The 823237-nt window shown below is 39.0% G+C and overlaps 40 protein-coding genes, 1 non-coding gene and 2 pseudogenes across 115 annotated transcripts in view; 25 read left to right on the forward strand and 18 right to left on the reverse strand.

Moving 5' to 3' along the window:
- LOC143908279 (sodium channel protein 60E) overlaps window positions 1-93616 on the reverse strand; it is a 93695-nt gene extending 79 nt beyond the window's left edge. The window contains exons 1-21 of one of the 3 annotated variants that reach the window (XM_077425798.1): window positions 89805-93610; window positions 38924-39132; window positions 34025-34245; window positions 30687-30867; window positions 27764-27841; window positions 25871-26012; window positions 25185-25319; window positions 24722-24936; window positions 22347-22813; window positions 21651-21739; window positions 19768-21125; window positions 19218-19533; window positions 17713-17829; window positions 17440-17598; window positions 16751-17047; window positions 16199-16353; window positions 13272-13758; window positions 12673-12992; window positions 12129-12488; window positions 11534-11902; window positions 1-10197 (exon numbers count right to left, since the gene is read on the reverse strand). The exon at window positions 1-10197 is cut by the window's left edge and continues 79 nt beyond it. In XM_077425798.1, the coding sequence (XP_077281924.1) occupies window positions 9819-10197; window positions 11534-11902; window positions 12129-12488; window positions 12673-12992; window positions 13272-13758; window positions 16199-16353; window positions 16751-17047; window positions 17440-17598; window positions 17713-17829; window positions 19218-19533; window positions 19768-21125; window positions 21651-21739; window positions 22347-22813; window positions 24722-24936; window positions 25185-25319; window positions 25871-26012; window positions 27764-27841; window positions 30687-30867; window positions 34025-34245; window positions 38924-39132; window positions 89805-91205 (7455 nt within the window). In that variant the 5' untranslated portion in view covers window positions 91206-93610 and the 3' untranslated portion in view covers window positions 1-9818. Of the gene's footprint in view, window positions 10198-11533; window positions 11903-12128; window positions 12489-12672; window positions 12993-13271; window positions 13759-16198; window positions 16354-16750; window positions 17048-17439; window positions 17599-17712; window positions 17830-19217; window positions 19534-19767; window positions 21126-21650; window positions 21740-22346; window positions 22814-24721; window positions 24937-25184; window positions 25320-25870; window positions 26013-27763; window positions 27842-30686; window positions 30868-34024; window positions 34246-38923; window positions 39133-66932; window positions 67407-89804 lie in introns of those variants that run through there. The other 2 variants (XM_077425807.1, XR_013260095.1) reach the window with 2 other exon arrangements.
- Window positions 41243-130814, forward strand: Pyd (zonula occludens-like protein polychaetoid). Of its 8 annotated transcripts, XM_077425838.1 has the most exons (20): window positions 41244-41604; window positions 48267-48439; window positions 68857-69015; window positions 88101-88166; window positions 121176-121345; window positions 121726-121928; window positions 122199-122627; window positions 123007-123073; window positions 123152-123302; window positions 123657-123808; window positions 124245-124539; window positions 124731-124902; window positions 125004-125229; window positions 125301-125475; window positions 126881-127090; window positions 127241-127588; window positions 127671-127912; window positions 128163-128364; window positions 128531-128952; window positions 129261-130814. In XM_077425838.1, the coding sequence occupies exons 2-20, from the start codon at window positions 48377-48379 to the stop codon at window positions 129262-129264; spliced, it is 3756 nt and encodes a 1251-aa protein (XP_077281964.1). In that variant the 5' UTR covers window positions 41244-41604; window positions 48267-48376; the 3' UTR covers window positions 129265-130814. The 8 variants fall into 8 exon arrangements, with proteins under 8 accessions (XP_077281953.1, XP_077281964.1, XP_077281983.1 ...); XM_077425827.1 differs by lacking the exon at window positions 48267-48439 and having other exon boundaries at window positions 41243-41604; XM_077425857.1 differs by lacking the exons at window positions 41244-41604; window positions 48267-48439 and adding an exon at window positions 52731-52885.
- LOC143908298 (trehalose transporter 1-like protein) lies at window positions 98092-104114 on the reverse strand. Its single transcript, XM_077425914.1, has 3 exons — window positions 103354-104114; window positions 100170-101046; window positions 98092-99829 (listed from the first exon to the last, which is right to left on the reverse strand). The coding sequence occupies exons 1-3, from the start codon at window positions 103520-103522 to the stop codon at window positions 99358-99360; spliced, it is 1518 nt and encodes a 505-aa protein (XP_077282040.1). The 5' UTR covers window positions 103523-104114; the 3' UTR covers window positions 98092-99357.
- Window positions 130815-131181: 367 nt separating the features above from the next.
- On the reverse strand, window positions 131182-140309 carry LOC143908324 (mitochondrial glutamate carrier 1). The gene is made up of 8 exons (XM_077425954.1): window positions 140071-140309; window positions 136953-137031; window positions 136559-136693; window positions 136067-136216; window positions 133136-133272; window positions 132574-132759; window positions 132338-132488; window positions 131182-132172 (listed from the first exon to the last, which is right to left on the reverse strand). Exons 2-8 carry the CDS (start codon window positions 137003-137005, stop codon window positions 132034-132036), a joined length of 951 nt encoding a protein of 316 aa, XP_077282080.1. The 5' UTR covers window positions 137006-137031; window positions 140071-140309; the 3' UTR covers window positions 131182-132033.
- Window positions 140310-145536: 5227 nt separating this feature from the next.
- LOC143906239 (putative sodium-dependent multivitamin transporter) lies at window positions 145537-151530 on the forward strand. 4 transcript variants are annotated; one of them, XM_077422190.1, is made up of 9 exons: window positions 145537-145686; window positions 147892-148016; window positions 148139-148360; window positions 148448-148788; window positions 148878-148997; window positions 149268-149485; window positions 149699-149916; window positions 149987-150237; window positions 150313-151530. In XM_077422190.1, exons 2-9 carry the CDS (start codon window positions 147897-147899, stop codon window positions 150620-150622), a joined length of 1800 nt encoding a protein of 599 aa, XP_077278316.1. In that variant the 5' UTR covers window positions 145537-145686; window positions 147892-147896; the 3' UTR covers window positions 150623-151530. The 4 variants fall into 4 exon arrangements, with proteins under 4 accessions (XP_077278316.1, XP_077278307.1, XP_077278297.1 ...); XM_077422181.1 differs by lacking the exon at window positions 145537-145686 and adding an exon at window positions 145715-146478 and having other exon boundaries at window positions 150316-151530; XM_077422171.1 differs by lacking the exon at window positions 145537-145686 and adding an exon at window positions 145717-146478.
- Window positions 151531-156585: 5055 nt separating this feature from the next.
- On the forward strand, window positions 156586-164725 carry LOC143905378 (sodium-coupled monocarboxylate transporter 1). Its single transcript, XM_077420794.1, has 9 exons — window positions 156586-156998; window positions 159717-160062; window positions 160222-160447; window positions 161034-161101; window positions 161266-161561; window positions 161806-162024; window positions 162127-162310; window positions 162588-162875; window positions 163262-164725. The coding sequence occupies exons 2-9, from the start codon at window positions 159730-159732 to the stop codon at window positions 163511-163513; spliced, it is 1866 nt and encodes a 621-aa protein (XP_077276920.1). The 5' UTR covers window positions 156586-156998; window positions 159717-159729; the 3' UTR covers window positions 163514-164725.
- Window positions 164726-165377: 652 nt separating this feature from the next.
- On the forward strand, window positions 165378-169770 carry Myd (stromal cell derived factor mayday). 2 transcript variants are annotated; one of them, XM_077420843.1, is made up of 5 exons: window positions 165378-165922; window positions 166528-167017; window positions 167617-167901; window positions 167979-168160; window positions 168522-169770. In XM_077420843.1, the coding sequence occupies exons 1-5, from the start codon at window positions 165794-165796 to the stop codon at window positions 168696-168698; spliced, it is 1263 nt and encodes a 420-aa protein (XP_077276969.1). In that variant the 5' UTR covers window positions 165378-165793; the 3' UTR covers window positions 168699-169770. The 2 variants fall into 2 exon arrangements, with proteins under 2 accessions (XP_077276969.1, XP_077276973.1); XM_077420847.1 differs by having other exon boundaries at window positions 165379-165922; window positions 167617-167880.
- Window positions 169771-170939: 1169 nt separating this feature from the next.
- Pdfr (Pigment-dispersing factor receptor) lies at window positions 170940-191220 on the reverse strand. Of its 6 annotated transcripts, none has more exons than XM_077420813.1 (16): window positions 188204-191219; window positions 188096-188137; window positions 187084-187171; window positions 183770-184728; window positions 181364-181527; window positions 179893-179996; window positions 179294-179438; window positions 178274-178376; window positions 177854-177974; window positions 177353-177431; window positions 176920-177005; window positions 176245-176425; window positions 175570-175684; window positions 173795-173888; window positions 173669-173715; window positions 170940-172599 (listed from the first exon to the last, which is right to left on the reverse strand). In XM_077420813.1, the coding sequence occupies exons 4-16, from the start codon at window positions 184008-184010 to the stop codon at window positions 172427-172429; spliced, it is 1653 nt and encodes a 550-aa protein (XP_077276939.1). In that variant the 5' UTR covers window positions 184011-184728; window positions 187084-187171; window positions 188096-188137; window positions 188204-191219; the 3' UTR covers window positions 170940-172426. The 6 variants fall into 6 exon arrangements, 5 of the variants coding, with proteins under 5 accessions (XP_077276939.1, XP_077276946.1, XP_077276929.1 ...); XM_077420820.1 differs by having other exon boundaries at window positions 183770-183877; window positions 184553-184728; window positions 188096-191184; XR_013259186.1 differs by adding an exon at window positions 173146-173238 and having other exon boundaries at window positions 172461-172599; window positions 188096-191220.
- Window positions 191221-199420: 8200 nt separating this feature from the next.
- On the forward strand, window positions 199421-203517 carry Arp8 (Actin-related protein 8). 2 transcript variants are annotated; one of them, XM_077426080.1, is made up of 8 exons: window positions 199421-200306; window positions 200892-201059; window positions 201123-201620; window positions 201757-202101; window positions 202190-202336; window positions 202425-202644; window positions 202728-202856; window positions 202954-203517. In XM_077426080.1, the coding sequence occupies exons 2-8, from the start codon at window positions 200934-200936 to the stop codon at window positions 203124-203126; spliced, it is 1638 nt and encodes a 545-aa protein (XP_077282206.1). In that variant the 5' UTR covers window positions 199421-200306; window positions 200892-200933; the 3' UTR covers window positions 203127-203517. The 2 variants fall into 2 exon arrangements, with proteins under 2 accessions (XP_077282206.1, XP_077282202.1); XM_077426076.1 differs by having other exon boundaries at window positions 199421-200286.
- LOC143908435 (uncharacterized) lies at window positions 203285-204648 on the reverse strand. 2 transcript variants are annotated; one of them, XM_077426099.1, is made up of 5 exons: window positions 204462-204648; window positions 203904-204286; window positions 203685-203820; window positions 203524-203580; window positions 203285-203437 (listed from the first exon to the last, which is right to left on the reverse strand). In XM_077426099.1, the coding sequence occupies exons 2-5, from the start codon at window positions 204239-204241 to the stop codon at window positions 203285-203287; spliced, it is 684 nt and encodes a 227-aa protein (XP_077282225.1). In that variant the 5' UTR covers window positions 204242-204286; window positions 204462-204648. The 2 variants fall into 2 exon arrangements, with proteins under 2 accessions (XP_077282225.1, XP_077282229.1); XM_077426103.1 differs by having other exon boundaries at window positions 204458-204648.
- A 223-nt stretch (window positions 204649-204871) lies between these two features.
- Window positions 204872-206468, forward strand: Mrps22 (mitochondrial ribosomal protein S22). Its single transcript, XM_077426092.1, has 3 exons — window positions 204872-205013; window positions 205343-205818; window positions 205946-206468. Exons 1-3 carry the CDS (start codon window positions 204920-204922, stop codon window positions 206426-206428), a joined length of 1053 nt encoding a protein of 350 aa, XP_077282218.1. The 5' UTR covers window positions 204872-204919; the 3' UTR covers window positions 206429-206468.
- Window positions 206469-206879: 411 nt separating this feature from the next.
- Window positions 206880-451814, reverse strand: LOC143908376 (uncharacterized). 2 transcript variants are annotated; one of them, XM_077426027.1, is made up of 24 exons: window positions 450223-451814; window positions 449974-450020; window positions 388045-393662; window positions 318744-318791; window positions 297517-297860; window positions 292249-292275; window positions 291338-291509; window positions 290716-290914; window positions 290200-290395; window positions 247701-247860; window positions 244979-245104; window positions 242562-242733; window positions 241363-241506; window positions 236952-237097; window positions 235273-235326; window positions 234949-235017; window positions 234056-234145; window positions 232577-232639; window positions 229105-229330; window positions 228566-228685; window positions 228376-228483; window positions 227967-228149; window positions 227470-227566; window positions 206880-212764 (listed from the first exon to the last, which is right to left on the reverse strand). In XM_077426027.1, the coding sequence occupies exons 3-24, from the start codon at window positions 393623-393625 to the stop codon at window positions 211328-211330; spliced, it is 9762 nt and encodes a 3253-aa protein (XP_077282153.1). In that variant the 5' UTR covers window positions 393626-393662; window positions 449974-450020; window positions 450223-451814; the 3' UTR covers window positions 206880-211327. The 2 variants fall into 2 exon arrangements, with proteins under 2 accessions (XP_077282153.1, XP_077282160.1); XM_077426034.1 differs by lacking the exon at window positions 244979-245104 and having other exon boundaries at window positions 450223-451813.
- On the forward strand, window positions 249235-254785 carry LOC143908452 (uncharacterized). Its single transcript, XM_077426119.1, has 4 exons — window positions 249235-250793; window positions 252222-252327; window positions 253527-253735; window positions 253949-254785. The coding sequence occupies exons 1-4, from the start codon at window positions 250617-250619 to the stop codon at window positions 254618-254620; spliced, it is 1164 nt and encodes a 387-aa protein (XP_077282245.1). The 5' UTR covers window positions 249235-250616; the 3' UTR covers window positions 254621-254785.
- Window positions 270071-290181, forward strand: B6 (pentraxin-related protein b6). The gene is made up of 8 exons (XM_077426088.1): window positions 270071-270362; window positions 273236-273522; window positions 278555-278660; window positions 280947-281161; window positions 286224-286323; window positions 286520-286734; window positions 287076-287423; window positions 288115-290181. The coding sequence occupies exons 2-8, from the start codon at window positions 273265-273267 to the stop codon at window positions 288490-288492; spliced, it is 1620 nt and encodes a 539-aa protein (XP_077282214.1). The 5' UTR covers window positions 270071-270362; window positions 273236-273264; the 3' UTR covers window positions 288493-290181.
- LOC143905756 (uncharacterized) lies at window positions 324566-344659 on the reverse strand (annotated as a pseudogene).
- Window positions 415560-423348, forward strand: LOC143906025 (uncharacterized). The gene is made up of 5 exons (XM_077421771.1): window positions 415560-415797; window positions 421730-421916; window positions 422060-422214; window positions 422300-422419; window positions 422595-423348. Exons 1-5 carry the CDS (start codon window positions 415778-415780, stop codon window positions 422788-422790), a joined length of 678 nt encoding a protein of 225 aa, XP_077277897.1. The 5' UTR covers window positions 415560-415777; the 3' UTR covers window positions 422791-423348.
- On the forward strand, window positions 437147-449358 carry LOC143906902 (uncharacterized). Of its 2 annotated transcripts, XM_077423270.1 has the most exons (10): window positions 437147-437801; window positions 442819-442949; window positions 443182-443533; window positions 443907-444105; window positions 444430-444467; window positions 444558-444752; window positions 444952-445252; window positions 445639-446180; window positions 446302-446926; window positions 447913-449358. In XM_077423270.1, the coding sequence occupies exons 1-10, from the start codon at window positions 437779-437781 to the stop codon at window positions 448285-448287; spliced, it is 2781 nt and encodes a 926-aa protein (XP_077279396.1). In that variant the 5' UTR covers window positions 437147-437778; the 3' UTR covers window positions 448288-449358. The 2 variants fall into 2 exon arrangements, with proteins under 2 accessions (XP_077279396.1, XP_077279387.1); XM_077423261.1 differs by having other exon boundaries at window positions 444430-444752.
- A 130-nt stretch (window positions 451815-451944) lies between the features above and the next one.
- Window positions 451945-458145, forward strand: Atg9 (autophagy-related protein 9). 3 transcript variants are annotated; one of them, XM_077426064.1, is made up of 8 exons: window positions 451945-452279; window positions 453337-453450; window positions 453615-453934; window positions 454023-454483; window positions 454566-454750; window positions 454844-455782; window positions 455880-456248; window positions 456373-458145. In XM_077426064.1, exons 2-8 carry the CDS (start codon window positions 453397-453399, stop codon window positions 456523-456525), a joined length of 2481 nt encoding a protein of 826 aa, XP_077282190.1. In that variant the 5' UTR covers window positions 451945-452279; window positions 453337-453396; the 3' UTR covers window positions 456526-458145. The 3 variants fall into 3 exon arrangements, with proteins under 3 accessions (XP_077282190.1, XP_077282174.1, XP_077282181.1); XM_077426048.1 differs by having other exon boundaries at window positions 451945-452145; XM_077426055.1 differs by having other exon boundaries at window positions 451960-452663.
- An 87-nt stretch (window positions 458146-458232) lies between these two features.
- LOC143908441 (uncharacterized) lies at window positions 458233-461723 on the forward strand. The gene is made up of 3 exons (XM_077426115.1): window positions 458233-458582; window positions 458732-458866; window positions 460406-461723. Exons 1-3 carry the CDS (start codon window positions 458433-458435, stop codon window positions 460604-460606), a joined length of 486 nt encoding a protein of 161 aa, XP_077282241.1. The 5' UTR covers window positions 458233-458432; the 3' UTR covers window positions 460607-461723.
- Window positions 461724-461836: 113 nt separating this feature from the next.
- LOC143906104 (trissin receptor-like) lies at window positions 461837-521324 on the forward strand. Of its 6 annotated transcripts, none has more exons than XM_077421908.1 (5): window positions 461837-462267; window positions 462553-462637; window positions 489678-489853; window positions 514623-515283; window positions 515817-521324. In XM_077421908.1, the coding sequence occupies exons 1-5, from the start codon at window positions 462159-462161 to the stop codon at window positions 516226-516228; spliced, it is 1443 nt and encodes a 480-aa protein (XP_077278034.1). In that variant the 5' UTR covers window positions 461837-462158; the 3' UTR covers window positions 516229-521324. The 6 variants fall into 6 exon arrangements, with proteins under 6 accessions (XP_077278034.1, XP_077278069.1, XP_077278060.1 ...); XM_077421943.1 differs by having other exon boundaries at window positions 461838-462230; XM_077421934.1 differs by lacking the exons at window positions 461837-462267; window positions 462553-462637 and adding exons at window positions 472946-473038; window positions 474305-475185 and having other exon boundaries at window positions 515817-521323.
- On the reverse strand, window positions 462945-471962 carry LOC143906029 (sodium-independent sulfate anion transporter). 17 transcript variants are annotated; one of them, XM_077421857.1, is made up of 14 exons: window positions 471850-471962; window positions 471554-471647; window positions 471133-471199; window positions 470150-470503; window positions 469267-469451; window positions 468643-468838; window positions 468298-468518; window positions 467995-468139; window positions 467221-467385; window positions 466651-466812; window positions 466189-466329; window positions 465391-465536; window positions 464382-464543; window positions 462945-463364 (listed from the first exon to the last, which is right to left on the reverse strand). In XM_077421857.1, exons 4-14 carry the CDS (start codon window positions 470151-470153, stop codon window positions 463221-463223), a joined length of 1671 nt encoding a protein of 556 aa, XP_077277983.1. In that variant the 5' UTR covers window positions 470154-470503; window positions 471133-471199; window positions 471554-471647; window positions 471850-471962; the 3' UTR covers window positions 462945-463220. The 17 variants fall into 17 exon arrangements, 15 of the variants coding, with proteins under 15 accessions (XP_077277983.1, XP_077277960.1, XP_077277919.1 ...); XM_077421834.1 differs by having other exon boundaries at window positions 471133-471397; XM_077421793.1 differs by having other exon boundaries at window positions 471133-471697.
- Window positions 521325-541382: 20058 nt separating the features above from the next.
- On the forward strand, window positions 541383-551186 carry LOC143908610 (hydroxypyruvate reductase). Its single transcript, XM_077426341.1, has 7 exons — window positions 541383-541541; window positions 543706-543846; window positions 547809-547960; window positions 548571-548923; window positions 549350-549568; window positions 549798-550229; window positions 550566-551186. The coding sequence occupies exons 2-7, from the start codon at window positions 543712-543714 to the stop codon at window positions 550808-550810; spliced, it is 1536 nt and encodes a 511-aa protein (XP_077282467.1). The 5' UTR covers window positions 541383-541541; window positions 543706-543711; the 3' UTR covers window positions 550811-551186.
- Window positions 551187-551814: 628 nt separating this feature from the next.
- On the reverse strand, window positions 551815-553505 carry LOC143908611 (uncharacterized). The gene is made up of 5 exons (XM_077426342.1): window positions 553289-553505; window positions 552788-552884; window positions 552450-552662; window positions 552171-552377; window positions 551815-552088 (listed from the first exon to the last, which is right to left on the reverse strand). The coding sequence occupies exons 1-5, from the start codon at window positions 553435-553437 to the stop codon at window positions 552032-552034; spliced, it is 723 nt and encodes a 240-aa protein (XP_077282468.1). The 5' UTR covers window positions 553438-553505; the 3' UTR covers window positions 551815-552031.
- A 657-nt stretch (window positions 553506-554162) lies between these two features.
- On the forward strand, window positions 554163-568055 carry LOC143908609 (uncharacterized). 7 transcript variants are annotated; one of them, XM_077426338.1, is made up of 9 exons: window positions 554163-554440; window positions 556541-556658; window positions 560277-560609; window positions 561306-561389; window positions 562495-563836; window positions 565818-565913; window positions 566003-566355; window positions 566472-566797; window positions 566956-568055. In XM_077426338.1, the coding sequence occupies exons 3-9, from the start codon at window positions 560323-560325 to the stop codon at window positions 567270-567272; spliced, it is 2805 nt and encodes a 934-aa protein (XP_077282464.1). In that variant the 5' UTR covers window positions 554163-554440; window positions 556541-556658; window positions 560277-560322; the 3' UTR covers window positions 567273-568055. The 7 variants fall into 7 exon arrangements, with proteins under 7 accessions (XP_077282464.1, XP_077282461.1, XP_077282459.1 ...); XM_077426333.1 differs by lacking the exons at window positions 554163-554440; window positions 556541-556658 and adding exons at window positions 554840-555118; window positions 555283-555396; XM_077426339.1 differs by lacking the exons at window positions 554163-554440; window positions 556541-556658 and adding exons at window positions 554841-555118; window positions 555283-555396 and having other exon boundaries at window positions 562495-563323.
- Window positions 568056-595076: 27021 nt separating this feature from the next.
- Ets97d (DNA-binding protein Ets97D) lies at window positions 595077-598443 on the reverse strand. Of its 2 annotated transcripts, none has more exons than XM_077423965.1 (6): window positions 598225-598443; window positions 597822-598122; window positions 597338-597488; window positions 597191-597267; window positions 596618-596852; window positions 595077-596505 (listed from the first exon to the last, which is right to left on the reverse strand). In XM_077423965.1, the coding sequence occupies exons 1-6, from the start codon at window positions 598260-598262 to the stop codon at window positions 595988-595990; spliced, it is 1320 nt and encodes a 439-aa protein (XP_077280091.1). In that variant the 5' UTR covers window positions 598263-598443; the 3' UTR covers window positions 595077-595987. The 2 variants fall into 2 exon arrangements, with proteins under 2 accessions (XP_077280091.1, XP_077280101.1); XM_077423975.1 differs by having other exon boundaries at window positions 598191-598443.
- Window positions 598444-599119: 676 nt separating this feature from the next.
- Window positions 599120-603651, forward strand: LOC143907273 (uncharacterized). Of its 3 annotated transcripts, none has more exons than XM_077423958.1 (9): window positions 599120-599670; window positions 600678-600840; window positions 600917-601077; window positions 601175-601348; window positions 601450-601641; window positions 601776-601903; window positions 601975-602200; window positions 602293-602681; window positions 602778-603651. In XM_077423958.1, the coding sequence occupies exons 2-9, from the start codon at window positions 600690-600692 to the stop codon at window positions 602860-602862; spliced, it is 1506 nt and encodes a 501-aa protein (XP_077280084.1). In that variant the 5' UTR covers window positions 599120-599670; window positions 600678-600689; the 3' UTR covers window positions 602863-603651. The 3 variants fall into 3 exon arrangements, with proteins under 3 accessions (XP_077280084.1, XP_077280066.1, XP_077280074.1); XM_077423940.1 differs by having other exon boundaries at window positions 599127-599670; window positions 601151-601348; XM_077423948.1 differs by lacking the exon at window positions 599120-599670 and having other exon boundaries at window positions 600659-600840; window positions 601151-601348.
- Window positions 603652-603850: 199 nt separating this feature from the next.
- LOC143907297 (uncharacterized) lies at window positions 603851-607651 on the forward strand. Of its 2 annotated transcripts, none has more exons than XM_077423983.1 (7): window positions 603851-604716; window positions 605204-605330; window positions 605420-605548; window positions 605710-605883; window positions 606243-606496; window positions 606634-606856; window positions 606989-607651. In XM_077423983.1, exons 2-7 carry the CDS (start codon window positions 605228-605230, stop codon window positions 607351-607353), a joined length of 1248 nt encoding a protein of 415 aa, XP_077280109.1. In that variant the 5' UTR covers window positions 603851-604716; window positions 605204-605227; the 3' UTR covers window positions 607354-607651. The 2 variants fall into 2 exon arrangements, with proteins under 2 accessions (XP_077280109.1, XP_077280115.1); XM_077423989.1 differs by having other exon boundaries at window positions 603851-604701.
- Window positions 607652-607805: 154 nt separating this feature from the next.
- On the reverse strand, window positions 607806-612234 carry Hsepi (D-glucuronyl C5-epimerase). 2 transcript variants are annotated; one of them, XM_077423914.1, is made up of 7 exons: window positions 612032-612234; window positions 611160-611492; window positions 610908-611040; window positions 610648-610776; window positions 609856-610569; window positions 609550-609764; window positions 607806-609235 (listed from the first exon to the last, which is right to left on the reverse strand). In XM_077423914.1, exons 3-7 carry the CDS (start codon window positions 611031-611033, stop codon window positions 608704-608706), a joined length of 1716 nt encoding a protein of 571 aa, XP_077280040.1. In that variant the 5' UTR covers window positions 611034-611040; window positions 611160-611492; window positions 612032-612234; the 3' UTR covers window positions 607806-608703. The 2 variants fall into 2 exon arrangements, with proteins under 2 accessions (XP_077280040.1, XP_077280041.1); XM_077423915.1 differs by having other exon boundaries at window positions 609577-609764; window positions 612032-612230.
- Window positions 612235-612287: 53 nt separating this feature from the next.
- Window positions 612288-614359, forward strand: L(2)k09848 (WD repeat domain 74 lethal (2) k09848). The gene is made up of 7 exons (XM_077423997.1): window positions 612288-612542; window positions 612633-612783; window positions 613092-613187; window positions 613279-613588; window positions 613686-613783; window positions 613906-614107; window positions 614183-614359. The coding sequence occupies exons 1-7, from the start codon at window positions 612488-612490 to the stop codon at window positions 614267-614269; spliced, it is 999 nt and encodes a 332-aa protein (XP_077280123.1). The 5' UTR covers window positions 612288-612487; the 3' UTR covers window positions 614270-614359.
- A 575-nt stretch (window positions 614360-614934) lies between these two features.
- Window positions 614935-663693, reverse strand: Snf4agamma (SNF4/AMP-activated protein kinase gamma subunit). The gene is made up of 16 exons (XM_077423902.1): window positions 663242-663693; window positions 654544-655272; window positions 653275-653888; window positions 647768-647855; window positions 647132-647472; window positions 646651-646872; window positions 642793-642829; window positions 628536-628669; window positions 623455-623503; window positions 619375-619512; window positions 619144-619296; window positions 618819-618997; window positions 618535-618738; window positions 618302-618448; window positions 618123-618216; window positions 614935-617830 (listed from the first exon to the last, which is right to left on the reverse strand). Exons 2-16 carry the CDS (start codon window positions 655262-655264, stop codon window positions 617526-617528), a joined length of 3426 nt encoding a protein of 1141 aa, XP_077280028.1. The 5' UTR covers window positions 655265-655272; window positions 663242-663693; the 3' UTR covers window positions 614935-617525.
- Window positions 663694-664684: 991 nt separating this feature from the next.
- Window positions 664685-667934, forward strand: Asns (asparagine synthetase). Its single transcript, XM_077423925.1, has 10 exons — window positions 664685-664999; window positions 665078-665339; window positions 665440-665565; window positions 665641-665877; window positions 665966-666140; window positions 666277-666506; window positions 666586-666713; window positions 666919-667208; window positions 667344-667578; window positions 667670-667934. Exons 2-10 carry the CDS (start codon window positions 665214-665216, stop codon window positions 667815-667817), a joined length of 1695 nt encoding a protein of 564 aa, XP_077280051.1. The 5' UTR covers window positions 664685-664999; window positions 665078-665213; the 3' UTR covers window positions 667818-667934.
- A 1171-nt stretch (window positions 667935-669105) lies between these two features.
- Trnar-ccu (transfer RNA arginine (anticodon CCU)) lies at window positions 669106-669178 on the reverse strand. Its single transcript has one exon. It is a non-coding gene; the product is annotated as a tRNA-Arg (tRNA).
- Window positions 669179-669490: 312 nt separating this feature from the next.
- LOC143906495 (putative oligoribonuclease) lies at window positions 669491-671150 on the forward strand. Its single transcript, XM_077422635.1, has 5 exons — window positions 669491-669979; window positions 670278-670354; window positions 670426-670587; window positions 670666-670886; window positions 670991-671150. Exons 1-5 carry the CDS (start codon window positions 669910-669912, stop codon window positions 671112-671114), a joined length of 654 nt encoding a protein of 217 aa, XP_077278761.1. The 5' UTR covers window positions 669491-669909; the 3' UTR covers window positions 671115-671150.
- Window positions 671151-671291: 141 nt separating this feature from the next.
- Window positions 671292-699736, forward strand: LOC143906443 (uncharacterized). 4 transcript variants are annotated; one of them, XM_077422562.1, is made up of 6 exons: window positions 671292-671920; window positions 672838-672963; window positions 673076-675067; window positions 675188-675353; window positions 675877-675939; window positions 699603-699736. In XM_077422562.1, exons 1-6 carry the CDS (start codon window positions 671855-671857, stop codon window positions 699611-699613), a joined length of 2424 nt encoding a protein of 807 aa, XP_077278688.1. In that variant the 5' UTR covers window positions 671292-671854; the 3' UTR covers window positions 699614-699736. The 4 variants fall into 4 exon arrangements, with proteins under 4 accessions (XP_077278688.1, XP_077278673.1, XP_077278678.1 ...); XM_077422547.1 differs by lacking the exon at window positions 699603-699736 and having other exon boundaries at window positions 675877-682922; XM_077422552.1 differs by lacking the exons at window positions 671292-671920; window positions 699603-699736 and adding an exon at window positions 672039-672241 and having other exon boundaries at window positions 675877-682922.
- LOC143906409 (A disintegrin and metalloproteinase with thrombospondin motifs 9) lies at window positions 691560-728598 on the reverse strand. Of its 6 annotated transcripts, none has more exons than XM_077422517.1 (29): window positions 728246-728598; window positions 724171-725318; window positions 716223-716354; window positions 715806-715966; window positions 715450-715575; window positions 708401-708593; window positions 707196-707409; window positions 706361-706568; window positions 705056-705270; window positions 704487-704639; window positions 704049-704198; window positions 702965-703116; window positions 702320-702659; window positions 702042-702130; window positions 701553-701900; window positions 701139-701305; window positions 700786-701036; window positions 700221-700599; window positions 699797-699958; window positions 699582-699722; window positions 699119-699250; window positions 698865-699035; window positions 698465-698680; window positions 697754-697945; window positions 696425-696613; window positions 695967-696292; window positions 695722-695858; window positions 695383-695576; window positions 691560-695001 (listed from the first exon to the last, which is right to left on the reverse strand). In XM_077422517.1, exons 2-29 carry the CDS (start codon window positions 724427-724429, stop codon window positions 694912-694914), a joined length of 5487 nt encoding a protein of 1828 aa, XP_077278643.1. In that variant the 5' UTR covers window positions 724430-725318; window positions 728246-728598; the 3' UTR covers window positions 691560-694911. The 6 variants fall into 6 exon arrangements, with proteins under 6 accessions (XP_077278643.1, XP_077278652.1, XP_077278621.1 ...); XM_077422526.1 differs by having other exon boundaries at window positions 702320-702663; window positions 702975-703116; window positions 728239-728598; XM_077422495.1 differs by having other exon boundaries at window positions 728239-728598.
- Window positions 728599-730238: 1640 nt separating this feature from the next.
- Bruce (BIR repeat containing ubiquitin-conjugating enzyme) lies at window positions 730239-758328 on the reverse strand. 3 transcript variants are annotated; one of them, XM_077422479.1, is made up of 51 exons: window positions 757871-758328; window positions 756437-756756; window positions 755722-755966; window positions 755222-755561; window positions 753605-755132; window positions 753308-753482; window positions 752919-753137; window positions 752248-752668; window positions 752000-752147; window positions 751579-751729; window positions 751275-751499; window positions 750937-751191; window positions 750569-750854; window positions 750320-750487; window positions 749657-749959; window positions 748282-748578; window positions 747755-747969; window positions 747449-747605; window positions 747137-747328; window positions 746750-746970; window positions 746300-746547; window positions 745914-746089; window positions 745532-745722; window positions 745273-745417; window positions 744675-744834; window positions 744142-744514; window positions 743676-743802; window positions 743315-743473; window positions 742757-742914; window positions 742441-742651; window positions 742018-742318; window positions 741580-741755; window positions 741219-741417; window positions 740904-741131; window positions 740251-740766; window positions 739700-739970; window positions 739313-739572; window positions 738543-738825; window positions 737902-738281; window positions 737544-737693; window positions 737174-737351; window positions 736810-736955; window positions 736439-736681; window positions 736061-736282; window positions 735678-735902; window positions 734155-735531; window positions 733622-733842; window positions 732865-733104; window positions 732545-732733; window positions 732115-732249; window positions 730239-732013 (listed from the first exon to the last, which is right to left on the reverse strand). In XM_077422479.1, the coding sequence occupies exons 1-51, from the start codon at window positions 758046-758048 to the stop codon at window positions 731720-731722; spliced, it is 14226 nt and encodes a 4741-aa protein (XP_077278605.1). In that variant the 5' UTR covers window positions 758049-758328; the 3' UTR covers window positions 730239-731719. The 3 variants fall into 3 exon arrangements, with proteins under 3 accessions (XP_077278605.1, XP_077278597.1, XP_077278611.1); XM_077422471.1 differs by having other exon boundaries at window positions 752239-752668; XM_077422485.1 differs by lacking the exon at window positions 749657-749959 and having other exon boundaries at window positions 752239-752668.
- Window positions 758329-759570: 1242 nt separating this feature from the next.
- LOC143906462 (PHAF1 protein CG7083) lies at window positions 759571-764604 on the forward strand. Of its 3 annotated transcripts, none has more exons than XM_077422567.1 (8): window positions 759571-760000; window positions 760673-760755; window positions 760942-761169; window positions 761280-761489; window positions 761583-761732; window positions 761973-762137; window positions 762503-762679; window positions 762760-764604. In XM_077422567.1, the coding sequence occupies exons 1-8, from the start codon at window positions 759937-759939 to the stop codon at window positions 762955-762957; spliced, it is 1275 nt and encodes a 424-aa protein (XP_077278693.1). In that variant the 5' UTR covers window positions 759571-759936; the 3' UTR covers window positions 762958-764604. The 3 variants fall into 3 exon arrangements, with proteins under 3 accessions (XP_077278693.1, XP_077278705.1, XP_077278710.1); XM_077422579.1 differs by lacking the exon at window positions 759571-760000 and adding an exon at window positions 760092-760466; XM_077422584.1 differs by lacking the exon at window positions 759571-760000 and adding an exon at window positions 760092-760430.
- A 147-nt stretch (window positions 764605-764751) lies between these two features.
- Window positions 764752-767139, forward strand: LOC143906478 (S-adenosylmethionine mitochondrial carrier protein homolog). The gene is made up of 6 exons (XM_077422619.1): window positions 764752-765142; window positions 765545-765701; window positions 765807-765916; window positions 766259-766499; window positions 766614-766752; window positions 766882-767139. Exons 1-6 carry the CDS (start codon window positions 765077-765079, stop codon window positions 766997-766999), a joined length of 831 nt encoding a protein of 276 aa, XP_077278745.1. The 5' UTR covers window positions 764752-765076; the 3' UTR covers window positions 767000-767139.
- Window positions 767140-767262: 123 nt separating this feature from the next.
- On the reverse strand, window positions 767263-770464 carry Hsdl2 (Hydroxysteroid dehydrogenase like 2). Its single transcript, XM_077422591.1, has 8 exons — window positions 770214-770464; window positions 769487-769650; window positions 768951-769164; window positions 768577-768782; window positions 768279-768476; window positions 768024-768194; window positions 767815-767943; window positions 767263-767642 (listed from the first exon to the last, which is right to left on the reverse strand). The coding sequence occupies exons 1-8, from the start codon at window positions 770225-770227 to the stop codon at window positions 767530-767532; spliced, it is 1209 nt and encodes a 402-aa protein (XP_077278717.1). The 5' UTR covers window positions 770228-770464; the 3' UTR covers window positions 767263-767529.
- Window positions 770465-771483: 1019 nt separating this feature from the next.
- LOC143906473 (uncharacterized) lies at window positions 771484-774456 on the reverse strand (annotated as a pseudogene). Its single transcript, XR_013259535.1, has 2 exons — window positions 772876-774456; window positions 771484-772205 (listed from the first exon to the last, which is right to left on the reverse strand). The product of XR_013259535.1 is annotated as an uncharacterized LOC143906473 (transcript).
- An 805-nt stretch (window positions 774457-775261) lies between these two features.
- Window positions 775262-780922, reverse strand: LOC143906505 (cyclin-dependent kinases regulatory subunit). Of its 6 annotated transcripts, XR_013259546.1 has the most exons (6): window positions 780670-780754; window positions 777427-777537; window positions 776731-776858; window positions 776503-776634; window positions 776056-776261; window positions 775262-775466 (listed from the first exon to the last, which is right to left on the reverse strand). XR_013259546.1 is itself a non-coding variant. In XM_077422644.1 (4 exons), the coding sequence occupies exons 2-4, from the start codon at window positions 777483-777485 to the stop codon at window positions 776534-776536; spliced, it is 288 nt and encodes a 95-aa protein (XP_077278770.1). In that variant the 5' UTR covers window positions 777486-777537; window positions 780670-780754; the 3' UTR covers window positions 776336-776533. The 6 variants fall into 6 exon arrangements, 4 of the variants coding, with proteins under 4 accessions (XP_077278770.1, XP_077278785.1, XP_077278793.1 ...); XR_013259551.1 differs by lacking the exons at window positions 775262-775466; window positions 776056-776261 and adding an exon at window positions 780843-780912 and having other exon boundaries at window positions 776531-776634; window positions 776731-777254; window positions 780670-780761; XM_077422644.1 differs by lacking the exons at window positions 775262-775466; window positions 776056-776261 and having other exon boundaries at window positions 776336-776634.
- A 787-nt stretch (window positions 780923-781709) lies between these two features.
- On the forward strand, window positions 781710-783394 carry LOC143906485 (uncharacterized). The gene is made up of 3 exons (XM_077422629.1): window positions 781710-781950; window positions 782040-782123; window positions 782214-783394. Exons 1-3 carry the CDS (start codon window positions 781797-781799, stop codon window positions 782678-782680), a joined length of 705 nt encoding a protein of 234 aa, XP_077278755.1. The 5' UTR covers window positions 781710-781796; the 3' UTR covers window positions 782681-783394.
- A 331-nt stretch (window positions 783395-783725) lies between these two features.
- On the forward strand, window positions 783726-813471 carry Rat1 (5'-3' exoribonuclease 2 Rat1). Its single transcript, XM_077422540.1, has 17 exons — window positions 783726-783974; window positions 784824-784951; window positions 785084-785195; window positions 785274-785447; window positions 785675-785837; window positions 785927-786387; window positions 786862-787068; window positions 787273-787413; window positions 787537-787700; window positions 787829-787997; window positions 788073-788162; window positions 788424-788580; window positions 789441-789669; window positions 789781-789987; window positions 790452-790528; window positions 811292-811536; window positions 811931-813471. The coding sequence occupies exons 1-17, from the start codon at window positions 783900-783902 to the stop codon at window positions 811994-811996; spliced, it is 2865 nt and encodes a 954-aa protein (XP_077278666.1). The 5' UTR covers window positions 783726-783899; the 3' UTR covers window positions 811997-813471.
- Window positions 813472-823237: the final 9766 nt, after the last annotated feature.

Consider the following 823237-nt stretch of genomic DNA (forward strand, 5'->3'; position numbering starts at 1 on the left):
GAATACATGAAATAAATTTATTTACATTTCGGCATGTATGTTACATTTTTGTTTCTGGTTAATATAATAAGTAATATCGCGAGTATTTTTGAATCTACGCGATTATTTGAGTATTGAGGAAGATCATGGGCGGAAACGGTGACATATGTTTCAGCGAAGACAACAACAGCCCGATAACATTTTAACATTTCTAATTATATTTCGTTTTGTATTATTATTTATAATTATATACTACAATATTGTTAACAACGTTGTGTATTGACGAGTTTGCGCGCCTTCGAGTCAGGCGGAGCGAAATGAGAAGTATCGTACAGTACGCATTCGAATTCAAGACTGACCTAAAATTATCGAAGATCATGTTAAAACGTCTCGGTATCGCATCGAAAAATGCGAATCTCCCTTCGAGCCCGTTGCATCGATGCATTCTGATTTTGCATTCTCGCTATGGTCAACTAAGTCTTCCTTCTCTAAAGGACATATTGCAATTATCACCGTTCCTTCCAGCCAATTGTGCTGGACATAAAATTGAAGAAAAAAAATGCTCAGTGTTTAGTATGCATTGACGCAGCAATAGTCAACGTTAGAAGTTGAAAAACCGGCGACGAATTATACTTTAGATGTATATCAGGATAATGGAATAAGAGGATTAATTTCGCAGACGAAGCTCAAAAGAGATTATATTCGAATATCAATCGCCAAGATGTTTTATGTAAAAATTTTTCGGAATTTCCTCGCTATTATCGGCGATCGCTTTTATATCGAAACATTGTCGTAATCTGGAAAGGAACAGGAAATTGCTGTATTAGTTGACCGAGGCTGTTGCTGCAAACGAACCCTCAATTATTTATAATTAAGACGTAAAGCGAAGGAAAAAATGTGCGCAATCGTATCTCATGAGAGCGGAATATGAGAAATGGCCTACGATGTTATTATCGCATAGAAAAGTATAGGGTGGCAAGAGAAAAATTATAAGGGAAAAACAAGTTGTTGCTGTTAAAGCGGAGAGAATCTCCAAGAGAAACAGTTATACACCGTTTAAATCGTGTAAAACGGCATCTGCTGTTAATCTTCCCCCCTCAAATATTTTGCCCTGCGAAAAGTAGGGTAAATTAGAGGAAATATCGTCAATGAGATTCATTTGGAGAAATTTAATTCTAAATCACTAATTTAGAGAATCGAATTCTCAGCTGAATTTCCTCTAATTGACTCAATTTTTTTTTTGCAGTGAAGAGCAATGGTCACTCTGTTCTTTCACGAAGCGCGAGTAAGAGACATTGTTTTAATACGAAACCACGATATCGTCGTCGATATTATTAGCTAAGATATTTTAGGTTCATTAAGCTCAATATAAGTCGACGTGTACTAAAGTTCGCCTCGTGCGGATTTTTTTTCTATCGTGCCTCTCGTAAAACAATTTTTTTTTTATTACGAGTTTCTTTCACGCGGAATAATTTTTTTAAATTCTTTTTTTTATTCACGCGAAAATTATGCGAATCAAAACGAATTGGTGTGGAAAATACTCTCGTTTTTCATTTAATTACAATCGTTAGATATAATTATAATTTATGAGTACGATGATTATACAAATAGTTACATATTAATCCCATTTAACTACTTTTTTTGTATCGAATCCTTTTTAACAAAATATAATTCCGATTAAGGCGTCAGAAAATTAGCCATTCTCCCGATTGCTCTCTCGAGCATCGAGGCTTTTGCATAGAAATCGGAAAATATTACAAAGAGCTTCAGCAAGAATTTTGAAACTATAATGTCAGTTTTTCTATATGTCGAAGATGAAAAGTCCAAGTTCGCGCACGTAAATCCCGGTCCTTCCTTTAGATTCGCCTAACACTATTCCTCGAAGACGACATCGGGAACCTGCGATCCAGAGCAACGGATTAACAACGGGTGTGTATCTAATATAAATAACGTTTCAGTGTTTCGAAGCAGCCGCTTTATCGAGCAGCTTTTCCTCACTTTTTCCCCCCAGAGAGACCTCGCGCTTACGCGTCCCAATCATCAGATACTTTTAAAGACACTAACGGCTTATATGTATATACCCTATGTAATTTGCCCTGTGCAATTATATTATCTGAATATACAATTTTTTGTCTATACGTATCTTGCGACAGAGAGATCATCCCCTTGTCTCGCGATTTTGGAGCTCGGCGCGGCAGGCGAAGGTCATCCCCCTGATCAAAACGACCGGGGTTCTCGATCTCAAGCAGGAAGTAAGCGAGGGAGGAACCGATTCGAGAAAAAACACACATAGCAAAACTTCCATTCCCTGCGAATCCTCTCTTTTTCTCTCGCGCCCGTGATCCTAAAAACTACTATAGCGATATTGTAACAGCGATACAAACCGCCATCTCGCACTTTATATGCATATGTATATATTTATACATGTATAATAATTGTCATATGCGTGTGGTATGTTTTATATACACATGTAATATATATACACATATTATATATAAATTATGTATATGTTATATATGTGTATATATATAAAATATATATTAATCGTTCGATAAGCAATATGTTACATTTTTTTTAAGATTTTGAAGAACAAATTCTATTAATTTAATTTAATACAAAATGTAATACCTATACATGGTTTCACTACACTTTGTCTGCTACTTTGAAGCTAATTTTTCAACTCTATTTCGACATGTTAGAATACATCTAATATAAACAAAGTAAATACAATATATTACTTATCGAATGACTTAATATATATATATATATATATATATATATACATATATAATATATACATGTATGTATATATGTTAGTGAGTATGTAAATATATGCAGGCTTTTGAGCGTAACGTGATTATTCATTCGCGCACACGGAGGCGCGATATCGAAAAGGCTAGTCGTAGGGTTCTAATATGCGGGGCATGATCTCTCCTGCACCAGGGCGAAGCCACCCCCGCATGATTGTACGGTTCGCCGTAGGAGACGCGGCTGATATACGTCCGGTCTGTTCTGTTGTTCCGCCACCGGACATATCTCGCAGTTTTCCTCGTTCTGTTTTCTCTACCTATGTATATATTATATATATACAAGCGCGTATGCGGGTCACATACGGGGCGAGAGTCGCAGTTTACCGCGTGAAATGAAGAATTTGCAAGCACGCGATGGCATTTTTTCTTCCTCCTCTTTAGACAATTATTTGTCGCTATCAAGACAGAACGCCGTTATTAAAACTGCATTCCGACTACATCGGATTTTCCCTTTTTTTTTCGCTCGCACGCGCGCTCTCTCCCGTATGTGTGTATATATAATTTGTAATTGACGTATGTTTTCATCGTGTATATATGCCTCGTGAAAACCAGCTCCCGAGGATCCCGGAGCCGTTCGGCGAATCTCCGCAAATTTGCCGAACCTCCGAATCGCCAGATTCCATTTGCTTCCTTTTCCTCTTGTCTTTCTCGCGCGAATAAAATTGTTAAGCTCGCCAAAAGTGCTACGGTCTGATTAACGTCGGATACAGCAATACGTCGTAATGAAACGCTACGCTGGCCTAATTAATTCTACGCAATCGCGAGTCGCCGTCCGCCGCAGCGCAGATATCCGAGGGGTACGCGTGGATGTTCTGTCCATTGATTCTTATGATTCTTTCATTTGATACGAATACAATTTTACACGTAACATTTCGAGATTCACGAATGTACTTTCTTTCAACTTTCCAACTCGTAATTATTTTCCAAACAGTCATCGAGATCGCGTGAAAATATACCTGCAAGCGATTTTCGATCAAATTCCAATTAACTTGATCGGCAATTAATTTAACTAACAGAATCATAGAATTATTTGCAACAAAATTCTTAATATAATTCGTCTCTAATTTAATCCTTCATTTTGTATTTTAATCTTTATTAAACGAAAAATTAAAATTACATGAGCATCACTAGTTAATTGCCGATTAAGTTAATTAGAATGGCTCACAGTAAAAATTTCAGTGTATCATATAACTCATTATTTAATTTTCTTTTCATGTATTAAACATCATAAAATTATTAATTCTATGTTAAAAATATTATAGACATTATATTCGATAAGTCGATTAATTAACAAAATTTTACAGATAGATTACTTGATTAGTTAATCGCTGATTAAATTAAGGGGAGGGTGACTTTGACCATATTCCCGTCAACTTAAAACAAGCGAGTCGCTCGCGGCAAAATTTCTAACTATGCAATTTGCCGTTTCCAATCTAATATTTGTCTTTCCATGTGTCGAACAATGAAAAATTAACATTTCATTTGTGTTAACGAAGCAGTACAGATATTACTTAAAGCTAATAAATCATCGATAATGAAATTTTTAATTTCCGTTTTTCTGAAAAAATCCCCTCCCTCGCCATTTCATCGGATAATGTCCTTTCGTCAGTAAGCGAAACGGAAATCGCGCTGGATATCGCGATCGAGACGTCGAATGTCCAAGGGATATCGATCAGAGATCTGCGCTGTGCGAGCCGCGGAATTCCGGCAGTCCGATGCCCGATCGTTCGGTGTTCGGCTAATCGATAATAGGCACTATAGGTCAACGTGAGGTCGTGAGATCTCGGCAGCGACGTTCCGCCTCACGAAGGGGGAGAACGTCGAAGGGGACGTGTGGGGTCCGGTTCCCCCATCCCGGAATGACGAGAAATTTCCCGAAGGGTTCAAAACACAATTCGGAAAACATAATGTCTGTTTAGGATAAAAATGCGGCGTGACCCTCTTAAAATAATTCGTTGTCCATGGAAATTCGAGAACGTGCGTCCTTCCTTCCTTCCCTCCCCCTTCTTCGCGTTCGTCCGACAGATCTCTAATGAAATGTAGCGAAAAGTCCTCACGTGCTTTTTCCTTCGCGAGAGATATTTAGTGTTAGATAACAAAAAAGAGTAGTCGCGGCTGTGTTAATAAAAAAAATTATGATAAGAGCATTTTCCAAGAGTGGGGCATTTCACGATTGGCCGTTTCGTTCCTCCGCGCGAAAGAAGAATATTTAATTAAACTAATTTAATTGCAGAAATATAAGAAACAAACGAGAGAAAATAATAATATAAAAATATAAGGAAAATATCGATATAAAGATAGTTTCTCTTGATAGCGTTTGTTGAGGACATGTTCCTTTTATAAAGTATGTATAATATTTATAGAGGATAATGCAAGCTCAGGAAAGAAGTTTATGCAAAGCGTAGATGTCATGGACAATTACAAAAAGAATTCTTCGGAGAAATCTATGAAAACGAGAGATTTATGACGACAAAAAGATTTTTCCGAAGGGATCTATATATGATTTGTTTAAATTGAGGATGACGTCAATAAAATTTAAGAAGATAAACCTGGTGGAACCGTCCGTGTGAGAAATCTTGAACATATCAAGTTACGTTTTTGACAAGAAATTTTTGGGACAAAAATTTAAGAATCGCGGCGAATTTTAGGTGATCTTTTGCTACTGTAAAAAAGCGGATTCAATTTTGCGAATTATTAACAATTTGAAATCTCTGTGCAATCTGTTTTCACGCTATTAGGCAGGTATGATCACACATCGAAAATCGAGATTACATATTCGATCGAGACAAAGAGATCTCTACTCCTCTTAATTAGACCTGCAATCGATATATAATCGGATAGTATTAAAAGATTGTTATTAACATTCGACAAAATTCGATTACTAAAAATCTCTATAAAAGCCGCAGATTCGGTTTTATAAAGAATTTGAGATTGAGAGTACGCGCTATGTGCTCGCTGTTCTTAGAAAGTTCTTAGAAAGTTTATAGAAATCGCATGTAAAGTCGGATATATTATATATCAGTTATTTTTGAAGCTATCTATTTAAGAGGTTTAGCAAAAATATCAATAAAGTTAAATCAAGCGTCTAGTTAAAAATTTGTTTCTTAAAAGTGATTCCCGACAGTAAAATCCCGTTGAAAAATATCTTATTTTTTTACTTGAAAATATGCAGAATAGAACAGAAATTTTTTAATTTCACTTATTCAGCGCTGATTAGATTAATAAAATTTAATTAATTTTCTTTAGGTAAATAATTCTCTAGGGAGTAGAGTTTTTGGGTCTTTAGAATATTGTTTGTGTTAAATCAACCCACAGTTACAAGTCTATCGAGTGTCAAAGTTATACAACAAGTTATTTGTCACGGCATTTTGCGCAATATTTGGATATCTTTTAGTTCTAACGATGCGGGCAATCAACAGAGTCGAAAGAGATAAAAGCCAATTAAAATCTGAGCGTATACGAATGTTGATTTTAGCGTTTAACGTAACGATCTCATATGTACAACGAAAACATACCTAATCAATTGAACAACGGCAGTACGGTGTCGCAAATGCATACAGGATATTCGAGAATTAAAAGTGATTAATACATAACATTCTCTTTTTACGTAATCACTATGTATAATACTAAGTGAGTGAGTAATTCTTATCTCGTAAAAAATAAAGAGTCAATTTTTCCTCAATAAAAAAAAATTTAGATTTATGTCCTCCAATTTAGTATAAAAATCAAACAAGAACTGTGAACATCTTACTTCAAATGTATAGTAACAAATGTTTGTGTGTGTGTGTCGTTTCTTCGCGTCTTTGACGTTTAATTCGCGAAAAAGCTCTTTGTTTTCTACAATTTTTTATTTAAGAACAATGTTTTTAAGTAAAAATTATTCAGATTTCAAAAGCTATAACGCTATTTGCTTTTTTTCCGAGATCTTGCTACTATCATGAGGAAAAAGAAACAGAAACGGAGTACTTTGGTTACGATAATAATCGCCGAAGGAAGCCACATTATTTCCGTCTGTTTGGTTCATCTTTTTTTTTTTTTAATTTTTTTCGATCCTCCTCACCGTTAGTGACGCGATTAATTTATCCTAAGATTTGAGGCAGTACTCTTTTTGTATACCGATAAAATTCGTTCTTCGTAGCAAACTCCGGGCGGCCTGCGTTATCTACGTGCTAAACAATCTAGGTTTTCCTACTTCCTTTTTCTGTGAAGAGAAAACCGTAAACAACAGAGTCGAATGTGCCCAGATTTGGTCCGACCACCCTTAATTACGATGCAAGAGACAAGGATCACGACGTATATAAATGTAGAGTTTTAGTAAAAAGGTTCCGTTAGACGCGCGCTAACTGAGAAACGTCTCTATATGTGCACACGCGAGTCCAAATATCGCTCTCAATTATTGAAGCCACGTTAAATCAGTATTAAAAGCTATCCGGCGACGTTTGAGGATTTAATGAAGTTCAATAGAGAAGCGCTGAAACGCTATTTCCAAACATTAATCAAGTCATTGCAATCGATTTTGCGGCTTATTAGATAATTGGAAATTTTACAACTTTTTCCGATAATTACAGCCTGAAATGTTATTACTAAACATTCCAATTATCTATAAAAATCTTGGTTTAGTATTTTAATATATTCGAAAAGTTTCAATGTTTCCAAAATTCTCAAGTTTGAAATTTCAGTGTTGGGCATATACGCATGATCTAACGATAAGTATAGAATTCCAAAATTATCTTTTCGCAAGCAGTCTAAATAAATAAATAAATAAATAAATAGCGAAATTAATAATTTTTTGTTTAATCCACCTGAAGAACCAAACGATGATAATTATAAATCCAAAGCATGCTCTTACCAGGGTAGCGTAACTTACTAGAAATAGTCGCTATTTTAGAAGAAAGTTTATACCACGTTGACGGTTTGGGCTTATTTGAAAATAATTAATTAGTTGGTTATTGAATAATGCAGTAAGTTCGAATGCACTCGTCAAACCGTTGACTGGCGTTAATCATTTTACGTGAATTGTTTAGCTTAATGCACTTATAATGATGCTTCTTACTCTTTCCTTGCGATTAATGCAGTATTTTTTTGCCGATAAAACTACTAATTAAGATATTGTATTTGTGACTTACATTTAATATTAATTATGTATAGCATAGACAAAATTGCTAATGTATAAACTAACACCGCGAACAATTTGTACATATCAGTATGATCAAAAGGCGTCGGAAATACGCAGTTAAAATGTATTAAGATTTATATCTTAAAATGTTCTTAGAAAGCGTTAAATTGTCCTTAGAATTTACGATAATATTAATAATGATTTGCCAATTGCGTCAATATGGATCTTTTTACGTAGCAAAATTGATGATGTAATAAATTGTTCGTTATTTATGCTAAATATACTGACGCCTAATATTACGAATCAATTCTTTTACTGATATATTAGTGTGGTAATAATCATTGACCAAAGCAATCGCCGAAGTCGATTTATCATCGATAACAGTTCAGTGCTCGAAGTGAAAGAAATAATGTAAATATCGATGTTAAAATAACATTTGTTTAATTTCAGAGATTTATATTTCTTTTCAAGTTTAAATAACGGTTTTGATATTGATTATTATATTTTCAAGTACTTTGAAATCTTCTTGGACGAGAAAATTTTTCACAAATAAATATATGCGCTGAACAGGCTTTTAGCGAGTTTATATATTCTTATAATTAGCGGGTCACGATCCCACGAATTTGGAATTCATAATATGAAGTCTGTGGTGTTCTAAGTTGAGGATTGAGCGCTAGGCTAATAACTTGCCCTGTCAAAATTATTGTTAAGAAACATGAAGAAGAGCTTCGGATGGAATGGTCGCAGCGACTGATCGTGATTCTTCAGACGCTAAACTTCAAGAGACCTTCGACTATAATGTTATCGAAAAAAAAAGTATATTTTTACTGAGTAAATAAATTATTTTCTCATTGGCGAAGGTAAATACAATATTCCTATTTTAATTAAGAAATTGTACGCGTGCTTATATAAATCTCGAAAATGAGAAACCAAAATCATCATTTCGATTCACTTCGAGAACTGACGTGTCCCAACAAATTACATTTCTGTTTCGAATACGGCTACATCTGGTATTTCCGCTACGCTGGTAATTCATCGTCGTTACGGGGGAACCCATCAGCATTATAGTGCATGCATTTTTATCAAAAAGCAAGCTGAGTCAACATGATATCCTGGTTCCTCCAACGATGATATTTCATCCATGCTTGCAACGGAAAAGTTGTTGAAAATTTCTTTTCAACTTCGTCCTTGTCCCTTTCTTCGTCTCTTAATGCAATGGCTCTCAATCTTACTCTTTTCTCATGATATTAAAACAAAAAGTTGAGCAATAAATTTTTTGTAGCTATTTTATCACACGAAATCTTTAAGATAATAAAAATTTTATTTTTGTTAGAAATGAGATGTTTTTTTCTCTCCTAAATATCGCAGTAAGATTGCACTAAAGCGTAAAATTAGCATCTTTTATAATATGTTTAATACCAATAATAATACGAATATATGTTCAATGACAATTAGGAAGCATTCTCATAATAATTATGCTGTGTTTAATCCTAGTTACATTTCTAATCGAGAACATCACAGATTCAATAAAATGATACTACCACAAAATGATTCCTAAGAGAATGGTCATCTGAGTATAAGCAGTTATAAAATCAACGAGGATCCTACCGGTCACCCTTAAATTCTCTTTTTGAATCGGCCGAGAACCATCGCTACGTACAATGTCTCATCCGACACTTCGACGACGCATACGCACTCACATACACACTCACACACGCAACATACGCACGTGTCGCTCTCCGTCTCGAGGAGATTCGCCCCGAAGAAGCCGTGCGGATTATCGCCTTATCTAGAATTAGACCTGCGCTGTGTGTGAAAAGTCTAAATATATGTATATAATATATAGTTCTACATATGTATTATCACTGAGTCGCGCCGCTGTCACTATCCGGCGTGGTGGCCGTCGACTAGGATCAGCTGTCGTCCGACGTGTCCTGGTACTCCTCGCTCTCCCTGTGCACCAGCACGTGCACCACCGTCGCCTCCGACTGCTGCCTGATTAGCGGCGGCCTCGAGGGCGGTGCCGTGTTCTCCGGACTCGGCTCCGTCACCAGGATACTCACGTCGCTACTCTCGACCGGAAGCTGCACCGGCTCCGGCGGCGGCGCCCGACGTCTCAGGCTGCCACATCGTCGGTTGAACGCCTCTTTGATGTCCCGCTGTAGCGCGTTCAGCGAGAGAGTGGTGCCGCTCGGCCGCAGGGAGCTGCGCTTCGAGGTCGGTGGACTGAGCATGTCCTCCTCCGAATACTTCTCCACTGCATCCTGCCGGCCCAGCGTGGGGCCCAGCGATCTGTAGATAAAAAACGAACCGCTGTTAACGTTCTCAGTTTTTGTACAGTGATGTACTATACTGTTTCTTGGTGATATATTTGCAGGATATACTCAAGTGTATTGTCTACGAACAATTTGTCTCGAACGTTACAATAAGATATTTGTAGGACGAAACAAATAATTAAAAATACTGTTGAATGTGTATTTTATGAAGAAAACTTCTGCACGTATGCCTGCAACTTTTAGAAAGCAATGTACGATAAATAAAACAGCAACGACATACCTCTTGCAGCAATATCAATAAAACGTTTCTTCATTTATACAAAATTAGACTTTTTTTACTACGGGATTGTTACAGATACATGTAACACATGCTAAATATTCGATTGCACATCCCGACTAGAGAAAATGTTTTCTTTGAAGCCCGCTAGACTGAAGTATGACATAATGCTGATAAAATTACGCTAATGATGTATCTAAATACTATTAATGTGCTGCAATATAATGAATGTAGTAACAATAATACCAAACTCTTTTGTCCAACTACAATTACGATAAGTCGATAAGCATGATAATGAATTATAATCGTGTAATGAGCTATTACGAGAATGTAGATTATGTGCAACGAGTTTCTATTATCTTCTAATCTCTGCTAACGTATTTACTAATTCGTTGAAATGTTTGCGTTGTACTTTCGCATTTACAATGTTATACTTTGTAGCGTACTAATTTTATGGCTATGAATTAAGTGACAAACAAATCTATTTATTTCCTGACGATAAATATACGCAATACTTCAACCGCTAATTAATTAAAATCTCAAAATTCTCATCTCATATAACAACCATACAAATCGAACGCTAAAATTTGAAGAATTCTAAGTATATATGTTCAGCTTTACCTGCTCGTTTTCTTGCCTGAGGAGTTTTGAAGAGGAAAAGAAACTAGATTAATTTTATAGGCACAGAGTATGGCATGTTGTGTAAGAATTAATTATACGACACGTATCTCGGCAATTCACACAACTTAACAACTGCTAATAAGCACAAACTCCTCAGGCTAATACGATCATATGCGTATATTATCCTCCGCAATTAGTCGAAATCAAATTTAAAAGAAATATTTTCAACAGCAATTGTTTCTTCATTATTTTATATTTCAAAAAAATTTTCGCGAGATCATACATTTGACTTATTTAATTAATTGAGAAAGCATTTAACATAGTTTGTCTCAATCAGCAATTGATCAATCTTAATTAATTTAATGTGACAAAATATAATCATTTAAAAGAGTGAGAAAAGATTCTTGAATAATTCCAAGAATATTATTTTGCTACAACGTGAGAATAAACCAACCTGACGGTAGCGTGGGAGTCCGAGCCGGAGCTGGAGGCAGCAGAGGGTTGATCGGTGGTTGGTGAGGGACGGGACACGGTCAGCGCCGGGGGTTGCAGGTCCTCATGGGTTCCAGTGGCGCCGGAGAGTAACAGCAGAGGAAGATTCGGGAACAGCCACGCCGAAGCGGTGCCGAGTTCGCTGAGATCGCTGGCGTCGCTGGCCCTGGAGGACTTGCGGCTACTGGCCCGGCTCCCCCGGTGCACGTGCAGCAGAGCTGACAGCTTACCGCTCCATCCACCCCCGCCCCTACCGTCCATACCACTCGGACTTGAAGTCTGCGTCTGCGAGTCCACCTCCTGAGCAATTCTTTCGCGCTCCTTCTTCATTCTGCGCGTACGTCGAGATTATGTAACATATTGACAGATGAGATAAAATTTTCATATTATAAATGTTATTACTAATGAATATTATTATTTGTAATATTACCGTTTTGAATTTTAGCTTTGCTATTATAGATTGAAATTAACTAAAGAATAATCGTCTCTTTATATGAGAAGCTACTTAATTTCTACAAAAAATATCATGTATCCAATAAAAAGGTAGTCATACTCACGCAATGTACTCCCTTATGGTGCGCTGAATTAACCTGGCAGCTTTGTCTTGCCGCTTCCAAATTCTCGTGGAAGACACTATCTCCAACTCTTTTCTGGTCGGAAACTGCTTCTTGAACTTGACGTCCATTTGCTCCTGCAGCTTCCTGAAGTCGTCTGATTCCTCGACGTGTCCAAGAACGTGCTTGACGAGCGCGTGTAGGATGTCCAGACAATGAATCTTGTTACCCCTTGCGATGGGAAGATTAAAGCTGACCAACGCTACTACGTTAGGCTTTGATATCCCCAGCGGTGGGTCCAGGCTCGCTATAAAGTCGCTCAACTGCGAGAAGCTGATAAATTGCGTTGCATGCGGATCATACCTAGAAAAATAAAATTTTAATTCAGTTGCGGCGAGATTGTCATCGTAATACCATTTAATTTCTATCACTTTTCTATTAAATTAGCATTTTTCAAGACATATGGTTGAATAATTTCGAATACTTTATATACGACTTATCGAATAAAGAATTCTTCTTCAGAACAGTAAGGAGAATAATATCTTACTTCGACCATCGGATGTAAAACATCTCTAAGTCATCCTCGACGATGCCAATCTCCTCCTCTTGATGAGCTTGATTGAAATTCTCTAAGATGATGGCAATGTACATGTTAATGACTATCATATAGCTGATAATGATGAATGACGTGAAGTACGTGATCGCTAGCAAGGGATATCCGCAATCTCCGTTCATCTGTCGGCTGTTCGGAGTGGGATCGCATTCAGGTGGTTGCACCATCAGCGATTCCAACACGTCGTTCCATCCAGCCGAAGTCATCAAACGGAACAGCAGCTGCATACTTCTACCAAAGGTTTCGAAGTTCACCTATGAAGCAAGATATTAAGTTTCACAAATTATTATTAGAATAATAAACTAAAAATATTTTTTTCCTAAGTCCTACGAATATATAAATTGAAGTAAATCGAAAAGATCTTTCTCTATACCTCAGAATGCACAAATATAATCTTATTGAAAAAAAAAAGACATAATAAGATTAATGACAATAACATAAAATAATATAAATAAAAATAACATAATAAAAACTCTACGTTATTTAAGACTTAATATTAAGCAAGTAAGTATTCTATAACTGTCCATACTGACCATATCGTCCAATGCGCCTTGTTTCCTGACATGCCCGAAAACAGACATGCCGATGATAGCATAGATAAACGTGATCAGAGCCAGTAGGGCCCCAATGTTGAAGAGCGCTGGAAGACTGACGACAAGGGCGAAGAGCAACTTGCGGATACCTTTCGCAGCTTTAATGAGCCTCAAGATTCTGCCGATTCTGAACACCCTCACGACTCGCAAGAGCGTCGGGGACACAGGGAAGTCTATCATGATGTCTTCCATCAGAATACCCAGGATGGACGCCAACACAAGCACGAAGTCGAACAGATTCCACGGCACGGTGAAGTAATGATAACGTAGACCTACTATTTTGACGATCGCCTCCAGGCCGAAAACAGTCGTGAAAAACGCGTTCGACACTTCGAGGACGAAGAAGATGGGATGTGGCTGATTGTAATGCTCGATCCCCATCGTCAGCATGTTGAGAAATATCAAAACGAAGATAGCTATTTCGAATCTGGAAAGTCATACAAAAGATCAGATCGTATTCCCTCTTGCGATAAATTTGCAGATCGCTCAACAATTAATTGTTATTCTTCTTGCAGTGTCAAAGCAGCGCATGCACGTTTAACATTTGTGCGGTGAAAGTGACGTAAATAGTGTCCGCTGGCGGAACAAATATGATATTTAACTTTAGCATTCATTCGTTTTCCTTAAATAGTCGAAACAGAATAGTCTCTCGGAAAAGGGGCAGCGACATAAATAATCTTAATTGTGTCAAATATGTCAATCTTAAATCACAAATCTCAACTGCAAATCGTGTCAGTTGTCTATTTAAATCGTGACAAAAATATGTGTTATATGTAACGGCATGTCTATAAACGTACAACCGTAAAAGCTTGATTAAAGTAGTGGGATTTTTACTCGTAATTCACGAGACTATTGTAATAATTCTATATTCCGCTACTGTGCAGCTAATTTTACATTTGCATGGATTTTACGAGAAGAGAAAGTATATCTAAACCCCGCGTGTGCAGAATTATAAAGTTACGACGTTTAGGTAAGCTCCCACAGCTTATCTCGTCTATTATGCACAATTGTATCACTATATATCGACATTGTGTATCTACAATTTAGAGAGGCGGCGGGCGTTAATGTCCTGTGGGTATTGATTTCCCATTACTCCGAGAAACGGATTGTAGAGTCGCGACATTTATCTTCCGCGGTGTCTTGCCTCCCCTGGAAACTGAAAAGAAAATTCACGCACTGTGTCACGGCGATTTGTATACATATTACAAGATGCTCGCACAGGTTCGAGCAGAAAAATGTTACTGTACGAAAAATAGATATATGTAAACTATCTACTATTGAATCGGCAAATCTGGTAACTAAGAATATAGAAAAGAAAAGATTTTGATCTGCGTTATAATATAATTCATTGATCTTAAAAAATTATATGTAATATTATTTAGAGATTTTTTATTTTTGGACATTTTTACATATGTTAGTAAATAAAAAATAATCTGGATTGTACAAAAATAAAACTTTCTACGAATTAATATATAGTTGATAAGAAAATTATACGCGTAGTATATATAAAGCTGTTGAAAAAATAGGTCGATTAAATTAAAAAACTTTCAAAATGCAGAAAAATACATTTCTTTTTACCTCAACTTTTTGCGATCTAAAGTTGTCTTCTTATTGTTGATGAATAAAGACAAAGATATTAATAGATTTTGTAGATCGCTTCTAATATAGAAAACTGATCAATGTTTAAACGCTTCTTCTTTCGTCAGTTTTCTTGTTTATTATTTGAAAGTTGTTGACCACCGGTGATAATAACGGTAGCAATCTGCGAGAACCTATCTATACGATCTTGATTGCAAATCTCAATAAAATACAATAAATACATGGATGGGAATCCTGTGAAACACGCATCCAAGCACAGCGGCGTGAGCAACGAAGAGGTGCACAGTCGTAGCTTTGAAACTACTCTATTAATAACAATTTGCGGCACAGACATCTGCTCGTGTTAAACCGTTAACAACCACGCGAATTGCCGTGAAGCAGTTTGATATACTTGGCAAGGCCATATTTATTGTTGGAGACAACAAATATTTACTTATTAATATGAAATATTAATTAATATACCAAAAATGAAGAGTAAAGAATCGCTTGCTTGCTAATGATTTAATTTGAGATATCTGTAAATTGCAAGGGAAATATACACCTGCCGCATTGCTCGCGATGCACTGCGATCGAACGCGTGCTGCACAGTACGACCGCCATATCAAACTCGCATGATACCCTTTTACGTCATTTCGACCACACCATTTCTATACATTCATTACGTTATATTGCAACGAATAACACACACGTGCATTTAATTGCGTAAAAAAAAGCCAGATTAATACTTTGGCACCAAACAATTGCCTCGAATTAGATGGAAAAAGTTAATACGCAAGATTCTAAACAATGTGTACATATACAACTGTTAAGCTACATCGCAATGATGATAATTTTATAAATATATTCTTACTATATAAATCAAAAATTTTATTAGATAACAAAATTTCTTATAGAGAAAAATGAGTTGAATAATTTTAATAAAAAAATGACTTTATAAAGAAATCGATATCGTAGTAGAGAAATAATACCTATAAAAATTATAAATATGTTACATAAAATTAAAAAAAACTATACTTAAAAAGATAAAGATAAAGTTATTTCCCGATTAAAATAATTGAGTTACGGTTTAACTATAATAATGCTTTTTGCAAAGAAAACTTGCAAAGATTTTTAACTGTCACAAGATTTATAAAGAATAAAGTTGGTTGCTAAAGTGTTATTAATAACATCAATTTGTATGACCATCAACATAAACAATTATAAGCAACACAATTCTTTGCTCAAAGTGTCAGTGTGCTTCTTTTTGCCACATAGAATCATACAATTACCTGCGAGAATTGGACAGGTCGTAGAACATTGCGAGAAATTGGTTCAGCGGACGTTTTATAACTTTTTGTGGCTTTTTACGGCCGAGTTTTTTCATGGCAGTGTAGTAGTGTTTTTGACTTTCGGTCAAAAACATTTCTAACACCCCACCTTCGTACTGAAAGAAAAATCGTTGTTCCATTATTCTAGAATTCAATCACAAAAATCTTATAAGAATCCGTAAAAAAAACATACGCATATTGCTACGTATATTAAGAAATAATATACTTAATAATAAGTTTAAATACTTTTATCAATCATTAAATATCAAGTGTTAAATAAGATTTAGTATCAAAGATACGTTTCTTTAAAATTGTTAAGAAATAATTTCGCATGAACATTTTAAGCTAATAAAGTTATATCTATTAACAAATCATTTTCTTTATTTTATATATCAAACTTTTTGTGATTATATAACGCAAATAATTACTCTTGTTTTGATAAAATGGACTATCTCTCACGCGACGAAGAATAGAATATTTTAAAGATTAAGATTTCACCAGACCATCGCTCACCTTTTTCTTCAGCATGTTGAAATTGTCTATGATCACTCCAATGAAGAGATTGAGCGTGAAGAATGAACCGCAGACGATAAATATGACGAAATAGATATAGGCCCAGAGATTCGCCTCTCTCTGCGGTTGCAGATCCACCCCCCTCGCGTCCACAGCGTCTTCCATCACTTCCATCCATCCCTCGAAGGTTGCCACTTGAAACAAAGCCAGGTAGGCGAGGCCAACGTGATCGAAACTGATCTTACTATTCTCCCAAGAGTAGTTCTTGTTGAAACACTCCTCCTTAGTGTTCACTATCTAAAATTGAAATAATTGTGTCAGAAAAATGATTAATCCTGAATTAATATTGAATAATGATTAAATTGATATATTAACTTGTATCGTTCATGAAAAATATTATTATTGCCAAAATTTGATTGTCATAATTAAAACAAACAATGTGCATAATTTATATAATGAAATTGATACTGGAACATCATTACTGGATAATGAAACTGATGTTGCTTCATAAAAGCCAATGTAATACGTACGACTACTAATTTCCAATCTAAATATTTTAATGTTATTATCTAATTAAAAAATTATATTATAGTTGATTATAATAAATTTAGATCTGTGTCTGAATATAGTTTACTCTCTCCCTCGTACCGTCCTCCTTGATAATCGGATCTGAATAAAGTGACACTCACCGAAATATCCAGCATTTCTCCGTACTCGTCGATGCACTTGAAGAACTTGCCGCCGAAGAACTGGACGCCCATTATCGAAAAAATAAGCCAGAACACGAGACAGACGAGGAGCACGTTGAATATACTAGGTATCGCATACATCAACGCGTTCACTACGATCTGTGAGCCGGGAAGAAAAATCCTCTCAATGATACGCAACAATCGCGTTCACATATTGTGTCGTTCGTGTTTCAAACGTACTTTCGTAGATTTTTTTGTCTACGCAATATTTACCCTCATGCCTTGCCATCTCGAGATCGCCCTCAGCGGCCTCAGGGCGCGTAGTGTCCTCAGTGATCGTAATACTTTAAGGTTCTCATTTTCTTCTATCAAAAGGCTAAACATAGATACCTGTTCGAGAAAAAGCGTAATTTATTTACAATATATCTTATTAAACGCACGTGAAGAAATTCATGCAATTAGATTCTTAAATTCTGACAAACAAAATTTTAAATAATGTCTTTGCATTTAATATTTGCGTACAATAATGTACGAGTTTTAAGAGTAGTCTAATAATTATTATAAACATAATTGTGCTCGAGCGTTTTAAAAAATATATCAAGAGTGAAGATATATGTACGCATGTAGAAAATTAAAATAAAATAAAGTTTGTCACATTTGACTTTTAATTGAAATAATCCGAAAATTTCTATTTGTATATTGTATTTATTGTGCAGTTGAGAGAATTACAAATAAATATTTAATTAATGAAATTCTTATGCAAAGAGAGTAACGAATAAATTGTGCAGGAAATTAAATTTACAAGCTACACTGAGCAAGCAAACACGCAAACTACATATGCATGAAAAGAATTAAGACATTCATTCTTTTTATGTTTCTGAAGGCACTGCATGTAATTCTTGTATTATAATGCATACAGCGACATATCTTAAAATCATAATATATATAAGTAAACGTCAGCTTATATTTGTTAATATATAACACATATATAACACATATTATTTTTAAGACTTTCTTTACAAATGCAAACACTAATTTATCAGAGATCAGAAAATATTTTATTAATGTAGTCATGTTTTAACAGATTCCTCTTATTTGACTGACTTGTTAATTATTTTTTTCATGCATATGTGAGTTTAATTAATAATGCAAACATTATTCATCTGGTAATCCATGTATAATTAATAAAAAAGTAATATACGTGTATAACATGCGTTTGCGGTAAATATAAATATATTTTAAATTAATGCGATACAAATGGAAGCGTATACATGTAACTTTCAACATACCTGGATCCACGGGACCACACATAAAACACATAAAAAGGGAACACGGAAACAACGTTCAAACAATTATCACGCGTGTTTCATCCAATATGATTTCAATAATTTTATCTTATCATATTCACAAGTTGAACCATCTAAGTTTGCGGCATAAAATAATTATTACAATGTTCATTATCAGCATAAACTTAAGAAGTTGCTGAATAAAAAACTTACAAATCATTAAAAGTTTCGAAAAGAATGCGCATATTAACTTGATTTATATTTTGCACCATTTAACGACGTACAACAAACATTTTATAATTCTCGTTAACAATAAAAATTGCAAGTTTTTATAAAGTTATTTATAAAGTTAGATGGCTCATCCTGAATACAAATACATAATATTTGGAGGCAAGCAAAGGAATCGACAAACACATTTCATGCCACACGTATGCGATCGCACACAGTTTTGCATTTTACATCGACTGGGCGCAAGACTCTGATCGTACTTACGAAAACGATTATAAAATCCAGGATTGTCCAGAAACTGGTGAAGTATTTACAGAAGCCTAGGGCTAGCCATTTCAGGAGCATCTCGACGCTGAAAAGTGCGCAGAAGCCAAGATTGGTCCAATAGAGAAGCTTCTTCAAAAAAGGATTGTCGTCTAAGTAGATGTCCTCGAAGCACAGCGTTATGGAAGATGCGAAAATTAAAACTAGGATCATCCATTCGAAAGCGGGCGTGTCCACGACCGACAGGACGACCGTACGAACTCTTATCCACTTCTTGCCGAGATCCGTGGCGAGGCAACGATTGATACAGCTACACCTAAACAATCATATCGAGCATTATTCCAATTGTAATCTAAATATTTAATGAAACCAAATAAGCAAACAACTAATCAACTAAGAATCCTGAATTCGTATTCTTATGAAGTGGGAGTTCTTAAAATATAATTTTCGATCTGATTTTGATTTTCGTCATAAATAATTAAAGTGGATATGCAACGTACGTCTTCATTTTATATGTTAAAATGCCGATAAAACTAGAAATGCATCTTACTTCTGGTAGCAGTGCTGGGGAAGGCAATCAAGCGGCTCCTTGTGCGGCTTGTTCCTGCCGAACCCGGGAAACGAGCCCATCCCGTCGATATATCTTCCCTTACTGTCTCTTCTACCTCCGACCGTGAGTTCGTCCACGTAACTCACGAGGGCATGCCAGGGCCTTTTCGCTATGTTCTCGTCGTTTTGAATGATCGGCTTCTCCTCCGGCAGCATGGCTACTTCCTCGTCCGGGTTAACGTCCTTCAGCACTTCCAGCTCTATACTCTCCTCCGGATTGGTCTCGTTGCTGTTGCCCTTCTCGGTCAGCTTCTTGTTCTCCTTGACCGTCTCCTGACTGCTCTGACTACAGTAGGTGGTGAGAGTAGCCTGACGATAGATCGGGTCGTACGTGAAGACCGGCTGATTGAGACTCTCCTGATACGATTTATTATAAATATTGTCTTTGGGAAGGCTCAGCACGGTTTCCTTTATCGCGTACTTCTCCTTGTCGGACTTATCCATCACCTCGCGCACGATCTGCTCCAGCCGGATATTTTTCTCGTTCTCGGAATTCTCCTTCTGATGCTTCTGCTTACGCACGATCGACCGTATGCGGTCAAACGAACGCGCGAGCTTCGACTCATCGCGGACCTCCTCTTTCTTCTGCTTCAGCTCCTCGGAATTGAAGCTGTTGAGCAACAACGCCAAGAAGAGGTTGAGGACCATAAAGTTGCCCATTACCAGAGCCGGCAGGAATATCGCGAAGCACGTACCCGGCCCGTCGTCCCTTTCCGCACGCATGCAGTCCCACAGCGGCTCGATCCACTCGCCGCATAGAATGCGGAATATCATCATAAACGAATGGAAGAAATCGTTGAAGTTCCATCGCGGCACCGGATCCGGATAGAACTTGTCCAGGGTGTAATCTTTGCTAAACAACTGCATCCCGATCACAGCGAATATGTAGATCACGATCAGCAGCACGAAGGTCAGATTACCGAGCGCGCCTATCGTAGAGATGATGATGCTGAGGAGGACCTTCATCGTCGTCCAGGATTGCGCGAGCTTTAGAACGCGTAACAATCTGAGACCACGTATCACCGATAGACCGTCCACTAGCTCGAACGTTAAATCGATAAGCGACGCAGAAACGATGATCAAGTCGAAGTTGTTCCAGCCATTGTTGAAAAAGTCCTTACTCAACGCCAGGAGCTTCAGGAAGCATTCGAACGTAAAGATACTGGTGAACACCTTGTTGCCGATGTTGAGCGCCTGCCGTATTGACTCGCTCATGCCATGATGCTCCATCGCCAGAAAGCCGGTGTTCAAGACGATGCAGAGGGTGATCATTAGTTCAAACAGGGGATCTCTCACCACCTTAACGTAAATTATATATATTCTGCGATTTGTTTTCATGTCACAAAACAAGATTACGGAAAGATAGTTTTTCAATTTATGTGCAAACAATTTGATTCCTTATTAACTTAATATTAAGAATTTCTCTTTTTACAAATTAGAAATTTATTATATAATATATTATATATAAATATAAAAGTAATTTATTACTATACAATTTTTATTCTTTTTAAATTAAAGTAAAAAAAAAAAAAAAAAAATTAAGTAAAAATAATAAATGTCCAGATATTGCTATCACGTTTGGAAATAACGTTCTGTAATCCTAAAAATTGAATTAGTGAAACGTGACGAAGGACGAAGTAAATCCTAATATGATTACGCGCCTCGAAAAACTATCTCGTGTGGGTAGAACCAGGTCAACGTTAAGTATGTTTTACTTTGGTCCGATGCTAATTAGTGGTCGTTTATTTAGGCCAATCACACCTAATTTGTAACTAACCCGGATCAATTTTAAGATTTTAGAAAAGCGGGTATCAATAAATTTACCTTATACAGACAGTTCTGAAATCTCAGCCATCCTTCATAATCAACGCAGCATTGAATACACTTATCGCAGTTTCTATCTGGAAGATCATCTGTAATTACATAATACGTTATTTTATCTTTAACGTACATTTAACAAATCTAGATATTTTTAATTTAATAAAATAATATACTAAAAATAAAATTATAATGCCTCATTCGCGGAATATACAAATAGTGTACTATAATACAGCTAATTTTGGATAAATAATGCAGTCCATGCGCTATTATTATCTATTGCAAGCTTTGAATATTAAGTATTTTAATGAATTACAGAATTATATGTAATTTTAAAAAACAAATATTAATTGATTTTAATTAAAAATATATTGCACACAGTTTGTATATATGGTTAAACAAAACATGGCGTTAAATTAATTAGAGGACAAATTTTAATCCGCCAATTCAGTTATATAAAATAACTCGTGCAACAAATATCTATCGTAACTTTGAAACATTCAACATTGAGAATCATGAATTTTAATCAAATCACAATAACAATATTGGAAAAGAGAGGTTGACAAATTTTTCCACAGTATCTCTATTGGGGAAAAATCAACTTCAAAAATTGATCCAAAAATATTTCAAGCTGTTAATTCAATTACTAGTAATATTATTTCAATAAACAAACGCTGTCAGCATGCCGTAGTTCTCGCTCACCTAAAACTACAATATGCGACAGGTACTCTGGCGGCAGCGCGTACATATGTTTCTTGGTTTTGACCCCGTTGCACTTGAGCACTCGAATCTCCCGATTGCCAGTCCTCACCGACACGGTGACCGGCGCCGGTGGGCAATCCGGGCGCATTTGTTGGGCTGGTTGGACCCTGCCGTGTTCCCTCGGGGATTTCTCCTGCGACTTCTCGACGCGATGTTCCCGCTTGTCATGTTCCTCGGCGGACGTGACATCGTCGCCGTCGTGGTCATCCACCACCCCGGAGTCATCCAAAGACGACTGTTGATTGCTATTGTTGCTGGCTTGCCTGGAGTGCAACATACCCCGATTCGGCGCCAGCCGGTGAACCGTATTGGGTTCCGGCGGTCTGGGACTAATGTTCTGAAGCGGCAAATGGCAAGGCCGTACACTGGAGTGCCTGGGACTTGGACTCGGACTAGGTGTAATGGATCTGCAATAGAATTCAACGTTATACTTCTGAAGAAATTTAATGTTTAAATTCAATGTATATATATATATATATAAAACACTATCCTATCCTGTACAAAGATATCTAAGCGAGAAATATTGAGTTTTAAGAATGCATATATATAGCTAATATTATTTTTATATTTAATATTTGACAGCAGCTTTTTCTTTAATTTTTCATGTTACAGAATATCCAGAGAAATATTATTCAACTGAGATTATTTTGAGATTATTTTCTTCTATTTCTATATCATTCTATATATAATTTTCATAACTACTTAATTCACAGTGTGATAGACGTTTAAGTTCCTAATCGCTACGCGATCTAGCAAACTGCAATTTTAAAGGGCTAGGATCGTACCGGACGAATCAACGATTATTCGAAGCATTAGACTAATTAGACTAATTAGACTCGGGACTGTATGGAGTTGCAGCTAGGTTCTACGCGCGATCGATGCTTATAATAATGACATTAACTCTGGGAATACCCAGGCACTTCCTGATTGTATGTATTACTAAATCAGGTCATTCCAGGTAGTGTTAAAATTTAATAACTCAAAGAAAGTTTGTAATTTATTGTTAAAATTTGTTGATCGATGTATTAGAAACTTATAAAAAATATAATGCAAGATAAAAAAAGATTTAAATAAAATTAATTTTTTATAATAAGATTGTTACAATTACCTATAAATTATAAAAGAAAATAGTTTTGTGTCATTCAGGAAGTAAAGCCCTTTTTGATTTATGTGACAATTAATTTCTTCAAATTAATAATAAACAATCGTTATTCTTTTTTTCTAGTTTCTTTAATCAAGATGGAGTCTAGTTTCTGTCAAAACAAAAAATCGGAGTACCAACAATTCAAATCAATAATTATAAACAATTTTAATTATAAGCAATTAAAATAAAAAATTAATGCATTAATTTTTACAGGTGCAAATAAATAACAAAATTTTATCCTCTAATTCATTTTAAATAAACTTTAATTTAACAATATTATAATATATTGGAAAATTAGCTACAAGTAATTAAATAAAAAGCGTTCGAATCGATAAAAGAAACCGTAGATGAGAAGACAGTAGCGATAATTCTGAGATAAATTGTACAAAGTTCGTTGGCATATGAATTCTATATTGTATGGCCTACCATTGTGAGATTGCAAGGCAAGCACATTTCCCTTCTTTTCTTTTATTACAGTTTCTTGGAAATGAGAGCGTTTACGATGTTTCTTTCTTTCTTTCTGTCTTTCCAGAACCAGCTTGCTGCAGTTTAACGACTTCGCAGCAAGCTGCATTATATATATAAAAACGTATATATACATACGTATATATGTATACGGGTGTTTTAGATATTACTTTAACCTCCCGTATACGATAAATGCACGAAAGCACTGAATACTTTTAGCGCGGAGATGCTGACAGGATTAAGACCGCTTTCGTTACACTTACTACAACTTTTTACTTAAAAAGCAAATATGCACATGACAATATATTTTAATTTTTCCACTCATAGTTTTGCTACAAAGCGTTATTTTCTTCGAATAAAAGTAAAAACAAAAAATGTCTCCTTAATTTCTTCATTTATAAAAGCTTTATACGTGAATCAACATTTAAACATTTTCATTTATATTTTTTCAAGCATTAAAAAAAGCTAAAAGCATTTCTTTTATATAATTCTCAGTAATTTCTTTTTTTAAAGAAAAAATGTTTTAATTTTAAACATAAACAACTTTGGATGTGGTTTGTATTTAGCATTTTCTCAGTTAAACAAGACTAAAAAACCCTATTTTATTCATATGACTCAGTAAATGTGCACGACATGCGTGTCTGATAACAACGGTCGTGACAAATCGAGCCGTAAAAAAGTCGGTCGTAAATACGGATATAGAAACCTGCTGCGTGCACCACCGTTTTTCTCCTGACCGGCGCTGCTCCTCCCGCGTTTTCTTCTACGCGTCTTCTTCCTCGTATAACTGCTGAGCAAGACTCCTTTACGGGCGTCTATCCTTTTCTGTTTATCTTTCGTCAGTGTCTTAATGTTAATTTTCGACGGATCGAAACTGAACGTCGAATCCTCACGATGATCCGTCAAGTCTTTCCTTCGTTCCTGCACACGAAAATACTCGGCTACATGTAGACAGGGTCATAAAAGGCGTGATAAAAATGATAAACGATCGACATATATTATTGTTGTGCATTATTAGTTTAGTGCATTATAGAAGTCAACATAACTCTGTTTTACTTATTTTTCGAGTGGTGTTCTCGAATTAATATTTCGCAGTAGTATTTCGAAATTCAGCTTTAAAGTATAAAATATGGGTGTACATACATAAAAATTCGAAATGGATAGCATACCTCGTTCGTAATCTCGGCTTCTTCTTCATAACTCAACGCCACGACGGCCAGCATCAAGTTTAGCAGATAAAATGATCCAAAGAAAACGACGACTGTGAAGAACGTGACGCTAATAGGTCCGCATGCCGACAACACCTGTTTCCGCGAAACTTTATTTATCATTTTTATAACGAATGGCCCTATGAAATATTTATGACAACAAATATGACATACGCTGAAATATTTCTGATATAATATTTTTCTGGATGATGCAACTATCTCAATTTCACTCGCAAAAAATATAAATTTCAATTTATGTATGTGATATCCGATAACCACTGTTCAACAAAAAATTAAATTTTTTTTAACATTCTTTTTGCAACTTTTCTAAAATTCTGACATAGTAGAGCAATTTGGTAAACAGTAATTATATTCAAAACCCGGGAAACGATTATCTTCATTTTCGTGCATTTTTTTATTAAACAGTTTTTTATTAAACGTTAAATTCGCTCCTCCACTAATTTCCTTGAATTGTTCGTTTAATATAAATTCAGAGAAAACCAGGTCAAAACGAATAGCGAATTTTATGTAATTTTGTGTGAAAGACACATTGTAGAAATTTGGAAGCACGAAAAAGCGTACGACTGTTGCTACAATTCCCAATTTATGCCGCGAGACGAACAAAGAAAAATCTTTCAGACGGCGACCTTGTTGTAGACGTCCTCCCAGTAATCCAAGGTAATCAGTTGAAAGGTTGTGAGCATCGACCACAGGAAATTATCGAAGTTGGTGTAACCGTGGTTTGGATTAGGGCCAACGCAGAGACAAGTGTAGCTCTCGTTGCAGTGTCTGGAAAATAGGTAAGACCCACATTGCCGACGCTGCAATATCCGTGATAGCCGTGAGAACGTTTCAAGTGTCCGCAGTATATCATCTAGTGTGGAAATATTACTCGCTTCTAGCCTTTACCGCGTTAGTATTCACGCCCAGTCCGTGCAATTATCAACTACCCTGCATTTGTTGGGCAAGTATAATTAACGCCTCATTATTTTGAAAAATTGACATTGTAAAATCACAACTGTTCAACTCTTGTCATCATGTTCTGCAACGTTTTCACAATCAGACAAAAAATATGTATTTATCGTCTTGGCCTCATTATTCATTCATTCTTTTTTCACGCAACGTTCTTTACATGATTAAAAGATAATAATAATTATCGAAATCTGGATGTTTTAAAATATTTGGATTTCAAATATGAAAAAAGGCAAAATTCGACGTAAAACATCCATGAAAAATTGTCATAAGCGTAGTATTTCCTCGGTCGGCCGAGTTCTTTCCAGGAATGTCATCGAAATAAGTGCAAAGAAACCGTTAGCCCGGACGTATCGATCGAATGAAAAGCCTACTTTCCGCGGGACACCGCACCGACACCGAAAGAGCGCTGTAAAGTTCGTGAGCCGCCGTAAAGCAGTAAGGCTTTTGCAAACTTATTTATATGAGCCAAACGAATTCCGTCGCGCATACGTGCGCCCGGTGTAATCATTTGGGGAATGGATGCTCGCCGAAAATCGATGAATATAGATATGCTCTCGCGCACGTTCGCTAGAGTGCACGAAATAAACCGATCGGACGAATGGCACGCTCGCGAGATCGAGTATAACCGGATATTATAATGGAAATATCCTTACGTCGCTCGTGATTAACTGGCAGCTATGAGAAATGATCGTGTAATATCGTCGGTGATTATCTGTAACAGCTCCCTGACGATTTTACATAATCGCCGATAATCAACGGGTGATTTATGTCTTATCGAGAACGAGCAGTATTATGTTTCTGGAACTCGACGTTGGACGCAATTCGCCGAATACACGTTTTGCAGCGCGTGATGAAACACGTTACGAAAGCGGAATCATTTTTATGGACAAACCAATCCCCATTTAAACGTAATTCTCTATTTAAATATCTAAATTGTGTGGTGCGAAAGGATAACTATAAAATTCTCAAAACTACACGATCTATATTTTTCAACAGCATTAGCGATCTATTTCACAATAATTCTGTTACTTTAATAATGAGACAAACAGGTTTATTAAAACAAGAGAATTACGTATTAATACTGTTATTGAATCAACAATACTATTTTCAATTAAATTACTGCCAGTTATTTCTATTAATATATTTTGTTTTCGTTTGTTTTTCTTGTTTTCGTCCATTAATTTTCTTTCCAAGAAGCCGTGAAATTTCTGTGACTGAAAACTAGTTCTCTTTGCAAACGCTTTACTTGACGTCGGGCAAATCTTTCCACAGCGTGGGATAAAATTTCCGTCGGGGTGTCGAAAACTTCTTCGACTGCTCCAGTACCGAGAAGAATGAACGTGACGTTGAGAGATTTCGCTATAGGACAGACGTATATCGGCACGAAGAGGCATCCTCGCAATTTGCCATTTTCCTCGCCTCCCTCGCAATCTCCTCGCGAGGTGGAAATCGAATGGCACTTGTCAGAGAGAGGAGATGTTGACGCGAGAGGTAACGCGACCCTCGCGTCTCTCGAATTAGCTTATCTGAAGTGGGATCGGGGATAAGCAGGGAGAGACACCAACCTGGCGCCGGTTACGTTGCCGCAGATAATCGGCTCCTCGTCTTCGTCGAACGCCCAATTGGATGAGTTCCAAGTCCACCTGTTGGCGACACGAAAATTCCGTTAGCGTTCCTGTGTCAGGTCCCGCAAGGCTTCGCGATCTCCGGAGATTTAAAGCGAGAGAATTATATATCCTGCCGCCTTTCTATGTGCCTTCGCGCGGCAGTCAATTTATCAGATCAATTTTCCTCAATTTGCTGCTGTCCAATACGGCGCGAACGAATCGAATCAGCTTCGAGTAAAATCCGATAAAAAAAACGTGACAATGTAGAAGACAGATGTGTTAGGATAGCGCGTTTACAACTGGTTACAAACATACATTTTTTTTTTTTTACCAGAATATACTGTAAATCACGATTATTTTATGACAGAATGCATAATTTCCACACGTATAACGTTTCTCTTTTTATTCAGAAACCATGTTATTAATTACTTTAAATTATTGATAACAGAGGTGAGCGTCGCGTCAGTGTTTAAATCAACACAGAGTAAGATTAATTTCTAGGCTCGTTTTCATTTAACGCTGCATTTGGCTTTAGACCACAGCTTCAATTACCTAAATGATATACGAAATGAGAATCGTGTGGCTGCATTCGCCGAGAATTAATACGGCGAGAATACGCGTATTATTTGCTTATATGGGCTTTCGCCTGCGGCCGCATTTCCCCCGTCATGACGAGCAGCAAGATCATCGTATCGTACAGCGATACCTATCCGCGATAGAAATGCAACGCTACCGACCATTCAGTTTAATCGATGTGAAGCGGTATATCCGAGCGGAACAAATTGCCACATAGTGCTTCACTGCCATTTGATACAGAGTTACAGATGCGATCTGTTTCTTTAACAAAAAGTGAACTTGAACTATATTTCCATCCTTCATTATTAATATTATTAATATTTGCTTTAATTTGAACATGAAAAATTATATAAATTTACCTAGAGTAAGTTTTGCAAAATTTAAATTTAACCCCTGAGGGAAATCTTATTCGAGATAAGTTTTAAAATCGCAGAAATCTAAATCAGAAATCGAAAGCTGTTCGCACTCTATTGTTTCTGCCATCAGCCAATATTTTATAACTCGAATTTATATAATATCACAATAATTTATGATATATATAATTTACAATAATTCTTATCGCATGCGAATCGTAAGGTTCTCTTCTTATGGAATCGAGTTCATAAATAATGCAACGTTCCTGTTTTTTGCAAATATCCGCACTTTTTTCCACCTCGAGCCGCGCGCGTATCCTCTCGCATAAATCACCCCCCGTGTACTTGACTCTCGTAGAAAAAGAGCGGTGCTTTTCGAGAGTGCCTCTTAGTTTTCGCGTAACGGCGCATCCGTGCGTCTCCGCGAAGAGCGTCACGTCACGCGTCACGATCCGACGGAACGTGCACCGAACGCGGATCGATGCTGTCGGGGCTCGGGAAGCGCGGACAATGAGATCCGCCGACGGATAGCCTTCCTAAGCACGCGGCGAGCGGCCCGTTTGGCATCGCGACCGGAAACCTGATAACGATGCTCGTAAACGCGCGCCGCGCTCGCGCCGAGAATGCGGAAACGAATAATGCTCGTTGGGACGCGGTGCGCCACACCGGCCGCGAGTGACGGATTACGACACGAACATATTCCCCCGAGATGTGCTTTGTTTTCATATTTATCGTTCTGATCTATCTGGCCTAATCAAAACTTGCTCTTTCTTTCGACTACTCTTTTCGAAAAGTAATAACAATACAAAATACTCAAGACAGCTTTGATATGTCACGGATTTGCACGATATTTTATTCACACTAATTTCATGTTGTTTTATCGATTTATAAAAGAAATTGAATGATAGCTACTTAGGATATAGCACCAGGACCACCAGGGAAATGATTTCTCGCGGCGCAAGTAGTTATGGTCGACGAAGCAGTCAGCCGCGCAGAGTGTGCCCGAGCGCAGGGTGTTTTCGCAAGAATATATCTTATTTCGGTTAGCAACAATAATTGCTCAGAGGCAAAACACTCTCTGTGTATTCGTTAAAAGATTGAGCATGCATTTGCTACAGGGGTTTACTAGACTCCTCGTTAATTCCGTTGGTCTTAGGCCACCAGACTGTTTGGATTTACCACTACGCTTGCGGAAACCGTGTCGTTGATTATGATCGGACTACAGCGACGATTAAGCGCTGCTTTAAACAATCCTGCACGATTTACATATCTACGACGATGCACAGGACGTTTATCTTGATTACTCGTAATGATCCTTTGTTGTCCTCGTGTTTAAGCGAACATTTCCTCCTTCACGATCCGTTTTACGATACGAATAAGTGTCTTAATGTATATCATTTATCAATTAGTTTCGTATTGGACATCACCAAATCGTGATTTATGAAAATTTAGGGATTCATTGCATTCCCTTCGTTAACAATTTTGCTATAAGAAAAATCGTAATAAATGTATACTACTTTTTCGTTAAAAAGTCGATACAATTTTTGTGTAGGATAATATTTTAATTAAGAAGCACGTTTGTATTTGAAAATACGCGAAAATAACGCGAGAGTCTCTGCATTGGAATATCAAACAGTTTCGGCTACGTTATGTAATATATCTCTCTAGCAAATTTTGCGGAATCATATTTTCACCTACCGGTTTAATATAATACTTCGCAGTTCTCCTATATACAATTCTCTGTGATTTAGAGAAATGTCAGAAATATCCAAAAGTAATTACTTTTTTCGAGTTTAAATTATCTGCAACTATTTCGGTTTCACGATAAAAATCCTCGAAGTATGAACAAAAAACTGACAGTGCTAATATGAAATCCAATATTTTGTGAAATAACTAAATGTCAATCTATCAGTTATTTAGAATTGTATACTTAATTCATGAAAATAACTTACTCCCTCCAGTCGATTTGTGTGGCATTCGGCTCTTGATGCTTCACACACTTATTCCTAAGTTCGCCCATATAAACTTGCAAGGCGAACAGTGCAAAAACCATCAGACAGAAAATTGTCAGCGTCATTACTTCGGCAAGTTGCTTGAAGCTGTGTAACAGCGCGTTGATGATAGTTTTTAGACCTGCAACATACATCACAATTCACGTAATTTTCTTTAATATCATAAATGTACAATATATGCTTGTGTGTAGATTATTTTAATAGAATTCTTCTTAACAGCTAGGGATGACTTCGACCAAATTCTGATTAACTTAATCAGCAATTAGCTTATCAAATACTTTTGTTAACATGGATAGATAAATTTCTTGTTGTTTATTACATAGCAAAAAGATTAGATTAAAAACAACGCATAATGTAGTTGAAAATTTTGCTTTAAGCAATTCTGCCGGTTGAATTAATCGCCGATGGAGTTGATCGAAGTTTGATCGAACCCGACCTAAGTGGCCTAAGTTACTTAATATTAATAGTTAAAAGTTTTCGCGCGCGGCAAGTAATATTCTCACATTTTCTAATTTATTAAACAATTTAATCTTCGTACGTGTCTTAGATTATTAACGTCCGTCGTTAGTCTCGCAAAGTCATAGCCGATTTTTCCGAGCAGCTTTACTTGAGAGACATCCTATTGACCTACTGCCGAAGATGCGTCATTCACTCTATCGTCGTATCGTTAGCAAGGCATTCATTTCATCGATCTTTAAGAATCTCGCGAAGCACGAGTAAGCTATCCCGCGGTCTTCGATTGTTCTCAAAAACGCCGTGCTATATAGAAATGCACTTCGATTTCTTATCTTATCAGGTCGTATGCGCTCGACCCGTATAACTTAGACGGGTAGAATTTTCAAGATTACCAAAGAGAATCTTAGGGGGATCGAAGATCCTTAATTTGCAGCGTTAATCATGCATGTTTGTTTTTACGAATTTATGCTAGTTTGTTTTTACCAAGGTTTTTACTCCGATATTGGAACGCACTGGGCAAAAGGCTTTTTCCAGTCGAATCGATAAATCATGTTCGGTATGAATAGCCGTGTACATTCGCGCACTTTTTCGATTTGCACACGCGGCATTTGAAATCGATATCAGACGGACCGTCAAGATAAATCACGGTCCCTTTCATCGGACGTATACGATAGATGCAAAACGGAACGGTTTCGATAATATCAGGAATAATCTCCGTGGCTGTCCATGCGGGATCACCAAGAGACGACATTCACCGCATTCGAGTTTCCTGCGAACTTCGGTCAAAGTTCGCCGTTCTCTGTACACCAGGTCAACCCGTCATCTCTTCACCGTGGAGACTTAAATCCGCTTCCGCCATCCTGGGGCCGCAGCCGCTTTGTGTTTTTCGTTCGAGTAGCCAGAGACGGACTGCCGCTTTATGATCTCCCATTATACCTTTTGATCTCTGTAATTTGGAGACCGAGAATTACCTTAGCCATCCGTTTCCTTGCCTTTCGTCCTCTCGCTTTGTTATTTCGTCCTGAAGTTTCGACGTACTCGGTCTAAAGCCGCTCGGCGTGTTGTGCCACTATTATCGTTTCGCCGTGCGCGTCTTGCCAGATAATTTTCACCCATCACTTTTATTTCCCGTGAATAAATATAGAACGGCCGGTATCTAAACGCACGATTTTTGTAAATCGTACGACGATTTCGATAACACAAGCTGGAAGAATTAAGAAAAAAAATAAACAAAAAGTTTAATTAAATGGAATTGTAGAGAAATGTTGACGCATATTCAAGGAATTATAATAAGTTAAAGTAAACCTGAAGTTTAACTTGAGTTTATAAGATATACTTGGTATCTTGACTTGAAAAGCGACACAAAAGTGCAGATGATAATGCAACATTGTCGTAAATATGCAAACTACCTTCGCACGTTTATGATAATGTGGCATTATCATTCGAGAGATTTTCAGCGATCCCGCAGACACCAAACATTTTCGGGTAATTTTCAATTCTAAGAATTGCGTTCTCGGGAAAATGCGGGATAATGATAGATAAATAAACCTTTCTTCATAAATTTGATCGTACCCATAAATTCCTCGGGTCGGTAAATCAAAGATAAAAATCGGATCGCCCTTTGCCTCTCGTTTTGTACGCATCACCGTAAACTGCCTATCGACGATTCCATATCGCAAATGTCAAATCCATCGTTGCCCATTGCGAACATACTTGGCCGTGACACATAACCGATCAAGGATCGCAAATCTCTCTCTCGATAGTCTCGATTCGAGCGCGCGATGTAGCCACGTGACGCGAAAGCTCGGCAATTCCTTTTAACACACTGTCGCAAATTTACAAACGTGCAGTCCCACCATCAAGTGGATCTTCGGTGCCGGATAATGCGAGAGGTTGCAGGGAAAACGATTACGCGATAAATGCGAGCGATTCGCGAACGGAACCAACGTCCCGCTAAACGTTCTCATGCATATATTAATACGCAATCATACGCGACCGCAAAAAATAGACGTATACGTGCCGCGAACGTTTAGTTATGTATGCGGAACATTGCGTTGAATTCTGATGTGGAATATTGTAATTTCGATCAAGCCATTAATGCACGATATTGTAAAGATGATGATAATAATAATAATAATAATGGGTGTCAAAAAAGATACGTATAAATATCTGAATAATATACGCAAGCCCGCAACTGTGCATGTATTACGAATTCTGCCGCGATACGTCATTCGGTTTCTGTCATGCGAATGGATTAAAGCGACAAATCACGCTGCATATTACGCTGGCACGCAAAAGCAAGCGATTTTTAGCTATTCGGAGCAATTGTTTATGCTCATTTCAGCGAAAGGTACATAAATGCGGGCTTGATTTAAAGCCAGAATTAATACAAGAAGCGGCCAGTTTATCCGCAGCTAATTAATACGTGTCTATAATACTGTTATTGATCGCGCGCAATTAATCGCTACAGCGTAAACCGATGTTTAATATTTTGTCAACTGTAATCAATACACATCGATGTTCCAGTTGTTTCATTCGCAATATTCGTAAATATTTTAACTCACAATCAAAGAGAAAAGAAATATATATATAATCGCTGTATTATGTTTAATTGCGTAAAGTAATCGCTTCGCAAAAATTGTGTACTAAACCTAAATTTCTCAATTTAACTGGTTTCGATGTTTTCTTCTCATTAAGTTTTCAAAAGATTGAACTAGAGATCGTCGTTGCAACTTTTTAATAGAGGGAACTCTGTTCAGCACTCCCGTTCTCGATCGAATCAAACGCGGCGAGAAATACGTGCCACATATTCGCTATATTACCTGGCATAATGGATACAGTCTTGAGTGCTCTCAACACCCTGAACGTCCTGAGACCGGCCAGATTCCCGACTTCCATCCCGATAGTAGCGTATCCGCTGGTAATCACCACGAAGTCCAACCAATTCCAGGGATTCCGTAGATAAGTGTACTTGTTCAGTATAAATCCCTTCGCGATTGATTTTATCACCATTTCCGCCGTGTATATAAGTAGGAAGATATATCTGTAACATCGGAGAAACATCGGACATCAGATCGACTATCCGCTGCCGTTCGTTATCGGAACATGTTTACGGGAAAGTCAAAATGTTATGTAGAACATGTCCGAACTATACCGCAGTTTCCTGTAACCAGCTTCGACAAATTTATTCCATGACGAAGTTGGAACTGTAAGTCATCTTTCCCTACAGTTTTATGATTTTTAAGAAATGTAAGGCATCTTATTTAAGATTGTCTCAAACTTTGTTTTGCATATAAAAACTATTATATTATGAAACATAATGAAACTTAACTACTTAGATAATATTTAGAAGTGAAAAGTTTGATTTTCTATTACAAGAATCGTATAAAAAATACAATAACAAATCTAACAAGTTCTTTTTCTTTACATTAAATTTAAATATATTCTAGGTCTCTTATAAAAAGAGATTAATTAATACAGAATAAATAAAGTACATATTAATTACAATTATTAGATATATACTTTTTTTATTCTGATGCATTAATCAATAACACCCGTATAATAATATTTTTATGCATAATTTTATAAGCACGTAAACTTTACATTTCAAATTGAGATTAGATGCAGATCTAGACTTACATTCGTATAAATCATCTTGTTCTATAAACACCTGTACTGAATCAATCATCTCAAGCAGTATTACAAGCACAGATTTGCTAGCAATCAATTTAACTTTCTCAACAATACAAATACATCGTGCTTATGGAACGGCCGTCTCATGAAAAATCTTTATATCGCTTTACGCTGTCATATACACGTTGAAACATTACGTAAACCGTTACGGAACAGCCACAAGGGCGATAGAAATTCTGGTCGCATTTCTGGAAGCATTAGAGCCACTTATTTGCAATTTACGAAAATTTTGTTTATATATTATTTCCGACGAAATCGACGACGTCGAGAATTTTTCTCACGAACCTTTTCCCTCGGTTTCGACTCTCGCTGGTGCCGTGCACAGCGGCACTGAATTTCGACCCAATTCGACGACACCGGCGAGAGAGCGGATCTTTAAAGCTTCCATTCGCGTCTCGGACGTCGCGCCCTGCGGCATTCTCCGCGCGGAGATGCATTGGCGCTGCACCACATCCGCTGCATCCCCCGGACCCACATTCCGCGCCGAGGGTACGGAATAACCAGCGGCGCGTCCGCCTTTGTTTCCGCTTTTGTGCGGCGTGATGAGGTGCTCTCCTCGATCGCATAGCGACGCGAACGTTCCTAATGAACATTTTGCGCGATTCCACACGAGCGTGGGATCATCGAAATTGCGTTCAAATTATAGAAAATAGCATGAAAAGCATCGAAATATCGATGCTCTGTCGTGGATATCGAGCAGCTTAGCATCACAATATTAATTAATTATGCTTAGGCACATCAGTTATATTTATTTTATTCTACAGAGATAGCTTATATATATATATATATATATATATATATATATATAGATAACTTAAATAAAGCGACAATTTTAAGCAGAGCTCTCCCTTCAGCTCCCTTGAGAGTTATTAATAAAAAATTAATATTTTCCAATAGATGCTAAACTGTGTGCGCTTGAAACGTCTATAAGTTCCTCATTATATTAAGCGAGTTAGGCCAATTAACTTCCCGAAAGGAACTCTGAAAAGATCGCTTATTCACCATCCTGAAAGCCTCGTTAATCCGGCACGCCTTCGCTCAGACTGCAGTTGCGGAAAATTACCGCGAGACATATTCGGCGGAAGCACGTTAAACGAATTGCTATCCGCAGTCGGCGAGAACTGTCGCGAGTTACTCGCTGGAGGATACTTAGCTTAAGAGGATTACATGCTGAGCGAACACATATGAAATGAACGCCAGTTGTGCATGTTTAAAGAGAACGCGTCAGGCCTGTCTTTAACTCCCAGAATGCCGCACGGATTTCGATTAACTGACAAAAGCCTAATTAAATCCTAACGCAAGTCTAGTCTAAGAGGGCGTGCACAATGTGCTAAATGATAGATAAATTCCAAGATGAATTTTCAAGATAATGGGCAAGGCAAACGAATTGGCTTTTTGTAACGGAATCACTCAATAAATGTAAATCTCAATAAAAAATACTTGTTTATTAGAAAAATAAAACAAATATTTCTGGAAATATTTAAAAGAAATTGCAAAAATATTTACAGAATTATAAAGAAAATATTGGTGTATGAGAGAAGAGAAAAAAGAAAGGTATCGACTCCATTAAATCAGTCTTATAGTTCAGAGACTGCGATAAAACAATGTCTGAAGATATTAACTCCACTAAACGTTTATAATGCGGATATTAAAAAGTTTTTATGGGTTTATACTTTACGATCTGACGTTTGCCCAAAGAAATCAGCGCGTCAGAAAGATTTGATCTCGGCTATAATAAAACAACTCTAGTATAATTTCTTTTAATAGTTATGCACCATTTTTCGGAAAAATAGCTTATTAGATCACTTTAAGGGGGTCATCCCGTGTGACGGCTTCAAAAAATCGATTTTTTTTTTGCATAAATCTAATCTAGAGCATGCATAGAATATACTGGCAAAGTAATTTTCCGAAATTCGAAGTCATTGAAAAGTTACAGCAGTGAGAAGGTAAGGTGTTTAAGCACGCAGTTGAGCGCTCGGCGCTTTCAAACGCGTTTTTCTCAAAACTGTATTTTTTAAACTGGTGTCCATGATTTCTCGAAAACGGTTCAATGGATTTAAATAAAATTTGAATGGTAGATTCAGCACATGTGTGGCTATCGCGGGAACTAGAATTTTTAAAAAATATTGAACCGTTTTCTGTCCGCATAAAAAAATAGTCGCAAAAAATCATGTTATTTTGAGTTATAATTTTTAAAAGCATGCAAAAAATTGAATTTTTAATATTTTCAAATAATCCTAGTTCCCGATAGCCATTTATCTATAGATTAAAATGCAATTTGGCTTTTTTATTTCAGATAAACCAGTCTGGAATCGTGGACACCGTTTGTCTGCTTTTTTTTTACATGAATGCCATTCCAGTGATGTAACTCGCCATCGACGCTATATTTTCAAATAAAAAAATTTACACATATAGTTTTAGATGTAATAAATATATAGTAAAAATTTAGAAGCTCTGTATTTTTTCATTTTGCCGCAAAAAAATGCAAAAAAACCTTAAAAAAAACGGTCATCACACGGGATGACCCCCTTAATGGTGATTTATTCCGATTATTGACATTTTTAATTTTTTCTGCTTCGCGTGATAACGAGAGCCACGCAGTATTATATTTTGTACTCTCTGGAATTGAACAAAAATAATAGCATTAAAAACAGAATAAAATAGGCGAGATTATTAGTGATTGACTTTGTAGTAAACAGATCGATCACAAAGTTCAAAAACAAGAGATAACTGCGTTCTCGAGTTAATTAGTGACCTGCAATCGAATCAGAAATTTGCTCTTCCAATCGTTATTATATAACACACTGTGATAAAAAATATTAAGTAAAAAAAGTGTACAAATAATGAAAAATATCCGATAAAATTCGCGAGCACTATAGCCAAAACATATTCGAATTGAGAAGTCGGCAACTTTGATTGATTCTGAAAGCGAGCGGCTTCCAAAATGCGATGAAAAAAATGCGAATGAAAAAAATGTAATCGTGTCTTTGCACCGAAAGCGGAGGGCTCGGAATTATATTTTTGATTAGCAAACAATTTTATAGCTTTCCGGATTTTTTAAAATCTCGAGAACAAAGCTACAGCGGCTGTCAAAATCGTAAGAAAACATGCATATTATACGTTCGTGTGCTTTCTGAGAAAGTATTTTACGTAACGCGACCGCTGGTAATTACTTGCCTTTATTGTTTCTGAATTGTCTTTAGAACGTTTTAATGCACATTTATCATATCTTCGCACATTTATATAAGTCAATAAAGGAACAAGAGAACAAAGAAAACATAATTACGACTGCCAGTATTAATATAAAGAATGCCTTTCCCGCAAAATGACAATATCAGACTCTTATTATTCCGCAGATATTACTTGTAGACATGATTAATTAGCAAATTAATAACTAATTCGAATGCGGAGTTACCTTATATTGTAAAATATAAAAGGATTAAACAGATTCTATGCCCAATACAAAGACGAATTTTCCTTAACAAAATCGCAAAATATTAAAGGCTTTAATCTTCAATTGGTTTTACAAGCACGTGGAAATAAAACATTTTTTCTTTACAACTTTCTTTACTGAATTTTTAAAGCGGATTTTGCTATACTAAATTTTTAATAATATATAGCCTTGTATAAATTATGCGATACATTAATGTTTTATGATTTTATTTATTAAATATTTAATGATGATATATATATATATATATATATATATATTATGATATATATATTAATTATTAATAACCAAAATATTTAATATTAAAAATTAAAAAATAAAACAAAAAATGTAGGTTTAATTAAATTTTTGCTAAGAAACAATTGATTCAAAATTAGTTAATGCGTTACTGAATTTTTAAATTCTGTGTTTAAATATTTTATAATGACTATAAATAGCACTGCGACCGTTATTTTTAGAGAAGTACGATTATTTTATTTTATAACGGCAACACAAGTAAGCGCACAGTTTCAATTATTGACGATCGACTATATAGTCGCTGCTACTGCATAAGCATGAGGCACCAGTCTATACTTACTCGGCTTCCTCGACGGTTTCGGTCATGGCCAGGAAGACGCAGTTAAGAAGGATAGTAGCCATGACCACGTAATCGAAGTACTGATTCGTACTTAGGAAGATACAGCACCGCCGAATAGGATTCCACGGGGAGAATATGAACCAACTGTTGGTCGCCGTAAATCTATGAATATAGTTCTTGCGGAACCTCTTGGATACCACGCAGAACGTCTGAAACACAAGAATAAACCAGCTCTTATTGTCTTATTGCCGATGAATTTCCGAATCTGAATGCGGGTCGGGATGGAAGGAGATTTAAAATAGATTACCGCGATATCCTGATTCTCAGACAGCATACGTGATATCATGTACATGCAGATATTGTTACAGATTACAAATTATAAACATTTCGCTCTGTTGCATAATCTTGTTATTGTTATAATCATTTTCGTTGCGCTAATCCGCCAAGAAAATTTTCAAGATAATTTTCAATGTTGAATACCTTCGTAATGTCGTCACACAAAACAGATTTTACAACTCGAATTTGTACTAATTAAAGCAGCATTTAGAGAGATTTTCTCCACTTTACTGAAATAGATTTCTTTGGTAAAAATTCAACAATTTTTCTCCATTCTTAATAAAGATTCCCGACTCGTCAACGTCCTTATTCAAAAGATTAATTTATCTGATTTATCAGGTCGTTAAATTACTAGAATACATACGTTTAACGTATGTATTCTCTTATTTTAAATTAAATTTCACTTGATAAATAAAAATTTTAGAAATTTTACTTGTCGGAATTTCTGCAGTGCTCAATAACTCCACGATTAGATTTTAATCCGTCAAAAAAAAGATTTTACATTCATGCGTATAGAGAATATTGATATATTTTGTGATTGATGATTATTTTTTTCGATACACCCTCTATTTGAATACCACTACCCTGATTTCAGTTCGAAAATAAAATAGGGAGATGTACAAGTGAATTTTTTAAGCAATCTGGAGCTGTCTAGTTAAACTGTCTTTAAAAAATTGAAACTAATTATAAATTCTATTATGAAAAGGAGAATTTACATTTTTTATCCATACTTGACGAATTGTAACACAACGTTTCACCTCATTCGTTGAATGTAATGCTTAAGCAACGTGCTAAAACAGCGCAGACTCCAAAAGCGGCAGTAGGTCAACGCGTAATTATTAATAAGTCGCTTCAGCATTCAGATAACCGTCGGCGAGGTACCAATCCAGTGGATGGCCCGCGTGGTGGTTTTAAAGCCGGCGCGGGCGGAAAGATTATTTTCTGTTCGATTATATTTCCCGTACAAAAGTACTGATTTGTTAATCATTTCCTCGATGAAATATCGATCTTGGTACGTTTTTGCGTCGATATGTTTCAATTTCGGCACGAAATAAACAAATTTATCAAATGAATCTTTTTTATCTCAATCATATCTCGATGTATCATCGACTTTTAAGCTATTTCATAAATTAAAATACCGGTTTTATATTTCTAGCTTCGTGTGGTAACAACCGTCAGTTATATTTCCATCATAAATTTTCGACAGAGCGAAGCTAAGTCGTTCGTGTCAACTTATTATCGTGTTTATTATTTCCAATGCCCCTTCGCGAACTCTCACAATTGGAATCTCTCGTTAGTCATTAGAGTCATGTTAGCTAGTTCGAGTAAATCAAGCAGGTACACGAAACATTAGTGTTAAAATGTGGGACCTAAATATAAGATTACTTTTAACGATACTTATAATTTATGCTGTTAATATACTTCTATATTGATACATTTTTATATTTCGCCACAAAATAAGCAAAATTCATTAAACAAATATCTTTATCTTAATTATATTTCAATGTACACTCGATTTTTAATCTATATGCAATAAAATATCTGCTTTATATTTTTAATCGCAAACATTGCTCGTGTAACAAACGTTAATTATATTTCCACCACAAATCTGTTTCGAATTTATGAAGGACAATTATATTCGTGTTGATTTGTATAAAGGCCCGGGCACAGGCTTACGTCTTACTGTTGATGTTTTTCTATGTGCCTGGGCCTTTATAACCTTCCTCTTCATAACATTCCTCTTTGCGAGCTCTCTCAATGTCTCGATGCTTTTGGACGTTTGCAAGTCGTATCAGTAGCACGACAAGTTCGGGTAAATTCAAGGTACAGAAAATAGTGATATTAAAATGTGTAAAATTATAGATCTTCTTATGGTGTTCGTTATAATTATAATTGTGTTACTATTTAATGATATTTTAGCAAAAGCTTTTGTCGACTTACTTATGTCATCATATAATCATTTAGTCGTGTATATTTCCTTGAATGTAGCGATACTGTTCTTGATACTGATACTATACATATGTAATTTTCGTTTATTGTGTTTTTATTTATTCCACATGTATATTGAGCAACGTGATCAAAATAATTAAAAACAAGTTAGAAAAATGCAATAAAGATCGATGCAGTCATTTCCATTTCGCTAAACGAATTCGTGTATTTCCACTCGAGATAAATGAAACATATGACACATCGCGTCGTGAGTGCAAGGGTACGCGATATATACTTGACGAAAGTTAATGGACCACAACTGAATGTTGTGGGAGATGCTGGATATATGCAGTTTTGGATGCATCGTTCTGTCAATGGATTTCGGAAAGCATCAAGAAACTTATCAGAGCGTAACAGTTAGTATAAATTTCAAGTTATTTATGGTGCATTTGATGTGTAATATTTACGGAGTCAATAAAATGTGGGTTGTAAGAAGAAAAGAATAATACAATTATTAGATCATTAAATTTTCGATTAAATAACTTATCGTGTAAAGGAGAGCTGCTAAAATCACAGACTACTTAAGATATTTTATGTCATATCCCTTATTTGATACTAATTTGAAAATTAATATTTAAAGTTGTAGTTCGATGTTCAAGACACCCACAGTTACACAACTTTTTGCCAGAACAAATTAATTGATTATATAAGTCATTCATGACATAGTGCAAAAGATACAATTTTAAACAATTCGTCTCTAAATTATATTTATCGGCTCTTTAAAATGTAGCTCCTTTAAAAATAGTAAATTTGCGAATAAAAATAATAAAAAATATGGTTGAGAAGGTTTATACTATACATTGATAGATCAAAAAATATCCAACACATAATAAGGATTTGAGACTTCCCTTTACTTCTCACAAAAATATGTATAGCAAAGCATCTATATCGCTAGTACTTGGATCATAATTATATAGATATTGCCATATACGATGGAGAGAGATAGTTGTATGTGTGTGTGCATATAAAGGGTAACTGTTGATTGCTCGGTCTAGCGCCTTTAACCCTTTACTCGACCTTGCATTAATCGTGCCCGGTGTAATCAGCCATTAACCTATCTACCGTATTAGATTAGGCTGTATCTGTGTTCAGATTGTATCTAAATAGGTATCATGCCGCTCATTTCCATATTTTTAGAAATAGCATGAGAAACTTATGTTTTTCGCACGCGAAACATTGAACGTTTGAAATATTCTTCTCATTTCTCCGAAAAAAAAAAACGAAAAGAATACACGAAAGTGGTATGCTCACGTAATAATATTCAACTAATTATGACAAAAGATGATTAAAATTGTTAAAGAGTGTCTTAGAACTGTAAATATCTGTAATAAGAGAATTATTTTGTTGCGTTTTGTTTCACGTTTAATAAACATTCATACTGAACGTAAAATGTTCATATCAAAGTATCGATACTTTTCTTTAGATATTAAATACTCTACTATCGCGCGCGCGCGCGCGCGCGCGATCTTGAGCTTCGACTTAAAAGAGTTACACTCAAAATGTGGAATGCGTCACATTTCTATGCAACATATCGATACATCTCTATTTCGGCACAAAATAAATTTAAGTGATTTTTATCTTCATTATATTTCAACGTATATATATATATTACTCATAAACAATTTAATAATCTATAATAAAATAAAAGACTTTATATTTCCTGAAATATCGTACCAATCGTCAGTTATATTTCCACAACAAGTATGTTTTAAATTTGCGGAGAAAAAAATCGTTTACTGATGTGTATTTATCATTGTTCCCAAGGTCTTATCGCGAATTCTCTAAAGTGAAATCTCATTAGACGTTCACGAGTCGTATCGGTATAACAGATTAAAGTGATTTAAGATTATTAAAATGGGTATATTTGTGTTTGTACTAGTGTCACTTGCAGTTATATATATTTATTCCAATGACTATTTTAAAGTAGAAGAAATATTACGGATACTGTGTATTATAACGTGCATGTTCGTAATTCCGTACTTTCGGGGAAAAATCGTGCATGTTATCGAAACATGGTTGATGCGAAAATTTGGAATATATAAATCTAAATTGGAGAATATACAGGAATTTCTTCTTTCATTAACGCAACAAAAATGGATACATATTTTTTTTTTAATTTTTATTGTTTTTTCGTTTACTTTTCCTTTCTTTATTCTTTTTTACTGGTATTATACTACTATTATACTTGTTATTATACTGTCTTTGTTTATTATGTATTCTTGTAATAATTAAAAATGCAATTCTCACCCAAAAGATGAATTCTAATACACTCTCATTGCAAGTATTAATTTAATTAAATTGATTTTAAATTGAAAACATGATACGTGCTGTGCGGCTCAAATTAGTAGTAATTTTTAATTCGCGCTAAGAAACATTTTGTCTCAAGATAAATTTTCGTTTAATGTCACTATTAACCGTTAAATGGGTTCCAAGTAAAAATGTGTAAATTTACTTGACGAAGATCGGTAGATCGAAGATGAATATTTCTACATGAGATTCAGAACGCAGTTCTGAACGCATCGTCCGATGTTATCAACGGATTTCGAATTATTTCAGAGCAACTTCAATGTGTAATGTTGAAAATAATGGTGAGAAAGTTATTCATGTAATATTTGATAATATATATATGTAGTATTCATAATATTCGTATAGTATATCCGTAAATCGCGCATTGGCTCTTATTGCGAGGAAGATAGAGCTTTTACCTGTTTTTACTTTTATTAACTTTTAGCTTTAAATTTTTTAATTCATGATTATATTGGACAAATTTTGTCGCATTACTCAACTCCTAAACACTAAAGAAATTCAACGACAAATTGAACATTTTTGGAACATTTTTCTCATTTCTCCGGAAAAGGCGACAAGAGTATACGAAAGTTACCTGTTTATGTAATAATATATATTCAATTTATTATGATAAAAAATGATTAAAATTGTGAGCGTCTTAGAACTGTAAATATCTCTAATGAGAGAATTATTATGCGTTTTGGTTGACGTTTGATAAACGTTCAATAAAATACTGAACGTAAAATGTTCGTATCAAATATCGATCGATATTTTCTTTAGACATTAAAAAAATATTCTATCGATATTATATATATATAAAAGCTCCGACTTAAAGAGTTACGCTCGAAAAGTGGAATGCGTCACATCTTTATGCTTAACATATTTCTATATTAGCACATCTCTATGTTGGTACGAAATAAACAAATTTGTTAGACAAATGTTTTTTATTTTAATTATATTTCGACGTGTATTAAATTTTTAAATAATTTTTAATAATTTTTATAATATAATATCTACTTTATTTTCCTGAAATATTCGTTAACAATCGTCAGTTATACTTCCACAACAAATAGGTTTTGAAAATTTGCGGAGCAAAGTCATTCGTGTTGATCTGTATCTATCATAATATCCCTATATCTCCAAGATGTTTTCGCGAATTCTTCAAAGTGGAATCCCATTAGACGTTTGCGAGTCGTGGTATAAATTCATAATTTTTTAAATTAAATATTTATTATAAATCATGGATTTGATAATTTACGAATAATGAAAAATAAAAGATTCTGGATTCACACACACATACACACACACACACACACACACATTCGATGAAGAATACCGAATAAGTAAAAATTGAAATAAACTATGTAATTGATGACTTAATTAAAAAAAAAATTCACCTCACGCTCAAACAATACAATTACACACAATGACGCTTGTTTTATATTTATTCTTTATTTTAACTAATTATTCGAATATACGATCGAGAACCAAGGTAACTTGCTAATATCAAATAAATATCACAAAGTTGAAATAATGGCAAGAACATTTCTTTCTTACGAAAGAAATATGTATATTTAATTATATATGTGTCTTTAAATATAATATTTAAATATATTTAAATATATACTCTCCAGATAAAATAGAAAAAATGTAATAATTATTCTATAACAAAACTGCATTAGTAAGCGTAATTAATTCGTTTTCGCTCTTTCAATTGATCTAAACCTAAATCAAGATTGTAAGTCGCAAACCAAGCTTAAGTGTAACGTTTCCTTCTCGATTAATTAATCTTCGTTAACTCAGCAAAACAGTTTATCGACACCTCTTGCTATCCGTCCCAATACGATCGGTGTGTAAGCGGAAAATTCTCTCTAAAACACAAATAACATGGGGGATCGATAACCGAGTTTTTAGGGCTTTTACTGAAACTTTCGCAAATCGATTAACCACCTCGTTTTGCGGGTGTGAACTTTATTTAAGACTTGATATGCGGCGTTCAAACTCAAGGTGTTGGAAAAGTTTCGAGAAAATAAGCTTAACTAGAATTTTTATATTTCACATGTTTCCATCCTGATCGTTTATCTCGGCACGAAATATACAAAATTATTGCAAATATTAATTTATATCTTACATTCCAAATTATACATACACTTAAACTTTTAAATTTTTTACATATACAATTTACGTTTCTAACAAATAATATTTGCTGGAAACATAAGTTATATAAAACAGATTATTTGTGTAACAGCTGTGTTAGTTATATTTTCATAATAAATTTGTTTACGTTTTGTGCTTATGGAACAAGTTGATTTCTAAGATTTCATTGGAATCTCTCAGTGGAAATTCTGTTGCGAAGCGGATCGGTATAGCGAGTTCAAGTAATTTAAGAAACAAGAAACGCGCAGTAATATCAAAATGAATAGAATACAAAAACTTATTTTAATTTACTTAATAAATATAGGTATATTATGCGTTAAATTTGCGCGTATTGTGCTTTTAAGTATTTATTATGCTTTTATTATTGTGCTTTTATCCGCATTTATAATATTTGTAGAGTGCTTCTTTGCATTCTTGCAATTCTGGAATAATAATCGAAGACTCGTAGTCATAGTTTAAGAAATATGATCAAGATCAATGCATTATATCGTTTTAAATTCGTAATTTCAAGATATTGTTCAATATTTAAAACATTCAGTATTTATACTACTTTTTTACACAGCTTTATTGTTTTTAATTTCGTATAATTTTAAATTTAAATTCGTGATATATACAGTGTAACACAAAAACTGATATTTCCGTTTTTTTAAATTATTATTAAACAAATTTGTGTATCTTAACTCGAAATAAATATATCCGTTTAACGCTACTGAAACGTTAAATATCACGTCGCGAGTGCAAGTATGCGTGAAGTCCTCTGACGAAAGTTGATGATCAAAATGGAGTATTGCATGGAATGCAATATGCCAGATACTTATAATTTTGTATGCATTGATTTCTATCTAATAGACTTCGGAATCTCGAAAGAATTTAGCTCTTAATGGTTAGTATAAAAAATTTAAATTATTTACGACATATTTGGTAATGTTCGCAAGACTGACTGTCAGGATGCAATCTCTCTGCACGCAATACACGTTAAATAAATGCTTATTAACTTATTTATTCCCCAAATTGTAGTTGATTCTCGAATTATTTGCAAATGTTCGTTGCCTGCTAGAGAGAATACTTTTAGTTTGAAATATTGTTTGGATACCAATCGTTAGTTATTTTTATTATACATCTGTTTTGTTTTGTGTCCGTGAAATAAAGTCATTTCAAGGATCTCTTCACGATCTTTCTCAATTTAAATTCTGTTAGACGTTCGCAAGTTTAGTCAGTAGTGAATTCAAGATATAGAAGACAGTGATATCAAAATGCTGTGAACGATTATAGGCTTTTGTGTGCTACTGGTTATAATTATGCTCGTGATGTGTAATTATGTTTTAGACGAGCAATTTTGTATGCATATATTGTATATACAAGTACTGTGTTAATGATATGGGCCTTTCGTTCCACTATGTGATTGAAAACGTGATTAAAAGGATGTGACGAAAATTGACTGTTATACAATATTTTAAACATTTATGCTTTTAATATAATGTATATCTTAATTTCGTATAGTTAAAAATTTTTGATACATGTAATGTGTGGCAGAAAACTAACATCTTCTTCTCACTTTTAATCATTGCTAAATTTGCAAATTCATGTATTTTAATTCGATATAAATATTTGTTTAATGCCGGTAAAACGTTGAAATGATGAAACGTTATGTCGCGAGTGCAAATGTGCGTGAAGATCTCTGACGAGAGTTGATTGATCCAGACGGAGTACTAACAATAAGTGAACAGAAAGTCTCGAAAGAATTTAGCGCGTAATGGTTGATGTAACAATTTCAAATTATTTATGGTGTACTGGATAATACATAGAATTCGCAGTATCAATTATCTAAGATATAACTATTTCAGTACGTAATGTACAAAATAAATGAGTTCAATTTTACGCAAAATTCTAGAAATTTTCAAATTATTTGCTCGTTACATGACAACAAGATAATATCTTATATAAGACTGAAATATCGTTTATGTAACAATCTTCAATTACATCTCATAAATCTGTATTATTTGGTATCCACAGAACAAAGTCAAAATTTCCCAGAATCACTCATCAATTTCTCTCAATTCGAATTATTAGACATTTACAAGGCTCATCAGTAGCGAATCTAAGCTCAGAAAAATTAAAATGTTTCCAACCATATGCTTTCTTGCGCTACTTGCTATAATTATGCTTATAACAATGTACAATAGTACTTTAGCCGTGCATTTTGCATGCTATGTAGTATTAGTGCTCCTGCCAATAGTGTTAATGTATTACTGTGAATGGTTTTAATTAAAAACTATATAGAAAAACTATATAGAAAAAACTATATAAAAAAATGCGACGAAGATTGAGACAAATGATTCCAAAGTCTATTGACATAATTTAAAGGTTATTTTATATTATAATGTTTTGAGCATTTCATATTTTTGTACTACTCTCTTTTAATAGTTTCAATGTAGTCATACTTTTGCATAGTATAGTTTTATATTCAAATTCGTGATACACGTAGTGTATGACACAGACTGACAGATTTTTTTTTCATTTTCAATCATCGCTAAAAAATTCATATACTTTAACTCAAGATAAATATTTGTTTAAGGTTGCTGAAATATTGAATATCGTGTGACAACTGTACGTAAAGTTCTTTGACGAAAATTGATAGATAAAATTGGAGTATTGTAATGAGATGCTGGATACTTATAATTTTGGATGCATCAATGGTTTTATCAATGGACCTTGGAGACTCTCGAGAGATTTCAGCGAGATACTGTGGTTAGTATAGAAATTTCAAGTTATTCATTTGTATTTAATAACGCAAGAGTAGATTTTATGATATTAGTGAATTGTGCATTGCAAAAATATATAACAATTATTATATTGTTAAATTAGCGATTGTACACTTTGCTTTCGCCTTCAACATTTTTCAAATTTCGTTGCAAATTTAATTGGTGCCCGAATAATATAGAAATCCGCCGAGATAAACGTGTATGAAAATCGCGTTTGTATCTAAAAATTCCAAAGATTCCCTGAAAAGCTGATAAACGCATAGAAGCGATGTACGAAGAAAGAAGTCTTTTGTTTTATAAACGGGATGTTCATACTTAGAGTATTGCATAATATAATTTGATATTTGATATGGAACCCTCGTGCGTGTCTAATATTGGTTATAATAAATTGTAAATTTAGTAATCCATTTTAGAAACATTTCATTCGTTGAACGAAAGAAAATTACTTTTTATAAAACTCCTACACGGATATTTTAAATATTTGAAACGTTTGAATGATTATGCGATTGAGATTTTTCTGTCTGTTTTGCAACTGGCAAAAACCATTTCAAAAATAAGTTATATACGCGATTGTTTCGGTATTATTAAACAATTGAATATCGCAGATTTTAAAAATCGTAAATTCTTCTCCGTATATAGATGACACAAAAACATCGACGCAATTGCTGCCAATTATCGCAGCATTATCGTTCGCATTTAGGACGATCGCGCGCTATTTTTATTTGTATTTCTATTTTAGTAACACGCTGTGTCGCTCGGCATTATGTAGCGAATTTGTAAGCATCGCCCGAATGCATCACGTACATTCGTGCGGCGGTCGCAAAACATACGCATCGCGGTGCCTGAACGTATTCAGCATAAACTGCGGTCAAATTACGAGTCCGCTTCGAGCACAATTTAGAGAGCTAAAATGTTATTAATCAGCATCATACAGGATCGGGAATTGACCGGAGCTAATCCATTAGATTAGGCGCGATCCTTGTTTAAATTATAACTAAATAGGTATATCGTGTGATTCTATTCGTGATGCTATTATTATCAAATTTTTTGCTGTATAAAATATATTTTTGTGAAAAAACATCAAAAGGGGACAGGAATTGATGAATTCATGTTATTATATTAATCTGTATCTTGTATCTTATTTTTATCTTCATGATGTACAATAATTAGATATGAGCCTTCTTCAACTGCACACGATATATTTTTTCTTTTTTTTTTCATCCGCATATATTGAATCTTTATTTTCACGGGTTTTGCCTACAAATGTTAATATGTATAAACTAACTCGATCAATAATTTATTTTTAAAATTAAGGTCTGATTCTGGGTAATGATTCCGGGATACCCTACATACCTATACGTTAATAGTATCGCAAATTTGTCCTCGATTGATTTTATCAGCCGAATAATTAAAACGATGCATGGAAATAACGTGCACGGCGACCAGCGGAAAAGCGTTTTCCGCACGCTTTTCCGTATGCCCCTCTCTTTCGTTCTCTCATTCACACTCTATATCCACCAGTCCTCGTTCAACCATCTGGTGTCGATAGCTCTCGGATATGGTGTCGAAACTGTGTAGCCGATTTGAATTCGTGCCGGACAATTTCCGAAATGTTGAGGTGTTCGTTTCCTCTTCTTCGCCATCGTTTCCTGTTCTTTTTTATTCTTAAAGTCTACTCGCAGACTTTGAACGTGGACTGGCGACGCGGCAATTGTCGCCAGCGGGAACCGGCGTGTTTGCGCGCTGCCGCGACTAATATCGATCCTCTCCCTGAGTGCTCCGCATGAGAAACGCGTGCACCAACCAACCGACCGACCAGTGGCCGACCAGTCAAGCAACCGCATGTCAACGTCGAGCACGAAGTGTCATTTGGCACTCGTTCCAGATAAATAATACATGCGTTTCCGCCGGAAACGCGTTACTGCGCGCGGTCAAGTCGGTTGGGATGACTTCGTCGGACAACGTCGATGACACCCTTCGGGAAAACGAAAACCAAATCGGACAAGCAAACTTATGTCACTATAAATGCCACCACGCGTCGACGCGACGGTTACATTTATCAGCTATAGCGATACTTGATGATTGTTTAATGAGATATGGATTTAGAGTTTGCCTATTACGTTAAAATATATATATTAACTAAATTGCATTATAATGACAATAAGTTAATAATTAAAAAACTTTGAGTCATAATTCAAGATGAGAACAAAATTTGCAATAATAGGCACACATATGCAACAAAAATTTTAATTTGCTCAGATGTTAATAAAATATTCAAATATTTTATGTATTATCATTTTAAAATTGAGAAATATTATATTAATAACATTGAAATACTGATGAGAATTGGGAGTGTAAGCACGCAGTGAAGTGCCGTGACGAGGATCAATGGATCGCGTAATTAAATATCGCGTGAGATTCCGGATACATGCAATTTTAAATGCATCGCCGGATTCTGTCAATAAAACCTCGATATCGAATATCCAATGCATAATGCTGAATACAGAAATATCAAATTGTTTACTTTACTTTACAATATATTTGACAAAACGTAGTATTCACATCAACTTATACTTATCTCTCAAATTATAGTCGATTTGTAAATTATTTGAAAATGCTCGTTTTTTATACCTTTAGTTTGAAACTTCATCCGTGTAACCGTGTAATTCTGATATTCGCATTGAGCATTTGTTTTGTGTCGGAGCAAAGTCATTCGTGTTGACTTGTTCGAGGACTTGTTATTACCTTAACGTTTCCAGAACCTAGGCTCTTCATAATCTCTCTCAGTTCGAACTTGATTATTATAGACGTCGAGTCACTAGTGGAATAAAGTAATTCGAAAGACAGTGAAAATGAAAGTTGTTATTTTGGTGGAATGTATGCTCGTTTACTGGGTGTCGGAATATCTTTTGCCATATCTTCTTCCATCAAATATGATATATGTAATTCCGCGCTTGAAAGAATATATATTCGTATCCATGATTTTCGCGACAATAGAATTATATTGTGAAATACTTTGTGCTTTGGTGCACCAAGTAATAATTGAATTAAGACGCTTAACGAATATAATAAATGTTGGTATAGTTCTTATTATTTCATTACATTATAGGTTGAATGATTTGAATGCGTCAAATAATAATTAATATTTCACGCTACTTTCTTTCATGTAATTTCAGTATAAATTTAATTTAACATAGTTTTAATTTAAATTTGAAATTACACGCGTATGAAAAAAATTGTTTATTTCGCATCCAATCTTTGTGAATCATATTCGTCTTAAGATAAATATTTGTTTATCGCTAAAACATTAAATGTGATATCACGAGTGCAAAAGAGCAAGTCTTGACAAAGGTCAATGAATCAAAATTAAATGAGATTCTGGAGACATTTAAAATTTTGGATACATCGTTCGATTTTGTCAATGGTCTTCGATAAAGCTCGAGATTTTAGCAGATAATGGTGAGAACAGAAATTTTAAATCATTAATAGATATATTTTCTGATACGTATTTGTACCGACTGTCAGAGAATAATGTAGCTATCACGGTATACGCAATACACAAAATTCGCATCAACTTATTTATCTCCCAAATTATAGTCAATTTTCAAATTATTTGAAAATGTTCGTTTTATTTGCCTTTAGTATCATCCGTGTAATTGTTCATTAGATTCACATTGAAAATTTGTTTTGTGTCGGAGCAAAGTCATTCGTGTTGACTTGTTATCCTAACGCGTTTCCAGAACCTTTTCATATCAGAATCTCTCTCAGTTCGAACTTGGTTAGACGTCGAGTCACTAGTGGAATAAAGTAATTCGAAAGACAGTGAAAATGAAAGTTGTTATTTTGGTGGAATGTATGTTCGTTTACTGGGTGTCGGAATATCTTTTGCCATATCTTCTTCCAAATATGATATATATAATTCCGCGCTTGAAAGAATATCTATTCGTATTCATGATTTTGGCGACAATGGATTTATATTGTGAAATACTTTGTGCTTTGGTGCACCAAATAATAATTGAATTAAGACGCTTAACGAATATAATAAATGTTGGTATAGTTCTTATTATTTCATTACATTATAGGTTGAATGATTTGAATGCGTCAAATAATAATTAATTTTTCACGCTACTTTCTTTCATGTAATTTCAGTATAAATTTAATTTAACATAGTTTTAATTTAAATTTAAAATTACACGCGTATGAAAAAAATTGTTTATTTCGCTTCCAATCTTTGTGAATTATATTCGTCTTAAGATAAATATTTGTTTATCGCTAAAACATTAAATGTGATATCACGAGTGCAAAAGAGCAAGTCTTGACAAAGGTCGATGAATCAAAATTAAATGAGATTCTGGAGACATTTAAAATTTTGGATACATCGTTCGATTTTGTCAATGGTCTTCGATAAAGCTCGAGATTTTAGCAGATAATGGTGAGAACAGAAATTTTAAATCATTAATAGATATATTTTCTGATACGTATTTGTACCGACTGTCAGAGAATAATGTAGCTATCACGGTATACGCAATACACAAAATTCGCATCAACTTATTTATCTCCCAAATTATAGTCAATTTTCAAATTATTTGAAAATGTTCGTTTTATTTGCCTTTAGTATCATCCGTGTAATTGTTCATTAGATTCACATTGAAAATTTGTTTTGTGTCGGAGCAAAGTCATTCGTGTTGACTTGTTATCCTAACGCGTTTCCAGAACCTTTTCATATCAGAATCTCTCTCAGTTCGAACTTGGTTAGACGTCGAGTCACAGTGGATTAAAGTAATGCAAAGGACAGTGAAAATAAAGAATTTGACACGCTGTATACTCGTTTACTGTGCGTGGACATATTTTTTCCCACATATTTTTGAAGCAGATATGTTTCCGTTCAAAGAATTTATATTTGCAAGTATTCCAAAAAAATCTCGCATTATCTTTGTATCAATCCGCGTACTATATTGTTCGATATATTATGCAGTGCATTCGTGTATGTACGTCGCTCAAATGTGGTCGCAAATGCCGCTGAGTGTATTTAGCATAAACTGTGGTCAAATTACCGCGATGTTGCGAACACAGTTTGGAGAGCTAAAGCATTATGCATCGGACACGATCAGGCATTAATGTCGCGCCGAAGACAGCCCTGGTCGAAGTAGTAAGAGGAGTAGAATGCATCTCGACAGTGTATATTCCCTTATCAAGTTACCTCAAAATCCGCGCAGCTTCAATTTCGATGGATTGTTCGATCTTTTAGACTAAAAAATTTCTCAGAGAAATTTCTTTTAGGAATTTTCGCGATCAATCTTGTATATCTAAATGGTTCTACAGATGCCTCAATAATAACACTTTGTAGATGACATCTATAACTTCTAACTTAACAAACAAGTTTTTGCTTGACGGTTTGACTGTTGCTTCAAATGTCTGATGTATGTTTACAGAAAACTTGCGAATGTTCTAACCGGGACAAAAGAACGAAAACTATTATCATTATTAATATAAATATTAATCGATCAAGCGTGATGTTATAAAAGATTGCAATAATTCTATTTATTTCGAATATCTCGGAATATTATTTACGTATTCATTTTTATCTGACGTAATTTTGTCTTTCGATTCGACAAACTTCATGCCTTTCGTAAATTTTGAATGTCATATTAAGTAGTCGCATATGAATATTAAGCCGGATTCAGATAAAGCGAGCGCAAACGAACACGAATGAATAATGTTTTAATAATGAATATGTTTTAATAAGTGTCGCTGTGCTGGCTCCGATTTTAGACCTGTGTCTTTTCTTTCGAAATATTCAATACCTATCGTTGCCATATCAATTCCATTAAAAATTCAAAACATAGCTTTTAAAAATTATTGAAAAATAAAATTGACCTTGTCTATGTACGGTAAAAATAATATTAACATATATTTAGAATCAATTAAAGTTTTAAAAATCTAAAAGAATTAATAAAACGACGTAATTAAAAAAAAAAGAATAAATATGTATTCGTATATGAAAGAAAACGTATTCACATTACAATGAAATATTGCGTTTATTTTTAAGCAAGATATTTTATGTAAAATTTTTATAGAATGGGGAGTAACTGAATTTTTTTTTAATACGTCAATTTTACCTTTATTCGCAAGTATTTCTTGTCAAACGCGAAGCGTGAAAAGAACGAGTATTATTCTCTTCGACGTATAGAAGGGGACTCAATTCAAAACCAACTACTCATAAAAATATCGTCGCAGCCCGTTTGCAAGTCCGGCGGAAAAACTGCTGTTATCAGAATCGTTCGCCCCGAACTTTTTGCAGCCACGTATCCCGTTGAGATTAAAAATTCTGGAGAGAGCAAAAAAAGAACTCACTATCCCTGTATATGGAAATCGCGAAATGTCCTCGGGTCATCGTCAAAACGGAGCAACTGCGCTTATCGCCCCGTCAAAACGATGCTAGCTCATCGTGTAAATCACTTACGAGTACCCTGCATGTGAATTTACGTGAATTTACCTCATTTTAAATTAGAGATTAAAAATCTTATTTTATCAAGGGAAAAATATGAAAAGTGATATATATCGAAAGCAAAGATTTCGATTTTAAATGGTTGATTTAAGATGGATATTAATGTTTTAGAAGGATAAAGAAAATCTCTAAATAATCATATATACAAACAGAACACCATATTTGTGAACAATCGTATGCAATTATTGTGTATAAACAGCTCCTGAAATATCCTGGAATATTCTTTTCAAGCCTTTTTTACAAACGAAAATTTAAACTTTCTTGTTTTATTTTATTTAGAGTATCTTCCCCTATGTTACATAAAGTTATGATTTATAAAGTTTACAATATAGGAAAACATATGCCAATAAAACAACTAATTATTAATCACTAACGTAGTTAGTCATTAACAAGATTTACATTTGTATCACGCTTTTGTTTTATTCATAAATTTTATATTTTCTTGCAAACGATTGCTGAATATTTCATAATTACACCGTAAATCATCAGAAATATTTTATTTGAAAAAATTAAACAACATATAATGTTGGTTTTTGGTTCACGTTTAGCGTTACTTTTAAAAGAGAAGGCGTTCCTCCGACGCGGTTTTGCTTTGAATGATTCATCCGGGATGATCAGCAACCGTGTGAATCCGGCGGCTTGAACATAGAACGCGAGCGTCCGATGATCGATCTCGTCGCGGAACAACTCGACTAATAAAAAAACTCGCGTAAAGTAAATGATTTTTCGGTTCAATCGCTACAAACGGCTGATCGCTTATGCCTATGATAAGCTTGATGCTCCATATGTATAACGATAACTCCGCAGTAAAATTTCCTTTAGATCCAGACTCATGATTGAGACAAAATAGAGAATAAACTGTTTATTTCCAAGTCAAATTTTTTGCGTCTATTCTTGCGTCAAATCTAAACAAAAAGGTTTTGATAAAACTATTAAAATTGTCAAATTTTGAAACCAATTTCTATTGTATTTCACATTTCTATAAAAAACTGAATTAAAAATAAACAAGTACGAGGCGTTTCAGTACAATCCTGACTCACGCAGATATGTAGTTAAATATATATGTAAAATCCTATTTGGCATTTTTAGAGAGAAAACTTTAATTTATTTTGTAAACATTATCCGGACAAACACAGAAATGGAAATACATTATTAAAAAGTAAAGCTCAATTTTAATAATTAACTAATAGAGTGAAGTTTAACTTAATGTAACGTTATTTATGCATATTTGTAAGATCATTTATTCCTCGTCTACAATTTATCTGATCCACAAAAAAAGCTGGATTGATTCTCTCAAAGAGAACATTTTGAAAAACAACATTAATTACCATTTGTCCGAAAAATGTATTTTACCGAAAATTTAAACAAAGCCAAACAAACGCATATGTTATGTCACGCATAGATGTCACATTTTATCATATATATTCACATGTGTTCCATTATATCTTTTTATATATAATTATGTTAAGAATATTGTTTCAATCGTCAGTTATAAAAATTGATATTTAAAAAAAGCGATTTTTTATCACGAATTAGTGCGAATATTCATACTCTTAAGAAACATAAAAAAAATGTAAAAAAGAACATTCTTCGTGCTAACCAAGATGTTCACACGCACACACACACGCACACACACACACGTGCGAAGGATATAAAAACTTCGAGAGTTTTACCGCACGCAAGTCAAAGTGCATGTATCTAGTCAAAGTTGTCAAGTGCATACATTCTTGACCCGAAACCCCGGAAGAACTTTGCGAACGTTGGGTATTTTACGTTCGTATTTTCTGTTATCTTTTATCTTTAACTTAATATTGTATTTTTATTTCTGTCGGGACCCTTTATATGTCTGCGGTTTAAATTATTCAAAAACCGCGCGTTCTTCATCCGAAACCCTGGAAGAATTTCGCGAACGCACTGTATATATTTTATTTTTCTATTTCCTGTTATCATTTATTTTCAACATGACAATGCATTTTTATTTCTTTGTCCGTATGCTTCATGCTATGAATATGAATATCACGCAAATCATATCGCACTTTAACTGAATCCGAATGCCGCGCGATTCTAAATTATATAACCGATTGTAAATTTTTAATTTTTATTATTGATATAGAGCCGCGCTCTCGCGCCGCTAAGCCTTTAATACCTTTTTGCCTGCGATATGACCACGAGGGTGTATCCGCTGTAATATTTTTAGATTAGTGTTGGAGTTTTTATGTATTGCCAGCGGAGGTAATATTTTATCGATTTTATTATCCGACTCGAGGGAAAGCGAGTCTATATACCAATCTTTATTTCTAAGCTGCTCATCTCGCGTTCACATTCATCGGAGTGGAACTATTGCTTCTATGCGGACATTTAAGTCTGGTACGTTTTTTTATTTGCATCCAGAAAAAGAAATTACTCGAGAAATATTTATCAAAATAAAGAGAATAATGTGTATTCACAGTACATTGGCAACGTGTGTATAATTGTTTTGAATATATCAACAAAAGTTCTTTTAGTTGGTTTATATTAGGGCCTTTTGTGATGCAAAACCTTTAGCAAAGACTGAGGCTTTTTATTAAGATATAGAGAATTCTTACCGCGAGTTTTTTTGCTTATTATTTGTAATTTAAAGTGTTATAGCGTTACGTAAAGAATTGCCTAATGTGTAGATACAATTTAGAAAAAAAGTTAAACATATAATTGTAGGTGTCTTAAAATATTAAATTATAATTTCCAATTTTAATCCGGGTATAAATTAGTACCAAAATATAACATAAAATATTTTAAATAATACGATTTTGGCAACTTTTTCCTACATTATTACACGTTAATTTTACGTGGAACTTAAAAACAAATAAAAATAATATAATTATTCTTTACTAAATTATATTATTTTATATTACGATATATTCTTGTATAAAAACGTAATTGTGTGAAAATGAGAGAAGATTCACTTTAATTATATTTAAAAAACAGAAATCTTTGTAATTTTTTGTGTATATGCGTGTAATTGGGTAAGAGAAATAACGTTACTATTATTATCGTTATATACTTTTGAAGAGAATATGTTTAATAAAAATTAATTTTTAACGTTGAAGATAAAAAAAATGCCTATAGATAACTATTTTAAGCCTTATGAGATTATAACTGACTCGGGAGCGAGCAATAACGTGCATAATACAGTATCTCAGCTGGGACAACTATACATAACTAATTGTAAGTGTGTGGGTAATACATTTAATAATAGCTATTTAATAATAACTAATAACAGGCTAAAAATAAACCAGACGCCTAAGATTGACGCAGCAAAATCAGAAATAAAGCATAAAAAGAAGTAAACTTGTACTTAGAGTAACACATATAGACTCGATGCAAAATGTATTTTAATCGAGTCTAATCTGTGTGATGTATAGAACTAAAGTAGGTATACGTTAAAGCTGCATTTGCGCGAAAACTGCTAAAGCACATAAAATAATTGAAAATAATTCCGTTATCTACATGAGCGCAAAAGTTCTTTCCAACGTGGTACCTATATATAAAAAATGTTTTATGCATAAGTTTCATTGAGAGGTATTTATCGGTGCACACATTTCCAAAGCGATAAGAGTTATATGATCCAAGCTACATCCACAATTCTATAAAGCATAGAAGCACGCATAAGGAAGCTCGCGGAAAGAGCTTTTATTCGTGTATCGTGAGTTTGTCAGAGATATTTGCGAAAATGTAATAATAACAGACAGAATAAAAATAGACGAACAGACGTAAATAGAGTAAGGTAATAAGAAATCGCAAACTATCGATGTAGATATGACATACGTGGAGCGGATGAACGATTCATTTCCGATAAAAGTTTCGATAAATGACAATTCGTTTCTTATGTCTTATTAGAAATATAGAGGATCCTTCGCCCTCTTCGCGCGGATAATATAATTTATGATCGGCAAAATGTGCGCCGAACGGGCGTACCATTTGCGGTCTCAATTTCGCGTTCACCGATGATAAATTTCATCGCTAATTGTAAGATCGATGTAGCGTAAAGACAAGCAACGGCGGTCGGGGGGTAACGTTTGGACTTGATGAGGGCAGTATATCGATCCGGCTGATGGGCACTGAATCATGCGATTGTCGCCGCCGCCGCTTACGGGGGCGCAAAAAGCGAACGGCCACGCGACGATCCAATCGCAGAAGTTTAATCGAGCGCGATGCAAGTCGTCGGGCAAAAAGTCTTATCTTAAAAGTCAAGTCCGAGACCGCAGCGTCACTCTGAAAATAGATTCCTGCAGAGCCAGGTGTGAGGGAAGTGCTTCACCTTTACGTATACCTCGAGGTTGTCGACTTGAGAAAACTTGTGCGATTTAATGCACGAGACTCACTTGCTGTCAAAAAGAGTTTATAAATTTAAGAACTTTTAACTGTTCTCATCAATCAATTTCATTTTTTTCTAACAAAATCGAAAAAAATGTCATCTGTAACGTGAAATACTATCCGGTTATTTGCGTCACATTTTAACTTCCGCGGCTCATTATTGCTTTGACTTATTATTAGTATTAATTATAACTATCCAAGTCTTTTTATCTGTACACTTTTTTTTCAAGGTATACTTCGCTATCGCAATATAATTATGTGCAATTTTGCAATTTTGCAATTTTGCAGTAAAAAAGCTTATTATGCCTGTGATCAGCAAAACTCCACAAAATAATATTATACAATACAATGTTCGTAATTATTGTGAAAATCGTATACTCGAAAACGGAGTGAGGCACGAGGATGAAAACAATGCGGCGTGATACCTGGCCGAGTACGGTTGAGAAAGTTTAAAAGCGGGTTTATGTTACGCAGGCGGAATTATACATTCCATCGGATGGCCACATAGGGTTGAAGATAAAATAGGTCGCGGTCGAAACACCCTCCGCGTCTCCATAAATGTGCCATCCCGTTACTGCACTATTTATATACGCATGCAGGTGCTACCTGAGCTGTTGGAAAGGGGAGGGGGAGAGGGAGGAGAAGAGGGTGCACGAAAGAGGATGCGGAGGTAGGGACAGAGGAGTAAGCGAGACAGGGCGGCTATATAGGGATGAATGCGCGGTGCGGTAACGGTAGGCGGAGCATGCGATTCTTTTACATTCTTTTTACTGTGCGCAATTTCAGCGCAATGCACCAACCGGCCAGATCGGGTGGGCTCGTAAGATTGCCGCGCGTGCCCTAAATAATACAAGGTATCAAGAACACGGTTTTCGCCCTAGATTTCGCAGCCGCGCGCCTCACAAAAGAGGAACACACGCGCGCGTTTCTTTTTTCCCCGCTCGCACCGACATATCACCGGAACAGCCGCTGTCACTCCCGAGAGAGGAGCGAACTGTTGCTCGTTATTCCCGGCGCGTAATCGGAGAAACGGAGAAAATTCCGCGCAGGATTTAAAAATTCAAATTACTGATATTTGAGCGTAATCCTTTTTACCGCGTGGGGTTTGTTTGGACCAATTTAATTCCCCGCTACACTCCGAAACCGCCCGTTTTTATACGCTTTTACCACCCGAAATTATTCGTTGCCGTGATATACAGAGTGTGCGATATAAAAAAAGCGGGAATCTGTAGCACAGCTTTCTGCTCCTGAGCGAAATTGTTCCAATCAATATTTCTAGTGACATCTATAAAATATTACTGCAGAATTATTTAATATCAAATTGATCTTATTAGTTTTTCGTTGCAATCTTAAGATTTTATAAATATCAGAAGTTCCAAAATGATCAATTTTATTTACAGAAAATATAATAAATGCAAAAAATATATTATTCACTCAATACATAATTCTTCTTATAACTTCTTTGAGAAAAACGCAAATGTGGGAATTAAAAAAATTGAAGTTAAGATTGGGTAAATCGCCGTTTACGAATTTATCATAAATAAAAATACGTATTTTAAATATCTTACGTAACTCGACGCAAAACGACTTTGACAAGTTAAGAAAACATTATTCAAAATAAACTCGTGCAATATATATTTGTTATTAACAACCTAATTCTTTCAGTATCATATCTATATTCGTATATCGGCAAAGTATGAACCACACGTGAACGACGCGTATTGTGTCCTCTATAGTGCTGTAAAGTTTCTACCGCAGGAATTTACGATGGGAATTACGGTTTAGCATGTCGGCGTCCGTGATGAACATATCCACCTTCGCGTAACTTTCGGCAAATGAGGTTTAAAGTCAGAAGTCACGCGCCGTGCAAGCGCATACGCCTTATTATTTCTTCGTTACCGTTTGTTAAACGCGGACATGAGAAGTCGCCCACCGTGCTCCAGGAGCGACAACAAGTTGTTGCTTACACAACTGCTAATAATTACGAAACGAGAATATGCAAACAATGTAACGTCAATTGAAATCATAGCTCTTTAATGCGATAAAATTCATTCGTGAAAATGTCACTTGCAATTTTATTAGCGTGTATTCGCAATTAAGCCCTATAATGATACGCTTAACCTTCGGTGTATAGAAATGTCAAAATGCAGGTCACACGCGCTTAAAATTCATTTAGCTCGGGTGGGAATAAATCGTATCGACGCAATATCGTTGTCATGCGAGGTTTATCACCGCGACGTGCGATCCACAACGTGGAATTCGTAGACTGGACTGGCGTAGACAATTTCATAAAATACATGCGATACACAGATGAGCTGCAAATAAACTTCGCGAGAAAAACAGGAGGAACTTTCGGTAATAACTCGGCGTGGCCGCGCGTGGTCAGGATCGACTTCCCTATATATTTGTTTATTTCAAACTCTCCAAGCGCTTCTATCTCGTTGCATGTCCCGCAAAAACTTGTTTTCAAGCAAGCGTATGTATTATACAGAGAAAGCAATGTAATGTGATAGATAGACTTTTCAATAGAACATACTCTCCCGCGAACAAAAAATTAAGTGACGCCAACCGAAACCAATAAAACAAATTTATTATTTAATTTCGTAAAATTAAAAAATTATGCCGAAAGAGACGTAATCAACTTTGCATTTCACGAGATTAAATCTGTTTTTTTTTTTTTGGAAGATAATAACTTTCTGCAATAGCGTTTCGTTGATAGTTACTTGAATAACCAATTAAACAATAATTAAAATCCATCTCTTAGGTTAAGAACTTTTCAATAAAAATATTTAAGTCAAATTCTAAGAAAGTAAGCTCTGTAAGTTTTCTTATAGCTCTTTCGAACAAAAGTAACCAAAAGGATTTGCAGAGTAAATGGAAATGTTTTCGAACTCGGCAAGTATCAGCAGTATATGCTCCGGAAAGATCCCATCGGGGAAGATCTAGATTAGCTTAATGATTAACTAACAGATTCCTGTTTTAGAAAGTTAGATTCGGAATCTACCGTCGAAGTCAAACCTCGGAAAGATAATAAAATTGTAATCAGATATTGGTGAAAAGTTACCAAATAAAATTAGATCGTATAGGAATATAATGTTCGACAATGAGATCTTTTTAGGTTTAAAAATAAACGTATCGTTTAAAAATAAACATATCTTGATTGCAGAAGTTCAAGATTATGAAAGTCGTAATCTTTTTCAACATTTTCATAATAACTTGCGACAGAGATAAGCTCTACAGTGATTTTATTTACGTCACGAAACACGAATATCTCTTAGAAAAAATATGATTAAATAAAAAATTGAGTCGTGTTTCGCTATTGTGTGTGTTTCTGTTGATCTTTTCGATGTACTTACATTATACTAAAAATGAAAAAAAAAATGAAATATTGTTTTTCCATATTTGATTTGAGACCATTAGTCATCTCATTGTGCAACGTCGACGCGAATTTTTATCTCAATTGTAAGCGAACTAAATGTTATCGCAAATATTCAAGAGCTGGAACATATTTATCGACAGGAGAATTTGGTTTCCTAATAAGTTCCTGAATTTATTTCTCTCGTTATTCTCCCTGAGAGGTTGGTTTTCCGAGGGAACGAAATTTTCTTACATCGTTCCCCTGAAAAATGACGCTCTAGCTCACACATGATCCGGTGACTTTTTGGCGCGACACCGAATCTCGCGATCGGAGTACATTATGCGCGCATACGTGACGCCGTATATATGTATATATATATATGTATATTTCCCCTCGGTAAAATTCTCCCTCGGCAGTTAGGTCGCTCCACGTGAGGGAAAATAATAATTTATATAATTTAATTTATAAAATAATTTAATTTAGAAATTACATCAACCGACCAAAACCATGGTCAAAATTAATGATGTCTCGATATTGATCTGAAGAAAGTGCTGCGTGAATCCGACAAACCAAGTTGGCTCACAGTTTTTCAATGTTCATATCGGTAAAGACGTTATATATTGCCAGTTACGGTCGATTTAAATTCCTTTAATTGTTATTCTATTCACTGGCAAAATAAAATTTATTATTCCGTTGAAAATAATAACCTCGGTGCACGCAGCTATGTGAGACTGAACGGCGGCTCGCGCATCGACCAGCGATGCAACCGCGTTCCACATACCTTCGCGATTTTTACCCGCGCCTGCCTTCCGCCCTCCTCAATCGAATCCATAACATAGTAACGGGCTCTTGTGCGAAATGTAAAATAAATGGAATAGCAGCTCTTGTGCGAAATGTAAAAAAAAGTACGGAAGTATCACGGGATAAGATCTTCGACGTACATATAAATGATAGCTCTTACAACTGGCATTCTTTAAGTATTTAATTAAATAAAATAAAATAAAATAAAAGTTTAGTTGGCATCTAGCAACAAGTCCCAGTAGCGCCTTTGTGGTCAGTGGATCAGCACTATCAACATTTTTTTAAACGTTTGTGAAAAAATAACCACCTATATAATTAGATAATTTCAAATGATATCTAGATAAAGCTAGATACAGTAAAAAGTGCATTCTATACAGTATTTATGAAGAGTCTCATTTTAATCATATTACAAAATATTTTATCGTGCGTATGCTTATGAATGAAAATTCACACGAAACTTGATGAGCGGGCAACGTGTTAACGAAAACTTTGGACAAGCATATAAAAAGTATTCCGAACCTGTAATGTAAAAGAAGGGGGATGGAGACTTATCTTTCGCGTTTCGTTCGGTATGAACGAGCGTTTTTATTTGAGCGTTACACTGAGAAATAGCTTGTTGACGATGTTTTCACCGATATTTCGTCGAGACAGCACGTATTCGCCATTGTGAACGCTCATCGAGCTCTGTGCGCATTGCGTCGAATAAATTCTCGCCGAAACTTTCCATTCGGTCGTTATTACGACCGATAACATCTTTCGCGGCTTTGGCCAGGAAAGCAATAAGTTCGTTGTATTTACAATGAAACAACGATTCCGAGTAAATTTCATCATTTTCAAATCAACGAATCTGCGACGATGCAGAAAAATCAATACAGAATATCCGCATAGGGGAATAAAACAATGATCAAGTTCGACGGAGGATTGCTAGCGAATTAATTCTCGACGGTATAGAATCCCCTTCTACACTTTTTACGCTCAGCGATTTGTCGAAGTTTAATCAACGTGAGATCTAACTCTGTCCTTTTACAACGGTCTCGTTAAATCGCGCAAGAAATAAGATGAAGATAAAAGACGCATTGAGGTACGAAGACGCGTCGAATATAAAAAGTGCAAACACGCGATCGGATAAATTTCTCTATCGTAATTTTAAAGAATATTAGTTCGCAATGTTTTTAACTCACCTCGCGTCGCACAAGCGCGACTCTCTTTGTGCAATCGACACATCACTTTATATTCCATCGTGTTTCATGGTCTCTTGTTCTCAGACAAAACGGAAAATTTCTATGTGATACGTATGACGACGTATTTATTAGCCGACACAACAAAATTGCGCCGGAATCCGTAGGATCGCGAGTAAAATGTTGAATTTCTCTACCCTTCGCGAGAGAAGTGGAAAGACTTGCCTTTAAATAATTGCACTTTCGATACACATTTGTGTTCCCGAATGACCAAGAAAAAAAAAAGTAAAGCTCTGAGTTGCGTTAACTCGTAATCGTAAGCGATGAATTCGTTTACGGGGGTCGCCGCTGAAATGAGGGGAAAATAACGCGTGGATTTATTTCGAAATGCGAAATTTCGGGATTTCGTGCAAAATACGCATTTACTTCTCTAATAAGTTATTCGGTATCGCGCGAAATAAATTTGCCCGCGGCGACGGGTTCAAGTCTCCTCCGTCCCGTTCGTCGCTGCTTAATGAGGCGACTCGTTTCGTGCGTGCAAACACTTTCCGTGTAATCGCAGTACATTTCTCGGGCCACCACGCTATCGATCTTCTCTCAGCGGTGCAACGCGTTACGTGAATTTAGATCGGCTGGTAGAACGCGGTAGAAATGCACGTAGTACGGAATATGACGGTACATATCGAGCGCGGTTGAAGAGACGTTTTACGGGCGACTCGATACTTATACAAGCGAATGTAATTTCTCGTATTTCGAGCGAAAGAAAAAAAAAACAGTTCTTCAGGTCAGATCTGTTTAAATTTATCGCAAATCGAAGAAGCAAGGTGGCACCTACATTTTCGCGATCGCCCGAAACGTCGTTAGAAATAATTGATCGAAGCGATGCGTATACACTCGTCGCCAGGAAAAAACATAAAATGCGAAATTATATACGCGAGCACAAGATCTAAAACTGGTATAACGATACACTCGTAACGATATCATTCGATCGAGACGGAAGAAGCTCGAATAGAACCGAGATTCTCGGGTGATATCCGCGATTCAGTCGGGGAGTTTCGTTTCGCGAGAAACGTGAGAGAAAATTGCGAAGAAATCGCGTATTTGTTTTCCGAGATGAGGGTCGCGTCCAACGATGCACCGCTCCGCGATGCTCCATTTGTTATACTTTTAACGTATAAAATTAAAAGAAATCGAGACAATGTATTATATATACCGTAATTATTCTCTCTTTTTCAAGATTAAGATGTACGGAATGTATAATGGAGTATCAAGTTACGGGTTACGGTATATAATAAAATCGTCAGAATTATTTTAAATTGTAAAGAAACTGGCTTTCGCGTAGGCGTAAAATTCTTCCGCGCGCGAACATTCGTTCCATTGTAAATTAAACGTATATTTATCGAATATATTTGCGGTGCTTTTTGTATTTGTACTTTTTGTTTTATATTATCGCGTATGAATCGTTCGTCAATTTCATCGTAGCCAAAAACGAAATTATCAACGTTCAATTGTTCATTAGTCATAATTAAATAAAATCGTTAAAATTTCCCCTTTTCTTTCTAGCTTAAATTTTGAAATATATATATTAAAATATGTAAGAAGCATCGGGGGAATCTCACAGTATATTGAAAACCGTAAAAATGTAAGCTTCAAGAAAGTTGATTTGCGCTCGCGTATAATTCCTTCTCAATAATTTCCGACAAACATTTCTCTCTCTCTCTCTCTCTCTCTCTCTCTCTCTCTCTCTCTCTCTCTCTCTCTCTCTCTCTCTCTCTCTCCGCGAATCGAACGTAATACCAAATGTCGAATGCACGTATGCGCGTTTCTCACTTATCGTTATCGCGAGAGAACAATTATTCCCGCTTGTTAAACGCGCACGTATACACAACGTATCGATAATACATTTCACGCGTGTTCTTTCCCATTCGATAATATAATATAATTCGGTTTTAACATAAACGTTTTTTTATTAAGCGGTCTGAGATAGATCATGGCATACTTTCTTTGTAAACTTTTTGAATTTTTGCAATATCTTCAAAATTGAGGAAAGTATGGTACACGAAAATGTGCTGTGACGTCACACCTTATATGCGAAATCTTTTGAAGGTGCCGTCATCAAAGAAACTTTAGCAAGCTATAACTTTCTCAAATTTAGGATTTTTTTTTTTAAATTCATAAAGCACTAAAAATCGGCTTAGATTCTCTACATTAATTATGGATACCGCTTAATAAAAAAAAAAAATGTTAAAGCCGAATTTCGAATTATGAAAAGTATACTTACGCCGCGTTGTTCCGCGAAGAGCGTCGTTCGGTCATATCGACAAAGGAGAAAGTAGGAAGTAAAAAAACCTCGTCGCTCCGAGCACGGGCCAATTCTCGGAACAGTTTGGCTCACCCCCCTCGTACGCCGAGCGGCGCGGCGGCCCAACGGTAATCGGATCGGAGAAGGACGAGAGACAAACAACCCCACCCCACCCCACCGACTCGCGACACCCGCGACGGGGTATGTGGTAGTGGTATATGTACGTACGCATAACATATACGCGGTCGGAGACGCACTCGATGACTCGATCGCGCATTAGATAGACACTCACACACTCACGTCCCGCGATATATCTAGTCGCTTGCGTTCGATGCCCTCGGCGGCCGCGAATTCTCGAGTTCTCGACACACGCGACCAACGCTAATGCGACCATATTACAGTGGCTCGGTGCTATTAAGATCGATCGTTTCCGATTCTTCTCTTCCGGAGTCGCTGGCGTCGCTGCTCTCGTCAACCGTCGCGTCTCGCTCGCGGCGCTCGCGGCTCGCGCGCGACTTCACGCAGTTCACGGTTCACGCAGGCAGATTTGAATCTTAACCGGTACCGCTCGCGCGCGACTTCACGCAAGTCCTTGGCGACAAGCCGCGCGCACCGCTCGCAGCTCGCACCTCGGCCCGTCCCGCACTTTGCTCGCGCGCGATTTCACGCTGGTTCTTCTTGCTGTTCTTGGTGTGCGACAAGTGTACCGTACGTGCCTTTCTAATCCTGTCGGTCGATCGCTTCCGTCGACGACCGACGTGGAAATCGGCGAGTCGATCACAAATGCAGGTTAGTAGGAGCTACCCTTTTGCCTTCTCGCGACAAGATTCGATAGATCCGCGAGCTCGGAAGGTACGTCGGTACGTGTCTTTCACCTTCCTTTCGCGCCGCGATAAAAGAGAGCTTCGCTCGTTTATTTGCCGAGTGCCTCGTGAGCTCGTGACGTTTCCGCGTCTCTCGTCAACCGACGTTCCAACCATATTTTTCTCTCGCTCTGCCTGCTGCCTGCTGACGTAAACCGCGTAACGTCGCGCGCGGCTGAAAGATCGATGGCGCGGGTTGAGAGATGAGAGAGATGCGTTCCGCGCGGGAAACACACTCGCGCGGAACAATGGCCGTAAAGCCGTAAAGGAACCACGAACGAGACGGAGTTGAACCTGCCGTGCGAATTCGCTTCGCGCGGCACCTGATACTTGGAAAAGAAAAAGAAAAAGAAAGGAACGTTCTCTCTACGTGCGTGCAATTCAAAGTTTCGGAAGAAATTTTCGCGCGTTACTTCCCTTGGTTTAACAGCAATTTCGGTAAACGAGAAGCGAAGTTTATTTCATTGCGAGAGCTCGCCTCACGCGACTCCGAGTATTTAACACGTTGACTGCTAATTCTACGGAGTTAACTCCGCGTTGTTGCAATCCATATACAGATTAGACGCCAGTTTTGTATCTTTTGGACGAGGAAGCAAAAATTTTACTGTCAGTTTTGACGAATAATTAATCAATTTAATTTATATAGCGCTTATGAAGAAAAAATATAAAAATATAATTAAATAGCATATTAGGATAATACGCTGGTATAAAAATGGCACTGGGACAAAGTTATAGCTAATCGTGCGGTGGCAATCAGCATTATTTTTTTTATATGCTTTATTTTATAATCTGTATATATTTTTTTCAAGAGCAGCGCACTTATTTGAGCCTCTCACAGGACTCGAGAACGAAATGAGCTTGGCAGTCAGTGTTAAAGAATAAAATTTAACACGCAATCCACGCGTTGCTTCCCTTTATTTTAAATTCCCATGAACGAATTTGATTATTTGCTGGCGATTTATTTTTTTTTTTTTTTTTTTTTTTAATTATTCGTACGATTATCACGTGTGCCACTATATACGGTTGTTCTTCTGCTATAGAGATCTCGACTGACGACCACCGGCAGCTTGCACTATAATGTTACACTGACTATACGCATACGACGAGTCGTTCGCACGACGATGAAATCAAGTACGGAACGGACGTCCGTAGGATTGACGACGCGACCGCCGGTAACGAGACGACGCTGCTCGCCGGAGGTAAGTGCCAATTCGGTTAATTAGAAACGGCGGAGAGCCTCGCGCGGCTTCTTCTTCCCCAGGAGCGTTCGCCGGAAGCTGAATTCGCGCCCGAGATTCCCCGAGAGTGAAATCGGGACACGCGGCGCGTTTTTCCTCGCCTCGAAAGATCGAGCGGCCGTATAAGTGGGATATTTGTTTCTTTTTTTTTCCCTTCTCATCGACAGCTGCCAGCTGCCCGTTACCGGGCTCTTGGGAATGGCGCGCGTCGCCGCGCCGCCGCGCCGGCGAACAACACGCACGCAATAATTGGAGAAACGTGTCAAAAGTTGCGCCGACACGCTTCACGCGAGTGTAACATGCGATTCTTTGATATTGCTTCGCGACCGCCACCGGCGAACTGCCACTTCGCTCCGCTCCGTTCCGCTTTGACGTCTAAATAACGCGTGGAAAATATCCGCGGTATCTTCGACGCGCGACGTGCGCAACGATAAACGTCGATGGCACGTATATATCGCGTAAAAATTTCAAGCAGACGCGTGTAACGTTTGCTGCTGATTTTTGACGATAATTCGTGGTAGCCGGAAGCGGATGTGTTTTTATATACACATACCGACGTAATATCGCTAGAACGACGTAGGACGAGTGTCCCGCGCGATTAAGCACGTATATTTTTATATTTTCACAAGCACATATTTTATTCCGTCCCCAAAGACAACGAGCGGCGATGTTTGTCCGACTTTCGAGAGCGCAAAATATTATCGCGATAAAAATAACTGTTTTTATTCCGATATTGCTTTTAATTTGTGCATATTTACTAAAATTAAATGGCCGCAAATGTACTAACAAGTGGAGTATTTTATTTTTATGTTTTATTCGCACGCAATATTAAAACTCGAAACTCATTTTATTATTCATATCTTATGGTATCTTATGATGCTGTACCGCTGTGCAGATGAAAGAGATATCCTCTGTTGGGGAAATTAAATTTCGAACGCGGAAATCATGTTTTACCGCTTATTGTAAAATATATGCAGTTGAATAACGTAACGTTTTGCGTATAATTCTTTTTGTCGTTTGCTTTACAGTCCGCATTGCCCCGCGAAGAACTATCAAAACTGTGGGAATAATAAAAAAATGTTTTTTCGCGTGAAAAATTCTTTCCTTTCATTTAGTCGTAAATAACGCGGAAACTTTTATAAACCGGACACAGTTACGTTCCGCGGAGCAAAGGTGAATTGAATTTTGCGATTTTTCGCGCGAAGTTACTATATGTATGAATAAAAAGCGGAGGAAATTACTTCCGTTTACTTATGATACCTATATATATTTCTCATTTTCTCATTGGTTGACATGTTTATTAGAATACTTGTTTGAAGAAGAATATGAGTTTTTTAACGAGTTTCAACGAAATCAGTTTATAGATATCAGTGGTTCGATACACGAGTATATTCCTACAAATATTGGATGATAATAATGACCATCGTCGCGTACGGTATCGTTATATATAAATAACAAATTAAATAACAAATAATTTTAATGTAAACGTGGAAAATATTAACAGATAAACAGAAATAATTAACGGTCTCGTATCAATATTTCGATGTTTTTTAGCTAACTTGAAAATTACGAAAACGTTATACGTGGCCGTGCACTTACGAACGTGAAGCCGGAACGTACATGCACATATTTTCGAACAGCGCGAAACAAAACAAAATGCAATAATTATCATGCTGCGATCGAGCTGCATACGACATTAACGTCCAAAGTAGAAAAACGCGTCGGGAAGTAGCCGGGGATAAAAAACAAGCGCTTTGTTTAAGCTCTCTTCCTAGATTTTCCATTTACGTACGTCGCGCGTGTGGTAAAATGCTGACCTACTCGTGAGCTCGGTCCTGACACTAATTAATACCATGGGCCGCCACAGGCTCGTACGTACGCAAAAGCAAAATAGGAAAAAGTACAGGAGTTGTACGGGGTATAATTCGTCGAGCAAATTTATTTCGTAAACGTGGACGTGACATCCGTAATTGTTACGATACATTCGACGTTGGACATTCGCTTTTGCACGTGAAAATTGGTTGCAAAAAATGAGAGAGAATTTTGTTAAAAGAATAGAGAACGGGAGGTCAACCGCGATATGCATACATACATATAATGTATGGAACGTGTAAAGTACATAGGTATAAAAATGATTATTTGGCAATTTTTAAATTATAACGTGAATAAAAAAAAACAGTAATGATTAATATTAAATTATAAAGAAGAGAAAAACTAATCGGTTTTATATAAAATATCATCTGATTGATTTTGAGCATATTTACCATAAAAGTTAATACAGATTTTTATAATATAAATATACATAACTTTTATAATATAATACGTTGTAATTTTAAAATTCTAATTGTAACAATTTCTATTTTATATATATTTCTTATATATATATTTATGTTAAGAATATGACACGTTGCGCATGTAGTAAGCGCGTGTAATGGATTGTGGATTTTATAAAATTTTCATAAACACGCAATAATATACCGTTTTTATTAAATTTATTTGAATGGAACAGAATAAAATGACTTTACTGGCTTGTATCGTAAAGAAAGTATTTTATCAAATGCGGTAAAAAATTGAATTTAAGGTGCTAGGAAATTGATCGTCTCGAGAAGACGTTTTCATAAAACTGAAATTTTTATAAAAACTGACATTTTCATAAAATATCCTTAATTCAGAAATAACGTCCAATTTAAAGCTCCGATTTTAAACTTTACATTAAAATTTTTCTTTTGCATAATTACAAGAAGAATATAATTTTTTTTTATAACGCATGCATTATAGTTATATACGATTGTTGAAACTACATTTAGCGATAAAATATAGCAATCGATAATGCCACGCTTCAGAAGTTAAAACTTCTCAATAAATAGGTTAAAATAAAAATATGGACGCTTAAAATGGAATGTGCAATATAATGGTGACAACGTATGTATTCGTGTCATGTCCGTTATTTATGCTCGTCGGTTATAGCCATTAGCATTTCAATCTTTCAAGCTGTAACGCACGGACTCGTATGTCCGATTACAAGACGATATTAACTACTGCGCGCGTGGGCGACGCGAACGTCTATTTTTCCACTGCGCAGCAGTATGACGGCATTATCGGTCATAACATGAATCTTGACTAAGAAAACTAATACTCAGGCAGATGCTGCATAAAAGTCGTCCGCAAATACGTTTGTATAGATATCAATGCCGCGAAAGCATACACCAGTGAAAATCGAAGATTCTCGTCCACGTTCATGTGTAATCCCGTGGCACGTGAAATGGCTTAGGTCGTGGAATAGCATGCGTTGCGTCACGTATAGATGCCGATAGAAGCGGTCGCTTTGTGTTGCGACAAAATGATTAAAACTGCACATTATAAACATTGTTCATTGCGGTTCAATGCAGCACATGCGATATAAATGCATAATATACGAATAACTTTTTTTTCCCTTGCATTTTCAATAAGAAGTAAAAGAGCCGCTTTCGACTTTGCTCGATGAAAGCTTAATCTCATCTAGGTTTTATCGATTGTTTATTCATTGACCGTTAATTAACATTCTTAATTCATGTAGCGCATACTGTGGCACTTTTCCGCAAGCTAACAACCGTTAGTTGTCAACTTACGTCAAAAGTACCTCAGGTAAAGAACTTTCGACGTTCACGCATTTATTAATTAATCAAGCATTTCTTGACTTCTCGTCTTTAAGTTAATATAACATGTATTTGATACAGCTAGAAGGCTGACAGCTTTACACGTTATATATTCGTGACAATGTGAGAGTTCTTTTGTTACCATAATCTATCAAACTTGCGAGAAAATCTAAGTGAAAAAAGTATCAATTAGTATTTTATAAGTAGGTGGTCAACTATAATTGGAAGGAGTTTTGAGTTTTCCGAAAAACAACCCGCATTGCACACGCGAGAGAGAAAGAGAGAGATGTTATTTTCTTTCTGGATATATATATATATTCTCTATTTATCTTATATTTACATACAAGTCTCATACACGTTACGAAACCATGCATCGTGGAAGCTTACCAAACTCGTAGCGAAACTTGTCCAGCAATTGTTGTAACTCTCGCAAGTAGATCCTAACATGTTACTATACACTCCAAAGCCACACACTAAGCCATGTCATCGTTTTGAGGATTCTATATATCAAATATCTCCTAGCTTCCCTATAGAGCTTGAATTTATCTTTTGTTTATCTTTATCATTTGTCGCACTTTTATCACACGTATCTCGAATCAAATGAGAGAAGGAAAACAGATGCGAGTTTTTAATTAAAATAGTATAATTGAATGCAAGCATATCGTCAATCCTACACTTGATTATACAAATTGCACGTATTGTTCGCTGAATTGCAAATTATAAAATCATGACCGATCCTAATCTTGCTCTCGTAATCTCAATAGAGTATACCCTGAACTTTTAGATTGCGTCGTATGGACGAATCTTGCCCAATTCTTTACTTAAAATCGCGGATAGTACTTTGATGCAATGTACTATAATTTAGAATATCGATATCCGCGCCATTCCGGGAAATCAGATGATTGAGATCACATTTGAAATCACATTTGAGATTGTCTGGATTCCCTTGGTCTTTCGTGACGTTGAAAATTCTTTTGGCGGAAAACTGTCCGGAAGAAAGAAGCAGCCGTGCGATATGAATTTATTATAAAGGTCGCGCTTTCTTATTCTTCCGGCACAAATATCCAATGTCTTTCGTTGCGGGTCAACCCGATAGGCGAACCCATCGGTTTAGTTCGAAAGGAATTTATGCTGAAGCCATAAGGAAATGACGCGATATTGGTCCATGGCAAGATAATAAAAAGATATATTTCGTAAATCTTCGCGTAAAAATTTATTTGCTGAAATATATATTGTACACATATATATGCATGTAAGACAAGATGGTATCCAACATAAAGGATATATCATTAATTTTTCGGGATTTTTGGAAAAAAAGAATTATTTGTTACAATTACTGATATTACTTGTGTACATACTTTACAATATTACTCATAATACGCTTAATTTATATATTAACAACATATATAGCGACAGTGAACTTCCATTAAACAATTTATTGATATCATAAATAATTGCATTTATATACGCTTACGTGATACTGTTATTTCAATAACATTATTTCAATTGATAACATTTTTATATCTTTGCACACCATCAGCGGAAATTGATAAATCAACTGACACAAGTCGATAAACTAAACGTTTATGTCGTGTTCCATGATGAAATTTTTCGATGTAGCATTAGTACAATGGAAAATTTGTTTTTAACACGTTGATTTAACATTTTAACATGCTTTCAATATATTTCACGATGAGTATTGAATATGAAACATTAAATTCAATTTTGTATACGTAAAATGCTGATTCGTAATTGGTGTTCATTCATTCGTAAATTTTAATAGATTTCGTCTTTTCATATTATAACGGATGATAAATAAACTTTATGTAAAACACAAAGTATTGTTAACAGTTTCGACGTCATTTTATCTTTTTGAGAATGTCGCGTTTTTGCGCAGAAATCTTTCGATTGTTTAATAGAGAATAAAACTTCTTGCAATACTACGATCGTGATCGACGTGATCAATTGGAAATTGGTAACTATCTCGCATAAAGTATCGATCTCATCAAAGTCGAAGTTAGAAACTTCGGCAAAGCGAGCGTCGATTTTAGCAAAAGTACGACGAAAACTTTGTTCCTTCCTTATTTCAAATATATTCGACATTAGTTTCGTCGGTACACGGAATGCAAAAGTTCGCTGTCTCGAATATATACAAAAGCAGAAACTTTAAAACAAATCCACCACCGCTTTGATTGATGCTACGTGCGGCACTGAGGTTTATAGATCTGGTTACGCGACGTCGACCACAAGCCACGTGCAATAACTGTTTGGACGGGGAAACGTGAAATTATATTTCGGTAGTCCCGACCATCTGTATTTTCACCTTCCTGTATACATATTTCGAAGCCAATAACGCTGTTATAATTATATATTGTATACAATTGCACACGAGTCAATATTTAAAAAAATTTGACTTACCTACACTACTATGGTTTTTACCCCTCATAATTAGAGCGACAATATTAACTTTCATCAGCACGATATAATATGCTGTAGGTATTTATAACGCTAAACATAAAATACTTCAAATATCTCTTTTAAAACAAATAAAACTTAGATACTCATTTATTAAATTTTTTGTTCCGATCGTTTGCGAAGAAAAATTTAATACAAATTACCACGGAATATTATTTATATAAAAAATAGTATAGGTGTAAAAAGGTTACTTTGATTAAGGTTACAGATGTTGCAGATATCTTGACACGCGTTATCTCGAACAAAAAGATCGCTCGAAAAAAAAATAGAAAGGTCCGTCTTTTGCCGATTAGTTTTTCCTCTCTTTGGAGAATCTCGGAATTTGCTCGCCACGGAGTTATCTCCGGTGTATCGTGTGCAAAATCTCGTCCGAAAGCATGCAACACATTCTTCCTCAACGTTTTTCGCTACTCGGCACGGATATATCGTTATAACGCTTCACCGTCTACATACGCGTACGCGCGAAACGGATCCCAGTTATCCCATTGTGAGGAGATTTCCAATAGACCTCGTCAGCGTTCCTTTCACACCAGACTTCACAACGGCTGCTTGCGTTCGGTTGTGTGCCGTGAGGCTACAATGTAACATCGTGAGACTGCGTTGTGTGCCGTCGAATCGTATCACGCGTTTACGCGACTCTCGGCGTCGCAATAAAAATTCCGCCGACCGGAGCGCGCCCGCGTTCCGTTGTACTATAAATATAATGATTTAATTAAATCAGATTTAATTAAATCAGAGGTGCCATCGTTGATCGTCGCCGTGGCCTTCGATTGTACGATTTTTGACGTGCGTTCCGGAGTTCGCGGTGTTATTGCGACCGCGTCACGTCTACAATGACGTACATAAACGATTTTACTTCCCTAACAAGTTTAGCGTATACATTGCTTAAGAATATGTGTATCTAATTAATTAAAAACTAAAATTATTAATGCCAATATATCTTCTGTGATATGACGTACACGTACGCATCAGTTTATGCAAAATATCATGAAATTACTAGCCTCTATATTTAATTATGTATAAAATATGTAATATGTGAATCGGAAATTTAGATGACAACCGATAAGCTGATGAGAATCGAGTTTAACGTGTAAGGAAAAGTATAATTCGAACCCTACTTCCATTGGCAAGATTTATTTCGGTTTTTTTTTGCAAACTCTTCAAATAAAGAATTTATCCGTATACAACGACGGTATGACTGTCGTAACACGCGAAATGGCTTGTATCGAAGGCTATATATTTTTTCCGGCATTTGCATTTTAAATAGAAAACTGTGGGATAAAAATAATAAACTTTGTAGGAAAACGGCATAAAACTTGACATTCTTAAGGAACATAAATTTCTCGTATAGCGAATTGAAAAAATATATAGCACATTATGCGTGTATTGCCTTAGCAGTAAGTCTTTCGAGGCTTACTGTTAAAAGGGTATTCTGTAGCGACTGTGTTTATACGGACTTGTGGAACGACTTATTGTTCGATGCGAAAGATGTATACGGAGTGGCGGACATAAAACCGGCCCCAAACGCAAGATACAATTGCAAGATACAGTTTGGGGCCGGTTTTATGAGTGCCACTCTGTAGAATAAAGAGAAAGTCTTATCGCGCGCGTCCTGCCTTGAGATAAGAATATTTTATTGCGGTAGAATAAAACATTTGCTCGCAATATCGTTATTCGATTGCATATACGTATAAAGTTAAACGATCGATAGGTGCCTAATAAAAGGAAATCGTCTTATCGCCGTGGCCCGATTGAAAATAATCTTTGAATCTAACAAAAAGGGAGAAAATATAGGCTGATCCGTATTTAGAACACGCCTGCAAGATCGCTGGTAGATATAAGCCGCCTTTATAGTCGATCGATTCCGATGGTTGCCCATTTTACATTAGCGCCGCGACATCAGAAAAGCTCTTGTTTTCGAAAGGATCTAAATGGAAACGCGGGTCGCAAAAATATTTTATCACCGTAGATGTGTGTCAGAAAAATTTGATTTGTCTAATAATTTTTTATTTTGACTAGATTATATGAACTGTGTGACAAAATAGATTTGGTTATTTATTCTTCGACAGTTTCTCGCTATACCTATATATAACTTTATAAAATAATAAAGAACAAAAATATTATATTTCTGAAACATTACAGTGTTTCATATTAATTCGTTATGCACATTTACTTGGAAAGCTGTGTAAGCTAAAAATTCTGCACAAACATTTTAGAAAGAGTGGCTGTATGTTTGGTACAGCATGCAAATAATTAATTGGATTAGAGGGAGATGCGTATATTCTCTTATTCTCCGTAATAAAAAAATTTTTTTATAACAATGCGCAATACAAGAAATGTATTTTTAAAATAATTAATGTTTTTAAATTTCTTTAATTAATTTTATTTATGAATCACACACACACACACACACACACACACACACAAATCACAGATTACCTTTTAAAAAACACCATTAAAAAAGAAATTATTTTTTTGATATTTTTACATATATTTTTATATTGTAATCTGTATGAGAAAAAATAAATAATATTTTTATATACAGATATCTCCTTTTGATTGGAAGTATAAAATGGAAAGAAATTAATTTAAATTAAACAGATCAGTTTTTACACACAAATATGTAGGTCATAAACTTTTTTTCTCGTTGATGACTTGAATCACATCAATTTACTTGAGAGTTTGTTTCCGGTACTGCAGCACCATCATCTATTATTTCGATTGAACTGCCCGGCCTAAATCATACGCCCTATTTGCTAAATGCGTTATATTATCAATTGGAACTAGCGTCATAAAGTACGCTTCCGTGGTTGACGCAATTTAATCAGACCAGTGAGCCGCGCGTAGCCGTGCCATTCATCAATTCAAATAAGCTGCAATCAAAGTTGGTTGCACGATGCAGTGCCTGTCAGTTGTATTCGGCGCCGGCCGGTGTGAGGTTCGTATAGCGCAGCAAGGGAAACGATAACAAGCCTCTCGCCGCGCTTCCATGTCAATGCGATTTTGCTCTATCTGGCATCGCGATTCGCGTATCTGCAAACTCAAAACGGAACGTCGTTTCGACCGCGATCGCGGAACCCCTTTCGATGCAATTCAATCGTACGAACCTAAAACTGCTGCCATCCATGAATATCTGCGTAAACTCATCCCAGCAATTCTTCACTTCGAATACTAAACCAATTTTTATTTTAAGATATATTTAATTTAACGCTCAAATATTTCGTATATTTAGTTCAATTTTCATTTTTTTATGACTTTACATTCATTTATAAACTACAAAGAACGTAGTGTAATTATAAGAATACAATTTATGTTTACAGAAATAATGTTATTTTTGTATTTACATTTGTTTTCTTTCATTTAAATTAAAATTACATATAAATTAAAATTATATTTTTGTATAGTTATTTCGTTGTAATTTTTAATTTAAATTTTCGTTGTCTGCTCCAGTTTTAGCTATTAAATCTGTATTATATGTCTTTCTCTATTTCTCAAGCTAATCGAGCGTATATCAAGTTTATTAAAATTAGAATAAAAGTTTTGAACGTTGCACAGGTTAATTGATCGAGTCTTGGATTCATAAATGTGATTCTTTTGTTTGCAATAGTTTGTAAGTTTTACGAAGTTTCGCGCGATGAGACATATCTGCGTTAAACGATTTATTATTGCTTCGTGAGACCGAGTTAAATTGACCGTGTATATTATAAAATAACTAACGGTGCTTGTGCCTGCAATCATCGTCGATTGAAGTTAATTTCATTGGCGGACGGCATCGGAGGGAGAACTGGGACGAGCCTTCATGGCCATCTCGATTTTTTTATTGCACGAAACATGTCGAATTTTTATTGGGAATCGCGCGTATCCGAACACGAAGCGGAGCTTTTCGCGTTTTCGTCCAATTGCTTGTGCAAGAAATAATAATTTCTTCTCGAAAATCAATTGCGATCGATTAATGTAACGTTGTCTGTTATGTTTACGATGGCCCGATTACAGACAACAACGTAGCACTAACGATGCCGCACGAGATAATGCATTGTGCTATATATTGAGCCGCGCTGCTATGCATATTAACATCCGACTGTATAATTACTTTCATTATAATTAAAATAGAGACGATCGGATTATTTCACTCGTTTCTGCATTTTATTTTGCTGCTTCGTGTGTGTGATATATCTTACTAAGACATTCTAATCTGCATTTGTGGAAGCTTTCGGTTTGTGGGACGATTTTCCATTAGGTCATAAAACGGAGCGCGGAGTGAATAAAGATACAAGTATTCGAATGGCGGGCTACTTATGAAGCTCGTTTCCACCGTTTACGACCTGTATTGTGTCACTTCGTGCAGAAATACGGAAATTTTACAACGAAAAAGCTCGAGAATGCATTCATGATCGTATCTATATAAATAACATTCCATAAAATAAAGTATTCGAATCGCATGCTATCCCGTTTTTCTCTTAAGAAACACATTCAAGTCGCGTTCGAATGGTAAAGAATCTCACCATTTGCGAAGCAGTAACAAGAGCAATAATCAAAAACATAAAGAAATTACGACCGTGAAGCTATTGCTGGCTTCCCTCATAATTCGCGATATACTTCCGACATGCCGACAGCCTAATGGCTGAATAATGAGAGGCTATTACGACTACTGCGTGAAAAAGCAGTCTGCAGTTCGCGGATTTAATGCGGGCATAATAGTAAATGCAAAAAGTTAGAAATCGAATATCGTGTACATTCTAAACTATTTTTTATTGTTCATTGATGAGAAAAAAATTTGTTTTGAAATCTGTCTTTCGACAATGTTTATTGAAAATTATTGTATTAATTGAAATGATTAGAATAGCTATAAGTGGATATTTAGAAATTTTATAAAATGCGCGATAGTATAAAAATTGATTAGTCAAGTAAACTTTTGATTGCTTAGCATAAAAGCCGAATATTAAGCAGCTTAATATTTCTCGCTTTTTTTTCTCAATTAGATGAATTTACAATTAGCGTTCATAAGAGATCTTGGTTGGTTAGCACGTGAAAACAGAAGAATCTCGCGGAGGGAAAACCAGAGGTGAAGAAATCTTGGATTTTGGCGAGTTAATACAAACTCGTATATAATTTTTGTCATTTCATTTTACGTCATAATCTTAAGCTATTTATAATACCGCGCCAAAAGATAGCGAAAACTATAACACAGGATACGTTGAATCTCATTCCGAATAATAACGAATTATCGTCATGTATCTCGATCTTCCGGCATCAGAGTACAGGTTTTTATTCCCCTTCTGTTATTTTCTTTTTTCGCATTTCCCTTCGCAGAAGCTACATCGCGATAAATTTCTTACGCAGCGCGGCATGCAGCCGTGCTCGGTCAGCGCCTGTTCAATATTTGTATTGCTACTGATTTTGTTTGGAGTCATAACATTTGGTATTTCATATGCCATATTTAGATGAAGCAACTATAATCGAAGATATACCGCTTGCAATATATATAGAACGGCGTAGCTCTCTATTTTTTAGACGAGAAATATACTTTATTGTTAGCAAGATCGATGACAAAATTTCCATTAATTTTTTCTTAACTTTCGAGAACAAGTCTATTTTCACGGATCTCTTTAATCCAATGATGCAAAACAGAAAAAAATTCTTTTAATTTGGCAATCGGAAATAAAGGTCCATATAAAATGTTTAAAAGATGCTAATGTATTAATCTTTATTATTTGATTTGTTGATAATAAATGGAAATAACGTGTCTTTGCGGAAGCTAAGATATTAATATGATATAATCTTATTCGTTTTTCTTTCATTTCTTTTATGAGAGTATCATTTAAATATTCAAATCCGCGGACAATTATTATGTTATTGTATTTTTATCATATTAATTACAAGTGTATAAATCGAGAGTTATAGCTGACTGCGATAATATTAAATGCTCACTCTACAATTTACAGTTTAACATAATTGACAGATTTAATCTGATGGATATTACTGCTCACGGGATGATTAATGCCACTCAAAAATGATCGACGTTTCTTCCGCTCATTGACGTTCACTAGTGTTATTATTTATGGTGTTATTAGTCACGTAATTTAACTGCAATCCTTCATTACCCGAACAACTTAATTAATGCACAACAAATCATAAATATATTACGGTGAGAATACGATCGATTCAGTAATTCAGAATATTTCTCAATATCTCTCTTAATTCTAAAGACGGAGGACATGCGTTATAATCACTTATTTTCCTCGAAATTTGCTTTTTTAAATCAAATTTGATTACAAAAATAAATTTATCGCTTATCATATTAGTTTTTATGCTTTGCAAATTACTTTCGATCGTCGAATCTTTTCCACGTTATTTCACAATAGGATAATGAAGATTACGAGGCGAGGAAATAATAGATTGTGCCCGAGTGGTCGAATAATTCGATTTTCGGAGTTTACGGCAATATTTTAAACGCCATTTTACACGAGAACTATTCCTTACAGCCTCTTCTGTTATCGCGTCGGCGTGGTGAATTATACGTTCCGAAGAGAGAAAAACAGGCGGAGAGAGAAGAAAGAAAAAGGAACAAAAGAATGAATGGAAGTTTCTGTTCTTGCCATATTCCTCCTTTTTGTTTTTCACGGAGAAAGGAAAAGAGAGTCTATGCTTTTTTGTATGCTCCTTCTCTTTATTTTCCTTTTTCTTACTAACCCATCTTAAATATTCACGTTTGAACTTATCTCGGATGAATTTATTTCAGGTAGAAATCATGTAATGCTAGCCATTTGAAAATATCTCTTAATTAGAAAAATTTCTGCAAAAATCTCTTGTTTTAGAACATTTGTTTTAAAATTTTATTTCATTGAATATATACATATAATCAAATTTTAATAGAATCTTTTCGATAAAGTTTACTAAAATACGTGATTTTAAAACTTAAGAAATGCAGGAAAGTGGTATGCAATCATTAAATAAAGAAAAAATACGTCTAATCGTATCTAATATCTTATAGGTTTATTTATATAAAAAAATTTCATAAATAGTGAAATGCGATAGAAATACGACATATATTATTCACAGCGAAATTATGTTAACACTATAATGTTTCTTCTGAATTGTAGATCGCGATTGAAAATTTAAAGGCGCCTTACGTGTTAAATTTCTAAATACGAAAATGCAGTGCAAAAGTTTCTTTTTTATTTAATTTTTTAATGAACTTTATTGGTGCAACTATCAACTGCTGTTATCACATGTAATTTATAATAAAGTACGTGGACTGTATGAATATAAATCATACTGTAGACAGCTATGAGGTTATAATGGCTTCATTCTACATTATATTCTTCCGCAGTTGTCAACTCGAAGAAACTTAGCAGACGGGTGTTGCTCATAAAATTAATAGCGGCAAATCGAAGAAACTTTCCTTCCATGCATCATAGAGAACACCGAGTTAGAAACGCGAGCGCACGATATTTTTATGAAGATTCATTATTAATATTGTTTTATGACTTTTGATAAAAGATATATCACTCCGCTAGACTCACGGTATGTATCCGAGTGTCTCGTTACTCTAACAACATAACAGAAAACAACAATCTAACAACAAGCATCAAACAGAGATTTTCATCCATCGTAGAAAAGTTTCGTGCCACTTGAAAATATAAGAAATAATCTCAAGTCACAGAAATTCGATATGTTACAACGGGTACCTATTTTTATAAGATTTAATCGCCGAAATGTTTACAGCTATATCATACATATAATAAATTAAAATTCAGACAAGGACCTTTTTTTGATAATATTTTTTATCAAAATTACGTTATCTTGATATAACCGTCTGGTCTTCTGTAATATTTTGAGCAAATATTCTACATATTATGAACAAATTCTCAAAAAGTGTATTATAATTGAACAAGCAAATAATCTACTTTCTTATAGAAATAGAAAGAGAGAAAAGAAGAGAAATATTTCTGTTTAATCTATTAGCTTCGTTAATAACTATGCTTAAAACACAAATTCTATTAGGTTGTTAATAAACAATATTTTTAGACTGACATCGATAAAAATTATGAGAAGTACCATTCACGCGCGATGGTCGCGTACGGGAAAATGCCACGAAATTACAACTTTTGTTTTATATCACGTTAACCGCATATTTCTATGACACACTTTTTCGTGGCATGTGGATAAATTATCGATAGTTTGTATCGCGTGCATCAGATGCCGCGCTAGTGATAAATTCCGCTATACTAATTTTGTGCATCATCGGTGACGCATTTTGCAGCGAAAATGTCGAACTTCTTTACAGTCGCGTCGCGTCGCTGCGCTACGCTAAGCGCTTAAATGTCTTCGGGAGTGCTATTTATCGATTTCTGAAAGATGGAACGCGATGATGATGGTATAAATTATGCATGAAATAATAGTGCGCGCGAATCTATCGCTGTCGTAATTCGTTTTGCGTTATATAAAAGTTATAAAAGGTGCCCCCCTTTTCGCGACATGTTGATGAATTTAAAGTTCGTAAGATCCTTTTCTGTTTTTAGTATTAAATATTTTTAGTAATAAGACCATCTCGTATTGGTCTCTTTATGCCAAAAAGTTAATTTTACTTACGTAAAATTAACTGACACGGTCTTTCTGAAATTGAATTCGCGAGTGCTTATTGATTTACACCGTTAAATATATTTTTATCATTTAAAATTCGCTGAAAATTCTCGCTGAAGAAGTTCGTCGAAAAATTCGTTACTAAACTGATAAACATATATTATGCCATATGGGAATTTGCGGATATAATCCAATAAAATGTGTGAACCAGTAATATTATTATATATATAAAAATAATTTTTATATATAATCTTTAAATAATAATTTATGATATTATGGCAAAGTAAGTTTTGTAATATAATGGAGAATGTTAAAATACCTTAGATATGGATCTGTTGCAATATGACGTTATCGGTCGATGTAATAATGTATGTAGTGTTCAAAGAATAAAATAATAACCCTTCCCATTTATATCCAAGGCAATGATATTTGGAGCTTGCTCATACACGGCGAGCCACCAGCCAAATGTCAGGTGTCATGAACAGTTAACCGTGATGTAAAACGAAGTTCATACTGCAGCCGATTAATTTTAATTTAAACGGAAATGCGGCCTACTTTAATTGTCCGGCGAGTTGACCTGGCGGTATTCATTTCGCGGATTGTTATGTCTGGAAATATATCGGCTCTGAGCCCAAGAATATCTGTGACAAAGATAAATATGGCTGAAGCGATTGGATCTAACATTAACGGAAATATGATGAACGATAGTTTATCGCTGGAGAAAGAAATTATCCGAAGCGTGTTTAACTTTATCGTGGTTCAGCCAGATTAAAGAGATTTCTATCGGTTCTCTTTAGCATGCCATAAAATTCTATTGATTTTCACCGGGAAATTATTACAGTGAAATAAATATGATGCCGCTGTAACGTACATTAAATGAAGTAAGTTAAATTAATTGCTATAAAACCATCCAAAACTTATCCACATTCATTATTGATTGGAAATCAAGTAAATAATTATAGTAAACAAGTAATTTATAGTAACAGGTCCAAATTAATTTTATTCTTAATTATAGATTAATTAATCGAAAATTTAATAATTAATGCTCTTGACCTGATATTTTTAATGTATCAACCGATGAAACACAAAGAAAATGTAAAGAAAAAGAATAAAATTTTAGATATAGGAAAAAATTCGATGTTGTTTTCAAAGTCAATTTATTGAGTCATTTTTTTTTATTGTGAATGAAGGATTATCTATTATATTTAGTATTTAATCTAAATCTCTGCCTCTAGTATTACTATTTAATTATAAGTAATTATAAACTGTTCATTTGAAAAATCTTTTAAGTCGCAAATAAAACAATTATGTATAAGAATGTGATATTAAAGCACTTCGAATTTTCGCTTAGTTAGTAAGTTGATTAGCTCTTTTTCAGTTTCTATCAGCGAATGCTTCGGTTAACGAACGACTCCGAGTTTTCTTATCGTTCGCTAGGATCGGCATGTTTCCCTTTCGTATACGGCACGTTTTTAAAAAGGGGGATGGAGAGGAACAATTAAAATGACCGAATCACTTTCCTCGCAACAATATCGTTATGGGACTTGTACGAATTTCTCTGCCGCTTAAGGTGAGGTTGCTCCAAAGGGCTCGCGTGATCACGTGTCTCGTGGAAATTAAATGTAGCGACGGGGAAAACGGACGGCGGGTATCGTAGCTTTCGTAGGTTTGAACGACCTTGATGTTTTACTTATCATCGATATTTTACGCAGCTCTGCGTCGCGGGATATCTCGCTTGGTGTACAACATTCGATATACTGATTCGATTCCGAGCGATCATTAATATGTAAAATGACGGTGTATATAAACGAAAAAAAATGACTTTTTTATAAAAGAAATCTTTTAATATTTAAATTCATACAAATGTAGATTTAGATTTTCTGATTAATGGAAAAGATAATGTCTGATGTTTTGTAAGTTGCGGGAATAAATTTTTAAATGGATAATAAAATCTTTCTTGATTTTGAACAGATTCTATATAGACTCTACTTTGACAGAAATTTTGAGATAATCGCGGGTAGTCACGCACAATTTAGCATTAAAAATTGAAAAATTTTGCTTTATATAAAAAGCCTATTACTTTCAAGATATTGTAAAACCAATTTTCTATATATATCTAGCAAGATTAATTCGAATAATGACTTTGATAAAAATCGAGCGAGAAGCTATCGTCACTTCCGTATGCATATTTTTGTTTCAAAATTTTCGCAGTACTCCATTATTTTCCTTCCTGCCGAACGTGTTATATTTCGAGGATGTATCGGATTTGGCCGAGCTCTGTTTCAGGGTAGAATTATTTATCGCGCAGTAAATCAAAAATAATTCAGTGAAAGTTAATCCAGCAGCGCGAAATTAGTAAAAATTCGTGAAAATTGTGTCGCAGGCACCGCGAATTGACGACGGTAGCAATAGATTTCCGATTTCTGATAGAACTCCGTATAAGAAGTCCGTAAGAAATGGGTCAAAATAACTTTGAAAGGAAACAGAAAAGGAAACTACGTGACGTATCTTCATCAATGCCATTCAGCAATTTTCTTTAGTTGTTAGCTTGACCTAGAAGTCATGTACCATCAGGTAAATTATAGATTTTTGTCGAGTTTCGAATTAATTTTTTCTTTTTTTTATTGAAGGCCGCTTCGTCGTTTCATCGCTTTATTGTTTTACACAAGCTTTTAACTCGCGACATTAAATGTCCAACTATACCCCTAAGCACCAAAATAAAACTTTATTATAATATTATAATGAAGTCCATCTTAAATTAGTCGGAAGGTAAGCAAATTGTATAATGGAAATTATGAGGCGCGTTTTTGCGATCCGGTATACACAACGGTTGTATATGTCAAACAACGGAAAATGCTGACGGGAGTATCAACAGAATTACCGCAAACTAGTTTACCATACTCGTGTCATAGAGAAGCGGTCGGGGTGGAATCTGATAATGATGATGATACCGGCCGATCTGGGGAAAAAAAACTATAGGATTTTCCTCGCCGCGGAGATCGCGACGCCAAAAAGCGCAATAAACTCTTTAAGGGTAGCGAAGCGTTGCATCCGATATAAATAATGCTTTTCCATTCTTGCCGAACGTTCTATCCTCTCGAACCCGCGCTTCGTGATATTAAAGATACATTAACTCGCCCGATGAACCGGTAGTTTTTGCTCTGGTTGCGACGGGAATAGCGCGAAAGAAATATGACGCTCGCTTCTTTTCATTTTGAAAAAGCGAGCGTAAGAGGAGAGCAATAACAACTCGCCGGTCGTTGAAGAAAGATTCATTGCTCTCTCGTATAAAGAAACTAACGAGTTTACTGAGGCTTAAAAGGTCTTTCTTCTTGGTCACGCTGATGTCGGTATTGAACTGGTACTCGAGCACTGTGGGATAAACGGATACAAACCGTGTCCGTTACGATGATTTACGAGTGCAAAGTTTAATTGAAATTATGTTAACGTAATTCTTATATGTTGCGGTATTTTGTCGTCTGTTTGTAATCTTGAAAGAGAAATCTTCCAACAATTGTCTTCGTAATTAAATCTCTAGATGAGTTATCTTTGTAGTACAAGAACATTTTATAATTTTATTTTACATCCAATAGCTTATACAGAAAAAGAAAAACTGAAATATTATGTACTGTATATTAATTTCATTACGCGTCTCTCTTATCATTTTATTCAAGTAATAACTGTATTACTTTTAGAAAGGATTAGTTATAACGTTGGAATTTAATGGAATGTATTTTGTATCTTTTGGAAAAAAAGGATTTTGGAGTAGTATTTTTTCTAAAATTAACTCACACTATCAACGTCATATTTTTAAACAAAAATTAAAAGAATATTTACAGTATGTTTAGTGATATATATTCATACCAATCATACTACTATATAAAGGGAATTTAACAAGATTAATGAAGTTTGAAGTTTTTCTTTCTGCCTGTGTTGACGCTGCTATTGACCCACTACTTCAGCATCATAAATAAAATTCAATACGCTTGTGCGCGTACACTCTATTACAAATTATGATCAGGCGTGTAATGGAAGTTGCATTAATACGATTTTTACGTTATTCCGATAGACAAATTGCAAAAGTTTCCTCTTGCCAGATCACTACGAGAAAAATATAAAGGTTTGTTTCTCTTTCTGCCGCGGTAATTTTTACTTTGCTGAAAAATCCAAGGAATATAAATTATAAAACTAATAGCCAGTTTCTTTTTTTTTGTTCAATTGCCAAGCCGAATTCGTATCTATTAACCTTTAAACTATGAACTTGCAAATTGTATCCTCCATTTACAACAATACGGTAAATTCTGCGTGAAATGCGGGACTGTAATTTTCATCTAACAATTCTCTTTGTTTCAGATCGCTACAGGATTCCAGGATGACGCACAGGACGAAGGATCCTCGGATACAGACATTGCACGAGAGGTAAGTACCATTCTCTTTATGCGCATCCCTTTTTAGAGATTACTTGTTGTAAATGTTGTACAATACACGCTTTATCTTCGTGATTGTTTAATCGAGCTTGATCAAAAGATTAAGATGTTATCGAAGGTGCGAACATTGCATACCGACACATTAAGCGAGCATTACCGACAATTAAGTTCACATTTCACGTCTGAATGGCTCAATAACGTGAGGCGTTCTCACCGACTGGTTCCCAGCGCGAAAGGTCTGAATATAAAATACTTCGAGAGCTCTGGAGAGTCGTTCGATAAAATTCCGAACATTTTGCGAAATATGTAGATTCACAGTTTTTTTTTTCCTCAATGAATGTGTCTCGCCAATAGCGAAGGGAAACTGAAAGAGGGAGTAATTAAAGGAATCCGACGTGTTGTGACCCACATAATCTCCCGACAGATCCAACAGGGGTTCCTTACTTGAGAACAGGTCACGAATAGTCGCGGTCGATCGATTTTTAATATATAAATAGATGTGCAGCGCGCACGGACACGCGCGCGAATTCGCTTAATCTTTTCCGTTGCCTTCTTCGCGCCGAACCTTCTCGCTTCTCTTCCTTGTTTTCTCTCACTTCATATTTCCTCCTGATGGTGAGATCCCCCCCATTTCTCTCTTTTTCTCTCATCGCCACTTTACTCTTTCAGTACCGCCGACCTCTCACCATCCACCCTCTTGTCTCTCTCGCAATTCTTTCCTCCACCTAGCTCTGTTTTAAGTCCCTTTCGTCTGCTCCGCGCACACACGTACATTTCTCCTTCCTCCCTAACCCGGCAGATTCTCTTTTCTTCTTTCGTATTTCTTTTTTACCGTCATGCACCTACCGTTTTCCCGCCACCTTTGTTTCACTCGCTTTAAGGCCTTCCCACACGAATCGACGGAAGACGTAAGACGTAAATTGTAAGGAAATCCACCAATCATAGTCGACTATTCCCCTTTTTAAGAGGGAAGAAGAGTGGAATAGTCGACTCTGATGATTAGTGGATTTCCTTACGATTTACGTCTTACGTCGTTCCGTCGATTCGTGTGTCCAGGCCTTTACGGTCGAAGAAATTTATTTACAGAAACGAAAGTCGCGCACGTTCGCCTGATATTTGCTCTCGGGCTCCTGGCAACACTCGGCGATATAAACTGGAAATACGCGATGGTTGAAATTGCATCGCGGCGTCGTGTTATAACGATCCTCGCTCGCGTGGTCCTTTAACATTTCCGAGGCTTTGTGAATTTAAGATATGACTATGATAAGTTGGCAGCTATTATACCCTAACTGAAATCGCGCTCTGGTTTCGCTGAAGCTCAATATGTAAAATTTCTTTTTATAGTTTAAAGAAATTAACACTGAATAACTCTCACAAGGGACATGTTACAACTAAACTGATTTTAATTTTTTCTTTTAATATGTTAAGCATAAAAATTTAAGAAAAAAAACATTTTAAAAAGAATCAAATCGGATCCAGGCATGCAGTTGTAACGGTCCTCTGTCAATCTATATTGCAAATATATTAGACGATTTAAAAAGTAAACTATTATCTGTAAATAATTTCATTCGACGATGAGTTAAAGACGAAGAAATAAAGATGGAATATATCCACGAGATTGCAAACTCACCTCGTCGTAGATGAAATTGTCGATCTCTTCCAATGGCCTGCCATAGAGATCGTTTGGGAACGGTTCGAATTTGTTTGGCAGGCGCGCGCCATCCTCCACCGACATCTTTCTCTTCGGTTGAAAACCATATTCGCGCACTAATTGCACACTCTTGTTCTCCAATCTGCTTTCCTTCGTGAACGGCTTGACCGTTTGCTTGCCGCTCTTGCTGCCGGGGGTTCTCGCACCGGACGACCTGCTCTCGAGCTTGGATTCTCTGGCGTCGGGAACGTCGCCCGACGCGGCCTGCGGCGTCACGACGTCCGCCTGAATCTCCGCGCTTCCGGAATCGCCGGTGCCGGAATCGGCGGAGGTACCGGCGGTTCCGGCCAACGGTGGCCGCAGTCTCGTGCTGTCCTGCGTTCTGGAACCAACTCTCTTCATCGGCGGGGATTCGCTCTTCTTGGACTCCGGTGAGGTCAGCTTTTCCGTCCCCGACGGACTCGTAACTCCATCCGCCTTGTCGACGTCGACGTCAGTGCGCGAATCCGATGATTTAGCGACCGCTTGCGGATACTCCTTGCTCTCTTCCGACAACGGCGAGCTCGGACGTTCGTACGGCAACGAACTTGGATGTTCTTCGTCATCGACTTGGTAGACTCTCGTCGCAGTCTTGGGGCAAATCTTCGATGGCCGCGTACTCGGCTCCTCGTACTCGGTATACTTAGGCGGACTTAGACCCGCGTACGGTGGCGGCGATTGCCCCTGGTCCCCGCTGGGTCCCGTCGACGAAGAGATGCGGGGCGAGGGTGCTTCGGGGCGTCTCGGAACTTCCCCGAAACGGCGCGGCCCAGCCGCTACCCTGGAATCCTCGCCGGCAATCCGCACGTCGATGGAACTTCCTCTGGGCGATGCACTTACGCTAGTTCGTACGAACGATTCTCTCGAGCCGGCAGGAAACTCGGTGGATCCACGGGCAGACGATCTCTCCGGCGAAGCCTGCACAGGACGATCCTCCGGTCGCCTCGACCAACCTCTTTCCATCGGGAGCGAGCCATGATGTTCCCTCCGTGCTAAATCCGATAATCCGGCAGATTCTCGATATCTGCCTGCGACGCCGGATCTTCTGAATGGCTGGGGTGTTCTGGAAGTCGCTCCTCTGAGGTAATCGTCCGAGTCCCTGCTGCTTCCCGGAATATCGAGGCTCCTCTGGCTACCGCCGTCTCTCGGTCGGTCGTTCGGATTCCCGGTGGGCCCGTAAATTCCCTCCTTGGCCAACTCATCCAACTCCTCTCTGCTCAAGTTCTTCACGTAGAGCCCGGCCACCCGGGGTCGGTTCGTGAAGCCATTGTCCTCCGAACCGCTGCTCGGAGGGCTGGGAGGACTTTTATACCCCTCGCTCCCGCCCCGCCGAGATGTCATTGGGACCTTTGCTCGATCATCCCTTTCGATCCTGTACCACTTTCGTCGGCCTCATGCTATCGCTAGATCGCCTTCGGTGCTCTATTGCTGATGTCGATCGATATCGACCACGCTGTTATTGATCGACCAAACAGCAGGATTTTGGAACGTTAAGGATTACGCGATATATCGTGCCAACCAACGCTTCCGGGCTGCCGATTTGTCTTTACTTATCTCGTCGATTTGTACGACGCTTCGATCACTGCGATTGCATCTGGGCTATTTTGGAGCGCTGGCTCAACTTCTGCCGCAACGCCAGCGAAAGTTCGCGTGAGACATCTTTTTCAAACTGTACTTCACACGTTCGACTACACCTTCGTCAGTTAACACTCGTGAAATATTTTTTTGAATACAGAAATCGTGTTTTTTTTTTTTTTTTCAAATGTGTAGAATCACGCGAGCCGCAAGGTCGGAAGTTCACAATATAAAAGATAGCAGCTTCGTAGATTCATATATCGATGCACTGTGCTGCAAAACTCCACACTACGCGATGGTTTATTTTTCCGGTATCTTAGCTTAGAGGGTGACTTGCTGAGATTACAGATAAGTAGGCAATATCCGATACATTTATTATTGACGACCAATAGCAGGAGAACGCCGGAGAGCGTTCGCGTGTGATGGATGACGGCGGGGACTTCTTGACCTGCTCGCCACCTGCTGTTTCCCGCACTTTGAAGTTTCTAGTGATGCCGCTTGAAAACAACGACGCGTATCATTGCGTGTCTTGACAGATCACGACAAATCACGGAGAAGGTTTCGATCGCCAGCCCCCTCAAGTTATACCGTCGCTCAACGAGCCTCTACCCTCGCCGCATCGTCGAGAGCGGTTTACACATACTCGCGTGGTATACTCCTCGTGTCGTGTCGCGACTTTAAGAGGTCAAGGAGTCCGTGCCTTGCACATAGCTCACTCCGAATGTTGACGGCTTCCGAGTGTCATGGTACTACTTGCTATATAAGCGATCGACCAGCCCGCGGAGCTCTCCGAGCCGTTTCGCCGACAGTCCGGGTGAATTTAATCGTAAATATATGCGTGTGGTAGCGAGTGAAAGTCGACCACGTGAGCCTTCGCGACTCGCGCCGTCATCGATCATCAACTACGTCACTGTGGCACGTAAACCGTCATGTAAATCGTATATTGCAGCGTGTAGTGTGTCGTGCGCTGACGAGAGCGTCCTGCGAATCGATCGCGGTCCCTCGATCGATGGCTTGATCAACAGTTCGGAAGCGCGGAAACGCGTCCCTGATAGGTTTTTATTCCTGATGGTCGTTCGCGGGCTCTCGTTTTTACTTCCGCTTCGCGCGAGGGTGAAATTTGAATACGAGTGCACGAATCGGAAACACACGAGACGTCGTCGTCTGGCCCGATCCTCTCAACGTTCATTCGCGTACCGGCGGGATCGCGCGAGGAGGACCCCGAGGGCAAACGGTCGGCGACTAAGCGGGACGCGATTAGTTAAGCTGTTCGTATACACCGGCCGAACTGGGAGGGAAGGCGCGTCCGCCCACACACAATCGCGCTCTCGCAGAACAGCGTGGTCGGCTCGTATCAGCGTACCACTATCATCACCAGCACCCACCACCACGAGGCGTCGGAAACGGTGGCGAGACCAAACGCGGTCGACTCCGCGGTATCCCCCACGGTCAGCACTCACTCGTCACTCGTCATCCGGCGAGGTACGGCGGTCGTCGCGACGCGAATGATAACGGCCGGGCGAGGGGTACACATCGACGGTGAAGACGAAGAGAAAAGCCGGAAGCGAGAAAGAGGGACATCCGCGGTGAAGAGAGAAGACGTTCGAGAGAAGAGGGAAGGATCGAGCGAGAGAAAGATAGAAGGACAGAGATAGGGGGAAAGAAAGAAAGAGAAAAGAGAGAGAGAAAAAGAGAGAGAGAGAGCCGTGGTGCACCCTCGTCGTATAGTCCGGTAAATTCTGCTCGAGCGGGGGTGCAAAATCACGGGCGTCTCTTCCGAGAGCTGTGGCGGCACTGTCGGCACCGAACCCCCATCGGTACCGTGCGCGCGCGCGCGTATCGAACCACCCCGAGCCGGAGAACCCCGCCGGCCGCACGGAATCTTCGTCGACGTAGCCCCGCGTACGTATACGTATACAGGTAAACGCCGGGGCCTCGAGGCACATACACGCGCGAGAACGCGGTGAGAGAACGAGGGCGGGGGGGAGGGGGTGGCAAGGGACGGTCGCGGAAATGGTGATGGTGTTAGTGGTCGCTACTGCTGGTGCTGGTGCTGGTGTGGTGGTGACGGCGGCGATGGTCGTGGGGGGTACCGCGTACCTGGACCTGCACGAACACCCACTGCTGCCGCTGACGCTAACCCCCACCCCGTGGATTCACAACGAGCGCAGCCAACCCCCCTGCAAGTGGTGGCGGTGACGGTAGTGGCGCCGGTCGGCGGTGGTGGAGGTCGTCGTGGCGAGTGGCGAGCAGGATACGGCAAACAGGCGGACCGACCGGGCGAACGGTACCCCCGTTCCGCATCAGGACACGCGCTGTAATTAATCCGCCAATCGACACCAGATTCCGCCGGATGAGAGCCGCGGGTTAATGCGCGAAAACGGTGAAAACGGCTCTCTCTTCTGCCGCGGGCGACATATAATTCTCGTCCTTATACGCGATTATCATTCTTACGGGTATAACGGAGGGATTTCGTGATAACGACGAACGCTATCGAGCGGCGAAGGCGAACGCTATCGGGCATAACGGATTTTCCGTTAGCGAAATCGGTAGAATCAACGATTTAGCTGGCGGCTGTGGTGATCGGCTTGCGGGCGATTAAGTTTAAGCGGCCCTCTTATCGCGGAGCGTATACCAAGCAAATCGTGACATGGATTCTTCGCGGCGTAACATGATAATGTTATCAAGAGATTTTCGAGCAAATTTCTTCTTATAAATTATGAAAGCCGCGGTACTTTGAACTAAAAGTTCGTCGCTTCAACTTTCTCGTGGTATAAATTTAAGCAGGATTCTTATTATACACACCGATAATGAAAATAATAGAAACTTCATTGTGCAACGTCGTCGATTTCTTATCTAACGCGATGTATAATATAAGGGTCGAGCATCAAGGTGAAAATTTCGGCATAAAGACTTTTACTTACGGCAATCTAAGTAGTTACAATCTTATCATAAGCTGTGCACCGAGAAAATCAGAGAACGTTTACTTTTTCAACTTTACATAATAGCCGTAATAAAACCTCAGATAAAGTGGGATTTAGTAACCATGATTAATTTAAGTGACGTTGTTACGTCGACATTATTACGATTTTATCTCGACGGAAAGTTGAATAGGAGTATAATTAAATAAAGTACGTCAGTACATTAGTGAGCCGTATCATTATGCCGCAATATAAAAGCATCGTCAATGTAACGGACTTTTATGGAATCTGTTACATTGTAAAACGTAAAAACTCTAGAAATAGAGATGCGAAACTTAATAAATTGTAGAAAAAAATTTCTTAGCAGAAACTTAAGCAGACGCACGATTATCAAGTTAGTAAATAAAATTAAATGTTCGAAGATCTTTATTAATTAAGTTTTTGGAAGGCGTTACTAATTAGCGTTAATGCTCGGTGTGTGTTGTTAATTATTTGAAATTTAATGAAAATTTGAGGATTGTAAGGAGATGAACTCATGTTCCAGTTTTTTTTGAAAATATATTTTCTCTATCAATATCCATATTTTTACGGCGACCCAATAATCGATGTTAAAAGTATTAATCAAGATGAAGAATACAGACGATCTCTAGGTTTTCTTTTCCCCTTTTGGGAACTATATTTTTTTCTTTTATTAAATAATTATTCTTCTCTTTTTTGAATATTAAAACGGAGATAATCGGTCCGCGGAGTATAAATCCGGCGGCTAAAGTGACACTAATAGGTGAAGTATGACCTATGCAGGGAGAATCTTAAGCGCGCCGATAATATATGAGACGTTATTTTGCACTGGCCTCCACCTGGTCTCTCAAGCTAAACGTGATTTTCCCATCTAGTCGGATTTCCGTTGTCCAACGATATATAATTCAGGGCGGAAAATCCATGTCGCATATTTCATTATTGCGATATTGGCGATGCTTCTCGTTTCGCCGTTTACCTCTCGGACAATATTGCGATTTGGAAACCGCGCTCGATCTCAAAGGTAACGTGTGTGGTAACGATGATAATTATGCAGATGAGTGAAACGTGGTACTCTCTTTGTACGGCGTGGCTAATAACGTTTCTGATTCGCAAACGTATGGATTTCGATATACGTTTCTCTCAGACTTACGCCACGCGAATTTCAATACTTATTGGATACTACATTACTCTCGGAAAGTATCTTAATGTAGACATTCCCACGAGTATAAGGTGAAGGTATTTTTGTTGCGCGAGAGTAATCCTGTTATAAGTTTCTCATCCAGCTTGAGGGCCAAGATGATTGAAATTGGGTTGGATAAATGCAATAAATTCTGGATAAGATTCTCACAATAAAATTTATTGAATAGTTTATTCAATTGTGTCAAATTGTTTATAATAATTAACAGGTAGTCGTTAAAGGATTTGCAATTACTGTGACGTTGAAATATCATCGCGCGCGTCGGCTAGTTTTCTATTTCTTACATAAAAATAGCGTAATACACCGCCGAAGTAGGTGACGCATAACAAGGAAGTAATTCGCAATTATTACGAACTCCCGCAATCAAATACAGCTGCTGCGCTGCAAGCAATTAGTGCGCGATCATTTTCATGGTATGCCATATCCATTTGTGTATATAATTTCTCTGTGAATGTTCCAATTCTCATCAAAGATATCTCGAAATGTCAATTTATCTTTGGTTTAATTTGCAGGAAAGCAATTTACAATTTTTATAGTATAACCTCGTGTGTAGTAAAATTAGAATCTTTGCGATATTCAAAATGCAATACTTTTTATTATTTTTTAGTCTGGGGGGGGAGGAGGGGATCGTCGAGATGTAGATCAAAGAAAATCTCAGTTTCCTCTTGATACTAGAAGATTATATACAACAGCTGCGTCTGAACATACATCTTGATACATGGTTCCTACAAAACCTTGTCCCACGGCATGATGCTTCGTAATATTTCTTGTAAGATAAGCTACTGATGTAAGATAAGCCACGATGCAATGCATCGCCTTCGTATGTGTGATCAACATTGTTTACGGTTTTCCATTCGTGTGGCATGTAGTTGCAACCGCGCTGAATTGTGAAATATATCTTGTCCTTGATTTAGTATTCAAAGGGATTTAGCTCGAGGACAAAACGCTATCCCGTGTTTATGAACACAGAATAGCAGACCACTTTCGTGGATTAATCGCGACGTAAATATTACATATCTCTATTTTATTCCGTTAACTTAGAATATAACATATTGATTAATTTTATAAAATATTTACACATGACTTAGATGCATCGCGCAATGATCATAAGTAGAATTTTTACAAGCGTGAAAGTATTGAAGTTCTACTAAACCAAAAGTTGTTAATAATGTAAGAAATCTATATTACATATATTTTATAGAAACGAGAGATATATATATACCCCGAAAAATATATTTCATATACAGTTCGCTGATTTTCAAGGAAAGAAAGAAACATTCGAAATATTCTTTACGTAAATCAGAACGTTCCTTAGAAAATTATAGGTATATAAAAGAGCTTTGACAAATCACGCGTACCCTTTTCTCAATAAATATATTCCGAAATGATTGAAGCATTTTTATAACAACAATAAAGAGCATTGTCATTAAACGCGTGGAGAGACGGATGTGCCGGATATTGCTTTCCACATCCATTCTTACGTGTCCAACCATCCTTACAGCGTGTGATTACAACTTCTCTTTCATCCACCTCTCGCGTGTCCTCCCGCACCATAATAGTCTTGAGAGACAGCGGAAAAGGGACGACGAAACTCCACAATGTGGAACGTCATCAGCGGGACTTATGAAGGATAAGTTGTTCAAACCCCCGGAAACCGAGTCCTACTTAGGATTTATAGCACCGCGAACTTCTCATCTCCCGGCAAGTGCTGATGCCTGCTCATTTATTTATGCCTTCATGAGGGATTCCGTATTCTTTTCAACAGAAGCGTGGCGGCTATTAATCTTACGTAATGCACAGAATTATTAACGTCATCTTTTTTTATTGATTATTGCGCGAAAATATACATGCCTATGATTGATAAAATAGGAATATTTAATGCGATAATATATAATTCCTTGTTGAAAAACAGAATTATCTATAAAGATTTTTATCTGCATGTCTCTTTCTCTAGTCTTTGAAGTTTGAATATTAAACATCTTGATAACGGAGCTTCCAAGTCGAGATTCTGTTAAAATAGAGTCTGGAATTCAAAGCGTCGAAGTCAGAATTCTGGTGTTAAAATAAAAATAGGGTTTTATTTAAGCAGGATTTTAATGTGCAACGTTATCACGATATTCAGTAACAAAAATTAAGGAGTTGTAAGAGGAATATTGCGTGACGAAATTTCGTTAAGAAAATATTCACTTTTGATCTGATTAAGAAGTCTGTAAATTTTTCATGTGCGATTTTTTAATGCGCTGCATGGATTTTAAAAAGATTATGATTTGCTTCGTTTCACGATCACCCGCGTAATAACGTTAATATGCAAATATATACAGAAACGAGGATTTGCATCAAGGTAACGCGATGTAATCGCGTTAAAACCGAGTACAAAGCATGTGCTATTGCGAAAAGTACCTCTCGCAAACGGCACTTCACTATTGTAAGTACGTCCGATACACGCGGAGAATAAGGCTCCTTTAGCCTCATCATATATATACCAACTTGATCCCTAACTCGAATCAAACTCTCCATTGTAATCTCCCCATTGTGAAACTTGGCGTAATATCTCTGCCGGTGACCGAATTGCCTTATCAGTTGAAAATTACGCGATATTACGCGGCTTATATGCGTGTTCTACCGTTGCAACAAGTAGTGACCGCAGAAGACAAGTGGATTTAATAAAAATCGATAAGAATTTATTTGGCGACGTTAATGTCTCGGGAATTCTTTTCACAATTGCATATCAGAGAAATAAAGAATTACCAGTTCATAAATTAATTTAAAAAAAGGGTCAGAAAAGGGTTAAAAAGGGGATCGTCTTACTTGATGCAAACCTCGTTTCTGTATTTGTATATTTTATTATGCGGTGATCGTGAAACGAATCATAATCTTTTTAAAATTTATGCAGCGCGTTGAAAAATTGCATATGCAGACGTCGGAATAGTTGAGCGCTTTTAAAATAAGTTACAGAGCTAAACATATATAAAAGTTTAGTTAGATTAAAATTTGCATATAAAGTAACATAAATGCCTAATGAAATCAAGCAATAACGTTCTACAGCATTATACCCCTTTGAGTTCCAAGAGATGCAAGTATTTGTTCATTTCTGTTACCGTGACTCGATAAGAAAGATAAGTGCTGTTGAGAGCATCACGAAAAAGGTTTTTCGCATTATCATTTGTTGCATTATTATTTAGCAACATTAGCTAGAAGGTAGAAAACAATTGCAATATTGTTCTGTGCGCAGTTTGCGATTGGCGCGTGAAGAAATATGTTTCTATTTCCATCTCTACTTATTTCTCATGTCAGCACATTTATATTTCTCGTGATAAACGTGTAGCGCGTGACATCCAGTGGATGGAATTCACTTTAACTCGGACATTGGTTTGTCGATAACATCGTTTGCAACGCAAAATTTTGTTAATTCAATGAAGAAACATAACATTATTATCTTCCGTATAAAATACATAGAATATTTTTCAAAACAACAAGATTATTCAACATATAAAAGAATTGTAACGTCTAGGTGGTGTTTACAACACTTGAAAGTCGTTCATCATACAATAATTGCGCAGAAAAGATAAGAAACTCTGCAAATTGGGTCAGTTACGATAAATACGTTCTTGTAAAAAAGAAAAAATAAAGTGTAAGACACGTGTGTGTGTGTGTCTTTCTCTCTTTCTTTCTTTCTCTCCCTCATCAGCCATCAGGACTTTAGCGTTTCGACCTCCAGCGACCATTCCTTAATCTCAGCACTGCAAAAGTGCGACAAGGTGAACGCAGGACGCCGGTAGTTTCAGACCGGTTCGACCTGACACTCCGTTTTCGACTTTTGCCCTCGTTTGAGCTTGCTCTGTATCTCCTGCAACGTCTTGCCCTTCGTTTCCGGCACTACGAAGTACGCGAAGAACACGGATACGGCGGTGAAGCACGAGAACGTCCAGAAGGTCGCGGCCTGGCCCATCCTGTCCTCCATGGTCGGGAACAGCTTGGTGACGGCGAACACCAAGCACCAGTGCACCACGATAGACAGGCTGCTGGCAACACCCTTGGTTTCCGGCGGAAATATCTCGCTTATTACCGTGAACGGCACGGATCCGTAACCAATTGAGAAGACAACGTTGAAGAGAGCGAGGCTGGTCAGCGGCAGCCAGCCGAAGCTGCTCACGTCACTTCCTTCATCCTTGAGCTTGAAATAGTAACCCAGGACGCTCAGACAAAGGGTCATCATCGTGCCGGATATTACCAGGAGCGGCTTTCGGCCGAATCTGAAAAAAGTAGAGACGGGATCGATTGTACTGTTCGTATGGCTATATTACATTAATTCCAAGATATTTGAAGAAATTCAATTAATTGTTTTCGTTCGTTCTTTAAAAATCGAAGTTTATGAAATCGAATAAATTCAACAGAATTAACTCGCCACTCTCTCTACATAATATAATAAGAAGAAAAGAAGAAACTTATAGATAACGGAAGATAATCGCCGAACATTCCATTATAACTCTAACGACTGCTACATATTAACTTCAAGAAATATGAAGAAGTTCTATTCATGAGAATTCTACATCAATTCGCGAGAGATATATCTGAGATTTATCACGCGCTAACCTGTCAATTACGATAGCGACGAATATCGTCATTACGACTTCGGTGAATCCGATGACGATGGTCGCCAGGAAGGGATCGATTGTACTGTTCGCCGCCTGAAAGATGCTGACCGTGTAGAATAGAATCGCGTCTACGCCGGACAATTGTTGAAAGAACATGAGTCCTATGCAGGTGACAGCGGCTCTACGTCCAGCTTTAGTCCCGGCGAGATCTTTGAGGCCGCCCGATGCGTTCGCCATTCTGTCAACGTCATCCTGGAGAACGGCTATCTCCCCCGGGACGTCATAATGCGATCCCCGTAAAATCGTCAGCACTTTGGCGGCCTGGACCTTACGACCCTTCTGTACCAGCCACAACGGCGACTCCGGCATAAAGGGCACGCCCAGGACGAAAGGCACCAGGATGGCGCAGCAGGCGATGTTGAAGGCCACGTAGGAGCAGTACGCGCCCGCCACATATGAGAACATGATCCCCGAGGAGAAGAGCAGAGGGAAGAAGGCGCCCAGGGCGCCGCGAATCGATGCCTGGGCGATTTCGCCGACGTAGACCGGTACGAGGACGCAAGCCGCTCCGGCGCCGATTCCGCCGATGAACCGAGCGACATATATACTGACGATGTTCCCGGCCGTGACCAAGGTGAGCCAGCACGTGGTGAACGGCACAGCTGTCAAGAGGATGGCCCATTTCCGACCGATTCGATCGGCGATTTTGCCGGCCGGCACCGCGCCCACAATGGCACCCAGCGCCAGCAGGGATGTTATCCACGAGATCTGATCCTCGGACAGTTCCGGAAGGAAGGATTCCGCCGATGTGAGATACGGCAGGATCGGTGACGTCCAACCGAGCGTTATGCCGGCCTGCATACCGCCCAGCGCAGCTGGAAACGGACAGCACACGCTCATCGTCAGAAGAAAGATTTTCTTAATTTGAAAGAATTGTTGCTCGAAGTATGCGAGATTTTGTCGCATTAAAAGGGAGATGATGTCGAGAATGGTTGAAAATTATTCAATATCTCTAAACAATGCTCTAAAAAACATTATTTTGTTTATTTATTTTATTAAATTGACAGATCTATGCTTTAGTCGTTAAAACGAAATATCGAATACATGCTGAATAATTTTGTCAACTGAAAAAAATATATTTTGTACGTTATCTAGTAATAGTATATGTCTGTATAGACAAAAGACGCAAGACTTTCGTCATTCATCATTATCTACAATGCAACAAAGTCTACAAAAATAAGATGACCTGCATTGCACTTGAGGATCACGTGCGCGCACACACACAACGTTTCTCGTGATAAATGTTGTAGACATAGATAAGTCGCTGATTTAGTCATAGGTAGGTCTGAAGAAGTCGATCACTTTAGATGATATCGATATCGTACCCCACGAGACAATCTGTCGGCTACGTTACACATGTATATTATGCAACATGAGAGACGTAGTACATTGATCTTGATTAAACGCGATCAAGTTTCTTCTGATATTCATACATGAGAAGAAGCTAAAATTTATATTCTTCACATAATTTCTTACTTTATAACATGCATAAAAAATATATCAGTGAAATTTCGTTATACTTTATTTTTTATTAAGTGATTTTAATTTAATTTAATTTTTATTACGTTTTTCTTGGTTTCATCGAATACAGTGATACGTATAATCTAGTTCCGAAAAAATTTGAGAGACGCGAAATTTATATCTATAGATATGTATATTCCGAAAATTTTGCAGTTAAATACTTAAAAAATGTTTCCGCTTATCGGTAGCATAAAATATTTATTGCATGAGACAAAGATTAATAAGTCGAAACACGCGACACTGTGATACTTCTATGAATCTCTGATAATGAGATTATGATATTATTGTAACAACATTTATTATATATTATACGAATTTTTAAATATTTCTTTAACACGATAGAATGCGTAACTTATAAAAATAACAATTAATTACAGAAGATGCTATTTTTGGTTGGGCTGAATTTTTGTAACTTAATAATAATATTTTCTTATGAATTTTGTAACTCGGTTTTTCTAACTCACAATCAGTAAACTGCGCGCCCATTATTTGTCAGTTCGCAATAAATTCTTTACAGTGATTTAAAAAAAGCTTATTAACATCAAAAGTTAAATCAATTAAATCGATTTAAGAATGTGGATTTACTGTCCCAACAAAAAATTGTGTTTAACCGACAAATAATCGGCGCGCAGTTATTATTTACTTGTGAGTGGGAAAAATATACAAAATTCCCACAGAAATATTATTATTAAGCTACCAAAATACAGGCCAGCAGAAAATGGCATCTTCTCTTATTTGTAAGATTTATATCGATCCTGTTTCACTTGTTATTGTTTATAATCTCGTCAAATTTGACTCGCAACCACTTAAAATTATTGTGTGAGGAGGTTCCATGATAAGAAAACGTTATCTTATACGTAATACAGTGTACTGATTCTTTGAACACAATATAATATCCAATTATTAATATTGGATGCATTAAAATTACACTTTATATAATAAAGAAGTAAAGCAAAAGCTGTGTTCAGTTTTGAAATTAAAGAATTGGACAGACATTATGATATTTAGTCCAAAGTTATAACGTGAATCATATAGCGGAAAAAAACGTTATCTCCTATCAAATTAAGTTCCGCATATATTCCGTGATAAAAAAATTAATGGTAATATTTATACACTGTTGACAAGATAAAGCACTAATTTCTCAGATCTTGCGCAATTTTTATTTCAGGAAGGACATCGAGTTCCAGTAATTGACTTTCGCGCACATGATTAATCTCTTTTAAATAAAGCCCTAATTTGATGGCTAGAATGAACTTTATTACGAGTATAATGGAGTATAATCCATATTACTTATAAAAAAAGGTAGAGTTACCTTTCCATTCTTCAGCACAGACAGCTTTATCATCATTATGCTCATGTCCATAATTCACGCTATTTAATTCAAGCTTTACTTGTCACAGTTCATCTTTTTTAATTTAAGACATACGAAGGAGTGGTCGGACCTTTATTAGAACATTTCATGACCGTGATCTTGAATATATTAGTCGAAAGGCCCAGAATTATGTTAGCAGAGTGTTAGAAATACGTGCCAGTACATAAATACGTGCCGATATCCAACAGTTAAGGACGTTTTATAAACGAATTCACCTCTTTTTACTCACCGCACAAAGTGACTAGAAACTGAAAGCGCTTTTTTCCTTTGCTGAAAGAGCCGGGATTATTCGACACTTGTAACACGTAGTGCTGTTTTTCTTTATCCGGTAAGGTAACCAAGAGTTTCGACGTCGCGTCATCATTGACGTGTGCCGTCATGGTGGTGCTCATTGTCATTGTGGTACGATTTGAGGGATCGATTTGGAAGATAAAGAGGAAAGGAAAGATCCTCGTCGCGGAGGAATCACTAACTCGTATTTACCACGAACAAGGGTGCTAGTAAACTACGAAGTAAATCAAACGCAAAAAGATGCGTCGTTTCACACTGCGCCACGTCGCGTCGCGCGTTCTTTAGCCTGCTCACGTTATACCGATGCGTGTTATATATCGCGCCGATTTTTTTTATCTCGAACGAACGCTTATCATTGTACCCAGAAAAGTGTCTGATACCATCCGCGTGTCATTGGTACCACCTGTGACTGCGTTTTAAGGATTTCGCTTTATCTGTCGCGTGAAAGATGCCCGCTCAATGTTAGTACTACTTATGACTCATAAGATCGGGCTCAAGGATGCGAAATTGTGAGATAAATCGCAAAGGATATGCTTTTTTAATTGAATCCGGTGTTAAGCTTTGTTTCTCTTTGCAGTCTTCGTGTATACGGCATTTAAACGTATATTTATCCTAGTAAACATGTTTATTTTAAGCAGCAGTTATCTTTTGTATGAATTTTATGGCTCCGTTGTTCAGCTTCGGAGTAATAATGGAAAAAAAATTTATTTTACATTTTAGAATTATGCATACTTTTATGATTTATTATTGTCATTTTTATATTTTTTCATTAAGAAAGTGTTTGCTTTTTGTATAAATGTAGGTTGTTTTCAAATTAGTATATAATATAGTTGAAAAGAACGATTACTAATGAAAAAATTAATCGAAAATAAAGTAAACGAATTAGTAAAAGAATTTTACGCTATCAGAATTATTTCAAGTTAAAAATATATTCCTGTTTAACTTAAATTGTTTTGAATCTTGGGAAAATGTTTGCGCGCGGGGATAGAAGTGAAATTAGAGACATTCCTTACCCGCGAGAGGTCAAAAGAGAAACATGTGAGTGAAAAACAAATCTCACTTGTCTAGAAAGTCACTGTTCAAGAGTTTAAAGAGCTCTTTTGTTTCTTTCGAGTTTTCGTTTCGTTAAATTAGAGTATACGTGACTTCAAGTTTACGAGAGGGGATATTTCACGTTCCTCGTATTATATTAAATTTTGTTTGTCCGCCGTTATATATTTGGTTCGTGTAGAATTTTTATCTTTAAATTATATTCGTAAATATCGGACTGACGCACGCGAAGTGTATTTGTTATCTTGCATATTTAGCGACAAACGAATACATGTTACACGCGCGAAGTAATAAATAAGCCGAAAGCTATATATGGAGACGCAGACATTAGGAATCGCGACAGTCCGCTTTCGCAAAACAAAGCTTTGCTAAAGAAAACGAAGATGTATGTACATTATTCTTGCGAGTATTGTCAGTATTGATCGTGTTTTAACTACATACATACTCCGTTTGGCGTTTTATCTTAACACAAAAAAAGTACAGCAATATTTATATTAACTTTAGCATTATACATTAAGAAGATAATCTACACTAGATAATAAAAAATTGCGTTTATTACTGCAATAATATATACTTTATCCAACAAAATTCATTGACGTAATTTTTTATCTCATTTATCAGTTTTATAATCAAGTTTTATTGTACATGTATTTCCGCAGTTCTTTTTTTATCATATGTTACCGTTTTGCAAGGCGGTAAAAAGTGCTTAGTGCGAAGAAAAATTCACAAGGTAAGCGTATAAAGGTGTACGCAACCGGCAACGAGAATAAGTCTCTTTATGTGTTGTGCCAATGTATGTAATAACAAATGTGTCGATATATACTTCTGATGGGCGTTGTCGGCGATGAGATATCGCATCATTATCTCATTACATTATAGACGGTCCATATTTGTCGCCATTGACGCACAGACTGGCGGTATGCAAATGATGCAATAGCGTACTTACATCTCGCGCGTTAAAAATAGAAATCGTTATTCAATTATCCTTTGTCCATCAATCCTGTCTCCATATGCGGAGTCCCAGTATTTCTGAGAAATGTAAGCTTGGAATCAATTCAGGCAACTGTATTGAGACACATAGTTTTCGAGCTGTGGTAAAAGAGAATAAAAAAAAAAAAAAAAAGATTTTTTTGAGGTTCTAAAGTAAAAAACAGAATAATGTCATTACCGTTTAATTCGAAGAAGATCTACTTTGATAGCATATCAGTTTGAATCTTAGCTATTAAAATTGCCAGGAGAAATTAACGAAAGGAGAAATTAACGAGACTTTGAATTTAATGATTGACGGGATTTATTCTCGTTGCGTAAACATTTTATCTCATGAATTTTTCTTCGTGAAATGAAAATGTATGATAAAAAGAACAATGGGAGTACAACCATGCATTCATATGTAAAACATAGTTATTATACGTGAAAAACGAACATTACACATTCGTTTTTCACGTCAATTCTGAGATGTTATAAAAATGCATGTTTTTTCTTTTGTAATGTTTCGAGCGTATATTGTTCAGAGTGTCACGGCTGCACAAACACATCCCGTTGTTCTTATCTATCTTTAAGTTAACACACCTCGTTGCTTACACACGTATTCAGTTGTAACCGTCTAAAGTCTAAAACCACCGAAAATCGGAATTTATTGAGCTTATCATTAACGTAAAAGAACAAAGGTTGAATTACGTAGAAAAACCGATTACAGATAATGCGTTGCAGTATATAAAGCAAAGTTTACTACAATCTGAAGTTCATAATTTTCATTAAAATAAATGCTATTAAACTTAAACCGAGTTTATTATTCGATGATGTCTTCGACAGAAAAGTCAACTTATATTATTCCTTTATTTTTCCTCAAAGTGTGATTTTTTGTAATGAATCAAAGAAACGTAAAAAGTTTCGTGATGTACATAATATAGATTGCATTTAGACATATTTAAAAATGTCATTATGTTTGTAGAAATAAACAAGCAGGGATAATATTGGTAGATACTCATAGAAAAATATTTAACGGAACAATGAAGTATCACGCGTTTGAAGTATCAAATAGCGCATATAACTAATATCATCAAAAAGTTAGAAAGAAGATTATAATAAATCTATCATACAAATTCTTTTAAGAAAAATATGGATCGTAAAATAAGGGACAAGATCAGACATATCGTATATGAAAATCTACGATCAATTGTACATCAATCGTGTGACTGATTACTAGATCTTAACGTAATCAACAAACGTAGAGTAGGCTACGTGCAGAATGATTAAAATGATACAATTTATGATAGTCGCCATTCGTGTTCTCGTTAGATTGCAATGCTTGAGTAGCAACAAAAATGATGTATATCAATATGGATTTAAATCTGTGAGGTTTTCACACTTCAAGCTCCTTGACGATAACGCTACCACTTCATTTAATTAATTATTTAACGTTTGTTACCAAAAAATTTGTTGACGTTATTAACGTATAATTTGGCTGCGTTATTAATCCAACTTATCACTACATGAATAATTTGTTATTCTTAACCGTGATAATATGATGCCATCAGAAAACCCGAGAAGCTGTGCTTATCTAAAACAACAAATCGTATTTTTTCCAAGTTGAACGAAGAGAAAGCCAAAGTTAAAAATTGAATCGGCCTCGCGAAGTTGACATTTTCGGTAGTTTCAGTTCCGGAGGAAGTACTTTGTCTGATGCATTCCTCGTGTATGCAGAATTCAATTTAACAGCAGTGCATCCGGTGCAACTGATATTAATGCGGTGAGAAGTGTGATGACCTCATTAATCGAGAATCAAGGTAAACACAATCTTTTGTCTCGCGTAAAAGGCCTTCGAAGATATCTAAGCTGTGAAAGAGATAAATAGAAGAGAGGAGAGCGCGAGAGAAGAAAATAATTATTTATAGCATAAAAAAATAATTTTCAAGTTACAGAAAATAATATACAGACCGTATATATGTATGCAAAATAGGATATTGTTTTTGCGATATTCCGCTGTACGTAGGACAATAATTTTCAAAGGGCGCAAGTTTAACTCTTAGACAAATGCAATATCTTGAACGCTTTAAGGCTGCTCAGAACATGCGTATTATAAGAAACGCAACTTGCCGTTACCGTGTTTTCTGATAATAAGGAGTCACTGAAATAATATCTGCTGCGGAATATCGCGTGCGGGAACTGCGCGTTGCACGTTGAAGCGAACGAAGAGCCAGGCAGAGATTATCCGGCCGTGAAACTCAATTTGCCAACCGGCGCGAGCGGCGGGACTTACGCCGAGTGTTCGCGGACTCTTTCCGCGTTACGGAAGCGCGACGTAAGTATGTACATACGTGCCGTGTGGGGCTTCGCGCGATCGATCGGTCGAACGTCATGCGGCCGGGTCGCGGAGGAAATCACGGGAGAATTCTGAACGCGTTGTCGATCTGGCCGGAGTGCTGCGTGTCGATAAGCCATGAACCGCCCCCGTGGCACATGGCGCATCGCGATGAGTAACGCCATGGGCTTTCGCGTAAACGCGTCGGCGGCGGCGACGGCGGCGGCGACGGTGGTTTAGTGATTTGTCGCGCATTGTTCGAGGGCATCGAACATTCGCCGCTCCCGGGCGTAGTTTTCACACGAATCCATCAATTATCCTCGATCGCGAGGCGATCAGGATCCTCCGGCGCGCGATCGAACCTTACGCAATCAGTAACGAGTTGGATAATTGGTCCTCGATGGTGATTGTCATTTCGTCGGCGTTGCATTCGAGTAAAGTCCGCTCGCGCGGTCCATCGAGTCAACATGAAGATCTTCCGCAGGATCTTTCGAGGTGAAAAGAAGAAGCACATTGTGAACAAGAAGAGACGAGCCACGTCGAAGGCGAGGAATACGAGCAGGACGCGCGACGCGCACTTGTTGAAAGACGATTTCCTCTTCGGCGCCGGTACGCGCCGCTCGAAACTGCATCGACGTAAACACAAGGCAAGTATGCGATGCGAAGAATCGAGGACCGAGTATCGGTGTCAGGCGCTCAAGTCAGCGCGTTAGTTACGCCGGCGGTATGTAAACGACGTTCATCCGGTCTTGAGACATTGCGAGCTGCTGAGAGAGGGATATGCATTTCCTCGACGAGATAAAAGCATTTCCTCGGACTGGATTCAAGCACCGCTCTCTCGAAACACTATTATAGGGCGCGTGTTGTATCCCCTTGCGAACAGGCGTTGAAAACTTTTAAAATTCCTCCGTGTAAAATCTATTACGTCTTTGCGGTAAACCGAAGCGTCCGAGAAACGGTCGCGGTTTTGCGCGACAACGTCGACGCATCTATGTCGCAATGTATGTGGCGTGCGTAGCGTTGCGTGAACCGGGGATTGTCCAGCTATATTTATCCGGCGGCGTTCCCTATTCTCTTCCGTTATTTCCGCCGTTCGCGCTGCCGTTATTGAGAGTAACGTGCCTTCTCCATTGATATATACGCACCCACTTGCGATACATTTATTAATCATATTCTTAATAACTCAGTTCGAAGTTGACCCTCCCCAAGAGTCAACCATTATACGTTCTGATGTTTAGCGGCGTGCGTTTTCAACTAAATACGATAATCCGTTAGCTTCGCAACACGAAGAGGATATTTATCGCGAAAACGAGATGTGGGGAGGATGAGACAGCTACATATACGTTTAATGTTAAATGTGCGGCGAAAATACGAGTCGCGCTGTGTTTGCGCGTGTCAGAGTGGACTCTCGCGGCTATAATTTCACGGCAAGTGACCGCATAAACTGACACACGCGAGTACTTAGACATGCGTATTCGCATGTTGGATTGCACGGTGCAATTATCATTCGCTGGTTTTATTCGCCCCTTTTTTTTTTTTTTATAGAGTAGTCCAAAACATGTTGTAGGTATATATTTGCATAAAGAGGGCAGGAAATCCAAAAAAGAGCACACGTGTTTAATTATGGTGATCTGCTCTGTTCGTTTCCGTTATGGGATTCATCGCGTAAGTCCGAGTTTAAATGAGCGCCTAACTTGCTTTAACGTGTCTTTTTAATCAGGGACCTTCGTTTCTACATATTTTTAAATATGAAAAATTGACAAAAGGAGTATCGCAAAAAAAATGTTGAGAACAACAAGAGAGCTACCGCGCTTTAACGAACGCGGCATAAATAGACCTGAATAGAACCGCGCTCCGTGTTGGATTTTGGTTTAATTATGTAGGTATAATCCCATAAAAGCAGCTAAAAAAAGAAGGTGAAAGAATGAAAGCGTAATGTCGTAGGCAGAATGTTTCTAACAAGTTTTGACAAGTGTCGACAGGTGTGTGAAATATGCATTCTATATCTCGCGATTTTCCAACGACGCCGCAATAATTACTGCGCTTTTACTTTACCTTGTTAACACTTTCAACGCCGCTTCTTTTCACTATCAAAAATTTGTATATTCGATGTCGCGAAAAGAAATTCTTGGCAGCATTCATTAAAGTGAGTAAGAAACGCTTGATTGAAGATCGAAAAATCTGTCTCAAATCCTGCAATTAAATCTGTAACTAATTAAATCTGTAATTAAATCTATAAATAATTTTGTATCAGGAAAAAGGTATTTGCATAGATATTTGTTTCGAGTGCGGCATGCCAACAAAGTATATTAGTACTTAAATTTTTATGCCTATGAGAAAATCTCAAATAATTCTCTAGTCTCACGTACGCTTTCGGAAGTTTCAAAATCAGGGTTGGGTAGTGTCTAGTTAAAAAGATAAAAGTTGAGTTAAAAAGTTAAAAAGTTAAATATTTTTAACTTAACTTAGTTACATTTTTTAGACTCTTAACTTTTAACTTAACTTATAGTTACATTTTATCAATAGTTACCGATAAAATGTAACTATAAGTTAAGTTAAAAGTTAAGAGTCTAAAAAATGTAACTAAGTTAAGTTAAAAATTTTAAGTTAAGTTAAAAAAGTTAAAAACTTTTAATTTAACTTTTTTAATACGGCTCTGTGATTGTGATTCATAACATCTTAAGATTGTACTTAAGATCCGACTATGAATACTGGTCTTAAGCCCGGTGTCCACGATGCAAGAACTGTGTCCAAGTTTCGATTTAAGCCAATCAACTTGGAGCTCTTTACAGAAAAGTAGCAGTTTCATTGGCTTAAACCGAAACTTGGACACAGTTCTATAGCATCGTTGACACCGGGCTTAACAGTATAAGGCCTTGATTCTCGAACTCAACTGTGAATTTGTTTACATACAAAACGAGCCATATTCCGTGTAGTGTGATTGGTTGTATGCTTCTAGAATTTAAGAATTGACCAATCACAAAGCTCAGAATGGCCCATTTCGTATTAGGCTAGTCCGGCTAGTCGCAGCACTATTATCTCCGTGAACGCACTAAACGCAGTATAGTCGATCTGGCTTCCATCTCTTTACAGTTTACGCCAAACGCTGATTGTGAAATTCACGCAATTTACGCGTGGTCGCAGTCATTGCGAGTGATCGCGAGTCTCTGAGATTTTGTGTTAAAACACTAAAAACTAAAAACGCAATTACTGCAATGAGTGATGACGAATCTAATTCGTCTACGTCGAACGAAAAAGTCGCAATCCACGCGTCGATCGCGAAAGCATGCCATTCTTCTTCTACCATCGCGATTCTTTTGACGTCGATATTCATGATAAAATAACCGGAAAATTGTCATTTCAGTGTTCGTTATGTATAGGTATCCCAAGAAAAAATACATATCGGCATCAGTGTCTTCAAACTCGAATTTGAAAACGCACATCAAGGTGAATTATTAATTATAATAATATGTAAAGTATGTTGTTTCACTTTTTTCTCTCTCTCTCTCTCTCTCTCTCTCTCTCTCTCTCTCTCTCTCTCTTTTCAAAAGTATATAATAAATAAAGTGACGTTTGTTATTTCCGTTATTTGTAAGACTGTGAAACCCATTAGAAATCACGAAATTAAAAAATTAAAACTTTTAACTTGTTAATTACTTTTTATTATTAACTTAACTTTTAATTTAATTAATTTCATTATGGGTTAACTTGTATCTTAACTAAGTTAAATTTTCAAGGCTGTTAACTTTAACTTAACTTGGTTAAAAAAAAAAGTAACTTACCCAACCTCCTGTTCAAAATAGATCGAAATAAAAATATATCAAGAATAAGGTATGAGAGGGATTCTATTGACGTGTCATCCCTACTTATCTTGTAGCACAATGACCGCGGTCGTGTTGGCTAGCATACGCTGCCAATCGCATTAAATGCACAGGTAAACGAACGGACAAGTGAAAATGCGGGGAGGTCAACGTGACAGCTGTACAACGTGTCCTAGAATCTCCGATCTCGAGGAAAACTCGACATCGTTCAGAAAGAACCAACTCAATGCTAAGCTGCGCAGCTTAGATTTAAATGCTATTTTATGGTTAGCCCGATTTTATTCTCGAGAAATGCTATACGGTTATTTCATTAGTTGGGTGGAATCTTAAGACTGCCTAAGATCGAGTTTACAAACTATTTACAACGATCTTAAATACGAAATCCGACTGTGAATATCGTTCTCTACGAATATCATTATATTTTATTATTTCTTCTAGAAAACGAGATGAAGAACACATAACATAATACTAATATATGGGATACACTTCTTTAAATTTATAAATTTATAAATTTATAAATTTATATTTATTATACGCTATCTCGTTATTACAATTCGGTCTTTTCTGTTAAAAGTGTGGTAACTAGATTGATTTAATTTTGTCACACATATTACAGTTCGTCCAATAAGTTTCGATATTCTTTTTTTACATCATTTACAGAGAGAGAGTGGGATTTATGTAATTCGTGTTTAGATTAGATTATTCAGCAAGTAAAACTCTAATCTAATATATGCGAACATAGCAGACGCAAGGCGCGAAATTGCGCGTCTAATTACAAGTCAAGACGCAATCAGCGGGTTATTATCCCCCCCTCTTCTATGTTCCTTCACATTATTAGAATATAATAATCCAGTAGAGGCCGAACACCCGGTATAAGACGAGAGATCTTCAAATACGCACCACGCCCTCGTGTCGCCTTATCTTCCGTCCGGCTGCTAAGGTTGAAGCCGGCTACCTGCCGCCCGCGGCAGGTACCTAGGTCTACCTGAATCGCGCGCATTCCACAGGAAATGTCCTCAAGATTGGTCGGGGGCCGAAGTTGGCGATAGGTTTTTGCCCGCAAAGGGAGTTGACGAAAGATTTTCTTTCTCGCTCTTGTGAATGACGTTGCTCCTTGGCAAATCGAGCGTGCCCGGTCGTCTCGCCGCGACTTTCATCGCTCCTTCGCATTTCACGCGCTCTCGCGTGCATGTGTTGTTCGCTCGCGAGCGGAATGCCGCAATAGATTAACGCTGCTGGATAGTCACCGATTTTCGAATTACGTCGCGCGTTACGTTACGTCGGCATTTTTACGTCTCTTGCATCGTATACAGCGGAATTGACGGTGATTGGACGACACGACGTCGGCATAATATATCTAGCGATTATTCTAAAGCGATCGGTAACGATTCTGGGATCCGGTTTTCCTTCTGCGGCACGACGCGCGGCAGAATTTTTCTGGATGCTTGAATCATGCGCTGGTCGTGTATATACGTATCCACGAACGTTTTACATTCCTAAACATTTGCTCGGCGCGACTGCAAGGTTGCTTGCCTGCACGCTTACGTTACGTGTACTTCATATATTTAATCCCATAATTCAAGGTCTATACTCATACTCGCAAGTTGCCACTTTAAATATCTTCATTGTCCAGATAACTGAGTTATCTTGGTGTTGCGATTTTATACAGAATAATCCACTTAACGTTATCATCGCGATCATTTTTCGATACGACTTCAGAGAGAAGAGAGTTTCTTTGTCAAATCTTGCGTGCGTTATGTATAAAAATTCTTAGTTTCGTGTAATCTTCCTTTGTGCGCTTCTGCTTTCGGTGGAAATGCATTGTGAGATAATGGATATTTCATGAGAAAAATCTGCCGTTTCATCGGAAATTCTTTCGAAACGGCTTGAATCGCGGCGCAAAAAAAGACGTACTTACAAACGAGTGGTAACCGTCTTCGCATTCCTCGTTTCACACGCGGCGCGATTCATATTCTCGTCTCGACACGGTCGAAAAGTAGTACGGGCAGCCCCCTCTCTCTCTCGTCGGATTTTCCCTTTCAAATCCGTTATCCGTTCGTCCGGATTCAGCGCGATGGTTAATCAGATTCATACGTAATGAGGCGCGCAGTGTAGGAAGCGAGCGCGATTTTTCTCATCGGTATATAAAGCGCGCGAGGCGTAATCTACACCGATCGCGACGGAACGATACCGCGCCGCGATTTGTTTCACCGCGTGATCTCGCTCTGAGAGCGTTGTTATATACGAGTTTACGAAAGTTTATGAATCATCGGGCAGCCGTCGTTTCCGATCGCGCCGAATGGGAGCTGCATTAGAACGACTTTCTTTCTGGAAACGCGCGCCGGAAACCCGCGGCTCCGCTTCGGCGGAGAGAACGAGAGTGAATTCAAGATATATAACATTTAAATAGCGAAGTATATTGCAAGTTTACGCGCATACGCATACACATTCACACGCTCCTCGCAAATATGTGCTCCACAAATCTGACCTGTAGAAGGATAGAAGAAAATGTTACGAGCGACGTATTACGAAGAATTTATCGGCGCGGGTCTTTAAAAATTCTGATGTTTCGAGATTGCGACAGTTTTATCAGACCTTGAACAGTAGTTTCTTGCGTGGATGATATATCGTAGGAAAGTAAATAGCGTCACACACACAGTCCCGATCTCTCACGCGGTAAGGAAATAACGTTATTAATCTCGTAAATCTATCGGTCCCACTGTGCTTAGGATCTTGCACTTGCCGGTCTTTGAACCGGCCATATGGCGTCAGAACACACATTTCTTCCATCATACGTTTTTCTGACCGTTCAAGGTCAACTTTCATTCCGTTTATGGAATCATAAGGTCCGCTCTTTTCAGCTGCACCTCTTTAGGCTTTCTATATTTAACGAAGCGGCTAAGTATTCAGATACCGCTAGTCAAAGAGGAGAAACAAGAGGAAAAAGAAAAGAGATAGCATTAAGATGTAGAAAGTCCAAAGTAATTTCCTGCAAATTACTGCTCCAGTTTAATGCAAAAATATTAATTAGAGAATTCCTTGAAAAAATAATTTCGATGCTACTAATATGAAATAACGTTCGAAAGTGAAGTACCAGTAATGAGATCTCTATATCGTTAATGAATTCAAAATGCATTTTTATTATACCGAGATTTTAATTGGCGATTCTTTAAAGTAAGATTTTCTCGAACATATCAATAGCGTTCTAATTCCTCGAGGGCTAAATATTTTTATACGTTTGATCCATCGGTCTGCTATCGGGCAAAAGATTCAAATGGAACGGGTCTGTGTCGTCCGTGGGTCTTTTCAGCTGCATTTCCCATTCCACCTCCGCGCCGTTCTCCCTTCCGCCAAATTCCGAATGTATATACGTGTCCGTTTTAATTGAAACGCGGAAAGCGCAATTAAATACGGCCGAAACGTGACGGCGGCGCGGCGGGTCTCATGTCTCGTATCGCGCTCGTCTGGAACTCGGCGGCGATTTTGCCCGGATGATCCCGCCCGGTCGCGCGATGGCTCGAGGACAAAGAATAGAGAAACGGAAAGCGGATACCCCTGGGCCGCGACAAGCAGAATTCCAGCTGGTGTAAGGTGTGTCATATTCCAGTTAATGTCTCATAGCCGGGGCCCCGCGTGCGTACACGCTCGTACACACGCGCCCACACGCTCACCCACGGGCGCACAACGCTCGTGTCCACACAATACCCACAAACACACGCGTACACGCATACCCACACACACGCACACACACATACAAAAGGGTAAGATGTTGAAGCCGACCTCTACCTGTAGTCTTGCCAACTAAGCGAACCGACCAGGCAAAACCGGTGTCGGCACGCTCTCGAACCCAATCCTCCTCTCTTCGCCCTTCTCTCCTCTCTCTTTCCACCCTCCTCTTCCATCTCCCCCTTTTTCCCACTCTCTTTCTCTCTCCATCTCTCGCACCACTCTTGTGTGTTAAACACCGCCGTCTCTCCTCCGTCACCGCTCCGTCCTTCTGCGTCCCTGCAGTCCTCGGCCGATTCTACCTCGGCCAGTCGACCTGGCGATAGAGAAACCGAACGCGTTCGTCGCCAGGACTCTCTTTCTCTTTCTTTTCCTTTTTCGCACCTGGCAAAAGGACCCCCGTGTCCATCGGTTCTAGTTCCCGAAAATCCGGTCTCTCAGTCGAGATCTCAGACAGTAGCGAGAGGTAAAGGACGATCTTGGGAAGGGTTCGCAGAGGCGGCTACCGCCGCGTTGGATGTTGGATCGTCGCGTACGCACGCGAAGGCCGTGTGCACGCGCGTGCGGCACACGAGAACGTGCATCTGCATCCGTGGAACGTGATGCAGTGGTGAAGCGTGTATACGTGCGTGTGCAATTGCGCGGTGTGGACAGTGTGCCAGATATATATATATATATCGGTATCGCGGACGTGAAATCAATGAAGGATCACCGGAGCACGTTACTCGTCGTGATCGATTCAGCATGCATTTTCGTTACGGTCGGCCTGTCGCGTATACTTGATTCACAAGAGGAGAACGGTACGCGATCCGCGCTCTAAACGCGAAACGCTGGATGAGGTGCGAAACCGATTTGCGATCTCGAGAGAGCTGGATACGTGGGTCTCGAGAGGAGCCGAGAGTGTCTCGCAACTCCGGATTCGAGTTTCGCATCCTCGTGTGATTTTCGACGAATTCGGACGGCGAATTTGAGTCGCGCCTTTCCAAGGCCGGCGAGACATATATATCGGGCGCGTCTCGACGGTGATGCGATCGCGATCGAGCAGATCGGCGAGCCTAGGCGAGGACGAACCGAGATCGTCCCGGTTCGGCATCGGCGATTTAAATCGCGGTCCGGTTTAGGCGGTTTCGTTTCGGGCAACCGTGGGGCGGCGCGGGTAGCCGCTCGGCCGGGAACCTGTTTTTGTGTCGACGGCCTTCAGCGAGTTTTTGGAAATGCGCTTCCGGTCGGCAGTGGCGACGGCGGCGGTGACGGCGGCGGCGCGGGGCGCGGTGTATTTCTGTGCCGCGTGAGGGAGAAGCGAAAGAGAGAAGTTCCTCGAGACGAGGGATTCCTCGGGAAAGGGCCGTATCGTCGTCATAATTATATATACGCCGTTCGAAGCCGCTCTCGTTACCGAAATCGAATTTCCTTGCGTTACTTTGACGTATATCAGGATGGATGTTCGCCGATACGATTTTATTCAGTTATATTTATCATCGAAACGTCGATTTTTCTCTCTGCCTGTCTCTTTTACACGAAATTATTCCTGCCGTTTCGTAATATCGGCAAGAATTCGCAGCACGACGAAGAAGAATTCCATAATTATACGAAATTCGCAGAACTCGCAGAGTGACGATGATTTTCGGCACGACGCCGACGCACCGAGTGTCTCTCCGTAATTACGCCAAGTAGAGGAGTACATTCTTCGGCCAAACAATCGTTTTCGATCGATAAGATTCTTCTTCGAAAAAGAAATCTCCGTGAATAAAGAAAGGAACGTTATTCCGAATCGTGGGAATAGAGGCGAAATAATTGACTTGAGAAGCGTCTTGCGATTGGAATGTGCATCATTCAATGCGGTCGATGGTTTCCTTCCTTCGATCGAGGACAAGAATGATCAATGAAATAAAGGACGGAGAGCATTCTGAATCTTAAAGAGCTAGTAGAAGCAACAAGTCACTGTCAAAACATCACGTGAAATAAATTTTTATTAAAATTATATAGAAAGAAACGTGAACAAAGTACGTAGCTCAGAATATTCCTGTATAATCAAAGTATTCGAAAAATACTTTGATTTGTCCAAACGTTCTTTGTTGCTTATGGGATTCCACACGTTTCTTTTTCTTTATTTCAGAGTCACTCTTTAAGCGGGAAAATTGTTAATAGAGAACGGATAATTTTTCCGAGATAAATTTACGCGCCGCGTGTATTTGTACGTTTCGTCGATTAAGACCGGAGCGAATCCGCGAGAGAAAATCGCAATTTCAGTTCGCGGAAGGGCTAGAAATATCAGTGGGAGCGGCAGGAAATTTAGCTTCGAATTTAGCTCCGAATTCGCTGGAAGTAAATCTCACTTGGGGCAGCAACCGGAGTCTCCGGGATTCGATTCTCTCGAGATCGAGGCGTACGAGGGGCCGCCGCGGCGGTCCGCGTGGTCTCTCCGAACGAAATCGAGCGCTTCGCGCTACGTCGCGCGTCCGAAGCCCGGCGTGCGAGGGAAGAAAAAGAGGCGTGCACGAACGAGAAACGACGAGGTTGCTGCCGCGTCGTGAAGCCGTGGCTGCGTGACCGAGCAAGGCGAACGGGAGCGAGTGTCGAGTCTCGCGCGCGGAGAACGGCGCGAACGAAGAAAGGAAAATCGCGACGAGCGACGAGAGAAAAACGGGTCAGTCGCGAATCTCGGACCACGAGGTTCTCCGCCGTCCGCGACCGCGATGAGATTCGTCCCGATCGTGATTCGCGAGCGAGGACCTCTCGGACGCGAGTGCAAGTGCGCGACTTCGCGTCGAGGATAAGCCGCGCGTTTCTTCGATTTCTTCGATCGGCATCGAGGTGATCTCAAATGAAGCCTGAGAAAGAGAGAGGCGTGCATGGCATTCGGAGAAATCGCCCAAGTATTTGCATATCCATAAGTTGCGGAGTCAGTTCTAAAAATTAACGTCTGCTTGAATTAACCTCGGCTCGAAGCGATACGTATTAAGGGCGTTTTCTCTCGCGAGCCAAGACTTGGTCTATTTAGTCCACGTATTTAAAACGCCTTTACTTGTTTGCTTTGCGAGTTTTGCGGATTTTATTGTATATAATAAAGCGGGATTCTTCTCCTCTACGCGCTACACACTTGACACTCGTGCGTCGTGCGTCATCGTCGTCGGGTCTTGTCAATATTGCAAAACGGTGCAAATAGTCGCGTTGAGAAGAAGGGGAGGCGGAGGGAAAGTCGATGTTTCTCAGAGACGAAGCTCGAACAATAACGAAATCTAGGAGACGGCGAACGTCTATTTTGATTGTTGGTCATTAGTGTTGCACAACGTCGAACGCAGCGCGCAAATTGATCTCTGCAGATTCCGGAGCAACGATCCTTCGAGATATTACTTTCTACAAAGATATCGAGAGACATCAAGAGGCATCGCTATTCACATCGAATATTCGAGCGTCAAACGCGGTCTCTCCTTTCCAACGGAAAACATCGATGACGAAAGGACCGTAACGTTGATATGATCGCCGCACAATTACATTTTTCTGTTTAACGCGCAGAAAAACGCGCAGCGGTCGCCTTTGCGCAAGAGTCGCGCCAGCCAGTCGATCGGCGATCGCGTCGTGCGCAACGATGCGATCGCGACGGAGTTGTCCGCGACGCGAATACCATTCCACATCGATCCCACGTGGTTCCACGTGAAAGCGCGAAACGTCCGAGGGAGGAGATGCTTGAGGGATCGCGAATGATCGGCGGAAGTGCGCGAGGGAGCGGCCCGTGAGAGAATCGTCCTGGTGGTGCGCGAGGAGGATAGGGAACGTCTTTTACGCAAGAGGATGGACAGGGGCGATAACAACGTCGTCGGGGTCGTCGGCGGCGGAAGTGGCGGAAGTGGCAGCGGCGGAGGAGGCGGCGGCGTGGGCTGTCACGTGGGAAATTCCGGATCGCCGCCGAATTCGACCTCGTCGACCCACGGCACGATGCAGAACTCCTCCGGCGGGTTCGACGGCCAGGTAGCGCATCCCCCGAGATCTTTAAACCCGATACGGAAAGGCTGTGTAAACATTCGCACGGTCGTATCTCCGTCCTCGAATTATTCTTGGCGAATTCGAATGAGATTCTGCCCCGCGATCCCCGATCGAAGTCGCTCGATATTGTCGCGCGATGTCCATCTCGTCGCGCGACATGTGTGCCGAGAGCAAATTAACGTTTGGGCTCGATATTTTGGAGCGATCCGATCGGGCGTCGCGGATCGATCCTCTGAGGATTCGATTTGCATCGGTAACCATTTGTAAGACGCTGCGCGTATCTTTACATGCAAATTTATGAACGAGGGAGAATCGAGGTATGCCTGAAAGTCGTGAGTGATCGACGCAATGCATCGCGATTTGGTTTTATTGGTGTCATGATATTGCGATGCATAACGGGAATGTTTATTAAGATCTGTTCTCTCTCTCTCTCTCTTTTTCTTTCTGTGTTTCTCTCTTTTTCCCATTATTACTTCCATTCAAGCCTATCCTGCACGAGATACACCGTATCCGATTGAATACGGGATTAGAAATATCTTCGCTATATACGTGTCGCGATAGAGTCCGCGAGGGCGATAACTCTGCCATTTGATACGTGGTATTGGATTATCCCGTCGATCGCTTTCCCGCGCGCAGGAGAAGATCTCCCTGTAACACGTGCTTCGTCGAGTGATTCACAAGTCTGTCCAGGGCTAAATTTATCGCGGCGAATTGCGGGACTCGGGCCGTAGTTTTAACGGCGCGAAACGCGCCGGGTCACGCACGACTCATTGTTACCGCCTCGCCGAAATAATTAATCTAATTATCGTGCCTCGCAGCTCGATGCCCGATGATGGTTATCGTTTAATTTAGCCGGCCGTGTAATTTCGACGAAAACACGCCGCGGAGCTAGGAATACACGCGGGCCCCCGCGGTATGCGTATAATTGCACCATTGTGTCGCTTCCACGTGCGTGGAAAATGAATTTATGGCCTTCAATTAGGCGATCCTGTCGTCTTCTAACCGCTGGTTAAACGTTATCTCATTGTGTGCATAGAAAAAAAATGTTAATTTGTTTAATATATTATAAATTGTGTGGAATACCGTTAAATTTTGTAACTTTTATCTTTATTTCGACGCAATTAAGAGAGGCTCGGTGAATGTAATTTTGTGAAATCTATAGCGATTTCAGACTTTTCGTTAATATTCTTGCTTATGGCGCAGAAATAAAAAGATTTTACGCTATGATATATCTTCACGTACAGTTATCGGGACACGATGATTTAAGGTGCCGCGTGACACGACAGTGTCTTGGTATTTGCACGATATTATCTTATTTAAATATACGATTCATAACTGTGCTTATCTCTATTTGGCATTGTTAAAAGATGATGTAAGACCGTGAAAGCATGCCTTTCGGCATAATATTGTTGTGATCGTTTAATGATAGTATGTCGACTGACCGTAGCGATCATATCACTAGACGTATCTGCAAAGAAGATGTTTATATCACAGCGTTAGCAAGGAACACGTTGTCGGTAGTGTAATATATGTATGATACTGGCCGCTTCAAGATTATCGCGCATACGTAAATAAAACATCGTTAACTTACAAAGAGTATATAAGAATTAGTCAGAGAAATATTCGATCAGTTTTGAACGAATTAAAGCAACTAGATACTAGTCGCTTATTTGAAATTGTTATAAAAGAATAATGATAGCTTCTAACACGTTTATTGTTCTACATCTACATAATAAAATAAAAGTAAGACATTGTTTAGGGGAGATTAGGGGGGGGGGGAGAGATAGGAAAGATAGGGAAGATTATATTCTAAGATCACCAAACAACTTTTCTTATTATTGGCAATTTTTTAATATTATGTTTTTTTTTTAATTTTAGACTGGTGACAGAGGATGGGAGATTCACCACGTTAAGGTGACCAGAGTTTCCGGTTATGGCTTTGGGATAGCTGTGTCAGGAGGTCGCGATAATCCTCATTTCAATAATGGCGATACGGCAATTGCGATCTCCGATGTGCTCAAACCCGGTCCAGCTGAAGGAAAATTACAGTAAGTTCACTGATAATTTATCACAGCAAATGGCAGTCAATTCTTGTTAATACATTTTAAATTTTTGTACGTATGGAAATGTTTCTCTTTTTTAGTTCATAAAATTTATTATAGTCTCTTATTTTTAGTATCTTATAACATCCATATTTATTGATATTTACTCGTTGTCACATTAATAATTAATTTGTATAAAAACTTTTTAATTGTAATTGCTTATAAAGTGAAAATTGATTTACCGCAAAGTGACTCAAGAATACATCCTTAGTCTTTGGGTCACTTTTTTTTAGTAAAATTTTATATTCGCCGGTTTTAATTTTAATTTGGTATAATCTCCACGCTTAACAAGATCATTATTTGAGGGTGTATACATCGTTTTATAGAGTGAACGACCGTATCATCTCCGCCAATGGAATATCGTTAGAAGGCGCCGATTACGGGGCTGCCGTGCGGATTCTGCGGGAATCCGGTTCTACCGTTTTATTGGTTGTTAAACGAAGAGCTTCCTCGAATTCACCCGGTTGTTTAGGCAGCGGAGTACCCCAGAGTCATCGGCTCACACTCACGCGAAATAATAAAAAGGATGGTACGTAATTAGACGGCGTGTAACAATCGCGCGATGACTCCAGGATCTCAGAACAATATTGTATACGTTTGGCAATCGAATCTTTGTCAACTTCCCAATCAAAGCAATTAATCTAATCTAATTTCATTTGATTTTACGAGTTAATGTTTGACCCAATTTCTCACTTAATTTTCAAGCTTTTCATCGAGCTCTTTATTGTAATCTTTATCTTCGTTTGTCTTCGCAACTTGCGTGAGGCAAGACGTAGTAATTTGCCGTCTCGATTTCTAGACTTCGGCATAGTACTGGGATGCCGATTATACGTAAAGGAGGTTACGCGAGAGAATATCGGAGTGAAAACCGGGGACGTGTTAACCCGAATAGGCAGCGTCGCCGCCGACAATATGAGTCTGAAGGAAGCTAGAAAGCTGATGGACCAGTGCAAAGACAGACTCTCGATCGTAATTACGCGGGATAGCTCGTGTTGCCATGTACAGCAGCAAGGTAAAGGGGAAAGCGGTGAATACCTGTCGGGCGCGAGTTACAGTAGTCAGAACTTATACGTTCCGCCACCCACGAGGCAGCCCTTGGAGGACAAGAGTAACCTCGTGCCGAGAGGTCGCTCGCGGGGTCCGCTGATGGACGTGTCTCTGAGCCAGCTAGATCTGCCAGCTACGCCTACCGTAGATCCACCCAGACCACCTCCGCCGAGACCGGAAGGTATATGCGTTGTGATACAAGCATATCTCAATCATTTCCTATTCGAATATGGTTCTAAATAAAGTTTTAATAAATACAGATCTATATTATTATTTTTTGATCGATCTCAAATTTATTTATTTTTTATCGAAAATTTTTGGATATCTGATGTCAATCTTTTTTTAAACTTCTAATGCTATTTTAATAATGAAATATATATCTTGACTTATGATTTTCTCTGAGATATATACTATATATGTATAGTCTACTTGAAATTGCATAAATAAAATGCTTCCGAAATTAACGTCATATTAATAATAAGGATTATTATTTTTTTAAATTTTATTTTATCAAGTGTATTCTGCGAAGTTTTACTAACGTGCTATTTTTCTTCTTATAGATTATTATAGTACACGTAGACAATTGTACGATGAAGACTCGGTTTCGCCTCGGACGAAACAACCCATGTAAGTAGATAAAGTTTTATTCAATGTCTTGTGCGGCCAATCAACACAAACGTTCATTTTGTTATTACGTACGTATAGGCCAGATCCTCGATTTATCACATTCCAAAAGGAAGGATCCGTAGGCGTGCGATTAAGCGGTGGCAACGAAACCGGTGTCTTCGTCACTGCAGTTCAAGCGGGAAGTCCTGCGTCGCTTCAGGGTCTTCAGCCGGGGGATAAAATTCTAAAGGTCAGTTACATAATATATACATATCACCACTTATTTTACATTTAAACAAAATAGATTCATATTTTCAAGATCCTAAAGATCTCTAAAGATGACGAAATGAATAAAAGCAAAGTCAATACTAACAACTACCAACAATAGATCTAACAATATTTTTGTATTGAAAGAATTTTTTGTTGGGATAGTAATTCTAATCTTAAATTTTATTGAAACAAAGTGTAGAGAATATACATTTGGATAACATTTTGCTCTAAAGACTTTACAAAGACCTTTTAAAGATCTTTAAAAGAGATTAAGATTTTCGAATAAATTCTGTATCTGAGTAATAAAAATTTGCAAAAAAAATTTTTGCGACAGATAAATGATATGGATATGAAGGAGGTAACGAGGGAAGAAGCCGTACTGTTTCTTCTTAGCTTGCAAGAACAAATCGATCTTATCGTGCAACATCGTCGTCAGGAATACGACCAAATCGTTGCGTCCGGAAGAGGCGACTCTTTTCACATAAAGTAAGTGACATATAAGTGTATAACAAGTTTGATCTTGTTATGTTAATAAAGATGAAAATTATCTCAAGATGAATGATAAATGTATACAAAGTGAATATTAATTTATTCTAGAATAGGATCACCGACTTTTGTGGGAAATAATTATCAATTTATTATTTTATAATTTTTTTATATGATGTAAAAAACGAAGTTTAAAATGCAAAAGTAAACAAAACAAAGACGTATTATTGATCGTCAATAATTAAATTATGTAATTTTATTTATATATATTTATTAACTATACAATGAAAAAATATGATGATAACAATATAAAAATAGAAAAAAATTTTAATTGCAATCAAAACAGTATTATTAATATAATTCCAGTTCGAGTTCTAATTTTATTAGTTGATCGAAGATGATTACAGCTGACGGTATATTTTTGTAAAATCCGTAGAACTCACTTTCACTATGAGCAACCGCAAAAAGGAGAGATGAGTTTTCGCAGCGGCGACGTTTTTCACGTGGTAGACACCCTTCACAATGGCGTCGTAGGATCTTGGCAGGTTTTCCGAATTGGGCGAAACAATCAAGAAGTACAGAAAGGAATTATACCTAATAAGGCTCGGGCTGAGGAGCTAGCAACCGCTCAATTCAACGCGACGAAGAAAGAAATGAGCGCCAGCGAGAGCAGAGGTAGCTTCTTCAGGAGGAGAAGAAACAGTCACAGACGCTCGAAATCGTTAGGGAGGGTACGAATGCAACAAATTCTTTTTCTATTTATATATGTATACATTTTATATAATCTAATATATGTTTCTTATATTATATATTTTGTTTGTTGGTTTGTTTTTTGATGCCATAAGCATTAGACCGAAAAGATTAACTTGTACGTATATTAATATTTGATTTAGATTAATTTTCATGCTCCTATATTTTTTAGGATCATTGGGACGATGTAGTGTTTTCCGATAGCGTCAGCAAATTTCCCGCTTACGAACGCGTGATTTTAAGACATCCCGGATTTGTCAGACCCGTCGTTCTTTTTGGGCCCGTGGCCGATCTTGCCAGGGAAAAACTTCTAAAGGATTTCCCTGATAAGTTTACTTCTCCACGTAAGTAAAGGATACATTCTGTATTAGTTCTTTTATTGAAAAAACTTTTACGTGAATATGATACTTTTGAAGTAGTTTGCTGAAAATTGAATATTTTGTAGAAATGGAAAGTCAAATGGAGGATGGTAGTGGAAAGAATACCAAAACATCCGGCATTATTCGCCTAAGTGCCATCAGAGAAGTGATGGACAGGGGCAAGCATGCGTTGCTCGACATTACTCCGAATGCTGTGGATCGCTTAAATTACGCCCAATTTTATCCGATTGTCATTTTCCTGAAGGCCGAGACGAAGCAAATCATCAAAGAGATGAGAGCCGGCATACCAAAGTAAGAAAGGCAGCGAGATGAGATCTAGATTTCGTCATTCGCCAAATTCTATATGCCACGTATGATTACAGATCAGCCCACAAAAGCAGTAAAAAGCTTTTGGAGCAGTGTCAAAAACTCGACAAGATCTGGGGACACGTATTTAGCGCGGTAATCACTCTCAATGCACCGGAAGCTTGGTACCGGAAACTGAGAGAGCTTATCGATCGCCAGCAGCAAGGTTCACTATGGATGAGTCAAACTAAGGTAAAGCAACTCGATTCAAGGTACAAATTGTGTTGCTGAATGCGTGTGCTGTTTTCGTTTTACTTCAAGTAAAATGTTGGAACAAAGAACTGCCAGAGAGAGATACAGCTATATGTTGGGGTGGTTTTTGACTTCTCTTTTTCTCTTCTCGTTCTCTGTTTTCACTTTTCACATGGATATCACGATCTTTCTTCGTTGCTCATATAGATACTCCACGGCGATCTTCGTCATAATTTGGGTCTGTTTATTATAGCCAATATATAGCCGATACACGGTGTGGGACCTATCGCATCCGTCTATACACGCTCCTACTCCACTTCCCGCTCTCCCACCTCCTCCGCTTCCTAATGATAACGTGTATTATGACGAGAATAAGAATCACGATGTGTCTCTGTTGCATCATCAGTCATCAATATTATCTTTTATGGAAAAATTCCCGCCACTTCCGCAGCCACCTTCGAACTCGGGCGTCATCCGTGAGCAATTTTTCGGCTATATATAAATCCTGCTTGCTTTAACCCTTTAACTGCGACATTCAGAATATTTTGTTAATATATATGTGGAATATTGTAATATCTTAGCACTCAACGCGCTTTTTGTCTTCAAGGTAAATCAATGTCGCAATATTTTATATAGATATGCGATATATGTCAATTAATTACTAGAGAAGCAATTACATTAATTAGACTATGCAAACACATGTCGATGGCAGTAACAATTAAGTCAATAGGTGAGCATATTCGTTTGGAACAGTTAAAGGGTTAATCCTGCATGCTTTTTGTATGCATTTCTCTATTCTGCATGACTGTATGATCTATTTTCTTTTTTTTAAATTATCAACTTATTGAAACTCTCAATATTAGTCGTTGAGAGAAGTCGCTCGAGAAAATAAAGTATTTTTGCAGTTTTAATTATAAAGCAGTTGAAAAAGCAAAGATTTAATAATATAATTTAAAGATGAGTCCAAAGTTATTTTGTTAATTAATTTGCTAATTAACAACATAACTTTAAAAAGTTATTTATAAAATTGCCATAATTTTTCCTTTTTTCCCTTCATCGTGATTAACATTTATAAATACTTTATTTTTTAATGCAAGCTTGTTGAAAAAGATACAATCTTTTCTACATATGTTTTGCATGCCTGAGAATGCGCGCTTTATTATGCTATTATTTTTCTACTTTACTACTGTTTTACGTTCCAACTGTTGCTTCTAAGAAAACATACTACAAATTTAATTTCAATGCGATACTCATACAAAATACTCATACAAATATAATAATTCATTCATTGTACTTTATTGGCCGTAATATATCTGAACAACTTCAGTGTGTCATCTGATTATTAATACACGTACCATACATGTACCGTTTGCCTAACGTGATGTCCTGTGGTCTGCGATCGTAGCCGGAAGAAGCCCTCTCGGATGACTTCCTATTCCCGATGACTTCTCGCCTCTCCTACGCTTCCTCTCCGGAGAGCGATCTGGAGCTCAGCCCAGCGCCCGTTATCCCCGGCACTTTGGGCCCACCGTCGCGGCTAAAGAGTAGTTCCGATCCGAGCATTGCTACTCAAGACGATACCACTGCGCCGCCACCGTACTCGACAAATTATCAGGTAATGTGTAAGATTCTCGGTAAATTTCTAAACTAGATCTAAGCTACAAGCTTTTCGGAAAATTAAAATTTAGCGAGTCAATGAATTAATTTTGTACGAGTAAACGATTTTGGTCGTCCACAATTAATTAATGAATATGTTCGTTCCTAGCAATCGTTCGAGCAGCAGAAGAGAAGGTCCCAAGGCGGAATGGGGGACAGCAAGTACGGCTTCTCTTTGTCCGGTCAAAGGAGCAATCAGTCCGGTTCGCCGGAATATCTGGGCAGCTCCTTCGAGCCTAGATCTCCTCATCATAGTCCACCGGATCTTCCACCCCGAGTTGATCGAAATGCGAAGCCGATTATTAATCATACGCCACGGGGAACGATAGGGCGATCCGCTCAGGAACGTCTAGGAGTGAATAAAACCGACTCAATTCTAGATATGGGGAATTACATCAATGCAACCCCCCACAAAGCAAATGCCACATCATCCCTCGAACGAGCACAGCCAAAAGCGGTAAGCGATATTTCTTTTTTGAGATGCGTAATTTAAAGGCGCGCTGTTTGACCATAAGATATATTTATGTTTTCTTACATAGGGAAGTTACGACAGCATGTCTTCATACGATTCGTACAACAATACTAATGGGAACGTGAACTATGGAATGGCGAATTTGAACGCGTCGACAGGTCGTTTGGGTCCGAATGTACCTGATGATCTCAAAAGCAGTAATATACCGAGCGCAACGAGAGCGCACGATCCGTACAGATTCACTAGATCTGCAGCTCAACCCATTTCCACGCATGACGCTCAAACGCGAACCGATTATGCCAAATACAGGTGTGTATTTAATACACCTAACAAATTAAAATATATTTCCTGTTTACATCTTTTTCTTTTTGAACTACTTAATACATTATATCTTTCTTTATAAAATAAGGATATTTTAATGAATTTTTTTCCTTGCAATCTTTTATTGATATAATTTATTTCAAATCTTTTTTATTTTTTTTTTCATCAAACTTTTTTGTGTGATCAGTGTGTCTAAATGAGAGCTAATTCGAGATTATCATTTTTTTCTGTTACACAGCCGATCTACCGACTACAAGTCGATACCAATTTCACAAAATAAACCAGCAGGCACTTATAAACCGATTCCGCCTCCGAAGCCGAAGAATTACAGACCACCACAAACGTCACTTGGACAAACGGAGAACAACGGAAATGATGCGAGTAATTCGTACCAACACTCGAAGAGTTATTCCATCGCTACGTCGCATGTGCATAATGGGGTAATTATTTTATAAATTGTAATAATTTTGCAAAGATGATTATTTTTTCTTTACATTATTATCAATGTCTGCGATGATTCATAATTTAATGAGGATCAAAACGCGATAATATCGATCAGTCGCGATATCTTTGTGAGATCTTACGCGAATTTTTATCTTCATTTAGGTAGAAAGCAACAGCAACGTTCAGCGCAACAGCGGTCAATATTACTACAACATCCCGCCGCCCGGCCGTCACAATGAGGGCAATATCGTGAATTCGCATCACAATCTAAGTCATCTCACGTCGCCGACGCACAGCCACAGCCTCAGTCACACACATTCTCATTCGAGCCCGCCAGTGACTACCACGCATTCCCATAGCAATAGCACCGGCCAAATCAGTCTCGGTCTAACGCATAACCGGAACAGCACGAATCACAATGGATATATGCACAGTAATAACCACGCTCCCGCAAGCTCGCTCTATCCCTCCGCTAATCCTGGACACAATAGGGAACCCAGCGGTCTGGACCTGGCTGGTAGTCGAGAGCAAAGAGGAAGCGCTTTCGAGCTCTACCGAAAGCCGGTTCATCATTACAATATGAGGTGAGTAGAGGCGAAGAATTCGTCTAGAAGAGAAAACCGAAGGATCCAGCGGTGACCTAACTCGTATTTTAAGAACGTGAGACGATTAATCTTGTCCCTTGCACACGGGCATTGATATTTTTAAAAGCACAAAATGAATCTTGGAACATGGAGAAACTAAACGAAATTCTTCTGTTAATTAAAAATACAATATGTTAATTATAAATTGTTCTTTCTTATTTTTGTAATATCTTGAGTGTACGTGTCGAATGTCCCTTTTCTCAATTCCAACGAAAGTAGCTCAGTAGGAATATTGTTGTATGTTGCAGTTAACGTGTATCCTGATGCAAGACTTAATATATTAGGATGAATTAACGAATCTATCGGAGTTGCGCAGAGGAGTGAATCGTGCAATGTCGTAGACGTAGATAAAAAAAAAACAAATGAAATTACGTTAGCTAATATCACAAAAGATCGGCAAAAAAATGTAACCTTCGATTTGTGTAGAAATCCTGGAGGTACCAATGGACGAAGCGTTTTTTAACCCTATGAAGAAGTACTTAAATATTTTATACACAAACAACCAATTTTGTATCACGAAACATTTTTTTTTATTACATGACAAAAAAGATAATGTTGAAGATTATCTTTTTCGATATGTACGTAAGAAATCTTACCATATCTTTATGTATCATCTTTCGTGATACATAAATTACGTGTACGTTTGATAAAAATAATGTTAGTTAAGAACGATTCTTAAATACAGATAAGTTGTAAGTGCAATGTAACGTAACAATACTCAGTCGACTATACACCTGATAAAATTTGTACAGTTATTAATTATATTTTCGCGCTTTTTTGCTGGAAAGATGAATAACACCATGATGTAGTAGGAGAGAGAAAGAGAAAGCAATCTTATAAAGTTGTTGCGAAAAACGTTAACATAAATATCATAGCGAGTATTCAACAGTTTACAATACTTACCGCTTATTTTTTAAGCAGATAATAGAAAACGCTTTTAATTTGTGCGATAATTATATCTACATTATTGACGTATGTGATAATGATTAATAAAATTTTTATTGTTATTAAACAAGTGCATGGGGTGTGCTTGACTTCAAATTTTTTAAGGAAATGATTATTATACGAGAAATTAATAATTATAATATACTTGATAATATCTGCTTTTATTATGTTACATGTAATAATAACACAATTATTATCATTAATATTATTATTTTTATAAAAATATAGTCAATATAAATGAAATATTTAAGAAACTACAATTCTTACTATACTCTATAAATAATCAGAAATTCTAAAGAAAGAAAATTTTAAGAGAAATATTCTTTTTTTTTTAGTCAGGCACGCCCATGATTATTTATTATGAACTGTATTATGCGTCATTAGTAGTAAACCAAATGGTCTTTTTAGAATTAGGGTGAGGCATCATAAAGAGCTTATATTAATAATTAGCGTTGTTAGATCACAAACAATCTGTGTCATCGTGTAACAATACACCCTTACATCACAAATTAAAGCGTAAACAAATTATATTGTTGTTAACAAAGTACGACAGAGAGTAACGTTACATATACTTGATATACGTTAAACGAAAGTAGTATAAGTTTAATTACTATTGACGCGATCATTATGCATGAGTGTTAAATTTAAACGTATGCGATTCACCTCGCGCTACCGTAGCGAGGTTGTAGGATTTATTAATAAGGACCAATGTGATGTCCGTATGACAGTTATGAGAAACTCGAGCAAATAATAGACATTTGAACACAAATCTTGCTTTTTTATCAAAGAATGAACGAAATGTACGATTGAGGCAAAACATGTATAGTAATTCTTACATGATTAATGAACGTTTGAAACTTAATAATTTATTTTAATTTGTACCTTTTATATCTCATTATGTATATTTTCCTCAATAACGAACACACATAGACTTTTGCTATTACTATATTTTTAACCCTTCCCAACAGGGAACAGGCTTTTCTTTAATATGTAAAAGTAAGAGATGAAAATTAGAAATGAATTGTTTTTTATGGAATATAATATCAAAGAGCAGATATATTTTATATGTTGATCTTAATGCGCCTGCATTTATTTCAATAATTACTTTTTATAAATCACACAATGTAGTAGCTCGAAAAAAATTGCCGCAACCCAAGATTAAAGAACGATGTCAAAAAGTGAAAAAAAATAAAGGGATAAAAGAAATAAATGAAAAGAAGCACATCAGCTGCAGTTGCTTAAAAGATTCTGTAATTTTCTGTTTATATTACATGTGACCATAAAGTCTTTTTCTTGACATAAGATAAAAATTAAGAAAATTAAGAAAACTATAGTAACGAATGTGAGCTTTAACAAAATATTATGCCAAAATATTCTATTACGTCTAACGAAAAACGTCCGTTTAAAAAATATCACGTCGAATCTGCTTAATGTCTTTAATGTACATGTATAATTGACTATAATTATGGCTAGTCTGGTAGATATAACAACGAAGATCCCGATATACATCTATTAACGAGCATAATTCGTGGGCAGGATCTCGCATATAATTTACAGAGTTTATAAAGTAGGGGGAAGAGATGGAGAAGCGCTATTATTACATGGAAAAATGCATGAACGACCTAAATATAATTGTAATTGAATAACATGTAATTGCGGTACGGCTGCGAAATATTTGTAATTCCATATGTTTTCCTAATAATTCGATGTTTCAATACATCAACGCAGCGATATAATTTTATGAGTACGTTACAAGAACGCAATATGTTAGTAGACGAACGTATATTGATTCCGTTGTTTGATTAGTAATTTTAATGCACTTTGCGAATATGGACTTAAAAGATAGGGATATATTTCATTCAATTATATATGGATTCGTTATAATTCGCGACCTGCGGGAATTACGATAGTTCCAATTTCTTACTTTCTTTTACATATTAGCGATTCCGTTTAAATAACATTCTTATTGCGACGACGGAGAGCAAAATTCTCAAGCAAAAATACAACTACCTTCTACAACGATTATTGTCGGTTTCCCAGAGCATTTGAACGGCACGAATCGGCGATATGGCGATTTCACTTCAATCCCAGCAGCCACTCAGCTACGCCGAGATAATAGACGGTTTGTGCAATTCCGAATAACGGCGCTATGACTATCATTCGGCAAGCGCCGCCTTTGAAGAACGCCGTAGGTCCCTCGTTTTTAAATGTCTTCCTACAAGCCGGAAATAATTATTATAAAGCCTTTGTATTATCCATACTCTGATTTCAGATCTAAGCGCGCATGAATTCATAGATTTATATGTAATTTCGTGCAGAAACTTATTGTTATAGTAATGACTGAACGATGACTGAATAAGCGAATATTCAAGAGACTCACAGTATACAGTCTAACACTCCGTTGTACGTTGGATCACCAGGTGCTTTTTTGATAACTTGCAGTCTAGTTTTGATTACGTCGAATGGATTCACCATTAATGCGGCCGTCGAGCCGGCGGCGCATCCGGCAAGGAATGAACACCAGAATACAGCTAATATGAAACGATATTGTTACCGTTAATATAATCTTCGTTTAGGATCGTGTATATAACAGCGCAATTATATACTGGTACTTACAGGAACCGTCTTCTCGCTTTGGCCCGAGATCATTCAGTCTGGCGAACAGCGGGAAGTAAATGACGGAAAACGTGACGTCTCTGAGTGCCGTGGCGCCGGTTCCTTGGTACAGCCCCAGTATACCTCGCTTCCTAAGTAGATCTACCGTTAATGACCAAGCGGATACCTTTGGCACTGCTTTACCCGCTGCAACAGTAATGCGTTATGCAATGTATTGTTATAGGCACGGGCAGGCGTAATAATTCTAAAACGGATACAGTTGTACACATTTCCACGTTTTAGAAACTGTTCCAATATGCGTTACATTTCTATATCGTATAAACATGTGTAAAACTTCTAATTTTACAAAATATGTAGTCGTCCATGGCAATTAATCAACATCATAAAAGATACAACAAATAAAGAAGCGTCCGTTCGAAATTGCGAAATTATTAACAATGTAACAGCAATAAGAAACTTAGAGATATGTGAATAGCGCGCGATACCCGCGAATAATCTCGCTGCAAAATTCGACGAGACGCGAAAGGAATATCTTGAGAAGTTTATTGATTGCTTTTATCACCTTCCTTAGCTGCCATGGCGACTCTGCCAGCGTCTTGCATTTGTATTTTAAGCAGTTCCATCGGAGTGGTAACGACTATTTGGCATGCTCCCGCCAAGCCGCCGGCGAGCATTTCACGTTCTATTGGCAATTGTTGTCTGGACAACAGATTAAAAGAGTCCTGGGATCACGGCATATTGCAAAAAATCTTAATACATGAAGACTGGCACACGACACACGACTGATCTTCGAAAAAAAATGTTTTAGGTTCTCGAAAAATCGCTTTTCGCGATTGATTAGTACGTTTAGCAATAGGTAAATTTTACCGAACTCAACTTTTCCAATTAAAAGTAAGGCCAATCCATGGTTTTAAAACCGATTTTCGATTATCATTTCGGTTGTTCATCATTATAATATAATGGCTATGCGATTCAATTGTGTATTAATTAAATATTCAAAGATTAATTTAAAAAAATCAGTTTCTCGAATTTATCAAAGTTTTTTGAGGATATAAAATGTGATTGTCTAAAATTCCAATTGATTTTCTTTCGGAAATAATTGTCAGGGGGCCAGTCTTGGTGTAAGGGAGATCATTCAACGCTAGTGGCATGATAAACAATATATAAAACATCTTAATGGACCACAGAGCATCAAAATACATTGGCAAAAACGTAAACGAAGCAAACTTAACTTTATGATTTGCAATTTATTTGTAATTCCAATAGCATGACGTGACACTAATGAGAGCTCTTTATGAATAGACGAAATTATTCGGTATATTAAAAAGCAACTTTTAATGAAGCAAACGAGATGAGTTACAATTTATAATTGTAAGCTAAAATAAAAACTTGACAGTTACATTGCGTTATAGTGCTAGCTGACATTTAACAAATTCTCAGCAACTCTATCAGACTATTTCTGACTAAAGTTTGTATAATTTCTAGTATGTCATTACTCTTGGATTTTGGATTGTTCCGAATAAAGTATTTCGTAAGGAAGAAAGGGGGAAAGCAAAAATTACCCTGCTCTCGTCGATTGCTTGCGACTTGGTTAGCTAGTTATGGTTGCTCGCACCGTTTGCCAGGTCATTTAACTCGGAAATTACATTCAAACAGGTAGCTTCAGTTGTCTAGAATTACAGAATAATATACTTCAATATATTTTACAACAATATAAGATTCTGGCATAATAGCGCGAGCCCAACTTTGTTTTTTGCCTTTCTCGAGAAGTAAAGAATGAGCCATGCTCGTCATCTTAAAATTTAATAACACGTACCTTAACCAACTTAGAATAGAACTAAAGAGTTACAATATCTATAAAAAGAATAAATGGAAACTGAAAATAGTCTGTCAATTTTTACTAAGAAAATTAATTCCAGAAGTATATATGTATATATTGTATAGAATATGCAATAATTCTGCAAATTTATTCAGCAAAAATCGGCACTATAAATTCTAAATTAAAAAAAAAAAGAGAAATGCAATGCCATTTATATGTTCTTGAACATTAAATCATTCTCATTGAATATTGACTGTTTTCAAGTATCGCTGGACCCACAGTTATAATAAAATTATTTTTTTCTAGTTACTAATAATTTGTTGACATTAAACAGATATACGCTTTGTGTGTAATTTACTTGGAAGGTAGTGTCGATGTTAAGTGCAAGCAGTTATTGAACAAATTAATAACAGTGGTTAGCAACAAGAATAAATATACTCTAAGGTATTCTAAATGCTATGATGCTCTAATGACAAAGTGCTATGATGCTCTATGATGCTCCGCTGATCAAACGATACAGCACTACATTACTAATTTTTGGGGCTTTCCAATTATGCTTTTTTTTTAAATAAACTGTTATATTTTCCGAAATGAACTAAACAATATAAATAAGTATCATATTAACTAATGCTTTTGATGGTAGCAATATTTTTCGGCATTTGATAACATTTAAAATAATTTATTGCTACTATGAAAACCCGATTGACGAAATAAATGCAAATTTTGTATATTAAAGAAGAATTGTAATATATTACAGAAAATATATGTGTAATTTTATTAAAACAAAGAAACCAAAGAGATCTAACATTTTCAAACTTTTATTCTAATAATTTTCATACCTATATGTATATCGTCTACTGTGCATGCAACTTGGTCTAATCGATACTCTTTGGCTTCTCACTTTGTTATTGACGTCATTTAAACTTCATGGCTTCATAGATACACTCGCTCGTATCCTTCATTAATTAAATTAAAAAGAGGAAATATTCAATTAAAAAAGTTAATGTTGATTACAGTGTTTGTAACAGTTTACCAACGCTTGCGCGTCATTTCAATTTAATACATGATGATTTAATAAACATTTCCCTTCATTATATAAAATTAGCCAAGGGATTAAATTAATTTGATAAAAAAACTAATTGGAAAGCCCGAGTTTTCAACAAATTTTACATAATTAATTTAATAGAAATTTTATCATCCGAAATATATTTTATGCTGATCCACTTGCCATAAACTTTGAATAAACCCCTTTAAAATACATAAGTATTAAATACAGTGAAAAAATGATTGCTACAGAAAATTAGAGTTTTAAATGGAAAGGAAAAGATGACGCGCGCGTAAGAAAAGAAGTTATAAATTATCTAAAAAATAAAAAGATGTTAAGTATTACATAGGATGTTAAATATTTAAGTCCGTTTAAAATTAAATTATAGAATTTGAGAAAATAAATTGTTAATGAGTACTAGGCAGTACTAGGCACTCACTATGAATACCTAATGACTGTCTTTAAAAATATTTTAGCACAATCCGACTAAACAACTCCCATGCCACTTCTCACGGGTTAACTTGCTCTGGCAATGTTACACACAGGAAGGAGCACATATACCACAAGCTCTTATATGTCTGATAATTAACATGAAAAATATATTACACAATATATTATTTGCAACATACCCAGGTCCGAGGGAAAGATAATGCCTAAATGTATCATTGGCAGTAAGTTTGATCGCTTTCTCGGGTGTGATCAATAATATATTTACAGCGGATCCCTTATACATTCCAAAATAACCCTCTGCCTTGTACGTCTTTTTAAAACAATCAAACCTGGAAAAAAAATGAATACATTCGTTTATGATAAATCTCTTTGTGTTTTGTGTTCTTTTGAATTTTATCTCTTGTTTCCTTAAAAAAACCTGGACATTTATTTACTTTATATTTAAAGAAGAAAATACAAGAAAGTGTAAGTGAAATAAAAACGCTTATTATACGATATAATATAACAATTTCTTTGTATATAATTTGATTATCAATAGACTAAGAATAATAATAATATACAAATTAATATTTCGAAGCTGCTTTTTAGTATAATAATTAGGGCATTATTTTTTTATTTGCGATGCGAATTACGTATAACAGCTACTATAATTTCTGAAATAAAATACTTGCATTGACTTATACATGCGTTCGCCACTCGGACCGATAACTTGATTCTGTAATCTTGTTTTAACCAAATCGAGCGGAAACACCACGGACACTCCAATAATTCCGGCAATGCCGCCATTTATGATTTTTGGTATAAGTCTGAAAAACAGATACAAGGTTATATATATATATTACACGCTTATATTTATATTCTTCCACATTAAACTATTATGTCTATAAAGAGAAAACATCCGTTATTTTATTTCTTAGTAACTTTTTATCTTTTCATTTATAATTCAAATAAAATTGTAACGCTTCTAAATCAGCATGTTCCGGTTTCAGACGTTTTCAAAATCGTCGTTTTACAAGATGTTATTATTTTGCAAGTATAAGATTTTTTTATAGAAGAAAGACGTACTTGAATTGCTCCGCAGGTTTCGGAGCTGGAGGTTTCGGACTGTCCTGTGCCATTGTTAATGTTAATTAGGGTCCCGTACCTGTCGAAGAAATTGATAGAATTAATAAAAAAAACTATATCGGTGATCAATGTCAAATTGCCGGTACGAAAGAAGACGTAATCTTTTCTTCGCGCGCATAATAGCAATCGTTTTAATTCCACAAATATGAGCGTTGCGCAAAATTTTCAATTCAAATTCGTAGTGGAAAAGCCTCGCAGTGTTGCGGAGGTATATTCGTCTGCAAAAATGATGGTAATTTGCCAGTGTGGCGTCAGTTAAGCCACAGGCATCAACTGTGACAGTGACACTGCGAGGACGCTCTAAACAGTAGTCAAAATATTGTGCCAAGCCAAAACTCGAAGGCCGCTCCATCACATAAAAGCGCTTTATTTCGCGGCGCGCCTGCCGGACAAATTGCACTTTCCGGGCAAAGATTAATGTTCATCATATATATTTGTTGTCATCAGTTTTTGACGATAAGACATAACGCAATCGATATATTACACGAAGAGGTACGGGAATTTAAAAGATCTCGCATGAAAGAGCACAAAATCTAATATTATATCTTCTTCCTGCGCTATATCTTTATTTCGTGATAATGAAAACTATAAGTATTCTTTTCTCTTGGCACCTGCAGGCTCTCGTCAGCTGGTCAACCTATATATATTCTATAATATTTCCATGCGTAATTTCTATTTTCGTCCTTTGTTTATTTTCGATATTGTAGGTAGGACTCCCGCACGGACGATAATCGACATTCTCGCTAAACGGGAATAGTTTTTATTTACAGTCGCTTGACACAGTGACTCACGCCTTTTCCGGAGCTCGTTTAATTAGTATTTTGATACCCTATAGTCGCGGGGGATATCGCTTTGGAAATATATTCTGTCTAAAGGTCACGCGATTCGTCCGTTGATTCGATCGCGTGCGTTACCATCGAGCTCACTCGTTTCGTAACACAGAACGGGCATCGACATCCTACAATAGCGTAATCAACGCGACGTCAGGCGAACAGAGAAATTGCTATCGGCCCGTATCGAAGACGTATATACGCGCGTGCATCACGTATATACGCGAACGGAAACCAATCGGCGATCCGCCGATTGTGGACCGCGCAAATTGATTTCGTTTTATCTACCTCCCCGGATCTCTTACATAACGCTTCGGCGGTAGACCGAGTCGATATTACCCTAGAGCGAGTTTGTAATTCGTTCCGAGCGTCCGAATCCTGTTCCGTCGAACAGAGAGAAAGGGAATTTAACTTGGAGGCAATTTCTCCATATCTCTCGCGGAGCTGGCGCAGGCAGGTTTCTATACGAAAAACAAGATGCCGAATGAAAGGCTGAAGCGCACTTTGCGGAAAGTTGAGCACGGGAATAATTATGTCGTTGTCCGACCGTCTAATTCTTGCGTTTAATTAAACGTGGATAAAACACTTCTTACTGCATTTACGCCAAAGGCACACTCTTATTTGCGTCGTTTTAAATAAGTCGAGAAATGTGTGTTTCACTCTTTTCACGTGATCTCGTTCGATGAGATTCAAGGGACATATTTTTCCGAACCCGAAAGAGCAAGGGGATCTTGGAAGTTATCGAGATTGTTATATTGTTATCTTATCCGCTCCAGTAGCTTGTTGCAATACAGATAAAAGCGGGAGTATTCCTGAGTCGCAGTCCATTTAACGTAACGGTAAATGACACAAAGAAAGTGATGATCGTCGCAACATAATTTTATAAAGATAAAATTGACACGACGCGGCATTAAAACTCAAGTCGAAAGCTTTATGGCGTGCAGTAATTATATTATTATCTCTTGAAATAATTACAATTATGCTAAATTATATCATTGTAATTGCGTATGATAAATAATTATATGTATACCTACAATTATAAAACTGTATAATTATAATTTAATAAATAATATGAATTAATTTGATAGAAACTGCAGATATCGCGTAAAATGAAAGATTTATATTGATCTAAAACAAATTCGCGTACAAATGACTGATGATAATCTGTACAAACGTCGATAGTATATTTCGTTTAATTTCGAATCGATTTTCATTTCCCATCCCAGACACATCGCAGGTGAAATCTTATTGTGTCAAGTTACGTTTGCGGACAGATTCGGGAAATCGGATTTTTTCTCGCGTATCGAAACAATATACAGAGGACGAATTCCTCTATGTCAGAGGATTGCATAGGAGATGTCCTAGATTCCATTCTATCAGTTTCCAAATTTTGTTGCGAGCAAATCTTCACAGATGCGAATAGATAAAATTTTATTGTTTTCCACTAAATATCAAGTAAGTAAATAAATATAATAAATTAACATTTTTTAATATATATATTACAAGTGACACATATTTTGTCTATCACAATTATTGTTATATTTCATAAATCGATTACGCTCGGTATGCATGTAATACACGACAAAACATATTTACATGTATTTCAAACACATATAATAAATATATAAGTATTATACATGCTGTAAATAAAATTAGAAAAATTAAAAATCACAGTCGCAAAGACATTTATAACGAAAACTAATAAATTTCGCGGTCAACGATCGTTTACCCTGCCCTGAGAAAAAAATTCACGCGCGCGACCAAAGATGATCGCCAAACGTTAATCGGCCTGTCAGGGCATCGCGTGCGCGGGGTCCACGCAGGTTATGTCAAAAGCCAGGAGGCCGCGCGAGGAGCGACGATCAGCTGATCGGCCGACCGTGCCCGTGCCGTCGACGCATTGTTCGACGAAATCCCCCGCGAACGAAATCCCGCGGAGGAATTGAAAATAACCCGTCGCGCGTCCCGTTGCGACGGTAACGCGTTCGACCGCCAGCGTCACGCACGTATCAAAATTCTATTATTAATAACATGTTCAGCCTCTCCGGAGCGCGTTCGGAGCGAAGATCGAACGCGCTACGCGGTCGTTCGACGTTCGACTCGAGCCTCGGACACTCCTCTCGACCCCTCTTTATATTTTCTCACGGTGCGCCGGGCCTTCTTCCGTGAATGAAAAAAAAGAGAGATTCGGCTCCCCCATAATCGCGAAATCGACGGGTCCAACTTACCGGTCGGACGAATCCGATGTGCACAAAGTGGTCGTCCCGTCGCTCCCGATATTCCGACGATCGAGCCGATCGTGAGATTGGAGAGACCCGGAACGGCTCCGATATTAGCCGCGGACCACCGGGAGACTCGTTTCCTTCGCGTCGGCCGACGGCGATTTCGCGAGCAGCATCAGCGACGCTCCGTCGACGGCGCTTTTGACAGGCGCTCCGTGGGCTCCGAGCTCCGACTCCGACTGTGCCCTCGCCGAGGCGCTCATGCGCGCGCGCACGCGGATCCCGCGGGCAGGGTCTGTAAACGCGAAGACTCGAAAGTCCCTCACCTCGATTTATCCTGCAGCTGTTATCTTCCCTAGACCCTAGACCTCTGGTGCTCGGCTGCTCGGCCGACCGCCGACCGACCAACAGCGGAGAGAAGCCTACTGAGAATAAACTGATGCCCGGCGTTTTTAAATAAAACACACTTCTATAACGCTCTAAACTGGTCGCTTTGCCGATATTTTTGATCCCGAGGATAGGGAATGCCATTAAAATGTATCGGACACATGCTCCACATATGTATGAAACCGCGTGGTCAGGCAACTCTTGAACTCAGGCATGCGGTACGGAGTCACGTGGTAAACCAGAATACATACACGATACATGCAATGGCGGCTCGGTTTCACTTCCGAAACTTTATTTCTATCGCATGCGAGGTGATCATAGGGAGCCGTCTAGTTGCAGAAGTCTGCGAGAAACATATGCACGTTTATCAGCGCCTCTACATGTATGCGCAAAACGTGTATATATATATGTATATATCTTGAAATTACGTATAGTCGGTGTGATATGAATATTTCTAACAAGTATACTTTACGCGTATACCTATTTCCTCTCGTCGAATATACTTTCCTAGTAATTTTAACTATTTTTCTGACAATTATTGAGACTCGTATTCGAATTTCTCTAATTCGTTCGTATTTTTTTATTGAAATAAAATCTTCTAACAACTTTGACGATTTTTTGCCGTATCTTGAATGCGTTATCTCTATCGTCTAATTATAGTCCAATATTCTAATTAAATTTTAATTATATTATTTAATAACAATTAAATAACTTGCAAGCACAGAATGTAGAAATATATATACCTTCTACAGGGAAGAACAACGCGATAGCCTTTTGACTTTTCGCATGTGCGTTGTTTAGCGGAATTTACAATTTGATTATTTTTGTATCGTACACGTTGCGGCTCGATTATTTCTATAAAAAAATTTTATGAAATATATCCTCTACTTAATCTCTGTTCGAGAAACTTCTGTTTTATAAAAATGTAACGAGTATTTCTTAAATCTAAATCTGTTCAGTTAGAAAAATACAACTTGAATTTTATTCCAGTAATATATAGTTATGATTTAATAGAACAGCTAACATATAAATTTGAAAATATTAATTGCACGTATATATTGTATTCCCATAAATAACAGATGCATAACTTAAATTAATTTACAACAATGGGAAATATTATTCGACTCTATACTGGCCGTTATAATCGCCAAGACGACCATCGTATTGTCTTGGCGATTATAATGGCCATGCAGTAGAGTCGATTAATATTTCCATTGTTGTTTATTATTTGACTGGCGAAATAAAAGTAATTTATTCTATTTAAATTAATTTAATTAAAACTGATTAGAGAATTATACGTATATTCTCGAATACTCGAAGAAGGAATCTTTATTAAATACACATAACATTTCTGAACTTAGATTATTAAGGTTGAAAAATGCGACCTACTTATTCACATGAAAAATGATTTTAACATTTATTTAATTTATTATGCAAAATTTTATACGCAATATAAAATATTTTAAACAATGAAGCGAAAAAACGCTATATGTGAGCGATAATTTTTTACTTCTTGTCCAAAATAATTTACATACGTATCCATATTTACTCCACTAACGTTTTACTCGGTTTTACTCCTTCATGAGAATCACCTTGACAAAGGCTCAGCAATTTAGCTACTAAGATTCTCATTCATATATGCAATTATGCCTCAGCGACGAAAAATTATATGCGCTCTTCAAGATATTTTTTCGCGGCGGAAACCGCATAAACAGGCAATAACTTTATATTTCAAATTATTCTGCGGACTCTAAATGGATGTAACTTATCTTCGTGCGTTTGAGATGCGCAAGTTATTCTTTGAAATAACCGCAACTGCGCATATGCCAGCTTTAGATAATTCAGACATTAGCGATAAAGGAAAACGCCATAAAGCAATAAAGCAATTACAACGAGGATGGCGGAAAAAGATTTAGATAATACATTTTGAAAGATAAAAAGTAGTAAAATAATTTTTTTTTTAACTTTTAATAAGTTTTACTTTAATAATTTAACTTTTAATATAAGTTTCCTAGAAAAAGTCTTTTTATTTAATTTGCACTTCGAAATGTATTACAATTAGAATAAGTTATAATATTATTATAATCGAAGATATAATTTAAATTTTTCGGAATTACGTTAGACCAAGGAAATGCCTTTAATTCAACGGAAAAGTTTCAAGTGTAAATCGCAACGTAGTCCACGTGTTACGCACAATGCAATTATTTATGATAAAATAACACAGGATATATATAAAACATTCACGTGTGGGTGAAAGCTTATTTTAAATTACAATTTGCCCTGATGTTTTTCAAGAACCTTTGCCGCCCCCTCGCGCAACCTGATTATCTTAACGAAGCGACCTTTGATCCTTTCATCGAGCATCGCCCTACGTGTTTTTGTATGAATTAATTATATGCATACGAGCGCGAGCTAATTATTCCCTTTAGAGGCATTGAAAATAAGATTTCTCCATACTAATTCTCAATACTAGTTCTCAAGGTGCGTCTGGATGTGTAATCGCGTGGACTTTTCGCGTAAACTTCGCGTAGCTTTATATTGCAAATAGTAATCTTACGCAATCATAATCGTGTCACAGCATCACACGTGACGCTGTTACTCGATAATACAACCGATAATCATATATGTCGCATTACTCAACAGCATGCCGGAACGTTTACGGAAAAGATTGTATTTTGAAGTGCGTCGATAAAGAATGTGCTATAATTACTATTACTAATCACAACGGCGCCGCGGCGACGGCGCGCGTAGCTAGAATTTTTGTAACAAAATTATAGAAATCGTATTATATATGTTCAAAACAATTTATATCTCTTTCCTTCAAGATGTTTTTCCTTTTTACAGTTTCCAAAGTCGCGTACTTATTCTTTTCTTAACACAATTTATACATGTTTTCTCTTTAATTGTGATGCCATTACCGTAAGGCTCGGAGTACGTGACAATGGCTTTGTCTTGCTATCGCCTAGCAGTTAACACATTTCGTTTCGTGTATAGTTGAACGGATTTTTCAAATATTTTACATATTTTGTCAACTTTTTTTCTGTCAAACCTTCCGTCATCCGTCGAACATTTATAATAATGGAACCAGATCGCACATTTAAAATGCTACAGTAGCTATAATCTTTTTTTTCCGTGATACTTTTCAAATGTCCCATGGTTTCGCATGATTTTATAGTCCAGTACTTTTCTAGAGTAGCCAATAATTCTTTATAAAGAACTAAAGCCTCTTTTCATCTAGGTACCGTTACGCGAGGCAAGAAGTCTCTCGACTTGCCTGTTTTCCAGTTGCTGTTAATTGTTCCTCTTTAACGCTCCTCTTCAAAGAGTCTTTACATACTACGCGACGTTACAGATGTTTGTCGTAATAGGAAAGTAAAAAAAAATAAAAAATATATAAGTCGAAGTAAATTCAGCGCAAAGTTCTTCGGCATCATGCAAATCAATTCTCAACTTTCCTAATTAATGCAAATATAAAATCTGTCATTTATTTCATATTCATTGGACATCACACAATAGATGGGAATTTATTGCTTTCTTCCGCGACAAAACACACACAATGCGATAAAATTTTAAATCTAATTTTAAATCCATGGCCACGTTTGCAGGCAATTTTAAAATTAATGTTACGAGTCTCATTTTACATATATATTTACTTATTGCCGTGTGAAGACCGTCAAAAAAATTCAATATTCTATAATTTATGAAGGTATCTGAACTAACAAATATTTATCGCCACTTTTCAATTTTTTTTTGCTCACGTACTTACGCTTTTGTTCTCCGGCCGACAGTTTTTGGATTCAATGAATACCGTCTTTTCATTCGATATCATAACTATTTCAGCGTTTTTTCTGTCCATATTTCGTGTAATCACAAGAAAAAGAAACAATTTTTACGCGTTCGGATGTTATTCTATATTATTCTATAATATGCAACTGCGTATACGCAACTGATAAAGTTATAACTCTTCGACTATAGGTAGCAGGTAGTTCTATATGTGTAAGTAGGTTCTATATGTATAAGTATATCTGCCGGAATCAATTTGGACACCAACATGAGATGTTAAGATTATAAATGTTTGTACAAGGTCGACGCAGGTAAAAAAAAAAAAAAATTCCATCTCAATAATTCACTTCAATCTACTGAGTGGCGCACTCAAGTTACCTGCGCACCCTTGACGCACGTTGAAAATAACTTTGCTATTTTTTCTTAAATTAAAGTAAAATTTTAAGAATATATATATATTTTTCAATAGCCGAATTTTCAGACAAAATAAAAAAATCAATTTTTTTTCCGAGACTCATATTATTCATGGTATATTGCTCTTTAAAAATTGACGCTTCCTTTTCTTCTACCATATTTTTCAATATATTGTGTATATTATTCCTACAAATTAAAATTACGTATATATGATGCAGCTTATAAATATATCGTCTTTAAAAGTTGTCGGTTTAGAGAAGTTTGTTAGTCGAATTCCAGTCCACGATACGAGCTCCTGGACTCGAGATTATTAAATTCTACAGGACCTCTTGAAAAGCGGGCGTGACTAGAATTGAATGGAACTTATTCTGCGATATTAAATTTCTCACATTAATATCAAGATTTAATTAAAAAACAAAGTTGAGTATATATCATATTACACTAAAGATTGTCTCTTGCAGATTTTCATTGCTATGTGAAAATATGACTTTATTTTATTTTCTTTTTTTGCTACTTTACGCTACAAATTTATTCCTTCGATAATTCTCGCTGTTTATTAAGTTACATCCAACGTTGGGCGGCAAATCCGCATCCACGAAATAGAAAATCTCTTCAATATTATACGTAAATAGCTGTAAACGAGTTTGAGAAATTTCTGGAGCACTTGGAGCGACACACGCACGTGACAATATTTCAACGCCAATTCCGATTCGTAATTAATCACAGGTTGAAATCGAAGAAATTAAACTGCAAACTTGGCGGGCCTCGCGCGCGTCGTCCACACGCGCGTCCGTTCCTGATGTGTACATTGTGTACGGAAGAACCGGTCGCTGGTTACGGAATTTCAGAGTCCCGGGACGACAATGGACAGAGGCGGAAACGATCGAACCGGTCATGTTGGAGCGTGCGCGAGGGGTCGTCGGGCCGCTGAGAAGGAAGAAATAAAGGCTCCGTCTCCTGCCTGCCGTCCGCAATTCCCCATTTGCCCGGCGGCAGTCGGACGGATTTGTCGCCCACGGACTCCGGACTCCGAATCAGGCAAGTCATCGAGGCAGACTGTTGCGTTTAAAACCCCCCGTGCGAGAACGTAACCACGTGTGTGCGTCACACGTATATAGACACATATACAATATAGGTATATGTATGTACATATACGACGTGTCGAGACGTCGCGCGTCGGGGCGCTATCGCAAACGTTTCTCTCGCCTCGCGAAACCGGTCACTGATAGTTTTACGTAATCGCTCGGCGCGTTTGAATGGAGCGTTAGACGGACGTACGGCGTGGACCGGAGGCGTGGAACGACCGTGTTTCTTTCGCGTTTTATCTCATGAAATATGCGTGCCACGTGGCCGCCGTCGTCGTCATCGCCGATTGATCGCCGCGTCTCCGCCGAGCTCGGAGTAGGAGAGACAGGCGTGATCGGCACGTGCGCGGAACGAGAGAGAGCTGATTATACTGATATCGGCGAAATCGGATCGCTCCGTTCATCGCTACTCTCCGCCACGCCGGCGAATCTTGAAGACGAAAGAATGCGCACCGCGTGAAAAGGGCGAAGAGAGAGGAGAATGGACTCACACGTCGATTGACGTCAATAATGACGAAATCAATAGCCGAGCGAGACAAATCGCCTTGATTGCCGCTTATCTGCGTAAATCCGATAAAATTTATTTCGTGTCGTCAACGTGCATCCAAGGTCGGTTAAGTCGTGAGACATCAACTATAAGGATCATAAATGCAAAATTGCATTTTAAAACGTCTCCGTGATAAATGAATCATGCGTGCGCTAGCTTCTGAACAATATTCAGCTTTTAAGCATTATTTTGATATAGGTATGTGAATTTGATTGGAGGGACATGGTGCAATGTGTGGAAGTGAAAAAGCAAGTGTCCGAATTTTGATATTTAAATGTTTTCGCTATTTTTTCCCCTCTTTTGTGTCGTATGTTGCAAAATATTGTACGTCGAAATAACATTGAGTTTAAATAGTTTTATTACATGAAGTAATTAAAAGTATTGCAAAAGTTTAAAAATTAAAAGAATGCTATCTCTATAAGACTCACGGACATTACATAATAATTGATTATTGTTTACTGAATTGATCTTTGTTTTATTGCACATTTAAATAAGAGAAAATATATTGTCCCCTTTATGTTTTAAAGTTTTAAAGTTTTTAAGTTTAAATTCTCATTTTATAAAGCAGCGAATAATTTCTAAAACTTTTTGATTAAATAACAATAAGTGAATATATACCGTTTATGTGAATAACACAAGCAATAGAAATGCGTCTTATACGGATGGGCTGGATCTCTGCGTCTAATAATAATATTTTTGCATACCTATATCTATTTTTCCAGCTGTGCAAACTCTGCACGCCGAGTGCCGATGAGCTTGAAACGCAGTCTCAAGTTGAAGCCGAAATAATACACAGAATTAAAAAAAAATTAATAATTATAATTTAATAATATAATGCTAAATAAGCATGTTTTGAAAACAAATTGCAAAGAATTTATCGCGAACAATTACTTCAGCCAGGATTCGAACCTATAGAACTTTCTAACATCTAGAACGAATGTCTTTTTATCAATTCGACCATTGAGGCACATATTTATCGCGATAAACATTAAATGATAAGTAAAACCGTCATTTTAGACGACGTGCATTAGTAAGTTAATAAGTAAACTTGACCGTTTTATGTTTCCAGACCGCGACATTAACTCGCCGCCGCGCAGTTTGCTGAGCTGGAAAAAAATGTATACGTAAAAATATTTATTGGACACAAAAATCTATAGCTCATTTGTATATATAAGGCATATTTCTATTACTTTTTAACTAAAGTTTCTTTAGCCTTCAAATCTACCTGATTCATAATATTCAATCACCGTTTGACAGCCGAATGGTTGTCATTTGGAATCGGGACTGTCTTTTAAGTGCAACATTGTCTCAATTGTCCTCTACTTACGAATTGTATTACTTCTACGTTTTTTACCGCGAACGTGAGATTATTTTGATTTAATTGTTACCGCATTGCTGATGATGGCTCAAAGCAGAACCGAAACGTCCAATTTATAATTATGTATTCTATTAGTTATTAAGGATTTATATATAATGTTAATTACGTACCCATAAATCGTGTTGAACTCGCAAAATTCTTTTCTACTTGTGTTACTTTTTAATTTATTTAAATATATTTTATTTCTTTTTCTAAAATTGAATACAACATTAATTATTTTGATTTGATTTCAGACGAAATGGCAGAAGTAAATACCTTAGGATGGATCGACTATCTGGTTATAGCGGTGATGCTGTGCATAAGTGCTGGAATTGGTATTTATTATAGATTTAGCGGAGGACGGCAAAAAACTATGGAGGTAATTATTATTATTAGATTTTTTTGTTAAAAAAAATTTCTTAAAACAAGGTTACTTTTTTCTTCAACGCCTTTCTGTAATGGGCAACGTGTTTGTAATGAAGGGTAACGTGTGTTTCACAGGAGTACTTCATTGCGAGTCGTTCAATGAGCATCGTACCAGTTGCAATCGCTTTGATGGTCTCCTTCATGTCTGCCGTTACGCTGCTCGGTGTGTCAGCTGAGAATTATACATACGGGACGCAATTTGTTGTGATAAACTTATCGTATTTGATAGGTACACCGATCGTATGCTACGGATTTCTTCCAGTATTCTTCAAGTTGCAGGCGACAAGCGCCTACGAGGTGAGTTCTCGACGAAATTTAATTTCGCTCCGAGAAGGCGTTTCCGATAGCACATATATATTTAAAAGTGTATTACTTCTTTTTTAGTATTTAGAAAAGCGTTTCGGAGTGAGAGCTAGGATGATGGCTAGTTTTGTTTATTGGATTCAACTGCTCTTGTACTCAGGAGTGGTGCTTTATGCCCCTTCTCTAGCCTTGGAAGCGACCACAGGAATCTCTAAGACTGCCAGCATCATTATTATTGGCCTCGTGTGCGCCTTCTATTCGAGTATAGGAGGCATTAAGGCCGTGCTGATAACCGATGTATTTCAAGGTTTACTTATGTTCGCCTCAGTGTTTTTGATTATTGGCACAGCCGCGGGTGATGTTGGAGGATTGGGACAGATCTGGGAAATCGCGAAGCAGGGGCAACGGCTCGAGTTTGATAGGTATCATTAATATGTTTATATGCAACTGCAATAAACTCGACGAATCATAAACACGTAACGCACTAATTGATACTTTATTTTTGTTACAGCATTGATCCGGATCCAACGGTAAGACATACCTGGTGGTCTCTTACGTTCGGCGGTTTATGTACCTTTTTATCACTTTATGGAGTGAATCAAGTACAAATACAGCGTACGCTGACTCTGAAGTAGGTTTCATAATATGGTATATAGTCTTACTAGCCCCGGATAAGATTAATAATTGTATCAAATATGTTAAAGCATTGCTATTGTTCTACTTATTGTGTGTAAAACAAAAGTCAATCAAATAATTTTAATCTTTTTCACGTTATTAAGTATTATTTTCTTACATCATGTTTACTGATTGAATTGCGTTTGAAAAATTGGAGAGAAAGAAAGAGAGAGAGAGAGAGAGAGAGAGAGAGAGCTGCATTATATATAAATAAATTTCATTTTAGAAATATGCGATCTTCGCAAACGGCCATGTGGTTGTCCTGGCCGATTCTGACACTTCTTTCGATCACAACTTGCTTCTCAGGATTGGCAATATACAGCAGATATTACAATTGCGATCCATTTCTCCAGAAAAGAATTTCTTCGCCTGATATGCTCATGCCACTATACGTTATGGACACAATGTCCCAAATACCTGGCTTAGCAGGTCTCTTCGTTGCGGGTAATGCTTTTATCGCAAATTAACTCTGGTCTTGGTTTACTTTACTTTATAGAAATTACGTATTACAGATTATGAAAATAAAAATATCGGAGAGTACAAATGCTCGAAATTTGATTTTACGCATAACTTCAATATATTTTTAAAACGAAAGCGCGCATCACACAGAGTGGATATTGCAATACTAATCTTAGACCGTCATCTGTGTGTTTCCAGGTATTTTTAGCGCAGGCCTCAGCACAATCTCTGCGGCGCTGAATTCTCTAGCGGCAGTAACGTTAGAGGATTATATAAAACCCGTACGTAGAAAGTGCATCAGGCATGAATTCTCCCCTACAGAGTCAGCTTCGGTCGCTAAAGTGCTCGCTTTCACGTACGGTATGATCTCCATTGCGCTGGCATTTTTAGCGCAATTTTTGGGCGGGCTACTTCAGGTAATGCAACTTTATTTTCCCTAAACGTAAGATCGAGGACGATAAGATATAAATTTCTCTTTTATCGTAGGCTTCCTTAACTATTTTCGGAGTAGTCGGCGGTCCGTTGTTAGGCATTTTCACGCTCGGCATGGGCACGGAATCGGCGACGGAAGGCGGTGCGATAGCCGGTGTTCTCACGGCGTTCTCATTTTTATTCTGGATCGTATTCGGTGGGCCGCGTCCGATCCCACCTAAATTGCCGACGACTATCGAGGGCTGTAATAATAATGCTGCAAACATAACGATGTCCGTTCTGCAGAACGTTACGAGCTTCTCCAAGTAAGTGCATGATTCGTCGAATATCAGCTATTTGCACGTATCATCTAAATCTAATGGATCGTATCTCCTTTTCAGAAGCACCGGCGACAGTTCGTACTTCTATTTATATCGCATTTCGTACATGTGGTACTCTCCTCTCGGATTCTTAATAACGGTCGTGATTGGACTGCTCGTCAGCCATCTGTCTCGTTTGTTTATCAAAAATCAAAACGACAATTTAGACACTAATCTATTCTTTCCCATAATAGCGCGGCGTATTATACGGAAAAGGCGACGTAACGACATAGAGAATGAAGAAGATCCTGCGTTAGATAGAAAGTATTCTTTCAGCGACATAATCCGCGGGAAAGACAGTGCCACCGATAAGATATGTACAAAACTTTAATAGTTTAATTGTTATTTGAAATTAATAGGTGGACATTCCGTACTTATAATCGGAGGAAATTTACGTTCGAGCCAAAATCGTAAGGAGAAAAATATTTCTCATTCCTCGGGACCTAAATGAAAATAGTGACAATTTTGAGAAAACCGCGGGTTTAGCAAATTGTATCAATGACTTACAATTAGTGTAAGAATAGAACTCGTATTTGTAAGAATAACTTTATGCACAGGTACATAATTTTTTTATTAATATTTTTTTAGATAGTTTTGTTTTAATACGTAAAGTTAGGCAATTGTGAATTGCAACACAATGTCTTCCACGCTGCGTTTGGCACTGCCAATTTATACCGCACTGAGAAAAAAATTTTCTGCGTTTTAATAAATATTGGTTTGTATACAACTGTGACTTTATTTACTAAAATGCAGAAAGTTTTTTTTTCAGTGCGTGTGTATAAGTAAAAATCTCTTACAAACACAACGATGTTTGTAAGAGCTATGCGTATTTTGTGTAAAAACTTTTACAGTGGAACATATCTTTATATAGGTACGTAATAACTTCAGTTCCTGTTACGTACATAATTTTCGTAGATGTACTTGAAGGGAATCTACCTCTTAGAAAATCTTGACAATATTTAACAATGTAAGATGACAGGGAAAATGTAAGCTTTAAGGCATTACGCTTGTAACGTCTGTATAGAGATTCTGTAATAACTGTCCCCGATGATAAAGAATCGAAATAAGTTATGTAGCCTATACGTGGTTACTTCTCGTTGACAAACATTTGCGTAAGATACGCAGTTGTCCGATCATTTAGGAAGACTTACTATTTTCTATAGATTGATTTAATCGCGACAGCAATATCTGCAGATTTTGTTGGTGAGGTTTGATAGTTAAGAGAGAGCTTGAATATGATTGTGTGAGAAAAAGGATATATATACACATCGTTCATAAACGATGTGTATATTCTTAAAATTTTGATTTAAAAATGTACACCTGAATAACAATACTGTGCCGTATTTAACATTAAATATTAATATATTTAATGTAAAATTTTATAGAAGTGTTTAGTAATGATGTTAATATTTAAGAAACCAACAAATCATGTTTAACAGCATGTATTGAGAGTTCAGTATTTGTTTAAAGTTTAAATAAATATTTTTTTGTGCTAAAAATATGAGTGTTTTGTAATTATTGTATACTCTCAATTTAGACGACAAACTTGTAATTTTATATTAAAATTGATTGAATCGCGTGAACAATTTGAAAAATTACTTTACATAACATATGTAATTCTACCGGAAAACATATATTTAAGTATGGTAATTATTGCTAGCAATTAGGAAGAATCGTCTAAATAGCCAATTATACTTACATAATAATTTCAACGATTAATAGCAAACTCCTTCAGATTTATAAGTTTATTTTTACATTATTCTGTACGTAAAGGCCCCCGCACAATGAAAAATATAAGAAACCAGAAACAGATATTAGCGATTAGGACTAACAAATCAGGAATAAAGCTGAATGCACAATAAAAAACACAGGCAATAGATTTTTAACTATTTCTATTGGAAGCCGTGTATCAATGATGCTATACCAGATTGATTCCTGATTTCTTATTTCTAATATCTGTTCCTTATATTTTGATTGTGCGGGGGCTTTTAGAAGTAAATCTCATCAAGTAGTCGGTTGTGCCAATACAATCTAATAACATAACTTCGTCATTAGATAGCTAAAACAATACTCGATAATTTCAGGATGTGGAAGCGCAAAAACTTTCCTGTTTCTCACCTGGTTTTCAAGTCGCGGCTTTTCTGCACAGTTTTATCTATACGTGTACCAACTTTTGGCTTCCTCGAAATCCCTGCGGTATGGAGCGCGCAAAAAGAAAAAGAAAAAGAAAAAAAAAGGTCTCGGAGTTTATGCAAAAACATGTCACCACCATTGCACAACGGATGGAGGGGAAAAAGCCAAGGTGGCAGCGGAAAGATTCTGGTTCGTTCGGATTGACACGCGCCAGATTGAACCAACGCCGGGCAGTTGAAACCAGTTTCAATTTATGCGACTCCGCCGGGCCGCCGATCGGGACTCTCAATGGGCCCTTTTTAATTATTTTTCCACTGTAATGCGTCGCGGGAGGCGGGGGAGGGAAGGGGAGGCTATAAAACAACCCGGTGTCTAAGTTTTCTTCCTGGTCCGGGTGACCGTTTGTTAATGACCAATTAAGTCATCAGCGTAACAGAAGCGGGTTGGCCTCATCTTCGTCATCAGAGATGTCAAATATCTCGATGACCTTCCTTTGCGCGGGAATCGATTTCCTTGACGTGTGCTCCCGACGTTGACTCTTGGCCACATTTAATTTACCACTTTTTGCTTTGTTTTGTTAATTTATAAACGAGCAAAGACGAGAGACCCACGCGGAATTAGCGGCATTCGAGCTTTGTATCAAACACTCTCATCTATCGTTTTAGAAAAATTAGTAGTTTGAGAAACTAAAGAAGGTATATTTTTTCAATTCAGATTTTTCGGTTATTATCTTATCGAGAATTCGCGCGAAACAAAAACAATTATAATTTATGTTTCTTTAATTCAGATTTTAATTATCAATTATCCTGTCCGACAATCTGCATGAAATAAAAGCAATATTATAATTCAATATAAGTTATACCTTAATTTTATATAAATTAATATTATTTAAGTAATTACAACATAATGTTGTACAAATTTTATGTGACAACATATCGCCATGTGGAATTTATCATGATTTTCTCTGCAATTGGCAACATTTTAATACAATATCCACGTTACGTGTCACGTAGCATTGCTTAAAAATCGTATGGACGTATCATTTAGATATTATTTCTTCAATTTTATTTCTTATTTATATATATATATATATATATATATATATATATATATATATATTGTTTTATAGAGTAATAGGAGTTTGTAACTCTCTTCATTCCCGCGTTCTCGTTGTATTGTTTTTGACAACACATTTAGATTATCTTTGACTTTTGATGTCAACATGTATCTGTACGTGTAACGCCTTGGATTTTAGCCTCGTAGGAGTAAAGTCTCTATTTCGAGTGCTCAATCGTGTCCCAGAGTGATATGTGATAATAATATAGTTCGTTTGTTTTCAGTTTAACGATGTATACGCGTTTCTATGTGTAATCTGTCAATTTTAGAATCAAAACGTACGCATAAATAATCTGGTCAATGTAACATGACTTGTCACGACATTTTCGACCGCGATCTGACATTTTATGAATAGTTTAACGATCTTATGAGAGGCATCTGTAGGATTTTCTACGACTAAAGTTTGATGAAGGGTGAGTAGTAGTCATTGAAATTTGGCGAAAATTGTCTTGGTAGCGACACATTTTTGTGAGACGGATTTTTTAATAAGTTCACACTTGACACAATTTTTTAAAGAAATTTTAAGGAATTTTTAAGGATAGGTGATGGTTATTAAGAGTTTTGCTTCTCAATTTAGTTTCTGCGATCGAAATCCCATCCTGTCCATTAATACCAAGAGTTTAATATTTCAATACGATTACAAACGCACGTGTGTAAACAATTTGACAGTTATAACGCGACTTATACACCGCGCAATTAGCGCACATATTTTGCAGTTTGCGTCACTCACATCCGAGGAATATCGTGATTAGCGCGGATAGAAATGATAGAAATAAGATAAAAACTGTTCATCAACTATCGCCCTTCGTCGATTTTATTCGGAATTATCTGGTTAGATCTGAACACGACTGCGTCCACAGAGTGTCCTAGAAATTCTTCGTTCTCTCGAGACGCAGGTATTAGAGAAACAATATCGGGAAGCTGTTGATATAAAAAATTCTCAATATAAAAAAACCGATATCTTCGTGGAAGGTCGATAAAAATGTGATTTTTTAACATTTGCTCAATGAAGAAAAATGAGCAAATAATTTGCAATGCGTGTTTTGGTATCAAAATTTTGACTTAAATTTGAGTTATTTCCTTTTTCTCTTATACAAGGTTAATAAATATTTTCGTTTAAAGAAATCGCCCGCCGTTTGTTATAAAGTCGAGATTATGATTTTAATTAAATGCATGATTTATGCGATTTTAATTTCAATTGACGCACATCGGTGCATAGTCCTGCAACTGTTAGAAATTCCCGTCTACCTAGTTTGTTTATCATCCTGTAAACCATAACCGGTTAAATGTGGACTTAGCTGGATTCGCGCGGCGGCGTGGTTTTCGCGCGTGCTGCGACTTCTTATAAGTTGGACATGCGACATTGGCTTCTTGTCTTAGCTCGTATATCGGCTAATCGACCATCGACCCTAAAATGTTACGCAAATCGTCATTCAAAATTATATATACATCGTCCTGCGTAATTAAGCAGGAAGAAGAACTCCAATAAAAAGTATATGTATTAAAACGAAGCATTCTCGGAGAAGCGAGAGAGGGAAGAAAACAATAGAAAATTATGTTTCGAATAAATTTATAAACATTACAACAACTTTTTGAACATTTATGTGAACCATTTCGAAAGTAAAGTCATCGAATAAGTGTAATTTAAATTAAACGATGAAGTTAAATGAATGCTTTTGCGCCGATATGTTTTTCGTACGTTTATTATGACGAATATTCAATTATTCATGTAAACTAATCGGAACAGATTGATGTGTATCAGAGAGAGAAAGATGCAAAAGAATTAAAAAAATAATAATAAAATATATTAAAAAAGTAAATACGTTAACACACAGTCGATTCTTCTGTCAAAAACTGTTTTTATATTCAAACGTTTTAAAAGAAATTATCCCTTTCTATATATTGATGCAACAAACAAAATGAGAATAAAAAATTAATAACGTACTAAAATAATATAATAATGAAAAAATATCAAAATAGAAAACACATTAAAATTTTTTTAGTAAAATATATTATTTTATTTCTCTTCTCTTCTCTCTCTCTCTCTCTCTCTCTCTCTCTCTCTCTTTTTCTCTCTCCCCCCCCTTTGATTATTTTTTCAGTATTCTTCTACATTCACACATAAATTGAGAGTTATTAATTATGTCTGGTAACGTAATTTATTAGTGAGTTTGAATACGATAGAAAATAATACGTGTAGAACACCATAATGAAGACATGTGTTCTCTTCTTTTGTACCTCCTGCATTGTTCTCGTCACACAAAATAAATCACGTGGAATAAACTTATAGAATCAGATATTTGACGAACAAACGTCGACCTTATTTAAACACATATTTTTTAGCAGATATATTCACCACTTGGTCATGTATCTCGCTACGCTATACCAGTTTTGTATGCACCAGTTCAAATAATTTTCAATGTGAATCCCCAGTGTCGACTATTATCTACTGTAATAATACATTAACCTTGGAACATATAAATCTTGAAAAAGAAAAAAATTGAACACGATATTGTTTTCGTTGAGCCAGCTTAATAATTAAGCCAATCATTGTTTTTATATGTTTTTTTTTATGTATCTCGTTTTACATGCAAAGTGATATGATCTTTCCTTTTACAAAGATGCGGCGTATTTGTGCAGCACAGTACAGAACAAAAGCGTTTCATCAATTTGCCTTCAATATCGTTTAATCATTCGTAAAAATTAAGTTTTACGCCATGTTGCATTTTTATTTTCAGATGCATTATTATTTTTAAGGCGAAAATTTTGTTACCCTTGAAATTATTATGTTTAAACTGGCAGAATGCAAATCGAGAAAGCAAAGAAAGCGCGTAATTTGTATAAATATGCGTAATTGCAAAGCCGCAGATAAATCATGGAAGCGATGTAAGGATCAATTACATATGCTTTATCGATTTGTTATCGATGCGGTGCGGTGATGACTAGATGATTGTTACTGTTTCGGCGAGTTTCACGCTGAAACCCGCGCGTCGCATGTAGTAGTAGGGAGATGATGAGACAGTCCGTATAAAGGCGCACACGTGACAATTAAAACGAACAGTCTCGATTCCGTTCTCCGTTTAATCCGTCGTTCCTGCGTGCCATTATATATCGCGAAAATCGCGGACTAGGTGGGGCGCGAGGGCAGAAATCGGATCGGAAATCCGGAAGGATTTTGCAAATACTTGGCGATTCTTCGTCTGCGAGTCTCTTCCCAGGCGAAACGAGCAAACTCGCGTGTAAGAGCGCGAGATTTCGATCGAGGGAAGCTCATCAGCCGATCATATATGCGTTACATTAGGAAAACGAGCAAAATCATTCAGCTGCAATTTCGCACGTTCCTATTACCAGAAATTGGCACGCGCGACTAAGCGCGATCCAGGCGCACGAATTTTTCATCTTGCGCGTATAGATTTCGGGTGATCCGTCCCACGACTTGAAAGAAGCGATATCGAGGGGTAAGATCTACAAACCTCTTTTTTTTAACGTTTCTTAATTAAAGCCGAAAAAAATTTGTTTCTGCGAGTATATAAACTTTCAAATTGACGATTGCTCGCTTTCTCCATTAACATTCTTGATGCAATCGTGTAACGGTGGAAAGTGCAGCGTTTACAGAAATTTATTTTATTTTTGTTTCTCGTAGCTTCTGCACAGATGTAATGTGCGAATTCAGCTTATGTACTTTTATCGGTGATTTAAAAATTAAAGTATCTTAGAAATGGACTCCCTTGCTTTTCGAAAAAATATTTCTTACAAAATTCTTTTGCTTTATGTAGAACCTACTTGTTATATATTACTTGTACAATTGTTCTTGACGCACTTTTACTGCATGATAAAATACTAACAAGTACATTTCAGTACTTTGTCGTTTCACGCATGAAAATACTGTGTCGGATTAAACTTTAGATACGTGATTATAATATTTCTCGAGTTTCTACGAGAAATAAACACCGTGGTTTTGTAAAGATAAAGGCAAGAAAATAATTTGTTACAATAATAATCACTGTATAATAATTGATTCGTACTGTCAATCATTTTTAAACAGTTCTGCACGTTCTCGTTAGATCAGATAGGTATACGTAAAACAGAAACTACGGTCAGATATTATAAAATAATTTTGTAAGTGGATTAAAATGTATTTTCCCTAGCTTTACATGTTAAATTTAGATATATATCGATAATAGAGTTATTTAGTGGCGTAACAACGGATATTAGTTTTAAATTATCTCATTACTACAATAACTGAGCAAATATTTTGATACTGATAACTTAGTTATTATTTTACGAAACAGTCTATAAGATAAGAAAAATTCGAAGAGATAAGAAAAAGTGTAATATTATTAAATTTTAAAAGTTCGTAAAACCATATATATATATATATATATATTTACGATTTTCATTATTAATTAATTTCAATAAACTATTTTCTGACATTTTCTTATATAAATTTTTTAAATGTTAGAACTCCAATTATTTCAATCTCAGAACGTGTTTTAACTTTAATCGAAAATAGAGTATATTGTGAGATATATTATATTTTTCAATTAATTTAAATTAATTTTTGAAAAATATAATATATTTTTTGTTTCCAACTTTTAGTTATATTTATTAGTTTTATTACCTAGATTATATTTCGATATTGAAATAACCGGTTCCAACCAGTGAGTTATGAGTCCAACCGGTTCAAACACATATTTGAATAATGATCGAGAAATAGTTAATAACAATGCTGATGATAGTTATTAGCAATTATTTCAACAGCTATGTGCAAATTATTAAACTAGAATTACGTCAATTGCTATACCTCACTTTGATTTTATTACGCAATCATCAATAGGTCAACAAATGATGTGTTTCTCTTGATAAGAATCTATGCTTCGCAAGAAATGTAGATTGGCTTGATTATTTAGTCTTTCATGTTGATTCACGCAATGGACATTTAATGAGATTGATTTATGCTTGCTTTTGTTATTTATGCTTATGTTTTAAAAATGTGACATAAAGTGGATAAACAGTGTCATTTCTTGCAAAATTTGCAAAATATGAATAATATAAATTGTATCCAACATCTTAGCATTCCATAAATTTTCCACACCTACGACTAACACCATATTGACGCGTTGATTTGAGTTAATTGATATTTTGATCAAAGTGGTATCGATGACGTTTGAATCAAGACGATATATCTTTGACATGATCGATAAGATTTAAGGTGAATGGTGTCAAACGAAAGAACCAATTGAGACTGTCTCGTATATCAATTTATCTGAGCGTTGTTAAAGCATCATTAAAATTATTGTTGAACAATTTTCTGAAACTTGCTGTGTCGCTTGGCGAATATTTTTATATTAATTTCTGTTGCCAGATAGTTTTTTAAAAAGTTAATTAATATTTTGACACACTTAAAATTAGACTTGACACGTGCGTAAAAATCACTTTGTTGGTACGCAGTCATGTCGCAAGACATCGGCTTATACAGCCAGCTTATGAAGTGAATCATAATTGACTGATAATTCACGCAGCATGCAGATGCAGATGACTGATAAATTAATAATGATGTAATTAAAATTGTCAGTTGTGATAAGTGTACTTTCCGAATAAACTGATAACTTACAGATTTCTGAATAAACATTATGTCTTATATTACTTAATTTCTTAATTCGCATTTTTCTATGGAGAGTTAAATTCCAAACTTACTAAAAATTATGTTTTTGAAGTATTTTTTGGTCTATTCGGCTATGTATAAAAATAATCATTAAATATGTTAAAAATATAATTATCTTATATTAAATGAGAGAAAAAGAGGCAAAACAGGAAATAAATATCAAAAACGTAATCTTTAACGACTTTAGAATTGGTCTCGGCAAAGATTTGATAAAACGTTATTTTTTAATTATTTTTCCATATCTTTAACACGAAATTTCCTTCGTATAAGTAAACCTCAAATTAAATTCAAGTAAAACTTACTGGAAATTAAATATAAAATAAGATTTTGCTTAAACTCATAAAAACGTGTCATTTTTATCGCATTCAATTAAAAAACCTACAACATCTCTAACGACAAATAAACTGTTTCTTTAGATTTATCAATTAATTCTCAACTTTGTAAATTTTTTTTTCTCAACTCTGTATAGAATTATAAAAATACAGTGTGTAAAATAAAAAACGATCGTCAGGTACTTCTAGAAAATGCGGCCGCATCTTCTCGTTCTGTTCTTCTTCCTGTCGGCGTCATCGGCGGAGCAGCGGCGCGCAAGAAGCGTCGAGGAGGAATGCCGCGCGGAACATCCCACCTTGCTCTATTATTTCTCATGGGCGGATTATACGGTGTTCGCCACAATGCTGCTGGTGTCGTGCCTGATTGGCACCTTCTACGGCTTTTTCGCCAAGAAGCAGGAGACCAGTCAGGATTTTCTGCTGGGCGGCTCCAGCATGAGCACGTTCCCCATGGCGATGTCATTGACCGCCAGCTTCATCACGGCCATCGAACTCCTGGGGAATCCTGCGGAGATGTACCAACAGGTACGGAAGTTTAAAACAATATAAATTGTCAAACTCTATTACAATCGGAGACGATCGAAAAAGAACCTGAGAATTTGCGAAAGAAAGTTTCTCAAGTTTAGTTATTAATAGAATCTTCTTTAAAGATCATCTCCGAAAATGTCGCCGTTTCCGTTGCAGGGAACTCAATTCTGGATGACTTGCATCTCTTTCATACTCGTGGTGCCGATCACCTCCTGCCTGTACCTGCCGGTGTTTATGAAATTGAAGCTGACATCGAGCTACGAATACCTGAATTTGCGCTTCGACCGGCATTGCCGATTGCTCGCGAGCGTGTTGTATATGTTGCAAATGGTGCTGTACACGTCGGTAGCTGTGTACGCACCTGCATTAGCGTTAAGTCACGGTAAGTGATAACGGACGATCCTTTAACCTGGACTTATATCGCTGGACTCTTGTCCTCCAAAATGACATAATTGAAATTAAGTTATAAGCACTTTTATAATAAATATCGCTTTTTGCCTTTGCTTCAAATCACAGTTGAAGAGCTATATTTGTAATTTTATTACCATTAAGTTCATAGCTAAAGCAACAAGGATTTATTTGCAAGATAACTTGCAATCCGGTTACAATATAATAAAATAATGCAGATAATTGTGAGAGTTACAAAGTTTGGCACAAGCTCTATTCGATGTAATATAAAGCATATTAAAAATCTTGAAGTTTAACCGCTCCGTTCGAGGCGCTAGTTTGCAAAAAATAACTTTGAAAAGAAAAAAGAAAACTTTTACACTCCTAAAACTCGCTCAGAATGATTCCCGTTATTGATCTTCTTATAATCGCATTTCACTGAATTGGTCTGGATAGTTTCCGCCACAACTTTAGAAGTATCTGATAACATTTTGACAATTGACCCGTCCGTATCTCACAATTCTCACAATTCACAAAATTCAGCAACTTTAAAATTACAAACAATTTTCTTTAATTTGCAGTAACGGGCCTGAATACTTACATAGCCGTCACTCTAGTCTACGTTGTCTGCATTTTCTACGCCTCACAGGTTTGCATTATTTTCGCGTAAATTGTAGACATAAATAATCGAACAATATTGCATGTATTTCGCGCTAATTATCGCAAAAGATATAATTTTCTTTAACACACACGTACAATAATATTTGTATCTCTTGCGCAATCTTAATTCATTTGCTGTTACATTCTCGACAGGGTGGTATGAAAGCCGTGATAATGGCCGATACCTTCCAAGCCGCCGTACTTATTGGTTCGTTGTTCCTCATCTTGGGCTACGGACTGTCCTGGGCGGGTGGAACTGCCCGTGTTTGGCAGGAGAACGCGAATTCCGGCAGGATGGAATTCTTCAATATGGATCCTAGTCCTACGGTACGGCACAGCTTCTGGAGTGTTGCGATCGGTGGTACTTTCTACTGGACCACCATGTTCTGCAGCAACCAAGCGTCCGTCCAAAAGTATCTCAGTGTCGAGAGCATCTCGCAAGTAAGAATGTAAGTTTCTCAGACCGTAAAGAAGTTTTAGTTAACAAGCTGCAGCAAGCTGTAAGTTTTTAAGCGGCAATTCTATACGAGCAATATAATTTATTGTATTCGATCATCGTTATACTTTATTGGCGCTTGATCGAGATACAGTTCAATGAAAAATTTGAGTTTTTATTATAAAAAAAATTATATGAGTTATTATATTATTAAAAATGTATCATCGCTCATATTAATTAATTATTGTTTTTTACAGAGCGTTGTGGGTGTCTGCGTTTGGCATGATTGTAATTTATAGTGTGAACTTTCTGACTGGAATGGTGCTGTACAGCGCTTACAAAGACTGCGATCCTTTGACAGCCGGATATATAAGCGGCCAGGATCAAATACTTCCGCTGTATGTGATGAATTTCTTGGGAAGCCTTCGTGGAATGCCCGGATTCTTCGTGGCTGGTATCTTCGCCGCGTCTCTCGGGTTCGTAGAGAACGTCTGAAGAAAAAATTATATAACATATCTAATAAGAAAGAAATTTATCATTTATTTAACATCTTGAACTGGTATATATATATTTTACAGAACTGTGGCGAGTGCTCTGAACTCGTTGGCAGCGATAACCTGCGAGGACATTTTTCGTGGACTTCTCCAGATAGACTTGCCGGCGAGCAAAGGCGCCATTTACGCCAGATGGATCAGCATATTTTTCGGAGCCCTCAGTTTCGCGCTGGTTTTCGTCGTCGAGCGTCTCGGTAGCGTTCTGCAGGTAGCTTACATATTTCACTTGCGTCCTTTGCGAATTCGCGGAATATGAGACTTGAAGAAAAATAATAAACATTCTTCACGTATACCTTCCTACGTTATTATTATCTTGCGACGCAATGCCGTGGTACAGTCCAGCTTTTTGTAAAACAGTTTAGCTGTCTCATTTTTTCTTTCCTATATATATATATATATATATATATATATATATATATATCGCGCTGTAAGTTAACATTCTGGTCTATCGAAAGGCATTATCAAGGAAATCATTGTTTCTATAGGTTGCGCTGTCTTTCAATGGCATGGTTGGCGGTGTGACTTTAGGCTTATTCTCCTTGGGCATGTTTGTGCCATGGGCTAATGCCAAAGGAGCAATAGTAGGTGCTATCACGAGTTTGGTAGTCGTGCTGTGGATCGGATTAGGCGCCCAAGTTGCGGCTGTAAACGGACAGATTCATTTGGAAAGCAAACCCACGTCGATTGCAGGTTGCCCCTGCATAAATGAGACCACAATCGTGATCGATCAAATCGAGCACAACTCCGCTGATGAAGTCTGGTCTATATACAAGGTAAGATTTGTCTTCGCGAAAGCATATGGTTCGCAATTACGTAATGTAACTATGCCTCCTAGCGTTTCAATTCGTTACAAAGTTGCATACTATTTCTGCAATTAAACGCCTATTAGTAAACTGTAAAACGTTTAAGTTTTTAACTTATTTTTTTATAATTAATTAATTTAATTTATATATAGATTTGTTAGACCCCGCGCAATTATATGGTCATAAACTCGTTCATTTTAAGTTTTGATTCTTCTCGCCATGTATTTGCTTTTTTTTCGCATAATGATTTGTTTCGCGATTGTATAGTTTCTGTGAAAAGAGGAATTTATTCAAGGTCTCGTATACGACAAGTACATTGACAAATGAAGATAAGTCTTACGCGATATGATTTGCAGACCAGTTACCTGTGGTACAGCGCGATCGGTTGCACGTTGACCATGCTGGTGGGCCTGGCGGTGAGCTTCGCGACGGGCGCGCAAAATCCCGCCGACGTCGATCAGGATTTCCTGAGTCCGCCGATCGCGGCCATGTTCCGCATGCAGACGAAGCCTCGCGCCTCCACAAATGTCCAGGGCATCGCGAACTTCGGCCTCGAGCTGGAGGATGAAAAGCCGCGGCAAGCGGACGTTTGCAAGAGCCCGAAGTGATCTTCTCGCGAGAGGGATCATCGATGAAGATCAAACACGCCTGGGGAACGTAGACGCCGAGAGCGAGAGAGCAATCTAATTCACTAAACATTTCGTCGGATGATTTATCCAGATGACCGAAGAGTTGCACGCGGCGGGATATTCATCCTCCGAGGGTTCGCTTTGAGAGAGAGCGTAAAATCCATTTCCCAGACGGCGCAGAAATTTGACAAACACCTGTTAGATTTAGAAAAAGTTCTGATCGTTTAATCTGGACTTGAATGGAATAAAATGTTTCATCGTAATTCCACAGTACTTTCTTGCCAATATTAGTTTCGAGGGACAACTCGTGGGCCTGTTGAGAATGAAACCCAGAGTTCTGCGATTCGTACATCGTATACCACGAGGATTAATTTAATTAATCGCAATGAATAATCAATACAAAGGTATAGTTTGAAAATAATTACAGAGAGTCTTATTTCCTCTAACATTCGTACGTTTTTTCTTCCTGCGCAAAGTGATCCGAGAGTATGTGACTGACAAAATATATAGTAGACGTTGCAGCAGCGCTACGGAATTTATTCCCAAAGATATATTACCACGACGGAACAGGACGGATGAGGGAGAATTATGAGTTTTTTTGTTATCGAGTTTGCTTGAAAACGACGCCGTATAATTTATAAAAGAAACATCGCGCACGTCTGCATTGTTTAAGAGCATTTCTTTATAACATTCTGAATAATGCGATTTGACTTGCCTAGCTAGACTTTCCCATGTAAACGGGATAACAAAAAATTTAGATTATATATTCTACGTATAATTTATATACAATTTATATACTATAACCGCGTCATTAAATAACCATAATTTATTATTAAATATTACCAGTAAATCAGAAGAAGATTACTTAAGTCTTTCTTTTCTTTTATTTGACGCACGACCGATTTTACTTCCAGAATTATTTTATCAGTTTATACCTTGCGCATTTTGCTTCGCGTTAGGAATTCTTATATCTTACGGAAACAGGTATACTTATCTCACAGCACGCACTAAAGATATTTGACTGTATCATTATGTACTTTTATCTTTTTGCTTTCGCATAATTTATTAACGAGACAGCGAATATTGTAGGATAGCAGATTGAAATAGATATTAAAATATTATTATTATACTTATTTCTGTGTAAATATATTTTTGTGGAACAAATAAATATTTAATGATATGGAACAATAATTACAAGTTTAAAGAAGGACCGATTTTAATGATTATATTAATAAAATAATCGATTAATCGCCAATTGCACAAAGCTAAATACTTCCTTATATGAGTAAAAACAATTTTAACAATAAAAATCTTTCTTTAAACAAATATCTAGAGCTCACACAATTAATAAATCAAAAAAGGAGCTTAGAGCTGTAACAGCTAGGGTGTCCTTTCCTTAAAGTCTCTTTCAGCTAGTAATTAATTTCCAAACGTTAAGTTATTGAAACTAATTAGTAATTTTTTCGTATTAATCTGAGCAATTCTTTGAAAATAAAAACAATTGCAGTTTCTTGCCCAAAGCTCTTCGTAACTTATGGCCCAGTCAGTCAAACTCTTATTCTACCTGATGCAATTGCGGTAGCGAAATAAAAAGTCTCCCTTAGGTAATATTTTAGAAGAAGATATATTAATAAATGCGCGGTATCCACTACCGACCAAGCGCACAAGCATCGGTATTCACGTTAAATATCTAAGTACGCTCACCGCGTACGTTAACACCCGTTTGTGTTATTGTCGGAGGGAGGAGAGAAGGAGAACGAGACAGAGTGAAAGTGGATCAATACGGAGTACACGGTGAGCGTTGCGGCCTGCATGGCAGCGTGCGGCTGTTTCTCCTGCGAGGCCGCCCGTTCGCGCTCGCGGCTCGCAAGGCACGATCACCGCCACGCAGTTGACGGATCAGATCCCGTCGTCTTTGACAGTCGTGCACGTCGTCGACTTTATCTCGCGAATTTCATCCGCGGGATTGACAGAGGGGGATGCGCGGGGCTGGCGATCGGGTCGACGGTGTTCCATCGAGGGTGTTCGACTTGGCGCGTTAGGCGTTTCATCGGGATTTGATTCCTCGGGACGATTAAGAAGATTGATAGTCTCTCTCGCCGGGAGAGACTGATGTCACCTCGTCCTCCGATCTTCGATTACTCCCACCGCTGTCCGTTTATCACTGACAATCGTATATAGGGTGTCGTATATAGGGTCGCGTGTTCGATTATGCAGGCGCGGTAGTGACGGACGAGCGACAGATCGATCTTTCGCCGCATGGGAGTCGGGAAGATTGGAAACTTGGCCGGTTTGTGGTTGACGGGGAAAACGAAGAGGGAATTAGAAAGCGGCTCTCGCGGGTCACCGTGTACATGTTACGTCGCCGAGATGTACCTGTCTCATCTTGTGAGTAAGAACAAAAGTCACCGGCGCATTTTATCGGGATATCTAATATTACATAAAATCCGCTTTTGCTCCTTGATTCATAAGTTACACGTTGATTACGTTATTTATTTTGCGTAACACGTTTTACTCGTACCGCTGTATCTATATATAGTGCACCGAAACTTTTTAAAGTTCTAAAGCTTAGTTGAAGCGTCATTTATTTTACAAAAAGGTATAAGAGGATTCTCAAAGTTGTTTGCTACGTTATTGAGCACAAAAAGTAAACCTAAGCAATAAATATATAGATTAATTTTATATTTATTGTATTGTTGACTAATGGAAATGTATTTGTAAATTACAACAAAACGAAATAAGTGATTTGCAAATATTATCTATATTTTTTATTTAAGTTTTTATCTATATTTTTTGTATTATGGATTTCTATATATCATTCTATATTTTCCAAACCAATTTTTTCGCTGATATATTTTATTCAAATACCTCCTTCTTCTTTATCCATAAATAAATTATCCATGTTCGCAACTTTATTTCTATCGACTCATATTTTTTTCTTAATAACATAAACTTGTCAGAAATAGTTGACGAAGATTAAATCTCCTCAAAAGGTACGAAGGGCGACCTGCAGGCAGGAACTGACTTGCCTGCGATTTCTGCGTTGGACCGTCCTGGTGCCGCTCGTGATTTATATATCGCTCCTATTCGTCAAGTACAATAAAAGCGTGCCTCTGAAAAGTTTATCGACCCCATCGAGCGACAGGGACAAAGAGGGTGTCGCGATGGACAGCTTGTTCTTCGAATTGGAGGCCGTGACGGCGGACAAGAAGAGCTTGGCGGGTTACAAGGAGACGGGAGACGTCGTCAATCGGCTAGGTGACGAGGAGAGCGTACGGCGGAAGGTCGCGGAGGCGGAAGATCGTCAGGATCCGAGGAGCCTTCTCGAGGACATTTTCCGGAGGGCCGACACCGACGAGAACCAATTGCTGGATATCCAGGAACTGGCCAAGTGGATCCACGCGAAGATCACCGAGCATATCACGCGCGCCATGCGCGAGAACGTCGGCCTGTTCACCGCCATCGACAACAATCCTAGAAACGGTAGGTGTCGGATATTATTGCGTTTTGCTGATTGCGGTGCGGTCGATACGAGCGTTAAATTAAAATCAATCGGGTGCTCGGCCAACGCCAGCGTTAATTAACGTTAATTAACGCCATCTACGCGAATGGCTTTATTTCACGTTGATCATCGTTTTCGAGTCGAGTCGGATTTCGGTCGTGATTGCACGTGAATAATTGACGAGTGGTTTCTATACTCTGTTACGATTCTATATTGATGTCAAATAATTAAATATTAATGTAGAATATCAAAGAGAAAACCCACATTCTCGCCACAATACACGCGCACGTTTAAGCATGGTTTGTTTTGCTATTCTGAAACTATTACGACAATGGAACAACGGAGCTAAAAATCTCCTTTATTAATTCATTAATTGATGAATAAGTCAACTACAATTGATAATACATAATTAATATATATATTTAATTAATTTATTAATTGTTTAGTTTAAAAACATAACGTTTTGGGAAGAAATTCTTGTGACGTGTATAGTCTTAGAAAAATCGAAACAGAGCTAAAGTAAATTAAGTTTGATAATATGAACTAACGTTATTAATAATTTCTTAATATTTGGTCACAGGTGAGGTATCGTGGGACGAATATCACGCTTATTTCCTGAGGACCCACGGTTTCTCCGAGACCTACGTAAATTCCCACAACAAGAAGCACAGCGAGATGCCGAGGGCGCTGAAGGAGAGCATAATGAGGGATCGTGCGCGGTGGGCCGAGGCAGCTAGGAACGATCCCGAGAAGTTGGCGCTGGACGAATTTCTAGCTTTCACACATCCCGAGAGCAGTCACCGAGCTCTTCTGCAAATGGTGGAGGACCTCTTTGAAAAATTCGGTCGGGCATCATCAGAGTCCTGTATACCTACTTTTTACTTTAGTTTCGACCAACGCAAATTCGCGTTAACCGCAGCCCGCGTTCGTGTACTCTTCCAGATCGGGACGGTGACGAGCAGCTAACGGAAGACGAATTCTCGGATTTGCCGTCGGAAGGGATCGGTCTGGATTTACGCGAAGATCGACAGCAGTCGATAGGAGGCAGCGAAGACAGGCGTAAGGAGTTCCGACATCTGATTGACAAGAATAAAAACGGGAAAGCGGATCGAACCGAACTGCTGGTGAATAATAGAATATGTAAAGAGACGTAAATAAGTTAATAAGAGACACGGAGACTCCGCGATTCAACGAACGAACAGTAGATGAACAATATTATTTATTGCAAGCGATATTTTGCAGCGTCTTTCCCTTAAATATGACGCAATGTAAGAAACGCTTGAAAGAGACAATTTTTGCGAAATATTTTTGCAAAATTTTAACTTTGAACACATTGTGACTGTGTATTAAAATTAAATATCTCACGAGATTGGCATAATGAAATATTCTTTTGTACATCTTTACGAATCGCTATACGCATAGACGTGTACAAAAGTTTCTTTGTTTTTTTTCGACTTTATGATAAAACCGAAACTTTTCTTTTAGATGTACATCGATCCACGAAATCCCAGACATGCTATCCAAGAGGCCCAACACTTGATCACTCTGTCGGACACGAATTTGGACGGGAAAGTGGATCTTCCGGAGATTCTGAGCAAGATGGACCTATTTCTCGACAGCAAGATGGTAGACACCGAGAAAAGTTTTCACGATGAATTTTGATAATTTCCGCGTGTAAACGAATGTAATTATAAACATTGGAAATTGAAGAAGAAGGTTCCTTCGCGCGAGATACTGAGAGGTTTTAGACAATATGATTTTTCCATCGATGGTCAATGAAGGAAGACCAATAATATATAGTTAATTAATCGATTTGTGCAGGGTACACATTAGCAAACTTTAACGGAGTTTCTTTACGAACGTTCATCGACTTATCGCGCAAATAGAAATTGTATAGGTTTTTAGAACGTATCTGTGATAGTCTTTACGACGTAGATTGAATATCGTTTAAGTAGGCACAATTATTGAAGTATTTGAAGTTATGACTATAATGGCGGATAAGCGGTACGTTAATTTGTGATAAACAAGGAAATGATTCAATCAGATCGTTCACCCTTAGGATGATCAATAATTAATTGGATGAACGACGATAATGAATAGGTCGTAAACTATATCTAGAAGACTTATTTAGATTCCAGATACAGAGATTAAAAAAAAATTCTCCGTTTTGAATTATCGGTGTAAAGATATCGTTTGAATCGTGCAAGAAGAAAATAGCAGAGATAATAAATAACATAATATAACAATTTAATTTGTGATATTAATGAGATAATTAATATTAATATATACAACAATATGTTCGTACGTTATATATATATGATAAAATGATAATATAATGCTACGATATTATGTAATGTAATATTATATATTTAACATGAAACATATGTCACACACACACACATATACACTGAATGTCTTTGAAGGCGAGAAACTGCAAAAAGTTTGCGAAATTGAAAAGCGGGAAATGTCTGAAGATGTTATGACCAAAATATGAAACATAATAAGCCCGCTTTGACGAAGGCCTCTGACAACTTGGAGAACTGAAATGCAACTCGTTGCTCACTATCGACGAAAAATGTATATATATGTGACGACTTAATGTAATCTCATTTTAAGGCAAAAATTTCGTATTACATACATTTTAAAGAGAAAAATCGATGTTCCCTCGTAGAAAGATTTGCTAGCGCGTTTTTCTATATTGTGATCTGGCACAATAAAACTTATTTAGAAACAAGCCGCCTGTGTGTTGCTGCATCTCATCCTTTCGTTTTGACAACTTCGAACGCAATATACCTGTTAAATATCTCAAAGTTCTTTTTATTTGCAATCTTCGACACTTGTATATCTTTTTGTTAAAATATATTAAATTTAAAGTTTTATAAAGTAATTAATATTACAAAAGAATTAAATATTAATAAGTTGTAACAATTTGTTACATTTTATATAACATTAATTGTAAAAAATGTTGTATTTTCTTACGTACAAAATGTTTTCTTTTCATTTTTAGATTCCTAAGAAAGATAGTGAATTTATCGATTAATGAAATATGATCGTTGAAATAAGCTTTATAAATAATCTATGCTGCTATGCACGATGTAAAGTCACCTCTACTACGTTGGAAATTATAACGTTACGTTATTGGGTAAACTTTGGTGTAAAACTTTCGTATTTCGTTTACCTTACTTTTGCGACGTAAAAGTCATTTATAAACTTTCCTACGTTAAAGTATATCTAATCCTGTGATTGAAAAAAAATTATACAAAAAATTGTGATTAGTCCAATCACTATAAATTACAGGCATAAAATACAAAGTGATAAAAACTTATTAAAAGTACCTTTGCGTGTCACGTTAGATCGAATTTAACTAAATTTCCACACAGTAATTAAATTAATATAGTTTGATATAGTAATATCAATTTGCGAAATACAAAAGTTTCCTAAGAGACCCTCGCTTCGTCTGTTAACATTCAATTACGTTCTTATTTATGTACTATCATAAATGTACTATCACAATGAACACAAAGTAGTTGGATTTATATTGGATTTATTCTCTGAGAATACAATACGTATTTTCAAAGAAAAACTTAGCTCCACCAAAGAATTAATAGAGCTTTGTAAGTTTTATAACTCGCTCCAGGCGATTGTCTTGATTTTGTGGCATAATTTACAAAGGATATCTTGAAAATTGGTTTCTCGACTAACTCAAATTGGACAAATTATTAAAGCGAAATCCATTTTATATACCTGAAAAGATTTTACGATTATTTTAACGCTATAAGATGGACAGAGAAGGAAAATAACGTTATTATATGGGTAGATAGATGTGCAATCGTAACATAACATTAATATGATACATACAAGAATGAGCAAATAATTTCTTTTATGATACAAAACTTCATCTGCAATTTTAATAATTTATTTGATAATAACAGGTACATTATATACAAACATCCTGTAAATTAATTTAACGGCAATTGGGAAAACCGTTGAAGGATTTAGAATCGTCGACAAACTCAATTGTTCAGTTATTCGTTCATTTTTTTGCAGAGAGAATCTACGCGGCAAGAAAATGAGTAGTATATTGGCGTCATTGCCTTTCGCGAAACCGGAGATAGGCTCGGCGATTCTCGAACTCGCACTTGAGTATCATACACATTTAATATGTATGGGTAGGAAATAAAATTTATTTAAAAGTCTCGCGATGTGAACATATATACGAAAAAACAACAGCTGGAATGCTAGACAGGATAAAAAGTCGAAACTCTAAATTTTTTATTTTTAGCGATATATTTAGACCAAAATTAACCGTAGTATTACCAGTTCTTCTATCGCAGAGCCTCTTAATAGCGCTTCGCGACCTTCAAACTTTGCCCGTTTAGCTGCTCGTGCATGTTGAAACGTTTGATCCGCGCCCACTAATTATGAGTGTTAAAGAGCAGGATTTTGCCGGATAATGAGCGGGCAATTTTAGCCGGCGAAGGGCATCTGGATAGCTTCCTTTGACGTAGGGACTAATCTTTCGCGATTAGTAAGCCAGATTTCCATTTCTTGTGAACCACTCGACGATCGATTTTCTCGCTTCAAGTTTTTTTTTATTAAAAAGACGAATTGCTCCTTATCGTTAGACCATTCTCGATTAAAGCAAACTGAGTGGTTAATAAAGGCAATCAAGCATTTATTAAACAGAGCCATTGATTATTATTACTGAAGAGATAAATTCTACGACAAATTTACAGGCGCTTTGTTTTAACAAAAATTTCTTCAGAAACTGATACTTATATTTTTTTATTTGCACTAAAAAACAAATAAAATATCTTCGCATCAGTTTTGTCATTAAAATAATTGCAATTTTTTTAATTTTTTTGCTAAAATCTAAATAATCAAAAAATGGTTTTAAACTGATCTAATTTACAAAACAATCTTTAAAATCGCATTATTTCATGTAGCCTCAGTATAATTATTTAACAAATAGATTATATCAGTGATGTCCGAAGTATATGATTCATATTATAATTGTCTCTACGATACAGTTGCAATTCCAACATTGTCAAAATTCAATAAGTTATAGCAATATAATTTCAGCTAAAAAGAGATGTAAAAGTGATCTAGAATATTTTAACAATAATATAATTAAGCCAATAAGATGATATAATAGATATTATAATGTTTCATTTAAAACCATTTTAAAACCATTTTAAAACCATTTTAAAACCATTTTAAAACGTCGCTTTATTTCAGTCACGACGGGGAAAAAATTTTTGAAATATACAATCTATTTAGAAAAATTTGGACGTCACTAATTTACATAAATTACAAGAGAAAATGTGGTTCGCATCACGGGACTTGAAGGTTCAGCTTGACGTACGGTCAGACCCTAATGAGAAATTCTCTCACTGTGACGTGACACATACTGTGCGGATCTGCGTCAAAGGGAAATCCGTCTCCTTTGATCGGAAGTCCGAATGCACCATCGGCAGCTCCACGATCCAAGGAATTATTTTGCTTCGAGGCTGGCTGCCGGACGTTGAAAAACTCACGCATTTGCTACGATTAGACTGCCGTTCTGAAACGTGGAGTAACGACGCTCTTTGTAGGAATTATCCAAGTTTCCTGGCTAGGAAAATTGCATAAAGTTGCAAAACACATGTAAAGAATGTATAATAATTTCAAACGAAATTATATTACAAATCATAGGGCTGCCTTTGATCAACTTCTGAAAAATTAAATAGATATAGATAAACTTTCGAAAACGTTTCTTTCTGAATCGATCAATTCGGTTAATCGAAGAATTAATCGAAAATTCGATTGTTCCTCCAGATTAATTATACCAAAGTGAAATTTGATTTGAGCAAATTTAACTTTTAATATTTTAATTCCGTAACTTAGCGATTCTAATTATAAAGCGAGGGATGAAGTAATCTGCTTGGATTATATGCTTATATAAATCCTGTTATTCCGTGGGGAAACATCAAGATACTGTGTGTGTGTGTGTGTGTGTGTGTGTGTGTGTGTGTGTGTGTGTGTGTGTGTGTGTGTGTGTGTGTGTGTGTGTGTGTGAGAGGGAGAGAACAAAACGGAAGATAAAAAGCGGCGGACCAAAAGCTATTACATCAAAAGTATCTATAGGCTGGATGCGTGATCTCGAGAATTCTAATACATTGTCATTTCCTTTCGCCATTTCCTGCGCCGGAACTTCCTCGCTCTGTAAAGTGAGACACAAAGGACAAAAGACAGATTTGTTTCGTATCGGTACAAAAATATTTGTTCGTTAAGCAGAAACATTTTCCGTGTAAATAATATCAGATTAAGTAATATGTAAATGTCTCGGCTCTTGAATTATTCAGTTATGTAGAAACACATGCAATTAGCGTTTACTAATCACGTTTTTTTTAATTGCATGCATATTTATTTTATGAATAAAACAATATTTTAATCCCTCAGTATTAAATTAAATCAAAGTCGTCAAATTTTAAAAAATAAGAAACAGATAGATGAAAAATGCAAACAATATTAAAGTTGCATTTATAATAAATGGTGCGTTAACAAATAATAATTAATAAATCAGAGCGATTAGCAACAAAAGCAATTATATTCTCTGTACAACATTAATACATTGGAATGCAGCTAGATACCTCGAGAAAGTGCGCATTCACCCTTCTCGTCTCTCTGTTCCTGTATTCTATAACACAATGTGGAACGATATAAGATTGGGGAACAGATCGGCGGATCGCCGCCGGCCTTTCTCAATTATTACTCACTCGACAGACTGACTCGGTGGCGGGATATTTCCGCCGCGAAAGCACAGCTGCAACAACTTGGTAGGTCTCGTTTCCTCCTCCTCCACCTCGATCACTACATACGAACGACAAACATTGGAAAAACGCTCTTATTCATATTTTACAGCAAAGCTAAATTTTCTACGAAATTTAAGAAAATAATTTCAAGAAAGAGTCCATAAATGCAGAAAAGATTTTATCGCCGGTATACATAAGTTCTCCGTGTCGATGTTTCAAAAAGGAATGAATTCAATTTATTATAATATTATAATAATGTAATAACGCTCAAATACGGTTATCTGCTCCACTGATCTGATAGATTTAACGGTATTATGAGGAAGATGTATTTTCGGGTGGAATCGTCCCTAAGAATTACTATCATTATATTAATGCTTTAAATAATAAATCACAAAATTGCACTTTTTAATGTGTACAAAAAATATTTAACTTAAGAAACTTGGCGCTAAAGCTTAAAATATATAATATCCATAATCATATTATAAGATATTTTAAGAATTAAGTTAAATATTTTTTTATACATCAAAAAATACAATTTTGTGATAAGTATTTTTTTTTTTAATATTAAAGATACTATCACTTAAATTGAAGCAGGAAGATTCTTGAGTGGAAATATGAAGATATCACTTAAGCTATAATTTTTTTTCGCGATCAATTGGTGAGGGTACTTGGTCTTTTTTATTTTTTTCAGAAAAAAATTTATTAACGCTGTAAATAATAAACTATGTCAATCCATTAACAGGAAATAGAAATCCAATCAAAAGATTGATGTCAATGCTCGATTACTGCGACCATTATGTAAAGATACAGGTGTTAATTATTCTCAAAAATTTCAAGAACTAATTTATCATTGTTTTTTGTAAAAAATAATTCAGTCATCGGTCATCTTTTTCAAAATATAACTTATAAAGAGTTTACGTGTGCAATCAATTAATGAGAATTAATTAATATTAAAGAACGCGTATCACATCTCGAGCGCCAGGAGGAGAACGCACGCTCGTCCCAGCTGTATTTAATCATCTCATTAGTAGATTAATAGCACTGATCAATCAGCAATATTATAGAGGAATATTTTTCAATAAGAATATATTATCGCATATACTTCATAATCCGAGATTACAGATTTTCAATTTCCACGACGATAATAATAAGCTGCGATCGGTTATCTCGTTGCATTAATGCGAATTTGTATAATAGTAACTGTTACACATTTGTAATCGCCTTTATATCTCGTAAATACAGTAGTTCCGATAACACAACTGTTAATATACTAAAAAGTTTATTTTTCGTATAATAAAATTTTAATAAAAAGAATAAACATTTTCAGTACGTGATAATACGTGTCGAATAAAACAGCAATTGTTTACCAAAATTATTTTATTTCGTATATATTTTAATAAAGAATTTTAATTTACTAAAGTTACATTTCGTCGTTACAGATCACATTGCAAATGTGAGTATTTTACAAATACCAATTAGACCGTTTACATCATTTCTTCGGTTAACCCAGGGCAAAATTTATACATTTTTTCTACGGAATTTGTTCAATGGAATATATTTTTCTACGGAAACATGTCTTCGAGAGATAATAATGCAATATCGATTTTTAAGAGGCTCGAGATATGGTTCTCGTTGGAGAAGAAATTGCCTGCTGTCTGAATGTTTTCGTCACTGATGTAGTATGCATTTTCAAGGAAATATTTGTGTGTCTAAATTAGTAGATTAATTTTCACACTTACCCGAAGTTACTCGCTGGGGTTGGCAGCCGATAAATGTTGACTGTCTTCTAGTCTGCAAGTCGCCTCCTCTCAGAGAAAAATAAACGGCAATAGTTTTATCCAAGGCCAGTCTTACCTAAGTGAAAGAGAGATATAAAACTCTCTCATGTGTCTCTCTTCCTATTTCTTTATAATAATATAAATTATTATCTAATAATTAATCTCATAAAAAAATAAACCTTTATATCTTTCTTATTATGCTACAATAAAATGAAAGTAATACAAACGGGTTGTCTTGGATCGCTCGTGCTTTCCGTTTATTAGTTATCTAGGCTTTAATTGTTAATTTTTTAGATTCTTCGATTTAATTTGATTTTATCATAAAAACTTGGTGAATAAGTAAAATTATAATTTGCAGTTATTTATTTTACTTATTTTCGAAAACTGAGTTGGTAGATAAGTTAAAAAATTTTTAAAGAAGTTATTGTTTATAAGTAATTACTTATAAGTCATTATCTTTTCTAAATTTAATAATTTTTTGATTTAATAAACATTAACTATAAAAACAAGTGGAAAATAATCTTATATATTGGTTATCGAGTAGTATATCAGCTAGTAAATCTAAATTGGATTGATTATAAAATAATATAATAATTTCAATTGCGATAGAGATGCCTTTAGACGAAATCGACTCACTTCGCCGTTAAGAAAGCAGTAAAGCATCGCGATGAAGAGACCCTGAAACGATCGCAGAAAATGCGTGGAGTAAGACCACACAGCGAATTTGTTTACATTATCCAACGGGGCTTCGATCATGAACAGCACGTTAGTGATGCCCAATAATGGTAATAGTACCACGGCTGCCCTCACGGCTTTCCTACGTGCAGCAAAAAGATTATTTTAAATCGGAATTGCTTTTCCTGTAACGACGTGACGCACGCTCGTCAGTTGCCAGTCATGTCAGTCATTTGTGCAAAAGAAATCAAACACGAAATGTTCGTAAAATTTGAACTAAATTAAAAGTAACGAGAGTAACGCGGGTGTTCAACTCTGAATTGTTTAATTAAATAAAAAGATTAATTAAAACGGAATGAGAATAATCGAACGTGAATAATCGAAGCGGAATATACTAAACGCGACTAATCAATAAATCTTTTATATATGACGCAGAAATGTTTATATTTATTAAATAAAATAAAGAATAATTTTGTTAATGCGAAAAAATTTAAACGAGATAGCTGATTAACTGGGAACACTTTGAGAAACACGCGAGAAATATTATAAACTCCGAGATTCGAAAACATGTCTGAAATTCTTGGCACTTGATCCTTAAGCAGAAATCCTAATTTGCTGTTTGCGTAATATACTTACAAAACTTGTTCAATCTCGCTTGTATGACTTTGACGTAGCTTTATCACGAGCACTCTTATAATGTTTAGCAAGAACAAAAAGTTGAGCTGAAAGAAAATAACGAGAAGAAATACAATGAAATAGAGTAACTTATTGATAATTTTTAATTGATTATTAGATACAATGTCAATTATGTGTTTTTTAATCGCCGAAAAATAATCGCCTGATAGCTTCTTTCAAGGAACCAATTATTACGTATATGCTACAATTTCATTATTTATCTCGCATATGATAGAAAAATTATTAATATAAAAATAATTGCAGTTACCTATGAGTCTTCAAGTTCACGGATATTTTTATATGTATATTGATATAATATAATTTAAAATATGCGTAATCAATTTCATCTTCTTTAATCGGTTATTAAAATTTTGTAACTGTAAGTTTTTCTCACCAATATCACTGCGAATCTGGGTCCCTCAAGGATCCAAAAGTAGGACGATAAATTGTACCCCAACCAGCATCTGAGAAACCTAATATATTTCGATATATATAATATATTTATCCATAAAGTATACGACGTATGTATACTTGAATATATTCACTGAATTTAACTTATCAAAAATGTTAACTGTTATTTCAGACAAAACAAATTTTTTTTAACAGAGATTCCATATAATTGTCAAAGAAATCATACTTGTGAAATATTCTCGGAGTGGTATTTAAATAAATAATCACAGAGAGATAATTAATGTTCTTTAATTCGATACGCACACGAATTTAGGTTAATAGAATTTTATTTCAATATTGCTTTGAGTTACGAAGTTATAGACTTTTTGGAAAACAAAGGTTTTTTTTATCAATATATTAAGATTAAATGACACGTAATTAAAACATGTTAGATAGTGATAGTACACACACTGGTACCACATGCTCTCTGTAATCAAAAACTCACTTTGATTTTGGATGATAATAAAACGCCATAACGAGAGCCCAAGCTGAGGTCATCAGCACTGGACATCCCCATCCAACAAATCGGTACATTCGGTAATAAGACGTCTCTTGAAAAATCGTCACTGAAAAATCACAATTCTTGAAATGCGAAATTACGAATATGATAGATCGTTAAATTAAAATCCGAATTAAAGTGTTTTTTTTTTTACAGCTAGTTTCTGTCGACAATATTTTCTTCACCAGTTCCCAGTTCCTATGATGGAAGTTGTGCTAAAAATCACAGCCAACTTGTTCTTTTAATTTTCTTCTCAAGTGACGTTCTTTTCCACACATCTTTTCTTTCATGTCACGCTTTTAACGCTCTTAACGCGCCTTTTGTGCAATATATATGTAAAGTGCGTTCTGTTTCCGAGGTACATACCAGTCACTATGTTGTGTAGAAATAGACCCTCTATAAACATCCACATGAACATTGCGGTCTTAACGTATTCCAGCAGCACATAACTAGCCTCGCACAGCACCGGCTATAAAGGAGGCGGAAAATGTATAATCTGCGTTTCGCGCAGAGTGAGCTCATATAAGCCATTTCTGTATGCGCGAGGAAACACGACGCAGAATAATTGATGTTTGAATTTAATCTAGCGAATTTAATCTAGGTCTAAGTCTTTGGCTTTGATAAAATCGCATCTCCACTCGTTTTCGGGCTTTGCGGAGAGGCTGTGTCTTAAAATGCGTAATATATATTTATCGAGATCGCTCTCGTCTCGTATTAAGGAACAATGCGGCGAAAACAAAAAATAAAAACGTAAAAATATATGTGTACACTCATCCCTTGATGATTTATACGTGGTGCTTTTTACACGCGGTTTTTTTACGCAGTAAATAATCCCTCCGTTTACGCGATACTTTTTATACGCGGTCAGAAAATATGTCTTTCTATATGGTATTTATTGAACTTATTATATATCCAAGTAAGTCAATAGTATATGTTTGTAAAGGGTTGGGAACGTCCCTTTAAAACGCCTTGCAACACTGAGGGGAGTTAATAAACAATACATACATACATAAGTCAATAGTAAGCCAAAAGTTCTCACTTGATAATTGTACTTATTCTCACAAGTAATAATTTACTTTTCTTGCACTTCGTGCTAAATAAAGCAAAGTAAATGTGAAATAAATGCTCTTACAACACACACTGGCTTTTCTTTTACATATTTGGTTTTTGTACTGGCAGACTTCGACTGCGCATTCCGATATATTGTTATTTACACGATTTTCTGTCGCGTAAAAAGAAATCACGTGAAACGAATAATCTGTATAAATCGAGGAACGAGTGTATAATAATATTATATCTTCGCGAGGAAGATCGGAAAAATAATTCCGCTAACCTTCTTTCTTTCGCACAGTTATAAAAATATAGAGTAATCCCATTGTGTCTTACGGTATTTCCTATTCCTCGTTGCGCGCCGTGCGGCTTCCTACGATAGATCGCGAAGTCTATGTACAACATTAATCTGATTAGCACTTGTACCACCATGGCGACGAAAAGATTCTTGTGAATCCTGGTCCTCGTATTTCGCAACGATCTATAAAATACGGCGCAAAAATTGCTTAGCATTAATTTCAATCGCTCTGTTCTTTAAAATGTAAATTTATGCAAATTAACAGCAGCTTCATAACCGTATAAACCAAATATAAGTTTGCGCAAATATATTTTACTGGATTAATGATCTCTAAATGTATAATTAATAATTGTATATTATACTACAATATATAAACATGAAACTGTACTTTTATTGAAATCCTGTCGAACTCCTTTTGAAGAAATATCGATAGTTGTTTCTATATAAATAATTGTTTCTATATACGGAAAAACCAGAATAAGATTTCGTCGCGAACGCTTTGAGTTCTGTAGTGTTAAAAATCGAATTGAAAATCGAGTTGTTTTTCTTTAGAGAAAAGATGTAAGGGCTGTATTATTTCAACAGAATTTCTTTACACAACTAAAATGCGCGAAATATTGCTTTTTGAAATAATCACCTAAATCGACAGAAGATCACCAGGGATGCAAGCAAAGCCACCAGAGATATGCTCAGTCCAACAAACTCCAGAGTACGGGTTTTCTCGGCTATTTCCATTTTCATCTGGGAAAGACACAAAGCAGTCGAATATGATGAAACTTTGTCTGTGTTTCGACATAATGAAAAAATATTTGCATCCCATCGATATATTCTATCGCTGCAGAGATTCGCAGAATTCTTCACAAGAGATGCGAGTTATTAGCAAATCGATTTTCATATGACGATGACATTCTATAAATATATATATATATGTATCTATTTCAAAACGGAAAAGTAAAAAATACTAAGTATATATGTACAAAGACAGGTACAGGTGCAGCAAAATACAAAACAATATGCGAAAATATTCATACCTTCGGAAAAGAGAATGGCTCTATTCCCATATTCACTGTCAAAATTGAAAATTTATAGTATACGTGATGTGAACTATAGATTTTCAGTACTGGCAGTGAATATGGAAACATAGCTATAAACAACATGAAATGCAAAACCCGAGTTGCGTAGAACTATCACGTTTCAAATAAAAAGGAAAGAACTGGTTAAATAAGAGAAAGAGACAGAGAAAAAGAGAGAAAGATTGAGGCAATGTGATCACAATTTGCATTATCGTTACGTCGACAAAGAAACACAGTCTTTGAAATCAAAATAGTACATGTAAATAAATTAATACTTATTAATAATTAAAATTTAAAAGCTGAATAAATAATAATATTTATTAATTTTTTTAGAAAATATATAATTTTTATTTTTATTAATTTTTAGTAAATAAAATAAACTAATTGTTAGTAATTTAAAAAAACTGAATTAAAATCAATTCTGATTAAAGCACGAGCTTATATTGCGCGCGTATTGTTTCTATACATAAAAATAAATCATATTTTAATATTTTGTTAAAAATAATAATTAACTCTCTCAATGTTGTTCCACCATTTAAATTATTATTATTTCTATGTTCTTTCTTTTTTAATATTTATGAATAAAAAGAAATTTGTTGCTTTTTCAAATTTTTGACGAACGACGTTTTTAAATAAAGTTTCTTGTTAAACGCTACATTGAGTAACTCAATTTGCTGCTTTTTCAAATTCCTGACAAACCACGTTTTTAAATAAAGTTTCTTGTTAAATGCTACTCATAAAAATTTTTGAAATTTTTTGTAATGTAGCATTTAACAAGAAACTTTATTTAAAAACGTGGTTTGTCAGGAATTTGAAAAAGCAGCAAATTTCTTTTTATTCAGGAATATTAGAAAAAAAAGAGCGAAGAAATAATAATAATTTGAATGGTGGAACAACATTGAGAGAGTTAATTACTATTTAAAAAATAATGTTTATACATAATTACACATATATAACTGTTTAAATTTAGCTTAATTTAGAGATTGGCACATTGTAGCTCGTTAACTTAAATGCAACGTCTGCGATAAAACTTACTTCGCCCTCAACATTATTGTTATAGACTCTGTAGTGGAGCCACAGCATTTCTGGCGTTAAACAAGTAGTATAGTTTGCCCAGCCGATAAACAAATCCTCGTTCATGTTTGTGCCATTCTGTGCCTCCCAACGTCCATTGTAACCGCATTTCTTCTCCACGGATTCTACAAAAATATACGCAAAATACACAAAGGCATGGAAATCCGATCAAAATGCTACCCGCTGGAAATGTCAATCCCATCTTCACTTGATTGGCCAAAACAGCATCTCACATTTTTATTCCAACATTATGGTTGTTTTACTGGATTGTAACAATGTTAAACAATTGACACGTGCTCAAGTTTGCAATAATATATAATTTGAGTATGCTTGTACGGTATACTGCATAATTGTTGAAGATATCAGATAATTATCGGTCAGTCGTTGAATTTATAAACTTTATTCGGAGTATTCCTATTGTTTTCCGCTCCCCTGTTTTTTGGATAACGTATATTTTCACCGACTTCACCCTTGATAAAAGCGTTACGTCCGATTTACTCCAAAGCTGAAAATATCTTATTTTGCATTTTACGTTAAAATACGACGAAATCCTGGTGGATTAAAAAATCGAGTTATATACGAATCTAATATTTTTTACATTAAACTTTCATGTTAGAGAACACACTGTAATATGAACGGAAAAACGCATTCGATAGATGTTCTGCGAGATTAAAGAAAGTATAGAGAAGATTCCGACGTAGTCTCTCTGTCCGCTATCGTCTTAAAGATTTCCTTAAAGCTTGGCAAATTGAAGGGCAATCGACGGCCGTTTTCCATACTTGGAACACTCATACCATTCAATACGTTGTGCACATATACATGCGAAATGTATGACTATATCTTTCATTCCTGTTCAACTTGGTTCCTTCAAAACGAAACACGATGAAAGTTAAAAAATAAAAGATGCCAAAGTAAGCTTTGTGATGTACGTAACGGGAAGAGAGAAAGAAACCGTAGTAATATATCGACAATTAAAAAATTCATCTTACGACGCATTTGCAGCACCGTCACGCTATATCGAATGCAATCAAAGTGCGATCGAAGTGGTTCAAGAGAGGACGCTTTAAGCCTTGTGTCCACGATGCTAGAAATCGCCCCGAGATTTCGGACGGAGAAAGAATTGACCAATCCTATTTGAACAATTCGGCCAATTGACCAATGCGATTGGTCAATTCTTTCTCCGTCCGAGATCTCGGGGCGATTTTTAGCATCGTGGACAGGCTTTAAACGTGCCGAGATGCACGGAGAAAACTTCTTTGCACTTATCCCTGCTACGTCGAAAATGCAGATAAATACCTCTGGTCGCGTTCAGTGCAAAATGTTTCGAATAAGTATCGATGCTTCCGATATTTTTAACTAAAAACTTGTACCGCCTAAATAAAATATTAATATAATAATATCGGAACTTGTGTAAAGTCAGTAATCATTACTCTTTCAACGATATAAAATAAAATAAACAAAAATAATAAACAAAAATTTTTAAAAATAAACTAAAAAAATTAACACACAAAGATTTTTATAAAATCTGCTTAAAATCCACGAAATATCTTGATACATATATTTTCCAATGCTCGATATTTCCGAACAATATAACGCGCAAAGGTCTTTAAAAAGTTTTCGTGACAAGTGGTCTTCGATAAAATATATCTGCTTGTTTTGGAAATGCATCTATATTTCATAACTAATCGTCGCTGTTACAAATTCATTTTATTTACTAGAAAACGCGAATCATATACTAAAAACACGATTTTTCAAGATTTTACTTAAAATTAATAATCGCTCAATACCTAATCGCAACAGGATCTACAGTGCATAATATTGCAGCGACGGCAAAATCCCTTCAAGTGCAGATTACGCGATGTACTTATTTAGCTGTCATTCATTGCCGTATCATGTCTGGTTTTGGTCTCATGCTTATTTAACAATTTTATCGTATCTTTTATTTGTAAACTAATTTAGATCGTTATAATTTGTTCCTAACAAACGGCATAATTAATTCTGCAGGCAATATATAATTTTATTACAAAATAGAAGTAAAACACAGAACATGTGCATTTCATGACCTTTTTACATAAATTACTGTGGCGTAATAAATTTGTTAACATAAAACGGTTTATAATAATGATTAAAATTTAACCGAGTAAAATGTTTGTATAAATATGTTACGTTAAATTCACCTTGTTTTTCATTAAAGGCAGGTATGGTGCCCCGGGTATGGGGCACCTTGGGTCATTTCTCAAAAAATGTGTTTTAATTTTTTTCTCAAAAACTAATTCCGCAATCACCTATTGTCGATTTAGGCAACGCTATGGACTATCAGGAAGATTGAGACCTAAATTTTGTGTGGGAGAAAATTCATTTACTTACTGGTCGTATCGAATCCATCCACGAAAGGGCATCGCTGCTTCGTCGTGGTAGAGGCTTTCGTTGGCGGCCAACAGAGATACGAATCCCATACTGGATTACAATAGAGCTCTGAAAAATAGAGAAAAATAGAGCAGCGGAATGTTCTCCGCAACACGGAGACGACAATGTTACAGCTGATATTAAGTTGCATACAAATTAGTAGGCAGATATCAAAGAAAGAAAGATTTTTTACAAACTGCATTTAGAAAAGGTAAATAAATAATTGAATTTTATTAAAAAAAATAATTTTAAATTTAAAAAATGTAATATTTATTTATATTTATATTTTATGTTATATAAAATTAATTTCGTTCAATTAAATAATGATGAAAAAATTATTTCAATACTTGTCAGCAATATATATTACTCCATTACCTATTTGTTTCATGTAACGGCCGATTATGAAAATTAATATTTTACAAAATGTTCTTTCATATATGCATGCGTATGTAATGTATTAGATTCTTTATAAAATTGTTTCAATTCCCGAGAAGTGCATTTGACATTATATATAAAAATTCCAAATTTGTGTGACAAAAAAGATAATAAAATAAGTTGTTTTTTTTATAAATAATTAATCTTTCCTTTATGTATGTGTGCACGCGCGAAAGTAAATTTTATTATAAATAAAAACAAGTTCCATTGAATTACGGTTGAAGAACGCAACAAATTAAAAATGCATTTGTTTTTAAAGTGATGTAAAATGATGTGAACGTGAAGAATAAGGCCTGTCAAAGATCGTACCTCCGAACGGTGCCACGAAATGTTTGTATAACTGAATATTGCAGAATTCCCGAGTGTTGTTGCCGTTGGAATTTAGGCTGTCCATCTTTCCTCTAATAGGATTCCCATTTTTTGCTCGGTATCTCTACATTTTTGTTCCAGTGCTTACCGTGGAGTTGACAGAAACGTGGAGCGCTCTGTAAATAAGCTCTTTTTCCTGTATTCTCTTTCTTCCTCTCCTAACATTATTTCTACTTCTTTATCTTAATCCTTAGCTGGCACTGTGGGGTATTAAACGCCCCAGCCCAGTTCAGGTCTAATTTAAGCCCCCCTACAGTACGCAAATGGTACTAAAAAATGGAAGTTATGAATCTTTGAGTAAAAATAGTAATTTTTTCGTTTCTTTTTACGTTCTCCAATTTTTCCATACTTAATATTACATTTTATCAAAATAACCTATGACATCTGTTAAAACAACAATAAAAGACTATCTTGGAATTTTTTTAAGTACAAAAAATCAATAGTTTTCTCGCAGCAAGCATTTTAGTGGTGGGGTCTGAAACGGCCCCAGTGTACCAGCTATGTGATTCTGGTGAAGTGTACCAGCTAAGGATTAAATAAAGGAGGAAGATTCAGGAGTAAATTGTGGATTATTTTCGCTCTTTTTACTGCAAAAATGTGTTGGGATTGTTTGAATTCGTATCATCTTTCATTGGAGAGCAGTCCACAGGTACAAAATTGCTTCGTAAAAGTACAATGCAGAACTCCGCGTTAAAACGAGATGTTAATGGTGCTGCCGGTGCATTAATATAATGCACTTTTTTATAAAAAAAAGACAAGGAAATGGAGTTGTTAAATAAAATTACGTAATCTATGCGATGCATTTCTTCCTTTTAGCAAACCCTCTCTCTTTCTCTCTCTCAACTTTAGCTTTAAAAGGATAGATTTAATTTTATATAAAAGTTCTTTTTATATTCGTCGCAGTTTTTATAACTTTCAAAGAATTTATTTATTCATTATTTATATATTATTTTTTTACAAAATGTTGCGTTCAATCTAATGTAAGTTAAGTATTTAATAAAATTGTATTGAGTTTTCTCTATAATTTATATCCCATATGTATTAGAAATAGCAATTATTAATATAAATATACTTTTTTAAGTTTATTAAATTAATTTTCAACATTTTAAATACGTAAAAACCCGCGTATGTGTTCATTTCAGCGTGCCGATGTTCACGGCCTTATTAAGCTTTCAAGTGAAAGAGGTCAAGCTGAGAATCAACACGTTTTCCGATAAAGTAGCTTAAAAAATTTGAATTCTGTTTCAAAAATCTGTCATGTAATCTTATTACTTTTTTAAAGATTCTTCATGAAAAATTAGTTCTTAGAATATCTCAGTAATATAGTCAATAAATTATGTGTTAAAGAATATTATTATTGTTAAAAAGATTTTGAAAATAGCTTGATTACTAGATATTAAGTATACTTCCGGCAACTAATTTAGCTCTGATCATTCTATATTAAATTTTAGCGATTAATTGAGTTTTCACAATCTCTTCACTTTTTATAATCTATACCAATGTCTAATTATAATTTTAAAAATCATAGATGTTATTCAAATTTACGTTCGAGATTTTTCATAGAAATAGGACAATCGATAGCGGCGAGCAGGCTTAAAGCCGCAAACTAGGTCCACATTTTTTCTAATGGACCTAAATCTTTTATGTATGACGGTAGGTATATTAAAATGAGGAAGCATCCTTGTCCACAAACTGTGGAAAATTAGAAAATTTTTGCTTCATAATAAAAACTTTAACCTGATAAAAAAATAACCCGATCTCAAACTTATAAGCAATTATCTTTAATTTTGTTTGCAAACAAGTTGGTTGACATTCTATTATTTAAAAAAATAAAAATGTATAATTAATTAAGTACTGCAAGTAATTACGAGCATACTTCATATATTAATAAACTTATAAGAAAAAAGACAAAATATTATTATTAGTAAACGTATATAAGAAAAATAAGGCAATTTAAAATATCTTCTTGCTTCAGTAAATCCTTTATTGTTTGACCATTGTTTGACGAGTACTTAGATTCATGGTACGAACCGATCGAAAACTTTTCTATTACCGTGTGAAGAGCGAAAGTTTAAAGATAAATAAAGTAAAAATAAAAGCGCTTTCAGATATATAGAATAAAAAAAGTAATTAAGGCTCCTGTACATCTATTTTTGATTTTAGTTTTGAGTAAAAATATTTTTGGTACTTCGAAATTATTGTCAATGCAGAAAAAATTTATACGATATTTCAATAAATTGAAAATAAAAATATATTTAACTGAGCAGTTGGTAGCTCCTTGATGAATAAAAATTTCTTATTTATATATACATGTATAAAAAGTCTGCGCATCGATAAAATAACAGTTATTAAATTATAATAAATTTTAATAAATTTTAATAATTAATAGTTGACAACGTAATCTCATTACTAATCTCTTTTGGACTTATTATTTAATAGTTAATTTCATAACAGTGCACTATAAATCTTACCGATATCTTTCCGTTCGTTTTCCCGTTAGTAGTTCAAGCTCGGACTAGTCAGCCTTGCCTGCGTAATTTTTTTCCATTCTTCGAAACTCTTCAAGAGACGCAAAGTACAAATATTAAGATTATATGATCAATATCATAAAATAAAACGTGTATGAAACGATAATTGAAAAAGAATGGCTTTATATTCTTATTCAATGATCTCTTAATTTCTTTTGCAAAGAATATGATAATATGTAAAATATTTTTAACAAAATTTCACACAACTATCAAATGATTATTTTATCATAGATACGTTGTATTGTACAAAAATGTCAAACTAGATTCTAAAAAATAAATTATATGAAAAAATCACATTCGAAGTGCACTCATCCCTCGATTTACGCGGCACATTTTTTACGCGGTTTTATGTAATCTCTCCGCTTACGCGATCTCATTTTACGCGGTCAAAAAACATACACATCTTTTTATGGTATTCATTAAAATTATTATATCAATGAGCTCTAAAGGTTCTTACTTGATTGTACTTATGACATTATTTCGACCTTTTTTAGTTGACTTGTAAAGAGCACATTAAACTTATCCACACAAGTCCATAAAAACTTTTAACATTTACTTTTCTGCACTTCGTGCAAATAAATCACAACGGGACAGTACAAACTGCTCGTAGAGAGACACTATATAGCTAAGTTAACCATTAACTAGTCCAAAGTAATATATAAACAAAAAAGGTGCAGGTGTCAGAAACTAAAAACCAAAATTGCAATCGCAAAAATATCAGAATTAAAACAAAACTAAAATCAAATATGTGAAATAAATATTTTTATAATGTAAGTACTCGAGCTTCTCTCTGACCGGGTATTTCTTTTTTTTTATTGGCAGACTCCATTAACGCAATTCTCAACGAGTAAAAAAAAAAACACCATGCTGCGTGGAACGAATACTTCGCGTAAATCGAGGAACGAGTGTAACGATTAACACTGTTTTTTTAATTAGAGAAATACAGAGTACATACACTATATCAAATTTTACTATTGTGACAGTAACATTATTTATGCTGGAAATAATAATTTCGATTTTAAAAGCGTGCGAATGTGATTTCAGCCGTGATCAAAATACGAACTTCAAAATTTAAAGGGACGATCGAGAGATCACGCAATACATCATGTAATGATGATTATTCTTTCGGATCAAAAATCTCGCGAGTTCTCGGAGATCCGAAGATACGCGAACGTCTCGAAGGACGCGTGCCGACTGTTTCGCACTTGCGTATCTTAACCCGCGATCACTCGATCACCAAGGCGCAGCATCCCTCGTCATTGGTCCAGCCGCTTGCCAATCCCGTATTACTACCCCTATCGCCGCTTCTTTCGCTCGGGATTCTTATCAAAGGCGTATATAAACTTTTTTCAACACACTATGCCTTCGAGTGTTTTATTTCGACAGAAATCTATACCATTATTTTAAGCAACAGGGTTTGCATTTTTTTGTCCGCTATGATCTCGGAAACCAATGGACTGAATTTTTACCAAACGTATATGAAATAGGGGTAAAATTTCCCGGGGAGTGCTATAGGGTGTATAGTTTTTTGTTACCGATCTTCTGGAAACCGGCTTTTCTAATTTTTTCAATTTTTCAGGAAATAATTGGCCGAATCTCAAAGAATTATAGATTAAGCAGGGGCAGGATTTTTCGGAGAGTGCTATCAAGTGTATAATTTTTCGTTACCGATCTTTTTGGAAACCGGTACGGAAATTTTTTCAATTTTTCGGGAAATAATAAGGGGGTAGGGGGAGGAGGGAGGGAAAGAAAAAGAGACTATTTGCGTGTCTTAATACACATGTTCTCCGGGGCGAAGCCCGGCGAGGCATGCTAGTGGCTTTATATTCGATAATCTATTAACCCTATCGCATACAAAACAATCGATGTGATATTACATCAGCGAAAATTCATTTTTCTCATATATCACAAAAAGAGATCTTGCCTGCAATTTTTCGCTTTCAATCACGACTTTACGACAGCCAACACAAACTTTTTAGCAATATTGTATAACATTCCAGTTATATTGCAAGAACTTACATACTTACAATTTGTTTTATACAATTATTTTCAATTTTGTCTATTATACTTTATCATATTTTTATTATTTTATTGTGATCCATATTTTCTTCCATTTTCGGTGTTACAAAATCTTTTCGAAAACCCCGCACGCCCGCCGGGGACATTCAAAGCGAGAAACAATATACACACATAATCGAGCCGTGAAATTGGAGGGCAGCCCCGTGTTGCCGCCAGGCGTTACGTAACGCGAAGGACACGCCCGGTGCTGCCCGACGCTTTCATTCGGGCATTGTTAATTAAATAAAATGCGCATAGGGACGTCGATTACAAGTCGTTAATTAATATTCGCAGGATATAATCGCCCAGCTGCGTCAGCAATTGCAAACTGCGTGTTTTCGCTTACGTAACGTAGGACAAGACGCGAGCTAGAGCACGTGGACCGTCGCGGCCACGTGATCGGCGTCACATGCCAAGAATGTTCCCTTCCGTTCGTCCGGCCACGTGATCATCCGTTTTTCTCTTCACCGCGAGATAGATGGAACGTGGTGGATGGGATTACGTAATATCCCGCACAAATTATCTTACCTTAATGTCTCCGCAAAGGAGATAAGAGATAATCTTGCGGATCCTTGCTCCTTGATGTATTATATAGGTCATGGCAATTATACGCGCCAATTATGCGAAATGTGAACGTGATGTAACGTGCCGATGTACTCCCCGAAGGAACCAGATAATGCACGGAATAATATTATACACGCTTGAGAAAGAAGTTAATTACTTGCGAATAAAATTCTCGAAACGACTTTTGAGTTACTATTATAATTAAAGTGAAAGTTTCTATGTGCGATTTCTTTTCGCCTACTTGCTTTTCTAATGTCTGGTTCGACTAGAAGAAATCTTTTTTATTTAATTCAATTGTATTCAATTTTATTCAATTTAAATTGTAGAAGCTGTAATATATGTACGCGAGGAGGGACTCAAAAATAACCGGAATTGTTTTAAAAAAAAATGTTTTATTAATTTTTATTAATCTGTTACTCTAGTCTCTTTCAAAGTACTCTCCTCTTGATTCAATGCACTTGTTTCAACGTTTTTTTCACTGCTCGACACGTTTCTGAAACTTTTCAGTGCAGACATTCGTTATGGTTAAAGCCCGAAACACACACGCGGTCAATCCTAGGATTGACTAACCAATTCTGCCGAACGGCCAAGCGTCTTGGTCAAAGTTTTGTAGTAATTTGTTAATATGCGTGTATAGACAGTACACAAATAGGCGGGGGAGGAACTCCGCCGCAGCCCCTTCCCCCGCATAATAAAACTAATCAAACTTCCAGCCTGATACGAGTGATACCTATAATAACTGCTTTAATCAAGAAACTTGGTTATTCCTCATCAGGTTTGACCAGTCAGTGCTAGAAATGCCTGCGTTTCGGGCTTTGACCATAACATATATTGCAGTTCAAAGCCTCCAGCGATTTTTGTTTCACTTCGTCGATGTTAACAAAATATTTCCCTTTTAGATCACGTTTTATACGAGGGGGAAAAAAAAGTGATATATGAAACGAGATCGGGTGGATGGGAAACGAAACAATACCACAGAAAACAAATCTTAGTCAATCGCGCGAGAACTACGCCATGTGGCAGAGTGATTCACAATAATCACAATAGTGTCAACTTATGATAGAGGTGTACTTTACAATTAGCAACGCAATGTGCAATTTGTGCAACGCAACAACGTACGTCTCGCACACCACATTCGAAATTCCGGTTATTTTTGGGTCCCCCCTCATATCTCGTATGTGAAAAATTAGCTCAATATATCGATCGAAAAATTTATAATGTGCGCAAAATTTATGAATTATTTATGTAGCCAAAATATTAATCTATACATTTACAAAAAATTTTTTGTAAACATTCAAAATTCTACAAAATATTGTATGATTATTAATGTAAAATAATTTTATAACTAATAACATATACAATTTGCAATTTCTTTTTTGCAATGTCTGATGTATAAAGAAGCTTAAGCACAAAGTGTAGTAAAATTTTTAAAATAGAAAAAGGAACGTACGCGCGCGCAAATTATGATTTGCCACAAAATTGAGAAATTGAATGAACTTACCGTGAAGTTCGATTACAATTTATATCCTGTCTCATTCGGATTATTTCAATGTTATTGTTTAAATAAGCGACATTCTCGAGAAAGTCATTACACAGAAACTATAACACCATTGCCTATACTTAACTCAAAGTATAGACATCTTGTGCATTGAAGTGACACCGCGTCCGGCGTTCGACCGATAAATCCTCCATAACTAGAGCCAGCAAGGAACACAGGCGACACTGCGTGGCACAGTGTCAGCAGAGAGAAGAATGAGAGTGGTCATGCCCGCGTTTTAGGTGGTCCCCGTCCACGAGCGCCTCTATGTGCACAAAACGTGCACATTGAACTACGTAGCCATGTCCACGAAAATTTCTGATGGGTAACGCGTTATGTGCACGCTCTATTGGTTCTGATCCGTGCTATGTGCACGATCTTTTGGTTCTGTTCCGTGCTATGTCCAAAGCGTCGGTAATGCATGATAATGCATGACACTTACCCGTAAAGCGGGTAGCGCACACTTCTGCATAACGCATAATACGTAAGCGTAAGAAAATTGATTGGTCCATACACATGTGCATAAGGAAATAGACTAATCAGTTTTCTTTCTTATGCTTACGTATTATGCGTTATGCAAAAAGTGTGTGCTCCCCGCTTAACCGCACATGGTTTGCGTCCGTGCTAATGGTTCGTGTCCGAACTGGCCAGCTGGAGGAGATATTCTGGCCGCTGCGGCCGCGCTCGGCCAGCCCGGCCCGGCGCTCGGCAAGCTTCGAGCGAGGAGAGATGAATATATATATATACAAATTGCAAATATAATTAAATAAATATTAATAAACATAAAATTTAAAATTTGTAAGGATAATATATAAATATTTAAGTAGCACCTATGCGTTTCAAATGTCCACTCGAGAAACGTTAAAGTAAATGTTTAATTATTTTCGGGTTCGGAGAATCTATAATAGATTCTCAAATGTGAAATTTGACCAGAGACAGTACATAAAGTCTTACGGCAAAAATTTGTCACTCGCTGTTCTATACATCATTGCAAGCCACATAAAAAATAAATAAATAAATGAATAATAAATATTGAAGTGAAATGAACTTTTAGTGAAGTAAACTAATTATTTAGTCGAAGAGCTGACGACACTTTTGGCCAAGTAATTTTGTAAAATATCCTGAGTGACCAATTAATTATTATCAATATCCGATAAAAATTGAAACTTATACTATGACTTGAAAATCTGTTTTTTTTTTCACCCGCGTACTTCAAATGAACGATTCGATTAAGTAAAGACAGAAGAGTTGTCTAACGAGTGACAACAGGATTTCTTACACGCTTAGCCCTCTAAGGGCGGTATTCATAGTCGGATCTTAATTTAAGATCGTCTCAAGTACGATTTTAAGATGTTATGAACCAATCACAGAGCCGTATTAGCATCTTAAGATATTACTTAAGACGGTCTTGAAATAAGATCTGATTATGAATACCGGCCTAAGCGTGGCCTTTTTTTTTTTTTTTTTTTTTTTTTTAGGAAAAACTCATCATGAGTACCGCCGCCCCCCAGGAGGTGCAGACGGGTATGCCGGACTCCTACCGGCTAAAAAACCTACACGGTCACGAGTGACCGAAGGATTTATGGTTACACGACAGATTCCCGAAAAGTAGAGGGGATAATGTTGGTACCAACGAAAATCCCTAAAAGCGTCGTAATAATTTCTACGGGTTAGCAACACTGTTGAAGTAGTATAGCTGTCAGTTTGCGTAACTTTTTTGACATTTTGACATATAATGTGCACGCGTGTATAATAAATATGTTACGACTGTAATAGTTTATAAATGTAAATGTAAAATACATTGTGGCACTTAAATAAAATAAAATTAAATAAAAATAACAAAAAACAAAGTGCATAGAGGATAAAAACGAGGTAAAAAATTATAAATAAATTATTATTATTATTATTATTAGTAATTAATATTTTTTAATTTTTTCAATGTTTTTCGATAAATATATATATATCACTCATATAGTTGTAGCATCGTTCTTCGCACTCTGGAATCAGTTTGCCATTATCTTCAACTGCCGAATCAGCCCCCACTAAGCGTGATGTCTGACAAATGACAGGCAAATTTATTACACGCTTGACCCCCATCAAGCGTGGTGTCTGACGAATGACAAGTCGATTTATTACACGTTTAGCCCCCACTAAGCGTGATGTCTGACGAGTGACAGGTAGATTTATTACACGCTTGACCCCCATCAAGCGTGGTGTCTGACGAATGACAAGTCGATTTATTACACGTTTAGCCCCCACTAAGCGTGATGTCTGACGAGTGACAGGTAGATTTATTACACGCTTGGCCCCCACCAAGCGTGATGTCTGACGAGTGACAGGTAGATTTATTACACGCTTGGCCATTCGGCAGTTGAAGATAATGGCAAACTGATTCCAGAGTGCGAAGAACGATGCTACAACTATATGAGTGATATATTTATCGAAAAACATTGAAAAAATTAAAAAATATTAATTACTAATAATAATAATAATAATAATAATTTATTTATAATTTTTTACCTCGTGTGTTTATCCTCTATGCACTTTTTGTTTTTTGTTATTTTTATTAAATTTTATTTTATTTAAGTGCCACAATGTATTTTACATTTACATTTATAAACTATTACAGTCGTAACATATTTATTATACACGCGTGCACATTATATGTCAAAATGTCAAAAAAATTACGCAAACTGACAGCTATACTACTTCAACAGTGTTGCTAACCCGTAGAAATTATTACGACGCCCTTAGGGATTTTCGTTGGTACCAACATTATCCCCTTTACTTTTCGGAAAACTGTCGTGTAACCGGATTTATTACACGCTTGGCCCTCACCAAGCGTGATGTCTGACAAATGACAGGCAGATTTATTACACGCTTGACCCCCATCAAGCGTGGTGTCTGACGAATGACAAGTCGATTTATTACACGCTTAGCCCCCACTAAGCGTGATGTCTGACGAGTGACAGGTAGATTTATTACACGCTTGGCCCCCACCAAGCGTGATGTCTGACGAGTGACAGGTAGATTTATTACACGCTTAGCCCCCACTAAGCGTGGTGTCTGACGAATGACAAGTCGATTTATTACACGCTTAGCCCCCACTAAGCGTGATGTCTGACGAGTGACAGGTAGATTTATTACACGCTTGGCCCCCACCAAGCGTGATGTCTGACAAATGACAGGCAGACGCGATTTCTTTAACGCCTAACTTCTTTTCTATCGCGGTGCGGTGTGCCCCGTTCCGATGGGACAACGCGACGCGATTTCTTTAACGTCTAACTTTTTTTCTATCGCGGTGCGGTGTGTCCCGTTCCGAAGAGACAACGCGACGCGATTTTTTAAACGCCTCACTTTTTTATTTAAAAAAAAAAGAAGGTATTCCCGAAAACACTACGATTTTGAACGGCACTTTCGAAAGCGCGACGCGACAAGCCGTTTTTATACGATCGGCAGCGAAGTGCAATGGGTTCCCTTTGGCTTCCCCGTCGTCAGAGTGCAGAGTTCTTATTATGAAACTTTTCGGAATGAATTCCGATCGGAATTCATTTTGAAAAGTTCCATAATATGTACCCTTAACACCTCGAGGTACTGAACCTTTCCACCATCGGCAAGGTCGTACCCAGTGGGAGAGGATTTTATATCATTGCAAAGGCCGTGTATTTTTCGGTAATCAAGATTACCGAATGCACGTACATGAGGCGCCGCTGTTATAAGACAATTATCGTTCGAAAATTATACATCGCTACGGAAAGACAATTTCCGCGCGATATTTAATACGACAAGCGTGTAAAAAGTTTGTAAAAAAATTTTATTTTGCGTTCTATGAATATTGCGTTATACATATAAATATCTCAATGATATCTCGCGAAAAATTAAAATTTATAATGTAGACGAAATTAAAAAATGAATAATGACAAATTTCTCAAAAAACCGACCGCGAAAACACAAAGATGCGTTATTATGCATGTTGTTCATGCGGTACGCATCTCGAAAATATATCAAGTAAGATACAGAATAAAATGACGTGAGATCCGAGAAAAAAGAAACTTCCCGTACAATTAATATTATAATTAAATATTATAATTAATCAATAACCGCATTGTTATAATTAAATAATATATGCAAATCTTTATTTTACGATTATCGATATAAATGTATATTTTTCACTTTCTATCAAAATTATTTTGATACATTATATATATTAATAATATATAATGTAGTCATATATTATTGCAAAACTGAATAAGTGTACTATATCATATCAATTCTAAAATAATTTAAAAATTTTTAACGTTTCTCGACAGAATATTTAGAATCTCACGTCATGCTACTTGACTTTATCTAGCATAAATTTTTCAATAAAAAATAGATGGATAGGCTACAAAAAATTAGGGTATAATCGATGTTATGTTCAAGTAAATTTTAGTAATAAATAATTGTCACATTTTCTACTCTCTAAATTTCTTGGAGTGGCAGTATTCCCACTCCAAGAAATTTAGAGAGTATCAAATAAATTCTAAAGATATCTATATATATTGCTTCTTTGCATCGATTTACATAATATTTGATCTTGGTTAAATATATATAGGTATGGAAAGAAATATATATAATAAATATATATATATATATATATATATATATATAATATATATATATAAATGGATATATATATAAAAATAAAACACATCCTAAAACTATAACTCGTAATTTGTTCCTATCTACAAATATTTCTTTCTTATAACATCTAACACAATATTTTACTTATTCTTATCTCTTTTATATGAAAAAGTGTTACGAAAATGATTCTTTAAAAAATCTAAAAAAAATTTTGTATTTAAAAAATCATTACTTTTATATTATTAGAATATTATTTTACTTTTTCTTTTGTGTCTAAAATATTACTAACTCTAGTTTTAAGTAAAATTGATATCAATATACTAAAATTTCCAAAATTTAATTTATTATGTAAATTTTATTTAAACAATTTTATTTAAAAGTCATTTATATAGAAAACAGTTTTGTTAACATAATTTGACGAGCTCTTCGCGAGCTCGGTGCGTGCGAAGTGTGCGAGTATTTCCGCAAGCACACTGGCACAATAAATCAATAACAATCAGTAAATACAACAATAAACAAAAATGATACCAAGATTAAATATATGCCATAATCAGTTTTAGCCCGTCCATTTTAAGGCAATGAATCTACGAAATGTAATATTTTCACACTATAAATTATTGTATGTATACGTTGACACGTACCGAGATATATTTTTGCTCTATATTTAATTATTCGTAGATTCGTTACCTCAATAAAAAAAATGTCTCATTGACTCACCGATTCGATGCGCAACGGGCGGAGTTATGCAGCCACGTAGCTACGGCAATACTATAACATACAAACGAAAGATTTAAATTAAAAAAGCGCTCAAAATTATTAACATTTGAAAAGTTAATTCTTACGCGTCTCTAAATTCGTCTTTCAATAAAATATTTAACAGTACAATTATCTGTTTATCGAAACAGATCTTTACGGGAATAAAATTTTAGATAACAAATTCTCTTTCTTTAATTACTTTTAACTTAAATACTTTTAACATTAAATTAAACACGTCGATTAAATGGAAACACATTATTAATTTTATGTAGCTAAAAGATGATACTTACCCCAAGGTTGCTCCGCCGGTGCCCGATGCCTCTCTCAGGCTTCCTCCTCCTCTCAGGACGTCAGGCTTTCTCTTTCCTTTCCTCCTTCTCCTCTCAATGCACAGGACACTCGCGAGAAACACTCGCGGATAATAAACTACACGCGCGCGCGGACTACGTATCAATAAAAGCCTTTTTCGCGCGATACTTTTACGGCACTCCCGTTTAGAAAAGTCCTTTAGTCCGCGTACCGTTCGGCACTCCCGAAGCAAACTCGACGAACCGGCTGCGGTTCGTTTATTCAATTAAATCGGCGAACGCGAGGGTACGTTAGCTTCCCCGTCTTTAGATTTTTATCCAAGCGGAACAAGTGTTTTGCTTGGGTAAAATCCTCGTACTGGGTAATGAGCATTCCCACCTCGCCAAGGTCGTACCCATGGGAAGGAAGTATACTTTACTTTGTAATATAAAAGCAGGCTAGGTAACAATTTTTCGTGCAAATTTGAAGGATTCGCGACGCCGCGGCCGCGTGCCCCGCGTCGTACCGCGTATTCATCGCCGCGCGGCGCGTTACGTTAATGCGACACGAAATGTTCCGAGGTGTGTCGGCAACTTGACGCGATACTACGTCGAGCGGACGGTTAATAAAGACACGCACTTGGTTAATCGAAGATACATACGCTATTGAAATTAAATATTGCACGCACAAAATCTCGCGAAAGCAAAACTGCGTTATCGATATGTATGACGACGAAGAATCGTGACTGCCGAGCGTTAAACGCGACGCGAGATATACGGAGATTATGAACGGGCACTCACGTTCCGTTGCTCGAATCCCTCGATACGGACACTATCGCTCACTACACTCAGCTCTCTTTTTCCCTACGAAGAGAATCATATCGGAGACAAATCACACGACGGTCGACGCGACAATTTCCGGCACAGCGTTCAAAGCGCGACACGAGATACACATTCGCGATTCGCGAGTCCCAGATATGGCGGGACGAGCGATTATCACCCGCGAATATCACAGCGAAACTGCGTCGTTCACAATTGCCGTACATACCTTCGCCTCGACGTCTCGAGCGAGCACGTCGCGCGACGCGTTCATTTCGACGAACACTTGATATGCGCACTTGTAAATTGTTGAACACGCACAGCGCGTACTCGCGGCCCGCGGAACGAGGAAGCAGGAATGCCAATCACCGAAACGAGCGCGTTCAGAAAACAGCACGAATAAGCACAGTGACGTCGGTGACGAGCGCGCGCGGAGGGAGCACAAACATTTCCTACCTGTGCGAACGTTCTCGAAAGAATGATAATAACAGTCACTCGCGCAGGTAACGCTACTCCGAGCGTTGACGGAAACAAGTGACAAGTCCGCTCGTCGTCAAAAACAACGTCGAAAACGCGCCGATCTTCGAGGTACGGAGCTATCGAGTTCAACGGTCGCGCCGCTAGTACAGTTTGGTACGGACTGCGCGCGCGGTGCGCGGTGCCTACGCCGTATCGATCCGCCGCGCCGCGCCGGCGTATGACGTCACGGCCTCCCCTCCTACGCGGCACGACGCGGCACGGGCACGACGCGCGCGGCCGCGGCCGGTTAAAAAATACCGAAAACTTTCAACGAACGATAAAAGATCAACGTATGCCGAATTTTTCGTTAACTTTCACAGGTTTAACTGGCTGTATTCTACGTTCTGTCTCGGTGCGACGCGACGGTGGCTGTTTAATCGCAACAGATATTTTTGCGCGATTTATCTATATTTAAGAAATATAATATTGTAATTGTACAAATATAAAAGAGTTTTATCTATAATTTTACATACGTATTTCCAATATATGTATAAATTTTAATATATATTTCATATACATGCATATTCGGGAATCGAGGAATGGAACGTACAATTCTAACCATCATTTTTTGCCGCGATATATATTTCGTACAAAATCTTTCGTTAAAGTTGCTTAAATTTTTAGTACAGATATGTATAGAATTTTGTGGCGGAATTTGGGATAGAGTTCTGTTTATAATTTTGTGTACCGTATATTGCGAGAGAAATTTATATAAACTTCAAATATATACCTATATCTATATTAAAATACACACGCACATTGGAGTACGCATGAAAATTCCTCTTTCTTGATTAAAAAAGCAATTTTTGTAAATTAATATTAATTGATACTAATACAAATTTTAATTTTTATATATATTAGTATCAATTAATATATTATTTAATTTAATATTTTTATATATTATATTTAAATAAAAAATAAACTTATAGGTATTATTTAAGTTATTATATATTTTATTATAAAATATTATAATTTATAAATTATTTATAAATTAATTTTATAGAATTATTCCTTGGTAGATTTTTTCCAAATGAAACAAGCTGGGCAACTGTCACGCGTAGCCGACCAATCAAAAGCGTTCTGTACAATTTGTGTAAGGAGGTGGAAGTCTCTGGTGTCAGTTGTCAGTCCATGTCAGTCAGACACAGTAATGCTTTCCAACAACGACACGGCGAAGCACATCTCGACACAGCATCGGTGTAGAGCAGGGTTGGGAATTGCGCCTCTCATCCTTCTCTCTGACTGTAGCATTGGAACGCAGCCCTAGACGGTCCTTTACACCCGCAACTTTCGGATGTAAACAATGGAAAACATAACCTAATAACATATTTCACAGGCTGAAATATCTCGCGAAAACAGATTTGTTTAAAAGAAACTGGAACAACCAGTTGGAGACACGATGATAAGTGATAAGTTTAATTTTATCCCGAACATTTAAAAGACTAATTTATCGTGCGTTCTTTAGTTAAAGAACATTAGTGTGAAACCTCTAAAAAGTTAACCTAAAAGCCGGACTTTTCAATAAGAGAAATGGGCATAAACAATAGAATAAAGACTATTAAAGAGTAATATAAATGCAATTAGAAAAAGAAAGCACACGAAGTCATTAGTAAGAAAAGAACAAAGAACTGGATGTGCCAAAAGCCGAAGAACACGTATTCGGTATTGATGGAACGTTAAAAGATATTCCCATTAAAAAAAATCCATCTCTCGAACGTCATCGATGATGTTTCCTGAAAGGATGTTAATATTTCGCACGCGATGTGAAATATCCGCCATGGGCTGAGTAACACTTTCTGAAATTTTCCGCAAGAAAACTGAAGTAGAACAGAGGAAGGTACGAAGAGAAAAATATACTAACACACATGTACCGGACCTAAAAGGGAATAGCTTCATCCAAGGAATAAAAGTAAAGCGAGGGAACTTTGATTATTATTGCAATATCGAATGTCAACCAAGATGCCAGTTTATCAAGAGGCTGAAGTAATTACTTTTGTTTTTAAGTAAATATACACAAGTAGATATACGTTGGGAGCTTTCCAGCAATCGACGCAAGTCGACACAAGTATCGTTCTATCTTTATTACTCATTGCCAAAAAAGAAAGATAGAACGATGTTTGTGTTGACTTGTGTCACCTGCTGGAAAACTCCCATAATTGTTCCTTTATGAGGTTACAAAGCTTATCTTGGTTTGTACGAACAACCGTACAGACCAAACATAAGAATATAATAAGACAAATCTTAATCTTGACCTAATTTAATTAATTTGTGCCAAAACAAAAGAGATAAGAGGGCCAAGCCGGATGCTTAGCCACTCAATTTTATCTTAAGAGAGTTCGGCTAGAGACTGGTCCTCTTATCTTCTCTTTGTTTTGATTTTTTTGAACCTTGAATTGTTATGTTTACTTTATGCCTATACCTAATCTTTCTCCTCTAGCTACATTATACTTGTTATTAGTATCAATGTGAATGTCGTATGGGAAGGATATTCAAGAATCATTTTCATCTGTTATGCGATTACTTTTTTGTTGCCTGTGTTAAAGCAATAAAAAATATTCATAATAAAATTGATGGAACCGATGTTGCAGCAAATCCAAGCGCAGACGATTATTGTTATTCACCCGGGCTCGATGTATCTTCGTATGGGCCGTGCTTCTGACTTGAAGCCCATTACGTTGCTACACGCCGTCGCAAGGAGACGTTTGTCGAATGGAACAAAATACAAGGATAGTCTCTTACCACCAACCGTGACACTGGTAAGTAAATGTGCAACGGGATCGTGTTGCTATCATATTTCTATTTGTCATTGTCTTTGGCAGACAAAGGAGCTTACACAAGCGATGGAAGAGTCTCGGTTGCAAGTGTCTCATACGCTGCAGTCGTGCTTGCAGTCCGACGGTAGTCGAAGATATGCTACACCGCCGCAGCAAATAGCCGCTTTCAATCGCAGATCTAGTCCAGAAATCTCCTCTCCCGGTAACATGAAGTGGACAACGACCGATCGTGATATAGTTGTCGGTGACGACATTCTGTCGTTAGATCCAGAGGAGGAGTGCAAGTTTAACGTCCATTTTCCATACAGAAGAGGGGAGCTTAATATACATTCGAGTACGGGTGGCAGCATAACGGCTGTCATGGCAGATTTAAAGACCATCTGGGAATATGTACTAGCTGAGAAGTTGGATATACCTTTGAAAGATTTAAAGCACTATCGCGCGGTGCTTGTTATACCTGATATTTATCATCGACCATATCTAAAGGAATTAACAACACTGTTGTTGGACGAGATTGGTTTTGGACGCTGTATTTTATTGCAAGTTAGTTTGCCTGTATCACACATACTCTTCTCAATAAGAGAATTCTTGTTTTTGCGACGAAACAACTTACTACTCGTATAATAGCCAATAGCTTAGGCAAGTTGGAATTCAAATTGTCTCGTTTTCTTATTGACAGGATCATGTAGGCGCGATGTTTGGAGCGGGTTTGGGCTACGCATGTATAGTAGATGTTGGGGCTCAGAAGATATCGGTATCCTGCGTGGAGGATGCGATCTCTCATAAGGATACGCGTGTGCGTATGGATTACGGCGGCGCAGATGTCACACAGACGTTTTTCTGGCTCTTACAGAAATCCGCATTTCCGTACAAATCGTGCGATTCTATCAACAAGTTGGACGCGCTGCTCTTGGAGCAGCTAAAGATAGATTTTTGTCACGTGGATTTAAATGTGTGTGGGTCACAGGAGAAAACCTTCGTTGTCAGAAAGCCGAAACAACAAACGGAAACGTATACCATGCAGGTGTTATATATCTTTCTTAAATTTATTCTTTAAAAAGTGAAAAATTATTTTTTTAATATTGAACTTAATACGCTGAAACTTGTTACAGGTTGGTGATGAATGTTTAATAGCACCTTTGAGCTTGTTTCAACCTGAACTGTTCAGAGTTACTGGAACGCATAATGTTCATGTTCAAAAACGATCATTAGGAGACCCGGAAGACCCTTACGATGAGAATTATTTAAGAGAAACAAGTGTGAGAGTGGCCGCTATTTCTTAAGCTTCGTCAACGTTATCCGTTTTTCTTTTAGCACATATCCAAATTCGATCGCTTTCCATTTCAGAGACGTGGGATGAAAGAAACACTGGATCATTCGTCAGAAATGCAAGAGGAGGCGGCGGCTATACCTGCAGCCGTAGGCGACGATGAAGTTGTAGTTGACGCCGTTGGTGATCCTGTACCTAGTTTGTTAAATCGCGACTTAGACGCTCCCCGAGATTTCGTGATCCCGCAACAACTGTTGGGTCTTGATCAAGCCATATTGCAGAGTATCGAGCGATGTCGTGAGCATAACAATATTTATCAAACTATAGACTATAATTAAATAAACGGGTACACAGCTAATTCTCGTTTCTTTATATAACAGCCAACGAAGATCTCAAAAGAAAAATGTACAGTTGTGTGTTAGTCGTGGGATCGGGCTTGAAATTTAAAGGTATCGGCATGTGGCTTCGCAACCGAATATCTCTTCAAATTCCTTACATGTATAGGCCTGGTAAGTATATCCTTCAAGGCTCCTGATCAATCAGTTGCAATGCTATCTCGCATTACGGAGAACAAAAAATTATATTGCTGCTTGATGTTTCTTGCAGAACAACTAGATATTATAACACAGCCGAAGGACATGGATCCCGGTATGACAACATGGAAAGGCGCGGGGATCTTAAGCTGTTTGGAATCTGCTCAGGAATTGTGGATCACTCGAACCGAGTGGCATCGCTGGGGCGTTAGAATATTAAGAGAAAGATCTCCTTTCTTGTGGTAGAAAATATTTTCTATATCACTTGTGGTATATTTGTGGTATTTATAAGTGAGCATTTTTCTATTTCTGACTTGATATCACATTTGTCAATTATTATTTTATGTTACGCTGCATCACGGTTGTAGCACGAGGTTTGTAAACTATTAGATAATTATCGAATATCATAACAACTCGGTCATTCTGATTTTAGTCCTATCGTTACGATGGTATTGTATTATATCAGCTTCCAGTAGAAAATTTATATAATCTACAACATTCGGCGTGACATCTACATAGATGTCATCTCCTCCTTTCATATAAGCTGACGTTAGTGCCTGTAATCATTATTTTGTACATCAGAGCACAATTGATCAATTGTGTAGAAGAAAATATAGAGTGCAATGTGTAAAAATGATCATACCGCTAATAATTCTTTAAAGCCATTGTTGTTCGGAATAATGGTATCTACCACAGTGTACTACAAAAAACAAGTTTCCAGTTATCAATATTTCCTTCCGTGTAAAGGTCACGGGATTTAAAGCATCGTGCGCGATAAGTCACACACAATTTTGCTATACGTACCAGATCATTTTTTACTTGCTGAAATATACGTTTTGTTAGGATATGTTCCTCTTCGTATGTCTTGTTTGCGAAGGTCTCCGTGATATCCAGATAAGCTTCCCGCATTTTACCCAGTCCATTTTTCTTATCTCTCAAACTGCAACAAACGCGATGAAGATGAAGAAACTACAGAAGGAAAACTAATGAGGATGACTCTTCAATATTGATTGCTGTACTTACTATGCGATGTCTTCCTGGATCTCGGAAAGCTTTCGTTGTAGACTATTGAAGAGCTCTTGCATGTCGTGAATCTCTGCCTCCATCTCGGTCATCACTTGTACGCGCAAGTCAGATGTTCTCAGAATCGGATAATCCTCAGGTTCCACCAGTTCGACTTCCTTTCGCAAGCTCTTGTGCAATCTGTCCTGTTTCATTTTCACGTCCTCCAGCGAACTGGATGGTTTCAGAGCGAAAATCTTGTTGTTCGATATCTGGCTTATCAGATCTTCGATATTTTTCTCCACTTCCGCCTTCTTATCCTTCAGCGTCTCGAAAGCGTCCTCCAACGTATATTCCATGTTATTGTTTTAAAATATATATTAAAATTCACTGGTCGTTTAACGCTGCAAATAAAATTCGACATGTTATTCATGGGGGGGGGAGAGGGGAATATTGATTCGCTTATAATCAAAATTTCAATGGACACGATGAAATAGGTATGTCAAGCAAATAAGGGAATAGTTAATGAATGTTAGCCGAGTGTTTTTATTTTACAATTTTTAACAAATACATACGTACAGAATAAACAACACTTGAATAGGTTACACCTGCAATATCCTACTACTCCACACTGGTTTCTTCGCGTAATTGGAAATAAATTAGAAATTAAATTAAAAATAATAAAAAAAGAGGCGGCGTACGTCACGTCGCCATGCGTCTAAAACAAAATAAATATGTTAAATGTTTATAAACAGACATTCCTTCACTCGTCAGCTACAAAAGTCCGCTCTTTGCAACTGAACTTTTTACACTCATTTACATCTTTCTTCTTCTTCTCTCCAACGCCTACTTTACATATCTATTTCTTTTCAAGTGTAGAAAGTGTAACGCAGTGCAGAACGAGGGAAGCCTCTTAGCTGAGGTTAGGTTAGGGCTTCGGAGTGGAGTAGTGGAGCGTGGAGCTGGAGCTGGCGCGAGGCGCGGTTTAAAGCCGACCGAGAGGAATATTGTCATTTGCTGCTCGTTAATAAATCATCATGCTTTCGCGTCACGCGAGTAAACTTTTGCGCCATTCACATTCACGTGCCATCTCGAATTGCCGTAGCTTCGCCTCGGCGAATGTTGAAACAGGTATCGTTTACTGGGATACAATTTTTAGGTTATCTTTTTATTGCTATGCCGCAAGGTAGAAAAGTTGACAGCAATGTATCGATATATTGCTGCAGTATAATTATAACTGTGTGGTGTAATAGCTTCTCTTCACTTGATTCTTATATGTGCTGGGATTTAGTTTTTATACTATAATTTATTTCTTATTCCCCGACATTGAAACGCCGCATGCGAATTATTTAATATTATTCCGTCATTAATGCGGAGTGTGTTAACTGTTTTACTGCCTCTTTCGCACGAAAGTTAAGACGGATTTATTTAATCTTTGTGGCCCGCGCCAATTTTCACAGATCCCGTAGAAAGAGATCCGGCGCCGTTCTTTTTCAACGAAGAAGTTCAAGCGTGTCTCAGAACATTGACGGCAGTGGACTATAGTAAAGTCCTCCGGACTCGCAGAGATGGACACAAGCTCAAACCGCCGGAGTATAAGTTCCTGACCGACGAAGAGCTCGAGGAAGCTACGAAAGCGGCGAGACGTAGGGCGGAGAAATTTTTGCAAATGCCGCCAGTTGTGAAACAGAGATTAGATCCGTCCGCGCCGTTATGCGAGGACCCTGCGTTACAGAGTCACGATAGCGTTAAATACGTGTTCACTGATATCACGTTCGGTCTTCGGGATAGAGAAAGATTCATAGTAATTAGAGAACCGGACGGAACATTGAGACACGCCAGTTGGAAAGAGCGAGACAGATTGGTGCAATCCTTTTACCCGAAGCCAGAAAGGCAAATACAAAAACCAAAAATGTTCGAAGGCGAATACTTGCAGGTACGTACATTACTTCTACTTTTTGTATTTAGTTCGCTGATATTTAAGTGTTTGAGAGTATAGGAAAGAAAGAAAGGAGGAATGCTCGCTTGAAGTAAACGCTAATAAATCGCGGCTTTCCTTACAGGACTTGTTAAATCGCAAAGAATACGAGTTCATTCTGGATCGCGCGTGCGTGCAATTCGAGCCGGACAATCCGGATTACCAAGCGGTCACCCGGGAAGTCTACGAGCGCATAAACGCCGAGAAACATTTCGATATTTTAAGATCTACGCGTCACTTCGGGCCGATGGTGTTTCACCTGGTATGGACGAGCAACATCGACAACCTGCTTCTCGAGATGATCGAGACCGGTCGGGTTAAAGATGCCGCGCTGCTGATACGTCTGTATCATATGATTCATCCTACAACCAAGTCGGCGGTTGAGCGGTGCGAGCACACGGACGATGCGGAATTTATTGTGCATTACGCGCGCCTCGAGTCGACGAGGAAAGACAAGATCCAGAAGCTCTTGCAGTCGTACAAGGAGTTGCAGCAAGAACGTGAAATCGTTGCGGAGGGTATCAAGCTGGCGCACGGCATTTCTTCGGAAATAACGGATAAGGTGTAAATATAAATCAATAAATATCTAGTATCTTTTCTTGTTATAATTAATATAATTAGTAATCATTTCTCCATTTTTCGATCCATCAAACGTGGGATAGCTGACAATAGAAAACTCGATTAGGTCGAGTATCTTGATGACATTTTCTACCTTTAAAAGAAAGGCTTCTTAGGGGAAATATAGTTATTTAAAAAATAATATGTCTTGCTTAAAAGTGTCGTTTAGAGGATTACAAAAGTACGCCGTGAATTGAACTGACAACAGATAAATTGCGGGAAGACGTTTAATGGAAGAACACAGACGATCCGGATTCGGAGATCATTTATCCATATTCTGTCCGATATAATTGAGTCAGTTCTGATCTTCGCTAAGGAAGCACGCGATGGATTCTTCTCCGAGATTCAGTCCGCTACGCTTCTTTTATGGGACACCCTATAGAATAAGAGTGAGACTGTGCTGCAGTATGTCATGATTTGCTTTATTCGTTGTTCGTAAGGTTGAATTAAAATCGATTGGATAACAGACACACGGTGGTCGTCAGGGCAATTCGATGATTATTACTCGATTATTTTATTACGTACGGTAGTACTTACAAACATTTACAAATGTAACAAGTCAATTCGATTTGGCGTACAGGATCGTCAGAAAACATTACACTAATGACCTTTCGCTAATTCGCGTTACGGAGAAGAAACGGAGAGAAAAAAAGAAACGCAAAATCACAATCGAACGATCGGACTGCGCGCTTGGTTCTCGCATGGATTCGAACAGCGCGCGTCTCCCGCGAAACGCTTTGTTTTCGTTTCGATTGAGGGGATAGATGAGGGTGGGAACGAGGAGATCGATTGATACCTAGCGATTAAACGTATTCGGTAAACGAATATAACAGCTCTACCCGATACCCGGGGTATCGCCGCGAACGAAAATGCACCGTTCAAAGTAGCTTTATACAAATGCAACGTTACGGTTGTGGCGACACGCTGTAAGTACCCTACAATCGTGGAACGATGTTATCGTACAAACCCGACTGTTTGCGCGGGGAAAAAAAAATCAAACGGAACGAAGAACGAGAGATTTTCGCTTTTTTAATATTTTCTTTTTTTTCCCTTCCATCTCCAAACCTTCCCCCGCTGGGGCGGGGGGAGGGAATGTTTTTTCGCGTCGTTATCATTATAATACTTGATAAGCACTCGCAAATCGTAATGTTCGTTATCAATCATTATCATTCGCCTTATCCTTAGTATACTCTTACTGCGTAGGTAATTATTATTTCCCTATAAAGACGTGCTCCGGATTGCGTGTATGTATGTGTCGTGTATGTGTGACAGCGGAAAATAAATTAAGGTATATGGTTTTTCGCCGTGCGTTTTCAACCCCCGGACGCGATTCGACCGCGCGCAGACCGGCACGTCGGCTGCGACGAGCGGCTGTGCGCGGTCGGCCCTCTCTCGTTTCTCTTTTCGCAATATAAATATTAATCGATCGTGACAATGGACATTCACGTCGCTTATTACCCGAATATTGCTTACCAGCAAATCATAAGATTAACGAGCTTCCGATCGCGAGATACGCCAGTATCGCAATTCTAGCCAGTATCCCGCTTTCCTAAAGTAAGACGCGAGCGCGTGTATATACTCTATATATATATATATCGACGCAATTATCAATTCGCGATCTTATGTCGTAGCCATGCACATAATCCATTCTCCTAATAATCCTAATAACAATTTCCAATAATTCTCTAATTACTTACTAAACTATCAACTAGCTAACTTAACGAAAGGAATTAATATTTAATCTACGAATTAGAAAACAGTCAAATATAGAACATCGATTCTCGTCGTCGATTCTGCCATTGTTGATTGGCGAATTTTATTATGCAACTTGTCGATCGGTAATCGGCAATATGCCGTTCGCTTCGAAGATACGATTCGCTGGATGTGAGAGAAGAAATACAATGTGTTCTCCGCGGCGGTCTCTTGGCGATCTCGTCCATCCATCGAAGTGGAATCCGCAAACGCATCCGAGGGTTGATACGAGAGCCTCGTCGAATCGGTCTGCGAACGCAGACCAGGCTAACGGAAAAAAAGGGGTAGAAGCGTATAAAATAAATAAATACGTATATATGCGAATGTGTCAGCTGTTAGGCCCTTCTCGAAGCAAGGTACGCGACTGCGTCGGGCGCCGATGGTCCAAACAACGCGAACAGAATCCGAAGGACCTCTGGGAGTCTTCCTGAGACGAGAGCGACGCTTCGCTCTCATCGCTTGCATCCCGGGGGAAATTCAGACATTTGCGTTGTCCGGGAAGCGCGACGACGAGCTCGTACGGTATAAACTGCGATAAAATAGCGCAAAACCGGCGATCGCACTCGAGAAGCGATCAAGGTGGCGCATAAAACCTTCGCGTCAGTTTTTTTCAAGATTCTAGTTGCATTTGTGCACGAGTTTCTTTAACTGGCCCTTCTTTCGCCGGTCCGATCGCGTTAAAAACTTAATTGTTAGCGAATGTCAATGACAACAGTTTCGATCCGCGAAACGCCGATCCGTCACCTTGATCGCAAAACGATCTCAATCCTATGGCAATCGCGACAATGGAGAGACGATGAAGCGCGATGACTCGACGATCGTCATCCTGTGACGGTGGGGCGCACGGTGATAATTAGCTAATGATTGCGATCGTCCAAATAATCCGACGCGGGATGCACGTTGCGCGGCGTTAATTGCGAGATGTACATACCTACATATGTAGCGGAGCTGTTGCGTTCGGGTTGGCAATTATTGAGCAATATCCTTCCTAACGTACACTTTTGGCCGCCGAAAAAGTTTCGCCGACAGGTCTTTCGCGCGTCTTGCCGTGTCTCTCGATCATTATCGGCCACTATTGTGTTCCGGACCGGAGTCTAGTTACACCGACATTAAATTAGCGCCAATTCCGGATCAATTAATTCTCTCTCTCTCTCTCCGTAAACATTAGAATTCAGAAAGAAATGGATTTTTCAAATAAATATTTTTATTTGACAAAGTCCGAAAAGTAAATGTGAAGTCCTGCCTACAGTATATCTAAAATTTCAGATTCTCTTTCTTCTATCTGCTTCTATTCCTAGAGAAGTGTCTATTAAATTCTAATAATTTTTTAACAATGGTCCTGCATGTCGAAGTGGAAGTAGAAAAGTTGTAATTCGAAGAGAGATGACGATTCAATTGATTCGAACTGTCGGTGCAACTCAATCACGCAACTGGAGATGAGACATTTACCCTCACAATAAGGAATATTCTACGCCACCTGATTTTTTAATGACCCCGAACTGCACGATCTTATCGCTAATGCATCAGATGGACTCAAGGGGTTGTTCCTCGCGTTTGCATCCTATTGCAGCTTTCCGGGTCCTTCCCGGCTCCTTTTGACGACCATCTCGTATTGTGCCAACTTCTCACCTCCGCTGTACCGTGTCCTTTCGTACTTCCCGAATAGATCGTGTATTTCTCGCAGTGCCACCCGTAAATCCCTTATCGGTAATGAGAGTAATCGCGTGGAGATCGCGTATCGCTATACGCATTCACGTAAATGCGGCTGGATGTGTGTACATTTTATACACGTACGGTAGCAATTGTTCTAAAGCTTTTTCCTGATAAAAGTCACGTCTGCGCACATTAGGACCGTCGTCATCGTGTACAAAACGCGTTTTCTGTACGTGCCATTTCGCCGTCGTCCGAAAAAAAAAAGAAAAACGCGAACGTTCCGCAGCCTCGTCCGCGGCGTTAACGACGCACACGAGCCGTGTATATGCGTACGATTGCGGTATATTTCGCATATATGAAATATACAATTTCATATATTATATATACTTATTAGCTCTCTCTACCTACCTATCTCCACTTACGTGTATATATATTTATATAAATCTCCTGCCCGCCCGCGCGTACATGTGTAGCGTGTATGTATATATTTATATATATAATACGTATGTATATATGTGTATAATATTTATATACGATGATTCACCTACGTAGAACCTTACGCTCGCCCTACTACGATGAAGAAAGAACGAATAGCCGGATATAATTACGGGTGTGTATAATTGCCTTAGTAAAAAATGTACGCGAGTACCGTGGTTTCTTCTTTTCGTTCTCGTATTATTTGGCACACCAGACGTTGCGAGGGGTACGGACGCGCGGACGTGTATGAGCCAGGGTCGACTTTGAGAACTCGGCACATTTCCGAAGAGGGGGTATAGAGATCGAGAGACCGAGAGCAAGACGCGAGAAACCGGGGGGGGGGGGGGGGGACCCGCCTGCCCGCCTTGAATATGTTACGTGATACGAGATTCGCGTCGCTATTTCTTATTTCCTGCTTTTTCTCCTTTTTCCAGTTCGGACGTCGACGTCGCGCGTCCGCGTATCCGAAAGTTTCCTCGCGCCGCGCGATTTTTTCTTTTTTTTCAATCATTAATACTATATTAATCATAGCGATTGGCGCGCTATTTTTACGCGCGCCTCTTGCGCTGAATCCCTACGCCGTACCCTACTTTCCAAGAGACGTTCCAAACGCCCGCGTACGACGGTGCCTTCGTCGTTCAGGATGTCTGTTCTTCCTATTCTCTTCGGTTCGCGTTCCTTCCTGTCTGTAAGCCAATTTGGTCTTCTTAATACTAGCAATTCCTTGTTGTCGAACTCGAACCCGAATCTTCCGCGACCGTTTCTTTTCAACTGTCCGTTTCCGTATTTCATTCTCCTCTTCTTGCTCGTCTCACTTGACGGACAACCTGCCCGGGGATTGTCGTCCGAGGACCATGGACCACGCGGTAGAAGCCTCGCGATCCCGCCGGCCGCCGTGTTAACTCGCCAGCGCGATTTCAGTGGCGACCTTGACGGTCGAGCAGCCGATCAGCGAGCGGCTTCTCGGTCACAGAATGTCCGTCTCGTAGACCTTGCTGGTGGTCGTGGTGGACGTGGTGGTGACGATAGTGGCCGAGCCGGTGGTCGTCGTACCCGATACCACCGTTGTGGACATGGTACCGGGAACCTGGCCGTTGGTCGTCGCCGCCGCGGCGGTCGGAATCGCTTGCCCGTTGATGATCTCGACCTTGGCTATCTGGTTACCACCGTCAACCGCGGCCTCTTGCGAGACCTGGGGCTTGATGCTGAGACTGGTGAGGGACCCGGAACTTGCCGCGCTCAAGCCGAGGCCCATCTTCGCCAGGAGGTTGCTCTCGGAGCCGGTCTTCTTCAGAAGATCGGGCGGTGCCGGCGGCACGGTGGTGAGACCGGCCGCGTTCCTCTGCAGCTGCTGCAGCCTGGCGTACTGTTCCTGCAGGGCCTTCTGCTTCCTGAGTAGCTCCTGATGCCGTTGCTCCAGCTGTTCCTGCCGGCCGCGTTTACTCTGCAGCCCCTCCTGCGAGTTGACGCTCTCGCAGGAGCTGGAGTTGCTGGTCGACAGCACCGCGGAGGATTGCGAGGACGACGAGTTGTGCGGCGGGGCGACGCCCGGCGCGGTCGGCGCCAACGTGGATCCGGCGACCTGGTCCACGGTTGATAGGATGGCGTTCGACGGTAGGGCCATCGGCGGCTTCCCCTCCTTGCCAACGAGACTGTTGTTGCGCGAAGGTCGGCGTAAGGTTGCGTTGCCGCTTTGCAGATTACACGGATGATTCCTGGGTGGCAGCTGCGGGCTGGTAGGGCTCGCCAGGGGCGATCGGGAGCTGGTGCGCGGCGGCGGTGGCGGCGGTACCCTCCTGGTGCTCGCCAGCTGCAGCAGCTCGGCGTTCCGTTCCGGTACCGGCGGCTTCTGACCGGGCAGAAAGCTCTGCGGCAGCACCGGCATCCCCGGCTGGGATTGCTGCTGCACCTGTTGATCCAGCGACAGCGCCTGCAGCCTAGCGATGGGCGGCGAGGTGTCGGTGTCCGAGCTCGAGGGGTACGAGTGCAAGCGACGCAGGGTGCCGCCCGGCGCCATCCCGGGCAGGCCCATCAGGCCGACGGTGGGGGGCGCGGTCAGGGTACCGCTGGAGGAGTCCACGCTGCCCTTCCGACCGATATCGCTGATGTTAGGCGCGCGTCCGCCGCTGCCAGTGATCGTGACGCTCGTTGACTCTCGGAGGCTGGATGCGCGGCCGATGTCGGCCAGGAGGGTGTTCGAGCCCGGATGCACCGACAGGCCGCCCGACACGTGGCCCATCTGCGATCCTGGTCGGGAGAAGGTTTGCAGCTCGTCTAGCAGAGCGTCGAGTGCGTTCTCCGGACGCTGCTGATGGTCGGCGGATGACTCGTGAGGGTGGCCCCCTCCCCCGAGGACGCTCGCTGCCCCCACGACAGTGCGTTCCGCTGGCACAGGGGTAGCTGCCTGTTCGTTCAGACACGTGGAATCAACGCTCGGGGGCCAAGAACGTCGCGCCGGCCCGGCTTTTGCCTCGCGGCGCGGCGTCGCGCCAGCGTCCCCCCTGGGGGACGCGGGACCGTCGGGCGTCCTTCCGCGTGCTGGCGCGACGCATCTTGGCATCGTGGGGGTGGGGGATGATCGTGCTTTTTGTTTTTTTTTTTCTACGCGCTCTCGTTGAGAAGAAGCATCCCGCGCGATCGTCCAGTAGGGTGTCTCCCGTTCCGGTACCTCGTGCGAGGTGCCGCGCAAGTTTTCGAATGTGAACGTGTATAAAGTACACAACGACACATACAGATACTTACGCGCTTGTAGACACGACGAACATATACACAGACACATATAGACATGTATAAGGGTGTAGAGAACGATAATATGTAAGAGCTTCGAAAATTGCACATCGACTTATGTACATTTGATCGTATATGTACTCGTATGTACAGAGATACACATTTTGAAATTTGTTTTTTGGTGCTTGGTGCAGAGACCCGGAGGTAGTCCGGTACCGGATGATTGAACGTGTCGTGATACATTTTCTCGTTTATAGTATGCCGTCGCTGCGGATGCTTTTTCTGGACAACGAGAGCGGTGTGATCGTAGAAAGTGGCGTCTCGATGCGAAGATCCGAATAATGAAATTGAAGAAAGGATGATTTGCGAAAGAGAGAGATAACAGAGTGATATGATATACTCGTAAAACACACAGATCACGCAAAGTCCGATGCTGCCTTACGATTGATTGTTCGTTGTACCGTCGTATTTAGCATTAGTGTAGCATTACTTTAATCTTCCAGCAAGGTTTTTACTAGGGCCGAAAGGTGTCCAATAATTTTTGCGCTATTCGGAGACTCTGAAATATATCAGATTATAATTACTAAGATTATAATTACTTACTGATTACGTATGTGCACAGTTAACGCTATTAATTATTAATTAACAGTTAGATTGATTAATTTTATCAAATTTAAGTACTCAATTTGACACACATCCGGACTCTGCGTTTCGTGTCGTTGAATCGCGTGAATAATTAGCGACGAAGACGCCCTTCGACACACCACGATCGTACGATCGGAAGATCGCGAGTCGAATTTCGTCTTTTTCTTTTTTTCTATGTCATGCGTATATATGTGCGAATAATGTGCATGCGTAATAAGAATGTGACAGAAGTGAAGAGCATGACTGTGAAACGGTGAATGATACGAGACGTAATGAGCGTAAAATCATTGAAATGCAGAATGTATGGTGAACACGACAAAAGTAAAGTGAAAGAGAAGAAACGCGCGAGAGAGAGAGATGGATGAAAGAGAAAGAGAGAGAGATAGAGAGCGATAGAAAGAGGCAGAAAGATAGATAGAAAAAGAGAGAAATAGAAAGAGAGAGAGAGAAAAAAAGAGAAAGAGAGAGAGAGAGAGCGCAATGATGAGTCGTGAATCGCAATAAGTGAACGAAAAAAGAAGGCACACAATCCGTAGGACATAATACGTAAATATGATTAATTCCGTTAGATAGATAATTACCTGCGGGTCGGTTATACGTTTTGTGCGTGCGTTGTGCGTGTTACAAGTCAGTACTCGTTTGGGGCTCTTTTACATTTGGCATCGATTGCTGTCCGGTATTAGTCAACTTAAAAAAAAAAACAGAGAAACCAAAAATCAAAAATCCGAGGTCAGAGGTCAACATCGTCGTGGACCGCGCGCGGGAGAGAAAAGAAAAGCGCGAGAAAAAGAACGCGAGATCCGTTTCGCTCCTCCGCGAAAACGTCGTTCGTTTCACGCGGACCGGACGCGCGAAAAGTCCGCGGGGGGGAGGGGGGGGAGGTGAATCGCGCGAAGGTCCGTGAAACACGTTGAAGGGCTGTCAAGGCAAACCGGGGGACGTCTTCCATGGAGATCCTCGCGTCGTTTCTCGGACGTTTCGCGTCGTGGGATATACAGCACGAGATTATCCGGAAGGAGAATTCTAGCGATCGTTACGTCCCCTCGTTCAATGATTTTGATAAAATTGTCAAAATATTAATATTAAAAATATAATATTCGATCAAATTAACGATGAAAAATATAATCGTTATTATTGTCACGTTGTAAATTGCTCTTGATATGACACGGTCGCGACAGTGCAATCTCGTGTTGTCGGATTTGTTTCACCCCCTCCCCCCCCGCCGAATTCTTTATCGAATCCCCCGTATGATATTCCGCCCGTCGTCCATACGATCGACATCCGATCTCGCGCAGGAAAGAGCCGGGAACGCGCGGCGCATCATCGGCTCGAGCATCGACCTCTGTCGTTTTTCCAGATTGACTCCGGATGCATCTTTCGTCCGGCCGCCTCGCGCCTCGCGCCGATCGGATCGAGAATAGCGAGAGGAAACGGTTGTGAGTAAATAAAAAATCGCGCGAGACCAAATACAAATCTCTCGAACGCGCGGCTTAAATCGCGATACTATTATACCCGCGGTGAATCCGCGAGCGAAAAGACGACGAAAAAGAAACGACGCGTGGGATTTAAATACAGAAAAAAAGTCGTCGTCACATCTTTATAATCTTGATAATCGGGCGGAGTAGCGTAAACGAAGGTAAGTGCGTACGCGGCCGTTCGGTAATTGGCACATTGCTGGCGAACGTGCGGCGACCCGGCGACGTTGTTTGTTTGAAAACTATGCGTGATTAATTAATTTCTTTCACTAAGGCTAAGTTCAACGCTATAAATTTAATCCCTCGCAACTTTCGAGGTCTCGACATGGTGCTCAAGCAAACTCCGTTTATAACATTTACTCGGAAAAGCAGCACTTTGTCATCCACTTCCCGAAGAGTACCACCAGACATTTCTACTTTTGTCTAATCGTGAAATCGACGTCTTTATATATAAAAAAAAAAAAAAAAAAAAAAAAAAAAAAAAATAAAAAAAAAATCATTTTCGGTTCTCGACAAAGGACATCGCCAAAACGTGCGCCAGAGGCCAATCACCCTGATTTGTACCCCGTTCACACGGATTCTCCTGTTTAAAGTAAAAAAAAAAATAAAACCATATCGTATGAAGATTGTTGTGCCCATGCCGATGATCGAGGTGCACAGAGATGTAGATCGCAGTTACATTGAAAGAGAAGCAGAGTCGTTTTTTTCTTACCGAGTTCGCCGTTTACGAATTAGCACGTGAGTACGCTCGTATTGTCGATGCCCGCACAAATGACGCCGACCTTCCGGGTTACGAGGCAACGGAAGACTCTTATAATAGCATGCACCTCTCGAAGGCGCGGATACGAAAGAAAAAAATAAAACGAAAAAAGTGAAAGAGAGAGAGAGAGAGAGAGAGAAAAAGAGAGAGAACGGGGATGCCTTCTCCCATGCGAAACTGCATGCGCGTCTACGCAAGATTACACACGTATGTATTTTATGCGTGACAGCATGCATACACACGCGCGCGCACACACACACACACACGTACACATACATTCATGCCGCATGCCGCACACGTACGTACGAAACGTGCCTAATAATTAAGTAATAATACTTTGACTAGTTGTAAAACGAACAAAAATCGAAACGAACAGGTAGGGTGATTATATTATAAATCAAAAAAAGGCCAATCAAAAAAATACACAGAGAAAACCTTCAGTCCAATCCTTATAGTAAGGCAATATAGTATATAGTACGGACTCAGACTCATATAGATAGATAGAGATATATAGAGAAAGAGATAGAGAAATGAGATGGACAGAGATAGACAGAGAAGGGGAGGAAGAGAAAAGAGAAAAGGAGAATATATAAATATATATAAAATATATGTATATATCGATTCTCAAAGTGTGTCTTCCATGGATGGGTATGTACATATACACAATAGATTGAGAGAAAAAGAGATATAGAACAAGAGAGAAAAAGAGAGAGAGAGAGAGAGAAAGTGAATGTGATGGAGAGAAGAATGATGAATCTTGCACGAGGGTGAAGCACGCATATGGAACGTGATGTGAGACGCGACAGTAAACGGTCGATCGGTATCGGTGAAGTCGAAAGAGGTGATTACGTGGCGGCGAATCGTCGACAAGGAGCAAGTACGACACAGCGTAGAGAAACCAGACATATAAGAAGCCCAAGTATCGTACAAATCATATAAGTGAGGTAACTAATTAAGACCTCTGGTGATGCTACACGTCAGCGTGTAGACCGGGGTGACCGTAAACTCGCGCACTCTCTCTTATCCCGTAGGCGTAGTGAGACTTCTTTCAATTCAATGCACCACTACTTTTTATGATAGTTTGCCTAAGTGACAATTGAGGTTTCGTTTGAAAATTCTATCCTTCAACATTTTCCATTTTTTTAACTGAAAAATGTGGAAATCAACTCCGATTTGATCAAGAGATTTCACTGTATGCGCGAATTTATAGCCACTCCGTGTAGACAGGTGCACGAGTTGCAATTGGCAGTATAATAGTTTTCGCGACGTACAATACCGGCACCTCGGAACTAAAACAATTAACATCATTCTCCGCGGCTGGAAGCTATTATTAGCGACATATTTTCCTCGACATGTATAACATATTCTCTCTTTTTCGTTTCTGAGTCGTACACTGATGTTGGTTGTTTCGATTCCGAGGTGCCGGGGTGCTCTACGGCCTCGTCATTGCGCATTTAATTGATTACGATTGCATTCGTGGAGATCGAGACTCGTCAAAATTTGTCTTTTCTTGATCAGCAACATTAAAAAAGATTTAACGAAAGGTATCTCAGTTTTTTAGGCGTCCTTTAGATATCTTCCTTTTATAAACATTCTTTTGAACAACACGACTCGTCACAAAGAGTCTTCACGGCGCAAGTTCTTCGCTTATGATCTCCGAAACAACACGAGAAATTCGCAGAGGAATCTGAAGGATGTCTGAAAATTAGAACTTCTTCAAAGGCCTCTCATCCGAAGCTTTGCCCGAGAGATCATAATCGGGAAACTCATCGTGTTAAACTCTTTCGCAAGTTGCCCCGATATTGTGTCAACGAATCGCGATTGATCGATTTTGGGAATTAATTTCCAGGAATAAAGATGCCGAAGGAATTTAACGAATCTTGATTCGTTCCCGCTTGCATCATTTGCACACGTGCGCGTGAACACGAGGAAATACTTGTAACGTAAGTGCGTGTGAGTACGTCAAATAAGCTTTATTAGTATGTAACGAAAAAAAAACCGAAGAAAATTAGAATTATATAAAATAAAGTTTAGTTGCCTATAGTTTATACTTTATATTTGCTTGTAACATCACTAAATCGAATTAGTTTTTATCTAGCAATTAAGGCTAGAAAACTGTTTCAGTTGATTCAATTTCGATAAAAGAGTAATGAAGCTATAATAATTTCAATGTGCCCAGTTATTTGTACTGTCTTCAAGTATTGTACGCATTTAGATGTAAATGATTATCACCCCATCGATCATTGCCGATTGTATAGCAGAGGAAATATGATGATGGATACGTGATGTATGTTAGCAAGTGAAATAAATGTAGCAATAACTTTTTTTTTTTTTTTTTCAGTAAAATTTTGAGATCAATGAAACATTGGGAGATTTCCAGCAAGCGACACAAGTCGACACAAACGTCGTTCTATCTTTCTTTTTCGGCTGAGTAATAAAGACAAAACGACACTTATGTCGACTTGTGCTTGCTGAAAAACTCCCATTATTAGAAGAAATCAAGTGAAATCTCTACGTTGTTTTACAGATCCTTTTTATTTTATCTAATCTGCATTTTGCGCGTGTAAGATATTTCTATTTCGCGACTTAAATAAATTAGATTCATTTAATCTTAAGTACGTCTTTAACGAAAATTTAATACAAATTATTTGAAAGATATCGATGGTGTCTTAAAAACATAGAAAAACGATCAATCTCTATCTCGATCGCGATGAGCTTTTGCTCAATATTGTTGTGCAGTTATACCACTTTATTCCACTGGGCATGCCCGTATGTTCGCGCGCACGTATATACTGCAGAGGCACACGTACGAATATTTCTTCGCAGCCGTAGCGAGAAGGTAGAACCACTTCTCGAATTTCGTACGCGGCGCGTGCGGTGACGAGCCGGCACACCGGTACGATTCCATCGCGACGATTAACGTCATCGGATCATATAAAATATACATTTGTTATATACATATATGTACACGCTGCCGAGAGCGGCGAGCAATTTGGGTGATTTGATCTATTTCAAACAAGAATCTCGACGTTCGGACAGAATGTAAGGGTCAGACGCGTCGTCATGCGTCGAGTGGACCTCTCGTCGTCCCGTGAAGACTGGCGGGGTGAGATAGACTGTGACGGGGTGAAATAGAGAGAGAACAAGACAAAGAGAGAAAGAGAGAAAGAGAGAGAAAGAGAGAGAAAAAGAGAGAGAAAAAGAGGGAGCCGGGGGAAAAAAAGACTAGCACAGCAATACAGGGGAGAATCTCTGTGAGATGCACTTGCGCGCGCGGGTGGTGCGTGCCATCGTCGTGGTACGTCACGCAAACGGGAAATCCAATGTAAACCTTGAAAAAACGTACGAAGATGGTACAGACGACGGTTAAGGGGACGGAGGGGGTCGTGGTGGCGGGCAAAGGGTGCGGGGGTGAGACCTTACTATAAGAAGTGGATTGGAGCGAGTGTGTATGTGTGTCTGACAAGGTCGGGCCGCTCACTACTGCCGCGTTTCTACGTCGTGTCGTGACGTGATCGCCGTGACTGTCTTGCATCGTCGATCTCGATCTCCGGGATCGAAACACCGTAAAATTTCGACGGGCAATAACCCTCGAACCGATTTGAGATGCAAGGATATATCCTGGTATCCTTAACATTTACATTTTTATAGAATAAATGTAGCCGTTTCTTCGGATCCGTCGAAACGCGAACTTCTCGGGATCACGTATTCCGGATATATTTTACAGCAAATGTAACAAATACGTTTTAATTCGATTTTAACACATATGGACAGATGTGTATATTGTTTCATATTTCGCGATAAAAGGAGATACATCTTTAGTGAAGAGCGTAAACGAGAATTTTTTAACTACTCAGAATAACTCGAATGAATCTTATATCGTTGACGATGCCAGACAATTCTCGACGTTTGCCGATGCTCGATGAGCGAAAGCGCTCTCCTCTCTTCGTCTTTCGCGTCGAATCGGCATGGGCGTCTCGGTGAGGACTTAGCTTGGATGTGCTCGCGCGGATGCTCGACAGAAACCAAGGAGGAAACGTGTGGTGTGTGTGTATTGTAAATACATATTATATAAATAGGTATATATCTTGCGAAAAAGGCGAAGTGAGAGCGCTAAAATCAAAGACGTATAGCACGTAGCACAGCAGAGTCTTAATGAAAGTTTGCTCGTTTTTCAAAACTGGCTAATTGTAAGTGACACTAGCCAACACATGTCTGCGTAACTCTGATGTATGTGTGTATGTGTGAGAGTGTGTGTGTGTGTGTGTGTTTATAACTGGATAATTTTGGACAATTGGTGTGCCACATAAACGTTTTCTCGCGAGAATTTCGTACCGAGTCGCAGTACCGCGGAAGCGCCGCAGGACAAAGGCTTTTCTCCCCTTGTCATATTTGTATCGAACGCAGGCACTAGCAGAATATTCGAACGGTCTCAAGCAGAAAAGAAGTGTGAAGCTGTAGGAAGTCCAAGTAGAGTGCAAAATAATTTCAGAACAGCGAGAAATCGCGCGGCGTTTCTTGCGCCTCGGATGTCACGATTCTCCTTTGTGCTCCATGAAAAACGTGCAGTAGATACAAGCGGACTTGATAGATCCAAGGAGTGACATTCCTGAAGTATCGCATTTTCATGTACTCAAAAGATAATGTCAGAAGATATAAATTATTAGCAATTATAGAGATTTAAAGCATCGATCTGTATAGGCATGTGTGCTTACGTAATATTAAAGATTATGAAGATTAATATTTAAGAGTTAAAATTTAAATAATTTAAAGAATTATAATAAACGCTGAGGTGCGCATTTCGCATACTAAACTTACGTTTAATTAATTGCGCGGTACTATTGTCACTGTATTGCATATCGTAATGATAATTATTATAATTATAAATACTAAAAAATGTGTGTTTAAAATCTATTCGCTACGGAATCGCGATAAAGCTTTATTCAATATTAAGCCTTACGTTGTAAAAAAAGCGTATAAGAAGTAGTATAGAAATAGTTGCTGTATTAGTTGCTGTATTTTTGATCAATATAGAATTATTAATAAATCACGATGACTGAGAAAAATACAATATAATTTTGAAAGATCCTGCAAGAATACATTGCGATGATGCAAGCAACTTATACTTCTGGTCGTTCAAAGCTGCGTATATCTATTGCACATTTTAGGTTTATTTCATTGCATTTACAAAAAAGTATTTCTCGATCCTTAAACAACCAATACAAACACGATGCCAATCAATCAGTCGCCCGTGCGCTTTTCGATATTCCCAATGAAATATCTTGACAAAAGGAAAAGCATCTGTCGCTGTTGACACTTTTATTCGTACAGCACAAAGTGATGGAAAACGCGAACGTAGAAAAATTGATAGTCAAGAAGTCGGACAAAAAGATTCGTCTCAGAGCAAGCATATGGTATCAAGATTGTGACTGAGAGGTAAAATGTCAAATGACTGATGTAGCACGTGTATGGCGATAGGAGAATTAGACTCGCTGAATTAACTCCGAAGAATTCCGCTAAACTGCTATAGATGTTCGATTTTATCATAAATCTCAAGCAGAAAAATTGAAAATTCTGCACACACACATATACACACACACACAACATATAATATATAATATATAAATATATACATTTTATTATTTTATTTACTCACACACGTGAGAATAAACTTCTCAATTTGTTTCCTAATTTGTATCTCTTGTCGAGACCAATATTTCACAATAGTGACGGTATCTGTTCTACAAATCTGTGTGTGTGTGTGTGTAGTGAAGTCTGCAAATTACGTTACACAAATTATGGGAAATTTGTACAATGGTTTTGGAACGTTACGTGAATCGTGAACTATGGGATTTACGAGACAGAGAAAAAGCTTTTACTTTCACTTTACATCCCAACAGAATGACAAAATGGATTGCAGGATCTGGCGGAATGCTCCGGAGTGCCGTGAAATAGGATAACAGTTATCGACAGTATGATGATTGTGCTGCAGACATACCGAATAAAAAAGAATATGAATATAAATATATATTCCGTGTGTTTGATATATATGTATATGCGTGTATATATAATATATATAAAAACAGTACAGAATAATAATTATAATAATAATAACGATAATAATAATAATAATAATAGAATAATAAACGGTAATCTTTTATAATAGTAATAATAATTATAATTTATAAGTATGAATAAGTAAAAATTTACTCGTGACTGGTCTGTATGGCCTCCTTGAAGTTAGTACTCCACTTCCAGCCATACTAAAAAATTAATATTATTTTCACTATCTGTTAAATTGTAACATCTGTTTTCTTATTTGTCTCTTTTTTATTAATTTTTACTTTTTCTTTTCTAGTCTCTCTAGTTAGTACACAGAACTTTCGTGTACGAAATATAGCTTGCGATAACCCGCGTCGCTCGCGATTCTTTTGTAAAAAAAAAAAAAAAAATACAAATGCGGAGAGAAAGAGAGAGCTTCGGCAAGCGGGGAGCCTCTCTCCCGCTTCGCTTATTATCAGAGACGAGATATATCTGCTCGTCATCAGCAAACGAACAGCCGCGTCTTGACGAATTATCTTGCGATGTCCGTAGAAAAAAAAAAGAAAAAAAAAGAGAGAGAGGGAAAGAAGACTCGTCGCGACGCAGATTTTCCGTCGTTATACCACAACTAACACTCATGAATGATCTGACAAAACATCGTGATCGGCGTCGTCGAAGAAGAGGATCGTAAAAGCGACCTGCGCTCTATATGCCATCGAGGCGATCTTGCGGCTCTTCATCTTGCGCTTTGCGCGTAAACTCTGTATATAATTCTTGTTTCTGTTTCTACAATTATTTATTTCCATATCGCTGATCAGAGAGTTACAAGAAGCGAAACGCAGAGCGCAAGATGCGAGGCTGCGAAGTCGCTTTTATGGGATAGTGAGGCAATATTCGCTATAATCTCGAAGGTAGTTAAAGCAACGCGACGTTTAGGCGAACGTTGCATTGCCACTCTTCAAGCAATCTTCGAATCGCTCTCGAAACGAGTGAATGACGATGAGAAAGAGAGAGAAAAAGAGAAAGAGAGAGAGAGAGAAAGATAGAGAGGTAGAAAGAGAGAAAGAGTGAGTGGGAGAGAAAGAGGGGGAGAGAAAGAGAAGCTCGAGACAGCCGATCCGAGCGATTCGATTCTTCCGATACTCATGAACGATAAGCATCGACGGCTACGAATGTTTTGTCACACCATGCGCTAAATGTATAAAAGATATCTATACTATCGGGACACAGCAAACATTGAAGATATTGGTTTTGTGGGTAAGGACGGAGGGGTCCATATCACAGAGACAGAGAGAGATAGAGAAAGAGATAGAGAGAGAATAAAAAAAGAATGAGAGAGAGAGAGAAAGAGAAACAAGTTTTAGGAGAATTGCACATTTTATTTCCGACGAATGCTTTCGTGCGATGTTGAATTGTTGGCTCGAAAAAAGACGAATCTTCGGAGAAAGGAGACAGATAAAGACGCACGAGCTCGCGAAAAAAGAGAGAGGTAGAGGAAAAAAAAACAAAAGAGAAAGAGAGACAGAGATAGAGACAGAAAAAAAGAGAGAAAGAGAGCCATCATCGTATTCGTATATGCGGTTAATATTTTTATTTTACTCCCCGGAGAATCGTTAAAGACCTTATCAAAGAAGATGGCAAGAGAGAGTCGATAGTGTTTCACACGTGACCGAGGAGAAATGAAGATATGTTGGGCGGAGAGATAAGCGGCGTCGGCCGCTGCGAGACGTTCGCTAATGGATCTCCACGTCGCAACGCGTAGCAGCGACCCTTGAAGATTCGACAGTCCGTGTGCAACGCGACTGATCTTCGCGGTTCGATCGCGACAGCGAGATGCGATTGAAAGCAGATCGAGGTAGAGAATTAATTTCGACGTGGGAGAAGAAGTGATTTAACTTTGAGGAAACGCGTTTTTTTTCCAGGAAGTTAAGTGCCTTATCATCTAAATCAAAACTAGTCCCAAGATCGTTTGTACACGATAGAGCTGTCTGATAGCTGATACTTATCTGGGACAGGTGATATCTTTTAGCACCAAGGCGAATTGTGACGTGCTACTGTTACCTAAGTAGCACTAAAAATATATAGCACCGTTATATATATTATATATTTTTTTAAAGCATATTACGACAGGTATTGACACTCGTGAAATCAGTTTCTAGTTACTCCGGTGCTGCCCGGTCGTCGGATTCTATTTCTCCCGAATGACCCATCATTTTTTTGTCCATGTTAAGATATATACATCTCACGCGAGTGACAGATTTCTCAAGATACGTATCGTACAAGTGTACCGTTGTACGACGTATGCAAAGGGGCAAAGGCGATCGTTTGGTTTTTAATGAGAAGGTTTACATCAAATTTCGTATTGTCAACGATGGTGATGCGGAATAAGCGAGCGATAGCCGAGGAACAGCGAAAGGCTTTTGCAGCAGTTGGCAATAATTCACTTTCAAATTTTTCAAATTGTATAGAAAAATGTATAATTTTGAAGTTGCATTTGATTGGAAGAAAATTCAATTTTTATTGTCGCGTTTATCCGATTTTGAAGGAGCACGATAATAACAGGACCCGACAAAATTTTGCAACTGTTATATATTTTATTTGCCATGCTATCTATGGGGACAGATTGTACAATCTGATTGCAAGTAGGCATTTCGTCAGTGATATTATTTGGAATCAAAGTTAGAATTTTTAGTTTCACGATATCATGATATCAACGTAGCAGCACATTGGAAACATAAGCGTTGCAAAACTTTGAGATGTGTTAACAATATGGCTATTCATATTGTTGAATAACAATTAATGAATTTCTCGTTATTAATTTCGCGTAGCTCACGTGTGCCAACTTCTCGTCGTAAATATATTTTTGCCGATTCGATAGTTTGTCTGTCTGACTATGCCGTCATTGTTCTACTTATGGCTTTAAAACTACAGATGAAATGTCACTTTAAATTAATCCTACATCTTCATTCGCCAAATATAACGCAACTCAGTTTCAGTTTATTAATGTTAATTATTTAGAAATACATATTTTCAATACGCTGCTTCTTGAATAATGTAATCGACTAGTGTAATTAAGCAAATTCAAGTTCAACAATATTAAAAATTGACGGAAATGTACATCTCGAGTAAAATTAAACTGTAAATTCAATCATTTATAGTTTATCGATAATTTTATTACTGGTGATAGCAGAGTTTATGCATGTTAAAATTTCATCGCCCGGCATTTTGATGGGAATAATACGTTAGGACGATCCATATATCTAGAATAATATTGCACATGCGATGACACACGTCCAAAATTCAATTAATAATCAGGCACAGTCAGACGGACGTTGTATATATAATAATAATGCCTACTTTCGATGGTCTCGCGCATCGCAGCGATTTATGTATGTGTATCAATGACATTTGATCGGCGCGTCACAAAAGTTGTGCGCGTTAGAACAAACATTATTGTACGGTATATATACAATATGACGCATATGACGTATACGGCGTATGCATGTATGTATATACGTAGAAAGAGAGGCGAGTATTTTACGTATTGTGATTATAGACATATTTATATATTATGTACCAGAACAAAACTCTATATCACTCGTCACATGCGCTTGTTAGCATAATGAGGATACGGGGTAAGCAGTGGTCGGATAGTACACGTCTCTTTGCAAAATACCATACCGGCTTACTTATGTGGGACAAGAAAGATCTACGAAGCGTGGAGAGTGGTCTCATCGACGCTCTACTTTGTTGACAGGTAGCAGATTGTAAATATTGCCGCTGTGTGAGACAGTGTTCGGTGAGACGAGTTCGCAGAGGTGAATAAGAAGCTGCGATGGGCACAATCAGGGTGTTCCGTAATCTTTTTGCAAGTTTCGAACTCTCATTGAACACGTTTACGCGTTTTCTTATATTATGCTTTGTGTAAAAAAAATAGTAAGCTAAAATTTTACAATATATTGAAATCAAAGAATTAGCTTATTACAATTAGTTTACTGCAATCGTTTCTCTTTTTTTAAAACAATTACATGATAAATTATTATCTCATATTTTATGTAGAAACTTAGTAATATAAAATGTGAACATTCCAGAAGAAATGCCTTATTTTCCAAGAGAGACTTTTTAAAAAGGTTTGAAATTAAATTTAGTATAACAAAAATGCGCGTATATGCGCATCATATACTAAAAGTTAACGTTTCATATAAATATGAATATGGATTAGATAAAGTAAGAACTTTTGCGATCAATAATATTATATAGAATGTTCTGTTGAAGATATAACAAAACAATGATGGCACCTCGTGACATTTGAAGTTTATTTTATCTTTGCGAGAACGCCAAAGCGTTATTTGTCAAACTATAACGGTTTAAAATAATTAAATCTTATAAAAGAGTAAAAATTCTGTAAAAAATAAATAATAAAAAATCCGTCTCAAGCTATACACGAGCAATATGCTCGTGCTTGAATCGTTCATTTTTTAATGGCATATAATTCGAAAACTAATAGAATAATTTTTCTAAGAAGAAAAACAGGAAATAAATGAGTTACGCATGGTGACGCCTGGTTTACTCATTTTTCAGGTATACTTAATAATGTTATACTAATTGCTAACTATACTCGTTCGACATCGTGGCAAATACGATGCATTCCTTCTGGAACACGTCGCGCCCATAATTAGAGTAGTTAAATCCGACGTGCCCATCTCCTAACGAAAGCCATATATTTCGATCATCACACGTACCAGAGTGTGCGTGTGCCGTGCCACTCGCGACAAAGTGTGCCGTGCCACACGACATAATGTGCACGTAACGAGAAGGAGGGATTGTATGCACGTAGGAAACTTATAGGATCTCTCATTTTCCGCATTCGATCGCGTTGGAAGGCGCGGACCTCTCGAACGTTTCTCGTGGCAGGACCAGCCTCTAAATGAAATCCGCGTCGTCCCGCGACAAATCGTATCTCGATTACGCGCACTCTCTACGGAAAAGGATCCTCGCATCCAGGACGACGACATGAGAAACATCTCTCGTCCGAGACCGTCCCCGAGACTCTAATCGAGAATTAGCGATTCGCGGATTTCCGCGACGAACCCCCATCTTCCCGCGATGTCTTCCCGATTCTTCTTTTTCTTCTTCCTCGAGGGAGAGGAGGCCGGGATGGAAGAACATGGATATGGATGTTCAAGCGTGACACGAGGATTGATCGAGGAGAATTCGAGGGGATATTTCATGCAACGGGTGCGCAGTACTTTCCGGTATCAGGGAAAGGTGCGTTTTACGGGGATCGCGACGGCGAAGAAAAAACTGGAGCGGAAAATCGGTGGGAGGATTAGGTCTCGATAGAAGGTAGAGATAGATAGATAGAGAGATAGAGAGAGATAGAGAGATAGAGAGAGAGAGAGAGAAAGAGAGAAGAGAGCGAGCGAGCGAGCGAGCGAGCGGGACCAATGGAGCGGTTACCTTAGAATGCTGTGCCGTCGTCGGTGTTATAGGCGGCGTGTCCTCGGCGTCTACGCTCGCTGCGTTTGGTAATCGCTGCTCTTGCACCGACGCCAAGCTAAGCCGGGAACAGAAACCGAGTTTCATCAGTAGAGAAGAAAATCTAGCGTTATGGATTCTAATTTATTTATTTTTCAGAATCTGTTATACCTATATCGATTGCTAGTCGCAGGAAGAACGTACATTGAAATCTTGGGACTGGCTAAAGAACTATCGTTAAGAGATTTAATTAGAATTTAAAGTAGATGCGCACTTCAAAGTTTGTTGAATTGATTTCAGGAAATTTAAAACCAGCTTTTGATAAGATATACCTGTTCTTCATTTTGATAAGCTTTTAGCGTTGTAAACGAAACGTAAGAATTTTCGATCGCGCTTGCAAGCGCGATCGAAAAACTCGGCAGTCTTGTCGAGCTGGAATTAGCGCCATGATACCATTCCAATAAAATAAAAACCCGTACCGTTTGAGCGTCACGAGGGTGCCGGTGAGTTTCTTGCAACGCCTCAACGCGGACTCCAGTCGTTCAGGTTCTTCCTTCAGGAACTTCTCCTCGCGCACCACTTTTTCCATCTCGGAGCTCAGCAGGCCCTTCATACCCTCTTGCAAACTCGGGAACCGTACTTTCAGATCGGCCACAGTTTTGCTGGAAATCAAAATGATTCCGCAAAATTATATCCTGTATATCTGCGCCGTCGTATTTAGCGCTAAATATTGCCGGTTCTTTCTTCCGAATTTTCTCATCACCGACAGAAAGAGGAGACGTTCACGTATCATTTGTAAAATTCTACCCATGCATTTAGCGTCAACGTTACGCGACGGCAATGATGACGCTCTCTGCTCAAGTGGGATCGAACGCGCGCGTGGCTTACCTGGATTTACTCAATATCAAAGCCATGTTCTCCACATCCGACATATTGACACGCGTCTTTCTATTGATCACGTTACCGCGAAGCTCCTCCACGGTGCTCTCGAGCTCGCTGAAATTCGCAAACGTTTCGTTAACGTTTTTTTGTGCGGCGTGTCTTTTAGCGTCGTCTCTAAAGAATCGGCGACACTCACGTGAGATCTTTTTCCAGCCTTATCATTTCTTGCTTGTAGAGATCTTCCTCGCGGCTCAGTCGAATCTTCTCCGTGTCCCCGGCCGTCCAAGCTGCGTCCCCTCCCGATAGTAGCATGGCCCTGAAACAACAATCGTTTGAAGTCATCGAGCCCGCAGTATTTCCTTTATTAAAACACACATTGTCGAAAGCGTGTTTTAATTTCATTATACATTATATCAAAATTATTAAAGCGCAAATATGCATTTGTAATATTTGTATTATTAAATATTATCGTAATATTTGTATAAAGCTGTATTGACGTCAAACATTTCTTTATTTATTCATATCTTTTTGTAATACACAATGTTTATCTGCAATATTGGTATTAAATACTGCAGTAATTATATGGAAAAATACTGCATGTTAGACTATTTACTTTATCTCATCTCTTTTATATCCTTGGACCAGAAGTTCTTGGACTTACATGAATTCTGATGCTTTTTACATTTGCAATTATAATCATTCATTCGATCGATTGCGAGTCATATGCGTTTATACCTAATCGTGATGAATGTGTCCTTAATGGTCTCGCGCACCGTGTGGGCCTGGGCCTGCGACATGCGCCTCAAATTTCTCACTTCTTGCCTGAGGTCCTTCGCCTTCTTCTGCAAACCCCTCAGCTGGTTGTACATCTCCGGCGTGAGCGCCAGGTCCCTGTACACGTACTGACCGGCCACCAGCGCGGCCGGTTTCGGCGGTGGTGTCGGCTTGTGCCTGTCTCTCTCTGAAATCGTTCGTTCGACGCGTAAGAATAAGTGTCTCCCGCGTGATCACCCGCGTATTGCGCGAACACTTAAAGGATTTAAGCTCGCACGGCCGCCGCTCTTTCTCCCGTGCGAAAGGAATAAGCTTCGAATTCCGAGTGGCGAACGACCGGAACCAGACGTTTTGCTTACGTTGTTTACGTTTGCCTACGAGTACTAGTTGAGTACTCTTTCGCAAATAACGCAGAGAACATTCGAAAGAATAATTAACTTATTAAATATTGAATAATTATAAATGGGGTGAATCGTCGTACAGTTTATTTCATTTCATTTCTAGCTTCCAAACGTGATTAATTGTAAAAATATTAATCGGGCCGACAGAATTTGTCTTTCCTCGATTTCTCTTGGCCCGGGGGAGCATCCCACATTTTACCATGCAGAGTTTGCGAAGGGCGAAACGGCTCTGCCGTCGCTGATTGCCGTCGCGTCGTGGCAAATAAACGATTCGTCGTCGGCGTTTCGAGTGCACGGCCGGTTCCTCAATCAGCTGATTAAATTTGACGTTCGCCACTCGACTGCGTCGTTGATCGACGCCTCGTCATAACGGGCTTCGCACGATAGAAGAGCGGGGCCCCGGTAATGAGAGGATAGGAACGGTTAAACGGGTCGGCGACACAACACAATTTTACTGTCACGTTTATTGCCGCGGTTTTATTGGACAGATAACGAAATGCACGACAGCGGAAGAAGGAGACAACGGATGACCTAACTGGCGGATCGTAAGTGTCCGCTGGTATTTCCAAGCGGAAGGACCGTGTGCGTGTTTATGTATATGCGTGTGATATATACCCTTCGTGACGTATCTCACTGTGTGTGCACTGCGTTCCTCTACAATAACATAATTATTTCCACGGGGGTGTCGCTCTCGCTGATCGCAGTGATATTTCCATCGGCGATCAGGTCGCGATAAACGCGCGCGATCGAAAATCAATTTCCTCAATGTGCTCGCGAAGTGTGCAAGCGTTTTAATCAAATTTCCCAACATTACCCGACAAACATAAAACAGGTGCATGCCGGTTTCTGTGAAAATGATAAAATTACAGCACGGATACCTTTTTTATTTATAAACAACTAGCGATAAGTATTCTTTTATAAATAAAATAAATTGCGATAATACACCGTCAACTTTTAAATATTTGTAAAGTAAGGTAGAAGCCTTCACGTGACATTTTACTGCAAAAACACGCTTTGGGTGTCTTTGCCAAAACGGTGCGCAAAAGGAACAAAAGTATTTAATAATCTTCATCAACTGCTGCGGTCACCAGGCGCACCTGCTTCATGCAAGGACGAGAAAAGAAAATTCGCGCGCGCGATTTTACATCTGACAATCCGTGAGACAATCCCAAATGACTCGATCCCATGATGAGCGACGTTGCGCGTCCCCGCGGGCAAATAAAAGTACGCCCCCAACAAGATGAATAAAGAATGAATTTACGAGCAAGGGCTCGGCAGGATGGAAAGGGGTGGACTGATAAGACGGATGTATTGTGATGTTTCCGAGTGATCGGCGGCGGCAGATATGCAGCCGTGACATATCGCTCGGCCTGGAAAACAGAGAAAGGGAGAGAGAGATAGAGAGAAAGAAAGGAACGAGACGCGCGCGGCACGCGAGCGTCGAGCGCGACGCGAAGAATAGTTATATTTGTGCAACAAGTGCTGTAAGATGAAAATTCCCGGGTGCGGAGTTGACGCACGAGCCGCACCCGGGAATTTTCATCTTTACGCATGACTTGCACACTCTATTTTATGTTGCAAGTGCGTGGAAAGTGGTCTATCACGCACGCGTAGCGTGCGCAATGAGGCACTTTCCATGCACGTGTTATATAAATGCATTTGTCGCGAGTGTCCTGTAAAATAATACGAAGGTACGAATTGCCTCCCGTCCCGCGCACGGACGCCCACGCGGCCGCGAAGCGTTCGTCAACGCGATGATATATGAAGGGCACCTAGAAAAGGGCATAATCGTGCATCCTTGACATGGTCGGGCGATATGTGGCTCCAAAGTAACGCTTCGAAATGGGAGAGACATGTGAATTTCTCATCCGAATGTAAGGCGCGGATAATCTCGAAGAGAGAGAAACTGGAGAGAATCCCGTTCTCGGGAAGAGAGAGAGAGAGAGAGAAAGAGAGAGAGAAAAAGAGAGAGAGAAAGAGAGAGAGAGAGAGAGAGAGAGAGAGAGAGAGAGAGAGAGAGAGAGAGAGATACTGCTTCAGAGTTACTGAATGTGATTGATATGAAATGCGAAATGTTTTTCAAAGTAACTTCTAACGGGGCTTCACGTGTGTTCCCGATGAGTTTCACATGAAAACATACGGACAGTTTGTTTGCACGTACGTGGCTTGATTTACTTTTAGTTTATTTTTTCGCTCTCGCCTGGAACCAGCAGGTTGCCTTTCCTCGCATATGACACACTTTGAAAATCGATTTACATAGAAATGAACATATTAATTCGTTTAAAAATCCAGCAACGTCGACGTGCAGTAGCGCGCTCGTCTCAGTCTTTTACCGAGAGGTGGACTTACAATTTTCCGGTGCCCTCCATACAGTGTCGTCCCAGGAGGCGAGGAACGAAAATGAAAATAAAAGAGGAAAAGAAAGAGCTCGTAACGACGGAACGGCGGAAACAGATTGTATCAAAGATTTGGAACGAACGCCCATTATGTGAACAACAAATAAATATGATAGACACAGCGTGACACATAGGGAAAAAGCATAGACACTTAGGACTGGAACTATTCGGATAATGCAATATATCTGATTATTTCGAGATTATCGCAATCATTGAATAAATAATGAATCATCTGGAATATTTAAATATCTACGAGAGCATTCATTCTGATCTCAACATGGAACTTTTCGATGGAATATCGAACGATGTGAATCTCCGTTAGAATAACGATCTAATTTTGGAAATGTACCTAAATATCGCTTAATATTAAAAAAGTATTAATAGAATTGAATAGAAAATTTAATAGAAAAAATATTGACAGAAAGATACTTATTACTGAGAAGATAATATTTCAAGAAAAATATTTTTGGTGAATTTATTAGTAATATGACTTTTCATATTACTACACTTCAATTTTAGTAACATGACTTTTGTTTGAGTTTCGTTCATGTTGATAAAGATATTGGATTTCTCTTAAATACGTAATAAAAATTGCCGAATAGTTCCACCCCTAACAGAAAGACGGGAAAGTTTTACCTTGCGACGACATCCTCGGCAACGTGGAGGATTTGATTGCCGGTTTCGTAGGTTTTGTGTCCGCTAGTCGTGGTAGGCATTGCAGAATCGAATACGAGAAGGCGTTAGAGATTATTGCGTTAGTATCCGCGTCAGAATCGTTTTTTTTTTCCAATAAATATAGTTTTCTTTTGTGCGAAACCCTCTTACGATTAAATCGCTCTTATGACTAATACCGCACTCACTGAATACGATTTTTCGTTATTGGGTAATTGTAGGAAGTGGCAAAAACGAATCATCGTATTTTATGTGTAAAATACCTTTTTCTAATTATTATCAGTCATAATCAAGAGCTGTTGGCGCAATATATAGAAGACCACAAGTCGCTGGGCGAAATAATGACACAAGAAATTACAGTTTATCATATTCCAATCTTTATGCATAAATATATTGAAACGATATTTTAGATAAATGTTTGCTTTTTCTTCTTATGAAATCGAAAAAATTGAACATTAGAGAAATGTTATTAATTCTTCCGTTATTTTTCTCAAAATGGAAAAAGTATTACATTGTTTCGCTCAACGAAATTGTGGGGATAGAAAAAAGTAAAATATACGTATATTTAATATCATCGCAAATCGTGTAATTGTCGCAATAATTGTTATAAAAATCTCCTTTGCGTTATTTCTAAAGAATACTGTTAGCGTTCGAAGATCGATATTGGAAAAGACACAAGAAAATGTGTTGTAGATTCATCGCTGTGTTTAGCGTTGTTAATTATGAATCTATTATGTAAACGTGTATGGAGAAAAGGATTACTAAACGCGACCGAGCCATTATTCGCGTTAATCGATCGAATTGAAGTCAAGCATGAATCACACGAAAACTACACAAGATTTTGAAAGTAAGAATACAGATTATAGGTCTTCGCTACTTGTGGCAATCTTCAATCGAACTTCAATCGAAATCAGACACTCTTCAATATTATCCCTTGGCGCAAAATTGCATCCAATTCCTGCTCGTTGCAAAACAGCCAATCACGACCCAAAGTCTAGTTGTATAGTTCTTAAATTGCTACCCGAGTTTCTGTTATTTCGGCAAGAAAAGATCGATGTTGTCATCGCGCGACAAATTTCAATTGTAAGTAATTGGATCTCCAATATTTGCAACGCAAAAGGGAGAAAGTGTTTCATTTATTCTATTATATTCCAGTAGAACCTGGAGGATTAGAAGAATAGAAACTTTAAATATTAGGACTTTAAAATTTACGCGTGTATATCTGGCGATTGTTGCAAAACGAGAATTCTCTCTTGCGAATTGTTCTGCGATCTGAGGCACGCTGCAACGTTAGCGTTTAGACGAACGTCTACCACTTCCTCAACAAAAATGATCCGACCAATGGTGGATTTGGATATTCTGGCCTTTACAGCGTGCTTAGCATACATTTTGCAAGTTTGTTTCTTTTTTCTTTTCTTTTACGTGACGTGCATTAGCCGTTACCTGCATGTTGCGGGGAATGTTGTTTGGGAGAGTTCATGTCTGGTGGCTCGTCACTGAAGGACACTGACTTTTCAAACGACACCGACTTGTCTGCAATAGATGTTGATCAGCATATTTGCGCGTATGTGTATGTGCGTGAGAAGCGTAAGAAGCGTGTATACGTGAAAGTGCAGCATTCGGCCGGAGCGGACCTCGGCAATGAATGGGGGATGAAACCAGCGCGGGCTTTCGGAATATATACCTTTCTCGTTCGATTGAGAGAGATACTTGCCATAAAATACTAATTAAGTTAAAAGCGCAACTTCGCACTCTCCTTCAGTTTGCTTGAATCGATTTTCTTTATCTAAACTAATTTACGAGTACTTTAATTAATGCAATTCTGACGTTTCGCGATCTCCATTTCTGAGAAGCTCTCCGAGCAGCTGCTCTCGCGAATCATCCCTAAAGCCTGATGCTGAGTAAAACGATCATGAAAGTGTCGAGAAACGTTTCGGCGCGTGCACCATGCAAACGAACATCGTGGATGATTGCAAAAGAACATAATGCGTTATAAATTGGACAACGGTATTCTTTTTGTAAAAATTTTAACTCACGAGAAAACAAAATTAACAAAACGATCGCGCGATTTGAATATAGACAAACATAATGCAAAATGTTAGAAAAAGAGAACAATCACGGATGAGCAGATTAAACGAAAATGTTGATGCTGTCGAGTTGGTGAAATTTGCACCAAATCAAGATCGTACGAGCAAGAAGATGAAACAAGGTACGAATATGTTATATGAGAAGGACGTGCAACGACGACAACGCAAAAGATATAGGAGGCGACAATGCAGCGAGCATTCGCAAAAGTGCATATTATATAAAAGAAACATATATATATTGAAGCGCACCTTTGCCTAATTTTGGCGGTTTAACGTCAGTCCTTAAGTACGAGTCATCTGTAACGGCAGGTTGAGACACTTGAATTTTAAAGGACACGCGTTTTATTAACAGCAATAAAAGTAGAGACAACGTTAAATATATATATGATATATAAATATGTATAGAAAAATGTATAGAAAAATATATATGTAAAAGGTAAAAGTAGATAAAAATTGTAATATATCTGCATATTGCATATATATATATGTATATATATGTATATATATATATAAGTAGCGGTTATACAGTGATTCGGAGGTGAATAGAAAGATAGAAGAAGATGAGAGACACACCTGGCAGTGAGGCAGAGCTGGAGCTAGAGTGTTTGTCGAACTCGTCCCCGGCGCCTGGTGTGTGCGTTAGTTCAGAATAACAAAGCAGTTGTACAGCAGGGTTTCAGGAGAGTTCAGTCCGTGAGACTACACCGCTACGGGCAACTATATGCCGTCGAATTCAACTAGATTCAATGCTCGCGGAAGCGGCTTCCCGAGGTTGTTACGCGAATATATTTGCCATAATGTGCGTATTTAAGCTCGAAACAAAGCTCGCTGACAAAATTAATCACGTTCACGATCGCGTCTCGTTCAATCGGCAAAATTGTTTGACAAAATTCCGACGTGCTTGTTAATTCGAGATTATTTCTCGCAGGATTCTCTGTACGTTTCCGTCCATCAAAAAATTGAGAAGCAGCGTTAACTCTAAAAATTTTTATCGAGAGGATTTACATGAAACTACTATTTTATTTGATAAGTTATTTGCAAAAAATTTTTATCATGAATGTTATTTATTTCGTTACTTTTTGCAAGAGCGGTTTTTTGTTTTATATTTATTCTAATAAAGTTACACAGTGTTAAGCAATGATATTACACACATCGCGTATTGAAAATATTGCTAAATAATTCGAATATTCTTTAGCGTTAATTTAATTCGTTTCCGAAACATGCTGGGTATAAATAATGGCATATTGTTACTGGCGCGTAGCTCACGGCATAAATTCTTCCAATATATATGTATATCTGCATGTATGTGCGCAACACATATGTATACGTATGCACGTTCGTATCTAAAGTTGTGTCGTTTCAGCGAATCTCAACTTATCTAAAAGGCGACCACGACGTTTATCACGAATTATAAACCGGAAATACAAAATGACATTAACGTCAAACACTCTTTCCTATTTTTTATATAAATATTGGATATTTCTAATATTCCGTATTTATTTCTAGCTCTATTTTCCGTTTCGTTTTTATTTCTATACGGTTCTAATAGTACGAGAATTCGTTTTTTTTTCTCAAAATTATATTCTTGATACTATTCATCAATTGGTTAGATTATATTTTGAAAGTTAGCCGTGTGTTGCAAACAAATCGGCGTAGCCGCCTTTTCTCAACATCTAGCTATCGACTATTGATTCCGACGCATTTGCGCCATGACAATGTTACTAAGAACCGTGGATTACGAGATGTCAGAGTGGTCGAAAGTTGATGAAGATGAATAGATGAACAGGCACAGATGAAACGAACAAGATGAATGTTAGTAGAGACTATTTTATGTGAGGTGTCTAGCAGTCTCGTATGCTTCTTAGCTGAAACTATCTTAGTGAATTAAGTGAATACGTTCTAAAACTTTTTTGTAAAATATAAGCACTGAAAGGGGATAAATGAAGTGGCATCGCTAAACAGCTAAATCGATCGTCTTTTATTCCGAACAAAGATTTCCCAAGATTGCTATAACGGCATTTTTATACGCGGCTCGTCTCAGAAGTAACAAAAACAATTATAATTTGCAATTTTATATCAAAATAAAAAAATTTTAATAAATTCTCGCTGCGTTTGAGACGAGCCTGTCTTCTTAGAGCGATACGTTATCGAAAACCGTGGTAAAACGACGGTTTATCGTGAAAGCGAAATCGAAGATAAGGAAAAAAAAACCTAGAGAGGAAACGAAATCGCGAGTTTTACGGGACACGTACCTGCTGCTCTCGCGTAAGGATCACGTCCCGGTGGGACCTGCAAGTACTCTCGCGGCGAAGGACTGGTGTGCGGCGCGTGTGTCAGTGCTTTCTGCACGAGCCCGGTTAGATTGGCCAGTTGTCTTTCCATGTGCTCCACCCTTATCCTGCGACAGATAATTCTCAGTGTCAGGAACGACACGGTTAACGCTTATCCGTCGCTCTAAAAGAAAAAAAAAGATGGAACAGCTCCGAAAATTTATACGCTAGGCGTTCGGCGAACACGAGACGCTTGGATGCTGCAAGAATCATGGTTGCTTTAAACAGACATTACGTTATCTCTTCAGACAGTTTCATGCGCTAAACGACAAATAATCCATCAGATACAGAACAAAAGAAATCCTTTTACCATACTATAGACGTTACTCGGTCAATTAGAGATAAAATGGCATGTTCGATAAAACGAAAAATCGTTAACACAATTGTAAAAATATTAGATTTGATTTTCTTCTAATTTTTTAAGTTCTTATCTGCTTCGACTCGTCTCAATTTGCACATGTGTGTGACGTTTCCTTGAACTCGATTTCTATTAGTTCCGTTATCAAATGAGATTTTATCTTAACCACATTATTCATAATGCTATCGTGCTAATAATGAAGATGATAATGATAAGCTGAATGTCGTACAAAACATGATAAGGCGACGATGTAGCTGATCAATGTTAGGGAAAAAGCAAAATGACGATATCGATGAGGACACTCTTTAATAAAAAATCTATCTTTTATTTTGCTGAGCGGAATACTTATCATTATAATCTAACATTTTGGCATTCGATCTATTGTAAGAGATCGAGAGACTTTACGTCACAACATACTAACAATAGAAACTGATAGAGACTTTACGTATATCCGTTTTCACCTGAAGGACATGAAATTTGCTTGCGACGAGAGAGATCCTCTCTTCACGTACGAGCGATACATGGGAAATCTTCACTTCTGAATATATACTTCCTGTCAGTGAAAACGGATATGAGTTATATATGTATAACACGATGCTAATCGCACGTGCATCTATCGCTTCGCATGACAACTGACAGCAGTGCCCAATCTACGTCACGTGTGACAGTACATAAAATGATATACAGGGTGATATATGTGACACGCGGCGGATCGCGTTAATACAACTTTTGCAAAAGTCGCGCGAGAGTAAAGTGAGTTTGGGCGATCGACAAGTATCCGATTCAGTTGCCCAATATACACTTATCGCTCAGCCGCGGCGTAGCGTCAATTCTCTGTCTAGAAAGTTTTTATACGAGAACCGAATGCTCTCGCGACAGCTTCCGAGCTTATCTACGTGGCTAACGAGAGATTTGTCACAGATGTGGATTTTTAAGCGAGAGCAATTATGTAATGCTTTTAAGATCGGGTAAGTATCGTTATCGATGCGTTTTGCAGGAAGAAATATATCTTCCGTTGAAATTGGATGAAGTTGTCAAAGAGTGCAAGTTTCTTATACAAAATTATCTCTCTCTTTATGCAAAAGCAAAATAAAGTAACAGTGGGACACTACGTAAAAAATTAATAATTATAATAAAACATAATATTACTATTTATAGTGATTTCTATATGGATTACTGTGGAAAGTGCAGAAATAAGAGACAAATAGTTGATTGTCGTGTCAGCTTCATCATAGCGGGGTGAATATTGCAGAAAATTTCGTGAACCGTCTGTTATGCTATTCATTAAATTTACTCCGAGGCACGTTAATAAATTTATAACACGTGATTGTGTGTATTCGATTTTTTTCCCGTGTTTTTTTTTTTACGTGCAAAACACCCTGTATATGCCCAATGCATTCTCGTCTACGATCGCTAGTCGGCATGCTGCATTCCACCGAGTTGCAAGTTATACTTCTATATGTATCATATTTATTCTTCGAATCACATTAATTATGGCATATTTACACATATAATACACACACACACACACACACACACATACACACACATCTTGTTTTTTGAGCAACAGAGAGCGTAATTAATTAGGTACTTTGCAAATAATGTATGTAGAGCATCCCGTAAACTGACATACAGTGTATAGCATGCATTAACAATCATATCCATTTCGTCGTTAGTTTCTTTGCGTAATTAAAAGTCAAGTAAAATTTCGATCGGGAGATTTATACTAAAATTATATTGAAAAAGTACTTGTCTGTAGAGTACTTCTATTAATTTATATTTTCATATAGAATTCTGATTAAATTAATAAATTTAAATATTAAATAACCTTCTAATTAAAGTAGAATTTAATTCAAAAAATGAATTAAAAATTAATTAAAAAGGTAATTTATATTTCTATATTATCCGTGACACGCGTATACACTGTATATGTATGCAACTTATCGTTTGTGCAGTACCGTATAAAACTTGAATTTCGCATAAAAGAAGAAATTTGTCCGTTTTTTGTTGTTTTTAATATTATTATTACCACTTTTTTAAAATAAAATAATTTTTAATATAAAAAAATTTGAAAAAAGAATCATTTTCGTGATAAATACGGTCGAAACTTTCGTGCAAAAAATAATATATATTTTTAATATTTAATTAAGTATTAATTTAAAAAATAGAACTTGTTTACATCAATCAATTACAATGAATTAATTTCGAAGTTCAATATTATGTCATTTATACAAATATTTGGCCTAATTATAACGATGTAATTAATATAATTAAAATAATAAGAACTTCGCTTCCGCACCTTTCAAGTACATATTCATTAGAACCGTGCCACTGATCGATCAAACTTTGCCTCGCGCAAGAGATGTAATCCGACGAAATTGGCAATGACATATCTTTCTTTCTCTCTCTTTCTCTCTCTCTGTCTTTCTCTCTCATGATCACTCAATTAAGATATCCGACGTACTCTACAACATGCACTTGCAGACGATTCGTTAAGGACAGAGCTCTTGCTTCGCGTGACGAAGGGAGTAGTAGCGTTAAAAAGGGAACACGTAGCTCTCGGTAAAGAGAGACTCGTAATAAAGTTCCTATAAATTCCTGAACTCGGTAGAAAAACAATAAACGTTTTACGGGCGGAAATCATTGGCGTTCAGATCAATCAAACCGATATTTCACGAATGCGAATGTTACATTTGTATAATGATCGGGTTAATTCCGGAATGACACATTTCCCAGTTCGATAGACGATTCTTTTTCCGAGATTCCAAAAGTTCCTCATTAAAACAGCTTATTTTGATAAAATGAAATCCATTGAATGATAAAACGCGAAATATCAGTGTAAAATTTGCGAATGCTTTTTATTGGACAGAAATAATGGAAACGTATGAAGAAATAAAAGTGAACAATTAACCAACGCTACCACTCCCTATGAGCAGCAATGGATACTGATCAATATTGCAATTTAATTGCTAGACTCTGAGTAATAATTAAATGGCCGGAAATATTTTATTTCTCCATGCATGAGATGAGTTATGTGGAAAAAATCTCATCAATTAATGGACATTTTTTTTTAAAACGATATTATATACAATAAAATCTATATACAATATATAAACACATCTATTACTAATTGGATTGTGTCTCTAAACAAAGAAAATATAATTGGCAATAATTCTATATTTATAAATAATTCGAATTGTAAGGAAAAGGATGTTTTTTCATAACAAGCTTTTAATTATCAATGCCACAAATGTGCAAATTACCCAAATTTTATATATACATTCTCATATAAAAAAAATTTGTTCATATTAAGAAGTTTATGACAGAATTTAATTACATCAACGTTATGTAAATAACGATTTTATATTCATGAAATCTAAAAAATGTCAAAATATCAAGTAACATCAGACATTCTGATTTCTGGTTAATTCAATATAAAAAAGATTTGGAGAACTTTTCGACGTTTAACTATGTGTGATAAAACAACAACGAACCTATCCATTTTTGTTTTTCAGTGATGAATTCGGGTATCAAACAAAGAGAGCAATCATTGAAGTTTCTGGCCAATAGCTATGCTTGTAAAAATTATGTAGGACAATTTCCGGGATTAAGAGAGACTTTTGCCAACAAGAGTTGCATCCGGATGCCCAACCGCTCCGCTTTCGGGGGGCAGTTCGTTCGAAACACTCATGCAACAACTCGTATTCATTCGCAAGCAGCCAGCCAGCCAGCCAGCTAGCTAACCAGCCAGCCAGCCAGCCAGTCGTGGCACGAATCTCGCATGGTTTCAATTCTCTTTTTTTTTTCATTCCCACTTTCTTTCTCTTTTCTCTCATTTCTCTGCCCCTCTCTCTCTCTCTCTCTCATTCTCTCTCTTTTTATTCATTTCCTTTTATTCCGCGCACACAGGCAGGCAGATTTCTACGCAAGACAAACACGCAGGCGACAGAGTGTGCGTGACGTGGGGTGCAGTACCGAGTAGCGTCGTAGGCCTGTCCGCCGGGTGGCAGGGGGGGTGGCGCCCCCGGAGGAAACGGGGATCGCGGGGGACCAGACGGCGGACGCCCCGGTGGTTTCACGCCGTAAAGGCTGTACGATTCCTCCAACAGTTCCGTATCGCTGCACCACCCACAACAAACATACACATCCGCGCTATCAAACATCCGTGGATGGAGGAGGTCGCGGTACGGGGACCAGCGTCGGTGGAGACAAGGAGGAGGGGGGGGGAGGAGAGTTTCGGTCATTCAGGATGGGACCGGAGACGACGTTTTTCTGGTAAAGTGGTCACGAACAGAAGGACGGGTGGATAGGGGTTTCCGGGTGAATGGATTTTATTCATACGGATACCAGCGTCGTATTTACACGGATAGAGATGTGCTGGATCCTGGATCTGTTATTAAAGACGCTATATGTAACAAATTAACTCGTGCATTTATGCTCAGTCAATATAATTCGTCGGAGTGAAAAACACATTGTCCGCAATTGGACCTTCGTGCGGCAATAACATTGTAACCGCTTATTTAATAAAGTCAACCAGTTCCGAGATATTTAAGCAGAGAGAGAGTAAAAATATATTCTGCGTGAATGAAATATTGAATGGAACGTTTATAGAGCGAATGAGAAATGAATCTCGATGTAATGAAGTAGCGAACGTTCTACCATCGCGTTCAAATAGTTATTCTTTTTCCTATTAAAAAACTCATATGTGTAGAGTACTCTAAACTGTGTACATTTTCTTTTCGTTAATTAATTCGTCCACTAATTTACAAATTAATTCAATTTTAGTTTGATCAACAGCAGCGCAACCTCTCGCTCTTTTAAACTTAGCAAAATCTCAAATAAAAGTTTTACCGAAAGCGTAAAAAAATCAATGTATAATTGTTAAATAAAGAATAAAGTTTGTCTATCTATTTGTATTATTAAAATTTAATTAATAAAGATCTCGAAGCTTCAAATTGTTCGTAGCTCAACGAATTGTCGATGTAATTTTGGCGAGAGACAAATAAGTTTAAAGCCGATCGTCAGGGAAATTCGCGGATAAAAGAAAACGTGGAAAATTCCGGGACAGATTGAGAAAATCTTTCGAATGCAGAATTTCGCGAGTTACAATCGTATCACCGTGCCTTTTTAGCGAATGCGATCGCGAGTCGTCTTTACTTTGGAACTCCGGTTACCTGGCTTCTTCGTCGATAACGGGTGTCACAGTCCCCGAGTACTGCGAATAATACGGATCCTCGTAGCTGCTGCCGGCGCTGTAAGGTCCGGGTGGATATCTTCCGCTTCCGGAACCAACGCCGCCGCCGCGCTCGGGGCTGCTCATGTATCCGCTCTCTCCGTGTAACCGATCTGCAGAGATTTAGTGATTTGTATATTAGCGAGATCAAAGTGAAGAACACCATCAAAGTTCGCTTTCCCTGCAGCATTGCGTTGGATCTTTACATTAGACTGGGAAATAATGAACGGTTGCTATGTACAGGGAGACTTATAATGATATTCACGTAATATCATTAAAAGTCATATAATAGTATGTACAAATAAACGACAGCAAAATATTAGTTTGTAATAAACAATACCTACGTGAAACGAAAAACCAAAAATTCTGCTTGCAATAAACGATTAGTAAACAGATCGAAATCATCAGTTTTACTAACAACTTGATATGATAATGAATTCATCGCGCAACGTTTGTTCTACTTGTTCCTTTTGTACAACGTCTCTTGTGTCTTCCAGAGAAATTTCATGATTGCTATCATCTATTTGTGGCTCGATACCTCCGTCGAGTACGAGTTTCGTGTTGCGCGAAATGTGCAAATTAAATTACAATCAGGGGATATGGATACCGTATCGACGAAAGAAACTTCGTTTATAATAGTCATCGTGATATGGAGAGGATGAGAAAAAAGACCTTTGACGATCGTGCTTTTTACGGGAGGGCACACAATCTACGGTTCTCGAGTGACAGCGGGAGCGGATGAAAAATGGGATGAAAGAGAATGCTGTTTTTCGTACATTATGATGATATCACATGGCGTTGTACGGGGAAGACGATGTACGCAGGATATTTCTAGAGGTTCTTGAAGGATGTTGCTTCAGTGTTGGGAATATATTGAACTACGATAACTTTATTATAATAATTTTGTAGTTGTTCCGCACTTTCTACTCTTTGTTATCATAATCAATAATTTACGCGAGCGAGATTGCTAGAAGATGATACTGATAATTAACACAAATTTCTTTTAGATCCTAGATCTGCATTAAATCAGAAAATATCTCAAGAGTTTGTCGTCACAAATAACATTAGAAAATGAATAATTAGAACGCTACGTCAAATATTTCTGATTAATTTACTATGGCTAACAAAAGTAAGAGAATAACTCGTTGCATAAGTTTTTACTCTTTCAGATCAATTTTCGAGGAAGTTGCAGTTTTACATTACTCATAAGAAAGTTTTTCCTTTCTTCGCGCGACGCGTCAACGGCATCTGGACTTTACCGGCGTGAATTCAAAACATTTCGATTTCATTCCTATTTATTCCCAACACTATTACCACGGTCTCGAGGTCGTTTAATTAAAACTTGGTTCGACCCGGCTTGGCTAATCGCGCGACTGCCAATTTCAAGCAGTTTTCCTGCAGTTACTGCATTTCAAACAGCCAACCGCCCTCGTGGTTCAACTTCTCCTTATTACGAATACGCCACATTGTTTCATTTTTGGCATATACGTGGTTTGCGTAAAATTTATTAGTCTTTTGCTCATAACTTGTACCATTACTCTTCGTCCACAATGACCCTCTTCCGTTTAAAAGATATAAAAAGATCTCTCTTTCACGACGTACATTTCGGACGGGCAAAAATTAGCTCGCGTCTTATAAGGATTTAACTTGCAGAGAATTTATCTATCGCTTGGATTATATACATACCGCTGTGGAAACGATAAATAACCGCTATTTTTTGCAAGTAACTGGGTCTTATTTTGCGTTACAACCGGCTTCTATTTCACTTCACACACGCAACTGATTGCGCCGTAGTGCTGTTACAAAATTTACAAAGCGTATACGATATTTCGCTGCGTAGCGAGATAAATAACGTTACAAAAACCGGAAACTGTATAAAACGTGCGCGCTATGAATTGTTAAGGATGTTTCGTAAGCTTTATGTTGCACGTAATCCAAAAAAGTTTGCTTACTTCTTCAGCTTTCGTTAACCGTGCCTTTTTAGTAATTAGTTGTAAGTCGTGTGTAATTGTTATTTGCTACAATGCTGTTAGTAATATTAGCAATCAGCAGTTTGTTCAGTAATACATTTCATGGCGATTCTAGATAAAAAATATTCAGCTTTCGTCTGTACTCTGATGTATAAAATTTATTCTACGGACATTTTATTTGTTTTTCAAGGCACACACACACACCTGCGGTAGTTTTTATTGCAGTTATATAGCTCGAAGGAGGCGTTATTGCTTGGCTCGCAAGCTTCAGGCATCAAAGATCAGTCGAGCTTTCCGGTAAAGCACGTGTTATTGATCGGCGATCGTCCCGCGGTCCGTCGCGGAAGGATCGAGCTGTGTCTGACGAATGTTTAAGGATACTACTGACCTGGTATACTATAGAGGGAGACCGAGCTGTCTCTAGAGAAGCGCGCCGAGCCCCCGAGGCTTCCAAGGGGACTCTTACCACACTGGTAGCTGCGAAGCGGCTTGGCCGGCGGCACCCCGCCAACACCTATCCAACCATCCAAAAAACCAAACAAAAAACCAATATACCCAGGTGCTCCGATGCACGTATCTCCTGTTCTTCCGCCACCCTCGCTAAGCCGTTCGACGTTCAGTGCACATGCAGAAGTGAACAAGACGGGAGTACCGCGCGATCGAGCCATTTCTCATGTCTCTCCGCGAACTTCTCGCGCGAGATCCGATTGAAATTCATGTAGCGCGTCTCTCCACAGACGTTCGATATTTCCGAAACATGGGCGTACAACTCGATTGGGGCCGCGATAAACGTTCCCGAGCAGCGATCTCGGGCGATTTGTCAAACGGAGCGAGATTGCGAGCCTCGGACAAGTGAAAAGGCGCGATGATATGGAATTAACAGTCATCTCTCAGGAAAAGTTTCAACGATTATTACGTACCCAGATTCGCATTGCGAGCTTATAACCGCGCGATTATGAATGTCGTTAAAATTTTGACGTAACAGCTTGTCGACTTTTACATATATGCACTTCTCGACCGCGTCTGCACGATAATCGTAGCGTCAAGAGAAATGTCTTCCTTAGAAAATTCTTTCGTTTAATAAGTTGACTTTTTTTTTCTTGGTTGACAGCGTTCGGAAGACGCTCGCGCGTTTTGCCATACAAAATAGATTTGCCTCGTCATAGCGGTTGATGCGATTAATCACGATCGATCTACGTGAGATTAGGCTATTCACGCATCCTGAATCCGTTCCTCTCGGTGGCTCCGGTATATCTCCGTGTAAAACGTTTCTCTCGACAACAAGGAGAACGCTCGTAGCGGTCAGAAATGAGGTCATCCTTTCCCCTTGGACTAAACAGCCTATTAAGTGTTTTTGAGTAGTTCCGAATAGCGCTCGGCCAACGCCGACGGTCGTAACGATCTCCGTTGAACGACTAAGAATCGAAACGACCTTGCAACCGTCGATCGGGAGCATGAAGAATGGAGAGCGATTGCGAGTGTGTGCGTCTGTGTGCGGATGTATGCGTTTAAGCTCAAAGCACGAGATACGCATTGAGAAAAATTGGTCGAGTTTCAGAAAAAAATGCGCTTAATTGCGAACAATGTTTAATCGTCTCTTTGTTAGCGGCCTTTCTTTGCCAGCCAATTAAATCGCGAAGACAACGTTCTCGAGAAATATAATTTGGAATACTAGAATGAATTATGTAACTAATTGTAACTGATAATCCGTGTGAATTATGTAACTTTATGACCTGGAATAATATTTGCAGCCTAAAGGTAAGAAACTGAAAAACAATTGTTATATAAACCTAAATAAATACAACTATATCCATAAGATTATTAATAATTTGTGCCGTTTGTTTTAACGAAATGATACAATTAGATTTTCGGCTGTATGAAAATATAAAAGTTATTCCAGATTATAAAATCCGGCGACCCATCATCGCTAACAAATTGCTTCCTATTTTCAAATGCACTATAAATTGCAACATACATTAATTATTTCAATCGTTTCAGTCGATTGAATAGTCGATTCGACCAATTTTCAGCAAAACGGTAAAAGAGATTCATATTTCTTTGGATATCGTGTACAGATATTGGAATCGACGGATATTTTAAGCGTATTGTATAAAAGGCGACCAGAATTTTACAATGTCAATATAGAATCAATCTACCGTGTATTCGAATAAAATGTAGTTGTTTTAAATAAGAAAAGTTACTTCACTGTCGATATCTAGTTTCGCAATTCCTTGTATTATGATTCCTTCTTACCGAAAGAGATCCTTTTGAAGAAATCCAATTTGATATCAAATTCTTACTCCAATTCGCTGAAATTTTGCAAAACCTCTCAGTTTTATAATTTAAAAAATAGGACATAATACATATATACCATGTTTGGATTGCATCGATTTCTCGAGATCAAAGGAGGTCAAAGAAAATTTTGGAATTTTATATTTGTGATGTTTTAAAAGGTGGGGCTTCACGTTTCTGGTCACCTTAGGTGAGACATCTGAGGGATTGAGAAATTATGCGGGTGTGCGCGTTGTATAATATGTTTGCATAAATCTCAGAAGGAGAATGGTATACTACAGAGAACATCGGTGCAGGCATGAAGGAAATGCAGCGCACGAAGCGGTAAATTCCCATTGAGCGGCCCAAAGTTGTCGCTCTATAATCTCTTTAGAAGTACGTGCTACATCCTGCTTATTACTTATAGCAGCTTTATCATATAACTCCACAGAGAATTTATTTTACAAATTAAATCAATTTCTATCTAATTCTACACGTACAAATATCGTAGTGGTCGATCATAAATCTATTTATGAAGAAGTTATGAAATGCTAAACATAATTCCAATCGAGTGCAATAAATTGTCAAGCGTTCACTCTAAATTTAATGCGAGGGATTTTCCGGTTTATATTTATGGACGATAAATTTTATGTATTGACATACAATACAATGTTGGAAATTTAGCGCGAAAATGATCACTCGAGCATTGTTGGGCCGCTCGTTTGATGAATCGTGTCAATAAGGGTCTCGAGAACGAGACTTGTCTATGTACAACGTGCGTGCACGATGACACGCACGTAGAAACAAGGAAAAACGAGGAAACGCGGGCATTCGTATACCTGGTGTGGTGAGAGTCTTGGGCTGCGTCGGGGTCGCACTTGGACCCCCGACGACGCTCGACGCCGCCGGGCTGTACGCCCTTAGAAGGGACCCACCGCGCGGCAGAGTGCTGCTTCCGCCCACGTAGTATCCGCTGCCGGACGTTGAGTTCTTGGCCGTCTGTAATCAGAAAGAAAGATCTGGGTCACGCGCCGATAATTCGAAGGCCGAGGGAATCGCGATTTTTCACGTCGATCAAGATTTGCAGCAATCTAATTGACGCGTGGCGCAATAATGTCGGATGCTATTGTCGATTAAAGGACGACACGGTAATTGTGGTAATCAGGGAGACATGCTAATTACGTTTGAGTTGCGAGATTCTCGTATATATAATTAACTGCCAATTCTTTAGGTTTAGGTTCAGGTATATCATAACATTTGCAAACGACCGGATCTTTTAAAGCGATTGTTATCTCGCCGGGATAGAGTCTTGTCCATGTATACGAGCATCTTCCGGCTATAGCACTTTCGCAACAGGTTTCAAGACTCGTGCCATTAACGCGCGTTAGCTTTCCAGCACGAATTTCCAATGTTTTACGATCACTTTAACGCACACTATTCAAATACGTGTATCGATTTCTTCACACAAACAAACTTTTTATTAGGCCTGATAAATGGCGGATTTAACTTACGGTGTTAAGTTACTAAAGAGTAGATAAATCTTTAAATTGGAAAAAAAAAATTTGTAGATTTCTTTCATTTTTTAGACAAATATTTTTGAATGCGAGGTCGCACGATGCAGGGCCTTGAACCTCCTCGTTTAGCTTTCCAGCGGGACGGCACTCTGAATTGCTTATACGCGCAATAAAGCGTTTGTAATTCCGCTACCGCTTGCAACATGGAATGCCTAAGTTATTCGCCGTATCATCCCGTTTGTTTCGCGCTGCTTGTCTCGCCAACTTTCCACGAAAGATTAACTTTCCCATATCGATCACACAGTAGACTGCACAACACGTACGGAATAACACTTAACGAGCCCGCATAAGGTTCTAAAATGGTTAATAAGTGAAGCTGTTTCTCTCGCATATTACATCGAGGTTGGCGTGGCGAAACATAGTCAATAAAGTCTTTAACGCGATCGCAGTTTATTCGTGTTACGAGTGTATTAAATTGTTTAAAAAAAAAACCGGAAATGTATAACGTTCTTTCTTTAATAAACTGAAATGTTTCAGAAGCTCTATTTCAGAAGCAAAAAGTAGCTATGTTTAGTTGAAAGTATATTTCTTCACATTTGTTCATTCTCCGCAATTTGTTGTCGCATTGGCAATTTTTCTTTGTTTTCACTGTCCCACCCGTATTAGAAATCGATTGTGACAAACGCGGTGGTAAATACGTGGCGAATAGGTCCGATGCAGAGACATACATCTGGAAAAGGAGAAATGGTCGTGCGCGCATTCCCGATGTTCTGATATGGGCGTTCGATCCGTGGGCGATCTCCATCTTCATAGTCCAACCTTGTTTGTACAGGAACGAAAATTACACGTCGTGCTCGGTGACTAAACTGGGCCGCTTTAACCTGTGCGGCCGCCACGAAAAGTCTCTCCCTCTTACCGATTCTTACTCGCGCGCTCGCACTCAGCCAATTCACATCGATTTCGCTTTAGTCGTTGTTTACCGTCGCCACGAGTTCAGCTGGCCGCTTCAGAGCGCCGGGCGAATCGGCCAGAACGGAAGAAGAGAAGAAACCTATCGATATAGAAGAAAATTAATGAGAGGTGACAGTCTTTTTCAAAGATTAATTGTATCTAAAAATTTACAAAAAATAAAAAAATTGAAAAGAAGCAGAAAGAACTAAAATTTTCCTCTCTAAAGAGGATTATTTAATTTTGTGGTGAGACTCACGTGTATACCTTTCTTTGTGGCAAACACGAGAGACAACTCAGGAATAATAAGAGGAAAGAAAAATAACAGCTTGTGCAGAAGTTAACCATATACGTCGAATGACGAGAAGGAAAACAAATATTCTTTCACTCGCCTTTTGTACATCTACGGGAGATTCGAGAAAAGAAGTCCACGGTTGCTGAAAGCTCTTTTCACTTGGCGTGCTTTTAATTATAAAGATCATCAAGTAAGGACCAAGAGAGTGTTGTTGAGGCTTTCGATAGAACGAGAAAGAAAAGAAGGTCGCTGGAGTTTTGTGCTTTTAGCCGCGAAAGTTGTCACGCGTCGAGCAAAGAGAGTCGGCAGCAAGATATCTTCGAGTTTCTCGGCAATCGTGTACCGGGAAAATATACACGACGAGGAGTTTAGTTTCTTTCGTCGCGTCGGCAGGCGCGAATGAAAAAGTACGGCGTACAGAGAATCCAAAAACAAAGTCTGCTATTGAAGGACGGAAAATCCTTAGGTGTCGTTGTCCTGATCGCGGAAAATGTCACTTGGCGAGTGACAAGTGAGATAAGTCGCGAAAAAGTCGCGAAAAAGAGTTTGCGAAGACGCCGAGTGAAGAGTAAAAAATCGACAAGCGACAAGCGTGGAGGAAGATCGGCGAACGAGGGGGAGATGCCAGGTAGTTTTCTGCAGTTTGACCGGGAGGGTGGACGGGAGGACGAAGGAACTTGCAGCGTCGCGTGTTGCAGCGGCTGAAAAAGAGATACCGGCAGGCAAGATTGGCAAGAAGAGTTCAGCGGACAACGTCGGAGGGACAATTCTCTTTTCGTGAGCGCGATCAGATAGACGCGGGATAAGATTAAACGGAGGGAAGGCCGGAGCGGGCCAAGAAGACGAAAAGGGAGAGAGAGAGAAATCTCTCTCTTGAGAATAATATACGAATAAGAAGAAGACGAAGCAGCAGGCGTAAGAAGCAAACGGTGAACTTTCGCCGCGAAGCGATTGAAGAAACAGCAATTAGATGCAACGAGGGCGATGATCAGATAAGAATGAAGAAATTCGTGACGAACTTCGGAATTAGCATTCTCCCTTCCTCGTCCTTGATCCTTCTGGGCTTGCTCATCGTGGCGGTTTCGAGAATATCGACTGAGCTCGTTGGTACCGAGAGGAATGTCCGTGGCACGCCGATGCACAGCGTGCAGTTAACGCAAAAGGGCTATATTCAGGTGAGAATCACAGTGCAATGCAGTGGTAAGATGTAATTCGAGAATAGCCGAATTTTCAGTTTAATTTGCGTTAAAGAAAAAACTATATCTTGCAAATGAGAATTAGTACGAGGATCAAGTATTTCGTCCTTCATCTAATCAGCTTGTCTAACATAAATCCAAGAATTTTTATTACTTAAGTGAATTTATGGAGATTCCCCAAAGATGTAATTCGCCGATTATAATCGTTTATAGATTCAAATGTTTGAAGAATTATGTGATAGGCTACCACAGCGCATTATGTTGAGTCCAACTCAGCACAAGACTGCAAAGGATTAATATAATAAACTATTTAGTAACTAAATGTATTTAGTATGTAGAAGAGAAAGCAGAGAAAGAGAAAGATAAAAGATGAAATAGAGTAGAAATTTCAGATGCCACAGCCAGACCATGACCAGAGACCATGGCACTAAATTACGGAATGATTTGTGTAATTTTACATTGCTGAAAGCTACTAAAAATGCAGAAAATAAGTATAATTTGTAAATAAAATTAAGCGTTCAATTTCAAGTGTCAGAAGTGTATCGGATGACTCATATATCTGTTTCAGATAATAACAAATCTCAAAATTAATTCAATTGTTCAACCTGTTAGTAACATAAAAATTTTTAACATTCGTGATATTGCGCAGTCCTATAGGAATTCTCTAATTTCGTTGAAACGTTCGAGTAAGCGATTAGTCAAATTGGCTACAGAGATTGCGCAGCAAAACATTCCGTAATACCCCGTATCTAGATTTAGATATATCGAGAGTGAAAAGCTAACACAAAACAGTGGGAACAAATAATGATAAATCGCCATGTTGTCGGAAATAAAAGATACACATATTCCAACAAAACGTGGAAACTGGCGAGATTTCTATCGATTACGTGAGGGCAGTTCCATTGCACGTGAAAAAAAGAGTCGATTTCACACTGATTGCTTAATCTTCATCGTTCACTCTAAGAAACGTTGATCGTGGTCTACATACCCATTTCTACACCTGCAATGTGTCCTAGATTATATCTACACTTTCTTCTACTTACAAAAATTCTTTAACTAACTCGGAATAATTTTTTTTCTTCGGTAAAAATTCTTCTCTATGACTTCATCAACGTTCAACTTTGCGTTTTGTAAAACTAAAAAAAAATTCTCAGAGATTTCAATTTTGTTAAAACAAAGTTCACTGAAAATTTAAAAAATTTTTAAATTAAAGAGATTTCTAGTTTTTTTTTAGAGATTTAAAAAAGATTTTATACAAGTTTAATATAGATATATTTGAAAATTCTCCTCGTAAGAAAAATGTAACTTAAAAAATGATCAAAGAATCATCATCGTAGACATAAAGACAAGTCACATAGCATCCCCACAAATGAACGATATGTTGTTTAACTCATCTTTACTTTTCAGTTCCTTAGATGGCAACTGCCGGTGCCGGAAATTCATGAATTTACATTCTGCCTTTGGGTGAAGTCGACCGATCTCACGTATCCCCACTCGATCCTTTCCTACTCAAGTGAGTATTCTCAATGAAATCGCGACTTGATATTGCACATACGCATACCATTAAAAAATTTCTTCTCTTTATATTTATGTGCGTACTACGTCAGTTTTTCTGTGCTAACTACAAATCGATATACGTGTTCAATTCGACAAGTTTCAGAAAACACGAACAAACCACTTATTTTTCCATTGTTCTGAATAAAAAAGCGTTCTAGCGTGTCCTTCTCCCCTCTACATTTTCGTCGGAATGATAACCACTTCGGAAATAGGAACGAGAGCTGTTGTTTTACATGGCGCAGCGCTATTATCCACTCAGGCATTCACCGAGTAATTGCGTAAAAGTTCGCGGAAAGTATCTTCATTTATGGAAAACGATCCGTATCTTCGCTCGTGCGTGCAACTATTTCATTGCACTTTAGTAACATGTCAAGTGAACGCATTGCCCCATATGGCGTTATCCTTTTTACGTGTGAGAATTAGCGCTACCGATCCCGCTGGCGAAACGCTAATTGCACGAATTACGAAATCTCACGGGATTGAACTACTCTCCGATAGAACCGGCATAAACAAAATTTGAATATTTATGACGGAGTGCCTGCGGGCTGTTGCTGTTGCACCCATCGCGGAATGTTACTTTATATTAGTTAATCCGTTAAAATCTTAATTGCCTTATATAATCGTCTTTTCGTCTAGGAGAATCAGCAATTCAAAATCAAACGCTGAACGTGTCGCAAGAAATTAAAAGGAAAGCAGATAATTCCTCTGCTTTCCTTTTATATATAGTATACGTATAAGTAATGTTTATGATGGAGTCCCCGTGGTAGATTACATGCAACCACATATATCTTATATAAAATAATTTTGCAACAATCTGTTCAAGCATGAGTGATTTAAACTGTACTCGAGTAAATAAAACGAAGATCGTAGATCGGAGATTTTGTGTCACGCGTCCCCTTCCGGGTCAAATGCTTCTAACTTACGCTGCATATGCATAAACAAGAAAGAGATGCCATTGTCGTTTGCCCAATGAAAAAATAATCGTGTTTCATACACGCGGGGATGGTCAACGAGAAAGACACGGGCCACGCAGAGCGCACGGGGGGGGGGGGACACGCCAGGTTGCATAAATTCTAGCTTCGCGGTGTATCTCTCGCCGTGCCTCGACCGAGAGGGAACAATGCACAAAAACATAAACCTCTTTCGCTGTCAAAGGGAACGAGCGGGAACGTTTGATTCGATCCTGGATATCATCGCGCGGAAGAAGCATTCACCTGGAAATCGACGGCGTGGAGGTATCCCGAAGGCCGGTTCGCATACGCGAGCACCGCTGGTATCACATATGTCAAAGCTGGGAGAACCGGGTCGGCCGTTACGCTCTATGGCTCGACGGACATCTGGCGTCGCAAGGTCGCTCGCAAGAGGTAAATTCGATTATCCGGCTTCGGAAATTCACCTTTAAACGCAGAATTCAAGCGCGGAGGAATTCGGACCGGATTCGCAACAAGACGCGAATCTCTCCACTGTCAATTCCCGCCGAACCGTTCTGTTTTTCACCAAATTCGTTCTACCTTCTCCAAATTTGTTCTCCGTGATGCGACGCATCTTTTTATTAACGGCAGAATCGCTTCTTGCAGATGATCGGTCACGTGATCCCGGCAGGCGGCGATATCGTTCTGGGTCAAGAATATACGGACTTCGATAAGGGGCTCGAGGAGGGCATCGAGGGCTCGGTTTTGGGCTTCAATCTTCTCCTGGCCTCGGCGTTCAATTCCCTCGATAGCGGCCTTCATCAAAGGTCTTTATTCCGGTCGGCCAATGGAGCTACCGATTTAACCGAGGAGATTCCCCTCGCCGCGTCAGAAACCCGGACGAGAATAACGAGGCGCGATTCGGATCTCGCAGAGACACGTGCCCTCGACAAGCTCGTTTCGCTGCTATTCGCGCTCAACCCTAATTGGTCCCGTAGAATTTCTCAAACGAACGACGCGGCGGAGGATTCCGCAACCTTGCCGCCCCCGCTAAGTATCGTCAATGACACACGGAGGGAAGAGACCCCGTCGATTCGCAAGCACGCGATCACTTTCGGTACCGACGACTGGACCGGAGAAATCGACCTGCTTGGGGAATCGTCGGATGTCCCCCTAGGTTTGCAATTAGTGAAATTGTCTTATGTCCGTTGTCAGCTGGGCAGGGGTAGTCCGTTCATAGGCGGTCCGCTGATGTTGATTTCCTGGAGCAGGACACCCGTGAGAGTGTTCGGCGGTGCCATTATAAAGAATGTCGGTAACGAGTGTGGCAAATTCTGAGAGATTTCCCTAGAGTTAATAAAGAGAGAAACGTGCAATGTGTGTGTGTATGTGTGTGTGTGAAAATTGCGGAGAAAGAATATAACAAAAGTCAAAGACGAGATTCTTAGAAAATTGAGAATTGCAATTATATTAAGCTTGAAATTTATTTATTTCTATTTCTGCGTGAAGAAGATTCATCCAGCTTCTTAAAAGAAAAGTATTTATGACATAAGATAACAGTATTTAAATAGTAATTTAATAAATTTGCATTAGATATGATTCCACACAATAGTTTTATATTTTTAATATTTATTTTTGCAAAATTGGGGAGATTTTCCTTTGTTCTGTTTTGTAACAAGCTAAATATAATTTTTTGTAAAAAAAAAAAATACGATAAAGCACGTTCCACTCATGCCTTCAATTGCATCTGCTCCAGAAGAATCGATTTCGGACTCTTTATTCCGTAAAATACTGATTGCCATTAACGCTACTTTTGTTGAGAAGACATTTTCTATTCTTCCTTTAGTTTATTTCACTAAAAATTTTCTATCGTTTGCACTATTTGATCAGTGCCATCATAACAAACTCAAGACAGTTATTAATAAACAATAAGCAGATCTAATAGTTTCAGCCTTGCTAATGCACTTACGGATAAAATTAATTTTCACCGCGATATTCAATTATCGCGTAACCCTCGTGATTGCGCGAGTTCAGGGTTCCTCCATCCTCCGCACATTTATAGTCTCGCACGCGAGTCTCTCCCGAGTGGAAACCTCCACCCGCAATCGACGATCTCAATTCATGTATCGATCCACGTCGAGCGTTAATTAGTTTCGCAGAATTCCCTTGAACGCAATCGCGACCGCGGAGCGGGGGAAGGAGAGATGTCCCTCGAAAACCGCGACTCTGGTTTGGCGAAATTGTCGAACGTCAAGGGCGTAGCTGTCATGTGGTAAGAGCGAGCGAATCGTGAGACCCCAAGAGTATAAGGAACTTGCAAAGCTCACTGACTTCTTTTATCTTTCAAGTAGAAGAAGAAGAAGAAGATAGTCAGAGAGACGGACCAAACGCATTTATAAGAGAGCGCTTAGAGATGATCTTAATAGTTGTAGGAGGAATGAAATTTGCATAAAATTCTCATTGTGACTTATCTCAGCGTTAAAGTATCTCGTAGTTAGTGTAAAACGTTAACATTTTTGACTAGCAGTGCATAAATTAAACGTAACGTTTTTTATATTATAAGAAATTGTGCTGTGCGAGGCACCAGTCTATTTTCCATTTTTTACACATTGCCTTACTATTGCATCGAGTTTTGTATTCAAATAGCAATATCTTGCTCATTGCACATGTAGTTTTGGCTCTTATCTAACTCGCGCATGTAAATGAAACAAGTAAATTTACGAAAAGAAGGAGAAAAGCCCGAGAATTACGAGTAAAAAACGCAATGGCAAAATACGATTTTGAGGCTTCTTGTCGAATTCCTCGACGAACTCGACACGAACGCTCTCACAAATTCTAGCTATACGCCGCACTGCCCGTACGTTGTCTCTTTGTAAGCGGAGTTTCGACACTGACGTTTCACGGATGCGGATTTTCCGCTGACGTTGATAACGTTGATGCGCTGGTGAGAACGGACGCGGTGGTGTCCGAGGATTCGACCGTGAAAGCTCGCTTTTCCTGCTGGCGAGCCGCGTAGCGTGTTGAAATTCCGTTTACGTCTCGCAATCCGAATCGCCGCCGGCGAATAAAACATGCTGTCGAATAACTGATGTTATACTCTCGTCGCGCGACAACGCAAAGTCTATGATATGCTTTTTTTTTTGTAAACACTAGGACGTGATAGCGGAGAAAATTGAGACATTTGTGTCAAGTCGCACAGAATATGTGTGTGTGCGTATGTGTGCAACATGCATCTATCTAGAATAATTAATTTTCCTGTGCAGCGATAGAAGTGTCTAATAGAGTATTATAAACCACGTAGTGTTCACCAATATTCCTGAAAGTGGTTGAAGATGACTACGTTAATTAAGCCTTAGCAGAAGCTACAACCGAAGCTAATATTTCAAAAGATATTTCTCCCACCTCTCTTATTTTACTCACGCGCGCGTGTATCTTCAAAATGTGACACACACGTTTTACGAGGAACAAGTTACCGCTACGAGATTACGCGTGCGTACCTAATTACAAATTACTAATTAGTTTAATTACAACTACTAACCGCTGTTGTGTCATACCGTCGACGTATACGAGTAAAACAAAGCGTAATACAATGCCAAATAGCTCAGAATCAGAATTGCATAAATAGCGTTACATCAACTACGCGCGTCTTACTATGCGTTTTCTCTCCGGCCGTGCGCTTTATTTGGCGAACTTGAAGCGTCGGTCGGTTCACAGATAGCCGTTCATTTTGTGCATGTCTCTTTCGCAAAGCTGCCTCCGCGACCATTTAGAGCCTATTACGTTTCGCGACGCGATGCGTTGGAATCAGATGGAAAAAAAGGGAGCGACGCATTGTCTTCTTAATACTTTCGCTACGTGAAACAACGCTGTCCCGAGCATTGCTTCTGCCACTTTCGTGATATCTGATGCGGATTTTACTCGTAATTTAACGACATTAAACGTTAAAGGTAAAATTTGCGGATATTAACGACGGTAGTGCCAGAGTATAATCAAGGCGGTGTATTTGCAAAAATAAAAAAAAAACGAGAAAGTATCTCCGTATTCATGGTTGCTCATCAAAGAAGAAGGGAAAAGAAAGGAATTAAAAGGAAGCTTAGAAGTAAAAAACGTAGATTTCTAGAGAATGAGACAACGAGAATAATTATACCTAAATTAAATATTTGAAAGGAGAACTTACATAATATGTATATCTACGTGTAAAAAAGAATTATGTGTTTTGTTTTATATGCACGGTGCCGTGTGAGAAAAAATTGTATTCGATTTTTTACGATTAAGCAATAAAAAAATTTTCATGACGCGTAAAATTGCAAAAAAAGTTATTGTCTGTATTACTGTGTTAATTTTGACTGTTTGCATTGGTCAGTTTTGCAGCTCGCATAATGCATTCATTATGCGCGCGAGCCATTATATGTCCTCCGTTCCTCCGATACATCTATCTATATACGATTAAAAGCAAAAGCACAAATGCGCGTGATTATTCCATTGCGCTCGGTTATCTCGAATATTTCCGCTTTAGGAGACAATTTCGTTGATTCTCAATTTAAGGGCAATTGGCAATTTGTAATGCAATGGCCGGTAAGATAATTATGTCGGCCATCCCCGACTATCGGCGGACGCATTAATTTTTAGGTAGATTATAATGATAATCACAGCAGTAATTGCATTATAAGAGTGCGAATCAAATAATTATGATAAGGTATACAATCGTCGATATGAGAAAATGTATGTTTTACGATTGTTTCGAGAAAGCGTTTGTGATAATTTGGATAAACAGCGCTCGTGAAATCAATATGTGTAGAAATTATATTTTCGATCGATAATTATTTATGACCAGCAAATATTTATGGACATAACGATCATCAAGCAAACTGACCAGGAGCTTCGTTTGAATAATGTAGCGCGTTAATCACGAACGTGCTTTAGTAGTCCATTAAACGAGAGGATTTAGCTATTGTTCAAACTATTAATGAATGCCGCTATTAATTCGAACGCACGCCTCGTCAAGACTCTTTTAATCTATCATGAACCGCGTGGCATAAACAAGCGTACATATTGTAACTCTATTCAAGATAAAATATTTTTCAACATTATTGTATCATTTGGCAATCCTGTCTTCTCAAATAAAATGGATTTGAATAAATATTATACGAAATCGATAATTAGTGAAATTATAAAGACTCTTGCGACTGTTTCTTACACCGAGAAAAAAATACTTGAAAATTTATTTGTGGAAATTAAGGTTTATTTCAGAATTATATATTCCACAAATAAATTTTTAAGTATTTTTTTCTCAGTACATTTAGTTTTGATTCCTCATTTTCAGTTTTCACTATTGCAATATTATACACCGTATTAATTGCACGATATTGCGTGACAGCTTAAGGGATAATAGGGGAAACTTAATTTCTCTATTTCTATAACACCTCGAAAAAACGAAACAGCGCCGTCAAACTATATACGATTATGTAAAATGTAACTCTTTTCGTTACATCGTTCACACAACATTGCAATCGTTCTCTCTGTTTGAAATTATATAGCTATCATAAAACGCGCGTGCGACGTAATGACAGGAGAATGCTGTTGCATTGCTTATCTTATATAATGTAAAAACCGCGCATATATCCGCTCATCCGTATCACCCGTTAAATCGCGTGATTTGTAAGTCCAACTTTCGATATGAGATTTCGAGATTGGCAGTTTTTTCAGATAGATCGCACTTGATAACGGATGATATTTTGCATAAAATTGGCATAAAAGCTTACAAAGTTTAGCTTTGGAACAAATTATCAACACGCAAATTGCAATTACGTCGAAACCGCGAAATTTAAATAAAAAGCTCAATTATCAATTTCATTTTTAGCGGATCTTAAATTTACAATGTAAAACGCGAGTTCACCGCTATCATTTTTACGATCTTCTTCATTATCAATTACATAAAAAAGTGTGACGAAGTAAAAATTTATTCGAGGAACTAAGAACACTGGGCGAATAAATCTTCTACATACAACGATATATTTTATGAAAATTAATACTTACACACAAAAATTAAAATTAGATACGCCGCGATTCATGCCACGTCACGTTTTCGTAAGTTTTTCCTGTTTTCTAACTTTCATGATTTGCGCAAAAAACATCTATAAGATATATTGCCATATATATTATGTATATGTAACTATTGTATCGTCCGTTTCTCTCCGGACCTCCCAATGCCGAATTACGCTTTCACTTTCACCAAAATATCACTCGTATCGTGCACAAGATCGCGGTGACGGTCCCTCCTGCTGTTTCAATGAATAGCGCTGCGTGCTTTTTAGTGTCACGTAAATTTCGTAGGATTACATCGTCCCATGCTATTACATTACCTATTACACACGCCAGTTTCGTTGAGTAATATATCCCGCTGAAAGTAAATCCTCGCTGAACGTAAAAAAAATAATCCCCAATTTAATATTTTCAATAATATTATTTTCAATAATAATATTAAAATTGACTGTCTGAAATATTCAAAAAAGTTATCTCAGATCAGTATGCAGTAAATATTTTCAATTTGTTTTAACGAATAAAGCATTGTTTATGAGAAGACGTATATTTTGGAAAAACCAAATATGTTTATGATTTATATCTATTATCGTAAATAAGAATGTCAATAGATTGATGTAATTCACACAGATATCCAAGGGCACGGTCTTACCAAGGAACAAACAAGTGATAATCATAGCGCGTAAACCTAAATCGCCCCGAGCTGTCATTAACGACGTTGTGCAATCAAAAGAAACAGTTCGAGACTGACGAATAGGCTGTCGATCGATGCAATTAAAATCTGATCATTGCTAATTTGTATCGCGGAATGTACGTATACCGTTGACTTTTTTTTCATTCTCCGTAAACCTTTGCGCAAATTGCATACCACGGAAAGAACGATTATGTTTTTTTTTGCCGATCGCGATTAGTATGTCGCACGAGGTGCCAATTGCACGATTACATCAACGCTACAGATTAAGTTAAATATACACGTACAAATAAATTATCAAACCGAAATGTCAACGAAACAAGGGCAATATAAAATAAAATTATACAATTTATATATTTTATGCAGTAAAGATAATAAGAAATATAAATAAGCGACAAATAATATAATAAAGCAAACAGAGATGAGCAAAAGTTTCATAATTATCTTGAAACTCTTATACACATTTGCCTTTTTCACTTAACAATTATAAGAGTGTTTCGTTACAGAGATATTTATCGAACTAAAAATTACCGTTCTCTATTGAAACTACCATTTGCGTATTATCGTGTTAAATCCACACACACGCTACTTCAATTTATACATATCTCCATATCGGAGTTCCGTTTAATACAGTGTTAGAGCAACGTTGGTAAAGAGTATCGCGCGCGGAAACCGCGTAAATACATTTCGTTGGAAAAGCGTTCGAAATGATGAAATGTAATTTGTAAAGCTCATAATGACGTAACAGTTTATACGGGCTTGATAATTAACGGTTCTATCTGCGCGGAAGTCCAATTGTTATAACGAAAGCGCGCGCGCGTATCACTTAAAACGTAGGACTGCGTATTTTCGAGCAATAACAAAGGGAATTTTAATGCAGTTTTTTAATTGCATGTCCACGTGTTTATGGCATTTAATAAAAATTGTCCGCATTCTCCACGAACCGAACAGCCATTCCGGACTGTCTTCTCTCATCGCGCGGTGATTGTATATGTACATTTTTGCAACTAGACGTCACAACATCTCGTCCTCCGACTATTATTAATATAACTTTTAACGACGTCGCATTTATGGCCCATTAAAAACACTCGATTATTTAAGGTTCGCACACACTTGCCATGAAAGCGAATATGTGACGATTTGTAATTTGCGGCTATCCGATCGCGCCGTAAAGGTAATAAACAAGTGGTCGATAATTATAAACTTAAGACGGCAATAAATGTCACCTTGTGCTCGGACGACAATTACGTTGAAAGTAATCGCACGACAAAGTAAACATATTACTGACATTTATGATTGCAAAACTATAGCGTGGCGTGTATATTTTTTCACACTCTCCCATTACACAAGAGGAAAAAAAATATGCGATAAAAATGCGGAAAAGGCAAATTATACAGGTGATTATAAAGATCAATAATTTGTATTGTACAAAAGTAAGAGAAAAGAAGCATCGCCCGTATACGGCGACTCGTGAATTTCTCGAAGATCCTTTCGCCGACAAACGATGCTCAACGATCGGATCACTCTCGGTCATACGGACGCGTTTCTGCCTCGCGCGTAATTACACGAGCGCGGCGCGAATCGACTTTCGTTTTCCAGGGTAGGGTCGTCCTTTCGCCGCACGTGTGTCGGCTTCTTCCGGCCTTCGATAGAAAGAGAGAGAGAGAGAGAGAGAGAGAGAGAGAGAGAGAGAGAGACACACGTTTTCGGTGTACAAGCGCCGCAGGTGAGAGCGAGGTGGACAGGCGGCGATCTGCATTTTTCTCGCAACACCCAATACATTTCCAGCGACTACACGGTGAGTTTCCGCTGGCCGCAGATAGGCAGATACGAGTACGCGGAGTACGCGATAGAGACTTTCTTCCCGGCTGGATATCTGCGATCGGGCATCCGGTAACAAGGCAGCGCGTAAGCTTATTATAAGATTGCTGAAGATGTAGATAACGGCGCCGGCGTGTCAAGTTCGGCTGACTCTATATGCAGCAGGATAAGTTACGTTCTCTATTCATTTGCGTAGCGAGTTTTCTCGGAGAATATTTTTTAGACGAAGTGAAAGTCGCTCGGAATTACTTTGTTAGATGTGACTAAAAGGGAGTGACTTTGATTGTGCAATGCGCATTTGATTTAACAAGTGCATAAATATCCTTAAATTTATTTGAGAGTGCACGGCAAAGTCGATCGACTATATTCGATTGATTATACGTTAACTATGTAATTATACGTTCTTATTATGTTCAACAAAAATTCAACTGGACAAATAATTTTGTAAATTTTTTTAAAAGAAAGTGTAGTAGACGTGGGTTCAACAATCCTGTATAAGTAAACCATAAAAGTTACGTAACCTTCAAACAGATAATATTAGCTTCAACAATGCTTTAATGTTCGATACGCGCGGCTGTTTTCAATATCGCAGAAATTTTCCACCCGGTAAGAAGCGGACGCTTCCTGAAAGCGGTTTTCGTCTTAGCAACGCGAATTTTCTTCACTTTTATTCAGACGCGCGGAAATACACGCTTACGTAAAAATCTACGGGCGAACTTTCTTCCTCAATGATAACGGAAGTGTAGCTCATATAAATCGTTAATAAAGCGAACGAAACGTTCGAATATAGAGACATGAAGAGATGCTTTTTTATTTATTCTTCCAAAAATTAACTTCTTCTCTAAATATAATAAGCTCTGAATATAAAAAAAAAGAATACAAACAAATCCATAATATCCGCTCGAGATACGGAGAGATTTAATTGCGTTATTTGAATCTTCCATCGGCTGCAAGATTGTAATTTATATTGACAGGAAATAATGTTAATCTCTTGTGATTAATCACTAGCCTGGGTAAAGCCAACGATGCGTGTCGGGGTTTGTTAGAGAAATCGGTAGTTCGATAATGGAGAAGATACACATAATTGGGCCCGATCAAAAATCACGAGGATTTCTACGTGCCAGCGATTTGTTTGACCTCGTCCGTCAACTGTCGACAAAGTGTATGTTATGTACATACGTACGTGTTCACGATGCATGAATATCAAGTGCAAGGTATTCCCCTTCTCCATTTCAACATCGTGCTACCATAATTTCGCTATTATATGTATATATAACCTTTTTGTAAAATAATATATATTGAGAATGCACGATATGCTGTCATATTTATTGCATCGAAAAGACCGAAAATAAAATATTATGGAAAATGGAAATGTCTCAGAATTATATTTATCCTCTTTTTATTGACAAATTTTCTTGTTCAATTTTCCCGATTTTTATCCTTGAGGAAAATTTAGACGAACTAGATGCTATTATATATAATAGGACGGCCGTAAGTACAGCCGAAATGTCAACTGTATGTATTGATCGTTAAATAAATTGTTTTTTTATTAATTTTACATCCCAATCTTTTAACTCGTAATTCGGCCGTCTCTTTGTGTATATATATATATATATATATATATATATATATATATATAGCTTTGTTAGAGTATCGAGCGAATATTTTTTTCTTTATTAGATGCTATATTATTTCTTCGTGCTCTTTTAATTCCCAACATTGCATAACGCGATAAGCTCTGAAAGAGAGAGAGAAAGTGCATTAAAGCCTGCTTGTGAAACTTTGAAGCAACATTTTATTATTTACGGAGCGCATAAAGAAGTTTGATCGATTATCTTCTCGGGTGCGGTTTAATGGGACCAACATAAGTTTCGTCATGGCGTATCAAAGAAATCAGTGTAATATCTTGCAGATAAGCAAGGACAGAAACCAGACTAGTTTGGGCCTGTCTATCTGTGTCAGGTAATCATTACAGGTAAGCAACGATAGGATCACGAACCAGTCTAGGCTTCGCGTGTCAGACAATTATTACCGCTTCGCCACAGATTGCATAATGAACTTGAGGTTTGTTTCAATTTACATTCTGCAAATTGACAAAACGATCGTCGAAGCTAGACCTAGATAATTAATAACGTATCAAACGTCCTCGTTTGGTTCATTACATCTAATTGTTTTGTACCTTCTACCGAAATTTAAATATTCGATAACATTTTCATTTGAAACGTTAACATCGAACTGGTTACATTTATAAGAAAAATCAATATTGGAAGACAACTATGATTCAGCTAAAATTAACAAGACTTCCTTCTGAAGAAGATTTAATTGCGCTGAGAGCGAAATGAGATACCGTTTAATCAAATATTTTTTTTAAATATTTGTAATCAATTAGCACTACGTTGTAGAGCATGAAAGAGTGAAAAATTGCGTGACTATTTTACATCGATGCTTACACGCGTCCGGCGGAAGGCTAACACGCAATTATGAACTGACCTAATGTTACAAGTTACACATATCATGCCGCAATAGTTTGGAATAGATAGACGAGTGCATCAGAAGTAAATTACAGCGAATTTCATTATCAAACGGTCTTAACGCGAGTTTCATCGCGGTACTTCATGCAGAAAGTGTGTCAAGAAAATGCGTACGCATTTAAAATGTAAAACGCGCTGAATCGCGTACATCTATCCACCTATACGCTGTTTACATATGTCATTGCGACACGAACATCTGAATTACAATTTTGTACTTGTGAAGATTATAACGATCGGTATTAAAATACACATTATTTATTCGCATTTGACATTTTTCTATCCTTATAGCTTTAATAACATACTTTTTATGATAAGCCCAGTGATATATGTATAGCGTAAAAAATGTCAATCGTGTTACGATACAATGAACAAATACTCATTCGCAATAACATGGCGGAGTTAATTAAAATAAACGTGGCTGTGCAAAAGCGCGAAATTGACCGATTAAGCTGAACTAGTCGGTCACAGTTCAAGTTGAAACCAATTAGATCCGGCGATCTAGCTCTAGATCTATCAGCGTTGCCCGCGGAAAACAGGGTCAAAACGGTTAACCGCAAACGCGATCGTTCAGTTTCGTGGGAAGTACACCAACATTGGTCGAGCGTTTGCTCCAATTTCAGTTTTCTCCTCGTTAGCATCTCGAGTGATGCAAATGAACCCGATGGCGCCCGATGACTCAAACGCTCCGAATTCGCTTCGAGCCTCTGTTAACACGCTGGGAGCAAATCCACACGCGGGCGGCCAAATCCGATAAATAAATATGGATTCCGTTGGCGCTACCCCTGGTGAGAAAGGCCCCTATTGCCCTATACGTGGCGTATACGGTTTACGTAACGCAATCGATAATCTCGGGAAAGAAAGAGGGAAAGGACCAGCTTTCGTGCGGACACAATTGTGCGGTATCCGAATCCGGTTTTGAAACCCGATGATGCGGATACGTGGCACCGGTTACACGACACGTAGCCCAGCAGGATGTCACAACACTCATAACGTGGGATATATGACTCGCGCGTCAATTATAAACGGCCGGGCGTCTCGAGTTCATGCTGGTTAAACGAACTTTCGTGCTGGACGCGAAAAGAAGAATGCGACGAAAAGAGAGATATAAAAACACGATTACAAACTTCCCTCTTCCGTAATACCTCCATTAAGATCGCTCGTTTAAGATTTCAAGCTAATTATTATCACGACTACGTTAGTTTTTTCACATTTCTTTCTCTTGCCACTTTTATATAATTTTTGAAACTATTTAATTAAGAGTGTACTTTTTCAATATTCAGAATAATCATTTATACAGACATTATTTTCAACCTTCGTTTTCGTTTGTTACCGTAACAGTACGGTTAATTTGGCTACCGTACAATTCGTAATCAAGCACTGCCGACTCATCGTCAGCAACGAACACGTCAGGCGATTATAAAATTCGAAATTATGCAACACTCATCACTTCGAGCTATCAGCTGGTTGTCCCTTCCGTGTCGCAATAAAAAGACATCGGTCTTCTTTCTATGTTTATTATGTCAAAACACGCATAGCACGAACGTTCGAGAAAGGAGAAAGGAGTGTTTCGTTCGAGGACTTTCGTCGCAGCTTCCAGGTTCTGGTTTTGATAATTGATTTCGCCGGCATGCGACGCGCGACAGTTCCGGTAGCTATTCCACTCCGATTACACTGTAGAAAGGAAACATTTTCGTCCTCGACCGGATTCGATTTTTAGTAGCCGCGGGCCACATCCCCGAGCTCACAGGTCCACATCCGAGGTGTATATTTCGCAATACGTATATACGTCGTTTTAACGAGCTGCCGTTTTCCCTCGCATTGTACACCTCACGCCCGTACTCACTTTCTATAGCGGAGGAGAGCACCGAGAGAGAAAAAAAGAAGGATTGCGGTCGCCGCGCGACACGACATGCGGTGACGACACGTTCGCGCCACCTCCGAGACTCTGTCTACCTTTGTCAAGTGGTCTGGATTCCCGACACTTGATCGCGTTCGCAGTTGTTCCAGATCTGCCTGTTCTTTTAGTCATGAATTCTAAGACGGATTTAAGATCTAACGTTTTGTAAATCCGATGGAAACGGTATATCACAAAATGTTCTAATTAATTATGGAGCAATTTCAAATGTTATTAATAATAATAAATAATAAAGCAACTATCTCTCTTTCATTTTGAATATTTTGAATTTAATAAGGCGATGTGTTTAAAAAAAGAAACCTCGGAGGTGCTCGTGTTGCACTTTTATCACGTTCGTGCAAGAGCCCCAGAGTTAAGATCGGAAATTAAAATTTTATCAATATTTACCAAGGAAGAATTGACTTTCGATTAGCCGAGAAATCTACAGGGCGGAGGATTATCTGGTACATTACGTTGATCAGCGTAATATATGTAAATCGTCGGCCGATATTACACAGATCATTCCGGTTAGTCGCCTCCGCGGCGACAGGCGCCTCTTAATTTCACGGGAACGTTTCAGACGCGCCGCAGAATCGCGAACGCGGCGAGACGGTGCCCGTAATGGCTTCCGCCGATCGATCGCGAAAATGGAAATAACCCGATAGACCCCTGGATGGAAAGGATGCATAATATGCGTATCGATCGATGTCACTTCTCGTCGAAATTCAATAAACTACCCACTGTCAGCGCTGCTATCAGCGCGTTATTATCTCTCCGATTGAAATGCGCGGCCGCACGCGCCCGATATTGCGGAGCTCGATCTCATCCCGATCAGATTTAACGATCGCGCGCTACACACCATACAAAATACCAGAGAAAGTAAAAGCGGAGAGAAACGTGTCCGTCTCGCTAAGATTACGAATGTATACGTAACCGAAAAAGCAGCTGACTGCGGCATACATGTCGTTTCTACATTTTATAACGTATGCGAGCTTCGACCACATATTTAGAGATATGGCTACGTAACATCTCAATTTGCCTCAAACTCCCAAATAGCTACCTAGTCTTTCTAACATTTCCCGAAACGCAAAATGGTAAATCTGAGAAACTGTCGATTTTGCATATTTGTTTCATTTATCACGAAAACACACATCGACGTCATTCCAATCCTTTGTAAGCTTTCCCCGAAATAACCGATTTCTTTGGCCTTATATCTTTTTGTTTCTCGAATATAGAAATAATAATTATAGACTTATGGAAGATATATGTATAGTAAAATTCGTGACAATTTTAAAGGTACTTACTCGATACATTGAAGCAAATATAACATGCCATTATTTCTTATGACGCTGTCGCATTTATGGCTACTTACAGCCGGACATTAAATTAAGTGTTCTTCAGCACGTTTAAGTAATGGCATATATGTAATAAAAACTATAATCTGCATTTCGCTAATGCAATTGGGCAATTGAATACTTCATGACTCATACGTAATGTTTTCTCCCTGATGTTTATAGAATTTCTTTTTACATACGCACATCCTCATATTCTTCTTGAAATGAAATAACGGAAGAAAAAAATGAATTCTTAAATTATCTATTTATTAAAATATTTTTAAAGATTTTTCTTTTACAAAACGAAGACTATTCTTCCAAGATGCTTTATATTCAAAACAGCGTTTGCGAAACGTATATCTTTTGCGGAAAAGAAGTTTCGTAAAGTCAGTTTGAATACTCAAGATTAAGCAAGAATTTATGTATAACAGTTTTGTGTAACGATTATATTACAAAAGACGGAATTATATATTACAAATAACAGAAAAAAAGGATAAATTCTTAAATCACCAAATTATGCCATTTTTGAAATATCTATACGATCTCTTTCTAAAATATTTGTAAAGACGTGTTTTACGTAGACTTTTAGATATAATTACAAAGATTATTCTTCCAAGATGCTTTATATTCAAAACAGCGTTTGCGAAACGTATAGATATATCTTTTGCGGAAGAGAAGTTTCGTAAACGTAACGTAATGTAACGTGAATTTACCTGCGCGTGAATTTTAATACGTTTAGCTAATTTTAAACGTTAACGATATAAATGATAATAATAATAATAATTTCCGTAATTATTTATGAGACTTTTAGACAGCTTTGAGAAATAAATACGTGAAAAGCAAGATGTGATTTGATCGCGGGTTAAAGATGTGAAAGCGTTCTAAGTGAAACGGGAGATAATATGTAACTTGAGATTCCACCAATTGCTGTTAAATCACAAACGCGCGTTTTATTCAACGTTCTTTCCGGTTGGCAGAATATTTTTTACATCTGTACAGCGGAAAATTCTGAATGCCATGCTTATCCTTTTCGTATCTTTTCCTTAGCATTACTTTGGGTCTATATATTTAAATATACAAACATACTTTACGATAATTGCTCAATGCAACTTTTGTCACAATAGCTTGAATAACGAATTCAAAATATCATAAAATAAATAAGAAACGTTAAGCAATGATAAACTCGATACTCGATGTATGCATGTATTATCAATCGAATTTCACGTATGCATGTAACGTTAATAAAAAAAAAACGAAATATTGGGAACGAACAATTCTGTTAAATTGATTAGTGCGGTATAACGATTTCGATCGTAGTGTAACTGTGAAATAAAAACTGTAACTAATAGTAAACTATTACGCTGCATCGTAATATTTGTGTTATACTTGCATAAATACTCGTTGCATCAGTGCAACTTCGGCATTTAGCCTGAAGGCTGAATGAGCCAATACCTATCTCTGGGCGTCTGCACGTTTATGAGGCAGAACGAGACATTGGACGTTAATTTAAATGGACAATAACGTAACTAATTGAAATTTAATAAGCATAAAATCACACGTCGCGCGTCGTTTGGTAATTGTAAGAAATAAGAAACTTCGCGCCACATAAAGAGAGTATCATGTTCTTAATGTTAGATTTGAAGTTAAGCGGCTGCTCGCTTTTACTCAATAATTGTTGCACTTATCCGCACGCAATCTCAAATATCTCCCACACGGCAGAAGATACAGATATAATCTTCAGAAACGGATAGAAAGATGATTGAAGAGAGTATTTCGATCCTGAATATTTTACATCGCCGAATTATATCGTTAGAAATTACTGTCGCAAATTGCAGAATCCTCGGCATTCTTCTACAAGGACGAGGCGAGCGACAATCATCCGCGTTGATCACAAGGTGCCGTTTGCCGTTCTAGATCGAACGCTCGAACGAGTTTACCCGCTGACCTCTTCCCAGGCATTTTTGGATCATGCGCAAGAAGCTTGTCGATCTCCCTCGCCTTCTAATTTCTACTTGTTTATCTAGATCTAACCTATTAGTCTAACCACGTTGTAAATTATGATAAAATATAGAATTATAAGAACTTTTTACATAAAAAATTTAGAAGATTTAAAGATAGTTTGTTTTAACAAGGTGTTAAATTAATTCCTCTGGTAGCCGTTAAATCATTAAGATGTTTCTGTTACATGATGGAGAATATTCTGTGCCTATATCTTTATCAAAACTTTATGGAAATATAATTATGATTACTTTTTTATTTTTCAAATTATATGTATGTAATATAATAATTTCGTCTGGTAATTGCGGGAAATAAAAAACAGAAAATAAAAAACGTCGCGTCACTTAAAAAGTATCATGGCCTTAAGTAAAGTAGATTTGAAGCTAAACAGCTGCACGCTTTTCCTCAATAGCATTTCGCGGTACGAAATGCATTTTCCGTGCTTTTGTTAAGGTATCCTGCATGTTACACGTGCGTATGGCCGAATAAACGATCCAGTAAAATCGTAATTGACCGGCGACCTCTCGCGCACGTGAGAGTCGCTTTTACGACGACAATAATGTACGGCGATACGTATGGAGAAGAGCGAGGCAAAAGGCTCACGAGGCAAAAGGTGTATCAAACACCCAGGTAGGAGAGGTGCATACACCTACTGTCAGCTTACCAGATCCGTGGCAAGCTCAACGAGCGGGCAGTTACCTTTCCGTTCTGAGACCGCGAGGATCTACCTCTTTCCATAGTGCCCGAGTTCGACTGTGATTATTATCTCTGGGTAAGTTTCGTGCCGATCGCCTTACGATAACCGAAATTTTGCACGTCTCAAAAGGAACATCGACGAATTTAGTGTGTTTAATTTTCGTAGTGGTTTAAACTTCTAAATGCTCGAGAAATGCCGTTTGCCATATATCCGTGCGGGTTTGTGAATTTTTTACGGAACTGTCACTTGCTACTATCACAGAAGACGTAGATTTTTAATAATAAATAACGCACTAAAAAATTCATTAATTACTTATAAAATTATAAGTAAGTCCTATAAATTTTGGGTGTTGCTTAATTTGCTACGTGATAAGTTTGACATTAATTTCGTTTCAGTAGAAAGAGAGTAATACTCCGAATAAAAATCTGATACTAACGATTTAATGATTTAATAACGACATAATTCTTCATAAATCCTAATGCCTTTTGAAGTTTTAATATAAATCCTTAATTCCCCTTACGCACTTATTTTTCGTTATTTACATATGTAGATAATGTTTGTGTATAAATTATCATTTCTTTCGTTACTTATTACTTATGTTTTATGCAAGAATTTCGTTTTTTTTTTTATAAAAAAGAGATTTTAATACACTGGACGTCAATTCGATAGGAGATTGGCGTGATTCATGCAAAGTACAGTCATTTTAATGTCGTAAGCTATTCAGGGCATTGCATTTTAATTTTCGCTTTGATAGCTTTCATTGTGGATCGCAATTTGTTTGATCACGATAGTGTCACAAAAGTAACTTGACGATCTGCATTCTACGCGAGATACTCTTAAGACAAAGTGAACGGTTGCATTAATCACTGTGAGATGAGAATGACACCACTGACACAAGTAGCAAAAGCAATAACACAAAGGGAGATCGAAGAAAGGAGATTTATGAAAGAAGACTTTTACAATTTAGTTGTGCCATGCATAAAATATAGTAATACATTGATAAGTATCGAAAACGTGTATTAATAAAAATAATGGAACAGCGTCATTTATGTTACAAGTATCAATAAATAATACTGATAGTATCAAAATATTTTTAATTAATTGGCGATTACCACTAGCAATTATGTAAAATTTTCAATAAAATCATTAAAAATTATATCAAAACAATTTCGAATAATGACAAGTACAATTATGTTATCAAATAATTACCATTTCATCATGCACGTTATTAATATTCCTGTCACACGTGAAATAAATTAACTGATAATAATTATAAAAAATTTATTATAACATCTGCAGTTTGATGATCACCTTCGTAATAGCACTTGATCGTCCCTATACCTAGTACGATTTCAACTTTCAATTTCATCTAACTTGGAGTTTCTAAAGAATCTAAAGCAATTAATCACAAGCACAGTTATTCAAGCGTGACAGGTCTCAATTATTGTTTCGAGTCTGTAAGAATAAATGTTCGTGGCGGAATATGCAAATCCTTTCAATATCGGAAGCCGGTTCCCTCGTCGATTACATTTTGCGCTACCGTGTTTCTTGGTTCCGTTAACACTACCGTTTCACGGATTTACGTTCAGTTGTACGAGTTCCGCTTACAATCAAGGCAAAATGGAAAATTCCTACGGTTGCATTTGGTGTTGCATTAATATTATTGCTTGCACAGCAAGACATTAGCATTACGCATTAATTTATTTTTATGGAAAGACTGTTTTCTAATTCGATTTTCCTGTCGTGTTTTAAGATCAAGCAGTTTTAAGATCAAGGTGCACTACGGAGCAATTAGGAAATCATTAAGAGCGCATTATTATTAGGAACCCGTCGATGCATCGTCACAGTGCATCGGCAAAAAATAATGGTCTTGATAACGGCGATTTATATCAATCATCAAATCCGTTCGCGCCATTTCTTCGCACAACTCTCCCGTACGCGCGTAATTGACTTAATACAAGCGTATATTGCATAAGGGGAACGCGTATGAGAAATGCAGCTTACGTCGCGCAAATCTAAGGACACGAATCCATCGACAGGCGTCCGAGAACTGGTACAGTATAGCAGAAGGCGCCGATTAATTATCCAAGTACATATGCGCGAGGAAAAAGGAGTGCAGAAGGTATTTAGACGCAATACTTGCATCTTATCTGGGTCTAATCTCGTCGCGAGGCTGCTCGGCATACCACGATACCAAAGACGCTCGCATGAGATAAAAATGTTATCGTGTGAAAAAAGAATTATCGTCGATTGCATTCTTAAGCGGTACAACGTTCGTCACGCTCGCCTGAATTAAATTTCGCAACGAAATGATGCCGTTGCGTGTGCAAGCGCCGTTCTATTCTGCATTATATTACACGCATTGGCGGTGGCGGGTGATCGCCTGGTGGGCTTCGCTTCGTTCCATCGGAACTCGATTCAACGTAACTTTTCTGGAGTTTGTTCCCCACACCCGGGTACATATAACGAGTCGTAGACCTTCCGATTATAATAATTAACCGAGCGGAGAAGCTCGCCGATTGCATAATACGCCGATACCGCACGCCGGTTAGTAGGTATTTGCACTAGTTCGCCTACGATTTATGTGCGCGCAATGATTAATCAATAATATAAAAGTAGAGAGATGGAGCCATTTCTCTTTTCTGTTTTTCCTAACTTGGAAGCGCTATGCGCTTTATTATGCACAAGGATATTTGCGGAAAAAGCAATCGAGGTATTTATATAATATGTGAGTCACCTATACTACGTGACATATGTGAACGTAACGACATTGCATTATCGTTACTTTCAAATAAACGGAACAAAAAATGAAAATACACGTCTCATCGGAACGGCGAAGAATTTAACACATAATTTAATGCAGCTTTTTCGAATTCTTTTCGGTCGCGAAATAGTTCTCGAGTTCTAAAGCCGAGAAGAAAAAGCCAGTTCGATCTTTTAACTTGCAGGTAGCTCGAGAGAAACGAGCCGCCCGAAGATGACGCCGATCCCGCTTGCGTGCGCTATTCTCGCTGCATCCTTGTGCAGCGAGGTGCAGGCGATTTCGTCGTCCTGGCGACCGATCGTGCCGGGCCACGCCGACGGCGCAGGTATACTGCATCAGGAGGCATCGATTTTCGGAAACGCGCCTACGCAGACGCTCTACGACGTGGACAGTCCTCATCATCTGCTGTCGCACGACCAAGGGACATGTACCCTCTATAAGGTCGCCATGACCCAGCAGCTGTACTTCGAGGTAGGTCATTGAACACACGGGAGACGGATTTTTATATCGCAAACCGGATGTCACAAATATTTCCAAGCTTATGTTTTATAGACGTGATAAAACAAGAAGCGAATCGCGACGCGATCAAAAATTTGAACGGTAAATTTCTATGATCAGCGATCAGAGCTTTAAAATGAACACAAAGCGAGTATTATTAATTGACATTCTATCCGGACATATTCGTTACAGTTTAGATTGGTAATTTGCCAGCCTGGAACAAAACCAGTGTTTGATGGACATGGAAAAAAAACCTATGAAACGTAGGGCATTTCGAATCGTGTATGAATCACTCACAAATACGTGCAAAGCGAGGATGATCATAGCGGCCAGATGGTCAATATAGCACTATGCATGCAGAATGTTTGTTTTCCAAGCCATGCATAGGATGGTGTTTGTTCTAGTTTCACGTTATTGATATTGTTGTATATCTACAGACATATGTAATACATATTTGAAGACGAATTGCAATCGCCATTGCCTAATATAAATTAGTTCATGCTCCACATAGTGAGTGAATAATGTAATTCCAGAACTTGGATCTGCTGATTACAATATAATTCCGGCATCATCTGATGCATAATTTGTTATAATGCGATTTCGTCATTATAATTTGTTGATAAAATAATTGCTTTAATCTGCGATTATTGATAAAGATGGTAAGCCTTTAATTTAATATGTTAAAATTATGCGTAATACGTACACAGTGTACTGAAAGTTATATGTTTCATTCTTTGGTTCCTTTGAATTCAAAATTTTTCTCATTTAGAAAATTTTCTACGAGTGCATGGGTGCGTGTCTATGTTAAATAAATTGTAAGAATTTATGATAATTTTCACGTCGGCAAACGATACTCTTCCATTTCACGCGCTTCTTCTTCTTCTTCTTTCTCTTCTTCGTCTTCTTCTTTTTTCTCTTTTTTTCTTTCTTCTTGTTCTTTATCTGACATATTGGACGGGCTAACAATACCTAGTCTACACAACTGTAAAAGGTGCGTCTCGCGTGTGTGACTAACGCGGAATTCCGTCGTTCACGTGCTACGTGAAGCGCACTTCACGCTCGAGAGAGGTAACTTGGCATTGCACCGACCAGGGAGGATTCACGGCGAGCGAAATGACACGCGTTCTGCGGCCAACGAAAGTAAGAGAAAACATTTTCTCGGACAATCCCCTCGGGGCGCTACGAGACGAAATGAGTTCTGAATTATTACCAATCGCCGTGATCCCTCGAAACGGCGAAATCCCGTTGCGACCGTTGCGACCGCCTTTCAATCGACTCCTTAGCTATACAACGCTCAGATGTCGCGATGTCTTCTGTATGGTTCGTTAAAGACAAAATACACCAGGAGTACTTCTACATTTTCGTTTTTCGATGTAGCTCGCGAGACGAGAAAGTGAACGTTCCATCAAAGGTGAATTACTTGCTCGTCTGATGCGCCAGCGGCAATATTCCTGGGCAAATTTGTATAATAACCAGGAAAGTCGAACCGGAAAAATTTAGGCTCACTGATTGTGAGGAAGCGGATGAGAGATAAATTGCTCAACGACGTAAAATTATATATGTATATCGTTTATAAGAAACGTTGCGATCGGTACTAAGATATCCAGATTGCAATTTATATAACACGTTTTATAAAAGCAGTTTTGGCGATCGAGTTATTGCGGTGAAATATATGAAGATAATCACGTTGACGGCTTAGACATTTCTCACGGATGACAGGCTAGGCTATTGATTTAAGGAGAAAGGAAGTTAAACTACTCCGGTTCATTTAGAATGTTAATAATCAATTGGCCTTCACCAATATTGTAAGCGTTTCTGTTCCTAACCAAGTGAACGTTCTTGTAACAGTTTAAATAAAAACATACAATTATTCAAATTAAAATATGCAACTTTATATTTATCCGAATACTGATTAAGATATCTAAAAACAATGAATACCACACAAATTCCTTTTACATCAGGCACTAGAGTTATTAACTTTATCTTCATATATTAATATTGGAAAACGTTTGTGTGCGTGCAAATCTTTTATAACACGATTTAAAGTTATTATTATAAATAAAATCTCAAATGGACATTAACGCAATATTACGGTATAATATAATGCGTCATAAAAATGTTCAAAACCATGCTTTGAAAAAGTGAGAAAAATGCCAAAGATATGAAACGAGATCAGAACTTCCATATAATTCCGGATAATCTTGCGGAGAATAATAATCTCCGCGCACAGAAGATTATTATTATTCTAGATCCAAATAAGAATAATAATCTGTAGATGTGATCGACGTGATAAAAACTGGCGGTAGAAAGTGCGAGCTGAGTGTATTTATATTGTATTCGTTAGACCACTTCGAGTCAAGGTGATATCCGACGTCGGAGAGCGTCCGTCCAGACTCGACGACAGGCGGGCGTAATTGCGGTTGCAGTCTCGCAGGTGCAAGGGGAAAGGAGACCGTCGCGAAATCGCGGATCGTAAATGGATGTCCAAAGACAAACGGAACAAAGACCTGCGGTCTACCTGCCTACCTGACTTTCTACGATCGTTAATACGCGATCATTTTCCTCGAGACAGGATGCCTATCGCCGGATCGCTCATTAGCTTCGTTCCGGCCGTCGCAATTAACGGCCACGCTGACGCCTCTCGCTTGATGGTCGACAATGCCAGGCGAGATATTAAACGCGGCTGCGAATTCGTGGAAATGCGATTTGCGAATTTATCACACCGGGAAATTCGAGAAGACATTAGGCGAAATGTCGATACGTTTCGCTAAAAACAGCAATGGAACTAAATATAGAGGCGAAACAAATCGATCTTATAACAACGGAAGCGATTTCGTATAGGAAGTGCCGTGAGATAATAAATGTGAGGTTTATTTAAGGTTGTTTTTGGTATTTTTATTTGAGCAAGCTTCTGTGTGCTTAACGAGGAACCGTTTGTCCGAATGACTCAATGTACTTAAACGTCGCCGCTATAGTTAATTGCAACGTACGTATGTCTGTGGCGTAGCGACGGTGCTCGATCATAAATGTCACATGATATTTTCTCTCTCGGATATTAATAACTTCAGTTGTCGAAGGAGAAACGCGCGCAAGACCGAACGCGTGACGCTATAATTCGACGTGTCGATAAGTCACGGGAATTGCAGATGCAAATCACCCTAACGCAAACAGTAGGGAAATTGAGCGAGAGAGAGAGAGAGAGAAAGGAGAGAGAGCAGTATCGCCGAATACACGATTGAATATTTCATCCCGCCCATCAAATTTACGGTCACCTCTTAGAGGCCGGCTGAAACATTGCCTGTCAGGTGCCGGCGAATGTAATGCGCGGTGACACGTGTATTTCTATATAGCGCCTGCTATAACGTGCGGGGAGAAGTTTATGCGAGCTGACAACCGTAAAAGGAACTGGACGTGCGCCGGTGCAATCTCGATCGCGGTCGTCACCGTCGTGATTTTGCGGCCGCTTTTGGCTAAATCCGTTCTCCATATGGGGGAGGAGGGCATGGGTGGCAGGGAGGCTTCCAGTTCTCCTCGTCAGAGAGAAACTACGGGCGCAAGAAGCGGCTCTACGCCTCTCTCTCTCTCTCTCTCTCTCTCTCTCTCTCTCTCTCTCTCTCTCGCACCGACAACGCGTAATCGATTAACCGCGCGAATTCATGCAATCGCCGACGAAAAAGCGCGCATTCCTGTGGGTGTGTGCCCATTTCGCCTTGAAAAGGATGTGAGTAATGATAACGGCACTTGGGAAAAGATCGGATTGAAAGTATGGGGCAAGAAAAATGCGCGCAGTTTGGCTCTTTGAAAACGAAACGCGGATATCCCGCATAAATCGCGATAATTTCGTCGCGAAACTCTTAGAAGAACGTGATCACATTTCAGCTTGCATGTTGTGTCGCTACTGGGAAAAGAACAAATAAAAATTATAATTTTTCAAGAACGAAAAAAAAGATAATGATAAGATAAGAATGCAAGTAAACGCGCAAACACAAAAGCTCGAAGTATAATATCTTTTTAAACAACTTGCAATTTTTTGTGTAGCTGTATATTTTCAATTTCTGTCTTATTTAATACACAATGTTGCAACTTTTATTACATTCTTAAAAAAAGTAAAACGGTGTATTTTTATTAGCAGCGTCTTCGTTAATCGTCATTCGTGTTTGCTACGATCGTATCGTGAGAATAGGTTATAGACTAAAACGCGGTATTTGCTTGTCAATTATTGTGCTGTGATTCCGCGCGAAGCAATTTCCCTGTCTAAGGCACGAAGTGTACGCGCCGCGCCGTTCATCAATATATATTCGATATATATCCTAGAGCAAAGTGCTGTTCATACATAAATTTCAATCGATCGACGTGTACCACGTCAACAACCAATGTAATCGACCAATTCAAACGCGCGCGCGATGCCGATGACCATTGTAGTCTCGGGTGCATCAGGGTGCATCAAATTAACGGAAAATATATGTAATCGCATTTATATCGTAATGAAAAACCACCTTTTCCGTTCTCACGCGATAATTTATATTTTTCCACCGCGCGAACACAGTGCTTCTATTTTGCAACAATTCGGCACGCCCGGTACTCGTGAAGATGCAACTCAAACTCCCATCAAACTCTAATCGTCCACGTCGAATCGAACAACAGTCGCTCTCTCGTATGCCACGATTGTTCGATTACATCCGCTCGATTGCACCCGCAACGGGAACGTGCTCGTTCGCGCGTTTATCTAACGTTCATTTAAACGAGAGCCGCGGGGATCGATGACGGGCGATTAATAATGTAAGGCCGGTATAATGCGAGTGATGCACACCACGCGGTAGAGTACACATTCCAGCGATTAAATCGCACGGGGCGCATTAATCTTCGCCGCGCGCGCCGAGTGCATTGACAATTCCGATCGCGATAGGCATACACGAAATCAACGTCAACCGAGCGTTGCTCGTCGTCGATGCGATCTAACGAAGTATACAATAAACACATATATCTTTCTCTTTTTGTCTTGCAGTACATCCATTACAAGGTAGACCTGCCGGACATGAAGGAGTTCACCCTCTGTATGTGGACGAAATTCCACAATCACTCTAACGACCATCCACTGTTTTCTTACGCAGGTAAGTGCGCGAAATATATACGCGTGCGTTTCCTTCTCCTTTCACCTCTTATCATCACGACATGTACCGAACGTGAAAGCGAAAGTTCGCTGCGTGTGTCGCCAAAAGTATCGCGTTATCGTGTAACGATGTTACAAACCTCATGAATTAATTGCGATAACGATATTAATTTTCCGTGTCAGCAATATGCAAGAATGTACGATTGTGATTTAAAGACAATGTTTCTTTATAAAAAAATTAGAAGTAAGTCGCTGTGCTCATTGCAAAATTTGAATATTATACATTGGTAATACAATTTAATTAAACTTGGAGCTTTTAGTCTTTACTCGTTAAAGTAAAGTTCATCTAAATTGCTCGCTAGAAGTCATTATTGCAAAACTATGTTTTGATATATAAACTTGTCATTAATCAAATGCGCGAAAGAAACATTTTTGCACATTTTAAACTAAGAAAGAAAGTAACAAATTTACAATTATCTGTTACGTTTATCTGTTATCAGAGCAACATATGCGAAGAAAAGATAACCGAATTATTTTTGTACATTGGAAACTTGTTACCGCCGTAACTTGCCAGCAAAAATTTGCGCTCCTTAAATTGCGGCGCGAGTTGTGTGTTTTATTAACAAATTTTTACAACGTGCACTAATTTGCCGTCGACCTAGTTCCTCATAATTGATATATTGTTTACTAACACAGCAGAAACTGCGGATAAGCAAACAATAAACTTGTAAATGAACGGACCGGCGCATTGAATTGTGAACACTTACAAAAATGAACATATACAATGTTCATGATATTTATACGTGAAGAACAAACGAAAATTGTTTTCAACGGATCTGCCAACAATATTGTCCAAAATTAGTATACATAGTACTTTTCACTCGCTGATGTTTTTCTTTTCTTTTTAAAATTATATTTCAAAGTATTTTATAACAAAAATTGAAAAAGCGCAGAGTTTAACGTGCAACATCAATAATTATGGATCCACTTTCGCAATGTTTAAAATTTAATAAACTCGTTCATACACTTATAGAGATCCATTATAAACAAATGTACTTTAATACGATACTGCGATTGTTTTCACACGTAATAAATGAGAAATAAAATTTTATTAAAATCTGCTCCTGGTAAATTTGAATGCAATTTATATGCTGTAAATAATATCGTTGTAAATATCGAGATAAATTTAATTGAAAATATAATAAATTTTCCAAGCATTACACGCGATATAACGGTCGTGCTCAGTTGCATAATCAATTCCCACGCACTGCTCTCTCTTTCCGCGGATTAGTGATTATATAGCTTAAGTCACAATCATACCGTCCCTCCCATCGTTGGGATAGGAATCGATTTACGCCCGCATGCATTATTATTCGTGCGCAAATACTGACGTTGTCCCGGCTACGTTTTCAATGTGCAGTTTAGAAAGGTTCCATACGGTTTGTGGTTTTTTTGTGCCGGTAGAAAGTTGCACACATACACACACGGTGTTCTTTCTTTTTTTTTCCTAGGCGCAGGCGTGCGTGACAATAGGCGGATATGCGCGGTGTCATAAATACACCAACAATAAGTCCCTGCCTTCGCATGTGTCTAAAAACGCTTCTCGACTTCCAGAATCAATATAGGTATACTGGAAATGTACCATATTATAGTGAGAAATAAGAAGTACCTTTTTTAATATTTAATCCACAGATAATTTCTTATACATATAAAGAGAACAGCGATAAAAATTAAGTTTATATCAACATCAGAGAAATTTTGTACAATGAACGATTTAATTAATTCTAATTATTAATTCTAATAAATCTCTTTTAAAACTGTGCATCTAATTAAAATTATTCATGGCAGAATAAACTTTAAATCTATATATTGGACATTATTTCATTATTTATGTAAGATATAAATAATAAGATATAAATGTTACATGTTAGAAATCATTGTTGTTAACAGTTATTAAAGATTTAAAAACAGTAAAAGTTAACATGATGATGTTAATTTTAAATTAAATATCATTTTAACGTAATGTGTAACATACAAATACGAGGTACTTTATATTTCTTCACCCGCCTGGTTCTGCAACGAAAGCGTCCGAAAACACGGGACGTGCCCCGCATGTGTTTGAAACCGTTAGAATCTCGTATGTGTCCGCGTGTGCAACTGTTAGCATTCTCGACAGTTACTGTTCCTAATGGGGAATGTTACATCCACTGTACTTGCGCGCGGAAAAACCGCCCCTCTTTCCCGTTCCGTCACGGACAGACTAATTTACACCCTCGACCCTTTTCAGTCGGCGACCAAGCGCGGGAGATACTGTCGTGGGTCGCGAACACACCAAGGAGTTCGTATTACATGCTCAACGTCAACGGTCACAACTTATACAGATTGAATTATCCGCTGAGACTTAACAAGTGGTACCACTCCTGCCAGAGCTGGAACGGTCGCACCGGCGAATGGCAGATCTGGGTCAACGACGAGCGTGTAGGTCGCGGGTTCAACAACAGGGTAAGCACGCACGATTTTATGCTGTTTTTGGCCCTATCGCTTCGTTCCCTAAATATATAGATAAATAGATAGATAGGTAGATAGTGGAAGATATCCTGGAAAATCTTGGACAAACATAATCAGGTTTCCTACAATCCGCAGCGTTGGTAAACAGTAGTTCGAATCGAATAAAGAGCTTTCCCTCAAATTTAAAAAAAATCGTCAATTCCGCTTCGCTTTACCGGTACTATCTCTAAAGTTTCCTGATTCACCTATGTTTAAACGTGGCTCAGAACTTCGAGAGTTTCGCCGAAAATACGTAATTCCGGCCTCTCTCTCTCGCCGAGAGAAAGCCATTTGCTTCTCATTTGCTGAAAACGTGTCCTTTCAACTTGTAATAACACGGACCCAAGTGTACTAACGCGAATTCGACAGAACCGTCGAATGAGGTTGTTACGTTATTCGAAGAACTTGGTTACAAGCGCGCCTAGCATTGCGAGCGATTTTGGGAACTTGAACGGAGTTACAATTGCCCATAATGCATAAGAAACGTATCGATCTCTTGAGACTGTGCACTTTTCGTGTCGTGGTAAATTTAGGTCGAATGACAAGCCCGACAATGACGGTGCAATCGTGACGGCGCATTGTCCTTGGTATTCTAATAAGAAAGATTGCACCGCGCGCGCGTACTGTCTCTCGCGCTTATAGAATCAACTTTTGCAATCATATCGCTAATCACCTACTCGTGTTTTGTCGTCCTTCCGCTCGACTAAAATAACCGCCGTTCTGCTCATGCAATTCTTAATCGTCATTCGACTTTAATTAGAGAGCGCACACTTTTTCAGTTTTTTTTTTTTTCAATTTTACTCTCGTGACTTATAATTTTGTCGCGTGTAAGATATAAGAAATGCATATTGAGTGTATCACAAATAATTTCTCTAATAAAACTCGAGTACCGTACCGTTTAAAAAATTTCTCGGAAACACAATGACGATTAGGCACTTAATAATATAATTATGGAGGGCGAAAGATTGTTTGATTGTAAATTTAGCAACTGTTACACAATCTTCAAAAATAAGACTCATTTTTTAATAGATATATGCAATAATTTAATAGATATGATATATAAGATAATGCACAATGAATAATGCATATAAAGAACAATGCTATAAGATGATAAAAGTATTTTGCCAATAAATCGCTATCGCATTAATATTATATTCGTCACTTTACTAAAATTTTTATTTAAAAAAAAAAACAGTATACGCGGACGCATATAAAAATGGACTTTATTATTAGTTTTGACGATAAAATATAAACGTACACGTGTGACATGCTTGTAATCACACGCTGCTAATTATAGCGCATGGTGAACTCGTGGCGCAAATGTCAACGGCGATGAAATTGCGTGCACGAAACGAACGCGAAATTAATTAACCATTGAGAAAACTCCTTTCGTTAATACACGCTGAGCAGTTAACTATTCCTGGGCAAAGAGCGCGCGTCTGACCGTACACGTGGTTTTACTACTGCGACATGAAAAAATTGATGCACTATTAATTTTACAATGGAGTTATTACGTAAAAATCTCCAGTTTTATATAATTTCTCGGTTTCTTTGCGATAAATAAAAGCAAATATGATTAGCTCAATCTTAAAACGAGTTTTAATCCCGTGGGTATATCTACTAAAATTTATTTCAAAATAAAGAATTTCATTTAATTGTATTGCAGTCTGTATAATTATATCGTTTCCGCTAAAATATTTATTGTTATCCAATCAGTCCATGCTGAAATTTTACATCAAGATTGTGAAACAAACTTAATTTTTCAGAATAGATAAGGAACAAATTTTATATTTTATTATACGTGACGTATCGTAAAAGTGTATAAATTTTACGAAAAATTTTGAAGAGTTACGCAAGAAAGTTACATAAAATATTTCATGTAGCATATCTTAAACACGATGTTTAATTCTGATGGGCTATTATTCGATTTACATATTACAAAATTTATAGAATGAACATATACACAAAAGTCAAACAAAAAGATTTTTACGAAATCAAAAATATAACTATAGGTAGTAAAAAGCAATCTATTAAAATATATGTGTTGAATGTGATATTACATTCCGTGTAAAACAATAAGTCAAGAATTCCGATACAAAACTAAATTCCGCAGATAACTAAATTCTTTTGAAATAAAGATGCACTACAGTTATCATAATTTTACAGTTTCAACATTCCACGAATATCCCTCGAATTGCATTTGCAATTCTTTAATTCATAGCATTCTCTAATTCATATTTATAAACGTCGCATGCATTTCGAAAATCATTCAGAGACACTCAGAATAAAATTTTGATCTTGTAAACGTCTTATATACTCCAACCTTCATAATTCATGAGAAATTAAATAAAAGTTATTATAATTTATATTTTATAATATAAATGCCGAAATGATATTATTAACACATGATATTTTTGATTTCGTAAAACTTCTTCTGACTTTTGCGGTACATTCTTTTATAAACTCTTGTAATAAATCAGATAATTGTCCAGTATTAATATAGTATTAAATATCCAGTATTAAATATTCATTATATATGTATTAATTTTATTCGTCTAGACCATCCATTTTAAAATATTTATATAATACATGATACCCCCCCCTTACACATAATTTTCATAAAAATGCATTACCTCGAATTAAAGATAATTTGTTACTCTCTCTGATATTGTTACAATTAAATAAAGTAATAAGTATAAAATTTTACTCAATCCATAGTTGTTCGCTGGTGTTTGAGAGATGCTCTCCCCAGGCCTTCTCTTCTTTCTCTTAGGTCCCTTTGTTGTCACTCACATTCATTCGCGAAAGCGGTTAACTGCAATTACGCGCGCACTTAATTACCGGAATACGATAATTGCGCGACACATTAAACGGCATTCTCCTTTACATACGCGCATTTTATTGCATTGCAATGGACGTAAGAGTAACATGATGAGAATAACAAAGATACGACACGCCGTTCTTTCTTTTATTGCAGCTTCGTAAAACTATAGCTATTCTCGCGTGTTCAATGAGTTCGCGGAATACGAAATGTTATTAATAAAAGCTCGATATATCACGATCTTCCGCTATTATCGAACTATTCAATCTAACGATCAATTTATTACATCGCGCTCTCCATATACGTAATTACAAAAAAACTTCGCGTTCGATTCTTCAATTCTTGCTTCAAAAGAAAAGATCGCGTGAGATAACACTCCGATAAGTAGCCATCGCTTCGACGCGCTGTTCGTGAGACGTTAATCGTGACAGTTAATTAACTGCGCGGGTGAACGATCGCTAATTCCTCGTAGAAAACGATCGCGTTTCGAAGAGTAACGCGCGGAGCGACTCGCGAAGACTTCCCCTGTCGATTCGAATGTCATCGTACGAATGATAGGCGTGGTGACCTTATGCCTTAGCGCGTCGTTTGCCGCGCCGCAAACACCAAGGCCAACGGAACTGTTATCAGTTTGAAACATTCAATACTTTTCAAATAAGTCTCACGGTGTGAACGAAAAGAAAGTGACCGTGTAAACCTGATACGTTGTACACGCCGAAAATATTAGCCAATTTGTTTGCATCACAAAACTATTTAACATCATATATATTATAAAAGAAATGAATATAATAATATATCCTGCACATATTCGCATTTTCTTGCGCCTTAAAATAATTATTAATAATTAATGGCGCGCGGCTTTACCGCAAATCTTTGAATTACTCGTATCGGCGTATTAATCCGTTTTGCAAAAATATATAGTGAGCCAAATTATTTTTAAATCAATGAAAAAGGGATATATTCAAATTTAAGCAGCATTAAAAAAAACGTCACTTGTAAATATTACGAAATACCTAGTAAAAACTATCATTCTAAATTAAATCGATGTAATGTAACATACGATATAATGTAACAAATGACAAATTAATTCTCAAAATCTATTTATTGAATATCGCATCATATTTTTTTTAAAGCTGATTTTAAGTCAAATTCTTCAGTAAAAATGCCACTTTAAATGCAAGCTTAAGAAAAGAGGTACTTAATGTTCTATTCAACGGTAAGAGAAGACAGCCCTTTGCACGGTAATATCACGTAGTTGCATAAGGATTCTGTGTTGTCTCAATTATCGTTTATATGTTAAATGCACCAAGAATTTCTCGAGCGAACGTGCTTCCGGTATATATTATTTCTCGTATACGAGTCACGTTCGCGGGTGTGTCGCCGCAATTTTGTCGACTTAAATGTCTGTTTTCGGATATAACACTTTGCATATAATCGTCCCATTTTCGTTTGTATAATATATATGCATAGGAATTTACGTGTGTCTTATGAATGCGTCATATCGTGCAATTGTATCTTCTAACACGCCATTGCAATGATAAAGAGAAGTATATAGTCATTCACCGCAAAGGGCGGACGGTAACGCGTTTTATCAACCTATCATTATGTTAATAAAATTATTGCAATTATCAAGCGTAATTGCAGTTGTCGATTCAAAATACGAGATTCGCAATTAAGCCTAGTATAAGACGCATTCGACGTTTTCATTCTAAAAAACATGAAAGTTGTCAAGACGGCGGCTTCCCGCATTTAGATTGCGTCGGACAGAAACGAAACGAGAAAGAATGGCGACGAAATAGAATAAACGGGAAATGGAAAAGTATAGAATTCCATATCGCGATATTCTCATCCGGGGATACCAAGGTTACTTTCAAATAAAAAAGGACAGAAACCAATTTAAATTTCCATATAACGCCGCTCGACTGCGGACATGCAATCTATCCACTGCGTTATATCGCGCACAGGAGACACACAATCCGGGGCTTTCATTCTATTTGCGCCCGGTAGCTTGTAGCGTTGGTTTTTTCCGTGTTTTCTTCGAACGACCAATTAAGTTGGCATTAGGCCAAACTGCATTTTCAAACTAATTTCACGTGTCGCTTAGTCCGGCGAATAAAAAAGCGATTATGCAAATATATTTTTTATATTCCGTAAATAAAATATGCAAGAGAATTTACATTGTCGTGCTTACTTCAGCTAGTCGGGCACGTGATCAAAGGCGGCGGAATCGCCATTTCGGGACAGGAACAACGACAACTGGGCGGCGGTTTCTTGGAGGGCGAAGAAGCGCCACCAGGTAAGAATATATTTTTACATTATATATAATTATTAATATATTAATAACTTTTAAATGAAAAAACTACGATTGTCTCAAGTTTCGATTATTGATAATAAAAACTGCCATCTCAAAAATATCAGATTAATTGAATCTTACAAACGGCATCGTGATTTATCATCGTGACACGTGTCCGCTAATGTTTACTGTCTTTCAGGTTCCGGTGGCTATTTAGGAGAACTGACGATGGTGCAGCTCTACAACGTTGCCCTGACCGCGGGCAAAGCGCACAAAGATCACAAGCACCATCACGTTCATCGTCACGAACACGACACGAGTAATGACACGCCGAGGGCCACCACGCGAGCGCCTGTAACCGGACCTCCCTTGCCACCGCATCCCTTCCTCACTGGAGGCCAGATCAATACACAAGTACAATCACGTTTTCTCACTTCGTTACACTAGAGAGCACTCGCATGTGTGCTTCCGTGTCATCAAGCTAATTACCTTCCGTTCCCTGATTAGCATCACCGAGAAACAATACGCGAAGGGTAATCTAAAAGGCATCTAAGAGGCATCCGAAAAATTAGAATCAAATGTTTAATCCTGTTGAACGTTTTCACGATTATTTTTCATACGTCTTGGCGTGATGCCTCTTAGACGCACATGTACGTCCTGCTTGAGATCTCCGCGTTCGATGTATACTGTTCCTCCTTACGCTTCACCACGATCAATTGAGTATGAATGTTTCACGCGTGCAAATGATGTTCCAGGTGAAGATCAATCCGGGGGCGTCGATCCAGATCGTACAAAACGGCCTGACCATTCGTCATCCGGCATTACCGCCGGTCCCGGAATCGCCCCCACAGCCGCTCCCGCCCTTGAATCTCGATGTTTTCACGTCACCCTTCCCCCCGCTACATCGATTGCCCGTTGCTCCCAGGCCGTCGTCGATTTTCTCGAACGGACCCTATCATAATCTCTTCAAAAGAGAGAGAAGCGAGTCGAAGAAGCGAGACATCAAGAACGAGACGGTAATGTCGAGTCTGACCGAGTCCGAAAAATCCGTCGTGAAGAGGGACGCCGAGAAAACTTCGAAAGAAACTGGTGGCGACGGCAAGGTGAGCGCGATTAAGTCTAGATTAAATCTTTCGCGTGCCGGTATCAGTTTTCATCTAGGGGTAAACGGAACATCCTTCAAAATCTCTATTTTTTTTTATCTATTTCATGTTTCATGTCAACATATTTAATTTTCTCGTCATTATTTCAACTCGCTGAATATTCTTTTTCGTTTTAACTCGATGATATTAAATTCTTATACACACATCTGTACTCGTTCTTAAAGTAATCCGCGGAAAATCTTTTTCAGCGAACGTTACATTGTAAGCTCTGACTTAGCAGTTTCCGACCTACTTAACGTAAAAAATTAAAAGACGAAGAATCAGAGTAGAAAGAATCTCAGTGAATGCGTTTGACTTGCCTGCACTGGATTCTGAGATTTTTCATTGTATCGCCTCGAGAAGAGTCTGTTTTACGCTGAGTAACTTTCGCACTTTCCAGTAAAGTTTAGTTCGAAACATTCGTAATTTGTTAATTTCATATTACTTTAGCTTCATATAATCGACTAATTCTTTTGAATTAAACATCTAAATTTCTTCCAAGAAATCTTCGCTAGAAATCACTTCAAGAAACAAGTCTGGCTCTTTTTCTTTCACGAAACGGACGGAGGAAAGAATGTATATTGTACATACTGTAAATTTCTATTTGCTCAACTGATAGCGTGTAACACTTCACATGTCTGGCATTTCTTAGGTAACTTTCGTGGCAAAAACGGAGGACGTAAATGACAAGAAGCTGGGAAAACGCGAGGCTGAAAAGAAGAAGAAGAGAGGACTGCTGCAGTTAGGCGACGGATCGATCCTTGATGACGGATACCCCAGTCCTCAAGGTTTGGACGACGACTATTTCACGGGATTAACGGGTTTCGGGCTCACCAAGGGGGCAAACGAAGAGGAGGAGGACGAACGGGAGCCCGCCGAGGCTGAGGTCAGACAAGTGATGGACATCTGCGACGGATGCGCCGAGGAACCGTTCGGGAAAGCGTTGATCCTAGATTGGAGATCGGTGCCCAAGAAGCTTTATTCCGGCGCGTTGTACTTGCCGGCTATACCGGTGTGCAAAGCGTTTTAACCACCGACGAGATAACGCGGCGAATCGCGCGCGAAGCGACATTCCGGCGACGTCGCGTGAATTTTCGCGGAATTTTATCGAGCGTCCGCCCGGAAAGATCCGGATCGTGCCGAATAACGACGCGAACCCTCGATACCCGGTCGACGAAAGATCGACGATCTCTCGAGAGCAAAACGTTCCCAGGTATCCCACGCCATGTTTTAGATCGCTGAGTATCTTTAGTTGCTACGGGCAAAGATGTTTGTCATTCGCGCTGTGCTGAGTCCGGTGCCCTTCCGATTTCATTTCTCTGCGTTGCTCATTGATTCGTTTTTTCTCGATGATGCAGCCAAATACTTTTTTGTTTGTCGTATTTTCGTAAACATTACGAACATGCGGAGATGCGAACAATATTGCCATTGGAAAAACTTGCGCTTGACAAAACATCTTGCCGATCATATTTATTTGCAATTTCTATCCGATTAACTGTACGACGATTAAGTCTGAAGCTTCCACGAGTATTGTGATGGCGAGTACGGGGTCAATTGTAATGAACGTAAGAAATAATCGTAACCCTCGTTAGATAACAAAACATATCAAGGATCTATAAAAGTCTGGCAAAACCTTTTTTTAAATATTAGAATTCTAGTATGTTTACTGTTTATTTGTGCAAAACGGCTAAAATCTTTGTCGATATTGTTACAAATGGCCGGAAATGTCTATAATAACGATATGCGATAAACGTCGCGTTGCGGCAATCCCTGTATACGAGAATAGAGTTTAATTAGTTAAGAAAAATTTCATTAACGGAATAAAGAATGTTGGCGTAATAGGACAGTATTATGTTGTAAATTCGAGAAACTGATCACGAATAACAACGATCGCTTTTAACAGAATACTCATCGTGGTTTTAAGGTGCGTGCTGATCGATTGACCTCGGCGAGACGAAGGGAAACTTAATTATGTAATAACGACGGAAACCGCCTTGATCGATCAGCAACGTACGCCTCGGTCGCTTAAGCTCAAGACTTAGCTCTTAGTGGTGTATATTTTGTGTACATGTGAAGTATGCCGAATAAACTTTTATAAACCGTTGCATTATATCCTATTTGATTCATCTTTGAAAATTTTCTATGGTATAAAGCAGCACATCGAACATTATTGGCAATTCATATTCCACGCGTGATGCTAATTAACAGATCTCGAAAAATACGTCACATTTCTATAAACATACACGGTGCTTTATTTAAAAAAACTAGTTATATTATTTTCTTTACGATCGAACTGTTTTAAGCGCGTAAAAAAGAAGAGTTTATTACATATTTCCAATTCCAAATGAAGAATATCTTGCGACGTCCTTTATATTTAGGTATATTTCTCCGAATATAACGCGCGAAATATCTCTTCTACGAATATAAAATGCAAAATTGGGCAAAGAAAACTGTCATTCTAAATGAAGTAAATATTTCAGAAGTGTTTCCTTATAAGATATTATTATCCATGTATATTCATTACCAAAGAATATCCTATTATAACTTCCTGTAAATATCTAATGAGCGAGTATATTTCACACAAGATGGAAAGAATATCTTTCAAACGTAATATTGTGTGACAGCGCACTCCGTGTTACATAAAAAGTTGAGTGAAAAATATCTAACCGATCTCGTCTCCGAAGAAGGAGGATGAAAACGACGAACTAAGGATGGAGTCTCGTTAACGCGCACTTACCTTGCTCTTGTGAATGTGCTGATGCTGATATTCGCTGTCGAATTCCGGCTCGCTGAAGTAGCTCTGATCTTCCCAATGGGGAGGCAGACCGCCACCGCCTCCCGGCACCCCCAAGGGCCCCGGCATCCCCGTCACTCCGTCGGCACTCTCGAAAAGTCTCAGGACGCTGCGATCCCTGATATCTCTCAGGTGCGATCTAAAAAGGAAAACAATTACCTTTATATCATGCAATGATAAATCATTATTTGTTGAAATTCGCCATTATTAAAACGAATAATATTATCATAATAAAAATTGAATAAATTAGAACTAAACGACTCTATGCAAGGCTTCTAAAACAGCAACGATGATACTTGTGTAACAGATCGTTATAATTGAACAAAAAAATGGTTGTTGTTTGAAAAGCAAAATATATTTAGCGACAGAGTACTTTATCTAAAACATTATTTGTCTGCTTGAGAATAAAAATTCGAATTTATTAGAAAAGACGTATATAGTATGGCATAAGAGTGTTACCTTAGATCTTCGAGTTCATAGAACATGTCCTTGTTGCTGTCATGTATGTAAACTTTTACATGAGGACTATCCAGGTATTCCATAGTGAGTTGTTTCGGAAAGCTTCTGACGAAAAGAGCCTTGACGGTGTCTATACTGGTGATCTCGTTCGGTAGCAATGCTCTCTTTGTCTCGTTCCTGTACTGCAGGAACACCAATCCTAGAAGATATAAAAATGCATTTGTCAGCACAGTCAGCAACGTGCAATAAGCAACATTTGAAACATACATATATAGAGAGATGACCAAATATAATATCTAAATCGTGACTGAAAACTAATTCTCAAACTTTCAGATTGTACTTAATTTACGTCTTTATGCAACAACTAATCTTTATCCTATTAACATTAAATAAAAAATGAATTAATATTCTACTACTTAGATTTTCTTATATTTAGATATGATCAATATTTAAGTCTATTACTTTCAGCGAAGTTTTAAAGATTAAGAAAAAATATGGTATATAATATGACTAATATGTATATAATATATCAATATAATCTACAAATATTATTAATTAGCAATTTTTAAAATAATATTTAATCTATTTACTTATTCGGATTCTATATAAATTTTGTAAATACCTAGTGGTCGCTCCAAAGTTTTGCTGGGCGTTCGTACGACGGGCAGGCTGCTTCTTTGCTTGCCCCCTCGTCGAAATCCCGTGCTGGAGGTCTCCACCTCGGACATGATGCCCGGGTCGTCATCGAAAAGCATCGTCGAAGACGGGGGTGGGTAGCCACGCGGAAGAGGCGACTGAAAGCACGCCAACTCGATAAGATTTCGATTCATTTTATGACCTCCTTATTATATTGCGAATCACTTATCAGTGGCATTGGCGAAGAAGAAATTAAACGAGTTACTTAATTCTATTTTAATAAAACGGCGAATTAGTGTTAGTTTATTATCGACTTGCACTAATTAACTTCGTACGAATTTATTTGCCAATCGATAGTGGCTGATAAAATTGTGAGCATTTGTGTGAATTGTATATGAAATTGCAAATTTTGCGTAATTTATACATAAAAACGCTTAATTATTTTGTAACAAATCTTAATTAACATTTCACATCGCAATAAATGTTGCAGATACACGAGAGCTATATATATATATATATATATATATATATATATATATATATATATATATATATACACACAATATATGTACATTACTGTAAAAATGTAGCATATTTAAATAATTAATCCTATATTAAATGAGAGTTTTCTCAGGCGTTTAAAGAGGTGATCGAATCCTTCTGCTCTATTTCACAATGTAACTCATTCATATCACTCAGAATTTTATTATTACCTGTGAATACATTCACAAATTTTCCGAGCAAACAATTAGACACACGGTGAGCTTGAGGATTTAGATGCCACTCAGAGAAAAAAGATTGTGTCAGCATACCGGCATGCATTTTGACGAGAAAAAAAAGAAAAAAATTGATTCCGCAGGCAATCTTGCGTGAAAAGCATGAAAATTCAAAAATTACCTTTCTCTGGCGAGACTTGGTCCCCATCTGTCGGCGGCACGGCAGGTAACACGGAAACACACACACAAAGTAAAATCCAGTTAGATGTGTAATACATTGCGGGGTTATAGAAAAAGACGAGGGGGAAAAATAGAAAAAAAGAGAGAGAGAGAGAGAAAAAGACAAAATCGACAACGATCGACCGGAAACAATTGTTTCGAAGAGGGGAGTAAGAGAGCGCCGATCACTGGCGGTCGAGCTGCTCTTCGTTGACAGGTCGGTCGTGTAACTCGAACGTAAATTGCGGCTGCAAATACTGTGGTACATAGGTAGCAGCTTCCTGCTCGTGATAGAAACATGTTCCACGAACCGTTTTTCGGTTTTCGAAGCGCACGCCAAAGCGTTCGCGACAATCGAATCGTTATTTTCAGCGAAACAGCTGTCATCATGCTTCGTAAAACCGGTAATTGTCGTATCCTAAAATGTCAATATCCTGGTTCCTTCCGCTGTAGTTTATGAGATGTGCAATTATATATGTAGTTTGTGTTAAAAAATACAAGAGAGCACCATATTTATGAACCCGAATATGGAAATATGGAGTGTTTCTCGTTCATCGTATTTTTTTCTGTATTTAACAAAATATAAAAAATGTATAGTTAAATAATATATTTGCTACAATAAATACAATATAGCATATAAATAGAATAAACTGTTTAAATGCAATATATCTCGATATATTGGAAGACAACGCGCTGATTTTTGCCATTCCCGTTAGGAGATGCCACGTATAAAAGTAATTAATAGCACATCTGTGTTTGAAAATAAATATTCTCAGTGAATTTGAATTATATCCTGTTCCTTGTATACAAAGTTTCCCGTTAATGCGCGTTTGCAAAAATATGCACATGGTTTCACGTAAATGAAAATGTGATTGCGCAGAAGTGCTTCTTATTTCCGACATATTGATTTGTTATGCAGCTGCATTATCGCGTTCGTTGTAAAAAGGAACGGAAACTGCGAGGTCGGCTTATGATATGCAATATCTACATACGCAACTCACGTTCGAGAACGGGACACGTGTTAAATACCTGCAACGATGTGTTGGCAACGCTTTCAGATAATAGATTAAAAGGTTGACGAAAGGAATAAAAAAAGAAGAGATAGAGAAAGAGAGAAGAAAAAAAAACCATTTGCCTTCGTGGTTTATTCAACAATATGGTCCTACGTGATCTCGTGATTGCTTTGAGCGGTGTAATTTCGTAATTCGGGTTACAATCTTGTTTTTCGCGTAACCACGTCGCGCGTCGTATCGCAACAGAACGTGCTATGAACCGAGCGGGTCACCAATTAATGGCAAAGCTGGCGAACATGATGATGTAACGTTCACACCCACTATCTCGACTGTGCACCACCTGCACTCCAAGTTCGATTATCCCCTACAAACCGCAGAGACACCCCGAGGATGCTCAATAATCACGCGTGACAGGAGAGAGCTAATCGATCGTGCGACATCCGCAAAACACGAGTACCGCGCGATCTTCGGATCTTTCGAACGTGAAAGATTGTGTCAGATTTAATACTATTTAAATTGTCAGTTGCAATTAATGATACTTGAAGTAATACTTTTGTATTAATATATAGCGAACAAAAATTTATATATTCATGCACGTGTGTATAAGTTTTCAACTTGATATAAATTTACATTATTTTCTCCAGCAATGTAAATAAACTTATAAATTTGGTTTAATGAATAGATTATCAGATATATTTACGTTAAATATTTTTTTCATAATTTTGTACGATATTATAAACAATAATATACAACTAGTTTAAAATAGATAATATACATTTCATAGTCAAATCCAAAGAGAACAAAAAATATATGTTTCGTTAATTAATAATTTAAAATCTTTGCAATATTATATACATGTATAAAATATGAGACTTACAAACGGTAATAATATTATTAAATATCCTCCAATTTTTTCTGTTACACATATTACATTTTTTTATGTTATTAATAATAATTTTGTGGAAGCAAAAATAAATTTTTATTTAAGTAACGTTAATATTTTTATTAAATTTCTTTTTGTTATTTTGATGTGACAAGATTATCTTTGAATAGCAATAAAATACAGTGTATATTTTTTATTCAGATAAATTATTTTGTGTTTCTTTAAATGTAACTATTTTAGACTCACATGCGATTTATTAAATTTTAGTTTAAAAAAAAAGGTATAATATATCTATTCATAGTCAGTAATGGCTATACTCCCGTGTTCAAACGTTTTAAAAAAGCAAAATCCAGAATATTACTCGTTATTAAGCGATTATCGTTACAAGTTTAAACATCCAGGTAATTAAAGTGCAGGAAAATAAGAAATCTGGGACGTCAAGAGGACGGTGCTACGTATAGATACATTTATGTTCGGTGTGTCGGTACCCTTCAATTATCGGAAACAACGAACGCAAGAAAGGACGTCGTAGGTGGATGATAATTAATTAACCACTTCCTCTCATTACCGGCGGTTCTTGACCACGCGGTACCCGCTAAAGTAATAAGCTGCGGGTATCGCATTTCGCTCGTATCTTCAATTAACGTGCGATGGCTTAAAAATTGTTTTTAAACTGGTGATCGCATAAAGCGATATAACAATACCTAATTGATATTAAAGTAGGTTGTACCGAAACGTGTGCGCTATTTTTTGTTAAAGACGTGCATTATTGCAGTATTGAATCGCATATGTTAAATATTATATATATTAACTTATTATATATATATAACATATAATATATAAATAATTTTAATAAACAAAGCTGGCAAACAAGCAAGGTCTTTGTGCTTAAAATATTATATTATAAATTCAAAACATATACAAACGTTTCGGCCTTAAATGTGGCCTTCATCAGTGTGAAAAACAATTATAACCTTGGGGTCGTTTAACAAAAATTAAATAATTAATACTGAAGTCTTACATCGATATAGATTAAAAAATTCACAGAAATTATATAAGCTATTTATTTTATATCTAGCCGCATACACACACAAAACAGATATGTAAATAGTTTATAATTTCTGTGAATTTTTTTATCTATATCAATGTAAAACTTCAGTATTAATTATTTAATTTCCGTTAAACGACCAAGGTTATAATTGTTGTTCACACTGATGATGGCCACATTTAGGGCCGAAACGTTTGTATATGTTTTGAATTTATAATATAATATTTTAAGCACAAAAACCTTGTTAGTTCGCCAGCCCTGTTTATAAATAATTTTGTCATATTGCGCGAATCATATTTCACTAACAATATTCTTCAATAATTAATATATATAGGATAATATTGCAGTACACAAACGGTATATGATAATCTTTCAGCTATTATTAAGTTTAATAAGTATTACGGTATATAATGTGTCTCGTGAAAGTTTTGCAATAATATCACAAGAGCTTAATTACATCATAAGTTTTCGCGTTTATCAATGATAAAAACTTTAATTACGCATAATCGCAATTCACGCGGTAGTATATCACGCGATAAGAATAATACTCGTGCATTTTCGAATATTACGTGCACGTAGAAATCTCTGAAAGAAAAATTCGGTTTACTCCGTTATGCGAAAAGCGGAATCAATTCTGCTCCTTTTTACGATGCATTCTTCAGTTTACGGTTGATCGCGCAAAAACGCGAACGTTGTATAACTTATAAGACGGATGCTCCTAAGGCAAACAACAAACATTATACGTACTTTTGTCTGACGGGTTGAGAAAGAAGGGAAGAAAATTCGGGGCGAAAGGAACTCGAGAGAGCGAAAAGCAGAACGTGTATATGCATTCATGCGCCATAAATAAACGGTGACCCCTCGGTACGATAGTGATGCATCGAGTAGATCTGTGCGGTACGTTGTCTTGAATGAAACATTCTCAAAATGAAAAATGCACATTCCCGTACGATCTCTCCTCAATGCGAAAACAATTTTCTCCCTCGTTGCGCGAACGACGCACGTCACCGTTCGGGTAACTGAACGTTTACCATTACCCTGGGGAACTTGGGGGAACTATATACTCGTGTTTATCGAAATTATCAAAATGCCAGAGCGTAAATAATACGCCGGTAAGAATTTTATTTACGAGTAAAATTTAAGAAATGCGATTTTTCTTCGTGAAACGAAATAAGCAAAGTTTTCATTTTCGTTTCGGTGTATTGTTCTTGTAAAAGTGCAACACACTCATGCAGCACACTCGATTGCACACGTGGACGATCCTGAATTACAACGGCACGTAGAGAAACCCCAGCGAAATCGGAGTGTCATCAATAACTTCCATGCATTCGAGGATCATTTTTATACGTGCCAACGTCTGATTTGTCAGAAATATGAGAGGAGTAGATGACGATGAAATGTTATTCCAAACTATTTTCTCCAATTTATCACGTATTGTAATAAAATAAGATTAAATTGCATAAGCATAATAAATGATTTACGTAGATGTAAATTTGTGATTTGTTGCAAAATTATAATATTCGTTATTCAATCTAGGCGTAAAAGTTAAAGTGCAAAAAGAACATTCTCCTTTTAATTCCGTGTTTCTCAAAAAAGGATTTATCTATTATATTCATGAATTATATATTCACATATTCAGTATAACAAGGAAAACGTTCAGTCACTCATCAAAAAGAGTCATTTCAAACATCGACACAAAAAGAAGAGAAAAAAGTCCTATTAAAGGAAATTTCGATATAATATATAAAGATAAACATGTTATAAAGATATAGACAAAAATGTTAGCTTATATACGATACAAAATGTTTTCGGACACACATTATAGAGATTTTCCTTAATCAATACTTGAAACAAAATATATAAATGTATCTGTGTAACGGGTAATAATTAACATTACATATAAAAATTGATCAAACAAGTGAATTATTCGAACCATAAAAAATATGGAAATGTACTATAAATATATAAATGTTAAAAATATGTATATAGAGAACGGAAAGCGGAAACTCGCGTCGAAGTCACGCGAAATAAAAGATACGTACCATAATTGAAGGGAAAGAAAGCTAAACATTTATAGGACCCTGTTTGTCATAGTTTGAGGGACAGAGCGGACTCTCTATACGTCGAATTGAATGGGGATATTAGCTGATGTTGCGGTGATAGGGTAAGCGTCGATAGGAGAGGCGAGGGACGTCGAAAATCGGGGGAGAAATCGAGATTTGATAGAGAGATCATCGCAAACAATAAGTATGTGTGTATTTACATGTTGCGCGAGCAAAGATTCACCTCGAGATCCATGGTGGTGTGCCGTGAGGGTGGATTGCCGTACTGGCCGTGTGGTGGCGGCAGATGATGCGGATGAAGGGGGTGCAGCTGCTGCGCCGCGTTGAATTGCTGATGATGAAGGGAGGGTTGATGATCGCCGCCGAGAGTGTGCCTCCTCGGCTCGTCCCTCGAGCGACCGCCGGAGGAGCTGCGGCCCCCCGAGCCGCCCCCGCCGCTGCCGCCGCCGGCGCCAACCCCCAAGACGCCACCGCCGCCTCCGCCTCCGATGCCGCCGCCACCGCCAGACCGTCTGCCAGGTGTGAGCTCGTTCGAGCCGGGTTCAATCTCCCCCCTGACAGATCCGCCTGTAATCATTAGATGTTGACAATATCGTTATTGACGCTCCAACAACTGGTCTCTACCGCTATCAGCGCGATCGAAACCGTTTAAAAATTATCAAAATATTTCGTGAGTTCGTCGAGATATATATATATACTCGATAAATAGATTGATGTTATAAAAATCAAAATGATCATGCGTTGGTCCAAATTCAATTGACGATTTTATTATTATTACTGATGATTATGTTTCAAGTTAAGATCCTGTCAAATTTCAAATTTTTGAAAATGTCCTCCGTGAACTAAGTTCATCGATAATAATTAGACAAAATAATATCATTCGGCACAACATAAATATACAATTTATCCCGAAAACTTTTCCAAAAGAAAGATTACGTAGAACAAAAAAAAGTCTCACAAAGAAATTGGGCTTTTGCGAAACCTATTAATAAATGTCCTCGATGAGGGATCGAAGTAAATAGCCTTTTCGGCCCAGCGACCTATTTGGCAGAAAGCGGCCGCGACAAAGTGTACCGAGAATAACGCGTTCGCGGAAGTGGCCGGAAATAGTTATCGAGTGACACGTGTGTGCGTGTACACCGGGGGCGTGCTCTCGTTTTAGTTATTCTTCACCGCGGCGGGAGGGGCCGATGTAACGAAGGAAAAAGCAAGATTGCGTTAAGTAATAATGTGATGTCTGGAATTGCCCGGAATATAGTCAGGAAACTGGGATAGACAGACACCTCACATGAGACTCAACGTTTATTTCTCTTCGCTCGGTCGAACTTGCCTTTGCTGGTGGCTTCTCGTTTATGTTTCTTTGAATTGCTTGTTAAGTAAATGCCAGGAGGAATAGAAAGAGAGAAAAAGTGAAAGAGAGAGATTAACAGTTTCGCAGCATGCACGGGTTATTTTCATAATTCCCGAACGCAGGTGAGCGCGACAAGCTCGCGGAGCGCGTACACGTGAACACCCGGCGAACGTTCACTTCCGGATTGCAAAAGCGACTGCATGCTACCTCGTTTAGTCCGGCGTCGCTCTTGACTTGATTAAATACAAACTTGTCGACGAATATACGGGCGGCCTCGTTGTTCTCTCCAAATGAACGTGCTGCCTGGGTCACAATCAATTTCGGCGGGTCCGCCTAGTCACGTGGGACTTAACAACGCAGGAAAGTTCGAGCGTGGATACCGCGCGGAAGGAGCTTCGTGAGAAAGTGGGTCAGTTCGTCGGAGTGACGTAACTGAGAGAACCCGGACGGCGTTCGTCGTCCTCCAATTAATGACGAGGTTCGAATTCCGATGGATCTACGAGACCCGATTCAACCATCCTGGCCGCTCCATTCCTCGCCCGGATGATCGAACATTGCACATTTCGACGTTGTGCGGCGGCCGTTCCGCGCGAACGTCAAATCGCTATCCGGCGTTACAAAGCTGCTGCCACATCGACCATATTTTCGAAAGGATACCATTGGTAAACGTAAAAGCTAAGATTTACAATCGCGACATTACGTGACATATACAATCCTGCATCTGAAAGATAGATTATTCAAGGTGGATTTCTCTAATTGTAAAGTTCGAAGATCTCGAAGTCCTCACATCACATCCGTAATTGTTATTTCGGTATCAGAATTGCAGATTACAAGACAATAGACAATAGAGTAGATTCATTAATTTAAATTAGACAACCTAAAGGTAACTTGGTAAACGGAAAGTTGCATGCGTGCGCGAAAATTGGCTATTGATTACAGCAAAGCTACACGCGTATTCTGCGACAATAAAGCTGCACTAGTTTCTACAACAAAGGAGTTTACGCTCCGAGGCTTGACATCTGTAACTGGCACAACGTGGGTAAACTATAGTCTAGGAAACTACTTTGAAATTCCTAACAAGCATCTAACATGAAAGCAAACCGTATTGCAGTATTATAAGATGATTACCGAAACGAAAGATCACTCTTGACACTATATATCGCTTTAATCACACAGAATTCAAGATATATGATGCTAATCTTCAAGTATTTTATAAGAAAAGATTTTTACACAGTCCGTTTTTTAAATCAAAATATGCCAATCATTAAAAATATTACACACACACACACACACACACACACACATATACGTATAATATTAAATATACATTTATTTCAATTTGAAGAAAAACGTTATAATTGATTGAATATATCCATTAACATTTTTACAATGGCTTGTTTTGTGTTTTGATTTAATGATGTAATATTATCCGTCCTGTGTTACAACACGTGTTCGGCGCCTATTAAAACGTCATTTGTCAATTTAATCGACATCTGTTTAAAATCGAAGTACGAACACACCGAATAAAAAATCATCCATAAATACTCCGGAAAATTGTCGGAAAAAGTCACGTATTATAAACAAGTAAAAGCGAACGAAAAATTATATGGAGAATAATATACCGATATAACATGAATATGACATAAATTGCCACTCTTTTTAACGTTTTAACTATCAGTTTCAAAATTTTATCAACAAATCTAAATTACAATTCGGCTTCATCGAAATAACCACCAGATTTGATATACTGATACTTCAAATACATTGATAGACTGATTTTATAAACATATAATAACAAGTTTCTAATAAACAATTTATAGTTTCTAATAAATAAAATTTACATCTCATATTCTTTGTCATTTAGCAACTTTCATTTGCTCTATTGTACAGAAGATATAAAAAGAGAGAGATAAAGTAATAAAAGATATTACTATAGCAGTTTAAAAAATTTATTTCATTATTTTTTATATTAGAATAATTTATTAAAATAAAACTAAATTTAATGTTTAACACTCACATTATTCATGCTAATGAAAAAAATATCAATCGTAATATTATAAACAAATTTTAAAATTTATCAATTAGATATAATATAATAATGTAATAATTCTCCTACTTAAATAAAATATAAAATACATCAGTAAATTTTTTATCACAATTAATTATTTTTTATATTTTCATTATAAAAAGTTATAATATCATCAAAATTAAATCTTATATGCAAAGTTTGACCGCAGCCTAATTTTTTCAAACTCTTGCATCTAGTAATACAATCGTCTCATAAAAGTAGTCTACGTCATAACTGAAAATCGAACGGTCTTATCTCTGTATACGTTCTTACCAGTCCTATCCCTATAACGAATAAAATTGAGTTTCCGCGGCGTGTTTTTGCTCCTCCGTCCCGACGCTTATCGTCCCTTTCCTAATCTCCCTCGAAAACGCAAGTTGAATTTTTCTCTCGAAGCACCAATGTCGAGACACCGATAATTTAATCCTCCTTTAATCTACAGTAGATTTCCACAAGATTTTAACTTGAGATTTAATCGCGTGGATATTCAAAGTTGAAAATTGGAAAAAAATTATTACGAATGACGATTCCCTTCGACATTCTCGGTACTGAGATATAGATCGACTCGTATTCAGAGGGAATCTGCCATTAAAATTCGATCTCTTTACTCCTTCGGGACATCCTCTGTTCGCGCGCGCGCGTCGAAATAATTTCAATAAATTAACAGGCGTCTTCTCGGGAGATCGCGTATGCTCGGGTCACCCTGTACACACTATATACATACGCCCTATGTACACGTGCACGTCGGAGACGCGACACGTTATATACGAAGCCGGGAGGAGCACTGGCGACGATGACGACGGTATCCTCGTACGCGTTTATTTTCAGAAACCAACGTAGCCGTGCGCTGAGCGCGCGCGTGGTCGTCGAGAAATCTAATCTAACGCTCGGAAATTCGATAATCCACGGCCGCAGATAAGATTCCGTACGTACATACGTATATAGTATATATGCATGTGCATATATGTACATACAACGAGCATACCTGTCGCTGGGCCGCTTCTCTCGCGTATCAGCGACATCCTGATTTCCCCGAATGCTTGTGTACGGGGTATACACATACGAAGTTGAAATAACTAACGTTCTCGATAGCACAAAGGTCCGCGCAAGAAGTTAAGATAAAAGATAAACAAAAATAATAGCGGAGGCGACTGCAAATTTAATAAAAATATGCACCATCACAATCGAACATTATAATTTGCTGCATTTATTCACCATTGTTTGAAAATCATTTATATTTTTTATAAAACGTCTATATATTTTTATTTAGCGTATTTATTCAGATTAGTGGAAGGCAAAACGAGACAATGGAGTCATTTTACATTAATTAAATGTCATTTAACGAGAACCCCTAAATGTTTACGCCACCGGTTCGAAGATAAATGTCGGAGAATTATGAACGATCAGGCCGATAGATTCACGAAGCTATTGCTATGAGTATAGTTATATGACGTGCAAATATCGTTGTAAAATGCCGCGGTTATGCCGCCCCTGCGCGCTCATCCGACATGGTCTTTTCCGGTCATAAGCGACCGAGGAAAAACGATTCACTCGACCGACATCGCTTGATCTGGAATGAATTTAACCGAATTTAACTATACCCATTTTCAGACTTCCTTATAATTCTGGAGTCTTTTGGATCTTAATATTTCCTGTGTCTTCTTTTTTCCCCATTTTCTCCTAAAAAGTTACTCACGCCCTTCTTCTAGCTACCTTAGTTTTGAACTCTCTTTATTTCTTTCTAGGTATCTAATTTTCAGAAGAATGTAATTTATAGGCTATAATTAATGCAAATTCCCGTGACCGGGTCTCGGGAGTTTATAATGACGACCTTACGACGATGGCTGTACTCTCGGTGGGATACTTAGGGTTCTACGACCTCGTTTCTATCCGCTGCGTGCTCCGAGTGCGAAAATAGATCAAATCGATATACCAATGGAGAAAATACACACAGCTGGGAGCAATAATTGAAGCGGGGCGATGTAGAGCTTTATACTCGGTTACTACTACGTTACGCTGTGTTTTAAATAAATCAATAGTTATACGTAAATGGGATTGCTATAGTTTCAGGATAAACAATTTTCCCAAGTGAAACCGAGTACTCTATCGTGACAAACGTATCTGCGATTTTCCACGTTCAAATACATTACTTAATCCCAGCAACGTGCGATGGCTTTTCACAAATAAAGATCGAGTGAAGAGCCTATAATTAATATACTTATAATTAATATCTCCAGCGCTCCAATAAATATAGAAAAGATAAAGAAAAATAAATACAGCTCGGAACACACATCGCTCTCAATTTGAACACGCATTAATAATCTCGCACATAGCCGATTTTAAGGAAGAGGAGGGGGAGAATAAAGCCGTAAGTTACGAATCGTATCAATTAAGGCATTCCGATGTGGCTCAACGAAGCAGGCCCTTCTGATGTCCGGCGTCGCGATAAAGATCGATGCGCATTCCTGGATGACCGCCCGGATGACCAACCGCTCGTGTGCGATTAAGATTATGTATGTACCTCGGCGAGACGATCGATTGCCATGACCGGCCTGATTACCGGAGCTACTGTCACGTGAAACGCTCTTAAGTTCCTCGACCTCCGCGTGCCATCTGTTGCTCTGGTGTTTTTGCATATACATATAATACCACGACGTGCGCCGACATGCGCCATCAGTTTCGCGGGAAGGCGCAACACGCCCGCGTAAAAATATCGCGCAGACAAGAGCAGCGAGTACAATAAGTCGACCGTATTTTGATTGCGCTCATTATCTTTAGATTCGTCCACGCACGTGGTCACGCGCGCGGCTCGCGTTTAAACGACCGGCCCTCGATGACCAGTTAAGATCTCTCCCGCTTCAATCAAATGATTAGGAATTCGTCGTTAACTATAGCTGATGGCCCCTAACTGCTCCGGTTTCGCCAACGTCAGTGAACCCTAGCCATTTAAGCGATTCCTCATCTCTTTCTAAATTATACTATACCAGTAAATATATATATTATTATTGCTACAAGATTGCGTATCGCGATCGCATGTGACACGCGTATTACAATTATATTGAAAGCATTAATCAATATATATTATACCTTTCTGTCTCCATAATATATTCATTGATATCATTAACCTATCAACAACTAATATCAAAGCCTATTAATATATTATTCATTAATATAATTAACTTATTAACAACTAAATATCAAGGCCTGATTAGCTTTGTTAACTTCCTAGATTATATCTCATATTACTATATTAGATTATATTGCTTTGACATTTTCTTTCCGAGAATAATTTTTAACTTTCCCAGTTTCCACACATTCTCATAAAGTCCGGATAGACAGCACAAGTAGATTCGATCAATCAATTGACATTGGTATCAGCTGATATTGGTGAAATCATTCATGAATTTGATCCAAGCTTCATTACACGCGGTCATTCCTTCGCCGCTGCCAATTACAAACTTTGTAGATGGAAAATATTTCTGAATCGCCGTCCGATGAAATCGGCGCGGATTTTTGCCTTTCGGCGAATGTAGCAGAGACGATTCCATACCCGAGCACGGAGAAATCCCGGCGCGGATCGATGATCCATATAACGGCCAATACGCATCGTCGGATCTTAACTCAACGTTGCATCGACGAACACGGTTGCGGAAGACGTGTTCGTGAACCATCATAAAGCGGGAGGGATGCTCGCGGAAAACGGGAACGGGTCACGAGCGAAATCGGAGATGGAGGTCTGTGGCGGAAGATAGGAGATGCATATGAGAGGCAAAAGAGAAGAAAGATACGAAACTGCGCGGTCTGCTCCATAACGACGACAATGAATCGCCGTCGTGAAACCGTATATGAATCCAGGCGTCACGTATTAATCTTCCCGACGAAAACAGGACCGAGACGTGTCGCGAAGGGTCGTGGATGAAAAATTGGCGACGACCGCCGATCTCGCGAACGAGACTTACCTCACAACGCGAGGAGAAAAATGAAAACATTATTCGAGAATGGCAGCAACCTTTTTAGGGGAAATCTCTTCAAATTAAAACAGAATTTATATTATTTTTCTTTAGATTTAGCATTAATACGAGAAATAAATACGCGATGTAAGAAACATAAAGAAATATATATGTGCGTATATAAAATTGGAAATTGGTGCACGTCTCTATATTATAACGACGTTTAATGAGGCGTGATATCGTTTGGATAATGTCCCACCGTGCGGTTTGACAAACGCGGAGAATAATTTGATATATGGTATATCGGGCGATTCTTGACGTCGGCCCATCGATATTCGATATTCAAAAGCGGCGATGGCTACGGTGACAATTATATTCGATGTCGTTTGCCGCCAGGAAAACCGAGAATTATCAATTTTTACGCGACGATATGCGTTGATCGATAACAACTTAACATCCTGTCAAATTCTTATTTATTTTCCCGCGTCGTTTGTTAATATTATTTCTCATTGAAATACGAGAAAATAATTTGCGTCAAAAAAAATCTTCAATTTTATTCTATCGCCGATAGTGACTATCAAGACAATGTCGGCACCACGTGCATCAAATTGCTGAACATCGTGTGTAATAAACGAGCTGCGACACGCGTCTCTCGGGATTTGGGAGCGTTGTCTCTGCGTGTTTCCATCTGGTCTAACTTGCAATTATGTTCGGAAGTAGCGGAGGCGTTGGCGCGACAAAATCGATTTCAAAATCGGATGGGCTTTTTTTCCCGCGGGCACGAAGGATGTATAATAGCTTTGTAATCCAATCGCCGTCCGGAGGACGGAGCGCGAAGTGATTTCGGCTATTTCGGGGACGGTATGGTACAAACACCCGCGAAAGTTTTCGTCAAACGTATCGCGTAACCGTCTCTATTTAACACTATTTTTTTGCGCTACTTTCCACTGCGTATCTTATAATCATCCTCTAATAAAAACACAATATTCTTTAAATACAGCCGGTAATTTTCTATTCTTTCCTAAATTACAGGATGTAAAAATTGTCAGATTGAAATAACGAGGAAAAACTCTCTTGAAATTAAAGAATCTAAAATTAAATTATTTTTCTCTTTCCTTCTTTTTCTTCTTTTCTCTCTCTCTTTATTCTCGCAGAGAAATTCTGACCTACTCCAACATTTATCACTTCGCAGAGTATGGTCACTTCCAGTTTCGACGGCCGGCGTTTTGCTTCTGAGATCGAAACGCTCATAAATCCAGCGGATGTATATTCGCGCACATACATATACGCCGCGCGTCCCTTCGCCGGCCGTTGGCTTTCCGATCAACCCGCGAAAAGTATCGTCCACCTCTGACCGGGGCGAAAGCACTGGCGTTATGGGACAATAGCATCCCGGCATCCTCGGGGCAGGGCGCTTATCGATTATCGTTGGCCAAAAATACGCGCGAAAGTGCGCTTCTATGCCGCGTCTCGTTCCTTCCAACACTCGACTTCGTCGGTTTCGAGTGCCGTGTCTCGGAAGTATCGAGAGTATATACGCGCGTATTTTTCTCTCTTTCCTTCCATCTCGAATCTTCTCCCTCGAATACACGACGTATTGGGATTTTAATAGCGAACAGCGACAACACAAAAAAAAATTGCAAGAATTGAAAGGCGTTGGGAACCTTACATTTGGCGTTAAATACACTCCGTTTCGGTATTCTCAAGTTATGCTTAAATTTGGATTGAATTAGTAGTCAGTCTCTTTTTCTCGTAATTGAATTATTTTTTTATCTGCTTATCTTCAAGTGACTGATATTTCTAAAAATTACTCGCTTCTAAAACAAGCTAAACTAAAACGCTGACAATTTTTTATGGTAGTGCAATAAGAAGCGTTTTAGACCGGATTAATATATTAGATTGAACATTCTTGTGTTTTATTATAGTAATATTAAAATTAAAACAGCAAAAGTATTTCTGACTCGCGTAAATTAAATAAAGAAGACGAACAAATATAATGTAACTTGGTGAAAAAACCTCGAGAAAGTTGCATTGCACGACTCGTTGCCAAAAATGTTTTTGAAAAAATTGGTCGCTTTCATCAGTGTAAGGTTAACGAACTCAGTGTCTCGAACGCGTAATATATGTCTCGACATGTAATCGTCGATTGGCTAAAAATACTTCAGTTAAGTTCGGTAACAATTCAGAAACGGTGTCGCTTCTCGTTATTACAATGAAAACTGCCACGTATTCCTTACAATCCTTACAATGACTAATTGTAAGCTGTCTGTAATTTGCATTTATTATTACTTCGCCGTACTCTCGGTAAATTTATAAGCTTCCGTGCAATTCGCGAATTAAAGATAAATTTACTGAGCATTTGCAATCTGGACTTACATCTTTAGCAAATATTTGAAACTCGATTCAATTTCGGAGGTAGAATAATGTCGAATTCGTGGAGGCATCACAATTTTAAAATATCTTCCCGTTTAATTTACATATTATATTTAGATTTTTACGGATAATTATTACAGGTTATACATTATTTCGATTTTATTTATTTTAACGGCTATATTTTCCAGAAGCAAATATTTTCCGTATCTTTTTATCCACAATACTTCACGTGGAGGGGTACATATATATTTTATAATTATCTCATTCATAAATTTTTGCTTACCAAGTTGCGGCGGTTTTTACGTCGGTTACGTCACGTATATCCTGAACGAAATTGATCGAAGAATGTGTTTCGGACGAGTTAGCGTAATGACGTTTTGTGTAAATCGATGGAAGAGCACGCCCTTGCGTGTTCGATGAATCGACACTTTCACGCGCTGTTGCGTCAGTCGAGCCCGCGAAAAACTTTATATTCTTAAATTGCACGGCTTTCTCGCCCACACAAGTTCAGTGAACGAAAGAGTTAAAAGCATGGCGCGCCTTAATTCTCTTTAATTGTCTGAAGTTGGGTCGGTAGCGCCAAATGGCTCTCCTTCAAAATAAGCAGGCAGACTTATGTGCAGACGAAACAGTTTATATCTCCGCGCGACATGACTACAATGTCTCGACAAACCAAAATGCATCTAATTCACAATGTCAATCACGAGGTTTATTAGAGCAGACACATATTAAAGTTTAAGAGAACCAAGTTATCCAATTCGTTGTTAGAAATTTGTGATTTTTGAAATTTAATTTTCCGGCGCATTTTTGCATGACATCATGAAAACTTGACTATTTCAACAAAGACAACTATATTATCTTTAATCTTTCCAACCGATAATTTATGACTAAAAATAAGTGTAACTATAAATATATATAGCATAATACTCATTGAAATCATTCAGATTCTCGTTTCGAGTAAAACTCACTGTTTTCAATATATTCACGCGGCGTCGAGTAAGTAATAACGGCGTGCAAATCAAAATTCGGGAGTAGAAAGGGGAGAAATCGAAGGGAAGATGAGGACGCAGATGGAGGACGGAAATCTTTTAGTAGGGCGGAAGTACGATGCGAATCTATATTGGGGCGATGCGTTCGTCATTCCCTTAATTACGTCTCTTCCGTACTGACTGTGCGAATACCATCACTGGCTCGACAAGGCGCGCGTATTTGTGCGTGTGCGTGGGCGCCGCACCGGCACCGAGCGCGTGCGGGGCGAAAAAAATCTATACCACTTTCGTGCGACTTCGTAAAACTGGCTTGCGCGGGGGAGAGATCGTTGCTTGTGCACGCGCACGTGCGTGTGCACATGTGCTATCGACTGGCTGGCCGTATATCGCGATAGTATCATGCCGGCGGATTCGGTCGGTGATGAGCTTCAACTCGAGGGTTTTTCAGGCTCCTTCGCTTTAGGATTAACCCCTCGTACATATAGGGGTGCGGTTCCCGCTGACTTCATATTTATTTCTATTTTCTTAATCCTTTCGGTTCGATATTATTTTTATTTCTTTTTATATTAAATTTAGAGAGAGAAAAAAATCACATTTCCATGAGAGATTAGCGTTTCTCGAATTTCTGTTGCTTTCAAACTTGAAACATAATAAAAAATTTTAATGGAAACATTATAATGCTAATTAAAGATAGTGATGTCACGCCCAAAGAGGCTTAAGGAAATCCTAAAGCCGTCAGCTGTAATGTCGACATTTTTACTGAACGCATATTTTTTTATTGACTTTATGGATTTAAAAATTCTTCTTCGGAGTTAAAGTATAATTACGCGCTGAAGCTTTCCACGACGGTCGATTTTATTTTGTACTGAGAACGAAAATAATTTCAGAAATGCGGACGATAAGACGTCGCGACAATATTTGCTTCATATAAAAATTCTACAATTTGTTGCAAAATGAGACCGTTGTGGAAGGTAGATTACATCAAGAAATACCATACGGTTCTCAGAATTAGAATTAGACCCCTAACAAAAAAGTTATGCATGGTATATATACTATCGTGCAATGTAGGTACTATAACCTTGTCTATCCTTGCTATATCCTCGTCTATACAAGGACAGATATAAGCCGGTAACATATAAAAAAAACGATCGAAATTATCGACATTGTCAGAGTTCGGCCTTTGGTTTAGGATCCCCTTAAGGTAACGGTTGTAGTTTTACGCGAATAATAATCATTCTTTGAGCAAATTTTCCACATCTCGAGACTCTCGTGAACACGCTGTGTATCAAACAATTGAAAGTGAAGCACAAAAGCAGTTTTTTATGTAAAACGCGAGCACATGCTCGAGACGGAAACTTTGCAAATATTTCCACGTCACAAAAGGTAAAAAATATTATACGGGAGCACATGCGTGCAAGTAGTTTCTCGACACGAGAGCATGTAAGATACGGGTCTACGCCAAACTATGGAACGGAAACTTTTTAAGTTTCTTACAGAGCGCGACGCGCTAGCTTCCTCTCCAGTCTTTCGAGTAGTCGAATACGACGTGCCGCCTTGATATTGACTTGAAGAAAGGAGGCAAATTTTTACCGTCTCCAATTTATACCGTTTACATACAAAAGCGGCAACGGGAAAACCCGAAAGAGAAACGCTTTAACCAAACGACAGGTATATTGCGAGGCGTTAAAGTGCACGCAGGAAAAATCCAATTTCATAGAAATTTCATGGCAATGTATACGTATACGGGTAGAAAAAAGGATCACCTGTTACGCAATAATAATAAAAAGAGAATAAAATAGGAAGCCGGCTTTTTTCGCGTCTCTTTCGGACACAATAATGTCCCAAACGAAACGTGGGGTGTAACGATGCATTTATGACGACTTTTCGTCGTGTGTGCATCACACTTTTTTTAAGCATTAAAACGTGTCATTGCATGGCATTAAAATGTGCGATTGCATTTTACGACGAAAATGCAAAGATCGTTTAAATTTGCGATATAATGTCACGTATATATCACACATATATATGCGACGCATCTAATCTGACGATATATCAACTCACTGTTCGTTCATGCGATAAAATTTCATGAAGGCTATATAACTTTGTTCGATATAATTTCCTCCTATGCGACTAAAACGGAAAGGCACGATCCGTGCTGGATCTGTATATGTGTGCGGTATAATTAGTAATTAATATCCTTTACACTTTACAACTACGCTATTTGTGCAAAATTCGGCGCGATCGTCACGTTCAACCGTTTCACGGCGCACGACGACTGACACAACTCGAATTAGAAATCTGGTATACACGCTCGCGTCGAGAACTTTCATCGTTCACACATCCGCGCATTCTGAGCGAATTATGCGCGGTAGCAAATGTACGTCTATTAATCCCGGGTACACACGTTACGTGCGAACGTAAGTTTCCGCGTCGGACGCGAAACGTTGTTAAAAGCCACACGCTCCGCGTCGCGAACCAAAAGTGTATCGCGCGTCCATGAATATATCCCGGTCGCTTCCCACGCAAAACGTGGCCGTACATCCACCGCCAACGAGATATTTATTAGCTAAGTTCCCCCGCGGATATCTTACGCGGGAATGATCGCGCGTATATGTGTACGTATACGTACATACGCGGACGTCGCGACGCGCGGAAACGTAGGCGCGCGTCGGTATCGACATATCGATTTTACGCCGGAAAACGCCGACAAAAGGGGAATCGACTTCAGTCAAACGAGAACTGCTCCACTCCATCTTCATGAAATATCGTTTGAATATGAATGGAACTGAAGACTGAAGTCGGGCGTCGCCGAGGTTCGCGTCGCGCGCGCCGAACTACGCCAGGAAGAGCCTCGTTCGCCCACGCGGTCGTATAGCTCATCATCGATTCCGGCCTATAGCCGGTACAACAGAGGAAGGGTCTGTGCCCGATCGTCGATCAGCCTCGATCCGAGATCGATTAACGGCTCCGCGGGTCGTCATCAAAGCTCGTTACGGACGAGCGGGAGAAGCGCAACGATATATTAACTTCCCCGATTCTCTTTATGACCGTTTGCCCTCCAACTTTGTCGGCCTTATCAATTAAACTTACGCGACATTAAATTCGGAGAAACGAGAAAAATTGAGATTAAAGAGAAATATAAGATTTAGGTGTTTCGGGGAAAAGTGTATCGTATATTCTTCGGATAAACTGGGCGATTTGCTCTTCGTCATACCGTCGGCTTTAAATTCTCATTCGCGCAGAGAGATCGCGCGAATAAAAAACGACGTTCTAGATATGAGAGAATGTGTTCTAATTCTGTATCGCGCGGTACGCGAACGGATGACGTAAGAGATCGTTTCGGCGCTCTGCGAAAGTAGATTATCATCGCCATAATATTTGCCTGGCAAAGAGCAACGTTGTATTTTAAGCAAATTGTTTGTAAAATTGTCAAAAATTTATATATGCGCTTACATTTTCCAACAATTCGTAATTTTTACAATAAACGTCCGTTACGCCTAAGGCCAAATCGCTAAAACCAATTATATATATACCGCCGTGAGTATCTGTCCTGGTGTTATTAGCTCGATTGCATTATATCATCTGCCTAATGAGCTATAATCGGTGATTCGCGGAACACGTTGCGGCGCATGCGAAAGACAGCTGTTTCGGGGGAGTGGAGTATCAAAGATGCGATAAGCCGATAACGCATATATCCATGATTGCTTTTGCCGCGATCTATTGTATAATGTATTCTTCCCTCCCGCCGCCCCGTAAACCGGCGACACCAACCGGTGACGGTTCTGCCGACGCGACACGCGTGCGACGACCGGAGTACAATTAGCGGAGTACAACTGCTTTTGTCGCATTCAATTCCGTATTCTATCCGTCTTAATCGCGTCGCGCGTCAACGATCCGACCAAAACGCAATGAGGTATTTACCGAAGAGCAGCAATAATCTGGCGACGAGTCGGGGCGAGGCACCCGATACGGTATACGCGTAATAAGCCCCGCGATATAAGCCTAATAACATTACGGACTTGCCTCTGCTTGCCTCAGCGATAATAATGATTTCGTACATCGTACATCGTACATGTGCAATGGTTGTACCGTTTGTAAAGCAACTAAAAATCTCGTTACCTCGTAAGCGAGGATTTTCGTGGAAAATATATGGTAAACTCGAGAAAGATATTTGCACCGACATATTTCGAGAAATTTTTCACGTTTGATGTATCAGTTTCCCTTTTAAAGAGAGAACATTTCTTTGATGTACTAATCACGATAATTTCGAGGTTTCCTCATAATATACATCTTAATTTAATCAAATTAAGGCTTTTGAACGCATTGCTGCTTCGTTTTGACGTGACAGCGAATAAACAGCATTTCTCCAGCGCTAGCTAATACGAACGAAAACTTGTTCTATAGCTCGCTATATAGCTTACGACGTGTCAACGATCCCTGCAGATCAATGATGTCTCTCGAAAAGAAGAGTATAAGCATCAGAGCGCAACAGCAAAGAAAAGTTTGCCAAAAGCGGGGCAATAAGCTTTAAAATTCTAAAAGTTCATTAATATTAAACGCGATATCTTGTCTCTCGAGTCTTCTCAAGTGTACCGTCGATATCGCGATGTCTATTTATGTCGCAAAACTGCGCCTGCGAAGGTATTAGCGAATGGTAATTGCGAATACCGTTAAAAGCTTTACAACATTTTTTGCAGAATATTATTACGTATGTAATAAAAGATTCATGCATTTTATTGACGTAAAGAATTTCGAATGTTAAATAATTCTGCCTAGAGAGTAAATCTCGATATTTATTTCCGATTGAAACAATCATCTCTGTTTGCTCCGTTAAAATGTTCTAATAGCTATTTATATATATCTATTAAAAATATTAAATTAACAATTTTAATATTTCCTGACAATTGCAAAACATAATCTAGTTTTGAATCATCACGTTATTCGAATTATATAAAAAATAGCTCCTACGCAAAACATTATATTTTTTCCGTATATTAAATATATATTTAATTAATTGTGATATATTATAATATATTAATATTGATGTTAATGTACTTATCAGATATATACATATATAAAATGAACATCAGCGTACGAGATTCTATTTCGTTGCTCAATATCGCGCAAGAATATTGGAATAATTTCAGCGGTGGAAAGATGAAAATAATTATAATTTATCGCTAGGACAGATCGTCAGAATCTATCGAGACACCATTTCACTCTCGTTCACGGAAAACGTACTTTCGCGGCGCGCGAACGTCATCGCGAGGCGATCCGCTAAAAAAAAAACACCATAACCGCGTGTATACATTTTCAGGGACAATTTCCGCGAGTCAACGCTGCCCGCGCCGACCGCGCGGGCTGCTCCAGTTAATTCACAAAACTGTCTATTCTTCCACTCAAAAACGTAGCTAGAAACTCCAGGAGAATATTTCGCCATATCGAAATCGCCGCGCTTTAAAGCCTAATTTCTACGCGCACTGTGTCACGTCTCTCGTTTACTTACGTTGCGTCTGGAGTCAATGCACCCTCTCTCTCTCTCGTTCTCTCTTTGCGCCTCAGACCGGCGACGAGACGTCGTCCCTGTCGCGCGAGCGTCCGCGCGCGGATTTCCGGAGCCGCGCCGCGGCGCGCCGCGCCGCGCAAACGAGCGCGAGGAAATGAAAAGACGACGACGAGGGAGGACACGGCAGAGAGGCGAGACGACGGCTCTCTCCGGCGCGCGTCTGACCCGATGGGGCTTTATTCACTTCACCGCGGGCGAGCCGGTCGTCTCCGGCGACTCTCCGCGAGAGTAATCCGCCGTCGCCGCCACCGCCGCCGCCGCCACCACCACCGACCACCGTCGCCGCCACGACGTCGCACACTACGGCGTATTGTGTCTCGCGCGCGTGTACCACCGCCCGTGGCTCCGCTTTGCAAAAGAAAAAAAAACGAGAACGAAGAAACCACCGCCACCGCCACCGCCGCCGCCGCCGCACCGCCACGGCCGGTTTTATAATCAATATTAGTTGACGGTGGATCCGCGCCGCGTCGCCGCTCGTCACGTGGGGGTCGAACAGCGGGAGAGGGAGAATTGAAGGAGGCTGTGAGCCGTGTGAGGGAGATGCACTCACGCCAACGGAGGTCTCTTCTTTATCATCCCGCTCGCACGAGCGAGCTAGCGAGCCAACGCGGCGCGGATAGGGCGATAAGCCGCGCCAGCATCGACGGTCGAGGGTTGTTCAACCCTTTCTCCGAAATGGGGTGTTTTAAACAGGAAAAACGTGCGGGAAAATAGCCGCGCGTAATCGTATCGTTTTGCAAACAGCGTTAATCAGTTTAAGAATGAAATTTTTATACATATATGTATGATATATGCAAAATCCATTTCTTTCGGTTTAATTATACTAAAATCCTGCATTTACCGGATGCCCGTTCGGATCAAACGTTCCGTTTCCGCGCGGAGCGATGTATCCGCGGAGCAATGGCGGCGTGACTCTCGCGTGCGATCAACGGGGTTACTTGCCATGCTCTTAGCGCTTACCACGATTCATGTAAGTCGCTTAAGGACGTTCTCTCGTCCTTATACTAGAGAAAATCGATTTTCTTAGGATTTTCTTGAAACTGTGAATATACGTTAATATAGGTGTGCTTTATGCGTGGTATAAATTTCAGTACCTCTTCCGGTATAAAAAATCAAGATACTGAGCCTCAAAGTTTCAAAAAATTTTTTTTTTTAATTTAATACTTTTTTTGGCATTTTTTCCTTACAGAACTCGACGAGAGAAGCAACTTTGGTCCTCTTGGCTAACCTCGTATCTCTTAACGTTTGGCCTGGAAAACCTTCATTAGTAAAAGTTGAAACTTTGAGGCTCAGTATCTTGATTTTTTATACCGGAAGAGGTACTGAAATTTATACCACGCATAAAGCATACCTAAATTAACGTATATTTACAGTTTCAAGAAAATCTTAAGAAAATCGATTTTCTCTAGTATAAGAACGAGAGAACGTCCTTAATTTATCCGAAAGAAAAATAACGAGCTTTCCTTATTTAAATTTATGTAAAAAATCATTTTTATAAATGTCTCTTAAAGATTTTTTAAATTACTACACTTTCTAAAACCTAATGTACGCACACACGCGAAGAAAAGTAGATATTTATTACTTTTTCTTGGAGGAAAATAAGTGTTAATTCTTATTACTTTCAATATTATAAGTATCAGTTAAATTGCACTCTCAGGATCTATCAAATAATCAACTGAAGTTTAACGATGATACTGTTGTCGGTGAGAAAGTCAAACTCCGTATCGATCGGATTAATTGTGTATTTATAGCGTCGTTACATGAATTTCGATTGTGTCGCGGCTGACGGAAAATGAGTTTCATCGTATTATCGATTCGATTTTGCAGCGGAAGGGTTTAAGAAAGCGTTATACCGCGCGTTTAATTGGAGTTATGGAGTACAACTCCTTTTTTTTTTTTAACTGTATCTCCGCAGTGATTACGGAGATGAACTGTGTGATATCCATTTTGAAAAAATTACTAATGCAGGATATATTATTTTAAAAAGCGTTGATTGTACATTTAGAGGCGTACGAAATAAAGTTTTTTATCTGGCATATCGGCCATCGTCCACTCTGTTTATCCTAAAAAATTTATAATAGAAGCAAATAAAACTCCCCATTTATAAAATTTTATACGCACAGGGAAAATGAAACGTGTGTAGTCAGACACATGGACGGTGCAATTAAACGCTGTGCCATTTGTAAAAATTATATCTCGTATAAAAACTAAAAATTATGTCGTTCAATAATTGCACGTTCAATGACATAGACTATACGTGATTTACCATAATTTTGAAAATTAGAAAAATTGTTTATAAGCTATCTTAAAATTATGTTATTCGTATTTTTCTCATAATATAAAGTTATAAAAACTTATTTTTCTATATGTTCATTCTCCTTTCTTTGTTTCTTGCGATAAAAACTTTAATAAAATTTTTTAAATGTTATTCAATTTCATGAAAGTTAATACAATATCATTCTTTAGCAACGTTTATACATTGACCGCAATTTTCAATTTTATTCAAGGTAATCTCCGCAAAAAAGCAGTGTTTAATTGCGGCGCCACGTCTGACCATCCTACGTTCCATTTTCCCTACGTGGCGGTCACAGTCGTATATGTACGTGGTGTATAAAAAAAAAAAAAAAAAAAAAAAAAAAACGGAAGTTTTAATGATGTACTCTAACTGTTCCTCTTTTCCCAAAAGACAGAGAACGATTTTGCAGTCTGCAAACGCGCGCTCGTGCAGCGCAGATTTCTCGGCAACGTTTCAAGTTTCAACTACTTATAGGTAGCAGAAACGGACAGAGCACAGGGTGTGGCGAGAAGCGAGACGTCGACGTGCCGGACTCCGCACGCCATCTCGGCGACGCCGCGGCTCCGACGGAGGCGAGGAGCTTCCGCGCGTCGAGGGAGCCGGTACGCCGCACGCCGATGGGTTATCCACGGAGTTTACCCCGCGAGAATTACCCCAGGTTCGCTGCAAAATAATCCTCGAGGGGTTGACGCGAAAGGGGAGGCTGCGCGAATGCGAAAAGTATAAATTTCAGGAAAGATGTCTCGAGTAACGTTGGAGAACGTCCCTGTCGTCTTAAAAAGAAGAGTACTTTATCCCTAAGTCTCTAACTGAGAGATCTTTATTTTCATCCCTTTTGCCTTATTCGGTCCGTTGCTCTTATCCTCTTCCTTATATCATAGACGGTCTCGAATTACGCCCGCAATCCTTCGGTCAGATGTAAGCGATAGTATTTCCATCCTGCGCGAGTGATTTTCTAGTGACATATATTTAAATTAAATATTCGATATTTTTCTGTTTAAATCCTCGTGTTAACGGAATACGTCAGAAAAGATGCAAATAAAAATATAATTGTGCGGATGTATTAAATTATGCAAATTGCGTTATTAATAAATATATCCGTATCATCATATAACGCAATAAATTTTTGCGAGAACCGCGATTTGTTATCGGATTACGTAATGTAATCGATGTAATCGATGTACGCGCGCGCGCGGATGTGCATTTTGTGCAAGATACATATTAAACATATAACAATAAAACGTATTAAATGCGTGATATGCGAAATCCGCAAAGATATTATTAATGCATTTCGGTATAAATACCGAATTTTGTTCTCATGGGGAAGGGGAGTGATAAATCCGAGACACATACATTATTTTCTTTCACACCTCGGATTTTCATTACATATGAGGATATTCATTACACGTAGGGTGCCGGAATCGTGGCCTGAAATTATTTCCCGCTATTTGTCTTTCGTATAATTTTCAGCGGGGGATTAGATAAAATAGCTGAAAATGCCGTTCGCCTTTTTTTCAATCGCGTTTTTTTGTTCTCGAATCAAACTATTTTCGTACAAAACAATTTATGTATCTCTCGTATTCAATTAAAGCGAATAATTGGGCTTCTCTGTTTTTTTTTTGTTTTTTTTTTTTACTACCTCTATTGTGATTTTATCGTTGTCATTTTACGTCGGTATCGTATTAAAATGTTCATGTAGATAGACACGTGAAAACATAATACATAATTATACGAAGTAATTTTCATTTAATCAAAAGAGACAAAAAGATTGTGACAATATTTTTCGCCAGTGTATTGTACACTGATTAAACATTGATGTATCGTATCCGTTTTAGTTATAAGGTAAAAATACTCGGTATAATTTAGATCGTTTCCCCTTTGTAACGCGTTGTCACTTCGTGTCGCGAGTCTGCAATTGCAGCAAAATGGAATCGCGATAAAGACGATAGACTCGGCGTGTCAATTTCACGCGGTGCAAACGGGAGAGGCATCAGAGGAGCGCAGTCACTTCAGAGAATAAACGAAGGAGAGAGAGAGAGAGAGAGAGTGAAACTTGAACTGGGGAAACCTAACTGAGACCTCGCTAATTCCAAGGGTTAAGTTAAGCTCGTAATGCGTCTAAAGGCCAAAGAGAAGACGAGAGCAAGGAGTGGGGGTGAAAAGGAACAGGAGCCAAAGGCGATTGCAAGCAATGCAATCTGGATAATCCCTTCCGCGGAACAGCCGACCTCGTGAGACAGTAATGAATATCTCTATTCGTGACAAATTTAGCCACTTCGGTGGGCAAAAAGACGACAGCGAATCTCCGACGTTTCTACGCTTGTTCGAATAATTATTATCTTATTGCCGTGGTTGTCGTTCATACGGATTATTATACTCTGTAGAACACGCCGCGAAATCCCATTTTCCTCTTTGGTATACTTTAAATTGGCAATCATCGAAAAAAATGAATACAGAATCAATTAAAATGCATCAACTTATCCGTTTTACGCTAAATAACGTTATTTTTTATTGAAAACACAGACTCTGTCTGATTAGATTGAAATCTAATGACGATAAATGCGCAACAATTATGTATACCTTACTAAGTACATATTTTACGCACGAAGTATTCTTCAAATTAATCAATGAAGACTTGGTAGATTTGGAATATTCTGTATCGACGTATTTAAAATATAACAGAATATCCGCAGGAAAATGAAAACTACAGTCGCGATTTAATCAATCTCGAGATTAAACTAACGACTCAAGTAGACAGCTACCGAGAAGTATGACGAAGAACATGATGCAGATGTATATAGAAGTTCATTCACGGACTCGACTTGAAATGATATATAAGAAGCTAGTAGGTACTCACCAGTATCGTTAGACTGCCGACCCTTGCCATCTGGATTCCACTCTTCCTCTATAAACAAACGGAGAAAACAACAATTAGCGAAAACATTGATTTTAATGGGGAGGAAATTTGTAGACATAGCGTTGACGACGAGATAATAAAGACAAATAGTTTGTCCGAAATTGTGTCTAAATTACTTCGAAATGATTCGCTGCTATTATTGTCGAATTTACGATAATAATTAAACTGTCTTGCTATCTCATTTTCTATATATAATATCACTTGGTCGTGAGAGAGAGAGAGAGAGAGAGAGAGAGAGAAAATATTATCACTTTTATGTGTTTTTCAACTAATTATTTTAGATTACGAACGATAAGTTATGTGCAGATTAAATTGTTACGACAATGAATCGTTTCCATCCGAAAGGCACATATTGGTTTCTAGCAAATTTGCAATTATTACAGTGGTAACGGCCCTGTTTGAGAGTTTCCAGAAACTTTGGCAGCAAGTATCGGAAAGTTCCGCGGACTGAAGTTCAAATTTCGGAAAGTTACGGATATTGCAGAGGCCTATAATTGAAGCCCGCCATCCGCGCCATCCCATTGATCCCATACTTTCCAAGCCAAGTTCCGCGCATCTGAGAAAGTGCGAGAGAATCGTTGAAAAGCTCGCGAGAAAATATGTTTAGAATGAAAATGAGAAGAATTGATTTATGCTAAAAGAAGTATATAATTCCATTTTAAAAAAGTTGCATTTTGCATCTTGCATAAGTGCATCGGTGCATTGTTAAAAAAATATATATATAATCGCAGAATGGTAAATTATATATACACAGTAAAAGATACCACTATCATTTTTTTAAATATTTTTATTTAAAAAAAAGCGACAGCACTTAACCCAGTTACTGTATTGAATCATCCTATATATGTAACAGAATTATAAGTTAAAATATTTTTCCTGTTTCACCCTGACCTGACCGTATGTGAATCCGATCGTATATACCTATATTTTCCATGTAGAGCGCTGCGGTCACGCATGCATAATCGCACGAAAATCGACCGAGCGGCAATGCGTTTTTTTTTACGTCCCGATATTTGCACGCATCACACGTATATTTATGCGAAGCGCGATGTCGAAGTATGATAAACTGCGATACCAAAGAGCGAAACTGAACCGAGGCATAGAGTCTCGCGCGCATGGCGGGATACGCGTGTGTATTTATGCAAAAAGCGCACGTTCTCACCTCACATCACGTGACAGAGCGTAAACCGAACGTCGTATATGTGCACGCACCACGTATGCACACCCTAAACCCTAGCAAGCCACCGTTCGTAGATCCTTGGTATTCGAAATTCAGACAGTCTCCGCTTAGAAGAAGTTCTATCGACAGAATCGTTCGGTAAAATTGTGACGAAGCAACGTATACGTTATGCGCGACGAAGCATTTGTGATAGTCAATAAAAAATTAAAATATCGACATAATACCACATAATAATAGTTATAGATATTCTGTCCATGGTGTACGCATATTATATCGCACGTGCACGAATCGCGCATATTTTATGCCGATTATGCATAATATACGGTTGTGTTATGTACGCATATCGTTGTACACGGGCCTGTCCGAGTTGATGATGTAAATGCATGATTGAGTGAATTTATAAAGACCTACAATACTGCTGCTTCCGCATTCTCAGCCACGCGGGAGATATGAATTTAGATTTATGTCGTGACCCGTTTTCTTCGGAAGCACTCGTTAGCGGGCTGACGCTCCATTAACAAGGCCGCCCTTCGTCTTTAGCACGTTCACAACGGCGGCGCTGACTGTTGTTTATTAAGGGAGGGCCGTGGAATTTCAATCTCAATTTTATGGACAAGTTCTCGACGTGGAGATAATGTAACGTAAAATTTTTTTAAAAAAAGATAACGTAACGTTCAATTTCTTCTAAGTAACATATCATTTATAAATAATTATATAAGTAGTCACCATCAAATTATATTTCTAAACGCATATAGTAATCGTTATAGATTCCAATTTATCATATATTTTCATCAAAATGAATTGTGAATATATGGCGCACGTAATATACCTGTACAGCTGCGGAAAGCGGAGCTCTTCTGCAGAGCTCCGAGAAGAGCCACGTCTCGAGAAGCGTAGACGAGTCTCTCAAAGCATGTCGATATTAAAGAAAGCGAAAAAGTGAGCATTCCCGGCCCCGGCGCGGCGCGCCCAAGAAGCCTCGCGCTTTTTCACTACTTCTCTTTCAAGCGCGCGGCGCCCCGTTTGCAAACCCATGCAAGTCGAGGATCCGGAATTCTTTTACGGCGCGTTTTGGCACAGTAAACGAAATTTATCGTATTCCGTGAACGACTTGGGAAGTTGGCTTGTCACGGCAGATCCCGGGAAAAACGAAATTGCAACGCCGCCTCCTCGTTTACACCACCGTCACCAATCGTCCGTATATAGCGACAATGAACGTTTTTTTTTTTTTTTTTCGATACGCGTGTTTTCGCGGATTCGCGTTGCAGATGATCGCCGTCGCGTAATTGGCGAAACGTGTAAACGCGCGCGTCCCTTTCGGCGAGAGAGCGATCGAGCGTGCGATTGAACCACCGAATATTTTTCGAATGGGAAATCAACGCCGAGCGCGCGCCGCCGCGGCGCACATTGTGCGCACGTGTTGTTTGCGCCTCAATTGGAGGGCCGCGGTCGAGTGGATGTCGAAGCTACGTCAAATTCACGTCCGAAAATTGCGTAAACCGGGTAAATAATAATTTTCTATATCGTGCGTGAATTATCGATCGTTTTGCGCACCGTTGCGCAGCCTTCTTGTATCCGAGAAAGAGTTGTCACAAACTTCCCAAAAACACAAAGTCATTCAAAAACGGAAAGCCGAATAAGAATTGCGACGAAAGCAATGAGGAATTCCGTTTGTCATCGCTCATCCATTACCCAGAGATTTCAGTAATAAACCTGGCGTCCAGAGATAAGAGTCTAAATCCCGAACTCTCTCGGGGTGAATCCCGGCGAGGAAATAATCCTGATTACTGTCTTCCGCAGACGGATTATCGTTGGCCTTACTGTGGTAAGTCTCGGAATAGTGATGGCACCCGGTTATGACGCGAAATACGACATGATCCGAACTTCATATAACTCATGGTTCATCTATTAAGATGAAGCGAAATAAATTATTAAGTATTTAATATAAGATAAAGTATATAAGGCTGTGTGATAATAATTTTATAACGATAAAACGATTAAACAAATTAATGTTAAGGTAGTAATGATCAATTTTTTCATCGTACATTACGTCTTTATTCAGAAAAGTGTCAATTACCTAACTTTACGTTATATAAAGGTTTAAAACTGATTTTTACTTATCAGCTACCTGTCGTTGCCTCGTCCTTTCCGTTTACACGCGCGAACGTTTATTCACAAGTTCGTGCAGCGTAAAATCTCTGACAAAGAGGCCGCGAGGGAGCGGCAAAAAGTCGGCGGTATACATCTTGAAATATACTCATATTTCAGAGACGCTCCGTGAACGCTTCCTATCCGTCGTATGTACAAACGGGGAATTTTTGTGTACATCGAGAAATAGCCGGTGCCGTAATAGAATGGGGAAACTCGTCGGAGGGAAGACGAACGAGAGAAAACGGATTGAAAAAGGCGTGGAGAAAACGATAAAATATATATCTACGAGAGAATCTAAATCTCGACATATACGATATAATACTTGAAAATATGCGAGAGCCAATATCGAGCGTTTATATGGAGAAGTTTATTTATATTATCGCTGTCGCATGCGATATCTCATGTAACATGGCGATATATGTTGATATATTTTGAATAAGACCATGTTATCATTTTTAGGTCAAGCGCTGACGTTCGTTTCCATACAGAAACATATATAGGGTTGATTTTGTACGAAAAAAAATATGAAACACAATACAAGGCAAAATCTTGTATCTTTCTGGCTAAGAGTTTATGTAATTCGGTGATCTTAATCCGATAATTGTTAAGTTTAAAAGCGTCTGTAACATGGACGTTGACGACGAGAAGAAAGTTACGGAGAGGGAGCAAAGGTATGCGAACGTATCGCGAAGAAGAAGAAGAGAGCTTGCGATAAAATAGGGCAAAGTAGAGTATAAGGTCACGGAAGATCTTTGTGTTTTTATTACACTTTGTTGTCGTTAATTTAACTTCGCGAAAGTTTCACATTACTCCGCTGTAATAAAATATCGTTATTGGGATTGGAAGTGCTCTTTGTGTTTTCATTCTATTAGCTCACGCTAATAAACGTTTGCTACGAAAGATATCGTAATTATCCAAAAGGACATTTTATCTTCAACTGAATGGACCCTTCTGTAAGCGTATTGTTGACAGAAAAACAGTGAATTTGAATAAAACATAGGGTTAATTTTATGTGTCTCAAAAATCAGATTAAAAAAATCAAAATTTCTTTAAAACCAACTTGTCGCAAAAATCCTAAGTTTAAATTAGCTTCGAAGATAATTTGGAAATAAAGTTAATATAAAATATTCAAATTAAAGTTAATATATCACGAATAAAAGCGAAGCAAAATAAAAGAAAAACCAATTTCACACTATGCAATTGAAATATATCTTTATATTCTGCTTTCGTAATCAAGCGTTGCGCAAATAAGCTTGATTACGAAAGAGCGAGTGGTATCAAATCAAATACATCAAAACTTCAAATTTGGCAGCGTCCGTGGCAGTTGACTTATCGAAAAAACGCTCGAAATAAACTCCATTCGACGAGGCAAGCGGAATTCGTCTCAGCGGGAAAAACACGGAGAAGATCAGGATTTGTCAGCATTATCACGAAAGTACGAGGAGCAAACGAAGAAAAGGAGAAAATCGAACAAAGGTAGAAAGAAAATTTATTGAGCGAGGTAAATCTAATCCGAAAGTCGCAATTTGTTTTGCCAGCTTAGACTTTAATTGACTTTTTTCGAAGGAATGTTATATAACGCGAATACGTAACAAAAAGTTCAGTCCAGTTTCATTACCGACGACGGACGACGAAAGATATTAGTTCAGACGAAAGTATTTAGTGACCACTTTTTAGAATTTCCCATATGATAAATTGCACTTCTTGCGTACTGATAATCGTAAAAATAATTGTTAATAACAACAAATTATGTAAAAACATATTTGTCTCGTTTCACTGAACTGTAATAAATTTTGTTCGCTCAATAATCACACGAAAAATATACAGATATATTTTTAACACCTTTTGATAACCTGATTTCGTTTAAACATTCAGATTATCGGACTATTTATTTTACAAATGATAGAACAAAAAGCTCTTTAGCGCCAATATAAACAAAATTCCATTTAATCGAGCGCACGTTGAATTTACGTTGAAAAATATTAGAAACACAGTGCAAGCAGCAACTAAGTTCGACAGTCAGCTGGCATTAGCAATGGCAGGAGGAGGAGAGTAATTAAAACGAATTGAGATAGCATGGTCATTATCGCATACTGGCAATCAGTTATAGCAATCGAAACGAATGTGATGCATAAGAGAACATCTAGATCAGCAGAGAACATTGAATCAGCTCTTATCTAATATATCGCAGCAATCAAATCAATCGTATTGCCACAAGTGTCAAAAATATCACAGCCACACCAAGAATTCATAGCAAGAGTTATCGTATTTCCTATTATGTTAATGCAACTAGAAATATTGATAATAACGGACAGCTTGGCTACAAGACTAGCAAGGTCAGAGATCGAAACGAAAATAGTAAAAAAATAAATAAATAAATAAATAAATAAAATATAAAAAGATGACGAGATCGGCAGTCGAGTTTCCCTCCTTAGAAATCAGCTATCGTTACCTGAGATATCGGAATCGGAGCCTGGCGTGGGGCTAGCGTCCACACTGTGCCTAGATCCTTGGCAGCATTCGCTGCACTTGCTGCACATCGTCCCCGGCAATAAAATCGACGTGAACGTCCCTTAGCGCACTTATCTTCGTTCGTCGGCGGTTTCGTTTGTCGGCGTTTATCGTGCGTGACCGCCGTCGTTCTGCGTGAAAAAGGGCCAATCCGGGAAAAACCGTCGCCGATTATCGAGCGTCGACTATCGCGCGCAAACGGACGGTTTTAACCGTGGAATCCGATCTCACCGACGCCGACGATTCACGATTCCCATCGCAAAAGCCGCGAGCGTTGACTGCAAAGGAATTTCCTACTTGAGCTCCTCCGGTCGTCTAGCGACAGATCGGCCTAATTTAATAATTCAACGTGTAAAAGTCAATATTTCTTTTGATAATTTTACCGAAACGATACCGCGGTTGAACTGACGCGACTTAAAGACCCGATCAGCGAAACTAAAGATTCAGCATAATTATGTCTTATAAATAAAAAGCTTGGTGATGCTGTTTTTAAATAATATATTTTCCTTAACAATAATTAGATTTTATTGCAGGAACTCTCCTTTGTTTCTCGTATCTAATAATATATATTTCGCGTTAGATTCGCGGATGCAAGTAATCACGACGTGATAATAACTCGGGCGCGAGAGTTGAATTATTAAATAAATGTTCGCAGTCCAACCTAAAACCTAATAACGACCATTAACGACCGTGCTATTGCATTGGAACATCAGCTTGCAAATATAAATGCATGATATTTTACAACCTCCGTCTCACTCCTCTGATTGAATCCAGCGAAAGTGAAACGCGCGGCCCACGGTTTTCGCGTCTATTATACCCTAATGAATGAGCGTACGAGCACTCGTCATAAACTAGACGAACTGCTGCATTTGCGGAGAAGCTCTCCTGGTGTGGAATGACTACTGAAAGCACAGTTGATTACCTAGACGGAGATTCGCGCGTGTGCGTAGACTTTATAGTCCGCGTACGCGGAAACACTATGGTTCCGGACAAAAGCGTAATTCGAACGGTGGCGAAATTGGAGCAATGGGAAAACACCGCGGAAGAATACGCTTGCGGTTGCATCGAAGAAAGAAAATACTCGAATCTGTTCGCGAATGACATTGAAAACTCGCGGGGAAAACGCCTATCGAGAACTCGCTGCTATTATATCAGTCGAATTCGAATAATTGATAGATATTATCAATTTTCAATGGTTCGTCGGTAACCGATGGAGAGTTAGAGCCGATACAGATCGGATGTCGATTGGATTGCCAATGATGGTCGACAGTATGAAACATTTAGTGGCGGCCATTACGCTTGCCACTGATGATCGTTATCAATGCCCGACCCTGTTACTCGCAAGACTAACGTCTTTCGTTTATTATTTCCAATATTATGTCACGAATATACAATATGTACATAAAACAGTATCCAAATCATATGTATTTTTTGGACTTTGTATTTATTAGGAAACAATCGAGAAATATGTTATTAGTGTTTTGCAATTTTAAAGCTTATAAAATAATCCAAATAAAATAAATCCTATTTGCGTTTCGTTGTTATTGATGCCATCATGCGTTACTCCTTTGGGCATTTCAAAATGTTTGATTGTACGCAAAATGGATTTAAATTTACGAAAAAATCTTTCCGTTTTTCCAACGCATCCATTTGTTTATCGTAACAAACGTGATTGATTTCGTACGTTATAATAAAAGCTTTAATAAGCGTTAAAATAATGATATAATTTAGATTTAGATGATTTATAAATAGTCCATCGCTGAAGTTAACCTAAAGTGAGCTATAAAACGTATAACGATCAAGCGTGGAGAGACAAAAGCCGTAATAGGTAATAAATGACGGACGTCAGTAGTTACGGACGATAAGTGTCAGACGGAACAAAATAGTGATAGAAAATAATCTTCAGTCATAGAATAAAAAACAAATAAAAAAGAATATCTGTATTATATATATATATATATATATATATATATATATTAATTGTCAATTATTAGCAGACATAAAAAGTCATTCGTAATAATTATTATATAAATATTAACAGGAAGGATACTATCAGTAACTGTCCAAGGGCTTTGGAGAAGAAACGTAATTTTTCGTAAAACGTTCTCGAGCTCCGAGAACGTTTAAAACAAGAAGCAGCTTTGCGCGAAGCAAAGTAAAGGTCAGATATTAAAAGCATCCGTTGTTGTCGACGGAAAGAATTTAATTCCCTCGCCAGTTGCCGACGGGATTACTTCCGCCATGCTGCGCCGCAGATTTTATCATTAAATTATCATTACAACGCGTTCATTAGCCCGATCAAGCGCATTTGGCGTGGGATACATTGTTCGAGAACTCATCCCCCGGGAAACTCTTTTCACATTTTAGTTAACAACTGAACGCGGAATTCCAGCGCACAAGGTATCTTTATCGACACTCACTATCAATCGGAACCTGAATGAAATCGTCGAAAAAAGATTTTCCCTTCTTTTTTAACATCAGAACCGTCTATCCCAACGTTTTGATCAACGAGGCACGGCACTTTCGTCTCTTCCCGTTTAACTTTTAAACAGAAGAAAAACAGAGGCTACGATTGTAAATCAATCGCCACAAAGCTGTGCCAACAGAATTTCGTAGAACATATATGTATATAATATTTTTTACGGTGAAAGAACCGATTAAACGTTTTTTTATCAACGAGGAAAAAAATTCTGTCGAATGACATATCGCGTCGGCGTGACAACTCGCAGAACGTCGCGCGTTTATCTCACACGCAATCGGCGGCCACCAAAAGGTCCAACAAGTCGCGGACGTTCGCGGGTGCGAGACCGACGACCGATCGCGACGTATCGCCGAATAAATGATACGCGTATACGCGATTACGCATCAGCGCCGCGGGCGAGGGCGGATAACTGAAGCGACGGAGGAGTCGCTCGCGCGCAACATCGGTCACTGGGGCGAAGGTGTATTCGTGCGGCCGCGGTATGGGCGACCGAGGTGCGCGTGCATGCGCGTGCACACGCATCATCTCGAGGGCGTCCCGACACCCCATCTCGCCCGGCTGCTCTCGCCCCCGCTCCCGATCTTCCCCGCGCATACCGCGGGGATTATTTTCCATTTTGAATGATCGATTCTGGCGCGCGCGGTGATACGCCGATCGATAACGCTCTTCTCGGGTTTCCGCGCGTTTTCAAACCGCGCGGGCGTTCGGCGACGCGGCTCGGAATCGATTGCGATCGCTTTGATCGATACGCGAAAGGAGAATCGCCGTAGTGGCGCGATGCAGAAGCGACGACGATATAATTATGACGAGCAGGGCACGCGAGCGAAAAGACGCTTTGCGACGAGACGCGGGAAAATGACGCGGGTGTAATTTGATTAATCGACGCTCGTTACCGCCGGTAGAGATACCACCGGTAGCGTCATTATTACAAATACGCGTAGAAGAGAAGGGAGAAGATTTGAAAATTTTAGGGCACGCTTGAATAATGTAGATGATTTACATGACATATATTCTGCACTGGGATAAGAAATACTTAATGTTCCTAGCATTTTTTTCTTTAAACAATAATTTTCCGTACTTTCGAAAAAGAGCAAAAACAATTGGAAGTAAAAAGTTTTCAATAAACGTTTAATTAGCTAACCACTTCCTAATCCGCAAACGATCTCAAACGATGGAACTTTCATGCTCATTAATGCAATGCGTGCGCATTATTTTCTTAATGTCTTTTCTTCTTAATTATTTCCCTATCGTGATAATAAAAGCATAAAATCAAGACGATTTCGTTGCTAACTAAATATGAAATATAACCGCGCAAAGAAGATGGCTTCAATCAAAAATCGACAGCAGACATTTTATATCCATGTGATAATACAAGTTAAAGAGAGAAAGCCTGTATTTAGTTATCGTAGGGTTGCTCTTTGAACACGTAATTGCACGAAATCGCAATCTATTTTACATTCGCCGTGTCATTTTGCATGGGTCACCTAAACGCGACGGATATTTTGAAGCGTTTTGCCGCTGGCGATCATGTTTACAGTGAAAACAGTTCAAAGAAATAAGTCGGGAGTTGCGATGACGACGTCACGACAGCGAGCACAAGGTTTATCCGCCCCAACCTCATCCCGCAATTTCTTTCTCAATCCCATGTCATTTCGCTTTAAATCTTCTTAGATCTTATTTCTATCGTCTCATACACTCTCCGTTTGAGCCGGCGAATTTTTCACGTATCCCGGGGACTACGAAGACTGTATACATCAGCTGTTTTTCATTTGCGAAAAATATTATCGACAAATTTATTCAATAGCAACACAGCAACGCGTATCGTCTGAGAAAATACGTAAAGAGAATTTTATAACTTTCCTTTCTCATTTTGAAAAAGCCACGAATGTTTATTTAAGAAATTTTAAATAACGTCTAGTAAAGAAAAGAAAATATAAACTCTAAATATATAAAAAATTAACAGATTAAATAAAGAGAAAATGGAAATAGATAAATTATTCTCATACTGAGGTATACCTTCTCAGCTGCTTGAAAGTCTAGAGTAGTGTATGCGACTATGAAGCCTCATCTACAATGTGTTCTTTGCTTTCTGTTTTCTGCTCTTACCTCTTTGCGACTATCTCGTATTTCGCAATTCCGTCGCGTAATGCGATGTTTTTTGTTCTCTGTCGCCCAAGATAAAAATTGACGAACTTCAGAAGAGACAAGAAACATCACATTACGCGACGGAATTGCGAAATACGAGAGAGTCGCAAAGAGGTAAGAGCAGAAAACAGGAAGCAAAGAACACATTGTAGATCAGGCTTTAGCGTGTGCGTGCTAAAAGAAAGAGAAAGAAAAAAAAAGAGAAAACACGCTCGAAAATAAAACGACGCGTTGGATGGATGCGACGTCAATACATCTCCGGGACGAAGGAACTTCCTGGGATATACCCGGCTCCGTCTATTAGAGCCCGCAAATGGCCGGACTTAAAAATAAAATCTCCTTTAAATTATCGCCGTCGCCGGCACATCCCTGTTGTCCGTGGGGTATTTTTAATTATCATGCACGCTCTGCGCGTGGATCTATCGACTTTACGCCCGAATAGGCGTGATAAATAGCCCGCGTGTATTCGGGCTATGTATATTCGCGACACAGCTCGTAACAGTTTTTTTTTTTTACGAGACGGGCGTCTCGTCCAGGTATCGTTCGCGGTTCCTCGTTCGTAAAAACAGACCACCGATTCACGTCTCGCCCTAAAGACGCACGCGTTTCCTGTCGAAGATTTCCGGTCGATACCTCTTAAAGTCGCCCACGTTTTCATTCCCTTCCGTCATTTGGTTCAATGGCTTATTCCATGTCGCAATGTATCCGCGCCAGCTCTGTCACCGCAATACCTGATTTTATGAAATTCCGCGAGATCGGCGAAAGTATTTCATAAACGGCACACGCAGATATGTATCCCTAATATCATCGAATCGGTCAGGCACGATCGCTGTGTATCGATCGATCTGATGTCGTGCTACCTCGAGTACTGAATTATTCATGTAAACTCACTTTGTAAAAGCTCTTGTGTAAAAACAGAGATGTTAGGAATATTACCTGTGCGCGTGAGAAATCCGGAAATGGAATTTGCATCTTAATTGGTAGGTGTAACGCACGACATTGTAATTTGCTAAAGTCCGCGCGTTTCTAATATAATATCTAATGTAATATCTAAATAATAACAAGCAACGAATTTCGCATAAGAGCTTCATCACATTCCTAATAGGATTATAAACCTTGTAATAAACATTGCTCATCGATATATGTAATCCTTTTTGCACACGTGCCCGAACGCCTCAATCATGCCGTTTGCATTTTGCCGTTCGTATCGGGAGAGTGATCTGCCAGAGCTGAGACATAATTTTATTCCGCAGATGAATGTTACGTCAATCGTGTCGCCTTCTTTTTAGACCTGTTGCGATCCTTTCCATCTTTGACGTTCAGTAACTCCATAAATATCGTTCCTAACATTTATAAATGTCGCGGAGGGTTCTCTCTTATATATCGTTACACGATCAGCAGATCCTTTTGAGCAATAGAAATTATTTCAATAATCGTCAATGAATAATGTTGCTCGGATATATTTCGAATTCGCTGAATATTCCTGAATATTTCACCGCTTTGATTCACGCTGATATAAGCGTCTATTAAATTTGCTGAAAATCATTTTTGACATACCCCGCGTATGTGTATGCGGAAGCTAGGTCAAGTGGACGTGCGCAGTTACGCCACCTCAAATTGAACGTAATTCGGTTGCTGGAATCTGGACATCCGCACGCCACAGGGAGCGTTCTCTCCCCGAACGAGGGACGAAATTCGTCTTGAAATTGGGTTAAGCGTGCACCCATACGTGTGTTCCCAGCCGATGTCTCTCTCAGCCGCGTTTAATCACGATTATTATTGACCGTTTTACCATAGCGCAAACAACAAATTGTATTTATGGTGCTCTAGATAAATTCTCGCGAAGAAGACACGGTTAAAAATAGCCGCCGCGCATTTTTCAATCGCGCGATTATATCACAAGAAGCTTTCTAGTTGCATAAATTTTTACGAAATAGATATTTGCGCTTTAAAAATTATATTGACGCTACAGTTACCTATATAGTTTATATTTTCGCAAAAATATTTAAACAAAATAAGTTTGCAATTCGGTATCTCGTTAACCTTTACAGAAAAGAAGCATTGTTAGACATTTTCTTTAAAAATGATATCGGTGAACGTGTGTTCCTTGTAACGATTCTGCAATTATTAATGGTTCCATTCTTGCTTTTCACGTCGCCTCTAAGCAAGTGAAATCTCCTCAGGCGAAAGGAAAGATATAAAAAGATGACGTAGAAAATAAACTGAAAGACAGCCAAATAAGAATCGAAGTACCTGCTTACAGCATTATATGAAAGAAGATTACTCGAGCATTTTCCAATTGATAAAAGTTGCATAACAAAGCTAAGTATTCTGCAAAAATCTCCATCGTACTCCTTATTTATGTTAACACAAAAAAAAATCTTTTTCATCCAATATGCGCACGTGATTTTGGTTTCTTACATTTATGCGAGTCTTTTTAACGTCTCTACTATAGGTATAGAAAAATGTAGAGAACAAGTGTCAAAGTAAAACTACGATATTGCTAAAGAAAAATAAAGTGAGGCGTAAGTCTGACGAAATAAATTGAAGAAGGCGGCGGTAAATCGATATGTTCGGGACAATATCGAGAAACACGGAAGACTTTCAGTTTTGCGTCAGCTACTGGAGATCTATGACTTCGGTTATTTGAAAAGTTCTAAGTTGTTAAATTTCAAGCCTTTTTCAAAATATTTTAACGTTATGATTGTAAATGCAAACCTTTAATTTTTTTAATTTCGTTCCATTAAAAGTATAAGTAAATTTAGAGAGAATTCATATTTCTATAAAAGTTTTCAAAAGTAATATAATTTGTTTTATTAGTGCAAAAATTAAATTGCTGTTTAATAAGCTTAATGACTTAATAAAATCGCAAAAAGTTTTAGCCAATTCCGTTGGACGCACCAGTGCGCACTCAGTGCACATTAAAGCCGTTGTACACTGATTTTAATCTCTAATATTTAAAGTAAAATGCAAATATTTCGACTGATTAAATGTCCAATACATATTTTACCAAACAGTACAATAAAGATTAAACGTACACTTTACGTTGATTTGTGTACGACGGCTTTAACGTGCATTGAGTGCGCATTGGTGCGTCCAACCGAATTTGCTTTTTTAATTTTTGCTTCGATGATAAATTGATCGTTCTACGGCAAACGAAGTCCTGCGTTTCTTTCTTTTTTATTTAAACATAAATTACAGAATAAAGTACTGAAAGAAATGACGCGCCAATAGACTGCGAGGAAAAAAAAGAAGGTTCAAGAGCAGCGGAACGCAATTAGAAAGAGGAGAATTCTTTCTCTCTGTCTAGTTATACGATCGCGCAATGAGGCGTAGCTGAGTTATTTCTTAAGTGGCGATTAACTAAGAACTCGCTGAAGAAACAGATAACTACGTCAGCATTTTCACGGGTCGATGACCTTCGGGGCTGCTGCTTTAACTACGCAGTTTAAGAAGAAAAAGGAATTGGGAAAACGATTTTACTCCCGAGAATAATAACAATTCGTTACGTTGGTTTCGCACAATGAGATTATTTGTAAAGCAAACTGTTCAAGCAAAATGGTATCGATTTCAAATACTGATAATTTATCTGTACCGATAATAAGTAAAAGTATTGTCAAAAGTATCTTATCGTTTTATTAATTTCAAGACTATTTTAAAGCGTTCAGCGGAGTGTATGATAACATAGAGACCTTACAGGAAGAATGTTGAAAATTTACAAGGGACATGTGCGGGGATATTAACATTTTTCTACTAAAATGTCAAGTTAAAATGTATAATGAAACTTTAGAGGCAAGCCGTGCCAAAAGGTTAAATAAAGTTTCTATAAAACATACGTCCGGAAAATGCTCCCCTTCGTGTTATTCCACGATGTCGAGACGAGTCTATATTGGCACGCTCAAACACAGTTCACAAAGTGACCCTTTGCCAAGAAGCTGTTTTACACATGAAGATTTACTCAACGATGACTGCAATGAGCCGATAAATGGAGAATGTATTTTTAGTAATGTGCCCGTAGACACACGTAACAACGTTATTTTCGTGACAGTTAATATTTTCATAAACAACGCTAAAAATATTTTTCCATTAATCCTCATAGTCCTGCCATCATTTTTCGAATATTTTAAAGCGCGCTATTTGACGCTGGCAATTTGCTTTACAATTGACACACAAATTCTTTCGTGCCTGAAAATAATTTCGAAACTCGTAGAGTAGATGTCTATGAGAATTTTATTCAATCCCGAGAAACAAAGAATCTGTCCTTTCAATTTGTTGTTGTTTCTAGTGCAAATAATGCTTCACCGACGCTATGTTAGAATAATCTTCCATCGTTTCAATGAGAGGAGGGATCGATCGCTCAAAAGTACACACATACACCATGAAGAGGTTGAACCATTTCTCGCGTTAGCATATCAGCCAGGAAAGAGAGCGACGCGACGTATTAATCGCATAGAACTGCGCAATGTGGTTGCTAAACTTCGGAACTTCGGATACACATCATCGCGCCCGTGAGAGGCCGGTTAACGAGGCAACACACTCAGCGCAACTGCCGATATCGACAACTCTAAATCCGCTGTGAAATTCCGAAGTGCTCGAGACGTTTTCCCTCCCCAAGGCAGTCATGAGACGGCGTTTCAAGCTCCTCCAATCACCACGACGTATCGTACGGAAGATCGGAAAGCGCCTCCCAAGTTTGCTCCAATAGAGTGTGTACTGGTCAGCTCAGGGTTTCCGTTCCGTTCAGCGGATACCCGTCGATCTCTCGGCCCTCGAACGAGAAAATGGTCTTAAGCTCGACGACGATCACTCTTTGCCCTTTTATCTCTCGCTTCTACTCCACGTAAACGGATCACATGAAGGCGTTCGCCATTTCGCTATCGCAATGTGAAATTTAAAGGCTAGAGGCAATTACGACTTTCATTATCTCACTAAACTTCGAGTATCTGCTAACACAAGTAAATCATTATTATTAAAATCTAACGGTCTTTGAAGAACTCACCTGCCCGTTCGCATTTCTACAAATTTTAGTGAAGTAATCGCGGTCTTTAAAACTAGAAAGCTGAATATTTTTCAAAATAAAACTTCTGAGAGTCTTCCAAAATTATTTAACGAGTTACAATGATGATATTCTGAAGATCTATGACAAATCCGCAAAGGAAAGATTAATTTCTGCTAAAGTTTGTTAAAATAACGGGGTCGCGTATAACTGCTACGTTGTAGTAACATCCAACAAAGTGGGCATCGTTTTGCATTAATGAGGAACACGCAGTTCGCATTGAGAGATGTACAAGAAGGAATATAGATGCACCCCGGGTAAGCGAGAGCCACTACCGTGACATAAGTTTTCCGTGCAGAATCTCTCGTAACAAGTTGGACAATTATTCACGCTTGCGTTATTGATACTTGCATATACGCGTATCACATATAAATGTATGACATGGCTTTATCGACATTGGTATTAATTTTCATTGTATTGTAAAGCCTGCAAATTCTAATATGTTCGTGGAAATAATGACAGTAATCCTGGAATGTACGTGTGAATAAAACCAATTGAACGGTCCGATTTTCTTTATCGTAATTATTACGCTTTGTATGAACGAATTGCATAAACATCTCAGAGAAATATCGCGATTAATGGAATGCTTCACGGAGTACTCGTGGATGATTCACTAACGATACGCGCGACGCTACCGTAAGATTTATTGCGAACGGTGCACAAAGGAATAGAACGAACGCTATCAGGAGTGTATCAGACGTCGCGATCTCCGAACGCGAACACTTGAAGTATTCTCGCGCGAGATGTTTAGAAAAATCACGCTTCACTCCCCGTTGCTTCTCAAGAGAGCTCTGAGGAATTTGAGGGCATTCCTTTCTTGACGAGTGATTCAGACGATGCGAGCGACATCGGAGTCGCGACGCGACAAGTAAAAGCGGAGGGAATGCCCGTCGAGGACGAGGAGAACGAGATCGGCGGAGAAGCGACGATTGCACTGAATGAGCTCTCCGAGGAATCGCGGCTGCGTTTGACGAGCGGAGACACTACCCAGCTTGGTGAACCATCACCCGGAGTAAGGGATACTCTCGCAGTGATAATTTTCGCGCTCGTATTGGCGCCGACGTCACCGCTGTGAATTACGCGCGGGCGCGTCGCGCTATCTACAACACGCTCCGGGGCCTGGGTAATTGGAGACGAGGCTTTCGAGCTTAACTTCGTTGCTGCCTGCTCCAGTCTCTCTTCCTCGTTTTCTTCGGGATTCGGGCGTTCCTTTCTCTCTCGCTCTCTATCTCTCTACGTGGTAACGAGATCTCGGAATTAACCCGTCCACCGTGAAACGACCAACTAAAGAGGATCTCCTCTCTTTCGTCTCTTTTCGTCTCTCCCTTTCCGCTTTTTTTACCCGTTCCGTCTAATACCTCACAACTTAAGTACGCTTCGCTTACTATCGCGTGCGGATCGCCACACCGCGGATAGTTTATCCTTCCGGTGCATTCTAAGACCGTACGTCTGATGATGAGCGAAGAGATAAAAGCGAGATAGTTGTAAAACACGAGCACATAAAATAAATTATTTCAATACTTAAAACTGATTTTGTTTTGTCATGTGTAAATGCTTTAAAAAAAAAAACATGTCTTTTTGTAACAGAATTTTAAGCTGTGCATGGTCGGTTATCATACTGTATTTTTATGCTTCTCTCTCTGTAATACTATAGGCAAAGCACAGAACGTTTTTAATTGGTTCGATATCCGAATTTGTGTGCGTGTTATTGCAAAATATTGGAGTATTCTCGCGAAGCAATTATTTTATATCTCGAGTATGCTAAAATGTTTTGAAAAATGGGTCAAACAAAAAAAACGCGAACGCATTGCTTTTTGTGATATTAGCGAAAAATTATCGAACAGTTAGCGCGAGCCGTGCAGGTCGACACACAATTAGGCAATCAGATTTGCGTCAGCTACGCGTCACGCGTTAATTATTTTGCGATTCAGTGTCATTGTTAATAATTCTTCATGTATTTATTGTTGTGTATAATGAAGCGAGAAAAATACAACATCGACATGTTTATTAAAGATCTTTTCCTTAACGTTCAATTGTAACAATATTCATTACCAATTATCAATTATCAATTAATATATTAATCGCGAATTTGAATTACGTAATTATAGTGGCGATATCCGCGTGATATAACTTAACATTTAATATGTAAATTTTAATTCTTTAACTCTTCAATTATCTTTAATTCATTAATTTTTCTTGCTTAGCACGAAATTGCATACAAGAAGATAATTGAACGCTAACAATAAAAAAAAATCAACACTTTTTATACTGTATTGGATCTCGCCGTAATAGCTGAATTAACTAACTTTAGTTGGTTCGCTCTTCTCAGACTATAAACCACGTTATAATCTATAAAGGACAGAAGGGCGTGTAAAGAGCCAAAGAACAAAGTTATAGCGGTTTAGCTACCTATAAGTGACGTTAACTCGCTTACAATCAACTATAATCAAACCATCATTCAGACAGTACATGTTATTATCTTACGGTGATCATACGGTCACTTGCTGTGCCAAAAATTTATTTTTCTACTGTAATATTTTAATTTTCGTTATTTTTTCAAATTTTATAAATCAATTTTAACAGTTTTGTGAACAACTGGTTTCAAACGTATGACATTACTATCGAGATGCAGAACACGTTATTAGATTAGACATGGAACATTGGAATATATAGAATTCAGAGCCGAATGCGAAAGAAAAAGAAGCAAAACTGTGAGAACAAAACGAAACTACTCCATTCCGTTTACTGTCCACTCCGTTCCATTTCTTAGCAGTGTTACCGTTTCTCTTCTTTGTTTTCTTAGCGTCGTGGCCCTTGACGGGCCTACTTTAAGAGATCGTTAACGTATAGTAAGTGCAATAAATGAAATAAAAGAAGAGACAATGGTCGAGGAAGTAACGGCGGAAAAAATTGCGAGAGCAGTACAATTTTACAATGTACTAAAAAGACATGTAATTGCAACAACAATAATAAAGACTGCTTGTAAAAAAATAGTTATCTTTATATACTATGTATATATAATTTTTAATCAGGAATAATGGAGATCAATTAAAACAGAATGCTCTGACCTTTCAAGATTAATTCATTTCACTTAACTGAAAATACGAATAATGTGCAATATATATAACGTGATAATATTGTGAAAACATATCTCAATTTGGGGCAATTACCATATTAAATATGTGTTAATGATACTTTATAAAGTCGCGATTTCTATATAAGTACATAATGCCTGTCTGCAGCAAAAAATAAAACGACTCTGGAAAATGCGAGTCATTTTCTATGTAATCACGGGACATCATACGTTTTCCCCTTTTCGTCCCTCGACGCATTTATCACGAGGAACGAGGCGCCTCGTTCGTCGGGGCTCGGGTGGGGTATTCTCTATGAAATTAAAGCGGCCCGGGAGAGATGAGCGCGACAGTAATTACGGAGCGGTTTATTTCCCCTCCACCCCTTCTGAGTTTTAGCACGAAGCGAGCCTTTTATAATGTGGAATTTCCATGGCCGACGACAAGTTTACACGCGCGACTCCGCCTTCCCCATTCATCGCGACAATCACAGAAGAGATGTTGTCGGCGCGGCGGTGACGACATGTCTTACAACGAAAAGTGACAGTTCTGGACGAAGCATTCATTGGATACAAGTTGCAATGTGGTGGAACGACGTAGGAAGGAAAGAATGTACAGGATACAATTTGTATCACCCGCGGCGAACGCGAGAAACTTGACACATGCGTTATAATGCAACGCGATAATTATGTTAGCCGAGAGCTCACGTGCGGTCAACGTGTGTCAGGAGTTTAGCTGCAGTTACGTAATTACGTTTACGCGGAGCGTTAAAGAGATTCAAGTTAAACAATACCGAAGTAAGTTACGAAAATACACTTCTCCTAGGACGATAGTTGTACATCACTCGTGTCGACAGGGCTGGTTTGATCGCGAACTTCCGGCTCCATCAGGTCGGTAACAAAGTTGATGTATCGTTGAACTTTCTGCACACTGGCGAGAACATTGCGCGCCCACGGCGTCATTTCGTATCTCGCGACCATACCGTGTGTGCACGATGTACATGATAATATATCACAAGAAAGTACTACTTACAATATATTACATAATGATGAGAAGGAACGTCGAATATTCTAAACGCGTTATATCTTATTTTAAAACGTGCAGCGTTTTAGAATCGCTGTTACGCGTTCAATGTTGAATAAAACTCGCGCTCTGATACTCTAGATACTCTAGATTAAAGTTAATTGTTGAATTAAATGGGGTCATTAGTTATTATTCTGAGAAAAATGTTCTTGTTAGTAAATTGGCGTATATTGGATACACGTAATAGATTCGCAGAAGCTCCGTGTCCCGATCTTCGGCGCGTGGATTTTCGTCGTCGAATCGGGGCAATAAATTAGCGATGGGACAAAGGGTCGTATCAACGGGGAATCGAGGGCAATCCAGATAAGCGTCGATCCCTGGTCCCGCGGCTGCTTTGAGGGCATGACCGACGTTTTATGGACGGTGGGTAATATCTAGCCGTGATTATTGACTCGAGGCGATCCCGCTGACACGATGCTCTCACGGCTGGCTAATTGGCAATTAATAATCCGGCATAACTACTCCCTGCAAAATACGGCAGCCTGTCCTCATTAACCCTTTACCTAATCAACCAATCAAATCAGCTCTAGATGCTTTTACTTTCATGTAACGATTCATACGTTTTAACACTCATCAGACCGCGTTCCCTAAGTGTCGTGCCTGGATATTCGCACGATAAAAACGGTATTTTTATCAATTAATTTAGAACTTCGTATAGTATGATATTTATATCTTGCAAAAAAAAGGGTGAAAAATATATCGAACGAAATTTGCTAAAGTATAATAGCGACAAAGAGTTCAGAGTTCTTGATCTACTATCAGTAAAAAACGACCCTTAACTCCGATCTGCTCCTGCATCGGCGTTGTCTCTTCTTTGTTAGACGGATAGACAGAGTAGCGACGAGCACTTTTAGAGCGTGAACGTGTAAACGAGCGGTTATTCCACTTCCCCGCGAATACATTGACGGGTCAAGGGCAATCGCAAAACGATGCACCCCTCTGCAGGGTTTATTTTTATTCCTGAGGTAGATAGAGAGAAATACGAGGTATTACAAAACTGACGGAAAGCGGATGTATATCGTGCTTCGTAAAAATCGAAGTCGATTTTCATCGATCAAAACGTTGAGAGAGACAGAGAGAGAGAGAGAGAGAAAATTAAATGTTATATTTTCTTTAAAATTTAATATTCAAACAAATCTAAACCTCATATTATTAAAATTTTGTTAAAGAGCAAATTGAACGAAAAATGTTTAATCATTTATTTACATCCCCAAAGTCCAATTTAACGAAAACTGAACGCGTATCTTATTTAAACAATTTAAATTTAGTAAATAAGTAATTATAGTCTGTAAAGATATTCACGTTACGTATAGTAAGGGAGATTGGATGATTAGCGATCGATCTAAATTTACTCGTGCAAGTCTCCGTTCGATTAACTATTGCGGTAGCTTATCGGGGTCAGTTATAAAGCCTTTTTTGCTACATGATCGCCCTACGTTCCACCTTTCATAAGAACCGATCATAATGCTGCGAATTTGCAGCAAAAAGCGTCGCTCGATCGCTGGCCGAGTATCTGATCATCGAAGCAGAGTTGAAAAGTACACCTTTATGAAATTAACATCCCATTTTCAGAATTCCCGTACAATTGATAGAACCCTGGCATTTCCCCAAAGAGTTCCTCTGTTACGTTTTGAAAAAAGCTCTAGCGATTAAAAAGTATAAAGTCCGCTAATATGAGCTAACGAAATTCACATTGTCGTTGTACAAAAATTCGTAATAACTTTTTGTTTCAAAATCAGACTAAAAATTCTTCAATATATCCAGGAAATATCAAAATTCTGAAAAAAATTAATTCGTGGAAGTTTAAAAAAAAATTTCCACTCAATAATTAAAAAAATTATCTCTTCCGTTTTTGCTCTCTTATTGTTTCAAGTTATTAATTGCTAAAATCTTTTTTAACACGTGTTAGAAACTCTTTGAAATTCATTTTAGATATAAAGAGCCAGAATCTGTCTATCAATTCATATCAAAATTTAAAAAATGAAATGCCAACTTCACAGCTGTAAAAAGTACTAAAGTTCTATAATTCATGAGTCAACTTCGTCTCGAACTGCTCGTCTCAAAATATTTGCATGATAATTTTGCAAAAAAGGAGCGCGAGAAAAGTTTTCAAGAAATGTGCCAAGCGTATACATTTTTGCGATAGCAACTCGGAACGGTATAAATTTTTACTGCAAAAAGTCCTTAAACATAGATTCATTGCTCTACAGTCAAACAAAATATTTCTTTAAATAAAGAATATATATGTAACACAACGTGATATCGTTCTTCATTCTGTTGTTTAAAATAAATCATGTATAGAGTTATGCAAGGGCATATATTAATAACATTTACTAAAAGCTAACATCAGATTTATAAAAGCACAGATGGTAGAATAAAAATGTCTCATTGTTTAAAAGTATAAAAAATTATTGAGAGTGAATCAATAGAAATAACGACCAATAGAAATACTGTGCAATGTTTAAATTTCTTTGTAATTAGCCCCCCCAACAAAAGATATAAGATTTTAATCCCACTTTTTAATCATAGTTCCACAACTTCTCGTTTCACGAGAAACCGAAATGGGAACGCAAAAATCATAAGTCGACGAGCAATTTTGCATTCAAAGCAGAATCCTGATGCAAGAGCTACGATCGTTCCTGGTTTGCTTGTCCGCCTCGGTAATCCATCGTCTTTTTTAAAACGCGGTCACCTCGATTATTCAACGGGTAATTAAATTAACACAATTAACTGGGGCGTAGAGACGAGCCAGCGTTCGCTGGGTCCATGTCCTCTTGCGTGAAAACGCCTCCGACGGGTCAAGGACGCTCGGCGGAATCGAGAGTTAAAAGGAAAAGGAAAAAAAAGCGAAAGAGAGAGAGAGAGAGACAGAGAGAAAGAAAAAAAGAGGGGAAAAAAAGAAAGAAAAAAGAAGAGCCGAGGTACTCGGGGCGAGTTTTAAAAATTCATGCGTGACTTGCCGCGTTGTCTCGAACGCATGTTTCCTAGCTGGCGAAAGCTGGGTGCGATCTGCTCGCGTCCGCACACGCCAATTTCCTGCGTGTACTCAAGCCATTTCCGTCGCGGACGACGTCATTAAGGAAATTGGCAGGCTAGTTCGCGATTTTATGGACGAGCCGCGACTTCCGCCGCGACGACGGGAGAGTACACGGAAACTGACACTGATAACGCGTCTCCCCCGATAGAAGCCCGTGTCGAATCTTCGTAGTCATCTGTCGCTATTATAGACCAACTGTTGCACACCATCTTGGTTCGTGTAATCGCGCGGCGCGGGCGTCCGCAGCCTTCTGGATGATTTGTGACGCAATTAGTAGATACTATCCTCAATCAGCCTTTAATAAGACACATTTTCTCTATAGATTACGTTAGCGTTAACTTCGTACATTACAACGTTGTATAATATCACGTAAAAAGATGAGTGTGAGAAACGAGGAGATAAGATCGGATAAAGGTAATCTTGCAAAAGTTTTGATCAAAGCTCGTCACCCGGTTGAAATAAATCTTCTTAACTCTTTGCCTTGTCGCTCCCTTCTTTCGGTGATCTATATATCTTTGCACGCAGGGCGTGGAAAGATACTTGCAATATTGCCGATCGAGAGACAAATGTTTTAACTTGAAGTTAGACAAGGCTTTAGATATATATAGCAATTGAAATAAAAGGGCAGAAAATGAGAGCGTTAAAGAAACAAAGTGCGCAGGAAACTCATTGAGACAAGAACGTGATATAATAGAGCGCGTTATCGGAAGGGGGGACAACGGGCTGAATAGTATAACCAGTGGAAGACGGAGCAACGGGTTAAAAACCTGTTTTTAAGTGACCACATATCGTCAAATCGCGCGCCTTCAATGTACGTGTGCAGCATCAACGGTTGAGGCCACCGCGAAGCGCTTAAGAGTCATTTGTTAACTCCTTAACAGCAACGCAATTTCGAGCTCAAGCATGAAAAATCATTACGACGAGTTAATTGAATGTTAATTATCAATTATCTGTTTTATTTCCATTGTTGACGCGATCAATTTCACGTGATAATTATTGTTTAACCGTAAGAAGAGTCATAAAAAGAGCATAGAAAGCTCAAGATATTGTAAGAAAGATAAATATTTTGCCGAAATAAAAAAAAATAGCATTTTGTAATAATCATTCATAGATAAGTGTTTGACGGATTTATTATAAATTCCTACACAATAAAAAGGAAGAATTAAAATAAGGAAGCAATTATTAACAGATCATAAATTTTAGATAGAGTCGCTAACTATAAAAGTTCATAAAGTAATCTGTTCTATAAACTATTGGTATGTATGATCGATAATTCAAAGTTTCTGTTAGCCCGAAACTAATATATTTAAAGAATATAAGGATGTGTGTAAGCTCGCGTCTTTCTCGTAAAATAGTTGCCAGGCATACATTGTCTGGTATATTGCATTTCCTGATCGTCAATATTTAAAGACGCAGGTAAAAAAGAAGCAGCGCACCTACAAGATTTCACAGAAATCCCCATCCTAAAATCATCCGCGCTTATTCCCCGCACTCTCGTAAAAGGACACCATTCGTGAATTATCAATGGTCATAATATCCAGCGTGTCCGCATTTTATGCCTGTTCTATAGCGCCCGTCTGATCATCCGATCATTGAAAGAAATCACGTAAAAACGTTCCGCAGTTAGATGCCAAACGATCCTGGCTGATGGCGGAATTCTGCTTCGATCTCTCTCTCTCTCTCTCTCTCTCTCTCTCTCTCTCTCTCTCTCTCTCTCTCTCTCTCTCTCTCTCTCTCTCACCGGTAATAGATATGAAATAAAAAGATTACGCGAGCAGATGTTCGAGAAAATGGGCAACCAGCAATTCCTTATCGAGATCGGTCACGGGAAAAAACTTATTAACGAAATATCTTCTCTCATTAACAAAATGAGGAGAGCGTGCTTGTCAAAACCTGTTTTAATAATTACCGGCGATTTTAAAAGAGATATAAGACTGTCGATAGTTGATAGTAATCCTAATCGCTGATAATCATAATAAAATTATAACCCCAAGTTTTTTAGTATAGGTTGTCATTGACGAGTTATCTCGAGAATTAAGAATTTGCAAATCTTCTTTCAATAGTAAACAAAATTTTTCTCTAACGCAGTAACGCAAGATTAAAGATTTGTTAATGATTGGAATATCCAATGATCTTCGTCCATTATAAGAGATCTTAATTTAACGACTCAAAACTTCAAGTATAGATGAATTAGATCGAGTAAATTATTCTAATCTCCGGATAATCATGACCGAACATCCGTCAACCCTTCCTAGACGTAAGGGTCTTTCCGCTAAGTCAACCGACGCTCATAATCGGAAGTATAAGCAGCCAACGTAGGATTATAAACGTTCATTAATATTAATTATCATCAAAATCACTGCAATTCTCAGATTATTGTGATCGTTCGTAAAATATCGCTCGTTGACTTTTTACTCCATGTATGTAGTCATCAAATCTCGCACTCGGAACTTCTCGACATCAGCCCTGACAATACTACAACCCTCGTGAAAAATCACGAGTTGCTCGCTCGCGTTTCGCTCTCGTAAACCAGACGTACCGTTGCGCTGTCGCATATACACACTTCACAGCAGCAACGATGGATAACGAAATCTCGCGCGCACACACCGAACGCCGCAGTCGTCGTCGTCGTCGTCGCCGTGACGTCGCGACGGCCGGCGTCGTCGTCGTCGTCGTCGTTGGTCGTAAAGCCGCGACTCTCGACGTCCGACGCAACGGCGCGTCGTCACTCGCGCGGATGTCGCGCACTCCCCTGATGCCAGGCGCGTTTATCCTGATGCTGGCGTCAGAGAGGATATCGGAAACAGACCCGGCGCGATGCGGCTTGCGGTGCGGTTACGTCGCGACGTTACGCCAACGCCGAAGCCGACTCGGCGTCCGCGTGCACACTGACATCGCCGTTGCTCCGAAGCCGCCTCCTCCTGCTGCGATACCCGCCCCCTCTCTCTCTCTCTCTCTTTCGCACTCTACGCGCGCAGTCCTCCTACTTACATCCTCCACCCGTTCCCACCGCATCTCCTGCTCTCCGCTGTTCCCCCTCCCCCCTGCCCACATCGCTCCCTCTTCCACGCTCTCCGTCCCTTTCCGTCCCAACGGGTCCCGCCACCCTTCCGCCACCCACTCCCGTATACTCTCGCCATCAAGTTCTATATATACTATATCACTCCTTTCTTGCTTCTCGCTCCGCTCCATGTGGACTTCCGTAGCACTCTCCTTTCCTCCCTTTACGCTCTCTTTCTCCGTCCACGCCGTCGGATTATACGTATCAGCTCGCTCCGTCGTTCTTGGATCTCATCTGGAGAACCACCTACGTTTCTCGCTCCGTTTTTCTCCTTCGCTCCCTTCTCGCTTGCGTTATCAAAGTTTTGTCTCCGAGAGCCTTCGTGTCCCCAGCTGCCTCTTTCCGGTTTGTCGAAATTTATTCTCACCCACTTGCATTCCTCCCTTGCTTTATCCCACCGCGGTCTACTTCTGCACTTAGCATTTTCCTATCTGTTAACGCGTCTATTGCTTCGTCTGTCTCGCTATCTTCCTTATTTCCCCATCCATAATTTTGCGTTTCGACGCATTATCTCGTTGGTTATCTCACACAAAGGGAGAAAAATCATTTTCTTCAAGAGCAAATTTGATCTTAATTAATTATTATAATCAACATGTTCTTTTCATTATATTTAATTATTATAATCAACGCTTATTTTACTCAACTTAATGCAAATCTCATAATGCGCGACTTTTCGTCCTATTCCATATTTTTTACTCTCAAAAGATAATCAAGAATTAAAACTGTATTAACTAGAGTTCAAAATTATTTTTAAAATTGTTCAAACTATTGAGAAATCGTTTTTCAAGTTAAATGATATCAAAATGAACGGGTTAATATTCAAGTAATATAACAATGACAGCGTTAAAAGTTCGCGGAATTTCGTGATCGTTACTAACTGCCGTATTCATGGAACTACAAATACGTAATTAACATGCAAACTTGGAAAAATATATTTATGCTATTGTATGCTAATCGTAGAGAGGGATGTGACAGTAATTCGAGATATATCGTTGCATTAAAACGCGATCAAGCGTATATAAACCAGGGTATTAAAAAATCAGTCCGTCTGCAGACTTCCAAATCAGATGCAAATAAAAGCTCTCGTTAAAATTAGTGGACCGCGTCCAAGTATAATCAATAAAATATAATTAATCTTACGGATCGATTTATGCAACGTTTACGATATCTGTTAAATAAAATTTTCATTTTAGAGTACCTCACGTTGCTGACTCTCGACAGCAAATAAATTAAAAATAAACTGAAAAGTTTATACTGCGGACTTCATCTCATTACCGTTAAAAAGTAAAGATTCGTATAAGCTTTTCCAGCTGCGATGTCTTGCTGGAATGCGTTGGCGGTAACGCGTAGAATTCTTTTTGCGTATGTACATCGCTTAATCTAAACAAAACCTTCCGTCTGCTCTGCTATTGGCGCTGTCAGAAAAAAAAACACGTCTCAGACCACCCGAGTGCGATGGCACGTCGCGCGATCTCGCAGTGAACTTTCCGCTTCCCGTCCTACAACGCGGAGATTTTGCAGGTTCATCTCGTGCTCGTTAACTTTTTTTTTTCATTAATCAATTCTGCTCAACAATTCTTTAAATCGACAATTTTTAAATTTTCCCACCGATTTGCGCTCGGCGGACGATTTATTTGAATTTCATCTGCATGCTCAACGCATTACAACTCGCGTTTTCCGTGGCGTCAAGCGAATAATCGGATATCGCGGCATACGCGCGCATGTATGTTCAACAATGAATTCATATTTCACTACACGATTTTCGCGTTACGATCATCGCGGCGGCGGCGGCGGCCGGGCGGCGGTGGCATTCTCGTGGAATTGCGCTTGGGTCGGGCGCGACGCTGCATTGCTCTCGCATCGCATTGTGTCGCGTGAGCCGGGTTGCCAAAATCCTCACTTCCCAAACGCGGATTAATCCCGTTCCCCATACAGAAACGTCTTCCTTCCTGCGTCGGACAAGCCCCACTGTCTGCGCCCGATGGCATAGCGAATGTAGCTTCACCACGGATCCCCTCCTTGCGCATTCAACAATTCGAGTAGCGCGTAGTCAAGTCTAAGCATGTATGCCACCGTCGCCACCTATATGTCTGCATCTGTCTCCGTGTCTTCGTCTCGGTGTGCAACTCTCGTGGGCGAAACTCGAAGCCAAGCGGAAATGACCGCGACTGTTCGCTTCCACGCCGGAAGACCGCGATGATGATCGACCACCAACAGATCGAGAGCTTGAGTCGACTTGTTGTTGCCAAGCTGTCGTTGATGTAACGAAAATTACTGAAAGTTTGTTCGAGATATGTCTGATTTTTCTTGGCGAACAGCGACGATTTTCGATATTATTAATTGATGATCGAATTAAACGCTCAATTTCTCGTGTCGATTTTTTTTAGAAAAATTGCGTTCTTATACCAAAAATGTTTTTGATAAAGGCATTATTGAATTTATTTACGAGAATCACCTTTCGCGGCAGCTGAATGTAAACATTTTCCGAAGGTAGATGAGAATAACTCTCTTATAAAATCGATACCGAAGACACAATACACACAGCATTGCAAAGACGCTTACTTATAGAACTCTTTAATTATTATACTTAAAAACTTTTCAATCGCAAAATATAATTCTACCTTGAATTATTTACTTTGAAAGTAAGTTCTGTATAGTGTGAGGTAGAAATCGTATCGGCATATCAGTTTTAACAAAAACCGTCGAAATAAATAATTCCCTTATCTCTGCGACGGTGACGTCTCGCTTTCATCCCGGTCCATAGAGAACGCGAAAACGCGTCTCGCATTCGTGTCCACGATATACAGAACGATACGTTCCCTGACTCAAAGCATAACAATCGAAATGATGACTTCCGCTCTCCGTAGTCTCTTCGTAATATACACACGTAGAGAGGGGTACGGGGATAGACGGGGTAGGTAGGTAGGTAGTGCAACGTTTACTGCATGCCGGGATAATCGCCGCCGTACGGGGTAAACGCGCGAGGAGACAATGCCGTGAACAATAGGCGGCGTCCCTCCTCCGGTCCTCCTCCTCAGTCGAGTTACTCGTAGCTTATGCTCCAAAGTAAAATACGCGGGTGTATACGGAAGAGGCGGGCGAGAGAGGGAAATAAAGAGGAGCCACGAGGGAAACTTGATGCGCCAGTAGACGACGACCACGACACACGTACGTGGCGTGATCCGCTGATGCACTTGCGGACTACCGGTGCTCCGGTGCACTCGACGCGTACGCGTGTACGTGCCGCAACCGTCGCCGCACGTACGCGGGGAGGGGGGGCACGAGGGAGGAAACCCTTAAAATCTCTTCGTGCGGCGACACGAACGACTAGGATTTCGAGACGTCCCGACGACTCGTGCGATCGGCATCGGTTCCCGCGCGCTTCCCCGATCTCATTGCGCCCTCCCGTCGTCACTCGCATTCTATTCCGGCCGGTGGAACGGATTTAATCCCTTTTAGATTTCTTTAACAGAGGGACTTTGAGGAAATGCGAACAAACGTATCGAATAACGATCGCGTGCAACGATAGAAATAATACTGTAAAAGGATCTTCTGCCACGATGGATTACTACGACATTTATTGATAATGCAACGATGTTATTATGCAATATGAGAAATATATATTCATTTGGTTATATTCTAGACGCTAATTCTTAATACTAGAACTATCGACGATTAAAATTTCTACTATTTAAATATATTATATAATATACTATATATTTGAAAATGTACTATATGTATATCTGTGAAAAAAGGGATGAAGAGGCAAAATGTGTATTGATCAAATAAATCATGTATATATCGCAAAGATCACGGAAGATGCAAATTTTCGGTTATAAATACAAATAATTTAAAAAAAATTACAAACCAGTCATTTTTTTTACTGCTTTGATCTAGTGTTAAACATTGTTAACATATTAAATGGAAAATAAACAACAAACAACGGCAGAGCAAGTGTATATAAATGTTTCTGAATCACCGGGTGTTTCTTCAAGCGCCAATTAACGCCGTTTTATTTCATGCTCCGAAAAAAATGTGTGGCCGTATAAAAAAAACTTACTAAGTTCCAAGATGTAATATAATCTACTTTTGCAAATTGCATAAATTATATGCTTTTAATGAGAAAAAACGTATATTTCAACGCGCGTTTTCTCATTTATCGCCACTTTCCACGTATATATTTTTATGCAATCAGCTTGCTTCCTAAAGCATCAGCTTGCTAAATTCAAACGCGTAACGTTATATCTTTCGCAAAACGCAAAGACGCAAAAAGGGTGAGAAAAAACGGTGAGCGGTTAAAAGCACGAATCAAGTTTTACACTTTCCTCAACCTCGTCGTCGCCGTTCACGTTCCTCTTAATCGCGCTAAGTAGCGTCTCCTTCTAATTTTCCTTTCATCTTCTACTCGTTAAATTTATTTTCTCCCGGAAGATTCCTTTGGCACACTTAACGGACTTCGCTCACTGCAGCTTTTAATTGCGGCCTCGCACCTATAGCCGGCATTATGCCACTTCCACGAACAAGTTTTTGCGAGAGCGCATAATCAACCTCTTTCTCCCTCTTTCGTCGATTTCCTTCGCAGATGCATTTCGAGGGAGCCATTCTTCGAGGATTTGGCAGGGGTCAAAGGACGAGAAAGAGCCGGCTGTTCGTAAACCCAGGCTACGCTGGCAACGATTCAAGTTTGGACCCGATATCTCGGCAACTGCCGCGTGCGCCCGATTACGAGATCGACGCTCCTCTGGCAAGATGTCCCAGCCAAAATAACTGGAATCGAGTCAATCACGTCCGCAGGATTTTAAGATTGTCGAAGGATTTTCGAAACGTTCTTATGTCACTATAAGAGTTACAAACACATGCTGATAATAAAATAATCATATTATTTTTATTCGTTAAATAAATATATTTCACGATTGACGGCGCAACATAATATTTCTTAGTAAGAAAAAAAAGATAGATTACCGCCCACGTGTAGTTTTTCCTAATTTGTCATTCCTTACTCTTTTGGAAAAATCATTTAACGTACACTGGCGTTAATTAATGCACGATAATATTTCATATTTCCGCTCGTATTTCGACAACTTTCGCGTATGGACTCGACACCTAACCAACAACACCTGATGGCGAGTCCGCACTGGGGAAAATTCGGTCTAAACAACAGGCTGAAATTAATACGACTGAACTTCGTCTATCGCCAACTCCTATATAGATCTCTGCCGCTCGAGTTTCATTCGTTGTCGGAAATTCAGAGAGCCACCGACGTGACTTCACTCGACTGTATATTTACCGCGGAGTCGGAACGCCAACAATGACGAGATTAAACTGCAAAACATGCCTCTCGTTTGGCATTAATATCTTTCACGAGGCGCATTTTAATACCGTTTCGAAAACGTCACGTTCTTATCCCCGTGATTTTCGACCCTCATCGGCCATTAATCTTCAACCTTACGAGACTGCGACGGCACAGGCGCGATCCAGAGCTCACAATGCGGCAGAATACTAACTCAAAACGACGGGAGAAAGAAAACGAGCCATTTACGTCCGCGGATGAAAAACACGAATGGACAAGAGCCGCGCGCGAGAATGAGAAGTGTTGCGGGGGTTTTTCATCGCGACGTATTCGACGATGATCGGCGCGAATCAGACCGGTTTCGCGCGTACCGCAAATTGTCGCAGCACGGTTGAATGTCAGTCAGACGACACGTCTCGACACAAGTGATTTGCATGCGGCTAATTCGTTCGGAGGAAAGGGCAACATTCAATTAACGTCCGAGTGTGGTCAAATAATCCGCGTGAGTTTCGTGACCTGAATGTCTTGAAATATCGTACAGCATTTCTCACTGAATGTTAGATTTAATCGTAAATAGATATACAATATTGTTAAAAAAAAAAAAAATTAGAATTCTTTCACTTCTTATAAAACCGTGAAATTAGAATAAGAATTGGAATTTACATCGTTTATCTCCATAAACCTCGCCTTTGTCGCCTTCTCGAGATGAAGACAATTATTTATATCATCGTTTTTCTAAACAATTCTTTCCTGTTTAGCGCAAAACCAACCTTTACGTTTTACATTATGTTTACATCTCGCGATCGCATCGCTATACGCGGACCGCAAACGGGAACGTGTGCTCTTTCGAACGTGTAAACTTTTCACGCGCGAACGCACGAAATCAGTCGTGTGAGAATGATGTCTGACTGACATGCGATCATGGTCGCGCGATCTCCGTTCCTCGCAAAATCGGGTTCAAAAACCGCCCTTGGCGAATGTATCACGTTCATATGCGAGTATCGTACAGGCACATCGACAGTGGCGGACCATAGTCTGAGGGTACTTCAACCGTCCTATATATACATATATACATATATGTATATACATATATACATATATACATATATACATATAACATATATACAGTGTATCAATGCCCGGATTATTTTGTGCAGACATCGGCAAGTGCAGAACAACTATCGATATGATCCAATAAAGGCAGTTTCTTGGCTTATGTAAACTTGACTGAGCAATTAAGACTATAAATCCTACCTAAGGAAATTCCGTGTACTCCTCCCTTCAAATTATTTTTTATCAAAAATCGCCATAATTTCTTAATTCATGTAAAGAGTCGAGAATAAAGATACGATAACAATTTTATGTAAAATATAATGTAATATTTCATATAAAATTTCTTTATTAATAATATTTTTAATTGTGTGCTTGTGAATACGATAAAAATAGCAAAGTATGTACTTATTATTGCATCATTCTTTTCTATTTATTCAGAAGTTATTGACAAAGCACTAATGTAATGGCAATAATCAATCTTTCGAGGATATATAATGTATAGAATTACCTAAAAAATTACGAAACATAACTTTTAAGTCGAGAATTGTGTCTTAGGAAGGCATACATTAAGATGGTTTTAAAAAATGTTAATATCTATTATTTATCATGCTGCCGCAAATTATTTCCGTTCTGCTAATCGCAGACCATACCTTCAAACACGTATATTCAAATCACCGAACAGTTTGCGAACAATTACAAAATTACAACCGTGTCCTCAGACCGATATAAATGCACACTGAAACAGAAGCATGACAGGACCAACTGATCATGACAAACTTCAGAAATTTGCTACAATGCGTCCTAACTCCGTGCTTAATGCTTGTCAAGGACTGGTGAACAGGTTTTTGAGTTAACGCTTTCCGAATTAATGCTAGTCAAACTCAAATATATAAACATAAAGAGTCAAAATCCCTTTGCAAAGGGATATAACTTTCTCGAATAAAAATAATAATTTCCAGCAACATGTAAAACTAAAAAATATATATATATATGTGTGTGTGTATTTACGTTACCTATTGTATTGCTCATATCAGAAAAAGGTACTCGTATGCATAATGTATATGCATATCAAAAAAAATTAAAATAAAAAATAATTTTTTAAAAGTGGCCATTAAGAGCGTGTGCAATCTTCTCAGAGCCTTAAGGTATTCTTAAAATGCATAGCTATATAGATTATACTGAAAAAGGGTTAATGCTGCTCGACGATAAAACTAAGACCGTTGTAGGAAACATATGTCTTCTCTGGTAGCCTACGTGAAACGTTTGCTAAAAAGGCTCAGGAAAAAGTTGCGAGACTTAAGAAGCATATTAAATCTAGAGAGAGAGAATAGGGAGCATATCTTGTCTTCTGATAAGAGCGGGTAAAGTCCATTTCCATTGGAATATAACTGCAACAATGTTTTATTTGCAACGTAATCCGATGTAAAACGCTATACAGAACGACGCTTCAGCATTTCTCGCAATTATTAAAAATGTTCCGAGATACGATCACATTGTATCTAAATTTGAGGAAAAAATTTCAGTAATTCGTTATTATTCTTTAATTTCTTTTTCTTGTTCTCCTTGCCTGTTGTCATTGCAGTCGAGAAATGAAATTTTAATGAATACCGAGTTTCCGTTCAGTATAACTCACCAATGATCGTATTATTAATAAATCCTCATAAAAAATAATTAAAAAAACGCGGAAAAAGGTAAATATTGCACTAAACGTGAAAATTTCCTCAAACGTTAAAAATAAGATCATATGTTAGAGACGCTCGTTCGCAAAAAGTCTGTCAGAATTTGCACAATCGTACGATATTGCACGATATCGATGTACGACCTATAAAAAGCTCATACGGGAATGTCCTTTTTTTATAAAAAAAAGTTCGTTACTTTCGTTATTACGTAAAGTCGCATACTTTGTTCGTATATTAAATTGACTGTATATTAATATGTCATGCAATATCGTTGAGGTGCATTTTTCGGAGAAATTTGCTGTTTCCCGCTGGTTTACGTGATACGTTTGCGAAATAAGATCTCCGGTGCGGGAAACAAATGCCTCCAAATAAAACCCTGATAAACACCTGATGCTCGTATCTCCATTACATAATATCAGTATTACTCTACTATAAGAGAGAATAACGATGGTTTTATCATATACACATTATTAATAATTATTGGTAGAGGCCTAATGCATATTAATTGCTATTTTAATTTTAGCGCGCAATACCATTCTGGTGTCTAATATATAAAAATCTCAGGCTTAAATTTAATTCCACGCGATTTAATCCTTCTGGATAAGACTCTAATCGATATATATTATCGCACAAAAAATAAGATACTTTATTACTCGTAACGTGTACAAATATACTAGCATCATTATTCAATAAATTAATATAGATTATTATCTTATTTCAAATATATAAATCATCGCTTTTTGCGCTATAAATTATGTCCTCGAGACTTAACTTGCACGTCATTTTCAAAATTAATGACTGATGTAAAAGAGATATCCCGCAATTCATCTGCGGTTTCGTGCATCTAAATAGTCCCGTGACATGAGATGTATCACTCGCGTTTTAATTTCCAGCCGCTTAACTGTCGCTCGCCGTGCACGCCGTTCATGTGTAACGGCACGTGTACGCGCCATATTAAATGTTGACACAACGTGCATTATTTACGGTGCGATAAAGCCAAAGCGCAGTTTTACAAGAAAAAACTCATACGCTCGCGCAACACACGTGCGATACTTGTTGATGGTGGAAGTAGGAGAAGTAGGAGGAGAAGAAGAAGCAGAAGAAGAAGCAGGAGAAAATGGGAAAAAAGTGTACAAGATACACATTATTTTCCAGCCATATACACACAGGACGTCAGTGCGAAGATACAAGTAACGATGCTAGTGTATAACATAAATTGCCTCTATAGCGCGACATCCTGTTAAAATATAACAGTTATAGCACAATTTACAATATTTATCGTGTTTCTTACGTAATATGTCTTTTATTTTTTTCAGCAACTATACTAAAGATTAGAATATCTTTTTCTTACGAATATTACATCATTATCGTCGTTTAGATTTCGCATTTAAGTATCCGTATTTTTCGTTATATTAAAACACAATACAAGAAAGATGATTAGGTGTTTTAAAACTTGTTTTTTTTAATGTAAAATGAATTAATAGAATGAAAAAAAATAGAGCAAGAGAGATTGACGATTACGAATTTCGCGTCGAGACGATATAATAATGTAATCTGACGCAGTTCTGTATGCACGATGACGAAACCAGGAAAAGAAAGAATGGCTTGCACATGAAACAAGTACTTGCAAAGCTAGAAAAACGCAATACAGCATTTCGTTATTATCGCATCTCGGCATAAACCTCTTTTTTTTTCGCTAGACGTCACTGGGCCGATGAGAAAAATACGAAAGGAAGAAAGAGAGAGAGAAAGACAGAGAGCGAAAGAAAAGGTGAGAGAGTGAAGAAAGGAAGCGACAGGGGTAAAAGTGCTGTGACGAATGTTGCCTTGTCGGTATAAAAGTCGTTTCACGACAATTGCACGTGTTTAAAGAGATAGTCCGCAGCAAAAAAGTTCCCGTCGTTGCGAATTCTAAAGCAAACGAACTGATTAAAATAATACCTAATCCGGATATGGAAATGAATATATCTTGCTGCAATGTCTCTAATAATAATCGTTGCACAATATTGAAAATAATAATCACTTTTTTAATCGTCAAGTTACTAAAGGAAAGATAAAGAATATGACAGTCAATATTTTCGAAAATATTAAGGTGTCGCGCGCAAATTATTCATGGAATCCTAACTTTGAAACAACATCCAATTCTGAAACGCCCGGCATTTAATCGTATGTTATTATATGCAGTATCGCTGGTTCAAGTGACGATCATATCTCGTGGGAAATCCGTGTCAACAACGAAAACTCGTCAGCAGAGACATTAAAGGAGACAAACGTTATACAACCAAGGGACATATAGAGACGAAATGTTCATTCGAATACAGGAGGAGAAACTTTATTTCTAAATCTAAAAAAATATGTACACGAGTTCCCCGGGACGCGACTAAAAGGAAGGCATTTCTGCGATGAAAAATATTACTCGCAGAACTTATGTATGAAAAAATAGCGTGCTACAACGTAGTACGTGCTATAAACATAAAGTAAATAAATTTGAGAAGCATTAATGATATTGATTTTTTTATGCCATCAAGTAAATAAGCTGTTCTTTCGGACGTATATAGCAAGGACTACTGAAGTTTCTGAGAGGCAACCATAATCCTATAGAAATCACCGTAAATTAAGAAAAAGTTATAGAGCTAATCCTAAAGTAGGATTCAAGTTTGGGGAAACTTTTATTAAAGAATTCATTCGTGCAAATGTCATCAAAAATTCGTCATCCCATCATATTTTCTCAATTTCACAAGTTTTTAAAAAATTTAAATAACTATTGTTTTGAGATTAAACGTGACAAAATTTATGAGAAACAAAAATGAGTACATAAAGACCCAGATTTGTAAATCGTGCTTCCGAATATTAAATAGTTCTTATAATTTATTATTACGTCTTATCACGTCTTATATAATTGCCGTATAAAGAGTACCAGGACGAAATATCGTGTTCTACAGATTTCTTTAGCGATAAACTTTGTCAACGACATCGTTTCGTCACGTAATCATTTTGCCTGGATTTCGACGTCGCAAATGTTACGACGGTGTTTCCTGACCGGAAACGCCGAATTTCAAACGCGTAATGCACTCCACCGATCGGTGCATCGCGGGAAGAAAACGCGTTGCAGAAAGAAGGTGATGGGAGAGCGCAGGTAAGGAGGGAAATTTGCGAGAGCGCCGGCTAAGGGTGTAACCCGGTCGATAAACCGGGGTGGGTGCGGTCTTTCCTCATCCCCTTCTGGACCGACAACCCCGACCCCAACCCCCGGTCCAGAGCTTCCCTGACCCCCTCGCCTCTCTCATCCGAGTCGACGACCGAACATCCCTGCAGCTGCAGTCCTCGCGGCGGAATTCCTCGTTCTCTCAGCAACGTCAACCCTCTTCGACTTCCTTCACGACGTCAAACAATCCCTCTCTCCCACCCCCTCTCTCTCTTTCTCTCTCTCTCTTTCTTTCGCTGTGTCTTTATTCCCGTGGAGTGTATACGGGAATACGGAAGCTCGTATATACTCGCTAAGTAAGATATGGCAGAGTGAAAGTTTCCGGAAAATTAAGTAAAACGCCGACAACGACTTCTTCTTCCGAACATTAATTTTTAAAGGGTTTAACGGATCGCGAATAAAGAACTTGCATAATTTTCCGCAAATTTTCAGGGTGCTTTTGCCATTTGGATTTTTCACGAATTTATTTTCACGAATTATTTCGCATCGTATCGTTATTTTAAAAGAAAGTAGGCAAGTACAAAGTCAAGCCCTTTGAAGAAAAAGACATCGGATATCGATACTCGATGGCGAGCGAGTGAAAGTCGGAACTTTTACCGTATTAAATTCATGCATCCGGATGTGCCGACAGAGACGCACCCATGGCAAGATGCATACAAGCGCACACGATGTGAGTACATTTCCCACAGGACAGATCGAAGAATATAAGCTCTTTCCCGGTTTACGGGGTCAAATGGCGATCGACAGACGAAGATACGTGAGTTCGACAGTGTGGAGCTGTTTTCCCTACACTTCCATCTCTTATCATTATGTCGAATCCCTCGCACGTCCAAGAACACTCGTGAGAACGATATGTGCCGAATGCTGCTTTGATTTAGAAGATTATACGAGGGGAACGTACAATGTGTTTCTTAAGTATTGTTCAATATTTTAGGAATTGGTTTTTAAGATTATTTTATAAAGAAAAGTTTATATAAATCTGCTCTCAAAAACTTGAAAAAAGAATTAAAAAAGAATAATAATTTTATAGAATTTTTAACACCCTGTATCTCTAAAACGAGGCCCTTGAAATCATTTTTACATAAATTTTCATAAAATGATCTTGTAAATATCAATTTCTAAAATACTTATTGGATAATACTTAAGAAACATTTTGTACACGTGAAAGGAGATAACACGATAAAATCGTTTTAAACTATAACGTTTTATCACAATCTTGTTGTGTTCTATTATACTATCAAGAAATCGCATTTAGTTTTAGTCAGTTTAGCCAATTTAGGATCAATTTGTAGCTCGTAAATGCAATACAACATGTCAAAACCGATTTGTTTGGATCCACTTGCTTCTGCTTTTCAAATGTGAATATGTATAACGATAGATTTAATTTTGCGCAAACTATTTTATCGGTTTATCGGTCTCTTCTTCCCGCCCGAGTCGGTCCCGCATGTCAGCCCAAACGAGAAAGCGTAATTCGCCTCGCGTATTCTGGAAAATAAACAAGTAGATAGGTACCACGACGGAGAATTCGCAAGTGAATTCGGGGAGGCGCGACCTCAACGTGGGAAACTTCAACGTGGAACTTTGCCTCGATTCGCCGTCATCGACTCGCCATAATTTCGTGGCTCGTAGAATTTCGTATGGCTGTCGTAAGGGTTTACTCAAGAGAAAGTTCGTTTGAAGCAAGTTCAAGAGAGGGGGGGAGATCGCTTATCGATCTTTGTCGCGTTTTCATTGTCCCGTTTAAATTGAAGAACTTGAAGCAAAATTGTACGAAATTACTTAATAATTAGCGTAACGACAATTGCCCAGGTTGTTCTTCGTTGTCTAATTGTCAGACGAGAAACTAACTTGAGATAGAAGATGAGTTTGCAGCATACAATTCGCATTTTTGCAAGTGCATTGAGCATCTTTCAACTGCAAAAACAATTAATTTCCTCTGTGTTGTATTGTAGTCAGAAAGATGATCTAGGAAGAAACCCACTAGAGCTTGTTTTGATAATCAAAGTTGTCAGTGCAACTGATCCATGAAATGAGAATCTTTTGTTTCTAGAATAATTATCGGTTCATGTGTATAAAAACATTCTTAAATTCATTTGCTGCTGATAGAGCGAGCTGTTACTCGATAATTTTTTAATCTTATCCATATTTTACTTTTGAGAGCAAAAAACGATAAATATTAGTTATGACGAAAAATAATTAGCTGTATAATTTATGTAAATTATGCAAAATATAACATACTCTTTGATCGGCATCATAAACAAAAAAGCAATATCACTTTGCTGTGACACAAGATAAAAATAAAAAGTAAGTACACCGCCAAGCTATCTTGCGGAAAAATCTTGGAAACAATATATGAATCTCAAACGTAAAAAATTTATGTATTAAAAGGATCATGGATACGTTGATTTAATATAATGAAATTAAAACAAAGTTCTTATGAAAACTCTTAACACGCCATTTGCCGCAAAATTTACATTAATCCCAACTACCCAGGGAAATAAAGATTAAAAGTTGAAATGTAAAAAGATAAGACTTTAAATCATATTGTTAACTCAGTTGCGAGTTTAAAGAATTCCAGCGAGATTATAACAAGCAGATTGTAAAGTTGCATATTATATTTACTTTTTCAATGAATAACTTATCAACCGTGCGATAGTTCGATGTAAAAATAATATTCCATAGTTGTGTTAAATTAAAAAATAATCAAAAATGCAGAATTAATTATCGTATACAAGAAATTTGTTTCAAGTAGCGTTTCTAAATAAACAAAATTTCGAGATGCCTAAATTTCGTCGTAAAATAAATAGAAATTGTTTACTAAAGGACATTCTGTGAGGAATTAATGTTCCGGACAAAATTATTTGTCCGGAAACATTAACGGAAAATTTAACTTATAGAAGTTGATAGCGAACGCTATTTTCATGCCGAAAGTTTTAATTAATTGTAAGGTTTGAAGAGGGTAATCCGTGAAAGTTAATGAATTTCGTGAGATGCCTTTCTAGCGCTGCGAGCATACGTGAACTTTAAAAATGGAGAAGACAAAATTGAAAAAATATGGAATGACTGAATCCAAAAGGAAATTAATTTAAAGATATCGCGGCTTCCGCGACCCGCTATTCAGTTCTGACGAAATAAAGTTCGTGACGGGACGATGTGAATAGCTACCAAAAAGTTAATTAATATAGTCCGTCTTTATTCTTTTATAAAATTTTTTTCTAAAAGCGCAAATATCAGTAAAAATATATGTAAACTCTGTCGGAAATTATAACGTCATTTTTCGCGCAAACCTTTGAGTTTGGAATACATCTTTGTCACTAAAATTTTGATGAGAGATGTCAAACGCTTGATTTTCAATATTAAATGTTACTCAATATAAAACCAAGTTAATTAAATGTATATAGTAAAGCACCAAGTGTCATTTAAAAGTGATTCTAAATCAAACTTTCGTTAAAGATCGCTTAAAATTAATTGAAAAATTTACCGTGCTGTGGCACAGATGCCGCAAAATTGTATTATTGTAATTACAGTTGTATTTAAAAAAGTTTAACCCGTCAAAAAAATAGAAGTAAAAAAAAAATGCAATGTGTAGCGATATCGAAAACAGAGTCGTAGCGCCACGGAAAAAAACAGTATATTTTTATATTTTTATAAACTTACTCTAATTAAAAAAACAAATAAAAAACAAAACTAATTTCGACATGATACGATTATTAAATTGCAATTTTCTAAGCAACACAACATATTATAGTTATTTCTCATCCGTTTTAAGAACAATACGATTTTAAATGTTAAGTGCATATTTTGATGTTCTCTGAGAACGACACGTGTCACACTTTAATCGAATTTATTTTTGCAACAGATTTCTACATGCAGCGCGAGTGTTTTTTTTCACAAAAATTGGATCTGCTATCTTGCGCGAAAGCTAGCTGCACAAATATTGATACCGATGTTTGCACAAGCGAAGCAGTAGCAATCCGAGGCGCGTTTTATCCGAAGCACGTTTGCGGCAGGGTAAGTGGAGCAGGCATGCGAATGGTAAGCCCGCAGCTAGTATTTACTGCGGAAGGAACGGAGTTTCTGCGAGCGCCAACGTCGATATCGCAGCTCGCTGCTTGCCGCCCGTGGTTACAAGGCTCGTCACGTCATTCGCGCCAAGCTTATCGGCATTTGTTTATTTTATTCAAAGAATTTTACCATTTACGCGAAGAACAGTCTAAACTGTTTATCAGCTATCTGATGTGTTTCGGATATGAAATTTTGTTAATTATTGATAACTGTAAGGAAATGTCGAAGCTTAATCTGCATCCGTTTACCAGACGCGCCTTGCACGCGAGCTCTTTATCGTTTTGAAGACAATATGCAAACGTATTCTAAAAAACGTTAAATAAAAACGTTAAATTTAATTTCTTACGAATTTTTATAATAGAGCTCGCAAATAGAAATAGGCAGTCGACAGAAAACCCAGTATAGAAATAAAAGTATCTAGTTTATTATAAAAAGTTGAAAAGAAGAGATAATTTATGATACGATACGGTATTTCTATGCTTGTCATTATTACAGACGTAAACCGAATCCCCTGTAAACGGAGGCTGGTACAAATTCCACGAGTTTCTACATTATTGATAGTGTTAATATACAATGTAATTATATAAAAATCAATGCGTAAGCTTTAGCGCGTCCGATGCACGTTATAAATATACCGTGTATGTGTGACCTTTCGATTAGTCCATCGATGAGCTGCTGTAATCGCTTACCGCGTAATCGCGAAAATCAAGTTAGCGACTATATAATATTGTGGATGTCACGTCATTAAATTGTGGACAGCATATTGCATCCATTATCGTAATGTAGCGTATATACATTTCAAATACCTATATTGTGCACATTAAAATGCTTTACATTTCATTACCAATGCTTTCAGAGTCTTTCGTCAATATTTGTAATTTTAGGTCAGCTTATATCTACAGATTAATTATAATTGTCACGCTATTTGACGTTACATATATACATACAGCGGATGCGTTTGTCATATAAGCGACTTAGCAAATAATTAAAATTTCATAAAATATATTAATTAAGACATTCACCATTTTTAAATTTATCTTTCGGCGCATTACTTTTATCGAAAAATTATGTATTATTACATGAAATAATTTATACACACCATTAAAAATATAGCACATATCATCATGTGAAAGCCATTAAATGTCTAAGTCGTTAAACTATAATAAAACTCCGGCGCGTGCAAACGAGAAAGTAGATGAGCGAACGTCAAAATAGTAAGATGAGTGTGAGCGAGCAAGAGTAAAGCTCAAATTGTATATTATAAAAATTATTTTATAAAAATAAAACAATGTTTAAAATAAAAGTTAAATTACGGTAAATGTACAAAAATGTAAAAAAAAGTAAAAATTTATTGTAATTCTGAGAAAGGATCAAAATTAATTTAAAATATTTTAAAATTAATCTTCAAAAATCTCTAATAACTCTAATATTCAAATGATACGAAGCTTTTAGCATACCTTGCAAATAGCATACCTATTCTCATTTATTTCTTTAATTAAACTATCGTGTCTAAAATTTCAAGAATCGCGATAGGAATTTTGAAATCGCGGAAGTTTAACGGTGCGCAAATTATTAAAAAGAAAATTCTCAAAAATTATCGAAAGTTACTATAACATCGCAAGAACAGTCAAGGAAAAAATCGAGCTTTAAAAAAATCATAAGAAGATACTGAATTAATCGATATAGCTCTAGTATACTAGTAACTTGTTTCTTAATCCCAACATTTTTCATAATTCCAGAGACTGTCGATATTTCAGCAAAATGGTCTTCTTTTTTGCTCGGATTTAACGCACGTCTGACTTCATCTCGTTTCTTTCGGTTCAAATAAGTGCATCACCTGGTACCTCCAGCCGCGAGAAAATCGATAATAAATCTCCATAGCTATAGTATTGACTATTAGTTTTATCAGGCATTAACGCGCGTTTTACTCCACCTTTTTCTTAAAATCCTTTTATTGATTTTATATTCTCACTTTGGCTTCGAATTTATTATTATAATAAAAAGGAATAGATATATGTACGGAAGGATGCAATATCATTGCAATACCTAACATATTGATTAACCTTCCGGCGGGCGCGCCTGTGTATTTTGTGCACACGCGCGATGTTTATGGAGGGGATACATGAAAACTTTCGGTTTGATTCTGGCTCCAGCTCCCCGAGCTATTCCTGCAGTGTCTGTTTGATTGTCGAAAGGCGTAGTTGTCGTTTTTCTAACGCTATACAGATTTTACGGATTTTTAGAAGTTCCTGTTCCGTCGTGTGCAATAATTTTCCCTACGATATAAATACAAATGTTTTTCTGATTATATTTTAAATCCTTTAAAATCATATTATACACGATTCATATGAATTGATATAAAAGCAAATAAGTATTAAACAATAAATATTAAACAATTAAACATGTACGCAATAAATATTAAACAATACGTTTTTATATTATGTTACAACGGAAAGGAAATAAAATTATTTTGGGATCTTGGGATTATTGAGATCTCATTAGAATCCCATGAAATATTTAACGAATAACACGGATTTCTGAATCCCATATTTTTTTCACAGTGCTCCGAATTATTTAGCAGAGTTGGTGATTACATCCTGGCAGTAATACATCGTCGATAATATTTTATAACACAACAGAATTAATGGAGAAAATACAATTTGCGTCAATGCAAAGAGCTAATTATACGGTATTGTCTAATTATCACGTAACAGTATTATTGAATTAAGCTGTTCAATATTTCTCTCGATATCGAAAAATCTAAATTTATATTAAATAAATAAATAAAATTTCGCAGGTTTTAAAATATATAGGGACATTGTTAAAATTAAATTTAACTTCCGCTTTCCAATCGCCCAGTTTACCGTTAAAGTGAACGCATCGTATTAATTGCGTCGTATTAATTTGCACTTTCTGTATTTCATTTCATGGTGCAAACTCGTAATATACAATTCGTAATATACCGGTTTGTAGATTTGAAATTATACGCACCGCGTCGACGCTCGCAAGATCCAAATAAATTAATTTTTCAAAATATGCCACGCAATGAGCGCCGTATTTACCTCGAATACGCCGAGATACCCACTGTAGTGTACCAATAAGATTTCTCTCGTTTCCCGTCGACGAAGACGGGACTTTTATTAAATTTACGGCGACCCGAAGAGAGGTGCATCGTGCGAGATGCACTGAGGGGGTTCGTATCTCTAAACTAGAGGATATGTCTTTCATAGAAGGTATAACGGAAGTAGAAGCCGCGATCGGGAAAGGAGCTGGGTTCCTTTGGGGATTCGAATGGAACGGAACGGAACGGAACGGAACTGAACAGCCTGAAAGAACAGCCGACTGCTGCTCGGGAGTTCTAAGCACGTATCTCGGCGCTTGGATGAGAGAGCAGAAGTACGGAAGCTTACGGGACGACGGAAAGGCCCTCCGAGCCAAGCATCGGCCTTCCTTTTGTCTTCATTCGTTTGTCCTCCTTTCTCTCCGCCTCTTCTATCCGCGCCAGCTATACGTTACTTCGTTTCCTTCTGTTCACGTAAAAATTCTCTTAAGCCACTCTCGATTGCGGCTTCGCTCGGTCTTTCCTTTTCCAACCGCTATATACGCCTGGTATACTTAAAATAATAAATTTCAAAGGCAACCCAACCTGTCAGGCTCCGTTTAGTTTACCTTTTCACGAAATAATTCTTGGAGCTCCGGTAGGATACGGTTGAATATAACGGAAAAGAATCGTGAACTCCGCAGGACATAACATAACTCTAAGCTCGAGCTATTTAAAATTCTTCGGTAGCTAGCTTAAGCTGGTTCAAGCTCGTTCCCATCTCACACAGCCTCGTGTGTGCTAAATGTTCGTATACATGCGCCATGCTTCGTACAAAGTTAAAAGGATTGAAGACGGAAACTCAGCAGTAACATCAGCGAGCCCGAATAAAAGCAATATCTACAAAGTGCCGCGATGAAAGAGGCACGAGACCAGATGCGGGAGAACGGAAGATGAGGAGAGAGAAAGAGAGAAAGAGAGAGAGAGAGAGAGAGAGAGAGAGAGAGAAAGGGGAGGAAAAGAGGAAGAGACTTTAAAACTCATATCGCGGGAAAGAAACGGAATGATCGTCGATTAGATCGATCGAGGCCGCGACGCGACGCGACGGTCGGGTCTCAATTATTCAGATGTATTTCTCCAAGACAGTCTCGCGGGCTTCTTACGGTCCTCATCAGGCGCGATGACGCGACGTCCGTTACTTCTTTTTCTCCCGTTTCTTTCGTCGGCGAAGAGGAGAGATGCCATTGAGACGACCGCCTCTCGCGATGCACTTGTGGCAGTGTCGCAGAATGACGCAGTGAACAAATGGGGAAACCACGTTGTGCCGATAATGCCTTTGAAACCGTTCGACGATTGTTCCCGGTCGTAACCCGTTTTTCCTCTCTCTTTCTCTTTCTCTCTCTTTTTCCCTTCTTTTTCAATTTACCGAACAACTAGTCGCGAAATGCTTTTTCCATCAAACTGATTCGCGGCAACAACGTGTCGATTTATTTCGCGCGGTGATTACACGCGTCTTTTAAAGCGATTCTAGTTGTATCGAATCCTCTCGCGGTACTGAAATGCTGCCGCAAATACGGGTTTAGACGCGACGTTCTTGGAAATTGGCGAGAGATGCGCGGCAACGAGCATGAATTTAATTATCATCCTTGAAATTGAGGTTGCCCCTTTCTTCCTAATGACATTGCAATTAATTTATTCTCTCCCGCTTTATTGTACTAGTGTACAACTCATCTTTTATACGCGGCATTTCGCGTAAATCGTGTGTAATCCAATTGAACTTAAAATGCATTAAAGATAAAAAAATGTTTATAAAAGAGAATGAGATAAAAAGGACAATACTTTCGAGAAGAATTATAAGATTAAAATAAATCCTTTTTAGACTTGTTAATTGTTAAAAGTGGCTCACGCGGATTATCAAAAGTGGACCGTAACCATTTTTCTATCGATCTTTGTCTTGCATTATGAACAATATAATCATCGTTGTGACAAAGTTAATGACACTTGGAAAAAAATAACTGATGCTATGTAGCAATTTGACGCGGCAAAAGCATAATCTGGAGATGTAGGCCGTACGTAATAACGGGAGCGGCAGAAAATTCCCAGCTGGCAGGCGCGAAGCGACCACTACCGCCATCGTGTAACCCCGTGGCACTCAGGCCTGTTAAAAAATTTACGGCACGGACGCTCACGCCGTTGCATTTTCCATCAAGTGGCGAGCGAAGTACGCGGATAGATTAACTTCAACGAAGCCTCCGAGGCATCGGCTGAATTAGGGGCCCGGTTCCGCGCAGCGAACGCAATTTATCCGCAAGGATCGGAACGCGCGGCGCAATTAGGTCACCGACGTGGGTCACGGCGGAGGAGATCAATTTAAAGGCCGTCTGCATGCCACCGGCTCGGATGAACGTTCGCCAGGAGATGACTTTCAAGGTAAAACGTGCATCGCCTCGAACTTAATCCCTGAACTTAATTCCGTGCTCGATATATAGCGGCCATCGATCGTGCTCGTACATCACACAGCGGAATTGTCGACGAGAGAATATGTGTATGGACTTCTTCCTTGGGAAATATAGAATCAATTATTCCCCGATGGAAATATCTTTTTTTTTTACGATCTCGCCAATTAAATAATCGATGTTTCAGTAATTAAGTGAGCCACCAATTAAAATTCTATTTAAGCAAGCCTACCTTAAATTAAAAATCTGTCTTTAATTAGAATGATATTCCTTCGTGTTCAATTTACGAAAAACCCCACCATTTTTCATGATTTATGATTCTAGTGATGATTAGCATTCTACATTTTCATCATGCACGAGTAAAAATTCCGCGTTTAATGTAGACGCTTGTGAATCGCGGCGAGACAGCCATTTAATCAAGATTATTTATAAGAACGAAAGGAAAGCTGGACTTATGTAAATGAGCCTATGCATACATAAAACCTTCGCGCAATCCTATTTCCGCACAACTCGTATTTCTGTTTACGCTTGTAAATCGTAAACGACAAAAGAGTGCAATGTAAATCGTGAAGCGGATACTGACAATTTCGATATCGCGCACCGCAATAGGAAGCTTTCCGATTTCTTTTTTACGCTTATCGAGAGTAACGTTTCTGCATTCTTGAGAAACGCAGGACATGTTTCACTGCAGGATATTTAAATTATTCAAACGCGTCCCTTTGTCAGCTACATCGATTTCAAGTATACCTTAAAATACACATGCCGACGTGTATCTATTTTTTTCATAAGCACTCAAGAAACGGAAGTTTATTAAACCGAGATGTAGAGACCACTTCATAAGTTATAAAATTAGCCATTTAATTATCTCTAAAGGTCGAAACATCCCGGCCTTATCGCAATTAGGTCACTGGCGCATGTCACGCAGACTTGGAAAGCATATTTAAAGATATGTCCATGATCTCTATAAATCATGTGATCTGTTACTCAAATTTGCCGATATCCCTAAGACAAGTATAGCAACTGTTGTATTGTATTGTTGCCTACACCTCTGCAAAATTTCTTCGCATCGTTCTCACTTTTGAAATAATAAATTTTTTAAATAAGTTTGTTAATAAAAGTTTTTGTTGAGAATCATCATAAAATTACGAAATAGAATACAAATAAAAATTTACGTAATTAAGTTGCAAGACGCAGACAAATACATAATTAAGAATTTAAGACTAATAAGTGTTCTAAAATCGTATTCCGCGTAAGAGTATAATGCAAGAAAATATACATTCAATAACACGTATTTAATTGCTTGGAATTGCATTGTTAATTTCTTCATAGGATAAAGAAATTTTAACATGCAGTCCATTAACGAATCCATTATACTCGCAATATTGCGAGGAATATGTTTGGAGATATTCCATATTCTACCCCACAAAATCCGTCGTTTAATTGTACTCGGAAGATCGAATCGTGGTGGCAGCTCCTATACCGCAATTAGGTCACCGCTAAATCCACAGTTGAAAATCAATCGAACGATAACTACAACGTCGAATACGACAAACGATCAATCACGATTGGCATCGAAAACACTTCCGTCGTGTACAGCGCCCAAAAGTTTTATCAACCACCTGCTAGTTATGTCACGGATAAAAAATATTCTTAAGAGAGAAATGTTTTCCATCGCGTGTACAGGCTTTGCAATCCTGACGGCTGATAAAATAGCAATTGAAAGTAATTGTATTTAAAAATAAAATAAAATATATAAATAATGTCAGAAGCTCATAACCGGAGCTACTACGATCTCCGATCGACCAACGTCTCGACCATATAGAGACTACATAAACTCCCCCAAGGCATCGACCATCATAACTTATGACAGTAGCTTTTCAACCTGCGGTATTCGTTCCTACGTACGTCAGTATTCCAATTACAATATTTTTCATTTCACTCATTGATATATCTTGTCATTTTGAAGCGTTAACTTATTAGCCTTTCACGGTTCAAAATACATCGCCGTGACGCGAATGTATTATTTACATTCTCGGAAAGTTTCATATATAATACTGAGCTTCCACAAAAAGAAAAGTCTTTAATCTTTTATTTCAATTTAGATCAATATTTTAGAATTAAAACAGCTACGTTTGTGTCTAAAAATAGCGCTTTTCTGCAGCGTTATATATTTCTTAGATATAGATTAAAGAAATAAAGATTGCGATCAAACCGCGATTTTAGATATTGGGAAAGATTTCCAGCGGTTTCGTGTTTCAAGGCACGAAGTAGTATAATACGGTGGCTGTCGAGGATCAAAACACATTTTCCGTAAGTGGGTCACCGTGATGGTAAACTATAAACGGCCGTTCATGTAGCAGAAAGTGCATCTCTATATCCGTATTACCATTGTCGTAAAATAACCGTAAAGACAATTTATTCATTACACACACATACCCTAAGGCCTACATCATCAATTTATAAGATCCCTTCTACCTAAGGGAAATGTGTAAGCATCTTTGATATATTCAAAGATACTCTTGGGGATGAATAACATTGTACGTTCGCGAAATAGTACATTGAGCAATCGCTCACATAACGGTAATCTCATGGTTTCGTATCGTTTACATCCACGATAATGTAATGGCATTGCAGAAATAACTTACAAAGCTTTCGAGAGACAGAAACTTTCATCGATGAATGTATTATTGTAACATTGCGCTCGGCAAACATCGTTAAATGCAGTCCTACCAATGATAGGTTATCAATATTTATCATTGACAATATAGATATGTATTAATATAACTAAATAGATGATGTACAAACTAAGTTTAACATATATTATTATATTTTCGAAAGATCAACTATTAAAGTAAAAATACTTGAGTTTTTTTACGAAATTTTAAAACTACACCAATTTTAATTATTTTTTTTATATTTTCGAAAAAAATATCATAGGTTCAAGATCTTCTCTAGATCACTCTGTATTCAATTTATTTTTCAATTTATGCAATTCGTGCAATGATTGTCAGTAATTCGTAATATGAAATGTTACAATAGCCTTCAAGTAAGGCAGATCGATAGATAAGGGGCAAAAAATACGGCCCGATATGTGTGACTATTGCACTTTCAATTCAAAAGTTCGAATAAAAGCGTACGTACAATAAGCATTTCACGATATTGCGAAATAGCATAGGAAATTTCCTATGTGCTACGACAGGTACCCTCGTCCTGTGTTTGCATCATTATCGTGAAGTAAGACATTATTTGCTCGTTAAACTCTCTCACGATGACTGGTCCACGTTTCGTCTCTATATTAGCATTGTAACGCCAAGCAATATGAAAACCATTACGCGTCTTAAATTGTCGTCAGTGTCACGAGCGAGAAATGACACGTAGAACAACGACATTTTAAAACAGCAAATAATAAAAATTTACTCTAACGTAGTAATAACGTGCACACGTAAATCGATGCAAAATGTAAATTGACATCAGGCAACGCTACGCCATATGGGTGTTGTTGAAAAATCCATTTCCTGAACGAAATTAACATTTACGGCGCGTCACTGCAAAATTCGAAAACGTGACGCCTCGTGCGGAAACTTAATAATCGCAAAACAAAATTTAGCAAATTTCCTTGCTTTACTTTTCGGTGAAATATTCCAATTAGCATCGCGAGTGACTGGGACATCGTTAATTGCGTTGGCCAAAATAAATGAAGGTGTACCGCAATTAGGTCGACGACGTAGAACGCGATACCGAAATAACGAGAGAACAAAAAGTACGAAACCACCTGCCTCGACCCTTTCCAAAACAACACAATTTCTGTCACTCATATTATCTCGTTTTCACGCGGGGACAACTTCCAGAAACGCTCCCAGGCAAATCTGTTAACCCTTTTTACGGCGAAGTGGGCAGGAACCCTTAAAATATCACGAAACTTAATTAAAGCAGTATTACTCGCGACATGCCACATGCTGTTTAAGAGAGGAGCACTTGGCCGTGATGTCTTTATGTAAGATAGAAAAGAAAAACTCTGCGTGTAATCAAGCGTTTGGAAGAATTCGGTGGAAAGATATTATCGCCATAACTTTAATTACAGCTAAATATAAATTTGTATTACAAGATCTAATTAAGAATTAAGCGTACTTTTTTCTTTCATAAAGAATTAAATCTTCTACGAGTGCTTCAATTGAATACCTTTTTTAGCACATAATAAATTAAATAAATTTGCCTCGGATCTTTCTGCTTTTTATGGATTTATTAAGAGAAGCTGTAAAAATGTGTTAAATATATTTTCTTATGTATGCGCAATCACTTCTGCTTATTTATTTAAAAAAAAAACAATAACAACTAAAGTAATTGAAAGCTACATTCCAAATAAGATAAAAATAGATATAGATATATTGATCGAAAAAAAAATAGAATAAATCATAACCTTCGAATTCGTTGTTTCCTATACTACTCTTTGTCTAAAAACTTCCCTCAGATGTTCCTCTAGTTGCATTAGAAAAAAGCTCGCTAAACGAAAACAAGCTGTACAGCGAAATGAGAAAAGACGCGAGACGCGATTTACATACGACGTAACGCGAAACTTTCTCACAGTTTGAAATCTTCCAAACTTTGTGGCATCCATTTTAGACGTGCCACTCAAGTTTCTTGCGAAGTAAATGCAGGTATCGTAATGCGCGATATACATACTTCAGCATAAGAATAGAAAAAAAGCGAAGAAATGTCGTGCATTCAAAAACGCGTATTGTTACTGCTCCAACAATAGTCGGACAATAACGGTAAACGTTTTCTCAACGTTTTTTGTAACTCAGTGTCAGTGCAGTAATTTGCAGTAATTACAGAGTTACCTACAAACAAATCGGCAATTTCAACTATTAAATTTTTCAGTAAATTGTCTGTTTTTTTTTTTGCAGAGAAAAGAAAGAATAAGTTTTGGTCAATAATGACGTGCGCAAGATTTTCAAATATGACTACTTTCACTAAATTTTAATCGATACACTTTTAATTGCTGATCAGCAACCAATTACACTGTCAGCGAAATTGTTACAGTAATTAACCTTCCGATATCCGCGCTTTTTTATGTTCTATAAAACGTGACAATATATCACGTGTTTTCTAACATTGAACTACGTAAAGTATAATTAAAATATGAATATATTGGCTATAATAAAATAAGTTTCTTTTTCACTTCTCACATGAAATCCTATAATTTATTCAATGATATCTTTTATTTCTTGGAAGATGTAAGAAGTATCCTTAATATGTTGCTAATAATTATCAAATATTCCCGCATGTTGTTAAGCGACAGCTGCGTGCTTTTTACACCGATATCGGAATGTTAAAAATTGGCATTGAAAACGCGTGACATTAAACAGACAGCGATAATCAGCAATCGTCATTATTGAGCGAAAAACTTCGTGCTGGGGATATCAATGATGCGATCGCATTCTTACCGTCCAACGACACGCAATGCCTCCAGACGAATATGCGCATCTCTGCGAGGTCCGAGAACCGCGTTTCTATCTGGATCACGCTAACGACACACAAAAATCGCGTACGCCGGACCGAGGAATCGATTTCCCGTGCTCGGTATTTAAAACGAGTATAGTGAACTACCGCGCGGCCGCCACCGGAGCTTCGAACGTTCGGTCCATTAAAAGCGAATATTCCCTCCTCGTTACGGTTTCCTGCGGATTTTGGCACGTTTTGGCACTCGATCGATTCAATTTGGAAAACTTCGATCCGGCGAGGCGGATTTTAGAGTCGCCGAGAGCCGTGTAATCTAATGGTGCATTCTGATCGATGAGGACCGATAACTGTGTGCTCTCCGCGGACACCCGGCTGATGAACGACGACGATCATCTTCATCGATCCCCGCTGTTCGTCCATATAAATGAGACACTAAATTCATTAACGGTCCAGCTGCTCTTTTGCTACTCGAGATCGTCGATTGGTCCCCACGAGATTCTACATAGAGAGAGCAGCGTTCTTTTCGCTCCCACGATTGCGCTGATTATTTGTCATTCTAGACATTTTGCACTTTCGTTTCTCTTCTGGCGATATAATTCTATCGATGTAATTCTATTACGAATTATTCTTGATTCGAAATGATACTCGCGTTCTTTTTTTTCCCAACGTGCTGTTTTCCTAACTCGAAGCGTTCTCTTCAATCAATCTTCGGTGACGAAATAGAAATAATAAGGAAGATTAGGATTTATCGCTCGATATAATAAACTTATAATCTTCGGTGTAGAACAGAATATCACAGTATGCGCGAATGTATGTGTGTGTGTGTGTGTGTGTGTGTTTGATATATATGTTAAGAATTTGATGTACGTGGTTTTTTCTCGTTTTGTACCGGTTAATATTTTAATAGAATAAAACATGTAATTCACGCCTAATGGAATTTCTTATTACGATACTTTTTTTCCGAGAATGCTATTTTGTTTGTTATTATGCTTTTTATTATCATTTATCGATTCTCACTAAATTTATTTTTAAGCAACAACCCTGTTACTCTCCAGCGTTTAATTCACAACTTTGAAAACTCTCTCTTTTCAAAATCCGCTATTATTCTCGATCCTCCGTTACAAGATCTTATCTTTCTTTAATTATTTAGAAATTTTTAGAATTATTCGTCAACTATTTAGAATTTTCTTCCTTTTTCTTCATCCTTATATCGCTTTTATTAAATTTAGTACGTCTACTTTCGTATTTTAGATTAAATCACTTATTCCTTTCTTGCGCATGTTTACTCTCTCCGCGCGCTTTTAAATTAATTTATCACAATCCAGTCAACAACCTCTCTCTCAAACCCCTTTACTCTCCTTAAGCTTCTTTATTAACGTCACGGATAACGCGTCAGAGCGAGTCAACGACCTTACGTCGTCGGGAAGACAATTTCGAAAGTCGACGACGATCTCGCGATTTCGCGGACGCGAGGTCCTTCGCCGCGACGGTGTTGCGGTAGGATGGTACGACGTAACTGCTCTCACGAGGACCACTGCCCGCGACCGGCAGGGTGGGACACGCCGAGTGGAGGACGCCGCTCTGTGCCACTGTACGGGGTGTGTGCACACACCCGGGACACAAACTGAGAACAGGCCGTTGCGCGAGACGGAAAGAGAGAGACAGAGAAGGGGGCAGGGGGTGGCGGTGATATGGCAAAGAAGGAAGGCGGGGGTAGAGAACGGGGGTGCGCGCAACCTGCGCGCAAGCGTGCTGCGGTCTTCATGGGGTGTAGCCGCGGTGCATTGCCTATCCGCCCGTCGAGATGCATATCCTAGACAGTAGACAGGTAAAGGTGCACCGCTTTATCCCTCTTACTACCCTTTCGTTGCCTCGCTCGAATCCTCGTCTTGATCCCCCGAGCCGCCCTTTTCGCCGCCCGGCCAATGATTACGGAACGCGATAACATTTTATGTTCGTCTCTCGCGGTTTTAGACCGTCTCTCATTTTCTCCTCATTCTGCTTCGCTTCTCTGCGCTCTGGTGCTACGTAACAAGAGCCTCTCAAGAAATAAAAAAAGTTAAAGCTATATTCCGCGCGGCTTGTTAAAGTTAAATGAAGTCTTTGAAACAAATCGAGTGAATAAATCAGATATAAGATACCAGAATAAGAAAAATAAATATTGTAAAAATATATATATATTACGACGGTCTTAATGTTCAACAAAAAAAAGGAATGTAGAACAATTATTAGTTTTAATATTAAACAATTATTATACATCTTATCAATTTTTCGTGTTACGAAATATACATTAGCTCCATACATAGATTGCGAGAGTATTTATGTTTGCGTTTATATATATTTTTACCCGTGAAAATTCCGGGATAAATTCAACAGATAACGATTATATATGAAACTAGATACTCAAGTCGTGCTTTAAAAACACGAAATACGCGACGAACGTGATACGTCGTACGAGACTAGATTATTTTAACCACAAATTTTACTCGACAAATCGCTCCGATCCAATTCTTCATTTTTCTTTCCAACTTTTTATATTTCGCAGATCGTCACTGTTCCACTTTTCCATCCGTTTACGATGTAGGACGATAATAACTGTCGTGAGACGTACTGAAATGCCATTTATACCCTTTTGTCTTTCGTTACTGACGCTACCGTGAATTTTTTTGTACTGCACGATTCAAACGGACTGTCGTAACGTGAGTTATTTCTATACGTTAATGTATCCTGCCCGTTGTTCTCTTTTCGATGTCGTTGAAATTAATCTCTCCTTTCACTTCCGGAGAGGTCTATTATCCGTAGTCGAAAGCGTACCCTTTAAAGTCGAGCCTTCATTTTAGACATCCAAGAGCAACAAAAAAATCGTAATCTGCACCTCTGTATAACGCGATACTTTAGAATTTAAGTACAAAGCGTCTGAATTTACTTATTCGCTTAGAAAAACGAGAAGCTCTCATTCGATATTTTCCCTGTTTCGGTGCTTCGAGAGGAAAACCTCTTTTCCTTTTTTTTTTACGGATTTAAAGCGCCGGATATACTTTTCTCGTAAACTTATAAGTTTATCTACCGCTTTTGTGAGATCAAATTTAAAGGGAAGAGGCAAGCACCACACCACGCCGTTCAACTTTAAGAAATCTGATCCTCTCATGCGCGATCTTCAGTTCTTATCGCGCGTTCTTATCTACTATATTCTTTTACAAATAGATTTACAATAAATATACGAAACAATCTAATAATCTAACATATTAAATGTACAATAAATATATGTTCCAAGTAAATACAATTTTATTTATATGTAAAAGACATGTCCAATTTGGGGTGTTAGCGACTGGTTGCGGAATAGATAATAAAATACATAGATAATAATTATTGCATAAAAAAAATAATTTTCGCGTATCCTAATTCCGGATCATAAATCTTGAAACCAGACAAAAAATTTTTTAATTGTAATTTTAATTAATAATATCTACAAAATAGTTAAAAGTTAATTATTATAAATTTCGATATTATCAATCGATTTATTATTTTGCAACTGCTGTTCTGTAGCAATAATCGATTTTTATGATCACCAACTTTATGTAATATTTCTCAATGTATGTAAATAATTCCATCTGCTAATCGCGCAAATTTGACCAACGTTTAAAATCGCACTGATTGAATCCGAACAATGAGGAGCGAAAATATAGGAACGATGAAAATGGTGAGAGAGGAGATCAGTACATAAATGTGCTCAACGCAAAGACAAGAAAAATCTCGGTGCTATATTGACTCAATCTTTCTACAAGAATTATCCATCTTGCAGTTAGATCCAAGGAGCCTCGCTTGTTGAATTTATCAGGTCAAGCAGGATTGACTAACTTGAAGGAAGCACTCATGTTCCTACGAAATCTAACGAGCACTCATATCTCAATGCCCAGGATTATAAGTTAGATCGTCAGCAGATTAAGCATTTGCGGGGAATTAATATACGATACAGCTGAGTCAAAATTATTACGAATTTGATATCAATTTGATAAGATATTTTGCGCTACAGTTTAATCAAGTTAGACTCGTAAAATTCAATAAAAAAAATTAAAAAATCAATATCAGTATACATTTTATATAAAATGGCTAAAATGTATAAAAAAATAATATAACACGTACGTATATATATATATAACACATAAAAATTGTATGAATCAAGAAAATTATTTATTAAACTGAGGCTAACAAGAAATAACTACTAGTATACCCTAGTCTAATTAACATTTAGCTAACCTTATTAAAGGGCTAAAACCTGTGCTACACAAAACCACTCATTGACTATTTTTATTATCAAATGTGTATTATCATATTTATAAACAAATTTAGTCATTTTAGTTTAATAAAATATCTGATTGGAACATGCCTTTTATTGTTGTAATTAAATACAATATTGTTATGTCTAATTTGTTTATAACTATGTGTCTTTTTAACTGATTTAGAGCTATTTCCCGATAGTTTCGTAAATTCTTTGCATTTATTTTATCCTATGATAAAACATAATTTAGTTACGTTCAAGAGTCTTATGATTGCAACATTGACGGTGCCATTAAATGACGTTGCTATTCCTCGCAGGTAGAATCGAAATTAGAGTAATTTCGTGTTCGTGTTAACATTATCATAAACAGCGCGTTAATAGTAATGGTATAACGCTTAAAGCGTTAGCAAGATGTAAAACGGACTTGGCGTAACAGCGTAAATGTTACACGGTCGGCTATTATTCACGTCGACGGACGACATTTTGATGCACTACGTCTAACATTTATTACGCCAGCCCGTCTCTAATTCAGGATCATTATAAAAGCGTTACAAGGGTAGACAAGCGGACAGCAAATCGCAAAGAACAAAATAACACGAGCCACAAGAGAGTACAACAAATGAGGGAGAATATCGAATAAGGGCTGTAGGCGGATTTCGAGGGAAGCACAGTGACGCATTTCGTCCCTCTGACCTTTTTTCTCCGTGTATATATATATATATATATATATATATATATATATATATATAGAATTGCGAAAATATAATTAATTTAAGATAAACGGAAAGTGCACCCTTATTCGTATATCTCAATCACTTTTCCTGGAATTCATTAAACCATATATATATATATATATATATATATATATATATATATTGTATCATGGAAAGGTCGACACGATACGTTAACCGGAAAATAACTTCGATCATAAGTGGCTTTTATGGAAATAAAATGTTATGGTTGATTTTAAAAGTCAAATTATCAATAAAAATAATAGTAGACTACGAAAAATTAAGATAAAACTGACTTATTTATAACAATAAATGTTATATGTTTGTAAAAAAATAATAATAAAGTAATTACCATAAATACTTTTCTAATCAAATCGTAGATAAAAATTTTATTCCGCAAATAAACCTCAAATTTAGTATTTCTTGTTCGCGTATCACTCGCAAATCCATCGAATCGCGATTACAAATATAATGGCATAATGAATATCATATTGACTCTTGAAATCTATTTATTAAACCGTATCACGTCTCAAAAGTATCATGTCTCAATTTATCGGTTTCAGCTGAGTTCGTCAGCAGAAACACGCCGCGGTTATAAATACGAATGTAAGTTGGCTTCTTTTATCTTTAACTATTAAAATGTTTCAACAATTCCCGCGACACTGACGACACTATACATCCATTTGGTCTGTCTAACTTTTCTCGCCGTCTCTTAAAACTTTCAAACTCGCAACTTGAAGTATTGGCTCAAACCGTAATGACCTACAGGACAAACAAGTTCGGAACTTTTCACCGGTCGACGTTGATCCGTCTTAGCGATGGTTATAATAAGATACAATCGCTTGCGGCGGTTTTACGTAATGCGCGAGTATGATGTGGATACCACGAGATACGAGAAAAAGAGATAAAAGAATTAAAGTGTAGTATTGTGTGTGATTAAGATTAAGATAATGATTATTCTGTAAAATCAAAATATATCTTATAATGTATAGGATAAAACGGACCGCGATATGAAAGAACCATATGATAGACGAAAATAAAATCACGACATTAAAGAATAACATATATCATAATCTCAATTAAAGTGAAATTTTATGAATATATGAAGTAACTTAAAGCACGAATGTACACGGCAATTGCTTTTAAAGGTATAAGAATAAATAAAGATATAATACTTAATCTCAAAGTTAGTTATTTTCTCGCGCTTAATTATCAAATTATAGTATATAAAAACAACGTTAAGAATGTAATTATTAATTAATATTGTTACGTATCCATATTATTTTTATTAGCTCCATTTCTTGCAAAACTACTTACATGCTAAATAAACCACTATGATCTCGCGGAAGAAACTTTCCTGAATTCTCGCAGGAAAGCGAAGTGCCTCCGTCTGCCTTCGACGTTTTCGAAGGAAATAAAGAGGGATCGAAGGAGAGATCGCGGACAGGACGGATTTTCAGTTGCCATCAAAGAACGTGGCGCTCGCCCCGGTTTTTAATTAATGTCAGGTCACGGAGAGAAATGGCTCCCCCGTCTACTGCCGTGTTCCTCAGACTCTGAACGATCTCGACCCTGTCGTTCCAGGGAAGAATCGGCTATCGAAAATCGATGAAGTCGTCAGCACCCGATGGCCGCCTCTGTTACCAGCCAGCGCTTTCTCAACGTTCGTCGCGCATAATCGTTGATATATCGGCAGAGTTATACGGACAGCTGATAGGTAAAGTTACCTTGCGGATCATGCAGCGCTTGCAAGTCCCTTCACGCCAACTTAAACGAAGAAAAGCGTAATGAAGAAAGAATAAGAAAGAAAGAACAAGCCCCATTTAAAATTACGTGGACAACCAATTTCAGTGTGATGACAAAAGAAACACGGCGTTCTATGGCAATATTAAACATAATGACAATGTTAATCTCTGCGACTAGATTGAAAAAAAGCAAGCATAATTCCAGAATTTATGGTATAAAACGAAAGAGAACAAACATTTATAGAGAAAGAAAAATCGTGCAAAGAGAGAATCATTGAAATTACTCTTTTCTTCTGACAATTTTAATTCTTATAAGAGATAATTTACGTGAAAAAAATCTAAAATTTGCATTAAACGGGAATTAAAAATGGTTAATAAAATCAAATTAGCAAATTACATAAGTAACTAATAAATACATTTTCCACCTTAATCTAAAATTACGCAAGCAAGCCAATTAAGCGCTTAATTGGCAATAAGTACGCCAGCTGTCTCGACATAAACTCCGTTATTGCAGAGAAAAAATCACCCACTTTATCTTTCTTGAAGAACGTCTCACCGCGGAAAAGATAAGCAGCACTCATTTTAACTAACCTCTCGTATTACGTCAATTTCCGCAGAAATAAATTACAAGCATTTTTACGTACATCTAGTACAAGTTGCAGCAGAGCCATCAACATTTCGCTAAAAATGCTCAAAACTTTTGATTTATCGATACTTAGACTGTCACAGTAAACAATTCAATTTAAATTCTAAAATTACTTTTTGACAAATTTGGAATCAACGTTTCGTCAGGAATGTTAATAAGCAAAGAAAGAAGTTATTATTTATCAAAATTTCGCATTTTTTAACATTGCAAATCTTTAATTAATAAAACATTCTAAACTAAAAATCTATCGAAGCAAAATCCATTAAAAGTTAGCTGAAAAGTATGCTCTTGTAATTCGCCTTTTTGAGGCTCAGTTCGCAAAAATTTCTTCGGTTCAGCTTCAATTGCCCATATAACTTTAAAATTTCTTAAATTCTTTCTGTCAGCATATCCAGGCGTTCGTTCCTGGCTCAAGAAATATCGATGCCAATTTCGCTATAAGAAATCTGTTACAAAAATCACGATCGCCGATTATGGAACGCGTCGGTTCTTACCTTCTCTGCCGAACTTGCGCTTCTTCTTGCCGGCGCCGCCGCTGCCGGACGAGCTCTTGCTCGAACTCTTGTCCTTGCTCTTCCAGCGTCCAATCAACATTTTCCGCAGCTTCCTTCTCAGCGTCTCGAGGGCAGCGTCATCGGGCGCAAAAACGGCGCGGGCGTTCGTCGCGCGGCTGCACGCACCGCGCACGTTCACAAACCGCAGGTGGCACGTAGCCGCGCGGAACGCATCGTTTGATGCTGCGGGCGCATAGAAACGACGGACGCACGTCGCACCGCCGCGCGATTGCGCCGTCTCGTTGCGTCGTCCATCATCGAAAATTGGGGTGCGTTCCGCCTCTATCGTCTCCGCGCGGATTCGCCGGCGAGACCACGAAAATGGCTAGCGAACGTGACTTAATCCAAGCTGTTAAGCCAAACTGTCAAGTCTTACCTGAAACTGCGTCATGCCCTGATCGCGAAAGTGCGAAGAGTTGGTATCTTCTTGATGACCACAGTTACTGACAATGAGAGGATATCTCAGGATAAACATATGAGCTATGATGAAATATTAGAAATTTGCAAATGTGCATCCCAAGTGATTATAGAAATTATCTCCTTATAATGTGCTCATAGGAATATCACCATGTTCGACTCATGTAAAATATTATAAATTTGTATAATTATAAATAATAAGCAATTATCAAAAATCAATTATATTTAAAGTTATGATATGCAATACTTATGCAATATTTATGCAATATTGTTTACAATGTCTCTATAATCCATCATTTAAAAATATAATCGCTTAATAGATATCTTTTTCCTAACCATGGTCATCAAGAGTGCGCTTTCAAGCACTTTCTCAATCTGGATTCTCGTCAGTTACAAGCATGCGATTCTATTATACTGAAGCAATTTCTAGTTAAACAATGCGACTGGGACCATCTCTAATTTCGTAACCGAGTGATACTGTCCATTTCTAATCTACCTATTAAATAATTTCGGTGGCGAAAGCGGTCAAAAAAAGATCGAGAATCCGTTCATGGTAAATTCATGTAAGGTCTTCTATTATCGAAGAGACGAAAGAGAAAGTTTACCCTGAATAAACTCGAGGCAAAAAAAAGTTTATCGACGATGTTAACAAATGGAGGAGCCATTGTGGAGGATGGAAATCCCGTGGTACGAGCCGCGTTGTACGAAACGCAACCTTATATTGGATCCGATCGTATCGGCGATGACCGATTTTGAGAGGATATCGCAATTGTCGCCGCAGCGTCTCGGCGCCATTGACTTCGTCACCTTCCGATCGCGGAGTGTTTTACGGAACGGCTGCTTACGAATCGGATCAGCGGGTCAAAAGAATGACAGTTCATCGTTGCAAGGGCATCGCGTCATAAAATAACTTCGTTTATCCGTTCGCGCGCTTCCTGGCGTTTCGAAACGAAACCGTAGACGTTTGCGAGAGACAGCGATGATGGATAGTATATACGCCGAAAACGATGAAGATAGCGCGCTACTTCTCCGACTACTGTGAGCTCCGTTCCAGGATTTACGATTTTTATTGCCGTCTACGAACTCTCCTACGTCATTCTATCACAATTTGCCAAGGGCATCAACTGTGTTAATTAGACGTCATTTATCATCGCTCAATATTAAAAGAGCCGCTAGCTTCGTGATACAACAATCCCAACTGCGAAACCTCTGACATTTTTCACTTTTCTCCTTGACTTTTCCATCGTTATTGCGTCACTATTTACGAAACGATCAATCGTGCTAATTAGACGATAATATCGATGAAATGTATTGATTTAAAAAATATATAGAGTTTTTTTAAGATTAAACGATCAATTTTTCTGCTACTGATTTTATCATCCGAACACGAAATTCATGGTGCAATCATCAGATACATTGTTTCATACGATCGTGATAAGATAAAAGGTCAAAATTAATTAACAGGTAACATTCTCGTTAAACAGCAATGCGAAATAACGTAACATTACACGAAGCGTATAATTTCAAACTAATATAATTCATGTAACATCGCTCGCTACAGAAATCATTTTGATAGACATTTCGTTCATTGGTTTTTACCATATCAAAGCGGATCAAATTGAAAAGCGCAAACCAGCAAATTTAGCGAACTGCCTTTATGAACGCGGCCGTTTTAACAGACAAAACAGAAATTCGCGTCGTCCCCCTCCCAAAAAGCCGCAATAATCGCACTAGTCATTCAATAATACTATCGAGCCAAAGAATATCGACGAGTCTGGACGAGTTAGTTTCAAAATGAAGGACGACCATTATTGATACCGCCACATACCTCCGAAGAAGCGACTCACTTTGATATTAAATGTCACGACGATCTCCGAAAAGCGAATGAAGGACGCTCGGTGTTGCGTGCCAGTTAATTAACAAGACTAATTGGATCTTTTACTTCCTTGGTAAAACGATAATTAATTGGATTCGTGGATTGCTCGTGATTGCCCGTTCGCGTGCGCCAAATGAACGTTACTTCAGTTCGCACAGTTATTGCCTTTCGATACCTCGTCACCGAACGAACGAACGAACGAACGAACGAACGCGGATCATTCGATTGGCAATACCCCTTTGGCCGTTTATCCCTCACCGAGACCACTTCACTCTGATTCGTTCATCTTGATTTATAGGCTAACCGCAAAACTTACTTTATGATCGAATTGAAACTTGCATTTCGCTACATGATTTCAAGCGCGTCGATGTATGGCTTTTTGGGAAAATTCCAACAAACAAACTAGCCGTAACTATGCCCTCAAGTCACGCTTCGTAAACGTCGAATGCGATTGTTATTAAACTCCAAAGGTACTTCCTAAGTAAAAGAAAACGGAGGCACTATCTATCGGCATAGTCAAAGCCGAATAAAGTGACAAGTCATTATTTAGCTTTAGCTTTTAATACTTAGCATTTGGAAATTAGTTTGTGTTGCAATAAGATCGTCTTAAATTTTATTTCGACAGTGCAACGTTAAATCTTATTGCTTTGCAAAATGACAAGAAATTCAGGAGTAGATTTACATTGGTACAATAGAATAAGAACTAATTTTTTTATTCTTTCTTATAATAATAAATCAACGTCCTTATTCTTCTCTGCTCTATTTTCTTATTTTCTTTTTCACAATTATTAAGTATCTGTATCTCTTATATTGCCTAAGAACAAAACTTACTTGGGAAATGAGTTGTCACTTTCTTATTTTTCACGCCCTGTCTGCGAAGAATAAGATAGATTATGATTTCCTTTATCACTGCTCGAGAAATAATATCTTTTGATATAATAATGAATCGTTATCTCTGTCTGATTACTGTACATTCTCTATTCAGTAACAATTTATATAAAAACGACAGATAATTGAACGTTACGTGTCAGAATTATTTTCTTAATCGACATTGCTACACATTTATAAATCGCACGTCACTTTTCTAATTTTAAACCTTATTTTATATTTGGTTATTGAATGATTATGGATACCACAAGAATTTATTTAAAAAAGAAAACGTACGTAGTATTTTCAAATAGTAATAAAAAATTAAAAATCGATTAGTGCCTCATCTCTAAGGAATTATACTGGTGTTGATGATTACTGAATACCCCGAGTTCATAAAACGTTTGAGATTACGATTACAAAAGAAATATACGAAAGATCATTATTGCATGAATTATAACATATTCGTGCCGGTATAACAGTATCGTGATTACGGTATATTATTTCATGGATTATATTTATATGTCCTACATAACCGCATATCATTCATAACAGATACTGAAAACTCTCCTGGGGATTATGTGAAACAGAAAGAACGCGTAAATCAAGGATAGCCACATGCGGACGGCGATCGCACCGAGGTCAAGGCACTCGGTAGTTCACCATATTGCTGCCTGCACCGGACAGCACGGGCACTAACAGCGACGTCCCGTTCTCCATTTTCTTCCAAGGATATTCGAAACTATTAATCGATACGATGCGCAAATACGATTGTCACGGAGGACAACGGACATCGCCCGCATCTCTGGTTCGCACCTTAACGATCCCAAACCTGATGGACAGCGATCACCGAGTATCGTGGTATCGAGTGACCTCCCCCCGTGTCAGAGAGATTGATAGTATCAATCGGAAAGTAGAGAAACCGAAAGTACAGGTACCGAGCTGCACGTTGCTCCGCACTGTGCCGCAACGGGACCACAATCAAGATGGTCGGCACAATATTTTTCCGATTATCATCGCGATTAGGCGCGTCGACGATGACGATGACGGATCCGGCGAACGGTCCCTTACGTTTACCGAGGATCACGGTCGATGGTCCGCCGACAGACGTTCAAAAGAGAAACGAACTTGAAAGACGAGACACACCACCACGACCAACTGCGACCATCACCTACACGTCGTTTTACGGGACGCGGTAACGGGATGCAGAACGTAGCGGCGCGGCGGCGGCGGCGGCAGCAGCACTAGCACCACCACTACCACCGGCGAGGGTTGTACTCTTGGGGACCCGGCGGTTTCCACCCTCAGATATATCGGTCGGAGACTATGTCACCGTGACTTGTCTACGAGACGAGTGGCGCGTACTTCTCGCCCGCGACGACTCTCGGCGACGAAGGTCGCGATCGATCAGTACTTTTCGAAAAAGACGCCCGCATGCGAGAAGGGCGAATGTGGGAAACGGTGAGGTACATACAAACCACCACCACCACCACCACACCACCACTACCACCACCACTACGACTACCGCGCCGGCTACACGTCGTTTCACACGTCGGTGCACCTGCAGCAGCCGCAGCAGCAACAGCAGTGGCAGCACCATCAGAGAGGAGAACGATACGTCGCTGGGAGTGCTGGAACGCCCGGAAAGTCCCGGCTATACCATCCCCCGTCCTTCCTACTTGCGATCCTTCCCGGCGTCTTCCTCTCTCCTTCTATCTTCCCTTCGGGTGACGTCACGGGAATGGAGTCGGGGTCGGAGATCGATCCCGAACGCCCACCTCTAGGCTCGTATCCTCTCTCTCGCGAACGGTACTGACCGGATAGAAAACATTCGGCCATTCCCTCGACAATCTCCAGCGACCCCCCGGATGTATGTACGCAGCCAGTGACACGCACCATGCAGGGTGGAAGGGCGCGAAAGGGCGTAATTTCTCGCCGGATGGAGTGCACCGGCGATCTCGCGGTTGCAGCGCGATCCCGCCAAGGGATGAAGCGGTGCGCGGGAAAATAGAACAAGGATGAACAGAGGGAGAAACGTGTCCTGTCAAAAGACAAGTTTCGTAGAAGACATTTTTGCGCTTGAACCCCGGTAATTTTTAATTCTTGAATGAATAAATATTGTTAAACTTTCTATCTGAAAAGAAGTGTTTTTTTCATATTATCCTTATTGTTATCGTTATTGTTACTTTTCAGATATTTGAACGCGTGATATTTTTCTTTGCTGACAACTGCATGAGACTGCATTTTTTTATCCTCGTGCGTTTGCAACGTTTGTTTGTATGTTAAATTTTTTCTAGGGACAAGAGAAGCTTTTTTCTACGATATACTGTTACATAAAAAAATGTGCACTGACGTATAGCTAACGAATAACTGTGCTACATAAAACAGTGCCTTTCTCGCAAATAAAGTTCGCACGTTTTCTATTATTCAAATCGACACATCCATCCGTAAAAAAAAAGAAATTACACTGTGATTATTTGATTAACAATATCGTTTACATGTATGAATACTAAACATTTAATTGCAACAAAAATATTCATATTGCATACAATTATTTAAAGAACTATTTTAAAAAAATGTACTCGTTATTATCTGTACTAATTGAATCAATATCTACACCTACATCAGGTTTTATAGTGACATCTAACTGTCAAATTCACTGAAATGTTCCCACAGTTCAAACGTGAATTTTCGCGTTAGTCTGCAAAATATATCAATAACTCAAGAAAAAATCAAACAGTTTAAAATAAAACGAGTCTCTTCTTTTGCAAAATATGTCGATTTTATATGTCAATATATACTTCTCAAATATAGTCCCGTGACAATATGTCGACATATATATCGCCCATCCGATGACTAATAGAAAATATTGCGCAAGGATTAACCAGGAAGATCAATTATCTATCGCAAGCCTGGATAATGACGTAATTAATGAGGATAAAACTAATAACACTACTCCAGATAGCCGGATCGTTGTTTTGCCTTCGTTATGAGGCCGGGATGCGTTGGCATGACTCTCAATTCCAAACATCGAACATTCAAATCTGCATCTGCGGGTCGGTTAATCTGCATAGATATTGCGCCGTGCAACGCGCGCGGGGAAATTCGGCAAACTACTATTCTATTTCCCCATCAAGAATTCTTTTGTTCTCGGGAATCGTTTGTGTGCCAGTTCGGCGTTCAAGTGGCATTAAAGGAAGGATAATGTCCTCGCCCGTCGTCTTTTGATCCCCGATTTTTCACCGCTTCGTCTCGGAGAGGAGACCCAGCGAAACCGACGTCGGTGCGGACTGAGAATAAAGGGAAAGAGAAAATCTCACGCGCGCTCCTTCGACCGAAAAGAAATGCTAAAAGAACTCGATCATCATTCTCGATCTTTGCCTATCATTTGATGGTGACGAAAAGGGCATTAAACTCGTTCAAGCTATATGAAATACAGTTAGCAGTCTTATATATCAATACAGAAATTTTATATTCACTCCCGCCAATCTAAAGTAGCACAATCGTAAAAATGTGTGTATAATACGTGACACGATACAAATATTCAGTATAGTACCTACATAAATTAGACTAATGTTGTCAATAGATTATTTTTTCCGTGTATACTTTGCGTAAAAGTAATAAGCTATGATAGCTCAAAAAATAAGCAGAAAAAAATAATAAAATGTAACAATAACTTATCTTGCTTATACTTTTGATATATCGCGTATATACATCAATTTAAGATGTGAATGTTCAAATGCAAGTGAAACTTATTATTTTATTCTACGTTGCATTATTATTATATATTACGTATTTTCAACAGCCAAGCTAGTTTAGTCAGTATCTAAATGCGATGCAATTCAGCTCGTAAACTTTGCCGAGAATCAAAGAGGACATCTTTGTCGGACAACAAGATTTTCTGTGACATATTCGGAGCCGCGCACACTTTCTGTAAGTGTACTCTCGGAGCTATAAAATTCTAATGCAATGCAGCAAGGGAACGTCGTGGATTTTACATGAATGACCGTGAAGATGAGGTCGAAGTTGAAACAAATAGAGACTGAGCCTCATACTTTGCAACGTTTTGTTTTCTTACGCAGCTATTTTTCTTCCTCGGTGCCCTCATTTACAAAGTAAAAGGTACTCTAGAGACAACAATGGCTATTTTAAAATTGATCAGACAATTTTTCACAAACAGGTTATTCAATTAACCGATTAAGAGGGCACGAAAAGGTTAGCCGTACATGTAGTACCTACATTACATTTTGTATGTATCAAGTTTTAAATAGATACAAGCAACTCAATCACACGAAAAAATTAGTACTGTGAAAACTACAATTAAAAAAATGACTGGTTTGCGCACAACGCGTATAAACTTGTAATTTATTTCAACGTTAATTGTATAACGTCTCGTGTGACGCAACATTATTATCAACAACGTGCTTTGCGCGAAGCTCTCTTCCGTGTAGGCGATTCGATGCATCGCACGACCGGAAGAGCGTGGGAGTACAAAAGTGCATTGGTTGATGAAGCGACGTCTTACGCATCGGTCGAACAGTTTACCGAGATGCAATGTCAGTGACCTTATTTACCGCAGTCTAAACGAGCGATTAATTACTCTGTTCGCCGTGCGGAAAGATCTTTACGGCCCGGAGGGCCGTCATTCTACCTACTTAATAATCTGAGATAATATGGCTCTTATATTCTATTAAATGTTTGAAAATACGTCAAACATTAACGTGCACCATCTCATTCCAAATGAAAATTAAGAGGAGACTGTAAACTATATATCAAAAGAATATATCGATTTAGTAACAACAGAATAATAACTTCTGCTTTTTTGTATTTTTAAATTGCTTTTTGTTTTTATATATATCTTTATATATATTAGCCTGCTTATTTTTATACGTTGCTTTATTTTAGCCCCAAGACAGTAAGCTAGATTGCTTTTTAATAAAATCAAACAATTTTTTAAGAAATATATATATATATACGGATATATATATCATTAGATTTATTATAATATCCAATTTTGCGCTCTTTGAAAAATTTAATTTAAAGATCAGAACAATTATACGCAATAAATTCTTTGAACAGCATCAATTTAATATATTGTTTTCGGTGTTCTTAAACAAAAACAAATGTAAATAAGCTTTCAAACGAGAAACGAGAAGGAACTAGAAGGTAATAGCACTAGGATACATTAAAATGCGGCCTTTGAAGGGCGACTTTGTAACTTCATCGAATAAAGGAAGTGTTAGAGACCAAAAGCGCATTTGCGTAGTCACGAAGGTTCGTGAACTCTCTCTTTTCAAGTGACAAAGCAAGTCGCGGTTAATCTTAAAATTCAGCCAGCCGATAATGTCATCTTTGGTTTACCGCGCGCTGCTTTTACAGCTTCAAAAACGACTTAGAGAGATTGGCTAAATAGGCGAATAAGCAAGCGGAAGAAGGAATTTAGGTAAACGCGAGACCAAAATTCGGTATCTTGTACATCTACATATATGCGAAAGAGAGATTCCACATGGTCCCAGGAAAACGGCAAATCCACGTAAGACCCGCGCACGTCTTAGTGCCCTACTGTTTGCGGATTCGAAAAAGTATAGTGAGGGGAACAACGTTTATCTCGCTCCCCCTCGTTAACGCGAACGTGCCCCAACGCGATGCACACGTCTCCGCGTCTTAAGAGGCTCATTCGAATGCACGGTCATACGCAGTCGTGTCGTGCGGTTCGTGCATATCGTCTACCGAATTACGAGCGAAGCGCACCCTCGTCCGGGATTATTTGATGAAAAAGCATCCGAGCGCTTATTCTCGCGACTTCCCGCCGATTCAGCAACACGATAAATGCAAAACGATCTTTCTCTTCGCGACTGAGTTCTCACACAATACGAGTTACTGGATACTTTAAAAATTGTTCTTTTAATTGGAGTAATTTATTTGTGGCTTTTGTTCTAGATTTTTTTTTAAACTTCAACATTATTTATATTTCACGCGAAAGAAAAGCGATTCGCATAAAATGTTAACAATTCTTTTCTAAAATATCGTTCGTAATTTTTAGCGTGTCCAACGTAGATTGATCTAGCATTTTTAGTAAAAATAAAATAAATCAGACTCACCGCCCCGCTTTCGCCGGCAGCCGCGTTGCTCCTCGTTGTTCCATCGGGCGTCGTTGCAGGCGTAATTCCTGGCACTGTTTCCACGGCGGGTGATTATCAAGGAGTCCTTAGGCAGAGGAGGCAGGGGTTTGTTAGCGTCGTACTCCTGCTCCGAGCAGCTGCCGTCCGAGCGACACCTCGAAGACGGGCCCGCGTTGCGGGTGACGTACGAAGCGTCCTGAGTTCCGTCGTGTCGATCTTGATGCAAAAACACCGAATCGGTATCCGAGGCGCTGTCCTCGCTTTTGTGTCGCCTGGTGGGCGGCTCGGGTGCCGTTCCACGTTTGGTCGGCCAGTTGCCAGCCGCTAAATCCGGCCCGGCGTTCGGTTGATTAGAGAAACTGACTCTCTTCGGACCAGTACTTCCGTACTGGTCTATCGAATCGCCTCCTATCAGGCTTCCTCTCTTAAATATAGGATGTGGTCGAGGTCTGCCCTCACTGTCGTTGCCGTCTTCCTCGTAAACCCCGCCGACTTCCGGTTTCCTCGCCGGGGATGCCGTGCCGGTTCTTCTATCCGCGACAGGTTTTCTGCACGTCACGTGAAGACTGGTGCGCTCGATGTCGCCTCTGTGGAAATGCGGGGAAGCGCTCTTCGATCTCTGCGCGTCGTATACCGCGGGATCACGCGGGTTTATAGACTTTATCGACATCTCCTGACGATCCCGCAGCGCTTGCTGCGGCCTAACTATCAGTACCGGTTGATTCTGGCCCTTTTGAGCTTGCATTAACGGCGGTTTTCCGGTCGGACTCATCTTGAGACGTTGCTGCACGTTACTCCAGTAAGATCCGTCCCCGCGAATAACAGGGCCGAGCGCCGTCATGTTGGAATTGAATGCTTGATTTGGTGAGGCGGTCGGCATCACGGGGCTTTCAGTTTTCGTCTTGTGATACGTTTCGCACAGCCCGTCCTCCATCATATTCTGCTCGTAGATCCGCCGTTGCTGCTCCTCGTCCAATCTCTTCAACTGCTGCCAATACACCGCCTCTCTCATTTCTGGCAAATCGATCTTCGGCGCGATTTGCCTCGGACCGGGGCTCGCCGATGGGGTGGCCGACGGGATGGCCGACTTCCGATGCGCCTCCAGCGCCTTTTGCTGCCAATAAAATGCCTCCAAATGCTGCCTGGTCTCTTGCTTCGAGGGCGATAATAGTCCGCAAGTCGGATGACTTTGCTGACCGCACGTCGTGTCGGCAACTCGTTGAACGTACAACTCTTGAACTTGTCGCGGTGGCTGCTGCGGTGGATACTGCCGTTGTTGGCGTTGATCGTAAATCGGCTCGCGCTGAAGCGAACTCGCGCTTATGTACATCTTGTCCTGACTCGCAGTCGGCGACGACTGAGGAGCCTCCAACGACGACGCGGTCGCCGTGAACGGGGTTCGCTGCTGCTGAGCGGCATCGAGTCGCCGTTGTTGACAAATATCTCGAGCCGGTTCGCGTATCGGGGACCGTGCTACTCCTCTTGCCGGCTCGTTAAGCATTTGTTTGGTCTCCGAGACGCACGACTGTGGACTTTGCGATGTCGAATTCCGACCTTGAACCCGAGCTATTCTCTCGTCGATGTCGCGGCACGGCTTGGTCGAACCGTACGGATCGGGTGGCGGCAATTGATCGTTCTCGCGTCCGCCTTCTCTCATCTCCAAAGTTACCGCGTTACTGCGAGATGGACTCGGCTGTCCGCGATGTCCGTAAATCGGCTCGGGACGCGAGATACCCTTCGAGAAGGAGGACAATGTACTCATTTGTCTCATAGATCTTCCCGTGGGGGAAGAATTCTGGCCGCCGTACTGATTTCGCGCTTCAATTGGAACAATGCCGGAGATACCGTCGCGCGAATCCGCTATAGGAACGGGCGATTCCGCGTCACAGAGCCTGGCCTCGTTCAATGGCCGAGAAACTCGTGACTGGCAGATGACTTCTCGCTTGGGCGAAGCTATCAAGATTTGATCGTCGGGCTGTGATCTCCGGGCTCGAGATCCCATCGACGGAAACATCGCTATTGTCGACCCAGGTTTCGATGGTGATACGCTCTGAATGGATAATCTCTCAGCTTGATTGCACGCTAATGAGTCATTCTTCAAATTGGTGTCAGCGTTCTTGTAACTCTTTAAACAATCTTCATGCGATTTTTCGACTTCACGTTTCGACTCCGTTCGAGCATTTTCATTATCTTCGCAATACTGGAAAGAACAATTCTTCGAGGGCGATCGTTGATTCGATAAACATTTTTGTTCGAAGACCAAATCGTCTGTCTTCTCCGGCGAATTCTCCGCTATACATTCCGATGCTTCCGTGCTCGTAAAATGTTCCTCGCGACACGGTGACGACGGAGTTTCGTCGTAAACGTGTTCCTCGATGTAGTTATCGGAAGACTGGGAAGTCGTGGTTTGACCTTGGTTCTCGTAAATCCCTTCACGCGCATCTTCGAAGAGCGGCCGGTCGGCAGGCGAAGTTCGAGCGCTGCTACGAGGCGAGTTCAAATAGTACTCGCCGCTCTTCGAGCTGGTGGGCGAGAACTCGCTCTTCTGACTCGAGTTAGGTGTACAACTCGAGTCGGCATAATCGCCGGACTTTTGGCTGGAACCGGACGACGGATACTTCGTGCTTCTCCCAATCAATGGCGCTCTCTGATTTTGATTCACGATCGGCTGTCGAGTGATTTTAACTTGCGCAGCGACCGACTGCGGCGGACTGTGGATCAGACCTACCTCGAGGCTCCTGTCATTCTGGTAAAACCCGGACTGGCTACGGTAATCCACGTTGTCAGCAACGTCAAACCCATTGAGATTGTCGCACAGCTGATCAACGCCGTCCTGGTAATTTTCGTAGTTCGACAGCTCGATTCGCGACTGCGGGATTTCAGGTAGCGGCCTGTCGACGGGATGAATAACTCGTGACCGTAAATACCGTTCTCCGGGCGGCGCCGAGATTCGACCGGAGGCACCGTGATTTCTTTGGAAAATGTAAGTACGCGCGCCGTGACTCGGCTCTTGCAGACTGTGCTTGCGCTCCAGATGGCCGTATCGCCGGATGTCCTGCTCCTCGCGTCTCTGCTTCTGCTCGTACTTCCGATATCGAGCGGTATTCTGGCCGATATCGGCCGAGATACCGAACTGTCCGCTTCGCTCCAACCATTTCTCGTCCGGCGCGATCGAGCTGAGACTGGAGTCAGCGGTGTACGTCCTTTGACCTCGAGTTCTCTCGCGAAGAAGTCGCGTGTCGTCCGTTTGAAGGAAGTGATCGGGTGTACTGGTAATTGGCCCCTGCTCGGGAAACAATTCGCGCTTGATCTCGTCCAATCTCTCCTCGATGATAGAACCGTTCAGACTGTTGTCCAGTTTGACATTTCTCTTGATGTCCTCGTTCAGGTTCATCGTGTCCGGCGATCTCGTGTAATTTCCATTTTGCTGATAGCGAGTAAAATGTCGCTCTTCGTATTTCCTTCGCTCCTTCTGCTCCTTCTTCTTGTAATCCTTTCGAGAATCCTTCGGGGAGAAAATAGCCGGTAATAGACGCCGAAAGCCGAGCTTCTTCTTCTGCTTTTCTTCCTTCTTCACCTTAGACGATCCCGCCTCCATCGTGAATTCCTTTATAAGATTTGCGTAACCGTCTTTGCCGCTATGATTCCGAACGAAGGTCGGATCAATGAATTCTTTCGAATTAACTGTAAAAGAATTGGAAATTTCTTCGTTCTTCTTTTCAGTTAAAAGATTCTTTCTATCGGCAAGAAGTATCTCATTTTTTGCTTCCTCGATATTCTTTTTACAATTATTCTTTACTTCGTTCGAATTTGAATCGCTAGTAACGTTAATTGCGCCACTTTTAATATTTTCTTCTCTTAAGCTTAGATCTTCGTGAACTATCGCCGTTGTTGTGACAATTTTTTTTGTATCTCTCTCTACTTGTTTATTTCGAACGCAATCCTTATCTTCTTCGTCGCCGTAAGCTCGATCAGATTCATCGATATCGTCATTATCATCCGTCTGTATTTCGTCTTCTCGATTCGCCACCTGGGCGATGTCCTCATCGACTGCCTTGATTCTATCCTCCACACACGAATCGGAGTCGACAGTGCTCACGGTACTGTTCTCAAGGATCTCCTCCGAAGTTCGTCTCTTCGACTCGTCGATCGATGTTCGCCTCTCTGTGAACTTCGCTTCCGGATGCTTCCGGTCAAAAAGCAACCGGGCGTCGCGATCCTCGACGATACTCTCGCGCGAAGACACGCTGCCGAACTCCTCGACGTAAGACGACTTCGAAGATTCCGAGGAATTCCGTTGCAGGCGATTATCCAGATATTCCCCGGACCACCTTTTCTCCACCTCCGTCACTTTCTCGCTGTATTTTCGTTTGACGTCGACCTTACTCGACGATCGTTCGTCGGTCTCGCTGGCTCTGTCGTTGTCGGACGTGTAATCGAGATCGGTTTCCAGCAGCCTCTTCTCCTCGATCTTCAGCCGTTTATCCAGATTGTGCCTCTCGAGAAAATCCTTGTCGAATCCGGGACTTAATCTCTCGATGCGGTTCAAATCCGCAATAACCGGCGGCTTCAAAGCGTAATTCGCCTGAAGGCCCAACAGCTTCTCTTTGTAGCTTTGCGCGGTGCTGGCGTGAATCTTGGTGCTCAGATTCTTTTGAAGATCGTCGATAGTCGCCTGACTCTTCTCCAAGCGATCCCGCACGTCTCTGTCAACTCCGCGACTATCAACATCGTCCTGCTTCTTAATCTCGTCTGATTCACGTTTGCAGTTCACGTTCGTCGCCTCAAACGTCTCATTGTGTTTATCGATTTCGGCGGAGCTTATACCGCCGTCACCTTTTTTATCATCCGCAACGTCTTTCGTCTCGAAAAGTTTTTGCTCTTGCTTAACCTCAGCCACTACCTTGTCAACAACTTTTTCCCTTTTCGACGATAAATCTTCTGAAGATTCTGCTTTTGTGAAAGAGACCGAAGTCGCTATCAAAGATGAATCGTGCTCATTTTTAGTTGCAGATCTCTCCGGGACCTTCGGTGGCGCCGTATTCTTCTTGACAATTGCATTCGTCGAATTCAAGCTTTCGATCACGATGCTATTGATCGATGGACTTTTAGCAAACTTAATCGGCTTGATCCTAGTCTCTTCGCTTGAAACACTTGAAATACCGTTGCTCTTCCGGCTCTTCGGAATAGGAAGTTTCGATTGGACGGTCTTAAAACCAGTATCTTTTGACTTTGACGTGAACGCGTCTTCCTCTATCGAGACTCGAAATCTATCGTTACTCGCCGATTTCTGCCGCTCGTCTTTCACACATTTGACAACATTCGACGTCGTTTCCGAACTCAGAGACAGTTTCCTCGAAATCTCGTTCTTCGTCAGCAATACTTCTCGCGATCCGTTCGACGATTCGAGGACGATTTTTTCAACAGTAACTTTATCGACAGACAGAACTCGCACGTTTCCTGCATTCGCTTCTTCCACGTCACCCTTAAATGAGTCTCGATTAGGCCGTACATCAGTTTTCGAGATATTGCTACCGAAGACTCCTTCCTTCGGCTCCATGCTGGTTTATTGAGCGCCGTTCTTCTTTCAAGAACGCCTGAAAGAATTTCATTGTGATCTTCTCGACACGTCCAAAAGATATATTTTACAAAATAATAAAATCAAATTTAAAAGTATGATTAAAAAATAAGATAAAAAATGCTAAAAATTCATGAACACAAGATTGAGATAAAAGAAACCTTTTATTTTTATAAAATATAAGTAAAATATATGGGAAAAAATATCGAATAAGTATCGAGATAAGCTCTCACAATCAGTTATTTTTTTTTTATTTAAAACATAGCTATCTACGGTAATTTATCATCTCGGTCTAAAAAGTTCTTACACATATCGCATATATTATTACATAACTATACAACAAATAATAATCATCGTGACGTTTTCGTTACAAAAAGGTCAAATTTAAATCAAAGAATCTGCCATTAAAAGATATCGAATACAAGTGGGACGCCTCGTTTAATGCCATTATCTTTTATATTCGATGAACAATTCCAGACGCGCTCCGATGTATACAGAGATACAGGCGTCGAGAGGGCACGGGGGGACTCGAGATAACTAGATAAGTGTCTGCGTGGTCGTTCGAAATTTTCCCATTAGTCCATCGTGGCTGCGGGCTGCCGCGTCGACGTTTGACCCGGTCAAGTACGTGGTGCACGTACGCGACCATGTGCGCACCAGCCGCTCGTGTATACACTCACGAGCACGTGCCAGTGCTCCCAGATTCGTGCGAGTGCACCAACGAACTGAGTGTAGTCTAAATACGCGTATATTCTAAACATCGGAGCGGAAAATCTCTCGGTCCGCAGCCTTCGTTCGCGCGGTCAACGTCGTCTCTCTCTTTCTCTGTCTCTCGAAGGATATATCGCGGCGGCCGCGGCGTAGAGTCGCAAAGTGCAACGACCGTAACGAATTCGTTCGGGAACTTACAAAGCGTCTAAAACGAGAATACACAACCGCGCACAACTTCGAATCCCTTTTTCCCCGTGATACCGTTGTGCTCACTTCCGCCCGTATTTCCCCTCTCCGGATCGTGACGTAAGCGTCAAGGATACACACGTCGAAGGGGCCGAAGTGGAAATACGTTTATTCACGGTCGTAGGGCAGAAGCTTTCCGAAGACATTATTAATTTGGGTGTATAATACATATCAGAGCAGGTTATCTTGTAAATATAACATATTATGACATATTAAACTAGAAGTAAGAAAAGATGTTAGCAAAAGAAAGACGAATTACTTATTAAAAAGTAACGTTATAGAGATAAATGGAAAAAACTGAAGTAAAACTTCTCGTACATCTAAGAAAGATAAACGATAAACATATATATATGAATACGAAAGAAAAGATACAAAAAGATCCATTTCGCTCAGAAAAGAATTAAGTGACGGAATACTTTCATCGCGCAAAAAAGGAAAAGTAAAAGATCGACGAAAGAGGCACATACTGAATCCCTTTGCCTAATTTTGCGATTGTAATAACTCCAGCCGATTGCGCAGTCTGCAATGTGGCGACGTGATATTTATTTAATGGCGCGTTAACCCAGAAACTAACGGCAATATCCAAAATGAACTACATTTTGCCGCGTTACACTCCCGTTTGCCAGAAGAAGGGAGACGCTCGTCACATTAATCTGGCATCAATACGTTTAATATTGCATAAATCCACAAACAACTGACGAACGCGATTACCTTCTCGTGCGACTATTAAATGTCTATTACATGTATGTAAACTCTCACGTATATTGACCCAGAGATCTAGTAGCTCACAACGGTTACGGAATTAATGAAACAATCGAAACAATAATTCGCTTTCTATGCTTAAAATCTTCGCGCCCGGAGGAGAAGAGAAAATGAAAAAAGGACGAAAGGCCAAAGAAAAAGCGAGTTAATGATTATCATGGCGCACCTTCAAGTGCATCTAATTCCGATGCAACGCGTGACACTCCGAGTGAGTGCACCGTTCATCGGCACGTTCCGGTCCGAGGCTGCGCGCAAATAAAACGTTGTTAGCCGCGCAACGGCGCGGTCGCACCGACGTTTCCCGGAAGGCGTTTACAATCGACTGGCCAGGATTCGAGTATTATTCGTTATTCGCGAACGCGATGCGTGGTGACACGACGAAAGAGCGAGACGAAAGCGAAAGAAACGTAATATTCACAGGTGAAACCAATACACCGGTGTTAACTTACGGTATGATCGTTTCGCAAAATATCTGCTTGCTATCGCCGCCGATTACGTAAATAACTTGCTAGCGTGACGCGGCGTATGCACAATTATGTCGCAATTGCAAGAATATACGCTCACGTGATGACAAGGTTCTTTTTTTTTACCTAAACCAAGTACACGATATTTCATTTAACAAAAATAGCAACATACTATATGTGTGCTTTTTACGATAAAAACAAGACGCGAGCGAAACATAATAGCGTCACATAATAACGATACAATGCACGCTTGAAATACGTTACAACATGCGTTAATAATGAAACAACGGTATTACGATAACTTGAACTCGTTTCGAATAAATATTTACGAACTTGACTCACGATATTTTCTACAAAATATTTGTTAATTCGGTTTTTATATTTTCATTTAATTTTACTAAAGGCCTGTACTGCGTCGTAATTGAAACAAGAACAAATGAAAATGTTTTTAGGAAAAAAGTTCAAGGAACTTCGGAACGTCCGCTATTATACCTATTGCCGGATTAATTTATATCTGCCGACGTAACACTAGCTTCGCGGTATAATGACTGTACGATGAATGCAAAAAGGCTGAAGACGGTAGATTAGCAGATAACGGCGGCAAGTAGTGTATACGAGAATAACGCGGTAATAACGCGGAAACGCCATCATCCTTTATCCGCGTTTCACGATCATCAGCCAGAGAACTTGAACGGCGAGCTGGCGAGACGTGACAAGTCGGTCGGGACACAGAAATAAACGGAGCTGAAGAACAAAGCCGGTAATTGACAAACGCGCTTTGTTCGGCCAGCGTACCGCTACTCTTGCTTAATTATCGCGGTACTCATTATCTAATTATCGTCATTAGATAGCTAAGTATCCCAAGTGGACGATTCGGAAGTGGCCCTTTGGAGTGCGACTCGATATACCCATGCGTGCGTATTCAAAGATACATTTCTCATACTTATATAACAGTGTGATCGTCCCCGAATATTGATTCTAACATATGTTAGACGCGTATATCAATTCTTTTCGTATGTGCAGACAAATTCAATGGGACAATTTTCCGATATATCTGATTTATCCTAGATATCGAAAACTCTGCACGGAAATATGTCAAACAAATGCAATAAGAAGAAACAGAAATTAGCCTCTTCAATTTTGAGAAGAAACTCTATTTTCTTAAAGTTTTCTTACGTGGTTTATTAAAACTCTCTTTGTTCCAAAACAATTTTGGATAAAATATATTTACCAGCAGTATGCTCTAGGGAACAGATATTACAAAAATTGATCTTATCTTCATAAATCGAAGGCCTCATTTTCCGAAATGTTTAAAAGTTTTAAATTTATATTGCGATTTTTTCCTGCATGTATTTTACGTTTAATTAAAATTGGTGTGTTTCTAGGTTAAAAGAGCCAATTCCGTTATTCGATGCTCCGTTTCGCGCCGATATACAGTATGATACAATAGCGATTCCCTTCTCACGCGTTAGATTAAATCGGCAAAACGATGGATAATGCAAAGGTCATAAGTTAGTTTGCACGTGTTTGAAGTACGATCCGGTCTCTCGACCGGAAAAAAATCGAGACTCGCAGCTTGCATACGATGGCGGAATGCACTAACCCGACGAGATAGCATGCAGATATACGTAAGGAGAGAAAAAGACACTTGTCAGATTCGATGAAAGATAGTGTTTGACCCCTCGTATTTCTCTGTGTCGTTAAAAAATATAAATTCTCCTGACACACCATGCGCAAAATCATGCACATATATTTGATACAACAGAAATCTCTCTCTCTCTCTCTCTCTCTTAATTAGAAAATATAATACTACCTCAAATGATCAAAAGTCATCATTCAATATGTATTTCCCTCGATGAGAAACATACTGTTTTGGCTAGAATTACAAAAGAATATCAGTCTTTGTGCCAAACATTTTCTATGCCAGCCTATTCACAAGTCGAGTATTGTTCATATTTGTATTTACGAAAACCACAATCCTGCAGTCGTATTTCCAGGAACGAATGTGCGGAGCATGATATATTATCTGATAGCGAGGGACGAGCGCGCGATTTCATCGCCGATGTGTGTCGGCACGTTTTATACAAACAAAACGAGGTCTGCGTATCGGCGTCTATCCGAGTCTAATTATGTATTAATTGTTCGTTCATCAATCCCCAACGGAAACCGGTGTATAAATACCGGCGATATGCGATTTTCGATAAAAAGGCGCATCACAAACCGGTTTGCTTTTTTCCGCGTTAAATGGTTGTGCCATGCATCCCGATAGCGACTGCAGCGTACGTTTTCTATATGGCGTTTAATAATTCCCAGTGCCAAAGAGTTCGCGGAAATTTCATACCCTTTTTCCTTTTCTTCTCACCCGTTCAACGATATATCGCACGTCTCGATTCGCATGCAGATAATATGTAACGAGCGCAAATGCGCGAGTATGCAATGCATAGTGTAACGTAAAGAGTGGTTGCCTGAAGATAACCATCAAGAGCACGTTGGTTCCTTTGAACAGGCAGACAACCTCGAAGTTTCTACGACGATAAATTCAACTGTGTCGCGTGATATTCTATGAATATAAATTATATCCTATAACTATGAATATGCAACAACGAAAATATTATACGGTCACAGCAATATTTCTAGAAGCAATTACTAAGATTAAGATAAGTCGAATCGATCTTTGCCATAATTTCAATTCAATCCAGCTAATCAATAACAAGATAAGGAAGCCAATTAACGTAACGGTTTCGTGATTGTCAAATTATATAATCGTTATTTTGAAAGTTCAACAATGCATAATGGAATAATTAGCATCAGGCAATTATTAAAGCTGGATTTTATCTAAAATTTTATATTTTTATATAAAATTAGATTTCACATATAACACTATATGCATTTCTTAAAAATAAAAATGAAAATATTAACACAACTATGTACCTAATATAGATACTATTGTAATTTGTAACTGATATCGGAGAAGCTAAACTGCATAAACGTTAATACTCGCATTGTAACGAACATTATATTTGGCGACTAAATCGACTCCGGCGAAATAAACAAGAAACAGATTGATTTCATGAGTGCCCTGGTTCCGATCGCACGGTGGATGTAAAGCTGTCAGTGAACGTTTAACAGATTAACGAGCACTGCTCAATTCTCGCTATAATATGATAATGAACGATGCTCGCGATCGTGTACGGCGTCGCGTCGTCGTGCACGGCATCATTCGCGCGATATTACATCGATCATTCCTAAATTTAATCATCACCGTCACGATATCGTCACGCCGATCTGTGATTCTGCCTGAGCATTAATTACTCGACCGGGTACGCGATAATCCTCGGGATGTTGTCAACGCTTTCATTTTCAGTCTCGATTATTTCCACCGAGCAGTACCTTCGTGAGACCGTTATTGACACACTTGGGTACGAATGCACGAAGCAGGAACGAGATAAAAATAGACACGACTTACACACAGTGTAAGTCATGATTTACAAGTTGCAAAATGTAAACTTACAAGCTCTTCGTCCGCTTGCAACCCAACTGTTTGTTGCAGAAGCTACTCACGCACACATCGCGGAAAGCGAAGTCACGGCGAAAGGATTACGGCGAAGGTGACGATATTTTATACATAAATATGTTGTGTCGCACGTCGCATCTTTTGGGATTTATTTGAAAATCAAATCGGCGATGTAACGTGAAACAGGGAACGAGAATAAAAGATGACTTCACGAAAGAACGACGACAGAAAGCAGGCGTTGCAACTTTTGCAAACGCAATTGTCGCTGAAAAAAAAAGAAACGAGCTACCGAGTTGTTTTCATGCTCTTCCAAGCGTATTTAACGAAAAACACGCGACTCGCCGGAAGAAACCGAGGACGCCGGTTTGCGTATTCCTGGTACGCGATGGATTAACACCTTATCACAAAAGTAGAGAGAAGGGGCTCTTATCGTTGTCACACCTCGGACACGAGCACACTGTCACTGCCACTGTCGCACCGTTAACAAATGGAGCGCGATTTTTCGCGGCATTTTCTTCTTTGCACACAAGACGGATAAAGAAGGACTTTAAACGAAGCGCAAACGCGCGCGGATAAGAACGTTTAAATAATAAAACTCCGAAACAAGCGCTGGTTCTGGAGGAGATGATAACACGGCATGGTTAACGAGGAAAGAAAAACTAAACGAAATTAAAGGGAGAGTGGTGGTTGAAAGGACGGGGGAAGGAGAGAGAGAGAGAAAGAAAGAGGAAAGAAGAAGAGAAGGAGGGAGTGAGACGGACGAAGCGCCGGCAACGATGTCTCTGTACTGACTGACGAAGAGTTGTTCGTATAATGTACGTAGAGTACGAGAAAGAGAGAATGCTGGGGGGGACTAGGAATGCGAGAAAGAGCGAGACGAGGGTAGGGACTAATGAGGAGAGAGAGAATGGACGAGAGAACTGGCCGCGTAAACTGGCGAGAGCGGAGAGACGGAGCCTCCGCGGGCTCTCCTCTCACGCGAGCGAAGACTGCTCGATTGTGAGCGAGCTGCGTGTTAAACGCTGATAACACGCAAGTTACAGGTACATATGTATTTACCAATGACACATCAGCGGTATCGGTGAGAAACTGCAGTGATTCTCAGTCGTTGTTAAAAGTCATTCTTGATCGCAACCAATGATCGCGGGAAGAGAGTTTTAGTCGAATGTAGTTAAGTTTTTGATAAAATTGTTTGTCAATCCTGATTATATCCCAATTACTAAAAAAAAGTTTATTTGTTTTAGAGGATACATATTAAATATTTTACAATCTTTTCTCTATATACTGATTTGTACAGAACAAACCGCAAATAAATAAAATATAAATTGTAATCGTTAATTATTTGATTCTAATAATTATTATCAGAATAACCTATAAATATTGTAGCGATAGTTAGTTTACGGGAAATAAATCATTACTAACTTAAATTTTTCTCTTAATGGAAATGCATTTTGGGGTTTTAAGAAATTTTCTAAAAAATTATATAACTTATTATATAAAAACTGAAAAATGTTTGTAAAAATGTTTTACCATAATGTTTTATTAAACATATGTAATTATTTTTTATTATTACGTAATGTTTGATCAGTGTTGAAATTAAATTATGTCATATGTCCGGAATTATAAGAAAGACAAGAATAGAAAGATAATCTAGGAGCACCTGGGCGAGTGAAAACTTCCTATTAAACTGAACAAGCAAATGGAATTTTAATTAAAGCACCTTGCGTGTGAACTGAGAATTTACCGCGAAGGTATAGTTATCGCCAGCTCGTATTATCACGATTCTATAGAACAGCATGATTTATTTCTGATTTATGGACAATTATTCTCCACAATCGCAGTTATTCTCATCTTCTGAAAATTATATCTACAAAGACTAGAAAAAAATCAGTTTTAAAGAATGCGTCTGCTCGGTCTGCTCCATAAAGATTATTTTTTTATTCGACGTGATTTTAAGACCGCGCATCGAGGAAACAATTTAAGAATATTGAAAATTGCAAAAAAGATCGCTGCGTATTTTGCCGCGCTCATATAATGAAAGCGTTTCATGTCTATCGCGCTTTTTATCGCACAGCAAACAGAAATGGTCGCGATACAACGTGCGTTCTGCAAATACATGGGATAGCGTGCACAATCCGTAATGCGAAGGAAAGGCTTGTGACTTGAAGTTTCCTGCGAGATCAAGACGGTCTCTCGATCTTCTGAGACCTTCTCCTTCGATCGCAGGATGAATTTCTTTTTTGTTCCGGCTTCAATCAAGCGTATACGTCGAGTCTCCCGCTGTTCAACCTTCGCGTCCTCCGATTTTTGTTTCTCCCGTATATCGAATCGAATCTCCACGATTCTCTGTGTGATTCTTTGATCCATTCCAGGGATATTTATTCCGTTTCTCCATTTTTTCTATTCGGTTTTTTTTCCTTTCGACTGAACAAAACGTTGGTCGTGCGATCATAATTTATCGATCAAACGTACACCAGTGTACTCGAGTTGCAAGGTAAACGACTGCTTGCGCAAGAAACGTCGAGTATACAGCCGAGTTTCGATACCAGAACGCCGCGGTCGGCGTGTTACTCCGACTGTACGAAAAAATTCAATAGCGGAATATCGAGGTCACGGAGATTTGAATTATGTATAATGCTATCGTCTACGCGGCCAGAACATCGACATTGATAAATATACTTGCTCCAATCAATACTCACGGATCGCATTGTCCTATTTACAATATTAAGGCCCATTATCTAAGGTCCATCATCCTGTCATTCAAACAAAAAAAAGTCAGATACTATTGTAATAAATTTTAAAGACAGATCCTATATAGAACGTCTAAGTCAGCTCCGAACTATTCCTTTCACGGTTCTAAAATGAAAGATATTAAAGTGATGTCTTTTATAATTAGACATCCCTAAAATCACACACGTACATTGTACATCTTTCTTTACATATCTTTTTTTTTAGTTAAGAGATATAAATAAAAATAAATTTATTTTTGCTATCCTGCTCCATTTATATTAGACACGTGTATAGATTTAGTTTTTTTTCCTTATTCGTATTCTTTCTATTTTATTTTTATATTAAATTGTATCTTACTCCCCCTTTTTCCCTCAAATGTTTGTTGCATTATTGTTTATAAAACGTGAGTATGTTTTGCTCGCGGGATTTGTAAGTTCGCCAAACTTATGACTGCAGATCAATGCTGGTATATTCGATTGTGCCGGTGACACAGTTCTTCAGGCTCAGGAAACATCAAGTACTCCTACTGTCGATAAACGACGGGTACACTAGAAGAGGCGAAAACGAGAGTAGCCGATAAGGTAGACAAACCAGCGATAAACAAGGTGGTTTATTTTCTGAAATTTTATAATAAAATCTCATTGTAAAAGATTCTATTATTCGTGTGCGAACAGCGAAATAATAAGAATAACAATACTCACATAAAAAATATTATAACGCAAAATTTTTAAGTTGAATATTACGCTTTGAAGTATTAATTGTGCACGAATATTTTGCTATTTAGAACAATCTGAAATAGAATTGTAGATATTTCATGCGATAAGCTTCATCGCGATAATATGCAAAGTATGAAAATTTAAAGCAAAAACATGACAGATAAAATGGCACAGCAAATCATAATTATGCATCGCGCGTTGTTCGTTCAACAATGATACGTGCCTAATCAATATAATATGCGATTACATTATCAGTGGTTGTTCCATAATCATAGAGATTAATTCAATAAGCGAATGAAATCGATGAACAACGAACGCTTTTGCTATCCTTATATAGATTACCTCGCAATGTATTATAAAATTATTTAATGATTCAATGAAATACAAAATTCAATCAATAACCACGTGTGGTAACAATTATTAATAAAATCTCTCTATAAATAAAGAATTAGTCTTTCTTCTGACTTTTGCATTACATATATATAAATACATAATTACGATAATCATCTAAATTCTTTTCGTGATCTATGCTAATCATGGAATTACTGAATCAACAGTTTATTTTCACGATATAATACTTTTCAATTCTGATTTTTTTTTATCCATTGCTTGAAGCAATTTGGAGCGGGGAAACCCGTCTAGACGAGTGCCTCATTAATATTTATAAATTCAAAACGCGTAATTACGCCAGGAAACAAGCATCGTTGCATAGTGCACATGTGTTTGACAAAGTACACTGCATAATTTCTTATCCTCTCTCTTTCTTTATATGTACGTATATGATGCCTATATCAATTTTTGCCACTGCGGATTCAGAGATTTTATTTACGAGATTTTTTTATATTAACCGTATATTTTATGACTTACGAAAAACGCAATATGAAGATAATTTCATTAACGAATGTTGTGTGCTGCAACAATAGATATTTTTCATCATGGTTTTTGAGCATTTGAGAACGCTTCTTTCTTGCATCGAGAAATGGATGTTGTTGTTAAAATTCATATATAAGATTGTATAAACATTACATAAAATTAATTCAATAACACTATCTTCAGTCTTTCCTGTTTCCATTTTTTAATGACCAAGGGACTAGTATTACGTAACAGAGAAACGTAATGAGAATTATTGCACAACCGTTATGCAACGGATTAACGAGAAATAATACTGTACCAATCACGTGTACCAAATTGTCGATAAATATATACCAAATTATATTTCCGATTGATTTTTCAGTGGTTTCACAGTTGTTTCTCTCTCATGCGATTGACGTCATATACACCGCGAATAGAAACGGTTGCAATTAAAAACGGTGAGTCGCAAGAAATTATTTTCCTTGCGACTCGACTTTAACTGCACTGTTCGAGCTCGTGTGTATTCCATTATCCTAGAATATACGCGGGTTCATGATAAAACTAACTGAAAATTCGACAAAGGCTGATTTCCGAATATGAAACATAATTACTGTTTCAACTAAACTCGATAATTTCGATGAATGTATGTGGTAATAAACGGAGATGTATCGATAATGTATTGCCATAATATACAAACTAATTTTGCGTTGAATATACAGACAAAATGTCAACACATAGTTTACCATTTAATAATTTTCCAAAACAAATGACAAATATAAACATATTAATTTGCATTAGATTAAATTGTTAAAATTAAATAATATAATTGCCTCAAAATGTATATAATATATCATGCTTATGTCATTCTTGGTCGTATATTTCTTATAATATGCATAACAAACAAAACAATAAATAAATGTTAGCTGCGTATTTAAGAATTTCCGACGAAATGTATTCGTCTTAAAAAGACCTAGTAAATGAGCTGGTTTACATTAACGGGTTTATAATCGCCTTATTCAGTGTTTTATTCGTCTTGCACAAGGATCGGGTGTATACGGTGATTTCATCACCGAAGGGTGATATTTAGCGCTGAACATGAAATATGAATACCGACCATTATACTCGTAATAAACACGATTTTACGTCAAGTACAGATTATTACGAGGGAACGTATTGATGATATCAAAGATTCGAAAGACACGCGTGGCACGTTCTGTCTATAGATCTTTATATACCACTCCTAAACAGCTCCGGATTGCGAAGGTCTCTAAGGTACTCGAGTGGCAATGACGTCATCGCCGTTTAAATCAACTCGGAATTCCAGAGTGAATGCGGAAGGGCGAAGGACAAGACTTAAGTAACACGCCGATGAACGAGTACGAGCGAGTGCAACGGCAACTTCGCTGCCACAAATAGTCCAGTCACTATGTACATTTAAAAAAGACATAATTCTGACCCAGGATTTTTCTTTTTGGGGGTGTTGGGGGGATCAAGAAAAGCTTAATCTCAAGTTTTCGACCTTTGTTTCCCGCTTGCTTTTTTTACGGGAGTAAAAAATGTGAAAAATGGTTTTTCCGCGATAATTCGGTTTCTAATAAAGTTACAAGGTCGAATCGGAGCTCATTTTAAAGTTTTTTTTACGCTCTACAAATTATGTCGTATGACATTTTTACGTATGATCGATTGTTTTCGAGACATCGAACGAGAAAGGGAAATAAAAAAGTATGAGAGATATTTAGTTTTTTCTTTTTACTCATTATTGTCGTCCAAAATTGCAAAAATGCTTCAAATGAAACTTGTAGAGCGTAAAAAACCTACAATTTTTATTTGTTATTCATTTCATTTCGTTGAAAATTACGCCTTGTAGAGCGCCTCAAAGTGGAGAGTCGTCGCCATCGCGTCAGCGATAAAGTATTTCTTTTTTATAAACTTACTTCACAAATATTGTCACTTAGATATAAAACTGCACGCTTTCATGTATTCTTCAATGAAACGGTAAGTGTAATTAAGAAAACTTGACGGTTTCAAAATAGCTACAATAATTTCAGGCTTTGCAAGATTTATTTGCAACTTTGAGGCGTAGTGCGATATGGAAATTTCAACGAAATTAAAGTAATAAATAAGAACATTTTACAAATTTTATTGCTGTGCAAGTTTTATTTGAAGCGTTTATACAGATTCGTGTGCAAAAAACGATAAAATAGAAAAAAACGAACAAAAATGCTCAATTTTTCCTTTTCTCTTTCGATATCTCGAAAACTATCGATCGTACGCCAAAATATCACTGAACGTAACTTGTAGAGCGGGAAAAATCCTATAAAAAACACCTATTATGTTACTTATTTGCGTCAATGAAGTCGGAAATCTTAGCGAAAGCGTTCGGTGCCGCGTATCGACGTAACCAACGCGCCGCTAACGCGATGACGACGACTCTCCACTTTGAGGCGCTCTACAAGGCGTAATTTTCAACGAAATAAAATAAATAACAAATAAAAATTGTAGGTTTTTTTACGCTCTACAAGTTTTATTTGAAGCATTTTTGCAAGTTCGGACGACAATAATGAGTAAAAAGAAAAAACTAAATATCTCTCATACTTTTTTATTTCCCTTTCTCGTTCGATGTCTCGAAAACAATCGATCATACGTAAAAATGTCATACGACATAATTTGTAGAGCGTAAAAAAAGCTTTAAAATGAGCTCCGATTCGACCTTGTAACTTTATTAGAAACCGAGTTATCGCGGAAAAACCATTTTTTCACATTTTTTACTCCCGTAAAAAAAGCAAGCGGGAAACAGAGGTCGAAAACTTGAGATTAAGCTTTTCTTGAGCCCCCCAACACCCCCCAAAAAAAAAATCCTGGGTCAGAATTATGTCTTTTATAATCCGTTTTTTTGTACATAGTGACTGGACTAAAAGCGCCAATTGTGAAGACCCCGTTACACGAAGTGCCCGTTGCAGGTACGTGCGCATTATAGCCGCCCAATCCCGAAGCCAAGGAATGCGTTTTACCGTGGGGATTCTCCTCTCACGGAGGCAGGTTCGGATACTCTTTGTCCGCGAGATCTGACCTGATCCAATAGCCTACCATCTGCCGCCATCTGCCTCCTCAGAGATTTTCACGAAAGAAAGATTCCAGGAGGCCCAGAAAAACGTCGGGCACACTCTGAGAGAAATGCGTTTCTCCACGGAATATCTACTTCCGACGAAATGCTTGCAAATGCTTTACCGCCGTGTGTATACGCATGTATATGCGCATGCACTTCAATTTACTTCAAATAAAAAATTAAACGTTTTTTCTTAAAATTATTGCACGTAACGTAGTTTATAAAAATAGAGAAGTTTGGTTCGTTCTTTAAATGTAAAAATAATTAAAATATACGAAAAATAAAAATAAATTATTCTTTAATGAAATGATTATTTTCTCGATAATCTCCTAAATTTTAAAATCGTATTTATCAAGATGAAATTTTATTCTAAAACAAAATAACTTCTTGCATTCTGTAGCGGTATTTGTATAATGCGACTATTTACAAATTAAAGATGCACGATATTCAGTGTCAAAATTAATTTTAAACAAATTTTACAAAATTTTTGAATAATCTACTATCGCAACTCGATATCGTTCACGGTCGAACTCAAACTTGAATGAAAACAGGCAACGTTTAACCGAGCCTTAATTTCAGATAGGTCCCTCTCCTCCCCCGAAGTCCCTTCCTGCGCGCTCGTGTCCTTTCTCTCGCTCCTATGAATGAATACGTGAACATAAAGCGTCAGTCCGTCTCACATCCGCCTATTTCGGTGCAGACGCGCGCCCTTCGCTTTTCGTTGGGGGAGAAAATTATTTCTGGCAGCCGGGCAGCGATCTTTTCTCCGAACGTGGAGCAACGGGCGCCTCGATTTACTACATTTGGCTCGATTAATGATCGTTTACAAACGTTCGTGGCATTCTAGCGACGCGGAAGATTACGAGGATTCTATTATAGCTCCTACCATATCCTTCCATACTTGGAATCGCTTCTCCGTTACCGGTAAGTTCCCGTGAACGTGAGATCTGCTGCACAAAGAACCCTGGGATCTATGCTTTATGCTGAAGACAATAGAACTCAATTCACTACATAATACCGATAGTTAGTCGAGACTTATCGTTAAAATTGCGGTATAAGAAATATAGAAATAAGTGTACATCGCACGCACATAATCCACAAACAGGTGAAATGCAGGAAGAGAAATTATAACACCACACAAAATTAATTTATCGTACTTTTGCTCTACTGTAAAAATTAATAGTTTTACGATTGTAAAGAGAATAATATGTATTTCGAATATATTATCGCATATAATAATACTTCTAAACGAATGAGAAGGACAATGATGTAAAGTCACGTAAGTTTCATTTGCAGAGGAAAACCGTGAGAAAAGGTAGCAGCCTATCAGAAAATAACGCATTAAAGCGCATCAGGTAAAACGTAAAACTCCGGGGATTCCTGCAGATTTACGATGTCTTCCCTTTCAGAGTGACTCGTGTGAGTTCGCCGGTCAGTTCGGCGTGCCTCTCGCAACGAGATGAATGCAACGTACGCGTTCGCACGCAAAAGAAAAATGTATATGCGCTGCGTGCGGGGAGTAATGTATCGGCATATCGCCGCAGTGAAACTGGACGCTGACAGCTGGAAACTGGTTTCTGAGAGAACCCGCGTACGCCAACGTAGCCACGAAGAATCGAAGAAAGAGAGAAGAATAAGATTTAACAAAAAAAGAAGAAAACGGAGATCGGCGAAGAAAAAGGGAGAAAAATTTATTGTATTCTAGAGAGAACGGACAATATCTTCCAGAGCAGGAAAAAGTTTTGCAATAGAAATGAAGCGTATAATGGAATATGATGAATGATTTTGCGAGAGAATGGTATCGATGTGTCAAATCTATCATTTCTAGAAAAATAAACTAATTTTGTATAATGCACATTATATTACAAGATAATAATGTGCAGAGATTATCAAATTAATTTAATATAATTGATTTATTTATAATTAAACATGGTGATATATTAAATTATTATTGTGATAAAAATAAACAAAAAACAGAAACATAGAGAAAGAGAAGAAAGAGATAAAGAAGAAGAAGTGTAAGGTAAAGAGGATAGAAGGAAAGAGAGAAATCAAGGAGCATAGTTGCACTACTGGTGTCCTAAGGTGAACCATGGGCGCAGGAATTTAGGGACACCGTTTCCGACGCGTGCAGCAATTTTCACACGTCTAATATTATCCTTTATTAATCACACGTCATAATTTTAGTATCGAAACTTTCAGGAAACTTAAACTTCATTTTTTATACAATAAAAACGAATTTTGCTTCAAACCGCATGTTTACAAGATTATTTAAAGTAACGATGTCAAAACGTCACGACAACTGATACTACGTGTCGAATTTTCGCTGAGCTGAACTCGACTTCAAAATCGATTAAACAATCCACGAATGTAAGTAACGGTGGCCAACGAGGCGAACTCGTGTTAACGTACGGCGCGAATTCAGGATTCTCGCCGCAGACGCGCGTGCAACTTCGGATACAGCTTGCTCGCGCGAGAAGCAGACGAGGAGACAAAGGCAGAACGAAGCGGACGAGACAGAGGCAGAATACGCGAGTACGAGGAACAGATAAAGTCGGGACAGGCGACGATGACGCGAACGCGTCTCGCTTACAGTGCGAGGGCGGTGGATTTTTTTCTCATCTTTTTGCAGACCGTGATTGAAAGGAGCAGCACGTACGGTGCTTCGCGAAGAATCTCTTTTACTGCCGATCGCTATAGGAATTATTCCTATCCTTCAAAGATGTGTCTTCCAGATAAGAATACGAAGAAACTGCGAAAAATCGCCAAGCTCTCTTCGCACCAACTATAACTATATGTACTAAATACATGAATAAGAGAAGTTTCCGCGTGGAAGAGGTATTTTTTCCGAAGCGGAATGTCCTTCAAAAAAAAATTGACTGTTGAATTATAAATCGAGAATAGCTAATTTGCTAAATCGCCTGCGATTTTAAGACATTAGGATAAAAATAATTATCTTAATCATGACGAAGAAATGACACGAGTGTTTTCATGTCAATATTTCTTGTTCTTGCATTGTCGATGCAACGAAGATAAAGTAAAACAGGTATAAATTCAAGATATTTACAATATAAAATATATAAAATCGAGATATTTATCAGATAATATAGAAACTGTTTTGTACGAAAATAATTTAATAACAAGCAGAAATATTTGGAAAGACGATACGCAAAAAATTGCACGTATAAGAAATATATAGATTAACTCAATTATTTCGCAGATTTAAACTAAATTCAACTTGTTTATGTCGTCGCACCACCGTGTCACGTGTCGCACAATTTCAAACTTGAAACAATGAAGAACGCCACGATTGCGGTTAAATCGAATCGCGGCCGAATCCGATCTCTCGCTGCCGCAGAGTCCAATCTTTGCGTTGCACTCACCATAATTTTTCGCTGAGATCGGCGTCGACGAGAGGTGAACGATACCGTTGCACGGTCGCGCGCGAGAACGAAGAAACGTGCTTCACTCGCGACGCGCGTAATCGCAGCACTGTGCACGCGTTGCGATTCGAAACAGAGCGGCGCGACTCCCAGCCCGATCTCGGCGCGGAAAAACCAAGCGCGGGTAGCGACCGGTAGCGTGCCGGGTCCGGAGCCGGAGCATCAGGAGCGAAACGGGACGGACGATGGACCCGACAGCGACGCAACAAGTGACAGCCTCCGCCGCGCGGCTCGTAGACGCTCGTAGTTCGCGGCGAGATGCGTGCGCTCGTCGATGGCGCCACTTCTCGAACTCTGGCGGATTTCCTTTGATTTTTGTCTTGAAAATATTTGGAAGGATATCCAGAATAAAAAAAAGGAAGAAAAAGAAAAAGGAAAAAACTTTCACTCTCATGAGATCGTTATGTATAATTTATACTTTGTGTGCACGCAGAGCGACAAAAAATAATGAAATTAGGATGAATATGAAAACCGAAGCGCGCAGAATAATGCGTTTTTAATTTATCTCTTTTCGAATGGTCTCTCTCTTTTAGAAATTCAATATATTATTTATACGATGCGTGTGATAGACTGTCGAAGAAGTTTCTTGAAAATCCTGCTAGCTTTCAATTCCTATAGAATAGCATTCCTTCTGACAAAATTAAATGCATAACGAAAATGTTGATATTTTAAGTTCAATTTCAATTTCGAAAAACAGAATATATTAAAGTCAGATTACGACTATAAAGGAAATAATTTATTATAACAACTCTTTTTTTGAAGACGAAGTGGTATGATTTAGGCAAAAATATTGTTATACTTGTTATTGATCTTAAAACGTTGATGTCAAAATATAAATTTTATGTTACGTATATTAATAATTTAATTATTAATTAAGAAAATAATTAATTAATATATTTATCAGGAAAATACTATACAGAAGTTAAACACTAGCAAAATTTTCGAGAAACTTTCTTTGGAAATTTATACGTTTGTTAAATTTTTTATTTGAAAAAGGAATTTAAAACGCGTTCACACACACACACATCAAGACTCTCTCTCTTTCTTTGATATCTCGAAATTCTAAAACTCAATCTTCATTAATTTACCGACGCGGACGGAATGATTACTGACCATAGATTTTAATGTCTTTCTCAACCTATCCTAAAACTATGTTCATATATATTAAGTTAATTAAGTATTTTTAGCACAGTTTTATTAGTCTCATTGTCATTAAAATTTTGACAAAAATTTCGTATCTAATTATTATTAAATAATAAATTATGTACAATATTACGCATGATGTATAGAATACACCGTTGGTAAGCACAATGTTGATAAAATAGTTTCTGAAATTTATGTTCATAAATTGACTTCATGTTTAATTTATAAACGATAAAGATAGATTTTTATAAAATTGTTGAAAAATAGAATGTTTTGCAAGAGATCTATACATTTTAAAGTAATAAATTTTTCTCTAAGTTTTTTCTACTTTCTTCAAACGTTTCTGATACTTAAAACTAAATAAAAACAGGAAAAAGTTGGATGCTTTAGTCACAATTTTACAAAATTTTAAAAAATACATAATAACTAAAAAATTATTTAGCTTGTATTTGCTTAACGATACACCCGGTAGATGACAGCACAAATACCGTATAGGACTCTATGCATGCTCGTAATGGACTTAAGAAAGTTCTATCGTTTCGCGTGAAAAGAAAACAGAAACTCTTGAAAGTTATTTAATTTTTATATAGTTTAAACAAGAGAACATTTTTTTACACAACTAATTTTATGACAAACTTAGAAACTAACTTAAAATAATTTTAAAATTTATTTAATGTATCTAGTAAACATATATTTATATAACGTCGTTAATGTCAAATATATAGAAAAAAAACTATATCTACTAATCAAGTTTTGTTATGCAAACCGATGTTTTCTTCGAACGTGAATTGTCTCATAAATACAATGTTTAATTTTGCTAATGCATTTTATATTATGTTCAAAATAATCGTTCTTTTGTACTGTCATGTCAAGTATCGATTTCTCATCGAAAATTAATTAGGCGCGCGACAAACTGGCGCCGCTCAAAGTAATTAAACCTGATCTTATTACAGAAGTAAAAAATCGATGAGTTGGTGGCTCGATCGAGTGGATAGATCGGATCGATCGAAATAAACGAGCCGAGCCAATCACTCATCTAACAAGCTGCAGGCGATACGTAAATTGATGTATATCTGTCATTTGGACATATTAACAAAAATAGCAGAAACTTTCTTTTCGAGGTGCAATTCGATCCCGATGTGGCGCCTAGCCGAATATTTACTTGATGCTCTCTTTCAAGAGCGTAAAGAAATCACTTACGACAGATTACAAATTGATGTAAAACTCGCTTGCGTTTCATTCGGATAGGCGCTTTCTTATTCTTTTATGAATGTCTGTCCCTTTTGAGATTAATATAGTATTACATACTTTCTCCTTCCTTATTCGTTATTTCTCTTGACATATTCCTATATTTTCTATCTCGGTTTACTATTTTACTAATGCGCTAATAAATAAAAAACTTATGTATGCTTCATTAAAATCATATGTCTATTGCTTAGAAACCACATACATGTATAAATATGTATTGATAATAATCCCATTATTTGTTAAAAATTTCGTTATTTAAAACAGATGTTACAAATTGACATGAAATAATATTTTAAAAACATTATTATTATCTATCTCTTCCAACAATTGTGTTTTTATTGTCTTAAATTATTGAATACAATGTAGAATTTAAAGAATACTAATTTTGATTCTGAAAGAATATACTTCTTGCCGCAGAACGATTAAGAAAGCTTCGTAGATCGCTGCAATTTATATAGCCTTTGCAGCGACATTCGCAAACACAATCGCTTGAGGCATTAAAGAAATGTATTCAAGGAATACAAATTATATATATGCGTCGGAGAGTTTTTCTTCTCATTAATTTCTTTCAATTATCAGCTACATTCAACATGTATTGATGATTTTCTATCAAGTATATTATTTTTAATGAAAAATGACAATTAAAATTCTTAGTACCTATTAAGTTTGCTAATATTTCTCATGTCTATTCGTTTCTTATATTTCATACATATTGTTCGTAAGTTACTACCGCGAGAGGACTTGACGTTGTCGAAACTCCGATGACTATTCCACGATCTGCATAATGATGACCGATTCGGATTGAAGATCGTTCGCTCATAATAGCCGCGGAAATTCTGCTGGCGTTTATTTATCGCAAGATTCATATTTTTTCTTTTTATTTGTCGATTTTTTTGTGTTTGAGACTGCGCGTGAAACCTGCGTTGTTCGCATCGCCCAGCGTGTCAAGCGAAACGACCAGTTCTTCTCTCAGAAGAGCAAAACGAAAAAAAAGGAGTTTACCGCGATTTTCACGGCCGCCGAGAGAGACACTGGTCCCGCGATTTCTTTCATGTGACACGGAGACAAAACGAAACGGGCGATAGAGCACCGCCGTAGGAGCCAGCCAGCAGGGTGCCATGGCATTCTTGAACACAAAGTGCTGTAGGAGTCCGTGTCTTTACTTTCACTGCTCGCGGTCTGATCTAAGATATGTTGTCGCTCGCGGCAACATCATTTTGCATCCCGAAGCGCTGTCAGGATGGCCAAACGCGGCCACGAGCCAACACGAGAGAATAACAATCGAGTAATTTATGAATCTCGATCGACTAGATATAACAGCGTAATCGTTTTCGATCGCGATCGGTCTGTTCCGGCGTCCAGCCGGACAATACCTTTGCCGTTCGCATCGGCGACAAGACCGTCCATTGGAATTTGAATTTACATCGTGCTGGGCGAAGACGAGCTCACAGATTCCAGCGTGGCATAAATTTCGCGAAACGTGTGTGTGCGGCGCCGGCAATCGAGATAGTGAGGATGACAGAGAGAGTGAGACGGGGGAACATTGAAAAGAAGTAACAAGTGGGTATGCGGCGCGGATCGTCTTCTAAACCGCAGATGAAAGGGAAAGGAAGAATTACAGGAGAAGCTGTATGTACGCCTCCATCTCCTCAAGATTCGATCGCGGATGGCGGAGTGATAGTGAGAGAAAGAGATAGAAAAAAAGAGAAGGAAAAAAAATTGATATTCGATCATTCCTCTCAGAGATTTCACGGAAGGCTAGATCTGCCTGGTGCACATCCCTATAATCTACAGAATCATTAATTATCTCTGTTCATCAAAATATTATTTTATTAGATAATATTATTATATAATATAAGATAATATTACTTTTTTAGTTATATTAATTATATCCATTAATTATATCTAGACGTATGAGCAGCAGCATCATTGCTGCATGCCTCGTCTCTTATTGTCTCTTCAGATGCTACTTCTTACTGCATCTCATATTTTTTGCACTTTAATAAAATTATTATTTAAATTACGTAGTTATTAATTACTTAAAATAATATTATGCAAAGAGCGGTATAATATTTCTGAGCAAAATATTTTTATATATAAATTTGAATAACGCGCACGTCTAAATGCGATATCTTTCTTGTTGCGATGTATTGTAGCACACACACACACACACACACACACACACACACACACACACACACACACACACACACACACAAATGGCGTAATACATTTTAATTAAATAACCAAATTTAAAGTCATATGCACGTCGATTTCGATGATTGCTTGAAAATGCTATTTATAATACTGCATTTCGCGAGAAACAGTTAGTATTTCTTATCCAGAATTGCAGAATATTTATCTGAGATTTATCACGCGTTACGTATAAACTTTTGCGAAATAAAATAATACCTTCGAAAATATTGTCGCGTCAATTTATCGGGCAACGTGCCATCGCCATCGCCGGCATATATGGCAAATGTTCTGCAATCGAAATGTGAAAAGGTGCGCTATATTGCCCAAGACTGTCGACTCCTCTCCAAATATTTTAATGCTACTTGTTTAATACTCTAATATTAAAATATTTAGTGGAAATGGCTATGTCCAAAAGAAAATTCCCGATTACTAAAATACAAAGACTACTACGCAATAAATATGCAAGGTATCTTGCATTTTGATTTTATTGCATCGTCATATTAACATTCATCCTCTAAACATATCAATGGATTGTAGTGAGCTTAAAAGGTAACAAGTAAGTATATAAAGCGAGTAAGTGATCTACCGCTCAAAACTTGTTGGCTTTGTGCGAAAGCTAGCGTAAAAGCTCCGGGTACTCGCGACATTGCACACGTATTGTGCGACGTAAGGGGGTGAGTGTGCGGCGTATCAGATATCGGGGGTACCGCACATACGCTATCGCGAACGGCTTTAGCACGGGTGGTTGCTGGCAGAGTGAGAGTGCCATATATATAGAGAGAAGGGGAAACTCGACTCAGCACTCCAAAGTACACAGCCTCCGCGATTGCAGTGGTGTGCTCTTTCGGCTTCCTTCCACCAGGTTGTCGCCTGATATCCATTCCCTCGCGGGCCTCGCGCCAGTGGTAACAGTCGGCCACAGACCGGTGGTTTCCGCACGTTCGCAAGCCTCAGAAGGGCATTCGCAGAGGACCAACAGAATCCGCCCTAGGCCGCCGACACCATGAAACTTACGCTGTTCACGTGAGTACGCCGTCGACGGCTCACGCGATCTCGTGTTCACCGAGAATCACCGATTGGTTCAGTGCGAAAATGAAATCCATAATTTATAAGATTTTCAACTTCGCAATTTAAAGAGAATCTTTACAAGGTATGGATCTATTCATTTTCGCATAGACCTCATCGATTTCTTCTCCGATTCCAACTACTTTCATAATAACGAAATCGCAATCATGCCTCACTTTGACAGAGAATTGCATGCTTATACAATAAACTTGTCTATTTTCCTCGTCGTTTATGAGAACAGGTGGCAAATTCTTTTGTAATCTTATAGGTATACGCGGTTTGAAAGAATTAAGAAATAAATTACCCACTTGCAGTAATCGGGAAGCGAGATGGATTTACTTACGTGTATTACATTGTTCAGCAATAATAAACGATTGGAATAAGAAAGGGTTAATGACACTTAACAATTTAATCGTTCGCCCTTATAAAACACGATCGTGGATTATTCGCAGATCACTTTTAAGACAACCTGAATAATTTCAAGGCCGGTTACACATTCATGACTGAAAGGTATATGTATACGTTACCCGTATACGTCGTTTCAGGCTTAATATCTGTCATCCTGTTACCTGTAATCAAAATTGCTAACGCCTGCGGAAATTGCGGCTGCCCAGCGTCGATAACTTTCGATTGCGGATTTATGACGCTTAATATCCAATATATCCTGGATCGTTTAGCATGGTGTTTCCACACGGATTGAGGATAACGCATACCGGTTGTCGACCATAAAACACGTGCCCTGACTCTATAAGAAGTTATTCAATCACCGCGTTTTATAAACCGCGTCGCCTATTGATTACTTCACGCTACGCTCCCGTTCGACGACATTTCGATCGGATTCATACTCAGGCGGCTGCAAGCCGAGTATTAATAACGGGATGCAGAGAGGCACGTTATGCAAACGAACGACTGCAGTAGCTGCTTGGAGTCCTTTCCTGGTTCTGACCAGGAAACTGATTAGAAAAGTCGTAACGACAGTGAGAGCGCATAACAGCGATTATTATTGAAATTGATTAATAAATACATGTTCGTTTAATCGAGAAGAAATTCGTATAAATATAATCGTTACTTCTCCTTGACATTATACTAATGACCGTAGTAATATGTCTTCGTTCCTGATGTGTTACAAGTCGGCGTGAAAAAAAAAACTGAATTCGAAAGAGACATTTATTACTTATATTTTAATGTTTCTCCTGAAGCAACTTTTCTTAAGCACGTAATAAAAATGCTGCTTATAAATTCATATTACAGTCAAAGAAATGAGAAGATTCGAATAAAAAATACTAAAACAAACCGAGAGACATACAGAAAATAAAGCAAAAAAGAGAAAAGAAAAGAAACTAAAAGTTTTTAACTTAAAAAAAGAAAATATAAAAAAAGAGAAAATAAAAAATAATATTATATCTCAATTTACACAAAACATTTGTTATTTAATCAATTGTATTTTCAATAAAATTAAATTCCGTTTCAATTTTTCTTTAAAAAAAAGTTTGAAGCATTCCTTTTTTTCATAGAAGAAATGTATTCGTTGAAGTTGACGATAATCGCTTTGATTAAAATTCCATTGAAACTTGTATTGCAGAGATTTACAATTCCATCTTCAACTTGTGTGACAAACATAATAAATCTTTTCCACCGAACTAAAAAAAAAATGTGTAAAGAGACAAGCTAAAATGTCAAGAAATGCTAAAATATTAGAAAGAACACAATGGCGAGAGGAAGATGAGAAATATAAAAGGTGACAAGGTTTTTTATGCAGGACAAGAGCCCACGCACAAACGCTAACGGCATCCTGCAGGCGGAATATAATGCGAATGTAATCGCTTCCTTCCAAGGCGAAGTTCTAGCAAGTTCAGTGATCCCGCGTCACGGCGTGAAGTACAGTCGGATAAGACGATGAATTACTTCGTGAAATATAAATCAAGATTTGCGTACGTCGAGAGGTATTACGCTCTAACGCGAAACTATATTTCGCATTCGGACAGTTTCGCAGTCCCCCGCATACAACGAGGATTATACTCATTAATTACGCCCGAGTGGCTATTCTCGTTTACCGGTGAACCGGTTCGCTGTTAAAAAGAAAAAGTTAGATCACATATTCCACAGGTGGGTAAATCAATTGCACGAATATGACTTCTTTTGTGTTTCATTTTAACTTTCCACTACGACCTCTGTATCAATTATTGTCACTTCGTATCCTCGATATATTTTTTTTGAACCGCAAAAAACTCCGTACTTCTTTTGCTGCAAAAATATTTATGCATTCTCGAAATAAAATTCTTGACTGATAATAATGATAGTAATCACACATTTCTTATTACTTTATTAAGATAAAATCTTAAATTAGACATCAGAAAAATGGTAAAGAAAAAAATAAGACACGATTTCAAGAAGTTAAGAAATTACGACGATTTTAATGAGAATCAACCAGCGTGAATCAATCAGTGAGCATCACCGCATTACCATTTATATTATGACATAAAATAGACTTAAACATGTCATGAACGCAATTCTACATCTCGTTAATAATAATGAATCGGTAAGTTAATGTGGCTGCAACTTCCCTGCTGATTTAAATTAGATGCCTTCTATTGTTCAGCAATTCGTCATCAAAGTTATTTGAAATATTTTTCTATGTCAAATTAAAACCGAACCCAGGATTAATAATAAATAATTTTAATATATGAAACTTCTAATTGCTATGTATGCCAGAAAGTTGCAAGTTTTTTGCAATAATGCAAAATTTAATATGATATTAATCAAATTCGATTGTGCGCGATATATTTTTTATAAATACATATTTAAATAAAAGGAATGATTAATAAAATATTTTAAAAAATAATTGCAATCTACCTGCAAAATTATGGAATTTTAAAAGCAAAAGTAGAACAACAAAATTAAACTTAATCTTCAATGCTTATACTTTAATTAAAATGTACGGATTGTGTTACTCTAATCCCGTTAAGCGTAAACGGCAAATGTCCTTGCTAACGGTAAAAGCATGGTATCGCGTGATGAATAATGAGCAACAACGTTCGAAGAACTCAGGAGTCGGATTTTTATCTCCGACACAGAGAGAATATTCATCTAGAATATTAATGAAGCGCCAGCTAATGCATCCACAATACAAGAATATTCATCGAAGACGTTATCAAAGCACACTTTGATAAATGATACGCGTTATTTTCAATTAACTTCGCATACAGAGAACAGGCAGCGGAAAAATTTTTATTCTTCAGAGTGTGTCCTCTCAGCAAGGAGCTTGATCATTACTCGCGAATAAAAGACTTCTGTGCAGTGAGGTAATAGTGATTATAGCCAGAAGCATAAAGAAACTTGCGTCAAGAAACTGTTAAAGTGTAACCTTTAAAAGAGAATGAGAAGCTCGAAACTGTGAAAGTAAAAAAGAACACTTAGCTCAAAACGGTAAAAATGTTGATATTATAGCTGCGAGACTCATGCTTGTCACCGGATAAAAAATACTACTGTCCGGACGAATGGCATTTCCAAAAATTAATATATGTCAATGTTGCTTATAAAAATATTATATATAGATAATAGTATAATGAATGTAAACTGTGTTGTTATGCTTAAAATACATTCTATTCGCGATCTTACATCGTTCAACCCACATTGAAATTCGCGTATGGTTTACAAAGTTTTACAGACGTATTAAAATTTGAAATTTGTTAACAGCGCTCGTCGTAAAACGTTATACAAGGTAATCTTGAGAAATTTTGGCAAAATTATCATATCGCAGACGACGCTATTTGATCAATAGATGCATCTGGGAATCTGCTTACGAATTCTGCACGAGCAATGGCCAAGTTTGGACGTGTTGTAATATATCCTAAAATGTCTGTCTGTTGGGAATTGAGGACGCGAATACAACGGCACTGTAAATGTCGACTATCTGTGCGGAATTATTTATGTTATATTTTAATGCGAAAAAAAATACGAAATTTTTTTATAAATCTCGCGAATCATTACATAAAAATGTTTATCCGAATTATTTTAATGTAAATACTATAAAAAATAATTTATTTTCTATAAGTATCTCTCGCAAAGAATTCAAGTACGTCTTAACCCGATTATTAACGTCCCACGTGCCAATTTATCTATGTGAGCACGAGTATAATTAATGAATGAAAAGATAAATGGATGAATTAATTTCAAACGTAAATCAACTCTGATCGATAATTACCATCTCGCACTCGATGACTGAAGAAATAAAATTATATAACATATAACTTACACAGTTTTCGATCTGGATTCATATAGAGTAAACTCGAGTAAGATGGTCATAGAGGAAAGATGGCCAACACATGTTCATTCGATGTTTCATGACGAGCTAGATTGAAAGAACATAGGTTGGCCATCTTTCCTCTATGGCCGAGTTTACCCTACAAATAGCAGAATTATTTCCTGATATATATTGCAGGATATTAAAACTTGAAAATTACTATTAAAAAATACTTAGATTTAAAGAAACGACACGTTTTCTTTTTTTCAAACAATAACAAATTATCATCCGATTATCTTCAAGTGTCAAAGATGTCGTCATTGTTCTCGTTCCAATTCGCGTTTCGAATTCGTGCTTTCGCAATCGTCCAGCATGCGTATTCCTGCGGCGATCTATCGATCGAGATCGCCGGACTCGTCGACTCCCGCGGATCCCTCGAAATTTCTCCCCCTTTCTTTACTCGGGGCCCCGAGTTCGGCTGGTTTTCTTGACATTTGTGAGCCGCCTCACGTATGAATGTCCCGTCGTAACGGCGCGGCCAATCCTGAGCGCCACGGCGCGCGAGTTGCACGAGAACCGCGCAGAGAAAGTGAGTCCCGTGTACGTGAATGTCACAGGTCAACATCCACCTGGTATACGCGGATCTACTACGAGCGAACGCGAACGCGAACGCGACATGCGAACGAGCGGGCAGCGCGCCGCCGCACCGCGCCGAGCGTACGTAATAATCGTTGCAGCTCACGTCGTGAGTAGGATCTTTTGTCCTCGGATTCCTTTTTCGATCCTGGCGAAAGTTGCGACCGGACAACCGTCCTGCGTATGTCCTGGCGCAAAACTCGCGTATGTGAATTCGTTCGACGCTTCGACCCATTTTCGTTTCAAATAAGAAATAGAAACTCGACTCGCTGGCTTCCCGCAAATAAAAATTCTACGTTCGAGAAGCAGGTGGCTGTCGGGATTAAAAAATCTATTCGAAGGAAATTCTCGAAATCCGAAAGTCAGAAACAAGAATCAAAGAGAATTAAATAACGTAGGGATAAAAATTTAGATTGAAACGTGTACGTAAAATAGATGTTAAGTAATCTTACTCTCCAATAAAAAGATCTTCATTAAAAGATTATAATTAAAGATCGTCGAATCGAAATAATAAAAGTCATGATGTGAGTTATATAAGAAGTGAGTCTCGCGATACATAAAAAATGGCTCCTGCGTTTAAGTTCTTAAAATAACAACCGCATAATCTCGCGCGTTCCAGCTACTAAGTTCTCTAGGCAATATTTCGCCTTGCGTATACCGCTGTCTTCTAAGTGCAGCCTGTCAATTTAACCGCAATAAACGCCGTAAACTTGTTTCGCGACAGCCGCGGCGTTACGCTACTACTTGAATAACATACTTTTTTAAGCGCAAATAGCGGCAGCATAAGTTGTCACAATTTTCATGCGATCGTTCGATGGCTTGGCACTTTTCTCTCGATCTTTTACGTGTATTTTATAAAGAAATATAAATCTCTGTTTGAACGTGGTTATAACTGAACATTAAAAGAATTTTGCAATCTTGTGCTTTTTCTGAGAAGCGACGGGAACGTAAATTGGAAAAAGACGCTAGTATAGTGAGAAATTATAATTCACGTAAATGTGTTCTTTGCAGAATATTGGCCCTCTGTACAATAGCCGTCTGCAAATCAGCCGAAGAGGAATATGATTACGAGGAGGAGCCAGCAGCGCCCGCGCCGGTGACACCGGCGCCGACAAAACCAGCAGGTGGTCGACTGGGAGGTCTTCTATCTTCGAGAGGACGTGTCAATGTACCAAATGTAGGAAAAAAGAAAGCACCGGTGAGTTGAACATCTTTTAACGCGTTGTGCGACAATACGAAGTATAAAATTAAAATCATATTAAAATAAATTCAACATCTTTTAATCTCTCATTTACGAAAATATCTCTTCTATCTTTTTCTCTCTTTTTTTCCCCTCTCTAGGCACAATCAACAACATCAAAACCGGTAGAGCAAGCGCCCGAAGAAGAAGAGGTGGAAGGCGGAGACGCACTTGACGAAAATCAGGACGAAGCGCTCACGACGACGACTGAATCTGCGAAGAAACTTCGAAATAACGGTGGCGTCAGGCCCTTCAGGTAATTACTATATTTATACGGTAAAATATTCCGTAGACATGTTATCCGGATATTTTATAACAGGTATGCGCTTATGTAATTTCAGATCAAACGAGGATCTTTTGGCTGCCTTGAAGAGACGAAGAGCTCAAACTGGACCTAGTAGTCATTCACGTGAAACTGCCGCCACGCATTCTGCAGTGGAACATACCACAGTCAAGTCAAAGTAAAGCAATGTTTGAAAAAAAAAAAACAGATCTATGATTCTCAACAGTACAATGACTTCTATTTTAAAAGAATAACAGTATCTCATAAAGATAATTGTTTTAAACGTCGTATGTTTTTTTTACGCGAGACATATTATAATGTACATATTATAATGGCGCATGATATATTTCCAGAGCCAGCACAAACAATCGTAAGGCTAGCACAAGTAACGCAGGTAACGCAAGTAACGTAGGTAACGAGGCAAGAACATTAGGACGCGGCAGGTTCGGAGGAAGAGGAAAGACTGTTCAGGAGGAGGTTGAAGAGACCCAGCGGGAGGAAATCCAAGTAAAGCCAACTAAAGGCAACTCCTACCGCAGGCGCAGTTAAAGCGATCGCCAATTCGTGATAAGAGTTGCCTGAGCTTGTTGATTTCTTAGAACGCGCATCAATCGAATTCGACAACCGATCAGTGTCCGAAAACCGTCGTCTTTCTCACGATTTTCTTGTACGATTTTATAAAACAATCTTACTTGCCGAATTCTTAGGAACCGTAGATCCGGAATGCCGTAGTCTCGATTTCCGTGTATGCGAACTTTCGATACACAATTAATTACACTAAATAATTTTAGTACATTTTGTGCACGAGTCATATGGAGACATCACGTCTTTCTCGAACAATAACTTCGTTTATATCTTACCGCGCGATATTAAAAATATAAACGATCAACAGAAAGCTAGGAAGTATCGATTATTACGACGAGTGTTAATCGAAAAAAAGGAATGAGATCTTCCCCTTAGCCATACTAAGCTTCGATCGACGCGTGCATGTTGGGGATGATGGAGAAATGATGTGTACATAGCAAAACACTGTCATCCGTCAAGCACCTAAATCATCTATTGTATAAATGTAAATTAATGTGACAATAAAGTTTCTCTGGAAAGCGACTCTACTCCATGTAGTCTTTCAATTGTTCTCACAACATAAATCTTACTAAAGCGATACTTTATCATTAACACAGAATGGTAATTATGTTACACGAATATAGAGAAAACGGAATTTTTTAAATCAAATTTGAAACAAATTTATAAACTGAAATTAACTTCTATAATATTACATTTGTTTATACTTAGTCTTTTTATAGTGTATATTGAAGAAAATTTAAACTGTGATAACTAAATTCAGAATGCAAGGAAAAAAATAATATGATATGATATAATATGATTGTTTATTATTGCCTATTTTTAAATAGAATTTAAAATTTATTTGCGAGCAGATAATAAAGTACGACTATTTTTTATTTAGATTTCAATCAATTATCTCTAATGTATCTTTTCAATTAGTATAGACGTGCTGTAAAACTTGTTTCATTATGAGATATACTTTAATGATCTCACGAAAAAAATACAATAACTCATTGTTCTTCAAAACAAATATGAGATGTAATTGAAGAAAAATAAACGTCGTTGGATTACATCATCAGTCAAGTGTAAAATCTTAATTGTGTATAACAAAAAGTGCAAAACAACGTTCTGTTTGTGCGCGTACAAAATTTTATTTTTACCGAGAGAGAATCAAATAACATTTCTCTTTTGATTTTTGGGATATTTACATTACATTTATACAAGTAGGTAATTAATAATTAAAACAGTTAAATATTTATCTATATACTCAACTTGTCAGAAACATTCTTTTTATTTATTCTGTTTATAATTCACGCTATACATATTATTAGTTATTCACAGTTATTTGGCAGCAAACCGAAGAAAAAACTCGTAGGTAACTATTTATTACTTTTATTATTTCTTATACGCTTTTTTTCACTATTTTATCTTTTTGGAAGTCAGAAAGTAGACTTAAACTCGTAATTTATAGTTTGAGATTTAGGCGACTTTGTAACAAACGTATTCAATCCCTGACTCATCCGATCGGCGCCGGACGCCTTACGTTCTCCATTATTGTCCCGTCACAGTTCGCAAATGCCCGAGTCGTGTAAAAATAATGCACACGCATCCTCGCGGAATGTGCACACGGGAGAAAACGTCCTACGACGAACTTCGGAATGTTGGAGGCGTTTGGGGCGTGCACTCCCGCATTCTTACATTATGCGAGTGTGCCGCACGAGAAGTGCCGCATTACCACTCCCGAAACTCCGAAAGTTTGGTGCGACCGACCCACTTTATTGCCAATAAATAAATCCAATCACGACCTCTTCACAACGCTCGTTTAATGCCTTTCACCCCCATCGAAATGTCTCTTGCACACCCAAACTCACGATATGCAGAAATGTCTCGGTACGATCGACACGAAGCACGATTCAAGCTTTAAAAAGTAAAGTGCTTAAACAAGTCAGCTGTCGTTGTAACTATCAAGAAATAATATTAAAGAATATTCTAATTAAATGTAGTTTATGACACTAATGACAACGCAAACTATGTATATTATTCATAAAACAAATGTTTAAAGTGAGAGAGTACCAGTGATTCATCGTCGCTGAATATTGCACATCTTAACACACATATTGACTCTTACAACACATTGACAATAACGGGTTTTCGGCACAAAGGATTGGAATCCTGGAAACTACGATCGGCATCAGGTCGCGATACAAATCTGCGACTGAACTCCAAAACTAATCGAAACGTCGGCGTTTACATGACCTAAAGCGATTGTAATTCGTTCGTGAACACGAGAGCGCTGAACTTTAAAGTTCATCGTGGACTCAATTTTATCGGGCGGAGTTTATAGAGGGGATTTATGGTTTCGGCTGTCCTGTGCAGCCTTGGGTCGATTGCAAATCGCGATACGAAAGGGCCACGAACCGCCGAAGTATCCAAGGGAGAGATTGTGGATAAAATGCTAGAAAACGAAAAGAAACGAGGGAGAGAGAAAAAGGTAGTCACGACGGGGATCGTAAGAGCAGAGGTATATGACAGGAAAGTGAGAGAAGGTGGCATCTGGTCGGCCTTGAGGCGTTTACGAGAAACATTTCACTCACAAAGAACATCCGAGCCGCGTCCTGACACCGGGATGGCCACGTTTTGGCCACGAACGACGAAAGAGAAGGTGAAAAGGAGAGAAAAAACAACGAAAGCACGTCGGTGACTTGCGAGCAAAAGGATCGATGCTATTCTTAGAAGTCAGAGAAAAAAAGGAAATGTCATAGGTAGAACAAGACGTTTCGACCTGAAGAAACCTGCAAAAAATCTAGTTAAAAAATTGACATTTATAAGCTATACAGTGGGAGAATAGTTAATATTAATTGAGCTGTTTATAAAATATACGAAATTAAATACAGTAGATAATCGTAAAATAAATTCCTTCTGAAAAACATAAAAGAATTTGGAATCATAATATATTTGCAACTTAGCAACAACTTCGCTCAGCATTTATCTTCCGAAAAATCGACATTAAACTCAATGGAAACAGATATATAATATGATCAAATCAAGAAACGGTAACACATTATGGCAAACGTAACAATTAAAGGGATGCTTTCAAACGAAGACGCGAAGATACACGCATGCACATATATGGACAATACTTTTGCGACAGCGCCTACGTAAGATTCTAATCGTGAATCCGGAGTGATCTCGCCCGGTTTACCGGTCATCCTTGATCGTGACGACATTCCATCAGGAATTTCCCGTTTCTCTCAGCCTCCGTCGTTATTACAACCGTTGGAACTTCCCTCAGACGCAGCGAAACCGTTATCGTTATTGCGGAAGGAAAGTCATAAACGAAGGAAACAAATAAACGCGCGCGCGATTTCAATCTTTGACAAAAAAAATAGCGTGTAGCGAAGAGAGAAGAATTTTGACGTGGCTATTTAAGATTTCTCAGGCTGCACGCGAGGCTGAGACTCTTTACCGTCACGATTTATTATTGCTGTTATTATGGCAAAGGTTAAACCTGACTTCATTTTCGAACATTATCCATTCTCTGATTGTTTCTTGTCTACGGATTCTCTAGCGAATTTAAGAACGCCTTTTCCTTGGCGAAGAAATACACGGAATATCGCACTTTTGTGTGTGTGTGTGTGTGTGTGTGTGTGTGTGTGTGTGTGTGTGTCTCGCGGCAACTTCTTTATTTTTAACATTAAGGTAATTGCGAGTTTAAGAGTCAATGTTCTATGAAATTAAGATTCACTGGCAATAAAGCAAGAATTTGTTATCTGTTATGCATTTCTGAATCTCTATCTGCCGTAATGATGAAATAATTGTATAAATATATATTCGTATTCAACTCCACACTGCATATATTATAGTCAATTACATAACTAAATGGCTAAAATGGTCATAATATACGACTTTTAAGTGCAAACAGAAATATCTGTGGGCAATGCAACAAGTCCCATGTTGACCTTTCGATAATGTCGCAGAAGAGATTGCAGGAGAGTAATCATGTTCTATATATGTGAAATTTTTTTACACACTTGTCTACACGTCTATATATAGATTATGGCATATTTCATAGAATGCATAATGTTTGTCTTACAAATATATTACCATATTTGAATTTTCTGAGTATATATTGGAATTATAAATTGATTCTAAAGGTATCATTTTTTCCGGTTAATTACTCTAAATTCTATTGCCATTGTTTCAAAAATATATAATTGAAAGTGAGCATAATAATTATACAAGGAAACGGTTTCGCGACAAACGTGACTATGACGACGAACGCGTGCATCTCAGCAAACTGCAATTGCATTCGCTATCGCCGACAAAATGTCATTGCGACATAAGGAAACGATTATGGAAATATGGCATTATAACTCAGCGTATTGCACAAACTGTAACAGTGCATATATCCTCCATGAACAAATAAGTGTCTTTGTTGATTACACGTGCGCTATAACACAGCTCGTAATTACATTTCATTTGCGAGGATAAAGGAGAGTGTTGCGTTAGAAAGAGACATCCTGATATATCATTTCTCGCGAGGCTAAAGATTACACAAGACGTCGCATCACGACGATGGTGCGAATATGTTCATCTCACAGGATGATATAATAATGAGATATTATCTATTGCTCGGTGAGAAATGTTGGCGAGAACTACAGGAAGTATGTATAAAATAAAATATAATAATAGCATACTGACTAACGTAACTAACCAGCTATAGCTAAGTAGATATATAAGAATGATGGTTTACAAAGAATAATTTACAGAAGACTTCCGTGTAAATTTCATATCTTTTATATACCAAATAAAATAAAACAAAATTATGTTTTTTACATTTTCTAAAAGTAATAATTTTATATCTCTTATATATCTCTTTCATATATTCTCTGTTTTATACCTCCTAAAAAAAGATTTATAATATTATGCGTATTTTATTTTTAATAATATATTTTAACGAGGGGATCAGAAATATTTTTCAGACATCTTATAACTTACAGCCATACTTATATTCCGCCTCTCCCAAACCAAAGAAATTCTTTTATACTCAAGAGTACGCACATATTGAAGAATCGCGTGTCACGTGTCTCTGATCGTTCGATTAATCAACCTGGTATCGATCTTTAGAATCGCGAACAGGATGTCTCGTTTGCTAACAGCTTTCCTGTCTCGATTGAACGCGTGTCAATAAGAAAAAGGTGCGACAAGTGTCGTTGACGTTTACGACGGTAGCGAGCTGGATTGCGACTCGAGCGGTTTATATCCTGATCAGCGAAATCAATGAACGATAATAACGTGCAGGGGCCAGCGGTAAAGTAAAATGAAATATCCGCGCGGAAGAGAGAGGAGTTGGGAGGAAGAGGAAGGGACTTTCTCTCTCGGGTGGAGAGGAGATCCTTATTCACTTTCCCTGATATCGCGTCCGTCCACGCGTGCTGAACGTGCAGGATCAACAGCGACGAGGACAGCGCGGCGATAGCGAGGAAAATAAACGCTCTCGCTTGATTATAAATAAAATAGGGTACAGTTCCAATGAATCCGGAAAAATCAGTGAGCGGCGCATCATCACGCAACTGTAAGCGAGAAAGCAGAAATTACAAGAAGTTGTTCGAAAGAATGGGACGACTCACCGTGACGAATTTGTAATTGTTAAACCGACCTGTTACCTAACGATGACTGCAACGATAAATCCGTATATTCGCCTACGAGACTTATGCTTATTTGGTTTTTTTTTTATCCAACCGCTTGCGCAACTTTTTATACTCAATTGCGAATCATATCGCGAAGTACGATGTCATTCACGGAGAATACGATGCATTCGACGCGATATTGAATTAACATATCGATATAAGAAAAAGCGATACATAACATACGAGTGACAGTATAATTATAACGTTTTCACCGGCACACCGCGATTGATATTGGGCGGCGGGCGCCCACACGACACGCGGTGCCACGTGTCGCGTATGTGCGTGTATATCAATGTTAAGGTCATCATACAAGGTATCCCAGAACTATCACCAATAAAGAAATGAGGTGCCTCAGATCGTTACGTTATTCCATATCGTTATTTAGAATTTGCTTCCATTAAATACAAGAACGACAAGAATTTTCATTGCCACGTAATGTTAATAGCGTCATAATTTTATTAGTATACACTTTCCTCGTCTTTATCGTGTTCCTTAAATAACTTAAGTTATCATTATCGGCCATTTTAATCTCATGCAAGACGTCTCGACTTAAAATTAACTGAAGAAAAAGATTCTTTTATCTCCTAATTTGCATTCTTTTAAACTTTAATTATCAGAAGCAGAAGAGAAAATAAGAGGACTGTTTATAGTTGAAAAATTATTATTATTTTCGCCCAAGTTTCCATTATTCATAGTTTGGCTTTCGTTTGGCTTATCTCTGGACGATAGTTGTGCGATATTCCCTGCTATGCATATAACGAAATGTAGAACTTCGCGATCGTCGCGGTGCGAAGTAGGTCAAGTTGATATCCGGTTTCGCGAAACCGGAATGCCCGGCCGCGCGCGAGATCTTTCTCTACGAGCGATTCTCGGACGGGATGCATTTCGTAAACCAATAGCGCACATTAGATGCGTATGAAATATCCACGATCAAAAGAAGGAAAGAGTAGTCACATAAAAAGTTATTCCCTGAAAAAAGTTCTGAACATTTTTTAAATCTTACGAGATATGTAACGTTTACTACTTGGATAAAAGATAATAAGAACAAATAAGACATAAGTAAGTAAAGAATAATCTTATTGTAATATGATAAGATAATTATGTCGTTGTTTTGCTTTCGACCTCTCGAACAGTTATAATGTTTCTCTCACACTTCTATCCCGTTATTTCTTTGATGAGGTGGTAATATATTGTCATTACGTGAGGAAACACAATGGTAGATTCTCCGAAGACAGAGAGAGAGAGAGAGAGAGAGAGAGAGAGAGAGAGAGAGAGAGAGAAGGCGCTGCCCGGATACAAGGTGAAGATTTTATTTAATAAATCGAATCGAAATAAAAAACGAATAGGAATTAAATTTAAAGAAACCTAAAATCAATGTCTCCGCAAGTTTCTGTGTTGTATCACAATAACATTCTTAGATTACAAAATAACTATATACGGAAGTTATAAAAGATCCTACTGCCAAAGCTAAAGAGCGCGTGCGTGTTATATTAAAATTACTGAGAAAACAGTATTCGTGACATCTTATACATTTCTTTAACAGATTATCATTGCGACTTCATTTACTAGACATATCTACAAGCAGATAACATAAGGAGATTTTTGAGAGACGACTTTTAGAAAGATAACTTAAAGAACTCTTCCTCTCAACAATCACTGGGACGTCTCGCGCGCCTCGCATAAACTTGTGATAAATGTGCGTTTGCAAATGGGAAACACGAGAATTATTTCCGAGAGATGCGTACGCGTTATTAGTCGACACGCGCTAACGCCGAGCGAGAGAGTATCGAGATAAACGAGAAAAGAAAATGCCTGGACCGGTCGATCTCGACAGAGAGAGAGAAAGAGAGGCGAGTGGGAGGCACTTTCCATGAAATTCCTTTGGGCGCCTCGGATTTCATCATCGTGTCTCGTCTCTGCTCAAATCGAAAACACTTTATTATCACTCGCCACACCTCTTCACCAACGATTTATTCGAGGCAAAGCCCTTGACTTAGCCGTGCAAAAACTGGATGAGACAAGTTTAAGAGAAATTTGTCTTGTATATAAAAATATCTTAATTTCCCTTAAATCTCTCTCATTACTCTCTCTATTTTGTACTTTTAAATATCGGCGTGCAAACCATTAGAAATGTATGATGGCTATAAACTCATAATGGACTATTCTACTGTACATGCGATTTTTGCCAATGATGCCATTGTCTTCGCGTCTTCATTAATATTTATGCGCACGTTAGAAATTCCGGTTCTTTCTTGTCCTTAACATTGAGAATGAGTTAGTCCTGTTCGATTCTAGATATGCCAGAAGATATTTTGTAATGTCGGGATTTCACTTTGTATATCGCATCCGCGAAAGCTTTACAACTCGCAAACAGCTATACGGACCTATCGTCAAGAACATAATTTACACACAATCATGCTGTCCTCTATCGTCGATCGTAAAATAAATTAACAAACAGCTTGTCTTAAAAAACGAAATAAATGTGACAGATGTAAAAATATTATTTCATTTTTATCAAATTCTTATTACTGATATAAATTATTAATATTTTCATGTAATGCTTGTAATATGTATATACAAATAACAATCAATCATCCTAATAAAATAACTCGGCGAAAGCTCATTCACATTTTACACGTTTCGAAAATAGAAGCCGCGATTCGAAGCGGATTCGAGCTCACAGAGAAAGCGAAGTTTGTAAAAGTGAATCCGAACTGAAAACGGCACGCACTGTACCTTATTGGTAGTAACAGCCGCTTATTGGCTACACGCCATTTGTCGCTATGTTTTTACATTTAATCGGTCTCGTTTGATCCAGCTGCAAAACGTGCGGCTACTCAAAATGCTGACGTCTCTGGCGAGCCGCCATCGTCCGATACTTTTACATAAATTAATCACGTTCTATGTTCCTCGACAAAATGCATGCTATTAAAATACTTTCTACTTGTGATGGGAAACCTTTAAATGCCATATATCTCACTTATATTATAATTTTGCATACAATGTAATAAAAAACTAGGTATTTAATAATGGCAATACTCCTTGTTAAAATTTCAGTTAACTACCGAATATTCTGTATATCTAAAGAATTAGTAAATATATTCAAAATCGACATTGCTTCAGCGAAGTTGAAGTCTTAAATATTTTGACTAAAACTATTTAAATCCGTATATAAGACAACATAAACCTTTCTTCATTACATATAAAAATAGGATGCATTAGAAGATCAAAGTGGAGTCACAATCTGCATCAGCATAGCATATGACTTCAATCTCGAGTTCAATGAATATTAAACAGCTTGTTTTCCTGCTTTCCTGGCACAATAAGACATTTAAATAAAACTATCACGTTAAAAACAGTGCTATTAATAGAAATATCAATGTCATCAAGACACACAGTCGCACGTGCAAGTTTGTCAAGTCACGTCAAAATTATGAAGCATATGCACGTACACCATGTATAAATGGAATCTGCATTGAATCGTAAATTTAGACAATACAGGAAGATAGAATATACAATAATCTAAAAATGTTGCAAGAATTTTTCAATATAAATTCAGTAAAAAGCTTAATAAAAGTTTCTTCTAGAACTCTGCCTTAGAAAAATCTTTGAAATCTAAATAAGACTAGAAAATCTTAGTCTCCCATAACTTAATTTTATTGTAGAAAACACATTTCACAAAAAAGATTAGCACCTATTGGCTTCTTCTATCTTTTAATCGTCCTAAAGCATATCATCAGTTTATAACCAAAAATATAAAAAAGCTACATTTTTTAAATATCTTGCAACATACATATGCATTATATATATTAATCTTAATTGTAACATTCTAATGACAGATTTCTCAACTAGTGAAAATCTTCTTCTTAGTGAAAATAGGTAAATAGTATCTATCAAAAGTGGGACAATATCAAAATCTTTGAGTTGAAAGTACTTTCCAATCGAGTTAAAGAAAAGTAAAATAGAGAATAGAAAATGAAAAGCTTCATATATATATATATATGCTACCAACGCGTACAATAATATCATAAAGACTACTTATTAATTATAATTATCTATCGGCAAACGAGTCTACAAATTTTTTACCTCTAGATCCAATATGAAATAAACAATCTCACCTGTGTACTTCCTGTGTACTTCCTGTGTGGGAAAGTGCTTTCATACTATCTACTCCACATTCGCATACCTATAATTATGATGTTGTGTGATCGAGATCCTTCTATGGATATATTAGAGAATAATTAAGCAGCCAATTTCATAGTTTAAACGTTTGACAATGAAACGCGACGAGCGACAAGAAAAGGAATTGCAAATAGAGAACAGACTCAAAACTTTTCACTCAACTCAACAGAGCTTTCAAAGTCTCGGCGCAAATATTTTAAAATGTCTTTATTCTCGATGGCGTCAAGAATTCCAGTCAGGTATTATGCGAACTCGCGAGCTATAACTGCTTTTCGAAAGTACTGGGAAAACGTCGGTTGGTCCTTTAAAGGTCGATTGGGATGCAGCGCGAGTTCCGCGAAAGTGCAGTCAAGGTTCTCCGTTTCCCGCGAATATACTATGTGCAAGTGTATATATATATCTCTCTGTATATATACCTTGTATACACACCCTGTAAAATGCGCGCGTATGTGTACCAATGACCTCGGCTCGAAGAGACACGCGATCGAGATCGAGAACCGTTCCAAAGCGGTGCTGGGCTACCTACGAGAGTTCCTCCGCTATCCGATAGAAAGGAAAATAGCACATCACTCTTACGGATCGAGATGCAAAGTGCATCAGGTCATTTCGCATGCCTTTTAGAACTACGGAAGAGTACGAAGCACTTTTTCGCGAATAAAGCGGAAAGTAAGTCGAAAATAATAAGGATTATCTCTTATTATTACCAAAATTAAAAACATTATTGACTATTCTAAAATGTTATATTGTTCTTTTTTGAATTAATAGTAAATATGAAAAAAATAAATACGTAAAAAATAATTTATAAAATTAAGTTTTTCTTCTTAGAAAGACCCAACCGCGTTCAATTATTGTGCCGTTAATTATCCGTCCATTCACGTCTTTTTCTACTTGCGTCGATGCATTCAAGTATATACTTGACGCGATTTTACATCGGCAATAAAACAGTCGCGAGACAAGCGACAGACGGAAATTTCACTCGAAAGGTCGTCCCTGAAATTTCTCAACTTCTTTCTTTCGTTCGCACGATTCGTTTGCCCCGATCTCGGTCAGCGAAGGATCATTATTCGACAAGGTCGCTGGACACCGACGATTTTCACATGTGCGCAGAAGCATGTTCGCACATAGCAGTCAATGGCCGATCGTATTTAGCCTTCGACTCGCATATAGAAGGTCCGTCGGATATCGTTGCAGCGGATATCGCTCGCGCCGCGAGGAATGACAATCGTCTTCGAACTGATTCAATGCCTATACACAAATTGTGATCATGTACGCTACAAGTAGCTTCCTGTCAGCGGAATGAACACTTCAAAAAACATACCTCGTATCTAAACGTTCATATATATTTATAAATCAAAATTGTTCAGACTGGTAAATTAAGCGATGCCAAGAAAGTAATCTAAAAATTACTACGTAAAAAAATTAATTCTGCTTTTTTTTAGATTATGCAATAGTTATAAGAGCTCGATAATCTAATATCAATGTTAGAGCTGATGCTTGTCGTAATCGTTTATTGATGCTGTTTATAATTATAGAATCGCAAGGTTGTATTTAAATACTATTAAATAACTTTATTGCAAAAACAATCGGAACAAACTGCGAGAGCGAATATATTATTACGTTGATTGTTTGCAGGGTTATAATTTGTTTCTTGCTTTGATGCTCTCACTTCGGTCAACAAAAAATACATCTTGCGGATAGAGTTTCGAAAGATTCGTTATAATTCTGATATTGTATTTTTGTTGCGGCACGTGGCTTGCAGCGAGATATAGGAATTGAGGCGTGAGTTTAGGCGGATTTTCGAGACACTGCGGTTAGTTCTCTTGCGAAAGAACCGAGGTGAAGATTGTATACTCCGCGACTACATTGACGGCAACGGAGTAACGATCATGTTCTACATAGTCGGGCTCTTACTCTCCCACTCGGTTGCTTCACTATTCTTGCCAGACGAGTAGACGAGATCTCGCGATTTGAATATTGTTTTACGAACTTTCTGCGCGCGACGGACGACCCGTTCCACTTGGTGCACAATGCAATATTCGAATATTACGTTCGCCTACGTGGCGAAGAGCTTGTTCCGACAATTGAACTCCGCGTTATGTCACCCCATTCGCGGTGTACTTAATATAGCGCGGCAAAAAAGACATTGTTCTCTCGCGTTTCACGTGCCTGCCTATTCGAGGGGCGCGCACGGGTGCTCTCCTTGCCGAGAGAAAGTCTCGTATAGATACATATATGCACGTGTACATACATGCACACGTACACACAGTCGGCCGCGCGTATACGTACACACGTATCGGTTACTTACACATGTATATACGCATACGCCTACGGAGGATCACTGTTTCTGATCCGTATCCGCGAGTATAAGTAGTTATTGAAACACTTGACTGAAGAATCTGATCAATGATTCGTGATTTGTAGTTCACTATCTAGTTAATTATCGCGTATCTGAGAAGCAAGAAGATATATCGAAAATCTCGATTAAAAAAAAAAGAAGTTTGCAAAACTTTCATGAATGATTTTTATGTAAAATTTCACTTTCACATTCTTGAATTGAACACTTTTGAGTTTACTTCTCTCTGCTATATAAATACAGATACAAAATAATTCTTGTATAGTTAATCAGAATAATTGTTGCAGTGGGATAAATGCGTATAAATGAAATTATATCGTATTGATGATGATAAGGCGCAAAGAGTTCATAAAATCGCATGTATATATGTGTTAAGAAATCTAATAAAATGTCTATATTTTCACCATGCTAACGACACGGGGAATACCTCGAGATTTCGAATATTCACGACTATACGTTTCCCTCAAAACATGTCGTCCTATTAAATTTTCCCCGAAAAAACAAACTGTTAACACGACCGTTCGATATATTCTCAACACTCGCTCGAAAATTATCATAGCCTGACCTGTTCCTAATGGATCGACATTCTTCTTGCGCAACGAGACGCAAAGACCTTTAACGCCGCAGCCGCCTTCTGGTTCTTGGCGCGACGCTCCAGGCTGGATAATTTATACACGTTGTCGGTTTCACTGGGCCTTGACACCTACGGCGACGATCAGCGCGCACCATCTTTGCGAATTATTGTTAGAAAAGTCTTGCATAATTTCTCGCCAACGATTACACGAATCGAGCATGATGATCTTAACGAATCAAATCTCATTGGATTGTACTTGAATCGTTTCGTCTGTTTTAACTAAAGTGATATTTTTTTAATTTTAAGACTTGCTGAGCGACATATAGTTAAGTAAAAATTATTCTAGATCGCAATACAATTCGACTGATACAATTCTAATTTTTCATATAAAATAATTACGAGATAAGAGAGATTATTAAGAAAATAGGAAAAAATATGTTCTTATGTTGATGGGAAAAAAATTAACACTCGACAGAAAAGTTTGTAACTTTCATAGACTGGCAATAAAAATTGAACGAGATGAAGATAGAACTCGAGAAGAGATATCTCTTTGTTGAGTGTAGGAGGAAGTGAAGATGCTGCAGCGACTTATGCAATGGCCCCAATAAAGATTATCGATCCTTTCAAGCACGTTTCGCTCTTAGTATCCGTGGCGGAATTGCGCTTCGCTGATTGTCGCTGCGAGGAAAAGACAAACTCGTTGAAGAGCGATTCTTACATTTCACGGTCTCGTGCTCCTTTTCTTATTTTGTCACCGTTCTGAAGGAGGATCTCTTTAACGCGATCAGCTCCGCATTTCTAATGCAAGAACCGCCTTTTCGATGTATTGTACTTGGAGTGATTCAGGCGAAATTGCATATTACGAAAGCATCCGTGCTAATCGAGACAATCCTCGAGGCTTCCTCGAAATCTTCGTGAGATTCCTCTCTGTGCAACTGAAGACTCCTTCACAAGAAGAGACTTAAAAAGAAAGGGGTCGAGAGAAGATATTTGTTCGGATGAGCAAAATTACATGTGTTAACTTTACACTGTAGTAAGGAGAAATTTTAAAATCATTTAATAGCAGCGGAAAGCAATCAACAGCATCGAAAGTCCCGCAAATATTGCGTCTGAGACTTGTTAATCACTTTCTCAACTAAGATATTATTTTCGTATACCTATATCTTTCGCTTTAAAACAGAATCTCAACTCGTCGAAATCGCACGTTGCTTTCAATTCCCGGCGCAAACATGAGACAATATATGCAAGACAAAGAGAGAATCGAGCCTCTCAATGCACTCAGGAGAAACAGTACTTCGCGAAGTCAGGTCAGACGTCGTGAGAAGTCAGGTGGTGGTTGGACTGAGATACATGCCGGCAGGCGAACGTGCAGCCAGCCAGCCAGGATCTCTCAGATCTCCGGTGACCCCCGGTGTGTAGATCGAGTGTATCAAGCCGAGTCGAGTCGAGTTCGACTACGTGGTGTCCACTTTTCATGGGCTGGTGGGGTGCACTCCGGGTGGCCGTGGTGGGTGGCGGTATAAGTAGAGGCCTGCATTCGCCACCGTTCTCATACCCTCACCACGTCCTTCGGCTACCTCTTACTTTTACTTAGTGCCCCTTTTTCCACTTTTTTATCTTTTCTTTTTCTCCCCCTCTCTCTTTCTCTCTTTCCCTCTCTCTCTCTCCCCTCTCTCTGTCTCTGTCTTATATACGCACACGTATGCACACTCTCGCTTGATCTTTCTTTTTCCCCGTCTATCGGCGCGCGTTCGCTTTTGCCATTCGTTCATTCGTTTCGCGCCTCGTCGGCGAAGTCGCGTCACGAAGCTGGACGGAGGTCACGTCGACCGAAACGCACGTACACGCTACATCCTGGAGAATCGGCTCATCCAGTGAACATATCAGCGAACTAGATCCCCGAGTGCCGGTCGCGATCGGTCGAGAAGAGGACAGAGATGATCGCGAGTGTCCGGTGACAATTCTTATACATATATACAGAACATCGTCAACATCGATAGTATTTGCAGAGAGAATATATTTTCGATATTCTTGAGAAAGTGCCGATATATGCCGGGTATATACTGATATTGAGAAGAGTTTCGTTAATCTGAAGCAGCTGTTCACGTACCACGATAGAAGTGAAACGAGAAAAGGCGAGCAGGACGAAAAAGAGAACTGTGTGCAGTGCAGACATGTGGCTAAGAAGCGTGCTCCTGTGAGTAGTCAAGAAATCAGTCACCAGTAGTCCTCCGTATCTCTCTTTTATCTGAGAGAGCAATCTCAGTAACGGGCGCGTGTGAGAATTAGATCTTTGTGAAATCAAATCTTACTTGTGAGAAAATTAAGCGTAATTGAGTTAGCTACTAATAAAAGAGACGGCAAAGCCTTATTTTCTAAGAGAGAAACGCGAAAAATAATTTGATAATATTAAAAACATTGCATGTATAATAAAGTTTTTTCTATACATGCAAATGTAAATCTGCGTAAAAAATAATAAAGTACAGAAAAATATATTTTCGATTTTTGAAATAAAAAGTGAGTAATTCAACTGACAATCCAAGAATTCATTGATTAAAATTTGGAGATTTTACTTGTCTTTGATAACGGATTAAATTATATTTAAAAATACAACAAAAGATACGTAAATGGAAGTTATATCAAACAGAGAGACACGTGATACTGTTTCTAATTTAAATATTACATTTAATTAATATTTAAATACTAAAAAAGATTCTAATATATATTAAGAATTCAGAAAGTTATAACTTAATTACCGAATACCGGTTATCCACGAATAATAATATAGATTCGACACAGTTTGTCTGTTTGAATCTTAATTTCTCTATCAAAATTCCTTTCCACATTCACTGAAAATGATAATTAAGTTTCAGTTAACGGTTCATGCGTATCTTTGATGTAACAACACGCTATGCACTGCTTTTCTAAATTAGTTCCTATTTACGTGTTATTTTTATATAAATACCATCGAATATTTCATATTTATTTTTTTATTCAATGTTCTTTCTTGGCACACTATAATTCTATTATAGCACTTTTGCGCATAATAAAAAAATATATGCAACTTTTGCTTTGGAAAACGAACAATAGAATAAAGTCAATTTAGCGTAAAATTTTAATTGCTATTTTATCCCAATTTTTTTACAATTAATGTTTTATAACCATTATTCAAAAACTCAGTAATTAGGATGTGCTAATGCATCAAGAAAATTATCCTAATATATATATATATATATATATATATATATGCAATATTTGCAAGACTTACATTAATTTACATCAGTTTTACCTTAGCTTACGGAAATAATGAAAAAAATTCTTGTTTAAGCGATTCATATAAAATCACGGTTAATGATATATATATATATATAGATGATTATCGATATGAAGGAAAGAGCGGTTTTTCATGGACAAGAGATATTACGCTTCTGTATTACGAGAATTATCGTAGCGAAAGGTGCGCGCAATCAACGATTCACTCTCTTAGATACGCCAATTACTTATAGTTTCATTCAAGCGAATGTGTATATAATTTATTTGGGAGAAACCTCTCGACGTGTCCTCAATTTCAAACTGTCGATCAAAGAAAGAAATTAGTCCAACTTGGATCATAACTTACAATGTTCAATTATGTATAAATTGTGAAATATGTAAAATAAGAACTAATTTAAAAAATATGTATATTAATATAAATAAGAAAAATATATATATGTATATATAAATTTATAATATATGTGTATAATATATAAAATATATATACTCGAGAGAGTAGAAGATAAATATTATAAATAAAAAAGAATAGCCAGGAATCTAGTTACTGACCAATTTCTGGCTATTTATTTTTTATTTGATTATGTATTTTATATTTTACAATTATTTATTTTAATACATTTCACAAAATATGCACTGAAGAGCAATTAAAATAAAATCAATTCCATATGCACTTAATTTACTGTTAGATTTTTAAGCGTTGTATTTATCTAATAAGAATTTTCTAAACGCGCGAGATTCATCGCGAAGTAAAACAAGTGAGTAATTGTCAGACGACGTGCATTTTGAAACCGCATTACTGTCATGTTTGGCGAGAGTATGGCAAATACAATATGAATTTACAACGCTTTACTGAAATACACGATTCGTATAGATGTAACTCCGATTTCATGGTGTAGTTAATGATAATGTTGCATTATTAAAAAAACTATTTTCCTATAAAATTATACTAATATATGAATCAAATATTTTTAATGTAATTTCTATATTTAATAATATATATTACTTTTTTTTTAGAAATAAAATTACGTAGAATTTTTAATGAAATTATTACTCTTTTATATAATAAATATGTATAATGTTAAACAAATTCAGATACAGGCTGCTGGTACGCAAAAGAAAGTTTACACTAGTAGATCACTGTATTTTTTAATGCCTCATTTATTCGCCTTTCAATTTTATGGTACTATCCGCAATAAATGGCAGCAAATATTCCAATATTGCCAAGAAAAATTTGACGCCAAATTTGTTGATAATTTTATGACATTAAAATATTAAATAAAGCTATCATATATATATTATTGATTTAAAATAACTAAATTAAATTACTAGAAGATTAGTAAGAATTAACTTCAATGTATTAAAAAAATTGTTTACTATATACTGGCTGGAAACTGTGCATTGCTATGTTAATGGATCTATAAATAATTAAATTGTTACATATATTTTTACATAATATACTATATATTTTATAATTAATGATATTAGATAAGAAAGAGCGAGAAGAGGAAATTGATAAAAATTCTAGGTAATCGAAATTTTGCATTTTTTTCCTATTAAAACTTTCAGCAAATTTATGCGTATAGAGAGCCACGTTTCGTAGGCGGTACGAAAAAAACATTTACGGGTCGGTAATAGGCTTTTGCCGTAATATTGTGACTTACGTAATGCCACTGTCTCGTGCCACTGGAGATACCTACGTACGCAGTATATTTATGCAGATACGCTTGTAAGCAAGACCGCTTTCTCCATACGGTTTCGCGATAAATTCTTGCATTAAGCATCCATTTTCGATCTAAGATTGAGTTGTGGGATGTGCCGTTATGATACCTTGATCTCTTAATTATCAAACTTAGAATTTCTTACTTACTTTTCTTACTTATATTATATTACGCAGAAATTTGATAAATTGAAAATTTTAAAAGATTTGAAATTTTGCACAAACATACAGAACAGTATAATCTTTAATTAATTTTGTTTGTGCTAAAAAAAGATAATTTTAAGAATTAAAACAGGCTTCTAAATATTTTCTTTGTTTATGTAAAAATTTAATTTTTTTTAAATCTGTAGATTGTCAAATTTTTTATCGGTCATGCAAAAACATAATATGTAAGCATGTAACAATTCAATTATTTCAAAATCTAAGTTTGTAGCACAGTGTCTAATGTCTAATGCATTGGCAAATTATAAATATCCAAAGTTAAAATTATTATAGATACCTCTATAATTCTACATCAATTTTAAACTATAATTTAAAAATTCTATATTATATCTTTATCCAATATAATGTTTCTTACACTATACGAAGCGGAGGAAACCTGAAACTCTGGATTGCTGCAGAGAAAAATTTTAAATCAGAGAAATTATTTTCCAAAAGAATGGAAAAAGCCATGACTTATAATTTGTTCTACTTTATTTGTGAATGTATTCCAGTTGTAAATTATTCTTGTACCGGAAGATCGCTCAAACGGAACGGTGCATATTCAAACAACAATTTCCTGTTGTAAATGTCGTAGGTTATTTCTCTTCCATAAGTATAGCATATTAATTACAAAATAGTGAATATACGATACGCTTATGTTGACGTGCAGATAAAAATAGATTATTTTCTTATATATATAAAAATTAATAATTATAATAGAAAGGAGAATAATTAGCAAAAACCGTGATATTAAGAAAATCATATATTAGAAAAATCAAGTTTTGCTTTTTGTAAACGTAAAAATAATATAGCGAAGCAAATTATAACTAATGATGCAAAACCGCTACGATATTAAAATGCATAAGTTACCCTAACACTTTGCTTTAAAAATAGAAAAATACACATATAGCATTGCATCGGAGAAATCACCTTTTAAAATGACAATTCCGTGACCACACAGTGCCCTTGCCGGCTACATTTTACCGAAGGAAAAAAGCTCTAGGTATTCGTGTTAATTTCAGAAGCGGCTCTCCTTCGTTCATGAATCGTCCTTGCAAATGCAACGCCATGAATTCAAGAAACTTATTATCTCACTACTCTTTGTTTGACCTCGTTCAAAACTTGTCTCTCTGCTTTTTTTAGAAAGATGTTTTCTACGAGAAATGTAGAAAATATTTTATAAATGTCAAGATTTTATTACTGTTACGTGATATAACAGAAACATCACGTGATATAACAGAAATATAGGCAAATGTTAATAGCGTTAAAAGTCAACAACTGTGGAAGCTATTATATGTCCCGTGGTCGCCAATTTCGGTAATCTTGGGAAAAAAAGAGGACGAGGTCGTATGCTGGTATCCGGAGGATCACCTTAATATTTAAAGATCTTATAACATTTGAAAAAACTAGTTCTTAATATATAAAAAAAAAGAAATTAGATTAATAATAAAATTATTCCAGATATTAAAATAATTCTATTCGCTTCTGCGAATTATCTCTCACTTCAGCAAAATAAAATTTTTTATAAAATAAAAGTAAGCTTATACTTTCTCCAGTTTAAATTACAAAATTCTTTAGATTGCTGAAATATTCTTGCGAACGACATTCGAGTTTTGCGTTATTGGTGAACTTTAATTTTTGCGCAACGGGTGTGAAGAAGAATCGAGAGAACCGGACGAGAGCGTCGAATGCAGCTTGCGATTCGACAACCAGATGTGAACTTTCACCACGAATCAAGTCTTGCATTAGCTATACACATATTCCGTCATCGTTTACACTTCGTCTCCTTGCATCTCACGCGCCTTATCACTTTCGCTGAAGATGTGTCATTAAACTATAAACTATATGATAATACGCGATAACTTTCTTTCATATTCTCTTTACATTAATCATACATTTGTATAACATAGATCTGTATCATAGAAATTAATAATTTCAAATGCTCGAACTTTCATTATACTTTACGACATCTAAAAGTAATCACATTAGATTTATTAATGCGTCTTTGTATTAAAATTTGCAGAATATGCGGCGTCATTGCGGGCACGCTAGCAGACAGTCCATCGGATGTCGTGCAGATATCCGGTGACAGTTTGACTCGAAAGAATGTCGCGGCAACGACATATCAGCCACCACGAGCCCTCGCAATTGAAGGTATATTGCACATTGATTTAAACGAAAATTAGAAACCGCGTATTAGCTCAATCAAAGTTCAATCAAATGCAAAATAAATTAATTTAACATTAAACAGATAAAACAAGAACAATGAGTTTTTGTTTTATTTTGTTTTATCGAGCGAGGATTATTGCATTCTACTAATTTTTTAGAATGTTTAAACAATTGCACGAAATCTAAAAAAATACTATAAATTTTAACGATTTTTCAGAGTTTGTGACATCCCATAAATTGCCAGAAAACGTAGCAAAACCATTAGACGACGATGACGAATACATTGACGAAAAGAAAATCGCGCTGAAAGACAATAAACAAACTAAGAAAGTCACTCAGAAATTCGAGAATAACGAGAAAAAAGTGGTTACCCTCGAGCCTGCCAGACGTTTGGATTTGACCCAGGAGGAGGATTTGGAAAGTCTCACCGCTAAAAGACAAGCACGAGTCGAGCTCGAAAATTTTAGCGACACTGGAAAGGTTCTGCAGGAAGGCAGAATAAAGAAAATTGATTCTAAAAGGCCGCGGCCGATCGAACAGGATGAGGTTATTCCGGGAGTCTACGTCAGGTAAAGCATTTTTGTGCAACTCGTTTGATCACGAATATCTCCATAAATAAAACGCGATGAAATAAATTTCTGACAATCCATAATAACCGATAAGTAATTAATTGAAACTAAATATTTTTACCTTCATTTTTACCGTTTCTTAATAATAATTTCTTTGAATTTTTATCGATATCTGAACCATAAAACATTCCAATTTATCTGCATTTGTTTAAATTTAAAAGAATAACGTGATTTTGTCTATTTTTCTATCAATTATATGTTTCTGTCTTTCTCTTTCTCTCTTTTTTTTTAGTATAACTATCTTCACATTTAATGCAAATATAAAAAATTACATTCTTTTTGTATTTCAACAATAACACGATATAATTTTTAGCGCGGAATATCCAACAACTATGCTGCCCATCTTAACAACTCCACGTGAAGCACGTAGCAAAGACAGCCTTTTTGATTTCGTTCCCGTAAACATTATTCGCGAGAATAGCAAAGATGGCTATGCGCGTTTTTCGGACGCGAATTTTGGAGACCTGGGTGACGTGAGTTTGGTACCGGCTGGTACGAATTCTCGTATTCAGGTACATTATACAATTAATGAACTATACATTCTCTTTACACTTATATTTGGTTTAATTGAATAAAATGTGCGCGACGAGAATTTTTTTCCTCAAAGAATATAAACAAGGGTGCGTTCGGAAACTTCACTCGAGTGCACACCAGCATCGTTCTATCTGTTACTTGTTAAAAATTAAACAAAGACAGAACGCGCGCGCGACGCTGGTGTGCACCCGAGTGAAGTTTCCGAACGCAGCCATATATGCAATTCTATTTTTATATTGTCTCTCAGAAATTATCAAATTTTTTCGATCAAATTGCAACTTAACTTCTTTTATATTTAACAGGTGAAGAAAGGACCGAACGGGAAGGATTACGAATACGAGTACGTGTATTATTACTACGACGAGGAGGATGAAAACAAAGCAGGTACGGCGGGTTCGGCTGTGACGAATTCTTACGACATTCCTTCCAGAACAACGTCGGCGCCCAGGAGAGCAAACACCCCCAATAACAGAAGCAAGTATAGTACCGTGGAGAGGTCGAGCACCGTGGAACCTAGCAATAACGAGGTTATACCAAATAGAAATGGAAATAGAGGCAGACAGCTGGTCGAAACTGAAGACATTTCCGAGGAAAGACTGCCCACGAACACTCGTTTCCCACCGAGGTATCTATTAATAATACAATGATAATCTTTTGTAAAAAATGCAATATTTCCTTTAAGTATAATACAATATCTTCGTGAAATATATTTACATTTTCTCTACTTATCTTCTTTCTCTGTTTAACATTTCTAACCTTTCTATCATCAAAAACTTTATATTTTAATGTAAAATACGATTAATTATACGATTGATTGTTAACAGATCACGATCAAATCACAACACAGGCACAACGGAACCTTCACGAGGTCGTAGTAATCGACCGCGACCGAATCTAGATCTGGTTGATTCCAGTAGCTTCCGAACTCATCAAGAAGGTCCCGAGTTTCCGCAAACCTTGCCGAAAGGACCTGTTAGATTCTTAGGTGTTACCCCTAATGAGGACAATGAACCTTTGTTCAGAAATCGCGCAAGACCACAGAGAGTTCAAGAACCAGCTCCTGTCGAAGAAATTGTTGATGATTCACCGACACCTAGAAGACGCCTGAGCACAGCATCGACTGAGGTAGTTATTCTAACTATATTAAAATAAATTGTTTTATTTGAAAAAAATATTTAAATGCAAAGTTGTATCCTAACCTTAAGAACAATCATTAATCAGATTCTAACGTAAGTACATCAAATTGATCACAAAAATGGAAAAATTAAAACATTAACATTAACATTAAATAATTAAAGTACAATACAATCTGCAAAAAACCAATTCAGAAATAAATATCAGATAGTACTTCGTGATCAAATGCATTTTTTTAAATGTCTAATTAGATTCGCAAATATTTCATTACAAGAGCTATAAGTTTGTTACAACTGAAACTACATTTTCATGTTACGGAGATATTCTGCAATACTAAAATAAGGAATTTTAAATTACACGGACAAATTAATTTTCAGACCGGAGTGGAACTGAGCAGAGGTCAACCGGTGCGTTCTAGCGAAGAGGACGATGAAGAGGAAGATGCCGCACCGGAAAGATCCGGCAACAAACGCGTATCGTTGGAGGACAGGGCGCAAGAGTCCAGTGAGACGGAAACCTCGCCGATCTATCCCAGCGTCAGCCCTGACCCCACGGATAACCCAACGACGGAATATCCGTCGGTCATGGACAAGGTTGCCCTGGACCTTTATGCCTTCCTGCAACAAGGACAAAGCAATCTGATAGACGCATCCAGCAGCGAAGCTGGTGAAACAGCTGGAGACAGCACGACTTTATCCGACGACGAGATTACGACCGACTTAACGACAACGGCGGAATTTGCGGATTCTACGATCGTTAATGAGTCCACTAGTACGACGACAACAACGACGACGACGACTGAACCGACGACCACAACGACAACGACCACAGAACCACCGACTACCACCACTCAAGCCCCCGCAGGAAGAGGGAAATTCCGACGACCTGGAATTGGCGGCCCAGCTGTCTCGAGAAATCGGTATATCTTTATCAGAATTAGTATTTTCTAATTTCTTTTTTTTTTTTTTACGTGTTGCTCTAAAAATTTTCTCTTACAAGTCTCTTAGTAATGAGAATTATATAATTTTGCCTTTCATCAGATTCAAGTCCAACAGCGGCACTAGCAGCACGACCGAAGCATCCGCAGAGCCGACTCAAAGAACTCGAGCGCGTTTCGGCAGTAACGGTTCGAACGGTGGATTCAAACGACCGCGACCGGGTGGTAACAAGCCGATCGAAGAGGACACTGTGCAAAAAGAGACCGTCGGCTCGGCGAACGCGGAAAAACCGCCAGCCGGTCGCGGCAGATTCCGCACACCTGCCGGCGGCAGAATCGCCGTTTCCACGACAACGTCGGCGCCGTCGAACGGCGCAACGTCGCCTGCAGCGGCACGGCCTACCTTCAACAAGGTAAACATCAACCGGAGACGGGGACGACCGACTACAGCCGCGCCGGGAAGCGAGGAACCTCAGGAAGGTGTAACGAATTCCGAAGCCGGCTCGACCGTCGCCCAGACCGCGCCGGACAGCGCAACCCCGAAGTCCGCCGTTCGCACGAGACCTCCTGGCGCGCCTGCAATCAGACCGGCCATAAGACCCGGTGGCAGAGTCAACCTGAGACAGAAACCAGGACAGACGACGACCACGACGACGCTCGCACCGGAAGTCCCTGAGGGATCCGTCGAGGAACCGGCCGGAGAAGGAACCGAGGAGGAGACTCATGAGGTTAATACTTAATTTTATGCTTTCGCATTTTTAATACTTTCTCTTTCTCTCTTTTTTTTCATATATAAAACTATATATCTCAATGTATTTCAAAATTCAAAGTTTCTATTGAATATTGAACTATTTGAAGAATACGACCATTAAGTGTTTCTCTCATAAAACATGATTTATAAATATAAGCTTCATGATTATGCAGATTTATTTTTAAATTTATAGACAGAACTACAGAAATTGTAAAAAAAATTTATTGTCTATAAAATAACTTATTTCTGGGCTAGGTAAATCGAATTATACGCACCGATACTTCAACAAATGTGTATCTATTACTGAACAAGTCGTATAATTATGCAGATATCTCTTTCTCTCGATCTAACAATTCCGCATGCCAAAGGTAAGGTCAACTCTGAAATTCTGCCTCAAATATGTACGTGTATTTGTATCGCGAGGTAACTGCATACTTTGCAAGATTAGTTACGAGGACAACGTGATGTCACTCGATAAAGTTCTCTCTTGAAAACTTTCACTGGATGGCCTTTCGAAATGTCATCGACGGCGAGAGACGGCTCGCGATCGCTTTTCACCTTTCGACTTTACAACTTCGCGGTCACGAATTACGAATACTTGACCATTGATAAGAATGAAAGATCGAAAGATGAAAACAGAAAAAAAGAGAGAGAAAGAAAAAAATAGCAAAGAATGAAGCTTCATTGTGATAAATAGACTAATTGAAAAAAAAAACACAGATCTTTTTTATATCTTTCATAATCTATTTTAAAAACTATCATTAATCTAAGAAATTTATTTACTTTTAAATATTATAGATTCTTTAATTGTAACGTATTCTCTTTCCAAAAATTCTAGTAATAACAAAATTCAGAAGTAACTTTCTCACGTTTCAGTCAAGTTTCGACAGAACGTCAAATTTCGAGAATCAGCAACTATTACTCGCCTAAATTATTCGACTAATCACCTTCTTCGTTCTTCAGGCGCCAGCAGAAACTAGCCCACCGACAAAAGCTACCACATCGAATCCTCTGAACAAATTGCGCAACCGTAATCGGCTGCAGGTGCAACCGAAGACCACGACAAAGTCACCATCAATATCGCCGGCGATCAGGAGATCGCCGCTGCTACCGCGACGCAAGGTAACCGAGACTCCAGCTGCCCAATCGAGCCAGGAGGAGACCGTTTCCGAAGAGGAAACCACCGCCGGCGAAACCGAGCCGACCGAGGCGGTCTTCGCCGAGACCAGCACGGCGGCCAGCACTAAGCACGAGGAGACGCGCGGTCTGAGCGGCCTCCTGGCACCCCGACGCAGGATACCGGCGCGACGTCCAGGTCAGATAGCCGCCCGCGAATAAAGGATGGCACCGACGTTCCGAACTCCGCGAACCAAGGATCCGAATGACGATTCCCGTGACTAATCGAGATACGAAGACGGAAGAGTATAAATTAGGCATCCCGTCGTTCGCTCAATTCACTAAACGATACACCGGATGCCAATTTCGAAGCAAGATCTTCCAATATTCCCTCTCTCGTAACGGGTTTTCCCCTCATATTTTTCTCCGATCGATAAAATGGCATCTCGCGTGTTACGACGAAAACGGCAGGTGTACATAGTGTCTTTTACGAGAACAGCTTCTCTTGAAAGATTAAGTTTGTAATACGGTCTTAATTGCCCCCTGAACGTGCGTCGAACGCAACGTTCGTCATACGACATAGTAAATATGTGAAACATCTGAATCAGTGCTTTCCAATCAACATTAAATGAGATAATACTACTTCATGAAATTAATTTGGTGTTTATGAACGTCCTGTCAATTTTGAACTACATTAAATTGTTTTATCAGCAGATTCATTGTTAGTAAAAATAAGAATGAAAAACATTACCATGAAATATAATTTTGTAAGATTGTGACGGTCATTCCTTTTTACTGTTTACCGGAATCACGTATAAAGTTTAGGTGAAGTAGACGATGAATTATGCGTAGATGTTCAACGACTATCTTAATAATATGATCAACGATCTTATCGTAAGCTATCGGTCGACGCATTTACTATGTTAAACCGATTTATAAACACGATATATATATCATCTTCGCGCGGATGACAATAATAATTATAACCCAACGCAATAACGAGATAAATAAGTATTTTCAAGTCTATGTATGCTGCGATAATTGTAACTATCGTATATTTAATTCGGTGAGTTTTATTTAATGATTAGCGCTTGCGAAGTTATCGAAGTACTATCTCTAACGTGATACATGCATAGATATACATATACATATGTAATAACATCCTCTCCCGAGGATGCATTTCTAGGATTATTACTGCGTGTGCAATGTGCAATGCGTAAGGGTACTTTTGTAATTACAATGTTCCAAGATACACTGTAAATATTGCAATTAAACATAAATTTAATTGTGTTACATTTTCTTTTAATTTTACCTCCTCCAAAAATGTAATGTTCGCAAAAGATTAATGTTTTCCAGCTATTGGGAGTCAACGGAATAAATAAAAATAAATTGAAAGTGGACAATGATAATAAATTGATTTTAACAAACGTATCGTTTTATGCTTCTTGTGAATTCTATCTTATGCACACGCGCAATAAATTGACGGATAAACATAAATATTGTAAAATTAAATAATGACATTTTAAACTATCCCAGCCCCAATTTATTTCAGGGCAATGTGTTTATAAAATGTTATACTTATTCAAAATATTCTTACACTTGTGTGTGTGTGTGTGTGATTTCGATTTCTAAATTTTTAAATATAAGAGATATGATAGGTATGATAAAGTAAATTATAATAAAATCTGAACAAATAGTATACTTGGAGATATCTCCCCATAATAATGCATTTAGACAGCAAGCAATTAAATAAAACTAATTCAAAATATTTTATTACTGAGTATATCGCAGCAAATTTAAATTTTTATATTTTATATTAAATTTATATTTTGCACACGCTTTAAATCGCAAAATTTTCACAAAAATTCATCGTATCAATATAAAGATAATAAATAATCAAATACTTACCGATACGATGCGCAGCAGCGGAGTTGCAGTACGAGTACGCATAACGTCTGTAAAACATAAATATAAATTCAAATTAAAATAGCGTCCAAAATAATTAATTTTTGAAAAATTATTGCATGCATCTTTGTGTATTCATCCTTTAAACAGTTTAAACAATTTACAATAAAATGTTACACCCGCTCATCACTCGTGGGATAAACGATAAATTTCACAAAACAAGAAATAATTAACAAATAAATAATTCCTTACCTAACGGTTGCCCCGCTGTGGCCCGATGCCTCCTAGGCCTCCTCCTCCTCCTCCTCTCGTACTTCCATCTCGTTGTTCCTGCGCATGGCAGTCATACTGGCAAGACACTCGCGAAAATTACGCCCGTTGATACCGCGATACCTAATCACCGAAATACGATCGCGCGACACTTCGTTTCGTACGGCACTCCCGAAATAATCGCGCGCGACGCGTATTACAACTGACGAAATTTGATCGCGCGACACTTTGCACGGCACTCCCGAAATGATCGCACGCGACGCGTACAACGATCTGAACGATCCCCGAAAAATTCGTACGCGCCCCCTCCTCCCCCCCCCGCCATGTTTCATACGGCATCCTTGGCGTACGCGACGCGCGCAAAATAATCACCGGAATACGATCGTACGACGCTTTGCGCGACGCTCCTAATATCGCTTCGTTATCGTGACGACGCGACGCGCGTTTTAGCATATCACAACGAAGAAATAACGCGAAAAACCTATCTAAATACGAGACGTACGAAACTACGGTGCTCGCGACGTTCCGCATCTCAACCCGTGCGAATCTAAAATGGCGAAGGAACGCCGAACGCGCTCGTTAGGCGAAGGCGTTCGAAAAACGCGCGGCCAACTTCTCGCGGTAACGGCAGGCGCGCGGTTACCGACCGACGCGGCGGTGCTACACCCGTCGCTCTTTTTCGTATATTTGTTATTTGTAAAGAGGAAGACGGTGTTTTATCTTTTTCAACTCTTTAAAATACGCTGCGTCTCGCACGTAACAGTCTGCGACGCTTTGTTGCTGAAATTCCCGAGAAATTCGAATATAACGACAATTTCACGCCAATACCGCGCGATACGGCGTGAGTCAATTTAATGACCAAAGATCGATCAAAGTTCGATTAAATGTTAAATTAATCGATGATTAATTTGTCGAAATTAATTTATCAACCTGCACTATCTTGTTAATACGGATAGAATTATTAATTTTTTGTTCGACATATGGAAAAATTCTCGATTAATTAAGTTAAACAGAGTTTAGTTGAAACCACTGTAATTAATAATGAATAAATTACGACGCGCTATAGAGGTTGTTCGAAAATATTACGATCGAAATTATAACGCGCAATACATAAATAAGTACGTCGCAAATATGAAAGAAAAGACGCCATGTAATTTTGCATAAAATATATAATCATTTCGCACAGATTTTATGCATGGGACACGCGATTACGATTCTTTCCCTTCCTCGAATGTTTTTACTTATAATTTTGAGATTTATCGTGCTTCTTACGTGACGAATTACTACGTTTACGCGAACGTTACTTCTGTGCTGGTAACTTACGATATATTACTCGTTTACGCGGAGTAAACTACAAAATCCCGTTTACGCGAAGGAATTATCGTAAGTTACTACAGAAGTAACGCTCGCGTAAACGTAGTAGATGTATAAATTGTCGCAAGTCGCAAGCTTCTATCTGCGGTTAGTGTCTCTCAAAAAGTCAACCTAACCTTTCCATCGTCGACCGTCGATAATCGTCGCGCTTGTTTTCGCGATTCATTTTCGCCGATGCCCGTCTATCTCCTCGTCGCGTCGTCGCCACCGACCGATGACTGGATTATCTCCGATCCGATCTCCCACGAACGGAGGAGAAGGAGAAGGAGATTCGACGGACCCGACCGAGCCGAGCCGAGCTCAGCAAAGATGGCGCAACGCGGAGAGACAGATGTGTAGTCCCGACGCGCGCGGACGTCCCGATGTCTAAATCGCCAGTGAACAATCGCGCGGACGACGGCCGATATGCAAGCGGGCAGTCGCGCGTAGCCCGCAGCCGGGATTGAGTCGCGCCGGAGCCGAGGAGGATTCGTCGTCGACCCAGGGTGGGGGGACCGTCGGGGTCGGGATTCGTGGAGTCGCGGCACGAAGGTACGCGGACGGCGCAGAGGATGTGCCTTTGTTTATGAAGATCAGCTGTGTCCCCAAACATCGCGTCACCTTTCCCGTTTCGCGCGCCCTCGCGACCACGCAGCGAGCCACGCTGCTATTTTCGTCGGATAAAGGTCAGCCGAAACCCGAATGCGAGATCGCGAGGACGCGGACGAGGCGGTCGAAGAGCTCGCTGCTCGCACGTGTGACGCGCTGCACCGTCGTTGTCCGGGCGGACAACTCCAAAGGGAACAAAAAAAAATGAGATTGAAAAAGAAGAAACCTGACCCCACACCGCGGGGATCCTATAGCTAAGAAAGAGAGAAAGTGATAGAGAGAGAGGGAAGAGGCCCATTGTCCCTTTGCACTTTTTCTAAAAGGGCGCAATTCAGGCTCTTGTCCCCCAAGTCGCGTGGTCGCGTTTCGTCTCGGAGCATCGCAAAGCTTTGTCGCGTCTCTGTGCGAACGAGCGTCGACGAATTTCGCTGCGCTCGAGAGGCTCAGGTCTCGCGCTGCAGGTGTTTTATAGAGTCTTGGCCTCTTCGAATCGTCTCGAGAGATTTACTTTATTCGGGAAGGAAGTGGGCGGGCGAAAAAGAAATATGTCGCATTAAACGTAACGCTAGGGAAATGGTCAAGGGGTGAAATGTACGATTCGATGAGTAATCGGCTGATCGATGGTGAATCAATCTCGCGATAAGGCGCGCAATAAAGGGAATTTGGAAAGAAACGATGATAAAGAACAAATGTATTTAAACGGCATGCATTTGGAACGCTGCTTGAATAGCAGTTGTTGGTTTTAGATTCGCGATAAGAGAGGAAAGTTAATCGTAAAGATGTGACTTTCTTTGTGCTACAGTTGATTGTTGTTATCGTTACCTTTGTTATTACCTGTGTGCTAAAATTAGCGTTTAATGAGTAACGGTTCTCTCGAAAGATAATTTTAAACTCGCGAGAAAGCTCGAGTGACGATGCATATAAAATCTCTTATAATCGACGTGAATAGGCAATTGTAATCTTTCACGAAGATTTAATGCTTATTAATTAATTTATTGTATTAATAAATATTTTCTTGTAAAAAGATTCACCTTTAATTTTATATATATATATATTTTTTTATGAAATAAAATGTATAGCGATCAAAAACTGCTGTTTCGTTAATATTATTTTAATAATTGATTTGTATTCTAGATGCTTGTGGAGCAACCATCAACTGGTAGCTAAAATAAATAAATTTTATGACATGAAAGAATGAAACGAGAAACTGTCATTACCTGCGTAGAGCCTGACCGACGAGCACAAACGGTAAGATATCACGATTACTTCTATTTTTGCATTCTAATTTTTATGTACATTTTCTTTCAGAGAATTTCTTATCGTGTATAATTTGGAAATTTATTAATTTACATATTTATCTAGCGAAGATATAATCATTGTAAATGATACCTCTGCGTAAATCGCGTTTGCAGATGACGACGGTATTGGACGGTAGTTATCAACGTATACAGCCTTACGAGGGGCAGGAGGAAGACGCGGACGATGAAGACGATCGCGAGGAAGCGCCTCAAGAATCAGGCGTCATCATCCATGTGGTTCCGGAGGGTAACAAAGCACGATGGAATCACATCGAAGACCTAGATTCGTTCTTCGCGCGAATGTACCACTATCATCAGCAGCACGGCTTCGTCTGTATGATGCTCCAAGAAGTTTTGGAATTACTGCAATTTTTTTTTGTAGTTACGTTCGTTACCTTTCTATCTCACTGCATCGACTACAGCAAATTATATAGGTATATCGGAAATCTTCTTTAAACGCGAATTATTTTGCGATACAGACATCATCTTGAGAGATATTTAATCAACGCTCTATATTTTTAGTGGTGGTGGGGACGCTAACGAAACCAGCCACAAAAGCGATGCCGTAATATGCATGGGAGACTGTATAAAGTCGATCTCTTCATTTTATTGGAGTCTCCTCGTAGTCGCGACAATTTTCTTTGTCCTCCAATTCCTCAAAGTTTTGTATCACCTAACGCAGTTCTGGGAGATCAAAATGTTCTTCAATACAGCGCTCAAAATCGCCGACGCCGAGCTAGACAATTTTACGTGGCACGAGGTTCAGAAGCGTGTGATAGAAGTGCAAAAGGAGCAAGAGATGTGCATTCACAAAAGAGAACTTACGGAATTGGATATTTACCATAGGATATTAAGACATAAGAATTACATGGTAGCTATGATCAACAAGTCCCTCTTACCCGTGCGACTCAAAGTCCCCATTATGGGAGAAGTCATTTTTTTGACACGTGGATTGAAATACAATATAGAATTATTACTATTTTGTAAGTATACTATTTTGGAAGTACGGTATGTGATAAGTACGTATAACTTTACTGGAAATAACTAATTTAATCGTTTCCCCAGGGGGACCATGGTCGCCGTTCGAAAATAATTGGCATCTAAAAGAGGATTATAAAAAACTGAATAAAAGGCAAGAACTTGCACGATCGTTGTCTAAAAACATTCTATGGGTCGGTATAGCAAATTTCGTCTTGTGTTTTCTTATACTCCTGTGGCAGGTTCTGTATACGTTTTTCAATTACGCCGAGGTAAGTAATTGTGCTTATTTATGGTGATCGATAAAGTTTTTAACATGATAATCAATACTAACATATGACATACAATAATAATATTATCGACAGACTATTAAACGGGAGCCAAGCGTTCTAGCAATGCGGACGTGGTCTTTGTACGGTCGGTTGTACCTGCGTCATTTCAACGAACTCGATCACGAATTGAACGCGCGTCTCAGTCGCGCGTACCGTCCCGCTTCAAAGTATATGAGCAGCTTCACGTCCCCGATAATGACGATACTCGCGAAGAACATTGCGTTCATCACCGGTAGCGTATTGGCGGTGTTGCTGGTTATGACATTGATCTACCAGCCGATATTCTCGATGGAGCGCGTGGTTGCCTACATGACCATGCTGGGCGCGGTAGCGGCAACCGCGAAGGCAATTGTACCCGATGAGAATTTGGTTTGGTGTCCCGAGACTCTTCTAACTGCTGTACTGGCCCATACGCATTACAGACCGGACAGTTGGCGAGGAACCGCTCATACGCATACCACCAGGGCCCAAGTGGCACAATTGTTCCAATATCGCGCGGTGCATCTCCTAGAAGAGCTGGTTTCTCCATTCGTGACGACATACATTTTGTGCTTCCGTATGAGACACCGAGCCTTGGAAATTGTAGATTTCTTTCGTAACTTCACGATCGAAGTAGCTGGAGTTGGTGACGTGTGTAGCTTCGCTCAGATGGACGTACGTAGACACGGCAATCCCATGTGGCAGACTGTAGCACACAGTCCCACGGTCTCTCCGATGCCGGACGATCAATATGGCATCGGTCCAGATAAGTACCACGTGCCGATGTCGAATCATTATACCCAGGCCGAAGACGGCAAGACCGAATTGTCCCTCATACATTTCACTTTGACGAATCCCGAATGGAAGCCGCCGTCCCACGCGGAAAATTTCGTAACTGCTTTGAAAGAAAGGGCTAAGAAGGAAGTTACTGCCGATCCTGATCCTTATAACAATCCTCTGATAGCTAGTTTGAACAGTTTATCCGGTCTTGGCGTAAGTGTTTGATTTTTCTCTTGCTCACACTGAATAATTTTACTAGAGTTGTTTGCTTCGTGTATTAATACATTAATATATTAATATATTGTTACAGTATAGAGATCACGTGTCGAATATTATTCGAAGCACGATAAATCAAGTGAGTGTACCTAGCATGAGTAACATATTCACAAATCAACCGGGTACATCGGCCACGTCGGTCGGCGTCGATCAATCGTTTGCCACGAAGTCTACCGTTTTACGTCGAGGTGTGTCCAGGACGGAAGGTCCGTTGCACAATGATAAAGGATTCCTATATGATTTGCAGCAGGGTATATCGAATCAGTCGCTAGGTGCTTCTGTATTCGGATCGGGCCACAGTTACGTTATGGAGACGCATACAGATCCATATGTACCTACAGAATTAACCGCTGCCGACATGTCTTTGTCTACATTGTACCTGCATGAGCTTCATCATAGACAAGTAAGCATCTTGACCTATTTTCACGATGTAACAAACTTTGCGAATGCAACGTAACGAAAAACATTGCCATCGGCTTAGAAAAGAGTGCTCAGATATGTCAAAAATAGAAATGTCCGATCTTTAGGTAAGAAGAAGGGGTTACCAAGAAATGGCAACGAGAAGTATATGGCAGCGAAGTCCGGTTCAAGAGCTAGCGTCACTTCCCGAGGTTAGACAAGAAAGAATACCGCTCCTGTTGCATCAAGATTCCTCTTTAAGGAAAAATAGAGAGTCCTAACCCTAGAAATTTCATTTAGATAGCGTCTGATTCGCGCAATAACCATCATTTTTAGACGAATAAAATGATTTTTATCTGTTTTATTATGACGAATCCATGATTCATTTTACAATAAGTAAATAGTCGCAATATATCCGAGAGTGGAATCGTCTGATCATCTCGATATTATATAGAGGTTATATGTCTTCTAAATATTTTTAATTACACAGAATGCAGAGAGAGCATATGCTTCTTTCTGTCTCTTTCCCTCTCTCTCTCTCTTCTTTCTCTGTATGTGGCCAACGATCTAATAACGCCTATTTTTAATATCAAAGGCCTATTTGAAAGCTTACATTTTATATGTAAAATATCCACATTTAACATTATTACATTTTATATTTTGACATAATGAGCAAGACTCCATATATAAGAGGTACAATTGACTTAAAGGGTTAGATCCAATAAAGCATTAATAAAAACTTTTTGGCATTTTTGTAAAAAAGTAATCGATATATATTTTTTCTAGGTAAATTCATAATTTTTAGCGCCTTTAAAATCCATCATTAAATTGATATATAGCTGTTTCTATAATGAAAGCTTCACATTATTTTCGGAATTTAAAACAACATAATTTTGGAGCTTTTTTCTAAATTACTGCAAAATCTTTATTGTTATTTTAATTCGAACTATGTAAATATCGTATGAGTTTACATTACAAAATTATTACAAAATATTTTGTAATAATTTATAATAATTAAAGTCCTAAAATTATTTATTTAAATATGAAAAGATATATTTTTTATTATACTAATTTCTGTACAGATCTAATCCCTTAATCCAATGAGCTTTGTTATGCTAGAAATACAGCATATGTCAAAAAGTCCAGTGACAATTAGGATATTTCAATTGTAAATGAGTTGAACATAAAAGCTAGTATAGTTCCTTGGAATGTTAAAAGAAAAAACAAAATGATCTTTTCGTTCAATGGGGTTATTCGTTTGATAATTTTTATCACCTCTCAATGCCACAATTCTCTAGTCATACGAAATTAATGTCACGCCGTAATATACTTCTTTTTAGAGGTAAAATGGTTCTATTTATTTTTAACATTTTATTTTTATTAACTATTATATATACATATATTATATATACATATATTATATATATATATATATATATATATATATATATACACATATACACACGTTATGTATATATACATACACAACACACATACACACATTATATATACATATATATAACGGCGGCTGAATTTGATGGCTAGGGTAGAATCCCATGTACATAATATCGCGATGTTTTCAGAAACCGCGACAACAAAATAAAAGTTAAAAGTATGAGCTACGTCTTGTCTTTTGACACAACAGAGGTTGTTACGAAGTAGGTTTAAGACAAAAATTTAGACTATCTCTTATTTTCTGTTTATATATGTAACATCTAATAACTTAATGCGAGATCGATGATTTTTAAATGAACTAACATGTAACAAAAGTAATGTTAAATATAGAAGATACGTTTTGCTAAATCTTATATCGATGTGATTCTCACAAGATGAGAAATTATGCTGTAAGAAACATCTGTAATTATAATTATAACAAGAATAAAAATAAATTTCATAATAAACTGGTATTCGTTTAACAAAAATCAAAATCAACAACAAAAAGTTTACCGCTATATTTTTTATGCCAGATTTATTTTAAACAGTTAAAACTCTATTCGTTTTCTATATTTATCTTATTCTTAGAGAGTGTGTCCGAAGTGTAAAAGTCTTAAAAGAGGTTTCAGAAGATACGAGAATGGAATGCTGCTTTAACGCGTCCCTGATTTTCAATTATTTCTTGGAAAGCTTTTGTTTAGTAAGAATAATCGAAGTCGGATAGCACGAGAAAAATGACTAGCAAAATGCAAATATGAACGCTTGCCAAGAGGTTGCGACGTCAACTGCCAAGTTGTTGGATGCCTCCAAGTATAATTTGCGATGTAATCGCAATATCAGTGAGAAAATGACGAAGAAGGACTTCATCTATGACATCCCTACACCGGTGCAGACCATGAGAAAGGTATCTTTCTTTACTTACAGCAACGAATTATCCTTGGAGCATTCTTAAATATTATAATTTCAAGAAAGTTTGCACGCATGTATTGTTCATTGACAACTTCCAAAATGCACAGTACGTCGTACGTCGAGATTAAAATTCGCAATTCACAGTTCGAGATACAAAAACAACCAATTATCCTACTACGACGAAAAGAGGCCGCCGGCACAGGCGGCACAAGAATGCCGCATTACACCGTAATTCCTGAGAAATTGATGGACCTCGGTGGCAGCGGTGATGCAACTGTCGTAAGTAGATATTACTTATCAAAAACTCCCGGCGTTTTATTCATTTTTTTATTATTTGTCTAATCAACGTAATCTAGTTCTATAAGAAGTAAAATGAAGCCATTCGGTATTCAAATATTCCTCCTCTTTAGATATTTATCGAAATATATTTAATTCAAATCAAATAAAAATTACATTTTTTTTTAAATATTATGCACTTTTCCTATTGCATTGTATATTGGTATTCTATATAGTTTTAATTCTAATGTCATATTCACTTCCACTTTGATTCTAGTGTTCAACTTTCAGTTTATTTCACAAATATGAATTTATGAAATGTAAAATCGCAATAAAAAATATAAAAAAGCATACTTAAAATTGCACATGTATTAGATAAGTTAATTTGCAAAATAATGTGCATAACATCAGCTGATTAAAAAACGCATACTCCCTCGTCTTCGCCAATCTTCGGTTGACAGCAGTCGGGAGTAAAAATCAGTATAAACATTTTGCTTTGAAGAAAGTACCGTGTGAGCTTTGCCACGTCGACGGAGAGAGAGAAAGGCTCTCTTAAAAAATAAATTACAACAAAAAATCGTTGGTTTCTTACATCATTTAGTGTCTCGAAATCAGCAATAGTGCTATACTAACGAGGAAGGAAAGACGGAGAAAAACGGGGTAATTTTTCTTTCTATTTCTTGGCGAAACTTTACCGTTTCTTCTCCGCCTCATTCTTAAAACGAACGCATAGACGTGATGACGAAGGAGAAGACCAGAGCGTCGCGTCGATGAGCGCAATACATCTCGCGGCATAAAAACTGAAAGACGTTAAGCTGTATCCCGATTGTTTTTATAATTTCCTTTAGTTCATTCGCTGTTTGGCGTTAAAAGTCAGCAGTCTTGGTCAACGTTTTTCCCCACCGATTCCCCCGAATTTCTTTCTTCCCGACATTTCTTACAAACGATTCCGCGGAAAAGCGAGAATAAGCAACGTGGGTGTCAATGACGCAGCGCGATTAGTCAGACGAGTCGAGGAAAATTTTTGAAGCGATCAATAAATCTTTCGAAACTGTGAAATTCACACGTATGCCGTACTTGTCTTTATCATACCGTTGCCCCATAGTAATTATATCAAAAGAAAATTCTGTTGTTTTGCTCCGCTTTTTCATACCTTTATATGAGACCATCTTCTCTCGATTATATGCGTGTCATTAAGATATTATTGCAGTAACATATAATAAAGAATTTTATAATCAAATCAAACATTCTAATAAAATACGTCATCAATAATTTTTGATAACGAGAATCTTGTTGAGATAAGATAATCAAGAATATTAGCGGAAGATCTAATCGAATCGTTCAATGCCATTTTACGAACAGATACTGAGATACATGTAGAGATAAAATAAATAAAAGAAATAAATTATAAGTATGAATATAGCAACTCAATCTTTAGCTCTATAGAGGGAAAGTGAAACGTTATTCCATCTTAACGTCGCGAAAACCAATTGATCTTTGGGAAAAATCGAAAATAATGAAAATTTTTTTGAACTTTTTCAGGTTGCCGATCGACGGGGATTAGGATACGCGTGTAATCTCTGCCAGGAGCCGATTGCCACTTTGTTTTCCCTGTCGACTCACGTCAAGTTTCACTGCCAGAGATACTGCAAAATATGCTACTGGATTCTGCGTGAAAACGAGACGATGGAACGCCACATCGACAATCATCACCGAACTACACCGGAGGTCATAAGCTTCTAGTACCTGAAAGCCCGCTTAAAAACGTCGATATTCCAAATTGTGTTAATCTGAACAAAAGTAGGAATGAAATAAATATTTTATGAAAGACGATTCGGAAGTGGAATTAATTTTTTTTTTTTTTTTTTTTTTTTTTTAACGTATTATCTACTATTAACTCGCGTTGTGCACGCGATGAAGAGCGGAAGTGTCGCGTATCGTTGTATTACGCTGATTAGCAGGCGGGAGCGCAATTAACCTAATTTCTTTCCGATTCGCGTGCGAGAGTATCCGAAGCAATAAAGCAGGGGCGCCCACACGCGCACAATGATGATAAATTTATTTGTTCATCGGTGATAAAAGGCTCGCGCTGCCAACGCGAGAATTACTTATAGTTTCGAACGAATTCGTCGATAGTATAATTTCAAATTGAGAATAACTGCAGCAATTAATTAAAAAAAATATATAGGATATTAAAACAATGCTGAGAGAGATTCGAGAGGCAACCGTTTCAAATTTCTTGAAATAAATAAATTTGTGAGTTTGGGAAAGAATCCTACGAAAGAGGGAGAAACGCATTATTTATTCCTTAAAATTATTTCCTCTTTTCCCCAATTTCATCCGAAACTCCGATAATCATGATTTTATTCATAGTCGCCAGAGACCTGATAATGATGTGCACGATAAATCCCGACTGTGTGTGCGAAGGTAAAAAAAAAAGGAAGAAAATCAACATATAACATATATAACACATAAGTATGTTTTAAAAACGCAAAGAAAGACGCATTTGTGTGTAGGGTTAAGACACTGGATAATATCGACCGAAACGGAGAACATCGAACGGACATCGTCTTTTCCTCGAGTTAGGCATTTTCGTATCCATAGACACCCGGCGTTCATCGCACATGACCTCCGTACTTTCAGTCCAATATTGTACACAATATCAGTATATTATATATTGTTCTACTTGCCACACAATTTGCCAGAACGAGGACCCGAAAAACAACGATATTACGGCAATTACGGCATACGCACACAGCGAGGCGAGAACTAGAGGAGGCGGGCTGGCGGGAACCGGGAACGGGAAGGCCGGAAAGACGCGTAGTCGCCGCGAACGATGCGTGCTGCGTACGTGTCGGTAGTCGGTACGTGTGCACCCTTCAAGTTCGGCTTATTCGGCTAACTTCCAACGGCGAAGATCGTGGGGGGGGTGATGCGCGCGCGGCGCGGGCCGCGGCGCGCGCCGTATCCCCACCACACCACTCACCGCCGGATTTTCGGGAATTTCGGTAGCCGCGTGCCGCGTCCTGTGGCATCACTGCGTCGCGCAGCGCCGGAGCCCGGAGCCGGAGCCAGCCCGGCCAGCCGGAGCTCGGAGCTCGGAAAGCGAACTAGGAAAAACCTTCTCTGGGAAACTTTGAAATATCCGCGAGCGACTTCACACCGTTATCGTTATGGCTGTTACCTCCGAAGCATTGAATGAAGCGTAATTGTTCCAAGCTCCACACACTTCTGTTCTAAATATTAGTAGCAGAGAGAGAGAGAAAGAGAAGCCTGAGAGTGGCTGAGAGTGAATATGCGGTCACACACACGTTCGACGTGGAATCGGTGTGGAATCCGTCCACTGGCGCCTCTATGTGCACGAAACGTACGCGTTGAGTTACATAACCACGGATATTCCCAGGGTAACATACATTACATCCAAGATTCTGTTCCATGTTACGCAAATGATTTGTTTCGTTTTATTCCGCGTTACGTCCACAAAGTGTAATTGCGTAACAAAGCATGATAAGAAGTATTAATTAAAAATTGGAATAATTTAAGCCTAAAAAGACATTTAAAGAAAGCGTCGAGTGCGTCGTTCATTTTAATAGAAATATAACGTTCTTTATTTAACAAATTTTGTCTTATTTTATACGCATGTGCATAAAAATAAAGTTGTGAAATGTGAGCACGATTTCTTTCTCCAGCGGCGCCTGTTCTTCGGAGCAAATGGAGCGCAGTCGGCGAGTGGACATCAGTGGCGACTGGCGACATATGGGCATATCACTTCCGGTGAGTCGATTTATATATCTGTTTGTTATATTTACATAAATACTCGTTGTCGTTTAAAATGGAGTTTCAATTATTCGCGAATGTTGATCAAACGGTCGGAGACCGTGCAAACGCGCGACAGTTTCGTCGAGTGAGCTTCGTGCGACCATAGCACGACTATGTTGCATCGAAAAACATGCAAAAAATATCAAGTTTTATGAAATATTAAGACAAAATTAAGAAAGAAATAAACGTTTGTTAAAGACGAATATAGCAAGACTGCACGATAAAAATATAGATAAATAAAAGTGTAATCTGTATTTGCCTCTATTGTATACTTCTTCATACTTTATTCTCTCTTTTTCTCGAGCGAGTTACACACATATTTCATTTTAAATAGTGCACGTATGACGCAAAGAAATTTAATGAGTTGCGAACTTCATTGTTTTTTTTTTTTTTTTTTTTTTAGGAAGGAACGATATCATAATTAGTGAGATTTGATCCGGGTTAAGGTTTAATAACAACCGGCAATTATTCATTATTTATTAAAGAACCTCTTGGCGGTCGCATTCAAATTTGTATGTAAGCGTGAGAAAAACGATCCTCAGTCATAATTATTTCTATCTTCCTTGACGTTTAATAATTCCGGCGCTACGACCTTTAGAACGGCGTTCACGTTCTCGCAGCAATTACAGCAGACAATTGTTTGTCCACGTGCTGAAAGGTCCTTCCCCAGAAGCTTGACATTCTGCAAGATCGATTTCATGTTAATTAAAACGCGACGTGGAGCGCACAAGTTCTCCGTACAAATAAAATACGCGCGCGCGATCGCGAGAATATATATAATATTATACAAAATTAGAGAACTGAATTCGCTCGGCAGAAAATATGATACGTGCTGGATCGGCGAGCGCGATTCTTCAAAAACTTAACAACGTATCCATTCTTAAAACTTCCCTTAAACACACATACATTGCTTCTCCATAAGTTAACTCTGGGAAATTCTGCTTGTAATATTCACACAGTGTACTGTATTACAATACCCTTCGTAGTTATAAGAAATCAGAGAACGATGATAACAGCGCAGCACGTTGGCACGTGCGGCGTGCTGTTTGCTGAATAAACCTCGCGACACTGCATCAGATCGACCTACGTGTACTCATACAGCTACATGTTTATACAAATGATTGTACGAACAAGTAGATTATTCGCCAGTAAAATGATCAATTTTCTTATCAAATTATTTAATATCAAATGTATATATATGAAATTTTCATGTGATCTCTTTAAGATGACTTTATAAATCCTCAATTTATTTCTGTAACGGCGAAAAATTGATCTACGGGTGATTTAATATTTATTTACAGTACCTATTACATTTTTACGAGAAAAAAAAACTATTTGTTAAATAGAAATCTCAGAAAATCAATTTAATTTTTTAGGAAGCTCTTGACAACATCAGAATTAACTTGAAAAAATCTTATTTACATTTTTAATAATCGTATAGCAATACATATATGATTGCTAATGCGTCGTTCTCTAATATAATTCTAATTGAATCATTTATTTAATGCGTAATCTTAACACGTAGCTTCGTTACGCTAAAAGCAAGAGAATTAATTTTAATCGTTCTATTCCAATCGATAAAGAAATGCAAGTCATTGATACCATTCGTTAATCGTTGCTTTCGTGCACTCGCGTTTTTTTTCTTCGAGTCTATCTAAAGCATTTTATGTAATTTTTTACGCCGAACTTGATTGCTTACCTTAGCAACCGTAACGTCGAGCCTTTTCAGATTCTTACAATCGAGCATCACGTTACATTCACTTTCTCCGGAAAGCTTCATTATGTTAGCACGCAGGCGCTCCGCTGCTGGAAAGGCTATAGCTTCTTCGGGTATGACGACTATTACAGTTTCCCCTTCGATCTGCATTCGAGACAAAGAAAACAAAATACCGTTTGTTCATACTGGTGGCCAGTCACAGTGCAATAGGAAAATATTCCAGACGGATATTTCCATTGAAAAAACACGTACATTCAGCAGCGATATTTTTAAACTGGCTGTCTGCCAGTTTAAAAAGATCTGTTATTTAAGTACATAAAAATCTGTTTCGCTATTGGTGTACTAGGAATTTGAAAAAGTACGCCAAAGTATATAGTTTACTCGGTAGAATACACGACACACTATATAAAAAAAAAACTTGAGAGCAGAATTTTTAAGACATTTTTAAAAGAAGGATTTATTACCCCAGCGAGGCCGAAAAGGGAAAAGAATCGAGGATTGTATCGATTTCACCAGTTCGCGTAGTAGATTAATCTGACAAAGAATGATAGGTCTCGATTACGTTTGAACGATAACAGCATGATTAAATTTGATTAAACTGAAAATATAGCGTCAGCGATTTAAGACGATCCAGCATTATTTATACGTTGCAATATAATCTCTGTTGAATATATATATTTTTTTTGTACTGATTATGTCAAAAAATTAACGGCATTTTAGACATTAAAATTATTGCAATGCGAACCGAATGTATAATACTATACCCTCCGAATACATTAGAACACAGAAAATATTTTTTTCAGAATTACTCAATAGAGTTACATTTTTTTCAGTATAATAAGATAAAATTTTGATAAGGTTGCTCGCTGATAAAAAGACTCGGCAAATAATGCATAAACTGAAAGATGATAATTTCAAATTAGTCACTAAATTAGCGATATTAAATTATTTGATAGCGAAGGATCTATGAAATCATTTTGTATCACTGTACCTGTTCAATTTTCGTCTGAACGGAAGGCCGCGCTGTGAAATACAGCAATGCCGCTAGATTAACTACGATACCAATTAAGATACCGTACTCCAAGCCAAGAAAAACGCTTGGGACCAATGTCAGCACCGTCACAAAGAAATCGGTCTCTAAAAAAATTTGCAGACACCTCCTATATATTACTATAATTTTTCAAAATAAAATTAAAAACTACTTTTGCATCTATGTATATTTATTAATCACATCTATATTATCTATATTTATTTTAATTGTTTTTTATTCTTTTATAAGAACGTCTTCTTTGAGACTAATAAATTCTGTAGTAACAAGGCTTCAATTTTAATTAATAACAAATTTAATCTTTTAATATATCCTAATTCAATACGCGAAATTACCTACTGGTTCTACCCACGCAGGAATGACGTCGATTGCATTCGCAAACGAGCGCGTAGGTACCGATATCGCCGGATCTATTACGAATTAGCTGCAGATGAGCTCGAGATGAAGCCCGCGACAAAAGTTAACGGGAACGGGTGGCACTGCTCCGTCTTAACAATAAATGCCACCAAGGGCGCGCTCGAGCATTATTGTTTCACGCGGGCTTTTCGAGAACAAATGCACCGCGAATGCATCCCGAGTGTGGGTGGTGCTTTGCTCGCTGACGACAGCTCCTTTTGTGCAGCGTGCACCATTGACGCTTGACGCGATGACGCCGTGCTGGTTAGATCGCGTATAGGTGAATCGAAACAAGAGAGAGAAAAAGACAGAAAAAAGAAAGAAGAAGAGATCTGTGGAACTTACTTCTGGCGTTCCACAGCAAACTGTACGTCGAGAAATCGAGCATGTAATACATGGCGCATATGATGAGACCGGCCAGCGTCGCCTTCGGTATGAAGTAAAAAGTAGAGGTCAAGAGACCGACCGCGAGCAATACCAAACAACCTGAAAAGATTACGTCATTAATTAATAAACGCTCTGAAAAGAAAAGATATCTTCGCGCTTCGCTGAAAAATTTAACTATTTCTGCTCTCCAATCTCCCGAAAGATCGACCAAACATATTTGACTTTTCATTTATAATAGTGGTTTTACGATAAGACAGTAAATTTAACATTTAAATAGTCAGAAAATATTAATTTTTATCACAAAATTTAATTATTTTATTAGATATTATATAGACATTTTTTCAAATACGTTTACGTAACCAAGTTGATTAGGATTTTATAATTACATCGAATCCGAAAGTGATAACATTTTTCACGTACCTGTAAATATTCCCCCCAGTGGTGTTTTAACGCCCGACGCATGATTGACCGCCGTTCGTGTGAAAGATCCTGTAACTGGCATCGAGCGAACGAACGACCCGAAAATATTGCAGATTCCTAGAGCGATCATTTCCTGCGTGGCGTCCAAAGATTTACCCTTTGCTAAAACAATTAATCTATTATATATCCTCCTCGAGCAGGCAGACTTGACTTTAATTAGTTCTCGGAAATAACAATGCATAAAATCGGATCCAGAGTATCCAGACCGAGCAAACGAGCGGAAAGAAAGAAGAATGAACCACTTGTTTTAACGAATTTGCAAACGGCCTCGCACTTTGTATATTCGCGCTCATTTGTTAGGTCTGGATTCTGCTTCGTATCAATAAAAAATAACAATTTTCTAAAATCTAAAAGTTATAGTAGTATAAAATCACACTTTTTAAAGTAAAAGCGTGACGCAGAAATGCGTAGTGACATTTCGTACGAAAAATTCTCTTTCGCTATAAAGCTTTTACTCCCCTGAATTGTATGAAAGCGATAGCAGTAATTTAATGACAAAAAATTAATTACCGAAGGCTTTCGCAATGGCTATGTGCTCGATAGTTGATACGATCGGTATCGTGAACAGCGTCGTTCCCATTGCGGTAGTCATTTCCAGAAAGTTATACGTTTGATTCTGAAAGGTAGTGGAAAACGGCGGAGGTGCGATCGGTGGCAAACCCTGCCCCATTGTGCCTGAAACGCTTTGTTTGTTATTCTCGTTTCATGCAACCCGCTGTGTGAAATATATATTTTCTCGTGATATCTGTCCATATAAAGCTAGAGATCTTTTTTTAACAATACATCATCAAAATTTTGAAACGAGAGCAATTCCGCGATTTGAACAAACAGAAAATTATTCTTTATTGTAATTGCTGTATAACATTGAGCTTTTTTTCAAAAAATGGATATTATAACTGATAAATATTAATAATAACTTAAAAGTTTGCGAATTAATCTCGAGCAATTTTGACGCCAATAAGCATATATTTAAAAAATCGATCTCAATTCTCGATACGAAAGAAAATATTGAAGGTGCAAAAGTCGAAAATTAATCGGCGGCAACAAAATTTATTATCATGAATTTATTCCACAACGCGTACCGATAATACGATAAATCTTTTAAACTCAATTCCATAAGTTTGGAACTCATATAGAGAAACGTCAAATAAAAGATAATTGATTAAAGTTATTTGGTGATTAATTGCTGCGTTTGGTTATCAAAACCTGTTTTAGAACAAATTCTATAATATTATGTAACCATAATTTTAAAAAACACCAATATTAAATGATTTATCTACTCACCCGTTAATGTGAAAGGGTTTAGACCATTAGTGGAAAAAATATATGCCATAACAGTGCCTACAATTACGACTAACGCATTGCGAGACAGACCAAGAAGCCATCCTATTTTTTGCAAGGTTGTTCCCGTACGCCGTCCTGGTATATTCTATATAGTTGGAAAAAATACAAATAAATAATCCCCTTCTATTATACAGAATTATTGCCTTTTTCGAGATATAAAATTTGATTGGAACGAAAATTGAACTTTCGATTTTTAAAGAAAAATCAAAATTGTGCTTTTGCTTGTTCTGATGGAATTTATACCTTGATCAAAACTAACACAATGATTGTACCAATTCCCAACAATGTATCTTGATATCGAATCTGATCGAGATGTTTAAAGATTGCTATCAAAGCATCCAGAAAACTCTCGGCTCTACCAGGAATGCCCAAGAGTGACTTAAATTGGGAAGACGCTATGTTGATCGCCGCGGCTGATGTAAAGCCAGTAATTACAGGAAGCGATATAAAGTCCAATAAAAAGCCTTGGAAAAAACAGAAAGGATCCCCATTTATGCAGCAGCAATATTTCGTGATTATAAATTATTTTTAAATTTAGATATATCTGTGACATATATCTTTTACTCCGGAATATATAAAAATACACACCTAAGTGTAAAATTCCTAAAAGCGCAATGATGCATCCTTTCAAAAAAGCAATTAGTATAGCCATGTCAACGCCATATTTTGCGACTAATGGTTGAACCATGGTAGCCATAATGGCTGTTGGACCAATAGTGATGTTTTCGCATGAACCAAAAATTATATATATAAATGATGCCATAAATGCTGCGTACAGTCCATACTGTAAGATCATAAAATTACAGAGAAATTATATTTAAAAAAGATATCATTTAAATTAATTAATAATCGTGCATGTATCGAGTTATGCAAATATTGATTAAACGGCATTAGCAGATACAAAAGCAATGTATTTTAAGGAAATATATGTATATCTCCCTTAAAAATTAAACAAAATTGTAATATTAATTAAAAAATCACGCTCTTTTAAATAACATTTTGATTTAAATTAAACCGAAAGTATTCTTGAGTCGTGCTGAAAACGAACTTGTTTTTTGTTCTTCGATTTATTTTCTCACGATCAGAGTTACTCTCAGAAATTCCGTTTTATCTCTCTGAAACTTGTAACAGAGAAACGTTTATCTATATATGTGTTACGGCAGGATACGATACAAGATTGATGCGGCAGTCGCTCTCTTTTTTTATTTTTACCTCGGGATTTAAACCGGCGACAATACCGTAAGCGATCCCTTGCGGAACGGCGGTGAGACCGACCGTGATGCCAGCCAATGCATCCTGCAAGATCCACGCGGGTCTGTATCGCGGCAGCCAGGAGAGAATCGGCAATCTTCGCACAACATACTTGCCGCATTTATCTTTCTCGTACCATTTGGCCACTGAAAGCAGATTTAGCCTTATTTTTTTCGCGATGCAAGCGACTTTACCGCGGCTACTCATGACGTTGAGTAAGACAAGGTGTGATCAGTCTTTTTCTTCTTTTTCTTAGATGTTTTTGTGCGAACATTCTTTTTCGTGGAATTTTTAAAAATTAGTTTATCAAAAGAACACGTTAATTAAAAATATTAGTTATCTCTATTAATATATCTAAAGTTTTCTTTTCTTATGTAAAAAGTGAATGATTTAATTAATTATACATATATTCATTTTCTTTAAAAAATAAAAATTGATTAATTTCTTAACATAATAGTTTTCTGAACAACAGCAGTAATCTCATTTTATATTATTCTGATGATTATACAATTTTATAAATTTAAAATAGAACAATCTAACTCTCTAAATTGTATTATTTTTTTTAAACTTTACTCTCTATTTTTAGTTTTTCTATAAGTTAAATTGCTAATTGATCAAATTTACAGACTGTTAAATTTCAAAGTATAGTGCGTAGAAAAAGAGAAAGAAATTTATTGATATCTAACACATTACGCGAGAAACAATTGAGTTACTAATAAGCGAAGAAAAATAATATACCGAGAAAACTGTACTTTGAACGCCTTATTCAGTGGACTAATATATTGTTTAAAATTCCATGGATTCAATTTTCGCTCAAGTCATTAACTTATAACGTATCACTTACTCATCCACTTAGTTCTTCAATTGAGATGTTGACACAACAAAATAGCGAGAATAACACGGGTTCCTCGAGACTCGCTAGCTTTCCAAATCTGCACGTGCAGAGCGATGTAATCCACTTTTGACGAGAAAAATGCGAGCGGGAGAGGAAGGGGGAAAATATAAGCCGCTCTATTTGCAATCTGATCGTTCTACACAATCCGAATTCCTTTGCTTATTCTCTTTTGCACCATAAATCTCGTCCCGCTTTAGTCCAATAATATATCCGCTTTCGATCGTGCGGATAAATTACACGTGTTGTCACAACAATTCCAGACAATTTGTTCTGAATATGGATGATAAGCAAATTTCCTCTAGACTATTTCGACGTCGATTAGCATTAAGAGCAATTAACTTTTACAGCAGTGTCATATAACAAACAGAGCGTATTCGTTTAAATTTGTTACAAAAATGAATAAAACATGACATCTCTCTCTGAATTTAACTTGCTGCAGTGTTATAATTATAATTATAATAAACACTTTATCGATTCATACATTTGCAGTAAAAAGTAAACAAATAATATAACATATAAATTAAGAAGATTGACGCAAAGTATGAAAAGGAACTAAAAGGAAAAAAATATTTAAAAAATTTAATTATCTTTGATATGTTACACACTTGAAACTTCAATGTGGTTTCAATACAATCAATCAATTTTTTTTATTTAATTCAATAAATCATAAAATTTTTAAATGATTGTCGATTTCAATTTTAGCTCGAATTACTTTATTATTTTTAATTAAATTATAAGCTCTAATTTTTATACGTATTTCACGTACTATAAGATATATTATATAAAATATCCGTAGCAATTAATAAAAAATGTTTTTCTCTGTATATTATATAAACTACGATTTAAAAGAAGAGGCGAGCTGATTTAATGGAATATAGCGTTGACCGAACAGGTTTTTTATTCTACACAGAACACACACAGCGCACACTCACAATCATGTACTAAACGTGTGATTCCACTGACAGATGTTTCATGCCGACTCACTGCATTCGGACTGCACTGTAAATCCCCCGAAGTAATAGTATATTACTGTATTGTCAGATCGACATTATGTAAACGCGGCTTATATGATTATCACCGGACATCGTCTCTTATTAGATAGATCATTGTCTAATATAATTAATCGCGACCGGCGATGGGAATAATGCACAGAAGCCGGGGCTTATCGCTTATCTTAAAGTCCATTTCACAATGGAGCTACAAAATATTGCAACACAGAGATATCAAAGTCGGAGTTCAGTTTTCAGTTCATAGAAATAAAGAAAAAATCATATACGTTAGATTCTGACTTTGTCTGAGTGAACTGTGATACTCAAAACAAAAATAAACGATAAACTTGGCATAGAGAATTACTTTGAATACACTTTCCTGAAATTGAATTTCTCACTCGCGAATCGCGATCTAATATTCCGATCGAGTCGTTCTTGCGAAAAGGAAGCTTCAACCGCTGCACAATTATGATATAACTGATGTGAAACCATCAGCTTAAGCCGCACGCTATACACGAATGTTCGTCGGAGTTAAGGCTCAGTCACAATGAGAAAAATAAGGAATAAGATAAAGGAATAAGGAATAAAGGAATGTCGCATCTCACTTCAGTACTTGTATGTACATTAAAGTGAGATACAACATGCCTTATTCCTTATTACTTTATCTTATTCTATATTTTTCTTATTGTGACTGAGCCCTTATAGTGCCACGTCCGAATAGAGTTTAAACTTGCGATATCGCAGACCGTTTAAGAACGACGGCTCTGTGAGCTCTGTTTCTCCTTCCGCAGTTCCGCGAACGGGAGCGTATTGCTCAGAAGAGAGGGGAGAGATGACCGTTATATTAAGCGAAACTCACGCAAGACTTTGCCACGGGCAACGAGATAACTGAATTTCGATTATTTATTATGTAATAGTTACGATAACGCGAATACATCCATTAAATTAATTCGTTTATAATATGTATCTGTGAATCTATGATACCGTATAACATTACAACTAGTTATCTGCGATATCTCGCGATCGTTTCGGATTTTATTGAGCTAATTTTGAGATAACTAAGCGCGTAGGGCAATCAGAAACATACCATAATTCTTGTTATTGAAACTCTCTTCTGTTTTACATATAAAGATAAAAGAAACTACATGCAAATTTATTGCGAAAAGATTACGCGTTCGGAATTCTTTATTGCCGACAGCGAAGAAATGACAGCTAAGTTTCCTCATGTGCAAAAATCAAGGGTAAATATATCACACACCGGTTTTTATCTCCGTTTCGACCTTCCGCTCGCGCGAAGGGGGTTCTCGAACTCGATTTCTCCCGCGGTTCTTATTGCTCCATTCCAATCACTCCAATCCTCTACACTTTTGCGAGACAAAACATGCGACGTTCCACGTCGCGTTGTCAACGCGGCGGAGAAATTTTGCTCGCTCGGATTCCATAAATCGTGACCGATTACCGTTCTGGCTCGCTTTTTTCATACGGGGACGCCGCGGCGATAAATCATCGCGGCTGGCCACTTTTGATCGTGTCGTTTCGCGCGCCACTCCATAGAAAACGCGGGTGGCGAGAGCTCTCGATTTCTTTCTCGGTGTCCTCTTCACAGCGGGATGACGCGTCGCGACGCCACCGGGAGACCGAAGGACAAGCAACGACGAGGTTGCGACGACGAGGATGCAACGCCTGCGCGACATCGTTGGCGTGCGTTCACGGGGGTGCCGACGATGAATGAGCTACCGGCGCTCCTCAGTGCCGCGCGAAACAGCGAAACTCATCGTCGCGACGCTCTATCCCGCACGCAAATAAAATATATCTACATACGTATACGTACCGTCACGTCGAGAGAATTGTGAGCCTTTCGGCAACTGCAATCCTATTCGATTAAGTCATATTGATATTTTTGGCCGATCGGCACAAAATTCTAGACTATCGTGCCGTAAAAATACCAGCTTGATGTGCGACAAGTATAAATTGCATTCGTTAATCGTCAGTTTCTATATAGTCACAGTCCGATTTTTTATTTCACGATTTTTTATTTCACGATTTCAGCCATCCATATATTTCTCTCTGAGAGAAATATATAAAAAATTTTTACGTTTTAATACATCACAAAAGTGCGTTTGTCGTTTGTCACATCATGATCGCGCTAAATTTTGCTTTTTGACACTATTTGGTGACAAAACTGATAAAACTATACCGATTTAAAAAATACGAAAACTTAAGCATTTTGTTTGAAATCTGATTTATCAATCACATAATTTTTGTTTGATATATTGATTCGATATTTAATAGAAGATTCATTAACTCTCTTGAAAATGTTCTTTCATTTCCTGGCTACTATTTGAGATTATTGCAATCTTATATCATAATTATAGTATCGCTTTCACGTGCATTAAAAAATCAATATACACATTTATACCATTTATCAATAAGATATGTATTTTATCTAATTGTGTATTGGCCGATAATCGCAACTCTCATCTTGTCACGTCTCTTAGCTGATACGTGAGAAATTTGATAATCATGCAGTCATAAATTGCAATCATAGATTCTCACATTGAAGTAAGCCTTGACAAGATTGTAAAAAATCATTTTAATTTACAACATTAACCTAATCACGTAGAAATTTTTAATTGCTACATAAACGATTATTTTCCATCTTTGCTAGGAATATGTTACAAAAATTATGAGATTTTTATTTTTTGTGCGTAATTATTATTATTATATATCTGATATTTATTTAGTCGTTTATTAATTACTATTTTATGACTGCATTTTTTCTAAAACAATAAATCGATCTTTTCTACGTCACCAAAAATTGACATAAAAGTCTTGAAAATTTTATATACAATAAAATTTTCTACAATTTATGAGTAAATTGAAACTTTAGGCAAGAAATAGAAATAGTTTATATTAAAATATTAATAAAGCGTTCGTCGATCACGTGGAAGTTCAATGTAGGAGAATGGCAAAAAGTGATAAAGATAGAATGTCTCAGCATTTTCAAGAAATGTATGTCACAAAAATGTTATATTAGGTGCTACATCATTGAATTTATAAATTACTTGCATAAATTTGATGGAGTACGTTACTTGAGATCGGTCGTTTTCGATAGTATTGTGCTACGACAAAATTATTCGCTACTTTGCGGTGACTGCAAGGCCAACCGCATCGGATGCAAAGTGCGCAAAAGAGATGCTTAAGGAACGCTTACGTCCAAGAAAATAATCACGTTCGAAGGACAATGTGCGGAACGTAATAATGGAGGTACGACGTAATTTTGCATTACGTCGTTAATCATTCCCGCGTGCGTTTTTTCCGACAGAAAAACTGTGTGAATTGAAACGTCTTGTGTGCGATCGTTTAAGGGAAGTAAGCTAGGAAAAAGAAGAAGAGGCTCAATAACCAATGAATTAATGCAGAATTTTCATCGTGATATGGTGATATAATGACGATCAGTGCCCGATAACAAATATGATAACGACACCGCTTCACCGGCGTGATTGCGGGGAATAAATTTATACGTGGCGAACAATTAAATCCGCCGTTACCGCAGTGCGCGTTAACGCAATATGCACGAATGTTCACTCATTTGGCGAGTCCCGACGCGCTAATAAGACAGTTGAATTTGAGAAACGAGGAGATTTTAATCTTGGTGAGTGGCGTGCTCGCCTTATTTCTCTCGCCGTAATACTTGTCGGCGGAAGAAATTCATTAAGGCGACTTCGTTCATCATTATTCTACACCTCGCCGCGGCGAAGTGCATCGGTGACGAATTAACGGAACGGTGGTGTAAAACGTGCAAAACGAAAGTGAGACAAGCTGTCGTGTCGCGCCGCGTCTCTCGTCTGTACCCGCGATCTCGAAATTCCTCATAATGAGCATCCTAATGTACATTGTTCAAAGTGAGTACCAGGGATCGCCGGGGGAGACCGCGAAGCAAAACGCTGTAATGGCACGTACGCAGATCGATTTTGTCGACCAGGATGCGACGAGGTAAGCCAGATTTCTTAACTCGTAATTAACTCTTAATGTCAAATTAACGAGTGCCAAGTAAAAAGAAATTTTGAGACGCAATTAATGGTGCGTAAGTTAAAGCTATATCAATCTTTAATAACTAATAGGCTACATAGGCTGTGTACCGTTATTTACTGTCAGTACTGAAAATCTATAGTGTATGTGACGTGAACTATAGATTTTTAGTACTGGCAGTGAATATCGCGGAACGGAGCCACAATGCCCATATAATTGTATAAATCGGACTCCGTTCCGGCTCTGCTTTGAGTCATCTTCAGCGATGCGGTAACAATTAAATCGAAATCTCACGTTTTCCGCGGCGGCGGGAAATAAGTGAGTAACTTCAAAATTTAGTAGTCTATGCTTATTCTCGCGTTCTCTTTGAGGTAGTGGGTAAGTGACACTTCACTTCTCTTTCTGCTCAAGTTATATGACTGTCGTTTTGATTTAGATCATATAATAAACTGATCATTAGCCAAGTTTTATTTGGATTATTTTCTCGCAGGAAATTATGCTATTTTGAAGTTACTTTTTTGAAGTCACTATTTCTTATTTGTTTTGAACTTTCAAAGCCCCTCTTTACTCTTGTCACTTGTTAATTTTATTATCGAGAGTCTTTTGTTACTTATCCAATTATTGTCAGATTATAACTATTGACTTAATTTATTCTATGTATTTATGTTTCCCCTATTATTGTGTTCAATCTTTTTTCTTCCTCCGGATTAATACGGTACTCCTATATTTACGTCCGTCGTAATATATTATATTTATGTCAATTAGTGTTTATTAATATTTACATTAATTGATTATATTTATATTAATTAAGCTGTAATTGTGTTAAACTGTGTTACTTTGTAGAAGATTAATAAAATGAGATTTTTAATCTTTCATAATCCAAAAAATATTCTCTTAGAGAGTAATATGTTATGTATTCGGCTTGTGTTATATATTTGTATAAGAATTTGCATCACTTATTCTAATTTTTTTGATATTAAAGTCGGAAGTACAATCCTTGTTTTCTCTATTTCATTATGCATTATTTCTAGACAAAAGTGTGTGACATTTAACTAGTATTAAGACTCCTGTTGCCTCACTGCATATTAAATAACGACTGCAGACAAGAGAGATAATACACGTCTTAAACCAGCATTTAATATTCGCATATGTGAGAAGTTGCTTCAACTTTAGCACAAGTTTTAGTAAAGAGAATGCTAATTTTACTTTGACTTTCCAGATGTTTAATACATTATTTTGCAAAATATGTTGTAAAAAGTTGTAGAAGTTATAAATAAGTAAAAGATGATCTATATACTAATATAGATAATAAAAGACATAATTTATCGACACAGTATTTTACGAAGATGATTTTTTGTTCTGTCTCATTTTCGTATATTTATCTGGAAATAAAGTTACAAAAATATTATTACACATGTCCACATGTCACAAAAGCAATGTTATTTTATAGAAAACTATCGGGTTACTATCGCTTCGAGTTTTTGCGCGGCATAGTATCATAATTTTTTTTGTTGATTTTTGCTTCTTCATAGAGGAAGCTTTGTTTTCGTAAACAAAAATTTTTTTTTAGTTGCTTTTGCCAATGTGTTCAGAATGTTCTAAAACGTTGAAAAATTGCTATTTTAAAAAACGTCGGTATGTGTGTATGTATGTGTGCATGTGTGTATGTATGTGCCAAATTTACCGAAATTTCTATAACTCCAGAACTAATCAACCAAATCTTAACGAATTATATATGAAATAGGGGTAGAAAAAAAACTGAAGAATATATAGAATTAATAAAAATTGCTAATAATCAAGGGGTTCTTTTTGCTTCGTCAAATTTTTTTACTCAAGAATTAGAAAAATAAAGAAAAACGGTTTCCAGAAAATCGGTAACAAAAAACTATACGCTTTATAGTACTACCCGGAAAATTCTACCCTTATTTCATATACAATTTGTTAAGATTTGGTTAATTAGTTCTGGAGTTATAAAATTTCGGTAAATACACACATTTTGGCACATACACACATCAGAGTCGAGAGACCTGTATGTAAGACTGTGATCTTAAGACATCACTTCTTCTATGAGGAAGCCAAGTGCAAATTTTTAATTTGCACTATTTTTTTTATTCAATTTTTTTTATATTGAATTTTTAGTCCGTTTTTGTTAAAATTTATAAAAGATTTCGAATATTTACATTGCAGAATTTTACATTATATAAATTCTTTAAAAGCATGTATACTTTTGTCACTGAGATTTAATGATAAAATATATCGTCTCTCAAAACAGTGATATTTATACGAACGTACAAATATATTATTGAAATGTGATAAAATAGAAATTCATTGAATCTATGTTAAGTAATAAAAGTAATGATAGTTACATACGAGATTTCTAATTACTTTATTCTACGATAAAGCTTAACATTGGATATTTTAATTAAAATCCGGTTCATAACTATTCATAGTAACCCGGGATTTCAATTCATCAAATTGCATATCGTATCATTTACAGTAAAACTCAGAACAAGTTATAACGAACGGGAATGTTTTTACATGGAATTTATGGGGCTGTAGGGATCATAATTTTCAGAATGGGGTTATTAAACGCTTAAAATATCTAATGTCGTTTGCAGATTTTGAGGGAGATTAAGATACGTATTCGGAAACTATAGGGTAGGCAGTGTTTAAACCCTTGTATCCACGATGCTAAAAATTGCTCTGAGATCTCAGAAGGCTTTAAACACAAGGCTTAGGTTTATGACAGTCACATATGTATATTTCAGTTTAATCTCGCAGTATCAAAATAGTTATCGTTACATTTTTTGCTATGGGAGTTATTGATTACATAGCATATCGGAGTATTATACATAGCATATCATTGTCATTCGTCGCAATCACAAATAAAAATAATTTCTCGAAATAAGAAAATAAGTGTTGATTTTTAAAACGAGAGGGTAATACATTATGTGTATTAATTAATATGCTATTATACATTTGATGGAGTATTTTCATATCTTTCATATAGTATGTGTTTCCATATAGATTCTAAAATTATCTACGAAGTATTTTAATTTAAAGTACTTAGCAAATTTATTTAATTCTGATTTTTTATTATTTAATCTTGAGTTGGATTTTTCTTAACGAAATGAACAGAAGATCAATTATTTATCACAAGTTTTTAATGTTAACTATCTATGCTTTGTATTCTTTCTTTAAACAATTAAAAATATAGAAATAATATAATATAATATAATATAATAAATTTAAGATTTTTATATCATTTCATTAAAATTATTAATATATACATATAAATACTAATAAATAGGTAAATGATAAGTTACTGGAATAATTATAAAATTATAAAACATTTATTTTTAAACATAAAAATTAAATACATATTAAAATTATTATACATGTTTTTTTTATATCCTACGTTTATGCGTTATTCATTTATTCGTTATTATACCTGTGATATTATTTAAAATTTGTGTATAAAATTATCCAATCATGCTAATCTGATTCAATATTGATTCAACCGTTCTGCATGAAAGTTATTAAATAGAATATGCTGCAAAGTACATCTCTTTTATGGGTTTTACACGACACACTTCGTTTTTTGACTTTGACCGTGGTAAATGTGTCCTTTGTCCAATCACTCACTTGAGTTTAGAATTAATCACTACGACTAATATGCTTCTTCCGCGTCAGCTCTCGCTTCGCTTTCCCGACTTCCCTTATACCGGTTTTCCGCCTGATGAATTTAATTACTACATTTTGATGGAACAATTAGATTTCGAAGAGCACGGCGTCTACACTGATTATCTTGGCGCAGCGCGCAATTAATTCCGCGCGTACCACTCCAATCATTTTTCTAATGCTCATATGGGATTTCGAGTGCCATCCATGCAACGGCACGTTCTCGACCTGCATCATCCGTGATCGAGAAATCTTGAAAGTATATGCCAAGTCTCCGATCGGTATGCAAATTCGTAACAATTGATTTGCGTTCGTTTCAACGTACGTCCACCACGCAGATATTTGATTTATGGTACTATGAATATATGCATTAACTGTACGTGATGTTTGTAAAAGCAAGTGTGTGTTCGCCACAAGAAAAATGGAAACATAATTATTTTACCATCGATTACTTAAAAAATATTTGATCTCTATAAGAATATATTGAACTCCTTATTCCCTCGTGATGGATATAATATACTAATATCTATAATTTTATTATATGAAATAAAAGAAAGCTATGTGTCAATAATGATTAAAGCTTATTTAAAGTGAAAAAGATAATTAGTTAAATTGATAAAATATTTTCATACAAATATTTTGTGTAATTTTATATGTTTAATATTGAACTTTAATGCATCAAGATCAAGATCACGACTGGCGTAATTTATAACCGGTGAAGATTTATTATGTGCCATAAATTCTCCCATTTTGTAGCCTGCGGTCACGAAATTAGGTTTACGGCTATATCGATCACAAACAGTATCAGGTATTTATAATGTCAGCGAATGATCGTAATCAGTGATATTGATAAATTTGTTAGCTTGGTAAATATTTGCTTGTTTTGATGCTCGAGAAATGATATAATATAAGCACAACTGAAAAAGCAACAACATAAAATTAATCGTGCTTCTTTAATTATGATTAAAATTTTACTATCTGAAATCCGCAATACAAAGTATACGTAAGCTTTTATTCGAGGGATAATTTCGATATGCTGGCTATAAAACGCTGAAACAACGCTACGAAACAACTTTCTCACATACACGGAGAAGTGAATTCACTATTGTGTACCATGGCACCATTGATGAACAAACGCTGCGTTCGTAATAGAAAAAATCAACACGTAATTGGCCAAGGGCCGATATTGTTACAAGGGCGTACTATACGTCTGTTAGATTAATTAAAGTTACCTGTTAGAGTGCGATCAAGTAGATAGTTCAAGATAAACTGCGAACTCGGTTTTTTCCAGTCGTTTGCATCGGTTTCCTTGCTTGACTTCTTCTTCCGTCTCTCTTAAAAATCTGTCTGGATAGGAAAAGTTAATGGACGAAGTTGACGGTTCAATCCCGGTAAGAGAACAGAAAGTGTAAAAAGGATAGGTTCGGACTTCTGGCGGATGCTTTACAGCCGGTGAACCAACCGGAATTTAAAATTATAATAAACTTTGTAACATTTTTCCGCAGGTATCAGCCTGAGATTTTAAAAAGTTCAGTCAACTTTTTAAGTTTTAGTAATATGTATCGTATTGAGGCGGTAAATGGGAAATATACTTTTTTTTATAAAACAATACACTTCGATTTTTTTTACTTAATGTTAGAGAATAAATAAAACCAACTACATACAGTTATACATCAGCAGATAATGGAATTGTTTCTAAACGTTCTTTGAGATGAGATAAAAGCTTTAAAATAACTCGTGTTTTCTTAAAATAATTTTGTTATTTTGTATTGAGTTACTATCGTGAAGGATTAGAAAGTAAATGAACATCAACCTTCTCGTGAAATCATTTGATGATAACTGTCATTGCCACACGCAGAAAGATATATAAGATAAATGATATAGGAATAATTTTATATTTTGCACATATTTCGCACATCTCCAATGAAATCTATCTAATTATGTATCTGAAAATCAAATAGTCATAAATGCAAAATTTTTTCAGGAAAGCTTTAAGAGTCATAATTATAAATGACTTTTAAGATAAATTAATCAAACATAAATCAAGTTAAATAATTACCGACGTATAGTTAAATACTTAAATTCAAGTTTAAACACATCTATGTGTAATATTTTTAAATATGAAATTGATTACTTTCGATTTGCTTTCTTTTCCGGGCGTAAGTTTATCAGATAAATTAATGATCTATCTTTATACAGGAAGATTGTCGCCAAAGAAGATATATGTTGTCAGATATCAAGTGTTACCCACGCACGAAATTATTCATATTGGAAATGCTTACACTCCGATAATAAATTAAATTTGACGTTAACCCGACGTCCGTTCTGATTGTTATAGTGATCTCATTTAATCACTAATTGTCTGTAAATTCATTTAGGAACTATATTGACGAATGGATCGCATAATTAGACTGGCTCTGTCGGCTTGCACAAACTGAATTTGATCAAGCGGAACGTTAGAATACCAATTAATCGACATTATAGGAAATTATATGTATATCGGCCATGCAAATATTTATATCCGCTGCATTAGTGAACCAGTCATAATAGTGCACTTGCTTCAAAACGAAACAGATTCATTATCGCTAATTGCCGCTAATGAAGCGGCAATTTTTATTTTAGGCTTTATTTTTATCCAGGCAATGATACACACTTGCTTCTTCTCAATATTTTACATGTATATCTTTCGTTTCTAGATTTCGTTATAGAAAATTAATCTTGCATAAACATTGATATGTTTAAATTCGTTATTTTTCCTCCCTACACGTTTGATTCATCCACTACTCGTGAGATACGTGATACGTGATAAGTTTTTACGACGTCTTAATTATTCGTGTGATACACGTAGGTCACAGCTTGCTTGTCGGATATATTACACGAAACACAGGTATATGGGTGGAAACAAGATGAATCAGTCTCCGCAGGATTTCGGTGGGTTATGTTTCTAGAGACTTAATTCGTCTCTTGGAGATTACTGCCTTGAAAGGGTGAAATATCCAGGGAGCAAGATTGCTGATATTTCTGTTTTCAAAAAGGAATATTTCATATATTTCAAATATAGAATTTTCTCACGAAAATATTCGATCATAAATTTATTAGATTATGCATATTTTTGGGGAAAATAAATTATCAATAAAAAATTTTCAAATAATATAAAAAATTGTTTAAATGGTTTAATTTCATATAAAAATTATTTTTTTATTAATGTTAAAAAAGTGAACATTTTCTTTTTTATGTTAAATATTATTTATTTAGAAAATATTGAGACAAAAGTTAATAGAAAAGAGAATAGTTTTCTAATTCGTTTATCATGTTCTTATAAATAGATTTTGGCCGTTTTAAACTACTTAGCTTACAAATAGAGTCTATATTTTTTCGTTTTGTACAATTGCATAATTTTGTCACATAAAACTGTTCTCAATGAGCACTGTTTTTGAGGATAGCACTGCTGTATGATGAAATATTTTTTGGAAATAGAAATATTAGATGTCATCTCCATACGCTTCAAAAGATAAAACAATTATTTCGAAAATTAATACCTTAGTACAGAGGTACACAAGGAGAGAAAAATTATGCTAGAAAAGAACATCGGAAAGGCGTCACGCTATCAAGGTTCGGTGATCCATTCTAAAACGAGACAAAACAGTCGAGCACCGTGACAAAGCTTCAAGATAGCCAAGCCACGCAACATCCTATCTATCGTTGAGAAAGATAACTTCAGACAATCCTGATGGAAACTTCGCAAGATTTAGTGACATAGATACACAAATATCTTCGTGCACGAAAAAAAGGAAAAAAGTAACGTTGTCTTAGACGTCTTAGTTTATAGGGAGTAGTGGACCGCGAATCGAATAAATAATTTGTTTCTCCATTCGTCTCACGACGATACCTACTGAAAATACTGAAAATATATAGTATATACGTGACGTAAAATATAGGTTTTCAGTACTGGCAGTGAATATTGGAACGCAAGAAAACAGTATTTCCATAACAATACTATTGCTTTTCCATAAGAATGCTGTTTTCTTCGTGACAAAACGGAAGGAGAAGATAAATCGATATCTTTATAAATATATACATAAACATATATCGTTAAGAAATATGTATCGTATGGATACGTATTTTCTAACGACAGAAAACGTTGGACTTCTACATCTACAAGTCGGTTATAAGAAGGTTGATATACGCGATATTGGAGAACAATAATACGCAAAGACTGTATAAAATAACTGAAGTATATTGGGCTCATTTACTTGAAATTGAAAAGAGTCGAAATCGCAAATTGAAAAAAAGTAATAATCGTTTCAATATAAGGGAATAATTTTTTGTCTGTAAATTCATACTCGTGAAAAATATAAATTTTTCCAAAAATGTTGGTTGTACATTATTTTTTAAACGGCGACACGCTAAACAAATGAACAAATGTGAGCGCATAGAAGAGTACGATCGAATCCGACCTTTCAAGTATTCAGACAGATTTATCGTGCGTCGAACTTGACGCGACAAAGTCGTATTAATTGGATGAAATGTATAGGCCGACACATAGAACACGAGCTTAGTTATGGAACAAAGGCCTTCGCTACGAAAAAGTTAATACCGACGTCACCAACGCGCGCGCGCGGTGGGTGGGTAAGATTATCATTGTCAACCTACACAGTTCCGAAGAGGAAAGACTAATGACGTATGAAACGTGTTAAGCTAGGCGAAACCTTCGTGTGAAAAACATTGTCGCTCTAATAGTGATAAAATATCGCGAACTTGGGCAGAGATATGCGTCGGTGGACACGAGGGAGATAATCTGTTTATATGTGAAATTCATCTTCTGCTTAAGCTCAAGAATAACACAATCTATTCTTGAGCACGCATATATTGTCCGAGCGCGGACATCTCTTACGTTCTCTGATTTAATCAACGATTATTTTCGGGAAAAATCATTCTTTGCTTTTCACATCGCCACTTTATAGCAAATTTTGTAAAAAAATGTTAAAATTAAAGATGTTAAAGTTTATCTTGTTAGACATTTAGATATTTAAAAAAATTTGACTTACACCACTGTGATTTTTACCCCTCCATAGCACTTTTCTTGTGATTAAGATTCCATAAAATATCTTCAACGTTATGTATTTGTTCAACATACATGTCATCGCTATTCAGAGATAACGCGTAATCTTCGGACGAGAAAAGCGGAAAGAAGCTTGGATCATCGTCACGTTGCATTGAACGGACAGCTTTATTATGGAGCACGGTCTTTTCAGTAGAACGCATTCACGCACGGATGGACATTTGAAGATTTCGCAGTTCTTGCAATCTCTTTTCCGACTTCAATTAAAAAATGTTGATAATAGATAGAATTTCAAAAATTCGATCGGGTAATAGCTGCGTCGTTTTGCGACGTACTTGTGATAAAAGCAACTCTTTCTGAGACTTTCCTATAAAATGCTGCAACTGGAACTTTTTGCAGCGCGCTCACATGGCCTTGTGCAAATAAGCTCTATACTCAATAAGAAAGCACGAAAGAGCTTTTTAAATCTCAGTTAATTTGTAAAGAGAGTATGCGATAGGCATTGATAAATATTTTTATAAAATTCTTTTATAGAAAGATTTATCTAATGTATTAAAATTTGGTTAATTAAAATAAATGCGATTAAGATATTTTAATCGTAGATTAGCTTTTTTATCAAGATAAAGGTTTCTTGAAATGAACCGAAAAACCAGGTTTCGTTGTTCATTTATATCGTTGAGTGTTAATTTTCCGACTGAATTATGCATGATGATAAATAACCGAATAATACTGCGATCCTTTCGAAAATAATTGGGGTCATTAATGACGATGGGGTGCGCGCTTTTCTCTTCGTAAAAATAGATTTTTCCTTTTACATTAGCCAGGTCAACGATGTAATAATTGCCTTAGGAAACAAATTGACAAATGCAGAGCAGAATGAATTACGAAGAAAATTCAATAATCTCATATACTTTTTTAATCTTGTTTGCGTATGTATATGCAACAAGAATTACAATTTCAAATTGCGTTTGTTACTTATTCCTTTATCGAATTTTCCTCTTTTACGTTGCGACACATGTTATACGCTTGTTCCGAAAAAATCTTATTTAGAATATTATTTATTTTATAAAATTAATTTTGCGTTAATAAACATTTAATTACATTTCATATTTTACAATTAATGTATGTAAAGTTTTACTAACAAAAGATTTAGTGTTTATTTTATAAAATAGTAAAAGGGTCATTTTTTAATGTATTTACAATTAATAAAACAAAAAACTTGGAGAGCTGTAAAGGACAAAGGTTCTGTTATCTATTTGCTAACTTTATTTAAAAAATACTGACATTTTTAATGCTTTATATTTCCAGAATTAATAATAGCGTTTTGATATTGAAGATATCAATTTCAAATTGTTTGAAAAATCCGTGCATAAAACGAGTTTAAATCGGTGAATTCAGTAAATAATCGATGGTAACGCAAAATGTTACGTTTATAATGGCAGTGTAAAATATATTTAGAAAAAAAATTAATTCATCTTGCATTTAATAAACGCGCGTTTACGAGCTGCATAATAAACTAGTAAAATAATAACAAATTTAGTACCTATATTGTATTTCTTTTTGCAACTTCTCGCTTTTTGAAAGTGAAGTGAAGTAGGTTTGCGAAATACGCTGTATAATTAATTAATATTAATTGTTATCCGAGTGTATCCTGCTCATTAGCGACTTGTACGTTCCACCCGTTCTGTCCTACGGAGAAGAAGAAAGAACTCAAGTTTTTTTATAATTTAATGCGCACGTATATATCTCGAAGGTCTTTGTTACGGAACTACGAGAAAAAAAACTGGAACTCAAGGAATGAATACGAAAGAAATAAAAATGTTATTTTTCACGCTTGATGTTGCAATCAGTATAAAAAATTCCATTTGAGAAGCAGAAGATACTAAATTCAAGATTGTCGCGGAAACAAATTCTACAAATTGAAGGGTTTGATACGTTTAATTCCTCTAAATATGATTATCTGAATTCAATTAAACAACACACACATGTGTTACAAAAAAAATTGCTTCAATTTTGCGCATGCAATTTTTAAATATTTTATTAAATAAATATTATCTAACTATAAAAAAAAATGGATACGTTGTGCCTGATGTAATTCAATTATTACGCAGAGATACCAGCATGGTACTGCAACAAACACGCCATGTCCCGCTATCGGCTGATTGACTTCAGCCCTTTATCGCGCTTCAACCAATGACATCCTATCGCACGTCCTTGTCCCAATCTCACATTTGGAAGAGATAATCCTATTTCCGGTCGATCCGCTCGCTTATAGGATTGAACGATCACATTTGTTTTGTAAGCGTAGCCCTGTCACCTCGTATCTCTCTGTTACGCTTTCCGCGTAACACCATGCGAGCACGTAATAAACACGAAACAAGTACAATTACGGTACCGTTGGCTCATATGTGCATCCTTTTACATGGCACATGTGCGTCAAGCTGCGTATTACATAGAAGGATGAGTTTGACGAATGTGCGTTTCGTATGCATGGTGCTGTATGCGCCATAGCCTCAGGCCGCATATTCTGTCACAAATCCACAGTTATACAGATTTTTAAGGACAGGAAGCGCCCCTTATTCCCTGCGCTGCTGAATTTTTGTTCCAAATAAAAAAAATGATCAAAATTGCTCATTTTAATAGATCTCGCGAGAGAGATAGAGAGATAGATAGATAGATAGATAGATAGATAGAGATAGAGAGAGAGATAGAGAGAGGGAGAGAAAAATTTGTTCAGTTTTAGTTTTTTATTTTATATCTTCTTACATTTATATTGAATATCTTTGTAGATATATATATATATATATATATATATATATATATATATATATAATAATATATATAATATATATAATATATATATATATATATATATATATATATATAATATATATATATATATTATATATATATATATATATTATATATATATATTATATATTATATATATATATATAATAGAGGAATAAATGAATTAATAAAGTTTTATCTACCGTATGTATTTTCTGAAAAATGTATTATTTTTAATTATGTTTTAAATGTAAATATTATCATATGTTATAATATCTACATTATATGTGTAATTTATAATTTAAAAACTAAAAAATTATAGATGTTTATATTCCTTCATGATTTTGTTAAAATTGATCAGAATTTAGATAGAAACTGGCTCAATAGGTCAGGCACTCTCCATCTGTCCCCCATCTGTCCATCTATTCGCACAATTAATGGCTCGACTTAACCCAATGCTATCAATTGCAGACGGATAATTAAATGCATGGTAGCGCTCGACCTTGTTTATTGGTACGTCTCGTATTGAGTTGTAAAAATTCCGGATTTTTTTCTGTCGACACGTGGCATGTCACAATTTACACTAAAAGTCGTCAACTGTGTAAGTGCTATATTTCGCCTGCTATAAAATCCCGCGATTCTATAAAATTCATCGCAAAACGGAAATCCGAGAATGCGTCCTATACGTATATCACAAACACATTGTAGTACTATCGGGGTACTATAAAACATTTTTATCTTCCAATTCGTTTCAGGATGCCCCAATAAATCCGTAAAACTCTCGTCTCTTTCAACACCCGGACGAATTTATTTGTATGGTGCAGGGTATACGCAATCGTGTGATCAAAAATCATAATCAACACTTGTTTGCACATAAAAATTGGATACTGAGATAATAGCAAGAAATCGTGTGTGCCATATTCTTTAATTTATTTTTATGTAAAGATTGTAAGCCAGAAATTGAAATGTCATAACAATATCGTCAAAATAACGTTTGAATTTCCATTTTCTACAGCGCAAGATCTGCGTGTTTATTATGTAACGTTACATAATGTTATAAAGGATATAATGTTTAATGTATATGTAGTATTCCTCTCTGTTTATATGGTATTATATCAAATTCCTCAAGTTTAGTTTTAATAGAGAAGTACTCTTAGGACCGGTTGTTCCAACCTGTTGGTAAGCTAACTAATAGTTACCTAAATCATATGTCTATCTTTGTCTAATGTAAAGAATAAACAAAGACATATATATGATTTAATTATTAGTTAGTTTACCACTGGTTGGAATATAACCGGCCCTTAATAAAAATAAATTGTTTTAATTTTTTTATTTTCAAGTTTTTAGTGAATTTTTTTTATTAAAATATTTTAAGATATAGTAGATAATATTTGTAATTGTTTAATAATTATTTTACATTATATGATTTATTATTATGATTATTATAATAACCTGGGATTAAATTAAATTGGAAAAGATGAACACGTTTTTCTCTCAACGGTCACTTTACCACACTTTACCAGTTTTATAATACCCTTGAAGATTATATTTTATTCCTTTGTATTATCATGAAAAAGACCGAGGCTACACTGCAAATCCAAGTATGTTATTTTTACACGTCTAAAACGTCTAAAAATGACACATATGACTGAAGCTCTTTTTTACATGTTTCTTCATGTGTTAAATCACGTCATTTAACACGTTTAATCGTATTAAATTAAAAGTTAATACATTCAATCGTGTTAAATGACGTGATTTAACGGAAAGAAATGTGTAAGAAGAGCTTCAGCTAAAATAACTTGGACTTGTAGTGTAGTGAGTATTCTTTCACATAAATTCGACTTTTCAGATCTCCCCGCTGTATTATCTTCGTATATTATATTTTTCCCGTATATTATATTTTCTTTTTAAAACGAAACTGGAACGTTAAACTGGATGACTTTATTATTCTAACAGCCGTTTTACGTATATATTTTCTTCAGAAAATAGAATCTAGCATAAAAAATTCAGAAAGTAGCTTTTTATATTAGAAACTAAATTTTAGTCAATAGGTGTAGGTTTGTAACTGTAGGTTTTTTGTAGGTACTAGAAAGTTAAAAAATATTGCGATATAAGTACTTATATCGTTAATCATTTCAAGTAAAACAAGAATTAATCTTAAGATATTAATAAAAGCCTAGCGAACAATAGTTTAAAAAATTGTGAAGAAATCATAATACTTGATAAATAACAATTTGAAAATTTTAACTGATATTTGATATTTGTTAAGATAATTAATTGCGTTAAAACATGTGCATATATGATCGATTGTCCTTTTTAATGTATTAGTATTTTTTTTGTATGAATGTACAAATTTTATTCTGACATGCTGTTTTGTGCAACATAAATATAATATTTTATTAGCAATAAATATCATACACGGTATCCGACGGCATCACACACACACACACACACACACACACACACACACACACACACACACACACACACACACACACACACATGGCGTACAACTTGTTAAATAAAGAAAGTTTCTATCTAATAACTTAGCACCTCGTGCGCATACTTGATAACTAATTCTTGTCTTGCCACGTGATTACATAGAGTTTATAAACTACAAATTTTATGACACTTTACTCCAACAACTATCTTGAAAAGAAATTAAGGATAAGATTAAGGAGAGATGAGAGAGAGAGAGAGAGAGAGAGAGAGAGAGAGAGAGAGAGAGAGAGAGAGAGAGAGAATTTTTTTTCTACTCAATCTTTTCAAATATAAAGTTTAAAATTTAGTTAAAATGAAGAACCTGAGACGTATGCACTTTTTTTCCGTAGATTACAAATTACTTTAATTGATTTTTTCACAATTTTTTTAACTTACGATTTGATACCACTAACGAATGATAAATTTACTTTCTTTGTTTCAGAACACTCAACGATCGAAATATGATCCCTTACGAGATCAGCAACAACGAAAGCTACACGAACAACGAAACTCTGCTTTACAATGTGTCATTGAGCGAAGATTACATCTTCGACAGGACTGATGTGAAAGTAATTTTCATCACTTTATACACCATCGTATTCGTCTGCTGTTTTTTCGGTAAGTTTTTTGACGCATATTTAATTAGTCTCTAAGCAATCATTTTGATGATAACATTAAATGTACAATTATATATATACACATGTATCTTTTTACAGAAAGATATATTATTACTTGTAAAAAAAAAGATGTACTATTAGTTGTATTTGAAAAGATATTAATTTGTCACGTTTTAAATGCTTCCTGTTTTTACATCTATAAGAAATTTAGTTAAAATGATGAGAGTGTCTCTGCAACTTGCACGCTTCGCGCGTTGAAGGGTTAATCTCGCTTCTAATTCACGGAAGGTTTAATCAATGTCTATCTCAAACCGAAGCAAAGGATGCGGCGTTTTATGCGAAACGGGTCTGCAATTTGCGACTCTTTTTTGCTTAAATGCAGATATGTCGCTGTTGAGACGATTTTATTTCCAGTCAAAAACGTGAACAGCTACCGTTACGGATTACCGTACGATTACGCGGAACCACCGTTAAATTAGTCAATCGTTTCCGCTGCGCGAGTGTAATCAACGCGAGATATTAGTCGATCGCTTTTAAGGGAGGAAGATTCCCAGTAATTTGCCGGTCCTAAGCATAGTCGTCGATGCATTTACGGGTTCGCGCTAAGTGTGGATGAGAATGACGTCCAATTATCCGGACAATGCCAGTTACTAGAGCAGTCTCTAAGAATTTGACCCGACACGGCGAGATAGCTACTTCAATCTCAACGAAAATTTTACTGAACTTGATTGCTGGATGCTATTTAATTTGTATTTGATACTGAATATTTTAAGAGTTTGCTATCCACGATGTACCGTCACGATTTTTTATTTAAGAATATATCAATTTCTAATTTATCACTGAATTCAAAAAACATCTCGAATAACGAAGAACATCCGAAAGGACACCACCCAATAGTTCTATTTTATACTATAGTATGTACTGATGTCATATCTAACGAACATTACGGTGTGACTATAATTAATAGCTTTATTTTAGATTCCCGATAACAACTCTGTATGGATTTCGAGAATATCGGGATTCGATTATGATCACTGATAATTTCGAAATTGCATTTAACCCGAGAACGGGCTGGACGCCTCATTTTTTTTTAAACGGTCACCTGGAATTACTTTTACACCCCAATTAAAAGTCATTGTTATTAATTACATATTGCTTATTTTGGATTGTTCTATAATTCATCAATATTTGAGGACAATATGTATATATAGATGTACTCAACATTTTTTCCGAAAAAATTAAGGAGAAACCAGGAGAAACCAAAAAAATATTTGAAAAACGAAAGAAGCACATTAAAATTACTGTGACGTAAGCTTTATTTTTTCGACACTGACAATGAGATATAAGTAGCCCCAGTATGCCCGTTCTCGGGTTAAAAATGTTATCAATGATCTATGCTAAGCATCTTTTGGTGAACGATATGGAAACCTAATAAAAATACGGATGCTGTTACCACACTGTAAATATAAATGTAAATTAAAGTCGGAAGAGGTTGACAACCGAATCTCCTCTTTCGCGTTACTCTCGATTCGATGTCAGATGATTGATGATCTTTACTGGCAACTCGATTTAGAACAATCGAGAAACACGATGCGGTTGCATGGCCATGCGCATATTAATGAAACTCAGTAACAGGATGCATAGTGAATAGACAGGCAAAATACGAAATGCAAAGTACCGAAAATAGCGTAAAATTTAGAAAATTTAGAAAAACAGAGAAATACAGGTCCATAATTATTGAGTCTTAATTAGTTTTAAACATGTTTGTGTTATAGCAATTGGGAAAAGCTCTAAAAGCTAATAATCTATATATAATATATTATATAAACAAATGTCCCGACCGACTCATCAACGCCCAGCCTAAATCCCTAAACCTAGAAACATGAAATTCGGAAAGTATATTCCTTCCGTGACGTAAGCACCCACTTAAGAATGGATTTTTAGAACTTTGATTCCTAACGGGGTGAAAAGAGGTAAAATGTTTTCACGGATTTCTCGATGGGCAACGCCGTTAAGCTTAAGCTAGTAGTGAAATATAACGCGCGCGATTGCTTTTGACGCGATCTGTAACGAAGTCCACGTGATACACCGTATTTCTTCCTGACCATTCGTAAATAACGTCACTGTAGTTGAACGAAACGTCGATTCAATTCTTCAAACGGAGATTTCTTTTGTGGCCGGCTGGAATTTATGCTCTCAATAAATGCTAGCTTTCGATATGATCGCGGTTTCAAATAGCCCAGACAAGAGATAAATTTTAACGATTCTTTTTTTAATTAAGAGATAAAAATTAAAGGTATAACGAGAGCTTTAGTTTTTGCTATTCTACTTCTTGCTATTTATCAAACACATATGGATCGAATTCTTATTTTTATTTTTCTTAACACTGCATCTTGCCTTCATTTTTCCTCAAATACTTATTGCGCTATTGCTCACAAAAATGTGGGTATGTATGATTTGTAAAAATGCATGTGTCCGCAATATATTGAGCTCAGGTCCATCATTGATTCGCTAAGCCCCAAATGACTGCAGATCAGTCATCCCTGCGAGAAAAATTGTAACAAGATGCTGAAAAAGATTATCTCCGCGCTTCGATAACGTATAAAATATTGTATCGAGTAAGGGCGGCGGTGTGGTCTAGTGGTAGAGCGCCAGACTCGTAATCTGAGGAACCATCAGGTTCGAGTCCACTAGAGTCATGTAACATGGAAAAGTTTTTTTCCGAAAAACCGCGTCCCTCCGTGTAAGATGCGGAGAAAACTGGGCTCCGTCTTTCGGAAGAGACGTTAAACCGTTGGTCCAAAGGAGGAAACAGTAAGGTAGTGGATGAATTGGAGGTTATATAGGGTTGGGTACGTCCCTTCAAAAACGCCCTTTAAGGCCCCTTGGGGTATATAAAGTAAAACTCTTTATATTGTATCGAGTATCTTCTCTTCAGTGAAGCCGTCAATGACTAAGATTTATTTGAAAATGTAATACTTTGTTATTAACAATAAGTCTAAAGTAATTTTGTGTGATAAATTTAAAGAAGTGTTTTAGCTAAAAAAAAACTCAAAGCACTCAATATCCGACTCGCGATAGTGTTTTCCGAGCATGTGTTCTGGTTTCGAAAACCAGAAATTCGAGACACGTGTCACACTGTTTGTGTTTACCAGATGTGTGCATCCACTGTTAAATAATTAAATATCCATCGAATTACGAACATACCGACGCGGCTATTTACTTTTCTCATTGCTGTCGTGTCCTAAAACGGATAATGCCGCCGTCGACTACGCAGACAATGGCTAATTAAATCGCATCAGTATACGATCGCATTGAGAAGATGCCTCGGCAATATTTAAATTAATATTGCTTTATTAATATATTTACAATTTTTTTAATACAGATTACTATTGTTGATTTATCATATTTTCTTTTAACACAATTAAATTTTTTAATATATATAATTTTTATAATTTTTTATTATTGTTTTAAAATAATCTAGAGTTAATTTTTTCTTAGCAAATACATCGAAATATTAATAACTCTTAAATAATAAATAATAATACTAAAGGTAACGAAGACGGAGAACATGGGTAAGGGATAATTTGAACATCAAGTAAACATTATCTTTAGATCGTTACCCGTAATTATCTCAAACTTCCGTTGTGTCATCGACCAATTATTCTTGAGCTCAATTATTATTATATTAGCCGATGCACATTGTTAAATGAAAACATACATGTATAAAATGTTCGAAATAAACACATTTTTTATAGATGGAGTAAACAGAACAATATTTGCGTTGAAAATTGAAAAAATATATATAAGAAATGTAAATAAATATTTATGTGTTTTTAAAAGCTTTATAAATATTATAAAATATTATAAATTGTTAATAATTGGTTTGTTACAACTATACATTAGCGTCTATTAGTTCTCTCATTGACCCTCATATAATGAGGGAATTTATGCGGATTATTTCTGGGGATTTATTATACAAGCTTATGATTTACAATTTTTTTACAAAGACATGCAGTCTCAATCAATAGAGAAAATTGAAACACGGCGTGAACACAAGTTTTAACCTAATTGGCAGCTCGTAAATTTAAATGGCCAATAATTGTGTAGTGACCAACAACTGCACGGTTTATTCTGTTACATGTAAAATAACACATTCCACAATAAATACCAATATAATTAAAAGGAGAAAACGTAAAAATAATATATAACAAACTTGCAATTAATTCTCGAGATAAATATGTTACATTTGCAATAAATTTGTATATCTTTTGATACACTTTTAATTATTTATTATTTAATTAGGCACATTACACATATATTATTTACTTATTAAATAATATGTAATGTACGTGCGTAATTAAATAATAAATGTGTTTTACTATGTATGCCCCCAAAAATACTTTTTTAAAAACCTTTGATATATAGATTTTAAATTTTAATTTTAAGTAGATTTTAATATTTTTAATTGTAAATTTTAATGGCAAGAATGCTCTACAAGAAGCATTGATGTTTGTCGAAGTTATTTATTTATAGTCATTTTATATATATATATATATAAATTACATATAATATTCAATATAAATAATATGCAAATAATAGTTAATGATACGTATATATATGTATTAATTTGAATATTTTGAATATCAATGGAAATCTCTTAATTATTAATAATGCCGATATATAAATATGTATATTTAATACTCAGTGTATTTAACGTGGATGTACAATTTGCGTAGAAACCGCTGACTGCGTGACACACGTTTGACGCGCGGAACGCACTTACTACCGCCACGGTATGATAATTTTTAACCTATTTGCTAATTACTAAATATGAATAATATTAAATTATGATATATTGATGAATATTGATTATGATAATATCAACTTTTGATATTATAAGACTTATATAATTGATATTTAAGACTTCTAATATTTCATGTCCTAATCCTTTGACAAATTTTATAATTGAATACCGCCAAATTCTCTACAATAGATGTTAAATTGATTTTATCTGGTATCTAATCATTTATTAAAATATTATTAAAAGAGAGTGTGTATTATAGCATACAAAAAACAAACATTTTAATATCTATCATGCTTTCTAAGGTAGCCGCATTATTCGTGTAGTAATGAAGCACCAATTAATTATGCAAACTTTACACTAACTTAATTAATGAGAAAAGAATAAAAATGGTCAGAATCAGATGTATAAAGAACGAAAGTATAAAGGAAGAAAGCTACTCATTTAAACGCGTCTGGTTCTATTTACTTTTTACTTCTGTCGAAAGTAGGTATCTATACTCGCAACTACTTTCTGGTTCGATTTATTTCAAACGCTTCTCGTAACTATTGTTTAAAAAGGTATTTGTTTCGGATTTAAATTAACTCTCCTTGAGCTAGAATTTCGTAAGTAAAACTTTTGTTGATTTTTAAGAGAAAGAAAAAGGGTTTTAGCGAGCGTCAGTTATAATTGCAATATTTTAGATAAGTTATCATATTTGGCATTGCTTTGAAAAAATATAATTTTATATATGTGTATATAAAATTACATTTTTTCCGATATTTATGTGTGCGCTTATACGACAAAAAGAAAAATACGTTTTGCAGAGTCTGCAAGTTTCGAAATATTTCAGAGTTTATATTACACGGCGGTGAGATTTCAAACAAAAAATATCGGTAACACAATGCTCCAACTAAACGAAACCGACTGCACAAACTTCCTCTAAAACTCTGATTTAATCCAACAATGAACCGCCGCGACTTATGTGTGTAATAACTTTGCGGCCACTTGATTAAAATGATATCCATTGTTTGAAATGCCGTTTGAAACCCGTCCGGATATTTCTGCGTCGTCGCGTCGGTTGGAATCTCTTATGTACTTGTCCAGGAAATAGAATCGGAGAAATTCGTTTTTAGGGCAACAATCGAAAATAATTTATTTTTTTGCTGGTGGGATTCAATTTCAACGCTCATCTGCGATTCTGGACACGGTTACTGCGTCCAATATCCTACGGACAAGGACCCCCGTTTGCGGGTTTATATTCGCTGCTTTATACTCTTAAGACCCGATTGGTGTCGATTCAACAGAGAAGCTTGAATATAGGATATTAGCGTGTGACAATAAATATATAAATACCGTAAAATTTTTTATTTAATACTCATCAGGTATTATAAATTTATCCCTTATTGCAAAGACACATAATAATATGGATCAAAATTTGAAGAGAATCAAGGAGATAAAATAATAAAGTTTACCCGAGTTTATCTTATGGAGGTCGTTGAAAATTTAATAAGAATTTATTTCGTGAAAGTATATAAAAGAAGTAAACAAAAAATCTGTAAGAGAATAAGCGATGCAAACTGATACTTTAGAATATTTATCCCAGCAGCTCTCTTCCGCTACAATCCCATGATTCGGGGATTCATCATGTTTCTCTGATGAAAAAGATGCGGTACTTCCGGTTTTCACTTTTCTTTTTACGTCAATATCATAAGAGATCTCTGATAAAGATTTCGCGATAACGCGCGTTTTACTTTTGTCTGCTTTCGTGTAATGATACTTCAACACTGTTTTGGCTCTCTACTTTGAGCTTATCGAACCAAAGCTGAAAAGCAGTACTCCTTTTTAGTATGCTGAGTGTATTATTTTTAATTCAAATTGCGACATTCTCGCACTTTTTCTTTGCTTGTGTCGCATTTCAAAAACTTGCATAATCGGATATTATTCCTGCGAATATTTCTCGAAATCCTTGCTTTTTTTTTTAGGAATTTATCATATAAATATATTTAATTACAAGAAATTAATTCTCTCTTTTGAATATTTTCCGTCATAAATAACTGTATAAAAATTCCGCGATTTAATTATTTATACTTTTGCAAAACTACAGTTGCAACTTATTTAAATTTGTTTTTCCTTATCTTTCTCATCATCAATAATATACTTCTCGGATACGTAAAACACGCTACTTTTCGTGCATTATGTTCGAAATATAATACATTTAGTTCGTCCAAAGATTCGCGTAAGCATGTAACGCATACCTAAGCCACGCCTCTGGTTATCACGCGACGGAATAATCAGATTCACGTTATACGTTCGGAGGACGTTATACATTCCCATGCTACCTCGTATATTCGTGTCGAACAGTAGAACGAGATCTTTTTCATGAAATGCGATTTAACTCGCACGAGCGTGTGTCTCGCCATGGATAAATCGATCTCTATTGAAACGTTCATGATGCACATAGTTGCGAAATAAGTCTTAAGATATAGGATCGTCGTTCATAATTGTCGTGAGACCAAAAAATTCTCTCCAATTTTTGGTCGAATAAAAAGAAATGCGGTTAATTCGAAGGACATGCTACGAGCGATAAAACTGTTCACATGTCAATGTCACTATTACTAATGTTCTGCTGACCACGCGATTTCTGGAACTCTGACGCGAACACCGCACGACTTAAACTTCGGATATTTAACCAGTCGCTGACAATTTTTTATTTTCTTCTTTTTCTTTTCTTTGGAGAGTATGATTTAAACATGTATATTAAAATAAAATTGGTTAGTTCAAATTAACTTTCTGACTCTTTCTAAAAATATGCAAACGTGATGTGCATGCAACTGAAAAATATCGCGCGGCGTGTGAAAAGTATGCGAATTTTCCACTTTCCAGAATTGACATTTTCAACAATGTATCTATATAGAAAGACGGATAATCTCTTGTCAGTGGTGAGAGATATTCGCGTTTGTGAGGACGCACATACAAGCTGCGCGATTTTACGAAATCTATAGTGGCACGCAACTGTCACATGCCGTGATTTCGCAAAATATTTCCGCAACATCCTCTGCCTTCCTTCTTCCCGACAATCGAGTGTGATCTGCACAATTGTCGCAGGCGTCGTCACTTCCATCCGCAACATAAATCTATTATACCTACAAACTATAGAAAGAAGTTCATATACGCTGTAATTTTGAATAATTATGGCCGTCCGCCGTATTATAGAGCTGTTCGAATCTGCCGATGCCGGTTCTCTCTCGCTTCTCTGAGACGCACGAAAGTTGCAGAGTCGCAATTTGGATTCTATTGTCTCAGACAAGCAACACGCGATTTTCACATGCGAGTCGCAAAGTGCACATAGAATATTCGAACAATTTAAACTTAAATAATTTCTATATCTTGTGCCATTTTAGAAAAGAACATATATTAATTCCAAAACATTAAATATTAGAAATATATCTTTTTACTTAATTTTATTAATTTATTTTATATTCAAAACACTAGAAATATTTTTGTACGAATTTTTTCTTATAATAACCGATACCTTCATCTTCCGAAACATCGATATTTTTTTCTGGGTCATGCGGTACGATTCGTACATATTCCCAAAAAGGAGCTGGAAATACAGTATGAAAAACGAACAGGATTTGCGATTCTCAATTTTTAACCGAATTTGTTTTTGCTGGAACCGCGTCGATAACACATCGCGCATTTATGAAAATTTAAACCGATACGATGTGCAAGTGGCTCTGAAGTTGGATATTTATTTGATACTGTTCTTGTTATGAAAAAGTTTTCTTGAAAAAGCGATGATACAAATATATTGTGTATGCAAATCTTATGCAATATATGATAAGTTGATCGTAAGCATTTTAGGCTTTTATATACCAGATATTTTCAATTTAAACGCATTATGTCTCGGAATCTGAGAATTGTGTCTGAAAATTTGAGATTTTTAAACTTCCGACAGACAGAAATAGATCAAGCACATTGTTAAAAATCAAATAACCAGCTATGTACAATAATCGATAAAATATGCTTTCAGATTTTTTACTTAACAGCCACAAAAGATCTATATAGGTATGATGTCGGCTTAAAAATGTTTATTCCAGAAGTAGAGGACTTTAATAACGCTCAGTGTACATTCCGTGGTGCCTATCGATCGTGAAATATGTACGTTACATGATATACGTTGCGTGTTTATATACATTGTGATATTTGTCACAAAAACACACAAAGCGCACCACGCTTTAACTCGCGCTCGATATAAAGGTTGCAGTGATATTTGCTATCGAGGAAAATCAATTTCTCGAAAGAATCTATGTGTCGCTATGTAGCATCATGTCGATGAAGAAGGCTTCTGCCAGAGACGGAAATAGGTGATCCGAACAGGAGACACTTATTGGACAAGTACCATAGACGCTTATCGGACACACGCGCGTGCTTCAGTTTTTTTATCCCCGAACATGAGCAAAAATTAACTGAGAAATTTCTGTGAAATATTGATTTGACGTTTACTATTTATGACGTTTATAAAAAAAAGTGCGACTTATATACAGCGTTATTCTATCTCGTCGATAAGTATATTTAATTAGTAATTTGATTATTTAGTTATATTTCTCAAGAACAATTGATTTTTCTCTAACATTCGTTAATTTGATTAACGAATTCTTCCCAACTCACAATCAGTCTATAGATTATTTTAATATTGTTCTGAACTGTGGTTAAAATAATTCATCAAATTGGAGGCGAATAAATGCTACGTAAATTAGCGAACGGAAAGTACAAATTTGCTAACAAGATATACATCATTTACGTATAAATTATTGTTGAAACTACCTGACGGAAGTGTTGAAACTATCCGACTTAGTTGATAACTAAATTACAAAACTATTATTTAATTCTTTATCAAATTATCAAATTACAATTATCAATTTACGAAATATCCTTTGAAGCGTAAAAGAATTCAAATATTGTTCTGTCACAGATATTATTATTCATTGCATTATTTTAATTGCAAATTAAGTTTAAATTATAAAAGCAATGAAACGAATTTCTTTATAATTCGTTTTGATCTTTCTTCAATGGCGTTATATAATTTTTAAATACATTCACGTGTTTGTACATATCTGACTTAACTAAAATTGAAAAGTAACTACTAACTTTTGAACAAATTAGGTAAAAAACTACAGTATAACTTTAAAATTAAAAAGTAAAGCTTTTTATATAAATCCTTATAAAATATGACTTCGCAAACTCCAGTTTATTTTAACTGAAATTATATTGTTAATTTGGAATATTTTCTGTTGGCATATTTGACTGACACTGAGAAGAGTTTTTCTTCGCTATACTGTCTACTTCATTTTCGCGGGAATTAAAACTACACGGAAAGTTTAACGCGAACATTATTTCTACCGCGGCAGACATACATATGGTGCACGATTATTTTATTACATAGCGTGCAAAGGAGCTATATTTCGCATAATACGCAAAAATGCAGTGAAATAGCGAAGGGTGGAGACTTCCGCGAAAAAAATAACTCCACTCTTTTCCTCTTTAACTTACGCTTTTCTAAAATTTATTTTATTTCGTATATTTTATTAGTTTCTTTTTTGTATTTTCCTACGTTTCCCGGAACTCCCATCACGAAATAATAAAAGACTGGATGGATGTATTCGGGGAGCGCGCTATTAACGCTATATTGCATCATTCTATTTTTATCGCTCATTAGGTGATAAAACAAAGAAAGAATAAGCAAATAGCGTTAATAGCGCACTCCCCGAATGCAGCCTGCATGAATTATTAAAATAAGCTTTCGATTTACGTTAAACAACAATTGTTATATACCTACATCTGTTTTTTCTTGTTTTTATGTTTTTTATATTGCGACGAATGCAACGGAAGTTTTTGTAACCGTATATAAGGGATTAATAAAGTTATTTATTTATTTATTGATTTACATTTTGAACAACAGCTATTCCTGCTGTTCCGAAAATTTGTATTCCGTTATTTGGCGATTCTCACGACCTCCTGATTATTTCCGATTTTCCAAGCGAAACAGATTGGATCTCGCTGAGGATGCCGAGAGGAGGGTTAGATTAAATAATTGCAGCCTGCCCAGGTGCACAGTGAAAGAGGTCAAATAGCAGCGGGATTTAAATTATCCTCTGCTTGTGTATAAATGTTTTCAACCGATTTTACGATAGCACTATGTAAATTCACACGATTGCTCCGGCGAAATTTCGCTCGAAGACCCATCCGGCGGCAGGTGTAAAACACGAAACGATTTCCGATTAATGTCACGTACACACTATCCGAAGTTACTACGCTATCAAAAAGTTCGTATAACCGGTAAGTCCTGAGATTAATTTAATAGAAATTATGAGAAAAGTTAAAACGATGGTGCCTCCTCCCGTTACAAAAGAGAAACGAGACGTAATTTTTGGTAGATATTTAATGGACATAATCGTAGTAAGTATTTCAAGAGGCGTAGATAATATCTATGATGTCGTGAAAAGAACGGCTTAATAAAATTTAGAATTTCTCGTAAATAACTTAATTTCTTTGTCTAGAAAAATGCAATTTATTTTATTCTTCAAACACTTATTGTTAATGTAAAGAATGTAATGTGAAGGAAAATATGTATTGTATAGTTAACGTAAATTGTTTTCCTAAAATATTGTTTCTCCCGATTTTCTTAATATCGCCTGTTTCATATTTCATCTTTAACACTCGCGACTTCCCCATCTCCATTTCGTAAATTGAATTTGCAACGTGATTTCCTTTGTCGTTACGAATCCCTATTTTTTTTTACTTTCCCGTCAATTTGCCTGACACGAAATTTTTCTACATATCGGTTTATCGACCCATGAATAAATTTGCAACTCATCAGTAGTCGCAATGCAAATATTATAGATAGTAATTTCCATGAGGCATCGAGAAAATATTTTTATTGATTTGCATTCTGACATGTTGTAAAATTTGATACGAATGAGAGAAAAGGAACTTAAAAGGGAAACGAAAATATGATGAAAAATAACCGATAAATGTATACACACAGGATAGAAAAACTTACACATTGTTAAATAAAATATTGTTTTCAAAAATGTTTCGTTTTCATGACATTAAATTTTAGTGACAAATGCTTTGACAATTTCAAACTTAATTTTATACCAGCAAATATTAAATTTTTTGTAGGGAAACTTATATGACACGTACATAAATACCCAAACGTTAAAAATAAAAACTTTCTGTAATGTCGGTGATACAAATAATGAGTTATATTTTAATAGAAAATTTGAAAGTTGCGGTAAATAGATAAATAAGTACTAAATGATAAAATATTGGTATCAGATCTTCCTTTTTTCTCAAAATCTGACAATATCAAATAAAGATAAAGAAAGAAATGGGACACAAGGAATGGAGAGAAACACAACAAATAAAAGCGATAACTGAAACCAGAGTGTCCGTAAAATATGAACATGCAATTTTGCGCAAACGAGTAACTATTGGAAAACGCGATTGATGCATTCTGCGAGCGAAACTTCGCTTTTTCTACATATATATATTTGCCCATGTTCATATGCACGCGTGCAAATGCATTCACCAATCGCAAAATTTGTGAACAGCCGGTGGATTTATTTATAATGCTATTTGCAAGTAAAGAATTTATGGGACAAATCGATAATAACTTTATCAATCGTTATCTTTCCGAACTAGTCCCACGTTCACCGTCTTTTTCTCTCTCTCCTTCTTATCTTTATTTTTTTTTCTCTTTTGCCTTCTTTCTTATTCTTCGCGCAGAAAATAAACGAAGTGAGGAAGTGATCGATCGAAGGGACACAATGGCCGTGCGATATGAGAAATAAGAAATTAAAGCGGGAGAAGAAGAGAAATTTTATTAATGCGAAGCCCAGAACCGTTAGATTGCGAGCAAAGCGAGAAATATATAGTGATAAATCTTCTGATTTGTTATATTTGTACGAGGCATTAAATCACGGATTATCATTTTTCATTTTCTTTATGAGGTCGACTTTTATCTTTCAGATTGCACTAATACCGTTTGACGACAAGATTGTGAATAATACAATACCAGTGTCAATTCAGTCGTCGAAAAAAGATCGTGTAGCTTTAATAAATTATATTCGATCCATCGCGTTTATATAAAGGACGGTAACCTGAAAACCTCATATACAGATATTTTAGAATCGAATATTGACGCACATACATGTTCCTATTGTAGTATTTGTGTGATTTTTAATAGCTTATATACTACAATATTTATTTTTCCTCTTTATTTACTTATTGCTGCTTTTTAATGCGCGAGAGTATTGCGAATTTATTTTGAAATTAAACGTATTTTTGTGTTTAGACAACGTGTATTTCTGACGTGTGCGCCAAAGTATATATTGGAAGTCACTCACAAACGTTAGCGCCGATTCGCATGTTATTATTTCACGGTGACGACTGACGAGTCGAGTGTCCTTCCCCACATATAGTGGTGCGCGAATATTGGAGCAGTCTTGCTCCAGGCTCCAGCCTCGAGCAGTGCTACACGTTTCATTCAGATCATGAGACAATAAAGCTTTGTGTTATCAATTCGCGGTTTCTTTTCTTTTTTCAATCTCTCACACTCCCCAACAGAGAATAAATATCCTGAGGGAGTATTAAATCTCAATTAATTTAATATTAAAAATTGAAAAAGCTGTGAGAGAGTTAGACGCGGTTCTCTGTGCGTGTGGAACGGAGAATGTTATTATTAAGATTATACCGCTGAAGATGGCTCACAAACTTGAGCCGAAACGTGCGGATAGATTGATGTGAAACGTAAGAAGTAATAAATAAGTGATTCTGATGATATCACGCACAGAGAACCACGTCTGACTCTCACAGTTTTTCCAATTTTTAATTTTAATTTCGAGGAAGGTTCGTTGACTTAATTTTTTATTCAATTTAATATATTCCAACGAAGTGTGTGTAACCGCTACTAACAATAAATTTAGTTTAACGACAGTTAAATGGAATTAGAGGTCAAGTCGGATTTTAGATTAATAACTTTTAGATACTTAATAACTTACTTAACGTTAGTGTGCCGCGAATAAATTACGTCACTCAAGATTGTCGTTTCGCGTCTTCGCTTCGCGGCTTCTCTATTTGTCAGATAAGAAATATTTAAAGTTCTCGAAACGTTTATGGCGAATATAGGTCTTCCAATTTTAGGGAAACCGCAATATTTGTGTAGATGCGTACAGCGACGAGAAGTATAAAACCAATTGAGTAACTGTCATGGAGAGTTTATTGAGGAGATGGTCTAAATTTACATAAATCCTGACATTTACCCTAGTAAACTTTTACCCTAGTAAACTAACTGACGAACGAATCGTTAGTCCATCTTATTTTTTCACAAGCACTGCATAAGCTATATGCACATATAATGTAATTAGGAATATGTTTTACTTATTAACAGACTTTGCAAAATCCAGCACAACTGTTTATTTTATAAATTGCTTTTTATTGTTGCTCAGCTTCCATTTATTACATTCAGACAACATATAGGTGAAGAATATTTATAATAATAAAGGCAACTCATTAAATTTAATTGTAATTGTATTAGCGTTTATGACAATAGAGTTGATACCAGTTAAATGAAGTCCTCGGTCATTAGGACAATGAGGAAACAAATCGCGTATTTAACGAATAATTACAATTATTTTCGACCTCATCGACCTATTTACTCATATTTCAGTAAATATACTTAAAAAATTCTTACATCGGGATTTCCTAATAAATCTATTTTATTTTATTCTTTTTCTCTAAAGATTGATCTAATAAAATTATGCTGCGCGGAAAGCAGTAAAATTATTTTTAATAAATGCCAGAATAAAATCCTGCAATAAAGATTAAATCTATGGAATCTCTTTGTCGAAAAAGCTAACAGATGTCATCGGTGCAATCGATGCGTGAATGGCGTGTGGTCCAATATCATGTGCGAGGCAATATCCATGTGCACGGCGTGGAAATAAACACAATTACAAGACTAAATCTGTCAAAAATAACCGTAAAAATTTGTCATTTTTGTCAATCCGGCGCGAATATTTCGTTCTCTTTATCATGGCGTACGTTTTCAATCGAATTTGAAAAATAGAGCCGTTACTTCGTCCTTTTCAGAAAATTAGTGAAGCATTAACGCTTTGATTAGAGATAGTTTATTAAGCTTGTTTGCTCAATTTGATATCTACCTACTTGCTTGTTTTGCGCGAATTTCACATTAATAGGATAAAGGAAGAAGCCAACAGAAACTTTGTAATAACGTATTTCAAACACGATAATTGTCAATGTTATATTAATTTACGCAAGCGGTGAATAATAGTATGCAAAACTTTTATTATTTAAATTAGACATTTATTATAACAAATAAACAGAATAGCTAAGTAAGAAAAATTCCAGATAATAACATAATTGTTTTCTTTTTCGAGACATTAAATTTTATTGATTTCAAAAAAGATGATATACCTACATATATATATAGATCAACAGAAAAATATCAATTTTTTAATAATTCAATGTTACTTAATAATTTAATTCCGAAATTAATTTTACTTTTCTAATTTTTATGAGTAATTTAACTTTTACTTGTTCATAGCAGCTAAGTGTTTAAGAAAGTATGCGAATTTGCCAGTTACACGTCACCTCTTTTTGTTATTGGCATTTGATTGAAACTAGCTGAGAAGCTGAGTTAACGAGATGCGATCGTTGTCAGTAGATATAGGTGCTAAAGCATCCGGGAGCTGCCAGGAATGTCCTAATTTAACAGAAAGAGTTCGTTCGTATTCTCCAGTGTCTGTCTGGGATTACGTTAGCGATATCCTGCGGAATGGAGCACCGATCCGTAATTTCCGATAGAGAGTATCTAACGAATAGAGTACGGTATTTCTCACCTTAATGCGGTATTGTGTTTAAATGAAAGGAAAGAAGATTAAAGAATTTTAAATTAGAAGAACATGAAAAACATAGCAAATTAATTTTACTTTTTTATAATATTTATTGTATTTATTTATAGTACTTTTGCAGTAATATTTACTGTATTTATTTATAGTACTTTTGCAGTTGGCAAACTTAGGTTTAATATTATATTCAACAATTCCTTTTACATGGTGCAATTTTTCAACCGTCCAAATTTTCATAAGATAAATAAAAATTATTAAATATCAATTATTTAATAATTCTTATTTATTTTATGAATATCAATTATTTAAATGTAACAATTAAAATTTACTATCCGAATAATAATGTGTCTATATTAGCTGATTGTATCCGTTATCCGTACAGCATTTACACATATATAATAATTAGAATGCATTGTCGTCGAACAAAAATGACACTGTCAAAACAAAAAATACAAATTACTCTTTTTATATAACAATCTGTTCGTAACAATTTCCGTGTTAATCTCAAATAATATCATAGCACTATATCAACAGGTGAGCTCTTTACGGTACCTCAATATCACGATATTTCATCCACCATTGTTGAACGCTAGACTGTAAAATGTTTTTCACACTAAAGAAGAATACTTTACGGTCCCCAGATAAATCATCACTAGATACTTCATGCGAAACCGCCGCGCCGAGAGAGTCGGGAAATTGAAGTTTCCACGCCGGAAGTTCTTGATGGTAGAACCGTGCAGGTGCTGCTTACTTCGCTGCACCGTGCACCGTCGTATTTTTGAAGTTTTACGTTTTCGCGCGTTTACGTAAAGGCAGCATTTTACACGGTCCTAAAACAAAATTGTTCAGAAAGCTTTCTTAATGAAAAATCCAAATGTTTTTGTCGCTTAATGTAATTTCTGTAACGAACGACTCTTGTCGTTCGTGATATAATATTTGTTATTTTCTTCTTCATAGAAAGATTTCCTATAAATGTTATGCTCTCTGATGAATTCAGAGATTTTACTTTGAAATTATTAATCAACAATATGATGCACACGTTCGAATACTCTCGAACTATCGCGGTCTCGTACTTCAACTTTGCGACTCGCCAAATACGTTATTTTCGACGAAAAGCGCTGCAAATACCAAGCAAACATTCCTCTCCCCTATCTCTCTCTCTCTCTCTCTCTCTCTCTCTCTCTCTCTCTCTCTCTCTCTCTCTCTCTCTCTCTCTCTCTCTCTCTCTCTCTCTTTCTCTCTTTCGCTCTCGTGAGATTTATTTAGACATTCGTAGTTTCCTCTGTGAAATTATTCGTGCAACTAGTTTCGAGCAAAATTCGCATTAAGCAACAATGCTTTACGTATGTACGTATACATATATATGAGGTAGGACGATAGAACCTAATATCCATTCCTTGAACAATTCAAGAAGTTACTGACATAGGGAATCCATATCTATACGTTATACAAATAAATTCGTAGAATCGCCCAATTTTAATTATGTAACAAAGTACAACAAAACTCTATCCATAAATTAATACAGTGTAAGAAGTAACGATATTTAATATATAGATGTTTATTTTTTATTCAGTCAAGGCTTATGAAGACATTAAGGTAATTGAGTGTCTTTGAGTAACAAGTCATCTTTCATCTAAAAGTTTCTTAATGATCGAAACATTAAATATATTTAGGCAAATAGTATAAATTTGTTTCTTTTATTAAATATAAGATTGACTTATCTAGAAATATTTAATTTTCCGATTACTTGCAAAAATTTTTAATATTAAAAATTTAAACCTTGTAATCTTTCTCGACATATTTTCTGGGAAAAGACAACTCTGAATCAAAAGATGAATATGTGAGAAACTGAGTGTCATACAATATAAATAAGTACCGTTTGCGTTTATTTCACTTATAGTGTGATATCGCGAATGTCAAATGGAACGCAAAGTTTGTGTGTATCAATGAAAGCACAATCAGTACAAAACAATTAAGATCGTATAATAGGAACACAAAGCTTTTATGCAAACGTTAGTACAATTATATATGTCTTATTCAATTCTTTTATGTAAATGCAATTAAAATACGTGAACTTGAGCGTGGATGCGTTTTTGCATAATTCATTACAACACGTTGTTGGGACAGGAGTATTATCTTTATTATCTTCCTAATGATATTATTCCGTGGATAAATGGCGGTTAATTTATTCCCTCTTACCGAGATTTTATAACGTATACAATAAGTGGGATAGAAAGTACGGGATTAAGTTAAGCCCAGTATCTTACACTCTATAAGTTAAGAAGGATTAACGTTGGGAGCAATCTTACTTATCAAGTAGTAAAAGCATCAAGTTTATATTCCACAAAATCTTATAGGAAACAAAATAGAAGTATCTTATTTTGTGATTAAGAATAAGCAAGATAAGAAAATGAAATCGGCTGTTATTTCTGTTTTAATCTAATATATACTTTTATTATCTCGAATCATTGATATTTTTCGCTAAAGAAGCCTCGTTTCTTACGTTGCGTTGCAGTTGTTTTATTCGTGACGGTTTACCGCAACTACGGTATTTTCGCTCTGTATGTGCTCGCAAAGATACGCGAATAAATAAATTTCTTACGATGGTTCTAGAGGAGAACGTGAAGAAGGAGGCCATGTTATCGAACGGAAGGATGCTCAAAGCTTTTTCGCGTATCTAAATTGCATACAAGCCGACGTGACGGAAAGAACCGTTGAAAAGTAAAGGTCTCGGCATAAAATACGACAAGGAAATCCTCCTCGCAAAGTTCCCCGAGTCGGAAATACCGTCTATGTGGTAATAATAATGTCTCCTTATACTGCACGTCTTTCCAACCGAATCTCTTGTTTGGAAAATCGAAATGCGTGAGATTAAGTAAAAATAGAAACTCTATTGAAGATTTTAAAAAATATAGAATGTGTAGAATCTAGTAAAAATATATTCGTTGCTTCCTCGAAATAGTCGGCTTAATTAAAGCCTTTCTCTATCAGCGAATAAATTGAAGCAAACTTCGTTCGACAAGTAAGTGGATGGTCTAGCTTGCGGGGTAGGTAAACGACTTTGTTACGTACGGGATTCCTTCGTTTGCGACGGAATCCACTTAAAAGATCGATTTAAACATGCGTGACATCGGACTGCCGCGCAACAACGTCTAACTAAACGGGAATTTGAATCGATGTCGAATACTGTTTGGATTATATATACGCAAACACGAAACGCGCGTAAATCTAATATGTACTTGTACAGTGCGCCGAAAGCGGTTGATTGAAAAACTCGTTAAAAAGTAAACCGTGCAAATGCATGGGCAATTCGTGTACACGAACTAGAAAACAAAGCAGAAACTAGACTATAGCAAATCAAATATCCATTTTGAGCAAAAATCATAGGCGGATAAAGAAACATTGCAATTTAATAATGAGTTATATACGTTGTCAGAAATTATCAACTATTTAATAACTACACATTTCAAACTGAAATAGTTTTGAGTCTAATAGGACTTTACTTTAATAGGAATTACCAAAAATTTATTCTGCTTTAAACCACATATGTGCAGAAGCGCAACGATGCGGTTAATTATTCATAAAAGTTAGATCGTTAATCTTTTAAACTTTTTCCCGGCGAGAGATGCAACTTTCTCGCTTCGTTGTTCGTATTAAAATTGGAACGTCAAAACCGACTCGATAATGTCGCGAATATTATATTTTTTTCGGCATGTAATAGACGTTAAGAGTGATACAGCGCACGTATAATCGAGCGAGGACGAAGTTTGTTTCGAAATCTCTACGACAAAAAGAGATTATATTATACAATAACAAGAGGTCGAGTCTGAAGCGTTATAAACTCATCTCCTAGCCGCAAAGTTGCAATAAATATTCATCGGTAAGCCAATAGCTATTAATTGGTATAACACCCTGTATAATTGAGAAAAAAATACGAGTATCCTTGCATTTATCTAGGCAATCTTTTATCAGCGAAAATATATAAATAATATGCATGTCATCGAGTATGCCTGAATATCCGATATCAATTTTAATAAAAAAATTTTGTCTAACCCGTTGAGCGAAAATAAGATTGAAGATTTTGGCATGTATCTCAAACATTTTTCTCTACAAGCACTAGAAAAGAATAAATCATATTTCGGAAACACTTTATCATTTTTTTTTAATTCACGAAAGTATGAAGGATGGAGAAGTTCAAAAACGTCGACAAAAGTAAACTGGATAAAATAGATTGACCACCGAAAGACAAAAACTCTGAAACTCTTTGTTACGTAGTGCTAATAATAAGTTGCGGAGTTGCGTAATATTAATTCGCTACATAGCGGCAGTCATGTTGTGAAATAATTAATCATAATTACAATGAGAAAAAAATATCTTAACGAGACTGAGTGATGTATAATTTCCACGAAAAGTCTCATCAGAAAATTTATATCAGTGTTCTTTAATTTTCGATGTAGCACATTCGTTTTGCAACATTTTCTATTTTTAATCCACATAATAAAATTAGATATAATTATGAGCAATTGAAGATGAAAGATTTTTGTAAATTGAGTCTTTTTCTTAATTGACGAAGTATAAGTAAATAACACCCTATTCTCTTTATTTTGATTTGATGTTAAACAGAGCTTCGACAGAGCTTTAATTTGAAATTTGGTTGCTACAACATTTAACATTGAAAATTAAGAAATTGTGAAGAAGAATGATACAACATCAAGTACGTTAAAAACTTAACTGGCGTACTTTATACTAGTATAATTTTAAATCGTTCGTCAGAAGAAGAATTTCTTTATGTCGTGATTACAAACGTATTGTCTAGATTTTCCACATCATCAACGAATCCCATAATTACATCTTGGCTCTCGCCAGCTCTCGCGACGATTCGAATTTCATGCACGGACTTGTCCAAACAACCCCTTTCAGATCCGCATAATATCAGCCTTGAATTGACTCTCCTTGTAGCCTGAGCATACTTGGAGGTTGATTTCCTTGCGACGTCATCTTAGGTCCTTACTTCTGATAGTCAGCCAGTCGACTCTGTCCGACACGAGAATATCGCCGACAAGTACATATTGCGGAAGAACGTGCTGCTGTAAAATGTCCTTTATTAAGTTTGTATAGTCTCGATATTTTCTATATCATCTGTATCGAGCCTGTACACGGTATTTTCGATCTATTGCGTCAGTGTCTGTCACAAATTTCTTCCCCTCCCCCCCCCCATTAAGAAATTAATACTGGAAATTGATACTTTTCTTAATTTTGTTGTGACGTCGATTTATTATAGATCGTCAAAAGATTTGTTTCGCGAATCTTTTTGTGTGAGACTGTGCAAAGACTCGAAAGATAAAGCTTATCTTTCGAGACAGCGTAGATATATTGAAATAATTTTTCTATCAAAGGATCTTCTCTTGTCTTTTAGATGCAAATTTAGAGGGATTTGCACTTTTATATTCGAAGGGCGCTGCGCTAAGCCACGTATATTTAAAGATTAATTTCCAAACGCGCCACTTCAATCCCTTTGCATATACGAAGCGGATTTTTTGAAAAACAAATTTCTCGCTTCTCTTCCTTTACGTAATTAATTTCACCGACCTGCGCTATTGGTTCGTAGATTTTCAGAGACGTGACATCGCACTAATGTGACTCGGAACACGCTAGACAAACATGACGTCTATCCACGGAGCGTACCTTATTTTTCAAAGCAATTTGAAAAATGATAATTTGAAAGCTTTCGCGACAAAACTGGAAAATTATGCATATTTTAAAACTTTTCTTTTATAAGAAAAATTAACTTTGATCATATTTAATAGGAACAAACTGTCGTCATACTTTCAATAAAATATCAGTCTCGAGTAAATCAAAGAATTTGCGTCTAAAGGACAATTCAATGAATCGAGGACACTCCAAATGAAAGAATGAATCTCAATGAATCGCGACTAAGATTTTTATAATTACTCCTTAATCCGAATCAATGCGTCTTCGCCGACCGCAATAATGAGAGGAATCTAACAAAGAAAAAAAAGTGTTTTTCACGAGGAGCCATTGACTATAGGTCTTACGTCGGAATAAAAATTACAGGTCTTATGTGATAAAATATGATTAAAAAAGCAAAATTGACAGAGCGATGAAAGTCAGTAGTCGAGTCCATCTTCAAGATCGTCGTAAAATTAAATTTGTTCATCAAGCTTGAAGGAAAAATGCTCGGTATTAATTTTTCAGCGTGAAGCGCGGTTTATGAGCGTCATCCATAAAAATCTCGTGAGTAAAATGTGATCATAGAGATGATCCGTCATTCTCAACGTGATCACCGTTTATCGACGAACATTTTTAACTCTTTAAACGATAAATCTTTTGTGATCTGCGAGCTTTTTTCTAACATATGTTATATTGAATATAAATTACATATATTTTCAAGTAATAATTTCAAGTAATATTAATTAAGTATAGGCGAAAAGAAAAATATCTGTATTTCCGCTCTCAGCTCATGCTGATTGTTATATTGATAATGTGTCAATAAATTCGAGCGACCGCAATGTATGTGTGCACGCGCGCGCGTGTATGTGTGTTAAACGACAATAAATCCGGTATATATTTGAAATTAAAATGTTCGGATACAAATGACTAGTTATCGATAAGATATAATTAATCGCGAGCGTAAGACGCGAATTCCGCGATTTGATTTACGATCCGGAGAAAACTCACGTTCGATTTGTATTAATCTATCGCCGTGGATCGCTTCCAACTGCTGCGTGGATATAATTGCCAACAACATCTCAAATCTTTCGATCATTAGTCGCAGATACCTCGCTGTCTTATGCTCTCTTATTTTACGAGTGGAATCTCACGAAAGAATCTTTGGAAGGAAAATAAGAGGGATTAAAGCGATTGTAGTGGAGGAAGAAAGAAGGAGGACGAGAAATATGGAAGCTGAAGTCCCTTTCGTCGCGACCGTTATATAATTTTCAACTTCCAGAGATCGCCGAAACTTTTCACTCCGGTCGTTCGTTCCCTCGCCTCTCCATAATGAGCTATGAGACTGCGGCCTCTTAGCTCCCTCAAACTCGAACTGGCAGATCGCCATTATCATCTTAGACATCTTATCAAGAAACACGGTAGTGTTTCGCGCCAAGTACGCGCGAAGTTTTTTTTACCTTTTTTGAAAAAGGAAATTTTTTACTGTTCATATTCCTTATTACGACTTAAGGAACGGAGTTCCAAACATCCGTCATTCGCGCGCAAAGTATATTGACGTGCGAATTATTTTGCAGGCGATACAAAGAAAATATGGCAAACTTTTTAATTTACTGCAATGCGATTGCGATAAATTTTAATATCAATGTTTTGCTTTCGCTCTTTCTTTTCTTTTTTAGAGAATAATAAGGTAGAGCGTTCGTGATAGGCATATAAAAGCAGCCTTCCGTCTCAACTCGTGCCATCTCATTTTCTGCATTTCATGCAGCCTTCGTGACGTGCGCTTCTTTAACCGGAACAACGTCGTATACGTTTGCTTTTGGCAACGACCTCAAGTGCGGAAACGAAGAACAAAGGGTGACATTCCGTAAAGAAATTTGCGGAGGAATGAGAAGCAGTAGTCATTGTCATCGCTCTCTCGCAGCGAAATCTAATATAATACAAATATAAAAGAACATAAAAGAAATTGACCCAAATATACTATAAAATAGTATATAAGCTAAAAAGTAAAGTTAGAAAACAGAGAGAGAAAGAGAGATATCCACACTGAATAGACAATTGGTGCAAAGATAATACCTCTTGTCAAGGACTGATCAAATAAAAATATCCAGCATAAATTGCTTTCGAGCTGTGATGAATTTAAAAAAGTGAAGTAAAATCTTGATCTTTTTAATTAAAAAAGCTTAATTAACAAATTTTTATTTTTTAATAACAAATTACAATTTTTAACAAAGTTTATTTCAGATAAATGTCATAAAAAAATCTTAAATCGACGTAAAGTTACCAAGAGATATTTCATTTTAAAATTATATGATTTTTTTCTCGTACCCAATACACTTTATTTCTAATAATGAAATTTTCCATACTCAATATACGTACCTCATACCATGTGTGTGAGAGAGAGAGAGAGAGAGAGAGAGAGAGCTGATAAATCTTATCAATAAATTATATGTATATGTGCTGGATGGTACGCGTCGTGAAAGCACTTACGGGGATGCACTGATGCAGCGTTGAAGCGTAATACTTCCGCTTAATAGTATTATTGCGTTATTATATATATCTTCTCATGGTCGCTTAATGATCCATTAACTAGAAGTTATTAAGATTCTAAAATTAAGCGATAATGGATTATTGGAGATTGTTTTACTATACTTCCTATACTTCAATCTCAATTTAGCCGCATAATTTGTTGATTAATATCGTGTAAGTCGTTTACAGAAAATACGTTAAAATGAAATCACATTGAAGCAGGATTGTGATATATATGTTTAAAAGACCATATAGAAAAACATATACCAATTTAATGCAGCAGCCAAAAAATCATAATAATGAATGATGCAAAATTATTTAGGAGATCGGTTTCTCAATAACCAGTACATTAAAACCGTTTCTGGTACATTGCCAACAAATTTCGTTGTCTATGGATTATTGATAGTATTCTCTGACTACCAAAGCTACTTATTCCAACATAATCCAGATTTATCACGATAAGATAATAAAGCATGTCTATTGAATCGTAGATCATTTTTATTGTTAGATGAAATGGTGCTTTGGTTAACAAAACGAATAAGACTAGATTACAACATGATTTAAGATAATATCGAGCATTTATAAAATTTACTATTTTTTTTACTTTTTTATGTTATAGACACTATTAATAATGCATACAGTACTAATAGATATTTTATTAAATAATTTTTTAACTAGTTTAAACTCCATTTTTTATAAAGATTAGAAGAGGATTATATATATATAAAAGAGCGATAGATATTGTTTAATAGTATGGTAGTGTTTTTATATTTCTTTCGCTACTGATATGTATGTCTCTAATAACGTGGCACTTGAATATTTCTATGTTCCAGGCAACCTGATGGTAATTTTCGTGGTGACGTTCTCCCGTCGATTGCGCAGCATCACAAATTTCTTCCTGGCGAACCTGGCGGTGGCGGACTTTTGCGTCGGCATATTCTGCGTTTACCAAACGCTCACCAACTACTTGATGAATAGCTGGCAGCTGGGCGATTTCCTCTGCAAGGTGTACATGTTCGTGCACGCGCTCTCGTACACCGCCAGTATACTAATCCTCGTAGTAGTGTGTACTGAACGTTACCTGGCCATTGTTCATCCCATCAAGTGTCGGTCCATGCTGACCAGGAAACGCCTCAGGATAGTGATCGGTATAGTATGGATCCTGGCGGCCGTGTACGCGTCGCCCAGATTTTTCTACGTTGAGACCATCAGCAATCGTCTCAACAACGGCGACGTCGACATCATCTGCATAGCCAATATCAAGAAGCACAATAATAACGTTCTGGACGTGGTGAATCTCGTTCTCCTCTACCTCCTACCGCTCTTCCTCATGTGCTGCCTCTACACCAGGATCGCCATAGGACTCTGGAGGAGCAGCGTGACCCTCGGAGGACCCGGTCTGGTAGTCAAGACCAAAAATGGTCGAGTACACCATCACGTGCACACGTCCAGTATGTCCAAAAACGTACTGAAGGCGCGACGCGGCGTTATCAGGTATGTCTATTTCCAGGATCCGTTACATATGTCCGTTGGAACGAGTTGCGTTCAGAAATTCAGCAATATATTGCCATCAATCCGATATTGATGAAATAGTTAAATAATAATTTTGTTGAATGTTATGCATTTTAATTATAAATATAAGCGAATAATTCATTGATTGGCAAATATCAATGCTCGTTATATATTCAATCAACGGACGTTATATTAAATCGGTTATCTATAATCCGCTTCGTTATTTAATACAGTCTAATTTAACTATACGTAACATGTTCGCCGAAAACTAAGCCAAATAATAGAAATCAATTTTTAATTATTTTTTAAAAGTGAAAATCGCATTTTTTTAATATTATGTACTTAGTCTCTTCGAAATAATTTCAAAAAAAATTTCCAAAAGGATTGCGATACTTCGCCAACGAACATATCCATGACCCCTTATCGTTATCCGACATCAAGGACATGTCAGAGCTCCTTAATTCGTCAGAATGGCGCTTAAGAATGGTAGCCAACGTCTCACCGCTGTTTTCCAGAATGTTGATCGCAGTGGTGATGATGTTCGCCGTGTGCAACCTGCCTCAGCAGGCTCGCATTCTCTGGCGACACTGGGGCTCGAGCTACGATCACACGTCGGACTTCAGCACTCTGCTGACCGTGTCGACTTTCCTCATCTCGTACATGAACTCCTGCCTGAATCCGTTGCTGTACGCCTTCCTGTCGCGCAACTTTCGCAAGGGTATGCGCGAGTTGCTGCACTGTAGGGGGACGAGGAACGACGGCGGTGCCTTGGCGATGTGCGCCAGCGGCGACCACAACCGTCACGAGAACGGCGTCAGCACCCATATGCCTCAGAGCTCGGTCATCCGACTGAATTCCATTCAGAATAGTCTTTCCACCACCCGGCCGACCATCACTCGACAGAACACTTATGCCAGGCGAACTTAATGAATTATTACCGTCGTCCGTGCGACGAGTGTAAATCGCAAAGCGATTCTTTACAGGGTATTCCAGGACGCGAGCTAGCTGAATCCCTCTCGGGGAGGTGCGCGAGCGCCTGCGGAATCTTTTTCTATTTTGACTCGTAGTTTATATTAACGAATACGTGAACGAAGCGTCGCGTGTCGCGTTGCTACAAGGACACCTACGTGTCGCGAGACTGTGAATTCGAATTAGCCGAGGAGTTTGCTGCAGATATTAGAGAGAACGAAGTTTGTGGAGCATTTTGTATAGCTCAAACGAGGTGAACGTTTTGTAGTGATAAACTATTCTCTTTTCAGCTCTTGTTGTACCCGGTATAATTAAGGAGTTTATTTTCGAAGGACGTATCAAAATAAATTTCAGAATCTTGATTACAAAAAATAGACTTCTTAGAACATTCAGATCTGACTCACTTTGAAAATCAGCTCTTCGATTTTCGAATCGCTAACCGTATTGTTTTAAAGGGCGGAAAACTCACAGCTCAATTTCTTATGCGTGACGTTATAATTTTACACAATCTCGAACTATGCCGACCACTCACTCACGTTACTCAATCGCAGGAATTGCCACGTTTCGGGAACAATATACCTTGTTAGTGATAGTTTTTATTGTACAAGAGAAAGAAAGAGAGAGAGAGAGAGGGAGAGAGAAAGAGAAAGAGAGGGGACAAGTTTCGATCGCGGTCAGATGGTGTCATTGGCATGCAACTTAGTCAGGGTGTGTGCGACGCGTGTGTGAACGACAAAGCTGAGTACGGCGAGCTTAATCGGAGCTTATTCAGAGCATATTACGTACTCCCATTTCCACTCCCAGTCTTTGTCCCCAGGCGCATAAATAATACAGACTGAAACTATTGTGGGTTTCGTACGCGCTCGGTTTAACGCAAGAAGAAACTACATTATACAAGTCACGGTCAATATCTGTACTTATGATTACGTCGCATATTGAATTTTCCGAGCTCGAATATCGTAGAATTTTTCATAAAATGTACATTTTCTTTGTGTCTGTTATTTATTGCATACGAGTGTCATGTTGACATAATTCTTTTTGCAAAATTATGCCTCAACTATTCGGTAATGTCTTTTAAGTTCCAAACGAGAGATCTCGCAATTGCTACTCATCACAAAATTACTTCTCCAGGAAGAAGCTCGCTCGAATTACGCGCGTCATTTAACAAATTGGCAACAGTACTTACTGAGAGATTCATATACTTGTCGAGAAAGTGCGTGGAAAGGGAGAATCGAATGGTATGAATGTATATCGTAAACTATTGAGGACTTATTACCAGATTATATTAATCTTAAGTAATTGACAAATAAAAAGAAGATCATAAAAAGCAAGTGGAATTTTTCACACTGCATTTTTTGTTGGGAGGATCATTTTTAATATATGGATTAAACATTATATTAAACATCAAATACATCAAATTTTGCATTTTATTTGTATATATTTATCACACCTATATGCCAAGTACGCATTAAAATCTCAATGTGTTTAAGATAGAGTGTTGAAACTCTCAAAAAGCTTTATTTTAAAAATCGTATACTCGAAGAAGCTTATTTTGAAAAAATACTATATTTGTGTTTAAATTAATTAAATGAGTACTAATACTTTCTAAACGAAGAATATAGAGCAGTAATAATTGACCAATAGAAATACAGCTACAATTCATTTGCATTGACAGAAATTAATTGGTCCGACGTGAGATGCAATCTTAATAGAGACCAGAATTCATTGAAGAGGATAATTTATCTGACCTGTTGGAATAGCCAGTTGGCATTACCACCTTCAGTTTCTGGCACTTGCCAATGCTCGCGTTAAATGCACGCTACATAAAATGGAATTAAAACAAATATAAATATTCTTAATTTACGTGTAATATAGAGAATAAGTAGAACTTAACTGAAAAGTTTAATTACAAATTCTAATAATAATTCATTTCTCAAACAAATTTAAATTCCAGAAAAATGATAATGTTTTAATTTCTTATTTATTATCACGTTCAAGATTCGCGAGTATAAATTGTAATAATTGTTTTAGGTTTTATTTATTTTATTTATAAACAATGAGACAAAGTCTCTAAATATTATATTACTAGAATTGTAATATGTCAAATGTTGAAGTAATTACAAAATAATTAGTTATATTTTAAACACAATCTTAATGAGGCTTGTCTGTAATGAAAAAATGTCCAGTGATTCCGAAACATTCTGTGTAATATTCGACCTCACTTTATTAGAAGGTCTGTATTATGTAGGCAATTCGTGAAATACCGCGTATACGCGAAGTGCTGAACCACGGCTTTGTAAGTGGCAAAAGTCCGGAACGGTTTCTAAAGTAAAATACTTTTAGAAAAGTATAAGAGCAGTGCCGCTTCGACGCAGCACCGCACGCAGCACCAGTAATTTGTTCGAGAAGAAAAGTTTCTCTTGACTGAGTATATATATTATTTCCCGACACACTTTCAACTGTGCACTCCCAAAGGCAAATTTCAAATCTACATTCACGACAAGCAAGCGTTCTCATTGTCTTTCTGCGTCGTTCCTCGCGATTATCACATTTCTCGAACGTGTTGTTAACGTGTGCTTTTCGCGATATGCTGAAAATTTGCAGGGAAATTTTATTGTACTTGTATATCTTTCTTTTACTCACGATACTCACAATAATCTAAAATTCTGATTCGAGGTAAAATAACAACGATTTAAATAAATGACTTCAATAAATGTAATTTTCTAGCAAGGTATCTTGAAACCACTGAATGTCATTTTAATTACAGCTTTCTTTTGATCTATTTAGAAATAACTTTTTCCTTAAAATAAGAATATAGAGCAGTCATATTTTATCACGATTATGTCGCGTTGCAATTTTCAACATTATGTATATTTTTGTAATAAAATTTTATTTTGTCAGAAAAAAAAATATTATTTTAGTCATCGATAAAGATTAGCTGCATATGTCGAATGCTCATTTTGCATGTCATTTGAACTAATAGCAAATATAAATTTAGTTTTGTATTATATACAGTTACAGTTATAACTTATTTGAGCCGCTGATATTTTATCCGAAATTATCAAGAGAGAGAATATTAGCTTAATATAAATAAAACAGAAATATGTATACAACGTAATTATTGACTAAAATGGTTTGCTCGAGTATTCGTAGGGAGCAATAAGAACTAATGTAATATTATACATTTTGTGATGAAACTTTAGGATAAGAATATAAACATTATGTATAACTCTTAATAAGAAATTTTTTTTAGTGATAATAAGTAGTTTTGTAGAACGAATCTCTTCCGTGAAATATTCTGTCATCGAAGAATGTTTGTTTTTTCTTCAAGATTAATTGCATTCTAGGACGAACTTTAGCTACGACGCGCGAAAGGATTATTGAAAACGAAAACGCATTGATCTAGCGAGAGAATGAAAAAAAACTACGATGCATACGTTTCACGCTACTTTCGTTCGAAAGGGTTCGCCGTTGCTTTACAGATAACACGGATTTTGCATTAATGTGGAGACGCTATGGATGTTTGGCACAGTGATACAAGAAATTTCCGGATTGGTCTAAAAATGACGACGCGGAGAGATAGTAAAATGTTTTACTTTTTTCCACTTGACTGATAGAACGTTTGCTACATAATTAATCTACAGTTGATAACATTTTTCGAAATTGCGAAGAAATTTGTGTAACATTGATGAAGATAATAACTGATGAAAATATAATAATAGCTTTAACTGCGAAAGTACTACTACTAAATAAACAATAAACAGTAAGATATTCCACGGTTTTCAAAAAGTTCAATTTTAACGAAATTTAATAATCGAAATTATGAATAGGTATATTAAAATAGACACAAAAATATTGAATATTAAAATAGATACAAGTTGCGATATGTAGTTTTTATTAAATTTTTATAAAAATTTAACTTTTTACATTTATCGAAAAACATATATTTAAGAAAAAGAACAATTGCGCAGTCAGGATCACGCTATGCATTTTATTTCGTGTTTTGTGCTATTAGAATATTTTCCGTAATGTTTGCATTATTGTAACGCTGAGATTTACAGGAAGTATGAGAGAAATTTATCTCAGCTGCAATCTACGAGACATTTTTGTCAACTTGTTACTTGAAATTGCAAATGATATTCGATCATTTCGAACACGCGTTTCTGTTTACTATAAATTTTGCCATTATCGCTACGGGCTGGTAGCCGCAACGCGTCATTAATCATACTCCTTTCTACCGCTCCTGTCACGCTGAACCTTGAAAGTATTGGTAATTTTACAAGTTTCTCGCGTAACAATTTATATCCCAGTGAGCAACATCTCCATCTGAGAACATTATCATGCTACATAAGTATAAAATTGTTACAAGAAAACGTTATTAAACGACACATTTCGAGAAAATGGCACGTTTGTTTTTCACGGGAAAAATAATTGTCTCGAATTGTACCGATTATGAACGTCATTTACCTTCTCTGCGAATAAACAGAATATTTTTGGAAGCGACTTTTTATAAAACATTTTTCTTCAATATTTATACTATTACACAATATCAGGCAAATATTCGGAAGAAGAAAGTATAGAAAAATGCGCCAGTCATTATCTTGATCTAATCGTTTGTAATCGTTCAATTGTAAGAGTGGAAGTTTAAATCGAACGATAATTACAAAGTTACCCGGTATCGAAAATTAAAAGATTACGGTGCATTAAGCTACTAATTAACAAAGTTTAATTTTTCAGATACGTGCCTGTGTCATTAAACCCCTTTAATCGCCCAGATGTTTAATGATTAAACTGGAAAGTCGCGAAAATCGATAGAAAAATGACATCGTGTCACATTTTTTAAAACAACATAATTATCTACGTGAATGATATTAAATTAAGCCGTTAGAAACTTCATAGCCGTGTTGTTTAACCAAAAATTGAATTTTTTCTTAATAAAAATTTAAATGAGGACCAATATTTGTCACAATTTCATAGATATATTACACTTATTGATTTTAACGTAAAAACTTGAGCTGTCCGTCGAGCCACGTCGTACCACTAATCAACAACGAAAACGTAATTATATTTTAAAATTCACATTCTCTTTTTTATATAATTTTAAATAATACTATTAAATTATATGTTTGAACATTTAGTATTAGAATATCCGCTGATGACATATAAAGTTAAGCGTATACAGTTGGAATCCGTTTCTCTTATCGGGATTTTCAAGCGATGTCTAAAAAGCATTTGTAGAAAATGCGTTTATAGTGAACGTTAAAGTGTATGTTGTTTCGTACGAATACAGAAATATATTTGTCTATGCGAAGAGTAAGCGGTCTGAGCTTTATACGAACAAGAGTCGGAAGAGGCGTGACGGCGATTCCATCTGTCGCGGCGGATGCATAAAAGTCGCTCGGAGGAGGATTGCAAAAGATAAACCGGAAAAAAGCTCCGTTTTTCTGATAGCGTGATTTTGCGTCCGGGTCCAGAATAAAGTGCAATCGCGAGAAGACAGGCGTTGCGAGCGTCAAGGCGCTTCGCGACGCTGAAAAGAACGCAGAAGAGTCTCCCTCAGTTGTCGTCTCTCGAACGATATTGATCGATCACTCGGTACTCAGGAAAGCATTCGCCAACTGTACCAGTGATCTTGATAAATTGAATTTCGCCTCAAAGAAAATATTCGTCGGTAATTAAAATTTTGAAAATAGTTCGTCGCTAGATGACTTTAACAAAACGTTATCGATAAAATTATTTTGTTAACTTTTAAGCAAGATACGTTGATGACGTTCAACGTGAAAATTTTGGAAAATTTGGACACATTTGGATTATCTCGCTTCATTTTTCAATAAAATAAATTTAAAAGCACATTTTCGTGCTCCCGCATCGGCATAAGAGATTTATACGAAACTCTGTCGCTTTTTCGTTCATTACGTAAAACAAATTTACGGACCTATGGACGTATTTACGGGAACTGACACGAAACACGCGACGGTAAACGGAACGCAGAAACGGACGATCCTTTGAAGACGAAGACGTAATCTGAACGTCGAGCAGAACTAAATGTTGCCGTAGCCAAAGCTCGGTTTAAATTATATATCGGTTAAACATGGCCAAATCTCGCCCGATCGTGAAACCTGTCGGAGTCAATGAATTCCCAGTTCCCAGTACAACGCCCACAACTCGCCCCACTACGTTGATCCATTTACCGGATTGGTCCCGATTATATTTTTCCATCGATAGACGACTAGAGTAAAATTGAAGAGAAGATGTTACACTTCCTACACTCACTCGCTCTCTACCGTCCCTTATTATTTTAAGAATTAATCCTTGATCGAATCGCCTTTCACGACGCAAAACTTCGCTGCTTAGAAACCTATATGGTTTCCGCGAATGATTCAGCAACTGACTAACGCAGACGTTTCCGAACATTTCGGAAGGTAGTAAATACCAATATGCAATGGTTACAGCACAGCCGGTATATAGTTCTCAGATGAAGTTACTACATATATCGCGTGACATTAACCAGCGAAACTTATTGGAACCTGTCAATTCGGGCAGCTCTCTCATTGCAGAAAACAATATTCCGAACTAATTGCGCTTACGGGCTCCTGAGGATATTGAATTGAATGATACGTATATATACAGAGTATTTGATATAACAAATTATTAAAATATAAATATAAATATTTGAGAGATATACGAAATAACAATATCCTCGATATTTTTAATTCCATTTCCAGCCTTCCAGATTAAAATCGAAACGCGCGTTGAATAATCATATTTTAACGTCAAATTTATAGAAAATCTCGAATTAAAAAACACTCACTTGTAATGAAAGGTTTTAGAAAATGAATAGCCTTTTTTTAATACAATATTTATTTCTTATTTGTGCAATATTACATTTATTTCAAACGAGTTATTGCATAAAGAAAATAGGCAAACAACTTTACTGGCAAATTAACCATCAGCAGTTTTTTTAAGTTTTAACGCCTCCTCGATGAATAAAGTTTTATTAGCGCAATTACGACAACTGCAAAAACGCTGGGCGATAACGCTTGAGTGATGATAACCACGGAACCGCGCCGGTGCATCCTGATGTAACGTACCGCAACTGAGGCGGAAGTTATAAACACCCACGCAAAGCTAGGTCGCAAAGTCGTCAAGAAAGGTTTCATTTTAAAAGTGCATCCCACACAAATATATACTTGATACCGCGTCGTCTATTTACGACCACTTTGTGTAAAAAAAAAATAAGTCTAACTTATTTTGACGCATTAGAATCGCTTGGAGAGGCAAATATCGCGCTGAATATTTAGATTCAAATTTGACCTTTTGGTCCAGATAATATTTGGAAAGAGACTTGATCTGTAACGCGGATTAATTATATATACAATTTGTATTTACGTTGGGGTAATGCGGTGACGGCGACAACGTGAAACATTAACGTCTTGTCGAGAAACGGTTAAACACATGGATTCCGGGAAATTAGATTAATGGAGGACGAAAGAGGGAGACTAGGTATATAATCCGCGTTTAAATGCCGCAATCACGTATAACTGTATGCAGTTCGATGTGTATAGTTCTAACGACGCCAAACTGCATCATCGGTTTGCTTAATTCGCATGGGGGTTGCTTCGTGCGGACTGTTCGCGGGAGGACGCACTTCATCGAGATTCTGTTTTTTTTTTCCTTTTTTTTTTGCTTTTCTTCTTGCTTCGTTTTAATCTCTCGTTACATAGCCTTCCGTTGAGGGGGGTTTTTTTTTCTTTAGGTTCTAATGCGTCGGCTCGTTTGTCCCTGTTCTTGCGGCGAGATATAATTCTCCATAGGAATAAAGCGAGAGAGATTTATAGCTATGTGTCTTTATATTTCGAAGCGAGATTGCAAATTGCGATTTTCGTTTATCTTTAGCGTTTGGGATTTTATATATAAATAATCGCATCCAAAGTTTATTAATAAATATGATTTATGTCATGTCTTAATTCGAAAATATTAAGCTGTCTGTTTTTGGGTCAATACATTTAAATATTTTACCTGGGATCAAACTTGTTTATATGCATTGATTGATTCCAAAATAAATAACGTATTTATATAAGCTTTATATTAGGGGAATTAGTTTTATTAATTATTTTATAATTCGGGACGTTTATCTCGAATTTAATTGGTTTATATTCAAAATTCAATTATTATTTTTGAAGGATTTTTGATCTCTTGTAACTGTGGGAGAAAGGAGAATTTCTTTCAGAATTTCGTTTTATCTGGTATTTAATTTGTATATCGGTCACCTTTTTGGGACATTATTTATTAAATTAAAAGATACATTCATTTATACGAATATAATATCAGCAAAAAAAGAGAACTTATATTTGTTTTATTTTTTACTTTGTCTAAATCGACTTAATTGAATACAAAATACAAAAATGAGTAAAATATGCAACGAAGACTTCCTTAGAATGGCTTTTGTAATGAACGTCATTTTCTTCTCTTTAAACTTTTAACGCAAATATTTATATAAGAACATCGTCTAAGATCGGGAAAAGTTCGACTTCCTATATCTACAGGCAATTCTCTCGACGAACGAAAATGTCGATTTTATGCGAGGAAACAGACCGGAAAAGCGGTGAAATGTGGGCCGCATGTTCTCCAAGGCAAGAGATACAAAAGTAAATTTCCGCGGTGGCCCATTATTTACTTCTCTTGCCCTATTTCATTTTTCATTCGTATAACGTGTCAACAAATTTGTACGACGTCAGTCGTACTCAAAGAAGAAGAAGATACGCAAAGTACATATAATTTCAAATTTAATTATTTTTTTAACTTTAAGAAGGTAAAACATGCGAATTTGATCTTGAGAGAGAGAAACGTCAATAAATATTAAAGAATTTAATAAAAATTTTAATAAAAAATTTAATAAAGAATTTTTTTACTGTCTTTATTTGTCTTGTCACAGCAAGGAATTGACACAGAAGTTTATTTTCTATTTTTAATATTACTTCAATTTTTTTATTAAATTTCTGCAGATTTCAACAGAAAACCTCTTTTCCAGAGATTGTATTTTAATCCCAAGAAAAATGCTTTACAAATGTTATAAATTTATCACTTTTTATTCGTATGTTGTACATCAATAATACGAATGATACTAAAATTATTCGTACATAAAATAAATTATATTGCTTTGTTTTAAGAATTGTTTCCACACTTTTTCTTTATATTCATTTTGTCTACTTTAATTGACTAATTGATATATTTAAAAAATGAAAAATTATAAATACACAGGAAAAAGCATTTAATTATATATTATAAATTTATAATAAAAGAAAGTTTATAAATTATAAAATAAAAGAAAATTTGTTTTTGTTTCTGCAATTTCTATACACCATGCTGCAAATCATTTCACTATAAAAACTTACCGTGTTGAAAGGAATATTAAAAAGTTATAATTATAAAGTCATTATCGTGCATTACGGTGTGTTTGTTTCACGTAAAGCAATAGCACGCGGAGATAATTATAAGATGTAATTAACGTCTTATAATTAAACATCTGCTCAACTAATTAAACATCTGCCTTAATGTGAGTAAACTTCAACATTTCTGTAATCTTCTCTGAAGGAAAATATTTATCTCTTATATGTGTGTATTTATTTAATTAATTAATATTTAACACACAGAACGAAGATAAACCTGAATAGAAGTTAATCTGACTTTTTTCGAGTTACTTTCCGCCGTTGGTGTTTTCCTGTTTGGTTTAATATAGAATATTGTCATAAAAGCTAGATTATATATATGGTATTTATTTTTGGGTCAGTACATTTAAGTAATTAATTTACCCGGGATCGGACTAGTTTGTGCAGTTAATCGATTCCGAATAAATAGCGCAATTTATACATTTTATATATCGCGGATTACTTTTATTTATTATTTTAAAATTTGTAAAATTGATTTAATAAAAGAAGAGGTTTGTAAAGATTTTCTTATGTCTTATAACTTAAGAAGGATTGGAAAAGAATTTTCTTCAGAAAGTAATGCCTATTTTATTTGATATCTAGTCCTTTTTTTCTGAACACAACGACCACTCTCATTGATTTTACCGTAAGCATATAATTTTATAATATGACGAACAAAAATTTGTCCTTTAATTTCTTTTACGTTTGAAATAATCAATTGTCGTAGAAAAACAATGAAAAAAATATTACAAATAAGCAAATTTTAAAAATATTACGCGAATGCATCTTAACGAAATCGTTATCGAGATATCTTTCCACTATAGAGAGGTCGCGTGCTGCATTAGCTGCATATATGCGATCAATAAAAATTTATGTCCATGATGCGACGACCGCGTTGTAGTGCGTCGACCTTGAAACGCGGTAATTTTTTTAATCAACTACCCGCAGTCCGGAAATTAAAATTACACCAAACTGACAAATAGCGAATTCGTGCCACGAATTTTCTCTCGAAACCCGCTACAGTAGATTCGATTTACACCGCGCTCCATCGCATCGCATTACATTCCCCAGATCACGTTTGCAACTTCAAATAAAGATTCGATCTCGTTTATCTTTACGGATCACCGACGGTAAATTGCGAGAGCTCTTTTGGTTTTAATAATTTTCTGTAAAATATATAGGTACGTGTAAAATTCCGATTATTAGATTTTTATTATAGATACCTACAACGTTATTTCTTATACGATCATATGTACAATAAAGCATTTCTTTCTGGAATAGGAGTCTACAAAATACAAAAATACAAAAAATACAAAAATACAAAAATTTAACGAAAGATGACCGCGCCAAATTTTCGTTCTTTTACTCTCAATTCATTTCGATTCATTCCTAAATCAAATGCATATATGTATGCGCGAGATGTTCCGCATCCCTCCGGATGTTTCGTATTCAGGATGAAGAAGCAATCAAACATCTAGACTGAATCACTTCTTAGTATCTTCGTGATACAATCGAGAATTGCAAGATCAGATCAGATCAGATCACTTAAATGTATCTTTTGAGCTTGCGCTTCATATTTTTCGCTGTCTTATGTATTATAGTTTCGTTTAGTGCGTGCATTTTAGCCATAAAATATTTTGACCACTTCTGTAATTTTTTTATTACTAATTTATGCGTCGATACAATATGATACCTTGTTTATAAAATAATTTTAAATTAAATTGTTGAATTTTTTTCAGAATTCTTATTTTTTAATCAATTTTAAATTAATTTAACGAATATCAACTCATCACTAGTCTTGATGAGTTTTTGATTTATAAACAATAAAAAACGAGAATTTCTTTCCGCATTAAACGTCAAGAATAGAAAGATTTGAAAGTTATATTTATTTTGTATTTGATTTTAGGTTTAACTGAACTCTTATATTTAGGATTTTCCAAAACGGTTAAAGTTAAAGACTAAGACAAGGCGTCTAAAATTTTTGCTAAGAAAAAATTGATTTCTCAAATTTGCTTGTATAGGAATGTATAGCATATCCTTTCCGATACCGATCCAATTATTTCGAGACAAGTATAAGCGCACCTAATATCCACTTACTTGTTAGATCTTTTTGCATTCGAGAAAGCTTTTACACATTCTGCCTTCGGTTGATATCACTATTAATATCGAGCTGCCGGTCATTTTGCGATATCGGAAAATTAGTATTTTAATCTATTATATATTTTATTATATTTTTTAATGTAATTTTGCAATATAGGGAAAGTGTACTCTTATATTTTTCCGTAATCATCTGCCTCAAATTGCAGTTTACATCCTTATTGCAGGAACGCTGTCAAATTTAACAAATCTTGATTGCCATAAGATTAGAGTCATTATTAAGATCAGTAAGAAAAAATATATGAGAGTACGTGTAGTTCAATACACGTTTAGTTTTATATTCTCGTGCAAAGAACGATCATTTCTAAGAGCGTCTTTGCGAATAACTCCTCGCTTCATTTCCCACATATGAAACTGCTCCAAGGGAGTTTCTCTTGAAAACAGAGATTCCTTCGAGATTTGCAGTCGATTTTCTTAGAATAAAACTTTAATACCGATCATATATTTCGAAGTTGCGAAACTGCAGCACCTTGTCAATTGACTCCTGAATTAAATCGACTTTTGAAAACGAAATTATCTACTTACGCGCGTTTACAAAGCTTGCCTTCCTAAATCCAATCTCTTAATTTTTTTACATTAATCAGAATGTATATTTCCGGTTTATTAAAATCTGCCTCGGGAAAAAATATTTTCCGCGATTTTTTAGATATTCTGATTTATGAGATATACAGACTGTTTCGTTTTACAATAAATCAACTGTCGATGACAAAACGTTTGACAAATTAAATTTACATTTTTATTAACAAAAATATCGCAGTACCATCAATTTTATATACAATTAAAAGTAAAATTTTTTACTAACAAGGATCTAAAAACATAAATAAATGATCTAGTTTTATCTATATATATTATTTAAAAATAATTTTAAAGTTTTTGGTTTAATTTTAAACTTTATTAATTTTAAAGATATTTAACTTTGAAAATAGTGCAGAATTCTCCTTCGACATTCCTCGTTAGAAAGAATCGAATCTCTAAACTCGTCGAATTGTTGATCTACCTGACCAACAATTGATCCGACAGAAATGAAACTTCGATATACAAACATTACAAATTTTTCCACATTACATTCTTTATCTCATGAGACAGACAGATAATTATAATTTACGCACATTTCCGAGCGACTTATAGATTCGAAGTTATTTCTTTATGAGTCGTCATGCCAAGGTTCAGACGCGATCAAAGCACGCGATAATGTATTACTTGACCTTCTCGTATATACGATAACGTGCATGTACTTCGGCACTTGATATTAATTAGAGCCGTCAATTAACTATCGACTCTTCACATATGTCTACTGAATTAGAAGTTTTTTACGTTTTTATGATAGAAACACGTGTCGTAAAAAAATAATTGCAATTTTTATATGTCAATCGATTTCGAAAGATCAAGATTAACACGTGGCAGAGTATAACAATTCTAACAGAATAGAATAGAATATCTTACAATTAATAATTTTCCTCGTACAGAATATACAATATACGTACATATTGTAATCATTTTTATAAATATTGTAAAGTTATTGCGAAGTTAGAAACACATAGATATAAGACACATAGTTCGTAGATTTCTCAAAATTATTAACAGTAATCACTTTCTCACTTAAATCCATTTAATTAATTTAATAAAATTTTTACTTCTCTGTGAGCAGTTTAAGTTTGTTGTAAGCTATATTTTTAGGATATTAATTATAACGTTTTGCAAAATAGCACATATCATATCTCGCATAAGGATATCCAGGGATATCCGACTTGCATCAGATAACATGCTCATTAAATTATCTAGATCTAACGACTGCGTGCAAAATTTATCTTTCGTTGCAATGGGTAAGATGATTCTATGAATTCTATAAAGCACAAGAAATTTAATATAGAGGTAACAATATAACGATATACCCTGCACAAAAGCTTATACCTGCTTGTATGGTAGAAACATATTATTACTTATATTATTAATATAATCACTTTATTATATAATAACATTTTATTACTTATATATTTTAATTACTTATATTCATAACATTTGTGATGCAAATAAAATATAAAACAAAGGTATAATAAACTCTTGTCGTGTTAATCGTAAGTCGTAAAAGTCGTAAAAGATGGAAGTTAATCATCTTTGGTTGCGACACCGACATCCGACTTGCAACAACTTGAAACGACAACCGACAATGCAACACGCACATACTCGACATACAACATATGGACAGGCCTAATACTAATAAAAACAGAGTATTCTATTGGAAATATTTTACGGTAATATTTTCCTGTTTCTTATACAAATATTCCGAACGAAATATGCTGTACAAATACTTTCCCAAACAGCACCATGTCCAAAATCGAGACGTAAGACGTTTTATGTCTCGATTTTGGACGTGCTATCTGGATTTCTTCGACCGCGTATGTTGTACAACAGTGTACAGTTCATTGTCAAGGGTCCAAGACAAGGAGGAGAGATCCTCTGCAACAAATTCGTACAGCTGCAGTGGACGTGCAGCAGCGCGGATTGTATGAACATGTGCAACGTGCCGTTAAGATAACGCGCCGAGATATGTACTTGCTTGCGGCGAGAAGAAAACACTTAAAACATTTGCTCTATTGCAGGAAGAGATTATCAGATGTTATTGTTACCATTATTCGCAAACAAGGAGCGCGCATCACACCGATGATTATTGCTTGGAGAAAATTAAAAGGATCGCGTTATCGTTTATCCAGACCGCAGTCGTATATGTAAGAAAGATTTACATAAATTATTCTCGTTCCACGCAACGTTCTCCGCCACGTTCTCCTCGCCGGTTGCCATTCGTGCAAAACAATTTGTGATTCAGTATGAAATTATGAAAATGAGTCTTTATCGCGCTCGAATCGAAAAAAAAAAACGCTATTTATTCACGCTTTGCCCGTTAAAGCGCATAACATTGCAGCTGGAACTGCATTTATATTTAAATTAGTAATAAACATTGGATAAATTTGAAATAGCCGACAGGCGGGACCGGTCTTCGGTGATCCGACACTCTATCTCTCTCTTTCTGTCTCCCTCTAATCATGTGAGCGTTATCTCGTGTTTTTTTTTTCTTTTCACTCTCCCGTCATCTCGGTGGGGTCCCGAGTTCACATACGCATAACCAGTTAATTCCAGTATACCGGCGTTTCCTCTCTCCCCTCCCCCGTTCAGCTGACACTCTTATCTCGACAAGCCTATCCTCGCATTTAACAAGATGTTGCGTTACATTTGTCGGTCGCAGCTGAACGCCGATATACTGACAAGTTTCGCCGGAGTTTAGACGGCGCGTGGAGCGTAGTGTGATTCACGACATCGCGTAACACGCGATACACGTTCGTGTTCTTTATTAATTTTTCCTTAAAAAAAAAAAAATGTTTCGAAGACCGAGCGATATCGCACTTATGCAACGATTAAATAGTAATCGTCACTTGAGCGTAATTAACTAGGAATAAAAAGCGTCGTACTTTAACAGATTTATATGCGTTCGAGAAGAAGGAGGGAGATATTCTTCTCCGTCGTTCGAAAAATATTCAAGTATTGCATAAGGCAGGGTTATCGAAAAGTAAATCCTTCATACGAAACTTTTCGTATTGCACGTCAATCGTCGCGTATCGGAATTAAAGTATAAATATCTCGCAAGGTACTCGCCTTTCTCAGTGACCCGCTCACTTTAATACTCACGAATGTTAAACTATTTTATCAATATTAAAATAATTGATATTAAGCAACAAAGTGTCTCGCTCTTCCATGGAAAAGGTATCCTATATTTCACGGCGTTAAATAGATTCCATGTTTAATGACGTAAATACATATATGCATATATAGTTTTCCGAAATGAGACGCCGGGACATCAATCATCCGCGGTAGATTCTCGAAGGGGAGCTTGGAGCCGTGACGGGTTTTATAACGCACGTGACGCTTTTAAGACGCTCAATAACTGTATCAGTCTCGTGCTATGATCGTTGAGAAAGAAGGAATCAGGATTTCCGTGAACAGAACGAGAGGATCTCCCCCGAGGAACGTCCGGGAATTGCGAACGACCGCGGTTATATAGGACCTTTTTTAAAAAAAGGTAAAAAAGGCGCCAAGTACACGTATAGTAGTGTATATGTTGTTACCTAAAAAAAAAAAAAGAAAGTGGTAGTATTATACCTCGAAAAAACCTAAGTAACAAGTGGTAGATCTTTATATCTCGAAAATCTCGAAAAAATCTAAGTAGTAGTATCTTTATTTCCGAAAAATTATAACCCAAGTAATACACGTCACAAAATTATGTTACCTTATCAAAAAGAAGAGTCGCGTTTCAAGTGATCTATTACAATTACAAATAAAATGATATCTCTTTAAATTAGAGCGCCAATTACAGAGAGAACATGTATATTGCCTCAAAAAATAATTGTTGCACTACATTGAAAAATCTTTACATTGTGTCAATTAGAAAAGAATGTATAATAACAATTTTATAAGATTAAAAAATTTTATTTAAATTTAACAAGGGAATACAAGATATTTAAATACAAAATTATTTACATGTGTATTTTTTAATGGCCACAAAGAATTACAGAAGTAACAGTACAAAATAAAAATATTTTATTAAAATACATAAATTTTTCTTGTAAAAAAACTTGGCGCTGCTAGACCTCGAAATTTTAAATAAATAAATAAACTTATTCTATACTTAATTATAAGCCGCATTATCCGCCGTCCGCGTAGTCACGCACACCCATATCACTCACTCCCACATCCACGCTGATAATCATTTAATATTACTCCCATTGTATTCTTCTCTGAATTATTTTTATTTATTGTTGTTTTTATTTATTTAAAATTTCGAGGTCTAGCAGCGCCAAGTTTTTTTACAAGAAAAATTTATGTATTTTAATAAAATATTTTTATTTTGTACTGTTACTTCTGTAATTCTTTGTGGCCATTAAAAAATACACATGTAAATAAATTAGTATTTAATTATCTTGTATTAATTTGTTAAATTTAAATAAAATTTTTTAATCTTATAAAATTGTTATTATACATTCTTTTCTAATTGACACAATGTAAAGATTTTTCAATGTAGTGCAACAATTATTTTTTGAGGCAATATACATGTTCTCTCTGTAATTGGCGCTCTAACTTAAAGAGATATCATTTCTTTTTTGTAATTGTAATAGATCACTTGAAACGCGACTCTTCTTTTTGATAAGGTAACATAATTTTGTGACGTGTATCACTTGGGTTATAATTTTTCGGAAATAAAGATACTACTGCTTAGATTTTTTCGAGATTTTCGAGATATAAAGATCTACCACTTGTTACTTAGGTTTTTTCGAGGTATAATACTACCACTTTCTTTTTTTTTTTTTAGGTAACAACATATACACTACTATACGTGTACTTGGCGCCTTTTTTTACCTTTTTTTAAAAAAGGTAATTTTGTGCGGATATCACGCCTTTTTGTAGTATATTACGCATTGTATAAACAGTATGTACAGGATAAAGCTATTTGGAGGTATAATACTACCACTTTGTTTTTTTCGAGGTAACAACATAACAGGGTAACAACATAATACATATACACTATTATGCGTGTACTTGGCGCTCATTTTACCTTTTTTTTAAAAAGGTAATTTTGTACGGATATCACGCCTTTTTGTAGTGTTACGCAACTTAATCTTATAAACAATATATCTTATAATTTCATAAACCGTATATAATACAAGGTATGAAGCTAAAAGTGTTACGGACTATTATTTCTAAAGAAAACAACAATTTAATATTTTGCTCAGTTTTTAAAAAATAATAATCTGTAACCCTTTTAGTTGTACACCTTGTATATATTTTTCAATTTCAACATAAAACATAATCGCAATAAAGCATGATTAATGTTAATAAGTCGTTAACTGTAAAATTCTTTATTTATTTTTATTTGCGTGTCTTACTGAATGTTGTTCGCAACTGTATATGTACCGATATCTTCAGGTATCGATATTTTTGATAATTATTTTTACGTCAGACATAATTTTAATTCATCCAATTTTTATTATGTCTAAACATAATTTTTGTCCAATTTTTATTATGTCTAGACATAATTTTAATTCAGCGATTATTATTATGTCATGACATAATTTTAATTCTGCCGCTAGGGAAATTTTAAGTCGATTTTTATGAATCAAGCTTGAATTCAATGTTTAGGTGTCCCAGGTTGCCGATGACGAGGTCCACATAGCGCGCTCTATAGTTTTCGGTGTCCAGGTGTATTAATACCTTGAATTTGATGGCCACGTGTTCCAAGTTGCCGATGACGAGGTCCACATAGTGCGCTTCGTAGTTTTCGGTGTCTACATGTATTAATACCTCGAATTCGATATCTACGTGTCCTACATTGGGTGCGTTCAGCCGATACTTTGCTAGCCTAGCAATCGTGAGCAGTCGCTCGTTTTCGCTCGTTTCCTCTTTTTTGACTTACTGGATTAAAAAGAGAAGAAACGAGCAAAAACGAGCAACTGCTCACGATTGCTAGGCTAGCGGAGTATCGGCTGAACGCACCCATTCAGATTTAAAGTTATTAATACACCTAGACACCAAAAACTATGAAGCGCATTATGTGGACCTCGTCATCAGCAACCTGGGACACCTAGACATCAATTTCAAGGTATTAATACACGTAGACACCGAAAACTACGGAGCGCAACATGTGGACCTTGTCATCGGCAACCTGGGACACCTAGACATCGAATTCAACGTACAATTACACCTGGACACCGAAAACTATGAAGCGCACTATCTGGATCTCGTCATCGGCAACCTGGGACACGTGGACACCGAAAACTACGGAGCGCACTATGTGGACCTTGTCATCGGCAACCTGGGATACCTAGACATCGAATTCAACGTACGATTACACCTGGACACCGAAAACTATGAAGCGCACTATCTGGATCTTGTCATCGGCAACCTGGGACACGTGAACATTGAATTCAAGGTATTAATACACGTAGACACCAAAAACTACGGAGCGCACTATGTGGACCTTGTCATCGGCAACCTGGGACACCTAGACGTCGCATTTAACGTACGATTACACCTGGACACCAAAAACTATGAAGCGCATTATCTGGATCCCGTCATCGGCAACCTGGGACACGTGGACATCGAATTCAAGATATTAATACACGTAGACACCAAAAACTACGGAGCGCACTGTGTGGACCTCGTCATCGGCAACCTGGGACACGTAGACATCGCATTCAACGTATTATTACACCTGGACACCGAAAACTACGAAGCGCACTGTGTGGACCTCGTCATCGGCAACCTGAGACACGTGGACATCGAATTCAAGGTATTAATACACGTAGACACCGAAAACTACGGAGCGCACTATGTGGACCTCGTCATCGGCAACCTGGGACACCTAGACATCGAATTCAACGTACGATTACACCTGGACACCGAAAACTATGAAGCGCACTATCTGGATCTTGTCATCGGCAACCTGGGACACGTGAACATTGAATTCAAGGTATTAATACACGTAGACACCAAAAACTACGGAGCGCACTATGTGGACCTTGTCATCGGCAACCTGGGACACCTAGACATCGCATTCAACGTACGATTACACTTGGACATCAAAAACTATGAAGCGCATTATCTGGATCCCGTCATCGGCAACCTGGGACACGTGGACATCGAATTCAAGATATTAATACACGTAGACACCAAAAACTACGGAGCGCACTATGTGGACCTCGTCATCGGCAACCTGGGACACGTAGACATCGCATTCAACATATTATTACACCTGGACACCGAAAACTACGAAGCGCACTGTGTGGACCTCGTCATCGGCAACCTGGGACACGTGGACATCGAATTCAACGTATTATTACACCTGGACACCGAAAACTATGAAGCGCACTGTGTGGACCTCGTCATCGGCAACCTGGGACACGTGGACATCGAATTCAACGTATTATTACACCTGGACACCGAAAACTACGAAGCGCACTGTGTGGACCTCGTCATCGGCAACCTGGGACACGTGGACATCGAATTCAAGGTATTAATACACGTAGACACCGAAAACTACGGAGCGCACTATGTGGACCTCGTCATCGGCAACCTGGGACACCTAGACATCGAATTCAACGTACGATTACACCTGGACACCGAAAACTATGAAGCGCACTATCTGGATCTTGTCATCGGCAACCTGGGACACGTGAACATTGAATTCAAGGTATTAATACACGTAGACACCAAAAACTACGGAGCGCACTATGTGGACCTTGTCATCGGCAACCTGGGACACCTAGACATCGCATTCAACGTACGATTACACCTGGACACCGAAAACTATGAAGCGCATTATCTGGATCCCGTCATCGGCAACTTGGGACACGTGGACATCGAATTCAAGATATTAATACACGTAGACACCAAAAACTACGGAGCGCACTATGTGGACCTTGTCATCGGCAACCTGGGACACGTAGACATCGAATTCAACGTATTATTACACCTGGTCACCGAAAACTATAAAGCGCACTATCTGGACCTTGTCATCGGCAACCTGGGATACATAGACATCAAATTCAAGCTTGATTCATAAGAATCGACTTAAAAATTCCCTAGCGGCACTTTCTGCCAAGCATAGAGAACCTACTTTTCCGTTGACTCAATATTTATTATATATATACCTAATTTTTACTTAAATAGAAATCTTCCTCCTGACCGATAAATTTATCGACCTAATTTTGAAATACGCGCGCGATATCGAAACTGGCGATACCTGCGCCGCCAGCGTCGAAAAAGTGAAAGTGACGTTTCTCTGATAGATCGTGGCGTTAGGAGGAAGAGGAGGAGGAGGAGGAGGAGTATCTTAAAAATAAATTTTCACATTTGGACTTTGCGTCGCAATATCTCCGCTCGTAAGGCACGTAGCGGAATATTATGAGAGAAACCCCCCCCTAATTGGACCCCAAGCTATCGATCAAGCCTACTTAGAACTTGATCCGTTCACTCGTTATCGAGATCTCAACATCTCGGGTACTCGCAACCCGTCACGTCGCGTAAAAGAGTCACGGTCGGTCTCGCTCCGCGTGTACTTGGCGCGAGACACTACCGTGTCTCTTGATACCGCAAATACGATCGACTCGTGGCATAAGAAGCGCAAAAAATTTCTCGATATCGACGGTGCGGACCGAGTGATGTCCTCAGCAGACCGGGAACTGAACCTTATAAAATGTCCTGTTAATATCTTTCCGCTCGATATTTACTTTTTCTGCAGATTTCTTGGAGAAGGAAATATATTTCCTTTCTTATTCTTATATAATATTTATAATTTTTATGCATTTCTTCTCTCGAGAGAATACTTACATCCAATCTTTCTTTTTATTAATAAATACCAGATTTTATTCAAAGCGAATGAATTTTCGTGAAAAAACAGATAGAAAGTGTGAAATAAAAAAATTTAAATGGAAAAGATAACAGCATATTTATGCTTTCTTCAATTTTCTTTGCTCCTTTTCATTTGCTCTGTAAAAATAGTTAAATCTAAGGTCATAATAAGCTGTCGAGTCTACACAGATCGTGCGGATTTATGATATCTAAATCTAATATCTACAATTTGTTCTGTCAATAAAATAACAATTTAATCACCATTCGCATAACGCCCTGGCGTTTCTCGAACAGGTTCGCTTCGCGGTGCTCCAAGGCTTGTCTGAGAAAACACGAATTTCACGTATAAAGTAAACATGATGTGCCAACATGGGAAAAGATAAATCATTTATAAAACACCGCCAAAGCTGAACCGCTACAGTCCATATTGCTCCGTGATCGAAAACTTTTGAAAATTCAATATTTTTGAGCCTCGCATTTACTTTGTGTTAGAATATACTGCGTCTCGTTACTTTTTTTATTTGATCAATTATTTCTTTCTCTCTTTCTTTTTCTTTTAAAATTGCACGTGCAAAATTGCATGCGTGGAACGCTTGGGAATCTTTCGCGAGCAGAAACTACGAAGAAAATTGAGAATCGCTGCGTCACATTAATATCGCAGAGAGCGCGTCTTCCGGCTGCAGGATGCCGTTTATTATGCCGGTATCGCGAACTTCTCGGAAAACGAAATGCAACTAAAATAACCGGAGGCATCCTATATAGACAAGCAAGCGATTTGCCGAGAGCAATTGTTATACGGAGCCAGATTAATCGCCGCTCGAACCGGTTAAAACGGCCCGACCGCCTCGGCCCCATTGTACGCGGCTGGATAACAACCCATATTTTTTTTCTAGAGAAATCAATTTTTGCTCTGGTAATATCTCTGGACGAACAGGGTAGAAAAGTGTGTGTGACGTTTCCTAGTCGCGACCGACGCGACCTGTTGTCATGTCGCAAAGGCGAGTCGTTACAACGGAGTTATTTTCCACGCTGATAAGATAACGCGGTCCGCTGGGGGTACCGGAGAGTCAGATGATTTCTTGCCACTCGATGACGCCCGACGATATCTCCGCGTTCAGTGACGCACAAAGCAACACGCGTTATTTTGGGTTAACACACGTGCTGCGCAAAAACAATATATACGGACGCAAATTGATGATATCTCCCGTTGTATTGATTATTAAACAAAACATGTATTTGCGAAAGCCGTGAAATCCGCTGCACTATTATAGGAAGCAAAGTATACGGAGAGTGATATCGCATTGATTATACAAAATAGTTGCATATATACGGATATCATTTGTGTAGATACTGGTAGATGTGAAGTAAAAATTATACGAATACCGGAATGTTGTCGTGTAAAATTACTATATACGACCGCAATTTGAACGTTAATTGCGAGAAATATACACGCGATGAGCTGTGCATTACGTTATTAATTTGACAAACAGATAATTTAAACCGGAAGCGGAGTATAGCTGAGAGCATCGTGAACGTTGCTTTTTCACAGTACAGAATTCAAAAAAAAAAATTTTTTAATTAAAGTTTAAACTCGTACAAAATATTTTTCGCGTTCCAATTATCATCTCAAATTATTACCTCATATTATTTTAATTGTGGTCGGTAAGCATTTGAAATTTGATACTTTGTTCCAAACACGCGCCAAAGATCCGTGCTTTCATGATGCAGCAATATCAGTCGCCGGAGAGAAATATTAAGAATTGAGTTGTTTGCGAGAGAGTGCGCCGGATGCGAGAGTGAAGGCGACGAGACGGCAGAGAGGGAGAAAGAAATAGAGAAAGAGAGACAGAGAACGCTAGATGATTGCACCAGCGAAGAGTCGTGGAGATATGCTAATACGATTATTTATTGCTGAATCGCGGACCCCCAGCAGCAGCAGCAGCAGTTGCATCACTCTCGCTTCGCGCACCCCGGGCATGACCTCGTCGAATTGCACAACGATGGAAAATATATTTTGCGCTACACGCACTCTTTAACGAACGCACGACGCGATAATATCCGCCCTTTTATACTGATGCTATCATTTGCAAATTCATCCGACAAATAAATCTTGCCGGATTTTGACAACGACGGCACATATCGTCGGGCTTATTCCGCGATTCGACGACACGGGTCGACAACACCGAAATATAACGAGCAGCTATCGCGAAAACTGTTTATTTCTTTCTTTTTTTTCTTTTCGTTAATCAATTACACGCTCGTTTCTCTCCGCATTATGTCTTTATTTACAACTTTCAATGAAACGCCGAAGTTTTATATAAACGCTGGATGTGTAATACAGGCACCAAGTAAGATTTAAAAATTTTTTTAGATATAATCTAATTTTTTTTTTTTCAAGATAATAACAAGAATTAAATTTGAATTAAAAGTTTAAATGCGATATGCGGATATTCGATGAAAAAAAATGGAGATATCATGCTGTAATACGATTATTTATTGCTGAACCCCCCCCCCCCTCCGAGGGAACCCCCAGCAGCAGCAGCAGTTGCATCACTCTCGCGTCATGCACTCCGGGCATGATATTAATATCTTAAAAATTATCATACTTATTATCTTTCATACGTGTAAGACTAAATCAGTAGCATTTATTTATGAAATAAAAAGTATCTCAACCATTCGGCGAATACAGACTTGACATAAATTTGCAACAAGAATCACTGCTTTGTTACTTATAACAGAATTCAATTTATAGAAATATTCCTTCTTCATTCTCGCATGTGATTGATATTGCAAATATCGATGAAGAAAAAGATTTTGATGGAAAGAATGGAATAATGCCATGTTATTTGTGTACAGCTCAATATTTCTAAGGAATAAATGAGAATGAGTGAAGAAATTTTAATAAATTTTGGTATCTAAATAATTTCGAGTTTTATCTTAAAGAGAAAGAATACATATCGAACAAATTTGCGTTTGTTTAGAGCTTTAAAATTAAATATTTCTCTGAAATTGAACGAACGCGAGTGAAGAGGAATTTTTAATCTTTAAAATTACGGATTTGGAAATGAATCGTCGTGCACACAGATTATTAAATTGCTTAGTTTGAAGATAAATTATATTATACGATTATAGATAGTAAAATTACATCTTATAATTATTATCTTTATGTAATTTATGGAGAAAATATGATAATTTCTACTCTTTAACATCACGATTCTTCCTTTAAAAGATAATTCGAAATTGCGATTGAAATTTCGGGTATTAACAGGTCAAGTATAGTATCAATGACCGATAAAGCTTTTGATAAAAAAGATCGAGTATATACAAAGAATTGTTCTCAATGTATTTACTGAAACCGTTGTATTGGGGATAGGTATCCCACTGGAAAGCACGAAAAAAATAGGCATATTTCGGGAATTTTTTTTTGCGCAATAAAGAGATCAATCGAAATTCTGTAAAATGAGATTTATAATTCTAGTAATGAAGTACAAAAAAGATTTTTTTCAACTTCGTTCATGACAAAATGGGCGGCTGCGCAGCATTTCTCCGTCGGTGCCTTTTTTTCCACGGCCGGAAACCTAACTCCCGCAATTTTTGACCTGGAACAAAAAACCAAAGTTTTTTCGATTCTATATGGAGTAACAGCAAGAGACGTACGTAGGATTTTTTCGATATATTGATTTTTCGCGAAATGGTGGTTTTTCATTTAAATTTCCATTTATTTCGTTTTTATTTGTTTCAGTTCATTTCACTTTTCAATTTCAATCTCTATCTCAATTCCATTTCAGTTTCCGTTCTATTTCTGAGTATCTGCGAAAATAGTCGATAAGAATGATATTGTGAAGACGCACGATATCAAAGTGTCGAAATTGTCTAAACTGAACGTTATTGACGGAATGTTTCCGGCTAAAATGCGGGGTCAACAGATTAAATCGCGAATAGACATAATTATATCTGAACGCGTTCTGAAAATGCCTATCTAAGCAAGGTGAGGGCATTCGTGACACCGAATGCATGCGTTACACACTCGAGCGGTTCTCGCCAGCGAGCGGAGCAGCCGGGAAGAGGGAGCCCTCAACAATTTACTCGTGGCATGATCGTCCGTGTGAGTGGGGATTCTGCTATAAGAAGATAAATGACAGTACAACGAGTCAGTTTACGGTTGGACCATCGTACGCGCGACATCAGCTGCGGAACCTCGAAGTTCTCATTTTGTCCACGTTCATCTCCGAAAGCCGCTGGCAGCGTATTGCGAATTTTTTCACGAGCACGAGGAAAGACACCGAAGAGGTAGGTCCCCGCACATATTTAAATTCGGCTCGTCGATCACGCCGCGCACGGGAAGCCGTTCCGGAAAAATCTGACACTTGTTGCTGACCTTTCCGTCGTCGCCGGCGTTACGTAAAAATGTAACGTAATAAAAATTCGCGAAGTATCCGGGAGATCTTGCCGGTGACCATATTTCCGCGAAGTAACGTGTAACGTAACAGCGGTACAATTTTAGGGAAAAATTTTCGAAGACTTTAACACTTTTAGAACCTTAATGCTTTTCGAATTTGCACTTTGCGGTAATTGTCGTCAAGCGCGATCTTTACCTTATGATTATATAAAATTGTATAAGGAAAAAGCTCTGAAAAGCAGGACTTCATAACATTTTGCAAACACCAATGACTTTGTAACGTTTGACAAGCGTCGCTCCAATAACGTTATACCTTGTAGTTTATATATCCATTTAGATTGATATTTAACATGAAAGATTAGATTAAAATACGTTGACTGGCGAAAGAGAATATCCGGTGTTGCTAAGCTGGAAACAAGTGTGCATCTACCTATTTCGCTTATGTAACTTTCACTGACTAGCAACTAGCGACGTCCTGTTTCTCTCTAATAATTCCTGACTGAATAAAAAAATCGGCGAGTTATTTCTTCGAATAATACTTTATTAAACTTGATCTTATACAAGAACACATATAGCGATTAATTACACAATGTCCGTACATGGTGCTGTTTTCCCATCACATCTGTATCTAGTCAGAATATATGAATATTATTTTTATTTACAAACCAAGGTATATAAATATTATTTCTAAAGTGGAAAATACTAAGTGTTCTATAATTGATATAAATTAATTGTTAGAATTGTTTCTTGTGAAACTATATATCGGGATATTAATGATTATTTACTTTAAATTACTGAAAACAAAAGACTTCTCGAATCTCATCAGTTTTTAAATGATGAATAAATAATAAATATTATTCGTTGTTTTTTATTCGAGAGAGATTTTAATAGAATTTTTATTTGACTTTTTATCACTAATTTATTAAATGTTATACATACATATATAACATAACTATATTCTTAACATATTTAAATAACTTTGAATTTTTGTAAAGATAATGATATTTATTTTATTTATTTTTTTGCCAATTTCTCTGGATTCTTTCTTGAAAATGCAGAAAATGTCACCCTTTTATTATGACTATATTAAAAACTGACAGAACATCTAGTCTTATTGATTAAAATCTAGATTGTTAACATTTAGTTCAGTGCAAATTAACATTTATTTTTATATAAATTGTTACATACGGAAATTTTTTCTTAAAATTTTACAACACACGTTGAAATTTTTGAACGTTTTAGACGACGAACGCTAGCTCGGAATTCCGAGCAAACGCTCAGGTCGATATAAACATTTAGTTTATTCTACGGTTATCGGACGGCCGTTGAAAGGCTGGGGGCCAGATGGGGCCCAAAACTACATTTCTAGAAACTTCTAGAAACTACGTTTCTAAAAAAAAAAACTTGGAAAGCACTAAAAAAGCTCGAACAGCCAAGAGAATGATGAAAACTGCCGATAATGAATATCAATTCCTAAAAGAGCAGAATAGGCGTGTGACAATACATTTAGAACAGGAAGCACGTTTTTTTATTTTAATCCTCAAAATTTTCTATTTTATTTTATAGATAATCAATTACAATTATTTAAAAATATTCTTCTAATAATTAATTATTGAGATATAGCTTTGACTGTCAGCAATCATCTATCAACAATCATTATGCTTACGTTATATTTGAACCAACAATCGATAATTGTCTGTCATCGATATCGATTTATATATCTAACAAAAATCAAAGAATATATTCGCGATGCTTGTCAACCGTTACAAGTGCGTATTTGCTATCAATTACGGACGTTTCGATCATCAGTCAACCGATCGTAAACCTCTTTTGTAAACGAATTAGAAAAACGATGCTTGCACATAAAATCTCTAGAAAACGTAGCAATTATTAGCAATCAGTATTTAAAAGTAGCAATTTAATCGATTTATGCCACGCGGAAATGTTCGATCGAGATCACGTCGCTGGGTCGGAACGCGCCGCGATCTCAGCGGTTCTTCTCTATTCAATAAGACAGAATAAATAAGGTGTTCAAGGGCGCTCTGTTTGTTCAAGGATAACATGTCGGTCAACTTCAGAAGCGTTCTCATAAGCGATCCCGTGGACGAGTCTTGCGGGGCGCTGCTCGCCGAGCACGGTATTCCGGTAACCACGAAATACAGGCTACCGAAGGATGAGCTAATCAACGAGCTGCAGGTGGGTGAATTTAATGCCGCAAAACTGCATGGAATAGCGAGCAATTTCCTGAGATTTATTAAACCGAAGCGAACCGTCTGATGAGGATTCATCTTACACAAAGTTATATATATTCCGCTCAATATCCGATATCGAAGAATGGTTATAAAAACGGGGCGATCTTTATGGACAGAGAACGTAATTAACGTAAACTCTATAACTTCGAAAGGAATTCATTTGATTCATTTAACAAGTTATTTCAATCCTTTCCCCGTTCTCTAATATTCCACAACGTTCTGACGTTAAATTCTTAAAGACTATTCTAAATTTTAATCGCGAGATATCATTGATTGTTTCCAATTGAAGATATCGGTCTTTTTATAACTTTCTTTTACACTTCTGAACTCGTAAAATTAATTTTAAGTCTGATGATTTATTTTGAAGGCAGCACACATTTATAAATTACTAGCTGCAGTCATTGCTTCCGTGGATTCCGTGGACTCAATCATTGTTTTTATTTTAACGATTATTTAATCGTAACATAATCGAAAAAATATCCACAATGTAAGGAGAATTTGTTGCTACATTTGTATCCATTTATTATCGAGTAATATCTGTATTATGAAGCTTTCAAGATTTATTCGTTTCGAAATAGCATATCTATAATGTACTATTATCTATAATATGATTAGTAAAGTGTACCCACATTCGTGGATAAAATTATAGACAATGACGATTTAATCGTCAAAAAATCGCGCGATTTATCTTCTCTCAAGAGTAGTTATTGGCAATTGAAATTACGATTTTTATCGATAAAGCGATCGAGTGAAAAATATCAGTTATCAGATGAGGAGATTCATCGAGTCATCGATTATATTAGATTGCGTTGGAATTTGTGTGCGGAAGATAAACACACTTATGATAATGAATCTCCCGTCGAGAAGTTATGCGCGCGGGAAAGATATGTAGAATAGTTATTTGTGCATGCAACAAGTGCTGTAAGTTCGGCTCGTGCGTCAACTCCGCACCCGGGAATTTTCATCTTTACGCACGACCTGCACACCCTATTTTATGTTGCAAGTGCGTGGAAAGTGGTCTATCACGCACGCGTAGCGTGCGCAATGGGGCACTTTCCATGCACGTGTTACATAAATATATTCTTCAAACGCAAGTCTGTACACGAGCCAATTAAATTTTTTAGATGCTTTTACATTGTTAGATGGCAGACACGAAAATATATATTTTTACGGCAAAATGTAAAAAAATTGTGCGAGTACAGTCAAACTGCGTTTCATCGTGGATAAATAGGCTTCGTTTTCGTTCACACGCTAAACCGATTCTGCCAATCAAATTTTATCTGCAAATATTTGTTTTCTATAATATACGCTTTATAGTATACGCCGATGTCCGGCGTAATCCGGATTTCGATAAGCCGATTGAACTTACGTAAGGATGGGTTCTGTTTTATATAAATTGACATCATCTTGCTATTCCGTGCCAAACATATATTTAAAAAAATTGACAAAATTGTCGCTTTCTTTTAAACATATACGTAAATAAAAAATACGTAATTAATTTATAATATTTCGTTGACTGGGCGACTGTTGGTTAGTACTATTCTAGTTATTTATAAGTACTAAACGAGAGGAAAATAAATCTAACAGTAGTATATTTTTTTATACATTTATTATTGCAATTAGCAAAAAAGTTATCTATGTTATAAAATGAAGTAGGATTAATTCTCTGAAGCTCCAACCATAATTATTTGCGAATATTAACATAATAACATAATAAATCTATTTTATACTGAAAAAAATTGCTATAACTTTACATAAACACAGTTTGAGCTTTTCAAAATGTAACTTAATACATTTAAAAATTTTTAATTAATTTAAGACGAAAAGATTATATTTTTTTGGCGTTATGAAAAACAACTCGTCCTCGCACTTCACATTATGTAGTAATTTTCTAATTTTCTAATTATGTATGTACATTTATATATTTTTCTGTAATCGTCGAAATCTGAATTTCAGATACATCCGTCCAAACTAAAAATAATTCTGTAGAAAATACTTCCATTCTCCTCGATCGGATAAATTTTGCTCCGCGTCTGACAAACACCAATCTATCTTAAAGACAGGACATTCTCGACCTAATGCAATCATTTTATACGGGCGTAATGCGTAATGTGTATGCAAGTAGCATGTGGGACGCGTCTTGCTCTCTTTTCCTCTCCCTCTCTCTCTGTCTCTGTCCCTCCTGTCAGTTTCTCTCTATCCCTGTTTATTCTTTCGCCTCTTAATTGCTCGCGTTCGAGTCGGCGATCCGGTTATATCCAGTTGACTCGGCCGGCGCGAATACCGGTTAGCTGCGACGGGTCGTTGTACCACCGGTTTTGCTCCGCATGTGCGCATATGCACACATGGGCGCCCGTACAAGGAGATTTGCTCTATCCCGCTCGCCATTCGCATTTATCAATAGAGTCTGTTGGGTTCCCGCTCTCAATTTCTTCTCTTTACCTTCCGTCTGGGGGCCTGGACCACGTCCTCCCGTTTTACAGAAAATCCAATAAAAAGCATCCCGCGCGTCGCATCTGTGTCGCGGGCCATTCGTTGTAACGTAAGCTGAGGTATAAAAGATAAAAAGAAATTGTAGAGCAGCTAAGAACTCCTGTGGCGCACAGCCGCGCGTAGATAATTCGAAAGAAATTCGGAGAAATTGAAGATTTCGCAGAGTCTCTCCTAGGTACACAAAACGTAGATGAGAAAAAAATTCGGAGTAAAGAGCAAATATTAGAGATTCAAGGAAAAGAAAGAGAAGATTTTTTCTAAAATTCTCTATTTATAACAGAAAGAGAGAAAATAAAATTTCTATACGAAAAACGAGTCAATTGAGGAAAACTAGTATAGAGGTTTATTTTACAAAGCTATGAATTTTTAATTATCAAAATTGGAGAATGTTACGATTGCTAAAAGTCTTTTTGTTATTTTTATTTCTTTTATGTTTACGTTCGAATTTTTTTCTCGCAAAAGAGAATTATTCCTTCGTCTGACACTTCTAAACTAATATATAAGAGGTGTCTTTCGTGTCGCAAGTTATTATTAATCGGTGCATGAAGTATATCTTTTAAAAACATGTTTTACGTATATATTACATAATGTCGTTTCCATACTTTGTTTTCGTGCATTGCAGCTCACGTAGTCTGCGAGTTCGTTCGATTAGAGAAATATGCATCGATTCGAAGAAAATAACTTCGACAGACGCCCATGCGACCGCACGCACGGTTATTCTTATCTCTATATTTTTACGCGGATAATTATACTGAGGCCTGAACTGAGATTAGACATGGAATATATTTCTCTCCACTTTGCGCAAGTTCAGTAACCAGTTTGCACAAGTTCACAAACTGTGGTCACAAATAAGCAATCAGCTGAATCACATTTCCTAATCATAGAGCCACTACAGATATAGCTCATACATTTCTTTTTACTTATTTCGCGTTCTCGGTACAAATAAAACAATATAAATTCAGAAACTATTTTTTTAACCCAGAAAAATTTTAAACAAAATGACAAGATCTAAAAAATTTTACTTTTATGATATAAATAATAAATAATTTATATAAACACTTTCTGTTAAAAAAATATGTAAAACAATTTTTTATTGCAACGTAGGGGCTGGTTACGTTTTATAATATCTTTAAACGTGGCTGGAAATTTTAATTCGGATTACATTCTATTATCATATTCTAAATAAATTACGAGACTTAATTTCTGTGTTTAAAATAATATTACGTAACAGAGATATGCACGCCTCAGTAATACCGATAATTTTTTTATCACTTCTTTCTGTTCAAGTACAGATTCATTAAGCTAAATTACCATTTACTAAATAAAATTTTATTAATTCACATTATATCTTTAAATTATTCTTGGAGATAAAAAATGAAAAAAAAAATATATATATATATTTTCTCTCTACAGAATCACGATGCCCTTATTGTCCGATCTGAAACCAAAGTGACGGCGGACGTTTTCGCCGCTTGCCCAAATCTCCGTGTGGTCGGACGAGCTGGTACCGGCGTCGACAACATAGATCTTCAAGCTGCCACACGTAAAGGAGTAATCGTATTAAAGTACGTATATACAATCCCAAACTTCTATCTTTTTCGTAATACAGATAAAGAAGTTGAGAAATAGAGTATATTTCTTACCACGAAAATTTGGCATAACAGGTCTTCTCAAGTGTATCAATTCTAAATGAGAAACTTCCATTTGACGTTTTATTCGAAAAAATGGTAAAAATCAATTTGAGAAAAGCGTAGTTAAAAAGCGCCTCTCAATCAAAGCTCTTTTTTGCCTGAAAGACTCATAATGGTTCTTTAATAATTTATTTTACAAGGTTTGCTGGAATCCCGTCAAATAGTAAAAGAAATTTTTTTTTCGCCAAACTAGTTATTTAATTAGCATCTCTGCACGATTTATTTAATTAATTGAATCTTGAATTATCCTAGGTAGCAAGGTGACGTCTAATTGACGTCCAAAGATGTCTCTAGACGTAAATTAGACGTCATTTGACGTCACTCTGCTACTGGAGATATCTCCATAATCGAGATCAAACTCAAGTAACACAAAAAGCGACTAAAGTAAAAAATATCACAATTATTTCGTGGTCGAACCTACAAATAACAATTACAATATCTGGCACGTAATTTCATCGTTTTTTTTTTTTTTTTATAATTGCAGTACCCCGGGAGGCAATAGTATCAGCGCTTGCGAGCTAACATGCGCCCTGATCTCCTCCCTCGCGCGCAACGTCGCGCAAGCCGCACAATCGCTGAAGGAGGGCCGATGGGACCGGAAACTGTACTCCGGATACGAGCTGTCCGGCAAGACCCTCGCGATCCTCGGAATGGGTCGCATAGGCCGCGAGGTAGCCTACAGAATGCAGAGCTTCGGCATGAATATCATCGCCTTCGATCCGATCTTGAAGGACGAGACCGCCGCCGAGCTCGGCATCAGAAAGCTCAATCTGGAGCAGATATGGCCTATCGCCGACTACATCACCGTTCACACGCCGCTCATACCTCAAACCAGAAGTACGAATCGTTTGAATAAATTTGATGCTGAAAGGTCAAAGCGAGAAAGAAAAACACAGAGTTTCGAATTTTTAAGCAGAGTAGAAGCAATGGCTTTGACACACTTTTTCCATCTGTGTGTGTGTGAAAAGAAGTTCTTCAATTTCTTAAAAAAACTGAGAAACTTTATTTCGAAGGAAACTTAATTGAAAAAGAACGATAAATCTTTTACGTCAATCTATACTATCTATATACATCTATATGCAGCCATAAAGATGTTATTAATTAAATTCTATAAAACTTAATTGGATACTCCCTATCGGAGTAATTATAAAGAATCTTAATAATTTTTTATTTAAAAAAAATTATGCATGTTGAGAATAATTGGATAGAGTAAAATTTTGTCGTATCATAAAAAATGTATGCTCAATCGTGCATTGTTTGCAGATTTGATCAACGCAACGACCCTGGCAAAATGCAAGAAAGGAGTGTACATCGTTAATGTCGCACGTGGCGGCATTGTTGATGAGGAGGCTCTCTTGAATTCACTGAAATCCGGCCATTGTGGCGGAGCAGCTTTGGACGTCTTCGTGGAGGAGCCGCCGAAGAATGCGATCACTTTAGAGCTCATTAAACATCCAAGAGTCGTTCCGACGCCTCATCTCGGTGTGTACAACGCTTTATTCAAAATTTATATGTCACAAATATCATTAAATTAAAACAATTTATTTGAAACTATCATTTCGACATAAATATTTGATATTCCTTTTATATTTCATTAACTCGTTTAAATATTATAGAAAAAAAGCTCAGCGCGTACTCTCTCCCATATCTTTTTAACTTTGAACGACTCAATTATGGAAACAATGGAGATAACAAATTTATTCGATCGCAGGTGCCAGCACGGCGGAGGCCCAGCAACGAGTAGCGGTAGAAATCGCCCAGCAATTCTTGGCTCTATCCGGCAAGTCGACGGAGTACGCCGTCACCGGTATCGTAAACGCCCCGGTCTTATCTGCGGCTATGACGATCGAGAACGAACCTTGGATAGTATTGTCGAAGAAATTGGGTCAATTGGCCGGTCGCTTCCTCAAAGGCAAGCTGAACACAGTCATTCACAGCCACACCGTGGGGAACGGCATGCAGGACAAACAGTTCATTCATACAGCCGTTCTGGTCGGCGTATTAACCGGCCAGACGAAGAACGGCTTGAATCTAGTTAACGCACCCACTCTGGCGCAAGACATCGGCGTAGAGTTGCAAGAGGGCCACATCGAGGATGACAATAAAGCAGTCGTTGTAAAAGTTGGAGAACATATCATTAAAGGTAATATATCGTAATTTAGTATCACGAAGAAAATGAAATTCGATTTATTTACAAGAATTCTATTGCTAGAATTGTTTTATTTTTCCTATTATCACTTAAAATGTTAAAAGTAATTAGAATTCTTAAAGAGCTATCTAGAATTTCAGACAAAACAGAATTTTTCCAAGTTTCTGTAGATAAAAAATTTTTTAATTAATCGTATTTATTTGTGTATATATTACACTTATAGTATCTGTTAAAAAATTATCAATAGAATGAAACACGTTATGATACATCTACAATTGAAAATTACACACACGTACACACACATTACTGATATAATTGTGTATATTACAGGAACTGTGCGTGACAATCAGTCGCTGTTGCTCGCTTTAGACGACGCCGTCTTTGCCAACGGCATCGTGCTCAGGGACTACATTTGCTTATATCGCGCGAACCGAGTGCAGGATCTCGCCAGCATTGTGAACGTTTTTTCGTCGAAAGGCATCAACATCCACAATTTGAACGCTAACGGCAGCTGGGTCATCATTCAAACCGATCGGGAGGTCCCGATCCAAGTGGACGAGATCGAGAGCTTTTGAACGCATCCGCGTGCTTCCACGAGCGGCATATCGACAATAAGTGATCTTTGAGAAGAGAGGGGAAATGCGGAGGCCCGAATTTTGAAGAATCCAGTATTGTCCGACCGCTACAAATATGTGCGGGGAGTTCTTATGCTACTCTAGAAATATGCATCTTTTTTAAATTATAATTATATAAACTCCATTTGTAATATCATTATTTATTATCTGATTGTCAAAGTAGATGATTTAAGAAAAACGAGGTGAATCAATATTACTAATACACACTACGATAAGTATTTTTTTTCTTTAAGCTATATAAAATGTGTCCATATAGGTATTTATATTTTTTTTATTATTAGAGACTTTGTTAATAAAACATCACATTATCAAATCACCAGTTCCGCGTCGTTATTGACTGTACAAGGGTCTAAGCGCCTGCACGTAAACTATAGCTACATAGTTTGCTGTATAAAAGAGATAAGAACTATTCTAATTGTAAAAAAAGCTAATCTTGTGTGGCTTCACTAATGTTGGTAAAAAGTCTATAAAAAATATATTTATAGAGAAAATTCTTATGGAAAAAAATAGCATATATGAGAATGGCCGATTTTAGCATCTAGGCCCTTGCAGCGCCAAAATATGTTACCTTACAAACGTACATTATTTATACTAGCTTACGCGATTCACAATCGCTTTTATCGTTGTTTTTCAATGTAAATTGTAATTTGAAACAAGCACATCCAATGTTCGAAAAAATCAACGAGTTCTTTGGTAATTATTCTCGGATTTCAGGTGTTCATTATACAGCTTGCAATAATTGTACACGTATAAATTGTTCTTGCATCAAATCAAATTGAAATGTCTGTCTTGTAAAAAAAAAAAATAACATTGGCACGTGACATAGCGTAATGGAATATCACATTTTTCAATGTATATACATTGTACTTTTTAACAAGATGAACAGATAATGAAAGCAACGGAATCCGACGTTAAAGAGATACAGTATAAGTAAACTAATTGCAAACAATTTACCAAATCAATGTATATGACGAAGAGGGATATTTTTGACCATTATAAACTCTGGTAGATAAATATGCAGTCTTGCAGTTAATACAAGCAAGAGTAGGGATAGAAAAATAATCTGGAATACGAAAAAGGACCATTCATAATACACTAAATAGCAACAAAGTCGCGCGCTTAATAAATATTAAATCAAACCGGTTTAACAAAGACGTCGCATTATATTCTTTCGTAACTGTCCGCGCGACAACAATTGAAGGTGAAGACGACGCCGTCCTGCAAAGAACAGAAGGATGTAATGTTCTCGATCAAATAGAATAGCAGCTGCCGTTTTACCAAAAGAATCATAGCCACTTACTCTGACTAGTGAAGGAAGCTTCGACCAGAAATCATGATTGGGCACCATTTCCCATCCTGTTGCTCCCCTCAATGTTTTCAGCACTATAATACCACCAATGAAGTATACGCCAGCGATGACGAAGAACAAGATAACCAAAACGGAACCCGTAGACAATCCCTTTTCTGGTGCTATCTTACACCCGTATGGCGATACCAACTTAAAAAACTGTAAATATTATTAGTTAGTTTGCATACATGATCTATTATGACAATAATAATCAGTATTATCGCTATTTACAAAGTTTGTAGAGTTGGGACTCGAAGAATCCAATGAAAAACTCGTTTTATCTTCCGGAAAGCATACAATATTTATCGTCAACTTGGCGCCATCTTGAGAATCTATTTCAAAAATTGGAAAAGGGCCTTTAGTCGACAATTTCATTTGCGTGTCTTCTACTTTTCCAGTTAGTATCCTATTTTTCTCTCCCGTAGCGTTGTACATCATACACAGCTGCAAGAATATAAGTAATATTTATAACTGAGATACTACAAGAGAATACACAGGCATTACGTGGAAAATAGGCGAATAACGGAACAATGCATTTCTTAATTGACCAAAACTGTCTTAAATCTTACCGATACTTCGGTTCCATTGCACGTTGTATTTTTCATTTTTACATTTGCGCATGGATGAAAATATGCTGTCCAATGATCTTGATTAGCAACAAATAGTCTGAAAACGAATTGATTAAGTAATTAATATTTTATAATGAACTGTTCCAAATGTCAAATGTATTTCAAATAAATAATGAAGATTTAGACATGCGACAAATATGGATATTTGACACTTATCGAAGATGCAAAAGCACCGAATGTTATACGTGGAAAAATAAAAAATAAATGTTTAAATAAGTACAAAAATTCTATAACATCGTGTACAAAATTTATAAAATCAAGACGGTTCCGTTCATCGTTTGTTCAAGCAATTCTTCGTAAGCTTTGCCACAAAAGGGTAGATTTGTACTAATACTCTTCCCCTTTTGTTTTTAGGAACAAGATATAACGGATACTTCGTACGACGCAAAAACAAAGGAAAGCCGGAGGACGGAGAGGTTAAACAGCTCGCGATCTACCAACTCTGCGTTAGCGAGGCCGGTCAAATCGTAATAGTAGCCGTCCGGTAACGAGCAGACGCAAGGTGCCTGCTGCGTGCATTCCGACGACGTCAGGTCGCAGAACGATATTAGAAATAACGAAAGCACGACAATCGCATTAGAACAGCACATCTTCCCCGGGTTTGTTTCCGTTGTTGACGTTCGCTCGTATTCACTCGTATTTCGCACCCTCGACAAGTGAGTCAGACGACAACCGCGATGTGGCGTTCGCGCGAAGTAGATGTCGTTCACGTGCAATTCTCTAAAAAATAACCGGTCGTAGATAAAATGTAAAATTAGGGTGTTATCAATTGTCAAACGTCAATTACCGACGAAATTATAAATTTTCGAAAATTGACAAAATAGCAAGAGTGATGTGATTAAGATTCCAAGAATTGATAAAATTAAAAGTTTGAAAACTTAATCTTTAGAATTGTAATTTTCGAAAATCGACAAAGTATCAAAGAAATATAATTGGGGTAAAAGATAGAAGATGACTAGCGACGAAGTCAGAAAAATATAATAAAATAGGAGATAGAACAAATCAAAAACCGAATATTATAATTTCAAAAACTTGTCTTATTATTTTAAAGGTCCACTTCAGTTATTTCTTACTTTACAAAAATACTTTACAAAGAATCATTTAAGATATGTCTCAAAATAGGCCGTTACACACGTATGTATGTACAAACATATATGCGTTTTGTTTGTAACTTTGTACTCAATAAACCGACTGAGATTTTCGCGGGCAATCTTCAAACGCCGATTACAACCAAATGTCATTTCCGGCACATCCAACTGGCGCGCCGCGACTTCCGGCGCTACGTCAGGTATACGCGCTGGTGGGGAGGACGCATTTTCTCGCGCTGCGCCAGCGCGCGACAAAACGCGGTTACCGCCGCTACCGCCATCATCATCGTCGTCGTCGCCGCTGCCGCCGCGCCGGTGCCGTTGTCGCACGCGCGAAGGATCCCGATGACTGTCAACAGTGTCAACGCGGAAATCGGCCACCACGTATCGCCATTTTGTCCGCGCGCGCATTGTTGCCGTATCAGTGCCACTGCCGATAATTTCGCGGCACGAGCGATACGACGAGCGTCGGAGCGTGGATCGCGCCAGGAGCTGTCGACGAGAGGTAAATACGCCCGGAAAACCCGCTCGGCATATCGGTGCACCGCCGAGCGTGACGTGTGTGTGTGTGTGTGTGTGTGTGTGAGAGAGAGAGAGATAGAGAGACATGACGAATGACGACACGTCCGCGACAGTCCGCGTTTCCCTCGTGCATACTACATACGCATGTATAGATGATGGATGATGCATACGCGCGTCCGCGCGAGCGGAGTCGCGTCGCGCGGCGCGGCGCGCGCTCCGGCAGAGAGGGGATCGATCGACCCGTGTCGTGTGTCTCGTGTCTCGCCGTGCACCGTGCACCCGCGCGCGCCTCAAGGCCTATCTACAACGCAGAACGCAAGTCGCGAGTCGCGAGACACACGCACAATCTACATGTCAATCTAACAAAGAGGTTAGGTTGACATGTAGACTGTGTGTGTGCTTGCGACTCGCGTTCTGCGTCTTATGTAGATAGGCCTTTACCGACCCGTTGGAATTCGGAGCGCGGACGTTCCCGGGGGTGACGTCACCGCGTCGGCACCACCGTCGGGATGGCCCCGGCCCCGGCCCCCCTCCTGCCCGTCCGCCGGCGTCGACGTCGACGCCGCCGTGAGCCGTCGACGATGGCCAGTCTCGCCGCGCCGCGCCGCGTCCCCGAGTCGCTCGTGACCAGCGGCGGTCCGCGCGGTCCGCCCGGCAGCAGGTTCCTTCTTTTCGTTTTCCATATCATTCTTTCGCTCTTTCTTTCCCGTTTTCCTCCTGCTCTACCCCCCCTTCCTCCTCCCCCCGCCTTCTTTTGGGGAAATTGCACGTCCGGGCGGGACGTACGTGCATACATACGAGCGAAATAACGCGAGCGGTTGCTAGGTGTCACGGTCACGGGCTCCCCCCTCGGTCGCGAATCTTCCCTTTCCTGTGTGTGTTTTTGACGAGGCTGCGAGAACCCGCGCCCTGTTCATCGTCGTCGTCGTCGTCGTCGTCGTGAGTATCTTCCCTTCGTCGAACCTGATTTGACTTTTGCCGCATAGGTAGGCGCTTGGCGCGCTTGTGACTTGAAGGTCTTGAAGTATCTATAGCGAGACACGATTCACGCAATATGTGTGTGTGCGTGTGTATCTGTGATTCGCGTGACTTTCTCAACGTTTCTTCCCTTTCTTTCCTCTTTTTTTCTCTGCGTCACCGGAAGACGTCGTTCTCCGACCCCGAGGAGGGGTTAGGTCACCCGGTCGTCGACGCTCGACGCGTGCGATAAAAATATTCGTGGATATCGATACGCGCGCGCGAGGGTCGCCCTCGCCGTCCCCCTCCCGCGAGTGCGTCCGAAACGCGAATTATTTTTTATTTATATTTAAAAAGAAAGGAAAAGAAGAGAAGCGGATGCGCGCTGTCGAAACGGGCGACGTGGTCCCGTACGTCAGTTTCTCTCTGGGGAAAAAGAAGAAATAAGAAATAATTGAGCCGATTAGGCTTCGTACAATTATTTGTCGCGCTGCGTAAGAGGGAAGAGGAGGGAAAGGTCGCGGAAGAACGGACGGAAGTCACGGACCGTCGCGAAGCGTAATCGGCAACGTCAACGCGACGTGCGTCGGCAAAATAAATTGTTGACGTTCGTGTCAGATAACGTGTACAGTCGTTTCGGTTTTTGAAAGTTTCTGCGGAAACCCGACTTGTGTCCGTTTCTATCAAGGCAGGTCAATTTTAATCTTGGTTTATCTTGCTTTTCATCTTCATTTCTACCAATGTAGATTAACTTTAATCTCTGTTTAACTTGCTTGCTATCCTCTTCTAATTCTTAAATCTAGAAAATATTACATATGCATTCTTACACACAATTAACTCTTCGAGTAGCAACCAGGGACATTTGTGTCCGGGCCATTCTAAGAAGCACTCGATTCTTCGTTCAAAAACAAAATGCTTAGCAATTTATTGTTCACAAAACAGCTGTGTAGTCTTCAAATGGAAGGTGGAAGAAAGTTTCGATACTTTTTGAAGACTTTCTCGGGCAGTTCAAGAGGAGAAGATTCGAAAACACAAATGACCTGATTGCCACTCCGAAGTGGCAGTAAAAATACCATGGCCACTCGTGGAGGGTTAATATTGACCGTATACAGATTCCTTTTTCCAGGAGTCTGGCGCCAGACCGTTTCCCTCCCGACGAGGCATTCTCAAGAACGGAGGAAGATATACAGGTGACCCTCGAGTAACGCGGTATACTTGAATTGCACGGAATCTCGAATAGCACGGTAAAAAATTATAACAATTCTACTTTTTAAAAGTTTTTTTTAAATAATTACTCGGAAAAGGCAAATGCCAATCCAATCTTATATGGATCTGGAGTCCCGAATTGTACGGTTTCCAATAATGCGAAACGTGAGTTCCAAAATTGTATGAATTCCAAGCCTCGTGTATATATAACACGGAACCAATCGATCATGTTATTCTAGGGTTGCCTGTAATGTCAAGTAACGTGCCTCGGGGATTCGCGATCGTGACCCGCGCGGCGAGCAGCAGCCCGCCGGTCGCCTTCCCACCGCGACGTCCGATTTCCGCGACGGTCCGCACCGTTCGGGCTTCGGCGAGGCCGAAGGCCGCGGCCGGATCGTGACCGTGCGGTTTTTCGATTCCCATTACGCGGCGACGTATACGTGGCACGAGGATTTTCATCGAGGCGATCCCGAGACGACGACGACAACGACGATGGCCAAAAATTTTCACAGTTCCTGCGCACTATTAATACACCCTTTCCGAGATCGCGGGAAGAGATATAAAAAGAAAGCGGAGAGAGAGAGAGGTGTACCCGCGGGAGAGAAACGCGTGGCCGTAAAGTTATTTACGTATCGCGGGCCACGGCGCGCTGGACCGCGCACTTAAATTTTCACGCGTTATTCGGCCCCGCGACTTCGGGGACGGGGACGGGAGGAGACGCAGACGGACGTCCGCTCGTGCGTGCGTTTCGTCGACTTCGTTGACTTTTTGATGGCCGATGCGACGCATCGATCATCGGCACTGCACGCTATCTCCCCGTCTCTGTCCGCGTCGCGAGAAACTGGGAAAAGAAGAGGTGAGAGACGAGCGTTCTCTCGAGTTGTTCGGCTGTATCCGGCACAGGGATGGAGATACTCGAGAGCGAATGTTTTTTTCCGTCTCGTTGACGTCCTCGGCGTGGAGGATAGGATATCGATTGTCCGCTTCTATGTAAGCGCGTACACTCTTTCGATGAAGCCGTAAGGTCGTCGATACGCACACACGTATACACGCGTCAAGCGAATCTATCGTTCTGTGCTAACGCGAATCGAGCGATCTTCAGCGTTATTCCTCTCGCAAGAGTGAGCGTGCTTTTCCCTATTTTTTTTTTTTTTTACAGAACGATGAACCCTAGATACTCCACGTGTGTGTTTGTGCGTCACACGGTTTCCGATAATTCCACGTTTTCCCGACACCTACGCGATCCCAAAGCCAAATCCCTGAATACACATCTAAATACAAAGTTACGCACCGAGTAAGGACGCGATCACGCCACATTTTTTCCGCCTCGCGGTTAAACGCCGGTAAACGGACGCTGCGATAGATCGTCGTCGAAATTAATTAATTAATTAATTAACGCGCCGACGCACCGAGTTATGTCACGACTCGTGTGTCGCGACTTACGTAATCTAATTGAGTCGTAATCCGAGTCACGGAATCCGCTCGCGAACGCCCTTCCTTAATCTCCCGTTAATCTTCGGACGACCATAATTCACGCGGGAAAAGGGGGTACGCGCCCGTTAACTCTATTTAATCTCTATTTAAATCATACTTGTTATCCTCTTCTCATTCTTAAAACTAGAAAAAGATAAAAAATCAACTAAACCGAGATTAAAGTTAATCTGCATTGGTAGAATTAAACATATGAGTAAGAAAAAGATAAAAAATCAACTGAACCGAGATTAAAGCTAATCTACATTAGTAGAAATGGATATTACATATGCATTCTTACACACAATTAACTCTTCGAGTAGCAACCAGGGACATTTGTGTCCCTTCCTTAATCTCAATACGGATCTCATTGCCCAGGCGACGTTAACGCGATAATTATTTGTTAGCCGTCCAAAGGACATTAATCTTTCGAGACTCGAGTCTGTTTATCGTCCGCGATACTACACGATTTAAATGACCTGCATCCATAAATCTTTCTTCTCCTCGCGCTTCCGGCTTCGCCTGTTCGACACGTAATCGGGGGGATCACCCGGTGCGGGATTTCCCCCGCGACGCCCTGCGTCGCCCCTGCTGACACGTGTCGCGGATTCGCCGCTCCGAGGTTGCGTGGCGGACGCGCGTCGGCGCCTAGATCGTAATACGAAATCCGAAACACGCGGTTTACTTATATTCGATTCCGGCGTTCTCTAACTGCGCGTCGGATTCGCGCGGGACGGCTGCCAGATCGCGGGAGAAAAATTGCCCCCGCGGGCGTCGGATTTGCGTCCTATCGACGCCGCGCCGCCGTCGATTTGGCAGGATCGCGAGGCGCGCGTCTCTTCCGTTCGCCAGCGGAACGTTTCCTCGTCTGCGACGATTACTCACAGAGACGATCGTATAGCGAACGATCGGTGAAGAGCGGCGAAACGTAGATATCCTTTTACAAAAAAATGACTTATGCGTCATAATGAGTGACGCGTGACATTATCATAATAATCAAGTAAATAAAAAATGTGCTGATATACGGTCAGGCTGGATTTTTTGTGCCGAATAATATTTTCTGCGTGAATTTATGTACATTTTTTGTTTAGTAAATTACACGCCAATTACTATATATTATCGGTCTTGAGATGCATCAGTTTCAGGCAGCAGCTAGAATACTTAGAATACGATTACATAATTAAAATGATAATTAATTTAGCAATACCGCCGATGCTAATACGTATCTTTCGAATTTGCAAATGTACATTCGCGCGGAAAATATTATTAGATACAAAAGAGATCCAATATCCGATCGTATATTGGCACATTTCTGTTTACTTGATTGACGTCTTCTCTCGAACCGATATCGAGCGTGTATATGTACGATGTGACGCGACCGCCATATCTCTCTCTGCTGGGATATAACAATCTCTAGAGAAATTCCGTAGAAAAGGAGGGCAAGGTGACGCGATACACTCGAACGCGAGGGACGGAGGTAAAGCCCGAATTAAGCCCCGTTGCGCTGAGAGCACAATTCGTTTTATTCGTTTTAAGTACATCTCGGCGCGATTTTCAATCGCGTCACGAAGGCCGGCGTTACATCACCTCGCGGGGCAATTATCGATAATGGCACTCGGTCGAAATTGTTACGTTAACGCACGTATTGCGTGTGTGCCGACTGATAATGAGTCTTCTGGCGCCCGCGATACGAGCGTGCGGGTGCGAGCGATTATCAGATTCAGATTGCCGCGGGAGAGATTCTCGCGCGACGTGCCGCCCGCGTTCCTCGAGTTTTTAGTTCCCCGTCGAAGAAAAGTCGTCGTCGATCTGACTTCTCGAAATAGACCTCTCGTCCGCGGATATCGATCCTTCGACTGCGAGAAGTGAAAGCGGATAAAGTAAAGTTTAGAAGTAAATTATTTCATATATACGAAAGTATCAAGTTCGAGGGACGTCGTGAGATAATTTTTGTTTCGTCTTTGTTGTTTGGGAGTTACGAGAAGAAGGATTCCCCCGCGGGAGGCTGGAGAGAACGCCGAGAAATCCGCGCGAGATGATCTCTCCGTCTCGAAGCCGCGAAGAATTTAATATCGCTGACAAAGCTCTTCTCCCTCTTACGCGCATATATTCATTTTTAATTTTATATATATTCTTTTTTTTTTTTTAGAGTCACGTGAAAATATTGTAAGTAAAATGAATTTCAGGAACTCGACGGAGAAGCTCGAGGAGATCGGCGACCCGCAGCGCGCAATGTCGTATCATCGTGGCGGACAAGCGGGCGCCGTAGCGGTCTCGTACAGCACCAGTCCAATGGCACCGCACTCGCCTAGCCGGCGGTACTCCAGCGGCACCGGCAGCGGTAGCACCACCACCTCCACGATCGGCAGCTCGACGTCCAAGTTCAACACCTACCGCTCCACCGGCACGTCCTCGCTCCTGGACCGGCCTACCGGCTTCTACACGTCGTCCACGAGCACGGGCTTGCGCTCCAACTACATCTCCTCGGAGTACAGGCGGTCCTATTGCGCGCCAGGAAGGTCAGTATCTCGTTAGTATTCCCTGACAGAAATGACGATCGTCAGCAGTTCGGGGAATCTCTCAGTAAACCCTCGGCGAGTCAGTTTCCCGCTTTTGCGTACCGCGACTTAAATGTATGAATTTTTTTGTAAAGCGACATATAACGTGTAACGTGTGTAAACTCAAATACGTAAAGTTGAATGTTCAAGCTTTATTGCTTATCCGCGTGATTCTTATTTTGACTTCTGCGTAAAGTTTCTTTTTCTCGTATTCTTCGCGCCGATCGGGAAAAGAACGTGTCGTTTAGTCGTATACCGATGTAATATTTATCGCGCGGTTAACAACGTGGAGAAAGTAGACACGGTTGAACGGCAAGGTGCCGCCGAGTCGAGGGAGCGTACCTTGCAATCATGCTAAACGATGCATGCAAAACTTTTCCTTCTTACATCGATCTACATGAAATCTGGCGATTAAAGTCTTTAATTAAATATGTAAGACGTCACGCGCGCTGTCGCAATTCTTTCCTCGGCTGACGGATCTTGCGGTTGGACTGAACGTGAAATTAAATGCAGGAAGGTGAAAGATACACGTTTCCAGTAGTATCGTCGAAAGACAAATGTACAAAGTCAACGCGCTGCCGATGGCAACTCCCGAAATATTGAATTAGAATTTTGTCAAAGTGCTTATGGCTTATATACATTCGATCGGCCCCGCAGCTTCTACTCGTCGGCCTCCACCGGCACGAGCGTCCGCAGGAACTACTCGTCGGAGTACAGTCGATCCAACTGCTCACCCGCAAGGTGAGCGATCCTCGAAATAGGGTGTAAACCTTAGGGAGATAACGAAACACTAATCCGATACGTACGGAGTCGAGAATTGAGATGTCTATTATAGGCAGATGCTGCTAATCAATATCAAACTCGTATTCTTGAGATAACTTTCTACTAAATAGTTTTATAAAGTGAATATCGCTTTATTTTTATTCCTTTAATAATACATAGTAATGTCTGTTTTCCACCTTCTAATGATATCGCACCTGTTCATTGCTGTAGAACGTCTGGAAGTCTCGCGCGTCACTTACATAAATGTTCACGTCACTATAATTCAATTACGAAGGCAGACCCGACATGTAGATCCCCATTCGTATGTGACCTGGGTAACTGGCATTAGTCCGACGTTAAAGGTCGAGGTCAGCGTAAACTGGTCTGCGCTAGGTCTGCTACCTGTTATTCCGGGTCAGATAGCCCTATCTCGGTGCCGTTAATCAATGCATCTTGCCGTCGTTCTGAATTCTCTGTCGAAGGGACGGACGGCGGGGACCTAGACGGGATATAAAGCACCATTGAAATTTGCGCAGCTGTGTTATGCCCGTCGAGAGAGCACGTAGCCGCATTTATCGATTTTAAATAAGCACGCTCGCGCTACGGAATGTAGTCGTGGACCTTGACCTCGCGAGATTATCCGGCCCGTGTGTGGGCTGGACGCGTTTACGTCCCTTGTGTCGCACAGATTTTTTCTCCTCAGATCCCGACGACGCACTCCACCCTGTGGATTCTCGATCCCGCGGCCGCGTTATTCCCCCATGAGAATATATTTAAATATCTAGTACGAACGCGTCGGCGTTCCGAGGCTGTCGCGCTTTTGCAAACGGTGTCGCGGGTCTGATTTAGTGACCTCCAAACCTCGAAGTAGAAGTAGCGTCGCCCAGTCGCTGGCGGCGGAAACGCTTGTATCTCAGTAGTCTGCAACGCGCGCGAGTCCCTCCGCCAGATACCGAAGAACGGCATCTACACTCGCGCGCGTTGCATAACGCGATCGCGGTAGGAGAGCAGGGGATCTTGGCCACAGGCCCGGTCCGACGAAACGCGATGACCGCAATATTCTTATGTCGGGCGAATTTTGCAGGTCAGTCTCGTCGTCGTCGTACGGTGAAACGGGCGGCAGCAGCGGCGCCGCATTAGCGACAACGATCGTTAACGGCACCAGCGGCAGCGGTAGTGGCAGATACATCTCGTCCACGAGCGCCTCGGTCAGCTCGTCCGCGTCCTCGAGGGAACGCAGCTGCGTCGACGCGTCCGCCGCGGCCGCCGACATCATCAGCAGGTACTCGCCAGCCGGCTACGTGCCCAGTATTCAACGTCAACAACAAGCGAGCGGTGGCAGCGCGCATCACTGGAGGCACCGCTCGACGTCGTCGTCCCTGAACGAGTTGTTCGGCGGTGACGAGCGCGAGGTCGAGCGTAGGGATCTCCGCCTGGAGTCCTCGCTCTCCTCGTCGTCCTCCTCCTCGTCCGTGGCTACTGGTAGCGCGGCCGGTTTATGGTCCAAGTCTGGCAAGAGAAGACCGCCTACGAACAGCACGGTGCTCACCACCGTCGGACATGCACGCACGGACAGCGCCGTGTCTCTCGCCGAGGTAACGACCACCGTCGACGATCACGTTACTCACAAACCGAACGACGACGACGACGACGACGACGAGAACGACGGTACCAAGGACGACGACGATCAGCATAACAACAACGGCAACATCGGCGACACGGGGCGCGACGGCAACGACGAGGATATCGCGTGCGGATACGGCGTTAACAACAACGACAACGAGCGCGACGACGACAACGACGAGGACGAAGACGACGACGAGGACGGGGACGGCGACGACGCGAACGGCGACGATAATCTCAACAATTGCCACCACCGCTTCCACCAGCAGCGTCGCCACCGACCAGACGAGGTCTCACCCGCTAAGCGTAACGTTCTCTCACCCCCTGTCGCTGGTGGTGGTGGTTTGATCGGTGTCAATAGCCTTGACCTGTTAACTAACCTCGCTACTAATTCTCATAACGCCGAGCTGCTGATCAATAACAACGCTCAGGACAAGCTGACAGGAGGGAAGGACGAAGCCGAGATCACGACAAGCGACGAGGTAACGCGCGGCGCCGAGAATGTCACGCCGATCGTCACATTTCTGCAACGCGATCGCGTCAGCGATCGGGACATTTCCGAAGATGGCGAGGAAGAGAACAGCGTGTCCGGTAGCACGGAGAACGGCTTTGGCGGAACGATTGACAACATAGCCGGTAGACCGTCCGTCGCGCACGGTGACGACCCGTCCATCCCCTCGACGTCGAGGAGAACGGATCAGCCCGGTCTTTTCTCGGGTACCGCGAGCAACAATCTAACATCGTCACCGACGAATCCATCCACGGCGCATCCGAGTATCTATCGTGGGGTCAACGAGCAATATGTGAGTGCGCTTATAGAGAAAATAACGTGCTTTGACGCGGAGCAGCATAGATCACGTTTAATTCTCGATCTTTACTAATTGATCGTTTAACAAATCAATTAACAAACATCCTCATAATCATCTCTACGTTTATGACGTTTTCTTTCTCCGTCATTTTCATAATTGCTCAGTCAATGCTGCGCCGTGAAATTTCGTAACATTTTAAATCGACGATCACGAACCTCACGACCTTAGCATCAAAGACGTGAGTATAATGTGTGTTCGCATGGATCGAAGTACAATCGAATCGCTGAGAAGTAATCACTGTCTGAATATACATAGGCTTAACGGCGTACGTTCTTCTGTGCGGAATATGTATACCGTATATAATTATACGTGTGAGCTTGTATATTTGTAGTTGCAATGTCACAGAATCAAGCGTGAAAGAAAGATTCTCAGAGAAGCGTATGTCTCGGAAAATCGATTCTGTTGTGTAAAGTGATTGTACTACTGTAACAGGAGAGTAATGTTCCTTTTAGAAAGGAGAGAGACTATGATTTGTTTATTTATTGATGCACAGATTCAATCGTGCCTCGATGTACGTTAGGCGAGAACTATACCGTCGCCACGCGATTCGTTTACTTCCCACCCGGTCTCGTTGCGAAACCTCTTTGCCCTCTCGCCGTCACCAACTAGAGCCTCTTCGGAGTCAGTCGCTCGCGTTTTATTAATAGCTCAGAGCTCTCTCTCTCTCTCTCTCTCTCTCTCTCTCTCTCTTTCTTTCTCTCTTTCTCTCTCTCCTTCTCGAACTCTCCGGGAGATAGAGGCACGTTGGCAGCGGATTTCGAAGCCACAGTGTGCCGTGGTGATTTACGGTAGTCTAGTTTTCGCACGCTTCCCTCGCGCGAGGATTCTCCGATGCCGTTCAGCAATGCATCGATTCGGACGAATAATCGCGATTGTAGTCGCATCTCCGTGTTCCCCGTAAACTCTCCTTGAACTGTTTCTAACAGGATGGAGTTCACGAGTCACTCGAGTTCATCTCGCTCAAGAAGGAAGAATGGAAATCCCAAGTTCTCGTATCTTAATCGTAAAAAGCACGTTTCTAAGAATCCTATACTTTTGGCGTTTCGGCAAAAATGATATCGCAAGATATCACGGTCGTTAAAGCAGCGCTTCGTAATTACAACGTTGACAAACGTGACGTAAATAAATGACGTTGCTTTTTTTGCGCGGACGGGTGGACGACAGATTGTGCGTAACGCACATAAAAGTTTTAATCCGGCGTCGTATCGCTCGCCAATTCTTCCGAGATAGTAAGCGGTCGCTGCGCGTAAACTGGATCACGCTCAGGCGATAGGATGGGCTTTGTCGTGTCTGTGGACGGTGACAGCCCTCGTGCTTACTTACGCCTTCTTTCTCGGTATCGCGGCACCTTTGATAACTCGGCCCCCCAAACGTGTCGCTTCGAGAATCAGTTCGTTACGCCTCGGTAATTCGGCGATAACTCGGCCCGCCGTTTCGCGTATCGTCCGATCCTCGTTTGCGCGTTCGCAGGTGAGTACTCGTGTGATCGCGACGCTTCTCTGTAAATTGCTAGTTGCCGATAACAGTCGCGTTTTGTTTTCGGGAATCGCTCAATTTAAGCGCTACAACATTTGACCTGTCCCATTTGAGTGTACTTTAATAAACACGCGGCCTGACGGAGGCATATATCTCACACGTGTGTACCTAACAAGTACAAAGTGTTACTAACGCGTAATCAGTTTGCATTTGTGTGACGCAAGTTTGTTTGCTATCGCGAGACGCTTAAGCCTCCCCTTATCGAGCGACTTGTGATATTTCCACCGATCGGAATGGATGAATGAATGCTCGGACACTTCAACGGACGATTCAAGACGTATTTGCAACGATACACGGACTCTGTGAAACAAAATTTAATTGATAATAGTTTTACGGTATGTACCTGTGTAGAAAATTTAATTTGTCTAATTACTTTCAGGAGGCAAGCCCGACTAACAGGTCGGCGCGTAGTCGTCTGCAAGCTCTTCGCGACGAACGATGTGGTCTAAACGGCTTACGGAATATCGGAAATACAGTGAGTATCATCTTCAACATAAAACGTCATTTTTATTGTAAAGTTTTACCGCTACGTACAGCCCATTAACATACGCACGACCGTTTTAGTGTTTCATGAACAGCGTGATCCAGTGCTTGAGCAACACGAGACCTCTATTAGAGTATCTGCTAAACGAACAACACTTGGCCGACATAAATACCACGACGTCCGGCATGAAAGGCGCCTTGATCAAAGCGTTCAGCCAAGTGATTCACGAATTGTGGGAGGTGGGCGGTGATCACGTGGTAAACACGACCGCGCTCAAGTCACAGATACAGAGATTTGCGCCACGTTTCATGGGCTATAGTCAACAGGACGCTCAAGAGTTTCTCAGATATTTGCTGGAGGGCTTGCACGAGGACGTCAACAGAGTCACCACGAAGCTACCACCCATACACGGCGACATACCTGATAGTTACACGTAAGGAAGCTATATATATATATATATATATATATATATATATATATATATATATTTACGGGATATATGTTTAGCTGACAACATACATATACTTGACGTTATTACTTTATGTACAGGGATATGCAGAAGGCGGTGGAGAGTTGGAAACGGTATCTTCGCAGCGAGGATAGCACGATAGTCGACGTTTTCGTCGGGCAATTACGTTCATCTTTACGTTGCACCTCCTGCGATCACGTATCGGTCACCCTCGATCCGTTCTGGGACCTCAGCTTGCCGATACCAGCCAGAAGCGGCACGGTAAAGCTGAGTCAGTGCTTGGAGCACTTTACTCGAGAGGAGGTGTTGGACGGCGACGAGAAGCCCACATGTTCTAAATGTCAGATGAGAAGAAAGTGCACCAAGAGCTTCAGCATACAGAAATTCCCGAAAATTTTGGTTATTCGTATCCTTTCTTTAACCGATCTAACACGAACATTTATATACATATATAAAACTAGCCGAGTTATATTACTATATATCCATTCCAATCAACTTTATTAATAGAGATAGCTCAAATTGTGTGTAAGAAGAAAAAATATTTTTCTTAATGCCATCCGTTAGATTTGAAACGTTTCTCTCCGATGGAGCGCTTTCGCGGCAAGCTGAACGTGATGGTGGACTTTCCATTGACGGGTTTGGATCTCAGTGCCTTTGCCGCCCCGAGAGTTCCGGGCTGCACGTACAATCTGTACGGGGTCGCGAATCACTCGGGCACCACGTACTCCGGTCACTACACCGCGTACTGCAAGCACCCGTACTCGGGAGAATGGCATGAGTATAACGACAGCCGAGTGTCCGTCGTGTCAGCACGATCGATCGTTTCCAGTGAAGCCTACGTACTGTTTTACGAACAACAGCCTCACAGTTCTCACTTGTAACCTTACGCCATACCTTAGAGAGTAAACCAACCATCTTGCCTCTCTCGTTACCTCAGCTCAGCCTAGTAAAAACTTCTGTCTTCTGACGTATTGAAAAGCGACTAAACACTGAAAGAGAAACAGGAGGGGGACGTTTCGCGCGGCCCTTCTCCCTAGACAAGTCCAACCGTGACCTCATTGGCGATAATCGTGTCTCTTCCCGCAATACGTTTCTCGACGTAGCGTCGCATACGCGCAATGTCCTTTCATAAAGAGATTACGCATACGTAAATCGATATAATTGATGATTCAACACAATTGACAATGTACACATGCTTTCGACGTGGAAAATTTATTTCCGCGAATCATGTTTGACCTATATGAAATTTATTTTTTTACGTAATGTTTTGCGAGACCTAATTTATACGTTTACGATCATGTTTGAAATGAGAGAAGACGATATTGTATTCATTCGTTACTTCAATCGCATGGGAAATGTTTCTATCTAGAAGAGAATACGAAAGGTACGAGGTCGTCGAGGTCGCCAAAGATCACACACATACGCCACACACACACGCACACACACACACACACGCGCAACGCTTCAGATGTCTAGTTACTTTTGAATAGACAAGTAGTGACACATCTCTCTGTCTCTTTTTCTCACTCTTCATCGAACACGTGGCGACATACAAGCTATTTACTTTTGTAAAATATTTTGTTTAATATATATAACCACAGTCAAGAGTTATTTATTATAATTTATGGAAAGAGAAAAATAAAATAATATATTCGATATTGACACATATATATAATATATATTATTATTCATATATATATGTTATAGTGTCAAAGCCCGAAACGCGGGCATTCCTAGGATTGACTAGTCAATTATGGGGAACGACCAAACGTCTTGGCCAAAGCCCGAAATAAGTTTTGCATTTCGGCTTTTGACCAGTCAATCCTAAGAATAACTAATACGGCTGGTCAAAGTTAGAAACTAAGAAAAATCACTTCGGACTTTGACCAGTCAATCCTAGGTGTGGCGACTTTGTGACTGTTAACAAATAAAATCAAGATTTTTTTTACTAAATTAAGTTTTTATTGTTAACATAATGTAGCCTTTTATTTACATTGTAAAGCGAAATTATAAAGTACATGCATGGGGGGGGGGAATGCAGGGGAGAAAAGCCTTCCTGTTCACGCATGTAAGCCCCCTTGCACCCCTCCATGCATGTGCTTTATAATTTCGCTTTACAACTTAACATGTACTTTAAGTTGTAAAGCGAGGTCAACGCTGCCTACCGGCGGGGTGGGTGCGGGGGAGGAGGGGGCCCACACACACGGAGGGGTGCAAGGGGGCTTACATGCGTGAGCGCACGTGAACAGGAAGGCTTTTCTCCCCTGCATTCCTCCCCCCCCCCCATGCATGTACTTTATAATTTCGCTTTACAACGTAAATAAAAAGCTACATTATGTTAACAATAAGAACTTAATTTAGTAAAAAAAATCTTGATTTTATTTTAAACCACACCTAGGATTGACTGGTCAAAGTCCGAAGTGATTTTTCTTTAGTTTCTAACTTTGACCAGCCGTATTAGTTATTCCTAGGATTGACTGGTCAAAAGCCGAAACGCAAAACTTATTTCGGGCTTTGACCAAGACGCTTGGTCGTTCCCCAGGATTGACTAGTCAATCCTAGGAATGCCCGCGTTTCGGGCTTTGACTGTAACATATATATTATATTCCAATAAAAAATCTTACTAAAGTAAGGACCAATTAGATTAAGTATCGTAAAAACTTTGCTATAAAAAAAGGGAAAAGATTTCACATTCTTTTTATCTCTCGTCGGAGATAAAAATCATCGAGAGGAAATTAAAAACCCTTCCCTCTCCCGCTCTACCGTACCCCGCACGCCGCGTCGCGGTTCGATCGATTCGCAGGAACCGCGTTCCCGCGCGATCGCGCAGATGGCGACAGCTGCCTCGATCGTCCGCTCATGCCTCACCCTTGTGCGCGGATTCGGGATTTCGCGCTTATACGCGCGGAACGAAGGCCTATGCACATGCAGGCGACACACGTGCGTGCGCGCGGAAAGACACGCCGAGTTCCGATACAACTTCCGTTTCGCGTTCCCTTGGTTCCATCTACCCCTCTCTCTCTCTTTTCTCCTCTCGCTCCGCGATTGAGAAGCTCGAGACGAGGACGAGAGTCGCAAATCGCCTACCGGCACCGGCGAATTCGCGACGACACACACGCGCGCGCGCACGTACACACGTGCCGTCGTCGCGGACGGTCGGCGGACGGGTGGGGGGGGGGTGAGGGGAGGCGGGAGGGCGGACGGCCGGCGAAGCGCCGGAGTCGGCCGTCGGCCGGAGTCGAAGTCGACGTGCCGCCGCCGCCGTTTTCGTGCGTCTCGTTTCGCGTCTCGGGAAAGTCGCGCGGATATTCGCGTATACGAGCGTCTCCAAGCGAGGCCGTCTCACCGACGGCCACCAGAGGGGCGACCTACCCGCGAAAAGGAACGTCGTCGCGTATACGACCGGCGTTTACTCTCCGGCGCGTTAACACGCGCCGCTGGAAATCCCCGAGTGACAACGCGGTGCGGTGCGGTGCAGCGGTGCGGTGCCGCGCCGGGGGTCCGCGAAAAAAAAAATCCGTCGAACGGACGAGAGGTGGCCGCCGTCGCTGTGCGCGACTACTTTTCCCGGACGCTGCGTCGCGCGCGTTCCTCTCTCTCTCTCTCTTTCTCTCTCTCTCTCTCTCTATCTATCTATCTATCTTTCTCACTCTTTCTGTCCCTCCCCCCTTCTCCTCGTCTTCCTCCTCCTCCTCCGCGTCGTCGTTCTCCCTCGTTCTTCGCCCGACGTCTCCGTTTAACCCGCTCCCGCGATCTCGTCCATTGCTCCGAGCCTCTCTTTCTCTCCCTCCCTTCCTCTCTCTCTCTCTCTCTTTCTCTCTTTTTCTCTGTTACCGAGCGCGAGACTCGCGGTAGACCGGAAATCGCGCGTACGGCCACACGGACTGTCATCCTCGGCCGGCGGACTGATTACGCGTGCCGTCTCGGTAGTCTCGTCGTCGTTGTTGAGCGCGCGAATCGGTTAGTGTCGCGGTTCGGTCGTTTCGCGATACGTTACTGGCTCCCGGCGGTCTGGCACGGAGGAACGAGAGAAAGCCTCGTCGGGTGTGCGCGAGGGCAGTGATCTCTCTCGGAGAGCGGCGACCTGACGACGGTACGAGCGGAACCGACGGTGCCCGATAGAATATATATATGTGTGTATATATATATATATATAAACATGGATATATATGCGTTGCCGACGCTCTCTTCCCTTGGCCCTGATGCAACTGCCCCGCCGGACTCCGCTCGCGGATTTGCCCTGCAGATTTGGAGCGACGTGTGGTCACTGGTCCCGACTCCCGCCGTCCGTGGTCGAGACGGAACGTTCCCGAGGACGCGAGGTAAAGGAAATTCAGTCCATGCGAAGCCTATAGCCCCGGGGGTCGGGCGACGGCGATCCCGAGATCGAGAGACGGGAATCGCGAGAGGGTGCGATAAACGCCCGAGAGGACTCCGAGCTTCGATCTAAATCCCGTTTAAGCCCGCGATTTAAGTGGCCGATCTCGCTAATTTCACCTCCTCGACGGCGCGATTTCTCTGGCTTATACGCTTAATTCGAATTAATCGTTCGCTTGCCGCGCGCGTTATCCGGAAAACCACTCTGCTCCGCCGAAGCGGAAAGGGTATATATATGTTTGTTATCAATCGGATAATCAGAAAGAGGCGCAATGTGCGAGCTTAATAATCTTGGAGATAAGAGAAATACGTATACCGATATTACCGATAGGTAATTATTCAAGCCACGAGTCCGCGGGATATCCCGTTATCTTAATTAATAATTAATAATACCGTTGATACGACAGTATAGGACAGTATAGACACCGTCATATGAATTCTGGTTTGAACTGTTCGAAGCCAAGGAAATTCCGAGTGTCAGTCTTGCATTTAATCGGATGATCGCACCGCCAATATTAGCCGATGCGATCTGTGCCTGTTGCGACCTCCGCTTCGCCCCTCCGAACCCTATCGGCAGTTCGCCCGTCGACGGTGACGAGCGAGTATATGCAGCTTGCACCGCGTCAGCGTTATAATCGGTAGTTCCCGAATTAATCTGCCTGCGCGCCTCTGCGCCGTATCTCTGCATTCCGCGGGGTGGGTCATTCCCGGACGCGGTCGCGTCGTCGTCGGGAAGATCGTTGGTGTCGATCCGTTTCCCCAGTTTCTATATTGTAAACAGTCCACGCGCGCGGACATTTACGCGATCGGGTCCCCACAATCGCGCTAATTGAGACGTGATATTTATACCGCAGCCTCGCGCGGACTCGTCCTGTTCCGTTTCAACCTCGATCGACGAGAGAGAGAGAGAGAGAGAGAGTCCCTCGTTTAATATCTCTTTTATCATTTCGATCGTCAGTCGACCTCGAATCCTCGCCACGAATGTCCAATCGTCGCGTTCCCAGCTCGTCGTCTGGGCGGAGTCTGCGAGCGGGGGACTTTTCCGGGAACTTTTGACGGGAAGACGAGCCCCCTTTTCCGAATCGAATCGCCGGCGTGGTGCATCAATGCATCCGCGCGCCGTCGTCCGGTCTCTCCGGCTCGAGGCCTTTTACCCCTCGTTCAACCCTTGCTCCGAGTCGCGCGCACTACGCTGCTCGGAGTCGCGCGGATGTGCTCTCCGTAAGAAACCGCGCGCGGACATATATTTGGAACCCCGGCATCCGAACGGCCGACCCTTTCCCTCCGGTAGGTTTTTCATCGCTGCGGGCACACCACAGGGTCGGCCACCCATTGGTCGGAACCCAAATGAGAATTTTTCCGACGCGGCCGTTTGGCCCTGCCCCCTTCGAGCCGAGCGTTTCCTCTCCAAATGGCGGCACCGATGCACCGAAGGTGCCGTGAAACGCCCGCCGAAATGCGATGCAACGAGCATTTTTCGTTTTCGAACCTCTCCGGTTCACGTTTTTTCTCTCTCTCTCTCTCTTTCTCTCTCCCTTTCCCACGCGCGGGAATTACCCGAGGGTACAGCTGTGCCTTCGAAAGAAAATGTAACAAGTAACTTTGCGTGTGATTAACTTTATTTCGAAAGATAGAATATACAATGCCTGTGGAATGGTTAAAAAATATTTATAGAAAAATATACTTGGAAATGTAACATTATTATTAGTTTATATTGCTTCATATAATATGTATGTATTAGCATTGTATGTTCCTTACAATATTATAAATTTATTTCTTATAATATTATTTATTATAATATTCTTACAATGCTATATAATATTATATTATTTTTACAATACTTTATAATACAGATAGGTACGTTCAAGCGAAGATTCTCACCTGAAATTTGAAAAGAATGTAATTCTTATACCCATATCTTATTTTTGATGTTTAAAATGTGCTAAAGGTTCTTTATATAATACTATAAATTTATATTTCTTGTAAATTCGATTACACAATACTTTATGATATAGATATATTAAAGCGAAGTTCTTCTCACTTGAAATTTGAAAAAACTATAATTCTTAGATATCTTATTCTTGATATTTAACCCTTAGCTGGCACTGTGGGGTATTAAAAACGCCCCAGCCTAGTTCAGCTCTAATTTAAGCCCCCCTATAGTACGAAAATGGTACTAAAAAATGGAAAAGTTGAAATAAAAAAGTTGTGAATTTTTTAATGAAAACGGTCATTTTTTCGTTTTCTTTTACGTTCTCCAATTTTTTTTATACTTAATATTACGTTTTATCAAAATAACCTGTGACATTTGTTAAAACAACATTCGAGGACTATCTTGAAATTTTTTTAAGCAAAAAAAATCAATAGCTTCCTCGCAGCAAGCATTTTAGTGGTGGGGTCTGAAACGACCTCGGTGTGCCAGCTGTGTGATTCCGGTGAAGTGTGCCAGCCAAGGGTTAATTTGCTAAAGGTTCTTTATATAAATACTCTAAATTTATATTTCTTATAAGTATTCAATTATACATAACTTTATCTTTATATTGTGACAGATATATTAAAGCGATGCTCTCTCACCTGAAATCTGAAAATGGTGTAAATCATCTCACCTATCTGATTCTAATATATAATTTGCTAAAGATCCTTCATATAATATTATATACAAGTTTATATTTCTTATAAGTATTCTATTATACAATACTTTATGATACAGATATACGTTAAAGCGAAGTTCCTTCACCTGAAATCTGGAAAACGATGTAATCCTTACCCATCTGACTCTTAGGGCCGGTTGTTCCAACCTATTGGTAAGCTACCTAATAGTTAAATCATATGTCTATCTTTGTCCAATGTAAAGGATAAACAAAAAACATACATATGATATAACTGTTAGGTAGTTTAGCAACAGGCTGGAACAACCAGCCCTTAATGTTTAATTTGCTAAAGATCCTTTATTATCCCATTCATAACTTGGAAATTATCGGCGTCTCATTTTCCAAAGGGGGACTCGTCAACGATCCGTCTCGCCAAAGAGTTATCCCATTGCAGTCTCCTGGAGTTCCGACAACGCTGCAACGCTTTAGAGGACGGATTACGATCTTTTCATATTCGCCCGAGAATGAAACGCTTCTCGCCACTTGATCATCGGCGCGGCTTTTTCAGGGGACCCCGCGTTACTCGTACGCCGAAGCCGATCGATTACGATCTTTTCATATCGCTCGAGAATGACGTTTCTCGTTACCTCACCTCGTCGGCGCGGCGCGGCCGGAATCCAAGGCGCGAAAGCCGACGCGAAAGCCCATTCTCCGTCTATGGGCTGTCTAGCCGAGGACGAGACAGACGGGGACGCACGGTTACCCTGTCCCCGCGTGTCCCGCGGTGCGATCCTTTCCGCACGAGCGTTGCGCGCACGCATGCACGCGTCGCGACGACGACGCGATGCGTGCACACCTGCGCGTGTCCGCCCGTACGTGAGAGTGCGTGTGAGATTGGTCGGCCGATCGTGCGTGCAGGTGTGCGCGATTCTTCTCCCCATATACGTACGTTGCATACAAACCACCCGTCCATCTCTCTTACGCGGAACGAGAGCGGACGAATTCCCCGATCGCCGGCGCACTTTTCCATATTTCGCAAGATTTTTCTATAAGAACACTCCCTTCGCAGTTACTAAAGTTTGAAAAGTTATATGACCACCCTTTATATGAGTTACGCGCATGTTTTCCCTCCCCCCCCCTCTCTCTCTCTCTTCTTGAAGATTGGATAAAACTTAGATAAAATTACTTTCTTTGTACACTTGACGACATATTTCAAGTCGGAGCCGGAATAATTGCGGGAAGACTTACGTGTCCTCAGCTCGCTAAAGAGGAGGATCTTAATAAACAAGAAGGGGTTATCGTGTAACGTGGGAGTGCGTGCGCGCGGGCTCGGTTCGATCGTTGAAAGGATGCGCACATACGCGCGTGCATGCGATGACGCGCGCGCACACATGTGTTTGTGCGTGCACGATGCGCGCGCACATGTGCAATCATCGGGAGTAAGGATCACCGGAGGCTGCTTCTTATTGTCTGCGCCTCGTCTATACGCGACGCGTGGTCCCGTCTCGCTCTGCTCTCCGCGCTGCAGAACGCATAACGCAACAGACGCAAAGCGATCTCGTCGTCGATCGCGATCGCGGCGCGTACTTTGATTTATCGAACCGATCAAGTTGCTAGCTGGGTCTAACGGCGGGGATCTAACTTTAACAAAGAATCTTCCGTGGATCCCGATGGAGAACGCAAAAATTTGTACGCTCGTGCGTTCCCCCCTCCTCTCTCTCTTTCTTTCTCTCTCTTTCTCTCTCCCTTTCTTCGCCAACTTGCGCGCGCACACACGTACGCGCTTTTGTGAATATATGCGCCACCGAGGGGCAGAGGAAGAGAACGAGAGAAAGAAAGGGAGAAAGAGAGAGAGAGAGAGAGAGAAAGAGAGGGAGAGGGAGAGGGAGAGAACGAGAGAGTCCCTTGCGTCCGCGGGGCTTCGGTGTCAACAGGTTTTATTTTTGCCCCGCGAAAAGGCCAAGGTCCTCTCTTGCCCCTACCGTGCGTACTCAAGGGGGGCTCCCCCCTCCTGCCCTGTTCCCAGCCTCTCAATCCCGCAGTCTCCCAGCCTTTTAGCCTTCCGTCGCTCCGGCGAGTAGCCCCTGGCCCCCCTTTCGGTCGCGTTCACGGCGTTCCCGACGACGACTAGGACGACGAAGACAACGACGACAGTCCCCACCGAGCGGGAACGATCCCGGGGGATGTTGCGAGTTGCGAGGAAGCTTCTGGATTTATGTACCCGCGCCTCGCGAGAGTACGTTCCGATCAGACGGAGAGAAGATCCCCGCGGGCCCTCGGGGAGCGTCGTCGCGTGACGAGCGACCGTGGCTGTGTTCCCGTCGTCGTCGCCATTTATCACGGAGCGCGGAGATTTACTCCCGGCGACGGCGAAACCAGACGGACGGCTTTCTTACGAGCGCGACTCGACTCGCGATTTAAGATCCCGATTACGGGCGGGAGGGGAGAAGCGGGGGACCTCTCTCTCTCTCTCTCTCTCTCTCTCTCTCTCTCTCTTTCTCTCTTTCTCTCTTTCTTGTCGTCGACGTTCCGCACTGGGGGTGTTCCCGGACTAGGGATAGGCTTTTCTCTTCTCGGAACCTGTTTCCGCGATAATATAGATGCATGTCGGAGCAGTCTCCCTCGCGCGCAAAACATCCCTTGCTATTTTCCGGTAAATCAAGTACATTCCGCGTACCGCGATAAATACCCAAGAAGGGGGCCGAGGCAGGAAAATAAGAAGAAGGAGGTCCCGTCGCGAGTGCGGCCGCAGCATCCCGCGACGTCGGCGACGTGCAGGAGGCGTACGGCGGGGGTTGCATCGGTTGCGGAGGAAACAGCTCTCAGAGCCGGAGCGAGAGAGGGATTCCCAGTGGGAAGAGGGGGAGAGAGGGGGGAGAGCGAGTGCAGCGGCCTGGTCGTCTATATTCCGCGTGACTATAGGCGGTTCGGCTAGAGGCTAGAGTCCGCGTATAATGTATTCTCGAATATCGTACGCTCTCTCGTGATCGATATAAGCCCCGACGCGAGCCGGAGATGCACGAAGACCTACCACCTCCTCCTCATCCTCCTCCTCCTCCTTCTCTTTCTCCTCTTTCTCCTCTTCCTCCTCGGAGCAGCCGCCCGCTTCTCTCTACCCGATGCTTTTTTCACGCGGAGTGCAACGCACGGCCGAATCGCAACGCGCGAGAAAACCGCATCTCTCTCTCTCTCTCTCTCTCTCTCTCTCTCTCTCTCTCTCTCTCTCTCTCTCTCTCTCTCTCTCTCTTTCATTCTCCCTCGATTATCCATGACAATGAAAGCCGGGAGGGAGAGTGAATCCGCTGCGGAACGCAGGGAGCTGGAGGAATGAATGCACAATCTGTCCGAGGATCGTCTAAACGGTATCGAGGATCATGCCACTTTTCTCGATCGACGTAGCGATTTCCGCTCGCGTTCGGACGGGATAGATCGCGAGACACCTCGGCCCTCCGCTCGGAGCTTAGAATTCTCGCGCAAACGAAATTTCATTTATCACGGCAAAAACGCGAAATCTTATTTCGCTTTCTCAACTTAAATTACATTATGCATATAAACAGAGAACAAAGATGCAACTATAATTCCATCCCCGCGAAGTTGGACTCCCCCCCCCTTTCCGAACCCCTCGAAGGGGTGCTTCGGCGAGCACGCCTATTCGCCTATATGTATAGGAATCCGTCGAAGAAGTCAAGCGATGACACGCGCGCTATCTCCCCCTCGCGAACAAGTGCCAAGTGCCGCCGTATCGAAGAACGGCGTCAAATATTTACAGTCTGATTATTTCCGTCGGAACGCACCGTGTCCGATTAATCTGATATCAACACGAGAGCGTGATTAAAAATGAAGCGAAACGCGAGCGATTTAATTTATCCATCTCCATGCGCGAATGTGTGTGTGAAGTTCCTATCTCTTCCATTCGTTTCGCGCATCCTCCATTGCTCTTTTTTTATCTACACATATTGTTCGTAATACTTTATAGAGGGGAATGTGATAGGGAGAAATATCAATGAGATCGTCGACGATGTTTTATCACTGTAGCAGGAAAGGGCCAGGAAGAGGGAGGGTTTGTTTAAAAATGTTAAATTTGTAAAAATTATTATAATTGAATTTCAACACGTTTAATTACAATTTAAAATTGCATAATTTCGGAGCAATGGTGATTAACTCACCATTCTTACGCGCGACCTCGAGCGTTTCCCTTTTTCTTACGAAGACCGAGGAACGGGGGGGGGGATGACAGGAGAAGAGGAAGTGAAGTGCGCGGAGGAAGACGCGCGCAGAGGAGAGGAGAAAACCGATGGGGAGGGAGGTTGCCGGTGCACGTTCCAGAAAACTGGCCGCCATGTCGACTCCTGTCTCTCTTCCTCTCTCTCTCTCTCTCTCTCTCTCTCTCTTTCCTTCTCTCCCTCCTCCCCCCTCTCGCCCCTTTCTCCCGTCAATGCCATCGCCTATATGCACCGCGCCACCACGAGGTATCGTCCGTTGCACTTTTCAAGCTTGCGTGCGAGCGCGTAGAAGGAGGAAGAAACGAAGGGAGAATCGGCGAGAGATGCAACGAAAGAAGGAGAAAGACAGAGGGAAGGAGAATGATCCGTCCCGTCCTGCGCGCGAGGGAAAATGAAATTGTTAAGCGACGCTTCCGTCGCGGTGTGGCGACTGAGATGTTGTGTAGTCCTTGCGACGAGATGCAGTCCTTACTCGCTCTCGTTTGCGAATCGCGACCTTCGTCGCCGCGGCGCGGGTGTAAAACGCGACCGGCCGGACTCGGTCGGACGAGCGCGAATTACAGGGGGCTAACTCGGACGCGAATCGCATGATTAACGGTAACGATGGCAAGGGGAGGGGGGGGGCTCTTCCCCACGTCCGCGCGACGAATCCGCGCGACGTGGTGACTCCGAAGTCGCGTCAATGACGCTCGGCGCGACGACATCGTCACGTCCCGACGACGTTAACGACGACGGGATTTTCGATCACCGTAAACGCCAGCCGATTTTCAAAGGCGACCTTAGGCGGGATAACGGGCTCTCCTCTCTCCCACTCGTTGCAACGGAGCTGGCAACGCCATTGGCAAACGGCAACGCCGGCCGTTCGATCGTATAGGAGGGATAAACGGGGAAGGTACACCGCGCGCGCGGAGTGGGGAACCGCGTCTCTCGTTCCGTTCGGTACCCCGTCGTCGTCGTCGGGTCAGGTCCCTCGCTCCCTACGCCGCTGGGCACTGAATTTCGCACCGTCGAAAAAGGGCTACGGGAGAGGTAGGGTCGAAGGAAGCGAAAGAGCCGCGGGATCGGCAGAAGGGAAGGAAAGAGGGGGAGGCGGGGGAACGAGGGACGGAAGGCAGGCCATGTGCGCGAAACTACTCCGAATGCGTTCTCTTTAGCTCTCCTTCACGCGGAATTCGTTGCGCGAGGACGATCGTCCTCTCTTTTCCTCCCTCTGTGGCCTATCTTTCTCTCTCTCTCTCTCTCCTCTCTTTCTTTTTGTCTCTCGCTCCTCCGCGGAAAAGCAAATTCTCTTCCGTGTCACTGAACCCGCTGGCCGTCTGACCCCGTCGTTCGGTTTTCCCACACGAGGTGTGCGCCTCGACCTCATCCCTCGTCCAAACGTGGAACGAAGAGTCTCTCTCTTACTCCTTCGAGAAGTATCGAAGTGCGATGGTCGAACTGAATCGTCCCGAAACGCGAAGACGTGAGTGACCCCCGTGGCCGTGCGAAACCGCATGAACTCCGACGAAAAAAACTTCTGCAATGCAGTGCCCTTAACGTCGCAGCTTCAAATCTCGTGCCATTTAAGAGGCAAATAGATTGATTTAGATTACGATGTATCCCGCCTGCACTTGGCGATTCGAGCTAGTTCGAAGAATCTGAAACTCGGATCGCAAATATCTCCGAAGGTTCTCGACTTTGCCGATGTTTCCACTGATCACTCACGATCGCCACGCGTTCTCGTGTCAATCATCCGACGTCGAGCGACGAAGAAAGAGAGAGAGAGAGAGAGAGAGAGAGAGAGAGAGAGAGAGAGAGTGAGATCCGTCTCCCAAAAGGCCACCCCCGAGACCGCCGAGGCCGCGTCTGTCGGCAGTGTCGACGGTCCTCCGTCGAGCGGCCGAGCATTCGAGATCATCGCTGCTCCCTCATCGCCTCGGCCGTCGCGCACCTCGCGACCGCGAGGAAGGCCTCGCGGGACATTGGCCTCGACGGGAGCCAATAAAATTCCTCTCTATATCGGGTAAGCGACACTCTCCCGCTCTTTCCGCTTTCGCTTACCCCCTCTCGCGCGCATCGCGCCTCCCCTACTCTCCCCGCGAGGAAAACCCCCCTTTCGAGGAGGCTCGGAGTTCGGAGTGTGTGATGCGACGGGACGGACGGGCCCCCGTCCGTTCCGTGACACCGCCGGAACCACGTCGGATGCGCCGAATGCGTAACTCGGACGAGCGAGCGAACAAGGTGGCCGTTGCTCCGCTCCGCTCCGCTCCACTCCGCTCCGATCCGCTCGTAAACGAGACGAGCGAAGAGCGGCGCGGCGCGAGGCAACGCGACAGTTTCGCCAGTTTCTCCGCTCCCCTCGATCGTCGCGTTCCTCCCGGCCATCGCGGTGCAGCGCAGCGGCGGCGTCCGTCCGTCCGTCGTCCCTCCGTTCGTTCGTTCGTTCGCGAGTGCGGTGGTGTCTAGGCACGCAGTCCGTCGCTGTCATCGTCGAAGGTTGGTTCTCTCTGTCTCTGCCGCCCCCCCCCCCCCGTGAAGTCATCGTCGTCCTAACGGAGAGGTGCCTCTGCAGAGATTCGCGACGTTAAAGTGTGTCGGATCGACATCGTCCGCCCAATCGATGCTCCACGGCGCGAGGTGCGCGTTCCCCGGTATGTGCACCGTGCGACGACCGAGCGACACATGCATTCGCGCCATCCGCGGCGCGAGTGTGTGAGTCTCTGGCACGCCAGTTCTGAATGGCCGACCGACGTCGTGCGTGCACGTACGACGCACCGGACGGATGACGAGTGCGTCGCGTCGCGCAACGTCGAGGTCTCCTCGTCTCCTCGAGCTTGCGGTGCCGCGGACGAGAGTTCGTCCTCGCGAGTGCCGCGGAGTGTCGCGAGTGTTCCCCCCCGGGGGGAGAGAGAGAGAGAGAGAGAGAGAGAACTCCGTTTTCCGCGAGTGCCAGTGAGAATGTGCGCACTTTGGAAATACGTGAGATCGCCGACGGAATTGTGGAACTCGACGAGTCGCGAGAGGAAATGCGAATAGAGCGAGGAGAGAGAATGAGAAACAGATGGAGGGAGAAAGAGAGAAAGAAAGAGAGAGAGAGAGAGAGAGGTCTCGGTGACGCGCGCTGCATTATCGATGATGCTTGCGCTTCTCTCTCTCTCTCTCTCTCTATCTCTTTCTCTCTCTCTTGTCTGGCTAGCTCTACCCTTCGCGATCGAACCCACCCCCTCCCCCCCTTTTCGACGGCTATCGCATATGGCTGGCGCGCGTTTTCCGCGGTCAGCCACGCCGACGTTTCACGAAAATTATTCTTCGCATTCCGCGGCGATCGCGCCTGACTGCGGCACTCTCTCCCTCCACCCTCTTCTCTTTCACTCCCGCCCCCCCTCCCGCCCGGCGATCGACGATCGCAATTTAATTTGGCCTGGTGAAAATTAGATTAGTGCCTCGCGCTTCTATTCTCAGAGCCCCGCCGACGCACGTGGTGCGAGGTGTGACTCGGCAACGATGAACGGGGTGATGGGCAACAACGGGGAAAAACGATGACGGTTTACGAGAACTCGCGGCGCTCTCGCCGAGGAGGACGAGGTGGCCTCACGCACGAACGCGTCTCTCGCTGCAAAACGCCACGGGACGGGGTATCGCGTTGCCCCACGGTCGATCGGGTTCCGTTCCGTCGAGAGGAACGTCATTGCGTGCGGCGCGCTCGCGCGAACTCGGGGAACCTTACCCGAATTCGATACGGTATCGCGAGTGAAATATTGAGTGTGTCGCGGAAAGAGGAGATCGCTCGGAGACGCCGTCGTTCGTCGCTCGAGGCGAAGCGTCTTCGCTCTTTGTCGAGGACTTCTCGTTGAGACTTCGAGGCCAGACGATACGTTTTGCCGGACGTTTCGAACTCGCATCGAGTTCAGAGTTCGATGCGTCGGGACGATTTTTTTTTTTCTACCTCGGGCACAGTCGGCGCACTTTGGAGCCCGCCGTTCGATCCGCCGTGTTGTCGCCGTTACTTTCGCATCACGCTCGATCCCATTCCAATTGAATTGAGCGACATACGTGCTCCGTATTAGCTCGCACCTCGTTCTTTCTCATCTCCCTCGGCTCTCGCGATATTCGCCAGCTGCATCGCGACTGAGTGCGTTTATCCCAGCACAAAATTCCGGCTACCTTCGAGGAGGATTTAGGGAGTATCTATAGTCCGGAAAGATGTCGACTTTGAGCACGGCCGCGCGGGTGCCGCGACGTTATTTTCCGATTTTTCCGCGACGACGCGGTCGCGGATTCCGTCGCGACTTTAATCGGCCTTTGTCTCGGAACGTGGCACGGAAGGAAGGAAGCGTTTTTCGCCGCGAAGAGAGAAAGAGGCGATAAAATTACCCTTAACCTCGGTGAATACATACGTCCTCCGGGGTCAATGACACCCCGTTGTCTCGTTTCCCCTCTCGCGCATGCGCACGGTTTTGACAGTTTCGCGGAGCGAAAGGAGGAATCTAGGAGCATAGGACACGCTCGCCGACGACGCGAGCGATGCTGTTTTGCCCGTTTAATACGGAACAATGATCGGTTTCCGGCGCGGTCGACGCGGAGTGTGCGGGAGAGTGCGGGACATTCCGTTTAGTGGGACATTTCCCGGGACAGGAGTGGAGAGGAGCGGGGGAACGACGTTTGACGCTGGATTTAGATAGCATCCCCGTGTGCGTGCCCTTCGCTGTATCGTGACATGGACCTGACGTAAGGTACAAGAATATTAGGCGGAGAAAGAGATGGAGGAAGATAAAGATGAATATTAACCCTCCATCTGTATACGTTTTTTTTTTGCGCCTTTTTTTGGAGTGTATACGCGGGTCTGTCACATTTGACGCTATTTTGTTCTTAAAGTATTTAAAAAAAAAATTTTTTTTTTCACGAAACGTCTACATTGTAGTTGACGATTTTACAGTCATTTTGATAAACATCGTTTATTTAATATTTTCTGGCAGTCTTGCGCAAGTTTTACAGTTACGAGCAGATATCATTTCGGCTCGGACGCCATAGACCCACGTGTACAAACGGAGAATTAAAAAAAGCAAGGGAGACAAACAGCGCGAATAGATCGATCGAGCTGGCCGTTCGGAGAAATATGTAAACAAGGCGATATTATGTACTAATATCTCATTGCCAATCGATCGCGACAGACCGAAGGTATGCCGATCGATCGTTCATCGGGCGCGATGTTGAAATATACGACGTTATCGCGAGGTGGAATCGCCGAGCGCACGCCGTTATTCCACACGCGCGAGCACCTTAGAAAATTTTTTATATTCCACGACGCATAGCGGCGTAGATCTCTGCAGGCGCGTATACGCGATTTAACGCGAATGCTTTTTTGCCGGCTCGATAACGCGCGTATAAACAATCGTTGAACTTGGACCGCGTTGCGCTCCTTTCCCTAACCGAGGGGCATTGCCACTATTTTGCTCGGCGTTTCACCCAATAAAACGTGACGCTCTCGGCCGCGTCGTATCGCGGAGGGAGAAGGAGAAGAAGAAAGATAGAAAGGGAGAGAGAAGGAGGAGGCGTAAGATAATGGACGATATCACGTGTTGTACGTCGCGTAGCCGATATTTCTTGAGTCACGTGTCGTTTACATCATGCGAAATTAGGGGAAAAATAATCTCGCGCAGCGCGGGAGGAAAGGGGGGCGATGGATCTTCGTATGTTATCGGAACGCGAGAGAGAGAGAGAGAGAAAAAGAGATAGTGTCGTTGGATCGATTGATCGCAGCGAAACGCGACTCTGCGTACCGTGTTCGAGTGCAGGGTTGGGAGGGCTGTAATTCGACCGATGTAAAACAAAAAAAAAAGAAAAAGGAAACGCTCTGGGAAAACTCGGCTGGGATTTATCGCCGGCCTCTTGGAGAATAGCGTCGCCACACATTGTCACTTACGCCGTACGTCGATAAGCTATCGGCTGTGATTGCGAGCAAAAAGGACAAACACCCGCAATAAATTGCAGGCCGGGGCTAAGTATAGCCGGGGCTTTCGTCTTTTTCGCAGTTGGCTCTTTTATCGCGCAAGAGAAAGCCCCTCCGCTCGCTCGAAGGTCTCACGGTGGACGATATTGTAAAAGGTCGGAGATCCGTCTCTCGGCTTAGGATAAATTCCACAGACGCAAAGTTATCATCCAGAGATATATATACCCTCCTCCTCCCCTCTGCGAAATTAATCTGAATTTGCGACGTTTTTCTCACGCTCGCTCTCGTTTCCGCCGCAGTTCCGCAGTTACGCTGACGTTTCATTTCAAAACGTCGTACGCTTTAAACGGCGCGGCGTTAAACGAAGCACGGAGACCGAAGGGGGAGGCGGACGCGCCGCTTATTTGCGAAATTCGATCGCGAAAACAGAAACGGCGGCGGAGGAAGGTGCCATGCCGGCGGGAGGGATGAGGACGAAGACGGAAACTAGTTCCGCGCGCGGCTAAGATCAATACCTAAGTTGTGCAAACAAGAGAGAGAGAGAGAGAGAGAGAGAGAGAGAGAGAGAGAGAGAGAGAGAGAGAGAGAGAGAGAGAGACCGCGGGCACGGCCGGCCGCCTCGGCGCGAGGCGAATGCGAATCGCGTGTGCGATTACCGGCGCGCGCGGTGCAACGACTCCGGTGCAGCGCGAGCGCAACGCAACGTGCAATGCCACCGACATCGCCCGGTGTCACGGGCACGCTCGGCCGCGCGATTCGCGCCGGCCGTCGCGGCCGGCCGGCCGACCGACCGACCGCGTTGGCTAGGTCAGTGAGATGATCGGTTACATGGCACACGTAACGCCGCGGTCGCGACTCCGCGTATATCTGCCGCGGATATCGAGAGGCCGCGGTCGTTATCACTTGGACCTAAGAGTGGCTGGAGTCCAAGACCGCGGCACTTCGTACATGCTCGCATTTGCATAACTTAATTGTCAGCGAGTGTCATCGCCGGGTCGCGCTCTGATTATCGCAAAACTGTCTGAAGATCCCCCTGCGTATAATAGTATATTTCGCGGTCGTTTCGATAACGGTATCTGGACGGACCGGGGCGGCGGCCGATAGTCCTCCAAGGAGAACCGTCCCTCTGAGTCATCCCGCGAATTTGTAAACGCGAACGAGGGATATCGCGTTCCTTTTGTTGAAGGCTATCAGCGTCGTTAACTATACCCACGGATCGCTCGATTGCGATAATTCGGTTTTAACGTGAATTTTTTTTATTAAAGCGGTCTGATAGATCATGGCATACTTTCTTTGTAATTTTTTTGAATTTTTGCATAATCTTCAAAATTGAAGAAAATACAGTACACGAAAGTGTGCTGTGACGTCATACTTTATATAAGAAATGACGTCATACCTTTTAAAGTTGCCGTCATCAAAGAAACTTTAGCAAGCTATAACTTTCTCAAATTTAGGTTTTTTTTTTATTTAAAAAGTACTAAAAATTGGCTTAGATTCTCTACATTAATTATGGATACCGCTTAATAAAAAAAAATGTTAAAACCGAATTAGGAACGGTACAATTAAACACAAGGCTGTTAATTTACATATACACTATAAGATAAAAAAATATAAAAAATTGTTATATTTGGAACAAGATTTTTCGTTCATCTTGCCGATGGTACGTATGTGATAAGTATATTGTAATTTTTGAAGCAAATTATTTATCGAAAGATACGCTCTTTGATGAATTTCTTTTGGGTTTCTTAAAAATCCAATTCTATAATAATATGTCTCATATAAGAAGTATGTAAAAATATACTGCTGACAGATATTGTTGAGATGTTAATAATAAAATGCCAGAAAACGTACGATATTTTTTACGTCGCCGTCACCCGGTATCCGACAGAATTTTGCGAGAATATAATTCAGCGTGTTGTGGTAACGCGTTTGACTGTTAACCGGAGTTAACTCGAGAATGCCTTCTCCTGCGGAGACATAAATCACGAAGTCTTATAAGATTTCTATTTCCTCGCTGCATAGTCGTATTGAATTATGACGTTGGAAACGGGAGTATAGTCACCTTTTCCTTGCAATATACGTTGAAATAAATTAATTCTCTTCGCGTATCGGCACGCACACGTCCAATATTGACCAGTAAAATATATCGAAGACTCTCTCTTCTCGATTTGCAATAGAATTAAAAGTTACAAGTCTCAGTCATATTGTTATGAAGCTTATTGTTCGAAATTCAAACTCATTAGCAGTTAATAGGCTCTGTCGTCAAACCAGAGTTGACCATTTGATTTCCATTGCCTCGATGCTCTCTGAAAAAATATGATCTTCTATGACATTATGAGACTAATATCCATTTCTCATTAATGCAGATTAATTTTAGTGCCAATTAATTTCACTTTTTATCGTTTCTGATACTAGAAAATGATAAAAAGTAAGCTAAACCGAGATTAAATTTTAATTTCCAGTAGAAACAGACATCAAAGAAATGACGATCAATTTCATTCAACTTTTGCTCGCGAGATCTCTGTATGTCAGCGAAACAGCTGATTATCATTGTGACCATCGAAACGCGCCGAGAGAATAACGCGAGAAAACCGTGATATAATAAAACATCGGAGTCTCATGTCATCGCGAAACACATCTCTCCCCCGTGTAAAAATTACTCCAAGAAAGACCTTTTTCCGTGTGCGGATATACTTTCTCCAACCACTTGTCATATCACTGAATATATTCTTCCGTACTGAAAATCTGACTCAGTTTCCCGCGTTCTCATCATCCGTTGCTGCGTTATCAAGACGTGGAACGCGCCGGATTGAATTATACGTGAATTATACTATACGTGCACACCCGCTAATATAAGGCCTGTTTCGTTTTAGCTGAACTTCTCGCACAGTTCATCTTATCTCCTTTTCTCTCCAACATGAAAAGAAAAAGAGGAAAGCTGCAAGAACCGTGCAAGAATAAGGTTCAGCTCAAACGAACAGGCCTATAGACAAAGGAGGGAACCGTCAATGTATTTCAGCAACGTAAACGCGAATGAGGGTGCATAAAATAATTCATTTCGACGTGCAAGAGGGAAGTTCGCGTCGTAATTCCATCACAAGAACGGGGTGAAGAGACCAGCGAGCTTCAAGAGCGCGTTGCCTTCGCCAGAGTTGTTGCCTTCAGTATCGATGAAATCATGAAAAGGTCGAGGCATCGGTATTTAGCGGTGGATGTATTATGCAGCTGGCGCAAGGCCGAGGCGCAACGCGAGGGGCACGGTCGTGCGGGGGCCCAAGCGAACACGACGTAGGTACGTCGCGATCGCGAGGAAGACAGGCAGGTAAAACCGACGGTCGCAATTGGTAAATCGCAGGTCGCGAGCCCATCGGGGTTCGGCAGAGGGAAGAGCGCGGGTACGTACGTGGTGCGTGCCGTGTGCGCTGTGCCTGGCCTAGGCCGTGCCTACGACCTCTCTAATAGAACGAGCGCATGCCAGTCATTGGCCGGTATGGTCTAGGCGATGGGCGGGGATAGGCCTTCATGGGTGTGTAGTGCGTGAATCGCGGGGCATAGTGTCCCTTTTTTCCCCCCTCCGTCTGTCTCTCTCCCTCGCTCTCCTTCACACACACTCTCTCTCTCTCTCTCTCTCTCTCTCTCTCTCTGTTGCTCCCGCATGCCGATTGCTCACCACCGCGTCGTCCCTCCTCCCGCCGCGTTGCGCTGCATTGCGCTGCGCTGCGCTGCGAGATGCAACTGCAACGCGCGGCGCAGCGCGGCTCGATACTCGCCTCGGACGAAGGTCCTTCGTTCTCCCGTTGTTTCGTCCCGCAAGACAGGATTGACCAGTTCCGTCCGGACGCGGAGGCTGGAGGAATATATTCAGATATACAGTGGCTGCTGGAAAAAAATTATCTCCGCGCACAAAAGCTTTCTCGGAGTAATTTTTATGCGGGAAGGAGATGCGTTTCTTTTCTTTTTCATCGTAAAGTGTATATCGTTCCTGCCGGAATACATTTTATTCTCGCTGCTGGTGTATATTGAGTAGATGTATACATTCGATGCTGCTTGCTACGTTTTTTTTGGCACGGAATCATTTTAAGGATGACTGCAATTGGCTTATTTTACTGTAACTATAACTAGATTTGTAAATTGGTGAACAATACTTCTATATTTTAAAGTTATTTTTCACATGGAACCTAAACGCGATGGCTATATACTAGCGATTCTGACTTGTCTATCTCATCTCACACATTCTATCTTAATTGTAACATATATCGAATGTATTTCAGTACTTCATAATGTTGCACGCTCGGCAACTGTCAAAATCATGTACTTGGTAGATCTGTTTCGATCATATATGGTCCAGCTCTTGGAAAAAATACCCTTCGATCGTGCGGCTGGGTATGACCCGTATTGAATCAAAAAGTCACTCGTATAAATATAGTTCATAAAGCAGTGCATGGTAAAAAAATAGCAGTTTTCGAGTTCGATTTTTTACACCAACAATGCGATGTAAAAGGAACGTATACGAATAATTTTTGAAAATGAATATCCATCGGGTCTACATTGACCAGCCTATAGGGTTAATGATATTCGTCTCGATGTCAGTACCAGGTTTAGGCGCAAGGGAACCATAAAAAGGTCAATCCCCTGTATCGTAATAGTACTTGTTAATTTTCGATGAAAATCAACTGCGTATAACGTAACTGCATAGGAAAAGGAAGTGTGCATATGGAGCGAAAAAAAAATATATAATTCCAAAACCCGGCGGTTGTTCGCCCCGCCTCGAAGCTGGCCTCTCAAGTTCGAACACAAAATTTTTTTATCCCACGAAAGAATCAACGTCGATGCTTCCCCTCCCCGACCACCGGGGGCCATTCGCATCCGTCGACGATCGTTTCACGCCATATGGACCCCTTAACGATATAAAACGCGCGGGAGTTCCACCTGTTTCATCTAAGACGGACGGGGCGGAAGGGGCAGGAGGAGGCGGTCGGGTCGTTTTCAAGGGGTTAAATCGATTATCGTTTCCCAGTTGGCGACCTTACCTCCTTCAGGTATAAGTATATACCTACTCGCGCGGTAGCCGGGTGAAAAACGGGCGGGCTTTCGGACCGTGCTGCCCGGAAATGAATTTGCCGTGTATGGCGCGTTAATATACACGCGCGGGCACACGCACGTATAGAAAAGCGCGCGTGCAGAACGTGGCGGATTGCGAATTGCGAGCTCGGTCGCGTCGTGTTGCTATGGGGACGCTTCTTCTGTCCGCACTCGCGGTTCTCGTCTCTGTCTCTCCTCCTCCTCCTCCTCCTCCTCATCCTCTTGTTCCTCATCCTCCTCCCTTTCTCTCGCTTCTCGCGCCGCAGTTCTCTTGTCCGATGCATATCGCCCCCTTTTCTCCTCGTCTTTCTCACTCTCTTTCCCTTTCTCCTCTCGGCTCTCTTGCGGCTCGCCGGAAAAATGCGTCTTCTCTCGCGGCAGCGCTCCTACATCTGTCGCGTCGCCGCATCGCCGGTACGTTGCGCGCGATTTTACTTAATGATTCAGGAACCAAAGGGAACGTCGCCGATGTCATAGCCACGGAGGAAGTCTTAGGAATACTCTCCGCTCGTCCCTTTGGCGGAACAAGCGTGCGACAAAGAGATCGCGGCAATGATGTCGGATCAGTGAACCGACAACGTGTTCGGAATCCTCGAAATTTTACTTCTAGCTTGGTACTCTTATATCCGTACAAAGCAATGGCATTCCCGCGCTGATCTGACGCGGTTTCTTTATAGTCATTTTCAAAAAGATGAGATTTGACGGACCTTATTGGCAACTTTTTCAAATAAATACTCATTTGTATCATAATAATATAGATTTTTTGTTTGCAGAGTGATAAATTACAATATATAGATGAGAAACCCTGAAAATTTTGTAAACATCTAATATTTCCAAATTCTAACACATATTTACGTAGAAAGTCACATTAATGTTAAGAAATAAATATATCTAGTAATAAATTAAAAAATTAATATAAATATATGTATTAATATATATATATATAATTTTTTAGATACGCGTATATATCGATCTATTTAAGAAATTCACATTTTGAAAAATAAATATATCTGTAAGTAAAAGCCGAGGTCCTAGCAGATCCCATACAATGCACATTTTCATTAGGCTCATTTCTAATGAAAATAATTATTCATTAAACTCCTGATACGGATCGGCGACGTAAGTCGATGACGAAGGTTTGAAGTTTATTTCGGTAGCAAAAGTACGATAAGATAGAATCACGTTATTTGCCTTGCTGCCCGCGAATGTGTACACTTTCGGCCCCGGGTTTACGTGAATTTGTAAAATTGATTGCGTAATCCAACGATTTCGTTACGTGGCAAATATCGTGTGTGTGTGTGTGTGTGTGTGTGTGTGTGTGACGAGTGACGAGTATCTTTCATCCGTAAAAATATTTCCACAGCGGTATCCACAAATAAAAATAGCTTAAGTCGTCAGTTAAAAAGAATAGCTGATTGATACGCCCTTTAGTATGTTACGAACAATAAATAAGTGGCTGCGTTTCACGGAAGTAAAACTTTCGACCGAGTGCAACGTAGCGTCGGGTGCTAATCCTCTTTTTCATCGACGGCGCTCGGCAAACTCATTAATGAAAGCTCTAACCATTGCACGCGGCGTCTTCCCGGAACTAACGACGGCTTTGCAGTTTGCATAAATAAAGCACGGCAAACTTTCCAGGAAACTCAATAATTCTTTCGCCGTCGAAGCGAGCTGCGTCGCGATCTCGCAAAGGCACAACGTTTCACTCGTCGTCTGTCGCCACTTTTTTTTATTCCACCAAAATAAAACGCTTATCTTTCATATTGAGGAAAAAAAGAAGACCGCGCTCGTTCCAGGGCTCTCCACTGCAAAAATAGGCAGCACTGCAAATAGTGCCGCTTGCGATTTCTTCGCAAGTTCATTCGGCGTGACTGTCGGAACTCACGGCTATCAGGCCGATATCGCCCGGACGGTGGCGAGCGAAGAGAGAGAGAGAAAGGAGACCTCGCGAATTGCGGCACACGCGAATTGGCGGAACGTGAACGACGGGAAAGCTCGCGGTAACTCGCTCATCGTAATCGCGACGATTTCGTCCGGCCTGGATCGTAATTGACGGAAAAGGGTATCCCCGCGGTGGGCCCGCCCCTGAGACTCAGTTCATTCACACGGTCGTGTCTCGCTAAATATAATATGGCGGTGACCCCCGGTTCCCCGTTGTCGATCCCCTCGCGCCTCTCTTCCCGAATCACCGTTCTCTCTCTCTCTCTCTCCCCCTTTCTCTCGCTTTCTTCCTCTCCCTTTCTCCTCGATATCCCCTGAATTCAACGCCCCTCTGATTACGCGTCGCCCTTTCGCGCCCCCGCACCCCACCCTCCCCCCTCTTACTCCACCGTTTCTCTCTTCCGACCGTGCGCGCTTATACGGCCCTGCCGCCCTTCGGAGGACCCTGCCTGCGTCACGAAGGAACGCAAGATGCATTCGCCGCAAGTTGATCCCGCACTTTTCAACAACTCCGATCACGTAACGATATTTAACGCAACACGGCGCGGCGGGCACGTTGCGTTAAATCGATTTAATTCCTTTGTGTATTAATGCCTTATCGGCAATTGGCCTCGTGTAACATTTGTTGCGCACTCGTTCGCGTTGCCGTTATTAATAAATAAAAATGAGCCGAGCACACGAGCCGGGCCAAGCTTGGCAATTGGCCTCGGAGGATCGCGCTAGGAATACGCAACAATTTCCAGCCTGCGCGTGCAGAACACCGAGGGACACGCGAAAATTCACTTTCTGCGTATATGTATCCAGACGGGGCTGCGAGATAATAATTTATTTTTCATATTCTTGCCCAACTAGTTTCGCGTCTCGGGGTTCCTCGCCGCGGATCCTGGAGCATCTTTTAAGCATCGTCCACAACGCCCGGTTCTCTCGCTGTCGTCGCTCTCGCCAAAGTATCGTTCGCCAAAGCTACAAGGCGAGAGGGCACATGCGTGTCTAACAACCGTCGCTCGCTTTCCGAGAAATAGAAATGCAAAAGTATCCTTCTCGTCCCGTTTACCGTATCCGGTACGAGCATATACGCATCCTCGAAATTATTACGCGCGAGTAGCGTGCGTGAGAATATAATTTATCTGCGTAAAAGAGATCACGAGCGGATTATTTAAAATTTACAGGTAAAGATTTGCGAAAGATTCGATCCGAATAATCCGCGTCCCTTCGATCTATTAAATTAAACGCGATCCACAAAAAATGACCGCTAATAAAAAATTATATATATATATATATGTAAAATTTTTAATATTATATATAATAATATGAAATATATATATTTGAGGCTGATCAACGCGGAGACGGCGAGCGATTTAACGGGGTCCCGCATCGGAATATCGGCCGGGAATAAAATTCCGCGCGCGCGATCCTCGGCGCGATCGGCCCCTTGGAAACGGCGCCTTACATCCCTTAGGCCCGGAGCAGCGGAGAGAACAGCAGAGGCCATTAAACTGTCTACGAACGAGGATGCAGGGGATTTTTACAACGTCCGAGAGAGCCTATATACCTACTCTCCGCGCGCGCGCGCTCCTATATATTCTTCTTGCTCCTCTTCTTCTCCCCGCTTCTCTTTCTCCGTCTTTCGCCCTTTCCTCCTATCTCTCTCCCTTTCTCTCTCCTTCTTCCGCTGGCTTCTTGTTTCTCGTAGGACCCACGGACTTTTTCTTCTACGCCCTTCTGGTCTCCGCGGCGGCCCGGCAACGGCCCAGCAACGGCGTCGCCGAACCGGGACCGAAGGATATCGCCGCGGAGAGAAATTCTTAACGCGACCTTCCCGAATATTCGCAAGCCTGGTCGAAAGCTTTCGATGAATCTTTGCGTAACAAAAGACGTTAGAAATAAGAGCCATAAATGAGGGCGAAAAGAAAAAAGTTTCTTGTCCGTTTTGAAATACGACTTAAAAAAAATAGTTATTAGACCCGGTAACAAGGAACGCTCTAATGATTGCCAAGAGACAATAATTTCAAAGATAACGTTAATACTCCCTAGCGCAGCAAACGCCGATCGCTAATGCCGATTTGCATCTCCGCAGGTTCTCGCCGCAGACTCCGTCTGGAGCGCTGATGGATCCCCAGGCTCCCCAAGGATCGCTGGACCGTCTGCGCGGATAGATCCCGAGGGACGATAGTAATCGGCTATACTTGATGACACTAACCCGTAGATCCGAACTTGTGGGCTTTTTTATATGCATACCGCAAGCTCCTATCTACCGGTACATGTAGTCAGGCCGGCGTTAAAACTTTTCGACGGATTCCTCCTCCTCCCCCTCCAACGTCATCATCACCATCACCACCACCACCACCGTCAACCACCACCATGACCACCACTACCATCACCACCACCGTCATCATCACCAACCCTCCGTTCCCCCGAATGCTCGCGGCACTTCCGGTTATCAGCGACAGACTTCTTGCCGAGTAATTTCCTCGCACGTGAAACGGGCACCACCGTTTTGCATCTGCCGACCGTTAAAGCGCGAGCGACATGCGTCGTTAAAGTTAAGGGATATACTTACTAGTCATCTAAGGAGGCGTAACTTTAAAGAGTCACCAAACGTGCTGACGTTTGTGCGCTCCGAAAACGAGAAACGCGCTCTTTATGTATAATACATTGTAAAGCGATATTCTTATTGTAAGACGGAGCACATCTCTCCAGAGATCCCGAAAAGACCCGGAGATGAAGGCTCCTTCGTGCGACGGGCCATTTTTGTAAAACCAAAAGAGAAAAGGATTGCGAGTCCATAATTACGATTGACGCGTCCAACAATGTGTATACATTATACAATAATGTATCGACGTTGTTTAATTGCATAGGGATATTGTCAATGGATGTAAGTCGCGAATTTCGGACGCACCGAATCGAGCGCGCGAGAGAATTAAGTAAGCGTGCAGAGGGAGATGAGGCGAAGCGACCTGTCGAAAAGTCGGTCGGCAGAATTAAGGGCGAAAGGAGAGAAGAACGGCGGATGGAGCGGCGGACGAGGGAGGAGAAGCCCCCGCGACGACGTCTGGGTGAGGTAGTAGGTTGTATAGTAGGGAATGGAAATTCGCGAGATACGAAGTCCACTGTACAACTTGCTAACTTTCCCGGTCGTCGGCGCTGCGACGTTGTTGCTGGCATTGCACGGAACCGCTCCCGAGGAGACTCTCTCGCGAGACCCGCGCCGCGCGTGCGGAAGAAATCTCTCCGCGGAGGAGAGAGAGAACGCGGCCTCTTGTTTTATTTTTTCCTTTTTTACGCGAATGTATAAATCGACGGAGCCTTGCGCCTTACTATGAATGCGTACCCGTGGTATATTTTCTCTTGATGTAAATGCGTGTGTATGTGCGTGTATATGTGCACGTGTTGTATATGCGTGTGTGAATGCATGCGAGGGGGAGGATAACGTATAATTCGTAATCGTTCTCAGGCGAATGAGACAAAGCGCGAACGATTTCTTCGACGTACGAGAGAGAAGCCCTTTCCGTTTGTGTACTCTCTCTTTGAAGCGCGTTGTAACTGCATAACGAGTGCAAGAAATGTATTTCTGTTCCTTCCAAGCGCGAATCTTGGTAGATCCAGCTAGATTCCGCTCGAGCCAGACTAGAAATCTCGGCGAAAGCGCGACTCGTTGAAACACGACGAAAACAGTTTCCCGGACCTTCACTTTGTCGCCACGATTCTTTCGGGAGATTTTGGGATAATAATAATTCGCGACGCACTGTCCAGGGCAGTGAATTTGCATAAGGTTCTCTTGCAAAAAAGAAAGGGCGGAATGATCGCGGAGCGCGAGGGTGAGATGGAGAGAATGAGTGACGGTGAGCGTGAGAGAGAGAAAGAAAGAGAGAGAAAAAAGGGCAATGGCGGGCGGGCTGATTGTAAAGCCTGCCGCGTCGCCGGTTCCCTGAGACCCTAACTTGTGACGTCGCGTCCGATATCTCACAGGCTAGATTCTCTGGTATTGGCGATGAGTGCTGCCTTTTGCCGATCAAAAGTCAGTCCTAGCAACAGAGATACAAACGTCATCGCGTTTCGACAACATGCCGCGCCGCATTCACATATCCTGCGTATTTTTTTTTCTTTTTTTTTCCTTTATGTCTCCAGATTGTTGTGTGATTGAGGGAACGAACGTTTTACTTGACTCTTCATTAGCGTGTGGTTTAAAGGAAACTTAATTGCATCGGTTTCTCTTTCTCCATCGGCCCGAATTTCTTTAGATTCATTTATCTTGTGGAGCTACAAAGAATATCAAAAAGAGGATAAAATTATTATTATATAAATCGCGGGGTGTCTCTCGCTATTAAACACTATACAGATTTCTATCGTGTTCATTAATACTAGATAAAAGATATTTAAAGAGATGCAGTTTCGACGTTGATCTAAAAATCATTAACCGTTAACGAAAATTTAGATTCAGTTCCACCTCCAACTTTCATAACGTCATAATTAAATGAGGAAGAATGGCTATGATAAAGACAGAATTATGCAAACAAGATGTATACCAACTACATATTGCAATTCTTTGCAAGGCAAATCGTTTATTCGACAACTTTAATTTACAACATCGTCTTCACATCATTTATCAAAGTGCGTTTTATAAAATAGGTATTGATACTTTTTCGATGGCCTTGAAATTTTAACACTTAGAGTGTTAACACACATTTATCTCTATGATAAAAAAATATATCAATATTGATGAAATATATTTAACAACTATATTATATAACTGTTTTTCTCGTATATACAAGCTCCTTAAATCGACGCGATATCTAGCATGAAAACTATATAATACATTTCTATAAGTTCTTGGTCATAATCGAAATTGAACCTATCGAATATTTGTATATTTTTATACAAAAACGGAGATATATACAATATTATCCGTACGTAAGTCCATAATGATACATAAGTGGCTCATAAAAATCTGCGTGTAAATCCATGATACATAAAACAGATATTAAATAATCATCAACATAATCTTCGAGTTGTTTTAATATTAGATTATAATTCACGCACACTTATATACACTACAAAATCTAATGAATACTTCTAATTTAAACCCAAAATCTATTTTTATGTAACCGTCGGTAAATTATATTTGGTAATTTGTTTACGATGTGACGTTACTTGCAAAGTCCCTTATTCATTTGGAAAAAGAATGCAAAGAAATTCAGCTAATGAAAAAATAACGCACATGATATCCAATCAATAAAAGATTATCTCAAAAGATCTGATTGTATCCTGATAAGAGATTTTACCGTAACGTACTATGTATATGCATATGTAATAATGTAATATGCTGTAGAACTCTCTTTCCGTATATGATATTTAAAATAGAAATAATTATACAATATAAAATAACGACAACGCGACAGAAGCTCACAACGAAATCTATTTTATTATTAGTAGTAATCAAAAATATGGTTTTATCAGAAATATCGTCTTCCTTCCTCAACAAGTTTACTCAGCTCTGCCGCTGAGTAACCCAACAACTGTTTCAAGTCACAAACGAATTTGTAGACAAATCGTTTGCCATGAACTTTAGAAATCATGTCGCCGTCGTAATAATACCGAAGAGCTCTGCTTAGTTTCTCATAATTCATCGACGGCTTATTTTTGCGGGCTCCCCACAATTGCGCCACCGCCTCCGGCTGATTAAGCTTGAATTCTCCTTCAGTCCCTACCCACTGAATCGCGCTTCTATATTCCTTGTCCGTTAATAATTCTAACAAAAATTGCCACAGCTGTATCTGGCCGCTATTAACGGTTCGACTAGAACTGGCAATAGTGATCGAAGCCGGATCGACATTCTCCAATGGCACATTAACTAAACGCGCCTGCTGATTTACCGTAGATTTCGGTTTCGTTACTTTCTGACTTCGTGCTTTAATGGACTTCTCTATAACACCTTCGTTGGGTGAATCCGATGCATCTTTTTGTACAACAGCTGCAAGCAAACAGTATAATCGTCGAATAAATAAAATAAAATCCAACAGTGATTTGAATTTATCAGATATCTTTACTGGACTGTGTAAATACTATATTTCTTACAAACGTACCAACGAATTTGCATTTCCTGAGAAGTTCGAAATGTGTCCAAAACACGTCTCCTGGATCAAGAGGCACTTTTGCATGAAACTCCTCCAGTGTAAGGTTACATAATTGCGCTCCAGTTATATTCCAATCAACCAAACGTAACGATACTAAGTTAAATTGTCTAACAGCCCATTGCAGCCAGTGTTTCACATGTGCTTCTGACCAGTCTCTTGGATCATTTGGTATTTTCAATCGTTCCTTTTTTTTTCCCGAAGAAATATATATGCATTTTTTAGAAAATCATTGATAGGACGTTCCATTTTATACGGTCATAATTTCCGAGATAAATTCAGGACTGACGGTAATTGAAAAAAGTTTGTATAAACACACATCTACTTGTTTCTGAAGCAATAGTACATTTTTCAAATCGCTGAAGTTATTGTCCATAAAAAATAAAAATATTTTGTACGAATAAAGCAAACAAAATCATATTTCTTCTACAACGTCCTGATTTACAAAATAAAACACTAATCAAATAAGATGTATGTTTCATATATAAAAATTTCAATTACAAAATACATTAGCATTTTAATTACCTGCTCCTTTTTATACTGCGCATCTATCATCCACTTTATGACATTCCGTTTGTTTTCCTGAGCGTTAGACACCGGTGCTGCATCACAAAAAAAAATATTATCTATCACAGTTAAACCGAGAACAAACGTACAGGCATTAATACATACAATTATTTTCCACAACTTCAATGTAATCATCTGCTGGTTTAAGAACGTCCACTATATTGATACGTTTTTGCATCGGCTTTATTTGTACATTAATCTGAACCAGCCCTTCTCCTTGGACGCATTGATCGACCAAATTCTTATGGCTTTCCAGCTGTTGCGACAAACACACGAGTTTCAGGCTTAAATAAAGTCATGGCAAATTCGGTTGGACGCACCGGCGCGCATTGGTACATATTAACGTTGTACACCAATCTAATCCAGAAGTAAAATGCAAATATTTTTGATAAAATGCCGAATACACGTTTTATGAAATAGCACAATAAACATTTGAGGCTTTCATGATTCAGTAAATTTATATTACACGCATCATTATGTTAATGCGTGTACGGCTTTAATGTGCACCAGTGCGCACCAATACCTTCAACTGAATTCTATTAGACCATAGGATGTCCTAGACCTTCCCTACAAATATCTCGTCGCTTACCATCTGCGCGTTTTGCAACCAAAACGAGTAATTCTTTAAATCTATGGTGAGCCTGTCTTCCAAAAGGCTCCTTAACGTGGACAAAGGCTCCCTAATGTCCATGTGCTGCATCAACACGCCGTCATTGGAGTAATCGCCGTTCAGGGAGCCCTCCAACGTGAAGTTAGGCTCGACCTCCAGATCGGAACTGTCCTGTTGCAGCTGAGCCATAATATCATCCTCGGAAGCTGAGAACATCGTTTCCGGCTCCATCTTTATCTGCCGTATCATAGCGTACTCGGAATCGTCGTCGGTGTCGAAGCTAAACGAGAAACAGAGCGAGATAAATACCACAGAACGGCGTGTGCGGATTTGCAGACTAGGTTATACCTAATAAGGCGAGGACATTAACTCTATCGTTAACCTTTTCTCAGAACTTTTCCGACGCTCCTCCAGATCCATGTTAACCGAACACGTGGGTGACTTGCAATTTAGGCTAATATTTCCAGCCGCTTTTCGAAGAAAGAACCGTCCGCGTCAGCAACAAACACCTCTCGGACGCTTCCAGATGATTCGCACATACACTTGCGGAGTGCGGAACTGCGGAGCGCGGCTGCGGACTGCGGACGGAAACATGAATCTGATGAATCATGGGATGTAAGAAGACAAGTGTAGCATTGCGCGAATCGCAAATGGCAGCCGAAGAATACACCAGCCAATCAAATTTTGGTCCGGAACATCGCGCCACATTCAAATGTAACATATTGGTCTTCTACCATGAGAGGATCCATGTTCCTTTTCACTCGGACTCTGAGGTTGCGGTCCACTTGACGCTACAAATACTTTGGAGCGTTCTTCTTCTTCTTCTTCTTCTTCTTTCTTCATTGAAATAAAAGAGAAGAGGAATGCTTCGAAGCATTTGTAGCGTCAAATGGACCGCAGCCCTACTAGATCTCGGACCAGTTTCTGATTGGTCAAAGAAAATGATGCTACTTCGCATCCTTGGACTTGCTACACCTGACTTGCTACAAAGGGTAATATATATAAAGGTAAAATATATATATAAATAATACTTTATAGCTCTTTTAAAAACTTTAATTTTATTTTTCCTATTTCATTTACATTAATAGAAATAAGATTGTCGATAAAGTATCAGAAGAACCTGATCGGTAAAGAGATTGCACTATCTAAAAATTCCAAAAATATGTTTCATGATTTCAATCTGACAAATATTTATTTACAGTTGGTGGTCTCTAATTATAGCTCGCTAATGGATAATAGGAGATATATAGGTATATACACAACCTAAATGCGTTCTAAAATGTGCTGGTGCTGACAATACGATGAAACCCTATATCATATATGTCACGTGAACTATAGATTCTCTGTACTATCAGTACTCAGTATACATTACAGAACGCACGTGAAGAGTCAAATTTTCCACAATCGATTTCCGACTTTATTTCTCGCAATTCAGAGTATTCAGACTTGGTTAGCGTTGCGTCATCCGACATTGGACACCGCTAAAGTTTGTGATGCTTGCCATATCCGACACCATCTCTCGACTCCGGTGTTTCCAGTACTCCAGTTAGTCCAGTTGAAGGGGCGGGTGCCAAGGAAGAAGCAGAAGAAGCGTTTATTTCGCGCCGCTCGGCGCTGTTCGACGTCGGACGCGAACGATAAGAAATGACGGCGAGGCGAGGCTGCGCGACACGCGTAGCCGATGGGGTTCACGCGTGCGATGCCTGTATGTAACCGGCTCTCGCAAATCTCTTGCGCTTTCTCGCCGACTGGAAGTTAACGGACCGTAATCAGGCTGCGTTTATCCTCTCGCGATTCGACGAGCGATCTGTGAACTCATATTCCAAAGGTATTCCTTATCGGATGTGTAATGTCGATGAACGATTTAAGGCAACCGTGTTGCGATTTCGATGTATTATCTCTCGTAATGAGGCGCAACGACGTTGACTCGACCTATCCGTTATCTTTGTTACTTGTTTCAATAAGTGGAAGACCCGATAAATGTCGTTGACACGGCGTGAAGCATCCCCGCGGGCATCGTGGAATCGACAGAACGTGGTTACCCTGAATTAAAATTCTCTTTGCTCACCCGGTACTCCGGGTACTTGCGTACCTTATCTATTTTCGGTCCAAATCGTTTTTTCACAAATGAGCAAAAATCCAAGTCTCGTCTTGGCACTAGGTTTGTTCGTGTTGCTTGAAATCCATAAAATTTCTTGCACTTGAAATGTATATTTGAACATTGGAGAGAGAGAGAGAGAGAGAAAGTGAAAGTTCCAAGTGCAAACAGTGTAAGCAACACCTAGACCTATGAGAGAATCAGAAATTTATCTCAAAAATATAGTTTGCTGATTAGATTAGTGCAGCGTTACGTCGAGTCTAGCTCGACATAGGAGTGCAAAGGATTAAAGACCATTATATGCGAATTTGTAAAAATTATAGCACAATTTCTGCTGGACAATGTAACTACGATGTAGTATATTTACATACGAACACTTTTATCTGACTCGTGTGTAATAACTTTTGAAGCGTACTAATACAGCCTAACGATCCAATTTATTGTACTTTTTATTCTCTCTGACTTTTCGTGAAAAGCAATATAAAATTCTCATCTAAATTATAAACCATAAAATATAAAAAAAGTACAATATGTTTAAGAATGTTGTTGAACATCAAAACTGGTTCTGATGGATCTAGGCCCAGTTTCACAAGTGTCGGTTAACTTTTAATCTTAGATTAACTCACTCTTCGTCTCCTTCTAACATCCCCCTTAGAAAAAGACGAAGAGTGAGTTAATCTAAGATTAAAAGTTAACCGACACTTGTGAAACTGGCCCCTAATCTTCTCGATCAACAGTTTGCGTAGAGAATGGATTCTTTCGGTGGGGATAGGGAGACTGGCAGGGATGAGAAGATCTTGAAACACAGTATGGGGCGTGGCCATCGCGTTTGGATGCAGGAAAACAGTGGAGGACTCAGGCGACCACACGGTGCATCAACCGCTAGTCAATCCAGTACAAGTTAGCATTGTTTTAGTCGCAACACATTTGCAAGCTTGTCGGCCGTCAGGTTTAAAATAAAACTATTTGTACACAGGATTTGACTCTTCGACGTCTCCAGTGACGTCGCAACATAGTCAGGAAGAAAAGAAATTCGCGCTATCGCCACAGGCTGCAGAATTTGTTCCAAGATCTATGCTCCTTCAGTCCCATTCGTCGCGGTCTCCCCCAGCAGAGCCCAACGTATATCTGTCTTCCGTGAGTAATCTATATTATTCTGATTGGATCTTCACTATATCGGTTACTTTGACCGTGAATAATCTGCTGATAGCAACCTACTCACCAATATCCAAAGACTTCAAGATCCGTACAAGACAGAATCACAAGAGCTCGTGAAGAACCACCAAAAGAGTCTGTACCTCCGTTGTTTCGGGATGACAGTAGTCTTGAAGATGCTCTGGAGCAACAATGCAGTATACAAGACTTGGACATAGGAAATTACAATAATTATAGATACGATCAGGATGATGTAAGTAGTGGCAAGGTAAAAGCCCGATCTCTCTTTATTCATAGGAAATTACATTGTACGCAACATTTATATATATTGTATATCGATAATATTCGAATTAGGAGGAGAAGCAGCAGAATGAAAAGGAAGAAGCTTACAACTTTGAAACCTATGAACATCTCAACAACATTGTCAACATTTTAATTATGAATCCTGCCGAGTTCACAAATCTAGTTCCACCATTCATGGATAAGCTTAGATTGAGTGGGAACATGCGCTGTCTGCAGATGGTTGTGACAACCATAATCGAATGGGTATAAAAGTTTCTCTTTCATCTGCGAACACATACTCGTATGTCATTGTAATTTTGTACGCGACTCGGTTTATTTGCAAGCGGTTCATTATTTTATTCTCTGCAGTACGCGTTACTAACTTTATATTATTTAAGTCTATTGCAGAAAGTAATTTTCGATATAATGGAGCTCGATTGTGTAAATATTTCGATGCCAGCTTAGAAGATTCCAAAGAGCTGTACACGTTTTCCAAAGAGCTATTCAGGGACTTGTTGTGCTTCCAGTAAGTCCAAATGCATATGACATGATCGAAATTGTACGATTTATATACATCTGCGATATTGTTATTGTCAGATGTAAATGGGAGACTGGATTACTCGAATCCGAATGGCTTAAACAGCCCGAAGAGAAACGGGACCAACGGAAGTGTAACGGATTGATATTGTTTTTAGCAGAGTTGGTCGCTCAGATGGATGAATCTTATGCTTTCACTTTAGGGGAACTATTAGTATCGTTTATTACTAGGGTACTGCAAAGACCAGCGTCGAGCTCTGTCAAATATATATGCCAAGCACTTAAAGTAAGTCGTAGATAACAGAAATAGTAATTCTCTTTGTATTCTAACAGTAATTTTTTCCGTATTCTAATTGCCTTACTTGATATAACGCATAGTTGGCGGGCCACGTGTTGGAGAAGGATAAGAGCAGAAGTAAAGACATGGAAAATATGATGCGGGCGCTAACGGAGCTTGTGAATAACGGGCAGGTTGATACGCACGTAGGAAATATGGTGAACAGCGTTCACGAATTACGAAAGGATTGGGGAAGAAGTACTAGTTGCGATTCATCTGGGTCGAGCAATGCATTATTTAACGACGTGCAGCGACAGTCTGACCAGCTGCGCACGTCTAATTATAATTCTGCACCGTTGAAGATACAGCATCCAGTATCACAGAAATTACAACTGAACCAACCGGTCATGTACGGTCCTGACGGCCAGATTCTGACCGCGGAGGAAAGTGACTTTCTTGATGCACATGCAAAAGCAGATTTAGACGAAGGGTACGTTATAATTTCATATTTGTACTTTCAGTATAAGATAGGTAATATTTAAAAAAAATAAAATATATACACTAATATTATTACATAATGTTACAGAACGTCCGAAGAAGAAGATGATAATTACGACGATGAAATTGCGACTGCTTACGAAGAGTTCTTAAGAGATTCCAAGTGCAAATAAAATTGAAGATGAAGTGAACATAATCACGCACGAACAAGATTATACTCTGGCTCAAATATCTCGCTATAAATGCAAATATCTTGTTTAAAGGTTTTATGATTTTCAAAGAGATAGAGATTGGATTCAACTACATGACATTAAATATCATATCTGTATCACTAAAGGTAGGACAAAGCCATTGCGTACGCCATCGATCTATCGGACAAAAATGCACCAAACACGAGCAATTTTAAATTTATAAAGATCCGCCATGTACATAAATAGTAATATCGACATGTGTATGTAGCATGCAGAGTGGTTCACTTTGAAACGGAATGCTTGAATAAATCCATTGCATTTGACGCGAAAAAGGTATTGAGGACAAAGTATAAGTATATTCGAAAAAAAACAAATATATATATATATATATATATATATATATATATATATATAATGCAGAAAAAAATTTTTTTTTTTTCAAAATTATATTTTTAAAATTTTTAAGGATATATATATATATATATTTTCCCTATCATATATTTCAGCTAAGATTTTAAAGTGTAAAATTATTTTAATGGTCTAATATTTAATTAAAGGCTTTACGATTAAAGAAATGGCTAAAAACTAAATCGGCGTATGTTTCTTTATAACTCGAAAGGAATTTTATTTAAGCGTTCTACTTCTGATGGACAACCCTGTAAATAGATATGTGTTCCATATGGCAAATATATGTTTTGCATTTATTTAAAGTTATAAACGTATATGTCTTTGTACGAAGTTTCCTAAATATATAACACGAGTTTTGTATAATTATTGCTTGTATACTTGGAAAGTTTATAACGCTAATTTATTAATTCTTTTCGATTTTCTTGACCACTGCAGAACACTTCTTTACAAAACTGTCTTCTGCTTTATAAATGGAATCGAGTTTTTCGATTAATATTTCGCAAAAGCGTCTTATAGGCCAGCTTCCAGAATAAATTGGCATTTACCAAATCGCCTTTTTTACATTGATAATTACCAGGAAAACAGATAAAAGAGTTTGCAAATATGCGAATAATTATGTTTCTCGTTTCGAGATTGCGACATCGAGCCGAGTCCGTTTCCGTTCGCAGAAACGACATTATAAAAACGGGACCGTGCGATCACTCGGGCGGCGTGATGATACTGGCGCATTACCATATTTGCATACGCGACGTACATTTCTACTTTTTTTTATCTTGTACTTTTGTTGTAGATTAGCATATTCTAAGAAGCGTGACGAGAGAAAGTTAGCACGCTACGGAAACGGCGATCTGCAAGCTGAATGAGCAAAGCCGAGATACCGGATTTACTCCGACTGTGCCCCGTTAGCGGGATCGAGCGTACGTCCGCGAAGATCCATTTTTGGCGCGAAAGGGTTCCGTCGTCGCGGAACTCCGCATACGAAGCTGCAGCGTGGATTACTCATACCTGGTTGTTTTGACCGACCGCATTGTACCGCACGCGAATATGGAATATCATTACGGTCCGTCGTGTGATCCTAGAGTCGGAATGGACGGATAATTGCGTGCGTGCTCCGATCGCGTTCAGCTATGGGAAACCCGTCGCGCGCACGTAACGCTCGTCAATTACATTTAAAAAAAAGGAGTGAAAAAAAACGGAATTAAACGCGTCATAAAGACGTAGGCGAAATTTATCGAATACCTTGAGGAATATAATCAGGGCCGTGCGTGGGTGAAGTTCGAAGAGGGGACCGAAGGTCGCGGATGGTGGGGCTGTGGGATCGTCCTCGCGTCATCTACGCGAGATCGTCGCGATCGCGGGTAGTACGCCGTTTAGTCTTCCTCGCGCCGATCGAGCACGAAGTTGCAAGCAGAGGTGGGCATTGTTCGGGTAAATTTTTAATCTAGTTATTCAGATAAAGCTGATTCATGCATTATTCATTGCTCGCGTTACCTGCATCATCGTTGCTCATTATCTGTTGCTCATTATTTCCTATTTGTATTGTACGCGAATGTGGATGTTTATACTTGAAGATTCTGAGCGAAGATGTTTTCCCAGTCGTGATATGACTGATAACGCGAATCGCCTCTTTCTCTAATTCAAGTAACTAAAATAATCTTTTACTCATCTCCAATTGCAAGAAAGCGAATATATATTTCAAGAGATGTCAAGTGCGAATAAAAATTAAAGACAAAGTGCCGTGCAAAATGCACGTTAACTTTTAGACGTCTATTCGGAAAGTATTGAAGGTGTTTGGAAGACGTTTTAAGTGGAGAAGAAGCCCATCGCCGGCCTGTATCGCCAGAATTTCATCATTTTTTCGATAGATATATAGATAAATTACATAGATTAATAAATTTCATCGGTTTTTCGATAGATCTTGTATCGGCACAGTGGCAAAATGTTGTACTCGCAAGCCGCAGCCTTGCTCCTGCTTCTGTTCAGCTCGGTGGCGAACGGCAGCCACTACGTCGAGTACGTTCAGTCGCGAGTACTCGCGTCTGGTAAGTTCTCTCTTGTGTGCTTCGTTATTACGCAAAAAAAAAAACCGAAGCGTGCTCGCTGAATCATATCCGACCCTCGTCTTCCACAGGCGGTTGCGACAGCTACACGTGCGGCGTCAACGCGAGATGTACGATGAGCGAGGGACGGCCGGTGTGCTCGTGCTTGAATCTACATATGGGAGACCCGCTCGCGCGGTGCGTACGAGTCGAATGCATAAGTGAGTAAAACGATCCGCGATCATTACGTAATTCCTAGAAGAGCAAACTCTTGTTAATTAAGTCGAATTAAGTCGAATCGGAATTATACACCTGACGATGCGGTACTTGAGTTTCCACAAAAATCGGTGCACGCTTACTTAGCATCCTCGTCGCGTTTCAGTCAACGAGGATTGCCCGTACAACAGGGTGTGCACGAGCAATAGGTGCGTCGATCCCTGCGTGGGCTTGTGTGGAGTAAATGCGAACTGTTTGACCAGAAACCACATAGGTACCTGCGAGTGTATACCAGGCCACGTCGGAGATCCGTTCTCGGGTTGTCAAGTCGCTGACCCCCGTACGTAAAACCGTTTAATCTAGACAACAGGAATGTCTAAAAGACAGTTTAAAGATTTTCCTAATGTTCCTAATGTTCCTGATGCTTTGAAGAAGACTGTGTAGTTCGAAACGTTCTGCGTATATTTAAGAGTTGTTAAACTGTTTTGAATTTATCATCTCTCGATTTCTCGTTTATTGGCCCTGAATTTCCTACGTTGCTTCTGATGCTTTTTAGTCGTCTTTTACGTCTTTTAGATATTCCTATCTCTCTTTCTCTCTTGTTTAAATATAAATAATAATAATTCATAGACCTCCCTCTTTTTTCTTTTTACTATTGAAAATGTGTTACAAGTTATCAAAAATATTCGATGAATGTAGAAGCCGCTTGTAAGCCGAATCCGTGTGGGGTGAATACCCAGTGCAAGGTGATCAACGAGATACCGGTCTGCACGTGTCTAACGGGTTACAGAGGCTCACCCTTGGCCGGATGTCGGCACGAGTGCGAGAGCGACAGCGAGTGTCCTCCGCACCTCGCGTGCTCGTCGTCGTACAGATGCGAGAGCCCGTGCAAGTGCGGCGAGAACGCGGAGTGCGAGGTCGTCAATCATCGAGCGCAATGTAGCTGCCCGAAAGTAAGACGCCTCCACTTTGTCCATGGAAAATTTATGGTTTTCTTTTTATAAGGATAACAAGTCTGACTAAGCGTTCCGAACGACGGTGACGAAACGAAGCGACGTGTGGGAATCAATCTGTTTGTTCCCTGTTCTAGACATGGCTAGGAAACCCGCTCGTCGCGTGTCGACCGGAGTGCACCGCCCACTCCGAATGCCCGACGCACAAGCCTGCCTGCCTCTATCAGAAATGCGCGAATCCCTGCGACGGCGTATGCGGCGTACACGCCGACTGCAACCTACGCGGCATCACTCCCGTTTGCAGTTGTCCGAAACACATGACCGGCAATCCTTTCGTCAGCTGCAGACTGTTCGAACCGCGTAAGTGGAGATCGGTATAACGATCGTTAATTAGCCAGAGTCGTATTCTTCTTGTGGCTCGTCAGTTTAATTTCTGACGAATTGAAGAAGAAGACGGAGACAATTATCTCAAAATCGTATCTCTATTTTCAGGCGATCTCTGCGAGCCGAATCCCTGCGGCGTTAACGCGGTTTGCACGCCGGGCCACGACAATACCGGGAAGGAGAGGCCGGTGTGCACGTGTCCTACCGGCTACATCGGTAACGCCTTGACGAGCTGTCAGCGCGGGGAGTGCTTCACCGACAATGAATGCCCCGACAATCGGGCGTGTATCGATTTCACGTGCAGGAACCCGTGCACCGGCCACGAATGTGGCTCGAGTGCCACGTGCACGCCCCGACGTCACATCGCGGTCTGTACGTGCCCGCAGGGGACCAGAGGCGATGCCCTGTACACCTGTAACCCGATCGAGAGTAAATCGGTGTACAATTACGGCCGCGCCTACCGTTACCACTAGTCACGCGCGCAAAACCGAACCGATCCCACGTTTCAAATACTCAAACGTTTTAATACCGCGTAATTTCTATTCCAATTTATATTCGACAACAAACTTCCACAAACAAATATACCGCCTATTCCTTACGCAGGTCGTGTAACAGAGTAATATATATTTTTGTAACGCTACGCTGATAATATGTCTTCCAAATCGTGTTCACCATAGATATCACGCAAAGTGTTCTGTACGTTTTATAAGCTGCGGCTGGTCGCAAATCTAATTTCGATCCTTAATAAAAATAAAAGTATAATACGATTTATGCCGCAGTATCAAGATAATTTTTTTCCTGCCTATTTCATTTTTATTCCACATGCACCTACGCAAGTTTGTCTGGATAGATCCTTAGGCTCGTAGCAATGAGAAAGAAAGAAAGAGAATCGATATAACGTTGTAATGTTACTTATGAAGATTCAAATCACATTATCTGGTTAAACAATAATGTTTATTGAATAATTAACATTATTTATATATTTAGTAAGGAGTGCAAAAATTCATAGTTATAAAACTAGTTGAGAAATTTACGAAAAATCACTTGCCGCTATTAAAAAATAAATGATTACAATCTTCTCTTAAATATTATGTATAATTATACAATATGCCGTGACTGTTAAAAAAGAATCACGCTATATAAATGTTAATTATCATAATTATTGGCAGCACCATTATGCGAATTATTAATGTTGAAACGGATGTTCAACGTTCAAATGTTCAAGGGGGTTCTTCAGAAATCTCTTATTTACAAGTGTATACATGATGATTTTTAATTATATATCAATAGTGTATTAGCATATCATTTATATTATAAGTATATTATTTCATTTGAAATTATACTTTAAGATATCTATACTTATTATGATACGTCCTTTCAGACTGCACATAATAATAAACGAAAAAATAGTCATAGACATATACAGTGGCAATTTCGTTATCTATATAAAAGTATAATAAATGAAAAATAAATATATCATATCTCATTAATATGTATATATTATATATATCAACATATAACTAAAAATCATCCTGTATATTAAGAACATAGATCTCTCCTATTATTACAATTATCTTAGCCTTCTATAATATTAACAAATTGTAGATAATTTTCGATCTCATATACGCTCGCACTTTTTCGCCTATTATATTCAATAACGCGATTATCACTACAATTATCACTCGTATAAAATGAAAATTATACGAAAAAATAAATTCTTTCAGTCAAGTGAAAGAAGAGATTAAGATATATCAATGAAAATGATTTAAATAAATAAGTATAATAAAAATACAAAGGGGAATGGATATTATTTAAATATGTGGTTAATTATGCGCCGCTCTTTTGCCATTCATATAACCGATCCATCGTTCCGCGGTGGTAATAAAAATAGGATCGTTGTCTATAGAATTGAGAAGAAGAAGTTGATTAATGTGAGTAGAATGATAATCCCACCTGGCTAAGTTAGGTGCTGTCTTTAATGTAAAATGACGTAGATCGTACGTCGTACCTGAACCAGTATCGTATAACGTTAACATGTTCTTCAACGATATCATACCCTGATTAAAGAGTCTAGTCGCTTCCTCCGCGTCCTTACCCGTCGCTATGCTTTTCAGATCGTAGAGTCCGATAAGCGAATAAATAAAACCATTGAGAATAAAAGAAGAGGGGGTAGTGGGATATTCCTCGTACCAGACATATTTGCCTAGGAACAGCGCAGCCACCCCTCCTTTAGCGGATGTCAGTCTGAAAGGTCGCAAGCCTCTGATAGCGGCCTGTAAGTATTTTGCCTCGCCGGAATGATAATATGCTCGTGCTAGCACTGATATCGCGTGACCTTGGCCCATACTGGAATACCTATAATCATATTTTTCTCTTGTAAAATCAGCTCCACGAGTTAACTTTGTTCCATTCCATTCCGTTACATGTACAGGTAACCCTCGAATAACACGATCAATTGGTTCCATGTTGATGAAAATCATGTTATTCGAGACTTTTACATACAATTTTGGAGACCGCGTTCCGTGCTATTGAAAACCGTGCAACTCAAGACTCCAGATCCATATAAAATTGGGCATTTGGTTCCAAGAAAGAAAGGAAAAAAAAAAAGACTTAAAAAGTAGAGTTGTTTTTTACCGTGCAATTCAAATACCGTGTTACTCGAGGGTCACCTGTATATATATGTGCCATAACGATACCATCCAGGTTCAAGTATAGCCATTCCAGGTGCTACTTTTCTCCTGACAGGATTCGGCCAGCCACCAGAGGTGATGTTCTGATTAGCGACAAACCATCTTGCCGCGTCATAAAATTGCTCCATATGCTCACTAGTCGATAATGTCATATTGTCAATCATACCGGAGCCGTATAAGGTAATTTTAACTACCTGAAACGTGCGTGATTTGTATTTTAAAATTATTTCAAAAAATGATTCTCCAAGATACTCATATGAAGTTTGTCGTTTGAACGGCGTTTACCTTTAATTTGGATCGGGGCAATTTCTTCCTACTTTTATCATTCAAATAAAGACCTTTTTGTAGGTCAACTACGAGATCTCTAGTAAGACGTCTCCATTGATGATTAGCTTGCCCGATTCCATAGTGTACACGATTGTTATAATTATACAGTACTATATTGTTGGTAACATAGTGAAGGTAATACAGCTCTTTCTTCTCCCTCGACTGTAACGTAACCGTGATACTTCCATTGTCTTTAATATTAAGATCCCATTTCAATACAAAGTCTAACACGTGATCCAAGTTTAAGGAAATCCCCGACGTGCTCGTTTCCGGCGTAGCGAACTTTAGGACGTAACTATTAGCTTGCTTGTCGTACACTCTGTTCATAACCGATCCTTGAGGAACGTTCCAGTTCTGCTTAACTTTATCGGAATCCTCAACGATCTTCCTGTGTGGCTCGGGCTCGGTTAGGTTCTTACTGTAATGCGATAATCCAAATTGAGCAATTTGCGTGGGATAATAATATCCCTGGCTCTCCCATTGCGTCGATATCGGTACACCGTCGGTGCCGCTGATACATTTAACTCTATCCCTGACTTCGACGTTGTAATTTTCGAAGGTCATGAATACGCCTCGGGGGTCATACTTTCCCTTGGGATTTACAAACTTTGAATAACTATGCAGCCATTCGAATCTCTCCAGACCGTCGTAAGTGGCTAGTTTTCCATAAATCTGAAATATTGTACATAAAAGTTATTGTAATATACCTATGGCATAATATAATCTAACGACAGCATCGGCTCGACTGACCTCAAAATATTTATGGATAAATGAAAACGGTACGTATACTTCGTCGCCTTCCTTGCGACATCCTACAGAGTAATCGCCGTTTATATGACAATCTATCTCTTGGTATGCCGATTCTGCATTCAAACGATCCTGTATTGAAACATATAACGTATAAAAATATGCACTATCTCGGAGTTAATGTGAATTAACATGTTCAAATCTATATTCGCTCTCTCGCTATTACATAACAATGTAGATATAAGTCATATAGTCTATCTTGCCTTATGTTGATACTTTGTCGTTTGGAACAATAGGCTTCCACAATTGTTCCATGACACGAGTAAAAAGGTCAGTGCCGCGACAACCAATACAAGCAGGGTTGTCTTGAAGTTCAATCGCATCATCATACAAAACCTATCGATAACAAATAAACGATCACACGCATAAATATTCCAATCGAATCATACATGACAACAGATGTGATATAGTTATCGATTAAAATCTAATATTTAAAATTAACGTAGTAAACTTACGCGACACGGATGTCACGAGCGGTTCGTCATCTTACAATTTCATCTTTAAAGAGCCTTCAAGGTCCACGCCATCTCATCCTTCCTGGAGATTGTTTCTCCGGACACATGAATATCAATCAGCTGTCGCCTACCGACGGTGAGACTTCAGATAAGATACAACAAACATCCTCTTGAATGCCTAATAAACTCGCATCAAGCGTCGAGCTTTCACCGTCAATTCGCCAAGTCTTTCGATAGCTGAGCCACCTGCCTGCAGCTGCACCTCCGAAGCGCAGCGTGCGATGCATGGAAACATTTCCTCGCGGCCGTCATCGCCGCACGGAGACCAAATTGCTGCAAAATTACATCAGTAGTTAGCTATACTTTCTGCAGCTGTGGTGGGTGACTGAAATCGATTTTAAGTGCACATATAATAAGTGAAAAAAAATCATTATATTTACATATGTATAAAGGATTTGTCCCTGCTAAATCTGACAATAATTAAGCCTCTCGGAAGGCAAGCTGATCGACTCCGCAACAAAAAGCAGGGAAAATTAAGAGATCGCGACCTAGTTGTGTATCTCAGGATAGAAACAGGAAATTTTTACAGACAGTAAAATTGACTGATCCGGCTTCTAAAAAACAAACAGCCTGTAATTGTACGACCTTGACCAGATTAATCAGTGACTAATTGCTCGAGGAAAGAGTTCCAACTACACAATTCGTTGCCTAATCTTATCACCTACTGTGTTAAAATTGATTCTATCCATATTGACAAAACAGTACAAGTATCGACGAGTTAATCGACAATTAAGTTCGTCGGAATTAGGGTCAAAGGCACCCCGAGACCTTCCGCGTTTCCGCGAAGCCTCGGGTCGTTGATCGGCGATTACCGGCGATCGGACGAAGAAGGCGCTTCGTGCAGGTCCATGTGAGTCTTCCTAAGCTGTGCAAGCCGCGAGTCTCAACGTCCTCTCGTTCTGCCTCGCTCCGTCGAGGATCCCGTCAGCCCGTCCCTCCTGCGACAGTGCCCAACGCACTACGCAGCCCAACCTGCCCAACGGTGCCGCAGTTCGCGGTATCGCGGTTGCAACATATGATTACGAGTTCCGGGGAGCAAGTGGCGTACTCTCGGGGGTACCCTGGGGTACCCTCGGTCGTCGGTCGCTGTCGCTCCTCTCGGTGCGCGTGCGCACGTCCCTTCGACGGCTTCGGCACGTGGGCACGTGCATTTATTTGTATTGGGTTGGGGAGTGATTGGGGATTGCTTCTCCGGTGGCGAGAGGTGGTGCACGGGTAGGTACATCGTCCGGGTGCGACGAAAAGAGAAGATTTACGGCCCGTCGACCATGAGTCGGAAAAAGTTCGACATTTTCGTGGGCGCGACGACCGGCGCCGTCAAAGGTAATCCCGCGCGGATCTTGTGCAGCTCCGTCCCGCGATATCGCGTGTCAATTTGTAGGTTACGTAATCCGCGAAATGTGTAAATTGTAGGAATAAAAGTCGGAGCGACGAAGAAGGAGACCAGAGTAAAGAACTTGCTGAACCTGTCGCTTATGACGAGGGACGACCGGGTGAGCAGGATCGCGTGGGGCGACGACGACGAAGGGGAGATTCTGGTTGCCTGCGGCAAGGCAGAGAGAAGGTGACGTTCTACATTTTTTACGGCGTAGAAAGCTTCTTTTACCCCCACCGCGAGAACAGATGTGATTTTGTACGACAAAAATATCGTTTCGTACAATAAAATATGAGAGAAGCAAACGCTGGTTAAATGTAATCACAAAACTCGACTCATTGAGAGTCATCTCTTGAGACTCTCTCACATTTACCGATAAAATATAGTTCTTATGATAATATTATATGTTAAGTTGTGATCTTCATATATTAAAACTAATAAAGTATGATTTTTATATGATAAATGCAATTGGTGATAATCGCATCAATTTCTTACAGGGTAAAGATCTTTGACGCGGACAGCGGAATACTCACACATACGTTTTCTTGTAACATGGGCAGCGGATCCATCAACGGAATATCGCGATACAACGGGTAAAATGATCTTGACGCGAAACGAGCGCGTTCCACATGCTAGTGCGCATATCGATGGTGCTTAATAAAGCGGTCTACGATTTTATCTCAGGCTTGTCTTGACATCGGTCGAATCCGGGATAGTAAGCCTGTGGTCATCCGCCACCGGAAAAGGACAGGAATTGGTGAACGCCGGAAAGAACTTGACCAGTATGTGCCACTCGCGTGTGCACAAGAACTTGATAGCGACCGGAGGTAATGAAAACAAAGTGAAATTGTACAACCTAGAGAAGCAAAAGCTGGTATTCCTCGAGAAGGATCTTCCGCACGACTGGTTGAATTTAAAAAGACCTGTTTGGACATCGGACCTGAGTTTTTTGCCAGGAACCCAACAGATAGTCTCAGTCAGTAGGAACGGGCATGTAAGAATCATTTTTTCCTTTGTGAAATTAGTCTTGCGCATTTTTTACAATCGTGAAACGTACAATCGTACTACTGATCCATGTATAAATGTCAAAGATACACCTGTTCGATCCACGCGCCCAAAGACGGCCCGTGGTGAAAATGATGGCGCCAGAAGACGTTTGGACCAGCTTAACTACCCTGCCCAAAGAAAGGTAAGACTGGTGCACGCGTACAAAGTTATTTGTCTACTTTAAAACGTCATTTAAAATACTATAACTGTGATACATTTATGTACCGTAATATTATTTCATTTCGTCGTATCTTTATGTTAAAGACATATTATAGTGGGCTCAAATATGGGTAGGATGAATCTCGTCGATCTGAGAAAAACAGGCACCGTATTGAACACGTACAAAGAATTCATCGGTGGTATAACCGGAATAAGTTGTAGTACGACCAATCCGTACGTCGCGAGTACCAGTTTCGATAGATATTTGCGGATGCACAATATCGATACGAAAGAAGTTCTCAAAGGGGTAAAGTCCTGACTTTTAGTTTTCCGAAATATCACGGCGTTTGAAGTAAATGTCTAATTCATTTTATCGTTGCAGATTTATTTAACATCGAGATTAACGTGTCTAATAATGAGATCGGATACCACTATAGAAAGAGGATACGAGGATGGCACGGAGGCTTAAAATATTTATTATGTTTTATGAATAAAATGTTTTATATGAATAAAAATAGGTATGTTAGACAATCTCTTAAGGACGTATGGTGTAAAAGTTCGCTGTAATTTTCTACTTTTCTTCAGTTTCCTCACATTTCTTCAGTTATCATTTGAGACGCGTCATTTCTGCCTAGGTCGTTTATTTTTCTTGACCAAGTTTTGTGATCTGAAAAAAACTATGGTGTTAAGTATCTAAAAGTTTGAAAAAAGACAACGTAAAAAATAGCACATAATAAAAAAGCACTTGATAAAAAAGTAGTGTTTCTATCAATCTATTTGTATTTTATTAATCTATTAATAAAACTATTAATATTAATGTGTTATACATGAAAAATTAATAAAATTTCTAAAAAATTTAACAAAAATAATGTGTCGAAAAATCTAACATTCTAACTTATTAAACGATGGATAGATGGTATTCATGAGCCCATCTTAAAAAAAAGATGATATCTAAGATATGACGGAGAGAAATCTAGGCAATCATTAAATAAAACATTTCTATCACAGTATAATTTTTTTTACTCGACAAGCTGTTCTCTCGTTTTAAATATTGAAAAAGGGACAACAAAGGTGTGAAGGGGTAATAGGGGTAGTACGCTAACGGCGCTCTGTTATGACTACGCGTAATGCATATGCATTTATATTATTTATTGTACAGTTTATTTATCATTTTTAATACCGCATCTCGACAGAGCTTGTATTTTGGTTCAGCGCGCACAGAATTCAATCGCTCATCTCCCCTCTCAAACTCGTCTCTCTAATACTATGTAGAACGAAGAGAGAAGCTAAATATAATTCTTCGACAATCTCTACTGTGCTCTCAACAAGTAACAAGTTATGTCGAAGCCAAGTGCGCGGTACACGCTGCGGTATGTTACAGCGTAATCTTTAGTATCTTTAAGTAGAAGAGAGTGGAACGTGGCAACTCGCAACGATTGCAACGCATTTTGTACTAAAAAGAAAAAAAACAACGCGCTCGCGCGCCTACAGCACATTAAATAGTACTTTTCAGCTGTACAAAAATCTTCGTCCACGCTACGCCTCCCGTTAATTAATACTAAATGTTTAGCTTTGTCTTGTCCCGACTGCGCTTACATCTCAGATAGTATATTTATCTACGCGTATTCCAATGAACGTATCTAGGAATACATTTGCTACATTTACAGGCACTATTCCCTTCAAAATCGAGTAATTACCGTCACCTGCGTTTCTACGTGAAAAGAAACTGCGCGTCAAACGTTTCGAATTTATACTCCAACTGAAAGCCAATTTACGTAACTCTAAGTAAAACTTTTCTGGTTGATACTCATCCTCAACAACTTGATTACGTGGAATCGCTTTGGAAAAATATCTCGAGTCGTAATTTTACAGGAATGTTTCGATCCATTAAAAGGAACTTCCTTTTTAGTGTAAAACGATGCTATACAAATTCCCTCTCAAAACTCCATCATATTATATATATATATATATATATATATATATATATATATATATATAATTTGCGTTACCTTCACAATACGACGCGAGTAATAATTGCAATTGGATTTATACAATAATACGCATTTTCGCTTGCTATCTCTACACACAGAGAACTCGACGTACTTGCCAATGAAAGTAAAATCAATGTTATACGTACCGTGGATAAAGCAATTAATCGCTCGAAGTATTTTTGTTCAATAAGTCATCAGTATTCTCTTGAGACGGTTCGCGATACAATTATAAAATCTTATTTCGGTATCAATGGATGCTATATCCATCCGCGTATCGTCAGTGAGAATTATACAATGTATAGAATTAAGAATTTGGTCAGATATCACATTAAAACTCGAGTATTTTTATCCGATTTACCGAATAATCTTAATAATCGAGTATATCACTTCGATTCTTTCAATTTCAACTTGTTATTACGGACACAAATATAGAAGAATTTTGTGTGCGTGTCTCTCGTAAATATTCACGAAAAACTATAGTCGTATCGTAATAGAAAATTATTTTAGTGAATTACTTTAGTATGGGGAATACGATCCTGTCTTATTGTTTCAAGAGAGAGTTTTGTGAATGTTATGATCTTTTGGTATAAAAGCCAAAAAGGTTGAAGCTTTTTGTACAGAGCGTCGCTTTACTCTTCGACATTTGCGTGACTCTGACGATACATTGAAAATGATATATCAAAAAGAGGACAGAAGAGAGGCAATCCTTCGGGTGTTACAGATATAATCCGAAATAATTTGTGCTTTAACAATACGTGTTAACAATATACAGGTTAACAATATACAGGTTGATATACTCGATGATGTCATTTCTACATAAAACTTAAAAGCACCATGTCCATTCACGTATAGAGTGGTGTTAAAATGGATCTACTTATTATGCAAGATCAATAATTAAAATTAGGTATCTCTAATGCATTTTTCCGGTAGAAATAAAAGAAAAAAAAGCGGTTTTCACAAATGAGTATGTAAGATCTCAAAAAGACGTTTAATTAGATCGGTGACGTATAATGCGTTCAGAAAAAAAACGTGAAAGGCCTCACGCGTACAAGAACAGGCGTTCGTTTTTGTCGATCGCGGAATACTCGATAACTATTTTTTTTTTAACCTCATATATCCTAATTATACACAAGATCAAAACGAATATCTACGTTCTCCATTTCACAAAGGGTGAATAACACAATTTGCACAAAGAATAATATAATCATGATTAAGTTGCGACTTTTTTACCTCCAAGACTTTGTCGTACCTCTAAAACTCGGTTCTTTCAAAATTCATTCTTTCTTTCTCATTGCTCGATTGTAGAAGGGCGCGGAGAATCGCAATTCTGAGCAAATAATGGCGCAGCTACCTACGGTTCTTGGCAAAAAGCTAATGTGTAGCATGTCTGTGTAGCATTTGTACCATAAAAAATTAAGCTTAAGTGATTTTATACACTATACAGAGCATCGTGTTTGTTATTATATCATAACGTCGCGTTTAGCGAATTCCTCCGTTACGCTATCGCGCCACGTCTAACTTCTCCGATAAAAACGGGCATCTCGTATCTCCCCTGCCCTCCCTCTTCCATGGTGCGTGCCACCGATCAACTTGCGTACACGCGAAGAACCGCAAGCGATAACAAAGGATGTACAAATATGCAGTCGTTATTCGTTCGCCGCTGCGATTAAAAGCGACGTCAATTCAGTTCGAAGTTCTAATCCGTGCGTGGCGGCACGTGAAAACGGCGACGTCTCATTCCCCGCCCGAGACGCCCGAGACACAAATGTTTATCACGTCCCGCCACGTCGCCTCTTGAGTCTGATTCACTAGCGTCGACTGAGGTTCCGAGATGTCCGACGTAACTGGGCTTAGCGGTGGACTAGGTGTCGCCGGCGCTTCCTCGGACTGATTGCGATCCGTCGCCTCCGCGGCGTCCTGCTCGGTTTCGCCGTCGGCGAGCGACGTTTCCGATTGCGCGGAGCTGGGAGCCTTCGACAGCAGAGAATCTTGTGCTCGCAACGATATAGAACTACCTTTATTGCTACTGCCATCCTCACCTAAAACCAACGAGCAGAGACATTAATGTGATGGTCCACGAAAAAGATGTTTTTGCTCCAGAAATTGAAACGTGTGCCGTATTTTACTACACCAAGATTAAAGCATTTGATTTTACTATAAGAATAACGTTACACACTTTACAAAGAAAACTGTTACAAAAAAACCTATAAAGTTGCAACGTAAAAAGGTAGAAAATAAACTTCTTAATACGACGTATTTTAAAAGTTAATTGTAAGTGAACCGAAGGTAATTAGTTATCAATCGAGAATGTTAAAAAATGGTTTTACTTACCACAAGGCCTAAGAACGAGGTAGAAGAGCAGATCGGATAGGGATATTATACCGATCACTTTATCATCATCGTCGATCACTACTAGCCTATGAACCTAAAAATATACAAGACAATAATATATCAATTCCACTTTCGTAGACAGGAAGATTATGCTCAATTTAGAGAAATTATCTCCCTACCTCCGCTCTGACAATCCTTTCCATTATAGTGAACAAGGTCTCATCTAATTTGCAACTCTGAACGCCTTCGAACCATTCATTGCGGTGTTCATTTGCTTCGCGCAGTGAAACGTCTAGATTATTGTATGTTTTTTCCGCCGCCAAGTTCTGAAAAAGCAATATATTTAAACGTTAGCGCGCGTAACATACACTAACATCTCTTTGCGGGGCAATTTGAAAAAAATGTTACTTACAATGACATCAAACTTTGAATAGATGTTCACTAACTTTCCCTCGGAGTCGACAATCGGCAATGCCGACACTCTCCTTTCCACGAATTTTTTCAGCGCTAAAATTATGCTAGTTTCCTCCGTAGCTGTTTCTATATTCTCAAAAGTGCCTATCCTCAACTCTCTCAGCGTTTTGTTGGTGAAAGATGGTTTCGGTAACTCGTGAATCTGTCAAATCGCAATTAGATTAAAATAGATTCGCGCCAGTGGACTGCCATTTATTCAGATAGAGAGATACGCATACTCACATATAGGAAAAGAAACCTAAGTATTCGCTTATGCGTCAAGATATAAAGGACGTTTCCGGTATCGAGATCTATCACAGGCAATCGGTGGATTCTGTTTTGTATTAAGGTCCTGATAGCCTCGTACAGCGACGCATCCGGCCCGATGCTTACAAGAGGGTTGACTTGATCCTTCAGGACTTCTGGAAATCAATAATTTCTTAGACGTAATTCCCCTCGGTAAGTAACGGTAAGACTCCTATTGTTACGTATCCGGTGGACGGGCTACATTTTAATTATTCTATTCGCGCGCGGCAATAAGCCGCGAAGATGAAAAAGGGGTACTTACTTCTCCACGTATCTAGTTCGTGCTCTTCTAATTCGTCCATTGTCACCAACGGACTGGTATAATACATCTGCAGTATCTTTATGAAATCCGTTATAGTCAGCATGCCAACAAACTGTTGCCGAGAACTGTCCCACAACGGAGCGGCCCTCACCCCTGAAAGATATCACGTTCGTTATTATCAAGCGCCGCTTCTTACACGGATGTCTTGCAATCGGGCGAAAACGAACTTACCATTATAGACGAGAGCGAAGAAGGCCTTTTTAACAAGTAGATGAGTGTCAAAGACGACCAACTTGGCGCTGGTCGGTATTAGGTCGTAGCATTTGTGAAACTTGAAGAACTTGACGAAGATCTGCGACTCGTCCTCCTCTGAAAGCCCAAACAGTTCGCAGTAGAGAAGAGCTTTCTGATTTCGGCGAAGCATTTTCGCGTGAAAATCTCGGGGGTGCGGCTGTTAAAACTTATACGCGATGAACTTCGTATCAAACGCACATAATTTATGTTATCCCGACGCTCGCATTACACGCGAATGTTTAATCAATAACCGACAAGTTGTCCGTCACTAACAAGTTGAGAGTTTCACAGCAATTACGAGATATGAGCACATATGAGGAAACAGCGTCGTCACTCGGTGGTTTTTATATTTAAAATCGAGTAATAAATTAATAATAGCTGTTTAATCACTGGCGGACAAAGTTATTATTTTTCTATATTTTATATTTAACATTGTAAGTTAGAGAACCACCAGATTTTTATAGCAAAACCACTTTTGTCAGGTAATGTTCATTTGAAGCAAATGCCAATTCTGCTGAAATTCTTTTAATACGCATTTTCCTTTGACAATATAATGTGGATTTCAATGACCTAATTTGGAGTTCGGGCGGGTTAACGATATTACATAACGCAGTAATGGAACTTGATTGAATAATCGATAAATTGCGATTGAGCATCTCGGAAGCTTGTACATCCGGGGAGAAGCTATATCCGTAAAATATCGTCGATATACTCATACTTTAAAATGCACACAATAGATAAAGGACTGCGATATTGTAAACAGATAAGAGACATATTGTTGCCTGGTTTCGCTAGAAGCGACGAGTAACATCACAGAGAAAATAATGATGAAAAATTGCATCAGAAGAACAATAACAGAATTACAGCGATGTATCGCCTCCCATTAGCTACGTGACGTGATTTAAAAAAAAGGAGTTTTCAGTTTCCAAGAATTGAATTGTACGCAAAATGAAGATAAAATAAGCACGTTATTTAAATCGATATAACTAACAGGAATTAATAACTCGATATTTCAATTACCGAGAAAAGAATCGAGAGAAGAAGGAAACTAATCGGGCTAGGGCGTAGTTCTTTTTTTATACGCCATCAAGGAAGGCATGTCGAGAAATTGTAAAATCTATACAATTAACAGGAATTAATAACTCGGTGTTTCAATTACCGAGAAGAGAATCGAGAGAAGAAGGAAACTATCGAGTTAGGGCGTAGTTCTTTTTCATACGTCATCAAGGAAACGATGTCGAGAAAAACTGTGAACGAGATACGGGCGCGACAACAACGACGGGTTTCACATTTACACAGCGGTCACTCGATTCTTTCGGGGATTGCGCAGATGTTGGCGTCCGCGATCTGGCCGTTAGACAGACCAGGGAACACGACTACGGCACGACTGATCGGAGGCGAAGAAGAACGCGGCGGAGTCACGAAGCACACAGCTGGCGGCTGGCGGCTCGAGCGAGTTGAAAGTGCCCATCGGGTTTGCATGTGTTTATGCGTCGTTGCACGTACGTGCATCCGGTGCACGGAACAAATGCACCAACCGCTAGAAACCACGCGGCCTCTCTTTCCCGTAGCGCGGAGGTTGCACAACGCGCGCATACAAAGGTGTGGAAAGATCGTATTGCCGAGATGATCCGTCGGGAAATCATACCGCGCGTCTCCTACTATGCGTTCCGTCAAGTTTATTCCGCTCGCTTTCGTTATGGGAAACGCTCCGATAGAGTACATAGGACGCCTGTCACCACAGCGAAGTCGATCGAATCCCTGACCTAGAACTGAGATACAATATTGACATTCGTTTCCGCGACTGGTGATCTTGACTGGTGATTTAAATTAACTTGAAAAAAGTGGAACGCAAGAGAACGACGTAACACTTAATCGATTGCGTTTCGTAAACATAGTATTCCCGTCCCGGCGCGGCGCTCTCGACAACTCGCTAACGATCGCATTTTACGTCGCGGTCTACCTTTGGAGAGGATCCAAGCGAGCTCGTCCTCGAGGGGCGGATTCTCCACCTCGAATTCCTTGATGAGATCCTTCGAGTACACGGGATCATCGTCCTGGCTCCACCAGGCCGCCGCGACCTGCCTTAAAGCGGCGCGAACACTTTCGGAATCCGAGTAGTAGTGCAAGGCTAGCATTATTTAACATCGCCGGTGTCGGAGCTTCCGACGATGAGTAACACCTGTCCCGCGCGAATCAACGAATCGCCCGGAATACTCGCGACTGACGCATCCTAATTTCCGGGGATTTCGGGACGTTTCCTCGACAGTGGCTCTTCATTCCGAAAGAAACGCGTACGCCGCTCAAGTTACTCATCCTTCAGCCTCGCAGGTGTAATCGTGACGTCAACCGACACGAAAGGAGCTCTGGGGCATCTTCTTAATTTATCAATTAAATCGCCTCGCGACTCTCGGCGTCCGTTTCACCGATCGTCTCTCCCATCACCAGAATCCCCCTCTCGTGACCTCATCGAACGACGAATCTCCGGCCTCTTTGTCACTCTCTCCACGCAGATTTCCCGCGAATCGACAGCCTCGTCACTGGCGAACACCACGACTGCCCAGTCGATCCATCGTCAACGGCTCGTACCGGCTGTCTCTCTTTCGCTCTCGCGCTGCTTTCTGCTTCCTCCTCGTCGTCGTCCGTCGTCAACCATCGTGCCAAGAATAACCGTCGCTGGTGCGCCTTGCCAAAAGAGCGCAGCCAAGTTTCGCATCGCTTCTTTTCGTCAGGACGTTTGCTTTTTTTTTTCTTAAATAATCGAATTTTGCGACGTAAACAACACCTAAAGATGGCCTAATAACAATGCTCATTGTTCATAGCTGCGTCAACTAAAACGAGCAATCTGCTCGATCGATGAGCCTGATCACGCGTATTCCTTTCATATCGAAACCTAACTCGTTACCGCTGCCCTTTCGAATTTTATTTCCCTTTCAGACCAGCACGTGCCTACACGTGCGCTCACGAACGAGACATTTAATCTTGAGATTACAGTCGAGGTTTCCAATCGAACGGGTTCGCGTGGATATAGGTAGGAATCGTGCCGCGGACCCGTATAATCCGTAGTGTCGACAGAATTCGACGCCGAGAGAGTCCACCGCACGTAATAATAAACTTATCGAACCTAGCGGTCTGCCCCATGACCTAGACCTAGATAGGACGAGCATGCCAGTGCGACGTAGAATGCGAGCGCGCCGTACATACGACGAAGTGGACGCTGTATCGCGAGTCCCTCCCTCCTCGCTCTCAACGCCAGCTGGCCTCCCGGGAGCTCATCGATCGCCACCATGCTACGCTAGGACACGCCGGAAGACCTAGTACCACGATTTCGAAGGGGAAAGCCATACGAGGCTCGGGAAACACGTGGAGAGTTTCCGCTCGCTTATACATCGCAACGTGGGTCGTATCTTTCATTAAAACGCAAACGCTCCCTATTCAACATTCGATCTTAATCGAGTTGTCAATGATGGCATTACATCCGATAGATGTGGACTTTACGATCGTATTATGATCCTTTAATTAAACTCAAGAAGAGGAACGAGATGATACAGGAAATACGCGCGCTCCGAAGACCCTCGATAGTTTCTCTCGCAGCGAGAAATTGACTTCTTGAAATCCAGTAGAGTCTTTGATCGACGTTATATTTATAACAGCGTCGAGCGTTTGATGCTAAATCGATTCCTCCGATAAAAGGAAATTTCTCTTCTTGGCACGCAGACATCCACGCAGATACACATGGCAGTCTCTATTCACGTAACATTCAACCTTTCGAGATCAATATAATCTGAATTAACGTTTTAATTACTCGCGAATGCGAGGGCCTATAATTTAAGTCGTTTAAGAGCTTGCTTGTTCGGTTGATTAGCATTCAGGTTCGGCTATTCGAGTGGATTTTCATCCGGTCGACCGGATCCGACTTACACGAGTTGCGAGTAAAAGCGCTCTAATCTCGTCTCGAGGGATTTCCAAAAGATATATCGATTACGAAAGAAATGAGTGTCGCAAAACAGAACTCACCAAGATCGGACAGTGAGACTTTCTCCAGGAAGGGATCCACCACCGGCAGCTGCAAATTAGAGAAAGAAATTAGTCAAGTTACGTGCCGAACGCAGTCGTCGAGATCGTATCGCTATACAAATGACGACTATTTATATACGGAAAAAAAGATCTGCTCGTTAAGCATACAAAATTATATTGCCGCTAAAAGTCACAGTGGTTTCTCGAAGCCGATCTCTCTTCCTTAATCTCAAACAGAGCGTAAAAAGACACGCGTGGCGAAGTTAATATTTTTTTTTTTTTATGTTCTTTTGGGAAGCTCTTTTAGTCGCGCAGAAATCCATCATTCCCCTCCTTCTTTCATCTCGCTTTTTCGAGGATTTACGGAGCATTTACGGAGCACTTATGGAAGATTACGGAGGCTCAGAGAGATCTTGGCCGCGAGAAGGAAAAGGAGAAGGAAATACCAGGGTCCGTTTCAGCAGGGACCTCGGGCTGAAGGTGTGCCGCCTCTTGATCCTCGTGTACCAGCTCGCGAGGACTCCGGAGCTCGTGGCCTGCGCCACGTCCGAGCTCTCGGCGATACTTCCGGTCGGCTCGCTCGTTTGACGTCGGAACAACATCTCGCGGGTCGATTAAAAAACGCGGCTATCCTAAACGAACCCGTCCGCTCCTCGAGGACTCCTACGGGAGGAGGGAATCTCTCCGTCTCGACGCGGAGAGACTCGCTGCGCGTACGGCGTTCAAAGTCTATCGATCACAGCTCGATCCACGTATATCCCCATCCTCGACCTCGACCTCGAACCTCGTCCTTGCCCCCGTCGTCGTCGCGCGTCCTTCCGGTCCGAGATCCCCGAGATCCGAGAGAGCGGCGCGAAACTCGACGACGATCGAGCCGCGACTCAACGCAGCTCGCGGCTGCTGGATCTCGCGTGTACGCGACGGTGTTTACGTCGTCGCGACGACGAGCGAAGGCACGGCGTTAACACGTTCTCGCTTAACACCTCCGCCGGTGTTACCCGCGAGCGCGCTATCCGGGATATTTTCGACGGTGGCATAACTCTTTCGCGCCGGCCGCGGCGGCGACGGCTGCAGGATGAAGCGGGCGTGCCGGCTAATTGCGCTGCAAGCCTGCCAAGAATTCGCGACTCTGTCAACAGACCGAGGCTCCCGATAGTGCGCGGCAAACGCGTTTGCCGCGCACACGACCGGAGTCGGGATGACGTAACGCAATTTGGCGTTAATAACACATTCCCACCGAGAGATCCGCGCTCTTTTTTTCCCCACTTTTCGCGAGCGGATCGATCGAACACCGATGTCTCCGTTCGTCTTCCGCTGTCTCGGTCGACGACGGAGACTCGAGGGGGATTAATCTCGCGCGTGCTGCGATTTATTAAACGGGATATATCGCGCGCGCGCGCGCGCGTGTGAGAAGAGAGGAGACGATGAAAGAAATTTACGAGGATCTATCTACGTGTTGTTCGCCGCAAGGACACTACCGGGTTTTAAATTGCTGGCAGGGTTGACAGCACTACCGCGCGGCCCACGCGATTTTATTAAACGCCACGCGAGTATCTCGAGGAAAAATGACGGCGACGACGACGGCGGCGGCGGGGTGCGGATTTGTTGTGGATCACCGGCTCGAGAGAGAGAGAGAAAGAGAGAGAGAGAGAACCCCGCTTTTTTTTCCTCCCCGTGGCTGCAGGGTCGTCTTTTTTCAACTTTGTACGACCGGGCTTATTCGATCCGCGCCAAGAATAGTAGAACGATAGATAGCGCGACACCCGTAACAAGCGTAATAAACAAACGTGCTATAAAGGAGGCGCCAAGCACCTCTCTCTTTCCCTCTCTCTCTCTCTCTCTCTCTCTTTCTCTCTTCACGCGAGCTATATTTATTACATCATCAATAAGATCTGGCGTTTGACCGAGCGAGCGGAGTTAATTCGTAGGAGAGAGAGAAAAAAGAGAAAGAAACGAAAATCGAAAAACGAAACCGCGTGAAACCGATTCGCATGCCTGAGAGCACTTTTTGCCCTTTTTCCTCGTCGTCGGTCACTCGAGATTAATTCAACGGCGCGGTCTCCGGCCTCGGCGAGCGAGGAACAACGAGAGAAACAGCCGACGGGGCTCTTCACCGACGTGGCTTGTTATCGTTATGGGCGTGTAACGGAATTTTTTTGCAATAACGAGCGTAGGCGCGCGCGCGCGCGCGCGCGACGAAGTTTCGATACACGCGGGACGTCCGCAAGGCCGCCGCGGGAGATAAAAAAGTACTCGCGTGCGTCACGCACGCACGCGAGACGGAAGGAGGGGGAGGACCAACAACGAGCGCAACTCGCGATGCGGCAACCGGCAACTTGTTGACGCGGCTCGTCTTCTCGCGGGGGCGGAAACCGCGGCCGTCGGCCGTCGCTCTTCCGCAAAACGCGGCGCGCAGCGGTTTGAGCGCGCGAATTATGTAAATCCGGACGCCCACGCGAGAATTCGCGCGTCGTCGCGACTCCCGCGCGCGATCGCCAAGAAACGACGAAAAGAAGCCAAGAAATTCGGAAATGTTTGCGAGATCCTCGACGCGGATTATCGAAACCTCTCCGTCCACCGTGCACGATCCGCGAGATACGCTCGCTAAATATTATTTCGGTGAAGCGGCCTCTCTCCCTCCCGCGTCGATAAAGATTACGCGCGCCGAGCCCAAGACGCAAGATTAGTTATCTGAAACGCAGACCAAACGGGCAGGGATCGCCGCGTGTATAATATTTATACATTTAAAACGCGTTTGCTCGCCAGATGTGGGCGAAGGGTCGAATTACTTGAGATTTAGGAAACGAATGCGGGCGTCAATTATCTCCGAGCAAGCTCTCCGTTTGTTTCTCGCGCGTTGGGAGGCGGCTGGCGGCGTCCAATTATTCGGGGTAAACGGGGGGGGGGGGGGCCGCGGCATATCTAAATATAAATTCCGAATCGCAATTGTTTGCAAACAGTCCGACCCCGCGCCGGCTTTCCGTGGACCGCGGGGATCGGGGGATACCGCGATTGCTCTCTCTCTTCGCGCACCGGGACGATCTCTCGATGCCTCTCGTTGACACGCGCGCACGTCGATCAAGGGCGCGAAGAGACGCGCCAGAGTCGCAGTCGCGTCCCGCGATAATTATGACGCAATAAAAACTCCTTGTTCCGCGTACGACACGGAAAACCAGTTTTTCCCACTCCTCGCGGCGCCGAGAGTCCAGAGACTCCGAGACGAAGCGTCGTAAAAGTCAGCGGCCACGCCGCGCCGGTTATCTCGCGACTATTTTGACAATCGCGCCGCCCCGCCCCGCCCCGCCGTCGCACCGCCCGCCTGGCCGTGAAGAGTGGGTGCGAGGGTACGCGGGTCAGGGTCAGGGCGCGAAGGGACTCAAGGGACGACCCGTTCCGAAACGGAGCGCGGCGCGTTCGCGCTGATCGCTGCGCTCCACGCGCGCGCACGTTATTTTATTCCTAGCAACAAGTGTTCGCGCCGCGTTGCTCGTCGACCCGAGGGGATCCGCCGGAGATCGAACTACGTCGTTGCGTCGCCCCGAAAAGTCTCTCCCGCCGCCCGAAATCCCGTATACTAACCCGTCGGTCGGACAGTCGACGGTCGCGTGGAGAATTTGTCGAAACGTTGCGTTTCCCGTCCGAGGCACGCGACGACGAGCACAGCACGTTCACGCTCACGCCCGCTCGGAGATAGCAATTAATCGGTCGCACCCCAGAAACGCGCGGCGTTAATCGAGCGCTATCGGCGCCAGAGAGAAAGAGGACCACTCTCGAAAAAATTTCACCGAGACGGAAGAGCTATCGGCGCCCCAGGTGACGGCCGCGAAATTGGACCGACTGGAATCCCCGACGACGGACGTGGTTGACGTTCGTCGTCCTCGATAACGGTAACCGGCGAAGCCGATCGCGAGATCCCGTCCGGTCGGAGACGGCGAGGATTCCTCGAAGGGGAGAGGCGCGGAGGCGCGAGATCGCGGAAACTTGACGGCCCGCGTCTTCGACTTCCCCGACGCCAGCTCGGTAGCTCGTGCTCAACTGGATCACGGTGATCGCACCGCACCGTCCAGGCCGGCGCCCGACGACGGCCTCGCGACACGCGTTGCGCGTTATGAAATTTACGGCGCATCGCTTATGTGCGCGCCGCGCCGCGCCGCGCGGACGCGAGACGCGAGACGCCTCCTCGGGCGCCGTTTCATTAAATTCGCCGCGCGTTATATCCAGTCCTGTATTTTAAGTACCCCCTCGTGGGCAGGGAGAAGGCCGGGGCGGGCGGGAAGGGAGCGTCTCCTCGGAGACGAAGTTTCCCGCGGGACGCCGAGTCCGCGAGAATCCCGAGATCGCGGCGACGTTCGAGCGTGTTCGAGCGCGCGTCTCTGTCGCGGCGGCCATCGAGATAAGAAGACGTCGATAAGCGCTCAAATATGTACTTAGCGCGTGCAACGGGAAGGTATAAATGTAAACGGAAGAAACGAGGGGGGAGAGAGAGAGAGAGAGAGAGAACTCGTGGCTTCGCGAAACAACGTCGCGTCCGGCAGCGGCGAGATGCTTCTTTTTTTATTTACGACCGGTTACGAGAGAGAATAAACGTGTGCTGGATATGTAATATTTATCCCGAACGATATTACTCCTCTCTATCGGGATAATCTTGATAGAGATGTTACGCGAGAGAGAGAGAGAATCTTCCTCGGAATGTCGATTATGTGCGTAATCTAAGTTGCAGATATATTACGAGATACCGTTCGATCGCGCCAGAATTGTCGGGGGCTTCTCGAGGAATAGATAAGGCCTGAGAGACACCGAGGGCGGGAGAAGCGGCGAGATGTGTGCCGTGGATAAATTATTAACGTACGGCAAATTTATCGCAGCGCTCCGGTTTATCGTCGGCAGGGGGTTCCCTTATCGACGCCACCGAATCTCACAATGGACTTTTGTCTCGGTAAGGCAGGTCGCGAACCGACATTACAAACATAATAAAGAAATATATATTTATAGCACTGCGACTTCTAGCGCCAAATATAATAATGTACCAATTCGAACAGCCGCTTCGCGATCGATTGGCGACAAGGGGGCGATCAACTTACCCCCCGCGCATCCCTGAAGAGTATGGCAGCGTGAACCGGATCCAGGCAAGCGTCGGACGCTCGGTGAGGTATCGCGGGTGTCCCGAGGGATAATCTCCGTGCCGTAGGATCCAATGAACTTCTTCTGTGCGCTCCTGAAACAAACGGATTGTGCGTAGTCGATTGACGATGGAAACGAAAAGAAATTTCGGGGAAAGATAACGGGAAAGATAACAAAGACGTTGCAGACGCATCGATATGCGCGTACAAATAGGAGTCTTCGGTCGATTATTCTTGTCACTCTAATCGTGATTAATATATAAATATATGTAAGTTTTGAGAAAATAGGATTTAGGGCCGGTTGTTCCAACCTGTTGGTAAGAGCTAACCAATAGTTACAAATCATATGTCTATCTTTGTCCAATGTAAAGGATAAACAGACATATATACGATTTAACTATTAGGTAGTTTACCAAGAGGTTGAAACAATCGGCCCTTAACCCTTAAATGCCACACCTCTCAAGAATCTCGTAAATGACACATTGTTAAAATTTCACGTTCAACATAGCATAAAAAATTAAGTAACCATCATCAATGGGAGCACGAGCTCCATTTTTGGGGGGAACATTTGAAAATATATCGATGCAAAGGGTCTGGGGTCCGCTGGACCCCGGGTGGCATTCAAGGGTTAAAGTTTATTATTTCTATGAAAATTTCCAATAAGATTTTCTAAACATTTATATATTTCGTTTATATTTTAGGAGCACTAATGCACACAGAGACCCTTTACCGTTATACAATTTAAGCTCCTGGTATATATTGGAAAAAAGTATTGATACCACTTTGACAAAAAGTATTAATGCCACTTTAACTGGGGATACGATTCTTTACCTCTGAAGTACGAACATATTGAATCGCAGAAACCAAAGCGGAAATTTATTTATTTGTTGCCTTTTGCCCTGAGTTCCGTAAAGCGGATTTATCTATAGCGCGCATAACGTTTACTATATAGAAAATGCGCGGATTGGTTTCAGCAATTTAATCGTCACTGCGCGTCGGACTTTTACAATGTAAAAGAATATTTTGAAATAGAGATATTTGTTTTTTTTTATATGACTTTCAAAAATAAAACTTATCCCCATCCCCCAGTCATCACAAAAACTTTAAAATGTGGCTTTCTCGGCGAAAGAAGGTTGGAAATCTTTAAGCTAGAGCCATCGAAAAGCGAATGTTTTACTTCTTTACTTATTCGAACTAACAAAATATGCGAAAACGTAAAATATTCACCCTCCAACGAACTCACTTTAATATTTTTAGGTGCAAATTGATGAGAAGAGAAGCAATCTGTAAAAAAAAATATATTATCTGTAAAAATATGTACATAGAAAGAAGAAGGGTAGTTCCCTCGCGAAGTAAAAATATTTGTCCAGCATCGCCGATGCCTAATCGTATCTGTCAACTTTGATTCGATCGACTCTGATCGTATCATTCGTATCGCACGTGCTTCTATCGTAGTAAACAGTTTTAATGGTCGGCGATTAATCCAAACGCCTTAGGTTTCGGTCGTAACGGTCCGTGTAACATTAATAGACAAATTCATCGACGGACGCACGAAATTTGTCATCGCGATTATCACGTAAAACGTGACTCGTTATTTACATTCCGCCCATGTGGTAACGCGACTCGCGTCGTCCGGTGTATCTCTTTACTGGCTGGAAAGGATCTAATATCACAAGCCTCTAATGTCCCGTTTTGAAATTCGTGCGAATTTTCAATCGAGACGATTTCGCGCGATTATTATTCCACTCTCTTCTCTTCGGTTCAATTTCTCATAACCGGGCCGAAGAAAATGATGTAATAACGTATCTGTTTGTGACGAATGTAAATATAACGTAGTGTACGCCGTAGCGACTATTTAATTTATGTAAATGAGACTTATCTGCATTTTATAAGAAAAAAAAAACCAGAAACATCGCTAGAACTGCGTAATCAGTTATTTGTCGGGTTACTATCGAGTTCTGCGTAGAAAAAAAAATTTTCCGCGCGATGTCATCGCGTTTTCTCTCAAAGCGTAATCAACCTGAGGGATCGGTGAACTTGCACATCTTCCCCGTACGTTTGTCAGCGAATGGTCAGTACACTGCAAATCCAAGTGTGTTTTATTCTTACATGTATAAACGTCTAAAACTGACATGCACGAAAGCTCATCTTTTTACATGTTTCTTTATGTGTTAAATTACCCATTTTAATTGTTAATAATACATAATTTTAATTTTCAACATCCTTGCTCGCTAATCTTGTCTCTTTATGTGATTGGTCAATATTTCTCCCGCGTCCGAGATCCCGGGGCGATTTCTAGCACCGTTGAGACGGACGCGTCACGCTTCCGATAAACGTTCGATACCGTTCGTCAAGGACTGATGACGACGAACGTCTCGCGAAATTAGAACGAGATTATTTGACCGCGCCGGAGGGACGATTCGGTCTCGGTCCCGGGGTTTTGGAATTTTGTTTTTCTCTCGGCGAAGGCCGTTTGCGCACGTTTCTACGATTAAATCCGCTTCCTCAGCGCGCGATGTCCGAGCGATATTCGTGCTCTTTATCGGCGGTGTTTATTTCACGGGCGCGTTTCGCGATACGCTCGCTCAGGAACGAGGCGGACGTTAGCCAGATCACGAGTACCGTTCGCGAATAGTTCGAATAGTCGCGACGACAGATTTCGCGAGAGAAGCGTCGACGAGATCGCGTACCATTTAATAAATTAGTTCGCTAATTGGCAAGTTCCTCAGTTTCCCCCTCCGATCCACGGCCTTGGCAGATGAACGACGACGCGAGTTCACGCGGGTTTTCCGCGAGCGGAAAACTTGTGAAAGATCAATTAACGTTGATCAGCCAAGAAAAACACGTCGCATAGTAATAACAGTCCTTAGGCCGGTATTCATAGTCGGATATTGTATTTAAGACCGGCTTAAGCACTTAATCCTACCGACTTAATCTTAAGATGTTATATAAACAATCACAAAGCCGTGTTAGCTTCTTAAGACGTTACTTAAAACGGTCTTAGAATAAGAACGGACGGTATGAATACCGGCCCTTGACGCCCCGTCTGAATAACCGACAAAAAAACCTAGTAATGAGCCATTACACGCTCGTCGCAATTGTCATATGCGGTTACATATAACGCGGTCGGGTCAAGGCATGGCTCACCACCAATAATCACCGAGCTTTATGAAGGCCGGGAGCTTGCGGGATGAAGCGAATCGTTGACTGTGCCAGAAATAGAATCATTTCGAAGATTGCGAGCAAAGAATTGCGAGGAAGACGGGAAGAACAAAAAAAAAAAGGAATTACGTCGCCGACACGAGAACGTCGAGAAGAAAAAGATATGGGTGTGCACCTTTCTTTTTAAAATTGTATATTTACATTCGGTCGCATCGAATATGTCAACGTTTATTTATGTAAAGACGCATAAAAAAGTCCCCACGTCGCGCGATCCAATAAATCCTCTAATTGACATCTCAAGTCCTCGAGTTCTCGCTAATTGTAAGAATATCCGCTACAATGTGTTTAGTATTGCAGTAGCCGATTGATTTACTAGAAGAATAACAGGCACGCCGTTCACCGATCTACGTATTAATAATATAATTATTTCGTTAAATAGTGGCCTATTACGCATCTCACGTCCGTTCCGTAATTTTACGACGTTCCGCGTACATCGTGTCTAAATTGGCGTCGGTATGAAACTGCAATGGCGTACCCGCGGGAGCGTGCGCGTGTAACAGAAACAATATCGTACGCGGACGGTCAATTTAGCGACACGCGAGAGAGAAATTTCCGCACGCGCCCGTAACCGATACGAAAACATATTGCGTAACGCGAAACACAGCCGGAAAATCGAAATGGTACGTATGCTCACGAGAGAGACACGATTATCCACACAACTATCCATTATTTTTAACCCCTCCCTTTTTTCTAGAATTACCAAAGTCAAAATAACTGATCACTTTTTATCGCGCAATTTAGAACGCATTTTTTGACATTTTCCATGATATTGGTCGTAATATTAAATTGGTCAACTCGCTCCCTTCTTTAAAAGATATATAGATAGTACATGTAAATAGACATAATTATACGTTAATCATCAGTAGTAAAAAGTAGTAGTTTTTTTCCCTCTTTTTTTATAGAATTACCAAAATAGTCAAAATGGCTTTAATCATTTTTAATCGCGCAATTCATAACACATTTCTCGAATTTTTTCGTGAATTTTGTTGCAATGTTAAATCGGTCGATTTATTTGCTCTTTTTTTTGAAAAGACACGGATAGTAGGTTTAAATAGTAGAAATAAATATACGTTAATCGTCAACAGTTCTAATGTTAAACGACACGCTACGCAGAAAAAATAACTTATTTCACGTTTGTGTTGTAGCTCTTTTGTTTTTAGTTTTACATACATCGTTAAAAAAATTCATGCCAATAAAGCGCCGGCTACCTCACAATAGTCTCGTAAATGATTTTTGCTGTGTAAAATAATTATATTCGTTCTATTGTACGTAGACGCAACACGCCGCAGGGGAACGGCGCGGTATATTCACCGACGATCGACGAGGCCGAAGTATATAACGCTCGTCGTCGTGGAAATTCGGTCGCGTTCGTTCGCGTTACCTTGCCTGAGTATGCTCTCGTAGATCCTGTAGGTGGTCTCGCAATCGGACTCTTGCAGACCACCGATGGGATGATGCCTGGCACCGCCGTCCAGACTCTGGCTCCTGTTCCTGAAGTCCTCCGCGCGTTTCTTCGGGCTCTCGTGGCTCTCGCTCTGGCGTCTGATGTGTCCCAGCCGCCTGCCGAAATGTCGTATCATCTCCTGTATGCTGTGATGATGATGGTGCTGCTGCTGCTGCTGTTGCTGCTTCTCGTGCTCATTGGTCGGGCTGGGCGAGGTTGGTGACGCTTTACCGGTGCTCGCTGCCCGATGATGAATCTGGTGGTAGTGATGATGATGGTGATGCAGGGGATGACGATGAATGTTGCCGTGGACCGTGTGGTACACGGTCTGCTGATGATTGGACGAGTTCGAGCTGTAGGACGAGGAGCCGTAAGACGAAGAGCCGTAAGAATACGCGGAGCTGACGGAGCCGCGGGACAGTCGCTCGTGCAGATAGAGCCTGCTGTCGTGTTGCTGTTGCTGCTGCTGCTGTTTCTGGTTCAACAGCTCGTGCAGGAACCTCGTGTCCTGATTCCGGATGTCCGACGACGCGGAGGAGGAGGAGATGGTGCTTCTGGTGTCGCCGCCGCCGCCGCCATTGTCGGAGCCGTGATGATGATGGGACAATAGGTGGCTTATTCCGTGCATTTCACGAGACGGACAATGCGCGTGTATCGCGCGAACAATGACTCTGATATCTCCCGTCGCGGAAGCGGCCGCTTCAAGTTCCGGAGCCGTTCATCGACGTCGCGGAACAGGGGGGGAAGAGGGAGGGAACGGAATCTGCGGAAGAACGGCGTCAAGGCGTCAAGTAATTCCCGCGGACGAAGAATGTAACCGCAGTTTGTTACGCGCGGGGGGCAGGAGGAGAAGGGGGCGGGCTGACGAGGGGGGACGACAACATTTCGCCGTTTCATCGATCGTTTTCCTTCAGCGATCCGGGTAGAGCGTAACACCGACCCCTCGCGTATATCGTCCGTTCACATTACGTACACACCACGATCGTTTCCCCACTTCCGCGTAATGATGTAAGCAAATCTCGGCGTTCAGCTTGAAGATTTAACAAGCCGCGCCGAGAATGAAGCAGATGAGAGTGCTACACGTCGTCCGCGTGACATTTGATCTAAACTCCCTCTCTTTCCGTTCAATAATACTTCATATTTATCGCGCGATTGTTTCGCGAACAGAAACCGCAAAACTATTTGCGTGCCCCATTTCACTCGCGAATAACATACCGGGTTGCGAAATGCTTTATTCGCCGACAGTTTTTATTCGCGCGCAAATAAAAGGAACGAATCAATTCCGATATCTCTCACGATAAAATTGTTCTATGAAATTATATAAAAGGAAGGAATAATAATATTTCTCTCTTTAATTCGCCGCGTGTTTACTCGCGAAGCTCGATGCTGCGGGGACTCCTGCGCATACATACTAATGATATATATCTATCTGCGCGTCGAAAATCTGAAGCGGCAACCGTGTATTACGTCAATCGGACCGAGAGAATCTGACAGGAAGAAACAAGAACATCTGATGCCAATTAAATTCTGGCAGAGGGAATAAACTTTTAATAAACTCCGAAAGCACGGAGTTGTCGCAGATGTTTTCGACGGGCGACATTTAGATCTTTATCAGATGTTTCGTCGCAACATTTCAAAAGTGTGACGTTCGTTGAAAATAGCCCGAGTACAACGATAACGATAATTGTCGTAATAACGCAAATTTTCCCGCAATCTCTCTCTCTCTCTCTCTCTTTCTATTTCTCAAGTGTGACTCACTCAACGATTATGTCACGGTAATCGCGTTGCGTAAATGCAGCGTCGATACACAACGACGAAGAAGACATACACGTTCGAGCCCCCGAATTCCCCGAAGAAAAGCCATCAGATGACACGCGGTCGCGTACGCCAGAAGAAAATTAGAACTCAGAAGGAAACGTTTATGACACGAGAGAGGCCGATTGCGTGATTAGCGGAAGCAGTCAGTGCCGGCACCAATTATCAAAGAGCCAGGAACGACTCTTTGCCCGCGTATATCATCGCCGTTAGTATTCGTTATACCGCTGCCAGCCGTGTCAGCGCGCGAGCGTTCCCTCTAGAATTCTATCCCCGGCAATACTTGGAAACGCTTGGAAAAATGTAAAACGTGGCGCATTACGGCAATGCCCCCGATTTCTAGGGCTCGGGTCGCCGAAACGGCGAATTTCGAGGTCGAGGGTGAGGAACTAGGTCGTATCGATCCGCAGGCCAGCCCCCCCCCCCTCACCAGCTGTCGAGAGACGTACAAAGAAATTGTAGCCTCGAACGAGAGCGCGGTGTATATCGACAGCTGAGTCCCGAGTCCAATTAGAACGGAAATTCGCGAGCTGATAAAAAAAACGCGCGCGCGCGCGCGCGCGATCGGTTCCGCTTCGATTGACAAAGTCTCGCGTGCCGGCGGGCGCGTTTGCGTTAAAAGTGATCGAAAACAAAAAGAAGAAAAAATAGATCTCGGCATCAACGTCGCGCAAAATTGCTGACTCGGCGCACGCGCACACACACGCACGTGTGTAAGGGATACCGTCTCGTTTATCTCGTTAAACGGCGACGTTTAATATCGGGTTTTCGCGGGACGCGCGTAAGCGAGACGCGCGGAGCAACGCGGCGAACGCGAAAGAAATACGCGCGAAGCGCCGCGCCGCGCCGTGCTGCAACCTTGACGATAGTTCGGTGTGACTTCCTCAAAACCAATACCCCGGTTACCCGGGACACGTGTCTTCGCGTCGCGTCTACGCTCACGTACGCGTCGTTTGTATGCAAATGCGATGAGTATACTTATAAGTACGCGATTTGAATCGCGAAAAATTTGAAGCAAATTCACGTAGGTACATATCACTCGCACTTTCCTCGAAAACTCTGCCGAGCGTGTGATAAAACGTTTATTATTAACAAAAAATCGAGAAGAGACGTCTCTGATATTTATGACAAACGTCACGGTGACGAAAAGCCGAGAAAAGAACGGATTTTAGAGGAGATCCGTTTCCCCGCGGTCGGTTTACACGCCCGACTTTGATTCAAAATGCGCAAGACTAATAGCGTTTTTAGGCCTGTTCTTTCCAGCTGAACTTCTGCACGGTTCATATTTCCTCTTTTTCTTTTCGCGTTGGAGAGAAAAAAAAAGAAAAGATGAACCGTGCGAGAAGTTGAGCTGAAAAGAACGGTCCTTTTTTTTTTTTCACTGAACAGAACCGAGTGCGCAGTGGAAACTCGTCGAGTTCAGGCGACACCGATGCCGGAGCGCATTGAAAGCGCGAGTTTAGGATTTACACTCCCAACTAAACACGTCCGTTATTCTCAGTGCCATCTCAGCGGCGGTTTTGTGGCGCCTTGTGCCGTTGTATTTGACACCGAATTCTCGCGCTATACGGTGCTTATAAACTCGGCACCAGACTTCCCAAGTGAAACAGCGCGCACTGTTTTCGCGCGCACCGAAACGCCCAGTGAAACACGTTGCCCCCGCGGCGAGTGCGCACTAGTTCGCCCAGTTAAAAAAAAACGCTGTAAGAACGCGTTCGGGAAGCGCGGTATTAGCGCTATTTGCTTACGCTATCCTTGCTTTACACCCGATGAGCGACAAAGAGATAGAATGATGCAACAGCGCTGTAATAGCGCGCTCCCCGAACGCAGCCCAAGTCCAAAATAAAAAAAATGAAAAGCGAGAGGCTCTTGGTATCGCGACCGTACTGTATTATACTTCGCGAAGACCTTGTACGGAAGACCGCGGTGCCTATATCCGTGAATATCTCGGGAATGAAGCGCAGCTATATAATTCAATTTAGCGGAACACCCGTGAAACTTGAACCGACAGATCTCCGCGAGGATTCTTCACCCGCTCGCGCTTCGAGTCCTATACCGAAAATTAAGGATAATTACTCGTTCACCTTAAAAATCTTGTTAAGCGAATCGTTCTGATGTATATTTAATATACGTAAATACTGTCAATACCGTTCCGAACAAAAGCTGCGTTTCAACAGCGACAAATAATCGGTGCGCAATTTTGCAAATTAGAACAGATGCACAAAAATTCACGCGAAAATGATTAACGGCACAGCTGTCGCGGCTCCGAATTCCTTTTTCACCGGTCGATTTATTAACGCGTTAAATATAAATTATTCATGTTTCACCGGTGACGTAATTGTTCCAAGTTCAACAGGAATAGCACGTATGGGTAAATGCTTTTTTTCTTTGCGCGAGAGAACGCGAGAGAATATAGGCACGTTTTCCACGCGCTCTGCTCGCCAACGCGACGCGTCTCCCAGAGATTGGAAACAAAAAATTCTCTTTGCGAGATAATATTTTTTCTGCTTCGCGCGAGATTATTCCAAATGGAACGGCAGCGCTGGTTTTCAAACTGTGCGGCTCTCGTATCCGACACGATCGATTAAAAAATACACGCGGATATACGGGGGATAAATGAAGATTTAATTATTAGCACGTTCGCTTCCCGACGTTTTCCCCGGTAATCGTATGATAATCCGCTGCCGCGCTATCATCCATTACGGCACGTTAAGGAGGCTCTTACCCGGCTGCTCTAATCAATGTTGCAACCGAAAAATTATCATTAATAATTAGTTAATAAAATTATCGGAAAATTAAATAAAAAAATAATGATTTTTACATAGCGTAAGAGTAAGTTGTACGTTCTATTAGTGTAAATATTAAAATTTATACAATAAGTCAGTTGACTACGTCAGTGCCAAAGAGCAGAATAATAACACGCGCGTGTTACAACGTCGTCTGCAGCAGTCCGCAGCTAAGCGAGGTGTAGCCGTGTAGCGTTGTAGCGATTGACGCGATGAAAAGATGGAGCCAAAAGAAAGATATAACGCGAGAACGCTGAGAGGGAAAATGAAAGGAAAATTGTCGAAAATAAAGGTTGTCGATGCGCGAGAGAATAATTATGCCGCTGCCATACAGCGCAGAGAAAAGACACGTGCAAGTGAGGTTAGAAAGAAGAATTAACATTGTTTACTTTTGGATTTTCAAGGTTTGATTGGCAAATGATTGAAACTTATTGTTTACATAGGTACAAAACAATTCTCCGGAATGTTTGCGTGCAGAGGATTAATACAACATTTGAAACTTGGCGCGATTTTGACGCTCGGAAGATCATTCGCCTAACCTGTCGTACGTCATATTAAAACTACAATATCTTTTATAACTCATCGTCAACGCCAAGTTTTCTTCTTATCATTGGAAAGATTATTATTTTAACTACAATTCCTTAGTTTTTTGTTTACCTGGCTCGCAAACTTGCCAAGAAAATACATCACTTCCGGTAAAATAGTTTAGTGTTTACCACACGCCCCGTGTTAAAAATGCGAATTTCAATACTGATATTTTTAAAATTTTTATCGTCAACCTATGCTAGGTTCGCTCTACAACATATAATTTAATTTCATAAAGATCTGTCGTTTTATGATCGAGGTAAGAGCCTCCTTAAACGGTTGAATCACGATCCGCGATTCCACGTGGCGTGCGGATCGCGTCGCGAAAAAACATCGCGTAAAGCCCGTGTCACGCTACGTATCGCGGACGCGGATCGTAATCCAGCCAATTACAGACGAGCGGCTCATCTGGTGATTGGCTGACATCCGATCCGCGTCCGCGATACGTAGCGTGACACGGGGGCTTAACTATACTTCTTTTTTTTTTAGTCGATATCCGATGTAAAGACGAGTAATCGGCCTTCGTCGCGCCGTTTCATTCAGAATCTCTCCCCCCCCCCCAAACATTCGACCTGGACGCGACGTCAAGGCGAGAGGGAACGGATTGATCTCCCCCCGGTCAAAAAATTTACGATACGACCACGCCGCGGTGTTTACTCCGCCGCCGAGCGTTTAAAGCCAACCCGTCTCGGCTGCCGCTCGCCCGTTCGTTCGTCGTCGCCGCGAGCGTTATCGAAGTCTTATCGAGCGCCCGACGATTAAGTATATACGATGGAAATACGCGTCGCGAGAAAAGAGAAAACGGGGGAAAGAGAAGGGAGGAGAGAAACGCGCGCGAAACTTCGGATGGCTCGCGATTTCGCGACGTAACCCTTCTTCTTCTTTTTTTTTTTCCCACACAACGCAAGTATCAATCTTTCGTTCTATCTCTATGTTCTCGAGGTACGCTCTGTAATATTAAAACGGGCTTTATTTAGCTCGTGTCGATTTGTTTCTCGGCAGGCTCGCACGCCGCTCATTTCTCGTCAAACATTCCGCCGGTCGGGACTCCTCCGCGCGGCGTTTCCGGTTCCAAACGTGGAACACGATCGATGCGCGAATCTCTCCCGCCGGAGAGACCGGTTTCTCCTCAAGGCCGACGCGACGCGCCGACGAAGAGAGACCCTCCGGCCTCCGGCCTGTGCATATACCGACCTCGGCACCGACAGAATCAGAGTCACACGCGGCGCACTCGTTCCCCGTATCGTTCCTCGCGCTCCCACGTGAGTGCGAGTGTGCGAGCGCGCGCGCTCACATATCACGCCTCTCTAACACGCAAAAAGGGACGACCTTCCTTTTTCCCCTCGTTCCCTCCCGCGACCTATTTCGCCGACGGCCGAAAGCGGAGGGCCGGGAGAGCTCTCCGGCGACCCTCGTCCCTCTCCCTTCGACCGTTTGAATCCCGTTCCCGAGCGTCGCGGGGACGAATCGCGACGAGGGGGGGGGGGAAGAACGAGCGGGAACGCTCTCGGGAGCAACGTAGTTGCGGGGAGAGGCCTCTTTTTCGTGACTCACGCCGCGCCGTTCCCCGAGCGATAAAAATTCGGCGTTCGGCGATCCGCTTACGTAATACCGCGACGAAAAGAATAGAGGGAAGACAGAGGGGGAGAGAGAAACGCGCGTCGAGAGATGGAGAGAACCGGCGCCGGCGGGCGTAGGTATCTCGCTCTCTCTCTCTCTCTCTCTCTCGCGTTCTCACGACGTCGCCGCTGGTATTCCGAGAATGGACTTTACGCCCGGCTCCGTTTAAGGTGACGATAACCGAGGAGAAGGCGATAAACCGCGAGCCCCGATGTAACGAAGGCGAGGGGGTACTTACGAGAAGACGGGCGCGAATACCGTCCGCTTTGTCTTCGCTTCGGCTCTTTTTATCTCGCTCTCCCTTTCTCACGCGTGCGCAATTTTCCGAAAAAGGGGCGAGAACGACGGACACGTGAGGGTCCGAGAGACAGCGAGGCTCGCCCGCTCCAACCCTTTCGGACGCTTCGGACGCTCTCCCTTCCCTCCCCCGATAGGGGAAATGAGAGGGTGGACGTCGTATCGCACTTCGACGAAGTCGCGTATGCCGCGCGAATGTTAAGCGTGGCCCTGAGTCACCCGAGTGCCCCGTCCTTCGGCGAACGTGGCCGCACTAACCCGCTCACCCACTGACGCACGCAACGCGGGTACGCGGTACGCGGCGCGAGCGACAGGTCGGACTGGCGTGTTTACGTGCGCGGAGTATCGTAGCCGGTAGCCCGTATACTGGCACTGGCCCACTGGCCCGTAGCCGCGCCGCCGCCGCCGCCGCCGCCGCCGCCGCCGTTGTTTATTGTTGTCGCCGCCGACGACGCGATGCCGGCGTGGGGAAGGGGGTAGATACGCGGAGTCGAGCCTTCGAGTCACGTGGTATCGGTCCTCGCGGTGCAAGGTGCAACGCGAGCACGCCGAGAGCCGGCGGTCCTCCGATTTCGAGTCCCGCCGTGCCGCTGTACCGACACCGACAGTACTGACAGAAACGTGAAACGTGCCGACTGGCTCCGCGCCGCGCCCGCGCCGCGCCCGCGCCGCGCCGCGTCGGTGAGAGCATCCTCGCGCCATCGGCGCGAGAAACGGCGAACCTTCGACCGACCGAGCGCGCTTATATGCATAGCAACGCGCGGTTCTGTACCGATGGACGGCTGATTGGATCTTCGCAATTTTTATTAGGATGACTGCTTTCAGTCAAAGAATTACGCGCAACACTCTGTGTGTATATATAAAATATATAATATATATAATATAGAATATTCGTCGCGTAAATGTGTAAGCATTCACGAGATATTTAAATAGACATGAGATTTCAAATATAAAATGTTTAAATGAGCGTACGAGTACGGCAGTTTTCAGTCGAGAGAGACGAGTTGCGCAATTGTACAATGTAGAATACATAAGTTGTAAATGTGTAAGCATCCGTGAGATATTTAAATTATAGATGTAAGATTTTGCAGTATGAGATATTTAAATAAGCAAGATTTATAGTCAATTTTAGATTTTTTTAGATTTTTATATCGTATCGCTAAGTGGATTTTCAGGATTCTTATATCATACATGTATAGCAGACTATTTTCAGTCGAGGAAGAATCGCATTGTTGTAAAATACAATATAGAAGAAACCGGGGCTATACGTGGCTCCAGGGATATGTTGTCCATGTGCTATTTTTTAGTATTCATCTTGAGAGAAACAGTGAATAAAAATCGCGAAATGGTTTTTAGAATTTTAAAGAACCATTTAAAATCTGAAAGAATCATTTCGCGATTTTTTATTCATCGTTCCCCTCAAGATAGTCAACCGTATACCCCTTGAGCCACATAACTCCGTCTCCTACACGTCGTAAATGTATAAGTATATCCACGCGAGATATTTAAATAGATGTAAGATTCGAATATATGAGAGATGTCAAATGTGAACCATAAGATTTACAATCAGTTTTGGATTTTTTAGATTTTTATATCATATATGTATAGTACGACTGCTTTTAGCCAAGGAAAAGCACACGTTTATGGGCCGGTTGTTCCAACCTGTTGGTAAACTACCTAATGGTTAAATGAAATCATATACATATGTCTTTGTTTATCCTTTACATTAGACAAAGACGGACATAGGACTTGTAACTATTAGTTAGCTTGTCAACAGGTTGGAACAACCGGCCCTATTGTATATGGTATGGTAAAAAGCAGAGTGGTGTAAGTCAAATTGTTTTAAATATATTCTCGTGTGCATAGATGCGATCTGTACAATATATAAATCGCATCTATGCGCACACGAGAAAATATTTAAAAAAATTTGACTTACACCACTCTGCTTTTTACCCCTCCATATGTAACGAAATATGTATATAAGCGCGTAAGCATGTCCGCGGGGCATTTAAATAAATGTAAGATTTGCACAATGAATCATAGAACGATATCGAAATATAGACGAAACATTCAAATTGTTATATATAAAATTATATAGAAACACAAAATATCGACATAATTCACACGTCGAACTACCGGCGCGACACGTTCGCGACTAGATGACAGCGTCTGTTCGGAATAAGCGCTTCGCGTGCGAAAGAGAAGATAATGCCTCGGCTCCCTCGCAAACACGCCGAGTGTCCGAGGCAGAAATTAATGTTCCACGCGCATCCTCGCTATGCGCTTACAGCTGATAAAGAAATAATTCAATGACGCCTAACGAGCCCTCCCGTCCCGAATAAAAATAGATCGCGCTTATCTGCCGGCGCGCGCGTTATCTCGTCGTGTCTTTTTTTCCAAACAATAAAGATTAAACGGATCTTAACACAATTTAATTACGGTTACTTACCCTGCGCCGCTTGCGCCTGATGCTGCACCGCCGCTCTCTGAAACAAAAAATATGAGAAACGAATGTCAGTCGAGAGACAGGTATTTATATTCGTTACATTTTACGCGGACGAAGAATTTTCATCATTTTCAATTCCGTCGCGTATGTATGTACGCGCCTGGCCGGTGCACGCGTGGTCGCGAAACGAATTCCCGCGATTTCCATATGCCGAGTCCATTGGCTACGCAAATACATTCCCGCTTATTGAAATTGCTGCGCCGGAGAAATCCACGTGCAAATGTCGCGGAACTCTAGCTCATAAATTATTTTAAACCTCTCCTATCGATCATCCTATCGCGAAATGACGCTCTCTTCCCGAGTCTCGACGACGCTCGAACGCTCGGGTCGTTTCGTACATTCGTATATGTTTCCTCTCAATCTAGATCCCTTTCAATCTAGATTCTAGACGATCTACGCATTTCCGCTTGCGATATCTCGATGAACAGCGGCGCGCAATTTTCGCGCGGAACCGCCTCCGGAATCAAAAATATCGGGAATACAATAAGTACGCGAGCGACCGTCGCGTTAAAGGGCATCGTTTAAGAGATATTTAGATATATAAGAATCGAATCTATATGTAAGTACGTTTTGCAAAATCAGCCGAATGCCGGACGCCTCGAGGCTCTTGGCGTCCAAGGAGCGGCTCCTCGGCTTCGACGCGCCGAACGCGTCGTCCTTCTTCCCGCTCTTTATCCACCGGAAGTACGAAGACATCTTCTGGCAATCCTCCGCTTTTATCCGCCACCACTGAACCGGCTGGACTCGCCGCCGCCGATCCGCATAACCGATCGTCACAGACGCGTCGTCGTCGTCGTCCTCTTACGCCGTCGACGTCAATAACGGAACACGGCGGTTCGTTGGTAATTTCCTAGTTACAGGCAGGCGCTTTTTTTTTTTTTTTTACGTAAAACCCGCCACGTCGGAGGAACGAGTAAAGGCGCGATCGTGAACCGCGTCGACGAAAGCTCTTCGCCCTTTCCGCGCCCTCGAGATCTCGTAACGCGCCTCGAAACGCGAGGTAATTAGTCCCACGGCCTGCGACGTATAACGCGTCGTATCGCGTTGTCTGCGCGATAAAAAGACCGATTACTTATTAAAACAATGTGACCCATATGCCGCAGGTGCAACGCACATTGAAGCACCTCGTAAACACCCGCGAGCGACGTCGTTCTTTCTTCCCTTTTTTCAATCTCTCCTTCTACGATCGTTATTTTTTTTTAGTCTAATAATTTCAAACAATTTTCAACAACAATTTATGTAATTCAATAGTAACTCTGTCTCTCTATATATAATGTCCATTTCTATCAATGTAGATTAACTTTAATCGCGGTTTAACTTACTCTTTTCATATTTTTCTAGTTCTTAAAATTAGAGAAAGATAAAAGATAAGTTGAACCGACGGAAATAAATCGCACTATCAATTAATCCCTTGTTATTCTGCGTTTAACATAGCGCGAAAGACAAACGACAACGCACTCGACGCCGTAGATGGAATTTTAGTTTTTTTTTTTGGTTCCAAGAAAGATTCCTTTTCCTTTCCACGCGTCGGTCAACGCGACGGAATTCCAACACGTGGTGTTTGTCCGGAGATAGTCGGTAGAGCGCGAACGCTCTCTGTTATCGCGATTTGAGAAGCGTGCCGTAAACAGGCCGAGATTTTTCCATTGCAAATTTTGGTATTGTTGGTAACCCGACGTTGACACTGAAGCGTCTTGTGAGAAGAGGAGTAACTTAAACGGCGAGAGGATCGCAGCCTCATCTAGGTCGCGCCGACAAACCCGAAGAGGCGGGGGTCGTAAATCTTTTTCGGATTCCGCGCGTGTCTTTCTCGAGGGAGTTCTCTTCTTCGCACGTCTACCACCTTCGGAATCTGCTTCAGCAATTCCGAAGGCGCGATATCCGATATCTTGTAACGCGACGCGGGAGAAACGTTTCTGCGAATCGCGTTCGCGATTTGAGTATACGTGTCGGGAGGTCGGCTTCAATTTGTCAATCGGAAGAGCTTTCCTCGAAAGAGATCGGCAACGATCTCCTCGGTTCCTTCAGTCGCGAGAAAATAATTCATTCGTTCGCCAAACAACTCTCTCTCTCTTTCTCTCGCACGATTATTCTAATAACTAATTGACGTCGATCGATCACCCCTGCGAATTTCTGCGGTCCACGAACAGGTACGTATACGCACGCACTATCGCGAAAGTGACGGGGGGTTCGCGCGCTTCGTTTTCTTTCCTTTTTTTCCTTTTACATATTCGACGTCGCGAACAAGCGGCAAGTCACTGGGTGAGAAACGTGTCACGTCTCACTCGCTTTCTTTCCCCGTCTCTTTCTCCGCCTGCGACACGCGCACACGTACGAAAAGCGCTACCTCCCACTAGCAGCGACCGTGCTCGACTGCACGCGTTGGGCTTTGGGCTCTATCGCGAGCACCGAGGCAACACCTGTTCCCGAGGAACCGTCGCGAGCACCGCGAACCCCGCGATCGCCGATCACGCCGAGTCATTCGTATATAACGCGTGAACAGGAGACGTCTTTCTCTCGCTACGATAATTACTTGGAACAGATGTTACAGGAGCTCCGTGTATGGGCGCTTTTATGCGTCGCGTTAATCGTCTTGAGCAAATAAATGTATCCTCTATCGCCGGGAGATATTTCTACCGTAGATCTTAACGGCCGAATCACGCCAGCACGTGTCCTGAAGCAAAAATGACGAGCAAAGAGGAAGAAAATAATATGTTACGCGCTCCACCGAAAAGGAAAAGCTATACAGGGCAGATATAAGAATAGATTCATAATTTTTAGCTAGTTGGTCCTTTACCCGTTCTCACTATTTGAAGCACTATCGAAGGTAAACAAGATTAAAATTTCCAAAGTGTACGACGTATAAATCACGTTGATTACCTTCAATGACTTTAAGTAGTAAACGCGGCTCGAGCGTAAACAAGATTAAACGGAAGTCGATCCATCCTGTTTTGTATTTTACTTTAATTTTCCAAAAACACATGTACCCCTCCTTATGTAAGATTCCTTTAACTGTATTCATAGAACGTAGTTCGGCCGTAAAAGTATCTGAACTGGAATAACGCTCCGTTATAAATATATATTCATATAAAACGTGTAATAAGATTTTCTTTAACGTTATCTTTGACAGCTTTGTGACTATCAATGATGAAAAATGACGCGTGTCTCGATTCAAATGCAACGCTCGCGCGTTCGTGAATCACGATTCTTCTCAGTTATATATCTAATTGCAACTGTAATTACACGTTGCGTCATTTGACGACACGATATGTTATTATTCAGCGCGCAAGCTTGACAGGTAATAAATTTCCTCCCGGGATGAGAATCGAACAGTGAGAAGGTAGAAAACGCACTTGCCTACTCTCAATATATATGCGCGTGGTAAAAAAGACGTCTACCTTTACTAAAGCGGATTCCAGACGCACCGCCGATGACAATGCCCGAACGATACGTAGATTCTACCTAGATTATAGTCTTCGCAACACGACTTAAAGGTTTACTCCAACAGCTTGATATCTGCGTTCGACACATGTAAAAAATTAAATATAAATTCGAAGGCTAAATAACAACCTATTAGGCACATAAACAATGTTACGTTAAATACCAGTAGAAATACAACTCTGGCATTTCTAATCGACACTGATACGCGAATCTGTCCGGTATATCCAGATGGAAAGTTTACTGCGTTTCGTTAAATGTAATTCGAAATATTTTTCGTCGATACCGTTGAATTGATAAACGAGTATATAAATGCGACCACTGCTGCTGGCGCGTCGACGGTAAATGTAGAGGACCGCTTACCGCTTTCCGCTTGTCCTCCACGCTCAAGGCACTGTGGCTCCTGTGCCTAATGAGATCCATGACTTTGCTCACAGGATTTCTGCTGCTTTCCGATCCAGCCCTAGGCCGTCCGCTTCCCTGCTCCTTATTCTCCTTTTGTTCCTTCTGGCTTTCTCTATGATGCTCCTTCTCCGTATGTACATCTACCGACGAGCTTCCGTGCGATCCTCTGTGCAAGGAATGCTGGACAATCATATGATAAAGAAGTTAATAATGTTACAATATATTGTGCACGTAATAAAAATGTATATGAAACTCTCTAATGTGTGTACAGATCTTTTTCTTCAATCTTCTATTGATATCGTAATTGAAACCAGACGTAAAATGGATATAAATTTCTCGAAACTATTTTAGACAGAATTTTATAAAATTTAATCATTATATTATAATCATGCATGTCTCATCTTTACAATTAATGCGTATATCGTTCCGTTATTTGTACCTGAACGGCACTTTTCATATTAGCTATAATACTGGGCTTCCTCTTGCTAGCGTCCGACTTGCTCCTCGGTCTGAAAGCGTCGAAGAGCGCCGGCTTTCTCGTGGGGCTGGCGGTGTCATCCGTACCACCGCCGCTTTTACGACGTTCCGCGCTATTACTGCGACTATTACTGCGACTGGTGGAACCGGACCGGGTGCCGGAAGTCTTTCGACCGCCCTTGCCGGAACTCGACGAGCTCGTCGACGGCTCGGCCGGCTGCGGAAGGGGCGTCGATTTTCCAGAGCTAGGTGCGCTCCCATAAGACGACTTTTTGATTGTCCTCGAGTGTGAACCCCACGTATCTGCAAGTCGAATTATTTCATAAATATTTTATTCGATCACTCAACACTTAGCCAACTTCATGCAAATAAATATATATCTGGCGGCAGGTATTTCGCTCGACGTAGCAATTACCGCTCTCTCACTTGCGTAAACCACTTTGCTGTGTATCGGAAAGAATTTATTTTTCCCGTTAGCAGATAAACGAATAATTATACGATGCGGATCTGGCTTGCAAAACGCGAATATAAGTTTCGCGTGCCCCGGAAGAAAAGAAAATTTAACGACCGCATACACGATCGTCAATTACCAACTCACCTGCTCGTGGCCTGTGACCTTGAGAAACATGCCCGGAATTATCCGTGTCCTCGGTCACGATCGTTGGTAGTGGTTGCGAGCCAAGCTCCTGAAAGGAAGAAAGTGCTTTATAAAAGACGATCGATCGAATTGTCCGCATCACGAAATCCCCGAAACCGACTAGGGATTCCTTCGTATATAACTCTATAGCGGCTCGTGAGAATTATTATAAGCCGCGAAGCCGAAGACGACGCAGACGCGGCGATTAGATATCGCTGTTTAATCGCACGCGATAGCGCAATTGCCGCAATTATATATTTACGTATACACATTCTTATATTTAGTCTCGTCGGCGAGGTGCAACGCGCCGGTATTACGTTCCGCGCGGCGAAATTTCACATTGATTTGTTCGAGCGTTGAGAAAAAAAAAGAGAGATAATCAAGATAAGCGTAATTACATAATAATAATAATATCTTTGGAATTCGTCCAAGGGGAGATCCCACTCTGGAAAATGTCCAACGAACAGCGCGTATACGATCATTTCGCTTCGCGCTCGCGGCTCCTAGAGTATACGTTTTAACATTTGCAAGTCTAAATTCTATTTTTATTCCGTTACTTGGTCCGAACTGCATATCGCGCCCCGTACGACAGATCGTGAATCATACTTCGTCAGCTGCGATACGTCAATGCCGTAATTGTCTCAGCCTCTATCGAGAAAAAAAATTAAGACTTTGCTTAAAGCGATTAGTAATCCTCGTTTTTACAGATCCGCCGCGTTATATATATATATATATATCTCTCTCTATATTTGCATGCGGCGTCGATATTTTTATTCATGAATCTTTTTTCACGGAAAAAAAGAAAATGCTTGAAACGCGGAATCTCGGGAAAGAGATTTTTCAGTATAATTCCCGCGTTTGTGTCTGCGCAACAACATTTTTCGGAAAAATACTTTTGTTAGCGTAACGACGGGTCGCGGAGGTATAATTGCGAACAAGCTGCTTAGCGCACAAAAGGGGATATTGATAGGGCGCCCCGCGTGGCCGTTCGTTATATACGCATTCACGTGAAATCCCGCGGAGCAACAATAGGAGACGAGATCGAAGAAGGGCGCGACTGGATGGCGACCTTCGGGAGGTTCTCATCTCCAGCTTCCTCTCTCCATCTCTCTCCCTCTCTTTCTCTCCTTCCTCGTTAAAGAGCCCCTCGTCTCTCGTCGGAGCTGACGCGAGCGAGATTAGACGTATTAACTTTGCACGACTGGCACGGGCAAGGGGAATATATCTCTCGCGGAATACCTTATAAGTCCCGTGATACTCCGGGCAACGGTCCAGATACGGCACCAGGGAGTACTTGCGCACTTTCCCGAGGGACACCGACATCCTCTCACCGCGGTCGTCGAGTCGAAAACGGCGCGTCTCCCAAGCGTTCATCCCGCGGATATCGCGCGTCCATCGAGATTTCGACGCCGAATGGCAAGATTATCGCGGGCAGCGAGGATACCTAAGTATATCTCGCGACTACTATCTTCTCGCAACTCGTTATCGCGATAACGATTCTTCTTCGAGCGACGGTCATCGGCTCGCCTCGCCTCTCGCCGGTAAACGCCGTCTCTTTATCACGCCGCACTTGCGACTAGCCGCAATTATCATTCCCGACGCGATCATTCTCTCCAAGCGCGTCTGCTATACGTCCATCAAATCCTTATCAAAATTCGCCAATGAGGGATTACGTTCCGCGCAGAACAGAGATCTTCCTCGAGCGTCACACGTTTTCGAGTCGATCTTTCTTCAATCCATTGCCGTTGTCGAACGATTAAATACAAGGATACGCGCTAATAATTAAATACAGAAAGACACATGTTTGTCGTGTTTATACTGAATGAAGAAAATCGCGATGCAATGTGAGTTAATGTTTAAAGCGGCGTTTTTGAAAAATTCGCAATAATTAGATGCGCCTTATCAAAATCTCAGTGCTGACTGATGCATGGCATCTCGAGGATCCTCCACGACGAAACGCGTTCGTTTCTCTTTCTTCATTAATGGCGCGATATAATAATATTCCGACAATCGTCATAACGACGTTATCGCCGATGTTATCGAGGATAATTCCGTGCATCATCCGCGTGGCGACCTATTTTTATCGAATTTTATCGCGATACGGCTAGCTTGTTTTCTTACACGTGAAAAGCTCTTATCGTTATAGTTCTGCCGCCTATACAGTCGCACCGTTAAACAGCGCAAGTGTAACATCAATTATCAGTAGCGACAATATTGGACGTATCTCTGCTAAACTAAATATCACTTTTCCCTCATATCTTTATCATATACTTGTTAGTTTTATTTATTTTATTTTTTCTAATTTTCTTTATCAAAGTTTCCTAAAGTTACATTGCATAACAAAGTGAGAATACGTATTACACATATATTTCTTTGATTATAATCAATTAACGCAAATTTCTGTTTGCGCCGCCGACTCGAATGTCAGATAAAAGTAAAGATTAAAGAATCATTTATGGATTATTAATCATTAATCATTAATCAAGTAGGATTAACATATGTTAAATTGCTGCATAACGGAGGTACTTTAGATAACGATCGTACCGCGATAATCTCGCAAACAGAATCTCGTGTAATCCGCGCATTTTAGTTTGCTCAAAAACACGATATAAATATTCATTGAGTTTGTACAACTTTGCGAAAGCGATGCGCTCTTTGAAAGTGAAATCATAAAACGTGAAATCATGCCTTATCTTCAAATTTGATATTTATACACGTGTATTATCTCTTAGTTCTTATATCATATAAAATAAATTAATTAACACGTTACACGAGAAATGATAACTTTTATAATAGATTGTAAAACGCAAAAAATTATTCAGTGTACATTATCGTGCTCAAAGAAAAAAATTTATCTATTTTTTGTTTAAAAATAGCGCGGAGCGTTGGAAAATATAATTTTTTCACTGTTAAAAGCAATGAAAATTTACGCTTGTCGCTTAACAACAAAACGGTATATCAACAACAAAAATAGCAATGGACGATAAGCAGGTCTCCGCGTTTTCCGCGTTAATAAAATATGCGTTAAAATTGGAATGCAACGTAAAAAAATTATGTTAATTTCCATTCGATTAATATTTTTCTCACGTTACACAACGCGAGGTGACTGTTGTTTTCATATCGCTCAGATCCGATAAGATTGTAGAACTTCTTTCTTTCTCTCTCTTTCTTGCTAATAAATTTAATATTAAATTAAACTGCAGACGGGCAAAAGATCGATATCGATACACGAATCGAAATGTGTCTATTTTTAATAAATCAAGAAATTTCTTTTAAAAAAATCGGTAGAATCGCGAAGTGTATGCACAGCGAACCGAAATGATGAAAGCGACAGAAATGTATACAGCGAATCCCGAGAAAAACGTAGAAAATAGTGTCCGAGCTTTGACGTAAGACGTTCAAGTGCGCTCCGTTGTTCCAATTAATATTGTTCCAATATTTCCTATGGGCGAAGACACGCACGAGGACCGGTGGACTGGACACGTCAAACTGTCTATTCGTCATAAGATCTCTCCATCGCGAGTGTCGGTAATAATTTCTCTTTCGAGTAAATCGATAGAGCTTAAAGGAAGCCTTGTACCAGTTCGCCTCACCCCTTCCGTGAGTGAGACGTTAGAGCCGCATCGGGAGATCTGGGGCAGACGATACGACATTTAGAAACACACGATCCAGTCTTTCCCTTCGTCACTCTCAAACAACCACGGAAATAAAACAATCAAACGACCGTGCGAGAATCACTTGCGTCTATCCGCGAAAATAATCGGAAATTCGCAATCGTTATATTTCCCGCATTCAACTCGTTTCTTCGTCGATTGTTCCTTCGGGAAGGAACTTTGTTACGCCAACTCGTCAAGATAATCCACTTTCGGAAGAGAGAAAGAAGAAAGAGTAGAAGCAGAAGAATCTTCAAGTTTTTTCTTTGCAATCGATTTTTTTTCATACCTATGTGCGATCAAGTTTTTGACCTGCTACTTACGGAAGCTACGCGCTCCAATAGCGAATATCTTCGCAATGATGATCTCACGATCTGCGCTACTCGACATGCAAAAGGAACGCGCTTATAAAAATGCAAGAACCTTACCCAGCAGGCACAATGACGCACTGGGTGGAAAAAAAAGAAGAGGAAAAGAGGTAGACCGACAAACGAACAATACCGTCGAGAAAATATTCAGGGCTAAACGAATTTTTTAACATTGTGCAATAATAACGACGCTTACGTATCACCCCGAGAAGCGTATTTTAACCCTCAATTGGCACACCTCGGTTGGGCCACCTCAAATGCCACACTAGTGCGATTTGAGATTTTGACAACTTTTAACTGTCGTATCTCAGTCATTTTTAATAAAAATTTATGTAAAATTTCCCTGGCAATCGAGTAGTGCATTTTATTTTAGGAAAAAGAAATAATTTTTATATGAAAAATTGAAATATATAAAGTGCTGAACGAAAAAAAAGTGGTGCGATTTAGCACATGTGTGCTAATTGAGGGTTAATAAAACACTGCCCGGAGGGACGCGCGCAAACACGACGACAATGACGACGAAGAATCCAATTTCGTTTTGTTGACGTACAACTGACGAATAATCGTGGCGCAATCGAGAAGGAAACAATGAGCGATTCGCGAATAAAAGATGGGATTACTCGTGCGATGCGCTTTCGCAAGAATCGACCGGCTGGGGGATCGCTGTAAACAAATTTACGGGACCGCTTCTACTACGCGGCAATTGGTTAATTGGTGCAATTATAGACGGGGCAAATGGAACGCCGACGCCGACGAGGCGCGATTGTCCACATGTCGTTGGTTCTTCGATCCTTAAAGGGACAACGTACGAAAACGGCACACGATTTCGTTCGACTGAAGGCCAGTGTTCTCCTCGAAATAAAAAAAAAAAAAACGGCCAAAGTTTGTCGGCACAGCACATTTTATGCACATTACGTCAATTGAGTACACACGGTGTGTTAAAAAAGATGCTTTTTTGCATTTTTTTATCAATAAATGAATTACATTATCAAGTAAAATTGGCTCGATAATTTTAGAGCGACAGTCGCTCTCTATAAAATATTTTCGTGCTCGGATATTTCAAATGTCCAATTCATTTGAGCAATTACCCATTTCGAGTTTCATTAAAAAATGCTTTCTTTTTTAAAATACATACCGTATAACATATTGACGACAAAAAAAGAATTGGAAAAAAACTAATTTTATTTGTTAAGTGTAGTTTTTTTCAATTCGCAAATTATTTCGCCATAACGAGACATTTGTTTCTATTATATCACTTTAATTTAGCAGCAAATTTACTCAGGAAGATTTTTCTACTTCTCCAACACGAACAACACGATATTGTTGCAATATCGGATAGTTACGGCAGTTCATTAAACTTTGGTCGTATTCGATTAAGCGGCAAAATTGTCGGCGCGTCCCGGGTTAATGTCGCCCGGGTTAATACTCGAGATAATAGCTCACTCACCCGCCGTTTCCTCTCCTGCAAGAAATCCATCCTGCGCACCCACACCTCGTCCGTGGAGTCGTAATCGAGGGTGCTGGTACTGCTCGCCTGGCTCTTCATCTCGATCAAGCTGCTGTCGAAGAACCGCTTGTCGAAATGCGGGCTGGGCAACGGGCTGGTCCTCGAAAAGGTCATGCTAGCGGAATACGAAGGAGGATCGGTAGCGGGGAAGGTCATGCCCGGGCCGGCGGTATGTCGCCTTCGTAGCGGAGCCTTCGTCGTCGACGTCGGTGACGTCACGGTGGACGTGGTGAATCTACCGACTGACGTCGCGACCGTCGTCGTCGTCGTCGTCGTCGCCGCGGTCGCGCCCGTTGTCGTCATCGTCGTCGTCGTCGCCATCGCCGTCATCGTCGCCGTCGTCGTTGTCGCCGTTAACGACGGCGACGGTGGCTTCGCGTCCGACACGCTGGACGTCGCCAGAGACTTCTCGTCGATTTTCTCCGAACTGGAATTCTCCGAGGACGACGGGCTCGACGCCTTCGACGTCTTCGAGGAAACGCTGTCGGTCTTCTCGATCTGCGCCTTCGACGTGTCCTTCTTGCTGTCGACGCTCGGGCTATCGACGTTCTTCCCTGCAAAAGTCATCAAAGATCTTAATGCTTCTGCAACGCCATGGAAACGCGACAAGGCTCTCCGTTTATCCGATTCACGCGTGCGGAGCCCCCAAGGTCGAGGAGTGGCACAAAGGCGCGTCTGTTGGATAGTCGGAAAATTCATGACGACGACGCGACAAGATTATTGCGCGTCGATAAAACGTCGCGATCGTTGCCGTTAAATTATTAAAAGCAACGTTTACAAGAATAGAAAAATGTCAAATTATAAATACTCATTGTAACGCGACTAAGGAAACGCGCGGAATAAATAACATGGCGAACATTTTGATATTTCATCGTGTATCAAGGGCGATCATGTTCTCGTAAACGGTCAAGGATCGTATCTCGAGGCTCCAGAGAGAAGAAACAGGAGAGAAACGCGCTCTAAATACGTTTAAGCGATCGTTACCTAAGTGGAGTGACTTTTCGCGCCGTGCGTTGCCAAACGCGAGCACGCTAAGCTAATCTTAGCTCTCATTGGACGAGCTCCTCGCAATAGCTTATATTTCGTAACCGCGCACGCTTTTCTCGGTAATTGTCCGCCGGAATCCGGGTTCAATCCGGGGGTAATTAACTCTCCTCGTGGGCTCGCGATAATAACAAAAAGAGAGAGAGAAAGAACGCTTTCTCTTACCTTCCTCGGTCTCGTACTCGTCCTCCTCCCGGCACTCCGACAATCTCCTACCCCAGGGATACGGGCTGTGCGTCTGGTTCCTCGACGGCAGTCGGTTTACATGCGACAGGAAATAATGGTGAAAGAAACTGTCCACTCCGTCGGAATCCTCCCCGGAGGACTGTAACATATCCTTGAGCGCCGCCAAGGACGTGATGGTATTGTAATTGATCGCCGAGACCAGATCATCCTCGATATCGCTGTCGTCCGTCGTGTCCTCGTTCTTGGACGTGCCCTCCTTCGAAGTCTCCTCCCGCGAAGTCACTTCCGTTTGCGTCGTCGGGGCCGTTTCCGGCTTGGACGGCTCCGTCTTGTCCTCCGAACTGGTCTCGGACTCGTCGTCGGTGGTGCTGGTGGACGTGCTGTCGCTGGACGACAGCTCCTGCTCCTTCTTCTCGCAGGCGCCGGTCCGCGTCTCCTTGCGCTCCTCCTCGTCGACGAACCCCTTGCTCCCCTCGTCCTCCTCGTCGGCCTCCTCGTCGTCGGCCGACAGCGTCTTCTTCAGCGTCTTCATCTCGTTCTTCAGATTCATGTTCTCCAGGGACTCGCGCTTGTCCTCCGCCTTCATCTTACGCTCGACGTCCTCCTGCCCGGTCGAATCGTCGTCATCCCGCTTCCTATTGTCCCCGTTTACGTCGCACTCGTCCGACTCGTTCTGCTTGTCGTTACCGGTGCCCTCCATCGAGGAAGCTGAAAGAGAAGGCGAGAATTATCGCTCCCGCGCGCAAGGTCGGCTTCTCCCGCCTCTCATAGTAGTTTCCCCATACACACACACACACACACACACACACACACATGTACGCTAGCTACGTCGCGTCGATGCGATCGGCGAAATAGAGCGCGTACCTACCGCTTACCGCAATGCGCCAGCGACATAGCGTTTATTCCATACACACACACACACACACGCATCGTCTACAATTTCTCTCTGAGATCACATCCGAGAGCACATCCCGAGGGTGTGCACCGAATTGCGAGAAGCGGAGCAATTAAAATAATGGCATGGCGAAGCGCGATTCGATTCGGGGCGACCGGCGCGAGCCGGGCGTGAGAGCAGCGTCTGCGAGTCACGGATCAGTCGCGTTGTACGTAAAATCGCGTAAGACGAAGAGGAATAGCGGATGGAAGTTTAGCGGCTCTTTGGCCGGACGCCAGGCCTCCGTCGTGCGCGAATTGCTTGTTTACCGCGTGCTGGCGCGTGACGTAAAACGCTATTCGGCTCGTGGACCCGATCCGAGCGGCCTGGCAGACGCAGACACGTGACAGATCATGTGAAACCTCTCGCCGCGAGCGAGCGACCGAAGTTGAGAAAAAAATCGCTTTATCGTTGATAAATTTTCTCTCCGACTCCCGCGATTCTCGAGCGAAGGAGAGAAAACAAAAGAGAGGAAGATAATTAAGTACTTTTGTTTCTAACTTTTAATTTTAGGTAAGATTTTCTTCGTCCCTTTGTCCCCACGCGACACATTTTAATAACAGAAAAGTGAAAAGCAGAATTAAAAACGGTATTGTCGTGGTACAATTGTCCCGTGGAGCGCCGATAAACGCGATTTTATATCGACGTCTTATCTCGGAAGTATCACGAAGGAAATTCACCGCTGGGTCTTATCACACGCCACGCGGCAAAATGTCACGAAAACAATGTATAAAACTGGGAAATCCGCTACTGGAGTTACCGCGACAATTATTGTCACGACGTTATATGCCGCGCTATTACATATCCGCGCGTCCCCTCTCTCTGTATTTCTACAAAAATCTGATAATAACCGAATCTCCTCCGCTTGGCACGATCGCGATTTCGCTGCGTTAATAATGGAAAATAGTGCGAAAATAGAAAAATGTCAAACATAATTATTAACCTTTTGTCAAATATTGGTCAGATATTGGTCGATTTATAATTTGACATTTTTTCTATTTTCGCAAATGTCGCGCTTTTAATAGAAAAATGTCAAATTATATAAATCTCTCGTCAAAACTATATAGGTACTTTATATCATATATTTGCCAAATAAACATTTGTTCTTTCGTACAATTTTCTTTCGTAAATATCACACCGCACCCCCCTTATTGCAAACTTCTATAACTGCAACGCGCGAGTGCATGCTTTTACACAAAAGTTCCTCTTTTCCTTAACGCGAAAAAACATTTATCGGAATGATTCGCGCTTCGATCAACAGGTGTTTTCGGAGGGACAACTTTTCGCGGAGGTGTTTGTTGCACGGTAACGCGCACGGCAGGCAGGTTCACGAAACGTTGCCACGCGACCCGGGAGTACAATGTCTTTTAACACAGGACACGCGGTGTATTAATATACTCGTCGGCATTGAGAGCAAACAGCTGATTCAAGGTCGGTATATACGCCCGCGCATGCATCGTCGTCGTGTCGTACGCGGTGAACCCTTTAAGCGTGTAACCCCGCACGCTAAACGATCGTGATTTACTACCTTCGGCTCGTCGCTCGTCGCGACGAATCGTCCGTTAACGAAAAATCTCCAAACCGATCTCAAGCCTGAAAGATCCCCCCTTTTATCTCGTCCGATCGTTTCATCAGCCACGACGTGGCCTCGATAACTCCGGCAAACATTTCGAGATTGATTGTTACCGTGGCTACGTCTAACGTTGAAGAAAAATATACGTATTTCATCTTGGCTCTCTTCTCGGCGCTCTTCCGTCACGATATTACGCAAACGACAAAGCGAGAAAAGAAGCTGAGCGAAATAAGTGGTCGTAATAAAGCCACAGGCATCTATAATATGCCTCGTCTACGGTAAACCATATAAATTATAGTCGGTTTGCCTTGTCGCGTGACTCGCACTAAACGAGTATAAAGATTCTAAACTAACTACGCGAGGTCAGTTTTCGCGATGAGATTGCCACTGCACGTTGATATCCAGCTGGTCGCTGGTTATTGCCGGCGTTTTTTTTTACCCAGTTATCTAATGAAGATACAAAGGTGGGGCGATAATGAGAACGCGGTAATTAATCCGCTATGACGAGACGCGCCTCCGACGCGGGATTTCGTAAAGCGCCTGCTCGCCTGGATTTTATCGCGTGATATAGCGTCTCGGCTCGCGATAAAATCCACGCTATTATATATACGCGCTATTATATGTGCGGCCGTTTTGCGTGGTCATCCCGAGTGGCCGACGACGACGCGACGACGGACGGGGCGATCCATCTTGACTCGCGAGCGCGTGACGATCACTGGTATAAGCACGTGCTCGGTATCAATTATCGTCCAAGTGAGTAAAGCGACCGCGCGAGCGAAGGAATCCCGCGCGCGAATCAGCCGGATGAGAGCGATCCGTCGGGAGCGTCGCGTCGTAGGGAAAAGTGCCAGGGACCGCAGGATCAACGATCCTGATGGTAAACCAGGACAGAGACGATTGCCAAGCACATTCCGAAAACGTTCCGTTCCCAAACTCGCGTAAATTAAATTAATAAATAAATCGCGCGGCGAAGGATATCGCTCAATCGTTTACAATCGCGATTGTCGAGCGGGAGAAAGGCGAGACTTCCATCTGAAATCGAGGGTATTATTCATACGGACTAGTTTACACCGTTTGCGACAGAGTTTTACCGAGAATTTTGCGCGAGCAAAACGTCGTTTATACAGGTGCGCGGCTGATCTCATCTTTGGCACATTCTTCAGCCGCGAAATTCGTGCGCGATGGAAAAAGAGATTCATCCTTCCCCGCGAACGAACGAGATGTGATTTATGACGATCAAACGTAGGAATATATCGTATATCGTCGGGGAAGTTGTCGAAAACTTTCCGAGGCATCGCGACGAGCCTCCCATCGGCGGGCGTTTCCTCGAGCGATTTACTCTCATCGAAAGACGAAAACCTGTCGCGTTTATCGGCGAACAAATTATGCGATCGTTCGCCGCTCGAAGAATTCGCGCCGCCGCGCCGCTACGATAAGTACGCGCAAGTTGAAACTTGGAAGGGCACGCGAAACGCTGAACGATGCGAATTTCGTCGGTGCCGACGCGCTGCCAAAAGTTTTCATGGATGAGGCGATTACTTATCGCGACCGGGTCCGGTTGCTGATCGGTAAATCCCCGTCGCCACGTTGTCTGCCGCGCCGCGCTGAAGCGGTCCCGCGGCGGTTTCCGCTGCGAACGACTTTGTTATCGGACTCGAGCCGGAGTCGAGCCAAAAGTTGTGCAAATGTCCGAAATGTCGGCTTTAGGGAGAGGAAAACAAATAACGCGTGTATTTGTTGCTACGACTGTCAAACCGGCCCGTCTGTTCGTTGGTCGATCGAGCGACTGAAAAAGTGACGACTCCACATTTTAAAAAATTGAAAATATAGCATTAAGGTGCCAATTCGTGAGACCCTGAAAATGAGCGTCAACAAGGCGAACGTGGTGATTTCGCAAAGAAATGAAGTTGAATTTGTTTAATATTCAGCGTCGTCGCTGAATCGTCGTTAATCATCCCAGTCAAACATTAGACTTCGAAATACGTAAAATATTAATTATTTTCAAAAGTAATATCTTTAAAAGTAATATAAAATATATTATTTCCGAAGATTTTTGCTTGCTGAAAATGAGCGTCGAGCGTCAACGTGAAAAAGCATCTTAATGCGAAACCAAATCTTTTTATTCCCAATTATAGGCATTAATAATGGACTATCAGCACGCGATGCGCGACCGACGATCCGACCAGCTTCCCTCTTTTCTGTATGTACACGGTACACGAGAGCGACTCTATATATTTCGCGAATATCTTCCCTCTTTCGATCGCACAACGCACAATTGCGACCAATTGGTTGACATTCTCGCACGGGTTTTCCACTCGTCGTGCCGCGGTACAATTAGACGGATATACACTCGGCAATTACTATATGTATATATACCGACGTTTGGAGAACACATACCTCCTTTCCCTTTCCGCGAGAATGACGTATAGCTCGTGGGCATTCACAGATCGTACGTCGACACGGTATACACGAGCAAGAAAATCGTTCGTCTCGATGGCAGATAATAAAACGAGCGACGACAATATATCGCTTACGCACAGACGGCGGTTTCGCGCCCGTTATCGCGGATTGCGTTAATAACCGCTCGCGCTACTGACGTTGTGCGATAATAATCGTAGAAGCGATCACGCTCCATCGAAGATCGGCAATACCGGGTGCTTCCTGTTCGGTAGTGCGGGCCGACACGAGCCGGGTTTTTGCCGGTATTTCCATTTCTGCTTTTTCCATTTAATCCGCGTCATTGTGTGTCAGCGAGCGCGCGACTCCGCTTTGACAGCGAGTCGGAGGAAATCAGGGAAAAGAAAACGTGGACCGAAATCTAATTCTGTTTATTAAATTAATATAATATATTAATGCGATATATATGAGGTAAATGTATACCAATGCCTGGACACGTACCTATGTCCGAACATTTTTATCACTTTATAGTCCTTAAATAAGTTATAACGCGAATTCAAATCAAAGGATCAAAGATATAAAAATATTTTTCTTGGATTATATTTTTATCTTTGATTTTAATATTCGCGTTATACTTATTTAAAAACTAAAATAATAAAAGTGTCCGGACATTGGTACATTTACCTTAATATAAAATAATATTATATATATACACAATATTAGTATATTAATAATATTAAAGTAAAGTAACATTAAAAGGCAGAATTTTTTATTTTGGTCCATTTTTTCCTTCTATTTTCCACACATACCTATTCACGTTGGAGTCTATTCGTGATGCCGTTCAGTAAATCACGGAACTCGATGTAAATAAAATACACAGTCTTTAAAAAAATGGATATAAATGTAATCTCTTCGGAAATAAATATCAAATTCCTTCGAGCGTACAGTTATATACGAGCACGCGTGCCTAACTAAGATAAAATGATTCAGCTCGGCTCACGTCTAATCAATTACACCACGAAATCAACGTACATTGATTTTACGTATCTCCAAGTTCCTCGGTAGGTATGTCGCGCATCGCGCGTCGACTTCTATACGTATATACGTGACAAATGATCGCGTCGAGCTAATTCAAGTCGACGCGAGCGACGTTAAAAGTTATGCAAATGGAAAGCGCCCACTTGCGTTTTCGCCGTGGGTTTTCGACAAAGCAAGAGCCAGCGATGTCGCTCGGCCTCGCCGTTGTCTCGCGATCCCGTTGCCTCCGCCTCTTCTCCGCCTTTAGCGGAGCGCCAGCTCGGTTTATTAATCACGTATTCGACGATAAATGCGCCCTTATTATCAGCCGTCGCCTCCGGGGGAAATTGATTCGGCGCGACGCGCGTGCAAGAAAGTAATATAAAAGCCCCGACCTTGCCTCGCGTGTCGTCTTATTAAAGATATATACCTGCGTCTCTCTCGGGCGAGCGCTCCGGGAAAATCCTCTCTCGAAGCCGAGCCGCGACCAAGTTTTACGAGTTCAACGGCGATGGCGCTTGAATATTTTATTTACTCGTTTATACACGTGCGAATAAGCGACACTCGTGAAAGAGCGCACTCGGAGAGCGCGAGCGCGTTTCTCAAGCCTCGAAATTGTGCGTTCGGTTCCGACGGCGTGTCTGTTAAGATATATAATTATTTCTACGTTTTTGTCGCGATTTAAGAATATCGTGCTAACTGTAGTAACGAGAATACAGAATCCTTAAAAAAAAATATTAAGACTTAAAGGAAGTAATCTTGTTTTTCGGAAAACAGAACTGATAACGCAAGACATAGTATAACAAATGTACACCGTTAAATTCGTAGTGCCAAATTATATTCAATTGGAGTCATGTTTAATCATTCCTGTAGGTCGGTACTGCTTCTACTCAATATGTCGTTAATTTAACTAAAACAATGGAGTTGAAATAATGCTGTTTTATGTTAAAATAATACATTTTACACGTATAGCAGTAGTTAAAAATATAACAAAATTATTTAACTCTGGGTTGAAATTTCATTCTTCAGTATTATATAATAGTGCGTCTCGTCTTCGAAGAGTCTCCACTTGTTCATCACCGTTGTCAACACACTCTTGGTATCCTCTCCAGGTGGTCTCCAGAGCCCCGAAGGACATTTCTTTAGGCATCGTTGCAATCACATTTGCAATTTTCTGCTGGAGATTCCGCACATTGCAACGATGGTGAACAAGCGAAGACTGTTTGAACACAAAATACATTCGGTTTTAGATATATCATACCATATTTAACCATGTTGCGTCAAGATCCGCACGCGTTGTCGATGTATCAGACTGCATGGCCCACCAACATACGTTTTATTCTTTGAGTTTGATTCTTCGCGAGCCTTCGCATAAACTAATTATATTCTTTTCTAAAATACATTTGTTACCGTGATATCTTGCTAAAAAGTGCGTCAATGTTTTCTTGAAGCACTCTATTCATCTACCGCTAACAAGATTCAGCCCGATGAACAGATAAGTTTAAATGATCGAGACTTCTCGCGGAGAGTAGTAACAATTCTCTATAGCGTTTCACGCGGAAGCTCGCGGACGGACACAGCTATGTACGTCCTCGTTCGCTCGAAACCCGGCTAAATTGTAAACACGCGGCAAAACGAAAGGCGACACGAGTTAAAACATTTATATACGAAACATTTATACGTCGGTCGAAATTGAAACGTTAACGCACGCAAAACGGGCACGCCTCCCGTCGGCTCCGAAAGGAGCAAACGTCCGCCTACGCGGTCCTCGTGAGGCTCGCGGCTGGCGCACGCGAGCCGCAGCCACGTGTTACGATAATTAAGCGGGGTATAATCAATCGATAAACGCGACGAATCAATGCCAACGTCCGACGTCGTCGCGGTCGCAGCGGTCTCGGCAGAACGGAGCCGAGAGGCGAGAGAGAGAGAGAGAGAGAGAGAGAGAGAGAGAGAGAGAGAGAGAGAGAGAGAGGGAGAGAAAGAGAAAGAGACAGAATCACAATGTACAATCCGCTTTGTCATATGTCACACGTTATCCCGTATATTATTCGTTACCTCAGACTGAGAGCGTGATCGATCGAGACGGACCCCCGACGTCGTCGTCGATTCATAAACGGGAGGGGGGATCCCCCGTGGACGATCGTGTCCTCGTTCTCCTCGGCCGGCTTCTCGCCCTCGCAAGGAGAGAGGAGGGGGGGGGAGGGCACGAGGGACACGGTCGGAGCTCCGGCGGCTCCGGTTTTACGCGAGTCGCACCGACGGGAGATTCCTACGTGCCGGTCGCCCCGGGATGGCCACCAGGTCGATCGATCCTCCTCGCGCTCGCATTCGCACTCGCGCTCGATTCGCGCGCGCGCGCTGGTGGAGGTTAGGTCTCTCGCAACGTCGAGAGCAACGACGCCGTGTCGCCTCCCGCTGCGACCGACGGCCGACAGCCCCGCGCGCGCGCGCGCGCGCGACTCCGAGACGCGAACGACGAAGACGACGACGGCGACGAGGGGCGAGTGGCGAGGCGCGGACAGGCGGACGTCCCCGCGTAGCGTTGGCACGTCCTAGTCCTCGTGTCTTTTCCGGAGCGGCGCGGCGGCGGACCTAACGCCACTCCGTCCGAAACACCGTAACCTCTAACCTCGAGAAAGAGACGTTCTCTGTTTCTCTCTCCCTTCCTCGGTTCCTCGCTGACGACCGAACTGTTCGCTTCGCACCTCGCACCTCCGCGGACTCGCGCACTCGGACACTAGGCAAAATACACCTACCTATTGAGGGGGGTAGAGGAGGGGGAGCGGGCTACGATGCCACGCGCCTATAGGCCGCGACACGGCCGGCAACGTACGACGCGCATCCTCCTCGGAGCACCGGCGAACGCCGACTGTCGTCGTCCCGCGCGCCGCGTCGTCCTCGGCAGCATTCGAGACGAGTCTACGAGGAACCAGCTGAGACGCCACTACCGCCACCGCCATCAACGCCGCGTCCCGACCGCCTCCTCCGCCTCTGGCTGGCCGCCGCGCTCCTATCCGCTTTCGAGCTACCGGCGGCGAGGCGAGTATGCGTCGTGCGCCGCGTCCGCGTCCGCGTCGTCCGCGTTCGTCCCGCGGTGGCACGGTGGCACGGCTCCGCTCGGCAGCGGCACGATTACGACACACCCGACGCGAGCGACGAGCGACGCACCTGCATCCGGAACGACGGGACACCAGCGGGTCAGCGGGGGCCCCCTCGCGCCAGTGATGCGCGCTGCGCGCCTGGCCTGGGCGGAGTAGCGGAAAATACGCGTGCGTGCGCGGGGGAGATCCGCGTCGACCGCGTCTTGGCGTCTTCGGCCGTTCGGCGGAGAGAGAGAGAGAGCGAGAAACGCGATCGAAGGGGAAGGGGGTAGACCGGAAAGGAGAGGAGGCGCGTCGCCACCGACCGATCGTTACCCCTGGTTGTCTCTTTTATCGGCGACGGCACGCCGCTGCCTTATCGACGACGCTCGGAGTCCCTGGCAGTCCCCCTACTGGAACTCCGCGAATTTACTTTTGCGCATTGTAGAAACATCCTGTAATTTTAATAAGATAAGTGATAATAAGCGGAAATAGGGACGATATGATGTATGTTGGAGAGAAAAACGACATTTACGGTTTGGACTGGATCTTGGTACTCCTGGGTGGAAAATTTTAGTCTCCGATTTCTTGTAAAACTTTAAGACTTTCTCAGAATTTGAAGATTTTTTTTAATACAAACTGGGACATTTTTTTTTCTTTTCCCCCAGAAAAATTTGGATAAAATAATTGATGGTAATAAATAAATAAAATTTTCATAATTTGTTCTTTTCCTCTTTAATATAATTGTAAACCGATATTCTTTCCGTCGTATCTGTTAACGTTCCTTCGAAATCATATAATACGTCATAGAGTTGAAGTCGGCGACGACGACGCTATTTTTCTCAACGATATCGCGGAAATATAATTATTTATTTCCGGCGTTTATTAAAGTCATCAATTTTAAAATATGATAAGATACCGTCTCGTCGGCTTAGGTTTTTTTCAAACATCGAGCGCACAGATCAAACGTATATAATCATACTTGCGAAGCGTAACTCGACGATGGAGACGATCGCTTGGAAATATGAGAACTTATAATTGTGCGTTACGGGTCTTGCTTATCATTACCAGGTATTGCGCCGGCCGACTTATCCGACTTTTATCCCACCGCACCGCCTCGTTCAACGACGCACGCCACGCACGGCCGTTATTGCATCACAGCGCGCACAGCGATGGCCGATGGGCTGCATTCGGAAAAGGAAGGCTCAGGAAGCGCTCAGCGATTCTTCAAATATGATTGGTTCCTGCCTTTAGCTCCTCGTCGGCTCGAAGTGTACAAACCAATCGCATTGAAGAATCACCGAGTCACTGATTGGGAGCCATATATAAAGCGCGGGCCGGCAAATCGACGGCAGTGGTGGTACAGTGGCCGACGGCAGCGAACGTTTGGCTCGTACGAGTGATATGTACCTTGTACATACCTCAAGAAATCAAGTAAAATTCGTTATTTATATAAAATGTTATTTTATCGCGTCATCGAAGATAAACGCTGACTCTCGCTTTCTCTTTCAGTATATATAGCAATTAAATATCTCGCGCGAAGGCTCTCCGATAGGATATATCTCTAAGCTCTCGCGACACGCGGCCCGATCGTGTGCGCACGTGGCATCAAAGGCAGCCGACGTTGGCAAACGCGCTCTACGGCAAGATGTGCGGAATCTGGGCATTGTTCGGGCTGGACGAGCAGCCGTTGACCTGCATCTGCGAGAACTTCAACAAGATATCGCACCGCGGGCCGGAGGCATTTAAAATAGAGTTCGACAATAGAGTCAAGGTGAGAGAGCTTTGGAGCTTATTTCAAATTCTCGTTTCATTCGTCGCGTAAGTTATTCGCGTGTTAATGTTTCTTTTTTTTTTTTTTATTTATTTTGCAGAATGGATATCTGGGATTTCACAGGCTGGCCATCGTCGACAGCCTCTACGGAATGCAGCCGATGAGGATACTCAAACATCCGCATCTGTTCCTCCTGTGCAACGGAGAAATATATAATTGGGATAACGTAACGTATCGCTTATCCTCGCTATCCGCCTCGTGTTATCGAAACGAGTAAGAAAAAAAATGTAACGTGTTGCAGTTGCGAAAACAACATGATTTCGAGTACGCCACTAAGTGCGACGTGGAAGTGATCGTGCATATGTATAACTACGCCGGCGCTAACAATGTCGCTCATAGTCTGGACGGGGTGTTCGCGTTTTGTTTGATGGACGTCTTAAACAGGAGGATACTAATAGCCAGGGATCCGTACGGCGTAAGACCGCTGTTTAGATTGCGTTCAGAAAACGGGCAACTGGCCATCTGTTCGGAGAGCAAGGTGCATCGATAAGCAGATTATTTCTTTTCCGATTATTGAATTTTCTGTTGATTATAAGTAGCGCTTGAAACACAACTGTACGTTTTAGGGTCTGATGGCAATATCCAAACACATAAGTGGCAAATGGACATTGGAGCCATTTCCTCCAGGACATTACGAGATATATGAAATTTTGGACGATGGTCGGACAAAGCTTTTAGAGAGCTGCCGTTATCACAAACCCGGCGGCAAACCTTCTTTCCACTCGTATATCCCTTGGGATGGTGAGATAAATTATGATATTCAGTTATGGGGAGGGGGGGTATAAAATTGATCTGTCATTAAACGGATAAATTTATTTAATCGCGCAATATGTACACCGAAGTATAGGGATATCTAGTAATGCTTTATTTATTGCAGCCTTGAATCCGAAAGATGTTCCTGGCAACATCCGAAAGCTGCTCTCAGGAGCTATAGAAAAACGATTGATGGCCGATAGACAGATAGGGTGTCTATTGTCGGGTGGATTAGATTCGAGCTTGATCGCCGCTTTATTGGTGAAACTTGCGAAAGAAAACAAACTGCCGTATCAAATACAGAGCTTCGCGATAGGTATGGGTGATAGTCCAGATATCATCGCTGCTAGACAGGTTCGTGGAAGCTTTCACACTTCTCTTATCTTTCACCATTGGCAATCGCACGAAGGATAAGAAATTTCTTATGTAACAGGTTGCACGCCACATCGGGACTAAACATCGTGAAGTTATCTTCACGCAGCAAGATGTAATCGATATACTGAACGATGTTATATATTCTTTAGAAACATATGACATCACCACTATTCGCGCTTCCATTGGGTAAAACACTTTATTAGTCAGCGTTCAACTTGTGATTTAAGCTTCCAAACTATTCGATATTACAAATTTGAAAGTCATAGGAAAGGACAAAATTTGCATGTAATTCCTTTTCTTTTTCTTCTTGCGCTTTCTTTTAGATCAAAATTAATTAACTACCGTACAATGACGGAACGTTCCGTACATAATATTGAAACTTTACTTGTAGGATGTACCTCCTTTCGAAATATATAAAACAAAACACCGAGACAACGGTGATCTTCAGCGGAGAAGGTGCGGATGAGCTGGCGCAAGGCTACATTTACTTCAGAGATGCACCTAATGCGAGAGACGCGCACAACGAATCTCTTAGATTGTTACACGACATATATTTATATGATGGTTTAAGAGCGGATAGAACAACCAGTGCCTTCAGTTTGGAGCTCAGAGTTCCATTCTTGGATCTTCAGTTTACCAACTATTATCTGTCGTTGAGCCCTGAGAGTAGACAACCGCAAGGTAGAGCAACGGTCACTTAAATATTGTTACAAACGATAGATGCTAGAGATTAAATTATTAATTTGTACATGAATCTTAGGTTTTGGCGCGATAGAGATTAAATACTACGTATACATCGTATTTATATGTGCACAGGTGGAATTGAAAAGCATTTGTTACGATCTGCGTTCGATGGGACTGGTTTACTGCCCGACGATATACTTTGGAGGCATAAAGAAGCGTTCAGTGACGGCGTCGCTTCCATAAAGAAATCTCTTTTCCAAGTGATCCAAGAGATCGTAGAAGATCGTGTTTCTAACGAGGACTTGGAAAACGCTGGTACTAAGTATCCCCATTGCACACCGAAAACGAAGGAAGCATACTACTACAGGTAATGGAATATAGAGATATCTTTAGCGAGCAAACTCCTTATCGTTCGACCGAACTGGATAACGTATTACTTTTTTTCTCGCTTTCGTTAGACGTGTTTTCGAGTCGCATTACGAGGGGCAAGCGGAAAATTTTACACCTTACTTCTGGATGCCGCGCTGGGTGAAAAATATTACTGACCCATCTGCACGATTTATTGAGCATTACGCTGCAAAGGAAGAAAATGGGCTTAAAACTTAAACAAGAAAGAAATTAAAAACGCGTTATACATATACCTATAATATATATGTATACTATGTTTATTACGTCAGATGTATTGAGATATTAATAAAGATCTTATTAGGTCTTTTTATTGAATATTTAGTCTCATTCCGTACATATTTGCGATTAGATAAAATCGACGCGACAAACGATCTCGGAAAACGTAACTTCTGCAAGCAAGATGTTTAAAGTTCCAAATGCGTTCATGTTTTTTCTTAACGATTTATCTTATCTGCAACGCTTCTCAATTAAGAGGATCCTAAAGTCGTCCGTAATACCGACTTTTTAAAAATATGCCTCTTATTAGCTTATTTATAAATTTAAGAATCCTACAAAATTAAAGTACATGCACCGATACACTTTCCACGCCGGTCGAGAAGGAAAATAATTTCAGAAATGCGGGTCTTCGTTACCTACTCTGAGAATAATAAGACGCGTCAACTCGTGACAACGCACATTTGCTTCGTATAAAAATTCTACAATTTGTTGTTGTACGAAACGAGACCGATGTAGCGTGGAGAGTGGATTACATGAAGAAATAACATACCGTTCTCAGAATTAGGCTTACTTAGACACCTAGCAAAAAAGATATATATATATATATATACTAGCTGGTTACCCGGGCTTCGCCCCGGAGGACATATGTAGTAAAACACGCAAATAATCTCTCTCTCCCCCTCTCTTTCTCTCTCTCTCCCTCTCTCCCCCTCCCCTCTTTTTCTCTCTCTCTTTCTCTCTCTTTTTCCCTCTCTTCCTCTCTCCCTCATTCCTTTACTCCTCTCTCCCTCTCCCTCCCTCTCTCTCTCTCTCCCTCTCCCCCTCTTTCTTCCCTCCCTGTTTTTATATACAATTTATTGAGATTTGGTCATTTGGAACCGGTTTCCAAAAAGATTGTTAACAAAAAATAGTACACTTTATAGCACTTCCCGGAAAATTTTGTCTCTATTTCATGTATAATTCTTTAAGATTCAATCATCAATTATTTCCCCAAAAATTGAAAAAATTAAAAAAACTGGTTTCCAAAAAAATCGGTAACAAAAACTGTATACATCATAGCGTATTAAAGTGATAAACGATTAAAGTGAATGTGTACCAGAATATATTTACCATAAGGTGTATTAGTGCATAATACACTTTAATTTTAAAAATGGATTTTTAAATCTGTACAACAAAATAAAAAAAATTAATTAATTCGTTTTAAAAAAAATCGCGTCTGATTGGTAACCTTTAAACTGACAAAAAAAAATAGAATCGTAAAAAGCAATCATACCCCTGGTGGGACTCGAACCCACAATCCCCGGTTTAGGAGACCGATGCCTTATCCATTAGGCCACAGGGGCTATTGACGTTCGATCCGCCTTGCAAGGGTACATATTGTGGGCATTCCGCTTCCACGGAAAACGGGAGTACAAAAAAGGAAAATATACACGAGTACGCGTCACACACGCAAAGATCGGATCGTCATCTCGCGAGAAAAGGGGCGAGGGCGAGACAACGGATTTTACCTTTCGTTAAAAAAAGCCATGACGCGCACGTGAGAAACGGAGGCGGCGGGCGAGTCGACCAATCGCAATCGAGATCTCTCGAGAGAGCGCGGGCGGCCGCCACCGAAATGTCAGCTGTGATTGGTCGATTCGCTTGCTGCGCGCGCGAGGCTCACCGGGAGCAGACTGGAGTCAGCGCGGTCTCACGTGCGCGCGGTCTAATTGTTTCTCAGCGCCCTTTAAAAGTTTGTCGTCACGTTGTTGTCAACCGCAGATTTATCTTCGACGCTGCGAATGATCGGCATTTTTCGATCGAGGGGCGTAGCGCGAGCAATTTCATAAATCTGCCTGTACGCAATACGTCTCGGTTTTTTTTAAATATATTTGGGATAGGTTAGGTCCTATCGCCGGGTCTCCATCTGATCGCTCCAGTTTTTTGGCACGAAACTTCTGATTTCTACTTATTTGAATTATGCTGTTTTTTTAAATTTGTTCGATTTTCTTAATGAATTTATGCGCTTTTATCGTTCTACCTACATCCCGCAACGCGTGCGTGATAAAGTTAGGTTGGTTCTAAGTCGACGAATATGATCACCGCGCGCGCTACTGGATTTCTTTCCAGGTACCTGTATCGCGGGGCTCGACGCTGTTTAAACGGTAATTACACGATTATCATATATAAATCTTGAGGAAACGCGCGCTTGAAAACTCGAGGATTGCGTAATACCTCATCTTACACACATCTGTATTTATTTATATATTAGCTTTGTCTTAAATCCATTTATTTTGTATGTCTGTTATATATTTATTTATACAAATAAATAGGTATATAAATTACCAATTTGTTTACATTAGATTTATATTAGTTTTGTCTTAAATCATTGAAATCCGTCAAATACCGTGAACAGTATTGAACAGTGATTTTCGACCCTAACGCATATTCCATTATGCGCAGATTATGCAACCTCGACCCCGATGGAAACGCGAAACGAAGTTAAAAACGAGAGGCACATCGTCTGGCTCGATATGGAGGTGAGCGATTGCTGGGAGTTGTCTGACGACGCGAAGAAGGGAGCGAACTAAATTGGAACCGGATTTTTCAGATGACGGGGCTAGAGGTGGAAACGTGTCATATCTTGGAAATTGCGTGCTTCGTAACTGACGAACAGCTAAAGCTCGCGAGCGATTACTTGAACGTCGTTATAAATCAGCCGGATAAAGTCTTGGAGAATATGTCCGATTGGTGCAAGTTACAACACAGAAAGGTAACTGTATCTCCTTTTTTTTCTCTCGAACACTTTTTGCGCCGTATGACCGTTAATCGTTGTTAAAATTAATTTCAGACCGGCTTAATCGATGAATGTCGAACGAGCAAGACTACGTTGGAGGAAGCGCAGCGAAGGACGTTGAGTTTTTTGGAGAACCACGTCCCGAAAGGAGTGTGCCCGTTGGCTGGAAATTCAGTTTACATGGACAGCGTATTTCTGAAGAAGTACATGCCGTTGGTTTACAATCATTTGCACTACAGGATTATCGACATTAGCACGATCAAAGAATTGGCTAGGTAGGTTTAGATAGTTCAATTATAATTTGCACGTTAATATACATATTCTTCGTAAAGTTGAAAATAAAATGTGTATATTATATGAACTCTTTTTTTATGTTTAGGAGATGGCAACCAAACATAAGTAAGGCAGCTCCAAGAAAGCAACATTCTCACAGGGCTCTGGACGACATAAAAGACAGTCTGAACGAGCTTTATTATTATAGGAAAAATCTGTTTGTATCGTAAACGTAAAGTTTATAATAAAAATGGACATGTCGTTCATTTTCTTGTTGCCATGATTAAACGACCAGCATTTTCAAGTGATCGCACCTGCACTCATGTATGTACATGTGTAAAATATACGAAGGATGGATTTTTCCATTGCATTGCGGTCTCCGAGAAACTATTATAAAAATAAAAAGGAACACACTTAGGGGGGGTGTGTGAATTTATCAGAAGAATATTTTTTCACAATGCACCTAGCACACACGATACTTTAGTAAATAATATACATTATTTGATCATAGTTTTGACCGTGATAAATAAATTTCGAACGATAAATAATACACAAATATTTATAATAGTAAAACTATTAACAGAGGAGATTCGTTTTTAGATGGATTATCCATAGAAGTAAGTATCTCTCTCAACGCACACGGACACGGCGATTGTGCGTCAGCGTACGTGTCTCTTGCGGTTGGAGAGATTCATGTAGGTCAGTGCGGTGTTGGTCAGGGTGAGAGTGCATCGGGGTGCGGCGCGGGCGGCGGGGGGCACCACGCGAACACGGCAGTCGACGAGTCGACGGTGGTGACGGGTGACGGTCGGCGGGAGTAACGAGTAACACTGGAGTCGCAATCGGGACCGATCGAGAATGCTCGCAGCTGGCTGCCGCGGCGTGAGAGAGCGAAAAGGGTGATGGCGAGTAGCGATGGTAGTGGTGCTGGGTGACGGTGGTGACGACCGTCGCCGATTTTTTTTTACCGATGGCTCTGTCCGAGGTGCATAATTTGGCCGCGATTATCGGCAGCAATGCTTTCGCCGTTGGCAAGGTGAGAATACATTCTCTCTCTCTCTCTCTTTCTCTTTCAACACACATACGCGTATATCCCTTTTGCCTTCGCCGATCCGAAAGATCGAGGCTTTCTCTCGCGGTAGTCGCGGTTTGATGGAAAGAAGTACATATACGTGCCAACAGTTTATTCTAACTACACCGCGTTACACCTCCCCACCCTCGAAATCGTACATTCGGCGGAGAGAGAGAAAAGGAAGAGGAGTAGAGAAAAAAAGAACCCATTGCGGCGGGCGCGATCCGCGTTTGTTTGGAAACCGTGAGCCGTACCAGGGAGAAAACGCCCGCGAGAGTGCAAATGGTGACGATATTGGCCCGCGATCCGTCCTCGCTCGTTACGATCGGCGAGGAGCGCGGATACTCCGCGGTGTATTATTGGATCTGCCCCTCGGTGTTGCGTGTGTGTGTGTGTGTGTGGTGTGTGTGTCTGCCTGCCTCGGCTGCCTCTGCCCGCTCTGCCGCCTGCCTGCGTGCGTGTGCGTGCGTGTTTGTGCGCGCGCTCCCCCGTCCCCGTGTCCGGGCTGAGTCGCGGCCCCGTCGCGACAGCGATAGCTCCGACGTCGCGCGTTCGATTCGTTGTTAAGATTTTATTTCGTCGGTCGTCGCGAGACGCGGTCGCGTAGCATTCCCGAGCCGCCCTCGTCCTCGGTCCTCGCGCCATTCGAAAACAATCGATAGATTCTCTCTCTCCGCCGCCGCTGCCGCCGCCGCCGTCGCCGAGCGCGATGCGAGTACCGTGACCGAGTACTATATAGGTAGGGCGAAGGGCAGGGTGAAATCTCTCCCTGCGAGAGTTTACGTTACGCTCGTGTCTCGGTGTCGCCCGCTGCCCCGCGCCGCGATAAGTACCGCGGCCCCAAATCCCGAGATCTCACGTCGTCGTCTTGCTTTCCGTAGAACAACGAGACCGAGCGTGGTGTCAATATGCTGGAAGTACCGCGGAAGGTCTACTCTAGGGACGTGCACGGCCTGGAGTACAATCATTGGGGCTACGACTTAACCGGCTGCGGCACGAAGAGAAACGTAAGTAGGGTTTTTTTTGTTTTTTTTTTCTCACGAATTTTTCCTCGCGCGGACGACGCAGCGCGGGTCGTCCACAATTTCGTCGCGCGCGTTCAATTGCGACTCTGTTTAGATGAACGTCGAGGACGAGGATAGTCAAGATTTGAACAATCCCATGGTCAACGATTTGGTATCGAAGATCCTCGACGAGGACTCCATTACCATTGACACCTGTCACGACGGTTACAACAGCGGGGGCGCGCATTATCGGACGGACTACGCCGATTCCCGCTCCAACCAGGTCGCGGACAGCTTGGACGCCTACCTGACCGACGTCGATCACCTGGTCGCGCGTTATCCGCTGTCCAGCAAGTTGCACAACATCTACAACAACGCCAAGAGCGAGTACCATCGTTCCAACAATCTGTGCAACGACCTGAAAACGCTGAACCTCGGTACGTGCATGCGACAGTCCGTGGAACAGGGCAATGCGTGCGGCAGCGACGTCGCGCCGAGCGCGTACTCGTCCGACCCGCGGTCGCACGTTGTACGCGCGAACGACGCCGGCATGTACGCGAGCGCCGGCGGCAACGTGCCGTTGTGCAACGATCTGTTGACGACCACGAGCGGGGCGCCGAGTTACGGCAAACAGTCCGGCAACTGGACGGAACCCCTGTTAACCCCCTCGATGGGATGCCGTGCCGAACCTACCGGGAACTACTCGCGAATCTCGAATTGCGCCAAACCGGATCTGAATTTTAACGTGACCGCGTTAACCCTGGCACTGGACTCCCCGAATCCCGTTCCCATCGGCGAGCTCGAGTATCGCAGCGGCATGCGGCAGAACGTATCGTCCAACTCGTACGGCGGCAATACCATGGTGAACATGCGCGACGTGTACGGCGTTACCGGTAACCCTAGTCAGGGTCCTGGCTACAGGCCCAACTCGGCGATGACCGATCTCAGCGTCGATTCCGGCTTCCTGTCGAACTCGCCGTTGCAGCACTTCTCGCCCGCCGACACGGCTCTGCACACCTGTTTCGGGAGCGGGATGCAACGCAACGGCGTGGGTGACTTCAAGGACGTTCGCGACACCGCCAGATTGAATATGACGAGTGTCAGCATACCGAACGAGCAGATACAGTTCTTGCAGTCGCAAGCTCGTAGCTACAAACTGGATCAAGCTGTGGACCAAGATTACAAAAACTTAATCGATTATTATCCCTCCGGTACGAACAACTTTGTCGCGTCCTCGGCGAATAATTTGGACACGAACGAGAACGTTTGTTTCCCTAGTGACTGTAGAATGGATAATAGCCTGTTAAAGATGATTAATCCGAAATCAAAGTCCATCGAAACCAAGACATACTCACCGATAGGATTTCCGAAGAATCTGAGTTCGCGCAACTTGTACCAGCCTATCGCTAAGTACGGCTGTCACAATTATCAACAGTACACTGCCAACAGTGGCGACACTCTGAAAATACTGCAACAAAATTCTACGTTCTATCACAACGATTTGAAGCAGCCTAAGGTCAACGCGTACAAACTTGATGGATTCGACTTGGGCAAAGAGATCGCGTTTCCCTCGGGAAGTCACTTGACCGATCGTATCACGGGATCCACCCTGGACAGGGATGCCTTCAATCATATTATGAAACAACGACACCATATATCGAAAATGCAGAGCATTCCAGCTGGGATTCCGCCTCCCGATATTATTTTCAACTCGGGAATGATATCGGGCACGAATACCGTGAGATCGGGAGCGTTTCCATCGGTGATGCCAGTTCCTGTTCCGGTACCGGTTCATCCTGTCCCGCGACTGTTCTCCGCGCTTTACGGAGGAAACTTGAGTTTTAGAAACGGCAATGGCGCAGCCAGAAAGACAGGTCCCTCGAGTATATTGCATTTCAATCTTGAACAAACGTACGAGCAATTCAAGCAGTTGGAAAAGGAGCGCAAGAAATGCGAGGCTGGATTGGCCGCGCATTTCCCGGGGAAACGAGTGACCAGCGCGAACAACATACCCATTCCGCGTCTTCAGGGAAATCCATCGAGGGTGGATCGTTTGATAATCGACTACTTGAGGGAACACGCTCGTGTCATTACGTTGATAGCAAAGGTGAGTAGACAATATCGCCTACGAAGATTTTTTTTCTTTAAATAAAGGGAATATTTTCAATTTGTTTTTCAATTTTTTGTTACGCAGTGTATTAAATATGTACTCAATTTTGTGAAACAGATGGAACGCCTACGTGGGACCACGATGAATCAACGTGTGCACAAGGCCATGGAATATTGGCTGGAAGCTATCAAGTACGTTCAAGAGTGTCGCAAGCAAGAGATCGCGAATGCTATCAAACGTCAGAAGGAGAACCCACATTGCATTTTAGCGTATGACGACAATGGTGAGTGTCATTGTTAAACAAAAGCTCTTATAAATATTTTTAGAAAGAATGTGGTATGAATTAATGATTGATTCGCAAAAGTAAATTGTTTACGGACAATTAATTTAACTCCTAAATAAATCCTCGAGAGTTCTACCGATTATCTTTACTTGCGAAGTAATAAGAAAAGTAAATAGTGTGAAATAAAAATCTGAAAATTTCCCAAGTGCTTACAGATTTAAATTTTATAGCCAATTTTTGAAAATTTATCGATGGAAATCTTAAAATTCGTAAAAGATCTGCTTTAAACGACAGAACTTCTTTTAAAATTAATTAAAAATGTATAGCTCTTCGGGGAAGGCGGCACCTCTATGCTCTTTTTATCTAGTTTTAAAGAAATAAGACAAGAAAGTAAAGCAACAAAGCCATCTCAGCTAATTCGAACACTTATTCGAATACGCGGCAACCTCAAATATTTGATTACGCGCCTAATATCGAATATCGCAACTTGTAATATTTATAACACATGCGTGCGTGTGCGTAGATATTCTGACTCTGGCTGGGAGCGTCCACGAATTGACGAAGGCGTCGCGATACGCGCGGACCGGTATGTATAATGCGCTACAGGCTACACTACTTTATGACTTGGACATAGAGAAGAAAGTCGTCGAGGCTTCTAAGGATCCAGTCTTAGATGCGAAAGCCTACAGCGAAAGTCAAACGAAAGACGGAACCAACGATTACACAAGCAATACCTAGCAAACTTGCGCCGAATCCACTTGGTATCGCTCATCTTAAAGTACTAAAATCGAGAGTCCAGCAGCTTTTTACTTACGTACAGTATTACGTTTTTGAAAAGCTTTTGCTGGTGTATTACGATTAATTTTACTGTTGAAACAAAATGCCGCCCATTAAATTCAAAACTTTCACTCGCGATACACGAGGTAATACATAACGAATGAAACTAATGCGTAATACGGACATTTGGAGACGCGTGCGACTTTTTACAGGTTAATAACTCCATAGTTTTCTACCGTAACGTATTTTAATGCTTACGACAGTGTAACCGACTTAGCTTTTCGAGAACACCGATTTAGATACGAGAGTTTCGCTGAACTGCCTATCCTTTATCGGTTTATCTCTGTCGCGTGTCAAACAAACAAAAAATATATATATATCGCTTTTTTCCTCGACGCCAAATGGAAATAAACCGAGAGCAGTGTCGATCGTGTTTGAACCGGTGAACGGCCGCTAGCTTCGAAAATCGTTGACGACTGCGTTAACTCGCAGCAAGAACGAGATTGCTCAGATGTATTACATCCTTTAGAATTATGATAGATGAAGCCGTTCTTTGTACAATTACTCGTTTATATACGTATCCTAAGTTAAACGAGATATAGATAGGCAGAGAACGCCGATGTACTCGTTCAAAATGTTCGGCAGTAACTCGTTAGATTAGCTCAATGTGGCCTTCCTTGAATGTGTGACCCATAATGTGGTAGTAGATGTTCCAGGATTTGAATATTTCGCGAAGTGTAAGTGCGATATTTAATCGCATGCAACACGAGCTTATATATAAATAAATATATATATATATATACAGCTTTTATATATATATTATACATAAAAGCTTTAATATATATATAGGTATGTATATTAAAATGTTGTTTATATAGTACTAATGTCAGACTTTTCACTACTAATATCGCTCCGGGTGTATCCTCACTTTACGAATACAAAAAAGAAATACATATGCGACACGCACATACGCGAAGTAATCATCTACATTACATCTACAGATCTACAGGTATACGCACAACGAGATCAAGCTACACCCGCACATAAAACTTTTGCACAGTACATACGTAAATATGTATATGTGCGTATACGTGTGTAAAACATATATGCACGTATACATAATATAATTTTATGTCGTTGCTGTGTATTGCTGTTCCTGCTTCACAAATCACTCATTGTTATTTCTGTATCAGACGTAACATCGCCCTGCGAGCGGAGCGACGAACATATCGCGATGAAATCGCGAACGATGCGTCGATCGCGTACTTGTAACAGATGCTAATTAGTAGCTAAAGTTTCTATTATCTGGCATTTAATTATATAACGAAAGAGTAACCGAGGTCAATCAACTTTCGCGTGCTTTGATCTCTTTCGGTGATAACCGCGTCGCGTATTACAGTAAAGCTGCGTGTATCGTCGTTCCAAATTGTCTTAAATTCACCTTTTCAGAACATAGATTTAGAACAATTTGGAAATAAGCTTGTCGCGAAACTTCAATTTTTTTTAATCGATCACACGATCCAGTACGATTGTTCCGTTTTCGCGACTACTTCTCTTCTTCGGAACGAACACGAACATTCGTGCGCTTAGAAGAAGTACACGCGTGTTTCACGAACGTCCGAATATAAAAAGTCTAGCGTAATAACGTACATCGCGCGCTAATTAAAAAATACAGCATAGATATGTGTTTGACAATCCCTTTTAAACTGCATGCGATGTTATTACAAACTTATGCACGCATGCACGCACGCGTACACAGTCACGCGCATACAAACGCGTACACATATCAATATTTTGAAACCGGGATGACCGAGTATTGTGTGGCTGTGAAATGGAAACAAGGCGATGTCGTATGATCCAATTTGTGATCAAGATACGAAAGCTAGGAAGGCTCGATGCAAGAGAAACCTAATTTGCAAGATTTATTTGATGTGTAAAATTGCGTTTTTTAAATAAGTTTTGCAAATAATGTACTGTGGAGACTTTGTGACATTATTCTTGTTTCAAGTTTTTTATTTAACGTTTGATAAATCTGATATAATTTTGAGCTCGATTAGTCTCAAAGAAATATTATGTGACGTTTTAATTATCAAAAATTGACGTAGAACCATTTTTGACTATCTCTTAACATTCAAATCTAAACTCGACGAATCTGTACCGTTTTAAACATACCTATTTAGTACTAAACTCAGATAAAATGTATTCTCCTTCATGTTGAACCTTCAGGATGATGTTGGTCATTCTTGTTTCAAGTAGTGGACACGACGTATTGTATATGTAAACAGTTGTTTTTTGACCAACGGCATTTACATATCTATTATTTTTATTTAGCAGATTGTATTCTTAATTAAAATAAAGTCACTCATCATTGACCTCAATATATTCTTTTTTATTGTAGGAAATATCTCGATGTAGAAAAATATCTTTGTTTAGCCAATTTATCTTGTTAGACAATAGAAAGGGATGTGAATCAAGTTTGCGCAGGTGTTAACTAATATAATACAGGAGAGTTTGAATTTGTTTTATAATTAATTTGAATTTTACATCTGAAAGGATCTTATTATGGATATATTCAAATCTTACATCAATTTCTAATATAATTGTATTTTTCTAAAAATGTCTTAAAGTCGCTTAAAAGCATCCTCAGGGTTATAAAGTAATATTAACAGTTTGTGATAATTGTGTACGTAAAGTGAACTTCCAAAAATGATGAGTTCCAACATGATAATTTAAACGTGTTTGTGACACGTGATATAACAAGTTCGTAGTTATCTAAAAATCTTTAATTATTCGATATTATATTATTAATAATCAGTCAAAGATATATTTCCACATCTTTTGCATTGATGTGATAATTATTTTGTATTAGAAAATTCGAATATCGAATTCTGGAAAGTTTGTGAAACGTGATTCTAGCTAGTTAGCTGATATGTAAATGAGAGAAAATGCCGTTCGTTAAAGACCACTCCGCGTATTGTATGCGTACGTATGTGTATGTGTGCTCGTTGCAGCAAAGTGCAGTATAAGTGCGCCGCGTCCGTATATTGTAAATAAAAAAGCGATGTCGTAAACAATATAGCCGAAAATATGGCAGGAACTGACCAATGTTCGAGGCGCGAGACTGTTAAACTATGATTACCATATATATATATATATATCATAAAAACCGACATACATGCATACATAGACCAAACATTTGTACAAGTTTTCACTACGGCAGTGGGTGAATCCGCAAATTGATAATTGATACCGGAAGAGAGTGATAGTAAATTTCTCTAAATACCTTCCTTAAGATTGACTTAAAAAGGTGCTAATTATTTAGAGAAACTAATCACGTCCTAAACTATCAATTTCTTAGAGACGAAATGCTTGTCTTATGTATATGTGTCGTCGTGTAAAACTTAAAAAATGATGCTTTTGCGATGACGCACTTCTCGAGCACTCGTGATAACGATCGTATCGTTATTTCGATAACGTTGTATCGAAAACTCATATCTCTCGTCGTAGAAGAATCGCGAATCTCGTCCGCCATTAAATATCGTGAAAGTATTTCTCTAAGCGGCTTTGTAAGATTAATGTTAAATTGATGATAGCGTGGTAAATTACGATCGATACGTACTCGGGGCTATCAACGCATAGTTGAGTCGTAGTTATTTTTCTAGTTAGTTTTTCTGTCCTACTTAAAAGAGACTCGTCGTCGTGAGACCGCTACTTGCGATATGTATAATATGTTACCTGCGACTTGCGTTTATAGATGAGCGGTTATTGATTTGACGCGACCACTTTGCCATGTCCTAAAGTGGCATGAGCTTTTGTAGACAATCAGTATTTATACGTTGATAATTAAGATATGTTGATTAATATCTAAAGTTTTAATGAGGTTGTTACATCTTTTTTTTTTTTTTTAATTGAGACAAGTCCGGTTCAGTTCGTTTTTTACATACACGTTATGTAAACTTTTTATAGTTGACTTGTAGTAGTTATTTGATGTTTTACTCGTTCAATTGTTCCTATATAGAGAGGATATAAAGAAAATTCTATGTATTAAACTGGTAGACTTGGCTAGTCGAGCGTACGTAGTATCGAGGTCCTCTTCGACTTACACTGTCTACGTCGTATTCTTTCGTTCTTCCTAATAGTTAGGTACTGCTTTCGAACTCGCCTAAGCGGCTTGTAAGTCTCGGACGGAGTAAAGCTGAAATCGTAGGGCCTCGTGCTATGCTCATTACGAATTTACCATATTATGTGTTTCAGCGCGTAGCGTTATCGTTATTTATTATATAAATTTATTATTCGTTCGCTTAATATACAATTTCAGATACTCTTTTTGCATTGACACTACGATATCGTACCTCGAATTTAGATGATAGATAGAGACCAGCGTGCAGATATTCGAAGGAGCTTTCGTTCTGTCGATAGATAACGGGGGATAAGTAAGGCCATGATTCAAGACGATGGGTCTTCACGTATAGTACCACGTATTGTGTGTATCATAATTTACGTGTATTCGGCGTAGAGAAAATGTGTAGGTAGGTAATATTGCGAGCAACAATGCGAAGCGAAAATCGAAGTGTAATGTTATCAAAATGTACAGGGTTCCCATTTCAACCGTATTATCTTTTGTAGGCCGATATATAATTTAGAGAAGACGAACTTTTCGCAAAAAAATACGAAGAGAAATCGTCTCTCACCTTCTATATGTCAACGCTATTTTTCCCGTTTAACGCAACGATCTTAACTGAGTAAGTCTTGCGTATTATATTCCTAATTTGTATGAATTTTCGCCTCACAGTGGGGAATGGTTACATTGTTTAAAAAAGAAATCGTCCTTTTTATAATAATAATTATAATACTGCTATTTATTATTCGCATTTTGTTAATTTTTCTGCCTAACTTTTTTTCCGAATTTGGAGCGTGCTCTATTTTAATGTGCGATTAATAAGTTTAAGAATACCGACTTCAAACTGGCCGGAAGATAATATAGTAAAAACGGGACGTACCGTATAAACGAGATACACACACGATATAAACACATGTGTTGATACGTTATAGATTTATATGTATGCGTGTTAGGAATCGGTTCTCGCGCTTTCCACACAATGAAAGGAAGAAAGTGCATTGACTTGTACATCGCGACTTCGCGATCGCCGAGCGAGAATATTTATATATAATATATAAGGAAATATATCGAGAGCTTCTTAGATAAAGCTAGGGAACAATGTACGGCTCTGTCTCTCCTACTTTCGCTCTCGTACTCTCCGCAGCCTATGCGCGAAGAGACGGAATTGAGGTCCTAATATTGAAGCTCGTAGATATTCAAGCTCCGCCGTCGATCGGCAATATCCGTACTTGTTTTTCTCCCCCGACCGTGTTGGAAATAGCGTTGCGAGTAGCGTTGAGCAAAGTAGACGGAACGTAGCACGATTTGGATAGAACGTTTGTTAGACGCGTTTATCGGCCCTAGAAACTCAAATTAGCGCGAATAAGCTCAGGTCGTGAGAAGCTTCCTGATGTTAGACACTTAACGATGTTAGACACTTAACTACGAGATTCGACGGCACGTTCGTCTCCCCTTCTTCTGCCACGAGATAACTCTTCCCGTCGCGTTGTTCGTTGTTTTCTGTTTTGTGTCGTTGTACATACTTAATAGCTAATGTAAAAGTGTCGGGGATTGGGAAACCGAGTCACGATCTAGCCGAGCTCGAAAATCGATACCGTTCTCGACGTTCCTTACGTTCACTTGCGAATAAATGTGACGCGACGAGAGGATCTTCGTCTCTTCTTTCTTTTTCCTCTCGCGCACAATATCGAAAATCGAGATCGGCCGAGATCGCCGTCCGGTTTTCCCGGTGGCCCAGCAAAAAATTGACCAGGGTCGGTAATTAAGCAACCAGGAATTTCTACGTGAAAAACGCAAAAATTGAAGGCGTTCAGTTCGGCCGTCGAGGAACGGTGCTGTCTTAGCCGGCCGGTTTACTCGTAACACACATCGCCGCTTATTTTACACGACATACCGCATAGAATCATAGATAAGCAATAGGTACCGTCTGCGCGAAGAGAGAAAAGAAGAGGAAGAAGAGAGGCGCAAGGCTCTCACGGTATAGATATCGTTAGCCGTTCGTCTTAGAGACACATACGCGACTCGTAAAGCCGTTTACATGTTTAGAACTCGCGCTCGTATCTCGCGAAATGATGCCACTTCTAATTATAGCGCATTAGGCTCACTGAAAATCCTCGATTAAACTCGTCGACGAGAACGTCCGCAATGCGGGTCACGTGGACGTCGCCGTAAGGTATACGATACTCGGCAGAACGGTCGATGGGACTTTGTGTTTGAACGGGATAACAGATATCCGTACTTATGTAAGTCGAGAATAACGATGATTCAAACGCGCACACATTGAAACGTTAATTATATAATATTACATTATATCAATGTTACATAGTATGCTAGTTAGCAATAACTTTTTGCATACATTTAACATTTTAATAACTTACAGTCACGCTTTTGTTTTATATAACGGGAATAAATTAGTAGAAGTTACCTATAAATAGAAAGTTTCGACCGTTCTTGTGCATCGATCGTGCAATCAGATGGCTCCGATGGGTTTGACTGTGCGGATAGAATTTAATGTTTGACAGAATCGAAGAGCTTATTTTTCCAAGCTCTCTTTAAATCCGAAAGATGACAGAGGATTTCCAAAAGAATCTCCCGAATAACTGCGAACTTTTCGCGTCAGATAATTTTAACTTGACTCGATGCGTGTAAATCGAGCGTCTCAAAAAAGAAAATCATCGTGATTTTAAGACTTGGAGACGAGTTCTTCGATTCGCCTAAGGGTATAACTTACAAGCTGCTACTTGTCTTAAATACACATGAATGTAATCTACCAGATATTCGCGTCCGTTAGATTTTAAGAGTGAAACTTGTCGATTAGAGTTCCTAACGATGTGTTAAGGAGGGTCCACATTATCGAGCCAAACCGCGAACCGAGCCCCGAACCGAATCTCGAGCAGAACTTGCAGACGAACCTCAAATCGAACTCCATCGCGAACCGCGAACATGAGTTAAAATTTTTTGGAGTTAAATCTCGTATTGAAATTTATAATAAAATTTATATAAATTCTTAATACATGTATGCAAAATGCATATTTATATTTACAATCGTATTTTTTAACATTGCAATATATATATTATAAATTTATTGCGTATTTATCACAGGTTTAGAGTATGTTTATGCAATATTAATTCTAAATTTTGTTTTATGGTTTGAAAAGGAATTAAGTTTTGAATACAGAAAAATAATAAAAGCACATATACATATATTCACTCACCTCTTTTCCTGTTTCCATACTTTTTTTATTTTTGCTTTTTCTTTTTGCAGAGATGCCAATATAATGTCGTCATCTTTTTGTCACTATCACATGTCACTATCACATTCGAGTTCTTTACTTATTTCTTCTTATAAAAAAAGTATGAAAACAGGAAAAGACGACTAAATATGTGTATACATATGCGTGCTTTTATTATTTTCTTGTATTCAAAGCTTAATTCCTTTTCAAACCATAAAACTATATATTTAGAGTGGTTACAACTATATTTAATATTGCATAAACACATACTCTAAATCTATGATAAATACGCAATAAATTTATAATATATATTGCAACGTTAAAAATACGATTGTAAATATAAATATGCATTTTTTTAATTGTTATAATGTTCGGGATTTTTAGCGTCCCGTACATAATAATCTTTTCTGCTCATAATCACTAATTAATTTTAAACATTTTTTATCAGACCATTCCATTTTGTCTATCAGTAGACGTGTAGACTGCACATACGTGGATAGAATCAAATACAGCGACTGGGCAATTACTCACGTTTTCTTTCATCGTTCATTTTTTGTTTTTTGTCATTATTTGTCTAGCTCGAAGCTTAACTACCAGTCTACCACCCGACAAAGCGTGTAATCTGATCATAAATAGCATCTTTTGATGTTTCGTCGAAATACCGACTTTTGGTGGGACACTGCGAGCCAAACCGCGTATCATTAAAATCCTTGTAAATTCGTGGGGTGAGTACGCGATGGTTCGCACTGATGTTCGATTCGAGGTTCGCGAGCCTCGCGCGAGCCCGTTGGCTCGACAATGTGGACGCATGATCGGCTCGCAACGAAGTTCGGCTCGCGGTTCGGCTCGATAATGTGGACGCATGATCGGTTCGCGGCGAAGTTCGGCTCGCGGTTCTGCTCGATAATGTGGACCCTGCTTAGCTTCACGGTCCTGTATGTCTCTCATTATAATCTAGAGTCGATTAAGAAAGACCGAGAGAGTCAAACCCATCGAGGCGATCTGACTTTCTCACGGCGCACGTCTCGCGGGAAACGCGGCGCGAACAAAGGCGAACGATCGAACCTCCTCCCGCTCGTGGAATTAAAATTTTAACTCAAGACAATCACTCCGCCTCGAGGCGTCGTGTGCGTTCAGGGTAACGGAGAAGAAACGAAGTTAAAAAAAAAAAAAAAAAAAAAAAAAAGCGGGGTGAGAACGGAGCGATCGGGCCTAGCGTCGCGCGTCGACGAGATCGAGCGGAGGTGCTCGGTTTGCGGACCATTAAAACAAAGGATACTGTACAACGATTACGCTACAATAATATTTAATGTACCTCTAGGAAACCGGGACTCGCGATGGGTCTCGCGACACCGCGGGCCGATATCTCGATATCGCGCTCGTTTTTTTTCTTTCGCGAAGCTGATCCGTTTTCGGGGATTTTACGCTCCATGCACAGAGTTTGGAGAAACGCGCACAGTCGAGATCTCTCGCGCGCGTCCCGGGACAATAGTAATCGTTTTCCCGTGTATTTTATTATAGGAGCTCCGGCGCATTTCGTACGAATTTATCGGGATGATTTTACCTAATCCATTTTCTTTTCTCCTCGAATACGTAAACCTGTTTTAGCCTTCGATCCGAAGAGGTTCTCGGGAGCGTTATCGCGTGCGAATACCCGAAGCGAATAGATACGCACGTGTGGCGCAAAACCTTCGGCAGGCGAAGAAACCACGTTATATATATTTCGACGAGGGAACGTAGGAACGCGCGGAACCTCCCTTCGAGAAACGGCTCTTCAATCTCTAAATCGACGCTCGAAATCTCGGTCGTCCTCACCGCATTTCGTTTCCCCGCGTTCGCACGTAGGCAAGGGTGATTTAGGGTGGTTTAGGGTGGTTTAGCGACCAGAAAGTAACCGGCTAGGTCTACCGATAGTTATAGTCTCATCGTCGTCGTTATCCGCATTGGCTTTCTCGTGTTTCTCGCGCGAGCACGAGCGTGTTGCCGCGCGCGCGATTGTTATTTTTATATTTATAACCGTAAGATTTTTTACCAGCGAACGGTCGTACCCTCGCGACCGCGATGAACGGGAAATGGGGGGGAAAAAAGAGAAAGGCAGAGGCCGTGGAAATTGGCCGAGAGAGTTGCGAACGACACGACGATCGAGGAGATACAACCAGACAACACAATGTCCAACATCGGGACATATAAGACGTCTTATGTCCGTTTCTACCAATGCCGATTAACTTTGATCTCGGTTTAACTTACTTTTTATTCTTTTCTAATTTCAGAAATTAGAAAAAGATAAAAAGAGTAAATTAAACCGAGATTAAAATTAATTCCGCATTGGTAGAAATGGACATTAAAGACGTCTCATGTCCCGATTTTGTGGTTTTTGCGTTGTCCGATCTCCTCGCGATCTCTCCTCGCCTCTGTTTTCAGACCCGCCGTTGATATCCGCATCCTCGTCGCGGCATGCCTTGAGTGTGTCAACGTTAATCGCATCGACTACGTAATAGCGTCTTCGTGTCGTCGTCGTTGTTGTCGCCATGGCTGTTCACTCCTATATTCTTCGCGCGCGACTCGATCTTCTTAATCACGGCGATTCTCCACAGCGACGGTCCCACCATCTTATCCCTGACTCCGACACATATCGTGGAAGAAAACGATCGCAGAAACACGCGCGCGCAAACACTCCCCCCCTCTCTCTCTCTCTCTCTCTCTCTCTCTCTCTCTCTCTCTCTCTCTCTCGAAGCTTATACACGTTTAACAACGTCTGCACGTTCTCCCTCGAAGACGTCGTCCACGTCCAGAGATTCGGGGTCTCGTCCGATCGCTGAATATCTTCCCCCCCCCTTTCGAGATTCCAAGTCTCCCTGCCCCGTTGTGGAAGCGAATCTTCTCTTTAAAACGAAAATATTTTCGTAACGCTTTATCAGCCACCCCGTTTTCCGCGCGCGCGTTACACGGTGAGAAGCGCGAACGGTTTTTTTTTCTTTTTTTTTTTTAATACGATTGGCCCCCGAGACCACCAAGAGCGAATTCTCGAGGTTCTCTCTCCGCGAAATGCTTCTAGGCTGTGACTCGTAACTCGAGAAATCCAATCGCGCGTTTATTATCGAAACAAATGACAATCCTTCCTCGAGCGAAAGTCGAAAACGAGAGGGAAAGGTGCGCGAAAAAGGGTGAAAAGAAAAAGAGAAGAAACGAAAGGGAAGATCACGCGTCAGAAGTTGGAGAACGCTTCGGATCACGCTTCCTCCTCGTCCCGTTCGCGGTACTTTAACGCAGTATATATATTGTCGATATGTAACGATATTTCTATCTCCGTTTTCGCCAACGCCTCGCTGTCAGCGGGCACTCGAGCAAGCAAACTTAATAATTAAATTAAAAAAAAAAAAAAAAAGGGAAAATAAAACGTACACGCATTACAGTCTCGGGATGGGTGCGTAGGACGCGAGGAAGCCGAGACTGGAGAAACCGACGGACCCTTTTCTTTCTTATGCCGCGCGAATTTTTCGGCACGCATGCTCGCGCAGGGTCGTGCCGACCCCGTACCGGAGGGACGGCGTAATAATATTAATAATAATACGCGAATGATATATCTTTAAATGGGCTGTGGTAGAAACAAAAAAAAAAAGAAACCTTTATATATACTTTACATATATATATACTGGATCGGATCCTCTCGTTTTAACTGAGAGAAAGAAAGAAAAAAAAAGCGGCATCTCATTCAAAAGGCGCATCTGTCTTTCGAAGCGTGTTGAAAGTCACTGTCCTTTACCGTTTTGTCACACAACGATTACCTTGCACAAAGCGTACCTAATTATATACATCATTGTATGCGCGTGTATGTATATGCACGTATAATTATACATGTAATATAACGCATATGGCATATATAATTATACACACATTGGTACATACGTACACGCATATATCGATAGTAGGATCCGCCGTAATGATTGTCAATAATATATCGTACCTATCGTATTCGTCTCGATACACACGCGGGCAGATTATATAATATAAATTATATTGAGCTATATATATAGGCTGTAAAAATCCGAGCGGGGCCTCGTCGCTCGGATCGGAGCGGATATCCGTACTCCTCCGTTGCGTGTGCAACGTGATGCTGTCGCTTCGAGGGTCCCGGGAAGAAGATTCCCCGACGGATTGACGAGTTTCTCCTTTTCTCCCCCCCCCCGTCTCTCCCTCGATTCGCCTTATTTAATAATCCCGTCCAGACGGGGATATGTCTGATCGTGATGGAAAAAATGATGATGGCGAATCAACTCGGTTGTACTACGGGGGGTAGCCCCTCCCCCCCCTCGAACCCTGATATGATTTTTATTTAACGCGGATTTTAACGGATCGAAAGCAGTAAGTTACATCAAATTAGATTAGACCGAGCGGATTCATCTTCCGCGAGCGACGTCGAAGCGGCACGGCAGATCGTCACACGCGTATATAGACGTTCGTATCAGTCGCGTAGAGCGTAGTTCGCCTAGCTGAAAGAAAAAAGAGGGGAAAAAAAGAAATATACGAAGGAGAAACGGTGTTTTAGACTCTTGCTCAAACGATCGTTTCGTTTTCACTTCTGTGCCGGGGGGACGTCGCGCGCGACGTGCTCCCGGTCGTCCGAGGGTAGCGACGAAGAAGAAACGTGGACCATTCTGATGTGCGCTCGATCGCGACGCGCGCACGTACACGAGGGTAGTCGCGAGAGAGACGAGACGTTCCCCTTTCTACTTTTACACTTGATCCGCGAGCCTCCCCGCGCGGACTCTGAGATTCGAACGGAACGCGTTATGGAGATGATGAGGTACTTGTGAAAGCGAAATTTTAAATAAAATTCCTTTTTCACGCCGATGTAAAAAAAAAAAAAATCGATCGCTTTAATCCTGCCACATGATTGAAACGCGTAACGTCGCGTCCGGGTTGATCTGTCGCGTTCTATCGTCGCCGGAAGTCCCTCCCTTTGTTCGTCTTTCATCTCCGCGACGTTTCCTCGGGATGCACAGTTGAGGGACCTCCTACGCGCGATAGGCGACGAGATAAGGGAAAGTTTGTTTCGTATTTTTTTTTCTTTTTACGAGCCCCAGCGCGTATTCTTATAATATATTTATGTCAATTTCTGCGAATGTAGATTAACTTCGATCTCGGTTTAATTTACTGTTTATCTTTTTTTTTTTATTTGTTAAAATTGGAAAAAGACAAAAAGAGTAAGTTAAATCGAGATTGAAGTTAATCTGCGTTGACAGAAATACACATTAATGTCGCGCGATGACGTTTAATTGTTCCACGGATGTTTCACTGTCGAGGATTTTATGCATGCATGCATGCGCGCGCGATTGTGTGTGTGGTGCGTGTACGTGTGTATGTGTGTGAGAGAGAGTATCTCGTTTGTGTTCCCACGTTGATATTCGATGTGTCTCGCGGTAATATCGTCTGAGGTGTGAAAATTTCGTGTATGGTGTCCCGCGCCAGTGTTCCCGGGGCGACCTCGGCTAAACTCCAATTAACTTAATCGGCGATTGTTGACCAGCGATTAATCGCTCATTGGCTGGAACCTTTTATGCCCATTGCATTTCTACCAATGTAGATTAAGAGCCTCAGCAGAATGACTGATTTATTATAATTTTAAGACAATGTTTTGTACTTGTATAAGTCTTTGTCTTCGGTAAGTCCCGGTCTACAATAGGTGTTTTAAACTCTAACTAAGCCTTAAGAAATCGTTCAATCACAGTTGAATTTGAGGAGAATAATTGACTGTGATTGGTCAATTTCTTATAGGGCTTAGGGCTTAAAACGTACCTATTGTAGACTGGGACTTACGAATATAGTCTTGTCTCTCAGGTCTTAAAAGTCGTTGACACTTCGTACAACACATTTAAGACTTGAGACACAAGACAGTATTGTATACTAAAGACAAAGACTTCTAGTATAAAACATTGTCTTAAAATTACAAGTCAGCTATTCTGCTCAGGTCCTAACTTTAATGTCGGTCTAACTTACTCTTTTTACCCTTTTCTAATTCTTAAAACTAAAAAAAGATAGAAAGTAAATTAAACCGAGATCAAAGTTAATCTGCACTGATAGAAATGGATATTAATCGACCGATCTCCCCACATGTCGAACACAACGAGAAATTAATGAGCCTTTCCGCGTAAAAAAAAAAAAAAAAAAAAAGTACTACTCGCGATAAATTAATCGCTGATCGAGTTAATCGGACTTCCGCAGTGGTCGTCCCAAAAGGTTGATCCAAATGAAACGATCCTCGAATTGGAAGGATCGGTGGGTGGCCAAGCGCGATTTGCGCGAGGCGCGAAGTTGAGCGTACAAAACCACGTTTTTGTTAAGATCGTAGTCGTAAGTATGTAAACCTGAGCTTAATGTACTATCTCTCTCTCTCTCTCTCTCTCTCTCTTTCTCTCATAATGGAACTGTTTGTACTTTACTAGTTTATTAAACGCCCGTTTAGACTTACATTGCAGTAGAAGAGAGTTGAGAGAAAAAAAGGCATGTTCAAAATGCGCGTCCCTCTTCGGAGTCATTACTTTTTCAGTTTTTTTTCCTCGTTCTAGTATATGAATATATCTATATATGAATATAAATATATAAATATGTATTACGCGTACGTGAATGTCAAGTATTAGGAGACGCGTATCCACGTGCTTTCGCTTTGAGAGACATTTTAGTAATTTCCCCGATAGATATCGTTTTTAAGGCGTTGCGAGCGTGATGCTGTTCGAGCAAAATCTAGAAATCGGCAAAGATGGCCATTCTCCTCTTCCCGTTCTTTCCTTTCGTTTTCAAATCTTCTCTTTATGTTCCGAACACTACGACGATTAGAAAAAAAATGTGTTTTACTCAAAGTGTCCTTCCTACGTAAATTTACTTGTTCGTTCTTATAAGCTAAATAAATGGTATCTCTTTCATGTTCACATGTTCACGTATACGCCTATTTATTATCAACGAAACCCTCCTCTAATTCGTATTGGTCTCTTTTTTCTCGAGTACCAATATTTTTGTTTATGTTGAGATTAGTGTTGATCTCAAAGAAAGCTGTTGATAAAATATGTAAAATATATTTAAAAAACGCTAAATTCAGAATTCTAGGATTTGACAAAAAGACTACTTTGTTTTTACAATATTATAACAATTATTAATAAAAATAGTTTACACGAAGCACATTGCTATGGCGAATAAATCAATTAGTCTTGTATTCACAAGCAAAAAAAATAAATAAAATTGGAGTTTTTGGCGATAATTGGTGTAAATAAGTAGATATATTTTGCGACAAATAAAAAAGAATCTCAAGATTACAGCAATTCTTAGAAATAAATTTTAGATTGTATAACACCTTCTCGCTGATTATATTCTCCAGATACTTTTTCGATTTTTAAGAATAAAATGTTTGTCAATAATTAAAAACGGTAGCACAGGTTAGGGTTAGGTTAATTGATAATTTACTAATAGTCGATAAAATTGAAATAAATTTTATCAATAATTAGTAAATTACACTAATCTGCGTTAACGTCTTTAATTGAAAAAAAAAAATTTATCTTAAAAAATCGACAAAGTATCAGAAGAATTATATAATCAAATAGAGGTGTTACTGATTGTGAGTAAAATTTCAAGAACTTGAAAAATTCCTAAAATTGTTTAAATCTAAAAATCAAGTTACAGAAATTCTAATTTTCAAAAATTAGCAAAACTTCAAAAGTATGTACAAGGTGATTCACATTTGAAATAAAAGCTAATTATTTTTTAAGTGAGACATTAAAAAAAAGTAAATAAAAGTTGCTTGCTTCCAAAAAGGACATTTTGTCGCTCAAATCGAATGGTTTTTAAATAAAATACACAAGTTTACACAATTTCAAAATCACTCTTATTGTTTAAATATATAATATTAACAATAGTTTACGAGACATTTCTTTTTTTTTATTCGGACATATACACTGGTTCACATAGAATCTTTACGATCACATTGCCAAAAGCCGGTATTTATATGATACCTTCTCGAGAACTAGTTTTACTACAACTAAATGCGTTATAAAATAAACAAAAATATATTTCGTGATTTATTTAAAATTTATATAAAATGTACAATTGCCATGAATGTAAAGAAATACGGGATTGGCAGTAAAGGCTTGAGTATAATTACTGAAAAGGCTAGCGAAATCGTGTGCATCCATACATTAGGGACGTTATATATACATAAACGTCTATATAATTTACTAAAGGAGTACTTTCTGGATAATTTCTCATATCTCACAAATCGTTTAGCTATATAATAAATCACTCTCAGAATATATATCGATGAATTTTGAATACCAGGTTTTGTCCTAACTGACAATTATTAGCTTTTACATTGAAGGGAGTCTTTGAAATTACGGCTATTAATAAGACGATTCTATTATATCGATCTACACCTACAGATTAAAATAAAAAACATATATAAAAGGCGGATTGTGTCAATTATATTATTATTATTATATCCGATGATTTTTATTTCTTTAATACAAGCTATCATGATATACAGAAGTGTATCGCAATTTTCCTCAGGTTAATTCAAAAGCGATTCAATGAAATTGTTGAGAGATATCATATGTGATTACCAATTATCTTTCCAATCTTTGACTTTATATATATCTCTATGTAGTTATATATATATATATTTAAAAAAAAGTCGATTAAAATAAAACCCATTTAAATTTGTAACTAAAGAATATAAACTATCATTTATTTTCTTTCGTGAAATTTAATTTGCTTTAAATCTCTTATTTTTAATCGTTAAATGTTCAGCAATTTTATGGGTTTCAACATTTTTGTTGAGAACAAGGTAATAACTCAATCGAAAAATTTACGATGAAAAGAACAATGATCCTGGAGCTCTGTATATAATGATAATGGAGATGTGTTGCGTTCGCGAAGGCGCCCATTTAACAGGCATTAAAACATTTATGGACGTTTAGTGTACATTATATGTAATACGTTGTCGGCGATGGAATTATAAAACAACGGATTCTCACGCGCGTGTTTAATTATCGAGCAAACAACCGATCAATTAGCTGCCTACGATATTATATATGTAAGTTCGCGGCACAGCGTACCTCCACGCTCGTAAATCGATTCTGCGGCAGTTAATTGTCTGCAAAATTGAGTTGAGGGTGCTGTGAGCTCTGCACTGTTACTACAGTAGGCGTTAAATATGCCTCGTAACATAAAGTTCGGAGCGTTTTTAGGACATACGCGAGATAATGTCACCGTTAATAACGCATTCGCCTTGACAACACGCAATGCAATCTAGAATACATCGCTGTCGATCGGGTCGCAGCACCGTCCGCCACTAGCTTTGCTAACGTTAATACGAGAAATTAAGTAAATATCGCGTTCCTTCACACATGAATTTTTTACATTATCGAAACTGTCGTGACTAAACATCGTTAATTTCGGCACTTCGGAAATGCTTATTTTAAAAAATGCGTTTATATACTCGCGCTTACGAGATAGATCGCACTATCTCCGTCCTCGTCAAATCTTATATTATGCTACAACGTGGCCAAGATTGGCAGATTATACACTTAACAATTACGTATATATATTTATACCATATATTAACATTAACTATGGCAGTCTGTCGAAATACGCGTATTTATATAGCTAACAGGCGTCTGGATTGTAAAGCGTCCAAGCAAAGTGGGCACTTTGACATTCACATTTAATGACGCGAGTGTCGAAATCGTTAGAGAAAGGCGATTTATTGTACTGACCAATCTTGTTGGTTGTTTAATGTAAAAAAAAACTAATCGGCACCGCGTTCACATCGACACATCGTTCCTAAGTTGGTGCGGCGCGATAAAATACGAATAAAGGTTCCTTAGACTTTACCACTACTTCATAGTATAAATATTATTGGCTTTTGTACAAATTTCGTGGATTTGCTTGAGTAACGTAATACGATTGCGCGTAACGGCTACGATTATTTAAAAAAAACGGATTTTATGCTTGATTTTCATCGGGATTGCGGATAAGTGCGAAACGTCACTGAGAATAAGTTTCACAAACTTCATTAATTTTGACCAATTTGAAGCCAAATTCCCCTTAACAAAAGCGTCTTCTCGTAAAAAAAGAAAATCGTTGAGCCTCAGTTAATCTCTTCAAATGCATTGTCAAAAGATATATTTGCCAAGCGACAAGAAATGAGTCGCATAGGCAATCTTCATTAAGAAAGAAATAGCTTCAATATGTTCTGAATACTTGTAGAGACAGTTTGGAAAATTATTTAACAGTAACATCCTACATTTTTTTTCTAGACGAAATTATGTCGTGCGTTAATCACTAATAACGCAGTGTACCTAATATATACCATTTTCAAACTACTTTACACGCGTACACCGTGAACCTTATAATTACTAGTGCATGGATTTATTCAACTTGCACACGTCTATGCTATTAATTTTACTGCGATACCTTCGAGATAAAACGGACAATATTCTCTTATATGCGCGCGATGCAAGTAAAAAAGGAAAAATAATATCTTACAGCTTGTTTAACAAGTTTTACGAGTTTTTTTTTTCTACAGCTATTGCAAGCAAAAAACATCGTATAAGATATCGAACTTGCGTAAAAACCATAAAGTCGAGTATTCTGTTCCTTTCTTTCTATCTGAAAGCTACAAATTGCTGTTAATTGTTGTGGTACCAAGATGTTAATCAAGATACTCATCTCAGTTATACTTATATGTATATTCTATATTGATACTTTATTGTTAAAAGTAAAAATAAGGTATCAATTCTCCTTAAATGTCTCTTCACTTTTTAAAATCGATGGGGCATTGTAGAAAACGGCAGTGGCATCACGATATAAAAGCAAACTGTAGGATCGTAAGATCATCGAAAGAGAGCATAATATTAATCGCGAAGTGTTCACAGAATACGATACCATTATCAGTTACTTTAAGTTTGTATATAAAATGCATATTACGATTACTATTCGTTTCGATAGCGTTACGACTGCTGGAGATTCGATTTGCGGCGGGAAAACGGTTCTATTATAGTTATGAAAATATTCATTTTAGGTAATGTTTGTTTTCTTTTCTCTTTTTCTTGTTGCAAACTTTCTAGTTTTGCATTCATAGAGACACGTTTCCCACAAACGCATAATCGTAATTTGTGATTTTAGTTTAACCGCACATGCGTGACGGCAGTGATAGATTGTATATTTTGTGTCATGTGCATTCCGCTATATCGGTCGCCGTTCCAATGAGTTTCGGTATCGCTATCTCCAGTATACGTATATTGGAACAAATATATATACTTTCTTTCCGGGAGCTACTAAGAAACTAATCGAATTTAAAGCAAATCGGTGGTTATGATGCCGCGACTTATGGCCGCGGGATCATAGGACAGATAGATGAAGTACTAGAAGTTGATGGCTGTGACTAGGGAGGTAATACGTCCAGCTTTAGGCCCGTCCTCGGTTTGCAGAAGCCGCAATAACCGCCGCATTTACCGATGATTCGTTGATTATTCTACATAATAAAAAAATGTATTAGAATATATTCTCAAAAATTATAGTACAGAAGCAGGATAGAAATACTTTGCATTTTTTATTAAAATTCCTTGCTTTTCTGTTAAGTATTTATATGAAATTATTAGAATCAGTTCTTTAAGAAAAAGATTAGAGTACTTTTAAATGAAAAAGTATATTAAAGCTCCAAGTGATTGCATTGATTAATAATGATTTTCTTCGAAATTGTATCAATTTTGTTTTCACTTTTACATATGTATGTGAAATATAAAGGTAAAACGATAAAGAAGCAATATAAAACAAACAGAAAATGTGTCAAATCTGAAATATGGCTCTTAGATAGCGCGGTGACCACTTTTTCTGTCGGAGATTAATTACTTACAATTCTATTGATTGCGAGAAAAGCGCTTGAGGTTTCCTTAATCCAGGTAATTTCTGGCGATAATCCCAAGGCAGTTCCCCTCAAATCAATGCTGAAACGTCCTTGCGGACATTCGGTGAGACTATAGCAATCACCGGCTTTGCCATACTCCACGCGTTGCATTCCTTTTGTCCACGAAAACGTGTAATCGTTCGCTAAACATAAAACATCTCTAATGTATCAAATGTATATAACTCATGTGATGTATGTAAAACTCCGCTATAAATGCAATTTCCAAATTTTTTTATTAAAAATTAAATCCGATGTATGTATGAGCCGAACATGGTGCTTCCTGCTTACCTATAATGTAGAGTGTCGTTGGATCTATGCGTACCCTCTTAAACATCGTTCTGCCAGATATCGTCCCCAATTCGGACACGCAGTTGCAACTGTCGTTTCTTTGACCATTGAACGGACACGTGTGAGGGTTCCTTAATCTGACACATCGAAATCAAATCATTACAAGATGCCGCTGAAGATAAAGTTATTGAATTGTTGAGAAAATAATGCTCTAAACACCGAGAATAAAATAGTAAAACGTCAACCTTTTGTCGTAGATTTCCGCGAAGTTCTCGCTGTCGCCAGCTGGCAAAGTCAGGTATTCCCGCGGCTCGGCGCTCGACATTCCGTGACAATAAATCGTCATATTTTTACCACCAATTAACAACGGATATTCACCGTCCGTGGTAACCTTGAGTCGTTTCTGGATTTCAAGACAGGTGACTGGACCGCATTTTCTTTGATTGCACTTGCGCTTTCGTTGTGGCTTGTATTCAGCTGGACAGTGAATCCGCGCTACTGTGTTGCCGACTGCATTGTGGCAATAAAGCCTACGGATCTGCCGCCCTTTGCGTCCGCAAGATTGACTACACTGTAAAAACAAAGAGCAAAAATTAATGTAGAGGAAAATACAAGAAAAAAATTTGAAATGAAAAGATGAAGAAGACGGAAAGAGGATAGAGCGACGTTGATTTCGGAATAGTATTTCAAAGAATGCACTCACTTTTTTCCAAGGGCCAGCAGTCCAATAATATTCATCACTGCACTCGTGTAGCTTACAAATCTGCTCGCTGACCGGCCTTTGATCCATCGGGCAACCTTCAGTTGGCGTTGGATCGATCCATCCGTACAGATTTACTCGATGACAAGTGACCGCGCGACGTTGCATTCCTTCGCCACATTCCGCCGAACACTTACAGGAAAATAAACATATTTATAAATCTCTTTTGCTTGCATTATACTAAATAAATGTTTAACGCGCGGGGCAAAAAAATAAACGCAAGAAAAACGCAAACGCGCAGAGATCATAACAACATTGATAATGCCATGTCTTAATAAAAGTAATAATGAAATGAAGGTCGCGTAATGAATGTTATAATGAAAGAATGTATCGACAAATCGAATGTGCAAATTATCACGAACAATTATTAATTGCAGTTGTAAACATTTTCTTTATCTCTCGATAATATTCTAATATTATTCGCTAAAAACAATTGCATTTTTACGCATTACAAATGTAATCTATCCAATTCAAGTTGAATATGCAATTTCTGCTTAAATCTTCCACCAATCTGTTGACAACTTGCTGATGGTTTACTTCAACCGGAACGATAACATACATTCTCTCATTATAATACGAAATTATGCAATCAATTTAAAATGGATCCATACTCATGCGTAATCTGAAACAAGAATATATGTATATCTATAATATATTCCAGATCACTATCATTTTATTAAGACCCTAAACAACCAGTGGTTGTACGATATTATTCTGTGCAGTATGGTGGCTGTATAATATGCGGTGTTTTACCTTCCCAGGATATTTTACTGAGGATATTAGTATTATGCATGAATATTACAAACACGGTAATATTCTCTAAATCTGCTAGGCGGAGTGCAAGTTATAAACATGTTAGTGATCAAATATCATAATTTTACACTCATTAAGTGAAAAATACTCTATGTATACATATTTCTCAATAAATGTAATGTAAGATTAATAACATGCATGAGGAAAGTCTATCGTTTGAAAGAGAACGTTAAATCGAACATCTCGCACGGATCTGATAATGATCCTGTGTGTTATCAAGGTACCATGCATCTTCCATAGTTCACTATAATATGTCTGGAACCCATTATCCCTGTACGATCAATTAGAATTAGTCATTTATGCCATCGTTGCAATAATTGTTATTCTCCCTTGCTGTAAATATACCAACATTCGGGTGCGTGTAAAACTTGATTTCCACGTTTTTTTTTGTAAAGATTGTGAAACGTTTATAAAATTGGGCATAGCAGCAAGGACAATGCTGGCGTAAGGTTGAGGTACCTCCGACCAGGTGCCTTCCTGCCAGATAAAATCGCAGGCAACACGTTGGCATAATCTCTGTGATTTTGGTTTGCGCGGTTTTGTTCTCAAGCACTGCTCGTCCTTAACAGGTACTTCCGGCCCATGATTGCCTCTTCTCATCGTACATTCCACCCTTCGTGTCTGAATCCCGGTGCCGCATGATTTCGAGCACTGCAAAATATTTCGATTCGGTGCAAACTGGCCATCGTCATCCGTGATGGTAAAATTTAGCGCTCAACGCCACCGTTGCCCGGTACCGGCGCGGCGTGTTCACGACACCGATAGAATTCCGCCAAATTGTTTTGACTGTTTTATTACGTTTATAGTTTACTAAAATAAGATGAATTAAGAGAGTTTTGTTTAGGACATCTCACTTAAAAATGGTTTTCCTAAAACGATGACTCCGTTCGTCAATATTTTCAAAGCACCTATATACACTTTATTTATTTTTTCATTTATTTTTCATATAAAGATAAATGTCGATAAAACTTTAACTTTGTTGTTATTATAATATTTTTTAATTATAGAAAGATTTATAGCGTTTGTTCATTGCATATTGATTTACTTCTTGATTATTCAGACCGTTCAGAGATTTAAAAAATCGAAAAAGACACTCTCATTAACAAAAATTACCCCATATATATATATATTTTAATATTATAATTTCACTAGATAATACGGTTTACTTACCGGAGTCCAATTAGACATTTTCCATCTGCGAACGATGTTAGAATCCAAACTATTCTCCCGGCTGCTTTTAGGATTGCTTCTGCAAGATTCTTTTTGGCACCTTCGCACGTGTTTCGGTTGCTCGTCGCTACATTCCTTGTCTGGCAAAGTTTCGCCGCGATGACTTTGACAGCGGACTTGACGATGTTGGAATCCATTACCACAAATTGTGTCGCACTAAATTATTAAAATCATCGAAAGCATCATTAGTCAGAGAATCACTATACGTATATTTTTATTTTCGCGAAACATCTATTTGTTGTATAAAAAAACGTATAATATAATTTTATATCACGTTTAATTCTATATAAGAAATAACATTCATGATATTAATTTTGTGTAACAAAAAATATTTCAATACCTCGCTCCAGTCGCCGGTATTCCAAGTTGGACATGGGTGAGGATTACACGCGATCCTAACTATCGGTTGTTGATTAGAGTCACAATAATAGTCAGGCGCAACCATCCCAGTTTCCGAGGATATACATCTCGCTATCCTGTTTTTGTATCCGATATTGCATTTTCGCGAGCACTGTAACATGAATTATGAAATAGTACGAATTATAAACTGCAAACTTAAGACAGTACTTTACTTAATACAGTAAATAAGCCTACCTCTCCGTAAGATCCTACGTGCCATTTGTAACCCGAGTGGAACGTAATACCGTTGCTGTCGATTTCGTTTTCTTGTGGGAACGAATCTTCACGTGGGGGATTCGTTGAATACGTGATCGGCGGCAGGCTTACCTAAGAAAAAGGTAAGACTGTTCAAATTTTTCCATAGTATTCTGTGTTTCCGTTTTTGCTGATAAATTATTATTTAAAGTAGATCTTATTATTCGTTGTAATAGTTTAGCCTTTCTTTAAGAGTAATATGTGTGTGTGTGATGTTGATTTCTTTCTCCAATCTTTTTTTCACACAAATTTATACACTTTCTAGTCTTTCTATCTCGCGATAATTATGCTACTAACATTATTTTGTTGCATTATATTTCAGCCTTTTGTAATTCAATTGTATTATTGCCCCAAAGAATTGCTGTCCTGAATAAACAGATAAATAAATAAAATGCAAACTTACGACATTGAGACATGGTTTTAGTGTGCAGGTAACCGAAGTCTCTGGTTTCTCAGAGATGGAACATCCGTCACTCGGCGCACCATCTGCATTCTTGCAAACGACGTTCCTTCGCGACGTTCCCTCGCCACACGTTACTGAACACTGTACAACGAGAGACTGGATTCAACTCGGTAGCTTATTAAATGCACGGGGTAAAATTGTCCAATGTACTGTACCGGACTCCAGTCGCCGGCATGCCACTGATGACAAGGACCGGCATCACAGGCCTCCGTCGTTACGATCGGTGTAGCGCTGCAGAAGGTGCGCGATACCACGCGATTCTCGACCTGGCACCAGGAAGCTCTATGCCGTTTTCCTACGCCGCATGTCACGGAACACTACAACATTTCATGACACTCGTTAATTCAAATTATTTATGAATGTTAATGAAAACTGCGTCAAATGTTTAAACTTTAAACCGTGATTGGACAGATCAAAATTTTCTTATTAGAAGATATTGATCTTAAAAGTAAAATGTTTAAAGTGCAAATTTATCTTGTGTGTTCTTTTATATATACATATTAAAATATATTTCTCTATAATTAATATAGAATTAACATCTGATTTTAATACATCACGCGTCTTTAGCGCGTATCTTACCGAACTCCACTCTCCTAGGTCCCATTTCGGACAAGCCTCTTGATTGCACGTCCTCTTGAGATGCTTCTCCTGTCTGACGCAGTTCTCGTCTCGTGCCTGCCTCTCGTTTGAATCAACGCATATCGCGCTCCTCAATTGCACACCGCCACCGCACGAGACACTGCAGGCATTCCATTCGCTGTAACTCCAATGAGCGTCGTCGCAGGGGCCAACGCACGACTGATGCTCACTCGGTTTCTCGATATGCAAGCAGGCGTGCGCCGGTATCGGCCGCGGAGGATGCGACGAGTCCAGCAAGATTTGAACGCATCGCGAGGTGACAGTTCGCACGCCCGGGCCACAGTGATTCGAGCATTCAGACATGGAAGTCATCTGCCATCTGAAAGCGATTTAAATAGATTCAGCAACTGAAGTCATCATAAGTAAAAAAAAAACCATTTAAACACTTTGACCACGTTATACGCGTAAAATCGTATATTTCTTCCGTGTTTGTATCTCGTAAATTTTTAATTTTTCTGAGTAATATACTATTTAGCTTGCGACTTCACACGCCTTCCTTACTTACTGTAGTGTGCAATGCGCGTTACATTTCTGGCTTTCCTCCTGCGGTTTTTCCTCGTTTCTGCAATAAGCGTCGGGCACCGCTTCCTTGTGCTCGGTGCTCCTACATTCGGCCTTGCGATATTTCATACCCTGACACATTCGATTGCAGGTCGACCAATCGCTGAGCAGCCACGTGTAACTGTTTAGGATTCCTTTCGGTACAGTGTACTCGTAGGTGATTTGCGGTGGATAAACATTCCCTACGGATAATACCTGGAATTCCGTATTCTTGGTTGAGCAGAGTTACATCGTCGGAGAAACTACTTTTAGCTAAGTGACGTAATGTAAAATGTAAAATGTAAACGGTAAACCTGCCTCCAAAATTAAATCGATGGCGATAGGTCGGGAACTGTTCAGTCGTTCCACAACTGATTCCGGTCCGCTGTATTCAATAGTAACGCCAGCGTGTACGATCACCTTGCGATGCATTACCATAAAGTTCCCGTTTAAGATGTATTCGCCGTCTTCTCCAATCCTCAGCGCTGTATAATAATATATAATATACGTTGAAATTTTTTCAGAAATTAATAAAATGGAAAGACTTTCATATATAAAAAAACTAAAACAGCTAACATACATTATATTTGGTTCACAATAAATCTTCATGTATAATTTTCTTTATAGTAATAACATGACAATACTATTTTTATATAAAAATATTATTCTTATTTAGATGTAACGGTTCCGTTAATTAAAAAATCTGTCGGAAACAATATAGGAAAATCTTACCGAGATAATTACTATCGTTGTGAGAGCCCAGCCATCCATGTTGTTTAATATCAATGTAACTGCTGCCGGCAGGGATTTTAGCTACCCTGGTGTAACCGTATATACTGGAATTATAAGCGCCCGCAATCCTCTGACAAGTTGCGTTGTCGCCTCTGCAAACTCCGCAGGTGTCAAGTTCGGCCGTCGAATTCAAGACGTGATCGCATCCAGCGGGCTTGCATTGGCCGTTAACGCATATATGGAAAGTGTCAGGGCCGCAGGGTGTCCCATCGATTACCTTGTCGCGTAACATGTAATACTGATTGCTCTCCACTTGGCAGTACAGTTTGCAACGATCTTGTGGCAGTACTATAAAAAAAAAATATTTAAAAAATTATATCTTCGGCCTTTTTTCGCATAACTTCCATGGAAATTGGAGATCAGATTAAATCAATTGCATAGATTAAAAGGATAAATTAAAAAATGGTGTATAAATAAATCATTGCTTACTTCTGGTATACTTTGCATGCCACTTCACATCTCTGGCAAGATTTTGAATGTTGAAATTGTTATTGTCAAATTTCGAGCATTGTTGTTCTCTGTAAAGAAAAGAAAGAAAAAGACTAAATGTGTTAGTATACAAGAACAGATTATTGCGTGACTAATCAAGGCAATCACGTACATATCGCGTCGTTTATCGGTCAACTTGTCGATAATTAATCAATAAATCTTTATTTTTGCGGACTTATGCAACACGTCTTCTTCGTACAAGGCATTAAAGCACGTACCTGAAATCTGGGCTACCCGGCGGGCATTCTCTGGTACCGCAGTTGCGATATTTAACGCGCTCGCCGATACAGTAATTGCCGCCATTCTTCGGCGCCGGATTATCGCATTCGCGATACTTCCTCTTGACGCCGCCGCCGCAGGTCCGCGAACACTCGCCGTATCTTCCCCATTCACCCCACTGGCCGTGCACCGGTTCGAGGTTTCTGCGCGAGACGCACTCGCCGCGATGACACCATTTATCGATACCGCATGGTGTGCCGTCGGCCCAAGGCATGTGCTGAGTGTGACACTGCTGATGATGATCCCACAGTGGTGCGGTGCACCACAGTCTCCTACACACTGCCTGGCCGGTAACCGACCAAGCCCCCAATTTACTTCAATTCTTAAGCGAATTTCGTCATAATAGCGCTATACGGACTAGAGAAGTCAGAAATGAGCTTAATTGTATTTCTAATAGAAAATATCTCCGCGCGATTGTTATTGAATATTCCTCATTTCGCAAAGACATCGCGAATCCGTAAAATATATCCAAAGACACAAGCTGAATGAAATTAAAATAAGTGAAAGAGTAGAAAAATTTTTGTCCGTAATACGACCGCAAATATGCCTTAATTAAACGCGTAAAGAGAACGTTTTCGACTTACCATCACTCACCATGTGGGGACAGATTCTGGATCCTTGCCCGAAGACGAGCTCACACTGTTTGTTCTCTGAATAGTCTTCGCCGGGCAGCCGACCGTTTTGTCTCTCCATAATTTTGCTGGGTTCGTCAAGCAAACAGTTGGCATATCCGGCTCTGGAACAAAAATCATTACAAATTAACACAGATTCCCGATTCCGTGAATCCAGAGAAAGCTTAGATGTGCTCGTTCACCTAAATAGTCTTTGAGAATTATATTTCTTGTGACAACGTTTAAAATGTATTACGAGTGTGCAACAGTCGCTTAGAATCTCATTAAACCGGATTTCTGAGCGACGACGATGATTCGTTTCTCGACTCTCTTCGATGTCACGAAAAACTCGACATTGCCTTTCTCGATCGAAATGAATTTGTCTGGCCGACATCTGTTTCCTGGAAATCGGCGCGTTTGACGCAGACGGTTTATTCTCGGCTTTTCTATTCGTGCTTGAATCTTGATTCAAAATGCAATTTTAGAGCGCGCAAAACTTAAGCCTAAAAATGATCTTTAAGCAATTAACTAATTGTCTGATTATAAGAGTGCTCAACATAATTAAATTATTCTCATGGGAAGAAGTTAGCAAAAACAAAGCTATTTAACTCGATTAAGACCATTTAAACGTATTAATTTGAGACATACTAAGTGTCTCTCGCTAAATATATATATAGACTTTATTTTGATAATTTTTTAAAGAACATAAACTTTTAAAGAAAAACTTTAAAATTAAATACGATTATTTATTTGGCAAATTTTTAATATATTTGAAAGTTAAATGCTAAAAAAAAAAAACTTATTTGTTAAAAAAACTAACTTAATAAATCTTTTGGAAAAAAATGGAACATTAACTAATGATCATTAAAGATGCCACGAGCTATATCGCTATGAACAGAAAGACAAATCAACGCGGTCAACACAGACAAAAACCTGACATCGCATTACGTACTGTCTTAAACAGAGGTCACGAGTCAATTAGTAACGATCTCTTTCCAGAATGCTCCCCAGCACATCGTTTATAACCGAGTCATTCGCCAATTAATGACTGACTCACTCGAGAAATTCGGTGACATAGTGTCGGGAACACTTGGACCACTCCCAGGGAAAAGTATTATCGTCCAGCATGCGGGACATCACGTTGTGCACACCCGAACGGTTCCTGAAACCCGTGCACTTGGCGTCGTCGTCGTGCGGCATGTTAAGTCTGTAATACATTTCGGGTATTTCCTCTGAGTGCCATGAATGTTTAAAGAATAATAATAGTAACAATGCATACGAGATGTGGTGTAAAAAAAGAAAAGAACAAGATTGAGAAATCAGAGAATAGACACGTGGCAAGTAGCACAGCAACGATTTCATAAAGAAGACACGACGTATCTTTCACAGGAAGAATTTAGATTACCTCATTACGTAAATAATGTAATATATAAGTTTTAAAAAACACATCGTATACAGGTCGCATGCTTTATGACCGATAATATGCTTAGCTTACACGTGACCAATCTCGTGCGCGATGGTAAACGCCGCGGCTAATCCATTATCCTGCACGATAGCGCACGAAGATCCAGGCGAGCACATTCTACCCAGCTCGGCCAAGCCCAAAGTGTCACAACGCTTTTGGCGCGGGTTGTGACATAGATTCTCTCTGAAAATTATTTTCAGTTTATACATATCGCATGTCCTTAAGCTTTGGACTTTCATTTTCAAAACGATTATTTTGGCAAATCCGATTTAAATCGAGTTAAAACATTCCGTGAAAATCATCATTCGCAATTATTTTATATTCGTCATTAAACAACTTGTTAATTACGCTTCAACTTATTCTCAAAATTTTAAATTAATGAGATGATAAAAAAAGTTATGAATATATTTTAAATAAATACCATCTTGTTATCCAATTCCATTATAAAAATTCAGTTTGTTAGATGAGAAAAATTTTAATTTGCCGTTTATAACTAGAAAAATATTGTTTATATAAAACAATATCAATTTTTACGATAAATTTCATATTATACATATAAGAATATACATTTTTACAATATAGATTTTTCTGATAAAAACCTGGTTAATAGAAGCGCAGCATCGTGGTGTTCCGGAGAGGGTTCGTCAGGATTGTTGTGTTTCTGCCACTGGCAGAATCGCTTTAACATTTCGGCCGCCGCGATTCCGTCACTACCGCTATGTTTGACACCAAATACTTCCTCGGTCTTGACGATCTTCATTACTGCAATGCTCACCGGATTGCCGATAGACTGGTCCTTGTAGATTCGTGAAACCTATCTTTCCAGGGGAGCAGATGGGAATATATACGGTAATTCGGTTGCAACAAATTATTCATTAATTACTTTTTTAGTCTCATTCTAATATGTTTCTTACTCGATTAAGGGCTCTATACGTGTATATGTTAAACGAGATCTATTCTGGGACACCGTGTACACAAAGAATCTATTTCAATCTTTTATTGTCCGCGCTCTCTTTCATTCATAAAGAATTCATGAATCTAAAGTCGATCGATTGTTGTTGTGAAACACGATTGAATCATCGAACGGACGACAGGCGTGGGTTCGTGAAAGCGAACTCCTCGCAGGATGTTGCCCTCCGGTGAGGTGTGGCCTTCGCGTGGGATACATAACTGGCGTAGCGCACTCGGTAATGACCGCCGTGACGAAGCTAATTGTCGAATTACGAATCGACGTCTCCCATCTCCTTCCTCTTCCTCTTTTTTTCACTGTGTTTTTTTCTTTATTAAGAATTTACTTTGGAAGAACGTCCAATTCATCTTTATTTTCAGAATGAATAGTACCGTTTTACTAGATCCTTATCAATAGATTTAAAAATTACCACGTTTGTGTTGTTATCATGACAATACAAATTGCTCTTTTAAGACTTTTCGCAACTTTTTAATCAATTTGAAGACAATTTATTTATCATTTATGTACCCTCCTGATTTTTAATATTGTATTCTTTTACAAAAAAAGCTTTAAAATATTACTAAAATCTATTTAAAATTAATTAAAGTATATTTCTTTTATCATCCCCTTTTTTTAAAGTTTAGATCAATAGAAACTTGCTATTTTAAGTTAATTACTCAAAAAGCTACAGCTACCTCGATGTTTTTGCAATATAATAAAAAAATAAAAAAAAATTATAAATTTATCAAAGATCATCATTAAAGTTAAGTTATATATATATATATATATATATATATATATATGTAAACGAATGCATTAAACGTGCCGTGCATAATTTTTTATGGAGAAATGTAAGGGAACGCGTCTGACGCTGTCGTGACATTAATACAGAAACCTAGGAAGGAGAGCACAGTTAAATATTTTCAAATTACGTTTGAAGTGAATATGTACCCACCGTGCTCATCAGGACAAGAATGTAGCTGACCAAGCCAGTGCCATGATATTCCACCATTTTCGCATCAGCTACCACCATGATCTCGATAAAATATTCACGCGGTAAGGCACGCCGCGGCCTCCACGTCACGAAGGGATCCGCGTCCATCTCCGAGTCCTGTGCGTATTCTTCGTTTTGATAGCCATGTTCACGAGCCACACTGTAATACCTGGAATTCGTAAGACGTACGCTACAGATTCGTTACAGAACATCCCAGAATATGCAGGAAGCGTTGTTCCCCGTAAAGATTGAAGAGTCAACTCTTCTGTAAAAAGGTTGCGGGAGAATTCTATTATTATAAATTAAATTCCGCTTTAAATTGCACAACGAATAACGTGCTGTAATTTATACGTTTAAAGCTTTCTCAATGGCTTACAATCCGCAAAATATATACTACAATCCGCAGGAAGCGTTGTTCCCCGTAAAGATTGAAGAGTCAACTCTTCTGTAAAAAGGTTGCGGGAGAATTCTATTATTATAAATTAAATTCCGCTTTAAATTGCACAACGAATAACGTGCTGTAATTTATACGTTTAAAGCTTTCTCAATGGCTTACAATCCGCAAAATATTAGTGTCTCTCCAAGATTTACAAGAAATAACACTATGCATTCAATTGGCATTCATTCTGGAACATCTCACTCACTATAAACGCAGTAAATATTTAATTGAAGAATCCACTCGGTAAGTTTAACGGATTAAGGACCGCAGTTGGAAATAAATAATTGAAGATATAAACTTGAGAATGAATAATATTCTCTTTTCAGATCTACATACATTTTCATATGTGCCTAATACCTGTCGTCGTAATCCAATCTTTGAAAAAAATCCTGGCGATGCTCGGTCAGCTCTGTAAATCGCTCGTATTCCTCTTCCTTCTCTCTAGGAAACCGCTCCAACGATGCGGTTTTCCGCGTCAATGATCTACGCTCCCGCGAACGCTCCCCGACGTAAACTTTACGAGCGGAACTATCGTCTGTTAATGGGGAAGGGATGTCGTCCGAGTCGTAATCTGTGAGCATGCCAATTATAATCAAATCAATTAGTTCGGCATTTAATAGGAGAATCCGCAAGGATATCGTTCGCCGAAGTGAACAATAGGTATATCGCATAGTCGCAGACATTACAGATCCGAGGTCGGCGTTATTTAAAGCGAGACCGCGCGGTCTATCGCCCAATAGGCGATAGATGTGGAAAGAGACGAGAAAATTTCGACGGTGTAGTATCAACGACGTTGTTTTGTGGGCAGAGAGTACGCGCGTCGCCAAGCTGTCTCGATGGTACATCAGAATCCGCCCGAGGGAAGACGTAAACGCCTGAACCTGTTTTGGTACAGGTGGTCGTGCGAGTATGCGTTGAGTGAAAAAAGACGCGACGCTTTTTCTTCGAAGCCTCGTGAAGCACGTGAACATGCGTTTCATATATCGGAATAACCGTGAACATCATGAGATTCTGGTCCGGCGCGGTAGAATAAATAAATGCTTCTTGACTTTACCCCCGTTTACCCTCGACCAATGATGGAACCAGTATTAATATACTATTGCGACCGGTATTAATACGCTATGGATATTTTATGTCAATTCTTCTTAACGATATGTTTACGAATATATGAATATATGAATACATTAATGTAATTTTATTATCAACGCGTGTCAAATTTCAGATATAATCATATTATAAAATGAATTGTATAACGACGAATAATTCTCATTCTATTGAAAAGCGACAAAAATAAACTTGTTTTTTAATCGAATAAAATATCAAGATTCCTATTTTGTTCGATAAAACGCTGAGAATTGATTATCGGTATATTGCGATATAGACACCGTTGAAACAAATTCGTCGATTTGAGTTCATTTTCTTCTGCATTCTTTCGACTCGCTTCTCCGCGTCAGAATGACCCGGTTTTCTCGACTGGTGTGTCACTAACGAGCTACTCCACATACCACAACGGATAACGTATCGTAAATAAAATCGAAATAAGTGAAACTCCTCTTATTTACCGAGCACACCGCAATTGCGACTTCTAACTCCATTTTCGGGAGTATCAAAGTCATCGTTCAAATTAATCGCAGCCGTGGGTACGCGGTAGAGCGCATGTTGTAACGAAGATCCAAGAGAGTCCTTGTCGTCCTCGCGCCAATGTTCGGTAGGCTTAATGAAATAGCTGCCCATCGACGTCTTCATGTGACCAGTCTGAAAATCGTAATAGAATTTATGAAGTACATACAAGTACGTTATAAAAGAAGAGTTTTTCAAGGTTTTCCGTTTCTGAGAAAATGAATACTTTTCAAATAGGAAAGGGGTAATCGCGTCAAGAATCTCTCGGTCGAGATAAACCATTTCTTAACGACTAGACGGAATTACGCTAAAATTATTTATAAATGCGACGTTTTATATAATCAGTTTATTACACATTGCACCGTTTACGTGAAATAAGAGAAGATTTGGTTCACGTTTATTTTAAGTAGCGGCGACTTATACAGACGCTATTAGAAGAGCGTTATTTACAAACGGAGCGCCACCCGTTGTTATCCCATCCGCCAACTACGATACGTTAACTTTCTTGATTAAACATTCTAACGGAGATGAACTCTCTGATCTATTTATTTTTTCGGAAATACAGACTCTCGGCACTCGCGCACGTGCGCCGCGACGGGAGCGCGCAGGCCTCACCTATTTCAAATTCTTGTGACTTATAGTGCGCGTGGATTTTGTTATAGTTACATTATCAAAGATCTCGGGCAACTAATTTGGTTGGAAAATGGTTACGCATTCCAATGGCTAGACCCGAGAGCATACAAGAGCAAGGACGCGCGCGCGCGCGCGCGTTCTTCAGCATACGAATTACTTGATGTTATATAACGTGACTTCCTGCCGAAACTGTCGAGCAATAAAATTCAGGATAGGGCGACTTAGCCATTATCATATAAATAGCGCTAAATTTCTCGAGCTCCCGGAGCGAATTTTTTGATAATACCGGGAACCAACGGAATAAAAACTTATATTTTATTGCATCAAATTCTGATGTGGGTGAAGAAAATCGGAAAGTTACAATAACATAAAACTTTTTCGCGCAAATTCAAGGTTTATCTAATGAAATTGAGTATAGGGCAACTTAACAATTATCATACAAATAGCGCTAAATTTCTCGAGCTCCGAAGCGAATTTTTTGATAATACCGGGAACCAACGGAATAAGAACTTATATTTTATTGCATCAAATTCTGATGTGGGTGAAGGAAATCGGAAGGTTACGTTAACATAAAACTTTTTCGCGCAAATTCAAGGTTTATCTGATCGAGAAAGAGAAGTATTTCCCAATGAGAGATTGCTCGGTCGTCGCAGCGTATAGATAACGTGAATGAAACTTTACGTGACGCTATAGCTACAATCATCGGCCGTAAGCAACGCAACTCGATTCACTTGTGTTTGCGATTTGCATTCTTGCAGACATGCGCCTTCTCTATTCCGCGGCACAAAGACTGACTTGAGGATTACCGAGAACTCTCTTGGCAGGAACGCCGTTTTTCTCCCTGTCTCTTTTTCCTCCATCTCGCGCTCCGTCGCTTTATCTTACCCTTTCTCTCACCCATCTCCCTTTTTGCCTTTTCGATCGGCCAACACACAACTATACAGGATGGTAACGACCTCGCGATTATCCGCTGAAGCAATTCATCGACCTTTCGACATCAAGCAGAGCTGATTCAACGTGCCCCTCACGTCATTCAGCGAAAATGCCGCTCGTTAATTAATAATGCGAAACTCCAAAAATACCGTCGCATTTATCCAGACGGACAAGACGGGTGTTTACATAAGATTCCGTTGCCGTAATCGCCTTAAATGTCTTCATTCTCTTCGACGATTGACGAAAACATATCTGGAAGAGATTAGAAAAAGGTAAGAAGGAGGAATTTAACGTGACTTTCTCTCACTTCTGAGTTCGTATAGTTCAATAAGGTTGTTACAGAGAAAACGCGGAAGCCACAAAAGAATGGAATAAATTAACTAGCAATTTTCAAGTGTTTCCCCACGAATATTCCAGCGAGAAGAAGCGATGTCAGATCGTGAGCAAGCATATATGCCTACTCCGTAACCATAAAAATGCTGACCGTATCCTATATCCTTCGCGCCTACAGCCGCGCTATCGTCTCCAGAACGCGTGCATTATATGTTTGCACATTGCCGATTGTTTTGACTCGACGTCGCTTCCATGCCCGCAGTTCCATGTTTATGCTAAAACATCAAAAACCGTGTCGCGACGACAGAGTTAAAAAACAGCGCTATCGGCCAATAATACCGAGAAAGATGTGCTCCGAGCCGTATTACCGAGAAGAAAAAATATGCGAGACACCACGTGTGCATAACGTTTCGCCGTGCGGAGCCGGCCGGCTTAAATTATAAAGGCGGTTAGGGTACCAGGCCAGGCCAGAGTTATCTTTATTTAGGTTCCGCTTAATACACGGGGTATAATACATCATAATAAAAGGTGCCTGGGCTGTAACGCGCCTTGCGCGGCCTGTACGAACAGAGACAATAATAGACTGCAGTAATTTGATACAAGAACGCGTCTGAATATTTTAATATTAAACGTAAATTTCACCTCTTTAAGACCCTTTGAGAGAATTATTATTATTTTTTTTAGTAATTTGACCACGATATTATATTTATGTAAAGTTTTATAAAATTATTAAAAACATCGCTAATGATAATAGTAATAATAATAATAATAATAATATGAGCATGTAAATATTCGAATTATTTCTTACTAGAAAATATGATTGTTCAACGCGCGTATCACGGGTTCTTTAAACTTTTAACTTTACATTCACTTTTGATATCTGAAAAACGTTCGTGTCTTATCTTAACGCCTTTTATTTTAACCGAAACAGAAACAGAAAGTTGAAAGGAAACTTCTTAGATGAGTAAAAATTGTCGTTCACAAACAAATTGAGCGAATAAATTAATTAACGTATAGCTTGCAACGCTTCGCTGTTGTACGGTCGGGACACAAATCAAATTCGGCGTTTCTGTAGCCTGTCTTTCATGACGAGATGATCCTCGTTAAGGCGGCCGCACAAAATGTCATCACAGACAAAATATCTCCAATTAATTCCGCCTATTATATTACACATTTCTGTCAAGGTCGTCGGGTCGATCCAAAACTGGTCGTACCGGCTCGAGTAGAACTTGCGGATTTGCTTTCTTATGATGCTGCTCCGTGCCGAAAAAACAATATCGAGTTTCTTAGCAAATTGAGTGCTTCGAACGCTGCGAACATTTTAGCAATTTAAAACATTGTTTATTACGGAGCACGTAAAATGATATCGTGTACAAGTTTTTTATGAAATGTAAAAGTCAAGAAGATCGGGGAGCCTTTTAATATGCCAAATAATTGAGGACAGATTACGCCGGACGCAACAATCGTTCTTTTATCATTCGCATCTGTAAAATAAAAGCATTTTTTTTTTAATATCTAAACAAAATTATTTTTATAAATTGTTATAAGACACGAATCTAATCGTTAAATTTTGAAATCATAGAAAGATATACGGATTCTAATTAAAAGTAATCGAAAGGAACAAATTTTGACGTATACATATAATTATATTAGACTGATATAAAAGGCCATTTGTTAAAACTTGTGTGTCGCCAGCGCAAAAGGAGGCAGGGAATTAATTCTCGATCTTATATATAGATCGGGTATGATTTTACATTAAGTGTTCATCCGCAAGCTTTTCCCATATTCATTAGGATAAGATACAAGAATGTTAACATCGTTCCATTCGTTATCGCTCGATCGCCTCGTCAGCAGAATCCCGTACGGTTCGTAATAGAGAGCTCGAGCTTCTCCTAATAAGCGTAATCTGTTATTACGATGATTCGTGACTGAGATTTAAACAAATAAAATGATACGCGACGATTACTAAACCACGAGAAATTATCTTAGATTTATCGCCACGCGCGCAGTCTGCTCTTGACGGCCGCATATATCATACGTGTCGAAAGGCGTATTAAATCGGTACATTACGTGCACTTATACTGTTAACGTAAGACATCCGTCGAAACTGCCGGATATTTTTCGCGTTGCGGATTCTCTTTGCTTCAATTGGAAACAATTTTTTTTCTTTTTTTCAAAGATTTCGAGACGCGTGACTAAGGTCTGAAATTATGGGACGCGTAATTAAGGTCTTGGATTATGGGATACGTCTAATTAGATCAGCTTAAAAAGAAAAGGCAACAAGCTTATAATTTTCAATTCAGGCGCCAGGAAACCGAAGGCGGTAAAAAGGATTATAGCGGATATCGGAAAATGATGAGGAGAGCTCGAACGATCGAGATAACGACCGAGATTCGCTCGCGTCTCGCGAGCAGGGTCGAATAATTAGGTCGAGTGGCTCGGCTCGCTATCGAGAGTAAAGACATCACGTCAAGGCTCGGCTCAACCGGGTGCTTTACTTCTTCCTATTTCTAATACGTCTGAAACAGACGGCCGATTGATCGGTCCAACCTTGCCATGTCTAAATTAAAGCATGACCCAAATCGCTACGAGGAACATTAAACAAGCGAGCAAGTTTTTCTATTTCGCTCCCAGAGCCTTTCTTCCCCAGGAAGTTTCGAAAAGGATCGTGACAAAGATCTTAGTAGCGGAGAAGAGCTAACAAGAACCTCGAAGGAAGTCAACAAGAACGCAGTTCGCTAACGTTCGCAAATCTATTTACGTTACTAACGATTCTTCTTATAAAAAACTGTTTTGATCCCCTTTTCATCGAAGTAGCTTCTCCCGCCTATTCGAGAACGAAACATCACGATCATGGTGATCAATCTTATATGTATACCGCATCGCCCTGAAAAAAATTTGACAGAGGATCTTTATGCATCTTGATGAATCTCTGATGGATCTTAATGAATTTTTTATTCAAGCTTGCATAAGATAATCGGAAGAAAAGATCTTTGACGAAAACTCTAAACTGTTTCAGAACAAACTTGACGTAGGAAACAATGAAGGGGGGGGAATCAAAGGCCTCTTCATCCAACAAGTCACAATGGCGACTGTGACTTATTGGAGAAGAAATTTCAGACAGTCTATAGACAGTCCGGGACATGATGTCGAAGATTAATTTATTCGACGGAATGCTCGTTTCGAAGAATCGATTGGAGGACGACAACGTCGACAACTAGAATTTCCGCGCGCGTAAAGATGCCTGTCATTTCCTCGATATTTCGCAAAAGCATATAGCTCCTTCGCAATCGCGAAGGGACATTGCGACAAACACGCGACGTCCACCATCGTGTCCGGTCGTGATGTACGAGCCGTCTCGCGCAATAAATTCGCTCGCGGAGCGTCGCAAATAATTCTCCTCCGGTCTCTAACACCTCTTGATATAAAATCCAATCGTATCGCGGTCTACGGTTCCCACGGAAGGCCGCAGTAGGTGTTGCGGCGGATGACCAACCGCGCATTCCCGCTGAATGGCTCACGGAGTCGCGCGACTCGGACGATTCCTGAGATGTTTGATATACGATCGAGTCGTTGTATCTTTTTTTGTTTTTCTTTCGGAATCGGCTTTCGGGTAGAGACGCAGCTATGCGATTCCATCGAACGCGAGTGTGCGCGCGGCACGTGTGTAATCCAACAAATCACATAAAATGTACACCATCCCGCGCGATACACGCGCGGCTAATGCCTGCAGGTCTATGCGGGCCTTGAACCTATTTTTTGCGTGCAACTATTTTCAGACATCCTCGCGTATGTACTGTAGAACGTATCTCGCTTTCCATCTCTTTTTTTCCCCGTCATTTGTTACTGAAAAATAAATTACAATTTATCACCGAACTACTTCTAATTTGTAGATTGACGCAACTTGTCGTATCATTGCTTGTTGCATCATATTATTATACGCAATAATAAGTACTCCATTACGTAAAATTTCGCATTGTGCAATATGTCTCGTTTTTTTTTCAGTATACTTATATTAAATAAAAATTCGCGATCTCTCCCGGAAGCTTAACGCGGCTTTATACTTATACCGGGTCCTTTGGAAAGTGGAAGCAAGTATAGCTACAGGTTTTAACGCGAGGACTTCTAGTTTCTCTCCCGGTGCCACGTGTGCATATTTATTACGCCCATAAATTAGGAGAAAAGTGAGTAAACTCGACGATATGTTATTTATTATTATAAATTACCGTTGATCCCTTTGGTATATCACCGATCGGCTAACGAAACATTTTACAGCGAAGTAGCTTTGAAGAGAGATACCGAACTCCAAAAAAAAGGGTCGACGAACTCTGTGCCTCGTGATAATCGTAACGTTCCAACGCTATGAAAAGAATTCCGAAGTTTGGGGAAAGTGTCGAAGCTACAAATAATCAATTTCAAATTTATGGGAAAAGAGAAAATCAGGGACATTTATAAAGAACAATTTTTTTGCAACAGGACTAAAAATATCTTATATTGAAAAACGTCAACTTAATTTTACGTCAAACGATAGTAATGTCTTTGTCGTTTTACGACGACGTAAAACAATTTAATGTTAACGCACTCGGATAAAAGGTCGCGAAGACGGATAATACTCCCTTTTAACATCGCTATCTTTCAGCTTCATGTTGCAAGTGTGCAATCGTAACACACGGCGCGGATTGTAAATATTTACAAAGTGCGGTGAATCGGTGTGCGCAATCGAGTGCAGTATATAGCGTTTACGATTAATGCACGTGTACGATTCGAGAGGCGTTCCTCCACGGCACTACCGGCATTCACCAAAAATCAACTTGTGCCTGCGTGTATTTTTATAACAACGACAACGATGCCGATAATTAAAATAACAGTAACAACGATAGCCCGATGTACAATTCACCGAGCGATGGAAAATATATTTAGCGTCCCAACGCGACTTTATGCTAATCGAGCTCACGCTACGACGGAACACAAAAGCTCCGGGTAGATTTATCATCTTCATAATCGGGTGGAATTAACTGGCCTGCGCGCGCACGACGCGTATAAAGAATCGCGGCCGGGACGACGGTTTTCTGAAGCTTGATCTCTGACTCACCATTCCGTGACAAAGGCTGACACTGACCGCTGAACTTGGATCGCCGTCGACTGACCCGCTGTAGAAGCAGCCCAAGTGATGACCGGCGTGTTCCCTCCTCGTTGTGTTCTCGCTCATGTGTGTCACCTGCATCAACGTCATCGTGAAAAGGCTAATTAAGGCTGTCAATTAAATAGCGAAACGGCCCACCAGAGTAGCGGCTCCCAGCTCGTTTCGCTTCAACCTCTCTCTCTCTCTCCGGTTTTTATACAAAGACATCGCGATTATAAAGACAGTTATAATTTTATGACGTTTTAGGCAATCATGTAAGATGATTTAGCAACGGAGAGGAATGTCACTCGATCGGTTCCTCTCACCTTTATGTCGGGAGATACAAAACTGGCGTCATGTGCCAGCCGCAAGCGAAATCGCCTTCCAAAGGCGGTAAATTCGTATTGCGGGTGAGGGTCCCAGACTTCGGCCGTTGCGTGCCGAAAGTGACCACTGTGATGCCTCTTCGCCGTGGAAAACTGCTCGGCTGAAAACACGAAGAAATTTGGTTAAATAGAGCAGATTACAAACGAAATGAGATAATCAAAAAATAGAGAGTGGGTATAAACAGAAATCTGCTAATAATTTTCAATTTCGACACACATTGACGTATATATATATCTTCTGTATAATTATATATTCTAGTGCTTGAACTTATATACGGATTTTGTATACAATTTCAAACACACATACACATACACACATATTAAGGGAGATTCTATTTATGTACTTCAGACACTTACGTGGATCTTCATACTGATTTTGACTAATTTTTAAAGGCTTGACGTACTCCAGATTGCCCTTAGCGGACGGCAACATGTCGATCGACGACGTGCCATTGAATTTTTTCGTATTTCGTATTCCTTCGGAAAGCACTGAAACAAAAACCAATTAATCGTGTATGATTTGTATTAATAAAAAGCATTTAACGTTTTAACAAATTTTGACAAAATATAGTATCTTCGTAGCGTTTATTAATTTAAATAATCTGAACAGAAGTTTCGAAAATTTACATTTCGAAACTTATATACAATTCAGTGAAAGCCACGCGGGTCTCCTTTAACTCGCGTAAGCAGGTAGAAACGTGTCGATTCATTCGAGTCTCATTTTCCGTTAGTGCCCCTCAGCTTTTCTCTCGAAAGAGATCGTCAGTTATGTTATTTAACCACTAGTTAAAATTTTATTATCGATCGCGGATCTTTTTATTCGAATGGCAACGTTAAATATGACTCATCGAAAGATAAAACGGCTTTATACGCTCGAATGTTGACTGACACTAATTAGCAAGCGGCCGAAGGAGCCAATCTATTAGTATAAACTGAGTAACTGCGCGTAATAACGATAGGCCAGCACGTTCTACGATGTTTCTACGAGCACCTTACCGATTCTCCGCGATCCGGTCGGGCGATTTGCCGTGTCTTTTTACGTTATACGTATCGGGCGTTTATTATACACCGGAGTGCGATTCAATGTCCACTAATTTAGGTTTAACGACGAACCGTGGAACACGGTATGGGACCTTGAGGAAATTGTTCGCGGAATAAACGCGGCGAGCGGAATCGCCTCGCCTAATTATATCGGACCCTACCTATAACACTCCCCGGCTCTCCCGGTAGTACGGCGTCTGGAGGAACACATACCTAACACACGCACCGGTTCTATAATTAACGCACGACAGTTTTCGCGAGAGACGTATCGAATGTCAGGTCTGAATCACGGGTCATGAGATAAACGCCGGAATGCCTTACAAACCGAATTTACGATCTCGTATATACACGGCGTGTGCCCCATACGCGCACACACGCCCGATCTTTTTTTATCTCCTCTCGAATAAAATATCAAGAGACGTGTGCTCGCGAAAAGGAAACGCTATGCAGCTGTATATATGTGGCACCGTGAAAGATTACGGAACAAAGGGACACCATGTCGCGCGCCGGGTAGATTAAGCCCGGTTGCAAAACGCGAACACGTGGGCGAATAACACTAGGAGAGTGCAGCGTCGAGCGTTGCACAATTCCGGGACGTTACGCGGATATTCAAATGGGAAAGGCGAGACGATCTTGGTAGAGCCAGGTAGATCTTAGGTCGCGCTGAAGACATCGTTGGCTGCGTAGTTATCCGTTTTGTTATCCGTTCATTTGTTGCCAGCGTGCTCGGCACGAATGCGTTAAGGTCTCTACCCAGGCGGATTTGCATAGCCGCATCAGCATACGTGCACGCACAACGAGATCATTCACGTGTGTCTATCATTATGACGCGTTTAACGTAATGAGACGCAACAAAACGAGCGGATCTTGTATATTGAATGCGTAATCGATCGATTTTTACCGCGCGTACCCATTACGCAACGTTCGTTTGAATAGGACATTATCCTCAACATTAGACGGGCACTTCTCGAGTTTTAACGAGTCGTGTTTAGATATTAGATATAAATGATCTTAGATATCAATCTCGCACTTTGATCCACGGATGTTCTGAATCAAGCCTCTCTCATTGAAAATTCGATGGAGTTACTCATCTCACTCTTTATCGCATATATGACTGAATTTGATGATAGAGATTTTTTCTTCATTTGCGAATATATGTAGATAAAACACTGCGTATGCCTGTATATAAGTATAATAACAACAAGTAGATCAGGTTTATATATTCACGCGATAAAAGGAAAAGTAATAATCTTGGTAGATTTATGTAACGTGTAATAATCTTTGCAAGATATACCGTTAACATGCATCAAATGCTAACTTTATACTATTGTCGTCGTTGGCTACATTTTTTAACTGCATTTCTTTAATTACCAAGCCGTCTAAGAAAGAAGAAGGATCAGAATAACTGCCCAACACTGCAAGAAGAAGATACTGCTTAAAGAACACTAAAGCCTTTCCTTAAGTCGAACTACAAGACAAAGTCCCACAATAAAAAGAAAAAGAAGAAGAATATATGCTCGAATATATGCAATGCAAATGTAATGCATTGATGCACATAAGTATCCATCTAACGAGCGTTACGGGGTTTGCAGTACCTTTTCGTACGGTAGCGATCTAAAACAGAAATGCGCGGTCTGTGTACGCCAGAAAAACTTAAAAACACGCTATATGTGTTTAGCATCTCGAAATATACGTCACCAAATCCAAACGCGTGGCGAAGTTTACGTTTTCGTCACGTCGCACGATGCATTTCGTTGCCGTACGCTCGGAACTGTTTGCCGAAACTGCAAGGAGTAAGAGTAATTGTCCGTTTCAACTTCCTCCGCGCGAAATTCATCTATAAAGCGTATTATTCCTGAAAACATCAACGGAAACGTGCCGGACGTGCGCTACCCCTTTTCGAACGACACGTTTGTTTTGCGCCCTAAAATTCGCAAAAAGAATCCCTTCCCTCCCAACGGTAACACACAATAACCGCTTCCGTTCCATTTCTATAAGCGAGACGTGCGAGTAAGCCATAAATATCTTCTGCATTTTAAGTGCAGAGTTAAAATTACATCGTAATTTTTCGCAATGATTTCGCGCGAGAAGGGAACGTTGTATATTGCATATTTATTATTGCAAGAAAGCAAAGTATGCGCGACAATTACATCTGCAAAAAAGTTAACTTATCATCGAATTATCCTATCCGATAACGAAACAGCTGCAGAGATAATTCGAAATCATTCCTCAAAAACCTTGAATATCAAGAGTCCTTGAAACGTTCTACAATTCTTTCGCATACGCCAGAAACGCCAATTACTGTTTCTTATAATAATAATTAAAATTTATTCTGCCTCTTTTATTAATAATTACCACGGTAATCCTCTTGATTGTTTAGTTGAAAGTTGGAATGATAATAAAACTCTATAAATAGCAGCCTCAGTCTTTACGCACGTAATCATATCTCTGCGGTTTTGTTCGAAAGAAGAGATAACAAAAATTAAATTAACGAAAGAGAAGAAGATACATAATCTTCTATTCTATCTTATCAATATTTCTAATTGTACGATTTCGCACACATTGAAACAGAGAAGAATTTGGAATAATTCCCCGTTAAAAACAATCCCTCATTAACGCCTCTAAGTGAAGTTATATATTGCTCCGTAAGATTTAAAGAAATTATTTTTGCCAGGGATACGTTCTGCGAACCGACCTACAACGAAATCTCTGGGTGTCACGTGTCGTTGAACTGTGGCGTTTGGGTGACATTGTTTCCCCCACGTACGAAAGATCCATTCTCATTACTGCCAGACCGCTCCTCTCGCGTAAACGTTTACGCTTCGTCTCGGCTGTGCCGAGTGACATTCATTCGCCTGCCTCTGCCGTGCCACAAGGCGGACACTGTTCGTGAGAGAAAGAATGTCTGCAGTGTCCCGTGCGCGTTGCCGTTTAATTACCGTATCGAAACACGATCCTGTGGAAACACACGAGAGACGTAAATCATCCAGCCGGAAGATACGGAAGATCGACTAAAAATATAATCCTCGCTAGATGTATTTTCTCAATTTAAGTTAAAAATTGCCCAGAATTCTACAAGGCTCAAAAGAATGTTTGATCGTACCGTTAACGAAGTCATTAATTTGTATTAACTTAATGAAGAGATTAAACGTATCATTGAATTATTAACTACGTATGCAAGTGCGCTTAATCTTACCACACATGTGGCAGTATAATCTGCTTCTTTATGACTTCTGGATATAGATAAAATCTCCTTCGCGTTTCACTAACTACTTACTTTTGAGGCAATGTGAAAGAAAGAGTTTCGAAAAGGAAGTGAGAAATAAAAAGACTTTTCTGGGTTCACAAGCTGAGTTAGAAATGTATCACGCTTACGCAAGTAAGTTGTAACTTGCTATATGCCCAGTTTCATCGACAAACATGATCTCAGCGAATCGTGTTAATAACTTTTAATGCAGACATGTTTCAAAAAGGCAGTAAATTATATCTCACTTTGCAGAGTCAACTGCAACGTCAGCACGGCAAATAAGTATGGAGTACGGCGGTTTATTCTGAATAGCGACGATATAAACACTTGCCACCGTATTATTACTGAACTAGATTAGATATACTACAGAATTTATGCAACCGATCGGTCGATCGAGACGAAAGTAAAACGTGTTAATGTCAATGCCTATCAATTTGAATACTTACTCCAAAAGTATACATACTACAGTTAATAAATAGATCTATATTATTTCTCGAAATTTTCCTCTCTAATAAAATATATCCCTATATATAACACAAAGAATTGACTTTACAACAGTAACATAATTATTATAAAAAATAATTCAAATTCTCATTTGAATATACGATTTTAAAATCGTCGAAAAATTAAATGATGTGAAAATTTTAATTACGTATATACTACAAGAAAATATAACGAAAATTACGTTATCAGTAATCTATCTTCGACATCATGCAGTACCTGCGAGAGAATGAAGCAAGGACTGCCACGTTAAAATTGATTAAAAATTGAACGGAGCGGGATAACGGAGCAAAGGTGGCACAAAATTGCGGGCGGCATTGGTGCCGCTAAGGTTCAAGACCATCGAACGCTAGCGTATCGTCCCAGAGTACCGGCTGGCTTTGGCTATTTTAACTCGAATATAGTCTCAGACGTAAATTATGACCGGTGCGACCGATATATCCTGCGAAACACAGTGGTCCGAGTTCTGTAGATCCGACCGAAATGTTTACGGACAAGAGGCTTGAAACGTCTGGCAGCAATATCGCATCCTATGCATTCGCGGCGCCTCGTCAGCGCCAGAGTAAATCTTTCCGAGGTGCTTCAAACATCATTCGGTTCTTGGCTCAATCAAAGATACGACGTTTCGTAGATCTACCTGCCTGTTTAAGCGATCCCCGTTCAGTCCAACCAAACAACGAATTTTCTCCCATCTGTCGAAACAAATTATCCAGTCTATTTTAAGATCGCTTATAGCTTCCGAGTATCTAAATACACGCAAGGCGTGTTAAATGTTAATATACAATCCAAATACACGAAAACGCATCGCTCAATCGTGGCCCTCGACAATACTTGTTATCTTATGTTTTATGCAAAAACCTAAAGTCCTCTTACACGAGATACGCGCGCTTCCTTTAGAATTTCACGAAGTCCGTGGTATTAAATCAAGATTATTATTTAGACATGACACATAAAGTAGCGTAACAAAGCTTCGACGTCTTCGAAAATTTATCGATGTCGCCTTCTAACAACCGGTCAGCCTGTTAAGAAAGAAAGGATGTTCATTGCGTGGGAGAGCAAGAGGAATGGAGTTCTCTGATCAAACACCTTCCAGCGAATGCTTTTACAGGAACGTATAGACACAAGATTGCTCTTTCTCCTCGATCAATGGATCTATTACAAATTCGAGTTCGTCGTTGTCGATGTCAGAAGTTAAATTGGTAAGAGCCCGGGGATCTCGAGAATGCGCGTTTGTACAAACACGTACGTCGCTACATCCAACCTCCTGCCTAGCGAGATAGCACGATGAGGTGACTTGGGCAAACTCGTTAATAAAGAATTTCCGTAGGTGCATTGCATTCGTGCGTTACTCCGGACATTTACGGAGAGACGGTGCGTTAGCACGTTGCTGCATCATGCCGGCTAATATGGGCCAACAATCAAGGCCTCGCTTGAACGGCACGCAACACTTTAGAACGTAGTCCAAGAGCAACTAGTAATGGAACTCAGGAAACGGCGCGCGGCGCGAACAATTAAAGTATATACCCGAGGGGAAAATTACAAAATCGACGGCGGCGTACCGACGATTATGAGAAGACAACTTTGACAGCGTTTTGCGTCTCGCGAGGATATAAACCGTGTATAATATACAGACTGGTAATAGCCGAGATGCCAGCCGGTTTACGCAATATTAAATCCGTAAATAATACGATGTCGAATTTTTTAATAGAAATATCTGAAAAAAAATCCATCTACCTCTTGCAAGACTTTAAAATCCGGCTATTTCTTTTTCAAGTTTTTTACTTTCAAAATTAGATTACAAAGTTCCTTTATGGAGTCTGAAAAACACCGAACAGACTATTAAATTTACATTACATTTGGAGTTCAGACCACCGCGTCTGGGCCTTGTAAATTCGTTTCGTTCCACGTACACGAGTCGAACAGGATGCGTCCTCGTCGGCAGGGAGTTCGAAAAGGTGTACGAAAACGAACGCGGTAACAGACGCCTCACGATGACGACGTTGGTGCTTAGTTGAACGCGTGATACCCGCGTCTGCTGACCCTGGCAGAAACACGAGCCTTCACGACGTACGCACTTTTAGTGGCGTTCGCCGTTCGAACGCGGCCTGCACTTTTAGTTACATCAACGTGCCTTCTTCGTTTCTCCCTTCTGCGAGCCGCACGTTCGTATCGTACGTATGTATCTATCCTACGCTCGTGTAGGCGCGATGTTTTGTGTCACGATGCCAACGTGGCAACGTTATCAACGAAAGCGCGCGCGCGCGCGATGTCACACGAGGCAGTCGCGATTATGCGTTGTATGCGTTTTGAGGAACGAGCTTGCCGGCAAATTCGCGAAAACGTATATCTCTACCTTATTACAACGATATCGCTTCTCGGAACATTCGCTTGGGAACGGAGGAGGAGGAGGATGATAGGGTTTCGCAACAGCCAAAAAAGATACTTGAATTTCCGAGTCCCAGACGCTCACCTCGGTTAAGAGAGACCGCGAACGAAAAACATCCATACGTGTGTGGAAATTTACCATTTTTAGAGGGAAAAAAAATACATCGTTGATTAGAAAGGAGAGTGACATGAGTCATTAAAAATAGCCTCCTCGCACCTTTTCAGGCTTCACATCTTTCGCGCGGATAATTATTTTTGCGCAAGAAAATCACGAGTTGCAAAAGATGCGCGCCGGAGAGAAGAACGGCAGAGCCGGTAAAGCACGCGATGCGGACGTATTTTTGTGCGAAACACGGATGTTGTTGTTGTTGTACGTACGGATTTTATATACGCTCGCGCCTATGTGCTTACACGTAATAATGCACGGCATACATTCTTTTATATACGCTGCGCATTAAGAATATCGAAAGCATCGAGGTTTCAATACGGCAGTCTTGGTCTGAGTATTGACACAGCGTTTTATCATGGCTATTAGAATTTTAATGCTATACGCTCGTTTCTGTGTGAGAAGAAAATAATCTTCGCTGCAATGCTTACTGTAGCAATGTAGGTACTTAAATAAGCGCGATCACTTAATCCGTCTATTGAAATCTAACGAAATCTAAGCACCGAGCCGTTATTCGAAAGTCAAACTCGGTAGAAATGCTTTTCTGCGAATTAAAGAACGTTTCTATCTCTCACAGCGAATGCTACCGAGAACGCAAAAAAAATCTGCGGACAAATAGAAAGTCCACGTGCGAAGGAACAAACGTATAAGTTGTAAGGAGCATGAGAAGAAGGAATTCGTGGGTGAATGCGCTTTGAGTAGCTGCCTTTGCAATGTCGACTCGCGCCTGAGATACGTGTTAATTCCCCATAAATCAATCGAGCGTACTAGTCTAGCTGGTCTAGCACTGATAAATCCACACAATGTCATTTGACTTGACCTAAAAGAACTTAAAATCCTCGTTACATCGCGGAAACATGTGTATATATTTGCATATCTTCGCGTCTTAAGCTTTATTTTAAAGTCAAAGAGTTTGTTTCTCTCCGTCAATAAAAGGAACAAGCGAATAGAAAACTAAGACTCACCCTCATTCGTGAGATTCTGCTCGATAGATTCGAACGTCGTAACCAGATCCGTCGTGGCGATGCGGCGTAGACCGTCGATCTGCTTCCTCCTCGTTTCATTGACGACACCATCGATCGTCGAATTCTTCCGTATCCGGCCGAGATTCTCGATCCTGTCTACGTTGCGCAAGTCCGACCACAAGATTACTAGGAGTATCACGAGCAAAACGATGGCGAGGGCCGCGCCAATCGTGGCGACGCGATTCGAAATTCGCGACATCTCTGCAAGTCCCACTGGTGCACGCGCATCTATTCGTCCGTTCGAAACGTCTGTTCAGCGTTTCCGCACGCTATTTCGAAAGCGATCACTAATGTACCCGGTATATATAAGTATATATCACCGAGAGACCGATCTCGCATCGATCTCACCGCGCGTCAATCGATCATCCCGAGCGCGTCATTGGACGACGATTATCGCGGATACTCCGAAGCGTTCGAGAGCCGAGAGAGCCTCTGGTACCTTCGCCTCCGGTATCCATAAAACCCTCGCAACAGACAGAGATCTCAAGGTCTCTCCTCCTCCTCCTCCTCTCGATTCTCGTTTTCCTCGCAAACGACTCGCCAGCAGAATGCAACGAGGATCGGCGTAACGTCCATTAAAGAACGCGCGGGGTCTCGTCCTGCGCGTCCTGGTCTTATCTCTCTCGGAGGACCTCGACCATACCGCTTGCGCCTGTGTGCTTGTGCAATGCGTATAGATCTGATTACGCGGAGAATGGCCGGCTGGAAGAGTAGAAACGCATCGCGCCGATTGTACGCTCAGGAGCGAGTATTATAGCTCATTCTCTAGCCCGGCGTTCTCGATCCGATCGTTCTCCTCTTGCTTCGCTCGCCTCGAGCTTCACACCGCCGGAAGCTTACGTCTGTCGCGCCAGCTTCGTCGCGCTCCTTCCCTCGACGATCCCCCGAGAAGCATTTCCAAATTGACGAAGCGACGAGAGCACGCGTAATCGGGTCGATGACCGACGACGACGACGACGACGACGACGACGAGACGATCGAAACCTTCGGTTTTCACGTGGGGCGCGAACTTTACGAGCGCCCCGACTGGAGTTTATCCGCGCCGTACAGATTCAATCTTCTCTCTCGGGCTGCTGAGCGACGCTTTCCTGAAACCAAACAAACGATTTCTCGTCAGCGGGAGATTAAATCGACGCGGCAACCTTGTCTCGTATTTATTTTTCGTGTTTCCTTGAGGGATAATGCTTTCTGTCAAGATAGATTTGGAAGGAGCTTAAAATCACGTCGTGTCGCTCGTCAAGGCTGAACGAAGGAAAATATAAATATAGCTTTTTACTCCCGTCTTTCTTAGACAGCGATATTCTTAGGGGAGGGATGTCCAAGTTTCGGGAGGCGAAGCTTAAATCCGCCGCGTCATCAAGGCCGGGCGCGAGTGAAATATAAAAGCTGCTCGGCGCGCGGCTGCCGACCTCGCGGGAATCTCTTAAGGTCTGGGTCAAACTATTCTCGTCGCGTATATCGTATGCACCAAGTTTGATCAATCGGTTAGACGATCGATAAATTTTTGTCTCGTGATTTCACTGAATCCGCCATCTCGCTCTTCTCGGACAGGCGTAATATATACGGTATTTCCACGACGGCCACTTTCTCCATCGATCAGAGACCTGATTGGCGATATTGAATATATTAATATGCGTATTTAATTTAAGTGCACAATAATATCTAATGTATTGCCATTTATTTGTCGCTCAACAATTACCTAAAGAAACAAACATCTTGTAGATATAAAGACAATTTACCTTATCATTCTTATCAATAAAATGTTTATTAAATGTAGGAAAAATCCAGATAACGTGGTCTATTTGAAATTAGCTGAACGATTTTGTTATCTATTTGGTTCTTTCCAAAGTACGATCCGCAGAAAATTATAGTATTATCTTGATATTTTTCAACGGAAACATCAATTCCAGATTCGTCAAGGAATTTCCCATTAAAATTAAGCTCACGAGTTGCGGATTATCCTGCGAATTGATCGATAATGTATCTTCGAAATTATTAATACAATGATCGCGAGACAGAAGGTCGTTTTCGTTAAACAAAGGGGAACGATCTTTCGCGAAATAATTCCTCTGACTCCGCTGTAATTAATGATTAACGACGTGGGTGAAAGGATGGGCGTAAATTGCGTTATCGTCTCGTCGTGCCGAAACTCCATCTCGGAAACAAATACTTTGATTAAAAGATTGATGATGAGCGTCACGCCGCCTTGCAATGCTGCGGAATGTAAAATTAACATCGGACAACTCCGTCGCGTTCCTTATCAAAGCTTCATCGTATAAAGCTTGATTCATGCCGCACAGCCGACAAAAAATGAATCGGAGGCATCGGAGGAACAAATTGCTCGTTCATTGACGCTATCCGCTCGACAGATCTATATCGCGCGTCGGTAAATTTAAAATTAAACACGGTAGTCGAAGGAGAATTTAATTCAACAACTAAAGGAACGGAAATGTTGAAGGATACGCGCGTAATTGCATAAGAAAAGCGAGGGAGAATCCCTCGCGTTATCCAAGAAAATACACGAATATACGAACCGCGAGGCAAGTTCCGAATATTTTAGAGTGTCCAACTTCACAGTTTCCTCCATGATTTACGAGAATTCCTCACGTTGAGCAAGAAAATATGCAAATGCGAATCATAAAGCGGAGTTCCAAGGTACTTCGGAGCGTTCCAACTTCACAGTTTCCTCCATGATTTGTAAGAATCCCCCGCGTTGTGCGAGAAAATACGCGAATGCGGACCACGAGGCAAAGTTTCGAATATTTCGGAGTGTCCGGCTCTACAGTTTTCTTCACGATTTACGAGAATTCCTCACGTTGTACAAGGGAAATACGGGAATGCGGTTCCTAAAGCGAAGGTTCAAGATACTTCGGAGGATCCAACCGCCGCGGTCTTCTTCGCGATCTACGAGAAAAGCAAGCTGTCGTTAAGAATGAACACATCACTCACAAAAAAAACAGTAGCGATGACAATCGGAAAACCAAATATGCCATAAAAGAATGAATGAATTCTCATCCGTTTTGTTGTATCTTAATTTTTCGAGCAAACGCAAATGTTCGCGGTTTGGCGGCTGATTAAAATCCGTGAACTAGAATCCGACGATTCTCCCGGGCCCGTCTGTCATCGGCACGTCGATCCGGCACGTATATATCGGCGTCGGTGACGATTAGCGGGGGCCTATCTCTCCATATGCCCATAAATTACATTTGTATATAACGTTCCTGCCGGCGGCTGCGTGAATCGGGCTTAACGTCGGGCGCCCGCGGACAAGACCGCGTGCGCGAGGCAAGGGGAGCGGAAACTAGATGGAAACCGGTAGTGTGCATTTTCAACTTGCGCATACACACATGTACGCGCCGCACGCGCGCGCACACATACGCGCGCGCACGCGAGCGCATATACGCACCGCCTATGTTGAATTTACAACACTCGCTGTGCACATGTTATTCCCACCTGCCTTGTCACGTACCGCTACGAGCGTTGACTCCAAATCTTGGTTTAATGCAAATAGCGGCTGCGCGCGGGCGCGCGCTTGCGGCTTACCGATAACTCCACCTTCTTCGAAGAGACGTCTGATTTACCGCCGAGGGCGAGGAGGAATCACACAAGGGGGGGATGCGATCTTCCACGGCGGCGTCGGCGTCGATCGAAAATCCCGCATCTCCTTCGAGAGCGAGAACCGATCTAGGAGACGCGCGAATCGATGATCTTTTAGATTCCGCCGAGAAGGACTTCCCGCGACTTACAAGATGCGAATTGTGCGCGAACTCAAAGATGGGACCAAGGAGAGCTCGTCATCAGGCGGGCGTATCGCGCGCGCACACGCGGTTCCTAGGCCTAAAAATACAAATTTAAATATTGCGTAACGCGTGCCGGGGCGGTAACTCATTTCCGCGCGGGCGAGAATCGGATACACCTGACACGACACGAGACGCGTGGCTCCTCGTCCGTCGTTAACGACGCGAAGTGTGTGCGGCGATCGGCGATCCGCGCGGAGAAGACACTTACCACTTACCCTTACCACCCGCGGCAACGCGGATTCGCCGAAACGCGAACCTGATGCCGCGTGCAAGAGCGCGCGCGCGCGCGGCAACGGGATAATCCCGTGGGATGGGACGAGCCGGATGAGCGGCGAAGCCGGTGGATCCGCGCGACCAGCGATCGTCGATCGATCGGACACAGGATCTTGATCTTCTCTCTCTCTCTCTCTCTCTCCGGCGCGGGAGCAGCGCGAGACGATCCGTGGAGCAGCGTCTCCGACGATCGGCGATCGGCGATCGGCTCCGGGCGCGACGACGCCGGGCGATCGGATACGAGCGTGCGGATCACGACGCGACCGATCTGAACCGCTCGCACCGACTGAAGTCTGAAGTGCGCTCCGGGCCGCCCGAGGCCTCGCGACCTCCGCCGCCCCCTGCCCCCTGCCCCGTCCCGCCCCGCCGACGCACACCGGCTACGGACAACGATCTCGCCGTCGTATAATTCACGCTTCCTCCGCGGCTACCATACCCTACCGGGCGCAACGCACCCGGATAACGCGCCAAGATATACCTACCATATATCTTCTACCCCCCGAGACCGCATACCGTCGAGCGGACGAGCGCCCGTATTTAACTGACCTGCGTTAACCGCGAAATTCGTCGTTCGCCCGAAACTCCGGTTTCCCGCCCGCCATCGTTGGGCGCGAAACTTTTTAGGAGTGAAAAATTGCTATTTTCTCGACGCGTCAATATAGGAAATTTTCGATGGGTACCTCCCCCGCGCGTTTGTTCGTCGACGGATTGCCAAAAAATGATGTAGTCGAGGACTTCCTTTTATTCGCGAAAAGATAGGCGATGTAAAGGCGATCGTGGATCTCGATCGACAATAACGCTCGTAAGAACTCAACTAGACACGTATAAATCGTGTTGCGCGTGCATTTACCGAACGATAAAAGGATTTGCGCGGTAATCTTTTCGGGAAGAAGCGGATACGCGGTTTCGCACGCGCGGCACACGCTGCGTGCTTGCAATTTCTCTCTAAAAAAAAAAAAAGAGAGATTCTTGAGCCGTCCTACCTGCCGCACCGTCGCGCATCTCGCGTCCTCCGAGAAGTTAGCCCCCCCTCGAGAGATTCAAATCCGCCACCTATCGCAACTCAATTTATCGAACTCTCGAAGGGCGCGAAATTTAAAGCGGGATGTATGTACATCGTTTCCCGACGATTCTGATTCTTTAAAAGTATCTGAGGACACGCGATCACTCACCCCAATTACAGATAAGAATTGCGAGAAGGAAAGAGAAAAAACAGAAAAGAATAAACTTATTGTTAGAAAAGATAAGGGTTAAACTGGAGAAGCTAGGAAAATTATGAAGTTGAGAGTTTAGGTCAAAATCTTGAATTCTGAGTTTCGAGTTTCGAGTTTTAAATTTCGAAATTTGTGATAAATTTGAAAAGCCTACGCATACAAATATAAGATAAGTATAGTATTAAATGTCGATTTTTAAGATTCGATAATTATGAAAGGTTTTTTACACACATACAAGATTAATAGTAAATATTTAAAAAGTCAAGATATAACGCAAAGTAAAGGTGTGCGTAACTATAATAGTAATTGTAAAAGCAAAAATGTAATTTTAAGTAAACAAACTGTTGTTGTGGAAAGAACAATGTAAAATAACGTACTGTACAGAAGTTCATTCAAAGCCGCGAGGGGCACGCGAATTAATAAATACAATATACATACACTTACCCCCAATTATTTCAGAAAGACAATTCGCATATATATAAGATTTTTAAGTGCGTCATCTTTTTTAAAAATGTACAAATATTCTAAACTGTAAAGTATCATCTCACTTTTAAGTATCATTTTTAAGTATCTGGAAAAATAAAATTATATCAAATAGATGAGAAAATAGTTGAAAATAATTAATCAATCGCACCTCTTTCGTTTTGTCCTCAGCTGGGATGTAATCTCGAGTTAACGATGAGAATAAACCCGGACGAAAGAACGGGAATGGAAGACTATCTCAAAACAATGTGACTTTATTCGTTCATATGGTCGATTCTATGAAATTTACGTGTACTAAGTAGCTGTTACAATTACAAAGAGCAATTCTCGTTTACGCGAGAAACGTACCGCCTGGTCTTCCGTTATTTTTTTTTGTTTCCAAGATATACCATTTTTCTTTCCCAGTTGTTCGTTCAATCGACATAGAACACGTACTATTATAATAAACGTTATCTAACGACGTACCTAGATCGTCGTCTCGTTCAGACAGTCGTCATTTAGATTCGATCGCATTGCGCGCAGGGATACCCGCTACATCAATAACTCGTAATTAGTTGCACCTGTCACGAGCTTCGACTTCCGCCGACGTCGCGCGTGTATTGTCTCTTCTTTGCCGCCCGCAGCTTCCACTAACAAGCCGTTTAACGCTCGACAATTGGATCGTGCACTCTGAAGAGATGTTTAGCAAAAACAGATCTACCATCGTAAATGTAAATCGTTTGACAAAGTAGAATAATATTGTATCCTAATATAGAGATATTTAAAACGAAGAGAACGACGCGTCGGCGATAGAATCGTATATATATACTTAGTACATATATATATATGTACACACACATGCATATATATGTATGTATGTATGTATGTATGTATGTATGTATGTATGTATGTATGTATGTACATATGTATGATGTACGTATATATGTATGTATATATATAGTATAAAAGAGAAACAAGCGCTACAATTATTGATAAAACGTCGTTAAAAAAAGAACGTACACCTATACGGGCATTGACAGCGGAGTGCGACCGCGTCGCTCTCGGAAGACACGAGCGACAAGGAGAGGACGGTAAAACGTAATGTCCCAAGATTCGCATGAAAGTGCAGCTAATTCAGAGTTACGCTACATAAACGAGGAACATGTATAATAAATATCGAATAACAGTTGTGGTACTTATGGTAGTACGAAGTAGTAGAATGCAGCGTACACGTACTATAGCAGCGGCTATAAAAAGTATCTACTACGCACGAGTTTGTTACATTCGCGCTATTTATTCTTTGCCTCTATCTGTTCGTTCTCCCTTTCTCCCTTTCACTCTCTCGTTTATTCTCATCCATGCATGCTCATTCGCTCGCTCGCTCCCTGTCTCCTCCTCCCCCCCCCCTCTCTCTCTCTCTCTCTCTCTTTCACACTTTCTCGCTATTGTAAATTCTTACTCAGATTTCTCGCTCTACCACACCTTATATTTTTCTACCTACATTTTATCATCATCATCATTGTAATAATTATCGTCAGCGTTATTATGTATTCGGCCGAAAGTCATTACTGCTTTCTTCCCTAAACGTCGGTAATGCGGCCGCTGGACAGGATAGGATCTGTGCACTTGATTTCAGTCCGTTGTGTCATCTGTTCATGTTCAATGTCCATTTGTTCATCTCGTAACACAAACAATAGACTCTTTTCAAAATGTCCAACAATGTCTATTAACATCCTTTAGCTATTCACACATTTTTGAAACCATCTTCTCCATTTCGACGTCTGTGTCGATGTCGTGGTGCACGTGGCTACTCGTACTGCTATTGCTGATTGGAACCATAGTGTTAGTGGCGATAGGAGCGGCCACTGCGGCGGTCGCGGATGCCGTAACCGTCGACGGCGTGCTCGGTGTTGTGCCTGGGGTTCCTGACAGTTCGATAGGCGAGCCTGGCGACGCGAGTGGTTCGGCCAAGTCCTCCAATCCTTTGGGCGTTGGCAGTTTATTCAGTTCTTCCCTCAATAGTCTATAATGTCTCTGTGAATGTACAAGAGAGAAGCACGCGGTAAAACTATAACTGTAACTGTACAAATCGAAAATCTTGAATCACCCATTATTTTTTCAAAAATAACACTTACCCTCAAAGACAACGCATTAAGGGAAATTGTACGGCCTGATCTACGATCCGATCCATGCATTTCCATATCTCTTATCCATCCCTCCAGTTGTGCAACGATCTCGTGCCTCTTTATCCAAAAGTGGGTGTGTATAACCTGTTGCAAAATAATCAAAGCTTTCTTACTAGCGAGAACAACGTGTTCTAAGATCATATTTAATCGTTGAGACATCTCCACTTCGTAGCTTTTAATACAATAATTCTATCGCATTAAAAAAAAAACACGATATATTTAATCTTTTAATAATTTAATTATATTTTAATTTAACGTGTGTAGTAATTATTATCACCTGATTTTTTTTTTATGTACGCATATTGGAATAAATGCGCAGACTGTTTGTTGGAAAAAGATATATAATCTCGCTCATTCTGAGACCAACTGTTTAACGTACCTCTTTGAAGCATGGGCAAGGATTGCGTATTTGATCGAGCATCGCCCACTTGGCGGTAGCCTGACAAATATTCGCATTGTACTCTTGACTAGATTGAGCACCGCTTGACGTACCCCGTGACCGTTCGTATCCAGGCTCGTTGAAATAGGGTTCAGACACTAAGATTAGCGACTGTATCGAAACTAAAACCTGTTCCCAACAAAGTTACAATACGACACTGTGATTAACGTCTTTCTCCTACTCTATTAATAAGCGCAATATTGCCTCGATCACTAGACAAATCAATTTTTAACAGAAGAATCCTGATTTTTAGAGCTTACCTGAAGAAAGCTACTCGTGTGCGCATTCCATTTCTCCTCAGGTCGACCGTGCCAAGTGTTCAGTACACTGAGACAGACCTTTCCGTCATTATATAAATTCGGATTGAAGCGCACGGTGTGTCGGCCGGTTGTCTCTAGGTTTATTAACATCGGGCTGTTAGGATAATCGGGAGGAAAGTACACATCAAACTCAAAACAGCCGTTTGCGTACGGCGTTTCTGCTGGCCCCGTTATGAGTACCTTCAAAAATCGTATATATCGTGTCATATTGCGGCGCACATGCGAGATACTTAATTCGCTTTAAGCTTATCTTTAAGCACTGGAACAATGTTAAAATAAAAACAATATATTCTTTCTCGCGTACGTTATTGAAATTCCAACAGCAAAACATTGTATTTTGTTACTCTGTTATAATTTATTATCGCTAATTAATAAAATATATTTTGTACAAGACCATCTCCAGGATTTCTTTGTGTTATATAATTTCAATAAGTGGAAATGTACATAGCGCCTTTGATGCTTGATATAATAATAATTGAAATGCTCTTCTACTTTACGTTACAAAATGCATTCCAGTGCTTAAGGATCAAACAACTGTTAGATGACTAATTAATCCTGCTCTTCCGTCCATTTCTTCTGTGTAATATTTAAAGTCATATCCACCGAGAGTTATGACATGTTAAAAATGAAAGTCGACGGGTAGAGCCGAACGAGGCAACAGAATTTTAAGTCGAGTTTCATGAAAAAGACAATATACCTTCATGATATCCAATCTATCCGCATCGCATCTCACAAACACGCTACTACTGTAAGACAGAGGCAATGCTGTCGAGAGCGTGACGGCTTCTTGGGCTAATCTTTTCACTCGTGTCGGATGACTTCTCTCGCCGGCAGCCCTCATATTCGACTCAAAGTGATACGAAACAGTAAATTTATAGCCTCCGCCATCTGTGTTCTCGGTAATCATTTCGTAGGTATCTGCGGTGCCAATATAAATATTAATTATCGGTATTCATTTACTATACAAGTATTATTAACTCTATAATCTTTCAGACATTTTGAAAATTCTATGAAATTTTTTTTGTATAATTATGGATAAGTCCTGTGCTCTCATTCAAATTATAATCGCATAAAGACTTCTTTAATGACTAAATATTTAACATACTGTACAAAATATTAAAATCAAAGCTATAACATTCTTTTATGTGGGAATATTTAATTCTTAATTCAAAATGAAGAGCTTTAACAAATTTTGAACAAATTTTGAGTTTTATCCTGAGTAGAACTTACCGAATTGTAAGTTTTTCATTACTTCCAAGTACCGGTGCTCCAGGCTTGAGCGCAACGGTAATTCCGGCGCCGTTGGGCTTGATCCGGGTAATTCTTCACCGACACCGGATAACCGGCACGTGGCGTTTTGCACTATAGTCGCGCTTTCCTGTATATCGGGGATCAACGTGGCCAAGCCTTCGTCTTGCTCGGTATCGTCGGGATACTTAGACACCACTTTCATGTTCGTTTTATTGCCCCTCGTGCGATTTATCTTGTTCACATACGTGTCCACGCACACTTTCATGCTCGACAAGAGGGACACAACGGACGGTTCTCCGGATCTACCGCCGCGCGGTAACAAAAGCGGTGCTAATTGACTGGAGAGAGCCATCGCACGAAGCAATTGTAGGACCGCGCGGTACAGAGGTATATGCCTGGCCATATCTAGAACGGAATCGTTCCGCAGGTACGATGATAACGCCGGCAGTAGGCAAGAACGCGCCAGTAAATCGGGGAACGTAGCTGGTAGCTCTTGCTGCGGCTGTCCGCCTCCCGATGTGCCGATATAACTGGCGAGAACCTGTAGCAGCACCGTCACATGCTCGTCCTCGCATCGTTGACGTAGCAACGCCTGCTCGACATTCCACGACTGCTGTGTCGACCCGGTACCGAAGCCGGTACCCTTCGCCCAGTACAGGTGCGAATTGTCATCGCTGCGTCCTGCGCTGCTACCACCACCGACCCCGCTGCCGCTCTGGCCAGTCTTATGCTCGGCCGAACCGTCGTTCTGTCCCGTTTGGTGCGTGAATATCGCCAGGCAGTTCAACAACAGCAGCATAGCGCCCACTTCTATGGTCGTACCTCGTAGAAGCAACCCGTCGTCGGTGGTCGGTGGCGTGGCGTCCAGTAGCTGCTTCAGTACTTGGAACGGCAAGGTCGGCAATGAGGCAGCCAACGGCGAAGTCAGCACCTCGCCGCCTTCGCCGTCGTCGGAAACTCCGAGGGCGAGCCGCAGCAGACATTGTGCCCGTTTCTTATCTCTCAGTAGCACCTCGGCGTAACCCGGTAGTCTCAAAAATAGGCCGAAAGCCGCGAGAGAATGTGGTGGCACGTACGGAGCAGGAACCGACGTCTTCGGTGGACAATTCGTTCTCGTACCCTCCTCCAAAGCCTCGTAAATGTCGTCGTTGGTCTCCAATTTTACCCAGTCAGCGTCGGTCTGCTCCGGCGACGGTGACTTTTCGACGAAGAACGACGGCCTGCCGGGATCCGGATACACCAGTGGCAAATGCCGCGCCAGCACCGCCAATCCACCGCCGTCGCTGAAGACGCCTAACGAACTCTCTATGCTTCTATAGTTCAACAGTCCGTTGTCGATCGGCTGCACCACGTCTTCTGCAAGCAAATGCGCGCCCTCGTATAGTGACTCACGAAGGTATTTGTATTCTTTCAACTTCAAACAATCGATACTGACAATGAGACCGTACGAACAGTTTTGTCATACACATTGCCGACAAGATGAGTAGAAAGAAATTAGATACCTTTAGAGTCCTTATTACGTTGACGTAAGATGAGATGTAAGCACGGTTCGGACAACGAAACACCGCTATCCTCGGCGATCGCCAAGAGTTGCGCGATTGTAAGCTGAGGCGGTAGAGGAGTATTAGGACGAGACGAATGTGTTAGATACTGTTGGTTTGTTGTGTTAGCTGGGTTTGCTTGTGCATTAGACGAGGCTTTGCTCGCTACTGGCGTCAAGTTTCCATCTGTCAAATAATACAAAAATATATAGTTCTTTCAATGATTAATTTCTCAATAGAATTAGAAATAGATCTTATACTCAATAGAGTAGATGTTCTCTTATTTATTGCATTAGTAATATGTAAACATATATACATTAGTATCCCCAATTTTTAAAACGTACCAGAATTTAAACGCGTTTTTCTGATTATAGGACCACGAGCTTGCGATCTATTCGATGCTTCTTTAGCCCGCTTGTCTTTCGCTGTGTTTCCAGCGGCAACACTGAGCGTATCTACCACTAACGCCATTCCCGATTCCCAGAATTCACGAGAACGGTTGTTCCCGTTGGAACTTGCTTCGTTACCCTTATACGTATTTGGAAGTAACAAAAGAAGCCACGTCCCTTAAAAATAAAATTTTTGTATAAGTGCATTCGTATAGTGTCAAAAATATATCAGTAAATCTTCTCCAATACTTGTTTATTTTCTACTCATTTTTGCCTTTATCAATTATTATTTTTAATCTTGCCTAATACACAACTGTGCTTGTGTAGACATACCTGACACTTGCTGTAATATATCTGCCACCGTTGATTGCGTTGACATATATAATAATTGATGATAGTGACCGAGGGGATAAGCGGGATGTGACGGCATGGATGGCATGCTATGATTCGTCGCGGTTGCTGAAACTTTCATCGGGGCTTCCGACGTTACGGAAACCAACACCTTTTCTCCTTCCAAGAGCAATTGCAGAATTAATCTTCGAGTAAATCCAGAAATCCCGTGGAGATATCGCACATCTATTGTAATTATAATAATATATTATTCAAATGAAGGCACACCGATTTCACTCAATTAATTAATTTGTTATTATACTTAAGAAAACTTGGAATTATATAAGCGATATTTGATACCATAGTACACTTACTTGAAGTAGTTCGTTGTTGGGAAATAATCTCGATGAGAAGCTTTGCCAGTAATTTTTGATTATCCAGATGACACCAACAACATCTTGATAAGAACTTGATCATAGCGCTTTCCAGTAATGCATACGACGCGCTTGTCTTCGAACAACTGCAATATGTCATAATAAATATAAAGTCTACGTGTATATACCGTTTTATTTAAAAAAATTACAATTTAAACAAAACTAAAAAGAAGCCAAAGTCTACATATAAGGCTCGACTCGGACTATGGCATCATTAACGATGATGACAACATAATAGTATAGTCGCGGTCTTTGCACGTATCTCCCGTGACGTATTATCTAAAAGCCACTTAAACGTACATACCTCGACGCAGACGCGGATGGGCTTTCGACAGGACGATTACTAAGAAGCGACAAAAGCGGCAACCAGAAACCGCGACCTTCTTCACCAAGCCAATCACGCATTCTGCCTTCCGCACATACGAGCGTTAGGAATTCTATCACTATTGCTATACTCTCTGGTTTTGTCATGCATAATCCTCCTGAAAAGAATATTGCATATTAGTATAACATGTTCTGTGCATAAAAATAATGAGCTTATTTTTAAACTCTGACTAATCTTTAGTATTTCTGTTCCAAATTTATATATACTTTCAAGAAAATCAACGTTATGTAACTTTATAATTCCCATTTTTAAACGTATGAGTTTAGAAATAAGCTTCCAAGATATTCACCAGAATAATTGTTCGATCCGGAACTAGAACCTGCCGCTTTATCGCTGTCCGTCGAGTTAACATCTTCAGGCACATTAGTTTCATTGCTGTCACCCGATGCCATTTTACTGTCTCGCTGTAGCTGCTTGGATTTCTCCAGGTTACAAAAATCTAAATGCATAAATCATTATCGTTAATAAATTCTTAACAAATTTAAAAGTTTAATGAGAAGTTTAATAAAATATATGTATCAGTGAAAATGATATACCTAATAAAATGTATATTACATATCAAATTATACTTAGAAAACTATCTTGCCACGAATTATAGATTATCTAAAAAAAAGCTTTTATATTTAATGTAGAAAGGAAAGTTCAACCTGTAATCGATCCTGTCAGTAACCCAGGAAGACCAGAATCGATCAATTGCTGAGTACTGGGTGGCGAACGTGCCGCTGCAGCGACAGTCAACAATTGTCCCTCCGTCAAATGTAGCCATTTGTGCTTCAGCAAGACAAACTGACAGTACCATCCCTCTGCATCGCTCTTCTTATCATCCGTCTGTTCCTCGCTTTCCTTGCAATCGTCGGATACAGACGCAGTCGAATTTACCGCGATATTTGGTATTAAGATTTGTACCCATTCCAAAAGCAAAATCAACAAGGATGGTCTCACGTAGCAGAAAGCGCACAGGACAGAGTCGATCGCTTGCTTCAAGGCTGAATTGTTTCCAAGAGTTAGAGTCCATTTGTACAATGAGCTGTTCAACAAAAAATTTTTAAGATTAATTAAAGAGTCGGACGCAATAAATGTTAAATAGCTTTATGAGAAAAATAGGCTTAAAGTTTAAAATTATCTCATATATGTTTATAATATTAGAATTCTTTACCATGTAAAAAAAAGTTTGAAAATATCCAAAATAAAATTCTTATACAATAATAAAATAAATTGACTTATGTGTGCGCTTGAATAAAAAGGTTTGAAATATAAAGCAGAATATGCAAAAACTAAATAATCTTACTAGAACAGTTCGTCCGTCAGCAAGACTTGCAGATCGTAGTTGTGATTCTGCTGTTGATGAGCCTTCCAAATGATAGAAGACACACAGTGAATGTATACCGCTGGTGGATTCACTGAATTGGGATTACTGTTTGTCTGAGATATTCCATTCGTGGCCGATATTTGCAACCACGTAAGAACGGCTTTCATGCGAGCCTCCGTGCTAAAGTCTCGAATGGAACACAATTGCTGAAGTAATTCAACTACCAATTGTACGATAGACGTTTCCTGGGAAGTCACTGCCCCTGTCAAGTATCAACACAGTTATCATAGCATATTATCATAGCATAATAAATTAAAAAAAAAGAGATTACTATATAAAATATTTTATTCAGAAACAGCTTTAATATTCGTAAATAAAACATTTTCGTTAATATCAATACCAACAAAAAATTAATATTTATTATAAGATTTTAAATAATGTAAGCTACTTTGCAGAAAACACTGAATAAACTAGCAAATATTATCAATTTTACTTACAGATATTTAAAATATTACATATTCCCTAATTTATATGTCATAATTTACACATCTCGTGTAAATAACAAAGATATAAATAAAAAGAAATTATCTTTTCCTCGTTCGTAACATGTACTTGCGTGAAGAGTCTAACTAAATAATTTGGAATGCAAGAGCCTTTTCAAAGTACGAGGCTCAAGACGGTCGCTTAGTTTATCTATGTTTAAGGCCATTGCTGATTTTGTTTGCAGAAAACGGAGAACAAAGCGATACCTTGAAAGAAAGGGGTGGACCTGTTGTTGAGTAAAAGACCAATGAGACGAAGTCCAAGCTCTCGAGAGTGTAAGCCAAGTTGTAATAGAACCCTCTCCAAGTTGGGAGTAAAGAGAGACGGTGCTGGGAGTAACAGGAGGTTGCAGCATGCCTCGACGAGGCCTTCGACCGAAGCCGCGGAATTAAGCACCTCGATGGCCAGATTACTGTTCAGCGTGCTTACCGATAAGCACTGATGCAGTAATCGCAGCCAACCCAAGCTACATAAACGTTATCAGAAATAAATTCTTTGAATCCTCATAGCCGTGATAAATCTTTAACCCACGGTTAAAGATTAACAGAGCCAATGGCCTCACTTTGGGGACAAGACAGAAAATAATGTTATACCTAGTCTTCGTTAGTTGTTCCTCGTCTATCGTGTCCGGATTCGTTTTAATTTCGCCGAATGCGGTGGTACCCAGCAATCTTATTTGACTGAGATTTATGTTTGTCGAGTCCCGTGGTTTGTACAGGCGCACCAATACGGAAGTCGCGACTTCCGGTTGTGCTAAAGTAACGCGTATATACGTCAACCCCGCCGTCGGCATCGGCGGACAAACTGGCGTCAATGGACCGTTACTTTCCCTCGAAACTTCAAGCGCTACAGCCGATGGACATGCTGTCAAACAAATATGCGCGTGTAAAAAAAAAAGTTTTCTGTTTAATTACAGGGTTTGTCTTTCTCACCAATCGCACTTCTCTCGAACCGCGAATTCTTTGGTGTATCTTAAATCAGTTTCTCTTTTACAAAAATTTTTTATTTTAGTGAAAGAATCTGCAGTTTAAAGGAAATGCGTTTAATGAAGAATACCCTATGTATTGCTAGAAAAGAACGCTAATCATAAAACCTTGAGAATTTCGTCATTATCTTCATAAAAATTGAGAGATTATAAACTTACTGGACAACGCCGTGAGATGTGGTTGTAGCTCCACTTTCCTAAGCAGGATAGCGCACGGTAAAGTGATGGTGAGGTCGACCCACGCCTCGTCGGGATAAAAGTGATACGACCATGCCGGTGTTCTCGCGCGTTTGTGGGGAGTTGCGTTTTGTATGAGAACGTCCGCCGGCTGCGCGGTCGGGTTTAACCAGGATATCGAGCCGAGAGGCGCAAAATTCAGTAAACCGTCGTCGTGAGTTTCCAGCGAGCTGACACCTTTCTTACTGCTGCTCGCCATCATCTGCATCACGTTTGGCGCGTTCGACAGATGTTCCATGACAAGAGCGATCACCCCCGATGAGGTGGAAGCGCCGGCGGTACCACTGTTACTCGACCTCACGAGATTCTCGCAAAGCACTTTTACGCCGCCCATCGCGGTAAAAATAGATAACGACGAGGCGTTGTCCAATACCCTTAGGATGTACCAAAGAAGTGGTTCGGACAGTTGCATAACTCCCAACTCGGTTTCCCCGCATGCTGCAAGTAATCGTGCGACGTCTTATTTTCTCGACAAGACTTTGTATTAAAAAGATTTCGTGCTATATTTTTTTTCGCGCAGAATTAAATAACGGAAAATAATGAGTCTTCCGATTCTATAATGTATAAATTCTTACACGAGGAGAGATAGCGGAGTAGCGGCTTGAGAACTAGGGTTGAATCGCTAGCCTTTTTTGTAAGAGTCGTTAAGAGCTGGAATGTCGCATCCGGTATCGAAGCCGGATCGCCGAGTTCGGTGGTCGATGCCGCACTCGTACTTTCGCCTAAGAGCATAGCTAGCGAGGATCCCGTGCTATGACCGAGAGCACCTAGTAAACGCATCATAGTTGGCTCGTGCTGTAAAACTTAAAAACAAAGAATATAATTAATTAAACTTGACGTACTTGTGGAGCAGTAAACACGTTATCTTTTATATATACGTTAGTAGTTACCAGTATCAGCGAGGCAAGGCACGGAAGATTTGCTAGGTTTAGGTTGTTGTAGATGAAAAGAGTTTCGTTGCTCCGCTGCTTTACTCTCGTCCGTTTGCCAAGTATTCGCGTTCTGAGAATCGGTTACATTGCTCTTAGAACCCCAAGTCGCCTCGGATAATTCCATTTCCGCCGATTCCTCTGACTGATCTTGGCGAGTCTGTAAAACGTTTGCAAATGAAGCACACTAGAATGCATAGAACAGGAAGTATTCACAAATAAATTAAAATATAAAATGCAATTATTTTATATGTTATAAAAAGTAAACTAATGCAAACAAATTTCTTTAATAATTCTTGTGTATACGGTACAAAATACGTACATTTGGTAATGGAGTCTGAATGAGAGTGCACACTAATTTAATGAGAGCCACGATTAAAGTGTCCCACGATGCAGGGCGACATTGTCTCGCATCGCCGCCGAGCACGCAAGCGAACAGACCACCGAAACTACCAGATTGGTTAGCCGAATCAACCGCACCTCCACATTGTGCGCCAACTGTAAGGACAACATTTGCGCATTGAGACTCTTGCGATCTTCTTGCAAGGACAAAAACTGAGATAAACCATTAACAATCAATGTCTAATTTTTGGAACAGTATATCAAATAAAGTGATTTTTCAAAATCAATATAAAATCTATTTCAAAAAATAGCCTTGTTAACAATTAACTGCTCAGTTCCTTCTTTCACTATAATTTTTTCGCTTTTTATTATTAATATCTATTATTTGTGGAATTTTTTAATAAAGAAAAAATTTTACCTTCAGATCCTTTGACATATGTCGAAACCAACACACCAACGCATTCAGATATGCTCATAGCGATGCCCAAGTCGGTATTGACATAATTCAGATTAACTACAGATGTTATTAGTTTGCACTGCGCATCTAAAGGCCCCTTTCTTAAAATGAGAGGCCCACTTGGTTGCACAAGTTGATATATCACTTGTAGCAGAAAATCCTTCAGGGAGTTACCTAAACAGCTATCCGTCGTAATAACATCACACATCATTTCCAGCCTAATGAGAAAATCGTGTAATGCTTGGCAAACTGTAGGCCCGGCCTGAAATATAAATACTATCGTAAATAAAACATAAAAATTATGCAATTAAACATTATTCTATTCTCATACATGCGTGGCATATAAGTCATTATATAAATCATAAAAAGAAAACGTATACTCACCATAATATATTGCTTATCCATCGTATTGATATTTAATCCGTTGCCGGAAAGTAGGCGCAACAACATAGGGCCTGTATTGCGTTCTTTAACAATAGAACTAGCCATAGGAGGACTTATTGCAAAGCCGTCCAATCTTCGTACCGGCTGATTGCAGACAATAGTTAAACATTGCAACGCAAGACACCAAGCGCGTAACGAAACCCCAGTATGCCTTAAAATTTATTTATAAATTAATTACGCATTAAAAATATTAGTATCATGTTTTAGGATAGATTAAATGTCATTATCGTAATTCGCATCTTATTTATTAATTTACCACGAGAGTGCAGATATTAGACTGGAAATGGCTGCTGGACTGAGTGAAATCAAAGGTATTAAAGAGGGGTCAAACTGCGAGCTTGAATGTTCAGTAGCAGCGTCCATATTCAGCGCAAACCAAAGTTGGAGAACGAGTTCCAAGTTCGTACTATTATTCTGTTAAACATAAGATAAAAATATATGCATTATATATCAGAAAAAATTCAATTTAATACAAAAAAGATCTAAGAATAAAAGCAAGTCCATCTAATTATGTGTATGCTTCTTAAAAACGGCGTCAATTAGAAACAACTGTACAAAATATAAATATATATAACTTAGTTTGTCAAATTAAGTTAAAGAAATTATATAATTTAGAGATAAATTTGTTAATTAAAAGTAGCCTTAATTCTGATATAATTTTTTCATCTAGAAATAAGTTCTTGATTTCTTTAAAGAAAAAAGAAAAATGTTAAATCAGTAACGTTGTTTGAAACAGAAGTCAAAACGATAAAGTCTTTGCGTTGATCTAATAACATATCGCAAATGTATTTTACTTCAATAATAAATAACTCACCCGTAAATATAAGTCTGTGAACATCTTTTCAAAACATCTTGTTAATATTGAAAGATTAGAAGGAGTAGGATCAGGAAAGTTTCCGCTTTCCTGACTTCTATCACTCGTTTCGATACGCAAGAACGGTTGTTGACAACAGCGATTTGCTTCTGTCGGCACCTATAATATAAAATTCGATTTGCATAATGGCATGACTTTACAATAATTATTTCTTAACAAGTATATTAATAATTATTCCTCTCTCTTCTCTACTAAAAAAATGTTTTAAAACCTCTAACACATACATTTGAAGAAGTGTGTAATATCCTAGTTATTAAAACAATGCAAAAAATAAGAAAAGCAATATAATATACAAACTAACGTGTATTGTCGCATTTATGCTGTGAGGTAGATTGTACATGCCGACCGTAGACAGTATCCTCAATGATATTTCTACGCCCATTTCAACTCCGTACTCCAAGCGTGCGTCCATCGCTAAAGAGATGCTCCTAAAAATATATCATTACTTTTTAATCAAATGTGCCATATAAAGTTGACGTAAAAAATAAGTTATATCAACTCTTAAGCACTGCTAGATACAGATGAGATTCCGTGTGAAATTTTTATAAAATTAAACTGTTTTATCGTGGAAATTGTTATGAATTTTAGTGTACATCAAATACAAACGTAGCAAATAAAATAAACAAAGTGTTGCTTTAATAACTATTAAGAACATTCTGTGCCAGCATTTAACGTTACAAAAAAAGTTAGTGCTTATGATTAATCGTTAATATTTAAAAACCATTTCTTTTTGAAGACCAGGAAAAAAAGAGAAAAGTTCTAGATACCCAGTAATGGCAGAAGTTAAAATTTTCGAAACTGTGCTGTCTTTCTTCAACATATTTCTGCCACGCTCCAATATGTCGTCTAGAAAGTCTTCCAATTCGCTATCGTCGGATTCCAAAAGGGACGGCAGATAACCGTTGGATTTTGACGTGCCAGCAGTGGTCGAAGTTACTACTTGCACTTCCTCGTCTGCGTCTCCTTCGGCGAATCCTTCACCTAATGTAGAAGCGGAAGGTGCACTGGTGCTAGCAACATTGGTCGAGTCCTCCTCTGCCGCACGACTTTCGTCCGTATGAATCACAACAGAGTCGAAAATCTCCTCCGATGGACTACTTTCGTGCGTAGAAGTACATGCTCTAGGGTACAATCGTCCTCCTGCACAAATCAAGTTTTGTTAATTTATTTTATACTTTAATCAAATCGCTAAGGTTTACTGTTTTATAAAAAAAAAGAAAAAAAAAAGAAAAAAAAGAGAGAGAGAGAGAGAGAGAGAGTTTCTTCGTGGCGAACTATAACAAGTATAAATTACAATCACCTTCTAACAGGTCCATCAGAAGACAGGAAACAGCATGCGACGACCAAGCAGCGTCAGATGTATCCGTTGCCAATCTGATTAATTTCAAGAGTTGTTCCTCAGTCATAAGCTCGCACAAGCCTATTGCGGGACGTGTAGATACTACTAGCCTAGCGACTACCTATGTACGATAATTCAAAAATGTAATTATAGATGTATAATTACAAAGCCGCGTAAATATTACAAGATAGATCCAACTGCCTTATCTATACAATTAATTGTTGTTAAGAGATATCGAAAGATTCATGTTTTAGTCTATGTAATTTTTTTTTTTAATACACGTTACATTTTATAATGTATGTCAAATTTCAGATTACAAATTACAATACCCGATTACAAAGACAAATAATATACAGAGCTTTGTCAAATTCACACAAAAAGTTCTTTTTTAAGGAATGCAATTTTGCGAATTTTGAAAAAAAACCGGACAAATAATGAAATTCGACTTCGGTCGAATCAAAGTAAAATGTAATTAAACAAAATCTTACAGTATGAGCCTAAAAAGAACCCATGCACGTTGATAGTTTGTGTTTTTAAAGTAGACCTTAGTAGAGCTTACCTTGCAAGCTAACAGAAACATATCCACATTAGCCGAATTATGTAAAATGAGCGCAATGAGACCGCGAGCCACTGGCAAAACATTCTGATGAGATAGATTTGTCATATTGTACTCCACTTCCAAATCCATGACGTCCGATGATTTGCTGCAGATACATAAATATATGTAATAAAAAATGTGTACAGATATTTTTCTTAATCACATCACGTGTCTTAAAGATCAGACTCTTAAAAAATTAAAATTCTTGTTTTATACCAACCTAGTATTAGACTGTCGCGCTTGACTGCAACACGGGCTGCGAAGCAGCGACTCGTTTCTCTTGAGAATATCCTTGTAATGCTTTGCGGAATGTTGCTTCAGTGTCTTCTTGAAATAACGTTCTTGAACCTTCAGAGTTGCTTCCACTTTATTGTACAATGTAGCGGCGTCAGATGAAAGAGTCATTAATCCCTGAATATATCATATACACATATATTATTTTTATATATATTATTAAATTAACTCAAAGTATAAACTCTGATATATGTAAGTCTATGCAAACATACTGGTAGCCTAAATAATATGATATATGTATATATTTTTTAATTTATCAATCATTTTACGAAAATTTATCAAAATTATCGCTTTGACGTTATACATACTTTGGATGCTGCAGACTTTTTTGCTTGTTCTAATTCATGAAGCTGCTGTTTATGATGCAATAACCGTTTTTGTAATCTTTTACGGTAACTACGAGAGGCTGACGAACGGTTAGCATTGACATATCTCCTTTGCATGGCTGATTCTCCTTGAATGAACTCCCAACGAGAAAATAAACCTTCCGAAACAAACATTATAGAGATATTATTCTGTTACACAATTACAATAAATAAAAAGCACTGAATTATTAGCATTTATCTTAAAATATTTTCACTATAATATGTACATAGAATTGCTTTTCCTTTATAATTTTTTTTTTAATTCGCTAATGATTAGTGAAAGAAACATTGTAAAAATGCTGTGCATAAATACGCCGTATATAAAATACCTTGTTCTCTAGTTTTCTCGTGATTGTCCTCGAAACAGGGCGGTGGTGCGATAGTGTCTAAGCATACCGAAAGAAATAATAATACCCAGCCGATTAAGGTGACGTCCAGTCGATTGGAATTGGATGGCGCGTTGGTAAGAGGAGCCAGTAATTTACCCAATGTACGAACCATAGCTTCAATAACTGAAGATTTATTTCCTCCGGCTATTAATGACTTCCGTCCGAGGAATGTTAATAAAATAAACACCCTAAAAACAAAATTCGATTATAAAGAGATGTGTTTTATAAAATTACATTTAAACATTAATTCATGTATTTTATAAAAACAAAAAAAAAGTAATCTTCCTGAATTCTCTTCTCAGACTTGCTTCTTTTCATTTTTACATCATGTATAATATTTACAAGTCTCATATGCGTGTTAAGTGCAAAGTGAGATATTCCAAACCTCACCTATCTTGCGGAAAAATATGAGTGGACGCCGAAGAGTAAAGATTTATCAGAGTGTTGGATAAGAAGTTGCCCCACCACGGTTGATGTCCTGCCATGCCAGCCAAGAGCGCAGCAGCATGGAGTTGCAAACGTGGGGCTGGCGTTACAACGCATATCGAATGAAAAAACTTCTCACAAATTGTTGGAGTAAAAACTTCATATAACGACGTTGGTCGGTAAACCTATATTTAAAAAGAACAGTCACGTCGTACATAAAGTTTGTCATATATAGAGCAATAAAATTAGTTATGTGCCAATATCAAATATCAAAAGCGTAAATAATTTTATTATTTTGGCAATTTATCACATAACTTCGAGCATTTAAAATCTGCTATAATGTATACGTACACTAGGTACTGGGCCAATTTCGTACACAGTATACAGTAGAATGTCAAGTAGAGTTTCTTCAAGAACTCGTAATTTGTCAGTAGGTGCGTTCGCGAAGGACGTTGTTGGCACATTCCGCAAACCTCTCCACCACTCGAGACGTCGCCAGACACTTCGTACAACATTTAATTGATGTTGGAACATGGTACATTCCTACAACATAATAAATCAATATACTGATATATATATATCAACCAAGATTGTATCGATTTCTTCGTTGAAATAATGAACAGTCATTCTTATCTAAGAACAACATTCATAATTATAACTCACTTGGTACGTCGACATTATCTTCGCCGATGGCTGTTCCTTACTTTCATTAAGTATCTTGTTGTAATACAGATAATTTTGCATATGCATAACATTAGGGGTTTCCGAACACAGTAATGGGTCCAACAAAGTTTTTAATCTTTCAGTAGCTAAACTAAATCTGAAAGGAAGAAGACATTTTTATGCATTAACAGAAAACACATACACACACACACACACACACACACACACACACACACACACACACACACACACAAACTTATTTTTCTATCACTATTTCTTTTATTCTATCTTAATTATATACAATACCTGCATTGTACATCTTCCGCTAGAGCCGATAATATGTTACACTGTGTATCAATGGTAGCTTGTAAAGAAGAATCAAAAATGTCGGCATCAAATGACGAAGCATCATTTACTTCCGAGTAATCTTCCCCAGGCAAAACTACCATATGTCCGTAAAACATTCCTAATGGTATTTTACACGTAGTTGTGGACATTCCATAGCGTCCTATTGTAGTGATCTATAATAATCGTACAAAATAAATATTAATTTATGAATAAAAACTCGATTAATATTATTTAAGTAGAGCGTAGAAAAAAGCAAGCAGACACACGCGAATTGATATGAATAAAGAAGAAAAATTAAAAAAATAACAAAAAATATTGTAGACAAAAATCGCGATTTTAATTGCCTAAAATAATGTTTTAGAGATATCAAAGACTTATAAAATAAAAAGAATAAAAAAATAAGATCAAAAAACGGTTTATGAACATGGTAAGCGAAAAGGAATAACTAAAATAAAGATTTATTGTTATTCATGTGTTACATTTACCTTGAGATATCTACATACAGGCGGTGGCTGAAGATCACAGACAATCAACGGCTTACTTCCAATGTCACCAGCGACGATAAGCCGCGTGCCATCTATTTCTTCGCTTTTAGTCCAGATGTCTATGGACAGCGATACCAAATCGTTGCACGAAGGTATCATCAGATCGGTCAGTAGTACAGGTGATCCGAAGTCTAAAATAACGAATCGACGAGCTCCCGAATGCATCCGTTCGACGACCAACGCTTGCTGAGGTGGCCAACACAGCAATCTTCCCCATGGGAATGTAATGTCTTCTCGCTGCAACATACATTATATTTATTAATCCTAGTGAAATAATAATTTTTTTAAGCTTACACACTTCCCAAATGCAATGTGCCAAAAATATAAGAAAGCAGAATATTTTATTCACTGCGGCAATTATTACTGTGGGAAAGGCAATTGCATTTCGAATACATACTGAAATACATAAAGAATTATGCTATATATAATGTCTCATGACTCGCAACTATAATCTTAATGACACATTCTCTATCGGATTTCTAATCAACATAATTTTCGAATTGCGAACTAAAAATGACAAATAAATAACCGAATCATATCTGCAATTAGTTTAAAATAAATGTTAGTTCAATAAAACGTTAATGAAGAAAAAATCAATTCTTCATTAATTATAGAATTTGTCATTGTGTTAAAGTCGCTAATTATGACACACCTCAAACAGTTGAATTACAAATTGGAACATAAATCACAACTTTGTAATTTTCTGGATACACACATTTGTAGATCTATTGATGTGTATGTACAGAGAGACGAGTCTGTCTGGACTGTTGCAAAACTAATCACGATTTCCGTGTAGTACAATAGCATGTACATAGAAAGTAAAATAAAATTTTACGTGATATATTAAATCGATATAATAACTAGCCCTAATTACACGAAACAGTAAAGCGAATGTGTAAAATAAAGAACAAACTGTGTCGGCTGCACGTACACATAAAAAATACGAAGTCTAAATGATAGTGTTAATATAAAACTAAGTTGGTAGCTAGTTCCTTGTTGTGAATAAGTAACTTACAATTTAAAAAAAATGAGAAAAACCTAGCATATAAAAAATGGTATATGCAAGGATAATTAACATCAAATACATAATTCAATAAATTTCATATAACTCATGCAACTTGCACTCAACATCAGCTGCGCTTGACAGACAGAGAATTTTCTATAGAACGAGTGTCTCTATTTTACAATCAGCATATTTAACAAAGCGATTAAACGACGAAAAGACGACGAAAGTGTATCACTGAACTCAGAAACAAGAATTTATAAAAAAATAAAATAAAAGAGTGGTGCGTGTGTCTTTGTCTACGTAATCTACCTTTTTAGGATTGCCCTCCTCAACTTTGTTTACAGCGGTATTGATACTTTGTACGCATGACTTTTCTTTTACAATGGAACTTAATATATGTGAGCTAGGCATATTATTTTGTGTGCTATGCCAAGTCTGGTTATCGCCAGACATTTCATTAGCTTCATCATAGTCTGATTGTTCATCAGGTGTGAGCAATAGTTGCGGAGATGGCTTCTTTAGCACTCTTCCTGTATACATACTAAGCAGATCGCTTAATGTAGCTGTTGATTTAGCTTGAACATGTGGTCCTAGCGATCCAGCATCCAAGTTCTACAATTAATATTTCTATCTGAATTAAAATTCATCTACTCTAACATCTATACTGTATATATGCCGTTTACAAATTTATGACTTTGAACAGTCATTACGGCCACTGTTAATTGCGAAAGAACGTAATTCGCCTTGCCTATTCTACGAACGCTGAGAATTTATTTGGCACGCTATTTCGCAGATCGTACGAAACTTACAATTGTGCTCGAGAGTCTACTGCTAATATTATACTATCGCTATTAATGATATCGTGGCGCTTCATTTGTTCGCTCTTATATCATCGTTACAAAATAATTCACACTTTATCTCGAAAATGATACCGCAACTCTTACTAGATTTAAGATATGCAGGGACACTTACATATGTGTGAGTGTGATGTATCGTTTTAATATCAGGCACACCGTTGTTGCTTGTCGTTGTACTATCATACAAAGTGGGACCAATATTAATTGTGTTCGTGCCAGGATCGATTTTCTCCATCTTCGTGCCGTCGGAGGCAGCGTGACAAGTGAAATGAAGAGGTTCAACCTAAATCGACGTTCAAATATTAAAATAATGTGGAAAATACAGTTGACATAAATTATCTTATTTTTAAATAAATAATATTACCTCGAGGAGACCCTTCATATTGTGATTGGCACACAATGCCTTTAATTTGCTGGATATTACAAATTCACTAGCGGGATGCGTAGGCAGTGTGAGTAGGTCCCTCAAATCAATGGAATCCTGCGATATCTTAGACGGGTGTACAGCACTTGACGAAGCAACAGACGGGCCTGTTTGCTCGCTGGTTACAACGGACGCATATGTCACAGGTATTGAACTAAACTTTGGTAACATTGGTGGTTCTAAGTCGAAAAGTTCCGTCTCAAAAGGCGTGTTATATAGACCGAACCTTAAAAAAAATTTGTTTATTAAGATTACAACACAATTAAAAAATATAGAAATTATAAGGAAACAGTGGAGAAATACTCAACCTTGTAGCGAGCAACAAATGGTAAGGATTCACTCTATTAGATATCTCAGCGGCTATCTGTTGCACCAGGGAGACACATTTATGGGCAATACTGTAATTTCTATCTAATGGCAAAAATCTCGTAATGAGTAATTGAAGCCATCTTAATGAACCAGCCCAGTGAACTTCCACTATCGACGGCAGCAAGTTGACCAATACAGAGAGCATGGCCTCGTCGAAGGTTTGAGCCGGTGAATCCTCTATGTTATAAAACCCTCTAAAAAGAATAGTAAATTTTTCTGTTTATTAATTCTTCAAATAATGTATCGTAAGTCAATATTATTATGAATGATCGCTTACCCGCTGCAAAGAACAATCAACTTAACGCATTTGTGCGCTATACTTCTGCCAGCGTGCAAGAGGCATGTTCGTAATAAGCTGGATAATCGTCCTTGCACGGAACGTATTGTCTCCAATTGAAGAGCTTTAATCTCCGTGCTATTCTGAATACTGCGCAATCTCGTTAATCTTATTGAGGCTACCCATATTAGAATGTCAAGAGCTATAGATTGTACGACAGGAGAGCTGAAAACGTATTTATTTAGGTATTAACTTTTTCTACAAGCTCAGACATCGTTAGGTTTCTACTATCCTTGTTACTTACTCGACAGGTACTTGCAAGCATGCGACATTCAAAAGATTATCGACAAAGGTTTTAGATTCTAACATAGCACATCTCTGCATCCTTTCGTCGGGCATGCTGGTGGGATTTACTGATCTCACGGTGATGGAGATCTCGTGAATCCAATTGCAACCTTAAATAGAAAATAGGTGCATATAGCTTCTTGATGTGCAAAATTTTCAATGCAAAACAACCAGCATATTTTCTTATTAATTATGTCAAAAATCTAGCGACAATAAAATTATCACAAATATAAAAAATGTATAAAAATTTTCTTCGTAAATTACATAATGACTTTTATATATACTACATATATATATTATACATAATAAATTCATTTTAATTAGATTAGCATTTTAATTTATTTTATTAGGAGATTAATAAATCCTTAAATCATATTTACCAACGTAGCATCCTAACTTCTTGCTATTTGCACCTTCGTCAAATCGTTCCCCAGCATTAGGGGGTACAAGAGGACGTACTTCAAATATCTTCAGCTTTTTACAAGTAGGTGGTTTACTTTCTGCTAAATTTGCTTTTGATTTCGCAGACTTGAGAATAGAAAAAGAAACGGAAATACTTTAATCAAACACCGATTCTATCGTGTATAAAGACGGAACGTAATGAAAGATTGATAAATACATTACTCACTCCATCCTTTTGATCCACTAAAGCTTTGATGTGAACGAGCAACGTTCTAGCTTTCGAGCGAAATAATTTCGGGCTTGTCAATGTTACACATCCCGAACGGCAAGACAAGTCTACGCAACGGTGCAAGTCGATAGGACCACAGAGGATTTCGGTGTTATGCTGACGTTGATATTCCTCTGTGATAACCGGATTTTCGCTCTTTTGCTCAGCTCCTATGTTAAATTCAATTCTCTCATCTACGGGGGTGGTTGGTATCTTCTGATGACCGATCCTCTTTATATTTTGTTTCAACAAAGTGACTTGAATAGTCGGTAACTCTTGACAGAACGCATGCAAGGTAAATCGGACATCAACGTGCCCTATACTTCCTGCTGCGTTCCGTGGTAAAGTAAGCTCGAATACGTGTTCATCCCAAGTAGTCCTAACATAACATATAAATATGTTGTAATTTTAAAATTGTGTGTGTGTGTGTGTGTGTGTTTTCTTTCAACCGAAGATTCTTTGTCCAATTTCTTATCGAAAATTGCAATGTATCGCTAGTGTGTGTAATTTACAATTCATTAATTTTTAATAGATATTTAATAATTTGAAGAACCCGCAATTAAAAAAATAAGACGGTTTTTTCGAAAATGTCTCGAGATATATAAACGTTTATAATCGTGTCGTCTTACGCATCATTTTGCAACCGCCATGTTCTTGTATGATGCTGATCTTCCGATTGATGAAGATGCTGCGGATGACGTCTCTGCCTCTGAGCTTGCATCATTTCACTCCAACATGGAGGGACGGTCGCGCTATACGCGGGAGAATGTCGACTGAATCGTGTAAGTTCATACAACAGCCCTAAGTCCCAGTAAGACAAATTCGACTTATGCGCTAATAGCTCATCGCTGAAACGTTTAAAATACAAACATTTAAGAGTAAATAAACAAATATAAAAGATGTTGCTTTTACACAGTGTTCTATAATTAATGTTGCAAGAAACAGCTTTATTATACAGCTTTGAAAATGTTCGGCTATTCCAAATTCCAAAACAAAACGTTTGCTGCGTGGAACTTACTAACAAATCGACGACGTTGATGTACTAGGAGCTATATTTTCACAAGTACAGCTTCCCTCACTACCCATATTCACATCATCCACATCATCCTTCTCCTCTGCGGAATCCTCTTCCTCCGCCGTAATGAAGAAATGCAATGTACCATCGCTCGTGCACACACACAGCCTTTCCAAACCTGAAAAAGCCAGCAGCCTTAACACATCAAGTTCTCGACACAATCCCCACAAATACTTCAGATTAATCTCCCAGGGGTGCTCTCGTTTGGTTCCCTTTCAGAAACACTTTAAGGACACTTACTGTTGCAATAAGTCGCAGAAATGAATTTCTTTCCATCTAATCTCGCCTCCGTTACAGTCTTCAGCGTACTCAAGTTCAATAATCTGACCACACCGTCCTTACATACGAGGGCAACTTGTCCGGCGGGTTCCTGAATGGCTGAATTACTAGTGGAATTGGTACTAGAATTAGTAGAAAACGACGTGCACTTTTGTTTCTCTTGGAGAGGAAGGAGTACATGCTCTACCGGCGCCTGCTCCAAAGGTAATTCTCGCTTCACCAGCGGTTCCGACGCCACTTTCACCACCGGGCCCGTGAAATCCAGAGCGTACACGAGCAGCATGGCATTCGCGCTGCTCTCGTTACCGTGAATCTCGCCGTTTATCAATTTGCCGGACTGGCTGTCGTTATGGTCCCAGTACATGTAACTTTTCTGCGGGAAGAAATCGCTTTCGTCGTCAACGTCCATCTGATTGGTATTTGACGAGGAAGATTCGACAGAAGCGTTATCCGCTGCGGGACACATCGCGACGTACAGATATCTCCCGTCCTTGGACGTAGTTATGTACGTAATGCGGAGAGAATCTGGAGCGTTTATCGCTAGCGTCTTAACGACCACCGGTTCTGCCTTGGTAATCTTCATAAGATCTAAGCTCTTTTTGTTTATCGTTGTCAAGTCGGATGTCGATGCGAAGTGGGTCGAGCCGTTGATAGGAGCGAAATTGGGATCATAGGGCGTCGACGTTGTCGGGGCCGGACCGAAAGGAATACCGATGGGACTCGAGTAAATGCCGTTGGAGGACGAGGCAGTTAGAGTGGTGGTCGGGAAGATACCGTCGTAATGCGGACCGACTACCATGTCCGAGTCTACATCTTCGATAACTGGCACTTCATAGAAAATTTTACCGAGAAAGAGCTCCTGGTACAAACTCTCTTGGCGGCCGCCGTTCGAGCTGGCGCTAGTTCCTGTCCCAGATAGGGTCTTCTTAGTCTTTGATTCTTTAGAATTGTCCTCCTTGATGGGTTGCGCCGTCGCGGCCTTATGATGAAAGTCGTACAGCACTAAGTAATGCAACCTCGACGATATGTACCTATCACCCGCTACCTTCATTATATCTAGAGTATCACTGGCAGCACTATTTACACTGTTCATCGCGCGAACCAACGACGACGAGCTCGCGAGATCGCTCGAGGCGGCCCACACATTCTCTAAAGTTCTTAATTGCGAGGGATTATTAACCGTCACTGTGACCCCGCACACTAAGCACGGTCGAATTTTATGCTCTGCCGTCTCGATGTTCACGGACGACGAAATCGTGGAGTTGGTGCTTTTCGCTTCCTCTTTCAGGGTCGCCGGAGATCCCACCACCGAAAGCGCGGTAACCTGCACTTTATAGAACGACGAGGGTTTGTATTCCGAAAGTGGATCTGAGTCCGATCCTAGATTTGTTAAATATGGAGGCGTCAAATTTCTCGCGGCACAAAACTGTATCGATTCCTTATTGTTTATTTCTTGATCCAAGGGTGATATATAAAATGATACTTCTCTCTGCAAAATAATGATATATATTATATTACTTTATATTACTTTGCAATTACTTTATAATTACTTTATATTACTTTTCTCGCGTAGCTTACCTTTAACTGATTCGTTATGTTCCAAATATTTACAAAACCATTGGAAGAGGCTGTAGCCGCGAGGCCTGTGACATTAGTAGTACCTATGACGTCCACCGTATCGCCTGCCTCGCGAGCGGGAGCCGTTGCGAGAGTCACGGATAACGGAACATTCTGCGTATATTCACCCTTGACGAAGGGACACGCGGGCGAATGCCTTTCATGCTCTGACCATGGCTCGTCTGTGGGCTCCCAACATACCAAGCACACGTTGCAAGTGAAACACATCGCTCTATCATCGCCGGTAGCATTCGGCTCGTGATAGAAACCAGCCTGCGCCATTTGATCAGGTAAAGCCCATCTGAAATATACGTTCAATTACAATTTTATGGCTGTATTGTAAGTTCAACTGCATCCATCGCTTTAAACATGAATGTAGAATATAAAAAAAAATTGTGGAATAAAAGTGATTACGTCACTAATCTAGATTTGACAAAAACACTCGTGACACGATTACATACTTGTAATTCATGTGTGGCCATTTTGGAAAAGTATTACGACGTGCTGCTTCGCTAAACATTAACGCTCTATCAGTGGGACCACCTTCCAACGCAAGACTAGGCAATAGGCCATTTAGTCGTTCATTGATCGCGGAGGCAATGGGCAGTGCTGCTATATGCCGATTTTGCCTTTTTAATTCCATCACCAAACCAGAACAGACGAGTTTTAAAGACCCGTGCGGTAGCTCCAAGCATATCGTATTCCACTGTAATTAAAATTTTGCATTATTTTTATACGCGGAGTTTTAACACCGACAGGTATTAGTGCTACATATATGATATAAAATTTACTAAATACACGTGTATCTTACATACATACATTATTTATAATATTAAATTGCATTAATTTTTATTCAGCAGAAAATATATAACAAGTTTTTACAGCAATATCTTTAATTATTTCTCGCAATCATATTATCTAACACAAATTTAAACCTTCCAATATTAAATATCTCTGTAATCAGCTGTTTAATTTAAATCAATTGACCAAAAATTATAATCTATGTATATTTATAAAGATTAAGTTACTAAAAAATACTTTAGGTTTCTAACAAACATATCTTTAAAAAATAATTTCTTTACTTTTAAATTCTCGCCAAACATCTATGATAACTACAATAGTTTTGAGATACATCCATATAAAATAATCAATTTTATAAACTGTGCATGTACTTACTTTTTGAGCTTTGATACCCTTCTTCTGGTTCGCTTGTGCCGTAACAATTTTACTCGACAGTTCCTGCAGCACCTCCAGCAAGTGTTCTACACCTGGCAACTCCACACACTGTAAACATTGAAGCAATATCGTCGCCTCGGACAGCAACAGCTCCAGCTTCACGATATCTTCGCTCTTAGAAACCGGGGTTTGCAAAATTGTATCCAACAGCAAGACCCCATTGTAATCGCTACGTATGCCAATCCCTCGTCCGTCCGTATACAGCACTTTGTCCACTCCATCCGATAAGTATATCCCTTGCAACTTCCCATTTGGTTTACCTATAACAATCGCAATTGTGATATAAATATAAGCGTATCTTACAATTTTTCACGTTTCGTTCTCGATTATAACATATCTCAATAAATTGCAAATTAGTACGTTACATATCTTAATAAAAATTTGTAAGAAGCATTATATTACATAAAAACCGTGTACTTTCATTTTAATCACTGCATAAATTGCTAGTATTAAATATTACAATATTTTTGTATTATCACATATCATAAAATTGTTTGAACGTTTATATATATAAACACAATACATATTTTATATCCTATAAATACTAACATTTTGCTATATCTTTAATATACAATCTTAGAATAATTAAGCACAGATCTTATAAGCGTCGTTTTACAAACATGGGTCACAATTTAATTTTTTAAACCCCTCGATTTTGAGAAACATTCCACATTTTTATTTTCCATACCGAAGAATGCTTTCTTACACGCAGGCATGTAAGAACGAAGAAATCATTCATAAACTATCTTATCTCTAGGTACCGACTGAAACCGACCGAGGCAATTTGTAAAATAGATAGATGAGGCTCTTCCAGAACAATAACAAAGAACGTTATCGGATTACCGCACGCAATCATAGACGATAATCATTAGATTTATCTCCTTTAATCGCACCGCGTGCATTTTCTTTTTAAACACCAATTTATTTTCGCGCCACGCAGAACAAAGGAACGGGGGAAAATTTCGCGGGCGGAATGGAACGGGCCGCGCGAGATCGTCTCCTCGTCGCAGCCTGCGGATCGCGCGCGGGGATGCGGGGATGAAAAACGGCGAACGGGGGGGTGTCGCTCCGAAGGCGGCGGTCTCGCGCCGAGGGATCGCGACGTGGAAGCGTCGCCGGAGCGTCCTCGTCGCGCGCACTCAGGAGACGTGCGCGACCTTGGGGGAGCCGTGCGCGAGGAGCGTTATTGCACAGTATTCCGCAAACGGACACGGACAGCCGCGAGAGACGGCCGAGGCCGAGACGTGGACGACGGACGCGTGGGCGGCGACTCCCGGCGTCGTCGGCGACCCGCGGGCGGGGACCACCTCTCTCCCCTTCCCCCCCTTCCCCCGCGCGTGAATCGATCCGGACGGCGTGGAGCCGCATGCTCACCCGACAGGGAACTCCTCTGCAGGATCACGCCGGAGTTGACATCGAACACGTATACTTGTGCGCTGCCAGTGGTGATGAGCAGAACGTTTAGACTGGCGTGATAGATTATGCTCTTGCACTCGGTGTCCACGTTCAAACAGCCGTCTTCCTTCAGCAGCCACGGGTCATCATCAGCCATTTTGCTCTCGCGCGGATCACGCTTTTTCCGAAAAAAGTTTTCTTCTCTCTCAACGCTCGGACATCACGAGAAACATGGCGCACTCGTCAACGCCATCTTTGAGTGGAACGTCAGCAGACCGCTCTGAACGCGGTCGACTATCGTTTCCAATCGTTTCTCCCCCCACCCCCGGCCGGGGTGGCGATCGATCATTCCGCGCCGCGTTGTATATCGAGCTTCGATTCCCGGAACGATTCACGCTGTATAATATTTCTTTATGGCCGTGCCGTTACACACCGGACGCGATAATTATACAGATCCGCGTAGCTGTGCGTAAAGGAAAAAAAGAGGAGCACGCGCGTAAAAAGATGCACCGGTCACGCGCGGATGTTTCAATTAGTTCTGCTCCGAGCTTTTTTACTCCGATGCTCCGATGTATCGACGATATGACGTGGCGCGAATTGGAAAGGACTTCGACCGAACTCCGATTTTAAAACATCGACGCTCGACGTGATTGCTCTCAACAATTAATTTAGATTTCTAATTGTATAATTTGTCGTTCCTAATTCTCGATCTTTGTTTCCCGTTAAACAATAAAAAATAAATCTGTTATAGAAAATAATAGCGAGGATATTACTTTATTAATTAGTCAATCAATTAAATTAAACTATATTCAAGTTATTGTGTTACATAATAATTAATATTTAGATTTTGATCAAATTCCAGTTAACTCAAATGATTAATTTATCCATAGAATCGCTTAAAATATATAAAAATGTTTATTATTTTATTTAATTATTAATTTTTTTCGTTGTTTTCAATTTAATTTTCCTTTTCCTAGACGCGCTTGACTTTTGGTTTTCATGAGTCAAAAATCGGAATTTTCGGCATCGGAATTATTAAAAATGTGGGAAATTTTTGAAATTGATAGTTAATGCGACTTATGTTCATTTCTATAAACATAGTTTTTAGTCATAAAATCGTAAGGCCGTGAGAAAATAGACCAATCACAGTCGATTATTCTCCTTGAGCTCGAAAAATAATCGAGTGTGATTGGTCTATTTTCTTGTTTGCTTTTTATCTTTATCTTTTATCTTTTTAGTTCTAATCTATAGTTCTATGTATTTTAGATGAAAAGATAAAAAGTAATAAGTTAAACAGAGATTAAAGTTGAAACTACAAAAGTGAACGGATTTACTTCTACAAATGAAATCGTAGATACTCTAATGAATTTCATCACTTTTATCATTTTCACCTTGTTTCAAAGATAACAAGTTCGTTTTCTATTGCTGAACTGGCTGCACTACTCCACTTTTTTACTCTCCACATTGGAAGGAAAAAGATAAAAACTCTGAATTAGTGCGGCCAGTTCAACAAATAGAAAACATATCATGGAAATGACCAATCGCATTTGTCAATCTGCTTAATGAGCAAACGCGATTGGTCATTTCCAATGGGCTAATCAACGATTAAAAGTTAAACGGAGTTTGGTCGAAGTGGCCCTTTGTCCGCATCTCTATAAAGAGATATCGGCGCGTGCGTCACGCGCGGCGTGAACACTGTGAATTCGCAATAATCGCGTTCGCGTTCCGCGAAGTGCCTCCCCCCCCTGCCCTTCCATCTTCGCTCCTGCGTGCCCCGCGGCCGCGTATATCAGCTGTTCCGATGACAGTTTGCCAACCGTTAGAGGAGGTCGCAGGCGCTGCGAAATAGTGAAGCGGGGAGGTTCGCGTTGTTTGGGATGTGACAGCAAATATGGCTATCTGGTGATTGGCAATTCGGAGCGAAAACGGGACAAAGGAGCAAGCTCGGCTCTTATGATAATAGACGCCGCTCCATCCGCGCGGCGCACCGTCGTTCCGTCGTGTTCCGTTGTTGAGCGTGGCAGTTAAACGGGAGTATATACAGGATGCTGGAGCTCGAGGTGGTGCCCGAGAGGTCCCTCGGATGCGAGCAATGGGAATTTATTTTGGGCAAGTGACGAAACGCAAACGCAAAACGCACGCGAGTGACGCGAGCGTGCGTTGTTATGGTTTGCAACACCACGCAAACCTACCCCTCTCTCTCTCTCTCTCTCTCTCTCTCTCTCTCTCTCTCTCTCTCTCTCTCTCTCTCTCTCTCCCTCTCCCTCTCCTTCTCTCTCTCTCTCGTCAAGTTTTACGATCGAATCGGGTCGTGCGAGACGAGAATGGGCGACCGAGGCCCGTCCACTTTGTCCCACATAGCTGTACGATTCGTCCTTGTGTCCTTCTGCTGCCCTATTATTCTCTATTGTCCGTCCGAACGTGAAACTTTATGACGAACGAAAACGAATATGAACGCTTCTTTTTGAATAAATAAATGCCGTTGCGACAAGTATATAAAAATAGAAGTCAAGGTCCGCAGGGGTCAACATTGGCGGAAGTACAGGCGATTTGTTCTATTTCGTGAAAACCAATAGTACGCAAATTAGTCTTTCAATTGGTCTCTTTGTTAACTGAACTTGTTTTTGTGGAGAGATACTACGTACTCTATTTCCAAGTTTCTAAGCTCTTTTTTTTTTTCATATAGTTTTGTATAGGCAAACTCTCGTTTGCCACGTGGGAGAGAAGCACGCACGCGTTAATTTATTTCAAGATCCGAATATTAAGCTTGTTATATTGCAGGTATGCACTTTTCTCAATCGGTATCGATAATACAATCTCAAGTCGGTGTTATAAGGGGAGTGCAAGTACTTTATAGCGACACTGTAAGTACATTCAACGCCTAAGTTGGCATGAGACTTGTGTACACACACACACACACACACACAAGCATAATGCGCACAAAGTAAATTTATTTTTAAATGCGTAAATAAGTAATACCTTTACATGCATTGTATACACACTTAAATAGCATAATAAGATAATACATGAAGCATTATGCACGTTCGCAGAATCCGTTAGACGTAGATCTAGTAATAAATTTACCTCACGACGGCATTCGGCTTATATTCGATCCTGTTGTACAAAGGCTTAAGATAATTGAGATATATAACATGAAGTTAGTAAAATTGAAATATTGCGGCTTGCCATTCAATTCGCCGGAAGTGTTACCTTCAATCGAGCAGATAGAGCATTCGTTTGGCGCAACTCATCCTGGGGTTTACGATAGCGAGAAGCAGGTAAGCAACTTCTGTATAATTCAGTCACAAATGTGAAACCATAGAAAGCTTATTGTTCAAAATAATTATTTTAAACACAATTATGCGATAGCTATGATAATAAATTGCAGGTGTTCGTATTGAATTTCCGAGGACTGTCGTTTTACTTTCCAATCGACTCGAAATTCCAACCTGGTTATGCCCACGGATTAGGCTCGTTACAGTTTCCCAACGGGACTTCTCCTCTGGTCGCAAAAACAGCGATTTACGTTGGAAATATGCCAGCCGGAGGTAGCGGCGAAGAACACGGTTCCAAAACTCCGCCGCCACCTTTGCCACTTGTAATTATGTTTCATCATCTCGCCATTACCTGAAGAATAAGATAAAAAATAACGGACGTGCAATGTGTCTTTAACGCATCTGTCTTCAAACAGGCCTGTTACCATAATAACTTGTACTTGGAGAAAGCTGATATCATTCGAGACAAAACACGTACTCGAGGGCTCAGATTACACCTTTTTACGGAAGGTAGTTCTGGAACGAGAGCATTGCTGGAGCCGAAAAAGCGATGTCTGACCAAAGAGGTTGCCCTTCATCATCAATATATACTTTTTTTTTTACCAAGAAATAATACGACAGCATCTAAATATTTTAAGTACAGATTTCAAACGTGCAATCCGCGACTGCTAAAAAGAATCTGCGTTTCATAAATTTATTCTATCGAATACGAATTTCAATACGCTAAAAGAATTACCTTGTTCTTGACGTATAGAGCGAGATAATTTGTAGTTTTTAATTTCTGATGTTATAATCTATTATTTCAGGTGTTGTTCGGTGATACTTGCGAGGACGTTTTAAGCGCGCTTGGCGCCCCGTCTAGAGTGTTCTACAAAGCGGAGGATAAGATGCGTATCCATAGTCCACACGCGCACAAACGGGACAAGACAAGGCGGTCAGACTTTTTCTATAATTATTTTACTTTAGGCTTGGTAAGTACGTCCTTTTATCTAGTGAGATGACACGAGCTTACTTTTACGAATCAAAACGGTACAATAAATTAATGTCGTTAAAAATGTTGCTTATTATTTATATCTAAAAGTGATCAATTCAAGTATTTTGCCTTTTTCTCTTTAAACTAAATTACAGAAAAAAAATAGATATTTGATTAGGTATATAGATGATTATTATTTTAAATTCAACATTTAAATGTATGGATTTAACTGGACAGATAATTAACAGATGGATTGATCAGGACAATACTTCTGCACGATATTATGGCTCATGTCATTCTCGAATATGTTTTCTCTCTGTCCATTAATCTCACTTTCCACACTTAACAGGCGATTCTTTGCAGGATATCTTGTTCAACGCTAAAACTCAATGTATAAAAAAGTTTGTACTTCACACGAATTATCCGGGACACTATAACTTTAACATGTATCACCGTTGTGAATTTTCTCTGACTCTGCCTCCTGAAAATAATTCCACGGAATCGGGAAAGCTGATCGACGTTTCCCCCTCTCCTGTTACAGTAGGATCTTTTAGTCCTCTATACGCATGATATTTATTGCATTATGCTATCGATACTAATGAATCTTAATTCTGTCGCAGATCACTGCCTACACGAAATGGGACAGAGTGAGCGAGCAATTGAAGGCGAGCGCGCGACCTGTGGTTCTGAATCGCGCGTCTTCGACGAACACAACCAACCCGTTCGGCTGTACGTTTTGCTACGGCATACGAGACGCGATTGTCGAAGTCATGGCGAATCAACATATCGCAAGTGTAACTTTATATAAAACTGCGTGACGTCGATAATTCACACGATGTAAGGCATTACGTAGCGTGATTCGTGACGAACAGTTGAGGATGAGAAATTGCTTTAGCTAAACTTTCAAGGTCTTAAGTTTGCCAGTTTTTAAAAGAGATATATGTGACGAGAACGATGCGTAGAGCGCTCTGGAGAGCTTTTTTTAAAACTAACGTATAACCGATTATTTTAGGATACAAAAATGATAAATAAGCTACATAATGCGTGAATATTAAGACGACTAAACGATGACCGTATAGGATGTGTATAAAGTTCAAGAACAAAAATATGGAAAGTAAAAAAAAAATGATATATCACTTTGAGATATATGCGGTCACTCACGTAAGTCACGTAAAACTGGTCGTTTCTCTTCTCAAGCCTCGTCTCGCAGCTATGGATACTTGGGTCATTTTAGAGTCTATCTTAACAAAGGTTTCGGTAGTTGTCTTTTTTGTTTTGTGACGTCTTAATTTCTCACATTAATCTTTACGCAACGTTAGAACTAGCTGGAAGATACACAGCTATCACTATAACGCGACAAAAACTTGTATTGTCAAGCATACCACTTTTTTTCTACATGTAGAGTTAAAAAAGCATAATTTTACCATATTACATAAGTTAACATATCTGTACAAATAATCGTATGTAAGTTCGATAATTCTAAGAAATACGCGAAGAAATTTATAATATTGGAACTTTATAGTAGGCTCTCTGAAAATTTTCGACAAGATATTATAGTGGCTCTTCGTAATGAACGTGAAAACCACTATAGTGACTGCTAGTAGCGAAGATTAAATATATCTAAACGTAAAATTAAAATTCTTATCGTAATTAAATAAAGATAAAACTTTTATTTAGTTTTATCTTCGAACGATAATCGATATTTATCATTTTAATTAATTTATATCTCGACGATGATCCTTGTTTAAGAAAACATTTTATCTATTTGAAGAATCTGTAGCTGGAAGAAAGGCGATATTAGTTCAAGACGCGTCAAATTTTGTCTTATGATTTCTGCAAGAAACTGAAAAAGTCGATATATACATTATTGTATTATTAAAAGATACGCAGATACTAATAATTTGGTTTAACATCACTTATTTGGAACTGTAGTGTCTCCTAATTGTCATCTTTTGTCAATATTAATTGTTATAATTGTATAATTATTATACAATTATAACGATTAATATGATAACGGAATTTATTAGATAACGGAATTTATTAGATAACGGAAATTATTAGTATCCGCAAAAAGTATTTTAACTCGACAATTATGAAGACAAAGGCAAAAGAAAAAAAAACTGGACAGAAAATACTATATGAATTTTTATAGGCGATATAATCTTTTTAATCGATTATAAGGGTTGTTATTAATATAATCCTGGCGTATGATATTAGCCTTAGGTAAGGTAAGGAAGTAAGTCGGCTCTCAATTTTCGTATAATGTGGCAAATTTTTTAACGTGGGTACGAAGAAAAATAATATGTGTGAGAAAAATTGAAATTGCACGCGTATATCCTGATTATCGTGTTGTCTTTCATTATAAGATTGCGGATTCTCACCCAGCACAAAATGTCGTCTGAGTGTGACGAAAAAAGAATTATAAATAATATTATGTAACATAATAAAAATATTTGTTGTATCTACGCGCTTTTTCGTTGATTTTCTCGTTAATAATGTTTTTAAATTTTATTTCACATTATATATAATTACAATCGTTTATTAGATATTTAATGTTTTTTTATATACATTATAATTATTATAAGTATTTCTCATTATTTCAGCTGATCAAAGTAAATATATTTGTTCGAGTCGAGTTGCTGAACTGCGCATGCGGTCGAATAACCTCTAACCTTACTCTATCTTGTCATTCTTGTCTAATAAACATGCTTATCAATATATCAATTTAGAAACGTATAATTTTACGTTTGCTCGTTATCAGACGTGAATTAACACACGTCGATTAAGTTTTCTGGAAATCTGCTATTTCACAGAAATAGCATTTCGCCACGCAAAAATTATTTTCGCGCATCTCGACTAACGGGGGCCATCACACATGAGAGCTGCTGGATCGTGTGGGGATCACTTTTATTTTGGAATAATTCGCTCAAAGGCAAGATGATAAAGGACGAAGGACAGAAGGAGGGAACGAGCGTGCGGAACGTCCTCGTTACCTCGCTTATCGTGAGTGAATTGCTACGCGCAACTTGCGTTTGCAAATGTTATCACACACGCGTGACTGTCGCACACGTGGCACGTGTTTTAATTCTTCAACAATAACATTATTTTGAATGATATGGACATAAACGTTTATATATGGGCCAAAGCCCATAACAAATACATCGTGATTGTAAAAGGAGAAGGGCTTAACTATATAGAGCTACTCTGTACTGTCAGTTTCCAGGATGTTTATTAATAATTAATAAGATGGACTATAATTGATTTCTCTTCTCATTGAGATTTCATATCAAAAAGCTTTTTCTCATTTTATATATCATGAATAAACGAGGGTTGATAAAAGATAAAAAAAGAGGAAAAAAAGATAAAATTATATATACTTTTGTTCGTATAATAATGCTTACATAGGCAGGAGGTGCAGCAGGGACGTTCGTGGACGTTGCGTTGTTTCCGCTGGACACGCTGAAGACTCGACTGCAGAGTGCTCAAGGATTTTTAAAGACGGGAGGCTTCACAGGTCTTTATAAAGGGATCTGTCCAGTCATAGTTGGATCCGCACCAACAGGTAACGCAACAGATATACGCAATATATTTGGGAAATGATTTTCTCCTGTATCAAGAATTTTCAAATTTATCATTATACGTGATATTAATATATGTCTCATTCCAGCTGCGCTGTTTTTTCTGACATATGAAGAAATCAAGACTGTAATGCAACCTAGGATTTCCGCGGATTATTATACTCCACTTCACATGGGAGCAGCAGCAATGGGAGAAATGGTATTACTTTAATAATTATTATCTCTCTTGTGACGAATAAATTAATCAAATAAATTTCAGTCTACGTTAGATAATTGTATTTATAATGCTTTGATTGAAATTGAAGAACTTTGTACATAGGTAGGAGTAAGGATACATAGGTAGATTATGTCAAATTGATATATAAAGCAATGATTTTCTTATTGTTTTCCTGTCAATACTTTTATTATGTAACAAGCTCTTCAGAGAATCCAAGTGTTATAAACTAAATTATTTAACATAGAATACTGTTAATTTACTTGATTAATACATTTGTCATGAAAGAAAAAGCTTTAATCATGTATTGTTATTTTATATGTAAAGGTAGCATGTTTAATACGAGTTCCAGTGGAAGTTACGAAACAGAGGAGACAGGCACTGATATATGATAAAAAGTTGCTTGATCTTAAATTGTTGTATCGTGGATATTGGAGCACGGTGTTACGAGACACGCCGTTTAGCATTGTACAGTTTCCATTGTGGGAATACTTAAAAAAGACCTATAGTTTCTATGCTGAAAGAGAAATATATCCTGTGGAAAGTGCAATCTGCGGTGCAATTGCAGGTTCTTATGCTATATTTTCACGCTGCTAAAATAGAAAATAAGATAAATTATAATTTTGCATAAACAGAAAGCACTCTGTATCTTATCGCATCTATATGTGCCACGTAATTTTAGGAGGCGTCTCTGCGGCTGTTACCACTCCGTTAGACGTTGCAAAAACGAGAATAATGCTGGCAAATAGAACATCGCTTTCATCAGAATTAAAAATGTTAAATGTACTTCATGGAGTATATGTACAGAACGGTTTTTACGGGTAAGTATCTTTCGCAATTTTCTTTTTCTTTCCGACTGAAATCGATAATTTCAATTTTTTTTTATTTATTGAAACAATTACATGTATTATTGTAAAATAAAGTTTTACTAAATATTTCAATATCAACAGACTGTTTGCTGGTTTTGGGCCAAGAGTAATGTGGATTACATTAGGAGGTTTTATTTTCTTTGGAGTTTACGAAGAAGCAAAAGCACTTACGCATACGATATTTCCAATGCTAAAATAAAAATATAATTGTGCCTATCCTTACGTGGAAAAGTATTATTTCTAATATTTTGCAACGTGTATAAAATGTTTATTTTTTTATTGTACAAAATCGTCCCAATGAGATAACAATATTGACATAACAATATATTATTTATCTAACTTATGAAGTTATATATGAATCTAACTTATAAAAGTACAAATTTTACATTCTTTTTACCTATATAACATTTCGTTTTTATAAAAAATTATTCCTATTATGTATTATACAAAATTTCTCTTAGGAAATTTTGTTTCCTAGAAACAATCATGAACAATTCAATTAAAAAATATGATACTAATGTAGTAAATTTTAGTTCATAGTAATTTACTATTATTTACGCGCCTTTTTCTTATTTTTTATAAGAGAGAAAAGATACACATAACAATATGCATATAAGATACGTATTAAAAAAAAGAGAGTATGATATATATTGATAACATATAACATATAAAAATATATTGCAATTATGCAAAATATTGCAAGATATGTGATATTTTAATCATTGGCATTTACAGTTTGGATTTTAAAGTATTCATTAACTTCTCCAATTTCATTGCTTTCTGCATATTTCCGCTAATATTTAATTTCCCTGTCATAAATGCAGAAACCGGTTTTAGTTTGCCTGTCAACAAAAAGTAAGTTTAAAAGAATGATATATTAATAACATCAATAACATCTGTATGTATATAATTTATATAGATATAGTAATATACGATAGTAGTAAACGACGATATAGTAATATAACAAGTACGAGAGTAAACTCAAGAGAGAAAGTTACAAGGTCCTGCACCTACCTGAAAACATAGCAAAGAAATTGTCTGAATCCATTGTAAGAGTTGCATCTGCTGGCTGACTCGGTTCTCCTTTGCCAGTAGCACCTTTTCCATTCTTTAGGTCTATGAACCATACGCCGGATTCTTTCCCTAAAAATAAAATATGTATCTATTCTCTCATCTATTACGTTATTGTGTATTTTACAGCGCTCAAATCAATATAAATTTACCTTTTACGTTAAATTGATATATAGCACCAGTTTTGCTAACCAATTCGCTACTTAAATTTGCATTGATGGCATTAAATACACGTGCCATCTGACCAGGTTCTTCACTCGTTTTTATAAGGTTATCTTGGGTATCATCCAGAAAGAAGTCCATCATTAATTGGTCCTTATTTGCTAAATAAAAAATTACAAATATTTATTACTAAAGTATTATTAAAATATTTATTACTACAAAATATAAATGAAATCTAACATTACCTGGATTACACGCGTAGTCTGTAAAATCAGTAATGCCCTCATTCTTTAATATATCTTCGTCAATCAGAAATTGGCCAGTGACGGATTTACTATCTTTACAAAGTAATGCGTAAACAGCATCGCTCATAATTTCAGGTTTTCGACAGGCATTACTCGAGTCCGGGCCTGACAGCATGTCCATTGCAGCAGTATGTATAGCTAGAAACAAAATAATTTATAATAAGTTTTTCATAATTATACAATATTACTTCCTTACTGATCATGTCTAGCAAAATTAAATAATGTGATAAGAATATACCTGTCTTAGGCCATACAGCGTTAACCGCAATGCCGTCAGGCTTGAATTCTTCTGCCATACCAAGGACACACATGGACATACCGTACTTAGCCATAGTGTATGCGACATGATTTTTAAACCATACCGGTTTCATGTTCAATGGCGGGCTTATATTAACTATGTGCGGATTCGTGCTTTTCTTGAGATACGGTATACATACCTTCGATCTACAATACAAATTTTATTTTTCGGTAACAGCACGAACTTGAGAATACGTGATAATTTCAAAAAGTTTTCCTAATCAATTGCTTTTATATATATAGTTAATTTACTTAAGTACTAAACTAAATGCTAAGTATTAAAAAACTCGCAAGCATCGTAAGAATGAAACCTACACGAGAAAAGTTCCCCTAGCGTTAATATTATTCATCAGATCATATCTCTTCATGTCGGTTGAAACAGTATCCGTCAAAGAAATAGCGCTCGCATTGTTCACGACAACGTCTATACCACCGAATTTAGCGACAGCATTCTCCACCGCGTTAATCACCTGCTTCTCATCGCGTACATCCACGACACAAGGTAGAGCTTTACCGCCAGCTGCTTCGACTGAAAAATATATTTTCCACATTACCCCTAAATCTAGAAAGCAATGAATAAAAGTCTGAAGATTAACTTGAAATAATTTCGTTTAAGCAATTTAATCAAATAAGATAAACTAAATTTAAAAAATAAATTATACTAGGCTAATATGCTGTCTATAAAATATTAATGTTCTATTTCTACTTGTGTTAGATATCGGTATCAAAACTAAAAATTTTATTAACACAAGTACAAGAACAATAGAGACACTCAATTTTTTTAATTCACAGCCATTAAATATTAAGATTGCAAAAATCTCAAATTTGTTGAAAAATTAATTGACAATTACTTTCAGTAGCCGCCGTATAAATGGTACCCGGTAACTTTGGATGTGGTTCGGCAGTTTTTGCAGCGATAACGATATTAGCACCGTCCTTTGCCGCTTTCAGAGCTATACTCTTGCCAATACCTCTCGAAGCGCCCGTAATAAAAATTGTGCGACCAGTCAACTTCCTGTCCAAATATTGGTCACAATTAGTATTGCTTCTTTCAATTATTAGTATTGCTCGCCATTTATGATAACGTTGTTATTTATGTGGACATTTACGTATTGCTAAAGCTGTATATTATTTAACAAACATCATATATTACTGTTCATGAGTGAGACATATAAATGACACGTCGTAACGATCTTACATCTGTTTTCATTTCTATAAAATTAAAACGATAATTATAAAATAATTTATACGTTAATTATTAGACTATTAAACCAAGATTAATTAGTGTAACGTGTATTATTAAATTAAAATTAAAATAATACCGTTAAAATAATAATGGCACCAATCATAAATAGGGGTCTTATTGTTTAAATAACTTCGATGTTAAAATAACATGTTATTATTGTTTAAATAACTTCTACTTCTCACGTAGACAATGCAAATCATACATATTTATACACAAGTTCACACTATCCTCCACTGTCAAGGGTAAAATTATGCTGAATCATACAGGATTGCGGGGTCCACGAGTTTCACAACAGTAAAAACCACAGCAAACCACAGTAAAACGACGCTTACCCCGTGTTAATCATTTTTCCGCGTTGTTATTTTTCGATATGTTGGCGTATCACAAATGTCAACGTCGGTCGTTTTGATACGTGGCCAGGTGATCGTAAACCGAATTGCGGGTCAGGCAACGTTCGAGTTACAGAATGCTGAATCGAATACTGGAGTGTCACAAATATCTTGCTTGCGGCCGCTTCGAATTCAATGAATTCAATCCCCACTCGTTTCGAAGGTTCAAAGTACATCAGAATACATCACATATCGCTAGGTAAAGGTAAACGCCCATAAGTGCGTTTATATATGATTAACAGTCATTGACCATTCCTCAAGTCGAACGAGTCTTGACATTTTCCGTGAAATATGTATTTATTATATATAATCTATATATATATATATATTCGCGTATCCCCCTAATACGACATCTGCATTAATTTCAGAAACGAAGATATCTAATCTCGGTACAATCGACGTCGGTAAACTCACATCGCATCTCTTTACCTATACGCGATAAACTAGTGATTACCTGTATAGTGATATATAATAATTTGTATCTAATGCGGATTCAATTCGAATGAAAGAAACTTTACAACAACAGTGCATACAGCGTCGCACTCGTGACGGCAAAATTGTAAATAACTATAAGACGTAATAAAATAAAATTAAAAAGTTAAATTATTCTTACAACTTATATATATATACAGCATAATTTTTTTGTTTTAATAATGTAGTGTTTTTGTTTAAAATAATATTATCGTAAAGGTTTATTTAATATAACTGTCGAAAAGGTTTATTTAAAATAATTGTCGTAGTGTTAAAATATGCCGAAGATTCCCTATTTCATTATAATTTAATATGTGAGAACAAATGTTTATTTCAATTTGGCAGCCGTCAAAGAATAATAATATTGTTTTCGTCCTTGGTTAGCCACAATTCAATTCGACATATACGGGTTATTTTTATTGATTATCCAAACAAAAAGAGAATTTTTGGCATATTTTACAAATCTGTTCTATCGATTACAAACGCTATTATATACTCGAAAAAACATTTTTATTTTAATGTACGTTACAAGAATTTTCCTGACGTCATCAATCCAAAATGACTGCAGTAAGCAAACAGGAGAGAGTTTTGAAGAAATTAATAATTCCGTCCAAAAAATTAAAGTTAATAAAAAAAACAGAAGAATCGCAAGAATTAATTAGATAATTCGCATGATCTAATTCTTTTTTTTTTCTTTCTAATTTCGAGATATAGGACTTCACGTTTACTTTTTTATCGAGTTGAGTTGATGGTTTCAACAAATAAATAACGATCGAAAAGTCACTTAGAAATTGAATTACTGATCTTCATAAAAGTCGCCTTACACCGCGCGCATCTTTTCGTATGTTACGTTATATTGTCATATATTATTAATTATTAGCTTAGGATAATTAAAGTTTATGATACCTTCTATTAGGCTGTTACAAATAAATCATTAAAAACTAAAAGAGTTCTAAATTTTTTTTGCCAAGCAATAAATTTTTTTTTTTTTTTTTTTTTGTAACTTAACGATTTAAATAAATTAAGATTCCTCGGAATCGAAATTACATTTGTCGCGCAACAAGCTTGCCGGACGTATTAATTAAACGACGTATCGGATAGAAAATTTGAATGATTCTTTAGTCAACAGGCGATTAATACGTCCGACAAACAACAAATATATCAATTCTTACGTAATACATTCTGTATCGCATCTTCTGCTTTTTGAACACCAAGACGAAATTCGCCGAACTCCGGACGAATCCTCATCCCACGGTAATAATACACCAAGCTCATTTCGAAGTCGCCAAGATGATAGAGAGCCTCCGCTTTGCAGTACACCGCCTTCGACTTGCTGGAATCCTTCGGATTTAATCGTAACGCCGCTTCAGCGTCGTCCAGGGCCTTTTGCGGATCACCCAGTAAAAGATGACATTTGCTCCGCGATATTAAGGCGTTCTTGTCGTTCGGGTTCAACTCCAGCGCCTGCCAGAATAAATTCTTATGTAGATATCTCTTCATTGAAACTTTGATAAAATTATTGAAACAAAGAAATAATTATCTTTATAATGATTAAAAATTTTAAGTCCTTTATAGTATATTTTTAAATGTATACATTATAGTTCAGCGTATTTTTAATGTTATTTTTGTCCTTTTTAAGATGTTCTACAATTTTTTTAATAATTTACGTAAAAAAAATGAAAGTGTATTTTGTTATGTTTCAAATATAAATTATATGAAACACATTTGTAATATTGGCAGAATGACTGTCATTTATCGCCAGTTATTCTGCAACAATCTTTTTATCAATTTTTTTTCTTTTATATTATATCAAACATATAGATGTCAATTTTATAAATTAACAAATCGATATATATATATATATATATATATATATATATTATAGATTATGATACTCCGAGAAATTTAGACACTATTTCTTTCAACATTGATAATGACAACAATCTCCACAATTATTACATCCGTTTCACTCTTATGACATATAAAACTGCTACGATCGATTTAGCTGTTCGCTTATTAGGCAGGGTCGTTTGTTCATGCTCGCATGCACGGCCATGCACGGAAGACATAAATCACTTCTATCGATTGTCTCTGCAAAGACTTAACGAGAGCGTTCAACGAGGCGAGTAGGAACCTTATTGATGCAGTTAATAGCGACATTAACGTCGCCGAAGCGCATCTCGCGCAGGCCAAGCGTCAGCAACGCTCCGGGCTCGGTCTCCTCAGGGATCTGCAGGTTCTTGCTGTGATCCTGGCGTTGCTTCATCTTCAGAGATTGCTTTATGTCCGTGGTACCCATATTCACGGCGGCCGCACGATCCTTATCGGTGTACACCTCTTCCTGCCGATGAGCGTCGCCGTCGTGCTGGCGTCACTTTTTCCTCAACTTCTGTATTCTCATCTCCGACTCGATGACAGCGGTGTTAGACCTCTCCTTTTCCTTCTTATCGTTGCCCTTCTTCCCTTTGTCATGGGCATAGCGAGCATTGCTATCACTCGCTGCCCTTGGATATTTATTACCCGAATGTCCTTCCTTGCTCGGCTCCTCAAACTCCTCGGGATCCTGCTTCGAGTCAGAGCCTTCCACACGCGTTCGCACGTAGCTTTGCAGCAGGTCGTGGTGATGCAAGCCAGGATTCAGGATGTCCATAACGTGATGCTCGACCGCGCTCGCAGACGTTGCGTCCTCGGCGACGACTTGCGGTACATCGCTCATCTTCAGCCGTCGATTTTAACAATATTTTATATTCAACTATATTATAATATTATATTATAACGAGAGGAATTTGTAGCGATTTACTTTGCAAGACACTCTCGTTTCCTTCTTCATACGTTTTACTTCGCGCGTAACTCCAAAAATCGAGAAATCTTCGCGTAGGAATCACGAGCGGATGATCTTTGTCTACGTGCCAAGATACGTGTGGTTGCCGACACCTCAAAATAGGTGGCTCGTTTCCTTAGAAACGAGTAACAACGCCGGCATAAGTCAAATATGCTAAATATCTATATTACCCTCGTGATTCCGAAACATCGAAAACAACAAGAACGCTTTGTATGTTGCGCATACAGAACGTTCTTGAGATAGGTCGTCAAAGCGCTACAGCGTATTTTTTCGTTTACTCATCTTAAACGCACCCTTTATAAGCATTTTTGTCTGTTTCGTGAAAACGTCTAGAAAATTAATTGTTCTTCCATTTGTTTTAAAAGAACAGTCTCGTAAGTTGCACACTTTATATTGACCTAAATAAATACAAACTAATAATTCAAACATTATTTGTTCTTCTTCATCGCGCTTACAACATTGAAATAACTTATTAGATCGTAACAATTAAGAATAGTATCTATATATTTCTCGTTAGATACATGTGCTCTCGAATTTCTTGTTACGCTACAGCTTTGCTCTTCAATCTTAAATGCATCAGGGCGATCACGCGCGATTGGACTTCTACATTTCTACTTTGTATTTCTTTTTCTCTTCTATAGCCAAAATACAGAAAATATATTAAACTTATTCTACTTATTCTATTTAAAAGTATATTCAGTTTGCATTCGGGAGAAAACTAATTTTCTATCCAATATGCTACGCAACATTTTTGATATCTCGTCTTAGCACGTATATTCTTTAAATTTTTTAAAATTTGATTTCTTCTTAAAAATCAATTTTTGTATACATGTTAACATATTTGAATAATAAGCTTTTAGTTTATATATCTCTTTTAATAACAAACCCAAAACTTACTTGATTGTACAGAAATATGGCTTTATTGTAACTTCCATTTTTCACGTGAATAGTTGCTTCATTTACTAAAAGCGCGTTTCGAATAGCAACGGAGTTCCGCCTTACTCGTACCGCTGATTGTCCTTTTGGATGATGTACCATATCGCTTCGATACCTACATCTGTTTCAACATTAAAATTTAGAAATTATTCAGTCTATAAACATTAATCCAAGATTTAAGGAACAAAGTGGCTTTCTAGAAATCATTTTTTGAAATCAAAATAAAAAGCAATCAACGTAACAAATTAAGATTAATAACAAAATCATCTTAATTCGGAAAGAAAAGCCAGATTTTTAAATTTAATTCAAAATTTAGAAAATTAAAAATGTATATAGTTTTACGTGCAGAAACAGATTTTTTCAGTTTTAATTTACATTTTAGCGAAAAACATGATAGGCAATAACTATACTCACTGTAATGTCACTTATACATAATTGAAAATTACGAAGAAATATTCGATTTGATTAACAGCATTCCCGTTTTCCTCTTTTAATTAATTAGACACAGAAATCGCAATACGCAGACATCGATGGGCCGCTACGCCGCGACAAAGTGCACAACAGCTATCGTTCCAATCGGATAGCTGCCTCCGTGTCTTAGATTCGTAACTTGTACAACGAAAACTTTTTCATCTATACTTTTTGCGCTGTCTCCCTACTCGCAATATTAAGAAATAATCAATAAAGAAGTCAGAGAAAGGGATGAGAAAGGAGAATAATGACAATTCTTATTCTTTACCCACCACCACATGCTGCATCTCTGATTGCTAACGGAAAAGCCATTAAATAGCTCGCTTTCGTGAATGCTTCCTATCAATCCATCGCTATCGTCCTTGCCCGATTATTATTTGTGTCATTTAACGAAAGAAACGCACGCGATCTGCATATTGACCGATTCTTCCTGCAGCTCTGAGAAAATAATCCACAAGTCCTGGACAATCATACGCCTGTAAATTTTACATCTATTCAGATTTATTCTGTATTTTACATTGATATGGAAAATGTAATTATGTAAAATTTCATGTTAAAAAGATAAAACTTTTCGCGAATGTAAATAAAAATCTCGTTCTCCAAGTTATAAAAGTTTTATTAAACTCGCATGTAGTTCTATGGTTAGAGTGTTCTGATGTGTATTCAATATATTTATTAATATATTAAATACATTTGTTAATCTGTGCACTTTGCTTTCGGAATTATGGAAAGTTGCATATTAATTGAATTTTATAAGCAAATGTTACATTATATATAACTCTTCGAAATCTAACAAAGATTTATAAAGAACTGTTACATCGAATACTACTGTAACTTGAAAGAGGCAACAATGCGTGACACAATTCCTATTAAAAAGAATGTTTCAATATACATATATATATGTATACTTATCAAAGTACAAAAACTTTAGCTAATATACAATTGGACTTGTAATTATTCATCGCGTGCACGAACATGCGATATAAACGGCGGAATTACGAAGGAACAAAATATATAGAGCCATTAAAATTTTAATTGCAGAGTACTCCAGATCTATCACGTAACCTTTCAGCAATAAAATCGTTGATATATTTATAATTAATTGAATTTTCCTCTGTCTTCAATTAGCTGTTTATTTCTCAACTAAAGTCCTCCTGCGCTGCTTGCGTTATGTGACATACACGGAATTCGTAACCCTCCTCTTGAACACATTTTGGAATTTTGCAAAAGAGCTTGTTGTCTGCTTTTTAAAATTTATCGAAGAAAAGATACTGCAATTTTTTCATGCAAAATTATAGATGTTTCTCCACACACACACACACACACACACACACACAAAAGATGGTTTATATTATATATAGAAAAGCTAAAGATCTTAAAATATTTCAAATATGAAATATATAGACAGGAACAATAAAAAATAACATTTCATTCTTATACTATTATAATAATTTCTTTTGCTAATAAATACTTATAAAATGTAGCAGAATACAATCTTATATCACAACATACATCTTATTTGGATTCACATCATCATTCGGATTCAAATGGAATAAACAACAGTCTGTTCTCTCTGTAAAGCAGTGCATCTAGGTGCTGGCACGATATCAGTTCTCATTCTGCGAAATAATAAAACATGTGGCTCTGAAAAAAAAAATTTAGAGTGTATTAATAAACAATACTATAATTTATTTGTGTACACGCAATATGTTTCTGATCAATTTATTTATTAATACATACCTGGTCCATGCATCATATAATGAACCCATCCAGGACTCTGTTGGACTCCCAAATTTCTCCATTCAGTTTCTGTCATAAGATGAGTCTTTGGAACATGTCTGGCTATATCAATCGGCAGTATCACATGACTGTATGTAATTTAATTCAGTTTAATTATGTGGCTTAATTTACGCTAGATTTAACGAAATTAACGTACTATTTTACTATATTACATATATTCTTGAAAATCTAAATTATTTTTGTGCATTTCTTCATATTTTTTAATTATATATATATATATAAGCTTAAATTGTATAATAAAATGTCCATTTATTATTAGTTCCTAAAATAAAATGTTCGTAAAAAGTCATATTGGAAATGTTCATAAACTTTAAAACCTGTTTTCTTTGAATTTATAATAATGGAGATACAATTATTTACTTCTAAGGTACAGATATCTCTATAATTAAGCATCTGTTTTTTTATTTATTTTCTACATTCACATATTAATGTCATAAAAATCGGTATATTTTCAAAGAGATTGTCTGTAAACAGAAAATGATTGTCATACGATATATTTTGCACAAACAACGTATACAGTCTGACTTAAATTGTAAAAAGAAAAAAAGCTAACAATAATAAAAGTCAGTAATACTTGAATAACAACGAAGATAACCTTTGTGACTCGTTAGTTATTAAATACATAAACAAACTTACCGGTATTCATATCTATCATCACTGTACTTTTCAGAATACTGAATATTTTCTACTGGCATTCTACTTGGAGATAAAGTAAGTGGACGGACAAGTAGTAAAAAATTAATCGATCTAAAAATAAAATAAAATAAAATAAAATAAAATAAAATAAAAGTCGATTAATCCTATAAAGTTTTAAGAAAACAAAAACATAATCTCTATAAACAAAATTGCTTTGTAATATTCCTCAATTCTTTCGTATAACCAAAAAAAATCTAGTAATAATTTAATTTATATAATTTGATTATTAATAATTAATCTAAATAAAAAGATAACTACTGATAAATGCAGAATATGAAAAAATTTCTTTGATTATAGCAATATTATAAATGTTAACAGAAGTTTTTCAAACTAGGAAAAATGGGATTAAGATTTCCTTTGAAGGGAAATAAAAAAAAACACGAGCAGGGAGAATGGACAAGATCACTGGAAAGCTCGGTAGATTGTGCAATTTGCAATACAGAAGCATGGGACGTAACAGAAAAATTCAGAGTAGGAGAAAGCACTGAATCAGACCACATGCCATTGGAATTGGCATTACAAGCAAGAGTAGAGAAGGAAATAGAACAAGAAATAGAAAAGGAAGAAGAGAGAGAGATACAAGACTGGTCAGAAGAGGAGGGAGCTTTTTACAAGAAAAACTTAAGGAAAAGGAAGGCAGAAAAAAAAGAGATACAAGAAGAATGGAACGAGTTAGTCGAAGAAATAAAAAAAGCAGTCTGTAAAAAAGTCATCCAGATTAAAAAGCCAAAAATAGGAAAAAGAAAGTTGGATAGAAAATGCAGAAAAAGAAGAAAAAGGCTCAGCCGAATGTTAAGGCAAATAAAGAGAAAAAAAATTGAAAGGAGAAAATATACTGAAGAGAGGCAAAAACACAACATGCTTTGCGAGAAGAAACAAAAAGAAGAAAAAGAACAGAAAAAGATAATGAAAATAACCAAAGAAACAGAAATGTGGAGGTACATAAAAAAAAAAGAGAGGAAGAAGAGAAAAGCCGGATAATAGCATCGGAGAAGAACAATGGAAAAGGCACTTCATGGAACTATTAGAGGGAAGAGACACAAGAAAAGAGAACACAACAACAAAGAAAAAACAAAAAGAATTATCAGAAAGGAGGACGGAGAAAAGTACTGATGATATAACTGAGGAAGAGGTGGACAGAGTAATAGCAAGATTAAAGAAAAAAAAAGCAGCGGGAGAAGATGGTATAAGAAATGAAACTTGGCTACACGCGGATGAAAAAACGAAAAAAAAACTTAGAAAAATTATGCAAAAAATATGGCAAGGAGGAGAGATACCAAGCGGATGGAAAGAGGGAAGAATATATCCGATACATAAAACAGGCAGTAAAAAGAAAGTAGGAAATTACCGAGGGATCACACTTTTAGACACAGCATACAAAATATACGCGAAGATATTGGAAGGTAGACTGAGAGAGGAAGTAAACCGGCTAAAAATATTACCAGAAACACAAGCAGGATTTAGGAAAGGAAGAGGCTGCATAGATCACATATACGCACTGAAGACAGCAGTAGAGAAGATGTTAACCAAAAAGAAAGGAAAATTGTATGTACTGTTCGCAGATGTAAAGGCGGCATTCGACAAAGTAGACAGAGGGCGTTTGTGGAAAAATATGAAAGAATATGGAATCAATGAGAGATTAGTAGAAAGAATAAAAGATATATATAAGGAGACTATAAGCAGAGTGATATTGGGAAACAATAAGGTAACAGAAAGATTCTGGACAGAGAGAGGACTGAGGCAAGGCTGTCCCCTGAGCCCACTGCTCTTCATAATATATTTAGCAGATGTAGAGGAGTTTTTGAAAAAAAGACAAGTTGGAGGAACTGTAATCGGTAGGATGAAAATATACACGCTTGCGTACGCAGACGACCTGGCAATGTTGGCGGAATCTGAAAATAACATGAAGAAGATGTTGAAAAGCCTGGAAAAGTACTTCGAAGGAAAGGGGCTAACTCTAAATGCGGATAAATCAAAAATATTAGTTTTTTGCAAAAAGGAAAGAAGAAATCAAGAAAGAAAATGGAAGTGGAAAAATGAAGAATTGGAAGAAGTGAGAAAATTCAAATACTTAGGTTTCACGTTTAAGAAGAACAATGAGGATGACGCGCACATAAAGGACGTGGTTAAGAGAGCGGCAGCAGTCATGGCACAGATATGTAGAATAGGAGAGAAAAAATTCGGAAGAGACTTTGACAGAAGCCTCATGATATTTAATATCATGGTGAAGAGTATCGTGCTGTATGGAGTAGAGGTATGGGGATGGAGGGAATGGGAAGATGTGGAAGCGCTACAGAAAAAATACGTAAGATGGAATCTAGGATTGGACAGGTGGACTCCAGGATACGTAGTTAAAGAGAAAACAAATATAGAAAAGATAAGCCTAGAAGCAGGAAGGAGAGTGTTAAGGTATCAGGATAAAATAAAGAAGGTTTCAGAAAATGCGATATTAAAAGAATGTGCAAGAGAAATGAACAAGATGGAATGGGAAAGCACAAACTGGGGAAAAACAATGAAAGAATTTTACGAAGCAGGACGAACTAGCGGTTGGGAGAGAGAAGCAAAAGAAGACAAAGAAGCAAATACAGTGCAGAAGAATAGACGGGAAAGTACAAAGAAAAGCAGGCGGAAGAAAGGAAAAGTAGAAAAGTCAATTTCAACGAAAGATTAGGAAGGTGCAAGGTAGCAGGAAGAGCGAAATACTTAGGACAAAAAGGAAAAAGGAAACCGATTAAAAAATCTGGCCAGATTCAGAGATGTTGCAAAAGAGGAAACTTGCAGCCACATTCTGCCTGAATGTGATGATTATCATTAATAAAAAAAAAAAAAAAAAAAAATTCTTAATAAAAAAACAAGGAATCGATTTTATTACGATGTAATAAAAGTAAAATTAGCAAATAAGTATGTATATAATCATATATATATATATATATATATATATATATAATATAAAAAATATTATATAAATAAAGAAATTGTACAAGTTTGCTTCATCTTAATGTAATATAGGTTTACTTTGTTTTAATAAAACAAAAAAATGATGTAACTTGAAAAATTGTGATATTGTGAAAAAACTTTCGACATATTCGTATGAAATCCACGCAAATAAATCGCGTTTTCGACAAAGAACGTTACAATTTCGCGCGCGCGCGCTTATTCAGTCGGTACGATAGATTTCCTAACCTCCAAAAATACGTCGTCGGAAACCTCTCGATCGCGCAAATAACAGCAAAATTCGTCCGAATTGACGACGAGGTGAGAACAATCTTAATCCACTAAACGTTTATTAATTAGTTTCAGATTGTGCAATGTATCTGATTTATCTATTAATTTTATATTTAGCCTCACAAACACACCTGTTTACGCTCCAAGATACGGCCTACAGCGACACACATACACATACATGCCTACACACACACATACACACACACACACATATGTTGGACTGTTGGAGCACCGAGCACCATGGCATACGAATATCTAGACACGTGTATATAGCGAATTTTGCAATAGGTGCGTCCAATACCACCTTAAGGGTGCGTTTCCACTATACGCGTCGCGCGTCGCGTCACGACGCCGCGTCAATAGCTCGCGTCGGAAATGACGTCATAAACCTGGTGAGCGATCTCGGAGAGTGGTCGCGTCGAAAGCAATTGGTTGAATCGAAAAGTAATGGAGGATTCACATTGCGTCCGATCACGTCCGATGTTCGACGTACGACGATCCGACATCCAATAGGAAATTTTTGTCTCTAATAATAAATTCTGTTATTGGATGTCGGATCGTCGTACGTCGAACATCGGACGCAATGTGAATCCTCCATAAAAACCAATAGTATTTAATACTGGATTCATCCCTGTTTCCAATGCTTTTGTCCATTTCTATTAATGCAGATCAACTTTAATTTCAGTTTAAAGTTTGAATAAGTTAATTTTATAATTAAGTTTTGTAGGATTATTTAAAAATATTATCTAAGAAATAATTAACTTTTGAAAACGCACACGAGAAATTAATTTCTTAATAAATGCGCTAATAATATATTTTTTTCGAATGTAAGAAATAATAAAATTGCGGAAGATTCTAAAATTATTGCGCGCGTTCAGCAGAACAAAGACAAAGCGCTTAGTAAGCGATTAGTGATTTTTTGCTGAAACGCTACGCAGCAACGTTGCAACTTGCAACACGTTTACTCAACGGTTATCATCTTTCTCGCACTCTCGCAGGTCAGAGAAAGGAAAGTACGCTGACTACGCTGAGACGCTGAGTAGTACGCGTGTAAAGGCTTGTAAATCGATAAACAGGTGATAAATATGGAGGATGATCATAAATATTGTACAAAAGACTGTGAACGAGAGGCTGATAGTGTTCCACAAAATGCAGCATTATACGAAGCTCAATACCGTTATGATAACGTCATATATAATATCACAGACACCTTGGAAATACATAATAAGTTACAAATGGGTATGTAGAATTGTTTATGTAAAAAAAAAAAAGAATATTTACTTATTATTGTATTCGATTGTGTACTATTAGAAACAATCATTTTGTAGATGTCGAGTTCGTTAAAAATTATTTGAAGCAGAATTTCTCACAGCAAAAAGTAACGAAAGTAACAGGATCAACGTCAGACGAAGGTATGTATATACATTATTAATAACCTAACCTAACTTTTTGATCTGAATTATATTTGTAGTATACAAAGTTATTATTTTTGCTTTAAACAGTTGATAAGATTTTCGCTTGGACCAGACAAAGGACAAAACTACTACTAGAATGTTATGCAAACAGGAAAAACGACTTTCGAAATCCCAAGTTAAAGAAGAGGACAGTATGGGAAGAGATCAAACAAGATTTTGCAAAGAAGGGCCATTTTATTACGATAGATATGCTTGATCGCAAAATGCGAAATATGAAACATACGTACAAAACGATACGAGATAATAATAAGAAAAATACCGTAGGTCGTAGACGTATATTATGGGAATGGTACGAAACTATGAACAACATCTTTCATGAAGGTGCGGAAATAGAACACAAATTACGAGAAAACCGGATTGAGTGCGTAAAACGAGAAATAGAATCGATCAATAAACTAACAATAGCTATAGAAGAAAATAATCGCCTTCAAGCAGAAACAAATAAGATATTCAAAGCATTAATTGTTAAGTTACAAGGAAATGGAAAAGGTTAAAATTTAACTCGTATTTACTTACGTAAATATTTAAATATTTTTTTTACAATTATGTTTTATAAATTGCGTTATTCTTTATTTAGTAATTAAAACTGAGCAACAATATTTCTACGCTTTTCTGTACCCTCCAAAATTTTTATTCTTTTCTCTTTATTTTGTTCATTATTGAGATGTACATTTTCTTTCATCCATTGTTTATATTGTGTCTTATTATTATAAAATTATGCAATCTGCATGCTGCTGCGATTATTTTATTTGCCAGTTCAAAATCAGTGACACCTAAGTATTTTATTTTTCTCTTTAGGAGTTTAGGAAACCAAAAGCGAGTTTTAAGTTCTAATTGACCGAATTAAATTTAATTTCTGGTTATACCGCATTTCTCGATTGTGAGAAGACCATTATCTCGTAATGATGCAGATTCTTTAATAGAGGGTACGAATCCCCGAAATGTTCCCTTTATTACACACATTTACACACACTATAATAAAAAATTACTTTGTTTCGAGCATAAGTACGAGAATAATCGTTTTCCATAGTTTTTTTGAGCACTGAATATGATCCCGTTTATCAAATTGCTCTATCGTGTCACAATTTTGAGAAATTTGCAGTTAAAGTTGCAAAAAAGAGCCATTTCAGGGTATCTTGGCATATTACAACTACGATAACGTATTGGAAAAGTTTTATTGCAATAAAAAATTAAGTATGTTGTCAGGACTTTCAATTCTTTAAAGGAAATTGTGTATCGGTTATGATTAAATTAAAAAAATTATCAATGAGATATATTAACGTAACATCAAAGTTGCGATTTACATAAATCATTAAAAATCTATGAAATACATATTTTTCAATTATATTATTTAAACTCAAGTCGTTTTTAGATCGCTGGATACTAATCTGTGATATATCTCAGAGTACGTATGTACATAAATTAAAAAAAAAACGTTGCGCCATTTTTCCACGAGTGGCGTTAAAAGCCGAGTGGCATGAAATCGTATCTCGTGTTCCGTATCACGGTATAACATTAATTCCATGCTCAACCAGAGCCAACCAGAGTCCAATGGCCCAAGAACCCTAACCAACTGCGTACTGCGCGTACTCCGCGTCCATCTCGTCTAGATTTAGGTTAGACGATATGCAGTTGATTTAATATGACACGATAGTGCCGTGACTGTTAATTCGAGGTTTTCGTAATATTGTCAAGTGAATTCCGAAACGAAGAATGGGTGTCCCGGCATTTTTTCGTTGGTTAAGCCGCAAGTATCCCTCCGTGATCGTCGAGTGCATCGAGCAGAAGGTAGGTTATAAACCTCCCAAAGAAGTTTTCCCCTTCGTTTTACACATTTGCAGTGAAATTACTCGCGTCTTGCTTTCTGAAATTCAATTTCTTTCGATAAACCGCTGCGTTTGTAGATCACGCGCATTTTTCAATTGCAATGTGCGTTATTATGAACGTGAACGTGTAAAAGTCTCTCTCTCTCTCTTAATTAATTTTTATATTTTTAACCGCATGGTTAATTTGACGAAACTTTTCAGAATGATTATTATAATCCTCTATTTGCTTCCGTTTATCAAATTCATCTACGAAATTATAATTTTTCAGTAATTTTTATGTATTTAAACAATTTTCACATTTTATTTTTATATCTAAGGTCTTAAATTAGTGTAAGGAGAAGGATTTTCTCCTTCTTGTGGAAAATTGTGTTGTGTAACTTTCATAATTATAAAGATTTTTTGTTTGTTTCTTTGGAAAGATTTCTTTAGAATTTAACAGATTTGATTTGGTTTTATGTGCTTTGTTTTTAATATTATATAATTTAATTTAAAATAAGTAAAAGATTTCATTTTAGACTCTTGTGTCAATATTTGAACGTTCGTGAGATATATTAATATGTAAAAGAAAATATTTAATTTAAATATAATATATATTTAGTTATATCTAATTAAAATACCAAATATTCTTGCAAATGTTTGACTCGGATAAAAAATGGTTGAGATACGTTTTTGGATTTACCGCGTCATACGAATTACTTGCATTTAAAATGGAATTAAGTTTATTGCCAAAGTTTAGCAATCCATTTTAGTGACGTTCTACCAATGGTTAACATAATGGAGATTATACAATTTTGATACTTTACATTCCTAGTCAGCAACTCCAGATGGGGTATGCATTCCTGTGAATTCAGCGGAGCCGAATCCAAACGGGGTAGAATTTGATAATTTGTATCTTGACATGAACGGTATAATTCACCCCTGTACGCATCCAGAGGACAAGTGAGTATAAAAAACATGATGTTGTAAGGAATGATTTATATATGTATAATATAAATAATTTTTTAATGAATTGTATTATAAAGAAATCTATGAGGAATTGTTTATGTGATATTGTGCTTGTATGAAATATAGGCCGGCTCCCAAGGATGAAGATGAAATGATGGAGGCTATTTTCGAGTGTATCGACAGATTGTTTCGTATCGTCAGACCAAGGAAGTTGCTTTACATGGCGATTGACGGAGTCGTAAGTGTTTTTACATATATTATATTCAGAAAAGAAAACTAATGGAATAATTATAATGAGCAATGCGTTGTTGTGCAGGCGCCCAGAGCTAAGATGAATCAACAAAGATCTCGACGATTTCGTGCATCCAAAGAAACAACAGAAAAGATTAACGAAATAGAGAGGATACGTTCCGAATTGTCTCTCAAAGGGGCATCTTTACCGCCAGAAAAACCGAAGGAAGCGCATTTCGATAGTAACTGCATTACGCCGGTTTGTAATAATTAAATATAATAAAATAGACAGAATTTTTAAAATATGTATAAAAATATTTAAATTAAATGTTAATTTTAATTATTAATTTTATATTTTTTGACAAACGCGGAACGGAATTTTTTGTTATTAATTGTCATTGATTAATTTTGAAAAATATTGATTGATTTGAATAAACTGTAAAGTTGTATAATAGGTATATATATATCAAACGTTTCGTATTCCAGGGCACACCATTTATGGCGAGATTATCGGCCTGCTTGCATTACTACATTCATGATCGCTTGAATAATGACCCAGGTTGGAGGAATATTAAAGTAATATTAAGTGATGCTAATGTTCCCGGTGAAGGAGAACATAAAATAATGGATTTTATACGGCGACAAAGAGGTAAGTTTGTATATAAGATTATTTTATATGCGCAGATTACATAGCTTTGCTACAAATAAAAAATTGTGGTTTTTTTTTATGTGTTATAGCACAACCCGATCACGATCCTAATACGCAACATGTTTTATGCGGAGCGGATGCCGATTTGATTATGTTGGGTCTCGCTACACACGAACCTAATTTTACTATTATTCGCGAGGAATTTAAGCCAAATAAGCCAAAGCCGTGCGATATATGTGGTCAATTGGGGCACGAAATGCGTGACTGTATAGGCGCGGAACCGAGCCAAAAGCCGGAGGAAAACGTATACGGATCCGAATGCCAGTTCATATTCGTGCGATTAAATGTTCTCAGAGAATATTTGGAAAGAGAGTTGTCTATGCCAAATCTACCATTCAAGTATGATTTTGAGCGAGCTATCGATGATTGGGTGTTTATGTGTTTCTTCGTAGGAAACGATTTTTTACCTCATCTTCCTTCTCTGGAAATTAGAGAAGGCGCAATTGACAGACTTGTTGCTCTATACAAAAAAGCAGTATATAAAACAGGAGTATGTAATATTTCTTACAAAACAAGATGATAAATTAATAATTACAAAATTATATCTTTATTAACTCTGATTAACAAAATTGTACCCTTTTACAATATACTTTATCTAATTGTTAAATATTATGTTTAAACAGAATTGAGATATATTTTGCAGATATTTTGTGTTATATATAATAATTAATTCATGCTAAGTTTTCTGCGTTAATTATTTTTAGAGCTATAAAAATATATAATTATTAATTAAATTCTATAAATTTATGAAAATAGGTTTGTTCGTTTTCGCTGCACTTCTGAACTAGTGCAATAAGTTAAATGAAAGAATATATATATGTTTTACTCTAACTTATTGCACTGTGTTGCACTTGTTTAGAAATGCAGCGAAAACAAACAGACCTATTGTCTCTCTTAAATATTAATATCAAATAAATTAGAGCAAATTTTTTTACAGTGAGTAATTTTGTTTAATTATTTCCAGGGTTTCTTGACAGATAGCGGCGATGTTAATTTAGATCGCGTACAATTGATAATGTCAGATCTTGGTGATGTAGAAGATGAGATCTTTAAAAGGAGGCAACAAAATGAATTGGCTTTTAAACAACGTGAAAAAGACAAAAAGAAAAGAAACGAAATTATCAGTAGTTTTAAACCAACGTGGATTCCTGCAGGTCAATTTGCACCCACTGTAAGATTTCAATTTTATATTATGTACTCTACATTTATAAGAAACTAAACTAAACTGATTTAATTCAAATTTTTCTAAACAAAGTTTTTGACACTTTTTTTTGTCAGCTTTATCCAAATGTTGCTAAGAAAAGATTTATTATCTGTGATTGAGATGTGACATACGATTTTTAATATATCGTTATAATCGTTATAATCTTTACAGGCCCTTGGACAACCAGTAAAACCTATAGAGAATGCACGTTATGAAGCTTATAAAATGCGTGTACAGGGTAGAAATTATAATACGAATGCTGCCGAAAAGACGAACACTAATCACGCCTTAGAAAGTATGCTAAAACCTGAGGTATTCAATTTCATTTTTTTAACACAATGAATATTACATGTTCTTAAATTTTCGAAACCGTTTCTTAGTACATCCGCGTGTATGTGTAGTATAATATTTATATATTCTAAATTTTGTTACTAGAATACAGGCAATAGAGGACAGAAACGTAAAATTGATGAAGTTACGCCGAGCAATGAATCGGATGATGACCAGGCGCACGATGAGGTGCGACTTTGGGAGGATGGTTTTAAAGATCGATATTATGAATCTAAATTCGACGTATCTGCCGATAATCTCGCATTTAGGTAATGATGAATGGAAATAGAATAATTTTTATACGCATAAGTTTTGCTTTTATTTTTGAAAGATAATATTTACTTCGGAGGATTGTGCGTGATCTCATATTAATCTGGTTTTACTTGCCTGGTTGTAGAAATAACGTCGCTTTACAATACGTGCGAGGTTTATGTTGGGTCTTGCGATATTATTATCAAGGTTGTGCGTCTTGGCGATGGTATTTCCCGTATCATTATGCGCCATTTGCAAGCGACTTTATTAATATTGGAGGTCTTTCTACAGAGTTTGAGAAGGACACTGTACCAGTAAGTATTGCATATTCTTTGTAAAGTGTAAGCGTAACTTACAAACGTACATGATTTAATGATATTTTGTTACAGTTTCGTCCATTAGAACAATTGATGGGTGTATTTCCTGCTGCTAGCAGAAAACACGTGCCTGAGCCGTGGGCGAAATTAATGACGGATCCAGTACGTATATTTTTATTATGATCAGAAAAAAGGAAAAATGATATTAATTTATTTTAAATTGAAACGATTAAACTATTGGTGGGGGAGTATTAAAATAAAGTGCTAAGAAATTTAATTATTGTACAATTGAATTAGACAACCACTAGTGTTTTTAGTAGATTTACTTTTAGCAGATAGTACTTTAGTATCTTCTCTCTCTCTCTCTCTCTCTCTCTCTCTCTCTCTCTCTCTTAACGTTTTTTATCTAATATTTATTTACAGAAATCTCCAATCATTGATTTTTATCCAGAAGATTTTAAAATCGACTTGAATGGAAAGAAATTTGCTTGGCAAGGCGTAGCTTTGCTTCCATTTGTTGACGAGAAAAGATTGTTCAAGGCTTTGGCACCGTATTACGACAGTTTAACAGAGGCAGAAAGTGAGTGATACAAATGTTTCGTAAACTAACGATAAGACCGATTGCTTCACGCAAATTTGCATGACTACCAATAGATTAGATAATTAACTTGCGACGTAGTATTAATTTTATGACGACCTAGATATTTAGTAGATATGGAGAGCTCACATCTATGACACAATAATGTGTTCAATATACAAATTAATGAATAACTATGAATGTAATTATAAAATATTGTTTAAAATTACATTTCTACAGTTATCATCCACATATTTGAATATTCACTCAAGTAATAACCGAGGAAAAATGATCAGTTTTACAGCAATATATAATATTATTACGCCACTAAATGCATATCTATGAAACAAATAAGTCTAAATAATAATACTTTACATGAATCTATAATATTACGGTACAAAAAGTTTATTTAAATATTTATATCTGAACGATTGCCAGTGGGGATCACGAAAATTTACCCAGGATCGAGTATTTTAAATAATATTTTTATTTAATAATATTTTGCCCGGCAACGCGAGCAACGTAGCGCTAATTAAACGCAATTTAAAATTTGGCGCCTCCTGCGGTAGACTGCAAATTTGAATTTCAAGAGCTAACTTCACGATGTTAGCTAACTTCGAGCTAGTGCGAACATTTTTCTGATAACTTCAGGGAGATTTCGAGGGATGCCGGACGCGTCCCCCTCTCCCCCACCTAAATTATTGTCTAAATTGTTGCGAGAAAAAGAGTTACGTTTACATTTTCGGATATTTTCAAGTTAAAGTCGAGATGCGGAACGATGTAATTGTAATATACGCATTTATACGTGCATGTATCGAGTATTATATTTCTAGTTTTATCTCATATCGTATTTCCATTTTTAGAAAAGAGAAACATTCGCGGTAACGACAGACTGTACGTCGGAATGGAGAATAAGGGTTACGACTTTATAAAAGGTCTGTACACGAATCGCATAGGGTTCGATAAGGAGGTCGAGATAAGTATAAATGGGATGCGAGGCACCGTGCTCCTATCGGAGGACTGTGTGAGCGACGGAGGCACGTTACCTTCACCCGTGAGAGGTTTACCGGTCAGAAACAACAAAGTGTATTGGTTCGTATATGTTACGCAAATTTTTTTAAATCAAATTAAAATATGATTGCCTACCGTTACCGACAATGAAAGATAGACAAGAGACTGGATGTCCTTTTCTTTGGTTTACAGTATCAAGTACAAGGATCCCAAGTATGGTGGCAATTATGTTTTCCTGGCTCGCAAGCTAAAGGGGGCCAAGGAGCCGCCGCGCGTCCTGAAGCCGCAAGATTTTGAAGCTATGAATCGCAAAAACGGCAGCCAGTGGACGCCGCAAATCGGTTTCACTCGTTCTACGCAGTCAGCTTCGTTGGGACAGGCAGGGCACAGGATGCTCGAGTGAGTATTATTATTAATCGCTGCGATTAATTCGTTTGCCGTGTACTTTTACCGACAAATATATCTCATGTATCTAGAATTCCCTTGCTCCTCTTTCGCTTTTCTTTTATTGCTTCAAACAAAAGATGCATAAAAGATATTTGTAATAAAAATATTTGCCATGTGACAATTTGCAATTAGTTTTTATCACAACATGAATTTAAATACAGCGTCTTAATTTAAATCCGAGATAGTTTTTCAAATTTTTTATGATATTCTTACGGATTAGTATTTAATATAAATACGTATATGTATAATTTTTTTAAATTAAAGAAATAATTTTATTTCTTTTTGTAATAAAATATTTTATAATTTGTACATCATATCGGTCTTGTTTCACTTATTATTGAAATATTTTATCACATAATTGCGCGAATGAGGATATTAAGTAAGATAAAAAAATTAAACAAATTGTTCTTTTACAGTCATCACATGAACCACAACAGACCGGCTTCGTATGCGAATATTCCCCCGCCAGTGAATTTATACCAGCAGTTTCATGGTAAGTCATTTAATTTTTGTACGCATGCATGCATCTCGCGTTAGGAGTTAGTGATACGTCTACCAGACATGTGAACGTTAAACATGTAAAAATAATGAAAAGTACGCTTAAAATACTTTAAGTAGCTCTTCATTGACGTAATTGCACAGATTCAGTTTTTATCAAAATTGAAGCACGGAATTATGTACTAGAAAAATTTATATTAATATTTCGAAGTTCTTTTAAACGAACGAAATCGTAAAAATTATTATTAGGGGTAATTATGAAATGTTTAATTCCCGCCGTTGGTTGGTTTAATTAACACCGTCTTCCGATTTTTTCCACGCTTATTGCGCCTAGATATCTCATCTAGGACTTTTGACGTTGGTTAGGTGATGCACGAGACGTGTTTACGCTCAGACCGAAACGCCGTGCGAGGGAAGGGATTGAACTGGAGGGTCGGGAAGGGCTCTCGCGTTGCGACCCTAACGAAAGAGCGTTTCGCAATCAGTCAGTCAGTCAGTCAATCGTTTTCTAACTGGGACCAGTTTCTCCCACTACTTGTTTTATACCCCCTTGTTCCTTTGACAATACCGAGATTAGAAGAGTCGAATTAAAGCGCGCGCACGCGACTTCTTCGGGTTCGACGGCGTCGGGCGAGATCGAGCACAGGTTTTCGTTGCTCCTCTTAACCGTATGTCGACATTATTTTGTCTTTTAATTACGATTGAAAGAGGAAATCATTGCTAACAAGATTATTTGTATCAAACCGCGGAGTTTCGCTGATTCCGTCATATCTTTGTCGCGATTGGGGAGGAATGGTTACTTTCCAGTTTACTCTTTCTTTCATGCAACGTAAAAAAATTTTGTTCTTTCTCAAAATACTCCAATGTAGAAAGGTGTCTTCTCAATAAAGGAATGTTGAATGATCTAGATCTAAATTACATTCTATTTTATCTGTTCGCAAAATCGGAGGGGGAGGGAGGTGAGCACGACGAGTTGCCCCACGCCGCTCGTGTCACGAAGGTGGGCGGTGGTGAACCGTTGGTAGGTGGACAAACGATGAATCGGCGGCGAGTCGGAGGGTGGTTGACGTTGGGCTGGCGCGGAGGGCTCGAAAGCACGAGCCAGCGGGGGCGGGATGGGCGTAGGGGATCGGAGGGGGAGGGGAGGGGGCCGCGGGAAGCCGAGGGACCCTTCGGCTCCTGGATTAGCTCCGAGGGTAGTTCGTCACGTAGAGCGTGACTCCGGCCGTTTTGTTGTTTGGCACGTCGAGGCAGCGACGGTTCCCCGGTTTCGCCCAATTATAAAACAAACGCGGCGCACTCCGTAATTATCCAATTAGCGGACGTGCCTACCGTCGTCCCGCTCCCCTCCTGTGCATCGCGTTTTCCCCCGATCTCCTCTCCCGCGTTTTCGCCGCGTTCCTCGATATACTTTCGTTCGTATGTATGTATGTACACAAAAGCTGTTGTAATATTCAGAATGCGCGCAGGAGCGATGGCAAATGTTTCCCATAACAATCTATGCCCGAGTACTTTGTTTGCTAAACAATTTATCTATCGTTGGGACTATATGAGACTATTTTGAATAAATTAAGGGGAGTCACACACTGTAATAAACACACATTCTGATAATACGCAATTCTAAACGATCTATCTAATATTAAAAGTCTTTATTATTCGGTCTTTATTTAAATCTGAGATGAGAATTCTTACGAGAAAGAGAGAAAGAGAGACTCATGCACATTGCAATAACATTTGCTTTGATAAATCAAGATTGTCTTTAATAGCAAGAATATTAATTTCATTCCATTTGTTGAATTATTGATTCGTTTTACATTTAATTTACTATACGATTGGTTATTTTTTTATAATGGTTATCTCATTTTATAATATTATGTGTATATTTTCTTATAAGTTATACCTTACGTTTTCTTATACCTCGTTTCTGTGTTTCGTTAAGCCTCGGCTCTATAGCCGACCGTCTTTACGCGCGAACATAAAAACAAAACGTTATATGGGGTATGAACGTGTGTGATTGATTTACCGAGGGGAGTAAACGCCACGCACAGACAGAAGCGAACCCTCGAGAGAGTAAGTGTCGAGGATACGAAATGGTTTTCTTGGCGAAAAACGCAAGAAGCTAGGCTCGCGTCTTCTTCCTCGCAGACGCGTTACTTTAACAGTTTATTTATCAGCTCGAATTTGAAAGTCTAAAATTGCTTCTGGAATTTAAATCGGCTAAGTATTTAAGATTTGAAGGAAATTAATTCAGAATTAGAGCACACATGTCTCTCAAATATTGAGAGCCTATTTCAGAAATACGATAGAGACTTTGTCTTCGTAGTCGCTCTTTAAGTTTCATGGAGTATTTTGTTTACGCAGAATATTAATTAACTAAATAATTAATAATCAGAAATAAATCAAAAAGAAAATAAACGAACACTACTGCAATCGACATTGAGATTTTTCGTTTATTTCACGTTTATTCGTCTTGTATCGCACTTTGCATCCTTGTAATCCCGACAATATTTATTACATTTATTTATATATTAATCATAACAGATTGGTATTAATCGCTGCGCATCACTTCAATGCGTCCTTTATACGCGTAGATTCCCTATTGTATATATACGTGCGGCATGAGCGTGCTCGCATTGTGCATTATTAACCCGGTATGCGCAATCTGACGATGTTGAAGTAGCGAAACGACGTAGGCGAGCGAATAAACAAGTAAACGGTATATATCTTCCCTGGGAGGAGCGGAGCTCGGCCAACGGGGGATGGCCGTACTTTGTCCGCTCGTCCATCTCCGTGTCCAGATGACAGGTGCAGGGAGCCCTCGTTAGACAAATTAAGCAACCTTTCTGGCCTCGCGGTGCTGTCGGTGTTATATCTTCGTCTACTTTCATCTCCCATCCATTTTCTCTCTCCGCACGCACGCACATTCGTACGCACACACGTGCGCGACTGTTCGTCCGGGACTGGTTTCGAGTGGACTGCAAACACTCGTGTAGCAGCGGCAGCGGCAGCAGCAGCGCAGCAACGGCATCAGAGGCAGAGCCTCGAATTGTGTAGAGACTGGGCATAAGACGAGTCTCCGGATCTGTACGGCTACCGTGACAGAGACGCCGATGATACAGTCCATCTTGAACCTATATAGTAAAAGTCCTCGAAAATTATCTCTCAACTCTTTCGATACATCGCTTCCCTATATTTCGCGATGTATGCATTTGAATGCGCGAGATTGCAGCGTTATTTTATGATCTTCTAAGTGAAATTATATATTTATATATTTGATCGCGGATATTTATTATATTAAATTTCTCATAAAATAACATTTTCTTCCTCCTTCCTTCTTTATTTTAAAAAGCAAAGAATCATTGAGCGATCATTTCTGCGGGAGATCATATTTTGAAGGTATCAATGATTATATTTTTATCCGTATGATTAGCAAATATATCGAAAAATTCCTTTTCGCCGAAGGAGAAAAATAAAATGTCTAAGTCTCTAAAATAATTTACATTTTGTCACAGCTCACAAAATCCTGGATTATTTGGTACCTTTATGTGTCTTTGAAAACTGGTTAAATGAATATAAAATTTTTAAAATGACAATCGACGATTTCGTGCACGAGATACACGATCATTGTTCGTACAGTAAAAACTTTGCTGTTCTATTATAGGCGTTCTAAGCATGGGTATGTTTTTACGAGGCCGCTGAAGCTGGTGCGAAAATTAATTACAGCGAACGTATAGCTTCCAGTGTTAACTTTACCGGAAAACGGATATACTAAACACATAAGTGCTTAGTGCACGCGTGAAGAATTTTTAAAGAAGAGGAAGAGAGACGCGGACTGAAGGGAGACAGGAGCGAAAGAAGCGCGTCTTCTCTTCTGCCGTTTCTTTAACCATTCATTCAGACCCGTGGCCTATTCACGGTACGTTTATCTACCTGCGCATCATGGGATCCCCATTAAAGACGGGTTCCATTCACCTACGCGTGCAATGACGAACTTATCCCTCGGATCTTGGCAGGCAGTCAATGTCCACAGTTCTCTTATTTTGACCCTCGCTTCGAGACGGCGATGAGAGGAACATTTGATAATCCTTGACGCCAAAAGACAGGCGGAAATTTAATCGCCATTGACTTGGTTTTTCAGAGAGAGGGAGAGAGAGTTACGCTTCACGATAGCGTCGCGGATTCGCATTTCGATTACTAATAACGCGTGATTTCACGGTCAATAAATACTTGACCAACATTATCGATATCTCCAATCTCTCATTGCCGTATATTCGCCTTACAGTTATTCTCTTCAGATACTTAATTACGTCATATGTGTGATGATATTCAAGTGTCTTTTATGCTCTTCGATTTCAATCACGCGCGCGTGTATTCTCTCCTTCATTTTTACGTTTTTAACATCCGTATTTTTCTCTGTCTTTCTGTCATCTTTGATTTTTTTATTTTTAAGTTGAATTTATTAAAAACTAGAAGTTAAATGTTTTTTCGTGTGAATTTACACGCTTGTATTACCTTTACGAAAAAATTTCCAAGAATTTTCGACTCTGAATTAAACAGAATAATAATGATCGAATCATTATAATATTAAATAGTTATGATATTAGAAGAGAAAGACATTTTACATTTTATTCCGACATATTCTGACATAGAGTATGCGAAATATCTCCTAGACATCCCACATTTCTATTTTACCCTTATATTTTTATACCAATAACGAAAATGAGAAAAAATAATCGGAAGGAAGAATGGATTATATTTTTTATACGACTTTACCAACGTAATGTGCAATTTTTATCTTGTAACGAAGTTACGTCATCTTTTTTGATTGTTTTATAATGTAAACGTCTCTATCAGTTGCATAATGGAGAAATTATTGGGAGACACTCTATCGACGACCGCGAGATGGCTTAGATCGTACCGAAATGTGACGTATCTCGATAATCGCGTGTCGCTTATTGGCGACGATATCTGACGCGATATAAATTAGTCGATGGGAGTGATAATATCGGAGCGGCGTGCTCCTGCGGGACATAAGGCATGAAGCTTGTTTTCCGTGGTATATGGGGTTGACGGGCGTCACCGGCAGCGCCGCGGCTAATTTCCTCGGCATTGAGCCGCATTGTGCTCTAAATCGGCCTTCCCGCCCTCCCCTCTCGCAAAACCCACCCGCCCGAACGCGAACCCTCGGTGAAATTCGTCAGAGTCCATTGAGAGCCGGGGTCAGCTATTTTGTTTGCGCGATAGCCGTGTCTGTGTGAATGGCTTAATAAAAACTAACTTGCACCGCCCGGCGCGGCGGCCGCACCGATTTCCTTAACTCCTTCTCGCGCACGAATTATTTTTCTGAAAAAATGTACGAGCATTTTTATAGAAAAAAAAAGGAAATCGATTCGAGATTTATAAAAAAAAACCGACGTGTATATGTTTCCATTGCAATTAAATTTAAAATTAACGCATATGTAGAAAACATTGCCATATTTAAGGAATATTGTAGGAAGGACCTTTTAATAAAATGTCTTGCAATGTTTTAACAAAGGCAGAAACAAAAGCCTTATGAGTCGCGTCTTTTCATACGCTACTATTTGCATCCTATATGTACAGAGCCTGATTAAAGTACGCTGAAAACCCATTGTGTCGTAAATTGACCTATTTCAAATGTTCAAAATATGTCGGGAATTTCTCTTTCGCTTTTTTTTTTAACGAAAAAACGACGGAAATTGAATTTTTATTTCTGATAACTGACAATGAATTCCCTTTTTTGTACCGACAAGACATACGGGTCACGTCGAGGATGCGTGACGAACAGAGGGGTGAACGAGCGACTCAGGGCGTCGAGAGGGATCTGTCCTCTTGTCAAGACTCCACCCGGTAGACAGTCTCACTAATTACGCCGCGCCTCATTAGCGTGGAAGCACCGCTGTCACTTAAGGATACGTGCGACTACTTCTATTCTGCTCTGTCAAAGATGACATTTTTTTTGCTTAAGAACGCGCGAGGGTCACACTGAGAGGAGGAAGGGTGGCGGCGTCCGTGATTTCGCCGCGACTCGAAATGTGTGTGAAAACGTTCCGAAGGAGCAGCTTATATTTTTATTTCAATTGCCCAACTCGCGCGTTAAAAAAATCTGTTACTTTTATTAAGACGCTTCTGTGCAAATTTGCACGTGAATCAGAAAGGAATAATATAATTTATACGTGTAACGATATCGATAAAATTGGAAACGTGATGCGGCCGGCTTTCGTGTTAAAAAAAACGTGGAGCAGTTTTTATGGAAATTCATATATCACGTGTGAAATTTATCTGGAATAAAATATCTATTGTGAAATCGCAATCGTAGAAAAATAATTTGCTATTTTTTACCCCTTTTTTTTACCCTGGATTGTTTATTTGAGGTAATAATATCTAGCTGTATGATAAGAGATGTCGGATGGCTGTTCGAATCTAACGGGCCACTCCAATCGATCTTTAGCGGGGTTGCTTTGATTATCAATTCCTCGCTTGACCGAACTTCGCGTCCAGCAGAAAAGACCCCCGTCTACCCTTCCATTCGGTTCCCCTGACACGTCCAATTCTCGATAAGCATGAAATTCTATTAGAGCGTCTTGATATCGGCGCACCATTTCGATTCGTGTGTCGTGAAGGGTCAGCGGCTAATCGAAAATTAAAACCTTTTTAAGTTTTATCCTGTGATCACGAGTGGAATAAAGATTCCTCTTTGAACATTCATTTAAAACGAACCTATAGTAAAGATTCTAAAATTGATAGTTCTCAGCTTGAAATTGGCTCGAAATTGTCTTGAACTTTGGAGATCTGCGAAATGATTCGATCTGTACTGATGATTAATATTTTGAGTGGCATGCGAGAAGATATCAATCTATTTCTCGTATATTGCTGAGAAAAAATAATCTTACGCGATATCTCGCTTCCGATAATTTAACGGTGAAGCAGCGAAGAATCTTGAAACTTTTTGTCGTCCCGAAATGCCGCGGGCTTTGATTTTTCGTTCGAGAAAATCCACCCAATTCTGTCCAGATCCGTCGCGTCACGTGCAATATTCCTCGTCACGTTGATTTCCAGTCTCGCTTACACAGCGCAGCGTCGCGGTCGTCTCGAATTACATCTCATGACCTGACTCGAAGAAACGAATGTCCTCGATAATTGACTGTTTACCATAGTTTACTCAAGACGAGAGGTCGCAGGTTGCGATTTCGGGGTGGGGGAGATTGCGTTTCGTTCGGCCGGTTTATGTGAATGGGCCTTTCCTCTCGCTTCTTCGCGCGTAATACCGCATAAAGGTAAATGGTCCGTATATCCGAGAGACTATGAAAGGACAACCCCGCTTCTAGATCAAGCGGTACACCTGTTCCGCACCCTAATTTCCTTCTCTTTATTCTCTCGCGACCCTCGCTTCTTCGTGATATCCCGAGGCTCCGGTGCAGGATGATGCGCCACCGACACTACAATCACTGCGTGAGGACGAATTGGATGTGACAATCGTTTTCTACTTCAACCTGTTTATTTTTATCTATTATTTGTCTTTAACCTGTTATTGCGAAGAATTCCTAATTTACTGCACCTTTGAAGGTAGAATTGCGCGATGCTGACTGGACAGATGTTCGGAAATGATAACAAAGTAATGAAAAAGACATATGAAACATTGCAATATACCAATATATACAAAGTTTTGTACGTGTTTTGTACGTTTAGAATTGTAAATTTTTTAATTTTTATGAACTATGTGCCTCGCGAGAGCGTATACGTTTTCGAACGCCTAATTTTTAGCAGTTCTCTTGTGGCTAGCAGTTTAAACTCGTTTAAACTCTCTTAATTTTTTACATATTGACGAGCGAGTTGGCAGAAAATTCGCCGATCGTAAGAAAACTCATTGTCGACTTTCGACCCGCCTCTGTAGCATCCCCTTTTTCCTTCGGCCGTGCTCTTTCCTTTCTCGCTTTCATTCCAATTAACCTTGAAGCCACGACGCGGCCAGGAACGACTCGCCACGGGATATATGAGGGAGAGCCAACCGCATAAAGGGAGCAGTCGAATGAGATTAATTCAAAAATGTCGACGAGCTCTCGCGCCCCTCGGTACGCGCACACTCGTTTCCACGATAAAAACTCCACAGGGTACTAATCAAACGAGAGGACACTAGCTCGAAATCGAATAGGAAATATCATTTTGAATAATAAAAAAAAGGTTCCGGGGTGAACGTACGTCCGGAAATGCTCGCTTCGAAAGATCACTGTTAAATAAAGACTTCTCTCGTCAAATTTTTTAAATTTTATTTCATTTTTCGCATATCATTAACGCACTTATAATCGCCAATTTTTCGAGGTTCGTATATACGCGCGTCTTTCGCTTCAAACGAACTATGATGTTTTCCTCTAAAAACGTATTATTCCATGTTCGCGTTCTTTTACTTTTTCTCGCGGGCGGAATCTCGGCCCCGTGAACGTTTCTTTTTTCATTTGCAGTTTGGTACAATTTTCTCGCGCTCGGTTGCCCCGAGAACCCGCTCCGTGATTCGGACACGTTTGAAATATCGGGGAACCGCAGTAGTGCTCGAAATCCGACGTTAGTATCCTCCTGGAAAAGTAAAGAAAAGGTGAGTCGATCCCAGGAGGGTGCGGTTTTCCACCTCATTTCCGCGCGAAGTGCATGAGGGAACAAGGATTGTGGATAAGAATTCGGGACTTCTTTCCCTTTTCTCCCGCCCCCTCTCCTCTTCAGTTTTTCACCACTCTCTCAATCTCCTCTATTGTGCCCTCCCGTAGCAAACGGTGAGGATCATCCGGCGAATCGGATTTTTGTAGGCGCCGCCGCCGCGGTGAGCGATTTTTTATACGTATATAGACTGCCTGAACAATACCATTTCTCTCTCGGTGGCTTTAAAATCCATTTCCCACAATAAGAACGTGCGTGGAGTGAGTCAAAAGTCGCGCTTCGCGATAAAAAAAAAGAATTAATTTTTAATAGTTAAGTTTATTTGTATTTTGATTTAAAAAAATAACCGCGAGAGGCGCTGCAAAAGTCTTCGTTTCGCGACACTTTTAGACGTATATCTGATGGTAAGGACTAAGGACTTTCTAACGATATTATTTCCACAAAAAACGCCGATGTCTTGTTGGCCTCCTTCGCCATCGGAAGCGTGAAATGCCGTATAAATACACACTTGAAGAAAATTTGGGGTCTATGATACGTTCGGAATCTCGCAAATCGTATCGGATTTCTCGAAGTCTATGGCTAGGTGAAGACCCCTTCAGCACGGTTCTCCGTTCGAACTTCGGTCCCTTCGACTTGTTGACCTATCGTCCCATTCCTGAAGGATCCAGTTTCTCGTATCCTCAAGAACTTGACTAACGATCGTGTGTGATGGGCCGCATTTTATTGGCCGAATGTGGAATTTTGTGGAAACTGGATCCTCTTTTCCTCCTTCTACCTACATTTCCGACATTTCCACGTGGTGGAATCGTTCTCGCCGAGTTCAAACGTTGTCAACATTCTCTGAGAAATTATCACGAAGGTTGAAGCGAACGTGACTTCTTTTTTTTTTTTTTTTTTTTTTTTTATGAAAAACGAATGTTTCGCGCGAATGAAGCCGAGACCTCTACACGCACCTACTCGTCAACTACTTTAGGCTCTTCGGAGAGCCCTTGATTTCGCAATCCGTACCAAAGTCTTGCGGCGCATGAAACGAGGGGTGGAAGAGAAAGGAGGAAGAAACGCGCCGCACCTAAGTCCCCGTTAGACTGAGGGAGAAAGGACGCCCCCGATGTCGCGGTACCCCCTCGCGGTGTAGCGTTTGTAGGAGAACGACGACGACGATTCCCTTTGCGAGGAATAAATCCTGATTGGACAGGGTGGGGCATATTTACAACCTGGAAAGAGTCGTGGAAGAGGAGGGAGGAAGAGAGGAACGGAGAACACCGTTAGAAGGGGCACGAAAAAGAGGGCGATGGGAGTGAAGCATCCTCGACAATTCTAGGATACTCCTTGCCGGTATCCTGGGGTCCTTGCTGCACAAGGACCATTCTCTTCCTCTTCCTCTTCTTCAATGTACTCGTTCCTGTACGGACGTCTTGTCTTTCTACTTCTCTCCTTTTCTCTCTTTCTCTCTCTCTCCTCGTCCCTCTTTCACCGCTCTCCTCTCTTTTTATCGCACGCGCGTCCTTCACCTTTTTCGTTACGTTCCGCCGACATATATATATATATATATATATACCTCTCCTTGTTCCTTTCTCCATCGGTTTCCTCTTTTATCGGACAGCCACCTTCGCGACGCTCTTCTTGCTCCTCGGGATCCTCCGCCGCCGTCCCTGCGACTCTTCAGTCTCGTTCCGTCCGCGTGCTCTTCTCGTTTACTTTACGAAGTGATCATGTATAGGATCAGATATCACCTAATCGCGATCCTCGGGATAGAGAAGTCTCTTGTAGTATAACTGCACCCAATATGGTCTACTCGCAGGTGCGAGAACTTTCACATCTTTTTTTTTCTAATGAAGATATTTGCTCGACTATTCTACGAAACGTTTGCTCGACACTATCGAGAATTTTAACATCGGAAGAGTTAGAGATTCGAGATAAAAAAAGGAGTACGAGGAAAAAAGCAAATGGATAAAAGGGGGGAAAATAGGAAAAAAGATAACAAAAAATGAGCTGAAATTTACAATGCCAATCAGAATTTTGTGCATTCTATCAGCAGTGCTACATCAACGGTGAAGAACGGATCGGACTGAATGTTTCAAGTGGTATCACGCAGAGTGTGACTTCAATGGGGGAAATTCATATTTCCGATGCATTTGATGCGAAAATAATGATCAAAAGTCGTGTAATGTCCGTTTGCTCCTTCCGTCGGGGTACACGGATTACACCAGTTTTTTTTATTATATGTGGATCATGACAAAAATTCTGATTTAATCCAGAAGTTTACGTTTATGGTATTAATTTCTCTTTTTGTCAGTCTTAAAAATTAATTTGAAAAAAATTGTGAGTCTGTCTGCTTCAAGATGAATCAACTAATTACGCATCTTTTTTTTATCACGTTCGTCATAATAGAGTCTAGCATTCGCAAAATGTGTAAGGGCGCATCGCGCATTTTTTTTTCCCCCGGACGCCATTACGTTAAAAACCGATACAACGACAGCGAGATTTGAACGGCGCAATCGGCTTGATCTGGAGAGCAGGCATGTAGCTAACTACGGGAAATACAATATATTTTTCCTTTTTCCTCTCTTTCTCTCCTCTGCCGCTTCTGTATTCCTCGGATTTTTCCGATATATTCGCTTTGCTCTGTCATAAACAACGAAAATATTGGCTCCGTGGTAATAAATGCGCGAAGCATAAATTGGGAGCCGCCGTTTCACGTAATTCTGCGTATAAATGTTAAGGTGAAATCGTCGAAAAGTTAATTTACGTAATATTTGATATTTTACACAGAATATGTCAAAATGAAATGTCTCGTGAAATGTTCACTTTTTAGTTAGACATTTTAATCATTCTCCACTGATATTGAACGAGAAAATCGATATCTTTCCCAAATATTATTTAACACTTCAGGTGACAAAAACATACCTTGCAATCACACACTCCAAGTCTGTTATAAATCTTAAACTAAAGCTTAATCTTGTTTCTAGTTTAGCTTACAAAGTTTTAGTTTAGTCTAGAATTTCAGTTTATTTTATTTTAATCTGATTCTCTCTGCTGCCTCTCTCGAATTTTCCTTTTTTCACACGAGACCTCTTGTTTTATAAAATAATATTATTCCGTGATATTTCGAACAGTCTATGCCGATCCTATCATAATTCGACCTATCGGGATATTATTATGCTTCAAAACTTAGGAGAGAGAAAGTTATCTTATTACTTGTCGAATTATGTCGGTCAATATAATTTGTCTGTATAATTTCTAGACTAATAAACTTTACATTTAGACTCTAATTTAGATTAATAAACGTCCACGTTTAGTGTAATAAGCATTCCGCTTATGTTGTTGCTCGAACTGTCGTTAAATTTCGCATTATGAGCCTATTAATTATACAGGCTCGCAGCAAAAAATTATTCGCACGGCCCCAAACGTGAACGTATCATATCGCCAACGGGAGATAAGTTATAACGCCGATAAAGGCGCCAGATAAGGCGCCATCGTTGATTGGATCACCGCGAGGAATCGATATCCTTCCTCTTCCGCCTCGTCCCACTTCCGCTCGGTCCTCTCTGTCTCTCTCTCTCTCTCTCTCTCTCTCTCTCTCTCTCTCTCTCTCTCTCTCTCTCTCTCTCTCTCTCTCTCTCTCTCTCTCTCTCTCTCTCTCTCTCTCTTTCTCTCTCTCTCACTTCCACGCACCTACGTACAGTTTACCTTCGAACACGTTCTCTCCTCTCTCTCTCTCTCTCTCTCTCTCTCTCTCTCTCTCTCTCTCTCTCTCTCTCTCTCTCTCTCTCTCTCTCTCTCTCTCCTTCCCTCCTTCTCTCCCCCCTTTCCCTGGGCCGCATGGGTGCCGTGGCTGCCGTGGCTGCCTCCAATTTCTCCGTGACGGTCTCATGGAGGATTCTCGAGTGCCCTCTCATCGCCCTCCGGGCCATCCAGCCGAGCTCTGTCCGGCAGTCTCCATGCCAACACCCGCTCGATAAATTTATTGGTCGCTTCTGACACGACTGCCACCGAGTTGTGTCTCTTTTGCGTTCGCAGCGAGCGTGTCCGGTCAGATATGCGAGAGATATGCGAATTGAGTCGTCCCCCGAGATACTCTCACGTATAGAAAGGAACCAATTGCGGAATGTAGTTTTGCAGACGCAGCCGTTTCAGAAGAATAATTTGACTTTAGATCGCGTATTAAGGTAAAAATGAAGATCATTGTTTTCTAATAATCGTTTCCTTTCCGCACGTACATACATACATGATCACCATCAATTCGTATAATTAATCTTCCCGAATAAATAGTAGTACTCGTACTCGATCAGATTCGAGCATCCCTGATATTAAAAGAGATTCGTGACGATCGAGAAAAATCCGACTCCCCCTGTAAAATGGTAAATAAATTAGAAGCACGATCGCGAGAGTCAACACGTTACTCGCGCGTCGGCCGCCCCTTTTCCCGATGCTCCCCCATAAATGTACGTCGATCACGAGGGTATATGGGTGTACGCGTACATACCCATCTACGCATAATACATTCCGGGGTTACGTGCGCACACAGAGAGAGGGCGAACGGAAGAACCGCGGAATTTGGGGAACACGGAGGCGGTGAACGCGACTGCTTTCTGATCCTGTTGGCAATGTTTCTCTCAGCGAAAATTGTAATGCACTCGTAATGAAATCCCCCAAGACTATCATTTCATATTGCACGTATATTTCGCATATAAATTAGATGATCATATTGAATTAAAATAACGTGCAAAATTTCGACACTTTATTAGCGGACTATACCTGAATGTTACAATATTTTTATGTATTCTTATAACCGGTAGATACAATAAAATATTTCAGAGTTCTTTACAATTGATTTCCTAAAGTTTTATACGAATCTATAAAAAATTGCACACGATCTGTCAGAGGTTCTCCGAATAAGAGACAGATCGCGCAGGTTGTGTATGTACGTATCGCGCGTCATCGCAGCGTGTGAATTGATTACTGTATTCGAAAAACGGAGATATAGGACGGTTTACGTAACGAGAGATATAGAAAAGCCGAGGGAACAAAGTTGGAGGAGAGGAGTCGTGTGAATCGACGACCGTGGAGAGAACTTCGAGTAGGAGTAAGAATACTTGCAGAGAGACGGAACGGAAAACCGTTCGAGGACGGCCAGAAAGAGAAAGAGAGAGAGAAAGAGGAAGTGATAAGGAGGAGGAATTAGTTGGAGAGAAGTAAAGCAGAAAGGAACAGTGTGGAGGAGAAAAGCGGGAAGAGAGCACGGACGATCGAGTTACCAACACACTCTTGATACGTTTATTAACGCACGTCGCGCGCGACGGGGATTCGCTGGCGCAGCATCCAGGATCAGCTGTGTGCGGCAGGCAGCCAAGCAGAGGGTCAAGTGTCCCTCCTTCTCTGATCTTCCCTCTTTTCGTCTCGCTCTCCGTCCGCTTCTGTCCGTGCTGCGTTCTCCCCTGCACTCCGCGACCCTCTTCCTCCCCTCACTTGCCATCTCGAATGCCCTCGCGTCGCGACGGCGAAGGTAAAAACGCTCGGGGTAGAAATGCTCGCGCTTGCAAAACCGCGTCGCGTCCCTAAGCCGAAACGACGAGGCTCTCAGATCGTCGAAAATTCTGTATCTTTAATGATACGTTATAGACACGTAGATGTATACGTTAAGTGCTCCTTATCCGTATCTATGTGCGCTTCAATTTCGAGATATATATATTAGAGAGGTGGGATTCCAATGATTTTTATGATTTTACAATTCGAAGGGATTTCGTTGATCAACAGCAGAGAAACGGAGCTTTAACAGCTCTTCTCGGAAGTGAAAAAATAAATTATTGTTTAAATGTCGTGCAACATTAGGGCAACATGCGTATAATACTTGCATTTGAAAGAAAGATATATATATATATATATATATATATAGTCAAGAAAAAAATTAAATAGAGAAGTATTTATCGGTGATATTAATGCAATGTACTCCTGTAAGATATATGCGCATTAAATAATTACACTAATAGCAGTAGCTGCACTTGAAGTGAACACGCCGCGATTTAGAGCCATTTTACCTAAATAGATACAAAATCCGTATTCGCGGATCCAAAGGACATGATAATTACGCGTATTTCCGCTTTAACGCGGACGCCTGCAGTAAAGCGTTCGTTAAATGTATAGATAGAATCGGTCACACAGAAACGAACGGGAACGAGTGGCTTCTCCCGTCCGTCTCTTTCGTGCCACCGCGGGACTCGTCCAGTCATCGATATCGAAACGCCAATTGGAAAGCTCTGCTGAATACTCACGCGAGCCGGTTGGAAATCGAAGCTTTTCCGCACTCGAGTTTCGGTTTCGCTGATTCCCAAAGCTCATCGAGGCGTAGATTGAATTGTTTCGACAAACGGCCGAACATTTAGCCAGGATACGGTTTTGAAATTGTTACCGTCGGATTGTCATCTATCGAAATAAACATGCGCCTATATAGGATGCTTTGGTCAACGTAATTTCAATATCGCTCATCACGATTTCGCTCGAAAATTGACACGTGATTTTCGCAATCGAGGGGATTAATATATTTGCAGCTAGAAAATCCGATAACATTTTACACAATGTAATCTTTATTAGTTTTTTGTATCTTTACGAAATATGAAATTTTTTTATATGAAATATATTAATTACTGTTGAACGAGATATTATCTATGTTAAGATTAGGTGACACAATCGCGAAAGAGACATATGTCTCACATCTCTCCGTATTTTTTTTTTTTTTTTTTTTTTTTTAAATTTAACGGATTCAATATGTAAAGTTTAATTCGCGAAAAGCGCTTTGTTTCTAACTGCTGATAATCTAGAGACGCTGGCGCTGATGCGACTTTCTCGTTAAAGAAAAGCTGACTTTTTAAATTAATCACGATATAACCGTGGATGAATTAAATTTAATATATCCAGCCATTGTAATAAACTAAATAAATATCTAAAGGGCAGCACGCATGCGTGCGCGCTGAGTTACATTCTTTCTTCGCGAAAATCAAGAAAACGTACAAGGAGAGAGGGGAGAAGAAGAGAGGAAATAAAGAGGAAGCGAGGAGCAATCTCGCGAATCGTTGAAAATAAATGCTGCCTCGGTTCTCGTCTCGTCTCATTTCGTTTCATTCCGTTTCGTTTCGTCGAGGCGCTAGGAGAGCCGCCTTCGAGAGACTCCATTACCGCCGTCGGTTGGAAGGAGACCGGAAGTGGGGATGGAGAAGAAATAAAAAAGTGAAGCTCCTGAAGTCGTGGCCGGTTCGTTTCTTCTTTGCGGTGCAAAAGTATGCACGAATGCTTGTACGAAAGAACGGAGAGAAAACGCGTGAGAGAAAAACGAAGCCGAGGCCGAAGACGAAGACGAAGATGAAAACGAAGACAACGATGAAGATGAAGGCGAAGACAAAGAAGAAAACGAGGAGGAAGAAGAAGAAAAAGCTAAAATATTATCGTGAAACAGGAGGGTGGTTCGAGCAGAGGGACGGGGGGCGGGAGGATGATGCGTCGAGAAGCGCGGGGAAAAAATTACTGCCTGCCTGACTAACTGGCTTCATAGAGGAAAAGCCTTTTTATATTTCGCACACACGCATCGCGAGCACGCGGTGGTGGCCTCAAAGGCGCGCCTTCAGCCGCGGGTTCCATCGATCTTCCCCCTTCCCCTTCGTCTTCTCCCGCTCCGTGTGCCCCGCAAGAGTGGTGGGCGGAACAAAGCCACCGGAAATCGCCCGAGTGGTACTTTGGCCTGGTGGTGGCGCCATCTTGTACCATTGGGTGCTGAGTTTTATGGGGGAGAAACGTGTACGCATTGTTCTTGCAGCCCAGGTAGCTCGTAGATGCGGGCTCTCTCTCCCCCTCGTCCCCCTTCCATCACCCTTTTACTTTCTTAGCGTTGCATGTATGCCTCGCCGGTCGGATTTTGAGAAAAAAGAAAGTTTTGAAATTAGAGAGTTGATAATAATTATTACGTATTTTATAAGCAGCGTAATCACCGCAATTGCAGTGTCCTCAATCATGCCTTCTAACTCGATAAATTTCGAGCGAGGTGTTTTTATACGACGCTGCACGCAATTGCCTTTAAATTGACTGAGACGATTGATTGCATCGATTGGTCCCGCATCTGAATCACCCTTCGCGCCAAAATATGTCTATCGAACTCCGTCTCTGCTGACCAGATAATTTTCTTTTTTATGAGTTAGACGCATTTGAAATTGAAGCACGATTAAATCCGATTAACGAGGAAGTAAATCTATTGAACGATCAAACATAACATGACCTTTATTTTCTCGTTTCTCAGAGGATAAGGCACAAATTCGCAGCTATATAAAAAAATATATGATTCAATAATTTGTCCATCATGTACGATGGAAAATTGAAGAATTCTAACTTGTCCATGCACGTTTCCCATCGATAAGAGATGCATAAAAGGAGGACAAGGTGGAGAGAAAGAGAACGTTTATGTAGCCTATACGCCTTTTACTTACACGTGTTGTACAATATTTACCTACACCCACCATAAGCATATAAGATCGGGAGGGAATTGCTTTCATAGGAATAATGTGTACATAAAAGAAAAACGGTTGGCGATTTCTAAAAAAAGAACGGAGGTCAAGGTTTAGTCCGTCCCCCTTTCCCTTCTCCCTTGCATATTAATTATTGAGAATACGCGTTCTCAATGCAATCTAATTCATGGCAATATTTATTAAGGGATTCTAATTCGGATTACTATATTTTCGTTTTTGTTGCCGCTCGACTATCCTGAAAAATCAGTGTGTTCATATGATGCTCAACATAGATTAGTGCTTTGTCAAAATTAATTCGTGTAGCAATAAGTTAATCACAATTCAGACCTTGCTTTTTTTTACGAATAAATTATTTTATAGAAATAGGAATATAATACATCATTTTTTTGTACTTCGCAAATTAATTAGTTCATAATTAATAAATCTGTATCGCATTCGTTTGTTAAAGCACTAACCGAAAACCCCCGTTTTTTTTTTCAATATATATACGCTTTAATTTTCATTTCTGCGTGAAAGGCGATATCAAGTTTCCAGCACGTTACTCGTTCATTTACTTTAAATATGGCTGAAAACGAATTTTTTAAATAGTACTATGCGTATATAGTATGATGAAAAACGTTTCAAAAATCTGGCATTGTAATATTCCTAATTATATCTATAACAATAAGTCACTTAAAATTTTATTTTATGTATCCAAATATCGTTTCTTTTTCGATCCCACCGAGAAATCGTGAAATAAAAATATCGCTTTATTTATATAAAAGACAAAAACTCGTGAACTGAAATAGAAATCGTAAAATAAAGCTATCTCGTATTGAAAACGCTAGAAAAAACGATACGTAAAGACAAGTCCGTCATTGAAGAACCGAGAGATAAGGAATAGACTCGGGAATACATTTATAAGCTCGATATCTGGACAAAAGATGCATCAGCCAAGAGGGAGAGCGTAGCTATATATTGTCGCAGGTCGAACGTGGACGGGTGGACGGGAAAGTGTAATTTCAGTTTGAAACAGGAACGGGAAAGGCCGACCCACATCGAGGTTTTGAGTGTTTGTACTGCTGACGCGGCAATCCAATCCAATCCAATACCCATAGCGAGTAGGTACCCCACTGTAGCCACGTATACGTACATACATATGAACGAATCGTCTTTCTTTCTCGGGCCTTGATACCTTTCCGTCTGGCCTCCAATATACAATTTCGAGCCGGCGGAAGTACCGTCTCTCGTAACTGGACGCACGCCATTTTCCCCCGTTTCTAATGATTCTCCAGTCACTCAGCTGTACGTGGCACCGATGATTTATTTTGGACAAACGTCGATTTTATTGTCCCTGGATACGTACTAATTATGTTTACTTGGTACATAGAAAAATAATCTCTCTCCAACAGCAATTGAACTACAAAATATTCTGCGATATATCGCGTAATTATATTTATTTAAGTTTAGCACATCAATATATATATAGAGAAGTTTGAGGGAAGTTCTTTAATTTGGAATCTCTTATACAATATACCTTGAGAAGAAAAATATTTCAACTATTTCTCTAAAACGTTATAACCAGAAAAGAATCCCTTCTCTTTCCCACCGTAAAAATAAAACTTGTTCTTAAATTATCATATCTAATACTTTGCGATCTTAGTCTTTCTTCACTTGAAAAACATTTTCGTTATGTGTGTGTATTACAGCACTAATTTAAAAATATTGCAGAAGTTTTCGAAAATGTAAAATTGTTTAAATAATTAACGCGATAAATTTCGGCGAATCTAATTACCTACCTACCTGAGCACATACTTCGGTACATACGGAACATAGTTCGGTACGTACGAATTTGGTTCGCGATAGGGTTGAAACGAGTCGACCAACGCCGGTGCGGGCCGACTGTAACGGTGCGTTATTATCATAAACGCAACAATAACGAGGGATGATCCGACGTGTAAACTGTTAAACCCTCCTTCCTTTCCCCTATCGGAGGCTGTGGGTGAGGATTACCGTTGGGGGTCGGAATCGTTGGGCGCGGGCCGCATGGAGTCTACGGGGGATGTTATTGTTGCCACGAAAGAATGAGAGGAAAAGACGGGGTGGAAGAGAAAGGGTGACAGATTCTCCCTTTCTCTCTCTCTCTTTCTCTCTCTCTCTCTCTCTCTCTCTCTCTCTCTCTCTCTCTATCTCTATCCGTCTCTGTCTCTCTTTCTTTCTCTCCCTCATAGATACGGTAGGAGTCTATAACTGGTATTCAAACGCGTGAGATCGCCCCTTCGGCCTTCGATGATATCGACGGTGTTTGCCGACTCCTATTACGAGCTCGATTGCACCAAACTATACGATTATCGTGCGTCAGTGATAGCCTTTGTACGCAACGGCCGGGGGTTAAAGAGTTACGCCACTTCGCGCGAATGCCGCTGGCGTCGAAGTACGACGTGGTACCGCGGTGACAAAGCGACGATATAGCACCGAGCGAGAAATCGCCGGACAATACAGAGTGTTCTCTCGGGCCAAGCCCAGACGCCTCCTTCGAACCCGCCCGAGTTCTCCGGTCAATTCTTGCGTCGATTTTTCTCGCGGGCGAACACCGAACAAGATTTGTCGTCTATCGTCATCCTTCGATTTTACACGCCGCGCATCGTATAATCGAGTTCCAACTTAAAGTTCCGTCAAAGCAAGCTTTACTCGTTAGATATTAATTAACTGAAGAATGCACGCGCCGCGTGCGCGCGCGCGCGCAATCAATTCAATTAAATTTGACGTCCCGCCCGTAGCGACACATCAAACAAACGCGATGGTTTCTCTTATTCCGGATTCCCCTCTGAGCGCAACCGTAAAGCCAGCGACCATCTCGCAATTCGAAACGCGGCTCTTCGAGGGCTATATGAATATTCAAACGTGGTAGGAGTCGCGGATCGGCGCGCGTCGACGCGTTGTTTTGTCCTTTTGTCAGCGCGATCATTACATCTCGCTACCAATTTTTCTATCGACTCGCGAGAGAGATGCGCGCGAGGGGATATCTGACGTTTTCGAGGACGGCAATATTGGAAATGTTTAAACCGAAAGCGATATAAGCATTGAGATGCCGAGCGTGCCTACCCCGCTCTCTCTCTCTCTCTCTCTCTCTCTCTCTCTCTCTCTCTCTCTCTCTGCCCACTCGCCGAAGCGCGCTTTCGAGAATCCCTTATTAATGATGGGTCTGGTAGCGCTATTATGACGTTTCACGGCGCGGGCGAGTGCTTATCCAGTGACGTTACCGAGTCCTAACGCGCGCTGCATATTATTTGGGAGCTAGGGACACGCGCCGGCACGCTCCCATTCATCTATAGGCGGCTATATTGCGCCCGCCCGACCCCCTTTCCTCTTCCCCCCCGACCCCCCCTTGCGCGCCCCGTGTTAATTATTGAGAATAACTACGCGTTCTCGACGCAACTAATTCGTGGCAATATTTATTAAGGGGTTAAATCCTAAGCCGGATATACTTTTCGGGCCTTTATTGCCGCGCGCTCGGCTATTTCCATACGCGCAAATATATATGCGGACCTCTTCCCCCTTGCGTGTATAGCTATAACGTGCCCGCCTACATTTGTTTCCAGGTTATCGGAGCGAGTACCAATCGGGATCGGGATCGGGATCGGGATCCGGATACGGAGGTTACAACAGCGCCGGTTCGAGTCATATGCGTGGACCATGGGGATCCGGTTATACTGGCATGCGCCAGTCGAATTACCCGCCTTCGGAGTATCAGCATCATCGTAATCATTACGATAATCACCGTCAGCAATCCTTGCGGAACAACAATTACCAGAACGCACAGCATGGCTACCACAGTCAACGAGGGGTATGGTTTTCTAATTTTTATCACATCCCAATACGAGCTATCAAAAAGAGAATTCTTGATGGAGGTCAGATAATATGCTCGCTAAATTAAGTAAAAAATATCAAATCAAATATGGATTGGAAAATTGAAGTTAAGAGTTAACGTATGATAAAATCGGGGAAAGTGTGACGCGCAAAAGAGATCGAAGTTAATCTCTACCGTCGTTTCATCATTTAATCTAAATTGTTTTTCGATATTTTTCTAATTTTTTTGTTAATTGACTAATTGTAAATGTGACTTTGAAATCAAAATGATGAAGAAAGTTTGATAATCGTTTTGTAGAATAAAGAAAATTGTAGCACCATTAAAATAGCACGATAGCTTTAGTCGAGATGTTGCTTATCTCGTGTTATAGAATTACTCGTCGACTCGAGGAGGAGGTGGAGGAGGCCACCGAGATGCATGGCGACGATCGATGTAGACGTTCAAGCAAGAGGTCGACTAATTTTGTCGCACGTCACATAATAGTTATAAGAATGAATTCTGCAAAGAATCACCACGCATAATTATGTCTAATTAAGATTTAAGGATCATTGTCAAAGTACGCGTTCTAAAAGAGAGTGCGTTAATTCGTAAGCGCAGTACAGAGAGAGAGGCAGGTCGGAGTACTCGGTGCAATAAAAGCACGATTATCGGCGGCAGCGTTCGAGCATCGCGTTTTTCGAGTACTACATTCCGAATACTGCGGGACACGTATTACGGAACTTTTTGGAATGGATTCCGATTAGGATTGTTTATTTTCTGGATTTCTTTTGTGTTTTCTAGAGAAAAATGAAATAATTCCGATCCGAATCCATTCCGAAAAGTTCAGTAATACTTGTCCAGATGTCTTTTCTAACGTGATGACATAATTTTCAGAAATATTTTTATTTCTAATTTTGTGGAGGACGTATAAAAAAATATCAGTGTTTAAACATGCATGCAATATGCCTCGAAAGTCACGGGGTTTTTGATTATAAATTTGATGACAAACCTCGAAGAAAATTTTTTGAAAAGTTTTGTTCTAGCAACCATCATCATTGATTTTTTAGATGTCATGACAGCGGAATGACAATTTTATTAAAGTACAATTTACTCGAATTCACTAGAAAAGGAAATTTTAGTGTCCACGCAATATCTATGCTTTTTCTGTCAAATTTTCACTCTAAAACATTCCATTTTATCGGAAAATTCGTAACTGAGAGAAAACCCGCAAAACCTGGTATAGCATACATATATAGGTATCTGCTACACTTGTCGAAAACGATCCATGATGTGAAAGATAATTCATATCACGAATTAAAGCCACGTCACATGAAAAAAAAAACGTGATCCACATTTACGCAACAAACGATCAGTCTAGTGCTTTCAAGAATGACGGATTAAATTGTATAAAAATACATTCGATATCACGATATTTTTATTAATCAAGTTATACTCTGTTTTCTTACTTACTATGATCTTTTTAAATAAACTTTTAAAATAAACAGTACATTGCATGATAATGATACATCAGGTATCGTTTTCGTGTTTATAGTTGTGTAGAAGCCTATCTCGTTCGAATTTAATTCAATCGGACGTTTTTCGTCGCTTATTTAATCAGGTTGAACGTTTATGGTCGCGCGGTTGTAGTTATAACCGATAGGATTATTCGTATCTGACGATTAGAACGGGTACGTTGACGAACATATAATTTGTGGATTGTATATTAATGGTTAACGCAGTGAAATATTGGCTGAATTAGGGGTATACACAAGCGCCGTCGCATTGAATTTCGCATGCGAAACTGCGGCGCGCAGTGGCGCGTGCTAAATGCAGTGCCGGAATTTAGCGATACATCGATGTGACACCGATTAGCCAAACAGGCATTCGGAATTTCTCACTCTGTATTGAAATACACGATATTTCCTTAATGAAGGCTGAGCAATGATTATTTACACTTGTCCATAAATTCCTACACTTTTTTCTACACATTCCTCGCAAAATTAGAACTTGCTAATATATTAATACTCAGCAGGTATTTGGAATCTTTTATATAGACATCGCTTATAATTAATAACGAATATAAAAAGATGTAGCCTTATATAAGCCTGGAAAATAAAAATAAATAAAAATTTCAGATAACGAATAATTACCGATATTAATTTTTTTCAAAAAAAAAAAGTGCAGACAATTTAACGAAAATTAAATTCGTTAAAAATACATTGCTCGGTATTTAGACGGATAGAAGAACCCTACTGTCCGTTTTTACGTTATAATTTGATATTTTAATTCTTTTTAGCGACTCTTTTTTGGTTAATTAGGAATTTATGGACCGATAGATTTTTCGGATTATAAATCGCGTACGCTGGAAGGACAAAAACGCGTCTCTTCGCACGGCGTTTGACGTTATCGCGGTTTCGTTTTATTGTCCCCTTGATGAATTAAAGCTCTATCTGCACCGAGATCTACCCTACGCTAGTAGTTGCGGTCGCTTATCAGATACGCCGCGCTCTCTCGATTCCTCTCTCCATTGTCCGGAACTCTCTGAGCGCGGCGGGGCTTGCATTGTCGAATATAAGTGTCGCCTCAACGTGCTTATTCGCATGATCGTTGCGCGAATCTGATTTGGAAGGAGACCGTAGAAGGGGCGTTAAGAGCTTTAAGAATTTACTCGGAAATTTTTGTAAACTTCGTAAAATCTTCATATAAAATTTTAGTCTACTTTTAGTATTTTTCTTCTAGTACATACATAATTTCTTATACGTATATAATATTCATACGAAACTTTTTACTAAGACGTTATGGAGAATTCGTAAAGAAGCGCGGAATACAGAAGTTAGAGCCGCACGCGGCAAACATACCTACCCAGATTCCGACGACAATATACTCGCGAATTTCGATGCGATGCGCGCAACGAGAAGGTAAGAAGAAAAAGGAGACGGTGAGCAGAAAGGAACTTCGGTGCGCGTAAGTAGAGGCGGCCTGTTGGGCGGTTGAATCGCGAAGTAGAAGGCAGTGAGGACTCTTGGGCGCACATGGAAAAGAAGGTCCAGGTGCGCCCTCGCCTCACGCGATCGCGTATGACCGCACATCGAAGTTCCTCTGCTACCTTTTGTCTCTTTCTCTCTCTCCTCCTCCTCCTCGTCCCCTTTGCTCTTTTTTTCTCTCCCCTTTCTCTTCTTCTCTCCGCGTTCCCGTCTCATTTCATATATACGCGCGCTCGCGTAGGAATACGCACGAGAGAAGCGTGCGTACGGCGCATTGCCGACTAACGCAAAAACGCGCCGTGCACTCGTGCACGGACGCAGGCATCTAAAGCTTGAAGAACACGTTAAAGGGGGGCCTCGCCTGAAGAGTCGTTGCGCGAAATGGATGGTGGATGTAAATGCCAAGTAGCCAAGTGCACGCCGCCTGCGGCTTTCTTCTACCTTCCCGCTTCGCGTCCCCTCTCTCTCTCTCTCTCTCTCTCTCTTCCTCTATATTCGAGAATAACGCTGTGCCACCGTTTAATAAGCAGGCCTTGCTCGAGAATCGTTTGTAAGACGGGATGCGAGACCGCGCGGAAAGATCAAGCAGCTGCCGATAATTCTTTTTATTTTTCACTCTTTTTTTTTCGTTGTTTTTTCAAGTGGCACGACTGCAGCGGTACGACGAAAGACGCTCCTTCTCGGTTCTCTCCGAGGCTCGATTACGCTCCGTCTTCCAGAGACACGATTCGCATCGTCTTCGAAAGAATTTCTTTTATCGCGGTCCTATTTTTGATATAAATCGCCACAATCCGTATTATCTTCCTCTGTATTTTAAGGTTGACATCTATAATACGAAAGCGCTAATCGCAGTTGACATCCGTTAGCCCGTTAGAAATATTCTCCGCAATTTTGAACACAATTAAAAACACGAGCGCTTTTAATTAATATCGTGACGAGCGCACAGAAACGAGATTTTCGATTTTGATTTTACTTATACTATACGTATGCACGTAAAGCGAATCAAGATGAGCGGAAGAGAAGAACACTCTCGCTGGTAAAAAGACCGGTGGCGGTTCTAGTGTGTTGAACGGAAATAGAACGACTGAAAAACGAGAGGGACGTTACACGCGATATTTAATATCGCTGTCAACGTTAACACGACCGTCAGATAATGCGGCGCTGAGGAGGACCCGTGTGCATCTCGCTGGGGAAACCGGTGGGTGGTCGGGTCCGCATGACGGGTCACGGAAAGGTGAGTGAGCCCCTTCGTGAGCGCATCTCGTTACCGGCGACGAACCGGGGACGGGCTCCAAGCACCGCGATGACGCAGCACCAGCTCCTGGTTACCTCTGTCCATTGTTCTCCCCGCATTTCTTCTCAGCTCGTGTTCAAGTGCTCGAGAGCTCAATCGCTACCCACCCTCGAAGCCCGGATCCCTCAGCGTCGTACTTTTAAACGTACCCTCGCGCGCGCGCGCACCGTATATACCAATGTCGGCTTCTATTCGATTTCGCGCACAAAGCGGCCGGTTTAGCACAGTCACCGCGACAGATTCGTCAGATTCGCTCTACGAATCTCTCCCGTTTCGAAATTTTTCGTATTTAATATTGTCGGTTATAAACAGAATTTAAGAGCGAGCTATAGGCACACGAGGGTAGCGTTTAACGGACAATGCGTAAAAATATCTACGAAAGTAATGATCCTACTAGTCGGTACCTTACAGTACTGTTATTTAAGATTCAAAACGCAATAGTTCTCTCTTTCTCTCCTTCTCCCTCTGAATTAATTTGCATTTGATTTGAATTAGGATTTTATTGCATAAAAATATTCCATGAATTTGGCGTTTATAACGTAACTTAATTTTTGTGATATGTATTTTCATTTATCTAGATTTTCTATTATATTGATACACGCTGCAGATTTCAAAGAAATCAAATTATTAGTAAAAAATGTTGAATTATTAAATAGATGCTATAAATGGTTAGAATAAAATTAATATGATGCTATATATGGTGTATTTTTAATAATATATGCATGTAATTTATAATTATTTGGATTTTTATTAAATTAGATGGTCACAAAACGTCACGAAAATTGAATTATATATAAATATTATGTTTATTCACGTGGACATATCCGTCCGAAAAAATCTCGATTCAAAACGCGAATAACACAATCGTTATGCAAATTCAGAACCGACACGTTCGCACCCTTTGATTTCGCGATCAGAAACCGCTCGATCAGCAAATCGGCACGAATAGTAAATAACAAAAGCAAACTGACAAATTTGTACTATTCACGCAATCGCGCATAGTCCAGCGATAACTTAAAAAATCATGAATAAATACCTAGCAAAGTTTCCCACTCCGTGCGGTTGTTCCGTCGTCACCCGGTGTCTCCTCCGACCGCCTCCTCTTCTTCTCAGAATCCTTCATCGTTGCATTCACATACACAGCACAACACTCGCGAAAATATAGTTAATTACAATTATTGATACAAATTGTAATAAAATAATCGCGACACTTTCTACGGCACTCCCGTTTAAATGATTTTGTTTCATTACGATAGAACAATAAGAAAAAGATGCGAAAAGACTGTAGAAAGCTAGCTGCAATCCGCCTGATATTTGTAACGTTTCACAAATTGAATCAACGAATTTCGAATCGCGAAAGGTTTCAACGAGTCATCGATATAGTAAACTAGAAACGTTGTTGAAACGAAAAGGACCGATATAAAAATAAGTTTATATACTGTGTGCTTCTCAAATATCAAAGGAATTAATGCGTTTAAAAATTAAACTGATCGCGATGTCGCTCGAATCGGAATCAATTCGAGAAATACGCGTTACATTATTATTAAACGGCCAGTTTATCACGGCGTTTCATTAATTGATTTATTTAATCCGCGCGTATTATATTATTCCGCGTTATCGATCTCAAATGCCGAGTAAATTATTTCGATAAGCGAAACACAGTTTTGTTCATAAATCTGTGACTGCGCGATGAGCTGAGAATCGTTTTTCGTAACGATTGTAAGATTTATGGCGTTTGGTATTATCTCATTCTTATCGCGACCACGTTTCGAAAATTAACGCGAAGATACGCGGAGCGTCGCGCGCCTCTCCAGCAGCTGCTCGCTCGAGTGTCTAAGGCCGAGTGATAGCGCGTCGACCTTGCGTGTCGATAACAAGGCCGCGTGCCACGTACATACCCCCACCCCCACCCACACAGTTTCGGTGCCAAAATAATATTCAACGTCCACGGAATAAGTAAACGCTAAATAATCTATTCGTTGCGTTTTAAATATTCCTCGCGATGAGTGGGCTCTTATTTTCGCTTTCTCTCTGCTCGTAGACTCGTTAATGACTTACCTATATCTTATACAATTATAGATATCTTAATTGTTATAATAAACGGTTTATCTCGCGATTTATGTACTTTGCGCATTTAAAGATTCATGGGTGGTCATCGATCACTTACAACAGAAATCTCATACGATTTATTCTTTTGAAACCGAATAAGAATTACAAATTAATGCTTCGCGATAATAACGAGCACCTAATAATTACTTTTTAAATAATGTTTTAATTTAAATATATATCACATCGCGCTTCGGATTTCTCGCGGATTTAAATGTAACGGATTTAAAGAAATGTCTTTTTAATACGTATATTTATTTAATCCGTATATTACTCTGCGTTATCGATCTCAAAATGTCGAACAAATTACATTTAAAACGATGAAAAATTCGAAGCACGTTGCGAGACACGTACGAATTCGGTCGTCATTAAACGATTTTTTTTATATAACGATATTTCTCGTACATAATATCTTTTCAAGACCTATATAGTAAAAGAAGCAAAAATCTAAATAAATTCTAGCTAATTAGTTCTTTAGTTTATTTTTTATAATAGATCGTTCGGAATTAATAGACTTATATTAAATCCGGCTTTTCCGCTAATAAGCTCCGAATCTTGCGAACAGTTCGAACATTAGCAAATTTAGATTGTTTTTATAACAAAATAAGAATTGCCGTGCAATCATCGTATTCTGATAATTAACGCGCGCGCGACTGTAATTAATCTTTTTTTCACGAATGTTGTGACAGAAGAAGAAGGAGAGAAGGAGAAGAGGGAAGAGGAGACCTAGGAGGCATCGGCGAAGCAACCATCAGGTAATTTATTCTTTATAACTTGCGGTATTAATTATTCCTGCGTGACAGCGCAGTCATCCTGCATATAGAACTGTGCGTATCAAATGTCATTTCCTTCAATATAACGCGTAGTATATTATACTATTTATCAACAAGAAATACACACGTGCAGTAGAAATATTGAATATAAAAAAAATTCCTGATATAATTCAATTTTCGTTAAACATCGTCATTCTACGAATAACGAAAGTATTAGTATCCTAAATGAAACAAAAGAATATCATCGAATTTTAACAGTTTTAAATTTTTAAAGTACCGAGGTTTATTTTAATTTTCTGCTGACATATATTACACTGCCCTTTAGACACATTATTTACGGTTTTATAATAAATACAGATGCCCATGCATGCATTATTCGTAATTTGTCAATTTTGAAAATTGGCCGCTTTAGATCAACGATCATTTAACCCTACGTATCCCTGTATCCCTGAATTGATGTCGATATTGCGACAGGGGGTGAGATGAATCTCCACTTTCGTAGTATCAACGATACCAGGCGACTGGTGGTTGAATGGGAATATCGAGGCAGCAAAAATATCGATACTTCGGCAGAGCGTGGTGTTAGCTCCCTATACTTTTTCGGCCTATCTAAATAATCAATTCGATCGATAAAGAGAGAGAGAGAGAGAGAGAGAAAGAGAGAGAGAGGAGATTGCGGATACCGAACGCCGACGAGCTGTGCCGCCACGACGCATCAGGGCATCGCGTCTGACTCCCATCTCGCAGGCCCCCCCGCGACGTTTCCCGCGCAGGGCATCCGCCCGTCGATAATGTCCCGCACCGTGTTACAAGACAGGGCCCCACCTGCGAACCCGCTCCCGATCCGCGGTTGACCTGACCCCCCGTGCGAGAAAAGGGGCCCCACCGCGTCGACTCCTTGACTCCGGGCCAGTCCAGTCTCGCGGAAATAACGACACTCTCTCATTCACGGAAAACGCCTCCGAATACCTTCGCTACTCGTCTTCGTCATATGGGGCTCGGGGCCCGCCGTCGCCCCTGGTGGGCCGCAGGCGCTCCGTGTGTGGGAACCGCGCGCGATATTATTCTCTCTCCGCGCATTCGTCGCACGTTCGTCGAGTGGCCTCTCGTCTCTCTCTCTCTCTCTCTCTCTCTCTCTCTCTCTCTCTCTCTCTCTCTCTCTCTCTCTCTCTCTCTCTCTCTCTCTCTCTCTCTCTCTCTTTCTCTTCCTTTCCTTTTCTCTTTCTCTCCGGATGGGTCCGACACGTTGATGGGTACATACGCACCCTACGTTCGAGCACAGAGAAAAGGAGAGAGGAGAGAGCGGGAGAGAGCATTGGCATAATTTGACAAAAGCCGCGAGTGCGCAGCGCGCCTCTGTGCCAGCCGCTCGATAAACAATGTGCCATCGTGTACGCGCCAATGGAGCCACGAGTGCCACGCCAGGCACAATGCCATCTTATGACATTTTTCGAGCCAACCGTCTTCTCGTCCTCGTCCTCGTCCTCGTCGCCATCGCCGTCGACGTGGAGCTTAATCGCTCGTTAGACAGGCGACGGGCTTTTGTGCTCTCGCAACTGTTTTTCCGATTGCCGCCTGCTGGCTGCTGGTTGCTGCTTGTCTCGCTTGAATCGGCAAGAGGGGGAGGGAGAGAGAGTACTCGATCCCGCGGGAGATTTCTGCATGTTCGTTGAATTTAGATCCCTTCAATGCGACCCGATCGCCATAACGTTTATTTGTTCGTTTATGGAGGGAGGTGAGGCGACTTTCGCGATAGCGAAATAAAATTACAAGAGCGTTGCATATAAAAAACAAAGCTTCCTCTATGAGGAAGCAATAATGATGATACTTTTCTAACAATAATAGTGATGATATTAATAAGAATTATAGTAATAGGTGAAACACAAAATTATCGTGAGATGTAGACTATTTTTTTCTGTGTAAATGAAGAACGAAAATGAGAGAAAGAAAAAATAGTTATACTTAAAGAATTAACTTAAAATTTTAAAGAATAGGCTACTCTCTTATCCTAGGATTTATTGCGAAAAAGCAATGACGTTATCTCAATCAGTTCGACGCGTTATTTTTATATCATAAATGACACCTGTTTCATTTTCATAGAATTCTTCCATTGTATTATAATCGTATTATCGCGTTACAATCACTCGGAACCTTGTATGAAATGACATCAATTAAATTCTAATAATTATCAAACCTCGCGCCACGTTGCAGCATAATCATAATATAGTACAAATCGTGACTACAATGCACGATCACAGCAGAAATATTATATAAAAATGAGATACATGTGTGTATTGTGTCATCGAAAAAGAACTCGAGTGATCGTACTATCGTACTCGTTCGGACAAATACAAGTGCGCGCCGATCCAGCTTCCGCGTTGAGAGAAAAGAAGTTTGTCATCGCCATAGATTCGTCACGATGACGCAAGAGATGCGCCTCGCCGGCGAACTGTCCGTCTCCGCGATGTCCAGGATTTTAATCAACGGGGTAGTGTCGTTCCTCCGACCTGCCGACTCGACGTTGCTATTTTCGGCAACGTCAGATCAATCGGGATCGCTCAGAACAATCGCTCGTCTCGGCGGTCGAAAAGTCTCGGTCAGTAGGTGGAATGTCCCGAAACGTTTTGTCTCGTCCGGAGAAAGAGAGAGAGAGAGAGAGAGAGAGAGAGAGGAGAGAGAGAGAGCGAGAGAGAGAGAGGAGAGAGAGAGAGATGAGAGAGAGAGAGCGACCATGCACAGTGCCACCCACGCCGGGTTTGTTCTCGGGGCGTATCCGTGGGGGCGTTCACTCGGCGGTGGAGTAGGGGATCCATCATAGGCGGAGATCTTCCCACCAACGCGTTCCCTTCCTCGTCGCGGTCCACGCGGCCGGATGGTACGCTCGCGCATATTCGATCGCGAGAGAGTATGCGGACATTAACGCTCTCCCCCGCGGAAGACGAGAACCCCCTACGTGGCTGGGCTATAATATATGTGTACGGCTAATGTCTTCGTTTTTCCTTGCGATTGTACGTCATCATCGGTCCGTCACCGCCGGAAGAAGTTACGCGACGAAGCGCCGTGGCTTTTTCTCGGTTTTTTTTCTTTTCCGGGCTGATATTCTCCCGCGATTTTCTCGATAGTATAACGATATTTCGCTGTGTCAAAAAATGACTGTCCGTCTCGGTGTCGTATTTGTTAAAAATCTTGCGGAAGTTGGAAGTGCATGGCAAGTTGATCGGACGTTGTTGCTTTCATACATTAATAAATGTATCGTAAAATTAATAAATATATTGCTATAATTATAATTATCTACACGTTGTTACAAGCCTGTTTTATTCTCGAATTAAACGAAGCTTTAAGAGTTGTTATCGTCATTAATTTATATAATAGGAATAAATTTCCGTGAAAATTGCCCATGGAAGAATGCATCTCACTCGTTCTGATTATACGTACAGATTGATTAATTCGTGAATATTGTGCTGTCAAAATTAAATTATCTTTTTTTGTTATGAGGTTGCGATATATGGTTTTAAACAGACTTTGTCTATTTTCATTTTTAGTCTATTACGATATAAATGATAATCCAAAAATAAATGTTTCTTTAACCGTGAATCTTAATAGTTAAAAAGCGAGTCTTTTAATTAAAGTATATATTAACATTATTCCGATTTCTATAGTATAATTTAAGTAATAACTTATTATTATAAAAATTGGAGCTTATTTCTGGATTTGTTATAGATTCGGGATTTAAGCTCGTCGAATGAATCTCTTTCCACGGTCCCTTATAATCGATTCGGTTTTAATCATGCATGAAATTGTCTATCGCGTAACAAGATCCAAATTTATTTAGGCAAATTTATAATGCAAAATTTATGGCGTATACGGACATTTCACAGACGGTTCGTTTATACGGATGGAAATGCAGCCAGTCGGCGACACAAAGCATTCCAGCCGGGATAACCGAACTGAATAACGGGTCCAGATATTGCTACTCGACTCCCTTGTGCCGTAGGTAATTGCTATGGTAGGATGCCTTTGCTATGGAGAACGCGGGAATTCACGATATTCGCTCTTGCTGCCGTGTGCCAGGTATCTATATCGCGCCGTGGTATAGCGTTACCTCTGGCAAAACAGAAATTGGCTTTAGTTCCGTCACCCTGCAAAAGAGGTGGCGGATTTTGTCGGGGCGTGGATTCATTTCGATCGTCTCTACGATCTTTACAAAAATATGCGTTGTTTCCGCCAACGAATGATCACATTACATGTATATAGATTATACGAATTTGCGCGTTCTAATAAGCTAAATTGTCGAACGTTCATGATTTATCTCGCGATCTGAAGGGCCACGGTCCAGTACAGAACCAAATTATTATTAAAATAACTACGACATATAGAAAACTAGTGATAACATCATTGATATTTAAAAAAGAATTTATCTTTGTGACAAACATGAAACATTCCCGGCGTCACTTTTCTGCATCCGCCGCGAGAACGTTTGTCTAAAGGAGCTGTGGGGAGGAAGGACTCTGGCGCTTTAATTAATAAGCATTTTATTCGGG

Source organism: Temnothorax americanus, unplaced genomic scaffold, assembly GCF_048541705.1.
Source record: "Temnothorax americanus isolate GAGA-0224 unplaced genomic scaffold, ASM4854170v1 Scaffold11, whole genome shotgun sequence".
NCBI lineage: Eukaryota > Metazoa > Arthropoda > Insecta > Hymenoptera > Formicidae > Temnothorax > Temnothorax americanus.

What these genes read in the sequence shown, in the direction of transcription:
- LOC143906239 (XM_077422171.1), top strand. Translation starts at nt 146,424, where the DNA reads ATGCGTGCGCTAGCTTCTGAACAATATTCAGCTTTTAAGCATTATTTT. An exon ending in CAACGGCTCGAGTTTGATAG is followed by an intron (nt 148,789 to 148,877) that starts GTATCATTAATA and finishes TTTTTGTTACAG; the next exon opens with CATTGATCCGGATCCAACGG. An exon ending in CAGCGTACGCTGACTCTGAA is followed by an intron (nt 148,998 to 149,267) that starts GTAGGTTTCATA and finishes ATTTCATTTTAG; the next exon opens with AAATATGCGATCTTCGCAAA.
- LOC143906902 (XM_077423261.1), top strand. Translation starts at nt 437,779, where the DNA reads ATGTGGCTAAGAAGCGTGCTCCT. An exon ending in GTACGAATTCTCGTATTCAG is followed by an intron (nt 444,106 to 444,429) that starts GTACATTATACA and finishes TATATTTAACAG; the next exon opens with GTGAAGAAAGGACCGAACGG. An exon ending in TGAGCACAGCATCGACTGAG is followed by an intron (nt 445,253 to 445,638) that starts GTAGTTATTCTA and finishes ATTAATTTTCAG; the next exon opens with ACCGGAGTGGAACTGAGCAG.
- LOC143907297 (XM_077423983.1), top strand. Translation starts at nt 605,228, where the DNA reads ATGTTGTACTCGCAAGCCGCAGCCTTGCTCCTGCTTCTGTTCAGCTCG. An exon ending in GTCGCGAGTACTCGCGTCTG is followed by an intron (nt 605,331 to 605,419) that starts GTAAGTTCTCTC and finishes CGTCTTCCACAG; the next exon opens with GCGGTTGCGACAGCTACACG. An exon ending in CGCAATGTAGCTGCCCGAAA is followed by an intron (nt 606,497 to 606,633) that starts GTAAGACGCCTC and finishes TCCCTGTTCTAG; the next exon opens with ACATGGCTAGGAAACCCGCT.
- Hsdl2 (XM_077422591.1), bottom strand. An exon ending in GCTAGGGGAACTTTTCTCGT is followed by an intron (nt 768,783 to 768,950) that starts GTAGGTTTCATT and finishes TTTGTATTGTAG; the next exon opens with ATCGAAGGTATGTATACCGT. An exon ending in AGACTACGCGTGTAATCCAG is followed by an intron (nt 768,195 to 768,278) that starts GTAATGTTAGAT and finishes TTTTTTATTTAG; the next exon opens with CAAATAAGGACCAATTAATG.
- Hsepi (XM_077423914.1), bottom strand. Translation starts at nt 611,033, where the DNA reads ATGATGATGCGATTGAACTTCAAGACAACCCTGCTTGTATTGGTTGTC. An exon ending in TTATCCATAAATATTTTGAG is followed by an intron (nt 610,570 to 610,647) that starts GTCAGTCGAGCC and finishes ACAATATTTCAG; the next exon opens with ATTTATGGAAAACTAGCCAC. An exon ending in TGCCCCGATCCAAATTAAAG is followed by an intron (nt 609,765 to 609,855) that starts GTAAACGCCGTT and finishes CGCACGTTTCAG; the next exon opens with GTAGTTAAAATTACCTTATA.
- LOC143908441 (XM_077426115.1), top strand. Translation starts at nt 458,433, where the DNA reads ATGAACGCTTGCCAAGAGGTTGCGACGTCAACTGCCAAGTTGTTGGAT. An exon ending in CGGTGCAGACCATGAGAAAG is followed by an intron (nt 458,583 to 458,731) that starts GTATCTTTCTTT and finishes CGCAATTCACAG; the next exon opens with TTCGAGATACAAAAACAACC. An exon ending in GCAGCGGTGATGCAACTGTC is followed by an intron (nt 458,867 to 460,405) that starts GTAAGTAGATAT and finishes GAACTTTTTCAG; the next exon opens with GTTGCCGATCGACGGGGATT.
- LOC143908609 (XM_077426333.1), top strand. Translation starts at nt 554,967, where the DNA reads ATGGCCCCGGCCCCGGCCCCCCTCCTGCCCGTCCGCCGGCGTCGACGT. An exon ending in TCGTCGTCGTCGTCGTCGTC is followed by an intron (nt 555,397 to 560,276) that starts GTGAGTATCTTC and finishes AATGAATTTCAG; the next exon opens with GAACTCGACGGAGAAGCTCG. An exon ending in CCCGAAAATTTTGGTTATTC is followed by an intron (nt 566,798 to 566,955) that starts GTATCCTTTCTT and finishes GCCATCCGTTAG; the next exon opens with ATTTGAAACGTTTCTCTCCG.
- LOC143908435 (XM_077426099.1), bottom strand. Translation starts at nt 204,241, where the DNA reads ATGGAATATACGTTGGAGGACGCTTTCGAGACGCTGAAGGATAAGAAG. An exon ending in ATCCAGGAAGACATCGCATA is followed by an intron (nt 203,821 to 203,903) that starts GTAAGTACAGCA and finishes CGTTTGTTGCAG; the next exon opens with TTTGAGAGATAAGAAAAATG. An exon ending in AGCAAGTAAAAAATGATCTG is followed by an intron (nt 203,581 to 203,684) that starts GTACGTATAGCA and finishes TGTTTTTTGTAG; the next exon opens with TACACTGTGGTAGATACCAT.
- LOC143906505 (XM_077422644.1), bottom strand. Translation starts at nt 777,485, where the DNA reads ATGCCAGTAGAAAATATTCAGTATTCTGAAAAGTACAGTGATGATAGA. An exon ending in GATGATAGATATGAATACCG is followed by an intron (nt 776,859 to 777,426) that starts GTAAGTTTGTTT and finishes AATTACATACAG; the next exon opens with TCATGTGATACTGCCGATTG. An exon ending in TTATATGATGCATGGACCAG is followed by an intron (nt 776,635 to 776,730) that starts GTATGTATTAAT and finishes TTTTTTTTTCAG; the next exon opens with AGCCACATGTTTTATTATTT.
- Myd (XM_077420843.1), top strand. Translation starts at nt 165,794, where the DNA reads ATGGGAGTCGGGAAGATTGGAAACTTGGCCGGTTTGTGGTTGACGGGG. An exon ending in CGACAACAATCCTAGAAACG is followed by an intron (nt 167,018 to 167,616) that starts GTAGGTGTCGGA and finishes ATTTGGTCACAG; the next exon opens with GTGAGGTATCGTGGGACGAA. An exon ending in CGGATCGAACCGAACTGCTG is followed by an intron (nt 168,161 to 168,521) that starts GTGAATAATAGA and finishes CTTTTCTTTTAG; the next exon opens with ATGTACATCGATCCACGAAA.
- LOC143906485 (XM_077422629.1), top strand. Translation starts at nt 781,797, where the DNA reads ATGGAGGATGATCATAAATATTGTACAAAAGACTGTGAACGAGAGGCT. An exon ending in ACATAATAAGTTACAAATGG is followed by an intron (nt 781,951 to 782,039) that starts GTATGTAGAATT and finishes ATCATTTTGTAG; the next exon opens with ATGTCGAGTTCGTTAAAAAT. An exon ending in AGGATCAACGTCAGACGAAG is followed by an intron (nt 782,124 to 782,213) that starts GTATGTATATAC and finishes TGCTTTAAACAG; the next exon opens with TTGATAAGATTTTCGCTTGG.
- LOC143908611 (XM_077426342.1), bottom strand. Translation starts at nt 553,437, where the DNA reads ATGTGCTGTTCTAATGCGATTGTCGTGCTTTCGTTATTTCTAATATCG. An exon ending in GTCCCAACTCTACAAACTTT is followed by an intron (nt 552,378 to 552,449) that starts GTAAATAGCGAT and finishes TAATATTTACAG; the next exon opens with TTTTTTAAGTTGGTATCGCC. An exon ending in AGCTTCCTTCACTAGTCAGA is followed by an intron (nt 552,089 to 552,170) that starts GTAAGTGGCTAT and finishes TGTTCTTTGCAG; the next exon opens with GACGGCGTCGTCTTCACCTT.
- Snf4agamma (XM_077423902.1), bottom strand. Translation starts at nt 655,264, where the DNA reads ATGGAGGGCACCGGTAACGACAAGCAGAACGAGTCGGACGAGTGCGAC. An exon ending in TGGAGGACAAGCGGAAAGCG is followed by an intron (nt 642,830 to 646,650) that starts GTAAGCGGTCCT and finishes TTTTTGTTTCAG; the next exon opens with AGAGCGGCGGTGCAGCATCA. An exon ending in CCTCGTTCTTAGGCCTTGTG is followed by an intron (nt 617,831 to 618,122) that starts GTAAGTAAAACC and finishes CGTTGGTTTTAG; the next exon opens with GTGAGGATGGCAGTAGCAAT.
- LOC143906409 (XM_077422517.1), bottom strand. Translation starts at nt 724,429, where the DNA reads ATGTCGCGAATTTCGAATCGCGTCGCCACGATTGGCGCGGCCCTCGCC. An exon ending in AACGCGCATTGCACACTACA is followed by an intron (nt 700,600 to 700,785) that starts GTAAGTAAGGAA and finishes AATCGCTTTCAG; the next exon opens with ATGGCAGATGACTTCCATGT. An exon ending in ATGCCGGCGACTGGAGTCCG is followed by an intron (nt 699,723 to 699,796) that starts GTACAGTACATT and finishes CTCGTTGTACAG; the next exon opens with TGTTCAGTAACGTGTGGCGA.
- LOC143905378 (XM_077420794.1), top strand. Translation starts at nt 159,730, where the DNA reads ATGCGGCCGCATCTTCTCGTTCTGTTCTTCTTCCTGTCGGCGTCATCG. An exon ending in ATCTTCGCCGCGTCTCTCGG is followed by an intron (nt 162,025 to 162,126) that starts GTTCGTAGAGAA and finishes TATATTTTACAG; the next exon opens with AACTGTGGCGAGTGCTCTGA. An exon ending in GTCTCGGTAGCGTTCTGCAG is followed by an intron (nt 162,311 to 162,587) that starts GTAGCTTACATA and finishes TTGTTTCTATAG; the next exon opens with GTTGCGCTGTCTTTCAATGG.
- Rat1 (XM_077422540.1), top strand. Translation starts at nt 783,900, where the DNA reads ATGGGTGTCCCGGCATTTTTTCGTTGGTTAAGCCGCAAGTATCCCTCC. An exon ending in TTTTATACGGCGACAAAGAG is followed by an intron (nt 785,838 to 785,926) that starts GTAAGTTTGTAT and finishes TATGTGTTATAG; the next exon opens with CACAACCCGATCACGATCCT. An exon ending in AGAAACAACAAAGTGTATTG is followed by an intron (nt 789,670 to 789,780) that starts GTTCGTATATGT and finishes TTTGGTTTACAG; the next exon opens with TATCAAGTACAAGGATCCCA.
- LOC143906462 (XM_077422567.1), top strand. Translation starts at nt 759,937, where the DNA reads ATGCTGGAGCTCGAGGTGGTGCCCGAGAGGTCCCTCGGATGCGAGCAA. An exon ending in AAGTACTTTATAGCGACACT is followed by an intron (nt 760,756 to 760,941) that starts GTAAGTACATTC and finishes GCACGTTCGCAG; the next exon opens with AATCCGTTAGACGTAGATCT. An exon ending in TTTCCCCCTCTCCTGTTACA is followed by an intron (nt 762,680 to 762,759) that starts GTAGGATCTTTT and finishes ATTCTGTCGCAG; the next exon opens with ATCACTGCCTACACGAAATG.
- LOC143908298 (XM_077425914.1), bottom strand. Translation starts at nt 103,522, where the DNA reads ATGACAATGAGCACCACCATGACGGCACACGTCAATGATGACGCGACG. An exon ending in GTTTCTAGTCACTTTGTGCG is followed by an intron (nt 101,047 to 103,353) that starts GTGAGTAAAAAG and finishes GTCCGTTTCCAG; the next exon opens with CTGCGCTGGGCGGTATGCAG. An exon ending in GTCGCTATCGTAATTGACAG is followed by an intron (nt 99,830 to 100,169) that starts GTTAGCGCGTGA and finishes TACTTTTTTCAG; the next exon opens with ATTCGGCCGAAAGCCGCTCC.
- LOC143908376 (XM_077426027.1), bottom strand. Translation starts at nt 393,625, where the DNA reads ATGGAGCCGAAGGAAGGAGTCTTCGGTAGCAATATCTCGAAAACTGAT. An exon ending in CAAGACTCTCACCACACCAG is followed by an intron (nt 245,105 to 247,700) that starts GTATACGAATGC and finishes ATGGTTGGATAG; the next exon opens with GTGTTGGCGGGGTGCCGCCG. An exon ending in AGGCTGGAAAAAGATCTCAC is followed by an intron (nt 228,484 to 228,565) that starts GTGAGTGTCGCC and finishes TGCGAATTTCAG; the next exon opens with CGAGCTCGAGAGCACCGTGG.
- Asns (XM_077423925.1), top strand. Translation starts at nt 665,214, where the DNA reads ATGTGCGGAATCTGGGCATTGTTCGGGCTGGACGAGCAGCCGTTGACC. An exon ending in CCATCTGTTCGGAGAGCAAG is followed by an intron (nt 665,878 to 665,965) that starts GTGCATCGATAA and finishes TGTACGTTTTAG; the next exon opens with GGTCTGATGGCAATATCCAA. An exon ending in CTCGTATATCCCTTGGGATG is followed by an intron (nt 666,141 to 666,276) that starts GTGAGATAAATT and finishes TATTTATTGCAG; the next exon opens with CCTTGAATCCGAAAGATGTT.
- LOC143908610 (XM_077426341.1), top strand. Translation starts at nt 543,712, where the DNA reads ATGTCGGTCAACTTCAGAAGCGTTCTCATAAGCGATCCCGTGGACGAG. An exon ending in GCTCATACCTCAAACCAGAA is followed by an intron (nt 548,924 to 549,349) that starts GTACGAATCGTT and finishes CATTGTTTGCAG; the next exon opens with ATTTGATCAACGCAACGACC. An exon ending in CGTTCCGACGCCTCATCTCG is followed by an intron (nt 549,569 to 549,797) that starts GTGTGTACAACG and finishes ATTCGATCGCAG; the next exon opens with GTGCCAGCACGGCGGAGGCC.
- Pdfr (XM_077420813.1), bottom strand. Translation starts at nt 184,010, where the DNA reads ATGCAGTTTGTAAAAAATCTTTCTTTCTTTGATATCTGCCTACTAATT. An exon ending in GGATGGATTCGATACGACCA is followed by an intron (nt 181,528 to 183,769) that starts GTAAGTAAATGA and finishes ATATTTTTGTAG; the next exon opens with AATCCGTGGAGAAGAAATGC. An exon ending in CCACCGAGTCAGTCTGTCGA is followed by an intron (nt 173,716 to 173,794) that starts GTGAGTAATAAT and finishes ATTGTGTTATAG; the next exon opens with AATACAGGAACAGAGAGACG.
- Bruce (XM_077422471.1), bottom strand. Translation starts at nt 758,048, where the DNA reads ATGGCTGATGATGACCCGTGGCTGCTGAAGGAAGACGGCTGTTTGAAC. An exon ending in TGGATAAGCAATATATTATG is followed by an intron (nt 742,319 to 742,440) that starts GTGAGTATACGT and finishes TTTATATTTCAG; the next exon opens with GCCGGGCCTACAGTTTGCCA. An exon ending in ACACGAGTAGCTTTCTTCAG is followed by an intron (nt 732,734 to 732,864) that starts GTAAGCTCTAAA and finishes TGTTGGGAACAG; the next exon opens with GTTTTAGTTTCGATACAGTC.
- LOC143906443 (XM_077422547.1), top strand. Translation starts at nt 671,855, where the DNA reads ATGGCTCTGTCCGAGGTGCATAATTTGGCCGCGATTATCGGCAGCAAT. An exon ending in ATGCTTTCGCCGTTGGCAAG is followed by an intron (nt 671,921 to 672,837) that starts GTGAGAATACAT and finishes TGCTTTCCGTAG; the next exon opens with AACAACGAGACCGAGCGTGG. An exon ending in GCTGCGGCACGAAGAGAAAC is followed by an intron (nt 672,964 to 673,075) that starts GTAAGTAGGGTT and finishes GACTCTGTTTAG; the next exon opens with ATGAACGTCGAGGACGAGGA.
- Arp8 (XM_077426076.1), top strand. Translation starts at nt 200,251, where the DNA reads ATGTCAACCAAGATGCCAGTTTATCAAGAGGCTGAA. An exon ending in CAGTTTATCAAGAGGCTGAA is followed by an intron (nt 200,287 to 200,891) that starts GTAATTACTTTT and finishes CCGATGTTGCAG; the next exon opens with CAAATCCAAGCGCAGACGAT. An exon ending in ATTATTTAAGAGAAACAAGT is followed by an intron (nt 202,337 to 202,424) that starts GTGAGAGTGGCC and finishes TTTCCATTTCAG; the next exon opens with AGACGTGGGATGAAAGAAAC.
- Mrps22 (XM_077426092.1), top strand. Translation starts at nt 204,920, where the DNA reads ATGCTTTCGCGTCACGCGAGTAAACTTTTGCGCCATTCACATTCACGT. An exon ending in CTCGGCGAATGTTGAAACAG is followed by an intron (nt 205,014 to 205,342) that starts GTATCGTTTACT and finishes CAATTTTCACAG; the next exon opens with ATCCCGTAGAAAGAGATCCG. An exon ending in TCGAAGGCGAATACTTGCAG is followed by an intron (nt 205,819 to 205,945) that starts GTACGTACATTA and finishes CTTTCCTTACAG; the next exon opens with GACTTGTTAAATCGCAAAGA.
- Ets97d (XM_077423965.1), bottom strand. Translation starts at nt 598,262, where the DNA reads ATGGATCTGGAGGAGCGTCGGAAAAGTTCTGAGAAAAG. An exon ending in TGAAGTTGTGGAAAATAATT is followed by an intron (nt 597,268 to 597,337) that starts GTATGTATTAAT and finishes TTTGTGATGCAG; the next exon opens with CACCGGTGTCTAACGCTCAG. An exon ending in CGCAGTATAAAAAGGAGCAG is followed by an intron (nt 596,853 to 597,190) that starts GTAATTAAAATG and finishes GGAAAAAAAAAG; the next exon opens with GAACGATTGAAAATACCAAA.
- LOC143906104 (XM_077421908.1), top strand. Translation starts at nt 462,159, where the DNA reads ATGCGGTCACACACACGTTCGACGTGGAATCGGTGTGGAATCCGTCCA. An exon ending in TAACCACGGATATTCCCAGG is followed by an intron (nt 462,268 to 462,552) that starts GTAACATACATT and finishes TTCTTTCTCCAG; the next exon opens with CGGCGCCTGTTCTTCGGAGC. An exon ending in GCGCGACGCGGCGTTATCAG is followed by an intron (nt 515,284 to 515,816) that starts GTATGTCTATTT and finishes GCTGTTTTCCAG; the next exon opens with AATGTTGATCGCAGTGGTGA.
- Pyd (XM_077425827.1), top strand. Translation starts at nt 41,512, where the DNA reads ATGTTGTGGGAGATGCTGGATATATGCAGTTTTGGATGCATCGTTCTG. An exon ending in GCTCGAAATCGTTAGGGAGG is followed by an intron (nt 124,540 to 124,730) that starts GTACGAATGCAA and finishes TATATTTTTTAG; the next exon opens with GATCATTGGGACGATGTAGT. An exon ending in TATGGATGAGTCAAACTAAG is followed by an intron (nt 125,476 to 126,880) that starts GTAAAGCAACTC and finishes CTGCGATCGTAG; the next exon opens with CCGGAAGAAGCCCTCTCGGA.
- B6 (XM_077426088.1), top strand. Translation starts at nt 273,265, where the DNA reads ATGACGCCGATCCCGCTTGCGTGCGCTATTCTCGCTGCATCCTTGTGC. An exon ending in GTCGCGGGTTCAACAACAGG is followed by an intron (nt 281,162 to 286,223) that starts GTAAGCACGCAC and finishes TGCTTACTTCAG; the next exon opens with CTAGTCGGGCACGTGATCAA. An exon ending in AAACTGGTGGCGACGGCAAG is followed by an intron (nt 287,424 to 288,114) that starts GTGAGCGCGATT and finishes GGCATTTCTTAG; the next exon opens with GTAACTTTCGTGGCAAAAAC.
- LOC143906478 (XM_077422619.1), top strand. Translation starts at nt 765,077, where the DNA reads ATGATAAAGGACGAAGGACAGAAGGAGGGAACGAGCGTGCGGAACGTC. An exon ending in TCCTCGTTACCTCGCTTATC is followed by an intron (nt 765,143 to 765,544) that starts GTGAGTGAATTG and finishes ATGCTTACATAG; the next exon opens with GCAGGAGGTGCAGCAGGGAC. An exon ending in GTACAGAACGGTTTTTACGG is followed by an intron (nt 766,753 to 766,881) that starts GTAAGTATCTTT and finishes CAATATCAACAG; the next exon opens with ACTGTTTGCTGGTTTTGGGC.
- LOC143907273 (XM_077423940.1), top strand. Translation starts at nt 600,690, where the DNA reads ATGGATTCTTTCGGTGGGGATAGGGAGACTGGCAGGGATGAGAAGATC. An exon ending in ATAGATACGATCAGGATGAT is followed by an intron (nt 601,349 to 601,449) that starts GTAAGTAGTGGC and finishes TATTCGAATTAG; the next exon opens with GAGGAGAAGCAGCAGAATGA. An exon ending in ATATATGCCAAGCACTTAAA is followed by an intron (nt 602,201 to 602,292) that starts GTAAGTCGTAGA and finishes TATAACGCATAG; the next exon opens with TTGGCGGGCCACGTGTTGGA.
- LOC143906025 (XM_077421771.1), top strand. Translation starts at nt 415,778, where the DNA reads ATGAAACTTACGCTGTTCAC. An exon ending in TAGGAAAAAAGAAAGCACCG is followed by an intron (nt 421,917 to 422,059) that starts GTGAGTTGAACA and finishes TCCCCTCTCTAG; the next exon opens with GCACAATCAACAACATCAAA. An exon ending in CATACCACAGTCAAGTCAAA is followed by an intron (nt 422,420 to 422,594) that starts GTAAAGCAATGT and finishes ATATATTTCCAG; the next exon opens with AGCCAGCACAAACAATCGTA.
- LOC143908324 (XM_077425954.1), bottom strand. Translation starts at nt 137,005, where the DNA reads ATGGCACAGGACAGTCCGAAACCTCCAGCTCCGAAACCTGCGGAGCAA. An exon ending in AAACCTGCGGAGCAATTCAA is followed by an intron (nt 136,694 to 136,952) that starts GTACGTCTTTCT and finishes TCTGTTTTTCAG; the next exon opens with ACTTATACCAAAAATCATAA. An exon ending in TATCTTTCCCTCGGACCTGG is followed by an intron (nt 133,273 to 136,066) that starts GTATGTTGCAAA and finishes TCTGTTGTCCAG; the next exon opens with ACAACAATTGCCAATAGAAC.
- Atg9 (XM_077426064.1), top strand. Translation starts at nt 453,397, where the DNA reads ATGAAACGAGAAACTGTCATTACCTGCGTAGAGCCTGACCGACGAGCA. An exon ending in CTGACCGACGAGCACAAACG is followed by an intron (nt 453,451 to 453,614) that starts GTAAGATATCAC and finishes TCGCGTTTGCAG; the next exon opens with ATGACGACGGTATTGGACGG. An exon ending in ACAGTTTATCCGGTCTTGGC is followed by an intron (nt 455,783 to 455,879) that starts GTAAGTGTTTGA and finishes ATATTGTTACAG; the next exon opens with TATAGAGATCACGTGTCGAA.
- LOC143908452 (XM_077426119.1), top strand. Translation starts at nt 250,617, where the DNA reads ATGAAGAAATTCGTGACGAACTTCGGAATTAGCATTCTCCCTTCCTCG. An exon ending in CGCAAAAGGGCTATATTCAG is followed by an intron (nt 250,794 to 252,221) that starts GTGAGAATCACA and finishes TTTACTTTTCAG; the next exon opens with TTCCTTAGATGGCAACTGCC. An exon ending in CGCAAGGTCGCTCGCAAGAG is followed by an intron (nt 253,736 to 253,948) that starts GTAAATTCGATT and finishes CGCTTCTTGCAG; the next exon opens with ATGATCGGTCACGTGATCCC.
- LOC143906495 (XM_077422635.1), top strand. Translation starts at nt 669,910, where the DNA reads ATGATCACCGCGCGCGCTACTGGATTTCTTTCCAGGTACCTGTATCGC. An exon ending in GCAAGTTACAACACAGAAAG is followed by an intron (nt 670,588 to 670,665) that starts GTAACTGTATCT and finishes AATTAATTTCAG; the next exon opens with ACCGGCTTAATCGATGAATG. An exon ending in ACGATCAAAGAATTGGCTAG is followed by an intron (nt 670,887 to 670,990) that starts GTAGGTTTAGAT and finishes TTTTATGTTTAG; the next exon opens with GAGATGGCAACCAAACATAA.
- LOC143906029 (XM_077421857.1), bottom strand. An exon ending in TTGTGTTAGTTTTGATCAAG is followed by an intron (nt 468,140 to 468,297) that starts GTATAAATTCCA and finishes CCAACTATATAG; the next exon opens with AATATACCAGGACGGCGTAC. An exon ending in AGCCATTGCGAAAGCCTTCG is followed by an intron (nt 466,813 to 467,220) that starts GTAATTAATTTT and finishes TAATTGTTTTAG; the next exon opens with CAAAGGGTAAATCTTTGGAC.